The following is a 1,124,050-nucleotide window of genomic DNA, read 5'->3' on the forward strand; positions in this document are numbered from 1 at the left end:
GCGCCTAGCGACTTTAACACTGGGTCATCAACAATGAGCTCTTGGAGTCTTACTGACAAGGGAACCTCCCCATTGCACCACCCTCAGATTTAGCTATAAGTTGGCACAGTGGATAGGCCTTGAAAAACTGAACACACATCGATCGAGAAAACAGGAAGAAGTTGTGTGGAACTATAAAAAAATAACAAAATATACAAACTGAGTAGTCCATGCGCATGATAGGCAACATTAAGGACAGTGTGAATATTGGAGTGCCGCGGTCCCGTCCTTAGCGTGAGCAGCTACGGCACGAGAAATCCGTAGTTCAAGTTTTCCCTCAAGTGAAAAGTTTAATTTTTTATTTTCCGTTTATGTGACAAACTCTTATGTTTTCATCAGTTTTTTGGGCGTGGTTATCACATCCACAAGAAAACCTAAATCGGGCAAGGTAGAAGAATCTTTTTACCCATTCGCCAAGTGTACAAGTTAGGTGGGTCGACAACATATTCCTGTCATGTGACGCACATGCCGTCACCAGTGTCGTATAGAATATATCAGACGTGTTTTCCTGTGGAGGAATCGGTTGACCTATAACCTTGCGATCAAATGTTTTCGGTTCCCATTGGAGAGGTACGTCCTTTCGTCTACCAATCGCACGGTTTTGAGGTGCGGTCGCAAAACACAGACACTAAACTTATTACAGTGAACACGGACGTCAATGAACGAACGAACAGATCATAACTTTGCGAAAATAAGGATAGTAAATTTTTCACTCTAGGGAAGACTTGAACCAAGGACCTCTCGCTCCGCAGCTGCTCACGCTAACCACGGGACCACGGCGTTCCTGCCCTCATACACTTCTTGATGTTGCTTATTTTGGACATGGACTACTCAGCTGGTATATTTTGCTTATTTTTTCATAGTTCCACACAACTTCTTCCTTTTTTCTCGAATGATGTGTGTTCAGTTTTTCAAGGCCTATCTACTGTGTCAGCTCTTAACTGAATCTGAGGGGGGTGCGATGGGGAGGGTCCCTTGTGAGTACCTCTTCAAATATTTCATAGAAACTATCTGTCTTTACATCCTCCGCTACATCAGTTGGGACATGTGGCGTAATTATTGTTATATTTGTGAATCTGCCTCTTAGTCTTATTGCAGCTAGTCTGTCATCGACTGGTGGAAAATCATTTACCGCCGCTACTACTCTTTTACTAAGCATGTATCGTACTCCATTTCAGAGTTTTTCATCTTGGGAACCACTGTAATATAGTATATGTGGTGCGTTTCCAGCATTCTTGTTCTTCAATGTCTTGGCTTTTTTAGTGCGACTAGATCCATTTTACATTTGTCGAGTTCTGACAGCGTATTAGGAGCCCCAGGTGTTGCCAAAATTCTAGTATTCCATGTTCAAAATCGAAAGTTCTCTTTCGTGAGCCGTTTTCGACGTCCCTTGCTTCCATTTTCATCCGAGGCATGTTCTTGGCGTTTCGTAACAGGTTCCTTTATATGAGACCGGTTTTCAGCCCAGTGCCCAACTCCCAACCTGGAGAATCAGTCCAGCTCTTTTTTCATGGTGATTATTTTATTTCCTTATTACCCTCCAACTCTGTTGGCGACAGAACCAGAGAGCTTTCTCATTTCCTGTGGGGACGCACCCGTTAGAGTTAACTTGCAACACATAGGGCACGTATTTTAAAAGCTCTTGATACTAGTAGTAAGGACAGGAAGTTTCTATTCAGATGCATTAACAGCTGTAAACAACTTACTGAGTAATATGTGAAAATGTGCCTAAATTACGATTTCTCTATATCAACACTCGTTATAAAGCCAGAATGAGAATCCTAGTTTATGATCCAACCGATTCCTAAGTTGGTTAACTATAATTCGATATTGTAATGTATGCAAACTTCATGCCTTGACTAAAGTTGGACTGTATAATCTTTCATATCCCTTACTACACTCATGTTCAGAAAAGAAAAAAAAAAAACAGAACGTCTTGAACGACTGGAGATAGGACGTTCATATTCACAGGACATGTACATTGGTATGTTCTGCAGAAATGATTAACATATGAACCACGTCGACCCGTGGGTTCAAGGTTAACATCGATGTCGCGGCACAACACAATCTACCGATAAAACGTGCCTGCGGCTCGCGTTGTCTCTATAAACCGAAGGTAATGCATCAGTGTAACTTGAACAGACGTGCAGGAAACATGCTAAACTGTAAATGGTGTATGGAACGACGTCACTAGGGACAGGAATGGCATCGGATAGTGTTTCCAGACGAATCCAGGTTATGTTTGTTTGAAAATGATGGTCGCATTTTGGTTCGCCGCAGACAGGGTGAGCGGCATCACAGTGACTGAATTCGCACGAGCCGTACAGCGCCAACTGAAGACCATATGATGTGAGTCGTTATTGGGAACAACAACAAATCACAGTTGGTGTTTGTCCAGAGCACTATGACCAGTGTGACCTACATGAATGACATACTGCGACCCGTAGCCATGCCCTTTCTGCATAGCATCCCAGCCGCCATTTTTCAGCAAGGCAATGCTCGACCACACAGGATGTCAGTCTTTTGCCCTGGCCAGACAGATCACCAGACTTGTCCCCAATCGAAAGTGCATGGGATATGGTGAAACGATGGGTGCAGCGCTGTGACACAATGCGAACGACCACAGATGAACTTTGAAACCAGGTGAATGCAGCGTGGACGGTTAACAGCAGGACGCCATTCTCGCCTTATACGTTTTGATGCCATCACGTATGGGACAAGTTATCAGGGTCCATGAGAGACCCTGTACCTACCAGGCAATGGGACACATGCTGAACGGAGGTGACTGAAATGCTGATCATTTCTGCAGAACATACTACATGTCCTGTCAATATGGACGACCTATCTCTAGTGGCTCAAGGCGTTCTGTTTCTTTTCTGAATGTGTGTTTAAAAATGTTCGTAGTTGTACAGAAAGTGAATATCTTACTTCTAGTGCTGTCAACATTCATATAATTTCATAAGAGTAGAAAATTGTATTGGCAGATAAATGATACTTATCTTCCTATGGGTGTTTCAGCAAAAGTCGCTGGATTATTGTTGTTTTTTGACATCATCAGTGTTTATTCATAAATTCTTGACTCTTTCTACAATACCACTTGTTAGGTAACTGCACTGTACAACATTTCAACACAACACAAAGAATCTGGTAGTTACATTGACCAGTCTCGACAACAACTGACCCTTTTATGGCGCGTTTGGCGCTCAAATTGCTATAAATATTATGTACGTAGCTTCCAGATCCTTCTAGAACTGGATGTAATTCAAATGAAGTTTATTATGACTGTCTTAATTGAAATTACTTTTCAGGTATAATTTAAATAACGTTTTCTCCAAACAATTATTTGTATATAGATTTGTGGGCCTTGTAATTAATAATTGAGGCTGAAAATTTTGACAGTATAAAAACAACTGGCTTCCTATTCGAACAAATTTCGGTCTTGCGGCAGGACGTCAATTAATTCATTGCACCGTCTTTCGACTGGGCACCTGCCAGTGATCTGCAGGTGAGCCAGCGAAGACTTGGGAAGACTTTTTATTTTCTTTATTGTGATTTCATTCCCCTGCCCGATATGGGCAGGGGACGGCTGGCAGCGGCACAATCCGCCGCTCTTCAGCCGAGTGGCATTACAATGAAATAAAAAGGGAAAACGATACATAAAAAGTCGGAAAAAGGTGGGTGAGGCACTTAAAAAACATTGGAGCCACACACAAGTTAAAAGTCGGCCACAGTATAAAAACACACAGAACTAGAGAAACTTAAAAACCACTGTAGGCGATGGAGCACACATGAATAATAAAAACTGCCATGTGGGACTAGCCAAGGAATAGGAGGCCTGAGGAGTAGAAGGGGGAAGGTTGGGTTGGTAGGACAGGTAGAGATCAGGACAAATCTCATCATCAGGGAGGGTTAGGTGCTGGAAGTTGAATTGGGAAAGGAGGTGGAGGGTATGGAGATGGAGAGAAGGCGGTACACAACGGTAAAGGTGCAGCAGCGGACTAGTGGTGGAGAGTATAGAAAATACCAGGGAGTGAGAGAATCGAGTTGGCGGACAATGTGCAGGGTGTGAATGTGTTTGAGGGAAATAGGAAAGTGTTGGAAGGGGATGAGGTCATAGAGGATCTGTGGGGTGGACGGAAGTCAGATACAGAAGGAGAAATGGAGGGCATGGCGTTCTAGGGTTTGGAGGGCTTTATAAAATCTGTGAGTAGCAGAAATCCAAGCGACACTGGCACAACAAAGGGTGGGGTGGATCAAGTATTTGTAGGTGTGAAGGATGGTGGAAGGATGCAGTCCTCATGTCCATCTGGACAGGAGTTTCAGGAGGTGGAGGCAGGTATGGGCTTTCTGCCAGGTCAGGAGATGAGGCATGTCAAGGTAAGGTGACGGTCGAAGGTGAGGCCAAGGTACCTCAGGGTGGGAGTTAGCTTGTTTGGACAACCGTAAATGGTGAGGAAGAAATCATGGAGACAGAGGGAGTGGGTGGTGTGGCCTATGATGATTGCCTCAGTCTTGGAAGGGTTAATGCGAAGGAGCCACTGGTTGCACCAGGTGGTCAACTGGTCAAGCTGGATTTGAAGGGTACCTTGGAACCGTTGAAGAGTAGGATAAAGAACCACGAAGGCGGTGTCATCAGCAAATTGGAGTAGGTGAACAGGCAGGTGATGTTTGGGCATATCTGCAGTACACAGAAATAGAGGAGAGGGGAAACGATGGACCATTGGGGCATGCCGGCAGTGGGGTTGAAAGTATGGAAGTTGGTTTTGTGGATAGTGACATAGGAGGGACGATGGGAGAGGAAGGAAGCAACGAGATGGACGAAATTGATGGGGAGAGCATAAGTCTTGAGTTTAAAGAGGAGCCCAGGATGCCAGACATGGTCATAGGCATTCTGGAAATCGAGGGAAACAAAGATAGCGGTGTGACGGGGCTTGAGTTGGAGGGAAGGAAGACTGGAAAAGTTAAGGAGCTGGTCGTCAGCTGAGAAGGAGGGCCAGAAGCCACCCTGGGTAAGGGAAAAGAGGTGGTGAAGAATATAGTGGGAGAGGATGGACTCAAAAGACCTTACTGAACATGGAGGTGAGGAAGATGGGACAATAGAAAGAGGTGTGAAAGGGGAGTTTGTTGGGTTTAGGGAACAGCAAGACACTGGAAGTCTTCCACAGATCAGGGTAAAAGCCAGTGGAGAGGAAGGCGTTATACAGGGTAGCAAGGGCAGCCAGGAAGGAGGGGGTGGGGGAGGATTCCTTGAGGTGGCAGTAGGTGACACTGTCGTGACCAGGGGTAGTGTTGCATTTGGAGTGGAGGACTAGTTTAATGTGATGGGAGTGTTTATGTCTGAGAGGGGTAACTGTTCCAAGTACCGGAAACTAGGGGCAAGTGGCAGGACAGAGGTATCAGTGCGTTCAAGGACGGTGGGGAAGAGGGAGTAATCAAAATGGGGATCGTCATGAATGGAGAAGACCTCAGAGAGGTGGGAAGTAAAACAGTTAGCCTAACTGAGGTAGCTAGGGAAGGGACAGTTGTCACGGAGAAGAGGGTAATGCAGGGCAGGATGGCTACCAGTAAGGCAGTGGAAGGCAGACCAGTACTTGGAGAGTTGACAGGGAGAGCGAAGTTAGGATGTGTACATGTCTGGCGTCAATCGCAGCGTTTCTTTGATGTGAGGAGGTTACAGACATGTCGTTGTAATTGTCAGTGGTAGAGGAGTGTATCCAAGTCACGGGTGCGGAGGAAAAAGCAGTTAAGTCTGCGGGATTCACAGAGAAGAGGAGCGGCCTGTGGAGGAAATGTAGGGTGGTGAGGGTGGATGAGGTTTGTGGGAACGTGGGCCTTCACAGCGTCAGCGATGGTCTTTTGGAGGAAGTTTCAACGTCGTCCGCCAACAGATAGCATAATAGCATAGCTACCAGGGCGCCATCTGTGTATACCCTTTAACAGGGGATAATCACACCTAGAAGGCTTACTGGTGAAAACGTGTGAAATAAGTAGGAAATCATGCCTCAGAGATGCATTCGTGATTCCTATACCTAACTGTGGGTCTTCGAAATGGGTCAAATTGTGACAGTCTCAGTGGCAGGGTGGTCCTTTTGGAGAACTGTCACACAAGTTGGATGTGGTGCATCAGTTTTGCAACAGCGCTGGTATCAGTGGTCACGTGAACATCCTCACACCTGTAGACGATGTTCTGGACGTCCACACAACACAGACATCCACCATGATTGATGTATTGTAAGTGTAGCAGTGGCTGATCGTATAGCTACCACAGAACCGATAAGAGGACCTATGAGCCTGGACATGTCAACACGAACTGTTGCGAATTGTTTATTAGCAGTGGGAGTACGGACATGCCCAAGTCCAGCCCGTATTCCATTTAGGCCACAGTGTCGACGTGCATGGCTCGACTTGTGCCATCACAGGATCAGTTGGAAGATGGAATGGTGCACCGTGGTCTTCAGTGATGAAAGCATATTCTGCCTGCACGCAAGTGATGGTGGTTTGCGCGTTTGACGTAGACCTGGTGAGCACTTTCTTGAAGAGTGCATTCTTGTATGACACATAAGCTACAGCGCTCGTTCTCCTTTGGTGTTCCTGGAGGTGAAGGTAACCAGCGTTCGGTACTTGCAGAATGTTGTTAGATCCATTCTTATGCCGTCTTTGTAACAGAAAGGTAATTTGTTGTGACAAATGAATAATACTCTCCCACACACTGCCAATGAAACTCAATGTGCTCTGCAATACGTGCAGCAACTTCCCCGTACTGCACGGTTATCGGATATGTCTCCCATCGAGAACGTGTGGGACACTATGGGTCGGTGGCTCTGAGCACTATGCGACTTAACTTCTGTGGTCATCAGTCGCCTAGAACTTAGAACTAATTAAACCTAACTAACCTAAGGACATCACACACATCCATGCCCGAGGCAGGATTCGAACCTGCGACCGTAGCGATGATGGGACGAGAAGGGATTCGTGCGACGTGGGTGATGTGAGCAGACGAAGACTTCCTCCGTTCCGCCCTATATAGCAGGTTGCGAGTATTCCGCGAATGCGTCGAAATTCAAGTTGACAGATGGACCACACGTCACGATGGCAGCGGCCTCGCTGGTGTAACCACAGAATTCAGCTGTCCTCTGCATTACCGCTCGCCGCGGCCGTTGGCACAGCCTGTCGTCTTCGATCAGAACAAAAAGTGGAGATGATGGGGTTCCACGTACTGTCCATCTGATAGCGGCTATCACGGTTCATCAGATTTTCCACTAGGCGTATTTCCACGGATTCTTTAATAAAGGAGTTCCAAAAGGATGTAGCTGTGTTCAGAATCACGGTTCCATCATACTCCATTGAATATCAAGTGCAAATACGGTGTTCGGCAATAGAGGACCTGCTTGGTTGCGAAAGGCGAGTGCGACATTAAAGTCCGGCGCAGCGTTCTTTCACAGTGCGTGTCGTCTGTCCTACGTAAGCCATACTACACTGACAAGGTATTTTGTAAATTCCAGCCTTCCGCAATGACAAGTCGTGCTTCACCTATCCCAAAAGGTCTGAAATCTTAGACGGTGGATGGAACATCAGTTCCACTTGAAATTTACTGACAGTTCTTCCCATTTTAAACGAAATACTGCCCACAAAAGGAAAAAAGCTAAAGATTTTGCTGGAGTGCTCTCCTCTTTATCCACTTCCTGATTCTTGATTTTAGCTGACAGTGCCCTGTTAATCTGCTGGGTGGTATATCCATTCTTTCTAAACACGTCTTTAGGAGGGCGAAGTCTTTAGGTCTGCATCTGAGGCAGTGTGAGCTCTGTTTACGAGTGTTTTAAGCACACTTATAATTTGCGACGGGTGATGACAACTTGACGCTTGCAAATACAAATCAGTATCAGTGGGCTTACGATAAACTAAATGCCCCAGAGAAACATCATTCTTTCGTTTAACCGAGGAATCCAAGATTGACAGACAACCATCTTTCTCTGTTTCGATGGTGAACCGAATGTTCTTATGAATGGAGTTGCGGTGGTGAAAAAACTCCGTCAATTTGTCTTCTCCATGAGACCACACTATGACAGTATCATCCACACGCCTCCAACATATAGTTGTTTTAAGGGCAGCTGATTCAAGAGCTCTCTCCTCGAAATCCTAAATAAAAAGGAGCATGCTGCTCATGGCGACGCCGCCAGTCTGTTCAAAATATTCTTGGTTGAACATAAAAACAGTGAAACGTTTTGCCAGTTAGTGCCATAGACTTTGCGAGAGGGACCTTTGTAAAAAGGGATGGTACATCAAAGCTAATCAAACGGTCGGAATTGCTTAGACGGAGACCCCGAAGTCTGTTGATAAAGTCAGCTGAGTTACGGATGTGATGTGGGCATTTTTCCACCAACGGTCTCAGCAACGAAGGAAGATGTTTGACTAAATCACATGTAGGTGCTCCAGTGTTGCTCACTACTGGACGTAATGGAGCACTTTCTTTGTGAATTTTTGGAAGGTCATACAGTCTTGGTAGTACACAACCATGGGGTCTTAACCTCTTGATTATCTCTTGAGGTAAGGAATGGGAACATAATAGTGCAGAAGTTTTCCGTTGCACACGTCCTGCGGGCTCGTAATCAATCCTCCTATAAGTAGAGGCACTTAACGGACCATACATCTTATCATTATACACACTACGAGGTGACAAAACGGTTGCGTTATGTTTGTCAGCCCTGAGTACCACTACATCAGTGTCCTCTCGTAGGTTTCGTAGCGCAGCCTTTTCTACAGAAGTTAAGTTACTACGTGGATGGGGAGCTTTCAAAAGAACACGGCAAGTTTCCCTTCTTATTTCTTCTGGAGCACACGAATGAAGGCGTCGTACTGCTTCTTCAACAACACTGACGAAACTAACTGAAGGCGGCGCTCTAGGTGTAGGTGCACAATTGAGTCCCTCGCTTAATACAGATAGCGCCGCATCGTCAAAATTTTTTGCCTTCAAACAGACAATGGAACATCGTGCAGTGGTTACAACTGCTGTGGCGACAGACGATCAAATTTTGACATCTGCCGAAAACTTGCACCCTTTTGGATGCAAATCGAACTTGGCCAAAGTCACTCCATCAAATGGTTCAAATGGGTCTGACCACTATGGGACTTAACTTCTGAGGTCATAAGTCCCCTAGAACTTAGAACTACTTAAACCTAACTAACTTAAGGACATCACACACAACCATGCCCCAGGCAGGATTCGAACCTGCGACCGTAGCGGTCGCGTGGTTCCAGACTGCAGCGCCTAGAATCGCTCGGCCACAACGGACGGCCACTCGATCAACCCTATAACATGATATAGGAGAGAGAAGTGCTGCAATCTCTAGATATTACTGGTACAATTCCTCTGAATCAGCATCCAGTCTTCGTCTTGGATTGCAAATACTCCCTTTGACTATAGCATGACTAACCTCCTCAGTAGTCGTTCATGCAGGTGCAGTTCTAATAAAATGCGTCTCTCTGGCAAATTTTGGTATTATGTCATGGTCCCGACATCTCAATAAAAAGTTAAAGATCTTAACAGTTTTGCTCTCTTACCACGTAACCTGTCGAAAATTAGAATATGTGAGGCCTTCTCCTCCCCATAAAAGCGTGTGATGTGAATTTTAAAATTTTCCGATCGAATTGAATGTTCAGATAAAGTTCAGGCTTGCAGCCGGTCGCCGATTAATTCATTGCAAGATATTTCGTCTGGGCACTTGCCAGTCATCTTCAAGTGAGCCATCGAAGAGTGACGAAGGCTTGCTCCATTCCTCCCTATATAGCGCCTCTGCGTGTGTTCAGCATATGCGACAAAATTGAAAACAATCATACTCCATTGAATGTAAAGTGGAAAATAGTGTTCGGCCATAGAGGACTTGCTTAGTAGCAAAATGCGAGTGCAACGTTGATGCTGAATTGGAGGAAATACGCCTGGCGGAAAATTTGGTGAATCGTGGTAGCTGCTAGCAGTTGGACACAGTGCGGAACCCCATCATCTCCACGATTTGTACTAACCGAAGACGACAGAGTGAGCGAAAGGCCGTGGCGAGCGGTAACGCAGAGGACAGCTGAGTTTCGAGGTTCCCCCAGCGACGGGGCTGCCGCCGTGCAGTGTAGTTCGTCTGTCAGCTTCAATTTCGATGCATGCGCGGAGTACTCTCAGCACACTATATAGAGTGTGCAAAGCAAGCTTGCGTCCCCCCCTTCCCCCACTTCCACTGTCACCTCCTGAAGTGCGCCTCTGGCCTCAACCCTTACACATCGCTTCCCCTCCTCCCACTCATCCATTCGCCCATCTCCTCCCCTGTTGTCTACCCCCACCTCTACTCCCTTCCCCTAACCTCCACTCCCCTAGCTCCTACTCCTGCCCCTGCCTCACATATGCCTCCGCTGCCTCCTCCACTACAACGCCCCAGGTGGTCAGCTTCCCTCCTCTCACAACCCCCCCCCCCCCAAAATCACTTCATCTTCTGCATCCTATGCCTGCATCACATCACACTGGGCCACAATTGCCACCATGGAACCAACCACACCTCCCAGCAGCTCCACCACACCTGAAGGCTCTGCCGCCCACCACCTCATTCTCCTCCCATACCCACTCCCCTGTCCAGGCTACCCTCACCAAAAAACCCCAGAAGCGCATCACTGCCAACTCTGATCCCACCACTTCCAACCAAAAATCATCTCCCCCTCCCTCCATCGTCTCCATGGATACCACCTCTCCTCTTGTCACCCACACCTTTGTCCTGTGGACCCCAGACCCCAAGCACCTCAATGCCCATACCCTCACCGTGGAGATATGAAAGTATCTCCCACATGTTCCAATCTCCCTACGGATTCCCCACAGGGACTCATGTGTGTGAATTCCTAAAGGATCAAACTGCTGAGGTCATCGGTCCCTAGACTTACACACTACTTAAACTAACATGCTAAGGACAACACACACACACACACCCATGCCCAAGTGAGGACTCGAACCTCTCACAGGAGGGGCTGCGCAATCTGTGACATGGTGCCTCAAACTGCTCGGCCACTCCACACGGCCCCTCCTCCTCCTTTCAAATGGAACTCTTCTGTATCTCCCACATATCATGTCCCTACACTTCCCTGACACCCTTCCTCTCCTCTTCCTTTTCTCTTCATCTCCTTGCCAGCCCCAGCCTCCCTGCCGCCACCAACCTGCAACATTGTGATCACCAAGCTCAGGCCGGTGATCACAGAAGATGAGGTGCTGGCTGAACTAAACACCCAACCTGACGTTTAAATCTGCTCTGCCCACTGTACCCACAATGCCCACAGTTCCACTCACCTCATGCACGTCTTTTCGGAGTCTGTCCTCTCCATTGACAGTCTCCTCACTCATGGCACCCTAATTTTTCGCCGCCGCCACACCGCTGATACCTCCAAATCCCCTCCCCAATCATACTGCTGCCAGTGTTGCTTAATGTATAATGATCACCTGAGTCATAAGTGTACAAAAAACCACCTGTCCCTATTGAAAGGCTTCTTATTTTCTCAAAAACTATCCTGAACTCGCCACCCCTCCTTCCTCTAAAACTTGCAATGGACTGCATCCCACCTACTTTGGTGAGGCACAGTAGTTCTAGACACATCAGTCTGGATCTGCATGACTGCTACGGTCACAGGTTCGAATCCTGCCTTGGGCTTGGATGTGTGTGATGTCCTTAGGTTAGTCAGGTTTAAGTAGTTCTAAGTTCTAGGGGACTGATGACCACAGATGTTAAGTCCTATAGTGCTCAGAGCCATTTGAGCCACCTACTCCCACAAATGTAAGGCTGAAGCCCATCCTGCCCTCCCTGAGCATACCATCCCCATTCATCCCACTGACCCCCCACCCACCCCAACAATTCCCTCCATCCGATTCCCATGGCTGAAGATATGATCTGTTTCTTAACCATAGTCCTCCAAATTCTTTACAACGCCCCCACACCTTCCAACAGATCTCCCTCGTTGCCCACTCAGTCTTCCACCTCAACACCTTCGCCACTTACTCCACAATCAAACCCACTTCATCTTCACCCACATAGACCCCCTAGTTTAAGGCTCTCCTCTCCTCTCCCTTCAAGCCCCCTCTCTTCCTGTCATGGCATGGCGTGAGTGTTGCATCCTCTTCTAGAACATCCACTCCTTCTGCACCAACAGATACCTCCTCATCAGCCAACACTGGATTGACACCTTCCTCCTGAATGAAACCTTTCCTCAGCCCTACCATACTGTCTGCACATCTCCCTATATCCTCTTCTGAACTGATGATCCTGGTCCCCGAGTGCAGGGTGCAGTTGCCATTGGTTAGCTCAAGCACATCCCCATCCGATCACAAACCCCTCCTCAATGACCCCACCAAACACCTCATTCTCAACATCTTTTTCCCTAACTTCATCCTCCACTGTGCCACCATCTACATCCGCTACACTGCTCCTACTCCCCATGACTTCATCTCCCATGTCAACCACACCTTCTCTGCCTATGTGACTGCTGCCCACATGAACATCCAAAGCCGCTCCCTGCCGCCTTTTGGCTGTGGCATCAGTTCCTCTCCACAGTCCAAGGTGACCTTGTTCCTCTTCCTTAGCACATGCATCCTGGAAGCTACACCACTCCTGATGTTGTCATTGCCTCTGCCAACCTCCTTGGGTGTATCACTGTGGACATCCTTGACCCCATAGATAGCGACCACGTTCCCATCCTTCTCACTGTAACATCTGCTCATCACTTGCCTCTGGCCCCCGCCCTGCACCCCCTCCCAAGGTAGTCCATGACTACCATTGCACCAACTGGGATGCCTACCAGGAATCCATCCCCACCCAGGTCGAAAGCCACCCACTTCCCTATCACTGTCCCAACGACATCACCCACGTCTTGTCCTTCCTTCAGGAGACCATTACTGACACTGTGGAGGCCCATGTCCCTACTAAAACCATACCACTCTCCCTCTATAGGCTGTCCTCCACCCCCACGAATCGTGCTGTCTCTATCACTCCTTCCTGCACACTTGTGACAGTGATACACTTCACCACCAACAACAACTCCAGAGACACGTTTGTTGCCTGATTACAGCAAAGAAACGCCAGGGTAGGCACCAGACCTGTACATGACTCAACGCTACTCTCCCTAAAAGCTCCTCCAAGTACTGGTCGGCTCTCCATCACCTTACTGGTTTCCATCCCACACCCCCTTACCCCCTTCCTGACATCCTCAGTAAGGCCAACCACTTTGCTTCCCACCTTTCCAAGGTTTCTCCATCCCTGATGATCCCCACTTTGATTCTTCTCTTTGCCCCATCATCATGGAATGCACTGGTACCTCTGTCACTCCACTCGCTCCCAGTCTCCAGTACTAGGGCTTTTACTCCCCTCTGACATCAACACTCCAATCACAGCACAAGACATTACACTTATCCTCTGATTAAAAAGCAACATGGCCCTTGGCCACAACTGTGTCACCTACTGCCACCTCAAAGAGTTCTCTGTCTCCTTCCTGACTGCCCTTGCCACTTTATACAATGTCATCCTCTCCACCAGCATTTACCCTAACCTGTGGAAAAATTCCTGCATCCTCTTGCTCCTCAAACCCAACCAATCCCCTTCTGCCACCTCTTCCTATCATCCCATCTGCCTCACCTCTGTCTTCAGTAAGGTCTTTGAATCAATCATCTCCTGTCATATCCATCACCACCTTAATCAACACCACTTCCTCCCCCTTACCCAGTGTGGCTTCTGAGCCTCCTTCTCTGCCAAAGGCCAACTCCTTCACCTTGTTCACCTTCTCTCCCTCCAACTTAACTCCAGTCACTCCACTATTTTTGTTCCCCTCGACCTCCAAAATGCTTACAACCGTGTATGGCATCCCACTCTCCTCTTTAAACTCCAAACCTACACCCTGCCTATTAATTTTGTCCATCTGGTCACTTCCTTCCTCTCATGCCATCTTTCCTATGTCACCCTCCACATTACCAACTCCCGTATCTTTTATCCCACCACCAGCGTCCCTCAAGGCTCAGCCCTCTCCCCTCTCCTCTATCTCCTACACACTGCCAATATGCCCAAACCAACCTCACCTGTACACCTCCTCGAATATGCTGCTGACACCGCCATCCAGGCCCTCTATCCTACCCTTCAACAATTCCAATGCACCCTCCAAACCCACCTTGACCATTTCACCACTTGGTGCAACCAGGGGTTCTTTATATCAATCCCTTCAAGACTCAGGCAATCATCATAGGCCACACCACCCACTCCTTCCATCTCCATGATTTCTACCTCACCATTTATGGTCGTCCCAACAAGCTCACTCCCACCCTGAGATACCTTGGCCTCACACTTGACTGTCACCTTACCTCGAATACTCATCACCTGACCATCCAATAGAAAGCCTATACCTGCCTCTGCCTCCTGAAACTCCTGTCCAGATGGACATAGGAATTGTATCTGCCCACCATCCTCCACACCTACAAATCCCTCATCTGTCCTATCCTCTGTCATGCCAGCATTGCCTGGTTCTTTGGCCCCCCACACCCACTTTTATAAGGACATCCAAATCCTTGAAGGCCACGCACTCTGCCTTGCCTTCCAAATCCGCCTTCCCTCCCCCACACAGCTCCTGTACGACCTCATCCCCTTCCCTCACCTCTCCCTTTGGCCTCCAACATATCTGAATCCCTTACACTGTCTGCAGGCTTGATTCACTGCACCCTTGTGTCCTCCTTCCTCTCCACCTCCCACCCATTGCTGCGCCTGTATCACTGTATACCCTCTCACTCCACCTCAGCACCCTCAATATCCTTCATCAGGGCAATTTCCAGGCACTCCCTCTTTAGCTGTTTTCCTCTCCTGTCCTTCGCTCCACAGACTCTTCAGCGCGCCCTTCACCCTGACCCCCCTTCTCTCCTCCCTCCAGCACCCCCCTTCCTGTCCTTTTTTTCCTTTCTCCCCTGTATCCCTACCCCTGGCAGTTCCTCCCAGTTTGTGTTTAGTCATCAGTGAGCTGCATCATTGTCTAGTTCAGGCCAGTCTACAGTGTTGTCAAGTGATGTGGTTTTAATCATGTGCTTGACTCGTATATAGTTCTGCTGTCTGTGATTATTCTGTGCTGTGCCTTTCGTCGTGTGGATGTTGTAATCATTCTGCATCTTTTTATGCTCTAACCATACTTTGCGTTGTGTCTTTTAATCCTTACAGTGTGTGGTTCTTTGTGTAAAATTTCTATTTAAATTTTTATCGCCATTTTACAGTCACACCTTTTTGTATGCTCTCTTCCATTGTGTTCCTGCTTTTTATACCTATGATCCACCACGTTTTCTCCTTTCTATTGTTTCAAATGTCTTCCTGTATACTTGTAATGTCTCTCGGCTGAGGAGCAGCGCCAGCCGGTGTGGCCACGAGGTTCTAGGCGCTTCACTCTGGAATCGCGCAACCGCTACGGTAGCAGGTTCGAATCCTCCCTTGGGCATGGATGTGTGATGTCCTTAGGTTAGTTAGGTTTAAGTAGTTTTAAGTTCTGGGGGACTGATGACTTCAGATGTTGAGTCCCATAGTTCTCAGAGCCATTTGAACCATTTGAGGAGCAGCGAATATGTTGGTGCCATCCTGCTCTAGATGGGGAGCTGAAATAACGCATAAAAAATCTTTCGTCCTGATCCCCACTTCACTCTTTACTCCACCCCCTCCAAACCCCCTTCCCTGCTGCACCTTCCTCTCCCCTCTTTTTCCCTTCTCTCAGGTCACCTCTCCTTCGTCGGTTCCTCCTCGCAGTTTTATCATTCATCATGTGTGCCCCATCGGCTTACCCTGGTTTCTGTAATTATCTTTTTTCTTGACTGTTTTTATACTGTGGCCAACTTTTAACCTGTGCCAGTTGCCAACTGTTTTCTTTTAGCTTTATGTCGACCTTTTTACCTGTCCCACAATGAACGTCTCCGCGTCAGTGTATATTTTAACCCTTTTGGCTCCACTTACTATGTTTTTATGTGCCTCCTTTTTTTCGCCTTTTTTATGTATAGTTTCCTCTTTTATTTACTGTAATGTCACTCGGCTGAAGAGTGCCACATTGTGCTGCTGCCTGCCCTTCCCTGCCCATATGGGGCAGAGGAATGAAATCACAATAAAGAAAAAACGTTTTTGTCAGTCTTCGATGGCTCACCTGAAGATGACTAGCAGATGTCCAGTGGAAATATTGTGCAGTGAGTTAATAGGCATCCAGCTGCAAGCCCGACAGTTGCTTGAACATTCAATTCGCCATGAAAATTTTAAAATTCGTATCAACTTTCTGCCTTTTATAACTGTCGACTGAATTATCAATAATAAAATTAGAAAACTTAAAGATTAAAACATAAATTTGGTTTAAATCAAGAAATTGAAGAATAATAATATTAGTTGCACTGTAATGAAGTAACAACTGCGATTACTAATTTTCATTGTCAAGATTGATGTTACTAACTGTATCGATATGAAAAAAAATTATATTTTCAGACAAATAGTGTTTTGGTGATCAAATATATGCAAAATTATCTTTTGATATGAAATACATAATTTTATTATAAAGAGTAACAAGCCGAAATTCATACGGAATCGAACATTTCAACTGAAGTACGAAAATTCTGAGGAGGCAAGATTCATTACAACTGCAGCACTGATGTATGTACAGTCGATATTTTTACTAGAGTGGTTCGGTATTTAGTGTATGTACAGAGTGGTCAGGAACAGTCTGAAAAACCGGTAAGGATGTTGCAGGGTAAGTTTTGCTGACAAAAATTTTTACGAAAAAAATTCGGTACGTTACGCCGTTTCCGAGTTAATTGGCATTGAAGTAAGCCAGTCAGGCAGTTGTGCACTTAACTTCTAGCTGCCCGCCATAGGCGGCGTCACAAAACATGTTCTTCGTTTGGTTTATTAAAACCGAACAAGAGAACGATATAAAAATTATATATGGAACAGTAGTAAGGGTCGTACCCGAGCCAAAGGCTCAACATTCCCGCGTCATATCATCTGCGCAATGAGAACAACTGACACTGATTGTGTCTGGTGGGCCACTTGAATTTGCCTGCTCAAGGTTCTTATTGGCTAACTTCAATGCTAATTAACTCGAAAACGATGCAACGTATCGAATTTTTTTCTTAACAGTGATTTCTCAACATAACATACCTTTAAACACCCTTGCAAGCTTTTCTGCTTCTCACCACACTGTGTATGTGAAATTTGATCTAAAAGGGTTAGAATGGTGGTCATTATATGAGTACCTATGTTGAGTGGAGTAGTGGTCACGTGATCTAGTCTTTAAATAAGAATGTAAACAAGTGCGAAGGGTCTTTTGTTGATTTGTCTTCAGTTTGGTAAGGTCTTACGTCTCTTTAGGCGACCACAGCCCCACTGAAACATCCGATTCTATTAGTAGGACCTAGAATATTTTGGTAAACGCCAGTTGAACACTTGGAAGTATTTCGGGATACTGAATTCGGTTAGGACCGAGAAATTTGAAGTCACTTTTAATGCAAAATTGTTAAGGCTTTCGCGGCCACTTGTTGACAAACTGTCTATTTGCTTCTGCCTCGGGCTCTTCGGCCGACGTTCGTCTGATGATTTTACTGACGTTTCGCCAGCACGAGTGGCTGACATGGTCAAAGCTTCACCCTCCATTGCCGGTGATGAACTGAAGCCGAGCTCGCGGCCGCAGACTATATATACCTGGCGCGCCAACGTCCGAGGGCTTCTACGCGGTCATTTCCGGTGCTGTTCTCTTCTTGCTACCTGCCACGGTCGTTCGCTGCAGTATGGGAAGCCACGATCCGTTTACCTTAAGACATTCCTCTTTCTTGTTGAAGCTGTTCCCGTGTTTGTGTATTTCTACAGCTTCTCTAAACAATCGAGTGTAATAGTGCTTCTCTACAGCCAGAACTTCCGTGTCGGTGAATTGCATTACATGGTCGGTCTCACTCAGCGCGTGCTCTGCCACGGCCGATTTCTCCACCTGTCCTAGCCTGCAATGTCGCTTATGTTGTTTGATCCTGGTGTTAATTGATCGTCCAGTCATTCCAACATAAACTTTTCCGCATGTGCATGGTAAGCAGTATATTCCCGACATTGCAAGTAGGTCCATTTTATCCTTTGCCAATCTAACAAGGGGAGGCCGCCAATTGTGAAATTCAGAATCGATTCATACTGCGCATAATAAAAGCTCATGGCCAGAGGTGTAATGTGGCAAAGCACCAAGATGCACTTCTCAGCCGTTGTCGAGAAAATCGACAGTTAAAAGAAACCGTTGCGGTGAAACACTCTCTAGGATTAATAATTTTCTAGAGCGTCGTGGCGCAGCGGTGAGCGATAGGGTTCGTAATCCGAAGGTCGCCGGATCGAATCTCGCGCCATGCAACCCTTTTTTTTAGTATTTGTTTTTTGTAATTCATATATATATATATATATATATATATATATATATATATATATATATATATATATATATATAATTCTCGACAATCAGGTGCAACAATTATGTATATAATAAGTTGTTGAAAGTCGTTTGTCGTGGGAAAACTTCGAACATCATTATGTTTTCCGCAAACAAATTTGTATTTCACAAATGTTATTAATTGTCTTCATGATGTTAACTGTGGTGTCACCGCCAGACACCACACTTGCTAGGTGGTAGATTAAATCGGCCGCGGTCCATTTAGTACATGTCGGACCCGCGTGTCGCCACTGTGTAATCGCAGACCTAGCGCCACCACAAGGCAGGTCTCGTGATACGAACAAGCACTCGCCACAGTTGTACGGACGACCTAGCTAGCGACTAGATGTACGAAGCCTTTCTCTCTCATTAGCCGAGAGACAGAATAGCCTTCAGCTAAGTTAATGGCTACGAACTAGCAAGGCGCCATTAGCCTTACAGTGATTGTAATTAAAGTCTCCTGTGTATAGTCAAGAGCGATGTACCACAATGACTGATTAAAGATAAGTATTAATTCAGCTACGTACTTTTCTTCATAGCATTAATTACGTAGCCTGTTCCAGTACTTCACGCCCGTCTGCGTTAGTCTAGCGTGCATTTTCAGCCATCTCGAACTACAAGGTGTTGGCCCAGCTGCCGACACATCATTAACCACGTATAGTTAACGGAAGACGTAGAGACGATATTCCGAAACGAATACGCATAGCGTAAGTCAAACGTTCGAATTAGAATAGAGACCCCACGAGCACAAATTTGCTGTGGCAGGTATGAAATATAAACTCCGTTATCCGCTCGTTACACTTGAAGGACAGATGTTGAATGGGCCGAAACGAGCCGCCGCATAACAGCGTAGTTGCCTGCTAACTTAGAGAGAAGGTAGATGCGGTCCCTAGCGCAACTTATAACATCGTCGAAAATCAGTGCGAACGGGAGAGCTTTGGTACACCCTGTTAAAAAAACGGAAAAATGGAGGCGGTACAATTGGAGAGCGATCCGCCTTCACCAACATGCATAAGCAATTCATTAATAGTTTATATATATTTGATTTACAAAAAACTAATAATAAAAAAATTGCATGTCACGAGATTCGATCCGGCGACCTTCGGATTACGAACCCTATCGCTCACCGCTGCGCCACGACGCTCTAGAAAATTATTAATCGTAGAGAGTATTTCACCGCAACGGTTTCTTTTAACTGTCGATTTTCTCGACAACGGCTGAGAAGTGCATCTTGGTGCTTTGCCACATTACACCTCTGGCCGTGGGCTTTTATTATGCGCAGTATGAATCGAATCTGAATTTCACAATTGGCGGCCTCCCCTTGTAAGACATTCTTTGATCTTCCTTGTCGGTTTGAAAATTGTCTTTACGCCGTGTTTGTGCAATATACGGCCGATTCTGCCCGTTACTCTGGGAATGTATGGCAGAAAGGCCGTATCTGACATTTCTTTTCCTGATTTCTTACTTCGTCGAGTGTTTGGCTCTGTTACACTTCCAATATAATTTGTGGAGTACCCATTGCTGCTCAGAACACTTTTCAGATGTTTCATTTCGCGTTTGAGGTGCTGCGGCTCACATATTCATCCTGATCAGGTTACGAGCGTATGAATCATGCCTCTTTTCTGGCTCGGCGGGTGGTTTGATAGTTTGTGCAGGTATCGGTCCGTGTGTGTCGGTTTTCGGTACACGCTATGTCCCACGCTTTCGCCTTCCCTTGTGACCAGCACATCTAGAAATGGTAGTTTTTTGTCCTTTTCTACTTCCATGGTAAATTTTATGTTGGTGTGGAAACTGTTCAAGTGTCTTAGGAAGCCGCAGAGCTGTTCTTCACCATGGCTCTACACAACGAAAGTATCATCGACGTATCTGTATCAGACCTTAGGTTTACAAGTCGCCGAGTCCAGTGCCTGTGCTTCGAAATGCTCCCTGAAGAAGTTGGCCACCACTGGACTAAGGGGACTACCCATGGCAACGCCTTCCAACTGTTCATAGAAATTGCCATTCCACGTGAAATATCTCGTGGTGAGACATGCATGGAAGAGCATGTCTTGGGGGAAGATGGAACCGATGTGCTCCAGAAAGTCACTGAGTGGTACTTTCATAAACAAAGAAACAACATCAAAGCTGGCCAGTATGTCGTTTGGTGCAAGTTTTAATTTCTTCAGTTTCTCAATGAAATGTCCTGAGTCCTTTATGTATGTGTCGGTCTCTCCCACGTGTGGCTGGAGCAGAGAGGCTAAGTGTTTTGCCAGTTTATACGTCGGTGAGCCAGGAGCGCTAACAATCGGTCTTAGTGGAATGTTGGTCTTATGGATCTTAGGTAATCCATACAGCCGAGGTGGTAGGGCTTCCGCGCTGCGCAGGTTTCTCTGTATGTCCGACGGCAGAAAAGACGCCTTGATTGACCGTTTCGTATTCCGTGTGATACGCTGCGTCGGATCTGCGCTTAGTTTTCGGTACGTCGTCGGATCTAATAGGTCTCGGATCTTTTGCTCATAATCTTCGGTCTTCATTACGACGGTCGCATTCGCCTTATCGGCAGGCAGTACTAATATACCCTTGTTGGCGTTAAGATTCTTAATAGCTCGCACCTCTTCTTTCTTCAGATTGCAAGCTGGTGCAAGCCAACATGCCGAATTATTTTCGTAAAAGGTATTTTCTAGCATAACCTACCCTGCACATTCTTACAAGCTTTCCAGATTGTTTCTGACCATCCCGTATTTGATGGTGGTTCGGAAGATGATTTGCTGTTCCTCCGTTTTCAGTTGAAGAACTAGATTTCGCTATTTGTCTTACACATTACTTAGCGTAAAGACAACTTCTTATCCTGACACATCATAAACACTACGCAGCTGTGCAAAGTAACTGACTTTATTTCTGATTGATTAATTCTTTTACGTTTACTGTAGTGCACAAATCTACATTTATCTATTTTTAGAATCTTACTCTACAAACTACTGCGAATTGTACGGCAGAGTATTTCCCGTTCCATTACGTGTTCAAACGCTAGTTCCTGAAAGTTTTTAAGTGGGCTCTCTTCAGGATAATGGTGTTCCATCTTCGGGCGTCTGCCACTTCAGGTATTTTAGCATCACTGCGACTCTCAAGTGTCAAACACACCGTCACCACACGTCTTGCCCTTCTGTGTACGCGTTCTGATGTGGGCCCACACACATGAACTTTATTCTAGGATGGGTCGTACAACTTTATTGTAAGTAATTTTATTTGTAAACTGATTGAATTTTCATTGTAGCCTAGTAGTGAACCTGAGCCGACTACTTGCTTTCCTTACGACTGAAGTTACGTGATCATTCCAGTACCAGTAGCTGATCTCTAAATACGGTTAAAAGCTTACCGATGTCTTTATTTTCTGTGGATAGTGTTTCGTCATGAATATCTGTAACATGCGTCAAATGTTCGAGGTTATAAGTAATATTAAGTCCGATTTCAGTAACATTCAGAATGAAAAGTAGTGGCGACACATGTGGCACTCTCTTCATGTTTGTGACCTCCTGTCTGCTCTTACACAATTTTCACTCCGTTCCCTAAGTATTTCAAAACTTGGCAAATTTCTACAAAAAATCTTACACTGAGGTGACAAAGGTCATGCTTCATAATATCGTGTCAGACCACCTCTTTCCCGGTGTAGTGCAGCAACCCGACGTGACATGGACGCAACAAGTCGCTGGAAGTCCCCTGCAGGAATATTGAGCCATTCTGCCACTATAGCTGTCCATAATAGCAAAAGAGTTGCCGGTGCAGGATTTTGTGCACGAACTGACCCCTCGGCTATCTCCCACAAATTTTCGGTGGGATCCACGTCGCGCGATCTCGGTGGCCGGCTCTTTCTCTCGAACTGTCCACAATGTTCTTCAAATAAATCGCGAACAACTGTGGCCCGATGACAAGACGCATTGTGATCCATAAAAATTCCATCGTTGTTTGTTTGGGGACATTAAGTCCATGAATGGCTGCAGAATGTCTCCAAGTAGCCGAACATCCAGAAGATCCAGTTCATTCCATGTAAACCATTATGGATCCACCACCAGCCACCACTTGTTGACAACTTGGGGCCTTGGCTTCCTGGGAGTTGCGCCACACTCGAACGCTCTTATCAACTGAAATCGGACTCATCTGATCAGGCCACGGTTTTCCAGTCTTCTAGGGTCCAACCGATGTGGTCACGAGCCCAGGAGAGGCGCTGCAGGCGATATCGTGCTGATAGCAAAGGCACTCGTCTACTGCCACAGTCTATTAACAGCAAATTTCGTCGCACTATCCCAACGGCCCACACTGATTTCTGTGGGTATTTCACGCAGTGTATCTTGTCTGTTACCACTGACAACTCTACGCAAACGCCGATGCTCTCAGTCGTTGAATGAAGGCCGTCGGGCGCGGGATTAGCCGAGCGGTCTGGAGCGCTGCAGTCATGGACTGTGCGGCTGATCCTCCCTCGGGCATGGGTGTGTGTGTTTGTCCTTAGTATAATTTAGGTTAAGTAGTGTGTAAGCTTAGGGACTGATGACCTTAGCAGTTGAGTCCCATAAGATTTCACACACATTTGAACATTTTTTAAGGCCGTCGGCCATTGCGTTGTCCGTGGAGATGGGAAATGCCTGAAAAGCGGTATTCTGTTGACATTGTGGATCTCTGAATATTGAATTCCCTAACGATTTGCCAAATTGATTGTCCCATACGTCTAGCTCCAACTACCATTCCAATTTCAATGCCTTAAGAATCATTTTGCTTCTAAATCAGATAGACTAGGATGTAAAGTTAGTCGACAAGTCACATTACCACGTATGACGGTGGTCTCAGAAGTACCACTGTCATTTACCCCACCCCTTTTCCATTCTACAATTGTGCGTGGAAAGAAAACTGTCGATAAACCTTCGTATCAACCCTCATTCTTGTAACTTCCGCGCCGTGGTCATTTCGTGAAACGTACATGGTAGGAAGTAATAAGTTTCCCGACTCTTTCTTGAACGTCCACTCTCGGTATTTCAACAGCAAAACTTTCCGTGACACACAATGTCTACCTGTAGCGTCTGCACCTGGAGTTTGTCGAGAAATTCCATAACGATCTCGTGCCGATCTTCGTTGGATCTTCTCTACGTCTTACATCAATCCAAAGTCCCTCATTCTACTTCATATCGCTCCGGAAGATTACTTTAGGTACATTTCAGTTGCTGCTGATTCGAGTGGTTCATCGCGAATAGCTTAATCGAAAGGTAATGGAGCTCTTCCCCTATTAAGGTGAAGTACGTTGTATACTGAATCGCCAAAGAAACTGGTATTCGGATACAGAGATATGTAAACAGGCAGAATACGGTGCTGAGGTCTATATAAGACTACAAGTGTCTGGCGCAGTTGTTAGCTTGGTTACTGCTGCTACAATGGCAAGTTATCCAGATGTGAGTTTCGGGTATGGAGAAAACTTCATGAATCCATGAACCCTGCATGTCAGCAATAATCTGTTCAAGATGATGGGGGCTCTGTAATAGTGTGAGGCGTGTGCATTTGGAGTGATATGGGCTCCTGATACCTCTAGATGCGACTCTAACTGGTGACACGTACGTAACCATCCTGTCTGATCACCTGCGTCCATTCATGTCCATTGTCCATTGTGCATTTGACTTGGGCAATTCCAGCAGGACGATGCGACAGCCGGCCGTTGTGGCCGAGCGGTTCTAGGTGCTTCAGTCCAGAACCGCGCTGCTGCTACGGTTGCAGGTTCAAATCCTGCCTCGGGCATGGATGTGTGTGATGTCCTTAGGTTAGGTAGGTTTAAGTAGTTCTAAGTCTAAGGGACTGATGACCTCAGATGTTAAGTCCCATAGTGCTCAGAGCCATTTGAACCATTTTGAACGATGCGACACCCCTCACGTCCAGAATTGCTACAGAGTGGCTCCAAGAACACTCTTCTGAGTTTAAACACATCCGCTGGAAACCAAACTCACCAGACATGAACATTATTGAGCATATCTGGGATGCCTTGCAACGTGCTATTCAGAAGAGATCTCCACCCCCTCGTACTCTTACGGATTTATGGACAGCCCTGCCGTATTCATTGTCTCAATTCCCTCCAGCACTACTTCAGACATTAGTCGAGTCCATGCCACGTTGTGTTTTGGCACTTCTGCCTATTCGCGGCGGACCTACAAGATATTATGCAGGTGTACCATATGTTTTGGCTCTTCAGTGTTTTTACTTACGTTCAAGGTCAACTGTCAGTCCCTGTTACAGTAATCGATCCCCCTCATATTTCCTTGCATTTCGCAGCAGTGTTCTGGCGTTGCAAGCTCCCTGTATAGACAATGGCATCGTCTGCGAATAGCCCCATGGAGCGTCCGACGTTATTCACCAGGTTATTTGAATATACTGTAAGCAATACCGGCCCTGCAACAGTCCGTTGCGGAACTCCCAACATTACCTTGATATCAGTCGATTTCGTATCCTTAAGAACAACATGCTGAGTTCTGTCAATGGGTCAATCTTGAATGAAGTCAAAAAATCTGGCCGATACTCTCTAAGTTCGTATTTTGTTCATTAAATGAATTATGTCCCTTTCTGAAGTCAAGCTACACGGCATCAAGTTACAGCAATGTCTTCGGCGCTCTTGATTTCATGGACGAATAGTGTGTGCTGTGTTTAGTGAAGATCCCTGTTTACGTAACACATATTGATTGTTTAAGTACGGTTTTTGTATGGAGCGAAAAGTGGCAGTTGGTCTCAGTAACAAAAGTTTGAGGTCATTACTATTAAAAGGATTTCGTTACATTTCAGTTACACGATCAACGACACAAATTTAAAGGCTGTCAATTCAACGAAATACCAAGGAATTACAATTATGAACGACTTAAACTCTAACGATTACATACACATCCCAACAAAAGTTTAGAATCTCATAGAGTTTATTACCTTGACTTCTTATAGTACACCCACTAAGGTTTGTAAAATATCTTATTAAGAAAATAAGCATAATTTCGTCTGAAAACAAGGAAGATTTTGGTTACTTACAAAAAATAATTACAAAGCAGTCATTATCTTAAGTGTACAGTTTGAAAACAAGGGCAGAGAAAAATCTTTATCTCTTGATGATGATTATCAGTTTTTAGTAGTGAGTATGTCCTCCTCGCACAAGGATGGGTTCTTCAACTTTGCAAGCCATGTTTTGGATGAGACTATCAAGTTTATCTTGGGGTATGATGCTCCACTCCTCAGTGGCAGATTCAGTGAGGTCCTGAAGATTTTCAGGTGTATTCGGACGCTGTGCAATAACCACCTTCAACAGTTCCCATGCATCCTCAATTACACTGATGTCTGGGGACGGTGCTGGCCAGTGCATTAGATTGATATTGCGTCTTCGAAGATACCGCACAGCTATAATACGGCATGGTCTTGGATTGCCATCTATTGGGATGAAGTTGTCACCGTCTTCACGTCTGTCTTATAGTCGTTTTCAGGACCTCTTGGAGGTATCGAGGACCAGTCAAATTTCCGTATCTGGGAATCAGAGGGGTCCGCCATCTCATCATTTTTGCCGCCCAGAACATTATATTTCCACTTGCAAATGGATGGACTTCCTGACTGTATCGGCGTTCCTGGTATTGTCTAGCGCTTCTCCAAACCCTAAAACATCTACTGTCTGGTGGCAAACCAATCCTGGTCTCCTCAGCAAACATGACACTACTCCATTCTGCAATGGTCCAATGTTGATGTGCAAGAGCCCAGGCCCTTCTATAGCGTCGGTTCCATTGGTACAACGCAAGACTTCTAATTGGTCTTCTAGAATAAATATCACCCTACTGCAATTTTCTACGCACTGTTTGGCCTGAGATATGAATACTTGTTGCCGGGAGAAGTCATTTCCCATATTTCATGCAGCTGATATTGAGCTCCTGCGAGCCGACAGTTGAAGGAAACGACTCTGCATTGGTGTTTCCATACGAGGACGACCACAGCGAGGTCTAGCTTTCACATTTCCCGTGTCCCTGTACTTTCGTCACACTTTAGACACACCACTTTGAATGACATGTAACGGATCGGTAACACCTTCCAGCGTATGACCTGCTGAAAGTAAAGCCATTATCCTGACTCTGTCAAAGTGTTGTATGCCTCTATGTGACATGTTACTGCAGTGCTGACCACAAACCGAACGAAGTTCTTGTTGATACTAGACTGCTCGTGATGTTCCGCTGCGGCAGCGGTACGTTATACGACAGCGAAATGGCCACAAAGCATGCCAGTAATAAAAATCGTCTAGTATATGGCCTCTAACTGGATAAAGCATGACCTGCCTATATCAGTGAGACCTCTAGTATCGTAGACTATATTTTACGATAGTATTCCAAACTCTTGTTCAGCAGTGTATAAAATGTTGTGGGAAAGGCAACCCAAAGTCTGCGTTTTACTGTCACGACACTTAAAAGATGAAGCAGGTCTACTAAAGACAGCGCCTACACTACGCTTGTCCGTCCTCTGCTGTGCGGTATGGTACCCTTACTAGGTACGACTGATGATGGATATCGAAAATGGTTAGAGGGCAGCTCGTTTTGTATTATCTGTTGCTTGCGGCAAGACCTTTGCACGAAATTTAGATCTCGAACGTTCTACTCCAAATGTGAAAATGTTTTGTTCACGCCCACCTACAAAGGAGGAAATGATGATTGTAATAAAATAAGAGAAATCAGAGCTAGTGCGCAAAGATTTAAGTGTGCGTTTTTCCCGCAGGCTACTGGAGAGCGAAATGGTAGGGAAATAGTTTGAAAATGGTTCGATGAATCCTCTGCCAGGGGCTTATGTGTGAATTGCAAAGTAGTCACGTAGACGTAGATGAAACGTGTCTAGTGTATCTTTCACTCGGTTTCTTCAATGTTTTAATGGTTTTCCATAACAGAGTTGAAGAAAGGGAAAAATGGCATTTGCTCCTTACCGGAAGAGATCATAGAAGTTGCCGTTTTCTGCTTCCCAGATTCTCCCGAGAATCCTCTTCATTCTCTGTAGTTCTTCCTTCTTCGCTGATGATATAACAGCGTAGACTCTGCAGTAACGATACGTATGAACTGTATTGGGATTCTTCTATTTTAACGCGCATTCCCTTTTAGAATCGTTCCTGGAACTAGAATAAATTTTGTAATTTCGTGTACTCCTGATGATGCTGATTGTCAGATTATTTTACTTAATTTTTACCCTACCTTGTGCTTCACGTTCAGCAACTGCTATTTTACTTCAAATCCAAGATCTTTTAAGAGGTGTGACATTATCTTTTCCTGTGTCGATACCTTGGTATTATTAGAAAAGTAGCACCAGCAGTGCACTAAGTACGATAGGTGATTGGTGAATCCTTTTTCTTTTGGCACTTACCTTCCGTGCTGCTACTACATAACTATTTTGTATCGCATTGTCTAGTAAGGCTCCGCTCGACTTTATGTCCAATCGGGTTTGAGCTGTTGCTCCCAGGGGTGACAGCTCTGCGTGCAAAATTGTGCACCATCTACATCCCCAGTGTGGCTACAAATTTAATCACATATGTTATTTCTACTACACATTAATGCGCATAATATTTAGTTGTTTGCTGTCCTTCCTGGTGAAGCAATTCCGATGGCCAGCAAAATTCCAGTTATGTTTCAACAGCCTTCTTCAGGCCATGCATCCAGGACTTAAATGAATCAGCATTCTGTGAAAGTTGAGAATATAACCGCATCAGTGAAGACGTCTGACTCCTTCCTCAACAGTCGAACACGCATGATCAAAGTGGACTACATCCTCCATACGAGAACAGTAGATTTGATTCTCAACAAGACATAGTGTATTTTTTTGTAATTATAGGAACTTCAGAAAGATGTGTTTTCCTCATTCAGTTGCGTATTACCGAACAGCCATACCCGTCTCACAAGGCGAGGTCGTTATCGCAGGCTAGTGAGGTGGCTCCTGAACTGTAGGTAACCCGTTTGAATCCTGTTGTGTAAAGAATTTTATAGCCAGAAAATGGCATGTGAAATGACATCTCAACACCTCGTCATGCCGTAAATTCTGCATGATATTGTGAAGAATCATCCTGTGACGAAACAGTGTATAATACTCCTCTTGTGATTAGTGAGGAGAACAAACGACTTTATGTAGCTGTAAGAGAAGTGAGAAAATCATGGCCTGTAACTTCCCCACTATCATCCAAAAAAGAAGTGTGTATTATTTCAATTAAACAATGACAGTGAGTAAGTGAAAAGTCGTAGTTCACTAATATGTGATTGACGTAAAATATAACTTATTTATATTTAATTGCCAGTTGAAACCTCAGAATACATTCCTTGGTCGACAAGTAGTCAATCCTTAACAACTCCACAAATCGCCAAATAATCCAAATAAGTTCAGTTTTGGAGCGCAGCCTTGTTGAAATCAACTGAAATGTGTCACAGGTATTTGTCTTTGTTGGTTCGCCCTTGGACGAGTTAGAAGCAAGTTTTATTTGTTATTAACTCCACTGCTTAAAAAATGCTAAAAACCAACAAAAATTAACAATTCGTTTCTTTTTAAATAATGTTAAAAAATCGCAAAAGCCGATGCACCAGTCAATCGATACAAGACAATACACACATACAAACATTTATTGACAGATTTCACGAAATATACATTATCTATGTGACAGTGTGATATGGTAAAATATCAGTACACACATCAGTACTACATGTAATAACCAGGCATGGTCGACGTGACTCTGAGTGATGATACATTTATTTTATGTTATTTAGAAATACGTATAAATGATAACAACGTTTTACAAAATCAAAATGAAAAATAACACACTAGTGACACCCATAATCAATGAATACCGGCGCTAAACTTTCCTTTCTATACCATAACGTTTAAAACATGTAAATCATAAATCTTACTGGCCACTTGATCTTTCTGCAGCTCATGTACTTATCTGTTAGTTCTCACCTTTCAGGGTGACTCCATCAAACACTTGCAAAATGCATTTAAGAAATGGTGTTGTCCATATAACTTTTCTGCACTTAAGAAATACATGTGACCATTTGTTTCCTTTTGACACTTACAGATATCTATCTCATTTGTTAAAAACATTTACAGCATGTAGTGATCAAATGTCAGCAACTTTTTATAACCTATATAACTGACATGGATCTCTCATTTTGACGCACACACACACACACATTTACAACTTCAAATAAACGAATGTTGCTCCCATCATGGATTTATGCAATAATGTTAATTTTCTATCCTATACACAATAACGGCATTCATTTAAGAATATCATCGCTATTTAGCCTTTAAGACATATATAAAAGTTTAACTGATGTAATAAACAAACGTTTTGTGTGTTTAGTATTTAGTTTCATATTTAATGAGGGTCACTCTCAATCACCCTTGTTGATCCACCCAGAAATATTTTCACTGAGTGTTGACATGAATCTATATCCAACAGCCATCTATGGCTTTATTTTTGACACATTTGTAACTATTGTATGAAACACACCATCTTTACATATGACAGATATAAAGGTTTACAACAAATTAATGACAGTCGTGACCATCTAGCCTTTATGCCAGTACACAATTAATGGACGCCACTGCATATCATATTTCTTCGTACACATACAACCAAATATAGAAAACGTGTGGTTTAGAAATTTCGAGGACCACCTCACATTCATGGATTTACAGAATGTCACTATCCATCTACCATTTTAAACACATAAATATTTACAAGATATAACTGACATATACTCTTGTCCACCTGCTCTGTAAGTTATTAACAAATTATAGCAGCCCTCTTCACATTTGATGGCTGCACGTACACACACACACACACACACACACACACACACACACATACACACACTGAGACACACACACACTGAGACACACACACACACACATATATATATATATATATATATATATATATATATATATTTATTTATTTACAAAGTTAATTTTTTCAGCTATATATGCTCACTATAAATTATATAATTGAAGGGCTCGGAGAGATATAGTCATAAGCCACAACTTTCACGAAATTGAGTTTTTCATGTTGCGGCATTCCTAACAATGTCTTCTTCACAATGTGTTCGAAAAGTTCCGTGTTACTGCAACAGATAGCAGGCAATGACGGAGTGCAGTTCTATGCTGTGCCACATGGTGGTAGTTTCAGAAGATACATAGTCACAAGCCACGGCAAAATGGCAGGTGGGTCAAGAACGTCTGAAGCGTCTTCGTGTCTTCAACGCATATTTGACACAGACAGTAGTGGAAGTGAAGAGCTTTACCCTTTGGATCCTGAGGCTGATGAATCTTGGCATCCATCGACCAGCAGTTCCAGCTGAGATGATGTTTCGGTAAGTATACAAAACGGTTTATTTCTGGCGATTGATTTCCTGTGGCTTGTGACTTTGTTTCTCTCAACATTACCAACGCATTTGACAGCCATCCTGTGTGTTAATAATGAAACTTGATGGGCACATTTATATTACTACTTAATGATGCAATAATGTAGTTTCAAAGGCAAAATATGTGTAAAAAATATTTTCCCATTAATGTGATTTTAGCGAAATTTAATGTTTTCTGTGGCTTACGACTGTATCTCACGCAAATTCTTAGACTATTTTGCTCTTCATGTTATAGCTTGAAATAAGTAGAATAAATGAAGAATCACCCGAAAAACCAAAGCCTTCGCGGAAAAGAAAGCGAAATATTGATCAATGGAAGAAAAATAAAGCAAAACGTCGACGAAATGCTGGTCAGCGGTATAAGTCTTTGAAAACACACAAGACTGTTCAGGCTGCTACTATAGGAAGTCCCTGTACTTGTTTAAATAAATGCTTCACAAAACTGCTTGGAGAGGAAGAAAACATTTTTCATTCATTTTGGGACATAGGAAACTTTAATGCCCAAAATACTTACCTGATGAGCTGTACGAAAATGGAACCGAAAAAGCGGAGGTTTGTTCACTATTTAAATACAAATGGTTTAATATTTTGTATATTTATTTCATTTTGTTTTATTTGTCATAATTTCTTTCAAAGCTATCCAAAAAAGACTTCCAAGAAAATATCATTCAGGGGTTTCTTATAATGTGAGGGTATACGGAACAGAAGTCATGATCTGCAAGGAAGCTTTCCTAAGGGTTCATGGCTTACAGATACATGCACGAAGAGTGAGGAATTTGCAACATCAAAGAAGCAGGGATTTGCAGTACCAAAAGAAGATGGAAGAGGTTTGTATGTTACTCTGTGCTATAAGTTAGGGATGTACTCAAACTGAATACTATACAAAAATTACTATTAGGAAGAGGATATAAGCTCAGTTTTTTTTTTCCTTTCAGGAAAACATGGAAACTACCCACATAAATTTCAAGACGAAGCTGTACAAAGTGTTAGAGAATTTCTCAGCTCCATACCGAAATATAACAGTCATTGCAGTAGGCAACAGAATCCCAATAAAGTGTATTTGGATTGTGATCTCACAATTGCTTCCTTATTTCGAGATAAATACTCAGAATACTGCAAGGAAAAGCAGGTTCCTGAAGTACCTGAAAGTACATTCAGAGAAATTTTCGTATCTGAAATTAACATAGGTTTCAAACTACCAGAAAGTGACACCTGTTCAAAATGTGATGGATTTCTAATTGCAATAAATAACCCAGAATTATGTGCAGAAGAAGTCACAGAAAAGAAACAACAATATGAACTGCATCTCAAAATGGCTGACAGAGGACAAAATATGATTGCGTCTTTAACTGCTCTGGCTAAAGAAAATTCGAAAGAGCATCATGTGATAGCAATGGACATGCAGCAAACGTTCCCCACACCTAAACTAACAGTTGGTCCAGTATTTTACAAGAGGAAAATATGGACATACAACTACGGTATCCACGACTGTGGATCAAATAAGGGTTATATGTTTCTGTGGAGCGAGAAAGATGGAGGACGGGGTTCAGATGAGGTTGGGAGCTGCTTATTGAAGTACTTGGAGATAACTAATCCTCAGACAAAACACCTCCACATAATCACAGACAACTGCAAGGGTCAGGCAAAGAATTGGACTATTATTGCTTTGGAAAGGTCCCTTGTTGCTACCAAAAGATTTGATTCTGTCCAGCATTCCTTCCCTGTGGTAGGTCACACCATGCTACCTTGCGATCGTGATTTTGATCGCATTGAACGGTCTGCAAGAAACAGACGTCCAATAGTAAACACTCCAGATGAATGGGCAGAAGTAATAAAATCTGCGAGTCCAAAATAATTCATTGTAACTAAAATGGAAAGAGAAGACTTCAGAAGTTTGGAAAGCCTGAAGACATTGATCTCAAAACGTACAGAATCCACGTCTGGAGACACCCAACATTTCAGTGAAGCTACTCAATTGAAGTTAGAGTCTGAAGATCCCTTCAAGCTAAGTGTAAAGCACTCTTATTCAGACATAGGAGCTTTCATGTCAGTGGACATTCGTGTCAAAAAAAAAAAAGGAAGGCTAGTTGAACCAAATCCATATCAGCTGCCTATAAAGTACAGAAAGCCACCACCAATTACCCAGAAGAAAACTGATGAGCTACTGTCTCTTATGCCATACATACCTGCATCAAATCAAGATTTCTTTCGGTCATGTACTGGAAATAACATGTACAATGATGAGGTAGAGGAACTTCCTTGATGTAATTGTATCAATGAAAAAGTAATTTATACATCTCAGATACCTGATATGTATATATTAGTGTGTAAAAATTATATATTCTGCTTGCTGTGTAAGAGTAGTAGAAAATAAATCCTTACAAATTCATACTTTATGTTTTGAACAATTTTTTGGGACATATAGTCATAAGCCACCGTTGACTACATCTTTATTAGAATCATTCAAAAATTAATATTTTATGGCATACAGAGAGTTGACTATTTAACAACATGCATCGCAAGTATTAAGCAAGTGTTTGCAGAAGAAATACGGTTCCTATTTTGCATTAAACATTTTCAGACCTCCGTGGAACTTTAAACTCGCTGTATCTCAAAACTAGTTCAATGTGGCTTATGACTATATCTCTCCGACCCCTTCAATTAATAAATAAACCCAGTGTTCATATTTCCTTTACTTCACAAACACTTGTGATATGTATATCGCAGTCATAAGCCTTCCCCCCCCCCCCCCCCCGCATACACACACACACACACTTTTCCTTTTAACATATCAGCCGTAACAGAATTAACTTAACGAATATGAGCATCAAATTAGTCTTCATAAATTCTTAATTAACAAACTTTTGTTTTTCACATACATTTACATTTCTTAATTTAATAGCATCAACGAACACTTAATATTGATGTAGGTATGAATGCTAATATTGATTACTCCTTGTGACTCACAAACATTTAAGACAAGGAATTAACATATATCAGCATCCACCTGGCCTGTATTAAGTATGCGTTGCGTTTGTCCACCTCTGCTTTTGACATGTGTAACAATTAACAGTGGGTTGGCAAGAAATTTGATAGACACATGGAGTTTATGTAATCACTATATCAGTGTTGATCTACTTTTGACAAAACATTTACTACAGATAATAATAAATTTCCACACCTTTTATATAATTAATGTGCTCCAAGTCAATGTTTTAACACAGTAACATTTATGACAAGTAATGAGTGTATATATATATATATATATATATATATATATATATATATATATATATATATATATATTCACCACCCATGTGGTTCTATGACACAATACACAAATACATACAAAGCATATTTAGTACACCATAGGACACACTACTAGCAGTACCATGGGGAACATATGTAAAAATAATAATACATTGAACATTAACACATTTAATTTACTTGGCTCATTATTTGCTAGCTGCTGCAAGTTTGTAGACCCCATCCAGTAATATAGTGCATATCAATACTTGTAAACAATTTTGAATACATTCACCATTAAGACATTTAGTTTACTTGGAGCTGCTTCAGTGGCTGCTGCGAGTTTGTCCATATAATCCAGTAATGTAGTGCAATTAAATACTTGTAGACATGTTTGAAGATGTGGTGGATACATATTATGTCAGGTAACATTTGCGATCATAAGATTTTATAAACCTATAAGCAGTGCTGACACTGCAAGGCTCTTCACGACAATTTTAGTAAAGAAAGGAGTAAATATTCTCCAAACTACTTGCTTCGTCTACTGACTCCATATAACCGACTATAACCTCTCAGAAAATCACTCAGTTTTGAAAAAATGTCGTACAAATGTAAATTCAATAGCGACAATTCTCCTGGACCCACTGAAGTACAAGAATGTGTACATTTAAATCTGAAACATATAAAAAATTTTATACCATATTTGTCAAAAATCTGAATTTTATGTAAATCTGAAACTAGGCAAAACGTCAGCTACCTTTGCATATTACACACCAGTCCACAGCCTCGCTTTAGGCAGTCATCCATAGTAAAAATTGATCGAAAAGTTGAGGATTGTTTAGGGAAGATATTTTATTTTGATAAATGGAGAGGCTGTAATTAATTTGCGGTCAATATCAACGATGGAACAATGTACATCTGATGACTCATGAAAATTACGCAAATGCAAATATGGACCCAATGAAGGTCTCGTCATAGACCGAAATCGATCGTCTTTTATAAACTATACAGTTACAGCTGTGTAATGCATTATGCAGTTCTCCACAAAAAAATTTCATTAGTGACTTATGGTTCCCATAAGTCCATGCTACTAAATAACACCGTTATATGTTACGGTTACCATAATTATTAGTATTATTATCATGGATATCCATTGTAAATTCCATTGATCTCAGATGATCAGTGACAGCAAGAATTATACCTCCAATTGCTATTGAGCATCAGTGTTGCTATAGACACTACAATGCAGTGCTTGTGTCTTACGATGTACTATACTGTGTCCGTCAGACATTTATAAAAACACAGACCTTGTAAAACAGTATTTCACGTCCACGCCACATTGTAAGAACACAGACATCGCAAAATAGTATTTCATGCCCACATAATGCTGCGACAATAATCGAAGGTTTCGCCCTGTGCACTAATCAGAGCATGTGTCGGAGTATACAATGTTGGAACTCGGTGACAGGCGGAAATTTGGGTCGGTCCTGCAGGGAGGCGTTCGCGGATGGCCGAGGCGGGTTGGGCGACCGCTAGCCTAAAGTAGGAAACCCAGGTTCGGGCCCAGGTCCAGCACAAATTTTAGTTGTCACTAACACTTTGCACACCTGGAGTGTGATCATATTCGCAACGGTGACTGCACTTCTTGTATAGGATACAAAAGGAGTTCAGCTTGCTATTATACTGAAAAGTACGGTCTACTACATTGTAAGACTAGAAATTATCAACAGTCGGATCCAGTCGTCATGCCACCTTTATCACTGTTGGTTACAGCAGCACCTGGTTCCAAAAACAGCATAGTATTAAATACGACAGTTATGTGCGATGGCTATTATTATTCATATCAGTATCCCTTCAGAAATTTCATTGATCTCAGTCTGATGAATGACAACTAGGGGTATACCACCGATTCCTATTGAGGATCATTGTAGCTATAGACACTATATTGCAGTGCCTGTGTCTTACAGTGTACTATGCTTTGTCCATCAAACATGTCTGAAGTCCACTGCAAGGTACATTGTAAAAACACAGATATTGCAAAATAGTATTTCATGCCCACATAAGGTTGCGTCAATAATCGAAGGTTTCGCTCTGTGCAGTAATCACAGCAAGTGTGCAAGTACACAATGCTGGAACTTGGTGACAGGTGGAAAATTGGGTCGGTCCTGGCGGTAGGCGTTCGCGGATGGCCGAGGCGGGTTAGGCGACCGCTAGCCTAGAGCAGGAAATCCGGGTTGGAGCACCAGTCCGGCATAATTTTTCGTTGTCACTAATGCTTTGCACACCTGGAGTCTGATCGCATTCGCATCAGTGAATACATTTCTTGTACTAGATATAAACAGTCCATCTTGCTATTATATTGTGACGTACAGTCCGCTGGCTCGTGGGACTAGAGGTTATTCACAGTCGGATCCAGTCATCTCGCCGCATTCATCACTGTTAGTCTAGGACAAGACCCACCTGAGCGAGGTACTGAGCTTTAGAGATTTTTCTGAAATCCATTACGCAGATGTTAAGCCAGTTCTTGATATAAGCCGCCAACACAATGTACAAACGGTTATATTACATAAACAGATATGACAAAACTTCCACGATTCTTAGAGGCATTATTTTACACTGTTTTACCTCAAACCTTACAGTAAATGACCATGTGGTGACAGGAATGACATTTTCCCACTAAAGTTTAGCAATTTTTTTTGTGATATACAGGACAGTGAGAAACAGTCTGAAAACTTGTAAGAGTGTTGCAGGGTAGGTTGTGCAGAGGAATAATTGTTTAAAAAATCGATACGTTGCGCCGTTTCTGAGTTAATTAGCATTGTAGTTATCCAATCAGGTCGTTGCGCGTGTAATTCCAGAGGCCCGCCAAAGAGGTGTCGGCAAACATATTCTTAGTTTGGTTTGCTAAAAACGAACAAGAGAGTGATACAAACATTGGACGTGGGGCGGTAGTAAGGATCGAACCCGCAACAAGGCTGAGCACTCTCGTGGGCTATCATCTACACTATGAGAACAACAAATACAAGTTTTGTCTGGCGGGCAGCTTGAATTTACGTGCTACTGCGTGATTAGCTAACTTCAATGCCAATTAACGTGGAATCGGCGCAACTTATCAATTTTTTTTCTTAACAATTATTTCTCAGCACGACATATCCTGAAATACCCTTAATAGCTTTACAGACTGTTATTCACCAACCTGTGTATCATCTAGCAAACAGCAACGACTTCAGTTCTTGATATATGTTCTCTGGAGAATCCTATCCTTACGTTCATTCATGTCTTATAGTTCTTATAAACAAATCTTCTATTCATGCTTAGCGAGTTTGAAAATAGTGATCGCCCTGTTAAGATGATATAAATTTCTCACAAAAGGTAATTTGACGGCAATGTGACTCTAGTATTTGAGTGAGCTTCGTGCCATAAATTTGTAAACACTTATTTGTCTGCTGTGAATTCCACTACATGTTATTTATGAATCCATAAACGTATTAGCATCTACTGTGTGTGTAATAAATACAACTACTATTTAGAAGTGTTACTGAAAATTAGAGGAATAATTAGTTCTGCACTTAAGGTGTCAGTGACTCTCGCGGTGAAATCATGAAGGCTGGTAGAGTGAGGAAACAATAACGTGACAACAGGCCGCGAGCGGAAACAGGCGAAAAGTTATAAGCGTGCCGTGTCCACCCGCTGCGCCAATTTCGTTCAGATTGATGGTATATGGAGGGTTTGTCCAGAAATGAAAGTGAGAGACGTTGAAACTCTAGGTGGTCAAGGGTTTGGAAAAAATAGCAGTTGGGGTGCTGGTTGGGTGAGGCAGGACGCGTTCACGTTAGCAAAACTTCCAGAAAGAGCTTGGCACAATGGGAGGAGTACAGAAGGGTATTGGGAGGGTCATAAGATTTCAATTTTTACGTTAGATTCACTGCAAACAAACATAAATAATGCTCAATATATTGGATTTATTAATATTTTCATAAAAGGCATGAAAAAGAATGGTGAACGAATACTTGGGTTTGCAAATAAATTCGAGGAAGGAGACGTAAAGTGTACACAAGAGCTTCGCATACAAAATTAGGTTGTTTTATTATTTTAGTGTTGATGATTTACACGTGCTGGGTTGATATTCATTGGAAAAACAGGGAAGTCTACTGTTCATGTGAAAATAAAAGTAACGGAATACGAATTTCCGGACGCTTTAATTGCAAACCCTTCCTGGAAAATTACTTGCAGAGTCTTGTGGGCGGTGTAAGTACAATTCTTTCTTGGAAATCATGTGCAATATCGATTTCTTTTCTTTTTCTTTCCAGGCCTTTTGTGAAGATATTATTAAATTTAATACATTGAGCATTATTCCCGTTTATCTGCAATGTGTGTAATGTAAAAACTGAACAAGTAAAGACGGGTTTCTGCGTTGGGACACAACCTCACGACCCTCAGAATACCGTTCTGCATTCTTTCCTATGTGCCAACTGCTGCCTGGAAACTACGCAAACATGAACAGCTCACGCCTCATCAAAAATGCCGTTTTTTTCTAAACGCCCGGCCATCTTGAACTTCCATTTGTAGTCTAACCCTGCATACACGATGAACTTGGACGAAATCGGTGATGACGAGTAGGTGCGGTCTCCTTGTTAGATCGCCGATGGGATACGACCAGATCAAAGGAACAATACCACCTCCCTTTTCACCATGAGCAGTTTTTTGAATCATATTCCTATTAACGCCTGCTGTCCGGCTGCATAGCTGAGTGGTGATGGTGGCAGAAGGCCTGGGATCGATTCCCGGCTGGGTCGGAGATTAGCTCCGCGCGGGGACTTTCTGCTCTGTTGTCTTCATCATCATATCATCCTCCTCGACACGCAATTCGCCGATGTGTCGTCAACTAAACAGACTTGTACAAGGCGACTGGTCTACCCGTCGGGAAGCCCTCTCAACACGACATTTGATTTCATTTCATTAACGCCTACTGCATCCCAAGTGAAATACTTAAAAAAAATTTAAAGCCTAAACATTATTGTCGGCTAGGAAGAACGGGTAATATGCCCAACTGATGCCAATCGTGTAGCAGCAAGTGTCATTCCCAATGTGGGCGACTGTGCGCTAGAATGATGGTGAAATTTAAGCCTGGAGAGACAAAAGCGTAATGCAACATTACCACCCTGTCAGTTGGCTAATTGATGACAATAAAACCGGTCAGAAAATGAATAAGGCTGGAAGAATACGAAGTGGTAACGGTGCGTCAACAACGTAAAGAATTCACAAATTGGTCGAAAGTAGCCAACACGAATCAGTTCGACAAAGTGCACTTGTATACAGTATCGTTGATTAGGTTGCAGTCGCATCGATACGGTTTTAAGAAACGATGATCTTAAAAGGAGACGTAATAGTGAAGGATGAGGAGTCTTAGCTCACACGGTAGTAATAGTTATAAGAGTTTTGACAATGAATTTTAATAAAGAAAACCACGAAATATCGAAATATTAAAAAAATAGTTCAGAAAAAATTTCTGGCTCCTGTAGTCCCCATTACCGGTAAGCATCGTGTGACGTCCTAACTTTTTATTTTATTTTTTTTTTTTTACATTATGCTGTAACGCGGACGGCTGTTAGTTTGAAACAATCGAGGAACTAAAGTACTAAATAGGTTTTTAGTCTGAGAAATGCCTTTTCAGTTCTCTTCGATTTGTAGCTGTTATCAAATGCCACCTTTAGTCATCTTTATGTCTCACCCTTTATAACTGAGAGATCCTAGTAGAATTCGATTTTTTCTGTTACCACATCTTATTATAACACATAAACATTCAATTTTTGTTACGTTAGTATAAAGAAAAACAATAACCCACATGCAGTTTTCTGGGCCGCTTTATTCGTCACAAATTCAGTTCGTACAAAACGGGATATCTCGTTATTAAAGTGCAGTGAGGCAGAGGACAGATGCCAATCGGACATGCTATATGTAATATAGTTCCTAAGTGTGTAGTTAGTAGTAAGTCTCAAATTTATGGTCTGTTTTGTACATTTCACAGTGCGTTATTGACTATCCGCGTAAATTTTATACACAAGTGGTAGTATAAAATGCAATGGTAGCTGATCTTGTTCGTGAAAATACGATATTTATGTCGAAATTCCAAATCTTCTTTTTTTTCAAAATACAGTAAAATATTCCGATTTTCATTATGTACCTTATTTCCGCTTTTTGGTAAAGTCTGTTTTTCCGTCACAGAGCACCAATAAACGGAAGCAGGATCACGAGCTATGTTCGGCTCTTTCTACCGTTAACCTTCTTCCTGTAGCTTGCTGCAAGCTAGGGACCTAGACACTTTTCGTATGTAATTTTTCTAGAGCAGTTTTCCATTTTTCTGGGTGCGTTTTTCTGTAGCTTGCTGTGGCCGAGAAAAGTAGTCACTTAATGTCCATAATTTTTCTGAAGCAGTTTTCCATTTTTGCTGGCGGACATCATTTGATTACCGGACACAGATTGGGCAGCTTAGTCATCATCTTCGTCCTCCTCCTCCAGCTCGACCTCCTCTAAGGTGGCCTCCAGCTGGTGCATGACGCTGGCGGCGGTGGCCGCAGCGGCGAAGCTCAGAAAATCCACGGCAGCAGGCGGTAGGGCACCAGACGACAGTAGGCTTGCCAGCTGCTCCCGTATTTCTGCTGACACTTCTCCTCGTCCCTGTAGACCCGATGGACCAGGAGTAGGGTCAGGAAGATCACGTACAGGAACGGCAGAATTCCCAGGCCCATCGCCGGCAGCGACCACGCTAGGGCGCTCAGGATCTCGAACGTGTAGTTGAGGTGGCGAGCCACCCCCCAGCTCCCTGACACCAGAAGCCGCGTTCGATGTACTCGGCCCTGCTTGTCCTTGTACTCTGCTTCCAGAAACTGCGCCGGACGACCCCACAGATGACATCTAAACAACAACACGTCGCGTTAGTACCAACTGCGAGTCCTTCTAGGAGTGGCAGCAAATAAAGTAGGCCACTTAGTTACACGTTGCATAGATCATTTGAGCGAATATTTTATCGAAATGATGTGGAACGAGTCAGTTTACAGGATGTGTATAGGGGAAAGTGGCCCAAAATGACACAGAAGGGCAAAACGACGTAGTGGTTTTTTCTTAACTTTGGCAGCTGGCAGAATGATAGTGTTTGGTTTACTCGATTGCTTGTGGTGGCTACACTTTGCCGTTAATCATTTCCTGCTTCCATTTGGTGGGGTGAGACGCGGGAAACTACTTTCGAAGTTAAATATACCAACATTTCTGTTAAGAAACTTTTAAAATTGTGCAGTATTGATTATTTGTGTGGAAGATTTACTATCAGGCGGATATCTTATAAAAGTAAATCTTTAAGTCTGTAGCAATATTTTGATTGTGTGTTTGTTAGTTTTCGAGCTTATGACCAAAGATTACGTTTGTGCTGAAGAGGGTAAAATGACACAGGACTATGTTGTTTTTGCGCTGCTCCATCACGTAGCTTATCGATTGCTGAAATGCAGTGGGTCTGTTCATAAAAATCCTATTAGAAATTAAAACAGTAACTAGCAACAACAAATAGTATTTTTATAGCTGAGTGGTAAGGTTCTAATTTCCTGGAAATAATTTGCCATAAATTTTGGTATATCTTACGAATTCACATTGTTAATTTGTTAGGATTACAGTTCTAATACTTAATTAAGGCATGATATATGTTCATTCTGTAATTTATCCTTACATTAATAATTTAGTAGTAAAAATAAAGGAATAACTCTGCCAAGTGAAAAGGTGTATCATTTAGCCGCACAAGGTAGTCCAGAATGACATGCTGACAACATTTTTGAAATAATGAATTCATAGTGAAACTAATTATTTTACACTGAATTTCTTTATGACATGCTACTCTAGAAACCTCAGTGTAACGTAAAATTGCATTTATGTAATTTTAATTGGCATACATGGACTGTGAGAAATAATTAACTTTTTTAATTTAATTTTATCCATATTTTGCAGCTTAAAACGTGACTGTATTCAAAACATTGGAGGTATGAATTAAACGACGCCTTCAGTCACAACTTTTTCGTGTTTTATTAATTACACGATGCATTTCGGATCCTGTGGGTCCATCGTCAGGTGTAATTTGTCTCAATACATGTTTTATTTCTTCTCCTGAATGAGACAAATTACACCTGACGATGGACCCACAGGGTCCGAAATGCATCGTGTAGTTAATAAAACACGAAAATGTTGTGACTGAAGGCGTTGTTTAATTCATACCTGCAATGAACTTTTAAGTATGTCATTTTCGTCCACTTTCCCCTACATGAATAGTTAACATTAATCATCTCATTACCATTTTATTCCTATTCATGCAACTACACTTCAAAACAAGTGTTTTTTAATGGCTACCAGTTTGTAAGCAGAGATTCATCAATGATATAGAAGGAGTTGTCCAGGAGATATGATTTTAAATTAGATTTACGAGGTGCATTCAAGTTCTAAGACCTCCGATTTTTTTTCTCCGGACTGGAAAGAAATAGAAACATGCGCATTGTTTTAAAATAAGGCCGCGTTCATTGTCAATACGTCCCAGAGATGGCAGCACCGTACGGAAGATGGAATTTTACCGCCAGCGGCGAGAATGAGAACTGTTTTAAATACTTAAAATGACGACGTTTTCCTTACTTGAACAGCATGCAATCATTCGTTTTCGGAACTTGCGTGGTGTGGAACCAATTGAAATTCATCGACAGTTGAAGGAGACATGTGGTGATGGAGTTATGGATGTGTCGAAAGTGTGTTCGTGGGTGCAACAGATTAATGAAGGCAGAACATCGTGTGACAACAAACCGAAACAACCACGGGCTCGCACAAGCCGGTCTGACGACATGATCGAGAAAGTGGAGAGAATTGTTTTGGGGGATCGCCGAATGACTGTTGAACAGATCGCCTCCAGAGTTGGCCTTTCTGTGGGTTCTGTGCACACAATCCTGCATGACGACCTGAAAATCCGAAAAGTGTCATCCAGGTGGGTGCCACGAATGCTGACGGACGACCACATGGCTGCCCGTGTGGCGTGTTGCCAAGCAATGTTGACGTGCAACGACAGCATGAATGGGACTTTCTTTTCGTCGGCTGTGACAATGGATGAGACGTGGATGCCATTTTTCAATCCAGAAACAAAGCGCCAGTCAGCTCAATGGAAGCACACAGATTCACCGCCACCAAAAAAATTTCGGGTAACCGCCAGTGCTGAAAAAATGATGGTGTCCATGTTCTGGGACAGCGAGGGCGTAATCCTTACCCATTACGTTCCAAAGGGCCCTACGGTAACAGGTGCATCCTACGAAAATGTTTTGAAGAACAAATTCCTTCCTGCACTGCAACAAAAACGTCTGGGAAGGGCTGCGCGTGTGCTGTTTCACCAAGACAACGCACCCGCACATCGAGCTAATGTTACGCAACAGTTTCTTCGTGATAACAACTTTGAAGTGATTCCTCATGCTCCCTACTCACCTGACCTGGCTTCTAGTGACTTTTGGCTTTTTCCAACAATGAAAGACACTCTCCGTGGCCGCACATTCACCAGCCGTGCTGCTATTGCCTCAGCGATTTTCCAGTGTTCAAAACAGACTCCTAAAGAAGCCTTCGCTGCTGCAATGGAATCATGGCGTCAGCGTTGTGAAAAATGTGTACGTCTGCAGGCCGATTACGTCGAGAAGTAACGCCAGTTTCATCGATTTCGGGTGAGTAGTTAACTAGAAAAAAAATTGGAGGCCTTAGAACTTGAATGCACCTCGTAAAACTGGTTTCGCTATCTGTCAGACAGTTTGTTATTGGTCATATGATCAAAAGTTTTTACTGCTGCGCATTGAACTCCTCTCTGAGCCACTGACCGCATTAGCAATGGGAATAAAGGTGATTTTTCCCTCTAGTGTTGTAGATATGGGTATCACTGTCCTTCGCAAATTGTGATGGGTTAGTTATGACGAATTTCACAAGCGAAAATATGTATTGTGACGGTGCAGTTAAAATGCCTAGCTCCTTGAAAGGGTACCTACATAGTAAGACACCACATATTATTCTTACTACTCGCTTTTGTACAATCAGCACTTTTTTCTAATTGTGAGTTACCCCAGAAATTTTTTCGTACGACATTATTGAATGGAAATATGCAAAATATGTCACGAGGCTGATACGTTTGTTTCCGGGGTTAGCACTTATAGGAAGAGCAAAAATAGCTGAACTTAACTGTTTGAGAAATTCAGAGCTATGCTTCTTCTAGTTCACGTTTTCATCACTACACATGCCCCAGAATTTGGAACTATCTACCCCATTTACTGACTTGCTGATGTGTTACATCAGTTATTGATATGACTCTATTTGTTGTACAGGACTGAATGTAGTGTGTTTTCTTCAAAATTTATGGGTGGTCCATTCACAGAAAACCACTTAAGAATTCTTTGAAAAATATCATTTACCAATCTTCAGTTGCTTTCTCCCTAACGGGATTGATAATAATAGTAGTCTGCAAAAAGTACCAATTTTGCTTATTGAAAGTTAAGTGGAAGGTCGTTGATATATATAATAAGAGTCGACCCAAAATTGAACCTTGTGGTACTCCTTTTGTGATTTTTTTTTTTTTTTGTAGCTTGGTCACCAAAATTTTTTACCTTTCCGACATTATCTGAGTTATTCAGCACAACCTTTTGCATTCTGTTTGTGAAGTCACATATCATAGTGACATAGACCTATTACGAGGCTCACACTGACACTAATATCTCCCACTTTTTTGTTGACTTTGCACATAAGAGGAAGATTAAGTTGGTGTAGTACTAATTTATAATAATATATGCTATCATAGTGGAATTTTAAGCTTTATTCCCGTGCTTGTAGAAGGTAACAATGAATTATTGTCTGTGCCACTCATATAACAAATTATATAGGTTAGGAATACGTTGTTTAGATTATATATGTAATTCACCGATTTTACTTCCCTGTAGCTGTCAACAGAAATCAGCCTCAAGCCTAAATTAATACAACGTGTCTCTTGCGACACAGGGTTGTTATGGAAACATCTAAATTGAATTCTGGTTTACAATATAGGCTTTCAACTACATACTCCGATAAAACAGTGACATATTCCCTTACGTTTTCCACTTATCGCTGCTGTAGCTGACGTGCCCTGAACTATACTTGATTTTCATTGGCCTGCTAAATTTTTGTTGTTGTAGTTATTGTTTTCATTTTTTAATATTACCTATGTACATCGATAAAATTTTGTGACGTTTGGTCTGGAAAACCATTTGGTGTGATTTGCTGTTTATAGATTGTGTTGCGTGTTTCTAATAGCATTTCGTTACCTTTTCTTACGTTCATTAGTGAATTCTGAATGTTATTGTATTGATGTGGCTTAGACAGATTGTTTCACTGTACATTTGAGGGACACCGTCCAAGCAGAGCCGCACATGAACGAACCATTTCCTTTGATGTACCGACACTTCGGGGAACTTGTTCGTTGTGCGCGGAGTGGCGCGGTTTTACGTCAAACCGGACGCGCTGCGCTGCGCTGAACCCCTTTGCTTGGTTTTACGCGGCAAACACACACACACACACACACACACACACACACACACACACACAACACTCTCTCTCTCTCTCTCTCTCTCTCTCTCTTTCTCAAACACACAAAATGAAAACACTTCGGACCAAATTCAAAATTCACGGCCGCTAGTCTAAAACAAAACAGTAAAATAAACGATTGCTAACAGCGTATCTGAAACATAAATGTGCAGTGAAACAGTACGCCTGAGTCATATCAACATGCAAACATTCAGAATTCACCAGCGAGCAAGTGAAAAGGTAACGAAATGCTGTTAATAATCCGCAACACAATCTATGAATAGCAAATCACATCAAATTATTTTGCAAACCAAAACACCACGAAATGTTACAGGTCTCCACAGATCCTTTTAAACATAAAAACAATACCAACAACACTTTCAGAAGGCAAATAAAAACCAAGTACTGCTCACGGCATGTCAACTACAGCAGTGGTAAGCGTAAAAAAAGTGGCATATACCACTCTTTTCCCGGAATATAGAGGGGGTTTCACAATTCATGTCACATACTTCTAGACATTGTCGACGGGACTTAGTAGATCAAGCTTTGCGTAGGAGCACACGGTCAGAAATGTCATCCAACGATGTTACAGAGCGCGGGCGCCTTTATTGTATGTATATACAGGTGATTCCGTGACGGTGCTACAAACTTTCTAGGATGATGGAGAACGATAAAAGTATAAATGAGAGCCTGTGTTGAGAACGGCAACATATATATATATATATATATATATATATATATATATATATATATATATAATTCAAACTTTTGCACCCGCCGTCCCACAGGGTCCCTGTCCGGAAACGAATGAGTCGAAAGTCATAAGCGACAACAGTTCTGCCGGCCGCGGTGGTCTAGCGGTTCTAGGCGCTCAGTCCAGAACCGCGCGACTGCTACGGTCGCAGGTTCGAATCCTGCCTCGGGCATGGATGTGTGTGATATCCTTAGGTTAGTTAGGTTTAAGTAGTTCTAAGTTCTAGGGGACTGATGACCACAGGTGTTAAGTCCCATAGTGCTCAGAGCCATTTGAACCATTTTTTTGACAACCGTTCTTATAACTCTGACAGTGGAATACGTATACTGGTACTGTTGTTGATAAGATTGTATGGTACGCAACTTTCAGAGGTGGTAGTATGGACCAAAACTAGGAAAAAATGTCCAGTAACATGGACTCTAAAGTGATATCCGAGGACCTATGAGCACTTGTTCATCTTCACCACCGTGAAACACATCTCTATTGAACAAGTGCTCATAGCCCTTAAGGTATGAATTTTGGAGCCCATGCTTACTTGAAACTTCGTCTTGTTTTGGTCCATCCTACCACCTCTGAAAGTTGCCTACCATAGAATCTGAGCAACAACATCACCACTACATATACACCATTGCCAGAAGTATCAGAATGGTTTTCGCCTATAATTTTCGCCTCGTTCGTTTCCGGTACAGGGACCCTTGCCTCAAATTTATACATTTATTCTTCTCCATCATTCTAGAAAGATTTTAACAAGATAAGAGAACACCTATATACATACATTTATAGGCGCCGACGCCTGTTACTTTGACGTTCTACAGCGTCGTTGGATGACGTTTTCGGACAGCAGTTCCTGCGTTAAACTTGATCTACTGAGTCCCCCCTACAACCTCAATACGTGTGTAACATGACTTGTAATGTACCTTGTGTAGTTTAACGGCTACGTGCTGGTCAAAATTTCAATTCAGATGTCGTCCTAACATACCTGTCTTGCAAATGAAAGATCTTTCAATTTAGAATTGTGGCTGATTTCTGTTGGCAGCTACAAGGCACACACACACAAAAAAAAAAAAAAAAAAAAAAAAAAAAAAAAAAAAAAAAAAAAAAAAAAAAAAAACACCGGGACAAGCGCAGGTAGGACTCGTGCTCCGAAGGTTCTTTACAAACTTCCCTCTGTATTTACATAGTTCATCTATAGGCTTTGATGATTGAGTTTGCGAGTATCAAAATATGTGACACGAATAACAGTATCTTTTGACTGCACTGACGTAGAAGCTTACATTTTTTACACCGCCAAGGGACCTTAGATCTTAGAATTTTTTAGAAATTTGCTGAGAAGAAAGGGTCTTAACAGACTTACAGACAGACAGACGGACAACAAATGGGGAAAAAAATTTTATGCGATTTATGTGAAACATTTGTATGTGATAGAATTAAAAATTAACAATTTACGAATTTTTTTCGTTACTTATACTGTACAACCTTGCTTCTTGCCAAATTTCATGATTCTAAGTCAGTGGGAAGTACTCTATAGGTTTCGATGAGTGAGTTTGAGAGGATCAAAGTTTGTGACATAAATGGCCGTAGCTTTTGATTGCTTTCCCATAGAAACTTAATTTTTTTATAACGGCAATGGATCGTCTGCCTTAGTATTTGACATAAATTTAAACTCGATACCTCCACCCGTTACTGGGAAAAAGGGCCTCAATAGATGGACAGGGTAACAGCTAACAGCAAAAAGTATTTTTATGTGATATAATGACGAATTAACAGTTTTCGGGTTTTTGTCTTTACTTATGCTGTGAAAACTTGATCTTGCCAAATCTCATGAATCTACTTCATAGGTTTTGATGAGTGAGTTTGCAAGGATCAAAATATGTGACATGAAGTGTCGTACCCTTTGATTACTTGACTTAGAAGCTTAAATGTTTTGCACCGACAAGGGGCTGTAGACCTTCGTATTTCACATAAATCTCAACTTCTGCCCGTTCCTGAGAAAAACAGGGCTTGACAGACAGACGAACAGAAAAGTGATCTTATAATGGTTTCTGTTTTGCCCATTGAGGTGCGGAACCCTAAAATAGTGAAATACAGAGGTAGACTAAACAACAACAAAGTATGATGTCAATACTTTCCTAGTATGAATTATTTCGTACATATGTATTTCAGAAACAATAAAGGAAAAAAAACTACTGACGATGCTAAAACTGTTGTGAATCATGTTTGGGGATTAAACGAGCCTTCTTGGAAGAAGGCAGACCCTCTTTAATTCATTATTAACATATACCAATTTATACTAATATATACTCATTAATATTAATCTTTTGCCTCCTTGTGTGGGAAAGGCCACCATAATCTGAGTGACTGCCTGCCACAGTAGCTACAGTCATCAAAGTACTGCCAGCAAGAACTGAACCAACAAGAACAGAAAAGTCAGAATGACATCTAAATGTACACTCCTGGAAATGGAAAAAAGAACACATTGGCACCGGTGTGTCAGACCCACCATACTTGCTCCGGACACTGCGAGAGGGCTGTACAAGCAATGATCACACGCACGGCACAGCGGACACACCAGGAACCGCGGTGTTGGCCGTCGAATGGCGCTAGCTGCGCAGCATTTGTGCACCGCCGCCGTCAGTGTCAGCCAGTTTGCCGTGGCATACGGAGCTCCATCGCAGTCTTTAACACTGGTAGCATGCCGCGACAGCGTGGACGTGAACCGTATGTGCAGTTGACGGACTTTGAGCGAGGGCGTATAGTGGGCATGCGGGAGGCCGGATGGACGTACCGCCGAATTGCTCAACACGTGGGGCGTGAGGTCTCCACAGTACATCGATGTCGTCGGCAGTGGTCGGCGGAAGGTGCACGTGCCCGTCGACCTGGGACCGGACCGCAGCGACGCACGGATGCACGCCAAGACCGTAGGATCCTACGCAGTGCTGTAGGGGACCGCACCGCCACTTCCCAGCAAATTAGGGACACTGTTGCTCCTGGGGTATCGGCGAGGACCATTCGCAACCGTCTCCATGAAGCTGGGCTACAGTCCCGCACACCGTTAGGCCGTCTTCCGCTCACGCCCCAACATCGTGCAGCCCGCCTCCAGTGGTGTCGCGACAGGCGTGAATGGAGGGACGAATGGAGACGTGTCGTCTTCAGCGATGAGAGTCGCTTCTGCCTTGGTGCCAATGATGGTCGTATGCGTGTTTGGCGCCGTGCAGGTGAGCGCCACAATCAGGACTGCATACGACCGAGGCACACAGGGCCAACACCCGGCATCATGGTGTGGGGAGCGATCTCCTACACTGGCCGTACACCACTGGTGATCGTCGAGGGGACACTGAATAGTGCACGGTACATCCAAACCGTCATCGAACCCATCGTTCTACCATTCCTAGACCGGCAAGGGAACTTGCTGTTCCAACAGGACAATGCACGTCCGCATGTATCCCGTGCCACCCAACGTGCTCTAGAAGGTGTAAGTCAACTACCCTGGCCAGCAAGATCTCCGGATCTGTCCCCCATTGAGCATGTTTGGGACTGGATGAAGCGTCGTCTCACGCGGTCTGCACGTCCAGCACGAACGCTGGTCCAACTGAGACGCCAGGTGGAAATGGCATGGCAAGCCGTTCCACAGGACTACATCCAGCATCTCTACGATCGTCTCCATGGGAGAATAGCAGCCTGCATTGCTGCGAAAGGTGGATATACACTGTACTAGTGCCGGCATTGTGCATGCTCTGTTGCCTGTGTCTATGTGCCTGTGGTTCTGTCAGTGTGATCATGTGATGTATCTGACCCAAGGAATGTGTCAATAAAGTTTCCCCTTCCTGGGACAATGAATTCACGGTGTTCTTATTTCAATTTCCAGGAGTGTATTAGTACCCCTAAAAATCTATTGCTTGTTTGGCACGCTAGAAACCTCAACTGTAACAGCCACCAAGCTCCCGTACACAGGATCGTATTGATGTCAGATCGACATTGCAGAGTGCTGTTAACGTATTTATGACAGCTGGAGACAACGTCCAAATGAACAGCAAAAAATTCAACAGAAGAGTAAAATTGTCGTTGAGTGATTCTGGGAAACTAAACAGGGGTTTGAAAACTAAGCTATTGATGTGTCTCAAAGTAAAGCTTATATGGGGAATATTACCAGTTTTTATGTTTAGCATGGAGACTTGGACTGTTTCATTCAAAAGTGTTGAAAAATTGAAGGCCATTCAACAAGAAACAGGAAGACAGTTGTTGGAGATTATTATACTTTTAACGATGTGCTAAGTGCAGACTGAAATACGTATAACGCCAACTGAAGATGGGTGACAGCCCGAAACGCTTACTGGCATAAATAAAAATACATAAAAAGTGGGTGGTTGCGGTTTTTCATAAAATATTAAAGATTACTTGTTACAGCAAGAGTCACATTAGGGATTTCACAACCTGTTGAGAGTTGGGCAGGCGACCTGTCTACAAAATCCTGCTGCCGGATGCTAGTATGTTGCTAGTAGACCATACTGCAATACCACCAACTACCATAGTGGTTGGTAGAATTTACACATGCCGTGGCAATCGTTGTCACCAACTTGTCAGGACGCGGGGTCGTGTAGCTACATAGCTGGGCAGAGGGACCATGAATACTTGCTTCTCAGCCAGTAACTGCACCTGTATTCATACTACAGCTCGTTCTGTTGAGCTCTCTTCATCCCACACTCGCCAGGGTACTCGCAGAATGCAAATCATAGATCCTACACACGCAATTCTGGCACAACTATTAATGGTGTTTACATTGCCGAAACCTTTACGTTTGGTGTCAAATGAAAGCCAGTAAGACAGAGTGACGTTGCAGGCCAGTGATCATGTGCATCATTTGAACGTGGTGAGTGGAACCTAATTGCACAAAATTGTTACTCATTCTGCGGTTATGTGTTGACGTCAGTTGTTTGTGACACACGAATATTTGTGCCTGACCAGGATTCGGGTCTGGATTTCCCGCTTATCGCGAACGGTCGCCTTAACCATATTGGCTGTCCGAGCACGCCTGCAGGACCGATCCGAACTTCCATATGTCACGTAGTCATGGTCCTTATGCTTGCATAGTTAGTGATTCTCACACAGGGACACAAATATTATATTGTCATTTTAGACCGCCGAAGGATTTTGTACTGTGAAGATACACACACTGTATAAAACACAGACACTGTAAGTATGAGTGATGTATCCATAGCTCATCGTGCTAAAATGATGATATGTTATTTGTTTCCCTTTGCGGGAATCACAAAATGTGCGAGTATAATGGTTGTGACTACGTGACATATGGAAGTTTGGATTAGTCATTGAGGCATGCTCGTACAGCTGGAATGAGTAAGGCGACCACTTTCAATAAGTGGGAAATCCGAGTTCGATTCCAGATCTGGCACCAATTTTCATATGTCGCAAACAGCTGATGTCAGTGTATTGTCCCAGAATTCGGAACTATTTCGTAATGTTTAGCACAGCTGTAATCTTCAGTGATAGTGTCTGTTCCTTCAGATAAGCATGCATGTCTGAACGACTTTGTATTATGATGATACAGTTATTGCAGAAACACAGACATTGTAACCAACAATGAAATGAACCGTTTTTACTTTTTTCCAGGCGACTACACTGATAATCTCTAATCACCTGAACTGGAGAGTTGGGTCGAAGGTACGACTGGTGAACGTGGACTCAGTCAGCGATTTAAGTAACTTCAGGTGGCATACTAAGAAAACAGACGGTGGTTCGCAATGAATTAGGTGTGGGCGATGTAAGCACTTCGGGCACAAAACTCCATGCGTCCAGTCTTCAGCAGTGGTTCGTTTTAAATGTGTAATGCCTAGGCATTACGCCAGAGAATGTAGAGAATGCACATGGTTGGTGCAATCAATCCTAAGGATTGGAAGTGTCTGTAGTAAAAAGTGGAATGGTGATACTAGTAGGAAGTGCTTCCCTACTGAATTTTTCCCTTTGTTGTAGACAAAGGCTTTGCAGGTGTACACGGGTTTACCATTGTGGAGGCAGTCCAAGAGCACAAATGCAGTCAGATAACACGGACTTGAATAACAATTAGATGCATTAAGAGAGAACAGGTCCTCCTCCAGTGTGTCAGTACCCATGTCAAATGTTGAATCACTACGCTAGTTTCTTCTTTTCTAGATTAAGTGGGGGAGGATGTCTTAGCATTAATAGACAACCTGTTAACAACTGAAAAGCTAGGAAGTTGACCACAGGGACAATTTTTGCATATGGACAAGTTACTTTTGGTAGGAGGTGTGAGCACATACATGATGTATCACAATTATTTGTGGAATGCACAGATATTTGAAATTCTGAGGACAGGCTTGTTACAGTGATATAGGTGGAAGAATAGTTGTAGATATAACCGGAAGCACTAGAACAGTGTATCATGAAGTGAGCTGACGGTTTGATGGACAGGATTATAAAACTTAGAGCAATGTGTATGAACTGATGGAATGTGGTGACATTAACAGGGTTCTTCTGCAAGAGCCAGCACAAAGAGCGTTGGATGCATTTTTATGGGGGTTGTCACTTAGTGCATCACGAAAAGATTGGCTAAATTTCTTAAAGAGTAGCTTGAGTCATAGGAATGGCAACAGCATTGGAGGAAATAGACATAGTGACCCAAGTCCGCCGAGGTCAAGCATTACCATTGCGGTTGGTCAGGCCACATATGACGAGAGTGCCATTAGTTGCAGTGTTGAAAATGAGGGAGAGTAAGGCATCAAGAATGAGATTGCGGACAGAATAAGGCATATGATAGAAAGACATGGAATGAGAATGTTAACCTACCATTACATGGCAATGGAGGCCCCCCCGGTACTTAGCAGCACTCTCAGTAAATTTTATTACAACTAAAGCGTGTGCAGAGGGGAAATTTTGCTTAACTGGTTTAGTTAATTGTAGAGAATGTCAGTTTCTATTGGACACAGGTCCATATGTGGATGTTGTAAGTTCGGACCTCGTGGGAAAGGGGAGGTTGGCTCCACCACACTATAGGTTATGTGGAGTGCGTGGTAGTGATCTCTGGGGTCAGATACCCTCAATAGTTTTACAATTAGAGATACTTTACCAATCTCACATATAATGGAAACTGTGTATAATCTGAGACAGTCTAGGTATTTCTCCACCACTCATCTAACGAGTGGCTACCATTCGCTAGAAGCAGCACTGGAGGACTTGTAGAAAATGGCATTTTTGGTTCCTTTGGTTCACTACCAGTATCATTGTATACCATTTGGATTAGAGAGTATACCAGCCAAATTTCAGTGTTTATTAGATGCAGTTTTGTGAGGGTTAAAACCAAATCACTCTACAGTATATATACAGTATACAGTATATATATACAGTATACAGTATATATATATATATATATATATATATATATATATATATAATATTTTTGGTTTACAAGCTATGTCACTTCGTATAAAATACTCGAACTTTCGATATCTGCCTCCACCATTGTCATCAGGACATAAAATCATTGACTGCCAGGGCTCGTAAAATGAGGAGATTTTATTGAAGCGTGCTACTGCAAAACACTCCAAGGACACATATAGCAAATCTGGATGAAATAATTATCTTTGTGAAGAATATGGAAGAACATGTGTTACAGCTTAGGAAGGTGTTTAATTGGCTGTGTGCAACACACCTACACCGACTACAGGGAAGTGTTACTTCACACTACAGGAACTAAAATATTTGGACACGTGATCAGTCATAAGGCAGCACAAACAGACACCACACTGGTAAAAGCTATTCAGAATTCTGGACGCCACGTGTGGAGAAAGAGTTAGACTTTTTGGGCTCAGCAAATTGTTATAGAAAGTTTGTTCTGAAATTTGCAGAGATGGCATAACGTCTCACTCCAAATGAGAACCATGAGTGTGTAAGGATGTGTTCAGCAAATTAAAATAATTGTTGACAATAGGTTTGGTGTTGATTTTTCCAAACTATGAGAAGGAATTCGTCCTGTAAAGTGATGCAAGCAATGATACACATGGCTGTGCATTTCTGTCACTGAAATGGCTATTGGTTCTGAAGGATGCAAATTCCAAGCTTGCTGAGTTCATCCAGCAGGCAGAACCCATGGGCATGCAGACGACCTCTGTCAAATGGTTCGGTATTATACGAAGTGGATAGCACCGCTACAGAGTGGCAGAAAGTACAAGCGCCATATGGAGTAGTAGATAGCCAGAAAATGGTATTAAAGCCTAACGTACAGAGGAATGGAGACTCACTACAGAATTTCCTCAGAACTTTATGGAAGGTATAGAAACAAGTACAAAGAGCCCTGGAATGTCACAAACAGAATTAGATGACGGAATTGTAAGTTACTAGAATGCCATGTAGAACAGCAGGTGATGTTAACAAACTCATATACCCGAAAGAGGAAGACGAAAAAATCTTTTACCCATTATCAAGACCAATGCCACGTGGTTTAGATCATCTCACTGATGAAAGTGGAGCTATAAATTCCTACCCATACAATAATTATCCACATTGAGTGTATCTTGCCCTATCATGGTGAGATGGACTCTTTACCACCATTACTGGCGTCAGTACCTGAAGAGTGGTGAGGAGGTAGCAAGGGGTAGGTAACACTCAATTGGAGCAGACCACTCTATACATTAAGATGACAAAAAGAGGAAGGTATACTGTATTAATTTTTTTTGGTTATTTGGCCGGCCGCTGTGACCGAGTGCTACTAGGCGCTTCTGTCCGGAACCGCGCTGCTGCTACGGTCACAGGTTCGAATCCTGCCCCGGGCATGGATTTGTGTGACGTCCTTAGGTTAGTTAGGTTTAAATAGTTCTAAGTCTAGGGGACTGATGACCTCAGATGTTAAGTCCCATAATACTTAGAGTCATTTTTTGTTATTTGTTTTAGGTGCATTTTTAATGTCGTGTACCACAGTGATGAGTGTATGTGAACTGAATCATGTACAGATGATGAATTCTTTTGTTTTTATTTATAAATATTTGAATTTCGCTTAAGAGTGTGCCAAAGTCATGGATCACTGGTGTAACTATACCACTGTGTGGTTCCTGGCTGGTAGTCTAGTGATGCTGACAGATGACAAGAACAACGTTAGTCTGGAAATTATAAAGTTTGAATGACTTTCACCCTTGTGGTATATTAACAATTATTTGTCAGATATTGCCTGTAGAATCTGGTGAATTGTTATTGTAGTAATTTGCGGCTGTGCTTTGTTTTGCAATGAACGACAGATGGCAAAGAATACTATTTTTTATGTTTGGTATGGACATAGTGAAAGTGAAGTATAGCTATCGGTATGTTCAGGTTCCAAATTTAGATAACAAACAGAGCAGATCACAGTACACCATTAAATTGTAGTCGAAACTGTTATAGAGAAATGCCAGGTGGAGCCGTTTCTTGGGGAGGCAGGTGAGGGAGGATGTCCGCACTACATACTCGCAACATAACAATATTTCCAGAAGACAGGACTTCGCTGGATATACACCATACATGAACCAATGGTAGTTACCACCATCTTCTACAAGCAGGGACATTCATAGGGAACAGAACACTTAGAACTGTGGAACAGCGGAATAATACTGAATGGAAAGTAGTGTGATACCTCAGGACCGACTTTTCAGCTTCCAGCAACAACAACAGCGCCTATGACCCTGAACCTAACGTATCCTCAGCTGTATTTGCCAGATAATCCTTTAACAATACTGCCAGCTAGGAACCTGACGTACCAGAATAATACCCTAGATCCTTCCATACTTGGTTCTCTTTATGATAACTGCTGAGAAGGGGTGCATTAGTGTTCCAAAGTATTGGGCAATGCCGCAGCAGTTACCAGCACCGGGTCATTCTATTACTTACCAACTGAGCGGGGTCAACCCAAGATTTGAAATAGTAGTTGGTGTATCAGTCCCCATAGACTATGTGGCAAGGTGAACAAAGAAAAAAGATAATCAGTCTAAAAATGGTAAATAAAGGTGTAAGAGAATGTAAACGTTATAGTTGTAGGTTATTTTAAGAAATTCACAGGTTTAGCACCAGCCTGGCATTCAGAGGACAGAGGCTTCCTAAGGGGGCAAAGAAGTGTTGCGGCAACAGCCACACTCCAGACGTTGTAACCCATTGAGAGATGGGCGGGGAAGCTGCCTATGAAATCCTGCTGCTGGGTGCTAGAACATTGCTGGCACAGTATGCTGCAAGACCTTGATCTGTTGCAGTGATGGCGTGAATTTCTACACCTCCATAGTCACATTCCTGATTGGGTGTAGGGCCCTGTTACAACATAGCTGGGCAGAGCGACTATAAATACTCGCCACTAAGTTACTAACATCAGTTGTATTTGTACTACAATTGGTTCCAGAAATTCTGACTACAGCCAACGCCATCTTCACGCCAGTCGATTTTCTTACGCCACCCATGGAAAAGATTCCGTGATTGATTTTATTCTTTGTGTGTAAGCGAGAGCCGCGCGGGGTAGCCGCGCGGTTTCGGGCGCCTTGTCACGGTCCGTGCTGCTCCCCCCGTCGGAGGTTCGAGTCCTCCCTCGGGCATGGATGTGTCTGTTGTCCATAGCTTAAGTTAGTTTTAGTTAGATTAAGTAGTGTATACGCTTAGGGACCGATGACCTCAGCAGTTTGGTCCCATAAGACCTTACCACAAATTTACAAATTTGTGTAATTGAAGCCAGGGCAGTATCCATCGTGTCAGCTTGAACTAACAGCTATAAAGAACAGATGTGAATTCCACTAGTCCATTATGAGCAGTCAGTGTTAAGTAATGTATTTGCAGCTATTGTGTCTCAGCATAGTTCTCTCACAAATCACGATGGAGGAATATCTTTAAATCTAATGTTCAAGACCTTCCCCAGCGTGTTTTGAAGAATAGAAAAGTGTGTGCGAAGTTTGTCCCACACACCTTGACTTCTGAACAAAAAAGACGGCACATGGGCACCTTCCGTGACTTAATTGGAATACAAAACGTACTCAGTTCTTTTCTGAAAAAAATCGTCACAGTTGACGAGACTTGGTGTTATCAATATGAACCTACCACAAAGTGACGAAGTGCAGAATTCACACGAAGGGTCTGGTATTGTGACCAGGAACACCTGCCACAGCACTCACGACAGTTACGATGTGCGACTCAAAGTAAGTGACACGCGCGTGCTCCATAGTAGCCACACAGGAACATCAATAAATAAAAACCCAGACCGCCAGAGGGGCACCGAAAGCTGCCGACCGCTGTGTACCTCGCCATGCATCAGCACGAGGTCGCTAGCGGCACCAAAAAAACCACATCTCCATCCGGTCACGAGTGACTAGGGGGGCAGCACGTCTCTTCCTGAGGAATGACTATTTAATACAACCCAGGGTTTCTCTGCAGACACCTTCATCATACCATCTTTTTCATGTGTCACTTGGCATCACCATTACACCCTGGCATCAATGACTATCTTTTAACTGTAATATAAAATTGCCAAACGACTTTTAAAAACCGTCAGTATTTTACATCTATGTGTATTTTACCAAATCCTCGTTTATTGTAATTTATTTTAATGTAAGAATCGTAAATATCGTCCACCTATGTATTTTTTACAAAATCAACTTTTATTGTCACCTTTTATATATTTTAACCATCTTCAAATACAAATTGTGCAGCCTTTGGCTGAAGGGCGGTTTTTTCAGTAGTGTTTTTCAGTAATCCATTCTCGAAACGTTTTGGCGTGATGGGGTAGGTGGGTCCAAGCAGCTTCATATTCCCATAGAAGGGTCATCAGCTAACGGCTGATGTGCAAGCCTAAGCTAGAACTGTTTGTTTTGGGCCTCCAGCCTATGTCAAAAAAGGAAGGCCACCTCTAGGGTGACTTCATCCAGCACTCCAGGCGTCTCCTGGGGTCCTGAGTTCTCCACGCTAGGCCTGCTGTTCACGGCCTTCCGTATCAGCACGCTGCAGCGGGCCGGACACGCAGCTGGGGGCTATGCTGAGACACCTCACGATGGCTGAGTGATCACACACGCCACCGACACGCCGTCATCAACATTTGCACTGAAGACTTGCTGACTTGAAGACTTACTGACTGACCTCCTCTAATTCCGCGCTCGCCACGATACCGGTAGAAGACAACCCACAGTTACCGCAAACGCCATTCTGGGGTAGATGTGACCATCCTAGCTGATAATATTGTGTTCGCACCCCAGAAACTATTACACAGGTATGACATCAAAATAAACAAAGGGATCATGGAACTGATCGGAGTTGACGACGTAATTATGACCATCCAGGAAATGAAATAGTGGAGGATGTATGGTAGACGGACCAAGGAAGTTCTTTGGCGGATTTCAAGACATGAGAAAAGATCGAGACGATGAAGGTGGGCAGGCATATAAGACGCTAGTGCAACCTATTCTTGAGTACTGCTCGGGTGTTTGCGATCCGTACAAGGTCGGATTAAGGAAAGACATCGAAGCAATTCAGAGGCAGGCTGCAAGATTTGTTACTAGTCGGTTCGAACAACACGCAAGTGTTACGGAGATACTTCGAAACTCAAATGGGGATCCCTGGAGGGAAGGCGACGTTCTCTTCTAGGAACATTATTGTGAAAATGTAGAAATTGGTTCAAATGGCTCTGAGCACTATGCGACTTAACTTCTGAGGTCATCAGTCGCCTAGAACTTAAAACTAATTAAACCTAACTAACCTAAGGACATCACACACATCCATGCCCGAGGCAGGATTCGAACCTGCGACCGTTGCGGTCGCTCGGTTCCAGACTGTAGCGCCTAGAACCGCACGGCCACTCTGGCCGGCTGAAAATGTAGAGAACCGGCATTTGAAGTAATTCTGTAGCTTCCAACATACATTGTCCGTAAGGACCACGAACATACGAGAAATTTGGGCTCATACAGAGGATACAGAGGCATACAGATAGTCGTCTTTCCCTCGTTCTACTTGTGAGTGGAACAGGAAAGTAAATGACTAGTACCGGTGTGAATGTAAATTAAGATGAAGACAATACAAAACATGGTGGAAAAAAATGTTTACCTATAGCTGAATACCGTAAGTCTTGGAAAGGTGGAGAACAGCCCATTATCTGTCAGTGGATATTGAATTGATGATAATGATTTAAGCGGTGTCCTAAAACTATTTTTTCAAATTGGTACAAGAGAAACATACCATATGCAAAAGACATTAACTTTTTTTAATACTTTTCACTAACATGTAGTGTCTCATTTGCGTTATTAATTTTATAACTACATGATAAATTCACAAATAGTGTGATTTTATGCTTTCAGCTATAGAAAAATACCTGATTTATGTCTGTGTGATATCCACGGTGTATTCTATTTCTACCAACTAGCAAATTTATTGAAACAAGAACGATCGGAAGCTCTGCGACGGTTATGCCACATGTTGATGAATATTTTAACCGTTATGGCAGTAAGTATTTTTTTCTTTACGTATATTTCTAAATAGGCCACAATTCTCCACTTTTTGAATTATTAATATTTCGCATTTAGCATTATCTGTGACACATAATGCCCGTATAAAGTGCACACATTTTACGAAGCAAGAATTTTACGAAATATTCAAAACGCTCCCACCAGGTTTTGACAAGTGATAGCAAGCAAAATGGGGAAAGTAGTATTTCACTCAGTGTCCTTACTTTCTGTAGCGAGATATTTAATTACAGTTATTGATATAGAGTCCGGTACTTTATAACGGCAGACGAGAGTATGTTGAAAGAATGATATGACCCTTATTGTGACATCCAGTGGATTTTCACAAAGAAAGGCCACAACTAGTCTGAAATACTGAGAACAATGTGCGTAAATCACAGGCAGAATACTAATTTATGATACTTATAAAAATAAAGTTTCACCATAAAATGAAGAGAGATAAGAGAAGAAGATGACAGCCTATCACCAGTGTTGTTGAATTTATAAGTCGAAGGCGCAATGAAAGATGCGGAAGAACATTTTAGAGGGATGAATAATTTGCTACAGGATCAAACAGCATAGCAAATGGTTCGAAAACTGACATATTCCTTCTCGCTGATAGAAAGGACAAGTTAGGTAAACTGTTGAAAGCAATGGTCACTGTGCTGACATAAAGGATGATAGAAAGGCAAGAGTGATGAATAGTAGCAGATAGAATAACGATCAAACTTGGGGAAGATACAGTAATAGTATCAGTAGTAAAGAAAAAATACAGTCATTTTGGAAACAAATATGTACAAGACGACCGAAGGAAGAGACATTAGGAACAAATTAGACGGTGAGCGCACCATGCTTGCGTGTGTCAGCTTTCGAAGAGTATATTCTTTGTTCAGGAAAACGTCGTTGCCATTCCGGTAAACAAATCTTTGAATTTGCTTTGCAATGTCAATAGAAAAACACGATTTCAGCATACTCTGCACGATACGTATCTCTTCGTGACACTGCACACAACACCAACTGGGGTACTAAATTTTGAATCAGACGTTCTAGAATAGTGACAACCATGACTCCATCACTTTGCACAGACAGTGGTCGCATCTCTGTGCGACTGATGTGTGCATCCAAGAGGTCACAACGCCATTCGTTTCAAGTATCAGCACCTAAATTTATGAAACCGTTGAGAACAGAGCACATATTTGTATGTTTTTGCTTCATAGTGCTTTTTCCATCATACTAAAATATTTGCGTTTCCTTCTAAAAAGCCGTGCAAATTTCTTCCAGATTCTTTTGATTTATTGTTGTGGTTGCAACAGGTTCCACAACCATCATAAATTGTGTTTGTGATGACTTTTTACCAAACTCCTTGTCACAGGATTAAGTAAAACTTCCCTTTATTTTGTTTGTATTACACTACAGTTTTAAATGCATCCATAAGTACATACACGAGAACGGCCATACTAGGATCAGAACCCAAATTTCACCAAAACGTTATTCCACTTTATCTTTCTAAGGCCTAGCAACATTTTCACAAGAACAGTACTTCTTTTAACAAACTCATCTAGCACCAGTTTTTAATTATCAAGTGGCGAGATCAGCAGTGAATCCACCACCTGAAAGGTATGCAGACATACAGGTATGTAATGATGTTTTCCTTTTCCTAGCTCACAAATAGTAAAAGAACAAAGTAAGTAATTTAGAAAAACGCCTGGAAACGAAAGGGTCTGGAGACGATGGAACAGAAAATACTAATGTAATATGGCCAGATGATGGAGACAGAAGCAGTTAGAAATTCACGGTTATCTTTCAAAAAAGCTGTAACACATATAAAAAGTTCTCGTACAATGCGGCAGAATCACTGATTGAGGCATTAGGAACCAAACGTGACTAAAGTAAACTTTCATCTATGTACGAATTTGCAGAGCGATGAATTAGTAACTAATCTGAATGTACCAGTAGGCTTTATAGAAACCTCAAGATGTAACTGAGTAATATGAAGTTAGTCGGTGCGCTGTAGCTGTAGTCGATATTCTGAATCACTATATCCTGGCAGAAACATCATGATGTATTTGATGTAATCCGAATGGCTTAACAGATGTTTTTAGTCGAATACGATCCCATGTATCAGGAAACTGAACAGGCTTTAGAGAGCTTTGTTTTATTTGTTCAATATAATTGTATCTTGTCAACAGTGAGATAAATAGAAATTGAACATTTTTCGACTAATGGGAACGAAATTCATCCCTTAGCAAGAATCTCATTATTGTCTCATGTGATAAAGAGATAAATATTTAGGAAACGAAATGCTGAAAATAGTAGACGAGATTTGCTATTTGGACAGCAAAATAGTTAGGTTACCTTCTATTAGGAACGTAGGTGTACTCAGCGTCTGTGATATGATTTTCAAATTACAGAGCACAGCAATCAGTCGTTCTTTTTTCCACTGTTGAAAATTATTCTGTTTTACAAATGATAGAGCACAGCAATCAGTTGTCCTTTTTTGCAGGTTTTATTTGGCAAATCTAGATTTCGCCTGGTGCCTAGCCATTATCAATGCACTATTTCATAGAATCAGTGCATGTCAGTTCCCTGTTTTTCGGACGCCTGTCAAAGTTCTTTCACGACTGAAAGAGTCTTGAAAGAACTGACAGACGTCCGAATAACAGAGAACTGACATACATTGATTCTATGAAATAGTGCATTGATAACGGCTAGGCACCAGACGAAATCTAGATTTGCCAAATAAAACCTGCAAAAAAGGACAACTGATTGCTGTGCTCTATCATTTGTAAAACAGAATAATTTACAACAGTAGAAGTAAAGAAAAACGCAGTCTAGTAATAGCAAGAAAAGTTGTTCTAAAATAGAGGAATATGTTAACGTCAAATAGAAATTTATATGTTAGAAAGTCTTTTCTGAAAACGTGTAAAACGTGGTTGATAAACAGTACACAGAATAAAATAAAAGAGGCTTTTGAAACGCCCTCTTGAAAAGATCGCAGAAAATGAGAGAGATCGAAATACACTCCTGGAAAAGGAAAAAAGAACACATTGACACCGGTGTGTCAGACCCACCATACTTGCTCCGGACACTGCGAGAGGGCTGTACAAGCAATGATCACACGCACGGCACAGCGGACACACCAGGAACCGCGGTGTTGGCCGTCGAATGGCGCTAGCTGCGCAGCATTTGTGCACCGCCGCCGTCAGTGTCAGCCAGTTTGCCGTGGCATACGGAGCTCCATCGCAGTCTTTAACACTGGTAGCATGCCGCGACAGCTTGGACGTGAACCGTATGTGCAGTTGACGGACTTTGAGCGAGGGCGTATAGTGGGCATGCGGGAGGCCGGGTGGACGTACCGCCGAATTGCTCAACACGTGGGGCGTGAGGTCTCCACAGTACATCGATGTTGTCGCCAGTGGTCGGCGGAAGGTGCACGTGCCCGTCGACCTGGGAACGGACCGCAGCGACGCACGGATGCACGCCAAGACCGTAGGATCCTACGCAGTGCCGTAGGGGACCGCACCGCCACTTCCCAGCAAATTAGGGACACTGTTGCTCCTGGGGTATCGGCGAGAACCATTCGCAACCGTCTCCATGAAGCTGGGCTACGGTCCCGCACACCATTAGACCGTCTTCCGCTCACGCCCCAACATCGTGCAGCCCGCCTCCAGTGGTGTCGCGACAGGCGTGAATGGAGGGACGAATGGAGACGTGTCGTCTTCAGCGATGATAGTCGCTTCTGCCTTGGTGCCAATGATGGTCGTATGCGTGTTTGGCGCCGTGCAAGTGAGCGCCACAATCAGGACTGCATACGACCGAGGCACACAGGGCCAACACCCGGCATCATGGTGTGGGGAGCGATCTCCTACACTGGCCGTACACCACTGGTGATCGTCGAGGGGACACTGAATAGTGCACGGTACATCCAAACCGTCATCGAACCCATCGTTCTACCATTCCTAGACCGGCAAGGGAACTTGCTGTTCCAACAGGACAATGCACGTCCGCATGTATCCCGTGCCACCCAACGTGCTCTAGAAGGTGTAAGTCAACTACCCTGGCCAGCAAGATCTCCGGATCTGTCCCCCATTGAGCATGTTTGGGACTGGATGAAGCGTCGTCTCACGCGGTCTGCACGTGCAGCACGAACGCTGGTCCAACTGAGGCGCCAGGTGGAAATGGCATGGCAAGCCGTTCCACAGGACTACAACCAGCATCTCTACGATCGTCTCCATGGGAGAATAGCAGCCTGCATTGCTGCGAAAGGTGGATATACACTGTACTAGTGCCGACATCGTGCATGCTCTGTTGCCTGTGTCTATGTGCCTGTGGTTCTGTCAGTGTGATCATGTGATGTATCTGACCCCAGGAATGTGTCAATAAAGTTTCCCCTTCCTGGGACAATGAATTCACGGTGTTCTTATTTCAATTTCCAGGAGTGTTGTAAAGAAGAGGTGCTGAATGGAACTGGAGAAAAATGAACTTTGTCCACAGATTGACTTAAAGGAAGGGTGCGTTGATAGGATACAATCTGAGTCATCGTGGAGTTGTTAATTTGATATTAGGGACAGGAGTGGGTGCAAAAATATTAGACGGTGACCCAGGTTCAATCAGATGTAGGGTGCAGATGGCATGCAAAGAAAAGGCTTGAAATAGATAGACATGCGTGGAGATATGCAACTTAACGGTCTTCAGACTGATAAGAATCGAGGAAATTAAAGAAACTTGTAAGCTATCAATAAAGTGTTTTCTTTGATCATATGGCACATTTGCGCCTGTTAGTGCTTCCGCTAGCAGCTGCCTTACCTGCCGTCCTTGGCGGTACGAAAGCATAATTTCTCGTAGTCGACGCGGTAGTTGAGAAGTACGGATGCGAGTCCCAATACGAGGGCGGCCGCTGCCTGAGGAGCGGTTGCCACTGGAGGATGCGTTACCAGGTAGTTGCTGGTGAACGTGTACAGCGATGGAACTAGGACCAGGCACCCCCAGCATATGTAGTACCCGGCTCGGTCCAGCGTTATGTCGAGAGTCTGGAAGTACCCCCACTCCCAGTAGTAGAATTTCGCCAAGTATATCGTCTGCAGACATACAAAAAGAACGACTTGCTGTATATTTAATATGCTGCGGAAACAGTATAAAAGTTACCGTAATCAGTCACAATTTATTTTTTATCGCCAGTTTCCAAGGGTTAAATCTTTTCCCTCAAGTAAAGTTATGTCAATTAATCGTAGCAGTGTATTAAGTGCACGACTTTTAGGTAACCTGTCTGGTAACAGAAGACAAAGAAATAAATACTTCATTGCAAATTGCCAAACGCAGAGTCATTTACATATTTTTCACCACCAACGACAGAACTGGGCAAAGATTACCGACACAAATGACAACATTTACAATGGTGTTAACTCTGTTTTTAACAGCTGCGTACATTATTAAATAAGCACACACACACGCACACGCACACACACACACACACACACACACACACACACACACACACACGCACACACACAAAGTTTAATACAACAATAATTTAAAGTACCATATAAATTAGTCACTGTTGGCAACATAATATGTTCTTTGCACTTATTCTAATATGCCATATTTGTTATTTTAGTATGTAATAATTTTATATGATTTAAACATCACTCGAATAGGCGTCTGTAACCACTGGGGATATTTATATGTATACTAGCTGAGTTCGCAGGCATTGCCCAGTCTTCTATTAGCCCATCTCATCCTCCACCTGCTACACCCCCTCTCTCCTCATTTCCTCCACTCCCTCTCTCTGTCCATCTCCTCCACTCCCCTCACTCTGTCCATTTCCTCCTACCCCTCTCTCTGCCCATCACTTCCTCCCCCTCACCTAGTTCACCTCCTCCCACCCTTTCTGTTACACCTACGCCTCACTGTCTCTCTGTCCATCTTTCCCCTCCCTCTGTCCATCTCACCTTCTCCCCATTCTCGGTCTATCTTCTCCTTTCCTCTCTCTGTGTCTTCTCTTCTCCCCTGTCTCTGTCCATTTCTTCCTCCCCCTCTGTCTGCTGTCTGTTCATCCCTCTACCCCCTGTCTGTATTCATCTACTCCTCCCCTCTCTCTGCCTATCGTTTCTTTCACCTGTCTCTGTCCATATCCTCCTCTTTCCTTTCTCTGTCCATTTTCACATCCCCCCTCTCTCTTCCCCTCCCCCTCCTCCCCCCTTTTCTGTCACCATCTCCTCCTTCTCTCTCGCTGTCAGACGATCTCCTCCTACCCCTTCTCTCTCCAGGTTACCACGCTCACTCACTGCAATAAGAGGCTTATGGTTCTTACCATCAGAGTATTTATTTCCATATTATAACTAATATTAGTATCAAATTTGGTTGAAATCATTTCACGGATTCAGAATGTTCTTTTTACAAATTTCAAACACATTTCACAAATATTTAACGTATTTCACACGTATTTGTACACATATTTCACCTGTATCTCTAGCGAATTCCGCCTTAAACTATGGGTCGTGCGCACTTCCAGTGGCAGGTGTGGATACCGTCTCTGAAATGTTTTGCGAACAGTTAGTAATAACGAGGTAATAAATTACAGTGTCATAAAGTGGCTCCAGTTTTTCAAGCATCTCATTTTTTATGACGTCACATCTCCTGAACTGTATATTGGACAATGATATTATTCCTTCTGGCGCATTCAGTGGTACATGTGGATACTACCTGCTTATGCTTGATGCAGCAGTTTTACTGCATGAACAACGAAAATGTAGTAAGCGGTTAACTTTCTTCCTTTCATCATTTTTTGGAGGTCGTCAGCGAGAAAAAGCTTGGTGAAGGCTTTAAATTATGTGTAAAGATTGTTGCAGGTCTCTAAGTGCCCTGATTCGCAAATACTGGATGAATAAATTGAAGGTATTCGAGCGTCTTGTGCTACACTTCTTTTTTACCCTCACTCTCACCCCTTCGATAGATTGGTGGTTCTTACCGACACAGCGATAGTAAGTGATGTGTGTACCAAGTTTCACTCAAATTGGTCCAATGGTTTATAAAGAGTTGTGGAACGTACATGTAAACATACATACCTACATACAGGGTGTTACAAAAAGGTACGGCCAAACTTTCAGGAAACATCCCTCACACACATATAAAGAAAAGATGTTATGTGGACATGTGTCCGGAAACGCTTAATTTCCATGTTAGAGCCCATTTTAGTTTCGTCAGTATGTACTGTACTTCCTCGATTCACCGCCAGTTGGCCCAATTGAAGGAAGGTAATGTCGACTTCGGTGGTTGTGTTGAATGCGACTCATTGCTCTACAGTACTAGCATCAAGCACATCAGTACGTAACATCAACAGGTTAGTGTTCATCACGAACGTGGTTTTGCAGTCAGTGCAATGTTTACAAATGCGGAGTTGGCAGACGCCCATTTGATTTATGGATTAGCACGGGGCTATAGCCGTGGCGCGATACGTTTGTATCGAGGCAGATTTCCAGAATGAAGGTGTCCCGACAGGAAGACGTTCGAAGCAATTGATCGGCGTCTTAGGGAGCACGGAACATTCCAGTCTATGACTCGCGACTGGGGAGGACCTAGAACGACGAGGACACCTGCAATGGACGAGGCAATTCTTCGTGTAGTTGACGATAACCCTAATGTCAGCGTCAGAGAAGTTGCTGCTGTACAAGGTAACGTTGACCACTGTATGGTGAGTGCTACGGGAGAACCAGTTGTTTCCGTACCATGTACAGCGTGTGCAGGCACTATCAGCAGCTGATTGGCCTCCACGGGTACACTTCTGCGAATGGTTCATCCAACAATGTGTCAATCCTCATTCCAGTGCAAATGTTCTCTTTACGGATGAAGCTTCATTCCAACGTGATCAGATTGTAAATTTTCACAATCGACATGTGTGGGCTGAAGGAGAATCCGCACGCAATTGTGCAATCACGTCATCAACACAGATTTTCTCTGAACGTTTGGGTAGGCATTGTTGGTGATGTCTTGATGTTCGTCCACCTACGCTCAATGGAGCAAGTTATCATGGTTTCATACGGGATACTCTACTTGTGCTGCTAGAACATGTGCCTTTACAAGTACGACACAACATGTGGTTCATGCACGATGGAGCTCCTGCACATTGCAGTCGAAGTGTTTGTACGCTTGTCAACAACAGATTCGGTGACCGATGGATTGGTAGAGGTGGAGCAATTCCATGGCCTCCACGCTCCCCTCACCTCGACCCTCTTGACTTTCATTTATGGGGGCATTTGAAAGCTCTTGTCTACGCAATCCCAGTACCAAATGTAGAGACTCTTCGTGCTCGTATTGTGGACGGCTGTGATACAATACGCCATTCTCCAGGGCTGGATCAGCGCATCAGGTATTCCATGCGACGGAGGGTGGATGCATGTATCCTCGCTAACGGAGGACATTTTGAACATTTCCTGTAACAAAGTGTTTGAAGTCACGCTGGTACGTTCTGTTGCTGTGTGTTTCCATTCCATGATTAATATGATTTGAAGAGAAGTAATAAAATGAGCTCTAACAATGAAAGTAAGCGTTTTCGGACACATGACCACATAACATATTTTCTTTCTTTGTGTGTGAGGAATGTTTCCTGAAAGTTTGGCCGTACCTTTTTGTAACACCCTGTATATCCATTTTTATAATACATGGTGCGGGGTTTAAATCCAGTCAAATGAAACCTTTATTGGAGCAAATTTATTAAAACAAAATACAATATAAAGTGAAAATCCTTTTACATGCATGTAGTGGTATCTTTCAAGAGTAACATTACTCGATGTAACCCCCTTCAGCCGCAATGACCGCCTCCAATCTTGCCCTGAAGGGACAGCACGCACTCTTCAAAAGAGCGCTGTCCATATTCACGAATGCTGCTTCGACAGCGGTGGGTAGAGATGCGACATTAGGGTGCCTCGTCTTATTGGTAACTCTTTCAACTACGCTCCAAACATAATAGTCGAGGAAGTTAAAATCCTGGCTATTCGGGAGCCAGGACTACTTTGACCGGAACATGTCAACGCTATCCGAGAGCCAGTCTTTGACTAAATGGCTCGAATGAGGTCCTCCTCTGCCATCCGACGGATTGTTCGCTCGCTGGCATCCAATTCTGACACCAGATTCCTCGTAAATTACCCCGAGTCCTCCGAAATCACCGCCTGAGCCTTTTCAATGACTGCCACAGTTCGTGACACGCGCTTCCTCGAATAAGGTTTTCTCACCGGGTTGGTGGAATCTATCCCAGACTTCTCCGGAGCATTATACTCTGAAGCGCCAAAGCAACTGGTATTGGCATTCGTATTCAAATACAGAGACATGTAAACAGGCAGAAACAGCTGGGAGGTCTCTATGAATAATGGAAGACCAAGAGTTACCTCTGCGTAGCGTAGAAAAAATGCCAAAGAGAGCAATGTCTGTCGTTCAGCAGCAGTACTGAACTAGATTGTTAAACTGCTGTTTTTTCATCAAAACGGTTAGTGTTACAAAAGAAAAAAACCGTCGTGATGTCTCCAAACGAGTACTTTCCATAATTATTTTACCCTTAACCTTCCTAATATAGTAGCGGCTCCGGTCAAAGAAAACCATCATAACGACCGGGAGAGCGGTGTGCTGACCACACGCCCCTCCTATCCGCATCCTCATTTGAGGATGACACGGCGGTCGGATGGTCCCGATGGGCCACTTGTGGCCTGAAGATGGAGTGCCATGCCATGTAACCTTCCTAATAAGTAGTGTTTGTCACCGACCTGGAAGATGTCGGAAGATAATTGTAGCAACTAGAGATAAGTTTTGTACTTTTAGATCGTGTACCAGGACTCAAATGTTTTTTGTACGAGTGAACAGTTGATTCGTTGACACTGAGTTTTGATAGCGTATTTATTTAATTTATTTATAACAAACTATTTCATAATGATGAAATGAGGTTCAATTTGCCTTGGCGGACTTAAAAAATTGTACATGGTTATTTCTCTGTGCAAATCGGAATTACGTTCGTGTTGCACACACACACACACTGCCTGTTCGCTCAGCAATAAAGATGTATGAAGAATTTGCTTACATACGCAACTGATGTTGCAGTAGGAATGAAATGCTCACATGAGCAAATGTATCACCACAAGTACTCACTCATACTTGCTCAACGTCACTCATGCTCAAATTACATGGACGAATATATTAATTCCATACATTTCAACACTCAGCATACAATTTCTCAGCGATACTGAGGAAAATTATAGCCTCCTCAACAGCGACTCCAGAACCTCCCAACACTCTTAAAAAGAAATGATAACCGAAACCCTCAGCTGCCGACAGGTGTTGTTGATATACCTCGACGGGGACGGGTGAAAATGTGTGCCCCGACCGGGACTCGAACCCACGATCTCTTGTTTACACGGCTCACGCTCTATCCATGTGAGCCACAGAGGACACAAATTACTAGCGCGACTGCAGGGACTTATCCCTTGCACGCCTCCCGTACGGCCCACATTCCCAACTGTCCACAATCCACATACGTAATGTACCTAATAGATAGTTGCCCGTCCACTCATTACTCGCGCACACTAAGGTGACGATTCCCGTAGAGCGTCTGCCGTGTGAGCAGGAGATTCCGGGTTCGAGTCCCGGTCGGGGCACACAATTTTAGCTGTCCCCATCGAGATATATCAACAACACATGTCGGCAGCTGAGGGTTTCAATTAATTATCGTTTATTCTAGAGAAGCTGTACGGTCATCAGTGGTATCTGTTCTTTCGAGAACAGTTAGTATCTTCATATATACTCTTAAAAAGGTTGTAGAAGCATAATTAACAAAACAAGAGTTCAGATTAATACCAGAAGAAGCCCAACCTAAATGTAAAATACGTTCTTGTAAATAGCACCTAAAATATGGAGAGACTACTTACTACAAACAAACTATGTATTAATGTTTACAGATAATGTTAAGACAAACATTTATGGGGAAAGTAATTTTCAAAAGAGGGAGATCACCAAAAATCTCGAAGAAGTTATGTATATCTCATCAGAAAATTATAAAATGAACAATAAGACTGTGAAAGTGAAGGTAGTAAATACACAATCCATTGCGACAAAGTATGAGATCTACATTTGTAATAAACCAAAATTTTTAGAAAGATCGTCATTTCAGTCAAGGTAGAGACGTCTATAAATGATAAAATTCTTTTTTTAAGGTGGTTTACTCTACAGCACCAAAATTATTGTGTAAAGTGGCACAAAGAAAATAATACAGAGCTCACTCTTATATTCTGAAATAAAGTGAAAGAGTAATTTTTTAAACAGGAGTTACTATTAATATTCCCCAAAACTAAGAATTACGTAATAATGAAATTGCCTAGAAATAAGGCAACATCTCTGCAACATCTTTAGTTAAGACTAAGGCAACGCCAGCATCAAAAGTTTCACAACTGCTGAATCATGTCTTTGGGAAGCATTTGAAACCATGGATTCTGTTAAAACATGCAGCATACATGAAGAACATACATAATCTAGAAGGATCTTATTTAGCAGTTTTCACAGTAATTTACTAAACACCATGTCGAATAGAGCAAGGAACAGTTCAAAACAACTGTTCAGCATAAAAAATTGTCACTTACTGACAACTCAGAACTATTTACAGCCAATTACCTATAGACGTTCGATATTTTCAACAACAGAAATGCTTTCCTATGGACAGCAGCAGCCTTCTAATTCCTTTTGGCAAGTGTTTATAAACTGTGTAGAAATTAGATTTTAAACAAGACAGCAAACTTATCAGTAAAACAAAAAGGCAAATATAGTAGAGAGGAATCTTATTAAAAATGACTTTCATACTTACCTAAAGCATAAATTTATTCACTCCAAACGTAGATGTGACAGCAATAACAAAAGACAAAATGAATTAGTACTGCTTCCTTCAAATATATATGATATAAAATGTGGATAACTCTAATTTACTATGTGATTCACCAACTCCCGCCAAACTCAATACATGCAACATACGCTAACTTAATTTAAGTTACTGCAATTAAACACACCATCTATCAATTAAACTTATTTACCACTGTTTAAATGAAATCCACATATGTTTATCGTTAATGTGAAGTAGTATGTTGCTGCCAGTACAGTACTAGCCTAGGAGATTGAGAATTGTTGTCTCACTCGCCAAGGAGATGAAAGATTTTTTCCGACAAAATACCCTATGTGAGACGATTCACTGTGCTCCCTGCCGCCGTTGGATAAGCAGCTGCAGCAGCCAGTCGTTTACTCCTAGCTCACTCATTTGTTACATAGTTTAATTCTTAACTTCTTTGCGTGTTTTTGGTACTTGCATTGTTTAATTCGTAAATTTCGGGCGTATTATAGTATTTGACAGTTGTAGCATCGCGTTTTAGTACCTGAATAGTGTAAATTCGCGTAGTCTCCCTCCGCCGCCGACCAGTGTCAGCAGTGCGCAAGTAGCAGCATTACTGCATTTACTAGGCAATCTTGTATTTTAATAACCGTTTAAATTTTGTCGATTTGTTTGCGCTCTCTGTAGATTAGTTCAGACGTTCTTTGCAAAACAGTTTTTAGCATGGATAGGGACTGCAACTGCTGTGTTCGGATGCAGGCTGAGTTGGCATCCCTTCGCTCCCAGCTTCAGGCAGTGTTGGATTCGGTCACACAGCTTGAGGCTGTTGCCAATGGGCATCACTGTGAGGGTCCGGATGGGGGTTTGTCGGGGACGGCCAGCTCGTCCCACGCATCCCCCGATCGGACTACGACTGTGGTTGCCCGGGATACTGCCCGCATTGAGGCTGATCCCTCACCTGTGGTAGAGTGGGAGGTCGTCTCAAGGTGTGGCAGGGGGCGAAAGACATTCCGGAGGGCTGAACGGAAGGCCTCTCCAGTTTGTCTGACGAACCGGTTTCAGGCTCTGTCTCAGGCTGATACTGATCTTCGGCCTGACATGGCTGCTTGTCCTGTTCCAGAGGTTGCCCCTCAGTCTGCAAGATCCGGGCGGTCGCAGAGGGTGGGCTTACTGGTAGTTGGGAGCTCCAACGTCAGGCGCGTAATGGGGCCCCTTAGGGAAATGGCAGCAAGAGAGGGGAAGAAAACCAATGTGCACTCCGTGTGCATACCGGGGGGAGTCATTCCAGATGTGGAAAGGGTCCTTCCGGATGCCATGAAGGGTACAGGGTGCACCCATCTCCAGGTGGTCGCTCATGTCGGCAGCAATGATGTGTGTCGCTATGGATCGGAGGAAATCCTCTCTGGCTTCCAGCGGCTATCTGATTTGGTGAAGACTGCCAGTCTCGCTAGCGGGATGAAAGCAGAGCTCACCATCTGCAGCATCGTCGACAGGACTGACTGCGGACCTTTGGTACAGAGCCGAGTGGAGGGTCTGAATCAGAGGCTGAGACGGTTCTGCGACCGTGTGGGCTGCAGATTCCTCGACTTGCGCCATAGGGTGGTGGGGTTTCGGGTTCCGCTGGATAGGTCAGGAGTCCACTACACGCAACAAGCGGCTACACGGGTAGCAGGGGTTGTGTGGCGTGGGCTGGGCGGTTTTTTCGGTTAGATGGCCTTGGGCAAGTACAGAAAGGGTAACAGCCTCAACGGGTGCGGGGCAAAGTCAGGACATGCGGGGACCAAGCAGCAATCGGAATTGTAATTGTCAACTGTCGAAGCTGCGTTGGTAAAGTACCAGAACTTCAAGCGCTGATAGAAAGCACCGAAGCTGAAATCGTTATAGGTACAGAAAGCTGGCTTAAGCCAGAGATAAATTCTGCCGAAATTTTTACAAAGGTACAGACGGTGTTTAGAAAGGATAGATTGCATGCAACCGGTGGTGGAGTGTTCGTCGCTGTTAGTAGTAGTTTATCCTGTAGTGAAGTAGAAGTGGATAGTTCCTGTGAATTATTATGGGTGGAGGTTACACTCAACAACCGAGCTAGGTTAATAATTGGCTCCTTTTACCGACCTCCCGACTCAGCAGCATTAGTGGCAGAACAACTGAGAGAAAATTTGGAATACATTTCACATAAATTTTCTCAGCATGTTATAGTCTTAGGTGGAGATTTCAATTTACCAGATATAGACTGGGACACTCAGATGTTTAGGACGGGTGGTAGGGACAGAGCATCAAGTGACATTATACTGAGTGCACTATCCGAAAATTACCTCGAGCAATTAAACAGAGAACCGACTCGTGGAGATAACATCTTGGACCTACTGATAACAAACAGACCCGAAATTTTCGACTCTTTAAGTGTAGAACAGGGAATCAGTGATCATAAGGCCGTTGCAGCATCCCTGAATATGGAAGTTAATAGGAATATAAAAAAAGGGAGGAAGGTTTATCTGTTTAGCAAGAGTAATAGAAGGCAGATTTCAGACTACCTAACAGATCAAAACGAAAATTTCTGTTCCGACACTGACAATGTTGAGTGTTTATGGAAAAAGTTCAAGGCAATCGTAAAATGCGTTTTAGACAGGTACGTGCCGAGTAAAACTGTGAGGGACGGGAAAAACCCACCGTGGTTCAACAACAAAGTTAGGAAACTACTGCGAAAGCAAAGAGAGCTTCACTCCAAGTTTAAACGCAACCAAAACCTCTCAGACAAACAGAAGCTAAACGATGTCAAAGTTAGCGTAAGGAGGGCTATGCGTGAAGCGTTCAGTGAATTCGAAAGTAAAATTCTATGTACCGACTTGACAGAAAATCCTAGGAAGTTCTGGTCTTACGTTAAATCAGGAAGTGGCTCGAAACAGCATATCCAGACACTCCGGGATGATGATGGCATTGAAACAGAGGATGACACGCGTAAAGCTGAAATACTAAACACCTTTTTCCAAGGCTGTTTCACAGAGGAAGACCGCACTGCAATTCCTTCTCTAAATCCTCGCACAAACGAAAAAATGGCTGACATCGAAATAAGTGTCCAAGGAATAGAAAAGCAACTGGAATCACTCAATAGAGGAAAGTCCACTGGACCTGACGGGATACCAATTCGATTCTACACAGAGTACGCGAAAGAACTTGCCCCCCTTCTAACTGCCGTGTACCGCAAGTCTCTAGAGGAACGGAGGGTTCCAAATGATTGGAAAAGAGCACAGGTTGTCCCAGTCTTCAAGAAGGATCGTCGAGCAGTGGCGCAAAACTATAGACCTATATCTCTGACGTCGATCTGTTGTAGAATTTTAGAACATGTTTTTTGCTCGAGTATCATGTCGTTTTTGGAAACCCAGAATCTACTATGTAGGAATCAACATGGATTCCGCAAACAGCGATCGTGTGAGACCCAACTCGCTTTATTTGTTCATGAGACCCAGAAAATATTAGATACAGGCTCCCAGGTAGATGCTATTTTTCTTGACTTCCGGAAGGCGTTCGATACAGTTCCGCACTGTCGCCTGATAAACAAAGTAAGAGCCTACGGAATATCAGACCAGCTGTGTGGCTGGATTGAAGATTTTTTAGCAAACAGAACACAGCATGTTGTTATCAATGGAAAGACGTCTACAGACGTTAAAGTAACCTCTGGCGTGCCACAGGGGAGTGTTATGGGACCATTGCTTTTCACAATATATATAAATGACCTAGTAGATAGTGTCGGAAGTTCCATGCGGCTTTTCGCGGATGATGCTGTAGTATACAGAGAAGTGGCAGCATTAGAAAATTGTAGAGAAATGCAGGAAGATCTGCAGCGGATAGGCACTTGGTGCAGGGAGTGGCAACTGTCCCTTAACATAGACAAATGTAATGTATTGCGAATACATAGAAAGAAGGATCCTTTATTGTATGATTATATGATAGCGGAACAAACACTGGTAGCAGTTACTTCTGTAAAATATCTGGGAGTATGCGTGCGGAACGATTTGAAGTGGAATGATCATATAAAATTAATTGTTGGTAAGGCGGGTACCAGGTTGAGATTCATTGGGAGAGTGCTTAGAAAATGTAGTCCATCAACAAAGGAGGTGGCTTACAAAACTCTCGTTCGACCTATACTTGAGTATTGCTCATCAGTGTGGGATCCGTACCAGATCGGTTTGACAGAGGAGATAGAGAAGATCCAAAGAAGAGCGGCGCGTTTCGTCACAGGGTTATTTGGTAACCGTGATAGCGTTACGGAGATGTTTAATAAACTCAAGTGGCAGACTCTGCAAGAGAGGCGCTCTGCATCGCGGTGTAGATTGCTCGCCAGGTTTCGAGAGGGTGCGTTTCTGGATGAGGTATCGAATATATTGCTTCCCCCTACTTATACTTCCCGAGGAGATCACGAATGTAAAATTAGAGAGATTAGAGCGCGCACGGAGGCTTTCAGACAGTCGTTCTTCCCGCGAACCATACGCGACTGGAATAGGAAAGGGAAGTAATGACAGTGGCACGTAAAATGCCCTCCGCCACACACCTTTGGGTGGCTTGCGGAGTATAAATGTAGATGTAGATGTAGATTCAAAACCATAGTGATAGCATAGACTTCTAGAATAACGGCAAAACACATGCAGTTTTCAGTGCACACAGAAAATTCGCATTTTAAACCGATGGTGATAGGCTACAACACCAGAATCTCATGGAGCTACAGACATTTTTCTGTGATAAAATTTCTCTGTAAATGTAGTTCTGAGACAAGCATTTTAACTTTAGGATACTACGTTAGTGCTTGAGAACAGAAATAGTTCCGGACAGTCAGCATCAACCAAATCTAAAAGAGCAAACCTGCTCTGTTCGTAGCAGGCGTGACAGCACTGTACTTGATAATGGCACTGTGAGTGTTGGTCGAGTGACAGAGTGCAACTTCAAGCAATAATGAGTACTAAGCAAGACAGTCTTATTCTACCATTTTCTTGCAAGCCAAGGAAAAACATTAAAGACAATCAGCAACATATCAAGGGAGAGTTATCTTGACACCTTGTAATTCACTGTGCAAGTGTATACAGAGTGCTTTCTTAAAAAGAGTATCAAATTTAAAATTGTTATTAAATTAAGTTAAAGCTTACCTAGTTACTAAGACATCATATTAAGTGTAATACGATACAAATCGTATTAAAACCTCTACGACACAACGATTGTTTTATTTGGTTTTTTGAATTGATTAACTCGTGTATTTATAATTAAAAATCTAAATGCTTTGCATCATAAGTCAATGCATCACAACAGGCTAGATGTTTAAAGTTAAACTGAGACATCAAACTACTAATTTACTGCCTAGAAGTCTCCATAGTGCGCCAGGCAGCTTTTCTTTTTCCAGAGCAACAAGTGCGCTTATGACTGTGTACTGATTAATATTCAGCAGAATATATGTGCACAATAATCTCAAACGAATGTCAGAGCGTTTAGAAGCCACATAAAAAGTTGAAGAACACTGTGTATGTCACGTGAGCTATGGTGTTCAGAATAATTACACCTACTTTACTGAAAATCAGCAAGAGGCCCTAATTAACGTTCCCAGGACATTTCATAATTACCTCCACCGCAATAATACACTCGCTAAACACTCTCTCCACACTCTTTCCACAGACAGACATATAGGAGTCTATAGCCGCGGTTACACATTCATTTTTCACTAACATTATAGATATTTCCTCTCTTATACAAGCAGTAAGGAGATAATAAAGTGAGTTTTAAATATTTTTAGTTGTCATTTGTCTCTTGATGTGGTGTGATAATGGAAATATTGACAAACCCGCAGCCGGTGACGTAAGAAATTCACGTTAACTTTAGTTGTAATCAAAGACGTCGACCACAAATCGTTTGGGAATTTTAGATCGGCAGAAAGCCGTAACAGGTCTGTAAAGCTTCCCCTATTTATGCGGAACCCTTTGGGTTCAATATAGAAATCTAATTTACAAATAACTTTAAAATTACATTGAACAAGTCCTTCAGCGATAAGCTACACATCAGTACGATGTAGCGTTGGTCCAGCTTAAAAAGTTCGCAAGGCAGCAACACAGAATATCTCGACTCACCATGTTTTGAATAGCAACGAAGACCTGAGTGGCGGTGTGTGTAAACATGAAGAACAACGTAAGTTTTATTCTTTCATGAAATACTATAAAACAGATGTTACCGGAAGTCATTTCATGGCAGCTCATCTTTAAACCAAAGTCCATGTACGTTGTCTGAAGATCAATGTATCAATTGCAAACCGGGAACTGTTACTTTTCAAGATGAATGCATTATCTCCAAACTATTAACAGTTATTTTTAACAAAAAAAACAAAATCAAATTGTGGCTTATTTCTGCTGTGTACTATAAAAACTCTGTATCGCACAACAGCCACGGTTTTCTAATACTCGTGATGCCATTATCTGACAAAATAGGATTGGAGTGAGACTCTTCAAAATAAAATTGCAGTACCAATGTTGGTTGATCCCTGCGTATACTGAGCTATGGATAGTAAATAGAATTAGCGCTGGGCTGGTCTGGATCCTAGCGCTAAGACGCGTTGATTTGACACCAAATGCGGAATATAAAGCTAGAGTGTCTCTGCGCAATAAACCACTGATTTTATAAAAAATAAATCAATTATTGTGCTTATTTCTACAATCTAAAAGTTTCAAGATTACAAATTTACATACCAGTGCGACGAGTATGCCGTGAACACCTATGCACCACAAGAACGTGAGTTTTCTAAATGTGGACAAACTGCAAGAAACTATCCCTGAGAGGATAAGAAGCATAAAAGCTCAGACTGACGGTCGGAAATGCATTACAGGGGAGGTACACCGACTTAGAAGTGGAGACGAAACGTGTTGGAACACTGTAGAAAATGACCCCAGCATCATCACAAGGTATGTGGTCTGCCAGCAGGGAGTAAATCAGAAAACCGTGTGGAATATTTTCCACAACTCCCACAACCTGTATGACAACACATGCAGGCCTTGTTACCTACTGGCTTGGCTCTGTGGTGACAGTTTAGTCACTGGTTCGCCACACACACCAGTACGACTGCAGCAAACCACCAGCACCGGTTCAACCTCTTAAATGTGGAGCTAAAACACTAGCACAGACAGAATATTACCACATGCCTGATGTGTTTGCATGTGTGCTTTCAATCATTGAAACCTACACCTGCAAAGATCTTTAATCTTCAGCTTCAATTGGTTGTATCTTCCCAGAAACACATTTACAGTCATATGTCCATATTACCTTTAGTGTTCCTTACCCTCTCACTGATTGTTTCCTACAGTTTGTCCCCATTTAGCAAAATCACCCTGTATAGAATTCTACAATGATAAACTTACAGCAGCAGAGACATAACATGGATCCTAATACTAACTTACGACAGAGGAGGGGTCATTGTTATTGTACTACTATACTACTTCATATATTTATTACCACAAATTTCCTTTTTGTTACAGCAATTTTGACTTCACTAACACAAAAATTTGCACCATGAATGATTTTCAATTCAAGTAAACAACACAGGTATTGGAGACATTTATGGAACGTTCAGCTAGTACTCGGAGAATCACAGTCAAATTAAAAACTGAAATTATTGTTCCACAGTAAGATTCATTTTATATTTTGTTGTTAACTAGCTTTCGGCTTTCTAGACTATCGTCAGACATCTTAAGATTGAGCAGTAAGTCCAAGTCACATTGGTGAAAGCTTCTAGATCTAAAAAAACTGTTATCTCCAAAGATGTGCGATATTTAAAGATTATAAATCTGTGTAAAGAACAAAAATTGGAATGTTTCAATTTGGCCTAGGAAAAAACCAAGAAATATTACACAGTGACATATTTGTTGAATGTGATGAATTGGTTAAGAGAGGCGGTGGTGGGCTGGAGGGGAGCAAGTAGACAGTGCAATGTGAGGATCAGTAAACAAACAGTGACACACTTTACAATAAGCAAACATCTTATGGTGAGAACAATGTTAATTGACTGCTGACACTTAGGCAAGAGTGATAATGGAACAGTTTTTGATCCTTAAGGGTTAAGTTAGCATTCTGTGATTGATGTTTGTTGATAGGCAGAGATTCCAGTAATGTTTGTTTTATGCATATATTTAATCTGTGGGGAACATCATATTTAATTTTGTAAGTATGGTGTCATTCACAGCTTGCAGCAGCAAATGTAGAATCCTTATTTTTTAGTCTCAAAATCCTTTTATGTCCAGTTGCTCTACTAGTTATAGTGATACCTCACTGACCTACATACAATCTGCCATACAAATTTTAAAAAATTCTATAAATTCCTCTTCATTCTAAAGGCAGAACGTTGTCTTTACTGTTCACTAGATTACAGACAACTGTAATTATGGTGTAGAAAACTGATCTATATTTCCTACATATCAGTTTTCTGACAAATGTCTGTGAAGTCATATCTACACATAACATACTGACCCATTTGTTGCAATTATGATTTACTACCTTCTGAGCAGGATACAGCAGTGCTATTATACTCTGTTCATTTTTGCTCCTAAGCATATTATAAATCAAAATTGGACTGCAACCATTGCTATATGCAGATTTCTTTAATCAGTTTTGAATCACTTTGAAAATTTGATTCTGTTTACGGTATGGATAAAAGACAATTCAACATGGAGTGGAAGACTGATGAACATAAAAGGAGCTGGGGACTAAAAATGGATGCACAGCATTGAAGTTGTCTCCTTGAGTCTCTATTTAATAAAATTCTGATTCCTGCTAAAGCTGTTGAACGTTATTATTCTAATGGATCCATTTCGGCTACATTGCCATCTTCAGACCACCACAAAAAGTTACATAATATTTTTAATTTTATTATAACGTTGATTAAGGGTATTTCTGGAAATGGAAATTTGGTGCTTATGGCATGATATCATCGGTGGTAGCTGTCACTTAGTACTGTATTGCAGTGTGGTGTAGATTTAGGATTCTTATGGTATAAGCTGTTCTGGTGTTTTCTGATGTTATTAATCGTCCTTTCTCGTAACTTTTGTAATTTGACATTTTATCACCAGATTTGTCGGACTGGCTGTTATGACAATTGGCCAAAGATGCTATATGGTTACAGTTGCTATGGTGTGTTGATGTTAAAATTTTGGGCTATATGTATGATCTTTGAAATCGATGTGTCTGTTGGGAGTTGTTTCTATTTATTTGTTATCTTTGGTTAGGAATTCAAAAAATTTTGTATGAAATTTTTATGTTTTAAATCTGTGTGTTCAAAAAAATGTCGTCATGGCGTTATATTGAGAGTATATAGAGTACTGTGTCTTCAGCTAAGTTCATTGTTAAGCCTTTAGGTAATATCTGTCAAATTTTCAATGCTAACTCCAATCGCTCTGTGTTGTGGTTGTTGTTCTTTGAGTGGTTGAAGAATAAGGATGGATTATTTTCGCTAATTCTCGTGTACTCTTGTGCCTCATCTATAACATATGAAGGTACAAGATCAAACAAATTAAATGCAATAATGAACACAAGTATCCAATTCATGTATAGAATCAGCAACAATATTTGCCATAGACTTCACTCAGAAAAAACAAAATTACCAATATACACAAACCATACAAAATCATATGTCAGGATTGTACTAAATTTTACATACACTCCTGGAAATGGAAAAAAAGAACACATTGACACCGGTGTGTCAGACCCACCATACTTGCTCCGGACACTGCGAGAGGGCTGTACAAGCAATGATCACACGCACGGCACAGCGGACACACCAGGAACCGCGGTGTTGGCCGTCGAATGGCGCTAGCTGCGCAGCATTTGTGCACCGCCGCCGTCAGTGTCAGCCAGTTTGCCGTGGCATACGGAGCTCCATCGCAGTCTTTAACACTGGTAGCATGCCGCGACAGCGTGGACGTGAACCGTACGTGCAGTTGACGGACTTTGAGCGAGGGCGTATAGTGGGCATGCGGGAGGCCGGGTGGACGTACCGCCGAATTGCTCAACACGTGGGGCGTGAGGTCTCCACAGTACATCGAAGTTGTCGCCAGTGGTCGGCAGAAGGTGCACGTGCCCGTCGACCTGGGAACGGACCGCAGCGACGCACGGATGCACGCCAAGACCGTAGGATCCTACGCAGTGCCGTAGGGGACCGCACCGCCACTTCCCAGCAAATTAGGGACACTGTTGCTCCTGGGGTATCGGCGAGAACCATTCGCAACCGTCTCCATGAAGCTGGGCTACGGTCCCGCACACCGTTAGGCCGTCTTCCGCTCACGCCCCAACATCGTGCAGCCCGCCTCCAGTGGTGTCGCGACAGGCGTGAATGGAGGGACGAATGGAGACGTGTCGTCTTCAGCGATGAGAGTCGCTTCTGCCTTGGTGCCAATGATGGTCGTATGCGTGTTTGGCGCCGTGCAGGTGAGCGCCACAATCAGGACTGCATACGACCGAGGCACACAGGGCCAACACCTGGCATCATGGTGTGGGGAGCGATCTCCTACACTGGCCGTACACCACTGGTGATCGTCGAGGGGACACTGAATAGTGCACGGTACATCCAAACCGTCATCGAACCCATCGTTCTACCATTCCTAGACCGGCAAGGGAACTTGCTGTTCCAACAGGACAATGCACGTCCGCATGTATCCCGTGCCACCCAACGTGCTCTAGAAGGTGTAAGTCAACTACCCTGGCCAGCAAGATCTCCGGATCTGTCCCCCATTGAGCATGTTTGGGACTGGATGAAGCGTCGTCTCACGCGGTCTGCACGTCCAGCACGAACGCTGGTCCAACTGAGGCGCCAGGTGGAAATGGCATGGCAAGCCGTTCCACAGGACTACATCCAGCATCTCTACGATCGTCTCCATGGGAGAATAGCAGCCTGCAATGCTGCGAAAGGTGGATATACACTGTACTAGTGCCGACATTGTGCATGCTCTGTTGCCTGTGTCTATGTGCCTGTGGTTCTGTCAGTGCGATCATGTGATTTATCTGACCCCAGGAATGTGTCAATAAAGTTTCCCCTTCTTGAGACAATGAATTCACGGTGTTCTTATTTCAATTTCCAGGAGTGTAGAACAGAAGGGCTTAACTTGAAGGTAACACATTAGGGTACACGAGAATTAACGAAAATAATCCATCTCCATTCTTCAAGCACTTGAAGAACGATAATGACAATGCAGAACTAATAGAGTTAGCATTGAAAATTTAAACATATTACCTAAAGGCTTAAGAATGAATTTAGTTAAAGAGATAGAACTCTACATACTCACAATACAACACCATGGCGATATCTTAAATTAACACAGATTTAAAACATAAGCATTTCATACAATATTTTATTGAATTCGTAACCAAAGTAATATATAGATACACAACTCCCCACAGGCACATCGATTCCAAAGATCATACATACAGTCCAAAATGATAACATCAGTACACCATAGCAATTGTAACCATATATCATCTTTGGACCACTGTCACAATAATCAGTCTGCCAAATCTGGTGATAAAATTTCAATTTCCAAAAAATACGATAAAAGGTGATTAATAACAGCAGCAAACCATAGAACAGCTTATAGAATAAGAATCCTAAATCTACACTACATTGTAATACAACAAAGAGTGACGGCGACCACTGATTATATGGGGTGTTCAAAAAGTCTCTCCGCAGTGCCGTATGATTGTTAGCAGCGCGTGCCGTATGCCGCAGTGAATATACCGAAATGAAACTCAGTGAAATACAAGTTATATATTTATTGAATCTTCATTTTTACTGAGATAAACGAAACAGTGAAATGATGGGAGAGTCCACTTGAATGAAAGTAACCCACGCAGGCGAACAATTACACGGCACGCGCGGCTAACAATTATACGACACGCGCGGCTAACAATTATACGGTACTGCGGAAAGACTTTTTGAACACCCCGTACAATAACGTAAGTGCCAAATTTTTATTTCCGAGAATACAGTTAACCAACGTCTCAATAAAATAAAAAATATTATGCAATTTTTGCAGACGGTCTGCATATGGCAATCTAGCTGAAATGGATCCATCAGAATAAAACGTTAGAGTACTTAATCTGCAGTGTGGATTTCATTAAATAAAAAAACATGATTTCATCTTTCCTTAACATCTCTGAATAAATGACATGCAAGAGTGAAACTGAAAATTGTGTGAAACTTCTAAATCTTATTAACTCCACTGTGCTGATATCGAGTATCACAAATAAAACTGCAGCTTAGCTACGATTTTATTTTATTTTATTTTTTTGCAAATGATTTCAACCATAAAGGTAAAAAAGAAATGTACTGCCAGCATATACGAGTATACAATTATTATATATGACGAGAATGAGCCAATATAATAAAACTATTATTCAACATTCAATTCATATCAGTTCATATCTTACTTCAGTTAGTATTGTAAGCGGTAGGTATTATAATTCGTTCTTATGCTTTGTTCTAAAGACATTTTTATAGAATTCATGAAAACTTTCGTAAAGAAATTGAATCTCGAAGGTGAAGTCTGTAGCACTTGAAGGAAAAGCTCCGAAGATTGAATGAAAGAACGTCAAGGAGGATATCTTCGTTGGCTCACATATTCGAGAGCGTTTCAGAGACAAGAAGTTTGACGAAATGTTGCGTGGCGATGAGCAGGCAGCATGGTTGAAATTTTTAAAATGTTTGTGTCAGATTCTTAGGGAATGAGAGCACAAATATAGTGTATCGCCTGTGGTTGAGCAGCCGTCATGTTATGACATGCTTGGCTATAAAATTTCACTGGAAGACACTTCCTTCATGCCTATCTCAAATAATTCCGTGAAAACTGCGTAGCAATTTCTGACCGACATGACGAGTGATTTCATGAGGTTATTGCAATTTTGGAGAAGGAACATGCAGGGAAGTGGTCTCCTGTTATTTTGGCAGACTTCTTCTGGTTTACTGGTAGGGACGTTCAAGATGTGACTTATAAGCGACAAGCCATGCGGGAGCCTCCGTCGTACAGTCAGTTTGACCGAAAACTCTGCAGAATAAAAGGTCAGGACGGTGATGGTAGTGAAAGTGTTTATAGAACAGAATATCTTGTAGTCTAGCAGTGCCTAAAATGGCTATGAGCACTATGGGACTTAACTTCTAAAGTCATCAGTCCCCTAGAACTTAGAACTACTTAAACCTAACTAACCTAAGGACATCACACACATCCATGTCCGCGGCAGGATTCGAACCTGCGACCGTAGCGGTCGCGCGGTTCCAGACTGTAGAGCCTAGAACCGCTCGGCCACCTCGGCCGGCAGGAGTGCCTACTGTTATGATCTTTATATATTATAAATTAATAGCCTACTTGTGTAGTTTGATGATTTCTATAAGAAACTGAAGGAAAGAAACACGTAAACTTCTTCCGTATCTTCTGGATTAAATTAGCGATTTCATGAGCCGTTGTTTATCGAATTTTAGCAGTGTGTTTCACATTATTCGAGAGATTCTTCACCATAGGGATTCACAGTTATTAACAAATTTCACATATTAAATATTTCTGTGGTATATTACTCTTTAAATAAACACACGTATTAATAGTATAAAACAGAACACGTATTTGTGAAGCTAGAGCTAAATATTTCTTGTAATGGATTTAGTGACTATTTTGCCTCATATCATCTTTAAACAAACGCAGAAGCCCTAAATGTAAGTAATTCATCAGTTTTTCTTGGGAATTTGTTGCATATTGTGATCAAACACAGTTCCATTAATCTTTGCTAAAGTAGCAGCAGCCAGTTGACACTGTTCTCATGGTAAGATGATATGTTTCTTGTAAATTGTGTTACTGTTGTCCACTCCCCACGCTGCAACGTCTTCTTCCTCCTCTCGGCTCCCTTTTCCCAGTTCATCACACTCACCAAACTCTGGACTTCGGTCCCTATGCCATTGTAGTCTGTACCAGTACTCACATGCTGGACTATTTTCAGTTCAGTATCTCACTACACAGCATTTCTTCTTTCGTTCCACTGTCAAACTGAAGCATTCCAATATCGTGTTTTTTGTATAGATACGTAATCTTTATAGGTCACCTGTCTTTGGAAATAACATTCTTTGTACAGCTAGAACTCTCATTCATGTCTTGTGGATTGTCTCTTCAGTCATAAGTTGCCTGACGATGACTAGAAAGCCGAAAGCTGGTTCACAACAAAATGAGTATGAAATATTATTTTCGAGTGTTAATACTGTGCGTTTCAATTTTTAATAAGTATTGGAAATTTTTAAGTTGAAAACGACAGAGATGAAGTCCATGTCGTCCTGTATACAGGTTGCCACAATCTCTTAGGGATAATATTATTTTGATGCTAAAGCATCCCAAACTGAGTACTTTTAAAACAAATAGGCGGAATTGAACATTTAGCTTTTTATTGAAATAGACACCTTACACCTGACAGCAACGACTTACGTTCATAGCAACAGGCCAAAGTGACAACTGCCAATCTCACTGCATGCACTACAAAAGCCCAAAAAAATGTATTGCTCTGTCACAGATATTCTTCTCATCTACACTACATCTACATCTACATCAATATGAATACACTGCAATTCTCACTTAAGTGACTGGCAGAGGGTTCTTCAAACCGCCTTCAGACTATTTCTCTACCGTTCCAATCTCTAACAACGTGTGGGAAAAGTGGACACTTAAATCTTCCTACGCGAGCTCTCATTTGTCTTATTTTATTATAATGACCATTTCTCCGCATTTGGGTTGGCGACAATAAAATATTTTGACAATCATATGCATAAATTGGTGACTGAAATTTCGTTAACAGATTCCACGACGAGAAACGCCTTTGTTTTGTGATTGGCATCACAACTCACCTATCATATCCGAGACACTCTCTCCTCTATTTTGTGGTAATACAAAACGAGCACCCCTTCCTTGACGTTCTTCTATGTCCTCCGTCACTCCTATCTGGTAAGGATTCCATCCAGTATAGCGGTATTCTAGCAGAGGACGAACAAGCGTAGTGAAGGCAGTCTCTTTAGTAGACCTGTTTCACCCACTGTTCTGCCTATAAACGTGGTCTTTGATTTACTTTCCCCGCAAAATTATCTGTGAACCTTTCCAGCTTAAGTTGTTCGTAATTGTGATTCCTAGGTATTTAGTCAAACTGACAGCCATTAAATTTGTCTGATTTATCGTGTAATCGAAATTTCACGGGTTTATTTTTGTACCCCCATGTGGATGACCTCGCACTTTTCCTTATAGAGAGGAAATTGCCACTTTCCGCACCATTCAGATATCGTGTCTAAATAATTTGCATTTCGTTTTGATCTTGGGATGACTGCACTAAATAGTAAATGACAGCATCATCTGCAAACAATCTAAGAGAGCTGTTCAGGTCGTCCTCCAAAACGTTTATGTAGGTTAGGAACAGCAAAGGGCGCATAACATTTCCTTTGGGAAAGTCGGATATCACTTCTGTTTTACTCGATGATTTTCCGTCGATTATACGTACTGTGAGCTTTCTGAGAGGAAATCCCCATTCCAGTCGCACAACTGAAACGATACTCTTTAAGCAAGCAATTTGATTGGAAGTCTCTTGTGAGAACCGGTGTCACAAGCCTTCCGGAAATCTAGAAATGTGGAATCAATTTGAAATCCTCCGTGGATAGCACTTATTACTTCTTGCGAATAAAGAGCTAGTTGTGTTTCACGAGAACAATATTTTCTGAATCCGTGCTGACTGTGTGTCAACAGACAGTTAGCTTCTAGGTAACTCATACACTGAGGTGACAAAAGTCATGGGACACCACCCAATATCATGTCGGACTTCCTTATGCCATGCGTAGTGCAGCAGTTCGACTTGGCAAGGACTCAACAAGTCGTTGGAAGTCCCCTGCAGAAATATTGAGCCATGCTGCCCCTCTATAGCCGTCCATAATTGCAAGAGTGTTGCCGATGAGGACGACTGGCCTCTCGATTATATACCATAAATGTTCGATGGGATTCACGTCCGACAATGAGGGTGGCCATATCATTCGCTCGAACTGTCCAGAATGTCTTCCAAATCAGCCATGAACATCTGTGGCGCCACAAAAATTTTATCGTTGTTTGGGAACATGAAATCAATGAATGGCTGCAAATGGTCTCCAAGTAGTCGAACGTAGCCGTTTCTAGTCAATGATCGGTTCATTTGGACCAAAAGACCCAGTCCATTCCAAGCAAACACAGCCCTCACTGATTTCCTACACCGGTATGAGGTCGAGGACACGCTGGACCCTTAAACCCCCTTAAACCATCGTTCCTGGTCATTATTGCTTCACTGGAAATTATTATTATTTGGCAGATTCTGTTAGCTATTGTCATGATGGTTTTGGGGCGAATTATCTTGCCTGTTTTTGATGATACATTGGGATGATAAAAGTCGGGGGATATTCCTAATATCGGTCGAACCCCCTATGGCCCATCGTAGTGCAGTAACTCGTCATGGCATGGAATCACCAAGTCCCATGCAAAAATATTTAGCCATGTTGCGTGTATAGCCGTCCATAATTGCGAAAGTGTTGTCGAGGCAGGATTTTGTTGGAGCCATCAGCAGCTTGCACAGTGCCCGGTTGACAACTTGGGCTCATGGCTTCGTGGGGTCTGCGCCACACTCGAACCCTCCTATCAGCTCTTCCCAACTGAAATTGGGATTCATCTGATCAGGCCACGGTATTCGTCTAGGTTCCAACCGCTGTGGTCACGAGCCCAGTAGTACCGCTGCAGGCTCGTCTGTTGCCATAACCTGTCATCGCCAAACTTCACTGCAGTTTCCTATCGGATACGTTCGACGTATGTTTCACATGGTTTTTCTGTGGTTATTTCACATAGTGTTGCTTGCCTGTTGGCACTGACAACACCATGCAAAACGCCGCTGCTCTCACTCAGTCATTAAGTGAAGGCTGAGATTTGGTACTCTTGGCACACGCTTGAGACTGTGGATCTCGGAATGTTGAATTCCACTACGATTTCCCAAATGGACTGTCCCATGCGTCTAGCTCCAATTACCATTCCGGTTTCAGAATCTGTTAATTTCCGTCGTACGGCCATAATCACATCGGAAACCTTTTCACATGAATTCTCTAAGTATAAATTACAGCTCCAGCAATGCACTGCCCTTTTATACCTTGTGTACGCTATACTTATGCCATCTGTATATGTGCATTTTGCTATCCCATGAATCGTCATCTCAGTATAATATTCGAACTAAGTATATATTCCAAAATCCTAATGCAAAACTACGTTAGTAATATGCGGCTATAATTCAGCGGATTGCTCCCATTGCCTTTCTTGAGTATTAGTGTGATCTGTGCAACTTTTCGATCTTTTGGTACCTATCTTTCGTCAAGCAAGCGGTTGTATATGATTGCTAGGTATGGGGCTCTTGTATCAGTATACTCTGAAAGGGACCTTATTGGTATGCTATAGGGACCGTTTATTAAGTGCTTCGCTACACCATGTGGTACAATGGAACATGTAGCTAGCATCCAAACAACCAGTTCACCTTCAGTTTCTGCTGGAGTTTCAAATGGCTTTGAGTACTATGGGACTTAACATCTGTGGTCATCAGTCCCCTAGAACTTAGAACTACTTAAACCTAACTAACCTAAGGACATCACACACATCCATGCCCGAGGCAGGATTCGAACCTGCGACCGTAGCAGCCGCACGGCTCCGGACTGAGCGCCTAGAACCGCTAGACCACCGCGGCCGGCGCTGGAGTTTCGGACGCTGATTCCTTCAAGATATTATACAGAAAGAAATGCATTATGGATACACCATAGACGACTATGTGTTGTTTTTGAAAATGCGTCACCAACGTCGGTACAGAAACATGAACAGTTTTCAACCACGTGCGTCACACGCATTTCTCATCGAAGACCTCCCAAATCCTCGAACATTCATTTCGGAACTCTGGCTCCTCATTTCATAATTCTCACTTTAGAGTACAGTGGGGCCTGTATAGTTTTCACTTTAAGGGTTTCGAACAGTCTGTCAAGTAGAAAATAAATACATCAGTTCACAACACTGTGTCCAGAAAATGCGATACGAGCCAATAGCTACAGAATCTGTCATAAAAAGGGCGTTGTCTAGGACTACAGGCGGAAATGAACTGCTGCAACTTTGATCATGGCAGACTACGAAATGCTTGCGTGATAGGTGGAAGAATTCAGACAATGTTGATCCGCATGCGGAGGACAGCTACCTAAATATCAGATCTTCATTTGAGATCACATAGATATTATTCCCTCAGATGTTCCACATAGTACTATGACGTTAAATATTCAGTGCAAGACAGATCTGTTCATCAGACAAAGAAAAGAAATGTGTAATCGACCCATGAGGGTACTGGCAGGGGCCCTGATAGACATCTTATCAACGACATGAAGGATGACGAGCATGATTTCCTAGGATGAATCCGAGGAGAAGGAATTCATAAAAAATATAGAGTGACAATTTGAGAACTATATGAAAAAAACGTAAATTAGTTACAAACGATGGTGTGCACAAACTTTATTCAACATGTAAACATCACAACAGATATTCGGATTTAGGTTATGACGTGATCAATGTACCTGCCAGCATTGGCGATGAAGTGGCGCAGACGAATCGTGAAATTCTGCATTACCACCCGAAGTGTCGGAACGTCGATTCTGTCGATGACCTCTTGAATGGCTGTTTTCAGATCACCAATGGTTTTGGGGTTATTGCTGAACACCTTGTCTTTAATATAGCCCAATAAAAAAGAGGCGCATGTGTTCAGATCCGGAGAATATGGAGGCCAATCAAGGCCCATGCCAGTGGCCTCTGGGTATCCCAGAGCCAGAATGCGGTCCCCAAAATTCTCCTCCACGACATCAAACACTCTCCTCCTTCGATGGGAACGAGCTCCATCTTGCATGAACCACATCTTGTCGAAATCAGTGTCACTTTGGATAATGGAGAAAATCATTTTCCAAAATCTTCACTTACCGTTCGGCAGTCACCGCGTCATCAAGGAACATCGCACCGATCATTCCGTGACTGGACATTGCACACCACACAGTCACCCGGCGAGGGTGAAGACACTTCTCAATCACGAAATGAGGATTCTCAGTGCCCCAAATGCGCCAATTTTGCATATTGACGAACCCATCCAAATGAAAGTGGGCTTCGTCACCAAACCAAACAGCAATATGGATACTAATTCCCATTGGGCCCCGCGGCCTACCGTGCAGTTTGAACGTCCTAACGCAAACCGTTCAGAAGTTATGACGATTTTATTTCATATAATGCAGTAATTGTCACCTTGTAAGTCTGTCTGCTGGTTCACCTAAAATCATTGTATGCATCAGCACTGGAGGCTTGGCATATGAAAGGAAACCGACTAACAGCACCAGTACTCAGCTCCCTTACAATCGAGCCTGGCTCCGTTTGAGACATTAATTAAATACTTTGACCATGTTCAGACAAAAGATATGAAAATCGTTAAAGTTTGCTTAATGAACTATGTCCTAATCTAAATAAAACAACTGTTTCCCACTTATAAGAATATTGCACTCTGAGTAATCAAGCTGCAGAAAGAGCACATACAGTCACATATGACTGGCAGAGAGGGCTGCGAGGGAACTACTCGTTGGGCCTGTTGACCTCAGCGGCAGTCATTCATTAGCTGGTCTTTTCACTCAGCTGCGAGGAGATCTTTTCATTCAGCTGCGAGGAATTCCTTTGCTGGAACTGTACGCGGTCTGTTGCTGGTTGCTGCTATGTGATTCCAATACACGCAGAGGTGAGTTCTGAGAGCTTCGTTGTATAGCATGCCCTCAATTTACCAAATCAACCTTCAAGCTTTCACAACTAAACTCTTGATTTAAAACTATTACAATTACTCCCGTTATTCTGACCCACATCGAGTAATATTTCTACTCTTGCGTATAGTTATTTGATGAAGCTTAAAGATTTACTCGGTTTGTAAGCATGGCCACAGGAGGTGAGGTATTCGTGAGTCTTAACCATATCCTTAGTCTTCTTTGTGTAACTGGTTTTATAGCCCTGAAGAATAGAAGTATCTGCCCAACAATTACACATAGCTGAAGACCTATCATTAAACTACTGTCAGTGATTCTCTCTTGTGACTCCGAAAGAATAATGACAAAGTGAAGAATGACGATTTAAATACGAGTTAAAAAAAGAAATATATTTAATCATGAAAAACATGAAATTGTGGCTTTCTGTTTTATGAAGAATGAGATTCAAAATTTTAGGAGAAGAAGTGTAAATATTTATTTTATAAAATTTTTTGAGAAAACTGATTTAATTCAAATTTAAGAAGGAACAAGTTTAATAATCATGAATAGATGAATTTTGACATTCCATTTTGCGAAGAAATATGACTAACAGTTCTTTTTATAGGATTTTTATTTCAGCAGAAAGAGTTTTATTTTAGAATAAGGCACTCCATTAACGACGAAGCAGGCTTGAACCTTACGAAGTAATAAATTTCAATTTTCCTCTTTTACAGAAAAGCCATTGGCGGAAAAGTCAATTCGAGGAGGCTATCACTAGTTTGAGAAAGGAAACGTTGTAAGGGCATGTCGGAGGCATAAAATATGGTTATCTTCGCTGGACACTAACCCGGAGGTCCTTGGTCCGGCTCCCAATGACAACATCAGATTTTTCTGCGTTGGAAGACCAGGATATCAGGCAAATCACACTCGTGAGAGCAGATCTAAATCTACTTGGCTCCATAAGTAGTGATCCTGGCTCACAGTGGTTAAAGTGATTAAACACAACGGCTTGTACCACAATATTATTTAAAGTAACAATTTCAAAAGAGGATGGACATTACGGTTTTACGCCCCGTCGAGGACAAGGCCATTAAAGAAGGAGCACGAGCTCGGGTCAGAGATATATAGGGAACAAAATCAGCCGAGTACTTTTCAAAGAACTCATCGCAGTATTTTCCGTAAGAAACCACGGAAAATTTAAGCTGCTCTACTCCTGAGTAAGATGAAAGTGTTGTACTACTGCGCCACCTTGCGCAGTAATAATCACCTCAGTCATCACAAAATCATTGTCACCACTGTCGAATTCCAAGATGAAGGCTATTTAAACAATGTTCCATAATTACTAGGTCTAATGTTTTAAACCTATTTGTTTTAAACTAAAATCAAACACAGAGCTGAAGAGTTATTCTGAAGATAGTGTGTGAGGTCCTCTGTCGTAACACTGGAACGAAAACCGAAAAGGAGAAGTAAATATTGTGCGCCGTGCTGCTTTGATTATATGCAACTCACTCAAGGATTCAACTCGTCACGGGCTCTTACCCTTTCCTTCCAATCTTAGTAGTGGTGCTCCCACGATGCTGTGATACCACCACCTTCTTCAGAAATTACAAACGTACAGAAAGGAAGGGAGAGGACGCGTGACAAGTTGGCTTGGTTCAAATGGCTCTGAGCACTACGGGACTTAAATTCTGAGGTCATCAGTCCCCTAGAACTTAGAACTACTTAAACCTAACTAACCTAAGGACATCACACACATCCATGCCCGAGGCAGGATTCGAACCTGCGACCGTAGCGGTCGCGCGGTTCCAGACTGTAGCGCCTAGAACCGCTCGACCACCCCGGCCGGTGACAAGTTGGAACACTGCGTTTGTCCGCGGTGTGTGCTCAGTGTTAATTTCTTAGATATAATGAAAATATAAAATATGCACATAAGGATAGCCATGGACGGACTCACTTGCAGAATCATCGTGACGAAGGCGGCTGCGCTGAAGCCATTGCGGCGCACGCCCGCTATAAAGAATGCGATTACGAGGAGCTGCCACGCCATTAAGCCGACGCGGCTGTTGGTCCACTGCTTGACGTCCACGCCCAGAATTCTGAGAACACACACGCTTCATAAGTACCACATAAATTTTACTGCTCTTCTAACATGGCTTTCCCTTTGATCGAAATGCATTGGTGAAAAAAATCACAACAGCAAAAAATAATTATCGTAGAGTAATGAAATTTCCGGAATACATTTCTCTAGGTAATATATTTAAGTGACTGACGTTGAAAGATCACAGTTTAATGTAAGCGTGAGATAAGCCTTTGCAAATGTGAAGTGCTGGTACATTAATAACTGGTGTAATGGCCAAAATGTTGAATGCAAACATGTAAACGTACATTCATTGCGTCATGCAGGTGCCGGATGTCACTTTGTGGGATGGTGTTCCATGTCTGTTGCACTTGGTCAGTCAGTACATGGGCGGTTAGTGTTGGTTGTGTATGATGCTAGAGCTGTCGTCCAATGATGTCCCATATGTGCTCGAGTGGAGACAGATCTGGTGTTCGAGCAGGCCAGGGCAACACGTTGCCACTCTGTAGAGCATGTTGGGCTACAACAGCGGTATGTGGGCGAGCGTTATCCTGCTGGAGAATACCCCCTGGAAACTGTTCACGAATGGCAACACGACATGTGGAATGACCAAATTAACATAGAAATATGCAGTCAGGGTGCGTTGGATAACCATGAGAGTGCTCCTGCTGTCATACGAAATCGCAGTCCAGGTGTAGATCCAATGTGTCTAGCACGCAGACAGGTTGGTTGCAGGACCTCAGCTGGCCGCCTTCTGACCAACACGCTGCCATCACTGGCACCGAGGCAGAACCAGATTTCATCAGGGAACACAACAGACCTCCACCCTGCCTTTCAATGAGCTCTTGCTTGAAACCACTGACGTTGCAAGTGGAGGTGGTCTGGGGTCAGTGGAATGCACGCTACGGGGCGTCTGGTTCGGAACTGCCCTTGAAGTAACCGATCTGTAACAGTTCGTTGTGCCACTGTGGTGCCAACTTTTGCTCAGATTGGTGCTGCACGTGATGTACGATGCAGCGGAGCCATACACCGAACGCAATGGTCTTCCTTCTCGGTAGTGTCAAGTGGGCGTCCGGAGCCCGGTCTTCGTGCGACTGTTCATTCTCTTCTCCACCCCTACCGGCAATCACGCACAGTGGCTACATTCCTGCCAAGTCTTTCTGCAGTATCACGGAAGTAACATCCAGTTTCTCACAACCCTTTTACATAACCTCGTTCACACTCAGTGAGGTGTTGATAACGGCATCTATGTCGCCTTAAAAGCATTCTAAACTAACACCACGTCCAATCTCAAAGGTAACTAACTACACGACCGTTACTGCCTGTATTTGAAGCAAACCTAATTTACATCCTCATAGTGGCACCCGAGGAATCTTCTCCACTGCTCACACAATTTTTTTATAGAAAGCCTCCTTGTTGGTGCAGTTTTGTTGCCGAACACATCTATCCCGCTCGCCCCAAAGACGTTCTGAACTTGGGCTTGGCCATTCGAATGCCTTTACTTTATGCTGCTTCGGAAATGTCTTCAGATGGCCAGAAGTAGGCTTTCTATCGTTGTCACGCTGTAACTGTCAATTACGAGGTATATTTTGTCTTCCATGAGGTATCATATGGTCTGTTAATGTTTCACCATACTTCAGATTATCCATTATTCCATGAATTTCCACAAGAGGACCTACATCACCTCGTGCGAAACAGCCCCAAACCGTGGTGCTGCCTCTCCTCCAGGCTTCATGGTGGCTACTTGGTACTTTCTGTCATTCCTCTTGTTTCTCGGTGATCGAACGAACTGAATCCCGCCTGACGAGAGGAGATTAAACTTGGTTTCATGACTCCACAGCATTTTCACCAGTCTTCAGCAATCCATGACGCATACTTCTTAGCAAACTGTACTCTGGTCTTCCTATTTTCCGCACTTATCGTAAGTTTTCGAGAAGGTTGTCTGCCACTCAGATCTATAGCTGCCAAACGACGTTTAACTGTCGAAACATGGACGTTAGCCCTGTGTTTTATCTGTAGTTCATCGTGTATTGCTCGGGCTGATTTTTTTCGGATCAACCATCGATTGCCTCAGGATGACCCTGCCTTTTTTTTTTGGGTGTTCTTTCGGGGTCGACCACTTCATGCATTGTTTGAATGATATTTCCGCCATTTGCCTGTGCAACTTCTTTATTTTATATTACTCTCATGATTTCTGCTTTATGCCATTATCCAGTACAACAATGTTGGGTGTAATTAGACACTTTCTTAAGCGCAGTCATTGTCATAACAAGGTCTAATTATATTCAACATTGTGGTACTTGATAATGGATTAAGCCCGAAATCAAGAGAGTAACATAAAATAAAGAATTTGTACAGTGAAACAGCGGAAAAATATGAAAAGATTGTCAACTTCGTGCGCTATTCTCCATCGTCCACCCTTTTTTTTTCTGAAGCCGCTCTCAGACACTCTCAAGCTGTTGTGAGATACCAAACAGCTCCGCAACGAAGGATTGAGTTTGGTCTCGACTCAATGCTGTTAAGACAACTTGTCTGAAATCTACTGAATGCTCTTTAGCTTTAGGCATTGCTGTAAGTAAATAAAACATTAGAATTAGATTTGATTTATGTAGTTAGGTTTGTTGCAGTCTTCCCATTCTACAAAATACTTATGGACCCCTTTCAAACATTGTTTATGGCTGTAGTCCATGTTTACCTGCACTCGGGAATAAATACATGTAACCGCGGCGAGGTCGAGCAGTCTTCTGTCTGAACAATCGGCTTGTTTGGATTTTGCATATACATAAACACGCCTACTAGACTGCTAGTTCAGCCACTAAATACCTTTGAGCGACACTGCATGATATGTTAGCCTGGTCAGTGCTGTTTGATGGGGAATTTACCGGGTGATCAAAAAGTCAGTATAAATTTTAAAAACTTAATAAAACACGGAATAATGTAGATAGATAGGTAAAAATTGACACACTTGCTTGGAATGACATGGGGTTTTATTAGAACCAAAAAAAAATCAAAGTTCACAAAATGTCTGACAGATGGCGCTGGATAGCAAAACGTCAGTAGCTGCTACCGTGACGGGTGAGAGGTACGCCGATATGTTACAGAATCGCATCATCCCCAGCCTGGCTGATAAACACCTGCTGGAACGTACGATGTTTATGCAGGATGGCGCTCCACCCCATATTGCTAGACGCGTGAAAGATCTCTCGCGCGCGTCGTTTGGTGATGATCGTGTGCTCAGCCGCCACTTTCGTCATGCTTGGCCTCCCAGGTCCCCAGACCTAAGTCCGTGCGATTATTGACTTTGGGGTTACCTGAAGTCGCAAGTGTATCGCGATCGACCGATATCTCTAGGGATGCTGAAAGACAAATCAGACGCCAATGCCTCACCATAACTCCGGGCATGCTTTACAGTGTCGTTCACAACATTATTCCTCGACTACAGCTATCGTTGAGGAATGATGGTGGACATATTGAGCATTTCCTGTAAAGAACATCATCTTGGCTTTGTCTTACTTTGTTATGCTAATTATTGCTATTCTGATCAGATGAAACACCATCTGTCGGACATTTTTAACTTTTGTATTTTTTTCGGTTCTAATAAAACCCCATGTCATTCCAAGCATGTGTGCCAATTTGTACCTCTCTATCTACATTATTCCGTGATTTATTCAGTTTTCAAATTTATACTGACTTTTTGATCACCCGGTATATTTGCAGCCTAGCAGTCTGTGTATCATTTAACCTCTGCATTGCGGGTTACCGTGTTTGAGCTCTTCATTTATTTTGTATCTAATGTGGAAAGGGAGGGGTGACCCTTCATTTCCTAATCTGTTGTAGAGAACTAGTTAAAAATTCCGCGGTGACGAACTACTAGCTGCAAAATCCGACACTCGGATATCAGTCACGGTTTTCTCACTTCCCCACTTCGGAAAAATAATAGTCAGAAAGTTATACCAGCAGTTCAGAATGTATTTGCTGAAGTCAGATCTGAGTAAGACTTCATACTGACCATGTAATGAGCGTCTCTGTAACAGATCTTCACGTGTTTTACGTAGCACTTAATACTCTGAAATTAGTTCTATGGACCACACATCTCAAACACAGCATTGTACATGTAGCATATTTAAGGCATTTTGGGGAGCAAAATAACTGATGATGGTCGAAGTAGAGAGGATATAAAATGTAGGCTGGCAATGGCAAGGAAAGCGTTTCTGAAGAAGAGAAATTTGTTAACATCCAGTATTGATTTAAGTGTCAGGAAGTCATTTCTGAAAGTATTCGTATGGAGTGTAGCCATGTATGGAAGTGAAACATGGACGATAAATAGTTTGGACAAGAAGAGAATAGAAGCTTTCGAAATGTGGTGCTACAGAAGAATGCTGAAGATTAGATGGGTAGATCACATAACTAATGAGGAAGTATTGAATAGGATTGGGGAGAAGAGAAGTTTGTGGCACAACTTGACCAGAAGAAGGGATCGGTTGGTAGGACATGTTCTGAGGCATCAGGGGATCACCAATTTAGTATTGGAGGGCAGCGTGGAGGGTAAAAATCGTAGAGGGAGACCAAGAGATGAATACACTAAGCAGATTCAGAAGGATGTAGGTTGCAGTAGGTACTGGGAGATGAAAAAGCTTGCACAGGATAGAGTAGCATGGAGAGCTGCATCAAACCAGTCTCAGGACTGAAGACCACAACAACAACAATGAATTCTGAAAGTAAATGTGAAGACAGTGGCATGAGAAAAGTGCTCTACATATCGTGACGTTCACATCCACTTGAAAGGTTTCCTTAAGGTATGCATAATGCTGAGTAATGCAAATCTTTTGTGAATACAAGCGTCATTGCATTTATCGTGTCTATGGAAATTGCTTCCTGTGGCGTTACTCGTCCTATGTTCAAGTGTTTAGTATTGTGCCTCATGTTTGCTGGCTAGTATCTGAGGTGGCGAAGGGCTCCAGTTTACATGAATGACAGACAGGTACCCCGTTTCAGTGTTAGACACAGTCGTGAAAGCCGTGAAACTCTTATATACCAGGGTTGCGTGAAACGTGATGCCTCCACCTTCATTAATTGGGTTTGGACGGGAATGTTTTAATAAATCAATCGCAGAAATAATCCTTATAATGTGATCTTTAATTACTCATATTCACTTTTCCATATTATCACCAGCCAACTGGATACATTTCTGCCAGCGATGAACAAGTTTCCAGAAGCCGTCACGGAAGAAGTCGACACACTGTTTCCGCAACCACAGTCTCACAGTTCCCTCAACGTCTTCATCAGAAACATATTGATGTCCCCGCAGATCGTGTTTCATTATCGGGAACAGATGAAAGTCAAACGGTGCTAAATCTGGACTGTATGGACGATGCCGTACGGTGGTGAGATTCAGTCTCCAAAGTTCTGCTCTTGTGGCACGTTAAGTGTGTGGTTTGGCACTGTCATGCTGCAGAAAAACATTTCCCTTTTCCTTTCGGACCCTTGTTAGCCGTCGTTTCAGAGTTCGAAGCGTTTTGATGTAACGCTCTGAATTTACTGTTGTTCCACCATCAAGTAAATCAACACGGATAACACCGTCTGGGTCTCAGAGCTCTGTGGCCATGCTTTCTCCAGCTGAGGGTTGTGTCTTGAATTTCATTTTTTGGGGCCAGTCTTTGTGTCTATAGTCCATAGACTGACGTTTCATCTTCGGGTGGTAATGGTGTGCCCACGTTTCGTCTCCTGTTACAGTTGAATGAAGAAAGGTGTCACCTTCATTCTCTTAACACGAGAGGAGTTCCTGGAAAATTTCAAGTTTGTGCGCTTTCATTTCAGGAGTCAGCATCCGGGGCACCCATCGTGCACAGATCTTCCGATAGCCAAGCAAAGCAATAATGTGACCCACACGTTCTTGCGAAATGCCGATTGTGCTTGCAGTTTCTCTCTGAGTGATGCGACGATCGTCCTGAATCAATCTATCAACATTTTGCTTGTGAAAGTTAGTGGTTGCTATAACAGGACGTCCAACTCTTTGTTTGTCACGCGGGTCAGATGTTCTCGCCTCAATATCTTTAAACTTACTGGCCCAACGACGCGCAGTACTAACATCAACACAATCACCATAAATTGCTTTCATTCTCTGATGAATCTCCTTTGGGATGACACCTTCTGCTGTCAAGAATTCAATGACTGCACATTGCTTAAATCGCATTGACTGACCGTCTGCGCAGGATTCCATACTTTTTTTTTTTTTTTTTTTTGTCATCAGTCTACTGACTGGTTTGATGCGGCCCGCCACGAATTCCTTTCCTGTGCTAACCTCTTCATCTCAGAGTAGCACTTGCAACCTACGTCCTCAATTATTTGCTTGACGTATCCCAATCTCCGTCTTCCTCTACAGTTTTTGCCCTCTACAGCTCCCTCTAGTACCATGGAAGTCATTCCCTCATGTCTTAGCAGATGACCTATCATCCTGTCCCTTCTCCTTATCAGTGTTTTCCACATATTCCTTTCCTCTCCGATTCTGCGTAGAACCTCCTCATTCCTTACCTTGTCAGTCCACCTAATTTTCAACATTCGTCTATAGCACCACATCTCAAATGCTTCGATTCTCTTCTGTTCCGGTTTTCCCACAGTCCATGTTTCACTACCATACAATGCTGTACTCCAGACGTACATCCTCAGAAATTTCTTCCTCAAATTAAGGCCGGTATTTGATATTAGCAGACTTCTCTTGGCCAGAAATGCCTTTTTTGCCATAGCGAGTCTGCTTTTGATGTCCGCCTTGCTCCGTCCGTCATTGGTTATTTTACTGCCTAGGTAGCAGAATTCCTTAACTTCATTGACTTCGTGACCATCAATCCTGATGTTAAGTTTCTCGCTGCTCTCATTTCTACTAATTCTCATTACCTTCGTCTTTCTCCGATTTACTCTCAAACCATACTGTGTACTCATCAGACTGTTCATTCCGTTCAGCAGATCATTTAATTCTTCTTCACTTTCACTCAGGATAGCAATGTCATCAGCGAATCGTATCATTGATATCCTTTCACCTTGTATTTTAATTCCACTCCTGAACCTTTCTTTTATTTCCGTCATTGCTTCCTCGATGTACAGGTTGAAGAATAGGGGCGAAAGGCTACAGCCTTGTCTTACACCCTTCTTAATACGAACACTTCGTTCTTGATCGTCCACTCTTATTATTCCCTCTTGGTTGTTGTACATATTGTATATGACCAGTCTCTCCCTATATCTTACCCCTACTTTTTTCAGAATCTCGAACAGCTTGCACCATTTTATATTGTCGAACGCTTTTTCCAGGTCGACAAATCCTATGAAAGTGTCTTGATTTTTCTTTAGCCTTGCTTCCATTATTAGCCGTAACGTCATAATTGCCTCTCTCTTCCCTTTACTTTTCATAAAGCCAAACTGATCGTCACCTAGCGCATTCTCAATTTTCTTTTCTATTCCTCTATATATTATTCTTGTAAGCAGCTTCGATGCATGAGCTGTTAAGCTGATTGTGCGATAATTCTCGCACTTGCCAGCTCTTGCCGTCTTCGGAATTGTGTGGATGATGCTTTTCCGAAAGTCAGATGGTATATCGCCAGACTCATATATTCTACACACCAACTTGAATAGTCGTTTTGTTGCCACTTCCCCCAATGATTTTAGAAATTCTGATGGAATGTTATCTATCCCTTCTGGCTTATTTGACCGTAAGTCCTCCAAAGCTCTTTTAAATTCCGATTCTAATACTGGATCCCCTATCTCTTCTAAATCGACTCCTGTTTCTTCTTCTATCACATCAGACAAATCTTCACCCTCATAGAGGCTTTCAATGTATTCTTTCCACCTATCTGCTCTCTCCTCTGCATTTAACAGTGGAATTCCCGTTGCACTCTTAATGTTACCACCGTTGCTTTTAATGTCACCAAAGGTTGTTTTGACATTCCTGCATGCTGAGTCTGTCCTTCCAACAATCATATCTTTTTCGATGTCTTCACATTTTTCCTGCAGCCATTTCGTCTTAGCTTCCCTGCACTTCCTATTTATTTCATTCCTCAGCGACTTGTATTTCTGTATTCCTGATTTTCCCGGAACATGTTTGTACTTCCTCCTTTAATCAATCAACTGAAGTATTTCTTCTGTTACCCATGGTTTTTTCGCAGCTACCTTCTTTGTACCTATGTTTTCCTTCCCAACTTCTGTGATGGCCCTTTTTAGAGATATTCCATACTTACACTGTAACAACACAAGCGTTCAATGCTAAGGCTTCCAGTCAACTGGAGATGTAGAGAAGAGGCTACGGAACAAACCAGTACCTGCCGCATATCAATTCTGCCAACTGTTGAAAATTTACGAAGGTGGAGGCATTACTTTTCGGTCAACCCTTGTAAGATACAGAGGCGGAAAAAAATATGGAAACACTGAAACACACAACAAATTATCATGCCTAATACGGTATGGAAAAACCGTTGCATTCAAAACAGCTTCGAGTCGTCTCGAAATGGGTAAATATAGGTTCTGTATGGTTTTCAAGGATATCTTATACCATTATTCCTGCAAAACAGTGACAAGTTCAGATAACAATGATGGAGGTAGGTTGCGATCAAGCACCTTCCTCTCCGAATTACACCACAAAGGCTCAATATTATTGAGATCTGGTGACTGTGGCGGCCAGGGGATATGCGACAGTGTATCCGCGAACTCACAAAATCAGTCCTGGACGATGTATCCTCGGTGAACAGGAGCGCTACCATCTTGGAACACAGCATCACCAATGATAAACAAACATTGTACCGAGGAATCGACCTGATCAGCCAAAATGGCCGCACTATCCTTGGCAGTAACGCCACCTAGCAGAGTAACCATAGGGCCCATGGAATACCGCGATATGGCTGTCCAAATCATCACCGAACCCCCTCCACCTTTCACTCTTGGGACGCAAACTCGGCCAGCAGTTGGAATCGGTGCGCAGTAAGGCTCATCCGACGAATGACATTGCTGTACAGTCCTGGTTCTACGGTTTCGGTACCACGTTTGTTTTACTGTTACGGGCATTTGCAACACTCATTTGTGGTTTTGGAATACCAACTTGCCCTACAATTCCCAACGTATGGAGCTTCCTTCGCGTTGTTTTGGTGCTGACAAGGCTGCGAGTGCGACATTGAGTTCTGCAGTCCTTTTTTAGCTGTCGTCCTCTTATTTTTCGTCAAAGTCTTCTTCAATGACTGTCTGTCACGATCACGCAACACAAGTATTCGTCTACGTTAGGACTTAGCAAATGATGTTTTTTCGCTTTCCCTGTGCGCGATATAAATCTTCGATTCGGTGCCTCTCGAAACACCAAACACTTCGGCCATCTAGGTTACGGTAACATTCACCATACGAGCACCAACAATTTGCCCACGTTCGAAGTCACTTTCTCCGTCCGAACAGGCCTTGGAAGGCCCAACGGTACCGACGCGCCGCCGTCTCATCCACAGCCCACAGGCGTCACTGGATGCAGTTGTGGAGGGGCATGTGGTCAACACACCGCTCTCCTGGCCCTATGTCAGTTTCCGAGACCGGAGCCGCTACTTCTCAGTCGAGTAGCTCCTCAGTTTGCCTCACAAGGGCTGAGTGCACCCCGCTGCCAACAGCGCTCGGCTGACCGGATGGGCACCCATCCGAGTGCCAGCCCAGCCCGACAGCGCTTAACTTCGGTGATCTGACGGCACAATGCACCCACAACTACTCAGAACTCAGTTCCGACCACTATTGGCACTTGCAACATACTGAGGACATTGCACAGGTGCCGTTCGTGGTCAACCTGCAGTTTGGGCTAACATCTGCATTTCTCTCCAAAATTCGTTTCTCGTGGTGTTTCTATATTTTTGTCTGGTCTCTGTACTAGTTTAGAAATGTTAGTAATCTATCATTAGATTTAGATTTTTTATTACATTACGCCGTCCAGTCACAATATTTTATCCAAGCATAAAATATTGTTCTAATCGCAGCAGTTCGAAGAGACTTTTAGTTTCTGGTAGGGCAGGGTGAAGATTTATCTGCTTCCAAGGATATCCGTATCTATCACATATCTAGCACGCGGTTCAACAAAGCAAATCAAGTAACTACTTAATCTCTGTAACTGTTTTGTTCATGTAGCTCTTTTAAGCAGTTACTTAGTGTGGATTTTCTCCATAAGGGTGAACTGGACTGTCTGGCAAAATTTTTCATTTGGGCGGTTTGTCGCCACTGGAAATTCATAGTAAACTGGCGTAGGTTTCAGTACAACGAAAAATCAGCCAAAGTTGCAAATTTTACTTTTTTTTTACTCGCTCCGTGGCTAGTTTCGGGCCGGGACACATTTTCAAATCATCGTGACGTAGTCAAAAATGGTACTTCCGAAAATGGAAACAGTTTCAGCATGATGGAAGTTCGTGGCGAAGGTTCGTTAGGAATCTGATTTTTCGTTTATTATCGATTCAGAAGTTGGCAGCTAAATTCACACGTGGAGATTTTTGTCCGAAAGATGATCCATGTTAAAGACGTCATGAAATATTAGTTTCAGAAATTGAAACAAATATTTATATACTAGTGGAAACAGCACATCCTAACACATTTGATTTCACGAAACTTTAGTGACACATGGAAACATGGACAGGGTACACTGCTTGTATCTGACGATCGGTCATTAGGGATATGTGAAGTAAACGGCTTCATAGCTACATCAGAAGAAAGAGTGCGGTACATTTTACGTGAAGAATAAACTACAAGAATGTTTTGGTAAAATGGCTGTCCCATCTGTTAAACGCTGACCAGTGTAAATGGGAAAAACAAATTTTGTGCAAAATTTGGACCTTTCTTTAAAAAAAGAGGCAGATTTTGTAAGCCATTTTATTACTTTAGAAGAGACATGTGTCATCATTTCACACTAGAGACATTAAGTGGCGACTATCAGAATGATGGTTTGCCAGTAAGAAGCGTAAGTCTCTGGGATCCACCTTGTTCATCAGTTTTGGTATCCTTTGACCTTCACCTATTCTCATACCTAAAGAAACAAAGATGTTGAAAACTTTTAAGCCCATTCACATGAGTATTTTTCACATGCTCGAGAACCTAAATTCAGGAGTTAAATCACCTTACTCAAAATGTTGTACTTAAAAGAGGACTTCGTCGAAAAAAAGTGAATTTTTTACTTGGATTGACTGAGTGATCCATCGGTACTTGGTAGAATATTTTGTACATTATGAATGAAACACACACTACACTTGGCTTAATATTCTACAATATTTATTATTTGTTACACGAACCGGTTTTCGGCTGTTACGTGATGATCTGATACAAAGATAAGTATCCGGTGCAGTGAAATTTTGTTGCATCAAAGATTTTAAACTAATGCAAGTACAGAGTATCTCAATTTCCAGAGATGGAAATGTTAATGCTAGAATACGAATCAAACTAGCAACGGTATCTTAGTGTAAATGTGATGTAAGATTATTTAACTAAGATAAAACATGTGAGACATTAACTAATGAACTATAGACAAACTGCAACAGTTATACATTGAACAACATCACTGAACAATAAGATCTGGTGACATATTCCAAAGATGTGGCTGAAAAAAATAATCTTGTCTTTAATAGCTCATAAATTACAAACCGACAAGATACAGAAGTGATATTAAGCAGGTGAGTCATGCAGCTGTGATTATACAACGTAATTTTTTTTATGCAACAAGAGAAATTATAGTGACTGAAATAAAGGAAATGGAGTGTGAGTAAGAAGGGTAATTTACAACGTGCCCTGGATGGGATTATGAGTAGTATTTCTAGTTAGAAGTGGTGAGTATCAGAACTGTGTCTGGTTATTCAGTAGTAGACCTGTGTTGATAGACATATGTTCACTCATTTCCATAATTTTAAGACAGTTCATTTTCCTTCCTTTATGGGTATGATGTAATTCTTCGTGTTTCACCTTATAACTGTGGCGTTCTTTATGCAGGTGGTCTGCAAAAGCGGAGTGTCCTTTTCTAAGTTTCCAACTTGTGTGGTGTTCCTTCATGTGGGTATATATTACCCTGCCAGACTCACTTATACAGTATTTGCCACAGTTACAAGTAATTCTTTAAATTCCACTCTTTTCCAAAGCTGGAGTGCTGTGTTTCCATTTGAGTAAGAAGTGTCCAACATTGTTGTGCACATAAAATGATGTTTTACATTCCTTGATTTAAACTTTCTGGTTACATGGAGTGAGACTTTTCCTAAGTATGGAATTGTGCACCATTCATTGCCCTGTTGAGGTGGTGGGTTGAGGGCAGAGTAAAGAAGAGAGTACACCTGTTGTTTCTGATTTTTGTGCATTATGAAGTCCACTAAGGTTTGTTTGTTTGATACCGTTTAATTCCATTTGGAAGTTGGCTTCACTCATGGGGATGGGTTTGGGTGATGTATCATAGAATGAAAGCTATTATGTTTATGGGTCACTGGGTGTTGAGAATTGACTGGTATTACCTTATCCGTGGTGTTAGACTTCGTATAAATCTTGAAAGTATGAGTAAGGTCACTGATGTCTATAGTTAGATCTAAATATTCTATGCAGTTATCCCCAAACTCCATTCTAAATTTTGTACTGCTGTAAGATTATTTAATTAAGATAAAATATGTGATATATTAACTTAGGAACTATTTAATTTATGATTTATTAATGACAAGATTATTTTTTTCAGCCACATCTTTGGAAAGTGTCACCAAAGCTTATTGTTCAATTATGTTCTTCTATGTACAACTGTTGTAATTTGTCTGTACTTTATTAGTTAATGTGTTACATATTTTATCTTAGTAAAATAATCTTACATTGCACTTACAGTGAAATACCTGCCTTGTTTTATTCCTATTCTAACATTAACATTCTCATCTCTGGAAACAGAGATACCCTGTACATGCATTAGTTTAAAATCTTTGATCCAACGAAGTTTCCTGCACCACATACTTATATTTGTACCTGATGATGGCGCAACAGCCGAAAACTAGTTCGTGTAACTAAAATTTTTACTTGAAAAAGCACAATTTTGCACTTCTTGGCCGTGAAAAGTTTCACCTTTCCAACATAAATCTAATTTTTGGGGAACACCTGGCCGAATTTCATCTGTTATTTATTTATTGCAATGAAAGTAAGTTTTATTACAATGTATTTCATGCCAGAATTGTTTTATCTTCATGTACATGCTCACCACACAGCACAACTGCGATGTTAAATATTTGTCATTTAACATACATATGTATAAAACATGATGTATTATTAAAATAAAATAATTACAGGAACCACAACTTATGGAGTGTGCATAAAACATTGTTAACTGTATCAAATTCTACTTACGATTGACGCTTGGATAACCATAAATATCAAGTTATAAAACTGACAATATTTTATGGAAGCGCCATAGCTATTGTTTTCTGTAGTTGTGTTATTTAGCTTCTACGTTACGTTTTATGTGACCATATGTTAATTGAGGGAATACCTGAATAATACCTGCAAATACATATTGAATATAATGCAGCTGATCACATGTGTGCTGTGTGGTGCGTGGATACATGATGATAAGATAGTATTCTCACAAATTAGATTTTACAAACGTGAGATACACATCAAAATAAGATAATACATACGAAAATGCCCAAAAGCAAAGAAGACACACTGTTAAAAATACAGCTGTATAAAATATACTTTGATTGTAATAAATAAACCTAATTTTTTGTATGGCATTGAAAACTGTTTATTAAGTTGGTACGTAAGTTGGTAGCGTTTTCATTTTGCATGTTGTTATTCCGGTTGCCGTGGGTTTGTTTATCGATTGTCATTTTTCTTTGTAGTTCACTGTTGCTATTTGAATTCAAATATTGTCATTTTGTCATTTGTATATAGAGGGAGGGGAGGAGACGTGGAAGCTAGAAAATGGAGTGCCAAATGGAGAAATCGGAGCATTTCCGACGTATTCTTTTGTTTGAGTTCAATAGAGGCGTGACAGCAGCTGAGGCAGCTAGAAACATTGGCGCCTTGTATAAGGATAATGCCACTGGACAGAGCGCACTACGGAAATGGTTTTCTCGTTTTAAGGAGGATCTTTTTGACAGTAGTGGCTCTCTGCGTTCAGGAGGACTTTCAGGATTTGGTGAAGATCATTTAAACGCATTAATCCACAATGATCCAAGTCATTGTACTCGAGAGCTGGCAAATGTGATGCATTGTGATCATTTCACCACCGAGCCTGACTTCCGGAAAGCGTTTGACTCGGTGCCCCACTGCAGACTCCTAACTAAGGTACGAGCATATGGGATTGGTTCCCAAGTATGTGAGTGGCTCGATGACTTCTTAAGTAGTAGAACCCAGTACGTTGCCCTCGATGGTGAGTGTTCATCGGAGGTGAGGGTATCATCTGGAAAGTGTGGTAGGTCCGCTGTTGCTTTCTGTCTACATAAATGATCTTTTGGATAGGGTGGATAGCAATTTGCGGCTGTTTGCTGATGATGCTGTGATGTACGGGAAGGTGTCGTCGTTGAGTGACTGTAGGAGGATACAAGATGACTTGGACAGGATTTGTGATTGGTGTAAAGAATGGCAGCTAACTCTAAATATAGATAAATGTAAATTAATGCAGATGAATAGGAAAAAGAATCCCGTAATGTTTGAATTCTCCATTAGTAGTGTAGCGCTTGACACAGTCACGTCGTTTAAATATTTGGGCGTAACATTGCAGAGCGATATGAAGTGGGACAACCACGTAATGGTAGTTGTGGGGAAGGTGGATAGTCGTCTTCGGTTCATTGGTAGAATTTTGGGAAGATGTGGTTCATCTGTAAAGGAGACCACTTATAAAACACTAATACGACCTACTCTTGAGTACTGCTTGAGCGTTTGGGATCCCTATCAGGTCAGATTGAGGGAGGATATAGAAGCAATTCAGAGGCGGGCTGCTAGATTTGTTACTGGTAGGTTTGATCATCATGTGAGTGTTACGGAAATGCTTCAGGAACTCGGGTGGGAGTTTCTAGAGGAAAGGAGGCGTTCTTTTCGTGAATCGCTACTGAGGAAATTCAGAGAACCAGCGTTTGAGACTGACTGCAGTACAATTTTACTGCCGCCAACTTACATTTCGCGGAAAGACCACAAAGATAAGGTAAGAGAGATTAGGGCTCGTACAGAGGCATATAGGTAGTCATTTTTCCCTCGTTTTGTTTGGGAGTGGAACAGGGAGAGAAGATGCTAGTTGTGGTACGAGGTACCCTCCGCCCCGCACCGTATGGTGGATTACGGAATATGTATGTAGATGTAAATGTAGAGCGTCATGCAGTGGGGAAGGCTCAAAAATCGGGTGTATTGGTACCATATGTGGGACTCTGTTTGCTCCTCTTGAATTAGCTCGTAAAGAACACCGACCATTCCTACCCTGTATCGATACTGGGGGCGAGAAATAGTGTTTTTATGCTAACATAAGCAAAGGAAAGGAATGGTTGAGCTGTGCATCTGGTGGAACAGCGACGGGGTGGTGTACTGCGAATTGCTTTCCGGAGGTGTAACCATCACGGTTGGCATTTACTGTCAACAACTGAGACGTCTTGCATACGCAGTCTGAGAACAACGGCCAGGAAGACTGCGTGAAGTGATGTTACTCCACGATAACGCCCTCCTGCATTCTGCGAGACCCACCAAAAAGAAGAAAAAGCCACTATGCAGGAGTTGGGTTGGGAAGTACGAGGGCCGTTCTCAGAATATATTTATTGTTAGGAGTCAGAATGTATTGACGATATACATCAACATGGCTTGTCCACGTCCTATTTTTCAACGTAGTCTCCATCACGTTCTACGCCCGTACGCCAACGTTGTGGAAGAGCATGTATTCCCTACTGGTAAAAGCTATTGTACTGCAGGAGTAGCCATGTTTTCACTGCATGACTGACACTCTCGTCATCTTCAAAGTGTGTTCCCCGTAAAGAATCTTTAACCGGCCTATAGAGATGGAAGTCGGAGGGTGCCAGGTCTGGACTGTAGGGTGGATGTGGCAATTATGTCCAACCCAATTTGGTGAGGTATTCCCGAGTTCTCAGACGTGTGTGGGCGTGCATTACCGTGTTGTAGCAAGATTTCTGCTGGATCCTTGTCCGATCGAACACGTCGGAAACGGTTCTTGAGTTTATTCACTGTCTTCACGTATGCCTCTGAATTGATGGTTGACCCTCTTGGCATCACATCCACGAGAATGACGCCATCACAATCTCAGAAGACTGTCACCATGACTTTTCCGGCAGAGGAGGTTGTCTCGAATTTTTTCTTTTGTGGTGAATGAGGATGATGCTACTATATGGACTGGCTTTTGTTTCCGGCGCAAAGTGGTGCACCCAGCTTTCGTCATACGTAACGATCTGTGAGAGAAAGGCCTCTACGTAAGTCTCAAAACGCTCCAACAATTTAGATGAAATGGCCTGTCTTTAAATCTTGTAGTCCCCTGTGAGCACCTCTTTGAATATCCGAGGGCCTCGGTCACTGCAGACGCTCTTCTAATGCTGAGCGACAACTGTAGAGCCCATTGTCGAGTTGATCGGCACGAATAATGGCATCCGCGCCATTCAGCAAATCTGGAGCAGTGGCTGTGACAGAACGTCCCGCGGGTGGCTGACCATCGAGCTCTATTTCTGCATTTCCTGAGGGTGTAGCTTTCTTTACCCATCGCCCAAATGTACTCCTAACAACTGCTGAATCGCCATAACTGCACACAAACGTTTGTGGATGGTCACCACGGTTTCTTTTTCTGTACACAGGAATTCAATAACAGCACGCTGCTTGTAACGTGAGTCGTATGTAAACGCCATTTTTACACTGCACTACGGCTCTGCCATCTGCCAGATCGGTTCTAAACTTTACCGACGGACAGAACAAACATCAAATGTAAAGCACCAACAAGGACGTTTGTCTATGTATATTAATGGCATTTTTTAAATGTAGGGCATTACTTATTGAAGAACCATCGTAATTGCGCATCCCCTTCTTCACCTGATCTTGTGCCCTCAGATTTTCACCTTATCCGCTATCGAACAACTTCCAACGAACTTTCTTTCCGGATTAAAATGCCCTCCGATCATGGCTCGACGATGTATTCGCCTCAAAACCACGTCATTTATACAGTCACGGAATAGAAAAATAACTCCAGTGTTGTCAGACTGTCGTTAATAGTGAAGGAGAATATATTACTGGTGATTAAAGTGTTTATTAAACTTTTAGAATAACGCTACGAACTTACGTACCAACCCAATACATTGTGATAAACTGATTTTAGACTGTATGCATTTCCGTAACTGTCAGTACCTCTGCCGTGTATCACAAACCCTTCATCTCATTCGAGGCGGAAAGTGCAGGACGGCGTCGTCTTACCTGGGATGAAGCTCCATGCCGCGAAAGAACTCGTACATTATTGGCCGCGGGGGGTCGTCGGACTGGGCGCGACGTTTGCCGTCGATCAGAAGCCACAGGCACAGAGCCAGAGCTACCAGGTTGAGCGTCCCCACCAGCTCCGGATGTGACTGATGAATTGCGTCGGCGAGGTCCGGCCGTAAGGCCAGCAGGCACGAGAACGCCAGCAAGGTTGTCACGTAGTACGCTACGCCGTTGAGCTGGAACACATACCCGTCACAGCCCGTCACGTGTCGTACTAGTAGTTTTATTCATCTGCAGATAGATTTTACAGACATATCGGTCATATCGCGGTACTGCAATTTAAGAACAAAAAAACTAATTCGTGTGCAGGGTGTAACGGGACATCCTCCTCTAACATTACTTTTCCTCAACAGTAGTTGTCGATACCAGTATTATTTTTCGAATTTTGAACAGGTCAGTATTATCTCGGTTGCATTTGTCAAAACTTCCGTATGATTTTATACACAATATGTTATATTCCAAACTAACAGTTGTGAAAAGGAATTACTTTATTTTGGATGTTATTATCGACAAATACTAGTTCTGAATGTACAGTTAAAGTTATTTTTTTAGAAAAATTTGAAATTACGAATTATTTGGCACACTTAAAATATCTGTTAATAATTACGCAATCTAGTATTGTTTATTATGTTTATTTCTGGATTCATTTATGAAATAATAATCGAAATTGATAGAAATTCATTTGTCAAGAAAAATTGTAAACTCTTTGTTATGTGGTTATTACAGCAGAGTGAGTTAGTAGTAAGCATGCCTTTGATACGATCGGACGTAATTTTGTATTTTGGGCGAACAATGTAATTTCAGCTTTGTTAATATGAAAATTCAAAACACTGTATGATATACTAAAATGTGACAAAATGTATTAACGTGACAACAAAAATTTTGCAACAACGATCTTCAAAATTATTTAGATCAATTCAACCATGAAGACCTGAAATGTGAAAATTTCAGCTTCAGGACAAGAAGACCTGGAGCCATCTCTACACGAAAATTTTATTGTAATCTTCGTTTCTCTCAAATTTTTCATAAAAGACTTTGCTTATTGTGGACAATAGCTGGAATCAGGAAGGAGGTGGCAGATATAAGGGATATTCGTAAATACCTCCGAGACTCCAGAAGGTGACTGCGCGAAAACTTGGAGAGTTTGAGAAATATGATTGATATCAGTGGATAGAGCATCTCTCCAAGTTCCGAGCCGTGGTGTAATTGCACTAGGAGGGAGGCACGTCACTACACGTAGACAAGGCATCCGCCTTCAGACTGGTAAGCTAATTAACAGATTTCCAAAGCAGGCTGCTGACGCGCCTTCATGGGCAACTTGTGCCACTAACAGAGTTGTAACACTACCGCAGACTACCTTAGACTATTAGAAATATGGGTAGACAACGGTAGCTTTCCTAGTAGCTTTGTTCAGTTAAGGTCGTACCCGTGTTACTTCTACGTTAGGTGTGTTACATACTCATCGGGCATCAGCTAATAACGATCGCTTTCTTTTCATCTGCGATCACTGTCTTACTAGATTCTCCTAATACCAGAAGCGGAAAACCATCTAGAAACTGAGTGAGGGATATATAAATGGCTACGTAACATACATTTTTGTTCTACATAGTTATCCTCTTGTCACTTAAAAATAAACAGTATTTATAGCAAAACTAAACTTCTCAATGTTTAATTCAGATTTTATTCCAAAAATGTTGATTTGTAACTTTAAACAAAGAGATATTGTAAGAAAGATAAAGAAAGAATACAGATTTTTCCACAACAAAAAGGTAAAATTAAGGAAACTGCAAAACAAAAAATTTATCAAACATGGCTTCAATACTTCGTCGAACTTACATAAAACATGTTCTGTTATTCATGTACAACGTTCGCATTTATCAGTAATAATAGGAAACTCTTGCCTTTGATCATGATAAATTGCTTTCTGGGTACAAAATTACAACAATTATATATATCACTTGTACCAAAAATAATTGCTTTGATTATATAAAAGCACAGAAGTTACACGATCAGCTAACTTCTACTACTTACGAAATGCAATTTTTTAGTGTGTAAGGAATTAAAATACACAACAGATTAACATTCAATGATGCGCTATTCTAATTATGCGCAACTCAAACAAACAAAGAAACAAACAAAAATGGTCGTCACCCAGTTTCTCTCTTACGCATTCATTCATGTTCCTTTCCCTACCACTGCTTCCAATTCTGTCGATAATCCTACCATTTACTACGTCACTTAAGCAGTGTACCACAGCTCCTGAACCGTAGTTTTGTTACAGCGCAACTCCAACGCCTTCAATGAACTGCGTGTGTATCGATGCTAGCCGCATACTGAGCATCTGTAGTGTGAGTCACATACTGAGCGTCTGTAATGTGAGTCAAAACCTTGGTGAGGTGCTTCCTCCACTCATATGTGTCAGTTTTCTGTTTATCTGCATTTTCGCGCAATCATTTTCTGAAACCCCAGAGGTACTTGCGAACAATCCTATACAGGCAGTTACATGCTTACAGATCAAGTTTGATGACAACGGGACAGTTATTCGGCCGTTGTTTTATAGTAGGAACCATCCCTCTATTTGCATAAAATAGAAAGACCTTAAGTACAAACGAAGCAGCACGTCCACTTTTAAAATCATTTGGAGCACTGAAGAACAATCGTAAAAGCGATTTATTTTGAGTGTTTCTGACGTGTCACACCAGTTCTATTTTCCAAAAGTGGTACGTTTGAGTTTTATGAAACGAATATCTTTTAGAAAATTTAAAATGGACAAACTGAATGATGGACATCTTAATCCCTGAAATCTGCTTATAAACGGATGGAATGCTGTCAACTACAGTATTTGAACTGAGATCGTCGTATACATCTATATCTACATGGATACTCTACAAATCACATTTAAGTGCCTGGCAGAGGGTTCATCGAATCGCCTTCACAATAATTTTCTATTATTCCAATCTCGTACACCGTGAAGAAAAAACCAACACCTATAGCTTCCCGTGCGAACTCTGATTTACCTTATTTTATTATAATGATCGTTTCTCTCTATGTAAGTCAGTGTCAACAAAATATTTTCGCATTCGGAGAAGATATTTCGTGATTGAAATTTCGTGAAAAGATTCCGCCGCAACGAAAACCGCCTTTGTTTTAATTATTTCCACTTCAAATCCAGTTCATTTCAGTGACAATCTCTCCCCTATTTCGCGATAATACAGAACGTGCTGCCCTTCTTTGAACTTTCTCGATGTACTCCGTCAATTCCATCTGGTAAGGGTCCCACACGGCGCAGCAGTATTCTAAAAGAGGACGGACAAGCGTAGTGGAGCCAGTCTCTTTATTAGATCTGTTACATTTTCGAAGTGTCCTGTCAATGAAACGCAGTCCTTGGTTAGCCTTCCCCACAACATTTTCCATGTGTTCCTTCCAATTTAAGTTGTTCGTAATTATAATTCCTGGGTATTTAGTTGAATTTACAGCCTTTAGATTCGACTGATTTATGGTGTAAGCTAAGTTCAGCGGATTCCTTTTACCACTCGTGTGGATGACCTCACATTTTTTGTTATTTAGGGTCAATTGCCAATTTTTACACATACAGATATCTTTTCTAAATTGTTTTCCAATTTGTTTTGATCTTCTGATGACGTTACTAGGCGATAAACTACAGCCACATCTGCAAACAACCTAAAACGGCTGCTCAGATTGTTCCATAAATCGTTTATATAGATAAGGAACAGCAAAGGGCCTATAATACTGCCTTGCGGGACGCCAGAAACCACATCTGTTTTACTCGATGACTTTCCGTCAATTACTACGAACTGTAACCCCTATGACAGGAAATCACAATCCAGTCACAAAACTGAGACGATATTCCATGAGCACGCAACTTCACTACAAGTCGCTTGTATGGTCAATGTCAAAAGTCTTCTGGAAATCTAGAAACACGGAATAAATTTGAAATTCCTTGTCAATACCAGTCAACACTTCGTGTTTCACAAGAACGATGTTTTCTAAATCCGTATTGACTGTGTGTCAATAGACCGTTCTCTTCGAGGTAATTCATAACGTTCGAACACAATATATGTTCCAAAATCATACTGCATATTGACATTAATGATATGGGCTTGTAATTTAGTGGATTACTCCTACTACCTTTCTTGAATATTGGTGTGACCTGCGCAACTTTCTACTCTGGATACAGATCTTTCGTCGAGCGAACGGTTGTATGTGATCGTTAAGTGTGGAGCTATTGCATCAGCATACTCTAAAGGAACCTAACTGGTATACAGTCTGGACCGGAAGACTTGCTTTTGTTAACTGATTTAAATTGCTGCAATACTCCGAGGAGATGAGCGTACAAACCTAATATCGTTGACCAGAGCTTTCTGACCAATATTACGATATATTCTACTGACTCGGTGATATAATCAGAACATTCCCATTTGCACTTACTGGACAACGTGTAAAGGAAAACAAAACAAATTTTGGAGAATAGGGGATGAGCTTAAAACATTTTTAACGACGCAGTAAGGAAGAAGCTTTCTTGCTCTACTTATTTTAAATAAATGCATTTTCATGACAGTAGCAAAAAACTTACATCTAATGAATTATGCATGATTTATTTGTTTGGAACACATTTACGAAGTTCGTGATACGCCTTGTTCCTTTGTGGAAGATGTATTTAAAATTAAATTTTCCTAGTCCGTGAATTGGGAGGAAAAGAGTAATTTTGTACCATCATCTCGTTTGATATTTTCAAGTTGATTTCGTTTCATTATTTTTCACTCCAACGAAATGGCTCCGTCCCAACACACTAAAACGCATGTTGGATGAAGTAAAGCTCAAATTCCAGTCTCGTCATCAAGACTTAGATTTTCCGTGGTTTCTCTAAATGACTTATGACAATCTCCGGGACGATTTCAGTTTTCTTCATCATCCATGTCTAACCTCAACACGTGCTGCTGCTGTAATAGCCTTGTTGTTGACAGAATGCTAGCCTCATCTTCCTTTCCTTTTTGTTTCAGTGTCCTGCGGATTTAAGGAAATATGACGTCCATCATTCAATTCAACTTTAACGGTTTACCAAGAATATATTGTTCTCCCAAAAAAAAAAAAAAAAAAAAAAAAAAAGGATTTCTAACATTCTAACAAGTGATAGGTACATTATATCTGGCTGACCTTCAACATGACACTGAGGCCTGAAAAATGAATTTGTCTTAACCAGACCAAGGTTAGAGGTAATTACTTATTATTAATAACTAATTAATACTTTACATATAGCTACTTCATGAAACAATACTGTTTAAATAACAGTGAAGAGGAAAACAAAATTAAAATAAGTATGTAAAATAAAATCTATATGAATCAGACTAGTGCAGCATTTTACCCGAATAAAACTTTATAGCAATCATGTAGGAAGAAAGATCATCGATTTCGGAAAAATACAATTAGCTTTCTTTGGAAAGAGGGACCATAGATTTCTCAGACATACGTAAATCTACTAAACGAGGGATTCGAAAGTAGGTGTGTTTGTAGAACGAATCTTTAACTCTACAGTGGTATTTGGTTGAATGCATGCTCTGTGCCACCTAATTATCCCTTCACCCATGATCTAAAATACGCACCGTAGATACAACTTCCTTTAATAGTGACGGCAAGTTGTGACGGAAGGTGAGAGTGTTGTACAGACAAGTTGTTTCATACAGATTCAAACCTATAATAAGAATTTAATGGATTCAAAATCGGCAGGATTGTTGCCATAAAATTGGATGTAGATGTTCTAGCCACAGGTCAGGACATGCTTGACTACACCTCCAAAATTTTAAGCTTTTTTTTCTCCAACTTGTTGTCACCTGTCAGATCATTTGCGATGATTCATAGAATTTCTTCACAGCATACCTATCTCACTACATCAGTTTCCTTGCGCTTGGAACCTTGGTACCCACACGTCTTTTTATTTTTATTAGAACAGTAATGTAATGATGGGACTGTCTTCTATGGCGCAAAAACACGGCTCTCCTGTTTTCTACTCTCAAAAACAAAGAATTTCTCATCGACATCGTGGCTTTCGCTTAGTTCATCTGGGTATAGGATTTTCTGAAGAACTAGTAAATTCTGAGGCTTTTACTACGTTTATGTGAGGATGATCTCTGACGAGCAACTAACGTAAATAAGTGTGTGTGTTTGCTGTTGTAAAGAGAATTGGGTGAAACTATAAAAGGGGTGATTTTTTCCTGCTATTCAACATCGTCTTTCGATTAAGTTACAATCTTACAAAAATGTTAATCGGGCATGGAAAATTAATGTCTTGCTATCATCGGTTCAGACTAGCCCCAAGAGCTGCTTGTACATGCACATAGGGCGATCAAACAGTCGATGGGTGTAGCGTGATATTAATAATGAGAGAGACATACTTAGGAAGAGTATTACAGAAAAGGTAGGCCGATGCTCGTCGGTAAACTAGTTTAAGTAACGCTATACTCGAACGAAATTCACAAATTTTGTAATGTAATAATCTTCCAGATCATATGAATAACTATGTTACTTGAAGTTAAAAAAACATGTTTTACCTGAAAATCTTATATGGATCATATAGACGTTTACTATTACCAGTATAATTAATTGAATACTTTTCATCCATACTATTGCAGTTCGTTGTAATTAGACTCATCCTTTGAATACCTTGTACAAAAATTTATCCTAAATACGCAGTATTACAAATATTCTAACGGGACATGTTGCAAATAAATAAATAAAAATAAACTTTAGGTGACAGGACACCTTACACCGTACTACCCATCAAAATATCGTAGCTTATAGAAATGTATGATGGAAACGTGTGCAGAAGACGTGCAATGAGAGCTAATCTAGAAGAGTAGCCCATTAACATCAAAGAGGAAGAAGATACGTTGTACAGTAAATAAATGATGGATTAATGGGTACAGAATTCAAGTACCATATCAAGTAATGCCGTCCGCTATTTAGAAGACGAAGACGATGAAGAAGAAGAAGAAGCTAACAACCAATTTCGAAACTGAAAGAACTGAATACTGTATCAGAGCCGCAAGTTTTAGCAGCGCAGAATTTAAAAGCACTGAATTACAATACTTCGCATTTATAGAGACAATATATGTGGAGGTGTTGACATCTTGGAGAGCATTTCAGTTCTTTTAATATAGATATATGATTCTGAGACAAGCCGCCGTTAGAAGGGAAGGAAACAAATTTTCCCGACCCAGTATTGTATCCTGGCGTTCTAGATGACTATTGAGCGGATCCGCACTAGAGTAGCATGATCTTCCAGGATGGACCTTGTATGGATCTTGATGGACAAATGCGTCCCAATTAAGATCTTACCTAATCGTTAATGTATTTTATTTGTATCTGTAAAAGGCGTTTCCCTTTCATTCGTCCTAGCCGGCAAATATTTTTTGTGACACCACAAACACTCAAATATGCAACTTCACTGCACGCTGAGTAAATTTTTAACTCCTTTTTTATGACTGTAGAAGAGGAGCATGTCCAAATTAAACAGTCTTCATTCCTAAATTGAAACTATGTGATGACATTTGAGGGGAAGACAAGAAAATATGTTGACGGAACAAATATCATAAGGGAAATGGTTTGGTGAGATGAAAGATGTATAAAAAGGTTTTAACTTATCTGTTCAGCAGAACTTAGCCCTAGTATTATTAACTTTCTTACAGAATGATACCAGACTATACTGTAATTACAAAAGAACGTCAACTAATTAAGTATTATTGAATGTTTAAAGCTACAAACCATTGAAAGTTGAAAGTTCCTTAATAATCTGCCTGTTAATACAGACAGTACCCATGACCATACAGACATATGAAATGTTCTAGATCTGAAGAAACACATGGAACTAAAAGTTAATCATTGACCGAGCGAGGTGGTGCAGTGTTGTTTAGCAGTCTGGACTCGCATTCAAGGGTATTAAATCCTTGACCATGAAGTGTGATCAACATTAGTATTAACAAGGGACAAGTACTGTTTTACAAAGTAGACAGTTATGTGAAATTTTATGTAATATTTTGTGTGTGCAATTTAAACACTGTTGTACTGCCTGGCAGGCGTGGCCCCACCAGATATTAGAAGGAAAGTAGCGGCCAGGGAGGAAAGGACAAAGGCGTTGACCTCACCTGCCCACCCGCTGTACAAACACCAGCCAGCCCACCGTCGACTAAAATCTAGAAAAAGCTTCCTGCACACAGCAGAAAACATCGTCGGGACACCGCAGCAAACGAGGCTGGCAATGTGGCGAGAAGAAAACGCGCACCTCCGAGAATGGTTAGTCCCAAACGAAGAACTCCCTCCCGGCCATATGGAAGGATGGACGACATGGAAATCTCTTAATAGGCAGCGCTCTGGTGTCACACGATCCAAAGGGAATATGCGCAAATGGGGCCTCTCAAATGAACCGGCACTGTGTGACTGTGGACACACTCAAACCACCACCCACCTCACGTAGTGTGTGCTGTGCCCAAGCACCTGCACCAGGAAGGATTTAATGAATGCCAACCCGGAAGTGCTGGACGTGGCCACGTTCTGGTCCAAGACTTCATAAAATAAAAAAAAAACTGCTTGACCCTGCTTATACATCTGTATACTTTTATATTCTTCTTGTATTTGTTATATACTTGATATATATGTGTTAATCATTCTGATTTTATGTATGACGCTTCTGACACGATTAAATATAAAAAAACTGCAGCACTAAATAAATGATAGGCATCCCTTGAAATAAATGTACATGCTCTTTACTGAACAGTAAGGTCATATTTTCCTACAGCCACAAAAGTTGTTGCATCACTTCCTAAACTTAGCCACAACCGAGCGTAATCTTCGGCCGCGAGAGGGATATTAACTTTAGAATACGCAAGCTGAGCTACAGACCCCCACCATGTGTATCTCATGCTGAACATATCCAGCTACTGGGATCACGTGTATGGTCATGCTGTTACATCCAAGCCATCAGGGCATGGTTTTTAGAGCAGAGGAGTTGTAAATGGAATCCCCTGCAGGGGCGATTTTGACTGACTGTGACTGTGAAGGATCGTACTGAAACTGATAACGCACAGTGAATTAGCAGTAGCAGTGACTCTGTGACTTCAGTCCATTGGACAGTGACTTTCAGAGGTTTTACGGTGATTTAATTAATAATAATAGTAAAGAGCACAAGATCAGAGAGACCTGTGAACAGTAGAACACTGAATAAGTGTGAATCTCTAAACAATTTTTACTGGAAGTAATCTTGCCAATTTTTTTTCTGTAGCTCAGTATTATGTAACAGTGTTTATCAGTGGCTGTCAGTGTTTTGGAAATGTACACAATGGATGTGGAACGCTATGTATTATGAATTGAGTGCTATCTTAAAAATTGGTGCTATGAAAAAGAGGACTTTGAGATTTTATTTGCAACGCCTCGCATCAAGATGGCAACATTGCATCAAGCACGAGGCATCAAGCAGACGACAGCTGAAGCTTCGCAGCACGCCGAAAACCTTTGTATCTGGTGTAACAGCAGAGAGAAGCTCTTATGAGATGGAAAGTCATTACCTCATCCGACGAGGAGGGAGGCCTTCCACGTAACAGATGGCCAGACATGGTAAATTTTACGGTATGCCACTTTCATCTCTATTAAAAACCCACACCCACAGCTGGTAGAGCACCGGAACGCAACACAGTGCAGTCTACTGACAATCATGGGTCAGAAATGAGTATACTGCATGGAAGTGAACTCTCAACATCAGCAAACACTGTCGCTGTCGATAGTGAGGGTGAATTGTCAAGTGAGAGAATGGTAGTAAAAGTTACTGATAATTAAGATAGGATGATGAGGTTTCTCGGGGAATTATGGGTACCAACTGAAAATTCTTTTATAGAAAATAAGCGATAAACTGATATGCAAGCAAAAGATTCTTGAGAATAGCAAGCAGAATCTTAGAAAAACCAGAAGCAACTAAAAATTCCACTAAATAACTTATTTGTTCTATTAAACATAAATTACAAATTCAGGCGATTGCATTCGTACATTCAGCTGAAAATAACAGCAAAAAAACTTGATAATATAAAACTGGACAACTCTGCAACTTAGGTATTACCTTGTGACGTCAGTGCGCACAAACTTTTAATTCTTAATTACTATACCCTTCGTCAACATTCAACATATAGCTCTGCAGCATTGTCTTCTTGCATACTGCTGCAATTAATTATGGAAACTACAAATACCTGCATTACCCAAAAACTAGTCATCATGACATTTTGTCATTCAGGTGGACAAACGTGTCTGTAGGTTTCTTGGGAACGTTCACCTATTGCCAATAAATTCGAAGAACTCACTGACCGAGGGTACGTTGATATAAGTAAGTCACGTGCACAGGCCATACTGTATAAGAGTTAAATTTTAAGAAAGTGTTCTTCAGCCATTGGAAAGCGAAAAGTTATTTCCACAAATTAGGTGACAGTACACATACCTGCAGAAAAGGATGGTATTTCAAATGGTAGAAAACAAGTTTCATTAACAAAAATTTTCGAATTTTTTTCAGTTAAAAAACCAAGTTTTATTTCCCATGTTTAATTTGTTTCTAAATATAATATACAGTTGCTCAGAATACTGTGTTAAATATGTGATGACCTCGGTTTTCCTCATACCACTGATTCTGTAAGATGCACTGATGGCAGAGGACAAATGAGAAGTTGCTGAAGCGTATCAGCCTACTACTGAGATTCAGAAATACAATGTGAATGTGATACCAGTGGTAGATTCATGAACATAGAACAGCACAATAATACAAAACCCTTATGACAGGATTAAAGTAGGTAATGCAGTCCCATAGTTACCAATTCAAGGGGTAACAATAATCACTGCAATAGAAGCTAAAAGTAAGCTAATAAGAATACAGAAGACATGAGGATAACTTAAATAAAGCAGACAGTTATGATGATACCACATTTGTTCGAAAGGGTAATACTAGGCATGAACTGGTTAATAAAGAAAGGAATTAAGATAGACTTTACAAACATTAAACTCTATGTAAATCTGAATGCAAAAATGGGTACAGTAAAACAGAGAAAAAAGAATACATGGGTAAAAGTATAGACTGCGAGGGAAAGGTTTTTGTGAAATGCACCAGAGAAACAGGGTGAACTGATAACTGAAAATAGACATACAGGCGACGGTATATATGCTGAAACTACTCGCAACAACAAAATACAAGGTGTTTCAGAAATATCAGGTTTGGGTGCTACAGAAACAAAAGAGTTAAAGAACATTTCAAGTAAATAAAATAGAGTATTTTCACCTGAACTAGGATTAATGAAAAAGTACGTGTATAAACACAATGTTATACCTCATGATACTTCTAGAATGTGACAATATCATATCCTAATCTCAAAAAGGAAGGTGGCTGATAAAAACATTAAGAGAATGTTAGACTGGCCTGTAATCCAAAGATCAGAATACAGTTATTCCAGTCCAGTTGTGGTGGCCCCAAAAACGATGGACCAGTACAAATTACAATAGATGCAAGGACAATTTAAAAAAAAAATAATGCTACAAACAGATCAACCAGTGGCTCTTGAAGAACTTAGACAGAAATTTAATGATACAAAGGTGATATCGAGCATAAATTTAACAGCTATTTTCTGAAGTGTGCTGAGCTGATGGGTGTAGGAAATACACAGCCTTCATTAATAATCGGCAAAGTTACCACTTTTACCAATTCAGAGTATTACCATTGGGAGTGAAGACATCCACTGCACCCTTAATTTGTATGCTAGACACAGCATTGGGTGACGATTTACGAGGTAAGGTAACCATCTATCTAGATGACATACTCACAGCAACAAAAAATTGACATGACCACAGACGAATACTGGTATAAGTTATAGTGCCATTTGCAGCCAAAAGCAGTAGAGCACATTTTCAAAAATCAGAGTTTCAGAAAAGGGAAATTTAACGTCTAGGACATTTTATTTCAACTTCTAGAGTAAGACTGAATCCTGAGAAAACTGAAGCTGTCAGGATCTTTCGTGAACCCAATAACGAAAACAAATAAACATATTTCTTGGCCTCTGTGAATTTTATCGCCATTCATAACAAATCGGGTATTTAATGCCAAAGCATTGTTAGACTTAGTGAAAAATGATGCATCTTGGGTATGGACCAACCAGTGCAGTAAGCAATTTGAAGACATTAAGAAAGAAGCATGCACAACTATCACAATGTCGTACACTGATCAATCACAGAGTTTTTGTTTAGGAGAAGGCATATCTAAATATGAGATTAGTTCAGCATTTTTTAAGATCACAGCACAAAAAAGGAAAAAATCTGCTTTGCTAGCAGAAAATTAAAAAAATAGGAAATAAATTATTTGGTTGCAGAAAGATCAGCTTTTGTTATAGCATATATATATATAAATTAGAGTCACAGCCTTCTCCTCAGACTGCAAGCTAACACATTGAGAACTGAAAATATGGGTGTTAGAGTTACAGGAATATGGGTTTAAGGTTGTTTACAGATGAGGTTCAGAAAACAATATGACTGCTGCACTAGTAAGTTCCTATGGGCCCAAACTGCTGAGGTCATCGTCCTTTGTCTTACACACTACTTAATCTAACTTAAACTAACTTACACTAAGGACAACACACACACCCATTCCAGAGGCAGAACTCAAACCTTAGACTGGCAGAACCTCGCAACTGTGACAAGCCACCTAAGGTCACCCAGCTACCCCACGCAGCTTGCTGCATTGTCTAGGTTGCAATTTCATATGAATCACGTTACCATGAGTGACATCAAAGCAAAATAAATTAAGATTTTGTGTATGAAAGGCTTTAATTTACAGGACATCAAAAATGAATGTCAAAACATGCACAGAGAGCAAACTGAAATCTTAAAAATGGTGAAGCGAAGATGAGAGGACAAAAATGGAGTGAGAGTTAGAAAATATTATTTACTGCACAATAGCGTTTTGTATTGAAGAACCAATCATAAATCAAATGACTGGAATGTCTGCCAGCAAGAACAAAATGTAGACAAATTCATTTACATAAGTATCTCATTTATTGACTTTTGGGGTAAAGGAATGTACTGAAGAGCCCAGGGAAACTTTCATGTTTAATAAAGGTGGAAACATGTGACAAATATCAGAAAACTAACTTCTCAAATTTACATGCAAAAGGAGAACTCTATCTGATCATTCCTGATAACATTTTGGACAAGACTGTAGTTGATTTACATGACCCACTGCCAAAATCACAAAAGGGACTGATATATCTATTTCTAGTTTTAGACGTCTGTTTAAAATTTGTGAAACTATATACACAGAGAAAAAGCACAGGAGAGAGTTAGCTACTAAGACAAAAAATGGCTATATAAAAGGGGGACGTAAACTGGTACACCTCAGTTCCTCCCCAATATTTGGAAAGAAACATTGGATCATTTGGGATAATACCCATCCATATTTATTTATTTACACATCAAGTTCCATAGGACCAAACTGAGGAGCAAATCTCCAAGGTCATGGACCGTGTCAGTACATGAAATACAACATAAAAGGAATAGATAAAAGTAAAACGTTTATGATCCCGAAAAAAGTCAATCCGCAAGTTTAAGTAAACACAATCAACAATACAACAAGACTCAGTTTAATTTTTCAAGGAACTCATCGACAGAATGGAAGGAGGGAGGCAAGAGGGAACTCTTCGGTTTCGATTTTAAAGCGCGTGGATTACTGCCAAGATTTTTCAATTTGAATGGCAGCTTATCGAAAATGGATGCAGCAGTATACTGCACACCTTTCTGCACAAAGGTTAAGGAAGTCCGATCCAAATGCAGGTTTGAATTCTAATGAGTATTAACTGAGTGAAAGCTGCTTATTCTTGGGTATAAGTTAATATTGTTAACAACAAATAACAGTAAGAATATATATATATATATATATATATATATATATATATATATATATATATATATATATATATATATATATATATTGGGAGGCCAATGTCAAAATACCCAGACTCGTGAATAGGGGTCGACAAGAGGTTCCTGAACTTACACCAGTTATTGCCCGAACCGCCCGTTTCTGAGCCAAAAATATCCTTTTAGAATGGGAAGAGTTGCCCCAAAAATAATACCATACGTCATAAGCGAATGAAAATAAGCAAAGTAGACTAATTTCCACGTCGAACAATCACTCACTTCTGATACCGTTTGAATAGTAAAAATGGCAGCATTCAGTCTTTCATCAATTTCCTGAATGTGGGCTTTCCACGGCACTTTACTATCTATCTGAACACCTAGAAATCTGAACTGTTCAGTTTCACTAATCGTATGCCAATTCTGAATTCTGTGAAATTAAAACGGCAGGTTTTGTTGAACTTTGTGTTAGAAACTGTAAAAAATGAGTCTTACTGTGATTTAACGTTAGTTTATTTTATACAAGCCATGAACTTAGGTCATGAACTGCACTATTTGAAACTGAGCCAATGTTCCACACAATATCCTTTACTGCCGAGCTAGTGTCATCAGCAAACAGAAATATTTCAGAGTTACCTGTAATACTAGAGAGCATATCATTTACATAAATAGGTAACAGGAGTGGGCCCAACACTGATCCCTGGGGCAAACACCTCCCCCCCCCCCCCCCCCCCAGCTTGACCTTACTCCACTCAGACCATACATCACAGCCATTCTCAACACTATGAATAACGAATTTTTGCTATATGTTGGTAAAGTAAAAGGTGAACCAATTGTGAGCTACTCACAGTATTCCGTAAAGGTCCAACTTCTGGAGCAATATTTTGTGATCAATACAATCAAATGCCTTAGTTAAATTAAAAAATACACCTAGCTTTCGAAACCTTTTGTTTAACCTATCCAGTACCTCACAGAGAAAAGATAATATAGCATTTCCAGTTTTTAAACGACTTGTAAAGCCGAACTGTACATTAGATAGCAAATTGTGTGATATAAAATGATCAATTATCCTTACATACACATCCTTTTCAATAACTTTAGCCAACACTGATGGCATAGAAATAGATCTAAAATTATCTACATTATCCCTTTCTCCCATTTATAAAGCGGCTTTCCTACTGAATACTTTCATTGTTCAAGAAATTGACCATTCCTAAAGGAAAAATTACAAATATGGCTAAATACAGGGCTAACATGTGCAGTACAGTAGTTTAATACTCTGCTACGCGTTCCATCATATCCATGAGAGTCCTTAGTCTCCAGTGATATAATTATTGACTCAGCCTCCCCCTTGCCTGTATCACAGAGGAGTATTTGAGACATCAATCTCAGAATGGCAGTTGCCAAGAAAGTTATATGATTTATTGGAGAAACTAAAATTTTATTTAATTCACCAGCAATGCTCATAAAATGATTGTTAAATATTGTACATATATCTGATTTATCAGTAACAGAAATATTTTTACTACAAACTGACTTTATATTGTCAACCTTGTGCTGCTGACCAGACACTTCCTTCACAACTGACCATATAGTTATAATTTTATCGTGTGAATTAGCTATTCTATTTGCATACCACATACTCTTAGCCTTCCTTATAACATTTTGAAGCACCTTACAATAATATTTGTAATGGGCTACTGTAATTGATTCTGACTACTTCTAACATTTTGATATAATTCCCACTTTGTTCTACATGATATCCTTATCCCACTAGTTAGCTACCTGGTGTGCCTATTACTGCTAGTACCCCATTTGGAACATTCTAATGAAAAGAAACTCTCAAAGAACATGAGAAATGTGTTAAGGAAAGCATTATGTTTATTATCTATGTTATCAACACCATACACATCCTGCCACCCTTGTTCCATGACAAAGTTTAAAAAACTCTCTATTTCTGTTGGATTAACTTTCCTACATAATTTGTAATTACATCTGACATTTGTTTGAGTACAAATGCCCTTTAGTGTGAAAATTTGTGTATCATGGTCTGAAAGGCCATTCACCCTTTTACTAACAGACTGCCTATCTAGTAATGAAGAATGAACAAAAATATTGTCTATGGCTGTGCTACTGTTCACCTGCACCTTAGCTAGAAAAAACTCAGTCTTCAACAGATCATATGAATTTAGGAGATCTACCAACATCCTTTTCCTTGCACCATCATATACAAAATTTGTATTGAAGACACCACATACAACTAATTTCAGGTACTTCCTACAAAGTGAATCAAGAACCCTCTCTAGATTGAGTAGAAATGCTCTGAAGTCAGAATCAGGGGACCTATAAACAACAAAAATTAGAAGTTTAGTTTCACTAAATTCACTTGCCAACATTCAAATATCTGTTCAGTGCAGTGCTGTGATACTTCTATGGACTCCAATGGAATACTGATTTTTACGTACATAGCCACTCCTCCACCCCACGAGGAACTCCTTGAGAAACAGCCAGCTAATCTGTATCCTGTTAAAGGAAGCCTCTGAATTGCCCAATTGGTTAAATGGTGCTCCAATATACCAATAATTTCAGAGTCAACATCTATAAGCAGTTGACTAACTTTATTTCTAATACCTCTTATATTTTGATGAAATATTCTAATTCCTTTTCTACTTGGAAACATGACGTCCTCTGAATGGTGAGCCCTGAGTTAGAGGGACTTCCTTTAAGCAGGTATAACAATCAGCTGACTTCAGTCTAAAAGAAGGTGCAACTCTAACACCAACTACTACAGGAATTTTTCCATGAGTGATCCCACCACCACCCACAACACTGTCACCTATAAGCTTAGCGAGCCTCCACTTCCGATACCTATTGAGGTGCAGGCCATGCCTAGTGAAACCCGATCTACTGATAGACCAAACTGGAACCACTGGATTGTGACCCATGCCCTCTGCCATCAGCGCCCTCTCCAGCCCCATGTTAATGCACCTAACAGCCACATTAAGATGAGGCCGATCATGACGCTGAAACAGTTGCACGAAATGCTCACCATTGACGCCAGTTCGAGTAGCTATCTTTACCAGGTCACCACCTACATCATATCCCCCGTCGCTGTCAAGACTGTTCCCTGCTCTACTCACTATCACTACCTGATCCTCCTACATAACTGCCCTACGCTGTCAGTCACCTGAGCCAACCGTGCACTAGGCTCCACAATGCTGGTGACCTGGTACTGACTTACCAACACTTCCTGCAACAGCTGGCCCACACTTCTACCATGTGAACTACCTAGCAACAGAACCTTCTTCTTTCTGTTAGACTTTACAACTGACCTAGGCCTCCTACCTGCTGAGGACTGCTGCATGTGCCCTATATCTACAGCTACAAGAGGCTTCTCTCCACTCAGCTCTGACAGTAGGTCAAATATATTATACATTTACAAGTGTCATCCTTCTTCCCACTCCTCTAAAAGATTTACTAGAAATTCAGTAGGTTATGCAGAACCTATTGCTCTAACAAGCATTCCAGCTGGTATGGGTATATCACAGATAGTGAAGAGGTGATGAATGAGCTATCGCATTCAACTAGAGGAATGTATACCATTAAAGTGTTGATGGGTAAGAAACCAACCAACCTAATTGGAGAATCGCTATTCTTCCCCCCAACTCAGGGTTTCATAATTGACGAGAAAAGGAATCAGGCGTTACAAAAACCAAAGAACAAGGCAGAGAAAAGAAAAATAAGGGATCACAGGCAACATTCAGCAGAAGTGATTTTGTGTTAGTTAAGACTAGACACAAATCTTCCAAGATCAATGCACTGATCGAAAAGTTCTATGAGATATATGAAGGACCCTATAAAGTAATTTGTATTGCTCACCTTAATGCAAAGAAATTGTAGCCAGTGGGTCGAATTAAAGCAAAGGGGCGTACAATATTGTAGACTTAAAGAGATATTGTAATAGTTGACAATAATATTTCAGGCGGTTTTCTATGCTACTATGCAAACTATATACTTCAAATGCAAGAGGACCCAACTCACTGGCCATATTTATACTCATATACATTTATATATGACCATGCATTCTCCAACTATCCTACCAGTCTTACGAAATGTAAAGCTAATTTTTCTCGAGTGATTTTTAAAAAACCTAGATTGAGAAGATATACTAGGAAATGTGTAAATAACAAACAAGACCTAAACTTCAAGATAAGCTATAGCTTGAAAAGATGTCCAAAAGAAAAAGTAACAAGAGTGGGGTAAGGTGAATAGCATAGGAGCAGGATAAAATTCTTAGGGTGAACGATATTTACAACTGGGCATAAAAAAGTCGTTCTATCCCAAAACAGGAACTCAGTATGCTTTACAAAACTATGACCAGTATACAGACATGTAGATGAACACATATTCCATCAGATAGAACCTAATGAGCATGATGAATGTGTTTAGATAAACTGAAAGAAAAAACAAAAGGTTCATGAATAACACATTATAAGTGATGAAAGATCAAGACCTGTCTTAAGGAAAGAAAAATGTCTCATAATGTAGAAAAGGCAAGTTATTGAGTCTTATAGGTAACCAGCTGAGGAAACAGCTCAGTTTATTAAAGAATATTGAAAATGGTAAAGGATATTAAATGAAACAGGTCACATGCAGTGCTCCACATGATAATAAAGAGTTTATTCAGAGGTTATTTAGTTGGTGATGAATATTCTGCCTCTAACAGTAATGATGTGAAGAGAAGTGTATCAAGCGAAGAATATTTCTGCCACTAATTTACAAAGAAGAAAAGTAAGCTGGTAAGTAAGCATGAGATAAAATGCAGAAAGATTATGACATAAGAGAGGAAGATAGTAAGGCATAAAGCAGAAAATCTTATCAACAATGAACGTCACAGTCATTACATCAAGGAATGAAGTTGCAGATGTGATAATATGCATTACGAGTAGTAACTACGTGATTTCAAGAATATATACAACAAAGGATCAATGCAAACTGTTACATATATGTGAAAAGTTGCAAAAATACTTTTAAGAGTTGTGTGCACAGAGAACCGAATGAAAACTGCTTGTCGGACGGCAAAATTTCATAGGCGGAATGCCCGCATTCTAGCGAAGCACGTACTAATACTCACTTTCTTCATACAATAATTCTGTAATGTGTGCAGCCAAAACATTTTATCCATTCGGAGCAGTGGACGAAGTGGAACGCTAATTAGACTGGTGTGTTTACGGGCCAGTGACATGGCAGGCCAAGCGAAAGGAGAATTGGCTGCCAGCAGGGGGTCTGGCCTTAGCGGGACTATTTGGAAGCTGAGCCTACAAAAATGAATATAGGGCAGAAGAGCAGGTGGCTGAGGTTGCTTCCCGCCAGGTAGCAATACAAAACTCAGTCTTAATAGGCTGAAAAGCATTCTAGCAAGAGATTATACTGGTGGATGCTTAACGATGTATAAGAACTTTTTTAATGACAGCATCCATGATACCAAAGTACAGAACAGAGGTGGAGCAAATCTGCTTAAATATTATGATAGCTATACAATATGTGAAAAATTAATAAAACATGTAATTATGTTCCAGGTTTGCTTTATAATGACTTTTAACTAACTAATGGGTTTTTTTACGTGGAATAATCGTAAAAAGCTCAAATCATGGGAACAAGATACACCGATGAAGTGCTATATCACAGGAGCACTGAAGTATTAATGAGGGAAGAAATCATACAATGCCATATCAACTCATCCTCAGCTGGAAGAACACGCCAGTTAAACTCACATCAGAGCAGCGTTTCTATTTTGAATGTGAAAAGACTGCCTTTTTTCAAAAAGACAGCAAGGTACATAAATATGTGTGAACAGTTACGTTTTGTGTTTCATTATGTGACAAGTTAAACGTTAGATTAAAGAGGATAGCAAAGGACTGAGAAATGAAGGAGTAATGGTAGTGATTAATAATATGGGCATCATTGCGCTAAGAGAGCTGTCAATATTATAGGCAATTTTGAAATATAACATGAATAATCTTAGAACTAACGAGGAGAACACGGCAACTGCAATAACCCGACTTTCCAGAAACTTCGCTCAGTGGAAGAGAGGTGAAAACAAGCGAACATATGCTTTGGCCCACCTGTAAATACTTGACTGTTTCTGAGAAGTCGATAGTCAAAGTGTTCGGGAAATTTATGTGCCTTTAAGACAGTACATAATTCAGCTGCAGTGATGGTACAGTTGGGGCTTCACATTTTTGTGCCCTGTGTTCGAAACTTGATTATTATTTTTATTTTATTTTTCATTTGTCTACACATATCCGTAGAAGATTATTATACTGATGTTTTCCATTGCATGTTGAAATAATATCCTTTTTCATCTACTAATTTATGTCTGGTGAACACAAAAAGAGAGAGACAGAGAGAGAGAGACAGACAGACAGAAATTTGTCTAAAGTTTTCGGTGAAATTCCAATAGTGTACCTTGATTTATTAGCAACTGGAGGAGCCAGTTTTCGGTAAACGGATCCATTATGCGTGGTTTGCCGCGAAATTATTGCCAACGCATGAAATCTTCAGCAGTGTTAACGACGTTTCTTTCCCGAGGGAGATTCATACAAAGGAATGTCACTGTGGTAAACCTGCCCTCATGCGATGCTCATGGTCTTCGGAATTTCTATATTTGGAATGTTTCTAGGATTGGTACCATCCAAGGGAATGCACCATAACTTCCTGAAATATAAACATCAGAATAAAATATAAGAATAGATATAAGAATGAAATATAAGAATATGAGAATTTAAAAAGATTGTAACCCCTGAAAATACAATACATTCGTATATTATATAATATGAATAAATGTATGACTCTTATTGTGAAACCCATATGTAATTTTACAATTAATATAACGCCACAAACCTGATAAGTACAGCTACCTTTTACAGACATGGTTAGATAAATGAAATAAAAATATAAACAATAATCGGATTTCGAACAAAGGGTGCAAAACTGAGAGCCTGCGACGCTAGCCACTGTCCACCATTTCGGCTGAGATTCTCGCATGCTAAAAGGCATCTAAATTATTTCGGGTTACGGAGATGTTCTTAATGCGGCAACAGGGTAACTGGTTCACCCATGCTTTCTTTGTAAATGGTCAGCTAGTCACATATCCCTGTCCCATTGTCTTAGCTCCTCTATCGTTTTACTTCTTTTTTCATCCCAGGTGCTACACCTTTCACCCCTTTGTTTTACGAAGTGTAATATGGAGTGACTGTGTGGGAGTGTGGGAGTAAGAGAGTGCAAGGGTCAGTGTGCCAACGTTTTTAGCCCTTTCACTAATATTAGTTTCTTTTAATATTTGTAATGGCTCTGATAACTTCACCGTTGAGTGCCTGTACACTCCAAAAACAACAATATATAACGTCTGAAGCTCTGATCGTCGTTTCGACAGAAACAGTCGAGTATCTACGGATAAGCTGAGACACGTGTTTGCTTATTTACACTCCTACTCCTCTGAGCGAAGTTTCTGGGAAATCAGGCTATGGCACTTGCCGTGTTTTATCTTGTAAGAGTTAGCTTACTTTACGGTATTTCGGTAATTAGACAAGATCAAGGTAATATTTAAGCCCGATCAAACTATGTTAATTTCATTAACAAACAAGGAAATATTCTACAGTCTTAGTGAAGGAGCTGGCAACACGGTTTGCGACTCATTGAGTTCAAAGTTTTCATTGGTCTTGCGAATTTCTCATTTCGAAAAAAATTAAGGTTGGGGGGGGGGGGGGCGGCGTGTATAACACTTATGGCAAACTGGCGCTGAGCAAATAATAATGTTGTGCAATACGTCACAAGCCCTACTATTTGGCTAGAATATCACGTTGTTGCGGCGTCTTGGTTGGGTGCTAAGGCGTGTAAGTTCACCTGAAGACAGCGTCTACACATCTCATTGGCTATTCAGAGCATTTACATACATGGAAGCATTGCTTTTTCCTGACCTTGACTAGTCAAAGTGCTTCACAGTCACTGACAGGGGAGATGAGTTGTGGTGGCCGACCCTGTACATTAGAGCACGGATCACAATTGTTAGTATTTTGAGCTGAGGTGTGTTAAATGCTGAGAATAGTTATACTAATCGTTGGCATCGATTCCGTGATCAGAAAGTGTGACCAACATTATTATTATTCATAAGTGTCAGTACTGATTTATGAAGTAGGTAGGGATGTGGAACGTTATGTAATATTTTGTTCATGTAATTTTAACACTGCTCTGGCAAGAACTCGTGCACTAAGTAAGTGGTAAGCATCCCTTAAAACAAATGCGCATACTCTTCACGGAATAGCAGAACTGTATTTTTCCACAGTCACAACAGTTGCATCACCACTTCATTAATGGAACCCGATCGAGAGTGATCATCTGCACAGACAGGGACATTAAGCTTAAGTCGCAAGGTGAGCTACAGAGCCAAACTGTAAGCCCCAGCCACCGATGCACGGCTTACAGAATGGAGGTGTTGTACGGCCTCCACTAAATTATCTATCGTTGGCGAAAAATGTATCACAATGAAAGGTGAATATGGGGACTAGCACCAGCACCACGTTTCTTGATTACAGCTCAGTTTATTTTTTCGTTTTGATGATTAAAACTTTATGACTAACCCTTGTAAGTGTAGAAATACACAAAGAAGTGCTCAGGAGAAAATAATTCAATAAAACGGACCATTATTTACAGATTAGTTGAAATTCCTGGAGTAGATCTGCAACCATAAAACACTTAAGCCAAAACTGATTTTAAGAGGTACTCACTAAATCCCATCAACATAGCAGCAATTTTTGAGGGAAAATAGAAACTGGAGACATTGTACAGCATCCTTCGATTGTATAATAATGCATCAGAAAAGGTTGGTGATGTATTAGTGGACATGGGCCCAATCGAAAAGGTAGCAGTGTACAACAAGAGATCAGCTTTAGATAAGCTACTACCAATCGTTTTTTGTGCTACGGTTTTATTTTTGTTGCAGTCTGATTGTATAACATTACTGAAAGAATTATGCCATTCAATGTCTGTTCTTCAGTACTGAATCCCATTGCTCTCATGCTAAAACTGTGTCTTGATCTGTCTTCTATAGCCACCCAAAGCAATGGTTCCCGAAGCATCCTCCTTGCATCCTCGACGTGGTTTTTAGATTTCCTTCACATGCTCCTAACTGTGACCACACGCCATTCACTATAGCCCTAAGGCGCATCTCCCTCTAATGTCTCTGTGACCGTCGCCATGCTCGGACTGCCATACTGGTGTCCCATGAGAGCGATGTCCCCACTTGCCTGTCACGATCTGATCACGTGAGCGCCACGCAGCGGTTCACAGTACCAAAACTTGAGTTTTTGATGTTGTAGTCTGACGATCACAATACTTTCCTCAGTGAATCCTATTTTCATGGTACTTTTGAAGCCTAAGAATTAAAGCAAAGGAGCATTGAGCCCAGGGGCAAATTCAGATTTTATTTGTTTATTAAAAAAATGTGAGTCAGTAAGAGCTGACATGTGAGGTGTCACCTCACAATGGTTGCTTTATGGGTGAGAGAGGCCCAACGTTGTGGCTAGCTCATACAGGAGGATAGTGTGCCTAGGAACTCAGGATGTGTTTGCTGCAGTGAATATTTCACTTTATACACATTTAAGCTCTGTGTAATATATTAAAGCTATTTCAAATATATTGTTAATGTCAGTTACATAATTTTATAGTGAGTAAAACGCTATGTATTTTTAGAACTATTTATATAACATATGGATAGTTACGCTATGCTTCCTCGATCGTGCACCAACTTGCACCTTGAAACAGAATATGGAATCTTACTGTGGAACAGGGGCGATTCTAGAAGTCAGTCAAGGGGTGGGGGGGGGGGGCTAATGGCGGTGGAGAGGGTGTTAGAGGGGGGTTGGGGGAATGGAATATCGTTTAACAAAAGGAGAGTTGGGATCCTCCACCGAAAAAGGTAAAATTCGGTGTTGCTTAAAGAAGTTTTTGGTAACTGTTTTGGAGTTCAGGGTAAAAACGTGTCTACAGAATGTTTGTACCCGGAAACATAATACGATTTGACCCAGATGTCCGGCGATTTCGAAGTTTTTGCTGGGGTCAGCAATTTAAGTGTTGGTGGGCATACGAGGCATATTCAGCTTTCTTAATTATTGTGTTACTCGTACATTAATATGCATCCAACATATATTAATAAATAACAAGACGCCCATTTTAAGCTAAATTATATTTATTGGTTTAGATAGTAAGCTATTTGCCGCTCTTATTCTTTTGTTAAAGTGTATTTCAAATACATTGTAACTTATATTGCTACATAATTACTAACAAAATGAGTGAATCTGTTGAAGTAATATATTCGCTGATTTCTGAAGTCATTTTATCCAGTGTAATATGATACTCCATATGGGGGGGGGGTATAGCCCCATAGCCCCCCGCCCCCTTGCCACCGCCCCTGCCGTGAAACATGTGATAGTTGCAAATGAACTGAGTTTCTTTAACGTCTTAACAATTCCACCTTGCCGCCAAAATGTAAATTTGTGTTTCCAATACTTTGTACTTTAAAATGTATTTAACTTGTAACTGGTTTTTGATGACACTTCTGCTTATTTGATTTCACGTACTGAATATTAGCGTTTAATAGAGTAATAATGTAACAGATAGCTGGAAGCAGGTCCGACGAACCCTCTAACGGGCAGTTGATTGTGAATTGTAGAGTAATCATGTGGATGTAAACATGGGCTCTAAAATGCGTTCCTTAAGAGTTATGATCATTTCTTTATCTTAGATACTGTGAAACAAATCTTCTCTACTGCATGCTCTTTGATTTATATATTTTGGGATGAGGTAGTATACATCCAAAACAAGAAAAAATTGTTTAGTTAACATGGGTTCTAAAATGCATACCTGAAGCGATATGAGCTGTTGTTTGCTAGAAGAGACGTGTCTCACAGTAGCGAAGATGAAAAAATACCCGTACCTCATAAGGTATACACTTTAGAGTCCACGTTCGCTAGACTTTTTTGCTTGGAGTGATCGTTCCCTTCATATCAAGACAATTCACTATCACAGTCCACACGATAAATTCCAGACAAGATCGCTACGTCGACTAGCAGTATAACAACTTCCAAATCCAAGTCCGCAGGCAGGTGTACGTAAATGCTATGTGGATAGCGTGCAATGAGTGACATCCAGGTAAGCACCCGATAACAACTGATCTGGCGTAAGGAAGATGCAGAAATAACGGGTTTTTCCGCAGTCCCGCGTTTGCTGTTGCGTCCGAACTGGCTGTTGGCCTTTCTTGTGCTGCTGTTCTGTTTTGCCTTACTCGTTATCAGTGGTACCGAAACTTTACATCCGGAGTAGTTGGGGTCATCTCGTTCCACGCGGATCCCAAGAGAGCGTATGTGACGGTTTCGTAATCACACTGTCTTCTGGTAGAAGATGCGCTCATAGGCGCGTGGCTGATCCGTTCTAGCTCGGTGGATGGGTATTCTCGCGGCAAATACAGGAAGGGACGGAGTCCTTCAAAACTCATGGTTACCTCCTGGATGGGCTGGAACTGAAGCGGCGTGCGCACCGCCTCAGTACTGGTAACTCTTAACTTGCAATTTACATTGACGTGACAAAAGTCGTGGGATAACTTGTAATATCGTGCCGGATCACCTTCAGCCCGCCGCAGTGCACCAACTCGACGTGTCATGGACTCAACAAGTCGCCAGAAGCCCCTGCAGAAATATTGAGCTATGCTGTCTCTGTAGCTGTCCATAACTGCGAAAATGTTTCCGGTGCTGGATTTTGTGAACGAACTGACCGTTCGACTATGTCCCATATATGTTTGTTGGAATTCATGTTGGACGATAAGGATGGCCAAATCATTCACTCGAACTGTCCAGAATGTTCTTCAAACCAATTATGAACAATTGTGGCTCAGTGACATGGCGTATTGTCACCCATAAAAATTGGCTGCAAATGGTATCCAAGCAGTCGAACGTAACCACTTTCAGTTATTGGTCTGTTCAGTTGGACGAGAGGGCCCAGTCCTCCCATGTAAACACTACCCACGCCATTGTTGACCCACCACCAGGTTGCACAGTGCCTTGTTGACAGCTTCGTGGGGTCTGCACCACACTCGAAACATAGCACCAACTCTTATCAACTGAAATCGGGATTCATCTGACCAGGCCACGGTTTTCCAGTCGTCTATGGACCAATCAATATGGTTACTCGTACAGGACAGGTGCTCCAGGCGATATCGTGCTGTTAGCAAAGGCGCTCTCGTCGATCGTCCGTTACCATCTAACGGATATATTCGTCGTACGTCCCACATTGCTTTCTGTGGCTATTTCACGCAGTGTTTGTCGTCTATTAGCACTGACAACTCTACGCAAACGGCGCTGCTCTCGGTCGGCCACTGCGTTGTCCGTGGTGAGAGGTAATGCCTGGAATTTGGTATTCTTGCCACACTCTTTTCACTGTGGATATCGGAATATTGAATTCCCTGTCGATTTCCCAAATGGAATGTCCCATGCAGCTAGCTCCAACTACCATTCTGAGTTCAAAGTTTATTAATACCCGTCGTGCGGCCTTAATCACGTCGGAAACTTTTCACATGAATCGCCTGAATATGTCAGATCGGCCAATGAATTTCTCTTTTATGCATTGTGTGAGCGATACTAGCGCCATTTGTATATGTGCGTATCGCTGTCCAATGACTTTTGCCACCTCAGTGTAAGATTAAAATTCCAGACTTTGTATTTTCCCTTCATTCTTCGTGCATGGTTTTGTGTCTGTTCCTTATGTATGGCAGTAAAATATGGTGGATCCAATTACTGCTACCGAAGTAGTACTTTTTAATATTTTATTTATTTATTTCTTTATTATTGCACCACGTTAGTTCCGAAGGTGACGTGGCCATAGCAGGGTGAGCCACAAGTTGCCTTTGTTGCTGAGGATTCTGATGTGTATATTTGGAGAGTTAGCAATCTGTTTGTAGAAAGTCTTGCAGCTTCTCGACACCGTCCTTTCAGTCGCGGTACAGAAGCCCGTAGGTGGGTAGTACCGAGCACCCTCTTCTTAATGATAATGGCCTGCGCTTTGCTCAGGTTGGAAAACAGCCGTCACGGAGTTGATCTATCACTACTTGAAGTCTTCGTTGCCGTATCTGTCAATTTAAGTTCTCGGTTCACAAGGCCGTGTCATTAGCGTATAAGGCCGGCTTCAAATGGTTCAAATGGCTCTGAGCACTATGGGACTCAACTGCTGAGGTCATTAGTCCCCTAGAACTTAGAACTAGTTAAACCTAACTAACCTAAGGACATCACAAACATCCATGCCCGAGGCAGGATTCGAACCTGCGACCGTAGCGGTCTTGCGGTTCCAGACTGCAGCGCCTTTAACCGCACGGCCACAAGGCCGGCTTCACCTGTGGTTTCATGGGAATGTCTGTCGTGTATAACGTCTACAATATTAGCCCAAGCAGCGACCCGTGAGGTACGCTGGTGACATTGAAGTGACGTCGGCACCATGTACATACGCCCTCCAGGTAGTTGCCTAGTAGTCTCACGTGTTTTTTTTTGTACTGCGTGTATTACCAAGTTAAACAGTAGTCTCTCATGCCACACGAAGTCAAAAGCTCTGGTGACATCAAACGGCAAGGCTCCAAAGAGCTCGTGGTGGTCGAAGGCGTCCATTGCATCCTCCGTCAAGCGCGATACTTGGTCAGCTGAGAGTGCCCTTTCCGAATTGGACATCTTGTAAAGTTTTCAGCTTCCACATGGTCTAGTAGACTTCGGAGGAAGAGACTCTAGAATGCCTTGGATACTCGAGAGACTAGGCTTATCGGCAGACAGTTTCATAGGGATCGTACGTCTGTTACAGGCTCGGTGATAGCTACGATCTCTGCACGCTTCCATACTGCAGCCTAGCTGCCGATCCTTATTACTGCGTTGAAAAGGGACGCCAGGTTGTGAACAGCTGCCAACGGCAAGTGTAGAAGCATACCGTCGGAGATGATGTTCGTCCCTCCAGCCTTGCTTAGTGCTAAGCGGCGAAGATGGCAGCGGGCTGATCTGGTGTTAGCAGGTGTCCCTCCAATATGACTACACTATGTGATCAAAAGTATACCGACACCTGGTTGAAAATGACTTACAAGTCAATAGCGCCCTCCATCGCTAATGCTGGAATTGAATATGGTGTTGACCCACCCATAGCCTTGATGACAGCTTCCACTCTCGTAGGCATACGTTCAATCAGGTACTGGAAGGTTTCTTGGGGAATGGCACCCCGTTCTTCACGGAGTACTGCACTGAGGAGAGGTTCGATGTCGGTCGGTCAGGCCTGGCATGAAGTTGGCGTTCCAAAACATCCCAAAGGTGTTCTGTAGGATTCAGGTCAGCACTATGCTTAAGACATCAAAGTAGGCCCGTGCTGTGATAGTGCCACGCAAAACAACAAGGGGTGCAAGCGCACTACATGAAAATTACACATTACGACATTCTTCAACTATCGGCCGTCTCTGTCAGTTAGCAGACGAGATCGGCCTGTACGCTTTTGTGCTGTTCGTGTCCCTTCACGTTTCCGCTTCACTATCTGATCGGAAACAGTAGATCTAGGGATCTACCAGTGTGGAAATCCCGCGTACAGACGTATGACATAAGTGACACCCCATCACCTGACCACGTTCTAAGTCCGTGTGTTCCGCGAGCGCCACATTCTGTTCTCTCACGATATCTGATGACTTCTGAGGTCGCTGATATGGAGTACATGGCAGTAGGTGACAGCATAATGCACCTAATACGAAAAACGTATGTTTTTGAGGGTTTCCGGATAGTTTTGATAACATAGTGCAGCTGCTTGTGGTTTATTGGCGGATGTTCGATTCCCGGCGGGGTTAGGGATTTTCCCTGCCTCGTGATGACTGGGTGTTGTGTGATGTCCTTAGGTTAGTTAGGTTTAAGTAGTTCTAAGTTCTAGGGGACTGATGACCATAGATGTTAAGTCCCATAGTGCTCAGAGCCATTTGAACCATTTTATTGGCGGATGCTTATGGCCCGCTTCCTTCAACACCCCCCGCCCCACCGTTGAGCCATTCTTATAGCATGGCAAGGCTACTCATTGCTAGATCCGTCGAATGCAGCAGAAACATCTGATAAAATTAAGAATCCTCCAACTGCTATCTCACGTTACAGCAATAGCGTGTTTACAGGCATACCGTGTAGAGTGGCCTGGATTTGTCGCTCGAGTGCGGCCCGTATTTGGAAGGGCCTGGCGCGTGGAGGGAGAGTGCGGCACACTTCAGCAAGAGGATTACGGCCGTCCACGAAAACGTGTTGCCCCAGCAGCGCGAGAGCGCGACGGACAGTGTGGCGGGCTGACCGGCGCCAACCAGAACAAGCAATTGAACGCCACATGTGAAGCCGACGATTAGTAGCGGTGGAGCCACGTGGTACCGGATGATGTCGTACGTCTTGCCCATCTCACAGGACACTGCGCCCCACGTACTGCAACATAAAACAACACACATCCATTTAACTCCTCATCAAAATCATGCATAAAACAGCTTATCCTTAAATGGTCGGTGTTAAGTTTTATCTGCTATTTGGAAAAACAAACAATCTGCTACTGCATACAACATACAGATCATTAACATTTTATACAGGGTGTTACAAAAAGGTACGGCCAAACTTTCAGGAAACATTCCTCACACACAAATAAAGAAAAGATGTTATGTGGAAATGTGCCCGGAAACGCTTAATTTCCATGTTAGAGCTCATTTTAGTTTCGTCAGTATGTACTGTACTTCCTCGATTCACCGCCAGTTGGCCCAATTGAAGGAAGGTAATGTCGACTTCGGTGCTTGTGTTGACATGCGACTCATTGCTCTACAGTACTAGCAGCAAGCACATCAGTACGTAGCATCAACAGGTTAGTGTTCATCACGAACGTGGTTTTGCAGTCAGTGCAATGTTTACAAATGCGGAGTTGGCAGATGCCCATTTGATGTATGGATTAGCAAGGGGAAATAGCCGTGGCGCGGTATGTTTGTGTCGAGACAGATTTCCAGAACGAAGGTGTCCCCACAGGAAGACGATCGAAGCAATTGATCGGCGTCTTCGGGAGCACGGAATATTCCAGCCTATGACTCGCGACTGGGGAGGACCTAGAACGACGAGGACACCTGCAATGGACGAGGCAATTCTTCGTGCAGTTGACGATAACCCTAATGTCAGCGTCAGAGAAGTTGCTGCTGTACAAGGTAACATTGACCACGTCACTGTATGGAGAGTGCTACGGGAGAACAAGCTGTTTCCGTACCGTGTACAGCGTGTGCAGGCACTATCAGCAGCTGATTGGCCTCCACGGGTACACTTCTGCGAATGGTTCATCCAACAGTGTGTCAATACTCATTTCAGTGCAAATGTTCTCATTACTGATGAGGCTTCATTCCAACGTGATCAAGTTGTAAATTTTCACAATCAACATGTGTGGGCTGACGAGAATCCGCACGCAATTGTGCAATCACGTCATCAACACAGATTTTCTGTGAACGTTTGGGCAGGCATTGTTGGTGATGTCTTGATTGGGCCCCATGTTCTTCCACCTAGCTCAATGGAGCACGTTATAATGATTTCATGCGGGATACTCTACCTGTGCTGCTAGAACATGTGTCTTTACAAGTACGACACAACATGTGGTTCACGCACGATGGAGCTCCTACACATTTCAGTCGAAGTGTTCGTACGCATTTTGAACATTTCCTATAACAAAGTGTTTGAAGTCACGCTGGTACGTTCTGTTGCTGTGTGTTCCCATTCCATGATTAATGTGATTTGAAGAGAAGTAATAAAATGAGCTCTAACGGGGAAAGTAAGCGTTTCCGGACACATGTCCACATAACATATTTTCTTTCTTTGTGTGTGAGGAATGTTTCCTGAAAGTTTGGCCGTATCTTTCTGTCACACCCTGTATATGACTATAATAAGCGCTCATGGTTACATATGATATACGACGTGTGTAATTGTAAAGGTGTTAACCACTGGAAACATAGTATAAATATCGATGTATCCAGACATTCTGTCTCATTTTTGGTTCGCCTAGTAAACATTAATAAGCTGTGTAATCGCCAGTATGTTGAATGCCTCCAAACAAAATGTTCGAACGAGACTGTATAAACAGAACTAAGGTCATAAGTGTTCGATAAATTTTATTGGCAATATAATATATTTCAGTATTTGACAACAGGTACAATTGTCTACAAATGCGCTGTATCCGTTTATTTCGTTGTGTACATCTCTCAAAAGAAATAAAGGAACAAGACTTTGGGTGTCAGCCATTCTACACTAAGCAATGCTACCTTTTATATAAAGTTTTGGCGGGAGTTGTACAATTATTTCTCCTATGTTCATGTACTGTGTGACTTTGTGGACCTCGTGTCATATGGATGTGAATGGAAGAGAAAATAGTTGTTGTGCATAACCATATACAAGACCGTGGAATTCATTTTGCAAGCAGGAACGCCATCCCTTCAGACAAGATTGTGCCAGAACGAGTAGTAATGGACAACGGACGGAAGATAAGTAAAAGAATATTTAAATAATATGGACGTAAGTGCGTGACAGTTCTAATCTTATTCCCTCATTTAGTGTCAAGGTGTTGAGAAAATGACACAAACCAGACCACAGTAGAACTTAGTAAGGTTTCCTCGCTTGCTTTTATTTATTTCCATTGAACATTAAACATGCTGGATACTACAAATACTTGTGTTCAATACTAAAAATACGTGTAATCGAGGTGCATATCTTTTATGTGATGTGTTGTCTGACTGAGGGCTGAAGTTCCCTTTGAATAAGCCCGAGTAATTAACACCTAATCATACGGTTGAGAGAATGTATTGTGGTTGCTGTGCTGGAATTTAGAGGTATTTTAATAGTGAGAAAAAAGGTTTTGATATATATCAGAAATCTTACGGTCGTGTGTAAAACAGGTCACCAGGCTTTATCAACTCGCTCCAATCACGAAATCTCATAGAAAACCAAGAGCGAGAGTGAATCCACTTGAATGTATCTGAGAATAACATACGTTATGAAGTTTTATTAGGACTGTCTTCACTATATCTAAACGACAACAAATATAAAATATCTCGCTGAGTCCGACAGTTGGTATACACAAATTTTCACAGTTTTCAGTGACTACTTTGGATTCGGTAAGCAGTATGCATATTGAAAAGCAATCCCACACCTGAATTTAAAAAATAAGAATGATAGTTGATTTCAATATGTCTGTCATCGCTGAATAACTTACCCTCGACCAAAGTGTATTTCAGACTCATTACCAATTAGGATTTAATTTCGACCACAATAATCTGGAAATCTGTTTTTCTCTCTACAACATTTTGTAAGCGACACTCAGACTTCTGTGCATCGACTTAATGAGACTGAGTCAACAATTCATCGAATTATCAATTGATGTGCTTCACAAATGTGAAAAGTTGGTATCGATCGAAAAACAAACCACCGTCAAAATACGGAAGTAAATTTCAATGAATAACGAAGTTTACACGAGCAAAAAAATCAACTCACAGAACCAAAATATTTTTCCACAAAAGAAAAAGGATTGATCTCCAACGGTTCTCAGAGCCTAACTACGTTCTATGTCATCATAGAACTTGTCTTCCACTACTCCCTGCGTATGAGAATGCTGCAACAACATTAAGCTTGGATGCCGGAGAGCGCCAGTAGGCTAACGAGAGAGTTTTAACCAGTAATGAGGAGAGGAAAAACTATATGCATAAAATTTCAAGTATATTTCCGCGATCCGTTGTAACATTTATATCTGCTAGTGGAAAATTAATTTATACAGAGTATAACCGATAACTGTTTACAACGCACCAGAGTTGTGTAGAGGAAGTCAAGGTGAACAAGGACACTTGTGGAGTCGGGCAGCAGTTTCAAACTTAACATCTGAGGTCATCAGTCCCCTAGAACTTAGAACTACTTAAACCTAACAAACCTAAGGACAACACACACATCCATGCCCGAGGCAGAATTCGAACCTGTGACCGTAGCAGTCGCGCGGTTCCGGACTGCAGCGCCTAGAACCGCGTGGCCACCGCGGTCGGCTGGAATCTATACACTAATAAACACGTGTAATTGCAGCCTCTAAGCACAGTCTTCCGTTTACAGGCCGAAATTTTTATGCCCGTTGTGCCGCAGCGTCGCGTACTCGTGTGACAGATGAGTTGCGCATCACTAGGTGCTTCGCGAAGATACTAACAGTCTCGAAGAATCAGACGTTAAGGATGAGATGGATTTTACACAGAGCGGGCGCTCAGTGAGACACAGATACCAGCTCACCGACTAATTTTCGAGAAGGATCTCTACCTGGAAGACGAATAAAATTTCCGGGTCAAGAAGATGTCTGACCACGCAATGTTATTACGGTCCTGTTCTACTGTAAGTGTTCGGTCGGTTTGCTGACTGTGCCAGCAACTTTGCCACATGATGAGTAAACATATCTCCACTGAACGGCCCATGTTTGATAGGTTTGTAATCCTATCTTGTCTGAGCTTTTAACCATATCTTCTACTTTGTTTGTCTGATTCCAAGTTATAATAATCAGGCACCTACACCATAAAATATCCTAGCAGTGACGCTACAGAAGACACTTGCAGACCGGGAGAATACGAAGTTTTCCCCATAAGATACATTACAGAGTTAATGACGGTAATAAGTGGAGTCACAGTATGTCTGGCGATCCATTTTTGTACGTATTTCTGGTTCTCTTGATGCTGAAACAGTACCTTACACTGAAATAGGTAGTGACCTTTCCGCAAATGATAATCTGGGATAACGTTCCGCTTTTCTGGTGTTGTCCGAGACATCTTCTGCGAACAGAAGATAGATTCCTTTTTATAGTCTTCGCGCTTTTGCTGGACATGTCTCTGATTCGAGAAATTTGGATTCTGCGAGAACAGAAACTAGTATGCCAATGATCGATAAAGAACTGTGAACGCTTAAGAAGCTCTTGGTGTTGTGTCTGGTGACCTCGCCAATTGCTAACTTCTCATCCAATGACGGTTGTGTGCTTCCGAAAACGAAAGTAAAATACCTCTTTTCACCTGTAATCTAATAATTCCTATTTATTCCATACATTTTGGGGATACCTTCGACTTGCGACTCGCATTTCCATTATGTACGAAGTAAGTACAATCAAAGTCCGACAGTTGTATGTGAGGGGTGCTCGGCCGGACAGAAGATTACCGAGTCCGTGGAGCGCTTGAGGTGGTGAGCCAAAAAGCGGTCGACGGAGATACAATTTACCAGCACCACGATACCAACAGTTTCACAGGACAGTTTTCTATCGAAAGTGGAATCGCTTCCAAGCACGCAGTTGATGATACAGACACACTGATAGTGCGGATGGCAGAATCCCTGGCTTCTGCTCACAAGTGTCGCAATTGTGGAGGACGACGTTGAACTTCCTGATAATAATGATGGGTGTCCGAATTTCCCCGCTTCCACCAGTGTATATTTCCTCCACCTAGGGAGACGTACAGCCCTTCAGCTCCTCTACAATCCGCAGAATGCCATTGGAGCTGCAGCCCAGCAGTACAACGTCAGAGTTTTCCAATACGTGCAGCAGTGGATCACAAACTGTTTGGGTCCATAACAGTGGGAGTGGAAGCTGACATCAAATGGGTTGGCTCCCAATACCATACTGAAACCCTCGGCTGCCGAGACTCATGTACATTACTGCATATAGAATTCACATTCAGCTTTTTATTCAGTGTCATGTACGTAATACTGGTAAATGTAATTTGTTAAAGCCTTCTTCAAACATGCTTTTCCATCATTTCATACAAAACAACCTTTTTTAAGCGTAACACCGAAAATATAGAGCCGATGACAGATAGGCTGGTGGAAGGGGTCATTTCGCTGCAGGGTGCAGAAGGTCTTTTCCTAATTTTCGCTTTGTTCTCGCCCCTCTTATAAGAAAATCGAATGTTACAGACACTTCTTATAGAAAATATATTTGCGAATTATAGGGTGAGAGAGTGGGTGTTTTTTAAGTTTTCGCAGAAGGGACAAGAAATCGCTGCTCTTCAGTGCACTTTAGCGCCGGTACCGCTCGTCATTATGTCCATCCAGACTGTTGTATTTTGTAGGAACTTTTGTCTGCTGTAATATTATGTAGAGAGGTCATCTCCGAAACACGTACAGTTTTCGAGATACAAGAGAAAAACGGAAAACTGTGCGAAAATTTTAAGGTTTTTTGAGTTTCTCGTATGAAGCCGACTTCCTACGAGGCAGCAAACATGTGTGTCGAATTCAACTGCCAAAATACATATAGAACCGTTGAGAAAAAACTTACACAATTTTGTTACTAAAACGACTGTTTTGAACACTAATTGACTGGACTATTGGCTGATTGGTGGTTGATACCAAATAATTTCAAATATTTATTTGGTTTTTCAAATAGATGTTCCTGACCTAGTCTTCTCCATAGAGTACGTTTACACTTGTGTAGTCCCTCCTATATTGTCGACGCCGACTACGTCTTTAGACTCCATAAGCATATTGGTTGTTTTCTTTTCAAAGGAACCATCCCGGTGCTTGGCTTAATCGATTGAAGAAACTCCAAATCTAAATCTGGACGGGCAAGTGATGCTATCAGCTCCAGTACTCTCAAATGCAAGGCTAGTATGTTAACCGTTCAGTGTGGCTGTATGAATTAAGACACGAGAATATAATTATTGCCCCAGTGGAGAAATTCTTAAGCGTAGAAAGAAATTAATTACTGACTGCTGATTCGACACACAGTCGCCAATGAATTACACGCCTCTAAACAAATCTTGAGAGGAATTTGGCCACTACTCAGGACGAATCGTGTCCATTTTCAGAACAGCCGTCGGTGGAGCTGGCCTGCAGTACGCCTTTCAAGTAAATTTCAGATATTTAATACACTCGTGTCATCAGTTAAGAGATGTCCGAGACCCACGAAAAAACATAAAACACAGCGACAATATAAGCTGAGAGTAGGGCTCCTCTCAGAACTTGACCGATGCCACTTACTATCACATTGGTGCCCACGTCGCTGCTGCCACAATTTTTTCTGGTGAGAGCCTATTGACTGAAAGCGCTCACAAGAGAAAATAAACGCGATTGAGGCTGTTTTTACAATCAATATACATCGCAATCATCCGGAGAGGAACGCATCTTCAGCACTCTGTCATGTGGAGAACATGAAGCTCGTTAGAATAAAATAAACGTTAGTAAATATATGTCAAATATCTTTCACCAGTAGCAAATATGAAGGTCCTATCAGTATGCCCACTACAGCGCGAACAGACGGCACCCTTGAACCAGCACACCGATAAGACCGAAGTTGAATGACCGCCACGTCAGTACTGGCTATCGTGCGAGCTTGAGATTGACAATGGAAAACAGTTTCTTTTATCTACAGCATAACAGCTGAGAGTTCCTCAGAGGACTCAGAGGTCTTCCAACAGTATTTATTCTTATCATTAAGAAAATTAATTGAGCAGGGATTACGCAGTTAACTAGTGATGGACGCACGTAGAACAATAGCAAGGAAAGTAACCGTCTAGATATTGGATGCGCATCTGACGGCCAATGTCACTGAAGAAATTACACGATTCCACGATTATTACCTGCCCATATATCCTGTAACTGAACGTGATCACTGCGGATAGTATATTCTATGAAACGTCGCAGGTAAGAGATCATCATCAGTCATTTTAATCCACTTCTAGATAAAGCCGTCTTCAGCATTTCTCCGCCAAAAATGATGTGCAGATGTACGCTCCGAAGTTTGTCTTCACCTCGCCTACCCTACTTCTATGAATTCCTCGACTAGATTGTTTCTTATTGCGATGAACAGAGCGAAATGGATTTCCATACTTCATATACCGTTGCCTGACCTGGAAATACGACCTGCACTTGTTCAACTTCTTTTCAAGAAATTTATCACAACGTATGCAAATCCATATACTTAAACATTAATGGAAACGAATTTCTTACTTCTTTCATCAGAAACCTTCGAACTCTCAGATGCACAGGTAGTTTTTCAACAGGCTAAGTTTCAGGGGATATGGTCTATTTCAGATTATATCGCAGCTGTTGTGGTTTCTCCCGCCTTTAACAACTCGTCTCATAGTCCCACAGAAGAGTCGGAATTTGTGTCTCTTCTGGCATGATTACCTCTCTTTCCTTTTAGGTGAACGTTAGGATGGTTAGTTTGAAAAGGACATGCTTGTTTCCTGCCAACTACGTTTCCATTTTGAGGAAGTATTCCGCCTTTAATGAGCATGCCATCGTTCCATCTGTGCAGTTCGATGCGGTCGCACATTGTCATCCATAAAAATGAAGCCATGGCGAATGCTCCCCTGAGAAGACGCACATGGTGAAGGAGTAATGTGTTACAATAACATTGACCGGTGAGTGTACTGTATTTAAAGATTTGGAGGTCAATACGCCCACGCAGCATTATGTCTCCCGGCACCATAACACCGATACCACCAAAACGATCACGTTCAACAATGATGGACGTATCCTCATATGCGAGAGGTAGTTCACCCACGAACGTTCTAGTATCTAGCTTGCAGTTGCGTATTGAGTTTCGCACACTTGAATCTTACAAACGCTATTTAAGTATTATAAAATAGAATTTCAGGTGGCGGGAGGTCTAACATTTCAGACATACTGTTTGCTTTGGGTTCACCAGAGGGATGACGCAGTGGAGGTCGCTCCAAACATTTGTACCGTGTGAGGGGCGAGTGCTATCGGGGAAATCACGTGACAAAATGATTCTCTCGATTCAAATAAGATTGTTCTTGCCTGAATGATTTTCACATTCAGGAAATTCCAATAATTAGTAAATGTGACGAACTTATACCATTTATGCTTATGTTACATTTTCTCTCCTTGGGCACGGTTCGTAAATCAGGTGTAGGTGTACTGCTTGCTCTAATTCCTCTAATTCTAAACAACCAATCTCAAACGGGTGACTGTATCTGCATTTTTAATTGATCGTCCTCATTTCGCTCATCCAGTATTCCTATTCAATATTGTTAATAGGAACGAGAAAGAAAGCCTTTATGTTAACTTCATAAGAAGAAATTAACAGCTGAACCGTAACACAAGACGTCTCATGCGAAGGTCAGTGTGAACAGATGGTAATTTGTTTCTAGAGGAACAAAAAGAGGGTTGTGTACTTCGAACAGCTCCCCAGGTATGTGTCCCTCGCAGTTGTCACATTTGCCAATAAATGATCGCCTTTCGGTCACAATGTAACACCGAAACTGCAGATAAAATACCTTCTGCACGATCCAAAATTTTTCGGCGTTTAATATCCGCTGATAACTCCTAATTCTGAATCTGTACGCTTTGTTACAGAAACTATATTTAATCTATAATGGATGTAATAGTTTATTTATTTCTGACTGTATATAACTGATTGTAATTATAATGTAAATATTGTGAATTGCTGTGTAATAGCCAAGGGAACTTTATTTTAACGCATCGATAGCAGGGGCGAAATGGCAGTAGCTGTGCCGTTGTTTATCTTTGCGTATAGAGAGTCCCCGTCGCGCTGCGAGCAGACAGGAAGCAGAGCAGTTTGAGTGATGAAAGAGTGCGGAAGTGATTGTTGGCCGCTCCCGCAGACGCGGTGTGTATCTACGATCGCGCCAGTGTAGGCGCACCGAATTAGTTAACACGCGAACGTTAAGAGCTCGGTAGGAGTGGACAGGCGGAAGTAACTGCAATTCCAACTATGGCCTGTCCCATAATTATCCGTGGCTCTGGAGACGACTCGGGGTTCTCAGCCAGCTGTTGCAGCAACAGCGGCAGTTCAGCATTGTCGTCGGCTACATTCTTCGTCGTCCGCGCAGCTACAGCATCGTGAGAATGTTAAGCAATATAACCTTGTAGATGCATTACCCGGTGGGATTTCTTTCACAAAGCATGACTAACTTGAATGATAACCAGCAATAGTTAAAACTTGAAGGGCACCTGTGTCGTCATTGTCCTCAGATATTGTTACCAAGCAGGGTACGTTTCCTTTCCATGCAGCCACCGAATGTCGTAAAAATATGAACATTAATTAACTGTTTACCGCCATTTTGTTTGTTTGGCTCAAATGGCTCTGAGCACTATGCGACTTAACTTCTGTGGTCATCAGTCACCTAGAACTTAGAACTAATTAAACCTAACTAACATAAGGACATCACACACATCCATGCCCGAGGCAGGATTCGAACCTGCGACGGTAGCGGCCGTTGGTTCCAGACTGTAGCGCCTAGAGCTGCACGGCCACTCCGGCCGGCTTTGTTTGTTTGCTAATGGCCAGTTTCAGTCTAAATTTTCTGCCTCAGTAACTGATCATTCTCATGTTGCGTAACAGAGGCTTAACTAATTTGCCGTTTTCAGTAATAACTACTTTCCCTTAAAGTAACGTAAAATTTCACTGCCAAAAACTAATAACTACAGATACAGCACAAATTAAGAGTGCGAAATTTCATTTACTGTGTATTTAGCTTAGCGAGTGACTTCTTCTGGCTTGGTATGTATTTTATTGTTGTTATTTTATAAGTGAAATCAGTTACTCATTTGCTTAAAGTAAATTCAATAGAATCTTTCAATAATCAAAAGTAAAATGCTTGCCTTTTTCCAAATTTTGCTTTACGTTACACTGAGGTCACTGAAAGTCATTTTTTACATGACGAAGTTTTTGTTAACGCAAGTCACATATTTAACCAGTAACTTCATTTAACTTTATTTTCAAAATTCAGTGTTTCAGATTACGTAACTGTAACCTCAGTGGATCGTGATCGACTGCACTATATTCCACCCATTTCAAAATTATCATCGGTATTTAGGTTAGGTTTGGAACAGATTCTTCCTTCAGAAAGGTCTTTTGTATACTTTTCTCCTACTAACCGGTATTATTTTCCTTCGGTAACGATAGCCTTACTCATTGTAAAATTTCGTTAAGCATACACGATCACCGTCAATCGTATCGCAATCCAGTAGGCCGATTAGGAAGGGGGATGCTACAACAGTTTAAGAAAAACGACCAAAAAAACAGCACCGTGTTTTGTTACGCATGACAACGGCCGCCTGCACTCGGCTAAGTTCAGAAAAGAAACTTCTTTTTCACACGAAATAGCACTTCTAATCTGTCTTGATGACATCGTTGTCACCAAACCAGTAGATTTATAGGAGAGTGGAACCTCTGAACAACCTGAGAATTGCCAGAGTGCATTAAATAATATGAGAGAATATTTTTTGTTGATTTCTACTGTGTTTACTGCTGTATTCAATAAAATAATAGAAAAATGTTATAAAATATGCATTCCAATACTACAAATGAATTACAATCTTGAATCATAACTTTAGGATGTAAGAGTATTTTAGAAACACATACAGTATCTGTAACACGAGCGTATCTAACTCGACAGAAATTAGTAAGTCATTACTCATACCAGACTTTGAAACAGACTGTCTCTACTTACTGTCCTGTCTCATACTCAAGTGGTATGGAACTACGTCAGTTGGAGTATACCAGTAAAGAAACCCAGCTAACAAATTATTGTGCCACAATTGTGTATTCATAAAAAATTATTAATTCTCCCTTCGAAATTAGAAAACATAGGAATTATCAAGTGTACAAAGTTTTTTGATCTCATTATATGAGATCCTGAAAGCAGCGAGAAGACCTGTGATGGAGAAGTTTTTAAAATGTTTCAGTACTGATTTTCGATCTGTCTGCTGGCAGCTATGTCATTGAATCGGTAAAAGGCTTGTCTCCATCCAGATTGATACCAGAGTTAAAATGCAGCCTTCGATTAGAGGTCCTCTGCTGCGGAGCCATATGTTCAACAACGTGCTCTGAAACACCACTATTGCACTCCGTCGACGGGTATGCCACAGATCGCCACCTGTCCTGATTTACAGACCGACCGGAACATCCTGAGATGGGCAGAGGTCATACAACTACTTGTCTTCTACTCTTGGTTTCATCGTCCTTCACCCGCTATCCGTAGATACTCACAACAATAACATACAAACAGCAGACCAGCTTCACAGATTCATACATTCTCGTTTCCAGGCACCAGGCTATAATAATCTGCCCTTTGTCAAAGTCCCTTCTACTAGTAGAGTTCTCCATTTACGTCCCTTATCGTCGCTAAAATGTGTCCTCATTTGTCGCTGGTCCACTAACATACACTCTACGAAAAAAAAAGTAGTTATACAAATTGTTCACAAATTAATATTCATACAGGTATCAGCCGGCCGGGATGGCCGAGCGGCTCTAGGCGCTACAGTCTGGAACCGCACGACTGCTACAGTCGCAGGTTAGAATCCTACTTCGGGCATGCGTGTGTGTTATCCTTAGGTTAGTTAGGTTTAAGTAGTTCTAAGTTATAGGGGACTAATGACCTCAGCAGTTAAGTCCCATACTGCTCAGAGTCATACAGGTATCGATGTAAAATGCAAAATTGTAAACTTTGGCGGCCGATGGATGAATGTATGACGCTGCAGCTCTATTTCCCCGAGCAGTTGGCAACGATAGTAATCCGGGGACATGTCAATGCCAGGGCATAAAGTTTTTGCGAATTTCATTGCGTGTACTCAAGGGACGGTAATCATGCCTCGTAGAGTGGCGCGTGGATGGTATACACAGATATAAGCATTTTATGGAGGACGTATAGTTGGGCTCGAAGAAGCAGGTTGGAGTAATTGACGAATCGGTCGACATTTTAATAGGAGCTACGTCATTACTCTACGGTGTTGGCAGGAATGGATGTACCACGGCCGAACACAGCATCGATAAGGAAGCGGTCGACCTAGAGAGACGACAGAACCTAAGGGCCGAGCAGTCGTCAAAGAGGCACTCAGAGACACGGATACATCATTATCGTCGATCCGCCGTGTAACTGGTGCTTCAGTGACCAAAAGAATCATTAATAGACAGCTCACAGAACAAGCCCGTTTGCAGTGGTGTCGGGTACATTCGGCCTGGAATCTCACTGAGTGCAGTAGTCTGGTAGCACAACGGTACGTCGATGATATTCTGCTCCCCGTTTTGTTGTCCTTTATGAAAAGCCATCCTGCGCTTAAATTTCAGAAAGATAAGCTCGTCCGTACAAGGCCAGAGTTTCTATTGCTTGTCTTCGTGTTTTCCAAACCCTATCTTGGCACACGAGGGCGCCGTATCCCTTCTCAATTGAGGACATTTGGAGCATTGCTGGGCCCTCCAACCAGCTCAGGATTTTGACAATCTAAAGTGTCGGTTGAACAGAATCTGGCACGATATCCTTCAGGAGGACACGCGATAACTCTATCAATCAGTGCCAAGTCGAAAAACTGCTTACATAAAGGCCAGACGTGAACCAAAGCGTTATTGACTTGCTCAATTTGTGAAGGTGTTTCTCTTGAATAAAATATACAAGTTTTCTGGATTGAAATCATTTGTTTGTCTATACATGTATATTACATCTGCCGATTACCATCTTATCCGCATAATTCCTTCGTGGTGCGCGTTTATTTTTATTTTTTATTTTTTTCCGCGTCATGTGCCTGTATCGCCACCAACTGGCGTTTAATCTCGCATTGGGCAAAGGCAATTTCTATAATCGTGCGCATACCTGCGATCGCTAGCGACGTAGGTAGGTTGCACGTATCTAGTAAGTGAACGACTGTATAGTGTCTACTCATATGCGTCGGCCGATGTAGCCGAGAGGTTCTAGGCGCTTCAGTCCGGAACCGCGCTGCTGCTACGGTCGCAGGTTCGAATCCTTCCTCGGGCATGGATGTGTGTGATGTCCTTAGGTTAGTTAAGTTTAAGTAGTTATACGTTCTATGGGACTGATGACCTCAGATGTTAAGTCCCATAGTTCAAATGGCTCTGAGCACTGTGGGACTTAACTTCTGAGGTTATGAGTCCCCTAGAAGTTAGAACTACTTAAACCTAACTAACCTAAGGACATCACACACATCCATGCCCGTGGCAGGATTCGAACCTGTGACCGTAGCGGTCGCGCGGTTCCAGACTGTAGCGCCTAGAACCGCCCATAGTGCTCAGAGTCATAAGCAAATTCATTTTCACATACACTATGCTTAAACTTTCTCGTAGGACATATTGTCCCAGACAAGGTTCTTGAAATGTTTCCCTTGGTGGTAAGGCAAATGCTGGAACTATAATCACCTCTCACATATTCTCAACTGGGACTCAAATGGTTCAAATGGCTCTGAGCACTATGGGACTTAACAGCTATGGTCATCAGTCCCCTAGAACTTAGAACTACTTAAACCTAACTAACCTAAGGACATCACACAACACCCAGCCATCACGAGGCAGAGAAAATCCCTGACCCCGCCGGGAATCGAACCCGGGAACCCGGGCGTGGGAAGCGAGAACGCTACCGCACGACCACGAGATGCGGGCAACTGGGACTCAGTTTGCCACACTACCAGCTTGACAGGAACTTGACTGCAAAGTTCCTGGGTATACAATGGGTCATTACCCTACCAGCCCGCTCTGCCTTTAGAGATATGGAGTGAAATCATTACAAAAAGTTAGCTTCGTAGTGCATATCTTGTTCTTGAATCCTATGTACGCCGATAGCCAAATATAACAACTGCCTTTGTTTTTGCTTTTGGACTGTGATGTAGAACTCCTGTTGTGTGTCCGGTTGTATACGACGATTCTGGCTTTGATCGTCCGAACTAATTTAAGCTCGCGTTACTTGTAATCGTAACGTGTAGTGTTTTCTTACATCGTCTTGGAGTCGGCTTTGGTTTCCAGACCTTAAGTGGTGATCTTTTTAGTTCGTCAGGCACAAAATCCATCTCCTGGCAGTCCGCTGTCATGCTGGGCTCCATCCTCGTCGTTGACAGCCACGAATCTAGCGCCGCCACTAGAGCTATCTTCGCACACCAGCTTCCTCAGTTCCACTCATCTCGCATCTTATTAAATGCCGACTGGAGTCGCCTCATCTCACAGCAGTCTTTATGTCCCTAGAACTTCGCTCGCGTATCGGTCGACATTCAGATCGCCTTCCATACGCTGAAGCGGAGTTCGTAAGTTGTATTCAACGGCGCGTTGGTGTCGTATTCGAGGACGCGCCGAAGCTGACACTTGGCGCAAGCAAGAGCGCAGGCTGCCAGATCGCAGTCATCAAGATAGTGTCACCAGATAGTGACGCATGTGGGTCCACACTCGCTGCACTACTCCAACGTTGTAATAACGAGGAAGAGATTGGGATCATCCCGTCCTGTGTACCATTTCGTCACTGTATACGCCCTTGTCTACCCACCGCTAAACCCTATTCTTCATTCCTTTTTGTCTATCAAGTGAATTCATACATGCTTCACTGTTACAGTAGAAGGTCTTTTACGTACTTTTCCTCTTCCTATTGCTCCTTCTTATTATTCCTCTTTTGCTATTACAGTAGGTGGGGCCGCTATGGTCGACTTCTGAGTGCTGAGACAACCCTCCTCCTGACCCCCCCCCACCCCCCCAATCCTCCTCTGTTCCATTTTCTCTCTCTGGAAAGACTAATTGTAGCAGACCTATTTTCAGTTAATCTCTCCATCGTTGACGCCCCAGTCGCCCTCCGTACCTGTGGCACACCTACCACTGCAGATGCCTTTCGAGGACTTCGTGAAATGCATCAGGCTTCGTAGATAGTTCCGGGATCTCTGTATTGAGACAGGGTTTCAGTTCTCTATTGACAGTGATTGATCCATAGATTCCGCGAGGTATTGTGTTTCGTCATGTTGGCTTAGCTTAGCCAGGTACCGACTTAGCTCCCATTCGTGTGGGCGCACAATAACCTGTCGCACTTCGGCAGGTCCAGAAACAATAGACAGCAGAGCATTAATTAAGTAGTGTTGGGTACCTTCCACTCCTCTAGCACCTCTCCGTGGCTCCAGATGCAGAGTTTGAGGCGATTTATCCTCGTGCAACCCAACGCCACATGATGAGAGTATATCACTGGAGATGTCGTCGATAGGTGGTGATGCCCTTCCTTCCTCAGTATACGGTTATGCTACTTGTCCTCTGTCTCCAACTTCTACACTACGCTATGTCGAAATTAAGGAGTGAGGTGATACATCAATTAAGCACTCGGCTCGCATGCAGGAGGACCAGGAAACAAATCAATATCTGATCACATATAATTACGTTTTTCATTGTATTCTTAAATCACTTCAAGCAACTGTTGGGATAGCTTCTTTGAACAGATCACGCTGATATTTTTCCCAGCTCTAGACCAGCTCAGCTCGTGTAAATATTGGAAAATACAATAGAATTCCCCATTTCAAAAACAGGGTGCATTAGTTGGCAACAAGTTTTTCGAGATAACTTCTCTCCTTTACGAGGATGTCTCCAGCACTCGTGAAAAGGTTACTGTTTTGGTTTACCGTTGCTGGCGTTTATATTTCTAACATTTTCATTGTGTCGTTTCTGAAAAAGTATCCGCCACCTGATTTCTCGAGCCGCCTCTATATCTTCTGTAAGCCTTACGGGATGCTTTATTTGGTGTTCACGAAACATTTTACGCATTTACCTGCTCTGCACTTTTCTTGACGTTATAGGTCATGTAGAATATCATCATATGCTTTTTGCGCTCCATGTCTTGTAAGCGTCTGCAATTGAACCAGACCTTTCCACAGATTTATGCATAGTACTGACGACGATATTTTTAAATTGGCCCCATTCATGCCCGACATATGGTTCTTCTTTAAGTCCAGCCCTCTGTACTTATTTTCTAAGGTATATGAACTCTCTCTTTAATGGTAGAGTGAGTCAGGTCATGAACTTCTCATTTCTTTACTGATACAATGCGCGGTAAAACATTTCGTCAAATTGTATACGACGACTTGCCTGTCCTTCTGGTTCCGCAACTGAGCTGTCAGTACGTCAGATCGGAACACTGTGGGTCCTGGTTCTATCGCCGGTGCCAAAAACGAGTTTTCGTGTTCTGTGATGATTCCGTATTTCAGTAGGACCGTGCTTGGCAACATGTGACGCTCAATGCGTAAGTATTCTACGAAGAACGACCGATTCTGTGACCTGCTCATTTGCCTGCGATGTCGCCCATCGTAAGTATACGGAATACGGTTGATAGGAAACGCTTTTGCGGTCCTCCAGCATTCATTGCAAACCCATACACACACCACACATATGATATATACACTCCTGGAAATTGAAATAAGAACACCGTGAATTCATTGTCCCAGGAAGGGGAAACTTTATTGACACATTCCTGGGGTCAGATACATCACATGATCATACTGACAGAACCACAGGCACATAGACACAGGCAACAGAGCATGCACAATGTCGGCACTAGTACAGTGTATATCCACCTTTCGCAGCAATGCAGGCTGCTATTCTCCCATGGAGACGATCGTAGAGATGCTGGATGTAGTCCTGTGGAATGGCTTGCCATGCCATTTCCACCTGGCGCCTCAGTTGGACCAGCGTTCGTGCTGGACGTGCAGACCGCGTGAGACGACGCTTCATCCAGTCCCAAACATGCTCAATGGGGGACAGATCCGGAGATCTTGCTGGCCAGGGTAGTTGACTTACACCTTCTAGAGCACATTGGGTGGCACGGGATACATGCGGACGTGCATTGTCCTGTTGGAACAGCAAGTTCCCTTGCCGGTCTAGGAATGGTAGAACGATGGGTTCGATGACGGTTTGGATGTACCGTGCAATATTCAGTGTCCTCTCGACGATCACCAGTGGTGTACGGCCAGTGTAGGAGATCGCTCCCCACACCATGATGCCGGGTGTTGGCCCTGTGTGCCTCGGTCGTATGCAGTCCTGATTGTGGCGCTCACCTGCACGGCGCCAAACACGCATACGACCATCATTGGCACCAAGGCAGAAGCGACTCTCATCGCTGAAGACGACACGTCTCCATTCGTCCCTCCATTCACGCCTGTCGCGACACCACTGGAGGCGGGCTGCACGATGTTGGGGCGTGAGCGGAAGACGGCCTAACGGTGTGCGGGACCGTAGCCCAGCTTCATGGAGACGGTTGCGAATGGTCCTCGCCGATACCCCAGGAGCAACAGTGTCCCTAATTTGCTGGGAAGTGGCGGTGCGGTCCCCTACGGCACTGCGTAGGATCCTACGGTCTTGGCGTGCATCCGTGCATCGCTGCGGTCCGGTCCCAGGTCGACGGGCACGTGCACCTTCCGCCGACCACTGGCGACAACATCGATGTACTGTGGAGACCTCACGCCCCACGTGTTGAGCAATTCGGCGGTACGTCCACCTGGCCTCCCGCATGCCCACTATACGCCCTCGCTCAAAGTCCGTCAACTGCACATACGGTTCACGTCCACGCTCTCGCGGCATGCTACCAGTGTTAAAGACTGCGATGGAGCTCCGTATGCCACGACAAACTGGCTGACACTGACGGCGGCGGTGCACAAATGCTGCGCAGCTAGCGCCATTCGACGGCCAACACCGCGGTTCCTGGTGTGTCCGCTGTGCCGTGCGTGTGATCATTGCTTGTACAGCCCTCTCGCAGTGTCCGGAGCAAGTATGGTGGGTCTGACACACCGGTGTCAATGTGTTCTTTTTTCCATTTCCAGGAGTATATATATATATATATATATATATATATATATATATATATATATATATATATATATATATATATTATATTGCGTTTTATACTGTTTGGTACGGAGGCTTTGATTACAGTACACAGGAACTTCATACCATGCTACATTTTATAGGAAATCACGTACAGTTCTGTTCACTTTATCATATGTGTCTCATCTGTAGTATAAACTCTATTTCAGTCATAAGCCTTCGTACTGGTCTTGCAATTTTTTCAAGTGTTAATGTATTGAGTGGAGGAAAATTTTACATAACACTACAAAAAGATATTTTACTGTACTTCAAATGCGCCTGTCAGTGCCTCCATTTCCTACGAGAACTTGCTATCACAGTTCAGTGTAGATTCTCACGTCATTAAAATAAACGAGTTTACCACGATCTGATTCTTGGACAATTTTTGTCTAGAAATTAAACACGGGGTAGTAGTAGTTAGCACAACATCATAACCATCAATTTCAGTGAATATCCCTCTGGGTCCATTTGTCGATTGGCGAGGGCTCAGAAATTTTATTGTCGACATCTGTTGCTGAAACACGTTGTTATAAATCAATTAATTTGCCCGACACATAAAAGTTCTGACATTAATTCGTTCAAACAAAGAGCTACAAATGCTAGTTTTCTGCCTCAGGATATCTTAAGGGCCATTACTAAAGCTTATAATCACACAAGATATCATTCCTGTTTCCTGCTTTACAAACTTCATAGAATCTCCCTTGCATACAGGGTGTTTCAGAATATGGTCAGTATGAAGGGATATGACAGGAATGATCATTCGAAACAAAAATTTCAAGTACGCATAGGCTCTAGAACGCATACCTTAAGAGCTATGACCACTTCTTGATCTTCGATACTGTGAAACAAATCTCTTCTACTGCAGATTCTTTGCTTTCCATATTTGGAAAGTGTTAGTATGGACCAAAATATCAAAAAAGTCCAGTAAACATGTGCTCTAAAATGCATACCTTAAGAGTTATGGGCATTTGTTCATCTTTGCTACTTTGAAACGCAACTCTCTTAATGAACAAGTGATCATAACTTTTAAGATATGCATTTTAGAGTGCATGTTTACTACACATTCCTTTCTTGTTTTGGTGCATAATACCATATCCCAAAATATGGAAAGCAAAGAGCTTCCAGTAGAAAAGATTTCTGTCACAGTATCGAAGATCAAGAACTGCTCATAGCTCTTAAGATATGCGTTTTAGAGCCATGTTTACTTGACGTTTTCGTCTCGAATGATAATTCCTGTTATATCCCTGAATATTGACCATCACTTTTACATCTACATCCATACTCCGCAAGCCACCTGACGGTGTTTGGCGGAGGGTACTGTGAGTACCTCTTTCGGTTCTCCCTTCTATTCCGGTCTCGTATTGTTCGTGGAAAGATTGACTGTCAGTATGCCTCTGTGTGGGCTCTAATCTCTCTGATTTTATCCTCATGGTCTCTTCGCGAGATATACCTAGGATGGAGCAATATACTGCTTGACTCCTCGGTGAAGGTATGTTCTCGAAACTTCAACAAGAGCCCGTACCGAGCTACTGAGCGTCTCTCTTGCAGAGTCTTCCACTAGAGTTTATCATCTCCGTAACGCTTTCGCGATTACTAAATGATCCTGTAACGAAGCGCGCTGGTCTCCGTTGGATCTCCTCTATCTCTTCTATCAACCCTATCTGGTACGGATCCCACACCGATGAGCAGTATTCGAGCAGTGGGCGAACAAGTGTACTGTAACCTACTTCCTTTGTTTTCGGACTGCATTTCCTTAGGATTCTTCCAATGAATCTCAGTCTGGCATCTGCTTTACCGACGATTAATTTTTTATGATAATTCCATTTTAGATCACTCCTAATGCCTACTCCCAGATAATTTATGGAATTAACTGCTTCCAGTTGCTGACCTGCTATTTTGTAGCTAAATGATAAGGGAACTATCTTTCTATGTATTCGCAGCACATTACACTTGTCTACGTAGAGATTCAATTGCCATTCCCTGCACCTTGCGTCAATTCGTTGCAGATTCTCCTGGATTTCAGAACAATTTTCCATTGTTACAACCTCTCGATATACTACAGCATCATCCGCAAAAAGCCTCAATGAACTTCCGATGTTATCCACAAGGTCATTTATATACAGGGTGAGTCACGTAACGTTACCGCTGGATATATTTCGTAAACCACATCAAATACTGACGAACCGATTCCACAGACCGAACGTGAGAAGAGGGGCTAGTGTAATTGTTTAATACAAACCATACAAAAATGCACGGAAGTATGTTTTTTAACACAAACCTACGTTTTTTTAAATGGAACCACGTTAGTTTTGTTAGCACATCTGAACATACAAACAAATACGTAATCAGTGCCATTTGTTGCATTGTAAAATGTTAATTACATCCGGAGATATTGTAACCTAAAGTTGACGCTAGAAACCTCCGACGTTCAGTTGCGTGTTGTAACAAACACGGGCCACGGTCGGCGAGCAGCATCTGCAGGGACATGTTTACGATGACGACCGTGTTTACGAGTGTGGCTGTAGTGCACTGTTGTGGTTTGGTCTAGCTGTCGCAGTGTCCGCATGTAGCGCTTGCTGCTATTGTTATTCTGCATTCGTCTCCGCACGCAGACCAACTGTAGTCCACCGTGTTACCAGACGTCTGTGATAGTGTAGTGTTGTAGGAACTGTGAAAATGGTGTATTCGAACTCTGAAAAGGCGGAGATGATACTCATCTATGGCGAATGTCAACGAAATGCAGCTGAAGCCTGCAGGGAGTATGAAGAACGGTACCCGGACAGAGAGCATCCAACGTGCCGCACATTGCAAAACATCTACCGCCAACTGTATGCAACAGGTATGGTCGTAGCACGCAAACGGGTCCGTAACAGGCCCGTCACAGGAGAAGCGGGTGCAGTTGGTGTGTTAGCTGCTGTTGCCATGAACCCACACATGAGTACACGGGACATTGCGAGAGCCGGTGGACTGAGTCAAAGTAGTGTCATGCGCATACTGCATCGTCACCGCTTTCACCCGTTTCACTTCATCAGCAATTATATGGTGATGACTTTAATCATCGAGTGCCATTCTGTCAATGGGCATTAACAGAGAATGCGTTGCAGTCCTACCTGTTTACCGATGAAGCGGGTTTCACAAACCACGGGGCAGTAAATCTACGGAACATGCATTACTGGTCCGTGGACAATCTTCGCTGGCTCAGACAGGTAAAGCGACAGCGACAGTGGACTGTAAATGTATGGTGCGGAATCATTGGCGACCACCTCATTGGTCCTCACTTAATTGCAGGGGCCCAAACAGCTGCAACATACATCGCGTTTCTACAGAATGATCTGCCAACGTTGCTCGAAAATATCCCACTGGAAACGCGTCGACGTATGTGGTATCAGCATGATGGTGCACCTGCACATTCCGCAATTAACACTAGGCTGACCCTTGACAGGATGTTCGACGGGCGTTTCATAGGACGTGGAGGACGCATAAATTGGCCAGCCCGTCTCCTGATCTTACACCTCTGGACTTCTTTCTGTGCGGTACGTTAAAGGAGAATGTGTACCGTGATGTGCGTACAACCCCAGAGGATATGAAACAACGTATTGTGGCAGCCTGCGGTGACATTACACCAGATGTACTGCGGCGTGTACGACATTCATTACGCCAGAGATTGCAATTGTGTGCAGCAAATGATGGCCACCACATTGAACATCTATTGGCCTGACATGTCGGAACACACTCTATTCCACTCCGTAATTGAAAACGGAAACCACGTGTGTACGTGTACCTCACCCCTCATGGTAATGTACATGTGCGTCAGTGAAAAAGACCAATAAAAAGGTGTTAGCATGTGGACGTAATGTGCTGTACCAGTCTCTTTTGTACCTAAGGTCCATCACCATTCCCTTTGGATCCCTACGTAATTCGGTGCTCTCCGATACACACGATCGAACAGCGGAGGAGTGGGACTCAAGCGTCAAATTTAGGTTACAATATCTCCGGATGTAATTAACATTTTACAATGCAACAAACGGCACTGATTACGTATTTGTTTATATGTTCAGATGCGCTAACAAAACTAACGGGGTTCCATTTAAAAAAACGTAGGTTTGTGTTAAAAAACATACTTCCGTGCATTTTTTTATGATTCGTATTAACCAATTACACTAGCCCCTCTCCTCACGTTCGGTCTGTGGAATCGATTCGTCAGTATTTGATGTGGTTTACGAAATATATCCAGCGGTAATGTTAGGTGACTCAGCCTGTATATTGTGAATTGCAACGGTCCTCCGACACTCCCCTGCGGCAAACCTGAAATCACTCTTACTTTGGAAGCCTTCTCTCCATTGAGAATGACATGCTGCGTTCTGTTATCTAGGAACTCTCAATCCAATCACACAATTGGTCTGATAGTCCATATGCTCTTACTTTGTTCATTAAACGACTGTGGGGAACTGTATCAAACGCCTTGCGGAAGTCAAGAAACACGGCGCTTCTGAAACACGCTGTATATCGCTGAACTAGCACTCCTAGAAGACACGATATCGTGGAGAAATTGCTTAGTCACAGCTTCTGGGGTGAATTCTAGAATGAATTTTTCACTCTTCAGTATATTGTGCGCCGTTTCAAAACTTCCTATCACATTAAAACTGTTTTCAACTGTCCCAACACATGGCAGGCTTCACATACCCGTTTGCCTCTTCAAAACTCGTCGTCTTTAGGTACGAATAGCCAAATCTAATCTTATTTTTCTGATCTATCTGAAAACTCGAGCTACGCTATCAGCTGGACCTGAACACCTGCGATACTTCCAAGTTTGATAAGGGTTACAAATAGCACCCAACTGTTAACAAATAAATGCTAATGATAATTGAGGACTGTGAACCATGAATGACTCCTACATTTCGAGGAAACCAGATCTCTCAAAGAAACTCGAGCTCTTACCAATATCAGTTTAATTATATATAGTCCACAACAGTTACAAAACGGGTGTCTGCATCTTCTGTGACTCACGAGGTATCTAGTGTCATGCAGTCACTAAACACTTACTTTTTATGCTTTTATTTTCCAAAGACAAGCTAGATACCATATGATAATTTTGCTCATAGAGTTGTTTCTCATTGACTAGCGGAAATAACCTGTTCTGTTCACGATTGTAACACAGGCTATCGATTGGAAACAGGTGTTGTTTTCTTCCCACGTAGCAACGATGATTATGATGATGATGTTTGGTTTGTGGGGCGCTCAAATGCACGGTCATCAGCGCCGGTACAGTGTTCCAATTTTTACATAGTCCAGTTTTTTCACAATCCAATCCAGCCACTGTCACGAATGATGATGATGATGATGATGGTGAAATGATGAGGATAACACAAACGCCCAGTCCTCGGGCAGAGATTACTATAATAACTTGCGTAGTAGTTGAGAGTAGTCGATTAAGAATTATGGCCTTGTTTTACAGATTGAGAGTAAAGGTAATTATAGAAGAGAACTAAGTCGGCGCAAGAGGGTCTTTGAGCAAAAATTGTGTTTTTAAGAAAAGTAATGAGAAGTAGTGTGGAAGCCAACGTGGAGCATTGCGTTAACGGTCGTAAGTCGGTAGCCGCTCGTGTGGCATCGTATGGGTCACAATAACAGTTACGCAAGAGGATTGCAAAGCCAACATAACTGAATGCAGCAGTAAAGTGAACTGCACAGCAGTCGCTGCGTAGCAAGAGAAGTGATGTCACAACAGCAGAACAAGTCTCTTGTTATAGACGACGAAGAGCCGGGTTTTAGTGAAAAATGCACACCAGAGGCTTAAAATAAGTCTGAATTTGGAGACAGGCGATCACTTTCCATCTCTGGACACTAGCTGCGTCCCACGTTGCCGGAGCAGAGAGAGGGGCCATGCAGGCTCCATGCCGTGGACGGCCATGGCCTCTAAAGGTTGCCGACCTGCGACGGGATGGCATCAGCGACGCAGGGTGTCAGCTCAGCAGGAAGGGCAGAAGCCACCGCCGGTACATCAGCGTTGGCCGGGGACAACAGAGAGAGGCATGGCTACCTCGCTACGTTCATGTATTGAAGTCAATAGTAGTCTTTCTTAACTGTAAAGTGTGTTGGACCCACTTAGCCTACCATTCACCACCATACCCTCCAGCTGCGAAATTTTGCAGGAAGAGAGTCAGTGAGGTTCTGGAAGGTGCCGACAGGGATGTGGAGCCATGCCGACTCCAACGCCATGGACAGCTGCGCTAGGTTTATTAGTTGAGGACCCGTGGTCCAAACAGCCCGGTCGAGACAGTCCCACAAACTCCCGATTGGGTTTAAATATGGGGAATTTGGTGGTCAGGGGAATATGGTAAACTCATCGAACCGTGCACGCAGACTGTAAGCTGTGTGACACGTTTCGTTGTTCTGCTGGTAGATGCCAATGTGACCAGAAAACTGCATGTAGAGGTGGATGTAGTCTCCAAGGAGAGATGCGTACTTGTTTTGGTCCAGTGTGTCTTGCATAATGACGAGATCATCAAGAGAATGCCACGAAAAGATTCCCCCAGACCGTAACGTTCCCTCCTCCGACTTTGACCCTGCTGGCGATTATTGCAGGGTGTGCTTTCACACGTTTCACGCCGTACACGCCAACGGCCGTCTGTCATCTGAAAAGGCTACCTGTCGCTAGTCGGTAGACGTCCAGTTGTAGTATTGCCGTGCAAATTTCAGGCTTCGCTGTCGATGAATAGCAGTGAGCACTGGTGCTTGTACCAGACGCCTGCTACGGCGGCCCATGCGCAGCAACGTTCGCTGAACGGCCGGTGAGGAGACACCGTGGGTAGCCCCTGGTTTCTTCTGGCCAGTCGTTGCTCAACAGTTGCACGTCAGTTCGCCCTTATTCATCTCCGCAGCCGTCGCCCATCCCTGACATCTATGACCAGTGGTGCACCACAGTTGCCTCAGCGCCGGTTTTGGATAGCTCCATTTTGCCATGCAAGGTATATTTTAACCACGGCAGCACGTGATCAGTTTACAGACTTAACCGTTTCCGAAATGCTTCCACCTTTGCCAGTCATCATGCTCTTTCGGACGTCAGATAAATTGTTCCGTTTTCCCATTACGACCGACTGCAACCTATTCTGCGTCCACTCGACACGCTTTATATACCCTCCACTGCTAGTGCTTCCCCCTGTCATCTGTCTGCTATTCCATGTTGACGTCAAACATAGGCGGTGGTCACATTAATGTGAGTGGATCGTGTAATATTCATTCGCTGTAGCACAGTCGTGTGCTTTACGTAAATATGAAAGTCCGTGGTCTCTGAAAACGCACTGAAATAAATTACTCATGCAGCATTGTCCATCACGAGATGACTTATGATTCCGAAATTCACTCACCATTTATATATCGTGCAAATACCAGACAGACAAAATCAGCTAGATTAAGGTACGTGCGGAAGCGAACTGACAGGTTGTGTATCTCATTCGTGTTTCTAATAAGAAGGCAACATTGGAAGTAAATGAAACTAGTACTATTAGTCCTCGTATAAGCAATACTCTTAAGTCGATTGAGGCAACAAAAATATTACAGGCTTCTCACTAAAACTGAGTACTATACCTTGCAATACAAATCATGTCACCGAAACAATAGAAGCGGATTGACGAGCTTTCGAACTGTGTTATACTCTTCATTACTTAATGGATTGACTACTTAAGGATATAATACTCCTAGCCCAATTAGCAGTTTGCAGATCAACTTTACTCAGAAAGTTTACAGCTTCTCTATTTTCCAAGAGTTGCCCCTGGATGCATCATTCAGGAGCTCCAATAAATTCTGCTAATATAATAATTTGTTGCATGTGTTAACGCAGGACGCTGCCTTAAGTATAAGGTTCGTCGAATCAACTTTCAGCACAAATCGCAACCTACGTGGGGAATATATTATGCGAATCTTCGCTTCTCGAATATATATGACTCTAATCATAAGGCACTACGGAAGCAGGCAGCGTCGTAAGTCACTGAACTGTTCTCAGAGAGGCTTCTGATACGAGCCCTGGATAAGGCATTGGTGGGAGCTGAATCTGTCTGTCCCAAGTCTCGGTTAAATCCTGTGACTTATAACAACTATGCTTGCTGTTGTCCACACAGTAACTTATTCCTGTCCCTGAGGCTGTGCGAACAGCAGCCTAAAACGTGCAGAGGTACATCACGACACACAAGCACTTATACAGTGTGTATGACGAGGATAGGAAGCAGCATAGAAGCAATATTTTCGACACCAAGAAAGCTTTCAGCAAAGTTAGACATTCCTTCTTGACGTACACTGAGGTGACAAAAGTATGGGGTACCTCCTAATATCGAGTCGGACCACCTTTAGCCCGGGATAGTGCAACAACTCGATGTGGCATGGACTCAACAAGTCGTTGGAAGTCCCCGCAGAAATACTGAGCCAAGTTGCCTCTACAGTCGCCCATATGTACAGCAGTGTTGGCGGTTTCAGATTTTGTACACAAACTGACCTCTCGCTTACGTTACCATAAATGTTCGATGGGAGGCCAAATCATTCGCTCGAACTGTCCAGAATGTTCTTGAAACTAATCGCGAACTATTGTGGCCTGGTAATATGGTGCATTGTCATCCAAATAAATGTCATCGTTGAATGGCTGCGAATTATCTCCAAGTAGCCGAACATAACGATTTCCAGTCAATGACCGGTTCAGTTGTTGTAGAGGACCCAGTTCAGTCCATGTAAACAAAACCCACGTCATTATGGAGCCACCATCAGCTTGCATAATGGTCCATAGCTTCGTGGAGTCTGCACCACATTCGAACCATACCAACATCACTTACCAACTGAAATCGGAACTGACCTGACGAGGTCAGCAGAGGCACTCCACTCGCGTCGGTCGTCTGCTGCCATAGCCCATTAACGCCAAATTTCGCAGGACTGTCCTAACGGATATGCTCGTTATGCGCCCGTATTGATTTCCACATTTATTTTAAGCAGTGTTGCTTGTCTATTAGCGCTGATAACTCTACGCAAACGCCGCTGCTCTCGATCGTTAAGTGAAGTCCGTCGGCCACTGCGTTGTGCGTGGTGAGAGGTAGTGCCTGAAATTTGGTATTCTCGGCAGATATTTGACACTGTGGATCTCGGAATATTGAATCCCCTAACGATTTCCGAAATGGAATGTGCCGTGCTACTAGCTTCAACTACCATTGCGCATTCAGAGTCTGTTAATTCCAGTTGTGCGACCGTAATAACGTCGGACACCTTTCCAAATGAATCACCTGAGGAAAAATGACAGTTCTGCCTATGGACTGCCGTTTTATACCTTGTGTACGCTATGCTACCGCCATCTGTATATGTGCATATCGCTATCCCATGACTTTATGTCAACTCTGTGTATGAAGTAATCAAGTTAAACATTCCAGCGCTCCGTAATTCGATCTCAGTCCTTTCATATCAATGAGAGAGATTTTTGTGAGAGCAGCAAACATGATAACGATATCTAGAACGCTGTTTCCGGAGCCTCGGAGAAATCTATGTAACACGAGTGACGTATCGAAGACACCGAACAGAGGGGCTCGCTATACACCGACAACAAGTCAATTGAAAAAGAAAAAACATCATTAACCTTAAATTTGTATCAAGGACACCCAAGAACATCTTGAAGTTTTCACCAATTGATGCGAAGTCTAGAAATTAGGTATGATTGCTGACAAAAATGTCTCTGACTATATTTATTTCCACGCTGATATTCCTTAGCCGTTGTATCTCCGGCGGCAGTCAGAAACTGAAATAGATTAAATACTGTATTTATTTAGTTAAAGGTAAAGTTAGATAAGTTTTTACAAGCAGTTTAATAGACCTGGCTGCGAAGTCCTGCCTCACATATCTACTCCGTAGGAATGGAACACATTCAGCAGATGTTGGCTTGAAAATGTAAGGACCAATTATATTACACGCCATGATACGAGGCACTGTAGTGTGTAGATATTGCTGCGACGGTGGTGCAAACATACCTAGAGAGCCTACGATAGTTCTGATCATGAGCGCCATTACCGCCGTGCCTCCATTTTGTCCGACAATTCCACTACCCTGATGCCTGAGACAAAACACGCATGTCTACAATTACCAGACAATTTACGATATTACATAGCACAGACCAAATACTGCCATTCAGATCACAGGAAAACCAGCTTCCCATAGTTTCACATGGACTTCAGGAAACACACACTCCTCTATTTCAAGTTCTGCACACAACGGAAACTGTCGCAACTTCACCACCGGCGCGTTTTGCGTCTGATATATTACAGTCGTCCTTCTGATTTAGAAATAAACTTGTGGAGATAAACAGAAGCGAGAGACTTACTCTTTGTGCATTTTTCTTCGGCACGTGCGAGAAAGAAATGTACACAGTGCTTCAGTTTATCACCTTAAGGACATGAGCTACTCAGCCAGTTAAAGCGCAGCCCGGCGACGACGATACGGCCTTGGTGAAAGCGCCATTACGTAACTACTGCCAGCAGACAGTTGCGTTTCTTTCAGAGCATCACAGACATGACGCGAAACTCAATTCTGTCCTCTAAAGAGAGTTTGTGCAACAGTTATGTGTGTGTGTGTGTGTGTGTGTGTAGAAATATTGTTTCATTCTAGGCTACACTTTAAATTAGACTAGTTGTTGACTGTTATAGGAAACGCGCTCGAGGTATCGTGTAGTGTTTGTGATACGCAGGAAACGACTTTTTAGTAGTAACGCTGTCACTTATTACCACAATACGCTGAGTCGGAAACACCCTGCTGACAGAAATGTTACCTGGAGGGAAAGCGATTCGACATGATGAAACGTATAGGGCTTCCTTTCTTTTCGTTGCACTCTAGACTGGCATTTGAAACTATAATACATTGTACTGCGATGCAGTCGCCGTCGTACGTGAAGTACGACAAATAATGTTCCGTAACAAATCTTTGAGGCGCCGGTGTTTAGAGACTGAAATTGCTTCCAATACAGTTGACAATGTCAGGTAATCATCATATTTATTAGTCTTCAGTATGGAAGAGAAATTATATTTTCCATACAAAAATCTACGCATTGTTATTGAACTAAGTATTCACTTTCTGCTCAGTTATAGAGAGGGTCTTTCAATAGCAGCCCCGAAACCTTCTGCAGCGTCTCGCATATCCGCATCCAAAGCAAAACGGCGGCCTTTAGCTTCATCTGCAGCATATTAAAAACATAAAGTCTGCACTACGAAAAATCGGATCAGTATTGCTTTCCCACTGTCACACACACCACATGAAGAGATGCAGGTGTCTAATAACTGTATGTTTCTTTATCCCATACTACATATATATCATACTATTCATAGGAATACCTGTAGGAGTCACATGTAGCAAAACAATGGGTTTGTTCCACGCAACGAATTCACTGTGTTTGGTTCGTCAGTGACTCTGATAATCAGATTCTAATTTCGGGGAACTGGAAGTATTTTACCAACAGAAAACTGTTGGATTAGAAACCAGGGCATACTAAAGATGCAAAAGTAACAGTACTACCGGCCGGGGTGGCCGAGCGGTTCTAGGTGCTACAGTCTGGAACCGCGCGACCGCACCGGTCGCAGGTTCGAATCCTGCCTCGGGCATGGATGTGTGTGATGTCCTTAGGTTGGTTAGGTTTAAGTAGTTCTAATTTCTAGGGGATTGATGACCTCAGAAGTTAAGTCCCATAGTGCTCAGAGCCATTTGAACCAAGTAACAGTACTAAAAATGTAAGTACTATATTATGTGTTACTTTTGAGTATGTCTCACAGAGGCAACTGTTCTCATTGCTCTTTATGAGCTACTACAGGGTCAGTGAAATTACAGAAAAGACAAAAGAGATCACGAGAAATCTTTTTTATATGATAAGGACGGAGTGTGGCTGTCAACCTTTTGTCTTGACGCCACTTGGTCTATTTTCGCTAGAGTCTGTCGTTATTTTGTACGGAACTCCCTTTTCGGCCTCACTGTGCTTAATGGACAGTGTCCCAGAGCTTTGGGGCACACAAATATTAGGAGACGCTTATCAGTGTTTTAATCACCCAGCAGCAGCCGGCAACTAAACCGACAGCGGCAGTCCGTTCTTAAGGAAGCACTCCATGGGGTATCGCATTAATAACTGGTTCGTTAACACTAACGTAATCAGAAAGAGTGACCGCAGAATGAACGCAGCACAGTGAGTTGATATAGATTTGTATAGATTCGGTGGCTGAACTTACCAGAAGTCGATACCAGCGGGATTCGATCAGACGTAAAAGCGGCAGGAGTGCGGGAGGACGCGAGCGGCGAGAGAAAACAACTGCGGCGGCCAACTACTGCCGACTGGCAACAGATGTGGGCGGCAGCGGCAAGCGGCGCTTCCGTCTTCCCCACCACTCCGCGCCGCCGTAAAAACACACACAGCCACGCTGCGCAAACACGCCGCCGCTTCATTCGCGTGCCAAGCCACTTTCTCCCCTCACTCCTCCTTGCACGCAATCACTCACTGCCGCCCAGCTGACACCAAAAGCACGATTCAGAAAAGACGTGAGGATGACTACGTAAACACGGTCAACCACATCTATTTCGAGAACAATCGAAGACGTCGAAACACACTCTTCGGCAAATAATTGTAAGCCACTAAATTTTTTTTATGGGCAATTCTCTTAACTCTTGCAGCAACCGAATTATTGATGTATACATCTCTTCTCTGAGTGGCACAATATACAGTGTGTTTCACAATTCATATTACACACTTTTAAAGGTTGTAGAGGGGACTTGGTAGATCAAGTTTTACACAGGAACCTCTGCCAGGAAACGTCATCCAACGACGCTACAGTGCGTCAAAGTCTTAGGCGCGGTATCTCTAAATGTACAGACAGTTCCTGAAGGAAATATATGCAGAAATTTTTCATGTACCGTCCGCAGCGACATTGCTGCTAGTGGTCTCGAATCTGTAATCATTGCTCTTTTGCACAGTGTATAGATAAAGAGTGTGAGAGTTGAATGTTTTGTTTTGTCGGTTGCAGTTTAAAATGAGTGCAAAATATATGAAGCGTCACAAGGCAGCGTTCCTTGTAAATCATCCAAAGGGATGAAAGCTTTCATATGAAGCTGCTACTAAAATTCTTAGAAAGTCAAAGACATTCGTTACGTAGAGAGTCAAACGATATTTCTATGTTGGAAAAGTGGATGATTTACCGGAGCCGAGTCTAAGATACCGTCGATAATGGCAGCGATTGGATAACCATTAGGTAATTGTGCATTTGGGAATAACAAACATTTTCATGTAAACATATATTTATAATAGTGCTTTCTACATCTACATCTACGTGGATACTCTGTAAATTTCATTTAAATGCCTGGCAGATGGTTCATGAACCACCTTCACAATAATCCTCTATTATTCCAATCTCGTACAGCGCGCAGAAGAAACAAACACCTATATCTTTCGTGCAAGCTTTCATTTCCCTTATTTTATTATGATGATCGTTTCTCTCTATGTAGGTCAGCGTCAACAAAATATTTTCGCATTCGGAGGAGAAATTTCGTGATTGAAATTTCGTGAGAAGGTTCCGCCGCAACGAAAACCGCATTTGTTTTAATTATTTCCACTCCAAATCCAGTTCATTTCAGTGACACTCTCTCCCCTATTTCGCGATAATACAAGACGTGCTGCCCTTCTTTGAACTTTCTCGATGTACTCCGTCAGTCCCATCTGGTAAGGGTCCCACACGGCGCAGCAGTATTCTAAAAGAGGACGAGCAAGCATAGTGGAGCCAGTCTCTTTAGTAGATCTGTTACATTTTCGAAGTGTCCTGCCAATAAAACGCAGTCCTTGGTTAGCCTTCCCCACAACATTTTCCATGTGTTCCTTCCAATTTAAGTTGTTCGTAATTGTAATTCCTGAGTATTTAGTTGAATTTACAGCCTTTAGATTCGACTGATTTATGGTGTAAGCTAAGTTCAGCGAATTCCTTTTAGCACTCGTGTGGATGACCTCACATTTTTCGTTATTTAGGGTCTTGCCAATTTTTACACATACAGATATCTTTTTTAAATCGTTTTACAATTTGTATTGATCTGACGACGTCACTAGGCGATAAACAACAGGCACATCAGCAAACAACCTTAAACGGCTGCTCAGATTGTTCCATAAATCGTTTATATAGATAAGGAACAGCAAAGGGCCTATAATACTGCCTTGAGGAACGCCAGAAACCACATCTGTTTTACTCGATGACTTTCCATCAATTACTACGAACTGTGACCCCTATGACAGGAAATCACGAATCCGGTCACAAAGCTGAGACGATATTCCATGAGCACGCAACTTCACTACAAGCTGCTTGTGTGGTCAATGTCAAAAGTCTTCTGGAAATCTAGAAATACGTAATCAATTTGAAATTCCTTGTCAATAGCACTCAACACTTCGTGTGAGTAAAGAGCTAGTTGAGTTTCACAAGAACGATGTTTTCTAAATCTGTGTTGACTGTGTGTCAATAGACTGTTCTCTTCGAGGTAATTCATAATGTTCGAACACAATATATGTTCCAAAATCCTACTGTATATCGACGATAATGATGTGGCCCGGTAATTTAGTGGATTACTCCTACTGCCTTTGTTGAATATTGGTGTGTCCTGTGAAACTTTCCAGTCTTTGGGTATGGATCTTTCGTCGAGCGTACGGTTGTATACGATAGTTAAGTACGGAGCTATTGCATCAGCATACTCTGAACAGAACCTAGCTGGTACACAGTCTGGATCGGATGACTTGCTTTTGTTAAGTGATTTAAGTTGCTTCACTGCTCCGAGGATATCTACTTCCACGCTACTCATGTTGGCATATGTTCCTGATTCGAATTTTGGAATATCTAGTTTGTATTCTTTAGTGAAGGAATTTCGGAAGGCTGTGTTTAGTAACTCTGCTTTCACTAATCCCTGTATTCATTCTGATGCTTGTTATTAGCTCGGGATTATTTGTTGCTAAGAGGTCAAGTGTGTTTTCACAACTGTTTATTATTCGCGTGGTCTCATGAACTAAGTGCTCCAAATAATTTTCAGAGAATTTAGAATAATTTCGGATGATGTTTTATGCATACCTCCGGATTTAAACATGTATTTTCGCCAACGTATCGAGGGTAGATTAAAGTCACCACCAACTGTAATTGTATGAGTCGGTACGTGTATGAAATTAAGTTCAAGTTTTCTTTCAGCCTTTCAGCAATTGTATCATCTAAATTGGGGGGTCGGTAAAAGGATTCAATTATTATTTTATTCCGGTTGCCAAGAATGATCTCTGCCCATACCAACTCGCAGGAATTTTGCGACAAGATAAACTACTTCTAACAGCAACAAACACGCCACCGCCAACTGTGTTTAGTCTATCCTTTCGGAACACCGCTAGGTTCTTCACAAAAATTTTGGCTGAACTTATCTTCGGCTTTAGACAGCTTTCAGTGCCTACAATGATTTAAGCATCAGTTCTTTCTATTAGCGGTTGGAGCTCCGGTATTTTCCCAACACAACTACAACAATTTACAACTGTTATACCGATGGTTTCTCTATCTACGTTATTCCTGTATTCGGCCTTGATCCTTTGAGACTGAAGCCCTTTTTGTGTTTTCCCGAGACTCTCTAACTTAAAAAACGTCCAGTCGACGCCACACAGCCCCTGCTACCCGTGTAGCTGCCTCCTGTGTGTAGAAGACTCCTGACCTTTTCAGCCGAACCCGAAACCCAACCACCCTATGCCGCAAGTCGAGGTATCTGCAGCCTACACGGTATTCCATACGGATAACGGCATACACTTTCCTGTGGAACGGACTATGTGTATACACAGGGTGATTCCTTGATGATGTTACAAACTTTCAAAGACGATGGGGAAGGATAAATGTATCAATCTGAGGTAAGGGTCTCTTCACCGGGAAAGAAAGAGTCGAAAGTTATAAGTGAAAATCGGTGTGAGAACTCTGACAGTGGAGATGTGTTTCACACTAGCGAAGATAAACAAGTGCTCATAGCTCCTCAATCATGCAGTTTAGAGCCCATGTTTACAAGTAATTTTTTCTTCTCTTGGTCAATACTACCACCTCTGAAAGTTGCATACCCTACATTCTTAGCAACAACAGTAACCGTAAATGAATTCCACTGTCAGAGGTATCAGAATGATGTAACTTTCGACTCATCCCAGTACAGGGTCTTTGCCTCAAATCATACATTCATCCTTCTCCATCATCCTAGAAAGATTGTAACATCATCACGGAAACATCCTGTATATTCATGCATTTACAGACGCCGGCGCCTACTACTCTGACGCTCTGTAGCGTTTCTTGACATAGGTTTCTATATAAAACATGATCTACTAAGTTCCCTCTACAAGCTCTGCAAGTGTGTAAAATGAACTGTGTAACAAAAATAGCCAAAGGCCTATCTTAAAACTTTTTACGCAGGGATTTACGTATAGAAATCCAAGAAGTGGAGGTGAGGGAGACATTGTGATTGATCCTCGGAGAAAGAGAGACCCCCCGGTCATTTTGCCTCTACTACCCTAACCCTAGCAGCAGTAGCGAACATGATGAGAGGACGGAGAAGGAAGATATCAGCTAATAACGTAAAAGTTGTAAGGTATCAGGCAAACCCAACACCTTCCATGAAAACCCTGACATGATAAGCAAATCCAGTAGTATGTCACATAGCTCCGAATAAATCGTGACATTAAATTAACCAAAGTAATACGAGTAACGAGTGAGCAAATGGAATACCACAGACAAACACAAGAATGCCTAAATGCACGTCATACCTTCCCACCGTGAGACAGACGCAGTTCCGAGGGGAGAAACGAGAACAGAAGCTGAGAGCAGAACCGTGTTAAGCTAGAAGGCCCTACGATAAGGGACGGACTGGACACCCACGTTGCCAGCTAACCACTAGGACCACCCCAGCAGCAAGTTTTAGCGTGAGACTTTTTCGCATCTCTGTTACGCCAGGACCACCCCCCAGCCCATGTTAAAAGCTAGAGCCCTCCAGAAGAACAGTATAGATCTTACGATAACACAAAAAGGGCCACCCCAGCCGCATGTTTGAGCGTGAGACTTTTTCGCTTCTCTGTTACGTCAGGACCACCCCCCAGCCCATGTTAAAAGATACAGCCCTCCAGAACAACAGTACAGATCTTACGATAACATTAAAAGGTCCACACCACCTGCAAGTTTTAGCGTGAGACTTTTTCGCATCTCTGTTACGTTGCAAACTTTAAAAACATTGCCCCACCACGAAAAGTATAACGTTTCTCATTGTATAGACAGAATTTTTGTAGGCAGAGCTTAAGGTTAACACTGAGACCCTGATTGGTCAGATGAAAACACAGCCAGATAGTATTTTTAAACCAACTTCGGTAAATTGTAGTAAGGAGAAGTTAGGAGAGAGTTGCTTCCGAGATGGCGAGGTGGACGGAGCTGCGCTGGCCGCCGCCCCCTGACGAACACCGACAAGGTAATGAACGCATGCGATGCCGCATAACAGCGCATAAAGCTTCATTCAGAACTGCAGAAGTCTCATCTGTTACACCCCCTTTTTGCGTAATACTAGTGTCGATCGTCAATTAAAGCTCATGGTGTTCACATTTGCCACTTGAAGTAAAAATCTGAAACGCGATGATTTTTCTGTTATATAGTTATTGAGATTTTTCTGTTATATAGTTATTGAGAAGCCACATCAGCCACTGTAATTTACGACAAGTTAGATAAGTAATTAAAAATAATTGAGGGTCACTGTAGACCATTTTGATAGTTTTCTCTTTTGTGAAACTTAATTTAAACCTAGATTATAGATGTAATATGGCATAGGTCATCCTTCGATCCATTGTAGAACTTGGAAACCCATTCAGGGAATATTCGTTCACACTTTTGTTGAACGCAGTTGGTTTTTACCATCCTGTATTAAAAAATTTCCTTTTATCAGTAGTGCAATTTATAAACAATGTTTTGTGAGTAGAATAAAATTTCCAATGGTAAACTTAACTGCTTTTTCGACGTTATTTTTACCAGCTAACTAAAAATAGGAAAGCCTTGAACCCCTTCCACTAAATTTAGTTAGTATTAAGATTCTTTTACGGGGAGTGCAGTGGAGCTGACGCTGAAATCATTAAGTATTTGGTTATATCATCGCTAGTTTCACTGAACTCTTCTGAATTCTACATGTCATGTGTGGTCTGGCGTCTCCTTACCAGCAACAGGTCCCAGGTTCAAACTAGTCAATTCCCTAAAAAACACGCTCAGAGCGTCGTTCCGTGAAAGTGGTAGGGAGACACGATATAGAATAAACAGACACCACGCAGAATGTTAGAAAATGGCCACCCTGCCAGGATGGTAAAATACCATGATTGAAGGTCGACCACATGCCTAACTAGGCCAGAAAAATATCCTGTTGAAAAATTTTCGTAATAAAAAAATTTTTTTGAACGTTATAAATAGTCGAAAACAGTAGCTGCAGCGATAGATAGTAGGAAAGTATTCAATAAAAGTGAGACATTCTGGTAGAGACAATAGCATAATTAAGTTATGAATTTTAATATTGTTTGAATTAAGTTTTCTCTCCAATGCAAGCGCACAGGTGGCGGATACATCGTTGACAAGTTGGTTCTGACGCAACAAGTAAGTGAATGGATTGTCAGTCTTGGTAGTATCAAGTCGTGTGAACAAAAAGTTTATGAAACGCGTGAGATCGTATGAGCGCATGTTGACGCGAAGTAGGGCGCGTGAATTGCTTTTAAAACAGAACATAAGGGATTCGGAAAGATAAGCAATGGCAGATCGAGACCTTGACCGAATTGAGGTAGAGACCCAGCATGAAAATGGACAGAGAATAGAGGACAGTACAGCAGACGATGCAGTATTGCGAGAAATAGGACATATAACGCACCATAACGAGGATAATGTACGCCAAGGCATAGAAAACGTAAGTCAGCATACGACAGAGGAGCAGGAAAGTAGAGAGACAGCCGATGAGGATTCTAACTTGCGTCTTGAATACGTAGAACCCATAGTACAAGTAATCAGAGCTCCTTCACCACAGAGTACAAGGAATGCGAGCAGAAACGTGTCACAGCACAGTTCAACGCAATCGGTTGCAAACCAACAATTGGGCGAAAACACAGAGCGTAGGACGTCGGAAGAAAACGCAATAGGACGCACCAATCTGGCAGAATTATTACAATTAATGACGGAAACCATGACAAGACAAAATAAAGAAATTGCGAACCAAATTAAAATTCAGAATGCAGAAATGACGAAACAATGCAGAAACCACGAGACAAATGCGTGCGATTAAAGAACAAAACAAAAAAAATCAGTTATATCTATGTCATATTGAAGACGAGGCAAAAGAATCTCGAGAAGTGATAGGAAACTTAATAACAGGTTACAATCAATTGAGAACAGACACTGACAAGGTACAAGTGGACGTACAAACATTGCGTAATAACACTCAGGACGAGATCAAAACATTACGTAACAACACCCCAGGAGAAGTCAAGAAACTAGAGAAACAGATAAACGTAATTACTAGACAAGCAGCAGGTACAGCGCGTGAAATTGTTGAAAACAGTGTGTTACACAAACGTATCACAAAAGCAGCGCTGAAAAGATACGATAACCGCATAGTCAAAATAGAAGCGCAAACGAAGCGACAATTTCAGAAATTGCGAACAGAGTTGTTGCAAACCATTGAAGAGCGTAGTGAACAGGATCGAACACACACAGATTCTGCAACCACATCCGTATCTGTAACAGCACCGGAAAAACAAGCAATTAACGAAGATATTACACATTTGCGATTCCAATCACAGGCGGAAAGTAACATACGTGAAATCAGACAACCTGCACAGCAACAAACACGTTTCGAAATTCTTGATGAACAAACGTCATCACAAACACATGCGGAACCACAAACGTGTGTTTCAAGACAGTTTGGATCGTGCAATGAAGCAGCAAGGTTAGCCAGACAAGATACCGAACCAATACCTGACAATGGAAAGCCAGGCCGCGAAGAGTACAGTGCAATGCATTCAGCTACACGTTCACAATCGATGGAAGAAAATTATTGCGTACCATTCCAACGATACTACGCAAGGGTAGGCGAAAGTTACAGTGGACAATATCCAATGGATCTACCACAACCGGAAAGAACTACGGGAGAAATGATCAGAAACAAAAGTGGCGAAGAATCGCGAATTTCATATGGAACTATGACGAAGTACGACAACGATCATTTCCTCACAGTCAGAAAATTTCAACACTTTCGAGAAGGAAACTCATTACATCCCCGAACTTTTATTGATCAATTCCGAGTAGGATTACCAGAACACTGGACGCTAGCACACAAATTAGACTTTATATGTGCACACATGTCAGGAACAGTCGCAGAAACCATGCAGAATGTTGCAGCGACATGCCGATCGTACGAAGATTTCAGAGAGAAGTTTCTCTCACGATATTGGTCCAGCGAAGCACAGAACAGAGTGAAGTACGAATTATTACAGAACCCATATTTTGAAAATTCAGGAGAGATGAGTCCCGTGAAATTTTTCGAATTAATGGCAAAGAAAAATCAATGCTTAGATGTACCATACAGTGACGGAGAGTTGATTAAATTATGCGCGATGAAGCTACCATTGAAATACCAGCAATCATTAGTAGGTCGCGGAGGCAATGACGTCGAAGCATTTAAAGGTATTCTAAGGGAACTAGAGCTCATATTTTCGGAAGATGACGCAAGAAAAAGACGAAGTGCACGTGAAAACGAAAGCAAAAAGCAGTGGAATCCAAAAGACACAGTACGAAGAAACAATAATTACGAACCATGTGATAACTTCGCACCAAGAAACGACAATAGATTTCAACAAAGAATCGGTTATGGATTTAGAAGAGAATATGGCAATAACTATAATTCACCCAGGAACGGCAACAACTATTACAGAGGGAATAACGACAACCGGAACGGGTACTGGAGAACCATTAGACCGACAAATTATCAACAAAGAAACCACTATCAACAAGCTGAACAAGAAAAGAGAATACAGATAGAAGAGGTGGAGGTAAGACCACCAAACCCCGATAAACGTTCGAATTGATAGCTAAGCGCTCATGCCAAAGAGAATGACGCACCGACCCAGGACAATTGCAGCACCTTGAACAGAGAAGTAAAAATCTTATCACGAGAAGAAGGAAGAAACAAATCCGCAGGGACCAGATGAAAACGAAGACAAGGAAATAACAATATCGTGTTGGGATGAAATTAAATGTGAGAATACTGACGAGGAAGATGAATTACCAGAGGCACGCACAACGATTGTAGGAGGAAATGACGAAGTAATGAGTATTGCAGAGCTATTTGAGATGGAAACCAGGGAAAGCGAATTCAATGAGGATTATGCGCAGTCGACAGAAGTTGAAAATAAGTTACGAGTGGGCACACAACCCAACGTATATAATGAAGGAAGTTATGAAGCGATAATTAGAGCATTTAGATGCGATTATGTGGAAGTAGCGACGAAGAAGGAGAAGATAGACGAGGATGAGGAAAAAGCAGAGGATGTTGAAGAAAGCGTAAATGAAGGAAGAAATAGAGAAGAGGAAATAAAAGTGAGAGAAGTAGCAGTCGAAGCTTATCCTACAGAAAGTTCGAATTCACAAGGGAAATTCCTAAAAAGACTCATGTATGATTCAGTGGAGGATTCGTTGATGCAAGAAGAAGAAGAACAGATCCAACCCTTTCAAATTCAACCAATTGTGAAGGCCAAAAATCCCATTCAATATTGTAATTGACAGCGGAAGTAAACTGACTGCGATCTCAGAAAATTTATTCATGCAGTGTAATGCCAATGAGGAATTGCCAGTTCTGAAAACACGCAAGATTAAAGTAAGAGGTCCTATTAGAAACAATGCTGCGGAAGTTACGAGACAAACAAGGTTAACTCTTTCGTGTCAAGGTCAAAAGATCGGAGCCAACTTCGTGATTATACCTAAACTAACTGTAGATTTGATTATAGGTGCAGATTTTTTAAATGAGAGACGAGCGATAATAGATATGGGGAAAGGTAGCGTAACATTCGGGAATGTCTCACTTCGAGCAAAACCTAAAATTAGAAGAAATACAAGTTATAAACAAACAATTAAGAATGACGCGAGATAAAGAGGATGAAGAATTAGATTGGTATGCACAAAAGGCGGAATCGCCTCAACTCACGTTAGAAGTCCATAAAGAAATCGACGAAAAATTGCAAGAAGTTCAAAGTATTTCGGAACACAGTAAAAGAGAATTAGAGGGTATTTTACGAGATAAAGCAGAGGTATTTTTACCTAAGACTGGCAGTATTAAGCACTTTCAGTACAAGTTTGAAGTAAAACAGCACAAACCATTTAGAGTGCCACCCTATACAATCCCATTAAGCTACAGGAATAAAGTATTCCAGGAGATATCTAAAATGTTAGATGACGATATTATTGAACCAGCTACCTCCACATATAACAGCCCGCTCCATATTGTACAAAAACGAGATGGGAGCATCAGGTTAGTGCTTGATTCCAGACAGATCAACACAATCATAATCACTGCGACAGATCGCCCAGACAAATTAGAGGAATTGATACAAAACTTCCACGGTGCTAAGATATTTTCATCAATTGATTTACGGAGTAGTTTCTGGCAAATAGAATTGGCCCCAGAATGTAGAAAATTTACAGTATTTATCGTATTCGGTAGATGTTACCAGTTTAAACGATTGCCATTTGGTTTAAACATATCATCAGCAGCGTTTATTAGGGGATTTAATACTATATTCAGTCCTGAAATTTTACAAAAAATTACTTGTTATGTTGATGATGTGATTATAGCAGAACCCTCTTGGGAACATCACAACGACACATTAAATCAGTTTTTACAAATCATAAAAGAGCATGGGGTCACAGTAAATATAACAAAATTCAAATTTGGAAGGTGAGAGGTCAAATTTCTAGGACACATAATTTCCGAGAAAGGGGTAATGCCCGACCCAGAAAAACTAACGGCAATCAAAGAATTCTGTACGCCATATAATAAGAAAACTCTCAGAGGATTTCTAGGTCTCACCGGATTCTATAATAAACTTATTTGGATCGACTTTCTCGCAACACCACGCCTATGTGCACTGACTGGAAAAAACACGCCATGGGTATGGGATCAACAAGCCAATGAAGAATTTTTAAAAGTGAAAAATGCACTAACAACAGCACCGATTTTAGCACATCCTCATCTAACACAAAATTTTTGTATGGCCACTGATAGCGCGAAAACAGTTTTAGGAGCTGTTTTATTCCAAGAATACGAACAGGCAGGGCTAAGATCATAAGAACAATTGCATTTGCCAGTCGGGTACTCACAAAAAGCGAGAAAAACTATTAAGTCACGGAGCTGGAAGCATTGGCCATTGTATGGGGCTTTCAACGTTATCGATACTTCCTATTCGGAAGGAAAACAAAAGTATACACTGACCACAAAGCATTAGAATTTCTGTTATCCGCCAAACTAACTCATGGGAGGTTAGCCAGATGGATGTTAATACTACAAGAATTTGACTTCTCTATTACACACGTACCAGGACCAGCGAATGTATTAGCAGATGCTTTATCACGATGTCCACAGGGTGCATCCAATAACATAGGTTTGGAAGCAGCAGAAGACCAGTTTACAATGCACTATATCAAACAAGTACTTTTCGAAAACAACATTACGACAGCATTGAAAAACATAGGCAAAGAACAGGACAAGGATCCCGAAATACTAGGAATCAAACACAAGTGGAGAAGTAAGGATTTTCCAGACATTCGACAGCACTATCTCGTAAAAAACAATGTTTTATTTTTAGACGAAATGTTGCAACGAATAAATGGTTAATTTATATCCCAGATGAACTAATTAATAAGTACATATGGTATATGTGGTGTCGCCGCCAGACACCACACTTCCTAGGTGGTAGCCTTTAAATCGGCCGCGGTCCGTTAGTATACGTCGGACCCGCGTGTCGCCACTATCAGTGATTGAAGACCGAGCGCCGCCACACGGCAGGTCTAGAGAGACTTCCTAGCGCTCGCCCCGGTTGTACAACCGACTTTGCTAGCGATGGTTCAGTGACAAAATACGCTCTCATTTGCCGAGACGATAGTTAGCATAGCCTTCAGCTACGTCATTTGCTACGACCTAGCAAGGCGCCATTACCAGTTACTATTGATACTGAATCATGTAACGTCAAGAGCGACGTGCACCATTAATAGATTAAAGTTAAATATTCCACCAGCTACATCCTTTTTTTCTAAATTCTAATTTCCTTGTCCTGTTCCAGACCTCACCCCTGCCTGTGTGAGCTAAAACGCGTGCCTTTCGGCTTCCTCTAGTAACACGGTGTTGGCTCTCCTGCCAACCACAACAGTATACACATTTAAGTAATGGCCACTTTGGACCAAAGAAATGCTTTTTAAAAATAAAACAAACAAGCCTTTTGCTAATATGGAAAGACGAATTAGAACAGTATTAGTCAAATGCAAAAAATGTATGAGGGCTAAACACGTCACTTTCCAAACCAAACCACCTATGATTCCAATAAACCCTAAAAGATTAAAACAAATAGCTGCAACAGATTTCATGGGGCCCCTCCCACGCACAAAAAATGGATATATTTTCATATTTGTCGTTTAGGAACTTACTTCTAAATATGTCACCTTGACACCATTAAAACGGGCAACAGGTCTTACTATAAGTAAAGCATTTAGACAAGATTTTCTCAGACAAGTAGGTTCAGTGGAACGAATAATTTCGGATAATGGCCCACAATACAAATCAGTGCAATGGCAGAACACGTTAAAACAACACAAAATAAAACCCATCTACATACCTAAGTACAAACCTACCGTAAATCCAGCAGAACGATCTATGAAGGACATAGGCACTTTATGCCGATTATATGCAGGCAAAAGACACAACACTTGGGATATGTACCTTAAAGATTTTCAAGAAGTAATAAATGAAATGCCACATAGCACTACACTACTACCTCCAGTTACTGTACTTAAAAATACTGAACCCCCAAACATAACCAGAGAAAATGTTACATTTCCTATTGTACCACGTAGACAGCACAAACAAGTCATAGCGACAGCACTCTCCAACATCAGAAAGGCAGCCATTAAAAGAAAAGAAAGAGGAGATAGAACAGCAATTAAAAGAACATTCTCAGTAGGCAAGAAAGTATTTGTAAAAACACACCATCTCTCCAGCAAACAGAAACACAAAATACATAAGTTTTACACTGCATACAAAGGTCCTGTCATAATTAGCCGAATTGCTCATGATAATGCTGTGGAACTAATGAACCCAAAAACAGGCAAAACCTTAGGACTTCACCATGTGAGCCATATCAAAAAGTTTGAAAATTAATTTTATACCTGGTAAATAATCAACACAATATTTCAAGATTATGTTGCAGATAAGATTGTCAGGAGAAAGAAGAATGAAGAAAGAGGAAGGTGGGAAAAAGAAAGTAGTTTCAATAAAATCAAAAACAAAAATAACACCAATAGTACCATAGATTAAGGTGAAGGGATAAAGTGTAGATAGTCTAACAGCACGAAATACTAAAATGCTATACACCACAACACTACACAAAAAATAAAAACAAAACTAATTTGAGGATTTTTGTAGAAGATAAGACTCAAAATATCTTAGAATTGTAACATGAAAAGGGCACCGAAATTTTTAAAGCTTTTTAAAAAGGCGTAAAACAATGTACGTACTAGACATATGTTAGATGATTATAAGTAAAACTTTTTGTAAGAACCATTGTAAAAACTCCAGCAAGGATGAGATGCAACAACCCACTAGTTGCAACGAGAGAAGTATCAAGAAAGAAAAGGACGTAATTAGCAAGACAAGATTCCTACAAGGCAGAAGCATCGAGAGAAAGGAAAGGACAGTGAGACCAACAGAATGCCCTTGTATCGAAAGTGGGCAATAAATCTGCCCGCTAGGTGGAACCCTGCTGGGACGGAACACGGAGCCGCACAGTGGCATAGCCCTGCAGAGACGCAATGGGACGCTGAACGCCAGAAGGGCCTCCGAGTGCCCCGACTCGGCGGAGCGAGCAAAAAATGGCCCGACGAGAAGACGGCTTGGACAAGCCACCACTGGCAAAAAACATGTGTAAAAGTCACACTACTGCTATTAAACAGCACGCTGATGCACGACACTTAAGAAAATGTCCACAAAGTAGAAATGACATGCCCAAACCATTTATCAAACTGTTACTAAGAGGAGAACTTCAAAGCAACTAGTTATCAATAAATATTTCCATATCCTGCCCAGAGAAGAATCAAGAAGCAAGTAAGAAGCAGAGAAAAAGCGGGAAGAGCAGAAGTTGAAGAGTCACAAGATTGAGACCAAGAAAGAAGATGGGTGAAGAATAGACAACATACCTTCCCAAATCCCTATCCTATTGTAAACTAGTCGTCTGTGAAGTATTACAACGAAAAACGACCGCTTTCAGCGACACATAATGATGACTTTCACGCATACAAAGCCAGTAAACCACGAGATTCTGCACTCACAGCTCCATTCCATTATGGAACCTCCACAACAGTAACACACACTTGGAAAGCCAACAAGGAACGACGAACGAAGCTGTACATCAAATACTTGCCCACATCCATCTCACTCAAGTCCATCACCTTCATGCAAAAAACATTCGCCAACCTCATGCTTAAACATTCATAGGATTGTGTGAACGTGTGAAATCAAATTATGTGATTGTGCAAAAGAAACGTATGAAAAACTAAATAAGTTAAGCACACCAGACAGCTAATAAACTACAAAATAACAGTCACTGACTATGGACTTAAGTAAAAAATAGACTATCGATAAAAATAAGTCATTAGTTCTGAAATGGACAGTATATAAAGAACAAAAGTAGGGCATAATAAACACTAAAACTATATGCCACTTATTTTCTCCTCATACAAATAAAAGAGTAACTATGTTTTACTTATTTCCTCCTTATAAAAACAAAGAATAAAAAAATTATCTTGTTGGATGTTTTCCCTTTTTTTTTAACATTTGTACCGTTTGTTAGGACAATATCTCAATACTTGTGTATGTATATTTCTTTGTCAAAGCAATTCTTGGAAATCATTCTTATTTGTTAGTGTAACAATGTTGAAATGAGTGTCTGGAAACAAAAACATTTTACTTGTACATGATATTTAGAAAATGTGTTAGGAATAGATTTCACTTAATTACTACATTTGTAAAAAAAATATATTTCTAAGAAAATCGATGTGACAGACTCCTGACTTTTGATAACAAACTTCACACTTAAATAAAGAAAGAAGATAATTAAAAATTAATAATAGCATAAAAATATTCTTCTCTTGTCATTTTTGGGAATAATGTGGAAGAATATAAAAATAAAAATTAGTAATACAAACTAGCATAGAACCAGAATAACATGGCTAAACAGTAGGCAACAAAATTTAGATAAAGGAATAATTTTTGACTGACTTAGACAACGATTCAATCATTGCCTAAATTCAGTGCAAGGGTGGTGATATGTAAGGTGTCAGGCAAATCCAACACCTTCCATGAAAACCCTGACATGATAAGCAAATCCAGTAGTATGTCACATAGCTCCGAATAAATCGTGACATTAAATTAACCAAAGTAATACGAGTAACGAGTGAGCAAATGGAATACCACAGACTAACACAAGAATGCCTAAATGCGTGTCATACCTTCCCACCGTGAGACAGACGCAGTTCCGAGGGGACAAACGAGAACAGAAGCCGAGAGTAGAACCGTGTTAAGCTAGAAGGCCCTACGATAACATAAAAAGGGCCTCCCCAGCCGCATGTTTTAGCGTGAGACTTTTTCGCGTCTCTGTTACGTCAGGACCACCCCCCAGCCCATGTTAAAAGATAGAGCCCTCCAGAACAACAGTATAGATCTTACGATAACATTAAAAGGACCACACCACCTGCAAGTTTTAGCGTGAGACTTTTTCGCGTCTCTGTTACATTGCAAACTTTAAAAACATTGCCCCACCACAAAAAGTATAGCGTTTCTCATTGGATAGACAGAATTTTTGTAGGTGGAGCTTAAGGTTAACATTGAGACCGATTGGTCAGATGAAAACACAGCCAGATAGTTTTTTTTAAACCAACTTCGGTAAATTGTAGTAGGGAGAAGTTAGGAGAGAGTTGCTTCCGAGATGGAGAAGTGGACGGAGCTGCGCTGGCCGCCGCCCCCTGACGAACACCGACAAGGTAAAGAACGCACGCGATGCCGTATAACAGCGCATAAAGCTTCACTCAGAACTGCAGAAGTCTCATCTGTTACACCCCCTTTTTGCGTAATACTAGTGTCGATCGTCAATTAAAGCTCATGGTGTTCACATTTGCCACTTGAAGTAAAAATCTGAAACGCGATGATTTTTCTGTTATATAGTTATTGAGAAGCCACATCAGCCACTGTAATTTACGACAAGTTAGATAAGTAATTAAAGATAATTGAGGGTCGCTGTAGACCATTTTGATAGTTTTCTCTTTTGTGAAACTTAATTTAAACCTAGATTATAGATGTGATATGGCATAGGTCATCCTTCAATCCATTGTAGAACTTGGAAACCCATTCAGTTAATATTCGTTCACATTTTTGTTGAATGCAGTTGGTTTTTAACATCCTGTATTAAAACATTTCCTTTTATCAATAGTGCAATATATAAACAATGTTTTGTGAGTAGAATAAAATTTCCAATGGTAAACTTAACTGTTTTTTCGACTTTATTTTTACCAGCTAATTAAAAATAGGAAAGCCTTGAACCCCTTCCACTAAATTTAGTTAGTATTAAGATTCTTTTACAGGGAGTGCATTGGAGCTGACGCTGACATCTCAGTCGCAGCGTCCAGTGCCGGAAGTGGGAAGAAGAGAAGTGTTATGAGCACGTGAGTGTGAAGCGTGATCCGGCTCATGGAAAAATGTTGGCCTGCGTGAAATTATTCCTAACCTCAGTGCTCAGTCACTGATTACCCAAGGTCGCAGATAAAGAATGGAGAAGACATGATTAATTATTATGCATAAATATCTTACAGAGATGTATTAATTGAATCAATGGAAAAAATCTATGTATGTATATTTAGATGTAAAACGAAAAGAGATACCCATGTATTCGTGTATGTATATGTACACACCAATATAACTTGTATAACACAGAAGTGTAAAAACAGTGTATAAGATTCGAGAGCAAATCTTCCTTCGGTAAGGCAGGTGCAATGACCGAATCATGAAACGTTGCCAGAAAAAAAGAGAAAAATCTTCCAAGTATGAATGATAGGTGTAAACTTTGCAACTTAGGTGGACCAGAGACGTAGAGTTAAGCCGCTTTCCTCAGCCCATTAAGAGGTCACAAGACTGGGAAACGCCGCAGTGCTGGGATTTAAAAGATCCGCTGTGAGTGTGTGGTCTCTTACACATCGGACCGCGACGACATTAACTGGTTCAAGAATAATATGAAAGTATCACTCGCTATTCAACTTTCTACTCATTCGACAGCTGATGCTTTAGAGGAAGCATCTTCCCTAGCAATATCAGATTTCCTTATGCACAGTGCTACCGTAAAATTTTCAAGGGTTATGAACCGTCTTTTTTCCAAGATGAATTCGAGAAGTGTGTTTCAAAGTGGGACGAAGAAACCAGTAAATGTTTCTGACTACGAAGAAGCTAACAAATTCCTTACTGAAGCGAACCTGTACATACCTGCACTAAAACTAAAAGGCACTGACGAACTGGTTATTCAGTCAAACAGGAGAACTAGGTTTGTTGGCTTCTTTGTTAGCATCTCAAGTTTACTGCATCTTTATTTTCAATTCTTACGGGGTAATGTACATTGATGAGCCAATAGCTTGCCGCCTTTGGAACGAAATACATCACTGATTCTGCGTATCGGATCCAACAGTTTGTTCGTAGTTAGTGGAGGTATGTGGCGTTGGATGTCTACGCACGGGTCATGAAATTCGCGTAAATAACGGGCGGCTGATTTGCCTACGCGGTGATGGCGTCCGATAGTGACCCGGATGGGCTTCATAGGATTTATATCAGGCGAATTTGGTCGAGGAGACATCAACATGACTCCACTATAATGCTTCTCAAACCACTGCTGCGCGGTTCTGGCTCCGAAACACGGACAATTATGCTGCTGAAAGATGACATCGGCGTCGGGGAAGACGTCTAGCATGAAGGGATGCAGGTAGTTCGCAGCTGTCAGCGTGTCTTCGATTACTACCACAATCCCATGCAAGCGCAGGAGAATGTCTCCCATAGCACAATACCGCTACTACAAACCTGCGTCGGCAACGCACTGGACGTTTCGAGGGGCAGTTCACCCCAATCACGGCATTTGTGGAGACGGCCATCTACCTAGTACAGCAAAAATGTGATTCACCCGAAGATCCGACACGCTTCTATTGATGGTCTCGCTATCACTGCGGTTGCAATTGACAGTGTCGTTGGGTCAACATGTGAACATGTAGGGGTGGTCTGCTGCGGAGCTCCATGTTCAACAATGCACGATGAACGTGTGCTCAGAAACAGCTGTGCGTGCACCAGCACTGTGCTCTTTCGGCAGAGATACCACAGATCACCATCTGTCATACTTTACAGAACAGACAAGCCTCCGAATCCCACGTTCTGTGAAGAATCGTGGACGTCCAATTATTTAGCACCTAGTGGTAGTTTCATTGTCTTACGTGTTTCCGCAGATACTCACGACAGTACACGTGAATAATCTACCAGCTTCGCGGTTTCCGAGGTTCTGTTCACAGGTTCTGCTTAATAATAACATGCCCTTTGTCAAAGTCGCTTAACTCAAGGTACACTCCTCGAAACTGAAATAAGAACACCGTGAATTCATTGTCCCAGGAAGGGGAAACTTTATTGATACATTCCTGGGGTCAGATACATCACATGATCACACTGACAGAACCACAGGCACATAGACACAGGCAACAGAGCATGCACAATGTCGGCACTAGTACAGTGTATATCCACCTTTCGCAGCAATGCAGGCTGCTATTCTCCCATGGAGACGATCGTAGAGATGCTGGATGTAGTCCTGTGGAACGGCTTGCCATGCCATTTCCACCTGGCGCCTCAGTTGGACCAGCGTTCGTGCTGGACGTGCAGACCGCGTGAGACGACGCTTCATCCAGTCCCAAACATGCTCAATGGGGGACAGATCCGGAGATCTTGCTGGCCAGGGTAGTTGACTTACACCTTCTAGAGCACGTTGGGTGGCACGGGATACATGCGGACGTGCATTGTCCTGTTGGAACAGCAAGTTCCCTTGCCGGTCTAGGAATGGTAGAACGATGGGTTCGATGACGGTTTGGATGTACCGTGCACTATTCAGTGTCCCTTCGACGATCACCAGTGGTGTACGGCCAGTGTAGGAGATCGCTCCCCACACCATGATGCCGGGTGTTGGCCCTGTGTGCCTCGGTCGTATGCAGTCCTGATTGTGGTGCTCACCTGCACGGCGCCAAACACGCATACGACCATCATTGGCACCAAGGCAGAAGCGACTCTCATCGCTGAAGACGACACGTCTCCATTCGTCCCTCCATTCACGCCTGTCGCGACACCACTGGAGGCGGGCTGCACGATGTTGGGGCGTGAGCGGAAGACGGCCTAACGGTGTGCAGGACCGTAGCCCAGCTTCATGGAGGCGGTTGCGAATGGTCCTCGCCGATACCCCAGGAGCAACAGTGTCCCTAATTTGCTGGGAAGTGGCGGTGCGGTCCCCTACGGCACTGCGTAGGATCCTACGGTCTTGGCGTGCATCCGTGCGTCGCTGCGGTCCGGTCCCAGGTCGACGGGCACGTGCACCTTCCGCCGACCACTGGCGACAACATCGATGTACTGTGGAGACCTCACGCCCCAAGTGTTGAGCAATTTGGCGGTACGTCCACCCGGCCTCCCGCATGCCCACTATACGCCCTCGCTCAAAGTCCGTCAACTGCACATACGGTTCACGTCCACGCTGTCGCGGCATGCTACCAGTGTTAAAGACTGCGATGGAGCTCCGTATGCCACGGCAAACTGGCTGACACTGACGGCGGCGGTGCACAAATGCTGCGCAGCTAGCGCCATTCGACGGCCAACACCGCGGTTCCTGGTGTGTCCGCTGTGCCGTGCGTGTGATAATTGCTTGTACAGCCCTCTCGCAGTGTCCGGAGCAAGTATGGTGGGTCTGACACACCGGTGTCAATGTGTTCTTTTTTCCATTTCCAGGAGTGTATTTCCCCATTTGTAGCCCACGACTTCGCTAAGGTGATTCTCCGGCCGTGTCTCCTCCGCTTACATACTTTCGTTACCACTTCACGTGCCCGCAATGCCACCAGGCGGCACTAATGTCGCAGTGGGCAGTGGTCATAATGCTTTGGCTTATCAATGTATGTACAACTGTGCTTCAGCTTGTTCTACGTATAAATGTTCTCAGGATCACTTAAAAATGCTATTTTGTCAAAAACAGACATTCTGAGGCCGTGGATGTGTGCTAAATATAGGTTGACTCTTACAGAGAAGAGAACAACAACAATCAGCAGGCCGGTCGGGGTGGCCAAGCGGTTCTAGGCGCTACAGTCTGGAACCGCGCGACCGCTACAGTCGCAGGTTCGAATCCTGCCTCGGTCACGGATGTGTGTGATGTCCTTAGGTTAGTTAGGTTTACGTAGTTCTAAGTTCTAGGGGACTGATGACCTCAGATGTTAAGTCCCATAGTGCTCAGAGCCATTTGAACCATTTGAACAATCAGCCACTCGTTATAATGCTATTTATTTCTTTAAATAGTGCCGTTATCGGTTTCGATCCGAAAGGCTTATCTTTAGACGGCTAGGTCGCGTTAAGATACATGTTATATTATCTTTCACTCTTGTTTTCCCAAATGATGAAATTTCCTTGGTGTGGTGGTGTCGAAAACTCCGGGCAGATTGTCTGTTGCTGTCTTTGCTGCAGTATACATAGCCGGCTTTGTTGCCGGGTATTTTGGGAAGTCAAATGTAAAAACTTTGTAACTGCTTTCACGTGTGGTGATCATCATCCTTCCTTCTCACCAATACAGAGAAAGAGTTTTCGTGATCTTATTACCCCTTCAGATGTTGGTGATGTTTTTATGTGTGCAGAGCAACTGTTCCTTTGTAATAAGGGTGGAAAATATCCTCGCCTGCAGAACTGTATGGATATCATGGTTAGTGAAGTTTTAGGTATCTGCATAAAAAGTTTTGGTGGTGCAACAAACATTTCTGAACTTAAGTACCCACATGGATCAGTTGCAAATGGACAATCATTTGGTGTTACTTATAAAAACCATTGAAAAACAATATGTAAAAACTAAAACGGTTCATGAAATACGAATGCAAAATGAGTGTGCCCACAATAACAAATTTAGGTGCAAATATACCTAACTAAGTACCTTCGAAGGTCAATAACACAGATATGTGACAAACTACTTTACTTAACACCTTTTTGAGAGTAAGGTAAAAATTTTATGTGACAAAAATTGGAGTATTATTTTGTAAATAAAACGAGCTAAGTTCAGATCATGCCTGAGGAATGAAATTTTGAATCATCAAATTGTCAGTGGTCTGGCAATGAGTATTCCTCCACTAAAGTAGGTCGTATCTAAATACGTACTTCGAAGCGACTGTCATATTAATGCCACTGAGTAGAGAGGACAACTTCCACTCAGAGTTTTCATGGAGAAACCCTCGTCTTGGTCTCCCCAAGGTGGCGGACTGCTCGGCTTCCTAGTTTCAGACAACAACTGTTCTCAGCACAGGTAATGCCTTGTCCCTTTTTTCGTGCCTCTTGGTCGGCTCGCGACGAAGATGGCCGAACGGTATACGGCGGAAATAACTGGTGAAGAAACGGGATGACTGCGGCTGACCTAATTAATCATTCTTTGCTCCACTAAACATTGTAGCTGCAGACGAACGCTTGGCTTCGATCGAAATATGTAACTACTTCAGTGAATATAACTGCGTAGGCTTCCGCGGCCAGAGTGAGTCGACATAAAAGTTTTCTGGGTTTGGTACCGCGTCATATTGTATAAAACTACTGCTGAAGAAAAACCAGTATTTCGGCGACGGCTGCAGCGGCCAACCAGACACAGTAGAAGGCCACTGCAATCGTGGCCGAAACGTTGGTTTATTTCCAGCAGTAGTTTTATACAATTCGACGCGGTACCATATCCAGAAAACTTTTATGTCGACATTTCAGTGAAGTACGGTATCTGTAATTCATACTGTACTATTGACAACATGAGACTGAAGATGTGAAGAAATTCCGTTTGATTCACTTCATGAACAGTAAGTACTCTTCATGCTTGTGCCGTTACAGACACATTCTCGATGCTGACATTTGTTTCGTTATTCAATATCTTTCTTTTACTGGTAACTGATTGGAAGTAGCTTATCTACATCTTAATCTACGTCTACATATATACTGCGCAAATCACCACTGGAATTGCAATATAAGTTAATTGCTGTAAATGCATTCTCTTTCACAATTTATATAGTATATTGTAAGTATTTTTAAATCGCTATTTCAAATATTTCTTCTAACATTTTCTTTAACTCATCATCACTCTCACTAATAATATATGTAAATGTTAATGCATTAGTACAACATCAACCAGGCTTATCAGCATATTTTTGTGCTTATAGTATACACACACACACACACACACACACACACACACACACACACACACACATATATATATATATATATATATATATATATATATATATATATATATATATATATATATATATATACACAGTATATAAAGGCTGAAAACGATAGTGTCTTACATTTATATGCTATTCCACAGGAAATTTTCTCTATGTCATACCTTTACATATCCTCTCTCTCAAATATGCACTCAATATCTGATATTAAAAATGAAAAATAATTGAAATATATTACAACCTTTAGCATATATATTTTAGTTGCAAAGTGAAATCTAAAGAACATAATATACTGTAAGTGGTATTGGTTGATGTGGTTTACTGAGATACCAAGAAGAAGTGTTTGTGACAGGTGGTATCGGAAGAACTGTGGCCATCCTTCCTCAGCGGGAACATTGTTGCACGCAAATCCATCATGCTGCCCACAAGAATCATGGCGCCTGGAGTGGCAACGCCATGACAAAAAGAGACACACACTTAAGTAACAGTGCGTGTCTAGATGTTGTCAGTTGCAAGTTGTAAGTCAGTCTGAGTCTTGTGAAGGAGTTCTTGCAGAGTGTTCATCACTTCCTCAAGTCTTCAGTTGAGATAGAAACAGTGGCTGACAGATAGACAGTGGTTAGTCTTCAGTAGAAACAGAATAACAGAATGGTGAATAGAAAGTTGTGAATGGGCAGAGGCCACCTGCTTAGAGATTTAAATCAGTACTATTAGTCTGGTACTGTCCTTTGAATAGTATGTCAAGTCAGAAGATTAGTTTTCTTCCAACTTTAGAGAACATTACTTAGTTTGTGTTCATAGAACACTAGTAATTGCAGGACAGTTAGGGCAAACCTGCATTGTGCAATTGCTGTAAACAACATTAGCAAAGCTGAGTAATAAATTTTACTATTCACTCTCCTATGTTACTTTAATTGTGTGTGTGCTGCCCCAGAACCCATGTGTTTGCCCTACCAGGAGAGCTTTGTTAGTCTTTTCCACCAGCAGCAAGATTTTCATAAAAATGGACACCGTGGACCACAACAGTCAATGTTAGCATATAGGTAACAGTAGAACATTATAGTTAATATCAATTAAAATGAACTGCACCTACCTTCTAAATCTAGGACTGGTAAATACTTTCCTCAATGCAGTAATCAGTGAAATGGGAGCTGTCAATTCCTGAATTTGTTGACAAATATGAATGAGTGGTCTCCATGTGAAAACACACACATACACACACACACACACACACAGATATATATATATATATATATATATATATATATATACACACATCACTCTGTACACACTCCACAGTGTGTATGTCCTGGATCTCCTCCCAAACCACTGGATTGATTTCAACCAAAGTTGCAACAGGAACAACAGGCCTCATGAGTATCAGCACTGTGAGAGTCACAAACTCATATCTGCAATAGGAGCGAAGATACAGGCAAAAACATGTTTTCTCGAGTCCCTGGAGTATAGGCTGCCCTGCATTACAGGTATACTGTGTAGGAAGAGTACTGGCTACCTGATTAACCTGCTTTGTATGCAACCTACATATCAGGGGCAAGAAACTGTTTTCCAGACCCAACATGTAGCCAGCCCTGCACAACAGACATGCTGAGTTAGAGTGGAATAGGTCTGCCTTATCGACCTGCTTTGTGTGGCAGCCTATACATCAGTGGCTAGAAATGGTGTTCTAGCCCTCAACATGTAAGCTAGCATGTATGACTGGCTTGTTGTGCTGGAGTAGTATAAGTGTGGATGGGAGGATGGAGAGAGGGAGGCAGGAAGGAATGTACAGAGAGAATGGGGAATGAGGATATGAACAGAGGCAGGGGGGAGGATACAGACAGAGAATCTGGAGGAGAAGAAGGGGAACACCACAGAGAAGGACTGGAGGAGATGGAGAGAGAGGGAGGGGTGAGGAGGGATTGGACAGAGTGAGGAAGGAGGAAATTACACAGATATGGGGTGGCGGAGATAGGGAAAGTTGTAAGGAGGGTATGGACAGAGAGAGGAAAGGAGGAGATGTACAGAGAGATGTGGAGGAGGATATTTTCAGAGAGAGAAGGAGGAGATAAATAGTGAGAGGGAGGAGGAGGAGGAGGAGGAGCAGAGGCAAAGACTGAGTGAATAGGAGGAGGACAGCGACAGAGGTATGACAATGATGGGCTGAGAAAGAGATGGAAACAGAGAGAAGGAATAAGGTGTGAAAGTGGTAGACACTTGAAGATACACACCAATTATCCTGTGAAAGCCTACTTACCAAATTCCAAGACACCTCATTAGATGACAAATGTAGGCATATACTACAGTCTTCTACATATCACTACAGGAAAACAATATCACACTAATTGCTGGGTATACTAAGGCATTTAAGCAATCATTCCCTGTGCTTGTGTTCCACATGCAAATGGAGCAGAAAGAAACCCTTATATATGGCTCAATGGGAAGTACTCTCTGCCATGAACTTCAAAGTGGCTTGCAAAGTATAGATGTAGATGTAGATGAAGATATAGATAGGCTAGGATGTAACACACTCATCTACATAAACAAAATTATGTTTGTAGAAAGGATAGAGATAGATTTTTAAAATTTTAGTTGGTGTAGCTTACTATCCCAACAGCTCTTGTGCTGAATTCTGCCAGTGCACACCCTGTATACAAATCATATTTTTGTATGTATTTTACAAGTTATATATTTCTTTTAAATGCAGTTATTTGCATTTCTCATGAAATCAGAGAGACATAGTAATTTGGGAACTATATTTATCCACATAGTATCCACTACTCCAAAGTACTTGTAGTTGAAAATGTAACATCTTCATCAACGAATGATAAAACATCAGAAATGTAACTTGTTATGTAATAACATAAGGAATATGTTACCTATGGTCCTTGATAGCCACCATATTTATGGATAACGTAACTGTGTACAAAATGATTGAGTTTATAATATCGTTTTCTCTGCAATATAATTTTATACTGTTAGTGTATGTACAAATTAGAAATTACAGTTACAGAATTACAGGTAACGTGAAGAAAATAAATTATGAAGTGTGGAATGGAGTGAGCGAAAAACATGTGAGAGAGATATTACTGTCAATATTTGTTTAGTTTACTATTATCTAATTACAAAATGTGATAATCTTTGTCAACAGAAAATATATATCGTTTTGTTTGGTGTTCATTTACAGTATTCTTGAATTAAACTAATTAAAACCCTTCTCAGTATGTGAACAGCACCCCTACTTAGTGTTCAGGGAATTCTGGTGCATCATTGTACTTACATTTACTTGCCAGTAGCCCAAGAATTATCAAAAAATATCCTGGATATTGAAACTATTTGACAATGATGAATAAAATAGAACAAAATAAATATTACATCAAGTGCATGCAATTTCAGAAAATTGCCTTTAAATTGTATCCTTTACATTATTTTAGATAACAGAGATCCAAATTGAATATATGTATTATCTACATCGACATCTACATACATTCACCACAAGCCACTGTACTGTATGTGGCGGAGGGTACCCTGTAGCACTAGTAGTTGTTTCCTTCCCTTTTACACTTGCAAATAGAGTGTGGGAAAAACGACTGTCTTTATGCTTCCATACAAGCCCAAATCACTCTACTCTTATCTTTGTGGTACTTCATGTATGCTGGCAGCAGGACAATCGCTCTGCAGTTAGCCTCAAATGCCAGGTCTCTGAATTTTCTCAAAAGTGCTCCTCAAAAAGAATATTGCCTTCCCTCCACTGATTCCAATCTTGGTTTCCAAAGAATCTGTGCAATACGTGCTTGTGGTTTGAACCTACCAGTAACAAATCTAGCACCCCGCCTTTGAATTGCTTCAATGTCTTGCTTTAACCTGACCTTGTGTAGATCCAAAACACTCGAACAGTATTCAACAGTTGATCACTCCAGTGTCCAATATGTGGTCTCCTTTACAGATAGACCCCTCTTTCCTAAAGCTTTCCCAATAAACCAAAGTCGAACATTCGCGTTCCCTACTATGATCCTTACATGCTCATTCCATTTCATACTGCTTTGGAACATTACACCTAAATATTTAATCAATTTGGTTGTGTCGAACAGCACACAACTAATGCTGCACTCGAACATTATGGTTTTGTTTTTCCTTCTCATCTGAATTAACTTGAATAAATTAATTAGGTAAAGGGACTATAAATTTAGATACTGGTACACTATATGATATTATGTTAGCATGAACGTTGCACTGGATTGTAAAAAGGAAGTCAAGGAGAAACGGTTTTCTAATCTCGTAATGATTGAATTGGGTGTTAGGGATTATTTAGTGTAAGAACTATATTCTGTAGCACGCATCCAGTAAATACATAATTCTCAGCAGAGAATGTTCATACGGAAAAGGAAGAGACATTTTTACAAACCATAAGGTGAAACATCCTAATAGAAACCTGACAATGATACATTTGTCATTGAACATGAAAATAAAAAAACAGAATATGTTACTCTATGGCTGAGAAGGTAACTGTATATAAAGTAACAAATGAACTTGGAAGAACAGTTAATAACAATCGACAATAGGAATAAATGCAGCACACATTATCAACAGAAAGATATATATTAGAAATAAATCTTGTGACCTTCCAATAACATACCAGTTCAGATACCTCACTGACTTAATTGACAAAAATACCATTTTTTTGGTGATGGTTACCAGATGAATGATAATAACAACAATAATAATAGAGGAATAATAGTAGAGGATTCTTAGTTTGAAGTAAATGTACAAAAGTGAACAATGAAATCTGCTATAAACAGTTGCAAATTGAGTGCAGAAATAGGTGTTGGGGTAGTAAGCATATCAGCACGATCAACAGCCAAATTTAAGAAGCGGATATGTTGAATATACTGTACACAAAGAGGTTAGGGTTTACATAAAAATGGTGAATATACAGGAGCCAGAGAGGGAAAGGGTTAGGCTGAGAGGAAGAGGGGAGTGAGAGGAAGAGGGGGGGGGGTGGAAGGGGGAGGGAGAGATAGTGTGTGTGTGTGGGAGAGAGAGAGAGAAGTTAGGAGGCAGAAGACAGAGGAAGGGGAAGACAGGGGAGGGAACGAAGGGAGCAGTGGTTGATTCATCGGTCACCTATTGGAGAGGAGTGGATTTCACATCCCCATCTGGTAAGTGTTCTCTTTTTTCCCTACTGTACTTAAGTTAACTCTTGGATTAATTCTCCTAAGAAGGACACGACAGCTTCTTCCCCAGCCTGTGCCCTAGCCATGCATGTGCTCTGCCATTAATGCCCTCGTTGACAACAGGGTGTTAAATCTTAGTCTTTCTGCCTCCTTTGTCTGTGTAGCAGTGTTGAAGACTGCAGTCCAGGCATCTACAACACTTAATACCACCATTCATAGAATCTGATTAAGTCACTGAGATATTTTACGTAAAAATGGTATCACTAACTCATCTAGACATCCAGAAATACATAATCTGGTTGTTACATACTTTGTACATAGTGGATGATATAGCTGCCATTTTGGTGGGTGAGCTAGTTCTGTACAAGATGGCTACCATATTGATGTTCACTTGTCACAAGAATGCAATTTCTTTGTGTAAGTTCCATGTTAGTTTAATATATTGCAGGTTTTCATACACATATATAAATACAAACATTTTGCTTTCTTACTTTTGTAAATGTATTTTTCTTTCTATGAAAAATACGCTTACCTTTTTGTTCCATGGGAGATAAACTGCCATCTGTCATTTGAGATTGGTCACTTCCAGCTTCATAAATGTTTATATACTAATAATGTGGCTGATTGAACTTATAAACATGAGAGCAACATAGTTCTCTGGACGTTTGTGGCATGAAACAAAGTAATTCTGCACTTCTTGTTCTTCATAAACAAAGTTTCATGCGGGGCTTTCTAGGACTCCTGCAGTATAATCTGCCTTACCTTTCATGTCTTCAGCGACTTACCCCACATGTCCATAACCCACATCAGCTTTTTAATCACCATTCAAAGTAGCACATGCTGCAGGGCCAGCATAAGATAAATCTGGACTATTGCTGAATGACGGATGTGAAACTAAGTAAATTTGATGTTATTAATGCCGAATACAAATGTGAAACCATTATCTCACTTTTTTAAATACTGGTTTCTTAAGAAACCTATTTTTGAAAAATTGCTTTATCTACTCACTGAAGCAATTCATAGAAAAACAATGTTTTAAAAAGATAGGTATAGGAAACCGATCATCACAATCGCATGAATCATATAGATAAAAGGAAGGAAAATAGCATACTGAAAATAAGAGTATGGTACACAGCAGGAAATTTATGCACCACTATATGTCTTTAATTTCTAATGAGCTTCATGTGCAGAAGAGTTAGGTCATTAATTTTCTGTTACTGAAGTTCACTTCCATTGTTACTGTGAAATCGTTTATATATGTATATACAGCCACATGTAGCATCATTTGTTTGTTATATCATACCTAATCTATGAATCAGTTAAAGAATCATTGCACAGTGAAACTATCTTTAGTAAAACTTTACTTTCAGGTTTCCATATTGTCTAACCAAATTAATCATATTTCTGTACTCAATAAGGATAGACACGCCAGACTTAAGTAAATAATGGAATTAATGAAATTAATGTATAATCAAGTGTAAGGGGTCCATAATTGAGTCAAATGCTGTGAAAACGGTAAAGCAGTAGAGATGTCCGTTTTCTTCATAACAGTTTAGGTTAATAAAATACGTAAACATGCGTCCACGATTATGTGGAAGAATACACCATATTTCATGCAATAGATCATATATTTCGATCATTTATAGCCAAACGCCGCCCGCGCATGCAAAAGAATAACTTACTGCACGTGGGGGCGTGTCCGTTCCCATCTGAAAGCTCTCCATCTCACAATGGGAATCCGTCACTGGGTACCATCTGTTGAATAAAGAAACGTACATAAACAAAAAGGGCATTTAGGTGCTAGAGAACACATAAATAAGGGCGACAGCTACGTTGCATTTCCTGTCACAACTGTTATCTGAAACGTAATAATGATATAAATCCAAGTAACACATTAGAAGTACACATACGTATTTCCAGGGGAAAGGAAATCTCTTTCCGTTTTATGATAAAGCACGGTAACACTTTCAGCAACGCCGCAAGTGGTGCAGGTAATACCAGAGGCGGCTACTTACTGATGAGCGACGATTAGCGAGCGAGACGTCCACACACGACTGTTCCCGCCATACTTCTGCCAGCAGGCCAATCGATCAGGCAGCGCCGTCAATTGGTGCGGCGGCCCACGCACGCCCGTCGCCCGGGCCTGTTGCGCCTGTTCCGCTTGTATTGACGCCGACCGGGGGTCGCGTCACGGGGTCTGCCGGCGGGAAGGGCGAAGTGGCGACTGCTCGCGCGCTCTCTTGAGACGCGGCGCAGCTACTGGGTATCGAAACGACTCATCCGGCGCCTTTATGAGCTGCCGCGACTAGCTACGCCAATTCGGCGCCCACAATAGGGCGAGGAAGTCGCACACGAACGCGCGCACGGGCGCGACCTTGCAGCTCTATTGATCCCCTCCCCAACCCCGGGCTACTCGTTAACCGTGCGGGGCCACTTCCAGCGATTCACGCCAGGGGCGCTTCCGTCGGATAGCAGATTTCCTCTCAAACAGGTGGTACAATTTCTGATCAATGCTTCATCATACTGCGATGGGCGTCACCGCCGTGGACGGGGCAGGGGGGGGGGGGGGGGGGGTCGGAGACGGGGGGAGGCGGGAAGGGTCAAGTGGGCGTGTTTAACCCAAATATTTTTTGAAAAACAACTTCAGTATTTTGAATTTTAGTTAACAAAAAATGACACTGTTGTACGAATATGTCCAAGCTCAACTAATACCACATACTAAAAGCTCTTGTGCAGTAACGGTTTGCAGTATTTACTAACATGTCTGTAAAACAATAGACTTATATTATTTACTAAAAAGACAATATTCTTAGTTTTAATAAACTATGTTGGTAAGACTACGGCTGATGAATGACCGGGATAGATAAACATGAATCTGCTTGGTTTTGGTGTAAGTCTGGAGGAGGGGTGACTACGAGGTAAGGTTGGCGATTATCGCCCGAACAACTGGTTTTCAATTACACCGTTTCTGCTTTTTATGTTTTCATCTCCAGTCTAATCTGAATCTTAAAACCGCTCTCAACAACCGGTTTCGGAAATTACTGATTTTCGGTTTTTTGTTGCTGGTATTTCCAGCAATAAACGTGGACATCGAACAAAGGCTGAAAGACTTCTACATTTTTAAATACAGTGTTTGTTCGATTATGAAAACTTCATGATGAAAGTTCATCACAGTTTTTAATAAAAATAGAAAGTGGCTGATCTGCTGCTTGTGTCTACATAATGTGCCCTCATCGGCTTGATGCCCTTGCAAACGGGCAACTTAACGCGAAAAATTGAGTTCTTTAACGTCAGTTTTCACACTTTTGCACTGATTATTCATAATTCCCAAATAGTGGTATGATTCTCGGTTACAAGATGATTTTTGAGCAGAGATTTAAAAAGTTATCATCAGTAGGATAATACTGATGAATTTTTTTGTAGCATTCAACCCTTCATTAGTTTCCGAGAAAAGGAGCGAACAGTTGACGGACAAAGTTTTCTTTTATTTACCTATTTTATTTGATCTTTGGATTATATGTGCCTTCGAATATATAATGCCAAAGTCTGCGTCGTGGACTATATCCTATCTGCTGAGTCGGTCCCGCCAATAATTTAGTGCTGGTGAACCCGTACATCCTATCGCAAGTCAGACACGAAAAAAGGTGTGCGAAGGAAGCAGCGCAACAACACGAAGCTCAATGCGTCCGAAACTACAGCTGCAATAAGCTCTTCATTCGAATCAAAACGTTCACCAGAAACAAATTTATGTAGATGTAGGAGCAGGTAGAAGTCAGTGGGTGCCACGTCGGCTAAATAAGGTGGACACTTTAAAGTTTCGCTCTTAATATACTTCAGTATTATCATTGTCAAACCATCTTTGTGGATATGTTTGGCACAGACGACTCACGTAGTATTTGCCAGTGACTAGTTTACCTTTTGCAAGATAACCAATTAGAAGTTTACCTCTTCATTTTAAATGAATCAACTGTGGGTTCTTTGTGAAACATTGAAAATTAACTAAACAAACACTGTTCTTGGCCTTGTTTCACAATTTGATTGTCAATGTTATTGCACAACCTAGGTTTCGGGCTATAAGCCCATTTTCAGTTACATTACTGTTTCCCAAAAATGATAATGCACAGATAAACATGATGACAAGGCAAAGATAATCATCTCAATTTCTTAAGGTATCGATCCATAGCTTAATGGACAATTACGTCAATGATCATTTTTAACAAATTACATACATTATTACACATTCAGCAATTACACTACAATGACCGGACTAAACTTATGCATCACCAAGAACTTTTTAACTCCAATGGAATGGGCCTCAAAGTTTTGCTTCCCTCCTTGGTTTGTGATCTCATCTAAAAAAAGGTGAATATTGAATTGGGTTTGCTCGTTTAATAATAGGTGTGGGAATATTCACATCTGTCTTTTAATTTCTAAAATTTCTGATTGGTTGAGTTCGGCCTCCTTTCCCTCTGTGTGTAGGACTTACATCTATTGTGAATTTGTGGTTATTGTTCAGGGAATGTTCTGCAAAGGCTGAATCAGGCTTCTTCAGTCTTCAGCTTCTGTGGTGTTCTTTAAGCCTGGTACAAATTGACCTCCCTGTCTGTCCAATGAAGCAAAACGGACACTCACGGCATGTGATTTTATAAACCCCACTTTTTGTGATTACTGATTGTTTGTCTTTTGCATTGAAGAAGAAACTACCTATTGTCTGAGGGACACACAAAAACACAGAGAACCCATTTGCCTTCAAGACGTTACTCATGCTATTTGATGTTTTCCCTATAAAAGGTAATCTGCACCAATTCTTTTGAAGTTTGTCTGTGTCTTCCTTTGGGGACAGTAGGGACCTAGCTTGCTGCTTCATCTTTTTACCGGTGTTGGGGTCAAATTCATTATTTGTGGCTATTGTTTTAATTGTGTTAAGCTCCTTGGGACATAGGGATAGAAAGGATACGGTGGATCATGTGATGGAATTCTGCACTTTTGTAGGCTGTAGGATGTTGACAGGAAGCCGGGATGACAGTGTCAGTGAAGGAATCTTTTCAGTAGATTTTAAATTTATGATTATTGTCTTCTACCTTTAAGCTAACGTCCAGGAAATTTATGCTGCGCCTCCCCCCCACCCCCCTTCCAACTCCATGCTCATCTTTATGTTAGTGTGCCACTGGTTCATATTTTTCAGAAATTATGGAGTTGTCTATTGGAACCTTTCCACATGCAAAGAACATCATCTACATATCTGTATCAATACACAACATGTTTTGCCAGTTGTTCTCTTTTAAGAAAATCAGTCTCCCACTTGTTCACGAACATTTCAGCTAGTAAGGAGGAAAAAGGTGAGCCCATTGCCAGACTATCCGCTTATTGATAACAGCTCCCTTGAAAACAGATATAATTTTGATTTAAAGTCCGCAGCTCGTGGTCGTGCGGTAGCGATCTCGCTTCCCACGCCCGGGTTCGGTTCCCGGCGGGGTCAGGGATTTTCTCTGCCTCGTGATGACTGGGTGTTGTGTGATGTCCTTAGGTTGGTTAGGTTTAAGTAGTTCTAAGTTCTAGGGGACTGATGACCATAGCTGTTAAGTCCCATAGTGCTCAGAGCCATTTGAACCACTTGATTTAAACAATATTCCACTGAACTAACAATGTTCAGCTGCGCTTCAGGATTTATGTTGTGTGAAATTAATAATTGTGACACAATATCTACACAGTCTTTCACTAGAATACATGTGAGCAAACTATGCACATCAAAAGAGACTAATTGTGCGTTTGTTGGAACCTTAACGTCAGTTAACGTGTTAACTAAATCTCAACTGTTCTTAATGCTAAATCTCCCTTTGAAATTCAGTTCTTCTTCAAGATGGTGTTGATTCTCCTGGCAATCTTGTCTTCTGAAGCTTGTATTGCAGATACCACAGGACAGATTGGAACTTCTGGTTTGTGGAGCTTCGGTAAACCACACAGCTGTTGTGCCCTGGGGTTCATTTGCAGCATGCTCTTACAGGCATATTCAGCAAAGATGTGGGATCACTTGTTTACTACCTCCTTCGCTTGATCATTGTAACTAGCTGTCGGGTCTCTCTGTAATTTCTGTAGCTGCACTGACTGGAAAAACCTCTACTTTGCTTGTATAATCTGTTTTATTTAACAGCACTACAGCCCGTCTTTTGTCTGCCTTAGTCTCAATCACATTACTGTTTTCAATCCTAGTTTTAAGTTCCTTCATGACTAAGAACTCATTGTTCTTCCGACATTGTGCTTGTTGTTGTTGTTTCTGTGCCTGCTTGATTTCTTCCACACACTGCACTTTCGTTACTATATCTTTCTGTAGAGCTATTTCCAGATCTACCCTTGGATAGTCTAACACTTGAGGTTTTGTTATCCTGTCTGGAGCGTATTTGAGACGTTTTCATAATAACTTTTCTTCTGGTTCCGAAAGGGTTAATGCTGATAAATTAACAATTCTATCTGGAAAGTGAATCGGCATTTTTGGGGTTAAGGTTCTCTCCTTCAATGACAATAACTATTCTAACTTCTTCTTTTGCCACAGAAACGTGTTATAAAAGATGTCTGAAACTGTTTCCCTAACAGTATTTTCCAACCACATAAATTCAAATGGTGGAGGAAGAGAGTAAGCTGCACACGTACTAATTTCAGGTGCATGCTAACATTATCACGAACTCTATACCAATTCGACATTTCTTGTTCAATCCATAGTTGTTCTGCTACCTTCTTCATATGTCTTGCTAAAGCTGAGGTTTCTTTGATCTTGATGGTAGCGTATTTTGGTGTTATTTTGTAATTTAGGCATTGTTGATTAAACCGAATATGTTGACATGTTTCGCCTTCTTGGTTAGGAATCGTCTATAAAGCGCAGTTAACGTTGCTTGGCTTGCATTCAAAATCATTTTTAACTGATTCCACTGTGGGTTCTTGGCGAAACATTGTAAATTAACTAAACAAACACTGTTTTTGGCCTTGTTTCACAATTTTATTGTTAATGTTATTGCACAACATAGGTTATTACACATTCAGCAATTACACTTCAATGACCGGACTAAACTTACGCATCGCCAAGAACTCCGATGAACTGGCGCCCAAAGTTTTGCTTCTCTTCTGAGGTTGTGATCTCACCTAAAAGAAGTGAATAATTGAATTGGGTTTGGACGTTTAATAATAGGTGTGGGGATATACATATCTGTCTTTTAATGTAATAATGTAGGTAATTTGTTACAGAATGATCATTGACGTAATTCTACATTAAGCTGTGGATCAATACCTTAATAAGTTGAGATGATTATCTTTGCCTTGTCATAATGTTTATCTGTGCATTATCATTTTTGGGAATTAATAATGTACTTGAAAATAGACTTATAACTTGAAACATAGGTTGTGCAAAAACATTAATGATAAAATTGTGAAACAAGGCAAAAAACAGTGCTTGTTTAGTTAAGATTACATTTTTCATCTCAGAGAACACCTTTCCGGCAAATGAAGTCGGTTTTCTCCTCTTTCGATGCACCACTGCTTTGAATCTTTGTTCGTTTCCGTTGTGAAGTAGCAGGTATTTGTAGCGCGGAAAATAATAAATTGATGTACAAAATCAGGTGGATTCTTTTTAAAGCTATCGAGGGAGGTGATGCTGTGGTTAGGACACTAGACTCGCATTCGGGAGGAGGACGGTTCAAACTCGCGTCCGGCCATCTTGAATTAGGTTTTTCATGATTTCCCTAAATCGCTTCTGGCAAATGCCGGGCCGGTTCCTCTGAAAGGGCATGGCTGACTTCCATTCCCATCCTTCCTTAATGTGATGGGACCGATGACGTCGCTGTTTGCTTCCCCCCTCCCCACCGAATAAACCATTAAACCATACAAACTTTTTAAAGCTTTGCAAATTGTCTTTTCCTATTTCCATTTGGTCAGCATTCAGAAAATTCGGCACCTATCTTGTACAAAACCTCCTTTTTTTGTTCCTTTATATAAAAGGTTCCATGGTGTTTCCTCCGATATTCCTGTGGAAGTGAGCTAATTCACACACTTTTAGTAGTAGATCGTGCAGTACCATTATATGTCAGTTTTTTCGTACTTTTCATCTCTGGTCACAGCTTTGGCACATCCGCACGTGGCCAGGAGTAGTGCAGCCAAGTTTGAATTCAACTGTTAATTTCTTAACTTGCGAAAATTAAGAATCAGCCTCTTTATAGCCCTTCCACAATATCAGGCGAATTTCTGTGTGCAACAAACTGGGCGAATAAGAGAATGCCATGGTGGCACGGTATTCCAGTTATGCATTAGTACGAAACGAAACGCAGCTATTTAAGAAAGGCGTCTGAAAAAGAGCCCTACTGTAGAACAACCTGATACTTAACTTACATTATTCTCGTAACATGCACTTACTTATCTAATATGAAACTGACGTCAGCTTTGCACTGGGCTGAAAATTTTCTCCTTGCCCCAATAGTACTCGGCATTTTAAATGACTCAACTGCGGATTCTTGGTGACACATTGTATAGTGAATTATTTAAACAGAATACATTTTTATCCTTGTTGCACAAAGTGTACTATTACTACACGAACTACACTTCGTATTATAAGCATACTTTTTTGCACATAACTGATCCCACAGATGAGAACCAATCAAAGATAAATGTGTCAAGCTTTTATATCTACCGATTCTTGACTTGAACCATAAAAGTTATCTTTGCTGGCAATTTTGACCAATTACAAAGGATTTAAAAATTCATTTGGACTGCATCCGTCAAATTCATTAGTAAAGCATTCTCAGTACTATGACTAAACATATATTGGAGTACAGCTATGTACAGGAACGGAATTTTTTTTATTATGCCTGGAAGATGAACATACTCTTGAGGAGAAAACTGAACTTCACAGGGAAATATAGCATTAAGAACAGTTTCGATTTACTTAACAAAGTAACATATGTCAACTTTCCAAAAAATGCAAAGTCAGGCTCTTTGATGTACACAGCTTGTTCTCAATCATTCCTGTGAAAGACTGTTAGATATTGTTTCATAGTCATTGTATTTACACAGCGTTAAGCCAAAAGAACAGCTGAGTATAAACAGTACAGTGCAATGTTGTTTAAATCAAAATTAATCCTGCTTTCAAGGCAGCAGTTACAAACAAAACGAAGGGTTTGGCTCGCAGAAATGCTCGTAGACAAGTGGGAGACTGATTTTCTGAAGAGTGAACCAATGGAAAAAAAGTTGTCTATTGGTACAAATATCTCGAAGATATTCTCTGTATGTGGAAAGGTTCCACTAGACAACTCCATAAGTTCATGGAAAACGTTCAAAAATGCTTCAAATGGCTCTGAGCACTATGGGACTTAACTTGTAAGGTCATCAGTCGCCTAGAACTTAGAACTACTTAAACCTAACTAACCTAAGGACATCACACACATCCATGCCCGAGGCAGGATTCGAACCTGCGACCGTAGCGCATGGAAAATGTGAATCAATGGCATGTAACCATAAAGGTCAGTACGGAATTAGAAGGTTCTAGCATTAGCTTAGAGATAAAAGTTCAAAAGTTACCGAAAAGACTTCTTTACTGATACATCCATCCCAGCCTCCTCTCAACATCCTAAACCTATAAACATGCAGTGTTCCACCACGTGATCCACCGTCTGCTTTCAATCTCCATGCTTCAAGCAGACTAGGACCAGCAACTCAACGCAATAAAAACAATAGTCACAAATAATGCACTTCATTCCAACATTATACACAAAATTCTCAATAAAAACCTGAGCAAGCAAGCCAGTGTGCTAAAGTACCCTATGATCAACACAGACAGAACGAAAATGAAATGTTGCAGTTTACCTTTTATAGATAAAACTTCAACTAGGATGAGCAACATGTTAAAAGCAAAGGGTTTCTCTATACTTTTCTATATCCCACGGACAGTAACTAGACGTATCTTCAGTTCTAAAGATAGACAACCAGATATCACGATATGTGCGGTTTATAAAATCATCCATTGAGATTGTCAATGTTGCTATACTGGACAGACTGGGAGATGAATCTGCACTAGGCTCAGAGAACACCATAGAAGTTGGAGATTAAAGAAGCTAAATTTATTCTTTGCCAAACTTCTCATAAATGAAAACCACAAATACACATTAGATGTAGAAGTCCTACACAAAGAAAGAATAGGTGCACAGCTCACTCAGTTAGGAATTCTAGAATTTCAGGAACAGATCGGTGTATCCTCACATTTATTACGGAATGAAAAAACTCAGTTCCGTTATTCACTCCTTTTAGACTGTATTGCAACTCTTACATATAATGAAAAACCCCTAGTGCCTTTATTCACGTAACAAAAACATTCCATTCTTGTACATTGCTCTACTCCAATGTAAGTTTACTCAAAGTTATTTTAAATGCTGAAGCAATGAATTTCGTAAATGTTGTCCTAATGAATTTTGTAAATCCATATGTTATTTGTCAAAATTATCAACAGAGAATTTCTACAGTTTACCTCAAAACTCAATAGATTTATAAAGTTGACGTGTTTGTTTTAGCTTGGCTCACATATTTGGAATCAGTTATGTACTAGGAAATGGGCTTAAACTCCGAAATAGAGGTCGTACAGTAATAATAAAGTTTGTGAAACAAGGATAAAAAAGTTTCGTTTAGTTAATACAATACTCGATATGATTCCCTAATAATCCATACATAGATACATAAGCAAACCTGCCTCTTTTCTTCCAATATTGGCTATTATAACAAATGGCAGAAAGTTTCTTCTGTTAAAGCTTCTGGGCTGAGAGGCGAAGATCTATGCATAAGACTTAGGAACGTTTCATGTCCGTTTGTGGGAGACATCCTCAGAGCTGAAACACTTCCCACTAAATAGAGAGCTCAACGGACTGTGATCTAAATGAACACCGTGAGCACTACGAGCCGTAAAGGGGACCTTTGAATTCGTCACGTGACGCAGATCGCATGTACAGGGCTATTACAAATGATTGAAGCGATTTCGTAAATTCACTGTAGCTCCATTCATTGACATGTGGTCACGACACACTACAGATACGTAGAAAAACTCATAAAGTTTTGTTCGGCAGAAGCCGCACTTCAGGTTTCTGCCGCCAGAGCGCTCGAGACCGCAGTGAGACAAAATGGCGACAGGAGCCGAGAAAGTGTATGTCGTGCTTGAAATGCACTCACTTCAGTCAGTCATAACAGTGCAACGACACTTCAGGACGAAGTTCAACAAAGATCCACCAACTACTAACTCCATTCGGCGATGGTATGCGCAGTTTAAAGCTTCTGGATGCCCCTGTAAGGGGAAATCAACGGGTCGGCCTGCAGTGAGCGAAAAAACGGTTGAACGCGTGCGGGCAAGTTTCATGCGTAGCCCGCGGAAGTCGACGAATAAAGCAAGCAGGGAGCTAAACGTACCACAGCCGACGGTTTGGAAAATCTTACGGAAAAGGCTAAAGCAGAAGTCTTACCGTTTACAATTGCTACAAGCCCTGACACCCGATGACAAAGTCAAACGCTTTGAATTTTCGGCGCGGTTGCAACAGCTCATGGAAGAGGATGCGTTCAGTGCGAAATTTGTTTTCAGTGATGAAGCAACATTTTTTCTTAATGGTGAAGTGAACAGACACAATGTGCGAATCTGGGCGGTAGAGCATCCTCACGCATTCGTGCAGCAAATTCGCAGTTCACCAAAAATTAACGTGTTTTGTGCAATCTCACGGTTTAAAGTTTACGACCCCTTTTTCTTCTGCGAAAAAAGCGTTACAGGTCACGTGTATCTGGACATTCTGGAAAATTGGCTCATGCCACAACTGGAGACCGACAGCGTCGACTTCATCTTTCAACAGGATGGTGCTCCACCACACTTCCATCATGATGTTCGGCATTTCTTAAACAGGAGATTGGAAAACCGATGGATCGGTCGTGGTGGGGATCATGATCAGCAATTCATGTCATGGCCTCCACGCCCTCCCGACTAAACCCCATGTGATTTCTTTCTGTGGGGTTATGTGAAAGATTCAGTGTTTGAACCTCCTCTACCAAGAAACGTGCCAGAACTGCGAGCTCGCATCAACGATGCTTTCGAACCCATTGATGCGCCGAGTGTGGGAGGAACTTGATTATCGACTTGATGTCTGCCGAATCACTAAAAGGGCACATATCGAACATTTGTGAATGCCTAAAAAAACTTTTTGAGTTTTTGTATGTGTGTGCAAAGCACTGTGAAAATATCTCAAATAATAAAGTTATTGTAGAGCTGTGAAATCGCTTCAATCATTTGTAATAACCCTGTAATTATGTCCGACAAGTGGCATCATTCTCGAGTACGAATAATCCGTTCTCACAATTCCAGTCTTTGTGCTTAATCGGCATCCACGTTTTAAGAAATTTAAGTTCCTCCATCATTCTATTAAAATTATTTCGAAGTTTATAAAATTGCATCGCTTCTCTGTACACGCGCTCAAGGTAGTGAATTGTCTTGACTGTAAAGACACTCTCATTACCTTTTATTACACGCTCTTCACAAAGTAAAGCATCAGTTGTCTAAAGTAACAGTCTTTGAATACATTACTAGAGGCCCAACAAGACGAATTACTTATGATTACAATCTGAACGTTTTCTACTGTTTCAGAATCTCTGTTTAGCTTAATGCTATTAATGACAATATCTCTCTTGGTTTCTGAGCATTTATCCCTTGGTACAGGGTACACTATCTGGTAAATTTGTTTTAATTTTACTCTGTGGCCGAATAATCAGTTTGTCACCACAGTTTTCACTCAGCCTATGGGAGGAAAGCTGTGTGCGCTGTCTCTCTAGATCGTGTAAATTGTAGGGTGTGTTTTCTGGTATCTTTAACTGTTTGTACATCGGATATTCAGAGGCGGAGACCAGAGTCATCGTTTGGGTGAACGAGCGTGTAAAACAGCCTAAAAATCACAGTGAGGCTGGGCAGTGTACCAAACCAACGACTGATAGTCCGCCGCTTGGATTCGATCCAACTCTGATTTCAATCCCAGTCTCGCAGTTTAGTGTGCAGCGAGTTAACTGATAAAAAGGGCGATACATTCTTGAACACGTTAGCAACGTATTCTTCCTTCATTTTCCTAACGGTCCTTCAACAAAAAGTGTTGATTCTTTGTGAATACCTTACCGAAACTGGAAGGAAAGAGATTTTAGGAACATCTGTAGACCTTGTTTGGTGGTTTGCCACGATGGTTAGAAGCTGTGCTTGAACACGTGAGACTTCACGCAATAACATAATTCTCGAAGTAAGAGATTATGTACAGCTATCTAATCCTAATGATTTATGTATTCATTTTAATTAAACTGTTATGTTTAGTCGTTGTGTCACGACTAACAACTAAAAATAATCACTAAAAATCACAAAAAACCATCTTGCCTATTTTTCCATTTCTTACATATCCCATGTGTAGGGCACAGGAACTCTTGAGGTGTAATGAAACCTATCCATCCAGGGGAAAGAACCGAGAACAAATGCTGCTAGCTCAGGAGCAGAAAACTGACAGTCCCACTACTAGGCTAACCTTGCGCAGCGCCCGTAAAGCGACCAGGAAAGATTTATCTTCATCAGAAACCCTATAAGACTGTCTCGGAAAATGATGGAATTCCATAAGGCGAAAAAGCCTAGACGGATTGGTCTAGAAGTCTATAAAGACCAAGAACGGCCATAACTGTAATGTCAGAGTTGGAGGAGTGTTAAGTTGATTTAACTGAGTTACAAGAAACTAGATGGTGTGGAGAAGGGATATTACGCGAGAAGAAATCAGTTATCTTTAATGGAGGGTACGAAGAGAGTGGAAGGCATGAACATGGAACAGGATTTGTGTTGAATGACCGTCTGGTTAGGCATGTGAAGGGCTTCAGTGCAAACAGCGAGAGGATATCATGCCTCACTATAAGGCATAAGGATGAAATGTAACACTTGTTAATGCATATGCATATATGAAGAGGAAGAGAAAAGTGAGTTTTATGAAAAACCAGAATGAGCAGTGGAAAGCATTGTTACCAGAAATGTTGAGATAATTTTAGGAAATTTCACTGCCAAAATTGGATAGGAAGACATGTACAGGCCAACAATTGGCAAGGAGAGTGTACATGCGAAAACAGTTGGCAATGGGCTGCGTCTCATCAGTTTTGTGCTAAGCCAGAACCTTACAGTGATCTCGACGACCTTTCCCTACAAACAGATACATAAAGGGACTTGAACTTTCATAGATGGTAATATTTGTACAATCAATGAGATTCATCGTATACTTATAGAGAGCTACAAGAAGTGTATGAAAGGTATTAGATCTTACGAAAGGGCTGGTGCGGACACAACCGTTACCCAGTAATCGGCAATTTACAACTACAGGTGTGTTACAAAAGAAAGAGCAACAACTTAGTCAAGAGACACTTTGATGTTGAGAAGCTTCAGGATCCAAAGTTGTGTCACCGGTATATTAGAGGGCATAATAAATTTGAAGTCCTGGCATTAAATCATAGTAAAGAAAGAATTGTTAATGATCAATGGTAAGATATAAAGATCGCTTTAACTGAAGCAGCAAAGGAAATTCCAGGAGAAAAAATGCCAACAACCAAGAAGAAAGGGTTCAATGATAAATGTAAACAAGCTGTGAAGGTCAGGAAGAGAGCTAGGGAAACACTCATGCTGGATAAAAAGGATGCAGGAAAGCAGGAAGCAGTCAAGAACACAAAAAGAGAAAAAAACAGGATTTTGAGGACAGAGAAAATAAAATTGATGATCCACATGATTAATGGAAGAGAGGACAAATACAATATTTGACAGCAGAAAAAGTTTCATATGATGAGACACTTGAGGAACGGTCAAAGAAATGAGGCGTTAGTTATTAATGGTGAGAATGGAAATATGCTAACGGACAAGCAAAGAGTTCTGGACATGTTTGAGAAATATTTTGACCAGTTGCTGAATGCTGAAGTACCTGGAAATGTCTTCCCACAAGGAAAAATTCCCAAAGGTGCAGAGGAAGAAAAAATCGAAGTAACTCAACAAGATGTAGACAGAGCATTTAAGAAACCGAAGGATAATAGGTCACCAGGTGAAGATAGGAAAACCGCAGAGATGTTGAAGGCAGGAGGTGGAACACTTCAGAAAGAGATTCACGTGTTAGGGGGTTTACAGCTCATTTTTCTTACTTAACACTTTATCTTCTTATACCACTCACTTTCACTCATATTTTTACGGATATTCATATGCGTGGCGAGTAAGACTGGAAAGTTGTACCCCCTGTATTACACCTTTTACTAAAGGCGTGTTTGTGGAAAATGAGTTTTTTAGGAGACTAACTGTACATCTAGAAAGGACACTTGATGTACATACTGATGTTAATGAAGTAAGAATCACCTCAATAACTTTGTTGTCAGTTTGAAAGTATAGGATACCAGATTTAACGTTATATTTATGCTATTACAACACCTTTAATTTCACCATCCCTATAGTTTTCTTGTCTTTTCGATTCCGATGACACATAGTGCTTGATATTTAATACAACTGTGGTTATATCTTTATTGTTTTTTTGTCGCGTGTGTGGTTGATTGCTGATGAGCTATGTCAGCATACCTTCTTCTTTTACATCTAGAAGATTATAACTTGTATTTTCAACTTACCTTATGGTGTGATGATACATTGTGCCTGATATCAGCCAGAATTACAGCCCTGTCACACAGTTTGTTAACTGTGTTATAAAAATTGTGGTTAGTTTTATAGCTTTATTAAAAAACTGACTTCTATTTTAATATTTTACGTAATTTATATAAGATGCATTACAGCATTTTTATAATATTTTATATACATGTATTTTATATTTTGATGTCGTAATCATTGTCCATGTTTTTGATATCTTTGTTCTTCATTGTGCTTTATCCTGATATTGTGATTGTATGCGATTCTGTTGTTGACTGTCTTGACCCGATTTAAATCTCTTCATTTTTACTGATTATCACCTGTATTTCACATGTTTATTGTGTTCAGAATTGTTCTGTTTGACTTAACTTATGTGCCTTGGATTTCGAGAAACGTATGATATGTAATGCTGGTTTTATAGTTGCATATGTGACTTAAGTAACTTCTTATGAATTTTGCTATCCTACTTTTTTGACTTCACAGGTCATATTGGTCATTGCATTTAACGCAGTTTCTATTTTCTTTTGTATAGTACCATCAACATGATCCTGCACTGAAACCAGTTGGTAAATAAATTTGCATAAAAGTCAACATTTATGCTATACATTTCCTAGAGTATAAGTCACATGCTTACCCAGTAACCCTGGTCCACTGTCTACCACTCTGGTAATCAGTGATGAGCTGTGGGCTTCAACTGTAAAAGCCTGCCAAATATCACATTATACCCGTAGCAGACACATTTTTAATTGGATGAGGTCATGGTCGAACTCCATTTAAGCAACTGATAATATTCACATAGCAGTGACTGGTTCTTAATGGTCTCCAACTTCAATCATTTACTTGTGCTACTGCCGGTCTTTTGTTATCTCCAGAAATGCAGAGAATATCATAAGTACAGTCCAGCTTAGTACTTTCTTTTACTATGCTAAGTCAGTCTATTACATTCTCTTATGGAATATTTATAGTTGCGTTTCTAATTTACAGTGACGCTTTTATCCAACCTGCTCATGACTCGACACCATAGAGACATGTAAAAATTGATATATGTGTGAGTGTATGTATGTATGTATGGTCCACATCCCCTCCTAAGCCACTCCATCGATTTCAACCAAACTTGGTACACATAACATTGTCTGAAAAGAAACTCTGTGGGGCTAGTAACCAACAAGCTCCCTTTGGGGTGGTGATGCCATAAGGGGTAGACAGAGAGAGGGGGAGAAACAGATAGATACAGAAAGGAAGGGGGACAAGATGGACAGCGACAGGGGGAGGAAGGAGTGGACAATGGGAGGGAGCAGGAAGATATGGTCAGAGAGAGGAGGCAGGAAGGAAAGAACAGAGAGAATGGGTGAAGGAGATGTACAGAAATGGTTGGGGGGAGGACATGGACAAAGGGAGGGGCCACGAGGACTTGGACAGAGAGAGGGGGGTGAGGAGATTTGTGCAGTATATGTGACGTATGTCTACGTGAAAGAAGCCCCAGGTAAAAAGCTAGAATTAGATATATCATTTTATAAAATAATGTTGCAACTGTAATTGAAAGATCTCTTCGCCAACTTAACTACCGTTACCCTGTATTGAGCCTCGGTATGTGGTGTTGGTCAGGACATAGGTGTTTACATTATGTATTAATACGAAACCCACATTAATTTAGTGAGATGGTTATTTATGTTCGACAAATCATATTTATGTAAGTTTGTTTGGCTTTGGATTCAAAGGAATCGAATTCACCTCTCACAGGTGGTTTGTTCTTCAGTCACAACTAAATTCCATAATCATGAGAAAATAAGGGTAGCAGTTGCAAAAAAGAAGATTAGGATTTAGGGATAAAAGGGTGATTCTTGAGTCTGTTATAAGGTTCAGTATATTTCCCAGGACAGAAGTATACATAGGCGTCGCACTTGAGAAACGCAGATCCATGTTTTCAACACGGGATATGACGTGAACCGAACCATTAACAGGAGAATTCAGCATTCAGTGACATGTCAATTTAGCAACTTCGACCATTTGGTACATTACTTGTTGCATCTACACGTACCCAAGCTATCTTAAGATGGATGTCGAATGTATTGGTGGTAATTACACAAAAACACAGTGTTCAACGACATGAATATTAATCCCTACAAACGATGTGATGCCTAGTTTCGTAGTAACTCTCTGATCTCGTGAGGGATTAAAGAATCGATTCACCTGGAGCTTACTACAGCAGAGGATTTACATGGAGACGTTTGTGCCTTCTTTGTGGGTGGTAGAGGCAGGGCAAAGTGCAGCAATCGGATCCAAGGCTAAACAGGAAGAAGCAATCTAATAGTCAACATAATGGAAACAACAGGCAGTGAATAACAATATTCATGATGTGAAAACGTTTGCTCCTCAACATTGTATTGATACAAAAAAACTAACAAATCACTGGTGTACTCCCAGGAACGTCAGTGGCAACATATCTTGAAACACGTATGTAACGTAGCAGCGATGGTGAGGCATGATAAAATCTTTGACCAGAGAGCCTTTTATCGTGGTTAGTCTGCGCTTGACCGCGCGAGAGTTGCGAGCAGCACTCTGTCGGTAGCAGTAGCTCAGTTCAGTTGCGAGTAGTACTCTGTCGGTAGTAGTCGTGCAGTACAGTTGCGAGCAGTCTGTCAGTGGGCAGTCTGTGAGCAGTGCAGTATGTCGGTAGTAGTAGTCGAGTGCAGTTGTGTGTGTGGAGTCGGCGGGCGTCGACACTGCATTCTGGTCAAGATTCAGGATGAGGTATATTATTTTTAAATGCGCTCAGCTAATAATGCAAATCAACTGTAACTAATTTGTGCAATAATCGCCCCAATAATAATTTTGATTTCAAAGCAATTTTTTACAAAAAAAAGCATTTAATTGAACCAATGATTTCCTTCCATTTCCCTTAAAGTAAAGTTTCAGTTAAATTTCAAAAAAAAAAAAATTATTATTTGCAATGCATTTCCTCCAAGCCGTGGCCAACAATAAGAGCAGAAATTTGACATGCAGTTTCAATGAGGTAAGAAATTAATTCTGATTTTTGCACAGGGCCAAAGACCGATATTTTGGTTTAATTGAATTTACATTGTCACTGAAGTCTCATTAGCACTGAATGGTTTTTCATTATTTTCGTGACAGCTTATACTTTGAGTCAGATTGCGATTCTCATTTTTTATTGTCATTGTCAGTACATTTCATTGCAGGGAGGTTACGTTTGGCTCCCATTTCTATTAAATGTTGTCATCTTTTTAAATTTCTGTCGGGAGGTTACACTTAGCTCAATGACCATTAGCATTCACAAATAATATTGTCTTAAAAATTCTCCGGAAAGGTTACACTTGGCGACACCCAGTCCAGGATCGAATTTCGTTGAGAGTCTTTTGAAAAACAGTCAGATATCTGCTCTTATTTGGTTAAATATAATTAGGATTTGGCGCAACGCTTTTACTAATATTGTGACTTTCTTTCTACAGGTCAACGGCAATTCGTTGCTCTGTTGTATTTGTGTGTCGTTTTTGCATTGTGCTTATTTCTTTTGTGAATATTTGTGACTATTGTAAAAATGCCGCGAAAGACTGTGAATAGTGTATCGCGAGGTATTTTGAATGAAATTACCGACTTAAACAGCGTGACCGATAGTAATTGTGACACGCAGTATAATGATGACAATCCTGCGTTCACTAACAATCAGTGCATTCCAATCACTAATGATGACTTTTATCTTAATGATGAACAAGCCAACTCAATTGTCTCCTCTGTGAATTTGACGACAATTGATGACGCGGAGCGCTCTATTGTAAAGAGCGCTGCCCAGCTTAACGCACCCGGTTCGGAAAATTCAACTGATGTACAGACAAATTTTTCTAATGAAAGTGATCAGGATACTCAAAGTAGGACGGATCTATTTAATTCCGAAATAATGACTGATAGTGTACATTTGACTGGCAAACCTTTTTATAAAATGCAGAATGACCAAATGGTCGCACAAAACGTGACAATTGCACATATACCACCACACAGTACTGAGAATGCAACAGCTACTTTTGGGTGGGATCAAGTTATGGCATTTTTACGACAAATGGCTGAAAAACAGGATAACGATTCCAAACAACAGAATGAAAAACAAGACAGACTTAGTGAACATAACAAACAACAACTTAATGAAATTAATAAAAAACTAGACAATAATGATGAAAATTTCAAACAACTTAGTGAACAGAACAAACACCTAAATGAAAAATTAGACAACAGTTCCAGACAGTTAAATGAAAAATTGGACAACAGTTCCAGACAGCTTAGTGAACAAATTAGTGCCGTTGCCGCGCAGTGTCATGACACTAAGGAACAGTTACGTGGGGAAATTGAGGCTTGTTCAAGAAAAAGTAGCGAAGAAATTAAGTCTGTTGCTCAAGAATTAAGGGAATTACAAACAGCTGCAACAGAAACACTCAGAGACGAAATTAGCGGAGTCGCTAAACAATGCTCTGAAAAAGCTACACAATTACGCGACGAGTTTAAAGCAATGACAGCAGAACTTTCGCGCACAATGGATGAAAAGATTGACGCGAAATTTGAAGAGCAGAACACTCAAACTAACGAACGTCTTAATCACCATATACAAAACAGTGATACGCGTTTCCGTAAATTTATTCAGGATCAAAACAAAGTGAAACGACAAGTAATGGAAACAAGCACTGCTCAGAGACAAGAAGACAAACGTAAAATGTTTGCGAAGGCAAAAACGTATGTAGACAATAATATTGCTACAGTGTCCGACGAAATTAATTCCATCAAACAATCGAACACAGAATTACGTGACGAAATTTCCAATCTTAAGTCGAATACAGACACATACACAACCGATTTTCAAATAGTGACCGACAGACTGGAACAATTAGAACTAGCACATGATTCAGATGTCGTCAAAGCTGACGTTAAAAAAATGAATGAAACTACGCGTAAATTGCAAAAACAGATTAATGCCTCTGACACTAAAACCGATGATCAGGTTAAAATACTGACTGAAAAATATGATGAATTGGCCAGTCGTATTGACGTTATAGAAAGTAGTAATGACAATAAGTCAGACGATAATGCACCGGTTTCATTTAATCAAACACTTGAATTTCAAAATTTACAGCAGACAATTAATGAGATCGATTCGTCCAATAACACGTTGCGTAGAAAGTTATCGAGTTTGCAACAAGAAGTAACAGAGATGAAAAGTATTTCAGTTAATAACACATCACAGCAGACGCCACTTTGCGAACATCTGTCAGACTCGCGCAACGCGTATAATTTGGGTAATCTACAGAGAGTACGGGACTTAGATTCCGAACAACCACAGTTCAATACATTCTCTTACAATCCTGAACCTGTTCCATCACACAGAGACGATAATTTTGATTACAAACATTTTCTGTCAGTGAGAAAGTTTAAAGTGTTTAAAAACGACAGAACACAGATTCACCCACTGGATTGGATACAACAGTTTAGCTTTGCTTTTCCACCGACTTGGCCTGTTACGCATAAACTTGAATTTATTTGCAGCTTTTTGGAAGGCGAACCGGCAACTCGTATGAGACCGATCGCGAGACAGTGCTATTCGGTAGAAGAGTTTCAGAATGCTTTTCTATCAGCGTACTGGTCGAAGACGACACAGCGTGGAATTAAAGATCAGCTAATTAGTTTACCAAATTATGAGAACTCTAATTTTCCCAGTGTCACGCAATTTTTTGAGCATATGGTCCAACAAAACCAGTACCTAAGCGAACCGTACAGTGAATCCGCACTTATACAATTATGCATCTCTAAATTACCACGGTCATTAAGGGTGTCACTTCTAACGGGCCAGCAAAAGGAAAACATTTCGGCGTTCAGGGATCTGTTGCAGCTTTTAGAAGTGCAGCAATCTGATTATTCTTTTGTAAACAAAAATTTTTCTTATAATAACCAAGGCCAACAAACGTACAGCAATTATGATCAGACACGTAATTTTAATAGAAAAAGTAACAGACGCTTTAGGAACGACAACTACCAAAACTTTAATAACAGCCAAAATTCTAATTATCAATATCGTCAAAATTTTCAGCAACAGGAACCACACTTTAGTAACAATAGGGGTGTTTCTCAACAACAACATCAAAACCAGCCGGTTAGCATACCTAACCAACAATGGAATGCACAGGGTCAACCAGGCTTTAATGTTTCGCCGCGTGCACGTATAGTCCCTGATACAAGAAATAGTAACGTACGGCAGCAAGGAAACAACTACGTACAGAGAAGACAGTATTTCAATTCCTATCGCAATACACCGTATAGGAATGACTTTCACAACAGACGTAAAAACAATGAGCATAATTACCAACATACGTTTAATAACAGTCGGTCTTACCAGCAACAAAGTAATCAACAAGAACATATTCTCATGAATGAACCCGACAGTAGGTATCATCCAGAGCGTAACACGTCTGGAAGAAGTAATAGAACAGTTCAAATAGTAGAAATGCCACAGAATCCTCCTAATAATAATAACACGTCAGATAGAATCTGACTAGATACTGTACAGATCGCATCTTCCAATAATACAAGCACTACTTTAGACACGCAAAATGTTGTTCACGAAAATGTAATTACTTTTGACGACATCAGAGACACTCTTTTGCAGGAAAGACCATTTGTTCAGAAAACTATTTCACATCCTGTCATCGAAATTAAAATTGGTTCATCGAAATTTTCAGCAGTAATTGATTCCGGATGACCTATATCGGTAATAAATGAAGAAACTTTCAACGAGTGCAACAAAGAGAATACGTATCCTACATTACCATTAGGCAAAATGAAAGTAAAAGGAGTAGTATCGAGTAAAGGAGTAGACGTTAAATTACAGACGCATTTATCATTTTGTATTGCAGGTCACACTTTTCACTCTAATTTTTGGATTGTTCCTTTATTGACAACAGACGTTATTTTAGGTACGAATTTTCTGGTACAACACGACGCAGTTATTGATTTTCAGAATTCTTATTTAATGTTGAAGGATGAAAATATACAATTTGCTATAGAATTTCAGCACTCACTATCTGCGGAAGAACAAACAATTAACCGCACAGAGGTCATTTCCGCAACACGTAACATAGACTGTAATCCCACATTGTTCACGGATACGTACGTACACAACTATAATACTCCAGACGAAGCTGACTACGACGTAATGCAAATGATTTCCGATAAAGTTAGACAAAGCAGTGAAACTACAGACGACGAACGAACGCAATTACACAAAATTCTTTTACAGCAAGCTTCAGTTTTTGACAACATTCCTGGTACTATGTCCGGCTTTATGTATGAATTTCAAGTGAAACAGCACGACATATTTAAAGCAAAGCATTACCCCATTCCATATATCCACAGAGAACAGGTTAAAAAAGAATTGCAGGATATGCTTGACCAAGGAATTATAGAACCGGCAGTTAGTCCGTACCTAAACCCGCTACATATTGTTAAGAAAAAGGATGGCTCACTTCGCCTTGTACTCGATTCACGTCACATTAATGACATTATTATTAATGAAACAGATCGACCACAGACATTAGAGGAACTTCTACAGAAATTTCACGGTACAGCCATTTATTCCACATTAGATTTGAAATCGGGATTTTGGCAAATTCAGCTTCATCCGAACTGTAGAAAATATACAGCTTTTCTCTGTTTTGGCGACTGTTATCAATTTTGCAAATTACGGTTCGGCTTAACTATTTCTTCTGCAGCTTTTATTCGCGGTTTGAACACAATACTTCCGACAGAACTTAAGGACAGAATTACGACGTACGTAGATGACATTCTTATCGCAGAAGCTAACTGGTCTGAACACAATGTGATTTTAGAACGACCGTTGCAAACCTTTCATGCACAAGGACTCACAGTTAACCTCAGTAAATCGCATTTTGGCAAAACTTCCATAAAATTTCTGGGACACGTAATTTCAGCAGAAGGGATTGCACCTGATCCGGAAAAACTTCAAGCTCTACGTGACATTACTGTTCCTACGACGAAGAAGCAATTACGCAGTTTTTTGGGCTTAATTAACTTTTTTCGTAAATTTATTCATCACTCTGCTTTAGACACACCCAGATTATGCCAATTAACAGGTAAAAACAGTATTTGGTCTTGGGATAAGCAAGCACATTCTGAATTCATGAACCTGAAACATGCTCTGTTGAATGCACCACTTTTATCGCACCCAGATCTTACTAGAAATTTTTCCATTGCCACCGACAGTTCCAACACCGCTTTAGGGGTACACATTTTCCAGGAAATTGAAGAAGATGGCTCAACAGTAATTAAAAACATCGCATTTGCAAGCCGCATTCTGCCACCTGCTGAGCGAAATTATTCTGTTACAGAACTTGAAACATTATGTGTTGTATGGGCTTTTACGAGATTTCGGCACTTTCTTTATGGCAGACATACCACCGTTTACGCAGACCACAGAGCGATACAATTTTTACTTTCGGCTAAATTCACTCACGACAGATTAAGCAGATGGAAACTTTATTTACAAGAATTTAATTTTACAATAGTTCACATTCCCGGCACACAAAATGTTATAGCAGACGCACTATCGCGTTCCCTGAGCAACAATCAACAAGACGTAGCAACCAACTTCTGCAAAGCAAATTTCAGTGTCATGTACATTCAGCAAGTTGCATTCGAAAACTTTATTTCATCGTCATTACAGGACATAGCACAAGAACAAAATAAAGACAACGTGTGGAAAGAAATTAAACACCTTTGGCAAGATAAGAATAATGTTACGATTAGAAACCATTACATTGTACGCAATGACATTCTGTTTCGCCGCTCTCATCCTGACAGCAACAATTGATTATTATGCATTCCTGACGAACTGGTCAACAAATTAATCTGGTACACTCATTTAAGTTACGCACATTACGGAGCACGAAAATGTTTTCTTATACTGAGACAGAACTGTTATTTTACCAACATGGAAAAACGTATACGACGAGTTTTAGCGTCTTGTAAAATTTGCCAGAAAGCTAAATCAGACACCACTTCACATATTCCTCCTTTATATCCCATTGTACCTGTTAAATTAAGACATATGGCCGCAGTAGACATTTTTGGTCCAATTCCGAGAACTAACAGAGGTTTTTGCTACATCTTTGTCGCTGTTGAGCTCACTTCGAAATTTGTTACTTTCACTCTGTTACGCAAAGCTACTGCTAAAACTGTTTCGAAAGCATTTGTAAAACATTTTCTATTTCATGTAGGGCATGTGATGAAAGTAATTTCTGACAATGGATCACAATTTCGTTATGGCATATGGACACGCATGTTACGAGCTAGAAACATTTCTCCGATTTACATATCCAAGTACCATGCTTCTTCGAACCCTTGTGAACGGTTAATGAAAGAAATTGGTAAGCTGTGCCGAATATACTGCCACAAAAGACATATTGATTGGGATACACACATACTCTCATTCCAAGATGTAATTAATTCCATTCCAAATGAATCCACTATGCTATCTCCGTCAGTTATACTGAAAAACGTTGAACCACCAAACAAAATTAAAGAATTAGTAAACTTCCCTAAATGTCGTCGACTAAGACACCACGAAATAATTGACATTGCGCTGAACAACATCAAACGTGCCGCAGAGCGACGGAGAAGACAGCAAAAACAGGTTTGTACACGCCGCGACTTTCACGTTGGACAGAAGATATTAGTGCGTACACACTATTTATCCAGCAAATTAAAAGGTAAGTGCAGTAAATTTGAACTTCTATACGCAGGTCCATATCGGATTCGCAGCATCCCTCACCCCAATGTTGTACACGTCGAAACTTTGAGAACCAGAAAATCGAAAGGCAACCACCATTGGTCAAATATTAAACCCTTTATTGAATGAAGACACTGTATGATTCAACACACTATGATGCCATTTACTAATGCAATTATATTCACATGACTAATTACTGATGATTATCGTATTTTTTCTTGGCAAGTGCCCGACAAGGTAAGGTTAGCAGGTCGCTTTTCTTGTCGTCACACATCAGACCGTGCACATTTTCCATTTTTTTTGTGTATATGATTGTATTCCAGTTTTGCTTATATGCACTGTGAAATAGTTAAGATATAACACACACCAGTTGACTTTGACATTTTTGTTGCCCTATGATATCTCAACATCGTGACTGTTACATTTTTCTTTTTGCTGCTGCATTGTGATATTCTCTGTACATTTTGCCTCTGAAGACTGTCAATGTCTTTGACATATTACGTTTTGTGTCATGTTATGCTGTATGGTTAATTATGTCACCATAAACCAGTCATTATTTAGTGGGTATATGATTTAAATGCAAGACATTAATCTTTGTTCATCAATTTCAGAAAGAAATGATGCGTGTAAGAAATAAATTCAACAGAAATGGGAATTTCACCTACGGAATAAACGAAAGAAGATGCAATAACTTTATGAGGAAGAGTAAATGGATCAGGATTAACAAGCATTAACAAGAATATACTATACTCATCGTAGAATAGCAGTCTTAACTAATTTTTCTTTCAGAATACAAGGCGATTGATGCAGGCTGTCAGACAAAACTACACATCTTAGTTTTAGTGACGAAATATGCTAGAGATAAGGAATAGTTGTGTAATGAGTAATGAAGTGATTTTTTTTTGCAGATGATAATGATAATGATGAATAGTGATGAAGGATATGTTGTTATGAATAATGAAGTTTTTCTTTATAGGTGATGATAATAATGAAGTTCTGATAATATGGATAATGAAGTGATTGATAATGAAGTTTTTTTTCTTTACAGATGAGGATAATGTTGAAGTTATGTATTTATGCTATTTAGTTATTTAAGTATTTGTTGCAGTTTGCTTTGACAGCAGGTGTTATATTGCATAGTAGGATGACGGAAAGTTTTGGAAAGGACAGCTATGGAACACATTTTTTTACACATTTCACTACCTGTTAATTCGAAGTTCACTACTTTTCAGCATAGCATGCGTTTCTTCTTTCAGCTCAATAATCCATTTTGTATTTTTTTTCCAGGAGAAGTTTTTCTTGATACTTACTAAACCTGCTATTTATTATACCTGTTCTAGTACTTGCATTTTTATTTTTTTTTTACCCATTTGTGTCTATCATTTATAAATGTGATCACATATATTGCCTTGTTACATAACCTTGCTACAGCTGACTCATGACGAATGACGTTACCTATCCTCATTTGCAGCAATAGGTCAAAAGCAAACAGTGTTATGCCTCAGCAATTAATTATCGATCCCAACGCAATGTATTGCTAACAAAAAAAAAAGTATTACCAGTCCCACATAATGTCACTAGTTTATGATAATTCTGAATAATACTGATTAGCTCTGAATAGTATGTCACTTGAGTAATGACTTATTAATGAGACAAAAAATATATATATATAGAATAATGCTTTGTAACTGGCTAATAACTGCCACTGTTTATTGTAATGAGACTACTTATAATGCCCATGATTATTAATGCTATGATTATAATTAGCTGATTTTTAATAATGACTTCTTAATGATCTGAATAATACTGAATGAGAAACAATGTTTTATACTATTCGATACTTGATGGCCACTGAGTGCCAATAATTAGTGTCACTTAATGAATTATATATTAATTATGTCATCAATTAGCTCCTGTTTTCAATTATGACTTTTCATGTTATAATAACTGGCCACTGAGTGCCAATAATTAGTGCCACTTAATGAATTACGTTATTAATTATGCCATTAATTAGCTCCTTTTTCAATGATGATTTTTCATGTTCTATTACTGGCCACTGAGTGCCAATAATTAATGTCACTAAATGAATTATGTTATTAGTTATGCCATTAATTAGCTTTTGTTTCAATGTTGATTTTTCATGTTTTGGCAAATGGCCAATGAGTGCCAATAATTTGTATCACTCAATGTATTATGTTAATGTAGGCCAATAATTGACTCTCCTTTTCAATGAAGAGTTCTGATGAACATTGTTCTGTCATACTAAATATGCTGTGTAACTGGCCAAGGACTGCCACTGTTTATTGTAATACGATTACCCATGATGCCAATAATTTAATTTTATGAACATTATTCTGTAATACTAAATACATGGTACAGAAATGTTCAATAACTAGGCTATGAATGCCGCAAACTACTACTGTAATTCTCAATATTATGTGACTTAATGTCCCTCACCTTATGAGCTAACTACCCTGAATTACTGGAATGTCGATTTGTCCTGTCCATCCTCATGATCATGGAGCACTATATTTGGTTTTTGCACTAATTCTACGTTGGTGTGCCTTGTAAGAGCGTGGTGTTGACACGACATTCTGTCCACCACCGTGAGCGATGAAGACGTTATTATGGTCGCACTGTTTGGTGTACCTAGTGTACTGCCAAAATGGAAACATGGAACATTACTACGACAGTTCAGTGTCTTGGCTACGCTGATAAATTCTGATGGGAAAAGAACTTCAAATTGTGTCACTTGGTGTTGTACTTCTGTGGAAAGATATGGACTTTCAGAACAGCTGTGTGCAATCTAAAGTGCTACAACCATGATGCAATCCTTCCCTTTCCTATCCTAATAATGAAAATCATTTTTGCTAACATCATTTATGTTCATGGGTTATACATTTTTTTCGATTCGCTGAACTCCAGTGCGAGTACACTTATGGCACTTGTCGACATGATTTTTGCCATTATGTTTATTTGTTGTCAAAATGCTAAAGACATTTTTTCGATTTGTTCTGAAGTACAGTATATGTGCACTCTTGTCTTTTATATTGTATATACATTTTTATTTTGATGATATGTTCTGAACTACAGTGCATGTGCACTTATGTTATGTGTTAATATGTTTTCTACTGAACTTCAGTGCCTGTGCACTTTTGTCATTACAGTATATGTGCACTCTTGTCTTTTATATTGTATATACATTTTTATTTTGATGATATGTTCTGAACTACAGTGCATGTGCACTTAGGTTATGTGTTAATATGTTTTCTACTGAACTTCAGTGCCTGTGCACTTTTGTCATTACAGTATATGTGCACTCTTGTCTTTTATATTGTATATACATTTTTATTTTGATGATATGTTCTGAACTACAGTGCATGTGCACTTAGGTTATGTGTTAATATGTTTTCTACTGAACTTCAGTGCCTGTGCACTTTTCTCATTTTTCAATATGATTTGTACTCATTCTGTATACTTTTTATGATTTCCTGATATGTTCATTACTTCAGTGCATATGCACTTATGTCATTTGTTACTCATTGTATATACATTTCGTCATTTGCTGATATGTCCTCAACTGCAGTGCATGTGCACTCATGTCACTTGTCAACATGATTTTCTGCCATTCTGTTTATTTGTTCTGAAAATGCTACAGAATTTTTTTTTTCAGTGCGTATGCACTCTGTTATCTGTCAAATAATTTGTATATACATTTTTCTGATTTGCTACTATGTTTTGTACTCACATTTTGTCTTTGTCTGATATATTTTGTACTTGGTGCGTGTGCACCACATTTAATTTATGTACTACATTTGAATATTCTGTAAATTGTAAAAATTTCTTGCGATGGCAAGTCCAAATGACTCACCATCGCTGCCAAATTTTTGCCCCCCCCCAGTGGAGGGTTATGAAACACGTATGTAACGTAGCAGCGATGGTGAGGCATGATAAAATCTTTGACCAGAGAGCCTTTTATCGTGGTTAGTCTGCGCTTGACCGCGCGAGAGTTGCGAGCAGCACTCTGTCGGTAGCAGTAGCTCAGTTCAGTTGCGAGTAGTACTCTGTCGGTAGTAGTCGTGCAGTACAGTTGCGAGCAGTCTGTCAGTGGGCAGTCTGTGAGCAGTGCAGTATGTCGGTAGTAGTAGACGAGTGCAGTTGTGTGTGTGGAGTCGGCGGGCGTCGACACGGCATTCTGGTCAAGATTCAGGATGAAGTATATTATTTTTAAATGCGCTCAGCTAATAATGCAAATCAACTGTAACTAATTTGTGCAATAATCGCCCCAATAATAATTTTGATTTCAAAGCAATTTTTTACAAAAAAAAGCATTTAATTGAACCAATGATTTCCTTCCATTTCCCTTAAAGTAAAGTTTCAGTTAAATTTCAAACAAAAAAAAATATTATTTGCAATGCATTTCCTCCAAGCCGTGGCCAACAATAAGAGCAGAAATTTGACATGCAGTTTCAATGAGATAAGAAATTAATTCTGATTTTTGCACAGGGCCAAAGACCGATATTTTGGTTTAATTGAATTTACATTGTCACTGAAGTCTCATTAGCACTGAATGGTTTTTCATTATTTTCGTGACAGCTTATACTTTGAGTCAGATTGCGATTCTCATTTTTTATTGTCATTGTCAGTACATTTCATTGCAGGGAGGTTACGTTTGGCTCCCATTTCTATTAAATGTTGTCATCTTTTTAAATTTCTGTCGGGAGGTTACACTTAGCTCAATGACCATTAGCATTCATAAATAATATTGTCTTAAAAATTCTCCGGAAAGGTTACAATCTATCCTCTAGCTGATCACAGTAAGAAGAGGAAGGGGACTAATGAGCTTTTGTCCGGCAAGCTCAGATAGTATCTTTGCTTCTTATCTCTGGTCCTCCCTCAGAAAACCGTCTCGTTCGACACCGCAGAAAAGCCGTCGCGAGGAGAACTTTGCGTTGCTAAGTTTTCCTCTCTGGCCGATCGCTCCATCATTCTATGGGATGGTTTGCTATTTTGATGTCCTTCCTAGATTCAGACTAACTGATGGTACTTAAAAGTCATGTAGAAACATGATTTCGAATGTTACCCGATTAAGAGTAAGAGCTGTTATTATCTCCGAAATTTTGTCTTATGCGGGGCTGAATCCTGCCATAGTCCCCGTTATCTGTCTCTCTCCCCCCCCCCCCCCCCCCCAAATACCACTCTCCTCTCTCTCTCTCTCTCTGCCTCCTCCATTGCATGTTCAAACTGGACTGGTTACATCAAGCGCTTATAAATATTGATAATCATAAAAGCTAAAAGTTATCATCATATTCTTAACGTAATTCTTAACAGAGGCAATAGGCTCTATCGCACAGGAAGCCTCAAGTCCGTCTCGTTCGACACCGCAGAAAAGCCGTCGCGAGGAGAACTTAGCGTTGTTAAGTTTGTGGCCTATTTTAAAACGTGAGCACGTTGAGAATCTGAACTGAAATCTCTCTGATGTTATTACAAACTAGCTGAATTCCTGTCGTTGCCTGGTTATGTATTTATTCCAATCTTCTATTAGTCCTTGTCTCCCTCCTCCCTCCCTCTGTCCATCTCCTCCTCCCCATTTCCTCTGTCCAGCTCCTCCTCCTCCTCCTACATCTACATCTACATCCATACTCCGCAAGCCACCTGACGGTGTGTGGCGGAGGGTACCTTGAGTACCTCTATCGGTTCTCCCTTCTATTCCAGTCTCGTATTGTTCGTGGAAAGAAGGATTGTCGGTATGCCTCTGTGTGGGCTCTAATCTCTCTGATCTTATCCTCATGGTCTCTTCGCGAGATATACGTAGGAGGGAGCAATATACTGCTTGACTCTTCGGTGAAGGTATGTTCTCGAAACTTTGACAAAAGCCCGTACCGACCTACTGAGCGTCTCCACTGTGAGTCTTCCACTGGAGTTTATCTATCATCTCCGTAACGCTTTCGCGATTACTAAATGATCCTGTAACGAAGCGCGCTGCTCTCCGTTGGATCTTCTCTATATCTTCTATCAACCCTATCTGGTACGGATCCCACACTGCTGAGCAGTATTCAAGCAGTGGGCGAACAAGCGTACTGTAACCTACTTCCTTTGTTTTCGGATTGCATTTCCTTAGGATTCTTCCAATGAATCTCAGTCTGGCATCTGCTTTACCGACGGTCAACATTATATGATCATTCCATTTTAAATCACTCCTAATGCGTACTCCCAGATAATTTATGGTAATAACTGCTTCCAGTTGCTGACCTGCTATTTTGTAGCTAAATGATAAAGGATCTATCTTTCTGTGTATTCGCAGCACATTACACTTGTCTACATTGAGATTCAATTGCCATTCCCTGCACCATGCGTCAATTCGCTGCAGATCCTCCTGCATTTCAGTACAATTTTCCATTGTTACAACCTCTCGATACACCACAGCATCATCTGCAAAAAGCCTCAGTGAACTTCCGATGTCATCCACAAGGTCATTTATGTATATTGTCAATAGCAACGGTCCTATGACACTCCCCTGCGGCACTCCTGAAATCACTCTTACTTCGGAAGACTTCTCTCCATTGAGAATGACATGCTGCGTCCTGTTATCTAGGAACTCCTCAATCCAATAACACAATTGGTCTGATAGTCCATATGCTCCTACTTTGTTCATTAAACGACTGTGGGGAACTGTATCGAACGCCTTGCGGAAGTCAAGAAACACGGCATCTACCTGTGAACCCGTGTCTATGGCCCTCTGAGTCTCGTGGACGAATAGCGCGAGCTGGGTTTCACATGACCGTCTTTTTCGAAACCCATGCTGATTCCTACAGAGTAGATTTCTAGTCTCCAGATAAGTCATTATACTCGAACACAATACGTGTTCCAAAATTCTACAACTGATCGACGTTAGAGATATAGGTCTATAGTTCTGTATATCTGCTCGACGTCCGTTCTTGAAAACGGGGATGACCTGTGCCCTTTTCCAATCCTTTGGAACGCTACGCTCTTCTAGAGACCTACGGTACACCGCTGCAAGAAGGGGGGCAAGTTCCTTCGCATACTCTGTGTAAAATTGAACTGGTATCCCATCACGTCCAGAGGCCTTTCCTCTTTTGAGCGATTTTAATTGTTTCTCTATCCCTCTGTCGTCTATTTCGATATCTACCATTTTGTCATCTGTGCGACAATCTAGAGGAGGAACTACAGTGCAATCTTCCTCTGTGAAACAACTTTGGAAAAAGACATTTAGTATTTCGGCCTTTAGTCTGTCATCCTCTGTTTCAGTACCATTTTGGTCACAGAGTGTCTGGACATTTTGTTTTGATTCACCTACCGCTTTGACATAAGACCAAAATTTCTTAGGATTTTCTGCCAAGTCAGTACATAGAACTTTACTTTCGAATTCATTGAACGCCTCTCGCATAGCCCTCCTCACACTACATTTCGCTTCGCGTAATTTTTGTTTGTCTGCAAGGCTTTGGCTATGTTTATGTTTGCTGTGAAGTTCCCTTTGCTTCCGCAGCAGTTTTCTAACTCGGTTGTTGTACAACGGTGGCTCTTTTCCATCTCTTACGATCTTGCTTGGCACATACTCATCTAACGCACTATGTACGACGGTTTTGATCTTTGTCCACTGATCCTCAACGCTATCTGTACTTGAGACAAAACTTTTGTGTTGAGCCAACAGGTACTCTGAAATCTGCTTTTTGTCACTTTTTCTAAACAGAAAAATTTTCCTACCCTTTTTAATATTCCTATTTACGGCTGAAATCATCGATGCCGTAACCGCTTTATGATCGCTGATTCCCTGTTCTGCGTTAACTTTTTCAAATAGTTCGCGTCTGTTTGTCACCAGAAGGTCTAATATGTTATCGCCACGAGTCGGTTCTCTGTTTAACTGCTCAAGGTAGTTTTCAGATAAAGCACTTAAAAAAATTTCACTGGATTCTTTGTCCCTGCCACCCGTTATGAACGTCTGAGTCTCCCAGTCTATATCCGGCAAATTAAAATCCCCACCCAGAACTATAACATGGTGGGGAAATCTACTCGAAATATTTTCCAAATTATCCTTCAGGTGCTCAGCCACAACAGCTGCTGAGCCAGGAGGCCTATAGAGACATCCAATTACCATGTCTGAGCCTGCTTTAACCGTGACCTTCACCCAAATCATTTCACATTTCGGATCTCCATCAATTTCCTTCGATACTATTGCACTTCTTATCACTATAAACACGCCTCCCCCTTCACTGTCCAGCCTGTCTCTGCGGTATACATTCCAATCTGAGTTTAGGATTTCATTACTATTTACGTCTGGTTTCAGCCAACTTTCTGTCCCTAGTACTATATGAGCGTTGTGACCGTTTATTAATGAGAGCAGTTCTGGGACCTTTCTGTAGACGCTCCTGCAGTTTACTATTAGCACATTAATATTGTTATTCCCTGTTGCATTTTGCCTACTCCTACCTTGCAGCGTCTCAGGAGGCGTCTTGTCGGGCCTAGGGAGGGAATTCTCTAACCTAAAAAACCCCCATGTGCACTCCACACGTACTCCGCTACACTTGTAGCCGCTTCCGGCGTGTAGTGCACGCCTGACCTATTCAGGGGGACCCTACATGTCTCCACCCGATAGCGGAGGTCGAGAAATTTGCACCCCAGATCTCCGCAGAATCGTCTGAGCCTCTGGTTTAAGCCTTCCACTCGGCTCCAAACCAGAGGACCGCGATCGGTTCTGGGAACGATACTACAAATAGTTAGCTCTGATTTCACCTCGCGAGCGAGGCTTTCCGCCTTCACCAATTCCGCCAACCGCCTGTACGAACTGAGGATGACCTCTGACCCCAGACGGCAGGAGTCATTGGTGCCGACATGAGCAACAATTTGCAGTCGGGTGCACCCAGTGCTCTCTATCGCCGCCGGTAGGGCCTCCTCCACATCTCGAATGAGACCCCTCCTCCTCCTCCTCTCTCTCTCTCTCTTCCTCTCTCTCTCTGCCATCTCCAGCTCCCTCTTTCCTTGACCATCTCCTTCTCCCCCTCCCACTGTTCATCTTCTCCTCCCTCCTCCCTCTGTCCATCTCATTCTCTTTCCTTTCTCTGTCCATCAGCTCCTCTCCCCTTAGTCAATCTCCTCCTCCCCCTCTCTCTGTCCGTCTCTTCCTCTGCCCCTCTGCCCTCTTTCTGCCTAACTCCTCCTTCCCCCTATCTCTGCCCATCTCTACCTCTATCTCACTCTATCTATCTCCTTCCCTTTCCTTTCTCTGCCCACCTCCTTCTCTCCCCTCTGGCTGTCCATTTCTCCTCCTCTTATCTTTGTCCATCTCCTCCTGCTCCTAATCTGTGTCCATTTCCTCCTTTCCCCTATCCTTCCATCTCCTCTTCCCCCCTTCTCACCCCACGTTATCACCCCCCATGTTTCTTTCCAATAGTAACTAATATGTGTACCAAATTTGGTTGAAATCGCTCCAGTGGTTTAGAATGAGCTTTTTACCCGTGACTTTGCCCTCGTGCTCACATGCTAAATATGTTTATATATTTAATATTTTCACGCGTATTTATAAACATATTTCACGTGAATCTCTATCGAATTTCGCCCAGCGGCTTCAGTTTCACGCAGCTCCAAGTTTATGACGCCGTATCTCCTGAAGTGGGTGTCGTACAATGATATATTTTTGTAGAGGTACATGCAGCGGCATATGTGCACACTGTCCACCAACTGTGTCACGAGTAGAGTTAGAAGTAAACCAGTAAGAAATTAAAATTTCATGCTTCATGGAGCAGTTTTACTGCATGAAAAGCGAAAATCTAGTAAACGATAAACTTTACTCCTTTCATCATTTCGTGGAGTTTCTCATCGAGAAAAAGTTTCAGAAAGTTTTAAATTATGTGTAAAGTTTGTTGCAAGTCACTAAGTGCTCTCATTCTCAAATACTGAATGAATAAATCATGGTTATTCGTACTTTGTGGGTTACACTGCTTTTTCACCCCCCTCCCCTTGTTAGGTGCGCAGTTCTTATCCCCGCCCCCCTCCTCCGCAGCGACTCCTTCCAAACATCATGTGATATGTGTACCAAGTTTGGTTGAAATCAGTTCATACATACATGGGTACAATCATTTTTATAATTTTTTCTCGATCTCATCTCACTGATCCTTAACTTAGATGAAAATCCAATTTCCACGATTTATCTGACAATGTGTTCAGTATTATTTGTTGGCATTCCATGCTAGTAGACTGAACATACATCCTAAGCACAGCAGACAAAAATTTAGCCACCCCCAGAAGAGAACAAAGTAACACACCCTCTAGCCTTAATCATGTCTCGATTCGACTAGGAAGAAAGTTAACAAATTTCTCTAGGTAAACTGCATCCATCTGAAGCCAGTCATTTGTGGTTAGGTCCCGTAGAGTTACCAACACACACATTATTAGTAATTTATTAAAATTTGAACATGGTACATACGTAACTCTGTAAACAAGTACTGTTCACTCAGAGGACTCGAGATTGATGCTGTCGCTGACACTTATAACATTTAGAACTTCATTACATAATGACAGTTTCATACCAGAGTCTAATTGTCTTTTACATGACGTAACGTTCAGTATAACTGTTCTAGTAGCAGGCAACCGGATCTGTACTAAGACGATAATGTCGTCGTAAGCGATCATTACAATTGATCGCTGATCACCTAGAGAAAGGGCTGAGCGGCACTGCACTCGGACATAAATAACTTTCCGGCTGCGGCAGCGTAAGGAAACACTTACGCGCATGTCTCCGCCGACGTCTCCGATGCGTTGCTGCGTTTGGCAGCGACTGTCTTTACCTGTGGTCCCGTCTTGAGGTACCAACTTCTCCATGAGACCTCGTTCAGAGGACGACGCCACGTCACCCGCTGTTCCATACAGTCTCAAACATTTTCTATGAGATTAAGCGGGCCAGAGGAGGTATGACACAGTGCCTGAGTGTTTGTGAAACTAAGAAGAGACGCGTGCAATCATGTGAGCACAGTTTTAGTCATCTAGGAAGATAGAAGCACCCAAATCATTCCCATTATGAAGATGCAGGTGAAAGGGCAACACCTGTTCATCGAGAACCTTAAAATCAACATCCTTTTCCATGTCCAAGGTATCCTGATCTGGGGGAGCGGAGGGCAGGGGTGGGTGACAAGTCATGGTACGAAAAAAAAAGAAAAAAAAGAAAAAAACACCACAGAATCACCTTCTACGCCATTCATGTTTTGAAAGACGCAAAGTAGCGAGTTATCGGATCACACTACACACCTTATCTGATACATTGCATTTACTGTACTCTTTGGCTCATCGAATATTTGCATATCCATGTGCGTCTTATGTTCACTTTTATGGTCCCTTCGTGAAGTACCCGACTCCAAACGTCTGTTGCATGCAGTCACCTTCGCAATGTTAGCTAGGAAAGTGAATGAGATGGGTATGCATTCACTGAAAGCGGAAAATCTCCTAGGATTTGAAAGCGCTTATCGTTGACAGTGCATAACAACCGTTTCCGGCCCTGGAACGTTTTACGCCACCGTTCTTATGTCGTATTACGAGGCTGCGAGTGAGCGGCTCAGTGCATGCTGATACACCAGGAAATCGGCAAACTTCTTTCACGATATGCTCATGGACAAGTCCAAACACCGTAGCTTCTTCCTGCTATTCTGTCATATCGACCTATCTTACAGCGACGATTCCATACAACATACTTGTACATACACATCACTTCCCTGCCATGTCCTCAGCGGTGGAGGTTCACATTACCGCCTGGTATCATTTTATCCACACTCCTCAAACTCAACTAATATGCTTTTTAAGAGGGTTACTGGATTTCTTCCTCTAAAAGTGTCGAAGAATGATGAAAGGAAGAGAAATTAAAAGCACATAGAAGTGTATCAATTGGTTCACAGTTAATACACCAGTAGCAACTACCCCACTCCGCCTGCAACCACATACCATTGATGTATAGGAGTCGTAACTGAATTTCTCATTTTCTTTCTGAATCATAGATTTGGCCCAAATGGCTGATGTATTTGGAGGGTACCTTGTAGCAGGTAACATGTCTCGGCCCAGGTGCGCTCCGGAAAGCTAGAAGGTAGATATGTTCTGTTATGGTCTTCAGTTGCAAGAGTAATTTGATGCAGTTCTCTTTGCTGCTCTATCCTGCGCAAGTCTCTTCAGCTGCGAATAACTACTGCTACATAGATCCTTCAGAATGTGCTTAATGTGTTCGTCTCCTGGTCTCGCTCTACCATTTTACCCCCCTCACTTGCCTCCAGTACTAGACTGGTAATCACTTGTCTCAGAATGTGTTGTATCAACCAAACCCTTCTTCTGGTCAGGTTGTGACACAAATTTCTTTTCCCCAAGTTCTGTTCCGAACTTCGTCATTAGTTACATGATCTACTCATCTAATCTTCAGCGTTCTTCTGTATCATTACATTTCAAACTCTTCTATTCCCTTCTTATCTAAACTGTTTATGTCCCGTGCTTCCCTTTCGTACGTGACTACAATTCATGTAAATAATCTCAGAAAATACTTCCTAACACTTTAATCTATATTCGATGTTAACAAATTTCTCTTCTTCAGAAATGTATTTTTTGACATTGCTGGTCTACATTTTATATCCTTTGTACTTCAGCCATCATCAGTTATTCTGCTACCCAAACATCAAAACTCAAGTGTCTCGTTTCCTGTTGTAAATCCCTCAGCATCACCCGATGTAATTCGTCTCCATTTCATTATCCTTGTTTTACTTTTATTGATGTTCACCTTATACTCGTATCATACTTTCAAGACTTCCCGTTCCGTTGCTCTTTAGAAGTCTTTTGCTGTCTCTGACAGAATTACAATGTCATCGAAAAACCTCAAAGTTTTTATTTCTACTCCCTGGACTTTAATTCATAGTACAAATTTTTCTTTGGTTTCCTTTACTGATTGCTCAATGTACAGATTGAATAACATCGGGGATAGGCTACAATATTGTCTCAATCCCTTCTCAACCACTGTTTCTCTATCATGCCCCTCGACTCTTTTAACTGTCATCTGGTTTTTGTACAAGTTGTGAATAATCTTTCTGTCCCTATATTTTACTCCTGACACAATCAGAATATCAAAGAGAGTATTCCAATCAAAATTGTCAAAAGCTTTCTCTAAGTCTACAAACGTTACAAACATAGATTTGCCTTTCCTTAAACTATCTTCTCATAGAAGATAGGTCGTAGGTTCAGGTTTGCTTCACGAATTCCTGAATTTTCCCGGAATCCCAACTGACCTTCCTCTAGTTTGTCTTCTACCAGTATTTCCAACCGTCTCTACAGAATTCGCGCTAGTATTTTGCAACCATGACTTACCAGACTGACAGTTCGTCAATATTCACACCTGTCAGCACCTGTTCTCCTTGGAATTAAAATATTTGTATTTTTCTTATAGTCTGAGGGTATTTCATCTGTGTTATACATCTTGCACACCAGATGGAAGAGTTTAGTCATAGCTGGCTCTCCCAAAGTTATCAGTAGTTCTGATGGAATGTCGTCTACTCACTGGGCCTTGTTTCGACTTAGGTTTTCCAACGCTCTATCTAATTCTTCTCGCAGTATCATGTCTCTCATCTCTTGATATTCGTACAGTTGCTTCCCGTTTCACCAAAGGCCTTTTTAATTTTCCTGTCGGTGGTATCCATCTTTCCCTTTGTGATATATGCCTCTAAATCCTTACATTTGTGCCCTAGCAATTCCTGCTTAGCCATTTTGCACTTCCTGTCAATCTCATTCTTAGACCTCTGTATTGCATTTCGCCTGCTTCATTTGCTGTGTTTTTATATTTTCTCCTATCACCAACTAAATTCAGTATCTCCTGCGTTATCCAAGGATGTCCACTAGGCCTCGTCTTTTTACCCATTTGATCCTCTGCCGCCTTATTATTTCATCTCTCAAAACTTCCCTTTCGTCTTCTGCTGTACTCCTTTCACCTGTTGTTGTCAACCGTTGTCTAATACCCCCTCTGAAACTCTCAACAACACCTGGTTCTTTCAGCTTATCCGGGTCCCATCTCCTTAATTTCCTACCTTTTAGCAATTTCTTCATTGCTAATCTACAGTTCGTAACCATTACATTGTGGTCAGAGTTCACGCCTGCATCTGTAAATGTCGTACAATTTGAAATCTAGATCCGAAATATCTGTCTTACCATTATACAATCAATCAGGAAACCTTCTTGTGTCTCAGTGTCTTACTTACTTTCATGATTTTTAAACCAAGTATTAGCGATAATTAAACTATGCTCTGTGCATAATTCTTCACGTCGCTTCCTCTTTCATTCCTTTCTTCCAGTTCATATTCGCATCATTATTTTCCTTTTTTCTCATTTTCCTACTATCTAATTCCAATTCGACGTTACTGTTAAATTGTCGTCTCCCGTAACAATCAGATTAATTCCTTTTATCTCATTATACATTTCTTCAATCTCTTCATCGTCTGTGAAGCTAGTTAGCTTACCCGCATTCCTATTTTATTATTCATTTTTAAACCTACTCCTGCATTACCCCTATTTGATTTTGAATTTATAAACCCGTTTTCACCTGAACAGAAGTCCTGTTCCTCCTGCCATCTAAATCCACTAATTCCCACAATACATAAATTTAACCTATCTTTTCCCTTTTTAAATTCTCTAACCTACTTGCCCTATTACGGTAGATATACACACAGATAAAAAAAAATGGTGTCGTGCTGAAAACTTCAGAAGAGCGTGTGTTACGTCGGAATTTGTTCCAGAAGTGTGCTGAAGGTAGACTGTGGCTTTGGTAGCTATAACGTCCATGCGATTTGGATTGCGGATAATTCAGAATAGTTTTCGTAGAACCATGCTTTTGACTGGAGGTCTAGGTGACCACGGCCGTTGACTATTGTAAGAAAATGAAACGCCTCAGCCGTCCTTACGATGTTCTTTATTGTGTAGCTACCGATTTCGGCACGTCAATGTGCCATCTTCAGGCCTGTATGCATAAACAGTAATGATAGCATTATCAACTTACCAACCATGCAACACAAAGACAGATTAAAACCAGAATAAGTATCAATGACAAGACTCTACAAGTGAATCTGTAATAAACATTTGATAGAACGAATAGATACATCCATTGCCACATAACTAAAGTATACCATAACGAATTTCCACTCTATACATAGAAGAGCATCAAGCATTGATTGTGAAAGCTGATAAGGAGAATACCCTGGTTATATATATCACTGAATATAGTGATAAAGTTAAATAGTTTTTTTTTAAAAAAAACAGTATTTCACAAAAACGCAAGTAGAGAGATTTCTTTCTTATCTGATGATAAAACCGGCAAGTCCCTCGAAGTAATGAATCCACGTGCCCCCTATTTACGAGCACAACCAAAAATTCATAAAACGAATGTCCGAATGAGGCCCACTGTTAATTATTGGTTGGTTGGTTTGTGGGATTGAAGGGACCAGACTACAAGGGCCATCAGTCCCTCACTGTTAATTATATAAGCAGTCCAGTTTATAGACTGCGCAATAAGTTAAATGAGATTTTGGTCACTCACTATGTGTTGAGCGACAGTTCTTAGTCAAGATTACTTATGATCTGATTGGGAAAGTTAAGCTTATTCAAATACCTGATAATTACATATGGATGTCGCTAGACACTGTAAATTTGTACAGAAACGTTCCTGTAAATGAAGTCATTTCTCTTGTAAGACTGAATTTTATTAAGTACAGACGTATGTCAATACGTGAGATTGATGATTTTTTTAAACTGTTAGAACTAGTTTTGTCACATAATTACTTCTCATTTAAAGGAGAGTTTTTCAAGCAGCATGATGGATTAGCACTGTGGTGTTGTCTGTCGGGAACACTAGCTGCTATTTTTATCAATCATTTGGAAGTAAAATTTTTATACAGTAGCAGGAGTTGAGTGGTTTAATTATATACTATTATCGATATGTTGACGATATGCTGTTATTATTTAACGAAGAGAATGAGGGGTCAAAGATAATTTTTGAGGCGTTCAAAACTCTACATCCCAGTATACAGTTTACATGTGAAAGTGAAGCAAACAAGAAAATTAATTTCCTGGATATTGCGTTGATGAATAATGATGGAAGTCACACATTTGCAATTTACAGGAAGCCAACAGCTATAGATGCAATTATCCCACGTCATTCTGCCCATCACGATAGAAATAAAACTTCTTTCTTTCACAGTTCAGGCAGCAGATTGATAAAGATTCCATTAGAAGTTGATGAAAGAGAACGGGAAAATATGTTTCAAAGGATATAGCGTTCAATAATCGGTTTCGGCCTGAATTAATTGACCAAGAAGAGTTCTGATTTTCTATACGGGATTTCTTTAGAGCGACGCAGAAAGAGACAAAAAATTTTGGCCAGTATGAGTTACGTTGGCCCACTGTCAAATGATGTGGCACATTTTTTCGTAAAGTTAATGTTAATGTAGGATTCAGAGATAACTGCACGTTCTCAAAGTTGCTGACACATTCAGTGGAACAGTTCGATCCGTTACAGAAATCATACGTATACAAAATAACCTGTGCTGATTGTGAATCCATACACATAGGCCAAATTAGTAGAACTTTCAGAGAAAGATGTAGAGAACATGCTTCCCTGCATACTATTAAACATTAGAAGTTCAAAGAACATTTGAAGACAACGAAACACACAGTCGTTGGTATAGATGCGAATCCAAAGATTTTGCACTTCGTAGATAAGGGAAGTACAATGGACATCACAGAAGATCTGAAATTTATATCCATTCCCACAAAGAACCCAATTGTTTGCTGAAAGAACAGTCTAAGTCTAAGAACAAACTATTCTTTGACTGTTTTCGTAATTTCTTACGCACTTACGCCATAGTTTATGCCCTGCGTCTTAGAATTTCCTTGACATTGTAATCGGTAGATATTGGTATTAATGCTGTACAGACAGACTGTAACCTCAATGTATCGACCCACATGGCTTTCATGGAAACATTAAGAATCTCCACTTACTACTTTATACCATTTGTTTGACTATACCCAGTTATTGGGTTTCATCCTCTTATCTAATTATTTCAGTTACGATATTCCTTGTACATGGCTTTGTTTTCGATTACTGATGTCGATTGTGAAACACTCTTACACTCTCAGTTTTGATGTCGACCGACTTCTTTGAGTATTCGCTGACACATATCTTTGGACGTTGTGATTTGAATGATTCTCCAATCAGTTAGCAACTGATGGTTGAAGTGCTGACATCACCGTTACAGCTACTTCTGGCATTCATTTAATGGTTGTTATTTGAGTTGTACCTTCTCGTACTGTTTTTATGTCGTTCTGTAGATAGCCTGGGTAATTCAGTTATGTTGGCCACTGATGCAGCGTATATTGGATCGTGATAACCCATTCAGCATCAACTACGTTGAGTCCCTCAGCGTTCTCAGTGTCTTTGTGCGCATTTGGCATATGAGTGGTGAGGGTTTTTCTGTATTCACGTATGATTTCTTGATAAAACGCCGTAGTTGTTCGGGTCTCTGCTTGTTCTCGTATTAGTGGTACATCATTTGTAGTTGTGGTTTGTTGGGTGCCTATTACAATCTGTCTTGTGCCTGTAGGGTTATGATAACTCTTTCTCCCTTCTCCCCCCCTCCCTTTTCCCCCCACTACCTGTTACAGGCAACGTTTCCGCTCTTTCATGACTGTTTTAGCATTGGCTAGGTACGTGCCTCTTACCCATTCTCGTTGGTAGTTGATTGATTCATGATACAACTGTTTCTAGATTTAGTTTGGGTTATCTGACCACGCTTGGGATCGTACATGATAAATAATTTACAGCGTATTTAAGAGAATTTTTCGGGTAATGATCTATGCTGACGTGTACGTTGCTGTCATTGGCCTCCAGTTAATTGATTGGTGGTAGGACTGTGTTAGCCCCAGGATTATGAGTAGATCCCTTTAAATCTCTTCAATATGCAATTATTTTAGCTGTATGTGACACATTTAGTGGTTACGCAACCGTTTTCAAGTTTACAAAGGTTTACATTTACCTTCATTCAGGTCCCGCTGGACAGGACTTGTGGCATTGCCAGTGATTTTGTTGTAATAGTGTATGTATTGCCAACTTATAGATTTCTGTAACACGGTCATAGTCTTATTTTTAACAGGCATAGATTTACGGAGGATCTGATTACTGACATGTTGTGTGGCCTCCTCACTGGTCGATTAATAACATGGTTTGTGTTTTAGATGATATGTATGGCCAGTAAGTTCCTTTGAAATTTTGATTGCATGGATGTAATGGCTTTTGGTTTTAATGTGGTGGAAAGACCAAGTTGTGTACTGGTTACAGTACATTTATTCATGACTATGTTACTTTACATCTCATAGATTTTGTTCTCTTGTGTTTAATACGTATGGATACTTTTTTAGTGGTTTACTAGCCAGAAAGCTTTTCTGATATTTTATGTGTATATATTGTTGAGTCATCCTTTATGGGGCACTGCATGAGCCCTGGCTACTTAGTGTCCTTGTTTCATGGCAGTACATGATACATAGATACAATCGCACATGAATGTTGTTCACCATGAAGTTTCTTGTGGGGTTTTTCATATGTTCTACACATGTTATGGTCTGAGGTGGGTCCTATATTGGTCTTCTGACACGCCTTGGCCATTCATTTTATGTATATGACATAAGTATTCCCCTCAACTGTTTACAATTCAGAATTTTATACTCCGACACGACACATGAACCATGTTTTTTCGCTCTACTTGTTTCTGTGGTTGTTATCTCCTTCATACATTTATCATCTTCTACAGTTATTGCCTTTCAGTAGGTTATTTCAGGGTTGAGCTGATAATGTATTTCCGACTGGCCAATAAAAATCATAGAACAGTTATTTAATGAAATTATTAATAAATAATATAATTGCACAATGTATAGAGTGGAAATTCGTTATTGTATGCTTTCGTTCTGTGACCATGGATGTATTTGATAGCGTGTGGAATCACGGACTGCTGCACAGCATGTTTGGCTATGGCATACCAACAGCATACATTCAGCTGCTTAGAAGTTACCTCACTGGCACGACATTCAAGGTCAGACTGGACGGTGCACTGTCTACGGAACGACCTGTTGAAATGGAGTACCGCAGGGATCTGTAATGGGCCCCACCCTTTACAGTGTCTACACTGCAGATATTCCAGAGACGCCACGTATCCGCCGAGCGATATACGCTGACGATACAGCACTCATCACGAGGTGTCGACGACCAGACGCCCTCCACAGAAGACTGCAAAAAGCCTGCTCAGACCTAGAAAGCTGGGCAACGAAGAAGAGAATTGATTTCAACGCCACCAAAAGCCAAGCTCTGCTGCTAACTAAAAGACGCCGTCCGGTGATACCGAATGTACAGCTCTTCGGCACCAACATTCAGTGGACTGACTCTGCAAAGTATCTGGGAGTCATACTTGATAGAGGACTCACGTGGAAGAAACACATAGACGCAGCCTGGCGGAAATCGCCTCAGAGACTGGGTCAACTATACCCACTCATCAACGAGAACTCGACGCTCCCTCTAACAGACGGACTGCATCTCTTCAGAACGTGTGTACGACCAATAATGGACTACGCGTGTACAGTCTGGGGAAATGCCGCAAAACCACACATTGACCGATTGCAGAAGCTGCAAAACAAGGCTCTCAGAAGGATATACCATGTGCCAAGATATTTCCCCGCCAAATATCTCTATGAAGCAGCGGAGGAACCACCAGTCAGAGACAGATTTCGCCAGATAGCAGCGAAATTCTACGACAAGACTTGGGTTTCAGACAACCCATTTCTCAACCAACTCGGACAAACCAATGACGACCGGGACCGCCAAAAACGGCCAGTGGCACTTCTCCACCTTTAAAGAGAGGAGTCCACCAGAAGAGGACACTGCCCATGAAACTGCCAATCGTGAAGACGCATAAACACTAGAAGCACTTGGAGACAAAGACCAAAAGAATCAGTAGGCGAAACCTCCAATGGGTTAATGCTACACACAGACCGGGACGAAATACCCACAGAGGAGGCATGTGCGGCAGCTCAGTCGGCATCCATCCGTGACAGTGGGAACGTCTCTGCGCTTCTGGTTTTTTCCATATTCGAATTTGAAATGTGCGCTGCAATCGAAAATCCCGCCACGGTTTTTGTTGGCGAAAAATCTAAAACCTATAGAAATTTATCGTGAACTGTGCGAAGTGTACGGAAGCAATGTAGTGAGTCAATGTTCCGTCCGGAAATGGTGCATTCGGTTTAAAAATGGCCGAACCAACGTTCATGAGGAAGAGAAGAGTGGACGCCCGAGCATTGTGACTGAGGGTCTTGTTGCTAAAGTTAATGAAACGATTCGTGAAAACCGTCGCTTCACAATAATGGAGCTTTCGCTATCTTTTCCACATATTTCACGGACTTTGTTGTTTGAAATTGTCACTCAAAAGCTATGTAGGCGTGACTTACTGGCTGAAGTCTCAGTCGGCAGAATTTTACGACGTATGTCTTTCAAAGCTTGTTCACCGCTATGATAAATGTCTCAATATGTTTGGAGACTATGTGGATAAGTAGTACGTCAGTCGCTCTTTCAGATGTATATAATAAAACCTATTTCTTGTACTCAGTTTTTTTAATGCCAAAATATTCCCTACTTTCTGAATAGCCCACGTAAAATTTAGCAACAGTTCAGATGGTCCGGGCTTGAGAGGGGGCTATGTTATATGTTCCTCTCTCCCCGGCCATCCATTACTTAGAACATCAAGGAATCCTATTATATCACTTAGAATGTGCAGGTGCTCTATAACATTGTACCGACACATAGAATAAAACATTCAATTAAAAATTAATTTGTGTCTCAATGTTAAAGGGGATATATATTGTTTATTCCACGTGTTTCTGTGTAAATTTTGTATTTTTCCTCTTATATTCACGTAAAATCGAAGGATTTATCCGAAATATACATGTTGTTTCACTTCTTCTCGTCACGTATTTGAAAGAATTCAATGTCCTGCGTGTTAGAGTTCATCGACGTTATTTGACGTTCTCACCAAAAATCCCGAAAAGTTCTCGATTGGAACATCTTCATCTTTTTTTTTTTTTGCAAACATAACATCAAAATCTGTGTTCAATTTCTAATGCTTTAATGTGTAAAAATAAAATTTCTAATTCCAATTATCAGAAGAAGAACAATTATCACAAGGGAATAAGAACACAACATGTAGATCAACATCCACGAAATCTGTCACTGAAGACTCCTTGCAAAGATAACTGTCTACATAGTTATACCGTAATAAGTTCTTGACCGATTTACTTCAATTTTTTCACAATACTCTAATAAACATTCAAACGTACGTAGGCTACTTTTTTTTTTAGCAACAATGTAAAGGTTTTCTGTTTACTCCAACTGGAGAAAGAAAATGCTGTACCATACTGTGCTGCGGAACGGTGTGGTTCCGTTTTTTCTCGCAGTCAGTGTTACCGACGATTGCAGGTCCCTTAAACTATTAGACAAATCGTTTCCCCCTTTTTTCCCTCATATATTATAATTTTAAACGAAAATTGTGTACACAACAATGTGCTGTTTCATTTTCTTCCTCGCAGTCGGCTTTAGCAGAATATAGGACATGGAGAAAATTTTAAATTACGTTTCGTACATTTTTCATCTTTGAACGCATTGAATAAAAGGCGTGCAAATGACAGATACCAACAAGAAACAACCATATCATACATTTAAAAATTAATCCTTTATTGTAATATACATTTAACCATTATGACTGTTGCCTTGTGTATTAGAGACTTTGGGATATATAATTGGCGTTAACTTTGGTTACATTAGCCCTCAAATATTTAAAACATTTCGATCATTTCAGATTTACGAATCAAAGGTGTTGGCAAACAACAAAAATATTTTTAAAAACAAATTCACTTCATTTATGCTTGAGAATTCTTTCACATAAGAATTTCTGAATAGATCGTATTTGTAGCTAAGTTACATTTTCTTGTACACAGATTTTAATCGAAAACTCCATTATGTAAATGATCAATACGGAGCCACGTTCTACATATTAGCGAGTTGTTGCAAATATAACTAACATTAACAGTACTATTATCATTGATTATGACAACTATCAGACACTGATTAGATAAGGAACAGGAACTGTCTCTTATTCAGTAAGACCACACATATCAATGATCGCAACCGATTTGTGTTGTTGTCTTCAATCCAGACACTGGTTTGATGCAGCTCTCCATGTCACCCTGTTCTGTGTAAGCTTCTTCATCTCGTAGTACCTACTGCAACCTACATCCTTCTGAATCTGCTTAGTGTATTCATCTCTTGGTCTCCCTCTACGATTTCAATCCTCCACGCTGTCCTCCAATATTAAATTGGTGATCATTTGAGGCCTCAGAACATGTCCTACCAACCGATCCCTTCTTCTGCTCAACTTGTGCCACAAATTCCTCTTCTCCCAAATTCTTTTCAGTACCTCCTCATTAGTTACGTGATCCATCCATCTAATCTTCAGCATTCCTCTGTAGCACTACATGTCGAAAGCCTCTATTATCTTCTTGTCTATACTATTTATCGTCCATGTTTCACTTCCATACAAATACTTTCAAAAAAGACTTCCTGACACTTAAATCTGTACTCGATGTTAACAAATTTCTCTTCTTCAGAAACGCTTTCTTTGCCAATGCCAGTCCACATTTTATGTCCTCTCTACTTCGACCATCAGCAGTTATTTTGTTCTCCAAATAGTAAAACTCATCTACTACTTTAAGTGTCTCATTTCCTAATCTAATTCCCTCACCATCACCTGATTTAATTCGACTACATTCCATTATCCTCGTTTTCCTTTTGCTGATCATCTTATGTCCTCCTTTCAAGACACTGTCCATTCCGTTCAACTGCTCTTCCAGGTCCTTTGCTGTCGCTGACAGAATGACAATGTCATCGGCGAAACTCAAAGTTTTAATTTCTTCTCCATGGATTTTAATTCCTACTCCAAATTCTTCTTTTGTTTCCTTTACTGCTTGCTCAATATATAGATTGAATAACATTGGGGGTAAGCTAGAACCCTGTCTCACTTCCTTCCCAACTACAGTTTCCCTTTCATGCCCCTCGTCTCTTATAACTGCCATATGGTTTCTGTACAAACTGTAAATAGCCTTTCGTTCCCTGTATTTGACCCCTGCTACCTTCAAAATTTTAAAGAGTATTCCAGTCAACATTGTCAAAAGCTTTCTCCAAGTCTACAAATGCTAGAAACGTAGCTTTGCCATTCCGTAACCTATCTTCTAAGAGAATCCAAACTGATCTTCCCCAAGGTCGGATTCTACTAGTTTTTTTCATTCTTCTGTAAAGAATTCGTGTTAGTATTTTGCAGCCATGACTTATTAAACCAATAGTTCGGTAATTTTCACATCTATCAACACCTGCTTTCTTTGGGAAAGGAAATGGACATAGCGAGGGGAAGGAGGAGACGGAGAGAGAGGGGGAGGAGATGATGAACAGAGAAAGAGAGGAAGAGGTGATGCACAGGGAGAGGGGGGAGGTGCAGGAGATGAGCAAAGAGAGGGACGAGGAAGAGAAGGATATAGAGAGCAGAGGGAAAGACATTGAGTCTTGTTTATTATTACTGCAAACGAAACGTTGATTGAGAATTGAAGTCGGTTAAAATGCATGGGTAAATCGGTTGGGATCATTGTTATTTGGGATATGACAGAAACTTCTCAAGCTGCGGGCTCTGTGAGAATAGTAGCTTCAATAACAGCATTTCGCATAATGTATCTTCAAATGCAATGGATTACACAGTATCGGACGGTTCATATTCCGTAGTAGTATTCAGTTCCCATACATATTTAGGAATTTCGAAGAATTCCCAGGTTCGCTAGCTGAGGATAAACATCCGAAAGAATAAATATAACACAATAATTATCTTTGGAATTCGTATACTGTGATTCAAAAGACACATTAAAACACAATAAGTAAGTATTCAGTTCAATATTGTAGCAAAACAAATGCAACCAATGAACTGTCGGCACACACAGCTCTGCCACGGACTCATGGCTGAAGTCAATAGACATCGACTACGTAACAGGCACCAAAGTACATTTCATCAGTTATACGTAGTGGTAGAACTAGGCTATAACTAATTTTATCTTTCACATTTTATATGACGTTCAGGGAAGTAGCTCCAGTAGAGAAGCTTCATTCATTAAGTTGTTAGTTATCTACTGAGAAAATTCACTGTTCAGTTGCTAAGTCATTTATATCTATTATAGATACTTTATCTAGTACCACAGTCTTCAAGTGACATCGAATAAGTAAAGAAATGATCCACTGTACACGTCACCGTTTCTTACTGAATAAGAGAGTTGTTATTCCTTCTCTTACCACTGTCTGGTAGTTGAAGTAATCCACGATTAATAGGGCTTTATTTTAGTTATTCATATGTTCTGGAAATTATATTTACAACAACTCGCTATGATGTAGAACGTAGTCCCCTGCTGATCACTTACATAATGGAGTTTCTACATTAAAAATCGATGTACAAGAAAATCTAACCAAATTACAAAACCTCTCTATTCAGAAATTCTTGTGTGAAGGAATTTTCAAATATAAATTATGTGAATTTGTTTTTAAAAACGTTTTCGTTGTTCGCCTACTAACAGGGTGAATTATTTTTATGGCTGCATACTTTGCTCCTTTCTGTGCAAGAACCGTGTTTAGTTGTAGACAGTGGAGTGCGTTTCGTTCTTAGCGGTATGCCTGTGATTCCCACCACTATTTCGCTAATTCTTGACAAAACACTTCATGAGAGAGAAAGTATAGAGTGAGACTCTTGTAATGTCTTGTTTCTTAAAGTTCTGCCGATATGAGGTTGGATGAAGGACACCAGATTATATTCGTACAGCGCGTTTTTGTGTGCATACACAACCTCTTTCATGGGAAAAGTCGGTAACATCTGTTTCTTAAAATAAAAAAAAGTCATGAAATCTGAATAGTGAGGCACACACAACAGCATTGCGAGTCGTAACAAGTAGTGTCCTAACAACAGGCATAGTTATATGTCAAAATACAGAATGAAAAAATACCTTGCTCGCTAGAGAGAGCACAATTAATATCAAGCCGAAAATTAGTGTCATGTTGCCAAACGAAACAATTATGGCAGAGGAGAAAGCACTGGGCGGGTTACCAGAGTTTATTCAAAATAAGGCAGCGCACTACTGTGGAGCTGTGCTGTGCTTAGTCACAGTCTAGTAATCCCAAGAAAGCTAGGCCTTCATGTCAAATGAATCAAGTTCTAGGGATAAATAATATCGTACGGAACGCGTAGAATTTACGACGATTCTTATCAGATGAAATGTAAACTATAACATATATCAGCGCAGTTCGGTACTTTTGCGACAAATATAAAAAATGTTCGTGCTTATCATTGCTGGAGATATTTCAGGAAATTTAAAATGGGAGTATACAACGATTAGCTTGAACTGAGGACCGTCGGAAAATTGTGAAAGAAAATAGTTGCAGCCAATTATGTGGAAAACACTACAGATAATTTACCATTCACAGAATTTTTTTGGAAGAATTCTCAGTAGCACATCAGGGAAACGGCGCAAAATTACGAAATTTGAAGACCACATTATAATTCTAATTACGTAGCTCGAACAAATAACTGGAAAATTATCAGTGAGAGATGTATGTAACATTACGTTTCAGAGTAAAAGATGTACTCTGGAAGATGACCGATTAGTCCTCCATGCTATTCACGAGGTGATGAATCTACATAAATAGCAAAGCAATACCTAATTTTTATAGTCGGCATCAGGCCCTATTTGAAAATGCTACAACTAATAAACGAATATGATTGCTGGAAAGCCATTTCTACTACTTAAATATTTCGAAAATAATGCTTATGCCAGGGTGATTCATGTAAGTAATATGTAAAAGAAAAGTTGTTCTCACAAGTCTAGACGATAATGATTGCTTGTATGGAATTTTAGATAATTAATACGTGGTATCGGTCAATTGTGATATATTCAAAAAAGTGGTTAAGGTGTCACACAGAAATTCTATAAAATAATCTGCTAAGGTGTAAATGAAATTCCCCCTTCATATTCGTGACTTATACAGTCAGTGTGAAACACTCTCCCCGGGATCTTGGTACAAGTAATAAACACAATCTTAAAGATGTATTCCGCCAAGCAACAAAGAGGCATTTTATAATAGTTATCAACAATATATGTTACTGTCATGCACAAAGTTTTAGCACAAAAATGCAAATGGAATGATATGAACACAGCAACTACTCTTGAAACAAGCAGGATAAGAACACAGCACCTCGAGCGTCATCGTCAGCTGGTAGTTACGTTGAGTCTCAGAACTGCACAGGTGACTGTATTTCGCAACGTAGCACTTGTGATCAAGCTTTAAAACTTAGTTCCACCGCTTCCTTCGCACAACAATAGTTTGCAGGTTGAATATGCATTGCTATGAACAGCAAATCAGGTAACAGTTACCAGGCATGAAATGTTAGTCATGTCAGCTGGAAGTTTTATACGCAATAATACTGCCTGAAAATATGTACTGTAACTAACAAGAAATTCCGTACAAGTCGTTACTTAACGAACATGTTCACTAATCGGTTTATATCCCTAGTGAAAATATAGTGATTCGACCCTTCATTGATGTATTTCATTCCCGCGCATCTCTCATAAATTCTGAAATGATCGAAATGTTTTAAATACTCGAGGGCTAATGCAACCAAAATTACCGCCAATTACATACCCCAAAGCCTCTAATACATCTGGCAACAATCATAATGGCTAACTGTGTGTTACCACCAAGAGTCCATTTTTAAATATGTGGTACGGTTGTTTCTTGTTGGTATCTGCGAACTGCACGCGTTTTATTCACTGCATAAAAAATGAAAAATGCAAAGTTTATTGTTGTAATGTAATATAAATTTTTATTCATGTCGGGATGGCACTGAGTATTAGGATTGAAATTACTGTTAGCGAGCATGCGAGAATAGGAATTACTTACTGTGCTTCGCGGGTGTTGGATGCCGATGGCCTAGGTCCTCCTCCTCAAATTGTGGGGATATTACTCGGTCTTCACGTCGTGCATCAGTGTAATCTGGAAACAACAGTTAAAATTAATACTGGATCAGAGCTGAAATTAAATTTAAAAAGACAACAAAGAAATTAGAATATGTGTAACAGTGGCTGAATTTTATCAATTTCATCACGCTTTAAGATGTTACCACAAAATAGTAATATGTCTAGGTCTCCCCTCGGGTATATTCAAACACAAAGAATTTCGTATGTCTGCCGGAACTCTACGTTATCAATAGAGGAAGGCATCATCACACGGAGCAGCACACAACGCTGGTTGTTGTCAGATCACGAGCAGCGCACCCGCTGGCGTCTACCAGTCGCCTAGCCATACTTGTTGCTGTGAGATCGATAAGGGGGCGTCGTCGCTTATTGGCCCAGCATGCAACATCCGGGCCTGTTGCGCAGCTACCTCATAGAGTGCCGCGCGTTAGGGTAACAGCGGCTCACAGTTCTTCTTCGAGAGTGTTTCAAACAAAGATCTGTACCGATCAAGAATAGCATGCGGCGCAGTTGCGCCTACCCAGAACTTACAGGATACGGTAGAAGCAGGATGTGCGGGCACCCGAAGCGACGCCATGTTGCGCGTGGCAACCCCACCCCGCGTCTCTTCAATCCACAGCCGCGCGTGCTGTGATTACCGCTAGCGGCACTGCTGTCGCTCCCTCTACCTTCAGCTGCTTCTCACGCATCATAAGCCGTTACACGTACGAATGCAAACAGACCAGTTACTGTTTCTGATACAATGTATGACAACAGCCTCGGAATGCAGTTGCAAGCGCGCGAATGCGTACGAGCGCGTGGTGTGTGTGTGTGTGTGTGTGTGTGTGCGTGTGTGTGTGTGTGTGTGTGTGTGTGTGAATTCCTATGCGTTCGTATTTTTCCGAATAAGCGCAAATAACGTCACCTGTCTCACATTAATTTCTCAATAGCTGAGGGCAAAATACAAATATACGTCAAAGTCCGAAGTTCGATGAAACGTAAAAAAGGATGGCCTATTTCGATTAATTGTGCTAATTTTGCAGTAATGTGAAATTTTACATCATAGTTCAGCGATAATTTAATATGTTAACTCATTTCCTAGCCAAATGATGTAGTCCAGCGGTTAAAACACTGTAAAGCACTGGCCCATTATTGGACCTTAACTAAGAAGGAATGGTGTACAAATCTGTTTTCTTTGATGAAAAAATTTACGTATATGTCTATACTACGCAAACCTTACCATGTGTGGCCGAGAGAACTTCGAGTAACACCCTCACTTGTCCTCTTCATCTGTAGATAATTGCCGGCCGAGTGGCCGTGCGGTTCTAGGCGCTACAGTCTGGAACCGAGCGACTGCTACGGTCGCAGGTTCGAATCCTGCCTCGGGCATGGATGTGTGTGATGTCCTTAGGTTAGTTAGGTTTAATTAGTTCTAAGTTCTAGGCGACTGATGACCTCAGAAGTTAAGTCGCATAGTGCTCAGAGCCGTTTGAACCATTTTTTTGTGGATAATTCAGCCGAAACTTTGAATACTATGTGTTATATGGGCTGATGACAAATCAAAGGCACTGTACGAAAAAATTATAAATTGCGCTGACTAAAAAATCAGTCATTATTTACAAAACATCGTTATTAGTCGCCGTCGTTTTCATAATAACAGAAAGCTGGCATTAAGCACAGGTATGTTTTCAGCCAAATGATTTACGAATCCATAAGTAGGTGGCAGTAAACAGCGTCGATCCATCATACAGTACAAAACCTGCTTGGCAAGGAAACATGTTACTGAATCCTTACTGCTGGCAGTCAGCACAAGATACACTAAACAGTGAAAACAGGACGACCACTTGCTTCATAGCGAGTTGCTACACAACATAGCACCTATTCGACTAGTGCTTGGTACAGTTCTGGAGATACGTAGCACCGCATGTCCGGGTCATTCTCCTGCGCTTGCATGAGACCTGTGGTAGTAATCGGAGACACGCTGACAGCTGCGAACCACAGGCATCCCTTCATGCTTGATGTATTGCCCAACGGCGATTCCCTCTTTCAGCAGTATATTTGTCCCTGTCTCGGAGCCAGAACGGTACTACAGTGGTTTGAGGAACATTATAGCGAACTCACATTGACGTTTCGGCGACCAAATTCGCCAGATGTATATCCTATGGAACGCATCTGGGTCGCTATCGGACGCCATCACCGCGTCCGTATATCAGCGGCCCGTTATTTATGCAAATTACATGACCTGTGCTTATGCATCTAACGCTACACGCCTCTACAAACCTACCAACAAAGTGTCGGGTCCATGATCCACGCAATCAGAGATGTATTTCGTTCCAAAGACGGGCAAGATGGTCATAATGTTTTGGCTCATCAGCGTAGTTTTAAAGATATTGAAGTCTTAAGTTCCAATGGACACGTTGTATATTAAAAGTCACTGTCTACCGACAAAACATAAGCTTTTCCAAAAACAAATGAAAAAGTATTTTCAACTATATTTTATAAAATTACAAGATCATGTAGACTCAGTGGACAGCGAAATCTGGATCACTTCACCTCACATCACATGCATAGTCTCGTGTCTGAAAAATAGCGAATTTCTTACGGCTTGCGAGAATAACGGAATGTATCAGGTTGTTAAGACAGCGATGAGGAACAAATCTGCCGGACCTGATGGGCTTCCCATAAATTCTAACCTCAAACTTTGACAATCTTAAAATCGCAACTAAGTATTATATACAATGAAATCTTAAAAGTAACTCACTTATCTACGCCTGCAGAGAGCGCTTTACATTAGGACGTTCGTATGGACAAAACTCTGTCATACGGCAGAGGTTTAACCCATATCAGTACCCTCTGCCAAGTACATTTTAGCAGTTCCCTCATACCACATAAACAGCTTAAACATTGTTAAAATACCTTTGTAACAAAACGGGGATAATTACACAGCAAACCCATTTATATCAGAGTAAAAACATCATCAACGCGACATCTCCGATGAGCTCTTCCCAGTGTTTCAGTCCCCGTACATCAGGGTAACCAGCAAGAGAAGGCATACCACAGACTATAACAATTTATATTATCTTAAATTCAGTAATATCTGATCAGAAATCGCAAAACTGGCAACAGTGGAAATATATCCAGCTTTAACGTGAAATATACCGAAGCATTCAACGCTTACTAAATGTCCGAAAACGAATTGTAATCAAATACAGAAAAACATTCATCATACGTTTCTAACCACTAATATCAGAACGACATAGTACGAACTGGTAACGGAAACCTTAAGGACACATGAAATGAAGCCGGCCGGTGTGACCGAGAGGTTCTAGGCGCTTCAGTCTGGAGCCGCGGGACCGCTACGGTCGCAGGTTCGAATCCTGCCTCGGGCATGGATGTGTGTGATGTCCTTAGGTTAGTTAGGTTTAAGTAGCTCTAAGTTCAAGGGGACTGATTACCTCAGATGTTAAGTCCCATAGTGCTCAGACCCATTTTTGAACCCGAAATGAAGTGGATTACATCTAGCAACGAATTCAAACTGCAATGTCTGTATTCATGATGCCACCACGGTGGATCACTCCATTCTTAAGGAGTCGGTCAGAAATAGAATACAAGCGAGTGACGTTGGACATACTATGCTCAATCGGGAGGAACGGAAAGTACGATTGTAAATGTTATTTTTCAGAGCTGTTGTTTAAAAATCTTTTGATTTCCATTTTATATACTTTCTGATGTTATTAAGTGAAATTCTCTATAACACTATCTTGGCTTTAGCAAACCAGTTTGAAACAGAAGTCGACAGATAATGTAACAACTGGTGTAACAATGATGTACTAGAACAATTAGTGACACGTCGAAAACCTGGACAACTGTAACGCTTCCTTGAGACAAGCTTCCACCATCTTAAAACATTCACAATATACAATTTTACCATATAATGAGCGACATACAAATTTGAAAATCGGTTTATAAACGATGCAGTATTTTTCACTAGGGGTCGTGCTGTATGCCTCTCAAGTACTCGTAAATCGGCGAAGCGCTTGTATCTTACAACAATTAAACCACAAACAAGTAGCAGCGATTGCTTGCAGTCCGGATATACACACAAATATTATTTAGTTGTAGTTGATCCGATTCCTGCGGATTGTTCTACGTACAATGGTTTGTCACGATTTCCCTATGTCCAACAACGACTATCTAAACCTAAGTGAAACCATAATTTATTAATTTTTAGTGAACTTCTCCCCCACGTACGCAGATTAGGCCCGAATTTTGTGTTGTATTGCAAATTAAGAGTATTCGTTCAGCTACGTTGCAATAACCTTGATTATTGATACAGTTGTATTAAAAGTTAAGAAACTAGTTTATTCGGTATGTTTCCATTCACTAACGACTCACGGAATCAGTTTTTGAGGAAATTTAGCTTATAGGGATAACAATTTTAGAATACAAAAAAATGGTTCAAAAGGCTCTGAGCACTATGGGACTCAACATCTTAGGTCATAAGTGTTGTGGACTGACAAGACAGCCAGTCCACAGTGACGGGTAACCGAAAGGCACGCGCTTAAATTCACGCAGGCTGGCGTGAGGTCTGAAACAGGATACGTAATGAATGCTATAAAGAAAAGTACGTAGCTGCTGGAATACTTAACTTTAATCCACAATTGGTGAACATTGGTCTTGTTGATGTACATGCTTCATTAGATACATAGCAAAGGATAAATGGCGCCTTGCTAGGTCGTAGCAATTGACTTAGCTGAAGGCTATGCTAACTATCGTCTCGGCAAATGAGAGCGTAATTCTCAGTGAATCTTTCCTAGCAACGTCGGCTGTACAACTGGGGAGAGTGCTAGTAAGTCTCTCTAGACCTGCCGTGTGGTGGCGCTCGGTCTGCTATCACTGACAGTGGCGACACGCGGGTCCGTCGTATACTAATGGACCGCGGCCGATTTAAAAGCTACCACCTAGCAAGTGTGGTGTCTGGCGGTGACACCACAATAAGTCCCCTAGAACTTAGAACTACTTAAACCTAACTAACCTAAGGCCATCACACACTCATGCCCGAGGTTTTAGAATACAGAAGCGCATTGTGAAAACTATGTTTCGTGTTTCGTGTTAGCTCTAGTCATCCAAAAGATGCCTCTTCAAAAAACTTCTTAGTTTGACAAATGATGTACAGTTTATATATATTCATTGAGTTTTAAATGATAAAAATTCTCTTTCCTCAGAAAACATTAATATAACATCAGGACCAATGACAACCTCTACTAACAAGGGGAGGCCGCCAATTGTGAAATTCAGATTCGATTCATACTGCGCATAATAAAAGCTCATGGCCAGAGGTGTAATGTAGCAAAGCAACAAGATGCACTTCTCAGCCGTTGTCGAGAAAATCGACAGTTAAAAGAAATCGTTGCGGTGAAATACTCTCTACGATTAATAATTTTGTACAGCGTTGTGGCGTAGCGGTAAGCGCTGGAGTTGGTAATCCGAAGGTCGCCGGATCGAATCTCGCGCCATGCAACTTTTTTTTATTATTTGTTTTTTCTAATTCAAATGTATATATATATATATATATATATATATATATATATATATATATATATATATATATATATATATATATATAAAATTCCCGCAATCGGTTGCAACCATTATGCATATAATAAGTTGTTGAAAGTCGTTTGTCGTGGAAAGTAATACTTGAAATAAAACACAATATCACAAATAATATTCAAGTGTGTGCGTGTGTATGTGTGTGTATACATTTGAATTACAAAAAACAAATTATAAAAAAAGTTACATGGCGCGAGATTCGATCCGGCGACTTTCGGATAACGAACCCGAGCGCTTACCGCTGCGCCACGACGCTGTAGAGAATTGTTTATCGTAGAGAGTATTTCACCGCAACGATTTCTTTTAACTGTCGATTTTCTCGACAACGGCTGAGAAGTGCATCTTCGTGCTTTGCTACAGTACACCTCTGGCCATGAGCTTTTATTATGCGCAGTATGAATCGATTCTGAATTTCACAATTGGACGGCTCCCCTTGTAAGGCTTAAAAGGGTTAACATTACTATAGAGAAGGGTCACATAAATTGGAGCGCATGTATTCAACAACCTCCCACGGCACAGTAAATGTGATGTACGTATTGTGGCAGAGCTTAAAACCGAATTTAAGAACTTTCTGTCATGGGACTCCTGCATTAATGTACATCTTGACAGTAACTCTAAAGATTAGTGTTTTGGGTTATAATAGACATTATCACTGTAATATGATAATCTTTTGTAGTGTTAATTCATTTCATTGCGTTGCAATAAAATTAAATGTACATCTTTGACCACTTTTCACATCCAAAAGACCCCTCCCTCCTTCAATACGCGATCCATGGAATGTAAAGTAAAAATAATACAAAGTTTGTCTGAATGAGGATAGCAGAAACTACCAAAAAGTCTTAAAAAGTAACCATTCGAATACAGAACCGACAAGTAGGTTCAATGCGTATGATTTGTTTCTGTAACTATTTCATAAAAACCGCGTACAAATAATTCAACGAGAATTCTAGTTTTGATACATGTAGCTGAATCTCGCATAGAAATAAGGGCTTTGACTTACAAATGACAGTAGATTTCCATTATTTAGAGTTTTCCTACTTATTTTCCATAGCGTACTAGATATTGTGCTTTCTATCGACGTTAGCTATTTTTTATTGGTATTTCAATATATAGATAGCTATTGGGGAGAAAGGTAGACAGTATTTTAGAAATCGAGGTACATAACACTTCAAACTAATTGAAATTTACGCATTTTTTTTAGTTAGTGCGCAGATACTAATCTGAAGGTTCTCAATTACCTTACATTCTTCCGTGTAAAGATGAATTAGTCGCATTGGACCACAGCTTTCTAATTTATGTTCTTTCTAATATGGCAGCATAATGTAATGGACAAAGGCTTTTGGTAGAATACCATAAAATCGTTAAATGGAAACAGAGAAATAAAGTGGGTGAAAGTGTAAATCTTCCCCATAATAAAAGGAATCTCAGGACAGTAGCTACAGTATTTTCAGTTTATCAACGACTGCATTGCAATGAAAACCACGGTTCAACGTTATCTTCTTACCTTGGCGTTTCACAGTATAAAAACATAATTACCAGATGAAAATAGAAGGATAATGGTATGCACAACACAATTCAATCTTAAATTACTGTTCTTGAGGTGAAGAAGGTATACTTCATTTATTTATCAGTATCACATTTCAATAGGCGTACTGTTTGGTATTCATCACTAGACCTTAGAATTATATAATATGACATTAGACTCTCAACAAATAAATCACTTACTCTGTAGTAAAATGCTGCGTCATTACTTTATATACATGTTTACCGCTTTCATTTATTCCAGTTCAAATTTGTCTCTTAATAGACTTCAGGTACATGATTTTAGCTTGAGCTTTTCGTTCACTTCAGAACTTTTAACATTATATCTCTGCAGAATAAAAACTGCATGAATTAACCCATTTTGAAGTCCAAAACGACCACTAATAGTTTATTCTAAACTATCGAATGAGACTGTATAATTTTTAAGTAACTTTAAGAATTAGACTTAATTATTCTTCACGATTTGCTTCTTAATGCTTGATAATCAGCAATTACAACTAAATACTCGAATCAGAAATTAAAAATACTGTAATAACGATATTTTCTCTGTAATTACTTAATGCAGAAAAATGCAATGGTTTTGGATTAGAAAGCTAATGCCCCCTTGTAAAGGGACACCCTGCTCTAGCATCACTTTTCCTCAACAGAAGTAGTCGATACCAGAATAATTTTCGAATTTTGGACAGGTTAGTATTAACTCAACTGTTTATCTGAAAAATTTCGTATGTTTTTATACACAATGTTATATTTAAATCTAAGAAGTATGAATTTGAATTACTTTATTTTCGTTGTTACAATCGATATGTACTGGCTGTGTATGTACAGTTAATTTTTTTTAGAAATATTTGAAATTACTAAATATTTGGCACACTTAAAATTCCTGTTATTAATTATGCAATCTGATACTGTTTATTACGTTTACTTCTGGATTCGTTTATAAAATAATAGTATAAACTACTACAAATTCATTTGTCTAGAAAAATTGTAAAGTCTTTGAAATATTGTTATTTCCCCAGAGTGAAGTAGTAGTGGGCATGCCTTTGATGTGTTCAGATATGTTTTTGTATTGAGGAAGAAGAATGTAATTTCGGCTTCCTGAATATGAAAATTCAAAAGACAGTGTCATAGAGTAAAATGTGAAACAAATAAACATAAAAAAATCTGCACAGGTATTCATCAAATTTATTTACGTTAATCGGAACATTAGAACCTAAAATGTGAAAATTTCAGCTTCAAGAATCAGAACCCTAGACATGAAGAAATGGAGCCAACAACAATAAAAGAAGATAAATAAAAAGTTTATTGTAAATCTTACTCCTCTTGTATTTTTGAAAAGACTTTACCATCGACAATAGTAGTGACAACAGCAAAGGAGGGAGGGGGAGACTACAACCTGTATTTTATGTTGCAGTTAATGTCGTGCAACTTGCTTACCACGAGAACAAATAAACTACTCAGTGTCACACGGCGATTGTCTCCCTTCTAGAAGCCATTCTTTTTGCGCTAGATTCCAGTCTACGAGAAGTGTAGAGTGGATGAGAAGATAAGTAGCGGCAAACAATAATAATACTTAAACACTGTGCTGGTTTTTAACAAATAAAACTCATAATAATTATTAGCTGTTGTTTTTACATATTACCAGTGGCCTAGAACCTACTAAAGACATATTTCACAGTTGTGGTTATTATCAAAAGAAACAGTACCTTAATGACGGTAGTTTTTTTCGGTTTTGTTTAAAGAAGAAATCTGAAATCCAACATCACATAAATAAGATTTGAAGCCAGAACGTACCTCAAAGGCGTCGTCAGATAAAACCTCCCATAAATGGCTACTGAGCATTTCCAATTTGAGAAAAAATTATTTTTTACTTTCCATTGCTGTTAAGTTACTAATTATTTCAAAATGTCTTACTATTATCACTGGCGACGGCTGTTACCTTCTGCTAAAGACGACACAGTATGCTGCTCAACAAGACTTAGCTGCCATGCTTCTTCCAGCAAGTGAATCAATAAGCAACGCAATCAGTTCTGCCACTACCTGCGGCGCATGTTGCAGGGTGGAACCTGGGAATGGACCCGGCCGCGGGCCACGGTCCAGGCACGCCCACGCCGCGAGCGACTCATAGTTAGAGCTGTTCGCCACTTTAGATATGGCGCGGTGTTGCTCTGCCTCCAAGTCGTTAATTCCTCAGTAGTACGAGTACTTGCTAACTATCCCTGCGTATGGCACCGGAATCGATATTCGTATCTCATGATTTTAGCGCTTTCATCAGTGACTACTAGTGTTTTCTGCGAGCATGGCTAAGGGTCCAGTCTGTAAGCCATTATTTCTAACAGTACCTGCTGGGGCTTAGTCTGTAGGAATGTTAAGAACGCTCGTGCAGAGAAAAACAGTCGTGCTTCAAATATGAGGGAACACTCGCGAAATTTTCTTTCCGAAATCCAAAATTTAATTCTCACATACAGAATTCCGAGTACTAAGGGAGAGCTCTAGAAATGTTCTCTCTGCAATTATTCCTAGGTCCATATTGCAATATTTGACTCACATTTCAAATTTACTAGCGTACATTGATGCTATAACTTTCCATCCGATCTTTGCAATTCGTTCACTCAATTGAGGCAGACATGGAAATCCTCTACACCACACTGGCCGTTTCCTTCCCTCATCTATGCCAAACCAAGTTAGAACTACCTGCTAATGATGCCCATAACGATCACTTGCTGACGAAGGTAGGTGGCGCTGTGGTTATCACACTCGTCTCGTTTTCGGGAAACTGTTCAGATCCCCGTCCTGCCAATCATATTCTGGTTTTCTGTATTGTCCTTCCATCGTTTAAGGCAAATACAGGAATGGTTCATAGCAAAGGACACGGGCGATGTTCTTCTCTATCTTTCCGCCTAGCTGAATTTATGTTCCGTCTCTAATGACCCCATGTCTTATTTTCTTCATCAAAGTTTCCTTTCGAACTTTCTCATAATCGTCCGTAAATATTGCCCTTCAAGTACCGACCATGGATTTTCTGTCTGTGTCACAACAAAGAACAGGGAGCTGCTCCGGTGTTAATTGTGCTTGTATACATCATGTTATCATGGCAGAGAAACGAGGCATTTTTACCAGTAATAATACTCATAAGCGGTAATTTCAGTAGAAAGAATAATCAGCAATTTCTCTCTTGAAAAACATTCAATACTCTGCAGGTTCATCACAATAACGTGGATTTACGCTACATAAATCGTCAACAAAGAGCAGATCATCACAAAGTTGTAGTGACGTGGAAAATAGATACGTTTAGGCTTATGTACAATCTCTTCGCAAACAAACAAATATTGTTCATGATAATCGGATTTTTTTTTGTACATGCTGCAGAAATTAGAAGTTTCAAAGAGAACTCACAAGTAGCAATAATACCTGGTTAAAATATCCTGGGGCAGATAATAACGTAGCTACAGTCTTTCTCGGAATCGAGATAACGAAAAAGCTAAGTACTACGAGTCTCTAAACAAACAGACCTGCTTAGAGCACCAGAACGGATAGTATGGGCCACTTATTCCAGAATCTGTATAAAACTTGTGTTCTTGAATATATAACTGTATAAAACCTATATTTCCCGTAAATGGTGAGAAAAAGATTTCTAACAAAACTGCATAAAGCAAGAAAAGATTTTCGAACACTTAAAATTTGAGATGTTAATAAAGTGTCGGGTAGCATGGATCATACGAAAAGATGGGGTATTAAACAAAAAAACGGTTTTGTGCTTCATTAATCATATTGTATTCTGTTTGTGTGTCAAAAGTACAATACAACAAGAAATTAAGGTAAAAACTTAGACAATACAAACATAAATTTTACCTTGAAAAATATCTTGGTTCTTTCGCATGGTGAAAGTTAGCTAAACAGCACTTGCCAAATTTTCAAAGTTGAAAGTACAAAAGGAACTGTTTTCATCGTAACACAATTAATCTTCAATATCTGCACAAAATTCGTGTGAGAAGCCCTCAAATCTTTCACACTGCATCCAGTTTCCTCCAAGAAGTTATCCGTAACCAATGGTGGATTGAAAAACACCATCTATGGTATCTCCCTATTCCCTACAACTGATTTCAATCTCCTTTTCAGAGTAGTCTTAGGAGAATTAAAGCGCCGACGAATTACTTGAAACCTGTTGCTCGTGGCAGTCTGAGACCTCTCTCATCGACGCTCACTGAGAAGCTTCTTCAAAGTTGGCGCCATTTGGTAGAGAAAGAAAAAAAAAGATGTACTTGTATGGCTCATACTGCCCGATTGGTAATGTACATTATAACATGTCGGAAACAAAACCGGGTATAGTGAGCGGTATTTCATTATTACAGTACAGTCTACATTAGACAACTTAAATATCGATACTTCTACGGTAATATTACTTCTTACCTTCAACCACACAACTCGATGCTGAAAATTATACCGTTCACCAGCTTCTATACTCAAAAACTAATAAAACATATTTGTGACACAACCTCACATACTACATCACTCAAGCTTTACTAAATGGTGAAGTGACGTGTATGCTTCGTTCCACACATTGCAAACTTCCGCTGGCTTACGCCACACCGCCGTTTTCCTTGCTCACTTACATGCTAATCACATCCAGTTGTGTGCCAGTCCAAGTACAAAGGTTGGACGAAAATATGGAAACAATCTGATATATGGATGCTTAAAAATAAACTGAGATAGCAGCCAAGTCTGCAAGTTGAGCTGTACTATTCGACGACGAGCGGCACCTGCGTAATGTTCTCAGGACGTTGCAGGCGCCAGTTGGGGAGAGAACAGTGAACTGTGTAGTTTTTAGCGCATTATGTCGGAGATGAGAAGGGGAGTCCAGAGATGCAGATCACCAATTTTGATCAAGTTTTCCAAGGACGTTCTATATTGAAAATGAAGAGGTATGAGTTTCGGATTTTTGTTAGATACTCCCTAGTTTTTGAATAAATCGAGGACAGATCTGATGACAGAAAAAGATATTTTCACTGCTATACATAGAAAGATCGTCTGAACACAAATATTTTTTGATTAATTTACTATGAGTCCAAAGTTAATAATGTTAGAGTTATTAATTAATGTTTTTATGTTGCGGTACCCATTGGGTACCAATCATTCTACATATCTGGCAGACCCCCCGCCCCCCTCCCCCCTCCCGCAACGCTCCCCCCCCCCCCCCGACCCCCGACCCCCGCCCCCGCCCCCCGCCCGCCTGTGGGGATTAGAATACGCCCGGGATATTCCTGTCTGTCGTAAGGGGCGACTAAAAGGGGTCCCACACGTTCCGGCCTTTATGTGATGGTCCCCTGTAGGGTTTGACCTCCATCTTCCAAAATTTTCCCGAAGAGCGAGCCAATCGGGGAAGGGTGCCTTACATGGTGGGTCGTGTCCATCGTGCATTGAGATCTTTAGCCCACTTTCTCATCTTCGCATGGTAGTCCCGCTCATTGTCCATCTCTTTGGTGTGGACACTTTTTTGTGTGCGTTTTCCACCATGCACTATGCAGCGTCACTTTCTGTGCCGACAATGACCATGGACTTCTTTGCACCTCATATCCAGCGCGGTAGCCAGTCCGTTGTGGTGGGGCCGCCATGTACCCTGTTGGTTGTAGCCCCCTGACAACACAGGGATCGCTCTGCTGAAGCCTGCGGCGTTAACTCCCCACGTATGCCAAGGAATAAATGCCCATCACACTGGGGCACCGGGACTCCCGGCAATGGCCATCCGGCCAGGAGGCCTTTGCTGTGGCTGGGTGGCGCCCGTGGGGACGGCCCCTGGTCGGAGTGGGTGGCATCATTGCGGATGACGCGCTATGAAGTGTAGTACGTCATCTCTTACTGGTGGTACGCCGGCAGCAGTCTTTAAGCGGGCAAGGTCTAACTTTAATGCTAAGAAATATGACCCCAAGTCCTTCCCCTCCCTGGCCGCACAGTGGGAGGAACTCCAGGCTGAGGATGGCAGTAAACCTTATTCGCCCCAGTACCTCATATGTATGAGAGGTGATGGGGAATCTTTCACGTCCATGAAGCCTCAGTTTTTGTGGAGCATTTGGAGGACAAGTTTGGGGAGGTGGAGGGATGGTCCAGAATGAGCTCTGGGTCAGTTTTGATAAAAACAGCATCCTCTGCCCAGTCACGAGCATTACTCGCTTGTGGCAAGTTGGGGGATGTTTCTGTTACTATCATACCTCATAAGATTTTAAATATTGTCCAGGGTATTATATTCCACATTGACCTTCTTTTGCAGTCTGCGGCCATCGAGGTCCGAGGGATAACCAGGTTGCCATGGGTGCCTTCATCCTGGCCTTCGAGGGTGACACAGTGCCTGAGAAGGTCAAGGTGATGGTCTACGACTGTGACGTCAAGCCATATATCACTCCCTGGATGCTGTGCTTTAAGCGCTGGAAGTTTGTTCATATGTCTTCCCGCTGTACTTCCAGCTCCACCTGTGGAGATTGTGGACGTCCATTGCATCCCAAAACTCCATGCGCCCCAATTCCCATCTGTGTCAACTGTGGAGAGCATCATTCACCTTGCTCGCCAGACTGCAGGATTTTACAGAAAGAGAGGAAAATCATGGAATACAAAACCCTGGACCAACTGACCTACACTGATACTAAGATGAAATTTGAGTACCTACATCCCATGGCTATGACCTCCACATACTCCGAAACTACGAGAACAGTTGTTGCCCCATCAGTTCCTCGAATTTCTGTCGCCACTCAGAACTGGGAGACTACACCTGCACTCTTGATGGTGGGGGGGGGGGGGCACTTCCCTCCCTGATCCTCCCACACCACCTACTTCAGGAGTATCATCCCCCCTGCCCCCAAACCATCAAACTGTCTGCAATGTATATCTTCCTCCAGATGGTACAGTACCCCTGAATGTATTAGCTGCACTGATTGATCAACTCCCTAAATCTTTCCTACTTTTGGGAGATTTTAATGCCCATAGCCCCCTGTGTGGTGACACCATGCTTACTAGCCAAGGCAAAGATATTGAAACTTTACTGTCTCAGCTTGACCTCTGCCTCTTATATACTGGGGCCACCACACATTTCAGTGTAGCTTAAGGTAGTTTCTCGGCCATTGATTTATCAATTTGCAGCCTAGGATTTGTCCCATCTATCCACTGGAGAGGACATAACGACCTGTGTGGTAGTGATCACTTCCCCATCTTCTCACTTCCCCATCTTCCCCAGCGTCAGACTCACAGACGCCTGCCCAGATGGGCTTTGAAGAAGGTGGACTGGGAAAATTTCACCTCTAGTGACACTGTTGACCCTCCCCCATATGGTAGCATCAATGTGATGATTGAGCAGGTGACTACCACAATCGTTCCTGCAGCAGGAAACGCGATCCCTCGCTCTTTAGGGTGCCACCAGAGAAAGACAGTCGCTTGGTGGTCGCCGGAAGTCGCTGAGGCAATTACAGAGCTTTGGCGAGTTCTACAGCGACATCAGCGACACCCTTCCCTAGAGCATCTGATAGCCTTTCAGCAGCTCTGTGCCCGTGTACGCCAGCTTATAAAACGACTGAAAAAGGAGTGTTGGATAGGGACGTATCGACCACTGGTGCTATACATCACCTTCCCAAGTCTGGACGAAGATCAGACGTCTTTTTGGGTATCAGACCCCAACAGGTATTCCTGGCGTTACCATCAATGACGTGATATGTACCGATGCAAATGCGATTGCCGAGCTCTTTGCTGAGCAAAGTCCTCTCGTTCTCTATAAGCCACAGTGAACCCCACAACGCCCCTGGGCCAGATCGGATCCACAGTCACATGATTAAACATCCCTTGTCTGAAGACAAGCGCCATCTCTTCGTGATCTTCAACCGCATTCTGGTGCGATGGCCTCTTTCCACCTCAATGGCAGGAGAGTACCATCGTTCCAGTGCTCAAACCTGGTAAAAACTCGCTTTATGTGAATAGATATCGGCCCATCAGCCTCAACAACGTTCTTTGTATGCTCCTGGAATGTACGGTGATTCGGTGGTTGTGTTGGGTCTTGGAGTGGCGTGGCTTACTGGCTCCATGTCAGAGCGGCTTCCGCCAGGGACGCACTACCATTGATAATCTTGTGTCCCTTGAGTCTGCCATCCGAACAGCCTTTTCCAGACGCCAACACCTTGTTGCCATCTTATTTGATCTACGTAAAGTGTATGACAACAACTGGCGACATCATATCCTTGCCACATTATACAGGTGGGATCTTCGAGGCCCGCTCCCGATTTTTATCCAGAATTTCCAATCACCCCGTACTGCCTCCCATAGTTCTCCCCATATCCAGGAGAATGGGGTTCCGCAGGGATCTGTATTATCACTATTTTTAGTGACCATTAACAGTCTAGCATAAGCTGTAGGGCCGTCTGTGTCACCCTCTCTGTATGCAGACGACTTCTGCATTTCGTACTGCTCCACAAGTACTGGTGTTGCTGAGCGGCGCCTACAGAGAGCCATCCACAAGGCGCAGTCATGGGCTCTCGTCCACGGCTTCCCACGGCTTCCAGTTTTCGGCTGCTCAGTCGTGTGTCATGCACTTTTGTCGGAGCCGTACCGTTCATCCAGAACCAGAACTTTACCTTCAAGATGATCCATTCACTGCTGTGGAGACAAATCGATTCTTAGGACTGGCTTTCCACTCCTGATTGACTTGGTTATATCACCTTCGTCAGCTTAAGCGGAAATGCTGGCAGCACCTCAATGCCCTCCGCTGCCTGAGCAACACCAACTGGGGTGCTCTACTCTGCTGCAGCTCTACAAAGCCCTTGTTCAATTCCGTCTTGACTATGGGAGTGTGATTTATGGTTCGGCGGCGCCCTCAGTATTACGTGTACTCTACCCAGTGCACCACTGTAGCGTTCGACTAGCGACGAGAGCATTTAGAAAGAGTCCAGTGACGAGTGTCCTGGTGGAGGCCGCAGTCCCTCTATTGCAAATCCGACGTGCACAAACGCTCGCCAGTTATGTTGCACACATTCGTAGTTCTCCTGAGCATCCGAATTACCGTCTCCTTTTTCCACTGGCGGCAGTTTATCTCCCGAATCGGCGGCCCAGGTCAGGGCTAACAATTGCGGTTCGTGTACGATCCCTTCTGTCTGAACTGGAGTCCTTCTCTTTACCACCTCCCATCCAGGTCCGTCAGCATACACCTCCATGGTGCACACCTAGGCCGCTATTCGTCTGGACCTTTCGCATGACCCTAATAATTCAGTTACGCCTGCCACTCTCTGCTGTCACTTCCTCTCGATTCCTGACGTGTTCCGAGGCTCTGAAGTGGTTTACGCCAATGGATCGATGGGTGATACTCATGTTGGCTTCGCCTACGTCCACAGAAACCATTTTGAACAGCATTCCTTGCCCGATGGCTGCACTGTATTCACTGCAGTGCTGGTGGCCATCTCTAGTGCACTGCAGTACATACGTTCGTGCCCCGGGGACTCGTTTCTTCTGTGTACCGATTCCTTGAGCAGCCTACAAGCTATCGACCAGTGCTACCCTCGCCATCCATTGGTAGCGTCCATCCAGGAGTCCATCTATGCCCTGGACCGCTCCCGTCGTTCAGTGGTGTTTGAGTGGACCCCAGCACACGTCGGCATACCGGGAAACGAACTTGCCGACAGGCTGGCCAAACAGGCTGCGTGGAAACCGCTTCTGGAGATTGCCATCTCTGACCTGACCTGCGTTCTGACTTACGCCGTAGCGTTTTTCGGCTTTGGGAGACGGAATGACATAACAGTACACACAACAAACTGCGTGCCATTAAGGAGACTACGAATGTGTGTAAGTCTTCCATGCGGGCCTCTCACAGGGAATCAGTTGTCTTCTGCCGGCTCCGCAATAGCCACGCTTGGGCGACCCACGGTTACCACCTGCGCCATGAAGACCCGCCTGAGTGTCGGTGCGGCGCCCGGTTCACAGTGGCCCACATTCTGGTGCAATGGTGGGAGTAAGTACAAAATATTTATTTCTAGACCATCTTGCGATGTATAGCATTGAAAATATGATTCTTCGTCATCAACATTGACATCGATTTTTTTCAGTTACTAGGCAGCGTCTAGCTAAAAGTCAAACACATGTCTCTTTATTTTAAATATAGAACGTCCTTGCAAAATTTGATCAAAATCGGTAACCCAATGTCAGATCCTCCCCCTGTAAGATAATTCGAACGCGTGCACAACGTTGGTTCTTGTATGGTGGTGCTTCCGTTGCCGAGTGTTTGGTCTTTCAAGAGGCACCATATCGAAGATTTATACAGCATTCAGAGAAAGTGGAAAAACATCACCCTATAAGTCACAACGCGAAAGTGCGTGTTGAATGATCGTGACTAATGGTCATTGCAGAGAATTTAATAACAGGATGACAGCTGCAAAAATCACTGCAGAAATGAATTTCACACTCGCGAACCCTGTGAGCACCAAAACACCATGAAGGGGGTAGTATAAGAAGGGAATTGATGGGCCAGTCGGATTTCCAGAACTACTCATCAGTGATGCAAACGCCCGTAACAGGAAAACGTGCTACCGAAGCCACAAAACCTGGACTACGGAGCAATGGAAGACAGTTGTCTGGTCGGATGAGTCTTGTTTCATAGTGTTTCCAACTTCTCGTCGCGTTTACGTCCCATGAGTGAAATGTGACGGGGCTTCGATGATGATTTGGGCAGCCATATCGTGGTATTCCTTGGGCTGTATGGGTATTCAATAGTGTCACATTACTGCCAAAGGTTATGTCGCTGTTTTTTCTGATTAGGTCCACCCTATGGTACAATGTTTGTTCCCCAGTGGTAATACTGATTTCAAAAACAAAAGGACCCTTGCTCACACAGCTCGCATCGTCCAGAACGGATTTTGTGAGCTCGAGGATAAATTGTCTCTGGTGTTTCCATACTTTTGCCCCGCCCCCTGTACCTTACTGCTGTCATACCAAACATGAATGACGATCTTCGTTCACTGTCATGATGGGCGCAAAACATGGGTCCTAATCTAAACCTTAAGAAGTCACAGGTCATCCTGATGTCACACCAAAAATTGATCGACGAACACTTTCGTGAAACAGTTTCTACCCTGTCCTCCTGGATGGTGTCCAATTATCCTATCAAAAACAGGAAAATATGACGCCATTATTTTGGACGAGTATTAATCTGGGAGCCACAAACGGTCCCAGCATGCTAAAATCTCCCTCTAGCCTGTAAGTGATCCAAAAATTTAGTAAAATATTTCAGAAAATGAAACAAAAGCAAGTCCAGTCTCATGTCTTAGCGAATCATTACTGTTGTGATATATCTAAACTTGGCACACAAGCTAGGAATAACTGCTTATGTAAGATATATTCATAATGTTCGGTTGTTTTATCATATCAGTCCTTCCTATACTCAGTTAGGGTCAATGCGCCCTGATAGGTGACTTGATTCTTCATCGTTTTCCACTGGTGTTCTTAACAACTTTCGTCCGCAGCTCATGGACCAGTGGCTAGCGTTGCTGTCACTGGATGACGGGGTCCCAGGTTCGATTCCCGACCGGGTTAGGGATTTTCTCTGCCTGGGACTGGGTGTTTGTTTTGTCCTCACCATTTCATCACCACCATCATTAGTGTCAGTTGGCTAGATCGGACTGCGTAAAAAAAATTGGACTGTGTAAAAATTGGGACGTTGAACGGGCGCTGATGACCGCGCAGCTGAGTACCCCACAAACCCAACATCATCATCATCATCATCATCAACAACAATTCTCCTCGTATATCAAGTACCTATTCCCATTCCATAACTGTCACATGAGATCAGTTACTTCAGATCCTCTCTTAATCTAACCAGACTTCTTTAATAAGTTAACAAAAAAATGGTTCAAATGGCTCTGAGCACTATGTGACTTAACATCTGAGCTCATCAGTCCCCTAGAACTTAGAACTACTTAAACCTAACTAACCTAAGGACATAACACACATCCATGCCCAAGGCAGGATTCGAACCTGCGACCGTAGCGGTCGCGCGGTTCCAGACTGAGGCTCCTAGTACCGCTCGGCCACACCGGCCGGCAATAAGTTAACATAACAATATGTCTAGAACATGATCAGTAAATAATAATAACAGGGACAGCAAAGAATACAGTTTGCATTGCTATATCTATTATTGCTTTTATTATTATTATTATTTCTTTCGCTTATTTGGGCATGTATACAATTATTGCTACGCCGTTTCTCAGGAATTCTGGACGTATATATGCAACCCACTTGGATTTTACTACAGCGCTATGGACGTCTGAATGCGTCTAGAGGCCCCGACCTCTCACGGGCGCAGCCCCGATTCCTCCCGAAACCAGGCAGGTAAGCAGGTCACAGGATCGAATCCTCCAAAACTGACACAATGCAATAGAGCATTGTGTGCGCTATGGCCACAGCTGCCTGCAGCCACTGCGCAGTTCGCGGCAGATCAGTAAGTAGGAAGGAAAGGAAAATGTTGGTTTTGAAAGGTAACACCTTCGGATTTCAAAAACTGCTGAAAGGTGGTCTAGCGCGATGGACGTGCAACATTAATGGCTGCAGAAGTGTTGTAAAAACTATTTCTATTGAGGAGCTAGATGTCGTGGAGTGTCAAGAAGAGCACAATCATGAAGAAATGCCTCTTAACAAAATTCAGAGGCGAGAAATCATTTCTGATGTAAAGAGAAAAGCCATAGAAGATATTTGTGAGAGACCGTCAAAAATAATTTACCAGAAGTTAAAAGGAGAAGATACGCAAGATATAACTACGAGAGATGTCAACAATTTTCGTAAATCTATTTACAAAGCTAGGCGCAAAGTTCTGCCAAAACTGCCCATGAATGCTGCAGATGTTCATGATGTTATCAACACGCTGAATGTGGAAACCATAGACGGAACAAAGTGTTTATTAGAAAATAACACCGAGAAAAAAGTGATCATATTTTCTGACTCTGCAAACCTTAATACATTAATGCAGTGCGAATCTATATACGTTGATGGTACGTTCAAGTGTTGTCCAAAGTATTTTTGTCAGCTGTTTACAATACTCGGGTTAGTTAATGGCCATTCCATTCCATTGGTCTTCTCTTTATTGAACGACAAGAAAACTTCGTCGTATTAGTACGTATTTCAAAGCGTTGTTGATAAATGTAGTGATATAGGTTTGAACTTATCGCCATCAACAATGTTTTCTGGCTTTGACGAGAGCATAACGAAAGCAGGAAGTGAGGTCTGGCCGGATATTCGCATTCAAGGATGCAAATTTCATTTAACACAGAGCTGGCGACGAAAAATACAAACATTGTGGCTTGCACATGACTACTACGCAAGAAATGAAATTGGAAGGTTTCTGTCGTACATATTTGATTTGCAAATGCTGGCTCCTGATGTGGTTGGCGACTGTTTTGTTGACGATTTCATGGCAGAGATGCCTGCATCGGAAAAATTGCAAGCCCTTTGTGACTATTCAGTAGAAACTTACATAGAAGAGAATGCACTCTTTCCTCCATCCATGTGGGCAGAACTAAGTTGTAACAGACAGCGAACAACTAATGCTTGCCAAAATTTCCATAGCAAATATAATAGTCTGTTTTACTCCTCCAGTCCTGACATTTACCGATTCCTTGCAGCGCCGAAACAAATTCAGCTCGATTTTAAAATTGCAATAAATTTTTCGAAAACGAAGAAAAAGGAAAGAAATTCCCCACACTTGAAATTTATGGAACAGCAAGTGGCTAATTTCGAAGCTGGTAAAATTTCCAGATTTCAGTATGTAAAATCAGTTTCATACAAAATATACTTTCCTTTGCCTGCTTGGAGTATTCGTAACGTTTAGACCTGCTACCTGTTTCAAATGGGAGGATTCGGTCCCATCGTTTTTCAGACCCTTGCGGGCTTGGGAGGATTCGGTACAATTTTTCTGACCGCGGGAGGATTCGGGGCTGCACCCTCCTCTCACAGCTGCGGACGAGTTACTTCCGTATCTTGCAAAATAAAAAAAAGTTTCGAGTATTTATTAAACAACATACGCGTCTCACTGTGAGCTATCATTTGCAAACAACCTCGTTTCGATATCTTAATCGTTTAAGACATATGGCGACAGTTGCAACCACATAATTCGCGATGCGCTACTATGTCAATGGGCGTGTCACGCTCGACCGTCCTTCGAACATAAAATCCCATAAATCAAGAACGAAATGAGATATTCGTCTGGTCTCAGTTTTAAATAAAATTTCGATATCTTATCTACATTTCATTCCTGGCAATGTATTAGCTAAAATCAACCATACACACTGCGTTTTTACCTCTGCAAAATCTTTACAATTTTGCGCGTTATTTTACTTAATTTGATGTAGCACAGTAACCGTGGCATGTAAAGAAAAGAAATGCAGTCCTTTATCAAGCGAAGATATCAACTGGAAGATGTGCAAAAATCAAATTTTTTCACTTAATAGTTTTCTTAGAAACGAATGATACGTATTTCATAGCAGCCGGCAAGCCCCGTGGACGGAACTGGGCGGGGATGTAATACCCATTAACTCGAGAACGAAATGAGATATCGTTCTGCTATCAATTTTAAATAAAATTTCGATATGTCATCTTAATTTCATTCAGCGTGATGTAAATCAACCATACGCAATGTGTTTTTCTCTCTGCGAACTCCTTAAAATTTCTTGCAATGTTTTATGTAATTTGATGTAGCGCAGTATGACGGATAACGAAGATAAAATGGATTCTTTATCGAGTTAAGATATCAGACAGTAGGATGTGCCAAAAACATTTTTTTTACGAAATAGTTTTCGAAAATCTCATTGATTGTACTTTGAAGAGCCAAATATGCTAGTACACCTACCTAATATCGTGTAGGGCCCACGCGAGCACCCAGCAAGTGCCGCAACACGACGTGGCATGGACTCGACTACTATCTGATGTAGTGCTGGAGGGAACTGACACCATGAAACCTGCACGGCTGTCCATAAATTCGTAAGAGTACGAAGGGGTGGGGATCTCTTCTAAAATGCACGTTGCAAAGCATCCCGGATATGTTCAATAATGTTCATCTCTGTAGAGTTTGGCGGCCAGTGGAAGCGTTTAAACTCAGAATGGGTCCCTGGAGCCACTTTGTAGCAATTCTGGACGTGTGGGGTGTACCACTGTCCTGCTGGAATTGCCAAAGTCAGGGTGCTTACGTACATGTCACCTGTCAGAGTCGTATCTAGACGTATCAGGAGTCCCATATCACTCCAACTGCTCACGTCCCACACCACTACAGAGTCTCCACCGCCTTGAACAATCTCCTGCTGACGTGCAGGGTCCATGGATTCATGAGGTTGTCTCCATACCCCTACACAGCCATCCGTTACAATTTGAAGCGGAACTCGTCCGACCAGTGAAAATGTTTCCAATCATCTGCAGACTGCAGTCGTGTGTGTGTGAGTTGCGTTTGCGTGAGTGTGTGTACGCGTGTGTCTGTTGTCTATTGTTAACGAAGGCCTTAATGGCCGAATGCGTTATCTGTGACAGTCTTTTTGATGTGCCTATCTGCGACTCAGCATCTCCGCTATATGGTGAGTAGCAACTTTACTTTTCTTAGTAGTACGTTAGTTTTTAAGTAGGATGTTTTGAGCTAACGTACTTTACTGTTCCGAAGGATATTTGGTTCTAACTCTTTCACCACATAAGGTGTGCGCCTCAGATGCGGCAGACCGATTCGGTTCATATTTGGTACATCGCTTCTGTGTAGCCTAAAATCAAGAACTGTAGGATATTTTGCTTGATAACCCCCGTTTTGAGAAAACCATCCCTAAAGTTCATAACGCAGAATCGACTCAAAATTAACGCGATTGATAGATAATTGAAAACTGAGCATTTCCATAGTCGGCAAACGCATATTTTCCTAGAAATCTAGGAAAGAAACTTTTTAGACCACCGCTTACGTATCCACAAAGTAAAACCCGCTCACCCAAAGATCTTATGGTTGAGCCATCAAGCAGAAAATCTATGTTCGATTCGCAGATGCATTCTGCAGATTTTTTCTTTCTTCTTTTTTCGTATCGAAAGTTATATAAAGGGTTAATAATGTAAGTAAATTGATAAGGAATAATAACAAGTTAGGCAAATAAATTTCTCAAACGACTTAGATGAGAAATTGAAATTTTAAGCCTCGTTGTATGAAAACAAGCCTGACTACTGCACAGACGAACATTCGAAGCACGTTATCGCACACGGAAGCGAAATGAGCCCTCTTACCAGTTGGTAGTATACATAAAATATCGCATTCGTAGACGGAACAATATTCCATCACAGTGTCTGGGAAGTTGTTCACTGAAGTTTTCCTGTGCTTATAAGAAACTATGGATAATTTTGTCCTCGTGGTATAGAAAAGGTCAATCATTTAACCGAAACCTTGAAAAATGTTTACGTCACTTTTTCTAAATCCGGAAAATTTACAAATTCAATTAAAAAGAGATATCTTGAGGACATTTTAAAACCAAGTTTTGTTTCGTACTGGATTCCTGGGGTGGATACACTAATATCATCATGTACGACGGAGTGTTTGTAGATGACGAGAATCAACTGATTTGCACGGTAGAAATAACATCTTCTAATTGCACACCTGTGTGCCAGCCATGTGAGTTTTATTTTTATCACGAAGTTAAAAACTTTATTTTGAGGCTTCAGAATTGCAGTCTGCTTCTGGAAACCCAGTGCATGGCGCACTCTTAACACCGAGCGACCCTTAAAGATACATTACAAGCCGCATACGCACGAACACGCTCGCACATATAAAACTTCACAATTCATTCGTAAAGAGCTACGCCTGGGCCCACGATAAGTGACAGTTATTCACTTCTTTATCACCGGCAGCATCGTCCACATTAAAATGACGACGGAAGAAGCATGCTTTGACGTAGGTCAGCATCACGCACACGGACTAAAATTCAAACATTCTGATGGTCATATTTGGGAGGTTACAGTGGACCACCCTGGTTTCGGTCTTCGAACAATTTGGATGTTTGAGTTCCCTTTCAACGTGCTCCAAGACGTGGCCGTTGAAGCCTTCTGACCCTACAGCAACGTTGTGAGCCACATCGCGGGAAAAATGGTAGACGTTCACGACCTGCCAAGTGTTAAATGTTGGCCGACAGATCAAGATAGAACTGTCCAAATATGTACCATCCTATCGGCTGATAAATCGTGTGAGAGTCGTCGTCGTGGATGATGGTCAAGCGCGTCATTGGCAGGATATGGACAGGAAGGTCATGTTGTATTGTAATCTATTCTATGTTAACTGGGGACCTAGAAACGACGTGAGGCTCCGTCCCCGCCGCAGCCGCAGTGGTCCACAACCCCACGACGACTACCGCAGTCCACTTCAACCCTCCGCCGCCCCAAACTGAACCCAGGATTATTGTGCGTTTAGGCCCCCAGTGGACCCCCTCTCACACCAGACGAGTGTAGGCACTATGTTTGCGTGGTAGAGTAATGGTGGTGTACACGTATGTGGAGAACTTGTTTGCGCAGCAGTCGCCGACATGGTGTAGCTGAGGCAGAATAAGGGGAACCAGCCCGCATTCGCCGAGGCAGTTGGAAAACTGCATAAAAACCATCCAACTGGCTGGCCCTTCGGACCTCGACACAAGTTCGCCAAGCGGATTCGTGCCAGGGACCAGGCGCTCCTACCCACAGTGGAAGGCCATGCATTAGACTGCTTGGCTAACCGGGTGGACAAGGTCATGTTAGGTCCAACTGCCTCTGTCGCCATTTGCTCCAGATTCCAGCCAGTGATGCAGCTCCCAAAGTAACGGTCACTTCTTTACCAGATACCCACACCTTGGCCAAATGCAACCCAGACATGTCACTTCAGAATTCACCTGTTCTCCCATCAGCACTCTCCCTCAGGAACTACAATGTGGACGAGACGTCACCGCCAGTATCTCCTCTGACAGCGACGAGACTCACAACTCCCCACAGCTCAATGGACGGCCTGACCACCACTATGGACATCGAATGGAGTGTGGTGCCTATCTCCAGTTTCCTTCAGACAGGCACGATGTCGGACGACGAACAACCATATTCCAACATGGAACGGCACCTCCAAAAGTAGTGGTCGCTCCGAAAACGGAAGAAGCAAAGTCGAGCGCCCTTCGACGACACACTCCCTCATATGGCATCATGGGTAGTGGACAAGACACCAGATAGTGATCTCCTTTTGAGCACCACAGCGACAGGAGTGGCCACTCACGATATCCCATCTGGGGATCGTCCTTTCCACTGCCTGTGATCCCACCAAACAATGACAGATCCCTCGGAGGGAGGTTCCCTGGATCCCACCATGGTAGCATCACCACTCATAGCCTTTGATGAGTGCAACAGTCGCCAGCCACCATTTTCGATCTCCAGGGCTGATGAGGACAGCTCTGGAGCAGATGGGAATGCTGGCCCACCAGTCAGGGAATGCCTCCCCCCCCCCCCCCCCCCCCCCACACACACACACACTGACGCCCAAGCCAGTTTCCACCCAGAGATGGTCAGAGTGGCTTTGTCGGATGTTTGGGTGTTTCACTCCTGTCAGACTTCTCTGCAGTACCCTCCCTGCCAATACAAGGAGCACACCAACAAGACTACCACATCGCAACAAAGAATCTGATCACCATTCAGGCTCCATATAAACTCGCAATGTTCAGAGGCACTATTTACGCTGTCATGTGAGCACTGCACTCCTCCAAGCAGTGGTTGTCCCTGATTTCTTCATTCCCTGGCCGAGCGGTTCTACGCGCTACAGTCTGGAACCGCGCTACCGCTACGGTCGCAGGTTCGAATCCTACCTCGGGCATGGATGTGTGTGATGCCCTTAGGTTAGTTAGGTTTAAGTAGTTCTAAGTTCTAGGGGACTAATTACCTCAGCAGTTAAGTCCCATAGTGCTCAGAGCCATTTGAACCATTTTTTCTTCATTTCCACTAACAACACAGCCCACATCACCTATGCCTTTTGCAACAGTAGCAAAGTGGCCATCCCCGTCCGCACAGGGCTCCCCACTGAAGATGTAGTGTACCTTCCTAATGTTAAAGGTATGGCCCTCATGCCGTTCTGCGTCGGCATCCTAAATGTATTTGGACTGTCCAGCTCCATTCAACTTAGCGAATGACACATTATCTCTGCTGGCGAGGTAACGCCGCTTTTCGTGGGTGCTTCGGACGACCTGGTCCACTGTGTGAAGCTCAACTTCACGCAAGGGTCTAATGACCAAGTCCCACGACATTCACCTTGCTTGGCCCTCTCAGTCATCACTGACCGACTTAAGCTTATTGACACATGAACGAATATTCATGGCACCCACGCGGGTTTCACATACTCGTATTACATGGTGCGCTCATATAGTACTCTGGAGTGTATATACCTCACACAGTCCCTTGCTGATGACACTCGACAGACCTAAATTTGGGCTCTGGCATTCTTCGACCGTGAGGCATACATCTGCTATGTTGCCCTCGATACTGTGCAATTTTTCGCAACCCCAGACACAAGTAGTTCTTTCAAATTTTCTATGGAGCGCCTTTCATGACCTACCTTACAGCTGGAGCGTCCAAGCCATGAGCTGCCGATGATCATTTTGCCGACATATTGCTCTGACCGAATGACAAATAGAATCTCCAGAAAAATTTCTAGAGACGGTGGCAAGTTAATCATTTTTTGTAGTTTCCCTTTCCTGTCCAGCGGAAATTAAAAAAACGGCCCTCCCCTTGAAAGCGAGCTAAGTTGCAACACACAGATCGAATCCGGGTCCTGGAATACCGACCGTGGGTTGGTCCACCCGTTAACTTGTGTGTGGTTTTTAAAGGATTTCCAACATCCGTTGGGGAAAATACTGGGCTTGTCCCCAAATTCCGTCTCAGAGAATACGGTAAACCAACAGATAGAACACGATAACACACTGAACAAAGTCAATGCGATTCACTGTTAGATGGCGCACACGACTTCCCTGACATAGCATACTTTGACGACTGTGGCTTCACGAAAGGCATCAGGCCACAAATTTAAATAAAAGTATTATGATGTGCTACTTACGTAATATGTACACTTTAACGGTTATAGTAGCTATTGTTATTATTATTATTATTATTTACTGCTCAGGAATTACTCATATTGTCACGTTTACTTATTGAGAAAGTCTGATTTGATGTAAGAGAAGGCATGAAAGCCCGGATATTCTCACATAAAATAAATACGTAACTAAATAAGAAAATAAAATAAAATAATAATAGCTGTAATAAGGTGTAAAGATCATCAGAGACGAAACGCTTGCTCAACTGTAGAATGAGAGGTACAGGGGGGGGGGGGGGGGGGGGGGTGGATGGAGGTATCAATCACATTTTGTTTTAAGAAACCGTCTTTCGGAAGTGGCTTATGGAATCTACGATGAATTTGAATGAAGATGGGCAGACGGTGGCTTGAAAACCGTTCCTTACGATACCCGAGTCTCCACCCTACCTCCATTTCGCTCGATAACTCATGATGAGACAATGCCTCGTCAAACGCTAGAAACATGCCCGTGTGACCAGTGCTGCTGTGTTCGTGGTCCTGTGAGACTACTTCCTGGAGCCTACTGAGAGAGTTTGAAAGTGGTAAAATCGTGGCCTTCCCAGTGGTGGGATGCTCTTTTCGGAGACTTGCCACCGAAGTTGGACGTGCTACGTTAGTGGTGCAACGATGCTGGTGTCAGTAGTCACGTGACCATACTCACATCTGTAGACGAGGTTCTGGACGTCCATGCAGCACATACGCCGGCCAGGCTCTGAGCACTATGGGACTTAACATCTGAGGTCACCAGTCCCCTAGAACTTAGAACTACTTAAACCTAACTAACCAAAGGACATAACACACATCCATGGCCGAGGCAGGGTTCGAACCTGCGACCGTAGTGGTCGCGCGGTTCCAAACTGTACAGCCTAGAACCGCTCGGCCACTCCTGCAGGCCCCGCCAGGATCGTCGTATTGTAAGGGCAGTAGTGGAAGATCGTACAGCTACCATAGCACACATAAGAGAACTTGTGAGCTCAAACGTGTCAACACGAACTGTTACTAACCAGCTATTAGCAGTGGGACTACGGGCACACACACCTCTAGCCCTTCAACTCATGCTACAGCATTGACGTGCACGGCTCGGCTGGTGTCGTCAGAGGATCACTTGGAAGATGGAATGGCCTGTCGTTGTTCTCAGCGATGAAACAAGATTTCCCCTGCATACAAGTGACGGTCGTTAGCGTGTACGACGTAGACCTCGTAAGTGCTGTCTAGAAGAGAGCATTCATCCAAGGCACACTGGCCCCACCCCAGGCCTTAGGCGATAAGGTACAGCTCCCGTTGACCTTTGGTGTTTCTGGAGGGGACGCTAACCAGTGCCCGGTGCGTGCAGTGTGTTGTTAGCCCCATTCTTCTGCCGTTCTTGCAACAGGAAGGTGATGTGTTGTACCAATAGAGTAGTGCTCTCCCACACGCTGCTCGTGAAACTCAACGGACTCTGCAAGACATGTAGTAGCTTCCCTGGCCAGCACGATCTCCAGACTTGTCTACAGTCGAGCACGTATGATGGGACGAGAAGTGACTCGCGCGACTCGACAACCAAAAACTCTTACGGAACATTGCGAACAGGTCGAGCAGGCGTGGCAATCCCAAGACAGTATTGAACATCTGTACGCTCGACTAGATGCCGGTCAGCACCTGGAATGCCACCTGTGGAGACTAAACTACGTACTTCAAATGGCTCTGAGCACTATGGGACTCAACTGCTGTGTTCATCAGTCCCCTAGAACTTGGAACTAATTCAACCTAGCTAAGCTAAGGACATCACACACATCCATGCCCGAGGCAGGATTCGAACCTGCGACCGTAGCAGCAGCGCGGCTCCGGACTGGAGCTACGTGCTAATTTGTATGTTTCAGCATGGTCGATACCTGGTTTCTCAGAACCGGTTGTGCTATTTATCTGCAAATGTAACCATTTCATGTAGTCTATGTGCACTGTTGGAACAATAAATCTTGAATGAACTGGAAACATCTGCAAGGGTGTACTGCTTTTTCGGCAGTGTATTAAGAGATTGTCAATATTTGTTAGGTTACAAATTAACTTCCACTTCAAATCCGACGTAATCTTACGAACAGGAGATGTTTTCGATGGCATAAACCACCACAAGTCTTCTTTCACTAAAAGGTGTTACGTATATTACGTATAACAGCTGGGACTGAAGGTAAACAGGAAGCACGCACAGTAGAGTTTAAATCGAATCTCCACTCAATAACCCATGAAACGTCTCAGAATGGGAACTGCTATAGAGAATGTAAAGTTCGATCAATTAGGCATTTAATCAGTATGACTGGAATGCTTCAACGCTGTATTTAACAAACCTCACTCCACATTAAATATGAAGTTTATTGATTAAGGATATTTCAGCCGGTAATGATACAATATATTATCATTCAAATCGACAAAGGGCGTTACGCATCAATTCAGGTTAGTGCAGCGGATTCCGAACACAGTCTGTAGTTAAATCCTTGAAGCGGCGTGAAGCATACACTAAGCAGACTGTACTGTGTTAGCGTAGGAGAACTTGGAGGTAGGCATGCAGGCGGGCACCCTCTCTAGGACAGGCCACTAGGGGGCAGGAATCTGGCCTTCAAAGACTTAGCGAGCGTGTGTCTTGATATACGAATATTAAAGCCAACTGGGTCAGATATTGTTAATGAATGTTTACAGAAAAAATGATAACAAATTCTGAGAGGCGAGGGAGGGCCTAAATGGAGATCATTATAGTTATACCGTTGAATTATTTGCACTGATGAGAAGTCAAAAACATTGCACGAAAAAATTATAGATTGTGCTGACTAAAAAATCTGTCACTGTTTGCAAGGAGACATTATTAGTCTCCGTAGTTTTCGTAATAACAAGAGACCGCTGACATTAACCACACTTTTGTTTCCAGCAAAATAATTTACGAATCCATAAGTAGGTGGCAGTAAACAGTGTCGATCCATCATCCAGTACAAAACCTGCTTGGCAAGGAAACATGTTACTGAATCCTTACTATTGGTAGACAGCACAAGATAAATTGCACTGCTAAAACAGGATGACGTCCTGTTCATACTGTGTTGCTACACCTCTGGAACACAGTATAGCACCGATTCGGCGTGTATAGATTCGACAAGCTCTTGGCACCTTTCTGGGTGTATGTCGCACTAGATGTCTAGGCACAGGTCACGCATTTCCCGCAAATTACGGGCCAGTGATTTGTGAGCAGCGTTTTGGCACCCTATAGCGTCCACAACATGTTACATCGGGTTCATATCATGCGTATTTGGTGGCCAAGACATAAACGAGTTCACAATCCTGCATATCAAACCAAAAATAGTAATCGAGTTCATTGTAAAGAACTCTTCAAAACACTGTGGATTTTAACTACACGACGTGAGTACCGATCAGTTATCCACATAATAAGTAACATTAATAGTTACTGCTGAAACAGTTCTGCCCACGACCATGGATCAAAACCTGGACTGAAATTGCATTTATCAAAATAGGATAAACTCAAAACAGCATTTTTTCTAAGAGTAAAACTGTTCAATAAATTCTCAAACGAAATTACTGCTGCTGGCTCAAGGGAAGCTGCAGCAATGGTTGGTTGGTTGATTCGGGGGAGGGGACCAGACAGCAAGGTCGTCGCTCCCATAAGATGAGGGAAGGATGAGAAAGAAAGTCGGCCGTGCCCTTTCACAGGAACCATCCCTGCATTTACCTGAAGCGATTTAGGGAAATCACGGAAAACCTAAATCAGGATGGCATGTTTTAGGCAATACATTCTATACACTGAGAGATTACTTAGATAACGCAGAGTAGTGGTTGTGAAAAAAATGTAACAACAGTAAATAATAGTTAAAAACCTTATTCACAAAGCGTGGTATTCTATGATAATGTCACTTTATCCTCTTTCCGACCGAAACATCACACTCATTGTAAAGCGGTACTCACGCAGTCAATGCAAATGAAAAGTTGCAGAACACAAAATAAAAACAAAGCATCGTCCCTATGGTCCTGACGTCAGCTGATAGTGAGTGGTGTTACATCATTAAGTAATGTGTGTGTGTAATATGTGCAGTGACTGGTAGTGAGCGATGAATGATTAGGATATCACTAGCCTTTTACATTACTGAGTAACTTATTCCTAACACTGTACTAACCCTAGGGATAAATCGAATTATGTAGCACTGTTTTTACAGACTGGCCTTGTATTCTCGAGGGTGGATATTTCAGTCTCCATCCGGTCATCTTCATTTAGGTTTTCAGTTGTTTCCCAAGAACTACTTCAGGAAAATTCTGGGATGGTTCCCTCTATAAACTCATGTAAATCTATATACACTACTGGCCATTAAAATGCCTACACCAAGAAGAAATGCAGATGATAAACGGGTATTCATTGGACAAATATATTATACTAGAACTGACATGTGATTACATTTTCACGCAATTTGGGTGTATAGATCCTGAGAAATCAGTACCCAGGTTCGATTCCCGGCGGGGTCAGGGATTTTCTCTGCCTCGTGATGACTGGGAGTTGCGTGTGCTGTCCTTAGGTTAGTTAGGTTTAAATAGTTCTAAGTTCTAGGGGACTGATGACCATAGATGTTAAGTCCCATAGTGCCCAGAGCCATTTTTGAATCAGTACCCAGAACAACCAACTCTGGCCGTAATAACGGCCTTTATACGCCTTGGCATTGAGTCAGAGCTTGGATGGCTGGTACAGGTACAGCTGCCCACGCAGCTTCAACACGATACCACAGTTCATCAAGAGTAGTGACTGGCGTATTGTGACGTGCCAGTTGCTCGGCCACCATTGACCAGACGTTTTCAATTGGTGACAGATCTGGAGAATGTGCTGGCCAGGGCACCAGTCGAACATTTTATGTATCCAGGAAGGCCCGTACAGGACCTGCAACATGAGGTCGTGCATTATCCTGCTGAAATGTAAGGTTTCGCAGGGATCGAATGAAGGGTAGAGCCACGGGTCGTAACACATCTGCAAAGTAACGTCCACTGTTCAAAGAACCGTCAATGCGAACAAGAGGTGACCGAGACGTGTAACCAATGGCACCCAATGTGCGTTCACCGCGATGACGCCAAACACGGATGCGACCATCGTCATGCTGTAAACAGAACTTGGATTCATCCGAAAGAATGACGTTTTGCCATTCGTACACCCAGGTTCGTCGTTGAGTACACCATCGCAGGCGCTCATGTCTATGATACAGCGTCAAGGGTATCCGCAGCCACAGTCTCCGAGCTGATAGTCCATGCCGCTGCAAACGTCGTCGAACTGTTCGTGCAGATGGTTGTTGTCTTGCAAACGTCCCCGTCTGTTGACCCAGGGATCGAGACGTGGCTGCACCATCCTTTACAGCCATGCGGATGAGATGCCTGTCATCTCGACTGCTAGTGATACGAGACCGTTGGGATCCAGCACGGCATTCCGTATTAACCTCCTGAACCAAGCGATTCCATATTCTGCTAACTGTCATTCGATCTCGACCAACGCGAGCAGCAATGTCGCGATACGACAAACCGCAATCGCGACAGTCTACCATACGACCTTTATCAAAGTCGGAAACGTGATGGTACGCATTCCTCCTCCTTACACGAGGCATCACAACAACGTTTCACCAGGCAACGCCGGTCAACTGCTGTTTGTCTATGAGAAATCGGTTGGAAACATTCCTCATGTCAGCACGCTGTAGGTGTCGCCACCGGCGCCAACCTTGTGTGAATGCTCTGAAAAGCTAATCATTTGCATATCACAGCATCTTCTTCCTGTCTGTTGAATTTCACGTCTGTAGCACGTCATCTTCGTGGTGTAGCAATTTTAATGGCCAGTAGTCTATATATGAATTAAGTTACTTTTCTTGTTTTCAAATTTTAATACCGTCACATGTCCAGTATCCTTGATCCGCAGATGAACAGAACAACTACTACTACAACCACTATTATTATAGCAGAGTTCTGGCCTTGTGAGACGAACAGTTATCCTGTTGTAAGATGAAATTGGCGTTGGGGAAGATATCGAACATGACGGCATTCAGGTAGTCCGCGACAATATTTAAGTAGCCAACAACTGTCACGGTTCCGTAGATTACTATTGCAGGTCCCGCAGACGTCTTCGTGAATGTCTGCCAGAGCACAATACTGCGTCCGTGGCGAGGTGCATGTTTCGAGCTGCCGTCCGCGAGGACGATGGCGTAACCAGACAGGATCATCGACCTGGTGTAATTCAGAAGCGTGGTTCATCAGACGAGGCTACACGTTTTAGCAGCTGCTCGGTCCTGTCTCGATGATCACGTGTCCACTGCAATCTTAATTGACGATGTTGTTTGTTGAACGAGGAAACACGTAATGGTCGTCTGCTGTGGAGGTCCATTTTCAAAAATGTGTTCTGTAAGGTGTGCTCCGAAACACATGTGCCTGCACCGGCATTGCACTCTGTCGTCCGATATGCCAGCGATAGTCGCCTGTCCCACTTTACAGAACGGGTAAGCCTCCAACTTCCACGTCCTTTGACGAGGCGAGGACTTCCAGCAACTTCTCACTTATTCTTTGATTCGCCGTCCTTCAACCACTTTCCACGATAGCCAGCGATCAAGCAAAGAGCTTCGCCGTTTCTAAAATCCTTGTTCCCAAGCATCGAGGCGTAACAATAAGCCCACTGTCAAAGCCCGTGGGTTTCCCCACTTGTGGAGCGTATCGTCGCTAGAGTCTCACGGTGGGCTGTGATCAATATGTTTAGGTCCATCAGTCATACGTAGCAAATACACATAATATCTTCTTTGACGAAATCACATAAAAGATTTTTAACTAGAGTCGGCCACCCCTGGCCATCATCAGAACAAGGAGCATCAAGATATTCCGCAAGTAATGATTTGTCGGCCATAGGGGACTATCCTGATGCTGCTTCAGTCGTTCACATGATGGCCAATGCTGGTCGATACCGTTGACAGTATAAAACGTATATGATTGGTTCAAAGAAAATATTAAATGTACAGGAAAATATTAAATGTACCGGGTGTCCATAAATTATCTTCACAAACTAACACTTTAATAACTTAAAAACTATACTAGGTAATAACACATGGTTCTCTACATGTGATAACTCAAAGATTTTTTTATCTTCCAGGCGACGCAATTTTGACACAAAATTGGACATGAAAATCTCATAAAATATGGCCGCCTCAGGAGAAAGCTTGGTGTGTGGCCGGCACGATCCTCTGAACTCACACCGGTGGATCTCTTCCTCTGACTTTCGTAAGCGATCTGGTGTGCCGAACCAAGGTTACAGACTACAGGACTTGAAGGCACGCATTCGCAATTCATCTGAATATGTCAACGTGGAGATCTTGAATCGTAAGTAGGGAGAAATGGAATTCCGACTAGAAATTATCCGTGCCACTACGGGTGCACACATTGATGTGCATGAATGAGGAAACGAAACTTTATGAATAATCTTATCACATGTTGAAAACCATTTGGTAATATCCACTATAGTTTTAAAGGTACTAAATTCTTAAGTTGTAAGGGCAATTTATGGACACCTTCTATCTTCGAAGTCACTCACAATCTACCGAAAAGGTGTCAAATTTTCCAGAAACACCTGTAAAACTACGTTCAACTATGTTTTATAAAACTACATGATAGTGAACATGTATACCCAGTGGACAGCGGAATTACGGTCACTATATCCCATATCACGTCTGTAGTCTCTTCTCAACAAAATAGCCAACTTCTTGTGGCTTGCGAGGGTGACGAGATATATGAGATAGTCAAGTCAGCGACGAGAAACAAATCAGCCGGACCTGATGGGCTCCTCAATGAATTTTATCTCAAATTTTGTCAATGTTAAAACCGTAAATAAGTATTATGTACAATCAAATCTTAAAGGAAACTCACGTACCAATATCATGGCATGAATGCCCGAATGAGAAATATTCTCTTCATTACTTTAATAACTTACCGAAAGTTAGTGGTAAGTGGCCAATCAATGAAGGAAATCTTAGCTCAGTGTAAGGATCTGGTACACTTGAATTTGTATGCCAGGACGTTGTTAAATTTTAGTTATATAGAATAAAGGTTTGTCTGCTACCGTTTTTTCTCCATCTAGCTGTTTTTAGGGTTTTTCTGCGTTCATTTATCATCGATTTCAAAGCACCTACCGTTTTATGTTCTGACACACTAGCACTGCAGTTGATGTCGTATAACACCCTAATTATGCCCGGTTACTGTAGCCCAGCATCCGCTGTTGTTGCATCTGAAAAACTCCTTTGGCAGTTGGATTCCTGAAATCTGCAAAGCATATGACCAAATGGAACGCAGCGGCATTTGTAAAGTCATGAGAACAACGGAATTCGTAGAGCCACACACGCAGGAGAATTAAAATAAATTAACCCAGACAGAGACATTACCATACGAAGAACTTAAAAACAACGCTGCACCCTCTTCTCGTGGTCGTGTGCAGTAATTATTCCTTGTTAAGGAAACTCCTTGCGCATCTCCAAATCAAAAGTGTCGTGAATGCTACATAGATGAAACAGCTTAGTTACAAAGAAGACGTCCTGACCACGAAGGAAGAAATCAATGATTACAGAAACACAGTGGGTCATTATTAAGTAGTCAGAAAAGCGCAATGTTCAGCTTTTGGCAGTTCTACATCCACCATGAAGCAACATCTGTTACCTCTCGTTGAAAGCAGACTAAATGCAGATTACAATTAGGGCCGCATGTCATGCCAATACCACAGTGTATGAAAAACTGTAATAGAAATGACAAACTGCGATTCATAAAGGTTTCCGCAACATCACCTAAATTTTTGGAACCCGCAAAAAGTGCCTTACATCAAGATGTTCGAATGGGCAAAAATCATTCGTAAAGCAGTGGTTTTTACCAGTATGAGGACTCATTGCCAAGTACATGTTAGCAGATGCCTCATGTCATACATGGACCTTACAAATATTATACTGTCTTTTGTAACGAGGGGATAAGGTCTACGTGACCCATGCTTACAAAGCATCCCCACTTCAATTAAATAGAGTTTCATGATCATTAAAGCGACATCTCCCAAACGCTATTCCAATTGTTTCGGTTCCCGGACAACAGGGTATCCATTGACATCAGCCAAGGAGGGCATACAACACATTGTAACAACTTATATTATCTCAAATTCAGTAATCTCTGATCAGAAACAGCAAAACTAGCAACGTTGAAAATATATCGAGCTTTAACGTGAAATTCACCGAGGCACCGAACACTGATTAAATATGCGCAGACAGACTGTAATAAAATACGGAGAAAGATTCACCATACGTTTAAAATCACTAATATCAGAACCAAATGGTTTACGTTTAGCAATGAACTCAAACTGCATCGTCTGCATTCTTGAAGCCATGAAGGAGTATCACTTCATTTCGAAAGAGTCGATAAGAAATAGCACTGTAAGCTTCGGCAGTTCCACGAAGTGTCCAGTCGTCAGGAACAGAAAGTAATATTATAATAATAAGTAATAATAATAGTAGTAGTAGTAGTAGTAATAATGTATATCAGTATGTCACTTTCAGATTAGTTGTTTAAAAATATTTTGATAGCTATTTGATGAAGTTTTTTAAGTTATTAAGTCAAATTACCGACAAATCTATCTGGGCTATAGCGAACAATTTTGAAACAGAAATCGACAGATAACGTTACAACTGTTGTAACAATGATATACTGGAACAACTAGTGACACCTGTAACACCCGTACATCTGTAATGCTACCTGGAGACAATGTTCCACCATCTTAAAACATTCACAATATAAAATTTTGCCATATCACAATAGGATTATAAATAACGCAGTGTTTTACACTGGGATTCGTGCTGTCTGTTCCTCAAGTACTTGTAAATATTTAACTGAATGACAGTACACTCACGCAGAAAACCCCTTGCACCTTGTAACAATAAAACAAGAAATAATTAGTGCTTGCTTGCAGTTTCTTACTCACAAAAAAAATGGCTCTGAGCACTGTGGGACTTAACATCTGATGTCATCAGTCCCCTAGAACTTAGAACAACTTAAACCTAACTAACCTAAGGACATCACACACATCCATGCCCGAGGCAGGATTCGAACCTGCGACCGTAGCGGTAGTGCGGTTTCAGACTGAAGCGCCTAGAACCGCTCGGCCACTCTGGCCGGCTTTCTTACACGAATATTATTCAGTACTAGCCGATCCGATTCCTAGGACAGTTCTATAATGGTTTGTCATGGTTTCCTTACGTGCAATTACGATTACCAACACCTGAGTGAAATTGTAAATAAATAATTGTAAATTGTAGATAAATGATGGCCAAGAGTGAAAAAACTGGTTTAGAGATTAAAAAAATGTGTATGGCACTTACACAGAAGTAGTACAAAAGGTGAGAGTCTCTACACAAATACAAAAAGTATACAGGCATCTTCTCGTATAAGTGCCTTTACTCTGTTGTTTAAGAACCAAACGAAACGAAATTATAAGTCAGCATGACTGCAAAACTTGTAATTTGAGAGTTACTGTAAATAGTACATTTCACTGGTGATTAATGAAGGAAGAAAAATCATTATGTAAATGGATTGCAGCTGTACATACTTCCGAAATAGGTCCTTGACTCTTGATTATGTCAGCTCCCATGGAATCCACGGCTTTCTTTGCTTTTGGCTGATGGAGCTCTAGGTGCAGTTTGTTGTCTTTATTACTGGGATTCCCTCGAATAGTCACTTTCTTGCGTTGGTGTGGCGTTAGTATGATCATCTACCAGCTTTCCATCTTCTTCTGTATATTTCTGGTGTTTTGCCTTATTTCCTCGCTTTTCCTCATAAGCAGTCTCAACACTCTGCTTCAGCTGAGTTAGTCTAAACACTTTTTCTGGTCACATCGAGACCCTCACAAAATGTTCCTTTATCAGGCAATATGTAGCAAATAGTTACTTCTTAATTATTACCTATTACCGGTTGTTCAGCACTTTCCTCAGAAGACACTGAGTAGTTTTGTTACTATCATTAATTACATTTTATCTTCGCCTCTTCGCTTAAGGAACATGTACGTGAGACTTCGCGCAGGTATTTCGCTTCACTATTTCTTTTTGTGAATGGAAATCATTAAGCTACATTAGTTTCTGGTCATATTAAAACTGTCTGCATTTAAATTTAAATTTACAGGTAGGGCTAAAAATGTGAAACAGTATATATCATACATTTTTTAAATTAAAATACGTAGGTCTTTGCAGGTCAGTAAATGATTCCATGACAGTAGTTAACTGTAACCTCATTATCAGAACAATTATTTTTATCGATACGAAATTCACTTCCATAATACATTAAAATAGTTTAACATTACTTATGTCGATTCCAAACCTTACATAAATGTGACAACAACAGTCAGGGCCTACCTGGTGCTTGGGAGCCTCTTTGGCAGGAACCACAAATTCGTCTTTTCGAGTGTATACATTTCTTTCCTTAACTGCTTAGTTTCTTCCTTTCACTTTCAGCACTACCTTCACCTCTATTCCTCCGTTTTGCTACATCTTTACTTTCCATTTAGCAATACTGTGAATTATGGATCTATAATAATTACCTCAGCAAAGCCCTATTGTTGCAAACAAATCACGGAGCTACTTCAGTTGTCAACTATTCACACAATTGCGAGCCAAGACACTAACATAGAACAGAAAGTTGGCGCATGACTAATTATTTGAACGTTGGTGTTGGTGATAGAAACAGGTACCATCTTGTGACAGCTGCAAACAGTGTTTCCCACTGCTCTGGCACTTGTATCAGAATACATATTATCGGTCTTGGTGTTTACAGTGGAATTTCACCAATAACTCAAATTTTCATTTTTTTGAACATGACCCGTTATTTATTTACATGCCACATTTATTGTTTCTAGTGAGCGTCTACTCCACGTATACACTAGGAAAGAATTTCGTCTTGTGTTGGCGAAGAATTTTGTCTTATGCTGCCGATGTTCTAGAATTCATCAAGAACATTCGTTCACCTACGTTGCAGTACCCGTGGATACTGATGTAGTTGATTTAAAAACGAAAAAATTAGTATATTTGAGATATTGCCATTTACCAACATGTTTACGGAATCATTTTTATAAAGAAATGCAACGTACAGGAATAATATATTTAGAATACGGAAGCGCATTATGAGAGTTATGTCTGGTACTAGGGCTAACACATCCCGCAGATATTTTATCAAAAAACAGTTTATATGTATTCGTTGATGTTTCAATGGTAAAAATTCTCTTTCCACAAAAACTTTTGGAAAGCGTTAATGTAACTTCAGGGCCGAAAAAATCTCTGCTAAGGCTTCAGTGGGTTAATATTGCTGCAGAGATGAGTCACATAAACGGAGGCATATGTTTGCACCAACCTCCCCTAGAGCATATTAAATGTGTTTTACGTGTTATACTGGAGTTTAGAACTTAATTAAAGTACTGCCTGCTGTGCAATTCCTTCTACACCATTGATGAACATCTTGACAGAAACTCTTAAGCTTAATGATTTAGATCAGTTTAAAACAAACATTAGCACTGTAAGGTAATAATCTTTCGTCGTGTTAATTCATTTAATTGAATTGCAGTAAAATAAAATAAACATCTTTGACTACTTTTCACGTCCGAAAGGTCCCTCCCCCCCCCCCCCCCATCTCCTCCTCCACGTGATCCATGGGAATGTGACTCATGTAAGATAAAAATGATACTAGGTTGGTGAAAGTGAATATAGTAGACACTGCCAAAAAAGTCTTAAAAGTAACTACACGAATAAATAACCGCCAAGTAGCTTCACTGCTTATTAGTCGGTTCTGAGACTCGTTTTTAAAAACCACATACAAGTAATTAAACGAAACTCTGAAAGGGCTTTCACATACAAATGACAATCTACTTCCATTATTTGGAGATTTCTTATTTATTTTACGTAGCGTAATAAATATTGTATTTTCTGTCACTTCAGCTACTTTTAATGGGCGTTTCGATATATAGATGGTGACTAGGAGGAATAGTAGTTAGTAGTTTCAAAATAATGGTACATAACATTTCAAAGTAATTGAGATTTACACATTTGTTTTAGTTAGTGTGCAAATAATAATCTAAAGATTCTCACTTACCTTATTTTCTCTCAAATAAAGGTTAATTATTAATATGGGAATATAGGATCACAAATTCCAAATGTATGTTCTTCCTAATGTGGCAGCATAATGTAAGGGGAAGAGGCTTTAGGCAGATCACCATAAAGTCTTTAAATGGAAACAGAGAAGAAAGTGGTTGGAAGAGTATAAATCATGCTCATATGAAAGCATTCTGCAGCATAATAGCTATATTATTTTCAATTCACCAACGATTTCTTTACGAAAACTGAACTTCAGTACCGTACTTCATTAAGCTTCACGTTTCGCAGTATAAAAACGTACTTATAGATGAAAATAGAGGACCGAAAGGTAATACTAAGCACAACAGAAGTCAATCTTAAGTAATTTTTTCTGAGGTGAAGAATGTAAAGCTCGTTTATTTATCAATATCACATTTCGAGAGGCGTACTGTTCGGCACTCATCACTAGACGTCAGTAGTTTATAATATGACATACAACACGCAACAAACATACTACTCACCCTGTAGCAAAAGGTTCCTTGATTACATTATGTACTTATTTTGGACTATAATTTATGCCAATTGAACTCTGTCTTTAAGGATCTTTCAGGTACAAGATATTAGCTTACAAATTCCTTTCACTGCAGAACCTTTAACTTTGTATCTCTGTAAAATAAAAATAACTTGAATTAGTGCCACTTTGAAGTCCAATATGACGACTGACAGTTTAGAATCCATTGTCAAATGCGATAGTATAATTATTAAGTAATTGTAAGAATTATGCTTAATTATTCTTTGCAATATGCTTCCTAATGTTTGATAACTAGAAATTACAACAAAATATTCGAATTAGTAATTAAAGATATTGTAATGACATTTTTTCTTTGATTACTTAATGGAGAAAAATATTATAGAGAATAGTTTTAGATTAGAAACCCACTGCCTCCTGTACTTTACGTTGCAGTTAATGTCGTGCCACTTCCTTTTCGTCAGAAGGAGGTAACGATTCACTGTTACACGGAGATGGTCTCCCTTTTAGAAGCCATGCTTTTTGCGCACGATTCCAGTCATTGAGAAGTGTAGACTGTATGAGACGACACGTAGCGCCAAACAATAACAAATACTTAGGCAGTGTACTGGAGCTAAGAATTCAGTTTTCAACAAATAAAATGCATAATAATTATTAGTTGTTGTTTTCACATATGACCTGCAGCCTAGCAGCTACTGCAGATCGTATTTCACAGTTGTTATTATTACTAAGAGACACAGTACATTAACGGCGGTACTTTTTTCGGTTTTGTTTAAAGAACAAACCAGAAATCCAGTACCACATAAATAAGATTTGCAAAAGCCAGAACGTACCTCGAAGGCGTCGACAGATGAAACCTCACATAAATGGTTACTGAGCATTTCCAGTTCGATAAAAAATTATTATTTTTTACTTTCCATTGCCGTTAGTTACTAATTATTTCAAAATGTGTTATTATTATCATTGATGACGACTGTTACCTTCTGCTGGAGATGACATACGATAGTGCTCAACTACACTTAGCTGCCATGTTTCTTCCGGCGAGTAAATCGATAAGCAACGCAACCAGTTCGGCCACCCCTGCGGCGCATGTTGCAGGGTTGCAACTGTGGAATGGACCGGCTTCCTGGTCCATGATTTTAATCTCCTTTACGGTGTAGGCCTAGGAATATTAAAACGATCGACGGCAGCCCTTTCGGCCATTACACCTCCCAAATAACTAGAAACCCCTTGCTTCACTGTAGTTTCGCGCCACTCCCATCGACCCTCACTGGCTGGCTTGTTCTTCAACCTTGCCATCGTAACATCCCCCCCCCCCCCCGCCCTCCTTAAAAAAAATACTCGTATGGCTCACACCCCCCGACTGGCATTGCACATTAAAACATGTCGGGAACAGAGACGGTTTCCAGTGAACGAGATTTCAGTATTATAATACAATACACATCAGATTACTTAAATATTAATACTAGCATGGTAATTTTACTTCCTCCCTTCAACAGCACAAATCGATGCTGAAAATTACACCGTTCACCAACTTCGAAACAATTAAAATATATTGATGACATAAAAACATCAGCTATATCGATCAGGTTCTGCCAAATGGCGGACTGATGTCTTCGCTTTACTCCACACATGGCATGCGTCCGCTACCTTACGGCAAACATGAGAATCACCAGGTGATCAATACCTGTCGCCGGTCCAAATCAACCACTGTTTCCCTCTCTCCTCGCTGTATATCGATGGCTCTTCATCTGTGCTACAGTCTTGTAACTACCACTTATATGCTGATGATATCCAGTTGTGCGCCAGTGCTAACTACAAGCCGCGTGGTAAATGGATACTTGAAAATAAATGCAGATGCTAGGCAAGCCTGCATATATATAATCGGAATACTTTTCTTTGCCTTTTCTTTAAAGTAAAACACCGATAGGTCGGATTAATAACCTAATAAGTGTACTGTCAGTTATTTTCATCATGATATATAGTACAAAAGTGCACCTCAAGTATATTACTGCACAATCCTAACTCATCGTCTATCCGTGAGCATTCTCAGTCTGTGGCGTGAAACTTTATATATATATGAACCACGAATTAATGTACACAGCGAGGTAAAACTTGACACACATGCTTGGAATGACATGGGGTTTTATTAAACAAAACAAAAAAAAGTTCACAAAATGTCCTACAGATGGCGCTGGACAGCTAAACGTCAGTGACTGCGCATGACAATCGTCATGCTTGGCCTCCCAGGTCCCCAGACCTCAGTCCGTGCGATTATTGGCTTTGGGGTTACCTGAAGTCGCATGTGTATCGTGATCGACCGACATCTCTAGGGATGCTGAAAGACAACACCCGACGCCAATGCCTCACCATAACTCCGGACATGCTTTACAGTGCTGTTCACAACATTATTCTTCGACTACAGCTATTGTTGAGGAATGATGGTGGACATATTGAGCATTTCCTGTAAAGAACATCACCTTTGCTTTGTCTTACTTTGTTATGCTAATTATTACTACTCTGATCAGATGAAGCGCCATCTATTGGACATTTTTTGAACTTTTGTGTTTATGGTTCTAATAAAACCCCATGTCATTCCAAGCATGTGTGTCAAGGTCGCTTGTGTACAACCTAAAATTAAAACTCAAATATATTTTGCACGATGATCTCCTGTTTTTGAGAAAACACCCCTAAAGTTCATGTCGCACAACCGACTCGATCTTAACGGCATCGATAAGTAATTGACAATACATCATTTTTTGTCATCGCATATGGCGTCCGCAAACGCATATTTTCATAGAAATCTAGAAAAGAAAAGTAACTGAAAATACATCATTTTTTTGTCATCACATATGGCGTCCGCAAACGTATATTTTCCTAGAAATGTAGAGAAGAAATTTTATCGACTACCGCTTATTTACCCTCAAGGTAAACCCTGCTCAAAGAATGCCCATCTGGCATAGCTACCAAGGCATCTGAATTGGGAAGCAGAAAACATATGTTCGATTCCCAAATGCATTCTGCAACTTTTTCAGCTTTTTCTCTTTCTATTCTTTTTCGTATCAAAATTGACATAAAAGAGGGTTCATAAGGGAAGTAAATCGATTACGAATAATAAAAAGTTAGACAAATAAATTTCTCAAACGACTTGACTTTGTGAGAAATTAAAATTTTAAGCCTTGGTGTATGAAAACAATTCCGAGTAACGCTGCTGCGCAGGCGAGCATTCGCCACACGCTATCGCATTCGGGAGAGAAATGAACCCTCGTCGCAGTTGGTAGTATACAGAGTGTTCAGAAAGAGCTACCGAATACTTTGGGAGGTGGTAGCACTCATCGAAACAAGAAAAATAAATCCAATAAACATTCGTCCGGAAACGCATCCTACAGGAGAGAAACACGTGTTTATAGGAAGGGCTCCTCGACGCTTGGTTGCGCGTCATTAGCTCAGTCGTTGCATTGGCGCTCTGTCAGATTTCTGGGCAGGGTGTTATGATGTCTTACAGTATCTTACTTCCTACTATTAGGGTTCAAAATGGTTCAAATGGCTCTGAGCACTATGGGACTTAACTTCTAAGGTCATCAGTCCTCTAGAACGTAGAACTACTTAAACCTAACTAATCTAACGACATCACACACATCCATGCCCGAGGCAGGATTCGAACCTGCGATCGATGCGGTCACGCGGTTCCAGACTGTAGCGCCTAGAACCGCACGGCCACCACGGCCGGCTACTATTAGGGGGTCAGTAGTCAGTTGTGTGGTTCGAGTCGTGTTGTAGGCTACGTTAATTTCCTCGTGTTTGTGTGCCTTATTGTACAGTACTGTCAACCATGGGTACGTATCATGGTGTTTTACCTTCTTACAAACGCTGATTCACTTATGCGTTTACTGTAATTGCGCTGTTTGCACGTACAAATCACATTTTCTCTCGTTCACCACTTGTCAGCAATGGAAGCTAGCTACTCGACAAGTGAAATGGCAGATATGATGTCCTGGTACGGTTTAGCAAACGGACGTATCCGGCGAGCCCGTACTCTCTACGCTGAAAAATATCCACAGCGCAGAGTCCCCCTGATAATCTGTTCGGCGGACTTTTGCAGTGTCTGAGGGACACAGGTACCCTTGCCCCTCGGAAGACAAACAGTGGACGGCCCCGAACATTCCGCACGTTTCACATGGAGGTGCTTGTGCTACGATCGGTAGAAGGAACCCGTGGGACTGGTGTGCGACGATTAGCAGCAGCAGAAGGCGTGTCTCACTCTCTAATCTGGGAGTGTACTTCACGAGCAGTTCCTGTACCCATATCATCCACAGGGCTTTCAGGTCCTGAGGCCACAGGATCATCATTGCAGACGGCTGTTGCAGAAGTGTGCCGCAGATCCACTGTTCACATCCGAGATTTTATTTACCGATGAGACAGGGTCCACAAGAGACGGTGTTGTGAATTTCCAGCATGTATGGGCAGATGTAAAACCCCAAGCAGTTCAGGGAAGAGAGCATCAACACCAATTCTCCATTAACGTATGGGCGGGCGTACTTGGCGATAGATTAATAGGTTCATACGTGCTACCACAGAAGTTAACTGGGGCGTATTATCTGGACTTTCTCATTAATGTATTGCCTACCTTGCTAGAGGCTGTGACATTTCAGTAACGAATACAAATGTGGCTCAAATGGCTCTAAGCACTATGGGACTTAACATCTGAGGTCATCAGTCCCCTACACTTAGAACTACTTCAAGCTAACTTATCTAAGGACAGTACACACATCCCTGCCCGAGGCAGGATCCGAACCGGCGACCGTAGCAGCAGCGCGGTTCCGGACTAAAGCGCCTAGAACCGCTCGGCCACAGCGACCGGCAATACAAATGTGGTTCGTGCATCATTGCGCACCAGCACGCTTTCGTCACAATGTGCGCGAACATCTGACGCAGACATTTCAGGACCGCTGGATTGGTCATGGGTCACACACCCTGGCCTGTTCGTTCTCCAGACCTCGATCGTCTAGACTTCTCGTTGTGGAGACACTTGAAGGAATTGGTCTACGCCACATCATCAGAGACGGGCTGACGCTACAGGGCAGCGTCTTCAATGCGGGCCGGCAGGTACAACAAAAACTGGGTGTACTTCAAAGGGTGCGTCATTATTTATGCCGGGGGGCAGATGGATGGAGTGTCATCAATGGACGCCACGTCGAACACCACCTGTAAACACGTGTTTATCGCAGAAAGTATACGTTTCTGGACCCATGGTCATTGGATATATTTTTCTTGTTTCTATGGGTATTACCATCTCTCAAGGTATTCGACACTTTCTTTTCAACACCTTTATATAAAATAACGCATTCGTAAACGGAGCAATATTCCATCACAGCGTCTGGAGAGTTGTTTACTGAAGTTTTCCTATGCTTATAAGAAACTGATGACAATAGTGTTCAAATGGCTCAAATTTCTCTGAGCACTTTGGGACTAAACATCTGAGGTCATCAGTCCCCTACAACTTAGAACTACTTAAACCTAACTAACCTAAGAACGTCAGACACATCCATGCCCGAGGCAGGATTCGAAATTGCGACCGTAGCAGTACATGGGGAAGGAGTACAGTGTCACATTAATGTTGACCAGTATGTGTACCATGCTGAGAGATCTGGAGGTGAGTAGCCCAAGTAACTTTGTGCCTCCGCACACCACAAAACGTAGACCATAAAAATGATCATGTTCGACGGTTTTCCTGGCTGCTACGTGTTCCCACCTCTCGCCATTTGTGGGCACGTCCAGAATCACAACTCAGACACAGCCCACGACCGCCACTCCTCGTTGCTTCAGTCCCTACCATAGCAAACGGTGCTGCCAATGTGCAAAATGCTACCGTACTTTCATTCATTTCCACCAAACAGAACGTTACGATACTTTACCTACCTCATTCGTAAGTTTTGCAGAGCAGTGCTTGTGTCAGACGCATGAGGAATCATTGTAGAGACGACACTGGCCGCAATGGGGAAATCAATTGATAAAAAAGAATTCAACAAAGCGCAGCCTGTTCCGCGCCTGGGAACTAATATCACGGAAACGGTGAAGCTGGTCGGCTGTTTGCCTATTACTCTCGTTACCATGTAGGGAAAGCGACTGAAGGACGGTGAAAGCACGAATAGGTGAGAAGGTGTTGGACTTCGATGTCTCGTCGCCGAATGTGGAAGAAGTTTTGCCCGCTCAGTAGAGTAGAATAGGTGGTGATCTGTGATAATTCCGACGACAGATTACACAGGCACAAATGTTTCGCAGTACTCTGACCGGCGCACGTTTTTACGATGGGGCCGGCCGCGGTGGTCTAGCGGTTCAGGCGCTCAGTCCGGAACCGCGCGACTACTACGGTCGCAGGTTCGAATCCTGCCTCGGGCATGGATGTGTGTGATGTCTTTAGGTTAGTTAGGTTTAAGTAGTTCTAAGTTCTAGGGGACTGAAGACCACCGATATTATGTCCCATAGTGCTCAGAGCCATTTGAACCATTTTTTTTTTTTTTTTTACGATGGGACTCCGCAGCAGACGACCCTTACGTGTTCCCATGTTAGCCCAACGACATCGTAAAATACTACTGCACTGGCCACGCGAATGGACTGTGGATCAGTGTAAACGTATCAAGTCGGTTGAATCACGTTTCTTGTTGCACAAGGACGACGGTCATGTCCGGCTACATGGTCATCTAAACGAATGGCTGCTCGAAAATTGCGTTGCGCCACGGCAGCAGACCGGTGATGAAAATGTATACACTGCGGGAAAAAAATTAGTATACCTGACGGACAGTAAACGCACTTACAATGGTTTCAACGTCATCCGTCAACAGATTTCGTAGTGAGCAAGTTTGAAAGGGGTCCAATTGTGGCTTTTCGAGAACCGGTATGGTCCTTTCGGTGAACTGCCACACAAGTTGGACGTGCAGCGTCAGGGGTGCAACGATGCTGGTACCAGTGGTCACGTGAACATTCTCACACACGTAGCCGAGGTTCTGGACGTCCACGCTGCACAGACGCCCGCCAGGATCGTCGTATTGGAAGGACAGCGGTGGCAGATCGTACAGCTACCGTAGCAGAAGTAAGAGGGCCTGTGTGCCCAGACGTCTCAACACGAACTGTTGCGAACCGATTATTAGCAATAGAACTTCGGGCACGGACCTATCTAGCCCGTCTTCCACTCACACCACAGCATCGACGTGCATGCCACGACCGGTGCCGTTGGAAGATGGTATGGCGTGCCGTGATCTTCAGTAATAAAAGCAGCTTCTGCCCGCACGCAACTAATGGTCGTTTGCACGTACGATGTAGACCTGGTGAGCGCTGACTCGTAGATTGCATTCGTCCAAGACACACTGGCCTTACTGCGTGGGGTGCGATAAGCTACAACTCTTGTTCACCTGTGGTGGTACTGGAGGGGACTGCTAGGTATATGCGGAATGTTGTTAGACCCGTTCTTTTGCCGTTCTTGCAACAGGAAAGTGATATGTTGTTCCAACAGGATAATGCTCGTCCATACACTGCCCCTGAAACTCAACGCGCTCTGCAAGGTGTGCAGCAACCTCCCTGGCCTGTACCATATCTGGACTTGCCTCCAATCGAGCACGTGTGGCGTATGGTGGGACGAGAAGTGACTGATGTGACTCGTCAGCCATCAACTCTTACAGAACTACATCAACAGGTCGAGCAGGCGAGGCATTATACATCCCAGGATAGTATTGGTCATCTGTACGATCGACTGGATGCCGGAGTCAGCACCTGCACTGCCGTCCGTGGAAGCTACACCATATACCAGTACGGGTGTTTCAGCATGGTTTGATACCTGTTACCTCAGAAACAGTTGCGCTATTGATCTGTAAATGTAATCATTTCATGAACTCCATATGCACTGTTGCAACAATAAATCTTGAGTAAACTGGAAACCTCTGAAAGGGTGTACTACCATGTTTCCTGCAGTATATTATGTTACAGGGAACATTAGCCTGCGCATCTCTGGGATATGTGGTGGTAATCTAAGTCAAGATGACAGAGACGACTGTTAATGGACTTCATTGCGCACCACCTGCATCCCGTTATGCTTCATGTCTTCCCCGAAAGTGATGGCATCTTCCAGCGGGATAACTATCCGTGTCACAACGCCAGAATCGTATTACAATGGTTGCAAGACAAGTCTAGTTCAATCGCGTTGACTTCTCGACCACCAAATTCGCCTGTCGTGGACCCGATGAAACACGTCTATCGGGCGCCAGCTCCTCGCCCACTAACGACCAGCCAGCAATTTACGGGAACTGCGTAACCTGTGAGTACACATCTTGTGCCACATACCTCTGTTCACCTTCTCACGTGAACAGGCAGACCGTTGAGGCACAAGCGTTTAACATCCTGGCGATGTATCATGAAGTGCGTTAACGGACTGTCACTAGGCGGCTGCAATACCAGTTGGCGTCCACCCCGCTGTTGCACCCGCCCACGCGCTCTCTTCTGCGAAGACACACACTGGCGCTACGTTTAGCTCTCTGTCACTCCATCAAACACCAGCATTATTCCTACAACTATCTCGATGTTCAACGTTTGCGTCCCGATCGAGTTATTCAGCTCTAAATCTACACTGTTCTTGAAACAGAACAAAGCGGAATCCCAGGCCTCCTTGAAGTTGCATCCGAAGTCTCCGCTGGTAAGGCTGACAGAGATTCAAGTTTCAGTGGATTCTTTTATGATCAGGTCGCAAAAGAGGTCTAGACCAGCACCTCTGTTAATTCCAAATCCATCCATAGGTAGCCACGTTTCCTATATATGTTCTACAAAATTTATTATTTGCATCGAAACGTGTGGCGCAGATTTTAAGGAGGAGGAGATTAGTGTATAACCTCCCGTCGACAACGAGGTCATTAGAGACGGAGCACAAGCTCGGATTAGGGAAGGATTGGGAAGGAATCGGCCGTGCCCTTTCAAAGGAAGCATCCCGGCATTTTCCTGTAACTATTTAGGTAAATCACGGAAAACGTAAATCAGGATGGCCGGAGACGGGTTTGAGCCGTCGTCCTGCCGAATGCGAGTCCAGTGTGCTAACCACTGCGCCGCCTCGCTCGGTGGCGCAGATTTTAACTCATCGGTCTTCCAGAGATACTATTGTTTGATTGCTGTATGCCAAAGCAAACTGGTACGAAATCTGAAACATTCACGACTTTCGGAGGTCTAGATGGTGTTCTACACTGTTCAGAAGCAGTCTAATATTGGCGTGAAGGTGGAATAACCATGGTATCTAATACTCTGCAGTAATTTTGAGCTGTCGGGAAAGCGCTATTTCGTAGAACAAAGGTGATTTCTCTGCATCCTAGTCGACTGTGTTCTCATTTCCTGTCAGGAGAGGTAGGAGAGTGCGAATATATTATTCGTCAGCATATCTGCTGTTATGGAATACAGTTTTCAACTGTTGTTAAGTCGGGAGTAAAGTACGAGCATCGCCTTTCTGATTCCTTAGAAGACAACTTATATGAGCTAGATGATGACGACCACCGACATACTGTTGTGAGTATGTATGAGTAGGTTTACAGTCAAAAGTATGTCCCAATGTGCTGTGAAGTTTCCTCCAGGCAAACACATCTGAAACCGGCAAGTTGTGGCTGAAAAATGGCTTTGAGCACTATGGGACTTAACTTCTGAGGTCATCAGTCCCCTAGAACTTAGAACTACTTAAACCTAACTAACCTAAGGACATCACACACATCCATGCCCGAGGCAGGATTCGAACCTGCGATCGATGCGGTCGCGCGGTTCCAGACTGTAGCGCCTAGAACCGCTCGGCCACATCGGCCGGCAGTTGTGGCTGAACCAAGTGCTTTAGACCTTTGGCCTTCTATCTCAGAGCATGCCAATGGAACCCTATATTGTCTCTTTTGTTTTAACAAAAAAAGTACCCATTGTTAAGCCAAGAAGCTTACAATTTTCCTTTGGAATGCTCTCACTAACCATGTATTATGTTCTTAAAAAATGTAATTTTACGCTCAATTAGCCTAAGTTACATAAGAAAGAAAATACGACAGACAGTGCGAAACACGTAGGAATCATATTCAAGTTATAGTAACACTTCGTGTGATTTGTAGGAGTTTTATAAGACACCACACGTTATATTCAAAATACGTTGTATCGAGCGGTCTTTTTATTTACGATGATGTGCCTGTGAATTTTAAAGCTTTCTAATAAATCCCGTTAGGGGCTGAGCATTCTCTTTCTGGGTATGGGCTTGGCGAGCCCGGTGTTCCCGAGTTGGGGCCTGGTTAGCGCCGCCAGTCCCCCGTCGCCGTAAGCTGCGAGCAGGTTCAGGCGGCAGTAGAACGTTGTCACGTTGTGTGTCACAGGGAACAGGGATCTTGGCTTAACCGTCCGAATCGCCAGGATGTTAAAAGCTTCTATAAAAAAACCTTAATCTCAAGGTGTGCTGCGCGCTAATGAGATACATGGCTACTAAGTGGAACAGTCGCTAGTGGGCAACCTCTAGGGAACCAGCCGCACCTCAGTTGTATAATGCTTACTTTGGCACACGGGGCTCTGTCTAGGTGGACTTGTATTTCCACAGCTGCTCGTGGGACCAAGGTGGACCTCTCGAAGTCGCACAAGAGGCCTCCTGCGGCGAGCCCTCCGTATTCTGGAGTTGTTAAAAGTAGTTTGGGATTTAGTAACAGACTGCAAGCTGCAGGACAATGTATTTTTGCTACTTAAGAGACGAGTGGGAACCGTTGAGAAAATCTCCCCTTTTTACATTCAAAAGAGTTTAGCGGGCATCGCAGGGACATTAAAATCAGTCAAGCGGCTACGAAATGGGACGCTACTGGTCGAAACCTTTAATTTCCAGAAAGCAACGTACCTGGAGAAAACGAAATTCCTTGGGGAGCATGCCACTGTAACTGAGAACTACACCATACTGAATTACAGCAAAGATATTGTTACACGCAAGTAGCTGATGGACATTCCCGAAGAAGAACTAAAAGTTGAGTGGGTCCAAGAAGGAAGAGCTGATGCGCAGAATATCATGAAAAGGGTGGATGATGATCTTGTCAAATCTGACTCCTTTATCCTGATTTTCAGCAGCATGAAACTCCCAGAGCACGTGAAGGCAGGTTTCCTTCGCCTCAGCATGCGGCCTTGTGTCCCCAACGCAATGCGCTGTTTCAGATGCCAGCGCTTTGGGCATGCTACTGTTGGGTGTAAGGGAGAAGTCGCTTGTGGCAAATGTGGTAAGACCGCCCACGAAGGAGGCACTTGTTCATCGCCGTTGAATGTGTGAATTGCTCTGGTGCTTGTCCTGTCTGAAATTGGGACTACAGGGTGTATCATGAATAACGAGAGACACAAGAGCTTAAGATGACAAAGCACATCCCATATAGTCAGGTCAAAAGAATGTATAAAGCCATGCTACCGCCAACGTTCGTCACATCCTTTGTTTCAGTACTGAAACAGGCAGTGCAGATAGCTGATGTTACTAGACAAACGGAGATTGCTAGTGTCAGCACTTTTACCTGCGTTTGTCAATGCATTTGTGCTGCTGCAGTAATTTCGAAACCTCTCCCTTCCCCAAGAACTTCACAAAATACCGTGGTCGCTGACACTGTGGAACTTCCTGCCCATCCAAAGATTATGTCTCGTCCATCATCCCGCGCAGCCATGACCACTTCCGAAGCCACCCAAGACAAAAAAAAAATCGATGTCAAAGGCGAAGAATCGTCCACTGACGGAAATTGGAAGAACACAGTCCAGCGATGTCGAGATCATCCTGTCTAATGTCTCTCGAGTCTTCTTCAGAGGCGATGGACCCTGATGTCACACTGGGGCAATTATTTCACCCTAAAACTGAGCCTCCACCCATTGTGGGATCCCCTTCCCAGCAGACTCTCATGATGAAAGTGCTAACCCCATGGTATATGGCTCGTATTTTCAACAGTGGAACATTAGTAGTATCAGAACACATGTGCAGGAACTGAAAATCCTTTTACAGGAACGACCCCTGTGATTGTGTGTGCAGGAAACGCATTTTAAAGCGTCTGATACCACTGTACTGCAGGGCTATACGCTCTATCATAAAGATGACCTGACGGGAAAGAGGCAAGAAAGGGATCACTGCGTTTGTCAATAATGCACACCACTTCTCTGTTCTCCCCCTGGCTACTGATCCGCAAACAGTTGCATTGAAATTCATGTGTGTCGGAGGGTCACTGTTTGTTCCCTGTACCTACCTAAGCAAGATGCAATAGGCTCTGAGACTCCCACAAATCTTATGGAACAACTCCCCCGACTGTTTCTCCTACTGGGAGACTTCAATGTCCATCATGTTTTGTGAGGCTCGACCTCTACGTGCCCTCAAGGTCGGGTTTTGGAGAGCACTCTGGTACTCCCATCCATTTCTGTGCTCTTACTGGGTCATTCTCAGCAATCGACCTCTCTCTCTGCTCTCCAGTCCACATAGACTTTGTTCAATGGGAAGTCACTGACGACCTTCATTCCAGTGACCACTCCACACTCCACATTCACCTACTGGTGGTTGCATTACCTGCAGAGAAGCCGCCAAAATGGGTGGTCAGCAGAGTTAACTGGATGCTATTCAGCCAGCTAGCTGTATGCAAAAACCACAACAGTGTCCAAGAATGGGCGGCCACATTACTTGAGTGTTCCAATATGCTGCAGAGTTATCCATCCCAAAATCCTCAAGTCATCTTAGGAGGCAACCTGTACCTTACTGGACCAGTGAGTGTCACTCAACAAGCTGCGCCAGACGTGCCACTCTTAGATAGTTTAAGTACCGCCCAACAGGAAAGAACTTCACAGCATTTCGTGTTGCAAGAGCCAAGGCTTCACGCGTAATTAAGGAGAGCAAGAAAGGGTCATGGTAGGCGTTCATGGATTCCATCAACCATTCCACTTGTTCTGCGAAAGTATGGGAAGCCATCCAGAGGATTTCAGGTAAACACAGCAGTTTACCAATAACAACAGTACTGAAACAGGGGTTTCTCCAAACATCGCCTGGAGACATGGCTCAGACGATGGCAGAGCATTTTGCGAAGACTACTACTAATTCCAGGCAGGATCCAGCGTCTCGATGCTACCATGCGACTGTAGAGAGGGGCAATTTGGATTTAAGATCCAACAATTCTGAATATTACAACTCCCCTTTCTCCATGTGGGAGCTGGAATCGTTATTGTCTAATACTCCTGACACTACACAGTCACGACCAAATCTGGAACTGCATGCTTCGATATTTGCCAGCGGCACCAAAGATAATCCTCCTCGAATGTTTTACTTCCCCGACTCGTGGAGAGAGGCAATTCTGATACCTCTCCTCAAACCAGGAAAGAACCACACGTCCCAATAGTTATCGAAGCGTCGCCGTAACAAGCTGTATAGGAAAGACCCTGGCGCTCATGGTTAACCGTTCCCTGGTCTGGCAACTCCTTAGCCACTCTCACTGTGGGTTCTCGAGATTTCGGTCCACAGTCGACAACCTGACCCTACATAAACATCACTGTCTCGATATAGTCTTCGATATCACTCAGGTGTATGGCGCTACTTGGAGGCACAATATTCTCGTGTAACTTCATCAATGGGGCTTTCGTGACCACCTCCGCATTTCCATATGGTCCTTCCCCTAAACGCTTTTTTACGTCTCGAGTTGGTGACGTGCTGACGGATCATTTTGAGCAGGAGAGTGGTGGTACTCAGGGTAACGTTTTAAGTTTGCCATAGTGATCACAGAATCACGTCTACGGTAAGGAGTCCTGTAGAGTGCTCCTTATTTGTGGAAGATTTTGCCGTTTCTGTTCCTCCTCCAGTATTGCAACAGTGACACGTCAGTTGCAGCTTGCGGTGCAGAGGTTAGAGGAGTTGGTTGAAAAGACAGGTTTTCAGTTTTCTGCAGATAAGTGTGTGTTTGTTCATTTTAATCGATCTCGTCGTATTTTTAATTTACCTGAGTTACATCTGAGGGGCACAATTCTACATTTTAAAGATTCGGTGAGGTTTCTGGGCCTAATTTTTGATCCCATATTATCATTGTTACCTCACTTGAGAGACCTGAGAACCAGGCCACAGAAGGCGCTGAATATCATAAAGTGCCTTAGTGACAGGTCTTTGGGACCAGACAAGACGGATCTGCTCCAGTTTTACAGGACTTTTGTGCGTTCACGCCTGGATTATGGATGAATAGTGTATGGGTCAGCGAAGCCTTCTTAACTGAAGATTGTTGATGCTGTTCACCATGAAAAGATTAGGCTGGAAACATGTGTTTACAGGATCAGCCCAATACCCAGTCTCTTTGCTGAGGCTCGGGCACCACCATGCGTCAGCAGCTCCTCATGGTGCATCAGGCATGTAAGTTCCACGCAGCTCCGAATTCACCTGCATACTATACTGTTGCTAGTCTTGCTTTCGAACGCCTTTTATCCAAACGTCCACAAGCATCAATGCTGCTTGGGATCTGGGTGCTGCATGGGCTAGAGTCAGTCGGTGTGGAGCAAGTACAACCCCCAATTCCACAGTTTTAAACGTCTGCCGCACTGGTTACTGCACAGGCCCATTGTAATTTTAGATTAGGTGTAGTAGAGGAGAGACTGCACTCCTGGTTCTGTTTTTAATGCGATATATTTTGACGTTATATGAACAGCACAACTATGTAGCTTTCTTTACATGTGGATCGAAACATAAGAACTCCGTTGGTTGCTCTATTGTTTTCCCAGCTCATGTCCTCAATGTCCGACTGCCTCAAGACTTTACTGTCTTCGATACAGAATTACATGCGTCCTTGCGGTCACTGGATCAGATGAGAGTTTCTTCCAGTGCTAAATTTCTTGTCTGTTTCGATTCTCTGAGTGCCCTTCACTCTCTGCAACGTTTCTACCCAGCAGATAAAGTAGTTCAGACTATCCAGGATGCCCTCCTCCAACCACAACGACTGGGGAAGGAAGTGTCTTTCTGCTGAGTACCATAGGACATGGGTATTTCTGAGAACGAAAGGGCGCATCTGCAGCCAAGGAGGCGTGTCGTGATCTTCAGTTATTTCAGTGTGCCATCGCCCATATCCTAACTGTTGAGATTTAGAGTCTTGCGTCGGTGGGAGGTTGAGTGGCTGGAAGTGACTGACAATAAGCTCTGTCTAATAAAGCCCACAACGCGGCCTTAGGTGTATCTCCTTACAACCATGTCTAAGGGACGACGTCCTCCTTACTCGTCTTCGCATAGGCCACAGCCCTATGACGCATAACTTCTTGCTCCAGTGTGTGGTGATTTGGAGTACAGATTACTGTATACCATGTTTTAATAGACTGTGTTCTATTTTCCGACCAGTGGGCCTCGGCGGATTTGTCCACAGATCTGCACTCTATTTAATGTAAAGATTAAACATGTGGTTAGAGTTTTAAAGTTTTGTGAATTGTCCAACATTTTTCCCAAGATTTTAGGGAGTTTTTTTAATGCGTTAAGAGGGTGACTGGGTCTCCCAGGTTTCTGTAAGTGGTCAGCCTGTGACCTTTTCCTGTGCCTTTGTTTTAGCTCCTTTGCCATTTTACTTGTGTTTTAATCACGCTTATAGCACCTTTAACTAATCCTCCGTTGCCTCAGTGCGTGTGAGACAGTGATTGTGCGGGCAGTGCGAATGAGGTGGGAGTGAGTGTGTGAGTGTCATTTCATAGGTTTCCTCTTCACTGTATGATCACATCTTCGTAATTTTACCCACATACCTTTCTTGTAATGTGCATAAGGGCGCTGATAACCTAGCCCTTGAGCGCATGTAAGCTACAAACGCGTGCGCGCGCGAGCGTAAACACTCAGCGCGAAGAAGAATGGCCACTTGGCCGTCGGGATGTCGAGTATGGATCCTTGCACGGACTGAGTAATGGTGGGTCTGTGGCGACGGCGAAGCCAGGGAATGATCTCACAAGACAAAACAGCATTTACTGGCAGTGTATTCTACAGGGTGTTCGGAAATTCCCGTTACAGACTTCTAGGACTTGTAGAAGGGAGTGATTACACAATATTTTGAATAGGGCCCCATGTCAGGAAACGACGACGGTTTCAGTTCAGACGTGTAACGCGTCCACATCTGCCGAAGGAAAGAGAAAAGTCTCTGAGGTGCTTGTCCTGCTATGCAATAGGGCGGACAGGATAACGTTTACTAATTTTTGTGGGGTTTTGCGGAAAGTTTAATTTACGAGACTGCTGTAGAGACAGACAAAGATGTGATGAAACGAGCTCTGGCCGCTACACTAGAAACTGAAGAGACACCAGGAAGGATGGAGAGCGTGTACCACAACATGCTTCGTAGGTACAATGTCTGTAACAATCTTGGTAGTCGCCACATCGAGCCGCTGTTGTAATGCATCAGTACTGTTCTGTACGTACAGTACGCTAGGTTCTTTTTGTTTTGGAATAATGTAAACAGGTAATGTTTAAGTGTAAATAAAGGGTGACAGTTATTGACCTATACGAAAAAACATAAATTAGTTACAAACTACAGGGTACACACACTTTATTCAACATGTAAACGTCACTACAGATATTCGAATTTACGTTATGTCATGGTCGATATGCCTGCAATCGTTGTCCATAATGTGGCGCAGACGAATAGCGAAATTCTGCACGACCCGCTGAAGTGCCGGAACATCAAAAATGGCTCAAATGGCTCTGAGCACTATGGGACTCAACATCGGAAGTCATCAGTCCCCTAGACTTAGAACTACTTAAGCCTAACTAACCTAAGGATATCACACACAGCCATGCTGGAGACAGGATTCGAACCTGAGACCGTAGCAGTCGCGCGGTTCCGGACTGAAGAGCCTAAAACCACTCGGCCACAGCGGCCGGTGCCGGAACATCGATGTTGTCGATGGCCTCCTGGATGCCTGTTTTCAGCTCAGCACTGTTTTTGGGGTAGTTGCTGTACACCTTGTCTTTAATGTAGCCCCACAAAAAGGAGTCATGTGTGTTGAAATCCGGAGAATATGGCGGCCAATCGAGGACCATGTCAGTGGCCTCTGGGTACCCCAGAGCCAGAATGCGGTTCCCAAAGTGCTCCTTCTGGACAACAAATACTGTCCTGCATCCATGGGGTAGAGCTCTGTCTTGTATGCACCTAGTCAAAATCAGTGTCACTTTGGATAATGGGGATGAAATCCTCTCCCAAAATCTTCAAGTACCTTTCGGTAGTCACCGTGCCATCAAAAAACATCGCACCGATTGTTCTGTGACTGGACTTTGCACACCACACAGTCACCCGCTGAGGGTAAAGGGACTTCCCGATCGCGAAATGCTGATTCCCCGTCCTCTAAATGCGCCAATTTTGTTTATTGACGAACCCATCCAAATGAAAGTGGGCTTCGTCGCTAAAGCAAACCATGCACGCGCACACTAATTCCCATCACGGCCCGCGGACAAACGTGCAGTTTGAACGTCCGAATGCAAACCATTCACAAGTTATGACGATTTTCAAAAAATGGCTCTGAGCACTATGGGAGTTAACATCTGTGGTCATCAGTCCCCTAGAACGTAAAACTACTTAAACCTAACTAACCTAAGGACATCACACACATCCATGCCCGAGGCAGGATTCGAACCTGCGACCGTAGCAGTCGCTCGGTTCCGGACTGAGTGCCTAGAACCGCGAGACCACCGCGGCCGGCCTATGACGATTTTATTTCATATAGTTCAATAATTCTCACCCTTTACAAACAAATGTGCTCAAGTGATAAATGGATTTTTGGTTATGTTTCCTTTCGAACTGTTATCTATTTACTTGTATTTCTTCACGAAAAGTGGATGAGTTAAACATCTGAACTGACACCGTCGTAGAACGAAACCGATACGTTTCCGGACATGGCTTGCTATATAAATTATTATGTAATCACTCCCCTCTACAAGTCCTCGAAGTTTGTAACGGGAATTTTCGAACACCCTGTACACAGCAGATTCGGCAGGTGTCCATAGCCGGGATCGGCTAAGGCTGCGGTACGCATAGGCTGCAGTGCTGGGCGACCTCGATTAGGTAAGCGGTGCCACACAGCCCAGCCTCAGAGAGGCTACCAACAAGGGTCAGAAATGAGCTCCATATAGTCGCTTTAAACTCGCCAGCGAGTCCTGTGACGTCATCTCCGAACTCACCATGTTCGTGTGCCCACAGACTCGACTCGTGAGTCTCTGCCACCGCCCACACATCAACTGAATCTGTTGTCGGATGCAAGTGGACTCGCCTCGCTCAGAAAGGGGAGCGAGTACACTTGTTCGCAGGCACAGCCGTCGTGGACTCGCGGCATTCTCGCTACACACGCAACATTTCTGATGGAAATTTCCGCCACTAAACTGTAAATTATTATTCATTTATTTCACACAATAATGATTTCGGCTTTACAGCCATTCTCAAGCTCAAGCTGAAATGTTACAAAATGTGCAACCTGCCTAAATGACAGACGCAGGTTATATAGCAATAATGGTTCAAATGGCTCTGAGCACTATGGGACTTAACTTTTGAGGTCATCAGTCCCCTAGAACTTAGAACTACTTAAACCTAACTAACCGAAGAACATCACACACATCCATTCCCGAGGCAGCATTCGAACCTGCGACCGTAGCGGTCGCGCGGTTCCAGACTGTAGCGCCTAGAACCGCTCGGCCACCCTGGCCGGCTATATAGCAATATAACGACGACTGATCGGTTAGCAGTGAATACTGTTTTGTTTGTATGTATATTTATATAGATAAAACTTTTTCGAAGACTGTTGTAATTTTTTTCTTTATTTAACATCTTTTCAGAGATTGTCTAACAATGAAGTTGACACTTCCGTGGCGTTACCATTTTTGTAACGACAGTACCAGAAAACATGACATGAGGATGAAGTACAATCTCTAAACGCTGATTAACTATTAAAATAAATTACAGGGATGAATAATAAGCTACACAACGCACTGTTAGCCCAAAATGCACCCGCTATCACCAAGTGAATACAGAAACATCGCGCTTTTTTATCGCATAGATACAACAATGGCGTCGCTTCGTGTCAGGTTTACCTTTGACGCAGCACATATGTTTTCTCGCGGTGGAACCGGAATAAACAAGAATATAACCATTTTGTTTGTACTGGAAGAGATTTGGAAGTTTTTCGTCTGAAGTGTGGACTATAGCGTCAAACTTACTTCACATATTACTCCTCTGATAGAACACATTTGCAGTTGTGTACTTTGAATCAATTAATTTTCGTCTTCCACGCTCCACAGAGCTTCGTTAAGGCCATCTAATACCGACAATCGGTAATTTTGTCTTGCCATTGCTACTTTACGGCAGCAAGATCGTGTATTCATCTTCCGTATTAACAATAAATGACGGGTATGAAAAATGGTTCAAATGGCTCTGAGCACTACGGGACTTAACATCTATTGGCATCAGTCCCCTATAACTTAGAACTACTTAAACCTATCTAACCTAGGGACATCACACAACACCCAGTCATCACGAGGCAGAGAAAATCCCTGACCCCACCGGAAATCGAACCCGGGAACCTAGGCGCGGGAAGCGAGAACGCTACCGCACAACCACGAGCTGCGGACTCGACGTGTATGAAGCGACGGCAGTGCCACAGTTCTCAGACTCGTCATACTCGCTGAACTACAGCGCGAACGAACGAAGCCCGTTAGCACCAATGTATCAGCGACGCCTCGATTTGTGAAGTATGCAACCCGAGGGTGGGAAGGAGCGCCGGTCCCCGGCACGAATCCGCCCGGCGGATTTGTGTCGAGGTCCGGTGAGCCGGCCAGTCTGTGGATGGTTTTTTGGTGGTTTTCCATCTGCCTCGGCGAATGCGCGCTGGTTCCCCTTTTTTCTCCTCAGCTACACTATGTCGGCGATTGCGGCGCAAGCAAGTTCTCCACGTACGCGCACACCACCGTTACTCTACCACGCAAACATAGGGGTTACACGCGTCTGGTGTGAGACGTTCCCTGGGGGGACGAATCGCACAATAACCCTGGGTTCGGTGTGAGGCGGCGGAGAGGTGAAGTGGACTGCGGTAGTCGTCGTGGGGTTGTGGACCACTGCGGCTGCGGTGGGGACGGAGCCTCTCCGTCGTTTCTAGATCCCCGGTTAACATAACATAACATAACATAACATGCAACCCGAACATTAAAACCGTACTCGCTTCCTTTCTGATCTCTAGCCGCCAGATGTGAGTGTTGTCGCCAGCTCGGGAGGCAGCTAGCTGGCTTGGCACAGGCTCGGTCGAAACCTGGATCTTCGAAGTCCATGGACGGCCGTGAATGCCTCTAGTAGCCGGTGTGTGGTGTGGAGACGGCTGAGCCTACAACGGTGTCGAGAGGCTGATGTCGAAGTCAGGACTGAAGTTGAAGTGCAGCACGGTGCAGGCGGTAGTCTCGTCACAAGCCCAGTCTGGCGTCAGGACAGTCTCGAGAAGAGAAACAAGTCTCCAGTGCAAGTGGTCTTCGACTGGGCCCAGATACACTCGTCCAGGTGGCGTTCTTGGCACAAGAGCAGCGCTTATTGTCACGTACGGCCGAACAGTGCTGCCTCAGGCGTTAGCGTAGAGCAACCCAGTGGTCGTTACAGGTCAGTTTGAGGATTACAGGACGCCGAGGGAGCAGTATTACAGCGCTTACCACTGCAATTTCCCAACTATTTGCCGACTTGTCCCACAGCGTTGGCTCGCTCGACCAGATACCGCGGCATTTGCGCTCTCCTTGGGGATAATTTGGTCCACAGAATTCAAGTCGACTACTGAACCTGTGAACTTACTGCAATTAGGAAGGGCGTTCAATATCATGCAAGTCTTTTGACTACATAATCCTATTTTCCAACAGTGACGGCTTTATGCCACTTTACTGGGAGGGCCTATACATCCACATCCTACCACTCTACCGGTCGACGTCACAGTCAACGTCTTGCTACACCAATAACCTCCTCATCATCGACGTACAGCTTCCCATAGAATGCATCATTCATTGGTACAAACAAATTGAAGCCGGAAGGTACCAGATGCGGCTGTAGGACGGATGAGGAAGAACAGTCCGATGAAGTTTTCTGGGCTCCTCTCCGGTGGACAAGTTGTGTGAGGCCTTGCATTGTTATGGAGGAGGAGAGGTTCGTTTGTATCTTTGTAGAGACGAACAAGCCGAAGTCCTCTCTTCAGTTTCCTGAGGGGAACAAAGTGCACTTCAGAGTTGATAGTTGCACTATGAGGGAGCAGATCAAAGAGAATAACCACTTCTGAGTCCAGGCGGCGATCACCGTGACTTTATCGGTCGAGGATGCGGTTATGAGCTTTTTCTTCAGATGAGAGGTGATGTGGCGCCACTCCATGGATTGCTGTTACGTTTCCAGTGCAACCCTTGTTTCATCGCCTGTGACGATGTTCGACAAAAAATTGTAACGATCAGTCTCGTAACGTGCGTGCATTTCCGCACAGATGGCCCTTCGTTGCTCTTTATGGTTTTCTCTGTGTTAGCACTGCCAACAGAGATGTCCAGTTGCGCAGCGAGGTGTTTGATTGTGAGCTGTCGATCACCTCGAATGAGAGTGTCCGCACGTTCAAACGTTGCAGCTGTGTGCGGCAGGCCGGCACGTGGGAGATCGGACAGGTTTGTGCAACGCCCCGCCCAACGACCGTGCTTTTGTTCATTGCTAGGTCTCCGCAGACATTTTGCAAGCGCCGATGAATATCTGGGATGCTCTGGTTTTCCGCCAAAAGAAACTCAGTGACAGCACTCTGTTTGGAACGCACCTCCGTTACAGAGCCCATTTAGAAGGCTACGTATAGCGCCGCCGCCTATCGGAACTTCATGAAAGTATAGGGGCAGAAATGTAAATATTCCACGACGTCCCACAACAAATTCCGCATTTTTTCAGCCGAAACTGGCCGAGGAAAAAAATGTGTTGCATTACTTATTGAACCAACGTCGGAGTTTCCTTAACACGTCACGTCCCCGAAACGCCATCAGTCGGCATTCAATCTCGTGGTGTCAATGGCCATAATGTTTTAGGTCATCAGTGTAGCTACAGCCTGTATTTGCATATAGTATGGCCTGTATTTACATGCAGTGTAGGTTAGTACGTTGAACTGATGATGTATGAGGCTGCAAGAGATGCAAAATTAACGTGGATAGGCATGAAGGTTCCTAGCGGGGCTTAAAGGGCATAAACAGATGATTTTTAGACAGGTCAGTGTAACGGAACACACTATACAAAATCGTAAACGCAACAGAGGTCAGTGGTAGTCGGCGCAAGGATTGCCGTGAGCTCAGTCCCCTTTCTGTGAGCGCCTGTTAACGTCCTTGTGGGCACTGAAGTACCAGTTGCACGTCGAATCGATGATAATGACGAATCCCGGGCTCTTAGTGCCTCTCTGAGGACAGCTCGGGCCTCACGTTCTGTTGTCTCTCTAGGTCGACCGCTTCCTTCTTGGCGCTGTGTCCCGCCACGGTTCACTCATTCCTGTCAACATCGTCAAACAGTGGTATCGTATCGCTCCTATTCAAATGTCGAGCGATTCTCCGACTACATCAACCGGCTTCTTTGAGCGCAATAACATATCCCCTCACAAATGCTAACATCTGCGTATAATTTCCACACATCTGTCTGCAAGGTACAGTTACTTTACAACTAGCTGAATGGTTAGCGTGAGGGGTTGTCAATCCTCTGGGTCGGGGAATTTTCTCCGATTTTCTCAGATTTAAAGACCAGCACTCCGCGAACGGCCTGCCCGACTGGGGGGCCCTAGCCATACGATTAAATAAACTGTGCAGCTGAGTACACGGAATGAAATTTGCAAAGGTTTTATGCTCTGATATCGACACATCCCCTGCTTACTGTACTTGCCAGATGCCCATCGGCCACCATAGTTAAACCTTTTACGTTGATACCTGTATGAATATAAATGTATGACCAATTTGCATAACTCCTTCGTGGTGCGTCCGTTATATATATATAACGGACGCACCACGAAGGAGTTATGCAAATTGGTCATGTTGTAAGTCGGGTTGGCCATCTGGAGAGGCATGACGTAATTGAAATAATTGTCCGAGTCCATCTCATTTTGCCTACCCTGCATAAATTCCATGTGCAGCCTACAAATAGGCGTTTCTTGCTAACTATTACAATTTACGGATGAGATACGACTGTGATAACATACACATATAACTCGCATTGCTGTCTGATACGTTCAGTTTTGCAAATAATAGAAACTCTAGCATTGGTGGCATGAATCTGAAACCGTTTTCTTTGAAGAATCAGTATTTCGTGTATTAACAAAAGATTTCTACTCTGACTCGTCTTTTTGTCTAATTCCTTCGTGTCTTTATCTGCAGTCTGGTTTCTGTACAAGTTGTAGGTAGCTTTTCGCTTCCTATCTTTTACCGGTGATACATTCAGAATTTCAAGGAACGTATTACAATCAACATTGACAAAACTTTATCTAAATCTACAAACGCTGGGAACTTAGGTTTTCCTTTCTTTAGACTATCTTCCAAGTTAACTCGTAAGGTCACTATGGCCTCGCCTGTACCTACCTTTCTCCAGAACGCAAGCTGATTTTCCTCCAAGGCGGTTTCTACCAGTTTGCCAATTCATCTGCAAATAGTCTGTGTCAGCATTTTGCTATCGCGACTTATTAAACTGGAGGTTCCATAGTATTTATACCCGTATGCACATGACTGCTTTGGAAATGAAACTGTTACTCTCATTTATACTGTAGACTAGGATGAATACATTTGCCAAGATTGGATCTCACATGGAACTCGATTACTATGAGAGAATGTAGTCCATTCCAAGGAACTTGTTTCGATTTAGGGCTTACAGAGCTATGTAAAATTCTTCTCGCAGTACCTCTCCCATCTCGTCTTCATTTACTTCCTCCGCTATTCCTATATAATTGTCTTTAAGTTTTTTTTTCGCCCTGTATAGACCCTCCAAGTGTTCCTTTAATCTTTCTTTGTTCCGTCTTTGCTTAGTAGAGGCTCGCCTTCTGAACTCTTAATATTCACGCAGGTGATTCTCGTTTCCCCAAAGGTCTCTTTAATGTTTCTATGCGCTGGTACTATCTTTCCCGTAGTTATGCGTCTACAGGCTTTCATTTCTTGTCTAGCTGTTTCGGCTTTTCAAGGCTGCATTTCCTGTTGCTCTCATCTGTAGACGCCTGTATTCCTATTTGCGTGTTTCATTTGCTGCAGTTTTATATTCTCTCCTTTCATCAGTTAGATTCAGTATCTCGTGGATTAACAAACTATTGCTACTCTGACTCGTCTTTTTGTCTACACTCCTGGAAAATGAAAAAAGAACACCTTGACGCAAGTGAATAAGACCTGTGGTACTTGCACGGGACACTATAAGAGGGTGATGCATGCGATGATCAAACGCGCCACACTGCGGACACACCAAGAACTGCGTTATCAGCCGTGGAATGTTACAAGCTGCTCAGCGGTTGTTCACAGCCAGTCTGCCGTGCTATACGGAGCTCCCAACATTGTCAGCAAGCCGCGACAGCTTGTACGTGAACCGTTTGTGCAACTGACGGAGTTTGAGCGAGGGCGTATAGTGGGCGTGCGGGAGACCGGATGGACATAACGCGAAATTGCGCAACGCGTGGGGCGAGAGGTCTCCACAGTGGGTCGATGTTGTCGCCAGTGGTCAGCAGAAGGTGCACGTGCCCGTCGACCTGGGTCCGGACAGCGGTGACGCACAGATGCACGCCAAGACCGTTGCATCTTACGTAGTGCCGTACAGGACCGCTCTGTCACTTCACAACAAGTTAGGGACATTGTTGCTCCGGGGATATCATCGAGAACCAAAAATGGTTCAAATGGCTCTGAGTGCTATGGGACTTAACATCTTAGGTTATCAGTCCCCTAGAACTTAGAACTACATAAACCTAACTAACCTAAGGACATCACACACATCCATGCCCGAGGCAGGATTCGAACCTGCGACCGTAGCAGTCCCGCGGTTCTGGACTGCAGCGCCTAGAACCGTAAGACCACCGCGGCCGGCATCGAGAACCATTCGCAACCGTCTCCGTGAAGCAGAGCTACGATCCTGCGTGCCATTAGGGCGTCTTCCGCTCACGCCCCAACATCGCTTAGCCTGCCTCCAGTGGTGTCACGATAGGCGTTTATGGAAGGACGAATGGAGACGTGTCGTCTTCAGTGATGAGAGTCGCTTCTGCCTTGGTGCCAATGAAAGTCGAACGCGTGTGTAGCGTCGTGCAGGGGAGCGCCAAAATCTGGAGTGTGTACGACATGGGCACACGGGATCGACACCCGGCATCATGGTGTGGGGACCCATATCCTACACTGGCTGTTCTCCACTGGTGATAGTAGAAGGAGCATTGAACAGTGAACGGTACATTGAAATCATTATTCAACCGGTCCTCCTACCGTTCATGCACCAACAAGGCGACTTGCTTTTCCAACAGGACAATGCACGTCCACATGTCTCCCGTGCCACCCAACGTGCTCTTCAAGGTGTACGCTAACTACCCTGGCCAGCACGATCGCCAGATCTGATCCCCATTGACCATGTTTCGGACCGAATGAAACGTCATCTTGCACTGTCTGCACGACCGGCACTGAATATGGCCCAGCTGAGGCACCAGGTGGATACCGCATTGCAGGCCATTCCTCAAGACTACATTCGGCACCTCTACGATCGTCTTCATCGGAGATTTGCAATCTTCATTGCTGCAAAAGGAGGGTGTACACAGTATTAGCGTCGACACTGCGCACGCTCTGTTGACTTTACTCAGTTGGGTATGGCTCTGTGTTTGTGATCGTGTGTTGTATACGTCCCCAAGAGTGTGTCAATAAAACTTCCCTCTGCTGGGTCGACGAATTCATGGTGATCTTTTTTCATTTTCCAGGAGTGTATTTCATCTTTTGTTGCCCTACCTATTTCATCTCTAGAGGTTATCCATTAGCCTTTCGTTGTGTTGCTTATCCCAGCTTCTGTCAATATTTGCCTAATGCTGCCGTTGAAACTCTGAAGACCCTCTGTTTTAGCTTATCCAAGTCCCATCTCTTTCATTTCCTGCCATCCTTCAATTTCTTCAGTTTTCATCTGCAGTTCATAACGAGTAAATAATGCTCGGGATCCACATCAGCAATCGGAAATGTTTTGTAGTGTAAAATCTTCTTTTCGGAAGCTGTAACAACAACGACGCTGTACTATTGTACATATAAGTAAATTCTTTTCTGATTTTTCGATAAACTACTGTAATTGATGTTCTGATTTCATTTGATTTTTGTTTCATGCCATTGTGTTAAGAAAACTGTAAACAAGTTTCAATGTGAATATTAATGTTTATGTCAAATGTCAAGAAATATTGTAATAGAATTGAAATGTAACAAATGCTGAAACTATTGTAAGATGTTGAAAATTGTAACTGTGCGTCTGGGCCATACGTAGGCAATGTGTTAGGATATGTAGAATGCAAAACCTCGGGTGAATATCCTGTCTGTAAGGGAGCGGTAAAAGGTGGACGGCAGGCGAGCGCGGGAAAATGCGCACGGCACGGTACGGCACAACGGGCTCAGCAGTAGGTTAGGTTAGGTTAGTGTTGTTTAACGTCCCGTCGACAACGAGGTCATTAGAGACGGAGCACGAGCTCAGGTTAGGGAAGGATGGGGAAGGAAATCGGCCGTGCCCTTTCAAAGCAACCAACATGGCATTTGCCTCAAACGATTTAGGGAAATCACGGAAAACCTAAATCTCCGAGCGAGGTGGCGCAGTGGTAACACACTGGACTCGCATTCGGGAGGACGACGGTTCAATCCCGCGTCCGAAAATCCTGATTTAGGTTTTCCGTGATTTCCCTAACTCGCTCCAGGCAAATGCTGGGATGGTTCCTCTGAAAGGGCACGGCCGACTTCCTACCCCATCCTTCCCTAATCCGATGAGACCGATGATCTCGCTGTTTGGTCTCTTCCCCCAAACAAACCAACCAACCAACCTAAATCAGGATGGCTGGAGACGGGATTGAACCGTCGTCCTCCCGAATGCGAGTCCAGTGTGCTAACCACTGCGCCACCTCGCTCGGTGCGGGCTCAGCAGTAGGAGTCGGAGTTTGGCATTGGTCTGAGCAACACCTTCTGGAGCGAGGAGGCTCTCCTGGAAGACGTAGTTTCACTGAGCCTCGTGTATGCTGTTCCAACGCCCACACAGCATGGCAAAATTCCATAGGCACTAAATGGAAAAGTATTGCGATGCTAAGAAGAATTAAAGTGCCGATACGTCAAGAGCCATAGCTGTGGTTGTATGTGTGCTCTGTGCCTCGCCATCTCGCCGCCTGCCAACCGCCGCATCGATACAAGCAGGCTGAAACTTTTAGTACTGTATTCGTATGGACCATAGAGTGAACTGTTCAATAATAACCTAAATTTTACCAGAACTTTCCCATCATTTAATTATCCTCACAACTAACCTAGACAGGGTCCTTTCCAAATGCTGTGCAATCCGAGTGTCCCGAAATGAAAAATTAAATTTTGTGTTAATAACAATTACTTGCAGACCTAGTTATGTTAGAATGGTGTTTAAAGCACTGTTTTGTTAATGAACCAGTAAATGAATAACGAAGGTCTAACTAAGTTGAAAGGTAACTTTAATATTGATATAGTAATGAAGTTTCATTATTTCGAGACAGATATAAAGGTATTTAAATGAGAAGTAAATAAGATAAAAAGAGTAGTAACTCATATACTGGAAATCTTGAACGCATGATAATTTCAGTAATCAATTTTTTAATATAGTGATCATAACAGTTTCAGCCCCACCCCTTTATTCATTTGAATTCTGAAGTGTTCCACATTGGTTTGACCAGCAAAAGTTAAAGTCAATATATAAGTCAAAATTTATCAGTGTTTTATCTTTATCAAAATTGACATTTTGTGTGTGACTCGAAAGTGCTATTTCTAGAATAACCTATGCCCGATTTTAATCAGATCAATAGACAGTACGAAGCTTTGTAGTATACATTATAGTGTAGTGTTACGTATTCATGGTTTTTCCATAGTACAGAACGTAAAACTATTACTTCAATAGATTTTCTGGTTCTAAAATTTTACTATATTATACAGTGTTACTACGTGTTGTTTTGCATGAATATACATCAACTTGTACAGGGAAGAAACTCAGTTAATGCCTAATTAGGCTGGCGACCGTATTATTATCAAATTGGTAGCATCTTCAGTGTTGCTTTTGGTACATACTGACGTGTAATTGCATTTTGAACTTACTTGACGGATCATTGTTATTACAGAGTGGGTGTAAGACTGATTTGCCACCATTCAGGTACACGCGGTCAATATCTATACGAAAATCCTGTCTCGTAAAGTGATCCCCGCTCACTTACCATAGTACAGGCTTTAATGAGTATTGTGTGCCCCACGCGCACGTTACCAACTTTGTCTTATCATTATGCTATCTGTTTGAAGCCTTCCTGTTCTTCAAGTCTTTGCCTCGTACGACTTGCTTTCATGATCTACAAACCAAGTATCACAAATGATTAAATTGTGTTCGGTGCAAAATTCTACCAGGTGGCTTCCCGTTTCAGTCCTTTGCCCAGTCTATGTTCTCCTACTATGTTTCCTCCTCGACCTTTTCCTACTGTAGAATTCCAGGCTCATATCACAATTAAATTTTGGTCTCAATAATTTGTATTCTCGCATCTTAAGTTCTTTCAATCTCTTCATAATCTGTGTTACTAGTAGGCATATAAACTGGCACTACTGTGGTGGGTGTTGGCTTCGTGTCTGTTAGGGTCATTCAAAAAGGAACCAGCGGGAGGCTGTAAAATGAAAACTGCTGAAGGGGTCGAAATGCCACTGCCCAAGGAAGAAGGTGTGGTCCCTATAAGAGCGCTGACGCCCCAAAATCGCCGCTAGAGAGACGGGAGCACACCCACTTGGCGATAGAGCGGCCACGTGCACACGTCACCGAGCGAGGTGTTGCAGAGGTTAGCACACTGGACTCGCTTTCGGGAGGACGACGGTTGAAACCCGCGTCCGGCCATCCTGATTGAGGTTTACCATGATTTCCCTAAATCGCTTCAGGCAAATGCCAGTATTATTCCTTTCGAAGGGTACGGTCGACTTCCTTCCCCATCCTTCCCTTTCCGATGGGACCGGTGACGTCGCTGTTTGGTCCCTTCCCCCCCAGACCAACCAACCAACCAACGAATCGTGCACACGTCGAACGTCCACTGTTCTAAATAGTGGTGAAAGCAAAGAAATTGATACTTCAAAAGAATAACAGAGAAGTGTAGTGCGTTTCCTGACAGAGGAAGGAGTGAGGGGACGGAAATTCGTCAAAGAATGACACAAGTGAACGGAGAACACTGAATGTTCGTTGTAAGGGTCAAGTATTGGAATACGCGATTGAAGGAAAGACGGATGTCGTTGACAGATGAAGCACCATCTGGAACGCCGATCGCATTACCGATACCATCGTCCAGCAGGTGCATGCCCTCATTATTGAAGAGCCGCGAGTTACTGTTGCAGCCATTGCCACAGAGGTCGCAGTTAGCATCGGAGTTGCAATGAACATTCATTGTTTACCGTACACTTGAGCTATTCTTTGATGAACTGCCGTTCTCCGCACTCCTTTTGCTCTAAGGAATTGTCCTACATCCTTTGCTTTTCGTCTGAAGTCTCCATTTCTATTTTCAACACGAGTGAGTGTAGCGGACGGTATACGCGTGCACCTGCTCGCTACGTCATCACGTGGGTGTGCGCCCGTGTACCTCTAGCGGTAACTTTATCCACAGAGTCAAGAGTGTGCCGAGACTACCAAGTTCCAGGCATTACCTCTCACCGCGGAAAACGCTGTGGCCGACGACCTTCACTTAACGACCGAGAGCAGCGGCGTTTGGTATAGTTGTCAGCGCTAACAGACAATTAACACTGAGTGAAATAACCGCGAAAATCAGTGTGGGGCGTGCGACCAACGTATCCGATAGGACAGTGCGGCGAAATTTGGTGTTAATGGGCTATGGCAGTAGACAACTGTCGCGAGTGCCTTTCCTAACAGCACGAAATCTCCTGCAGCGCCTCTCCTGGGCTCGTGACCATATCGGTTGGACCCTAGACGACTGGAAATCCGTGGCCTGGTCGGATGAGTCCCGACTTCAGTTGGTAAGAGCTGATGTCAGGCTTCGAATGTGGCGCAGACCTCACGAAGCCACAAACTTACGTTATCAACAAGGCACTGTGAAAGCTGCTGATGACACCACAATGGTGTGGGCTGTGTTTACAAGCAATGGACTGTGTGCACCGGTCCAACTGACCCAATCATTGACTGGAAATGGTTATGTTCGGCTATCTGAAGGCCATTTATAGCTATTCATGAACTAAATGTTCCTGAACAACGATGGAATTATTATAGATGACAATACGCCATGTCACAGAGCCACAGTTATTCGCGGCTGGTTTGAAGATCATTCTGGACAATTCGAGTGAATGATTTAGCCACACAGATCGCCAGATATGAGACATAATCGGGAGGTCAGTTCGTACACAAAATTCTGTACCGACAACATTTTCGCATTTATGGACGGTTATAGAAGCAGCATGGTTCAATATTTCTACAGGGGACTTCCAACGACATGTAGAATCCATGCCACGTCGAGCTGCTGCACTGCACCGGGCAAAAGAAGGTCAGACACGATATTAGGAGGTATCCCATAACGTTTGTCACCTCACTGCATTCTTCCGTATGAAGTGGTATTACGGCTCCTTCAGCAGTTTTCATTTCATTGGCTCCGGATCATTTCTTTTTGAGTTGCCCTAATATCTTGCCGAATGTAATGACCATCTCTTTGCTGTTCATAGTAGCTTACCCAAATTCCTATTTTCTTGATCATTACTAGGGCTACTCCTGCATTACCCCTGACTGATTTTGTGTTGCTGTCCGTGTACCGACCTTGCCAGGCGTCCTATTCTTCCTGCCCCACAGCTCCACTAATTTCACCTACATATTTCCCTTTTTCAATTCTCTCACATGTCTAATCGATTAAGGAATCCAACATCCCGTGCACCGACCCGTAGAACACCAGTGTTGTTTCTCCTCATGAGAATATCCTCCTGAGTAGCCCCATATGAAGTTCTGAATGAATGCTGTTTTATCTCTGGAATATTATACCCAGGAGCATGCCATCGTCATTAAGCCACACAGTAGAGCTGAATGTCCTCGGGAGAAATAACGGCTGTAGTTTCCCCTTGAGTTCAGCCTTCGCAGTATCACCCCAACAAGGACATCTTAGCTTGTGTTAAAAGACTAGATCAGTCAATCATCGAGAGTGCTGCCCCTGTAACAACTAAAAAAGTTGCTATTTTTCTTCAAGAACCACTGGTTAGTTGGGCCTCTCCAAAGATACCCTTCTGATGTTGTTGAACAAATGGTTCAAAATGGTTCAAATGGCTCTGAGCACTATGGGACCTAACTTCTGAAGTCATCAGTCCCCTTAGAACTTAGAACTACTTAAACCTAACTATCACACACATCCATGCCCGAGGCAGGATTCGAACCTGCGAACGTAGCGGTCGCGCGGTTCCAGACTGTAGCGCCTAGAACCGCTCGGCCAACCCGGTCGGCGAACAAATGGTGTGGCTGTCTCTATCATAGGGCATACGAGCCACCCCATCTTTGCAATTTCCATGGTTCGTACAAGGTGGAAGAAATTTAATGTATATAGTAATTTTTACTTCATTTTAAAAATTTTATTCCGAAACAAGGTCACAGTAAGTGCTATAATCTTTATGCAGGTAAATGGTCACATAAAACTTACTCTACCTGTGATATTATGTTACAAGCTCTTGTCTTAAGTGATAGGACAGTGACTGTAACAACTCTACCAAACACCAATACTTTCCATACTTTTCTTGATCACCATTTTGCTTCGATGAATAGAATAATCATCGCTAACTCGTATTGCAGTAAGAGACTCCGACAGCGATACAGAACTGTCACAGCTGTCGGAAATCGATCCCTGCTTCCAGTCCTCACTACCATTGGAACCACAATCTACAACTTGACTCCGCAAGAAACGCTCTGGGAGGAGGCTACGCCCCAGAGCTCACATCGAGTGACTTGGCAGGGCCCCTTAACGACCGATCGGCTATAACTACAGTTGTAAAACTATCATAGCCTACCGTAGACCAACATATGAAAGATGAAGTACAGCAGTCCTCCTGCTAGCTTTGATCAGTTAGTACCATAACCGCGTTACCTGTATGTTGGGTGTGTTGCATATCTATCGGACGTTACCTCATTTCGATCGTTTTTTTTGTGTTTGCTATCAGTCTTTTACTAGGTTTCCCAAGAAACCGATAAATCGTGTACAAACAAGGTAAGTATATATAAAGGGCAGTGTAACTTACAGAACTTCTTTGTGCTACATAGCTATATTTCCATATGTTACTTAAAAATAAACAGTATTTATAACAAAATTGAAATTGTCAATGTTTAATAATGGTTTTATTCCAAAAATTGTTGATCTGTAACGGGAAAATGAAGGATATTGTAGAGGAAATTAAAAAACTTCAGATTTATCATATAGCGCCAGAAAATGTTATTTCCTAAAAAGCAGGTAAAATTACAAAACAACATATCAAACATCACTTCAATACTCCATCGAGCTTATATAATACATGTTTCTGTTAATCGTGAACAACTTTCGCTCTTGTCGATAATAACAGGAAACTCCTGCCCTTTGATCATAACGAAGAATGTTCTATTGCGTGCAAAATAACAATAATAATAGTATGGATTGTTTTATGGCCGGCCGGTGTGGCCGACCGGTTCTAGGCGCTTCAGTCTGGAACCGCGCGACCGCTACGGTCGCAGGTTCGAATCCTGCCTCGGGCATGGATGTGTGTGATGTCCGTAGGTTAGTTAGGTTTAAGTAGTTCTAAGTTCTAGGGGAGTGATGACCTCAGATGTTAAGTCCCATAGCGCTCAGAGCCATTTGAACCATTGTTTTATGTCTGTGAAAGTAAACTGTGCTTGCATCAAAAATAATGGCTTTGGTTACATGAAAGCGCAGAAGTTACGCCCTTAACTAATTTTTATTATTTATAAAATGTAAATTGTATTTTTTAAATATGTAAAATATTCAACGATCTAACACTGAGCGATATGCGGTTCTTGTTACGCGCAAAAAAGAAAAAAAAAACAACGAAACGAAAGATAAAGAGAAGTCGTCGGCTCGCCATTACTCTCTCGCATATTCAAATATGTTTCTTTCCGTACCAGTGCTACCAATACTAGCGGTAATCCTACCATTTACTACATCATTTGTGTACTGTGCCAAAACTACCGATTGGTAGAGTGCAACTCTAGTCAAAGGACTCATCCTCTTGTGTACGCGCTTGACGGAACCACTGTACCGGCTGCTGTCTGTTCTTGACTTTTGCTTTGATTTCGGACTTCTTATGGACTTCAATATTGGCCGCTAATCTCCTGTTTTGTGACTAATAGATTATTACCTCTAATAATCTATAAGACATGAAATGTATTCACGAACCACGTCCAGCTCTATAGTGAAAGACAACAAAGAAAATTTGTGCCCCATCGGGACTCGAACCCAGATTTCCCGCTTTACGCGAGCGCTCGCCTAAACAGTTTGGGCTATCCGAGCACGACTCACGGCCAGACGCAAATTTCCATATGTCGTCGTCCATGTGTCATACCTGTACTGATACATTTCGTTAGTGTTATTGGTCTGCAGGGGAGACATTTTATTTTCTGAGGCCCGGTATCGGCCGATAAATACGAATACAGTATGTGTGCCTGTGTTGCGAAGAAGTACGATCCAATGTTCCTTCGGACATGCAACTGAACAACTATTGTAAATGTAGCAGCCTTTGAAACTTCTGCAGATAAATGCCTTCATTATTATTGTACTGTAGACTTAGGATTTTTGGTCTCTGTGACCTCAAGTGGTGCGCCCCGTTTCTAGTCCATCAACAGGGGACATTATCTGAGGGTATTGAAGCGTATTCAGTGGGAATGTTGTACTTCATTACCAGGATTCGGAATCTGGGTTCCTTTGTCTGAGCGCAACTCGAGGCTAAGGCGGAACTTGGGTCGACTATTGTTTATAACTTCCGACTCGGTCGTTCCCGGCCTTGGCTCTCTTACCTCAAATTGATACATTTAATCTTCTCCGTCATTCCTGAAAGTTTGTAACATCATGTATATTAAGAACAAGAGTGGTCCTGTAGCACTTCCGTGTGACACTCCTGGCGATATTCTTATCTCTGATGAACACCCGCCGTCGAGGGCAACGGACTGGATTCCATTACTTCAGAAGTCTTCGAAGCTACTCACATATCTGGGAACCTAATCCATATTTTGGTACATTCGTTAACAGTCAGCAGTGTGGCACCTTGTGAAACACTTTCCGGAAATCCAGGAATATAAAATCTGTCTGTTGCCGTTCATCCATGATTCTCAGGATATCGTGTGACAAAAGCGTGAACTGAGTTCCACACGAGCGACGCTTCATAAATCTGAGCTGATTTGTGGACAGAAGCTTTTCTGTCTCAAGGAAATTTGTCATATTCGAAACTTGAATATACTCAAAAATTCTGCAGTAAAACTGTGTTAAGAGAACTGGTCGGTAATTATGCGGGTCCGTTCTTTTATCCTTCGGATATACAGGAGTCGCCTAAGCATTTTCCAGTTGCCTGGAACTTTGCGCTGGACGACATATTCATGATAAAGGCAAAATCACTAATGAGCCAATGCCGAAGGGTGATATCAATAAAATTAGACTGGGATTCAGTTTGGACCTGGCGACTTATTTGGTATCAACTTTTTCAGTTCCTTTTTAACGTCAGGAATACCTATTTCTACTTCCTCGGTACGGGATTGTGAGACGGCCAAACGGTGGTACGTATGTACGATCCTTCTGCGTGGATGAATTTGTAAAACGCTAATTTAAAACCTCAGCGTTCCTACGTATTATTCCTTGTAGGTGACCAGAAAAGTATACACGGGGACTGCTCGCTCTCTTTGTGGGGACAACTAGGAGGGCTGTGTCGATCCAAACAATAATTACATGTCTCTCCACGATCACGTTCGCTGCTATGTTTCCATTACTTACAACAATACAAGCTCTCCAGCACCGTGGCGCTGGATAAAGGCGGATAAAGAAACACTTGGATTTAAACCTCGATCAGTGGCGTCTGATTCTCTTCGCTGACGAATGCAGGATTTGTCTGAAGCCTGTTGATCGACGCAAAAGAGTGTGGGGGCGGCCAGGTACGAACGCACGTCTCAGGCAGGTAAGTCAGTTATGCTTTTGACCGGTATCATGTACGGATGACAGACGCCTGTCACTGCCATCGAGAGTAATTTTAGGGGTGTGCAGCCTGGGTACAGGATCCTCCAACGTATTTTCCAGCCTAACAGTCCACAGTTCCAGGGTCGTTGGCAGATGTTTTGCCGCCCTAGGCGAGAAGTGAAAAATGGCACCCTCTTTTTCTTACTACCGTCGGTCTTCCCGACGTCTCTCCTCTCTCCACCACCACCAACATCTAACAGCACAACAATTCGCATATCCTATTATACTTTTAATCATTAAACTGAAGTGACCAGACGTCCTCATTTACTGTGAACAGTTTTCAATTTTCATGCTTACTTTAAACCTGATTGAGGACAACAAATGTCCTCAGTTTGTTATTTTTTATTCTCAATATTTGAAATTCCCCAAAATAATCGAAACAGGAAGAATGTGCTGAACATTTTCAACTAGAAATCAGCTGAATATACCAGAGTAACCAGTTTGGCACCAATTACTTATTTCATTTCACTGCAAGACATCAGCTTGCAAACACAAGGCACACAGTTTACACATTATGTGCCATCGATAAACAAATTATTTGCGTATACGTCAAATTTTAAGAAAACGCCAGCTAATTTGTTTGAGAAAATACAATGTCATTCGTTTTTGGTGATGCAAGTTTCAGTTACTCTGAGACAGACTTACAGACAGACACCAACTGGTTCTTATGTATCGGTATGATGAACTGAACGTATCTTTTAATCATTATCGAAATGCTGAAAGAGAAGTACGAAACGTAGTTTGTGAATATCCGATCAGTTATCCACAGGAAATAACAGTAGAACTAGAAACAACAACAGAAACAGTGTAGGATTCGTCTGAAACCTGTTGATCGACGCAGAAGAGTGTAGGGGCGTCCACGTACCAACGCACGTCTGAGGCAGGCAGCTCCACTGGTTCAGCAGAAAGGTAAGTCAGTTATGTTTTTGCTAATGCTTGACAAATGATCTGCAGAGACGAAAACAAAAGGGGGGACTGAGGGAGGTATGCTACCAAGTCGCAAGACCGTGCACGTGCCGCAGTACACCTCTCGACAGAGAGGAATCAAGGTCATGTTACTTTCCGTTTCGTACTCCAACCCCCGCCCTTTGCCATATCTTCACCATTGTGTCCTCCCTACCCTCCACCTCTATACCCTTCATCTTCTTTCCCAAGGTGGCTTCCATCAACTCCCCCTCCCAGATGATGTCCTCTCTCCCTTCATTTATCGCTCCTTTCAACTCTGATCCTCACCTACCCCTTCCTCGCTCTGTCCATTTCCTGGGCTCCCTCTCCCCCTCCCCCCTTCCATCCTGTTTTTCCTTTTTAATTGCTTCTCTCTGACGTTCAATCTCGTTTCCATATTTCTTCTTGATTTCTTTAACAACTTGCTCAATGTGCATACTCAATAACTTCTCCGATAGCCTCAGAGTCCCATCAACTACAACAACAGAATAAAAGCAGTGTTCGAGAGTCAAAAATCGAAATGTGAGACTGATTACATTCATTAGCTGCTTCGCATATTTACCACAGAGTGGTGGAGACGTTGATGCTCAAGGTGTGTCCCACGCAGTTGATAGTATGTTGGAATCGCAGTAGGGAGGACAACGGTTTAAGTCGGCGTGCGACTTACATTTTCCGTGATTTTCTTAAATCGCTCGAGGTAAATGTCGGGATGGTTCCTCGGAAATGGTAGGACTTATTTCCTTCTTGTGTTCCGTCTCTAATGAACTCGTTGTCGACGAGGCGTTAAACCCCAATTTTCCTTTCATTTTTTCAGTCTTTGACAACAGCCGTATAGAAGCCCTCCTGTGTTTGAAGGTACCTGTGACAGCGTACAGCGAGTTTGAACTGGTGTCAAGAATACCAAATCATTTTCACATCAGCACATATCGCAGGCTGTTCCATTTAATTGATGCTTACCTTCTGGAGGAAGGTTTTCATCAGAGTGGTTCGAACCTATCGACAGAAGGTGCGTGATCGTTTCTACCATTAGGGAAGACCAGGCGGCCGCCTACGGCTGCAAAATTTTATGGTTGGTAAAGGGCAGAAAAAATTAATTTCAAATCAAATGGAGAAAAAATTGAGCAAATGAGACGAAAAAATTGAAAAGAGGAATTATTAAAACACCAAATTGTCTTCAGGAAAGCACGTGGAACAGTTACTTAATACGTCCTTATTCACTTTGGTGACAATAAACACGTTGCCTCTACTTACCTCAAATTCCCCGCCTACCCTCTCTTTGACTTCATTCTCACCCCCGAGTCCTTTTGCTTTCCTCTCCACTACCTTCCCCACTTCCCCACTCTCTCTGGCGTCCGCTCTACCCCTCCCCCCCCCCTTGTTCTCCATAAAGTCCCTCCATCGGCTCCCCACTTTTTTTTGCTTTTCCTCTCCTCCCCACCTTCTTTTTCCCCCTCACCAGTCCAGATCCTCCCTGTCCCCCCCTCCCCCCATCTGCCATCTCCTGCAGTTTTAAATGAGTGTTCAGTATTGTGAGTCCCCTATCAGTGTTGTGAACAGACACCATACTGTCGCTAGGTGTATAGTTCAAGCCAGCCGGAGTGGCCGAGCGGTTCTAGGCGCTACAGTCTGGAACCGCGCGACCGCTACGGTCGCAGGTTCGAATCCTGCCTCGGGCATGGATGTGTGTGATGTCGTTAGGTTAGTTAGGTTTAAGTAGTTCTAAGTTAATGAGTAATCATCTTGGGTATTAATAAACGGCTGCAGCTGTATTTAGTCAATTACTTTTACATCACTACCCATTTTACGGCACTATAGACCAAAAAAACGGTACAATCCATCTTACTGGATTTGAATCCATGCATCCGACTGTTTTATTCAATGACAGACCGCCTTTTAGTGGTCTTTTGTTTGAATGATTACTACGTAATTTTTTTATTGTGCTGTGCTTTACATGTTAACATCCTGTGTGAGGGAAAATGCAGATAAGATGAGGTGCTTCAGCTATTTTGCTCCATCTGACATGTCTGTGTACGACCATCAGTCATCTAAAAGTTAGGACTCAATTGTATGTACCATCAGCGTCTCTTCCTCTATTGGCATATAAATTCTAATTAATTACTTCATGTGTGGTAGCTTGCTTGCTCTGTTTTTTTTTGTGAAGTGCATTATGTAACAGTAATGACTGAGCAGCTATGGCAAGCGATAGTTTCCGTTTCAGTTCGATGCCTCATGTTCAAATAAAGGTTATTCCTAATTAGGAAGGGATTGATTAACTGAAGCGAGCCGGCTGGAGTGGCCGAACGGTTCTAGGCGCTTCAGTCTGGAACCGCGCGACCGCTACGGTCGCAGGTTCGAATCCTGCCTCGGACATGGATGTGTGTGATGTCCTTAGGTTAGTTAGGTTTAAGTGGTTGTAAGTTCTAGGGGACTGATGACCTCAGAAGTTAAGTCCCATAGTGCTCAGAGCCATTTGAACCATTTTTGTATAGTTTAACTCTTGCGAACAGAAACCAGACTGTCGCCGTGTTTTTTTAATTGTGCCTGCCTACTTACTGTGTGTCTTCCTTCGCATCATCAACCCCGTGTTTTTATATTTTTAACTTCCACAACTTTCCACCATTTTACAGTTTTTTTAAAAAGTCGCCGTTTTATCGCCTGTTTCTATTGTTTGTTATAGTCTCATTCGGTTTTTTAACTCTTCTGTAGGCTGTAGAGCGGCCTATTACGCTGCTTCCAGCTCCGCTTTCAACGTGGAATGGTAGCTGGAGCTAGATGTGTAATAGAACTATATCACATTTAGGAAATCGTTACGAAATTCAGTATTCCGAGATCCACAGTGTCAAGAGCGTGCCGAGAATACCAGATTTCAGGCCTTACCTCTCACCATGACAACGCAGTGCCCAACGGCCCTCACTTAACGGCCAAGAGCAGCGGCGTTTGTATAGAGTTGTCAGTGATAACAGACAAGCAACACGATCTACACGGTGCTCACAAACAGTCTGAAAAGCAGGGTACCAAACAAGCTTGTAGGCAGGGCAAGCACAGCCATGAGTAATCATCTTGGGTATTAATAAACCACTGCAGCTGTATGTAGTCAATTACTTTTACATCATTACCCATTTTATGGCACTATAGACCAAAAAACGGTACAATCCATCTTACCGGATTTGAATCCATGCATCCGACTGTTTTATTCAATGACATACGGCCTTTTAGTGGTCTTTTGTTCTGACAGCTAAAGTATGTTGGGTACAAAATTCCGATCTATTTGGCTCTAATGTGTTAATTATAAGTTCACCTGATGATGAGGCTAGTGCCATGAAACTGGTAATGACCTAAAAGTAAAGAACTAAATACAGCTGAAGCGAGTTTTTAATACCCAAGACGATATTGCAACGAAGTTGTGCTGAGAAAAAGTTGTTAAGGAAAAATCTATACGTTGCGCCGTTTCCGAGTTAATCACCGTTGAAGTTAGTCAATCAGGCGGCTGCTAGTACGAATTCCAGCGACCTGCCAGAGACGGTGTTGCCAAACGTGTTCTTCGTTTGGTTTCCTATAACCGAACAAGACAGCGATACAAAAATTGGAGTTAGGACAGTAGTAATGATCAAATCCGAGCCGAGGCTGCACGACCTACCCCGCAATATCCTTACAAACTTTACAGGCTTTTCTGACCACCCTGCGTAATGCAATTGACATTATTACATCATACTCTGCGCGGTTTTTCCGAATACAATCATTTGCGACACTGCGTCAGTTACCCTTGAGACTGGACATGGTGAATTGAAGTTAATCAAGAATGCCTTTAAAGCGACAAAGGCGCCATTTTCAGGACCGCACTGAGTTTGAACGAGGTCGTGTTATAGGGCTACGAGAGGCTAGTCGTTCCTTCCGTGATACCGCAAAAAGACTTGGCAGGAATATAGCTACTGTACATGACTGCTGGCAGCGACGGTCACGATAATGTACAGCCGCAAGAAGACAGGGCTCCGGATGGTTACGTGACACTGCAGAGAGGGAAGACCATCGCGTTCGGCGTATGGCTCTGGGGCATCGCATTGAAATTGCAGCAGCAATTTGAGCAGCAGTTGGCACCACAGTGACACAACGAACTCCTCCAAATTGGAGCCCGACGCCCTGTAGCGAGCATTCCACCTACTCCAAACCACCACCTTTTGCGACCTCAGTGATGTCAAACAAGAGCTCATTGGAGGGGAGGGTGGAGGTCTGTTGTGTTTTCTAAGAGAATCTGGTTCTGCGTTGGTACCACTGCTGGCCGCGTGTTAGTTAGAATGAGGCTAACTGAGGGTCTGCAACCAACCTGTCTGCATGTTAGACACACTGGACCTACACCTGCAGTGCCGACATGTTGCCTTGGCCTGCTCCATCATCACATGTGTCTCCGATCGAGCACATATGGGACATCATCGGACGATGACTCTGGCACCATCCACAAACAGCATTAACCGTTCCTGTATCGACTGACCAAGTGCTACAGGCATGGAAATCCATCCCACAAACTGACGACCGGCACCAGAAGAACAGAATGCATGCGCGTTTGCATGCTTGCATTCAAATGGTTCAAATGGCTCTGAGCACTATGGGACTTAACTTCTGAGGTCATCAGTCGCCTAGAACTTAGAACTAATTAAACGTAACTAACCTAAGGACATCACACACATCCATGCCCGAGGCAGGATTCGAACCTGCGACCGTAGCGGTCGCTCGGTTCCAGACTATAGCGCCTAGAACTGCTCGGCCACTGCGGCTGACATGCATTCATTATGGTGGTTACACTGGTTATTAATGTACCAGCACATTTGCAATGACTTATCTCGCACTTTTAGTAACTTGTGAACTTGCAACGTTAATCATTTAAATAAGTTATCTAGACAAATGTGTTCCCAAAAGTTCATTACTCCACATTAATTATTTTTTGGAACTGCGATTTTTTACCGTCAGTGTATGACAATATGATAATAATAACCGTATATCGTACATAACTATTCAAACGCAGTGATTAGACATTACATTTCTAAATGCACACGCACCGACAGAAGATAAGGACGACAACACGAAAGAAGAATTCTACAGCCAACTCGAACAAACGTACAACTTATTAGGTAGGCACACTTATTAGGTAGTCAATCAAATAGATCATGTACCTATCCAGAAACGATTCCAAAACAGTATTAAAGATGTCAGAACCTTTAGGGGAGCGGATTGTGACACAAACCACAAGTTAATAATATCAAAAATGAAAGTGAAACTCAAAAGGAAAGTAAACAGAAATAGAGAAGATATTACAAGATATAACATAGGAAAGCTGGCGAAAATAGATATAAAAGAAAATTTTACAAAGGAAATTAAAAGCAATCTAACAAAACCGAGACTGACCAATGCAGAACCACAGGATGTCGAAAGCAGATGGAGACACCTGAAGGGCTGTATTCAAGAAGCAGCTTCCAAAATCATAGGTGAAAGAAAACGACCAAATAAAATTTGATTTAACACAAAGGGTCAAGAAAAAGTTCTGGAAAGAAGAAATGCGAGGAGTGCATGGATTAAAGAAAGAAACAATATGACATTGAAGGAAAGATACTGTAAACCCCGCCAAGAAACGCAAAGAACCCTACGACAAGAAGAAAGGGAATACTATAACAATATGATCAGAGAAGCAGAGGATGATTTCCAGAATCACAGGACAAAGCAGATGTATCGAAATATTAAAAAAATCCTTTGGTAAATTCAATAAAAGGGAACAGTTTATAAATGATCAGTATGGGAAAATATTGACCAACAAAAGCGACATACAAAACAGATGGAAGACATACTTTTCACAACTTCTCAACTGGAGTTATTAAAGAACGGAGGCCCGCAACTGGAATTAGAAATACAGGCGTTAATAGAAACAATTTGGGAGACAGAAACCATTCCTGCAGATTGGAAAACTGAAACTGTGTACCCTATATTTAAGAAGAATGATCCACTAGTTTGTGGTAACTACAGAGGAACTGCCTTACTCGATGTCACCTACAAAATCTTATCGAGCTGCCTATTAAACAGGCTGATACTAATAACAGAAGAACTGATTGGGGACTACCAATGCGGTTTTCGTAGGAACAAATCCACATTAGATCACTTATTCACCCTAAGACAAGTAACTGAGAAGGCGTGGGAATTCAATTTAGATGTCCACATATTATTCGTAGATTTTAAAAAGGCCTATGATAGCATACACCGACAGACACTCCTAAATATAATGAAGGAATTTAAAAAACAATCAAAATTAATCAGATTAGTTAAAATGTGTATAGATGAAACTTTATGTCGCATAAAGACACCGGTAGGAGAAACTGAAGATTTTAAGGTGTACACTGGACTGAGACAAGAGGATGCCATTTCACCTATTTTATTTAACCCTGTCCTAGTGAAGATCGATAGAGAATTTTTTTAAACCAGTCCACAAGGGATCCAGCTACAGGATGTGAACATTACAAGACTTGCCTATGCAGATGATGTAGCACTAATAAGTAGTTCCAAAAGAGAATTAATCAGAATGATGCAAAATTACTACAAAATTGCTGAGAAAACAGGATTACATGTTAATGAAGAAAAGGCAGAATACCCGCCCATAAGTAAGAAAACCAGAAAAGGTGCACCTCTGACTGTGGATGGATTCAATTTCAAGACTGTTGACCACTTCAAGTACCTAGGAAGTCTTTTTAGTAATAACAACAGAACAGATATAGAAATAGATGCCCGTTTATCAACAGCAAACAAGACACTTTTTAGTTTCATCAAAATTCTAAGAAAAAGATCACTTAGCAGTAACTTCAGAATCCGCTTATATCAATCGACCATTATACCTCTGATGTTATATAGATGTGAAACATTAATATTTAGAATGAAAGATGAAGAAAAACTGTTAATATTCGAAAGAAAAATACTAAGGAAAATTTTTGGACCTGTATACGACAAAAATAACATGGAATGGAGAATAAGAAGAAATGAAGAATTAAGAGAGCTGTGCAAACACCGTAACATCGTCGAAGTGCTCAAGAGGAGAAGGTTGAATTGGGCAGGCCATATAGCAAGAATGACAAAGAATAGACTACCTAGAATGGCATTCAGCAGAACAATAGATGGAACGAGAGGGAGACCCAGAATCAGATGGCGGGATAACATTCGGGAGGACACAACTTGAATGAACATCAACAGCATCTGGACAAACATCGCATTGGACAGGCAGAAGCGGAAGAGGCTCATAGAGCAGGCGTATGGTCGATAAGGCCCTTGCCACATGTAAAGTAAAGTGAAGTATGATAATATTCAGTTTGGCATACACAGAGTGAACCAGAAGTTCACCGACAAACTTTCGGAGATTTTTCCAGGATATTTTCAGAGTATTTTTGTCTAAGGCACCCGTGGTATCCAGTGCCTCATTATGGAGTAATAATTTAGCTTCTTAGCACAATTACCTTTCTTTCTGGGGAAAAAATAAGTCAAAAAGAAAGCAAAAGAAGCCATAAAGTACGATCACTAAAACGTACAATACAAAACACAGAGCAGACCAGCAGTCCTCAGTGCTGTGATGTTGTTGCCATCGCTACAGGAACAGCTGAGCATAGTGTCGTCGTGCCGCTCCTCCGCTGCATTTACTGGACTCATATATGAGGCACATATCGGCCGGTTTGTTCTCAGTAAACCTATCCATACTGCTGTGTATCACTGTCACCTCAGAACTAACTCTGCTGCAAAAACAAACCCGAGACAGAACCGAGTAGTACTGTATGTGCACAGTGACAATTATTGAACTATATGAAATAACATCGTCATAACTCTGAACGGTTTGCGTTAGGACGTTCAAACTGCACGGCTGACGGCGGGGCACGATGGGAATTGGCACGCGCAGTATGGTTTGGTTTAGCGACGAAGCCCACTTTCATTTGGATGGGTTCGTCAATAAGCAAAACTGAAGCGTTTGGGGGACTGAGAATCTGCATTTCGCGATCGGGAAGTCTCTTCATCCTCAATGGATGACTGTGTGGTGTGCAATGTCTAGTCACGGAATAGTCGGTGCGATATTCCTTGATGGGACGGTGACTGCCGAATGGTACATGAAGGTTTTGGAAGATGATTTCATTCCCATTAACCAAAGTGACTCTGATTTCGACAAGATGTGGCTTATGCAAGACGGACCTCGACCCAATCGAAGCAGGAGGGTGTTTGATGTCCTGGAGGAGCACTTTGGGGACCGCATTCTGGCTCTGTGGTACCCAGAAGCCACTGGTATGGGCCTCAGCAGATTCTCCGGATCCGAACGCATGTGACTCCTTTTTTGGGGGGGCTATATTAAAGATGAGGTGTACAGCAATAACCCCCAAACCACTGCTGAGCTAAAAACACCAATTCAGGAGGTCATCGGCAGCATCGATGTTCAGACACTTCAGCGGGTCATGCTGAATTTCGCTATTCGTCTGCGCCACATCATTGCCAATGATGGCAGACATATCGAACATGTCATAACCCAAATCCGAATATCTGTAATGACTTTTGCATGTCGAGTAAAGTGTAACTAATTTACGTTCTTTTAATATATAGTTCAATAATTGTCACCCTGTAAACTCGAGGGCGAAGAATGAAGCGGGGATTGCTACTGTCAACAGCAAATACCGTGAGTGAAACGAACAAGTTTGCTTCCTAACAAAATACACAGAGCTTACCTTTGACTTGCACTATTATGCAGATATTTTCGTTCCGCTACTGATACAAAGTTAAAGATGTTCAAAGGATTTAAAATTGCTCTGTAACGAGCCATCGGAGACTGGTGTCCCTGATACCAAAATACTTAGAAAATACCGGTAAGCAACCTCCAGAATTTTGTCAGTAGAGTTCTGGTTCGCCTATTATACACTTCCATTCTCTTCGCAGACATCGATACTACATGCAGCATTCACGCTGTCTGCTGTGTCAAGGCCTTGCACCTACTTGTCCAGAATCCATCAACACAGATGGGTTATGCAGGCACTGACCTAACAGGGGACAGCTCTTCAGATTGCAAACAAGGGGGGGCTGCACTCTGGCCGGCCACCAGGCGGCAACCCAGCCACCGCCACAGGTCACCTATTCTCTTTCATAGACCACGTGACTGAAAGTAGTATGTGCAGTATCCTGATGCCCGTAAAGTATCTGGGCCGGCGCGTGGGCTATGCTCGACCAGTTCACACCGAGTGAATTTCCTGAGCCAGGTGTCGATTGCGAAAGAATTGCCGTAATCAAATTTGGAAACGCCGCCACGACGACAACACCTTTCACGTTGACCATCGCCTCTGGGAGCTGCCAGGCTCAAAGACGTAGCATCCGTGGCCGTGACCAACAATTGGACTTTGTAATATTTGTCTTTGTTTTTCGTCGGCAATATGCTGGACTTACACTTTCGTGTATTCCTTCGTGACCGTAACTTCTGCTCGTCCTCTCAGGACATTAAGTTTCGCACATCCCTTCTGGACACTGGATTCTGAAGATTTCAGTTTACCGTGACATTTTCAGGCTTTCAGCCCTCAGATAGTACTATCATTCTTTCAATATCCAAAAAGTAACATATTTCCAATTGCTGTGTTCCACAGCAACTCCAGTCTGAAAAGATTGTTTACGTTTGTTACAATAAACTTCTCATTCATTCTATGCCTGGGAATTTTTCCTGCACCACCTTCGGTAGACGTATCACTTTCCTCATTACAACCTCTGACATCCACTGGAGAGGGCCACCTAGCGACATGGCTCAGTAGTCAAGGCAAAATGGCACTAAACTTGGATTCGGGATGACCTATGTTCTGTTGTCCATCTGCCCACCGAGCAATAGATTCCTGTGAGTGCGCTAACTCACTGAAAAGAGCTACTGTTCTGTCTCTAAAAACCTCATCGTTAATGGGACGTTAAATGCCAATTTTTCTTCCTCGTGCAGGACCGAGTAGAAATTAATCCGCCGCTGCTGTCGACCCTTGCTATGCTACTGTCGCAGCAGCGCATGATGTGGTGCTAGAATTCTGAAGGACGAGGTATCAACAGTTTCAGGAGACAATAAGTAATGATAGTTTTTTGTTGATGTGTGTGTGTGTGTGTGTGTGTGTGTGTGTGTGTGTGTGTGTGTGTGTGTTGCGGGTTTACTGGCATTCGACAGCCTGTCAGACATTGGTTGACGAGTGCTTTGACGGGTTAGCGCCCTTTAATCTGTGGACAGGACCAGATAGCGAGCTGAAGCCTGTGGGGATTTGTGAATACGGGGCTCCAGATGGAGCGCTGCCCAGCTCGCTGCGACCTCTCCCTAACTTCCGTGTGCCGACTGTGGCATACAGCCTAAAATGTTACTTACATATCCCCGATATCTTCGAAATACCTAACTACGTCAAACTCTTTTTACTGACGATACAGCCGGCCGGTGTGGCCGTGCGGTTCTAGACGCTACAGTCTGGAACCGCGTGACCGCTACGGTCGGAGGTTCGAATTCTGCCTCGGGCATGGATGTGTGTGATGTCCTTAGGTTAGTTAGGTTTAAGTAGTTCTAAGTTCTAGGGGACTGATGACCATAGTTCTCAGAGCGATTTTGAACTGACGATACAAATTCGTTAAAACCGAGCGAGGTGGCGCAGTGGTTAGCACACTGGACTCGCATTCGGTAGGACGGCGGTTCAATCCCGCGTCCGGCCATCCTGATTTAGAATTTCCGTGATTTCCCTAAATCGTTCCAGGCAAATGCCGGGATGGTTCCTTTGAAAGGGCACGGCCGACTTCCTTCCGTAATCCGACGAGGCCGATGACCTCGCTGTTTGGTGTCTTCCCCCAAACAACCCCACCCAACCCCCAAATTCGTTGCAGTTTTGAATTGGAACGTACGAACAAAACTGTGAAAATTGGAATATATCATATGATTTATGAAATTGCGGAAAAACAACTAAAGCTTCGCTGTGCGAAGACGCATACAGTTAGACCAGAATCTTTATACAGGATGTCCCGTTTATCTCGAGCACCCCAAATAACTTTCAGTTTAGCTATCAGGGTGTCTTTAACCAGAACGATTCCCTTTCATGTAACTTCATTCTTTACGAAGATATGAACAGTAGTACATCCTTTTTAAAACAGTAGGTTATATTTTTATACGGCAATCCACCTCCTCTCTTCAAGACCTGTTTAGAAACACATCACAGTGTACCATTCACGTAACACGACGTTATTAAAAACGTAACACAAAACTAACTTTGACAGTCCTGTACCACAACAAAGTGCTGGTACCCGGGATAACATAACGCGTCGACGACCTACTGTCGTTGACTGTAAAAAAATGTAAACACAAGCAAAATTCATATTGGTCCCTCAGTCACCCATTTTCAGTTGAAGTGTTGTGTGAGCACGCTGTACACCAACGAAGAGAAGGTAGAAATGCTACTTACCTATGGAGACTTTATGGTAGTTGAGTAGTAATGGCAATAATGTTTTCCTTCTGTTTCCATCAACTCTAGCAAGTGGACGAGATACATTACCCAGATACCTGCTGGTGCTGGTGCAGGAGGTTCAAAGTCAATTTTATGTTACGATTTTAATAACGTCATGTTATGTTAATGGTACACTGTGATACCTTTCTGAAAGGTCTTGAAGAGAGAAAAGGGACTGTGGAAGAAAAAATGTAGGATGCTATTTAAAAACGTCGTACCTCTATTCGTAACGAACAAAGTTACGAGAATGGCAATAACGCTGGTTGTTGTCCTTCTGGTAGCTAAGTAACATTTGCTTGATATTTTTTTTTATTTTCAGGATTTAAAGTTGTTTGGGGTGATTAAGATAAATGAGAAACCCTGTGTAGTGATCAACACGCATTACAGAAGCAAATCTGTAACGACCTATGCGTAACATTCATTCTCACGTTTCCAAATGGTAGCGCTAAGTTAACATTATTAATGAAAGTAATGTTAATTAATTGGCCAATAATAAAACCGCCAGTATACAAGTAAGGTGCCACTTAGAATAAATTAAGCCGGCCGAGGTGGCCGAGCGGTTTTAGGCGCTACAGTCTCGAACCACGCGACCGCTACGATCGCAGGTTCGAATCCTGCCTCGGGCATGGATGTGTGTGATGTCCTTAGGTTAGTAAAGTTTAAGTAGTTCTGAGTTCTAGGGGACTGATGACCTCAGAAGTTAAGTCCCATAGTGCTCAAAGCCATTTGCACCATTTGAACTTAGAATAAATGTAACAGCCTGAACTAATGCAGCAGAAAGACATGCACAGGTTAAGGATGCCATGTATATCGTAATAATTTTATTTGATGTTTTTGCGGTTTTATGTCTTTTCTCGCTGTTGCGAGATTTAGACTTTTCTCGCTCGTTTTATTAGGGCATTTCAAAGGTCAGAGAGTGATGCGCTGCATGACTTCAACTTGCGACATTTGCTAACCGAAAGGGTCCGGGTTTTATTTGCGGCCGGGTCGGAGATTTTTTTCACTCAGGGACTGGATGTTGTGTTGTCCTCACGTTCGTATCGACATAACTGACATTCTACTATTGAGATGACTGTACGGGCACGTCCCGAAAGCCAATATACAAAAAAAAAAAAAAAAAACGCGACATGAAGTCGCGCAAGGGGTCGAAGACCATTATATGACTTCTGTGCACCTGCTTTTCACCACTAATAACAACAGTTATCGACCGAAAAGCCGTGATACAGAGTGCTCAGAGCTATATAAGGCTGCACAGTTTTAATTGGAACAAATACTACTGTTAGCAGAAAATTTCACGTGAGCCTGGATTGCAACTTTGGTCTACAACAAGGAAGTTTTGCTATCGTTTGTCTTCGAATATTCTGGATACTCTGGAACTTGAACTGACATTGCATGTGATTCTCCAGGACTTATACTTATTTAACAGCATTTTTTGCGTTTACTTTTGTTAAGTGCCGGTGCATAGATACTTCGCATTTACACATCTGTCTTCTCAATTCATGACAGAAATTCTCCACGTGTTCCGAAATACGAACTTTACTACAGCCCGATTCAGTAACTAATTACTAAGTAATTAATATCTCGACTTTCGTTTACATTTGTAAATTTGCAGTGGAAACTATTTATTTTATTTCTGTTGCTTGCTGAACAAACAGGACATGTTATTCAATTCTGAATGACCTTCCATTCAATAAATCATTTGCAAATGTTTATTGAAAGCTATCATTAAATCTTGGAAGCTGTCTCTGAAAAATTAGCTAGTATTACACAAATATAGCAGGGCATAGTGTGAGAATGTGTGATCCGCCCCTCATACGTAGAAAATGAGCTAGGTTTATTCAAACTGGATCCCATATTTGTCCAATTGCTAGTGAAGGCTGGTGGAACAATGCTTTGTCAAGTATTTTTTTTAGTTTTAACCATTCCAGTAGGGGAAACTTACAGAATGTGTGTGTGTGTGTGTGTGTGTGTGTGTGTGTGTGTGTGTGTGTGGAGAGGGCGGGGGGAGGGGGGGAGAGGTTAAAGATCAGTTCTCAGTTTTGGTTCTATATGTACGAGTGTTTATTTTTTTCACAAGTGAACATACTACATATAAACTTAAGTGTTGCTACGCGGTGTAAAATAGTCTGTCACAATCTGTGAGCATGAATGTAAGCCAGTGAGAGAGCCTTCCTGCCCTGACAACGGAATGGTAAGACGCCTTGAGTTAACGAACACTGCAAACATCTCTCGTTCGTTGTGCACAAAATTAATTAACATTAAAACTTGTCAGCATTACTAATTGTGTCGACATTCCCCACATATCTAGTTAGACAGTCCGCCAGACACTTGACCGACAGACCTCCATGTGTGGTTACTTACAGGTATTGAACTATTAACGTGTGACGCTCCTTTATCTGCAGACAATATCGGGAACCTGAATCATATCACGTTCCTTATCGAGCAGTGATGTTGTCAGTATTAGCAACAAATCTGTACGCAAAGGATGATTTTCAAAGTATGTCGAATAGAGGGGGCGATAAAAACGTTAGTTCAGAGGACTTTTTCCCAGGTCTCAAGTTTATAGAAATATACGGGTTCTACGATTTTGTTTCTTATGTCCCGAAACTTGACTAAGAATTCTATTATATGAATACGTGGTGTCTGTTCTTTCGGACACGCGACATCCGCAGCTGTGATATATAATATATAAATTGATGGTGGAGGAGGCAGGAAGAAAGGAAAGGGAAGGAACCGAATCAATTATATGAATGCATAGTACACCATGCGTTCATATAATTGATTCGTCTCCAAGGGCAATGAATCCAGAACCTTCAGTGCGCATGTACATTTACGTTCACTCCCCAGCAGGGATCAACAATTAGCAAGCATGGAGGACACGCACGGGGCCTGGAGTAGAGGGCGCTAGCTGCGATTTTGAGTCGAGCGGGGAGCGTGCCGAGATAGTCGGCGCAATTTTGATCAACACTGTGTCCAAGTGGCACGGTGGTTAACGCAACTACCTTGTAAGCAGGATTCCCGGGTTTGAGTCCCAGTCCACCACACATTTTCACTCGTCGCCGCTGATTCCGCACAAAGTCACGATGCAGCTGATATCGTTAGTTCCTTCCCTTTCCTTTCCTTTCTCCCCCCTTCCTGTTCAATTTACATACTAAGAATTCTGTGTCTTCACTCTTTATACTGAATATTTTTCACATGACAATTGTCTGTATCTCTTGCATCTCCCTTTAGATTTTTCTCACAAGTGGTGTCAGGACAGGAAAACACGAACTGTTGGTACGCTGACTGACAAAAGAAGTGAAGAACACACAAGATATGGCCGGTCGACAATGTAACTGCTTACACGTACACACTATCGGCGGGTATGTAAACGACTAGAATTGCAGTTCTCAGTGACAGGTAGAACAGCCAGCAGATTGCATTAGTGCTGAGATTTTGCGTACACGTATGAGACAGCGTTATCAGCACCTCGCAAGAGTGTAAAAGTGGACTCATTGTGGGTCCCCATTTGGCCAGCTGGTCGAATAGTGCGACTTGTAGGCCATTCGGGTGTGACAATAGCCCAAAAGTGGACTGCGTGGGATCGTGATGGCAGGCATACTCGTTGTCAAGGTTGCTGTCGGCCACAGGAAATTTGGAACAGCCGGTGAAACAAACGTAGCAATCAACATCCCAGCAATATGGGAGCTTTATAACACTCACTCCTCAATGTGTTGCTTCAGCTGGACATGGCATACCTGAATAAACTTATGGACTCTCTTTCTCGCCAAATTAAGACGATTATGAGTACTAGAGGCGGTATTACACGAGGATGAGTAACTTTTTAAGGGAAATATTTTAGATGAGTGCATGTCGTGTGGACACCCTTTTTTACCTTTAATGGAATGGTCCTCGTCGTCTTCTGCGCCTCTATGTCGTTGTTGTCTGTTATCTCACTTCTTGAGGAAGACTCTATTCGCTCCCCTAAAGTTAGGCCAAGACGGTGCACTGAACTGCTGTCTGCCACAACGACGTTTGTTTAACATTAGAGAACGATTTCTATTCCGAATGCCAATAGTGGCTGCAGCCATACACAAGACTTTTAGCCGGAGGCAACTGGAGTCATTCAGTATGAATCAGTGGAGGTACTCCATATGCTCTTAGAAACACTGAAACCTTAATAATGTTACAATATGGAAAGCCTTTGGCAATAAAAATATATGGAACTGTTTGACGTATTGTTTTGAAAATGTTCACAACTTGTAGAAAGGTATGTAATAGATGATAACCAACGAAGAAATCAGTAATTGTCCGTGTGGTCTTGTGATCTATCCAGATCTTTGCCTTATTTCTTTATATTACACTCATATTTCTTGTTGTACTCCCCTCCCCTCTCCTTTACTATGTGTGTGAAGAGGGAGAGTTGTTGAAGTCGTAAAATGAAATCCCAAAACGAATAATTATTACTTGTAGAAACACTACACATGTATAGAATGGCACAGAAGTCCATTAGATATTTTGTTAGAAGAAAAATACACAGAAGCGGATGTTTTATTACAGGTGCACGATCTGCGCAAATTAGTATCTCTAACAGCTACATTCGTTGCTTTCTGTAATGTACTATATTCTGAACTAGAAGTCGATGTCGCTTTGTATATACTGTACTATAAACTCGAGGCACAATGACAAATAACCCTTTAATGTCGAACTAACACGCTAAGATAAGAGCAGTCTTTTTTTCTCGCAAACATTTTTGAAAAGTCTGTACTTCGGCCAAAGCTTGTACCAGAGTCAGCGCCCATCGTAACTGTTGAATACAACAGAAGAATCAATTTAGTTTGGCACAAACAAGTATCCGTACACAAAGAATTCGCATGTTCATGGCAGTGGTGACCCGTTTTTAACGTATTACTGCGTAGTGTATCAGAGACTCGCTTAATGAGAATTACGTATAGCTGATTATTGATTGCAGTAACTACCTCTTTCATAAGCCCAGTTCTGTCAGACAGTGACAATATTTTCTAAAACTAGCCGTGAACATATTGTGACAATGTAGAAGACAGTGTAGAAACATTAACCACGCTGTCCAGCAGTTAGTTAACTATGTAATTCTTCACCAGCCATGACGTAGTTTAATACCTTAATTTCCATTGCTGCTGTTCGTATGAAGCAAACTAATCCAGGCGACTGAATAGTGAAAAATATAATTACACCCTTTAAGTATGAGAAATGTGCAAGCTTTGCTGATACAGTAGTCAGAAGAGAACACAGAACATCCCACTGCAAGGTCAGTTTTATTATACAGTTCATAATTTAATGAACTGATAAGATTAATAAACCCAAATGAGCTAAAATCGTTAGGGTAATCAGTACGATTTATTAACATCGTGGAGGAAAATTATATTCCTTTAAAAAGAACAAGAAGCTGAGTTGAGAATACAAAAATCAGTATTTCAATTCTAAAAACAAGATACCTCAACTTTAAGCAGATATGTTTCTCAGCAAATGCAAGATAACAAAAGGAATGTATCAACCAAGCATATTATGCCTACATTTAAAGCTCATACTACACATTCCAAAATAATCAGCCATAAAATCAATGTTTTAAATAAACTTATTGGTTAATTGCATTGCCCCTATGCTTCGCACTAATGAAGCTACCTACATTATCTCCATAACTTAGCTGTCTTAAAACACATTCAGTATCGAACCAAAATAATATGTGGAACATGTCTTCTAAAATCGAGGTTCAATTTTTTCAATTTTAAAACAACCCTTTTTCATAGCTGCTTGTAATAATAAGTGACAGGTACACTCTTAAAGCGATCTCGAAATTATGAAAACACTTCAGACGTTTCATGGTTCCTGTATTGGATGAAATGGCATAAACAAGAAATAGGCTTTTCGCAAAATCTCAAATTGCAAAAATTCAAACATTCTTTTAAAAGTTTTTGCTGTTTTGCCAACTGAAATGACACGCTTTTGACTGGGAGTCAGTCTGAATTTGAATCGAGACTGAGCAAAGCTTAAGAGGTGAATGTTAACTGAATTATCAGCTGTCCACTCATAAAAAAGCCCTCAGCCGAAAAAGTCCATAAAAAGAAATTACGTCTACCTCTCCACAGCGCAGTATTAAAAGATATCTTTTTTACGTTAAATGTTCGTGGTGGGTGTCCCTACGTTGCGCCTGAATACGGTCGTGAGTATAGGCACGTTACAGAAGAAAAAAATTTAAAATAATACATAATTGTAGAACGTTCGTGATCTCGCATATTACAATGTATAGTACAAAATTACTATTGTTGATCTGTAACAGAATGAAATCTTAAAATCGCAGAACATGCAGAATAATTGACACAACAGACTACTCACTTTCTGCGGGACGTGTCAGCCGGATTCCACACCACGCTGACAGCGACCGCGTCTCAGAAAGATTATTGTTACTGTAATCAGTATTGAACAAATTAAATACAGGAAGCAATTCAACGCGTGCATAGCTGAAAAAAATAAAGAATAAAGACATGAGTGAAACATAAGAAAATACGTATCCCTTGTGGAACACATGTGTCATAGACATTATTCTGAGCTTACGTAAAACATGCCTCAAATAGATAGTATACACTTAATGAAAAGTAGTACCTGTTTTGTTTTGCGGTTAGGAGTGGGGTCCGCCATGGCCGACACTTGCCACGGGATATTTGTGATGACAGGCTAATCGATCAGACTGCAGTGTCGATTCTTCCGCGCAGCGGCGCTCCGTAGTCGACGCTGCGGCACGTGTTGTCAACAGCGAACTCGCGCGCAGACCGGGTGGCCCACAGCGTCCCTCAGTCTCCGGCCGTGTCTGTGCGAAGGAGCTGCTCACCCTCGCATCGCGGTAAGGTGCCTCTTCTCTCTGTCAGTCTGCACAGCGCTGGGGCGCGCGAGTAGAAATTAGCTCGATACGCACTGGCTGCGCACTCAGAACATTTGTGGCAGACGGGGTAGCGACTTCGGTTGCTGCCTCTAGCGCGTTCAGTTCGAGGCGAACATTCTATCGTACTTCAAACGAAGGAAGAAATAGTCTGTGCGAACGCACGCGGTGGCGCCATGTTGGAGTCCTTATTGATTGTACCCTCGCAGTTGCTTGCAGAGAACACCGCCCGTAGCGCTGCTGTCATTAACGTTGTAATAGCTGGCTGGGACGCGCTTCTGTTCCCACGTAGGAACGAATCATTGACGAGGACTAAAAGAGAATTTATCTTGATGTAATAGTTTCTTCGTCTAACTGACTACGTCACTGCACATTCCCTCCCCCCCCCCCCCACTCCCCGCGTCACGCCACCCCTCTCTCTCTCTCTCTCTCTCTGTCTGGGTGTGTGTGAGTGTGTGTGTGTGTGTGTGTGTGTGTGTGTGTGTGTGCGGACACGTGAGTTTGCGCATTGTCTACACCATCTTGCTGGCGGGAAGTCAAACTCGCGCTGTTTGAGGATGCGTGCACGTTTACGTTGCGTACATGCATTTGCATCTTTCGTAGGCGGGTGGCTGTGATGATGGTTGCGGCGAGGAGGGGGAACAGAAGAACGGAAGTAACTGTTGACACTCCTTTATTTACATAGGGTAAGTCAGAAGGAAAGGTACGTGCTTTGAGGGGTGACAGTAATCGTGATTCTGAAGAAAAAACGTCCGACATACAGCTGTTTGAAAATCACGTACGTCTGTCGCATGTTCCTCTTCACCAGTACTCACTTGTGAGTACAACGAAAGCGACATCAGGTTTACGCAGTGATGTCTTTACTGACCATTTCAGGGCACACTATACTTGCGCATGGTGGTGTTCGAGTTTTACATGCGCGTGCTCAATTGAAGGGCCGTGCGAATGAGCTCACTGTCAGATAAACAACACAGCAGCTATCTACGAAAGCTGGAAAAATCACTGCAGTTGACGGTGGGGTTTTTGCAAATCTTTTGTGAGGAAATGCACGCTGTTAAACAGAAAATTAGATCACAATGTTTCGTTTACTATAACTTGCATTTGCTCTGTTCCCCAACGTTTACGTTAGTTTACTCGGAAACTGTTAAGGTCAGGACATGTGTTCATATGACGTTACTTGTCGGTTACACGTTGGGCCATTACTTTGGGGATGTAGCTACATCAGCTGCGACGAATGTCGGGATGACAGTGCTACGGCCTATTCCTTCAGATGGTTCAAATGGCTCTAAGCATTATGGGACTTAACATCAGAGGTCATCAGTCCCATAGAACTTAGAACTACTTAAACCTAACTAACCTAAGGACATCACACACACCCATGCCCGAGGCAGGATTCGAACCTGCGACCGCAGCAGCAGGGCGGTTCCGTATTGAAGCGCCTAGACCCGCTCGGTCACAGCGGCCTGCCCGATTCCTGCATTGAAGTGTTAATTGCAACAAGCAGCATGTCACGACCACCGTGTTTCCCATCTACATCTTTAGTAAATACATATACCTGTCTTTATAAAGTATGCACGTCAACAGAAATAGAACGAATTCAGGGACTCGAAAATGGCTGTGAGCACTATGGTACTTAACATCTTAGGTCATCAGTCCCCTAGAACTTAGAACTACTTAAACCTAACTAACCTAAGGACATCACATACATCCATGCCCGAGGCAGGATTCGAACCTGCGACCGTAGCGGTCGCGCAGTTCCAGACTGAAGCGCCTAGAACCGCTCGGCCACAGCGGCCGGCTCTGGGATTCGCTGCCGGATCATAATAGGTGGGTGTAGCCCACTACGAAATTCAAAGGTAATGCTCGGGTGTGCTAAATGGGACCGCTCGGAAGAAACACATCGTAGTTCTCACGAAAATCTGTCGGGTACGTTTATAGAGCCTGTAATCAAAGAAGAGTACCACCCTTATGTTTCCATCATCATGTTTCCATCATCGTGTCTGTAGCTTTCGAATCACGACAATAAGATAAGAGACCCTGGGACACGTACAGGGGCATGTAGACGAGTCTTTTCTCCATCGCTCAATATACAGATGGTATAGGATATAAAATACGAATACCTCCGTCATCGCTGTACACTGGTTTGCGGAATATGTACACCGGTGGAAAAAAATCGCTGCACCAAGGAGGAGTTTGCGACATAAACGGAAGTTGGTGGGCGTGTTTCTACATCTGAAATTTGATGTCTATTCAGATTTCGTGGCAGTCGCATAAGAGTGGCGCTAGTAGCTAGGTTCGCTTTAAATACACGCTGCAACAGTCGTGACCGTTAGTTACCTTCGAGATTGGACGTGGTGAGTTGATGTTAAGTCAAGAATGCCTTTCAGGCGACACATACGCCACTATCACCACCTCACTGACTTTGAACACGGTTGTGTAGTAGGGATAAGAGAAGCTAGATGTTCCTTCTGCGATATTGCAGAAAGACTTGGCAGGAATGTAGCCACTGTACATGATTGCTGACAGCGGTGTTCAGGAGAATGTACGGTCGCAAGAGAACCGGACTCCGGACGGCCAAGTGGCACTTCCGAGAGGGAAGACCATCGTGTTCGGCTTGTGGCTCTGGCGCGTCGTACTACACCTGCAGCAGCGGTTGGCACCACAGTGACACTAAGAAATGTTATAAATCGGTTATTTCAAGGACAGCTCCGAGATAGACGCCCTGTAGCATGCACTCCTCTGCCCCTAAACCAACTCCATCTGCGACTTCAGCGGGGTCAAGCGAGAGGTCACTGGAGGTGTGTTGTGGTTTCTGATGAAAGCTGGTTCTGCCTCGGTGCCAGTGATAACCGTGTCTTGATTAGGGGGCGGTCTGCTGAGGACCTACAACCAGCCTGTCTACGTACTGACACACTGGAACTACACCTGGAGTTATCGTACGACAGCAGGAGCACTCGCGTGGTTTTCCCAAACACTCTGACTGCAAAACTGTACGTCAATCTGTTGACTCGACCTGTTGTGTTGCCATTCATGATCAGTTTCGAAATGTTGTAAATTTGTGGTACGTTCCTTTGGGACCAAACTGCTGAGGTCATCGGTCCCTAGGCTTACGCACTACTTAATCTAACTTAAACTAACTTACACTAAGGATAACACACACACCCATGCCCAAGGGAGGACTCGAACCTGCGACGGGAGGTGCAGCGTGAACCTTGGCAAGGCGCCTCAGACGGCGCAGCTACCCCGCGCGGCCCATGATCAGTTTCCAGGGTATGTTTTCCAACAGGATAACTCAACATGCTCTACAGAATGTCGACAAGTTGCCTTAGTCTGCTCTAACACCAGATATGTCTCCAATCGAGCACATATGGGACATCATCGGACGACAACTTCTGCACCATTCAGAAACAGCATTAATCGTTCCTGTACTGACCGACCAACAGGCATGGGACTCCATCCTACAAACTGACATGCGGCACCTGTGCAACACAATGCATGCACGTTTGCATGCTTGCATTCAACATTCTCGCAGTTACACCAGTTATTATTGTACCAGCATTTCACATTTGCAAAGGCTTATCACATGCTTACACTAACCTGTGGTACTGTAATGTCAATCACTTAAATATGTTAGCTAGACACATGTATTCCAGAAAAATGGTTCAAATGGCTCTGAGCACTATGCGACTTAACTTCTGAGGTCATCAGTCGCCTAGAACTTAGAACTAATTAAACCTAACCAACCTAAGGACATCACACACATCCATGCCCGAGGCAGGATTCGAACCTGTGACCGTAGCGGTCGCTCGGTTCCAGACTGTAGCGCCTAGAACCGCACGGCCACGCTGGCCGGCTGTATTCCAGAAATTTCGTTACTCTACACTAATCATTTTCTGGTACTGCGATTTTTTTTCGTCAGTGTATGTACATGCGTACCTAAAAGAACTTATACAAACACTTGTACACTGAGGTGACAAAAGTCATGGGATACCTCCTATTAATGTGTCGGACCTCTTTTACCCGGCGTACAGCAGCAACTCCACGTGGCATGGATTCAAAACGCAGCTGGAAGTCCCCTGCAGAAATAATGGGCCATTCTGTCTCTATAGCCGCCCATAATAGCGAAAGCGTTGCCGGTGCACGATTTTGTGCACGAACTAATCTATCCATATGTCCCATAAATTTTCGATGGGATTCAAGTCAGGCGATCTGGATGGCCAAATCATTCGCTCGAATCATCCAAAATGTTCTTCAAACTAATCGCGAACAATTATGGCCCGGTTACATGGCGCTTTGTCACCCACAAAAACTCCATCGTTGTTGGCTGCAAATGGTCTCCAAGTAGCCGAACGTAACCATTTGCAGTCAACGATCGGTCCAGTTGGCCCAGAGGACGCAGTCCATTCCACATCAACACAGCCCACACCATTATGGAGCCACCACCAGCTTGAGAAGTGCCTTGTTGACAACTTGGATCCACGGATTCGTGAGGTCTGCGTCAAACTCGAACGCTACCGCCAGCTCTTACCAGCAGAAATCGGGACTCATCTGATCAGGCTACGGTTTTCCAGTCGACTAGGGTCCAACCGACATTGTCTCGAGCCCAAAAGAGACGTTGCAGGCGTTGTCGTGCTGTTAGCAAAGGCACTTGCGTCGGTCCTCTGCAGCCATCGCCCATTAGCACCAAATTTCGCTGCACTTTCCTAACGCATACGTTCGTCGTACGTTCCACACTGATATCTGTGATTATTTCGTGCAGTGTTGCTTGTATGTCAGCACTGACAACTTTACGCAAACGCTTGTGCTCCCTGTCGTTAAGTGAAGGCCGGCAACTACGGTGTCCGTGGTCAGAGGTAATGCCTGGAACTTGGAATTCTAGGCACACTCTTGACACCGTGGATCGATGAGCACTGGATTCCCTAACGACTTCCGTAATGGAATTTCCGTGCATCCAGCTCCAACTACTATTTTACGCGTTCAGAGTCTGTTAATTCCCGTCGTGCGGCCATAACCACGCCGGAAACCTTTACACATGAATCGCTGGAGTTCAAATGACAGATCTGCCAATGCACTGCCTTTTTATATCTTGTCCACGCGACAGTACCGCCATCTGAGTGTGTGGATATCGCTATCCCGTGACTTCCGTCACCTCAGTGGACTTCCAGTTATTAATCACAGCGAAGCTGACGTGCTAAGGAGTTTCGTGGGAAGGCTCGCGGCTCCTCGAACTCCGTATGAACGCCTGTGTTCTATATACTGTATCTGTGACGTTCGACTCTTCGATCATATTTGACCATCACAGGCACAGCAGTCCTGGCTGTGGGCAGACAAGTGCCGGTGTTTCCATACGCTCTCTCCCCTCCGTTGTCTTACCGACGTACACTGTTCCTTATATCTCTCATCGACCTTAACGCTTTTGGCTGAAGAAAGAAAGTCTTCGTTGCTCAAAAGCGTGCTGTAACAATAATATGTGGTGCTTATGCACGATTATCTTGTACCCATCTGTCTAATGAGTTGTGCATTCTGACTACTGCTTCATAGTATAATTTTTCCCCTCATGGAGTTTGTTGTAAATAATCCACTACATTTGGAAAGGAACAATGATATAGATAATTACAATACCACAAGGAAGAATGACCTTTATTACTCCACATTAAGGTTGTCTTTGGCACAAAAAGCGGTGCACAATGTTGCAACAAAAATTTGATCATTTACCCAATGATATAAAATGTGTGACAGACAGCAAAGTAAAATTTGAAAACAAACTGAAAAAGTTTCTCCTTGACAACTCCTTCAATTCCGTAGAAATATTTCTGTTGTAGTGGTGTGTAAAGGATGGTAGATAGGAATTACTAACTTACATATGTATAATAAAAAAGAAGCTTAGAAATGTTCAGCTTGTAACCGTATTTACACATTAATTTGGGATGTGAATGTAAAATGACTCGTTCCACTTCATTTACGTCAACTCGCGAAAAATATCCATGGAACATAAAACTAACTAACTCTCGGTCTGACTCTGAACAATATGTCAAAGCCACCCGTTCCCATCACATCAAAATCCTTTCGGTCCCCTTCACCGCTCAGCCACTTTCTCGAAGTTTCTTCCATCTTCAGTTTCAAAAGACAGTTAATGACATATCTACCGAAGCAACAGTAATGACTACCATTCTTCCCCTAAGTATTCATTGCCCCTCCATATCTTCTTTCCTACCAGATCTTCCTTATTTCCAGACGTTCTTAGCTGGTGCAGTCTTATTAAATATCCCTTCCCAGAACTCTCTATATCAGAAAATACCTATTTTGTGCACCTATAAATACTTTTTATATCTGCCACAATCACTATTTTGTACCCCTATAATTATTTATCTGTCACTAATATTAATAATAATAATAATATCATTATTATTGGAAGCAGCAATAGCAGGAATACTGCCAGTATTAACTATATTAACTCTTAATCAGTACTATGTTATCATATTGTCTCTACAGACACTCAGATCATTTTATTACTATTTTTCAGATTAAAATTATTGTTATTTCTTAGATAACAATGATGTAAAAAGGTGTTGTATGTGTGAAACCCTTGTCCGATGTAAGAGAGTGCTCGAAGGCCTTAATGTGATGAAGTTAAATAAATGAAAATAAATATTTCTCTATAAGATACTGAGGTTAATTAATTTTTTCGGCTCATCTCGAAGTGAGAACTCGGTTAAATTTAAGAGGAAGTTATTTAAAATACATAAAATAACTCTGCAGGTCCAACAAGTTATATGCGGAACATGTCTTAGTTCTCGTATATTGATTTTCATGGTACAGTTGCTAATACGTAATGCTGTTCTGGTCACAAAATAGAGTGTATGCATGAGCCAGACTGACTGTGGTTTACGCCTAAGTTTTTCGGCATCAGAAACAACAGTGTCCTTCAGTCTGCATTTATCACTTTCTCCTTCTTTACCGTGACATCTGAATGTGGAATGTGTAGCAGAGGCACTGGCCCAAACATGTTTCTCTTATCAATAGTGGAAACGTAATCTAAAAAAAAAGTGATAATTACGTGAACTACGAAATTATGCGGAAGGACGGAGATACTACAAATCCTCTAAAGATCTGCTTTCCTTTTAATATCTTATAATATATTACAAATGAATCATTCCTTGTTTGAAGGTTTGTGCTACGAGTGAGACCTGTGGGTACTGATGGAAAGGTGGCCTTCACGAACTTTGCGAACCGTCTCTAACGACCTCCATGTCCACATGGACATAGACGTTCTCTGTAGAAAACAGTACACCCTTCCTTTTGCTGGCAAAGCGTTTTCCGCAAACCCACAAAGGTCGAACTGAGTGGCAAACTTAACTCTTAGAACCTTCTGAAAGCTGCAGGAAACAATGAGTAGAATATCAAATGAGAACATTACCAAAATTTGTGCGTTTGACTATAGCTCATGAAATTGAACGTTTTTTGTATATTTCGCCAATTCTGTGATTTCATTAAAAGAGTGTTCCCGCCGCTGATAACTTGTACAATAACTAAAACAAGATACATAAATTTTGTGAGATTATTAATATATGAAAATTAAATTTTAAAAATTTTTGTGGGAGGAAATTATTCCTTGCACATCCTATTTTAAGTAATCACCTGTTTTTTTTATTTTTTATAGACCATTATGATCTTTAGTGGGAAATAATCTTTTCAATAGTTATAAAGGAGTATATTTGCTTTTTTCTGGCCACTATGTTCCTGCCACATTGTCAGCTGACCACCAGAATTTCCTCAAATAAATGTTTTCCTTGCCGAGGAAGTGGAAAATACTGACCAGAATTACACGGTCCTCACTGATTGTTTGCGGGGACGCATCTGAAAACGTATATTAATCGTGTCCTACAACTAGCGATTAAATGATAAAAAGATTTTAGGAAACGTGGTTGTCACCAACAGCTGCAGAAACATTTCGGCGTATCCAAAGCATACGAACACAGAGCACTAATGTGCTTGGGTCGAAGCAAAAAGTATTTGAACAGTTGTTACAGTAAATTGAAAATTAGCAGTTTTGTCCTGTTTTAATGATTTCTATTTTACATGATCATTATTTACGACGAAAAAAGTTTAAAACTTTTACTTTTAAACAGCAAAATAATAGTTATTTAAAGCGGAATGTGTAAGAAAATTTCTTCTGACTACCGACATTAAAAATATTCATTTTTAAACATCTGCTACGCTACAAAAGTCTGATTCTTTATTTATGGTTGTTTGCAGACCATCAATCAAATAGGGATCAATGATGCGATTCCTGACAATAGCACACCACACGTTGACGGATCAACTCGTTATCAGATTAATGTGGACTGAAATACTGACATGGCTAGTCTGGTTGGGCTATTTGTAGGGCAAGCGATAATGACGATTTGACTTACGTCCCACAGCACTAATAATAGCCACACAATGGTTGAAATCTAGCTATATCTGCAATAAACAGGTTATTAGCGATTGATTCTTGTACAGTTCTCAATTTTATCAACTTTTATCAGCTAGCGTGGATTTTCAGTTTATCAGTAGTGCATACTGTGAACGCTGATTGCCTACGATTGCCGGCCCCGGTGGTCTAGCGGTTCTAGGCGTTCAGTCCGGAACCGCTGGACTGCTACGGTCGCAGGTTCGAATCCTGCCTCGGGCATGGATGTTTGTGATGTCCTTAGGTTAGTTAGGTTTAAGTAGTTCTAAGTTCTAGGGGACTGATGACCACAGATGTTAAGTCCCATAGTGCTCAGAGCCATTTGAACCATTTTTTTGCCTTCGATTTGTAAACTAGACTTCATCCGTAAGCAAAATATTGCGTGGAAACGTCTCTTCACTTTGTAGTATTCGTGGGCACCATTCGGAACATAGTAATCGATTCTTGAAGTCATTGCCGTAAGTCTGTTGATAGAGCGAAATATGGAGAGTATGAATGTACTATTGTCCTTTTTTTTACCTCATTTTGTTCGCTTTCGTTCGTTGCATCTGCTCGGGGTGGACGTCGTAAGACATCCGTTTAAGTTCATTGTTGATCGATTAACTCAGTTTTTTTATTACAGAGGGCAGCTAATCCTCTGACCGAAGACCCTGAGCTACCGTGCCAGTAGATTGTCAGACTGATCGCACTCGCCATTCAAACCGCCCCGTCGGAACATCTGTTGCGTTGCTGTTGCTAGCATGTTGGTTTCATATCTCTCATCAGATCTTTTTTTTTCTCAATACCAGTTTCTTGGAATTTTTTTTAATAATATGTGTAAAGATGGATCGTCAGGTTTGACACTATGAGGATACTTTTCAGAAAACAAAACATCTCTGCTGCTCCAACAGTTTGGCGTCATTCGCCATATTCGAAAGTCATATTTCCTCTTTCGACCTTCGTATACATTGCGAAAGTCTGAATAGCTTCACAAGCGACCTGTCTTATCGCTAAGGCAGCAGAGCACAAACTGTTTCACGGGTATATGTTTATTCAAGTCTGCTGGACGGAAAGCCCCTCTCCCAAATCAACCAACCAACAAATCTGCTATTAGAATTTTTTTTTTTTTTTTTTTTTTTTTTTTTTTTTTTTTTTTTTTTTTTTTTTTTTGAAGGTAGGAGATGAGGTACTGGCAGAAGTAAAGCTCTGAGCAGGACGGGACGTGAGTCGTGCATGTGTAGCTAAGTTGCTACAGCACTTGCCAGCGAAAGGCAAAGGTTCCGAGTTCGAGTCTTGGTCCGGCACACAGTTTTAATCTGCCAGGAAGTTTCAATTTGCTATTAGTACGTCTTCTCCTTCCAACTCTACCTGTCCATCTCCACCTCCCCCTTACTATGTCCCCGTGCTCCTCGGCACTCTCTCTGTCCATCTGCTCCTTCCCCCTCTACCTGTCCGTCTCCACCTCCCCCTTACTCTGTCCATGTGCTCCTCTCCACTCTCTCTGTCCATCTGCTCCTTCCCCTTCTACCTGTCCGTCCCCGCCTCTCCCTTACTCTGTCCACATACTCCTCACCACTCTCTCTGTCCATCTGCTCCTTCCCCCTCAACCTGTCCATCTCCGCCTACCCTTACTCTGTCCACGTGCTCCTCCCCAGTCTCTCTGTCCATCAACTCCTTCCCCCTATACCTTCCATCTCCACCTCCCCCTTACTCTGTCCCCGTGCTCCTCTCCACTCTCTCTGTCCATTTGCTCCTTCCCCGTCTACCTGTCCGTCTCCACCTCCCTCTTACTCTGTCCATGTGCTCCTCTCCACTCTCTCCGTCCATCTGCTCCTTCCCCCTCTACCTGTCCATCTCCGCCTCCCCCTCACTCTGTCCACATGCCCCTCACCACTCTCTCTGTCCATCTGCTCCTTCCCCCTCAACCTGTCCATCTCTGCCTACCCTTACTCTGTCCACGCGCTCCTCCCCAGTCTCTCGGTCCATCAACTCCTTCCCCCTCTACCTTCCATCTTCGCCTCCCCCTCACTTTGTCCACGTGTTCCTCTCCACTCTCTCTGTCCATCTGTTCCTTCCCCCTCTACCTGTCCGTCCCCACCTCCGCCTTACTCTCTCCACGTGCTCCTCTCCATTCTCTCTGTCCATCTGCTCCTTCCCCCTCTACCTGTCCGTCTCCGCCTCCCCCTTACTCTGTCCACGTGCTCCTCTCCACTCTCTCTGTCCATCTGCTCCTTCCCCCTCTACCTGTCTGTCTCCGCCTCCCCCTTAATCTGTCCATGTGCACCTCTCCACGCTCTCTGTCCATCTGCTCCTTCCCCCTCTACCTGTCCGTCTCTGCCTCCCCCTTACTCTGTCCATGTGCTCCTCTCCACTCTCTCTGTCCATCTGCTCCTTCCCCCTCTACCTGTCGGTCTCTGCCTCCCCCTTACTCTGTCCACGTGCTCCTCTCAACTCTCTCTGTCCATCTGGTCCTTCCCCCTCTACCTGTCCGTCTCTGCCTCACCCTTACTCTGTCCACGTGCTCCTCTCCACTCTGTCCATCTGCTCCTTCCCCCTCTACCTGTCCGTCTCTGCCTCCCCCTTACTCTGTCCACGTGCTCCTCTCCACACTCTCTGTCCATCTGCTCCTTCCCCCTCTACCTGTCTGTCTCCGCCTCCCCCTTACTCTGTCCACGTACTCCTCTCCACGCTCTCTGTCCATCTGCTCCTTCCCCCTCTACCTGTCCATCTCCGCCTCCCACTTACTCTATCCACATGCTCCTCTCCACTCTCTCTGTCCATCTGCTCCTTCCCCTTCTACCTGTCCGTCTCCGCCTCCCCCTTACTCTGTCCCCGTGCTCCTCCCCACCCTCTCTGTCCAACTGCTCCTTCCGGCTTTGTCCATCTCATCCTCTCTTTCTTCTCTCTCATCCTTCTCAATCTCCTCCTCACACCCTCTAAGCCCATCTCCTCTGCCACATCTCTCTGTCCATCTCCTCCCATCCCTCAATCTGTCCATCTCTTGCTCCCCATCTCTCTGTCCATATTTCCTCCACCTATCTCCCTGCCCATCTCCTACTCTCTCCTTTGTCTGTTCGTTTGCTCCTCCCCTCTCTTCCTCTGTCTCCTTCACGCCCCCCTCCCCTCTGTGCATCTCCTCCACAACCACTCTCTTCCCATTTCCCCTTCTTCCCTTTATCTGTCTAATTCTCTGTCCCTGTCTCTCTGTCCATCCTTTCCTGCCCTTTCTCTGTCTGTCCATCTTCTCATCCCTCTACTCTGTAAACATTATCACTCCCACACAAACGGGAAGTCGCTGGTTCTTATCACCACAGTATTTGTTTCAAGAACGTAAGACTGTCTGTGTACCAAATTTGGTCTAAATTGATCCAGGGGTTTACGAAGAGCTTTTTACCCGCGTTTTGCCGCAATACGCACTTGTCACATATATTTAAGACATTACACTCATGTTTGGACATGTACACTACTCGCCATTAAAATTGCTGCACCACGAAGATCACGTGCTATAGACGTGAAATTTAACCGACAGGAAGAGGATGTTGTGATATGCAAAGGATTAGCTTTTCAGATCATTCACACAAGGTTGGCGCCGGTGGCGACACCTACAACGTGCTGACATGAGGAAAGTTTCCGACCGATTTCTCATACACAAACAGCAGTTGACCGGCGTTGCCTGGTGAGACGTTCTTGTGATCCATCGTGTAAGGAGGATAAATGCGTACCATCACGTTTCCGACTTTGATAAAGGTCGGATGGTAGCCTATCGCGATTGCGGTTTATCATAACGCGACATTCCTGCTCGCGTTAGTCGAGATCTAATGACTGCTAGCAGAATATGGAATCGGTGGGTTCAGGAGGGTAATACGGAACACCGTGCTGGATCCTAACGGCCTAGTATCACTAGCAGTCGAGATGACAGGCATCTTATCCGCATGGCTCTAACGGATCTCTCAGTCAACAGATGGGGACGTTTGCAAGACAACAACTATCTGCACGAACAGTTCGCTGACGTTGGCAGCAGCATGTCTCGGAGAGCATGTCTGCGGTTACCCTTAACGCTGCATCACAGACAGGGGCGCCTGCGATGTAGAGATGGGCAAAACTGTTCTTTTCAGAGATCGGAACAGAACTGTTCACTCCCTGAAATGAACTAGCTCTTTTTCATGACTCACCACTCATTCACGACACAAAATAAATGGAAGGCACATTGCCCTTTAAACTTGGTTTATTCCAGAACTACACCTGTATTTTGATCTTATTTCATCCTATTTTGAAGTAACACAGATAATGAGTAAGAATTTTGTATTGTTTATTGAAATTTCCACGAAATGACAAAGTTTTTGATTATTGATTTATTTTGCACTATCGTGGTTTTTTGGGTGATCGGAAAATGTTGTAACTTGAGATTTACATTAACAATATATTTGGCTATAATGTATTAAAATTTCATTAACCTCGTACAAATACATGCCAAGCCATATATTTTTAAAGTGAATGTTTCCTTCCGAAGACGCCTAAAATCGCAAAATCCGTACTACAATAAGAAAAAATATATACATTTGGCTGTAAGACCAAAGTGCTGCATATAGCCTTCCGCAGAATAAAACAAGGAAAATATTGGTGTATCACTTTTGCTATACGTTTATCGGTTCGCTCGTAATTAAAGTGTAAATTCGAGTGACCATAATAAAAAATCCTATAGTAAGAGGAGCCGTCAGGAACCTAATCTGATCAGTTTAAACAAATAAAAATAAAATGAAAGCTAATGATGTATACATAACATAATTATGTAATATACATATCGGTATTAGTACAAAGAACAATATCCAGTAGAGACGAACTCCGATGCAGAGGCGCTGAATCAAGCAGGTCGAGCCGCGAGCTGTATTGCTGCGTGAGCTCAAGACTGCAGAGACGAGAGTGACACCTGAGTTGCTTTGCTCAACGCTCTGGCAGAGTCGAGAACGGTGGGGTGAGCGTTGAGCGGGCGAGTTCCGAGGGTGGGGGGAGCGGTGAACGGCCACCACTCACCCGCTCCGAGACAAACCGTCCGTTCTCTTGCGAGCAGGTTGTTGCAAGTAGTTCTTATGTTCTCCGCCAGGAGGCTCTCTGTCCTGTTGCTCGCATCAACTGCCCAGAGGCAGGACCTGCGACTGAAACGATCGCTGACGGAGTGCAATGCAAAGTTAAGGTGCGCCAGACACTTCACGCGGCAGAGGAAGCACAGAGACGGCACGGCATATGTGAAACACAAAATCCAATGGGGCACTGCACAATGTAGGCAGCCAAGGCAGAAGTAGGGTAGAGGCCGGCGCTGGCTGTGTTGTGTGGCGTGCAGTGTGCTCTGACCAGCAGAGGCCCCGCTGATATGCTCTCTCTCTCTCTCTCTCTCTCTCTCTCTCTCTCTCTCTCTCTGCTGTGGGAAACGTTTGGAGCTACCGTTCCTTTTTTCTGAATCACTGATAGTTCATTCCTTTGAAAGATTCAACTCTATGAATTAGTTCAGGAGCGGATCCCCCATCTCTACTGCGATGGTGTGCTCAACGACGAACCTGGGTGCACGAATGGCAAAACGTCATTTTTTCGGATGAATCCAGGTTCTGTTTACAGCATTGTAATGGTCGCATCCGTGTTTGGCGACACAGCGGTGAACGCATATTGGACGCGTGTATTTGTCATCGCCATACTGGCGTATCACCCGCCGTGATGGTATGGGGTGCCATTGGTTACACGTCTCGGTCACCTCTTGTTCGCATTGACGGCACTTTGAACAGTGGACGTTACATTTCAGATGTGTTACGACCCGTGGCTCTACCCTTCATTCGATCCCTGCAAAATCCAACGTTTCGGCAGGATAATGCACAACCGCTTGTTGCCTTGGCCAGCACATTTTCCAGATCTCTCACCAAGTGAAAACGTTTGGTCAATGGTGGCCGAGCAACTGGCTCGTCACAATACGCCAGTCACTACTCTTGATGAACTGTGGTATCGCTTTGAAGCTGCATGGGCAGCTGTACCTGTACACGCCATCCAAGCTCTGTTTGACTCAATGCCCAAGCGTATCAAGGCCGCTATTACGGCCAGAGGTGGTTGTTCTGGGTTCTGATTTCTCAGGATCTATGAACCCAAATTGCGTGAAAATGTATTCACATGTCAGTTCTAGTATAATATATTTGTCCAATGAATACCAGTTTATCATCTGCATTTCTTCTTGGTGTAGCAATTTTAATGGTCAGTAGTGTATTTCGCCTATATCTCTCGCGAATTTCAGTCTGCAGTTTCGTTTTCACGCCGCTCAATTTTATGGTGTCATCTCCTGAACTATGTGCGGTACAATTATATTACTCTGCAGGAACATCCAGTGGTGTGTGTGGATACTCCCTTCGAAAGGTGTTGCAAATAGAGTTAGTAGTAAAGAAGTAATAAACTAAAGCGACGTACATCATGCGACAATTTTTCCTGCATCTCAGGGTTTAAATGTCATATCTACTCAACTATGAGTCACACAATGATATAATTTTGCAGGTACACTCAGTGGTATGTGAGAATACTGTCTGCAAAATGTGTCGTGAATCCATTTCGTAGTAAATAAGTAATAAATTATAACCTCGTGCCTTATGTGGTACTTTTAGTGCATGAACAGTAGAAAAGTAGTAAGTGTTAAACACGTATCCTTTTATCAATTTGTGGAGGTTATCAGCGAGAAACAAAATTCGTAAGGCTTTGAAATTATGTGTAAAGTTAGTTTCAAGTCGCTAAGTAATGTCATTCTCAAATACTGAATGAACAAAGTCTCAGAATTCACGCGTCGCTGGCTACCCTTCTTTTTCCTACCCACCCCCACTCCTTTGCTACACAGGTGGTTCTTACCCTCACAACGATTCTTTCCAGACAGCAAGTGATACGTGCACCATGTTCGGGTGGAATTGGTCCAATGGTTTAGGACGGGATGTGGAACGCACATACATAAATATATACGTACATCCATCTTTATAATATATATGGACCTGTAAAAATTCCACACCTGTTATGTCGTTGTAAAAATGGTTCAAATGCCTCTGAGCACTACGGGGCTTAACATCTGAGGTCATCAGTCCCCTAGACTTACAACTTCTTAAACCTAACTAACCTAAGAACATCACACACATCCATGCCCGACGTAGGATTCGAACCTGCGACCGTAGCAGCAGCGCGGTTCCGGACTGAAGTGCCTAGAACCGCTCGGCCACAACGGCCGGCTATGTCGTTGTAGTCTTCCTCGATAGCTCTTGACAGTTCCACGAGAAAAATTATGTCCGAAAGAAGAGACACCACGTGGAATCCACAGCTATAACACATATTATGTAAATTGAAGGATGATGTGGGAGAAAGGAAAGGATAAGGAAGGGACTATATATTAGTTCATCAGGACTTTGTGCAGCATCAGCGGCGACGAGTGAACATGTGTGCTGGACCGGGATTCGAACCCGGGATTTCCCGCTTACTAGGCTCCTGGGGGAATCTCAAGGCACCGAGCATGCAGGACTTGGACAGGGACGCCGATAGTGGCGCTAGATGGGAACGAGGACCGACCGAAAGGTGTGCCGAGATAGTCCACGCAGTAGCCATGAACACTGTATCCAGTTGGTGCATTGGTTAACGCAACTGGCTAGTGAGGTACCAGGTTCGAATCCCAGTCCGACATACATTTTTCACTCGTCGCTGCTGATGCCACACAAAGTCCTGATGGGCCCCTCCGGGTATGGGGGTTACAATAGGCCCGAGCTATTCCCGCCTGTCGTAAGTGGCGATTAAATGGAGTTTCACACGTTTTGGCCTTTATGTGCTGGTCCCCTGTAGGGTTTGACCTCCATTCTTTAAAAATTTTCCGAAGAGCAAGCAAATTGGGGAAGTGCGCCTTATATGGTGCATCATGTCCGTCGTGCATTGAAATCTTTAGCCCACTTTCTCATCGTCGCATTTCAGTCCCGCTCGTTCTCCATCTCTTGGGCGAGGACACTTTCCTGGGTGCGTCGACGATGACCATGGACTTCTTTGCGCCTGATATCCAGCACGGTAGCCAGTCCGTTGTGGTGGGGCCGCCATGTACCCTGTTGGTTGTAGCCCTGCGACCACACAGGGATCGCTCTGCTGATGCCTGCGCCGTTAATTCCCCACATATGCCAAGGGGTAGATGCCCATCCCCCTGGGGCATCAGGACTCCGAGCAATGGCCATCCTGCCAGGTGGCCTTTGCTGTGGCTGGGTGGCGCCTGTGGAGAGGGCCTCTGGTCAGAGTGGGTGGCATCAGGGTTGATGACATGCGATGAAGCATAGTCCATCGTGTCTTGCTGGTGGTGAGACACCAGCAGTCTCTAAGCTTTCACGAGCTCAATCCAATGCACAGAAGTATGGCCCCAAATCGTTCCCCTCCCTGGCCACACCATGGGAGGAATGTCAGGCTTATTCGTCAAGGTGCCTTGTATTTTCGAGAGCTGATGGGGAGTCTTTCATGATGATGAAGCCTATGTTTTTTGTTGAGCCTTTAGAGAAGAAGTTTTGGGAGGTGGAGGGATTGTCCAAAATGAGACCTGGATCAGTCTTGATCAAAACAGCATCCTCTGCCCAGTCACGGGCGTTACTCGCTTATGACAAGCTGGGGAATGATTCTGTAACCATCATGTCCCATAACAGCTTAAATATGGTCCAGGATATCATATTTGACATGGACCTTCTTTTGCAGTCTGACGATGAGCTGCGCGCCAATTTAGAGCAGCGAGGTGTACATTTCGTCCGGCGTGTCGACCTGGGTCCGAGGGATAATCAGGTTGCCACTGGTGCCTTCATCTTGGCCTTCGAGGGTGATACAAGGTCAAGGTGATGGTCTATAGTTGTGATGTAAGGCCCTATATCACTCACCTGATGTGGTGCTTTAAGTGCTGGAAGTTTGGCCATATGTCTTCCCACTGTACTTCCAGCGTCACATGTCGAGATTGCGGATGCCCCTCACATCCCAATACTCCATGTGCCCCGCCTCCTATCTGTGTCAACTGCGGAGAGCACCATTCGCCTTGCTCGCCAGACTGGAGGATTCTCCAGAAAGAAAGGAAAATCATGGAGTACAAGGCCCTGGACCGACTGACCAACACTGAGGCTAAGAGAAAATTGGAACGCCTGCATCCTGTACGTATGACATCGTCTTATGCCACTGCTACAACAGTTCTTGCCCCATTCATCTCTCAGAGCCGGAGGACTACACCTGCCCCCTTGATGGTGGGGGTCATTTCCCTCCCCGTTGCTCCTGCACCATCTCCTTCGGGAGCAACACCTCCCCAACCATAAGGGACGTCCATCACCACTTCTAAGCAGGAGAAGCATAACTCTTCTTCGGCTTTTCTCACTAGGAAGGGGTCCCGTGGGACACTCCATTCACAGGTTTCTGCTAGTGGGAAAGATGACGCCCACCAGTGGCTGAAGAGCTCAAAAGAAGCTGGTCATAGGGCTTCACACTCATCCTCAGTCCCAGAGACGAAGCCAGTGAAGTCCTTCCAGACAGGGAAACCCAAGGAGCAGCGAGAGAAATCCAGAAAGGAGACCCCTAAAACCAAGGAAATTGCGGTGGCAGCCACACCTCTGCTACATACAAGCTCTGTGTCTGAGGAAGGGGTAGAATTTCTGGCGTCCGCTGAGGACCTACGTAGATCTCGCCAGATGGTTCAAATGGGTCTGAGCACTATGGGACGTAACTGCTGAGGTCATCAGTCCCCTAGATCTTAGAGCTACTTAAACCTAACTAACCTAAGGACATCACACACATCCATGCCCGAGGCAGGATTCGAACCTGTGACTGTAGCGGTCGCGCGGTTCCAGACTGTAGCGCCTAGAACCGCTCGGCCACTCTGGCCGGCAGATCTCGCCAGACCCTCAGAAACAATGCATATAGACTGCTCAGGCAAAAAGTCGGAGGCAGCAGGTGACCCAGAGGCGTAAACTGCCTCTTTGAATGTTCCATGCCTTCCCAGTCTCACGATGACGTCATCCTCCAGTGAAATTGAGGCGGTTTTTTTCACCGCCTGGCTGAGCTACGACAACTGTTAAGCTTTACACCTGCTATCTGCATTGCACTCCAGGAAACATGGTTCCCGGCAATGCAGACCGCTGCCCTCCATGGCTATAAGGGATATCACAGCAATCGTAGCGACTATAATCGAGTATTAGGTGGAGTTTCACCGCTCTTCAAGCTGTGGCTGTCAGAATAAGGATGACACAGGAAATAACTGTCTCCAATGTATTTCTTCTCCCAGATGGTACAGTACCTCTGAATGTATTAGCTGCACTGATGATCAACTCCCTGAACCTTTCCTACCTTTGGGAGATTTTAACGCCCATAACCCTTCCTGGGGTGGCACCACACCGTGCTTACTGGCCGAGGCAGAGATCTCGAAACTTTACTGTCTCAGTTTGACCTCTGCCTCTTAAATACTGGGGCCACCACACATTTCAGTGTGGCTCAAGGTAGTTACTCAGCCACTGATTTATCAATTTGCAGCCCAGGACTTGTCCCATCTATCCACTGGAGAGCACATGACGACCTGTGTGGCAGTGACCACTTCCCCATCTTTCTGTCACTGCCCCGGTGCCACGCCCATGGACGCCTGCCCAGGTGCGCTTTAAGCAAGGCGGACTGGGAAACTTTCACCTCCGCTGTCACCATTCAATCTCCTCCACACACTAACATCGATGTGATGGTTGAGCAGGTGACTACAACAAACGTTTCTGCGGTAGAAAACGCGATACCTCGCGTAAGGCAGTCCCTTGGTGGTCGCCGAAAGTCGCTGAAGCAATTACGGAGCGTCGGCGAGCTCTACAACGGCATAAGCGGCACCCTTCCCTGAAGCACCTCACAGCCTTTAACCGGCTCCGTGCCCGCATATGCCAGCTTATCAAAAGACGGAAGTAGGAGTGTTGGGAGAGATATGCCTCGACCATTGGGTGCTATACGTCACCTTCCCAAGTCTGGACAAAGATCACATGTGTTTTCGGGTACCAGACCCCAACAGGTGTACCATAAATGGCGTGTTATCTACCGACGCAAACGCGATTGCCGAGTACTTTGCTGAGCACTTTGCTCGAGCCTCTGTATCGGAGAATCACCCCCCAGCCTTTCGCACTCTCAAACGGCGTCTGGAAGGGAAAGTCCTCTCATTCACTACACGCCACAGTGAATCCTATAACGTCCCATTTACAGAGTGGGAGCTCCTCAGTGACCTTGCACATTGCCCCGACACAGCTCCTGGGCCTGATCGGATCCACAGCCAGATGATTAAAAATCTCTCATCTGACTACAATGATTAAACATCTCTCATCAGACTACAAGCGACATATTCTCATCATCTTCAACCGGATCTGGTGTGATAGCGTCTTTCCATCGCAACGGCGGGAGAGCACCATCGTTCCGGTGCTCAAACCCCGTAAAAACCCGCTTCTTGTGGACAGCTGTCGGCCCATCAGCCTCACCAACGTTCTTTGTAAGCTGCTGTAACGTATGGTGTGTCTGCGGTTGGGTTGGATCCTGGAGTCACGTCGCCTACTGGCTGCTTGTCAGGGCGGCTTCCACCAGGGTCGCTCTACCACTGATAATCACTTGTCTCGCGAGTCTGCCATCCGAACAGCCTTTTCCAGACGCCAACACCTGGTTGCCGTCTTTTTTGACTTATGTAAAGCATAAGGTACGACCTGGCAGCATCATATCCTTGCCACATTGTATTAGTGGGGTCTCCTGGGTCCGCTCCCGTTTTTTATCCAAAACTTCATGTCGCTCCGTACTTTCCGTGTCAAAGTTGGTGCCTTCCATAGTTCCATCCATATCCAGGAAAACGGAGTCCTGTAGAGCTCTGTATTGAGCATCTCTCTATTTTTAGTGGCCATGAACGGTCTAGCAGCAGCTGTCAGGCCTTCCGTCTCACATTCTCTGTAGACAGACGACTTCTGCATTTCGTACTGCTCCACCAGTACTGGTGTTGCTGAGCGTCGCCTACAGGGAGCCATCCACAAGGCACAGTCATGGACTCTAGCCCATGGCTTCCAGTTTTCCGCCATGAAGACGTGTGTCATGCATTTATGTCGGCGTCGTACTGTTCATCCGGAACCAGCACTTTACCTTAATGACGATCCACTCACTGTGGTGGAGACATATCGATTCTTAGGTCTGGTTTTCGACGCTCGTTTGTCTTGGCTTCCTCATCTTCGTCCGCTTAACGGAAGTGTTGGCTTCACCTCAGTGCCCTCCGCTGCCGGAGCAACGCCAACTGGGATGCAGATCGCTCCACGCTGCTGAAACTGTACAGAGCCCTTGACTTTGGAAAGCAAGAGACGAGGTACTGACGGAAGTAAAGCTGTGAGGACGAGGCGTGAGTCGTGCTTGGGTAGCTCAGTTGGTAGAGCACTTGCCCGCGAAAGGCAAAGGTCCCGAGTTCGAGTCTCGGTCCGGCACACAGTTTTAATCTGCCAGGAAGTTTAATATCAGCGCACACTCCGCTGCAGAGTGAAAATCTCATTATGGGAGTGTGATTTATGGTTCGGCGGCGCCCTCAGCATTGCGTTAGCTCGACCCATTGCACCATTGCGGAGTTCGACTAGCGACAGGAGCTTTTAGAACGAGTTCGGTGTCAAGCGTACTGGTGGAGGCTGGAGTCCCTCCATTGAAGATCAGACGTGCACAACTGCTCTCCAGTTACGTTGCACACATTCATAGCTCTCTTGAACATCCGAATTACCGTCTCCTTTTCCCGCCCGTGGCAGTCCATCTCCCGCATCAGCAGCCCAGTTCTGGGCTAACGATTGCTGTTCACCTGTGGTCGCTTCTCGCCGAACTGGAGTCCTTCCCTTTACCACCTCTACTTGCGGTCCGTTCACTTACGGCCTCTTGGTTTACGCCTCGGCCGCAGCTTCGTCTTGCCCTTTTGCATGGCCCAAAGGACTTCGTTAACCCCGTTGATCTCCTCTGTTACTTCCTCTCGATTCGTGATGTGTTCCGGGGTTCTGACGTGGTTCCCACCGACGGCTCGATGGCTGATGGTCACCTAGGCTTTGCGTAATTTCATGGAGGACATATTGAACAGCACTCCTTGCCAGATGGCTGCAGTGTTTTCACTGCAGAGCTGGCGGCCGTATCTCGCGCTCATGCCCTGGCGCGTCATCTCCCCTGTGTACTGGCTCATTGATCAGCCTACAAACTATCGACCAGTGCTACCCTCACCATCGTCTGGTAGCGTCCATCCACGAGTCCATGTATGCCCTGGAACGGTCCCGCCGTTTAGTGGTGTTTGTGTGGACCCTAGGACACGTCGGAATACCCGGCAACGAACTTGCCGACAGGCTGGCCAAACAGGCGACGCGGAAACCGCTTCTGGAGATGGGCATCTCCGAAGCTGACCTGCGTTCTGTCTTAATCCGCAGGGTTTTCCGGCTCTGGGAGATGGAATGGCATAACAGTACGCACAGCAAACTGCGTGTCATTAAGGAGACTACGAATGTGTAGAAGTCTTCCGTGCGCTCCTTTCGCAGAGAATCAGTTGTCCTCTGCCGGCTCCGCATTGGCCATACATGGATAACGCATGGTTACCTACTCCGTCGCGAGGACCCACTTCTGTGTCGCTGTGGCTCCCAAATGACAGTCGTCCACCTCTTGCTGGACTGCGCACTTTTAGCCGCTCTTCGGTGGACTTTTAACTTTCCCAACACCCTGCCTTCGGTGTTGGGCGACAATGCCTCAACAGCAGCTTTAGTTTTACGTTCTATCCGTGAGAGTGGGCTTTATACTTCTATGTAGGTTTTAGTGCGTGTCCTTTGTCCCTCTGTGTCCTCCACCCTAGTGCTGTTTGGGTGGAGGTTTTAATGTGTTGCAGAGTGGCTGGCTTTTCCTTTTTATTCTCGCGGTCGGCCAGCCACTGTAACCTGCTTTCTTGTTTTACTCACTTCTGTTTCTAACGTCTCTCTGTTATTTTCTTGTCCTCGTTTGTTCCTTTTAGTGTTCGTTGCCTTTCCTTCGTTCTTGTGGTTTTCCTTTCTTTCCGTTTTGTCTTATATGTCTCGTACGTTTTATTCTCACATTTGTGGCATTGTTTTATTAGGAACAAGGGACCGATGACGTAGTAGTTTGGTCCCTTCCCCCCTCTTTTAAACCAACCGAAGTCCTGATGCAGCTAATATCAACAGTCCCTTTCTTTTCCTTTCCTTTCTCCCCCTCCTCCTTAAATTTACATAAAAAGTATATAGTTCAATTTCAAGAAATAACGTACTCGTGCCATTATTCGGCAGATATAAACGTTAAAATTGCTTTCGTACCTCAGAAAGTTCGCTAAATTGTCCACACTCGATAAATTTGCTCGTTCTGGATGTAATGGAGGTGGCCGACCTCTAGAGTGTCACCTTGTGCACGAACTGTGTCTTCTGAGTTATAAGGAACATTTTCTCTGCTCATCCGGTAAATACTATTTGCCATTTCATTTTTGCAATATATCGACAATCCATACATAAATTAATCATCGTGTGTTTCATGAAAACGTCGGAAGACGTCCGTTTCTCTCACATCACAAACAACTATTTTTTGTAAGTGGAATTTCATGACCTTCATTCGATCGAGCACTCCTAAATCAGTCTCGTGCGATATTCGGTTTAACGACATGTGTTACCAGAGAGAGAGACCCAAGAAGAATAACCAGTAATCCAGCAGAGACTGTCTAGCACAGTTGCATGGGAGAAGTAGAGAGCGCGGAGCGGTCCGGCACACAGGGTTAAGGAAGACTCGGCGAATTAGTGTTTATTGGTCTCAGAGGTGTTAGAAGGTATAGGAGGTGTCAGGTTTTTTATCCGAAAGCATAGCAAAAAAAAAAAAAAAAAATCAGCAGATAAGATCGTGGTGGGGATATGGAATGTGAAACATTCAGCAATTTAACGAAAACGTCTTGAAAGTGATAGTGTCCCAGCCTGCTTTAGTACTGTGGCACTAGTATGGCTCCCTCTCTTTGTGTTTCTGATGCAGTGTATAACAACAATAGACATCGGAAGATTGGTAAACATTTTTCTGCCACGTGTGGTGTGCCAGCCCGCTGCTACCGCCGTGCAACAGGCAGCCCCCACTGGCAACTGCAGTGCTGCCTATTCTTCGAGTTTTGAGGTCTTTTACAACACATAGTGTTAAACTGAATATCCCGTTAGACTAATTTTAAACTACTCTATCGGATGGGTACATAAAGTTCTCCGGTAAAACAAATTATAATTATGAACAATAATAGACGTTTTCCACCGACGCTGGGCGTCGGATGAAACCGTTCGTGAGCGCTGTTTGGTTCAACTGCATTTGCATATCGGGGAAACGAAATTCCAGATACCCTGATGCACAAAACTTAAGGACGAAAGTAACTTTCGCACGGTGTATCACTCAAGTAACATAGCTGGATGAAATTTGGACCATATATATAAGGAAGTGTTGCAGTACACTACAAAATTAAACTGAAAGAACTGCGCAATGAGACGAACAGAACTGACAATTTTATTCAGACAGTAATTACACTAAAATCACCGCGGTTTATGATGGTCCCCTTGGCATTACAAAAGGCGGGACGTGGTTCTCAACAGGGTGTGTGATCATCACGGACAGCAATCCATGCTCTGCAAGGTGCACCCATACTGGCCACAGAGTAGCAACCTGCTACGCTGATCTTCTGACCGTAGTGCCCGGACGCGCTGAAGATGGTATGGATACAGCAGTTGTACATGCAGTACAAGACAAGAGGATGACTCACAACTTATGCTGGTGCCTGTCACCGCACTCTGGTTCCAGGCCTTTCGTCCAGTAAATGTAGAACGTGCTCCTCCATCTGAGGTGTGTGGACTGACCGAGGCCGTCTACTGTTCATCTTGTGGGATGCTAGAGAAACTGTGTGCTTAAGGCGCTGAAGAAGTCGGCCGAACGGCTTATCGGATGGTACTCTACGACATGCATCTTTTCTCCGTGTAGAGGGTACGGTCTCGCAGGCTACCTCTATTTTCTAACCCGTAGCAGAAAATTATACCGCCATGTCTCTTGTGGAGTACTACACTTCCGTTGCTAACATGTGGAAGAGACAAGAAAATGTATTGAACCATTCCTGTACAGAACAGTAAAAACATCACAATGGCAGTAAACAACAATTAAGCCATTTTTGGAAATATATACAGACTGCGATACATACCCAGCATTACAAGTGATTAACTGCAAATAACACAGACTAACAAGTCTGAAACTACAGTACCTAAAACACAACGCCAGCAACACAACTGCCTGTAGACTACCCAATGCTCAGATTGATGTGTACGCTAGAGTACGCCGATACAGACAGACATGTACATAGTGAACCCTGTTCACAGATGATCGAGGCAACGACTGTGCCCATACAATATTTGTTTCCTCGATGTTTACCTTGTCTCTCACGGAGACAGACATATTCACAACCAAACGTTTTCAGCCACTATGGACAATTATACAAACTCAGAAAGTATCCGTTCCCGGACCCATGTATATTGGACTTTTTGCTTTGTTTTGATGGTTACTATCACCTTTAAAATATTCGATACTTTTTAACGCAATTTAAAGACGCAGACGGAAGGGGAGTTTACTTAACAGAGGTACTAAAGATGAAACATAAGATGTTGCAGATATGAATAATGCAAAAAATAAAAATCTGAAATGGAATAAGACATCTGTTAAAGAGGAGAAGAAAGTTTTCAGTACACAATAACTAAAACATGAGTGTACACGCTGAAGTAAACACACCTACTTTGAAAATGTCTTCGACGTGCTCTGAGAAGATACGATAAAAATTTTACGAGACAAACAACTGAAATCTATAAGATTACAAAAAAGATAAAACGGAAACTTACGTTAGATGGACGCCACATTTCATCAAATCAGATTTCAGATGGCACAACAGCGAACCACAGGCAGCAAATTTTACTAGGAATGATAACGTTTAAATAGAAATATCGCTAAAGTAAGAGGAGAAGTGATACAAATGGAACTTATGAAACTGTTAGCAGAATCCCTAACGAAGACAGACTACTGCCCAAATCTGGAACCTTGCTGTAATAATTCCACTTCACAAGAAAGGAGACAGATAAGAAATAAAACTACAGGCATATCAATCTTCTCTCGGCAATGCACAAAAATTCAGTAAAATCACTGTCAAGTAAACAGAAAAAACGCTCAATTTTAATAAACCAAAGAACAATTGTCTTTATTAGTGCTGCGCAATTGCTCTAATCTAAGTCGTGTTAAGAACTGTAGTGCAAAGTAGTCAGTAAAAATTTATCATTTTGCATGCCCGCGGCTCGTGGTTTTGCTGTAGCGTTCTCGCTTCCCGCGTACGGGGTCCCGGGTTCGATTCCCGGCGGGGTCAGGGATTTTCTCTGCCTCGAGATGACTGGGTGTTGTGTATGTCTTTCATCATCATTTCATCCTCATTCACCAGCAAGTCGCTGTAGTGGCGCCCCGCGAGGGGTCTCCCGGCCACCAATGCCATACGCTCATTCATTCATTCATCATTTTGAATGGGATTCACATGTTTATAGAAAACTTTTGCGTCGTTCTGTACTAACGGCCCTTGAGAAACAAAACATTGATTATATCTTTGGTAGCGTGTTGATGTATAAACGCATCAACAGTTTCCATTGGACTTCATCAGTATAGTGGGAATTCAGATTTGTTAGTGTATTGATGGATGTACACACCAATGATACAGCTTCAATTAGATTTCATCAGGATTGTGGGAATTCAGATTTGTTGGTGTACTGATGGGTATACACATGAGTGCTACAGCTTCCACCAGAGTTGGGGTGAAACATCATCACAACTGTCACGTTCCAGGCTAATGGTCAAGAAAATTATGGACTTCTCAGTCACGTATTTTTTATTATTTTCACATGTCAGTCCCTCTCCACCCCTACTCATACTGTGATGGTTACATAACACTGAGGCCTAGAAACAGCGGAAACTGCTGATTCGATACTAATATTCGTCGGTGTCGATTATGTATACATCTCATCTCCTCTCCCAGAGGTACTAGTGACGGATTAAAAAATCCTCCCACACAGAAATTTTTAGTATGTTGTAAGCCATACGTGTACTACGATTGGTTGAAACTGCTTCAGGAATTACAGTTTTATGCTTACATATCACCCGTTTAGTACCCTGGCGCGACAATCTAGGGGGCTAGAAGTGACTTAACGCGACGACAGTTGTTTCCTGGTACAAAGCCGCATGTGTACCATTTGTCTATAAACTGCCGGGACACCTGTAGAGACCATGTCGACTTTGATCCGATGGCGGTATTTGCCACGAGGGAGGTAGTAGATGTACTGTTAATGGTTTCGCCTTCGTCCGCCAACAGATGGCGTAGTGGCGTAGCCACCAGAGCCCCAGCTGTGTCTACCCTTTAATGGGGAATGCTCACGGCCACAAGGCTCAGTGATGTGCAAATGTGTGAAGCAAGCAGGCAACCGTGCTACAGAGACGCACTCGTGCTTCCTAGAACCAACTGAGAGAGTTTGCAAGGGGTCAAATTGTGACCTTCCGAGTGGCGGTATGGTCCTTTCAGTGAACTGCCACACAAGTTGGACGTGCTGCGTCAGCTGTGCAACGATGCCGGTATCAGTGGACACGTAATCATTCTCACACCCATATACGAGGTTCTGGAAGTCCACGAAGCACGGACGCCCGCTAATATTGTAAGGGCAGCAGTGGCAGATCGAGCAGCTACCACAACACGGATAAGAGGGCTTGTGAGCTCAGACGTGAACACAACTGTTGCCAACCGGTTATTAGCAACGGGACTACGAGCACACACACCTCTAGCACGTCTTCCACTCGCGTCACAGCATCGACGTGCACGGCTCAACTGGTGCCATCACAGGCTCACTTGGAAGACGGAACGGCGCGCAGTGGTCTTCAGCGCTGAAAGCAGATTCTGCCTGCGTGCAACTGAGGTACAGCGCAGACCTGGTGAGCACTGTCTCGCAGAGTGCATCCATCCACTACACACTGGCCCCACTCCAGAGCATCTGGTCTATGGTGCAGTAAGCTACAACTCTTGTTCACCTTTGTGTTTCTGTAGGGGACACTCTACAGCGCTCGGTATGTACTGAACGTTGTTAGACCTTTTATTTTATCGTTCTTGCAACAGGAAGGCGGCGAACTGTCGTGGAACTAACATTGGGCAGAGTGCAAGTATGTCCGAACACACAGTACACCGAACACTCCTAACGATGGGCCTCTGCAGCCGACGACCCATGCATCTACCAGTGTTAACACCGCGACATCGGCAACTACGACTGACATGGGCACGTGACAATCGGCACTCGACGTTGGCTCAGTGGCGAAGCGTTGCGTGATCTAATGAATCACGATACCTTCTTCATGATGCAGATGGGAGGCGCGAATCCACTATCCAGAGGAACAGCTCCTTGACACATGTACCGAGGGACGGAGACAAGCTGGCGGCGACTCCATTAAGCTCTGGGGAACATTCACGTTGACATCCATGGGTCCGCAGCTAGTGCAAGGCACGATGATGGCTAAGAAGTATCGTACACTGGTTGCAGGCCACGTACTCCCCTTCCTGACGATGATGTTTCCCGACGGCTGAGGCATTTTTCAACAAGATAATGCGCCGTGTCACAAGGCCAGGAGTGTGATGGAGTGGTTCGAGGAACGCAGTGGCGTTGTCCAGTTAATGTGCTGGCCACACAACTAGCCAGATCTAAACCCGATCCAAAACATCTGGGATGTGACTGAACATAGCGTGTCAGAGCTCATTGCCTCCCTCCGCGGAATTCACGGAAATTTGATGACTTGTGTAGGCAGATGTGGTGCTAACTGCCTTACGTAATAAAATGAAACACCTGTAGGCGTCGTTTCGATGTTACTTTATTATATTGCAGTACAACAAAATAACATCAGATCGACGGCTGCAGGTGTTTCATTTTATTGCATAAGTGAACGGCCGATGTCCCGCAGACCATCGATCACAAGCATTGACATACAAAATCTATTTTACTTCCGGAATATTTTACCCAACGGGATGCCATGCCATCATCATTTCCCCATCCAGTAGAGCTGCACGTCCTCGGGAAAAATTACTCTGTAGTTTCCCCTTGCTTTCAGCCACAACTGACCTACTCAAAGTCTAGTCTTGAAAAAACTGTGAGAGACGTCAGAAAAACAGGGCACTGGTATGCATTGATAATATGACGAATGCATTGATAATGGCTAGGCAGTATCCGAAATCTAGGTTTTCCAAGTAAAACCCGCAAAAAAGGACGACTGATTGCTGTGTTCTATCATTTGCAAACGAAGATATCGACTTCGCCTCAGCCAACTGTCGGCCGAGTGCAATCCGCCAATGACCGGACGACAACGGGCAGAAACCTACTCGCGAGATAGAAGAGCAGGTCTCGCCCACTTGGTTATGTCATCGTCCAGGGCTGACTTAGGGAACGTCGTTTAGTGAACGCTTAGAAGTGAACAAACATGTAACTTGCATTTGCTATGTACTGTGAAATTTACCTAAGATTAATTGCACTTAGCCAGTGTACTTAGCCTTTTTTGGTGTTATATTAAATGCAGTGTTGCAGACTTCTTCATTCGACAAGTCACAAAGATAAGTAAACCTTTTTAACTCATTTGTGTGACTTTCTCACTAATTTGTTGGAGTGTTGTAGAACCTTCGTTCTCCTATCCTGTTATCTGACCCTGGGGCATAGCTGTGTGATAGTGGCAGAGAGATACTGTCTTAGCGGTGTACTGAACCAGAAGCCTTTTCACAAACTCGGCCTACCGTAACAACAGTGGCAACTCGGCCCCACAGCAGTAGCGACGAGGCCTTTACCAAACTGACGACGAGGGTTTACAAAAGCTTACATGACAGATAATTCAACATTGAAAGACACTTCCTCTATCTCTTTTCTCATCGTAGATGCCTTGTTCCTCGATTTCCGTAAGGCATTCGATACAACTCGGCACTGCCGCCTAATGAACAATATACAAGGGTACGGAATATAACAACAAATTTGTGACTGGATTGAAGAATCTCTATCACACAGAACACATTATGTCATTCTCAAAGGAAAGAGGAGTTCAGACGCTAAAGTAGCTTCGGGTCTACCGCAAGAGACTGCTGTAGGTCCACTAATTTTCTCAGAATATACTATGTGTCTCTCCCAAGAGTCGTTAGGTACATTTTGTCTGGTGTTTCATCAGATATTTGTAATTTCGTTTCTGTGTTGTGCAGTTGGAGGAAGTGCCGGTTTGTTTCGCGTTACAGTGGAATTTTACGTGCCCATCGATATACATTAACAGGGACAGTAAAACACTAAGAATAACCAGTGCTCCAGCAGGGACAGCACTGCTCTCACCCGCGATGGCTGCTACTGCCAAGCGTGCAGCTCTACTCAATCGCTGCTGTATTGCTGTTTGTTTGGGCTGACTCGAGCTCCATAGAACTGAAACGCCAGAGAAAATGCTGTATAAATGGGATGGTAGTTCGTAAGTTCGACGAAGCATTTCGCGGGTGATGTTGTTGTATACAAAGAAGTCATAGCGCTAGAACGTAGTAGCGTAATGCAGGAAGGCCTGCAGTGGATCGACAGATAGCGCAAGGAGTGGCAGTTGACCCTGCATATAAACAATTGTAATTATATAAGCACATATACGTACAAACATACATAAACATATACATATAAACAATTGTAATGTATTGCGCACACATAGAGAGGGCCGGCCGCGGTGGCCAAGCGGTTCTAGGCGCCAAGTCCGGAACCGCGCGACTGCTACGGTCGCAGGTTCGAATCCTGCCTCGGGCATGGCTGTGTGTAATGTCCTTAGGTTAGTTAGGTTTAAGTAGTTCTAAGTTCTAGGGGACTGATGACCTCGGGTGTTGAGTCCCATAGTGCTCAGAGCCATTTTTTGAACATAGAGAGGAAGTTCAGTTACTATATGACCAGGGTCTACACGACTGGAGATCGATAAAATTTCTAGGAGTATGCGTACGGAGGGATTTAAAGTGGAATGCCCGAATTAAACTAATCGCAGTAAAGGCAGATGCCAGAGGAGATGAATATGAATAAGGAATGAAACTTCAGGAGATGAAGTCCATCAACAAAGGAGGTAGCTTACAAAACCCTGGTTCGACCAATACTTAAAAATTGCTCGTCAGTATGGGATCCGAATCTGAGAGGATTGTCAGAGGAAATAGAGAAGATCCAAAGAAGAGCAACACGCTTCTTACAAACTCATTTAGTAAGCACGAAAATGTCACGTACATGATCAACCAACTGCAGTGACAGATATTGCAAGAGAAGCGTCGTGCAAAGCGGTGTTGCTTATTGTTAGAGTTCCGAGGGCGTAAGTTCGTAGATGAGTCAACAAATACATTTCTTCCTCGTAGCATATCTTACAAAACGTCATGAAGAAAAAATTAGAGAGATTCGTGCCCACACTAAGGCGTAGCGGCAATCGTTCTTCCCCCTAATCATTCGCAACCGGTAGAGGAAAGCGGGGAAGTGACAATGGTACACAAAGTACCTCCGCCACAAACACCGAGGTGGCTTATGGAGCACAGATGTACAGGAGGTTGACAGAAATACAGAAACATCAAAAGCAAAATTCATTACCATACCTAATACGGAGTATGAAAACCGTTTGCAGTGAAAACAGCTACCGGTCATCTCGGAATACATGAGCACAGGTTCTTTATGGTTGTCAAGGAGTATTATACCATTCATACAGCAAAACTGTGGCAAGTTCAGGTAACGATGTTGAAAGGAGATAGCGATCATCAAACTTTCTCTCCAAAGTCGACCGTAAAGTTTCAATAACATTGAGATCTTGTGGGGTGGACCTGATAGGTCAAAATGATCACGCAATCCTTGGCAATAATACGAGCATGCAGAGTAGTCATGGAGCCTGTGGAGTACCACGATACTGCTGCCCAAATCATCATCGAACCATTGCCACATTTGATTGATGGTACGTTAATTCGGCTAGAGATTAAAACAAAAAAAATGGTTCAAATGGCTCTGAGCACTATGAGACTTAACATCTGAGGTCATTAGTCCCCTAGAACTTAGAACTACTTAAACCTAACTAACCTAAGGACATCACACACACCCATGCCCGAGGTAGGATTCGAACCTGCGACCGTAGCGGTCGCGCGGTTCCACACTGTAGCGCCTAGAACCGCGCGGTCACAGCGGCCGGCAGGTTGGAAACAGTGGGAAACAAGACTCATCCGACCAAATCACTTTCTTCCATTGCTCCACTTTCCAGGTGTTCTGGCTTCCACATCACGTTTTCCTGTTACGAGCATTTGCGTCATTGATGACTGGCTCTGGAATTTTACCTCGCGCTGCAATTCCCTGCCTCTGGAGTTCCGTTCGTGATGTTTCGATGCTAACAGGGTTCGCGAGTTCCACTTCCAGTTCTACAGTGACGTTTGCAGCTTTCGTCCACCTACTTTTTCGTTACAGACCTCTTCAGTCACCATCTGTCACTATCACTCAACACACATTTTCATCCACGTTATGATGTTTATCCGCTTTTCCTGTATGCGGTTCAAATGGCTCTGAGCACTATGGAACTTAACTGCTGTGGTCATCAGTCCCCTAGAACTTAGAACTACTTAAACCTAACTAACCTAAGGACATCACACACATCCGTGCCCGAGGCAGGATACGAACCTGCAACCGTAGCAGTCGCACGGTTCCAGACTGTAGCCCCTAGAACCGCTCGGCCACAGCCGGCCGGCCCTGTATGCGGCATAAATCTTCCATACGATGCCTCTTGAAACACCAAACACTTGGTTGCGGAGGCAGCCACCGTACGAGCACCAACAATTTGCCCACTTTTGAATTCGCTTGGCTCCGACATAATGCACTCACAACTACACAGTTCACTCTTCTGAGCATGACGCATACTTGCAACGTACTGAGGACATGACACAGGTGCTGTTCGTGGTCTAGTACAACAGCGCAACCTGCATTCTTGGCTATCATCTGAATTTATATTCAAGAGTGCGTTTCTCGCGCTGTTCCCATATTTTTATGCACCACGTGTAAACGTAGAAGTAGGTAGGCCTATAGTTGTAAGAGGCCCGCTGTTTTCATGATCTGATAAATTAATTTCATTCAACTTTGCGACCACTTTTCCCTCCTGCAGCAACAGCCACAACCTGTGGTCGAGTGGAGGTTGTTTCAAGGTGTGGCAGGTAGCGAAACACTTTCCAGAGGGCCGTTTGTACGGCCTCCCCAGTTCGTCTGGAATTCTGGGCACTATCTGTGGCTGCCAAAGATCCTGAGCCAGATGCAGTCGCTCGCTGTGCTCCAGAGGAAGCCTCCCTGCCCGTAGTATCTGGGTATTCACAAAGGGTGGGATTTCTGGTAGTTGGGAGCTCCAGTGTCAGGTGTGCAACGAGGCTCCCTAGGGACATGACTACCAAGGAGGGGAAGAAATCCAGTGTGCACTCTGTGTGCATACGACGTGGAACGAGAGCTTCAGGGTGCTATGAAGAGCACAGGGTGTAGCCAACTGCAGGGAGTGGGTCATGTCGGTAGTAACGATGTGTGTCGCTTAGGATCAGCAGAGATTCTCTCTGGCTTCTGGCGGCTAGCTGGAGAGGTAAAAACTGCCGGTCTTTCTTTCGAGATGAAGGCAGAGGTCACCGTCTCTAGCATTGTCGACAGGATCGATTGCGGACCTTTCGTACAGAGTCGAGTGGGGTGTCTGAATCAGAGGCTCAGACAGTTCTGCGACGGTGTAGGTTTGAGATTTCTCGACTCGCGCAATAGGATGGTGGGGTTTCGGGTTCCGCTTAATAGGTCAGGTGTCCGCCACATACAAGAGTGGCTACACGGGTAGCGGGGGCTGTGTGAAATGGACTGGGCAGTTTTCTTAGGTGAGAGGGTCTCAGGAAAGTGCAGAAAGGGCTTCAATCTCAAAGGCTGCAGGATGAACACAGGAAGAGGGTAGACTTAGCAACAATCAATACTGTACTTGTACATTGTCGTAGTTGTGTTGGCAAAGAACCAGGGCTCCAAGAGCAAATAGAAAGCACCGAAACTCAAATCGTTATAGGTACCGAAAGCTAGATAAAGCCGCAGACACGTTCAGCCTAAATTTTTACAAGGAACCTAACAGTATTCAGAAATTGGTGGCGGCGTGTTTGTTGCTGTTAAAAGTTTACCTTGTAGCGAAATTGAACTAGATAGTTCCTAAGAGTTATTATGGGCAGAAGTTAAACTTGACAACCGGAATAAATTAACAACTGGTTGCTTTTACCAACCCCCGTCTCCATGCAACTCAGATGATTCAGTTGCTGAACAATTCAGAGAAAACTTAAGAATTATCTCATGGGTAACCCTATCACACAATTATAGTTCTCGATGACTTCACTCTACCCTTGATATGTCGGCGAAAATACACGTTCCAAGCTGATGGTAAGCATGAAACATCTTCCGAAATCGTACTAAATGATTTCACTGAAAATTATTTTGGGCAGTTAGTTCAGGAACAAATGGTTGTGAAAATCTTAGCAACAAATAATCCTAAGAAAATATGGAGCATCGTGACAGATGCAGGGATTAGAGACAACAAGGTCGTTGGAGCCAGACTGACCACCGCAACATCAAAATCCACCAAATGTAAATGCAGATTATATCTATTTAAAAAAGCAGATAAAAATTCGCTTGTGGCCTTCCTAAGAGACAGTCTCCACTCCTTCCCAACTAACTACGCAAGTATAAACCAGATTAGCCTTAAATTAATTTGAGATAATTAAGAGATTCATGCCGAATAAATTAATAAAAGATTGTACCGATCACCTATGGTATACAAAACATGTCAGAACACTTGCAGAAACAACAAAAGAAGCATGAAAATTTTTTTTGTTTATTTATTGACACAATCACATGTTTATGACACAGTCATAACCGGTTTCGTTTGACAACGCATGAACCTGTGTTCAGTGTATGCCGCCTTTAGCATCTGAAGATGGTCATTGTATGGCCGAAACCGGTTATGACAGTGTCATAAACATGTGATTGTGTCTATAAATAAACAAAAAAAATTTTATAAACGAATCAATCACGCACTCCGTGGACAAAATGTCGTTTTTGTCCAGAAGCTTGCAAAGTTTAAAAGAACACAAAGTCTCCAAGACTGTCGATGTTTTACTGAAGTTCGAAACTTGGTGTAGACTTCAATGCGAGATGGTTTTAATAGTCTCCAAAACGAAACTCTCTTGAAAACTGACAGAAAAACCAAAGAGATTCTGGTCGTACGTAAAGTACACTAGCGCTAAGACACAGTCAATACCTTTACAGTACGATACCAATGATGATATTACCAATGACAGCGCCACTAAAGCGGAGGTATTCAACACAGTTTTCCGAAATTCCTTCTCCAAAGAAGACGAAGTAAATATTTCACAATTCGAATCAAGAACAGCCGCCAACAAGCGTAACTTAGACGCAGATATCCTCGGTGTGGCGAAGCAGCTTAAGCCCTTAATAAAGACAAGTCTTCCGCCCCCAGATAGCACACCAATTAGGTTCCTTCCAGAGTATGCTGATACAATAGCCCCACATTTAGCAATCTTATATAACAGCTCGCTCGACGAAATACCCTTACTAAAAGCATGGGAAGCTGGACAGGTCACAGCAATACTCAAAAAATAAAATAGGAGCAATCCGCTGAATTACAGACCCATATCACTGACGTCGATTTGCAGTAGGATTTTGGAACTTACGCTGTGCTCGAACAATTTGAATTATCTCGAAGGTAGCAGTCCACTGAGACTGGATTGGTGATTTCCCGTCATAAGGGCTACAGTACGCAGTAATTGTTGGAAAATAATCGAGTAAAGCGGAAGTGATATTCGGCATTCCCCAAGCAAGTGTTGCAGGCCGCCTGCTGTTCCTAATCTATATAAACGATATAGTAGACAATCTGAGCAGCCCTCTTAGACTGTTTGCAGATGATGCTGTCATTACCGTCTAATAAAGTCATCAGACGAGCAAAACAAATTGCAAAATAATTAGACACGATATCCGCATGGTGCAAAAAATGGCAGTTGTTTCTGAATAAGGAAAAGTGTGAGGTCATCCACACGAGTAAGAAAGGAAATCCGTTAAATTTCGGTTACACGATAAATCACACAAATTTAAAGGTTGTCAATTCGACTAAATTCGTAGGACTTACAGTTACGAACAACTTACACTGGAACGATTACATAGACAAGGGGAAGGTAACCAAAGACTTCATTTTATTGACAGTACACTTAAAAGATGCAACGTGGTCTACTAAAGAATATTTTACTGAGACCAGCTTACATAGAGAGAAGTGATCATCGTAATAAAATAAGAGAAATCAGATCTCGTATAGAAAAATGTAGGTGCTCATTTCTCCCACGCGCTGTTAGAGAGTGGGACAGTAACGAGATAGTCTGTTGGTGGTTCGAAGAACCCTCTGCCACGGACTTAAGGGTGAATTACAGAGTAGCCATGTAGATGTAGATTTAAATGAAAACTATTGGAGATGCAGATAGCAGCTTGTTGTCCGTGAGGGCGAAAAGTCGCCCTGGAAGTGCGTTGTGTCGGCAGTGCCACAATCTTGGGCCCACTGTCGTAGTCCATTCGTGTCAATGATGAATCTTCGATTTTGTCCGCTTCCAAATGTCAAGGTGAAACCACAATCAAGTCTAAATCTGGAGACAGGGTCTTCATTGTTGTAAAATACTTAGCACTGAAAGCACGTTTATTAGTGACACCACCGTACAGCCAGAACAGAACTGAACTCCTCAACGGAGACCACTGCTAGTTATACAAACATCGAATGTCCCAGAATATATATTTATTGCAAATATAAGACATATCAAGAACATTTCAGTAATGATAAATACTAAATAACAAATAATTGCTAGTCGTTAGATTTGAACAGGCGACACGGAGCAAGGCAACTAGCGATCCTCACCAAAACGCGGCGCTGCGTGTGCCGTAGATCTACATGTACATCTACATTTATACTCCGCAAGCCACCCAACGGTGTGTGGCGGAGGGCACTTTACGTGCCACTGTCATTACCTCCCTTTTCTGTTCTAGTCGCGTATGGTTCGCGGGAAGAACGACTGTCTGAAAGCCTCCATGTGCGCTCGAATCTCTCTAATTTTACATTCGTCATCTCCTCGGGAGGTATAAGTAGGGGGAAGCAATATATTCGATGTAATTTTACATTCGTGATCTCCTCGGGAGGTACAAGAAGGAGGAAGCAATATATTCGATACCTCATCCAGAAACGCACCCTCTCGAAACCTGGCGAGCAAGCTATACCGCGATGCAGAGCGCCTCTCTTGCAGAGTCTGCCACTTGAGTTTGCTAAACATCTCCGTAACGCTATCACGGTTACCAAATAACCCTGTGACGAAACGCGCCGCTCTTGTTTGGATCTTCTCTATCTCCTCCGTCAACCCGATCTGGTACGGATCCCACACTGATGAGCAATACTCAAGTATAGGTCGAACGAGTGTTTTGTAAGCCACCTCCTTGATGATGGACTACATTTTCTAAGGACTCTCCCAATGAATCTCAACCTGGTACCCGCCTTACCAACGATTAATTTTGTATGATCATTCCACTTCAAATCGTTCCGCACGCATACTCCCAGATATTTTACAGAAGTAACTGCTACCAGTGTTTGTCCCGCTATCATATAATCATACAATAAAGGATCCTTCTTTCTATGTATTCGCAGTACATTACATTTGTCTATGTTAAGGGTCAGTTGCCACTCCCTGCACCAAGTGCTTATCCGCTGTAGATCTTCCTGCATTTCGCTACAATTTTCTAATGCTGCAACTTCTCTGTATACTACAGCATCATCCGCGAAAAGCCGCATGGAACTTCCGACACTATCTACTAGGTCATTTATATATATTGTGAAAAGCAATGGTCCCATAACACTCCCCTGTGGCACGCCAGAGGTTACTTTAACGTCTGTATACGTCTCTCCATTGATAACAACACGCTGTGTTCTGTTTGCTAAAAACTCTTCAATCCAGCCACACAGCTGGTCTGATATTCCGTAGGCTCTTACTTTGTTTATCAGGCGACAGTGCGGAACTGTATCGAACGCCTTCCGGAAGTCAAGGAAAATAGCATCTACCTGGGAGCCTGTATCTAATATTTTCTGGGTCTCATGAACAAATAAAGCGAGTTGGGTCTCATACGATCGCTGTTTCCGGAATCCATGTTGATTCCTACAGAGTAGATTCTGGGTTTCCAAAAACGACATGATACTCGAGCATAAAACATGTTCTATAATTCTACAACAGATCGACGTCAGAGATATAGGTCTATAGTTTTGCGCATCTGCTCGACGCTTCTTGAAGACTGGGACTACCTGTGCTCTTTTCCAATCATTTGGAGCCTTCCGTTCCTCTAGAGACTTGCAGTACACGGCTGTTAGAAGGGGGACAAGTTCTTTCGCGTACTCTGTGTAGAATCGAATTGGTATCCCGTCAGGTCCAGTGGACTTTCCTCTGTTGAGTGATTCCAGTTGCTTTTCTATTCCTTGGACACTTATTTCGATGTCAGCCATTTTTTCGTTTGTGCGAGGATTTAGAGAAGGAACTGCAGTGCGGTCTTCCTCTGTGAAACAGCTTTGGAAAAAGGTGTTTAGTATTTCAGCTTTACGCGTGTCATCCTCTGTTTCAATGCCATCATCATCCCGGAGTGTCTGGATATGCTGTTTCGAGTCACTTACTGATTTAACGTAAGACCAGAACTTCCTAGGATTTTCTGCATTAGAATTTTACTTTCGAATTCACTGAACGCTTCACGCATAGCCCTCCTTACGCTAACTTTGACATCGTTTAGCTTCTGTTTGTCTGAAAGGTTTTGGCTGCGTTTAAACTTGGAGTGAAGCTCTCTTTGCTTTCGCAGTAGTTTCCTAGCTTTGTTGTTGAACCACGGTGGGTTTTTCACGTCCCTCACAGTTTTACTCGGCACGTACCTGTCTAAAACGCATTTTACGATTGCCTTGAACTTTTTCCATAAACCCTCAACATTGTCAGTGTCGGAACAGAAATTTTCGTTTTGATCTGTTAGGTAGTCTGAAATCTGCCTTCTATTACTCTTGCTAAACAGATAAACCTTCCTCCCTTTTTTTATATTCCTATTAACTTCCATATTCAGGGATGCTGCAACGGCCTTATGATCACTGATTCCCTGTTCTGCACTTACAGAGTCGAAAAGTTCGGGTCTGTTCGTTATCAGTAGGTCCAAGATGTTATCTCCACGAGTCGATTCTCTGTTTAATTGCTCGAGATAATTTTCGGATAGCGCACTCAGTATAATGTCATTCGATGCTCTGTCCCTACCACCGGTCCTAAACATCTGAGTGTCCCAGTCTATAGCTGGTAAATTGAAATTTCCACCTAAGACTATAACATGCTGAGAAAATTTATGTGAAATGCATTCCAAATTTTCTCTCAGTTGTTCTGCCACTAATGCTGCTGAGTCGGGAGGTCGGTAAAAGGAGCCAATTATTAACCTAGCTCGGTTGATGAGTGTAACCTCCACCCATAGTAATTCACAGGAACTATCCACTTCTACTTCACTACAGGATAAACTACTACTAACAGCGACAAACACGCCACCACCGGTTGCATGCAATCTATCCTTTCTAAACACCGTCTGTGCCTTTGTAAAAATTTAGGCAGAATTTATCTCTGGCTTCAGCCAGCTTTCTGTACCTATAACGATTTCAGCTTCGGTGCTTTCTATCAGCGCTTGAAGTTCCGGTACTTTACCAATGCAGCTTCGACAGTTTACAATTACAATACCGATTGCTGCTTGGTCCCCGCATGTCCTGACTTTGCCCCGCACCCTTTGAGGCTGTTGCCCTTTCTGTACTTGCCCGAGGCCATCTAACCTAAAAAACCGCCCAGTCCACGCCACACAACCCCTGCTACCCTTGTAGCCGCTTGCTGCGTGTAGTGGACTCCTGACCTATCCAGCGGAACCCGAAACCCCACCACACTATGGCGCAAGTCGAGGAATCTGCAGCCCACACGGTCACAGAACCGTCTCAGCCTCTGATTCAGACCCTCCACTCGGCTCTGTACCAAAGGTCCGCAGTCAGTCCTGTCGACGATGCTGCTGATGGTGAGCTCTGCTTTCATCCCGCTAGCGAGACTGGCAGTCTTCACCAAATCAGATAGCCGCCGGAAGCCTGACAGGATTTCCTCCGATCCATAGCGACACACATCATTGATGCCGACATGAGCGACCACCAGCAGATGGGTGCACCCTGTACCCTTCATGGCATCCGGAAGGACCCTTTCCACATCTGGAATGACTCCCCCCGGTATGCACACGGAGTGCACATTGGTTTTCTTCCCCTCTCTCGCTGCCATATCCCTAAGGGGCCCCACTACGCACCTGAAGTTGGAGCTCCCAACTACCAGTAAGCCCACCCTCTGCGACCGCCCGGATCTTGCAGACTAAGGGGCAACTTCTGGAACAGGACAAGCAGCCATGTCCGGCCGAAGATCAGTATCAGCCTGAGACAGAGCCTGAAACCGGTTCGTCAGACAAACTGGAGAGACCTTCCGTTCAGCCCTCCGGAATATCTTTCGCCCCCTGCCACACCTCGAGACGACCTCCCACTCTACCACAGGTGAGGGATCAGCCTCAATGTGGGCAGTATCCCGGGCAGCCACAGTCGTAGTCCGATCGGGGGATGTGCGGGACGAGCTGGCCGTCCCCGACAAACCCCCATCCGGACCCCCACAGTGATGCCCATTGGCAACAGCCTCAAGCTGTGTGACTGAAGCCAACACTGCCTGAAGCTGGGAGCGAAGGGATGCCAACTCAGCCTGCATCCGAACACAGCAGTTGCAGTCCCTATCCATGCTAAAAACTGTTGTGCAAAGAACGTCTGAACTAATCTACAGAGAGCACAAACAATTCGACACAAAATTTAAACGGTTATTAAAATACAGGATTGACTAGTAAATGCAGTAATGCTGCTACTTGCGCACTGCTGACGTACTGCTCGGCGGCGAAAGGAGACTACGCGATTTTACACTATTCAGGTACTAAAATGCGATGCTACAACTCTCAAATACTATAATACGCCCGAAATTTATGAATTAAACAATGCAAGTATCAAAAACACGCAAAGAAATTAAGAATTAAACTATGTAACAAATAAGTGAGCTAGGAGTATGTAGTGGCGTAGCAAGACAGCCACGCCACTCGGAAGTAGCCGAAAGGCACGCGTTAAGCTCACGCAGGCTGGCGTGAGGTCTGAAACAGGATACGTAATGAATGCTATAAAGAAAAGTACGTAGCTGCTGGAATACTTAACTTTAATCCACAATTGGTGAACATTGGTCTTGTTGATGTACATGCTTCATTAGATACATAGCAAAGGATAAATGGCGCCTTGCTAGGTCGTAGCAATTGACTAAGCTGAAGGCTATGCTAACTATCGTCTCGGCAAATGAGAGCGTAATTCTCAGTGAACCTTTCCTAGCAAAGTCGGCTGTACAACTGGGGCGAGTGCTAGTAAGTCTCTCTAGACCTGCCGTGTGGTGGCGCTCGGTCTGCTAGCACTGACAGTGGCAACACGCGGGTCCGTCGTATACTAGCGGACCGCGGCCGATTTAAAAGGCTACCACCTAGCAAGTGTGGTGTCTGGCGGTGACACCACAGAGTATACGACTTTCTGCTGGCAGCTGCTTATCCAACGGCGGCAGGGAGCTTCCGCGCCTGGAGCTCCCGTTTCAGAAATTCCCATTTGAGCCGAGTACACCACCCTCGATATAGAAATTGTTATTGATTCTCTGTATGGCAGCTCTGGCGAATCCTTGCCTTCTGGTCTGTTGGTATATCCTCTTTGCTCTGATGAGCATCGATGGTAGCCTCTGCCGTCGTTCTTCGCGATTTTCAGTTTCACTGTCACTGGACCACTCATCGCCGATCCGTGCTTCTGGACTGTAGTACGGCTTCATACTGAGGACATGGACGACGTCTCCACGCTGCTGTCTTCTTGATGTAGGGTCATAATCCTCGACTTCATATGTGGTGTCTTACAAGCGACGAAGGACACAATACGGCCCTCACTAGACTGTACTTCACACTCTACCGCTGTCGGTCCTTCTCTTAGGCGTCCAGGAACAACATGCGAGCCAGCTGTCGTCAATCCTGGTGATAAGGTGTTTCACGTTGTCATCCTGAATATCGCCCAGTTGAAATGAAATGTCGTGTGGCTAGGGCCTCCCGTCGGGTAGACCGTTCGCCTGGTGCAGGTCTTTTGAGTTGACGCCTCTTCGACGACCTGCGCGTCGATGGGGATGAAAGGATGATGATTAGGACAACACAACACCCAGTCCCTGAGCGGAGAAAATCTCCGACCCAGCCGAGAATCGAACCCGGGCCCTTTGGATTGACAGTCTGTCGCGCTGACCACTCAGCTACCGGGGGCGGACATCGCCCAGTTTAAACCAGTACAGTGTATCGATTGACGTTTCGGCCTCGCTACCATGAAGCGGAAAGACTGTTGTAAAGCCAATAGTGTTCTGCTTTGCTGCGTTGTATGCGAATGTAACGATGTGCAATATTGTACCCCAATCTCCCTATCTGACATCAACGTTCTGTGAGACCGTTCTTCTGTGGATGGTAAACAGTTTGCAACCTGTGGGTGATGTCGCAACGTGAAATTGCCTCTGAGACTGGTGTCGACAGGAAAACATTTCCTCGATCAGAGATCGTCACATGGGGTACTCCGTGTTCCAAAGTGATGATCTCTACACGAAACTTTGACATTTCCAGCACTTCGACAGTCGACATAGCTTTAGTGACAGCATATCGGGTGAGGTAGTCAGTGCAGATTATTATCCACCTATTCCCGTTTGTCGACTTTGGGAATTTCCCCAAGAGCTCAATTGCAGTTCGGTGGAATGGTGCCACTGGGAGCGGAATTTGTACCAGACGCCACGGAGGTAACTGCAGCACGTGCTTCCGTCATTGGTATTCCTTACAGTGGCTCACTTGGTGTCTAACAGATCGATAGAGACTTGGTCAGTCACACCTGCGTCTGATTCTGCCTAGGTCTTCGCGAATCCCAGATGACCTTATGTTGCTGAAGCATCGTGGAAAAACTTTAGGAGAGCTGGCCGTTGATGAGCTGGGTTGACAAACAACCCTATCTGACCAGTTGACCATAGTTCCTCTTGTACAATTAATTAATTAGAATTCTGTTTTGGTCGGCTACTCCTTCTTCAGCGCTTCTATGATTTCCCTCTGTTCAGCAGCAGTGTCGTTTAATTCAGCTGTGACTGAGATTTCATCCACGCTTTTGTGTTCACAAGGAATTCCTTGAGAGGCAGTCAGTGTCGTTATGTTTGCGTCCACTTTTGTTTACCGCTGTGACATCATACTCCTGAAGCCTCGGCGCCCATCTCGACAGTCGACCTGATGGTCCTTCGGACAATGCGATGGACTGAGAGAGTGGTGATCCATAACAGCGCTGAATGTTTTGCCAAAAAAGTGCAGCCAGAATTTGCTAAAGGACCAAACAACTACCAGGCACTCCTTCTTGTTTGTAGGTAATGGTACTCTGGAAGCGTATGCTATCACCATTTCAGCACGCTCGTGAATTTTTATTCTGGAAGCTTAAGCTGTCACTTTTCCAACACCCTCCTGAATTTGTATTATAACTGACCCTTTTCCAAAACCGCTAGCCGTCAATGTAAAGTTCCCTCTCCGCATTCTCGTCATACGACGCTAGAACTGGAGAAGACGTTAGCACCTCCTTAAGAACAAGGAAAGGCCTTCCTTGCGCCTCGTTCCTGGAAAATTTGGGGTCTCCCTGCAGTAGTTCTTGCAAGGGATGTGCCTTGGTACATAAGTCCTTTATCGATCGCTTGTGGTACGTGCTCATTCCTAGTAAACTTCTAGCATCACGTATATTCCGCAGAGTTGGAAAATCTGTGACTGCTCTTATTTTCTTTAGATCGGGACGGACTCCATCGCCATTCATTAGATGTCTAAATATTTATTTCTTGGGGAACGAAGAAGCACTTTTTTTTGGTTCAAACGGAGACCTGCTGTATGAACACACTTCAACACGGTTGTCAGGTGGCTTAGATGCTCTACAAATGTCTTAAAAAAAGCGGCATTGTCATCCAGATAGCGAAACTACGTCGTTCATTTAACGTGTCGGAGCAGGTCCTCCATCATACATTTGAAGGTGGTTGGAGCATTATGCAATTCAAAAGACATAAATTTAAAATCATAGCGGCCGTGAGGAGTCACGAAGGCAGTCTTTTCTCGGTCAGCCTTTTCAACTTTGATTTTCCAGTAGCCTCTCTACATGTCCACAGTTGAGAAAAACTTTGCCCCTTTCAAGCAGTCTCAGTGCATATCAATGAACAAAGGTCTTTCTTTGTGATCTTGTTCAGTCTTTGGTAGACGATGCAGAAACGCCGAGTTCCGTCATTCTCCTTCACAAGGACCATAGGAGAGGACTAAGGACTCACTGAAGGTTCAATGACGTCTTCTTGCAGCATCTCCTCTACTTTCTCACGGCTTATCCGTCGTTCATGGTTGATGGATTATCCCCAGTGTTGATGTGGTGTTTCACGATCGGCCGCTTTCTCTGTCATTTCTCCACTCCGCATTTGAAAGCAACCAAAAAATGACACAGAACCGCTTTCACTCACCAACGTTGTTCCATTATCAGGCCAGATCCTAGTGGCAGCTCGGTAGTAGCTTCCTACCCTGCATTGTCTGTTGTGATAGAGTAGCACGACTGTCGGTGTCACTGAACTGCCCAACCTGGACTGGTTTGGCTATCCCTAAGCACACACCTTTAGGAATGAGTTGTGGTCGCTCGTGACAATGATCCAAAGTTCTTCTTTGCGACGTCCAGTGCATATGATCGTCGCTAGTATGTGAGCCTGAGGAGCTTTTCGCGATTGGTAAGAGCTTTACAATTTAACTGAACATCTCGGTTGACAACTGCAGCTCGTGTTATTGATGTCGGCGGTATAACAACGCCTGCAACGGCAAACAATTGCCCAGAGCAAACTTTGTTATGCACTCTTGTTGGAATAGTTTCGTTAATATGGCGCTCTTATCTTCCTCAGTCTATGACAGCTTGTGATACGTGCAAGTAGTGCCATCCGAGCATAAGATCATTGAGTACATTCTGCTAAAACGACAAATTCTAAAGGCAATACATGTTCTTGCAATACATGTTCTCGTCGGCTGGATGAATTTCCTATTTGCTACCTTCAGGAAAATGGATTTTGAATCACCGAATATAGTCATCTTTACCTGACGACTATAAGCACACGGCATTACATAAAATATAGGCCCTGAATCGACTAGCTCCCGGACAGGTTGGCCGTCGATGATGACGTCAGTAAGGTCTCCTGACATCTTGGTAACTGTCGTACAAGGAGGATTTCCATCTGTGGCTGCTTGCCTCCATAGACGGTCGCCTCGCTTAGTTTTCTTGAAGTCGGCGGCTAGGTAAGGTGCTGGTATATCTTTAGGGTAATTACGGCGTGTTGGGGAGCGATGTAGTCTCGGGTAAGGCTATGGTATTCGTCCCACAGGTTGACTATAACCGTCTGCAGTCGAGTGGCGTAATGGTTGGTGTCTTGCGGCGTAATATTCGCCGAACACTCGTCTCCTCACTCTGCACTAGCTTACAACGTCTCCAAGGTGCCCACAGTGAAAACATACTGACGTGTTGTTCTTCGTCCTTTAAATATGTATTTTTCTGCGAGGCGCTGTACCGGGTGGTTATAACTAAAGTTCAGCTACTAACGGAGGTCAGTGTGTGCTGTAATTACCGTACCGTATAGCAGCGAGACTTGGTAGATATGATAATGCGTTAATGCGGAACCGATCTGCTCTGTAAAAAAAAAAAAAAACTGGTTCCAATTTCGACTACCAGGTGCAAATCTAGCGCTTACACTATTTGTTTGACGGTATAACATCTACCCTTTCATTTGACATGCCATAAAGTGAGTGAACAGTATGGCTATCGAGAAGAAACCGTGCGCTGCTAGTAAAACAGTTTTGTGTGAACGGCAGCAATTACAGTGTTGCATTGAGTCGCTGACTGGAAGGACTGAGGAGAGGCTCCATGTCATTAAATGGTTTAAAGAACATGATGATGAAATTCGAAAACATGGGAGAGCTTGGTGTGAAATGTGGAAGAGGAACGCGTCCTATCACGGCGGAAGCTATCGACGAGGTTGCTGTTGCTGTAACGTGTCCCGAGTAGTGCTAGTGCTCGTGCAGTGTCACGAGAATTTTCCATCCCACGGTCGACTGTGTGGAAAGTTTTGCGGCCTGTTTTACACTGGTGGACTGTGCAGCAACTGAAACGGCATGATCCGCAGCAGCGTACTGAATTTGTTCTTCGGTTTCTGTCACGTGTCGAAGTCGATGACATATGGCCGGGTAATATTCTATGGTGTGACGAGACACATTTTACACGACAGCGTGCAGTGAATACACAGAACTGACGAATTTGGGTACTGTTAAACCACGTGTTGTGTACAAAGAGCCACTGCATCCATCGTATGGGACTGTGTGATGTAGATTCACAAGCACCTTTATTCTCAGTCCGTTATTCTTTGACGGGAATACACGCAAGGGCTTGTCAGGTATACCGAGGCGTCCGCACGTTATCGAGACCGTCGTGTACAGCATGTGATTTCTGCTTTGGAAGAGCGCAATTGTTTGGAAACCACTGTTTTCATGCTAGATGAGGCAAATCCCCGTGTTATTCGCCCAGTAAAATGTATGCTTAATGCAACCTTCCACGAACTTTTTATCTCCAGAGGTTTCCCAGATGCATGGTCTACCAGATCACCTGATCTGAGCCCATGTGAGTTTTAGCTCTGGAGACGTCTTAAGGAAAGCGTTTACCGGGGATATGTTCGGTCTATTCTTGATCTGAAGGTCAGTATACAGGCACGTTGCTCAGATTCCACCGCAACTCCTGCGAGCAACCGTTGATCACGTCATTTTACAGATACAGCATCTCGTCGACGTCTCCAGTGGCCATATTGAACAAATTGTGAAAGCGGCAGTCAACATTATGCCCTTCCCACTTGTTTGACCTTTTCTGCCCCCATCCTGTTCCTAACATATCGAACCATTTCTATGTGTATTTCTTGGATTCACAGCACCAGATTTGCACCTGGTGGCTAAAACTGGAACTATTTTTTTTTCAAGCGTCAATCGGTTCCGCATTAACGCATTAGCATATCTACCAAGTTTCGCTGCCATCCAATAATTACAGCCTACAATGGCGCGCTGTAAGTAGCTGCACTTTAATTACACTGACATGAAAAAGTCATGGGATACCTCCACATATCGTGTCGGAGATCGTTTTCCCCCGTAGTGCAGTAACTCGACGTGGCACGAACTCAACAAGTCGTTGGAATTCCCCTGCAGAGATACTGAGCCATGCTGCCTCTATACTCAGCCATAATTGCCAAAATGTTGATAGTGCAGGATCTTGTGCACGAACTGACCTCTCGATTATGTCCCATAAATGGTCGATGGAGTTCATGTCAGGCGAACTGAGTGACCAAATCATTCGCTAGAACTGTCCAAAATTTTTTCAAACCAGTCGCGAACAATTGTGTCATCCATAAAAGTTGCGTTGTTGTTTGGAAGCATGAACTGCACGAATGGCTACAAATTGTCTCCAAATAGACGTACATAACGATTTTTAGTCAATGCTCCGTTCAGTTGGACCAAGGGACCCAAGCCTATCCATGTAAACTCAGCCCACACCTTTATGGAGTCACCGCTACTTTGCAGTTTGGATCAGTTTGGATTCCGTAGAAACACTGGAACACGTGAGGCAATACTGACCTTACGACTTATCTTAGAAGAAAGATTAAGGAAAGGCAAACCTACGTTTGCAAAAACTTTGAGGTTCGCCGATGACATTGTAATTCTGTCAGAGACAGCAAAGGACTTGGAAGAGCAGTTGAATGGAATGGACAGTGTCTTGAAAGGAGGATATAAGATGAACATCAACAAAAGCAAAACAAGGATAATGGAATGTAGTCTAATTAAGTCGGGTGATGCTGAGGGAATTAGATTAGGAAATGAGGCACTTAAAGTAGTAAAGGAGTTTTGCTATTTGGGGAGCAAAATAACTGATGATGGTCGAAGTAGAGGGGATATAAAATGTAGGCTGGCAATGGCAAGGAAAGCGTTTCTGAAGAAGAGAAATTTGTTAACATCCAGTATTGATTTAAGTGTCAGGAAGTCATTTCTGAAAGTATTCGTATGGAGTGTAGCTATGTATGGAAGTGAAACGTGGACGATAAATAGTTTGGACAAGAAGAGAATAGAAGCTTTCGAAATGTGGTGCTACAGAAGAATGCTGAAGATTAGATGGGTAGATCACATAACTAATGAGGAAGTATTGAATAGGATTGGGGAGAAGAGAAGTTTGTGGCACAACTTGACCAGAAGAAGGGATCGGTTGGTAGGACATGTTCTGAGGCATCAAGGGATCACCAATTTAGTACTGGAGGGCAGCGTGGAGGGTAAAAATCGTAGAGGGAGACCAAGAGACGAATACACTAAGCAGATTCAGAAGGATGTAGGTTGCAGTAGGTACTGGGAGATGAAAAAGCTTGCACAGGATAGAGTAGCATGGAGAGCTGCATCAAACCAGTCTCAGGACTGAAGACCACAACAACAGCAGCTACTTTGCACAACCTTGTTGACAACTTGGGTCCGTGGTTTCGTGGGGTCTGCTTCACATTCGAGCCCTACCATCTGCTCTTACCAACTGAAATCTGGACTCACCTGACCATGCTACGGTTTTCTAGTCTATAGGGTTCAAGCAATATGGTCATGAGCCCAGAAGAGGCGCTGTAGGTGATATCGTGTTGTTAGCAAACACACTCGTCTGCTGCCATAGCGCATTAACGTTAAATATCGCCTCACTCTCCTAAAGGATACGTTCGTCGTACATCCCGCAATGAGTTTTGCAGTTACTTCACGCAGTGTTGCTTGCCTGTTAGCACTGACAACTGTACGCAACCGCCACTGCTCTCGGTCGTTAAGTGAAGGCTGTCGGCCACTGCGTTGTCCGTGGTGTGAGGTAATGCCTGAAATCTGGTAGTGTTGGCATGCTCTTGACGCTGTGCATCTTGGAAGCAACCGCCACTGCTCTCGGTCGTTAAGTGAAGGCTGTCGGCCACTGCGTTGTCCGTGGTGTGAGGTAATGCCTGAAATCTGGTAGTGTCGGCATGCTCTTGACGCTGTGGATCTTGGAATATTGAATTCCCCAACGATTTCCGAAATGTGTCTAGCTCCAACTACCATTCCGCGTTTAGAGTCTGTTAATTCCCGTCGTGCGGGAATCACAAGAGTTCAAAGGACAGATCCGCCAATGCAGTGCCCTTTTATTCCTTGCTTATGCGACGCTACTGCCATCTGTACATGTACGCACATCGCTATACGATGACTCGTCAGCTCAGTGCATAACCAACCGTTTGACGATTGCGGCAGAAGTTCGAAATGGCCTAGTCCATTCTTCATGGTGGAGATGGTGGAGATTGGTGTCGAAGTTCGATGCACCCGTTCCTCGACGTTCTCTGTTACCTCCTGCCGCATGGGGTCGACATTCATGGCTACTATCCCCTGAGTACTCTGTCCGACAGTAGGGTTTTTCTTCTCGACTCGGTGCCACCACTTTATCAATTCCTCTGTCGTCGTGACTTCCTTTACTAGGAGAGCTTACTACGCGTCTTCTGCGACTCCTTTCACCAAGTTGAGATTTTTCCACTTCTGTCATATTCGACGTAAGATGTGGCATAGGCCAAAACATTCTATATATAGGACTGTATTATCTCTCCATGAGGCTGGGCACTGTTCTTCAATTGTTCTTCCGCTAAGCAGACTTGCTGGTGATTGTCGCCGAATGATTTCAGTTCTCCCCAGAATTTGTGCCAGCTATTTAGCTTCTCTTCATTCTTCTATAACCACTGCTGGGTTGTGCCTTCCAAGTAAAAGTACACATTAACCAAGTACGTCATGTCCTTCCACCTATTGTATTTGGCGACTCAGTCGATTTCTTTCAGCGATTTCGCTGGGTCCTGACCAGCGTTCCGGAAAACACTGATAGGTGGCTGATGTGCGGGTGACTTACTGCCATTTTGGAATCCATCTCTCTCATGAATACAAAGATCTTAGGAACTTTTTACTGCTAGGATTCTGGTTCCTGTCCATGTAGGCGACGGCTTTTACGTTGCATAATTGGAGCCAAGGTGACGTTTTGAAGTACCAGATGTCTCCACCATAGAATGTCGCGTCGAAATCACAGTCAAGTCCAAATGCGAAGATAGGGACGTCAGTGTTGTACAACACTAATAACTTAAAGCGCGTTTATTACTGACACCATTGTACTGCCAGAACAAAACTGAACTCCTGGGCGGAGAGTATACCTGCCTATACAAACATCGAATATTCCAGAATGAACAAAACTTACAAACAGAATATATTTCAAGAACATTCCAAATACGATAACTACCAAATAGCTGTGTGCGCCAGAGCTCGTGGCAGTGTCGTTTATATGTCAACGACTTTCAGCTTTGTTTAAGATATTAACACTGCTATCGGCAAGATGAATTACTATCTCACTTCAGTTGTCAGAAGGGTGCAAAACCTATGGCTTAAACCAAATGCGAATAAATCCCAAGTAATTTCAGTATCCTAATAGAAACAAATTAGCTCAGAATTCTGCGACGGATCGTTACCTTTTCGTCTAGAGTCTAGACAGTATTCCAACACCATACCAGAAAACGGCGAATGAACTGGGTGTAACTTTGGATGAACGCCTCAGCTGGTCGAAAATACTGTTCCGCATGTAGGGCATCTTCCGCTTGCCTCTATACCCTCAAAGACTTTCAGAACCTCAGGATGTGAAACGTAAACTTGTGCATTTATTCGTTCTGGCGAATCTTCCGTATTGCTATCTAATCAAACAGGGCATAAGTATTGAAAACTATAGACGGGTAGAACTAATCGTGAATGCTTGTGTGCGTTATGTGTGGAAAATCCTTCCATATGATCACGTCGGAGCTTCATCCGTCCAGTTAGGATTGTTGCAGCCAGACAAGGTGCACCCTGTCGAGTGTAAGAAAAAGATGAAGCATTTCCTTTTGTCAGTCACATAACGTTTCTCACAAAAATTAACATAAACAACTACATATACAAAATTTTAGAAAGTTTAGAGAAAATTATTGTGCATGACTTCGTACACAACGGTAAGGAGAGGTGAGCGACAGTATGGTGCAGGAACTGTCGTCGTAGGAAAGCTGGACAGCGCCAGAAATGATTAGTGAACAAGTTAACACAGTAGCCAGAAGACTTATTTAACTTGCATTTCTCCAAACGTACAAAGACTTTTTACAAATAGTGCAGTAAGTAACAGAGTCCAGCTATCACAATGTCAACTAGGATGAGGCTTGCTGTACTATGCATGAATGTTGGTGCATTCCACAATGGGTCCAAGTGCAAGTCGTTTGCGTGGCTGCCGCCGGCCGTCCTATATCGCGGCGGCAGAGGGCGCTCGTAGTCCACAGACGGAGGTGTGGCTCAGTGGGAGCGCACCATTGGGTCCGCTAGATCCCACACGACCGCTGTTAGCGTCAGACAGAAACCTGCTGTTCTGTTGCCAACTTCGCGACGCCTGTAGGGTGGTATTGATACGTGACATCACAGAGATAAGAATAAAAACTTTTTTATATGACTGAAATGTCCCAGGTGCACCGTTTCCCCGCTCTGGAAACTTGAAGGTTTTGATTTTGGACTCCATTATGGAAACGTTTAGCCACAACCACCATGTCTGGAAATGGAAAATCCTGAGGCAACTAGAGCCTTCCACCATCAACAGAGATTTACCATAAACTTGTGAGCTGGTATTGTTCACAATCATCCGATTGGGCCGCATCTTCTGCCCAACACACTCAGTGGAGGAAATGACCATATGTTTCTCAGCGAACTACTATCGGAAATGTTGGATAACGTCCTGGTGACAGTTAGGCGATGATTATGGTCCAAGTGTGACGTAGCTCCGCCACATTTTTGCTGTTGATGTCAGAGAACATTTAGACCATGGTTTCCCCAGTTGCTGGACTGGGAGGGATGATACCGTACCGTGGTCACAACGTTCGCCTGACCCCATTGGTATGCATTTTTTGAAGCGGGAGATAAAACGTATGGTGTATGAGACACCGATAGACACTCCAGAAGAGCTGGTTGCCCGACTGACTGACTCTGCAGCCATTATTCATGAAACACATTGTCGTTTCAGTAGCGTTATTCAATCATTACCACTCAGGTACCAGTTGTTCCTTAATGTAAACGAATGGAATTTTCAGTAGCATCTCTCAAACAATATTCATCACGCTACATTTTGTACACCAACAGTGTCAAAAACCTTTATAGACCCCAAGCGGGAAAAGTGTGTACCTGTGGCCTTTTCTGCTTTTTTGTTTTCACCTCCTACAAAAACTCTAAAATCTTTTATTTGTAGTTTCTTTACGTGCGTCATATGGCCAAGTCTCTCTGTCAAACAGTATAGCAGTTTCGGTTGAAACTTTCGGGCTGAGAGGCCATGGTTGATACACGCAACAATTCTCTAACGTTTCGTCTCCGACTGAGGGAGACATCTTCGGTGGGGAAGGGAAACGGTACCCGAATTCATGGAGCTGTAGACAGGGCACCGCCAACGACCTCGCCGCAGCGGTAACACCAGTTCCCGTCAGATCGCCGAAGTTAAGCGCTGTTGGGCTTGGCTAGTACTTGGATGGGTGACCGTCTAATTCTGCCGAGCGCTGTTGGCGAGCGGGCTGCATTCAGTCTTTGTGAGGCCAATTGACGATCTTACTGACCGCGAAGTAGCTGCTCTGGTCACGAAAACGTACAACGGCAGGGAGAGCGGTGTGCTGAACATTGCTTTTCCATATCCGCATCCAGTGACTTCAACCGGCTAATGATGACACGGCGGTCGGTCGGTACCGCTAGGCCTTCCGAGGCCTGTTCGGACGCAGTTTAAAGTTTAGAGGGCACCACCATTCGTCACGTGATACCGAATGCGCGATATTTCTGGCAGGTGCCAGCGTTTTGGATTAATAGTAATCGATCATCGATGTGTTAGCGCAAGGTCGACATCCATGTTTTATCTAACTTAACACTTTCTTCTCTTCCATTAAAATTATTATGGTGTTTGTAAATCTCTACGTCTCTCTACACATGCGTGCATGTGGCTCTGAGCACTATGGGACTTAACATCTGTGGTAATCAGTCCCCTAGAACTTAGAACTACTTAAACCTAACTAACCTAAGGACATCACACACATCCATGCCCGAGGCAGGATTCGAACCTGCGACCGTAGCAGTCGCGCGGTTCCGGACTGAGCGCCTGAACCGCTAGACCACCGCGGCCGGCTGCGTGCATGTCTTTGCAGAAATGCTCGTCTCACAGAATATTATTTCGTGGTTTTCATCTCGTAAAACATGTTCTGCTACAGCCGATTTGTCAGCACTTCCCAGGCGGCTGTTCCTTTTGTGCTCGGCCAAACGAGTTTTAATACTTCTTTCCTTGCTTGCAGTGTATGCTTGCCCACAACTACAAGGAGTTTTATATACCCCAAGTGTCGCTAGTGGATGCTGTACAACGTACGTCTTTTCCCGTTCTTAAATATTCTTTTATCTTATTGATGGGTATAAAAATATTTTCAACTCCATACTTGGCCATCACTTTCCCAATGCCATCTGTGATCTTGGTATAAACAGGAGGAAAACGTTCCACGTTAGTCCTGACTTTCTCTGTTATTGGATAGAGTCCTCGACCCACCTGTTTACTGGAGGAACCATTTCTCTTGAAAGGCAACAGTATGTGATCAAGCTCATATTCTAAATAAATCGGCTGCTAAACTTTATTAGTCCTGGCCACCAAGATTTATTGTCAACTCTTTTTTTGTCTTGGGTGATGGCTGAATCCCTTATGGAGGTACCGATCAGTGTGTCCAGCTCTCCTGTAGACACTATGTCTCAGAGTTGCGTCCGCGCATTTGATTATAGACACACCCAGAAAATTAATTCAGTGAGACGAGCGTTTTAGCAAAGACAATGCATTATCATGTGCGCATGTATAGAGAGACCATATAGATTTACAAACACGGAAATCATTTCAACAGAAAAGAAAAAGTTGTTAAATTAGATAAAATAGGGATGTTGACTTGCGCCAACAGATTGACGATTGATTACTCTTAACCAAGAACGATGGCGACAGCCAGAGATAAACTCGCAATCGGCATCGCGTGACGAATGGTGGCGCTCTCTATGCGGCTCTATAAACGCGAGGGGCGTCTCGAGCCCTTCGACTCCACCACGTCGACGCCAGCGGTTTGCCTGGACCTGCAAAACGCGGATGACGAGATTTGGCAGAACAATCTTGTGTAAAAAATGCTGACACAGATGAACATCCCCGACGTCTCTGTCAAGATCGTAGATAATTTCCTCCGCAATAGAATCTTCTTGGTTACTCAGCAATGAAAACGCTCAAGCTTAAGTCAAATGTCGATGAGTACCACTCAAGACTCTGTATTGTCTCCCATCCTCTTTAATATTTATGTTAATGATATGCCAGTCATCCCACACTGCCACCTGGCGTTTTACGCGCTGATACGGCGCTTTATAGGTTCGGCCGAACACGGATCAGCTCGTTGCTCGACTCCAGAGGCAGGTGGACGCGACAGTGACCTGTTGTTCCAACAAGATTTCCCTCAATGCCGCCAAAGTTACGGCAGTCTGCTTCACTAAACGGCGTCTAATCCTCCGCCAAAACATCACTGTTGCAGGTGTCCAGGTCTCATGGTCACCTGATACCAAATATCTAGATGTCTGGCTGAACAAAAAAAACTGCTCTTCCAACGACTTGCAGATACGTCACTCAAAAAGGACAAAAGCTAATAAGAGCGTTGTACCCAACGTTCAACAGCAGGGCACTGAGCCTAGAAACCAAGCTCCGACTGTACCGGATGGTTGTCCACCCTCCCCTCACCTATGGCTCCACTGCGTGGGCTAGGATTAGTGCCTCCCAGATGCAGAACCTCCAGCGCCTGCAGGTTAAGGGGCCTGCAAGCCCCTCTCCTCAAGAGGGTAGTTACCCTCCACGAGGAAACGGACATGGTCACTCTGAAGACGTCCATTCGAGAGAAGACAAGGCGTCTCTATGAAGAAATGGATGCCCCGCGCGAAACGGTCGCTGACTTACAAAACATTGGAACCACGACTCCCCGACACTGGCAGCGCCACCCTGTTCCTCTCACAATCCTTGAAGAATCATATTCCGACCATGGCTAACGATAGCTCTGTTACGGCCACCAATGAAGTGTCAGTGCTGAACTGACCACTCTGTATGTGTCGACCATCATAAGCCACCAATGTCGGTATCTAAGGTTGTTGTGTTACCTATTGCCTGCATCTTGAACTTCCACCGACGGAGGGTGGTATGGGAGTTTTTACGGAAGTAAACACCAGCCGTGAAAGTCTACATTGTATGGGAGTACCAATTGTTCCCGTCTACTTCCAGCCATGTTTGTTCATCTTTTTTCTCAGTCATTTTCCACTTTCTTCATGACTTATATTCGGTCACGTTACTCTATCTCTCCCTCTCCCACCCCCACTCTCACGTCTATTGTTGCCAGTGCCCTCAGTTTGAGTCTACGTCCGTGTAATTTTTCTTTGTTGTACTACTTTTCATGGACTATGGGAAAACCATATTTTCGTTCTCTGCTATAGCTGCAATCGATTCCATCGTTAATAGTATAACCGAGTGAGGTAGCGCAGTGGTTTAGCCCACTGGACTCGCATTCGAGAGGACGACGGGTTCAAACCCGCATTCGGCCATCGTGATTTAGGTTTTCCGTGATTTCGCTAAATCGCTTAAGGCAAATGCCAGGATGGTTCCTTCTAAAGGGCACGTCGGCTTTCCTCCTCCATCTTTCCCTAATCTCAGCTTGTGCTCCATCTCTAATCACCTCATTGTCAAGGGGTTGTTAAAGACTAATCTCCTTCTCCTCTTCCTCCGCCTATTAGTTATTTAACATTATGTAAAATATGCAGATTCCGTGGTTATATGTTAGAGAGTACCTGATGGCCGTGATCTTGCTGTTATAAATAAAGTGTATTAAGACTGGCAATGGAATTCAAATTGTTCCTCAAAAACTTGTTGATGGTATGGAAGCCTAAATCGGTTACAGTGGAATAAAAACAGAACTGCCATACTCCTTGTTTAGATGATTTTCATTAAAAAGGACACGCGACATATTAGTAACACAGGCCGTGCGTCTGCATCTACATCTATACTCCGCAAGCCATCCAGTGGTGTCTTGCGGAGGGTACTTTGTGTACCGCTGCACTTTCCCCGTTTCCCGTTCCAGTCGCCAATGTTCGCGGGAAAAACGCTTGCCGGTAAGTCTTCGTGTGTGCTAGAATCCCTCTAATATTGTCTTCATGGTTTTTTCGTGACATATACGTATAAGTAATCAATATGTTTGTTGCCGCTTCCAGGAACGTAAGCTCCCGAAATTTTAACAGTAAGCCACATCGTGAAGCTGGCTAGCGTTGCTAGCTCTGTATCACGGGTCCTGGGTTTGACTCCTGGAAGGGTTCATCTCATCATCATTTAGGAAGTGGTGAGATTGGAACTGGAAGGATTGAGAACTTGTACAGACGCTGATCACCTCGATGTTGAGCGCCCCACAAACCAACATCAACATCGTCATCACACCGTGATGCAGAATGCCTCTCTTGCTGCGTTTGCCACTGGAATTGGTTGATAATCTCCATGAAATTTCCGTGCTCACTAAATGAAACTGTAAGGAAAGGCGCTGCTCTTCTTTGGATCTTCTTTATTTCCTTTATCAATCTTATCTTCTTTATTTCCTTTATCAATCTGCTACAGACCCCATATTGACGAGTAGTATTCAAGTACTGGTCGAACAAGTGCTCTGTAAGCTACCGTATTGGTTGTCGGATCACATTTCCTGCAGGTTTCTCCAATGAATCTCACTCTGGCATCTGAAACTCAGATATCCTGGAATATTCCGACCAAAAAATTTAATCGTTTAAAGTAACTGTTGGCGCTGTTTTTTTAAGTTTCTGTACACGAAAACATATATTTTAGTTAAACTTTCAGTTAAAAAACGGATATAATAAAAAAACTGACAATTTTTATGAGGTGACTCAACACAGCTGTCAGTACATTAAATAGTTGCATGTTTGCCATCAGCTGTACAAATTTATTATTTATTTTCTGTCCAGGTATCTCTATTTCTCATGTTTGCATGGGTTCCTTGGCGTTCTCGTGTCAACAGAGTTCAGTTCTCGAGTTACCACCTTCATGGTCGTCTTGTACAATCATACTGAAGTCAGTTTTGTGCCAGTATCGAAATCATGACCTTTTATAAGTGGTTCTATAAACATTTCAAGATTTTGATCGTTTTCATTTCATCCAATGAAAAGTTGAATTCTTCAGGGTGAAGAAAATTCACACACTCGGACTTCGCAGCGCGATTCCTCACCTACTAGCAATACAAAAATGTCTCTCAAAAACTTTCGTCTTTCATATATTTACGGCAGTAAATGGACGTTAAAGACTGGTAGTCATGCGACACTAAACACTGTAATCACTTATGCGGTAGCTACCTCTGCCAGGAAGTAGCACTGGTGCTGTGCAGATGGTGCAGTGGATTGCATTTTGGATTAGCATGCAGGAGGTCTCGGGTTCGTTTCTGGATCGAGGCCTATTTATTTTTATTTGCTAAATGTAGTCTGCGTGGTACGGTATCTAGCGGCTTAATCGTCATACAGCGATTATAGTGGGTCTTCTACAGAACATTTGCACGTATGTACTACGAACACAAAAAACGGCTCTGAGCACTATGGGACTTAACATCTATGGTCATCAGTCCCCTAGAACTTAGAACTACTTAAACCTAACTAACCTAAGGACATCACACAACACCCAGCCATCAAGAGGCAGAGAAAATCCCTGACCCCGCCGGGAATCGAACCCGGGAACCCGGGCGTGGGAAGCGAGAACGCTACCGCACGACCACGAGATGCGGGCAACTACGAACACAGGAGGGGAAGTATAATCGCTTTCATCGGTTAGCTATTAAAGCCTAATTTGCACGTCGTGGACGCGAATTGTTTCGCAGTAGTGCATCTACTAGATTCTAAACCTGTTTTCTGCGTACCCCCCCCCCCCCCTGCCCCCGCCCAAAGGTCCCATTGATTAGTACCAACTATTATTATTGATATGTTCAGGTCCATTACATTTTGTTAGGACCTTACGTCACCAGTAGCGCTAACAACGTACTTTGCAAATAATTTCCAACCTCGGTTACCATTCGTATTTATTATCTCCATGGAACCACTAATTATGCCTACCAACGTTGAGTTTGATAAGCGCATGCTGTTTAGTAAGTGTCTCATGCGTTATTATTATTATTACAGAATGAAATTTTTCACTCTGCAGCAGTGTGTGCGCTGATATGAAATTTCCTGACAGATTGAAACTGTGTGTCGGACGACTCGAACTCGGAACCTTTGCCTTTCGCGGACAAGTACTCTACCGACATCTTGTTTTCTTTATCCCATTTTTTTCGTTATTGTTCGTTGTATTTGTTCGAGGCTGACGTCCCGTGACGCTTGTTCAAGTTCATCGTTGTTTTATGGGAAAAGTCTGATCAAACATGCGAACAATAAATCGCGAGTATCGGGCAACCAATGTTTTCATTTGTGATGTGAAAAGCCCGGCACACTTGGACAACGAAGCCTTTCTACAGAAACTATCGATTAAAGGCAAGTATTAAATTTGTTTTTATATTCTTCTTTCAGAACTTGCCTTCGCAATGGAAACATCAAACGCTATACCAGCGTTCGACTTGCTACAAAGGCATTGTCAAAACTTTGATTAATGCAACGTTTAAGTTTCATGGAGAATTTATTTGCATGCTTCTAAATATAGTGAAATTAATGGTTAATGGGAAATGCGAGTGTTTCGCATCTACATCTACATGGATACTCTGAAAATCACATTTTAGTGCCTGGCAGAGGGTTCATCGAACCACCTTCACAATTCTCTATTATTCCAGTCTCATATAGCGCGCGCGAAGAATGAACACCTATATCTTTCCGTACGAGCTCTGATTTCCCTCATTTTATCAGGATGGTCGTTTATCCCTATGTAGGTCGGTGTCAACAAAATATTTTCGCATTCGGAGGAGAAAGTTGGTGATTGGAATTTCGTGAGAAGATTCCGCCCCAACGAAAACTCCTTTGTTATAATGATGTCCACCCCAAATCCTGTATCATTGCAATGTCACTCTCTCCCCTATTTCGCGATAATACAAAACGTGCTGCCCTTCTTTGAACTTTTTCGACGTACTCCGTCAATCCCATCTGGTAAGGATGCCTCACAGCGCAGCAGTATTCTAAAAGAGGACGGACAAGCGTAGTGTAGGCAGTCTCCATAGTAGATTCGCAGTACGCAAATGGGTCGTGTGTATTTAAGAATCACAATTTAATGCAAAATCACGAGGACCACGCATATATTACTTGGGTCTCTGCAGAATTTTAACATCGGGACTATCATTACAGTTACCCGCAATATCAATAATCTGAGAAGAAAGTTACGATCGCGGAGCAGAACTCTCAGTGGTTTACAAAGTGCGCATCATGTCGATATTTGTAAGCCACTGCACAATACTATATACCGTGCTGCCTGCTGCATGTACTAGAAAACATCACTTTTCTATTATAGTGATCTCTTCTATGAGAGCGTCGACCACGTGTAACGCAAGTCTCGGTTTTCAAACAAGCTTTCGTGCAAACCGACCTTAACGTTAACGAGACGGTTTCTGTTACCGTTTTCATTTTTTATTTTCAACTTAATTCAGAAGCAGAATGAGGCAAAGTCCCATCACTGCGACTAGGTCCTGGGAGGAACGATGTGATCATTATTTTATACTGAATGTTACTGGCTTTCAGACATGCGTAGTTGTTACGCCGAATTTTGCACAGATTGTTACGAGACAGATTTTTTCCCCGAAACTGTTCCGAATCCTAATTAATAGTCAGTTATCCAAATTAAACTACCCGTATTTAATTCAAATTAAAATCGACACATGAAAATGATAATGTTAATGAAACAAACAGCAGTGATTTCAAAACTAGTAATTACTTGTCAATTTAATTTTAAAGGTGGCTGTTGTCTATGTGTGGTTGAATATATAAAAGTGGCCGGTGTGTGGGCTGCGAAGTGTGTGGCTGGCTGTGGCAAAACTAAATGAAATGAAACTGTCTACTGCGTGGTGAAGCCATTCAAAGCACACTGTATTTTGAGATCTTACCGCCAACCAGCACAGATGAACGCTTGAAAGCAAATACCAAAGCAATCACACGACAGTCTCATCGGGAAACGCTTAACAGGGAAAGCCTCGTTACACCAAACCACATTTGATTATCTACTATTCTACTGCTAAGACTATTTTTGGGTGCAGGGGGGATATAGCCTTAATTTATCGATGTCTTACAGACGATCTTCATTGCCTTTAAACATTGCTTCCTTCGGGTCATTTAAATTAGGTCATCCAATTTCTCAACAAAAACATAAGACATGTGCGCTGTCATCAATTACACTTTGGTAATGCATAGGATGGTACCTAGGAATCCTATGTGAGAAAATTTTGTGGTAACTTCCACAATGAAAATTTATTTCCATAAAACACTGGTATCAGCATGCGAGAAAGGACATCCTTACGGGCTCGCGGAGAGGCCGCGTGGTTTGAGGCGCAATGTCACGGATTGCGTGGCCCCTCCCGCCGGACGTTCGAGTCCTCCCTCGGACATATGTGTGTGTGTGTGTGTGTGTGTGTGTGTGTGTGTGTGTTGTTCTTAGCATAAGTTAGTTTAAGTTAGTTCAAGTAGTGTGTAAGTCTAGGGACCGACGACCTCAGCAGTTTGGTCCCTTAGGAATTCTCACACATTTGTCCATTTTGACATCCTTACGCTAACGGTTGCTGGTGCCTCATTTACTCATTAGATAACCTTAAATTAAAATCCTTGTGCGTCCAAAAAGGGTTCTATTTCCAGAATGAGATTTTCACTCTGCAGCGGAGTGTGCGCTGATATGAAACTTCCTGGCAGATTAAAACTGTGTGCCCGACCGAGACTCGAACTCGGGACCTTTGCCTTTCGCGGGCAAGTGCTCTACCAACTGAGCTACCGAAGCACGACTCACGACCGGTACTCACAGCTTTACTTCTGCCAGTACCTCGTCGTAGAGCACTTGCCCGCGAAAGGCAAAGGTCCCGAGTTCGAGTCTCGGTCGGGCACACAGTTTTAATCTGCCAGGAAGTTTCAGGGTTCTATTTGTTGAATCACATATGAAATTAAAGGAAAGGAAATAATGGATTAACACACTCGTAACTGGATCCATACACAGAAGATGAAAGACAGGCAGAAGGTAGACTATCGCCATACATTCAGATATAGCAAAGACTAATTCCGTCTAACAGTAAATAAAACAAGCATAAATACGGGGTGCAACCAGTCATCTGAAAAATATTCATACGCAAAAACGAAAGATAAAGCGCACCTGGCTGAGTAACTGAACAAAGGTAGCAAGCACGTGAATTATCATTAGTGGTTGAAAATTGACAAAATAAACAACACACATTCGAAAAATATTAAGTGAAATGTAATAGTGACGATCATATAATGAACAGAAAAATCTGACGTCTCGTCATATTGGTAGTGGTACCTACGAACAAAGCAAGTTTCAGTAACAAATCCAGGATTAATATCACACGGAAATCATTGTAACAGGAGAGTACGATTTGAATTAGAAAAAGATGTAGCTGAAGACTCTTGAATGAAATACGAACACTCGAGTTCAGTGGGACAAAGCACAACGATAGAGGATACAAAGAATAAATATTAAAACTACAGCAAGAAAACGAATTACACACACACACACACACACACACACACACAAAGACACTGTTACACACGGATTCAATCTGAAGAGTGTATTATTCTTACATAACTAAACCTCGCGAAGCACATCACACTTTCATAACTGAAAATTCGAATCGAACAAAGCAAGTCTCTGAATAAACCAGTCAGTCATGGAAATTCTGTCAGTCCCTACTCTAAATAAATCATGGACATTATTCCGGAGACAAAGTTGAATAGAAAATTATGAACTCCTTCAGTTAGACTGAAGACGTACACAATCTTTCACGATTTTAAGTTACCAGTCGCGCTGTTGATCGACGATGTTCACTCACCAAAATCCAGTAGCAGACTGCACGAGCATGCTTGCTAACCTGGTAAATGGAAGTGACCAAAGGGGTTCCTTCCACCACCAACCCAACAACAGTAGAACGATTTACACAGAGGTGACAGAACTCTTTTCCTTGGTCAAGCTACTCAGCGTTGGTCTTGCTGCTACTACAGCAGACGGAGGACACTACACTACAACCTTCTTGGAAATACAAAGCAGACACACACATCCACTAACTCTTTTATGCAAGAGGGGAGGGAAAGGAAAGAACATAGGAATAAAATATACAAGCAATATAAAATATATGAGTGGGTTGCATGGGAAACAATGATAAATAGTTTTGCCGGCCAGGGTGGCCGAGCAGTTCTAGACGCTACAGTCTGGAACCGCGCGACCGCTACGGTCGCAGGTTCGAATCCTGCCTCGGGCATGGATATGTGTGATGTCCGTAGGTTAGTTAGATTTAAGTATTTCTAAGTTCTAGGGGACTGATGACCTCAGAAGTTAAGTCCCATAGTGCTCAGAGCCATTTTTTGATAAATAGTTATAAATACATATACATGTTTTAAGCTGATGCAGAACAAATGTCATTTGCATCATAACGTTAACTATGGTTGAGATAAACTATTCCACTGTACAATCTTCTTCCAGATTAAGTTAAAAAGTGCTCCGAAAATCAGAGATGCTAATATGGATGGAATAACAAGGTAAACCAAGCAAAATACAGAGGCATTTTAATTTCTCTTCAGTGAAAGATATGTGTAATGTTTCTTTCTAAGTTGGGCCCGCTGGCAGTCTATGGGAACGTGAGACGCGCAGCCGTTCAGTGGCTATCATGGGATAAAAATGTTTCAACCTGTAGCTGGGTCCTAAAGGTGCCCATTCACAACCCGACTGGTCTGCCGACCCATCCGTTGACCGGGTCGCCGACTCGACAGACTGTGTGTGGACACCGGAGACAGCTTGGCAGACTATACCTGCCTGCACTGATGCATTGTGGGCTGTCAAGTAGCAGTTGGGGCTAGCAAGTAGAAGTCTCCGAGTCGAACCGATTTATCCGGACCACGGACGCGACTACGGACCCATCAGATGAAAAGATTGTGGTAGACCTCCTCGGTGGATGGGTCGGCAGGACACCGGAGACAGCTTGGCAGACTATACCTGCCTGCACTGATGCATTGTGGGCTGTCAAGTAGCAGTTGGGGCTAGCAAGTAGAAGTCTCCGAGTCGAACCGATTTATCCGGACCACGGACGCGACTACGGACCCATCAGATGAAAAGATTGTGGTAGACCTCCTCGGTGGATGGGTCGGCAGACTCGTCCACTTGTGTACAGGAGGCCTTTTAAGGCAGGTATTCCGCGTAGGTGGCCGTTGTCAGAGAAAATGCTGCCGCGTGCATATAAAAGCCTCACAGAGCTGTGAAGGCGACTTTCGCCAGGCCGCAAACTGCCATTGTGAGAAGCTGTGCAAAGAAAGCTTTCGAAATACATGGGAATCTGCAATCACGTGGAAAACATGACGCATTCAGGCCGACAGAAATCCGATTCATTCAAAGTAGTACAGCAGGAGCGGTTGCTTAAATTCTGTAAGGCAGTTCCGAGCTGATTCGCCAAAATTATTTTTGGAGCGGAGAGAGATAGTCGCGAGTGCATATGTGCAGCCCTAGTCATTGGCACAAACGTGAAACCAATCTCATGGTGTGAGGAAAGTTCTGCTTTTGACATCTTGTGAGACAGAGACATACATTACTGGTTAATCACGGTAGGTTCTTGAGGAGAAGGGATATTGTTGTTATTGTTATAAACTTTTCATCGGTCATAACTCAGAAGGTCTGTACCGATTGCCTGAAGAGAACCCAGTGCTGGCAGAACCAACAAGAATTCTGAGTAGGATAGAGGTACAAACTTCGTCTTAGGTGCTGCACAGAGGACTCTTCTTCTTGGGCAGGCAGAGGGAGAGATGCTTTCACCTTAGAGCTGCAGAGAGGGACGAGTCTGTTCCAGTGGTGTCCATAGATACTTGGGCCGAACTTATAACTTTCAGCTGTCACTGCAGCCATCCTCTGCACCTGAGCCTTAGAGCGATGGTTAGAACAAACCGCATTCGCACGAATGGTCACGAGTGGACCGCGAAGTTGTTTGTTGGAAATTAGAGACATGGTTTTCTAAATTATTTTACACAGTCTGCTAGTTAAACTTAACATACACTTGGGCAAGGGTGCTGGTGCTTACATTTACTGTTCCGGCTTTTTTTCGTTGGTCTGTTGAATAATTCCGCAGTCATTGGGCGTTTATGTGGACATAGCTAAGTGTATCATTTCATTTCCAGCTACACGTTCCAAGATCTCATCGTGTTCGCTTCACAATTCATTTGAGCCTTATCGACTTTATTATTAATTTCTTCGTCTATTGGAATCCAAGTAATGTATTTTACTAATAGACAATATCTTATAGCGACCTACACTGAGGTGGAAAAAGTCATGGTATACCTGTTAATATCGTGTCGCGCCTCCTTTTGCCCGGTGTGTTGCAGCAACTGGACGTGGCATATACTCAACAACTCGTTCGAAGCCCACGCAGAAATACTGAGCCATGCTGCCTCTATAACTGTCCATTATTGCGAGTGTGTTGCCAGTGCAGGATTTTGTGCACGAACTGGCTTCTAGGTTATATCCCACAAATGCTTTCTATTGGAGGCCAAATCATTAGTTGGAGTAGAACCGCTAACAATTGTGGCCCGGTGACACGTTGCACTGCCGTCCTTAAAAATGACATTGTTTGGGAACGTGAAGTATGAATAGCTGCAAATGGTCTCCAAATAGTCGAACATAAACATTTCCTATCAATGATCGGTTCAGTGAGACCAGAGGACCCAGTCCATTCCATGTAAACACAGCCCACACCGTTATGGAGCCACCACCAGCTTGAGCAGTACCTTGTTGACAACTAGGACCCATGGCTTCGTGGGGTCTGCACCGCCAGCTCTTATCAACTCAAATCGGGACTCATCCGACCAGACCACGGTTTTCTAGTCGTGTAGGATCCAACCGATACGGTCACGAGCCCAGGAAAGGCACTGTAGGCGATTTCATGCTGTTAGCAAAGGCACTCACGAAATTCGTCTGCTGCCATAGCCCATTAACGCCAAATTTCGTCGCACTCCCCTAACGTATACGTTCGTCATATGTACACATTGATTCCTCCTATTATTTCAAGCAGTAATGCTTGTCTGTTAGCACTGACAACTCTACTCAAACGCCGCTGCTCTCGGTCGTTAAGTGAAGGCCATCGGCCATTACGTTGTCCGTGGTGTGAGGTAACGCCCGAAATTTGGTATTCTCGGCACACTCTTGACTCTGTGGATGTCAGAGTATTGAATTCCCCAACGATTTCCGAAACTGATTATCCCATGTGTCTAGCTTCAAGTACCACTCCGCATTTAAATTCCCGTCGGGTGGCCATAATCATGTCGGAAACCTTTTCTCACGAATCCCCTAAGTGCAAATGACAGCTCCACTAATTCACTGCTCCTTAACCGTGTGTGCGTATCGCATCCCACAACTTTTTTCACCTCAGTGAATGGTTTCATTTCGTAGTTTGATGATACCTGTTTTCCCATTATATCTATTTGAGTTATGGGACACATATTTCATGTGTGACTGGGTCACCCTTATTTAAATTCAGATTGCGCGACTTATTCCTTAATACTGCATATTACCTAATGGGAAGCGGTCTGTTCAGCGTATAGGTTACCGGGTTCAGATCTTTTTAGCATCTCAGGGGTATGCTAAATGCTCATCCGTGATCTCACAAGACGATACATACGTTTGAGAGAGGAATGTTGCATGATAATCAATCTCGTCTTAAAAATACTACAACTTTTTGTAGACACGACTATTTAGCTTTCGATAAAACAAAATGGACCTGCAATTAACTAAACGTGATAACATCACAATTTTTTACTCAGTTCACTGAAACGTTACTAGAACCACTAACGCTACACAAACATCTTAAAAGTACTAATTCCTATGGATAAATCACATGTAGATATTGATTCACTGATAGCATACCAGGTAAACTGCATCAAGCCTGTGAAAGGAACTATTTACAAAACACTTGCATTACATAGGCGTATACTATAATGTCTCTGAAGAATCTCAAACTATGATAGTTATGGAGGATTTCAAACATGTGAGCAGACTAACGACATGCATTGTAACTTGCTTTTCTGTTCACGTAAATGTCTGCAGATATTATTATTGACTTGTCGACGGTTATAGGTAAAATAATGGAGTTATTACACAATAAAGCACAATTTATGTTTCACAATCTTTTGTTGTATACGATCCATGTTTTCGGGTTGAAGCCCATTTTTTAATGTCACAATGTTCTGAAGGTTTATTAATGCATTATTACGTACAACCAAGAAGAGTCCGCAATAACCAAATAAATTAAAAAATAGCTATGTATACATTAGACCTACAGTATACGAAACGATAGCTAAATATCTAACATAAAGTGCTAGTTAAATGGACAAGAATACAATCACTTATCGTTGGGGTGTAGAATAACTGGACTGAGTACTTGTAAGTGTTCGAGCAGTAAACAAGAGTAGCGAGTTCTAGTAGAACACACAAGCGGTATCGTTAAAGGAAACGCGGAATCAAACAGAGTTTTCTTCGTCTATTTTGCCAGAATACAGAGGCCGTGGGTAGACAGTACCTGTTAGAAAGATATTTTCAACTTTGAAGACAAATACACTGAAAAACCAAAGAAACTGGTACACCTGCCTAATATCGTGTAGGGCTCCTGCCAGCGCGCATAAGTGCCGCAACACGAGGTGGCATGGACTCGACTAATGTCTGAAGTAGTGCTAGAGGGGAGTGACACCATGAATGCTGCTGGGCTGTCCGTAAACAGTACAAGGTGGTGGATATCTCTTCTGAACAGCAGGTTGCAAGGCACCACAGATATGCTCAATAATTTTCTTGTTTGGGGCGTTTGGTGGCCAGCGGAAGTATTTAAACTCAGTGTTCCTGGTGCCCCTCTGTAGCAATTATGAACGTGTGCGGTGTCGCATTGTCCCGCTGGTATTTCCCAAGTCCCTCGGGATGCACAATGGACATGAATGGATGCAGGTGATCAGACAGGATGCTTACGTACGTGTCACCTGTCAGAGTCGTGTCTAGACATATCAGGAGTCACATATCACTCTAATGCATACGCCCCACACCATTACAAAGCCTCCACCAGCTTAAGAAGTCCCCTGCTGACATGCAGGGTCCATGGATTCATGAGGTTGTCTCCATACCCGCACACGTCCATCCACTCGATACAATTTGAAACGAGACTCGTCCGACCATGTTCCGGTTATCAACAGTCCAGTGTCAGTATTGACGAGTCCAGGCGAAGCGTAGAGCTTTGTGTTGTCCAGTCATCAAGGGTACACGAGTGGGCCTTTGGCTCCGAAAGCCCATGTCGATGATTTTTCGTCGAATGGTTCACCCGCTGACACTTTTTGATGGCCCAACATTGAAATCTGCAACAATTTGCGGAAGGTCTGCACTTCTGTCACGTTCAACGATTCTCTTTAGTCGTCGTTGGTCCCGTTCTTACAGGATCTTTTTCCGGCCGCAGCGATGTCGGAGATTTGATGTTTTTCCGGATTCCTGATATTCACGGTACACTCGTGAAACGGTCGTGCGGGAAAACCCCATTTCATTGCTACCTCGGAGATGCTGTGTCCCATCGCTCGTGCGCTGACTATAACATCACGTTGAAACTCACTTAAATTTTGATAACCTGCCGTTGTAGCAGTAGTAATCATCTAACAACTGCGCCAGACACTTGTCTTATAAAGGCGTTGCCGACCGCAGTGCCGTATTCTGCCTGTTTACATATCTCTGCATTTGAATACGCATGCCTATACCAGTTTCTCTGGTGCTTCAGTGTAGTTCCCAGTGGATAAAAGTAGAATATACAACATCATATGTAAGAAGACTGGATCATATTATACAAGAAGAACGGGGAGATCAGTCCTCACTGGACTGAAGGAAGGCCAAAGATCCCGGAAATTGCTGAATATTGAACTTCGCACAGAATTGTTTATAAAGCAGATGCAAATACAGCATCACCTTTGATATCTTGAACTTACAACAGAAAAGACCGATACTTACGTGGTCTGACAACACTAAAAGTCGAAAAAATATAAAAATCATCTTTCTGAGAAATTACTTCATTGTCAGAGTGAGTTCATTTACTCGGCCATGTAGAATACTGCTAAATTAGTGAAGATAGCGATTCCACACCTCTTTGTTTATTCAGTTAGTAAGCTTTCTATGTAATTTATCTGTATATTAAATACTGAATATTCTTTTTCAAAAACTTTCTTCTTGTGTAACGTGTTCTTAAGATATTGTATCCAAGTGCTGAGCAATACTGACTGTTGGTTGGTCCTGTATTGTGCTCTTGGACAGTGTCACGAAACAACACTTTAATCCTAGTGAAATGCTGAATTTGAAATAATGAAAATGAATCTATTTAAATCCCAAAAGAAATCAATTGTGTACTCAGTGAAAACAGTTCCACTGAAACTCAATACTGAAGTATGTTATGAAAGTTATGTAACATGAAGTACTATGTCTGATTTGAAATATCCAAAAAATAAAATACTGCTCAACTCGGAAGAAAATAAATGTTTGAGATTACCTTCACAGTTCAGTGTAAATTAATCTGCTTGCTTAACACAATACCTGAAAATTCTGACTACGTACTGTTTGCTCACAAGAATGCAAAGTGAGATCTTCCCTGAAAGAAAAATAACTTACCTCTTGTTCATCAGGCTGCTTTGAATCTGGTGTACTGATATTCTCAAAAGCAAATTCAAATTGGTAAATGCAGCAGCTAAAGAAAAGTGAAGTACTCACTACTAAACTTTTCTTTGCTTGTCAGAAACAACCTGTGGCTGCGTGTGGAGTAAGGTGTAATGGAAGCACGATAAAATATTTAAGACTTTATTAAGAATGATGGAGGACGGTTTTACTTTAAATAAAAGTGTTATTGAAGAATTAAACTCTGATTACTGTCAAAAAACACTGTACAACATAAAAAAAAACAATTACGAAATTCACTCATTACAAAAATTACAGGTATTTCAACCAATTGCGTTATTTGTAACTTAATGAAAACAAAGAAATAAAATTAGCACTAATAATGAATATTATTAGTTATCCATAGGACAAATATTTCCTTCAGTTAACAGTTTTGACAAACAAACATTTAATTCTTCCACGTGTGCTAGTTACCTTGAAATATTTATCCAAAAATCATCTCCATCCACACAGTCACCACACTGTCTTTACAAACAAGTTTTCATCCCCATAACAAATATTCCAGATAATTTCTCCCAGATTCGCAAATATCAAATCTCCTTCTCTAAACCTCAACTGCTGGCTACTATGCGTCTAAATAAGAATGTCCTAACGTTGCACAACTGACTGGCCAACAAGCAAATCACAGATTGCATTTAACACAGAATCAAGGATCTTATCCACTACTCGTGCAGCGAGCTCTCCGTCTTTGTCCCAGTACAATGAAGGTAAAATATTTGCAATGAAAACCTTACAAGCTAGCAATATCATTTCTAGGATATTTACTTTGTAGCTCTACTCTGAACTCTCAAACGCTGCCAGAATAGAAAAAGTTTTAAGTTTCCCATCTGTGTTCTGCAATAATCAGTACCCCAATGTTAACACTTTCCATTTAGTTTGTACTATAGTTATATTTCACTATGTGTTTATCATATATTGTGCCGACCAGAGTGGCCGTGCGGTTCTAGGCGCTACAGTCTGGAACCGAGCGACCGCTACGGTCGCAGATTCGAATCCTGCCTCGGGCATGGATGTGTGTGCTGTCCTTAGGTTAGTTAGGTTTAATTAGTTCTAAGTTCTAGGCGACTGATGACCCCAGAAGTTAAGTCGCATAGTGCTCAGAGCCATTTTTGTATTGTGGATGCATATGTATTCATAATAAATGCTTAATTGGTTTTGTGATAATGGGCTCTTAGCTTAATCGTACATCAGATTCATTAACAACTACTTTGCAACAACTGAACCCTATTAAATGGGCAAGTGTGTATTTTCTTCTGTAAGTCTATCAACAAAAATGGGCTTTCTTGTAGTAGGATACAGACAGGTTTGAAGTACTACAACAAAATTTCACGGAGCAGGGTGTTCATATTAATATCTAAGTATACCCTCTAACACCCCGCGTAAATCTATTGTTTCATTGCTCAAGGCGAACATTGACTACTTGCACCAATGTTTACGCATGTAATGTGTTTCAGTGTGAACCATGGTGAATAAATTAAAATTCTGTTGAACTGACGCAAAAGAAATTGAAACTTCACGCCTGCTCTTCATTATCGGTTTAGTCCAAAATTATTCTATGTGCAAGACTCGTTCATAAATCAAGGTGACAGAAGTGGGAACTCCAAATGGCTAAGCATCTACAAAAAAAAATAATATTTTTCGCTTGGGCGGGTGAGGCACGAGCCTTTTACTTTAGCGTAGTTTCCAATCAACGGACGGCGCAGCGAAAGAAGTGCGGAACGGTATTCCAGGGGTCGTGGGATCGAGTCCCTGTGTGAAAACTATTTTTATTTTCAATTTGTACGTTATTTATACTGCAAATAAACGAAACAATGCTGCATATATCGTACTTACTAATATTTTCATAAAATGCATGAAAAGGAAAAGCAAAGGAAAATTAAGGATTGTGAATAAATTTCGAGGACAGGATTGTAAGGCGTACACGAGAACTTCCTGTATAAAATTAGATACTATTAGTACTTTACAGCAGGGGTAGTAATCGTCGTAAAAAAACATATTGCACAGCTCATAAACGGAGCATATTTACATGGCTGTTTTAAAGTTTCCATACGAAAACAAACTTCGTTTACGTTCATACAAGTTCGCCTTTCATCGCACAGTATCGCATCAAACCACGCTAACGCTCTATTTCACTAAATATTGGCGAGGACAGTTTGTGATGTACAATGAAATATATTTTGAGGCAGTCTTTTTCGGGATGCGATTTCTTTTTCTCTCTCAACAAGATAAGAGCAATTTTGAAGTTATTTGATTAAATTCTTTAAACGACGATAAATATAGACCACGCAGGGCTGCACTAGCAGTTTACATTTGGAGGAAATCACTGTTACACTGCGCGATGGCAATCGTTCTTCGTCTTGAAGAATCTCGTCACACAATTGTGGATTTGTTTGTCCTCCCCACGAGTCAATTGATAGAAGAATTTCTTCTCCTGCACATAGGATTTCTTCAAATCAAATACAATATATTGAGCATTCTCTGGGTTTATTTTCAGTGTAAGTAAAGTAAAAATTGAAAATAAAGAAAAGCTGCTACACATGGACTCGAGCCCCACGACTCTCGGATTACCGTTCCATATTCTTGCCGCTGCTCTAAGCGGTGGCTGGAGGCTAGGCTATTAGCATGTGTCAAATATTTTCACTTCGTTTTTCAAAAAATGAGGGGAGTCATGACGTTGTTTTTGTTAGCAATTTCTAATTATGTTTAGAAGAAATGGCAAAATCGTTTTGGTTAGTAAATAGCTGCTTCAATTTCGTGATATTTTGACGTTTGATGTAGAATTCGCAGCAAACTGTCTTCTTTCGAGAAGTCCCTTCTTATCATTATTTCTGTCTGTACTTCTGCTCTAAGGATAAGAATATACCATAAAATCCGTAAATCGTCACACATGGCAATCCTCTGGGGGCTAGCCGGAAACTCCTTTCATAGGATAAAACCGCATCCGTAGCCGAAATGGACGGCCAGGGCTCACTACAGACGCTTCTGCGGACGCTAGAAAATTGTACAGAAATACAGGAAGACCTGCAGGGTATCAACGCTAGGTGGAAGGATGGCGTTTAATCCGCAACATAAACAAATGGAACGTATTGTGTATAACTTGCAGAAAGAACCTTGTAATTGTTAAGGCTTTATCGGCGATATGTTGACATGTTGAATACTCGGCTATTCTACAGGTTTTTCGCGTTGCTCTTGCACGATATTTCGACGGCGTGACTCACTGTCTTCTTCTGTTGCTCCCTGAGTCTCAGGGAGCACTACAAGCAGAGAACGAGAACGGCGCGAACAACAAGAGCCGATTACTCGACACGTCAGAAAGACCCTTAACTGTATGATTACACGATTGCAGAATAACCACTGGTAACAGTCACCGCCATTAAATACCTATGAATACGTGCGCGATTTAAAAAGCAACCACCACATAATTCAAATCGTGCGTAAAGCAGACACCACATTGAGATTATTTGGAAGAATCCTCAGCAAGCGTAGTTCATGCACTAAGGAGATACACTATGTGATCAAAAGTATCCGGACACATGGCTGAAAATGACTTACAATTTCGTGGCGCCCTACATCGGTAATGGTGAAATTCAGTATGGTGTTGGCCCACCCTTAGTCTTGATGACAGCTTCCACTCTCGCAGTCATATGTTCCATCAGGTGCTGGAAGGTTTCTTGGGGAATGGCACCCCATTCTTCACGGAGTGCTGCACTGAGGAGAGGTATCGATGTCCCTCGGTGAGGCCTGGCACGAAGTTGGCGTTCCAAAGCATCCCAAAGGTGTTCTATAGGATGCAGATCAGGACTCTGTGCAGGCCAGTCCTTTACAGGGATGTTATTGTCGTGTAACCACTCCGCCAGAGGCCGTGCATTGTCAACAGGTGCTCGATCGTGTTGAAAGATGCAATCGCCATCCCCGAATCGCTCTTCAACAGTGGGAAGCAAGAAGGTGCTTAAAACATCAATGTAGGCTAGTGCTGTGATAGTGCCAACCCAAAACAACAAGGGGTGCTAGCACCCTACATGAAAAACACCACCACGCCGTAACACCACCGCCTCCGAATTTTACTGTTCACACTACACACACTGGCAGATGACGTTCACCGGACATTCTCCATACCCACACCATGCCATCGGATCGCCAAATTGTGTACCGTGATTCTCCACTCCACACAACGTTTTTCCACTGTTCAATCGCCCAATGTTAACGCTCCTTACACGAAGCGAGGCGTCGTTTGGCATTTACCGGCGTGATGTGTGGCTTATGAGCAGCCGCTCGACCATGAAAGCCAAGTTTTCTCACTTCCTGCCTAACTGTCATAGTACTTGCATTGGATCCTGATGCAGTCCGGAATTCCTGTGTGATGATCTGAATAGATGTCTGCCTATTACACATTACGACCCTCTTCAACTATAGGCAGTCTCTGTCAGACAACAGTCGAGGTCGACCTGTACGCTTTTGTGCTGTACTTGTCCCTCCACGTTTCCACTTCACTGTCACATCGGAAACAGTGGACCCAGGTACGTTTAAGAGCGTGGAAGTCTCGCGTACAGACGTATGACACAAGTGACACCCAATCATCTGACCACGTTCGAAGTGCGTGAGTTCCACGGAGCGCCCCATTCTGCTCTCTCACGACGTCTGATGGCTACTGAGGTCACTGATATGGAGTACCTGGCAGTAGATGGCAGCATAATGCAAACTTTTGATCACATAGCGTAGCTTGGAAAACCATCATTCGGGCCACAATTTGAATATTATTCGTCAGTCTGCGGTACGAACCAGACAGGATTGATAGATGAAATAGAGGATATCGAATGAAAAGCAGCACGTTACGTTACAGGTTCATTTGATAAGCGCGAAAGCGTCATTGAGATACTAGACCACGTCATAAAACACAGTTTTTTCCAGGGCGCCTCTCATGCACGTGGAACGACAATAGTAACTGCGACGTCCAGCCCATACAAGGGAAGATTACACATTTAAGTACTTTAAAATCCAATCGCAGAATGAGATATAAGTTGAAATTACGAGTCCAATACCCACAATCACGTGTCGATGACGTGCATATTGAGTGATCTGAAAAACTTACTACGCAAATTTCTCCGCTTAAATCAATTTTGCTCTATATTCTGGACCTACCGATATGTTGCGGTAGCATAGGACAATCCGTTGATAAGGTCAGTATAGATTTGTGACACCCGCAAAGCATTATAGTCTGGACCGTTAACAGAAATGGAAAACCGTTTGGTTCAAATTTTCTGCGTGGCCAGTCTGTCACGGACGAACACGGTGTTGTTACAGCGTCCTCAATTAGCGCCACAGTGGAATGGTTAATCTGAGTCTGAAAGACACCTCCGCCTCCACCGCAAGGAAGCAGTGGGAGAGGGCAGCGCAGCCTCCTCTGAAAGGTTGGCTACGCAGACGACGTATTAGAAGCTCACGTACTCCAGCTAGGTAATAAAACACTAGCTGAGTCACCCTCTCCAGCCCTCTCTTACGCAGTCTCACGCCTCGTCCGCTTGACGGTGACCCTTCGTGGCGATTGGCGTGGCAGTCTGCCGCCTTCTTAGCTTACAACATGTTCTGACCTCCATCACCTTGGCGTCAGACGGCTCGAGTTTAATCGAGATAATAATTCGGTCCCGTCCCGACAGGATGTACTCGATTACCGCGGCTCCCGTGACCACACGCCATCACCGTCTGCGCTGCGAGCAGAGTGCACACGACCCTCTCAGACGATTTTGATTAGCGCTTGCCGCCCTCTGCAACGAGCCTCCATCACTCTCAAGGCCAACAAATCTCCTCTCTTTCTCAAATAAAATGACACAATTTCAGAGACTTACTGGACTCATACAGGTATGATTTTATGTATACGTATTGAGGTTCCGAGGGAAAATTTGTACCGAGGTCAGGAATCGAACCCGGGTCTTTGCTTACTGGGCAGGTGAGTTAGCCACTTTGGCACGACTGTTTACGTAACTGCACTTGTGTGAACCGCTCTGTCGAGGTGACTTAATGGCTAACGCACATGCGTAGTAAGCAGGAGTTTGATTTCCGGCCTCGGTACAAATTTTCACTTTCCGCTTCAGTCTATATTCATAAAATCATATCTGTATGAGACCAGTAAAATCTTTGAAATTACGTCATTTCATTTGCCTAAGTACCTGCAGCTGGGTTTTAGGCTGGATCCGTCATTTACGTTCGATGCTGAGGAGCTATTCCAGAACATGGAGAGCCTCGGCAATTCGGTTCGTGAGTGTAAGGGGGAATTCAAAGTAGACTCGGGTGGCAGTGAGAATTTGGTTGGAGGAGGAAGCCGTGCCAGGGTAACCCGAGCAATTATGTGAACCGCCGTCTCAAGGTGGCGTAGTGGCTAATGCACCTGCCTGGTAAGCAGGAAACACGGGTTCGACTCCCGGCCTTGGTACAAATTTGCACTGGCCGCTTCAGTCTGTTTACATAAAATCCTCTCTTTCTCTTGGAGTAGTTTGTTATATAAATTCTATTGCCTGTGGATAACAGGCTATCACCACTGATAATCGGACAATGTGAACTGTTGGTATTCCCAAATTGCAAATGCTGCCACATATTTCTCTTATTGAGACAATATTCCTAAATTAATTAAATGCATATTTGCCTATCTGTGACTTGTCTGTGTCCTTCCCCCTGTCCCTTATTCTTCATACACTTTTCGGCTGGAACACCTGTGGTGTATAGGAAGCCTGCTTTACAAAAAGGAAAGATACAATACTTAACTTTTGCAGTTACACATATGTGTCGAAAGGAAAGGGTGACATACAAAATAATAAACAATTCCAAGTCTGTGCTACATGGAGGGTACAAACAACGAAACTAGAGTTGACGCTGCTGTTGAACTGGGCCGTCACCAGTCAGTCGCGGCGCTTATGTCTTCTTCACACAGGGGCCGCTGCTGTCGCGTTGTCGTCCTGGAGGGACACCCAGTCAGCGTGCAGTTGGCTGTCGTCTTCTCACAGCCGTCTATTCTCTATCGTTCCCGACTGGTGTGCCGGCGCTTGATTTTACACCGTAACAACACCTGCTATAGGCTCCGATTTCCGATGTTGAAACGGTCAAGTAGACAGAAAGATCTTATCAGTGTACATGGTAACGGGTGAAGATGGTAAAAAAAATTATTGTATTTTACTTCCATCATTGTACCTTAGCTTCAGGAAAAGGCGTGAGCTGTTACGTAAACTACTCCGCAGTACTTCTGGCTGACTCCCACGCTATTGCGCTGAGCTAGGGACGCCACCACGGTATTGCTAAGTAAGAGACGACAACTTTCTGTCTCAAACCCGCCAATGGGAGGACCGGGTGCAGTCACATAACGTACGGTGAGGTAACGGCCGCAACAGCGGGTCGCTCTCTTGCCTGCCAGCTTCCTTACCATCTGGACGTGTCCGCCGGACCTTCCTACTGAGGGCGAAATGCTCTTTCCGCACAATGTGCGGTTCACTCCGCGGCCATAGCCAGTTTTCGTGAACGTTGTATTCTTTAGTGGTAGTATTTTGGAATAAAGCCCATATTTTCCATGAATCCTGGCATTTATCTATTTTCGTGTAGGAAAAACACTCCGGATGCCCAACTGCTACCATCCTGACATGCGCACCAGGTAAGAAAGTACTCATCTGAAGCTAGAGTGAGGAAGTATCAGTTAGAGCTGCAGGACCGATTGTCACCTCCATTAATATAGGCTACCAGCAATAGCCCACCGCCATTTCTTTTAAAACCATTTTCAGTCGATTCCACTGAGTCGATCGTACCTCCCCTTCATTAATCACGCGCCACACGAGTTACAAATTTGGTGGCGAGTCGTTATACGTACATGTTTCAAACTCCAGTGGCAGACTCTGGTTCACTGTTGAAATTCCGAGAGCGTACGCTCCTAGAAGAACCAATCAGTATATTGATTCCTCCTACATTTACCTCGCTAAATGACCATGAACATAAAACTGGAGAGATTCAAACTTAGAGAAAGGCTTACCAGCAGTCGTATTCCCGCGAACCATTCGGGTCTAGAACAGGAAATGGTAAGTGACTGTGGTAACCAAAGGAAGGCAGATTAAAGTTTAACGTCCCGTCGATAGCGAGGTCATAGAGCCCTGTGGTGGCACACAAAGTACCCTCTCCCTTGTGGCACACGGATGTAGAAGTAGTATACGTGCCAATGAATGTTCAACAATGCGATACCGATCGGCGGGGACAAATGGTGACCTATAAACGCTTGTGTGGAGGCTGAACTGAGTCTCCCGCTGATACACAAACGCTCTTTGAGGAAATACGAATTCCAGCAGCACACCCTGTAATACTTAGCCGTGTGGCAACAGCTAACGGTCATTATCATGGACTTGGTACGTTACCCGCAACAGACGATGTATTTCCGCACATTGATTTTTATGGTCTGGATCGACTCTTCCTAATATACAGGCCACTAACTACCTAAACCGGCAGTTCGAAAGATCTGTAGAATGGTAGTGAAGGGTGTGGAGCTAATTTAGGCTGGTGCCAACTCTAAATACACTGGTTACATTCTTCTACATATTATGACCAGATTTGTTTTCTGTTCAGGGTCATTTTGCAGCATGCTTTTTGCAGCGTTGTGCAGGTCCAAAAGGGATATGTGTAATGGGATTCTGTACAGAGTGTAACAATACTTCAGGAATGAACTTTTATTACAAAGAGAAGAGAGATAAAGGTTATAACAAGATATGTCTGGAAAAACGTAATTACAAATTTACACTGATGCGTCGAACCACTACGAACATTTGCTTAAGGGCGAACTGCTCCACCTTTGAAAGGCAATGTAGCACAAGTTCTGCGTGGTGTCGATTCGAAAGGTGCATATTAGGCAACTGGAAGTATGTAGCACCAGCTTTGTCACACGGGTCACTAAATTCCCGTAAGCTACGAGCCGATGGTTTCCGAGCAGGGAGCCGACGCCCCATAGCTTACAACGTGTGTTACATCTGGTTCAAATAAGACGAATTTGGTGGCCAAGACATCAGCGTAAGTTCACTATCGTGCTTCTCAAACCGCTGTAGCAGCATTCTAGCCTTGTGACGTGGATAGATATTCTGATGGAAGATGCCAACGTCGTTGCGGATAACATCAGGTACGAATGGATGCAGGTGATCTGTGATAATGATTACGTTGTCCATAGCCGTCGTGGTGCCTTCGGTTACCACCGTAGGAGTTATGGAAGACCAGGTGAATGAACCGCATAATATAATACTGCCCCATCGCCCTGCATCTGTGGCGCCCCGCACGTTATGAGCAGCCTTTCACCTGGACACGATCATCAACCTGTTGTGAAAATATTTGTGATTTATCCAGCCATGTATCACGTTTTCAGTGATCCACGGTCCAATTTCGATGATCCCGTGTCCAGTTCAATCGTAAGTGACGATGTCATTGGGTCAACATCGGAACACTGCTGCCGAACCCCATGTTCAGCAATGTGCACTGAACGGGGTGCTCCAAATCGTTTGCACCTGCACCAACGATCTACTCTGTCCTCAGATCTGCCACAGATTGTCTCTTAGCCTATATTACAGAGCCAGCAAGCCTCCAACCTCCACACTCCGTGACGAGGCGTGGATGTCCAACAGCCTATTCGTGGTTTTATCGTCCTTCAATCCCTTTCCATACATGCTTATGACAGTAGCACTCAAACGACTGGAAGGCCTCATCGTTTCCAAGATGGGCATTTCCGGTGCCGGATCACAACAATTTGCTCTTTGACGAAGTCTCTTATTTAAACAGATTTCCTCATAAGTGGTCTGTATCGTTGCTAGAATTATTGTTGTGGGCAGCGGTCCTTACGTTTTAGCTCATATATCTCATAGGTGTATGTGGCCCTTACATATTTAAGGCTAAACGTCCTGTTTCCCAATCAAAATGTGACACATGTAACGACACAAGAATTACCATCAATACAAATTATTCAAAATCAATTTTCGTTATTCTGCGACTGGTTACATTTACCAATAGCGCGCACATCTGCGTGATGTTGTCGTCAGTATGGCTGGTAGTTGTGTCAAAGTGTACTATACATAGCGGCAGTAGCGACTATTAACTGAGTGCGGTAACAACTCTGGTGTTGTGCTGTGAGTTGTTACCACCTAGTGCCAAAGATTGTAAATAATTAACTATGTACTCTATTATGTCTTAAATAATATTTCTTATCGATTGAGATGTCCAGTACTTAAATTATTTCATATATAAAATTAACAAATGCTATTCTCAAAATATATATGTAATTTAATAAGGGTAACGGCTTTACGGAAATAGCTATTACTTCAGTTGGGGGATTTATCGCTGGACAAACAACATGATACAGTCCCGCTTCTTCGATAGTTCTCTGAGGAGTCGCTTTTGTGATCCTACAGAGTGCTCATGTTTTGAGCAGACATGTTGTAAGTCTCGGATAAATTGTAAAAATGCTACTTGTGGAATCCACCGTCATAATGGGGTGTGTTGTAACTATATATATATATGTCGGAAGTTCCATGCGGCTTTTCGCGGATGATGCTGTAGTATACAGAGAAGTTGCAGCATTAGAAAATTGTAGCGAAATGCAGGAAGATCTGCAGCGGATAGGCACTTGGTGCAGGGAGTGGCAACTGACCCTTAACATAGACAAATGTAATGTATTGCGAATACATAGAAAGAAGGAGCCTTTATTGTATGATTATATGATAGCGGAACAAACACTGGTAGCACTTACTTCTGTAAAATATCTGGGAGTATGCGTGCGGAACGATTTGAAGTGGAATGATCATATAAAATTAATTGTTGGTAAGGCGGGTACCAGGTTGAGATTCATTGGGAGAGTGCTTAGAAAATGTAGTCCATCAACAAAGGAGGTGGCTTACAAAACACTCGTTCGACCTATACTTGAGTATTGCTCATCAGTGTGGAATCCGTACCAGATCGGTTTGACGGAGGAGATAGAGAAGATCCAAAGAAGAGCGACGCGTTTCGTCACAGGGTTATTTGGTAACCGTGATAGCGTTACGGAGATGTTTAATAAACTCTAGTGGCAGACTCTGCAAGAGAGGCGCTCTGCATCGCGGTGTAGATTGCTCGCCAGGTTTCGAGAGGGTGCGTTTCTGGATGAGGTATCGAATATATTGCTTCCCCCTACTTATACCTCCAGAGGAGATCACGAATGTAAAATTAGAGAGATTAGAGCGCGCACGGAGGCTTTCAGACAGTCGTTCTTCCCGCGAACCATACGCGACTGGAACAGGAAAGGGAGGTAATGACAGTGGCACGTAAAGTGCCCTCCGCCACACACCGTTGTGTGGCTTGCGGAGTATAAATGTAGATGTAGATGTAGATATTTCTGCAAGTATTTAAAAGTAAGCTTCTGCAACTCTGAAATAGACATCGTATTGTATCTTGTGGGTGGTGGGTGGCTATATATACGAGGAGTACAGCAGCTTATATGGATTACACGCTACTGCATCGAGCCAAATATTAATCTGGTTGCAGCACTGAGGTAACTACAGACTTCAGTATTTTTATTACATGTGTTGTGCAGTCAGTTGACACGTTCTTAGGAAGTTATTGTGCAAAGTTAAGTTTTCAATTTGTGAAGCCAATCTCTCTCAACTGTAGAATTTTTTATATTTTAATAATTATCTGTTTGATGATTGCAGTTGGTCTTATGTATTTCATTACGTGAATAGTGAGTAGCCGGCCGCTGCGGCCGAGCGGTTCTAGGCGCTTCAGTCTCGAACCACGCTACCGCTACGGTCGCAGGTTCGAATCCTGCCTCGGGCATGGATGTGTGTGATATCTTTAGGTTGGTTAGGTTTAAGTAGTTCTAAGTGCTAGGGGACTGATGACCTCAGATGTTAAGTCTCATAGTGCTCAGAGCAATTTGAACCATTTTTTTTAAATAGTGAGTGTATTTTGATCCTGTGTTCCATGTGGGTAAAGTATTTCGTGTTCAGCAGTTACAAAAGAAGCCAACGGCCTTGCGAAATGGTAGCACCAGTTTCTGTCAAATCACACATGCCCCTCCATATCCGAATCCAGTGACGCTGTGGGCTGAGGATGACACGGCGGCCGGTCTACAGTTGGGCCTTTCTGGCATGTTAGACGGAGTTTAGTTTTCAGTTAAAAAAGAAATCTCGTACAAGCTCTTGATTTCATATATTCTGTAATGAACTAACGCGATAGGGACCGATGATCTCACCAGTTTGGTCCCATTATTTAAAAAAAAAAGCAACATATTTATGTAAATGAAAAACAGCTTGCTGTAGTAAATATACCAACTGCTGTGCCAGATACAATAAGGATTACTTCAGAAGGTAAAGCGCTAAATTCATTACTGATCAGTAGAGGCAATGTGGTGAATAAAATGCACTGGAAACATAACTTCCTTTGCGTGTGACGAAATTAAAGTTTTATTCAGCATAATTACGTTTTAGCGTAACATTCAGTTAAATATTGTCTTCCATATAATTACCGTAAAGTTAACTACTGTAAAACTTTCATTTATAAAAACAAATGTTTCTCACACTTATAACTAAAAGATCATCCACCATAGTGCACACTGTGCCCTCAGTGCAATGCAGGTTAATCATATATTTAATTATTGAATGATTAGTATATAATTTTTTATTGTGCTGTGCTTTATATGTTAACATCGTGTGTGAGGGTAAATGCAGATAGGATGAGGTGCTTCAGCTATTTTGCTCCATCTGACATGTCTGTCTCCGACCATCAGTCATCTAAAGTTAGGACTCAATTGTATGTACCATCAGCGTCTCTTCCTGTGTTGACATATAAATTCTAATTAATTATTTCATGTGTGGTAGCTTGCTTGCTCTGTTTTTTTGTGAAGTGCATCATGTAATAGTAACGACTGAGCAGCTATGGCAAGCGATAGTTGGCGTTTCAGTTCGATTCCTCATGGTCAAATAAAGGTTATTCCTAATTAGGAAAGGACTGATTAACTGAAGCTAGCCGGCCGAAGTGGCCGAGCGGTTCTAGGCGCTTCAGTCTGGAATCTAGGGGGCTGATGACCTCAGATGTTAAGTCTCATAGTGCTCAGAGCCATTTGAACCATTTTTTTGAACTGATGTGAAACGGTCGCATCCCAAACACCAACTACAATTCATACAGAAGTAACTTCCGTCTCGGAAAGCTTAAATGATGCAATCGATTCCCATCTCGGATACTGGTGAGCGTTTAAAATCCACCATTATTGCCTGTGATATATGTAATGCAGTATATGAATTTAAAATACAGCATCAATAGCAATCAGCAATTACAACCTGTGTGAGATGGGTGTGACTACTAGAATGAAACAATGATTCGATGTCTGTAGAGCTTAATTAATGAGCCAAACTCGAATTTAAAAAAAAAGGAAGATAAAAAGTAAAAAATCAAATATACTGCGGATTAATTATTGTGCACATCTAACCTTTCACCCAGCAACCTTTAAATAATGCTACACGAAGACTGACTCCACTGCCGATCTATCATTACAGTATCAGTAATTACCATATGAAACACTAATGAATCGACTCAAATGCCAGTTCAACCCCGAGTATTTAATTATGCCACTAACACATATTCCCCTTTAACACACAGGCAGGCATTGTTGGAGATAGCTTGTTAGTAGGCCTGTTCAACGTTATCCATATTCGATTATTGTGAAGAATGGCATAGGTAACTTGCGTATTACACTGTCTGTTTACACGCAAGACGTGTCACAACTTAGCTCCACTGGATACACGATGGGTATACTCACAGCAGTCCACGAGCACCTTAATGCACAGAATCCTTTATGCTAAAATGGAAGAGAAAGGTGGGTAAACAATTTGCCTGCCATAAGTTAAATACCCTGAACTTTTACAAGTGTCGACGTGTTAAGTTAGTCGGGTACGCAAAGAACGCGGGCATGGTGCTACCTGTCAGACACTGTCATCTACATCGGGCCTATTTGGTCATACGTGGCACAAAATGCGACGACAAGTGAATGCTTCTATTCAGGAAGTAGAGATGGGTGAGAACGTTTCTTCTGGTACATGACAGTACTGTAACCATTGACAAGCGTTGAGAATCTTGATACCCACTCCGTAATCTAAGCATTCGGCTAACTCTATAGTTATGCATGTCTGAACCCATGTATTCACACGTCCTTTCTTTGCTCTATATGAACAGACAATTCCTGAGATATTGCCACTGAGTTTTCACACTAGACGTATGAATTATTCTCAGAATATGAAGTAATCACTACCTCAAGAATGATGTAGACAGAAAGGTCACTAGAAGTTGAACAGAATTTCGTACTGGACAAAGATAAAGTAAAGTACCAAAAATTTCCTTTTCAAAGCGCCCATCCAAGTGTGGTCCTTAATTGCTTTAGGAAAACTACGAAAGACTTATATCTAAATGGCTGAAAGTAAATTTATAGCCCACTATGCGACACTGTAGTAGCAAACAATATTCTTCTTTCGTACACCGTTGGTTCTGGTGTCCAACAAGACAGTATCCGACCGCGTGATGCATACTAGTACTTTTCTGAGGCAGGAAACCCCTGTTAGCCGGCCGGAGTGTCCGTGCGGTTCTAGGCGCTACAGTCTGGAACCACGCGACGGCTACGGTCGCATGTTCGAATCCTGCCTCGAGCATGGATGTGTGTGATGTCCTTAGGTTAGTTAGGTTTAAGTAGTTCTAAGTTCCAGCGGACTGATGACCTCAGATGTTAAGTCCCATAGTGCTCAGAGCCATTTTTTGAAACCCCTGTTATTTCCTTGATCTGGTCGTTTGCCAGACGTTTCACCACGTTAACTATTTGACTTGCGATCACTCGGTGATGTGATACACCATCTTTCAACCAGAAGCACGGCTGATCTCAATAAAATGTGGACTTCGATTCAAACAATTTGGCCACTAACACCTCCAAATCACAGAGAACTACCTATTTTGAAGCAAAACTCCGTAGTACCTTAATAAAGAGCTGTTTCGTTTTTACTGGCATGAAACTTTTGTCGAGCACTTGTATCACCACATGAGAACGGTTTCGTACTTCCCTGACAGTTCCAACACGCCGTTACAATACATCTGTTCCCCATCATGTTAGATATATTGTGCAGTTTAATAGTATACACAACAAGAAACATCACCTACATTCCAAAAATGGGTAGTGTCCAAATCGAGTTACAGCTTAGGTTAGTGTATGTTAATGCCGTTCTTGACTCATACCGAGGTTCAGAGGGAAAATAATTGGACTCATCTTTTCTAAAAGGTCCTTTCTCAAATTTTTTGGTGAAATGAATTTACTGTGGTTTGTGATTCTCCAAAGCTAGATGCATCATACTATGCTAAGAAGTCCTCTCTCCGGTGATCAATGTTGACACAACATTTTTATTCATTTTTGAAAACTCCCTTCTCCTGGAGAAGCGTAGTTTAGAAGGCAACTGTCATTTTAAATCGTCCTTTACAGACAACATGGTGAAGAGGGAGGAAATTTTAGATTTTAATATGTGGTGACCGAGTTTCTACAAGAAAGACTGACACTCCATGAAATCTCAACGAAAAGAAGTGGATTCCGAATCCGGATACAACGAAAACAAACCACATATGACCATCTTTCTTTTCTTTGGCTGACCTATAAAGCACACTTTGAACTTTTGTTTCCCAAAACAAAAATCTGACTGTTCTTTGGTGTCTAATGTAAAACAGAAGTATTACAGCATGAAAGCCTCGCATGTATGTGAGGTCGACGGATGTAGCAGAAGTAAGATCTGAGAATCTAACAAACAGTGCATCTCCGCCTTTTCCATTGTGTCTGTCTTCCCGAAAAATGTGGAAGCCTGGGAGCGACAACAATGAATGTGGTTTAAAGCAAGTTTCTGAGATAGCAGCAATGTGTATGTCTTGTGAAAGTAATTCTGGCGTTCCGCTGTGGAACTTTAATCGCCATTTTGATGAGTCAGACTTTCCAGTAATATCTGCCGAATCGCTATGGAACTGACCGGTCTTTGTGGTGCCGTTTGGATTTCGTGAATTACCTGCATGATAAGATTAAAACGTTTGTCTTGTACACTACTGGCCGTTAAAATTGCTACACCACGAAGATGACGTGCTACAGACGTGAAATTTAACCGACAGGAGGAAGATGCTGTGAGATGCAAATGATCAGCTTTTCAGAGCATTCACACAAGGTTGGCGCCGGTGGCGACACCTACAACGTACTGACATGAGGAAAGTTTCCAACCGATTTCTCATACACAAACAGCAGTTGACCGGCGTTGCCTGGTGAAACGTTGTTGTGATGCCTCGAGTAAGGAGGAGAAATGCGTACCATCACGTTTCCGACTTTGATAAAGGTCGGATTGTAGCTTATCGCGGTTGCAGTTTATGGTATCGCGACATTGCAGCTCGCGTTGATCGAGATTCAATGACTCTTAGCAGAATATGGGATCGGTGGGTTCAGGAGGGTAATACGGAACGCCGTGCTGGTTCCCAACGGCCTCGTATCACTAGCGGTCGATATGACAGGCATCTTATCCGCATGGCTGTAACGGATCGTGCAGTCACGTCCCGATCCCTTAGTGAACAGATGGGGACGTTTGCAAGGCAACAACCATCTGCACGAACAGTTCGACGACGTTTGCAGCAGCATGGACTATCAGCTCTGAGACCATGGCTGCGGCTGCTCTTGACGCTGCATCACAGACAGGAGCGCCTGCGATGGTGTACTCAACGACGAACCTGTCTGCACGAATGGCAAAACGTCATTTTTTCGGATGAATCCAGGTTCTGTTTACAGCATCATGATGGTCGCATCCGTGTTTGGCGACATCGCGGTGAACGCACATTGGAAGCGTGTATTCGTCATCGCCATACTGGCGTATCACACGGCGTGATGGTATGGGGTGCCATTGGTTACACGTCTCGGTCACCTCTTGGTCGCATTGACGGCTCTTTCAACAGTGGACGTTACTTTGCAGATGTGTTACGACCCGTGGCTCCACCCATCATTCGATCCCTGCGAAACCTTACATTTCAACAGAATAATGCATGACCGTATGTTGCAGGTCCTGTACGGGCCTTTATGGATACAGAAAATATTCGCCTGCTGCCCTGGCCAGCACATTCTCCACATCTCTCACCAATTGAAAACGTCTGGTCAATGGTGGCCGATCAACTGGCTCGTCACAATACGCCAGTCACTACTCTTGGTGGCCGAGCGACTGGCTCGTCACAATACGTCAGTCACTACTCTTGATGAACTGTGGAATCGTGTTGAAGCTGCATGGGCAGCTGTACCTGTACACGCCATCCAAGATCTGTTTGACGCACTGCCCAGGCGTATCAATGCCGTTATTACGGCCAGAGGTGGTTGTTCTGGGTACTGATTTCTCAGGATGGCTGTTTCCTTCTCCGGGGTGGAACTTCAATAGCTGTTCAGCGACATGATGGCGTGGTGTTACGGTGGGTACGGTTTGCTGCGGATCGGTCGCAGTGGCAGAGGTGGAGGTAGCGTCCATCGGGGCGGGAGGCTTGGCGTCGCTGCTTTGTGACTGTATATATGCGCGGCTGAGGCTGCACAGCTGGGAAGGCTCGTTCATCACGCCGGGATGGAGGAGACTGCACAGCTTCGGCATGCGGCCTACGTGAAATATCGGACTAGAACTTCCACAGAAGTGACGCCTTGCCCGGCTCGCGCGTCGTTTCCACCACATTTGGCCCATCGTATGGCAAAGCGGCACTCGCTGCTTACGTGATTAAATCTGAGACAGTTAAAACATTGCCGCACAGAAGGGATACATACACTGAAGAGCCAAAGAAACTGGACACCTACGTAATACCGTGTAGGGCCCACCCGCGAACACGCAGAAATGTCGCAACACGACATGGCACGAACTCGACTAACGTCTGAAGTAGTGCTGGAGGGAACTGACACCATGAATACTGCAGGGCTGTTCGAGGGGTTGAGATCACTTCTGAACAGCACGTTGAAAGGCATCCCAGATATGCTCAACAGTGTTCATGGCTGGGGAGTTTGGTGACCAGCGGAAGAGTTTCACCGCAGGCGAGTGTTCCTGGAGCCACTCTGTAGCAATTCTGGACGTCTGGGGTATCGCATTGTCCTGCTGGAATCGCCCATGTTCGTCGGAGCGGACAATGGACATGAATGGATGCAGGTGATCAGACGGGAGGCCTACGTACCTGTCACCTATCAGAGTCGTATCTAGACGTATCAGTGGTCCCATATCACTCAAACTGCACACGCCTCACACCATTACAGAGCCTCTACCAACTTCAACAGTCCCCTGCTGACATGCAGGTACATGGATTCATGAGGTTCTCTCAATACCCGTATACGTCCATCCGCTCAATATCCGTACACATCCATCCGCTCGATACAATTCTAAACGAGACTCGCCCGACCAGACAAGATGTCTCCAATCACGAACAGTCCAATGTCGATGTTGACGGGCCCAGGCGAGGCGTAAAGCTTTGTGCCGTGCAGTCATCAAGGGTACATGAGTGGGCTTTCGGCTCCGAAAGCCCATATCGATGATGTTTCATTGAATAGTTCGCTCGCTGACACTTGTTGATGGCCTAACATTGAAATCTGCAGCAATTTGCGGAAGGGTTGCACTTCTGTCACATTGAACGATTCTCTTTAGTCGTCGTTGGTCCCGTTCTTGCAGCATCTTTTTCCGGCCGCAGCGTTGTCGAAGATTAGATGTTTTACCGGATTCCTGATATTCACAGTACACTCGTGAAATGGTCGTACGGAAAAATCTCTCACTTCGCTACCTCGGAGATGCTATGCCTGTCGCTCGTGCGGCAACTGCAACACCACGTTAAAACTCTCTTAAATCTAGATAACCTGCCACTGTAGCAGCAGTAACCGATCTAGCAACTGCGCCAGCCACTTGTCTTATATAGGCGTTGCCGACCACAGCGCCGTATTCTGCCTGTTTACATCTCTCTGCATTTGAATACGCATGCCTATACCAGTTTCTCTGGTGCTTCAGAGTTTATCCAACGGGCAACGCATCCAGTAAATTGAAAGAGTCTGGCAGTATTTGCGGGGCAAACTGAATCACACACGCGGCAGATGATGCGTTAGTGGTAATTCCGTCCTTCATCACCCTTTTTTATATGCACCTGACATGCAGGACGCTATAGGTTGAAAGTGTCGCATGCAGTTATTCATCCTCATTTAAGCTGGTGTCAGTTTTTGTGATTAAACCCTGGCGCGTGATAACACAACTTGTTATGTAGGCCTCGAGTTGGTGAGCTGAAAATACTGGGGACTGCCTGTACCAGTATGTTAGCTTTTCTGGGGGATTTAAGTTCAATCCTGTTCCGTCCTACTGATAAGATATTTGCAATGTCTTGCCTGCACATTGAATTCGTTTTGTTCACAAGCTTTACAGTTGCCATCGGATGCAGGCGACCAACGTTTCCTGCACGTCCTTCCATATACAGGGTGTTACACAAAGGTACGACCAAACTTTTAGGAAATATTCCTCACACACAAATAAAGAAAAAATGTTATGTGGACATGTGTCCGGAAACGCTTAATTTCCATGTTAGAGCTCATGTTAGTTTCGTCCACCTACGCTCAATGGAGCACGTTATCATGATTTCATACGGGATACTCTACCTGTGCTGCTAGAACATGTGCCTTTACAAGTACGACACAACATGTGGTTCATGCACGATGGAGCTCCTGCACATTTCAGTCGAAGTGTTCGTACGCTTCTCAACAACAGATTCGGTGACCGATGGATTGGTAGAGGCGGACCAATTCCATGGCCTACACGCTCTCCTGACCTCAACCCTCTTGACTTTCATTTATGGGGGCATTTGAAAGCTCTTGTCTACGCAACCCCGGTACCAAATGTAGAGACTCTTCTTCGTATTGTGGACGGTTGTGATACAATACGCCATTCTCCAGGGCTGCATCAGCGCATCAGGGATTCCATGCGACGGAGGGTGGATGCACGTATTCTCGCAAACGGAGGACATTTTGAACATTTCCTGTAACAAAGTGTTTGAAGTCACGCTGGTACGTTCTATTGCTGTGTGTTTCCATTCCATAATTAATGTGATTTGAAGAGAAGTAATAAAATGAGCTCTAACATGGAAAGTAAGCGTTTCCGGACACATGTCCACATAACATATTTTCTTTCTTTGTGTGTGAGGAATGTTTCCCGAAAGTTTGGCCGTACCTTTTTGTAACACCCTGTATAAAGGGTGGTCCATTGATAGGAACGGGCCAAATATCTCACGAAATAAGCATCAAACGAAAAAAACTACAAAAATCGAAACTCGTCTAGCTTGAAGGGGGAAACCAGATGGCGCTATGGTTGGCCCGCTAGATGGCGCTGCCATAGGTCAAACGGATATCAACTGCGTTTTTTTCAATAGGAACCACCATTTTTTATTACATATTCGTGTAGTACGTAAAAAAATATGAATGTTTTAGTCGGACCACTTTTTTCGCTTTGTGACAGTTGGCGCTGTAATAGTCACAAACATATAAGTACGTGGTATCACGTAACATTCCGCCAGTACTGATGCTATTTGCTTCGTGATACATTACCTGTGTTAAAATGGACCGTTTACCAATTGCGGAAAAGGTCGATATCGTGTTGATGTATGGGTATTGTGATCAAAATGCCCAACGGGCGTGTGCTATGTATGCTGCTCGGTATCCTGGACGACATCATCCAAGTGACCGGACCGTTCACCGGATAGTTACGTTATTTACGGAAGCAGGAAGTGTTCAGCCACATGTGAAACGTCAACCACAACCTGTAACAAATGATGATGCCCAAGTAGGTGTTTTAGCTGCTGTCGCGGCTAATCCGCACATCAGTAGCAGTCAAATTGCGCGAGAATCGGGAATCTCAAAAACGTCGGTATTGAGAACGCTACATCAGCATCGATTGCACCCGTACCATATTTCTATGCACCAGGAACTACATGGCGACGACTTTGAACGTCGTGTACAGTTCTGCCACTGAGCACAAGAGAAATTACGGGACGATGACAGATTTTTTGCACGCGTTCTATTTAGCGACGATGCGTCATTCACCAACAGCAGTAACGTAAACCGGCATAATATGCACTATTGGGCAACGGAAAATGGCTGCGACAAGTGGAACATCAGCGGCCTTGGCGGGTTAATGTATGGTGCGGCATCATGGGAGGAAGGATAATAGGCCCCCATTTTATCGATGGCAATCTAAATGGTGCAATGTATGCTGGTTTCCTACGTAATGTTCTACCGATGTTACTACAAGATGTTTCACTGCATTACAGAATGGCGATGTACTTCCAACATGATGGATGTCCGGCACATAGTTCAAGTGCGGTTGAAGAGGTATTGAATAGTGTTGTGACTTGGCAAGACAGCCAAGTCACTATGAGAGGAAGCCGAAAGGCACGCGCTTAAGCTCACGCAGGCTGGCGCGAGGTCTGGAACAGTTAAGGGAATTAATAGTAGCAAATAAAGGACGTAGTGGATGTAATACTTAACTTTAATCCATAAGTGGTGTACATCGGTCTGACGGTACAGGCATCACAAGTTAAATATCTATTGATAATGGCGCCTTGCTAGGTCGTAGCAAATGACGTAGCTGAAGGCTATGCTAACTATCGTCTCGGCAAATGAGAGCGTATTTGTCAGTGAACCATTGCTATTAACGTCGGCTGTACAACTGGGGCGAGTGCTAGGAAGTCTCTCTAGACCTGCCGTGTGGTGGCACTCGGTCTGCAATCACTGACAGTGGCGACACGCGGATCCGACGTATACTAGCGGACCGCGGCCGATTTAAAGGCTACCACCTAGCAAATGTGGTGTCTGGCGGTGACACCACAAATAGAATGTTTCATGACATGTGGATTGGTCGTCGAAGCACTATACCATGGCCCTCACGTTCAACGGATCTGACGTCCCCGGATTTCTTTCTGTGGGGAAAGTTGAAGGATTTTTGCAATAGTGATCCACCGACAACGCCTGACAACATGCGTCAGCGCATTGTCAATGCATGTGCGAACATTACGGAAGGCGAACTACTCGCTGTTGAGAGGAATGTCGTTACACGTATTGCCAAATGCATTGAGGTTGACGGACATCATTTTGAGAATTTATTGGATTAATGTGGTATTCACATGTAATCACTCTGTTAACAGCATGCGTTCTCAAGAAAATGGTTCAAATGGCTCTGAGCACTATGGGACTTAACATCTGAGATCATCAGTCCCCTAGAACTTAGAACTACTTAAACCTAACTAACCTAAGGACACCACACACATCCATGCCCGAGGCAGGATTCGAACCTGCGACAGTAGCGGTCGCGCGGTTCCAGACTGTAGCGCCTAGAACCGCTGGGCCACCCCGGCCGGCATGCGTTCTCAGAAATGATAAGTTCACAAAGCTACATGTATCACATTGGAATAACCTCAATAAAATGTTGAAACGTACCTACTTTCTGTATTTTAATTTAAAAAACCTACCTGTTACGAACAGTTCGTCTAAAATTGTGAGCCATATGTTTGTGACTATTGCAGCGCCATCTATCACAAAGCGAAAAAGGTGGTCCAACTAAAACAGTCATATTGCTTTACGTACCACACGAATATGTAATAAAAAATTGGGGTTCCTATTTTAAAAAAAACGCACTTGAATTCCGATTGACCTATGGCTGCGCCATCTAGCGGGCCAACTATAGCGCCATCTGGTTTCCACCTTCAAGCTAGACAAGTTTCGTTCTTTGTAGGTTTTTCGTTTGACGCTTATTTCGTGAGATATTTGGCCCAGTCACGATGAATGGACCACCCTGTATACAGAAATGGCCAATGTCACTGTCTCGATAACTGTTATTTTTATTCATTGCATATGGTGACCGACCGGAAGGAACAGCGTTGTTCGTAACAGGAGTGGTTGCAACACTAGAAGAGATTGACAAGTGCAGATTCAGGGATGGATCTACAGCTGCGGGACTCTCTGAGGGCAAAGCTTTATTTACGCACTGCTGCGATAAGCTGGCTATTTCCCTCGTTTAGTTGCTTCACTGCTCCATGGAGAGTGCTGCTCGTTTGTCACTCTTCTGTTCTTTTGGTGGTACGTTCCCATGGGACCAAACTTCTGAAGTCATCGGACCCTAGGCTTACACACTACTTAATGTAACTTAAACTGACTTACGCTAAGGGTGACACACATACTCATGCCCGAGGGAGGACTCAAACCTCCGACGGGAGCAGCCGCTCGAGCCGTGGCAACGCGCCTGAGGCTGCGCTGCTACCCCGCGCGGCTCTTCTGTTCCTCCTCATGCTCCAGTGTCCGCTTCTGTACGGCACCCGAAGCACCGGTACCGGATGAGGTAATCGTGTCATTGATCAGATAATCACTGAGAACTTCCGTGGCCTTCGCGGCCGCTGAATATAGTAGCTGCTGGTCTGACATCGAATGACACACGGCCACTGGCAAAGTGGCCGGGTAGCCGCGTTCCCCGTAGGGCCCGCTGTCCACGTTCAGAATAACTTTATGCTGCTCTTGGGCCAACTACTGCACCCTATTATCGTGTCACAACAAGAAGAACTTAGATCGTCATCGCACACGTAGCACGAACCCAAGTGACTGAGTGACACTAGATACGCAAATCGAAGTGAACAATGCTCCGCGACTACAAGGAAGTTAACGCCCCGGAGTCTCGGCGCAGAATGTTCTCGGAACTAGCCAGTATCGATATTGTGTCTTTTAGAAATGATCAAATAAATCTTCCTTCAGCATAGTGCACCGCGTGTTGATATTTGTCAGGCGGATGCGTCTGATAGTTGAGTCATGCAGTGATTTTGTTGTCATTCGTGACACTGGAAATGGTAGGTATCGGTGATGTGCGATCAGATTTCCGTAAAAACATTATCACAGTATCAAAGAAGGCGTGTATTAATAAATAATAGGAACACATCTGAAGATTAGTCTGACAGTTATCGCTTCTAAACCACTGACGTGAATTATCTGCAGATCCGTTGTAGAAAGAAAAACTGAGTATCTACTTGGTGCAGATCATTTTGATTTTAGGAGGGGATAAGGTACTAGAGAAAAATTCTGGCACTGCACTTAGTTAGGGAAAACGCACGGCAGATAAAGCAGGGTATGTTATTGGAGCTAAATTACTAAAGTATAAAAATGATTTACACCTGCAAGAATCGTGTGACAGTAATGAAAATGGAAGATCAAGATGGCTAACTTCTTGTTAAGGAGAGCGTAAGGCAGGACTGCAGCGCTTTCACCATTGTTGAACAACCCGTATATCGAAGAAGCAAAGAAGCAAATGAAAGAACATTTCAGAAGACAAATTTGCGAGGGACACATAACAATGCTACGGCCCTTCTGGTCAAATGTATAGAAGACTTGGAAGATATGAGGAAATAAACCGACAGTATACTTAAAACAGAACGTGAGTTAAAGATAAATGAGGCAAAGACGAAAGAGATAAAGACCAGTAGAGTCTTGCTTAACGTCAGAATTGGAAACGACGCAGTAGTGGAAGAAGTAAAATAATTCTCCTAACTACGTTAGACGAAGCAATGAACGTATCAGGAGTAGACTGGCATCGCTGAAGAAAACTTTCTTCAATGAAAGAGCTCTACCGGTGTGGGACGGTGCTATCGATATGAGAAACAAGCTGCTGAAAATGTACATATGGAGAACCGTGTTGTGTTGATATGAAACGTGGGCCATCGCAGATCCGAAAAGGAAGAAACTGGAAGCATTTACAAAACGTGCTGCTCTCTAAGAACGTTAAAAATTAAGTGCATCCGTTAAGTACATTATAAACAAGTACTAAACAGAATGTTCCGCAGATTGTGTTGCAACCTACTCACAATCACTGTAGGCTTGTACCACGGGAAGCAAGGAGAGGATGTTGTTTGGTGGCCGGTATCCTCTTCCTATAACAGAATTGCATGCATGTATTAATAGGATTATTTATTCATAAGGACAAGAAGTTACTTAACTCAAGATAGTCCAGGTGTTATGGTATACACTCTTCCGTAAAAGTCCACTTTAACCTCACTGCTGGTGAGGCACAACTCCGCTATGTATACTACTCTGGCGACTCCGAATGGGCTGCTGAAGACCCGACTCGTTGACTCACTGGATGACTGACTACGACTGACTGGGCCTCCCGGTCCATGGCGGCGACCTAAGTACTAATGCCCGAGAGGGCGTTGGTGGCGCGTTTCTTGCGAGTCTGTCTTTGGCCTCTATCGATCTTCTCGCAACCTCTTTGCCGCCTGGTGTGCTGCCAGCACCAGCACAAATACTATCTGACAAAAAGTATCAGGACACCCTTACATAATGCAAAATTGACCACTAGATGTCACGAGAGGCTTACTCGCAGGTATAAGAGGAGGCGTGGAGAATTGCGTCGTCGGTAGAGAAGGAGAATAAATTGGTCAAGAGATGTCACTGACTTCGAACGTCGACTGGTTATTGGATGTTACCTGAGTAATAAATCCATCAGGGACATTTTGGCCCTTCTAAAGCTGCCGAAGTCGACTTTTTGTGACGTAATTTTGAAGTGCAAACATAAAGGAACAACCGCAGCTAAAACAAGACCAGCCATACCTTAGCTACTGATTGACAGACAAAGTCGAGCATGAGTATAGTCGCTATAAAAACTCGCACGAAATCAGCAGAAGGAATCAACTGTGCATTCCAAAGTGGTACTGAGCACCTCCTCACAAGCAACGCATTTCTGTAGCCAGTGTTAAGAGACGCTTCAGATGGTGTCAAGAGCAACGCCACTTGACAGTGGGTGACTGAAAACGATGCGAACGAGTGATTTGGAGTAAGAAATCACGCTACACCCTGTGGCAATCCGATAGAAAGATTTGGGTTTGGCGAATGCCTGGAGCATGTTTCCTCTCTTACTGTGTGGTGCCAATAGTGAAGTGCGGAGGGAGTGGTGTTATGCTATGAGGGTGTTTTCCGTGGTTGGGTTGTAATTCATTTATTGCACTTAAGAAAACGCTAAGGGCATTTTACAGCATTGTGTACTTTGTACAGTAGAGAAGAGTTCGTAGGCTAACATTGTTTGTATCAGCATGACAATGCACACTGTCATAAAGCAGCATCTGTAAGCCAATGATCTGTGGACAGAACATTCCTGAAATTGACTGGCCTGCCCAGAGTCCCGACCTGAACTCTACTGAACATCTTTCGGTATGAGAATGTGAACTACACTCCAAACCCCTACGTCCAACCTCATTGTTGGCAGTTGATGGTTAGAGTGCTGACACAGATAATCTGCATAACCAGTTACCTGGCCACTGACGCGAAATATACGGGGATACAGGGATCGTGTCAGCCCCTCCCGCATCAACTACAGCCTGAAGGTGACGCATTGAGACGCCGAAACTGGCTGCAACAAAATAAATAAAATACTAAGGACGGCTGTAGGCGTTTTATTTTTATTTTCTCATTATATTACCTGTTCTGGTTCCGACTCTTGAGGAAGAACAGGCTGCCACTTCTCCACAGACACCTGACTGTAAGTGTGTTCAGCAGAGTTCAAACTGTCATAAAGGTGAAGGCTGTACACACCGTATATTCGTGTCCACTAATAGGCGTCCGGATACTTTTGATAGGACAGTGTATAGTACGCTATCTCGGCGAACAAATCGGCAGTATGTTGATCATTGCTTCATTTATTGATTTTCTCTCATTCATTATTTCGAATGATGTGTTAAGCATTTATCCAGTACTGTGACAGTTAGGTTGCAAACAACCAGTTATTAATTACTGTGTCAAGAAAATATTATTTACATTTTCAAATGTTATCGATACTCCATGTGTCCTAATTTTAGTTCTTGCATCGTCAGCAGCAAAGATAATATTGTTCTGCTGCTTCTTGGATATATTCAGCCATCCCTATAATAAAAGTTTAATATGTGTTCTAATTCCATTTTGAAATGATAGTATTAACTTTGGATATGCTGCGGTATTTTTCTGACATTATAAAAATTACTCCTTAAAGGTAATAGTTTTCCATATGTGAAACACTGTTCAAAGACACAACATTCTATTCACATTTAAAAGTGTTGCTGTCGAGAAAATCTAATAGCCCATGTGTTACATTATTTCTCTACTACAGACCAATAAGTGAAATCAGATTAGGAAGACTTATAATCAAAAAACCAGTTACAAGTTAAAAACATTTTGAAACAGAGGTTACTGACAACCGACACAAATTTCCATTTTGAAGACAACGATAATTGTTAAATCATTAAAGACACTCAGTTCATTTGCAAATATCATTTGTTCCATAGTAGAAGACCATTTTCCATTTCAAGGTAAAAGATGGTGCTCCACGCCCGCACTAACATGGAGCCCATCACAAAAGTTCTAATGTCACCTCTGTGTCTATTAGTTACTCGATCTAGGTATTACAGGATGCGAGGACTGTGATGTTGTCCGTACGTCTCGGCACTATCACGCATTATTGCGGTCTCATCGGGAGGTAGAAAGTGGACGAAAGCGATTGAAGAGTAGCGGGTTCGACGGCAGAGGGAAAAAAGTGCCACGACAAGCGCCGTGTGAAAACGAGCTCCGTGAGAGTCTGGGCAAATAGAAAGAGCAGTAGCGGATTTCTTGCTGTCTGCGACAGATCGTGCAACGGTAGGTTGTGTTAGAAGTGGTTGTCGTGCAGCTCGATACCAGAGTGACAGCCGTGTGGTCGTCATAAGGAATCTGGCTTCGTTCAAATGGCTCTGAGCACTATGGGACTTAACATCTGTGGTCATCAGTCCCCTAGAACTTAGAACTACTTAAACCTAACTAACCTAAGGACATCACACACATCCATGCCCGAGGCAGGATTCGAACCTGCGACCGTAGCAGTCGCGCGGCTCCGGACTGAGCGCCAAGAACCGCTAGACCACCGCGGCCGGCATAAGGAATCTGTGCGGCAGCACCGAGCCCTGCTGTGGGGCCAGCAGTGCCGCACTTCGTCAGCGACATTTCACATCGGCTGGGCCAGGCTGGCTGCAGCGTCTTCTGGCAACCACTCGTCATCAGGGCAGGTGGCGAAGCATCGGCAGCGCAACTTCATTGCCGGTAGGGATGTCTGCTGCTTCTACTGCACGGCGCTTTCGTTGGTGAGAGGTTCGTCCGGCTTCATTCCGCATGTGCGGAACTCTCACTGAGAATTGCTGACACCTCTGCTTTGTCGCCTCGTGCCATGTTCTTCTCTGGGATCACCCCAGTGGTTTCGCGTATCGCAAACTCAGCCGTCTCTGCAGCCACGTCGGCTTTGAGGGCCGCAGTCGCTTCGTCGGCCACGTCGCCCATTGCCTCGCTCGCGTCGTCTGTCACCTGTTACTGTGTCTTCTTCAGACCTACCAGTTTCTCCCACCCTCTCGCTTGTGGTCGGTCTCCCCCTCCACTGATGGGACATTCCAACTTCCCGAAGGTGGAGAGATTCGCTAGCAGTGCTTCGGTCTTCTGTTACAGTCCTGTCTTCGCCAGTGTTCGTCGTCGTCTTATTCGCCGGTGATTGCTTGCGGGCGGGGCCGCCATACCGCCGTCGGTCTGAGAATGCCGGGCAGCCTCGCCAGTCTGCTTGACGCCCAGCACACCGGGTGCATGTCGGCATTTCTTGTTTTCCACGGCCGCGGGTACTGCTGTCACGCTCGCCTGAGCACTCGACACATCTCGCGGCATTTTGGCAGTGCTTCGTAACGTGTCTTTCCTGCTGGCAATGGAAGCGTGGGGTTTCCAGTCCGGGTCGGGCAGTAGAGCTTCTGCTTTCACAAAAAAGCCAAGCAGCCTCCTCAGATCGAAAATTCCGGCAGGGCTGTCTGCCGCTTGTGCGGCGACGACATACGAGGGTTGCTTCTTCTTATTCGTCCTGTTGTACAGATAGAGTGATGCGTGGGCAAATCCTGCACGTGGTAGTCCTTCCTGGACTACTGCTTCACCGAGGAGCCAGGGCAGACCTCTGAGGAGCGCCTCGATGGGCTTCTTTTACTACTTTGGCGGCAGTGCGCTCTTCGTGAGGGGCGCGGTGACGATGTGAGCAGCCACAGTGCCATTCAGCGCTCTGTAGTCGGCGATGTTCGCTGCCATCAGCTCGATCATCTTTACTAACTCCACGGACTCGACGCCAACTTTTTGCTTACAACAGTCCGCCGCCCGATCTTACAGGGCTGTCCGTCCCAAGTCTTTGCACTGGGTGTACAAAGGAGGAACAGGTATATCATCGTCATCTTGCAGTTTTTGTGGTCGATCAGTGAGTTCAACCATTGATGGGCCCTTTGCTGAGGTGGCTTTGGCCTGGCCTGTTTTTTTTTTTCTTTATCCACACAGCAGCGCTAAACAACGACACATTGCATACTATGCTCTAGTCAATTTGCTCTTTGTCCTCGCCACAGCACAAACACGCCTGCTCAGCTGTCTGTCAGTCAATGTACTGGGTTGCACAATAGCAGCAATGGGCTCGCTTCGGCAGCTGGAGCTGAACTCGTCTGCTCATCGAATGGAATGGGTCCAGTGTTTATACCTATGCTCTTACTTCTCCATCCTCAGTTCCAAGAGTTCTGTCTGCGGTCCGTTCCCACTAGCAGCCTACTTGGGCATTCCCTCCTCGGTCCAGAGTATCTGTAAGTTAGAAGCGCCCTGCAAGATTCCGTCTTCAGCAGGTGCCCCTGGTGCACCATCTAGAGTTCGTTTCCTATGTCCGCACGTTTAGATCTTTTTGGAGTTCTGCTGCTGCCCCCTTTACGTTTTCAGTAACTCCAGTGCAGGATACCAGGCTCTACTCAGTTGGTACCCAGCGTCACGATTCGTGAGCTTTTTCGTCACCTTTATCTCTATAGCCTCTCTTATAACACTGTCACAGTATCTGGGGATATGTACCAGCACCCTTGTTTCATCATAGTTTGTGCAATTATTCAGTTCCAGACATTGCTCGGCAATGGCTGATTTGGTTGCTTGTCTCAGTTTGGCGTACCTCTGATATTCTCTGCATCTGATGTCCATTGTCCTAGGTGCTTCATGTCACATTGGCAAGGTATATCATAAATCCCTGGTTTTCGTAGTCCCAGGTCGTCTTGCGCATTCCCCAGCTGCCCTCTTATTTCGTTAAGTGGACAAAAGACACACTTAATATTGTGCCTCCTGAGAATCTTGCTGATTTTGGCAGAAATAGATCCTGCGTAGGGCAGATACCCCAGTCTTTGCCTCATCTTGTTCCGGAGACAAAGGGCACCCATAGCTACACCTTCCGTTTGCTGGTAATATTGGCCCCATACAGAAAATATGGCCTTTATCTCCAGTGGTTGCCAATATACTCTTGGAGAGATTTGAAGAGGAGGCGTTAAAGGGGGCTAGATACAAACCCGCTTTCTTCTTCAGGTATGTGAGCAATACCTTTGTGATTTTGCCTCATGGTAGGGATAGGTACAGTGAGTTTCTGGAACATCTGAACTCACGCCATCCAATTATTAAGTTCCCCATGAAACTGGAAAAGAGTCGCCATTTGCTAGATGTACTTGTCATAAGGAGATCAGATGGTTCGTTTGGCCGCCGTGTGTATCGCAAACCTACACACACTGATTTATACAGTAGCTGTCACCACCCAGTGCAGAAGAATGGCGTTCCGAAGACATTGATCCGCCGGTCGGAGTCGCCGAGCGGTTCTAGACGCTACAGTCTGGAGCCGTGCGACCGCTACGCTTGCAGGTTCGAATCCTGCATCGGGCATGGACGTGTGTGATGTCCTTAGGATAGTTAGGTTTAAGTAGTTTAAGTTCTAGGGGACTGATGACCTCAGAAGTTATGTCCCATAGTGCTCAGAGCCATTTGAACCATTTGAACCATTGGACATTGATCCACAGGGCACACACCTTATCAGACCATGATAGTTTGGCATTAGAAATAGAGCATCAATAATCAGGGTTCTGCAAGAAAGGATACAAGGCTACATAAATTCAGAAGGCTCTTCAACCAGGCACCCTCCACACAATCTAGATAAAGGACAAGATCAGTCATAGTACATCACCGTCAATGGCACGACAAAACCTGTGGACAACGAGAAACGTAGATATCGCATCATAGATCCCACCTTCAGAAGTCCTCCTCCCCAGGTGAAAACCTACAATAGAAAACGTGGAAGTCCCTCAACAGACTAAGAAGTGGTGTGGGTAGAACAAAGGATAATATGGTCAAATGTAATTACCTTGGGGACCTATGACTGTATGCGAATGTGGAGCCGAACAAACTACCGAGCACCTGTACAACTATTCTCAGTGGCCTGTTTCCTGCACGGTCGAGGACAAGTTGCGGGCCAGAAACAATTCCGTCGAAGTTCCTAATTTTTGGTCTGATTATATTTAGTGTTTGTAATCTGTTGATAAAAAATGGTTCAAATGGCTCTGAGCACTATGGGACTTAACATCTGTGGTCATCAGTCCCCTAGAACTTAGAACTACTAAAACCTAACTAACCTAAGGACATTACACACATTCATGCCCGAGGCAGGATTCTGACCTGCGACTGTATCGGTCACGCGGTTCCATACTGAAGCGCCTAGAACCGCACGGCCACACCGGCCGGCAATCTGTTTATATATAACTATTATTATATGGCTCTATTTACCTCACATTGTATATACACTACTGGCCATTAAAACTGCTACACCACGAAGATGACTTGCTACAGACGCGAAATTTAATCGACAGGAAGAAGATGCTGTGCTATGCAAATGATCAGCTTTTCAGAACATTCACACAAGGTTGGCGCTGGTGGCGACACCTACAACGTGCTGACATAAGGAAAGTTTCCAACCGATTTCTCATACACAAACAGCAGTTGACCAGTGTTGCCTGGTGAAACGTTGTTTTGATGCCTCGTGTAAGGAGGACAAATGCGTACCATCACGTTTCCGACTTTGATAAAGGTCGGATTGTAGCCTATCGCGATTGCGGTTTATCGTATCGCGACAATGCTGCTCGCGTTGTTCGAGATCCAATGACTCTTAGCAGAACATGGAATCGGTGGGTTCAGGAGGGTAATATGGAACGCCGTGCTGGGTCCCAACGGCCTCGTATCACTAGCAGTCGAGATGACAGCCATCTTTTGCAAGACAACAACCATCTGCACGAACAGTTCGACGACGTTTGCAGCAGCATGGACTAACAGCTCGGAGACCATGGCTGCGGTTACACTTGACGCTGCATCACAGACAGGAGCGCCTGCGATGGTGTACTCAACGACGAACCTGGGTGCACGAATGGCAAAACGTCATTTTTTCGGATGAATCCAGGTTCTGTTTACAGCATCACGATGGTCGCATCCTTGTTTGGCGACATCACGGTGAACACAAATTGGAAGCGTGTATTCGTCATCGCCATACTGGCGTATCACCCGGCGTGATGGTATGGGGTGCCATTGGTTACACGTCTTGGTCACCTCTTGTTCGCATTGACGGCACTTTGAACAGTAGACGTTACATTTCAGATGTGTTACGACCCGTGGCTCTACCTTTCATTCGATCCCTGCGAAGCCTTACATTTCAGCAGGATAATGCACGACCGCATGTTGCAGGTCCTGTACGGGCCTTTCTGGATACAGAAAATGTTCGACTGCTGCCCTGGCCAGCACGATCTCCAGATCTCTCACCAATTGAAAACGTCTGGTCAATGGTGGCCGAAGAACTGGCTCGTCACAATATGCCAGTCACTACTCTTAATGAGCTGTGGTATCGTGTTGAAGCTGCATGGGCAGCTGTATCTGTACACGCCATCTAAGCTCTGTTTGACTCAATGCCCAGGCGTATCAAGGCCGTTATTACGGCCAGAGGTGGTTGTTCTGGGTACTGATTTCTCGGGATCTATGCTCCCATAATGCGTGAAAATGTAATCACATGTCCGTTCTAGCATAATATGTTTGTCCAATGAATACCCGTTTATCATCTGCATTTCTTCTTGGTGTAGCAATTTTAATGGCCGGTAGTGTATAATTCTGTGTATTAATTTTATATATTTAGTGTGATTTTCTCTTTTGTCTATATTTTATGCAACGCTTTTGACACGGATAAATAAATAAATAAGGCACAGAGTGTGGCATGCCTGCCCTATACTGGATCTATTTCTGACAAAGTCGGGATTCTCAGGAACCTCAATACCAAATGTGTGTTCTGTCCACCTACCAAAATAAGAGGGCTACTGGGAAATATAAAAGGCGACCTGGGACCACGAAAACAAGGAATTTATAAAGTAGCTTGCTAGTGCGGCATGGGGACACACGAGGACGCTGCTAGTTGGACCGGACCGCAGACGGAATGCCTGGGACCGACGATGCAGGGGGAAGAGCGTAGGGACTGGACCCGTTCCACTCGACGAACGTCCCGTCGATTTCAGCTCGAGCAGCGGAATCGAACGCCTCGCCGTTGTTGCGCGCTCCGGGCTTGGCCCTGATAGACCGCTCTTAAGGCTTGCCTGCGCTGTAGCGAGTGCGGAAGGCAAATTTTAGATTGCTGTTCTAACAGCGCAAAGCAAATTTTGTCGTATTTTTCAGGCCGCAGCATGGGCGAGGAAAGTAGAGCAGGTCGTGTGAGAGCCGACGCTGTGAAGGGACTTTCTCTGTTTCGGATTCCCGAAAGCGCCAATCGTGAACGTCAGAAGAAAGAAGAGGAAAACCGCCCACCTGTCCCGCCTCTGCACACCCAGTGCAGAGGCTCGCTACGGACAGTATTGTTCGATGATATCGCCAGCTGCTGCAAGCAAGAAGTGGGTGTTACATCTGTCGACTCCGACACCACTGGCCAGCTGCTGGCAACGAGAGTGACCTCCCACATCGTTAAGGCAACTCCTGTGAAGACGACGCCACCGAAGCAACGTGACCAGCTGACCGAGGCGCTCCTTACGGGGCTACCTTGTGTTTAGGCGAAAGAGCAGTCGAGGAAGACTGCGACGAGCTGGGTTCAGAGGCGCGGCTTTGAAGCTGCACAAGCCATCAAACAGATGCAAGCCGTGGTAATTTATCGTCGCCACGCGTACGGGTGACAGTTCGGGCGGCATTTTCGAGCTGCAGGAGCTGCTCGGCTTCCCCGTAAAGACCGAAGCCCTCCCGCCTGGACCCGAAGCCGCAGTGTTTCAGATGCCAGTGAGAAGGACACGTTGCCAAGTACTGCCCCAATGCTGAAAAAGTGCACAAAGTACTCCGGCGAGCACGAAAGTTGCGCTTGCGGCAGGCGCAATGGAGACACGCCGACGTGCGCTCGATGGGACGAGCCACATGTTGCCAGCTGGCGTGGTGTCCAGCCCTCTCGAACCGCAACCAGACCGAAGGCGAAGTGGCGGCCCCGACCACAAAGACGGTTTCCTCTTTGACCGACCGGAATGCCAATCAAACGTGCGGAGGACTGTCAGCACTCGGGGGGAAAGGGAGCAGGCGCCGGTACGTAAGAAGATGCAACTGCAGACCGCGCGCAAATGCGCGACGTTGTCGAGAAAGTAGTTGCGGCTCTTAGAACCATCGTGGCGGCAGAGAGAGCAGCGTTCGCAGCTGCCCTGGCTCCAGAGAAAGAGGAGCCCCTGTGACAACTGCTCGCGGTCTCTCCAGTCACCCAGAGGGGCGCCTGCCCCTGCAACTGCTCTAGTAGTATCTCACGAGAAGGGCGCCGGGACTCCACAGCACCATAGTTGGGAGTAAAAATAATAGCGTCAGGCAAAGCAATTTATTGAATATGTTGGTTTCACTAATTATGTTGAGATGAAAATATTAACGCAATACAGGGAAAGACGGAGGGTATCATCAAAACAGTCTGATAATCGGCGAGGGGCATTGGGAGGGAGGGAGGGAGGGGTAGGAAATGGAGTGAGCGAAGCCCACTGCTCACATCAACTCCTCTTCTCTAAGCTCTAAGGGAACAGACGAGTTGAATGTCCCCATCCGATGCAGCGTTCACTATCATCAACAGCATGTGCCCGATTCCATTAGACTCTGTGGAGAGGTTTTGAATTTGAGTCACGACTTTCGTGCTAGTTCTTTACGCCAGGATCTCTCATCCCCCTGCAGGGCTAATAACAGCGGTGAAAAATTTTTCTACTTGCAGGATTCGAACCGACCATGTCCGTGTCGAACTGTCGTATTAATATAGAAGCTGAGAGTTCCAAGTGAAGACGTGAAATCAGTCTTAGATTGATATTATAAGGGGCGATCAAAAAGTTTCCGTTCTGAGGCCGTATAGTCCAGAATGGGTTCGTCAATCAGGCAAAATCGCTGCCAGCATTAAGACTCACCTGATTGGATAAAACACCCTGTTTCGCTGCGTGAAGATGTCCGTAACTGCCTGTTGCACACACTCGCCCGACATGAATTGTCCCCACTTCGAGGTCTTTTTTAAGGGACCAAAGGCGTGATAATCGCATGGGGAAAGATTAGTACTAAAGGGCGTGTCTCGAGTTTCTATCACTTAAGTTGGCCAAACTTCTGTGTTACGACATTCGCAATATGAAGACATGTGTTACCATGAAGTAGTGGCACCCCCGTCGTAGTTTTCCCGGACTTTCCGCATTAACTGCATGCACTTCTTCATTCTCTGATGGATGTCTACCGGTGTTTGTCCTTCGGCTGCGAAGAAAGATGTAACAGCGCTTTGGTCCTGTTTGGATCATTTGATAATAACGTCGCCATAGTTGACGTTTCCGCATTTACCGCACGCATGTCGGAAAGACACAAATGCCTTGCCAGCGTGTCGGTGCTTATTGTACCTACATCGGAGTCGCGCTATGTTGCATATACGCTGCAGCAACGCCCTCAAACGGAAACTTTTTGATCACCCTGATATATAACAGATTCTAACAACTCCATATTAGTTATACTCATTTGTCGGAATTTTACTTAAATAAATACACTGGAAAAAATCGCAACACCAAGAAGGAGTTGTGCGAGATAATCGTAAGTTGGTAGGCGTGTTTCTACATCTGAAAGATAGCGCCTATTCAAATTTCACTCCACTATGAGAATGCTTTAAATACGTGCTGTAACGGTCGTGAGCGTTAATTATCTTCGAGACTGGGCGTAGTGAGTTGATGTCAGTCAAGAATGCCTTTAAGACCACAAAGACGCCATTATCAACGAAGACGCCATTATCAACAGCTCACTGAGTTTCAACGAGGTCGTGTAATGGGGCTACGAAAAGCTGGATGTTCCTTACGTGCTATTGCAGAAAGACTTGGCAAGGGTGTACCCGCTGTACACGATTGCTAGCTGCGGTAGTTACAGGAAGGTATGGTCGCAAGAAGAGGAAAGACCGTCGTTTTTTGCGTAGGGCTGTGGTGTATCGTATTGAGTCTGCAGCAGCAATTCGAGCAGCAGTTGGCACGACAGTGACTCAACAAACTGTTACAGATCGGTTACTTCAAGGTCAGCTCCGTGCCAGACGCCCTGTAGTGTGCGTTCCACTTACCCCAAGCCACCGCCGTTTGCGACTTCAGTTGTGTTGAGCGACATCTCATTGGAGGGCAGGGTGGAGGCCTGTTGTGTTTTCTGATGACGGCCGATTCTGCCTGAGTGCCAGTGATGGCCGTGTGTTGGTTAAAAGGAGGCGAGTTGAGGGCTTCCACCCAACCTGTCTGCGTGCTAGACACACTGGACGTAAACTGGCAGATATGTTCTGTCTTGCGATTTCGTATGGCAGCAGGAGTACTGTCGTGAATATCCCACACATCCTAACTGTAAAACTGGACGTCATTCTAGTGCTTCGAGCTGTTGTGCAGCCACTCATGTATAATATTCCAGGGGGTGTTTTCCAACAGGATAACGCTCGCCCACATACCGCTGTTGTAATCCAAGACGCTCTTCAGTGTCGACATGTTCCCTTGGCCTTCTCGATCACCAATCTGTCTCCAGTCTAGTACATGTGGAACATCATCGGACGACAACTCCACCGTCATCCACTACTAGCTTTAACTGTCCCTGTACTGACCGACCAAGTGAAACAGATAGGAATTCCATCCCAGAAACTGGCATCTGGTACCTGTACAACACAATGAATGCACCTTTGCATGCTTGCATTCAACATTCTGACTGTTACACCGGTTATTACTGTGCCAGCATTTCACATTTGCAATGGCCTATCTCGTTCTGGCATTAAACTGTTATCTTGCAATGTTAATCACTTAAGTATGTTACCTAGACAAATGTATTCCCAAAATTTCATTACTCTACATCTGTTATTTTTTGATGCTGCGATTTTTTTCGGTCAGTGTAAATGCATATTAATACGTAAACAGATTTCCTGACGCAGTGTTGCACGAATACACGGCTGCAGTGTCCTGGTTGCCCGCAGATGCTGCTGACGGTGTCGAGGCTGGTGGTGCTGGCGTCGCTGTCGCTGTTCTTCGTGCTGCCGCTGCTGCTGATGCTAGCACCGCTAGTCTTCGAGTTAGCGCATCTAATCTCAAACTGATGTCACCCGCTTATTCGCCCACCAGGGCACCTCTAAAACTACCCCACGGTGAGTACCTCTCACCTTATTCACATTATACCTAGAGAGTTACTTAACGAGTTGAGCTTGTCCTTCCACATCTGAATCTATACTCTGCTAATCTGAATAAAGTGCGGGGTAAAAACGCCTTTTATTGTACATGTTTGGTTTGTGGGGCGCTCAACTGCGCGGTCATCAGCGCCCGTACAAAGTCCCAATTTTTACACTTTCCAAACTAGCCACTGACACGATTGATGATGATGAAATGACGGGGACAGTACAAACACCCAGTCCCCGGGCAGAGAAAATCCCCAACCCGGCCGGGTATCGAACCCGGGGTCATGTGATGAAGAAGCAGCAACGCTAGCCACTAGACCGCGAGCTGATAAGTATTTACATTTCTCCACATTCTGTTTGCGGATGGAGTATGGCAGAAACAAACTTACGTGCACGAATCACCGCGGCTGTAGAAAGAATCGCTCGTGTAAACTCAGCTTGCCCTTTTGTCACATCATATACTGTGAACTACGGCAACAGGCAGATTCTATACTCCTAGATTTCCGAAAAGCATCTGACACGGTACCCCACTGGTGATTGTTAACGAAGGTACGAGCATAAAGAATAGGTTGCCAGATGTGAGTGGCCTGAAGGCTGCTTAAATAACAGGACCCAGTATGTTGTCCTCGGCTGCGAGTGCTCATCGGAGACAAGAGTATCGTCAGGAGTGTTATAGTACTGCTGTTATGTTCTGTATACATAAATGGGCTGGTGCACAGGGTGGGCGGAAATCTGCGGTTGTTTGCTGATAATACTGTGCTGTACAGGAAGGTGTCGGAGATGACTGACTGTAGGATGATACAAGATGACTTACACAAAATTTCGAATTGGTGTCACAAATGACAGCTTACTCTAATTGTATAAAAATGTAATTTAATGTGGATGAGTAGGAAAAGCGAATCAATAATGTTCGAATACAGTATTAATAGTGCCCTGATCGACACAGTCAAGTCGTTCACATATCTGGGCGTAACGTTGTAAAGCGATGTAAAATGGAACGGGCATATGAGGATTGTCGTAGGGAAGGCGAATTGTCGACTTCTGTTTGTTGGTAGAATTTCAGAAAAGTGTGGTTCATCTGTAAAGGAGACAGCGTGTAGGAGCTAGTGCGACCCATTCTTGAGTTCTGCTCGAGTGTCTGGGATCCGCACTAGGACATGAAAGTAAGATATGGAAGCAATTCGAACGCAGGCTGCTACATCTGTTCGAGTAACACGCAAGTATTACGAAGATTCTTCGGAATCTCAAGTGAGACCCCTTGGAGGGAAGGCGAAGTTCTTTTTCGAGGAATACTTTTGAGAAGATTTAGAGATGCGACATTTGAAGCTGACTGCGTAAGATCCTGCTGCTGCCTGCATATAATGCGCGTACGGACAGGTTTGTAGTATATTCCCGGTGTCATTTAATCCATGCACTGAGCAAGCAGTAAAGGGAAACAGAACGAGCTCGTCGTCCAGGATTTGCAAGCACAAGGGATGTCGACCGGCCGCGTCATGCGCATGCGGCATGGAGGGGCATGTGCTCAGGACATACGATACTGACTGCACTCCGTACCACTCCTCCCACCAAGAAAAAATCCTTGCAGTACCGACAATCCAACACAGGTCCTCCGCATAGCACTCATCTAACCTGACTACTTTTATTTTGTATATCTGCTTCTGCGACTTATACATCGTCAGTGGTTCTGAGCGGATGTCTCAGGATGTCTTTCAAATTAAATCGATGAGAACTTCACTTAGCTGGCCGGTGTGGCCGTGTGGTTAAAGGCGCTTCAGTCTGGAACCGCTTGACCGCTACGGTCGCAGGTTCGAATCCTGCCTCGGGCGTGGATGTGTGTGATGTCCTTAGGTTAGTTAGGTTTAATTAGTTCTAAGTTCTAGGCGACTGATGACCTCAGAAGTTGAGTTGCATAGTGCTCAGAGCCATTTGAACCATTTTTGAACCAAGAACTTCACTTATTTCTTTTATTACTGACGGTGGCCAGTCCCCTGGCCGAACACACTGAGCTATCGTAGTGATGACCACTCAGCTACACATGTGTACTTGTAAAGAAAAGCAAAAGCGAAATATGGAAAAGGAATTAAACTTTGAGGTTTGAAGATGACACTGTCAAAAACGGCAAAGGACTTGCAAAAGAAGTTCAGAGGAATGAATCTTGTCTCGAAAAGAGGTTATAAGATGAATATCAACGGAAGTAAAACATGAATCATGGAATGTAGACTACGGCATGAGACACTAAAAATAATCAACTTTCCGTGGCTGGGATTCACAATCATGTATTTTTTGTATAATGCAGAGCGTGTGGCCATTATCAAGTGAGTACTCCAAAAGCTATGCTTCAACCGAAGTGATACTGCAGTTGATTATGACCACACGGCCAATTCCGCAATAGTGAATTAATAGTTTTACAGTCAAAGGCGACCACGGTGCTCTAAAAGTAATTGATAAGTTTAGCTAGTTGGGCGATAAAACAAGTGTCATCGGTTGCAGTAGAGACAGTATTTAATATGGATGCCAATAGCAAGGAAAACATTTCTGAAAACAATAAATCTCTGAACATCTAACATAAATTTAATTGTCAGGAAGTCATTTTCTTTCCATGAAGCTTCCTACGGAAGTGAAACGTGGACAGTGAACAGTGCAGACAGGAACAGGAAAGAAACTTTTGAAATGTGGAGCTGCAAAAGAGTGCTGAAGATAAGATGAATAGGTCGGATAAGTAATGAACATACAATAAGGTGACAAAATTTAAGGGGCAGCGTCATGCACATATACAGATGCGTGTAGTATCGCGTACACGGGATATAAAAGGGCAGTGCATTGGTGGAGCTGTCATTTGTACTCAAGTGATGCGGGTGAAAAGGTTTCCGGCGTGATTATTGTGGGGTCCCGCCCACCCGTCTCTTACAGAGTGCCTAAAGGATGCTGCCTTCTCGGATAGCTATACAAAAATTCAAGCAAATCACATTAATGGTTTTTATTACTATAAAGTAGACTGACAATACTTAACTTTGTATTTACAACGAGTTGTCACAAGCGATGGGCGACATGCAACCAGTCAATGTCCTTCACTATATACAATGTCCATGTAAGCTTCACACTCGCTCATAAGTCACTGCTATCGTTGATATCACTGCTCATCTAGACCTCTCTGCTAATGTCCATCTTCTACATTCCGTTTACTGTCCGGATGGCAAGAGCGGCGCTTATATTCTTTTCTTGTAGAGGCCGCTCCTACAGTGGTGCGGTCCTAGTCAGCGGGCTATTGGCTGACGTCGTCTCACAGCTTTCTCTGCTCTTGCATTCTTCATCTTCGTGCCGTCCCTTGTCGATACGCCGGAACAATTATAGCTGCACGACGGGAATTAACAGAATAAGAACCCGGCATGGTAGTTGGAGATAGACACGTGGGACAGTCCATTTCGGAAATCATTAGGGAATTCAATATTACAAGATCCACAGTGTCAAGAGCGTACCGAGAATATCAATTTCAGGCATTACCTGTCACTGTGGACAACGCAATGCCAAACAGCTTTCACTTAACCCTTTCAGGTACATAAGAAAAGTAAAGTGCTAGTGACTATAATTTTTGTATCTCTGTGGTAACTGGAGGTTTCGTAAACAAAATATGTTATTATTTCAAAACATTTTTGTTTGTACTGCTAAAAAAAAGCTGGGACGTATTTGTCCCTGTGGTCCTTAAAGGACAGTTACAGAACACATTACACTTAATATATCGAAAAATTACAGAGGCTGTGTATATGTTGTCTATTTGATGTGAAATTCTGCAAAACAGTTTGTGCTTGGAGTAAAGCATAAATTAACACCACACTGTTCACAAATATTGTAGTTGCGATTTTCAACACACTTTGAAGCACAATGAACACATCTCTTCCCTACGTCTGATTTTATCATTCGGTGCTCTGGACTCTTTGGATTGCAACTGGTCTGCAACCTTCTTGATGTTTTCATTACTGTTGATAAATTCCTTTGTCGACTTGAATAATTTCCAATTAGATTTCTCGTAATGCATTTTCTGAACTCTAGGGATGATTGTGTTGATTTGAATCTTGATTCTTCTGCCAATTTTGAATATATTACGTACGCATTGTTTACACCAATGTCAAGAAGATCAAAGAAAATTCTCAGGTAATACTTAATCTTTGCCTTCCTGTCAATCTCATAAGTCACTTTCTTCTGATCCATAAGGTCCACCCCTCCCATCCACTTGTTGTACTTTCTTATCATAAGAGGACACTGAACATTGATCTTTTCAGAAGAACCAGACTGACACTGACGCCTCTTCACTGTCGTACATGGTACTGGGGAAATAAAATTAGTCAATAGAAAAACTGGCTTGTTATCCATCCATTTGAGGATTGTCAGACCATTGCTACTGAGACTATATGAATCACCTCTTTTCATTTCCCTGTCTGGAGGGAATGTCTTTGGGATGTTTTTACGATTGGTGCGCACTGTTCCACATGATCTGATATTTTGTAAACCAAGGTAATACTGCAAAGCTGGAGAGTTAAAAAAGTTAACTATGTAAATTTTATATCCCAGTCTGGATAGTGATTTTGTCAGTTGCAAAACTACTGACTCACCAAGCGCTACCTCAGGACCTGAGGTTTTTTTTTCCAGTGTATAAATCACACTCAAATAGGTAGCCAGTTTCCGAATCACATCTGCACCACATTTTGAAACCCAATTTGACTGGCTTATTTTTGACATAATGTCGCATAATATTATGTCCTTTGATGGCTCAAATGACTCTGAGCACTATGCGACATAACTTCTGAGGTTATCAGTCGCCTAGAACGTAGAACTAATTAAACCTAACTAACCTAAGGACATCACACACATCCACGCCCGAGGCAGGATTCGAACCTGCGACCGCAGCGGTCGCTCGGTTCCAGACTGTAGCGCCTAGAACCGCACGGCCACTCCGGCCGGCCCTTTGAATCTGATCATATGCTCATATACAGATTGAACTCTAGTTGCACTAAGAGATTACTGGAAGGTTTTGTTCAAATGGGTAATTACAGTTCTCACTTTGTATATGCGGTCTTCCTTTATTGACCGATCTGCATTGTTGGAAAAATGTAAGTACTTTTGCATGTCTTCAAACCGATATAGGGGCACAATCTGAGCTATATAAGGAACACCTAAATCGGGTTCAGTTGCCCAGTAGTTTCTGAATGTAGGCAAAATATGGTACCCCATTACCAGGTTCATACCAAGAAATGCCTTGATTTCATCTTCATTTGTACTGAATGCGTTGCCTCATTGTTCTGCATCCCGAATACTTTCAGGAATTAATATATCATGCACCAAATCTCTTAGGCCAATAGTGGAAAAAAAAATTTCAAATGGCTGTGGCATTTCACGATTTTCACTGACACTAAACAGAAGCACTTTCCCAAATTCGTGATTCATGTTATCACTGACTGAACTGTCTTGGTTGGTAAGTTCTGGACCATTTAAATTCTGGTAAATCTGCAAGGGAATCAGGTACCTCAACATTTGGTTCTGATATTTCGTCTATATGCCTTCTTTTGCTATGCGGGCTACGTATTTCTTTTTCAGGATCTTCTATAATAACATGTTCTCTTTCATCTTCCATATCTCCTTCAAGAAAAATTTTATCTTTTTCATCCAGAAACTAATTATCTTCGTCATCACTACTGCAAGCCTCCAAAATCTGCATAACACTTTCATCAGTGATGAAAATTCTCTTTTTCTGGAGCACATGACCTAAAAGCAGATTTGAAATTATACCAGTACAAATTTTTTCCGCTTATTTAATAAAATGAAAGATTATATATTTTCAACCGAATTTTAAATACCATTCTGCTCGTTCTTTTTACGTAATAGTAACGATTTCATGACATTCAAAAACAAGTACACAAATTACCATTGTGGGACATTGGGACAACTATGTCCCAAAGAATGAAAATAAACATTTCCACTGATGAAATACAGTTATTTTCTAAGTGAATGGTCTAAAGTAAAAGAGAAACTTACTTGAATATACTTTCAAGCTTTGACAGTAAGGCAGAGAACACAATACGCACACAATAAGTGAATAAATTTGTGTGTCTTCTCGAAGTCAGAACCACCAACAATAACCGATGACTAATGGTAGTTGTAGTGATTGTTGCCACCAAAGATGTACGATATTAAAGAAAACAAATAACTCTGCTGCAAGTAGAGCACCTGCAGCACATCAAATGTGGTTACAGTCCAATTAGTAAAGTTATTTATATGTGGGACAAATGTGTCCCATGTACGTGAAAGGGTTAATGACTGAGACCAGCGGCGTTTGCGTAGAGTTGTCAGTGCTAACAGACAAGCAACACTGAGTGAAATAACCGCAGAAATCAACGTGGCCAGGTACTCCATATCAGAGACCTCAGTAGTCATTAGCCATTGTGAGAGAGCAGACTAGGACGCTCAGCGAACTCATGGACTTTGAACCTTGTCAGGTGACTGCGTGTCGCATGTGTCATACGTCTGCACGCGAGATTTCTACACACCTAAACATCCCTAGGTGCACTGTTTCCGATGTGATAGTGAAGTGAAAACGTGAAGGGACACGTTCAGCACAAAAGCGTACAGGCTGACCTCGTCTGTTGACTGACAGAGATCGCCGATAGTTGAAGAGGGTCGTAATGTGTATTAGGCAGACATCTATCCAGACCATCACACAGGAATTCCTAACTGAATCAGAATCCACTGCTAGTACTATGACAGTTAGGAGGGAGGTGAGAAAACTTGGATTTCATGGTCGAGCAGCCGCTCGTAAGCCACACATCACGCCATTAAATGCCAAACGACGCCTTGCTTGGTGTAAGGAGCGTAAACATTGGTCGATTGAACAGTGGGAAAACGTTGTGCGCAGTGACGAATCACGGTACATAATGTGGCGATCCGATGGCAGGATGTGGGTATGGCGAATGCCCGGTGAACGTCATCTGCCAGCGTGTGTAGTGCCAACAGTAAAATTCGGAGGCGGTGGTGTTACGGTGTGGTCGTGTTTCTCATGGAGGGCGATTGGACCTCTTGTTGTTTTTCATGGCACTATCACAGCAGAGGCCTACATTGATGTTTCATACACCTTCTTGCTGCCGGCCCGAGTGGCCGAGCGGTTCTAGGCGCTACAGTCTGGAACCGCACGACCGCAACGGTCGTAGGTTCGAATCCTGCCTCGGGCATGGATGTGTGTGATGTCCTTAGGTTGGTTAGGTTTAAGTAGTTCTAAGTTATAGGGGACTGATGACCTCAGAAGTTAAGTCACATAGTTCTCAGTGCCATTTGAACCATTTTGAACCTTCTTGCTTCCCAATGTTGAAGAGCAATTCACGGATGGCGATTGCATCTTTCGACACTATCGAGTACCTGTTGATAATTCACTGCCTGTGGCGGAGTGGTTACACGACAATAACATCCCTGTAAAGGACTGGCCTGCACAGAGTCCTGATCTGAATCGTATAGAACACCTTTGGGACGTTTTGGAACGCCGACTTCGTACCAGGCCTCACCGACCGACATAGATACCTCCTCCCAGTGCAGCACTCCGTGAAGAATGGGCTGCTATTTCCCAAGAAACCTTCCAGCACCTGACTGAACGTATGCCTGTGAGAGTGGAAGCTATCATCAAGATTAACGGTGGGCCAACACCATACTGAACTCCAGCATTACCGATAGAGGGCGCTTCGAACTTGTAAGTCATTTTCAGCCATGTGTCCGAATACTTTTGACATAGTGTATCTGTTAGGACAGTGCAGCGAAATCTGGCGTTAATGGACTATGGCAGCAGACCGCTCATGACCATATCGGTTGGACCCTACACGACTGGAAAACCGTTCCCTGGTCAGGAGAGTCCCGATTTCAGTTGGTAAAAGCTGATGGCAGGGTTCGAGTGTGGCGCAGACCCCACGAAGCTATGGACCCACGCTGTCAACAAGGCACTGCGCAAGTTGGTGGTGGCTCCATAATGGTGTGGACTGTGTTTACATGGAATGGACTGGGCCCTCTGGTCCAACTGGACCGATCATTGACTGGAAATGGTTATGTTCTGCTACTTCGAGATCATTTGCAGCCATTCATGTACTTCATGTTTCCAAATGATGACATAATTTTTGCGGATGACAATGCGTCATTTCACTGGGCCAAAGTTGTTCGCTATTGGTTTGAAGAACTTTCTGGACAATTCGAGCGAATGATTTAGCCTCCCAGATCACCGGACGTGAATCCCATTGAGCATTTATGGGACATAATCGGGAAGTCAGTTCGTGCACAAAATCCTGCACCGGCGAAACTTTCGCCGTTATGGACGGCTGTAGAGGCAGCGTGGCTCAGTATTTCTGCAGGGGACTTCTAACGGCTTGTCGAGTCTACGGAACGTCGAGTTGCTGCAGTACGCTGCACGAAAGGAAGTCCGACGTGATAATACGAGACATCACATGACTTCTATTACCTCTGTGTGTAATGAATCGAACTGCGGAGAAAATAAATTTATGGCATAATGTAAGTAAATGGTGGGATCGGTTGATGAGACACGTTTTGAAATATCAAGGAATCCTTTGTTTGGCGATGGTGGGAAGTGCGGGGAGCAATAATTGTAGAGGCAGACCATATTTTGATTGAAGTAAGCAAGTTCAGAAGTCTGCAGGTTGCAGCAGTTACGCGGATATCAAAAGTCTTGCACGGGACAGATAGCTTGGAGATATGCAACAAACCAGTCTTCGCACTGAAAAGAAAAATAATGAAAACATTATTTAGCGCTAGTTGCTAGTCTTTGAAAAAATCTGATAGTTTGTCAGTATCTGACAATTTGGCATGAAATAACTGTCCTTCGTAGAGAACCTAATCATTTACGGAAAGCCTGATATTGTAAAATGGTTCAAATGGCTCTGAGCACTATGGGACTTAACATCTGAGGTCATCAGTCCCCTAGAACTTAGAACTAATTAAACCTAACTAACCTAAGAACATCACACACATCCATGCCCGAGGCAGGATTCGAAGCTGCGACCGTAGCAGTCGCGCAGTTCCGGACTGAAGCGCCTAGAACCGCTCGACCACCGCGGCCGGCTCCTGATATTGTAAATAATACTGTCCGCTAAATTAATAGCATATCACTTGAACAGTAAAGATTCTATTACACCGCGTTGGAGCACGCTACTTCGGCGTCTGTACCGTAGTGGTAAGACGATGGACTTGCAATCGGGACTGCGGCTTTTCTAATCCCCGTCCGGCCATCGAGATGTAAGTTGGCCGTGGTTTCCCTAAATGACTTAAGACGAATGCCAGAATGGTTCCTTTGCGAAGAACACGTTCGATATCCTCCCCCCTCCCCTTTCCATAATCCGATATTGTATTCCGTCTGTAGTGACCTCGTCGCTGACAGGGCGTTAAACCCTTACTTTCCTTCTTCCCTTCTTGAGGCTATAAGCAGGATAACGTGCTGAGTTGTACCTTTAAAGAAGTTTCCAGTCCAGGGTAACATACTGAGCTCTACCTGTTAGGAAGTTTTCAATCCAGTTGCAGACCTGATTCAATATTCGACACCTACGTATTTTCTTCAGTAAGCATCGACATGGTACCGAATAAAAAGTCTAGAATCAACGAATCCACTTCGTCATCTTTATCCACGGCACTCGAGATATTGCGTGTGAAGACGGGAGCCGGCCGGAGTGGCCGTGCGGTTCTAGGCGCTACAGTCTGGAGCCGAGCGACCGCTACGGTCGCAGGTTCGAATCCTGCCTCGGGCATTGATGCGTGTGATGTCCTTAGGTTAGTTATGTTTAATTAGTTCTAAGTTCTAGGCGACTGATGACCTAAGAAGTTAAGTCGCATAGTGCTCAGAGCCATTTGAACCATTTTTTGAAGACGGGAAATTGTGGTTTGCATGATGGATGTTTTCGGAAACCTTGCTGGTTTCCATGAAAAAGGTGATTTCATCCCAGGAGGTCATTATGTTTCAGCTTAGTATTTGTTTTTTAAATTCTGCTACAAAGATGTGATTAACTTGCGCACCTTCTTGTAGATGAGTGCGACATGTGCTCTTTTTCAAACACTCTGTCTATCAAGAATAATTCTCTGACTAACACATGTAAAGGCAAAAACTCCAATGGCATCTCTTCTGCAGGTGAATCGGACGGGGGAAGGGAAGTTAACAATATTCTGACACAGCAGTGACATTTTGTATTGACAATACTCAAAACATTTAGCAACAGGTATTCTTTTTGTTGTTAAGTTTTACTGTACAAGTAAAATATTCAACATATAATTTTCTCGCTGAAAAATTACAGTTTAAAATTCCCTTCTTTTTCTTATTTCACACCTTCAAAACGTTCACAGAGACGTACTAAATGGATCTGAGAACACGGACATTGTATGTGTATACAGGCTTATTCGTAAGTGCCTCTGGGGATTCAGAAGACACCTGCGTGGAAACGGCAAGACATACAGGAAACAGACGTGTATCAGTGGACGGAGCGTCTCTCCAAGTTTGTTACAGGTGCTCGATATTGGCACCGTTTGTCACACAGCAAATATGAACACTACTGCCGCCGCCCAGGAAGGCACAACGACAGGAGCTCGCCTTGTAAATCTTTTTCTTGGGTTGCCCGTCTGCAGATTCAACTAAGTCAATGCGATCAAATGGAGGAAATGATTTGTCCGCGCGTTCTCGCACGTCTTCCCCATAGTACTGCGCTCTGCATCTACACGAAGCTACCTTTTACGAAAGGGTAATTGGAGAGACGCTCTGTCCACTCATGTATGTTATTTTTCTGTGTGTCGTACAGTTTTCTCACTGTAATCTTCTGATACTCTGTACGTATTTATGAATAACCCTGTACTTGGAATTTTCAGCCAAAGATCAACCTCACTTTTCTTCTAATTCAATGTTACCCATCCAAGATAAGGCGTTGCCCACGAATGGGCATGTCATTTCCGTTTGGGAGACACCTTAAGAATTATCATCCATTAAAATTGAGAGATTTCCTGTAATTTGTCTCATTGTGAGCTCTCCTTTGCGAGATAAGCCACGAGTCCTAAGCGTTAACTGTTCAAGGTACAAGGGACAGGCAAAATAATGTGAGCAGTGGTAATAATGGGATGGCTGGGTATGACGATCAACAACGCAGGTCAGACACGTGTCGCGTTGGACTGCGCGTGTTTAGTGCAAGTTGTTTACGAGTAGTACACACTTCGTATTTGCATTCAGATTTCCGAGGTCGAAGTGTAATGAAAGACCTAACAGAGTTCCAGAGAGGGCAGGTTGTGAGGGCCCGATTAGCTGGACCATCAGTAATCAAGACAGCCAACTTACAAAATTTTTCAAGAACAGCTATTTCAACAGTCATGACAACTTACAAAAAACGTGGAAAAACATCATCGTGTAAACGTAATAGTGGGCGCAAATCAAAACTAAATGGCAGAGATCGTCGTACCCTAACACGAATTGTGTCAAAGCAACACAACTACGGCGGCTAAAGTGACTGCAGAGCTCTATAGCCCCCTTCGAGACCCCGTATCTATCGACACTGTCCGCCGAGAACTCCATAAAGCGAATATTCACGGACGAGCTGCTATACCGAAATTATTAGCCACGACAACCAACGCAAAGAAACGTAAAACATGGCGTCAGGAGCATAAATCCTGGACAGCTGATCAGTGGTCCGACGAGTCAACGTTTTCGTTACTTCAAACATCTGACGGGGTTTACGTCTGGAGAACGCTAAAAGAAGCCTACAATCCTGATTGCTTGATTCCAACGGTTAAGCATGGTGGTGGAAGTGTTACAGCCAATGATTATGTGAACATTTTAGGTGATCAAGTGCACCCCATGATTCAAATGTTATTCCCCAATAACGATGCCATATCTCAGCACGATAACGCAACCATTCACACAGCCAGGACAGTACAATCGTAGGATGAGGAGCATGTAACTGAACTCCAGCGCCTTCCTTGGCCAGTACAGTCTCCGGACTTTAACATTATCGAACCCTTGTGGGCGGTATTGTAGCGCAGACTCCGCGGCAGAGATTTCCGCCTCCCCCGTCAGTAGAGGAGTTACAAGAGGTTCTGAACGAAGAGTTGTATAGCATTCCACTGGAGACTATACAGTCATTATATACCAGTATTCCAAGAAGAATCGCAGCTGTATTACGGGCAAATGGGAGTCCAACCCCTTAGTAAACCATTCCCAAGTAAGTACAGGTGTTCACATTATTTTGCCTATCCCCTGTATATAGCTTCGTTGAATGGCTGTCATGTAAAGTGCTGTATTTTATATGACGGAAGTAAGAGAATCTAACCTGTTCCCCTCTAAAAGCATCGTAGTACCACCACGCATAACGTTCTCATTCACCTGACTTGTAGTGAAAGACGTTCCGTAAACGTTTGGGTCTTTATTCATGACTCTGACACACGGCCACATGATCGAGACAGTTCCCCACAACATCTACTGCCCTCGATGAAAATTCTGATAATGTAACTTTTGTCCACATCCAAGATTCTAACCAACTAACACTGAATTCATTGCTTCAGAACATTCACAACGTTCATACCATCACACTCATCGGTTTTGTAAATAAAGCGTACAAGCAAATACTTGAACTTTCATTACAAGATATTTGAAGTCTCTCTCTCACACACACACACACACACACACACACACACACACACACACACACAGTTCCTCCTCACTTTCCCGTTCATTTGTTTTGACACCGGAGGGCCACTTACACGAGGACCCTACCACAATGCCTCCACTCCTCACTAAGATTCCTGGTTTCCTGCTACGTCGCTAAATGGCAGTGATGGAGCGTTCAATAAGTACTAGGCATAGTTTTTCAAATTTTTGGAACATACAGTGCGCAAACATGTGCCATTCTTTGATGAATTTCCATTCCCCGCACTCTTTCCACTGTCAGCAAACCCTTTTGCCCGTCTTTTGAAGCCTCCATTTCACTGTTTTCAGCACTACAGAGTGCAGTGGACTGTCGACGCGTGCACATCCATGCCTTCTTCCGTAGGCAACCGCACTACGATCCCTTCACCGGTGTTCATTTTGTAGGCTGCGGCACGCTTCTTTCTGAACGACCCTGATACACAAATATGAGAAGGTGTTATCAACGTATTAATTGATTATTGATTATCTTACTTTGTTAGTTCGGTGCACTGTGTACTTCTAGTTGCCTGTCTTCTTCTTTAGGTCTTGAAGATGGTCATCATAGGCTTAATTTAATTACTTGTTGTAAAATATTATGGTTCACAACTGGAATAATAGAAATGAAGTGTTCTTGTCTGCGTGAAATACAACAGATTAGTAACTACAGGATGAGCCGGCCAGTGTGGCCGAGCGGTTCTAGGCTCTACAGTCTGGAACCGCGCGACCGCTACTGTCGCAGGTTCGAATCCTGCCTCGGGCATGGATGTGTGTGATGTCCTTAGGTTAGTTAGGGGGACTGATGACCTCAGAAGTTAAGTATCATAGTGCTCAGAGCCATTTTGAACTACAGGATGCCCCACTCCTCCTTTTGTGTGACGCGCCTACCGTGGATATGATTGACAGTTGATGTTGACTGAAACCGGACGGAGCAACTGTGGCGTGACAGCGACGCGTGTGAGAGGCGCGAGGGCAGCACCCCTGCGCCCACTGACGCCACGCTTGCAGCCAGGTTCAACCTCTTCCTCGAATTCATGTCTCTTCTGAATAGTCAAAATGTATCAATACGGGATTAAACACAGCAGAAGACTGTAGCTGAGGGAACTTCATCAGTTTACGTGAGGCACCAACCTTCAAATCATAGAACTAGCAAACTACCAGAATATCTAGAAACTTAATATTTGGCCCGTATGTTCAGACCATATGGTCCCCTCGGTGACATAGTGGGCAGTGTGCTAATTGCCACACAGAAAATGCGGAGATTAAATGAGCTGAGAACTTTGCGATCGAAGCGTCGCAGTGGCTGAGGAATTCGAATGTCGTTCTGGATTAATGGGGTTGGGATCTGCATAAGGCCATCCGGATTCAGTTTATTCGTGCTGATATACATGAATGATTAGGCGGTCAGGATGGGCAGCAATCAGCGGTTGTTCGCTGATGATGCTGTGGTGTACGGGAAATAGACATAGATCAGTGATCGTAGGGTGATACAAGATGGCTTAGGCAAAATTTCTAGTTGGTGCGATGAATGGCAGGTGGCTCTAAATGTAGAAAAACGTTAAGTTAATGCGGATCACTAGGAAAAACAAACCCATAACGTTCGGATGCTGTATTAATAGGGTCCTGCTTGACGCAGTCACGTCTTTTAAATATGTTGGTGTAACGTTGTAAAGCGATATGAGATGGAACGAGCATTTGAGAATTGTCGAAGGGAAGGCGAATAGTCGACTTCGGTTTATTGGGAGAATTTTAGGGCAGTGTGAGTCATCTGCAAAGGAGACCGCATATAGGATGCTAGTGCCACCTATTATCGAGTACTGCTCGAGCTTTACTATCCGTACCATGCCCGATTAAAGGAACATATCGAAGCAATTCAGAGGAAGGCTACAAGATTTGTTACCAGTAGGTTCGAACGACACGCAAGTTTTACACAAAATGCTTCGGGAACTCAACTAGGTTTCCCTGGAGGGAATGCGACGTTCTTTCCGGGGAGCACTTTTGTGAAAATTTCAAAAACCGACATTTGAGGCTGAATGCAGAACGATTCTACTGCCGCCAAAGTGCCTTTAGAGTAAGGAGCACGAAGATAAGATTAGTGAGATTAGGACTAGTACGGAGGCATACGGGCAGTCTTTTTTCTCTCGCTATGTCTGGGAGTGGGAAAGGAAAGAAAACAACTAGTAGTGGTACGGAGTACCCTCCGCCACGCACCGTACTGTGGCTTGCGGAGCCGGTACGTTGATGTAGACTTAAAATCGATTCCACCTCTACATCTATATGACTACCATGCAATTCACACTTAAGTGTTTGGCAGAGGGTTCTTAGAATCACTTTAACACTGTTTCTCGACTGTTCCGCTCTCGAAAAGCAGATGGGAAAGATGAACACGGGCTATGACATCTCTTATATTATTGCAATTGCCATCTCTCCCTATGTAGGTGGAAGGCAACAGAATATTTCTGCATTCGGAAGAAAAAAAAAGTAATTGAAATTTCGTGAAAAGATCTCGCCGCAACGAAAAACGCCGTTGTTTGAATTATTACCACCCGAAGTTACGTACCATATCCATCACACCCTCTACACTATTTTGCGATAACTCTAAAATGATATGCCCTTATCTGAACATTTTCCATGTCTTCTTCCAATTATATCTGGCTCCATACCGCGCAGCAATACTCCAGAAGAGGACGGATATGCGGAACGTAGGCACTCTCTGTAGTAAATTCGTTGCATCAGCAAAGTGTTCTGCGAATAAAGTAGTCTTTAGTTCGCCTTCCTCACAACATTTTTTGTATGATGAGTCCAAATTAAGTTGCTCGTAACTGTAATCCATAGATATTTAGCTCAAGCAACAACATTTAAATTTTTGGCATTTATCGTGTAGGCGGGATTCAACGGATTTTTTTAGTACTCGTGTTGAAGATCTCACACTTTTTCTCGTTTAGGGTCAACTGACACTTTTCGCACCATATAGATACCTTATCTAAATTATTTTGCAAATCGGTTTCCCCTTCTCATGACTTCACTAGTCGGTAAACGACAGTGTAATCTGCTAACAGTTTAAGAGAGCTAATCAGATTGTCTCCTAAATCTTTCACATATATTACGAATTTTAAGGCGAATGCTAGTCCTCAGAAGGAAAACAAAGGATTAGGTCAATTCCCTTAAATTTCACTGTTCCATCTGAGCATTAGCTCCGTCGCTAACGCCCTCGTCGTCGACTGTAATTTAAACCCAAACATTCCCTCTATCCTAAGAATATTTCCTTGAAAACGGGTTCCCCTCATCCGCTTGGGAACAACTAAACAACTGTCGAAATCTTTCCAGCCCATCGGTTGATTAACACCTACTCTATCCACATCTACGTACTTACTTCGCAAACCATAATACACTGAAGTGACAGAAGTCATGAGACAGCGATATGCACATATACAGATGGCGGTTGTACTGCATACGCAAGGTATAAAAGAGCAGCACATTGGCGGAGCTGTCATTTGCACTCGGATGATTCATGTGAAAATCTCTCCGACGTGATTATGGCCACACGACGGGAATTAACAGACTTTGAACCCGTAATGGCAGTTGGAGCTAGAAGTATGGGACATTCCATTTTGGAAATCGTGAGGGAACTGAGTATTGCCGAGATCCACGTTATCAAGAGTGTTCCGAGAATACCAAATTTCAGGCATTACCTGTCACCACGCCGTGGCAGCCGGCCTTCACTTAACGACCGTGAGCAGCAGCGTCTGCGTAGAGTTGTCAGTGCTAACAGACAAACAACACTGCGTGAAATAACCACAGATATCAATGTGGGACGTACGACCAACGTATCCGTTAGGACAGTGCGGCGAAATCTGGCGTTAATGGACTACGGTAGCAGACGACCGACGTGAGTGCCTTTGCTTACAGCACGACGTCGCCTACAGCGCCTCTCCTGGGATCGTGACCATATCGGTCGGACCCTAGACGACTGGAAAACAGTGGCCTGGTCGGATGAGTTCAGATTTCAGTTTTTGAGAGCTGATGGCAGAATCAGAAAGTTGCACAGACCCCACGAAGCCGTGGAACCAAATTATCAACAAGGCACTGTGCAAACAGGTGGTGGCACAATAGTGGTATGGGTTATGTTTACATAGAACGGACTGGGTCCTCCAGTCCAACTGAACTGATCATTGACCATTTGTAGCCACTCATGGTATTTCTGCATGGGACTTCCAACGACTTGATGAGTCCATGCCACGTCGAGTTGTTGCTCTATGCCGAGCAAAAGGACGTCCGACACGATATTAGGAGGTATCCCACGACTTTTGTCATCTTCGTGTGTGGTGGATGGCGGCGACTGTCTACATGCTTCCCTACGAGCCCTGACTTCTCTTATCTTGTCTTCGTGGAACTTACGCGAGATACATGTTGCCGGCAGTAGGATCGTTCTGAAGTCTGCAAATGTCGGTTCTCTTAATTTTCTCAATAGTGTTTCGCGAAAAGAAAGTCTTCTTGCCTCCAGGGACTTTCATTTGAGTTCACGTAGCATTTCCTTAATATTCGCTTGTTAATCGAACCTGCCAGTGACAAATCTAGCAACATGCCTCTGAATTGCTCGAATGTCTTCCTTTAATCCCACTTGCCTCAGATCCCAATCATTCGAGTAGCACTCAAGAACTGGTCGCACTAGTGTTCCATGCACAGTCTCCTTTACAAATAAAGTACACTTTACCCAGATTCTCCCAACAAACCGAAGTTGACCATTCGTTTTCCCTACTACCAAACTGACGTGCTCGGTCCATTTCATATCGCTTTGCAATGTTATGCCTAGACGTTTAATCAATGTGATGTGTCAAGCAGGACACTACTAAAGCTGTATTCGAAAGTTACAAAATTGTTTTTCCTACTCATCCGCATTTGTACATTCAGAGCAAGCTGCCCTTTACGACACCAACTAGAGATTTTATCTAAGTCATCCTGTATCCTCCTTTAGTCACTCAGCAACGATACCTTCCCGCCGTACACCACAGCGCCATCAGCAAACAACCGTTAACTGCTGATCACCCTGTCCATCAAATCGTGTATATATATATATATATATATATATATATATATATATATATATATATATATATAGAGAGAGAGAGAGAGAGAGAGAGAGAGAGAGAGAGAGAGAGAGAGAGAGAGAGAAAACAGCGGTCCTATCACACTTCTCTGGGCCACTCCGGACGATTCCCTTGTCTCCAATGAATACTCGCTGTCCAGGACAACGTACTAGATACTATCACATGAAAAGTTTTCGAGCCATTCAAATACCTGAGAACCTAATCCGTATCCTAGGACCTTCGTTAACAGTCTGCAGTGTGACGCTGTATCAACCGCTTTTCTGAAATCTGGGAATATGGAACCTGTTTGTTACCCTTCAGCCACGGTTATCAGACGAGAAGAGGGAAACCTCATTTTCGCACGAAGCTTTCCTCCATATGCTAAGGGCTGACGGAAAACCTTATTGAAGTACTGTTAAACTGTTAATGAATGCGACTTTCTATCAAACGAAGTAATTTTTTTTGCACGGATTAAAATTTAAATGCGTAAGAGAATTATGTAAAGCAAGGATTCTCTTGTAACGTATTTAACAGTTTTCTGTTCCATGCCGAAGGCTGCTATGAACAACGTACAAGTAGTATGCTTAGCCAACAGAGAGATAGTTACGATAGACCTACAGTTTTATATATAAGATATACATACACCTGCAGTAGCTTGTCTCCCTGTTCTAGCTCAGCTGTTCCTAGTAGTGACTTCGAGGTAGTATCAAGCGCGAGTGTAAACAACTGTCCGGAACGTTCCGAAAGGCGTTAAATGCTTGTGCTAATGAAGGTGATCCTGCGTTTATTGCCGTGATGAATCGACGCCAGCTAAGTGGCGTTGGATGAATGGCGTCTGTGCCAAGGTCAACGAAACGACTCTGCGGGAGCAGGAATTGCGTCACCACCGTACGCCGCGCGGAAAACCTACCAAAAAAAAAAAAAAGTGTGTGAAATCTTATGGGACATAACTGCTAAGGTCATCAGTCCCTAAATTTGCACACTACTTAACCTAAATTATCCTAAGGACAAACACACACACACCCATGTCCGAGGGAGGACTCGAACCTCCGCCGGGACCAGCCGCACAGTCCATGACTGCAGCGCCTTACACCGCTTTTCTTTAATCTCATTTTGTTCGTTTTCGTTCGTTGTATCTGTTCGGAGCGGACGTCGCAAGACACCCGTTTCATTTCGTCGTTGATCCATCAACTCAGTTTTTTCGTTATGGAGGGTAGCTAACCCTCTGACCAAACACGCTGAGTTACCGAGCCGGCACCGCTCGGCTAATCCCGCGAGGCGAAAATCTACATATTTCGCGCTAACTGTTAGCGGGCATTATGTTGCACAGGACGGTGAACCCATCAATCCAGATTTTAGCGCCAAAGCAAGAACATTTGCACTGTTCAGCCGAAATTAGGACTGTAAAACATGGCGGGCTACGCATAGTCTGTTGCTGGAGAAAAGAGAGATAAATGCGGACTTAACATTCGCTCTGTCTTAGAAGTGTCTTTCCCGATCCTCTGTGTTCTTTCAACAATTCACAACTGTGCGTTACAAGCTTACGGTGATTTATACCTGAAATACGTATGTTTAACCTAACAGAGTGCATTTAACCCATTTAAAGCAATCTGTTAAAATGGTTCAAATGGCTCTGAGCATTATGCGACTTAACTTCTGAGGTCATCAGTCGCCTAGAACTTAGAACTAATTATACCTAACTAACCTAAGGACATCACACACATCCATGCCCGAGGAAGGATTCGAACCTGCGACCGTAACGGTCGCTCGGCTGCAGACTATAGCGCCTAGAACCGCACGGCCACTCCGGCCGGCAGCAGTCTGTAAATTCGTTGTTAGTACCCAAAAAAACCGGAATAACGTTTCCATAGGCGGAGCTTGTGTAGTACACACTTCTGCCGCTAGGCGTGTGTGGTATAGCGCAACTCATTAGCAGTTCAGTGCCGCCTGTGTTGTCGACCTTGTGGTGTCTAGGAAGTCTGCATACTCGGGTCGCTATACAAACCGTGTTAATGAGTTTTATTACAGAATGATAATTACAATACTTAACTTTTCCAATTACACAGATGTGTCGCAAGCAAAGGTCGACATTCAAAATAATCAATCTTCTTCAGTACAAACAATTCCATGTCTGTGCTACATAGAGAGGACAAGCGGAGTAATTAGGGTTGACGCTTCTATCCAAGTCGGTAGTCTTGAAGCTGCTATGGACCTGGGCCGTCAGTAGTCGGTCGTGGCGCTTAACAGGGGCCGCTGCTGCCGCGTTGTCGCCCTGGAGCAGGTCCGGTCAGCGTACGATTGGATGACTTCTTCTCACAGCCATCTCTTCCCTGTCGTTCCAGACTGGCGTGCTGGCGCTTCACTTTACGCCGTAACAGACCTGGCTCGTTCTGTTCATCTGCAGTGATTGTTTTTGCTAGCGCGGTTTTGTTCTTGTTTAGTTTTTTAAAGATACCTTCACACTGAAAACCAACTGCAACAAACTCGGTTGACAACTGTTTTCAACTCGATGTTTGACTTAGTTTTCAACTGTTGTCACAGCTGTTTGAAGTCGCGAGACTGAGCGACTAGTTGAGGGAAGTTTTGTCTCGAGTTTGTAGTTTATGGTCAGTGAGCAGAAACATGGCAGAGTTGTGTGACTTCCGCATGCGCATTTGCCGTGTCGTCTGCTGTATTTCTTTCTTCATCTGCTGTGTTTCTTTCGACAATGGCAATTCACGAGTCGTCAACAGATCCAACAATTAAGCTTTTGTTAGAAATTGAAATGAGGAAACCAATGTAAGATCCTTCTGATTCTGCATATAAAAACATACACTACTGGCCATTAAAGTTGCTACACCAAGAAGAAATGCAGATGATAAACGGATAGTCATTGGACAAATATATTATACTAGAACTGACATGTGATTACATTTTCACGCATTTTGGGTGCACAGATCCTGAGAAATCAGTACGCAGAACAACCACATCTGGCCGTGATATCAAGCCTTGATACATCCGAGCATTGAGTCAAACAGAGGTTGGATGGCGTGTACAGGTACAGCTGCCCATGCAGCTTCAACAGAATACCAAGGTTCGTCAAGAGTAGTGACTAGCGTATTGTGACGAGCCAGTTGCTCGGCCACCATTGAGCAGACGTTTTCAATTGGTGAGAGGTCTGGAGAATGTGTTGGCCAGGGCAGCAGTCGAACATTTTCTGTATCCAGAAAGGCCCGAACAGGGCCTGCAACATGCGGTCGTGTATTATCCTGCTGAAATGTAGCGTTTCGCAGGGATCGAATGAAGGGTAGAGCCACGGGTCATAACACATCTGAAATGTAACGTCCACTGTTCAAAGTGCCGTCAATGCGAACAAGAGGTGACCGAGACGTGTAACCAATGGCACCCCATACCATCACGCCAGGTGATACGCCAGTATGGCGATGACGAATACAAGCTTCCAATGTGCGTTCACCGCGATGTCGCCAAACACGGATGCGACCATCATGATGCTGTAAACAGAACCTGGATTCATCCGAAAAAATGACGTTTTGCCATTCGTGCACCCAGGTTCGTCGTTGAGTACACCATCGCAGGCGCTCCTGTCTGTGATGCAGCGTCTAGAGTAGCGGCAGCCATGGTCTCAGAGCTGATAGTTCATGCTGCTGCAAACGTCGTCGAACTGTTCGTGCAGATGGTTGTTGTCTTGCAAACGTCCCCATCTGTTGACTCAGGGATCGAGACGTGACTGCACGATCCGTTACAGCCATGCGGATAAGATGGCTGTCATCTCGACTGCTAGTGATACGAGGCCGTTGAGATCCAGCACGGCGTTCCGTATTACCCTCCTGAACCCACCGATTCCATATTCTGCTAACAGTCATTGAATCTCGAACAACGCGAGCAGTATTGTCGCGATTCGATAAACCGCAATCGCTATAGGCTACAATCCGACATTTATCAAAGTCGGAAACGTGATGGTACGCATTTCTCCACCTTACACGATGCATTCATTACAAGAACGTCTCACCAGGCAACGCCGGTCAACTGCTGTTTGTGTATGATAAATCGGTTGGAAACTTTCCTCATGTCAGCACGTTGTAGACGTCGCCACCGGCGCCAACCTTGTGTGAGTGTTCTGAAAAGCTGATCATTTGCATATCACAGCATCTTCTTCCTGTCGGTTAAATTTCGCGGCTGTAGCACGTCATCTTCGTGGTGTAGCAATTTTAATGACCAGTAGTGTATATAAAAGGAAAGATATGTTGAAAGAAGTTTCCGTCAAAATTGGTTTACCGCAAGTGGAGTGTAAAAGGAAATGGACAAATATGAAAACACAGTACACTCGTGAGCATTGTAAAATGCTCAAAACTAAAAAAGGATCTGGGACAACTGAGATCAACGTTCCGAAATGGATAGTTTGTCAAACTCACAATAGTTGTATGTTTTTGTTTGTAGGAGTTGGTTTTCGGTGTAAAGGTACCTTTATTAATGATGGCAAGTTTAAGTGAATAACGTGCAACTGTGAAGTCTTGTTTTCTACCCGGTAAAAATGCTGCTGAAATTGTTTTGATGTTGAAAAGAGCTTACCAAGGTGAAGCTATGGAAAAAACTTAAGCGAACGAGTGGTTTCCTCGTTTTGAAAACGGCGACATGTCGATGTATGACAAACCTCGACGTCTATCAACTGCCCGAATCGACGAAAATATTGAAAAAATCCGAGAGCTAGTGCTCACAAACCGTCGATAGCCAATTGATGAACTGTCAGAGATTAGTGGGTTATCTTGGAGTTCGGTTCAGCTAATTTTAACGGAGGCTTTGGGAATGAAAAGGGTTGCTGCCAAGTTCGTTTATCGGGTTCTGACTGACAATTCAAAGGAACGTCGAGTTAAAACATATCGAGCTTTGAAACAACATCTTGAAACTGTTGCTTTTTTATGACAAGGGCGTAGTTCATTCAGAGTTTGTTTCCTCAGGTCAGACCATGAATCAAACTTTTATTTGGAAGTTTTAAGAAGATTTCGCAACAGTGTCCGTAAAAAAAGACGCGATTTGTGGCAGACTGGAGACTGGATCTTCCATCGCGACAATGCACCTGCACACTCAGCCATATCTGTCACACAGTTTTTGGCTGGTTTTGCTACCCCAAGCACCTTACTCATTTTGGTGCGTATATGTTCAAAACAATGGTTCAAATGGCTCTAAGCACTATGGGACTTAACGTCTGAGGTCATCAGTCCCCTAGACATAGAACTACGTAAACCTAACTAACCTAAGGACATCACATCCATGCCCGAGGCAGGATTCGAGCCTGCGACCGTAGCAGCCGCGTGGTTCCAGACTGATACGTCTAGAACCACTCGAACACAGCGGCCGGCCGGTGCGTATTTGTTTCTTTGTGTAATTCTTTCTTTCATTTATACAGTTGACGGTTAGTAGTTAATGTAGTTTCCCTGACATAACTGTAATGTAATAACTGATGTAATTTGTTCCCTCATTGTAAGCTCCAAACGTTTATTGTGATTTGTATTAATCTTATCTGTTCTTTGTAAAAAGTATCTGGAAGATCGACTCGCAAAAACTGTGAAAGAAACACTATCCAGAAGCTTTACTGTACAGGATTTACGCCTGCTTAGCTGTGTGGTAACGTGCTTGCCTCCCATGCACTGGGCCCAGTTTCGATTCCCGACCGGGTTGGAGATTTTCTCCGCTCGTGGACTGGGTGTTGTGTTGTTCTTATCATCATTTTATCCTCAGTATCGGCGGCAAGTCGCCCAATGTCGCGCCGACTGAAGTTTATTATTTCTCGTTCGATCTTCCAGATACATTTTACAAAAAACAGATAAGATTAATACAAATCACAATAAACGTTTGGAGCTTACAATGAGGGAACAATTTACATCAGTTATTACATTACAGTTATGTCAGGGAAACTACATTACTACATTGAATGGAACAAAAATCACATAAATTGAAGACAATTAATTACACAGTAACATTAAGATTATGGAGCCATGTCCTGGCATTGTCCGTTAATTTGTGGAGCAACATCAGAGAGCCGTCTCTGAAACCATGAATGTTACAAACCAGAAGATGGTCCATTGTTTGTACCTCGTCACAGTCACAACACGAATCGTCTGTATAGCCCCATATGGTTGTTTACTGTCTGCATCGTCCAACTCCCGTGCGAAACCTGTTTAGAGCCGACCAGTGTTTCCTGTTGGGATCGAAGCCTTCAACCCTTTTGGTTGGGTCGTGGATTAGGTGATGGTTTTCCACGACGCCTCTTCTCAGACCCTGCCATGCATTCTTCCATTCAGCATCGAGCCCCTCTGTGCCCAATGTTCTGCTCCAGGCGATAGGTTTCCTGGACACGAGTCTCGTGGGTCCTCCCATGTCGGCATGTATGGGTAGCCTTGGGTTTGCTTCAATTTTTTCTACCATGTCCTGGGTAGCTTTCTCTCTACGTGTGGAAGCAGGAGCGATGTTTGCCAGCACCGGAGGCCACTCAACGGGGGTTGGCCTGAGAGTACCGGTGACGGTTCTCAGAGTGGAATTCAGTTGTACATCCACTTTTTTGGCGTGCGGGCTTCTGCTCCAAACTGGGGCACAGTATTCTGCAGCGCTATACACCAGTGCCAGTGCAGCAGTTCAAAAAAAAATGTTCAAATGTGTGTGAAATCTTATGGGACTTAACTGCTAAGGTCATCAGTCCCTAAGCTTACACACTACTTAACCTAAATTATCCTAAGGACAAACACACACATCCATGCCTGAGGGAGGACTCGAACCTCCGCCGGGACCACCCGCACAGTCCATGACTGCAGCTGCAGCACCAAGTGGTGCCTGCCAGTCTGTTGAGCAGGTTATTTCTCGTCTTTAACCTTTGGGCAGTATCAGTTAGGTGTTGTCTGAAAGTCATGCTACGATCTGGCTTAATACCGAGATATTTTGGGAAATTCTCGTGGCTGACAGATTTACCATTTATCTACTACATCTACATTTATACTCCGCAAGCCACCCAACGGTGTGTGGCGGAGGGCACTTTACGTGCCACTGTCATTACCCCCCCCCCCCCCCCCCTTTACCACTCGCGTATGGTTCACGGAAATAACGACTGCCAAAAGCCTCCGTGCGCGCTCGAATCTCTCTACATCTAATTTTACATTCGTGATCTCCTCGGGAGGTGTAAGTAGGGGGAAACAATATATTCGATACCTCATCCAGAAACGCACCCTCTCGAAACATGGACAGCAAGCTACACCGCGATGCAGAGCGCCTCTCTTGAAGAGTCTGCCACTTGGGTTTGCTATACATCTCCGTAACGCTATCACGCTTACCAAATAACCCTGTGACGAAACGCGCCGCTCTTCTTTGGATCCTCTCTATCTCCTCTGTGGATGAATGGATTACTGTTTCTGCAACTTTATATCTGTCTTCAGGGACCTCAAGGCTCATAAAAATTCTGGAAAAATAGGAAATAATAATTTTTTACATTTCATTGAAAACGGTTTCTAACCTGCTTCAGAAATTAATTCATTGCTTCTCTTGGACTGTTGGCCGGTACATAACGATACGTCTGTCTTTCAGGAGGATGACGGAAAGACTGTTGATATGATTCATATTCCACCTGGATCAACCAATGTGACTTTCGATAAAGAAGGTTTTCGACTGTGGAAGGTATTTTTAAAGAAACTGTTGAACAATGTCGTCGCAGTAGAAGCTGAGGAGCACCGAGGTGCAGTGGTTATGATACTAAACAGTTGCATGGAGGGTCGTGAGTTCAAAACTCACCTGGACTGAACAATTTTATATTCGGTTCGAGTACATTCTAGAAGTATCCACACATGTCAAGCATCATTGTACTGGAATGTTCTGTAGCTGTATATATACTGAATGTGTTCTGGCCAGAAGCAGTTCGCTCCGCGCTCTTGTATGTGCAAGTGCTGAATAAACCTTCGTTAAGTGAAGTTAGTGTTCGTAATTCATCTAATTACACCGTCTTCAACGTGACAATGTAATTTCTGATAGATCCGTGTCATCTGAGGTTCATCCGGAGAACATTATTCTTAAACTTCAGTCATTTTTGCATTATCAGCCTGCATCGGCACAGTTTACGAATAGTTTTAAGCATCTCGGTAAGCACCAATAAACAGAGCAACGGCTAGGACCATTTCTCACTCTGCCGCAATTCCGTCGAAATCATAATTACTGTGACGTTCCTGAAAACACTAATTTTTCTTTCGTCAGGTGAGCTTGGCACAAAGAAAATGTTTCTTTCCGTCATACAAATGACATTCTCTTTATTGTGACGACTATGGCTAATAAACAAGGTATTGTTTCATTCATGCTAAAATAGACATTATTCATAAATTATCTTATGAAGTTTTCTAGAGGTTATAAAAAGGTGTACATGTATGAAATACTCAGTTGCAATGAATTAAAGTCACGATTGATGGAAGTCGCCTGTAATGTAACATCAAACACTGCCTTGATTTATTTTCCTCTCCTAGTCACCTTTGAAAGTATTACTTATGAGGCAGTTTGGTTGTCAATACAAGCTGCCTGTTATTCAAAACATTAATTATACGTGACATTTTCTGTATGGTTTAGGTGCTTCAAATTCCCTTGTGTCACTCCGGATATTAGCACTACACGGGACTGTGCTCTCCTGTCACGGCGGATCGCGCGCTGCGCAGGAGAGGCTGTACAAAACGCTCAAATTTCGGGTTCTTCGTGAGACAAAAACGAGTAACTTCAACGACTTTAAAAAAAAAAATATTTGCAGTATGTCATAGCAGCTAAAATTTTGACAGCTCGTGTCTTTCGTTGTATTCTCCCTGCATAAAAAATTTAGGGTGCGGTTCGACATGTCACATTGAACCATTCCCTTGTAAGTATTGTAACTAGATCATTCAGTTTTTCTGATGCTTCATAACAAACGCTAGTTTAAGTTATGTAAGATATAAACAGATAATCATCACGAGGAAACCTGGATAAGTCAAAACAGAGTGGTTTAAAGATTCTTTTTAAGTGTTAATATTTAATTTTTAATTCAATTTGCTCAAAATTAATTATGTTGACTTGTCGACATTGCCAAGTCTATACAGTGCAATACAGAGTATCAAGCGATCGGAGGAGCTGTGTTTCGACTATACTAGGGCTCCTACTAATGTTGAATAACCCAAATACCTTATAGCACTGAAGAAAAATAGAAAAATGTACGAAGCAAATGTTATTTATCTACCAAGTGGACATTAAGCAGCATGACTGTCACTTCGTCCGTTAAGAATATCTGAACAGCAGTACCTTTTCATAAAATAGCACCCTATACTTTTTTATTCGGTAATCCACTTCCTCTCCGCAAGACCTGTTAAAAAACGTATCACGGTGTACCATTGACGTAAACATGAATGTATTAAAAACGTATCATAAAACTGACTAAGATTCTCCAGTACTGGCACAAAGTGCATATACGCGGTGTAGCGTGACTCGTCCACTTGCTGGAGTTGACAGTAAACAAATGAAAAGACAGGGAAAATGCAGCGAACGGTCTTCAGTTGAAGATTTTTGTGAGTAAAATTTACACCAACGAAGAGAAGGTAGTCGGCCGGGGCGGCCGACTGGTTCTAGGCGCTACAGTCTGGAACCGCGAGACCGCTACGGTCGCAGGTTCGAATCCTGCCTCGGGCATGGATGTGTGTGCTGTCCTTAGGTTAGTTAGAGGTAGAAGTGCTACTCATCTCAAGAGAATATAAGTTAGCAGAAAAATAACTACAGTAAAGTCTGCGGCTCGTGGTCTTGCGGTAGCATTCTCGCTTCCCGCGCACGGGGTCCCGGGTTCGATTCCCGGCGGGGTCAGGGATTTTCTCTGCCTCGAGATGACTGGGTGTTGTGTGTGTGTGTCTCTCGTCATCATTTCATCCTCATTCACTGGCAAGTCGCCGTAGTGGCGTTAAAGAACTTGTGGAGCGGCGATCTAACCGCCCCGCGAGGGGTATTCCGGCCACCAATGCCATACGCTCATTATTATTATCACTGCAACAAAGTTTTCTTATTTACCATACGTGTACATACAATACACAGTACTGTAGGCCTTTCAAATGATATGTGCCATTTCTACCTTTTCGACATTGGTTTACATTGTACAGACGCAAACCTTCAACAAAATAACAGATTGAAGATGCTATTTAAAAAGACATGCTGTTGTTCATATGTTCGTAAAAAAGTTACAAGAAAGGCAGTCATGGTGGTTAATGTCCCCCAGATAGTTAAATAACATTTACTCGATACATTTTTTTTTCCTTCTGGCCAAATAGCTATTTGAGATGGTCAAGATAAGTTTCTTCCCAGACCCATTGACTCACATTTCCACTCTCCTTCACGTTAACTTCTTGAACGTTGCGTAAAGTCTCAAAATTTCTGACGCACAACGTGACTCGTATATAAGTTAATGAGTTAAGATGGTCATTCAAGCAGGCGATTGGTACAGCAGACTTTCGAATGCTACTGTTACCACTGAAATACATTATCAAATAAATAAAACTTGTGAAAATTTTGCTTTTTGGAAAACTCTGTCAGTTATTTATGCTAGTTCTAAAATATTTGCCTTGAAAACAGAGTCGGATTACAAAGTGACTCACACAATTTCAAACATTAAAATTCACAGTAAATACAAGGTGATTCAAAAAGAATACCACAACTTTAGGAATTTAAAACTCTGCAACGACAAAAGGCAGAGCTAAGCATTATCTGTCGGCGAATTAAGGGAGCTATAAAGTTTCATTTAGTTGTACATTTGTTCGCTTGAGACGCTGTTGACTAGGCGTCAGCGTCAGTTGATGCTAAGATGGCGACCGCTCAACAGAAAGCTTTTTGTGTTATTGAGTACGGCAGAAGTGAATCGACGACAGTTGTTCAGCCTGCATTTCGAACGAAGTATGGTGTTAAACCTCCTGATAGGTGGCACTTATCTGTCCGTAACTACCTGAACGAACGTCAACTACCCGAGGCGATGGATCGGCCGCCAGGCAGCCCGTGACAGAGCACTTCATCACTGGCCTCCAAGAAGCCCTGATCTTACCCCCTGCGATTTTTTCTTATGGGGGTATGTTAAGGATATGGTGTTTCGGCCACCTCTCCCAGCCACCATTGATGATTTGAAACGAGAAATAACAGCAGCTATCCAAACTGTTACGCCAGATATGCTACAGAGAGTGTGGAACGAGTTGGAGTATCGGGTTGATATTGCTCGTGTGTCTGGAGGGGGCCATATTGAACATCTCTGAACTTCCCGAATGAGATTTTCACTCTGCAGCGGATTGTGCGCTGATATGAAACTTCCTGGCAGATTAAAACGGTGTGCCCGACCGAGACTCGAACTCGGGACCTTTGCCTTTCGCGGGCAAGTGCTCTACCAACTGAGCTACCGAAGCACGACTCACGCCCGGTACTCACAGCTTTACTTCTGCCAGTTCCTCGCCTCCTACCTTCCAAACTTTACAGAAGCTCTCCTGCGAACCTTGCAGAACTAGGACTCCTGAAAGAAAGGATATTGCGGAGACATGGCTTAGCCACAGCCTGGGGGATGTTTCCAGAATGAGATTTTCACTCTGCAGCGGAGTGTGCGCTGATATGAAACTTCCTGGCAGATTAAAACTGTGTACCCGACCGAGACTCGAACTCGGGACCTTTGCCTTTCGCGGGCAAGTGCTCTACCAACTGAGCTACCGAAGCACGACTCACGCCCGGTACTCACAGCTTTACTTCTGCCAGTTCCTCGCCTCCTACCTTCCAAACTTTATAGAAGCTCTCCTGCGAACCTTGCAGAACTATCACTCCTGAAAGAAAGGATATTGCGGAGACATGGCTTAGCCACAGCCTGGGGGATGTTTCCAGAATGAGATTTTCACTCTGCAGCGGAGTGTGCGCTGATATGAAACTTCCTGGCAGATTAAAACTGTGTGCCCGACCGAGACTCGAACTCGGGACCTTTGCCTTTCGCGGGCAAGTGCTCTACCAGATGAGTGAAAAAAAAAACCTTTTTAAATACTCTTTGTAATGATGTACAACAGAAGGTTATATTATGTTTCTTTCATTAAATACACATTTTTAAAGTTGTGGTATTCTTTTTGAATCACCCTGTATAATGACTGATATTGTAAAAGTGGTATCTTCGGATACACTGACAGTGAGACATCAAACTACGAAATCGAAACATTATTTTAGTTTATTTAATGTAACATAACAGAAGTAGTTACGAGTAAACTTCGTTTCCACTGTCGCCCACCGCCCTGTACAGTTTGGATGGAAAAACCTACGACAGCCACCGTGTGGAATGACAAGTTATTTGTTTGTTCATGAAATACCTACAATCATTCTCACAAAAAATGGACTGTGTATATAGGCTATTCATACTAAGCTAACATAGGGAATCCTACAAAAAAAGCCCAGCACGAAGTATGAAGTATTGTTAGGCACGTAGTAAAATTTGTTAGCGGTGGTGCAGATGATAGCATTCACGTCCATCACCCTATGCCGTTGTTACAATGTTCCCATGGATTTTCTACTAGAAGATAACGAGTATGAAACTAAATGAAACGTCATATATTGAAGTTGATAATCCGGGAAGATTTTGTAAGCAAAATTCGTGAGTAATTGAAGCTCTACACTAGTAACAAACGGAAAGTGAACACCCAACAGCAATGATCATACATTAATTAATTTTTATGGACACTGTACGCTGTTCATTATCATAATCATAGTACAGCAGTGATAACACCGGTTCACCTCGGATCACCGAAGCTAAGCGCTGTCGGGCCTGGCTAGCACTCGGATGTGTAACCGTCCGGGTCTGCCGAGCGCTTTTGCCAATCGGAGTGCACTCAGCCCTTGTGAGACCAACTGAGGAGCTACTTGATGGAGAAGCACCGGCTCCAGTCACGAAAACTGGCAACGGGCGGGAGAGCAGCGTGCTTACCACATGCCCTCCCACATCCGTATCCAGTGATGTCTATCGTCTGAGGATGACACAGCGGCCGGTCGGTGTTGTTGGGGCTTCCGAGGTCTGTTCGGAGAGAGAGAGAGAGAGAGGAACTCCTGCAATTTTGCATACATCTACATCTGCATGGTACTCTGCAAATCACATTTAAGTGCCTGGCAGAGGGTTCATCGAACCACCTTCACAATTCTCTATTATTCCAATCTCGTACGAGCTCTGATTTCCCTTATTTTATTTTGATGATCGTTCCTCCTTATTTAAGTCGGTGTCAACAAAATATTTTCGCATTCAGAGGAGAAAGTTGGTGATTGGAATTTCGTGAGAAGATTCCGTCGCAACGAAAAACGCTTTTCTTTTAATGACGTCCATCCCAAATAGTATATCATTTCTCTGACACTCTCTCCCCTATTTCGCGATAATACAAAAATTGCTGCCTTTCTTTGAACTTTCTCTATGTACTCCGTCAGTCCTATCTGGTGAGGATCCCACACCGCGCAACAGTATTCTAAAAGAGGACGGACAAGTGTAGTGTAGGTAGTCTCCTTAGTAGGTCTGTTACATTTTCTAAGTGTCCTGCCAATAAAACGCAGTCTTTGGTTAGCCTTCGCCACAACATTTTCTATGTGTTCCTTCCAATTTAAATTGTTCGTAATTGTAATACCCAGGAATTTAGTTGAATTTACGGCTTTTAGATTAGACTGATGTATCGTGTAACCGAAGTTTAACGCGTTCCTTTTAGCACTCTTGTGGATGACCTCACACTTTTCGTTATTTAAGGTCAACTGCCACTTTTCGCACCTTTCCGATTTTTTTTCTAAATCGTTTTGCAGTTTGTTTTGATCTTCTGATGGCTTTATTAGTCGATAAACAACATCGTCATCTGCAAACAACCGAAGACGGATGCTCAGATTGTCTCCCAAATCATTTATGTAGATAAGGAACAGCAAAGGGCCTATAACACTACCTTTGGGAACGCCAGAAATCACTTCTGTTTTAATCGATGACTTTCCGTCAATTACAACGAACTGTGACCTCTCTGACAGGAAATCGCAAAAAAAAGTGAGTGAAATCTTATAGGACTTAACTGCTAAGGGCATCAGTCCCTAAGCTTACACACTACTTAACCTAAATTATCCTAAGGACAAACACACATACCCATGCCCGACGGAGGACTCGAACCTCCACCGGGACCAACCGCACAGTCCATGACTGCAGAGCCTTAGACCGCTCGGCTAATCCCGCGCGGCCAGGAAATCACAGATACAGTCACATAACCGAGACGATATTCCATAAGCACGCAATTTCACTACGAGCCGCTGGTGTGGCATAGATAGAGAACATCATAGAAGCGTCGGATGTCATCCTCGGAGATAGTGATATTGTTGCACATCCCACACGTAGTTCCATTGGGAAGGGGGAGGTGGGGGAGGGAGGGATCGTGTTGTCGCAAATTCTTGTACACTGGTAGGAGGGAAGGCTATGAACAACATACTCAAAATCCTGACTTGTGAGGTGTGAGCGTGGTGGTGGGTATGTAAAGGTAATTTTTTATGTTTTTCGTGAATAACTCTAAAACCGGGACTTTTAGCGAAAATGTATCCCAGTAATAAATTAAACTACATTAAGTTTCCAGCAAAAAAGTTTATATTAATTTTTTCCTAGGAATAATAGTTTCCGCGCTGCAGGCGATGAAAAAATCGTAGATTATTAAAAACAGTATTTTAATGATATAAAATTATGTTTGTTTTTAAATGAGATGGATTCTTCTTTTTTTCGTAAGTGCCTTTTCGCGCATTTGCTCAGGGTTGGCGGTGTTATTAACAAATTTGGCAAGGTTAATTTAATGGGTGACCGGATGCTCTTCTTGTCGCCACCCCGTACTCGTATGAGTACCACAACTGTCTGCATGTAATATCATCCGTGTAAAAGTGAGCTAAAGTTTTCTAAGTGTTTACGAATCGTGGAACCGTCATGGCACTTGGGTATTCGCGTAGTGGGATGCGGGAAACAGCATAAAAACCCCATCCAGGCTCAGCGACTCACGCCGTTGACCCGTCGGGCTGAATCGATCCGGGGCAGAGCACCTTGCCGTCCCGGAAGCAGCGCACGGACAGGCTCAGCTATCTGGCCGAATCAATGAAGTGGATTAGGAACAAATATTAAATGTACGTATCACATTTCAGTGCAGTAGAGCCGTATTCAGAGTTACATTGTGATCTTCGGGGTGTACGTAGGGGAGCGCAGAAGCAAGAGGAAAGTTAGGTTGCCGGGTTGTGATCAAGCACTATCCTCGTACTTAGGTCTACAAACTGAAGAGCGAGCAGGCCATTTCCCACTCTTCTACACTACTAAGTCACAAGAAACTACTAAAGAGTATTTCACAAAGATATACCGATCATTCTGACGCACGCATTACGAATCACGGGCGACGAAGGGCGCAGAGATACTAGGGAGGCTTTTATTTTCCCACAAAGCGCGTTATCTCTACAGAGACTAGAAATAAATGAGATAGTATTAATAATGATTTGAACAGTGCATATGGACAGATTCTACGTAAATCTCTGCACACTAGAGGGGAAATTGATTCTTAGTCGTCCTGTGCACCAGCTGTAGCGTTCTTCTAGGAAAGACAATTCTTATCAACGACGAACGCTGCTCGCTTTTCAGTTTACAGGCAGACAATACCTCTCCCGTATTTCCTGTCTGGATCTCTTATAAAAGTAAACAAAATAACGTCACTGAGCACCTGATCATATAGTGGAGTTACTTTCAGTTATTAATTGAGTACCTATTTGCAGGTGTACATACTTAAAAATATCGATTTCGTTGCCTCCACTATCAATGGCTGGAATACTTTTCACAGCATGAGGGTTATCAAAAGCACCATACAAGCTTCAGCTCCACCAACATCCGAAGTGACCCAGAAACTTAAATTGGCTACCTCTGCAATAAAGTCGGTCACTTATCTGTTATGGAATATCAGACATTCCAAAGTAAGTCAAGCAACACAGTACAGCAAATTACTATTCTAGACTTGAACATGATCAGCCGCATTCCATCATACATATTCACGCCCTCCTTGCAAGGTATGCTGCGGATGTGTGGTAAGTGGCTCCACTCAGTACACACCACTAGACAAGTGCCTGCAATTCCTGAATGGAAGAAATTAATGTAGCCTGCCAATGACACAGTTAATGGTAAGAGAAGTGCACAACATTCTGGTCATTCATAAATTCACCACCAAGTGACTACAACACAATTACACGGCTTTAAAGTCAACTGAATACTTAGGCCTTAGGGCATACAGATGCCAATAATTTAAATTGAAAAGATTACATAGATAATGTCGTCGGGAAAGCAAGCCATAGACTGCAATTTATTAGCAGAACACTTAGAAATGGAAACAGGTCTACTAAAGAGACTGTTTACACCACGCTTGTCTGCCCTCTTCTGGGGTACTGCTCTGCAGTAAGAGGTCCGCATCAGACAGGATTCAAGCAGACATCGAAAAAGTTCAAAGAAGGGCAGTTCGCTTTGTACTATCGCGATGTAAGGGAGAGAGTGCCACGGATATGATACACGAATTGGGGTGGCAGTCATTAAAACAATGGAGTTTTTCGCTGCGGAAGGACCTTCTAATGAAATTTCAGTCACCAACTTTCACCTCAGAGAAAATGTTTTGTTGGCGCCAACCTACATAGGGAGAAATGATCATCATAATAAAATAAGAGAAATTAGAACTTGGACGGAAAGATTTAAGGGTTCGTTTTTCCCGAACGCTGTTCGAGAGTGCAAAGGTAGAGAAACAGCTTAAAGGTGGTTCGATGAACCCTCTGCCAGGCATTTAATTGTGACTCGCAGACTAACGATATAGATGTAGATGAATGCTGTCAACGATAGATAGCAGCAAGGTGCTGCAGTTACCAACCCAATCCCTTCCCGCCAATACTACATAAGTCATTGACAAAATCACATATACAAATTAAGCATTTCTCAGTCATTGTTTATAGTAAAGTATTTTACATAACAGCTGAAAGTAAGTACCCATTTATAATCTGAAAATAACTCTACTATATAAACACGAGCTCAGTTAAGTTATTTTGTCTATTACATTGCTTAACTTCTAACGTGGTGAAAAGCTTCTCCGGCAAGTAATAACAGTGAACTATTTAATCCAAAATGGTTTGAGAACGTCGCGACTGTAGAAAAATAAAAGTTGAAAAAGGGCTAAAAACTGTCACAATTTCGTCGAATTAAGTTTAGAATGAAAGTTGCTTTTGAGAGTGCAGCACATACTTCTTGTGCAGCTCACACGATTTCATGTACTTAAAAAATAGAGCACATATCAGTTCCGTGCGTCTTGTTGACTCTATAGAGACATACTGTCAGGATGTTGCACAGAAACACCATGTACTCGGCGTATTTTCAGAATTTTTTTTTTCTGAAGTAGACATATTCCATTCACACAGTAAGTTGGTGCCACCACTTTAAAAGCTGTTTATGTTACATATGTGAAAAGCATAAATAAATAAAACAGCATACTTGAGTCAGCTTTCACGTTTTTTTTTTCTCTTTCCTATACTGTTCATCGCTGTTTTGTCCTCCTCCGTTACTTTCTTTCTTTTCACTTTGCTTCCTTTGCACTCCTCCCCCCTCAATACTCGACTTGCTGTGAATCTTGCTAAGATGCTGTGAAGCATTTCGCCACGTGTAGGCGTGTAGGCGAAGGCAGTCGTGAGTGTAACGTCTCGCGAGGCAAGCGGTGCAGCTAATCACGTAGCACTTAGCGTGGACAGCAGACCGACAGCGCAGCACCAACGCCACTTCGGCCGTGGCCAGTATTCTGCCAAAAGGCGACGACGGTGGCTGCTCTCTAAGCTGCTGATCCTTACTGAGTGCAAGTAGTGTTTGTCTTACGTTCAAGGCAATAATAAGATTCTGTTCCTAGATAAGAATATCCGACGATAAAACTCTCATTAACAAAGGAAAATAACACATGAGATTTCAGCGTTGTTTCCTATCGGATATATTTTAGCCTAGATTAATTAGTTACGTGTTAAGTAGGTCATTTTTGCCACATAATACGAAGGTGTATATCGAGTAAATGGAATGTAGTAGAATTAAATCAGGAGATGGTGAGGGAACTAGATTAGGAAATGAGACACTTAAAGTAGTAGATGAGTTTTGCTGTTTGGGGAGCAAAATAACAGATGCTGGTCGAAGTAGAGAGGATATAAAATGTAGATTGGCAATGGCAAGGAAAGCGTTTCTGAAGAGAATTTTTTGTTAACATCGAGTATAGATTTAAGTGTCAGGAAGTCTTTTCTCAAAGTATTTGTATGGAGTGTAGCCATGTAGAGATGTGAAACATGGACGCCAAATAGTTTAGACAAGAAGATAATAGAAGCTTTCGAAATGTGGTGCTACAGAAGAATGCTGAAGATTGGATGGGTAGATCACATAACTAATGAGGAGGTACTGAATAGAATTGGGGAGAAGAGGAATTTGTGGCACAACTAGACTAGAAGAAGGGATCGATTGGTAGGATACGTTTTGAGACATCAAGGGATCACCAATTTAGTACTGGCGGGCGGCGTGGAGGGTAAAAATCGTAGAGGGAGACCAAGAGATGAATACACTAAACAGATTCAGAAGGATGTAGGTTGCAGTAGTTACTTGGAAATGAAGAAGCTTGCACAGGACAGAGTAGCATGGAGAGTTGCATCAAACCAGTCTCTGGTCTGAAGACCACAACAACAACACGGAGTTAACTTGCAGTTTATATAACACAGTTTTATGTGTATATGATTTCTTACTGAGTAGTCACAGATGAGATTAAGTAATATTCAAAACACTTACGTCAATAACGGAAGGATTAAATTCTTTTGCATTACATAAGCTACAAGTTTCGAAACAAAAACTTTACTATTAACTAAGACTTGCCTAAAAAGCTCGTAACTAGCTTCCAGTTTTGGCTTTAGTATCTTGAGACTTTCATATCACAGAAAAAGGAGTAAATATTTTGGCAGTACAATTTTTCACATCTTTATAATCTGTAACTGTTTTGATGCACAGTTATTCAGGCTACTTTTCTTCCAGTTTTCTAAATGTGTACATAATCCAACTGAACTCTAATGAATTATTTAAATCATACACTCTAAGACAAAAAAAAAAAAACGACGCACCACGAAAGAATTTTGCGAATAGGACGTAAATCGGTAGATGTGATGTACATGTATAGACAAACAAATGATTACAATTTCAGAAAAATTGGATGATTTATTCAAAAGAAAGAGCTTTGAAAATAGAGCAAATCAGTAACGCGTTGGTCCATTTCTGGCCCTTATAGTAACGGTTATTCGGCTTGGCGTTGATTGATAGAGTTGTTGGATGTTCTCGTGAGTGATATAGTGCCAAATTCTCTCCAATTGGCGCGTTAGATCTTGAAAACCCCGAACTGGTTAGAGGAACCTGCCCATAATGCTCGAAACGTTCTGAACTGGGAGAGGCCTGGCGATCTTACTGGCCAAGGTAGGGCATGGCAAGCACGAAGATAAGCAGTGGAAATTCTCGCCGTATGCGGGCTGGCATTATCTTGCTGAAATGCAAGCCCAATATGGCTTGCCATGAAAGGCAAAAAAACTGGACGTCGAATATCGTCGACGTAGCGCTGTGGTGTCAGGGTGCCGCGGATGACACGCTCACACCCGGTTGTCGGGCCGTATTACCGGGGCATGTTCAAACAAGTCTTCGGCTTGCAATCTCATTCACTGCAGCAGAAATGTCTTCAGTGATGAGTCGCTCTTCGCATGGAGCACCGATGACCTGCGAAGACGTATCTGGAGACGCCGCGGACAGACGTGGGATTCCAACCTGACTGTCGCCCGCCAGTAGTGATGGTCTGGGGTGCTATTTGTTTTCGTAGCTGGTGGAACCCCTTGATTGTCATCCATGGCAGATTTACAACACAGTGGTAAGTAGACTATATTCTACGCCCCGTTCTGTTGCCCTTCATGGCTAACCATACTGGGCCCACATTTCAGTAAGGTAATGTCCGCTCGCACACGGCATGTGCTTCTACTGTTTGTCTTCGCGCTTGCCAAACCCTGCCTTGGCCAGTAAAGTCACCGCATCTCTCCCAAACTGAGAACGTTTGGAGCATTGTGGACAGGGCCCTCGGATTTTGAAGACGTAACACGCCAGTTGGAGATAATTTGGCACGATATCTCGTGAAAGGACATCCAACAACTCTATAAATCAACGATAGGCCGAATAACTGCTTGCATAAGGGCCAGAGGTAGACCAACGCATTGTTGACTTGCTGAATTTATCAAGCACTTTGTCTTCAATAAGTCATTCAAAAAATGGTTCAAATGGCTCTGAGCACTATGGGACTCAACATCTGAGGTCATCAATCCCCTAGAACTCAGAACTACTTAAACCTAACTAACCTAAGGACATCACACACATCCATGCCCGAGGCAGGATTCGAACCCGCGACCGTAGCGGTCGCGCGGTTCCAGGCTGTAGCGCCTAGAACCGCTCGGCCACTCCGACCGGCAATAAGTGATTCAATTTTTCTCAAATTGTAATCATTTCCCCCCCTCTCCCCCTCCCCCCACCATGGACCTTGCCATTGCTGGGGAGCCTTGCGTGCCTCAGTGATCAGCGATACAGTTAGCCGTACCGTGGATGCAACCACAACGGAGGGGTATCTATTGAGAGGCCAGACAGACGTGTGGTTCCTGAAGAGGGGCAACGGCCTTTTCAGTAGTTGCAGGGGCAACAGTCTGGATGGTTGACTGATGTGGCCTTGTAACATCAACCAAAACAACCTTGCTGTGCTGGTACTGCGCCGGCCGAAGTGGCCGTGCGGTTAAAGGCGCTGCAGTCTGGAACCGCAAGACCGCTACGGTCACAGGTTCGAATCCTGCCTCGGGCATGAATGTTTGTGCTGTCCTTAGGTTGTTAGGTTTAACTAGTTCTAAGTTCTAGGGGACTAATGACCTCAGCAGTTGAGTCCCATAGTGCTCAGAGCCATTTTGCTGGTACTGCGAACGGCTGAAAGCAAGGGGAAACTACAGCCGTAATTTTCCCAAGGGCATGCAGCTTTACTGTATGGTTAAATGATGATGGCGTCCTCTTGGGTAAAATATTCCGGAGGTAAAATAGTCCCCCATTCGGATGTCCGGGCGGGGACTACTCAGGAGGACGTCGTTATCAGGAGAAAGGAAACTGGCGTTCTACGGATTGGAGCGTGGAATGTCAGATCCCTTAATCGGGCAGGTACGTTAGAAAATTTAAAAAGGGAAATGGATAGGGTGAGTGGTGGGAATGAGTGAAGTCGGTGGCAGGAGAACAAGACGTCTGGTCAAGTGAATACAGTGTTATAAATACAAAATCCAATAGGGTTAATGCAGGAGTAGGTTCAATAATGAATAAAAGCTACTACGAACAGGATAGTGAACGCATTATTCTAGCCAAGATAGACACGAAGCCCACGCCTACCACTGTAGTACAAGTTTATATGCCAACTATCTCCGCAGATGACGAAGAGATTGAAGAAATGTATGATGAGATAAAAGAAATTATTCAAATCGTGAAGGGAGACGAAAATTATTAGTCATGGGGGACTGGAATTCGATAGTATGAAAAGGAAGAGAAGGAAAAGTAGTAGGTGAATATGGACCGGGGCTACGGAATGAGCCGGCCGTTGTGGCCGAGCGGTTGGAGGCACTTCAGTCCCGAATCCTGCGTCGGGCATGGATGTGTGTGATGCCCTTAGGTTAGTTAGGTTTAAGTAGTTCTAAATCTAGGGGACTGATGACCTCAGATGTTCAGTCTCATAGTGCTTAGAGCCATTTGAACCATTTTTGAAACGGAATGAAAGAGGCAGCCGCCTAGTAGAATTTTGCGCTGAGCATAACTTAATCATAGCTAACATTTGATTTAAGAATCATGAAAGAAGGTTGTATACATGGAAGAGGCCTGGAGACACTGGAAGATTTCAGATAGATTATATAATGGTATGACAGAGATTTAGGAGCCAGATTTTAAACTGTAAGACATTTCCACGGACAGATGTTGACTCTGACCACAATTTATTGGTTATGAACTGTAGATTAACACTGAAGAAACTGTAAAAAGGTAGGAATTTAAAGAGATGGGACCTGGATAAACTGAAAGAACCAGAGGTTGTGGAGAGTTTCAGACAGCGGATTAGGAACGGTTGACACATACAGGGGAAAGAAATACAGTAGAAGAAGAATGGGTAGCTTTGAGAGATGAAATAGTGAAGGCTGCAGAGGGTCAAGTAGGTAAAATGACGAGAGCTAGTAGAATTCCTTGGGTAACAGAAGAGATATTGAATTTAATAGATGAAAGGAGAAAATATAAAAATGCAGTAAATGAAGTGGGTGAAAAGGAATAGAAACGTCATGAAGTGCAAAATGCCTAAATAAGGATGGCTAGAGGACAAATGTAAGGAGGCAGAGGCATATATCACTAGGGGTAAGGTAGATGCTGCCTACAGGAAAATTAGAGACCTTTAGAGAACAGAGAACCACCTGTATGAATATCAAGAGCTCAGATTGAAAACGAGTCCTGAGCAAAGACGGGAAAGCAGAAAGATGGAAGGAGTACATAGAGGTTCTATACAAGGGCGATCGCAGTGGTTAGCACACTGGACTCGCATTCGGGAGGAGGACGGTTCAGTCCCGCGTCCGGCCATCCTGATTTAGGTTTTCCGTGATTTCCCTAAATCACTCCAGGCAAATGCCGGTATGGTTCCTTTGAAAGGGCACGGCCGACTTCCTTCCCCGTCCATCACTAATCCAATGAGACCGATGACCTCGCAGTTTGGTCTTTTCTCCCAAACAACCCAACAAGGGCGATGTACTTGAGGGCAATATTATGGAAATGAAAGAGGGCGTAGATGAAGATGAAATGGAAGATATGATACTGCGTGAATAATTTGACAGATCACTGAAAGACCTATGTCAATAAAAGGCCCCGGGAAAAGACAGCATTCCATTAGAGCTACTGATAGCCTTGGGAGAGCCAGCCATAACAAAACTCTACCATCTGGTGAGCAAGATGCACGAGACAGACGAAATACCCTCAGATTTCAAGAAGAATATAATAATTTCAATCCCAAAGAAAGCAGGTGTCGACAGGTGTGAAAACTGCCGAACTATCGGTTTAATAAATCATGGCTGCAAAATACTAACACGAATTGAAACTTCCTGGCAGATTAAAACTGTGTGCCCGACCGAGACTCGAACTCGGGACCCTTGCCTTTCGCGGGCAAGTGCTCCACCAACTGAGCCACCGAAGCACGACTCACGCCCGGCACTCACAGCTTTACTTCTGCCAGTACCTCGTCTCCTACCTTCCAAACTTTACAGAAGCTCTCCTGCGAGGTAGGAGACGAGGTACTGGCAGAAGTAAAGCTGTGAGTACCGGGCGCGAGTCGTGCTTCGGTGGCTCAGTTGGTGGAGCACTTGCCCGCGAAAGGCAAGGGTCCCGAGTTCGAGTCTCGGTCGGGCACACAGTTTTAATCTGCCAGGAAGTTTCATATCAGCGCACACTCCGCTGCAGAGTGAAAATCTCATTCCACTAACACGAATTCTTTACCGACGAATGGGAAAACTGGTAGAAGCCGAACTCGGGGAAGATCAGTTTGGATTCCGTGGAAATGTGGGAACACACGAGACAGTACTGACCCTACGACTTATCTTAGAAGATATATTAAGGAAAGGAAAAGAAAAATTTTGAGCAGGAATTAAAATCCATGGAGAAGAAATAAAAACTTGTAAGTTTGCCAGTGACATTGTAATTCCGTCAGAGACTGTGAAGGACCTGTAAGAGCAATTGAACGGAATGGACAGTGTCTTGAAAGGAGGATATAACGTGAACATCATCGAAAGCAAAACGAGGAAAATGGAATGTAGTCGACTGAAGTCAGGTGATGCTGAGGGTATTAGATTGGGAAATGAGACACTTAAAGTAGTAGATAAGTTTTGCTATTTGCGGAGCAAAGTAACTGACGATGGTCAAAGTAGGGAGGGTATAAAATGTAGACTGGCAATGGCAAAGAAAGCGTTTCTGAAGAGAAATTTGTTAACATCGAGTATACACTGCTGGCCACCGTAAATGCAACACCCTGAAGGAAGCATCCGAATCGAGTGAAATTTACACCATGAGTTTGCAGCGATGAGTTATGCAACTGATTAGAATTTCAGCGCAGACGCACATCACGCGCGCCTGTGGCGCCACCTCATAGCGCCATTTAATGCTTGGCGATTTCGACGAGTGTACGTTCGGCACGTGTGTTTACCTTGTGGTTGTTTCACAAGACGATCAGTTATGCCTCGTAGACAACAGCGAACATCCTTTGATCAAGTATCCGAGTTCGACAGAGGAAGGATAGTGGCTTACCGAGATTGTGGATTATCATACAGAGAAATCGCTAGTCGTGTTGGACGAAACCAAACAACTGTAATGCGGATATGTGACCGTTGGATGCAGGAGGGTACGACGGACCGACGTGGTCAATCGCATTCACCTCGGTGCACCACTGCACGTGCTGATAGGCAAATTGTGCTCATGGCAGTGACGGATCGCTCAGTGACATCCCGAACCATAGCACAGCACATTGCGTCTGTAACGCATCATCCAGTGTCTGCGCGTACCATTCGACGCCGTTTACAGCAGAGTGGTCTGTCCGCAAGACGTCCATTGCTTCGTCTACCATTGACGTGGAACCACAGCCGTCTCCGTCGCCAATGGTGTGATGACAGACGGATGTGGACGGCAGAATGGAATGACGTTGTCTTTACTGACGAGGCACGCTTCTGTCTGCAGCACCACGATGGTCGGATTCGAGTGTGGAGACACCGTGGAGAGAGGATGCTGGACAGCTGCATTATGCACCGCCACACTGGTCTTGCACCGGGTATTATGGTATGGGGCGGTATTGGATATTACTCTCGCACGCCTCTAGTACGCATTGCCGGTACTTTAGATAGCGGGCGCTACATATCTGAGGTGCTGGAGCCAGTTGTCCTTCCTTACCTTCAGGGCTCGGCCACAGCCATATTTCAACAGGATAATGCGCGACCACACGTGGCACGCATTGTCCAAAGGTTCTTCGTCAATAACCAGATTGAATTGCTTCCCTGGCCGGCTCGCTCTCCGGATCTTTCGACGATAGAAAACATGTGGTCCATGGTTGCACAACGAGTGACCCAGATTACATCCCCAGCTGCCACACCAGATGATCTTTGGCAACGTGTGGAAGCTGCTTGGGCTGCTGTACCCCAGGAACACATCCAACGTCTCTTTGACTCAATGCCGAGACGTGTGGCAGCGGTGATCTCCAACAATGGCGGCTACTCTGGCTACTGATTCTGGCAGGAACCACATGTCACAGACGTCTGTAAACGTAATCATTTGATACTTGGACAACATGTTATCTACAAAATAAATTTTGTTGTGCTACCTCTTGTATTTCTTGGTGTTGCATTTACGATGGCCAGCAGTGTAGATTTAAGTGTCAGGAAGTCTTTTCTCAAAGTATTTGTATGGAGTGTAGTCATGTATAGAAGTGAAACATTTACGGTAAATAGTTTAGACAAGAAGAGAGTAGAAGCTTTCGAAATGTGGTGCTACAGAAGAATGCTGAAGATTAGATGGGTAGATCACGTTAACTAATGAGGAGGTACTGAATAGAATTGGGAAGAAGAGGAAACTGTGGCACAACCTGACTGAAAGAAGGGACTGGTTGGTAGGACACGTTCTGAGGCATCAAGGGATCACCAATTCAGTATTGGAGGGTGTCGTAGAGGGTAAAAATAGTAGAGGTAGACGAAGAGATGAATCCACAGAGCAGATTCAGAAGGATGTACGTTGCAGTAGTTACTTGGAAATGAAGAAGCTTGCACAGGATAGAGTAGCATGGAGAGCTGCATCAAACCAATCTCTGGACTGAAGACCACAACAGCAACAACAATCATTTGTATGTCCTTACACGTACTCACATCTAACGGTTTTCGTCTCATTCGGATAATTCCTTCGTAGTGCATTTTTCTTTTTTTGTCTTAGAGTGTATTTAGTCAGCGGATCTATGTACATTCGAGGCGTAGTTCAAATGCCTAACACGAAATTGTTGAAAGGAAATAAATGAAATATCCTAACACACTAATAGTTTATATCCGACATTTGAGATGAGACAAAGCACAAATCTGTCTGAACTTCGCCGTCTAAGATGATTTGCCTAGAGGACGTAAGGGTTTAAACCGTTTTGTAGTTGATAGAAGTAAAGTCGAATTTCATAATTCGCTCCTACAGTTAGGCTGCAGAGTTATCTCTGGCCTACATGTACATCCATACTCCGCAGACGACCTTACGGCGTGTGGTGGAAGGCACTTTTGGTTCCACTTCCCCCTTTCCTGTTCCATTCGCGAATATCACGTGGGAAGGACGATTTTTGGTGAACCTCTGTTTTAGCCACTAAGCAGAGGTTCTTTCCCTTTGGCTCCGATGTTAAGCTCTGTGCACTTTTCCTTGGAAGGAAGAATATTTGCCGGCCGCTGGGCCGAGCGGTTCTAGGCGCTTCAGTCCGGAACCGCGCTGCTGCTACGGTCGCAGGTTCGAATCCTGCCTCAGGCATGGATGTGTGTGATGTCCTTCGGTTAGTTAGGTAGTTCTAAGTCTAGGATGTGAAGTCCCATAGTGCTTAGAGCCATTTGAATCATTTTTTGAAGAATATTTGGCACACACTACGTTCAAAGTGACAGATTTTTTTCTGAGAGAAATCGAAAAGGCTTAGTTAAAAAGTCCGCTGTCATACACCTTCTTTCATAAATGTTGCTGTTATGTATGAGAGCCACTGTCGACCTCGGAATATTGAGGGAGAATTACTGTCCTTGAGGTTTTCTCGGATGTTTCAGTCTGGTAAAGCACTGTTTGTGAAAAGCAGTTACCTAATGTTACCGAAGGCCCATCATGCGCTTTCAGTATTTCACGCAGGCTCGAGAAGATGTCTTTCTACTAAAATTTGGCAAGTACTGAGAGTTAAAACCTGTCGAAATAACAACAGTACTATCGCCTTCACATAGTAATAATTTTATTTAGTTGTTAAATATTTCGCTTGATCAAGTTAGTACTCCGAAAGCTATTCTTAATTCTTGCTATTCGTTCTTTGTTAATTTCTTCTTGCACAAAATCATACAGTGTAAAGCTTGCACAAATACAGTAACAATAGCTCAGTACTAGGTGTACATAAATTTAGAATGTAGCTTAAGCGATTTATTTAGCAGCGGGTAATGACGAAATTTTATCTTTAAAGTAGGAGTTAAGTGATGATACAACCCGAGCCGAGTGGCCTCGCGGTTTGAGGCGCCATGTCACGGATTGTGCGGCCCCTCCCGCTGGAGGTTCGAGTCCTCCCTCGGGCATGGGTGTGTGTCTTGTTCTTAGTAGAAGTTAAAGTAGTGTGTAAGTCAAGGGACCGGTGACCTCAGCCGTTTGGTGCTTTAGGAATTCACACACATTTGAACATTTGATGATACAATCAAGGATCCGACAAAACAAAACTTTGAAAGAGAAGAGTAATGAAAATAGACAGACATAATTACAGGGTCGGCAAAATAGATCAGGCTTGCAAAATACAGGGCTATTCAAAAAGAAGAAACAAATTTCAAACATATATTTCCTTCCAAACTACAAAAGATAAAAAACACAATTGCAATATTTCTGGGGAAAAAATTCAAATTTTTATGCATTCAGTGTGAGCACAATGTGTTGCTCAACAAATATCAAAACGGTGGCTCATTTCCTAACAAACACACGAAGCAGCTGACCTCTCGCTATCAAATCGACAGCTTCCTCAACGTGATGTCGCAGACTTTCAAGAGTTTTAGGTATAGGGGGATCAAAACGCAATCTTTTACTTTGCCCTACAGATAAAAGTCACAAGGTGTGAGGTCTGGAGGCCTTGGAGGGCGCCGGCGATGAAGTTCAACGTCCCAGACCTCACACCTTGTGACTTATCTGTGAGGTTACGTAAAAGACCGGGTTTTCGCCCTCCCTATGCCTGACACTCTTGAAAGTCTGCGACACCACACTGCTGAAGCTATGAATTCGATACCGAGATATCAGCTGCTCTGTGTGTGGCAGGAAATGAGCCACCGTTTTGATATTTGTCGTGTAACACATGATGTTCACATTGACTGTATAAACATTTGAACTTTTCTCTTTCCAGGAACGTTGGAATTGCGTGTCTATCTTTTTCACTTTGGAAGCAATAAATATTTGAAATCTGTTCCTTCGTTTCGAGTAGCTCTGTATCTCATGCACATTATATAGGCAACGCAACTTACATCGCCTGTCCCAGGTGCGGATGAGCTACGTTGGGTTGTCTGTCTTAATGTGGATGAAATATTTTCAGCGTCAGTTTAATTTTGACTACTTTATATAATAATTAAGAGATCAGATATAGAAAGAGAGTAGTAGAGAGGAGTAAATAGACAGCGAAGAGAGTTTTTATTCCGGAGGTTCCAGGCTAAAGTCTGTGAATAAGTAACAACGAGAGAAATTAATGTGATGAAATCAAGATTACATATTCACACACTTCACAGTTTTTGCATTGTTTAGAATCTCATACATTACACATCTTGTTTTAGACGCAGGTGGCTAGAACGGATGACACTGAGAAGGTTTTGGAGCTACGCATGACTTTATGCAGTATTTACTTGGCAAGAGAAAGATTCGTAGCGACGTACAGTTCCTGAACATCAGCCTGCATGGCTTATTCAGGGATAACTCCCCAACTTGGTGCAGCATCTCACGCAACACTGTCGGTGGTGATCCGCTCATCGAATGGAGACATTAAGCTCGGTAGCGCCTTTGATGCTATTTCAGTGAAGTAGTAGCAGCGGTCATCAGTTTTCACTACTATCGTTTTCATTATCATACTACAATCGTAGAAACCCGACTACCCTGCACAAGCGTTCCTCAGTCATTCGCACGTCTCAGATACATACTGCATACAGTACCCTCAGAAGAGAAGGGGCGTTACATCACTACTTCCCACGAAAACACATGGAAATAAATCACAATGCTATGATTCGAATATTGACTATACACTATGGAACAATGTGTGGATGTCTGGGAAAAGATCTTCACGGAAACCAGGAATTAACTGAACTGGGTATTAATATTCCGTGAAAATCCTTTGGATACTGTTTCGTGCCGAAACTCTACAACTTTATTACTGAATGCCAGTCACTGCACGAGTGTGAGATGACTTCGGACAGAAGCACAAAACTGATTATCAGTTTATTTAAAGATTATGCTTAAGATTAGATATGGCATGTATAGAGAACACGAGTTCCATATAGGAGACACTTTTGCATGAGTGCAAAATCGTTCGAAGTACTCATCGTTTACCTTACATCACCGTAGACAGTAAAGGACCTGGAAACAGAAACGTGAAGCTTACCCGGAAGGGCGCGGTGTAAGAGATAGACCAGGTATGTGACTGTGAACATGGACAGCAGACTTCACACAGTCCGCGGAGGTATACGCATTGGCAGAGCGCGACAGTCTCACGCACTGAATCCCAGATGTTAAAGCCGTCCCACGACCCAAGTGAATTGTTCCAGAGATCGCGAAGTTTTAAAGTATCATCTCATGTGCCCCATGGTTGTAATAATTTCCGTCAATACGTGGAGTTATCCGAATACCAGCGTCCAATGCTCCACGTGTTCTCAACGTTAGTAGTGGTAATATTTCAATCAACTGAAAATGAGGCCACATGTAGCACGTCCTCTTGCACTGATGCATGCCTGTATTCGTCATGACATACTGTCCACAAGTTCATCAAGGCACTGTTGGTCCAGATTGTCCCACTCCTCAACGGCGATTCGGTGTGTATGCCTCAGGGTAGTTGATGGGTCACGTCTTCCATAAACAGCCCTTTTCAATCTATCCCAGGCATTCCGATAGGGTTTGTGTCTGGAAAACATGCTGGCCACTCTAGACGAGCGATGTCGTTATCCTGAAGGAACAAGATCTGCGCGATGGGGGCGCGAATTGTCGTCCATGAAGACGAATGCCTCGCCAATATGCTGCTGATATCGTTGAACTATCGGTCGGAGGATGGCATTCACGTATCGTACAGCCGTTACAGCGCCTTCCATGACCACCAGCGGCGTGCGTCGGCCCCACATAATGCCATCCCAAAACAGCAGGGAACCTCCACCTTGCTGCACTCGTTGGACAGTGTGTCTAAGGCGTTCAGCCTGATTGGATTGCCTCCAAACACGTCTTCGACGATTGTCTACCTGGAGGCATATGCCACACTCATGGGTGAAGAGAAAGTGATGCCAATCCTGAGTGGTCCATTCGGCACGTTGTTGGGCCCATCTGTACCACGCTGCATGGTGTCGTGGTTACAGAGATGGACCTCGCCATGGACGTTGGGAGTGCAGTTTGAGTCGTAACACGACTTCCTATGGCTGTACGAAAAGCATTGGTCAACACTGTGGCGTTGCAGTCAGGGTTCCTCCGAGTGATAATCCGTAGGTAGCGGTCATCCACTGCAATAGTAGCCCTTGGGCGGCCTGAGCGAGGCATGTCACCGACAGTTCCTGTGTCTCTGTATCGCCTACATGTCCGAACAACATCGCTTTGGTTCACTCCGGGACGCCTGGACACTGCCCTTGTTGAGAGCCCTTCCTGGCACAAAGTAACAATGCGGACGCGATCGAACCGCGGTAGTGACCGTCTAGGCATGGCTGAAGTGCAGACAATACGAGCCGTGTGCCTCCTTCCTGGGGGATTGACTGGAACTCATCGGCTGTCGGACCCCTCCGTCTAATAGGCGCTGCTCTTGCATGGTTGTTTACATCTCTGAGCGGGTTTAGTGACATCTCTGTACAGTCAAAGGCACTGTGTCTGTGATACAATATTGATACAATATGCACAGTCAACGTCTGTCTTGAGGAGTTCTGGGAATTGGGATGACGCAAAACTTTTTTTGATGTGTGTACTAACATTTAAATATCTCGACAGTGTGTGTATGATTATTATGTATTATGTCCTAAATCTTTAATTATTTGTGTAGAACATAACAGGCTACATGCTATATTTAAATCAGTTTAAAAACAGATTATAAATTGCTACAACCTCGGTGTTCTACAACATTGTACTGGTGAGATTGAGTAAACTGGAATACATTCTGTAATAAACCTTTCATTACCATCACTCTTTTCCTTTTAAAGAAAGACAGTATTGAAGAATTGCCTTGAACTCTCTTCATAGTAATTCCTCTTGGCTCATACACTGACTGTACAGTAACTGTACTACCATACCGTCACCGGACTGTAAGTGAATATCACGTGGCGTTCGATTGTTAACCGTCTGCCTCCTGGCCACCCTTCCTACAAACTTACAGCAAAACCAGAAGATTCGTGCTTATCTACACCGCTCTTTCAACACTCGTAGTCGTACCGAGAGAATCGTTAAAACTTGGAATAGTGTCTTTTTAGCGAAAACGCAAGTGGATTTGGTTTACTTGGACGTTAATAAATCCAGCAAACTGTTAATTTTTACTGGTTTTCAAAAACTATTCGAGAGGCACGCCCCCCCCCCCCCCCCCTCCGGCGGTGACGCCAATGCCTCCGCCACACACCGTTATTTGGCTTGCAGAATATTGATGAAGATGTAAAATGTTAAAAAGCTTGACGATTTGTGATGGTTAAGGCAAATGGAAACTCATTTTCAGAATACGTGTCATAAATCTGTCTGCATCAGTAGTCAGAAAGGGAGCTCTGGAAAAATCCTCCTACTACGAAAGAGCAAACCGCTTGACACTGTAACCGACAGAGTGACAGGAAATTTAGTGGCGCGCCGTGATATAAGACAATCGATGTGGCGCCACCCCACGGCGGTTTCAATTGGCGGGCGGCGCGCGCGGTGCGGTAGCCAGCTGACGCCCTGTTGGGCAACGGTGACATTGGGTGGCGGGCTGTGATTGGCTGTTTCCTGCCTTGCCATAGGAGACGAGGCCTGGTCTAAGCAGTCGTGTGTGCGCTCCCGCCACAGAATGACGCCCGGCCCGCCCGCTCAGGTGCAGTACTCAACCCTCACCGTACTTTACTTTCACTCTTTCCTTATCACCACCATATTTTGTGTCCACTTTTCACTAGTCACCCAGTAACCACTAGACCAGCAATAATTTCTGTAGCCTAGGTAATTTCTGAGAGCACCTCGCCGTGGTCGGTAGATACAACATATTCGCGTTATCAGCTGCGTTGACGATTCCATTTCTGCGCGTTGCTGACCGACTTACCAAGCAGTTCTTTTCAGATTATGCGAACGGTGCTTTTATGTGCGCTCGCTGCCTGGACTCGATGCGTACTGCAGTATTGTTGAGTCGCTTTCTGTCATTCGGGAGGACGATGCTTCAAACCCGCATCCTGCCATCCTGATTAAGGTTTTGCGTGATTTCCCTAAATCGCTTCAGGCAAACGCCGGGATGGTCCCTTTGAAAGCGCACGGCCGATTTCCTTCCCCATCCTTCCCTAATGCGAGCTTGTGCTCCGTCTCTAATGACTTCTTTGTCGACGGGACGTTAAATTCTATAATCTCCTACTCCTCCTCCTCTTCGCTTTCTTCTTATTACAGAGTTAGACTCCCAACGGCCTTTGAAGAACAATTTTTTTTCTTTTTTTTATCTAATCCAGGACGTTTGTGCGTGAAATGCACATCCAATTGGTGTTTCCTGGCTGACGAATGAGGTACACACCAGATCTTAAGTCTTGCTTTAAGTGAAACCTCTGTCCTTGTTTACTGACTGATATATCCCAATAAATACACTGTCGTCCGGCAGTGCCTGAATTAAAATCGTGAAGTCAGATACGACAATACCACCGTGGTGGTGCCGTCTCCACGTAACTGGGACAGCTTAATTAAGGCGTCTATCGAACTGGAAATGCCGTGTGGCTAGGGCCTCCCGTCGGGTAGACCGTTCGCCTGGAGCACGCCTTCCGAGTTGACGCCACTTCGGCGACTTGCGTGTCGATGGGGATGAAAATGATGATAAGGACAACACAACACCCAGTCCCTGAGTGGCCGTTAGGCATGACATTCCGTCGCGCTGACCACTCAGCTACCAGGATCGGACGCCTATCGAAATAAAATTTTCGCATAATTTTTAAAACAGGAACGTCTCTTCACTTTGGAACTGAAGCCCGATATATTACGATACCGTAGCCACCCCACCCGTCAGAGACAAAAATATCAAAGTGAAGCGAACTTTGCGCAATAACATCACGGGCACTGAGTAACAATCGCGCATCGAAGACTGTAACAAGCGCCGGGCTGCAAACTCTGCTATGAACAGGAGCGCGATGCTATCGATACCTCACAATACATACACAAACACACACTTTCTTTCTTTTCTTCTAAGACATCCGGAAACATTGTCTTAGAATAATATGAGTAATTCGCTGACGGAAAAAATCGCAACACTAAAAAACATTAATTTAGAGTAATGAAATTTCGCGAATATATTTGTCTAGGCAACATATTTAAGTGATTAACACTGCAAGATCACAAATTAATGTACTCGCGAGATAAGCCATTACAAATGTGAAATGCTGGTGTATAAATAATCGGTGTAACCGCCAGAACGTTGACTGCAAGCATGGAAAAGTGCACGCATGGCAGGCGCCAGATATCAGTTTATGGGACTGAGTTCCATGCCTGTTGCATTTGGTCGGTCAATACAGGGACGGTTAATGCTGGTTGTGGATGACGCTGGTGTTGTCGTCCGATGATTTCCCAAATGTTCTCGATTAGAGTCAGGTCTGGTGATCGAACGCAATATTTCCACTCTATGCAGAGTATTTTGGGTTACAAGAGCGGTAGGTGGGCGAGCGTTATCTTGTTGGCAAACACCCACTGGAGTACTGTTCATAAATGGCGGCACAACGGGTCGAATCACTAGACTGACGAACAAATTTGCAGTCAGGGTGCGTGGGATAAGCACGAGAGTGCCGCTGCTGTCGTACAAAATCGAAGCCCAGCCCATAGCTCCAGGTATTGGTCTAGTGTGTCCAGCACGCAGAGAGGTTGATTGCAGGCCCTTCTAACCAACACACGGCCATCACTGCCACCAAGGCGAAACCAGTTTTCATCAGAAAACACGAAAACCTCCAGCCTGCCCTCCAGTGAGATCGCGCTTGAGACCACTGAAGTCGCAAGTGGCTGTGGTTTGAGGTCAGTGGAATACACGCTAAAAGGCGTCCGACTCGGAGCTGTCCTTGAAGTAACCGATTTGTGACAGTTCGTTGTGTCGCTTTGGTGACAACTGCTGCTCAAATTGCTGCTGCAGATGCAGTACGGCACAGAAAAATTAAGTTTCATTTAAAAAGAAGACGGTCTGTCTAATAACTCTGCAGCTATAAACTTTAGTAATTACTTGTGTATGCCAGAAAATGTACTCCATGTTCCGCTATAACTTAGTGAAAACCTCAGCTTAATACATATCCTCGTAATGGATATTTTTGGAGCAGCCTGCCTGACCCGCCTCTGGCAGTGGAGCGAGTTTCAAATCCCTACCTGGGCATCCAGATTTAGTACTTCCACGGGTTATCAAAATTGCTTGGGCTGAATGCCGAAACGTTTCATTAAACTAATCCGTGGCCAATTTCCTCCTCCATTTTGCTTGGTCTCGACATAAACCCAGTTTCGAACAAGTCGGCTAGTGGGGGGAGGATATCGGCCACGAAATTGCTTAAGGAACTACCCCGACATTCTCCTGAAGAAGTTTAGGAGAACCATAGAATATCTCAGTCAGAGGGACCTGGCAGGGATTTGAATTGGGATGTTAAGGCACTAAAATCACACTCAGGAAGACAAGCGCTTGCTCCGTGTGCCACAGTGTCATTAGACACGAAACACAAGTTCGGACTGGTCAAGTGTGGCAAACAAAGTTGGCCATATACTTTTCGAAGGAACCATTCCGGCCATGGCACCACCATGTTCGGTTCGTAGTCAAGAAATGCGGGTTCAATTCCCAGTCCGGGAAACCTGATTTAGGTCCCCGTGGTCACCCTTAATTTCGACAAAGTCTCTGCCGATTCTTTACCCTATTCTTCTGAATTACGCCCGTATTGTTTCTAAGAAACACGTAGTAGATGAAACGTTTAACTTCATCAATACCTTTTGGCTAGCTCAAATGTGGATGTTGAAGTATATGTGTATGAAAATAACATATAAGTTATTTCTTGTGTCCTAAATGGTCACTAAAAATATGCTGATTAACTTTTAGTATAAATAGTACATTCCGAAACAAGTTTCTGGCAACTTTGTTGTCCAACAGCAGTCGGTTGAGAAGCTTTTAGATTATCTAAGTCGAAGTGGCCACGCGGTTCTAAGCGCTGCAGTCTGGAACCGCGACACCACTACGGTCGCAGGTTCGAATCCTGCCATGGGCATGGATGTGTGTGATGTCCTTAGGTTAGTTAGGTTTAACTAGTTCTAAGTTCAAGGGGACTAATGACCTCAGAAGTTGAGTCCCATAGTGCTCAGAGCCATTTGAACCAATATCTAAGTTGATAAATCAAAAGTATTTCTGCAGCGTAAAAATACGAGTATTGTTGTATGGAATTAATTTTAAATTTGTCGCAAATAGTAATAGTGAGTGCATCGGGAAAACCTTTGCATCGCGTACTTCACTAATCAGTTATTAGGTTCAAGCATTAAAAATACGAGTATCACTAGACAGATGAATAAATAACTTTCCTAGGCAATGTTCTCAATGGATCGGAATTAAACTCATTTCTGGATCTTTGCTGTCGCACTGACTGGGGTGGTGCAATGGAAAGACACAAGACTCGGATTCAAAAGAGCGGCGTTGCAAATCCCCCGCCGCGCGGGATTAGCCGAGCGGCCAAGGGCGCTGCAGTCATAGACTGTGCAGCTGGTCCCGGCGGAGGTTCGAGTCCTCCCTCGGGCATGGGTGTGTGTGTTTGCCCTTAGGATAATTTGGTTAAGTAGTGTGTAAGCTTAGGGACTGATAACCTTAACAGTTAAGTCCCATAAGATTTCACACACATTTGAACACAAATCCCCGTCCAGCTATCCAGATATAGTATCACCACGGCTTCCCTGAATCACTTTAGGCAAATTCCGGAATGGTTTGCCTTAAACAGGACACCGATGATTTCCTTACCCATTCTACCTGAATCCCCAACTTGTGCGCCCTCTCTATCGACCTCGTCGTCGACGGAATGTTATATCCTAATCTTCTCTCCTTCATCGCTGTAGCGATCCTCAATATTTGGAGCACACTACGTGAATTCATGAATTTCCTCTGTTCGAACTTAAAACACGCTTTTGCAAATTTTTCTTGAAGTACACAGTTTCATTTGTTCCGTTGTTGATACAGAATTGTTTAATATATTCTAATTTCGAATATAATAAATTTCCTCGAGAGAGGAAATATTCTATCCGCAATTCAACACGAACTTAAAACGCATCGCCTGCCCTTTTCACGCACTATATCCTGTAGACAATGGATGAAGGGCAACAGGCGGATTCCATACTCCTAGATTTACGGAAAGCGTTTGATAGAGTGCCACGATACTAACTGTTAAAAAGGTCCGATAGTGCGGAGGAGATTCTCAGATATAAGAGTGGCCTGAAAACATTTTGAGTAACAGAACCCAGGCTGGCCGGGGTGGTCGAACGGTTCTAGGCGCTACACTCTGGAACACGCGCGACCGCTACGGTCGCAGGTTCGAATCCTGCCTCGGGCAGGTATGTGTGTGACGTCCTTAGGTTAGTTAGGTTTAAGTAGTTCTAAGTTCTAGGGGACTGATGACCTCAGAAGTTAAGTCCCGTAGTGCTCAGAGCCATTTGAACAGAACCCAGTATGTAGACTCGGACGGCGCGCGTTTATCGGAGCCCAATGTATCGTCAGGCGTGCCCCAAGTTAGTGTGACAAGACGGCTCTTGTTCTCTAGACGCAGCACGAAAGAACTATCCGAATAGTACGGAAATCTGAGGATGTAATGCACGTTTATAGACAAACAAATGACTACAATTTCAGAAAAATTTGAAGATTTATTCAAGACATAGAGCTTTACAAATTGAGCAAGCCAATAACGCGTTGGTCCACCTCTGTCGATTATTCAAGTAGTTATTCAGCCTGGCAATGACTGACAGACTTGTTGGATATCCTCCTAACGGATATCGTGCTCACTTTTGTCCAATTGCCGCGTTAAATCGTCAGAATCACGAACTGGTGACATGACAAAAACGTTCTCAATTGGAGAGAGATCCGGCGACCTTGCTGGCCAAGGTAGGGTTTGGCAAACGCGAAGCCAAGCAGTAAAAACTGGCACCGTGTGCGGGCGGGCATGTGAGCCCAGGATGGCTTGCCGTGGAGGGCCACAAAACGGGGCGTAGAGTGTAGAGTATCGCCGTCCTACCGCTGTGCTGTAAGAGAGCCGCGGATGACAACTAAAGGGGGCCTGCTAGAAATGAAATGGCCCCCCAGACCATCACTCTTGGGTTGTTGTGGTCTTCAGTGCAGAGACTGGTTTGATGCAGCTCTCCATGCTACTCTATCCTGTGCAAGGTTCTTCATCTCCCAGTACCTACTGCAACCTACATCCTTCTGAATCTGTTTAGTTATTCATTTCCTGGTGTCCCTCTACGATTTTTACCCTCCACGCTGCCCTCCAATACTAAATTAGTGATCCCTTGACGCCTCAGAATATGCCCTACCAACCGATCCCTTCTTCTAGTCAAGTTGTGCTACAAATTTCTCTTCTCTCCCGTTCTTTTCAGTACCTCCTCATTAGTTATGTAATCTACCCATCTAATCTTCAGCATTCTTCTGTAGCACCACATCTCGAAAGCTTCTATTCTCTTCTTGTCTAAACTATTTATCGTCCATGTTTCACTTCCATACATGGCTACACTGCATACAAATACTTTCAGAAACGACTTCCTGACACATAAATCTATACTCGATGTTAACAAATTTCTCTCTTTCAGAAACGCTTTCCTTGTCATTACCAATCTACATTTTATATCCTCTCAACTTCGACCATCATCAGTTATTTTGCTACCCAAATAGCAAAACTCATTTATTACTCTAGGCGTCTCATTTCCTAATCTAATTCCTGCAGCATCACCCGATTTAATTCGACTACATTCCATTATTCTCGTTTTGCTTTTGTTGATGTTCATCTTATACCCTCCTTTCAAGGCTGCTCTTCCAAGTCCTTTGCTGTCTCTGACCGTATTACAATGTCATCGGCAAACCTCAAAGTTTTTATTTCTTCTCCATGGATCTTAATTCCTACTCCGAATTTTTCTTTTCTTTCCTTTACTGCTTGCTCAATATACAGATTGAATAACATCGGGGAGAGGCTACAACCCTGTCTCACTCCCTTCCCAACCGCTGTTTCCCTTTCATGCCCCTCGACTCTTGTAACTGCCATCTGGTTTCTGTACAAATTGTAAATAGCATTTCGCTACCTGTATTTTACCCCTGCAACCTTCAGAATTTGAAAGAGAGTATTCCAGTCAACATTGTCAAAAGCTTTCGGGCCGTATCGCGGGCGACACTCAGGTTGCATACCACTGCTGTCCGGTGCGTCTCCAGCCACGTCTTTGTTGATCATCGGGGCTCAGTTCGAAACGGACTCATCACTGAAGACAGTTCTATTCCAGTCAACAAGATTCAGGGCGGAAGACGTGTGTAGAGACGCCCTTGACAGCGGTGGGATATCAACCTAGCTGTCGCCCACCATACGGGCCGACACCCAGGAGCTATGATCTGGAGTCTCATTTCTTTTCGTAGCAGGACACCTTTGGTTCTCATTCGCGGCACCCGTAGCACAGCGTTACGACGAAAATATTCTCCGCTCCCTTTTGTTGCCCTTCGTGGCAAGCCATCCTCGGCTTACATTTCATCGAGATAATGCCCGCCCGCACACGGCGACAATTTCTGCTGCTTGTCTTCGAGCTTGCCAAACCCTACCTTGCCCAGCAATGTCACCGATCTCTCCCCAATTTAGAAAGTTTGGATCATATCACCAGCTCGTGATTCTGAAGACCAAGAGCGCCAATTGGACAGAATTGGGCACAATATCCCTCAGGATGACATCCAACAACTGTGTTAATCAATGCCAGAGCGAATAACTGCTTGTGTAAGGGCCAGAGGTGGACCAACGCGTTATTGACTCGCTCAATTTGTGCAGCTCTTTCTCTCGAATAAATCATCGAATTTTTCTGAAACTGTAATCATTTGTTTCTCCATACATGTGCATCACATCTACCGATTTCCGTCTCATTCGGATACTTCCTTCATGGCGTGTCTTCTTCTCCTTCTTCTTATTAGAGTGCACATCAACGATATGACGGATAGTATGAGCAGCAGTCTGAAACTGTTTGCTGCTGAGGGTTTAGTGTACGGGAAAGTGTCGTCTGCAAGTACCTGCAGGAAGATAAATGACGACTTGGATATAATTTCTATTAGATATGATGAATGGCATCTTGCTCTAAGTGTGAAAAAATTTAGGTTAGTAAAGATGGCTAGGAAATACAATCCTGTAATATTCGAATACAGCATTAGTGGCGTGTTACTTGACACATTCACGTCGATTAAATATTTAGGAGTAACGCTGCAAAGTGATGTGAAATGGAATGAGTTCGTAAGGTTTGTCGTAGGGAAGGCGAATGGCCGACTTGGGTTTATTCGGAGAATTGTAGGAAAGTTTAGCCCTTCTGTAAAGGAGACCGCGTACAGAACATTTGCGCGATTCATTCTTGAGTACTCTAAGAGTGTTTGGGATACCAAGAAGGTCAAATGGCTCTGAGCACTATGGGACTTAACTTCTGAGGTCATCAGTCCCCTAGAACTTAGAACTACTTAAACCTAACTAACCTAAGGACATCACACACATCCATGCCCGAGGCAGGATTCGAACCTGCGACCGTAGCGGTCGCGCGGCTCCAGACTGTAACACCTAGAACCGCTCGGCCACTCCGGCCGGCAACAAGAAGGTCAGATTAAAGGAATACATAGAAGAGGAAATTCAGAAGCATGCTGCTAGACTTGTTACCAGAAGTTTCGATCAGCAATCGAGTATTATGGATATGCTACCTGAACTCAAATAGAAATCACTGGATAGAAAAAGAAGCCCTTTTCGTCACACACTACCGAGAATGATTAGAGAATAGGATTTTGCGAAAGACTGTAGAACGATCTTACTGCAACCAACATAAATCCCGCTTTAGGACCACGAAGATAAGATACAAGAATTTAGGGCTCGCGCGAAGGCATATAGATAGTCGTTATTCCCTCGTTCCATTTGCGAGTGGAACAGGAAAGGAAATGACTAACAGTGGTACAAGGTACCCTCAACCATGCTCCGTATGATGGCCTGCGGGGTATGAATGTAGATGTAGATGCTCCTGGAACGCATCGTAGTTTTTATTTATTTATTTAGCATATGATAACATAACAATCACAATAACACATAAAATACAGTACCACAGACACATTGAAATACAGTTTAGACCTTTATATCTAAGCCATTGATCCAGTCCACCACTTAGGAAGTAACCAGGTTCGAATTCACTACATTCCCAGGAAAGGCACGGAGGGGGCAGTCCACTGCGATATGCTTCATTGTTTGTGGAACGTCAGCACAGTCACAGTTCCAAACACGAACAATAGGCCCACAACTAACTATATGCCAATTAAACATCGAAGGCATCAGTAGAGCCAAGAGTGATTACCTCACTAAGATCTTAGAGGAACACAAAATGGGCGTTCTAGTACTGCAAGAAACACACACTGGAAGCGACGAACAGCTGTTAGCTCGAGGTAGAATTCCTGGGTATAAAATATTGGCAACACGTCGTAGTTATGTTTCCCACAGACACTTCTCCAGGGACCCAGCCTCGTGGCAGTGTTCTGCGCAGTACGCGGAACTTGTGACGTTTTCAGCCTGTGAGGCTGTCTCATCATTTTGTGTCGTCAGCGGTTACTCAATGCCACAACTAGTCGGTCCATTAAGCATTACGCCCTTGAAAACTACCTACCGTAGTCGTGTGTTGTCCGTGACTGTAGTTTATAGGATACGGATATTTTTTCTAGTTACAAGTTGTCACGAAAACATTTCCAGCGGTTCAGGAAAATAGTAGCTTTATTACAATTCCAGTCTTGGACCAGCATGTTTATTTGTAATCAGGTTATTAGTTTCAGTCGGAAATGACCATCTTCGGACCTAGGAAATATAATCACTTAGAGGCAGCATAATTTACTGAACAGTCCTAACTATAAGAATGTAAAGCCTAATTTACAAAACACACATAACTATACGAATGTAAAGCAGAAAACATCTACAAAAGAACTGTACAACAGATCCCTACCTGAGTGAACACGTGTTTCATTACACATATCACGGTTTTACATGTGATGGCACAGTCAAAATCATTAGTCATATTGGCTTCGTCAAACAAATAAAATTATGATATGTAAATTCAAGTGTACATACTGCACATGAAGAAAACTTAGTTATACTGACGTACTGAGTTTGTCTTCATGTTTGTACGCTTGAATGGTGCTATTTACATGCTATAATTTTGTTTGACGAAGCCGAAATGGCCAATGATTTCTACTGCGCCATCATATGTGTAGTGTTGACAGATTGCCAACACTACGCACATTATTTAAGGGAGGCGGCCATTAAGCAAGCAGGCGGACTTGATGGTCTGAAACAGGATACTTATGAATGCTATAAAGAAAAGTACGTAGCTGCTGGAATACTTAACTTTAATCCACCATTTGTATACAGCGTTCTTGATGAGACATTTCATACGATAACTATCAAACTATCAATTGCTATGTAAGGCTAATGGCACCTTGCTAGGTCGTAGCCATGGACTTAGCTGAAGGCTATTCTAACTATCTGCTCGGCTAACGAGCGATGCTTCGTCAGTGTAGTCGCTAGCAAAGTCGTCCGTACAACTGGGGCGAGTGCTAGTCCGTATCTCGAGACCTGCCTTGTGGTGGCGCTCGGTCTGCGATCACACAGTGGCGACATGCGGGTCCGACATGTACTAATGGACCGCGGCCGATTTAAAGCTACCACCTAGCAAGTGTGGTGTCTGGCGGTGACACCACATTCCTCCCCCGCAAATCGGCGAACGGTCGTGTTATAAGGCTTCCGCCCGCCGTGGGGAGGACCCCATGTTGACGTATGCGATGAGGTGGGGAGCCTAACAACAGGCGAGGCTGTGCCACCCGCACCCGGCCATTCGGTCCGAGGTGATCTAGGAAACGCCTGAAAACCTAGTCCAGGGTGCACGACAACATGCGGTGTATGCGCCCGTAAAGAGACAGGAGGTGCCGAAGGGTCGACCTCCATTGCGTCGGGGTACCCGACGCGCGATGACGCTATGTGGTCCGGAGCGGGCAAGAGTTCCATGGCGGAGGACAGCTGGTCACGGGAAGCGATCGGCGGCGCGTGACCCAGGGATGTGTGTGGCGGCCGCAGCGAAGCGTCGAATGCGGGCGGCGCCGGCTGGAGGACAGGCGGCGGCGGCGGCGGCGGCGGAGGCTGCGGCGGCGCGTCGCCATGGGGCAAAATGGAAGGCATGGTCGGTAACACCTGGGGATGAGGCAAGCCAGTACATAGGTCCCCAGGGCGCTGACCGGACGGCACCGTCGCTGAAAGCAGACGGGGAGCGGCAGAACTCGTGCGACGACAGAGGCGCAGCTGATTGAGATGCCGACGCACCTCAACAGAGGCCCCCAAAACCAAATACATCGCGCGGCCGAGGCAGCGAAGAATGCGCCCTGCGAGCCAACGCCGTGAACCTCGATAGTTGCGATAGTATACAACGTCGCCTGGAGCAAAAGCAGAAGTCTGCCGCTGCACAGGAACCTGATGCGGCGGGTGCAGCAAAGACATCAAGGTTCGATGAGGACGACCATGGAGCAACTCAGCCGGCGAGCGACCATCTCGGGGCTGAGAGCGATACGATGACAAAAAGAGCAACAACACGTCCTCCCGAGAATGCGACTCTTTCAACTTCAACTTCTGTGACTTGAAAGTCCGGACCAATCGTTCAGCGGCACCGTTTGACTGAGGCGAAAACGGCGCGGATGTCAGATGTTGAATACCATTGGCCTGGCAGAATGACTGAAATTCTGCGGACATGAATTGTGGGCCATTGTCGGAAACAATAGTGTGTGGAAGACCTTCAATGCAAAAGATAGCAGACAACGCTTGGATGGTGGCAGTTGACGTCGTGGAAGACATCCGGACAACAAAAGGAAAATTACTGAAGGCATCTACCAGAACCAACCATCGAGCATTCCAGAATGGACCAGCAAAATCGATGTGCAAGCGTTGCCAAGGGGAAGTGGCTTTTGGCCATGCAAAGACTTTCCGCGGTGGTGCGGATTGTTGTTCGGCACACGCCATGCAAGAAGAACACATATTCGTAATCGCAGCATCGATTCCGAACCAAGTACAGTGCTGACGAGCAAGTTGTTTCGTTTGCACTATACCCCAATGTCCTTGGTGAAGAAGCCGTAAAACAGAGGACTGTAACGAACGTGGGACCACGACTCTGGACTGATCATTATCAGAACGCAACAACAAAACACCACGTCGAACAAAAAGTCTCTCCTTGTGAGCAAAAAATCGGCGAACCAACGGATCCTCGATCCGAGACTTTGACAAACGCCATTGCGTAGCAACAAAACGCAAAACGGTAGCAAGGACAGGGTCAGCAGCTGTGGCTGTAGCTACCCGACGAAAATCAATCGGAAACGATTCGACCACTTCATCGGTTTCCGCATCAAGGAACATGCAAGCAAGTTCAGAAGAATCGAATGCTTTATCCTCAGCAACAGGCAAACGGGACAACGCATCGGTGTTTCCATGCTTAGCAGTGGACCGATACAAGATATCGTAGCGGCACTGCGAGAGGAAAATAGACCAGCGAATGAATTTCTGCGCTGTACGCGGAGGTACAGGCTTGTTCGGATGAAAAAGCGACGTCAAAGGTTTGTGGTCTGTGATGATGGTAAAGTGACGACCATACAAGAAATCATGGAACTTAGTAAGACCAAACACGAGAGCCAAAGCTTCTTTCTCTATCTGTGAATAATTTCTTTGCGCAGACAAGAGCAATTTTGACGCAAAGGCAATAGGGCGATCATGCGACCCATCTTTGTGCGCAAGCACAGCACCGATCCCGAAATCCGATGCATCTACCATCAACAAAAGGGGTTTCTGGGGATCAAATGGCGTAAGGCAAGTATTTGAAAGCAACGCCGATGTCAACTGGCGAAAGGCGCGTTCGCATTCCGTCGTCCAGACGAACGGAACACCTGTAAGGCGTAAGCGATGAAGCGGAGCTGAAATGGAAGAGGCATTGCACACATTCACTCACACCTTGTGATTCTAAATCGTGTAATGTTCTGGCGACCTCATCACGCAATGCGTGAGGAACATTGCGCGCTCTGAAAAATTTCGGTTGCGCATTGACTTTCAGTTCCAAATGTGCTTCATAGTTCTTAGCGCAACCTAAGCCCGGTGCAAAAATGTCTGCAAATTCTTCACATAGCCGAGAAACACTGTCTGAAGGCACAGTCTGATTCACTGATAGGACCTGATTTACTATAGACATGTTAAACAACTGAAATAAATCGAAACCAAACAAGTTCACTGCAGAAGAAGAACGAAGGACGTAAAATGACACAAGTTTTGTTTGTCCCTTATATGTTGCAAGAAGGCTGCACTGTCCTAACACAGGGATATTCTGACCTGAATAACCATTTTGCGGCACGCAACGGAGGTTTGCCCAGTTGTTTGTACATGCCGTGATTGAGCAATGAAACTGCAGCTCCGGTATTGAGCTAGAATGGTATGACCTTGCCATTAAAGTCCAAATCTACAAAAAGTTTATTGTCCTGCTGACGACAAGAGCGACTGTCTCATACAATTTGAACAGACACTAGTACAGAATCACTTGTTAATTGACGTGATTTCCGGCGACGTCGATGCACAGTTTTTGTGGGACGAACACAGTCACTGTTAGAGACAGTGGCACTGGACAAAGTGGAATTAACTACATGAATGTCCATGGGTGAAGGTCCACGAGCCTGAGTGTCCTTGGTTCGATTCCGGCGCGAAGCACAGGGCCTGGAATGGTTGTGATTGTCTGACCTGAGCTTTTTCTGGCAAACACTTTGAACATGTCCTTTCGTATTACAGAAAAAGCAAATAGCTTGGCGTGACGGGCAATTTTCACGCGAATGTCTAGTAGCACACCGCGGGCATGATTTCACTGCATTTGTATGCTGGAGCAGCACACCTAGTTTAGAGGGTGGCGGCAGCTGCGCGGACGTGTGCGAGGGCAGTTTACCGGGCCGTGCAGCACGCCCGGCGGGCCGGTTAATGTTACACACGGCTGGCGAAGTTGCAAATGATTCTTGAGCAAAGTCAAGCATGTCTTGTCTATCCAATATGTCTATCACTTGTTGAAGGGAGGGATTAACGAGTTTCAAAATTTGCTCCCGTATACGAACATCAGAAACGTTCTGTGCTATTGCATCACGTACCATAGTATCTGAATAAGGGAGTCCACATTCACACTCAAAAGCACAATCCCGAGTAAGGCCTTGCAATGTTGCAACCCACTCCCGATTAGTTTGACCGGCCGTACATTTTGTACGAAAGAAAGTATACCTTTTTGCAACGACATTGACTGTTTCTTTGAAATAGGCGTCCAATGCCGACAAAATTTCATCGTAGGACAGAGTCGCTACGTCGCGTCGGGGAAATAATTTCACTATCACACGGTATGTTTGCACCCCTACACACGACAATAAATGAGGCTGCCGCTCGTTACCTTGAATTCTGTAGGCGGCGAGATGAAATCCAAACTGGCGTGACCACTCCGTCCATGTTTCCTGAGCTGGGTCGCAGGGCCTAAAAGGCGGTGCAACTGCGAATTGTGGCTGCAGTAGCGGTGAATCGGCGGCTGCCGCATCGGTTTGCAGTGCACGTTGACCCTGTACGAACTGTCCAAGGGCATCCAATAACTCCTGCGACTGCTGCTTCTGCAAGCGATAAAATTCAGACAGTACATCGGGAGATTGTGGCGAAGCCATGACACAAGTAAATCAATCAAAGAGAAAGAAGGCGGTTTGTAACATCGGCGCCATAAATTAGAGCAATACGAACGCGAAATCCTCTTTTAATCCTCGTCGTCATCTGTAGTGTTGACAGATTGCCAACACTACGCACATTATTTAAGGGAGGCGGCCATTAAGCAAGCAGGCGGACTTGATGGTCTGAAACAGGATACTTATGAATGCTATAAAGAAAAGTACGTAGCTGCTGGAATACTTAACTTTAATCCACCATTTGTATACAGCGTTCTTGATGAGACATTTCATACGATAACTATCAAACTATCAATTGCTATGTAAGGCTAATGGCGCCTTGCTAGGTCGTAGCCATGGACTTCGCTGAAGGCTATTCTAACTATCTGCTCGGCTAATGAGCGATGCTTCGTCAGTGTAGTCGCTAGCAAAGTCGTCCGTACAACTGGGGCGAGTGCTAGTCCGTATCTCGAGACCTGCCTTGTGGTGGCGCTCAGTCTGCGATCATACAGTGGCGACACGCGGGTCCGACATGTTCTAATGGACCGCGGCCGATTTAAAGCTACCACCTAGCAAGTGTGGTGTCTGGCGGTGACACCACAATATGTATTGGCGTGGTAGATGTAATGCAACATGCTTTGACTCAGGTATGGATATGTTGTACAGTTGTTTCCTGCTTTACATTTGTATAGTTAGCAGTGTTTTGTGAATTACGTTGCCTCTACGTGCTTAGTTAGTTAGTTACATGTTCCATAGACCATTTGAACGATTCTTTTGTCGAAATGATTTGAAATGAATCAGTTTATAGGATGTGTAATCGTGATTACTGTTAACATTCACATTTAATTTCCTGCACATGCAGATGCATTTAAAAACAAGTTTTTTTCTGGCTAGTAGTTTTTAAGTAGAAATTCGTCAGTAGAATAGAAGTTCTCCAGGAGAACTGATTTTAAATTAGATTTAAAACTTGCTTCGCTACCTGTCAGACATGTTATTGGACAAATGAACCAAAACTTTTATTGTTGCATATTGAACTCGTCTCTGAGCCACTGGCAGCTTTATCAATGGTTATTAAAGGTATTGTTCTCTCTATTGTTGTAGGTATATACATCACTGTTTTTCTTAGCTTGTGTTGGATTATTTATGACGAATTTCAGTACCGAAAAAATGTATTATGACAGCACTGTTAAATTGCCTAGCTCCTCATGAAATCCGTGGATGAACAGCTCACATTATTATCACTGCTCACTTTTGTGCAATCAATACTTTCTGTCTAAATGATGAGTTACCCCAGAAAATTATTCTGTACGACAGTATTCATTGTAAAAAATGCAAAATATGTCAGGAGGTTGATACGTTTATTTCCAAGATTAGCAATTATATGAAGAGCAAAAGTAGCTGAACTTAATTGTCTGAGATGTTCAAATACATGCTTCTTCCATTTCAAGTTTTTCTAGATCTAAAGATGGCCATTACCGACCGGAATTAATACCCTGATTACAAATATACATTGTGGTCCAAGACTGTAACCACAATAAAGCAAAAACGTTTGCTAGTAATATGGCATCTTCAGTCATAATACTATAATTTTTATGTTTAATTCCAACACGTTTCTGAGGTACAATTCCATTTTGAAATGCGTCATATTTAAATAGAAAAATAAACTGCTGTGACTGAAGACGCGCGACTAGCAAATATCTCACTAAATTACCGTACACTATTCTGTATTCTGCATATCACAATAACATATTTGACATTACTAAATGTTTTCCCATTTCTCTCAGAGAAATGTTGTGGGAAGAACGATGAACTACGCTTGTCTCCGAGTACACATTTCCACCTGAGAAGTCGCCGGCCGGAGTGACCGAGGGGTTCTAGGCGCTACAGTCTGGAACCGCGAGACCGCTACGGTCGCAGGTTCGAATCCTGCCTCGGGCATGGATGTGTGTGATGTCCTTAGGTTAGTTAAGTAGTTCTAAGTTCTAAGGGACTGATGACCTCAAAGTTGAGACCCATAGTGCTCAGAGCCATTTGGGCCATTTTTGAGCCACCTGAGAATGCCGGCACGGTAGCTCAGCGTCATCGGTCAGAGAGATAGCTGCTATCTGTAATAAAGAAAACTGAGTGAACGGATGAACGATAAACTTGAATGGATGTTGTGGGATGTCCGCCCCGAATAAATGCAACGAGCCTTAACGAACAAAATGAGATTTAAAAAAAGAGAGAGAATATGTGTGATATTGAACGCTCACGAGCAATTTTATTACAATTATCGTTCTTTCAATTACATATTGCAATTTCGGATGGTTCAATACTTCTGTAGGAAGATTTGTAAAAATTTAATAAACGCACAACCATCACTGTTGTCTCTCTCTGTCTTCACGTTCCAGTTTCGTATAGAAGCCGAATACACTGTCAGTGTTCATTTACAGGTTATGCAAGCGTTCTGTAGGTAACCTCTTACCTAGAAAATCTACATTTCCGTTACTCCACATTTCTTAAATTTCTGTCCCTTTCACGAGGCGCTGCTGAGGAACAATTCGCTGGCTGTTACATTCCTATAACGCTAAATATCATAAACCCGTCACTACTGGATTCAAAATTTTCTGGGAATTTTCTCGGTACCTCTTGAAAGACGAAAACTGCTCTTGCCATAGGAAACTGTAGCTTTCCTTTCGGTTATAGACACTCTTATCGTTGTTGACCTCCCAGAGCTCAGTTCATTCCTCAGCTATCGTAGCGTCTCACTTTAATTGTACTGGCGTGTGTCAGCTATGGTCAAAGTCCAGCCGCCTCGTATGATGCGATATGACTGTACCGCATTTTAAATCCCAGTAGAGTTTTCTCTCTTCTCATATCCAGAGCTAGGGTCTGAGCAGCGGTACTTCTACCTACTTTGGCATCGTACTGACATTCCTCCGACTTACGTAAGTCACATTTCAACAATTGTAAACTCGAACGTAGCTTACTGCTTGTTGTAACTTTTATATTGTTATTTCATGTGGCTCACGATTTTTTACAGTTATTTGTAGTTGAAGCGAATTCAGCGATTTAGGTAAAAGGTACTCTCAGTGTAACTATTTTAGTGAAGGTAACAACGCTGGGAGTAGGTGCAGTGTAGTGTCTTGCTATGGGTGGATAGAAAATTAGGATAGCATTATTTGCAATAATAACTAATATTTTGCATGATTTTTCTAAGTGAGGAATATTATACTATCTGAGTCTCCTTACGAAACATGAGATTCATATGCCGCCACACAAAAATTACGCCTAATTATCTTCCTTTATCACAAGGTATTTCTTACTTCGTTCTCTGTCTAATGAAGGGAGCACTCAGCCAGTTGAACAGTCGCTGCCATGATCTAAGCTACGTGCACAGTTACCTATTACCAACCGCTCTAAATATGTACTCTGCTTAAATGCATTGTGGTGCGGTACTCTGCGACGTTAAGTATGCCGTTTGCTGTGACAGCAATGGAAGTAGAAGCGGTATACTCAGTCTCTGTCATTACAAAACGTAGTCATATACAATTTCGTACATTGTTTGCAGCAAATAATGCTACAAATAAAAATAAAGACTAATGAACATAGAAAAATTTCGTAAGGGTGAGGATCTGGAGCATGCAATACAAAGCTATACTTGCTATGAAAATCCATTTCGCAAACACTCTGATCGTCCTCGGGCCATCTGTACCAAAGGAGAACACCTATACATGAAGAACATACAGTAACTGTTCACAGCACCTCGAGAAACGTTTTTCGTAGAGCATAGAGTGTCACTCAGTCATACTAAGAATGTACTTAAAATAGACATTTTACTGTGCATTCCACAGCTGCAATAACTAATTTTGATGATGTGCAGCACAGTACTGTTGGTCGCAAATGTGTGTCACGTAGCAGATTAAAATCACTTAATGGCTTCATTGTATGCTTCATAAAAAATTTGTATTTCATCAAGAGTAGTTCTAGTGTTTTCAAAGTGATTATCTATTGCAGTTGTGCCGCGCGGAGTGGCCGAGCGGTCTAGGGCGCCATGTCACGGACTGCGCGGCCCCTCCCGCCGGAGGTTCGAGTCCTCCTTCGGGCATGGGTGTGTGTGTGTTGTTCTTAGCATAAGTTAGTTTAATTTAGTTTCAGTAGTGTGTAAGACTAGGGACCGATGACCTCAGCAGTTTGGTTCCTTAGAATTTCACACACACACACACACACACACACACACACACACACACACACACACACATTTTCTATTGCAGTTTTAGAATACACATTTAAAAACGTCTTTTGTAAGTATATTCTTTGTATAATTCACATTCTGTGTACAATGCATGTATATTCGTCGAAAAATATTTTATGAGGTACTACGTGCAGCTATCGTAATGAATTTTATACACAAATGTTCTCCTTTGGCACAGAAGGTCCGAGGACGGTCACATTGTGGCCGGAATCGACAGTCGAAATAAAAATAGTTACCGCTGTTTAATGCATGATGCAGGTTTTAACTTTTATGAAAGATCTTCAACATCGCCTGGACAAAATAAAAAAAGTCGTACTACGAACGGCTTGTCCTTACTCTCGGGTGAATTGCGGACAGTAGTGAGTTCGCATGTCTCGGGGCGACCATGTGGGAACCGGTCACACGACTGTCCCCTCAACGCCGCGCGACTCGGCGCAGGCGCGTGTCGCGTCCCAGTCACGTCGCGTCCCTATTTGCGCGGTCCCGTTTCAACCTGTGAAGTTACAAAAACGCGCGCTGCGCATCGTCGCGTCACACGCGCTATACGCGTCTCAATTTGCTCCTAGCCGCACGCCTTTAGCGACGGGTACGAGGTGCTACCCAGTGTTGATAACAAACCTGAGCCAACACTGGATGCCTCGTCCGTTGGGCCATTGATCGATTTCCCTGCCAAGGCCGAACGAGCATGGATGATGGGTATGTTGGTCACCGGAAAATCCAATGTTAGGCGGCTAATAAAAGGAAGGAAGGAAGATCATGGTTTAGCTTCACATCGACATAGCGGTCATTAAAGATGGAGCACAAACGCGGCATGTTTCAAGGATGGGGCACGAATTCTGCCATGCTTTTTCAAAGAACCATCCTGGAATTTGCCTGGAGCGATTTAGGGGAATCACGGAAAACCTTAATCGGAATGTTCGGACGCTGATTTTAACCTTTGTCCCCCAGAATACAAGTCCAGTGTGTTAACCACTGCGCCGCGTCGCTCGGTGTCACTAATGGAGTTGCTCAGAGAAGTAGCATCGTAACTCGCTAAAGATGGCCACTGTGCACTCTGTATTCTTAACCGCTGATCTCGTCCGAGATGTAGAGGAGGCTCTGCCGGCGGTTATTGAACGCAATGGATGCAACAAATTGTAAATAGCAGTAGCTCGTGTCGGCACGAATGTCGCTTGCCTCTTGGGTTCTGGGGCCAATCTTGTTTCCTTTGGATGGTTGGCTGGATAGATGAAGACAGCTAGCCTCGTACACGAGGTAGAAGAACGGTTCGCTATTTGTAACACAGTAGCTATTATCTCTCGTGGTCCTCTTGTATACAGCTAATTGAAAGATCTAAATCAGAGGCTGAGACGGTTATGAGCCGATCTCTCTGCGAATATCTCAATCTCCACTATCGGCTGGTGAACTGTAGGACCCTCCTCAGTACGTGAGGCGTGCACCACAGAAAGGAAGTGGCTACTCTGGCAACAGAGTACATGTGGCGTGTACATGGAGAATTTTTTTTTTTCAGGCAAAAGCGCCCCATAGGATCAGTGCTGAATTACCTGCCGCATTCGGAGAAAGATCATCCACGTTACTCTTGGAGGAAAACTTACGTTCTTGCGGATCAGAAAGGGAAAATACACACATCAAAAAAAGTTTTGCATCACCGCGGTTCCCAGAACTCCTGAAGATAGACGTTGACTGTGGATATTTTATCACAGACACAGTCCCTTTGACTGTTCGGAGACGACACTAAATCCGCCCAAAGAGGTAAACAACCATGCATGAGCAGTGCCTATTAGGCGGAGGGGGTCCGACAGCCGATCACTTCCAGTCATTCCACCAGGAAGGAGGTACACGGTTCGTGTTGTCTGTAGTTCAGTCATGCCTAGACGGTCAGTAACGCGGTTCGACCGCGTCCGCATTGTTACTTTGTGACAGGAAGGGCTCTCAACAAGTGCAGTGTCCAGGCGTTTCGGAGTGAACCAAAACGATGTTGTTCGGACATGTAGGAGATACAGAGACACAGGAACTGTCGATGACATTCCTCGCTAAGGCCCCCCAAGGGCTTCTACTGCAGTGGATGACCGCTACCTACGGATTATGGCTCGGAGGAACCCTGACAGAAACGCCACTATGTTGAATAATGCTTTTCGTGCAGCAACAGGAGGTCGTATTACGACTCAAACTGTGCGCAGTAGGCTGCGTGACGCGCAACTTCACTCCTGACGTCCATGGCGAGGTCCATCTTTACAACCACGACACCATGCAGCGCGGTACAGATGGGTCCAACAACATGTCGAATGGACCGCTCAGGATTGGCATCACGTTCTCTTCACCGAAAAGTGTCGCATATCACTTCGACCAGACTACCGTCGGAGACGTGTTTGGAGGCAACCTTGTGAGGCTGAACGCCTTAGACACACTGTCCAGCGAGTGCAGCAAGGTGGAGGTTCCCTGCTGTTTTGGGGTGGCTCTATGGGGGACCGACGCACGACGCTGGTGGTCATGGAAGGCGCCGTAACGACTGTACGACAAGTGAATGCCATCCTACGACCGATAGTGCAACCATATCAGCAGCATATTGGCGAGGCATTCCTCGTCATGGACGACAGTTTGCGCCCCCATCTTGCACATCTTATAAATGACTTCCTTCAGGATAATGACATCGCTCCAATTTAAAATAATTTAAGTGAAAGTAAAATGAGGAGGGGTTGAACCTGTTAATCGGATGCTCTTACAGAAAAACCAGCCTCCGGCGCTGTAGTGGGAGAACGCTGCAGAGAAAACTTGCAGAATGTCGCGATTAAGTTTCCTGACAGTGCTCTTGACAGAGGGGAGACTTCAGTTTGGCAGTTATAGAATGAGAGATTCTTGCAATTAAAACTGGTGCGAGAGACAGGGATGAGTATGAGATTTTTCTGACTGTTTCGCCTGAAAATTACTCCAAGCAGATAGATAACCGAGTTGCTAGAGCAATGACTTAGTCTCCCTACATTAGTAACCAGCAGATATAAAATTTTTGAATTAGTTAACGTAGAGAGTGAACGAGTGGTCTTAAGGGTATGGTAACATCAATGACTGCACGTGTTACAAGAAAGACAGGGAAATATTTTTACATAGTAAAAGTTACAGGAAAGAAATCGCAACCTGTCTGAGTATTCAGCAGTAAATGTTGAACTCTGAGGACGAATATGTGAGACACAAATGAGTAAATCTAGAATGACATTTTCACTCTACAGCGGAGTGTGCGCTGATATGAAACTTCCTGGCAGATTAAAACTGTGTGCCGGACCGAGACTCGAACTCGGGACCTAAAAGCTGTGACGACGGGGCGTGAGTCGTGCTTGGGTAGCTCAGTTGGTAGAGCACTTGCCCGCGAAAGGCAAAGGTTCATAGTTCGAGTCTCGGTCCGGCACACAGTTTTAATCTGTCAGGAGATTTCATATGAGCGCACACTCCGCTGTAGAACGAAAATTTCATTCTAGAAACAACCCCCAGGCTGTGGCTAAGCCATGTCTCCGTAATATCCTTTCTTCCAGGAGTGCTAGTTCTGCAAGGTTCGCAGGAGAGCTTCTGTGAAGTTTGGAAGGTAGGAGACGAGGTACTGGCGGATTTAAAGATGTGAGGACGGGGCGTGAGTCGTGCTTGGGTAGCTCAGTTGGTAGAGCACTTGCGCGCGACAGGCAAAGGTCCCGAGTTCGAGTCTCGGTCTGGCACACAGTTTTAATCAGCCAGGAAGTTACAAATGGGTAAACTTTAGAAACATGGTACAATTCGTTTTAGACCATAAGTCTGGGACGTCTTTGTGAGGGATGGTAAATACCCACAATGCTTCAATACCCGTGTTGGGTAGTTACTGTGTAAGCAAAGAGAGCTTCATCACACACTTAACCGAAGTAAAAGTCTAGTACATAAACAAAAACTGAATAGAACCAAAGGAGTTCAATGCGAGAAGCGCTAAATGAATTCGAGAAAAAAATATTGCCAACCGACCTTTCCAAAAACCCATAAGAAGCTTTGATCCTATGTAAGATCAGTAAACGGAACGAGAGCATATATTCAGTCGCTCAGTGTCGATACAGACACCGAAATTTAAAGCGAAAAGGCCTAAATACTAATTTCCGTCTTCCGAAATTGTTTCACCGCGTAGGATCGTAATTCGGTTCCTCCTTTCAACCACCATACCAGAGCTGAAATGGCAGATATTGAGGTAAGTGACAGCGAAATAGAATAGCAGCTAAAATCGCTCAACAGTGAAAATGCGACTGCGGCAGAGCAGGTACCTGTGGCTCTACAGCAGAATAGAAAATCAACCGAAATCGCTCGGCACTCCAAAGGCATCTGAACCAGATGAGGTAGCTGTGAGATTATATGAAATACCGTGCCCCCCTTCTAGCAGCACTTTATCGTAGGTGGCTGGAGAGACGAAGGGCGCGAAGCGTTTGGAAAGAAGCGCAGATTATTACCGCTTAAAAAAGGATCGTCAGGCAGATGCAATAATTATAGACCTATCTAGGTGCGGATCCTCGGGAATAATTCTATACGGAGGGTGGGGGGGGGACGTGGCTTGAATATAGTAAGCCGGTTCTAGTGGACGTAGGCTGCGATACTTATGTGGAAATGAAGAGGCTCGCACAGAATAGACTAGCATGGAGAACTGTAACGTAGGTTGTAAAATACATCATCTGCATGGGTCCTCCGAAAGTCACACTTAAGTGTCTGGCAGGGGGTTCATCGAACCACCTTCGCAATAATTCTCTATTATTCCAATCTCGAACAACGCGCGGAAAAAAACGAACACTATATCTTTCCGTGAGAGCTCTGATTTTATTATGACAATAGTTTCTCCCTACGTAGGTCGGCGTCAACAAAATGTTTTCGGATTTGGAGGAGAAAGTTAGTGATTGACATTTCGTGACAAGGTTCCGCCGCAACGAAAAACCCCTCTTTGTTTTAATGGTGTCCACCTCACACACTGTATCACGTTAGTGAAACTCTCTCCCCTATTTCTCGATAATACGAAACGTGCTGCTCTTCTTTGAACTTTCTCGATGCACTTCCCTAATCCTGTCTGATAAGGATCCCACATCGCGTAGCAGTTCTCCGAAACAGGACGGACAAGCGCAGTGTAGGCAGTCTATTTAGTATTTCTGTTGCATCTTCTAAGTGTTCTACAATGAAACGCAGTGTTTGGTTCGCCTTCCCCCACAAAATTTCTTTCCAATTTAAGTTGTTCGTAATTGCAATTCCTAGGTATTTAGTTTAATTACGGCCCTTAGATTTGACTGATTTATCGTGTAACCGAAGTTTAACGGATTCCTTTTAGCACTCTTCGTTCAAATGGCTCTGAGCACTATGGGACTTAACTGCTATAGTCATCTGTCCCCTAGAACTTAGAACTACTTAAACCTAACTAACCTAAGGACATCACACACATCCATGCCCGAGGCAGGATTCGAACCTGCGACCGTAGCGGTCACGCAGTTCCAGACTGTAGCGCCTAGAACCGCACGGCCACTCCGGCCGGCTATCACTCTTGTGGATGACCTCATACTTTTCATTATTTAGGGTCAACTGCCAATTTTCGTACCATACAAATAACTTTTATAAATCTTTTTACAATTTATTTTGATCTTCTGATGACTATACTAGACGATAAATGACAGCATCATGTGCAAACAACCCAAGACGGCTGCTCAGATTGTCTTCTAAACCGCTTATGTAGATAAGGACCAGCAGAGGGCCTATAACACTACCTTGGGGAACGCCAGAAACGACTTCTGTTTTACTTAAGTAAATATTTAAGGAAATTCTAAATTTGTGGTAAGGTCTTATGGGACCAAACTGCTAAGGTCATCGGTCCCTCAGCCTACACATTACTTAATCTAACTTAAGCTAACTTACACTAAGGACAACACAAACACCCATGCCCGAGGCAGGACTCGAACCTCCGACGGGGGAAGCCGCGCGGGTCGTAACGAGACGCCTAAAGCCGCGCTGTTACCCCGAGCGGCAAGTATTTAAGGAAATATCCCGCATTAGGGTAATCACTTTCGAATGCACTCTCACAGTTTTTACTTACATAATTCGTGAGCTGCATAATTCATGAGCCTATTTCTTATATTTTACACACGGATCCATTTTCCTTATCCTTATTGGATGTTTATGTTCTGTTTATTTGACATGTGTATTGACATGACTTTAAGAAGGCATGGAACTCTTTAATATACAAACACAAATCAACACACAGAATAGCAAAAATACTGAGAAAAACACGGCGTACAGAACAAGACACATACTCCAGTCACATTTACAAACACGAACAGATGGTTCAAATGGCTCTGAGCAATAAGGGACTCAACTGCTGAGGTCATTAGTCCCCTAGAACTTAGAACTAGTTAAACCTAACTAACCTAAGGACATCACAAACATCCATGCCCGAGGCAGGATTCGAACCTGCGACCGTAGCGGTCTTGCGGTTCCAGACTGCAGCGCCTTTTAATCGCACGGCCACTTCGGCCGGCAAACACGAACAGAGTAACCCGATAAACATCAGGGAGTTGTATATACTAGTTAGAATGTCAACACTGTAAATAAATGTATCTTGGAATGACGGGCAGAAATTTCAAAACTAGATGTAAAAAGCACATAAGACGCTGGAAATATGGAAACTGCCATGCCACCTTTATTGAACACCTAATAAAACATGGACATGAACCATCTACCATGGAACATGATATCAACATTATTAGAATAAACGACGGCATCAGAAAACTCGTGTAACGGTACAGGAATACTTTCACATACAAAGAGCCTTTGTAATGAAGAAGAAAGTAATAAATGACCCAGTCAATGTACGTGAGAACTCACTGATCATGTCGCCCACAAAAACAGTAACAGAGGTTCAGAACATAATCAGACCAAATAATAACTTAATATCTCCAAAAAAATCACACACACACACACACACACAATATACAAAAGAATATACAGACATCACAACACAAAAAACGACAAACACATAGCGACAGTTGGCAACTCTTCATACAGGAAACACACCAGACCGGAACACAATGAACAGTAAAAGTTAGGTGTTCAGTTGAAATGTGTTCGAAAAACGCCGACACTCATAGATCCTGGTATACGCAGGCCAACTATGTACAATTCCAGTACGGCACATATGGATAAATAAGATAACACATCGTAAGCAGAACCAAACAGTAATTTATCCTAAGGAAACTTGTGCTGCAAAAGTTGCTTCTCACGTGATAACAAGAGAATAACGGAAAACTGTAATGTAGCAACATGTTTGTTATTATTTCAAATTGTTCAAATGGTTCTGAGCACTATGGGACTTAACTTCTGAGGTCATCAGTCCTCTAGAACTTAGAACTACTTAAACCTAACTAACCTAAGGACATCACACACATCCATGCTCGAGGCAGGATTCGAACCTGCGACCGTAGCGGTCATGCGGCTCCAGACTCTAGCGCCTAAACCGCGCGGCCACCCCGGCCGGCCCGAGAATACAGAAGCAACTAAGGAATGATGGAAAACATAATAAATGACGACAATAGAAAACACCTGGGATATATATTTCACTCAATACAAATTAAATAATGAGAGTTATTTTATTATTATTACGTTAAAATATTTTATGAGTATTAAATTAATTTATTGTTATTGTTAAAACATTTTATATATTTTAGTGTTATTATAACTGAAGTCATATAAATCTATGGCACGTTGAAAGTGGAGATGACAGCAAACTATATTACGGATACTTTTTGTCGGAGAAGGAGACAGTAACAAACTGAGAACCTCCCCAGAACAAAACCCTGGGTTCGCGCCTGAACGTATGTCGCTGACGTCAATCTGCTGAAGAAATATGGATAATGCTTCACGTTGATACTTTATGAAGTTTTGGAGAATGAAAATCTTCTCTATAAAAACCAGCATGGATTCCGTAAATGGAGATTTTGCGAAAGACAGCGCGTTCTGTGCGTCCATGATATTCATTGTGGTGTGGACAGAGGCTCTCAGGCTGTTTGCTTGTTCCCTGACTTCGTTACACTTCCACATTGCGTTTAGTGAACAAAATAAGACGAACACGAAATAGCAATCCCTGTGTTATTAAGAACTACGATGTCTGCATGTCCGAAGAAACATTGCATCGTACTTCTTAATAACATAGGCACTGCTATTTCGTACTTACTCACCAATACCAGGCCCTCAACTCTCAATAAATATGTCCTTCTTGGCCGTAACGTACGAGTGCAGGTTGTGACGTATGGACGACGACGTATGGAAGTTTGACTCTGGCGGTGATTCGTGTTCGGATGGCTGCAGCTGTTACGGCAACTGTTCGAGTAAAACGGAAAGCCGGCTTCGTGTCCCGTGTGGCACAAGTTTTCGTTGTCCTCATTCCAGTACACAGCCGAAAGTGGATCATATTCGCAAGTGCGAATACATGTCCTGTATAACAAAATAAGAGTCTGCGAGTGGCGGACGCTATTTGTGAGTTGAGTCTGGACTTTCCTGTGGATAGATCTCAACACGTCTTTAACGGCATTAAATCCACAAAAGGAAATGTTATTTCGGGAGTTCTCCATGAAAATGGTAATAGGTCTTTACTGTTTATAATATATTTAATGGTTAAATGGATAACGTAGGAAGCTCCGTGAGGTTATTCGCAGATTATTCTGTTATCTATAGGTAGCTTGCAATGCCGGAAGATTGTAGTGAAATGCACAAAGAACTATGGATGTACGATGATTACTGCAGAACTGATAGTTAACCCTGGGCGTAAGTAAATGTAACGCTAAGGCTAAGAAAAAATTGGAAATTTTTGGTAAGGTCTTATGGGACCAAACTGCGGAGGTCATCGGTCCTAAGCTTACGCACTACTTAATCTAACTTACGCTAAGGACAACACACACACCCATGCCCGAGGGAGGACTCGAACCTCCAACGGGGAGAGCCACGCGAGCCGTGACAAGACTCCTCAGACCGCGCGGCTACCCAGCGCGGAGCTGAGGCTAAGAGATCAATTGCTAGTATACTACGTTAAACTAAACTAAACTCCGTCCAAACAGGCCTTAGAACGCCCAACGGTACCGACCGGCCGCCGTGTCATCCTCAGGCCACAGGCGTCACCGGATGGGGATACGCAGGGGCATGTAATCAGTACACCGCTTGCCAACAGCGCTCGGCAGACCAGATGGTCACCCGTCCAAGTGCTAGCCCAGCCCGACAGCGCTTAACTTCGGTGATCTTCCGGGAACTGGTATTACCACTGCGGCAAGGCCGTTGGCAGTATACTATGCTATTAGAGATAAATCGCTGGAAACATTAAAAGCGGTTAAAGTACTTAGTGGTAACCGTCAGGAGCGACCTACAATTAAATTACCGTTTCAAACTAACTGTAGGAAAAGCAAATGCCAGGCTGAGATTCGTTGGGAGAATTTTCAGGATACATAATTCATTCACAAAGAAGGGTTGCTTACAAAACACTAGTTCGATCGGTTCTTGAGTATTGCTCGTCAGTCTGGGACCCTTACCAGTCAAGATTCGATGAAAAGTTACAGGTTTTGTTACTGAATCGTTTTATAATTGTGACTGCGTTATGGAGACCCCCAGTAATCCCCAATGACAAATGCTAAAAATGAGGCGTTATGTATCATGGAGAGATTTTCTGTTAAAATTCTGAGAGCATACATTCCAAGAAAAGGTCACCAACATACACTGACGAAAAAAAACGAAACACCAAATAATAATTAATGTTCAGTAATGAAATTTCGGGAATACATTTGTCTTGATATCGTATTTAAGAGGTTAACATTGCAAGATCACATATTAATATCAGCGCGAGATAAGCTATCGCCAATATGAAATGTTGGTACATTAATAACCTGTTCAAAATGGTTCAAATGGCTCTGAGCACTATGGGACTCAACTGCTGATGTCATTAGTCCCCTAGAACTTAGAACTAGTTAAACCTAACTAACCTAAGGACATCACAAACATCCATGCCCGAGGCAGGATTCGAACCTGCGACCGTAGCGGTCTTGCGGTTCCAGACTGCAGCGCCTTTAACCGCACGGCCACTTCGGCCGGCCATTAATAACCGGTCCAGCCGCCAGAATATTGAGTGCAAGCTTACAAACGTGCATGCATTGTGTTGTACAGGTGCTCGATGTCAGTTCATGGGATGGAGTTCAATGCTTGTTGCACTTGGTCGGTCAATACAGAGACGGTTAATGTTGGCCTAGGATGACGCTGCAGTCGTAGTCTGACAGTGCCCCATATGTGCTCGATTAGAGACAAATCTCGTGATCGAGCAGGCCAAGGCAACATGTCGGCACCCCTCAGGGCATGTTGGGTTACAACAGCGATATGTGGGCGAGCGTTATCCTGTTGGAAAACAGCCCCTGAAATGCTATTCATGAATGGCAGCACAACAGGTTGAATTACCTACCTGACATACAAATTTGCAGTAAGGTTGCGTGGGATAACAACAAAAACGCTCCTGCTGTCACACGAAATCGCACCCAGACTGTAACTCCAGGTGCAGATCCTGTGTATCTAGCACGCAGGCAGGTTGGTTGCAGGCCTCAACTGACCTCTTTCTAATCAACACACGGCCATCACTGGTTAGCACACTAGACTCGCATTCGGGAGGACGACGGTTCAATCCCGTCTCCGGCCATCCTGATTTAGGTTTTCCGTGATTTCCCTAAATCGTTTCAGGCAAATGCCGGGATGGTTCCTTTGAAAGGGCACGGCCGATTTCCTTCCCACTCCTTCCCTAACCCGAGCTTGCACTCCGTCTCTAATGACCTCGTTGTCGACGGGACGTTAAACACTAACCACCACCACGGCCATCACTGACACCGAGGCACACCAGCTTTCGTCAGAAAACAGAACAAACCTCCACCCTGCCCACCAATTAGCTCTCGCCTGACATCACTGCAGTTCTAAATGGCAGTGGTTAGGGGTAGATGGAATGCACGCTACAGGGTGTGTGGCTCGAAGCTGTCTTTGAAGTAACCGATTGGTAACAACTCTTTGTGTCACCTTGGTGCCAGGTGCTCCTCAAATTTCTGCTGCAGGTGCAGTATTATGCGCCAGAGCCACACGCCGAACACGATGACTTCCCTCACGGTAGTGCTACGTGACAGTCCGGAGTCCGGTCGTCTTGCAACTGAATATTCTCGTGACTACCGCTGCCAGAAATCACATACAGTGGCTACATTCGTGCTAACACTTTCTGCAATATCGCAGAAGGAACATCCAGCTTCTCATAGCCCTTCTACACAAACGCGTTCAAACTCAGTGAGGTGTTGTAATGGCGTCTTTGTCGGCTTAAAGACATTCTTGACTAACATCAACTCACCAAGTTCAGTCTCAAAGGTAACTGTTGTGTACATAGTTCCGCGTAGTCAGCGCGTACACAACTTTCCCACTAGAGCGCGCCCCCCTAAGCACAACAGCGCAGGCGCAGCGCCCGCCCGTCTCTGCACTACGAGATGGCGCTGTCTTAGAGACGGACCAAATTCTGCTTCTGCCGACCCGCGTATTAATATGTCTCGCAGCCAATGAGATTGCTGCTAACGTAGAACGTTTTCTCCTCGCGGATCACACTCGCGCAGTGATACCTGAATGCTCGAGGTATTATAACGAGTGTACAGACCTCCGATTAGTCAGTCTGCATTAGTCTGTAGTCAAGTTTCAGTTTGCGCCTAATAAGATTACCATATTCCTGTTCATAGCCATGAAGAGAAATGTATAGACACTTTGTCAAGTATCAGAGATATGTGAGGATAAGATTAACGTACCAAGACCAAAGGAACTTCAGATTGTCAATTGTGACCAGCATCCAGAATCAAGTTACGTAATGTCTATGATTTTTATTATTTTAATAAATGTGTGTGAAAATTAATCAAGTTCTGTTTAAAGTTGGTCACCGTCAATCTGCTACTCTAAGCGCGCAAGTGGCATTTCTATCGTCTGACCTAACGGCAGAAGATAAACACGTCATGATAAGACCACGAAACATATTGCTGACACTCGCCTACTTCGTTAGAGCGACAAGTCAAATAATCTGATTGTGTGTGTACCGAAGGTCTTACAGTGCGCACACCACAATAACTGACACTCACGACCGTTACAACGTGTATTTAAAAGAAACCTGATTTGCACCCTCATAGTGGCGCTACTAGCGCCACTGTTATGCGACGGGCGCGAAATTTGAGTAGACACGATCTTTCAGATATAGAAACACGCCTACCAACCTCAATTTATGTCGCAAAACTCTTTCTTGATTTTGCGATTTTTTTTTTTTTTTTTTTATTTTTCGAGAGAAAGTTTTACTTCATCTGACACACGTTTCGTGAAAGGAACAAGACGAGAAAATTAGATTGATTAAAGCTTATACGAAGGTTTGTCGGCAGTCGTTTCCACTCAGCATTCTCGAATGGAATGGGGAAGGGGAAGAGATAGTGGTACCAGAAGTACCCTTTAGCACTCACCGTAACGTGACTTGCTGGGTGCAGATTTCCTTCATATTAAATAAAATTTTACTCGTACTAGTGCACAGTGTATATGACTCCCCGATTTTGCTGTGTTTCAGTCTCTAATGCTACATTCACTCTTCCTATTTTTCTTCGATAAGTTACTTGTATGTACATGGTGCTCGCGGGCGCTCAACTGCTCTTATGTAAAACAGCTTTTCTTCTTATCATGAAGTATCGTCTGGTAATGCCGTCTTCAAAGAACGTTACGAAGCTGTATGAATTAAGGACAGTTTCTCCCTTGGAGAGAGATGTCCAGATTGATGCACCCTCTTTATCTGGGTAGATCTTCAAATTTTTTTATCCTTTAGAATCCAGAAGATTAGTGTTTCACAGAAACTGATGTTCTTAGTACAGTCAAAGTTGTTAGTGAAGTGTCAGCTTATAAAAATAAGTTAGAAGTTGCATGTAGATTTATTCCTTTGCACATTTCTGTGAGCATTACAAATGTAGCGTGTAAGTTCTTGGTTTGTCCAAGTGATAGCTACAACGCCTTGAAGAAGGATGTGGTCTATTATTTCCACAATTATTGTCCTATCCAGGAAGTACTACGCCCATTCCTTGTACACTGAAGCGCCACAGAAAATGGTGTAGGCATGCGTATTCAAATACAGACATATGTAAACAGGCAGAATACGGCGCTGCGGTCGGCAACGCCTATATAAGACAAGTGTCTGGCGCAGTTGTTAGATCGGTTACTGCTGCTACAATGGCAAGTTATCAAGATTTGAACGATGTATTATAGTCGGTGTATGAGCGATGGAATACAGCATTTCCGAGGTAGCGATGAATTGGGGATTTCCTGTATGACCATTTCACGAGTATACCATGAATATCAGGAATACGGTAAAACATCAAATCTCCGACATCGCTGCGGCCGGAAAAAGATCCTGCAAGAATGGGACCAACGACGACTGAAGAGAATCGTTCAACGTGACAGAAGTGCAACCCTTCCGCAAATTGATGCAGATTTCAATGCTGGGTCATCAAGAAGTGTCAGCGTGTGGACCATTCAACGGAACGTCATCGATATGGGCTTTCGGAGTCGAAGGCCCACTCGTGCACTCTTGATGACTGCACAACACAAAGCTTTACGCCTCGCCTGGGCCCACCAACACCGACAATGGTCTGTTGATGACTGGAAACATGTTGCCTGGTCGGACGAGTCTCGTTTCAAATTGTATCGAGTGGATGGACGGGTATGGGTAGGGAAACAACCTCATGAATCCATGAACCCTTTATGTCACCAAGGGACTGTTCAAGCTGGTGGAGGCTCTGTAATGGTTTGGGACGTGTGCAGTTGGAGTGATATGGGACCCCTGATACCTCTAGATACGACTCTGACAGGTGACACGTGCGTAAGCATGCTGTCTGATCACGTGCATCCATTCATGTCCATTATGCATTCCGACGGACTTGTGCAATTCCAACAGGTCAATGCGACATCCCACACATCCAGAATTGCTACAGAGTGGCTCCAGAAACACCCTTCTGAGTTTAAACACGTCCGCTCTCCACCAAACTTCCCAGATATTAACATTATTGGGCATATCTAGGATGCCTTGCAACATGCTGTTCCGAAGTGATCTCCACCCCCTCGTACTCTTACGGATTTATGGACAGCCCTGCAGGATTCATGGTATCAGTTCCCTGCTGCACAACTTCAGAGATTATTCGAGTCCGTGCCACATCGTGTTGCGGCACTTCTGCGTGCTCGCGGGGGCCCTACACGATATTAGGCAAGTGGAAAAGTTCCTTTGGCTCTTCAGTGTATACCACTGGACTTTAAAACTCTCATTATTAATAACTATTGACGTAATGACACTCCTAACTGTGGCTAAAGGAAATTGTGGCGTAATAACCAGTGACATACACTGTCGCCGTCATTGCTCAGCAACCATCAGCTACGAATGGATCGTTCAACTATAGTCTACATAAAAATGAATGGTGTATAAGTTATTTGTTTCATGTGTGGCGTTACATTTTTTACGCGGTTGAAAATATACTAAGAAAGCCTGCGAAATCATCTAGAACATATATTTGGCGGAATGAAACGGAATGATTATTTATAACTTAACAGTATCGTTCAAAGAGAATGGTGCGAGGTGGCGTTCAATAAGTAATGCAACACATTTTTCTCGGTTAGTTTCGGTTGAAAATATGCGACATTTGTTATGGGGCATCGTGGAATATTCTCGTTTCCGCCCCTTATTGTTTCATGAAGTTCCGATAGGTGCCGGTGCTGTACATAGCCTTTAAAATGGCGTCTGTAACGCAGATGTGTTCCAAGCAGAGAGCTGTCATGGGGTATCTTTTGGCGGAAAACAAGAGCGTCGCGGATATTCATAGGCGCTTGCAGAATATGGTTCAAAAATGGTTCAAATGGCTCTGAGCTATATGGGACTTAACATCTGAGGTCATCAGTCCCCTAGAACTTAGAACTACTTAAACCTAACTAACCTAAGGACATCACACACATCCATGCCCGAGGCGACCGTAGCGGTCGCGCGGTTCCAGACTGACGCGCCTAGAACCGCTCGGCCACACAGGCCGGCGCTTGCAGAATATCTAAGGGCCATGGCAGTGGACAGAAGCGCTGTGAGTCCTTGGCCGAGGCGTCTGTCATCATTGCAACAAGGTTGAGCAAACGATTGCCCCCGTGCCGGCTGGCCGCACACAGCTGGGATTTGCGGGCACTCTCATTCCAGGTGATCGGCAACTCACATTCTGTGTTGGTAGTGCCGACACACTCGTCCAACAAGACGTTGGCTCCGACGTCGACCAGTGGAGTGGTACCATCCGGGCATACAGGGCCTCACAGCACGGCACCGTAAGGTCGTCGTACTGAACGGAGCTTATGTTGAAAAATAGGGTTTTGTAGGCAGAAGGGTGGGGATTAATGTGGTCTGTTGGAATCCTGAATAAAACCAATCTCCTTACAGAAAAAAACGGGTTGCGTTACTTATTGAAAGCCCCTCGCAACTCTCTGACATGCGACTGAGCCAGCGCCGGTATCAAGAGAACGTTCGGTAGATATTCGGCTTCTGTCTTAGTGTGGTGTGTGGAGTGGAAGGAAACAACATTAGGACTGAGCAAGATGACACGTATTTGGGAGGAGTGGGTCTGAAATGCCTGCAAGCCACCTAGGTGTTTACATGCGTTTCCCTAAATCGATTAAGATGGATGGTGGGGTGGTTCTTTTTAAAGGGACGCGGCCTATTTTCTTCCCCTGCGCTCCATCTTTGATGACGTCGTAATCAACATTAAACCTCGTTTTTCCTTCCTTTCTTCCTTGGAGGTGAGTAAGCTACAGCCGTGCAAGTCGTAAAACTGGACTTTTCGTCGGTGTTTCACACGCCCGTAGAGATGTCTTAGCGGCCTTTTCGACCAGTGCTTACAAATGAAAGATCACCGAAGTAGTCAGTTAATGTAACATCAAATACTGATTCATACAAGAGAGGGAATTATAAATCTGATGACCACAATCACGTGTCCATTGCGTGCATATTTAGTAAGATGAGAAACTTAATTTGCAAATTTCCACTATGATATCAATTTTTCTCCGTATTCTTGATCTACTTAAATACTGATGAGCTGCAGGAGCATCGCATTGTGACGTCAAAATAATTTTAACACCGCCAAACATATTGTTTAAGAAAGTCCCAAGATGGTGTGAATCGTTGAAAAAAAGACCCGTTTAGTTTAAATTGGCTTCATAGCTACGATGCCATGGCGGAAGACCTTTTTTCTCGGTGGTGTCGGAGTGGTGCCAGTTCAGAATGGCCAAGTTAAGAGCCAGGGAGACGCCCCCACCGTACCGCCTAAAACGCCGCAGTATGAGTCAGCACAGCCTCCCCAGTAAAGTTGGCTGCAGGAAATATTTTTTTATTAGTGGAGACGTTCCACCGAGACAATAAAACTGTTGGAGACATGCTCTCCAGCTCCACTCTGATGCACGTTCTCGTTGGCGCAGATTTATTTTTAGATCACTGTTAGAATTACCGCCCAACTTGCCGCCTTTTCTGCTTAGCATGTACTGACCACCATTATTTTGCGGTCAGTCGTGTTTAGAATTATATCGGTACGAATCTGGTCACAACGCGAGAGGATACTGACGAGCACCGCAACTGCCAAAATGAGGAGCGCATGCAGTCTGTTCTGGAAGCTGACTGCGCATCAAATGCAAGTCCTGTGTGAGTTAACAGCTGCCGCCCTTTGCATTGGAAGCTCGTTTCTGCCATTATCACGAGTATCTCCCACTTTTTTACTATTTAGAACTGCCTAGGGGCTGGAAGAACATTTTATTTATCTTTGAGGAACTTCTCTCAGAAGTTCTTATTCCCTTTAAGGGCTGTGATGCGACAGAAAATCTGAAATTGTGGATTGACACCATCCCATTTTGTAAAGAATGCCTCGCATGCTATTGTGTTTAATGACTTTCTGCCTTTCTGTTACATGTTTGTGGCTTTCCCTCTGTCCCTTATTCTACATAATTTTTGGCTGAAACAGCTACTGTAGGTTACATCTACGGTGCTGCCACGGTCAGGGAGACAGAAGATCTTCAGGTAAGCCGTTATTTCTCTGGAGATACGAGACGAAGAAGCGGTTATGGCAACAGATCAGATAGTCACTATAAATATTAATTCACCACTTCATCAGGTTATCTCTTTGAAGTCATTCTACTGAATTCATGAATTTTCATAAAATATTCTTCTTCTTATTATTTCGTATAGGTCAACTAAGGACCACGACATTCAACTGTTGCGTTTGGAGTGGGCTTTGACGTTTGCCCAGTAGTTACGCATCCTCTGGCTGTGTTGTTCCTTCTTCTCCTGTGTCCAGAGGGCACCAGTCTTCTTTCTTGGTAGTCTGTCCTGGAACCTCTTTTGTCTAAGCTTCTTCCTGAGTATTGTCCGATCCTTCAAGTTTCCTTTTTTATTCCCAGTTCTTGAAGATCTTTCTCCACTTCCATCAACCATGGTGACTTGGTCTTCCTCTTTTGACAGTAACAGAGACGCAGGTTAGTCAGTCTGTCATGGTGCATCCTGTAAACGTGTCCATAAAATGCTAGACATCTGTGATACTTTTACAATACTCGTGAAGCTCTCGGTTAGGTTTTTTTTGTAACAACGTTAAACAACAAATTGTCTTTATATAGTTATATAGATATATAAATGAATATTTAATGAGACAATTCGTTGTTTAACGTTGTTACAAAAAATCTCGAAAAGTACTCGGCTGATTTGCTTCGACTTTTTACATGATACTCTAATGAACATTCGGACGGACATAGGCTATATGTTTTTTTAATGTATGTAATATATAAAGAGGAAATTTTGCTACCAAAATTCTCGAAAAGTTCTTGACCGAACTACTTCAAATTTTTACACCCTACGCTAGTTAACATTTAGATTTACACAGGCTTTATATTTGTTTAAACAACAATTTACAGGATTCTGTGTAAAGCAGCTGCGAGAAAAAACTGCTGTCCCGTGCTGTAAGAATGTGCGGTATCGTTTTCTTTCTCGCAATCAGTTCAAATGGCTCTGAGCACTATGGGACTTAACATCTTTGGTCATCAGTCCCTAGAACTTAGAACTACTTAAACCTAACTAACCTAAGGACATTACACAACACCCAGTCATCACGAGGCAGAGAAAATCCCTGACACCGCCGGGAATCGAACCCGGGAACCCGGGCGTGGGAAGCGAGAACGCTACCGCACGACCACGAGCTGCGGACTCTCGCAGTCAGTCTTAACTACGACATACGGGTATTTAAAACCATTATATCTTCCGTATGTATTCTTCCTCCTTAAATATAATTGTAAATAAAGATTGTATGCGAAGAAATGGGCTGCTTTGTTTTCTTCCTCAGAGAAAACAAAGGAGTTGTAGTTATGGCTTGTCGACCTATCATTAGAACACTACTACGGAATCTGAATCGTCCGAAACTTTGCAATCCTAACTTTTCGCAGATTAAAACTATGTGAAATACTGCCATTGAAGCTCCTGTCCCCATAGATCCAGCAGCTAGAAAGGTATACCTCATACCCCATATACCTACTGTCCTAACCGATTTACCGTGTCATTTTAAGTTGCTTCATTTCCCAATAAAAGTTTCGTTTGCAGTAGCAATTAACAAGGCTGAAGGTGAGAGAGTGAATTAAGAGGACAGAGGGGGGGGGGGGGAGAGAAGGGGAGGAAATAGAGATAGAGGGTGGCAGAAGGAGACGCATAGATATAGAGGGGAGGGGGGTGATGCACAGCGAGGGGGGGGGGAGGAGGAGGAACTGGACAAAGAGAGGAGAAGGAGTGGGGGAAGGAGTCTCGGATGTATCCCTAATTCCCATGCATATTTAGCAATAGCGAAGCATTACCGAATTCACAAGTGTAATATTAGGTTGGTGCATAGGTTCGTAGCATTTTTGTTTTTCATATTTGTATTCCGGTTGCTATGGGTTTATTTATCGATTGTCATTTTTTATTTGTAGTTCACTGTTGCGATTCGAGTTTACGTATTCTAATTTTGTCATCTGGAGATAGTGAGTAGAGCTGTGAACGGTAGAAAATGGAGTGCAAAGTGCAGAAATCGGAACATTTAAGACATATTCTCCTGCTGAGTTCAGTAGAGGGGTAACAGCAGCGGAGGCTGAGAGAAACATTTACGCCATGTGAGGGGATAATGCCATTGGAGAGAGCACGGCCAGAAAATGGTTTTCTCGTTTTTAGGAGGATCGTTTTGACATTAGAGACTCTACGCGTTCAGGAAGACCTTCGGGATTTGATGAGGATCGTTTAAAGGCATTAACCCACGATGATCCACGTCACTGTACTCGAGAACTGGCAGATGTGATGTACTGTGATCATTCCATCATTGTCCATCATTTTCATGCAATGAGGAAGGTTCAAAAATCTGGTGTGTGGGTACCGCATGCTCTAAACCAAAATCACAAAAATCAGCGAGTGGCCGGCCATATGTTCCTCTCTGCTTTCTCCTCGTCAATTGGCTCGTGAACAACACCGACTAATCCTACCCAGTATCGTTACTGCTAACGAGAAATTTTGTTTTTCTGCCAACATAATGAAAATAAAAGAATGGTTGAGCCCAAACAAAGTAGCAACTCCCTGTACAAATACCTGCGCGCATCCACAAGAGATAATATTATGCGTCTGAAGGAACATCTATGGTGTGCTGTGCTGAGAATTGCTTCCCCGAGGTGCAACCATTGCTGCTGACATTTACTGTCAACAATTGAGACGTCTTGTAGACACAATCCAAGGATAACGGCCAGTAAGACTCCGTGAAATGATGGTACTGCGTGATAACACACGTCCGCATTCTGCTAGACTGACAAAAAAAACTGCACAGGAGTTGGGGAGGGAAGTCATGCCGCACCCACCTCATTCACCTGATCTTGCGCCCCTATGTTGATGACGATGTTTGGTTTATGGGCGCTCAACTGCGCGGCCATCGGCGCCCGTACAAAGTCCCAATTTTTACACAGCCTAACCAGCCACAGTCACGAATGATGATGATGAAATGATGAGGACAACACAAACACCCGGTCTCCGGTTAGAGAAAGATCCCCAACCCGGCCGAGAATCGAACCCGGGACCCCGTGATCCCGAAGCAGCAACGCTAGCCACTTTTTTTCTTTTTCATTTCCTTTTTTTCATTTTGTTCGGTATTGTTCGTCACGTTTGGTCTTGGCGGACGTCACAAGACATCCGTTTAAGTTGATCGTTGATTCCTTTACTCAGTTTTTTATTACAGAGGGCGAGCAGCCCTCTGGCCGAGCACGCTGAGCTACCGTGCCGGCGTCACTAGAGCACGAGCTGCGGACTTTGCGCCCTCAGATTTTCACCTTTTCCGCACTCTATCGAACGAACTTCAAGGAACTTCCTTTCCGGATAAAAATGCGCTCCTAACATGGCTCGACGATTTCTTCGCCTCAAAACAACGTAAATTTCCATAGTCGCAGAATTTATACTTGCCCTGGCGTTGGCAGACTTGTAAATATTGAATGAGAATAAACCATTGATGACTAAAGTCTCTGTTATGTGTATCTGTTGTGTTTGTTAATCTTATGGAAAAACGCTACGAACTTAAGCACCAACGTATTATAATAACCATCGTCCCACACTACGGTCTGACACAGCGACAGCAATACAACTGCTACAAACATGGCGTTCCGTTACATAAAAGCTACAAAGTTGTTTGTCGACACTGACGGAAAACATCTGCCACAACGTTTCCAGCAGATGTAATCGACATCACCTACAATGATGCTAAACGACACGCCTTCACCCACAGCTCTGATACCATCTTGTTTTCTGGCATGAAATGACTGACACACGTTTCAGCCACAGTAAAATCGATATACACGTGATCGTTGAGCTTGGATCTGCAGCTGCAACTAATCGTTTGAATGGCTTGATACCGCCTGCATCTGCCATTTATTTCTTTGTTTACTGTTGTGTAATTTCGGTCTTCATTTTCAAAAATGGTTCAAATGGCTCTGAGCACTACGGGACTCAACTGCTCAGGTCAGTAGTCCCCTAGAACTTAGAACTAGTTAAACCTAACTAACCTAAGGACATCACACACATCCATGCCCGAGGCAGGATTCGAACCTGCGACCGTAGCGGTCTCGCGGTTCCAGACTGCAGCGCCAGAACCGCGCGGCCACTTCGGCCGGATCATTTTCAATTATCATGACTAACCAAATCTTCCGTTTGGTTCTTGGTAGAACAACATTGTGATAAATGAAAGGCGCTAGTTTGCTTTTGTTCTACGGTATTACTTTTATTGTATGAGCCGGTTTTCGGCTTACAAGGCCATCTTCAGACATTTACTGATTATTGTCGCCAAAGAAGATACGACGTTTGTAAACGACACTGGAAAAGAAGTTACCCATCTAGACTGAAGCAGAAACGTACAGTAAATAACATCTTTGACAGTCTTTACCACCACACTGCCAAAGATGTTATTTACTGTACGCTTCTGCTTGAATCTAGATTTGTAACTTCTTTTCCAATGTCGTTTACAAACATTGTATTTTCTTTGGCGACAATAATCAGTAAATATCTGAACATGAACTTGTAAGCTGAAAATCGTTTAACACAATAAAAGTAATACTGTAAAACAAAAGCAAACTAGTGCTTTTCAGTTATCATCCTGGCTAACTCTGCATGAAGGACACAGGATGGACCGAGCGAAGGGGCGCTGTCGTTAGCACCATGGGCTTGCACTTAGGACGACGGCTCAGATCCCCGTCCGACCATCCAGTTTACGTTGTCCGAGAGTTTCCGAAACCACTTAAGGTAAATGCTGCGATGGTTCCTGTGATAAGAATACCGTTGGTTTGCTTCCTCATATTTTCCTAATCAGAACTTGTGCTCTGTCCCTAACGACCTCGTCGTCGACAGGACTTAATTTCTAATCTTCTTTTCTATAGATATAGAATTATCGTGACACATATGTGCATCATCTCTGCATGTTGAGTACATCACCTCTGTATGTCTGCTGTGTAGTTTAGTATAAGCTTTCCCATCATAACGTCTAAGCTGAGTTTGATTGTACATGGAAATACATGTAATTTTAAATGTGTGTCGTGAGCCCTTAATATCGGTGCTAGTGATACTGGTTTTATGACAACGGCAACATTTGCACTTAGCGCCTTTGCATTTATAGTGGTCGCCGTCCAAATATAACATGTGCAGAGACTTCTAAGGCATAATGTCCCATCCCTGAATTTTTAAATTGTAAGTTCTATTCATCCTAGCACATTTTATCATCTTATTTGTTACTTTGTTTAACTTTTAACCGATTTGAATTCACGAACTTTCTGTTGTTCTCGTTTAATAGGATATTTGAAAGAGGCTCTGGCTCTGAGCACTATGGGACTTAACATCTATGGTCATCAGTCCCCTAGAACTTAGAACTACTTAAACCTAACTAACCTAAGGACGTCACACAACACCCAGTCATCACGAGGCAGAGAAAATCCCTGACCCCGCCGGGAATCGAACCCGGAAACCCGGGCGTGCGATATTTGAAAGAGGCCTAAGACCAAAAGTACACAAGTAAGGAAAGAGCTACAGCCACACGTGCCATCAAATAATTCAAACATCGGTGTACACAATCAGTCGATCTCTTTTAAAAACGTTCAGAAGTTTTTGTTCGTATTTGCACTTAGTCAGCAATCAGTAGTTACAGCACCTGTTTAGTAATAGGCTTTCTCATAGTAATTCGTCATGTAAAATCTACCGTACCCTTTCTTGAATGACTGTGGTGACAGTCGTTAATTTCCGATCGATTAACACCATGGTTCAAATGGCTCTGAGCACTACGGGACTTAACATCTGAGGTCATCAGTCCCCTAGAACTTAGAACTACGTAAACCTAACTAACCTAAGGACATTACGCACATCCATACCCGAGGCAGGATTCGAACCTGCGACCGTAGCGGTCGTGCGGTTCCAGACTGAAGTGACTAGAACCGTTCGGCCACACTGGCCGGCAATTAATACCATGTTACGCAGTTCCTCGCTATTCATGTGTGCGTAAGGTTTGCAAAGTTTCTTCTGATGGATCATCTTCAAAAGAGCCATGGAAAACTTTGAATTCAGTTGCCATCTCTTAACCGCCGGCCGAAGTGGCCGTGCGGTTCTAGGCGCTGCAGTCTGGAACCGCGAGACCTCTACGTTCGCAGGTTCGAATCCTGCCTCGGGCATGGATGTGTGTGGTGTCCTTGGGTTAGTTAGGTTTAACTAGTTCTAAGTTCTAGGGGACTAATGACCTCAGAAGTTGAGTCCCATAGTGCTCAGAGCCACTTGAACCATCTCTTAACCAGTGAAACTGGAGGAACAGTCTTTTCGTAAACCTTAATGAACTTTGAACGAATATCTTTTTGGTGATAGACCGTCGAAACTTAAGTTTTTTATGACAAGACGGTATTCCAGTTTATCCATTTAAACGAAGCATACACAAAACGAGTACTTAAAAAAGGCGAGTGAACAAAATTATGTCCTAGGTGAAGCTGACACTAGAGGTACGTTACTGAGTAACGTAAAGCTGTCGTCAAATTTAACACTGATTTGAATACCATAACGGTATATTAGGCATGGTCATATTCGAGATGATGTACCCTTTCCTTCCTTCGACCTCTGAACCGTCAGTTAAAGAAGGGGTCTACGGTGCACGTGGATTCCGAGTAAAGATACAATTTGCAATTTTGTTCGTTAACAAATCACTCCCAGACGTGAAAGACGCGGTATGTGAAACAAAATATTTTTGGACCAGTCGAGGGTTGAACTCTGGACTTTTGGCACTTTAGCCTAACACTAACCCTCCTAGCTACCGGACCACACATACAGTAACGATACCGGTTTAAAAAAAAATTACTGTCTTTTCTCTGCTCTACCAGTAACTTGCCTCCATTAAGGAAAGCATTTATTAATAAAATGAATACAATGTGATGTAGTGTATTCTGACAAATTTATACGTCTGCATTAAGTGCGAAGAGACTGATCAACAATCTTCTGCTTACTGCTGACTGCGAAACTCATTTTACCTACCAACTACTGCTAAAATATTAAATTATGCTGTTTCTTTCAGAGCAGAAAGTAACTACTTTAACCCACTAAGAACTTTTGTTTACATGAAGATCTTTAGAACGTCACTTGCATTTAGAGCAGTCACATTATTGCAATTATGTAACGACGATAATTCGTAAGCAAAGAAGTAGATTTTTCTCCTAATTGTACTATACTCGTAATATAGGCATGCATAGTGCCAATCAGAACTGCATGGCTCAGAAGTCCGTGACAACTTCCACCCAACTGAAATTAGTTAGAAAGTAGGATATTAAAGTTTACATAGTTATTGGTGCTGTAGGTCCACTTGATTGTTTTGTTATGGTACTGATCCAGTCATTCTTATTTGGGTTTTCCATCGTTTTGAAATTATTCCATGCAAAGTTCATGACTGATAATTCCTCCATTCCCTGCACCTACTATAAAAGGATATTCTTATTCTGAATTATTATTATTATTACTATTTTCGCTTTAGAATTTTCATATTCTGAGTTTGTCTTTAAAATTTTCCGGACATGTACACAAGATGATGTGTCATAGGCACAAGGGTATAATGCAGTAGAAACGAAAATACATATGCCGTCAAAAATTTATGTTCTGCCATAGCTTAAACCAGGTCCTTTCAGTGAAGCTTATCGGGATTGTAGAGGCGTCCAAGGCAAACAAGTGTTGGACGCTAGCAGCAGCAAAAGCAAAGGACCACCTCGTTTGATAATGCTACTTGCATTCCAACATGGCAGACAAATGAAGGAAAAGTTTCTACAACTTTATGAAAGATGTATTTTAGATTTTTGTCTTTGTAACTGATATTAAATGTCATTGAGCGTCTGTAATATGTAATTCCATAGCAAAGTGTTTCTTGTCATCCACTTGTGCAATAAATTACAGGCGTCCCGGATAGAATCTCCACTCGGTTTTATACAAAGTACTCTGCTGTATTGGCACCACATTTAGATTGCATTTCTCACGAATGCCCAGTTGACTTCCGTATAACGGTTGATTTAAAAAGAAAGGACAGGTTTCCAATTGTTTATTACTGACAAGCTATAAAGGATAGAAATACATTGCGCATGACTCTGGATAGAGGAAGGTTCAAAGTTTAGACACAGCTGCGCTGTTGGTTTGTAGCACCACGGCTACTTCATCACAAGAGAAATCATTTTGTGTGTCGATATTTGCGCGAAGTCAATCCATTGTTGAAGTGCTACCTGCGTTCCGCGATCCAGCAAGAAGCTGCCTCTGCACAAGTAGATTTTTTACTGACATGCAAAATTCTTGGAAGTCTGTTGCATATGCCAAGAGAAGAGGACTGGTCGGACGCGCACGTCTCATGAAAATGTCGAATTATCCGAGATGCACTCACACGGAGCTCTCGGAACTCTGTAAGACGGTCAGGCGAGGAACTTCAACTTCCTCAAATGACGGTGTGGTGTATTCCGAAACGACGCCTGTATATAAAGCCTTACAAGTTTCAGTTACTGCACCAACTACGTCCCGGCGACCGTAACAGAACGTACGAATTCTGCATTTCAGTTCTCCAGGGTATGGCAGAGGACACTTTTCCCTACGACTGATTTTTTCCAACGAATGAGCATTTTCATCTATCGGCTAAATTAAGCCGCCATAATGTAAGAATTTGGGGGTCACAAAATCCTGACATCGCCGTCGAGCACGAAAGAGACTCACTGAAACTGAATGTGTTTTGTGACGCTTTTTTGCGGAGGAAACTGTGACAGGAAAGCCATACCTGGACATGGTGCAAAATTATTTGTTTGATTTAGAAAATCTTTCTAAGTCGACTAATATGATTTTGAAGTTGAAACGCAAAGGAACAACTTCAGCTAAACCAAGAGCAGGCCTCGTGTACTGACCGAAAGCGACCGTCGAGCTTTGCAGAAGCCAGTTGTAAAAATTGACATGGAATCAGTGGAAGGAATCGTTCGAGAGTTCGAGAGAACTACCAGCAGTCCAGCTAACACAGTGACTGTGTACAGTTGTCGAATAGCTCCTCACAAGCCACATATTTCTGTAGTCAGCGCTAAGCGACGCCACTGGACAGTGTATGCCTGGAAACGAGTGATTTGGTGTGAAGACTTACGCTGTACCCTTGGCAGTCCGATGGAACCGTTTGGGTTTGGCGGATGCCTGGAGAACGTTACCTGCCATCATGTACAGTGCCAACATTGAAGTACTGAGGAGATGGCGTTACAGTGTGGTGGCGTTCTTAGTGGTTAGGTTGTGCACCATTTACTTCACTTAAGAAAACGCTAAACGCGGAGCGATGCGAACACATTTTACAGCATTGCATACGGCAGTAGAGGAACAGTTCTGAGACAATGATTGTTCATATCGGCATCACAATGCACCCTGTCATAAAGCAGCATCTGTGGGCCATTGGTTTGTGGACAGAAACGTTCATGTCTTGAGTTCCGACCTGAAACCAATGGAAGGACTTTGGGACGAGTTATGCCGTCGACTTCTCTCAGGAACCCTAGCGTCCAGCATCACGACCTTCTCTGGTTTCAGCTTTTGGATACAAGTTGACTTCCATTCCTCCACAGATATTCGCGCACCTCTTTGAAAGTGTCCTCAGCAGAGTTCAAGCAGTTAATAAGGGCAGTGGGTGGACACACTCCATATTAAATCCACCAATAGGTGTCCAGATACTTTTGTTCAGGAAGTGCATAGGCGGATTAGAGACGAATGGGGAGTCATTCTAGCGACAATCGGGTCACAAGTAGGGGAATCAGCTTTGACAAAGGGCAGATTGTCATAGCCCGCCTCCTGGGCACAAGCATACCGGAACGGCCAAGCTGGGCGGCTATTCGCATGCCACTGTCGTGAACATCAGTGGAACGTGGTTGAAGGGCGGTGAAACCACAAGTAGGCAAGGTGCCTGCATTTCATCACAGAATGTGGTGTAGCAGGTACCCGCACTGTAAAGCAGGGTAGCCGGCGATCTGTCGCACACCTGACGACAGAGTATAATGCTGGTGCATGCAAAAGCCTTTCAGAGCACACCGTTCGGTAGACATTGTTGAACATGCAACTCCACAGTAGACGACCCCTATGTGTGGCCTGTTGTCCCAAGGACATTGGCGGTTACGACTGCAGTGGGCAAGGGATCATTGAGATTCGACCATGGATCAACAGAGATATGTTACCTCGAGGAATGAACGTTTCTTGTTACGTTGTAAGGTGGCTATAATTTCGCACCCTACAAGCACTCATCTACATACTTTGCCGTGATTTGGCGCTGCAGTCATGGACTGTGCGGCTGGTCCCGGCGGAGGTTCGAATCCTCCCTCGGGCGTGGGTGTGTGTGTTTGTCCTTAGGATAATTTAAGTTAAGTAGTGTGTAAGCTTAGGGACTGATGACCTTAGCAGTTAAGTCCCATAAGATTTCACACACATTTGAACATTTTGCCGTGATTTGCAACCGGAATTAGGTATCATTTGGTAGGGTGTACATCGTATACATGAATATTTAAAGAAGACTGACGTTGTCACATACACCTTGTAAATAATTGTTAACGCTCATTGCATGAAAGGTGACGGAGTGTCTTTATTATCAAAACGGCGTAATGAATGATTGCCTATACTAGTAGAGGTTGGAACGACAATGGAAATGAAACGGCAGGCGTAACTCAAGCCCTGGGTGGAAAAGCCCGCACAGCTATGTTGGTTCTGCTTCACACAGGAAGTGCCAAGACGGTCGGTCTGGGTACCTGAGCGCGGAAGCACAATACAGCGGCGGCCGGCCCGTGTGGGAGTGGTGGCCAGAAGGATAACCGGATAATAGTTCGGAAACTCTGAAATTCTTGGATGCAGCAGAGAGGAACGAGGAAGCGTTACATCGGAAATCGCAGGCTGGCTTATTTCCGAGGATTTTTACTCTGAGAAGCGTACTGTTGTATTAGAGTAGGTATTTCCTCGCAGACTTTCCGCACTGGACGACAAAAGACTAAAATATGGTTGATCGGCGTTCGGAAGAATCTGTAGAGAAGGAGAATATTCCGTGGCTTCGAGAATATGATTCGCCTTCTGAGTTACGAGGGAGGGGAGCCGAGCTTTGCCGGGAAGCCAACGGTGGAGAGAAGAGGTCTTTCGTTTTGAGCGCCCGCGTTTGACGGTCGCTGAGTATCAGCTTTTGTTGGTATGGAGTATAGATGGACTTGCTGTCTTTTCTCTCAGGAGATTTTATAGTTAGAACAGTTAGGCACTGTACTGTTGCGAACTTATACGATCCTGAACTTCGCCTCCAGGTAGGGAGTCGTCGGTGAGTACGCAGCGTTCAGTGATTGAGAGCGCTTCTTCTGCCTATACTCACGTTGAGACGTTACCTGAACTCCGTCCTTGTGGCTGGGAGTTCGAGTTTCTCGTCTGTAGAACACAGAGAGGGGAAGACAGTATTAGAGTATGCTAGTCAGAGGATCACCTTCTGCCGTCCAAGTGTTTGAAAGAGTTTATTTGTGGCAGGAGTTCTTCCATCGTCACAGACGTGTACGAGAACCGTTACTCCGACGTGCCGGACGCAGTACATACCGTGATATTGCTAATTGCTTCGGCTTATTGGGGCTATAAGGCTAAACAGCTGTGATCACGTGTTTTATTTCCACTGATGTTGCACACCACTGTAGATCATCTTTCAAAGTAGTGTCTTCTAGTGTTTGGTACGTAGATGATGTCAGTCATCTCGCGTTATTTACATTAGATCGCGTAGCCATAAAAAGGGGCAGATTTGGGCAATTGATCACTGATATTAGTTAGGAAATTCATTTGTGTCTCTTTATGTCCATTGGACATCGATATATACACATTTGTAATATATAAAGGGGTTTTAACCTACAATAAATGTACAAGCAGAAACAGCATTTATCATTTTATAGTTACTAGTTTCCTTAATCTTTCATTTATGTTTATGTTGTAATTTATATGTTAAAGAGCAAGAAGAAGGAGATATCACCATTAAGAGATCCTAAGATCTGCTTCAGGGGATAGTCAGATAGGGCCAAATCTTCATTTACGCATTCAGTTTTTCCATTGCGCACATTCATTTTACACTCGCATCGAGTAGCATCTTGGAACGTCAGCTCTGTGGTTACGTCCGGATACACCGTCATCCAGGTGAACGGCTACTCGAAATATACACTGTGCAGATTGCTAGTGGAAGGGTCCCGGGTTCGAGTCCCGGCCGGGTCGGAGATTTTCTCCGCTCAGGGACTGGGCGTTGTGTTACCTCTACGTTCGTATCGTCGTGACAAGAAAATCGTCTCCAATACGTTATCGTATCGTTTTATCTTTATTGAGATGGCGGAATGGGCACGACCCGAACGCCAATAAATTGAAATAATAATGATAAAAAAAGACACGCACCGCGCATCAGATGCAGGCCAGTGGTGGCAGTATTGTGCTACAGCAGAGAATCATCTGCGTTTCCATGAGACCAGTGGAAATAATCGAAGACATGGAAGCTCTGGATTACGCGAACACGATTGCAGGCAGCATGCATCCATTCATGCTTGATGTCTTTCCCGCCGGCGATGAGTGTGTGGATAACTGCACGTGTCACAAAGCCAGAATCGTGACACACTGGTTTGACGAGCATGGTAGTGAATTCGCGTTGATGTCTTGTCCACGATCTGAACCGTAAGCACGCATCTGGAAAACTACTGGGCGCAAGATCAGAGGTGTAACTTACGTAACGAAACTAAAATTTTACCTTGGGCACCGACAGTAAGTTGTTGGTCCATGTGATTGCCACTAGAAGTCTCCGTAGTGCAGATATCTAGCTCGCTCGTTCATTGCCCAATGTACGTCGCAATGGAAATACATAACACAGCAACAAAAGAAAACCTTTTTTTTTTTTCGTTTCAATAGGTGCAGTTCAGTCAAAAGTATGGCCTCAGAGATAGACAAGCCGTAAGGATCGAACGAACCTCACATTAAACCATTGACGTCTAGGTCGCCTGATTTCAAGGTATGTGTATCGTAATTCGGCGTGATCCTCAAAGCCATGTAAGTTGACACGAACACATGAATATTATAGTGGGAGAGGTAAATGGTAGGCTGCATTTCACGTGTACGACTCATAGGAGACGTATATTCTCTAAGAAAGAAGAAGCGCTCGTGTTATCTGACTGACCATGTAATGGATTGGAAGCATTCGTTCAGTCGCTCGGCAGTCAGTTTAACACCTCTTGTGTAGAACCATTATGAACGTGGAGTGAGAAAGGAAACTGATAAAGTTTAAAGAAGAGGTACGCGGTTTTTCACAAGCCCATTTGATCGACACGAGAGCATTACTGAAATACTGATCAGACTTAGGTAGAAGAGACCACAAGTAAGGCTCCGTATATTACGTGAAAAGCTACTTTTAAAGTTCCGGAAACCCGTCCGAACAAAGGATTCTAAAAATACATTACCCGCCTCTACGTACACATTCCCCATGGAGTGCACATTGGCGTATATAATCCGTAAATGTAAAAGACATTAAATAAATAGTGTCTGTCTTAAGACTTTTTTATGTAGCACATTCGACTGATGGTGTTCGCATTGCATAATGGAAAGAGGACAATCGTTCCACAGAAGCTGACAGATTTTTCGGAGTTATCACGGAGGTCAGTCACATGTACAGCACGAATACGGAAGCCCCTATCTCAACTGGTGACCTGTGATCCAATAATCTGTCTTTTTGCAGAAAAATTTATCTCATCATACAAGTTCAAGTTCAAGAAAGTACTGCTAAATCATAATGTAACGTGCTGTTTCATCAGGAAGAGCTCGTGCGCTATTTAACTGATACAAAGCATACAGATGGAAAACGAGAGAGGTGTCGCATTGAATACGGCACTGAAAGCGTGTTAAACTATACAGATTTAGCTTTTTGGTGGTTTCCCAAACGTCAGAACCTGTCTTTCTAAAATCGAACTAGTTCTTCGCCTTTACTGCTCTGATCATCGACGGTTCGTTAGATTCTAAAGTTCCTCCTGTCAATTTCCAGGACATTTCAGCATGTGAAATTTGCTATTAATTAGTCTTCAATAAACCACCTTTGGAGACGTGATAACTCCGCCATGGAACAAAACTTTATTAATAATAATTTTAAAACTGTCTAGTAAATTACACTACTCGCCATTAAAATTGCTACACCAAGAAGAAATGCAGATGATAAACGGATATTCATTGGACAGATATATTCTACTAGAACTGACATGTGATTACATTTTCAAGCTATTTGGGTGCATAGATCCTGAGAAATCAGTACGCAGAACAACCACCTCAGGCCGTAATAACTGCCTTAATACGCATGGGCATTGAGTCAAACAGAGCTTGGATGGCGTATACAGGTATAGCTGCCCATGCAGCTTCAACACGATACCACAGTTCATCAAGTGTAGTGACTGGCGTATTGTGACGAGCCAGTTGCTCGGCCACCTTTGACCAGACGTTTTCAATTGGTGAGAGATCTGGAGAATGTGCTGGCCAGGGCAGCAGTCGAACATTTTCTGTATCCAGAAAGGCCCGTACAGGACCTGCAACATGCGGCCGTGCATTATCCTGCTGAAATGTAGGGTTTCGCAGGGATTGAATGAAGGGTTGTCGCCAGACACGGAAGCGACCATCATGATGCTGTAAACAGAACCTGGATTCATCCGAAAAAATGACGTTTTACCATTCGTGCACGCAGGTTCGTCGTTGAGTACACCATCGCAGGCGCTCCTGTCTGTGATGCAGCGCCAAGGGTAACCGCAGCCATGGTCTCCGAGCTGATAGTCCATGCTGCTGCAAAAGTCGTCGAACTGTTCGTGCAGATGGTTGTTGTCTTGCAAACGTCCCCATCTGTTAACTCAGGGATCGAGACGCGGCTGCACGATCCGTTATAGCCATGCGGATACGATGCCTGTCATCTCCACTGCTAGTGATACGAGGCCATTGGGATCCAGCACGGCGTTCCGTATTACCTTCCTGAACCCACCGGTTCCATATTCTGCTAACAGTCATTGGATCTCGACCAACGCGAGCAGCAATGTCGTGATACGATAAACCGCAACCGCGATAGGCTACAATCCGACCTTTATCAAAGTCGGAAACGTGATGGTACACATTTCTCCTCCATACACGAGGCATCACAACAACATTTCACCAGGCAACTCCGGTCAATTGCTGTTTGTGTATGAGAAATCGGTTGGAAACTTTCCTCATGTCAGCACGTTGTAGATGGCGCCACCGGCGCCAACCTTGTGTGAATGCTCTGAAAAGCTAATCATTTGCATATCACAGCATCTCCTTCCTGTCGGCTAAATTTCGCGTCTGTAGCACGTCATCTTCGTGGTGTAGCAATTTTAATGGCCAGTAGTGTACTTCAGCAGTTATTTACAAACAAGCACCCGACGATGTTTTTGGAATTCTTAGTTACAAAAAAGCAGTCTTTTTATTTGTAAACGATGTAAACAACTGCTGAGCAAATTCGTGATAGTTGTTTTCCATATGATGCGCTTCTGACGTAATTGGCACATGCATATAAATCTGGTTGGTCAAATTTTTGTTTCCTACAGAAGAGATGCTCTGTCTGATGTTTCAGTGACAGAGATCTAAGAAAGATCTCCAAAATATACCTACAACTACTAAATACAATAACATGCTGTTTTCTGATGTACACAAGTAAATGTTAATGTTAGTAATGGAGTTATGAGGGTTGCAACACAGGTTGCATTGTTGTCAGATTCCCCCCTCATCCTCCACCCCTGTGACGTCATGCACTGTTGCTAGTTTTCCTGCAATCCCTATGACGTCATAGGCCAACTTCCCTGTGTCTGAAATGGGGGAAATTCGAAACTTGACACTGAGTGACGTGGTGCAGTGTTTAGCACACTGCACTTGCATCCAGCCATCCTGATTTAGTTTTCCACAATTTCCCTAAATCACTCCAGGTAAATTCCAGGATGGTTCCTTTGAAAGGACATAATCAAATTTCTTCCCCAACCTTTAAACAATCTGAGCTTGTGCTTCATCTGTAATGACCTCATCATCAATGGGGCATTAAACCCTAATCTCCCTTCCTTTCCTTCTTCAAAAACTGGTGAGAAATTCAAAAACAGCCAAACTGTCCTACATACAAAATTGCGTATTCCAAGATGACAGACCTCATCCAGTTGTCATAAGTGTAAATTGCTCGGAAACCTAAGATGGACAAATATCCTATCGGTATGATTTCCAAGATGGCTAACCTTAGCACAGCCATAGGGTGTCACAATCCACAACCTGCTTGATTGTCAGATTTCCCGCCAATCCAAGATAGCTCATGTCAACACAGCCTACGATGTCACAATCCAAGATGATCGACCTCAGCACAGCCTGCATGGTTGTCAGATTTCGTGGTTTTTCTCCAGCTCTATAATGTCACAGTCTAATGTGGCAGACCTCACCACAGCCTGCATCACTGCCAGATTTCATGTCTGTTCTAAGTTTACTATCCTACCCTAAGTATAAAATGATGGGAAATTCAAAAATTTGTGGTTTTCCTCCACTCCTATGACGTTGCAATTGTGCTAAGAGTCCACTTGCCTCTAAGTTTAAAACTCACACAGCTTACATGTGCAAACGATTGCCACCATAAGTTTGCAGCTGACTGTCCTAAGTTAATGTCCTCTTGCGCTTTGCTCATCTTTATTGTGTAAACAGTTGCCACCACTGCTGGGACAGGATATGAAAAATTGCATGTTTAATTAACAAAAAATGCAGGAAGTGTCCCTTCTCCACACATCACAAAGTTCATAACTGCCGTGTTGGTGCTACCACACTGGAACCACACGCATTGTGTTAAGGAGAGCTGCCAGCCATCGTCAACTGCATCAGGCTGATGGCACATGAATATGTATCTTGCATGTGCTCTAGCACCAGATGTATAGGCAACTTGCCTCATCTCACCAGGTCTCTGTGCACTGTGATTTCACACTGCTTGACTGTCTGAAAGGAAGTGCAGACTGAGATATGCCACCCCAACACAGCGTACACAACCCTGAGTTAAAAAATGTGGGAAATTATCCAAATTAGTGGTTCCAATTTCCGCCACTAATAGTTTATTTGTGGCGGCACAGCATTCACACACACAACCTTTCGAACATCACAGTCCACGTGAACCAAGTTGAAATGAGAGGAAAATTTGAAAATGCAAACAGCATACTTACACTTTAGTGCATGTTGAAAAATAGCAGGAAATTCAAAATTGTCCTAAGTTTAAAAATGATTGATGGCCCACACATACATTTCGCAGGGAAATTAAAAAAATTCAGGCATGCTTATCCCCTCAGAGTACTTGTTTCAGTGGTTCAGGAAACAAAAAAAATAGGTTCAAGTATTATGCTCATAAAAATCACTGCAAGAAATTAATGTGCAGGTGACTGTTATGTCAACAGCCAGCCACCTCAGATACGTCCAAATATGGGAGGATACTATGCAACAGACATGTTTCAAGCACAGTGATAGCACTCCGCACTCCGTCTTCAGGCCACGAGTGGCCTACCGGAACCATCCGACCGCCGTGTCATCCTCAGTAGAGGATGCGGATAGGAGGGGGGTGGGGTCAGCACACCGCTCTCCCGGTCGTTATGGTGGTATTCTTGACCGAAGCCGCTACTATTCGGTCGAGTAGCTCCTCAATTGGCATCACGAGGCTGAGTGCACCCCGAAAAATGGCAACAGCGCATGGCGGCCTGGATGGTCACCCATCCAAGTGCCGACCACGCCCGACAGCGCTTCACTTCGGTGATCTCACGGGAACCGGTGTATCCACTGAGGCAAGGCCGTTGCACAGTGATAGCAAAACACCTTTATACTAAGTGAAAGAGCTATGTGACCACGAAAAATTTTAAAAATACATGCGATGAAAAGAATGAAACATTACGAGAGTAATGGTTTGTAACAAAGTTGTATGCAGCATTTCAGTACGAAAAACAGTCAGCTGTGCAAGGTGCAGGGCCCAGACGCCTCCTGTCGGATGCGAAACAAAACAATACAGGGTGTAACAAAACGTATGGGACAAATTGCAGGACACTTTCCTAACGCATAGACGAAGAAATTATTTTATATGATTATGGTTCCGGAAACTCTTTGTTTCCACATTACAACTCATTTTCTCCAACGAGCTTCAACGAGATCAGACTGCAAATTTTCCCAATCGTCATATATGGATGGACGCCGATCCTCAGGCAACTGTTGAAGCAAATCATCAATAAAGATTTTCTGACATGTTTGGGCTAACATTGTTGGTGACTGTTTGGTAGGGCCTTACTTCCTTTCACCCAGGCTCAGTTCTGTGAGTTATAATTTTGTAGAGAATGTTCTTCCTAATTTATTAGCAGATGTGCTGTTAGTTGTGCGACAAAACATGTACTTCATGCACGATGGAGATTCTACTCATTTTAGTCTTAATGTCTGTCGGCTTCTAACCAACAGATTTGGTGACGGATAGATGGGTAGAGATGGGCCAATTGCCTGGCCTTCCACACTCTCCAGACCTAAAAACCCGTTGGACTTTCATTTGTGGGGGCATTTGAAAGCTCTTGTGTATGGAACCCCAGTACAAGATGTTCAGAGTCTCCGTGCCCATATTATAGAAGGCTGCAAAACCATATGCAATGCTCCAGGGATATATCAAAGTAGCCGAGATTCACTACACTGGTGGGTTGATGAATATATCAATGCCCACGGAGTGCATATTGAACATCTCCTGTGAGAAAGAATTGCATGTGGTATGCTGGTGTGTTCTGTTCGTGTGTGTTTCCCATGATTACTGAGCTGGAGAAAATGAGTCGTAACATGGCAACACAATTTTTTCAACTACTTGTGAGGAATATGTCATGCAGTTTGTGCCATACATTTTTGTTACACCCTTTATAGTGGAGATCGGCTCAGCGACGCCAACTGTCGAGACTGCTACCTGCATCCACAAAAGCGTTTGCCTGTCTGTAAACAGATTCCAAACATATGAGTCACATCCTCTGCTCAGCGCGACAAAGCGCCACAGCTGTCAGCTGGTGTGATAGGTGCGATTTGTAATAGCTCGTCGCAAACGAGCTTTCGCTGTGCATTGATATCATAAACCATTACAAATAAGCTTCCACTGTGAATAGATGAGTAATGTGAGTGTAGGGATATGATTTAGAAATCCTGTTACTATTACAGTTTGTTGGGAAAATATTTGAATCTATAGTACGAATCTACTGGCCTTCCCAGTTAGCCATGCGGTCTGGTGCACTGCTTTCCGTGTGGGAAGCCGTGCCGGTCCCTGGCACGAATCCACCCGGCGAATTAGTGTCGAGGTCCGGTGTGCCGGCCAGTCTGTGGATGGTTTTTAAGATGGTTTTTCCATCTGCCTCAGTAAATGCGTGATGGTTTCCCTTATTCCGCCTCAGTTACACTATGTCGGCGATTGCTGCGCAAACACTGTCTCCACGCGCGTTTACACCGTAATTACTCTACCATGTAAACATTTGGGGTTACACTCGTCTGGTGTGAGATGTTCCCAGGGGGGAGGGTGGGGACCGAACCGGACAATAGCCCTGGGTTCGGTGTGAAGCGACGGTGGGGTGAGTGGACTGCTGCAGCCTGTTGTGGGGTTGTGAACCACAGAGGGCTATGACAGGGACGAAGCCTCTCCATCGTTTCTAGGTCCCCTGTTCCATACAATACAATGAATCTACCACTATTCCATACGGAATTCGTCTTGGGTTCTACTGTTGGAATCTATGGAATTTATGTGATGTTAGAACGACCACTAGTACCCTAGAAACTGCACCACATGGACAACACGTCTCTATGAAATACACCCTAAGACAAAAAAAGCGGTACATCACCAAGGAATTGTCAGAGTGGGGCGAAAACTGGTAGATGCAATGTACATGTACAAACAAGCAAAAAATTGGATGATTTATTCAACACAAAGACCTTCACAAACTGAGCAAGTCAGTATTGTGTGCCGGCCGGTGTGGCCGAGCGGTTCTAGGCGCTTCAGTCTGGAACCGCGCGACCGCTACGGTCGCAGGTTCGAATCCTGCCTCGGGCATGAATGTGTGTGATGTCCTTAGGTTAGTTAGGTTTAGGTAGTTCTAAGTTCTAGGGGACTGATGACCTCAGATGTTAAGTCCCATAGTGCTCAGAGCCAGTATTGTGCTGTTCCACCTCTGACCCTTATGCAAGAGGTTATTCGGCTTGGCATTGATAGACTTGTCGGATGTTCTTCTGAGGGATATCGTCCCAAATTCTTTCCAACTGGCACATTAGAGCGTCAAAATCTGAAGATAGTTGGAGCACCCTGCACGTAATGCTCCAAACGCTCTCTGTTGGCGAGAGACCTTGCTGGCCAACGTAGGGTTTGGCAAGCACGAAGACAGGCGTTAGAAATTCTCGTCGTGTGTAGGCGGGCATTATCTTGCTGAAATGTAAGCCCAGGACGACTTGCTATGAAGGGCAACAAAACGAGGTGTATAATATCGTTGACGCGCCGTTGTGCTGTAAGGGTGCTGCGGATGACAACCAAAGGAGTCCTGCTACGAAAAGAAATGCCACTCGAGACCATCTCTCGTGGTTGTCGGGCCGTATGGCGGTCGACATGCAGGTTGGTATCGCGCTGTCTCTGGGGCGTCTCTAGACACATCTTCTGACGTCTCATTGACCGGAGCAGAATTGCATTCAGTGGTGAGTCCCGCTTCGAACTGAGCCCAGATGACCAACGGAGAGTGTCCGAAGACGCCGGCACGGTGGGCGGCGGCAGCAGCAGGGCCCGCAGACGCAGCCGCGCCGCCCACCGGCCGCCATCGATTTCCGTAGCGTCCAGCGCGCTTTCAAACACTCCGGGCCCCGGGCCGGGATACCAGACCCCTCCCCCCTAAAATGGGCGCGTAGGACTAGAAGCGCGCCGGACGATGCTGAGGAAGGCGAATAGGTGGCACGGGTTGATGTCTGTTGTATTCTCCAACAGTTTATTGAACGTAACTTGTTCTACAATACAATAGCTGGCTGTACAACAGATGTAGACGTCCGTCGATCTAGCCGGAGATGTTGTTCCTCTCGGTCGGCTGGTACTTCGATCGGCGGTGCAGTACAGCGGCTTCGGTGATATCTTCTCGGAGACACTGCTATAGCGGTTGCCATTAGCAGCGGACGAAGACTGGTCTGCCTTCGACCGGCCGGGCCTATATAGTGAGCTGGAGCCAATAGAAACCCGGCGTAGGAATCCGTGGCCGGATATGTCGCGGCGACCTCTGCAAGGAAAGGTTCCTGTTAATCGACTGGAATCTTCGGCGTGTTTACCTGATGTCTTCGCCTGTTTGGCTGTTGGTTTGTTTCCCTCATAGCGTGGCTGTTATGCGGTGCTGCCTGCCATGTAGGGGAACTCGATGGCAGACAGTACAATGCCCAGCGTAGAAACCCACCGGAGGGGACGAAAAATCTGGGATGCCTGGCAGTGTGCTGGGGCACATGAAACGTAAGGGAATGGCGGAAATTAAAATTTGTGCCGGACAGGGACTCGAACATGGATTAGCCGCTTTACGTGAGCAGTCGCCTTAACCGCTCTGTCTATCCGTCCACCATTCACGGTCAGACATAAACTCCCACATGTAGTCATTCCTGCGTCACACCTGTACTCGTACACACATTATGTAATTTCCATACTGTGGAGGGCACTTTAAATTAAAGTCGCTACCTGGTATCGGCAGATAAATACGATATTGCAGCGCCTTTGTTGTTTAGAAGAGTGATGCTGTGTACCTTCTGACAAGCGTGCATGTCTCAGGGAAAAGGAACTGCGGTGACTACAGCCATTACGAAGTACATGACATGTATACGCAGTTGCGAATACCAAAAAGCGTCAGCCGTATAAGGGCATGACGACAATGAACATTCTTAACAACAGACGCACTGCAATATCATATACCAGGCAGCGACTTTCAATTAAAATATCCTCCCCTGTATGGGAATTACGTAATGTGTGTACGAGTTAAGGTTGTGATGGAGGAAAGACGACATATAGAAGTTTGGGTCTGACCATGAGTCGTGCGCGGATAGCAACCCGGTGAAGACGATTACTCGCGTCAAGCTGGAACTCGGGGTTCGAATCCTGGCCCGACATCAATTTTCATTGTCGTCATTTCTTTATACAGCTGACGGTTATTCGTATTCGCAATTGCGAATAGATTTAATGTATTTCATAACAGCTGTAGTCGCTGCAGTGCCGGTTCTTCGTACATTCAAAATGGCTCTAAGCACTATGGGACTTAAGATCTGAAGTCATCAGTCCCCTAGACATAGAACTACTTAAACCTAACTAACCTAAGGACATCACACACATCCATGTCCGAGGTAGGATTCGAACCTGCGACCGTAGCAGCAGCGCGGCTCCGGACTGAAGCGCCTAGAACCGCTTGGTCACAGCGGTCGCTTCGTACATTCATGCACGTCAGAAGGAACATTGCGTTGTTGTTCTTAACAACACAGGCACTGCAGTATCGAATGTGCTGGGGCGCAGCGGCGGGGGCGACAGTGGCTCAGATGGCAGAAGTCCCACTCAGATTACCACCTGGCATAGAGAAACGTTGCGGTCAGTGGCGCGGATCTCGTCCTTGTTGTGTAAGCGGCAGTTTTGCGAACCGGCTTCGTACAAGTGAAATCGCAATGTCGACTCAACACTTCCAAATCCGTCAATCACTAGCGGGTCCGCAGATCGCGGTCTAGCGGCTAGCGTTGCAACCTCTGGATCACGGTGTCCCAGGTTCGGTTCCCGGCCGGATTTGGGATTTTCTGTGTCCGGAGACTGGGTGTTTGTGTTTTCCTCATCATTCGTGAACATGGCGATATTGGACTGTGTAGAGATTGGGACTTTGTACTGGCGCTGATAACCGCGCAGTTGAGCGCCCCACAAAACAAACATCATCAACCACTAGCGATGCGACTGACCAGGTTGTTTGTGGTATTGATGAAACTCGACGTGCGATGCGACCACACGGAGCCGTTGTGAATAATAAGTGGACAACAACGGACACATCTCTCCGAACGTGAGTGCAACCATATTCGATATTGGAAACAAATTCTTTAGCAAGAATAACGCCTCTGAGAAAGCGCAAGAAAGGAAGGGCGACCGTTGGAGAGTGTTATCCGAAACCTGAAAAGTGTCGAAGTGCTGTTTGAGCCGCTGCAAATACGTGTCCCAGTCGTCCTTCGTATCATTAAACGGCGGAAATAAGGGCAGGCAGCCCTCCGCCTCGTAAGTGACCGTAGCCACGATATGTTGGGAACCCTGCATGTGTAAGCGCGCCGACAAAAGTTGAAATTGTTTTTATAACTGCTGTTGCTGTTGTTGAAATTGTTGTTGGAACTGTTGTAGCAATTGCTGCTGCAGGAGCAGCTGTTGCTGTTGCTGTTCCGTGAGTTGCAAGACATTGGCGTCTACGTAACGCCGCTAATCTTTTTACCTCGTCACCAATTATAGTGACCGGAATCAGACAAAAGGACTCGAGAAGCAGCGGTGACTGGCCGAGTACCTTCCTCGCACTGGACAAGGCAGCTAACGTTGACGTGGACACAGACAGGACATCCGACTTCACGAGAAACAGCGCCCTCGACACGGATTAACGTGATTTACGCTCTCAGCGCTCTCCAGCAGCCATTTTCGGCTTTATTTCACTCGCAGACCACGCAGTTTCTTTACGAAAGTGGACGCCTGTGAAGTAGCTGTGTTAACACTAATAGCGATTGTCGAAAAAGAGCGGAGAAAATAGCGAAGATTCTGGACTTGGCGATGGCTTTAACAGCAAATTTGCCGGTATTTAATGTCAGTTTGCTCATGCATACTATCCATATTCTCGATATCCCACACTGAAATAACGTTCTTCATCACATAGATTTCTAGATGAAGACTCGTTTCGTAATTTCGTTCGAATGGAAGAGGAGACCTTTTCGAAGCTGCTCACCTTCATTGAAGAAGATATTTCCTGGGAATATACAAACATGACAAACATGAACCAGTCCATAAACCTAGAGATAGGTATAAATATTTTACAGAAAATTGCACAATAGCAAACAAAAACTTCTGGTGTGCAACTTGTGTCTACTCTCTGACATAGTCTGCCAGTCATGTTAAGATTTCTGGCCACTTGGCCTTTGCGACAAGAACTGCAGCAAATACATTATTTATAATAAATAACATCGACTTTTGCGATAACACTTCTACTAAATGAATGAGAAAGACCCAGAATCTTTTAGAAAACGAAAGGTGAAAAAAATTTGATGGAACTGGACACGAATTTTCTATTTTAAACTTCACTGCTCACGACGCTATCAACTACGCTACAGCTTCGAGATAGCACTAGGGCCTCCATTTATTGCATACCGTGTCAAAAGACTGTATCCATAAATGTCATTATTTGAAATTTAATATGTAAATTGTACAAAAAATCGCGCTTCTGATAGATGTACATTGTGCCGTACCAATGAAACGGTATACTTTCGTAGCGCCGAAGTTATGACACTAACAGCCTCAACTGTAAGAAGCCTTTGCCTACCGATGTGTAGTTTCCTGTCATTTTATTATAACAAATCGTAGCTTAAACGGCGCGTTTTCGAGAGATCCTCAATTTGCTGATCCTTTGAAACAGCTTACATTCATACCACGTACTGTATGAAAAAGAAAACGAACCAAATACTATGTTTAACGCCGTACAATGTGACGGTTCCTATGTTCCGCTTGTTACGTAAAATTATGTCCCGTCTCATTGGCCACGTTCCTCTCCGCGAGACAAAAATCTGAGATGCCAGTTCTTTTATTTCCCGCTCCGCATTGTAGTGGAACGTGGAATTCCACCGAGGCCCCCGAGAAAGGCGGGCTGTGGCGCGTACGTCACAGCGCATGACACTGTAGGTCTTACGCGTGCCAGCACCGTCTCCGGCGAAGAAAGAGTAACTACCGGATGGTTATAATTAAACTGTCCCTATTGAACACGTTATAACACGGAACCTAGTAATCTTACGAGTACCAAACTTGGTAGCATCAGTGTTCAGACTATGAGGTGCATGATTTCCATGCGCCACAGCGCCACCGTCCAGTTCCAACTATGGCCACTGGGTGCCGTGATCACTCATCGTGATTCATAGCCTCACACACCTGACCAGTCGCAGTTCACTTATTGACGTGTCAACATGGGCTTGGACAAAAGGAACAGGGCATTATTGGTCAAGATCTATTATCAAAACGACAGTAATGCTGCAGCTGCACTTCGAGAATATCGCCGGCTGAAAGGATTACGGAACAGTTCTCTTTCTGCACTTGATGAAGAAGTTTGAATCAACTGGAGAGAGACCGACGACCGGTTGCACCACAGGTGGTTGATGAAATCGCTGTTTCTATGGCAGACAACACTGCGCCCAATTCCCGATCGTCAGGCACTGCGCGTTCTGTGTCACGACAACTGAACATCCTGTGACCCACTGTACGGAAGGCGCTTCGAACCATTCTCAAATGGTATCCGTACAAGATCCACATCGTAAAGCAGCTTGCACCACAGGACGCACAACGACGTGTTGACTTCGCTCTCCACTTTTTAGCAAAGACTGAAGTTGACGAGAGCTGGCCCTGGACGATCCTATGGACAGACGAAGCTCATTTTTCTGACGGGTGAGGTGAACACACAGAATTGCCGAATGTTGAGATCTTCACCTCCAGTCACTGTGCATGAAGTTCCTCTGTATGGTGAACGTGTCACTGTTTGGTATGGTTTCACATTCATCATTGGCGCATTCTTTTTTGAACAGGTTGGCGCTCAACGACCAAAGACGTGCAGTGTGACTGGCCAGTGTTAACTGCGATATGCTCCGCCAGCATGTTGTGACCGCCCTTAAGGAGAGAGACGCATTGAACTCAACAGCTTTCGTGCAAGATGGGGCCCACCCCTCGTGAAGTTCACCTGCTTCTCCGAAACACATTCGGAAACGATCGAATCATCAGCCGATCGTTTCCAAATGCTTGGCGGGCACGATCACCTGATCTCACTCCCTGTGATTTCTGATTGTGGAGCTACCTGAAGGATAGGGTTTACCAGGGCAACATTAACACATGTGCTGATCTGAAGCGCAGCACATCAAGAGAGGTAGCCGGCATACCTACGGACATGCTTCGTTCTGCTGTGCGGAATGCAACCCTCCTCTTTCAGACTCTTCTGGAAACTGATGGGCGCCATACTGAGCCTCTTTTGTAGCAGTAATGGTACCGGGCATGTAATGGTATGATGTACCTTAGCAGCACATTAAAAGTGTTTCAGTTGAATTGATTCTGCATCATTTCTCTTCCCCTTATCCTTGAAATTAATGTTATCAAGTTTAGTACTCCTACGGTAATTAGTTTCCGTGCTATAACTTGCTAAATAGGGAAAGTTTCATTATAACCACTCGGTATTTCAGACGAGTTTAATAATTCATGGCTGAGCATTTAACCGCGTGCAAGCTCTCCATAGCACACGACGAAGGTAAGACATTTAGTGGGTACCTTTTCAATTACGTATTGATTTCTCGTGGGCCTTGCACGTTGCCGAGCGTTCTCGAAGTGTGGCGGACATGCCGACTAGTCTGACGTCACAAGTTCGTTGCAGGGCCACTTTCTAGTGGGCCTCGAATTCCACGCTGTGACGTCATCAGCTCCTCGTCCATGTACGTTTCCACGTCCTGTGATAGAACGGCTTAATAGATGGACAACACGAGAGAGAGAGAAGAGAGAGAGAGAACGGAGACGACATGACAGAATAACAAATACAGCGAGCAAACCAAAATCGAAAACTAAGATGTAGCGAATTCAGAGCCAAGACAGCGATTTGTAGGAGATTTTTAATTTAGCGTAGAGGGATCACAACTGACTACTTACAGTCGGCTTTTAAAGGGAAGCCACGGGCGCCGACAGGCCGGCACTGTGGGCGTGGCCGGGCGGCGGCGCTTGCTGCGGCGGCTGCAGCGCCCGCAGACCCAGCTGCGTTGCCCGGGGACCGTCATCGATTTCCATGCTGTGCACAGAGCCTTCAAACACATCGGGCCGGAATACCAGATATATCACGAAGAATATTCCATAAGGCCATCTGACTTATCTACGCAGTCAGGCAACTGCCTAGCGCTGATACCAGGGTCACCGTCAAACACTTTTTACCTCCACCTTCAAATGGGTGTACTCCCCTTGGAGAACATTTCCGCCCTTACATCCATATGACCTTTTCTGTTCCTCATCTTCTCAGCGATCGTTCCCTGCAGTTTTTCCAATTTAACAAAATCATTCTTTACACATTTTTCTGTGGCCAGCCTTTTGCATGCCTCACGGCGCTGTGTGTGTGAGTGTGTTTGGGGGAGGGGGAGGGGGAAGAGAAGGGACGGAGGGTGAGGAGGGGAGGAGAAGAATAGAGGGGAGGGGAGGGGGGAGTGGAGAGGAGGGAGGAAGGGGAGGAGAGTACAGATGGCTCTATAGGCGTCAGAGTGACCATATGGAGTCGGTTATGTACTTTCTGGTCTGGGCTGACACAACCGTACCAGTTGATTCCAAAATGGCAGTGCGCCGATCCCTTTCTGCTGTAAAGTGAAATTGCCTGCACGGTCCAAGCTTGAAAATATTCTTCAAGGAAACTTCCTGGCAGATTAAAACTGCGCGCCGGACAAAGACTAGAAACCGGGGCCTTTGCCTTTCGCGGGCAAGTGCTGTACCATCTGAGCTACCCAAGCGAGCTTCACGACCAGTCCTCACAGCTTTACTTCCGCAGTACTTCGTCTCGTGCCTTTCAAACTTCTCTCTCTCTCTCTTTCTCTCACGCGCGCGCGCATGTGTGTGTGTGTGTGTGTGTGTGTGTGTGTGTGTGTGTGTGTGTGTGTGTGTGTGTGTGACCAAACTCCCGAAGTCATCGGTCCCTGGACTTACACTCTACTTAAACTAACTTATGCTGAGAACAACACACACATCCATGCCCGAGGGAGGAGTCGAACCTCCGGCAGAAGGGCCGCGCAATCCGTAACATGGCCGGAAGCTCTCCTGCGGAACTTGTAAGACTAGCATTCCTGGAAGAAGGGATATTGCTGAGACATGGCTTAGCCGCAGCCTTGGGAATGTTTCCAGAACGAAATTCTCCGCTGCAGAATGAAAATATCATTCTGGAAATATCCCCCAGCTTGTGGCTAAGCCATGTCCCCGCAGTACCCTCTTTCAGCAGTACTAGTACCGCAAAGTTTCACAGGAGAGCTTCTGTGAAGTTTAGCAGGTAGGAGACGAGGTATTGCCTGAAGTAAAGCCTTGAAGACGGATCGTGAGCCGGCCAGTGTGGCCGAGCGGTTCTAGGCACTTCAGTCTGGAACCGCGCGACCGCTACGGTCGCAGGTTCGAATCCTGCCTCGGGCACGGATGTGTGTGATGTCCTTAGGTTAGTTAGGTTTAAGTACTTCTAAGTCTAGGGGACTGATGACCTCAGATGTTAAGTCCCATAGTGCTCAGACCCATTTGAACCATTTTAACAGATCGTGAGCCGTGCTTGCGTAGCTGAGATGGTTGCCGGCACGGTAGTTCAGCATGTTCGGTCAGAGGGATAGCTACCCTCTGCAATAAAAATGTTGGGTTAATGGATCAACGATGACCTCGAATAAGCGTAATCGGACGTCTGCCCCGAACAAATACAACAAACAATAATAAACAAAATGAGATGAACAAAAAAAGATGGCACAGCACTTGTCCACGATATGCAAAGGTCCCTGGTTCGAGTATTGGTCCCGTACACGGTTTTAATCTTTCAGGAAGTTTCATATCAGCGCACACTCCGCTGAAGAGTGAAAATTTCATTCTCGATTCTTCAGGGCATGTTGGAAAACTGAATGGTATACACAAGTGGTATTGTCTCATTCACGACTTAAGAGACAGCGCGTTCTATAGAACTGCAGCATCAAGAATGGAGGTTTATTTTATCTCTGTCATTACACGGCTGGCTCCACATAGCGATTTCCTGTAGCCAAAAGAGCACTGTGGAAGAGGTTTATGATTAAAGAGAAAGAGAGAGAGAACAATGTATTTATGTATTCATGTATATGTGACGCTTTCCAACTGTTTGAGCAGTTCTGCGTACCACGAGACACGAGGTGCCTTTTGTCATTTGTGAAGTATTGGGACAGCGATGAAAAATGAAGGTGGCTTAAGTGGCCTTGCAGTGTACTGCGAATTCTAGATAAACTTTCTGTAAAAATATTCTCTTCAGTGCAGGGAAGGGCCATCCAGACAGAATTAAACTCTCTGAAATTCTTGGATGCTGTCTAGATATTGTAGAGCAACGCAATTTGTTTTTTCCAAGTTATGGATACTTTTCACTGAATCACTCGTCCACTGACGACCTTAGAGAAAAGCTTTACAGCTTAACTGCTCGCTATTCTTATTCCTTCCACTGGAACACTTTTTGATGCCAGTTGATTTCCCCAATTACTGTTCAACCTCCCGAACGTGGTCAAGAGACAGGATGTGAGCGTCGGCAGCTTCACACTGCAGACTCTTCTACCATAAACAGAAAAGACATTTACTTTTGTTATATCTGATCTAATTATTAGTCCGTGGCCAAGGTGTTTGCATGTACCACTGCCAGAGACCCTGTCCTTGGAACGGCCAAAGATGATTCCTGGATGGAAATTCCTTAATCCCCGCAAGGACAACTGAGAGTAAGCGGTTCGCATTATAAAGCCAGGGAGAGCGTTGTGCTGCCACGTAGCTTTGTGATACTGCCGACAAATAAGAGGCGGAGGATGAACCATCACCACAGGGTTCAGTTTACAAATTTCAGAAGAACATTTTTATGTGACTTGCGGAACCAAATATAGTTTTTAGTAACTATCAGCGGAATAAAACCCAGCTGCGGTCCGTTGCGCTGGGAAGCTGACTGGATCGTCAGAATAAGTAGTTGAATGAATGCCTCTGAAGTGGTGTTAATAAATGACTTAATAAGGACGAAAGCAGCAGCAATCTGATGCATGCATTTACCATCTACGGAAGACGCTATTTCAACTGTACTTTTCCTTTTTCTTGCGTCTGTACTTTGGCTTTAGCTCAGTGTTCCTGAATTAGTTTCCTGTCCTATTCCTTCCTCGCTTCAGTCAGCGTTTTACCAGCTTTTTGTTTTTGCTTCTATTGCGAACCAAGCAGCTATTGGAAAGTCTTCTTGAGCGGAAGACGGTTATGGATATCCTGTCGAGTTATTCCCATTTTTGCGGGTATTTTTCTACCTCGGTGAACCACACCTGCTTGGATTTTTTGTTGAGAAAGTAGCAGAAGACCGACTGCTCAACTGTGTAGGACTCATACGAGCAATGTGGCCATAGAAAAATTCCTTACCTCCAGTGGTGTCTGTGATCTTTTCTACGAGGGCGTGCTGACAAGTAATGGATCCAATTTTTTTATGTGAAAACTTTTAAAGCGTTTCAAATAAACCAAACTTTATTAACGTTCTCCATCTTTATTCTTCACGTGTACGTATTTATTTCTCAACATAGTCATCCTGGCGACAATCATGTTTCTCCCAACGAGAGACCAGTTTGTCGATACCGTCACCGTAGAATATTTCACCTTGTTGACGGAGCCACAGCCTCACCTTTGCTTACACCGCTTTGTCACTATCAAAGTGAAGTACCCGAAGGTTTTCGTAAGTTTTGGAAACAGATGAAAATCGGATGGGATCAAGTCGGGACTGTATGGAGCGCAGCCAATGACAGTGAACCCGAGGCGTCGGATTGTTGCAGATATCGCAGGGCGCTCGTGTGTGGTGTGGCATTTTCATTCAGGAGAGGGAGCGCCATGTGTAACCGTTCTCTTCAGATTTGTGCTTTCAGTTTTCTGTCATAGTTACACTACACACCGCCACGTTACACGCTACAACTTGGAACCCTCTAGGGGCAGAGGGTTGCAGCTTGGCGTCGGCGAAGCGGGAAATTCGACCGAGTAATATCCGTGACATGCAATACCTCAACCGATATTGACAACAGAATAAAAAATTCGGAGGCATTACTTTTCAGCACCCCCTCGTACATATGTATTGAGTTCACGTTTCAATGTCCAGTCAAGTCATCAGAAGATCAAAACAGACTGCAAAATTAATTAGACAAAATACCTACATGGTGCAAAAAGTAACAGGCGGCCCTAAACAATAAAAAGTTTGAGTACTAAAATAATCCGTTAAATTTCGATCATACGATAAATCCCACAAATTTAAAGGTTGTCGGTTCAACTAAATACCTAGGCATTACAATTACGAACAACCTGAACCGGAACCATCACATGGAAAATGTTGTGGGAAAGGCGAATCAGAGACTACGTATTATTGACAGAACACTAGAAGTAGCAATGATTCTCCTAGTGTGATTGCGTACACTGCGCTTGTCCATCTTCTTCTGAATTATTACTACGCTGTATCGGCTCCTTATCAGATAGGGTTCAGGGAGCACGTCGAAAAGTTTCCAGAAGAGTAGCTCGTTTTGTATCGTCGTGAAATAGGGAAGAGAGTATGACGGACATGATACGTAAATTAAAGAGGCACTCGCTAAAACAAAGGCTTTTCGTTGCAGCGAGAGATTTTAAAAACTGTCAGTCACAAACTTTCTCGTCCGAATACGAAAATATTTTCTTGACTCCAGCCTAGATACGGATAAATGACAATCGTAATAAAAGAACAGAGATCAGAACTGGCCTAGTAAGATGTAAATATCCATTTTGCCTAAATGCTATTCAGTAGCGGAACGCTCGAGAAATAGTCTGGAAGTGGCTCTATGAGCCGTCTGACAACACTTAAATGTGAACTGTAGTGCAGACAGATAGATATAGACGGTTATGTCATCTCCTGAGTTCACTAATTTTTTATTGGACAGGATTTTACTCAAGCTCGTATGTCTATCTCTTGTTTCTAATTTCTCGATGAGATTTTTTTTCATTCGTAACAAGGCGCTCTGTGGCGTATCCTCCGATCATATTACTGTGTCAATCTGGGAAGATCAGGGCGTTGAAGCTTCTTCAGTGCCCGGTATCGAGTAAACGAACCTCAGCAGATCTTACTGTAGTAGTGATAATGATGAAACTGTACTTATATCGAGATTTAAAGTACTGCTACTTATTTTTTTTCTTTCTTTATTGAGTTTCGATTCCCCCCGAAGGGGGCGGGCTGGCAGCAGCTTAGTACGCCGCTCTTCAGCCTACAGAATTTGTTTTAAAAAGATGAAGATAATAAATAATCAAAGCAGGCGATAAAATCGGTGACTTAAATGGTAAAATGGCGGAAAATCGTGGAACTTAAAACATAGAACAAAGGGTTGATGATGCTAATAAAATACAGATGAAGCAGACAGACAATAAAAAATCACACGGCGACAGTCTGGTTTCTGTTCGCAAGAGATATAAAATTTTACACCCAGCGACAGCATGATTTCTGTTCGCAACACTGGAAAGACTAACAACACTGAACATTCACTTGGACACTGCACTAAAACATTGGCACAAATATGATATATGACGGGAAAGGAAAGGCGGGGAAGGAGAGGAAAAAACGAAGTGGGGGGGGGGGGGGACTGCTACTTAAATTATCGACCACTATTAAATATAACAATGTACCTACACTGACGAGCCAAAACATAACGACTGCTGTTCACCGCAAGATTGATTACCTCCTGGTGGCGATGTGAAAACGTGAGGCGGAAAGAAAAGTACGGGGTGACCAAACAGTCAATCAACATTTCAAAACGTACTAATTCACAAATAATGGGGTTTTATTGAAATCAAAAACACGAGTGCAAAATCCGGCCAACAGATGGCACCACATGAGAATCGTGACGGTTGCGAGGTACGTCGATATGTTACAGAATCTTATCATCCCTATCTTGGATGATAAATGGCCGCTATAAGGTATGACTTTTACGCAGGATGGCGCTCCGCCCCGTATTGCTACTCGTGTGAAAGCTCTCTTGCGCACATCGGCTGGTGAGGACCGCGTGCCGAGCCACCATTTCCGTCATGCTTGGTCTCTCTGGTCCCCAGACCTCAGTCTATGTGGTTATTGGTTGTGGGGGTGCCTGAAGTTGCAAGTCTACCGCGACTGTCCCACCTCGTTAGGGATGCTAAAAGACAACGTCCGACGGCAATTTCTCACCATACCTAGTGACGCGCCATACAGTGCTATTCACAACATTGTCTATCCATTACAGGCACTGCTGATGAATGTCAGCCTACATGTTGAGCATCTGTTATCAAGAACGTCTCCTTTGCTAAAAACCAATCGATAAGCTAGTTATTGATTGTGCATCATCTGAAACGCCATCTGTTGGTCATTTTGTGCACTTTTTTGTTTCAACAAAACCCCATGTCATTTCAAGCATGTGTGTCAATTTTTGCCTCTCCACCTACATTATTCCGTGAATGACTGAATTTTCAAATTTTAACGGACTTTCGGGTCGCCTTTTATATAAGAAGAGCAGAGACAGATGGGGAGTTATTCTAGACGTGATACGGACCACAAATGGGAAAACCCACTGACATAGTCGATTCTGACTGAGGGCAGATTAAGGCCCTGCGCCTGGGAATGAACATGTCGGAAAGGGCGAAGTTGGTCAGCTGTACGCATGTTGCTCTCTTGAGTATCTACAGAAAATGGTTGAACGGCGGTGAAACCACGAGTAGGTGTCAAGGTGTCGAACGGCAACGTGGAAGCCGGAGGATTGCCCGGTCTGTGCAGCAGGATATGCAACTGTCTGTCGCGCGTCTCACGACAGAGTACAATGCTGGTACAAGTGTTTCGGAGCACTCCGTTCACGGCGCATTGTTGAACGCGGGACTCCGCAGCGAAAGACCTCTACATGTTATCACTTTTCGAGGAAAGCAGCGAATGGTGGAAGGACTTAGTTTCCTTTTACTTGCCTATTTCATTTAATATTTTGATTCTATGTATTTTGAAACTGAGAGAGTCAAAATGTTTCAATCTTTGTTCGATTTTTGAGTTCATTATAGAAAATAATGGGAATTAAAACCGAAAATCGGTTATTTCAGAAATCGGTTATTTTGAGCGGTTTATACCCTCGGATTAAAGTGGCGTGGGAAAAACCGATATAGCCTAAAACTGGTTGTTTCAGCGATAACCGCCATCCCTAATTGATGGTGCACTCTTGTCGTACACTTCCATCTACTTGGCATAAATTGTTGCAGCATCGTTGCCTTTATCTCTTCGAGGTCTTACCGCTTCAAATCCATAAAAATAATTGCCACACGATACTCCATTTTATCAGTGGACTGCACCATTTCCTTTGGCAACGGTATTGTGGCACATACTTAGACTGCACACATTTACTTGAAAACATTCAAAAAATTAGTTACCTAACTCTACTTTTTCGAGGTGATAGTTAAATCCCTATGCCTGCTCTTCCTACAAGTTGCTTTGGATAAATTTTCCGGGGTACTTTGCTCACCACACTCACTTACTGCAACAATGTTGAGCAGCTGTGAACTCAACTCCCAACTGTGCACATGTGAACATTTGACAGTCAACCAGTTCCGTGTCTCGAAACATTAATGAATTAAATTAAAATCGCTGAACTTGTGCAAAATAATGAGACCCAGGCAGATAAAAACTAAAATCCGCGATGGAAGACAAAACGTAAGTTTGCAATATCAGTCATAGCAACATGCACTGCAGCACTTTGAATTGAACCAGATACCGTTGGTAATCGAATTTCAGTGGTACAGAATGTTCATCTTATAAATTTATTTGTTGAAAATGTAGTACGCTTCAAATCTGCAACTAAGTAAAGGCTAATAAAAAGTGAAAATTAGTTGAGGGGAACAGGGCCTTTGCTATGGGTTTTGCCATCCTAGGCGAGAATATTGAAAAATTTTATTACCATCCGTCTCTCCGATACCTCTCCCCTCTCCACCACCACCAACATCCGACGTCACTGCAATGCAGACCTCCTATTATACATTTAATCTTAACCTAAGGTAAACAGATACCCTCATTTTCTGTGGACAGTCCCCAATTTTCATGCATTGTCCTCAGTCCCTTTACAACTGACTGAGGACAACGAAAGTCCTCAACAATGCAGAACTCGTTTATGATGTTATCGCACCTGTCGAATTGTATTGAAACTTGGCTAATCAGTCCACAACTTCATCAAACTTTTGGATGAAGTGGACATCTCATTTATAACTTTATCATGAAACATGTTGTTAATAATGTCTGTTGCAATATCCAAGATCACGAATGCTTCTAAGAATTCTTGTCTTAACAGTGCACGAAGCCTAATCTCTAAACGCTTTAAAGCAGAAAATGTCCTTTTGCACTTCACTTGTGTAAATACAACTGTCAGCAACGTGCAATATGAAGCATACAAACGGTCGTATGCATTAATGTGTAAGTTATAATAAGACATCAGCTTGCAAGCACGAGGCACACATTTTCTAGAATATACAAGTCATGACACTCACTTCTTGGTTGTTTTTTTTTATACATCAAATTTTAAGAAAACAACAGCTAATTTGTTTGAGAAAAGACAATGTAGTTCTTTTCTCGTGTTGCTAGTCTCGGACGCTCAGACTTACGCCTAGTTTACACGACGACACTATGTTGCAGGCAACTGCCACTGAAACTAAACACTTTCAGCGTGTTCCAACTTTGGCGACACTAGTTGTATGAGTTTTGAGGTTATGTGTGTTCGTAGAGTGTAGACAGACTGAAATACAAAGTGGGGAACGGAGAATAATGTTCGCTTTTTGGATTTCCATGCTTTGCATAGGTGTTTGTAGGATTTCAGTGATGCTGATTACAAAAATAAGCAACATATTGCTGCCGCTGAGACCGTCATGTATCATCATAATGTAGATGGTTTGAAAATACCTGATGTGCAGGGCAAAATTTATTGAGTTAGGAGCACATACACAACCGGATTCAGAAAAATACAAGCAAGTGTAATTCTAGCTGTGGCAATGCTCTTGTCTACAAGACTAAAATCCCATCGTTCGAGTTGGCCAACTCTTTATAAGGAATATTGTTGACAGGAGGGAAGGCTATACAAATCCAAGAAGCTGCATTCTTTATTCAGTATTCATCTATTTAAAACGTCGCTGCAGTGCTCCCCATTCATATATGTTAGAATTTAGAAGTATTGCCATTGTACAGGTCTATCTTCAAGAGAGTAGTTTGCAAACCATTCTCTTCTTAATGTGGCCTGCTTCGAATAATTATTGTTGCTAATGTTAATAGTTATTACTGTTAATGTTAATAATTACCGTATTGGTGTTAATGAAATAGCGTCATCAGCAACTAAAACCGTATCTTATAGCATGCCAAGTGTTCTCGATTGTAATACACACAATATGATATGTAATTTCAGTTCTAGCGACAGTGCTTCATGCATTACAGTACCTTTATTCCTTATCACATAATTAACTCTATTTAGAAGAAACGTGAACAGTTCTGGTGACATTCTATGATAATTAAAAGAACTTCTTGGATCTTCTGTTATAAATTATTTCAGCAAGTAAACTGAGCAACCGAGCTGACGTCGTTTCGTCATCCAGTCACGAACCAAATGGTTCAAATGGTTCTGAGCACTATGGGACTTAACATCTATGGTCATCAGTCCCCTAGAACTTAGAACTACTTAAACCTAACTAACCTAAGGACATCACACAACACCAGTCACGAATCGAAACACATTTCTTATTTTTTTCTTGTTAGCGATTCCACACAACAAGCTTTAACTCCATTACAACTCGTGCGAAGTGCAGCTGCCAAAACTTTCATTTCAGACGCGAATCAGGGACCCACAAAACGACGAAACTGAAGTGTATACTGATGTCGCCGCGTCTACAGTCATATATGAAATCACTTGCGTGCAACTCATTCCATGCAACGAGTGGCGCAACCCAATGTCGTGGTGTAAACTAGGCTTTACAGACAGATACCAACTCATTTTTATGTACAGGTATGATCAGCTGCACTTACCTTTTACTTTTAGGTATGTTGAGAGAGAAATACAAAACCTAGCTTGTGAATACATGATAGATTATCTACAGGAAATAATAGTAAAACTAAAAATATCAACAGAAGCACTCAATACATCAGACGCTTGACAAATGGTCTGCATAAAAAAGCACTGAGGGAGGCATGGTATCAAATCGCAACATGACGGCAGCGCACTTGCCCCGCTCAAGTGCAAGACAGAGATGAATCAAGGTCATGTTTGTTGCCGTTTCGTACTAACAAGCGGCTGTTTCAGTTTTGAGATATGTAGACGCAATGCGTTCACTTTCATCAAAGACTTATTGAGAAACTGTTCTGTATGGTTTTGAAAACAATTTTAATTTTTCCACTTTTTCATTTTTTCACCTTATTTGCCCGATCTTTTCGCTATTTGATTTGAAATTAATTTTTTCTCCCTTTGCCGCCACTAAAATTTTGCCGCCCTAGGCAGCCGCATAGCCTTGCCTAATGGTAGAAACGGCCGTGGAGGGAAAACAATTATCGCGTCCAAAGCGACACTGTTCTACCAGACATTGGTCAACACTGTCGATTTTAGACACATTACATTATCTGTGCCACCTGCAAATTTTCGATAAATCACCAAAGTATCGACACAGCAAATAACTGCACATGAAAATTCATATGCATCAAACGAAAGGTAACAAAGCGTTGAATAGAGTATTACAATTAGTTTGTACCCTGGATATTAAATTCGGAATTTACGCAATTTTCTCTTATTGGCGTGATTTTACTCGCGAATAAGGGAAAAACCAGTAATGTTTAAGAACTGAATTTAATGCCATTTTTCCCACTCTGCGCCTTTAAGGGGACCACACCCTGCCTATCTAACCCACGTTAATTTAGGCAAGTATTTGACCCATTTCTGAAAAAAGCTATTTGATGCAGGACCTTAATATTATTACTGTATGTTACATGATGCTAACAGAGTCAACTGTACTAAAATCTACTTTATCCATTTTATAGTTTTTGAGAAATACTTTTTTAAATTTATTAGTAAAAAATATTTAGTTTTTTCTGCAGAAAATATTTTTTGTGAACTTCCTAATGGGGGAATATTAATGAATGTAGTACCAGAGGTGGCTTTTTATGTTATGCAGAGTCCCTGAAAATTTCATACGTTTATCTATGATAGTTTCTGATATAATGGGGCATATGTACTGAACATTTTAGTTTGTGGGAAATCGACTTCAAAGAAAAAACTTTTGAAATTTGTTACTTACAGTTAATTAAAACTGTCCTGCCGCATATGATGGCCCTTCTTTGGCCTCTAGCAGGTCTTCCAGCTTCTTTTTCACCTTCCTGGATGTTTGTCTTGGTTTCTTGGCCATATTAGAGACAGACCTGTGGCATCAGCTACCCTCATTTTATCTCAATGTTGCAGCCCAGTGATCATACAGTATTATTACCAGGATTAATTCCCAGCTTTTTCAGTACCCAACACTTTCCAATATTGCCACAATTGAATGTAATAACAGAGTCACGAACTCCTAGTTTCATTGTACGCATGTCTACAAATACAGTTTTAGGAAGGCAGTTTCAAATTATGCTGTTGAAACATTCATTTGGGATCTGTGTCTGCCCATGCAGACATTTCCTTGGGAGGTTAGGATGAGCCAAGTCTCTGAAAATAGGTTTAATTGCTGTAATAACAGCAGCAGGAAGAGAATGCTGGTGAGAATAAGATTCTCAAGTTGCCTGAGCGCTATTGTATTTGCACCACGAATTTTCTCCTGATGGACACAATCCGACATGGCTTATCATCAGAAGAGTACTTATGGAAGAATATGGCCCAAACATCTCTCTTCATTGCCCCCAGATTCTCTTTATTTCTCCCAATTGTCTGCCCATAGTATACCTGCAAGTTTTCTATAACAACTACTCGCAATCACACTTGAACAAAACTAACCGTGTGTTTGAAAGCGTGTTGTTTAAAAACAGCAGAAACAAAAGAATGCCGACTAGACTTGGCCACTGTTTCTATGTTTCGATACAGCGTATCGATACGTGGAACTGTTTCAGTGTTTCGGAACGGCTGTGGTTCACTGTTTCGAAACAGTGGTGTTTCATTCCGCCCCTGTCTCGGATATCCGGACCAGATTCGATCTCGAGCCAGACACAGAAACTGTATCGTTGTTTCAAAATAAGGCTGTTTCAGTCCACCTGTGCTTGGAACGGACTGATTGTATCGAAACAGTGATGTTTCATTCCGCTCTGTGTCGGACGAGATTCGGGCTCGGAACAGGTACTGAAACACAACATACCACTTCGTGAACACTTTCAAGAGTGTCGAAATCGTTTTGACAAGCAATAGCATGAAGCTTAAGATATCCGAAAATAAAGCTTCGTTTCTAGATGACTGTCCTATTCCGAAATGGCGTAACATTTGCTTTATAAACACTAACCAAACAATAAAACAACGCATACTATTCACATTCAAAATAATAAATATGTGAAAATCATTCAGTTAAATTACACTTTTTTTATAACATACGTTTCTCTGTTCAAGTACAGTAATCATATTAAGAAACGCAAGTAAGCATAGAACATTTTGAATAAAAAAAAAGGCGTAGAGTGACAGTTATTATACATATACATAAATTTAATGTAGGTATAATTGCAAGCAATCTGTTTGACATATCACTGTTAGTGTAATGGTGAACGGGAAGGGCTGGGAAGCAGTAACGGTTCGAAACACCTTGAAAGACAAAATTTTTTCTGTTATATTTTGTTATTTATTCGAATTATTTGGCGTTATTTGTGCGTCTATAGTCACTCTGCCTATTATCCACAATGATTCCCTTTGTGTGCATGGAAATTAGCAGGATGGGTATATTACCCATACTAGCGGAATGTGGGAATCCCAGTAGCATATCCGTTGTTTTTGCAGTTCGCTCCCACCTCCAGTTCCGTTCGTGGTGGTTATTCTGTCTTCAGCTATGGCTGTCCTCAGCCAACTGAAAAAGTATGAAAGTCACACGACACGAAAGCAGCGCATTTGCTGCATGAAATACGAAACTGCCAAGACGCCTAAGTGATAGTTTCTGAGATATGATTAGCGCTCTCGCACCTCATTTGTGTTTATATGGACATACCTATACAGTAGACATTCAAGATGATAAAATGTCTAGGTTTATTAGATTACAAAACACAAACTGTTTCACTGTTTCGAAATAGCGTATCGAAACATGACATTGTACTGTTTCATTTGTTTCGAAACAGTTACGTGTTTCAGTTTGCCCATCTCTAATACCGACCGTCGCATTCCAAGGATAGCCAAAACACTCAGGAGTCAGGAGAAAAAAAAAAAAAACCTAACGTGCAATGTTGTCGATATAAAGATCTAAAGCATATGCAGAAAAGTGGGCGTCACACATAAACACACGTGGTAGGAAAATGCTCTTTAAATGCCCGAAAAAAAATTTTCAGCAAAATCCTTTTCAGAGTACTTAAATAAAACCTTAATCCATCGAAATATGATGGAAACCGAAAGTCTATGTTTTCGACCTGAACCACAGTGTGGTCCCCTCAATGATGTCTCCTACATTAGTGTGGTATAGATGAACACAATATTTACGATTATCCCAGTCAAACCTTTGAAAAATGGTCACCACTCATACTGAACATCTTTCAAACTGGAAGCGATAAGTTCCTACAATTTGAGATATATCAAAGAATGAATAATTATTATTATTAAAACATTCAGTCTAGGAAATTTTTAATTGTGTAGCTTTATTTTGTTGTTGTTCTTAGGGGATTTCACAGTTATGATCAGACATATTATATTTAATTTTTTAATGATTCTTGTGTGTGACTGTTGTATATATTACTATTTTTATGTAATTGTTTATTTACAGAACTATATCAACATGTCCCAGTATACCCCTTCCTCATACTCTATCAACATGGATGGTTATGACAAGCAGGGCTGCCTGCATGAAATATTTATTAAACAAGCCAGATTAACTCCTCATAACATAGCTGTAGTAACTCACGATGGGCAACAGGTAAGCTGTCTCCTAAGTAGCACAATGTTATCTCATATAAAGGAATATTTTATGTCAGTCATATTTTCAGATTTTAGCCAAATAGTTTCTCTGCAAAATACAAATGGTCTCTCTCCATGACATAACGTAATACACTTACTAAAATGTTTCCTTGGCAGAATGATTTCTTAATTCAGTTTATGCACCACACAGAAGACAATAATAATACTTTTGAAGATCATTCAGTGTATCATGTTGCCTCCCTTGTACACATAATACGAAATAAAATGATCATGTGTACTTGCCCAATTATTTCATTCCAATTGCTTACTACAGACCAGCTGTAGTACATTAAATTTCCTAAAATCTCAATGCAAATTTTGCACAACAGTACATCAAAGGACCAGTTTTCTGTCATTAATCCTATTGTTAATTACTCAAGAACGATTTATTTGTCCATGAGTCCAAATTTAAAAGTTTATCTCTGCTCATATTTTGAATAACATGGCATGGTACAGCTGGGTTTCAAATAGTGATTATACTGGTTTCTCAGATTGAAAGAGAAACTGAGTGGCATTAAACTGTAGCTTAGCTATAGCCTGTATGGATAGTAACTTGCAAAACTAAAGATTTTATGCCAGTAAAAATACTGCCCATACAGGCTGTAGCTTGTCTATCCTTTATATGTGGTTACGTGAAATTACTCTCTCATCATTGCACTACCTCTTGGATAACTGATGTTCATTGTTCCAGTGCTATACCTAGTTTAAATGATTCTTCTTCTACACAACATTGCTACTTAACATAGTGATAATGATTTATTTGCACAGTGGGATTTGACAAGTCTACCTGCACTAATAAACTCATCCACTAGGCATTTCGTGTTGGTGATTACATCTTCTATAAACTTCTACAATCACCTGTGTGCATTGCTCTTTTCAGTGGGGTCATACCCATACATGTTCTGTAACTATCAAAGGGTCTTGAATAGCCCACACCCTTTCTTCAACAATAACCCAAAGATATCTTGTTGCTTTGACATGCAATCCACTATACAAGCAAAAGAAAACAAAATAGACTCTTAAATGATTGTACAAAGGAAGAATCGCTTGAACTACATGAAAAGTTGGAATTATTTACATTTTTAATAAGGAAGTTAGAGCTGTTTTTGTTCCGTTTGAACATGATAGAGCTGAATGCAGTTACTCTCACTTGATTGTCCATCTGTGTACAGTGTGGTACAGTAGTCAGTGTGTGCATTTTTGCTTTTGTCAAAAAGTTTAGTTTTCAACAACACCTAAAAGATGCTGTGACAAAGTTTGTTTTCACAATTTCATTCTCTGTAGTTTGAAATTTCAATAGTGTTGCTAAATTCTCCAAGCACTGCCACAGACTTTTAGTGTGATCTCTTTTTATAGCTGTCTCCCTGCAGTCTTTGGTAGCTGTGACATTGTTTGGGTTAATACTTTCTTTCTTGTTACTGTAAATATGGATAGATAATGTGCTCACTGTGTGCAGATGCTGGGGGTGTTGGCACGTGTCCATAAAAAGCTAGAACCTGTGTAGTCCACAGTAGACAGGTTTCAGATTGTTGCCCTGGGTTGTGACAGCCTTTGGACACCACTGAGTATGGCTGTGGTACCCACAAATACCTAATGTGGCTGTGCCTTCCGAAGCGCATAACATAGCCCAAGACAACATTTTAATATCTGCAAGCTGCATTGTCAAAACCTGCATATCCTGTAGGCCATATATGGTTTCAACTTACTATTTCAAAGCTTTTGAATAAGGTATTAGTTAAAATTCAGCACCTTTTTGTTTTGGCAGTAACTTTGTCCCTGCACAAACCATAGACCTATCTGCAGTGGAGTTTCTTACATGGTTCAGTATACAAATAGCTGTACCATAGGTGCAACCAGATCAGAGCGATATCTATGGAGAGTCTAGACTTACATAGGATTCCTGAAGCCTATTCAGTAGTTGATAGCAACAGTCTTGATATAGCCTTGTAACATTAGCCAACATGTTATTATGTTCATACTGCAGACATCTGAAAGCAAGGTGAAACTACAGCGGTTATATTTCATAAGGGCATGTAGTTCTCCTGCATGGTTTAATAATGATCACATCCTTTTGGGCAAAATAGTCTGGAGGTAAAAAGTCCTAGTAGTTCAGTGTAGACTACGTAGGTGGAGGTTGTCATTAAAAAAGAAATTGTCGCTTTGGGTCAGTGTGTGGAAACTTAAGTTCTTAATCGTGCAGGTAAGCTAGACAGACTGAAAAGAGAAGTGGACAGGTTGAAATTGGATATAGTGGGAATTAGTGAAGTGTGGCGGCAGGAAGAGCAGGACATCTGCTCAAGCAAGTACAGAGTTATCAACACAAAATTTACTATGAGTAACATAGGAGTAGGTCCAATAGTGAATGAGAAAATAGGGATATGGGTGAACTGTTATTAATAACAAAGAATACAAAAATTGAGAAATCACCAGGGCATGGAAATGTACCTATAGAATTAGTGAGGTGTGACCCAACCATTCTGTATGACTATCTAAGAAGTTGTTTAATAAATGTATGTGGGATGGGTAGGAAATTCCAGCAGAGTGGAACCTAACATATTTAAGCCACATACATATAAAAGGAAGCAAGAAAGTATGTAGTAGTTATTGTGGCATAAATATAATAGAGGGAAACATTCCACGTGGGAAAAATATATCTAAAAACACAACAGTTTGTTGCGAAAGCTTGAATTTCATGTGTATGTTTGTGTTTGTTTGTGTGTCTATCGACCTGCCAGCACTTTCGTTTGGTAAGTCACATCATTATTGTGGCATAAGTGTCACAAGTACAATTATCAGGCTGTAAGGGAGGAAATTAAAATTAAGAATGGAAAAGTTTGTAAATGAAGCATAAGAACAAAGTGGCTTCAGAAGAGACATGTCACATACAGTTCAAATGGCTCTAAGCACTATGGGACTTAACTTCTGAGGTCATCAGTCCCCTAGAACTTAGAACTACTTAAACCTAACTAACCTAAGGACATCACAAACATCCATGCCCGAGGCAGGATTTGAACCTGCGACCATAGCAGTCGCACAGTTCCAGACTGCAGTGCCTTGTCATGTACAGATAATATCTTTACCCTAAGATAGATCATGGAGAAGAGATTGGCAAGGAATCTAAGCAGTCATTTGGTTTTCATAGATCTTGAGAAAGAATATGACACAGTGCCACTAAAGCTATTGTTTGAGGTGCTACGTTCAGGGGAACTGCCAAAACTTTATGTAAGAAGCATCATAAACCTGTACAAGTTGGCAGAATGTGTCATTAAAGTATAAAAAGCACATCAGAATGGGGATTGAAGTAGGGAACCAGTATATGTACATACTTTTCTATGCTGATGATCAGATCATTGCAGCAAATGATGAAGAGGGTATATCTTACATGTTCAGGAAGTTGTTGGAAGAGTATAAAAAGTAGGGTTTAAAAATTAATTTTGAGAAGATAGATGTTGCAAAAAAGAGGGAAATAACCTGGACATTGTCAGACATCTTATTGAAGTGTTAAAGAGTTTAAGTATCTGTGAAGTATCTTATGACATGGTGGAAGATGTGACAGAGATATCTAACAGTGAATCAGGCAGGGTAGGGCGGCTATCCAAAAATTAAACTTTGTACTTCAGTTCTCAAAAATGAGTTTAAAAGTTAAAATTCATTTATACAAATCCATCATGGACCCAGTAACAGCCTATGGGAACTCACAAAAAGAATTGAAAAAAGACTTAGTATTAGAAATGGACCACTTGACATGAAACTGTAAAATGTCCGGACTTGATCACATAAGAAATGAGGAAATAAGAGAAAGGACACAGGCTCTTTACAGTATTATGGATAAAATAGAAGAAAGACAGCTAGGATGGTTTGGGTATGTCAAAAGAATGGGTGAAGATGAATGGCCCAAGACAGTAATTTCATGACAATCTCCTGGAAGGATAAGAAGAGGAAGACCATGGAAAGTGAGGCTAAGTGGTATCCAAGAAGTGATGGAGAGAGGAGGAATGGAAGAGCATGAAGATGAATGGTGAGATCGAGGTATTTGGCAACAGTGATGTGAAATGTGGCAACAGTTCAAGAACCCCCACAACAAGTAAGGAAGGAAGAAATGGCAGAAGGATTTAAGAGATGAGACCTAGATAAAGTGAAAGATTCAATGGTTGTTCAGTGTTTCTAGGGATGTATTAGCTAGTGACTGGTTGAAACTGAAGGAATAAATAAAATAGAAAATGAATGAGTAGCTTTTAGAAATGAAATAGTGAAGATGGCTAAGCACCAAATAGACAAAAAGACAACATGCAATAGAAATCCTTGTATAATGCATGAGATATTGAATTTAATTAACAAGAGGTGAAAAAATAAAGAAACAGCAAATGAATCAGGTGAAATGGAATACAGACATCTTAAAATGAGATGGCAATAAGTGTAAAATGGCAAAGCAGGAAAGTGTAGAGGGGGAATCCAAAGCTGTGGAAGCAAGCATAACCTGTAGGAAATTAAACGAACCTTTGGGGATAAAAGAAACAACTGCATGAATAGCAAGAACTCATATGGTAAGCCTGTACTAAGCAAAGAAGTGAAGGCTGAAAAGTGGAAGAAATATACAGGGTGTTACAAAAAGGTACATCCAAACTTTCAGCAAACATTCCACACACACAAATAAAGAAAAGATGTTATGTGGACATGTGTCCGGAAATGCTTAATTTCCGTGTTAGAGCTCATTTTAGTTTCGTCAGTATGTACTGTACTTCCTCGATTCACCGCCAGTTGGCCCAATTGAAGGAAGGTAATGTTGACTTCGGTGCTTGTGTTGACATGCGACTCATTGCTCTACAGTACTAGTATCAAGCACATCAGTACGTAGCATCAACAGGTTAGTGTTCATCACGAACATGGTTTTGCAGTCAGTACAATGTTTACAAATGCGGAGTTGGCAGATGCCCATTTGATGTATGGATTAGCACAGGGCAATAGCCATGGCGCGGTACGTTTGTATCAAGACAGATTTCCAGAACGAAGGTGTTCTGACAGGAAGACGTTCGAAGCAAATGATAGGCATCTTAGGGAGCACGGAACATTCCAGCCTATAACTCGCGACAGGGGAAGACCTACAACGATAAAGACACCTGCAATGGACGAGGCAATTCTTTGTGCAGTGGACAATAACTCTAATGTCAGCGTCAGAGAAGTTGCTGCTGTACAAGGTTAACGTTGACCACGTCACTGTATAGAGAGTGCTACGGGAGAACCAGTTGTTTCCGTACCATGTACAGCATGTGCAGGCACTATCAGCAGCTGATTGGCCTCCATGGGTACACTTCTGTGAATGGTTCATCCAACAATGTGTCAATCCTCATTTCAGTGCAAGTATTCTCCTTACGGATGAGGCTTCATTCCAACGTGATCAAATTGTAAATTTTCACAATCAACATGTGTGGGCTGACGAGAATCCGCACGCAATTGTGCAATCATGTAATCAACACAGATTTTCTGTGAACTTTTGGGCAGGCATTGTTGGTCATGATTTGATTGGGCCCCATGTTCTTCCACCTACGTTCAATGGAGCATGTTATCATGATTTCATACGGGATACTCTACCTGTGCTGCTAGAACATGTGCCTTTACAAGTACCACACAACATGTGATTCATGCACGACGGAGCTCCTGCGCATTTCATTCAAAGTGTTCATACGCTTCTCAACAACAGATTTGGTGACCGATGGATTGGTAGAGGCGGACCAATTCCATATCCTCCACGCTCTCCGGACCTCAACCCTCTTGACTTTCATTTATGGGAGCTCTTGTCTACGCAACCCCGGTACCAAATGTAGAGACCCTTCGTGCTCGTATTGTGGACAGCTGTGATACAATACGCCATTCTCCAGGGCTGCATCAGCGCATCAGGGATTCCATGCGACGGAGTGTGGATGCATGTATCCTCGCTAACGGAAGACATTTTGAACATTTCCTGTAACAAAGTGTTTGAAGTCACACTGGTACATTCTGTTGCTGTGTGTTTCCATTCCATGATTAATGTGATTTGAAGAGAAGTAATAAAATGAGCTCTAACATGGAAAGTAAGCGTTTCCGGACACATGTCCACATAACATATTTTCTTTCTTTGTGTGTGAGGAATGTTTCCTGAAATTTTGGCCGTACCTTTTTGTAACACCCTGTATAGAATGGCTACAGAAAGGAAACAAACTTTAAGGCAATATTGTGGAAAAGTAAGATGGATTAGATGAAGGTAAGATGGGAGACGTGATACGATGAGAAGAATTTAGCAGAGCACTGAAGGACCTAAATTGCAACAAGGTGCCTGGAGTAGATGACATTCCCTCAGAATTTTTGATATCCTTGGGAGAACAATGATGGCAAAACTATTCATCTGGCATTCAAACATACAGCATATAGCATAAGGGAAACACCCTCAGACTTCAAGAATAATGTTATTACCTTAGTTCCAAAGAAGACAGGTACTGACAAGTGTGGCTATTACTGAGCCATCAGTTTAATAAATCATAGTTGCAAAATACTGGCATGAAGTATTTACAGAAGAATATAAACTGACTACCACAGGGAAGATCAATTTGGATTTTGGAGAAATGTATGAAAATGTAAAACTATACTGTCTCCTCGACTTATCTCAGTAGGTAGATGAAGAGAGGCAAATCTCCATTTGTTGTTCTTTTAGATTTAGAGAGAATTTCTAACAATATTGGCTGGAAAACACACAATAAAACAAGGGTTATCTACAATTTTTACAGGTACCAAACTGCAGATATGAGAGTCAAAAAACATGAAAGGGAAGCAGTAGTAGCCTGTCCCTTTTGATATTCAGTTTCTACATTGAACAAGCAGTAAAGGAAACCAAAGAGAAATTTTAGAAGTGGATTAAAGTTCAGGGAAAAGAAATAAAAACGTTGAGGTTTTTGATGAAAAAATACGGTCTTGAAAAAAGGTTCTAAAATGGATGTCAATATATATAAAACAAGACTAACAGATTATAATCTAACTAAATCTGGTGGTGCTGAGAGAATTAGATTAAAAAATGAGACAGTAAACATAGTAGATGTTTTTGTTATTTGTGTATCAAAATAGACAGTGGCAGAAACAGAAAAGATAGCCACAAAATGCAGACTGCCAATAGCAAGAAAATTGTTTCTGAAAAAGAGAAATATTTTAACTTCTAATATACACGTAAGTATTAGGACATCATTTCTAGAAGTATTAGTCTGGAATGGAGACTTCTACAAATGTGAAATGTAGTTAATAAATACTACAGATAAAAAGAGTGTAGAAGCTTCTGAAATTAGATGCTACAAAGTAATGCTGAAAATTATAAGAGTACATTGGATAACTACTGAAGAGGTACTAAATTGAGTTGACTATAGACACTGAAGTGCCAAAGAAACTGGTATAGGCATGCATATTCAAATACAGAGATTTGTAAACAGGCAGAATATGTTGCTGCAGTCAGCGCAGTTGTTAGATCAGTTATTGCTGCTGCAATGGCAAGTTATCAAGATTTAAGTGAGTTTGATTGTGGTGTTATAGTCAGCACATGACAGATGGGACACAGCATCTCCGATGTAGCGATGAAATGGGTATTTTACGATTTCACGAGTGTACCATGAATATCAGGAATCTGGTGAAGCATGAAATCTCTGACAACCCTGTGACTGGAAAAAGATCCTGCAAGAACGGGACCAATGGTGACTGAAGAGAATCATTCAACATGACAGAAGTGCAACTCTTCTGCAAACTGCTGCAGATTTCAATGCTGGGCCACCAACATGTCTCAGCGTGCGAACCATTCAACGAAACATCATTGATACGGACTTTCAGAGATGAACGTCCACTCATGTATCCTTGATGACTGCACGACACAAAGCTTTATGTTGCAGTTCTCAAAGACACGTAGAGTGGCCGCCAGAGTGACCATGTTGTTCATGTTTAGTTTGTTACCAGGAGGCGTCAACCGTGTCAGATGTCGAATGATCACTGTGAATGGTGTGGAGATGCTGCATACTCGAGTAAGACAGTGTTGTCAGCACCTGACAGAGTTTGAAAGGAGTCGTCATTATGCGTCTACATTTAGCCAGATAGTCAAATTTCACAGTATCTAGGTTTGTGGGGCATCTAGATGTGACAGTGATCCAATGCTGGACTGCACAAAAGTGTGAGGGCAGCCGTACTTTTCTTCAAAGTGCTGTTTGACCACAACTGACTACCACAAGGGAGGATCGTGTTGTGCACCAAACATGCTGTAATATCTTCAAACCTGTACCTGCCATCCAAGAGCAAGTAATTGAGTCCCTGCAACATTCTGTGTCATCCTGCAACCATTGGTCTGAGACCAGCAGCAGCCTGAGTAGGGAATTACCACCCCGTGTGAGACCTGCTGTTAACACTACAACACAAATTGTTGTGTTTGGAGTGGTGCTGTGACTGGGAAGTACGGACTGCTGACAAATGGTGTCACATTGTATTCAGCGACAAATTGCAGTTCTGCCCTACCCTAGGTGACAGTCATCGACGAGTGTGGCGGCAACCTGGGCAAAATTCCCATTCTTTCAGTGTTTTTGACAAGATAGCATACTGCGAGGAGCCGTTGTTTATGACTTCAGGTCATTGCTAGTAGTGATTGAGCATACCCCTGATGGCACAATGGTACATTGCAGTCATCCTGTGTCCTCATTTTTAACCTCCCATGTGACAGTATCGTGAGGCCATGTTTCAACAGGACAATGCTAGTTCATATATGACACATATCTCTATGAACTGACTGTACGATGTTGAGGAACTCGTGTAGGCAGCAAGATCCCCAAATCTGTCCCCCACAAAACGTGTGGGACAAGTTCAGACATGAACTCCATCCCAGTGCCAGTACGCAGGATATCGAGGACCAATTGCAACAGTTGTGGGCCAGTTTGCAGCAAGAGAGGATACAACAGCTTTATGAAACCCTTCTCAGTGGAATCAGTACATGCATCCAGGCCAGAGGGGGAGCAATGTCATACTGATGAGTGAGCTTATACAACAAAGTTCTTTGTCATTTTGGCTCAATTTTGTAATCACTGCAATAGCATCACATATCCTCTCAACCTATGAAATTCCATTTCGTTTCCTCCTCCCATTCTGTGTGCTTCATTTTCTTTGCCACAAAGTGTATATGAAAAATTACCATACACAGTAAATGATAATATACTGATTTGCATATGTAAAGAGATAGGATGGAGATGTGGGTGGAACAGTAGCTGGGTTTGTGAGAGAAGAAGGGATAAATAGGGATAGTGGATGTAGCAAAAGGTCAGCTTCCTCACATTTACTTCCTTTTGTACTACTGTTTGACCCTCATCATGTCAGTCACACGTTCCCTGTCATTTCAAATCAAAAACTCTTTGTGCTACAGCAGCATTGACATATGAGAAGGCCATGTTCTGTATTTATGGTGTGTTCACATGACAGCAAAGGAAACATAAAATCTTTATGATGAACAATTAAATGACTAATACGTTACATGAGTTATGAGAAAATTAACATGCAGCTCCATACTGTCATGTTTTAAAGATGTGTGAATAGTTTCAGGAACAATATATTCTAAGTCTGCTTGTGGTATAATATCCTCAATTCAGTTATCTTTCTCATCAGCCCATTAAAAAATAAAACTCACTTTAAACATTAATTAAAATGTAGTTTATGATTATTACAGATCACATATGAAGAACTTGACAGATTAACTTATTTTCTATCTGTAAGACTACGTCATATGGGAGTGAAAAAGAACACTGTTGTGGGAATTTTAATGGATCGCTGTCTTGAGTACACAATCTCATACATCGCAATACTCAGAGCAGGTAAGAATTAGTACTAGCAGCAAGTTTTTAAAATAACCAGCACCACTTTCTAAAAGAAAATAACTTTACCAACTATCTCTAGCCTCAAGAAATTATTATCTTCAACATAATGTTTAGACGTCATAAGTTAGTAGCTTATGATATGAACTGCATGCAGTTTTGTTCCTTCTTAAGTAGTAAAATGCGTGTTTCTTTCAAAAGTGTGTAGAAATAGCGTAAGCCATAAATAATGAATTTCAGAAATGCAGAGGAACATATGAATCTACAAGAAAATAAAATTGGTGGGAGAGGGTCATATGGCACTCTTCTCTCCAAGGTTGGAGACTGTAAAATGGTTAATGTCAGATCAGATAGTTGTAGACACCAAAAGATTAAATGTTTTGTATAGACCACTTTGTAAGAATGTAATGATCTAACAGCTTCTAATCAAGTTTCTTCTGAGAGATGAAAGAACTGAAACCAGAAGTGAACATGGGGAGAAAACTCTTTGTAAGCTTACATCACAAGAGGTTATTTGCCCAAGATGAATGAAAGAATGGCAGTCAACTCTCTGGAGTGAATGAAATAGCCGTTAAAATTCTTGTGTACTGTTACTATACTATAAATGAGATACTGTGTTGTATTTTTCACAATTCATTGCAATAAGGAATTATCCTAAATAGACATTAGTATGCTTCTGTCAAACATATTTTTGAAATAGATGACTGTGTACCACCCAGTCTGCCTTCTAGCATGCTTTTTTAAAATTCAGAGAAACCAATTCATAAAATTTTAGGGAAACACTTCAAAAACTACAATTCACTGAATTAAAGCCATGTTGGTTACCAGCAGGGTGTATCAACTAAACAAGTAATATTCTCATTTATCAGCCTATTTTAATAATCCATTAATAGAAGAATGTCTGGTGTTGGAATCCTGAAACCTTTTGTCATCTATCCAAGGCTTCTGATTGAATCAACAGTGAGAGTCTTACAAGGAAGACAGAGTATTACAAGTTAAGTGAGATAGCCAGAATGTTGATTAAACCGTATCTAATGACAGAAAGCAAAACGTCTTGTTGAACCATTGCACATGGAATATGTGTATCGTCTAAGTGGGATCCTATTAACTGAGAAGTGTCACATGACCCTGACCTTTGTCCCCTATTATACTTCATCTTTATTAATGATCTCATGATGTGTGCCATCTCTGAGATTCATTTTACACTTTTGCTGATGATACAATTATTATTACTAACAAAATACCCAAAACAATCTTAAGGAAACTGCAAACATTCCCTTTAATGGCATTAAAAAGTGAGTTGCTTCAAATAGATTCTCACTAAATGCAACAAAATACAGTTTACTCATTTCACTGCTACTAAGAGAATGCAGCAGGTACCAGGTAAATGTTATATGTAATTGTCAAGACCTAAAAACTGTGGATTCATCTCAATTCTTATTCTGAGAATAATCTTAGTGGATTGATCATAGCCTTCACGTAGAAAAAATCTAAGTTCAGCCTGTTATACTGTCCACATAATTATTTCTGGCTGGAATATTAATCCTGTCAAAACTGCACACTATTTCTGCTTCCATTCACTGTCAGATTACAGAATTATATACTGGTGGAACCAAACAAAAGTAACAAGGGTTTTCACCTCCCAAAAATGTGTGATGAGAGTCATGTGCAGGGTTCATCCCAGACATTCACAAAGAAACCTCTTTAGAAAATTAGGAATTCTGCTAATAATATCTCTAAATACATTTGCTCATTGATGTGTTTTATTTGTAAGAATCAGATCCTGCATATATCAAATAACACAGCCACAATACAAGGAGAAATCTTGATGTACAGTGTGAACTAAAAACCTTAATGTGCTATAGGAAGTGGTGCATTATACAAGCAAAAGAAACTGATCAGTTGCTCCTTCCTCAAATTAAATCTGTTGTGAACAAACTTTTAAAATTCAAACAACAGTTTAAGTAGTCAATCATAGAAAACCCCATATGTAACCTGGATGACTATTGTAACCAACAATAATAATATCTGTAATTTATATAACTGGCAATTCTGTTCTACCTACATTAACTTAATCCACAGGGTCTTTGTATTCCAAATGCCTGTGTTAAATTTGAACAATCTGATGCTGGTATACTTTTGATTGCAATTCACTAATTTTAACACATATGTAAATTAGTGGTAGCTGGTAGTCATCAGTAGATATTTATGAACATTGTTTATCCTTTATTTCACAAAGCCTTCAATTTCCCGTATCTGTTGTCCATTCTATTTGCTCATTGTAAACACAATGAAAAAAACTGCTGTTATGTTATGACTAAATAGTTTACTACATTGTATTTTCTATGTCTTGATGTAAATTATAACAATTACTGCAATCATTTGTGCTTCTCTCTCTCTCTCTCTCTCTCTCTTTCTCTTTCTCTTTCTCTTTCTCTCTTCCTGCATCCTAGAAAATTATTCATTACCTGGATACAGTGGAGTTAAAATAAATGAATAAACAAATAAAAATAAATAAACAAAATTCTAGATTTGTAATTATACTAGCCAAACAAGGGCCAGCTTAAGGTCCAATAAACACAAGCAGCCACTTTTGATGCCAAGCAGAGAAGTGCACAAGTGCAAGATTTATATTATTCAGGGTGTGTCATAATTAGAAGTGAAAACTGACACAGATGAAGTATATCAAAGAGAGAGTGAGAGATGGAGGGGGGGGGGGGGGGGGGGGAGGCACCAAATGATACAGTATATCACCAATGTGGAAAAATGTTCTCAAACTGGCCGTGCTCCAAATAAATGTAAAGTGGAAAGGCCTTTCTACAGTTTTTCCCATATATTGAAGTTTCTTCCCTTTCCTTACAGGGACAGAGCTGCAAATTGGTATTAGTCTAGTTTTTATGGGCTTTTAGGAATCTTTCCTCCTGCTCAAATTTTTCTGATTTTATGCAAGTCAAGCAAGCCTATGACTATCTGCACTGGCCCTTCTTTATGAATGCTTGATGTTCCCTATTAGACATAATATGGATCTCATACACATTTGAACACTGTGCCAGGATAGGTCATGCAAGTAATCTGTTTTTTGCACAAACTGTAGTTTTCAGGATCCTACCAATGAATTGAAGTCTGTCAATTACTTCACCGATTATGTACGTTTTGATTATTCCACTGAATTTTCCCATACACTGTTACACAGGCTTTTGTTTGGTATCTCTAGCTTTCTATGATTCACAAACTGTAATTTATATACATTTACAGCAAGTTTCCAGTCTTTCCATCAAGTTGTGTCTTATCATGATCTGATTGCATATTACTGCCTTTTTTCACAAAATACTTCTGTTAAATACTTCAAGCAACATATTTATTAGTTTTACAAATTTGTCACAAAATGTGCATAGCAGTAAAATCATAGAAATTTGAATTATACAGAGACACTGACTGTTGCTCTCCTGATGCACTTTCACAAATGGAACAAGATAGGTAGACAAGGTTATTATAGTGTCATATGGTACCCGTTCACACACACTATAAGATAGATTTCAGAGTATGTACACATATAGTTGCAGATATTGTAGCACTATCTCTATTTCTTGGGATCATCCAAAATTACCTCTGTGTTTGTGGATCCTCCCATCGCCAGGATAATATGCTGTGTTCTGCATGTCAAAAAGGTCTCAACCCATTCACAAAAAAGGCTGCATATTCCATATTAGCACATTTCTGTTAGCTTAAATCACAGCAATATTGAACCCAATGCTTTTTGAATATCACGAGACCATGGAACCACCCAAATACCCCTTAAAGAGTGCTTTAGGGTACAAAGAGTACAAATTGGGTTTTGCATAAATAGCCTTTTTGTAAGCTTATGCAGAAGATCATTTTGTTTCAGATGTGTTATTACATTTGGACACAATACATTCTACAGATCTACTACAGAAAGATGTTAGGGGTATAGCATTTCCTGTGGATTAGTTCTGTTGCCATTTCTGTGTGTAGTTAAAACCTGTGCTCTCCTCCAAAGACTGGAGGCAGTTTTCTGCTCAAGGAATCTCAGTTAAAACAAAAGTGGAGATAAGATACTTCAAATTTCTGTGCAAAACCTCACAGTAAGTCTTTCAAAACATGGGGTATTGTTGAATTTTAACAGTATCAGCCTTTTTCCTAGGCAATATGATATCAACATTACTCCTCTTTGTAGAGTCATTACAATCAAATTCTTTTATTTTACTTTGTGATGACCCATTTGAAAGTGAAAATCAGTATTTCAGCTTTCATACAGCTGTTACAGTTTTAGCATCTACAACATTAACATGTGTCTGAACACTGTGTCTTGTGCCGACAACAGCCATTTTGGGGTGATCCTTCAACAGAATTTTTACAAAAGTTGTTGAACATTTTGGTTAGTGAGTCTTTCATTTCTCCTGGTGTACTTGTCGATCAAACAGTCTACAGGTGTACAACTGTTTTGAAGTGTCCAATGGGCACAATATTTTGACGATAATACTTGTTGCCATCATCAGGTGTGTTGACAAACTGCTCTCCTGGGTGTATGGCCAACTTATATCCCGTGCCCCCACAAGCCATTCTGTATGTTATCTATGCCCAAGGACTCATCAGCAGCAGAGCAGGCAGTCATTTTGACATATGTGGCTGGCAACGCCTAGCAGGGCGCCCCTTGTTGCGGTAGTGTGGGTGTAGTTAATCCATCTGTCCTGACCGCCGGAACATAGTGTTTGTTGAGTGTCTTCTTTATTAGACCCAATGCTGCTTCCCAAGCCTTGCTGAGGTAGTAGCCACAGTCACGGTTGATGAGATATTTCCTGATGCATATTTTGATGGTCTCTCTGACGACTCTGTCCCAGTATTCCATCTGATGAGTCTCAGACAAACAGTGCTCTGTGACTACTGGCTTGATGGGATGGATTAGTCAAGTGTGCCACTGGCGTTCTCTGCATCGATCTTTGATGGTGTTCATTGTTTGTCCAATATATGTCTTGCAAATTGGCACATAATCTGATATACACTAGCCTTCCTTAAACCGAGATCACCTCAATACTTCCCAGTAATGCCCTTGTTTTATTGGGAAAGCAGAAGACAGTTCTTACTCTGTCCTTTTTCAATATGCACCCAATTCTTCCTAAGAGTGTGCTGGTGTATAGTACAGGGGCAGTGGCTGCATCTTTCTTCATGACTTCATCCTTCTCTGCATGTTGTACTGTTGTGGTGGGGTGCAGAATGTGCCTAATGCACCATTCTGAGTAATTTTTGCAATTGCCCTTCTGAGGATCCATCATTTTTTGTTTAAATTATCAGTTGCCTAACTTCAGTTCTACATTCCACATCAGGACCATTGTGAAGTGGGCATTGTTTCTTGTGCTCTTACATTTTTTGTGTACCATGATGAAGATTTCAACATCCTTAAGTCTTTTGCTAGATATATATATTTATAGAGTTTGCTCAACTAGTTTCTTTAGCATGTGCCACAAAATTCACTTGAATATTCTGTGCCAGTTTTAAGAGCATCTATCTCCTATTTTAGAAATGATGTTGCCACTTGTTTGTGCAGGCTACTATTTGTCTTTGGAGCACTTCATAACCCACTGATCACTCTTACTGTAATTGTACCATTATCATTTATCCTCATTGAAAAGTCTGTTCATCATAAAAAAACTTTTGAGTTAATCTTTGAACTACCTGTTCTGAGTAGTTTTTAAAGTATGTTCTTATATTAGTGTTTAAGGGAGGTTTTATGAAATTGTAATATTCTCACTGTATTGCAGTATAGTTAAAGTCTGTTGCAGTATTATAGCCTGAGTGAGAAATGTAGACTGGGGCACTCAGATTTTCTATGAAATTTTCAGTTATTTCTGCAGATAAGTATGGTATCTAGTAGAAGTATCCAATTTCAGTTTTTAATGTACTCTGCTAGTTAACTTTGTTCAAATGATTTTACACACTTGGCTGGTTCTCAGCAGAGAAATTTTGTCCCCTACTTACCACTACAAATTCATCGCCTCAAGTTCCATGTATCCTGACATTCTGTAGAACACTTAGATTTGTCCCAAGAATTCCACTGCTATTATATTTTGAGTTTTAGCAGACTTGAAGTACAAGTTATTATGGCAGACCACTGCATTTCAAAAACTCTTCAGATTCTGGCAATCTTCTGTGAATGCTTCTTAGTCTGTCACTAGTACCTTGTCTTGAAGCATGGGTGACACTAAGATTGCAGCAATGGAATGACTGAATAAGAAAAAACTGGAAGAAAAAGAAGATAGCAAAAGGAGATGCAAAATGTAGAAGATATGTGACAATAAAAAATAAATAAATGTGAAGTGGTGAGGAGGTGATAGAAGCACGAATGTATTAAAGACTCTAGCCAACAGGGTCATTGATAATAACAAAAGTGATTTGGATGAATTGAAGCCATATAGGTGATATGAAATAAGCACATGGTGTAGAATAAGTTCTCACCTGACAAGTCCTGGGTAATGGGTGCAGGGAGGACGATCTGAAGTTACAGTCTGGTGAAGCTGACATGTTCAGTAACAGTTTTGTCGTTCTGTTGCCATTTTAATCACTGCCTGAGTCTGCTCATTGTTAATAACAATTGAATGATCACAATGTTGACACAGGATATACAAAAGTGGTTGCTGATCAGCTGATATATGAGTCTTCTCACAGGTAGCTCAGTTTTGATAAAATAAGTCTTGCCACTGAGGGATCTAGAGTAATATGGGGATCAGCATAGAATCTGACATGATTTTGACAATATTAGGGGAATGGTTGCAAAATATACCCCGAGTAATGTTGTAAAAATAGCACTGAAGACCAAGAATGAAGAAGTCAGTAGCTTTAACAGGAATGGTAGTGAACATTGATTCATTGTTTGATGTAAATTATAATGCTTGTAAACAAAATAAACTTTTTGATATGGTGACCTGTTGCCTCACAGTTCAGTTCTGCAAATAATAATTAGCTAGGCCTTTCCAGTATTTTTTTGCTGCTTCAGTTTGTGATTTTCCTATCTTCAGTTGTTAGTTTGTAGATATAATATTATATTTATTTCAGAATGTTATTATTTCAGGGTTTTGTTTTTCTTCATGTTACCTGAATCCCTGAAAATCCTGCCCTCTTATTTGGAATGAGCTAAACTCAAATCCTGTACCAGCTACACAAACCTTCAAAATATATTCCAGAACAGATTTTTCAAGGAAAAATTACTAATTCTTACTCGAACCTCTTTAAAACTGAAATAACGCACTCTTTCTGAAGTTTTGCTTTTTCTGCGTATTGAAACTGAATGTTAACAGGAAAAAGGGAGAAACATCTTTTTGTTCAGTCTGCACTATTGGCCAATAACATTGCAACATGATGAAGGCAGCATGCAAAAAATTTCAAACTGGCATGAAATGTACTATATACTTCAATATGCAAATGATAAGCATTTCAGCACAACCACACAAAATAGATAGGAATAATGCTGTCTACATTATGTGCATAAAGAAAACTAATACTGCAGGTTTACCTATCAAGACTGCAGTTTTATTGTTCCGTGGTATTACTGCTCACATTGCTCAGGAGCCCACAACTGTCATATAAATATGGAATCAGTGGGTTCCAGTCTGTATTCTATTCCATGTAGGATCTCAGTTGTCCCACTCGACTTACACCAGAGAGGATAGACACATTGTTCACTCGTCCATGCAAGATTTTGCAGCCCACTGTGCATACCTTAAATCAGGTGATGAGCTTGTTTGTAGCAAGACATGTATCCTTAGACAATGTGATGATGTTTAGAGCTCTGCTGAGTGTCAGTGTGGTATCAATTGATGTGGCTTCCCTTGATGCAACAGTAGAGGGAGGTGTGCCAACTGTGGTGTTCCCAACTACAACACTGGACACAGAAGTGGCAGCATGTATTTGCAGGTGAATACCATTTCTGTTTGCAGCATCATGATAAACATATGCATGTGTGGATGCTCCAATGAGAACAGAGGTTGCCAGGCTCCATTCACCATCATCATAAAGGTCCACCACCTGGTGTGATGAGATTTGGCTGCACAACACGATCACTTATGGCTCACATAGCCAATTATCTGGACAGCAGCCATTACATTTCTAATGTATTAAGGATAGTGATTATCCATATCTTCAAGGACTCTGTGACACTGTCTTTCAACAAGATACCACTAGACTGCATGTTGCCCATCCTATCCTGACTTATTGTATGTTCTTTTGGCCTGCACTGTCTCCAGATGTTTCATCCATTACAAACATCTAACTATGGGTTGCTGAGAGACTTGCAAGCCACCACTCACCAGCTAATACAATTGATGAACCCTGGCATAGAGCAGTAGCAGCATGTAATGATGTATCTCCACCTGTCATCCAAGTTCAGTTTGACTTGATACCCGGCTTGATTAGAGTGGTTATCACTGCCAGAGATAGCCTATGTACTAAAGTTTTCGTCCTGTATACCCCCAGATGACCAATAAATCTAATAATTTACTCTTCCTACTATTCTGTTTATGTTCAATAAGTAAAATTACATATTTTCTCTATCATTCCTGGTGTTGCAGTTTTAATGGCCAGTGCATCTTTATTATTTTTTGCTCATCCAATCCATGCATTCCCAAATGTACTAAATTTATCATTCACCTTATCATGCTATGTAAAAGTTAAAGATTTTTAATTTTTAAGCTGTGACGAATCATGCCCTACTACTTTCAACAACACATATTTAATACAGCCAATCAAAGGTTGAGAGACTTCTGTGAATATATAGCTTGCTGACTGTTGGAATAACCCTTTTCCATACTAGCTATGAGGCTATTTTTGATATAGAGTGCCATTCAATTGCAATTATTTATTCCAGATGGATGAGTTATTGTATGCTTAACAATATGGTTGAAATTAACTTCATGTAAAGTTTAATTTTAATTCTTTTTAAAGTTGTTAAGTAGGCTTCATAGATGACACTTACTTTCAATAGTTAATAGCAAAGCAAATGTTAATTGAAAATTATTTCTATTCAGGTGGAGCTTATCTTCCGTTGGAAGTCTCTTATCCCCCTTCATTACTTATGTCAGTACTTGAGGATGCAGGACCTATAGCAGTGTGCAGTAAGAAACAATTCTCAGATCGTCTTGTTGGTCTGATTGAAGAAGATATGACCATTCTATTAGAAGGCGATTGGCTTGAAAACTGCATGGCATACCCACCATTTGAAAAAGAAGCTGAGTGCTCCCTTGATAACATGGCCTACACTGTGTACTCTGCTGGAACCACTGGAAAACCTAAAGGTAAAATTACATTGCATTTTGTCTAATACTAATATAATCTTCACACAAAATAAATATTAAATGTATTAATGTGTAATCACACATGGTTAGCATATACCAGAGTAAACAGAAAAGTCTGTAACAACAAAGGGCCCATTTTGCTATGACTCCCAGTTACAATGGTACTTTTTATGCTGTAATTGTAGAGTTTTTTACTACTGTGAATAATGCACTTGCAGTTTTTGTCTTGTAGCATTCAAATACTTTCTCAAATGTATTAGGTGTTTGATGGATTTTCTACAGTCATCTAACAAGCAATAACAAAAAACTTCAGTGCTGCAAGAGAGGTTTGAATAAACAATTTGTTGCAGATAGTCTCAAAAAACTATCTGTATTTAATTTAATAATGGTGTCTGTAAGTCACCCAGAAGATCCTGCTCTGCTTATCCATTTGCTATAAAAACATTAATTCAGTATACATCTGACTACTTCACTGAAACATGGCTCTGCATCACCATGCCTAAGCCACATATACTGTCTAACATAAAGTGGGGCATTCAGATCATCTTATACTTTCTACCACTATTTTTTAAATGCATAAGACTGGTTCATTCACACCTTTCAAGAAAAAATATATAGATGAATGCCTTATATTACATCTTCTCTGTTTTGTTTCTGAACCATATCTAATGCCCTCATCACCATTGGGATGTATAAACCCTGAACTACTACTTTCTTAATGGTCCTGTTTTTTGGTGATACCATTATTGTTGAGTAATGCTGTTAAACCACTAAGGTTAAAAATCACCCACTGATAGTTGTTTACTCAATATTGCATGTATGATGGACAGGTAACAGATCTACTGCCAACTAGGAAAGCAACAAATTTACAGGAAGAAAAGCGACTGTTGTGTCCATTCGCATTTTGCACATTAAACAAAATAAAATAAAAGTGATTATTTGCAAAATGTTCCATCTAATAACTATTGTATTTGTACATTTGTATGTGTGAAACATTAATATTTTTGGCTGTTTTGTGTTGCCTATAGAGTTGTAAAATTGCCATAGGCTACCATAGATTATCACGAGTAAGCATAGACGACAGTAGTTTCATAGTAGCCTTGGTCAGTTAAGATCATAACCACATCAACTGTACATTAGGTGTTCTAGAACCCTATCGGGCATTATCTCACTTTGATCCCTTTGTTGTTGTATGCAATTAGTGTCTTACTAGATTCTCCAAGAAACAAGAAATAGCGAACCGTCTAGAAACTGTATGAGGGCATTTAAATGGCCTAATGACCTGTGGAACATTTTTATACATAGTTATCCTCCTGTCTGCTAAAGTATTTATAGCAAAATTGAAATTGTCAATGTTTAATCACCTTTTATTCAAAAACTGTTGATTTGTAATGTGAAACAGAGGAATGTTGCAGTAAAAATAGAAAAACAATGAAGATTTATCATATAGTGCTATAAAATGTAAATTCCTCAAAAAAAAAGTAAAATAAAAAAACACAGAAAACAAAAACATGTTTCTGTTATTCACAAACAACTTTTGCACTTATTAATAACAACAGGGAACTGTTGCATTTCATCATGATGAAGAACATTCTGCTGATTACAAAATAACAACAATAATTATATTAATTATTTATGTTTGTGCATGTAAACTGTACTTTCATCAAAAGCCCAGAAGTTACATGATCAACTAATTTTTATTATAAAATGCAATTTATATTTTGTTAGGATATACAATACTCAATGGACTAACTGTGAACGATGTGCATTTCTAATTATATGCAAAACAAACAAACAAAGAGAAGTTCTCAGCTCCCAGTTTCTCTCTCACATATTCATTTGTGTACCTTCCCATAATAATGCAACCAATACTACAATCAACCCTACCATTTACTATGTTATTTGTGTGCAGCACCAAAACTAACCTACTGCAGTTTACATAAGGCACAATTCTAGTTGTATATGATTCCCTGGTTGCCAAATCTGGTGATTTGTATCCATGTCTGACATGTGTCCTGTTACCCAGCAGAAGGATACTCCCTGCTTCAGATATTGCAAGTGGGGAAAGAGATCTTGAATAGGCTAGACTGGACTTGCTCATCTGCTGGGTACGTTCGTGGTATGACTTGATGAGTACTCAGGGAGTCAGAGCAGGCAAGGAATTTCACACCATGAGTGTGTTTCGTCTGGCCCAGTGGCTTCAAGATCATGTATGATCCTCATTAAGCACAGTAAATTTCTTTGGTAAGTGAATCTTAACACAAGACCCAGGGATAACAGCAAACCATACAAGAGAATACTCCCTGCTTGAACCCATGCAGAATAATGCCATAGAATTAGGTTACTCATTTAAAAGTTCTCAAAATATTTTGTATTTAACAAAAATATGATTGCAAGCAATGATCTCATTTTAAATTGATGCTTTCATGTAAAGATATGAGATAAAAGTTAACTTTGTCACCATCCCTGTTGACGTTGATGTGATGTGATGTAATTGATAAAATTTATTTATTTATTAAAAATGAAAAATATATTTTGAATTCTTTTCTGTGAGGCTACAAAAAATTACTGAAATAGCTATAACTACATACAATAATGTGACAATTAGTTACTCTTTAGCGTCTATGACCTGGCAAAATATGTTATAAATTCCTTTTCTTTCTCAGTTGCTTCCCAGTTCCTTGTTGCACAAAGAAATTACAAGTAAAAATCAGCATAAGCAGAAACAGGTGTGCTGTCACAAGCAATACTAACGCCTTCTTAATAGTCTACTGAAAAAGAACACTGGAAGCCACAAAGTTGTCACAAACAGTATAAGCATCAGTTCCTTTTGAAAGAGTAGGTCAACTGCAGACTATTAACAAATGATTTAAGCAGAGTAAAAGCAACATAGAAATTAAGTGTAAAGTAGGTGAGCCAGCCTGATCCTTCGCATGTGTGAATGCTAAGCAGAGGTTTTGTACATTGGAAGCATCTAATGTGCCATCAAAGATGAGGGTACACCTTCATAATGAGGAATGTCTCCATCATTCCAGGCCTGACCTCACAATCATAAATGGTGAACTCTGACACCAGATTTCTTTTTCATCATTTATAAGTTGTAACAGTTTATTGAAATACCACGATATTTGTGACTCTGAAAAGGCCATGTTTGCACGAATCATGGCAAAGCAGGTAAAAGGACCTCTTGTAGTTCCATATATACTTGAATAGTCTGCGGCCTTGAATAATTTTGTGGGAGGGAAATTTCTTTTGCTTTAATTTGTTTTATTTACAAAAAAACGTTCTAACAGTACAATGTGTTCAAAATTATATATAATATCAATTGGTTTGAAGAAATGCATAATAATCTTCACATGTTGTTGTACGGATTGATAAATCATTAAAACACAACCAATTCAGCAGCATGCAGCTGGCCACCATGTGGCCTGCTGGCTAGCGCATTAGCTGGGCAGCTGGTCTGGGAACATTATCCCTGCCAGCCGGGACTCCATAGGCCTACCTACAGTAGGAAAAAAAAAAGTATTACCATGTTTAATAATTTAATGTTAATATACACAATAAAGTATTTTAGTCAGTATGTATGCTCCCTTACCTCTCTATTCATCATCAGTTTGATTATCATCACTAGCGGGAGAATAATTGTTGTTGTCACTATCTTCCCATAGAGTGTCATCCTCTGTTCCATCCACTGAATTTGTAATACCACATTTTGTGAAGGTTTTTTCCACCAGTGGTTGCAGAATGGAGTCCCATGCACTTTTCACCCATTCACAAATCTGGGACAAATCCAGGCATTTGATTTTTCCACTCTGTGTGAACTTGTGGTTTTCATCATCCATCCATTATGTATATCACTGTTTAAGTGCAGCTTTGAATGGCCAATTTATTCACACATCTAGTGGTTGTAGGATGGATGTTACGCCTCCAGGGATAATGACCAAGTCAGTTTTCCCTTCTTGTAATTTGTCTCGCACTTAGCTCTATGTCTGTAGAAGCTGTCCATGACCAACATGTTATGTAAATTCAGTTATGCACCAGGAAGACATTGCCAAACAGGCATCACACAATCACAAGGTCATTTTCCAACCACCCTTTCGGATTCACTCTCAGTGATATGCCTTTCACTTATATTTTTGGAATTGTTTTCCATTCAAATATCGTGTAAGGTGGTAGCATTCATCCATCACCAGTTACACACAACATCACTGTACACCATTGCTTCTCACTGTCACAAGTTCATATTAGGATGCTGGATTCTTCTTGCCTGTTCACGGTGTTGTCGAGTGGCATCTCAAAGTAGACTAGCATTTGAACCACGTTACCAATTTGCCATAATATGTAGGACTGTTCGTGTTGCAGATTTATCACATAATGATGAAAATGCACTATTGTTTCTGTTGTGGCGTAACAAGACAGCTACGCCACACTGAAGTAGCCGAAAGGCACGCGTAATCTCACGTAGGCTAGATAGAGGTCTTAAACAGGATACGTAATGAATTGTAGCAAGAAAAGTACATAGCTGCTTTAATACTTAACTTTTAATCCTTCATTTGAATACAGCATTCCTTGATGATACAAGTGAGACTCTATCTTAAAATGGTTAATGGCGCCTTGCTAGGTCGTAGCCATGGACTTAGCTGAAGGCTATTCTAACCGTCTCTCGGCAAATGAGAGAAAGGCTTCGTCAGTGTAGTCGCTAGCAAAGTCGTCGTACAACTGGGGCGAGTGCTAGTCCGTGTCTCGAGACCTGCCTTGTGGTGGCGCTCGGTCTGCGATCACACAGTGGGGACACGCGGGTCCGACATGTACTAAATGGACCGCGGCCGATTTAAGCTACCACCTAGCAAGTGTGGTGTCTGGCGGTGACACCACATTCCTCCCCCGCAAATCGGCGAACGGTCGTGTTATAATGCTTCCGCCCGCCGTGGGGAGGACCCCATGTTGACGTATGCGATGAGGTGGGGAGCCTAACAACAGGCGGGGCTGTGCCACCCGCACCCGGCCATTCGGTCCGAGGGGAGCTAGGAAACGCCTGAAAACCTAGTCCAGGGTGCACGTCAACATGCGGTGTATGCGCCCGTAAAGAGACAGGAGGGGCCGAAGGGTCGACCTCCATTGCGGCTGGGTACCCGACGCGCGATGACGTCATGTGGTCCGGAGCGGGCAAGAGGTCCATGGCGGAGGACAGCTGGTCACGGGAAGCGATCGGCGGCACATGACCCAGGGAGGCGCTTGGCGGCTGCAGCGAATCGTCGAATGCGGGCGGCGCCGGAGGGAGAACAGGCGGCGGCGCGTCGACATGGGGCAAAATGGAAGGCCTCGTCGGTAACACCTGGGGATGAGGCGAGCCAGTAGATGGGTCCCCAGGGCGCTGACCGGACGGCACCGTCGCTGAAAGCAGACGGGGAGTGGCAGAACCCGTGCGACGACAGAGTCGCAGCTGATTGAGATTCCGACGCACCTCACCAGAGGCCCCCAAAACCAAATACATCGCGCGGCCTAGGCAGCGAAGAATGCGCCCTGCGAGCCAACGCCGTGAACCTCGATAGTTGCGATAGAATACAACATCGCCTGGAGCAAAAGCAGAAGTCTGCCGCTGCACTGGAACCTGATGCGGCGGATGCAGCAAAGACATCAAGGTTCGATGAGGACGACCGTGGAGCAACGCAGCCAGCGAGCGACTATCTCGGGGCTGAGAGCCATACGATGACAAAAAGAGCAACAACGCGTCCTCCCGAGAATGCGACTCTTTCAACTTCAACATCTGTGACTTGAAAGTCCGGACCAATCGCTCAGCGGCACCATTTGACTGAGGCGAAAACGGCGCGGATGTCAGCTGTTGAATACCATTGGCCTGGCAGAATGACTGAAATTCTGCGGGCATGAATTGTGGGCCATTGTCGGAAACAATAGTCTGTGGAAGACCTTCAATGCAAAAGATAGCAGACAACGCTAGTGTGGTGTCTGGCGGTGACACCACAGTTTCCTTGTAATCACCTGGAAGCCATTGAGCAACAGTAGTATTCCTCTGGAATCCTAATCCATTTCGGTTGAAAAATCATGATAACCAACCCCAGTTAGCTTTGAAACAGGTAATGCCTAGTTCTTTGGCTAAAACCAAAGCTTTAAGTTGGCACATTTTACTCATCACCATGCATCCATATTGCAGAGCCTTTTTTTGAAGTCCGGATGCTTCACTTTTTGGCCACAAAATGCCTGGCGATTACTATTAGTTTCTTAAAGCTGCATTTTGTTCTTTTGCCGGTCACAAATACAACACTCACTTGTGTCATACTCTCTTCCTGCTGCATGGTTTCCAATGTTCTTGGCTTCTTCAATAATTTTCAGTTTTTCTTTAGCAGTGGATGAGTGATAACAAGAACTTGTAGCCACAATTAACAAGTTTGAATTCGTTGTTAATACTTCACTTCTAATGTGCTACTGATATGCCACACACTGAAGCCACAACAATGCAATAGTATAATGGGATCTCTTATTGGAGGCAGATCAGTTCCAACCATGTTTTGAATAATCCACACTCCCCAGTTTTTCATCATTAAATTCGGGAAAAAACATGAGTGAGTTATTTGAGTATATACGTTATGTTCCAAGACCAGTCTACACGTGTAGAATTGTCTTTTTACAATGCTAAATATGACTGAAAAATAAAATAACTCTCTCTTTGACTTCCATTTCAGAACTAATTGGATCCTTGATGCACATAGTTGCATGCAAACATATGCAAGTCATTATATTGTGTTGTGAGAAAAAAGACATTGCTGTATTTGATTATGTTGTTTATCACTGTAGGCCTATTTCACCATGACTGCCACCTTCAGGTTATATCAGGTGGTCTACATATCCATATCTTTATGACCAGATGAAACTACAATTGTCCTTTTGTAACTGTGGGTTCTTTAATTACTGTGGAAGGTGGCTCATCTAGACTACAAAATATGAAATATTAGGTCACTTTATTAAATGACCGATAAAAAGATTTTCTTCACTTGATACAATCCTTTGCTACAGGAGAGTGTGATAATTTATGACTGTTATTAACTGTTAACTAACTAACTAACTGTTCTCCTGAAGTTCAATTTTCAGCATTTACAAAAGTACATTCCCGAGACTTGAGTAACTTTTTAGTCCTACTTGATGATGCTAAGTGCTTCAGCAGAGGTCACAAACTGAACAGAACACTTCCATATTCAGCTCTATATTGACCCCTTGCAGGGGCACTGCTGTGCTGAGAGAGAGGACGTGTCTTCTTCAGCTTTTCCCATTCGTCATTGCATATTGCTGTAAGACATTGCCAATGTATTGATGTGTACTGCCAACTTTGGTGTGGCACCATGATCTTTGGATGATACCACACATATGAAACTGATGTCTCCAGTGCTGTTACACTATTTTATAATTTGCTCATTTGATGCTGATGGAACTGTAGTAGATGTTAATTTTTTAATAGTTATTTATACATGTGTGCTGGCAGACAACCTGCCTCTTTCTACTGGGCTTGTTTGTGGTGAGTACTTTCAATTGACTTCATGTGATTCTTTTCTCGATGGACTTTGTCAAACCTATAGTTACACCTGGGCTGTTCGGTTACTTACAACTGCTTGGGTTTTTATTGTAGAGCACTCAAGAATGAGGTTATTAGTGCCCCTGCTAAGTGTTGATGTATTATATATATATATATATATATATATATATATATATATATATATATATATATATGTGTGTGTGTGTGTGTGTGTGTGTGTGTGTGTGTTTTTCAGTATATATATATATATATATATATATATATATATATATATATATATATATACTGAAAAACACATAAAATGTACACTCAGTTAGTCATATTATGACTCTCCCTTTCACATTTACTCACACAGTCACAGTATGTCACTAATCACACAAGACTATGAAAATGGTTTGCCCCCTAAAAGCTGCTAAAATCTTGGATAATATGACACAGTAATGATAACTCAGGAAGTGATGCTAATGATAAGTTTAAAGAAAAACAATAATTAGTGGGGCCAACTACATTAATAAGGCAATCAGATCTACCCCTTAATAAATGAAAAAGAAGAAGGGACATATCACATAATCTTAAAACATTATACCACATTTGTTGTCTCTTTTACTACAATAAAGGACACAACAGATAGTAAACTTGCCCCTTCCTCCTTGTCTGAATATAAAATACACTCAGTTAAAATACTAAAATCTGCATGCCACAACAATTATGCATTGATGAGTATTCTTGCTGGAGCAAGAAACCATGAGTCTTCAGCTTGTTCCCTTTTTGTTGCCATGTGAAAACTATTTCATTTTGTCTAAGGGTCTGAAAGATGTATGAATGGCTGAGTTGGCTGTACCAGCCTCAATTTGTTGTCTGTCAACTGCAGCTCACTATCTTCCCACCACCACATACCTCTAAACCTCAACAGAGCCATAGAGTCTGCCATGAATGCTATGCCCACATGTCCTGATTCTCAGCATGATCACACTTCCTTCCCAGTCTTTATAGGTGGAGAAAGATATACTGTATGGTCTGGACTGTTCATCTGCTAGATTTGTATGTTGTATAAATTGAAGGCCATTCAGTGAGGAAGAGCAGGCAAAAACTTTCACAGCACAAATGTGTCTTATCTGCCCAAATGCCCTCAACACCATATGGGTCTCTGCTTCAAACACAGTCTCTCCCTGCTGGAATCCACACAGAATATTGTTGCACAGATGGTGCATTCATTAAAATTTTGTAAAATATTGAGTTAAAAACATCTCCAGAGATATAGTGTCTCGTGTACTCCAGCTGTAAAATAACTCTGGATGTCTTCAGTAACTAGTGCATCACACAGCTCCAGTTGAGGTTAATATTTGTCCCACACCATGAGCTACTACCCCATGATTTTGACAGATCTGAAATAATCTTGTTGCTCTTGTGATTTGTAAAACTCTGTGCATGCTAGAGCATACAGTGGTTTTGAATTATGATGATTCTGCAACAACCATCACATACACTGAGAGGAACTGCCACCATATAGAAAGTGCTCCCCACACAGTACAAAGATTATATTTGTGTCTCATTCTGTAAGTGCCCGTGGCCAGTAATCCCACCATGATGAACAGCATTAGTGGTTTTGAGATGTGTAGGTCTCCATGGTCCTTACCTATGAAGCCATAATCTAGCCAGGATTACACAAAAGTCTTAAAAATGGTATCAAACTCATTTTGTCTTCCCCCCTCCTCCCTCCAAGATTTATGACAGAGGCACATCGAGAGGTTCATACTTGATGGATTTCACCATTAGGTTTTTTTGTTTGGTAGCCACGACAGCCTGGAATCAAATATGAGGCTCAGAAACCTCAATTAATGTTTGAAATGTAGAATGGTGTCTCATGAGCAGGTCAGGCAAATTCAAAAGAACTACAGTGATTAAAATCAGCATACATACATTTCACTGTACAAATCTGAAACCAGTATCTGCACTCCACTCCAAACTGTAAGTTACAACTGGATGGTTGTTGTTGCAGGTTTGGTTGATTATTTACTGCACTTTACAGTAACAATTTCCATATCTTGTCTGTGACAGAAAAACGTTTATGTGCTTACAGTGTTGTGCCAGATTTGTAATTACTGATTTAGCAGACATTCATAACCATGTAGAACTGTCTCAGAATGTCATATGGTATGAACACTGTGTCTTTTCTGTGCATTAGGGTACAGAAGACATGTGTGAAATGAGTAATATAATTCATTGATTTGAAATACCAGCTTAAAAGAGCAAGCAATATTTTAAAACTAATACTTATTTTTACTGGGAATGTATTGCTATGTTTACATAATAGGCAATAATAAACAACAGCCTACTGAAATTATCAGTCTTTTAATTTGATGTAAATTTTCATTTCTGAAGCTCTTCTAATGCTCTACAACCATGAAGAGCTATAAACTATATTCTCATACTCAGAAATATAGATTTCATAATTAATTATGAAGAAAACAGAATAAATATTTGTGATTTAGTGACACATTCCTTTTTCCAAAGTAGGAAGTTATGAAACAAAGTACCCAATATCAAATATATTAGGCTGGGATGGAATGTCATGACAGTTAGTTAATTAGGTAGTAGTTACATTTTCCATGGATAATACGAATAATTCTTTTATCAAAATCATAAAAATGATCTGAGGATATTTATATGTGATTAGTGTTAACATTAATGAGCATGTTAGGTTTCTTTTACTCACACCCATGCAACTACATTAAAAAAACAAGTTTTTTATGGCTACCAGTTTTTAAGTAGAAATTTGTCAATTTAAGACAAGGAGTTGTCCAGGATAAATAATTTCAAATTAAATTTAAAACTTGCTTCATTACTAGTCAGACATTTTATGTTACTGGGCAATATGGGAAAATAACAGAAGACAAAATTTAAAAATGAACAGTAAATATGCATACCATGTAACGAACAATTGACAAGGAAGCGATGCAGAAAACAGTAATACCCCAGTATATTAAAATCACAGAAGAAGAAACCAAAAAGTTAACAGTAAATATACCTTCACTGGAATGAACAAATGGCAGGGAACCAGCACAGAAGACAATATCACCATGTAAAAAGACTGAGGAGAAAGCTTTACCAGAGTGGACAGAAGTTAAAAACAACAGATCACGATGAAGCACAAGGCAGAAGTTAGCCTCCAAACAACATATGAACAATTTTTATGGCCCAATCCACAGCAGAAGAAAACAACCAAGAAGAGGTCCAGGACCCCCAGGAGGTGAAAATCAGGTCAGAAACGAAAAGACTAGAGCCTACTCTTCAAATAAGTAACCAAGCACGAAACATACCTGTCATAGAACTGAATAATTCTTTAACTCTCCTATATCATAATGTACAGGGTTTTACCAATAAGCTATATAAACTAGAGGTCCTTTTGAATGGTTCATTGAAGGAGATTTTTATCTTGTGTATAACTGAACACTGGCTACAAGAAGTACAAAAATGAGCAGTTGGGATTTCAGACTTCCAGTTGATCAGCAGCTTTTACAGGGAAACATACAGAAGGGGGTGGAAAATAAATAAATAAATATATATATATATATATATATATATATATATATATATATATATATATATATATATATATAATGATATCAATATAATAGAAGGAAACATTCCACGTGGGAAAAATTATATATAAAAACAAAGATGAGGTGACTTACCGAACGAAAGCGCTGGCAGGTCGATAGACACACAAACAAACACAAACATACACACAAAATTCAAGCTTTCGCAACAAACTGTTGCCTCATCAGGAAAGAGGGAAGGAGAGGGGAAGACGAAAGGAAGTGGGTTTTAAGGGAGAGGGTAAGGAGTCATTCCAATCCCGGGAGCAGAAAGACTTACCTTAGGGGGAAAAAAGGACAGGTATACACTCGCACACACACACATATCCATCCACACATACAGACACAAGCAGACATATTTAAAGACAAAGAGTTTGGGCAGAGATGTCAGTCGAGGCAGAAGTGTAGAGGCAAAGAAGTTGTTGAAAGACAGGTGAGGTATGAGTGGCGGCAACTTGAAATTAGCGGAGATTGAGGCCTGGCGGATGACGAGAAGAGAGGATATACTGAAGGGCAAGTTCCCATCTCCGGAGTTCGGATAGGTTGGTGTTGGTGGGAAGTATCCAGATAACCCGGACGGTGTAACACTGTGCCAAGATGTGCTGGCTGTGCACCAAGGCATGTTTAGCCACAGGGTGATCCTCATTACCAACAAACACTGTCTACCTGTGTCCATTAATGCAAATGGACAGATTGTTGCTGGTCATTCCCACATAGAATGCATCACAGTGTAGGCAGGTCAGTTGGTAAATCACGTGGGTGCTTTCACACGTGGCTCTGCCTTTGATCGTGTACACCTTCCGGGTTACAGGACTGGAGTAGGTGGTAGTGGGAGGGTGCATGGGACAGGTTTTGCATCGGGGACGGTTACAAGGATAGGAGCCAGAGGGTAGGGAAGGTGGTTTGGGGATTTCATAGGGATGAACTAACAGGTTACGAAGGTTAGGTGGACGGCGGAAAGACACTCTTGGCGGAGTGGGGAGGATTTCATGAAGGATGGATCTCATTTCAGGGCAGGATTTGAGAAGTCGTATCCCTGCTGGAGAGCCACATTCAGAGTCTGGTCCAGTCCCGGAAAGTATCCTGTCACAAGTGGGGCACTTTTGTGGTTCTTCTGTGGGGGATTCTGGGTTTGAGGGGACGAGGAAGTGGCTCTTGTTATTTGCTTCTGTACCAGGTCGGGAGGGTAGTTGCGGGATGCGAAAGCTGTTTTCAGGTTGTTGGTGTAACGATTCAGGGATTCCGGACTGGAGCAGATTCGTTTGCCACGAAGACGTAGGCTGTAGGGAAGGGACCGTTTGATGTGGAATGGGTGGCAGCTGTCATAATGGAGGTACTGTTGCTTGTTGGTGAGTTTGATGTGGATGGACGTGTGAAGTTGGCCATTGGACAGGTGGAGGTCAACGTCAAGGAAAGTGACATGGGATTTGGAGTAGGACCAGGTGAATCTGATGGAACCAAAGGAGTTGAGGTTGGAGAGGAAATTCTGGAGTTCTTCTTCACTGTGAGTCCAGATCATGAAGATGTCATCAATAAATCTGTACCAAACTTTGGGTTGGCAGACTTGGGTAACCAAGAAGGCTTCCTCTAAGCCACCCATGAATAGGTTGGCGTACGAGGGGGCCATCCTGGTACCCATGGCTGTTCCCTTTAATTGTTGGTATGTCTGGCCTTCAAAAGTGAAGAAGTTGTGGGTCAGGATGAAGCTGGCTAAGGTAATGAGGAAAGAGGTTTTAGGTAGTGTGGCAGGTGATCGGCGTGAAAGGAAATGCTCCATCGCAGCAAGGCCCTGGACGTGCGGAATATTTGTGTATAAGGACGTGGCATCAATGGTTACAAGGATGGTTTCCGGGGGTAACAGATTGGTTAAGGATTCCAGGCGTTCAAGGAAGTGGTTGGTGTCTTTGATGAAGGATGGGAGACTGCATGTAATGGGTTGAAGGTGTTGATCTACGTAGGCAGAGATACGTTCTGTGGGGGCTTGGTAACCAGCTACAATGGGGTGGCCGGGATGATTGGGTTTGTGGATTTTAGGAAGAAGGTAGAAGGTAGGGGTGTGGGGTGTCGGTGGGGTCAGGAGGTTGATGGAGTCAGGTGAAAGGTTTTGCAGGGGGCCTAAGGTTCTGAGGATTGCTTGAAGCTCTGCCTGGACATCGGGAATGGGGTTACCTTGGCAAACTTTGTATGTGGTGTTGTCTGAAAGCTGACGCAGTCCCTCAGCCACATACTCCCGACGATCAAGTACCACGGTCATGGAACCCTTGTCCGCCGGAAGAATGACGATGGATCGGTCAGCCTTCAGATCATGGATAGCCTGGGCTTCAGCAGTGGTGATGTTTTTTAAGAAGGATTGAGATGCATGGCTGGAAGTCAGAAATTCCTGGAAGGTTTGGAGAGGGTGATTTTGAGGAAGAGGAGGTGGGTCCCGCTGTGACAGAGGACGGAACTGTTCCAGGCAGGGTTCAATTTGGATGGTGTCTTGAGGAGTCGGATCATTAGGAGTAGCATTGGTATCATTTTTCTTTGTCAGATGTTGAATACCATTGGCCTTGCAGAATGACTGAAATTCAGCGGACATGAATTGTGGGCCATTGTCGGAAACAATCGTCTGTGGAAGACCTTCAATGCAAAAGATAGCAGGTAACGCTTGGATGGTAGCAAATGGTGTCGTGGAAGACTTCTGGACAACAAAAGGAAAATTACTGAATAAATCTATCACAACCAACCCTCGAGCATTCCAGAATGGACCAGCAAAATCGATGTGTAAGCGTTGCCAAGGGAAAGTGGCTTTTGGCCATGCAAAGAATTTCCGCAGTGGTGTTGATTGTTGTTCGGCACACACCATGCAAGAAGAGCACATAGTTGTAATCGCGGCATCGATTCCGAACCAAGTACAGTGCTGATGAGCAAGTTGTTTCGTTTTCGCTATACCCCAATGTCCTTGGTGGAGAAGTTTTAAGACAGAGGACTGTAACGAACATGGTACCACGACCCTGGACTGGTCATTATCAGAACGCAAAAACAAAACACCACGTCAAATAAAAACTCTCTCCTTGTGAGCAAAAAATCGGCAAACCAATGACTTGGACAAGGGCCATTGCGTAGCAACAAAACGCAGACCGGTAGCAAGCACAGGGTCGGCAGTTGTGGCTGTAGCCACATGACGAAAATCAATCAGAAATGATTCGACCACGTATTGGTTTCCGAATCAATGAACATGCAAGCAAGTTCGGAGGAATCAAATGCCCTATGCTCAGCAACTGGCAAATGGGACAACGCATCGGGTTCCATGCTTAGCAGTGGACCGGTACAAGATATCGTAGTGGTACTGCGAGAGGAAAATAGACCAGCGAATGAATTTCTGCGCTGTACGTGGAGATACAGGCTAGTTCGGATGAAAAAGCGATGTCAAAGGTTTGTGGTCTGTGATTATGGTAAAGTGACGACCACACAAGAAGTCATGAAACTTTGTAACACCAAATACGAGAGCCAACACTTCTTTCTCGATCTGTGAATAATTTCTTTGCGCAGACAAAAGCAATTTGGGCGCAAAGGCAATAGGGTGATCGTGCAAGCCATCTTTGTGTGCAAGCGCAGCACCGATTCCGAAATCCAATGCAATTCCGGCGCGAAGAAAAGGTCCTGGAATGGTTTGGACTTTCCGATCTGAGCTTTTTCTGGCAAACACTCTGAACATGTCCCTTTTTATTACAGTAAAAGGAAATAGTTTGACGTGACGGGCAATTCGCATGCGAATGTTTAGTAGCGCATTTTTTAAGCACTGCATTTGCTTGCTGGTGCGGCACATGTGGCTGAGAGCCTGGCGGCAACGGCGAGGCCGGGCGCGAGGGCTGTTTACTGCTCCGTGCAGCTCGCCCAGCGGGCCGGCTAACCTGACACACGGCTGGCGAAGTTTCAAATGATTCCTGAGCAAAGTCAAGTGTGTCCTGCCGATCCAATATGTCCATCACTTGTTGAAGGGAGGGATTTGCTAGTTTCAAAATCTGTTCCCTTATACTAACATCAGAAACGTTCTGTGCAATTGCATCACGTACCATAATATCTGAATATGGGAGTCCACATTGACACTCAAAAGCGCAATCCCTAGTAAGGCCTTGCAAGGTTGCAACCCACTCCCGATTAGTCTGACATTTTGTACAAAAGAAGGTATACCGTTTTGCAACTACATTGACTGTTTGTTTGAAATATGCATCTAATGCAGACAAAATTTCGTTGTAGGACAAAGTTGCTACATCGCGTCGGGGAAATAATTTAACTATCACTCGGTAGGTTTGCACACCGTCGGACGGCAAAAGAAAAGGCTACCGCTCGCTACCTTGAATTCTGGAGGCGGCGAGATGGAATCCAAATTGGTGTGACCACTCTGTCCAGCTTTCCAGTGCAGCATCAAAAGGTCTGAAGGTCGGTGCAACTGCTTGTTGTGGCTGCATTAGCGGTGGAGCGGCGGCTGCCGCATCGTTTTGCATTGCACGTTGACCCTGGATGAGCTGTCTAAGGGCATCCAGTAATGCCTGCATCTGATGATTCTGTAAGCGATAAAATTCGGACAGTACATCTGGAGATTGTGGCGAAGCCATTACACAATTAAATCAGGGTAGTATAGATAAGAACACCGTTTTTACACTCGTCGCCAATGTTGTGTTGGCAGAAGATCCAACACCTTGTGACTAGGGGAGGCCGAAATCCACGCGTTTTAGCTCATGCAGGCTGGCGTGAGCAGGGAAGGACTATACTGACTATGAGGTCTAGAACATGACAAGTAATTAGAATTCATAAAGCGGACATAATTAGTTTGATACTTAACTTTAATCCATTAATGATGAATGTCGCTCTTGACGGTACATGATTAACAATATTGTCTGTTCAGAATTCATTCTAATTACTGAATATGGCGCCTTGCTAGGTCGTAGTAAATGACGTAGCTGAAGGCTATGCTAAACTGTCGTCTCTGCAAATGAGGGCATATGTAGACAGTGAACCATCACTAGCAAAGTCGGCTGTACAACTGGGGCGAGTGCTAGGGAGTCTTTTTAGACAAGACCTGCCGTGTGGCGCTCGGTCTGCAATCCCTGATAGTGGTGACACATGGGTCCGACGTATACTAACGGACCATGGCCGATTTAAAGGCTACCACCTAGCAAGTGTGGTGTCTGGTGGTAACACCACAAAATGACCTGTCGATTTGATGGTATCCCTGACAAAATTATTAAATATAGTACCAATAATGTTGTCTCTCAATTTGTGTACATAATCAATGACTCCTTTGAAACTGGTGTGTTTCCAAGTAAACTTAAGCAGTCAGCAGTAATACCAGTTTATAAAAGTAGTGACAAGTTTAACATTAAAAATTTCAGACCTCTATCATTATTATCTGTATTTTCGAAAATAATTGAAAAAATAATGTATGACAGATTGCTAGTCTTCCTAAACAAATATAAAATTCTTGTGAATGCACAGAATGGTTTCAGAAAAGGCAAATCTACACAAAACCAGCTCTCTTCAGTTTCCTAAAACTTGTTTACAAAGCTATTGAGGACAAGGAACTGATCTATGAGTTGTTTTTGTACCTTTCCAAAGTGTTCGATCTTATAAATCATAATCTATTGCTGTTAAAACTGTATAATTATGTTGTCCATGGTATTTCCTACGAGTGGTTCAAGTCATATTTAATTGAAAGGAAACAAAGAGTAAAAATTACTCAAGACGGGAATGTATACCATTCTGAATATAAAAAAGTTAATTATGGGGTGCCCTAGGGCTCGGAATCAGGACCATTGTTATTCTTGATTTATATTAGTTATCAGTTTTCAACAGATGATACCATATTATTTGCTGATGATACCAGTTTCATTATAAAAGAGAAGAATGATTATGAGATGCAGCAAAAAGTCGACAAACAGCAGAAGTGGCAGAAAAATGGTTTAAAGATAATTGTCTAGTTGCCAATGACAAGAAAACTGTATTGATGAACGTCTACATATAAGGAACAAAAATAGGACCAATGTAAAATTCACATTATCGAATAGCCAAATTTAGCAAAAGAATCACATAAAATTCTTAGGATTATGGATGGATGAGCATCTAAGATGGGAAAAACAGGTAGAAATGCTTCACAAAATATTAAGCAAGTACTGTTACATATTAAGAGTGCTTAAAGATTGCTGCAATACTGAAACAGTGTTAAGTGCTTATTACACATACTGCATAGTCTACTGAAGTATGGAATAGTGTTCTGGGGAAATACCTCTTTTGCAAAGCAGTCTTTTAGGCTCCAAAAGAAAGCTTTAAGGTTAATAAGTGATGTTGCTTACAAAGCACTATGTTGGGGTATCTTTAAGGAATTAAAAATCATGACTTTACCATCTATATTTATATTTGAAAGCATATGCTTCATTAAAAACCATCAAGTTTCACCTTTGAATAGTGAGATCCACCATTATCAAACAAGAAACAGGGATGATTATCATAGGGATGTGCACAGAAAATCACTATATCAGGGTAGTGCTGTTTACAAACCAAAAATTCTGTAGAGATAGCATCAAAAAATACCAAACACTAATACATTCCAAAAAGAACTAAAAAGATCAACTAATAAACAACAGTTTTTACAGCATTAACGAATGCCTGGACTTTTGCTCAAATCTGTAGATCTACTTCATAACTCTAAACAAAAATTCATAGTTATCAACCATACCTAGATAAAACCAAACTTCTTTCATTCATGTATGTATGCAATTATGCACCTAACTTTTGTGCTGTATGTTACTATGCCTAGTTAACTAAAGTACTGGTATTTAATAGTTTTAGTAAAATCAATCAAGGGGTTTCACAAGCTTTTCTGCTATTTGTATGTAGTACGTAAGCAGAATAATGTTTTGTTATAAAGATGTGTTGATACCAATGATAAGATTTTGTACATGATGTAAATATGTAATATTTTATACTGTTCTGTGCTTTGACAAGTCCAATATCATGAATGTGATAATACGGGTGCTAAATAAATAAATAAATAAAATAAATTAATAAATGATCTGAAATTTTTATTGCTTCATCCTCAGCTCTTCTCTGAACCACTGACACTTTTAACATGGGGTAATAAAAGTCATTTTTCCCTCTAGTGTTGTAGGTATGGATATCAATGTGATGGATTACTTACAACATGTCTTATTAGCGAATAAAATATTTTGTAACGGCGTGGTTAAAATTGCCTATTTATCTGCTATCAATACTTCCTTTCTGAGTGATGAATTACCCCAGAAAATTATTTGATAAGACATTATTGAGTGGAAATATCCAAAATATGTCAAGAGGTTGATTTGTTTGTAGCAAAGATTAGCTATTTTATGAAGAGCAAAAATAGCTGAACTTAATTGTCTGAGAAGCTCAGTAACATGCTCCTTCCAGTTCAAGTTTTCATCAATATGTACTCCCAAAAATTTGGAGCATTCTACCCTATTTAGTGATCCCTGCTCATGTTTTACATCAATTATTGGCATGACTCTACTTGTTGTATATAACTAAATATAGCATTTTTTTTTCTTTTTTTTTCAAAATTTGGGGAGAGTCAATTTTATGACCAATCCTGCTTTTTGAATGTTAAGTGGAAGGTCATTAACACATGTAAGGAATAGAAGTTGGCACAGAATTGAACCCTATGAGACCTCCTATGTGGTTTCTCCCCAGTCACTAAAATTTTCTACCCTTCCAACATTGTTTGAATTATTATTCTCTTTGTTAGGTATTATTCAAACCAGGTGTATATAAAGCCATCAGTTCCATAAAACTTGAGTTTTTCTAAGAGAATAACATGATCTACACAATAAAACACCTTGGGAAGATCACAAAGACTCATCATAGCACTGCACTACTAGCCAAGAAAGAGCTGTATCATATACATTTAATCAATTAAACCTAATGAGAATATTTCGAAAGAAACACATGTGAACAGGCACCATAAATTGATATAACAGTATGTTTAAGTTGCAACGAACAGTGAAGGTGTACATTTTACTTCTTAATTGAAATGCCAGTTATTGAAAGTCTTTGCAGTTTTTATTCTTTGGACATTAGGTAATGGTCTAAGACATGTTTCTGTGCCTAATGTTCATCTCCTGGTGCCTTATGTTTCATCAGGAACCTAAATTATGCAGTAGGTTAATACACCAACTTGAAACAAAGTCAACAAGCCAAATTGTTTATATATAACAGTTTAGTTTCTGAGCTTGTTGAAGTTTGAATATTGTCTAACTGCATATTTTAGCCTCAATGGATTTCTCCAGGAATAGGAGACAAAACATCAAGCACTGAAATATGCCCTAGACCGTGACATAATGCCCAAGAATAAAAATAACCATGTTATTGAAATATTTGAAAAACTGCTTTTGAATACTTACCTTTTTATTACTTTTTGTGTCATACCCATTAGGTATACAGTGTCCACATCGTGGAGCAGTTTTTTCTTACCACTGGCGACATCTTGCATATCCATATGAAGAGACAGAGCGAGAGGCCTGCAATGTATTTTTTGTCTGGGAAATGCTAAGGCCGCTGATGAAAGGTAAGTTGTTTGACCTGACAGATGAAGTAAAATAATTATAAAAATGAAATTTTGGTATATTTCATCCACATCTGTAGAAAAGATATCCTCAGAGAAATGTTTTGAAAGTTTGAGCAAGGTCTACCTGTTCTTCTCTGTAGCCTACATAATGTTAAGCTGTGTGTCTAATGTTAAGAGTTTTTTGCAGAGGAAGTCTACCATGAGTCATGAATAGAGTTATGTTGTACTTGGGGGAGTCATTCAAGATCCATAGGATGCTGACTAGAGAAACAGGAAGGAAGATGGGGTTTAACATCCCATAAACAACGAGGTCATTAGAGATGCAGCACGTTCTTGGATTGTTTTGAGGATGGGGAAGGGAATTAGCTGTGCCCTTTTCAAAGAAACCACCTAAGTATTTGCTTTAAGTGGTTTAGGGAAATCATGGAAAACCTAAATCTGGTAATATTACTTGACTCCTGAAGAGTAAAATTAATTTATTCATTCTTCAAATTGCGACAACTTATGTAGCAGATTTTTGAGATTCCCTTTCATTTTTCCCTACTCAAACATCATTCACTTGAAGAAAAAATTTTATATAGTTATATAGAATGGATAACAATTTTTAATTAATGTGATATTTCCACATATTTATGTAGTTTGATGTAGTTCACCCATATTTTGAAAAACTAATCAGATGATGCTGAGCAGTGTATCAAATGCATGAGATACTCAGTGTTATTTTCTGCATCAGGAAAGTCTTAAACAATTGATTATATAATTATTTGAATAATATTTTGTGGTTAAAAGCCTCAGTGTACATGTAGGTAGGGCAACAACAGCTATGAGTAGTCATCTTCGGCATTAATAAACCACTTCAGCTGTATTTAGTCTTTATTATGGGTCACTACTGGTTTCGTGGCACCACAAGCCACATCTTCAGGTGATCATATGTTTTAGTTATATGTTCACCTGAAGATGTGGCTTCTAGTGTCAAAAAATTGGTAATGATCCAATAATAAAGGATTAAATACAGCTGATGCACTTTATTAATGCCCAAGATATTCTTAGCAGTTAGAGATTAATAATTACCAAGAATGCTGCTGTCCAACCCAAAGACTACATAAGCTTACACTGAATGACAGTGATAATGAGTGCTCCGAGACATGTGATTGTAGAGCAGGGCCCACAAAATAAAAAGGTTGGATTTTAATCCTTTCCTGTAATGGACTTTTGATTTGTAATAAAAATCAATATAATTGTGGCTGGCTAGCCAGGTGGCTACCTGAAAATCTCAATACCATGGGTGGTATAACTGAATTGAGGCAGTAATGAAGTTGTAACAGATGCATTTCTATGAAGATAATCTTTACTATTTCAAGATAGTATTATATGCAGATGTGTCTGGAAAATTTGCAGCAGGCTTTGATGACTCTTCACTTTCCAAAACAACAGTGTGTTACTAGTTTCATCATTTCAGGCATAAGTGAAACTCTCTTGAGGACAAAAATCAGTAGCTGGTGCTACTAAAGTAAACAACCTTTGAGTCCAGATTCCTCTTGCACCTGTCTACAAATGGAATGCACTCATGGAGATCAGCAGCAGTTTATAAGATTGTGTATGAGGATCTTTTAATTAATGTCTTTAGTCATTGGACACTGCACCTTCTAACTTGTGATCAAGAAACTCAGAGCATTTAATTTTGCCAGCATATGCTAGGAAAATTTGATTCTGGCAGGTCAAATTGGAGGCAGTCATTCGTATAGACGATCTGAGAGGAGAGCCAGCCAGCAATAGTGGAAATTGCATAAAGTGTCAGGAAAAGGATGGTATACACATTCTTTGTGGAAAGTGGGCATGTCACTACCAGTGTATTGACAGAAGTAAGACTGTTATTCTAGGTTGGCATTGTGGAGATTCAGTGCCTGAACTATTTGAATTTATCAAGCAGAAACATCAAAATCATGTCTAGCAGGGATTCTGCCTCATCATTATGATGTACCAGCTCACCATGCTCCTAAAACAAACTCTTTGCTCCGGATTCTCAGGTCAAGACACTTCCCCATCCACCTCTTAGCCCTGACGTAACTGTCCCTGTTTATGATACATACCTAAAAGGCCTACCAAAAGAAGCCTACCATGAACAGATGCAGCAGTGCATAGAATACCAGCAAGAGCACATCAAAAAGTTTGTGAAGGTGATACATCACAGGTATTGCTTTCCAACAAACTGCATAGGGAGTTTCCCACACTGTATGCTTTAATATGTTCCCAAACCATCAGAATATAGTATCATCATGTTCAAGTTAATGATACAATACACCTTATTTTATTTACACCAAGGCATAGGGGATGTAATAAAGTCTGGAAATATGAATTTTCATGACATAAATTGACATTTTAAACATTTACTTTGAAGGCAGTTTTTCCACATTTTTAAGGTTTAGATTTTGATAACTGTAATAAAGCAGGTTGTCTTTAGTCTGCTAAAAAACAGATAAATAATTTTATGTCCACAGGGAAAACTTTATACATTGTGCCAGATGATATAATTTATGATCCACCTAGGCTTTTCACATTTTTATCAAAGCATAAAATTACACGAATGATGTTCACTCCATCACTGCTTCAGACACTGCTTGACTTCAACAAGGATAATGCAATTCAAGAAGCTTTCAAACACATGAGGTAATAAAACACTGGATATATTTCCTAATCAATGCTACACTTTACATACCTGTTGATCTAAGTTTACTTCTTGTTACAGGCAAATATGGTTCTGTGGAGAAGTTGTTACAATGATACTTAGAGACAGATTTGCAAAAATTTTTCCTCAAGTGAAGATGCTGAATTTGTATAGTGTTTCAGAATGCCATGATATTGCATGCGCAGGTATCCTGAAGATTTATGTTTGAATCTGATTTAATTTTCCTGATGATGAGTATAAGGGTATTCCACCATTCTTCTTTTTATCTTCCATTGCAGACTTGTCAGTAATACCTGATCCAGAAAAGCGTAAGTTTTGTCCTGTGGGGAAGCTTCTACCAGGAGTACATGTAATTATAATGGATGAAGAATTTAATATTAAACCAGTTGCTGTACCAGGAGAGGTATGTATTTAGCTATAATATCTACATACTATCAACATCCATAAATTTTCTGGTTAATTACATGATTCAGTATCAGTTTCAGTTGTTCTCTGGGATGGAAAGTCTGTGTGGAGAGATTTATTTATTTTACACATCTAGTTCCATGGAACCAAACTGGGGGCAAATCTCCATTATCATGGAATATGTCAGTACATGAAATTAACGTCAGAAAAGTTAATAATAGATAAAAATAAATTTACATGAATCCTGTGCAGATGACAAACTGTATATAGTATCATAATCAACAATATATCTCAAGTTTTTCCAATAACTCCCTCAATAGAATAGGAGGAGTGAACCATGAGGAAATTCTTCAGGTTAGACTTTAAAGTGTGAGAATCACTGCTAAGAGTTTTTAATTATTATAGCTTACTGAAAATGGATGCAGCAGAATACTGCACACTTTTCTGCACGAGAATCATGGAGGTGCAATTCAAATGCAGATTGTATGTGTGCCTAGTGTTAACCGAATGAAAGCTACTAAATCTTGTGAATTAGCTCATATTGTTAACAACAAAATCAACAAAGAATAATCTTTGTCAATAGGAATAGTTACCACATCTTGCATATCCGTATGTCATAAGCAAATGAAAATAGGCTAAGTAGACTAATTTGCACATCACCATATCACTTACTGCAGATACTGTTCCAATGGTGAGTATAGCAGCACCCATTTTTTGAACAAGATTCAGAAATTTTGCTTTCCATGACAGATTACCATCTATCTAAACACCTAGAAATTTGGATTGACCAGACTTGATAATAATATGCCAGTTCAGTTTAATCAAAATGTCAATTTTAATTGAATTGTGGGTTATAAAATGTAAAAACTGAGTCTTACTGTGGTTAAGCATCAATTTATCTTCTACAAGCCATGAACGTATGTCTTGAAGTGTACTATTTGATACATCACCCATGTATCATCCTTCATGACCAAGCTAGTGTTTATGAGCAAACACAAATATTTTAGAATCACATTAAAAGACAGAAATAGTAGTCATCGTCCTCACCCTTGCAGCATCCTCCACTTAACCATGCCTCAGTCAGATGCCTCCTCATAGTAGTTCTCATTGCTATGGAGAATAACTTTTTGCTGTCTGTTGTTACAGTATAAGAGGAACCCATTGTGAGCTGCTTTTCGTATTCCATAATGGTCTGACCTCTACAGTAATATTCTGTGACTAACACAATAAAATGCCTTAGGTAAATCAAAGAAAACACCTATTGTTTGCAACTTTTTGTTTAATCCCACCAGTGCCTCACCGAGAAAAGAGAATATAGTGTATTCAGCTGCTAAACCTCCTCAAAAACAAACTGTAAATGTGACAGAAACTTATGTGGACTGAACTCATCAAATATTCTTATATATACAGCATTTTTAATAACTTATACAACACCAGTGGCATATAAATAGGTCTAAAATTATCTACATTATCCCTTTTTCCTTTTTTTAATAAAGTGGTTTCACCATTCAGTACTTTAATCATTCAGGAAACTGAACAATGCTAAAGGAAAAATTGCAAATGTGGTTAAGTACTGGGCTAATGTATACTGAACAGTGCTTTAGTACCTTGCTAGATATCCCATTATCTCCACGAGAATCTTCAGTCTTCAGCAATTTGATAATTGACTCAATCATCCCCCCCCCCCCCCCCCCCCCCCGGCCTACCCTTGTCATTATCGTGAAGATGAAGCTGTAATTCAGATAGCAGTCTTGGAAAGCCATTTCTAAGAGGGTTATTCCTTGTAGATAATAAGTTTTTATTTCATCTGCTATGTTCAGAATAGTCCCCCATTCGGATCTCCGGGCGGGGACTACTCAGGAGGACGTCGTTATCAGGAGAAAGAAAACTGGCGTTCTATGGATCGGAGTGTGGAATGTCAGATCCCTTAATCAGGCAGGTAGGTTAGAAAATTTAAAAAGGGAAATGGATAGGTTAAAGTTAGATATAGTGGGAATTAGTGAAGTTCGGTGGCAGGAGGAACAAGATTTTTGGTCAGGCGAATACAGGATCATAAATACAAAATCAAATAGGGGTAATGCAGGAGTAGGTTTAATAATGAATAAAAAAAATAGGAGTTCGGGTAAGCTACTACAAACAACATAGGGAATGCATTATTGTGGCCAAGATAGACACGAAGCCCACGCCTACAACAGTAGTACAAGTTTATATGCCAACTAGCTCTGCAGATGACGAAGAAATTGATGAAATGTATGATGAGATAAAAGAAATTATTCAGGTAGTGAAGGGAGCTGAAAATTTAATAGTCATGGGTGATTGGAATTCGAGAGTAGGAAAAGGGAGAGAAGGAAACATAGTAGGTGAATATGGATTGGGGCTAAGAAATGAAAGAGGAAGCCGCCTGGTAGAATTTTGCGCAGAGCGTAACTTAATCATAGCTAACACTTGGTTCAAGAATCATGAAAGTAGGTTGTATACATGGAAGAACCCTGGAGATACTAGAAGATGTCAGATAGATTATATAATGGTAAGACAGAGATTTAGGAACCAGGTTTTAAATTGTAAGACATTTCCAAGGGCAGATGTGGACTCTGACCACAATCTATTGGTTATGAACTGTAGATTAAAACTGAAGAAACTGCAAAAAGGTGGGAATTTGAGGAGCTGGGACCGGGATAAACTGAAGGAACCAGAGGTTGTAGAGAGTTTTAGGAAGAGCATAAAGGAACAATTGACAAGAATGGGAGAAAGAAATACAGTAGAAGAAGAATGGATAGCTTTGAGGGATGAACTAGTGAAGGCAGCAGAGGATCAAGTAGGTAAAAAGACGAGGGCTAGTAGAAATCCTTGGGTGACAGAAGAAATACTGAATTTAATTGATGAAAGGAGAAAATATAAAAATGCAGTAAATGAAGCAGGCAAAAAGGAATACAAACGTCTCAAAAATGAGATCGACAGGAAGTGCAAAATGGCTAAGCAGGCATGGCTAGAGGACAAATGTAAGGATGTAGAGGCTTACCTCACTAGGGGTACGATAGATATTGCCTACAGGAAAATTAAAGAGACCTTTGGAGAAAAGAGAACCACTTGTATGAATATCAAGGGCTCAGATGGAAACCCAGTTCTAAGCAAAGAAGGGAAATCAGAAAGGTGGAAGGAGCATATAGAGGGACTATACAAGGGCGATGTTCTTGAGGACAATATTATGGAAATGGAAGAGGATGTAGACGAAGATGAAATGGGAGATATGATACTGCGTGAAGAATTTGATAGAGCACTGAAAGACCTAAGTCGAAACAAGGCCCCGGGAGTAGACAACATTCCATTAGAACTACTGACAGCCTTGGGAGAACCAGTCCTGACAAAACTCTACCATCTGGTGAACAAAATGTATGAGACAGGCGAAATACCCTCAGACTTCAAGAAGAATATAATAATTCCAATCCCAAAGAAAGCAGGCATTGACAGATGTGAAAATTACCGAACTGTCAGTTTAATAAGTCACGGCTGCAAAATACTAACGCGAATTCTGTACAGACGAATGGAAAAACTGGTAGAAGCCGACGTCGGGGAAGACCAGTTTGGATTCCGTAGAAGTAAGGGAACATGTGAGGCAATACTGACCCTACGACTTATCTTAGAAGCTAGATTAAGAAAAGGCAAACCTACGTTTGCCTCCAATTCTAGCATTTGTAGACTTGGAGAAAGCTTTTGACAATGTTAACTGGAATAATCTCTTTCAAGTTCTGAAGGTGGCAGGGGTAAAATACAGGGAGCAAAAGGCTATTTACAATTTGTACAGTAACCAGATGGCAGTTATAGGAGTCGAGGGACATGAAAGGGAAGCAGTGGTTGGGAAGGGAGTGAGACAAGGTTGTAGCCTCTCCCCGATGTTATTCAATCCGTATATTGAGCAAGCAGTAAAGGAAACAAAAGAAAAGTTCGGAGTAGGTATTAAAATCCATGGAGAAAAAATAAAAACTTTAAGGTTCGCTGATGACATTGTAATTCTGTCAGAGACAGCAAAGGACTTGGAAGAGCAGTTGAACGGAATGGAAAGTGTCTTGAAGGGAGGATATAAGATGAACATCAACAAAAGCAAAACAAGAATAATGGAATGTAGTCGAATTAAGTCGGGCGATGCTGAGGGAATTAGATTAGGAAATGAGACACTTAAAGTAGTAAATGAGTTTTGCGGAGGAAAGTAACTGATGGTGGTTGAAGTAGAGAGGATATAAAATGTAGACTGGCAATGGCAAGGAAAGCGTTTCTGAAGAAGAGAAATTTGTTAACATCGAGTATAGATTTAAATGTCAGGAAGTCGTTTCTGAAAGTATTTGTATGGAGTGTAGCCATGTATGGGAGTGAAACATGGACGATAAATAGTTTGGACAAGAAGAGAATAGAAGCCTTTGAAATGTGGTGCTAAAGAAGAATGCTGAAGATTAGATGGGTAGATCACGTAACTAATGAGGAAGTATTGAATAGGATTGGGGAGAAGAGGAGTTTGTGGCACAACTTGACAAGAAGAAGGGATCGGTTGGTAGGACATGTTCTGAGGCATCAAGGGATCACCAATTTAGTATTGGAGGGCAGCGTGGAGGGTAAAAATCGTAGAGGGAGACCAAGAGATGAATACACTAAACACATTCAGAAGGATGTAGGCTGCAGTACATATTGGGAGACGAAGAAGCTTGCACAGGATAGAGTAGCATGGAGAGCTGCATCAAACCAGTCTCAGGACTGAAGACCACAACAACAACAACATGTTTAGAATGTGATTGTTAAATACATTACATATATCTAACTTATCAGTAACAAAAACATTTTTTCTGTGTATTGACTTTACATCCTTGAACTTGTACTATTGGTGAGACACTTCCTTCACAACTGACCACATTGTTTTAATTTTATCCTGAGAATTAGCTATTTGATAAAAATGAAATGATTGTATGGCATCTATTGGCTGGGATATCCCCTTCAGGGTTCAACCGCCATATTGCAAGTCTTTTTAGATGATGCCACTTCAGCGACTTGCATGTCAATGATGATGACAGATACACAACACCCAGTCCCCTGCTGGGAATTGAACCCGGGCCCTCTTGCGCGGTAGGCGGTAACACTAACGCTGCACTATGGAGGAGCTATTCGATTTGTACACCACATGATTTTTGCCTTGCTAATGACATCTTTAAGCACCTTACAGTACTATTTGTAATGTGCTACAGCCTCTCAGTTGTGAATATTTCTAAAATTTTGATTTATTTCTCACCTTGCACTACATGATATCTTTATCTCATTAGTTAGCCACCAAAGTTGTCTGTTAATGCTAGTACCATGTTTGAAATGTTCTAACAGAACACAACTTTCAAAGAGCATGAGAAATGTGTTTAGGAAGATATTATATCTGTTTTCTATGTTATCAGCACAATAAACATCCTGCCACTATTGCTCGTTGATGACGCTTAAAAAAGTCCCTGCCATCAGATTAACATTTCTAAATAATTCTGATTGGATGAACATTATATTTAAATAGAAAATTTATTTTGTATAAAGAGTCTGTTTCACTAGTGGTTTTTTTCCACTTCATTTTAAAACTCGCTCATCACATAAGTCTAAATGACGCAAATATGATTAATTTTCAGAGATAAATTAAAATATTATAGTGTTATTCCCACTCTACTCACATTATCCTGTCAGTTGGTGTACATATATCATCTCATTATCTGATATTCTTGAGCTACAGAAGAATCTTTTTCTGTTATGAATCATGTTTAGTCATTTTGAATAACATCAAAAATAGTTTTGAGATGGTGTTCTGTTGCTTGTACATCCCAAGATACTTCATGTAGATTGACTGGAACATAATACTTATATTACTTTTGTTTATCTCATTATTTACAGTGAGAACATTCTCAGACATATGTGATGTAAAAGTAGGAAAGCTGTCATATGTTGCGTACTTTGGTTTCGCAGTGTCATGTGATATAAATTTTGGTGAATTACTCATCATAGAGGGCACTGCACATAGGCTATTTGTGGTCAAATACAGCAACACATCTCGTGAGCTTGGCTAGCAGCCACATTTATGTTCAAGCATATATTTCACACGCTGTTTCCATATTTTTGCCCAAACCTGTATTCGTAAAATGACGAATTCTACCAAAAAATTTATTCTTAAAACTTCATCAATGGGTGCTCAACAACATTCACTTGCAAACTGAGTGCCCTCAGTTAGAACTGACTTACCATACCACTGTTTACTTTCTGCATGAATTAACAAAACTTTACTATAAGACCAATGAAAAATGTGAATTTAAAACATCTGAATTATTTCAGTTTTTAATTCTAAGATTTGCATTAACAATTCTTCGATAATGAAGTATAACAACCTCAAAAATTAATCTGCAATTCAGCACAATCTAAATAATTTTAGCAAGCACCTTGCTACAGCATGTAAACATTTTTAAGGTTGGCCCTTAATATTTCTGACATCACCCTGTCATGTAAATTAAAGTAAATTATGATAAAGGACAGGACTTAACAGTGTTTACTTTCTTAAATAAATATTCATATTTACCTGATAAGCAACATCTTGTGAAGAGTACTTGCATTCAGGATTGTCTAAAGTATGAATTTCAATTGGTACACTGGTATAACAGCCTTTGATTTTCTCAAAATCATTTTGATGTAACAGCTGTGTATGTGCTACCACAATCTACCTTGTTGATTAGGTCCACCAATTCAAAAAGTCAAACATGCAATCATTAATTTATGACATGAACTACCAAGTGGAATCATAGTAAGAGACAGTTAGAGTGTGTCCTCCAGCAACGTTGGAGGGTGAAGGGGAATTTAACAAATTAAAGTGATTGTCTTATATTAAACATGTTGCTGGATCTACCAGTCTTGGCTCAGTATTTCCATACCAGACACCTGCCTTCTTCTACCCCTAGCCCTCCCCCCCAATCCCCCCTTCCCCCTTCATGTTCCCTCAAACAGTTCCATTGCAAATGTCCTTCCTGTACTAGCCTCCAATAAGCTCTGTTTAAGATCTCTCTCTCTCTCTCTCTCTCTCTCTCTCTCTCTCTCTCTCTCTCTCTCTCTCTCTCACACACACACACACACACACACACACACACACACACACACACACACACACACAAATAACATCAGATCGTGACACCACTAGGTATTCCAGGTGATATGTCACTTTAAACCAAAAGAAACTAAACAGCAGCTACTATTTAGTATAACAGGGCAGGCAGTAGCATATTTTGCTGCTGTTAGTATGAACTGTATTAAGCAGATACCTAGTAAAGTTTATTTTTAATACTATGCATAGATGAAGTTACTGCAAGTTGCGTGCATTTTGGTAATGTATACCTTGAAGGTTCTCCTTGATGGGGTCTACAGGGTGTGATAAATGAGTAAATGAGTAAATGAATAAATGAAGTCTTGGTTCTGTATTTTCATTTGATTTTCTCGAGATATTTAATGGATATTTCGTTTTTTGCAATTTTACTTTGTAGAAACATACAGCTATGTGTGTGGACATGTTATCTTCAAACAAGTATGTTCTTAGATTTGTTTCTGTTCTTTTAAAACTCAAACTGTTTTGGCATACAAATTTGCGGCACTGGTGTACCCCATTTTCAGAATCTTTCTGATGTCTGTTGATCATAATAAAATCATCAACCATAAATTTAGATATACATGAGTCAGTAATCTGCATTTGCTGTTGGCAATTAATAAAAAGTTATTATCTTTTACACCAGACAGCCTTATTTTAATTGCACTGTTTTGGTGTGAGTGTACTGACCCAGCAGGTATTATACCACATTCGTCCATTTGAAGGATCCTAGTGGTGTGAATATTTTGAACATTATTCTCATGAGAGTTCTATTGATACATTCAACAACTGAAGCTTTCAAAATTGTAAAATTGCAGTCATGGTTAATTATGAGATAATGAATTAACTCATTGAAAATGATGAAACAAATCTGTTTCCCTAAGAAAATTTATATAGATTCATGAGCTTCTTCTGTTTATTTTCTTAAGTGAATCTGCAACCTTAGTATCAGCTTTGGTGTGCAGAGCAGAAACCTTTCTGTATTTAGAGTAAAACATATCATCATCAGTAAATACTGATATCCAGAATTCAATACAAAATGTGGTGTCATATCAAGTAAATCTGTTTGACCAAGATCACTGTGTAATTTTGCAATTACTGTTCACCTCAGATAAATTATGAGAGCTGGGCAGTGCATTTCTGCAGCAGCAGCAGTAGCTGTTCCCATAATTATCAGGGAAGACACCAATATCGCTTTGTAATGTGGCAGCAACAACAAAATGTTTGTTTATACTGTGATAACAAAGTTATTCTAGGCACAGCTTTATTATCCAATAGTTATAATAATAATAATAATAATATTAATTTAATAGTGAGTCTTTTGAGTTCTGTTGATTCCAATAGAATCAGAGTTGGTAGGATATGGAACCATCTACATCTACATCTACATACATACTCCACAATCCACCATACGGTTTGTGGCAGAGGGTACCTCATACCACAACTAGCATCTTCTCTCCCTGTTCCACTCCCAAACAGAACGAGGAAAAAATGACTGCCTATATGCCTCTGTATGAGCCCTAATCTCTCTTATCTTATCTTTGTGGTCTTTCCGCGAAATGTAAGTTGGCGGCAGTGAAATTGTCCTGCAGTCAGCCTCAAATGCTGGTTCTCTAAATTTCCTCAGTAGCGATTCACGAAAAGAACGCCTCCTTTTCTCTAGAGACTCCCACCCGAGTTCCTGAAGCATTTCCGTAACACTCACATGATGATCAAACCTACCAGTAACAAATCTAGCAGCCCGCCTCTGAATTGCTTCTATATCCTCCCTCAATCTGACCTGATAGGGATCCCAAATGCTCAAGCAGTACTCAAGAGTAAGTCGTATTAGTGTTTTATAAGTGGTCTCCTTTACAGATGAACCACATCTTCCCAAAATTCTACCAATGAACCGAAGACGACTATCCACCTTCCCCACAACTGCCATTACATGGTTGTCCCACTTCATATCGCTCTGCAATGTTACGCCCAAATATTTAAACGACGTGACTGTGTCAAGTGCTACACTACTAATGGAGAATTCAAACATTATGGGATTCTTTTTCCTATTCATCTGCATTAATTTACATTTATCTATATTTAGAGTTAGCTGCCATTCTTTACACCAATCACAAATCCTGTCCAAGTCATCTTGTATCCTCCTACAGTCACTCAACGACGACACCTTCCTGTACACCACAGCATCATCAGCAAACAGCTGCACATTGCTATCCATCCTATCCAAAAGATCATTTATGTAGATATAAAACAACAGCGGACCTACCACAATTCCCTGGGGCACTCCAGATGATACCCTCACCTCCAATGAACACTCACCATCGAGGACAACATACTGGGTTCTATTACTTAAGAAGTCTTTGAGCCACTCACATACTTGGGAACCAATCCCATATGCTCATACCTTAGTTAGGAGTCTGCAGTGGGGCACCGAGTCAAACGCTTTCCAGAAGTCAAGGAATATGGCATCCGTCTGATACCCTTCATCCATGGTTCGCAAAATATCAGGTGAAAAAAGGGTGAGGTGCGTTTCGCAGGAGCAATGCTTTCTAAAGCCGTGCTGATGCATGGACAGCAACTTCTGTGTCTCAAGGAAATTCATTATATTCTAACTGAGTCAGTCAGATTTTTAACAATATTTACAATCATGATTTATTTATAAAATTTACAGTACTGGATACAGCGGGGTACAATATGGTTGATAGTACTCATATTAGTTAATATTATGTAATAATACATGAAAATAATTACGGTACATAATACAACAAGACATCAGAATTAATATGTACTCATACACTACAAGACATTCATATCAGAGATATCTTAATACATGAACGTCAGTATATCTTTTACAACAAGATAATTTATGCTTATACTAATGGGACATCCCAGTTATTCAATAAAATTACACACATGCATTCTCATTTATGCCAAAAAATTCACTAACTGAGTGGAATGAATTTTGCAGCAGTTATTTTTTCAGTCTGATCTCGAATTTGTGTGTGTAAAGACTAAGACTTTTTACATCTGTAAGTAGATCACTGAAAAATTTCACACCTGAGTAATTTACTTCTTTCTGCATAAGGACGAAGTTGGTTTGGCTACTGTGTAAGTCCTGTTTAGACCTCATATGTTGACCATAATGTGAACTACTTGTTTTGAAAGATAGTGAGATTTTTGTTAATGAAACATACAAGGGAGAAAACATAATAAAATATCTTTGTAAAAATCTTTAGTTTTCTGAACAGATTTCTGCAAGAGTGTCTTAGATGAGCACCTTTCAAGATCGATAGCTCTCTTCTGAGCTACGAATTTTTTTGCTATTAGCTGATTACCCCAAAACATGTTTCTGTAAGACAACAATGTATAAAAAAGTTACAAAGTTAGCAACTCTTGTAGCATCCTTATATGTAGATGATGCAATTATGCATAAGTAAAAGTTTCAGGATGAAGTCTTTTTGCTAGACGTAGGACAAGGCAGAGCAAGTTTAATTTGCTGTCAACGTACACACCCAAGAACTTCTAATGTCCACCAACTTGCTAATAACTGAGAGAGGTGACGTAATGGTTGGCACACTGGATACACATTGTATAGGACAACAGTTCAAACCCATGTCTGGCCACTCTGATTTAGGTCTTTCGTGATTGCTCTAAATCGCTTCAAGCAAATGCTGGGATGGTTCATTTGACAGAGCGTGGCCAATTTCCCTCCCCATCCTTCCCTAATCCGAGCTTTGCTCCACCTCTAATGACCTTCTTATCGACAGGATGTTAAAACACTAATCTCCCCCCCCCCCCAACCCCCCAACCTTGATAATGTACCAATAATTATGAAAAATCAAAATGTCTTCCCAAACCTCACTTTTACAATGAAGTGGTCGCAGTCATTTTTCTTAAACTTCTTAAACAGTTCTAGAAAAGAGACAACAGATTACAAATTGTATATCATTTCCAGTAGTAGCAAAAGTGAAAGTAATTATTTTCAATTATCTGTTTCTTTAAGTTCTGTACATATTCTTGTTGTCAGACCAGCAGTCTTGAGGCATCTAAATACCAAATGGATGCAGAAAGATATTGGGTTTGTCTACTGTTGCATTTTATACTACAAATAAAGGTTGCAAATGTTCATATCCATGGTAGACATGAGTATGTCATATTTTCTAAATGGTTATGATTCACATAAACAATTACAGACACAACACAACATGTGCATGAAACAAAACCAACTTTCACATCTCACTTCCCTTCAGCTACATACAACAGCTTCTTCTAACCAACTCAAGAAGATCAAAGCTAATATATGCATTGAGATCAAAGCTAATATATGCATCAAAGAAACTCTTTTACATAACAACTAAATTATTTGTCACTAATAGTGCTTCAAGTTATTTTGACAGCTTATATTTAACAATTTTTGATATCAGTGACTTCAAATAAAAATAAAAATGAATATCCAGATTTTGAAATAAATCCAGCATATGAAAAGTAATTAGGTTTTTGAAAAATATAAAATTAATATTATTCATGTTAAATTCATGTTTGAACAATTATTCTGTATATCTGTGTGTGTGTGTGTGTGTGTGTGTGTGTGTGTGTGTGTGTGTGTGTGTGTGCACGCAAAACTATTTTATTGATGACATTGAAGTTCTATGAAATGGAAAATTATAATTTTGAACTTGTCTTCATCATATAGTAAATTTATGGAGTGTATCAGGTAATCCACTCATTTAAATGTAGGAGCAAGTTCAGTATGCAGTGAAAAGATGAGCCATTGATCAGTTCTATTAAAAGCTCAAAGTCCACTTGGATATGTCATCCATTACATTTCAAAGGAGTTAGTAACATTGGTGCCCAGTGGGAAATCCTTTAGGTGGTAATCATTCCACTTCTTAAATAATTGATTCACATTTAATTTTTCAGTCACTGGCTCTTATTTCCCAAGCCTCGGGCATGGATGTGTGTGATGTCGTTAGGTTAGTTAGGTTTAAGTAGTTCTAAGTTCTAGGGGACTGATGACCACAGATGTTAAGTCCCATAGTGCTCAGAGCCAACTACCTCTTATTTCCCAACATCTGTCTTCAGTCTTAATGTAGGAAGTGACAGGCACCTTCACCTTCAACATTACATACCCTGTCAGCAATACTCTGTCTCAGTTTACTTTTTAAAAATTCTCAAAAATACATATAGTCACGGCAGTATAATTTCATGTAAATTATTGAGCACTGTCTCCACCTACATGCATGCTGGTCAATGCTGTGTCGGTGACATTTCTCTGTCACTCATTTTGCTGTAATCACAACAAGCAACCACACTATTGCCACATTATATCTGAAAAATGATTTCCTTTAGAAAAAAAACTCATTTTTTGTGATCTTGAATCTCTGACAGTCAAAGAGAATGCTGCATATATGTGCACGAAAAAAAGTTGTCACGGAGAAAACTCTAGAAGACTCTTGCAGCACATAGCTGTCCACAAGCAACATGTTCAAGATGTTTCACTGACCTAGAGTTGTAATATGAGCAAGATGATGGCTTCTTGGAAAAATAGCCAGATGTGCACATGAATACAGCATTGTGCACCCAGCTCTGGTAATTGACAAACTTTGTAGAATTGTTCTATAAGTTTGTTTTGAACACACAGCAGCAAATTTGGTATGGTAAACAACAGCCAGATAGCTGCATGTGCACAGTACTCTTCCAAGGATTCACTTTAAGATAGCAGATGCAGCTGTGATCAGAAGATTTGCAGAATTGCTTTATCAAATCATTGTATGTTAGTGTGGTGTCACCGCCAAACACCACACTTGCTAGGTGGTAGCTTTAAATCGGCCGCGGTCCATTAGTACATGTCGGACCCGCGTGTCGCTACTGTGTGATCGCAGACCGAGTGCCACCACAAGGCAAGTCTCGAGATACGGACTAGCACTCGCCCCAGTTGTACGGACGACTTTGCTAGTGACTACATGGACGAAGCATTGCTCATTAGCCGAGCCAATAGTTAGAATAGCCTTCAGCTAAGTCAATGGCTACGACCTAGCAAGGCGCCATTAGTAACATTGCATGTATCTAAAGAGTCTCACTTGTATCGCCACAATCTCCAGATGTACCAAAAGGATGGATTAAAGTTAAGTATTCCAGAAGCTACGTACTTTTCTTTCTAGCATTCATTACGTATCCTGTTTCAGACCTCACACCCTCCTGTTTTAGCTTAGCGCGTGCCTTTCGGCTTCCTCTCATTGTGTCTAGGCTGTCTTGTCTAGACACAACAATTAGTACATTCATTGTATCCTTATTAGGAATTTAATTTGTATGTCTCATGCTGCTGTGTGTAATATGAGAATTTACAAGTGTGCAGTTACTTATAAGCTGCATTATAAAGTATTGAGTTTCAGTAAAACAGAAGTGACAAAATTATATTCATTTGTCAGCTGCTAGAGGCACCATCATCATCATCATCATCTTCATAGTCATAATTGCCTCCAGCAACAGTTACATAATTCTCCCTCACTACAGAATGTGTTCTACTACTACCACTAACAGTCTATTTTTGCATATTATCAAATTTCATCTAAGTTTAAGGGAACAGGGATTCAATATTGCATCTACATAGATACTCTGCAAGCCACCACACAGGGCATAGCAGAGGGTACCACATACCACTATTAGTCATTCCCTCCTCCGTTTCATTCACAAATAGAGTGAAGGAAAAAGACTGTCTATGTACCTGTGCATGAGCAATAATGTCCCATATCTTGACTTCGTGGTCCTTATGCACAGTGTATGTTGGTGGTAGTAGAATTGTTCAGCAGTCAGCTTCAAATGCCAGTTCTCTAAATTTTCTCAGTTGTATTCCTCGAAAAGAACATCACCTTCCTCCCAGGGATTCCCATTTGCATTCCCATAGAATCCCCATAGGTTCGAACCTACCAGTAACAAATCTAGCATCCCGCCTATGAACTGCTTCAGTGTCTTCCTTCATTCTTACTTGGCATGGATCCCAGACACTCGAGCAGTACTCAAGAGTAGGTCACACCAGCATCCTATATGTGGTCTCCTTTACATTTGAACCACAGGTTCCTAAAATTCTCCCAATAAACCGAAGTCAACCATCCGCTTTCCCTATCACAGTTCTCACACGTTCATTCCATTAAATATTGCTTTGCAACATTATGCCCACATATTTAAACAACTTCACTATGTCAGGCAGGACACAACTAATACTGTATCTGAACCTTACAGGTTTGTTCTTCCTGCCCATTAACTTACATTTTTCCACATTCAGAGCTAGCTGCCATTCATCACACCAACTATAAATTTTGTCTAAGTCATCTTCAATCTTCTTACAGTTGCTCAACTTCAACACCTTACCATACACCAGATCATCATCAGCAAAAAACCACAGACTGCTGCCCACACTGCCCACCAAATCATTTATGTAGGTGAATAGCAACAGTGGTCCTATCACACTTCTCTGGGGCACTCCTAATGATACCCTTGTCTCTGATGAACATGCGCCATCAAGGAGAACATAGTAGGTTCTATTACTTAAGAAGTCTTCGAGTCACTCACATATCTGTGAACTTACTGCACATGCTCGTACCTTTGTTAACAGCCTGCAATGGGGTACCATGTCAAATGCTTTCCGGAAATCTAGAAATATGGGATCAGCCTGTTGCCTGTCATTCATAATTTGGTGGAGAGAGAGTAAAATACATCAAGAGACTGAACACTCTGCAACTAAAAGAAAAATACCAAATCATTCAAGTAAAGCAGATCTTAAGGCAGTCATATCAGTCATCTTATCAGTATGTTTTACATCTATCAACAAAGAATGAATGGAGTACAAGAACAACAGATAAGCCAACATAGCTGTAATCATCTTCAAGAACAATCCAAAATAAATCAAAAGGATTAGTTACTATTAAAAGAATAACAATGTCAGTGCAGAGTGTCTCATTCTGGTAGCAATTAACTGTTCTGTCTATTGTGATTCAGAATTCCATTTAATCGTGTATATATATTTGATGACAAAGCAGATTTTTTTTAAAACAAAAATATATGGTTGAGCAGAATGTGAAATATGTATAGTTGAAATTTATCTCTTTAGATAAAATTATCACTTATTCATCCATCATATACAGGTATGGAAGCAAGAAGTATATATTGTCTATAGCGCTGCACACTCTCAGTTTCATGTGGAAATATATGGAAGTTTGTGATCCCTTCTAAAGAAAGTCACCCCACATAAAGACTCTTTATTGTCTGAAGTCATTAGTGTAATGGATTTTCATGGAACATAATGGGCTCTGCCAGAATGAGATTTTCACTCTGCTGTGGAGTGTATGCCCATATGAAACTTCCTGGCAGATTAAAACTGTGTGCCAGACTGAGACTTGAACTCAGGACCTTTGCCTTTTCATTCTGGAAACATCCCCCAGGCTATGGCTAAGCCATGTCTTCGCAATATCTTTTCTTCCAGGATTGCTAGTTCTGCAAGGTTTGCAGAAGAGCTTCTGTGAAGTTTGGAATGTAGGAGACGAAGTACTGGCAGAACTGAAGCTGTGAGGATGGGTCACGAGTCATACTTGGGTAGCTCAGTTGGTAGAGCTCTTGCACATGAAAAATAAACAGCACTAACTCCACAATTCTGCCAAACTGAAGAGAGTTGTGCCAACTGAAAAATACCACATCACAATACTCAATGAAATGTTGTGCTCTTGTGGATACTTCTGAGAAGGACCAAGCAAATCCGAGGCAGGCCGGGCCTTAGCCCACACAACCTGCACACATGAAGTATGGCATGCCATGGCCGGGCCTGGGGTATATAAAAATTGTAGACCGCATATTGTTTTGTGTACTTCAAACATGTTCAAACTTATACATAAATTCTTTGTTAGGTCCCTTGTTTTCATTTCTTATTAATAGTATGATATTTGTTTCTAACTTTTGGAAAATTTTAACGCATTTAGCAGAAAACTTTGCATTTACATCTGATTACCTTATGTACGTAACTCTGGTCATTTGTTCAACTCACATTTCTATTAAATAACATCTGTATACAATTTTGTCCTACTTCTCCAAAAGTTATCAGCTTTATGTGAAGTAAATGCTGTTGATGTTGTTTGTTTTCACATTTGTAATGCAATAAACTATTATCACAGATAACTGATATTTAACAATTAGCAAGATAATAAAATTAGAAAGGAAATTTATCTATGTAATGCTTTTGTAAACAACTACATTTAAATGCTTGTTTGGAAATTTCACCAAAGCTCTAAATTTAATGCACAGTTTCAAAATTTTCTATAACTCAAGAGATATTTAAGAAATGCTATGTAATTAACAAATGTACTAAATTTGGAAGAAGTAGAGATATATTTGCAGAACTTGATTAACTAAAAAGCTACTAGAGAATTGTTACTTTTGTTTATTTTTAGATATATGTTGGAGGCCCAACACTTGCAATGGGCTACCTCAATCGTCCCGATTTAAATACTACACGCTTTATCCCAAGGCCAGACCATGTACCTCCAACTGTTGGTCCACGTCTATACCGTACTGGTGATTGGGGTTACATGCTAACAGATGGTAATCTTGAAATATGTGGTCGCTGTGATTCTATGATAAAAATACGTGGTTACAGTATTGAGATACAGGTGAGCGTTGCTTGAATGTATGTCAAAAAACTCATATAGAATATAAGCACACAAGTAATTGAAAATTTGGTTGCATTTTGCGTACCATAAACTGAAAATAAAGGAAATGTTATTCAGTTAAAATTCAAGTTTTCTATTCCATCTCAATAAAAGAGAGTGCATTAACACCATATATTGATATAATTTTAAGAAACAACAATTGGGCTCATCTTAAGCAAATGTTTTATTCCCATGAGTGGCTGCAAATATCTTCAAATGCCAGATGGAATGGAATGGCAGGAACTTTATTCAATTTTAGCAATGTCAGCTGTTTCTTAATACCACTGACCTTAGTGTCTATATCACTAATCTTTGTCATGATGTGTGAATTGAATTGGGGCGATACCACTGCATTTTCATTTGTAAAGGAAAATCAAAAACAGAGTCCAGCATTTCTGCTTTTGCTTTGCTATGCTAGCTTCAGCCCCATTTTCATACATGAGTGTCTGGATGATAATTTTGGTACCACCAATGGCCATAACATATGACCAGAATTTCTTTGGGTTTTGGGAGTGGTCCTTCAATAATATGCTGCTGCAATAGTAGTTGAAGGGTTCACACATTGCCTTCTTTAGAAGTTTCTTGTGAAAATCTGAGCCATAGTTCTTCTACATACTCCTTTGATCAATTTCCTGCATCAAATCATCATGTACATTCATACGGCCATCTTTAAAAGCTCTTACCCATTACCATATCATCTCATCACACGTAATGTTTCTCCATACACTTCACTGACCTGATGATGAACTTAGCCACTTTCACATCTTCAGTAGTAAGAAAATGAATCACAGTGCATGTTTCGCGGACAGCAGGATTCTCAGTCGATGGAGGCATTTCACGTACTCACAACCAAATATATAAGCAATGAATACTGGTGGGAATTATTTAGAAAAGTAGATTAAAGTCAGGCTTTCATGTGAAAATAAAATTTCTAAGGAAACTCTACTTGTGTTATTTTTATTTCAAAACAGTACATACTTAAAAAAAAACATGCATTGTACTAATACCCTTGTCTTTTTGATATACACTTATATTTTCCCCAAAAGTCTCACTGCTATCAATTTTGGGTTTTAACCAGTTTTCTGTAGCTAGTATCATGTGCAGTCCACTGTTTTTTAAAGTGTAGTGGCATTTTGTTGCAAATACTTTAGCAGTTAATCACTAAGATTTTAATACCTTTGCCTGTAGGTGGCATTTCTTTGAATCTTTTATCAATACTTCCTGGGTAGCAGCCTTTGATGTATGGTGTACATGTGACACATTTAGGAGGACCCTACAGTTTTTAACCTGATGGTGCAAGCCCAGAAAGTCACTGCCCAGTTTGTCACTGAGCCTTCAAAGTCTCTGGTTCAATCTTTCCATTTGACTCAAGACCAACTGGGGACAATGCTGCAAATTTTATTTAATTCATAAGGTAAATACAGTGAGGGAATGTGTGTGTGTGTGTGACGCTGGAATGGACTGAGCGGTTCTTTCATTAAAGTAGTAAAAGGTCACTGTCTGGAAAAACATAGATATTAATTTTTGAAATGTTTAAGTCTGCAATTTGTAGGCATAACTCATTGTTTCACATTATATTACTAATAAATATCCCAAATAGGTCATTCTATGTTATATACTATACATTACCAACATATGGTATCTTGTATGAACTTGTTGTTATCTTATGCTTTGTGTACATCATATGATTTAGAGCTCTGAATGATATTTCCTTCCTTTTTCTCTTACTGCCACTGTGATATTACTTTCCCATTTCCAGTTTTTCTTTAGTTTCAAAACTTAATTTCATGATTTACCATTTTATTGTTTTGAGCTGCTCTTAGTTTCACCATTTATTGCAGTAAGTTAATGCTACAGTATATTTCTAATTCTTTCTTTTGTTCTTGACTATATGCAGGTGTTAAATTCTCCTTAGTTTATTTAGCCACATATAGAGAGATTAACATATGAAGATGAAAATAATTTTGCTGCCCTTACTGTCAGCACCTGTGAGGTATATCATTGCTGCCAGAAAAATCATAACAATCAATTCACAGATGATAGCAAATACTGTAGCCTTAAATAAAATAAGATACCTGCAATCTTTCATTAACTTACTGTGTGACATTTATATTATCAATCTATTTACAGGCTGTTGAAGCTGCACTTTTGGAGTTGCCCATGGTCAACAGTGGATGTGTACTAGCACTAGGAGAAGAAGGCTCTGATAAATTTCTTGTTGCTTACATAGTGCCAGAAGGTAAAACTTCTCGTAAAGCAGTGAGAGCAGCTCTGAAGAAAAGGTTACCATTTTACATGATACCATCAAAATTCTTCTTTCTTTCGAGGTTGGTTGCAGTGGATATCTGCTAGTGTTCTGTTGCTTGAGATAAATATCCACATAGATTACATAAATTAGTAGTATTATTGTTATATTTTTGATTTTGTATTTTTTATACAGTACGCCAATTGTGGAAGGATCAGGGAAATTAGATAAGAGAGCATTACCAAAAATTGATGTAAATGAAGACTGCAGTATTGATCCACAAGATCTGCCATCAACACCTATGGAGCATCTGATTGCCAATATATGGTGCAACATTTTAAGAATACCAACCATTGATGTCCAAGAAGACTTTTTCGACTTGGGAGGGTGAGTAAATATCATATTATTTTCATTTCTTTGTACACCATTTATTTATTTAAATTTTTTGCATGTAGCTGTCAAGATGAAGACTTTTGCAAATGTCATACATAATTTGAGTAATAAATTAATATAAATAACACATACAGTAATGATATATGTATTCATCTTAATATCCTTATTATATTGCATGTTGCAACCCAGTTCCTGCAGCTTAGAATTCACCGAGTAGATACACTTATTTATTAGGAACTCTTTTAACTCACTTCCTGAAGCAGTTGCCCTTACTCCTAGTGTCATAATTCTGTGTATCACTACATTCTTATACATTGTTTTTGTTATTCACAAAAATATAATAAATGTTTACAAATCTAAGGAATATATTGTTAAATATTTATGTTGGACAAAGGTTTCACAACAGGACACTCTGAACCTTAGTCCATGTATTAGCCTAACTGCTCATTTATGTAACAATAGTATTCTGTTCAGGTATAGGTCTGCTTTACAGCCTCACAATTCATACCATAGTTAAGAAATGCGTAAATTATTCCATAGTGTATGATTGGAACTATTTTTGGCAGTTGGCTTACCAGATACAAGCTACTGATGATTTTGCCGCATACAGCATTAATGTGCTTTACCCAATCAAGATTTTTGTTCAGATTAAACCAAGGAAATTAATTTTACCTGTTTCTATTGATGTAAAACTATATATGTTGTTTATTTCAACCTCATGAGAGCTGGTTGTTTGAATATTAGTATGTGGACTTTACTGATTTTAGTGGCTAGACATTGGTGTAGAAAATACATGGTTACTTCTGTTACATCATTAGTTGCAACTTACTGTAATGACGAGTCTTTCTAAAAAAAATAGGAGGAGGTGTCATCAGCATGGCTTACTAGATGTGAGTTGAAAGGTTGTGTCATGCCACTGACATAAACCAAGACCAGGAAGGGACCAAGGATTGACCCTGTGGCACCCTCTGGATTACTGTATCCCTAAAATATGGGAAATTATGATATTGTTATCTATTTTGCATGAAAATTTAGAGCACTGCTTACAGTTCGTTAAGTATGTGGACAGTAACTGCATAGATGAGTCTTTGATGTTGTATATCTTCAGTTTCTCAATGAGCAGCCCATGGTTGACTGAGTTGAAGGCTTTGGTAAGATCTAAGAATATCCCTGTTGTCCTCATTCCTTCATCTAGGAGGATGTACACTTTATGGAGAAATTCAGTAACTGCAGATGTTGCACAATGATCTTTTGTAAAGGCATGGTTTCTGCCTGTTAACAATTTTTTGTGTAAAATAAACATAGATCTGAGAAATGAATATCAATTCAGAAACCTTATTGAAGGTAGGCATCAATGTTTGGTGGTAGTTTGAAGTTTCTTTTGTAATTCCTTTCTTATGCACTGCTTTAACAGTGCTTATTTTTAGACTACTAGTATAAGTGTTTTCACCAATACTACATTTTATGAGGTAACTTAGTGGTTTAACCATTTCTTTTAAGCATTTTTTAACTGCAGCATTCAATGTACCATCCCATCCAGCTGAGTATTTGTTCTTTAATGTGAAGATTATCTTACTTATTTCACTTTCCTTAACCACCTCAAATTCAAAATCCACTGTCTGAGTGATGTGATTTGATAGCTCTCACTGCATGTCTATAGTCTTTGACAGGTTTCCTGTTGGTAATATGAAATTTATGTAGTGCTCTTGTGTCTTTTGTAGTATTAAAATCCTGTGCAATGCACTGTAGTTGAAAGAATTTATCTGCTGTCATCCTCCATAAGCAACAGTACGGAGCATGGAAGAGCTTACTTTTTACCAATATTAGCCTATTCCATTTTCATATGGAACATGGCAGCAATGCCTGCATGCATGTGCTAATGTCTTATATCTTATTATTAAGGTCTCTACACTAGCTTTAAGAAAGGTTAACATTTTATTTTTAAAAAGAGAGAGCTAAGAATTTATTGACCCTTTTCATAAGGTTAAATTTTTATCAGTTTTGAATGTATCTGCAGTACATCTGCATATATACTCCACAGGGCATTGTGAATTAGAATTTTCATCCCTCTCTTCTACCATTCCCATACATTTTAATGGTTTGTGGCAACAGATCTCTAGACTGCCTCTTCTTGTGCAAACAGCCACTGTACCTGTGAACATCTTTGATACCAAAAACAGAAGAGCTACATGCCCTCACAGAAAATAACAGCTGTAGTTTCCCATTGCTTTCAGCCATTTTCACTAACAGCACAGCAACACAGTGGTGGAATCAGTTACAAGGTCAGATCAGTCAATTATACAGACTGTTGCTTCCGTATCTACTGAAAAGGCTTCTGGCCCTCTTCAGGGTCAATATCAAACCTTCCTGGTGGATTAAAACTGCATACCAGTACTCATATCCAGAACATTGCCTATCATGAACAAAGTTTTTATTAACTGAGCTATCTAGACCTGGATAGTTAAGTTAATGAGATCATTTCCCACAGAAAGTAAGATTCCAGTTTCAATTGCTCTTCCAGCACACAGTTTTAATCCAGCAGGAAGTTTGGAAACTGCACACACACACACAGCTTCAGTTTGAAAGATGGATTCTGGAAACATTCAACATTATTTTGCAAGAGTGTTTGTCTTTACTACCAGTTATGTATGCTTAGTTTCCCAATCAATACCAAGCAAACTAAAGGCACCCTCAATTACTACACTAAAATGGGGGTGTTTAAACTACCTTTGAATGACTATGTGATTGATGTGTCTGTTAAAATGTTTGTTATTTAACAGTAACTTTAGAATTTCCAGTACTACACCAACACTTTTATTCATATGGAATCATGTTTGGAGTGATATTCTCCATCCATCATAAATTTATGTCCTGTCCTAGCTTCATCAATGGAAAATCAATACTAGTTCTGTACTTTTTATCTAAGAAGGTTGTCGTGTTTGTTTAAAGGTAAAATTCTTACTGTGAGTTTGTATGTGATGAGATGCTTGTTTGAAAACTGAAATTAATGCTTTCACAAACCACCAATATATTAATATATTATTTGGCTACTCTATGTAAGTATCTTTGTTTTAAAGGCCTTATATATCATTACTTTCATACGTGTAAGTAATGAGGTAGTGTGGTTGATAGGACACTAGCCCCTGTATTCAGAAGAGTGGAGTTTGCTCTATGCAGTTTAGGGTTTCTGTGGTTTTCCTAAATGATTTCAGGCAAATACTGGTATGGCTCCTCCAGCCAGACCACGGCTGTCCATTTTTACTATCCTCATAAAACACTCTTATGAATTCTATATATGTATATTTTTAAATATTTATTTTCATTGCATTATGATGGCAAATCCTGTATCATCATGAAATGATCCCTGGATGAATAAATTAATTAATTAATTCTGTAGAAATATTCAGTTATTATTCCACATCCACCGTCCGCATGAGTTCACATTGATTCAGTTGTGACCTCACTAGTTGTGATGTTTCTGCTTGTTGCTTTAAATATTCCAGTTCCTTGGGAAATTAATCTGTCAATCTGATATTTTTCCTTATGTTCCTGACAGCTTCCCTACATCCTGTTTCAGGTTTAAAATAATTTTTCCCTAATATTCTGTGAGGATGACTGCTTTCGTGGACAGAGATTAGTGAGATGTTGGGGTTTTAACCTGAGGATCTAACAGACCCATTCTAAAAGAAAACACCATGTACATTCTACACATAATCAGCCACCTAAGTAACCACTTCTATAGCACACAATGCATGCTTGATTTAACCAGTGCAGTACAACAAGTTACCATCTCTAGTGCAGTTGGTGAATATACAGGTATACTCCTCACAATACTGGCAAACTGTGCAGTTTAGAGCCTATAGTTAGCTTCTGGCCAGAGTATCCTGATCAGTATTTCAAACAACACTGCAAATGAACAGCAGTGCTGAGGCCCCATGAGCTAAGCATCTGTTTGCATTACTTCTGACAGTCTCTGTAAATAACCAACAGTACCCTCAGATTTTGTGCATTAATTGGCCTAAGAAGAACCATCATATGCCTAACATTCAAACTGCTTACTACTGATTTCTTTGTTACCCCCTTTTTTAAGCATAGTCCTCAACAAAGAAGATGTTCCAGGTAATGGAATGACCCAACAGTCACCGTTAGGTGACAGTTTAGTGTCCAAATGAGGTTGTTACAGACCATGTCTGGCAAGAAATGCAATGTTTTGCAGCAACAGAAGACCACCCTACCACTCCATCACTGGTGCAGCTCAGAGTACTCCTAGGAAGGCTTTTAACTGTTGTCAACTTGTCAGTGCTGCTTCCAACTGTTTACAAACAGCAGTCATCTTTTCCATCATGCACCCACAATACCCACAATATATCTATTGGTGAAAGCGAAATGCAGAACTAGCTCTTTCAAATACAAAAGCAGTTGAAAAATTAATAGAACTTCTGAAAACAGTAAAAATTTGCTGTTCACTTCTGCATGGAAGTACATAATAAACTAACAAAACTAAATGCTACACCCAAACTAAGTACTGTGGATGCTATAATGGACACAGCTAATTACTAGCTATTTTCTATTTGAAAACATATGATCTAACGAAGTCTTGGAGACTGGGTTTGGAGTTTTTAATCTCTATCTCTGGCCTTAGATACACTTGATGTAAGATACATATGTAGTGTAATAGATGTCCAGGGAATAATCCCATTCTCAGCAAAGACTATTTAAGCAGGTCTGGCATATTGTTCTCAGCAAGTGTGATAATACAGCTTCTCAATTCTTAGAAAATTGTTAGAAGTGATGGACATGAACATTTTCCCTGAGGAAATCTCACAGGAAGAAATTACGTACTGAGAAATCTGTCATGTGAGATGATCATATGCAAAAAGTATTTTCTGTGGCCAGTGTGCCATCCTTCCATGAGCCTGTCATGTATTTGTGAATGTAGACTTTCCCAGCATATACTACTGATGAAAAACCAATGGGTTTCCAGCTAGGTGTTAGTCTTGAAAAATCTGACATTTTGATGAGTGTCGTACTCTCATATTCGTCATCTCCAGGGGAAGTGTTGAGATGCACTATGTGCCATTCTATTTATACAAGAGGGGTATCTACCGCCTTCCCCTGGGGCAAACACTGTACTATAATGCACACTGATGGTGGGGGAGGGATGTTGTGCCAAGGCTGGGAGCTGTGATCGGTTCCATTTGTGGGTATTCTTGATATGCCAGACAAGGTGACCCTGGCTAGCCTTGCTCTTGAGGTACTGCTGCTAATGCAGGATTTCACATTGAACTAAGCTGATGGTGGTCATCCCTGTTGATGAGATTGTGGGGAACCTTTATTTCTATGGATTCCCTATTGTACTCTACCAGTAGCCATTCACTCAACACAACACTCAACACAGCTTAGTGTTTTCAATATCAAAGGTATGTTCTTCATTGAGGCTATGCACGGCCACTGCTGATTTCTCTTTTTGCCTCAGATGCACAAATATAATGTGTTCAGCACAGCACTATGAAGTACAGTGCTGCATTTGCCCACTGTAGTTTATTGATTATGAATTAATCTGTTTTTGTTGGAAGCACATTCTGTAGATCAAGGGTAGACAGAACTATATGGTTTTTTTGTAAAATTAATTGTCTTGTTAGATCTTAATATGTGTTATTATTTTATTCAGTTCTCTCTTTTAACAACAAAATGTTCTTTTTCTGTAATATTAGGCATTCACTCCAAGCAGCACGCATATTAAATGAAATGAATCAGAAACTAGGAGTCAATTTAGTAATGAGTGACTTATTTAAACATCCAACGGTTTCATCCATGGCAGCCTTTATTGAAGACCCTGAAACAGTTAATGGAGGTGATCCAGTCCAGCTTGATCTGGCTGCAGAAGTTGAACGTCACAGTCAGGGGAAAGATATGTAAGTATTTTAATGTGATATATATATATATATATATATATATATATATATATATATATATATATATATATATATAGAGGGAAACATTCCACGTGGGAAAAATATATCCCAAAACAAAGATGATGAGACCTACCAAAGAAAAGCGCTGGCAGGTCAGTAGACACACAAACATACACACAAAATTCTAGCCCTCGCAACCAACGGCCGCCCCACCAGGAAAGAGGGAAGGGGAGGGAAAGACGAAAGGATGCGGGCTCCAATGGAGAGGGCAAGGAGCCACTCCAATCCCGGGAGCAGAAAGACCCACCCTAGGGGGAAAAAAGGACAGGCACACACTCGCACACACGCACACATCCATCCATACACACACAGACACAAGCAGATATATATATATATATATATATATATATATATATATATATATATATATATATATATATATATATATATATATATATATATTTTTTTTTTTTTTTTTTTTTAAGCACCCGGAGGACATGATCAAATATCAGTGTAATTTCAAATGATAAGAATTGCAATTCTATATGACAGGTTAAAAAGATTAGCAAAGTGCCTGAGTGGTGTTTACGTTTTGTGTTGTTGTCATGCCTGATAGGGTATATAAGGGGCATGATCAGCATCAGTTGTCAAGCGATCACTGTAAAAGACATGGACATGCCACGTGCTGGTGTGAGATAGCTTTAGCAGCAATTAACAGAGTTTGAAAGGGGCCTCATTGTGGGTCTCCATTAGCATGGCTAGTTGAATCATGCAATATCCAGATTTGTGAGACATTCGGACATGGCAGTGACCTACGTTTCACTGCATGGGAATGTGAGGGCAGACACAGACATCATTAGTGTTCCAGTAGACCATTTCTGACCATCTCAAGGAAGGATTGCCATATTGTGCACCAAGTTCATTGCATACCCTTCACATCTGTGCCTGCCACCATGTACTGCTGATGAATGATGTCACAATGTGTTCTGTGATGAACTGTGGTTCTGCCCTATCCCAGTTGACCGTCATCAACAAGTATGACGGCAACCTAGGGAGAGGTCCATTCCTTCCTATGTTCATGAGAGGCATAGAGATGTGGGGATCCATGGGGTATGAATTCAGGTCATGACTGGCAGGGACTGAGGAACCTCTGATGGCACAATGGTACATTACAGCTATCTTGCATCCTCACGTATTACCTCATATGTAACAGTATCCTTGTGCGATTTTTCAACAGGACAGTGCACATCCACACATGACACTTGTCTCTGTGAACTGTCTGCATGATGTTGAGGTACTCCTGTGGCAAGGAGAATCCCCAAACCTGTTCTTGATAGAACATGTGTGGGACCATTTCAAATGTCAACTCTGTCCAAGTACCAGGATGAAGGATATCAAGAACTAGTTACAACAGTTGTGGGTCAGCTTGCGTCAGGAGAACATACATCAGATTTATGACACTCTTCCCAACCAAATCAGTGCATACATCAAGGCCAAAGGGGAAGCAATTTCATACTGATAAGTGAGCTCATACTACTACATCCTTTGTAAATTTGACTCAATTTTGTAATCACTGAAATGTCAGATAACCTCTCCACTCACGAAGTTTCATTTCATTTTCCCATCCCCTTCTAGTTACTTCATTTTTTCTGTCAAGTGATTTATATGCAATATCTGTTAATGAACATCTTTCCTTGGAACAACATCCCACTGTTAGTAAACTATGTTATCATTCCTGTCTTTGTTGTCTATAAAATCTACATACTTTTTGAAGGTAATACACATGAGTTCCAAGGAAATCTTTTCAGCATTGATGTTATAAAGATGTAAATAGAATACATAGATGTAGTACTTAATTAGTGTTAAGACCAAATAGATGGATATTATTTTAGAGTCCCATTTAGAAAAATGAGTGGCTTTGAAGCATGATATATGAACTATTATTTTTGTTGGTTATACAATGCAATGTGGCCAGTATTTACATCTTTGATTATTTCTGTTTATGGATATTACGCCATGGTCTAAGGCATGTTTCAGTGCCCAATATTTCATCTCTTAATGTTGCAAACATCCTTGTTTAAGTTTTAACATCATCTAACTACACTTTTATAGCCTCTGAGGATGTATTCCGCATTGTGGGATGAAATGTTGGCACTTAAAAAATTTTAGACTCTTGGACCATAGCCCAAAGCCTATAACACACAAATCACCAGGGACATTATTACAGTTGACTTTCTAGTGTCAAATTGTTATGAACTTTCTTATTTGTTTCAAATGCACATGTCTTTCTCACCATGCCATATGGAAGTAATTGTCACATGTCTGTGACCTCTGCAACCCTCATTTGTGATGAAGTTATTTCTTTTTCATTGAATCGTGGTATAGAAGTATAACTGATGAGCTTCTGCACAACTGTACACTTTAACAAATATACATACCACCCCTAGACTACAATGAATGCCCAGTAACTGCACATGATTAAAGAAACTACAGCACTGCAAGCTGTACTGGAAAATATAAGCCTTATTTTGTATCAAGCTTCAACAGAAAAATCAAAAGTATTTGCAAAAAATGGGCAAAACAATGATTCACAGGCTTATTCTTTTTTAATATAGGAGTTAATAGCAAGTAGTAGAGAGAATCTGTAATAAAGTATTTAGCAATTTAACATGACGATTGTTAGGAAAGTAGCTAACTAGGCAGTGTGAAGAAATTAAACACTGAAATATGGATATTGCATTTTAATTTTAAATTTAAAAACTTGTTGTTTGTGGTTATCAGAATATTTATTACTGCCTAAGCTCGACCTTTCTGTCTGTTGGTTATGAAACTTGCTACGTCTCCTTGTGTTTATAAGTACGAAATCTTTACAAAAGATATGTATGCTAATATTTATCAACTATGTGTCTAACTGTACCTATTTTGCAAAGGAATTTGACAATTTCTAGATGTCATTTTAATACTAACTTAAATAAACAATTGCCTAGTACAATGCACATAAATAAATAACCAAAAAATCTATCGTTTTGTGAAATGCTTTTGAAAATCCAGGCCTGTGAATCCCTGTGATAAATAAGAAGACAAATGCATCCTGAAAGCATATAATAGTTTCATTGCTGCCCTGCTTTACATGTAAAGTATTTAGGCTTTCTCTCACAAATTCAGAAGTAAACAACTGAAACTACTAGTAGTCAACATCCATGTAATGCACTGTGATGGCATGTAGCTGGGATGTCCTAAGCAGGTCAAGGATAGGGTGTGATGGAAAGATGGCTTAATGTTCATCCTTTGGGGATCTTTAATCTGTAGAATAAAGTTCCATTTAATACAGTAGGTCTCACTGAGCTGCAATAAATGTGAGCCAAATTTAGTAACAAGCAGTGATAAAGTTTATAATCTCACGAGTACACATAGAAAAGCATGTAACCTACATTACAGGTATGGGACGCATATTTAGAGAGAATGGGGAATCTATTATCATCCAATCAAAAACATTGGAAGGGATGAATTTGGGGATTCAAGAGTGTTGCCTTGTGGTATCTCTTTTCAAATATGCATATACATCCATGTCTTCCTCATTGTTGTTCTGGGGCATAGAGGTACTTTTGATTGTAATGTTAGGTGATTTGCCAAGACTAAGTGGGAGAAATCATCCTCCAGAATGATAATACCTCTTAACATTTAGCATATGAAGTCAGCCAGTTCTTGCTGGATACTGTAAAGGAAATGATTGTCTGGCAATGTTTCTGACCCTTAACTATATTGAGCACATGCAGTTGATCTTCATCATTGTTCAGTTGAGCTTGTGCCCCTGATCACTAAGCAATACAGAAACTGTAAATTGTTACTGAATATAAGTGAATTAATTAATGGTATTTACTATTAGTATTAGATATAAAAGGCAGTTAGAAACAGTTTGCAAAGCTTGAAATGGTGGTGAAAACTATGTTGTGCAGAGAAATAATTGTTAAGAAAAAAATTCCATATGTTGTGTTATTTCCAAGTTAATTAGCATATTAACACTGAAATTTAGTGTCAGTTGTTCTCATAGCATAGATGATGCACACAAGACTGCTCAGTATTTGGGTCGGGTTACTACCATGCCATATCCAGATTTTGTAACACTCTCTTGTTCAGTTTTAGGAAACCAAACAAAAACACGTTGGTGACAATGTCTGGTGGGCCACTTGAATTTGTGTATGCAGTGGTCTGATTGGCCAACTTCAGTGCTAATTAATAAAGAAACAGTGCAGTGTGTCGAATTTTTTTCTTAACAATTATTTCTCTGCACAACCTACCCTGCAACATCCTTACAAGCTTTCCAGATTGTTTCTGACCACCCTCTATTTGGATGATCATATTTCTTATTATAGCCTGACTGTAATCTTTTCACTCATTTTCTTTTTGTTAAACTGCAGTGTTATGTCAGTTATATGTATGCTGTACTTTTTGTTTTGTTTTTTATTTAAACTGGTTCCATTGTACATGACCAGCAATGTATTTTGATTTTGCGCATGCACAGAATGAATGTCACAAGATATCCATATGTAGAACACATTTTAATTTCTTACAAAAATTCACTTTTCTTTTTCAAGAATGGACATAAGGCTTAGGGCCTTCTGGAGATCTTTCCAGCTTTCAGGTACTAACTGGAGACGTGATAAAGTGCTCCTGACTGGAGTCACTGGTTTTGTTGGAGCATTTATTCTGGAGGAACTGCTCCTGAACACAACGGTTGGTCATATACAAAAATTAGTAGTAATTACACTTAGCAGTCTTCATATATCATATAAATGAACTAGTAATTAAACTATATGGAATACATTTTCCTTGTGTTAGGCTACTGTGTACTGCCTTATACGAGGTGCACCAGGAGTTACCTTGCTAGACCGTGTGAAAAAAACCTTGAATGAGTATGGGATTTTGAAAGGAGATAATGCCAGATTAATACAAGAGAAACTGAACCAGAATGTTATAACTATTGCAGGTGTGTTACTTTATTTATACTATTGTAATTATAAGTCTGTTGCTATGTGTATTTTTATCTGTTCTTAAGTCAGCTGTGCAATGAGTCTTTCAGGTGTGGTCAGTTTCCTAACAGACTGAAACAACTTTTTTAAAAATGATGTAAGAGATAATGTAGATAATTACCAGCAAGTTTATTTACTGCTAGTGTTTTGAAAAAATTTTGAGAAAGCAATGTCTGTAGGAGAGTAGTCTCAGTACACATTAGATAGTTAGTCAGTTAGTTAGTTACTTGCTTAATCAGTTAAATTCACGATAAAATTTATGATGCGTAACATGTCAACAGAACAAAAATAGGACAGTTCAAGGGTGTGGACAAAAAAACACAACACCAAAAACACAATACTTAACATGGCTAATATGTTGCAGAAAAACTGTTGGCATTCACAACAGCTTCCAGTCATCTTGTAATGCATAAATACAGGTGTTTTATGGTTTTCAAGCGAATCTTATACCATCCTTCTCGCAAAATAATGGCAAGTTCAGGTAACAATGGTGGAGGTGGATACCAATTGTGCACCCTTCTCTCCAAAGCAGACCACAAAGGCTCATTAACAGTGAGATCTGATGACTGGCCATTCTTCTGTTTCTTAAAGAGGAGAAAAAGTCACACAATCCTTGGCAGTAATGCAACCTTGCAGAGTAACCTTGGGTCCCATGGAATGCCGTTATATGGCCATCCAAATCATCACTGAACCCCTGCCATGTTTCGCTCTTGGGATGATAAACTCAGTCAGAAGTTGGAAACAGGGCCCAACAAGACTCATACAACAGAATGACTTTCTTCCATTGTTCCGTAGTCCAGGTTTTATGGATTCAGCACCATGTTTTCCTGCCATGGGCATTTGCTTCACTGATGAGCACCTTTAGAATTCCAGCTTATCCTGCAATTCCCAGCTTCTGGAGCTCCCTTCATGTAGTTTTGGTGCTGAAAGAGTTTGTAAGTGTGGCATTCAGTTATACAGTGACTTTTGCAGCTGTTGTCTTCTTATTTGTCATCACAGTTCTCTTCAATGACCTTCTGTTACAGTCACTCAACCAACACTTTTTGACCATGTTGTGCCGGCCGGAGTGGCCGTGCAGTTCTAGGCGCTACAGTCTGGAACCGGGCGACCGCTACGGTCGCAGGTTCGAGTCCTGCCTCAGGCATGGATGTGTGTGATGTCCTTAAGTTAGTTAGGTTTAATTAGTTCTAAGTTCTAGGCGACTGATGACCTCAGAAGTTAAGTCGCATAGTGCTCAGAGCCATTTTGGCCATGTTGTGACTTGGTGGATGATATTTTTCCACTTTCCCTGTATGCGGTATAAATCTTTGATAGGTTGTTTCTTGAAACACCAACCATTTTGGCTACCATGGTTATGGAAGCAAGCACCACACAAACACCAACAATTTTCTCATGTTCGAACTTGCTTACGTCGGACATAATGCACTCACTACTACACAGATCACTGTTCTGACCAGGACTGACACTTGCAACATATTGAGAACATTGCAGATTTGTGATCAAATACAGCAGCACAATCTGTAGGCTTGGCTAGCACATGCATTTATGTTCAGTTTTTTTTAAATATACATTTGAAAATGTTATCTATCAGACATTTTATTTCTGTGGATAGATTGTCAAAGAGTTTTATAGCTGCATATTTCACCCCATTTGTACCATAGTTAGATTCTTTAAAGGACAATGCAGATCTTTTTTCCTTCTGGTGTTTTACTTGTACTACCTCTGCTACTCTGAAACTTAGATGGATTGTTGATAACAAATTTCATAAATGAATAAATGTACTGTGAGGCTGTAGTTAATATTCCCATCTGCTTAAAGAGGTATCACCAATATGTATGTAATAGAAATCCACACATAATCCTAATTATTTTCATTTATGCAATGAATACTTTTTGAATAAGTGAGGGTTTACTCCAGAATATTATTCCATAGATCAGTGAATGAAAATACTCAAAATATGTTCACTTTCTGACTGCTGTAGCCCCAAAGTTGGCAATTATTCTTATGGAAAAAGTAGCTGAATCTAAACATTTTAGCAAGTCTGCCAAATGGTTTTTCTAGTTTAAGTTTTCATCAAAATGCATACCTAAAAACTTACAATTTTGTACCATGTTAATTATTTTTTGTTGGTATACTATGTTAATAGGAAGTGGCATATTTTTGACAGAACAAAAGTGGGTGAACTGTGCTTTTTTTTCCAAAGTTTTTGTGCAAAACCACTCAGTAACTTTCACAAAAACTTAATTTGCTATCTTCTCTGTTGATGCCTCTTTGCTGTACTACACAACAATGTTTGTATCATCTGCAAATAGTCCTATTACTACCTACTGATTCAAATAAAATGGCAGATCATTAACATAAAGCGAATACAGTAGTACGCCAATAATCAAACACTGTCAGATTCCCATTGTCATTTCTTCCCATGCTGATGATGTGATGTCCCTCTTTGTATTACTCAAATAGTCTAAGGTACACTACTGGCCATTAAAATTGCTACACCAAGAAGAAATGCAGATGATAAACGGGTATTCATTGGACAAATATATTATATTAGAACTGACATGTTGTTACATTTTCACGCAATTTCCTGAGAAATCAGTACCCAGAACAACCACCTCTGGCCATAATAACGGCCTTGATACGCCTGGGCATTGAGTCAAACAGAGCTTGGATGGTGTGTACAGGTACAGCTGCCCATGCAGTTTCAACACGATACCACTGTTCACCAAGTGTAGTGACTGGCATATTGTGACGAGCCAGTTGCTTGGCCACCATTGACCAAACGTTTTCAATTGGTGAGAGATCTGTAGAATGTGCTGGCCAGGGCAGCAGTCGAACATTTTCTGTATCCAGAAAAGCCCATATGGGACCTGCAACATGCGGTCGTGCATTATCCTGCTGAAATGTAGGGTTTCGCTGGGATCGAATGAAGGGTAGAGCCATAGGTCGTAACACATCTGAAATGTAACGACCGCTGTTCAAAGTGCTGTCAATGCGAACAAGAGGTGACCGGGACGTGTAACCAATGGCACCCCATCATGCCGGGTGATACGCCAATATGGCGATGACATATACACACTTCCAATGGGCGTTCACTGCGATGTCACCAAACATGGATGCGACCATCATGATGCTGTAAACAGAATCTGGATTCATCCCAAAAAATGACGTTTTGCCATTCGTGCACCCAGGTTCGTCGTTGAGTACACCATCGCAGGTGCTCCTGTCTGTGATGCAGCGTCAAGGGTAACCACAGCCACAGTCTCCGTGCTGATAGTCCGTGCTGCTGCAAATGTCATCAAACTGTTCGTGCAGATGGTTGTTGTCTTGCAACGTCCCCATCTGCTGACTCAGGGATCGAGATGTGGCTGCATGATCCGTTACAGCCATGTGGATAAGATGCCTGTCATCTTGACTGCTAGTGATACGAGGCTGTTGGGATCCAACATGGTGTTCCATATTACCCTCCTGAACCCACCGATTCCATATTCTGCTAACAGTCATTGGATCTCGAACAATGTGAGCAGCAATGTCGCAATACGATAAACCGCAATCGCGATAGGCTACCATCCGACCTTTATTGAAGTCAGAAACGTGATGGTACGCATTTCTCCTCCTTACACGAGGCGTCACAACAACGTTTCACCAGGCAACATCGGTCAACTGCTGTTTGTGTATGAGAAATTGGTTGGAAACTTTCCTCATGTCAGCATGTTGTAGGTGTCGTCACCGGTGCCAACCTTGTGTGAATGCTCTGAAAAGCTAATCATTTGCATATCACAGCATCTTCTTCCTGTCAGTTAAATTTCATGTCTGTAGCATGTCATCTTCATGGTGTAGCAATATTAATGGCCAGTAGTGTAACTTTCCACATTCTGTTTCTTAAATAAGAACAAAATCAGTCATTTGGTGAACCTCATATTCCATAATAACTTAACTTCTCTAATAGGACATGATGACTGACACAATCAAATGTCTTTGTTTTCTGGAAATCGTCTTAAATGGTTAATTATGTTATTTTATGCTCATAACATGCTTTTTTTCCTTCTTGAATTTCCATATTCTTTTATAAAAGCAGAAATGAAATTCAAATAATTTTAAAGCCCTCTAAAATGCTCCATTCGAGTCATGTGATGCCTGTCACGTCACTGGCTAGCTCGCTACTCCTACTGTCATAAAGCTAATTCACAGTGATGTCTTGTTTTGGAATTTACGTTTCAGAAAATGGATTGCGAATGGTGTGTAATACCACACAGTACAAACACATCCATAAAAACTCTTGAAAAATTGTTGTTAAGTGTTTCAGAGAATGAGAAGGTGCATAAAAATTGATTGCACTGTACTGGCAAAATACCACCACATCGATGCCGAAGTACTCTTACTTAATTAAAAAGCCTTTCACTATGAAGTTAACAGTAATTTACCTCAGAGATACACTTTCCCATTGTTACAAAGAAGGATAGCATCAGTTGATGAAATTAAAGTGTTAGTAAAAATTATCATTATAGCCGCTTCCTTCACACATCATTGTTAGCTCAGCTGGTAGAGCAGTAGACTGTCGAATAGTGAAATATGATATTCAGAGGTCCCTGATTTGAATCTCGTGTGCATTAGTATTTTAACCTTTATAAAACAAGTCGACACTACTTTCATATGAAAACCAAGTCACAATTACAAAACTTCACTATACCAATTAGAAACAGAGTATTATTGTGATTTCCTTGGTGTGTACATGTGCTTACATTTGCAAAAGGGGGGAGTGATCACACACATCATGTTCAAAAGATATTTTCTAGTTAATGTGACTACACACTTTTTACTTTATTAGAAACAATTTTTTTTTAAATCTTCATACTGTCCAGCTAGGATCCTTATTGTTTAAGCTTTTGAAATTTCATCATCTTACATAAGATGAAGTTAAGTCTGCTTCAGACTCTGATTTTAGTTTACACTCACAAACAACACAGCACATACGTCTGTGTTACCTGCATGTTGTACATACTTTATATTTTGTTACCTGCATACGTAAGATGAAGTTAAATCTGCTTTAGACACTGACATTAGTTTATACTCACAAAAAACACAGCACTTATGTTTGTGTTACCTTCATGTTGTACCTGCTTTATATTTCTCCGCATACAAAACCACATCACCCTACACGTCATTGTACTGCGGGAGTATGGTGATATCTTCACTACTAGCAGTGCATTCTAAAAAAGGTAATTGTTTGTAAACAAAGAACGTGCATTTATCCTCACTTGTCCATTTCTCAGACTAAGATTAATGTGAACATACATACAATACAGCTCACCATCAAAACAACTGCTACAATGAGTTCTTACTAGAGCTGTTTTCCTATTTTGTGTAAAAATTTGTGACCTTTCCAGGACTCAAGCCACATTCTTATTATCTGTAGTTATAAGTGTTGCACCACAGAGTCCATACTTCTCACTCTTCCTCTGCTGAGTATATTCTAGAGCAGAAATCAGCACTAACATTTGCCAAGAATAATTTTATTGTGCTTTGGGTTGTACATCATGACTGACAGTCAATAATCTAGATATAAGATATGGACGCATTTGCAAAAGTTCCACAATTGCTTAGTTTTGAATGGGTTTAATGATGTTGCAGGGACTGGGAAAAACAATATTTTTACTTGCACACATCATTGCTCTAAACGCTTTTCATAAGATTTCCATTATCAGCCTTCACATAATTCCTTTCTATTGTTACTTAAAAGCTGTAAATGAATTTTCAAGCACTAAATAGCTAAACTGTTTGTAGAAAAAGCATGTAAAAACCTATTAACTATGGCTAACAGTCCTGTAACACATGTGTAAATTCATCTTACTCCTAGTCTGTGGCGTCATCAGAGCAATCAGCCAGTAACAGAGCATTTTTGATCACATGACCAAATCTGGATATTTAATGATTTTTAAGGTTTAATTACATAAAAATAAGAGATTTTTGTGAGAATATTGACCATAAATGCGATTTGAATCTTATAATCACTCTGAACAACAATCCAAATCATGTTTTTAACATAGGAAAATAGCCTATTGGTTATTATGTGCTCAATAAATGTGCAAAGAGCTGGCTCAGTAGAATAGCTCTTTTGAAACCCAAACTGTAATTGGCTAAGTATCCAATTAATATTCAGGTGGGTGACAATCCTGGTGGACATTACCTTCTCAAAAATTTTAGAAAATCTACATCTACATCCATACTCCGCAAGCCACCTGACCATGTGTGGCGGAGGGTACTTTGAGTACCTCTATCAGTTCTCCCTTCTATTCCAGTCTTGTATTGTTCATGGAAAGAAAGATTGTCAGTATGCCTCTGTGTGGGCTCTAATCTCTCTGATTTTAACCTCATGGTCTCTTCGCGAGATATACATAGGAGGGAGCAATATACTGCTTGACTCCTCAGTGAAGGTACGTTCTTGAAACTTCAACAAAAGCACGTACTGAGCTACTGAGCGTTTCTCCTGCAGAGTCTTCCACTGAAGTTTATCTATCATCTCCATAACGCTTTCGCGATTACTAAATGATCCTGTAACAAAGGGTGCTGCTCTCCGTTGGATCTTCTCTATCTCTTCTATCAACCGTATCTGATACAGATCCCACACTGGTGAGCAATACTCAAGCAGTGGGTGAACATGTGTACTGAACCTACTTCCTTTGTTTTCAGATTGCATTTCCTTAGGATTCTTCCAATGAATCTCAGTCTGGCATCCGCTTTACTGACGATCAACTTTATATGATAATTCCATTTTAAATCACTCCTAATGCCTACTCCCAGATAATTCACAGAATTAACTTCTTCCAGTTGCTGACCTGCTATACTGTAGCTAAATGATAAAGCATCTTTCTTTCTATGTATTCGCAGCACATTACATATGATGTAAGGTATGACACTGGGTGGTAGTTATTGACATCTGTCAAGTCACCATTTTTATAGAGAGGCCTAACCATGGCATATTTCAATCTTTCTAGGAAAATGGGCTGATTTAATGATGCATTAACAAGTGCTAAGGACATTACATATTATGGGCCACAACTGTTTAGTGCCATATTTGGGATATTATCCACGACATATAAACTTTTACTTTTTAGAGTCATGATGATCATCTTTATTTCTTATGGGGATGTGAGCTTAATTTTTAATTCACTGAATGTCCTCTGTACTGCTGCTCCAGTGTACTGTTTTGCTTTCCCATCTGAACTATTTGCACCAATTTTCTCACCTGTTTTTGAAAAGTAATTATTAAAAATATCTATTACACATAAATTTTCTTTTACAATGATCCCGTTACCTTTAACATAAATTATTTAATCTTGTATGGCTTCTTTCTGTGTCTTTTTTCTAACAATATTTCATATTGATTTAATTTTATTATGTGATATGTCAATATAACAAGATATGCATACTCCTGGAATTTTTTACAACTTTTCTATATATGTTAGAGTATTGTTTGTAATAAGAAAGTACTTCTGGGTCATTACTTGTTTTGACTATTTTTTATAATTTCTTCTATCATTGTGGAGAGGCACTGATAAATTTATTGATCCATGGTTTCTTTAATCACTCACTATTATTACATTTATCATTTTAGGAAAAGTTCTTTCAAAAATGTATACAGACTCATCGAGAAATATGTTGAATGTAGAGTTAACATTAGAGTCATTGTAAACTTCACCTGAATCAACACTTTTTAAGCCTTCCTTAAAATCTTCATTGTTTTCTGAGAGTGTTTCCAAACTGTAGATGGACCTGTGTTATATAATGTGTCTAATTGTGCATCATGATGTGACAGCCCTTTTACCACTGGATAAGCATGTGTCTAACTTCTGCTTGTTGAATGAATACATTATCTGTGAGATTGCTACTATCTTTTTTAACTTGGTCATTTGCTGTCAGAGTCTCAGTTTGGCTTTAGGGAGGGAGTATCCATAGAAAATTCTGTACCAACAATGAAAGATCCAGGCTAGAGTAATGACAGTATTATGGAAAGGATATACTACTATTTGCCATATAGTGGAGATGTTGAGTTACAGACACACCAAAAAGACTGCTAAACAAATGAGCTTTCAGCCAAAAGGTCTTCATCTGAACTAGCCAAAAAGGAAAAAAACACACACACGTATTCACGTATGCACAGCTTGTGCACACATGACAACTGTCTCTGACCTTGGCAGTGAGTGAGAGAGAGAGAGAGAGAGAGAGAGAGAGAGAGAGAGAGAGAGAGAGAGTGTACTTCAGATGAAGGCCTTTTTGGCCAAAAGCTTACTTTTTTAGCAGTCTTTTTGTTGTGCCCCTCTGTGACTCAACATCTTCACTATATGGTGAGTGGCAATCTATCCTTTTCATAATATTGAAAATTCCATACATTCTTTTGTGTTTGCAGCACTAGCAGGGCAAGGTGATAGGTTGAGGAAAGTAGGTATTATATTTGATTTAACAAAAGGATTTGATTGTGTGGACCATACAATACTTTGGCATAAGTTGGAACAAAATGGGATTAGAGAAATATCTTAGCAATGGTGAACTTCATATTTGGAGAGTAGGAACAGAATGTTGTCCTCTGGTGTCCATAAACAGGGAAGAGGGTTGTAGTTGACTGAGGTCATGTTAAGTGCCACAGGGTTCTGTTCTGCATTCATATTTGTCTCCTACCTGTTCTAATGTTAGCCTCTTGAAGTCTATGTAGAGATTGTTTTTGGTCCTAGTATTATGTCTGTGCTTTGCACCATTTTTTGGGAAAAGATATATGTTAGTATCAACAAGGACCATTAATAAATATATCTGTTGTGAAGTAATTGTGACAGTACCATAGTTTTTAAGGGGTCTTGGCAGAACATTCTAGAACTGGCATCAGATTAATTCTAGGGTGAGAGTTTCCAATGAAGGTTGTAATCTATTTGTATTCCCAAACACTTAACACTCTCTACTTCTTATAGTTCATTGCTGGAAACAACTAGTTTAACCATTTGGCCACTACACACAAGCCTATGTGGATGCCTCCTCACCCATGCTCATTGTTGCTGGGTTTTATGCAGGAATTGGGAGAATTGGAGTACTTCTTTACAGTATTTACTCTATTTACAGTAGTCTTTAGCAACATTGCCTTGCAGCAAAGCATGAAAATGTGGAATTGACAGTATCCACAGAATGAATGTTAAAACATTATATATGAGGGCTTACAGCACACTATAAATTGTGGTGAAATTCTGTCAGAAGTGATGACACTGAACTGACAAAGAAATCAGGCACTGTATGTTTAGTCAACATATGGTAGATTTACAGAAAACTACAAAATGTGGTGCATGACTGCTGAGCTTCAAACTCACAACAAAGTTAATTATTGTACACTGAAATGCCATCTGTTGGATTTTGTGCAAAAGATAATGTTTGAGAAGAGAGTGACAGTAGTGCTGCAAGTAAATGGACTGTATGTTTCACCTCATCTAAATGATAAGTAAGCACGTGTCTCAAAACTTCTACAACTGTAGACTGCACAAAGGGCACATCGGAGCTGAACCACATTCAGGGCATAGCACAGTTTGACTGTTGTGGCAGTCTACCACAGACAGAATATTAATAGCTTGTGAAACTGTTCACAACAGCACTTGTGAGGGCTTCCTCATAAGAGGTCACTAGCATGATTTTCCTTATCTGAAACTTAAGCATATTGGCCAACCACTCCTCCTCTGAATCTGATGCAGAGTAGAAAGGAGCAGTGCTTAGGAAGATGATCCATTGTGCTTGCAATATCTTTGTAGCTTGGGTGTGGTAAAATGTGGGTCAGTATCCAATATCAGGGTCTGGGGTATTTCCTCTATGCAAATATGTTTGTCAGTGGCCTGATCATTGTGAATGTATTTGTTGCTTGCATGTGCGTTAAATACAGGAAATTACAAAGTGAATTAGCTACTAAGAGCCACCTGGAACCATTAAATTCTGTGTTAAACTCTATGTGCACTCCCTTCCAGGGTTGTTCTGGCTTGGGCCTGGATGACTCTTATTGTGGACATGCATGGAAGTCGCAAACCATTTAGTCTCTCTCAGTGTAGATTTTCGGTCATTATGTGTGACATGGTGTCATCACCTTAATCATACTCATACTTCAGTGCAAATGGTGGAATAACAGGATGATTACAAATAGAATTGGGGATGTAATTATGACCTGGAATCTCATTTCTATGGTAACTAACAAAAGGACATCTGATGCATTAAAATGGTGTTGCAAAGAGAAATTCATTTTGTAGGGTGTGACTGTATGCTTGGATAAGTTCTCCAGCATCCCATACCAAACTGATGACAATATGCCACAAAGCAGATCATCAAGGTCTATAGTTCGATATTTTGGGCTATTTTGTGCACCGTAGTGGTGAATTCCTCTAGGCATCATGCCCATCAAAATTGGCATCGAGATCCATTTACAGGCAAAATAGGGCATTGGCATGCCATAAGATGGACCTTTAGTGAATACCAAAATTGTAGTTGCTCAGGAATAAGGCCCATATTCACAACTGTTGTGCAATTTTCTCAACTAGCTTTGTTCAGAGGCTGAACAATGCAATCAGTGCCTTATGGGTTTTACGAGGATAATCCCAAAAGTAAGGTCTCCTATTTTTTTATGACTACGTAGACCTGTTTATTTCTACAATGGTTTACATCAGTTTACAGCTTGAACATTTAGCTATTTTTTGACATAATCACCATTTCTGTCGATGCATTTTTGTAGATGCTGTGGCAGTTTTTGTATGCCCATGTCATACCAGCTCACCGCCATGTTTCCCAGAAAGTTATGAACCTCTTCTTTCATCACCTCGTCATCGGAGCTGAATCGCTTTCTGGCCAAATGTTCTTTTAACTCAGGGAACAGTTGATAGTCACTGGCCGCCAAGTCAGGACTATAGGGTGGGTGGGTGATAGGGAACAGTTGATAGTCACTGGCCGCCAAGTCAGGACTATAGGGTGGGTGGGTGATAGGGAACAGTTGATAGTCACTGGCCGCCAAGTCAGGACTATAGGGTGGGTGGGTGATTATGTTCCACTGAAAGTGTTGCAGGAGAGCAATGGTTTACCGAGCGATATGTGGGCGAGCGTTGTCATGGAGAATGTGTACACCCTTGGTCAACATTTCTCTTCTCTGGTTCTGAATTGCCCATTTAAGTTTATTCAGAGTCTCACAGTATCTGTCAGAGTTAATTGTGGTCCCAGCAATTCAGCTCCGATGACGAGGTGAAAGAAGAGGTTCATAACTTTCTGAAAAGCTTGGCGGCGAGCTGGTATGACATGGGCATACAAAAACTTCCTCAGTGTCTACAAAAATGCATCAACAGAAATGGTGATTATGTTGTAAAATAGCTAAATGTTCAAGCTGTAAACTGATGTAAATCATTGTAGAAATAAACAGGTCTATGTATTTATAAAAAAAATAGGAAACCTTACTTTTGGGATTACCCTCGTATTATACAAAGTTTGGTACCATATAGGAAAATATGGAACCTCCTGACACAAAAATTATCTTTAGACCTTTCTTTTCCACCTGAGAACAATTTAACTGAGCTGGTGATAGTGTATTTGAGGCAAATGCATTGATTGTTTTGTGGCATTTGTGTTTTCTGAGACAAAACCACACCTATACTGTATACACTAATACTGAAGCATTTTCCTGGTGTAAATGTTGTCAGGCAAGGAGCAGATCTGAGTTACTTCTTTAACTATGTAAATAATTTCTGGAATGCCTCTGACTATGCAAATCTGACACATTTTTGACTCTGGTAGTTCAATGGATATGGAATATGAGCCACCTAAGATATAAACTTACTGTAATAATTTACTTTCACCATGAATGACTGCAGCTGTTTCAGCTTTATAGGGACTTCAGGGTGTGCCATTGTATCCACACATTTCACTATGGGGTTTAAAATATCCTTACTCAATATGTGTCTTCATTATTTAATGACAGACTCAAAGAAGCTGCATTTATTAAGCTGATAATGCACAGCATTTGGCATGAGTCTCCCCTCTCCCCATTACTACCTAGAGAGGTTATACATGCTGCTCCCTTTTACAATTACATCTACATCTATATTATATATACTGAAGTGTCACTTCCAGTTTCACTTGGACCAGGACTTCTTCTCTAATGTGAGGCTTAGAATTTTAAATAGAGCCCAAGTCACAGTCTACAACTATTCAGAATTAACTTTTGTTGATTGAAAGTGTTTCACAAACAGGCCTTTGTTTAGGAATACTATGTCCATAATAAGTTTGTTTCTACATCTACATACATAATCCGCAAAAATTGTACAGTGTATGGTGGAGGGTACCTTGTACCACTACTAGTCATTTCTTTCCCCATCCCACTCACAAACAGAGCAAGGGAAAAATGACTGCCTACATGCCTCCACACAAGCCCTGATTTCTCTTATCTTCATGGTCCCTAAGCAAAATATAGTTTGAAGAGAGTAGAATAATTCATCAGTCAGCTTCGAATGACAGTTCTCTAAGTTTCCTCAATAGCGTTTCACAAAAATAATGTCATCTTCCCTCCAGGGATTCCCATTTGAGTTCACAAAGCATCTCCATAATACTTGTGTATTGATGAAACCTACCAGTAACAAATCCAGCAGCACAATTCTGAATTGCTTTACTGTCTTCCTTTAATCTGATATGGCAGAAACTGCAAACACCAAAGCAGTACTCAGTAATGGGTTGCACTAGTGTTCTATATATGCTCTCCTTCATACATAAGACACACTTTCATAAAATTCTTCGAATAAAACAAAGTTAACCATTTGCTTTCACTACTACTGTCCTTATTATTCCATTTCATATTGCTTTGCATCATTACACCTAGAAATTTAATCAATGTGACTACGTCAGGCAGCATACTACTAATGCTGTTTTTCAACATTATGGAATTGTTTTTCCTACTCATCTATAATAACTTACATTTTCCTGCATGTAGAGCATACTGCCATTCATCACGCCAACTAGAAATTTTGTCTTAGTCATCTTGTATCCTCCTATAGTCACTCAACAATGACATTTTCCCATAGACCACAGTGTCATCAGCAAACAGCCACAGATTGCTACTCATTCTGTTCATCAGATCATTTATGTATATAGAGAATAAGATCAGTCCTATCACACTTCTATAGGGCACTCCTGACAATACCTTTTTCTCTGATGAACACTCACTGTTGAGCACAATGTAGTGGGTTTAATCATTTAAGAAGTCTCTGAGCCACTCACATATCTGGGAACCTAATCTGTATGTTTGGACCTTCATTAGCAGTCTGCAGTGGGGTGACATGTCAAACAATTTCTGGAAATCTAGGAATATGCAAGCTGCCTTTTGCTCTGTATCCAGTGTTTGTGGGGTATCATCTGAGAAAATGACAAGCAATGTTTTGCACAGATGATGCTTTCTAAATCCATGCTGATTTGCGGACCGAAGCTTTTCCGTCTCAAGGAAATTTATTACAGTCAAGTTCATTCAATATATGGTCAACAATTCTGCAGCAAACTGAAGTCAAGGTATTGGTTTGTAATTTTGTTATCCATTCTTTTACCTTTCTTGTATACAAAAGTCATGTGCAATTATTTCGAGTTGCTTGAGACTCTATGCTGGGCAAGAGATACATGATAAATGAAAGATAACTAAGGGACCAGTGCCATAGAGTACTCTCTGTAAAACCAAATTGGAATTCTTATTTGTTTTCGACTCTTTCTGTTGCTTCTCTGTGCGAGGGATGCCTATTACTATGTCCCCCATACGAGACTGTAGGACAATCAAATGATGATATGTTGGTATGATTCTCCTTCCGCTGTCTTCTATTGCCACACCAGACTGGCCAGTGAGTGACTGGCTAGAAGTTTTTGATCCAGTTAGCACCCCCCTGTGGGTCCGAGGATTAGAATAGGCCCAAGGTATTCCTGCCTGTCATAAGAGGCGACTAAAAGGAGTCTCACACATTTCAACCTTTCCGTGATGGTCCCCTGTAGGGTTTAACATCCATTCTTCAAAATTTTCTCGAACAGCGAGTCAATTGTGGATGGGTGCCTTACATGGTGCATCATGTCCATCGTGCCTTGAGATCTTTAGCCCACTTTCTCGTCTTCGCGCTACAGTCCAGCTCATTCTCCATCTTTTGGCCGAGGACGCTTTCCTGGTTACGTTTTCCACCATGCACTATGCGGTGTCACTTTATGTGCCAACGATGACCATGGACTTCTTTGCACCTCATGTCCAGCACAGTAGCCAGTCCATTGTGGTGGGGCTGCAATGTACCTTGTTGGTTGTAGCCCCCTGACAACACAGGGATCGCTCTGCTGATGCCTGCACCGTTAACTCTTCACATATGCCAAGGAATAGATGCCCATCATCCTGGGGCATTGGGACTCCCAGTAGTGGCCATCCTGCCGGGTGGCCATTGCTGTGGCTGGGTGGCACCCGTGGGGAGGGCCCCTGGTGGGATTGTGTGGAATTAGCGTGGATGACACGCAATAAAGCATACTGCGTCATCACTTGCTGGTGATCAAACACCAGCAGTCTCTAAGCGTTCCAAGGCCCAGTACAATAAGAAAGTACAACCCTATATCATTTCCCTCCCTGGCCACAACATGGAAGGAACGTCAGGCTAACGATGACAGCGAACCTTTTTCACCCCAGAACCTCGTATGTACGAGAACTGATGGGGACTCCTTTGTTTCGATGAAGCCACAGTTTTTTGTAGTGCATTTAGAGGACAAGTTTGTGGAGGTGGAGGGCTTGTCCAAAATGCGATCTGGGTCAGTCTTGATTAAAAAAAGCATCCTCTGCCCAGTCATGGACTTTACTGGCTTGTAACAAACTGGGGGTTGTTTCTGTTACTGTCACGCCACATAAGAGCTTAAATATGGTCCAGAGTATTATCTTCCACTGGGACCTTCTTTTGCAGTCTGACAATGAACTGCATGCCAAGTTAGTGACAAGGTGTTCATTTCATGCGGCACATCCATCGGGATTCGAGGGATAATCACGTTGCCGCCGGTGCCTTCATCTTGGCCTTCAAGGGTAATACCTTACCAGAGAATGTCAAGTTGATGGTCTACCGCTGTGATGTCAAGCCATATATACCTTCCCTGATGCAATGTTTTAAGTGCTGGAAGTTCAGCCATATGTTTTCCCACTGTACTTCCAGCATCACATGTCAAGATTGTGGATATCCACCACATCCCAATAATCCATGTGCCCAGCCATCCATCTGTGTCAACTGACTGTGGAGAGCATCGTTCACCTTGCCCACCAGACTCCAGGGTTTTATCATATGATCTAAGTTTTAGCACATGTCGTTTGTCCCTCTATGTCCTCCACCCTAGTGCTTTTAGGGTGGAGGTTTTAATGTGTTGCAGAGTGGCTGGCTTCGCCTTTTTATTCTCATGGTCAGCCAGCCATGGTAATCTGTTTTGTCCTTTTAATCTCTTCTACCTGTGTTTTGCGTTTCTGTGGTTTTCTTCTACCCTCTTGTCCATTTAAGTGTTTGTTGCCCTTCCGTCATTCTTGTGGTTTTTTCCTTTCTCTCCGTTTTGTGTTGGCAGTCTCACTTGTTTTATTCTCACTCTTGTGACATTGTTTTATTCTGAACAAGAGACCGATGACCTAGCAGTTTGGTCCCTTCCCCGTCTTTTAAACCAACCAACCAATCCAGAATTTTCTCGGGTTCTCGGCAAGATCTTTTGCTATGGTATGATTGTGAAAGCTTTGTATGCTTCATGCACCAATGTTTTTACAAACACACAAATTTCCACTAACTTTTGCATGTCATCATTTGTGTGTTCTTTTTCAAACTGAGAGTGCAACAGCCTCTGCTTTTGTAGAAATGGCATATTGTAAAATGTGAAGCTGCTGCAAGAACAATTAAAAATGTACAGCAGCTTCATGCGTTGCAATACATCACTTCTGTGATTTATCAAAGCTGTGGAACACATCCAACGAAAATTATATTAATCTTTGCTTCCTCAACATTTTCTGAAGTTTGTTATTAAACTGCTTTGAATCTTTTCCATCATTAATCCACTTACTTCATACATACTTCTCCAAAATCTTATTGGCAATATGTTTAAACTTTGCCCATAATTTCTCTGCATTCATCATATTGGAACTAACTGATGGTCATTCATTGTCTAAGCAGGATGCTAACAACTGCTCAATTGCTCTTTCTAGGAAGAATACTCCTGTAGCCTTCTTGATGGGTTTGTTAACTTTAGTAATCACCATTGTTATGATGACATCACAATCACTTATCCTTGTCTCTACACAGAGACTGTTCATAAGGTGAGGTCTCTTTGTTGCTACAAGGCCTAAAATATTTCCTTTGCATGTGGACTGTCAAAATAACTGCTCAAGACAGTTCCCAGGAATTCTGTTCAAAACTGCTTCCCAAGACTGTCTGTCCCTACCACATCTCAGGGTATACTCAGTAAGTTACAGTCACATCCAACTGATATTGCATGATCTGGACATTTCCATGTTACTGAGCATAGGATTTCTTTGAATGATTCTAAAACTATCACGGCATGATTGGGTGGCTGGTAAAAACATCCAATAATTAATGTGAGTTCACCTAAACCAGTTAACCATGTCCAGTTGACTTTACAGTTAGACTCAATTTTGGCCTTAATAAACACAACATTCTTTTCAGCTGTAATGAACATACACCCTCCCATGGTATCTAATCTGTCTGTTTGATTTAAGTTCCAGGCCTCACTAAATATTTTGGAGGTTTCTATTTTGGATTTCAGCTAGCTCTCAGTTCCAAGAGTAACTTGAGTGTGACAGCTTTCCTGGAGGGAAGTAAATTCAGGAACTTTGTTACAAAGACTTTGACAGTGTACTGCTGCAATTAGGTCATCAATGTAATTAACACACTGTAGTATGCTTTGGATGGCGTGTATCAGATAATGTTGAAAAATGAAAGTCAGACCACAATCCCATATGGAAGCCTTTCATATATATACTTGTCAAATGGGGTCTAAGACTTGCTATATTTCAACCTTCATATGTAACTGTAACTATACTTTGCCTAGATCTGCTTTTGAAAAGAATTAGTTCCTGGGTAAATTTGCTACCATTTATTTTGGATGTATATTGGGGTATATGTCTATATTTCATTGAATATTTTTTGTGGACTCAAATACATCAAAAAGTGTATCAAACTGTTTGACCTTTGGGATTTCCCAACTGCTAGATGAAATAGGAGAGATCACCTCTGGTCTTTCAGACTGTCTAGTTCTTTCTAAATATGTTCTGTTCTGCAAATAAGACTTGTCGTGCACAACATAATGGAGGCTGTATTTCCAACTAAAGAGATGCGTGAGCCTCAAAGTTATTTTCACTCCCATGTTGGTCCATTTAATTCATGTTATCCCTTATGCAGCTTATCTAAATCATTAAATGGAGAAATATATCTAAAGACAAAGATGATGTGACTTACCAAATGAAAGTGCTGGCAGGTCGACAGACACACAAACAAACACAAACATACACACAAAATTCAAGCTTTCGCAACAAACTGTTGCCTCATCAGGAAAGATGGAAGGAGAGGGAAAGACGAAAGGATGTGGGTTTTAAGGGAGAGGGTAAGGAGTCATTCCAATCCCGGGAGCGGAAAGACTTACCTTAGGGGGAAAAAAGGACGGGTATACACTCGCACACACACACATATCCATCCACACACATACAGACACAAGCAGACATATTTAAAGACAAAGAGTTTGGGCAGAGATGTCAGTCGAGGCAGAAGTGCAGGGGCAAAGATGTTGTTGAATGACAGGTGAGGTATGAGTGGCGGCAACTTGAAATTAGCGGAGATTGAGGCCTGGTGGATAACGGGAAGAGAGGATATATTGAAGAGCAAGTTCCCATCTCCGGAGTTCGTATAGGTTGGTGTTAGTGGGAAGTATCCAGATAACCCGGACAGTGTAACACTGTGCCAAGATGTGCTGGCCGTGCACCAAGGCATGTTTAGCCACAGGGTGATCCTCGTTACCAACAAACACTGCCTGTGTCCATTCTTGCGAATGGACAGTTTGTTGCTGGTCATTCCCACATAGAATGCGTCACAGTGTAGGCAGGTCAGTTGGTAAATCACATTGGTGCTTTCACACGTGGCTCTGCCTTTGATCGTGTACACCTTCCGGGTTACAGGACTGGAGTAGGTGGTGGTGGGAGGGTGCATGGGACAGGTTTTACACTGGGGGCGGTTACAAGGGTAGGAGCCAGAGGGTAGGGAAGGTGGTTTGGGGATTTCATAGGGATGAACTAAGAGGTTACGAAGGTTAGGTGGACGGCGGAAAGACACTCTTGGTGGAGTGGGGAGGATTTCATGAAAGATGGATCTCATTTCAGGGCAGGATTTGAGGATGTCGTATCCCTGCTGGAGAGCCACATTCAGAATCTCATCCAGTCCCAGAAAGTATCCTGTCACAAGTGGGGCACTTTTGTGGTTCTTCTGTGGGAGGTTCTGGGTTTGAGAGGATGAGGAAGTGGCTCTGGTTATTTGATTCTGTACCAGGTCGGGAGGGTAGTTGCGGGATGCGAAAGCTGTTGTCAGGTTGTTGGTGTAATGCTTCAGGGATTCCGGACTGGAGCAGATTCGTTTGCCATGAAGACCTAGGCTGTAGGGAAGGGACCGTTTGATATGGAATGGGTGGCAGCTGTCGTAATGGAGGTACTGTTGCTTGTTGGTGGGTTTGATGTGGACGGACGTGTGAAGCTGGCCATTGGACAGGTGGAGTTCAACATCAAGGAAAGTGGCATGGGATTTTACCCTCTCCCTTAAAACCCACATCCTTTCGTCTTTCCCTCTCCTCCCCTCTTTCCTGATGAGGCAACAGTTTGTTGCGAAAGCTTGAATTTTGTGTGTCTGTCGACCTGCCAGCACTTTCATTTGGTAAGTCACATCATCTTTGTTTTTAGATATATTTTTCCTATGTGGAATGTTTCCCTCTATTATAACCATATCATTAATTTGAACCCAACAATTACGTTTGTTATTGTCGCTGTTGCATTTCGAAATCTTTCCTGTCGTCTTATTTTCTCTTTATTTTCTCTTTCTGTTTTTACCAGTAGTCTCACTTTGTATTCACCTTCCCCTTTTTACCGTAATACAATTTTACCCCGCCTATATATACTCAATAATACGTAACCCACTTCCAAACCATAACCAAAAAAATTTTTATTTTCCGCTTTCAACACCACCGCTGCTATAAAATCCACCGTTTCTAGTTCAATAACAGCTGCTTTCACGTATTAAACGACCATTTCAGCTAGTTCTAATAACTTTCACTATATTTCCACTTCCGTTTTTCGCACATCACTGATCATTTTTAGCCGCTCCCCACAGGTTTTAACGTCATTATTTCTTCATCAGACAATTGTTAGCCCCATTTTCGTAATCTTTCACCACAACACCACTCCTTTTAATACATTTACACGTTTTTTCGAAATTTTCCCGAATTTCTCCGTCCTTTAACGTGTTTCAGCGGCAACACAACCACCTAACCTTCATGCACATCGCTGTCTACCAACCCAAGTTCACCACAGGATCAACTTAACCAACACTTTTTCGCCTTTTTTCATACCAGATCTCCAGTTACTTTCTAGTTCACCCTTATCTCTCCCCATATATTTTTATCTTTCATTTTAATTTCAACCTCATGTTACACTTTCCACCTTCTAATACCATGTCACCTCACAACACCCCCACAACGACCCCATTAAGTTTTATTTACATTCCCTCCGCAAACATGCCTTCACCCTAGCCAGATTACGCTCGCATATTTTATTTTCTCAGGCTTGTCTGACGTTTGGCATAACCCCCAAAGGCCTCACACTTAAAGTTCCCATCTCTGGCTGCAACCCTTCTTTCCATCAGTCCCTATACCAGCTCCAGACTGAACAATCCATTGCCCTCACCCACCTAATCCTTCATCTACACATCAACTCAGCCAATGAACACAGCCGTCAACTCCTATCCTTAATAAAAGTCCTCAATCTTTCCTCTCCCACATCCACACCGGCTATTCAGAGCATCCTCCTACAGGCCAACCGCAAATTAGAACAGCATGCCACCCTTCACCTCAAAAAACTATCCAATCTCCTGGTTTCCCACCTCCGGAAAGGCAACTCACTCACCCTTCACAACCTTTCCAGCAAACCTCAACCACCTCTCATTGCACACAAACCCAGTCTCTCCCATCTACTCAGTCTCCCACTTCCAGCTCCACTCCCTCCAAAACCTCAAAATTCCAATCAACGCAATCTGGCACCACAACACCCTAATTCAGTAGTTAACCTTTCCTCCAAACCTCTCTCCCAATCCGAAACCTCTATCCTATCCAAAGGCCTCTCATCTTCAGCCCCACTCCCAGATTCAACCAAACAGCCCTCGTCAAATATTTACTGTCCTACACTCGTACTCTCTGTTGGAAGTATCACTTTGCCACGAAGAAAAATGATCCTAATCCTACCCCTAATGATCCAACTCCCCAAGACACTATCCAAACTGAACCCTGCCTGGAACAGTTCCGTCCTCCGTCACAGCGGGACCTACCTCCTCTTCCTCAAAATCACCCTCTCCAAACCTTCCAGGAATTTCGGACTTCCAGCCTTGCCTCTCAATCCTTAAAAAACCTTAATCCTACTCCCAACATCACCACTGCTAAAGCCCAGGCTATTCGTGATCTGAAGGCTGACCGGTCCATCGTCATTCTTCCAGCGGACAAGGGTTCCACGACCGTGGTACTTCATCGTCGGGAGTATGTGGCTGAGGGACTGCGTCAGCTTTCAGACAACACCACATACAAAGTTTGCCAAGGTAATCCCATTCCTAATGTCCAGGCGGAGCTTCAAGGAATCCTCAGAACCTTAGGCCCCCTACAAAACCTTGCTCCTGACTCTATCAACCTCCTGACCCCACCGACACCCCGCACCCCTACCTTCTACCTTCTTCCTAAAATTCATAAACCCAAACATCCCGGCTGCCCCACTGTAGCTGGTTACCAAGCCCCCACAGAACGTATCTCTGGCTACGTAGATCAACACCTTCAACCCATTATGTGCAGTCTCCCATCCTTCATCAAAGACACCAACCACTTTCTCGAACGCCTGGAATCCTTACCCAGTCCGTTACCCCCAGAAACCATCCTTGTAACCATTGATGCCACTTCCTTATACACAAATATCCCGCATGTCCAGGGCCTCGCTGCGATGGAGCACTTCCTTTCACGCCGATCACCTGCCACCCTACCTAAAACCTCTTTCCTCATTACCTTAGCCAGCTTAATCCTGATCCACAACTTCTTCACTTTTGAAGGCCAGACATACCAACAATTAAAGGGAACAGCCATGGGTACCAGGATGGCCCCTTCGTACGCCAACCTATTCATGGGTCGCTTAGAGGAAGCCTTCTTGGTTACCCAGGCCTGCCAACCCAAAGTTTGGTACAGATTTATTGATGACATCTTCATGATCTGGACTCACAGTGAAGAAGAACTCCAGAACTTCCTCTCCAACCTCAACTCCTTTGGTTCCATCAGATTCACCTGGTCCTACTCCAAATCCCATGCCACTTTCCTTGATGTTGACCTCCACCTGTCCAATGGCCAGCTTCACACGTCCGTCCACATCAAACCCACCAACAAGCAACAGTACCTCCATTACGACAGCTGCCACCCATTCCACATCAAACGGTCCCTTCCCTACAGCCTAGGTCTTCATGGCAAACGAATCTGCTCCAGTCTGGAATCCCTGAAGCATTACACCAACAACCTGACAACAGCTTTCGCATCCCGCAACTACCCTCCCAACCTGGTACAGAAGCAAATAACCAGAGCCACTTCCTCATCCTCTCAAACCCAGAACCTCCCACAGAAGAACCACAAAAGTGCCCCACTTGTGACAGGATACTTTCCGGGACTGGATGAGATTCTGAATGTGGCTCTCCAGCAGGGATACGACTTCCTCAAATCCTGCCCTGAAATGAGATCCATCCTTCATGAAATCCTCCCCACTCCACCAAGAGTGTCTTTCCGCAATCCACCTAACCTTCGTAACCTCTTAGTTCATCCCTATGAAATCCCCAAACCACCTTCCCTACCCTCTGGCTCCTACCCTTGTAACCGCCCCCGGTGTAAAACCTGTCCCATGCACCCTCCCACCACCACCTACTCCAGTCCTGTAACCCGGAAGGTGTACACGATCAAAGGCAGAGCCATGTGTGAAAGCACCCACGTGATCTACCAACTGACCTGCCTACACTGTGACGCATTCTATGTGGGAATGACCAGCAACAAACTGTCCATTCGCATGAATGGACACAGGCAGTGTTTGTTGGTAACGAGGATCACCCTGTGGCTAAACATGCCTTGGTGCACGGCCAGCACATCTTGGCACAGTGTTACACCGTCCGGGTTATCTGGATACTTCCCACTAACACCAACCTATCCGAACTCCAGAGATGGGAACTTGCTCTTCAATATATCCTCTCTTCCCGTTATCCACCAGGCCTCAATCTCCGCTAATTTCAAGTTGCCGCCACTCATACCTCACCTGTCATTCAACAACATCTTTGCCCCTGCACTTCTGCCTCGACTGACATCTCTGCCCAAACTCTTTGTCTTTAAATATGTCTGCTTGTGTCTGTATGTGTGTGGATGGATATGTGTGTGTGTGCGAGTGTATACCCGTCCTTTTTTCCCCCTAAGGTAAGTCTTTCCGCTCCCGGGATTGGAATGACTCCTTACCCTCTCCCTTAAAACCTACATCCTTTCGTCTTTCCCTCTCCTTCCCTCTTTCCTGATGAGGCAACAGTTTGTTGCGAAAGCTTGAATTTTGTGTGTATGTTTGTATTTGTTTGTGTGTCTGTTGACCTGCCAGCACTTTCATTTAGTAAGTCACATCATCTTTGTTTTTCGATATATTTTTCCTACGTGGAATGTTTCCCTCTATTATAACCATATCATTAAATGGAATGTATTTTGATGCTAGGTTCACTTTATCGAATACTTGCTGAGTACCCAGCATTGCTCATATATGTATTTATTCAAATCTGCTATTAATTCATCTCCTCCATCTGCACTCTCTGTCCTTCTCCTCTTCCTCCTCCTCCTCCTCTCCATGTCCATCTTCTCCTCCCCCACTCACTGTTAATCTCCTCCTTCCTCCTCTCTCTTTCCATCTTCTCCTCTATCCTCTCTCTGTCCATCTTCTCCTCTATTTTCTCTCTGTCCATCTTCTCCTCTATTTTCTCTCTGTCCATCTCCTCCTCCTCCTCCTTCTCCCTCCCTCCCTCCAGCTATGATTAGCGATTAACCACATTGGCCTAAAGAGTGGCACTGAGCCATATGCCTACTATATTACTAACATCTGATATGCGCCTGTGACAAGCGTCAACAATACTGCTTACATCTGTGACTTTGTTGTGAATTTTGGTAATTTCCCTCTCCTGTTTTACTGAATACATCTTCTGACATCCTATCAACAGATTCTTTATTATTAATTAACTCTTGCACTGACAGAAAATTTGAAACTGCTTAGATCCTCCTTCAAGTTGCCGATCAGCATGATTCTATTGGTTAAATGGCCTTTCACTCCTCTTACTTCTTTGTTTACACTGTCTATTTCATCCTCTAAGATTTTTGTGAGCTGTTTAAATAAGTTGCTGTTGCTGCCTAACATTCTCCAGTGATCAAATCCATGAAAAGGGGAGCATCAACTACTTAAACCTCCATCTACAGCTCCCTCTCCATGACTTTTGTCATGTAAATTGCCATTGTTCACTAAAGACTGCACATCACCACTGTCTTGTTCTAAGCCTGCATTCTCATCTACCTTCTGTTCCTGACCAACAGCTTCATCTAGATCACTTATTAAAAATAAGTTACTAATTAATGAATCTAAACATAAAGTTCTTCGCACAACTGAAACACTAAGATGAACAAAGTAGATGATATTAATGTTTTAAAGTACTTTCTCAGTTGTTGAAGTCCATGATGTTGATTGTAACATGTCTGATTTTGGTTTCAAAATTCAATCTCTCTCCTCTAAGTTTGGCTCCAACATATTGCTCCACAGTCTTGGTTCATATTTGTAGATTATCATGTTAATTCTATTTTCTCTACAGTCGGCATAACTGAAACTCAAAACAGCATTAGCACTTTATCCTCTATTAGTTTGGAACCCAGCTCCTTCACCACGTGTAGACATAACTTCTTTTCCAATTAAATGTGTTTTATTTCTTCACAGTTAAAATGTCATAAACTTACTGCAATTTAAACTCGATGAAATATAAATAGTTAAGATGGGTGGTTTAACTAAGTTAGTTAACTTCCTCATATTTAGTGTCCTGGAATTCTTCACAAGAATAAGATCTGGATGTATATCCATTCCGTGTGCTAGGTAAATTAATTAAAAGATACACTTTCATACAAGTTATGACATTTTATTACTCAGAGTGACACAGATGGTCTGTTGTGAATACCAGATCAACAGCAAACCCTGAACCCTCTGAGTCATACCCTTATATACACTTTCAAACTATTACTTCGTTGTTGACTTTACAGTTTTAAGATATTACCATTAAGAAATATCTCCTCAGGTTAATTTGACATACGTACAGAAATGTTACAATGGCTAATATTCATTTCATACATACAGATCAGCCAGAACACAATGTTATCACTTGAATTTACATCAGATATGCAGACCAAAAAATGATCAGTTTCATTAATTACAAAATAACAAATCTAAGTACAGAGTTCGCGCCATGTTTTCAACAGATCTTTGATTAGAGTTTTTGGCCAGTATTAACCGTAATTCTGTCTTTTGCTCAGAAAGTACCTCTTGCGATTTTTTTTTACATGTGTCAGTTTCATTATTTTGCAAAATTTTATAACTATTCTGAAAACTAGTAAATTTTGTTACATACATTTGTACAAATTTGGATATAAGCAGTTCTCATGTTATTCCAAACATTTCTTTAAATATTTTGGCCAACAAAATGAAAATGAGTGATATGGTATAACACAGTTTCATTATATGTTAATTAAAACAGAATATGACAATTTAAGATGTTCCTACCAATTGACCTAGTTTTGTTGGTTTGATGTGTTGGTATTTGATAATCATCTACATATTACGAGGCCTGTTCAGAAAGTAAGCTCCGATTGATTGCCAAATTGAAACCACAGTGAACATCAGAAATGTTTTACTTGTAACAATTAGCTACACCTTTCAGCTACTTCTCTACGTAGTCGCCGTTCTGACTTAGACTTTTGTCATAGCGTTGTACCAACTTTTCAATAGCCTCATCATAGAAGGCAGCCACCAGTGCTTTCCGCCAATTCTCCACGCTGGCCTACACCTCGTTGTCTGTGTCAAAATGTTATCTTCAAAGACAGCGGTTCATGTGACCAGAGATGAAACTCAGGGGGAGACAATTGCGGACTGTATTGTGGGTAATCTCACATTTCCATTTGAAAACGATGCAGGAGCATCTTCATTGCCCCTGCAGAATGCGGCTGAGAATTGTCTTGAAGAAGAAACAGCACGACAGTTATGTAATGTTAGCTGCATAGCTTCAGGCGAAATTTCTCACCAGGCCCTCGTACTTGGCGGCAGACACTATTTTCTAGACATCTTTACGCACTCACTGCGAGCTCAGAAATGAGAAGAGCGACGTGATACTAACTGGGGTTATACTAGAGACACTACCCAACACATCTGTGCAAAGCTTTATCGGATTTTCATAGTCGTTTCCATTTCGCGACCGATCGGAGCTTACTTTCTGAACGCCCCTCGTACATCATTAACAAGGTAGAGATCACTGGTTGTGACATTTAAATTATCATTTTAATTTGAATCCGGGTGCTGACTTGCCCTGAAATATGACTCTAAAAATGGTAATAAGCTGCTGAAATGAAGGAGATCCAGATGGTAGTAAATCCTATATTGTGCTGACATGTTACAGGCAAAGGGTATTATCAGAGTGCTGGATGATGGGCTTTGCCCGGAATGCGCCAGCACAATATAGGATTTACTATCATCTGGATCTCCTTCATTTCAGCAGCCCATCAGAATTTTTAGAGTCATATTTATATTGATTGTGATTATGGCTGCATATCTCCATAAAGTCCTTAAGTTTGATCTATGCTTTCCAAAGTGGTCTGCTACATTTCAACTGGCAGAAGAAGTATTGCAACATACTAATCAGTTAACTCAACTGAAGACCCAAGGACATTCACAAGCATACAGTGTATCCTAGTTTTAATTGCTTTAATTTGATTACCAGCACAATGACTTCCTGGACTTTTTGTGTAAAAGAAGTGGATTGAGGAATGCTAAATACAAATAACAGACATGTGACAAGTAGTTGTCAGTGGTTTCTGCAGCATGGGCTATTAAACTTACATTGAACTTTGAGGTGTACTTATTACACTTGATTGCTGCATTTTTATCTGGGCTCTTGTAAAGACCATTTTATTTGATTTGTCAGTGAAGTTTAATATTACTGCAGAGAATTACAATGTGATCACATTAATCATAACCTGTTCATGTCATAATTTAAGATGGCAGGCAAATGTTTAGTCAGTTCTGTGACATGTTGGTATGTGGTGTGGTAGGATTAGCTCATGAAGAAAGATGACTTTCACTTTTACTTACTTCCATTACAGAGAAAATTAATATAGGATTTCTTCCAGGTGATCTCACTCTACTGAACATGGGACTGAGTGACGATGAGTATATGTGTCTGTCTTATGAAATTGACGTGATAATACATGCTGCAGCAACAGTAAATTTAATTTACCCATACAGAGCTCTTCATGGTCCTAATGTTCTTGGGACAGACAATATATTGAGATTTGCTCTAGATAACAAGATAAAACCAATACATTATATCAGGTTAGTGGTTGTAATACATAACAAAATAGTACATTCATAAATGAGTTAATTACAACATTTTTTTTCAAAACAAAGATGCTGTGACTTACCAAACGAAGCGCTGGCAGGTCGATAGACACACAAACTAACACAAACAAACACACAAAATTCAAGCTTTTGCAACAAACTGTTGCCTCATCAGGAAAGAGGGAAGGAGAGGGAAAGACGAAAGGATGTGGGTTTTAAGGGAGAGGGTAAGGAGTCATTCCAATCCCGGGAGCGGAAAGACTTACCTTCGGGGGAAAAAAGGACAGGTATACACTCGCACACACACACATCCATATGGATGGATATGTGTGTGTGTGCGAGTGTATTCCTGTCCTTTTTTCCCCCTAAGGTAAGTCTTTCCGCTCCCGGAATTGGAATGACTCCTTACCCTCTCCCTTAAAACCCACATCCTTTCGTCTTTCCCTCTTCTTCCCTCTTTCCTGATGAGGCAACAGTTTGTTGCAAAAGCTTGAATTTTGTGTGTATGTTTGTGTTAGTTTGTGTGTCTATCGACCTGCCAGCGCTTCGTTTGGTAAGTCACAGCATCTTTGTTTTTAGATATATTTTTCCCACGTGGAAAAATATATATATATATAATTTTTTTTTTTTTTTTATCCAACTCATATGCAAGAGGGTGAATGTTGGCTGTATGAAAATATTAAATTAATTTAAGTAGAATAAAAGATTTAAGCAAGTATAAAAGCGATGCTTAATGCAAATTGAAAAGAGGATAAGTTCTTCATACAAAAAGAGGCAGACAATGTATGTAGTAAGTATGAGGGTGGTTTGAAAAGTTCTCGGAAAGGAATAGAAAAAAAGTACTTACATCATTGAAAATTTTTTTATTTTTCAATGTAGTCTCCTTATAGATTAATGCACTTGGTCCAGCACCTTGAGCCCATCTCGAAAATGAGTTTCCACCAGTCCTGCAAAATAGTTGTCAACTCCAACTATGAATTCTTCGTTTGAAGTTAATCCTCATCCACCAAGAAAAATTTTCAATTTTGGGAAGAGATGGAAGTCTGATGGAGCCATATCAGGTGAATAAGGTGTGGCAACACTTCATACCTTAGTTTGTGTAATTTTCACATGGTGACAGCACAGATGTGCGGGCATGCATTGTCTTGATGGAAGATGACTTTCTTCCTTGATAAACCTGACCTTTTTTTGCACATTTTTGTTGTAATTTGTCCAGGAGGTTACCATAGTTTTCTCCAGTAATTGTTTGCCCAGTGGGGAGATAATCTACAAACAGAATCCCCTTCGCATCCCAGAACACTGATGCCATGACCTTTCCCACCGAAGGAATTGTCATTGCTTTCTTTGGTGGCAGAGAATCAGCACATTTCCACTCCTTTGGCTGTTGTTTTGTTCTGGGGTATAGTAGTGCACCCAAGTTTCATCTGTGGTCACAAACCAATGCAAAAAATCTTGTTTGTTTCTCCTAAAATGAGCCAAACATTGTTCCGATATGTCCATTCTCATGCATTTTTGGTCCAGCGTCAAGAGTCACAGTACCCATCTTGCAGATAATTTTTTCATTTCTAATTCTTCAATTAAAATGTGATATACCCTTCTGGATGACATCTGGGAAGCGTTAGCAATTTCGTGCACTTTCAATTGGTGACCCTCCATGACCATTTTGTACACTTTTGCAATGATTTCTAATGACACATCATGGCCACCCACTGAGCGGATCATCATCTAAGCTCTCTTGACCAAATTTAAATTGATTTGTCCATTTGGCAACAGTTGAATATGAATGAGTAGAGTCCCCCAGTGTATTCTGGAAATTGGCATGAATGTCCTTTGCTTGCATACCTTTCTTTACGAAGTACTTAATCACTGCTGAAATCTTGATTTTTTTTTTTTTTTCCATCTTCACAAATCTCTACATGGGACAATAACAGATCCACATCACCACCACAGCTCTTTTCCAAGAGCACTGACATGGCACATGTTTACAGGCAACAGTCCAATGAATAACACATGAACAACTTGTTGTGCTAGCGCTGACCTCTTGTGGTGACTCCGAGAACTTTTCAAACCACCCTCGTAAACCAAGGAAATGGAAATGGATGGCCGGTTGTAATGTTTTCCTTTAGGAATGAGACTTTTTATCAAAAACAGTAAGTAATGGAATAAGTGTCAATATAGTTATGACAAAGTCAGAACTCAATACTAATGTGCTGTTTAATTGAAGTATGACTCGTAGTGTTTTCATAACCACCCTTGAAAATGTTGCAAACTATATTACACTCACCAAGATTACCCAAAATGCTATCAATTGAATACTAATGGACAAGGGATAAGATTTTTAGAAACTGGTGCAATATTAATATTAAAAATATGCATATAGGCTCACATTTCTCTTAAAGAGTAGAAACTGTTGATGATTTCATGAAATGATGATTGTAAGAAGATTAGTGAAGATATCAAATCATTGCTTTAGATTTTCCATTTCTTCTTTTCTGTTTGTAAATGCTACTGCAGTTGTAAATTGAGGTGAAATCAAAGTTAAAAGATCTGCTATTTGTGGGGCATGGACGAAATTATATGAACACCCACCTGATTTGGTAACAATCCTCATGACAGGCTGCACCATAAATGACAGTACTGCCTGTGAAGTATCTGACAACTCTGATGACTTTGCGGAACTTTCTGACAGTTTAAAACTTTGTGTTATACCAGTCATCACACATAGACCATTGGCTTTTGTGCATGGTGCTCTTGTCTGTTGAACTATGCAGATATTATTGATGGCCCATCTCTACTTCTTCAGTTCCACCAACATCACCTTCCTAGTTACCAAATCCCACAGTAGTTCTATTGCATATACTGATGATGAACCAACATTCTTAGTATAAAGAAGATATTGGAATAGGGCTTACTCACAGCCTATGGATTAGTTTTGGAATGAATATTTTACTAACAAATAATGCCTTCATAGCTCAACAAGTAGTAAAATGGCCTGCAAAAGGTAATGATCCACATCCAAGTTCCAATCTGGCTCAGATTTTTAATTTATCAGGGAGTTTTACAGCAACAGGGAAGGGAGAGACTAATACTCTTCAGTGCAGAGTGAAAGATTCAGTTTCTAATGACATTATTTAAAACAAAATTGTGAATATACTCATCCCATCAATAGCAGTTTTTCCCCAACACTTAAGGGATGATGACAAATGTATCACTCGCCCTATTTCATCCTGTGTAAGCATTCCCCACATGAGAATATCTCTGCAATCTGTCTGAATGGTGTTTTTTTGGCAAGCATGCTGCATTGTCTTACGTGTTCTTTGGCATATTCATACATTGCTCTCAATGTGTACAAAGATGTTGTAACATAAGCAACTACCAGTGTGACAATAAAAGTCAAAGTTTATTATTTTGTGTTTTGCTTCTTTAAATTCGTGAGAACAAAGGATATCACAAATCTACTAAATACAGTAGTCGTATGTCACTAAAATAAAGGATAATTATCAGCTTGAATGTTCATTACTAAATTGACAATGGGGGTTACAATCTCTTTGCTGCAGTCTCCACCTTTCTGGGTTTTAATTTTATGGAACATAAGTGTAACATTATAAATAACTGACAAACACATGCCTTTTAATTTTGATTGAAATTCAGTGAAACTATCTTGAACTGAATTTACACAGACCTTCAACACTGATATGTGATCTGGATTGGACTCAAACACTCATTCAGCACTAAAAAATTCTGTCTTGAACACAGTCTCTTGGCATTCACAGCCTCCAGCCAATATCATATTTCTAGCAATTAAAGGTGGTCTGAATATCATTAGTAATACAATTTAGATTGACTTACAGTTACTTAAATTAATTACAAATAAAATAGGATGCCCTATGGCATACATTATGAGGTGCAAAAAGAGATTTTCCTGGATCCCTGAAAACATTTTTGTGACTGTGGCACAACTTTTAAACTCCAATATATGTTTCTTGGTCTGCTATGTTGCAATGTACAGTGACTCACCAGTCCATGTAACATTGTATCATGGCTCAAGTGTCTAATGGTGATAATCTTATGTCCCTCTTAATCTCTGTGCCCTTGTGTATTCAAAGATCAGAGGTGGCTTCTGTACCCCATATCAAGGAGGCAGCTTGGGATGTAAGAGTTTCACTTCTTATTATTGTATTACATTGGAAGAAGGAAGGAAGGAACATTAGGGTTTAATTACCTTTTAATGACAGTCCTTAGAGACAGGACCAGCATTGAATTAGTGAATGCTTTGCTGTTGTGTGGTCTGCCTATCCACTTTTACTATCTGCAATAATTGATGAAAGCCCCTGTAATCAACAGATTAATGACTGTGATAGTTAACTCAGGTGACAGAGGATTTTTCCTAGCCAACAACCTGGCCAGAACAAATGACCTGATACCGCACGTCTTGTCCATCATACATTCAACTGCCAATCTGTAGGTCAGTATGAAGTCTAATTACACCTGTCCTGTGGCACATCAAGCTACTCCATTCATTGTAGCAAGAGAAATTGTCTCTCTCCAGTATGGTGACTATCTTTAATTTTATTACTCACAGTGAAGAATTCAATGGTCAATGGCTGTGTTGTGGTGGATACACTGGTTCCCATAGGTCACTAAAGTTAAGCAATGTTGGCTGTAGTAGCACTTGAATGGGTGACCATCTAGGCTGCCATGCACTGTTGACCTACCAGAGTGCACTCACCCTCAAGATGCCAATTGAGGAGTTGCTCAACCATGTAGCAGTGGCTCCAAGTCGCAAAAACTGACAATGTACGGGAGATTGGTGTGCTGATCCCATGCTCATACATTTCTGCATTCAATGATGCCAGTCATCTGAGGATGACACAGTGATCAGTCAGTAGTGTTGGGCATTCTGAAGCCTGAGCCTCTCTGGACAGAGTTTAGCTAGAAATATTTTATGGGGGTGGTGTAGAGCTTTAATGAATGTTAAGAACTGCATTATGCAATACACAGCTGTAACGGTACATTTTATCACAGACAATAAATTTCACTCTAGGCTCAGATCATCATCAGGTTCATTGAACCAAAGAGGAATACAAATACATGTAACAAAGTGTGTAACATAAAAGTATACAGCTGTTTGGTGAAGCAACAATAAATACATCACAACTTATATCTCTCTAACAAAGTACTTATAAAACCACCTCAGCTATTCATCTTTGTAATTACAGTATGAGGTATTGGATGTACAATGTTCCATCATTACTACCAGCTGTATATGTATAACATTGTGTCCACATGCCCTCATAACCATTAATGTGGACTGTGCAGAGTAGGTCAAAGATTATCCAGTGAAACATCTAAGACAAAACAAAGATACACCAACTAAAAACAATGACTATCAATACCTCATTGATGTCAATATTATATATAATAACAAACTCAATGTGCATCCACTATGTAGTTACTTCAGAATAATTCAACAGAAACTGCATCCTGGTCTCTACTTTCATGCAGAGATTTTACCTGCTCTTTGAGTTCACAGTTGTTTATCTCTCTGTACCACATCTTCTCATCCCTGTGATGGTTGAGCAAAATAGCTGTATCACTATCTTCTTTGTTCAGTAGGTTTTGAAAAATGGAATTCATAATTTAAGCCTTCACTTTGTTTTCTCTCATTTTTGTATCACTTTGTTCAACAAGAAACTGAATGGACAGTTATTATCTGAGATCTAATTTCATACATGAACAAAACTTTTGGAGTTCTTATATAGTGCCGTAAAAATAATTTTGCTATTAACTTAGTAAAATATTTCTCTCATTGTTCATTGTATAGTCGTTACTATTCAATTCTATTTCTGTTTTTTCAGAAGTCTCTTGCCAGAATAAAATTTTCCCTGTAGAGCAGAAAACGTTGGAAAAAAACATTTCTAAGAAGTAATCACTGTATATAAACTTCTATTGCTTTTCCTTCTGCATACAATTCTCAAGCATCTGACCCATCCAGTCACACCTAATGACTGATCTAGATCTTCAGTCTGCCAATACTTCTTTTACTAATATATTTCTCTTTACACAACCTGAGAAATATGACACAAAAAGATAAAATGTAAAACCTAAATGAGCATGAACAAATGGTGTACAACTAATCCTCCAATTAGCTTAGGGTTGTGTTATGGCTTTGGGAAGGTTGTCCATACACTGAAACAGGTATCAGATGCACACTAACCAAATATTCATTAGGCACTAACCTTGTACTGAAAATAGAATAACACAAGGAAGTAAAAAACTAATTAATTGTTTCATTGTGGAAATTGAGAATTTACACTTGTTCTCTTGCATACATTCCCATTAATGAAGGACCATTGTTGTTCATTACCAAATTCTTCACATCTCCCCATTCATCGGTAATATGGCTTTACACAATTTTCTGAATAAATATCAATATTTTGTATCATTTCACAGTACTAATGCAGTGTATCCAGAAGGAATGGTTGACTGTGGAGAAGACGATGACATGTCACAATATGCACAACACCTTAAATGTGGATATGCGCAGTCAAAGTGGGTTGCAGAACAGCTTGTTCTTAAACTTAGAACAAGAGGTCATCCAGTGTCAATTTACAGGTGAGATATGTCTTCAAATATCACAGATTTAGAGTATTTTTGACTGAACCACTTAGGTAAAAATGGCAGCATCTACAAAAGTGGTAGGGAATTGTAAGTTGTCAAGAATGGCATCGACAACTACTGAGAAAGTAAAAAAATACATTCCTGTTTTGAATTACATAAGACAAAAACCATGATGTTCATTACATGAAGGTGACTGAAATTGTTAGTCATTTTAAATTCCAATCCTTACATGTATTTACAACATTTTCACCAAGCTATTACCATAAATTTGTTACACTACTGTAAGTACACTGACTGATTACGTCATTGCAGACTATGTCTACCTCTAGCTGAAGATGTTTGTATTACTCTCAGTACTATGTTTGTATTACTCTCAGTACTATCACAAGCACTGTCATGAGATAAAAGCTTACCTTCTAGTAAAATGATAATATTCCTTATCTGTTCTCTTGCACACTAAGTGTCAATTTATTTCATTTCTCTTACACTTTGAGCACCAGTTCAAGCCAATAGGAAGAGCAATTTATTCTCTACTTACAAATTTATATGTTGTGTGTTCACACATAAGAACAGTTTTGTTGTTAATGTGTGAAAGGAGAGTTGTACCAGGGATGAAGTTCTGAAGTAACAAACATTGGCAAACTGTGTTATTTTACATACCAAGTGTTATAAGTAGCAGCTACATCCAGAAAAATGTGTGATACCTCCTAATTACCTTTTAACATATGTAACTTAGGAAACATATGAAATAGTCCACATCAGCCTCACTGCTCGTGAAGTACAAGTCCACTATGTACACTACTCTGGTTGCTATTATTACTGTCTGAGACTGAAACTCTGATTGCAACTGTGACAGTCTGCAACTGCAAGTCTGGGCTTCAATTGATGACTTGACTCAGTGACTCACTGGATGACTGACTGGGCCCCCCAGTCCATAGTGGCGATCTAAATACTGGTGGCTGAGAGGGCATTGGTGGTATGTTTCATGCATGTCTGTCTTTGGCATCTCTGCTGATAGTCTTGCTTGCTCCAGTGCCTACTATCAATCTTCTAGCAACTTCTTTGCCACCCGAAGTGCTGGCGACAACTTATGCCAGCACATTCAGATCTTAGTGTAGTGTAGATGTCATGCAAGATGTATTTCTGCCACAAAGTAATATGGTGATACATTTGGTATAGAGATGGCTATACTATGCCACATGCTGTATGAAACAAACGTGTCTTGGTATTGGTTTGATTTACACAGGGAGACAAAAAATTAGTAGTCTTAGCCCTCTGTTGCCTGTGCTGAAACTTAGTTTATTGTGCAGTTTCTCTCTGTGTCATTCTAGAAAAGCCAGCCAGTACTCTTAAAGAAGACTCTTCACAAGGTCTGTATTATATAAGGTTTCTTCAGCAATTAATGACCCAAATATTCTGTGTCCTTTAGTCTCCAGTGCTTTTTATTGGAAGACTACATCTGGTGCAGTTTCGTCCCCCTCGCCACATAGTCTATACTTACGAGCTTCTTTCTCTATATCCATCAGGTGCAGGTGCTTCCTGAAGTTCCCATAGCCAGTCATTTTCTGTCTCCTGATCTAGCTACATAGTTTTGGTTTTACCATTGCCCTAGTGATGGGTAAGACAGTTTCTCCTGTCCTGGCCTGCCTATCAGCTTGTTCATTACTGCTAATCGCTGAGTAACCGTGGACCCATAGCAGGTTTACCCTGTTGCTTTGCTTTAGCCTCGTAAAGGATTTATGGCATTCTGCAATTATCTTTGATGTCATTGCTTGGGCTGATGGCAATTTCAGAGTTGCCTGACAATGAATGTAGATGCCATGATACTTGTAGCTCCTTTGTAGATTCTCCTCCATGCCCACTCTGATAACAAATATCTGTGCCAGGAATACCATAGGCAGCTTCCCTAGAGGGAATCCACTCCCCTGTCTAGTCTGTATCCAGGCCCCAGAACCTTCATCTGTTTTTGACCCATCAGTAAACCAAAGTATCATGTCTCCTAAATGGTATCATGGTTCATCCTTCTGATGCTCCCTACTTCCAACCATTACATTAAAAGGTTCATTGAAGCTGCTGCAAGTTACTGTATAGTCAGCTGACATTTTCTTCACCATTCATATATTTACCACATTCATTATATTGGTGTGGGATGCTGACTATCCTAAACAGTTTCAGGATTTTAACCTATCTGCCCCTTCCACTGCCTCCACTGTAACTCAAACATGTAATGAGGGCATGTCCATCATGGTCTCCATCTCAGTTTGGGTGTCCTGCTAATTCCTCCTGTTTTGGTTAGGCAGACCTGTCTCTGCACCTTCCCAAGCTCCTTAGCAGCTACCTTCTGTTCTATATTATTCAACCATTCTGTAGCCCCATAAATTATCATAAGCCTCATTACAGAGGTGTACCAGGTGATTAAGATTTCAGTTGTTTCTTACGGACAAGCTATAAAAGTCAGAAACACATTGCATGTGTAACTGGATAGAGGAAGGTTCAAAGTTCTGACACAGCTGCACTGTTGTTTGTTGCAAACACAGCATCAACACCACAAGGGAAATCATTTTGTGTGTTGGAATTTCCACAAAGTCAGTGCATTGTCCAAGTGCAATGTGCATCCTGCTATCGATTCAGTGAAAAGCCACCACTGCAAAGTAGATTTATGACTGTCATACAAAATTCTTGGAGTTTGGTTGGATCTGCAAAGTGAACAGCACTGGTCAGCCATGCACGTCTGATGAAAATGTTGAGTGTATTAGAGATGCATTCACATGGAGTCCTCAGAAGCCCACAAGATGGGCAGGGCAGGAACTTCAACTTCCTGAAACATCAGTGCGGTGTGTTCTGAAATGATGCCTGCATATGAAGTCTTACATGTTGCAGTTATGGCAGCAACTGCTTTCTGGCAACCATAACAGAAAGTAGGAATTTTCATTTCAGTTCTCCAGGATATGGCAGATAACACTTTCTCCAAATGACTCATCTTTTCAGATGAATCAGTGTTTCATCTCTCAGGTAAAGTAAACTGCCATAATGTAAAAATTCGAGGGTCACAAAATCCTGGTATCATTGTTGGACATGAAAGAGACTCACCAAAACTGTATATGATTTTTGCTGTTTCTGTTTCCAAAATTTATGGATCTTTCTTTTTTTGCGGAGGAAACTGTGACAGGAATGTCATACCTGGACATGCTGCAAAACTGATTGTTTCCTCAACTTCACAAAGATACCAATGATTTCATTTTTACTTGCAACAGCACCCAACCTCACTTTCACCTCGAGGGGCAGCTTCATATTGGTGTGACCTGTGCAACTTTCCAGTCTTTCGGTACAGATCTTTTGTCTAGCGAGTGGTTGTATATGATTGTTAAGTACGGTGCTACTGCATCAGTATACTCCGAAGGGAACCTAACTAGTACACAGTCTGGACCAGAAGACTTGCTTTTATGAAGTGATTTAAGTTGCTTCACTACTCTGAGGATATCTACTTCTATGTTACTCATGTTGGCAGCTGTTCTTGATTCGAATTCTGGAATATCTACTTCATCATCTTTGGTGAAGGAATTTTGGAAGGCTGTGTAGTAATTCTGCTTTAGTAGCACTTTTTTCCATAGTATTTCCATTGCTATTGTGCAGAAAAGCATTGATTGTGTCTTGCTGCTAATATACTTTACATATAACCAGCACGTGTTTAGATTTTGTGCCAGGTTTTGAGACAGAATTTCGTTATGGGAACTATTATAAGCATCTCACATTGAAGTCCATGCTAAATTTCAAGCTTCTGTAAAAGATCACCAATCTTGGATATTTTGCAATCATTTAAATTTTTCATGCTTTTTTTATTGTTTCTCCAACAGTGTTCTGACACATTATGTGTACGAAGGGGAATCAGCTCCATCATTTGTTAATTTATGTGGTATAAATCTCTGAATTGCTGTTGATACTATTTCTTTGAATTCAAGCCACACCTGTTCTACACTTACATTGTTAATTTGGAGGGAGTGGAGACAGTCTCTCAGGAAGGTGTCAAGTGAATTTTTATCTGCTTTTTTGAATAGGTGAATTTTTCGTTTATTTTTCAAAGATTTTGGGGTTATAATAGTCAATTTCGCTATGATGACCCTGTGTTCACTAATCCCTATATCTGTTTTGATACCCATTATTAGCTCAGGATTATTTGTTGCTAAGAGGTCAAGTGTGTTTTCATAACTGTTTACTATTCACGTGGGCTCATGAACTAACTGCTCGAAATAATTTTCAGAGAATCCTTTTAGCACAGTTTTGGATGATGCTTTATGCATGCCTCCAGATTTAAACATGTATATGTACCAATGTATATGTACCAATATATCGAGGCCAAATTGAAGTCACCCCACCAAATATAATTGTATGAGTTGGGCATGTGTTTACAATTAACTCAAGTTTTCTTTGAACCTTTCAGCAGTTGGATCATCTGCATTGGGAGATCAGTAAAAGAACCTAGTTATTATTTTAATCCGGTCGCCAAGTGTGGTGTCACCGCCAGACACCACACTTGCTAGGTGGTAGCCTTTAAATCGGCCGCAGTCCGTTAGTATACGTCAGACCCGCGTGTCGCCACTGTCAGTGATTGCAGACCGAGCGCCGCCACACGGCAGGTCTAGAGAGACTTCCTAGCACTCGCCCCAGTTGTACAGCCGACTTTGCTAGCGATGGTTCACTGACAAATTACGTTCTCAGTTGCCGAGACGATAGTTAGCATAGCCTTCAGCTACGTCATTTGCTACGACCTAGCAAGGCGCCATTATCATTTGCTATTTATCTTGTGATGCATGTACCGTCAGACCGATGTTCACCAATTATGGATTAAAGTTAAGTATTCCAGAAGCTACGTACCTTTTTTGGTAGTATAATTACTTTACCTGTTCCAGACCTCACACCAGCCTGCGTGAGCTTAAACGCGTGCCTTTCGGCTACCTCCTAGTGGCTTGGCTGTCTTGCCAAGTCACAACACCAAGAATAACTTCTGCCCTTACTAACTCACAGAAACTATCTACTTCAATTCTGCAACAAGACAAACTACGTCTAACAGCAACAAACACGCCGTCACCAACTGCGTTTAGCCTGTCCTTTCTGAGTACCGTTAGGTCCTTCACAAAAATTTCAGCTGAACTTATCTCTGGCTTTCACCAGCTTTCAGTACCTATAATTATTTGAGAATCAGTGCTTTCTATTAGCACTTGGAGCTCTGGTGCTATCCCAACACAGTTATGACAATTTATAACTGTTATACTGATGGTTCCTGGATCTACATTCTTCCTGCGTTTTATCTGCATCCTCTGAGACTGAAGCCCTTTTTGTGTTTCCCCAAGACCTTCTAACCTAAAAAACTGCTTAGTCCACACCACATAGCCCCTGCTACCCATTTAGCCACCTTCTGCGTGTAGTGGACTTCTGACCTATTGAGCAGAACCTGAAACCCAACCACCCCCTGACACAAGTTGAGGAATCTGCAACCTACATGGTCACTGAACTGTCTAAGCCTCTGATTCAGACCCTCCAGTCAGCTCCGTACCAGAAGTGTGCAATCTGTCCTCTCAACTATGGTGCAAATGGTGGGCTCTGCTTTCATCTTACAAGTGAGACTGGCAGCCTTTACCACTTCTTTTAGCTGCTCGAAACCATAGAGATTCAAAGCGACACACATAATTGCTACCGATGTGAGCCACCACATGCAGTTTGCTGTACCCTATGCACCTCATGGCAACTGGAAGGACCTGTTCCACATCTAGAATGACTCCACCCAGTATGCACACAGAGTGCACATTGGCTTTCTTCACATCCTTGGCAGCCATGTCCCTAAGGGTCCCCATAATGTGCCTAACATTGGAGCTCCCAACTACCAATAATCCCACACACTGTGATTGCCTGGATCTTGTAGGCTGAGAGGTTTCCTCTGAAACAGGACAAGCAACTGTATCTTCAGCAAATAGTCACAGATTGTAGCTTACATTATCTGTCAAATCATATACGTATGTAGAGAACGAGAGCAGTCTTATCACACCTCCCTGGGGCACTCTTGATGATACCAGTGTCTCTGATGAACACTCAACATTCAGGATGACATAGCATTGTATTACTTGGAAAGTCTTCCACCTGCTGTCATGTCTGATAACCCGCTCCATTATGTCCATATCTTCATTAAAAGTCTGCAGTGCAGCACTATGTCAAACACTTTCTGAAAATCTAGGAAAATGGAATCTGCTGTTAACCTACTTCCATGGTTCACAGGATATTGTGCAACAAAGGGCAAGATGAATTTTTCATGAGCAGTGCTTTCTAAATCCATGCTGATTTATGTTAAGAAAATTCATTATATTCAAACTTAGAATATGCTCAAGACTTCTGCAGCAAGCCAATGTTAAGGAATTGGTCTCTCATTTTGCTGGTCCATTCTTTTAGCTTTCTTATATAACTTTTTTCAAGTTGCTAGGGACTTTTGCACTGGGTGAGGTATTTGTGATAAATGCAGGTTAAGGGGCCAATGTCAAAGAGTGATCTCTGTGATACTAATTTGGGATTCCAGCTGGACTTACTTATTTATTTGTTTTCAATTCTTTCAGTTGCTTCTCAATGCCAGGGATGCTTATTTCTATGTCCTCCTTACGGCAGTCTGTGTGACAGTCAAATGAAGTTATGTCTGTATGATCGTCCTGCATGTAAGATTTTTTAAATGAGAAATTTAAAACTGCAACTTTCCTTTTGTGTCTTTCATTGTCACATCAGACTGGTTGATGAGTGGCAGAGTGAATGCTTCACCTCATTTAGTGACTTTACATAGGACCAGAATTTTTTGGAGTTTTGGGCAAGATGTTTTGCTAACATATCATGGTGGAAGTTGTATGTCTCACTACATTTTAGCTCAGAATATATTCTAAGATTTGATAACAGTTGAAGATTAGTGATATAGGATGGTATTTTTGTGGGTCATTTCTGTTATCCTTCTTGTAGATGGATGTGACCTGTGAGTTATTGCAACCACTTGGCACAGTTTCTTGTGCAAGGATTCAGCCTGAATACAAGACGAGTTTTTGCAATGCTTTCCCAAGATGCTGAAGTGAAGTGCAATGGTTTAAATGACTGGCTTTTGGTTGTGGAAGAGTACTGTGAGAATGGTGGTGGTGGTGGTGGTGGTGGTGGTGGTGGTAAAAGTATGGTAATAGATGCTGTAGATCTTTGCATTGGGGAAAAATCAGTGATATGCACAGTGAGTGAATAAAAATCTTTTATCCTAGGAATTAGCTTTACTAATGCCTGGATCACAGTTACTGATCCTTTAAAATAAGATTTACTTAATGTGAAGAAGCAATGAATGGGAAAATACTATACACTTGTTCGTTTTTGCAGTAATCTTCGACTTACATTTTAGAAGAACAATACATTGCTCTTGTCTGTCAGAAAGCTATTACTGTAAATAATCCATACATGGAACTAATCTTTTGGTTTTTACTAGCATTTTTTTCAACTTTCTTTCAGATGTGGAAATGTTTCTGGACCACAGGATAAATCTTGCTGGAACCCCAATGACTTCTTTTTGCTCATGCTGCAGAGCTGTATTTATACATCTTCAGCACCAAACATTAACTGGCAGGTGAGTTAATTTACACTAAAATGCTCCAGTTCGATGGAAAAATGAAAGTTCATTGAAATTATAAGTTTGTGGAGGCTGGTGCGTTAAAACTTCAAGTTGAACAAATATATTTCAAGGACGATGCAATACATGAAAGTCACAGATCAAGTAAAGAGATTAAGACGTGTCTCACTTCAACAGTCAAATCATAACTGAGTCCAAGTCTAGTGGCCACTGGCTGGCTGCCCGCTTAGGTGACACTGCTGCTGCATGGCTGGCAGACAGCGCCGCATGTAGAGGATGCCCATAACTGCGCGGCGGCACTTTGAAAGATTGGCGAGTCACAATACTTTTCCCCCCCTTTGAAGTTCTTGCACAGGTCTTGATGGAGGTGGCCTGTAGATTGCTGACGTCCGTAGGTGTTGTTTGACTGGCCGTGAAGTCTCGAGGAGGAGGCTTCCCGTACGGACGGAAGTGTCCCCGATAATAACAGGTCGAGATGACAGGAGATGTGGGGATCAAATCTGCTTGGGCCCCATGCACCAATCTGCCCATTGCGGCAAGTCCGGTTGTTATAACAGGAGACATGGGCGATGTGTCCGTGTCCGTAGGAGAAGGAGGCAAGTAGAGTTGCTCCGACAGATGATGGTCATCTGGTTCCTGCATGGGCAAGTCTCCTGGTGTGTCAGTTCTTGTGCTGGCACTGATATGATAGTGAGAGGACTGCGTTGTGAGTAATGAGAGATTCCAGGATCCCAAGCGTCAGGTAGAGCCGAAGGTGGTGTAGTAGCATCTGGAACAGGCGTTGCTGGCACAAGAGGCCGAAGCTGGTCCGAATGACGCACTGCAACACCCGTGTCCATCTGGATTTCATACAGGCGTCGGCCACGGTGTCGTAAGATGCGGCCAGAACTCCGTTTTGGCCGCCTACCATATCCCCGTACCCATACAAGGTCGCTGGCGGTGAACCGGCCAAGCGAAGGCACCCGCGGCTCTGAGGTGGAAGGCCGCAGAAGATGAAGTAGCATGCGCGGCTGTCGGCCATGTAAGAGCTCAGCCGGGCTGTGGTCGCCCATGGGGGTGAAAAGGTAAGAAGCCAGAAATTGGAGAAGCGCATCAGCAGCACAAGAAGTCAGGAGTTTCCTCATCTGAGCCTTAAATGTGCAGACCAGTCGTTCAGCCTCACCGTTTGACTGTGGATGGAACGGAGGGGCTGTGACATGCCTGACACCATGACAGGAACAAAAATCCACAAAATCGGAAGAGGCAAATTGCGGACCATTATCAGTAACAAGAGTAGCAAGAAGGCCTTCCAAAGAGAGAATGCGAGCTAGAGCATTGGTGGTTGCCGCAGTGATAGGCGATGTGCAACGGACAATGAAAGGAAAGTTAGAGTAGGCGTCAATAATGAGAAGCCAATAAGTACCTAAAAAGGTCCTGCAAAGTCAGCATGAATACGCTCCCAGGGCTTCTCAGGTGAAGGCCACAGTGACAAAGATGACTTCGGGGCGGCGGCCTGTGATGCACAAGGGCCGCAGGCAGCGACCATGTTTGCTATTTCAGAGTTGATGCCGGACCAGTAGACATGACAGCGTGCCAGAGATTTTGTGCGAGAGACACCCCAGTGCCCTTGGTGAAGGAGGCACAAGACCGAAGAATGCAGAGACGCAGGTACCACAACACACGGCGAAACATTTTTGGTGGAAAGGAGGATAACACCATCCCTAGCCGTGAGGCAGTAACGCAAAGCATAGTAGTTCCGCAACGGATCAGAAGTCTTATCGGACGGACGATCTTGCCAACCCTTCTGAATACAGTGTAAAACCCGGGAGAGGGTAGGGTCAGAACCCGTAGCAGCTGCCAGCCAGTCCCCAGTGATGGGGAACCCGTCCACAACCCGCTGCTCGGCAACATCCAGGTGGAAACACAAAAGTTCGTCCCTATCGAATGCCAGATCAGGACCCATGGGAAGGGGAGGCAGTGCATCAGCATTTGCATGTAGAGCCGTTGGCTGGAAATGAATCTGATAATTGAAATGAGACAGAGTCCAACGCTGGAGGCGGTGTGCAGCCTCGTCGGGAAGTGACGTTGATGGATGAAACAAGGAAACAAGTGGTTTGTGATCCGTACCAAGATGAAATTTGGATCCATAGAGAAAAACACCAAACTTATGAAGAGCATAAATAATGGCCAAAGCTTCTTTTTCAATTTGGGCATCCGTGAGTGTTTTGGAGGCATAAGCAATGGGCTGTTCAGAACCGTCAGAAAAACGGTGGACAAGGACTGCACCAACCCCGTATTGAGAGGCGTCCGTGGCAAGAACCAGATGTTGGGCAGGTCGATAAGTAGCTGTGGTGGTTTCCCAATTCAGTCTTGTGGAAATTTATAATTGCACAATACAATAAATTCTCCATACAACATTCTGTTACAAATTTCCCAGAAGGAGACACCTTGTACTACCATAAAATACAATATTTAGTTTTTGACAGGATTTTCATTGAGAGTCAGAGATAAATGTATTGCAGGTAGTATGTGCAGCTTTACTTCAGTGCATCATATAGGTCAACTGAACTGTAATGCCAAGAGATATGAATTCATAAAACTCATTCTAACTGATCTTCTTTTAGTGTCTATATCCATATTTTAGCAGTTCAGATTTTTTAGTTAAAAAACTATATTTTTCATAAATATGTCACATTTCGGTAATGTTTCATTATAATATTTACATGGTGTTAGGGAGCTTAATCGGTAAATATGAGATTATAAATTAAAAGTTTACAGATTTACTCACCAGTTGGTTCTACTTTTATATTTTATTTTTATTTATTTATTTTATAGACTTTCAATTTAGTGACTCTCACCTCCAGTAAATTCGTAGTTAAATCCCTTCCCTTCCAAATAGCTGATCTAGAGGGGCAGATGACAGTTTAGAAGACAGAAAAGACATATCAGGTCCCTAAGCAGCATGATAAATATCACTAATTTTACTAATGTCATTCCTTTACAGCATATGTGGGGAACTGGAAGGGGGACAGGGGACTTATGTATTCATTTTCAAATTTGGTGTTTTTCTAAATTGAGTTATCTCCACGTTAACAGTTATTTTCCAGTGAAAACTCTAAAACATTGTACCAGTACAGGCATCAGATAGTGCATGGATATTAAAAGTATGTTGCCACAGAATTAGTAAATGTCTAAGAAGAGTACTATTGTATATAGGGATGAGTTATTTAAAGTAATAATAATTATAATAATAATGATGATAATGATAATAATAATAATAATAGTAATAATAATAATAATAAAATTTTGGGATATACTGGAAATTAATATTTCCATTAAAATATTGATCACTGTTATAGATATTTCAAAGGAAAATAGCGTAGCTAAAGTGAGCAAACTTTGGAGTAGACATGAGGAACAGTATCACGTACATTCAGTCAACTGCCACTGACTGCTTCTAATGTAATAAAGAAGATAATTAAATCTAATAAAAGCAAAATCTCTCACTCATTTGATAATATTTGAGTAAAAATATTAGAAGATAGAGTACAGTAGTATTTGAGTAAAGCAGTCATATATGGTATGACCTCATTACTAATTAGACAGAAATCTAGTATGGTGGCACAGTTGTACTGAACTCATATTCCAGAGAGGAGTTAAAATCCTTATCTGGTTATCAAGATTTAGATTTTCTGTGGTTTCCCTACGTCACTTAAAATATGGTAATGATTCTTTTCAAAAGAACAAATTCAGTGGCCCCGTTGTCAACAGGATATTAAACCTTAATCTTCCTTCCTTCTAGACAGAGTGGAGTATGCTCCTAAAGATACATTGCTATTTGGGCTGACAATAATAATTGTTCATTTCATAAGTATGATTCAGAGTCATCACTGTTTTTTATTACTGACTTTCTTCCTTTCAACTTACGAGGCACATAGGAAAATATTCAAACAGTAAAACATCACCAGTCAGGATTATCTGTGATTTTTAAACATTTTTAATGCAAATAACTTTCTTTGAAAAAGTAAAGTTGTACAAAACTGAAAGTGCAGTTACTAATTTAGTTTCCACATTTGTCCAATAAGAAACAGAGACTCATGATATGCAGTTTCTTCAGTTTCATAAGCAATTCCCAATACATAAATCGTCTTGTCATGAAGGGTGAAAGCTGCCACCAGTACTGTACAGGATCTAATAATGTGCTCACTTTGGTTTTACTTTTTTTTCTTTAATTATTTTTTTATGTGAAATGACTACAATCTGATATGACAAGAGAAAGATAGACTTCATGATTGAATAACAGTAACTGAGTCCCTAAGAGGTATTACTGCTCAGTTTACAAATTAACTTTGATAAAATACAGGGCTTGCAAGCCTTGTGTAATTTCATCAATAAATACACAACACCTTGGAAATTTCACAGTAAAAAGAGAATGTTCAAAATTTGTGTTTGTGCATATTGATAAGAAATGGAATTAGAAACTTTGTTATGGTCCATTCATTCACATGTCATATTCCATAAATTCTACAATGAAGGAGAGGCTTCAAAGTTAAATTGATCTTCAGCAAGCAGAATCAGTGACAACAGGCTACTGCCGTGATTTATGTCAACAAATTATGACTAGTGGTCATCTACTTACACTCACAATTATGAGAGTTACATCTGGATTACTTTTTATATGTTTGCGCATGTAGGAGGAGAAAAACTACTTTGAAAAACCCGCTGCTTCACCTCTTAAACAATTCAGCTGCTATTTTTTTCCAATTTCAAATAAAACATTTGCATGACTTTACACAGAGAAGTATTGCTGTTTATAAACTGGTAACTTCATCACTTTCTATTTAATACACACACATCAGAGTCCAAATATTCTTATAAACTGTTGTTGTAGCAGCTAATAACACAATATTCTTACCACACACTTCTGTAGAATAAATACTTTTTTGACATTACCTGCATCACACTAGAAGATTATGTCATATGGAAGTATTAAGTGAAAGTATGCTAACAATCCTATCTGCAGGTCACCACAATGAGAGAAATTTCTAAATATGAAGCAGGCAGAGCTGTGTGTTTAGTTAACTTATCCATGTGCTGTTACCACCTCAGTTTATTATCCATTTGGATGCCTTGAGACTTCCCACATGAAGCTTCATTGTGTGTGTGTGTGTGTGTGTGTGTGTGTGTGTGTGTGTGTGTGTGTGTGTGTGTGTGTGTGTCCACTGATTTCTTCCTCTGGTACCTGTAAGTTATTTTTGTTGGTCTGGAACTGCATTATATGAGCCTCTGTACGGTTAAGGGTAAAGCTATTTACTGCAAAGCAGTTGTAAGCCCATTCTACTATTTTCCTGGCTCTGTCTGCTAGGGATCTGTTTGGGCCCTTCATCAGTAAACATTACAGTTTTTGAAGATTCCTCTAATGTCTCAGGTAAATCAGTTATGTAGGCTGAGTGCAGGAGTGACCCAAGCACCAAACTTATGGTACACTGCATTTAATGTTTCCTCACTCCAAATTTAGTCTTATTACTGTAATATCATTTTAGTGCAAGTTCTTGTTATCTGTTGTTAGTTTCCCTAGTAGTATTTTATGATTACACTATCAAAGTTCTCAACAAAATGACAAAAATGTCAGCAGGGCAGTTTTTCTGAGTTCATGAAATCATGTTTTGTTTTCTCAATATAGAAGCTTTTACAGAAACCAAACTGAGATGTTGTTAAAAGGTTATTCCCTGAACATAAAAAGGTGATTCAGTATTTTCTTGTAAGTTATCTATGGAAATATTTTTGAGAATAAGGAAATGCAGGAGGAGGGTCTATAATTACCAGTCACTTGCTTAGCTGCATTTTTGTAAATGAGTATTATTAGGGCATGCTCCAGTTATTCAGCTAATACACCTTGACCTATTGACTCAGTACAAAGGTTTCTCAAGGGATGGGGGTTCGAGTGGAGTACTACCGAGTCACTATAGGATTTTAGTACCTTGGTTCAGATACCATCACAGCCAGAAGAATTACTGCCTTTCAGTGGCCTAATCATTTTTTGTAAGTTTTGTAAGAGTTAATTTAGCAGAACTGATATCTTGTGGTGGGGTATGAAATGCCTGTCTAAGTATAAGGGTTGCCCAGAAAGTAATGCACCAATATTTTTTTTTTCTTCGACAATTCTTTATTGAACATAATGAGAATTAGACACATGAAAGATTGGTGTTTTATCTGCACACCCATATTTTCCACATAATCTCCATCCTGTTCTGTGGCCTTCCTCCAGCGTGAAACAAGGGCACGTATGCCGTGTCGGTACCATTCTTTGTCCTGGTGGCAGAGCCACTGCTTCACTGTGTGAATCATCTTCTCATTGTCCTCAAAATGTCTTCCACGGATGCCATCCTTTAATGACCCAAATGAGTGGAAGTCCGAGGGGACTAGGTCAGGACTGTCAGGTGTGACATCCATGGATAGTCTCCCTGATGACTACAAATCGTGAAACTCCACCGAACCACCTCCTGATGACCTCACCCTCTGTGCCCAGCTGCTAACTGTTCTTCTGTCAACAGCAGATGCTCTGTAGGCTTTGCACAAACGTTTGTGAATATTCCCCACAGTTTCTGTCTCTGCAGTGAGGAATCCGTGCATGGATAGCCAAATCCAGGTTCGAATACCAGTCTGGCACAAATTTTCACTGTCATCATTCCATTCTACAGCTGATGGTAGTCATTATTCACAATTGCAAATTCATCTGATGTGTTTCGTAATGTGCATGTATAGCCAAATGGTAAGGTGACTGCTCACAATAAGAAGGAACTCTGGCTTTGATTCCCGGTCCGGCACAAATTTTCATTGTCGCCATTCCATTCTACAACTGATAGTGGTCATTATTCCCAATTGTGAATTCATCTGATATGTTTCATAAGGGCTGTGGTCGCCGCAGTGCATCGTCATCAGAATAACACAGGCACTGCAATATCGTAAGAAAAGAAGAAATGTTTAGTAAACATGGCGTCTAAAATGCATAATTTAATAGCTATGAGCCCTTGTTCATCTTTGCTACTGTGAAACACATCTCTTCTACTTAACAAGTCCACCACCATGGAATCACTCTGTATTATGACTACAATAAGGTGATTTTGTATCCATTTAAGTGCATTAGTTCAATGTCTGTAACTTCTGAATGATGTTCAGGTAATGCATAGTACATCTATATAAATGCTTTTAGATTTTTCAGTTTCCTACTGTGATACAAGAAGCTCGTCTTCCTTGTATAACAAGCTTCTTATGCTGAAATGTGAAAGTCAAAATGTATTATGAATGTCACCCTTTCAGCTGTCCAAATTATAATTTTTTATTTTCCTTCTGATTGTTGCAACTGTATCTGTTGTTATTTGGCAGTTCTGGCTTTCAGAAACATTAACCCTAAAAAGGCCAAGTGAAAATATTGGAAATATCAGGGATTGGGCACATAGTGCCCTGTTAATGACTCCAGAAGCTCAGAATTTATACATTTGACAGAATACTTCATCCAGGGGTTGTCATATTGCTCCAAGAGTGATACAATTTTCACAGTAGCGTGTGGAGCATTTTCATGTTCCTGGTACCATTCTCAATTGCATAATCAAGGTTATGATTCAACTTGTTCCCTGTACCCTCAATAATCACTAAATAATCCTTACCAAGAAATTTTTCCAGAGAGCCTAAATCACAGGTGTGCTTGTCTGGGAATGCTAATTACCTGATATTCCTTACCCAACAAGTTATGTATTAGGTTCAAACATTTTCAGCCCATGATTATCCCCAGCAGAAGACTTTTTAATGCTCTAATTTCTATTAATCTTAACCTACAATTTTTTTTCCTCTCTTGTCAGTGCATTCCTGAACTTCTGTGTCTGTCTGCACACTTTCGCCTATAGTCTGCAGAACAGTGAAGCTGTTGCAGATGTCTAGACTAAAGCTAACAGACTTGCAGGATCTTTTGAACCTCTTGCCTGATTTGGCAGATTTGACAACAGTCTAGTCATCTATCCTGTTCTTCACCTTACTGCTGCCACAAGTCACTCTTAACTATTTTAATTCAGCCTGTGCTACTGTCCGACCAACTTTGAATTTGAAGATCAACTGCTCCTTCTTAATAATCATGCAGTGATAGGTACAACTACTGCAGTGCCAAAAGCTTGTCATGTCTCCATCCAAACCTGTTGCTCCTCAGTGTCTAACATGAAAAATGTGTAAGCTTTCTTCACCCTGATAAGCATTTTTCACATCTTTGTGGCAGTTTGCACTCTTGCCCATTCTGATGACATTTTTTAGACTAGACAGATTAGTGATTGCTAAAAAATTTATAATTTCATGACTTTTTATTGTTTTATTTAATCAGAAACAACTGACTTATTACGTTTATTTTTTGGAAGGAACATGTGTATGTGATAGCTTATACAAAAGTAACATACATCAAAACAATTAGTTATTTTCATCCTCTGCTCATAACTGCTCTCTAAAAAAATATTAACTCTTATTTAATACAGTATTTAAATTTTTTGTCATTGTAACAATGTTAATAGCATTATTTGACACTTAATTTCTGTAAACTTTCATATGCTAATACTTATACAGCTGCAGATGCACTAAAATTAAACATCTAACTAGCTATTATATCTACAGCAGGTTGAGACTACTAAAATTATCAAATTTGTCAACACTTGAACATCTCAACCATCTATTCAGCGTCAATGTTACCATCGACTTCTGAAATGCATAAGTTCAACAATTGACAGCTTGTGTATGGTAACTGATTTTAGTAATGAAAATAAAAAATTTGCTTAACTTTTTATTTTTCATCCATTTTTCCAAGTCTATTACTGAGGTACAGTACTCAAAGAGCTGTACTGGTTTAGGTCTATGGCCTTGAATTAATTCCATCTTTTGTATATGTAATCACTCCCACTTTCATTACACCAAGTGATTCTGTGATCGTGTTACAGACAATCAGGGATGATGATGAAGTATAAATGTATCAATTTGAGGAAAGGGACCCTGGTCATAAATGGCCAAGTTGAAAGTTATAAGCAAAAATTGTTCCAATACCTCTGACTGTGGATCTCTTCTACTGCAAGTTACTGATACCCATTATGGCTCTTATGCATATTGTATGGTGTGGGATGCAATTACCTGTTTAGCTCCAGACAATGGAGTGCACCAGAAGGCTTTACTCTGTGAAAAACCCCTGTTGGCAGAAGTTTTGCAAATAGCACAATCTTTTGAAGTTTTTCGAGCAGCAGGTGACCAAATTGAAGCATGGGGCAATGTGGCAGTAGTGTCACAAAATCTACTCTCTTGGATGACAGAGAGCTTGCACAAGCAAGCGGCAGTGGCTGCGGTAAACATGCGGGCCTAGCACTGAGCAGACCAAGACCAGCCCAAGCAGCCGCGACTGCCACAGTGCCAGCATCAGTATTAGCATTCTTTGTTTCCGACATGTCCTAAGAGCTGGGCTACTTGTTATGCATGCCAGAAGAAAGGCCACATTACCTCTGTGTGTCATTTGCTGAAGATTGCTCAGGATACGGACATGATCATAAAATGTGTGACTCCAATTCTTGTGACTTCTTCCAGGTTGTTTATTGAGTTAAGTATTTTTTGCCAAGTGCTCCAGCTTCAGGTCAACACAGGTGGTGCAGTGATGTTATTGATTAGGTTCACTGCCATTGCAATCAGTCCTGTGTAAGCTGATCAGTTATAACAAACAGAACATTGCACGGTTGGGATGCCTCGTGATGACTGGGTGTTGTGTGATGTCCTTAGGTTAGTTAGGTTTAAGTAGGTCTAAGTTCTATGGGACTGATGACCATAGATGTTAAGTCCCATAGTGCTCAGAGCCATTTTAACCATTTTGAACCACGATTGGGACAATTTAGGGCATCTGCCTCTTACAAGTCAGTGGTTCGTTCCATGCTGGTGTTGAGAACTTGTTCGGGACAGGTGCATTCCAGACATTTGGATTTTCTATCATTGATGCAGTTCACCTTGTGTCCAATCAGGTACTGTATTCTCAATTGGAAACACTGTGTGAGGATTTTTCACAACTGTTTTCAGAAGATATAGGCTGTGCTGCAAATTTTTATGCTCATATTTCTTTGAAATCTACGGCTTTGCTCATTTTTGTCATGTGCAGCCTATCCTGTCACCCTGGAAGATCAAGTGAGAGCAGAATTGGATGGACTTCAATCTCAAGAGGTGGTGCCACCTGTTATTGCTAGTGAATGGTATCTCTGCTGCTTGCAGTTCGGAAGCTGTCGGGGAAACTTCACCTCTGTGGCAACTTGAGTACTATTGTCAACATGCAGACAATCATGCCAGGAGGAACTGTTGCTGAAAATGACAAGATGCTAATACTTTTCTAACACTGATTTATCTGAAGCATATCTGCAGGTTCCAGTGGATGAAGAGTCTCAGTGAACTCTGGTTCTGAATACTTCTATTGGTCTCTATCAATATTTCCTCCTTCCTTTTGGTGTGGCTATTTTCCAATAAGGTTTAGAGCAATCGACGATGTCTGTCCTGGGTTGCATTAATTATCTGGATGATATTTTTGTCATGGGCTCCTCCACAGCCAATCACTTGACAAATCTGCACACTTTGTTTCCTGTCTTACAATCTGCAAGCTTAAGATATAACCTCACACGATCTTAATTTTTCCAACCTCACTGGATGGGGTTTGCCCTCTGCCAGACCACATCTCCACTGTTATGTCTATGCCTTGCCTCTTGTCCATGAAGGAGCTTCAGGCCTTCCTAGGGAAGATAGCATACTACCATAAATTCTAGCCAGAGGTGGCCACATTGGCCCACTCATTGCATTAATTGTTATGCAAGAATGTCATTTTTGTTGGAGCTCAGACTGAAAATGTGCTTTTGAAATTTTGAAATCCAATATACTCTCAGCCTCTTGTTTAGCTATGTTCTCTCGGGACCAGCACAAAGTTTTGGTGACTGATGCCTCACAGTATGGCCTTCGTGTAATCCTAGCACACCAATATGTGGACAGCTCTGAACGACCTGTTGCTTTCACCTCTAAACCTCTCACTCTGGCCCAGCTGTGTTGCTCTCAGGAGTAAAAAGAAGCTCTTGCTGTAGTCTATGCTCTCCAGAAATTTCATGTTTTTTTTTTGTATGGCTCCATGTTTCACTTTATTACAGATCATAACCCCTTGGATTCCTTTTTCAACCCTCACACTTCCTTGACTGAAAAGGCAGCACCCCACCTACAACACTGGGCGTTGTTCTCATATTGCTACAAACAATTTTTGACCTGTGTTTAAACATGCCAATGTGGACACTTTATCCACTTTCCTGTGGGTCCTGATCCTGACAGTGATCATGAAGAATTGCTTTGCTTCCATCTTGATATTTAAATGCAGGCCACAGTCGAGGATTTTCCAATTGTGAACTCACGCATACCAATTGCTGTTACCGCCAACCCGGTTCTACGCAAGGTGGTTCAGTTTGCTCAACAGGACTGGCCAGATAAACCACTGGGTTGGGCTTTGGAAGCACTGTGCAACTATTTTTCCTTACAGTATCACCTTTCTGTTTTTGATGGTGTTTGCTGTTGTCCACGGAAGACTTCTATCCCAGAGTTCTCATTTCCAGCACATTATGGCATGAGTTGCAAAGCTTTCTCTCCCAGGGCCATTGGGGAGTTTTACACACTAAATTTTTAGCTAGTAGGCATGTTTCTCGGCCAGGGACTGATGTGAAATTGTTCATTTTGTCACGGCTTGTAAGCAGTGTGCCCAACAAGAGACAACCCCCAGGGCATCTCTGTCCCCTGGCCCTCGCTAGTGTGGAGCACCAGCCATGGGAATGCATTCATGTACACTTAGTGGACCCTTCCCGAATTCCTATTGGCAGTTGGTTGTAAATGGACTTTCACAGTTTCCGAACATTCTCTGGTGTGCATGAATATCAGCTGAGATCGTAATTCATATGCTTTTGAGGATCTTTTGTATTGAGGGGTTGCCTTGTACCTTAGTTTCTGACAATGGGCCTCAGTTCATTTCTAACACACCTTTCAATTGTTTCATTTCCGTCATGGCATTCATCATGTTACAGCTCTGCCATTCCACCCTCAATCAAATGGCGAAGTAGAATGACTAATGCATACGTAGTGGATTCTTTCCTGGACGATGTCCTTTACCATTTTCTGAGCACCTATCACTTCACACCTATGGGGGAGCAGAGCCCGGCTGAGATGCTTCACAGTCAGCAGCCATGCACGCTCCTCCACCTTCTGTGCCATGTGCTGCACCTGCCACAACTGGGATCAACTGGTAACTTTGCACTGGGATTGGCGGTGTGGGTGCAATGGTTTGGTTGCTGGCCCAGGTGGATACTGACCACTGTTGGGGATATTGTCTTTGTAATGTCTGTAAGGCCAATGGGCTGGTGGCACGCCATTTTGATCAGTTGCGACCCTGCTCTCCAGAAGCTACCAGTTCATGGGTGTGGCCCTAGTTGCCACAGCCCACCCAGCTGCCCTCCACCTTGAGCCCATCATTGCCTGCTGTGGAGGCACCCCCATCCCACTGGCTGCCTCCTCCATGTGCAGTGCCCTTGGGTTCCAGCTTCCCTGCACCACCAGGTGCGGGTCTGCCTCCAGCCTCGCATCCATTACTGCAGCCTGCTGTTCCGGTCGGGCCGTCTCCACTGGCCCCCTCACCATTATCACCTCAGCCATCATCACTGGTGGGTCCAGCCCCATCTCCTCTGCACTTTGACCTGCCTGTGGACGACAACACAGAGATGGTGACGGCACCCTCCTCCCCAGTGCTGTCGTTGGATGCAGTACAGACCCATCTCCCTTAGGCATGCCCATGTCTCCACACGTTCCAGCCCTCTGCTCCAGTGCCCACCTGGCATGGCATCCTATCCCTGCCACTGGCTGCTGCCAGTCTGGAACAAATGGTGTCTCTCTTGTTGGGCTGCCAGTGTCTCCTCCATCACCTGGGTGCCCTCATCACATGAGGGAGATGTGTGCTGTATCCTCCTATTAGTGCATGTGAGTGTGAATGCACCAAGTTTAGTATTGCCATGTGTGTGTGCTTAAGTCAACTGTCAACTGCATCAGTGCAGCCAACCACTTGAGGCCACCTGTAGGAAGTGTGTACATGGCACAGTCTCTGCAGTGTCATCTACTGGCAACTCACACCTATATGCACGCAGTGCAGCACTGACTCCTGCTATGTTCTTTTAGTTTGCATCACTCACATGAGTTGTTCTGTGTATCACTTGAGTTACACCTTCAGATTGATTCTTTTGTCTTGTTACATGTCGAGTCATGAGAGGCTTATTTCCATTATTGTTTAGAAGTATATGAATAAAGCCATGTTGGTGTACTTGGATCATTTTTGTTTATTACTTGATTACTACAATACTGAACCATGAAGTTACCATTTCATAAAAAATTGTGGACAATTGGATTAAAACTATTGTGGATAACTGTTTAAAAAACTATCTGATAAATTTGTTCTCATATAAAAATAGTCACTAAAGTGATGTGTGTATAACTAAGTGCATTGCATGACACTTTCTGCACAGAGAGAGGAAGCAAACGCTTCCTCTATGTCTCCTCCACACTCCATATGCCCCAATTCCTTAATCTCCTGGCAATATACTCTCTCAACAAATTTATATTAATGGGGTTTCCCATACTTTGCTTAGTGGTAACATGCTTGCCTACCATGCAGCAGACCCGGGTTCGATTCGTGGCTGGGTTGGAGATTTTCTCCACCGGTGGACTGGGTGTTGTGTTGTCATCATGATCATATCATAATCATCAACACACAAGTTGTCCAGTATGATAAGACTTGCACCCAGCAGCTGAACTTTCCCAGACGGGGCCTCCTGATCAGCAATTCCACATGATATTTCATTTCTTTCTCTTGTTTTTTTCCATTCATGAGGCTCTACTAGATTCAATTACTGTAATATTTGTTGTGATTCCTTTGTGTCACCCACAATGAAGATTGCAATGGCAATTAATGCTCATAGTGCATCCCCAAAGTGATGGCAATAAACACTTGTGGCAGAATGATACCACTGGCTGGCAAATCATGAGGTACACACATCTCCACCACCTACCTTATAAGCTGCACATCATTCTAAGAGTTACTTACAATTTGAGAACAGTAATGTGGATAATTATAACATTTGTAATTTAAAGAAAAAACATTCTTTGACTGCTTTCATAAATAATTAACACTAGAACATTGAGAAGGGTTAAAAGACTTTCAGCTTTTATTTCTGCAATAACTAATTCATTTTTAATGTCTTTCACGAGACTTCATGACTTTTCTTCATTATTTATACTCTTGAGAGTGTATTGCAATTTTCTGAATGTTCACTACTTCATGGAAATTTCATGAAGTATCTATAGAACAGTGGGAAGGGTCAATTGACCCCTGTCTAACTCCATTTTAGAATATCAGGGTTGTGATAATTACAAAGAAACTTGCATTGAATTTTGCTTTGGTCAACAATCACTGCCTAGAATGATGATTTACAGTTTTTCAGAAGGGTTCCAATCTGTGGACATATTCACATAAATTTTCAGTCACATTTCATATGTTGCTGTCGTTCCTCACCTCATCAACTAGATTGGTTTTTATGTTCCACTACTGTGGTCTTTTGCAAGTAAAATGATTTATTATATTTTGGAGAATTCATATATTGGTAGCTTTCTGCCAGAGACAACAGTGATAAATATTTAAAGATTGATGAGGAATTGCCATCAGCAGATGTCTCCCCATCTCAGTTGTTTTGACAAAAGTCTTGGGAGTCAACTGGAGGAACTGTGAAGATGGCAGCTAGAGATGGAATGGAATTTAAGCTCACTAACATGCTATCACCAGGAAGAAGGGGTGCTTCAGATGTCCTGAAGGAGTGTGCATATTTAAAAATATGGAATGACTTTGGAATCCCTTGTTGACAGCACTCACAACGTTGTGTGAGTAAAGAGCTAGTTATGTTTCACAAGAATGATGTTTTCTAGATCCGTGTTGACTGTGTGTCAACAGTCCATTGTCTCTGAGTTAATTCATAATGTTTGAACACAATATATGTTCCAAAATCCTGCTGCATATCAACGTTCATAATATGGGCCTGTAATATAGTGGATTACTCCTATTGCCTTTCTTGAATCCTGTTGTTGTCAAGCACTGCCAGCCGCTTGCCTAGCCACCAAATTCATGAAAACTAAGTGAGGTGGTTATCTATGGAGGTGTGGGTGCCACAGATGAAAGTCAGTTACCAATGTGACAGGAAATCTCATCGATGTCACCATCAAAGACCAACCAGTCCGGGCACTAGTTGACTCAGCTAATTCTTTTTCTGTAGTGTCAAATGCTTATCATTGCCATCCAGAGAATATTCTGTTCCATGATATGAAAGTGATTCTGCTGAAGCCTGTGAATCATAAATATTCCAACCAATAGGAAGCAGAATGTAGTCATGATGTTATTCTTGGATGTGACTTCTTCCAGGCATCACAAGCAACCACAGACTGTGGAAGACAAAAGCTCACAGCATTGCTCCCTCTCCTGGAGAAGCAGTTGCCCATTGAGTGAGAAGTCCTCATTGCAGCCGACTACAGAACCCTGGATCTACATCTTTTCAGTGGTCCTCGTTATGACGGCACTGGCAGGTCTTCACATTCTGGTCATGTTGTTACATCCTATTCACTATGATGGGCAACAAGAGTTGAAGCTTTATGACTGTCACGTAGGTCTTCATTTTTCTTGAACCTCCCTTCTCCTCTGCAAAACAGAGCCCAAATGGCATCTTGTCGTTGTGGTCTTCAGTCCAGAGACTGGTTTGATGCAGCCCTCCGTGCTACTCTATTCTATGCAAGCTTCTTCATCTCCCAGTACCTGCTGCAACCTACACCCTTCTGAATCTGCTGAGGGTATTCATCTCTTGGTCTCCCTCTACAATTTTTACCCTCCGCACTGCCCTCCAATACTAAATCGGTGATCCCTTGATGCCTCAGAACAAATCCTACCAACTGATCCCTTCTTCTAGTCAAGTTGTGCCACAAATTTCTCTTCTCCCCAATTCTATTCAATACCTCCTCATTAGTTATGGGATCTACCCATCTAATTTTCAGCATTCTTCTGTAGCACCACATTTCAAAAGCTTCTATTCTCTTCTTGTACAAACTATTTATCGTCCATGTTTAACTTCCATACATGGCTACACTGCATACAAATACTTTCAGGAATGACTTCCTGACACTTAAATCTATACTCGATGTTAACAAATTTCTCTTCTTCAGAAATGCTTTCCTTGCCATTGCCAGTCTACATTTTATATCCTCTGTACTTTGAACATCATCAGTTATTTTGCTCCCCAAATAGCAAAACTCCTCTACTACTTTAAGTGACTCATTTCCTAATCTAATTGCCTCAGCATCACCCAACTTAATTCGACTACATTCTATTATCCTCACTTTCCTTTCGTTGATATTCATCTTATATCCTCCTTTCAAGACACTTTCCATTCCGTTCAACTGCTACTCACCATATAGCAGAGATGCTGGGTCACAGATAGGCCTCACAATTAAAGCCTTTGACCATTGGCCTTCATCAGCACTATATACACACACACACACACACACACACACACACACACACACACACACACACACACACACACACACACACACAGTGAGAGAGAGAGAGAGAGAGAGAGAGAGAGAGAGTGTGTGTAGGGGGGGGGGGGGGGGGGGGACCCTGCTCGCACATGTGTGTCTATTGTTGATGAAGGCCAATGGCTGAAAGCTTTCTTTTTGTTGTGCCTATCTGCGACTCAGCATCGCCACTATATGGTGAGTAGCAGCTTTCCTTCTCATAATAATATTGCTCAGAATGATAGAAATAAAATTAGTCTGGTAATTGTTACCTCCCATATACTGCAGTCGTAGCAAGTTAAAAAATGTACAAATGAACATTAGAAAATACAGGGAGGCATTATTGTCTAAGTTTGAACAGTTGACATTTGACAGTAGGCTGTAACGAATGCTTTGTGTTATCCATTCAGGTGGTCCTATATTTTCAAGATTAGGCCTATCAATATGAATCAGACACATATTTGAAGGCCTTTGACACTAATATTGATTTGTTTTTGTGGCAATATTTGTTTTTTAACTGTAATAAATAAGAATGTTATAATTTTAACAAATTGTGTGTGTGTTTACTCTGCCAAGTATATTTACAGTCTTGTTTCTCTTTCTATAGTTCCACCACAATGTATGCGTGATGCTACTTCAGTTAATAAATTTTATTTCAGATTGAACTCACACCAGTTGATTTTTTAAGCAAAGTAATTGTAAACATGACACAGGAAATTCATTCTCTGGGAAAAGTCTTCAATCTTATCAACACTAAAACAATGGACAGCAGGTAACTATTTCATTTTCATCTAACTATCAGCAGTCGTAAGTGTTGCAGCATAAAGTATTTTACAGAAAAAAGCTCAAGAGATATTCTCCCAAAACAGCTTTTTTTTACTCAGCAGCTATCATGTCAAACAAAATTTGGTAGCCTGCAATCTAGATACGGACAGCAACTTAGCATTTCTAAGGAAACATTTTCAAGTAGTAGGCTATTCTCTATATATTTGAACTATATGGTAATATATTTTTTCTATCTTTCATTCTTTAAATACAAACTAAAATGTGCCCTTTCTTTGTATTTTCAGGTAGTTTTCAAGCCACTAACATCTGGAATTAATTTTAAAAGAAGTTTTATTTGTTTCTTGCCAGTCAAGTGCCCTTCAATTCAACACAAACATTTTTACTTTTGGCTGATGTACTGTTAAAGCATGAGTGCTACTAATGCAAAGAAAATATTATTTGCACTTTTAGTTTGAACTTTGTGAGTCAAAATTTGATCTTCAGGTTTTGAGAAACGAAAGCTTAAATTTATCACATCCACTCACCTACTGTAGCCTCTGAATGACCTATTTCTGAGCCCTATGTAAAGAAACTGAAAGAGAATGCTTCTGGGTTATAAGTAAATTAGAGGCAAAATAGAAATGTCATTTTTTACCCACTTAAGGCTCATCATCAAATGGTGGGCATGACAAAGAGTTACAGCATTTACAGACACACAGACAGGAACTTGTGGGACATCATCCAAGTTCATTTTCACATTTTATTGAACCTAGGACACTATTCAATCCCTGGAGGAACAGCTCAATTTACATCCAGTAATATTTCCAGTAAAGCACTGAAATTTGTTATTACTCTAGAGGTGTTATCATCAACTGCAGATATAATTAACTGTTATTCCAGTCTCTGTGACAGACTGAATGAAAGAAAAATAATAAGCTTCATCTCAACAACTAATGCCTCCCTTCTACTAGTTTTAAAATTTTCTGTATGAAATAATTGCTGTTTGATATTATCAGATTATTTCAGTCATTCAGCATTTTGATCTGTTCTGGAGGATACATTATGTTGAACACATGGATGCAGAGAGCAGAAAATTGTTCATGAGAGTGAGAGTATCTCCCAGGCAAGTGATTAATGCAGTGCCACAAATTTGGAAACATCAGAAAAATAATGACTACAATTTAAATGCAAAATGGAAGAAGTTACTTATGTGGCTCATCAGCAAAAGGGCTAATGCTATCAGTATATCATTCACTTAGTCTCACTTTTTCTAGACCTCACAGCAGATTTATTTTGCAATGCAGTGAAAAGAGGCACATAAACACTTAGCTTTTAAGCCTCAGCTAATTATAAACACTACATTTAGCTCCTTCGACTGTATATCATTCAAATAATTTGAACCAGAAAGGCGATCTTCCACAACCATAGAATTTCATATTTCACAAGCAGAAAACATCTGAAAGTTCAAACATATGAAAGTCCTTTGAGCAGTTGTAAAAAGTTGTAAGAGAAATCTAATATTGCAGTAAGATAATTGTAAGTTAAGACTTTTAACATTTATTTTTTATCAGCTTGTAGCAACTACTGTCAGTTACAATTCAATGGCTACTTTTAAATTACTTCCCACACCAACAATATTTGCATGACTATTTGACATCAAAAGTAGTTGGTGCCACTACCATTAGCACACTATTTGTATACGATACATACTCTAAACTATAAACAGTGGGCTATAGTAAACAGTATATCTGCCAATTCTGGTGAAATGACAACTCTAAAACTTGCTACTAGTAATTTAGTAACATACCACACCTGTAACAGCTCCACTGGGAAAAGGTTAACCAGTCATGTGTTGGATAGTTAATTAATTGCATGTTACATGGATCATATTCACAGTATGTTACTATGATGTGGAGTGCAGCATTTGATTGTGGATGGTGTTAAAACTGGTTAATTTTCATACCTCTTTCTCCAGCAGTTTGATGTTACATTTCCAAAAAGTTATGTCACAAAGAGTTAAAAATAAAAATGTGAGAAAATGAGTTCACAATGGAAATGAGAAAACAGAGTGGGAAATACTTGTGACTGGAGTTTCACAGAGAGAATCAACTTGATTTGATACAAGGTCATGGGAGACTGAAACAAATAGTGACACAAACCAAGCATGACTCTTGACAACAACTAATACTGGGAAAGATCAAAATAATCTAAGAATGTTTCTTGTTGTGTCTAAAAGAATTATTTATTAATTTATCATAGTCTGTGGAGCCATGCAAACTAAAGCTATTATGTAATCAAATGAGTGAGTACACAGTTTAAAAAATGCAGATTAGAACATTTATAAACAAAATAAATTAAAGGATTAATAAAATATGAAGAAATGTGAACAGTATACAAATAAATACATTACAGACAAGTGTTCTGAACTACTGTAAGAACATCTGTACAGAATAGAAATATCTTGAATGATGTCAATTTCTCACACTAGCTCTTAGTGTTAGGATTACACTAATACTTTATTTTATATGATTCATTACTATGTAGTTTCGAGCAGTGTGCCACAAAGAAGACTTTCAACTTAGATTGAAAACTTGGGGTAATCATTTATTTCTTTTTCAATTCTGCTGAAAGCCTATTGAAAGACAAGCCTGTTGAGTAGTACATTCATTTCTGCAAAATCCATAATGAAGTGTTATCCAAATGCAAATCGTGTTTCAGTCTCTTCTTCACTAAATGAATGTTGGTCTCTTCTTCACTAAATGAATGTTGCAGTTTCATCTGAATCAGACACTATTGTCAACAACAGGCAGAAGCAGTGTAGCGAATCTTGTACTGTAAAATCAGAAATTTATGTTTAACATTACCAATGCCATTGAACATGGCCATAAATTGTGTATCAACATATTTTGAAGCATATAGATGCAGGCATTTGCAACACAACAATATTTTATTTCACAAGTCATTAAGTAAAACATAGTGAATTTGATGACTGCACTATGTAGCACTTGTCCAATAACAGGTTCAGGTGGTGTAGCTAAAAAATGCAGCAGTTCCAGCTATTCTGAGCTTTGACTTACGTAATTTGATGCCAACTACATAAATGGAATCAGTTACGTCTGTCATACCCACAAAAATAGTTAATGGTATGAACAGTGTAGTCAGTACATTCCCATCTGTACTGTACAAGTTGTGGCCATATAATCCATTAATTACTTTCAAGTCATCCTGCAAACATCAAGTGTAACTTAACTGAGTATGCACACATGTATATGATTTTCGCAGAATATAACAGCATCATAAACACTTCTTCCTGGCTTTATGCAGAATGTTTTCCAGAATGATGACAAGAAGACCATAATGTTATTTTACATCTTTTAAATTAGTCAACCAGCTTCTGCTGGGTGTATTGATATGGGGCGTAACTGAAGTATACAAACTGTTGCAAATGAAACTTGTGTACTTGCACTGTACACAAAGATGCCCAGTCATCATTGTGGCAGGCAGTAGGCAGTATACCATATGGGAATCTCACATACAACTGTCCATACGCCTTTACAATGTGTGGTGTTTACCCTTCTCACTACACTAGACTTCATAGCTTATGGTTGGAGTACCACCATAACTGACTGAAAATTTGCTCTATTGGCAACTGCGACAGTGTAATGAACATCAAGATTTGCTAACTAATCTGTTTTGGATTGATGGAGCTAGATTTACCATAGAAGATATTGAGAACACACACAACTAGCATCAGTGGATACCTGGACCCCGTTGTATATTACATGAATGGTGTGGTCAATTTCAAATGTCTGTTAATGTTCGAGCTGGAATTTTAAATGGCTCAGTAATCTGTATTTTCTTCCTGAGAACTGCATTCAATTCAGTTCCATATTTTCCCCACATATGTACTTCCTATTCTGTTAGTAGATGTCGCTCTGAGAGCATACCAATATATGTGGATCCAAATGGATCATGTACCAGCACATTGTGAGCCTGCTGCAAGACTTTTTCAAAATAAGTGGCAAAATAAGAGACTAGAGTCTGGTAGTTATATTCAGTGGCCAGCAAGATTTTTTTTAATTTGAATCCCATTGATTTATTACTGTTGGGTCACCTGAAGTCATTGAGGTACAATAGAAATGAACAAGATACTGTGTTTCTATTGACAGCACTCCTACATGTAGCCATGACTACCACTGATGCTTTCTCAGTGCAAAATGTTCATGCACATAGCTTAAAATTCTGAAGCATATATTTGCAGGGAACAGAAACCATTTTGAACACTGTAAATTAATGCACTGATAGTTGATTACACATAAATTATAAATTAATTCAAGTATGTTCAGTGTTTCTCACTGGAGAAAGTATGCCTACTGTTGTGGTTGTAACTCTATTGAATTTTATATTGCACCATATCTTAATAAGTCATGAATAGAGTTGTAATAGTCATGAACAGAGTTGTAAAACTACTATAGGCTACCATAGACTGTCATAAGTAAGCATAGACTACAGTAGTTTTTGCAGTAGCCTTTGTCAGTTAGGACCATAACTTTGTTACCTGAACGTTAGGTTGTTGCATACCTACCAGGCATTACCTCATTTCAATCCCTTTGTTTGCATATGTGATCAATGTATTACTAAATTCCCCTAGAAATGGGAAGCATTGAACCAAACAGAACAGAAACTGAATTAGGATACGTATAAAGGGCCATGTAACATACAGAACATTTTTATTTTACACATTTATCCTTCTGCCTGTTACTTAAAAATAAGCAGTATTTATAGCAAAATTGAAACTGTCAATATTTGATTAAGGTTTTATTAAAAATTGTTGATTTGTGATGTGAAAAAAAGGGATGTTGCAGTAAAAATATAAAAATAGAGATTTATCATATAGCACTAGGGAATGCAATGTCCTGAAAAATTAAAAAAAATACAAAACAAAAAGATATCATACATCACTTCAATATTTCACAGATCTCACATAAAATATGTTCCTGGTATTCATAAACAACTTTCACACTTATTAACAACAACGGGAAACTCTTGCCTTTTATCATGATGAAGAACATTCTATTGAGTACAAAATAACAATAACAATTATATAGATATTTTATGTTTGTGCATGCAAACTGAGCTTGCATCAAAAGTAATTGCTATTGTTACATAAAAATGTAGAAGTTATGTTATCAACTAATTTTTATTATTTATAAAATGTAATTAATATTTTGCAAGTATATAAAACACACAGTGGACTAACACTGAATGATGTGCATTTTTAAGTACATGCAAAACAAGAAACCAAGGAAACAAAATACAAAGAGAAGTGGTCAATTCCCAGTTTCTCTCACACACTTTCATTTGTGTTTCTTTCTGTAATAATGCTACCAACACTATTGGTTATCCTACCATTTACTACATCATTTATGTACTTACCAGAACTACTGAACTGTACTTTAGATAGAGCACAACTCTGGTCATGAATATTAAGATGAAGTTCAATGTTAACATCAGATCATATGTAATACACTGAGGTGACAAAAGTCTTGGGATAACTCCTACTATCATGTCGGACCAGCTTTTTCCTGGCATAGTGCAGCAGCTTATGGATTTAACAAGTCATTGGAAGCCCCCTGCAGAAATATTGGGCCACACTGGTTCTATAGCCATCCAAAACTGCAAAAGTGTTGCTAGTGCATGATTTTGTGCACAGACTGACCTCCTGATTATGTCTCATAAATGTTCAATGGGATTCAAGCCGGGTGATCTGGGTGGCCAGATTGTTCAATCAAACTGTCTGGAAAATTTTTCAAACCAGTTACGAACAACTGTGGTCTGGTGACATGATGCATTATCATCCATAAAAATTCTATTGTTATTTGGAAACATGCAGTCCATGAATGGCTGCAAATGATCTCCAATAGTTGAACATGGCCATTTCGAGTCAATGGTTGGTTCAGTTAGACCAGAGGACCCAGTCCATTCTGTGTAAACATAGCCCACACCATTATGGAGCCACCACCAGCTTGCACAGTGCCTTGTTAACAACTTGGGTCCATGGCTTCATGGGTTCTGCGCCACACTCAAACCCCACTATCAGCTCTTGCCAGATGAAACTGGGACTCATCTGAGCAGATCACTGTTTTACAGTCCTCTAGGGCCCAACTGATATGGTCATGAGCCCAGGAGAGGCACTGCAGGTGATATCATACTGTTAGAAAAGGCTTCCCCATCAGTTGTCTGCTGCCATAGCCCATTAATGCCAAATTTCACTGCACTGTCCTCTGTCTTCTGTAGTTTTGCCACAGTGAAATTTATCAAAGGTTTTCCCACAAACAATGTATCACACAACATTTTGTGAATGAATATTCTTATTTTCAAATTCACTACTGCAATTGTATGGTGAAGTGGTTGTGTGAACAGTTTGGGACAATCTGTACATAAACCCTACTCCACAAAAAACAACTTCGCTCACAAATCTTCATTTCTCTTATATTGCTAGCCTCATTTCTACATGTGGCTGTATAACAAATGTATGTGGAACAGACAAAATAGAAACATTCTTATTGGATATAGGTTCTGCCTTCTTTGCAAAACACCATTTTTTCTTGTTACCCCAACATGTTTCGGTACCTCTGTGCCATAATCAGTGGATTTTGTTTATTGAAAAACTGTAAAAAGTGAACATATTTTAGATTGTAACTGGTCTAACAGAATGAGGCCTAAAGACAGGTGTAACCTATATCCAATAAATTTAATTGCAAACTCAGAAGAAAACACAAGAACTGCAAGTCCAAAAGAAGAATGGAAACATTCCTATATAAAGACAAAATTAAAGCAGTACACCCCTATCTCTACTTGAATATACTCAACAAAATTCACAAGGTTTAAGCATTAGTACGAGTGAACTTATCCACTTAAAGTATAAAAAACTAATCTCAGGTAGAAATGATTTTGGTCCTGCTTTGACAATTATTTCCATATTTCTGTTGAGTTGACATTTAAGTAAAACAGGTCACATACTTTACACATTTCCAGTCTCTCTTTATCCACAGACTAATGCTCTGGAAAAGTTCTGTGAGAATTGAATGTTTTCATCCAACAGAAATCAACTATAAGTCTTACACGTGGAGTTTATAATTATATTAGCTTTAGGAGCATCTTCAAAGCAATTTATGGGATGTTAAACCATAGACTCCCTTCCTTCCTTCAAACCACTTGAATATTTATGTTCAACTGATAGTGCATATACTCAGTAACCATTTTCAAGCAAGCAAGAGATACTTTCTCAAAAAATTTATGACTTCCAAAGCCACAGCCCATTTTTCAGGGACATTCTATGATTCTCTAATATCTTAGGGGGACAAGAAACTAACTAGGAACTTTCTACACCACAAACGACTGTAATAGTGAAAATGTCCTGTTTAAATTACTGTTCTGTGAAATCAACATAGAATCATTGTGTGTGTGTGGTGGGGGGGGGGGGGGGGGGGGGAGGGGGGAGATTGGAGAGGGCACTTGGCACTTAAGGATCCTCAACAGTGGTGTTATTTTCTTTTTTTTTTTTTTCTTCCAATTCATTTTGTTCCTACCTATGGTGTGTTTCCATTGACATGGATTGTGAACGTTATAGTAGTGTATTTTCTCAGTGATCACAATTTCCGTACATGCACACATTTTGTATCTGTTTCTTCTTTATTTTACATTGGTAAAGCTTGATGTGGCAGCTTCTTAAAGTGGAGGGCTATAACCTTGAAATTGTCCCATATGATGAGTGGTATAATATCATAAAATGTGGCGTCCAAACTGGAGATGATCATTCTGAAACACTGAAAGCCCTCCTCTATTTACTGGATTCATATGTCATGTGAGTATAAAAAGAAATATGTCTTGAATCAAGCATGTCCTATTGTTGGAAATAATTAGTCATTACATACAATTTTCATTTTATACATACATAATTAAAATTTTCAGGGATGCTAGCTACTTTTCTGATCAAAGCACATTCAGGCAAGAAAATCTCATAGAAGCCTTAAAAGAAATGCGGCTTCAGTATCCTCCAGTTAATACAGACCTCATGAAACTCTACCTGCAGAATCTGTCAAAAGTTGGTTTGATTCCCCACCCAAAAAGGGCACGCAGAGAAAGTAGGTAGTATTTGTTTGTTTTAGTGCAAAAAATTCTTTTTTAAATTGTATTCATTGATTATTTTGTCTTGAGATGTCCGTTTGGTGGTGTTTCACCTCTATTTAACAACTGTTTTTTATATTGTTCATTAATATTTATTAGTAGTGTAATTTCAGGTGTTCGGCCAAGTTGTTAGTCTCATCAACAGTTCAGGTGAAAATCTGAATGTACATGATTAATCAGTCATGCAGGGAACACCTGAGGCATTACTATGCTTACTTATTTACTTTATGCTGTTTTTCTCCTGTTCCCTTATTACTTTCAGGGAATGGTGAATTTTAATGGTACATGTAGTCTGCGTTATTCAGTTTTTCCAAGCTGGCGCAGTGTTAGCCAACAATATACAAACTACACATCTGCACATATTTGGCACTCAAAATTTGCAGCCAGTGACCCTGAAATAGTAAATTTCACTATGTAATGGCTTCATTCTGTATATTTGATGTAGATTAGAGTCTCAGATTTCACAAGATAAGAGTGTAGTTCAGCATCATGTGTTGAAGGATAATGGAAATAAACATTGTGGATTTGTCTTTCCCTCTGTTTTGAAATGATCTGCTTATTGGGTTCCTGCTTAAAACATACCCATGAAAAAGAAAAAAAGCAAGGGAAAAAACACAATAATTTTTTTTAAATACTATAGTAATATGTTAGTTGAATACAGCATTCTGTTTCATAGTTAATGCCACTAACCTAAAACGTTTTTATCCAAGGTCTAATATTTAACTAAAAACTGAAGGTGAAGATACAACTGAAAACTGATTAATTAATTCCTAAAACCACAGCACATATAAAATATAGAGATAATAATAGTTTAAAATGTCCTACAAATATGATGAATGTCAGCTATTTATTATATTTCAACAAAAAGGTAACATTAATGAAAGAAACTGCTGATGAAAAAGTTTTTATCTGTCGGACATCATGAGGACAACTGGAATCAGTTCAGAGTTTTATAGATGAACTTGTAAAAAAGAAGTTCTTGATTGTTGCTTCTTTTTAAAATGTATCTGGAAGCTGCATAGACTTCAGATTTGTTGCAGTTGCATAGATACATTTTGAACTTCCTCCTTCTTTGCCAAAAGATTCATGCTTTCACCATTTGAAATTTTTTCTAGCTGCTCATCGTTATCTTTAGGTGAAATTTCCTTTTCTTCATCCTGTTGTGTAAAAAACTAGCTCAGGTTTTCTGCATCAAGTTCTTGGTCACACATCACAAGACATTCTTCTTCTTATACACCGAATAGCCAAAGAAACTGGTACACCTGCCTAAAATCATGTAGGGCCCCCACAATCATGCAGAAGTGCCGAACACAACATGGCATGGAGTCAACTAATGTCTAAAGTAGGGCTGGACGGAATCAACACCATGAATCCTGCAGGGCTGACTATAAATCCGTAAGAGTACGAGGGGTGTAGATCTCTTCTGAACAGCATGTTGCAATGCATCCCAGATATGCTCAATAATGTATATGTCTGGTGAGTCTGGTGGTCAGCAGAAGTGTTTAAACACAGAAGAGTGTTCCTGAAGCCACTCTGTAGCAATTCTGGATGTGTGGGGTGTTACACTGCACTGCTGGAATTGCGCAAGTCTGTTGGAATGCACAATGGACATGAATGGCTGCAGATCATCAGACAGGATGCTGTCATATCTAGACATATCAGGTGTCTCATATCACTCCAACTACACATGCCCCACACCATTGCAGAGCCTCCACTAACTTGAACAGTCCCCTGCTGACATGCAGCATCCATGGATTCATGAGGTGGTCTCCATACCCATACACATACAATTTGAAACAAGACTTGTCTGACCAGGCAACATGTTTCCAGTTGTCAACAGTCCAATATTGGTGTTGATGGGCCCAGGCGAGGCATAAAGCTTTGTGTTATGCAGTCATCAAGGGTACATGAGTGGGCCTTTGGCTCCGAAAGCCCATGTTGATGTTTCGTTGAATGGTTCACATGTTGACACTTTTTGATGGACCAGCATTGAAATCTGCAGCAATTTGTGGAAGGGTTGCACTTCTGTCACATTGAACAGTTCTCTTCAGCCATCATTGGTCCCATTCTTGCAGGATCTTTTTCTGGCCGCAGTGATGTCAGAGATTTGATGTTTTACTGGATTTCTGACATTCACAACACTCGTGAAATGGTCGTACAGGAAAATCCCCACTTCATCGTTACATCAGAGATGCTGTGTCCCATTGCTCATGTGCTGACTATAACACCACATTCAAATTCACGTAAATCTTGATAACCTGCCATCGTAGCAGCAGTAACTGATCTAACAACTGCACCAGACACTTGTTGTCTTATGTAAGCATTGCCAACCACAGTGCCTTATTCTGCCTCTTTACGTATCTCTGTATTTAAATATGCATGCCTATACCAGTTTCTTTGGCACTTCAGTGTACTTTCAATTTAGGGTATGAACAAATGCACAATATCCTTTATTGGCTTGCACCCTTTATATTAAGTTTCCTCTTTACCAAAGGGAGGATACTGCTTCTGGTGAACTGATTAGATAGATGATGTATTTTTATTGCACAACTAGTTTTGAAGACTATTGTTCCGTCATAGTGTGACATACATCATATGGTTTGTTAAGTCGTGTGTGGGATGTGTGAGCCAGTTAACTGCAGAAGATGTAACTCTCACACATGCAGCATTAGGAAGCAGTGGAGCAATAAGAGGAGTGCCTACCTCCCGGTACACAGAAGAATTAATAAATCTTACAATGTGTGGGACCTAATGATGGAGCAATAGTCGCCAAAAGTAGTTGTGCAATAAAAAATATGTCATTTACAACTGAAGAGAATTTCTCAACTTATTCAATATAATCCTCAGTTGCAGTTGTTTAATGGATTTTAGACAGTTCACTGTTACTTCTTGTCAAGCTTTCACATTTAGCTCACTTATATGGCAGTAATGAATCCTTTCTTCCTAAATTTTACTTAGCTCACTTATATGGCAGTAATGAAGCCTTTCTTCCTAAATTTTACTTAGCTCACTTATATGGCAGTAATGAAGCCTTTCTTCCTAAATTTTCTTAGAGTTGTGTTGGTAGTTCCACATGTTTCAAAGCACACAATAAAAAGTGCCTGTGCATAGAGCTTCTTTTTATCTGCAATTATCGGATGATCCATGGGTTGAATCATAAATTTGGTCTTTGGAAGGGTGACTTGTGAGGAGGGGGGGGGGGGGGGGGGGGATGGGAGAGAGAAAATCGCCTTAGTATAATCTAATTGCCCATGTCTTGTTGTAAGTCCATTGGACAGCTAAAAATATAATATAAGGTTCAATAAATTAAAGCAGATTATTTTGCTCAATGTGGTTTTTGACAGATAGTGTAAATGATCTATTAGTCCAGTTTCTAATTTCCTGTCCTTGTGAGCCAGATTTCGGGTGGTAGATTAACTTTAGTTTTACCTTATTGTCACCTGTTGCATTTGTTGCTAGAAAAATTAGTATGTCAAGTCTAATCAGTAACAGTGTTGTTGGTCACAGACCAGATACCCAGATTGAGGAAATTGATCATGTCCTTTTCAAAGAAATCATCTGAGCATTTGCCTTGAGCAATTTAGGGAAAGCACAGAAAATCAGGATCTAGATGGCTGGATAGGAATTTGAACCATGGTGCTTCTGAATAAGATTTATGTGTTGAACCACTCTGCTGCTGAAATATACCTCTTCAGTCTATGTCTACATCTACACCTATATGTGCATCTACATCCACACTCTGCAAACCACTGTGAAAAGCGTGACAGAGGGTACTTCCCATTGTACCACATTTCACAGTTTCACCCCATTCCATTCACATAAGTAGTGCCACAAGAATGACTGTGATATGTAGGGGCTGAAGTACACTTCTAGATGCTCCATTTAGTTCTGGTTCTTCAAAAATAGGGTTTCGCAGGGTATTTGGTGTCTTGTCTTCAAGAGTCTGGCATTTCAAGTCTTTCAGCACGTTTTCCGTGAGTGAAACAAACTTGTGGTCATCTGTGCTGCCCTTCATTGTATACCTTCATTGCATTTGCCTTTTATATATATGTTCTGATTCAGATTGTTCACATTTATTCATCCGTAGACAACTTGTATTGTATGGATGTCGTCAACTGTATACATGGAATGAGTATATACATAATAGTACTTCTGGTAGTACATATTTCTATGGTGCAACTTAATCATTTGTACACAAAACAAATACACACCAATCTTAATTACAAATAAATATAAATTTACAAATGTATTCTTGCATGGGTTACACAAAACAAATACACACCAATCTTAATTACAGATAAATATAAATTTACAAAGGTACTCTTGCATGAATTGAGGTGAACACATGTCATTTACAGTATTCTTTGACAGTATAGTAACATTTATCTGCTAAATAACTTTTTGCAGCTTTCCTAAAGGCATGTATTCCAGTTTCAGCTTTGATCTCCTCTGGAAGTCTATTATACATTTTTATTCCATTAAATAATAAACAATTTTGGGTTTTTGTTTTGTTTTTTCGTATAAGATGCAAATGGTGGCAGGATCTAGTCCAGTGTTGGTGTATAGATCTGTTTTGTGTGTACTGGTCAATGTGTTTCTTTACATATATCACAGTCTGAAAGATGTATTCACATGGTACTGTCAAGATTCCCATGGTTTTGAATAAATCAGTACAGTGAGCTCTCTTGCTGCTTTTTGTTATTATTCGTACTGCCCTCTTTTGCAGCTTGAAAATTGCTTGTATGTTCTGCACATTTGTACCCCAGAAGGTTATGCCATAACTAATTATTGAATGCACATATGCAAAGTATGTAGTCTTAGCACATGAACTATTACATACTGACATAATTATCCGGAGTGCATAGCTAGCAGTAGCAATTTTCTTTTCTAGTGCTGCAATATGGTCAGTCCAGTTAAGCTGTAAGTCAACATGCATTCCTAGGAATTTTGTGTTTGTGACACAATCTATAAGTTCATCTTTAACTTCTAGGCCTATGCTATTATGTTTTTTTATTTATGTGGAAATTAATACTGTTTGTTTTTTTAATATTGAGGGTTAATTTGTTGCTTACTACCCACTTGCATACATGATCGAGAGTTTCTTCAGCTTTGTCTCTCAATTTGTCTGGTGACTCATCACTGATAAGGATGCTGCTATCATCTGCAAATAGTATTGCTTCCCCGTATTTGACACTCTGGGGAAAATCATTGATATATATTAGGAACAGTATTGGCCCTAACACACTTCCCTGAGGGACTCCTATGTTAATATGTTCTGGTTTGGAAATGTGTTTTGTCAATTTGCTGAACTTCGTTTGTGAGATCTCTACACACTGTACCCTATTTTCCAAGTACGATTGAAACCAATTATTTACTGTTCCCCTTATTCCTAGTGCCTCCATTTTGTTTAGTAGTATTTTGTGGTCTACCATATCAAATGCTTTGCTAAGGTCAAGGAATATGCCTGTTACATGTTCACCTTCATCAAGTGCTTCTAAGACAAAATTTGTGAAGTGAGCTACTGCTGAACCTGTGCTTCTTCCTGGCCTGAAACCAAACTGTTCTTTAGTATTGTACTTGTTTAGGAAATCCATTAGTCTCTTTTTCATTATATTTTCTATTACCTTGGAAAAGGATGAGAGTAATGAGATGGGCCTATAGTTTTCTATATTTTCTGGATCGCCGTTCTTAAATAGAGGTAGGACTTTTGCACATTTTAAGTATTCTGGGAAGCAGCCTGCAGTGAAAGATTCATTTATGATGTGTGCCAAAGGATGTTGTATGCTGTCAATGCAGTCCTTCAGTAAGCACACTGGCACTTCATCTAAACCTGCTGATGTTTTATTCTTTAGATTCTTCACAACCATCCTTACTTCTTCTGTAGAAGTCGGTAACAGTAACATTGAGTTAGCCATATAGTTCAATTTTTGTTCAGGCTGTTTTTTGCCAAACTTTTGCTGTAGCTTGGTAGCAACACTGCTGAAGTACTCACTTACAGTATTTGCTAGTGTATTTGGGTTATGTATAATAGCACCATTATGTTTAATTTGAATATTTACTGTTTTTAATTTATTACTGTTTGTTTCCTGTTTGGTAACAGTCCAGGCTGCTTTAATATTATTTTCTGCCTTTTCTATAATACTGTCATTGTGGGCTTTTTTTGCATCTCGTAATACTCTTCTGTATATTCTTTTGTATGTGTGGTAGTAGTTTAGGAAACCAAGATCACTATGGTAGTTTTTTAACATGTTCAGTTGTTTGAGTGTTGCAGAGGATTTCCTTATTCCTTTGGTCACCCAGGTATTTCTTTTGTGTGAGTGTACTGCAGTTTGCACCTTTGGGAATGCTTCATCAAATCTGAGTTTAAATAGTGACATGAATTTAGAAAATTTCTTATTTACACTAGTTTCAGCATACACTTCTTCCCAAGTTATACTGTTTATTTGCTTGGCAAATTCTGATCTGTTTGGTTTGGAGAAAACCCTTCTGTATGTGTATGTTTTAGTTGTATTGTCTGTATTTATGTTTAATTTTAGGATTTGATAGGAGTGATCAGAAAGGCCAAGGTTATCTACAATAATTTCACAACTTTCTTTATCTGTGTCTGTGATGATGTGATCAATTGTTGATGATGAGTTTTTGGCTATCCTCGTGGCTCTGTTAACTAATGGTGATAACTTATAACAGCGCAATATATTCAAGAATGAGTTACAGAATCTATCTGGGTTTTGTGTGTTTATATTTAAGTCGCCACAAATGAGAGCCTTCCCTTTAGGATTCGAAGCCATGTCTAGAATCTGGATTAGTTTTGCAGTGAAAGTATCTATATCACCACTGGGTGAACGGTAAATACATATTATAGTTAACCTTTGTGTCTCATCTGTCTTGCTTATCTCTATGGCAGATATTTCTATGTGTTTTTCCTCACTTAGAACTTTCAACTGCAGCACCTTAAAGAAATGATTAAATAAGACTGGGTTGGTGCTAAAAGTTTGTACTTGCAGTAGTTCTTGTACTGAAGTCTTTAAGTCTTGAACTATTTCCAACTTTCTACAAATGAATAGAAAGCACTTCTTCTAAGAACATATACAATTACTTAATGTAGAGAAATATTTCATATATGTACATTTTGAGTTTGTTCCTTCAACACTGATGTTATACGAATGAGAAAATGACCTGACATTTCTGGGACTTCTTTTGTTCACTGTGACATCATCATCATTGTCATGGCAAATTCCTTATTTGGTGGCACGCCTTGCTATTCCGAGTGAGGACATCAAAACCATGGTAAAAATACAGGTACCACAACTCTTGATAACACTGCAAACAGTGTTCCACCTTGACGACATGTGGCATCCACATCACATCACATTACATGCAAAAACATATTACAAAAATAAAATCTCCAAAGTGTTGTCTATTCTTAACTATTTAACTAATACAGGGTTTCAACTATTGTAACCATCATTCATCGTCTACGTAGTGTAATGTAATTAAGTGTCAGAGATAAAGTTTATCTCATGCGAAAAGTACGATGCCCACAGTAAAGAGTTAAGGTAATTTCATTATGTTGCCAGAAAATGTATTTAATTTATTTAATTATGAATATTCTCTTTTATGATAAATAATGGATTCGTTTGAGATGTTAAATGCTGTATATTTATATGTGTTTATTTATATGTATCCTTGGACTTTATTAAGGTCAGTAGACCAAAGAATCTAGAATGCAGGGATGTCTGAAACTTCTGGGCACATGTTGGCTTGCCCGCCACTTCTTTGTCGGTATTGGAGGGAGATGGATGTGTTTATGTGACAAGTGCAGTATAATGCGTTTAGAGTATCAATGTTCATAGTGAAAATGGTGTAGTTACTAACAAAAAGTACGAATAAATATAATGTTTAGCTGAAAGTATTTCAGATCCGGTAGTGTTTATTTCAAACAGGAAGAAAACCCAGGCCATGCTTGTTGGAATGATTATTTTGCAGATAAAATTTCAAGAACCCCTAGACAAACGAGATCTGCAGTGTGTAATATTTCAGCAGCTACTAAAAAAAAAAAAAAAAAAAAAAAAAAAAAAAAATAAGTCTTGCTGAAATTGTGCTGGAGCTACTCGTATTATTCTCATTCAAAAACGCGTGGTGAGAGTGTGGTCCTACCACAATGTACCGCGTAAGATTCCACAATTGTTCAGTTATGAAGAAACGAGATAGGTAACAACCAGTACAGCAGGCGTAGGGTTACACACCACTCTATCTGAGTGTATATTACACCTCAACCAGGGGCAGTTTAAGGTCCAATTGACACAAGTAATCTCTTAGTGTGCCAAGCTGAGAGGGACACCAGAGGTGCCTAAGTGGAAAATTCTATCACTTAATTCAGTATCAAATATTGCTCTCGTTAATAGAGTTGTATTTGAAATGTAAACTTTTAATCAAATCCCCTTCTAATTGGACACAAATTTCACCCTTCAGATTGTGTTGATGAGTGTGACGTCAATGGGAAGGAACTAAATGATGAAGTTTACTGCCCATTCTTCCTGCTGAAAGTTCTTTCACATAGCTCATTACCTTATATTGCAAAAAGCTATCTCTTTGACATTTTGTTCAATAGTTTTGGATGTATATGCAACTTCCTCACTTTACCTATATCTGTAGCTAATGATGAAAGGAGTTTTTCAAAAACAAGTTTGTAAAGATACACTTTTGATCAACACTCTCCCAAAGACTGTATGATATGTCAACTTTAGCTATGGAATGCAATAACTTGATGTCAAAAGATTGTGATTCTATTTTGTCTATTTTGAAAGATACTAGTTGAAGGCTACAAAAATTTCAGTGCAATGATTTTATGCAATGGAAAAAAATGTCGGTACATATACTGAACAACTGTAACAATTATATATTACTTTATTAATAGAGCATTTGTTTTTTGTATCAAACACAAACCTGTGCCTTCCTTTTCAGTAATGTACATAAAAATTTTGACCATGTTTATCAATTTTGAACTGATGAGGGTTTTTTTTAATGTAACGTACATTTTACACAATTGAACAGTGTCTGATACATGAAAACATAAAATTAGATGATATTTTTTTGTATTTCTGTCTCATTTTTTTCATTGAAAAGTGAAACAACTTTTAAACTATAGATTTAAAAAGTTCTATTAGTAAACAAAAAATAGCAGAACATTTTATATTTACATTTTTGCAACTTAGTATAATATATAGCACATTGTTATCGAAACTATAAGAATACAATAAGTTTAGTTTCTTCTGCTTTCACTACAAATTTTTAGAGATCTTAGAATAAGCCTAAATGGAAATGAATTGTTTCTTGTTTTTATATTTAGCAATGGAATAGATTTAGAAATTTATTTCTGTTGCTGAGGAATGTGTGTGTAGTAATTAGTTACTTACTTTCATGTCCCATGGATCATTTTGCATGATAAACGTCATGATGTGGAACGAGTCATTTTACATTTATATTGCAAATTAATTTGTACATCTATTTGTACTCTAAGCATCACCATATAATTATTCACCCCTTCCCCTCCCCCAGCCCCCTGAAATGGAAACAAAATTTACAGATTGAGTTAGCAATTCCTACCCACCACCTTTTACACATTACAAACACAGAAATTCTTCTGCAGAATAGAAGGAGTTGTTAAGGAGAAACTTTTTCAATTTATTTTCAAATTTTACCTTGCTGTCTGTTAGACATTTTATATCACTGGGTAAGTGGTCAAAAATTTTTGTTGCAGTGTTGTGCACCCCTTTCTGTGCTAAAGACAACCTTAATGTTGAGTAATGAATGTCATTTTCTCTTCTAGTATTGTAATTTATTTATTTATTTATTTCTTACACCATGGATCCAAATGTGAGAATTTCAGATGTATGTAGTGTGTGTCAATTTTTACATTGTCAATGACAAGTACTTATACACTATGTTCACAAGTAAAGTTTAGAAAGTTATGTAACTGCTACAATGATCTGTAACACAATATGATGAAATGAGAAACCTTAGGCCTACAGATTACAAAGTATAAAACATAATAAATTAAATATGAAAACATCATATAACCCAGAGAGTTAAATATAAGCAGTTAACACTAATACAGTTACATATGTGACAAGAATGTATAGCTTAATGTTCAATTTATATGATAATACATGTTATTTTATTTTAAGGCAGTTTCTCACTGTGTTTCATAAACTTTTGCAAACTGTAAAATGATGTGGCTAAAAGAAATTGCCTTAGAAGCTCTTTAAATGTAGATTTGTTGGCTATTTCACATTTGATTTCTGGAGGAAGAGCATTAAATATCTTTATACCAGAGTACTGTACACCCTTCTGCACAACCTTCAAATTTTTACCTTAAGTGTGGAAATCATGTTTCCTCCTTGTGTTGCACTGATGGTATTCACTGTTACATTTGTATAAATCAGTGTTTTTACTTATGAAACACATAAGTGAATATATGTATTGAGAAGTAGTTGTAAGAATACCCAGATTCTGGAATAGAATGAATATTTTCTTTGCAAAAAATAATTCCATATGCCATCAAAGAATGGAAGTAACCATAGTATGCTGCTTTTTTAATGCTTAAGTTTGCACTGTCAGAGATGATTCGCATTGCAAAAATTGAAGAGCTGAGTCTCTTCTAAAGATCTAAAATGTGATCGGACCAATTTACTCTACAGTCAATCTTCACACCTAGCAACTTTGTTACTTCCACTCTTTCTATGACCTGTGTGGCATATTTAACAGTCATTGCTTCCTCAGTTTTGGCATTTGGGATGAACTGAATATAATTAGTCTTACTAAGGTTTAGTGAAAGACCATTTGCATTAAACCATTTCATTAAATCTACAAGAATAATATTAACAGACTCTTGAACATTTTCCCGTTTATGACCATTAACCCTTATGTTTGTGTCATCTGCAAAGATGGTAAAATTACACTGTATCATGGTCGAATAAGGTACATCATTTGTAAATAACAGGAACAGTAAAGGACCAAGGATAGAGCTCTGTGGCACTCCACAATTTATGTCTCTCCATTCTGATAAAATCATTCCACCACACAAATTGTCTGATGTATCTAAGACTTCTTTCTGTTTCCTATCTGTCAGGTATGACTGGAACCAGTTGTCTGCTACACCACTTATTCCTTGATGGTCTGCCTTCAGTAATAGTATTTGGTGGTTCACAGTGTCAAAGGCTTTAGATATATCACAAAATAACCCTGTTGTCACTATTTTCTCATTTGGAGATTCCAAAACCTTATCTATAAAGGCATATCTCTCTTGTTCAGTTGCAGACCTTTCTGGAAATCAAACTGATGTTTGCTAAGAATATTGAATTTATGTAGGTGTTCTAAAATCCTAGAATACATAAGTTTTTCTAGTACCTTTGGAAACACAGTCAGGAGAGATATTGGTCTGAAATTTGTAACATCAGGTTTCTCCCCTTTCTTAAAGAGAGGCTTCATGATAGCATACTTTAGTCTATCAGGATCAATGGAACAATTTCTTGTTGCAAAGGAGCATTGAAAATATGACACAGTATTACAGAAGTACAGCACTGTTTTATCAATTTGCTAGAAATATTGTCTACTTCACAGGAGTTCTCGGTTTTCATGGTTTTCAATTTCTCATACTGTAATATGTCTAATATGCATATGATTTTGTTAGGGACAGCATTAGCAAAAAGGTCAAGGCATCATTCACAGAATCCTTGCAGCCTATTTGCTCAGACACCGACGGGAAGGGTTTATTAAAGATTTCAGCTATGATCTGAGGATTTTGCACAAGATTCCCTCGTGTTTGATTTTGAAGTTTTCTATGGGTCTTTTTTTATTGTTCCCTGTCTCCTTGCTAACTGTTTGCCAGACAGTCTTCATTTTATTATTGGAGTTATCAATTTCTTTTATATAATACAGTGCTTTTGATGTCTGAATATCTTTCTTTAGAATTTTGCAATACATTTTATAATGGCTGATTAATTCTCTGTCCCTGGACCCTCTGGCTGCAATATAAAGTTCCCTCTTACATTTACATGACACTCTAATACCCTTTGGGCAACAGCCTTGCCGCAGTGGATACACCGGTTCCCGTGAGATCACTGAAGTTAAGCGCTGTCGGGCGTGGCCGGCACTTGGATGGGTGACCGTCCAACCGCCATGCGCTGTTGCCATTTTTCGGGGTGCACTCAGCCTCGTGATGTCAATTGAGGAGCTACTCGACCGAATAGTAGTGACTCCGGTCAAAGAAAACCATCATAACAACTGGGAGAGCAGTGTGCTGACCACACACCCCTCCTATCCGCATCCTCAGTTGAAGATGACACGGCGGTCGGATGGTCTCGATGGCCACTTGTGGCCTGAAGACGGAGTGCTAATACCCTTTGTGATCCAGGGCTTCTTTAAGGATGAGGAAATATTGTTCCTAACAAACTTTTTAGGAAAAGCTTCTTCAAAGTGGGATAGGAAAACATTTATGAATATGCTGCAGCTTATGGTTAAAAATTTCCAGGGACTCTTCGTTCATAAGTCTGATTGCCTTCCACGATGGGATTGTTTTCTTGAGAGGTCTGTAGTCATGTAGAGTGAGGAGCTGTCCATCATGTACTGATGTACCATTTAAGATTGGGGTGACACTGAAGTTCTGGTATAAACTTACATCTAAAAATATATTATTCATCAGAGATTGACAGTCAGGTGTTATCCTAGTAGGAAAGTCAACCACCAATGTAGAATTGTAGAAACTCCACAAGTTCTGGAGCTCTCCTTTGTTGTTGTATTTGGTTGCAAAGTTGACATTAAAGTCCCAGAGTAAGATAATGTCATTATTTTTTAAAATAAGGTTGATAGTAACAATTCAAACTGCACCATAAAGACTGAAATTGGTACCTGGTGCCCTGTAGACTGTAACCAGTATTAATTTTGAACTGTTTAATGTCACTTCTACTGCACATACTTCAAACTGCTGGTCAATGCAATATTTCCTTACATCTACAGATCTAAAAGTTAAGTTATTTTTAATGAAAATAGCTACTCCACCTATTCCCATGCTATGTCTACAGTAGTAGGTGGCAAGGCTATAACTGTCTATATGTAATGTTTCAATTCCTTCTGTAATATGGTGGTCTGAGAAACATAACATCTGAGCTTTGTTCATAATTTTTTTTTTTTTTTTCATTTATGTTAACTTCTAATTGATCTAGTTTGCTTTTTATTCCCCTTATGTTTTGATGAAAAATGGAGAATTTGTTTGGGTTATTACCTATTTTGGTGTTTTCTTCTTTCTCATGCCTGTGATTAAAAAAATCCTTCAGATGAGGAGGACACACAACTTTACGTTTACCTCCTGTTCTCTGTGACGATGTTGATTTTTCTTCAGTGTATGCTGCTTTCTTTACTGAAGATGATGAATCTGTTGACTTAATTGTTGATTTACCTTGAGCTGATGCTGTTTTTTCCCTTGAAGATGATGAAGCTATTGACTTGCTTGTAGGTGGGAATAAGATTGCTGTTACTGTAGGTTCTTGGGGTCCTACTGTTGTTGCAGCTGGCCTTTCTGCTAACGATGATATTTTTGATGAACTGCATGAAGGTTGGTGCACAAGTAGTGCTGCTGTAGATTCAAAGGGTGGAACTGCTGCCTTTTCTTCTTCAATTCTGATTTCTTCTGTTCTTCTGAAGTACATGTAACCATTGAGTTAACTCTGTTTGATGATGAAACTGTATCATCTGAGCATCTAACTACTAAAAATTCTGATGCATTCATTTCCTTCATTTTTGTTACTAAGCTTACTGGCAGAGGGATTACAGCATGACCTTCCACTGCATTGCAGTTAATAGCATTTAACACTTGTTTGCACATAGCTTCCTTTCCCTGTGTGTTCCTGTGCATACCATGCTTTGTAAAGTGACCTCTCTCCATGCTGTTTGCATGAATAAAGGTAGACTGTGGGAAACTGCAGCAGAGTTTTCTTATTCTCCTGTTGACTTTGTTAATTTCTAAGTTAACACATGAGCTACTTATTAAGTCATGCCTATGTGGAACACTAAGCATGAAAACTTTTATATGTGAGAGTTTTTCCAAAGTTTCTTTGAGTGTTCTTGTTGCATGATGGCTTTCATTATGATAAACACCATTTGCACCACTTATTATGACACAGACAGAGGAATTTTTTGTTAACTGCTCACAGTTTCTCATAATCTCACCAAGAGGAGCACCTGGTTTCACAACAATTGTAATTTTGTAGCGAGATTGCATAGCTATCATTATACTGGCTACTCCTTTGGGGTGGCTATCTCCTAATATACATATTTCACTTTTATCTCACACTAAATTGACATTAAAATTCTTCACTGTAGGTTTATTTGTTAAGCTCACGTATTTGAGGTTGATGTTTTCATCATTGAAGAATTAAACATCACACTTGCAACATTTAATTGTTATTATGTACCTAATTGTTCCTTTTGAACTGTAGTGGATTATTTACAACAAACTTCATGAGGGAGTAAATATACTGTGAAGCAGTAGCCAGAATGCCCAACTCCATAAACAGATGTCTACAAGGTGATCGCGGGTGAGCACCACATATTATTCTTACAGCACATTTTTGGGCAATGAAGACCTTCTTTCTTAAAGATGAGTTACCCCAGAACATTATTTCATATGACATTACTCAATGAAAATAAGCAAAATATGTCAGCTTACTGATTTTTCTCTCCCCAGATTTTGCTATGATTCTAAGTGGCTGAACTAAGTTGTTTTAGGAGTTCCAAAATGTGTTTTTTTCCAATTTAAATTATCATCAATATGGACACCTAAGAATGTTGAAGTTTCCACCCTATACAGGGTTATTACAAATGATTGAAGCGATTTCACAGCTCTACAATAACTTTATTATTTGAGATATTTTCACAATGCTTTGCACACACATACAAAAACTCAAAAAGTTTTTTTAGGCATTCACAGATGTTCGATATGTGCCCCTTTAGTGATTCGGCAGACATCAAGCCAATAATTAAGTTCCTCCCACACCCGGCACAGCATGCCCCCATCAATGAGTTCAAAAGCATCGTTGATGCGAGCTCGCAGTTCTGGCACATTTCTTGGTAGAGGAGGTTTAAACACTGAATCTTTCACATAACCCCACAGAAAGAAATTGCATGGGGTTAAGTCGGGAGAGCGTGGAGGCCATGACATGAATTGCTGATCATGGTCTCACCACAACCGATCCATCGGTTTTCCAATCTCCTGTTTAAGAAATGCCGAACATCGTGATGGAAGCGCGGTGGAGCACCATCCTGTTGAAAGATGAAGTCGACGCTGTCGGTCTCCAGTTGTGGCATGAGCCAATTTTCCAGCATGTCCAGATACACGTGTCCTGTAATGTTTTTTTCGCAGAAGAAAAAGGGGCCGTAAACTTTAAACCGTGAGATTGCACAAAACACGTTAACTTTTGGTGAATTGCGAATTTGCTGCACGAATGCGTGAGGATTCTCTTCCATCCAGATTTGCACACTGTATCTGTTCACTTCACCATTAAGACAAAATGTTGCTTCATCACTGAAAACAAATTTCGCACTGAACGCATCCTCTTCCGTGAGCTGTTGCAACCGCGCCGAAAATTCAAAGCGTTTGACTTTGTCATCGGGTGTCAGGGCTTGTAGCAATTGTAAATGGTAAGGCTTCTGCTTTACCCTTTTCCATAAGATTTTCCAAACCATCGGCTGTTGTACGTTTAGCTCGCTGCTTGCTTTATTCGTCGACTTCTGCGGGCTACGCGTGAAACTTGCCTGCACGCGTTCAACCGTTTCTTCGCTCACTGCAGGCCGACCCGTTGATTTCCCCTTACAGAGGCATCCAGAATCTTTAAACTGCGCATACCATCGCTGAATGGAGTTAGCAGTTCGTGGATCTTTGTTGAACTTTGTCCTGAAGTGTCGTTGCACTGTTATGACTGACTGATGTGAGTGCATTTCAAGCAAGACATACGCTTTCTCGGCTCCATTTTGTCTCACTGTGCTCTCGAGCGCTCTGGCGGTAGAAACCTGAAGTGCGGCTTCAGCCGAACAAAACTTTATGAGTTTTTCTACGTATCTGTAGTGTGTCGTGACCATATGTCAATGATTGGAGCTACAGTGAATTTATGAAATCGCATCAATCATTTGTAATAGCCCTGTATATTCTTTCATCACCATGTGTTACACTTATCAGTGGTGCAGAACCCCTAGAGGTGCAGAACTGAATATGATGTGTCTTTGTGAAATTCAGGGTGAGGCCATTTGCAGAAATCCAGTCAATGATACTTTTTAGAACTTTGTTCACCATTTCTTCCATTTCTGTATGTGTACTGGGAGTGATTACAATACTGGTGTCATCTGCAAAAAGAACTAATTCTGCTTGTTGTACATTAGATGGTAGATCATTTACATACATGAGAAACAGTAGTGGACCAAGACTGAGCCTTGAAGAACCCCATAGGTGATTTCTCCCCAGTCAGAATTATGTCCCTGGATTCTATTGGGTGAATTACTACTAAGTACAATTTCCTGCATTCTTTTGGTTAGATATGACATGATCCATTGGTTGGCTATACCATCAATCCCATAAAACTTCAATTTATCCAGGAGTATGCTATGATTCACACAATCAAATGCCTTGGATAGGTCACAGAAAATACCTACCAGTGCTATTTTGATATTTAATGCTTGTAATATATGGTGTGTGAACATGTAAATGGCATTCTCAGTAGAGCAACCCTTCTGAAACCCATACTGTGATTTGCTGAGGATATTATTGTTGCCAAGGTGAGATACTGTTCTAGAGTACATCACCTTCTCAAAAATTTTGGAAAATGATGTCAACAGTGAAATAGGTCAGTCAGTAGTTACTGAAAAGAGAAAACAAGCCGTTTCCATGATCACTAGATTTAGATTTATTTTTAAATGTCTTATGAAGGGCCCAAGTGAGGACAACTAATGCCTGATGGAGGGGGAGCGGCTGCCAAATAAAATATCACTTGTGTTGAAAAATGTTCTCAAACCAGCCATGACCGTAACATACAATATCCCCTGTTGGGCTGTTTAGTATATGTCCCACATAGTTGAGCAGTATTCTAAGCTGAAATGCATGAGTGGTTTTTAAGTAGTCTCATTTGTACGCTAACTTTTTTTCCAGTATCCCAGCAATAAAATTAAGTCTACCACCTGCTTGGTGATTGCTCCATTTTATATACCCACAAATTGTTACTCTCATGTATTTGTATGAATTTACTGATTCCAATTGTGACTCACTGATATTGCAGTGGTAGGATACTACTTTTCTGCATTTTGGGAAGTGCACAACTACACATTTCTGCACTTTTAAAGCAAGCTGACAATCTTTGCACCACTTTGAAATCTTATCAAGATTATATATTTGTGCAACTTATACAGATATTACTTCATTATAGATAACTGAATCACCTGCAAAAGTCTGAAGTTACAATTATTATACACTTTTCAGGGGCATACTTGATGTTACTTCTAGTTCTGATTTGCCTATAATGACATAAAATATATTTCCATCTAGTTCTGTCAATGACTCTTAATTCCAAATAACAAATTATCTCTGCCCTACTTTACTCACATTTCTTTTTTTATTTGGGAACTTTGAGACTTAGGAGGTTTCATTTTAATCTCCATGTGCTGCATATAAACAGACTAGGTAAGAAAAAGCTTTCCTTTAGGTTTGCGCAGATAATAGAAAATACGACAAAGCTGAGACAAGACAGAAAGGTCACAACACCTCATCTCTGTGAAAAGAATCAACAACACCAACTAACAAATCTGAACAACACACAGTACATGAAAAGTACTGCAAAATATACAGAAAAAGCTAACACATCTTAACAGTGTTTCTCCAGTTCTCCCACAAAAAATATTAATAATCTGAATATCTGAATAGAAGCCAGGAACTTCAACGAGGACACAAAAATTCTGTGTAAAAAAGAGCAACAAGAAAACAATGGTGGATTTTCTAATATGAAGTATCTTCACTGTAACTTCATCCCAGAGGATCAGACTATGAATTATGAACATTTCAAACATTCTACACTACCTAGAAAACTTCCTTCAAACTTGCGAGACATAAACAATATAAATATTTTCAAAAAAATCTCTCAAAACATTAATGATAGGAAACTGTTTTGTAGCTCACTTAAACCACACAATACATTCTTAAAAAGAGAGAGAAAGAAACTCTCAGACCATATAGAAATATGCACACATGTAACATAGACAGTGTAAGCAACATTGTAATTAAAGTGGTATGGACCTAGAATATTGATGCATGCAATCATAATTTCCTAAATGCTACTTATTAGGTATATGTATTGTATTGTTTTGTATTGAACTATGGTCCTAGAAACAAAGGCGAGCCTTCATCCCCGCTGCAGCCCTCAGTGGTTCACAACCCCACAACAGGCTACAGCAGTCCACTCATCCCACTGCCGCCCCACACCGAACCCAGGGTTATTGTGCGGTTTGGCCCCAGTGGAGGCCCCCCCCCCCTCCCCTCAGGAACTTCTCACACCCACAGCAGATGAGTGTAACCCCAAATGTTTGCGTGGTAGACCAATTATGGTATACGCGTACATGGAGACGGTGTTTGCTCACCAGTCGCCGACATAGTGGAACTGAGGTGGAGTAAGGGGAATCAGCCCGCATTCACCCAGGCAGATGGAAACCCGCCTTAACAACCATCCACAGACTGATCAGCACATTGGACCTCGTCACTAATCCAACAGGTGAATTCATGCCGGGGACTGGCACGTCTTCCCGCCCGGAAAGCAGTGCATTAGACTGCATGGCTAACTGGGCAAGCTAGGTACATGTATACTTTTTAGAACTGATGATACAAGTTTGAATGGATCCATACTATGTATGTTGTCTACAGATCCAACTTCAATAAACAAAGATTAATTAAAAATCTAGTCAATGTTTTTACCATTGTGTAATTTGATGTGGGCTGTTAGACAAATATATTGATTTTGATGTGTTGTACTATACATGCATGTGAACAAGAATTCACATATGAAATTGCCAGTAACAAAAACAAAATAAAGAGACATTTTTATCCACCCAATAACATCCAGTGTGATGGAATGATATAATTCATACTTGCAAGAGCTTTCACTGAATGACATTTACACAGTTTCAAAGCTCTTACAATTGCAATAGAGACCATTTAATCAAGAACAGAGGGCATTACTACACCTGATATGCAATACCGACCTAAAAGCAATGGGCACCAAAGGAGCACTATATATTACTTTTCATCTTAGAATTAAAAAGACCCAAGAAAAATGTGCGCTAATTTGATTTACCAATTCATCGTAATATACTCAGAAAATGTAAAATAACATGAACTGATGACTGTTGTGACTGTGAACATAACTCAAATGTTCAACTCAGGAAGATAGTCTAGTGTAGTATATCAGAGAAATTGGGATGAAAATTGAGGTATAACTACACCTATAGCTATATTGGTTTTATAGGCAAATAAATCGATATGCAGGAATTGTCTGTAAAGACTAACTGTTAGCATAAGTTTTTATTTTTAATCAGTACATTTTTTACAGGTACTTTGCCTCTTTCTGGACATGTTGCACTTGTGACTGGTGCTTCCTCTGGAATTGGTGCAGCAATCGCTGAGAGCTTAGCTTTGGCAGGAGCCAAAGTCGCAATGGCTGCAAGAAGAGTGGAAAGGCTTAAACAACTTCAGCTAGAAATAGAAGAACAGGGTGCAATGGCTATTGCCGTGCAAATGGATGTCTGCAATGAGGATGAGGTATGCTTACAGAGAACTGCACACAGTTCATAAGACTGAAAAATTTCAGAAATTCATACATATAAGTCTCACATCGAGGGAGAAAAAACTTACCAAGCGCCATATCATTCTTCACATTTCTACATTTACATCTACATGTACACTACTGGCCATTAAAATTGCTAAACCAAGAAGGAATACAGATGATAAACGGGTATTCATTGGACAAATATGTTATACTAGAACTGACATGTGATTACATTTTCACGCAATTTGGGTGTATAGATCCTGAGAAATCAGTACCCAGAACAACTACCTCTGGCCATAATAACGCCCTTGATATGCCTGGGCATTTGAGTCAAACACAGCTTGGATGGCGTGTACAGGTACAGCTGCCCATGTAGCTTCAACACGATACCACAGTTCATCAAGAGTAGTGACTGGCATATTGTGACGAGCCAGTTGCTCGGCCACCATTGACCAGACATTTTCTGTAGAATGTGCTGGCCAGGGCAGCAGTCGAACATTTTCTGTATCCAGAAAGGCCCGTACAGGACCTGCAACATGCAGTCATGCATTATCCTGCTGAAATTTAGGGTTTCGCAAGGATCGAATGAAGGGTAGAGCCACGGGTATGAAATGTAATGTCCACAGTTCAAAGTGCCGTCAGTGCGAACAAGAGGTGACCGAGACGTGTAACCAATGGCATCCCATACCATCACGCCAGGTGATACGCCAGTATGGCGATGACGAATACATGCTTCCAATGTGCGTTCACCGCGATGGTGCAAAACATGGATGTGACCATCATTATGCTGTAAACAGAACCTGGATTCATCCGAAAAAATAACGTTTTGCCACTCGTGCACCCAGGTTCATTGTTGATTACACCATCACAGGTGCTCCTGTCTGTGATGCAGCATCAAGGGTAACTGCAGCCATGGTCTCCGAGCTGATAGTCCATACTGCTGCAAACGTTGTCGAACTGTTCGTGCAGATGGTTTTTGTCTTGCAAAGGTCCCCATTTGTTGACTCAGGTATCGAGACGTGGCTGCACGATCCATTACAGCCATGCGGATAAGATGCCTGTCATCTCGACTGCTAGTAATACGAGGCCGTTGGGATCCAGCACGGCGTTCTGTATTACCCTCCAGAATCAACTGATTCCATATTCTGCTAACAGCCATTGGATCTCGACCAACACGGGCAGCAATGTCACGTTACGATAAACCGCAATCGCGATAGGCTACAATCCGACTTTTATCAAAGTTGGAAACGTGATGGTACACATTTCTCCTCCTTACACGAGGCATCACAACAACATTTCACCAGGCAACCCCAATCAACTGCTGTTTGTATATGAGAAATCGGTTGGAAACTTTCTTAATGTCAGCACATTGTAGGCGTCGCCACAAGCGCCAATCTTGTGTGAATGCTCTGAAAAGCTAATCATTTGCATATCACAGCATCTTCTTCCTGTCGGTTAAATTTTGCATCTGTGGCATGTCATCTTCATGGTGTAGCAATTTTAATGGCCAGTACTGTATACTATGCAAATCTCACTTAAGTGCCTGGCAGAGGTTGCATTGAACCACCTTCACAATAATTCTCTATTATTCAACTCTAGAACAGAGCACAGAGAAAATTAACACCTATTTCTTTTTTTGCAAGCTCAAATTTCCCTTATCTTATTATGCTGATCATTTCTCCACAGGTCAGCGTTAACAAAATATTTTTTCATTCAGAGGAGAGAGTAGGTAATTGAAATTTTGTATGATCTTGCTGCAATAAGAAATGCCTTTGTTTTAATTATGTCCACATCAAATCCTTATCATGTCCATGACATCAAAGCAGCAGTGGCAAATATAGCATTTGATTAATAGGACCAAGAGTCTGGTGTTCAGCAATGTACAACAACTCTGTCTCTTCTGACTGTGTAATACTGAATTTGAACTACTTTCAGGAGCACAGTACCTATGTTTAACTGTTTAAAGAAGTGATGTGGCAAATCCTGTGGTTGTATTGTATTTTTATTGGTCCTGTTGTCTACAAAAGCAGCTTATGTATAAGACTTTGGACAAGTTAGTTTATAAATATACAATTGAAAGTAATTACTGCCCCACATTCTCATTTCTACTTCATAAGCACCGCACAGCACAGTAGAGCATACCAACCTATCATTTCACACAGAACATGCTCAACAGTACAATGACCCATTCAGTGAATGACAGCTCCTCAGTGCTGCTAGATCAACACATTGGCAGGCCTATATGGAATTTGTAGAATGCAGCTCCCACAAATTCTGGCCCTCCACTGAACACTTGATATGCTTAGATTCTGCAGTTTTAGATGCCACCTGGTGCATCTATTAATTTATCCTAGAATGAGTGAATCCAACCTGAATTGAGTATGAACCCCCTTGACAGTGAGCCATACACTTGTAAAATGTACTGCTTTCACCAACATGAGCAAGGAACTGAAGCTGGACATTATCCTATATTTCATACTCACAGACAATGAAATAACCATCAAATGGATTTTGTGTTTCATGAGAATAGGCAGCCATTATAATAAATTATATCTCTGTTTGTTGGTGTAGAGGTTGGGCATGGAGGGTCAGTCCCTCCCCACAGATTTAACTCTCAGCAGCCAACTACTGGGCTCTCTTCCTGCAAATACATTCTGTAGATAACTTTCATTGATTTCTGATTTTGGCGAAGACAGTGTGAATGCCTCCCTCTAGAGCCTGAGCAAGAGTGCCACCAGTTATGCCCCTCCTTCTGCCCAGACACACCAGATCACAAAGATGCCATTAATAAATCTGTACCGTGTCCGGGGACACACCTTCTAGGTCTTCATGAATATCTCTTCCAACAGCCCATGAGTAAATTAGCTTATTAGGGGCCATATTGGCTCCCATAATGGCCCCCTGATGTATTTATAGGTCTGTTCCTCAAAGGTATGGATTAAGTTGGCTAGGGGACAATAAATGAGGTTTTAGGGAAGCTTTCGGGTGGACAATAGGAGAGAGAGTGTTATATGACTGAGAAGCCACATGTTGTCAAGGACAACATACTGAGTTTTCTTACTTAAGAAGTCTTCAAGCCACTCACATACCTCCGAACCTATTTGGTATGCTTGTACCTTCATTATCAGTCAGTATTGTCGCACTGTGTCAGATGATTTACAGAAATCTAGGAATATGGAATCTGCCTGTTGCCCGTCATCCATGATTCACAGAATCCCATGTGAGAAAAGGGCAAGCTGAGTTTCACACAAGCAATTCTTTCTAATATTGTGCTGATCTGTGGACAGAGGCTTTTCCCTCTCAAGGAAATTTATTATATTTGAACTCAGAATATTTTCAAGGACTCTCGCAAACTGACATTACAGATATTAGTCTGCAATTTTGTGGGTCCATTTTTTTACCCTTCTTATATATAGGAGGTGCTTGCACTTTTTTCCAGTCACTTGAGACTTTGCATTGGATGAGAGATTCACAATAAATGCAAGCAAGGGGCCAATGCTGTAGAGTACTCTCTGTAAAACTGAACTGTGGTTCCATCATGACCTGGTAACTTATTTGCTGTGAACTCTTTCAGTTATCTCACTACATCAGTGGTGCTTATTACTATATCCTCCACATGGGAGTTTGTGTGATGGTCAAGCAACAGTATGTTTGTATGATTCTTCTGCATGAAAGATTTTTTAAATGTGAAATCTGAAAATTCAGCTTTACTTTGGCTATCTTCTGCTGCCACACCAGACTGGTCAGTGAGTGACTGGGTGGAAGCCTTAGACTCACTTAGTGACTTTACGTAGCACCAGAATTTTCTTCAGTTCTCAAGGTCTATTGCTAAGGTATGACAGTGATAGTTGTTCTTATTCTAATCTAAGAATACTGTAATTTATTGCTCGAACTGTACAAAAAGATGGAAGAAAAAGTACAATACAATTAGTAATACACAAGTGGCCAGTGGAACCTTGCTCTCCGGCCTGTGGATTCATTAGGTCCAACAGGGGGCACAGCCGGGAGCTGCGCACACAACTGCTGTCGTATTAGCAGGCCTAGTGGCCTCTAGTGGTCAATTAAGCATAAACTTCTCATGAGAACTATGAAGCAGTGTACACACAAAATTAGTAATTACAGCACTCCTCTTTCAGTGTGAAGAAGTGAGCACTGTGCTCATGTCCATTTCTCCTATGGCCAACATAGGTTGCCGTGTCATGTGACGCACTGCCACCCATTTGTAGGGTCAGAAGGGGCATTAGTGTGGACAGGTGCAGTGCCCACCTCACAGTGAGAGGCGATATGGCAAAACAGGTGACGTTGGTGTAGCATCCATTTTCATATCCATGTCCAACCCCCGGGAAGGAGATTGTGGCAAAGGTGGCGGAACAGGTGGTGCCAGTTGTGATGGTGACAGCAGAGCTGGAGGTGTTGCTTATGACAGCACAGCAGCCGGGGTCATGCCGTGGTTCCTGACTGCTGAAGGGGGCACCCACAGCAGAGGAGACAGTTGTGAAAATGTTGACAGCAGCAACGTAGAAGGTGAGGGCCCCGGCTGCAATGTAGGAGATGGTCAGGCAGATGGATGACACGGGGGTGGCAGAGGCACACCCACACGAGATCATAGCTGGTTGACATGTTGCAATGCCCACCCCTTAGCTGTGCAAATGATGCACAGGAGTCAGCGATTACCAGTAGCACCCATTTTAGCCAGCGGCCAAATCCTTGAGGCCAAACAGCTGTGCCAGGCCGGAAGCGTTGTGGCGCTGGTGCAGGTGGGCAGCCTAGTGTTGGCTGAAGCAGGCTGATGACCATGTGACACCTCTGCCAGACTCTTATTGCCAACAGGGGTGAACCTATAAGAACTGGGAAACTGGCCAAAAGTTACTTTTGGTGACAGATCTAAAACATACTTTTCCTCTGAGTCTTAAATGTTTATACTAGTCATTCCGCTTCCGTTTTTGATCTTTCGATTAAAGGTGAAAAGGCGAAGCTGTGACATGATAAACACCATGTCTTTTACAAAAATCTTCAAATTCCTGAGATATGAACTGGGGGCCATTGTCTGTAACTAACGTATATGGAAGACCTTCCGTTGCAAAAATTTTTGACAAACTGGAAATTGTTACTGCCACAAAAGTAGACAGACAATGCATCACATACGGAAACTTGAAATAAGCGTAAATTACAATTAGACAGTAGAAATTCAAAAAAGTCCTGAAAAATCTACATGAATTCAGTCCCAAGGCTGCTGTGGATCCAGTCAAAGTAACAAAGCAGCACAGGGAGTCACACAATTGGTGGCACTCTGCAGGCAGGCTGCATCAACTTGTGCTATTTCCTCCATCAATGGGTGCCCAAAAAACATTTCTGCATGCTAATGCTTTTGTACGTGACACACCCCAGTGGTTCACATTTAATAAATAAACACACAACCTCACGCCAAAGGGCAAACAGGAGTACAACCCAAGGAGTGGTGTCCTCTGTAGCAGCACTCTATCCCAGACAGAAAGACAAAGTCGCAATGCAAAATAATATCTCAGAAGATCAGAGGCACAGCCTGATGGCTTGTCCAGTCAGCCGTGTTGCACAAAAGAAACAGCTTTGCTTAAAATAGGATCCACAGCTACTGTGGTTGCAATTTTAGTGCTAGTAATAGGACAACCATCACCATCTAAATGAAAACAAAGTAATTCCTCCTTGTGAAACTCTGGATTCGAACCAGTCAGCGAACACAATAAGGTGTCAGCATTTGCATGTTGCACTGTAGGTTAAAAATGTATCTCATAATTGTATCCCGACAGGAAAAGAGCCCACTGCTACAAGCACTGCGTGGCTCTGTCCAGCAAGGACGCTGAAGGGTTAAAAAGAGACACCAGTGGTTTGTGGTCTGTGATTAGGTGAAACTTAGGCCCATATAGAAAAACATGAATTTCTTTTTAGAACATAAACGATCGCCAAAGCCTCTTTCTCTATCTGAGAATAATGCTGTTGCACTGAATTTAAGAATTTAGAGGCCTATGCAACAGGGTGTTCAGAACTGTCTGCAAACTTATGAGTAAGCATGGTGCCAAGACCAAACTGAGATGCACATCTGTTGCCGTGTTGGCCCAGCTGAAAAGTGACCAAACAAGGGGCTGACTGCAGCTTATATTTCAACAATAACTTAAATGGCCCAGTCACAAGTTGGGGACCAGTGGAAAGGAACATCTTTATGTAATAGTGCATGGAGCGGTTGTGCCACAGTAGCAGCATCTGGTATGCATTTGTGGTAGTACACAATCTTGCCTAATAAGGCCTGTAATTCCTTGATGGATATGAGGTGTGGCAATGCTGCAATAGCATCAGCATGCTGGCACAATGGTTTAATGCCAGCATGCAATACTTCAAAATCCAAATAAATAATGAATGGTTGAAAAAACTGTGTCATGTCCAAACTGCAATTTAACATTGCACACTGTAAAACAGAAAATAGAGCATGGTGATTCTGCAAATTTTCCTTTGTAGAGGCACCAGACACCACTATGTCATCTAAATAGTTGATGCAACATGAAACTGATGCAATAAGTTGCTCTAAAAAGCACTGAAAAATAGCTGGTGCACTTGCCACAACAAAAGGCAAAAGCTGGTACTGATGAGCGTAAAATGGGATATCGATAACTAAAAGGGGTTTAGATTCATTGTAGAGTGGCAGCTGTAAATAAGTATGCCTCTACCAAGTAAATCTTTGAAAGACAATGACCCTCCCTGATAATTTTGTGAACAGCTCATCAGGTCATGGCAAAGGATAGGTATCAGTGCCTGACTGCATTAATAGATTTTCAAAAATCACCACAGAGCCATAATTTACTCAGTAGCTTTTTCACTACCACCAGTGGTGCTGACCATTCACTGGAAAAGGAGGTTGAATAACATTAAGGGACTGAAGATGATCTAATTCTGCTTTTACTTGATTCCATAAAGTTAGCAGTAAAGTACCAGGAAAAAACTGGGGTGGGCAGACTGTTTCATTGTAATATGAGCCTGAAATTCTGTTGCACAGCCCAGTCCTGGAGAAAATACAGAGGAAAATTGGACACAGAGAGCATCTAACTGTTGATATGGAACTTAATCAGAAAGCAAATGCACTTCAGCATTGATGAATATTTCAAACAGTTTAAAAGTTTTCAAATCAAACAGATTTTCAGTTAAGCATTATCCACAACTAAGAACGTTAATGAACGAATCATAGCCTTGTAATTCACAGGTGCAGAAAACTGATCAAGAATGGGAATCTGTTGTTTGTGATAACTCACCATCCTCCATGACAATGGAGTCAGAAGGGGAGAACCCAAGTCTACATAAGTCTGAGAATTCACGAATGTTGCTGCTGCACCAGTATCCACCTGCATTCTCAATGACTTGTTAAACACACACGCTTCAGTGTATAATTTGCTTTGAGACATCATCACTGAACACACTGTTCACATCCCAGTTCATTTCATCCTCGCTCAGGTTTGGAAAGGAGTTATAGACAGAAGCAATATTTCCTTTCTTATGACACCTATTACACTTTGCCCAGTGCTTGGTACATGGGATCCATTCATGTTGAATGAAGCGGTATGGGCATGAAGGCAGCGGAGCGCAAGGCTGTCACTGATGTGATGCGGGCTGTTGTTGTCGCAAACACCGATTACTTACACGATGCTGAGGCATCTGCTGGACTGCTGCTATAGCATCTACGTTCCCTTGTGAGCTGACTGAAGGTTGGGATGGTTGATAGGAACTGATTTCTGAAACTTTGGACAAGGTTTCTATCAGACTACCAGTAGCCCATGAGCTTCAAATGACTGAGCTATGTTAAATACTTGCCTAAGTGTAGGACTTACACACTGTAGATCTCACTCTCCAACTCCCCTATCAGGAGCAAGATGTATAATTACATCATCTGATTTCTCTGATCATGTAATTGAAACCATCTGATTGGCATAGGCTCTTTTTGCTGCTACTGGCAGCGGTAAAACTCCGCACAAGCAGCAGTAATGTAAGTTCACAGTGATAGGTAGAAAGTAACTCACACATCTGATCAAAAGAAAGACTTGAAGGTTCTTGTATGGGGGTGAGCTGGCACAGCAACTGATACCTGCAAGGTGAAATCCATGACAGAAAAGGGCCTCGCCCAAGATTATGTCTGTTACCTAAAGTGCCTAGAAATGTTGCTGCAGGCATTTTTGGTAAGAGTCTAAGTCTTCTTCTGCATCATAATATGCAGGAAACAGCTGCAGATGAGTTGTTGGCAATACCACAAGTTATGCCAATGTAGTCATTAAACTGAAAATAGCAATTGTCAGTGCCTGCTGTTGCTCAAGAAGAGATTTAAGCACTGCCTCCACGGAAATTAAACTCAAAGGAGTAATGACTGATGTGGAGCACATGGAGACAATCCCATCCTCATTGCCAAAAAGTGTTTTAACCCAGGAACACTGTAATTTATTGCTTGAGCAGTACACACATGGAAGACAAGGTATAATACAATTAGCAGTACACAGGTGACCAGTGGAGCCTTGTGCTCTGGCTTATATATTCATTAGTTCCAGTGATGCCAGCAGGCTGCACATGCAACTGCTGTCATATTAGCAGGCCGCATATCCTCCAGTGGCCAAATCAAGCACAAACTTCATTCACGAACTATGAAGCAGTGCACACAAAAAATTGATAGTTAAAGCATTTTTAAGCTTCACACATCAATCTTCTTACAGATGCATGAATTTCTATTAATTTACCTGTTGTCATTTGCACATTCTCTTTTGAACCGAGAGTGCAACAGACTTTGCTTCCTCAGCATTTTTCAATTCCATTGTTAAACCACAGTGGGTCATTCCCATTCTTAATCCATTTACTCAGCACATACTTCTCCCAAGTATGATTTATAATCCACTAAAATTTTGCCCATAATTCCTCTATGTTCATTGTACTGGAACTGATGTCAGTTCAGTTCTAGTGGGATGCTAACAATTGTCTATCTGCTCTTTCTAGCAGAAATACTCTCCTGGCCTTCTTGATTGAATTATTAATTTTAGTAACCAAAGTCACTGTGATGACACCATAGCTTGCATACTACAAAAAAATACTGTAGTATTTTAAGGAAGGTAATTGAAATGTCCAGAAGTATGCACATCCTAACAGAAATAAGTAAAGCAGATTAGTAAGACTAAAACTATATAGGATATTTTCAAATGGGAGATAGGACAGTAATTCAGAGGACAAGATACCATAACAATTAGACTAAATGTCTGTGTTGTTACTGAGTTGCAAGTACTTTTAACAATCACTTTCTAAATGTAGCAGCAAATATAAGATACAATAGTTCAGCAGAAGATGCAGAGGATATATTAAAAATGTCATTCTACAAAATTTTAAGCAACTTGAAGTAGCACCAACATACTGAAATTAATGGAATTAATTAAATTCTAAAAAACATAAGCTCATCTGATGTTGATGGAATTTTAAACAGAATTCTGAAAAGCTGTTCCAACTTAATAAGTAACATTCTTAGTGATATATGCAATGCACTGCTGGCACAGGGATTTTTTTCAGACAGGTTAAAAAAAAAAAGCAATTGCTAAACCTCTTCATAAGAAAGGTGACAAGACAGAATTAAACAGTTTTCATAAAGTTTCCTTGCTGACATCTTTTTCCAAAGTATTTCGGAAATTAATGTACTCAAGTGTTATCTCACACTTAAGCTGAAACAATTTACTTAGCATTTTCACAGTTTGGTTTCCAGATGGGTTGCTCAACAGAGAAGGCTATTTACACATTTACTCATGAAACAGTACAAGCCTTAAATGATAAAATATCATCTGTTGGTATTTTTGTGATCTTTCTGAGGCATTTGATTGTGTAGGTCATATTACTCTAGTAGGAAAACCTTAAGTTTTATGGAATCGATGGCTTTATGTATACCTGGTTTGAAACATACTTAACAAACAATGTGAAAAGTTATGCTGAATAATTCAAACAATGTTGGAAGGGCAGAAAATTTTTGTGGCTTGGGAGAAATCACAATGGGAGACCCACAGGGCTCAATTTTGTGGAAACTTCTATTCCATATTTACATGAATGACCTCCCACTTAACATTCAGTTAGAAGAATTGGTACAAGTGGTTCTCAGAACATGAATTCTCCCCAAATTTTGAAAAAACACACTTTATTCAGATCTGTACTACAAAGACAATCATACGAACAATTCTATTGATGCAGCACATAAGCAGTACTCAGTAAATATGATAGAATGCTCAAAATTTTTGGAAGTACATATTGATGAAAACTTGAACTGGAGGAAGCATATTACTGACCTTCTCGAACAATCAGTTCACCTAATTTTGCTCTTTGTATAACTGCTAGTCTTGGACAAACAAATCAACCTCCTGGCGTATTTTTCAAATCTCCACTCAATAGCCTCTTATGGAATAATTTTCTGGTGTAACTCATTACTCAGATTCATCAAAAGCCACAGCAACATTTCAAAAGTGTTGTTGAACTTTATTCCATTTTTCAAGTGAAATTTAATGGAAATTCCTTGATCCATCTTTTTCAAAAGTAAAAATTCACTGAGCACTCAGAAATATGTATAACCTTTTTGACTGTCAACAATAAATCAAATATTCAAAACAGCTGAAAATGAAAACATGTATCAGGAACATATGTACCAACGAGATTTTAAAAAAATTGAAAACTATATGTATAAAGGCCTCAAAATAAAAAAAATCCCATTATTTTTTGATCACACATTGTGTATTATCTCTATACCAAAGCTGACTTAGCATTTACTGATACACCATCTTTGGCTTCCTACTCTCTCTCACGCCTCTCCCTTCATTTTTGTGTACTCATGTCCAAGAAACAGTTGTTTCCTTCTTGTCATTTAACCTTGTTGACATCAGAATGTTGAATATAATGAACGATGTAAAAATAAATCAAAAATCAAAGTTTTCTGTGAATGAAAATAAAGCTCTAAAGGAACATTAATGTAGCATAAGTTTGCCACCCTTTCAAGTAAAAACGAGGCTAATACACTACTGGCCATTAAAATTGCTACACCAAGAAGAAATGCAGATGATAAATGGATATTCATTGGACAAATATATTATACTAGAACTGACTTGTGATTACATTTTCACGCAGTTGAGGTGCATAGATCCTGAGAAATCAGTACCCAGAACAACCACCTCTGGCCGTAATAACAACCTTGATATGCCTGGGCATTGAGTCAAACAGAGCTTGGATGGCATGTACAGGTACAGCTGCCCATGCAGCTTCAACACGATACCACAGTTCATCAAGAGTAGTGACTGGCGTATTGTGATGAGCCAGTTGCTCGGCCACCATTGACCAGACGTTTTCAATTGGTGAGAGATCTGTAGAATGTGCTGGCGAGGGCAGCAGTCCCACATTTTCTGTTTCCAGAAAGGCCTGTACAGGACCTGAAACATGCGGCCATGCACAATCCTGCTGAAATTTAGGGTTTTGCAGGGATTGAATGAAGCGTAGAGCCATGGGTCGTAACACATCTGAAACGTAACGTCCACTATTCAAAGTACCATCAATGCGAACAAGAGGTGACCAAGACGTGTAACCAGTGGCACCCCATACCATCATGCCGGGTGATACACCAGTATGGCGATGACGAATACACGCTTCCAATGTGCGTTCACCACGATGACGCCAAACACGGATGCGACCATCATGATACTGTAAACAGACCCTGGATTCATCTGAAAAAATGACGTTTTGCCATTCGTGCACCCAAGTTCATCGTTGAGTACACCATCGCAGGTGCTCCTGTCTGTGATGCAGCATCAAGGGTAACCGCGGCCATGGTCTCCGAGCTGATAGTTCATGCTGCTGCAAACATCGTCGACCTGTTCGTGCAGATGGTTGTTGTCTTGCAAACGTCCCTATCTGGTGACTCAGGAACCGAGATGTGGCTGCACGATCAATTACAGCCATGTGCATAAGATGCCTTTCATCTCGACTGTTAGTGATATGAGGCCGTTGGGATCCAGCATGGCGTTCCGTATTACCCTCCTGAACCCACCAACTCCATATTCTGCTAACAGTCATTAGATCTCGACCAACACGGGCAGCAATGTCACGATACGATAAACCGCAATCATGAAAGGCTACAATCCAACCTTTATCAAAGTCGGAAACGTGATGGTACGCAATTCTCCTCCTTACACGAGACATCACAACAATGTTTCACCAGGCAATGCCGGTCAACTGCTCTTTGTGTATGAAAAATCGGTTGGAAACTTTCCTAATGTCAGGTTCTAGGTGTCACCACTGGCGCCAACCTTGTGTGAATGCTCTGAAAAGCTAATCATTTGCATATCACAGCATCTTCTTCCCGTCGGTTAAATTTCGCAACTGTAGCACATCATCTTTGTGGAGTAGCAATTTTAATGGCCGGTAGTGTAACTAAATCAATTTAAGAGCTAGCTGATGATGTTAATTTATCTCTAAATGTGGAGTTTTCTCACTCCTAAAATATTTATCCTGTGGTTACCATACATTAAACTCTTAGAACTAAATGCACTATGTTGTGTGATAATGTCACCTTGATACCAATAACCTCCAATTTTCCTTTTAGGTGTGTGCAGGAGTGAAAAAAACAGAATCATTATTAGGACCTATCAGCATATTGGTAAATAATGCTGGAGTTATGTATTACACGTTAATGAAAAACCTAAAATTATCTGATTGGAAAAAAATGGTGGATGTGAATATAAATGGTGTTTTGACTTGTCTGTCTGCAGTGTTGGGTGGGATGGTAGACAGAAAGTGTGGACATATTATAAACATATCATCTGATGCTGGAAGGAAGGTGAGGCTTCTGAAAGTGCAACTATACAAAAGTTTGCTGTAAGACCCTCATAACATTTTCTCTTTGTTTCTTTTTCAGGCATATGCTGGACTTGCTGTATATTCAGGCACAAAGTTTTTTATTGAAGCTTTGTCAAGGTCGCTAAGGGAAGAAGTAGTGGGAACAGGTATCAAAGTAACTTGCATACAACCAGGTGATGTCAAAACAGAGCTCCATGGTCACTCAACAGATGTAGAAGTGAGTATCAAACCATGTTTGACTTTTACTCATTGGTAAAGATATTAATAATTTGTCTCAGTTTAGTATTTCAGTATACAATATTCTATACATTTTGAGAATGGCTGTAAAGATAAAGCAGCAAAAGATGTTCCAGTAAAAATTAGGTTGAAAATAGTTCTGCAATTTCAACAACAACTTTCTAGTCAGACCAAAAGCTACAAGTTGTACAACTTTGCTCCCGCCGTTTGCCGATAGGTGGTGACTACGGTAAGTAGCGGTCGAAAGAGACAGATTGCAGATGTTAGGCACTTAGCTTGGACCTCAGTCAACATAACCTCATTCAAACATTACTCGATTTGTGTCTGCATCATAAAGTTGTTCTTGATTGGAAATGTCAGTTTACAACCCTAATTCTTGTCATTTGTGGGAGGTGTTACTGTTTTGTTTCAGTATGAAGAAAACAGCTGCTGAGTCTCATCAAATGCTCTCAAGTACATATGTTAAGGACACTATTAGTGAAAGAACGTGTTGAGTGGTTTCAATGCTTCACAAACGGTGATTTCAATGTCATAGACCAGCATAGTGGTGGAAGAGAGAATGTTTTTGAAGATGCATAATTGGAGACATTGCTGACTGAAGACTCATGTCAAACTCAAGAAGAATTGGCACGATTAGTGGGAGTGACACAGCAAGCCATCCCAAAATGTCTCAAGGCTATGGGCATGATTCAGAAAGAAGGAACTTGGGTTCTGTGTGAGCTGAAATCAAGAGACGTTGAACAGCATTTATGTGTTAGTGAACAGTTGATTCAGAGGCAAAAACGGAAGTGATTTCTGCATCGCATTGTGACTGGGGATGAAAAGTGGGTTTATTACAATAACACTAAACGCAGAAAATCATGGGGATATCCCGGCCAGGCTTCCACGTCGACGGCCAAACCGAATATTCACGGCTCCAAGGTGAAGCTCCTCATTTGGTGGTACCAGATTGGCATTGTGTACTATGAGGTGTTAAAACCACGTAAAACAATCACAGGTGCTCATTATCGAATGAAATTAATGCATTTGAGCAGAGCATTAAAAGGCAAATGGCTGCAATACAGCGAGAGGCCTGATAAAGTGATTTTGCAGCATGACAACGCTCAACCCCGTGTTGCAAAAGAGGTCAAAACGTACTAGGGAACATTAAAGCGGGAATTCCTATCCCACCTGCCTTATACTCCAGACATTGATCTCTCTGACTATCACCTGTTTCACTACGGTCGCAGGTTCGAATCCTGCCTCAGGCATGGATGTGTGTGATGTCCTTAGGTTAGTTAGGTTTAAGTAGTTCTAAGTTCTAGGGGACTGATAACCTCAGAAGTTAAGTCCCATAGTGCTCAGAGCCATTTGAACCATTTGAACTATCACCTGTTAAGATCAATGGCAGATGGCCTAGCTGACTAGCACTTCCAATCTCATGAAGAAGTCACAAAATGAATCGATTCATGGATTGCTTCAAAAGATGAACAATTTTTTCGACACAGGATTCGTACACTGCCAAAAAGATGGGAAAAAGTAGTAGCCAGTGATGGAAAATACTTTGAATGATACATGTGAAATCAATTTGTTTCATTAAAGCTTCAAATGGTGGGGAAAAAATGGTGGAAGCAAAGTTGTACACCTTGTACAATTGATTGGTAGTAAGCAAATACCTCCCAAATGATTCTACCAGTCATTTTACATTTGCGTGTATGTTCAACAAGTCACTGTAAAGTGTGAAAAATTGATATTTGTTTTAATAAGGTAAAATGGGTACATTTCCTTTCAATTCAAAGATAGAGCTTAGGAACCATATAATCTTCTATGCTTCCATGTGTGCTGTAGTCAGACCATATACTTACAAAATATGTTTGAATGGTAACCAGGGTCTCTGAAAATAATCCTAGATGGCTCACTGGAAACTACTTCTCGAAATATTTTTTTTTTTTTTTGTTTGATATTGTGCATCTTTCATCAAGTATCATCCATTCCAGGTTCTTCAGTTTTTCATCTTTCTAATCTCCCCTATTACACACACACTTGATACCTCATGTTATTGCAATCTTGTATGAACACCATATACTTCATAAATATTTTAGTAGATCTTAATTCCTTCCATGTACTGACAGCAGTTTCTTATGTCATAAAAATAAAATGAAACCTACCACATTCTTCATTGGTAGCTGAACCTATGTGAGCATTTCATTTAACATCCAATCATACTTCCAACATACATACATCAATATTTGTTCCATATCACGAATACAACATTTTGTAATATTGTGGAATGTATCACTTTAACATAAGTTTTTTTACACAAAATAATTAATTTTTTATTTTTATTTATTTATTTTTACAGTTGCTACTACAGCTCTAAAAATTCACCTATTGATTAGAAGAAATTGCCATTCATAAATTCTTTTAATTTGTTTTTAAATGTTGTTTGGCTGTCTGCCACACTTTTAATGCTATTTGGCAAATGACCAAAGATTTTTGTGGCAGCATAATTCACCCCTTTCTTTGCCAAAGTCAGATTTAACTCAGAATAGTGAAGATCATCCTTTCTTGTAGTGTTGTAGCTATGCACTTTGCTGTTAATTTTGAAATTGGATCCATTATTAGTAACAAATTTCATAAGTGAATATATGTATTGTGAAGGTAGCGTGAATATCCCAAGTTCCTTAAATAAATCTCTCCAAAATGATCTTGGGTGGGCTCCAGCTATTATTCTAATTACATGCTTTTGTGTAATGAATACTTTTTCTCTTAATGATGAATTGCTCCAAAATATGATGCCATATGAAAGCAGTGAATGAAAATAGGCACAGTAGGCTAATTTAATGATATGTTTATCACCAAAATTTGCAATAACCCTAATAGCATAAGCAGCTGAACCTAACCGTTTCAGCAGACCATCGATGTGTTTCTTCCAGTTCAATTTCTCATCAATGCACACACCCAGAAATTTTGAATATTCTGCCTTACCAACAGACTTTTGTTCATAATCTACACTCCTGGAAATTGAAATAAGAACACCGTGAATTCATTGTCCCAGGAAGGGGAAACTTTATTGACACATTCCTGGGGTCAGATACATCACATGATCACACTGACAGAACCACAGGCACATAGATACAGGCAACAGAGCATGCACAATGTCGGCACTAGTACAGTGTATATCCACCTTTCGGAGCAATGCAGGCTGCTATTCTCCCATGGAGACGATCGTAGAGATGCTGGATGTAGTCCTGTGGAACGGCTTGCCATGCCATTTCCACCTGGCGCCTCAGTTGGACCAGCGTTCGTGCTGGACGTGCAGACCGCGTGAGACGCCGCTTCATCCAGTCCCAAACATGCTCAATGGGGGACAGATCCGGAGATCTTGCTGGCCAGGGTAGTTGACTTACACCTTCTAGAGCACGTTGGGTGGCACGGGATACATGCGGACGTGCATTGTCCTGTTGGAACAGCAAGTTCCCTTGCCGGTCTAGGAATGGTAGAACGATGGGTTCGATGACGGTTTGGATGTACCGTGCACTATTCAGTGTCCCCTCGACGCTCACCAGTGGTGTACGGCCAGTGTAGGAGATCGCTCCCCACACCATGATGCCGGGTGTTGGCCCTGTGTGCCTCGGTCGTATGCAGTCCTGATTGTGGCGCTCACCTGCACGGCGCCAAACACGCATACGACCATCATTGGCACCAAGGCAGAAGCGACTCTCATCGCTGAAGACGACACGTCTCCATTCGTCCCTCCATTCACGCCTGTCGCGACACCACTGGAGGCGGGCTGCACGATGTTGGGGCGTGAGCGGAAGACGGCCTAACGGTGTGCGGGACCGTAGCCCAGCTTCATGGAGACGGTTGCGAATGGTCCTCGCCGATACCCCAGGAGCAACAGTGTCCCTAATTTACTGGGAAGTGGCGGTGCGGTCCCCTACGGCACTGCGTAGGATCCTACGGTCTTGGCGTGCATCCGTGTTTCGCTGCGGTCCGGTCCCAGGTCGACGGGCACGTGCACCTTCCGCTGACCACTGGCGACAACATCGATGTACTGTGGAGACCTCACGCCCCACGTGTTGAGCAATTCGGCGGTACGTCCACCCGGCCTCCCGCATGCCCACTATACGCCCTCGCTCAAAGTCCGTCAACTGCACATACGGTTCACGTCCACGCTGTCGCGGCATGCTACCAGTGTTAAAGACTGCGATGGAGCTCCGTATGCCACGGCAAACTGGCTGACACTGACGGCGGCGGTGCACAAATGCTGCGCAGCTAGCGCCATTCGACGGCCAACACCGCGGTTCCTGGTGTGTCCGCTGTGCCGTGCGTGTGATCATTGCTTGTACAGCCCTCTCGCAGTGTCCGGAGCAAGTATGGTGGGTCTGACACACCGGTGTCAATGTGTTCTTTTTTCCATTTCCAGGAGTGTATATTTATCAATGGTGGTTTGCCATTTGCTGTACGGAATTGTATATACTGTGTTTTCTCAAAATTTAGTGAGAGCCCATTTGCAAAGAACCACTTAATAATCTTCTGAAAGACATTATATACAGTTTCATCAGCTGATTACTCAGCACCGAATATAAAGTGGCAAGTCATTAATATTACGAACAATAAGGGACCAAAGACTGAACCCTGTGGGACACCATTCTTGATACCTCTCCAGTTAGAGAAATCTGCTGATTCTTGAAGACTATCTGTACTGTTAATTTCAACCTTCTGCATTCTTCCAGTTAAATATGAATTAAACTATTTGTGCACTCTCCCACTCATACCACAATACCTAAGCTTATCTAGAAGAATTTCATGATTCACATAATCAAAAGCCTTTGAGAGATCACAAAATATTCAAATGAGTGATGTTCAGTTATTCAATGCATTTGATATTTGATCAGTGAGAGCATATATAGCATTTTCTGTTGAAAAGTCTTTCTGAAAACCGAACTGATATTTTGTTAGTACTTCATTTTTACAAATATGTGATGCTGCTCTTGAATACATTACTTTTTCAAGAATGTTAGATAAAGCTGTCAGAAGTGAGACTGGGTGTTAGTTGTTAGCATCAGACCTATCCCCATGTAGCATATTTCAGTCTATCTGGAAAAATGCCCTGTTTCAGTGATCTACTATGTATCTTGCTGAGTATCCCACTCACCTATTGGGAACAAGCTTTTAGTACTTTGTTGGAAATGCCATAAATTCCATGTGAGCTTTTACTTTTGAGTGAATTTATTATTTTTCTAATTTCAGTAGGAGAGGTGGGTTGAATTTCGATTTTATAAAATTGCATAGGTATTGACTCTTCCATGTAATACCTTGCATTTTCTAATGAATAGCTGGATCTTATTTTCTCTACAACACTTAAAAATGATTATTAAAAATGTTTTCTACTTCTGACTTCTTGTTAACAAACTTTTCATTGAGTTTGATAGAAATACATTCTTCCTGTACTGTTGGTTGCCCTGTTTTCCTTTTAACAATATTCAAAATTGTTTTAATTTTACTATCAGATGTGCTACTCTCAGACATAATGCACATAGTTCTGGACTTTTTAACAACTTTTCTTAATACAGTGTAGTAGTTTTTATAATTTTTCACTGTTTTGGATCATTACACCTCCTAGCTATAAGATACATTTTCCTTTTCTGTTTACAAGATATTTTTATCCCTTTAGTAAGCAATCGCTTTTTAGATCGTTTCTTACAACTATATTTCACTGTTGTCTTAGGGAAACTGTTTACAAATATACTCACAAAGGTGTCATGAAATAGGTTAAATTTCAAATTAGCATTAGGTTCCCTGTACACCTCATCCCAGTCTAATTGTTTCAAGCTTTCCCTAAGATTTTCAATTGTTAAATCGTTAATTGAATGCATTATTGTGGAGGAATGTTTAGCATTACTGTATGGAGCTGTATCATACGTATACCGTAACTAGCTGTGCATCATTATCACATAGGCTATTCCTAACAGGAAAAGTTTTTATTTGATTAAATTCATCTTGGTCTATAAAAACATTATCTATCAGTGTGCTGGTTTCCCATACAACACAAGTAGGAAAATTAATAACTGATGCCAAATTGAAGGAACCAAATAATACTTGAAGGTCAAACTTTCTATCCGACTCTTTCAGAAAATCTACATTGAAATCCCCACAAACAATAATTTGCTTCCCTCTGTCTGACAATAGCACAACAAAGTTTACAAGTGTTTCAAAAATAGCTGAAAATTTGCCAATGGTGTCCTATACATGGCTACAATTGCAAAAGTACCATTATTTAGTTTAATCTCACATGCACATGTTGCTCTACTCAGAATTTTTTAGTTTCCAATTTTTTCATACTATGACAGATTCTAACATATATGGCAACTCCTCCTCTCTCCGTACTGTCTCTACTTACATGTGCTGAAAGCTTATATCCACCTACATTTACCATTTCCATACCTGCGACTATATGATGTTCAGACAGGCATAATACATCCATTCCACCCCCAGTTTCTAAATCTGCTAAAAAAAACAAGAGACTCATCTACTTTGTTTTTTAATCCCCTGATATTCTGATGCAATATACTAACATTATTTTTCACTGTGATTTTATGAGAATCTTGAGACACACTAAAATTATTTTTTACTATACTGTTATGAGAATCTTATGATATTTTAACATCTCTAGTACCTGCCTGCCTGAGCTTCTCATTAAGCTTCATTTAAGGATAACTGGACACTGATGTTAGCCTAAAAAAGTGGTACTTCCATGAGTTTCACTGCCCCCCCCCCCCTTAAAGATTTTGCTATCATCCCAGCCATCCGCCTGCTTAGCTGGGTGGTAACATGCTTGCCTCCCATGCACTGGGCCCAGGTTCGATTCCCGGCCGGGTTGGAGATTTTCTCTGCTCGAGGACTGGGTGTTATGTTGTGTTGTCCTCATCATCATTTCATCCTCATCATCAGCCACAAGTCACCCAATGTTGTGCTGACTGAAATAAGACTTCCACTTGGTGGCCGAACCCATCTTGGACCTCCCAGCCAACAATGCCATGTGATCATTTCATTTCATCATCCCAGCCAATTTACCCTTTCCTTTCCTATTGAGATGCAAGCCATGTCTTGTGAAGTCCCACCTACCAATACCATCAACAGGAACCAAACCTATGCCTGACAAAGTAGCCAACCGAAGTAGCTGATCTAGCTCCATATTGACCTTCCTGACAGAGATGTTCAATTGGGGCTGATCATACCGCATGAAAGCAGGAAACAAGCCAACATTTGTATGGTTCATTGCAGATGCTACTTTTAGTCTAAAGTATGTAAATTATGTAAGTATATAGTCTAATTCAATAATCCTGATGTCAAGATCATTTTTTACAGTTGACAAAATGCACAATTTTTGGCTCTGAATTGATATTTGTGTACTAAATTTTTTCACTTTCTTGCACATATCATACATATTTACATAATTTGCTGAAGTTTAAGGATAAAACTGAGCATATGTTCTAGACTGAGCGTGACACAAGTTACAGATCAATTAGTTCAAATACATTTATTATTATGTGAACTAAATACAAATTATACATAAATTATGTTATGGAAGTTCTCAGTGTTCTAAAATATTGTAGTCACAAGTGTACATGAAACGAAACAGTGTATATTAATGAGATGTAGATTTATTATAAAGCTCCTCAGGCTACCTTCAACTCTTGATGTACATTATATGTCTACATAAAGGCTGTTTTACATGATGAATCTGTCATGGGGGTTTGACACAATGCTATGGTTAAAACCTTATCATTATCCCTGAAGTTGATCACAAATATGTGGAACTGTTACACTTTCATTTCTGTTTTCAGGCAAAAGAAATGTATGATGCCAGTGATAAGGTAAAGATTTTAACACCAAATGATGTTGCCCAGGCAGTAATTTATGCTCTTACACAACCTGATTATTGTGCTGTGAATGAGATTCTCCTGGAGCCCCAGCAAGCTCCCATATGAAATGTGATGTCAGTTTTTCCTTTGTGTGGTAGATCTAAAATATTTTGAATTTAGTTGCTTGTCTGCATTACCAAAACTGTACTGCAGTCTAAGGGAGTTTATTTGAGAAAGCTGACACTGTATGTAGTATTACAATTAAGTTATTCAGTGTAAATTGACTCAATACATTTTTATATTGTTTTGTTCCTCACCTTTTGTTGTATACTAAATAAAAAGCAAATAAAATTTAATGTCTTTGTTTACCATCCACATCTGAAGTACAGACATAACAATACGTATAATCTCTCCTGTATGCAAACCAAATGGATTGTAAATGTACATCATGAGATAAATAAACCACAATTCCTAATACTTGTCATTTTTCAAACAATTCTACCACCAAATTAAAACAGTGGAAAGTCCAGGATGGAGTAACAGCCACATGAAATGGACAGAATGTTACTCATCACACAAAGAAGGCACTGAGTCACAGACATAATGCTATAAATTGTAGTAACCTAAACCAACCACAGGAACGCCTTGGGCTGCGGATCGGAGCCGCCATGCGGAGAAGCCGCCGGCAGTGGAGCACGCACCACTGGGTAAACACAAGGACGAGTCAGACGACAGACCAATGACAACCGACAACAACTGACAATGACCGACACAACAAGAAAGAGATAAACAACAGAGGCTTGTACAAACCACAACACCAAACACCAACAGTAAATCCACTCGGAACCAGAGCCAGGCAAATGTCAACAGCGAGCAACGACCAGAACGCAGTACCACCGAGATATAGACACAATCCAGAGCAAGTACCAGACTGACTGGACTAGGGCAGAGCGGGTCCCTATATATGAAACCAGAGGGAGCGGCTATTGGCCGCTGTCTGCATGTGGCATAGTGGTGGCGCCCTCGCTGCACAAGAGCCGCTGCGTGGAATAGCCGCCGTGGACGCGGAGCCTTCTGGCGCATGTTCAACCTCCACAGCAGGAGGTACTAGATAAATATTCAGCTTTTGGGCTAAGTCCTTCATCATAAGTAGAATACACACACGCATTCACACAAGCACAACTGATACACACAGGGCCAATGTCATCTCTGGGTGGCAAGGCCTGAATGCGACTGTGTCTGATGGGAGCAGCAGTCCAGCTTTGGTGTATAGTGAGGGTGTAGAAGAGGCAGCTCTAGCATCTTTCCCCATCTCTACCCTGCTATCCCTCCCTCTCCCTGCTCCATGCTTCTTCTGGAGCCGCAATACCAACCCAAACTGGACTGTTGATTACTTCAAACGCAGTCGCAATTGGTCCTTAGCACTCGGAGACAACTGTGGCCTTGTGTGTTAGTTGTGGTTGTCTGAATGTGTGAGAGTTTTCTACAGTCACTGATTTCTTTATAAAGGGTGTTCAAAAAAAAGTTTCTAATACTTTGAGAGGCAGTAGTACTCAACAAAACAAGAAAAATAAGCCCAATAAACATGGGTTCAGAAATGCATACTTTCTGAGATAAATGTGTTTAGAGAAGAGGCTGCGTGACACTTTGTTGCAGATATTAGCACAGCCGTTACATTGGCATTCTGTCAAATGTGCCAGCAGGGTATTATAATGTCTTACTCACAATACTCGATGTACTATTAAGTGGTCTGCAGTCAGTTGTGTGGTTCGAGTCACGTTGCAGGCTACATCAGTTTTTGTCATGTTTGTGTGCCTTATTGTACAGCACTGCCAACACTGAGTGCATATCCCTGTGTTTTATCTTCTTCCAAATGTGGATTCACTTACATGTTTACTGTTGTTGTGCTGTTTGTATGTACAAATGGTGTAATAAATTTACATTTTCTTTCTTCCACCACTTGCTGGCAATGGAAGCCTACTACTCAACAAGTGAAGTGACGGATATGATATTCTGATATGGTTTAGCAAACTGACATAACTTGCAAGACCTGTGCCTTCAACACTGAAAAATATCCACAGTGCAGAGAATCCCCTGATAAGCTGTTCACCAGATTTTTGAAGAGTCTGAGACACACAGGTACCCTTGCACCTTGCGAGAGTGACAGTGGAAGGCCCGTCTGCACACCTGACACAGGGGAGCGTGTGCCATGTTCACTGGAAGAAACCTCTGGGACCAATGTGCAATGATTAGCAGCAGCGGAAGGCATGTCTAACTTTTTTATCTGGGGAAGTAGTCCCTGAACAATTGCTGTACCCATATCATCTACAGTGCATTCAGGCCCTAACACCACAGAATCGTCATGGCAGATGGCAATTCTGTCAGTGAATGTTGCAGAAGTGTGCCACAAATCCACTGTTCCCATCCAAGATTTTATTTACCAATGAGGCAGGGTAACAAGTGGTGGTGTTGTGAATTTCCATAACCAGGATGTATGGACAGAAGTAAATCCCCAAGCAATTCGAGAAAGAGGGCATCAACACCGATTCTCAATCAATGTCTGGGCAGGCAGACTTGGCAATAGATTAATAGGGCCATAGGTTAACTGGGGCACATTATCTAGAGTTTCTCATTAATGTCATTGCCTACCTTGCTGGAGGCTGTGCCATTGCAGCAACAAATTCAAATGTGGTTCATGCATGTTGGTGCACCAGCATACTTTTGTCACAATGTGTGTGAACATCTGATGCAGACATTTCATGACTGCTGGATTGGTTGGGGGGCAGGGGGCATGCCTTGGCCTGCTTGTTCCCCAGATCTAGTAGATAGTGTCGGAAGTTCCATGCGGCTTTTCACGGATGATGCTGTAGTATACAGAGAAGTTGCAGCATTAGAAAATTGTAGCGAAATGCAGGAAGATCTGCAGCGGATAGGCACTTGGTGCAGGGAGTGGCAACTGACCCTTAACATAGACAAATGTAATGTATTGCGAATACATAGAAAGAAGGATCCTTTATTGTATGATTATATGATAGCGGAACAAACACTGGTAGAAGTTACTTCTGTAAAATATCTGGGAGTATGCATGCGGAACGATTTGAAGTGGAATGATCATATAAAATTAATTGTTGGTAAGGCGGGTACCAGGTTGAGATTCATTGGGAGAGTACTTAGAAAATGTAGTCCATCAACAAAGGAGGTGGCTTACAAAACACTCGTTCGACCTATACTTGAGTATTGCTCATCAGTGTGGGATCCGTACCAGATCAGTTTGACGGAGTAGATAGAGAAGATCCAAAGAAGAGCGGCGCGTTTCTCACAGGGTTATTTGGTAACCGCAACAGCGTTACGGATATGTTTAATAAACTCAAGTGGCAGACTCTGCAAGAGAGGCGCTCTGCATCGCGGTGTAGCTTGCTCGCCAGGTTTCGAGAGGGTGCGTTTCTGGATGAGGTATCAATATATTGCTTCCCCCTACTTATACCTCCCGAGGAGATCACGAATGTAAAATTAGAGAGATTAGAGCGCGCACGGAGGCTTTCAGACAGTCGTTCTTCCCGCGAACCATACGCGACTGGAACAGGAAAGGGAGGTAATGACAGTGGCACGTAAAGTGCCCTCCGCCACACACCGTTGGGTGGCTTGCGGAGTATAAATGTAGATGTAGATGTAGATGTAGATCTCAATCCCCTAGACTTTTGGTTATGGGGACACTTGAAGGAATTGGTATACGCCACACCAATCAATGATGTGCAAACACTACAGGTCCGCATCTTTAATGCGAGCCAACAGCTACTACAACCACAGGGTATATTTCAAAGGGTGTGCCATTCCTTAAGCCGCAGGGCTGAGGGGTGCATTGTAATGAATGGACGCCATGTTGAACACCACCTGTAAACACGTATTTATAGCAGAAAGTATGCATCCCTGGATGCATGTTTACTGATCTTACTTATCTTGATTTGATGAGTAATGCCACCTCTCAAGGTATTTGAGACTTTTTTTGAACATACTGTATATATGGCACAGTAGTAAAACATTGGATCAGTCCAGTGAATCTGTTTAGGATGGTCCCTGGTATCCCAAAATCTGCTCTGTCAGTGGCAAGGCAGTTCCATTATAACATCATCTATTTTCAATTGAGGGATTGGTTGTCCCCTCTTGCCTTGGTTTTGCTGCATCTTTGCTTCAGTTAATGTCTGCTGCAAACTCAGTAGCTTATTTTTCTATCTTCAGGCCCATACCTAAAGCTTTCATGCCATTAAGTATTAGGCTGGTGCATAAGTTCATAGCATTTTTGTTTTGCATGTTGGTATTCCAGTTGTTATGGGTTTATTTATCGACTGTCATTTTTTATTTGTAGTTCACTGTTGATGTTTGAGTTTACATATTGCCATTTTGTCATTTGGACATAGTGAGTGGTGCTGTGGATGCTAGAAAATGGAGTGCCAAGTGGAGAAATCAGAAAATTTCCATCATATTCTTCTGTTTGAGTTTAATAGAGGGGTCACAGTAATGGTGGCAGCCAAAAACATTTGCGCCATGTATGGGGATAGTGCCGCTGGACAGAGCATGGCAAGAAAATGGTATTCTCATTTTAAGGAGGATTGTTTTGACATCAGTGACTCGCCACCTTAAAGAAGACCTTCAAAATTGGATGAAGATAGTTTAAACACATTAACCCAAATGATCCATGTCAATGTATTCAAGAACTGGCAAATGTGATGAACTGTGATCATTCAACCATTGTGCAACATACACGTGCAATGGGGAAGGTTCAGTAATAATAATAAAAAAATATATCAATGGGTGGCCCCATGTCCATCTCTGCTTGCTTGTCATCAATTGGGTTGCGAACAACACTGACCATTCCTACATTCCTATCTTGTATCATTACTGGTGGTGAGAATGGTGTCTTTATGCTAACATAAGGGAAAGAAGTGAATGGTTAAGCCCAAACAAAGCAGAAACTCTTGTACAAAGATCTTGGCACATTCACAAAAGAAATGTTATGCATCAGGTGGAACAGAGATGGTGCAGTGTACTACAAACTGCTTACCCGAGGTTTAACCATCACTATTGACATTTATTGCCAATAACTGAGATGTCTTGCGGGCGCAATCAAAGAACAATGAGCAGGAAGACTGTGTGAAGTGGTGCTTCTCCACAATAACGCACACCTGCATTCAGCTGGACTGATGAAAAACACTATACTGGAGTTGGGTTTGGAAGTCATTCCAAACCAACCTTATTAACTCAATCTTAAGCACTCGGATTTTCACCTTTTCTACTCTCTATCAAACAGCCTTCAAGAAACTTCCTTTCTGGATGAAAATGGTCTCCAAACATGGCTCAATGAGTTCTTCACCTCAAAACGATGTTATTTCAAGAGTTTCAGAATTGAAAAGTTATGCCAGCATTGGAAGGCTGTTGTAAATAGTGAAGTAGAAAGGAATACTGCACCAGTTAACGAAGTAGTCACTCCCAGTACTGCTACAATGTAACCACCAAGCTTGTCTCATACTTTTCAGTCTATCATAATGAGTAAAGAAAACACATTTTCTTAACTGGCTTTTGTGTGTAATTCCACACTTATCATAAAGACTGTCTCAATATTTTTTCATCCTTTTGTATATGACCACACCAGTACAATAGGTGATGATTTAATTCTACAAGGTGCTAATTAACGCTCAACCACTTGTGGCTTATATTGTGCACAAATATTTTCAGTAGAGAATAATTCGGTGTCTGAATAGTGTCATGTAGAAGAAGGTTTATTCAGCACTTGCACATACAAGAGCGTGGAGCGAACTGCCTCTGGCCAGAACACATATGGTATATATAAAGTTACAGAACATTTCAGTACAATGATTCTTGACATTTGTGGACACTTCTAGAATGTACTCGAACCGAATATATAAATTAAAATTTTACAGTTCAGGTGAGTTTTGAACTCACGACCCTCCATGCAACAGTCTAGGATCATAACCACTACACAATGGTGAATGCATTATGCAGGTTCTTCTGCGACATTGCTCCCTCCTTAAGAGAACAGCATCTTGGTTTTACATCCTCCTAGTCTGGGAATGAGTCATCAGCCCTGCATACTCCGACTCCTGATGACTGATGTTCGCCCTGGCGGTGATCTTCTTAGAACTTCCTTTGCCGCTACACTCTTTGTCACCTATCTGCTTGTTGCCTGTCGCTAGAGCTTCAAATTTCCCCTGGGTTGCAGGATCTTTATTGGGCTTCATTCGAAGGATGTAGACTGCATCTCTGACCTTTCGTCGTCTTGCGTCGGGGTCGAAATCTTCAACTTCATAAGTAACATCAGACACCTGTTTTACAACCTTATAAGGTCCAAAGTAACGCCTGAGGAGCTTCTCAGAGATACCAACCTTCCAAACAGGAGTGAAGCTCCAGATGAGGTCACCAGGCTGGTAGGCAACAGGGCGGTGGCTCGCATCATACCTTCGGCAATGGTTTTCTTGAGCCTGCAGTGTGAGGAGTTGAGCTAACTGCCGAGCTTACTCAGCTCTGGTTAACACCTGGCCAATGTAGTCATCATTACGTCATCAGGATGTAATGGAAACACAGTGTCCATTGTCGTAGTTGCCTCACGCCAATGCACCAGGAAAAATGACGTAAATCCTGTGGTGTCTTGTTTGGCGTTGTTGCAGGCAAACGTCATGAAAGGTAGCACCTCATCCCAGTTGCTCTGCTCAACATTGATGAACATTGATAGCATGTCAGCCAAGGTCTTATTAAGGTGTTCGGTAAGCCTGTTAGTTTGCAAATGGTAGGCAGTCGTCATGTGATGAGTAATGTTGCACCGGCTGTTTATCTCTGTCACAAGATTCAATTGAAAAAGTTTCCCTCGATCCATAATTAACAACCTTGGGGGCACCATGTTTTAGTACAATGTCTTCCATGATGAATTCGGCTGTTTTCACGCCTTTTGTAATGGCATAGCATGTCAGATAATCTTTGCAAACAATAATCCATCTATTGCCACTAGCAGACGTTGGTAATCGTCCAAGGAGGTCAATCCTATCATGCTTGAACGGTGTTTCGGCTGGTGGAATTGCTATGAGTCGGCCAGGTGGCTTCGGAGGAACTGCCTTTCTCCTCTGGCACTCTCGACAGTGCGACACACAGTGACGGACATTCCTAAACAAACCTGGCTAGAAAAATCTCTTGTAGATCTTATCGTATGTCTTGCACAGGGTTTCTTGAGAGACAGTTGGCATCCTAGTTTTTTTCTTCCACTTTTGTACACTATGGTAATTTCATACACTTGAAGACGTAGTGCCCACTTGGCGAGTCGTCCTGTTGGATCCTTAAGACCTGTCAACCAACAAAGTGAATGATGGTCTGTAACAACTGTGAATGGTCTGTCGAAATTTGCTCATGGCTCAGATCACAGCAAGGCATTCCCTTTCTGTAGTTGAATGGTTTCTCTTGGCGTTTGTAAGTGTCCTAGAAGCATAGACTATAACCTTCTCTTTTCCCTGTGTGTAGTTCCGCCCGTCATATAGACCAAGTACAGGGTCAGTCGTTGGAGCTTTTCGCAGCACATCGAAAGAATCTTGTTGAGCACCACCCCAGATAAATTTAGCATTGGCTTTTAACAAGTCTTGGAGTGGCCTGGCTTTGATACAAAAGTCTTGGATAAAACGATGGTAATAAGAATATAATCTGAGGAAGCTTCTCACATCTCTAATACTTTAAGGAATAGCAAATTCCGTTACAAATCTCACCTTCTCTGGGTCTGGCTGCACACCTTCGTTTGATACAAGGTGTCCAAGTATTTTGATTTCTTTTGCTCCAAAGAGACACTTTCTTGGATTAAGTTCTAGTTCGCCTTGTTGGAGACACTTAAGAGCGGCCCTCAGTCTTTTTATGTGTTCATCAAATGTCTCTGAGAACACTATAATGTCATCTAAATAACAAAGACACATTGTCCACTTCAGGTGACTTAGAAGATTATCCATCACCCGTTCAAAAGTTGCTGGTGCATTACACAAACCAAATGCCATTAACTTAAACTCATACAGGCCCTCAGGGGTGATGAATGCAGTTTTCTCACGATCAGCCTCATCTACTTCGATTTGCCAGTATCCCAAGCACATGTCCATGGTTGAGAAAAACTTAGCCCCCTTCAGACAATCTAGTGTATTGTCAATTTGTGGAAGGGGGTAAATGTCCTTTTTAGTTATCTCATTAAGCTTCCTGTAATCGACACAAAAGCGTCAACTGCCATCCTTCTTCCTGACGAGAACCACTGGTGACGACCATGGGCTCTGCAAAAGCTGAATAATGTCATTCTTCATCATTTTCTCTACCTCGTCATGACTTATTTGACGTTCTGTTGCTGACACATGGTATGCTTTCTGGCTTATTGTTTGATGGTCTCCAGTGCTAATCCGGTGCTTCACCATCGATTTGTCTAATTTGCTCTTCACCTGTGAATTGAAGCATTCAGAGAACTCTTGAAGAATGCAAGCAGCTTCTTCTGTTATTCCTTAGTGAGATCTGGTGATAGTCGAGCTAGAAGATCTTGTCTTGTAGTAGTAGCGCCAATTTCGCCCACAGACTCGGCATGGGAGGTTTCTATGTTCAGTTGTTCGGCAATTAACAGCTCAGCATTTGCTATGCACATGCATCTTGGAACGATCTGTGGTTCTCGTTGACAGTTAACTATCCACAATTCACCGAATTCATTCTTAAACGAGGCGAATTAGGCTAGGATGACCAAGTTATTCTTCAGTGGTATGCTTATCTTACATTCCACTACAAGATCCATGGGTTGATGCATGGCATGACACATGACAGTTATCTTTCTAGCGCTGACTGCGGGAATTATCACTTCATCCAGCACACATAGTCTCCACTCACTCTGATGCGCATCTTCCTGTCCACACTATCTCATCTCGTCTAGCATAATCTTCGAGTGACCACAATCCATAATTGTCATGTAAGACGATGAATTCTAAGGGCTGTGTATGGCCACTTATACCCATACAAATGACGCATCTTCCTGTAGGTTTTACATATTTCCCATTAGCCACCTTCAGCAGAAATGTTTTGTTGTTGATGAATATGGTTTTCTGCAACTGGCGATGGTACTTCTCTGAAATGACTGAATATGATTCTCCAGAGTCCACAAGAGCTTGGGCTTGTCAGCCATCCATGAGGATATCGACGTAGTCGCACCCTTTAGTTTTCCAGGTGGCGGTGGCTAGGTGATCGGCTGGAGATTCTAAACAGTGATGGAGACCTTGATCAATGTGTTGGGGATTGTCCTCTCCAGCGGCTAGCTTGTGGCGATGGTAATCTACGTTATCCTGCACCCACATCTTCTTGTTCATCTTCAGCACCCCAGAGTTGGTGTCAGCTAAAATTGGTCTGCTGTCTTCTAGCATGGGCGTCATCAAATATCCGCCGCCTTTCTTGACAATAACGCACCACATGTCCCAGTTGTCTGCAGTGGAAACGTACTGGTTGGTTATCTTGGGTTCTCCAGACGTCAGTCTTCCTTGGTGCCTAAACATGTTCCTCATGCGACATTGTAGGCACATAACTTTGCCTGGGTCTCAACTTTTTCACCGTTTTAAAGGGAAATAAAGGACGAGAGATTGGGTTCAATGTCTGTTCCACTTCCTCCCTTATGACCTCTGGAAGCGTCTCGGGTTTTTGCTCACCGTGCAATCCAAGTGCCTTCTGAACTTCCTCTCTCATTATCTGATGAAGAAAACTTGTGAAATCAGTTCCTTCCTCCATCACAGACATCGATACGATGTTTGGAAGCCGTTCAAACTTCTTGCATGTAATTCTTTTTTGATGCATTGTCTCAATATACTGGCACCATTTTATAAAGTCCTTTGCTCTTGAAACCTCCTTCAGGAGTAGGGCTTGATACATATCCTAAGCAACATCCTTCATGAGATGTGCAACCTTATCTCCCTCCTTCATTCTAGGATCCATTATTTTACACAGCTCCAAGATGTCTTGAATGTAGGATGCTGTAGTTTCTCCTGGACGCTATGCCCTGCACTTTAATTTATCTTCAGCCTTGCACTTCTGTCATTGTGTGTCGCTTAAATACTTGCACAGTTCTGCCAGGAATACTTTCGAGCTTGTGAACTTCTCCTCGTTGTTCTCATATCATTGCTTGCCAGTGCCAACCAAGTAGAAAAATACGTTAGCCAAACACACGGTGTCATCCCAATTGTTAAATTTGGCTATTGCTCATATACCTTCAGCCACTTTCTGGGTCATGGCCATTGTCACCAGAGAACATGGAAGGATATCTCATGTGGTGGCACACAGTTGCTGTTTTCATAACGTCTTCTTCTTCTATCTCCAACAGGTTGCAATCTGTTGAATATGGCTCAAACCCTGGTCTCTTGCCATGTAACTGGCGGCTCTGTCATGGCCTGATGGGAGCCACTGTGTCATCAATAATGTGCGCTATCACAAGTTCCAGTACCCAGTGTCTCGACCAGAATAATGTCACATATAAGAAGGTGTAATTAGATGAATGATGAACACTAACTTCACTTAACAAAGGTTTATTCGGCACTTACACATACAAGAGCGCAGAGCGAATTGCGTCCGGCCAGAGCACATATGGTATATATACAGTTACAGAATATTCCAGTACAATGTTCCTTGACGTTTGCGGATATTTCTAGAATGTACTCAGACTGAACATAGAAATTTAAATTTTACAGTTCAGGTGAGTTTTCAACTCACAACTCTCCATGCAATAGTCTAGTATAAAAAAATCACGTTGACTCACCGTCTTCTGTGAGAATAGATCAGGATGATCTGATCTGAGTATCAAATGACATGTGTGAACTGGTCTGAGGAAGTATATCGCTGATTCCAGTCTTCTCTAGACTCTTTCAGCAGTGAGTACACCATTGTAAGAATTTATTCTTTCTCAAAACATCTTCTATTTCAATGGTAGTCATCTATCATCTCATGCATATTAAAAGTAATCACGGACTTCATACAGTAACACATTATCGCTTATAATGTATTTAACGAATCGATTTGTACTCAGTTGGACCATTCTGTCAATGACACAAGGTCATAACATATCCAGAACTTTATAAGTGACACAAAAATCAGAATAATAAAATGGACTACAAGAATCTGTTACAAACACACTAATGACAATAAACTGAAAGCATAAGAATATATATAATTTTTGCAAAGCAAGGAAAGAGAAAGATGTTGACCATAAGCTATTAATATGGACCAGTTAAGAATTTTCCTGGAATGATTTGGGAAAACTTAAATCAGAATGGCTAAATCACGTACACAAGTCTGAACCCTCATTAGATTTACAGTTTTTTTATTATATTCCATTCCATTTTAGTGAGTTATAATAATAATAATAATAATAATAACAGAAATGAGCAGTCCCTCTGTTTTGTCTACTATTGGCATCATCTCAGTAAACTACATTCTCATAACACAGTGAACCTTATGTATTTGTGCAAGAGATGGGAGTCAGGACAAAAGAAAGGCCTGCAGATTAAATTTCAAGACCTTGATTCACAGCAAAGAATCTTTAACTCTTGTGGAAACTACTGAAAATGTATGAAAGTGAGAGATTCACACTTTTTGGGACAAAACTTGATGATGTGCTCACCAAAGAAACTCATTCCTTTGTCTTGTGTTGCCTGAATTGAGGGTGTGCTCCTTTTAAACAAGTCTATGTTTTCAACCACAAATGACATAGTGAGTACTTGTACTGTGATATCAGTATAAAAATCCCCAACACCGTTAAATAGATGCTACATGAGATTTCTGAAGTAACTCCTCACACAGCCCTGATTGTTCATGTGTGTTAGATATTCTTTCACCTGAAGTGATTTGCCCCAAAATATCCCACATAAAATCAAGGACTAAAAGTATGCCAATTAAACATTCTTCTGTGATGCTGAATGCGAGCAAAATTGCACTCAGAAATAAGCTGTATTCAGTTTCTGCAGGAGGCTGTGGATATATTCCTTTGCAGGGGAGCTTCCTATCTACCCATAACCCACAGCCCAAAAACCTGGTGCTTTTTGTTCTGTGTGAATTGATTTGATTTGATTTTTTATTGGTCCAGTTTTATCATACAGCACAAATTGTACAATTGATATTGGACAGGTCGAAGATAAGTTACAATAACACATAGTATTAGCAAAATAGTAGTCAAATTAAAAATAGGTACCTATTATAATTAATTTTGTTACGTACTCAGAAATTCTCTGACAGAACAGAAACAGTGCTTTATTAGAAATGCCTTTAGTTTAGCTTTAAATATTGGATGAGTAGCATTTTTTATTTCCTCTGGTATCTTACTGTGTAGTATTACACCAATGTTAATTATGCTCTTCTGATAGGTGTTTGTTCTGTGATATTTTTGATGTATATTTGATTTCCCTCTGGTATTATAGTTGTGTATAGTTTTGTTCTGTAGCAGTTTGCTGCTATCAGGAGGCAGTCCCTAGTGAACAAGATAGTTTCATAAATGAATAAACATGGAACATTTAGAACACCAAGCTCAGTAAAATGGGATTTACAGGATTCCATCTTTTTAAGGCCACAAATTATTCTTAGAGCTCTTTCTTGCAGTCTAAAAACCTTTACACTGTGAGTTGAGTATCCCCAGAAAACGACCCCATATCGGACTAGTGAGTAGAACTGTGCATAGTATGCCTGCAGTACTGCTGTTTTGCTTGTTGTAGCCTTTAAAATTCTTAGGCCATAGCACACAGATGATAGTTTTCTAGACATGTTATTTATATTTGTGTCTCACTTTAAGTCTTTCTGAACCCATACACCCAAAAATTTTGTGACACATTTCCTAGGGGATCATTTTTTAATTGTGCTTGAATACATTTGATTAGTTGGAGGAATCAAATGAAAATCGACACACAGTTTTTTCATTATTTATAATGATATTTTTTGTGAACCACTCAGAAAGTTTTTTCATAGAACTTTCTGCTGCGGAGTGCAAAGTTTCTAGACTGGATTCATTGAGCAATATGCTGGTGACATCGGCAAACAGGATAGTTTTTGTGGGACTCATATATTCAACTAAGCTGTCCACATAAATCAAGAAGAGCAGAGAACCTAAGATTGAGCCCTATGGTACACCATATTTTATTGTTAATTCGCTAGAAAGAAAGGAGTTGTTTATTGTTTTATTCATTTTGTTGAATTCATACTGAAGTGATACTTCCTGCCTGCGGTTTTTTAGGTGTGAACACAACCAGCTATGTGCTACACCTCTTACTCCTCGTCTTTCTAATTTTTTGAGCAGAATGTTATGGTCCAGGACGTCAAAAGTTTTTGAAAGATGTAGAAAAATACCTGCAGCTAATTTATTTTGATCAAGGGATTTTAAAATGCAGTCTAAGAATCCGAAAATTGCTGTCTGTGTAGATTCAGACTTTCTAAAACAATGTTGTTGTATTGTAAGAGGTGCATATTTTATTTATGAAACTTAAAAGCCTGTCATAGAAGAGTTTTTCTAGAAGTTTTGAGAAGGAACTTAACTGTGACACAGGTTGGTAGTTTGATATTTTTTCAGAAGAACCTTGTTTTAGCAGTGGGGAAACTTTTGCTTTTTTAAAAATACCTGGAAATACACCAGTTTTGAAAGAGAGGTTGAAAATTTTTGCCAAGTGGTTTGCTATGTGGTGAGCACATTCTTCTAATGTGAAATCAGGTACTTCATCAAGACCACTTGACATTTTATTGGTTAATTATTTAATTTTACGTATAATTGGAGTTTGTTTCATAAACATACACAGAAGCAGTCTAGATCACTGACTTGCTGGAGAAACTTGGAACTAGTCCTTGACAGTGTACTTGAATGAGGTCTTCAGCTAGTGAAGTGAAGTATTCATTGAAGAAAGATGCTCTGAAAACTCATGTACATGCTATCAACATTGTTCTGAGTGGCGATGCTTTCTCAGTTTTCCTTCGCCAGTAAAGAGATTAAAAATTCTAATGTTATCTGCTAAAAAAGATGTTAGAGGCAGAAAACTGGGAAACAATATATGCAGCTAAAGATGCAAACACCAAATGGAACCAGTTTTATTCTTTATTCAATTATTATTATGATGTTACATGTCCTGTTAGTAAAAGGCTTGTCAAACAGCAACAAAAAAAGAAAAGCTGGGTGACTGGAGAAGTAATCCATGCCAGAAATAATCTGAGAGTGTATTATGACCTCTCCAAACAAAAAAATAATGAGGCCTACAACACACTGTATAAAATAAAAAAGAAAGAGTACTGTAGTTTTATCAGAGAAACTAAAGCATCATTCATCAGGATGTCTACAGATAAGGGAAAGAACTACTCAAAAGGTTTATGGTCGTTCATTAATGGAGAGAGAGGAAAAGTAACAAATCGGGCAGAGGACATCTGCCCACTGATGAGTGGGAAAAGCAACGCAAACCCTCTAGAAGTAGCCAATACTTTTAACAGATATTATATTACTGTAGCAGACGAATTAATAAGTCAAAATAAAACAAATGCAGTAAGTAAATTGTTAAACCCCCCACATACAAATCATACTATGGTTTTCATACCTACAACAGATGCAGAAGTGTCAAACCTAATAAAACAACTTAAAATTAAACACTCTTCTGGCTTGGATGGTGTTACATCACATCTCATAAAGGAATGCAGAGAATGTATATTAAAATCATTGACACACATGCTGAATGCTGCGATAGAAGAAGGTATATTTCCAGATTCACTGAAAGTAAGTAAAGTGAAGCCAATATTTAAGAAAGGGAACAGGGATGAATTAGGAAATTACAGGCCAATATCATTGATCTCAACATTTGCTAAAATCTATGAAATGATAATAAAGAATAGAATTGTAAGTTTTATAACAAAGTACAGTATACTGCATTCATCACAACATGGTTTCAGAGAAGGGAAGTCAACAAAAACAGCATCAACAGATATAATTGAGCACATTCTTAATTTATTTGACAGGCAACAAAAGACTTGTGGGATTTTTATGGACCTATCTAAGGCATTTGATTGTGTGAACCACTCAAAATTAATGATGAAATTATATCAGTATGGAATTAGAGGAAAATGCTATGACATACTTAAATCATACATTACAAATAGGAAACAATGCACAGAAATCAGACATACTAGTGGGGGAAATATAACAAACTACATATCAGAATTACAAACAGTTAAACACGGTGTGCCGCAAGGATCTGTGCTTGGGTCAATACTATTTATACTCTACGTAAATGACTTCCCTAGCTATATAAATCAGAAACTTATAATGTATGCTGATGACACAACAATCATTTGCACAGCTGACACAAAGGAGGAGCTTGAGAAGGAAGCACTCGTGACTATTGAAAATGCAAATAAATATTTAACACAAAACAACCTGTTTATGAATCAGTCTAAAACAATGAATGTAGTATTTCAGACCAAGCATAGTGAAAATTATAATATAAATGTTAATATAAATGGAAAGACTATTGAAGAAGTAACCAGCACAAATTTTCTAGGAACTATAATAGACAAACATTTGGCATGGGGGGAGCACATAGATGCACTGTGTAAAAAGATAAACAAACAGATCTTCATCATGCATAAAACAGCTAAGACTGTGGATGATAAAGTCCTCAGATCAATATATTATGGACTTGTCTTCCCACATTTGTCTTATTCAGTTCATATATGGGGAAATGCACAAGCTGGCTACCTAAAAAGAATATTCACATTTCAGAAAAGGGCAGTGAGATGCATTGCAAAAATACTACCACGACAGACCTGTAGGCAAGCTTTTGTACACTATAATATTATGACAGTATATTCACTGTATATATACCAAAGCATAATGGTGGTAAGGTCAAGTGATAAACACCTCCTAAATAAAGATGTACACAAACACGGTACAAGAGGAAATGAAAATTACTACATGATAAACAGAAATCTAAAACTGTCTATGACTGCCCCAGAAGAAGCAGGCAAAAGGTTTTTTAATAAACTCCCCAAAATCATTAAAAAAGAAACAGATCTAAAATGTTTTAAAAATCATTTGAAACTATATCTCACAGAGAAATGTATATACAGTTTGGGTGAATACTAAGATGGTGTTTAAATATATCATTACTGAAATGTACCTGTAAAAATTATCATTTCTGTATGTTTTTTTGATTTGTGTGTACGTATAATGTGAAACATGTAAAACCTTTGTATGATTATGGACTATTTCTGTTTAATCATTTGTTTCATTTATATATATATTGAAATCAAGTTTGATGTTAATAGGCTATTGTATGACACACCCAATACTCTCAGCTGGATTTTCAGCTGGAGTCCATGGGCAAAGAATAAATAAATAAATAAATAAATCTTCAGAAAAGGTTCTTTTTTCAACTACTTTTTCGGAACTGCTACTACTTGTTGGCATTTCTATACACAGCAGCTGTACCTCATGATCACTATAACCCATACTCAGCACTCTCCTTGTGGATCTGTAATTTGTTTCTGAGGTGAAAATTTGGTCAATACTGGAATTTGTGCATTCTGTTAATCTTGTTGGGCAGTGTATTGTGGGGATCATATTGAATGTGTTGGTCATATTTATCAAAGCATCTCTGGTGCTGCTGTCTTTTGAAAAATCAATATTAAAATCCCCACAAAGCACTATCTTCATATTTAGTGAACTGATCCTGTTCAGCAGGACCTCTAGTTTATTCATGAAGATTCGCAGGTTTCCACTTGGTGCTCTATATATGTTAATAACTATGAAATATGAAATTAAGCTCTGCCAGTTTAGTAATCGAAAGATCAAAGTCTTTTTCAACTGAGTCAATATAACTTTTACTGACGTCACAGAACATTATTTATTCTTTCACAAAGATAGGAGAGCCACCATGTTTGGAAAACTCTCGGCTAAAATGACTTGTTAATCTATATCCTGAGATTGAGGTTAATTTTACTTCGTCATTTCGTAGCCATTGTTCAGTAATGCGAATTATGTCTATATTTAAGTGCATACTGGAATAGTGCTTCCAACATGGAAATTTTATTTGTGAGTGACTGAACATTATGGTGTAGTATAGAAAAATCTGAGTATTTCGTAACTTTAGGTGAAACGGTTTCTGATTCGTTATCGTAATGGCATTTCTAATACAGCACTTACCCTAAAAAAATTTCGCTATCTTTCTTGTGTGTGGCTTCTGCTTGCTGGTGGCAATCAGCTGGTGAGTTAACTTCTGGAGCTTGTATAAGTTTTGCTTTATCCACATGTGTCTTCTTTGGTTTAAACCATTTCGTATTTTTCGTTCGGGTGACGACTTGATTGTTTGTTTCTCGCCTAATCGATTTAAACCACTTGGGAATTTGCATTTGTCTGTTGGCACAGCTTGTAACTCGTCTAAAACACTTCTTAATCTCTGTTTGTTTGTCACTTATACTTTTTTCTTCACTCTTCTTAGAAATGCGAGTACATATTTTTTCGGCTAGTAATTTCTTTCCTGGCGTGTTTAAATGAATATATCAACAATATCGACATTCTTAAAGTTATGGCATATTTCAGTGATACACTCTTTTGCAACATTAATTTCGTGGTTGACACACGACCAGGGTGGTAAATCATGACGATGTGGGGTGTTCACTATGAGTACATCTGTGTGGGTTAAATTATTTAAACATTTCCTCATTTCTGTAATAACCTTGCACGTCTCGTTTCTGTAGACGTCATTTGATCCTCCTATTAACACAGCGAAATCGTCTTTATTCAAACTAGTTACGTCAGTTGATGTTAGGTCCGTTTTTTCACTCAATGGGGGCCCTGGCTTTATGAAACCAGATGCCTTGAAACTACATGTTCTCATTAACATTGCAGAAATTTTGCGGGCGTGACTATCACCTAACCCACAGATTGTTTTGCGTTTCACACTTTTTGTAACCGGAGGATTTAAGGTTCTTCTCCTCACCTGACTAGCGTTGTTTTTTTTTTTTTTTTTTTTTTGCCGCATGTATTCTACATGTTCTTCAGTTTGCAGTTTCGCTGGAGATACGTTTTTTAACGTAGTTTCCTTTGTTGCATTTTAAGTCTGTGGCACTGTAGGTGTGCACACTAATTTTCGGAGTTTTTAGAATATCTCCTGATGCAGTATTTTCACTGTTTGACTTACTACAACGAGCAACGGTTTGCCTACTTTGTTTTCCAACTTTTCAACCCTTTCCGACGTGTTCACTGAATCCACGGCAGAAAGCACTTCAAAAGAGTTTTTTTGCACCAAATTTTCACTGCCTTTCAAATTTTTTACCTTCTGAGTACAACTTCCATCAATCATTATCTTCCATTTTCCCCGAGACCGAGTCTTCTTTCTTCATTAGCGTCTCAAGTTTTTCATATTGTAGTTTACTTATTTCCACCTTTTGAGCATCGATTGTAAACTGTAGACTGGATATCCGTTCATTCAGCTTCAGTATTTCATTCTTACAACTTGTACACGTTTTCCTTTTACTACCAAAATTTATGATTTTTCGTGGAGACACATGATACACTTTCAACTTGGCCGCCATCGTGGTCTCAGATCCCGACTTTTGTAGGATAGTTGAATATGGAAACTATAGATGATTTGAATCTTGGAATATCATTATTCAATTATTGAAACTGTTTAAAATTTTTTGTCTCCTAAAACAATCAATACAAACTCAACGCATAGCTGACAACAGTCAATGCTTATTTCTTGCGTGAGTCAAGTAAGCCATGTCCAGTGGACCTCTATTAATGTGGAATACTGACAAAATCGTGGTAGTGCAGCCAAGCTCAATGTGATTTCCACAAGATTTCCCATGCCAGTTTATATGAAACATTGAATGACCCATTATTTCTGTTTCAAGTGCATGTATAATTATGCATAGAGTGACAGTTACATTTCATAAGGCGAAGGAGACTGAGATTGATTAAAACTGTGGACCACCACATTCCATCATAGAGCCTCTCTCTCTCTCTCTCTCTCTCTCTCTCTCTCTCTCTTTCTCTCTCTTTCTCTCTCTCTCTCTCTCTCTCTCTCTTATGGGAATTCCAGGTATGAGGAGCAAGATGGTATCATGAGAAGCTCCTGCTAAAGAAATGTTGAGTGGAGAGGGTGGGGGAGGGGTAAATCTCCACAATGACTTTCTCTTTGCTCTCAGCTGAGATATACTAATCATAAGCAGTAGTTTCACTGCAGTTTTTAGACACTGATAATTTATAGAAAATAATATTCATATAATTAGCACACTTTGAGATATTAAGTATTTTAAAATTTGTGATTTATAAAACTCACTAAAATTAAATTTCAGTACTAGGTTAAAAATACAGAATTCCTAAGATTTTATGAAATTCCTGAAACTCCCTGAGATTGCCCTGATTTTTTCAGGTAAGAGGTAATTCCCTGACAATTCCAGATTTTCCAGAAGAATCACCACTCTGGCCTTATGCAAGCAATTATTTGGCTTGGGATTGATTAATGGAGTTCTTGGATGTCCTCTTGACAGATATCATGCCAAATTCTGTCCAATTGGTGTATTAGATCATCTAAATTCTGAGATGGTTGGAGGGCCCTACTCATAATGCTCCAAACATTCTCAACTGGGGAAAGACCCAGCGACCTTGCTGGCCAAAGTAGGGTTTGGCAATCATGAAGCATCATATCGTTCATGGAAGCATCATATCGTTCATGTACCATTGTGCTTTAAGGATGCAGTGGATGACAACCAAAAGGGTCCTGCTATAAAAAGAAATGGCACCCCAAACCATCACTCATGGCTGTCAAGCCGTTAATAATAATGAGCATATGGCATTGGTGGCCGGGAGATCCCTCGCGGGGCGGTTTGGCCGCCGCTCCACAAGTTCTTTAATGCCACTACGGCAACTTGCAAGTGAATGAGGATGAAATGATGATGAGACACACAACACCCAGTCATCTCGAGGCAGAGAAAATCCCTGACCCCGCCGGGAATCGAACCCGGGATCCCGTGCGGGGGAAGCGAGAACGCTACCGCAAGACCACAAGCCGCGGGCGTCAGGCCGTTTGGCAGCTGACAGTAGGTTGGTATCCCACTGCTGTCTGGGCATCTCCAGACATGTCTTCAGCCTGGAATCTCATTGACTGGGGTAGAAATGCCTTCAGTGATGAGCTCTGCTTCAAACTGAGCGCTGGTGACCAGCAAAGATGTGTTTGGAGATGACTCAGACAGCAGTGGGATACTAAATGACTGTCACCCGCCATACTGCCCGGCTACCAGGAGTGATGGTTTGGGGTGCCATTTTGTTTCGTATGACCCATTAGGTTGTCATCTGCAACATCTTTACAGCACAGCGGTATGTCAATGATATTTGATGCCGAGTTTTGTTGACGTTGATGGCAAGCCATCCTGGGCTTACATTTCAGCAAGATAATGCCTGCTTGCACATGGTGAGTGTTCCTACTAGTTGTCTTCATGCTTGCCAAAACCCACCTTCGCCAGCAAGGTTGCTGGATCTCTACCCAGTTGTGAACATTTGGAACATTGTGGCCAGGGTCCCTCCAACCAGCTTGGGATTTTGATTATCTAATATGCCAGTTGGACAGAATTTGGCACAATAGCTCTCAGGAGGATATCCAAGAACTCTATCAATAAATGTCATGCCAAATAACTACTTGCATAAGGACCACACACCGTCAGGTGGCTTGCGGAGTATGGATGTAGATGTAGATGTAGATGTAGATAGTGATATAAAATGGAATGAACATATGAGGATTGTGGTACAAAAATAAAGTGACTGACTTCAGTTTATTCAAAGAATTTTTGGAAAATGTGGTTCATTCGTAGAGGAGACAGCATATAGAACACTAGTGTGCACTATTTTGAGTACTGCTCAAGTGTTTGTGATTCATATCAGGTTGGGTAAAGGAAGGCATTACAGTAACTCAGAGGCAAGCTGCTAGATTTGTTACTGGTAGGTTCAAACTACATGCGGAGATGCTTTGGGAACTCAAATAGGAATCCCTGGAAGGAAGGTGGCATTCATTTTGTGGAATACTATTGAGAAAAAATTAGATAACCGCCATCTGAAGCTGATTGCAGAATGATTCTATTGCCTCCAACATACACTGCGCTCCAGGATCACGAAGATAAGATACGAGAAATTACGGCTCATACAGAGGCATAGGGACAGCTGTTTTCTTTCTCACTCTATTTTTGAGTGGAACAGGAAAGGAAATGACTAGTAGTGGTGCAGGGTACCCTCCGCCCTGTGTTGTACAGTGGCTTGGAGAGCATCTACGCAGGTGTAGATGTAGAACCAGTCAGATTGGTACTTTATTTGGTGTGTGACAGGGTTATACATATCAAATCTTCAGAGATGTCAGTGCAACTATGGGCCGTGAGCTGCCAGAGGTCAGAGTGACAAAATGCAGGAACAGTTTGTTGAACTGGACTCCTCAGATTATTTGGCCATGTACTATTTACCGACATTGGCTGTTGGCTGAATTTCAGATGTTTCTTCAGCATGTAGCACTTTGTTTTCAAACTGGGTGCAAGAGCTAGCAGATGTCCTCCTTTCATTAAAAAGATATAGCTTGTTTATTGAAAATAATAGATTACCACTTGGAAAAATAGATCATTTGCATGTGATGACTTCTTTCATTGGACATGATTAATTCAAAAAGCTTGTCTTCTAAGAAACAAACTTTAGTTGATCGTGTCCCCCACTCCTCATTAAATGCAATATCGATGGCACAATTATTTAAGTCAACAATAACGCTGAAAATAAATGTGGAATCGCTGCTTCAAAAGTCTTGATGTGGTACAACAGGCACCAATATTGGCCATTAGGCAGAGAGATACCATGCCACGGGTAGAGCAGACAAGGTGTATCCTCGGCTTTTAGCACTTTGTGGCTGTTTCTTGTCAACTGTGGGAAGTGCTTGCCCGTGCCTTTGGTAAGATAACAGTCAGGGGTGCTTCCTTCAGGTCACCTCCAAAAGAGTTGGCAGCCAAATCCAGGTTGTGGGAAGTCACTCAATAGTCAGATTTAAATGACAAAACTATATAGCCACCAGTGTGTCACTGTCAAGCCTTTTTCAGTTGCTGAGAGTACTGAAACAAACCTCTCCTGCCAGTAGGCATAGAAGTCCAGCTTGCTTGTGCAATGGATAAATGAAATTAATTGCAATTTTGTGTGGAATTAATTCACAGCACAACAAGATCTCCCACAAGCATATTCGTGCCCAGCTTCCATCACTTCCTCTCCTCCCCTCCCCCATGTTACCATAAGCAGTAAGACTTGTATTATGCCTCTGGCTATCAAACCCTGTACTGAGTCCTTCTTGTACAGACATTTTTATGTAACTTCAAGCAGTACAATAAAAAGCACCAACACGTTGGCAATGAGTTGGTTTAAACTGCCACAGTGAATTATTATCCATCAAAATAAGTCCAAAGTTTGTGAATTAATGACACATCAACTGAAACTGGAAGAAGATCAGCACCAGTAACAAGAAAAATGTTACCAGTGACAAGAAGTAGGTTACTAGCAATAGGAAGCATGTCACCTTTTGGAAACAGTACTAAACATCATGAACTGTTTTACCCCAGCAGCAGTGCACAGCATATCACAATTGCTCGCAAGGTTATCTGCAACATTTCTGACATTCTATGATGAAGAAGGAGTTTGGGACATGCATCAGTACCTCAGGCAATTACAACAGTATCCAAGTTAACAGATGTGTGTAGCAAAAAGACACATTTTTTCTTGCGTGGTCTGAGCCAGAAATTTTTCAGTACTTCTATAAACCGGCCACAGCTGCAGAACCCAATTCTCTGTCATTTTCCCAAATAGGGCAGGGTGGCTATAATTAAACTTTTGCTACTTAAGCCAGTGCAGATGCAAAACTATTTACTGTACAGGTACCCAACTTTATAGGGATGATGTGCACACTTAGTGCTGCAGAATTTATGTTGTTAGTAGCGTTAATGTCATGATTTACTGTTAGGAACCACCAGCACTGGTATGGTGAAGTAGGGCTGAAACACAAGCATCAGTGTGCATTACAGTTGCAGACAATCAACATGAGTCTGGATAAGGTGAGCACAGTTTTACTCATAAAGCTATTTTACCAAATCAACAGCAATAATGCTGCTGCTCTTCATGAGTATCAACATATTAAACGAGTATGGAGAAGTGCTCTTTCTGCATCAGAGTTGAAGAACATGAAGAGTCATTCGCCAACTTCCAAACTGCACGGTCAAGACAATCCCCAGATTTGAGCCTACGTGATTTCTGGCTGTGGGATTACCTGAAGGACAGGGTTCATCAATAGGACGCTAAAACATATTGGATGTTGATTCAAGCATGGTGAGGCAGGTAGTCAACATCCCATTTAAGATGTTTCAGTCAGCAGTAGAGCAATCTCTACTGTGGTTCCGCCAGCCGAAGTGGCCGTGCGGTTAAAGGCGCTGCAGTCTGGAACCGCAAGACCGCTACAGTCGCAGGTTCGAATCCTGCCTCAGGCATGGATGTTTGTGATGTCCTTAGGTTAGTTAGGTTTAACTAGTTCTAAGTTCTAGGGGCAAATGTTACCCTTTCATGTAAATGTTTTCACAAAGTTTCTTTTTCCTACGATCACTTGTTTTTCACGGGGGCCTTCTCAAGTAGCAAAAGTTTAATTATAACCAGCCTTTATATGATTAACTAACAGTATAGTTTCGTGAACAAATGCATTGTAGGGTACATATCGTGTTCTCAGTAAGTGCTAAATAGATAAATAAATAAAAATAAAAACAGGTCAATTTTATAAGACATTGATTATTGAGTTTTAAACTTCAGATGAATTTTCGCTCTGCAGGAGAGTGTGTAGTAGATTGGTAAAACTTGTGACCTTTGCCTTTTGTGGACAAGTACTCTACCAATTGAGCAATCCAAGCACAACTCGTGACCTACCCGCACAGTTTTACTTCCACCAGTTCCTCTTCTTCTACTTTCCAAACCTCATATAAGTCCTCCTGTATAACTTACCAGACTAGCATTCCTGGAAGAAAGGATATTGTGGAGAAATGCAATATCTTTTCTTCCAGGAATGCTAGTCCTGCAGATTATGCTGGGAAACTTCTGTGAGGTTTGAATGGTAGAAGAATAGGTACTGAAAGAAATAAAGCTGTAAGGGCAGATGATCAGTTGCACTAACTAGCTCAGTCGGTAGAGCATTTGCCTGTGAAAGGCAAAGGTCCCAAATTTGAGTCTAGGTCTGAGGCAAAGTTTTAACCTGCCAGGAAGTTACAGTTTTTGAATTAGCTGCCAAGTTCTTAGAAAACATCATATAGGGTGCACAGGTTTTTGAGCTTGTGCAGTGTGCAGATTCTCAAATACTTCAGGAGTCTTAAGTAGTACAACTGCACAGGTCCCAAAATATGTCTCCTAATATTTCAAATCCTATCTGTGTGTCACTCAGGTCACAATAGCACAGTTCTGTGACTGTTGATAATACAGGGAACTAGCTGATCTGCAACCTTATTGTCATAAATAAACACCATTGTCAGAAAAAGCAGAGTACAGACAGTCAACAACATACTTCTCTGGGCCCTGACAAGAACTTTCATCCTGTCCTCAGTATTTTAATGAGTGATGTGACCACCCATTCAACAATGTTTACTGTAGATGCTTTAACAACACTTGGCTAGTGTATTTGGCAATGAGACAGCACTATCAAACTATGTTATCACAGTTTTAGTAGACTCTGCAAGGTATAAACGATTTTAACTATCAATTAGAACCAAGTTTCCTTCCAAATTTATACCAGTGCTGAATTACTGTATTAAACCTCAAAATCTATCAAAGAATGGGTTCTCTGCTATTGTGACATGTGAGTCATCCTCTAGTGTAGACAGCAAGTAGGATATTCTGATTAAATGCTCATTCAGGTTACAACTAAGTAGTCCATGAAATTACAATTCTAGAGGTACATATCAGACAGAATCAGACATATTTGGATTAGAAACACTCACCACATTTTGTTTCTTTTTGTAAGATGCCATGAATCTTTACACAAGATATTTCACTCCACATGCTGAAAGATTTATGCCAAGAATTTCCATCATTGTTCACACTTGGCCCAGTTTGTGCCAATAACGTTGTAGTAACACATTACTTTGATACCTTTGGCAATGTCCAAATTCCGTAGGCCATTCCCTGTAACTATTGCCATGAAACCACCAGTCAAACTGTTACAGCCACGAGTGAGCAGCAAGTGGTGCACGCCAGAGAATGGAGACACAAAGCTGCCAGGTGGGGATGACAGACACTATGAATGACCAGGACACAACACAAGGCAAGCAAGCAAGAGTCTCGGTGATAAACATGGTGAGACAACAACAACAATGCAGGAGCACTCCAAACAATGACAGTATGCATTTCAACACACAGAACTGGAATGCAGTTTGGCCAAGATGCACATGCAAACTACAGTGAGTACCAGACTGCTGGCATAGCACTACGCAGCTGCCTAAATACATAACCGCAGGAAACGCAATTGGCCGCGGACTTCATGTGGTATGGAGAGTGGCACACTTGCATGGTGATGCTTGCAGTGCAGACATGCGGCGAAGCGCATAGAGCCCTTGTGGGTATCCAGGGCCATACCCTCTGGTGCCCATTCAACTTCCGTGCCCCTTCTGATACCAGATCCCCTCCCCCCCCCCCCCCCAAAACCTACGCGCAGGGGCCGAAACGCCCCAGATGGCGCCATGGTGAGCAGAAGGAGGGAACAGAGGGAGACACTGTGTTGTTGACCGCCAGCAGTGAGTTGGGAAGGCAGTCCATGGAATCAGTCAAAACGTCACCGGAGCACAGAGCATCGCACAGCGCCTCCTATCCTTGTGGATGTGGGAAGGAGTGCCAGCAGCGGCCTTCGGCAGTGGGGACAACTCGAAGGCCTCAAGCACACCAGAAGGAGGCAGGGGGTTGGGGGATGTGAGGTGCCACGAAGAAGTACCAAGCTGGAGTTCGTTATGGTGGTGGCACTTGAGCCCCCTCTGTGTCTGTACCGATGTCACACACAGCCCGTGGGATGCAACTACTGTGGCGGGAGTCCAAGCAGCCTTGCCCCAATATGAGCAGGCCCACATGGTCATGCCTGGAGTGTAGCGCAAAGGGTCAGAAGCAGGGCTCAGAAAGCAGTGGCTTAGCAGATGGAACAGGGTTAGTGCTTGCCACCCATGGAGTAGTTCGGCCAGACAATGCTCATCAATCAGTGGGGTGCAATAAATGCTCCAGAATAAGGTGAGGGCCAATGTGGTGGCAGCAAATTCAACTGCTTTTGTCAGCTGTTGTTTGAATGTCCTGACCAGTTGTTCTGCTGTGGCATTGGAGGATGGATGGAATGAAGGGGTGAGGATGTGTTTGATATCGTTGGCCTCATAGAATGCGTGGAAGGAGGATTCTGTGAATTGTGGGCCACTATCGGAGACCAAGGTACAAGGCAGGCCTCTGATGGCGAGAACCTGTGCCAGGACCGTGACTGTGGCATCAGTCGTGATGGTCACCATGTGCACCAAATATGGGTATCTAGAGTATGCATTCAAAATGAGAAACCACATTGATCCCTACAATGGGCCCGCAAAATCGAGATGAGTGCGGTCCCAGAGCTGGTGAGGTGTGGGCCACGGTGCAAATGATTGCAGAGTGGTGACATGCACACACCATGCACCCACGGACCAAGCACTCAATGTCACCATTGATGTCAGGCCAATACACGTGCCGGCAAGCCAACGTCTGTACACGGGACATCCCACAGTGTAGCGAGCGTATGACGTGGTTGTACAAATCAGGTGGGATGATCACCTGATGCGTGTCAGCCTCTGTGGCCAACAGAAGGACACCAACCACAACTGAGAGCCTGTGTGAGAGATGATGCCAGAGGCTGAATTCAGTTTTCAACTGGTGAGTCAAGTAGTTTGGTCAACCATGAGTCAAGTAGGAGAACCTGCCACAGAATGGGGTTCCTGGTGTGTTGCAGACGCAACCTGTGCAGCTGTGACGGGAAATCTGTCCAGTGTATCTTGGCAGGTCGTATCAATTTGAAAGCAGAGGACTTTCTGCTGGTCGAATTCGGGATCAGGGCCCGAGGGGAGACAGGACAAGGCATCTGCATTGGAATGTTGAGAGGTGGGCTAATATCAGATAAGGTTAAGTGCAATTGCGTAAGAGCAGCAACCAGCACTGGAGATGTTGAGCGGTTTGCTCTGGGAGGTGTGTGAACTTCATCCCAGACAGGTAGATGGGAAACTTTTGAATGGCAAACACAACCACCACAGCCTCTTTCTCAATCTGAGAATTATTCCTCTGTGCTGTGGATAGCATCTTGGATGCATACGCAATGGGCTGTTCTCAACTGTCCTCATTCCAGTGAGCCAGGACTGCCCCAATACCATAGGCCAAAAGCATCAGCCACCACAACAAAGGGGCGATCCGGAGAGAAGGGATTCAGGCAATGGACAGACTTGAGCATAGTTTTCAAGTGTAGAAAAGCTTGATCATAGGCAGGAGTCTAGTTGAAAGCTTTGCTGAGGGGTTGTGCAACGTCAGCAGCCTGGAGTAAAAACTTTAAGTAGTAGCTACCCCTGCCCAAAAAGACCTGGAGGTCAGGTACATCCTTGGGGTGGGGAATGGAATTGATGGCCATGATGTTGCAATCCGATGGACAAATGCCATCTTTACTGAGCCTGTGCCCCAGGTATTCAACTTCCAGTTGAAAGAAACTACACTTTTCCAGCTGACAGCATAAGCCTGCGGCCTGCAGGGTGTGACATAAGGTACCAAAGATTTTTCAAATGCTTGTGGTGTGTACAGCTGATGATCAAGATAATTGACACAAGCCAGGATGGGCTGTGTGAGCTGCAACAGGTACCTCTGGAAAACAGCTGGCGCCGCAGAAATACCAAATGGAATTTATATAATACAAAAGGTATGTTGATGACAGTTATGTTCTGGGATTCTGCATCTGAGGGTAATTGGTGGCATGCCTCTGCCAGGTTGGTCTTGGAGAAGTACTCACCATGCACAAGTCTGGTGAGAAGGTCTTCCTGCTGGGGAATTGGATAAGTTTCAACGAGTAACTGTGCATTGATTGTAGCTCTGAAATCCCCCCATAGGCGAAGGGAACCATTGGATTTCCTGATCACCACTAACAAGATGATGATGATGTTTGGTTTGCAAGGCACTCAACTGCACGGTTATCGGCGCCCATACGAATTCTCAATCTTTTCTCAGTCCAACCTCGCCTCTTTCATGAATGATGATGAAATGGTGAGGACAACACAAACATCCAGTCATCCCGAGGCAATGAAAATCCCTGACCCCGCTGGAATCGAACCTGGGAACCCATGCTTGGGGAGCGAGAACGCGACCGCGAGACCACAAGCTGTGGATGGCATGGGCTGAGCACAGATCGTTGAGGTCCTGGAATGGGACGGCAGTGGAAACGACCTTAACTTTGTCTGAAACTGAAAAGCCAAGCAGTGTGAAAGCATCGAGTCCAAAAATGTTTGAAGCCAAAGGACGGGCGACCACCAGTATGGTCAGGAGCCGGGGAACATGTTTATAGGTGGCCAGGACCGAGAACTTCCCACAGAGGGGGATTGAACTATCACTGTATGCGACCAATTGCCGAGAGGTGGGAGACAGCTCTGGGAAACCCAGGCGTGTATACATCGCCAGATTGATCGAGGAAATGGTGGCCCCCGTATCGACCTGGAAATGAACGGCCATGTTAAATATGCAGAATGTCAATGGGACATCCAGTGGGACGACTGGTTGCAGCATGTCCACCATATCCTGATGCCCTGTGGGTGGGTATGAGAGCGGGCTGAGTGGGTGCAGACAGACAGATCAGAAATCGCAGTCTTTCTGACAGAGCATGCAAGTCTTCCAGTGATGAGGACAGTCTGCGCAAAAGAGGGCAGAAAAGCACTGTGAGCAAGATGGAAGGTCACCATTCAACCGCCGACGAGGGGTGACCAGTGGCTCCAAAGCCATAGAAACGTTGGACCAGGAGGAATCTCGACAGCATTGCTCTCTGTGGACAGTACCACGTTGACTGAGCGAGGGAGGCACCCATGGGGAGGACTCTGCTGCTTCCATCTGTGGCCTCACCATGAGACACTCATTCGCCGGTTCTGCAATTTCAAAGGAGTGGGCTATGCGCAGAATATCTTCCAGTGAGGGGTTATCAAGTTTCATTGCAGCCGTGCAGACCTCTGGATCGGGTGCCAGTAGGACGACAATATCATGAATCAAGGAGTTTGCATACAATGCCTTGCAACACTGATTGGTGCAAGTGAAGTCGCATTTGCAACTGAGACTCTGCAAGTCTGTGACCCAAGAATGGTATGACTGACTGGTCTGTTTATGGTACTGGTGGAACTCAAGCCGAGATGCCATGACATGGTATCACTGGGGATAGTAGTTAATCAGCAGCACACACCGTCTGACAATGGTGCCAACTTGCAGAGCAGAAGGAACGTGTTTAGTGACGTCCAGGACAAGAATAATGACGCCGTAGGGAGTCATCCATGACCTGAAACACAGTGAAATGTTGTTTCAGATGATGTTTCCGAGTCTTTCTTAGCATTGTTAAAGGGCAGAAACAATGGCAGACATGTGTAAGTGGCAGAAACTGGGACCCCTGGGAGCTGGTGCAGTAGGGCATCTCATGCCATGACTTCATCAGCAACTGCAAGGATTGCTGTAAGACGTCTAACAGGCACTGCTGCTGCTGCTGCATGAGCTGTTGCTATTCCTCAAGGAGACAGACCAACTTAGCCTCCATGCTACCGAACCTTTTACCTCGCCGCCAATGTTATAGCCATGAGCCACCGGCGAGTGGTGCATGGCAGCAAATGGAGACACAAAGCTGCCAGGCAGGCGAGCTGCTGGAGGTATCACTAACAACCAACAGTCAGGACAGATGAACAAGTAGGGGATGACAGACACTATGACTGACCAGGACACAACACGAGGCAAGCGAGCAAGAAATTACGTGATAAACATGGTGAGACAACAACAGTGCATGAACACTCCAAACAACGACAGTATGTATCTCAACATACAAAACTGGAATGCAGTACGGCCGAGATGCACACGCAAACTACGGCGAGTACCAGACTGCTGGGGTAGCACTGTGCAGTCGCATAAATACATGCACCACAGGAAATGCAATTGGCCGCGGACTTCACGTGGTACGGAGAGTGGTGCACTCGCACGGTGAGGCTTGCGGTGCACTGTGAAGGACTGTTAATTAGAACATTTACCAGTGAGTACAGAATGGTGGAACAGGTGGTAGAGAAGGCACCTTTATCAGAAGAAGAGAGAAGGTCACCAGAGTGAGTGGAACAGAACACAAAGCTACAGGATCCCTCATGGGGTGTTGACCTGTTGAAAGGTGAAGGTCAGACACACCACTGATGCGGCCACATGTGGACATTGACTCATTTGGCTGCCTTATCTGAGTTGCCAAATCAAATTATGAGTAATTCCAACAACTGGGGCTACAATAATTAGGTGGGTATTATTCTTAGAGATAAAGATGGCTACCTTTTGTTAGGCTACATAGAGGAAGGGTTTAGTATCGTAAGATACAAATGTCACCTAAGACAATAAGTCAGAGATCCTAGAAATGTCCGAATCAGCCACAGTCCTTCCTGTGTGCAGTGCTCACACCAGATCAGCATTTCCTGGTAATTGCATTAAGTACCCAAGCACAGCAGCCTGACAGTAACTCTCCAGTCTTGTGTGAAGCTATATATCATGTACTATTCATTATTTTGGAACCAACCAACTGTACCTGACTGTCTTCCTCTGAACTTCCTCTCTGGATATATTACATTTGGGCAATGATGACACACGGTTCATAGTAGTTTCTGATCCAAATATCACTGCCTTTTGTCAATCAACATGTAGTTCTCATGACTGGCTTGGGTGGCAGCCACACCACTCTGAACTTTCCTGTTTATGGCCCTGTCACAAGTCCCACTAGTCCATCTGCTCGCAGCCATGATATTGCCAGAAAGGATAAAGAGGACCACCATCATCTGGGATAATTGCTCAATTAAATTCAAAGACTTTCTGGAAGGGTTTTACCCTGTTCACACTACTGCAACAACAGTTCAGAGTTCCATCTCAGAACCTAGCAAAGTTAATTACATATTTATCTTTGAGGGATTAACAGCGTGCATGCCAATTGCACATGAAATCCAGGCTGCCTATCAGCAGGTGCTGCACTTGCACCATATTCCCCATCACTCACTGCAAGTCCGACGGGTTGTACCACATATGAAGATAGAGGTTGCTGCAAGTGGACACACCCACAATGGAGCAAATACTGGGTGGTCCAAAAAGGATGGTCGGATTTGAACTGCGTAGTACCATTGAAAGGTGAGGAGGGGGGACCACTGCCGGCCGTCTGCAAGTCGGCCATTACACCCAGTTTGCCACGAGATGGCGCAGTGGACGGTCGAGCATTGTGTTTTTGCTGTGGAACAGTTTTTCAGAAATGATGAATCGTTTATTACTGTGCAACGATTGTTTCGACAACGTTTTGGTGTAGCGCGTGATGGACCCATTCCAGATCGCAGATCCATATCACGTTGGGTGACTGCATTCCGGACAACAGGGTCTGTCAAAAGTGGTAAATCTACAGGGCGTACACGTACGGCAGTTACTCCACAGAACATTGATGATGTTAGAGCGTCAGTGCTGCAAAGCCCGCGTCGTTCCACTAGGCGTCGTGCTCAAACTTTAGGCCTCAGCCGTAGTTCGTTGCAGCGTATTTTAAGCCGTGAGTTACAGTTTCACCCATACAAAATTATGATCACGCAAAAGCTGTATGATCGTGATTTTGAGCAGCGAAGACGATTTTGTGAATCAATGCTTGACATTTTGTACTCTGATAATGATGTTGTGCTTCTTATGTCAGATGAAGCCCATTTCCATTTAGACGGCTATGTCAATAAACAAAACTGCAGGTATTGGGCAGCAGATAATCCCAGAGAATTGCACCAAAAGCCTCTTCATAGTGCTAAGGTAACAGTCTGGTGTGGAATTTCAAGATTGGGGATTGTTGGTCCTTATTTTTTTGAGGAGAACAACGCTACAGTCACAGTGAACTCGAAACGTTACGTTAACATGCTACGTAGCTTTTTGGTGCCGAAACTGCGAGAGTTACATGTAAATCGAGATCGAATTTGGTTTCAACAGGACGGGGCCACGGCCCACACAGCCAATGACTCCATGTGTGTTTTAAGGCGGATGTTCCCCCACCACATCATCTCGCGTTTTGGAGATGTCCACTGGCCCGCGAGATCACCTGACCTCTCAGCCTGTGATTTTTTTCTTTGGGGATAGAAGCCCCGAAACTTAATTGATCTGAAGGAGGCAATCAGTGCGGAAATTATGGCAATTCAAGAAGAAACAGTAGTGAAAGTGATGGAAAATTTCGAGGAAAGACTTGTGGAATGCATCACCGAGGAAGGACACCATCTTCCGGAAGTCATTTTCCGTACATGATTTTTTGTGGTTAGTTCTTGTAATTGGGTGCCTGGGAGCATTTAGTTACGTAATTGAATAAAATTAATTTGTAAAACTGATGGAGTTATAGTTATTTAAAATGTGACCATCCTTTTTGGGCCACCCTGTAGTATCCTACTGTACCCCTTTATAAGTTAGTATGTGCAGAGATCTGGAAGAAGACACACTGAACCTTGGAGAGCTGCCATCATCAGCACCTACACCCCAATTATTAATTATTAGAAGTGAGTACTGACAATCAGTGGTAGTATTCTGACACAAATCACTATAAATCCAACAATCTTGCCAGTTTCAGCAATAAATAAATTGTAAATAAGAGTGTGGGAATTTTACCCATGCAAGAGTCTCTCTTTTTAGCATAAATGTCTTCCTTGTATCTGCTGTTTGCAAATGCAGACACAACAATATTCAATCAAAATGCATGAAACATTAGATTACTCCACCACTGCTAACTCCACAAAATGTATACTGAATGCCAAGATCTGTTGCTTCTGATTGTCTAATAGCAACATATGCATCCATGGGATAAATCTTAGAAAAATACTGGCCACTAGTTAGTTTTTGCAGTAAGTCTTGACAGTGAGATTGGATAAAGATTAATTTCAGATTTTGTGTTAGTAGTTGTCTTACAATAACCACCAACGGTATGCTATCATTAGGTTTTTTTGAGTAAAACCACAAACGTTGCCCATTGATTTGCTGATATGGACTAATGACACCAAAATTATGAAGTCTCATAAACAGAACTGGCTGATCTTGACAGAAGCAAAGGTTTTTTGTTTTGGTTTAGGGCACAAAAGCAACTAAGGTCATACGTGCACGTCGTTTGGTAAAATGGCTCATAACTCGGATGGTAAATACAAACAAGAATGTAAGTGGTTAAAAAAAGGGCATTCCATCAGGAAATGGTGGACCGTCAAAGGTTGAGTGCAATGAGCACAAAGTAGTGGGGGAGCACCACTTAACAACTGGTGACAGCTAAAAAGACAGAGCCCAATGCGCAACATAGCTAAAATAATCTCCTCACGGCGAGAGGGTATCCGAGCCACTGGGAGAGGCTTACAACCCAGAGTTTGTTCCCACGAAGGGAGGACCAGAGGTGATGCCAAAATGACACCACATGTTGACAGATGGCAACACAGAGATTATTGGAGGGAATGTAAGAACTAGCGGGCTGAGGTACAAGAACTGCAGCCTTGGCAGCAGTGTCAGCAGCTTCGTTTCCTGTCATACTGACGTGACCAGGAACCCACGTAAACATCACAGTGGTTCCATCAATAGTGACAAGTGACAGCTTTCCTGGACCCATTGCATTAAGGAATGGATGGTGTACAACACACAGAGACTTTGAAGGGCATTGAGAGAGTCAGAGCAGATGACAAGATGACACAATTGAAAAGCCAGGCCTGATACAGGGTGTAGAGCCATGCTGTAAATACTGAGCAATGTTCCAGAAGCTGATACTGAAAAACATCAGTGCCAATGACGAAGGCACACCCGACACCCCGGTCAGTCCGAAAGCCATCAGTGTACACAAAAGTACTATTGCTAAGTTCTGTGCGAAGGTCACGAAACTGAAGGTGATAGAGCGAGGATGGAGTAATGTCCTTAGGATGCAGATGAAGGCCACGGTGAACACAAGCTGTGCACGAAGCCAAGGTGGTGGAGGGTTCAAACCCATCAGGAAAGTGGCAGGTAGTGGAAGCTAAGCTGCCAGAGCAAGAGCTGAATGTGAGCTCCAGGAGATAACAGAGAAGAGGGGCGTGCCCCATACTCGTGATCAAAGGAGTCATCAAAGAAGGAGGCATAGGATGGGTGGCCATGCATGGCAGACAAGCAGCATGCATAGGAGAAAGTCATGGTGGTAGGACAGTGGTAGTTCAGCAGCTTCTGCACACAGACTCTCAACCGGGCTAGTGTAAAAGGCACCAGTGGCCAAACAGATGCCACAATGGTGTATAGTATTAAGACAGTGTAAGAGGTACGGATGTGCAGATGCATAAACAAAACACCCATAGTCTAGTTTCGAATGTACAACAAGCCAGTACAAACAGAGGGGGGTCATATGATCTGCTCCCCAGGAAATACCACTCGGGACGCAGAGAACATTAAGGAACTGCGTACAGTGGGCTGCCAGGTAAGACACGTGGGAGGACCAAAAAAGTTTTCTATTGAACATGAACCCCAGGAATTTCATAGTTTCAATGAACAGAAGAGCAACACATCCAAGATGTAAAGACAGTGGAAGAAACCAATTGCATCACCAGAAATTCATACAAACAGTTTCGTCAGTGGAAAAATGAGAGCCACTGTCGATGCTCCATGAGTAAAGACAATTGAGACATCACTGAAGATACTGTTCAATGAGACAAGTTCATGGAGAACTGCAATAGATGGCAAAATTGTCAACAAAAATGGAGCCAGAGATGCCTGGTGGGAGACAGGTCATTATAGAATTAATGGCGACAGCAAAGAGGATCACATTCAGGATGGAACCCTGAAGTACACCATTTTCCTGGATAAAGGCGTCCAACAAGGCAGAACCCACACGTACATTGAAAACTTGGTCTTTCAAAAATTCCTGAAGTAAATGGGGCAGGCGGCCACAGAAGCCCCACATGTAGACTGTACAGAGGATACCAGTCCTCCAGCAGGTGTCGTAGGCTTTCTCCAAATCAAAAAACACGGCCACAGCCTGGGATCTCTGCAGAAAACCATTCGTGACATGGGGATGGGCAACTGCAGAATGGTGAGCTCATAATCCACACAGTGCAGTCGTTAGTTAATTGTGAGACTCAAGCCACCATACCAGCTGGGCATGAATCGTACGTTCCGTCACCTTGCAAACACCGCTGATGAGATAAATGGGGCAGTAGCTAGAAGGAATGTGTTTGTCCTTACTGGGCTTAGGCAAGTGTATGACATTGGTTTCATGCCAGTGTCTGGTAAACGTGCCCTCTGCTCAGATGTGGTTGTATTTATGAAGCAAAAAGTGCTTGCCTGCAAGAGAAAGGTGTTGCAACATCTGAATGTGGATATCGTCTGGCCCTGGGCTGGAGGATTGGGATGAAGTGAGAGCATGCTCTAATGTCCTTGCAGTAAAGGGGGCATTGTAGCAATCACGATTCTAAAAAGAGAAGGGTATTGCCCGAGCCTCCTCCGCTCATTTACGATGGAGGAGTGATAGTGGCAGGAGCTTGAAATGTCTGCAAAATAGCAGCCCAAGGTGTTGGAGATAACAATAGGAACCACTATTGCATCGTCTTCTACTGTCAGGCCAGAAATTGGGAAATGGATCTCGGTCCCAGAGAGCCGTCGGAGGTTGGCCCACATGACGGAAGATGGAGTGGAACTGTTAACAGAACTAGAGAATGAAATCCAGCTAGCATTTTGCTATACCAAAGAATGTGACGACACACTGCAGGCAACTGTTTACAATGAATGTAGTTTGCCATCATAGGATGATGATTAAAAAAGTGGAGAGCACATCTCAACTCGTGAATTGTGTCGCAACACGCCTCAGTCCACCAAGGGACTGGGACACACCGTGGTAAAGAGGAAGTGCGAGGAATGGCATGTTCCTCAGCAATATGGGTAATGTTTGCAAGATATTTGATCTGGTCATCACACCTGGGGAAACATTGTTCATCAAAGGTTGCCAGGGAGTAGTAAAGCCTCCAGTCAGCCTTTGTAATCTGCCATCTGGGTTTACATGTAGGTGGGGTAGGAGTCAGCAGATAACAAACGGCAAATTGTTGCTCGAGTATATGTCAGAGACAATAGACCACTTGAGATGATGGGGCAAGCTGGGCAGTGCAGAAGGATAGGTCCAAATGGGAATATGTGTGCATGGAGTCTGAAAGGAGCATGGGTGCTCCTATGTTAAGGCAGAGAAGGTTAAGTTAATTGAGAAGTTCAGCCAAGAGGGTACCTCTCAGATAGGTTTTGGGAGAGCTCATTAAAGTCACCAAGAAGCAGAAATGGCCGGCCGAAGTGGCCGTGCGGTTACAGGTGCTGCAGTCTGGAACCGCAAGACTGCTACGGTCGCAGGTTCGAATCCTGCCTCAGGCATGGATGTTTGTGATGTCCTTAGGTCAGTTAGGTTTAACTAGTTCTAAGTTCTAGGGGACTAATGACCTCAGCAGTTGAGTCCCATAGTGCTCAGAGCCATTTGAACCAAGCAGAAATGGGGAGGTAGCTGCCCAATAATCTGGAGGAAGTCTGCCCTAGTGACATCAAATGATGGAGGGAAGTAAACGGTACAAAGGGAAAAGGTCAAGTGAGGAAGGAAAAAGCAAACTGTAACAGCTTGAAGGTGGGTAGTCAGGGAGATGGGCTGACCATGAATGTCATCCCATATGAGCAGCATGACTCTCCCATGAGATGCAGTGCTGTCCTCAGGGGGGGGGGGGGGGGGGGGAGGTTGAAATGGACCGGGAAGAATTGCGAGAGCTCAAAGCAGTTGTGAGGACACAATTTTGTTTCCTGAAGTCAGCGAACACTGTGATTCTAAGAGCAGTCATAAATTCTCTTTGTTTGATTGAAGGCCATGATCATTGAAGGAGGGTCATAACAAGGAAAGGGGATGAGGGAAAAATGAAGTGGTGTCACCTCAGCGGCTGCCAAGTGCCAGCCTTCAAAGACTCACTGCTACAGGGTGCAGAGGCAAGAGCATCTTTCTCCATGAGACCTACAGGGGTGTCGGCATCTTCATCTACATCTACATCTACATTGATACTCCGCAAGCCACCCAACGGTGTGTGGCGGAGGGCACTTTACTTCCTCTGTCAACTTGCAGAGTCCAGGTCAGAAAAATGGTTGGCAGTGAGCACCGGTGACATGGAGGTCGGCTGGGTGAGGGTAATGTGTGGCTACACCATCAAAGAGAATCTTCAAGTCGGTGAAGGAGAAGACCACTTGCCTTCGTTTGACTTCTTGAAGCCTTTCTGGTTGGCAGAGGAAGACTCAGATGTCTGTTGGCTGGAGGGAAATAGGAAGTCTTCCCAGTAGTATTCCTTCTGTCCTTTCTGGCCTGCCAGTTGTATAGCAGGTGACTTCGCCTCGGGAGGTGAATGTTTGGTGGCTTGTTGCACAGCAGGGTGAGGAGATGGTGATGCTACCAAAACACTGAGCAATTTCACAACCTCAGTTCTGAATTTGAGGTTGCATGTCTGTGTGGCCATGTCCTTCATGTAGCAATATGTATGAAGTACAGTACAGTACAGTACAGTACAGTACAGTAAGTGCCAGATGGTACAATACAGGGTTTGCGACTAGCCAATAACATGCAAGCAACAGGGTAAGGTACTTTCTCCTTTACCTTGATTTCCTGGGCAGCACACTCATCAAGATACATGGTACAATCTTGAGAGGATGCGGCCTGGTTGCCCCTGCAGATGATACAGCGAGGACGAGGAGGTGGACAACCACCCTTGTGCGCATCCCTACCCCAGGTTACATATTTGGCCGGGTGTCGAGTGTGGTTGAAATGATGACACTGGTAGCAGAGCATCAGGTTTGGAATGTATGGTTGGACTGTGATAACTTCATAGCCTGCTTTGATCTTGGACGGAAGCAACACTCTATCGAAGGTGAGAAAAAGAGTGCTTGTGGGCACTAAGGATGCATCTACCTTTTTCATCACCCAATGGATGGCAATGACACCTTTATCAGAGAGGTACATTTGGATTTTTGCTTTGGTCAGACCATTGAGCAGTGTGGTGTAAATAACACCATGGTAAGAATTCAGAGTTTTATGGGCCTCGACATGAACAGGATAGCCGTGGAGAAGTGAAACGGCAATCAGTTATTTTGCTTGAGAATCAGTAGTCTCCAAAAGCAAAGTGCCATTGTGTAAACGAGAGAAGGATTTCACAAGGCTGGTAACTCCATCAACGCCTTTCTGAATAAGAAACGGATTTAAATCTGTAAAGGATTGACCGTCTTCAGTATGTGAAACCACAAGGAACCATGGTGCAGTTGGGAGGGTCTTTGAATCGGGAGCTTCATTCCGTTTATATTTGGTAGACATGGCCTGCGAAGATGATGATTGGCTCCTTGCGAGGAAATCACCCATGATTGCCAGTGTCTCTGATGGCACGCTCCTTCCCTCAGAGGGAGCCTCACCCGCCTTAGGTCATTGTTCACATCTCAGGTTACACCTCCTGAACACCTGAAAACCTGACAGAGGGACCAGTCGGCAGTTTGGGAAGGTAGCAGCTCAGGCAATCACCCCTCCCTAGGCCTGGCCTGTACCAGGGGGTATGTGCGAACCCTACCTGTCAACCTGGGGCTGGGAATTACATGTTACCCAGTCACCTGTTACATGTCAAATGCATGCAGTGGGCCTTCAGGAGCGCACAGGGAGGAAGAAGAAATAGAGGAGCCTCAAATGCTGAAGCAGAGGAAGGATAGGAGAAGGTGAATGAAGAAAGGAAAAAAGAAACAAGAAACAGTAGTGAGACTGCTCTTATGACAGCTACTGAAAATGCAGAACACATTTCCAAAAACAGACCAGACATGTTCCCCAAGGGAGGGGAAAAGGAGTAGCAAGAGGACAGGCATGCAGCATATAAGGGAAAAGATGCTGCAAAGGCTGGGGCCATGTGGTAGCCAAGCACAAATGTGCCATAGAGCAGTGAGCCCCCTGGGGATAGAAGCAAGGGTGAGCACACTGTTTTAATAATTTACATGCCTGGAAATTTGCGGCACAGCTGAGTGATGGTTCAGATAATTGCCCATACTATTTACACAACTTACCTACCTCTCTTGAACTATGTTGTACAGTTGTACAGATTTTTACATTGCTGCAAACTATCAGATCTTACATTGTGATCTCCATGTATTACCGTTTTGCGTAACTTCAAGCAGTGAAGCAAGTGCTGACACAAAACCTTAAACCATTGTCTTTGGGGAACACTTTACAAATTGATTGATTGATTTCTTTATTAATCCATGTAACAATTTACATTGTGTGGATTTCGTCAGCAAAATCATATACAGTACAATATACTTACAATTATACACATAAAATTAGTATTTACACACATTTTTGAGGTATCTTAAATTAGTTTTATATCCTTATGTAATTTGTAATTTTCTTATAGTACTGTACAGTTTTGGATTTCATATTATAATTACTTCCTCATGTATTACAATGCAGGCTACTTTAATTACACTACATGTTTTAATTCAGATAGTCCGTTACTGCGCAATAACTTTTATTTAATAAAAATTTTTTTAGTTTTTGTTTTGAACCGTCCGATTGTGTCAATATCTTTTATTTTTTGGGGTAATTTATTATATAATTTAACGGCATTGTACAACAAGCTCTGCTGAGTTTTAACTTTATTTTTCCTCTCTAGATGCAGATTGTATTGGTTTCTAGTTTCATAGCTGTGTACTAAAGAATTTTTCATATTATACGAATTGCTCTTTTCTGTAATTTGAAAACTATTTGAATATTTTTACTGTTGATTCCCCAAAATATTATTCCATAGGTAATAACAGAGTGGATATAAGAAAAATATACAGATCTGACACATGTAGTATCACACACTGCAGTCAGAATTCTAAGAGCATAGCAGGCTGTAGTGATTCTGTTACTAAGTATTTTAATTTGTTCTTCCCACTTTAACTGACTGTCAACATGCATAACAAGAAATTTTGTGTAGTATACACATTCTATAGTTTCATCGTTTAACTTAAAGTTGTTATAGTGTGGCTTTTTGCGGACATAGAAGTTAACAGCATTTGTTTTTTTTTAAGATTTAGTGTTAGTTTATTATTGGATGCCCACTCACGTACACTGTTTAGTGTTTTTTCGGCTTTTTCTTTTAGTGCATCTGGTGATTTGTCACTGATTAGAACATTTGAGTCATCTGCAAACAATATTGTTTGTCCATGCTTGATGCTCTGTGGGAAGTCATTTATGTAAATGAGGAATAGTATTGGGCCAAGGACACTACCCTGTGGGACACCTATATTTACATAATTGGAGTCTGAAGTATACTTTACAATATAGTTTGAGCAACTTGAAATATGTGAGATATCAGTTATCTGTCTTCTATTTTTTAGATATGACTGGAATCACTTTTTCACAAGTCCCCTTATTCCCAGTTCATCTACCTTATTCAACAATATGTTGTGGTCTACTGTATCAAACGCTTTAGTTAGATCAAGAAATATACCTGTTGTGTAGTTCCCTTTATCTAATGCTTCTAGAATGTGTTTTGTGAGGTGTGCTGTTGCTGATTCTGTGCTTTTCCCTGATTGAAATCCAACTGGTCAACAGACAGTAAGTTGTATTTATTTAAATAATTCATTAGCCTATCTTGCATAATAGTTTCTAATATTTTTGCAAAGCATGATAGTAGAGAAATTGGCCTATAATTTTCAATTTTTCCTGCATCACCTTTTTTGAAGAGAGGTAGTAATTTCGCATATTTTAAATAGTCTGGAAAGTAGCCCTGCTTGAAAGATTGATTTATAATATCAACTAAAGGTGGAAGTAGGCTCTTGATACAGTCCGTAATTATAAATGGGGACTTCATCCAGACCAACTGAGTTTTTGTTTTTCAGTTTGCTGACTGCTTTATAGACTTCTTCCTGTGTTGTAGGGAATAACACCATTGAGTGTGATACACCATTATTTGGCTTTTTGACCCGACGGGCTGTTAGAAAATTTTCCTGTAATTTTATTCCTATGCTACTAAAATAATCATTTATATAATTTGCCAAATATATTGGGTCTTTTATTAGAGTCCCTTCCTCTTTGATTTTCAAGTTTGACAGATTCATTTTCCTGGTACCACTTTCTTGCTTCACAATCTTCCATACTGCCTTATTTTTGTTTTCAGCAGAGAGTACCAGTTTGTAGTTATGAGCTCTCTTTGCTGCAAGCAATATTTTCCTATATGTTTTCCTATATCTTTTATAAAAGAGTGAGAAAGCAGGATTAGTTTGGCTGTGTTTAAGGGAGCTCAGGTACTTTAGTGTTTCAGACGATTTTTTGATTCCTTTTGTGACCCACTTGCTTTTTCCTGCTGTTGATAATGGACATAATACTTTAGGAAATGTTTCTTCAAAATTTAATTTAAACAATGTCACGAAATTTTTGAATTTTTCATTTGCATCTACCTCTAAGTATACTGAGTCACATGTTTGTCCTGCTATCTGTTTGGCAAACTCATGTCTATTTTGTTTAGAAAAAATTCATCTGTAAATATGCATTTCCTTTGTTTCTTCTGGAGCCACTTTTATATTAATGATTTGACCTGAGTGATCAGATAATCCTAGCTCTGCTACCACCACCTCACAGTTTTATTTGCCTAAATCTGTTAATACCTGATCAACAGCTGTCTTTGAGTATTTTGTTATTCCAGTTCCACTGTTAACCATTGGAACTAGATTGAAACTTTGAGCAAGACTTTGTAATGAGTCCCATGTAGAATCAGGATTCAGTTTATCCACATTTAGGTCTTCACATATGAGAATGGGGTTCTTTGGAGAGGATATCTTGTCAAGAACATGATTAAGTTTGGAGAAAAAGATGTTGAAGTCTCCACTAGGAGATCTGTATATACATAAGATAATCAAATTCCTACACCTGTATTGGTCCCCGATTTCAACTGCTGCCAGTTCAAAATGTTGCTCTTCACTGATTACACATAAATCGCTTCTGGTCTTATACTGATAATTTTGTTTTACATAAATACAACTGCCTCCACACTTCATAGAAGTCCTACAGTATGCACACGCTAAATTATAAGACTGCAAGACTAATTGATTAATTTCAGCCTCATTGCACCAATGCTCAGTGAGACAAACAACTGAGCACTCTGTAGACTCCAGCTCCACTTCTAGCTGTTGGGTCTTATTTGCTAGGGAACATATATTTTGGTGAACAACTGTTAAGTAATTTTTTCCAACACTATTTGCATTCCCACTTTTTTTCGTTTTAATGTCGTTCTGTTTTGGTTCAACTGCTTCCTTATTACGATTACACTCACGTTTTTTGTTTGCATATGGTATTCTTGGATAGTCACCCCCTGCAGACTGTATTAGTTTCCCTTATTTTTTATAATTTTACATAAGTCCAGGAGCATTTTACTGAAAGTCATTGCACCTAGTCTGTTTAGGTGCAGGCCATCCCTACCCAGACATTTGTCGTCGAGAAATTTACTTGGGTCAACAAATACAACACCAAGTTCGTCGCACTGTTCCCTGATGCCAGTGTTTGTTTTGTTTGTATACGCGTTACTCACCGATCTTCTTTGTAGAATTCCGTTGATAACAATTCTGGAGCTTGTAAACAAACCTTTGGCTGATCAAATTACATTACGAATATCATTTATAATTTCTTCTTGTCTGCTGCTTCTAATAGAGTTTGTCCCTACGTGAATTATCACGCCTTTAAAATTTGTGTTGGAATCATTGTTGTTTTGGTTGGATTTTTCTGTGTTCCTAATGTTGTTGAAATGTTTCACAATCTGCTGTGGTCGGATTCCAGGGCGAACATCGACTTTACAGTTCAGAACCACTACATTTTTTAACATGAAAATGCCGATAACAAAGAAATCACTTTTGTCGATCTGTTTTGCTGGATTGCTTTCACATTTATCTTTTTTTCTTGTGGTGTTCTTGGAATCGTGCCAGACATCAACTAAAAGAAAGCCCATATTTGGTTAACATGATCAGAATATTGCAACCTTTCTGGTCATTATGTTCTTTGATCATTGTACACTATACAGCTCTATGTAGGTATAATAAGTTTCATATTTTTTCTTATGTTACCATGGTGCCCTCCCTCCTCTCCGACCCCCCCCCCCCCCCCCCCCTGCCCCCTCCACTGTTTGGTTCCATTTCAAGTAAAAATTAACTGAACGAAACTGAGCTCAGTAGAATAAGTGGGAAGGGGTGCTCCTGGGCATTCAAAGTCAGAAAATCTAGAGAAAAAACTGCAAACTTCTCAAAATATTACTTCTACATGATAAATTCATTCACTGCCTAATGCAACCAGATAGCTTACAGTATTTCAATGTCCTTAAATTAATGCATTCTCATTTCACAGATCATGTTGATAAGGTAATGGACAGTGACATTAGAGTAGGTAGAGAGAGAACATAGCAAGTTGAGCTATTCTATGTTACATAAGTCATTTATTTGACCCAATCCAGGCAACCCAGTTGCAGTTCACTTTTGGGAGAAGACAGTAATCATAGCAAGTACAATGTCTTCATTATCAGTTTATTTATGGGAGATAATTCACTTGCTCAGGTCCTCTCTGCGCAAAACAACTGGAAGTAAACTGTCATCTGTCAACCAATTGCTACTAGTTCTTTTTAACAATTTGTGGACATGTAATTTACCTGTGAATCTAGCTTGTTGGGGAGCGATTATTCATTAGGAAAAAAAAAATCACAATACCTGACAAAGGAGCTGAGAAACTCCACATCGAAATTGTGAGCTTTCTGTCAATAATGGAGGCAACCACAAGAATATGCTGCAAAGTTATTGGAGATTCACAAATGTAATGCAATAGATTTTTTTTCAAAAAAACTTGATTGCATAATGCATGCTTTTACTTTCAATATCATTAACATTCAAAAAGATAGTCAAACAATGGAAAATCCAGGATGTAATAATGACAATATTATGAAAAAACTAGCTGCTACTCACCGTACAGCAAAGAAGCTGAGTTGTAGACAGGCACAACAAATAGACTGTCAATCAAAGCTTTCGGTCAAACAGGCGTTCATCAAAATAGACAAACTGCACAGGTGGGAACTTTCCCTACAATATGTTCTATGTTCCTGTAACCCCACTGGCCTCAACCTTCATTAGCCATTGTCCTTTACCCACCTATCCCCTTCCCTGTTCGCATTCCAACACTGGCCTCAATTCCAGCAGTGCACCCACAGTCTTTTTACTTCTCTCCTTTTCTGCTGCCACCTTCCTCCCCCCTCCCTCCCTGCCGCCCTCCATTCTAACCTTCTGACTGCACCTAGCTGTCCCACCCTCTCCCAAACTCGCCCTGTATGCTCCCACTAGCAGCACTTTACTTAGCAGCTATCCTTTCATAATACTGTCAGAAAAATAGTCAGTTTTTAATAAACCATCAGTTAAAAGGAAGGACAACGTTCAGGCATGGATTTGATCAGCAGTTAGGTGAGAAATAAAGATGATATTTTGAGTAAGCAGAGGCAGCTGTGAAGAAGTGAGCGAACTGAATACAAAATTCAGTAAGTTATATATTTAAGTACTTATAAATTTCACACATAAATGTTTGAAAATAAAAGAAAATCTACTATTCATATAATGCTGGCAAATTTACTCTGATTTCAGGTGTTTAACTTAAGAGAAAAATGTTTATAAAACTATCACTGAATGGAGTTTTTGTCATATACTGCAGCATTAGTTTATGACACATCATCAAATACAGGTACTTTCTTGAGTGAAATTTTTTCAGAAAAATACCTCTTATATTTACCTTGCAGGCATCAGGTACCTAAAATGATTCTCAGAAGCATTTTTGAGGAAAAGACGAGCATGTAGAAACACAAGCTCAATTATACCAGTCTTGAAGCTATGTCAAAATGCTTAGTTCGGAATGAAAGGTAATGTGCATCTGTGTTGAAGTGATCAATTGGTTGTGCTCACCTTAATTTCATATGTGGTGTCTGTTCTTCCAAACATGTTGCTCATACTCTCATAGGAATTGGTGAAATGCCACAAGTAATGAGGATTATGGGCAAGGGGGCCCTACATCAGTAGTGTGTGGATAAGTTGAGAATTTCGGTCTGGCGAGAGGTATGCTATGGCAGTCCATGCAGTCACAATGACAACTGTGCCCAGATAGTGCAGTGGTCAACATACATGCCTAATAAGCAAGAGACCTGGGTTCAAATCCTGGTCTAGCAAAAATTTTTAACTTTCCCCATTGATTTAAATCAATGCCCGCTAGCAGCTAATATCAGTCATTTCTTTGTGTCCTCATCAGCACATAAAGTTCAAGGAACACTTGGATCAAATTGATAGGTTTTAAATCCTAGATTTTCTGAGATACTCTGATGTGCAGCCTGTAGAGGATTGCATGACATTTTGAGATTAACTGCAACCTCTCTTGTTGAAACACCATGTTGAGGAGTATCTTCCTGTGCCCCAGGTGCCATACGTCACACTAGGTGGGTGGTATAAGCTATTTATTACTTGCATATGTGGGTGTTCTCATTACAGATTTGAATAATAACTGCGAGAAGAAAATTTGAGTTTTGTTGCTTTTGTTTTCCTTATCAATGTGCATGTCCAAACACCATTTGACTCCTCTTCTGAATCCAAAGCATCATATTTGCATTTTAGTGTTCTTTCAAAACTTTAGAAACATCGGGTCTCTGTAAATCCATCTTTATACAGATTGAAGCTGGACCTTGCCTGTTCAGTATAAAATGTCAAATCAAAACACGTCCAGCCATATAAGTTTCCAGTTGTTATTTTATTTGAGCAACCAGCTTCAGCACTACATTATGCTATTTTCAGGCCCCAACCAACATTTAGGAAGAATCCCACCTCTGGTCCAGTCAATATGGAGCCCAGCATTCAGTGACTTGTACCCGCAGATTTGTTCTTAACACAGCAATCCCTTTGCTCATCACTTGAGCTGGCAAGTGACAATCAAAGGGATCACTGTGCTAAGAAAAACTCTATGGATACCAGTCACTGAATGATGACCCCTATTTTGATTGGACTAGGGGTGTGATTCTTCCTACACATCAGCCTGGGGGCCGAAGATAGAGTAATGTAGAGCTGGATTGATTGCTAAAATAAAATAAGAACTGGAAATTTATACAGCTGGAGGTGTTTTGACTTGACATTTTATAAGCATCAGGTTGCCATAGTCTCTGATATCTTTCACATTACTTTATAAAAACAGAAAAATCATTTCTGGTGCCTGTTTCTTGTTATGCTGCTTTGCATGTCTTTAATCCAACTTAGTTTTCTGAATCAAAAATTAAAATGGTTCATGCACTGAATCATGAAGCAGAATCCTCAGATAAAGAAATTAAAATGATTTTGATAACAGTCTAACAACACCAAGAAATTAGCAATAATTGGACTACACAATTTGTTTGTAACAAAAATAACAATACTGTTATCCTATATTATCTGAATGAAAGGTTCCTTCAGTAAGACCCTTTGCAGTGGGGTGAACATAAAGATTTCACCAAAGCTAGCTACAGCTAGTTTTTAAACCAAAAGTTGTAGATGGTCCAACATCAGGATCATAAATAAATTACAGAAAACAAGAAACAGAAGCAGAATATGCTTCAAGATGTGTAGGAATGTCACTATAAGTTTCGAAGGCATAAAAAGGTATTTCATCAAGGAGCATAAATTTGTAAAAGAAAATGTGCTTTTCTTGTCATATCTGCCTTTAAAACATTGTACATGCTACCGTTATAGATAGTATTATCAAAGTTAATACAACAATAATTTCATTTAATGGAACCAAACTGGGGGACAGCACAAAAAAAAAAAAAAAAAGAGGCCAATCTTGAAACCGAACAGACAATATGGTGTGTATCAACATTTTCCTCAGAGTAATTATGTTATAACGTCAAGTTAAACACATATATTTCAAAACAACACAACATATGTAACTCACAGTGCAAGTTGACCAAGCAAAACATGTGAACACGGTAACATTCAAATTAGCACCGAGTCCAAGTCTAGCGGCCGCTGGCTGGCTGGCCGCTTAGGTGGCGCGGCTGCTGCATGGCTGTCAGACAGCACGCATGTAGAGGAAGCACGTAATTGCGCGGCGGCACTTTGAATGATCGGCAAGTCACAACACTTTTCCCCCCTTTGAAATTTTTGCACTGGTCTTGATGGAGGTGGCCTGTAGATTGCTAACGTCCATAGGCGTTGTTTGACTGGCCGTAAAGTCTCAAGGCGGCGGCTTCCCATATGGACGGAAGTGTCCCCGATGATAACAGGTCCAGATGACAGGAGACATAGGGGTCGAGTCTGCTGGGTCCCCGTGCACCAATCTGCCCCTTGCGGCAAGTCCGGTTGTTATAACAGAAGACATGGGCGATGTGTCGGCATCCGTAGGAGAAGGCGTCAATTACGAGTAGCCAACAAGCAACTAAAAAAGGTCCCACGAAGTCAGCATGAATACACTCCCAGGACTTCTCAGGCGAAGGCCACGGTGACAAAAACGACTTCGGGGCGGCGGCCTGTAACGCACAAGGGCCGCAGGCAGCGACCATGTGTGCTATTTCAGAGTCGATGCCGGGCCAGTACACATGACGGCGCGCCAGAGATTTTGTGCAAGAGACACCCCAGTGCCCTTGGTGAAGCAGGCGCAAGACCGACGCACGCAAAGATACAGGTACCACAACACGCGGTGAAGCATTGTCGGTGGAAAGGAGGATAACACCATCCCTAGACACAAAGCATAGTAGTGCTGCAATGGATCAGAAGTCTTAGCGGACGGACGATCTGGCCAACCCTTCTGAATACAGCGTAAAACCCAGGAGAGGGTAGGGTTAGAACCCGTAGCAGCCACCAGCCGGTCCCTGGAGATGGGGAACCCGTCCACAACCCGCTGCTCGGCAACATCCAGGTGGAAACACAAAAGTTCGTCCCTATCGAATGCCAGATCAGGACCCATGGGAAGGTGAGACAGTGCATCAGCATTCGCATGTTGAGCCGTCGGCCAGAAATGAATCTCATAATTGAAACGAGACAAGTAAAGAGCCCAACGCTGGAGGCGGTGTGCAGCCTTGTCGGGAAGTGACGTTGATGGATGAAACAAGTGGTTTGTGATCCGTAACAAGATAAAATTTGGATCCATAGAGAAAAACACCAAACTTATGAAGAGCATAAATAATGGCCAAAGCTTCTTTTTCAATTTGAGAATACTTTTGTTGGGCATCTGTGAGCGTTTTGGAGGCATAAGCAATGGGTTGTTCAGAACCATCAGAAAAACGGTGCGCAAGGACTGCACCAACCCCGTATTGAGAGGCGTCCGTGGCAAGAACGAGATGTTGGCCAGGTCGATAAGTAGCCAGGCACGGGGCCTGTTTCAGCATAGTCTTCAATTTCTGGAAAGCCGCATCGCATGATGTGGACCAGTGAAAAGGCACGTTTTTATGCAACAGGCGATGCAATGGCTGAGCCACCGAAGCTCCAGATGGTAAAAACCTGTGACAGTATGCTATTTTCCCCAAGAAGGCTTGCAGTTCCTTAACAGATGTAGGGCGAGGAAGGGCATCAATCGCAGCGACAGTTTGCTGAAGCGGATGAATACCATCCCGAGAGAGTTGGAACCCCAAGTACGTGATAGATGCCTGAAAAAATTTTGATTTATGAAGATTACACTTAAGACCGGCAGTCTGTAAGATATGAAAAAGCGTGCGGAGATTCTGAAGATGGTCTTCAGTGGTGGAGCCAGTGACAACAATGTTGTCCAAGTAATTGATACACCCAGGGACAGGGAGCAATAATTGTTCCAAGAATCGCTGAAAGAGAGCAGGGGCGCTGGCAACCCCGAATGGCAATCATTGGTATTGATAGAGGCTGAAAGGCGTGTTAAGAACCAGAAACTGCCGGGAAGCAGCATCAAGAGGAAGTTGATGATAAGCTTCTGACAGGTCAATTTTAGAAAAATACTGGCCTCCCGCAAGTTTAGTGAACAATTCTTCAGGTCGAGGCATAGGGTAAGTGTCGATGAGGCATTGCGCATTTACAGTGGCTTTAAAATCGCCACAGAGACGAATATCACCATTGGGCTTAGCAACGACAATGACAGGAGAGGACCAATCACTGGAAGTGACAGGAAGCAAGACTCCTGAAGTTGTGAGACGATCCAGCTCCCATTTTACCCGATCACAAAGGGCCACAGGAATGGGCCAAGCCCGAAAAAACTTAGGCCGAGCAGTGGGTTTGAGCGTGATATGAGCTTCAAAGTCATTTGCACGGCCTAACCCAGGAGAAAAAAGGGACGAAAATGTCATCGACAAGGAATCCAGTTGAGCATACGGAATAGCATCAGAGACGATATTGACAGAGTCATCTATGAAGAACCCAAAAACGCAAAAGGCATTGAAACCAAAAAGATTTTCTGCATTACTCTGGTCGACCACAAATATGGGAACAGTGCTAACGATGGATTTGTAAGATACCTCAGCATTAAATTGTCCCAAGAGAGGAATCTTCTGTTTATTGTACATCCGTAATTGCCGAGTGACAGGTGATAGGAGAGGAGAACCCAACTGAAGATACGTCTGAGAATTAATGATGGTGGCAGCAGAACCAGTATCCACCTGCATGCGAACATCCCGACCAAGGATTTGGACTGTGAGGAATAACTTCCCTGAAAGAAAGGGAAGAAGTGCAATTGGCAGACAACACAGAAGCAGAATCAGGGTCACGGTCATGAACATCATGTATGTGGTCGGATTTGCAAATGGAAGACACACGACGCTTCTTTTTGCAATTGTGACACACGGCCCAACGTTGGGGACAATCCTCGCGTGAATGTTTCGTAAAACACTGCGGACATGAAGGAAGTTGCTGTGGGTTTTGCTACAGTTTCTTGAAGGTTTGTTTACGGTTAGGCCGAGGCTGCACATGGGAGCGTACTGCGGCCCCATCGGCCGGCGGGGACACGCCGCACGTGTTGTCAACAGCGCACAGAGGTTGTATGTCCCCAACGTCACCCCACGCCTCTATTTGCGCTCCAGCGGCGCAAGAAATTTCAAAAGACTGCGCAATGGATAGGACTTCATCTAGAGTTGGATTTGCCAACTGAAGGGCACGTTGCCTCACTTCTTTGTCGGGCGCCGACCTGATAATAACATCCCGTACCATAGAATCCACGTAGGATTCTTTGTGAACGTCAGTAACAAATTGACACTTTCGACTGAGGCCGTGAAGCTCAGCAGCCCAAGCGCGATAGGATTGATTTGGTTGTTTTTGACAATGATAAAAGGCAACACGAGAGGATACCACATGCGTTTGCTTATGAAAATATACGGACAGAAGTGAGCAGCACATTTCAGCAAAGGACAAAGAGCAGGATCTTTCCAAAGATGCAGGATCTTTCAAAGGAGCCAATTGCGACAACAACCGATACATTTGAGGTGAAATCCATGAATGGAACGGAGACTTACACTTTGAATGATCGGCAAGTCACAACAAATTATTCATACTTCTCATTTATGTAGTTATCTCCAATAATAATCCAGTATGTATTTCCTTATATTTATCAGTCTCATATACAACATGCACTGCAAAACATTTGTGGTCAGGCTGAGACATATTTGGTATAGAGTTGACATTAACACTGTACAGAAAGAGACAAGTCGCTAGGCCACAAAATAATTTCACCTCTATTGAGTCTCTGTCATTGAGGAAACCATTAAGATCAGATAATGAACAGCTTTGGCCAAGAAAGTAGCTAAACTCTTAGTGGTCCAAGGAAACTGGTACTTGGGGCTCAGAATCTGCAGAGGAGTATGCCAAGTTCTTTACTTCCTGATTGATGGCTCTACTAGCATTCCTCTGACATAATCATCAATATAATCTGTTGTAGCATACATAAATTCTGTGTCCTTTGCATGATATCACCACAATATAATTTATCCCCATTGTTACATGCTTAATATCCCCCCCCTCCCCCCCCCCCCCCCCCCGGTGTCAGTTAAAGCCGTCAGCTGCTGATAATGGCAATGGAGATGGTCATAAAATGTTTGAGTTATCATTAAAAAATTAATGCAGCTGGAAAACTAAGAGAATTTTAGCCAGTAACACTGAAGCTTAGTATAACTGACAAAATTACAGTTATTTTTCCAAATTAGCAGTTCCTTTCCTGCACGCAGGCGCACGCCCACTCTCTCTCTCTCTCTCTCTCTCTCTCTCTCTCTCTCTCTCTCTCTCTCTCTCTCTCAGGTATGCTTAGCATTATAAGTGTGTATACAGTGTGATCATAATCATAGTTCATTTCAAAATGCTGAAAAGAAAAAAGAATCACAACTCAGAATGATATCAAATTTGAACAGAATATTACCTAAGAAGGTGAAACTGTAATGGAAAAAGAAATTAATGAAATTTTTTTAAATATTTTTTTGTTTATATAATGTTTCCCCCTTCTTCGATAATATTCTGTTGAAGTATGACTTAATTCTGAGCAGCTTCTGTTTTTTTACAGCACTTTGAAACTGGAACTTCATTTTAACAGAAAAATCCATTTAATCTCTAGATGAGTACTTTGTTTTTAAGAAAAATGAATAGAAATGTTCTGCTTTTTAGTTATTTCAGGCTCATAGCATTGCAACTGACAAACAATCTAAGGACAGTAAAAAAATTGTGAAACTCAAAACTTTAGTTTATAAATTGTAAAATGCAATAACCTTTTATTGATGTAGTCAGTAGAATAATCTGAATAATGTCCTGAAATTTAAGTCAACTGGGTACCGTAATCTTCAGTTTTGATAAGCTTATGAATATCAGGGCACTATATATTAGTGCAATTCTGTCATCTGTCCAGTTAGTTTGCTAGTGCAGTCAGTATCCACGGAGAATAAAATACTTGTAAGTAAAATCTTTATACAAAGAGCGAGCAGATGATGTCAATAATTACATTCCAATTTCCTCAATAATAAGTTTTCAAGGTTTTTGAGAAGGCTATGACTATATCATGTCTCTGTACATGTACTATGTCAGATACACATTTTGGCTTCAGAAAAGGAGCATCACCAGAAAATGAAATTTATTCTTTTACGTTCAACGTATATTCTTTGATTTAATCTACTGACATTGATTTAACATATATATCTGACAGTGTGGTTCACGTTATACTTTTGCATACATTGGAGAAAAGTTCATGTTTCCTTTCTTAGTACACAAATAGGAAGCAGGGGGGTTGTCCTCCAAAGTCAACAGGGAACAAGTTTGAATTTTATTAGGACATAGGAAAGTGGTGGAGCTATGACCTAAGTTCATTGCTTTTATTCATGCATTTCATTGATCTGCCTCTATACCTGACAGAATATTAAAAAAAAGGACTAAAAATACCATATTTCAGAAAATGCGGCACATAAAATAAATGATCTTGGACACACGGTAGTTAGTAAAATCAGTTTTTGGCTTACAAATAACAAATTGTCAGTTAACTGTAGCAAAACACAGTGTATGCAGTTTATTACACATAATATGGGAAAAAATGAATGTTATCATTGAAAGATGATCAAACTGAACATTTTAAATTCTTATGGCTGAAGATGGGGGAAAGCTGTCCTGATAATTTCACATACACTATCTGGTGCAGAAACTGGGTGCCACTATCTTAACTATAAGAACAGTTTTGACTGTCACTCCCAATGAGGTGTAAAAGCATGTTTACTTTCCTTTTTTTGTTTTATTATGTCTAGTGGCATTTTCCGGGGCAACTCTGTGTATTCACAAATAATATTTATACACCAGAAAAGTCAGAATGATTTGTAGTGGCTACTTGTCACCTTTGTTTGGACTGTTGTTCAAGCGTCTTGCAATTCCTAATCTGCCACCTTGCAAATACATCCTCTCAAGACATAACATACATGGTTAATAACCTGGGCACATAAAAAACTTACAGAATTCATTCAGTGGACACACAGCAGAAAAAAATATTTGCATTTGTACAGCATTACCATAAGTATTGTACAAAAAGATGTGCACTATTTTTGCAAGTTCTAGTTTCAGTATGCTTCCAGGAATACTGAAAGATGTAAATGATAAGCCCCATATTTATAAAGCTAAGATGAAAGGCTTTCTTGTGGCATATTCATTTCATTCTATACAGGAGTTTATCACTGTAGTTTGGAGCCCATTTCTGAATATAACTGAAAATTCCTGTATTTATTTTTTTAATTCTTTATTTCTTGATATTTCTTTTGTTGAGTCTATTACATAATGGCTTGTCCCATGATAAACTGACTTTGGCTCACAATTCCATGGAAACTGAGGAAAAAATAAATACAAATTCAACATTTGTCTTGCAAACTGTAGTACCTTAAATTGTCCCACATCACTGAATGCTCTTCTTCATGAAGGGATGAATGTGTGTGATGTCATGTAAATCAACTGACACATTCATTATCATAAGGAGATACTGTGAACTTATTATATATCAGGCATATAACTAAGTATCTAAGGATCACGGTGTCACTTGAGAAATATTTCACTCTTAACAGCATGCTCGCACCTCCTTTGAAATTCCTTTCGCCTCTAGTGTCCCATTAACTTCAAAAATGAGTCTCAAAAAAATCTTAACTTTCCAGTGAAGAGGGCTTATAGCACTGGTACAAAGTCATATATTATCTTCTGTAATGGTTGATAAATGGCAGCTACATCAGTGATTTCATGCATAAAGATGATCCTCATTATGGTAAATATGTTTTTATAAGTTGACACAAATCAACCAATGCCAGATACAGCATCTGCTCTTTATCAGTCTGATACATTGTGTCTGACTCTTAAAGCACCTTTCAAGTCTGGCCAAAGTTACACACAATCAAATAATAGAAACTGCAGGTTGGAATAACAATAATACAATGAAAGGACAAATTGCTGCTTATCGTAAGGATGACACATTAAGTTGCATACAGGCGCAATGAAAAGATGCTTATACATTAGCTTTTGGCCAAAGCCTTCATCAGAAAATGAGACACACACATTCATTTGCACAAGCAAGCACACCTCACATGCACGACTGCCGTCTCCAGCATTCTTCTTGCAGCTGCTGGAGGTGGCAGCCATGCATGAGAGGTGTGCTTGCTTCCACAGCTATAACAACAACATCAACATCAATGCTTCATTCAAGATCAGTTAGGCCTAATATATTTTTGAGAGAGAGTGCAAAATCATTTTCCTGCATTCCATATGACCATTACAGCACAGAAAAAGCAAAATTTTGTAGCTAATGTGTAGCTGTGGCATTTCACCAATGTATATTTCTATATAATAATACTTGTTGAATGTGTAGAAAGGATTACTGCCATTTCACTCAATATTTTATTAAGCTTATTTCTCAGTATGCCTTTAATGAACGAGCCAGACTGAAAAAGAAAGGTAAAAGTGGGAGAGTGCAGCCAATGTTGAGGCAGGTGAGTGGAATATGCTGGGAAAAGCATGGGATGTAGGCAAATTGTGTTCAGCAGACAACAGACATTGAGTGAGGGTAGTAGGAATGAAGGAAATGTTGCATAGAGTGTTGCTACCTGAGCAATTCAAGAATTCTAGTATTTGTTAGTGTTGGAGAACCAAGATGGATCAGGTTCATAATCAGATAATCACATTACATTGTGGTACAAACTATGCAAATGGGTGGTTCAAAGGCTCTTCACCATAAATTAGTTGTGACTATTTAGCAGGATAGTTAGTTCATGGTCATACCCATCACTGCACAGTATACAACACAGGTATGTTCTCATTTGTTCTCCAAGAGCTATGGATATTCTGAAGGCACTGATATTTGAGGCAAGGAATAACAAGTGAAATGGTGATTTCAGGCACAAGGTGAAGAAGTGATTCGCCAATAGTGTAGAATCTGTAACATCTGGCTACTTATTTCCCCCTCTACAAAAAAAAAGCAAAAACTTATGACACGCTTTTGTACAGAAATCAGACGGAGTAGAAACCAAGGTGGTGGCTTTTTTTCCCACTAGGATGAGGTATGGAGTGGCTTAAAGCCAGCACACCGCTCTTATATTACATTAATTACTCATTACATAGACCCATAAATCCTCCTGGGTGTGGAATCCTCCTGGGTGGAATCTCCCAGTCGTAGTCGGCTTCTCTGAACTTGGAGCCGCTATTTCTCAATTTGCATATCGAGGCTGTGTGCAGCCATTCCAGTTCTCCCACCAAGACCATCCGAGGCAGCACTGCGAACTGGACACGGGTCCTCATCTATATTTAGTTAAATTGTCATACGAACAAAACAACTGATACTATGAAGTGTATGGAGGAACACACACTTATCATCCAAACATTATGACCCCAGCGCGAGACTGACTGCCGTTTGGTGGCGTTGTGGGCACATGATGCGGAAAGGAAAGTATAAGCGGTGCAGAAATGAATGTAGAACCATTCTAGCGAGGATATACGGCAAAATTAAGCTTATCAATTTACCTCTTTGACACAGAAAGTTACAATTTAGCGTAAAATCAATGATAGCAGGCCAGTTACTAGACACGCAAGAAAAATATATTCGAGGTGAAGACAACGATGTGTTGCTCAATCCATGGCCGCTTTTGTTAATACATAGGCTACCGAGATCAAACACGAAAACTCCTTGAAGCCGTGCGTATACCCAACCTAGGAACACCGCAGTAAATATTTTCTGTACCGGTACAGATAACTGATTTTTCTTGTTATGGATGTATCATAGTCTACTGTTATGGAAGTCCGCCTTTTGTCTTTCGTTACAAAACCTCGAGTACGCCTACGAGCTGGAAATAAAGCGAAAGATGTTTTGTGCACTATGTGATAGTTCAAATGGCTCTGAGCACTTTGGGACTAACATCTGAGGTCATCACTCCCCTAGAACTTAGAACTACTTAAACCTAACTAACCTAAGAACATCACACACATCCATGCCCGAGGCAGGATTCGAACCTGCGAACTTAGCGGTCGCGCAGTCCCAGACTGAAGCGCCTAGAACCGCTGGGCCACTCCGGCCGGCCACGATGCGATCACCGTATCTCAAATGAGAACCTCAAATTACGTCTGAACGAATATAATTTACTCCAAAGCCAGTGATTAACCAGTGACGACGCTCGTCTTTTTGTTTTGCGTGTGTTCTTTGTAAAAATGTCTCTTGATATGTTTACTCACGATGAGTCTATTGACACTTATTTGGAAGAATCTTTAACGCTTATAGTGCGCACAGTAACTTGGAGTGGCTGAAGTCCTTTTTGAAAACTTACAGGTTTGTGGCTGCTTTTCATATTAATGCCTTAAATTACAATTTACTCGACTGAATATAGTAATTTAACCATAATTTTTAAACTTTGGTTTCAGCTGCTGTGCTACGTTCCTGCAGTCAACACAATAACGTGGTTGTTACTATATTTACATGTTAATAAAACGTTACGGACATCTGTGTCCATGTCTGACTAACGTGTGGTGACTGCTTGAGGAAAAATAGACTTTAAAAGACGTCGGTAAGGTTAGCTGTTCTCTGCCGAAATTTGTCATCTCTCGGTTTCGTTGTTCTAACGTCTGATTCCATAGATGCACTACCATTAGTTTTGAACAGTTTTGAAATTCAGAGCTGTGCTGCCTACATACTCTGACGGACCAATAGGAGGTGCGCTCGGATTCGGTTTACGCCGGTTAGCGTTCAGACAGATCCACCCTAGAAACCCGCAAACCACAAAGAGACTGGTGAAAATGACGTCCACAAGCTTTAACGTCGGGCTTGACGGCTCGAGCCGTAATTCCAGCAAGTAAGTATAAACTGTTTTGAACAACGTTTTGTGTAATATTCACTGAATCACTGTTGTTATTTTTTTGTTGTTGTACTTGGTTTACAAATATTGGTATTTTGTCATGATTTTGTGAAAATGCCTTTGATGCATTAGCTAGCTATAACAGCAGTTAGTTCTCTTTTATAGCGTAATTGAATCCCCATTTATGGTATGTTCTTCTAGCATAGTTGTGGAGTGTTGAAATCCTGTGACTGCAGTGGCTCTGCTCTGCGGAAAAATTATTGATTTCTTTCGTGATTAGTATGGATGAGGATTTAGCCATTGACTCGTTTTAGAATGTCAGATTAACCACTTGTATAAAGTTAAGTTCTTTGTAATTGTAAAACGTGATGACTCCTGTCCTCCCACAATAGGCGGTTCGAGTGACAGTTGTTTAAAGTCGTAATGGAAGCGCATAGATTTGCAACAGATTTTCGTACCATGCATCATTTATAAATCGTCATGGGAAGCATTACGTAGGAACACATCCTCTCGACGCACAATTACTCTGCAAAGACTGATACATATGGGGTTTTGGACATGTAAATAACGCAAAAATATGACCTTTTGCTACCATTCGTTGACAGATTTTAAGATAGAAGTGCGGTTTTCGGCAGATTTACTAAGTATATTGACTGCTGAATGACTGCAGATAAAACTGCACTTAAATTATTGGTGTACTTATAATACCGTAAAATACTTCTCCAATTTGAAATGGACAGACAGAATACACATAAAAGAAGTCTTCATGTTTGTGTAATCCAGCACTCATTGTCGAATAAATGTTGATACATCTTGTGCTCTTGTACTGAAATCGGAACTGAAAATTGTTGGTGATTGTGTTCAAACTGCAAATCTCTCCATTTAGGGTAGAACAGAATCATAACACAAGCAAAAGACTAAATTGTTGTCAGTGTGCCTGGTTTTTCTTTCCTGAAGCTGCTGATTCAATAAGTGGTCACACAACATAAAACGGTTTTTGGCGCACTGTCATTAGACAGTACAGTGTAAAAAAACTAGCTAATAAAGTTTAATTCAAACTGTTCTAAAAAGTGTGTGGATTTTTTGTTTTGTTTTAAAACTAGTGTGAAATAAATGGACTGTTTTTAACCACAGCAATTTGTAAACAAATGGGAAAGGGTGAGCAAAAATAAATTTAAATAGAGGCTGTTATTTATTTGTCCTTTGACTATTCAGCACAGCTGTATAGGTAATGTCTGTTACATTGCTAAAATAATATATATGTGTGTAAACATATACAATACAAAACAGACTAGGATTGGGTGAGGACAGAAAATTGGCCATTCCTTCATCAAAGGACCCATTCCTGCATTCACCTTAGCAACGTAGGAAAACCATTGAAAGCCCATTGGGATGACAGGACTGGGTAAGAACATCACTCCTGTCAAATGCAAGTCCAGTACGTTTGCTCACTGTGTAATGTGGAAAGAAGGAAAGAAAATGTCTCTTCAACAAGAAGCTGACATCAAGCATAAGTAGTAGGATCACTGGTATAACTAGAACATGGAAACTTGGTTATATTACACTTTTGAAAACATAAGCACATTAGTTCATTATATTACGCTTCGAAAAATAGAAACACAGTAAGATGTGCCATCACTATAGCCATCACAACTTTTTAACTTTTGCTAAGAGTAGGTGACCTGTCTTCCAAAGGGAAATACGGAAGCGTCCGATCCCACCCGTCTGCTTTGACCCATGACGTCACAAATATGGCGGAAACAAAAACAAACACACACACTTTCCACAAGAATCCTAATGACACTAACGGGACAAGCGCGGGAAATGGGGTGTTTTGGGTGGGGGACAAACTAAATATAAACAAATTTAGACGCCTTGCGTAGCTACAACGTGTAAGTGAAGACAGCCATGCATGAATACCCACCCACCTCCTCAGGGGTCGTAACCCCTGCAACCCATAGAAGATAAAGATGCTTCAGTAGCTGATTAGTGTTGTTTGTCTTTTAAAAAAAAAACTCACGGGATAGAACGAACAGATCAGAAAGATAAATATAATAAACTAAAACAAATTCGAGGAAACAGATAATTAAAATAAGTAATAAGTGTTTTTAAATATAAAAAAAAATCTCACGAGATAGAACGAACAGATCAGAAAAGTAAATAAAATAAAATAAAACGGAACTGGAGACAGCCACACTCAAACCAAACTCCGCACCGTCATGACGTCACACACGACAACACCCTTACGTCACGGGTCAAAGCCGACGCGTTGGATCGGACGCTTCTGTCGACCCTTCCAAAGTTTACCACCTTATTATTGTCGAACCACTTTGAATCCAAAACAGTCTGAGCACATATACAAAACAATGTATTTCTCAAAATGGAGTAAATGCCATGGTAACATTTTTAAAAATGTGAAACCTTGTGTAAATCTAACTTTAAGAGGGCTAAAAAAGTGCTGCTTTCATTTTTCTCGTTGAATCCATTGAACAGAAATTGGCTGATCTCAATGTAGAGGCCTGTGTAGAATTGCTTTAATGTATAGTGAAATCTTAAATCCTTGAAAATCAGAAATGTATTCACTTATAATATTAACCCATTTCTGAGTTATCTGCAGATAGACAGACAACTGCTCCCAGTGATTTGAATGGGGCACTAGAACTGATTCCTGAAAGCATCTCAGCACTTACCTTTACTACATTGTAGTATATGTTTTGAGTTCTGACATTAGTGGACTGTCCTCCTACCTCACAACCAGCTCAGCTTTCAAAGCAAAATACCCTTCAAGACAAAAAAGCAGATACACTGCGAAGTAATTATCTGAATGGGACAGAAATCTGTAGATCTGATGTACATGTAAAGACAAATAAATGATTACAACTTCAGAAAAAGTGGATTGTTTATTCAGGAGAAAGAGATTCACAACTCGAGCAAGTTAATAATGCGTAGGTCCACCTTTGGCCCTTATGCAAGCAGTTATGCAGTGCTTGGCATTGATATTTGTCAGATGTCCTTGTGAGGGATATCATACCTAATTCTGTTCAATTGGCACATTAGATTGTCAAAATCCCGAGCTCATTGGAGGGCCCTGCCTATAATGCTCCAACAGTTCTAAATTGGAGAGTGATGCAGTGATCTTGCTGGCCAAGATAGAGTTTGCCAAGCACAAAGACAAGCAGCAGAAACTCTCACTGTATGTGGGTGGGCATTATCTTGTTGAAATGTAATCCCAGAATGGTTTGCAACAAATGTGTGTGTAGAATATTGTCAACATACCGCTGTGCTGTAAGGGTGCCAAGGATGACAACCAAAGGGGTCCTGCTATGAAATGAAATTAAATAGCACCTGTGACCATCACTCCTGGTTGTGGGGCCATATGGCAGGTCGCAGGTTGGTTTCCCACCACTGTCAGAGGCATCTCAAGACACATCTTCAATGGTCATTGGGGCCCAGTTTGAATCAGGACTCATAACTGAAGACAGTTCTACTCTAGTCAGTGAGATTCCAGGATGAATGTGCCAGGCACCATGGCAAACGGGCTTGTTGGTACATGGGAGGTCAATGGTAGTTGGCACAAGGGATATCGTGAGCTCTGCCCCCTATCCATGAGCCGCCTATTAATGATCCTTGTGATCACTGAAGCATCAGTTGTACATTGGAGCGATGAAAATCAATAATAAAAAATCATCTGGGTCTTTGAGTACGTCTGATGATTGCTTGGTTCTCACATTCTGTCGTCTCTCTAGGCTGAACGCTACCTTCTTGGCAGTGTGTTTGGTCATGGTTCACTCATTTCTGCAAACATTGTCCGATAGTGGCATTGCTCCTGTTCAAAGATAAAGTGATTCACCAATTACTCCAATCAGCTTCTTTTAGCCCAGCTCCATTTCATGTCTCAAATGCTGATATCTGTGTATGTTGTCCGTGTGCCTGTCAGTGAGGCATAGTTACTGTCCCTCTGAGTACACAGAATGAAATTCTGAGACTTCATGCCCTGGTATGAGCATGTCAGCTGTTTACTACCCTTGCCAGCTGTGGGATGAAATTACGCTGCAGTGTCACGCATTCATCTGTTGGCTGACAGAGTTTACAATTTTATGTTTTCCTTTGACATCTGTATGAATATCAATTTGTGACCAGTTTGCATAAATCTTTCGTGGTTCGTCATCATTCTTGTCTGAGTGTACCAATTGCCCCTACATATGTGACATAAAGAAGTAGTAAAATACTCAGCTCCACATAATCTTTCTCCACCTGCCCATTAATGTGAATACATATAGATAACAAAACTAACTTAACACAAACTGCAATTGTACCTGCATGGTGAGAGCAAGAGCTAATGTTTCATTAAAATCTGTGCAGAAACTTGTGAGAACCTGCACCCTGTCTGGAAGGTATTCTTCCCGCTTGTGAAGGAATGGATAAGTTCTTGCTTAGTGGTGTCTATCCCCACAAAATTAAAATGTGTTGTTGGTGTCTTCAGTCCAAAGTCTGGTTTGATGTAGTTATCCACTCGTGTGTGTGTCCTGAGCAAGCCATATCATCTCTGAACAACTCCAGTGAAACCTATATCCATTCGAATCTGCTTACCAGATTCATCCCTTGGTTTCTCTCTATAATCTTTACCTCCCACACTTTCCTCCAAAATCGACAGTTCATTGATGTCTCAGACTGTGTCCAATCAGTGGATCCCTTCTTTCTGTCAAGTTGGGGCATAAATTTCTTTTCTCCCAAGTTCAACTCAGTACCACCCTATTAGTTACATGATCCACCCATCTGATCTTCAGCATTCCTTTATAACACCCCATTTCAAAAGCTGTTCTTTTGTCCAACAGCTTATCATCCACCGTGTTAACAGTTCCTCTTTTTCAGAAATTCTTTCCTTGCTCTGTAACCAGTCTTGTCAGCTCTGCTTTGACCACCATCAGTTATTTTGCTGACCAAGTAGCAAAACTCAGCTATTACATTAGTGTCTCATTTTGTAATCCATACTTGCAGCACTGTCTGTTACCCTTGTTTTACTTTCGTTGGTGCTCATTTTATTATCTCTTTTCAAGATATTATCCATTCTGTTCAACAACTCTTCCAAGTCCTTTGCTGTCTGTGACAGAATCACAATGTGACTGACAAACTTCAGAGTTTTTATATTTCTTCTTCCTGAACTTGAAATCTGTGTACAAATTTTTCTTTGGTTTCAGTTACAGCTTGCTCAATGCACATATTGAATAACATCATGTATAGGCTACAATCTTGTCTCACTCCCTGCTTAACCACTGCTTCATTTTTATCCCCTTAGACACTTACAAATGCCGTGTGGTTGCTGTATGAGCTGTATATAATCTTTCACGCCCTATATTTTACTCCTGTTACCTTCAGAATTTCAAAGACTCTGTTCCAGGAAACATTGACAAAAGCTTTCTCTAAGTTTACAAATGTTATGAGTTTGTCTTTATGTAGCTTATCTTCTCATAGTAGTCACAGGGTCAGTATTGCCTCATGTGTTCCTACATTTCTCAACACCCTGAACTGATCTTCCCCGAGGTTGGCTTTTGCCAGGTTTCTCATCCTTCTGTAAATAATTTGAGTTAGTATGTTGCAAGTATGACATACTAAACTGATAGATAATATTAATACCTGTCAGGACCCACTTTCTTTGGAATTAGAATTATTACTTTCTTCCTGTAGTCTGAGGGTATATCACCTGTCTCATATATCTTACTACATGCCAGTTGGAAAGTTTTATTATGGTGTGCTCTCCCAAGGATGTCAGTAACTCTGGGGATTATTGTTTACTCCAGGGGTCGTCTTGTGTCTTAGGTGTTTCATTGCTCTGTCATATTCTTCTTGCAGTATTGTGTATTTGTTTATCCCACCTCATCTTTGTCTCCTTCCTCATTCCTTTCTATAACATACATTTGCTGAGGATGAATGAAGTACTAACCTATCATAAAGTTAACTTCCCTTGTAGAGCCCCTAGTTATATTTCTTCCATCTCTCCACTTTCCTTTCCCTTCTTTGATTAGTTGGCTTGTCATCTGAGCTCTTGATATAGATTATGAATGAAACATACACCCAACACTGGTGTAATACAAGTTGACTCTTACTGAGAAGGCAACAGCAACCAGCCACTTTTTGCAGCGCCATTCATTTATTTAAACTGCGCCTTTACTCATTTCGAACAGAAAGGTTCATTTTCAGATGTTTAATTCATGTTAAGATAAATTTTACATTAGCTTTCAAACTTTGTTTTCTCAAATTATGGAATTTTGGGTGGTGGTGTCCTACAACCAAAACAGTAAGTAGTTTGTCGTTTAAAATCGTTGTGAAGCACAATTACAGTTTAAAAAAAAAATTAACATTCTTGCATCTAGTTTTCGTTGTAGGACACCACCATCAAAGGAAATTTCGTCATTTGGGAAAACATAGTGAAAGCTAATGTAAAATGTGTCATAATATGAACCAGCCATCTGAAGATGAACCTTTTGGTTCGAAACTGGTAATGGTGCTGTTTAAATAAATAAATAGTATTGTTGCTGTTGTCCTCTCTGTAAGAGTCAACCTATATTTTGTACACAGCCACGGGCTCAGAATGTCCATTTTTGACAAAATAGCAACTGGTGTAATATTCTACAATATTTAGTATTTGTTACATAAACAGGTTTTTGGCTGCATGCTCCCAGCATCGGGGTACAAAGTTAAGTATGTGGTGTAGAGAAATTTTGTTGGGTCAAAGATTTTAAACTAGTGCATGTACAGTGTGTCTCCATTTCCAGAGATGAAAATATTAATGTTACAATTATGAATAAAAGAAGAGGGATTACTCACTGTAAATGCAGTGTAAGAGTATTTAACGTAGTTAAAATATGTTGCATATTAACTAATGGACTATAGACAAATTACAACAGTGGTATATAGAAGAAAACAATTGAACAATAAACTTAGGTGTCATATTCCAAAGATATGGCTGAATAAAATAATCTTGTTTTTAATAGATCCTAAATTACAAACAAGTAAGATATAATAGTGAATTAAGCATGTGAGTAAAGCAGCTGTTGTTATACAAGTAAAGTTTTTTTAACACAATGAGAGAAATTATTCTAACTGAAATAAAGGAAATGGAGCATATGATTAAGAGGGGTAATTTACAACATTGCCTGGATCGAATTATGAGTAGTACCTGCAGTTAGAAGAGGTCAGCAAGGGAGCTGTGTCTGGTCATACAGTACTAAGCTTGGGTTAGTGGACATGTGTTTCATTTCCATTATTTCAAGATAGTTTATCTTGGTTACTTTATGGATGTGATGTAATACTTCATTTCACGTTGTAACTATGGTCTTGTTTAATCAGGTGGTGTGCAAAACTTGTCTCCTTTCCTAAGTTTCCATCCTGTGTGTGGTGGTCCTTCAAGCAGCTATATTCTGCTCTGCCAGACTGAACTATACAGAATTTACCACAGTTACAAGTAATTTTATATCTCTCACACTTTTTACAAAGCTGGAATTCTGTCTTTACCATTGGGTTAAAGTGTAAAACAGTGTTGTGCTCATTAAATAATGTTATGTTCCTGGATTTAATTTTCCTGGCTCCATCCAGTGAGACTTTTCCTAAGTATGGAATTGTGCATCATTTATGGCATTCATGAGGTGAGGTCAAGGACAGGTAAAGAAGACAGTACACCTGGTGTTTCTGCTTTTTGTGCATTACGGAGTCCACTAAGGTATGAGGATATCAGTTGTTTGATGCTATTTGTTTGGTTGCATTTAATTCCATTTGAAAGTTGTCTTCACCCTTGGGGATGAATATTAACCAATGTATCATACAATGAAAGGCAGCATGTTTATGGGTCACCAAATGTTGAGAATTGGCCTGTATTGCTGCAGCTTTGGTGGTAGGTTTTGTATAAATCTTGAAAGTATGGATACAGTCACTGAGGTCTATGGTTAGACCTAAATAATTTATGCAGTTACCACGAAGCTCCATTGTGAATTTTATATATTGTTTAGCATTTAGTTGTTTACGGAATTTTTGAAGCTGCCTGGTAGCATCCGTCCATAAGCACACCACATTGTCAACATGTCTAAACCAGTATCTAACCTTGAAAGGGGGTGAATTACTTTCTAAAAACTGAAGATGAAGATTACAGCAAGAACTGGAATGTGGTTATCGCGTAGCTAGACCATCCAACTGTTTGTATATCCTGTCATTAAAACAGAAGTAATTTTGTATTAGACTAGTTTCTGTAGTTAACGTTATGTTATTTGTGATAACATATCTAATAACTATGTGATATCAATATAATGGAAGGAAACATTCCACGTGGGAAAAATTATATATAAAAACAAAGATGAGGTGACTTACCGAACATAAGCGCTGGCAGGTCGATAGACACACAAACAAACACAAACATACACACAAAATTCAAGCTTTCGCAACAAACTGTTGCCTCATCAGGAAAGAGGGAAGGAGAGGGGAAGACGAAAGGAAGTGGGTTTTAAGGGAGAGGGTAAGGAGTCATTCCAATCCCGGGAGCGGAAAGACTTACCTTAGGGGGGAAAAAAGGACAGGTATACACTCGCACACACGTGTGGATGGATATGTGCGTGTGTGCGAGTGTATACCTGTCCTTTTTTCCCCCTAAGGTAAGTCTTTCCGCTCCCGGGATTGGAATGACTCCTTACCCTCTCCCTTAAAACCCACTTCCTTTCGTCTTCCCCTCTCCTTCCCTCTTTCCTGATGAGGCAACAGTTTGTTGCGAAAGCTTGAATTTTGTGTGTATGTTTGTGTTTGTTTGTGTGTCTATCGACCTGCCAGCGCTTATGTTCGGTAAGTCACCTCATCTTTGTTTTTATATATAATAACTATGTGAGAATGTTAAGGCTCTCCCGAACAGGTGAATAAGTTGTCAACATCAAAAGAAACCAACTGGGCACTGGGGTATTTGCATGTGTTCTCTGTTTAGTTCACTAAGTCAACTGAATCCAAGCTCAAACATAATCATGGTATACTTAATTCAGTTGACTTACTGAAAAAGTTGAGACATGAAAATCCCACCTAGTTCTAAGCTGGTTTGTTTTGATGTTTTCAATTTATTCACCTGTTCAGGAGTGCCTTAAATTCTCACAGACTTACTAGATAATTCAGTAGTTAACATGGTTGTCACAAGTGACGTAAGATTAGCTACAGAAACTTGTCTAATACGAAATTATTTGTGTTTCAATGACAGGGTATACTAACAGTTGAATGGTCTAGCTGTGAGATCGCCACACATTCCAGTCCTTCATGGACAATTTTGAAACAGTTTTCAGAAAATAATCCACTCCATTCCAAGGTTAAATGCTGGTTTACATATGTTGATGTGTTATGTCAATGGACAGATGCTACCTAGCTTCAAAAATTTCTCAAACAGTTAAATTCTAAACACAGTATACAAAATTCACAACTGAGTTAGGGGGTAACTGCATAGATTATTTAGATTTAACCATAGACATCATTGACTGTATCTGTACTTTGAAGATGTATAGGAAACCTACCACCAAAGCTGCAGTAATACAGGCCAATTCTCAACATTTGATGACCCATAAACATGTTACCTTTCATTCTATGATACATCGGCTAATATCCACCCCCAAGGGTGGAGACAACTTTCAGATGGAATTAAATGCAACCAAACAAATAGCATCAAACAACTGATATCCTCATACCTTAGTGGACTCCGTAATGCACAAAAAGCAGAAACACCAGGTGTACTGTCTTCTTTACCCTGTCCTTGACCCTCACATCAAGAATGCAGGAAATGATGCACAATTCCATATTTAGGAAAAGTCTCGCTGGATGGAGCCAGAAAAATTAATCCAGGTACACAAAAACATCATTTAATGTGCACAACACTGTTGTACACTTTTAGCCCAATGGTAAAGACAGCATTTTGGCTTTGTAAAAGAGTGGAATATATAAAATTACTTGTAACTGTGGCAAATTCCATATTGGTCAGTTTGGCAGGGCAGTATGAAGCTGCTTGAAGGAACACTTAGAAAAAGAGACTAATTTCCAGACCACCTGCTTAAAGAAGGCCATAGTTAAAAGGTGAAACATGTAGTATTATATCACATCTATGAAGGAAGGAAGGTGAACTGTCTTGAATTAATGGAAATTAATAAACACATGTCCATTAACTGAAGCTTGGTACTGAAAAACCACACACAGTTCTCATACTCACAACTTCTAATTGCAGGTACTATTCATAATGCCCTCCAGGCCAAATCGTAAATTACCCCTTTTAGTCACATGCCCCATTTCCTTTATTTACTATAATTTCTCTCATTGCGTTAAAAGAATTTTTATTCATAACTGTAACATTAACATTACCATCTCAGGAAATGGAGATACTCTGTACATGCATTAGTTTAAAATCTTGGATCCAACAAAATGTAACTGCACCACCTGCTTATCTTTGTACATGGTGATGGCGTAATGGCTGAAAACCAGTTCCTGTAACAAATAATAAATATTGTGGAATGTTGAGTGTTGTGTGTATTTCATTCATGGTGTGTAAAATATTCATACAAGAACAGACAGAACAATCAATCGATGCTTGGTATGCAGTTGCTTTCTTTCCCCTAAGATCTCTTTAGTATTTCTATTGTCTGTCTATATTTCTCCTAGATAAACATGCTTCTACAGTCTTGCACTTGTCCTCTAGCCATTGGCACTTAACCATTATGCTCTTTTTACCAACCTCATTTTTTAGTTTTTCTGTATTCTGGTGTGCCAGATATGTTTACTGCATTTCAGTACTTTCTCTTTTTTGTCAAACTCAGTATTTCCTGTGTTGTTATCCGATGATTTCTAAGAGGCCTTGTCTAGTTAGCAATGTGAACATCTGCTGCCTTCACTTTCATCTCTTGAAGCTACCCATTAATCTTCTACTGTATTACCTTCTCTGTTTTAGTCAAACATCACTTAATGCTCCCATTGAAACTTTGTTATCTCTGGTGCTTTCAACATATCCATGTACCATCTCTGTAATTTCATACCTTTTTGCAATTTCTTCATTTTTAGTCTACAGTTCATAACCAATAAATTGTATGCCTGTCCTGAAAATGCCACACAGTTTAAAATAAGATTTCAAAATCTGTGCCTTATCATTATATAATTAGTCTGAAACCTCGGTGTCTCCACATCTCTCCCATGTTTCCAACCTTCTTACATAATTCTTAAACAAAGTGTGTGCAATCACATTCTCCTCCCCCCTCCAGTCCATATTCTACTACTATTTTTCCTTTTTTCATTACACTGCAACCCAGTCTCATTTATTTAGATAAGGGAATGGGATGGATTTAGATAATATGTAAAGGAAGAGAGGGGGAAAATAGTTCAATGGAGTAACAAGCAGTAAGTATTGATGATAAACTGCAACATTCAGTAGAGAAGCCAATGTAACTTGAGTTGGGCTGTAAACTAGTGACTGTTAGCAAGTGTGTTTTAATATTGTTATTGTTTTTTTAGTTTATTGGCATACATGCTGAATGATTACTAAGTCAGTCAGGTGACACACAGATTGCACTAGGTAACAGCATTTGATGACCATGTCAGATTTGCAACAGAAAAAGAAACTTAGACAGCACATCCTTCACATGTTGGTATATAACTGTGGTGACTGCAAAGTCAGTAAAGTGAACAATGATATGCTTCTGTTGGAGATAGCTAGAGCGTGTCAAGCATCAGCTATTCTTAGCATCAAAGCACATGTGATACACTCAGTAGTTACTAAGAAATATTGCTTTTATTTTTAGTAAGGGTGTAGTCTGTTGGTATGCAATATTTGCATATGAAGGTATAGAGTTCTGACAGTTGAAGGAAGTAAGTATTGTCGGAGTGAAAAATAACCATCTACATTCATAACACCATCTGCTTCAACTCTTTAAACATATGTAGTGCAAGCCAGTTGTGACGATCAAAGAGAAACAAAAGCTGCAAAAAGAAGAAAGAAAAAAATTTACTACTCATTACCAGAAGTTTCCCATTAAGGCTGCTGGACTCTGAGCCCAGAAATCCCTCATATAAATGTTGCAGGCTATACACCTCACCAGAAGAAAAAGAAAGAAAAGGAAACCTCGTGGTTGTCTTCAAACAATATGAATGATTACAGTCTAGGAATTTTAGCTTCTGACTGAAGAAATCAGTGTATGTCCACTAAAAACCCATTGGAAAGCAAATAACAAGAGTGTACTAAGTGAATTAAAAATTCTGCAAGGGTGACAGTCTTTCCTGACATGGGACTGTGGGTCGAGTTGTTACTGATGATGATGATGTCACTATGTTTTCTGTCACGCACGTTGGTAATTTGTTTTGGAATTGTTTCACCATCAATGTGACAGTTTGGTTTTTAGTTACCATGTATAGATATTAAAGCTCTGAAAGATTTCCTTGAAATTAAGACTTTAATGTGCTCTATGGACTGGGGTTCAACTTCAACACACTCAAAGAGAGGTGTTCCTCAACATTTTTTTTTTCCAGTTTTTGGAGAAATGCAACTCAAAAATTCATAGGTTGTGGCAATGTCATGTAGAAAATGTCACGCAGGTTCAACATTCAAATTATTTTCTGTATTCTTTGTGGAAGTGTTTCATGCTAGCTGGACTTGTTAAAGTTTCATTTTTGTCTAGTTGATATTCTGATAGTGAATATATCAAAATGTGTAAAGTGATGACAAATAAATGCTTGAGTTATCAAGACTTCATAATAGTTACTTAAGAGCATGGAGAGGTTGTGGAAAATGTTTTTGGAGTGGTTCAATCTTTCTGTTAACTCAAGGAGAGTTTGACATGATTTCTGGTAAATACATACATCCACCTATAGCAGCTTTACCAAAACAGGGATGAATGTATACACGTGGACACTGCTCAGATTATGTTGAATCATTTCCCAAAGACTACAAAAACCACCTGCTAGGATGTAGTGTTCCATCTCCTCTCTCTGTTGATAGGACTTCAGCTGTAGGCTTCAAATTCAACCAAAATGGCTTGTATAATTGCTGCTTCTCCAGATGGTAGCTGGATTGAAAAATATCTGAGATAGTGATAGGGTCATTCCATATCAAATTACCCAATAAAAAACAAATTTTACACCCACCCACCTTAGATTTTCATGAAATTTGGCTCAAATTGTCCTAATACCATCCTGACAACACCTGCAATTTTTTTGCTGTATCTCTTATAGTTTTTTTATAAATTTTTAAAGTTTTTATGTTTTGCATTTTCTGAACCTTCGGAGATGGTAAATTTAATTTGTATTCAAAACTTTAAAATTGCTTATCTTAAAAACTCTTTTACATAACATCATGATTTTTTGCAGCAAGTTTGTTTATTATACATATTTGAAGATAAAAATGATACTATTAAAATTATTAATATTTTCTATGGAAAAAAATGTTTTTTTTCCAGATGTATTGTTTTATAGAATTGAAATATCTAATTTCAGACCTGATAGAATGCTCAAATTTGTTTTAATTTACTCTTAAACATATAGGCTACTTGATAAAACAAAAATAATGATGGCTTTTTAACATGTTTATTAATTATAGTAGATTACATTAGAATTATGTACAAAGCTGTACTTACGACACTTATGTATAACCCAACTGATTGCTTGAAACATTGAATTTTTTGAGTAATTTTGTCTTTTTAATAAACATTAATGCTGATTCAAACTGTTTTTCCACTTCATCCAAGAGCTTTCAGTTCTTTTGATACAGTCTTTTTTGAAGTAATACATTCTTCCAGTGCCGCTTGATTGAGGTGCGTCTACTACACAGACTATGTGCTCCAAAGGCACTATGCAAGAATCTTCTCTTTGAGGCCAATAAAATGATGCAGCTGGTCCTGAAGGATGTGGAAATAGAATTTTTGCATATTCTTCATCATTGAATATTGTTTTTACCAGTCCAAAGTACCAGTTACCATCATAATTTGCAGCCACATAGCTATTTATGGATGGTTCAACACAAACCCAATCAGAAGAAGAATGGAAAGAAAAGACTAAGGAGGGTTTTACACTATCTGTAGGCCTTCTAATTTCAAGGTTGTTTGTCGGAAGTGGTTTGAAGTTATGAAAACTTCTTGTTCCAGGAATGGTTCGGGTTGCTGAAAAACGTTTTTCTAGTTTTAACCGTAGCAAATCAGCTTCTTTTTTGTCAATAAAGTGAAAATGAATGTTTTCAATATTTTTTTCACAAAACTTGTACACATCAATTGCTGTCATTATTTGTTCTTCGTCTGAAAGCTGTAGACTGGCTTTCTTTAAAATTCTTTTAATAGTTCCTCCTAGGCCATCACAAATTGACTTCCCATGACTTGTAAAAAAAAGAGTGTTGGGCCTTCAAGTTCATTCAAATTTTTAAAACTGTTTCTATTTTTGTACTGCCCAGCACAACCATCTGTAAAGTAGTGAACTGAGTCAATGTCAGTATGATGTAATGACAGCCACTTTGTAATTTCTTTTTGTACAAAGTTAACAAAACCAGTGTCATGTTCTTGGTCATCACTAATAAAACAGTGGTTGGAAACAAAAACATTGTTTTCCTCATTTCTTAGAAAAACTCCAACTGGGTGTAGAGTACAACCACCTCTATTCCAGTGGTAACTTTGGATCTCATTTTGTATAACAAAGGAATAATTTTCACTGAAATCCATCACAATAATTGCCGTTTTGGGTGGTGGGTCTTCTTTCAATCTTTTAAAGGCTGTTGATTGGGATTTTGCTATAAACGAGTGTGGGGTGAGCTTTTCCAATGACCTAACCAATAAAGAAATGTAGTCTTCAACACTGATAGACTGTTTGATCATTTCTGCCCTGTCTGTGTTAACCCACTGACTGATTACAATTTCTTCTTCTAAATCATAATCTTCACTTAGTTTTTCAGTTAAGTACTCAGTTAGTGCAGTATTTGCAGGACAGCTGTCGCAATGATGTGGCATGCAGTTTTGGTTTTCCGTGTTGCACACAAGCATCTTAATTAGGTCTTTATAAGACTCTTCAATTTTCACAGCATCCAGTAATAGTTTAACATTCTGGTGGATACTGCATACACATACAGTGTGTGTGCCTGCAGCACCAGCTAGGATACACCATTTAGGTCTCAAGAAACAAAATTTTGAAAATCCTACTTCTACCTCAGGATTCTCCCATTTGAAAGAATAATAGAGTTCTCTCAAGTTACACAAAATGAGTCTCTCTCTTTTTTTTTTTTTTTTTTTTTTTTTTTTGCATGTACACGTTTTTTTGAACACTTACTTTGTCTTTTGTTCCAGGTAGCACTCCGGAACTTTCATCCTTTTCATAAAAATCTGTTACAAGTCTTACGGTATTTTCAGAAAGAGTTTTACCTTTTTTTGGACCAGGAGTTTCCAAAATACCCTTTTCAGATTTTAGCTTTCTAGATTGTCACACCATGTACTCACTTACATTAAATTCTTTCATCACTTTATTTCGACTCCAAGAATCTGGAGCCAAGGTCAGAATCTGGATTTTTCTAGACCTCCCAACAGATGAAATCTTCTCTTTCATAAGAGAAATCATTACATCAAAATCCTTTGCTTTCTCAACCACACTTGTATCTTCATCATCATCATCAGAATTTGGTGCATCATATTTTAATGTTTTTGAAACCGCCTTTTTTGCAGTCTTTTCAATACTGCTAACCTTCCTTTTAAAATAAGACCGTTTACTTTGTTCTGACAAGCCATGAAGCTTTATCGGTGTTAACCTAAATTATCAAGAGCAATGTTTGTTTGTACGAGGGATTCATTTCTGGATTCCAATGATTCTAATTCAACCATGACTTCATCATCTGTTTCGCTTTCATTGACTTCAACTCTTAATTTTTCCTCACAAAAGTTACGGCATGTTGAGCAAAGCTTTTGTCCAGGTTTTATGCTAATATTTTTTGTCAGTAATTGTTTAGAAAGATCCAAGCCTACACTTCTCAACGATTTTTTGATGGGCTTTTTGTGTTTTTTTTAGTGGGTCTACACATGTTGTTTACAACTTTTCAAAAACATTTAAAAAGTAGTAGCTGTGGTGTGAACATATATTCTCAATTTCACACAGATTAATTCCAGATCGTAAGTGGATCAAATCTTTTTCTTCCTCACTCAATTAAGATACCAGTTGTAACTTTCTTGAAGGTGTGTAGGTTGTTTGGAAACAGTCAGATTTTTTAAATAACCCTGATTTCACTTTTGGTCTGATTACTGTTCTGGTTACTTTTATAGGATATTGGAAAAGAATCTCTGTAAACTAAGTAACAGTACTTACTGAAAGTTCGAATAAACTTAATGAAATACTATCCAAGCACTATTTAACACTGTAATAATTTTTTACTTCAAAACACAGGAGTAACAAAACAAAATCCAAGTGTACATTGTTACACCAAGAAGACAAAAACTTCTTTTCGGTGTCTAAGTCACTTGGTACTTTTTATTTTTAAAATATAATTAATATTATTTTAAAAATTAGGTAACTATTAAACAGGTTTAAAAGCCAACATAATTTTTCTTTTATCTAATAGCCTATACAATTAAGAGTATTTTAAAACAAATTTGATCTTTCTATCAGGTCTGAGACTCTAGATATTGCAGTTTTTGTAAAACTAAACATCCATTAGCTAAAAAAAAACAACTTGTAAATTTTTTTTCATTTGGAAGATTTTAATATATCTTTATGGTAATTTTTTTTAACATTTAGATATAATACACAAACTTATTCCAAAATTTCGTACTGATATCTTTAGTATTCTTTAATACACAAATTTTTTTAGTTGTGAGGAGACATTTTAAGTTACGATTTCTGACTGCTGAAACAACGCCAAATCTAAAAATTTTAAAAATTTATAAAAAAAAACTATAAGAGATAGAGCAAAAAAATTTTACAAGTGCTTTCAGGATGATAAAAGAAGTAATTGTACGAAGTTTCATCAAAATCTGACATGGTTGGCGTCAAGGCCTGGGTGACTTGACATGGAATGACCCGATAGTGACTGATAAGGATTATATCCAGAGTATCGTACACTACAGTCACACTAGAATAAACTGAAGGAAATATTCCTAGCACCATCACTGGGGATTGTGTGGTTGTCTACCAATGTTCATAAGTTCTTATCTCGATCAAAACTTTTAATTCACAGTTTGTAAAGCTATGTCTTACAGGTTGTAAAAGGAGAATTATGTCACTCAGAAATATTCAACTTTCTACTGAGCAATGTTGTTCTGAAGAAACATCAATAAAAACGGTTCTTTCAGTGGCATATGTTCTTGCTGATCATTGCTCTTGCAGTGGCGCTCTTCAGCAGCCTTTGAAATTTGTGATCCAACAATATTGTCTCCATGGCCAAATAACTTGAACAGTGATTTTTTGCGTTGTAGGTTATGCATGCTAATCACGATGTCAGAATCATATGTCATTAATTGTTGTTGTCAGTATTTAAGCCCAGTTATGAAAAGAAATGAACATTAAAATAAGGATTAAATGTGAGATTTCATGTAAAATACAGTGAAGATTTGTAGTCTGAGGTACATAAAGTGTAGTATGAAAAACAGTTTGTAAGCAACACTGCTCTTACTAGTTGTAACATAGGTGTGAGGGATGGTAGACATTGAATCTTATCTGTAAGTTGTCTCTTTTGAGCATGGTAATTACAACTTCATAACATTCCAGTATTTTAGGAAATTTTCTGCCAACTATCTTGTGAATACAATAAAGAAACTAATCTCCATTCAATGCAACAGATGACTAAATCTGCAAACAGTGAAAGAAGAGGAATGATTCTGTTGTACCCCTTACAGTATACGCACGTGGGTATTGTCAGTATGGATTCTTACACCAATTACTGGATAGAAACAGGATAGACACAATTTTGGGTATTATGAGTATGAAATATTTGTTGGATCTTTGTAAAAAAAAAATAAATAAATTACATCGTAGTACAGTGAATTGGCAGTAGGTGCTAATGATGTAATGTGAAAGACCAGTCCATTTGTTAAGTTGTACTGACCTAGAAGACCGTCATTGGATGCACAGCCAGCTTAGAAGAAAAGAAGCTAGTAGCTCCTGTGCCAGTTCTGACTGACCGTATTGGCCATTATCTGAATATGGGCCATGGGGAGATGCAGATTTTTTTTGTGTTATTGAGCTGTAAAATATGGAACTAAACAAGATTGTTCATGTAAAGTAGTTAAAATGTGTGTAGTTTTGTCAATTTTATAAGCAAACTTGCATAATAATATGCTGTTGGGAGCTTGTAACTTAAGTGGACAGCTTACAGGCAGCGTACTATATTTTCTAAAAATAAATTATGATACAATTAATATACATGATATATTCCAATGTAAGTAAATCCTGTACATTTCTCTCATTTGTGGAAGATTTTCAGGTTCTTCTGCCCCCCCCCCTCCCCCCACCTCAAATCTCCAGTTGTTGCAGCAGCCAGTCACTTAGTTGCATTGGGCTGAAAATACTGTTTTTACAATTATATTGAATTTAATTCTCCTTAGTCTGTCTTAAATTTCCCAGATCTACATGTGAGGGATGTTATTAACAATTTGGAGACTGGCCACTTACAAGAATATTGGGCCTAGGAAACTGGGCATTTGTGTCTATTTAAATAATCACTGGCACATATGTAATTGATGCATCTTCAAGTGCAATACATGCTAAAAAAAAGGGCCAAGCTTCAAGATTTATATTGCATATTTACTTTAGTTCTTAGATAGATTATGAATTTTAAAATAATGACAGAAAATGTATGTTATTGAACAGTTTCTTCCTCTTGAGTTTCCAAACTTTCTTGCCCACTCAACAAATGTGGAGTCCAGTTTTCGAGAGATAGGTGGCTCACATGCCAAGAAAATTGCGGCCTGCCCTGTACTTGGGTGTTGTCAATCTAACACATTACAGGTGGAGCTGTGCTCAGGGTTTGGTCTCAAAAGTGTTAAGTTATAAGCTAATGTTTGTGGGTCAGTCATTTATTATGTTTAGCACACCTGAGGCACCTGAAGAAAAGTCTCCAAAAGCAGCTGAATAACCTGAAGTGCCTTATTTACTGTACTTGTCAAAATAAGATGTCTTCTCCAGTTATATACAGCCCTTACAGATCCCAACTAGATTATGGTATATGGAAACCCAAAACCTACATACCTCAAGATTTAGAACACTGTGTGAAGTCGGGTGCCTACAGCACTGGCCCCAAACTCAGCCTGAGGCTGGAGAGCCATCACTTGTCATCTTACAGCAGCTCCCTGTGGTGTCAGACTTACAGGTTCTTCACTGTGCCAGAATCATTGACTTTCAAATCATAGCTCCTCCACATGATTGAAATGATTTTCAAAAATACTCCAGAAGCCACAAGATGATTCAGGATCTGTGCAAAGCAAAGCTTAGTTGTGGTTGGAATGGGATGTGCACTAACATGAACTCAAGGTTGGAATTGACTGCCATCCACATTACTGAAGACTTCCAGAATTATTCCTGATGTATGAGAATGGCAGTACTGCAGTATATATTTTTAATTCTACATTTTGTGAATTTTTAAGTGTTTGCTAAAACTAAAATGGTGGTATCGAGATGTGGGTATAAGCTGTGGTGACTTCCTTGACTGCTATGAAATTTTTTCCTGGGCTTGTTCACAAAACCACTCACCAGATGAATGTAATGTGGTGCAATGTTTATTGTTATGAGACACTGGAACAAACAAGGTAAGTTTGTGCAGTGAAATACGCAGTGCGCTCAGGCTGCATGACCTGCTAGGATACAGAGCATAGATGCTAAGCAGACTATTCAGGGCACAATTCTCTGCCTGCAGGTAACTGCTAAAGACTTGTCACGGTGTCGTTCTGCTGGATAGCAAGGCATGTGGGAATTCAGAGAAACAAATTAGATGAAGTGGCACCCAAGGAAGCACATATTGCGAGTCCTGTGGCTTAAGGATCCATTCCACTAAATACTACCACCCTGCCGTTGAGTAGGTGGGAAGAAGATGGGTGGAAATGAGACAGAAAGTGAAAGTTGTTAGATTCCTCTACTATGACATACCTCCTTTCAGCCACTCTGAGGTGAAGTCCTCCTCCACTCATCTACAGCTACGACAAAGTCCAGTAATTGTTGAGTTCCTGCTTTGGTGATACTACCTTCCTAGGTGATTATATTTTAGATGTTGCATGCATTTATGAAAGAGAGTGGTGGATTGGATATATGTGACACTTGCGCTGAGGAGAAGGGTGCGTCAGTAAGCTTTATGCACCCACGTGGCCCAACAAATTCACTTTATTGCCCATGAAGGAGTCACAAAAGCTGGATTCCATAACAGCCCATTATTGCACTTATTCCAGCACTCTGTGACAATCATCTGGGTGGCAGTATATTTTTTTCTCGTGACATTCTACAGCAACAGGTTACCTTCCATTAGGAATGGGGCTGCACTCAATGACTGTGATAGGACTTTCAAATGATACAGCACAACAATCAATCGTCCTTTTTCTTGCAAGTTTTATTCGGCAAATCAAGGTTTCAACTAGTGCCTAGCCATTATCGAGCACCGTTTCATAGTATCAATGCATGTTCTAGTACCTCAGTCCCCTGTTTGGGCATCTCAGGTAAGTGGGAAGATGATGGGTGAGAATCACGAACGACAGAGGACTGATGTACTAGAACATGCATTGATACTATGAAATGGTACATTGATAATGGCTATGCACTAGCTGAAATCTAGTTTTGCTGAATAAAACCTGGGAGAAAAGGACGAGTGATTGCTGTGCTGTATCATTTGAAAGTTCTACAGCAAATTAGTGAAACCTGTAAAAAAATTTCAAGTAAATTGAAGGAAACATTTGCTTAGGGTCTTAAGAGACCTCTTCTAGCTTTGTTCTGACACTTAAAGAAATGTATCATCCGGCTGGGAATCCTGTGTAAAGAAACCCACCTATGGCTGCTGTTGCATAGCCATTGTGTGTGGTCCCTTTGGTACTGGGGATACTGGGTTTTTACTCGAAAAGAAATTGGCACTGGTTAAGCCACCATGGGCCATAGCAACACATTTACATAATTTTTCATCGGCTCACATAAACTGCAAACTATGCAGATGTAATGTGTGCTATACTTTAAACGTCAAACTGAAATTAAAGTAGTGTGTTAACATCATTGGACAATACAGGCATATTCAAAATTCTTTTATAACATGAATCCTTTCAACAAAAAAAAAGTCAGGCAAACTGCTGAGAAACTTTCCCAAACTTACACAATCTGACAGTGATGTAAAATTTCAAGGCACTTCATACAGTGTTTGTTGCAGTGTTTACACTATAGTGTTAGTACCATGATGTCCAGTGCCTTCACATTGCACAGTTAAATTTTGAAGAATACTGTAACTGAATACTGTAACTAGTTCGATTTTGTAGTTACTGTAGCAGAAAAACAAACTGAAATTTGTTGTGATGAGTCGTGAGAGAACACCCCCCCCCCCCCTCTCTCTCTCTCTCTCTCTCTCTCTCTCTCTCTCTCTCTCTCTCTCTCTCTCTCTCTCTCGCCCCCCCCAAACATGTGCCAATAACACTTTGCCGTAGACTAGAACATCTAGTGAATCTCTGTTGGGTTTCCATACCTCCCTACAATTTTTTTTACCTACATAAGTACAGGATGACAAATTTGTGCTGTATGTTTCATTCACTGATAGGATTTAGAACATGCTTTGAAAATTTCTCTCTATTTTTTGACTTGAAGTGTGATCTGCTAATAGCAAATGTACTACCTGCCTACAGGCAATGTTTCCTTTTTCATTCTACACTGTATAAAAAGGAGTGTTATGGAAATTTGCTGTTAGTTTTGAATAAAGCATCTTATTCAAACAATGTATGTCAGCAGAAATCTGATTACCTTTAACTCTCTGTAGAGATGGACATTTTTTAAATTACTGTGATTTATAACAACTTTCCCTTAGAAGTTTAATGAATAAAAAACTGCAGGTGAGTAAAAAAAATTGAAGCCTTTGAAAACCAGTTGAAAATATTGAATTTGTCTACTCTTGGTCATTAACTGTTTACCAGGTTCATTACTACTGGATTCCAACAGCCATTCAAATACTTTCCTGTGATAGTTACATTGCACAACTCTTTAATCCCATTGGTTGTTGGTATAAAGAAGTAAGAAGCAGTAGTAGTTGTCATACATTGATGTGGGTGGACATATCGATTCAAATATGAGATTACATGTGCAGCCGTATTTGATACTTAAAACTGGGCCCTTTTTACATAAAACTGTTGCACTACCATACTTGCAAGTACACATTTCTTTACACAAGAAAAGTACAGTAAAAATTGGATTGAAGAATCAGACTTCTTAAATAAACATGTTGGTATGACAGTGCAAAGATTTGGTTGTGAAGCTGGTGGGAAAATTTCCTCCCATGTTTCAAGCTCACCACTTATCTGGAAAGAAGGGGGAAGGATAAGAAACATCACTGTCTGATTTACAGTGGTGCCTAAAAAGATTTTATTGCTTTAATTATGTATATTGTTCAATCAATCAGTCGTCAGTTCATAACAGTTACAGTTAAGTAATGTAAAGCAGTAAGTATACACATTTTATGTGATCCCAGTGAGCTTAATGAAGGGCCACACATGGTTTAGATAGTTCTGCTGTTGCAAATCTTTCATGCAACTTATAAGATATTTTTGTTTGTTGCTTGCTCGTTTAGAACAAACTATATAAAATTAAAATCGTGCATGTGCCCAGTTTGAGCTACCCACTGATGTCAAATACGGCATAACTGATATTGACCACACAGTCTTCAACTCATTGAAATAAATTGTAGTAATAATCACATGAAGTATATTTCACTGATAAGTCTTAAATGATGTCCTTTACTAATGTATGCTGAAGGTTTACACAGCTCTTGAGGCTTGAGTTAAAGACAGTTTGAAAGGAAGGGGAATAAATGAGGAACTTAAGTCTATGATAAAAGCTCATGTCCAAGTGTTCTTGAGGCTGTTAATTTTAAAATGGGTAAATAAAACACCTCATCACTTTTACACATGTTGTTAATTGAATCATAACAAGCTTTTTCTACACTTATTCATTTGTTTGCAAAATGGCAAGACACAACTACTTTCGACGTTCAAATAGATAAATTGTAAGACATTTGGCATCTTGAGCTATGGTATAATGTAGGCTAATTTCTACTTCATGCCATCAAATTGCAAAATCCGGTATTTTAGGAAGTAAGGTGTGGTGTCCAGTGTAATCATTTTGACATGACAGTCTCATGATTTGTTAGTGTCAAACCTAAATAAAAGTCTATTCATTTTGTGTGTGAACAAGAGAATATTCTATAGTGTCTAGGGTATATTGTCTGCTTACTAAGTCAGTATCCAGCAGTGTCAGTCTACTGGACCCAAGGGTATGTAGGGAACAAAATGGTGTAGGAATTGAAACTGTAGTTATGTTAAGGGTATTAACAACTTTTCACACGTATTTCAGCCCTGTAATTTTTGCGAGTGCTTTTTTTTCCAGTCCGTAAGACCTATCGGACAAGTCTTTATTTTCTACCTACATGTTTTCTTTTTATTTAAAGATTTCTTTGTTTTGATTTTTCATATACTTTGTGGCCTCAAATGTTTATCTCCACACATAAATTTCACTCTACTAATCATGCTTGGTTTTCCTGTTTCTCTTGTATGTTAAATTTTGTAAAGTTTGGTGGCAACCATTTGTTACACATCATCTGTTTTCTTCTGCTTTTTTTTTTCCCCCACCAGAACGATTTTTTTTTTTTTTTGGGGGGGGCGGGGGATTGTTAACTGTTGAAGAAAGCAGGTGAACCCGTTTATGGGCTTGTCAAGTTACATTTTACCTGAAATTTGTTTTCATTTGGCATAATTTCAGTGATTTCATTGTTTTGTTTATCTAGAAAATAGATTTTTGCCGTCAGGGGATCTGCAATCTGGTATCATTAAAACATCCATCTTTCACTCGGTACTTTGTCTTACCATTGCATAAAAGGCATTTCTAAACACAAATGATTATTAAGAGATTTTATACATAATGAGAGAAATTTTTTATGTAATTATGATTAAAGGGCGGTGTTGGCCAGGAAATATAAAGAAAATAACCTGTAGCTGCAAGGATGGTTTTTAATTTCATTATTAAATAATTGATTTTAGGACTGCCAGCCCGATTTTCAGATACAGCTGTTCACATAGCAACCTTTCCCAGAAATTACATCACGGCAGTGCTTACACATCATGACAGCCTTACCCATATAGTTCATGTCAAAAGTTGTCGAACCTACTGGTCATAAGATCAGATGAAGTGGCACACACATTCCCAGAGTAAATGGTTGTAATTCAAATTGGTTTCCAACATTATATTATGACTTTTAACACACTTAAGACACAAAATATTATAACATAATTAAGATACAAAGCATTATTGCCCTAATATTTAGTCTATGGCTAAGAGTACTAACATTTTCATGTATAATCTGACTTAAGCACAAGAATATTAATCTGATCTTATGAATGGTAAATTTGAAACTTGTAACTTACAGTGTACGAGTAACGCTAGTGATCCCGGCAGTGCTTTGCAGTTGCTAAATACATATAAGAACTGGAATTACTACCTCCTCCTATCCCCCCCCCCCCCCCACCCAGTCCTCTTCCTCTTCTGTCCCCCCCCCCCCCCCCCCCAAAAAAAAAATACAGCTCATCTTCCACTCTCTCTGACCTTAGCTTTGTTTATTGTTGTTGGAAACGAAGCCTCGATTGGGAATGGAAGTTGCTTAAAATGAATGGCTAAATCAGTTAGGATTGTTGGTGTACAGGGTATGAGACTCCTCACCAGCTGCTGGATCTGTTCGGATGGTAGCTTCAGTGACAGTATATACCATAGTTTTAATCTGTGAACTGGTTGGATTACAAAGTTAGCTATAAATAAAGCTTTTCTTTTTGCTGTTACAATCAGCTGCAAGGAAGAAAACAAGAAAACAAAACAAAACAGCACACTGTTGTGTATGCAATGTTTGTGTAAAATTATATATGGGAAAGCTGATGTCTCGTAGTTCAAATGCTTTTCTGTTGCAGTGAAAACTGACTTTGGGAAAGAAAAAGAAATGTCACATTTTTGCAACGCAACATAGAATTTTCGTTCTTGAAGTCATTTTTAACATAAAACCTATAGATTATTTTTTTTTTTAAAGCCTTTGTCCATCTTACTGTTTATTAGAGTATCATGTAAAACTTTTAAACAAATCAGTCAAGAACATTAAACAGCATGTCTTTATATAGAAGTATGGATATGCACTGCTGTAATGTAATTTTTGGAAGATTTTGCTTTATGAATAGGTGTATCTGAAGATATAGCTGGAAGTACCAGAATCAATAATGCGAAAAGGAAATAAAAAACTGTTATGATATGCTTTCTACTACTGTTAGGCCATGTCACTGTTGTCACTCTTTACTCGGCAGTGTAGTGTTCTGAAACTATTACACAAATAAATTGTTCAAAGTACAAGAAGTCTTATTTATTATAACTCACAAAATAACTTGAAATGAACTTTTGTGCACCAGTATTTCATACTGGTGGCATCTTTGCCCATGTCAAGTTATCACCTCCAGTAATAAATATCCTCCAGAGAGAGTCAGCATCTGCGATGCAGTACTATGGCTGTAGTAATCCCAATAACAAATCTGTTTACTAACAAGGCGTATTCCAAAATGAAGTCTGTCAATAGTCCACAGAACTTGTTAATAACTTCGTAACAGTGCTCCAGAGTAGAACTTCAGCGGACCCTACAGGTCTCAAGCCTCAGGTTATAACAACACATGAATTGCTACATTGGGGTCATATGATTGGCTGCTGCTGTCGAAGATGAGTTCCTCACTTGTGGGTTCTCCTGTCCATATGATGCCATCGTAGTCTCTGGTTGGTGCCAGTGATGGGTGTGACATGGTAGTCCATCTGCTGCAAGTGCTCTCTGTGAATGGCCACTGATGTCTGCACTGCTCACAGCCTTGACTTTGGTGCATGCAACCCAGAACACATGCTGTAAGAAGGGATGTCTATCCAGCAGGGGCAGGCTGGGAAAGTCTAAGCTAAATCTTCGTTGGCTGGTACGGTTTGTGGAGGGTGATGTCCATCTGCATCTCGACCTCCATGTTGACACTGATGGGTTCTGTGCTCATTGTCTCAGGCGATGGCAGGACATTGGCTTTGGTGGGCTGCTGTGATTTCGAAGTCTCCCCCTGTCCTCCACCTGGAAAGGCATGTTAGTGGCACCTGTAACTGAGAGAGGGCTAAGATTGCTGGAAGGCAGGGGTTCCTATATACCTGGTTGGAGTTGGTTGATGCTTCCACCTCTTGTCACTATCAGTAGTCGAGATAAAGAACATGGCGTTGCCCATTCGACAAATTACCATCCCTTTCAATCATTCATTTTTACCAACTCGTGCTTTTGAATATGAGACCTTGGTGGTGACAGCAAACTGGCGTTTCCTATTACCAAAACCGGTGGTGAGTGTCGTTCTGGTGGTGGGGCTCTATAAGGATCAAGTGATTCTGCATCTATTGACCATGCAACAATTGTGCTGGTGGCGTGTCGCCATGCAGGGAGGAGGGATACTCCTGTAATACGTGAGAAACAATAGTAAGGTGTTCTTCAGCACATAGTCATGTGCAAACTTCTGCATTTGCTCCTTAAGTCTACACCAACTGCTCAACAATCCCATTCAATTAAGGATGGACAGTTGCACTGTGGAGGTACTGGTTGTGCAGTAGGACGAAAGCTGTGAACTGTGTACTATTATTCATCATGATGGTGAGTGAAAGTCCTTTCACAGTGAAAATATGCTCGGTACTCTGTTTGGGTTGTACCAGTACTGTGCATTTGTACAAATAAGGGTAATAAGTGGAGGCGTCTACCATGATGAGCCAATTCACTCCTAGAAAGGGACCTGCAAAGTCCAGATGCAGCCAGCTCCAAGGCTCCGTGGCATAAGCCAGGGGAAATATCATCTTGGGGGTGCCACTTGGTACTTGAAGCAGAGTTCACAGGCTCAAAGTAGGGACTCTGTATTTCTCAATTCCCTTCCAGTACACATGTTACCGAGCCATACACTTAGTAGTGACAGTATCCCAGTGGCATTGATGCAACAGCTTGAAGACATCCTGCCGGAATAATGACCCATGCGTTGCCCACCATAGTGTAGATGATGACCCCTTAGTAGTCTGACAGAGCCATTCAGAAACTCCAAACATGCACGAGTTTGATGTGTGTCAAGACTGTCTTTGATGATGGCTAGGCTGTCTTTGATGAAAGACACTGCATTTTCAAGAAGTGTTTGACTTGTCCCTCTCATGAATCTGCCGTAATAGTGTCAGTATTGATCCTGAAACATATTTGGAGACATGCATTAAAAGAAGCAGCCCTGCCTGCCAGTAGCTGTGACAGAACAAAGCTTTATCAAGGATGGATGGTGTCCGGGACTCAATCTCAGTTACAGGATGATAGTGTGACCGACTGTCAAGATTCCAGGTGATTCTGCATCTTAACAGGGGTTTGGGCTGCCAGGTGAAAATGCATTACCAGGTTCTTGTGATCTATCTGCAGCAGAAATTTGCGTCTGTAGATGTAGTTATGGAATTTTTCGACAGTGAAAACTGAGGGCAAGGACCTGTTTTTCAACTGCGGTAGCTGGACTGAGCCCTGTTCAGTGTTTTGATCACGAACACTATTGTCTTGTGCACTGTGCCTGTTCTGTGAGACACCACCACCTCGATCCCAATGTCAGAAGCATCTGTGGTCACAATTAAAGGCTTGCAGATGTCATAATGGACGAAGCATTTGGAACACAGGAGTGCCGTCTTTTAGTCTATTGAACACCTGGTGACACACGGGGGACCATTTGTAGTGTTTGGCTTTTCTTAGTAATTTGTGACTTGGCTTCACTGTTCTGGCTGCTGCCAATATAAACTTCTGGTAATATACAATTTGCTCTAAAACATACTGAAGCTGTTTCATGTTAGCAGGACCTGGGAGTAGGATGATAGTCTGGAGGTTTTTCTCTGTGTGACAGATGCTATCTGCAGAGAGGATGTGACCCATTTAACATCTGTACAAAATGTGGCAATGCTGCAATGCATCACTGTTAGCACAAATGCAAACTAATTGACCTGGTGGTGGCATGACAAGAAGCCAGGTTCTGAACCATGGAAGAAAGAATGAAACTTGATGTGAGAATCAATCTATGGGGAGCAGTGTGTCCAAACAAGGCTTGTATGGAACAAGCACGAAGGAAAACAACATGCAACCAGCATGGGCAACTGACAACTGAGCGCACAAAATCAGAGCATTGTCAAGGCGAGGGCTTGGCCTACAGCAGTTCAAATCGGCATTAGAACTGCTGGGCCAGGCCGATTGCTGCCAGCAGGTAAACACATGGGTCAGTGGCTTTGTCCATGCTATACTTTGTCTGTACCCTCTGTGACAGCATTTGGTACTATTTTGCTGTGATGACCATCGCAGCTCATCTGTGTCCATCTCCAAGTCTGCTGGATGGGATGCTAAAACCCAGATACTGTTCGTGCTCATCAGCAGTGTTGCCAGTGATAATGGTATCACCAAGATAGTTGGCCATTCGTAGAATCGTACAGACTAAGAGGGCACCAGGTGAAGGTTGTACGTATGTGCTGGACTCAATATACTGTGACCTTGAGCCTCCTGATGCTCCATTGGAGGCTATAGCTCTTCGCGTATGGGTACATCAGGATTTTACCATCTGTAATGTTCATCTCCCTCCCAATTATGTCATGTCTAGGATGTACTGTATGCATTACTCTCTCAGCTACTCCCATCATTCCTTGTCTTCAGCAACTTCAGTGCCCATAATCCTCTGTGGGGTTGAACAATGATCACTGGCCATGGTAGAGACATTGAAACTTAACTGGCACAACTTGATTTTTGTGGTCTTCTACCTCTATTCACTGGAGGGCCCATGATGACCTGTGTGACAGTGACCACTTCATAATCTTTCTGTCCCTTCCTCAGCGTTGCTCCCCTGGACACCCGCCAAGATCGGTTCTCCCCAATGCTGACTGGAGTGGGTTCACCTCTGCTGTCATCCTTAGTTCCCCCTTGCAAGGCAGTATCTATGCAGCTGTTCAGCATACTACGGCAGCAATTCTTTTGGCAGCTAACCAAGCCATCCCCTTTTCCTCAGGATCACCCTGCTGTAAGATGGTACCCTGGTGGACCTCAGAGATCATTGCGACCATTTGAGATTTTGGGCAGGCTTTCCAGTGTCATAAATGGCACCCTTCAATGGAGCAGCTCAATTGCCTTTAAATGTCTCGATGCCCATGTTCGCTACCTTACAAAAAGATGAAAACAACAATTATGGGAACGGGACATCACGTACCTCTCCATCACAGATATGGTCCAAGATCAGACGACTCTCCAGTTTCCAGTCCGCTGCAGGTATACAAAGTATTTCCTTAGATGGCACCATTTATACTGATCCAGATGCTGTAGCTGAGCATTATGCTCGTGCATCTGCGTCTGAGAACTACCACCCTGCCTGTCGGTTTGTAAAACAGTGGGATGAACAAATGCGCTTATCTTTTACTACCCAACACCAGTAGCCATATAATGCTCCATTCAGTAAATGGGAACTCTCCAGTGCCCTACCCCATTGCCCTGATATGGCCTCAGTGCCAGACTGCATTCACAACCAAGTGCTGAAACATCTCTCAGTGGACTGTGAGCATCACATTCTTACCCTCTTTAATCACAACAGGAATGAGGGTGAGTTCCCATCCCAGTGGCGAGAAAGCGCGATAGTTCCGGTACCGAAACCAGGTAAGAACCCCCATGAGATGGACACTTATCGCCCAATTCTCTGTAAGTTGCTTAAATGCATGGCGAGCAAGCAGCTGTGTTGGTTCCCCCAGTCTTGGGGCCTTTTGGCTGTATCTAAGGGTAGTTTTTGCAAAGGCCACTCTACTGCTGGTCCTGGAGTCCACCATCCGGACAACCATCTCACGTTGTCAGCACCGCATTGCTGTCTTTTTCGACTTACAGAAGGCTTATACACAACGTGGCGTTACCTCATCCTTACTACATAACATGGCTGGTGTTTCTGGGCTCTGCTTCCAATTTTTGTCAAGAACTTCACGTCACTCCTTACATTCTGGGTTCAAGTGGGTACTTCACTCAGTTCCCTCCATATCCGAGAGAATGGGGTTCTGCAGGACTCAGTACTGAGTGTCTCCTCTTTGTGGTGGCCATCAATGGTCTGGCAGCAGCTGTGGGATCTTTGGTATCATCCTCCTTATATGCCAACAGTTTTTGCTTTTATTATTGCGCCTCTAGTATGATGATGCTGAGCATCACCTGCAGGGCACCGTATGAAAGGTGCAGTCAAGGGCTCCCACCCATGGCTTTGTTTCCAGCTGCCAAGACTCATGTTGTGCGCTTCTGTCACCATCATGCTGCCCACCCGCACCCAGAGCTTTGCCTAGGCGATAAATTAATTCTTGTAGTTCAGGCACACTGCTTTCCAGAACTAGGCTTCAATTCCAGCTGATTGGCCTTCCCCATCTTCGCCAACTTAAGTGAAAGTGCTGGCGACACCTCAGTACACTTCACTGCCTCACACAACTGGGGTGCAGATCGCTCTACCCTTTTGTGGCTCTACAAAGCCCTGATTCAGTCTCGTCTTCATTATGGGGGATCTTGCATGTGGTTCAACATCACCCTCAGCATTGCGGATACTGGGCCCTATTCATCATTGTGGGGTCTGACTTGCGACAGGAACTTTCCGAACTAGCCCTGTGATGACTAGCCTATTAGCCCAGGCTGGAGTCCCTCCGTTACCCTTCAGGCGTCGACAACAGCTGCTGAATTACATTACACACATTCGTAGCTTCCCTGAACATCCCAACTACCGTGTCCTTTTCTCGGTTAGGGAGGTCCACCTCCCACAGTGGCAACTCAGAACTGGCTTACAAGTGCCGAACTCCTCCATTGTCTGTTCAGAATTGCAACTTTTTCCACTGTTCCCTCTGGTCAGGGAGACATCGCATCTGCCCCTGTGGCTTGTGCCCCAACCTCAAATTTGCCTCTGTCTCCTTTGGCCCAAAAGATTCTGTCAACCCCACGATTTTTGGCTGCCTGTTCTTGACTGTCCTTGAAGTACTCACTGATGGCTCACCAGGCGACAGACAAACAGGCTTTGCATACACAAATGCACAATGTAGTGAACTCCACTCTTTGCCAAATGGCTGCAGTGTCTTCACAGCTGAATTGATGGCCATTAAATTAGCCCTTGGTCATGTTCGTTCGTGCACTAGTAAGAATATCCTACTTTGCAGTGACTCCCTTAGCAGCCTTCAGGGTATAGACTACTGCTACTCTGCTCTCCCGCTGGTTACGGCTATGCAGGATCTTGTCTCGGCCTCCATCAAGCTGCGTGGCCAGTCGTTTTCGTTTGGACCTCTGGTCATGTTGGGATTTGGGAAATTAATGAGCTGACTGGATGGCCATGCTGGCCACCAGGATGCTGATTCTGGAAATGGCGGTGCCAGAACCGGACTCTGTCATTAATATGCCATCGATTGCTGGAAGTCGTGACCTCAGAAAGGTCTCCCCAAACAGAGGACCGTTAAGGAGATCACGACCATCCGGCAGTCTACCCTGAGTGCTTCTTGCAGGGAACCCACTGTCTGCTGTAGACTCCGCATTGGCCACACTTGGCTGACCCATTTCCACATTCTCAGATGTTGAGGATCCCCCTGTCTGCTGATGCGGAGACCTCCTGATGGTGGCTTATTTACTCATAAACTGCCCTAATTTGGCTGCTTTGAGACAGCATCTTAAAAAAAAAAAAAAAAAAAAACACACACACACACACACACACACACACACACACACACTCTTTCTCTCTCTCTCTCTCTCTCTCTCTCTCTCTCTCTCTATCTCTATCTCTATCTCTCCCTACCCCCTCCCCCCCTCCCTCGGGTTCCCTTGGCCACCCTTGCTGGCTGGCCCTGTCTGTCCTATCCCCTTTCCACCTTTTTATTCTGTGTATTCTTCTTCATTTCTTGATTTTTAATGCCTTGTCATGACTGATCTTTTAACTACTTGTCTGTGCTGTCCATTTTCTGAGCTTTATCCCTGTTTTTATTGTGTTAGTAACACTTGGGCTTTTGAGGATTTGCCTTTTGCCTCCTTCATTTTACAGCTACTCATGATTTGCTGTTTAACTGATGAAGGGACTGATGACCCTGCAGTTTAGTCCCTTTCACTCCAAACAAACAAACAAACAAACAAACAAACAAACAAACAAACAAACAAACAAACCAACCAACCAACCTGGCCGTGATTTTTGCTCATGGAATGGGATGTGTGTTGACAAAGGCTAGGGCTTTCACAGCCTCAGGGGGCCCACTGTCGACTGGACACCAGTTCATTAATGCCAGCTGCTTTGTCGGTCCAGCTCTTGTTTAACCTTGTGCCACGGTCCAAAAGGAGCAGGATGTGCCTTAAAAAATTTTGGTGTTACATCAGGGTGCAGGTGATATTTGCTTCATTGTCCTTAATGCCATCATATGAGCCCAAAAACATATGCCTTTACTTGGTGTGTGCAGGCTGTTCCTCCAGCCTTGACACATATGCTAATTTGTTGAATCTCGAACTGAGAAACCCAGAAGGTGAAATAAGTCTAGACCCAAGGTACTGACTGCTGTACACAGTTGTTACCAAAAGCAGAGAGTGCACATGTTTTTTCTTGTACTTGACGACGACCTCTGATGTGAATAGTCTGGTCACTGTAACTCAACATTCCATGAAACTGGAACAACTGTGGGGCCCCAGTTAAAGCATAGGTATTACTTTGTTGCTGATGGTTTTTGATGAACCAATGTCTAGCTGAAATTAAATTATCCAGCAGTTGGTGTCAGTGTAAAATGTAAACTTCCATGGCCAGAATTGCACAATTAATAAAATATTCCGGGCTATTATGCTGTGGTCGAAGGGATTTCACTTTAAAATCTGATGTTTCATCCCCATCCAGTGAAATCCCTTAGACAACGACATAATAGCCCGAAATGTTTTATTAATTGTGAGTTGATGCCAATATCCTCCAACACAGTGTCATCATTTTGTGGAAGAACACTGTACACATTACTTTCAAATCAAATACCCTAAAATTACCCTGTTGTGTAACTCTATACACTTTATTTTCAAAATTGGCGGCATTAAAATCAATCAATCAAATGAATCATCTGTGACACGAATGTGACTGGAGAATTTGACAGTCCGACATAATTTCTTCAAATAAATTTCCACCTTACTATTCATCTTCTGACAAAATAAGCACTTCATGCATATTAGCAACACAGAGCAAGATTTGGCTCAAGAAGAGTTAACAGTGGTAGATGATTTGTCCTTGTTATGAGGCATAGCATAAGGCCTAGGTGCCTGGTGGTGTTTCCCATTTCGTTGTCTCGTTTGAATATCATTACACTTGAGGTCTGTCTGAAAAACTTTGGTTTTCTTGCAGTTGAGCACTTACATCTGTTTGGTTGGTTTGTTTGAAAGGCTTTGTAATGTAGCTACTCGTTCTTTAAATGATTGCTCACGCTTCTTATGTGTACTGTAAAACTTATGGTATGCTGCTGCAACTAGAAATTTACTCTGAAAATATCCACGTAACATGTCCTCAACACTACTGTAACCCTCAGGTTTGTGTATGGGAAAAGTTGATGAACCGGTCTACACACATCAGCACCACCACTAGACAAAGGTGTCTTTAGTTACATCACCGAAAGTTGTCGATCTCTCCACGTAACTGGCCCACAGTTCCTGTACTGCATCAAATGGGTGGAATGCTGGTGTTATTAGCCGAACACTTGTCGTCGTTTCTGATTCTCCAGCTGGTGTACCAAGTTCTAAGCGGCATTCAATTTTTCTACAGAGGCACTGACTGCCAGCAGTACGTTCATAAGGCAAAGTGCTTGCGCCACCTAGGACAGATGAGACACAATTAAATTCTTAATCACGTACTAAGACTACAAGAGGTGGAATCCTAGTCCAAAACATCCACCAAATAACCAAAAATTTAATAAAGTCCTACTTGAGCAAAACCAATGCAGTGAGAAAATCTGGTGACAAATATGTTCATAATAAACACTGAATGTTCTGAAGACAATATTAAGAGATAGAAAACCTGGAGAACAACACTGTACTGTATAACTTTGCTACACAGAATTAGTTGTTGGTGAGGTCCACATACTGCCCACCGAAGTATAACAGCTGCAGTGGCTGTCCATAAATTTGCCAACTATCTGGAGAAATGCAGTACATGTTTAAGTCCCTTGTCGCACTGATGGAAGTATAGGTGTTGTCACAACCTTGACATGAACTCTATTATTTATACAATACAGACAAAAATTTAGTCCATGAGAAGTTAACACTTACAATAGTAAACATCCTCCAAAGACTGTCTGTACCTGCAATGCAGCAACTGTGGCTGTGGTGATTTCAGTAGCAAGTCTGCTTACTAATACGGTGTGTTAAGACAATGGCATCTCTCAGTTGTCCATGGCTTTTGCTTTGTAACTGTGACTGCAATTCGATCTGGAGAAAAACTGCAGCTGCCTTTGCCGATCTCTGGCCGCAGGTTACAACACTGGATTGCTACGTGGGGTCTGCGCAATCAGCTGCCGTTGTCTGAGATAATGAGCTTCTCACCTGTCGACTCTCCTGGCTAGATGTTGTTTTTGTAGTCTCCAGTTGGCATCTGTGGTAGGTGTGGTTCTCTAGTCCGTCCGCTGCAGGCGACATCTGTAAATGGCCACGGAGGCTCGCACTGCTCAGTCTTGCCTGTGGGCCATGTAACCTGAAACACGGTGTTATGGGAAGGGGTGTCTGTAAGGGATAGCTGAAGAATTCAAGAAAACCATCCTTTTAGTCAGAGGCTGTTTACAATTATAAATTCACAGGGCTGCATTCCTACCATCCCCTACAATGAAAAATTAAACTGTGGTGGTAGCCCTTTAGGATCAGTCAAGAGAGTATTGTCTGAAGTGTTCCTTAGTCAGGCTGTTTACACTCAGTGGGTGGTGGCAAATAATGACTATCACATGGAAGTTCACCCAGTAGTGTTTGTATTTAGGTTTGATAAATCCAGGATACTGAACTGAGTGGTAAGTGCTATGAGCTCTCATTATCATACTTTTGGTGCATGTTTTGACCACTCATTTGGTGCAACATAAAATTTTGTGTTGTGGAGAGAGTAAATTCTCCTAATTCTTTCGCTAAAAGCCTGGTAGGTGGTGTCATTCTACTAGTTATTGGAAACCCAAGAACTGGGGAAATGAAAATAAGTAAGCCGACAGAAGTCAATTGAAGTCTTGTTAGAGAAACATTGACATTGCACCATTATCAGTGAAGTTAAATACTTCACTGTCTTGTTTCTCCTACAAAGTAGCTTTGACCGTCCTGTTAAGGCATTTCCTATTAGATGGATATTAACCACAATTAGTGGGGCAAACAATGAGCTTCATGTTTCAGCAGGGCACACTTTGAGTGTTCCATAGTATGCAGGATGTGAATTTATATGTGGACCTACCTTCTGTTCCAACTGTGGATGTGATATGTGGTGCTCTGTATAAAAATTTGAATTAAAGTTTGTATTAGTATGGTATTTGCTGAAAAGATCATTGTAAAATGAAGGGGGTAAATTTAATACAAGGAAAACGCGAGCCGTGTATATAGATATATGAATGTACTCACACATTTAAAAAGGATAGGGCAGGTGATCAGCTGTGATTTTGTTGAAAGAACCGTCCTTGCATTTGCATAAAGTGATTTGGAAAAAATGAGATCGAGATGACCAATCACAGTTTGTGCCCCGATCCTCCTGACTCTAAGGCCAGTGTCTCAAAAAATGCACTACTTCATTCAGTTATGCCCAACATATATTTATTTTATGTTTTATGTACTTGGAATAAGTTATGTTAATAACATAAAAATTATACTCTGTTCATGTAGCCTCTTACCATTTTTCACTGCCTACAACCCCACGCCTTCTTCTATAAGGTGTTCCTATACAAGTTCTTAAGTGTTACAGTGGTTGGAGCATTCTCTAGTGCAGATATCAGCAAGTAACATATCTTGCAGCCCTTAGTTTTATAGTTATATTGCCATTTCTTCCCATCTTTTATACTCAGTTGTATGTACTCTTATCAGTGACAGTGGAAGCTTCACTTGTATATTCCATCATCGAGTTTGCTGTAAATAATCCCCTATGATGGAAAAGGAATAGTGATGTACATAATTACAATACCAGAAGAAAAAATGACAATCATTACTCGACATTCGAGTTATCTTTTCCACAGAAAATGGTGCACAGTGCTGCGACAAAATTTTTATCACTTACCCAGTGATATAAAATGTCTGACAGACAGCAAAGTAAGATTTGAAAACAAGCTAACAGGTGAAGTTTCTCCTTGACAACTCTTATGGTGTAGAAGAATTTCTATCACTGTAATGTATAAAAAGTGGTGGGTAGGAATTATTAAATTAAAAACTATGTAGCAGCAAGATAATGTGAATTGCTTTTATATATTGAATTATTCGGTCTACATTTGTTACATTGTTGTTGTAGCATACAAGTGAAAAAGGGAAGTTAAGCACACAGCGGACAGGTCAAGCATTAAGCGGAATAACTGAACTGGATGTTTGTCTTTTTATCCAGATCATTTATTTTTACATTCCAGGACCAGAGTCCATTTTTTTAATTTAATTTTTTTTCCCCCAGCAATAAAAATGTTGATAAACCATGCATATACTGTTTTCTGTGTGCTTTTGTATATTTCAGTTGTTTCTAGTGGTGTTTGAAATAGTAACTGCTAAACAAGTGCCATATTTACGCAAGTGTGAAACTGAAGTGTACACATTTTGACACTCCAAATTTGTTTTGTACCTCTAAATGTGAAAGGAGGATATAAGATGGACATCAACAAAAGCAAAACAGGGGATAATGGAATGTAGTCAAATTAAATCAGGTGATGCTGTGGGAAGTAGATTAGGAAATGAGACACTCAAATTAGATGAGTTTTGCTATTTAGGAAGCAAAATAACTGATGATGGTCGAAGTAGAGAGGCTATAAATGTAGACTGACAATGGCAAAGAAAAATGTTCCTGAAGAAGACAGATTTGTTTACATCAACTACGGATTTAAGTGTCGGGAAGTCTTTTCTGAAAGTATTTGTATGGAGTGTAGCCCTGTATTAAGTTAAACAGCGATGATAAATAATTTAGACGAGAACAGAATAGAAGCTTTCGATATGTGGGGCTACAGAAGATTCCTGAAGATTAGACGGTTAGATCACGTAACTAATGAGGAGGTACTGAATAGAATTGGGAGAAGAGAAATTTGTGGCACAACTTGACTAAAAGAAGGGATAAGTTCATAGCATATGTTCTGAAGCATCAAGGGACCACCAATTTAGTGTTGGAGGACAGCGTGGAGGGTAAAAATCGTAGAGGGAGACAGAGATGAATACACTAAGCAGATTCAGTAGGATGTAGGTTGCAGTATGTACTTGGAGATGAAGAAGCTTGCACAGGGTAGAGTAGCATGGAGAGCCACATCAAACCAGTCTCTGGACGGAAGACCGCAACAGCAACAACTACAAATGTGAAAGATGACTGATCCTAAAGTGAGATTGGCATTGCCACAGTTTTTTTCCCATTGCTTGTGTAAATGGGGAGAACTGCCACGTGATCTTTCAGTTAATGCTTGGTATTCCTGTTGTATATTTTTACTGTTTATCAATCACACATTCAAATATGTGGTGTTAACGAAATCCAAAAAGCTTCTTTAAATAATCTCAATCCAGTGTTACGCATGTAGGAAGCAGAATTACGGTAGCTTAACTTGTACGGAAGTTGACAACTGTGTAACCCTGTTTCTGGTGAGTCAGAATGAAGCTTTTGATCTGTAGCAGTATGTTGTAATATGGAAATTCTGGAAAGCTGAAAACTGTTAATCCTCGCCCCAATCTTTCCCTTTATTCTGTTGGTAATGTTGCTCATGATAGTCAGATGCATCTTCAGTTCGTGGCCTAGCTCATAATTTTTTGTCAGTAAGCTTCAGGTTAGGTGATATACAGTGTTGTTTACTGATGAACCTTTTTAGCAATCTTCATTGTATAGTAGGTCAACACAAGGGACAAGATTCTTTCTCAACAAATGCTGCTGTGCAAGAATGCTTACACACTTTCATGCAGCTCTGTTCTCTTGAGTGAGTGGTCACTATGTTTTGGAGTGATCTGTCATTTCTCATTTGTGACTAAAGTCACTCCAGAATTCCCAAAAGCTGAAAACAAAAGGAACTGTAACTTTTCAATAAAATATGATTTCATTGTCATGTGGACCAACTTTTTGGCTACTGTTGAAGGTGGCTGTTATAATGCTTGTGGAACGCCTGTTGCAACAGTAGGTGAAATATTGGTCTTTTTAACATTATGGAGTTACAGACCTGGAAAGATTTTCTTGAAGATGACAATGGCTGCAAATTCTACACTTACACAAAACTGTAAGTCATTGTAGGTTTAATGAAATGAAAGCATTAAATTTAGCTCTTAAAAACTGCATATCTGCTTGGGCCGTGTAAAAACTTTTGGAACACATTAATTAGGGAGCTCTCCTAATCACACATTTGCAATGCACTGCTCGTTTTTGTTGACGTTGTCTTTGAGACATCTAGGCTGGTGGCTTCTCTTTAGGTTGGTGGCTTTTTTGCAAAAACAGTCAGCTTCCAGGCTGCTAATGAAAGAAGAGTTCGCCATCAGTTGAAGAGTAACTGTGTATTTTCTCCTCTGAATCTGCGACGAACTCCAGCGGCCAGTTTCTCTACATAAGCTGCCAAGCGTAAAGCTTCCGTCTCGGCTGACTGTTGATTTTTTGCCCCATTGCGTTCAGGTAGAGCGAGTTTCTTTCCAGGACGGCATACTTTGTGCTTTCAGTATTTCAGATCTACTGCGTGTGATGCGCGACTAAATTATGCTTTTTTTTGTATTTACGTTTCTAGGTTAATCATAAATGTAAACCGTGTATTACAGTTTGGAGATATGTCCAAATGAACATGGTGTAAGTGGGATATGAATTATTACTGTGCGCGAAAAGCTGAAGGTCGTCGTGTATGGAGGAAACTGGAAGAGATCTATTCCTTACTTCTCTGGACATTTAATTCTGGTGAAGTTCTGAACTTGTTTACTCGCAAAGTATTAAATAAAGGTCCTTTGACATGTCAAAAGGGCGACTGGTTGAATTTTTTAGCGCTGTGTGTGTGTGTGTGTGTGTGTGTGTGTGTGTGTGTGTGTGCGCGCGCCCACACACACACACACACACACACACACACACACACACACACACACACACGCAAAAAGTCACCACTCTTTGCAGTAGTATATATGTGAAGATGTATCCAACTATAGTTAGTGGATTTTAACTTGTCATTGATCAGTCCCGGTACCAACTTGATCAGCATTGAGAAAAGGAATTCTTGACTAACCGAATCTCATGGAATCCTTCTTAATGGATGTCTACTAGGAATTTTAGAGATTCATGTGCCGTCTAGTTTACAGCCTTCCGATAACAAAACAACCAGCGCTATCTAGCTGCTGGTTATGACTTTGAACGCAGCAGATCGTCATCCGCCCACGATGAAATACCTTTGTCTGCTTCTGCATTTTTCGGCCGCATGCTATGCTGTCTGTTGCAGTAGTCATGTACGTTTGTGTTTAGCGAAGGAAATTTTTGCATTTTAAGTACATAATTATTTTACGTCGGCCTCTGTAAATTGTCATCCATTAAGGGGAGGGCGGCATCAGTCCTTCTTTGGTGAGGTCACTAAATCGCAATTATATCGTAGTGGCATTTAGTCTCATTGACCGAATTTCGCCTGTATGGATTAGAAGAGATTGCGGCACCCAATTTCTAATCAGGATGAATAAAATCGCAAAATTCTGCGCGGTCTGTGGTTAGTTACAACTCGCGGTCACATTTTGTATTCTGCAGGATAAATAAGCCAGTGCCCGCTACATTGCACGGGCTGTTATCCCCGTGCTACTGCTATTTCTTCGAGAGGAAAATGATGTGCTTTTCTAGTAGGACATAAGGCTGCTACGGAGTAACGTGATCATCGTGGTTTACGACTACTGTCCTAACGAACAAGATCAGATCTCTCGCCAGTTGAGACATGTATGGGACATGATAAAGCAAGAACTTGTGCGTTCTCCAGGACCTGCAAGAACCATTGCCGGATTGCAACAAAAGCCGAAAGATGCTCAAGACTGTCACAGGATGCCATTCGACACCTTTATGATCGTTTGCATGCGAGATTACACAACTGCTTTGGTGCTAGGCGGGTGGGGGTTGGCGCACTATGGCAGGATGAGATTGTTTGGACATTCTTTACTGTGACATGTATTTTTCTTTGTCTTAATTTATCATATACTCCTTCAATGACGAAGTACCTGACATCTCACATATCAGTAAAATGACCTTGTCCTTCAGGGTGTTGCTTTTTTACCGGCAGTGCATAATCTTCCGGTCTGCTTTTCTTAATGATATATTTGCGTAACATTTCACTCACTACTCTTTTCATTTCTAGTTTCATTCCTGTCACCAGAAACAGCAGCACAACTGTCATGCACTCGAGTACATCCATGTTTGCCATGGAGTTTTAAGTCTGACGCGCAATACGTTGTTGCTGGTAAAAAAAAAAAAAAAAAAAAAAAAAATCGCAACACTGAATGTTTCTCATATAGCCCTCCCCCCTTGTCTTTTCTGCTGCGAGTATCGTATTACGCGTTTCTTTAGCAGAATCTTTTATTTGTTGGTAAAGCAATCTTACTCGCCACAATAATTATTTTAGGAGACTGTATTTGCAGCAGTCTAGCAGAAATCCTACTTCGTGTTTTCATAGTGTTCTTTGGAGTAGGTCCAGTAACGATTTTGGTATGAAACTAATACACGCCTTCTGCTAAGCAGTGGGCACTGATAGTGAACCTAGGTATTACAGTTCACATGTTAAAACATGACGGTATCATCGTGACCTGCGGTGTCGTGATCCAGAAGCAATCGTCGTACAAATGACGCTCGGTCGTATGTCTCACAGCCTAGTCATCGTGACTGACGAATGCGATGTAATATGCGGGCATTAGAAGTTGATGAAGAGCATTTGTCCCTCGGCAATATAAATTGAAGCACTGCAGTTTTTTTTCCTCTCCTTGCATCCTTATAATAAACTTGTCCTCCCCAAGACAATCAGTCGTGGAGAGCTTGGTCTCCAAACCGGATGTTTAAAGTGATTCCAAAGTGGATCACAAACACTCATTAGACATTTGATTGTCCAATTAATTAGGGAAGTTCCGGAGTCGAAGGAACAAATTTAAAAGTGTGATAAACTAGAAAATCGCGTAAACTACAAACAGGTAATATGAGGATATGACCAAATATAGCTGCCACATGTGTGTGGCAGCGACATGGCAAGTTCTCTAGGAGGTAGCTCAAGAACTCCATTGGTTGTGTTATCCTATTTCTAAGAAATACCTGTGGCCTCTGCGGTGCCTTGGAATTAGACTACGCTGGTCATTCCATAAAATGGATATCTGCACAATAAATAAATAAAATTCACCAGAGTAACTCGATAAGGATGGCAGTCCTGTCCATGAAGAGATTCTGAACTACCTCATAAGTAGAGCACCCAACTTCAGTGCTTCCTCTCCATACCTCTGAACACTTCATTATTTCCCCAACCACCTATGTAGACATGAAGGTAAACCCATCCGACATGCTTCCCCATATTGCATTCCCTCCAGCATCAAACTGGGCTCTGTCCGCAGTATACTTGTGATTATACAGACTACCTCTTTCCTTTCGTATGACTGCGAAGAACATCATTCAGTAAGCGAAAATTGATATCTGAAGAGCATATTCCTGCATTCATTCATTGTCTAATCTTGATGTTGTTAACGCCACAATAAAGTAGGTAGTCTTGGCTACCCCGAGTGAAACACATACTGTCGTATGTGTGGAATACAGAAGAATCTGCAGTTTCACTAGGTCGTGCAGTTCAAGCCAGAACCTTCACATTACGGTGTGGTACACTGAGTGCTGCTAAGACTGTGATCTGTCTCTAATCTGCTTTAGTTTTAGATTATTTTATCCTGAAAAACAGGGTTGACCTCTCCATATCATTTCGTTGTAAACTTCAGAACGAGTCTACGCTCTGCGTCAATGGAAGTGCAAACAGGAAGGGCACTTAATGTTGAGAGTACTGTCAGAATAGGAATTTCGATAATTTCATGCCACTGTAGTTTTACCGATATTCAAAACAATTCATTAATAGTAGGAAGTCTGTTTCACTTCATGGTCTCTATGGTCAGTCTGTTCTTAATTACGTACGGGCCCAAGCCACATACTTTTACTTCCCCTTAAATTCTCTCTGTTTTGGTATAAATATTTTCAAGGAATATACCGTTTCTACATACTTTCATAATTTGAACAAATTTGTGGCGGAATCGCCAACTTCAGATGAACCACCGAGGGACTGATGACCTCACTGTTTAGCCCTTAACCCCCAACCAATCACCCAAAACTGTGTGAGTCGAATTACTTGCGTAGTTGTGGTGTCGCAGTTGTTAGCTGAATAGGATTTCGAAATGCCTCCGTTGGACCAATTGAATTCAGTGCGAGACTGCCATGAGCGCCTGCTCTTTGAATTGCAAGGTCTTGTATCCGGCCTTGAGACATGCGTGGGATTCAGGTGCCATGATCTCGCGTACATGGCATGACAAGTGAGATATGTGCAGCCCAAATGGGATGTCGAGAGTGGGTTGATGTCTAAAGTGGTTAGGGTGTTCTGATCGGGGAAGAGGAAAGGATGAATAGCGCGGGAACAACCGCTCCTGTAAAAAACGGCTGGTTACTGCTCAAATTGCAGCCATTCTACTTGCAAATAATCGATCCAAGTGAAGCAGATGGCTTCTATCTCCTTAATTTCCAAAATGCATTACGCTCTTACCACATCGTAGACTACCGAGAAAGTTACGACCGTACAGAGTATCTTCGCAGATACCTAATTGTATTTGTGAATATTTGACTAATAGAACCCATTTTGTATTACTGCAGGATGAATGTTCAGCACAAACGAAAGTAACATCGGGTGCGCTCCAAGGAAGCGAAAGAGGCCCTCTAATGTTCTCGATATACATAAACTTCCAGATAGGATCAATAGCAGTACAAGATTGTTCGCTGACGCTGCTGCTGTCAACAGGGAAGTTTAGTTGGGCTATATTAAGGAAATGCAGAAACGTTTGGACAACATTTCCGCTTGGTGTTATGAATGACAGCTCTCCTTAAATGTGAATAAATGCAGGATAATACTTACAGCAAAGAGAAAAAATTGGTTGTATAATATTGAAAGACGAGTGGTGAACATCTTGACCATGTAACATCGTATAATTATTTAGGGACCAATACTAAGCAATGTGAGGCGATCTTGTAAAATCAGTATGATGGAAGACTAACGGAGTACTTAAATTTGTTAGAATTATCCTGGGAAAATGTAAAGCATCTGTAAAGCAAATCGTATACAAGACTAATTGGACCATTTAGAAAGTATTGTTCTAGTGTTAGAAGTCCTTGTTAAGTAGGCATGATGACAGACATCGAACGAATTCAGAGACGTGATAAGGTCCTAACAGGTCTGTATAGTCCATGTAAAAGTGTAATAGAAATGTTTGGGAACTTAAACGAGAATCCTTGGAAGAAAGACGTAGGGTTGTTAAAATGTCGATATATCTATATTTTTTCCAAGAAATGTCATTATCTACAGACAATAATTTAATTCCAAATGTAGACATGGCAATGTCAGTGCCGATATTTTTATTTCATATATTTTTTGCAGTTTTCGGTAAATGTTTGAAATTGTAGTTGAACATAATTTCACTTTAACTGTGTGAAGGTGTCCTACTACTTTCTGAGCTTTCATCACGTCCAGTATTTCTCTTTCGCTGTGTGAAGCGAGAATAGGTGCACAAAGTAGTAGTCAGATTGCACTGGGCGGGGGGGGGGGGGGGGGTGAATGTAATAAAAAGATTTCCGGTGAGAAGAAATAGCAGATCAGCTGCCTTTAAAAAAATTAAAATCTTGATGACAAGATTCATCTTTGCTGTGGGTAGAGACGTGTGAAGGGATAGCTGACGTAATTCGCGCTCGGTGCTACCGACAGAAACCTGCAGCGTTTAACTTCGCCACGCATTTTTTTCTCTAAAACTGCTAAGTCGCTGGCGTTTGCAGAAATGGGGAAAAAAGGGGAGTCGACAAGAAGCGTTCCGGACAAAATACGTGACAAAACCGACGACTGACCCACCGAACACCTTTTATTGTGCCACTCACATGCAATTACCATTGTTAGCGAAGTTATTATCGCCAAGCGTGAACGTGCATTGTTTTCCTTTCAGTTCTTGCTCTAAGCAGGCTGCTAGCTTATTGATGTACAGAATATCTAATAATAAGTCATTACTTAAATATACAGCTCTAAAAACGGCAATATATTTACAATGTGCAGCCGATATTTTCATAGGGCGGTACGTCGATAATTTATCCGTCGATATATCGATGTATCGGATTCCCGATATTTTCAAAAATATCAGCCGTTCTAGTAGAGATATGGATGATACATTTTTTCTATCTGTCACTACGCCAATAGAAAACATCAGAAAATAATTTTTGTACGAAGTTCCCTCCACCATACACTGTATAATAAATTGCGGTGTATATCTGTAGATGTAAATGCTATATTTCATTTCCCTAAATGTGTAAACGATTGTAGTTCTGCCGTATGGCTTAGTGAAGAATTTACTGCTCAAATTGTAGCTGTTCTTCCCACCAGTTACAGAAAGTAAACGATGTATTGGCGAAAACAGGATAACTCAACCCCTTGAGACGTTAGCGACTAAAGCGTAGATAACGTGCAGAGCACACAGCAAGTTGATGATTAGACATTATTGTTGTTGTTGTTGTTGTCGTTGTTGTGTCCTTTCCATAATCCCATAAACATAACGAGCAGGCTGTAAAAGGGTTTCAAAACTCGTTTCGCTCTATGACCTCAAAGATTGTTGATTTACAATGTTTCTATTTGATAGTTTGCCGTCTAACATAATTATTTGCGCACATATTCGACTCTGTGAATTCATAGCGACACACAGAAGTGTAAAAATTACTTTGAATGTGTAGTTCACACGGCGCAATTTTTGTTTGCGGCTGTAGTCTGCCCACAAACAGGCTAATCTGTCATGGGCACTATTTAAAACTCTCTTGTAAACGTACACCCGAAGGGAAACCAATGTACAGCAGCAGCAGCTTTCTTCCTCTTTTCCATCTTCCTTTCATTTGGTATCGACGTGTCATTGACCAGTGTCCGCCGAAATAGTGTCAACAAGTTTCGGAAGGATGCCTCAGATACGGTGAAGTAAAGACCCTGCATATCCAGTTATTGCTGCAGGGGAATAAATGGATACTGAATCTTGCTCTTTATTAATAACTAATGGCCAAGAGCGGTCACGACGTGTGATTGACATGTGGAGGACAGTGGTTAGATTCCTGGTGCTGTCAGAGATTTCCCTTGTGCGAGGACTGGAACGGGGTCTACTCAGCGTCGGGGTGCCATTTGAGGAGCTATATGAGTAGAAGTGGCGGCTCCAGGGTCTGGAAAGCTGACGTCTGAGAACTTTGTATTGGAGAAGTGGCGGCTCCAGGGTCTGGAAAGCTGACGTCTGAGAACTTTGTACTGACTCCTTGCCCTTCTACACCGTATCCAAATGGGGCCATTTGGTTGTAATGCCACAACTGTCGGTCAGCACCGCGAGGTCTCTGGGCTTGGTTACCTATTTTCGTTTTGACATCATAACTTATAAAAGAAGTCAGTGGGGTACCTAAGAGGTGTAGGAAGTTTCATCACTCCGAAAAAATAGTTAGATAATTTTTCTGTAGCTACATGTCTGTAGTCCTGTTGCAAATTGAAGAAATTCCCAATCTCATTATCGTAGCATCCTGCTAGAGGAGCAAAAGCAAAATTGAGCAGCCTGTTGATGGTGTATCGTGCTGAAATTCCTTTTTGGCTGCAGCGTAAATGAATTACCGGACGATACTCTACTTCATTCATAGGCTGCACAATATTAATTTGGCTCCTAGAGGTATGCTGCGGTACTGTGGAGCGGGGATTTCAGTGTGTTCGACTTACACAAACGTACCTTCAAAGAAACAAATATTGCATAGCGTTTTTGACTACCCATTGTAAGGGACAAAGTACAAGAATAGTTGAAACTTGCCTGTGAAATCTTCTTTAGCAGTCAAATATAAACTAAACTTCGCCAAAAGTGCACGAGCCCACATCCTGAAGGGGAAAAGGGGAGAGGGGGGGAGGGGTTGGATATGGCTACAAGCTATATGCCAAAGCAGTTTCTCTAGTTTTCACCTTACTGGGTTTTAAATTTCTAACCACTAAAAGTAGTAACATTGCAGAATAAGTTGCTTCTTAAAATCCATTAGATTAATGAGTTATAAATTTCTCAAAGTTGAGTTACCTTTATCTGTCACTCGTATTAGTAAGTTAAGTCTTTGATATTGAACTGTAAAATAGTTGATCCTTCCTAATTATGTTTAAGCGTTCGTTGTAACCATAACTTTTGGAGTATGGAGGACAAGAATATTAGGTCATGCAGCTGTGCCGGTGAAAGGGTTCATCACACTTTTGTCTCAAGCGACACAGAAACCCAGTTCCTTTAAAGGAACCCATTGACGGCGAAACTGGTCACTAAAGCGCTAGAGCGAGACGTGCGCAGGACGCCATGACACTCTCCTGGTTGACCTGCAAACGTTAAGTGCTGGCTTTTCCTGTACGTGTCGAGTCGCACTGTGATCCCGTTGGGATCGATGCTTACTTTGAACACACACACACACACACACACACACACACACACAGAGAGAGAGAGAGAGAGAGAGAGAGAGAGAGAGAGAGAGAGAGAGAGAGGTGTGTATGTGTTGTTGTGATCGTCTTATTGAGACCTCGTAACAACCTAATGGACCCTACAGCTGCGAATACAGGCGTATTTAGGATAGCTGCTGCTCACCCCCAAATGGGAAGATGAAGCAGCAACACCGGAAGACAATTTCAAGCAGTCTGAGATTGCTACATCTTGAAAAAGGAAAGAAAGAAGGGGAGACACTGTGCTCACAGATTAGGCTTCATATTCAAAACGAAACTTGGTAAGTTTCCAAAACTTACTACAAGCACAGGTAATTTAGGCATCATGACGACGTCTTAAACTTAAAACTGATCCCTAAATTGCTCTCGTAGGCACTTCCGCCTCTACATTTAGTGTAGATATGAAGAACGGATCCAGCCAGCTGAATGCATTGCAAAGATGTCCTATAGAGATAATCTTGTTGGTTTAAGTAATAATTATTTAACTGGTATAGTAACGTCATTATTTAAATCATTATTTTCACAGTTGCAGGCTTTCCGAATACATGTTTGGTGGATGAAGTGAAGAAGGCTCTTGTTACTTGCCGGCTTTAACGCTGGAGTGGGTAGTGACATCGGCCGCGGGTAAAATGTTAGGCCAGCAATTGTCTCTGAACCGTAACGCCAATGGATTAACGCCCTCTTGGTTTTTGCGTTAGACGGAAACTGTTGATCTTTAGCACAAGGTTTCGACTGCCTAATCGAGTCACCAGTGCGAAAACCAGAACAAGAAAAATGGACAGCTGCTGGTCACTTCGGTCAACTAAGAATTACAATCCACCAAAATCAGCAAAAAAAAGTGTACGTAGGAGATCTGCTATTTTCAGACTGTATTTTTAATTGTAGAGTTCCGAATATTTTTAGAGCTACTGGCTAACAGTCTAGTGTGCACAAATAAGACTGAGACGTTGCGAATTGTTTTTCAGCATATTTTCTTAAAAAAAGTTTAATAAGTTCTAAATGGTCAACTTTTGCAACCTTTTTTCGATATCGAAATTGCAGGTTTAGGGAGGGGAATTTTGTGGAACTCGAGCGAATGCCATGAAGAAACTATGGTAACAGAAGTTTGATATTTCGAAGACTTCTTAAGTAACAGAACACTCTATGTTGCCCTCGACAGCGAGTGCTCATTGGAGGCGGGGGGAACATCAGGAGTGTCCCAGGGAAGTGTGACAGGACTGTTATTTTCTACATACATAAATGATCTGTCAGACGGTGGGCAGCAATCTGCGGTTGTTTCCTGACGATGCTGTGATGTTCAGGAAGGTGTCGGTGATAAGTGATTGTAGGTTGATACAAGATGATTTAGACAAATTTTCCAGTTGATACGATGAATGGCAGCTGGCTCTTAATGTAGAAAAATGTAAGTTAATGCGGGTGAGAAGGAGAAACAAAATCCGTAATGTTTGGATACAGCAGTAGTAGTGTCCTGCTTGTCACAGTCAGGTCATTTAAATATGTAAATGTAACATTGCTAAGCGATATGAAATGGAACGAGCATGTGAGGATTGTATTGGGAAAGGCGAATGGTCGACCTCGGTTTTTTGGGAGAATTTTAGGAAAGTGTAGCTCGTCTGAAAATGAGTCTGCATATAGGGCGGTAGTGCGATCTATTCTTGAGTATTGCTCGAGAGTTTGGGATTGAAAGAAGAAATCGAAGCAGTTCAGATGGTAGCTGCTAGGTTTGTTAGTGGTAGGTTTGATAAGCATACAAGTGTTACGGATATGCTTCGGAATCTCTAGTGAAAATCCCTGGAGGGAAGAAGACATTCATTTCGAAGAACACTACTGAGAACGTTTAGAGAACCGACATTTGCAGCTGACTGCAGAACGAGCCTACTACCGCCAGCCACATAGGGACCACGAAAACAAGACACGAGAAATTAGAGCTCATAACGAAGCATTTAAACAATCATTTAACCCTAGCTTCACCTGCGTGTGGAATAGGAAAAGAAACAACTACCTGCGGTACAGGGTACCTTCCGCCACGCGCCTTACGGTGTCTCGCGGAGTACGTATGTAGATCCACGTCTAGAAAGACTAATCTGATGCTACCAGACTAAATTGTTTGGTCCAGCCCATTGCTCATCCAGGGCTCTGAAAGCTCTAAAATTGTACCTTCTTGATCCATTCAAGAGCTCTTGGCGCATTGGAAGAAATATTTCATTACTTTTCTGAATAGAAGTTGTGGTGCAAGACCTTTGCAGAGTGCCTCAAAAACCATAGTAATGAAGGATGGCCGCACAGACAGCATATAAAGATTTAAGTTCTGGTGTGCTTGAAATCTGGGAAGGCTTATGATCCAGATAACATCGCCTTGAAGTAAATTCAAGAGTAGCGCCTTATTTCTTGGGTCCTACTCTCTTGATGTGGGAAACAGCGAAATTACGTGGTGGCGTGTAAAAGAATTTCTACTCTATTGTAAAAGTGATCATAGTGTGTGGCATTTGCAAAGGCGTATCGCTGTCATATCAACATATTTTCAATTGAATCTAGCTTAATTGCCTTACAAAGTTCTGGGGGCACTATGATTTCCAAACCATTACTGGTTACCAAATCTGTTCACACAATAAAACACTTACGGACTGAAACATATCAGTGTACTTGCTCCATCATATTTCACCTTTCACTCGTCTTCGTCGCACTCCGAAAACTGTTTTGATTCAGCTCTCCATGCAGGACTATACTTTACAAGCATCTTCATCTCTGAATAACTACTGCAACCTAGTTCCATATGAACCTGCTTTACTATATTCATCTCTTGACCTGCGTCTACAAGTTTTACCCCTTCACTTCCCTCAAATACTAAATTCACGATTCCTTGCTGCCTCAGAATGTGTCCTATCAACAGACTCCTTTAAGTTAAGTTATACCACACATTTCTCTCCTCCCAAATTCTATTCGTGCCTCTTTATTAGTTAACTCGATCTAACCATCTGATAATCATTATTCTTCTGTAGCACCACATTTCAAAAGCTTTCATTCTCGTTCGGTCTGAACTACTTATAGTCCACGTTCCACTTTCATACAAGGCTACATCCAAGACTAATACGGATACCTTCGGAAAGGACTTGCTAACACTTCATTATTAAGAAATTCCTCTTCAGAAACGCGTTTCTTACCAATGTCAGTCTACATTTTGTCTCCTCTACTTCGGCCTTAATCTTATTTTACTGCCCAAATAGCAACACTGATCTCATTATGTCTCGTTTCCTAATCGAACTTCCACAGTATCACTTGATTTGACTACATTCCATTACCCTTGTTTTGCTTCCGTGGATGTTCGTCGTACATTGTCGTTGTAAGACGCTGTCTATTCTGTTAAATTGCTCTTCAAAGTCCTTTGCTGTCTCTGGAAGTAATAAGTCATTGATAAACGTCGAAGTTTATATTTCTTCTCCCAGAACTTTTAATCCGCCTCCAAATTTTTCTTTGATTCCCATTAATTATATACGGAATAACAACGGGGGTGGCTGCACCCTGTCTCACTCCCTTTTCAACCACTGCTTCGTTTTCTGACCTTCCATTTATAACTCCCGTCTGGTTGGTGTAAAAGTTGTAGATAGCGTTTCGGTCCTTGTATTTTATCCGTGCTACCGTCAGAGTTTCAAAGAGTGTCTTCCAGTCAAAATCGGCAATAGCTTTCACTAAGTCTATAAATCCTGTAAATGTGAATTTGCCTATCTTCTAAGAGAAGTCGTAGGGCAACCAAAACTGATCTTCCCTTCGTGCCAGTATTTGGCAAACATGGAACACGGGTAGTGAACTGATAGCTCTGTAATATTGATAGCGATCGACACCTGCATTCTTTGTCATTTGAATTATTACATTCTTCTTGAGGTCTGAGGGTATTTCGTATTTCTCTTACATCTTGCACACCAGGTGGAATTGTTTTGTCATGGCTAGCTCTCCCAAGGACATCATTAGTTCTGAGGAAATGTCGTCTTACTCCTGGGGCATTTTTTCGACTCGCGGCTTTCGTTGCTCTTTGAAATTCTTCTCGCAGTATATTTCCCATATCCTCTTCATGTATTACCTCTTCTCTTTCAATAATATTACATTAAAATTCATTTCCATTTTATAGCCCCCGTATATATTCCTTGCATCTTTCAGCTTTCCCTTCTTTTCTCAGTTCTTGTTTTCCTACGAGTGCTTGATATTCGTACAGATGCTTAGAACTCTCTTCTCCAGAGGCCTCTTTCATTTTCCTGTGCTTATGCTGTATGAAATATCAACAAGCACATGAAGTGTTGAGCTCAAGTACCATTTCAGCAAATGGGTTCCCTATTTTCGTAGGTATCCCTACGAAAAATAATTGAATTGCAGCACGCATGTGACTGAAACACCACGTAGTACGCGAGGTGAGGTAGGAGATGTAGTAAACCTTCGAGCGCATGTGGCTGATTGGCGATCGCCATTAATGTTCATTAAATAAAGGTACCAGCACGATTTGCAACATGGACAGTCCTTCCAGATTTCAACATCTGTATCTCCGATACTGTATCGGAGTAGACAGACAACTAGTTGCTAACGTCAAGCACTGTGCCTGTGAGCAAGAAGCGGAGATGATGATTAATTCATATCGTGCAACCATTGCAAAAATGGCGCATCTAGTAGTCAGGAATAAAAATCTGAAGATGTGCACATAGCTAATTGTGTGTAAAGCGGTTAACACCGGTATACATCTCTGAAATTTTGTCTGTAACTCTTTGAGACTTGGAAAAGCTGTTGCGCTTCCACCAGCAGAAACTCTCATTATGAATATGAAATGAAAGTCTGAGCCGTTAAAATTAAACCTACAAAGAGAACATTACTGTTCAATAGCAGCTGTGATGGTTAGGACGTATCCATTGCGTGAGTGATCTAGACTTTTGTTAGAAAGGTGTTTCACAGTGAAATGTGCCCTGTTTAGACCCAGTGGAGTTCCTATGAAGTTGTGGAAGCAACAGCCTAAACAGATCTTGGAGATTTTCAGTATCAATCCATATACACTGGAATAACTTTCAATAGATCTAAAATTCTATCGGCAAATTCCTCAAAGGTCCGAAGAAAAACGCCAGAACAAGACAAGTGATGAACATAGAACCGTTGCCACATTGTTCACGCAGAAATCAGATTTGATACAGGGTGTAAACGATAACTGTTTACAGCGTACTACAGTGGTGTAGTGGAAGTTGAAACGAACAGTTTCCGAGCGGTCTGGGGCGCTGCAGCCGTGTACTGTGCGGCTGGTCCCGGCGGAGGTTCGAGTCCTCCCTCGGGCATGTGTGTGTGTGTGTGTGCGTGTGTGTGCGTGCGTGCGCGCGCGCGTTTGTCGATAGGATAATTTAGGTTAAGTAGTGTGTAAGCTTAGGGACTGATGATTTTAGCAGTTAAGTCCCATAAGATTTCACACACATTTGAACATTTTTGAACGAACAGTTTGATACAGGACACTTATTGTGTATCAAACCGGAAAAACTAAAAACTGGCCTTGCGAAGCCGCAGCGCATGCGCGCTGCACAGTATTTTCAATATCATCTTGCTCTCTCTCTCGTCACCGGCTTAGTCGGCTTCTTGGGTTAACATTGTTAATTTAATCTTTCCCGTGAGGGCAATGAAAGAAAGAGTTTCGTAAACTTTATGCAAAAGAAATTACGTTTACAATTCGATCTAAATTTATCCCTTGCAAACAAATCAGTTTTATAGTAAGTTGGCCACACAAACAAAACTATTTGATTGATACTTTATGCTGCTAAAATTCACAATATATTGAGGTAAAATTTAGAAAAGTGGCAGTTTTACATCCTGTAAATGCAATAACAATGTTTTTAATATCAAAGGACTATTTTTGCCAAAATCTCCCGCGGTGTAGCTTAGGTGGGTTGTAGACCATTTTGAGTCTGTTTCCCACAAGTGTCCTATCGGTCTGCGGATGATATCAACAAGTTCCAAATGGCGCGCGCGAAAAAGCAGTTTTTGAGGGGGTTATATCCCTGATTCTTCTGATCGGAGGTGAAGCGTCAAGTACAAAATGTGGAAGACAATTTAAAATCAGAGATGGTAAAACAGTCTCTATTAAAATTGAGCGAATGTCCAAATCCGCAATAGCTGTTTGTTTTTCCACTGTATGACGACAGGTTTCATACCCTGGAGGTATATCTTCAAGGTTTTACCGTGGAGTGACATGGTTTTCGCGCACTTGTAGCTTAGAATTCGCGGCACATGAAGTATCAGTTTTATATGACTCGGAGGTATACCTCCAGGCTATGAAGCCGGTCGCCATGCAGTGGAAATTCAATCAGCAGCTGTGCTGGTTTGGACTCAGTTTTAATGTAGACTATTTTGCCATCTCTAGTTTTAAATTGTTTGATTGTCCTTCACACTATGTAAAAGGTTTTTAGGTGTGGTGGTCCGATCTGTAAGGTTATTTGAAGGGGTCATGAGTTTTGGCCTAGCGACTATTTGTATACCCATCGAGAGAACGGGCATCTTTTAGCTATCTTGCTGTACCGGATCAAAATTTAAACATCGTACAAGCCTTCCAGACAAAGCAAGTTAAGCAAATCGGTTGATTCTTTTGCATGAGGTGTGTTCTAGGGTGAACCTTAGGTGGCCTGTTCGTGGTTGGCTCCTGAGGAAATCGCCAAAACCCACGATTTCTGGGTACCGAAGGTACTATTTGTGGGGATGGCCACTTCTATACTTTCTATTCATGGGTGATCGTGGAAATTTTTACCATATGTTTTAAAATTGTTCTCAGGGAACCTCGAACATTTTTTGATATTGTTATTCGTTACCCAAATCTAGGTTCAAAGTTACCATACTAATGCACGTAATATCCGATCTGAGGAGGGAACACATGGCAACGATTCTAGAGTCATCGCAAGGCATATGAGATCACCAAATTGTGTTTACAGTCAGCACTTTCTCACTAATAAAATTTAATTACGCACTGTCTATATAGTGGTTACTTCATGCCTATAAAAATGTGAGCGAAGTGGTACTGCAGTTACGAAAAAAAGGTTTTAACGTGCCTGAAATGAATTTAAAATGTGAAAAACTGGAAATACTGAAAATTCAGTAAAACGTTTCTACTAACATTTAGAACTTCAAAGATGTAAATTATAGGCCGAGCGTTTTCGATGAATTTCAACTGGTGAGCAAAGTATCCAGAAAAACTGTAAAACAAACTATTTTGCGTTAACCCTATAAATATGCTTACTTTTTTGTTTGTGTGATAAAGTAATCTGACACGATCATAGACCTGGTGTCACAGTAAACGTTGAGTCATTCGAACAGGCTACACGTTTCCACGCTCCAGTCTCTATGATGCCGTGCCCACCGCAGTCGTAGTTGACTAAGTCGTTGAGAACAATTAGTGGTCGTCTGTTGCGCCCCATATTCGACAATGCGCTCTGAACGATGTGCTCCGAAACACTTGTCTACAGCGGCATTGTAGTCAGTCGTCAGATATACCACAGGTCACCCCTTGAAATGAGGGGGCAAGCCTGCGACCTCCACATTCTGTGATGAGACGTGGACATTTAACACCTTGCCGCCGACTCGTGATTTCTATGGATGTTAACATCATTTGCAAGCGAACAGTCGAACAGCTTCGCAGTTAAAGATAGTCGTTCCCACGCAGCGGATGTAACAACCAGGCTTATGTCATAGCTGCTTACGTTTGTGGATTTCACCATTTGCCGATTGAAAACGTAAGTTTTCAGCTTCAGATCTTTGAACAGTTGAAGTCCTGCTAAAACTCATCTGGCGTGGGAAGAATGTTGCATAGTTTGCGATTCTTCTATTTTGAATTTGGAAGCGTATTTTTCCGTGTGGAAGCTCCGTCGTACCTCCTCTTGAAAGCAAAAGTTATGGTTACCGATTACCTTTCAGACTTATTAACTGGCGTAAATAAAGTTGTATTGCGTAAATACGTAAAATTTAACGGTAGGATTGTGGCACGTGCATTTTAAGCTATAGGTGGTATTTCTCAAAAACTACAGGTATCGAAGGAAACATTAGGTTATTGCCGTAGACCTACATACAGTATTACGGTTACGAGAAGGTCAAAGAACGCTGTGCAGAGTTTCACTGAATGAGACACGCAAGATTTTACGAAGACCTACAGGTATCATTGTTACGAAATGTTAGATGAAAATCTGAAAGAGGTTGCACTCATTCTAAACTGTGAAAATACGCTTTCTCAATAACCAAAGCGTGGTAGCAGGAACTCCTAGATTTGTTCAGATGCTAGCAGAGAATCAATTTTTTTGCTATGCCGCAGTCTGCCGTTTTTTTACTGTAGATCTCGAATTTTAACATAAAGTTATTCTATCTCAATTACAACATATTTTAGTGGTATAAGGTGGAGAAAATCCTGCAGTTGTAGCAAAAAATGCTACTTCGAAAATAATAGAGAGGTTATTACTGGCATCTGCAATCTGGTTATCAGATTTAGTCGTGTTATCAATGATTTTTTCGTTAAAGATGTTTGTAGAACAATAGCTACGGTGGAAGACAGCAGTGGAAATACGCCTTACTTTAGTCAGTCTGGCGCTCCTGGGTGGCGAGACGATACGACTTCCGGCTTCCTGTTGTTCCAGAGCACGAGATAACTACTGTCTGTCAGCACTTCAGCGTAATGCCGCGCCTAGGAGCAAACCTATTCAGACATGCGATTTGCATTCTAAGTGTTACTCTTGAAGGTCGTGCACAGCGCGTATCGCTCAAGTGTCGGAGCGACCGTACATTTTTCACTCTTCTATTGCTAGATAGTTTTCAGTAAGTAATGTCTGTATTTGCTTTCTATCGAACGGATGAATCTTCATATCGTGAAGTAATTGCCAAATTTGTACGGTGCTCAATACATAGTGCATTTCTTGAACGGTTCATATTAGGGAAAGAAAAGCTTTACGATATATGGATGTACCTAATTAGAATCATCTCCAGCAGTTGTATCCATGTCTCCAAACGACGAGAGCTTTCTGTAAAACACTGTTTTGTTGCAGGATTGTTTTTGTGTTCACTTGTGGCTCATTTGGGAACATTGTCGTTGTTCGAAAGGTTTTTTTTTTTTTTCCTCCATACTGATAGAAGGTAGACATAATTCTCTCTGCTTTATGTATGTGTGTGGCACTGTCATACAAAATTACTAATTTATTCAGATCACATGATGTGTGACGCAGTTAACCGTTTCCAGCTATCCTGGCATAATATGACGTGATTAAGATCCCGAATATCAAAATCGGGCAGCACACTATTTGACCATTAGTACAAATGTACTAGGTGGGGCAGACTTCCCTGAAAGACAGCAATGCGCGACAGACCGTCTTTGTTCTGTGGAAGCGCATGGTTGCCATTCTTCCGGACCTTGGTACGTGCTTTCTACGGAAGCCTGAGTGGTACGGATTGCTCGCAAGCTGTGCGTTGTCATTGGGTCCACGGAGAGTCCACAATGGCGCCAGTACACGCCCATCATCGCATGCTAAATCAAAGAGTGAAGGTAATTTCTACATCTCTGATAATAGCAGTTCCTGTCTAAACTTTAAATGTCGACAAGAAAGATAAATTTCCGTATCATTATTGCAGCCCTCACCGAAACGCCAAATGGAAAATCTAACTCTGCACATAGCTGTGTAATCGTGATTAAAGTTCCAAAAGGGCTGCGATTCTATCCTCGGATGTCGCAAGAATTTTTCTGTGGGTTAACTAGAAGAGATCTTCTACATAATAAGAAGAAAAATAAACAGCACGGTGGTTCGGAGTCAGCGTTAAACTCGGGCTACCATTGTAACTGACGGTGTGAGCATAGTGTTCGGTAATACAATAAGATCATACCTAGTAAAACACTGTGATGTTCAAACCAACCTTAGAATTGAAGACATCTGTAATTTTTTTTTATCCTTTGGCGAGCCTTGGAGTTGTTCACCTGTTGCGGACAGTGAATGTTGTCTTTCAAGGCTCTGGAAGTCAGCTTATTGTTTACTCTAGTATCCGTTAAGTCGCTTATGAGAATTGTTTCGTGTGGTATGGCGAAATAAACGTCACTGTAGCTACAGTCCCTGTATCCAATTTTGACTTACCCGAAATGTGAATGACGTTTTGTGCATGGATGGTAGGAGATAAACTTCAGCATTCAAACAAGGAGTAGTAGTCAGAAGTGAAGTGACGTGACAAGAATATCTTAACCATTTTAATTACGAGGGAGACTTGACTTGTACAGAGACGCTGTTACTTTGTTAATCACGGCAACAATAGAGCCGATAATTTGTGTAATGGTTAATCACCTTGCCGCTAAATCTCTTACCTGTTAAATTAAAGCGGTTTGAGGCAGGGTTTAATGAATAACGACCGATGTGAAGCCATGATAATACACATGGAATGGTCTTCCACATTTCGTCACCCGCCTTTTAATGTGTTTGTTTTGAGGGTACGGTTGATTTAATCAGTCTGTTACGTGGGAGGTTACGAGTACCTCTCATTTAGTTCTAAGACTTTGTGGCAACTACCGTCTTCGATAAAAAAATGAAAAATTGCAGTGTAACTTGTTCTACGTGTTGCACTCTTAGGTTTGCCGTTAACTTAGGTTTGCCGTTAACTTAGGTTTGCCGTTAACTTAGGTTTGCCGTTAACTTAGGTTTGCCGTTAACTTAGGTTTGCCGTTAACTTAGGTTTGCCGTTAACTTAGGTTTGCCGTTAACTTAGGTTTGCCGTTAACTTAGGTTTGCCGTTAACTTAGGTTTGCCGTTAACTTAGGTTTGCGCACCCGTGGTCCACAGAAGGAAGCAACAGCATACCATCTCTGACTGTGTCTATGGTGCTCATACCAATATTCGTTGTAATGACATACAGTCTGTTAAGTAAGATCGTGGTCGTATTAACAAGTTGAAAAATGTATTTGAAAACACGCATACACATACATACATCGTATATGAACAAACGAAAAATGCAATTACAGTTAATAATACGTCAAGTCACCCGCAGCGTCGATAATTGCTTGGCATCGCAGAGGAATGCTTGAAACAGTTTTCCGCGTATTCACGTGGAAGAGACCTCCAGGTGCGTCGAATTTGCATTGGCAGCTGTTAGAGTGAATTTTGCTTGCGCTTGACGCAGTGTTAAGAATTGGTTTCCCGAAACAAGGTTAATACGTTTTTCCACTTTACCGATTGAGCCGTTTTCTTAAATATCATCCACGTTTTTAACCATTTTATAACGTTTTACCCCCTGTTGTACAAATGATGACTTCCCCATATATGTAGACGCCGCGCATGACTCACTTTCGGACCTTGGCGAAACACAGCCTCAAAACTCGACGCGTAAGCTGCGCTCACGTCTCATCTTGTGTATATCAGTCAAGAATTTAAAGTAAACTAATGCTTTATGTACATTGAATGAAGGATAAAGGTTTCTGCTATTGGATGGTGGAAGAACTAACGTGATCTATTCCACTGTGTGTAATGCCGACCGGACTCTTATTTAAGACTGCATTTAGTTAATTGGCATGGGTAGAATGTAAGCCATTATTCGGGACCTGTACAAGGATGAATTTACAGTTGCTGTGTTTTACGGAAAACCCTCTTGCCGTGACTTACGTGCATAAAGGCTTTTTCCATTTCACTAAATATTGTAAGTTAAAATCCTCTACCGTGATTTGCTGTCTATGTAAAGGCTAATCTCAGGAACTACTGCAGGGATTCTGATACGGTTTTCTCTAATAGACTGACTCACGAGGAGGGTTCATGTATAAATATAAGTATTCCATGCAAGTTGAGGGTGAGTGCCGATTGAGTTTTGCCTCCTGAGAACTTAGCTGGCGTAAATCGTTTAAGTAATAACAGAATTCGGAGGAGTTAATATTCAGTTACCTAACGTTGTTCCCTGAATCTTAGCGCTACACAGTGGTCCGTAAACACAATTACCACTACGCCACTCAAGTCGTCCGAACTTAGCTCTTCCCTAGCGAACTCGGGGTGGTTCGTTAGTAATATTCAGGGTGGTCAGAAACAGTTTAAGAAGCTTTTGAGGTTATTGCAGCGTAGGCTGCGTTGAGTAATAATTGTTTGGATAAAAATTTCGATACGTTGCCCCGTTTCAGAATTAATTAGCATTGAAATTGGCCAACCAGACCGTTGCACGGGCGCAAATTCAAGCGGCCCACCAGTTAGATGTTCTCATACCGTAGAATGTAGATGATAGCACATAAGGCTGCTCCTCCTTTGGTTCGAGTTCGGGCCTTGATAGTGTCCCAGATCCAATTTTTATATCGCTCTCTTGTTTCGATGCACAGTCGGTGACGTGCCGCTTGAATTTCAGCGCGCTACGGCCTGATTAGCTAACTTCAATGCTAATTGACTTGGAAACGGTGACTTATCGAAATTTTTTTCTTAATAATTATTTCTGCTCAGCCTACTCTATAACACTGTCTTTCCAGACTGCTTCTGAACATCGTCTATAATTTTAAGTGTCCAGCCCAGTCTCCTTGAAATAGGTTGACGAATCGCGATTTCACTCAACCCGCAGGTACATGTTCGTAACTTTTCTGTGAGAAATGGCCTATTTTTGTAATAAATAACTTTTTAATTATGGTTCGTTTTGATACTTATGAAAAGTTTCGAGGCTTTACTGTTTTTCAAGGGCTTCGTGCGTATTGTATTTTATGAGTGCGTTTCCCGAGAGGAAGTCGCTTTCATACTTAGTACCATATTTGTTTCGCTACAAAGCGAAAAAAGTGGCATACGTACATTAGACAGAGAGAAATGCAGTTTAAGACATTTACTTGCAGCAAATTACATTAGAATTAAAGAAATGCACTTAAAAAGTGTAATTTCCTTACAGTGTATAAGGTCTTTGGAGATAATTAACACATTTATACATAGCACGCTTGTAGAATTACAGAAAAAACGTGTTAATATTACAAATTCCGTGGAATTAAAATGTGCTGGTACCATCCGTTTGTGCGGTTCTGACAAGACTGCAGCGTTAACCAGTGGTAGTTCCTGTTGTTATGATGATTAAAAATGAGAGGCAATGTTTCTCAACAGCACTAATGTCCTCTATGGTTTTTATTATGTATATAGGTTTTATTTAACAGGTTTGAGCAGCACAGCGAGCGAATTCCCTATGTAGGCAGTGAGTCATTACTCTTTCTCACAGTTGAAAGTGAACGCCTCACGTCTTAACAGTTCAAAAGTCAAGCGGCGGCGCCGGTTACTCATTAATCTCTGCTCCCTCGTCTACTCCTTGCAAGTTACTGCATTGCGTCATTTGATACAGAGCAGAACGCCGTGCAAGCATGAAAGGAATGTGATATCTTTGCCCTTGTCCCATCCTGCTATCGCTAGTGTCAGAAAACAGTGTGATTCATGAAATAAACATTCACCATGAATCAACACTGCTATGTTTCATCTTAGAAATGGTGACACCTGAGTCATAGTTGTTACTGAGCAAGTGGATTGGTTAAGGATACGAAGATTATCGTAATAGAGTATAACATCGCAATAAAATATTTTGACATCTTCGACGTTGGTAAACAAATGTAGCGTCTAAAGCGTTATTTCTGGTTTAGATACAAAATGGTTTATACAAGAGGTTGGTCATAAAGCTATATAAAAGAGTGCCCTTCTTGGAGAACCGTTTCTCAGAGAGCTTCTGATTTACCCATAATCTTTCCTTTAAAAATGTTTCCGTAAACTATCTTTAAATACTTTATTTTTCTCTGGAGTCTGATAATGGATACAGCGTGGATGCGCTCGACATCAGCAGCAGGAGCGATGACTTCCTGTTGTATGCACCACTGGTTTTCAAGATGGAGGTAAGACGTCTGCTTCCTTCTGCCGAAGTAGGCTGTTTTTCGTTTACGAAATCGTAACACCATCTTCGCGTTGGTTGTACCCAAGAATAGAACTACTTCGTGGCGCAACTAGTTACTGACAATGCGAATTGGTTGAAAACCATTCTTCTCGGTAGCCAAATTTTCCTGACACAGGAGACGATCAAATCGAGTGAGGCTAGAGTGCGTGCATGAGTAGGTTTCATCCTGCCTTTGTGCAACAATTTTAGTGTTTTCATCCACATTAGTTGTTTTTGTGTTAGGGCGTTGATAACCTCGCCGTTGAGCGCCTGTAAGCTCGAAACACACACACACACACACACACACACACACACACACACACACACACACACACACACACACACGAGACGAGGATCTAATACACCTCTGTAGCACTGTGTGGTCTAACCCTTGAACTATAAACATATCCACGATCTCTTGCTCATTATGTATTATGGTATAAACGTCTCGTGTAATTAATCGAAGAGGTTACGTGTGACACGCGACACGTAGATTTCTTCTTGCCTTGCCTTGCCTTGCCTTGCCTTGCCTTATGGTTTTAGACAGAGGAAGATGATCAGAATTTTTGTTGCTAGGAGACACTGCAAACATTTTTTTTTAATGTTGAAAATAGCCAGATCCGTAACTCGCTAGGCGGCTAGAGGAACACCCCTACCGCCGGTGTTGCAGACAGCACATGCACAACACGGCAAGCAAATTGGTTAACTGCACATCGATAAACAGATAACACGGCACAACGCGATCGTAGTTCGTAAAGGAAATATGTTTCCGTTGATGGTTTCTCTGACTCAGTTGTTCAGTTACCCTTCGCTCGAATTTTCAGCTCATTCAATATCCATAATAGCTAGTTGTTGCCTTTGCAGTATTGCTGAGTGTTAACAGTGGAGATAAAACTGAATTAAATTTCTTAGTGTTTTCTTCGTATAAGTTTGCTAATAGCATCTGTCTTTGTGGAGGTTCCAGAGTTTCATAGTAATATGGAATCCAGTTAATCTTTCCAACATTCCAAAGGTGGAACTTGAAAAACATGGTATGCAATCGAAATCATCTACTTCTCCTGAAGACCTTCATGTGTGTTATTAGTTAATTTCCTGGACATTTATTCGAATGGTATCGAAATTTTGTTAGAAATTATGGGGGACATTAAGAAACAGGAAATAACTCGGACGATTCCGTGAATTGTTGTTCGAACGATGATTGCTGTGCTAACTAAAGTTCCAATGAAAAATAGAGTACCTACCAAACCCTAAGAAAACATGCGTAGAAAGGCAGTAAATTTTTCGTTCAAACGAAGAGGGAGGAAACGCTTAAAGTTAAGCAGTACGTGAAGCCGGTTTCGTTCAACTGCTCGTGAGGCAGTGTATGGATACCGAGGGAAATCTAAGAGAGTGGGCCCTCTGAATTGCAAGCGAGATAAACATCACTGATTTCCAGGCTTCTTCAACCTGGTTAAACAAATTGAGGAAATTATAGGGAAAAGGAAGTCGCAAAATTACGGTTTTTACTTAAACATGTAGAGGAGCTTTCATGAATAGGTAATAATCTAGACGAATTCTTAGCGTCTGGTTATCTCTTAAAATGCGGTGTATGAGGCCAGTCAGTCAGATTTCATGTAAGAACTGTGTGCAAATCACTATTTATCAGATCGGAAAAGACTATTGCTTGTGCAGTCGTCGAATGCTAAGACACAATCGTATACAACAATGCCAGTGATACGTATTTGTGGGTTACTGTTTCCGCAGCTTTATGACTTCAGGAACCTCAAGGCAAGATGATTTACACAAAGTGCGACGTAGTTTGATCGACGTAGTAAAATCTGGAAAAATGGGAGAGAATAATTTTAAATATTACACCCAAAACATATTTGCTCTGCATGCTCACTTGTTTCGGGCTTCCGTATATATGTGCTAGCCCGGAACAGCTTGCAGCCGTCTCGACCCATACTTGCAGCTCTGACACGAACAAGTTGTGACGCGTCTGCACATACTACTCTCACGCTCGGTTCTCTCTTCAGGTTTCTAATAATCTCGTTGTTTACATTACGTTTCTACGGAATGCTGAAAACAATGCAGGCCAGTTTTATGGTGGTCAACCTGTACTGGAGCGAGCCATTCGAAGATGTAATAGTCAAATCCGAGGTTTGAGTGGGAGCCAAGAGAACTTTTGGGCTTTCCGACGAACAGTTATATTGTTCATCATAAAAATGAGAAGCGTCGCATTTTGTTCCAGTTGACCCTTGAATCTGAATTTTTTCAAAACTGTCGCTTAAAATTCTGCCGTTCAAAACGTAGATTCTGTTGGTGATTCTTCTTTCCTTAGTGCTTCCCCATATTATACAAAGTGAACCAGAACCCTGAGAATTTCTGAGGTGGTTCGAGAGTATTCTGAGTATTTCGGTGCAAAGGACCCGTGATCTCCGATGTCTCGGTACAAAGTAATAACACATTTATGATTTATTCGGTTTGTGACCATACTTACCTTTGTCTCTTTAAATATGCCTTAACAAGAATGAAGAAACCTGTAGTATACAACCACCAAAACGTACAACACAATGCACAGAGCAATACAACCACTTTCATTGCCGCGGCATTAATGCCATTGCTGCGGGAACGGCTTAGGATAGCGTCCACGGCTCTCAGTGGGCCTACGCGCGATGTGCATATCGACCAAATCTCAATCAGTACACCTATCCGTACTGCTGTGTACCACTATTAACGTATAATTAACACTGCCGGAAAAAGAAACCAAAGACGGAACGTAGCAGTAGGAATGCAAGCTTGAGAGCGAAGATTGATTGGGTACTATTGTTGTCAATAGCAAGGACCGTCAAGACACGCCGCGTACCGTCGGCACTGCAATGTTGTGCCGTAATTTAAAGTGCGGTACATATTCTGATCTAATTCACATTTAAATACAAGATTGTAATTGTAGGTAGGGATCATAAACTGGCGAAATGACTTTTCTTCGGGTCGGGGGGGGGGGGGGGGGGGGGGCGTAGTTTCTGTTATGAATGTCCGTCTGAAAATGACGGGGGTTTAGGAAATTCCAGCGTTCGTAAATGATTTCCGCGAAGCCTTCAGAACAAAACATTGCAAAGAAATAAAGCTCATTCGGAAGGGGAATGTTTTGGACCCTGTCAAAATTAAAACATTTGGTTTTGAATTCACACGAACGGAAATCTCATTTTTTCCCGGGTCCCGTTAAATGACATAATGGTTGGCGGGAATTGTGCATCGCGTTTCCTGCTTTAAGCATGTCCCACCCAGCTAATAGTTCGTCTTTAATTACCTTGGTGAGATTGAGATGTTAACCGCGATGTTCCTTTTTCCTAGGAGGCGATAGTGATGAATCATTCATAATGATAATGATTTTATGTTTTGTCTTTGAACTGTAAACGACGGCATTGTAGATCACTTAACACGTCGTTTGTAAGTTTGATAGTCGCTTAGTTTGATTAAAAAATATTCCTATCACCAAATATTGCCAATTGTTCCTAGAGTCCAGTGTCAAGATACGTGTCTCGGCTTTTTAAATGTGCGAGCAGTAATTGCTTCATGTAAAAGCTTTTGCGATGCATGCCAAAATTCCAACCGTAAATTTCAGGAACTTCATTGGGTCATATCGTCGGAATTACTCTATTGCTGCCGGCCGGGGTGGCCGTGCGGTTCTAGGCGCTACAGTCTGGAATCGGGCGACCGCTGCGGTCGCAGGTTCGAATCCTGCCTCGGGCATGGATGTGTGTGATGTCCTTAGGTTAGTTAGGTTTAATTAGTTCTAAGTTCTAGGCGACTGATGACCTCAGAAGTTAAGTCGCATAGTGTTCAGAACCATTTGAACCATTTTTGAACTCTATTGCCCACTGCAGTTGCCGCACTCTTAGATGAAATCTAATTGACTTAATACGGAATACCACGCAACACTTCGAATTCTTGTCGAGTCTTATGAATAATTACTTGCTGTCTTCGTATGGGTCTACTTTTCTCAAAGTGCAGCGTGAGAAGACGCACCTAGTGCTGTTAATTGGTCGGTTGTTGATTTGAAACTCTCCGACCCGAAACTCACTTAGAAATGGCAATTCGTCGTTCTGAATGTTTTGATTTTTTGCTGCAAAGTTAATTGTGCCTCATCAGAATTAGTTTACTTTGCTCACACAGGAATATAGTACAGATTACTAGCATCTTGGACAAAGAATAAAATCTGTGTTGACCGAAAGTTTTGGCTGTTTGAAAAACATGATCATTCGCGTGTTAAAGATTTTTGAAACTGAAATTATTCAGAGAAACCATTTGAAGAAGCTATCCATACTAACAGGAAACTGCTTAAAAGTCGTGGTGACTCGCAACCCAAAAGTCTTGAGATAGTGGCAGGAGGTCGCTCGGTCTAAAGTGCATCTTCGTGGCTGCATTAAGTCAGGTGGCACCGGGTCGCAGGTCTTATGCTACCGCATGTGCCGAAATTTTCAATCATTGTAAAAAGCTTTGTTTTGTGAAAGCTAGTCATGGGTGTGCTACATTCCGTTGCCCTGGTCGCCTGAATACTCTTATCACGAGCATTGCGCTAAGTGGCGAGCTGGGACAACATCGCCAATAATATTAGCTGTCGATTTGTGCATAGCAGATACGTACGAGTCATTCGTCAGGAGAGAGCAGAGGGGTGGAGGAACGGCTTATCTGCAGTAGCGCCAGGCAGTGGCGGAGACGTGGCGCAGTGCCGATTATCGAACCGACGTCAAGCTGCTAAGTGCGAATGCTCCGCAGTGATAGGCGGGCCTGTGTCGCTGGGTAGTGTTGGACAAAGAAGTTGCGTAAGCGCGCTAAGGGTGGCTATGCTGCCTTATTAGGCAGCGCTGTGTCTGCTGCGGCAACCCTGGCGACTCGTCTGCCCACATGTCCCGGCGGCCTCGGCTGGCCCTGCGCGCAGCACCAGACTCAGCTTCCAGTCTCCTGCACGCACGCGCTCCGTCCGGCAGTCATGTAAGTCACGCCGCATGCAGCGACGCCCCTCGTTCTGCTTCTCGAGAACCTTCTCCTTCCCGCCCGACTATCGACAAGTTGCTCGAGAGTAAGACGAGAGATGCTCTCGTCGGAGCCGCCCGAAGGCGCTCCTTAGCTGTGGTTGTCTTTTTGCAAACGCTGACCGCAGCGACACAGTAGCGTTATTCAGTGGCCTGCTGGGATAAGGCCGACTCTGTGAACGCCAGGCAACGAATCCTTCATTCGGATAGTTAGTGATTTATGCCTCAATCTTGATCCTCGTTCAGCCTCAGCGCTTCTCATAACCGAGTATGACAACAGACTGTTAAAGGAGAGGTTTCCCGAGAAGTGCGCTGCATGTTATTTCTGCGTATAGTCTGCGGTGCTCTGTTAGGTTAGTAGGTAACGTAGGACGACAAAGCTGGGTCATGTGTAACATTCCTCTTGTACAAGCCGGTTGCCCCGCCTCCTCACCTGCGGCTGTTTGTCGTTCACTGAGCCATTGCAGCACGGTTCGTAACTGCCGAACCTTCGCTGTGCGCTAGGCGCACTTGATGGCGGTGGAGTCGTGTAAAAGTAAATCCAGAATCAGTGGTGTAGTGAAGAAATGTTTTAAATTGTAACAAGAAAGATTTTTCTAATTACTCGCGAGAAATGTTCTGTCGGAGCACTATGCGATCTTAATACAGGGCACCGCTGACTCTCTCTCTCTCTCTCTCTCTCTCTCTCTCTCTCTCTCTCGTGTGTGTGCGTGTGTGCGCGCACTGATTCGCGGGCGCATTTTGGATAGGACGGTACTCGTCAGCTAGGTTTTCGTCGTGAATGCTGATAATCATCTGGTATAGAAAAAGGTAAAATATTAGGTGTGCTGGCTTTTCATGCTAAGTCTGCGCGAGACTGAGTAAAATTTTAACAACAGTTGTATTTTGGTTGTTTAGCCCAATATTTCGTGTTTCCGAATATGTGCCGCACATTCAGTTAATACTAGGAGCGAATCGGATGAGATCGTCAACGTGGTTTTATTTAGTACAGGCCAAATTCGGAAACCTGCATTCGGGCAGGAATTTTCTGGAAACTAAAAAAGTATTGGTTCTTTATTGCAGCTGAAACTTGTATAATAATTTCACGAGATTTGTTCTTCTAAACTTCTGGGAATCACGTGCAGTGAGTGGATAACTAGCCAACTATACTTGTTAACAAACGGTAATTAAAACACGACAGGTACAAAGAAACGTGTAAGGGATACATTAAGACTTAACTAGCTGCACCGTAGCTTCGTTTTCGTCAGTCTTATTTCGCGGCGATCCAAGTAGCTGCTTTTATTTCTGGCAGGAATTCTCTGGACTATTTTAATTGTGTGGAGGATTCTTGAGACTGTCGCCTGTCCAGAGTGCGCCCAGTTGCATGTGTTGTTTGTGTTCAGCCAACCACTTGAAAAAGCCATATTTGCTGCTGCTGCTGCTGCCACAAATCGCAAATTACCAAGTGTGTCCCATGTGCTGCAAAGAAATATAGATAGAAGCGTCTTCTAGAAAGCAATTACCTCTTATGTGGTCAAAGGCTTCTGATATTTAGTAAACCATCCCATAGAAACTGATACATGACGTTTCGATGGAAGCGTGTCTTTGGGTTCAAACAAGAGAAATATTAAATTATATGTAGCGCTCATGCTAACAGACTGACTGTTGTAAGGATAGCTTTTCTTTTGTGCCGTAAACCAGCGTCCACAGAGTAATGATACCTTTACGAGCTGATCAGCACAGACAGGCAGCTTTTATTTCTGTGTTATTTCTTCATTGCTTCATCACAAGTGCATTTGGAAAACAGTTCGTGGGACGAATGGGTGACACGTTACGGTACAGTTAATATTCTCGTCGTAAGCGCCATGAATGTTTGACGCCAGTATCTGTTTTAATTGGTAAATAAGTATTCTTCATTCTTAATTGTTTGTAAGAGTTAGAGGTCACATTTTTCTCGTCTTATTCTTGTTTATTGCTATGAAATTTTTGAGATGACACACATGCATCGAGATGTAGTTGTCGACGCTTTCTTTTTATCCAGATTCAATTTCCCATGATTTCTTCTAAATCACGTTAGGCGAACGTCGGGATGGTTCTTTTAAAGATAATACGGCTGAGTTGTTTTATGTCCAATACTAGCTGCTAATTGGTCTTTAGTGAACATGTTACACTGCAATATTCCTTCTCTCATTTCTTTAATCTTAGAGCACTGAAGGGGGAGAACTTGCATTGCTACTAAACCATCGTAAACTTTACTGCTCCACATTGTATTCACAAGAAATGATAATTTATAGGTTATGCCTTTAAGTTGAATTAGATCTCCAAAGGCATGTTACATACCAAATTAAGTACAAAATGCCCTGTTCTATACACTACTGCAAACGTAAATTTTACGAGGGTTTAGTAATTCAGGGTTAACCACAGCCTATTATGACAGCTCTTCTTTGATATCTGCCCGCGCCTCCCCCTCCCCCCCCCCCGCGCCACCCCCTCCCCCCCCCCTGCGCTTCCCCCCCCCCCCCCCCCCCCCACACACACACACACTCGGTGAACCTACCAGCATTCTCTTGCAGATGGCGTTGAAAACAGATTAGGAGCCACACCCTAGCTGTGGGACTCTCTGGGACATGATGGTCCTGAGCGGTTCTGGTTGTGTGCATGACAAACACCGAAACAGAAAACTGATTGTGTATGTGTTAGTAAAATAACCAACAAATGTTGGTAATATAGGTACGGGAGTTTCATTTTTATCTTGTATTGAGGTAGAGCTTTTCAGGAAAGAAATACAGTTTTAATTAGTGACATAGCGGTAATTTAATATTATTATCTTTGATTTTAATATTGTTACACAGAGGAACGTATTTAATTACCTATCACAGACTTTATGTAAACTACGAAGAATAGCGTTTCTCAGTAGTTGTGAATGTATAAAAGTTAGAGTTTTTGTTGTTACAGCTTCCTAATGCAGACATCTATGTTTGCAAACATGTGGAGAGCGTGCATTACAACGGCGTCAAAGTTCTGTTTAACTCTAGACCTCTAAAGGGGGGAAAGCTGCATTGCTGCTAAACCACATTACATTGTAATGCTCCAAATTTATCCAAAGAAAGTCATAATTTACAGTTAATTACAATTACGATCTCCAGTGTTCCGCTACATACCAAATTACGTACAAAAGGGTGAAAATGCGCTTTCAGACTGCAGTGATCTGTTTGCCCGTTCTATGACCTAATTCTATTGCAGCAGTTATCATTGCCATACCAAAATCTAACCGGGCCGTTCAATCCTTACAACAATGTACGTCAGAAACCGTCTCTTGCAATGGCGCAATGGTGCAGATCCTAGATAAGTATTTGGAAATAGTTTCGGCGATTTAGGTTTGTAATGGGATATCGGAAGACAAACATTTCGGCTCTTGCTATGTTCTAGTTTGGTTCTTGTTTAGACCACAAGTGTCTAGACGTAGACTTACGCCACCGGAAGCTGGAATACGACAATGTCGTGGGCCTTTGGAACGCAGTGGTTGACACTACAAACATTTTTAGCAAGGTAACCGAAGTGTTGTATGCGACGACATTGTGTCCCATTGATTGACTGTGAATCGTAGAAGTGTGTAACAATAATTTATTTTACTAATTACGCGTTACCGGGATCAGTACGCTTTCAGAGGGCTTGCAACTATTCTGTGTTGTGTTTAACGGCGAAGAGCAGAGAGTAATTATTTTAAATAGTAATGCATAAATAAGTATTCTAGTCAAAGCCTATCAAAATTACGACTGTAGTGGGTCAGAGGTAGCTAAGCGGAATATTATTATTTGTATGATGCTCCCATCTTCCGTCTGTTCTTTCTTGGCTGCGTCTTTTTGTCTTGAAATTCGCTCAAAGAACCTCTCGATTTAATTATTTAACACCGAGAAAAAATGAAATAAGCTGAACAGAGATTTGTCGGTGATATATATAGAACTGAATGCCGAGTGACAGCTGAAGATGCGATTGCTAACATGATGATGAATGTCAGCTGGCCATATTTGTATAGTAGACTCATTTCATGGATAGTTGATCGGTAACATTAGTATATTTACCTATTCACTTCAACAAAGTTCTGTGGTGTGTTGCTTCTCCTAGATAGAGCAAACGGAAGTTGGGTTAGCATGCCTGGCTATGCGACTTGTTAACAAGCAAGCCTCTGCAGAAATGTCACACCGCCACGCCTTTACGAACTAATTTGCCGATGTGCGTTAACTACTTCAAAGGCAACACTGACAAATGTGACGGTGAAAGTGTTAAAACTAAGTGGAGATAACTACTGTTCTGAAGTTGACAAGAGGCTATTCTACCGTAAGGTAGACACCGACATTCGAGGAGCTCGGTACAATGCTTGAAGCTAATCGATATGAAATTAGACATGCTAACTGTTAAGTTTGGGTAATGGCGTGAAGGAACACCCGAAGACATTTGAGAAATATTCACATCGCTTCAAACGTATTATGCTTCATATATTTGTACTTGTACTAATCAACCTTGATATTATAGCACTTCACTGTTATCGGAAACAAGCGGTGACGTTACGATAAAAAAGTACAGTGGTGACTTAGGAAAATGCAACGCACTGTCAATGCTTTCACGGTCAGTTGAGCGAATACTATCAGCCCCGTTTACTCGCTGACTCATATAGCTCGACCGAAGCATCGTCACTCTGTTGGAATAATATTGTGGTCGACTAATAGTTACAAACGTAAATCGTTGTGCCATTGTACGAGGATACGTCAAAAAGTAAACATGGCGTCCCGCGCACTATTGCACAAGAAGAATGGCGCGTTGTCAGAACAGGGAGTGCATCTTTTAGGTTTCCTGCATATGCAGTTCTGCTGTGGCAGGGATAACGTGCATCGCAGTGGGGAGTAAAATTGCACGGAAACTGTAAACTTACTCCAAAGTTAAAGTACGCGATGGTTCCAAAATGTGACTAAGGCCGCCCAGACGTGGATGAAGGAAGGTCATCGACATCGACCACAAAGTCCGGCCAGTCGAGGAACTGACTCGCAGCAGAAGCAAATTTTTCGGTGATATTCACACGGCGGTTCTCAAATGGCTCAGTGATCGTGGAGCGGATTTCCAGCGTCGAGAAACGGAACGACTGGCAGTTGTTAAGAGGCCTGCTGACTACGGTGAAAAAATCATGTATGTGTCATTTGGAAGTGTGGTGCAGCATTCAATAAAAGTTAATCGGCCTGCTATAATAATGTCCAAATAGCGTATAACATTTTGAAGTCCCCTCGTGCTCCCCTGCGGGTCCGGGGATTAGAATAGGCCCGAGGCATTCCTGCCTGTTCTAACAGGCGACTGAAAGAAGTCTCTCACTTTTCGGCCCTATGATTTCAGGTCCCATTTTATGGTTTGACCTGCCACTTTCCAAATTCTACAGAAGTGCGAGCCATATGGGGAAGGATGCCTTACGTGGTGCATGATTTATCCATAGTGCCCTTCGATTAGATCTCCTGAACCTCTTGTCATGGCTTTGCATCTCCACCTGCAATTCAACTATTTGGCCGAGGACACTTTCTGGGGTATGTCTTCTTCTTCCAATGTCTCCTGCCCTCTTTCGCCCCCATGACAATATTGGATTTCTCCTCACTCAATATCCAGAACGGTAGCCAGTCCGTTATGGCGGGGCCTTCATGTACCCATTTGGTGGTAGCCCCCTGACAACACAGGGATCGCGCTGCTGATGCCTGAACTATAAACTCCCCACGTATGCCAAGGAGTAGATGCCTATTTTCCTGGGGCATCAGGACTCCCGGCAACGGCCATCATGCCAGTTGGCCTTCGCTGTGGCGCCCGTGGGGAGAGCCCCTGATCGGAGTGGGTGCTGGTGACTGTACGGACCCAGCAGACTCTATGAAGGACAAGATAGAATAAAATGCCGACAGGTATGACCCTAAATCGTTTCCCACCCGCACTACACAATGGGAGGAACGTAGAGCTACAGAACGAAGAGAGCCATATTCGCCTCGGTTTTTAGTCTGTAGCAGAGACCACCTCTTGCAGTATGACGACGAGCTCCGAGCCAATTTAGAACGGCGGGGTGTTGGCGCGTTTACAGGGAACCCAAAGACAACAGGGTTGCTGCCGGTGCCGTCATTTTGGCCTCTGAGGGTGATTCATTGCCTGAAAAGGTAAAGGTGATGGTTTAGCGCTGTGACGTTAAACCATACGTCCCTCCCCCTATGCAGTGCTGGAAGTTCGGGCACATGTCTTTGTGCTGCACTTCCAGCGCCACATATCGAGACTGCGGATGTCCACTGCACCCAGGTACTCATTGTGCGCCACCTCCCACTTGCGTCAACTGTGGAGACTGCCCAGTACTCCAAAAGGAGCGGAAAATTGAGTAGAAGACCCTGGGCTGGTTGACTTACACAGAGGCTAAACATAAATTCGAAAGATTACGCCCCATTCAGTTAATGTCAACATACGTTGCAGCTACAGCTACAACACGATCGCTGTCCCAAGTGCTAATGGTTCCTCACTCTGTTTCACGAACAGTGGGCCCTCCGGTCTACCAGAATACATCCGCCCCCTTGGTGGTAGGGGGTAAATCTTCCTCCGTTGCTTCCAAAGTACCTACTTTGGGAGCCAGCGCCCCTCCCCCAACGCAGGGGACATCGGTCCCCCCCCCACACTCGTGTCAGAGAAGCAACAGCCTCCTCCGGCTCCTGTCGTGCGGAAGGGATCCGTTGGGGCCCTCTCTTCCAAGGTCGCCACTAATGCCATGGCATGGCGGAAGTTCGCCAGTGGCTCAAGGAGCCAAAAGCTGCTGGACGAAGAGCTTCACGGTCTTCCTCCGTGCCTGAAGATGCTTCGGAGAAATCTTCCCAGCAAGCTAAAGAGAAGTGATAGAGCAAGCAAACTAAGTAGTAGTCTGCTAAGAAACAGGACCCTCAGGTGGCCCCAACACCACCACTCCTCATCAATACTGTATCTGAGGATGCAGTGGAGATCTTAGCATCCCCTGCGAACCTGGCTCTCACTGATGCCTCATCCACCATAGAAATGGCTACAAACACTCAGTCGGAGGCAGAAGGTGACCCTTAGGCATAACCTGCCTCCTTGCGCACTTCGTGCCTTCCCAATCTCATGATAACGTCCTCCTCCAGTGGAATTGCGGCGGTCTTTTCCACCACCTGGCTGAGCTACAGCAACTGTTAAGCCTTACAACTGCTTTCTGCCCTCCGTGACTATTAGGGAAATTACAGGAAACTTAGCAACTATAATAGAGGGTCAGGTGGAGTTTGCGTCTATGTCCTGAACTCAATATGCAGTGAACCTGTGCCCCTTCAAATCCCTCATGAAGCTGTGGCTGTCAGGATAAGGACGACGCAGGAAATAACTGTCATCCTCCAGATGGTGCAGTATCCCTGAATGCATTGGCTGTGCACTGATTGATCAACTCCCTAAACCTTTCCTACTTTCTACTTTTTGGAGATTTTAACGCTCATAACCCCCTTGTGGGATGGCACAGTTCTTACTGGCCGAGGCAGAGATGTCGAAAATTTACTGTCACAACCCGACCTCTGCCTCTTAAATAGTGGAGCTGTCACATTTCAGTGTGGTACATGGCACATATTCGGCCATTGATCTCTCGGTTTGCAGTCCTGGCCTTCTATCATCTATCCACTGCAGAGCACATGACGACCTATGTGGTAGTAACCACTTCCCCATCTTCCTGTCACTGCCCCGACGTCAGGACCAATGACGCCTGCCCAGATCTGCTGTCACCGTTGAATCTCCTCCACACGGTAACATCGATGTGGTGGTTGAGCAGGTAACTAAAACGATCGTTTCTGCGGCGGAAAACGCGATCCCTCGTTCTTTAGGGTGCCCCCGGCGAAAGACAGTCCCTTGGTGGTCGCCGGAAGTCGCTTAAGCAATTAAGGAGCGTTGGCGTGCTCTACAGCGGCATGAGCGCTTTGCTCAAGCCTCTGCGTCGGAGAACTACCCCCCCCCCCCCCCCCCAGCCTTTCGCGGATGGAATAGAAAGTCCTCTCGTTCGCTACACGCCGCAGTGAACCCTGTAAAGCCCCATTTACAGAGTGGGATTTTCTCAGTGCCCGACACCGCACTTGCGCCCGATCGGATCCACAGTCAGACGATTAAACATCTCTCATATGACTACAAGCGACATCTCGTCATCTTCAACCGGATGTGGTGCGATGGCGTCTTTACATCGCAATGGCGGGAGAGCACTATCATACCAGTGCTCAAACCCGGCAAAAACCCGCTTGATGTGGATAGCTATCAGCCCATCAGCCTCACCAACGTTCTTTGTATGCTGCTGGAACGTATGGTGTATCGGCGGTTGGGTTGGGTCCTGGAGTCACGTGGCCTACTGGCTTTCGTGCTAGGGCGGCTTCCGCCTGGGTCGCTGTACCACTGACAGTCTTGTGTCCCTCGAGTCTGCCATCCGAACAGCCTGTCCCAGACGCAAACACCTTGTTGCTTTCTTTTCTGATATACGAAAAGCGTATGACACCACCTGACGACATCATATCCTTGGCACATTATATGTGTGGGATATTCGAGGCCCGCTCCCGATTTTTATCCAGAATTTACTGTCGCCCCGTACTTTTCCCGTCCAAGCTGGTGCCTCCCATAGTTCCCCCCCCCCCCCCCCCCCCCCATATACAGGATAATGGGGTCCCGCAGGGCTCTGTATTGAGTGTATCTCTATTTTTAGTGGCCATTAACGGTCTAGCAGCAGCTGTAGCGCCATCCGTCTCACCCTCTCTGTATGCAGACGACTTCTGCATGTCGCACTGCTCCACCAGTACTGGTGTTGCTGAGCGGCGCTTACATGGAGCATCCACAAAGCGCAGTCATGGGCCCACGGTTTTCAGTTTTTGGCCGCGAAGTCGTGTGTTATGTACTTCTGTCGGCGTCGTACCATTCATCCGAAACCAAAACATTACCTTAGTGACGATCCCCTCACTGTAGTGGAGACGTATCGATGTTTAGTACTGGTATTCGACGCCGGATTGACTTGGCAGCCTCTCAATGCCCTCCGCTGTCTGAGCAACACCAATTGGGGTGCAGATCGCTCTACGCTGCTTCAGCTATACAGAGCCCTTGTTCAATCCCGCCTTGACTATGGGAGTGTGGTTTATGGTTCAACAGCACCCTCAGCATTGCGTTTACGCGACCCAGTGCACCACTGTGGCGTTAGACTAGCGACGGGATTTTTAGGACGAGTCCGGCGACCAGCGTCCTTGCGGAGGCTGGAGCTGCTCGCCAGTTACGTTGCACACGTTCTTAATTCTCATGCGCGTCCTATCACCGACTCATTTTCCCGCCCACGGCGATTCATCTCCCGCATCGGCGGCCCAGGTCAGGGCTTACAATTGCAGTTCGCCTCAGATCCCTTCTAACTGAACTGGAGTCCTTGCCTTTACCACCTATACTCGAGGTCCAGTCGCGTACACCTCCATGGTGTACACCTAGGCCGCGGTTTCGCCTGGACCTTTCACATGGCGCAAAGGACTCAGTTTACCCCGCGGCTCTCCGCTGTCACTTCATCTCGACTGTTGACAAATACCGAGGCCATAATGTGATTTACACCGACGGCTCGATGGCTGAGGTTCATGTCGGCTTCGCGTATGTCCATGGTGGACATATTGAACAGCATTCCTTGCCCGATGGCTGCAGTGTTTTGACTGCAGAGCTGATGGCTATATCTCGTGCTCTTGAGCACATCCGTTCATGCCCTGGGGAGTCGTTTCTTCTGTGTACTGACTCCTTGAGCAGCTTACAAGCTATCGGCCAGTGCTACCCCCGTCATCCTTTGGTGGCGACCATCCAGGAGTCCATTTTTGCCCTGGAACGGTCCGGTCGTTCAGTGGGATTTGGACCCCAGGACACGTCGGAATCCCAGGCAACGAACTTGCCGACAGGCTGGCCATACAGGCTAGACGGAAACTGCTTATGGAGTTCGGCATTGCAATAACTGACCTGCGTTCGCCAGGTTTTTCGGCTTTGGAAGACGGAATGGCATAGTCTCAGTACGCACAATAAATTGCGTGCCATTAAGGAGACTACAAATGTGTGGCAGTCGTCGACGCAGGCCTCTCGCCGGGACTCTGGGCGACGACCCACGGCTACCTCTTGCGCCGTGTAGACATTCCTCAGTGTCGATACGGCGCCCGGTTGATATTGGCTCATATTCTGGTGCACTGTCTCGCTTTGACTGCCGTGCGACGAAATCTTCGGTTACCGGACTCGTTCCGCTAATTTTATCTGATAATGCCTCATTGACTGATTCAGCTTTGTTCTATTCGTGAGGGTGGGTTATATCATTTGATCTAAATTTTAGCCCATGTCCTTTGTCCCTCTGTGTCCTCCACCCTAGTGCTTTTAGGGTGGAGGTTTTAATGTGTTGCAGAGTGGCTGGCTTCTTTTTATTCTCATGGTCAGCCAACCATGGTAATCTGTTTTGTCGTTCTAATCTCTACCTGTTTTTTGCATTTCTGTGGTTTTCTTCTACCTGTTTTTTGCGTTTGTGTTTGTTGCCCTTCTGTCGTTCTTGTGTTTTTCCTTTCTCTCCATTTTGTGTTGTTAGTCTTGATTATTTTATTCTCACCCTTGGGGCATTGATTTAGGCGGAACAAGTGACCGATGACCTAGCTGTTTGGGCCCTTCCCCCCTCTTTTAAACTAACCAGCCAATCTCCTCCTACTACCTGTTACCAGTTTCTAACTATTGAAGGTACTTCTGAAGTAAAGGTAGACATTTTTAGACAACACATTGACTTACTCGTAAAAAGAAAAGATACATACTTTTCATAAGTAGATGCGTCGTCAACTTAAATTGGGAATCGCCGGTGGGAAGACGACGCTCTTTCGCAAGACATTGTTGCAGAAATTAGGAGAACCGGCAGTTGAGGCCGACGATTGCCGCGAATGTACATTTCGCTAAGGATCACGAAGATAAGATGAAATTCGGGCTTGCATGGAGGCTTATACGCAGTCGGTTTTTCCCTTACTCTGTTTACGACATCCCCCCCTCCCTTTCCGATTTTTACCTGCTAGTTTTTATCCCACCGGGCCTTCGGGGATGGAGTTGGCAACTCACTCTGCATCCCTCGGACCAAGAACGATATGCCACAGCGTTCTGTGTTAAGTGTCACACTCTTCCTCATTGCCATAAACGGGCTTGTACCATCTGTTGGGCCTCCGGTTACCCCGTCGTTGTATGTCGACGATTTTTGCATCTGGTGAAGCTGCCACTCGGTAGCATCTGCTGAACGCCAGCTCCAAGGCGCCATCCAACGGACCTCCGCTTGGGCCCTTTCCCATGGCTTCTAATTTTCACCTGTAAGACGCGGGTTGTGTATTTTTGCCATAGACCTACAGTACACCCCGATCCAAGAATCTTTTAAGGTGACCAGCGCCTATATGTAGGGCAGTTCCGTTTCTTGGGCTTTCTTTTTGATAAAAAGCTGACGTGGATGCCCCATATTCGTCACCTGAAGACTACATGAATTCGGAAGCTTAATGCTCTCCACCTCCTGGTCGCCACATCTTTGGGTGCAGACAGTGCGACTTTTCTCCATCTTTACCGTGCTTTGGTTTTGTCCAGAGTAGATTATGGTTGCCAAGTTTATGGCTAGGCTGCTCCTTCAACTCTGAAACTACATTACCCTGTTCACCATTATGGGGTGCCTCTGGCTATCAGTGCTTTTTCGCACTAGTCCTGTCGACAGTCTCGTCGCAAAAGCGGAGATTCCCCCTCTACAAGTACGACGGAGCTAACTCCCGGTTTCTTACGCAATCGCCATTCGACGGTTCCCTGACAATCCCGCGTACCCCGTCCTCTTTGCAAGAGAGATGTCTTCCTCCTGACACCCGCCCTTGGGTGGGATTGCCGGTTGGAATGAGTCTCAATTCCCTCTGTCGGGATCTCCATCTCCAGTCACTGGAATGTGCCCCGTCGATTTCCTCCCGCGCCCCCTCCTTGTATGGCGCCTCGACCACGGATTAGGACCGACCTATTTCAGGATCCTAAGGTCTCTTTCGCCCCATGTTATACCAGCGTCTTGTACGTTCGGCCCTTCAGGAGTTCCATGGTGCTACCATCTTCTACACTGATGGTTCTAAAACGACAGATAGGCGAAATACTCTTTCACGTCTCCTACTGGCATGGAACACCATATACTGCCGGGATTATGTAGTGCGTTCACAGCAGAGCTGCTACCCGTTAACAGGGCCCTCCATTTTCTTACTCTGGCTTCCCTCCACAGTGTTTTAATATGGACCGATACCCCATCGTCTCTGCTATCCATCACATTCTCTCTGCTGTTGGCCGTGCCGGCTGCTCACTAGTCTTTCTCTGTGTCCCAAGTCATGTGGGCATCCCAGGAAATAAACTGGCTGATCGTTTGGCTAGAGACGCAGATACTAACCCCCAATTTCCTTTCATGATTCCAGGTGCAGATATGCGGATACACATCAAATCTCTCTTTGCCCAGACGTGAAATGACGTCTGGTGCGCCACTGATCCCAGTAACAAACTCCGCGCAATCAGACTACGGCAGTTTGGCGCTCTTCCTTCCATTCCTCACGAAAGGAGTCCACCCTCTTATGTCGTCTACGCATCGGCCGTACTAGGGTCACCCATTGTTTTTTTTTTTTGCATAGCGAGCCACCCCCATAATGTTGTGGAGCCATACTGACGGTATCCCATATTTTGGTGGAATGGCCCCTTCTTTTGGCCCTCGTGCTAAGTATGGCCTTCCAAACTCCTTGTCTTCAATATTAGCGGACAATTCAGTTGACTGAACAGGTCCTCAGTTTTCTTCGTGAAAGTGGCTTTTATTTTCAGTTATAAAGTTTTGCTTTCCTTCTGGAGCAGGGACAGGATGGTTGTGGTCGGGGTCTTTCTTCGTGTTTTCTGGGTCTGGGACCCATGACCGCTTTCTTATCCTTCTTTTGCTCCAGTTTTTAGATTTGACCTGCCCTTTTATGCCTTGTTTTCTCTCTCTCTCTCTCTCTCTCTCTCTCTCTCTCTCTCTCTGTGTGTGTGTGTGTGTGTGTGTGTGTGTGTGTGTGTGTGTGTGTGTGTAGCTCCCTCGCTTTATAGTTTGACTCTGACTTTTCGCTGACGCCTCTTACACACGTACCTTTTGAATTGTGGGACTGATGACCTCGCTGTTTATTCCCATAACCACACTCAACTCAATCAATAGGAAAGGAAATAGCTAGTAGTGGTACGTAATACCCTCCACCATGCACCGTACGGTGCAGGCAAAATGCAGTCCATAAAAGTTTGTGTATTGCCCTGACTGATGCAAGCGAGGCTTGCTGTCACAGAACAATAATAATATCTTTAATATTGAGAGGTCGGCTCTCAAGTTAATTTCACTGTACACTTTCATTTGCTACTGTAAGTACGTCACTTTTTTGGGCGTTCACCCATTGCAGACCATTGAAATAGACTTCCCGTTTTCACGTTTATATGAACGAAGTTTCATTGTTTCCATTTAGTGGCTTTGACGGCGACGAGCCGTGAAGCTCAGTGACCATCACGTCATTTCCGGCACCGAGAAGTGAATGAGACTGCGACATCAGTTGCCTGCGCTGCAGTGGCCACTGTGTTGAAAGTACGCCATAAATTATACCGAGCACGCGTACACCTGCCATGTGACACACGTATATTCTCTTCACACTTGTGGTATCGGCATATGGAGTGCATAGACATTGAGGCTGACATCCGGCTTAGCAGTATTGATCGCAGAAACCGAATACGGAGTTGGCTGGTTTCCGAAAGCCGAGCCATGGGCTTCCGCAGTGGCCACGTGCTGCAGACCGATTACAGAGCTGCGGTGTTGCGTTACCGGCTCTCCTTGCTGGCTTCGTTTTCGCAGCGTGGGATCCACGCCCCACACTTCACCTACTGGAAGCGCGTCCCGCGCGCGCATGTGTGTGTGTGTGTGTGTGTGTGTGTGTGTGTGTGTGTAGTGGGCGCAAACAATTTGTACTACAACCAGCGTCGCGGTAGGTCCTACTGTTCGCCATAGTAATCTGAAATTTTTAGTTTGCATAGGATCACCCCGCGGCACTGATGAATGAATTTTCAACGATTTTCACAGGCGTAGCAAAAGTGATACATTCTTCTCGAAAAGTTTCAGGATAATAGCTCTTGTTTACTCTTTGTAGAAGGACTTCTAATCAGCTTTGCCTCTGAGCAGAATATCAGTTATTCTTTCTCGTGTTCTATAACAGGTGCTATGTTTCTGCCCCCCTCTTACACAGAGCTGAGTAACATTGTCTCATTTCCAGATACGATAGTTGTCTAAAAGTGGGAGTGCTGTTACTAGTTTAGAGTTTATCTTGCTCCATGACTCATAAGCCAAGTCTTAGCAGTCGTCTGCAGTTAGAATTGTTGGCTCCGTTTAGTTACGGTTATTGCTACTGACCGTTCGAATCGGCCTAGCCTTTCAGCCACTGGAATACTTGGAGGCATTTGTGTGGAGTTTCAGGGCATGGGAGAGGACGAGCCATTAAACGTTACAAATGCCCCAGCAGTGTTATTAGTACTCTCTCATACTACGATGTTCATAGAGGCGGACACTTCTCCATGCTCCTCCAAACTCCACGAGTGGCAAAATTGCTTACCCTAACTTGAAACTGAACATGAGACAAAGGAAAGTACAGTCTCCTGAGAAATTTTCTGTTCTCTACGCGTAGTCTGAAAAATCTATATTACTGCTATAAGTTCCTCTAATTCAAAGTACCCCATGCTTCCGCACTTTGCATCTTTGTGATGTTTTGCTATTATTTTGAACTACAACAGGAGTTGCGTACTTTACAGACGGAGCTGGTCTTCTATGTATCTGGCTTAATTTACCGGTAGCAACCTTTGGTTTTTGGCTAAATTGCATTTTGCTGTTACTAATTTTCACAAAAAGAAATTTTCAGTTGCCACCACCATACAAGTAAATCGCTCTGCACCTATCACGCTTGCTATAGATGTTAGTATGGTTATCTAGGTGCTCCGAACATCGGAAACTTCTTTCATAATATAAAGTTTTTAGGAATCTCTGCTGCTCTTTGTGGTCCGTTTGTATAAAAATTGTCAGATATTTCAAATGCGGGTCACACGATTTATCATGTTTAAATTGGATGTAGGTCGCAAAAGCATACTACTATATGGCTACAGAAAAATACTGAATGTATCTTCGGTCCGACAAGCTCGAAATTCAAGTGTTCTAGTTTCTGAAAGCCAGAAGCTAATGCTAGTTTTTAATACCTTTGCAGATTCTGTTCGGAAAATTACACCGCAATGTGCAATGTACATCGCAGGTTTTAGAATGCATTCAAAAAACCGCAGTACCTGTTGATCATTGTCACCGTGAGGAGAGTAGTGGAGTCTAGGTGAATAACTTAGGCATTGAAACCTATTCACTACTTCTAATTGCACTGAAGCTGTGAGGGCAGGAACTTCTGTTTATATCAGTTCCGGCTGTGTTACTCATCCGACACGTTAAAGAAGTGTCCTCCGGAGTTACAGCGTTGAGGATAAAAGACGCAGTTCCTCTTACGTTTTGTCGATTTATCTTGGAGTTTATTCTGAGAAGCCTCGAGCTTCCGTGCTGCGCAGTATAGCACTCCTGAACAAGGCATTGGAACGAGACCAGTTCACGCGTGAGTCACTCGTACGACAGTCCAGCCTTATCCAGCGATAGGCACGCATTAGCATTTAATGGTAAACATGTGACTGGAACGCACGTTAAAGGCTTTCATTGTGTGTGTGTGTGTGTGTGTGTGTGTTTTTTTTTTTCCTTCAGTGGTCTGCTGACAAAACATGGTTACGTGGGCTTTCCACCATTAGGACAAGTCTTGGCAACTGTAGATATTGTTTAATATCAATGCATAAATGCTATCTCAACTTACTGAACAAATAACCGCAAGCTGGACATTCTTGGATACATGGAGTACACAATACGTACGTTTAGCGATGTTGAAATTACTCTCGTGATGCACACAACACACACCAAAGATTTTTTGATGAGAAATAAATATTTGTATTGACAGTCTGCCTATTGTGAACAAGCGCTTACAGCTGTTCTTCTGACTCCATCGTCAGACAACCTAAAGATTAATGGAACATTCAGACGCGCACGTAACTATTTACGTGCACGTCTGAATGCTCTGTTAATCCTTGATTGTCGTAGAATAGTAAACAGTGTGTCAAAGTAAAGCGGTCACCAATCTAGGCTGAACACCGTGTTTCATTAGGCGTTAACGCATTGAACGTAGCACGCCATCGGATACACACAACTACTGGAATAGACAGTAGCGATAAGTGACAAATGAAATCATAAGACCGGCCAGAGAGCTATGCTCAGAACGTTGTATATAGTCTGACGCTAGAACTCTTGTCTGTATCATGCCATGCTTTCCGATATGACTTAGTTTTTTCCTGCCCTTGAATAGTAAAACATAAATAAAATGGAACGTTTCCATTATGTATACCCTGTGACATAAGCAGCCGAACATGAATTATTAATTAAATGGCATGAACAGTGGAGGTACAACGTTGTTTTGCTAACTGGGAGATCGTAATAGTGATGGCTTCTCCTTTATCATTGTTGTAATACTTGTATCACTGATATGTGGCATGTACATTACGCACCGTAGTGCCGAACATATATTCCCAAGCTGATGATTTACACCTGCAGTGCGTAACTGGCACATAATCTTTTGTATCGTCTAACTAAGAAATTGTGCGTGCAATTCCGGATCTACCAGGGTGTTGTAAACGAGTATGTCTAAGTTGCGACTTGGTATTTTCTTGAATTCCATTGTGTGTGTTGACGCTGTGTAGAAGTGCTGTACTTGAGCGCAGCTTGAGCTGGGTAATGTCAGACAATATGAAAATTTAGGCACTGCTGATACGAAATCAGGATGATGGTGCTAATGAACTAGACTGCATAGCTTTACCACAGAAATGTACAGGTAGTAACAAGCACAGTAAAACGGATACCAGGAACTCGCAAATACGATCTTCCTCTTTTTATTATGTTGCGCGTAGTTCCCGTTTGAGCGCGTTGAAACGAAGTAGTTTTGGAATCGATCGGCATCGACAGTGGGAGGGGCTCGAGCGTCGTGTGTAGAGCGCAGCGTGTGTGACAATAGGCGGCAGACGCGGCGGGTGGAGAGCCCGTCGCGCCGCCCACGCGGGCCGCCGTAACAAAGGCCGGACGTGGGCCGCCATTGTCAGAGCCTCACGGGCGCCCCACGAGCGGTAGGCCTCCCAGCTCTTTGTTGCCGTAGACCAACACCCAGTGGACGACGCCCGCCACTGCCCGCTAATTGAGACAGATTCTACTGTCTCGTGTAATTGCTGCTCACCTAGTAGCTCTTTTTACAGACTTTCTTTATTGAATGAAAAGCAGCCAGCCTTGTCAATTGAGAGCGCTCCTTTTCGGTCTTGTACTGTAGTGATTAAATCGTATCGGCCTGTAAAAGTTGCTGTCGTCAGCAGTAGCTTCTTAATTCGAACATTGACAAAGTTTATGGATGAGTTTTTTTCCGTTGGTATTTGTTTCTGTGACTGAGGAACTATTTACACCTTGTAGCAAAACACTTGTTTCATTATCATTTGAACGTACACCGCAGCTTGAAACTACATCAGTGTGCACAACAAATCATTGCTGTCATTGGAGACCAAATATGGAGTGCAATGTATTAATGGTTAAGTAAATCAGTTACAGCTGGTTTTGCGGTATTATAAAGGCAGTGTCGGTAAACAGGACTGAAAATCCTCTTTCCTTTTATGAGGATGATGTTCATAAAGACCTTATTCTAAGCGTAGATGCGCTGTAAAGGGCCTGGCTCGAGTTCTATGCATTAAAGCTTGATGCAAGTCTGGTGTCATACTCTCGTTAGCTGCGAGAGTGCACTTTCCGAATTCAGACAGTGTCGCAGGAAACTTGACGAAATCTAACTGAAATAAATCACATACGAACATGGTTTCTGTATGTGGACATGCAATGTGTGTAACTCAAATTGTTGTAAGCATAATAATTACGATAGTGAGAAACTAAATACTTACGTATTCTTACTTACCTACCATCCATTACATTCCTATCGATCATTACCGTTGTCAGTACTTAGTTTTCCGATGAGTTCTTAATTCTGCCTGAATGTAAAGTAGTCCTGCATCGAGCGATGCGGCACAGTGCTATGATACTGGACTCGTATTCGGGAGGGCGGAAGTTCAAACATCCATTCAACCATAGGTTTTTTTTGTGATTTCCTTAAATCACTTAAGGCGAATGTCGGGATGTTTACTTTGAAAGGGCACAGTCGATTTGTTTCTTCATTACGACCACGTGTTCAGTCACTATTGACCTCGTCGCCAACGAGACGTTACTCTACTCTTCCTTTCCTTTCTTGTCTTTTGGAAGGAAGGAAGTAAGAAAGAAAGATTAGGGTTTAACGTCCCGTCGGCGACGAGATCATCGAAGGCGGAGCACAAACTAGGATTGTTTTTGTTAAGGATGGGGAAGGAAATCGACCGTGTCATTACAAAGGAACCGTGCCGGCATTTGCATGGAGAGATTTAAGGAAATCACTGAAAACCTAAATTTGGATTGCCGGAGGCTGTTTTGCACCCTCGTCATCCCGAATGAGAGTCCAGTGTGGTAATAAGTGCGCCACCTAGCTCTGTTTGTCTGGAAAGCATTTCTTGGTGTTTGGGGCTGCCTGCGAGCGAGGTGCACAGTCATTAGGGCAATATACAGCCATCTTTATTTGCCTGTATGCATGGCTTCCGAAGATCACACTAGCCGACGTGTCTGATTCCTTCAGGCGGTCTGATTGTCACACAAGGGGGGGGGGGGGGGGGAAGTTGAGCTAAAGATCGTTCTGACCAGTGGTCCAAGAGAAATATTTAGGGCTGAAATATAGAATGCGTCGCAAAATGTATGTTAGGTGCAATTCTTCCTCTTCATATCAGACGTGATGCCATAATAGTGGTGCACAATTTGAAAACATTGTTGGTTTTTGCTGATACAGAATACCGACTGCTCGAGGGAGTGTATATTTGGTGCCGATGAATCTTTGTGGTTCACTTTCTTTACCTTAAGGATATAAAGGCTGCGTGTCTCGACAGGACTTTTGGGTGTGTAGATTGTAAGATCAAAGTTATATACAGTTCATAAAATTTTCTTATGACCTTGAGTACGACATGGAGGGCGATGGCATCGGATTGCTAAGGCGCATTAGTATGAAATTATAGTTTTTCACAGACGGCGAGAAGCTTCCCAGCAGTCACACATCGCATGTTTCCCCATTTTTCAGTTGTAAAGAAAATTCTATTTTGAAGGCTAATTCTCGCCGTTGTTAGGTTAGGTACTGTTCTCATAAAACCTACGGTCCTCTCGTCTTGAAATCAGTTACCGGTCCTAGAAAATGTGTGCGATGCAGAGTTAATGCATTTGCGATGTTTATATTGAAACGGATGTGAGAAACATACATGACAGAAATAGGCTTCGTAATTAAATGCCGAAGTTTTCCTCCTCCTTTACTGTGAGAAAAATAGTCGGGGTAACTGTTTCATGTAGTTTAGTTTGCCGCTTGTCTGTCAAATTAAGGCGGCAGCATCGGTAAAGGGAGAGAAAAAAATACCTCTAATTTAGACTCCCCGTGCAGCTGTGTAACCCTGTAATTTAAAATCCGTTCAGGCGTGGCTCTATTGTGCAACTTCGACTATTGAGATTGGAACATCTTTCGATCTGATTTCCTCTTTGGACGTTTACACAATGGCTCGGCTGATGCAAGATTTACTTCCGCTGTTTGTCTCAGCCACAGCCGAGGACATACAATTAATGATCAGTTTCTAGAGTCACGTGCGTGAATCACGATATTCGGGATGAAATTCACATGTGACGTGACCCTCCGTTAGAGAACGTAACAATATGATCCCTATTACCTGTGCAGTATTTATAAGCGCTTGTAGCTTTTTTTGTGCGAGGTGGAGAAAAATATGCCCGGCATACATTCGGAGGGTAACGTTAGTACATGTCCCGTTTTCATTACACCGATCGGATTCTTTGATATATGTATAAAAAGAATGTTTTCCTGAGTTGGGTTTTTCACATTTCCAGAAACAAAATTTGAATTGTTTCATGTCCTGCAACCTCAGTTTTTAGAACTGTATACTGATGTTTCTATAAATTATGTAACATGACACTTATTTTCCTTATCTACTAGATTAGATTATTCGGCTCCAGCTTACAGTGTAAATTCGATTGCTGCACTTAATGTTTAACAGGTTGTAACAAATTTTGCTCATCAGATATATTAATAAGCCTCGGATTTCAGAGTCCATAGAAAAGCCTTCTATGAAGTAAGGCTTCCGTATTACTCGAGGTTTCCTGTCTGAAAACGTAAGAAGCTCGCGTGACGGAAATTGAGCCTTCTCTTTCAGGTCTCACTATTGTTACAAAGTTTCTTTTAAGGAGAGAACTTTGTGCAAAAAGGACTGTTGTCATGGAAAAAAATTATGGAACGATGACTGAAACATTTAGATAAATTACATTATATTTAAAGCATTCGATCATTAAGTGTAATTACCCAGCGTTGTTCTTAATGTAGCGTTAATTCGGCTGTGCAGATGAAAGGTTATTTATAAAGAAACGCTATGTGGCTTTAATACGAAGTATAGGCAAACTGATTGTTGCATTTCACTGACGTTTCTCGTTCTTTGATGTTTTCTTCATAGATATCGTCTGAATAATTTAACGATTAACCCGTCTGCTGCGATGGCGTCTAAAAATGGTTCAAATGGCTCTAAGCACTATGGGACTTAACATCTGAGGTTATCAGTCCCCTAGACTTAGAACTACTTACAACACTCATCCATGCCCGAGGCAGGATTCGAACCTGCGACCGTAACAGCAGCGCGGTTCCGGACTGAAGCGCCTACAACCGCTCGGCCACAGAGGCCGGCGATGGCGTTTAGCTGGACACTTGAAATGCTACCGACCATGTGGTGGCAACATTGGTATGTTCTTTGGTGGAGACAGGTTCAAATTCTAACAATGTATTGTGATCTAAACAGTTATCATAGCTTCATAAATGTTTACAGGCAACCATCTTCAAAAGGAAAAAAGTTCTGTTTGTGGCGAAGAATAATATGCCAGAATTTTTTAGTATCACCATTTCCGGAGAAAGAGTTATCGTCGTGTAGTAACTATATGCAATATATACTTTAATATATCACTGATACAATTATTGTTTATTGGAGGGTGACCTGCAAGTTACTTCCGAACGTACACCGTTATCGTCCGGTGTTATTCAGCGGGCGTACAGGTACTGCTGCCGTATATGCGCGCGACCCAGATGACACAGTCCGTTGCCCGAGCAAATTATTTCGGCCTGGCGTGCAGTTGTCTTGGTATTTTAACGGCACGTATCTACAAGCACACTCAACGTAAGTATCCTTGTCTTACCTCATCTGGGGAGGGGAATTTCGTTCTGTAGTTGTTTTCCCGGTTGTTGAAATTACTCTCAAGTAATAGAATATTCGTAATGTACACGTACCAGTAAATGCAAGCACTAGCACTTTCGACGTGGACTATTCCTGTCTTTTAGAATGTGCCTTAAAACTGCGTTAATGTCCCGGACATTACATATTAAAAAGTAATGCAGCACAGCGTACCTGCTTCGCATAGCATGACTAATGGAAGGGGATTGACGAGTAGAGCGAAGAAGAGCGTCGTGCAACTGAAATACTAAGTACTTGTGTGGAAAGCTAGCGAACAAGCAGGTCACAGTGGGGAAGTGTAGAGGTAGATGCAGTGGAGAAGAGGAACGAAAAGTGAAAATCGGGTTGCTTGCGCCGATGAGCGTGGTAACATGCCTGTACGTCGCAAAGTGCACATCGTAACGCTCTCCTGTCGCTCTCTTTCCGCGCAAAATCCCCTGCCAGCCGGCTTTCTATTAAACTCGTGCTGTTTGACCGCAACCGAGTGACATGTGATCTTGCGCTGATCACAATTTCCATAATGAGAACGTCATCACGATCTCCATAATGAGAACGTTAAAATGTCAGTGTGACTGAAAGTTTTCCTCGAAATTGCCCTGTGTAGATTCTTGGGTAGCACTATTCTTGAGAGGCTATTCTCAGTGACTGCTGTCGGCAGGGTGTTTGAACAGTAACTTACATTTTGAAGTATGTAGGGACAGGGTAATAGTATATTCCAGTACTATGTATTAAACGTAGATAAATATTGATCTAAAGTTTGTTGCATATTGCGCGCTTATAATAAATTCTGTGTATGGAAAGTGTTGTTTCTGACTCGTTAAAACCCTTTGCTTTACCGTGCGTAGTGGGTTTCCATTTATATAATCCTTGTTGCTGATATCACAAACAGTCTCGGTCACTGTTAGAAACTCCATTACTGTCACTGCCCACGGCTGTTGGCGTGTACTTAGCTTGTGTGTGGCTGTAAATACTTAGTCAAAGGCAAGCATTCAGCTCTGCTCGACCTTAAGAAGTCCATCTAGGAAATCGGTGCTTTAAAAGGAAGTCTGCTTCTCATATAGCGCACTGCTACCGCTTCGAAGGCTGGACAGCGGTTGAAAAGTGTGTGCAGATAGTAAATAACTAAAATTTACACCACCGGAATGTAAACAGAATTGTACTAGTAGCTCATATAAAAAAATTTAAAAAATACTCTCCGTAAATAGAATAGTTTCTCGCGTATGTTTACCACAGCAGATGCTTCGAAACCAATGGGTTTTTTATCCTCATGTGGTGTCCCACATGGTGAAAAATGAGCAAATCTACAGCATCCACAGTCATTGGAATAATGCATCTTGAGAAATGCACACTGTGTGTCACATTTTCAGTGGAAAAATCGTTCGATGCACACTATAAATTCTTTCACCACTGTAGCGATTAATGTTGAAAAGTACGGTATCGGGTGATAAGTGGATGGGGCAGTCTTGTAGTCAGTAGTATGCTAACTGTCCTGCAATTTGGCCCTCAGCGTTTTTGGAGCATTGCTATTGCTAGGGTTTTCACCAACAAGCAGCAGGCAGAACCGGCGTGTCACGGCTGATGGTTCTTGCCTGGTTGTCGTTGCTGAGCTAACGGTGAACGGTGCGCATCCGTAGCCATGACCACGGAACGTGCAATCTCCGCACCGGCTCGGCGCGGCTAGCCAGCAGTAGCGCTTCCTAAGTGGACTGCCGCTCATTAGCCGACGGACAAAGCAAGTTTATTAACGCCAACATGGGAGGCGGCTGCTAATAACCTGTACCGAAATTTGCTAGCACTATTTTGTTAGTATCATCTAAACCGTCACCCATTCGAAAATTTGATGCATCGACTCATTTCTTTAAAACACCAAAGATGTTAATTTTTTGATGTCGTATAGGGTTTGGGAACTTACAGAACAAGCGACTGTATAGCAGTTTGTGATCGAAAAACTAAATTCCAGAGCTGTAACTAATAATAAGAGCAGTGTAATAAAAGCAGTGTTGGTAAAAAAGAAACACTGGAAAAATATTTTCAATCTTTGAGGACGAAGTTTGAAGTCGTTACTCCTAGCGTAAATGTACTCTGTAGGAGTCCAGGCGCCAATTCCATCCTTTAAAGCTTAAAGTAAATCTGGCATGATGATATCGATGGCTGTCGTTTCCACCTTCTGAATTCCTACACTGTTGCTGGAAATTTTGACTGAATCTAACGATAAGAAATCGCATACAAAAAGGAATTGTGTGTGTAGATTTACCATGTGCTGGTGGTGTTTCCTTTGGCCAGTGCTCGACGAATACTTCGGCCTGCTAGGTGTTGACTCGCATCAGTCGCGGATGTCCTTACGTTAGTGTGATGGACGTCACCTTGTTGGAAAATATGGTTAGGTGTCATTGCAGGTCACTATCGGCCGCAAATAATTTACCTCCTAAAGACAATGCCGGTGACAGCTATAGAAACGGATAGGGTTACAGTCAGTCATGCTACCGCAAAATACTCGCCGGCACAAGGTTGCATTTACATATTTCGTACTTTCAGCATAAGAAAAGAAGTCTAAGGTTGAAATTTGTGAGGTGTTCAAGAAGGCTAACTTGTAACAAATCAGCTGTACTAAAGCGTCACCCAAGACGCGAGTTTCCGGGAAGCGCTGAACGTTGAAGCAATTTCCGCCGCCTCCTGTAGCCTTGAGTTGTGTAACGTTGATCTTGCAAATTAAGTGTGGAAGCCGACGCCGGAGAGTGCGAAACGCGATCTTGCACAGCGGCTCCTATTGGATGAGAACTCGACACCGATCACTCTGGCTGGGCTTCCCTCGCTGCTTACGTTACCTCCTCTCTGTATCCTCAGCTGTCCCCACCTACTCACAACATGCGCGCAAAGATGTACATTTGACTGAGTCTGAATAGGGAAAGGAAGAAAAAATGCCATCTTCTCTGTTGTTATATGAAGACTTGAAAATTATTCGCCCAAGATTACAGGGCGAAGGTTAACATTAAATGTCCCCTCGTCGTAGACCACTGTCTTAGCTAGATAGTGAAACAGAAGGAAATCGACTATGGTCCGTTAAAGGATCCATCTCAGCATTCCTCTGAAGTGATTTTGAGAAATTGAAGAAAAATTATCGTTATTACTGGACTCCTAATTTGAACCCTGCTCGTACTTATTAAAAATTCAGTGACACTGCACCACGCACCATCCACTGGTGTATTGCAGGTTAGGTTTTTTAATCTGCAAGAATCGTAACCATTAGCTTTCTAGAAGATCAAGAAAGAAGTCCTGCTAAAACATCAGTAATTACTGACGGTTTGGATTAGCAGAAGCAGCAGTAACAGTTCCCGACAAAATTCACGACTGGTGATGGTTCAGGAATGTACAACGTGGTTTCGGATATTACTTGATATTTTGAAATACAACTGACGTTCCCTCGCAGATTTCGAAATGTTGCAGTAAAAAGCATAAATGAGGTTTCTGTAGGTGTGTAGACTGTTCGGAGGTGAAGAATGTCTTTCTACAATTAAGATTCTCGGCATTTAGTTTTTGATTGACAACATAATTTCATTTCTGTGTGAGTCACTGTTGCTTTGTTTCAAAATATAGTGTATGACAAACATTGCTACAGAACATGTCAGCATGCTTTAGCTGACGTGCTGCACAAAATACAAGCGTTTAATTGTACATGAAAAATATTCACGATAGAGAGAGATTGCGGGATGAATGCTTTCCAGGAACCATGCGGACGTCAAACCATTAGAATTAATACGAGAGTAATCCCAAAAGTAAGGTCTCCTATTTTAATTGTATATTACAGCACTGAGGATGGTCACTAAGCGACCGAAAATCTATTGTGCGGATAATAAAACAAAAAAATACGACCAATGCTGTTTCTCCTTCCAATTATATCCATTATCTGGTCGTGGTGCACAGAACACTCCATGGAGTCGCCAATCAAGATAATTTTGATTTTTTTCATCAAAACAGACGGAAAGTCCTATTTTAGTTTCGTTGATTCAGAATAAAGAACGATAGTCAGGCTTCAAATACCGACTGTAAAACCTTCTACAAGATATGATTTTATTGTTCGATGAGCTCTAGTATGGAAAGTCAGACCTGTCACGTTGGCCACTGAATGTAGACCTTGAAAATACCTAAATTTTCGGAAATAGTGTGCTCAAACTGTGGTAAGTACCTGTGCATTCAAATTTGTGGTGGCTGACAGTCATGTTGGTATCCCACCGCTGTCTAGGTCGTCTCCAGACACCTATTGGCTGGTCATGGGGCCACGGTCAAAGCTGGACTCATCACTAAAACCAATACCATTCCAGTCAATGAGATCTTAGGGCGGAAACTTGTCTGGAAACGCACCGGACAGAGGTGGGATACCAAACTGACTGTCGCCCGACAACCTGGAGTGATGATCTCGGGTGTCATTTCTATCCATAGCAGAACCCCTCTGGTTGTCATCCGCGCCACCCTTACTGCCCAGCAGTACGTCGACGATACTCTACGCCTCGTTTCGATGCGCTTCTTCACAAGCCATCCTGCGCTTAAATTTCAGCAAGATAATACCAACCCGCACACGCCGAGAGTTTCTACTGCTTGTCTTCGTGCTTGATAAATCCGCCCTTGCACCCCCAATGGAGGACGTGTGAGCATTATGGGCAGGGTCCTCCAAGCAAATCGGGATTTTGACGATCTAACGGGCAGTTGCACCGAATTTGGCACGATGTCCGTCAGGACGACATCCAACAACTGTCAATTAATTTCAAACCGAATAACTACTTGCTTAAGGGCCACAGGTGGACCAACGCATTGAACTGCTCATTTCTATTGAATTAATCATACAACTTTTCTGAAATTGTAATAGTTTGTTTGTCCATACATTTACATCTCAGTTACTGATTTCCGTCCCATTAGATGAATTCCTTCATGGTTCGTCGTTCTTTTGTCTGAGTATGTTGTAGAGTTGGTGTAAATGGTGATTGCGTACTGGATTATTTTACCATAATACATAAGATGTTTAATCTTTCGCCTTCGAAATGTCACTTTTCTTTGCTTTATTGGCTTACACTTTCCTTGAAACAGTTAACATGTTTGAGGTTATGGGTGGAAAGGCGAGACTACTGGATTTGTAACATAGGCGCGGCAAACAGATGGCCCCTGGGGAAAGTGTTAGCGTCTTGTAGTTCTTGTGTTCTCACTATAGCTTTCGCTGTCCATCCAGTATGTTTATTTCATAAAATTTGCGTCTGCATTGTGAGAACAGTGAAAAAAGCGACTTGTTAAACGGCTTTCGCCGTACTACCTTTACCGAGAAAAGGCGCAGAAACCATTTCAATGCAGACGCCGGGCGGACAGCGGCGAATTGGCTTCTGGAATGTCTGAGTGCATTTTAGTGGCTCGCTGCTTAGTGTAGGAGTGGACGATAGACGAACCCGGAAAAATTTTGATGCCCTATGGCAAGCAGATGCCTACTTACCCCCGATACCGGGAGGAATTTCGAAATGATTGGCTGGATACTTCAGTGGTTTCTCTAAATCTGCTACACTTTTGTAGGTTTCACTCGGCATCGATCTATAGTAACGAACGTGTACGCTCAGCAGAGATACAGCTGTTTTGTCGCAATTATAGAGCTACATGGAAGAATAGTTTCTCTCTCTCTCTCTCTCTCTCTCTCTCTCTCTCTCTCTCTCTAATCTCCTCTCCAGAAGGTTGAGCTTAGTACTTTCAGCGAATTCTCTGTATGGCTGGAAATTACAAATCGTTATACAGACACTGTATCTCCTTGTTCAATCGCTGCGTAACCTCCACCCCATTCTCGTTGCTTGTTGTGAATTAACAAGACATTTTATGGGAATACTACAGGTGGATTGTAAATCCCATGCCGCAGGAATTGCTTTCCATGAATTATTCTAGTCGAATTACAACTCGATACCTACGGCACTAGAAGCGAGAGCAAGGAAGGAAGGGGGGGGGGGGGGGGGGAGAGAGAGATTTAACGTCCTGTCGGGAGAAGGAAAGTAAGAGATTAGCCAATCTGTTTGGGAATCGGTTTACCGATAGTTGTTTGCGACTTCTCTCACTACACGGATGTTCGTATTGAATTATAAATGTCTTCTTGTAAATAAATTTGTTTAGTCCACCTGCTTATCACCGAACTTCAGCTGTATGAATGAAGCCAGATAGATGTCCACGTCCACGTCTACATCTTCCTGGGGCAGTTCTCAAGTACATATCGGTTTGCCCCTTAGTCGGATGAAATTTGGACACACATTCATGACTCGCATCTTGTAAGTATATTACACGAAATTCGGAATGCACATGGAACATCCCTCGTGAAAAACGAAAAGAGTATCTCGTTTTCGGAGCGCGCTAGGAATTTATACTGCAACTGACGAAAAAGACTGTGTGCCATTGCATCTCTTGACAGAGGACTTCATTTGCAGTTTTTGGGGCAGAGTGGTGGCTAACTATATATAGTGTGTGTTTTGGTGCGCGCTGGGCGTATCGACGGCGAGAGCCCCCCGCCGTCCTGCTGGGTAGGGTGAACGAACGGTACGCCGCGTCGCGCCGCGCCGCTTCCAGGTGGAAGGGTGGAGAAGGGAAGGGAAGGGAAGCAGTCTATATAAGCGCGCGGGAGGCGGCAGGCGCGCAGTTGCTCGCTACCAGGCGTCATGGCGGTGTACGCGGCATATCGACATATCGAGCTCGACAACGTGGGCTACGGCAAAAAAAGGTGAGGCTGCAAGCATGCGCTAGTCAGAAAATTTACACAGTCTGACTGCGCGAAATACCACTAGCGACACTAGTGTTAATTCCCTTTTGCATTTCTTATATTCCGCCCCCCTCCCTCCAACAAAGATACGTGGGAGGCTTCGCACTTCAAATTATCCTGCAACACTTTTAGGAAAAATTTAATTAGTCCACCAAAATACTAAAACTTAAGTGCTCACGATGGACGTCTCATGTCCTACGCTGAATTCCTCGTCATAAGAAAAAGAAAAATTGCTGACGATTGTCTAGTTATGTATGTAACACTACAATATTGTTAATAGTTTCTCGCTGTGTTGTGCCTAAATTTTTGTCTCCGTTAAATCCAGAGTATAAGCCTAATTTTTTCTCTAGTGATAACTCTTTTTAGACAGGTGTTCATTGTGTGATTTGTTCATCGAGAAAAACTGGAGAAATCATTTCCGGACAGTTATTTTCAGATAAAAGTGTTTGTTTCTGTCGCCATTATATATTCGAAACGCTGGTTGAAACAGCATATGCTTCATTTTTATGTCGGGTATTATTGTCGCAGTGTGTGTTGGGGGAGTGGGGGGCAGAATGGGGTGCGCTGCGACGCGTGGTTGGCGCTTTTGAGTGCAGCAGGCGAGGGGTCCCAGCAGACTGTCTGTTCCTATTCTGTTTTGACTTCCGCGCCAGAACCGGAACAGCCCCTGTTCACCACCACCACCACCACCACCGCAAACTTGACGGGACTTTCGTCCACTGAAATGTTGAAGGATCGCTCTGGGCCGGATGCGTAGGGTTCATTATTAAGGCGTCGAATGTCACTCTACTGTTCTAGATATTTTTCCTCTCTTTAGTGAATTCCGTTCAAATGACTGGATTTTGGTTAGGAGAGTGCAGAATTTAACTGCTTCCACAGAAAGCGGATTATTTAAATTTTCTGTTACTGTAATCAAATTCCCGGGTTCGATTCCGGGCGGGGTCAGGGATTTTATCTGCCTCGTGATGACTGGGTGTTGTGTGATGTCCTTAGATTAGTTAGGTTTAAGTAGTTCTAAGTTCTAGGGGACTGATGACCATAGATGTTGAGTCCCATAGTGCTCAGAGCCATTTGAACCATTTTTGTAATCAAAAAACACGCGAAATTTGCGTAGCCTATCGCAGTTGACAATGCAAGTAGTCACAGTGTTTGTGTACACCTATATTCAGCGCATTTCTCGTGTGTTTTAGATTGGTGCAGTGAGTGGAAGTGGCAACGGTCCGAAAAGAAATAACAAACGGGCACAGCGGATGTGTCGCGTTATGCGTTGGCCCTAATGCGTTTTCGTGCGTGTGGTTGTTTTTATTGCATGTGCCTCGTGCTAAACTTTAACAATATAATAGTCTTATATTAAGGCAAGTTATCCCATCCCTGTTTCTACATTTGGTCGCTAAGAATTTGCGATTTTTAGACGACATGTTTATTAAGCCACGTCATTCTCATGGACGTTGACTTGGCTCCGTTGAGGAATTTTTAGTATGAAGGGCTAAAGTAACAATATTTACACGTTTTGTCGGCTTCGACCAAGTTTACGCAGCGGTTGTTAAAAAGAATGGTATAAAGAAGATTGTAGTTTGCAGACGATGGAGCTACAGATAGTACGATTTGCACTTTTTTTGTCTGTACATAGGGATTTTCAGGAACACCATGTAAGCCCGGTCGTCGTGTAGTTGTGCTGTGGAAACGCTAACGCGAAGTACAGACTAATATTCTGAGCGTTTGTACATTATTGTGAAGTCGGTGATCCTAAATGCCCACAACATAAATGTTTTTTTAAACGTGTTTTACTGAGTCAAAGTGGTTCTTGATGAAATGCGAAGTTCTTAACCCATGGTTATGATATTCAAACGCTTGTAACTGAATACTTCTGACCTGTCGCGCGAAAGAAAACGGTCGATGTACAAATGCACAACTCCACCTTGGTTCAGTACAGCCCCACAGATATCCATAAATAGCTGGATGACTGTTTCAGACAGAAAAGACGATTCACCTCTATGTATAACGTCACCATGTGGTATTAACGCTAAATTTCAGGTTGGTTTAGTTAGTTCTACATTTAAGTGGCACTAAAAATTGTAATGTTTCCAGCACAAAAATGGCGATACTGTTTAGTTTGTCTGTGTCGAATCAGTGGTGGTTTCGCTTTGATAACGCACTCGTACGTATTTGCTGAAAATAATCAATCATGCGTCTGTACTGTGTTAATTGGAACCTATACATAATACTAACGAGAAACTTAAATTACTACTTGAAGACTTATCTGGGGAGGCTCTATTCATAAAGTTCGAATGATACGTAAGAGGAGGTATAGAACTATTAAATAACCTGTAATTTTCATACATAGTTTTACGTCTCATTGGTGCTTGCTCTTAGATAAGACTACTTCACCAGGCTACTGTGAATCTCCTCAAACTTTGGAACGCTAAAGATCGACTTTCCACTCTGCGATACGAATAGATCCAAAGAAGCGTAATATATGCTATCTGATGAAAAGTATATGGACATTAAAGTGAGATGTGTCTACCCTTCGCCTTTATGCCAGCGTGAACTCTTCTGGGGACACTGTCACTGAGGTGTCTGAATAAGTCTTCGATCCAGACTATATGCCAATCAGGTTCCTTGCAGAGTATGCTGATGCAGTAGCTTCATAGTTAACAATTGTAAACAATCGCTTGTTTGACGAAAGATCCACACCCAAAGACTGGAAAGTTGAACAAGTCACAACAATATTCAAGAAAGGTGGTAGGAGTAATCCACTAAATTACAGGCCCGTATCATAAACGGCGACATGCAGCAGGATTTTGGAGCATATATTGTGTTCGAACATAATGAATTACATCGAAAAGTCAATTGACACACGGTTAACACGGATTTAGAAAACATCCTTCTTGTGAAACACAACTAGCTCTTGACTCACACGAAGTGTTGAGTGCTATTGACAAAGGATTTCAAATTGATTCCGTATTTCTAGATTTCCAGAAGGCTTTTGACACTGTACCACACAAGCGACTTGTAGTGAAATTACATGCTTATTGAATGTCGCCTCAGTTATGTGACTGGATTCGTGTATTCCTGACAGAGAGGTCACAGTTCGTGGTAACTGGCGGAAAGTCATAGAGTAAAACAGGAGTGATTTCAGGCGTTCCCCAAGGTAGTGTTACAGGCCCTCTTATGTTCCTTATGTAAAACGTATATAAACGATTTATGAGACAACCTGAGCAGCGGTGTTAAGTTGTTTACTAGATGGTGAACGACAGCATCATCAGCAAAGTCATCAGAAGATAAAAACAAATTGCAAAACGATTTAGAAAAGATGTGGGATGCGGCAATTGGCGCTTCACCCTAAATAATGAAAAGTGAGAGCTCATCCATGTGAGTGCTAAAAGGAAATCCGTTAAACTTAGATTACACGATAAATCAGTCAAATCTGAAGGCCATAAATTCAATTAAATTCCAAGGAATTATAATTACGAACAACTTAAATTGGCAAGAACACGCAGAAAATATTGCGGAGAAGGCAAACCAAAGACTTCGTTTTACTGGTGGAACACTTAGAAAATGCAACAGATCTACTAATAAGGCTGCCTACACGACGCTTGTTGGCCCTCTTTTGGAGTACTGCTGCGCGGTCTGGGATCCTTACCATATAGGATTAACGGAACAAATCGAGAAAGTTCAAAGAAGAGCAGCGCATTTTGTATTATCGCGAAATAAGGGAGCGTGTGTGTCACTGACGTGATACAGGAGTTGCGGTGGTTTATCGTTGCGATGGAACCTTCTCAAGAAATTTCAATCACCAATTTTCTCCTCCGAATGTGAAAAATATTTTGTTGACTCCAACCTACATAGGGAGACATGATCATTATGATAAAGTAAGGGAAATCAGAGCTCGCACGGAAAGCTATAGGTGCTCGTTTTTTCCGCACGCTATTCGACAGTGAAATAATAGAGAATTATTGTGAAGGTAGTTCGATGAACCTTCTGCCAGGCACTTAAGTGCGATTTGCGGAGTGTCTAAGTAGACGTAGAATGACAGCCCATTCTTCCTCAAGACCCAAAACCAGAGAAGATAGTTATGTAGGACGCTGGTGCCTGGAACGAAGTCTTAAGTTCTACCTCGATCCAAAGGTGTTCTGTTGGGTTCAGGTCAGGACTCTGAACAGGTCATGCCAGTCGATTACAGAAAGGCTACTGTCCACAAACCATTGCCTCACAGATGCTGCGTTTACAGGGTGCATTTTCATGTTGATACAATGAATCATCTTCTAACTGTTCCTCAACTGTGCGCAGTGCGGTAAAATGTGTTCCACATTTTAAGCGCCGTAAGGGGACCACAACCTAACCACGAAAAACACCTACCCTGCCGTGACGCCACGTCCTCCTCCTCCGTACTTCACCTTTAGCTAAGTGTCGCATAACATTGACTACGTAAACGTATGGCTAACGAGGAGCTGGCCGAACATTATATCCTATTCTTTTTAACTTTCTGTGCAGAGTCATTGTGCTAGCTGGAGTGCTAGTAGCATTTTGGAACTGATGAGTGATTTCTTGTGCTGATTCCATATCGTATTTTTATAACCACCCGCCATAGTGCTCGTCGCTCCTTTTCGGTCAGTAAGAGGTCTGTCTAATTGAGGTTTAGTTGCGGTTGTTGGTTTGCGTTTCCACTTTATAATCATCAGCAGGCGACTTGTGCGGCTTTAGAAGGCTGTTTGATTTGTTATTCAGATGACATTAAAGCACGTGGTATAAGTTCGATATTACTGATCTTTCATGGCTGACGCACCCTGCTGTTAGTGCTTCTCCACTGACAACATACTACTTTCCGCCTCCTTTTGTACAGACTGGTCCACCTCATGACATCCAGTGGCCAGTTCCGCATTACATGTCCTCCGGATACTTTTCGTAATATAGTGTAAAGTTCATGTTTCAAGCAACCGGTGCACAACATAACTGTCGATGATGATGGCAAGATTACATTACTGGTGGGAGCAATGATTATTACCTTAGCACTACGTACTGATTTAGTTTTAACAATAAATGTAGCAGAGAAGTCATGTTTTCGCCAAATAAGATCAGTGGATACTTTCAATCCCTGCTGCTTAGCTAATGCCGATTTGCTGACAAAGTATATAACTAAGGGTCACATTCTACAAAATACCTTTGCCATAGACATAAAGTGGTTTGTAGGACCTGTCGATTTCCTTTGCGGACGTTGCCCTCCCTCTTTTAAGGATCAGCTCCACATGGCCGCAACCTGCTTTGTATTCATATTGTTCATAGAATGCGCTAATAAATTTTACTAAGTCCGAGAAAATCTTGTAATCTCATTTCGACAAGGTCCTGCCTTGCTGGTTCATAGGAAATTTCGCTGAAACTTGTTTCTTGTCCTTCGTTCCAGTTTAGAAGCCACTTACTAGTGTTTAACGAATAGAACGCTGAGTTGCGGCAGTGTTTGCTCTGAAATAGCAATACATGGCTAAAGTGGCAGATGTATAGACAGATGCTGTCGATACTGTGACCTGTCGCCTTTACAGAGGTTGGTACTGCTAGACGATATTACAGTAGTACACTTGTCAGACATCATCCGCAGAGAAAGGAAAAATGCTGGTTAATTTCTTACAATTTGTCAGAGATATAACGTTAACCACCTTTAGCGCTTTCCAGATGTCGCATTACATTTGTGGGTGCATGGTGACACTTCCCGGCATCGCGAATTCTACGTATGGTAAAGACGTTAGCAAATCATGTCGTGTCTCATCGTCAGTTTCGGCGTCCAGAGAAGTGTTTCGCCGCCTGACAAATTGTAAAAGTCAGAACGGAAAAGGCTATCTTCAGCTTCGTCGCATTAAGTGTAATTTCGTCTCTGAGCCTGTAAAATTGTTCGCGGTTTACTTCTCATTAACATTCTCTGATGCCACATCACCGCAATTTACCGTTAAAGGTGACTACCATATAATCAGAATGAAACTAAATGCAATTGTTATGGGCTTGATTTGCAATTATGATCTTGGTAACTCATAGTAAGTCCTGATGAATCGCTCAGAATATCTGCTTAAAATAACCATCACGACTAGGTGTGACTACAAAGACTGCGCATCAGTTCGTTTACTTCAATGTCTGTACGATATATTTTTGTAGAAAGTACCTTTAGTAATTTGTATTAAAAGATAGCAGAATTCCTCGACATAGTCAGGTTATTGCGTCTGGCTGGAAGTATTACTACTCAGATAGGTTCTATGGAAAGTGTTAGGTTCTGGTAATAAAGTACACACTGCACATACTTGCTACAACAACTGGCTAGTAGATTTTGTTTTACTCATTAATCTCGATTGCAACTTGCTGGATGTACTTTCCACTTTCGTACTGACATTTTCAGAAACTAACCTAATGACATTGCTACAAGATTGTGACTCTTTAAGGTCATAGCGTTTCTCCCAGATGATTCATAGCTTTTTTCAAATAGACTTGTTACGCTATCAATCAAGACAATACTAAATATTTTTCGATCTATTTTTATGGGCGCTAATGTGTGTTGTTTTTAGAATTGGAATTTTTTTCAGGTGATGGTGGTGATCGGTTATCAGAGCCCGTACAAATTCCCAATCCTTACACTGCCCTGTCTCCCCATTTTCCCGAATAATAATGAAATGACGACACAATACTCAGTCCCCCAGGAGGAGAAAAATCCCCGACCTGGCCGAGAATCGAACCCGTGATCCAGAGGCAGCAACGCTAACCACTAGACAACGAGTTGCGGGCAGTTTTTCAGAGAATAAACGCAACGCGGTAGACATTAAGGCGTGTTCGTTGCCAAGACTGAATACATTGACTAGCCGGTCTTCACGTCCCTCTTCCATTACGGTGCAGGGTGGGTGGGTGGCGCGTCACGCAAGGTAGGGGAGAGTGGTAACAAGCACGGGGAGCGTTTCCGTCTCTCACGGAATGGATCGAAGTACAGACACCATTGTTGAGCTCGGAAGTAATTCGGCGTGTAACGTCTGTAAAATTCTGAAACTACTGATGGATTGTCGAACAAAAAATTTCGAACAATGCGCGCGATGAAATGTATGATACAGTAGTTAAACTTAAAACCACAGTAATATTATGATGTGGAACTTCTGGTGATCAACATGTTTCACACAGAACCAAATTCCCCCAACAAAATATTATGCTAACATCTTTGTAGCAGCTACATTTGGGCTGCAGAGACTCCACGTGGATGATATTTTAGATGTTACATTGGTAATTTCTTTCCTGCAGAAGAAGGTGCAGTTTTCGCGTTTGGGCACATGAACATGGCAGATGCAAAACAATTTGTTTTTGAATTGCTGGTGTTCTTGGTAATAAGAGGGCGTGGGGAGGAGGGACATACACATTAAGCCTTTTCATCTGGATATTTCATCTCTTGAGCTTCTAGATAGTACTAGCTTAATATTGCCGTGAAGCATTCAGACTTGCAAAAGTTTATTTTTGGCGCATTTACTTGATTTTTCTTCCTTATTTGGGAGGTAGATCTTAGCACTAAGCCATTTTCTAATGAGATGACGATTATTGTGCGATGTCTATTTTTAATATCACAGCTGTCTGTTTTGACTGAAGTCCTAATTGTGGATGTTTGCATCAATAATAGAATACCATGATTTGATTTATTTTTAGAAATGTTTGTTCATTTGGCAGTCATAATTAATGCAATGTATTATTTCCATGACACTTTGTTAACAAGTAATTGCGTGTTTAAATACATGCACGATCAAACTGACAGCTGTGGCACCACATGTGACTGAACTTGCAGTAACTCATAATACAGTGGCATGACAGTAATAAGAACTGAAGGCAGTTGTCTCATCAGCTAATATCAGTAACAGTTGGGTGACGTTGTTGAATGGCTTAATAAAAATCTGTAGTTTTAACTGACAGAGGGATATGGAGCAACTGATAATAGTAGTATTGTCCTTGACACTGGGGAATCCTATAGGTTTTGGATTCCAAACTTAATTGAAACTACCTGTAAAATGCAGCAGCAGATGGCTTAGCTACCAAATTTGGCAGAAGTGGTACAGCTGAACACACTGCTTCAACAAGTGATGCCCTACTCATCCCTGTGATGCAGTATCATACAGCTGAAAAATTTGCCATTTTATCTGCATTCCTATATGCTTCAATAGTGTAATATTCCAGGTCAGTGAAACCTCCAGGTGGTGAATGCCATGATCTCTTTGGAGCAGATTGTAAAGGATCACCAGGTCACCTGAGGCAAGTACAATGCTTATGAAAATAATGCTGGAAACACTATCATAAGATTTGTTAAAATGTTTTTACTATCTACAAATGAATCCTTTGGCTTTTCTTTGCAGTTGGTGATAGATTTTATAAACAAATTACTTGTGAAAAGGGTCAAACTGTAGTTCAGCAGGTCTTCCTCACTTCGTTCATTAGTCCAGCATATTTTGACACTTTCCTCGTATGGCTTTCTATAAGATATTGTGATCAAAAAATCTTTAAAATGTTAAGATTGTCATTACAATGGAAAATTTGTGTTTTGAGGCAGTGGAATGTCATACTTGGATCATAATAAGGGGGGCAAAAAACTGGTGACAGTGTTGTTGGAGGAGGATTCTGTTGGGAGTTTCATGTGAAACATTTATGGTTGTAGCTAAGCATAGTTGGAGTGGAAACACAGCAACAGTAAGAAGTATCATTTGCTGTTTTCCCAAGTTGTGATGGTATCTGTACATCCTATATTTAGTTACTTTTAATGTTGTTCATTGCCTGGCACAACACTTTAAATGGCATGTCCTTTAAGCTGCTTAGAATTGACCTACTATAAACTGGGTTTTTATACAGTGGTGCTGTATATGTGATTCCATTGACAGTGAGGTCAAAAGAGAGAGATGGAGCCTGAAGCATGGCATCTGTATGTGAACTAATAGCTTAAAATAGCACTAAGGTATTTGAAAAGTTTAGGCTGCTGATTCATCCTTTAGATGGGATTCTGACATGCCGTACTTCATGACACATGGTAAAAGATTTGGATTTTGGTTCAGTATGTGGGTTAAAGATCTGGTAATAAAGAGCTTTGGTCGACCACCTACTTTCTACGCCTAGGCTTAACCTGGCAGTGACATCTGAGTAAGACTCCACAACTGTGTGTAAGCTATTAAGAGTGTACAGACAGGTATTATTAAGCAATGAAGGATTTAAACTAAATTTAAAGGTGTGCTTAAGTGTGAAGTTATTTGTATGACATAATTCATTTTATTGCTTCTACTACAGTGTAAAATTGAAACTGCTGTTTGTTAAAATTCAGCAGTTTCAGTTATTAATGGATTCCGTATCCTTTTGCGTGTTCAGATAAATCAAAATATTTGAATTGAAGTGTTAAGAGAAATCATGGCTCTATTTTATTTCTAGTGCATTGAAGCAATTTTCCTTTAGATGCAGAAGTAATTATGTTGTGTGTAGTCTGAAATTTTCATTCATGTCTGTTATGTCATTGCAGGGTACTGAAACCACCAGGTGGAGGATCAAGTGATATTTTTGGGACTGCACCTGTGGAACAGAGCCCCAAACGCCGCACCAATTATATGCAGTCATCATTATTCGTTGAACCAGAATCTGTTAATACTACACCTGCTCGTGTAAAGTCTGGTAATGATACCCACAATAGATTATTTGGTGAAGTGACCACGAAACCTGTTACTCCATATTCATTGAAATCTAAATCTAACCTTGGCTTTGGTGATGAGCTGGATAACACACCTGCTGCTAATGGCAAGAACATATACTCTCCCAGAGGTGAGTGGCTGTCTCAAAATTGCATCTGTTTCTATGGCATCTATCAGGGACCTTAAGCATTTTTGCCAGTGACAATTAGAAGCCAGATTCTTGCTACTAGCGACTGTGAACAATAAATATTGGTCCAGTTTTGTGATGAATATTGTCAAAACAATTGAAAACTGTAGAGAAAAATCTAGTTTTCTCTCTGAACAGTTTGAGATAGTGTTTTGGAGCGATTGTTCTCACCTTTAGTTAACAGATGCAGTTTGAGACAACATTATGTAATGTTCAAAAGAATTTAAAGTTCCTGCATATCTCTTGATTCTGCAAAGGATATCAATGTAAGTGACATGCATGCATTATTTTGGCACAGGTATCTGGTATGAAAGCATGTTTCCAGTTCTTGCCCAATACCTCCTAAGGGTGCTTAATGTTTGTTAAGTACATTTTCTTCTTCTCTTTAATAATTGCCACTTACGGTGGTGGACATGATTCCTGGAAAGTTGTAGACATCTAGCTGTTCAGTTATGGTTTATATGGAATTATTTTTCATGTTTTTAATAAAGGAATTACAAAAGTACAAAGTCCGCATCCTAACTATGTATGAGTAATTACATGAAAAATTTTGTGGATTGTGAGCATTCAGAGGTTCGAGTGTGAGAGAAATGGAAACTGTTTGTTTTTACTAGCCAGAAAGATTTATGTCTATGCAGACACAGACTCCAAGCTGGTCCCTTATTTTTCACAGGCAATGCTTTTACTGATAAAGCTGAGTGTAACTCGTGATCTGCCTGCAAGCTTAAATTTTGCTAGTGCACTTCTTCTACATTCTAGACACAAAATTGAAACTGTGGTTCTGGGTCACAAACTGAATAGCTCAGTCAGTAACAACATAGCCATGAAGGCAAGGCCAAGTGCTGGTCCAGTGCACAGTTTTGACCTATCAGGGAGTTTAACAAGAATATCTCACTGTAAAGTGAAGGATTAATTCTGGAAGAAGGTAGAATTGCAGTTGAAACTCAGTGTTGTAAATAGTAAAATGTTTTTCTCGGCTTTGATGTGAATGAGTTTCTAGAATCATTCTTACCAAAAAAAGTGTAGAACTCAACATGTTTGGTTTGACATTTAGCTTTTTGCTGGAAAGGGGGGGGGGTGTTTACAGTGTGCTAAATTCTGAAATCTTCCCAGATTGTGCTTGTAAAATTTCACAAGCAAAAGCAGTCACATTTAGTGTTAATATTAGTCATCTATGAAGTATATTATAAATCTGAATATACTTCATGAGAATGGTGCAGTTTATTGAGACTTGTATTCAGACACCTGGGAAATACTTGGCAATGTTGATGGAGGAAAACACTGTGTGTGTGTGTGTGTGTGTGTGTGTGTGTGTGTGTGTGTGTGTGTGTGTGTGAAGAGAGAGAGAGAGAGAGAGAGAGAGAGAGAGAGAGAGAGAGAGAAGGGGTGAGGGGGGGGTGGATTTCATTGTAAGTCTTTGAAGAAAGTTATTTGCAGTTCTTTGAAAACTATATATTTCCTGCTGAAGCTTTATTCTCTACTAGAGTTGTTTTGTGCAGTCACCTTACTTTCCTTCTGCCCACCCCTTTGTTTGAAATAACTGTTCTTGCCTGCTTTATAAATACTGTGTCAGTGTACTTAGTTGTGGGCTGTAATCTATGGCATGTTTGGTGTGGCATGTTCTGCGTTTTCAGCAGAAGTCCGTCGTAACCCTGTTACTGGTGATGGTATTGAGAGTGCAGATGGACTTAACAGAAATGTACGGAGGAGGATAAATAAATTTCTTGGTATGTTGTATAACATAGTAGTGTTTTTGGATTAGCAATCTGCCTGCTGTGTGACCGTAGGTAGTACTTTGGGTCATAGAGCTTTCACACATCTCAACATAGCGAAACAGTCAGGGCCGTAGATAAATATATTTGTATAACTACTGCATAGTTCTACAAAACAGACTGCTAAATACGGGAAACGTATGTGTAAATTAGTCTCAATTTTAGTTCATATCATTGTAGTGTCTTACTTTATTTTGATGTTCAAAATAGTGTTGTTCATATGCAGTGTTGCACAGTACTAAATATTTTTCAGAAATAGATCCTTGTTAGAATCTTATAGAATAGATCATTAACAACTGCAGTATATTTTTCTAGACTGTGTTACTTGGAAAGTATTGTGTTCAATTCAGACTCCAAACTGCTCATGCACTTCTGTATGCCTTACATTCAGTAGTTATTTTAGTTGACCACATGCTTTTCCTTTCAGGTGAGTGCATGCTTTATATAGTACTAGTATATTTGTAGAGCACAAATTGCATGATTATTATGAAAGAGAGAAGTGCATATCCAGATAATGGCTTGATGGCATGGTAATTTCACTGCAGTCACACATTGCTATTACATTATTTAGCAATTACCAGGTTTGACCATGAGATTCACCAACTCATTCCATATGGTGTGACATCTTCAAGTTGCTGGTTAAATATTTTGTAAATCACATTCACAATAAAGGTTTTAGTATGGGAGGAGTCAACTGTAAAACAGTTTCATGCTTGAATAAATATTATTACTTGCTGGCCACTTACACATGTCTAACTACTCCAATACAAGAACTTGTTCACACTTTTGGAACATGGAAAGAAAATAGATATTAATCTAAATTAATTGCATGTCTGCTGCTGTTGATAGTTGTATTTCTGTGAGGTGGTTATCAGAATGTCTTATAGCTTTGTACTTCATGCCATTGTGGGCTCAATTTGTGACACAGTATAGTAGTGTAGCTCATATTTCCTCCTAGTATTGTACTTTTTAACATAATTTTTCTCAAGCTATATAGTTAGCTGATTTTAGTGGAGCTAATATAGTATGAACCTATAATTATTTCCAGTTTCTTGTTTAAGTTATTGAAAGATTGTCGTTGGTGAACAGTAACATAATGTAAATTCTGTGGTACAGAATCTACACTTCAACAAAAAGTGTAGATGTATTCCCCCCCCCCCCCCCCCCCAAAGTCTAATACTGCTGTTCCCTGATGAATTAAAATATACCAAATGCATTGTAGTTCGCTATTATCTTTTCGCAAAAGTATCTAAAAATAATGTTTCTAGCAGCTTTATTTGGACCACTTCCTTTTTCAATTTCAGTCACTCTGTACTTGTGACAAATTTTAACTCTTTATCTGGTGACTTATTTCTTGCTGGTATGTTATGTTCTTCACTGACCTTTGTAGTGAGGGAGATTATTAACTATGGTCTTTCAAACTTTGAAGGATATCTGTTGGTGGCAAGTAGTTGAATACATCCATAAAAATATCATTAATGATTTTTCTCTGTAGATGTATCTGTGGTTTAACAGTAAGCACTTCCATCAATTGGAGGTGCAAAAAGCCACCTCTGTTTGCAACTACAGATAAAAAAGTAGTCCACATGTGGCCAGAAGAGCAGCATGATCAAACATTGTGTAGAGCCTGACTCCCGTAGCATGTCTCTTTGTCTTCCATGTACGAGAGTTCTTAATTGTCAAAAGTATAAACTTGCTTCTGTCTTCCTTCCAGTAAAATTCTCCAATATCTTTCCAGAATATTCCTCTCTGAGAACACTATGTTAGAATAATCCACTATGTAATTGAAAGTATCTGGACACCCATTAGTGGACATTAATACAGGGTCTGTCCACCCTTTGCCTTTGACGGCATGAACTCTGCTGGGGACACTTCCAGTGAGGTGTCTAAAAGTCTGTGGAGGTGGCAGCCAATTGTTTCTCCAGAGCTGAAACCAGAGAACATAGCTCCAGACTCAAGCATCCTACATCAATAAGTTGACATTCTAACAGTCCCAAAGACGTTGCCTTGGGTTCAGATTTGGACTCAGGGCTGACCATTCCATTTAAGAAGTCACTTATCCACAAACCATTACCTTGCTGATACTGTTTTATGAGAAGTTATATTGTCATGATGATACACTCGTTGCCTCGGAACTGTTTCTCTACTACACAAAGCACACAAAGATGTAAAATGTGATCATATCCATCTGCATTTAGCATTTCCTTGAGTTCAATAAGGGGACCACACCCCAAACTGCCCTAACACTGAAAAATACCCTCTACTGTTCCTCTCCTCCACTGCCCCCCCTCCTCCCCCCCCCCCCCCCCTGCCTTTCACTGTATGGGAGGTAAAAGTTTTCCAGACATTCACCAAACCACTCTTCCATCGAGTTGCACTGGATATGATGTGTTTCGTCACTCCAAGTCACTTCTTTCCAGTCACCCACTGTCCAGTATCGCCAATTTACAATGCATCCATTCAGACTGATATGAGAAATGTGTGGTTTATAAAGAGCTAACTGACCATTGTACCCCCATTATTTTCAACTCCTTTTGCACAGTCATTCTGCTAAGTGGACTGCTCATAGAACTTCAGAACTCAAATGGTTCCTCGACTGATTTTGTGTGATTTGTTACAGCCACCCTCCTTAGTGTTTTAAGGACTCTGTCCATCAGTACAGGACGTTCTGCCTGGTCTTGGTTTAACTATGATTGTTCCTTCACATATCCACCATAGTCACATCACCAACAGTTGACTTTGGCAGCTTTAGCGGGGTTAAAGTATTCTGGATGGATTTGTTACTCACGTGACATCCATACTCTAAGCCACTGAGGTCACCTGACAAAACCATTCTACTATTTTTGCTACTGCATTGACAACACAGTACTCCTCACATCCTTTTATACTGGTGGGTCTGCCTGCCATGACATCTAATGGGCAATTCCGCATTACGTAGGGTCTTTGGATACTTTCGATCACATAGTGTGTAACTGTCTCAAGATACACAAACACAACTATTACAACATTGGTTAGTGTTTGGTACTAGAAAGCACTTAAACTCTGGGACCGATGACCATAGCAGTCTGGTCCCTTTAATCCCACAAACCAACCAACCACTTAAACTCTCACATAACTTCGTTATCATAAGGGCAGCTTATTGTGTGAAACAGCTGTCATACAATTAACAGAAACCTATATAAATTGATCTGTAACTGATAAAAGTAATTTTTATAAGTGATTGATAAAAGTAATTTATCCCAGGTTTAAGGGCAATGTCAGTTATGTTACCTCTTTCTACCCTTTGAATAATGTTATGATAGTTGTAGACTTCCTTCTACAGCATTTGCCATTTCCCTTTATTTTCTTAATTTCTCTCTTCAGCACCTAAACAAGTAAATTGTTCTGAAGGCTAAAATTTGGTCATATTTTTCTTGTTCTGTCAGCCCCAACAGACCTCCTAAGCTTGGGTAAGTACATTCTTCTTCAGTGTAGTTTGCAATTTTTTATTTATACCTTTCATTTTTTAAGTTTCGTTTAAGTACTCAAATATTTTTTACTTACAGTGCCTGGTATAGTAAATGGTAAATACACATGTTAGTGAATATTGTTAGTTAAGTTATACAGAAGCTCAGTAAAGTAAGAGATGTTAAGAAATTTTTTGTACACTTGAGATGTGTTGATCTGTTGGATTTTTCATCAGTTCTTATTAGATGTAATCTTCTCACAGGAGAGGGCACCACTACCAATGGCGTGAAAGAAGCATCTGTTGCAAATGGCAATGATAATGCAAATGAAACTACCAACATTAATGCCAATGTCAACAATGAAAACACTGCTGTCTCTGCTTCTGCTGCTTCGGTCCCTGCTGCCTTGGCCCCTGCTGCCTCGGCCCCTGCTGCCTCCACTGCTACATCTTCTCCTGCACGAGCTGCCACTGCCCCACAGCGGAGCCGTGTCCCTCCGGGAGGCTTTTCTTCTGGGTTGTGGTGAAGCGATACTGTCTTGAAGTATTCCTCTTTGCGTGTGCTGAATAAAAGTCCTAATCTAACGTATTATTTCTCTATTCTTAATTTTGTATTTTAAATATTAAGTTCATATGGCAAGTATGTTTTGTTACTTATTGTCATTTTACCACACTGTGTTTTGACATACTTTAAAGGTATGACTGATATATTTATTTCATATTTGATACTTATTATTTCTATTTTATAGGATCAGTAATAAGGAAGTATTATTTCCCTTTCATTACTTTTTCTATCACTGACTGACTTCTAATTTTTTTAAAAAAATGAGAAAAGTGTATTGATACTTAATTTTAAAAATAACTGAGAAGCTTTCTACTTTCAGGAGATTTTGTCATTAGTGATACAAAAAATTCTAAGCTGTAATTACACATGGAATGTCCTTCACAGCTGAAGAAGTTAAGGAGAAATGTAAATTTATTGCTACAATATTTCAGAACTTAAGCATTGTTTGCTTCCAGTTGACACATGGCTATAATAGTCAGAACTGATAGGCTAATGTAAAATTTTTTATAACAGTGCCTCAGAAAATTCATAAAAGATTGTGTTAAAGTGCCTTTTAAACCACCCAGTGGTACTGTGTATGAATTAGAAGAATTAAAGAAAAATTAAAAAAAAAGACCTTGTGTCCTTATCTCACCCATACACTTTAGGACACTCGAACTACCTCCATTTAGCAATCTGAATGATTGAATGATATACACAGCTGCTCTTTTTTTTACTTATTAATTTTTTCCCCCCATCATTAATACGTTCTTGTTTTGGAAATTAGCGTTATATAATCCAACCTAATGTGGTTTAATGATGTTAAATGCATTGTATTTCACTTCTAGATGCAGGACCATTTTTGTATCTATTGAGGAGTTACCAATTTTAGAGTCTTGATTTTTTTGCTGACATAGGTTAGTGGTCTCGTTCCTCAACGCATTTGTGTTGACTATTATTTTCGTAGTGGTTTTCCACACACACACACACACACACACACACACACACACACACACACACACACACACACACACACACCCTCCAGAGTCAGTAACAATTTATTGCCAGGGGCGATAAGTGATGGATAAAATTCTTGGGCTGACTGACATTCTCATTCTAATCCCTCACCTTTGTATTTTTAGTCTGTGCCTATCCATGGAGCCATAAATAAAATGAAACTTTTTAAGATAATAAATTTTTTATGGCTGGTTTCCCATGCAGGGTGCACTGTAGAAAGAAAATCTGTTTACTTCATGGATTGTATAAACTTCGGTCCCGAAGGTGCAGATCGTATAATTCATATATACTTTGTTGAGGATCTCATAAGCATGTTACAGAAAAATAAATTGACCAATTAATGATCTAATTTTACTGCTGTGTCTGTTGTGTGCTATTTCAGGTGAGGTGTACCTTTACTTGCAATGGCATGTTAATTTTGCATATGAAAAAATGAGAAAATATAATAACAGCATTGCATTTTGAAGATTTCACTTTGTTAGTTTAACATTTGTTTTTGAGGGGTTCTCTGTCCAGAGGAGATCTGTCCCCATGAGTCATTCCTATTTTGCCACCCAGTACCTACATGGTGGTAGCTGCATCAGTCAATAGCAATACAATAGTAAATGAACTGATTCATTACATCTGGGAAGAGTTTCTTTTTCAGGTCGAATTTTGTAACTGGACACCATACAAGGATGTTTAAAAATATTTTGTAATGGAATGAGAGGTCCAGCGTTTATCTCTGTATATCACTTGAGGAACAATGTTCAGTGCTTATTAATTTACACATGTAATTTACCATAAGAAGATGGCAGATCCTTTTATGGCATTCCAGTGTTTTCTTTAAATCTTTAGTTGAGGACTGAAGAATATTGCTGGGTATGTCTGGTAATAATTACTACCTAAGACAGCAGTAATCTTATATAATAGGTAGGAAACTGAAAATGTAGCATCTATTTTTTGGTGAAATGTGCATCTAAACTTCTTTGGTTGTAAATGAGTAAGTGTACAAATTTAAAAGGTTTTCATGCTACATGACTGAAGACTGAAGCCTTAGTGCTTTGAAGCTGACTTTAAAAAGGAGGGGAAATGATTGGGAAGCTGTTTGACTGGAATGTTTGCTTTTGTCAAAACTTAAAACATTTTTCCAAAATGGTCTTTGCTCATTTTCTTCTTTTGGCTGTATTCAAGCTTTCAACAAATGTTGTTTCTGTTGAGAAGAAGCAGCAGCATTTTCCCTCCAGTGAACAGTGTGGCTCTCTGATTTATGCAGTTTCTCAGTATTATTTTTCTTTCTGCATCCGATTCAATAACCACAAAATCAGCAGAATTGATTTTTGAGCTATAGTTGTAATTCATAGCCGTGCGACCTGTATTTGATAATGCTGCAGACAGAACTGAGAAGGCACTTAGAAACCAAAAATAACTCCCAGTCCATGTTATGGGAATTCTTGGTGCGGTCAAATTATTTTGACAGGTTTTATTTTCTGGTTTGCTATAGTGCTGAATGAGGATACTAAGTCCTTGTCAGCTGTGAACATGAACAAACTAGTATTATCAAAATAATAAAAGAATACTAAGAAGTGCACAATGCAAAGTATTTGGCAATGGCTCTAGTATAATTGCTTGCTGGTATTGGCAATGTTGTGAATGAGGTAGTTGAGGCCCAACCTCTACCGGTATTTGACTGACACGTACACACACACACACACACACACACACACACACACACACACACACACACACACACACACACAGCCTAAAACAGCCATGTTAGTGTCCAAACACTACCAACTTTTGATCTTTAGCTAATATTTCTTTGTTGTAAGACAATAGGTTCCACTACTGTCCTGTAGTGCATTACATGCTGTGTATCTCCTAGTGGCCACAATTGGTGTGGCACCAGAGCATTGAGTCTACTGATAAGGTATTGCATTTGTGCATTTATTTTACATACACGTTCTTATGCACATTACTTACCAAAGTGGGCTTCTCCAGATGTTGTGCCACACCAGTAACCGAAAACAAATTACATTTTCAGTATTTGTATACAGAAAATAAGTCTATTTCAGACTATCTCTGTTACAATAGTTAATCTGGCTACAGTTGAGTAATTTTCCTTTTTGAATTTTGAGGCAATATTTGCATCTTAATTTGCATTTATTGAAAATGGAAATTTTTCAGGTCTCCTGTGATAGGTAAGGCATGTAAGATTGTATAACACATTACCCAGGCAAACTGCAGTGATACTGAATTCACAGCCATACTGTTGCCATGATAAAATACACAGGCCAACGATTTTTTTATATATATATATATATATATATATATATATATATATATATATATATATATATATAAAAACTTCATTTTGATAGCTGGTCTTTATAGATTTTTATGAGCTGAATCCAAATCTAGCCTTAGTTTTTTTTGTATCACCCATAATTTCTGAGCAATATGTTTTTTATTATATAGTATAAAAATCATATGCTATACGGTAAACGGGGAAATTAATGAAATGCTTTGTTACAACATAAGCATGGTTTCTATTTACAGTAAGCTACTTAAAACAATGATACATGTTAATAGAGGTTTCACTTGTCAGCTGGAATTGGTTTGTATTTTCTTTCTCTTTTTTCATTGAAGCTTCTTCTGTAGCTTTTTCTACAATGATTCACTTGCTGAACTATTTAGTGAAGTGACCAACAGTAGTCCCCCCATCATGTTACTGTTCCAGTGGCCTCAGTAGTGTTTACCATCACTTTAATGTCCTGGTGAAAACGCTGTCTTTGCTTCTCACTAACATCTCCCATATTGTCTGGGAAGTAATCAAGGTGACTGTTCAAAAAGTGAAGTTTCAGGCCTATTAAAAATCCTAAAATTTTAAACTTCTTTAACATTGTAGCTATAACAGAAACACATTCTGAGTCTTTTTTATGTCCTAAGAACTTTGTAACAACTTGCTTGAATGATAAACATCAAACATCAATTTTCTGTCAGGTCCAACAAAAGATGCCTTCTTTTAGTTTAGCTTCTGAAAGATGTGGAAATGTTTGGCAAAGATACTTTACAACGTGGTCCATATTTAAGCAAAGCCTTTACAAACTGTTTCATTACGAATAACTTTATATGTAGAGGTGGTAGGCGTAAGTTTTTCGGATCTACAAGGTTTTTGCGTAGAATGTTCTTATCACCAGGTTTTAAAGACTCCCTCACAGGCCAGTTCTTTCTGCACCAGTGTTGATCCCTAGCCCTACTGTCCCATTCACACAAGAAACATGGAAATTCGGTAAAGCCACCTTGCTGACCAAGGAGCATGCATGTTACTTTTAGATTGCCACATACCATCCATGAGGGGAATAGTCTTTTTTATTTAGCACTATTTCTAGGTTTTCATAGCTTTCTTTCATATCTACAGAATGTCCAACAGGTACAGATGCATACATTGTGTAATAAAATGGCCTTTAAACTACTTTTGGATGAATCAATAAACAGCCTCCAGTCTCCCTTTTTGTATTCAATACCAGACTCATTCATCAGACTGGGAATGTCTGAGCAGCACACACAATCACCTTCTTGTTGAAAAAACTTGGAAAATTGCTGCTCTCTCTTTCTATACATGTATATGCGGGTTCCAACTGCCAATAAGTTCTTTTCTTTGAATCTAGAGCCAAGCAGTTCAGCTTTTTCTTTCATTAAGCCCATACCCCTAACCAAATCGTTAAGCCCTGCCTGAGTAAACAATTTCGGCTCTAGACTTTGTTTTACAGTGGAATTCATAATCATCTGGTGGTTCAGGAACCAGAAAATCTACACCATGCCCTACTGGTTGGATTGCGGGTGGAAGGTTAGGGTAGCTTACTACATTCTTGTTTTTTGAATTATAACCATTAATATCATCACTGCAAAAGTAGCACTCATTGGAATGATTTCTTGGCTTCCTCCATATCTTAGGAACAGCAAATCTAAAGGCTTTTTTCTCCTTTTTGGACCATTTTCTCAGATCAACACATACATCATAGCTTATGTGGTGCCGAAGATTTATCTTGCCAAGTTTAGATCCAAAGTATGATAGATAAACCTTTTTCACAAAGTCTGTAATGTTTCTTTGGTATTTTTAATCACAAATTCACCACAAATATAACAAAAATTGTCAGCATAGTTTTTACAATCACGATTAGACATTGTACTGAGCACATGTACAGGAAACGGGAAAGTGAGGTTAGGTTGACAGTAAACAAAACTCCATCTGTGAACACAAAAATAGAATCGACCCTTTTTGCCAGCAAATGTTTTTCAGCAATGCTACCATCATGATCTACATTCATTACACCTCCTTTTTAAATTATTTTAACTATATAAGAGCTGTTAATTTCTTTAAAAAATTGCTTAATTTAATAAATTCAACTGTAAAATGTGAAGAAATGGTGAGTGATACAGTTTTTTAAGCATTATATTTGGATTCCCCACCATAAAAACATAAGAATAAGATATTTTCAGTAAAAAAAGTATTTCCATCAGTGATATAGATGACATCACATGTTTTAGGGTCAGCAGTGTTTCTAGAAACTGTACAATGCCATCCTTACTCTCTACCCAGTGTACATTATGATTGCTGTTCAATCAGTAACTTACTGCTGTTGGTGCTTTGCATGTAATGATGACCTTTGAAGATTTTGTTACACAATTTCCCTGCAAACGATTGCTATAATGGCTGTACTGTATGTGAATATTTGTTGTAGCAAGTTTCTAAATGGCACACTTTGAATCATTAACAAAGACTGAACAACTGTATGTACAAATTCCAACAATCTTCACTGAGAAATGTATGTGCTAAAATGATTCCAGTTAGATGACACACTTAATTTGTGTTTGACACAAGCATTCATTGTGAGCATTGTAGAATGTAGTGGAATACCCCATACAAATAACAGAAAAAAATTGTGCTTCATTAAAATTTCAAATTGCTGTTTCTTTTTTGCTATGTTTCATGAAATTACTAGGTGTGGCTAAAATAATGATCTTCTTTCCCTATCCACACATGTGTAAGTTGGATGTGTATTTTGTTGATGTAGTGTTGAAAGAAATGTTTCTAGATGACATAGTACAACACAGCTGTGAAATTTCCATTTTTAAAACCAGATTATCTGTATAGGAACCAAAATTGTCAATTTTTGTGCTTGGAATGTATTATGTTTTACTGCTTTCTCTATAATGAAACAAGGAAAAAACCCATGAGCATATACTGCTGTTAATTGGGCATAATTTTTCTAAATACTCCAGAACTACAGTGTCTCCCTGTGAATAAGCGTGATTAGGAATGTCACGCATAAGTTGTTGATAAATAAGGGGTCTGTTTAATATTCGTTCCACTGGTGAGTCAAATGCCCGACGAGGGTAATCACAATATGAAACTGATACCCATTCTCGGAGTAACATCATAGCTTTGGCGAAAGTTTCTAAATCCAATAGAAGTGTACAGAATCTAGTATCTAATGAAAGTGAAATGTTAATTAGTATTTTCGGCAATTTCCATTGGTAAAATAAAGCAAATTGATGCTCATTATAGTTTGAGTTCAGTGTTAGGACACTGAATGACAGACTGTATAGTAGCTCCGGCAGTTTACTCGCACTTCAGGTATTAACTTCTTGTATGTAGGCTGAAGCGATGAGTAAAAATTTGTACCAAGATTGGGATTTGAACTCTGGTCTCCTGCTCACTAGGCAGATGCGCTAACCACTATGCCACCCTGGCACAGTGGCATTTCCCAACTGCACAGACTACTCTAGCATGCCTCCCTCCTCAATCCAAATTCCCATTCATGCCCCAGTCCACTTGGTTTTAGGGGGAATACCAAATAGGCTGGAGGGATGAATGGGAATTTGGATTCCCCCTAAAACCAAGTGGGCTGAAGCATGAATGGGAATTTGGATTGAGGAGGGAGGGATGCTAGGACAGTCTGTGCAGTTGGGCAAAGCCACTGTGACAGGGCGGTGTAGAGGCTAGCGCATCTGCTAAGTGAGCTGGAGGCCCGGGTTTGAATTTTGGCTAGGTACAAAATTTCATTCTTCACTTCAGTTTCATATGCACACTTGATTATGCTAAATTAATAACATAAACTTGAAAAAGTAACATCAGTTAACATCTAAATTTCGTAAAAAAAGTGTGGTCCATCTTTGATAAAGAGGTTTTCGCATGTCCCACATACTGACCACAGGACAACAGTGCTGAACGAGTATATCTGAACAGAAAGCACTAAATAGGTGATTCCCAAATCCCTGAAAGTTTTCTGACAGGTTGTAATTATTTTGCATAATTGGACATCTTGTTGTTGAGAAACGTGATTGACAATAATCGATACAAAGTTGATTCCAGCAACACACACTGAAATATTTCACAACGTTACCAGTTGCATCATACTGCTGGTTGCCTTCACAGCTAATAAAACTCTAGATTACAGTGATGCACCATAATAAAGAAAAATTTGGAGAAGGAATTAAAGTTCAGGGAGATGAAATGAACACTTTGAGTTTTGCTGGTATTATAATTTTGTCAGACAACAAAGGACTTCGAAGAATAATTGAACAGAATGGAATGTGCCATGGAAGGATGATATAAGATGAACATCAATAAAAGCAAAATGAGGGTAATGGAATGTAGTTGAATTAGATCAGGTTGAGCTTAGCGACTTAGATTAAGAAATGACAGTAAATGAGTATTCATGTAGTCAGTAAAATAACTGATGACCGAAGTAGAGAGGGTATAAAATGGAGACTGGCAATAGCAATACAACCATTTCTGAGAAAGAGGAATTGAACATTCAATACAAATTTAAGTGTTAGAAGTATTTTCTGAAGATATTTGTCTGAAGTTTAGTCTTTTAAGGAAGTGAAATGTGGATGATAAGCAGTCAAGCCAACAAGAGAAAACAAGCCTTTGAAATGTGGTGCTACAGAAGAATGGTGAAGAGGTATTGAAAAGCATTTGGGGGGAAGAGGTTTGCAGTAATTATTTAGGGATAAAAAGTTTGCAGTAATTATTTAGGGATAAAAGAGACTTGCATGGGATAGATTAGCAGAGAGAGCATTCAAACCAGTCTGAGGACTGAAGACCACAACAACCACCACCACCTTAATAAATGATGTAGCATACCTTAACACCTTGTAGCGTGAAAGCTGTGTTGTGAACAGGTCTCAATGATCATAACGTCATGGAATATGTATGAAGTACAGTGAGCCACGAGTTACATCTTATGCTCTCTAGTGGGCATGCAATAAGTGGAAATATGTCAACATACATTGCCCTATAGTGGACTGAAGTATTTCTTAAGCTAACATTTTCTTATGTATGCATTGTCATTTAATGAAACTTTTATGCTACCAATCTTAAAATTTAATATTGTTTATTGCACATTTTTTTTTGTCTTTCTAGTATACAAGATCACATATTTGAGTATGTACTTAAAAATTTCATTTAATTAAAAGATCAAGAAACAAGAACCTATTAATAAATTGTAGGGAAAATGACATTAATTTTTATCACCTGAAATAAGTTGAAATCTAAAGTTTTATCAGAGTAAGTTTCACGTGTCGACATCACAGATAATTCGTAATAAGGTATGTTAGAAGCAGCATGGAAATCTAGTGATGCCCTTCTGATGTGTGCCAATTTTTGGGCTGGTGTCTTGTATCTGTGTGCACAAGTAGGGCTTAGCAGTCACACAGGTTGGCTGAAACAGAGTAGTGCCCACATTTGCACCATACTGCTAATACATGGTAGGTTTCCTAATGTATAAGATAACAGCTAATGTGACCCATTCTTAAGTACTATTAGTGTTTGGGATCCCCACCAGTTCGGATTAAAGGAAGGCACTGAAGCACTGCAAGAGGTGTGTCGCTATATTTGTTACCATTAAGTTTGATGAGCACACAGACACTACGGAGATGTTTCATGAACTCGAATGGGAATCTCTACAGGGAAGACGGTGCTCCTTTCAAGAGGTACTATTGCAGAAATTTAGAGAACTGGCATTTAAGGCCTACTGCAAAACAATTCTACTGCCTCCAATGTATGTTTTGCGTCAGGACCACAAAGATAAGATGTGACAAATATGAGCTCTTATAGAGAGACAGTCTTTTTTTCCTCTCACCCTATTTGCAGGTGGAACAGGAAAGGAAAAAGCATCCAGGTACTCTCGTAACACTCGTGGCAGTGTAAGCTATCCGCCAGAGAGCCCCATTGGACTTGGTGCATCACGAGTTAGCTGGACATACAATAACAGGACTCAACTACAGCGTTCCACTCATGCTCTTGTGCTTGAGTACAGAAAAACTACTCTATGCATCAAAGCCACCTGAGGTAACCAAACTTTGTTGTACTGTCATTCACGCAGAAACGAAAGGTCACCAAAGTACAAATTAAACAACAATAACACTAGGCATGCTGACGGCACATGCTTCCAAAACCATTTAAGTGATACAAGATCAAAAAACAAATAATATGGTTGATAGTGCCTCTGAAAGCTCGCTCTGATTCTGTACCATCACAGCTCACATTACCGGCAAGTATAATGTAGAGTTCCACACCAGCACATCTTAATCTTACGTGGTGCACCTGGAGTTAGCTGACAACCTTTTGCAACAGCAATCGACCAACCACTGGAAATAATAATAGGAAGCTGGCTTACGTATTCTGTCATTTCACTGACTGACTGACTGATTGACTTCACTCACCATCTTTTGACTGCCCAGGCCGGATAGTGTCCTCCTCTTACAAGAATTGAACGATACCAAATGCAATTATGCCACTGATGGAACAGGCATTAAACTAATAACCATAACTTGTGGATTGTACCATAGTTTTACACACACTAAAAATAAGTGTCTCCCAACTAGAAACAATGTGTTACTGTGGAAACATTCACGCAGGAGCAGAATCCAGTTTCCCATCTGTTATCAATCACTCGGGAGCACACACTACTAACACACGAAAATATGCAAAGTCTGAACAATTACTACCAAATACCTTGAGGCAAGAAGATAGGACATTCACCTATTAGGTTATAGCATACCACGTCACTTCTATAAACAACAGTGTGATCGGAAGACTGTCCCAACGACCTGTATATAAAGTAACCTCATATCTTATATGCAACTGGCAACAACAAGAATCAACCGAATGCCAGCAGCCAGGACTTCTGGTAAGTTTCTGTAATGTTCAATGCTGCAGACCAATAATACCAAAACCATATTGAATGACCCCAGCTCGTAATAATGAGCTGTCACCAACTATGTAACTTTGCAAACACAGTTATGACAGTGGAACGTTCACAATAGAGCAGACATTTCCGCAACGAGTTATCAAAAATACATTTGCTGTTAACAGCTGGTAGTAATGGAACACTCACAATAGAGCAGACAGTTTTTTGACAAGCTACCAAAACTACCCAACGTTGGCAGAATCACAGTGACAGGCCTCTATGTGACTTAAATCACAATCTACAATGCACATGTATGTGAACACAGGCCCTGAGCCTGTCCACCAGTCAGAACTGCCCTCTCTGACAGATGCCAAGCACTCCTCCTTATGTGGGCCATTGCTCGCCGTCTCTGACACAATGTGCTGAACTAGCACAGCACGCTAAGGGCTGACGAGGGAGGAGATCAAACTATCACAGTGGACCTACTACAAGCACAATTCATTTCTATTAGTAATAAGATTATTTACTTTGTTTTCTGCATCTACGTACACCATCATCAAGCCACCATACAGTGTGTGGGGAAGGGTACACTATACCATTACTAGTTATTTCCTTTCCTATTCCAGCTGCAATTAGTGTGAGGAAAACATCACTATGCATAAGTCTCCATACAAGCCCTAATTTCTCTTATCTTCGTGGTCATTACAAGAAGCTTCTAATATTATGGTGCACGATACTAAATGTGCTCTACGATTTGTCTATTCTTGCAGTATTTTGAACTTGTCAGTTTAGTCTCTTTCAGAGCTGTCTAGAGGAAGAGGCAAACATAAAAAAGCTCACTCTGTCTCACGAATAACTGCAACTATTTTTTCATGGAATATTTATGACATGGGACCGTGATATCACCTTCTGCAAGTAGCAGCATGTACCTGTCCCATGACTGGTGCTGAGCAGCGAGGTTGTTCTTATTTCTGATCTATCTTATATCTTCTTCCTGTCAGTCTGGTGCACCCTATACATCTGTACTGCATTTCGAGCCTATTTCTCTCTCGCCTCAGGTAATTGGTCATATTTGTTATTCACTTTGACAGTGAATGGGCTCTGCTAAGTAACCCCTCTTCATTCATTATCTGTTACCCTTTCCCATGTCCTAGTTCCTTTTTATTTTTTGACAACCATAATTTAAACTTTGTGGCCTCAAATTCTGCCTAAAGGACCAAAGTCTAAACTCTATTCCAGTGATTTTTCTGTACTAGCTGCAAATCCTACGTGTTCATTGGAGAGCCTCATTGTTACCTTTTCTACCAACTGCATTCACCCATATGAAATACTAGCTCAGTGGTTAGCAAATTGGACTCACATTCGGGAGGTTGATGGTTCAAACCCGCATCCAGCCATCCTGATTTAAATTTTCTGTGGTTTCCCCAAATTGCTTAACACTTTCGCTGCGGCATCGGTGCAGGTCTGCAGCTCTTCAGTGCGGCCCGGCAAGTGCGAGTGCGGGCTGGTAACGCTCAAGTGTGGGCCGGTAACTCTCTGAAACGGCAGGCACGGCTCGGAGCCAACTCTCCTAAGCACACCTGAGCTACAGGCTGACGTCAAGACCTTGTAAGATCTGTAGGATAATGTTCTATACTGACCTAATGATGACACCTTAGGAGCATTACTTCAAATAAGCTTCGACTGTATTGTGGTCATGTTTTAAAGTCTGTTTTCTATCTGGCACCTTTAGGGGTCACAGGCGTCATTCAGACGTTCGTGATTTGTTGATAATGTAACAAAAAATACAATTTGGATTCCAAAACGCATATTCTTAAGAAGGAAAAAAAAGGAAAAAAGAAACTGGATTCATTTGAAATAATATTTACTTTAAATGCGCATTTTTAAGATTGACTCTGATAGAGGTTGTCAATTTAGTAGCATGTTTGCTCCTGGTGTGAGAGAATTAGCAGTCTACATTTATCATAGACGCCCAGGGGACGCCCGGATGTGTAGAAATTAGTAAGCGAAACACTTTTCCTGCTCCTTTTCACATTGAAAGGTCCATTAACTGCCATTACGAACAATATACGTTCGATAACTGACCCCACAAAACAAAAGTTTACACGCTTTGATGCTAGCTTGGACACTGCAACTAGACTGAGTGATCCGACAGTGAGTGCGGACACTTATAAGCGCCAGCCGCACTGGAGCATTCTTCTCCAATTTGAACCAGTAAGCAGCTAACTTTTTAATTTCTGTTATGGATACATATGACAATTTTACAAAAACAAATTTTAACTCTTCTTACAAAGCTGACACTATGATGAATGTTGTTTGAGAGATTTTCTGCTTGCTTAAGATATGGGCAATTAGTATGCAAAAGAAGTGCTCATCTTTGGTGATTGCAAGAATAGTTACCACTTCTTATCTTGTGGCTACGAAATCACAAAGCCGGTCAGAAGAAAGACACATGGTAAATATTTAAAAATAATTTAACAGTCTTTGTGGTCTAGACTCTATGAGAAAGGCAGCGCAGATCTTTCTCGTGTGTATATTTTTTTCCTTCACTCTCACAATGTGTGCACCTGAAATGTTTTAATGCTCCACAGAGTCATCACATCATATGCAGAGAAATACATTGGCTTTCATACATTTTGTTACTATAAGAAGCCTCTTCTAATTCAGTTGTCGATTTTATATTATGGGTCAAAATCTGAATACACTCGAGAAAATCACGTTACACTAAACTCCCATTAATCTGGCCCCCTGTATTTTGGTTTCTCAGTAATATGGCCCACATCCAGCCTCTAGTTGCTCAAGCAGAAACAATGAGTACAATAATCCTTCTGTGCAACAATGTTGTTAGTTAATTACATTGTTAAACAATGCTATATGTGTTTGAAATTGCGGTTTTCTTTACAGTTCAATATCATGACTTCTGAAAGGAAACATGTTATGCTAGACATCAAGCAGAAACTCAAACTCGGAGATAAAGGGAAATGAGGTTCTTCGCAGAAAGCCATTGCTGCTTACAAGGGAACCTCCCCATCGCACCCCCCTCAGATTTAGTTATAATTTGGCACAGTGGATAGGTCTTGAAAAACTGAACACAGATCAATCGAGAAAACAGGAAGAAGTTGTGTGGAACTATGAAAAAATAAGCAAAATATACAAACTGAGTAGTCCATCGGCAACATAGGCAATATAAAGGAGGATATAAGCGCACGGTCGCCGTGGTCCCGTGGTCAGCGTGAGCAGCTGCGGAGCGAGAGGTCCTTGGTTCAAGTCTTCACTCTAGCGAAAATTTTACTTTCTTTATTTTTGCAAAGTTATGATCTGTCCATTCGTTCATTGACGTCTCTGTTCACTGTAACAAGTTTAGTGTCTGTGTTTTGCGACCGCACCGCAAAACCGTGCGATTTGTAGACGAATGGACGTGCCTCTGCAATGGGAACCGAAAAAATTTGATCCAGTAAAACACGTCTTATATATTCCATACGACACTGGTGACGGCATGTGTGTCACATGACAGAAATACGTTGTGGACCCACCTAACTTGCACACTTGGCGAATGGGTAAAAAGATTCTTCTACCTTGCCAGATTTAGGTTTTCTTGTGGATGTGATAATCACTCCCAAAAAAGTGATGAAAACATAAGTGTGTGTCACATAAACTGCAACAAATGAATGCAACAGTTTCACAGTCGCACAGTTTCCTCTGTGCTCTCTCAAAACATATGTTTTTAACGTTTTCAAATTTTTCCGTGTGTAGACCTGTATATGTCCAAGGAAATCTGAACATGTCCTGGAATTTTGGAGAGTGAAGTTGATTATGTTTGAGTGCCTGAGCTCTGATAATTGCCTGAAAATAAAAATTTTCAATTGAGGGAAGACTTGAACCAAGGACCTCTCGATCCTCAGCTGCTCACGCTAACCACGGGACCATGGCGCTACTGAGCTCGCATCATTCAAAAAGTTGCCTATCTCGCACATGGACTACTCAGTTTGTATATTTTGATTATTTTTTCATAGTTACACACAACTTCTTCCTGTTTTCTCGACTGATCTGTGTTCAGTTTTTCAAGGCCTATCCACTGTGCCAACTTATAACCAAATCTGAGGGGGGTGCGATGGGGAGGTTCCCTTGTTAGTACAGTATTGTATGAGCAACTATTATGACCAATCTTTGACAGAGTAAGAGGCACTCAAAAACATACAGGAAAGTTACAATGAAAGTGAGGAAGAAGAGGACACAGGAGTAGAGAACGAGATGACTGCAGGTGCTGAAGCTGCAGGCATCTTCCTGAAGTACATTATGCAACAATCAGAAATATGCAGTACCGTTGTAATGCTTGTAAACCCGTTGTGTAACAAAGCATATTGGTGTTGCCTATCATGATTGCAACAACTAAAAATTTGGATCATGTTTTGTGGTGAGTGATACTATACACGCACACTCAAGGTCTAAGTTTACTATGAAAATAAAAGTATCTTTGGATTTAATAAAGGATAATCCCTAAGTGTTTACACTAAATTTAAGACACTCAGTAATCCAGCACTTCTGCTAATCTGGCTTTAATGTGTGGAAGGAATGGGTAGATTAACAAGAGTCTAGTATATTGTGATTAACTACTAGAATCCGGAGCACCATTGTTTACAAAACACACTCCACCTAAATGAGGTGACTGTGAGTCAGTGAGATGCTGACATCTTGGCTGGTGCTATACACATGCTGTCTGTAGTGCTTCCCATAGCAGTTGGAGGGTATATGGTGGATTCATAAAGCTAACACTACAATCAGCTTGCTCTATTTCTATTTTAGTATGATCTGGGCTATTTGAATGAAAAAATAAGTACTTCAGTGTCCAAGAGGTGATGAGTTTGGTTGGGATCTGGACAAAGAGCAAAGAAAAGACTATGAAAATGAGTGCAAGATCATGATGAAGATATTGGAGTGGTGTAGCTATATGACAAGGTGTGTTGTCTTGCTGATACATCTGGTATTTCCCAGGGAGGGAATTTATTATTTATTGCTGATCATGACCTCCGAGGATATATTCATTACCAAATTGGTCAAAAGTTCCTTCCATAAGCATTAGTGGTTCTGCAAAAGGTCACTAAACTTTCACAGACAACAATGTTATCCCCGTTGTCAAGCATTTGCCTAGCAGTCATAGTAGAGTTTTTGCCTGACAGATATTGTAATGTCCCTACTCTCAGATGAGTCTTAGTTCACAATTACTTGGGGATCCACCTTTTAACATTGAGGTTATTGCAAAATGGTAAATTGAGGTTTGAAGTAGGAAAATGTTACTAAAATACTCTGATACTCATCAGTCGAACTGGAGGTGTTGAAGATTAAAGACTTCGCTGCAGAAGTCGTGAGGTGAATATTTCTGAATTTTTCATATTCTTATCTGGTTACAAGGATTTAGTTTGTTTGAAAAGTCTTGAATGAACTCGCTTAAACACCTTTGTTTACTGACACAAACTAAATCCAACAGCACTTCTACTCATAATGATGAACCCAAATACCATGCAGTAGCCTCCACCATCACTTGTATTATGTCAATGTAAAAAAATCTTAATTATTATTAAAAATACTGCATATGTGCATTGCAATGAAAAAAATTAATACAAATAAATTCATGTGTGAGATCAGTCAAGAAGAAATATAAATGTTTTCAAGTAACAGTTTAGTGAATTACAAAGCTCTCCATTTATTTGTAAAATAAATCTTTAAAAACTATTATACAAATGTATACATTTTCATTAGAAGTGAATATGTTCTAATTCCCTTCAAGTTTTGTCACACGAATGCTAATACTTTATGATTTTGTGCAAGGAAAAGCATTTCAAGTAGTTCTGAATACTAGAAATGAGGTAACTAGTTACATTTTGAATAATCTTTCATGCTGCATTATTTCATAGGACATAATGATTACTGGAAGTTGAAAGCTAAGCCAAGACCATAAATATATAACTATATACTTTTAAAAAAACCATTGTGTATCTTTTGGCTACTAATTAGGTGTATCATATATTGCAATAATTGATTTTTCTATCAGAATTATTGTATTGACACAGGCTGAACAAAAATCAGTTATAGGTGTCCCTGTAAAGTTAACTGTTTGCGTTGGTTTTTCAAACAAACCTAATTTGTGAAGCATTTTAGTCTTCTCCTTTCTTGTCTGTGGTTTCTTGGGATCATTCATCCAACCTCATCGCCTTCACTTGAATTCCTGCTTTACACATTGACTGCAGTGAGACCGTGGTAGACTCACCTGCTCTTTTTCTAAAAAACAGCCCTAACCGTCTGTTTTTATACAGGCTAAATTTTGTGAAACTGTTCCTGTATTCACTTGAAGTGTGTTTTTATTCACCTAATTGTTGTGTCTGTCCTCTTTGCACCATGAACAGTGACATGTGTATTCTGCCTAGCTCACTGCCGAAGCAGGTTGGGCCACCTGGTGGTCCATCGTCTGCTTCCGGTTTCCCAGACTTGAAATTAGCTAACAGTCAGACTGCTGCAACGTTTCATAGAACCGTTGGGTTGTCTGTTTTATGCAATTCCATATGATGGGGATGCCTGATTCCTCTTGCAATGACCTAGTCTGGTATCATGGTTAAGTGCAAGGTGAGTCACAGAGCTCTCCTTTGCACCCCATGGAGCCGACAAATGTGTGTATCGACAGTGCTCCCCCACACTGCAGACACGTATTCTAGCACTGATCAGATGTGTGCCAGATATAGTGTAATTCCGCAGTGTGGAGGAAGTGTTGATTCTGTATTTAATAGGGGATAAAGTGCCTTCAGACGTCCATGCACTTTCCCCCAGACCTCACGGTTACGCGGCTTCCAGGTCAGATGCCTGTTGAGAGTTACCTCTAGATACTTAGCCGTGTGAGACCAGGGGATGGAGCCTCCTATGGTCCGCAACAGCTGAAGGTCCAGGGGCACTCTACGTCGCATTATTATGACAGCCTGACTTTTAGTGGCATTAAATTTAAGGTGCCATTTCGTAGCCAAGGCTCCCAAGACATCGCATGCCTCCTGTAAGTGACAGCAAATGACGTCGATCCTTTGGGAACACTCGTAGAGTGCGGTGTCATCCGCAAATAAGGCTAGGGGTACCCCAGGGGCGGCTCCTGTATAGGTTTGCAGGTTTGCGCTACCCCCAAGGAATAATTTTGTTCAACTGTGTTTGCCTTCTGAGCGTTCTATACTAGTGGAGAAGTAGCACGCCATTTATATCTTTTTGAAATGCCCGGGCTCCAAACGCAACGGAGTTGGACGGAATGTGCCGACGGCGACAGGGGGTTGCACTGTAGCTGAAAACGCGGACTTGGGTGTCTCAGAGAGGGTGCTGGGTGCAGGGGCAACGCTTGGCATCACTGTATGCCTCACCCGGGCTATCCCAGGAAGAGGGCCCAAACTCATCCGAAGGGAAACGGAACTATCGGATCTTCGAACAAAGCGGGATTCTCGCGCCACTTTACCAGTTCAAGTGTAGCTGAGACCGAACTAACTATTTCTTGTGTGTTGTCTTAGTTATATTAGCGTGTGCTACAGTGAATTTTGAGGCTCAAGTGACAAGTGAATATGTGAAATAATGAATCAGGTAATTTCATTGCTCTCTGAACCCTTCAGTTCACGGAAGTTTGAAGAAAAATTAGAAATCGAGAGGCTAGGTAGGCCGACTCCTGCTTCAACAATATCGCAAACCGTTAAAACGATAAGTCGCCAATTCAATAGGAAATTTAACTCTGAATTGTACAACAAGCATGAATGGCTATGTAGTTGTGACATGAAAAATACCTTATTTTGTTTTCCTTGTTTATTGTTTGGAGTAGATCTTTCATGGTCTAAACACAGAGTCTCTGACATTCAACACCTCCATGGCAAAATTAGAAAACACGAACTTTCTTGAGTCCATGTAAATAACGTTTGCCGGCCGGAGTGGCCGTGTGGTTCTAGGCGCTACAGTCTGGAGCTGAGCGACCGCTACGGTCGCAGGTTCGAATCCTGCCTCGGGCATGGATGTGTGTGATATCCTTAGGTTAGTTAGGTTTAATTAGTTCTAAGTTCTAGGCGACTGATGACCTCAGAAGTTAAGTCGCATAGTGCTCAGAGCCATTTGCACCATTTTTTGAAATAACGTTTTGAATATATCAAGTCTAGGCAATGTAAATATAGCTACCCAATTAGACAGTGGGTACAGAAGGTACGTGGCATTACACAACCTAAAAGTTACCGATAATAGGAACATATTGAATCTAATTATTAACTGTATTCGTTTCTGTGGTGCATTGGAACTTGCCCTTAGAGGACATGATGAGACTGAATCATCTTCCGGTCTTGGTGTTTTTCGTTCCTTGAGTAATTTTAGTGCAAAATTAGACTCGGTATTAAAATCGCATTTAGAGAAAGCTACAGTTTTCAAAGGAACCTCAAAAACCATCCAGAATGAACTCCCGGCGCATGCTTCAAGTCTGCCAAGAGGAAATTAGAAAGGAAATTAAGGGTGTTGAGTTGAAAGATTTTGGGACGTCATAGCACCAGAAAAGCATGATGCCTCATCTTTGGCAATGTCCATCACCAAAGAGATAAATAATCATTTGGGGAATGGTCCACATAAGCTAATAGTGCAAACATATGAAGGTGCAGCAGTCATGAGTGGTTCGTCACATGGGGTGCAGGCTCTTGTTAAGGAAAAGTTTCCCAACGCTTCATACATTCATTGCTATGCCCACCAGTTGAATCTCATGATGCTTAAAGCCGCTTCCATTAATAAAAATGTGTGAATATTCTTCACTAAACTTCAGGGACTTTGCAGCTTCTTTTCAGTATCTCCTCAAAGAACAGCAGTTCTCGACGAAATAGTACAAAAAGGACTGCAGATTCAGTGCCTACTCCTTGGAATTTTCAGTCAAGGAGCGTCAATACCATTTTTGAATATAGGGAAGATATTGTCACGTGCATGAATAATATGAGCCAGGGGGAATAACTGTGTAATGAGAACACGATCCTGCAACCATGTGGCTTAGTAACAATTCTGGATTATGAAAAGTTCATTTTTTGGCTTTCATTTTTTCATAAAATCATGATCCATGTTGGTATTTTGTATAACCAACTACAAAAAAGTCATATTGACCCAACTTACACATACAATCAGCTGACAGCTTTTGAGTGTGAAATTGCGAACATTATGGAAGGAGTGAGAGAAAATTCAGCAGGTTTACACGAGTACCATAAAAGAGAGAACTGAAGATGGTGCAGCTATGTGTAATCTACTGTAGGGGCAAAAGAATGCGATGTAAGTTACGAGGCAAAAGAAAGATTCAAGTTCACTGGACACATAGTGGCAGCCTCTCTCTTTCTACCAGAGAAATTCGCTAGCTACTCTTCCAGTTTTCCAGAAACTTATTTCAGAGCTGCTATTGAATGCTACTCTTTTTTGGAAGCAAAGAAACTTCAAACAGAACTCTCTGTTATGTATGGAAGAGGGGAGCTCAAAAGAAATGTGTGGAGCTTTGAGCTTTCTGGATTATATAACAGACAATAATCTTTGTGATACACTGAACGAATCTGTGAAGCTCCTGAAAGTGATAATCCCAATTCCAATGACCACATCAGAAACAGAATGTTGTTTTTCTTCGCGGAAACGCATCGAAACCTTCTTGCTGAATACTATGGACCAAGAAAGACTATCAGCACTAGCGATGCTCTCTATTGAACGAGACCTCGTTTTAGGAATTGCGGACTTCAATCAAAGAGTGATTGAAAGATTTGCAAATATCAAGGAAAGAAGATGAGAGTTCCTGCACAAGTGATCACCACCACATCCAAATTCAGAGATGTAATCGAACGGCGTTAACATCAGTCCTGCTGAGAAGAGTTAGTAAGGCATGCCTACCACTTTTTGAGTACATAGAGTTGCAGTTAATTTTAATTCTTTTTATTCTGCAAAAGTAGTACTTTTTTCTGTGTACACCTTTTGGTAATATTATGAGTAGATGCAGGAGTGACACAAGCGAGTGGTCTGTTCATATCAGGCATTATTGTGCAGTGTACCGATCTTCTCTCTTTTGTTGATATTTTTCTTTGTGAGTAAAGTGCACCACCATCGTCTTTGGTCACGAGTCGCCACTGGGGTACCCTATCTGTGTGTGGTACATCAGTTGTACACAGGGAGTACAGCAAGGGGCCGAGAATTGACCCCTGCGGCACTCCACACTCATAGGCCTATTAGTTGAGATGCTGTCTTTGACACGAACGTGAAAAGTCCGGTCACGCAGATATGACATGATGAGTCTGATGTGTGGCGTCAGAACTCCAAGTACATAAAGTCTGTAGAGGAGGCCCTCGTGCCACACAGAGTCAAAGACCTTGAAGACATCAAGTAGTACTGCCCCTGAGCACTCTCGACACTTCAGGGCTCCCATTGTGTCCTCGACAACACACAGTAGTTGGTGCTGTGGCCATGCTGGAAATTGAACTGCTCTGCAGAAATCAGCCCCTCCCTGTTCACATGCTCCACGAGGCATTTGATATAAATTCTTTTGAATACTTTAGATAGAAGAGGGAGCAGATTTATCAGCCAATAGTTTTGAGGAAGCCTCAGGTTTTTGCCTTGTTTGGGAGTGGCAACCACCTCTGTGTGTTTCCACACAGAGGGGTAGTTGCCAGTCCACAGAACATAACTGCAGGCATTTGTGGTAGGCCACAGTGTATCAGCTGGGAGTTGTTTCAGCACAAGAGCTTCCACCTAGTTACAGCCGCAGACCTTCCTGATATTTAGGGAGTGAAGTTATGCGTCAGCTTCCTCCTTAGTGATGGGTTCAATGCCATTACCTGCGTCATCTGCAAGGAAAATGGGCAGCAGTTGCTATACAGTTTTTGTATGCTCTTCATCTATATTGTCCTCTGTTTTAGTGAAATTGTTCGCAAAGCAGTCAGCCAAGACATTGGCCTTGGCATCAGGCTCACAGCCAACCTCTCTGCTGACTTGCAGAGGAGGAAGACGGTGCCCTTTCCTTAAAAACTGTTTTGTTAGTCACCAGGCAGAGCCATCTTCAATCCGAAGCTTGGCTACTTTGCCTGCCCAGTCGTGATTTTGGTGGTTTTCCATGACCCTCCTTTATTTCACGGCGCAGCTGGTGTGTAATTTGCCATTTGTGGAAAAGCCTATTGTTATCTGAAATGGCCTGCAGTATTTCAGGCGGGAGCCTATGCGGTCTATCAGGAGGCCTTTCTGTACCCCTGGGTGTGGCAGCGTCTACTGCCCGGAGAGTGTCCACTATGGGCTGCCTCAATGTCTCGTCTGTGCTGACGATATCTGGGTCTGGGATGGCAGCAAGAGAGTCTTGTAGGTCCCGTCTAAGCTGTTCCCAATTTACCCTCCCTAATTGCCGACGTCATTTTGGTGGCTCCACACTGTCAATGTCTATGTTGAATATGATAGGCAGGTGGTCCGACGAGAACGCCACTCAACTTGTCGTAGTAGTGAGGTGTCTGACTTCCCTCACCACCATGATGTCGAGCATGTCAAGGCAACTGTGTGCATTGTTTGGGTAGTGTGTCAGGTCATATGCCCCTAGAACTACCTTGTTGTGCTGGCTTCACTTGAATTCTTGCTTTACACGTTAACTGTAGCGAGGCCAATGGTGGACACAGCAAAGGTTCATGCGTGGTGCCATGTGCCCACCAGTGGGCACATGCTCCACTCTGTTTAGTGCAGTATATCTTTGTCTTTTGCAGTTTTACACACCATTCAAAGTTCAAAATGTTGAACAAGGTATTGTACCTACTTTCCTGTACACCGATGTCCATGCAATCAATAAATACAAACTGATGCACATTACTGTACTGCCCACTGTACCGTTACGAAAGACATGTGACTGCCAGTATGCACACAATGTCAGGTGTGAACCTCTGCTATGTCCACCAGCAGCCTTGTGGCAGTCAGTGTGTTAAGCTCCATACCAAGTGTCTTCGTATTACGCCATGAATTGTGCAATGTCATTTGTGTCGAATTAAACCCAGAGAATAAAAAATACAGTATGAATGACCAAACAGTAAATCTCAGGTGGATAGATAAAATGGTACAGTAGTTAGTAATTGCAAAAATAAGTTCAAAAACAAATTACAAGTGTAGATTACTAAACATATACAAGTTAAGATAAAATATGGGCATCGAGAGCTCCTTTCCCATTAGGGATAATCTGATGTAATTATTTAATCTAAAAGATACCCGTATCTTTATGGCAACTGTGAGTGTCCTGTGTGTCAAAAAATTGGCAAAGTGAGTAAATATATTATATTAATCAATAAAGATATACACATTACATATAAGTAAGGTCTGGGTTTTATGTAATTACATATTCTGTTCCTTTCTATGTAGTTATGTAAAGACGTGTAATTTAAAACCATGAAATGAGAGTCCTTTTGGTACAATTTGATGATATATTAGTTTTTCTTATAATTTGAGGTATAATACATATTTAATACTATACTACATAATTTTACATATTTTAATATTGTTGATGAATTATTATACATTTTCGCTATCCCATATGTTTTAGTTAGGTAGCAATAAAGGAAAGAAAATTAAGTTTTATTATTGTGTTTCTAGTACTGTCATCATCCTGTTATACTCACAGTTATATTGCACAAGTTCAATGCAGACAACAATGACTCATTTTAAACACTTTCCTTTCTTGTTCTCAGACGCTTCACAGTGTTAACAGTGGTATTTAAGTTAACCGTGGCACAGCTTGTGTCTTTGTTGTAATCAAAGCTGAAAATGTGGACTTTTATTGACAGTGCTTAGCCACTGATGGTAAAATAATCCTCTGCTAAACATGTGATAAATGCATAACCTGCACGATGAATTCTCAAACTGAACAACATTTATGAAGTTATCTATGTTTTACAAAGCAATCCCTGTATTAGTAATAGACAACGGATTTCTTCAAAGAAACAGGCTCTACTTACACAGTTGCAGGAACAGCCTACATCATTTGATAGTGAATTTTACAAAGAATTGTGTTTTGCATTGGTTGCAGGGAACATGCCCTGGAACAAACTTCAGGTACCACATTTCTTACAGATATACTGCAACAATGTTCCTGGTAAGTCATTTTCAGGAAGAATTACATGGATTCTTGCTATGTTGAGTTATTAGAAAAATTAGGGCTGACATTGGCAGATCAGCTATATTGGTTTCCATAGATGAGACAATAATTATGGATTTGAGGTACTGTGACCAGATGGCATAAATGAAGAAAGTGATGTACACAGATGCAGCACCATACATGTTGAAAGTGGGTAAATCGGTTGATGTATTTTATCCAAACTTAGTGCATGTTACATGTGCAGCTGGTGCATTTCAATGACTGACAGAGATAGTTGGACATCAATTTCCAGAAGTAATATGCTGATATCAGCAACGAAGGAGGTTTTCTTGAAATATCCTTATCATGTACAACACTATGGGCAGCAGCAACCTCTGCCTCCATAACTAGTAATAAGAAAGTGGGTGAGATGGATTGAAGCTGTGATTTTTTTACAGTAAGCACTTTGAAGCTGTGAAGTCAGTGATGGAGAACTTTTCTTCTGATCCTGCAGTATCTGTGGATGAATACTTGTCAGCAATAAGCAGTCCTAAAGTGCTCAGATCTGTTTCATACATCGCAAGTCAGTTCAGCTGGTTTCTGACCATATCAAGAAATTGTGGACTTGAAGTATGTCTCTCCAAGACGCTACAGGAATAATGGAAGATGCAGTTCTGAAGGTCAGTGTTCTGCCAGGTGTAGTGGGTGGTGTAGTTTCCAGTAAAGTACAACCTATGATGAATAAGGACCTTTAAGACTCAAATCTTGTTATTTTGTCTCGCTTATTTAATGATGAAATTTAGAACCCCCCTGAGAATATTATTCCTAGCACAATACCTCTGTATAAATATACACTGTTGACTTCTTGCAAAGTTGAACGGTCTTACTCTTTATAAAAAACATGTCAGTCAGAAGACTGTGTGGCATAGTAACAGAGAATTGGAAAAGTAGATTATAATTAGTTGTGCATCCCATTGCAATGTGACTTAAATGCTTCGATAGGAGACACTTGTACTGTACTACTTTGTAGCAGAAGAGAATTCTTCAATACATGTTTATTTACATATTTCATCAATTTTGGTTACGTATTCATGTACATATTTCTTAATTTGATATTATATAAATTTGGGCTCTGTTTATAAGACATCGTAAGGCTGAAAGAAATCCATAATTACTGCAAAAACTATAAAGCACTATCATTCACATATTATCCTACTGAAATAAAATGCCAGATTAGTATCAGAGGATGAAAAGTGATGAGTATCTCATTCATTTAGCATCATTCCAAATCCATCACCATATATACAAGTAAGTTTCTCACTATGCTAATGAATAAAAGTATTTGGAAAATCACATTGAAACAGAGTCGCACAATCTCCATGTGCTGTTCATGTACAGTCAATGAAACAAAACTGTTTGCATGTCTTCATAAGCTTAGGTATGTTCGGATGTGTAGAGCTCGCACCAGTGGTGATGCAACACACACTGGCAACGACACCAGCTCCACATGTAACACACATATAGCAGTGTGGTTTTTCCCTTCTTATTGTAACAATTTTTCATATAGACTTTTCTGTCTTTCTTTGATCATGTTTAGTTATTGCATAGTGTTTTATATATTCGTTATAACACTTTTATCTGTTTGAAATGCTGAGATGTCTTGAATAAACAAGTAAGGGCAAATCTGTACAGGGTGTTTAAGAAGTGGTGGTCAGTAATCCACCCATGGAAAGTACAGGCCAAAAGTAGCTAAAAAGCTGCAGTAAACATTGGTCTGCAAATCAACCATCACCAAGGTACCGAATTAATTCTAGTTGGGAACCAACTGTAAATGCCCATGGATATCGTGGTATTTACATTGTTATCCCGAGGTTTGCGATGGACTATCTGTTTATGCATGCTCAACTACTTCCCTTTCCCCCTCTGTGCACTGTGCCATACCAGCCTCACAATCAGTTACAAATGTGAAGGCACCATGGACAGAGGTTACATCACTGAAGAGTATGCTGACATGCTCTTCATACATGGCAAAATGATTGGCAGTTTCCTTGAGGCTGCACAATTGTATGAAGAAGCTTTTCCTTTTGGCAGGTAGCCTGACAGGTGTACATGTAGCTGGTTACATCAGCACCTTAGAGAAACAGAGTTTTGCACACCACATTTGAGAAGCTCGACCCAAATCCATAACACCCAATGTTGAGGAAAGGGTGTTACGCATTGTACATGAATGTCCGAGTACGTCAGCAAGGAGGATTGCTACCCTAGAGTGTGTCCTTAGTCATAGAAATGTGTGGTGTGTTTTACATCAGCAAGTACTGTATCCATATCGTCTCTAGTGTCTGCAAGCCAGACTTCCCTCCTAGCAAGAATTTCTGCCAATGGGTGCAACAGCAGTGTACCCTGAATCCCCTGTTTGAAACAGTATTCTGTTCACTGATGAGCCTGGATTTACACGTGATGGTGTTTTTAACTACCATAACTGTGACATTTGGGCCGATGTCAATCCTAATGGAAGACACGTATTATGACATAAGCAGCATTATTCATCGAACGTCTGGGCAGGATTGCTTGTAGCCCTCATAATTGGACTACACTTCCTACCACAGAGACTAACCAGACAGCAGTACATGCAGTTTCTGTGGACCACACTTCACGATGTACATGATGATGTTCCACCGAACCAATGCCTGAACATGTGGTCCATGCGTGACAGTGCTCCAGTACTTTTTTGTTTACAAGTTGTGGTGTCACAAGGCTTAGCCCTGTCCCACCCCTCATTAAATCGACTAAGACTTATACGAAAAGTTGTAAGAACAGTTGGTATTATTATGTTCTTTAAGTTTGTTTTTTGGGTATTCAGAAATACTGTGGGAAGAAAGTTTATTTATGTTGTGTCGGTAGCTGGGCCGACACCGTGAAGTTGAGATTGCTGAAAATGAACTCTAGACTAACGCTGTAGCCGATAGTGCACGCACGGCATAAAGCAGACGGGCGTGAAGTCTGGAACATTAGAACTTATAAATGAATAAGAAGAAAAGTATGTAGATGCTTATTACTTATCTTTTATTTAGTCCCTGGAATACATCTCTCTTGAATACTCGTAAGCTATAGGCACTGATACAAATGGCGCCTTGCTAGTTCGTAGCCATTAACTTAGCTGATGGCTATTCTGTCTCTCGGCTAATGAGAGAGAAAGGCTTCGTACATCTGGTCGGTAGCTAGGTTCTCGTACAACTGGGCGGTAGCTAGGTTCTCGTACAACTGGGCGGTAGCTAGGTTCTCGTACAACTGGGCGGTAGCTAGGTTCTCGTACAACTGGGCGGTAGCTAGGTTCTCGTACAACTGGGCGGTAGCTAGGTTCTCGTACAACTGGGCGGTAGCTAGGTTCTCGTACAACTGGGGTCGAGTCCACTCTCGTATCACGAGACCTGCCTTGGTGGTGGCGCTAGGTCTGCGATCACAGTGGCGACACGCGGGTCCGACATGTACTACATGGACCGCGGCCGATTTAAGCTACCACCTAGCAAGTGTGGTGTCTGGCGGTGACACCACATTCCTCCCCCGCAAATCGGCGAACGGTCGTGTGATAAGGCTTCCGCCCGCCGTGGGGAGGACCACATCTTGACGTATGCGATGAGGTGGGGAGCCTAACAACAGGCGAGGCTGTGCCACCCGCACCCGGCCATACGGTCCGAGGGGAGCTAGGAAACGCCTGAAAAACTAGTCCAGGGTGCACGTCAACATGCGGTGTATGCGCCCGTAATGAGACAGGAGGGACCGAAGGGTCGATTTCCATTGCGTCGGGGTAGCCGACGCGCGATGACGTCATGTGGTCCGGAGCGGGCGGGAGTTCCATGGCGGAGGACAGCTGGTCACGGGAAGCGATCGGCGGCGCGTGACCCTGGGAGGCGCTTGGCGGCTGCAACGAAGCGTCGAATGTGGGCGGCGCCGGCGGGAGAACAAGCGGCGGCGGCGGCGGCTGCTGCTGCTGCGGCGGCGGCGGCGCGTCGCCATGGGGCAAAATGGAAGGCATCGTCGGTAACACCTGGGGATGAGGCGAGCCAGTAGATGGGTCCCCAGGGCGCTGACCGGACGGCACCGTCGCTGAAAGCAGACGGGGAGCGGCAGAACCCGAGCGACGACAGAGGCGCAGCTGATTGAGATGCCGACGCACCTCACCAGAGGCCCCCAAAACCAAATACATCGCGCGGCCGAGGCAGCGAAGAATGCGCCCTGCGAGCCCACGCCGTGAACCTCGATAGTTGCGATAAAATACAACGTCGCCTGGAGCAAAAGCAGGAGTCTGCCGCTGCACAGGAACCTGATGCGGCGGATGCAGCAAAGACATCAAGGTGCGATGAGGACGACCGTGGAGCAACTCAGCCGGCGAGCGACCATCTCGGGGCTGAGAGCGATACGAAGACAAAAAGAGCAACAATGCGTCCTCCCGAGAATGCGACTCTTTCAATTTCAACATCTGTGACTTGAAAGTCCGGACCAATCGTTCAGCGGCACCGTTGGACTGAGGCGAAAACGGCGCGGATGTCAGAAGTTGAATACCATTGGCCTGGCAGAATGACTGAAATTCGGCGGACATGAATTGTGGGCCATTGTCGGAAACAATAGTCTGCGGAAGACCTTCAATGCAAAAGATAGCAGACAACGCTTGGATGGTGGCGGAGGACGTCGTGGAAGACATCCGGACAACAAAAGGAAAAGTACTGAAGGCATCGACCAGAACCAACCATCGAGCATTCCAGAATGGACCAGCAAAATCAATGTGCAAGCGTTGCCAAGGGGAAGTGGCTTTTGGCCATGCAAAGACTTTCCGCGGCGGTGCGGACTGTTGTTCGGCACACACCGGGCACGAAGAACACATATTCGTAATCGCAGCATCGATTCCGAACCAAGTACAGTGCTGACGAGCAAGTTGTTTCGTTCGCACTATACCCCAATGTCCTTGGTGAAGAAGCCGTAAAACCGAGGACCGTAACGAACGTGGGACCACGACTCTGGACTGATCATTATCAGAACGCAACAACAAAACACCACGTCGAACAAAAAGTCTCTCCTTGTGAGCAAAAAATCGGCGAACCAACGGATCCGCGATCCGAGACTTTGACAAAGGCCATTGCGTAGCAACAAAACGTAAAACAGTAGCAAGGACAGGGTCAGCAGCTGTGGCTGTAGCGACACGACGAAAATCAATCGGAAACGATTCGACCACTTCATCGGTTTCCGAATCAATGAACATGCAAGCAAGTTCGGAAGAATCGAATGCTTTATCCTCAGCAACAGGCAAACGGGACAACGCATCGGCGTTTCCGTGCTTAGCAGTGGACCGATACAAGATATCGTAGCGGTACTGCGAGAGGAAAATAGACCAGCGAATGAATTTCTGCGCTGTACGTGGGGGTACAGGCTTGGTCGGATGAAAAAGCGATGTCAAAGGTTTGTGGTCTGTGATGATGGTAAAGTGACGACCATACAAGAAATCATGGAACTTAGTAACACCAAACACGAGAGCCAAAGCTTCTTTCTCTATCTGTGAATAATGTCTTTGCGCCGACGAGAGCAATTTGGACGCAAAGGCAATAGGGCGATCATGCGAGCCAACTTTGTGCGCAAGCACAGCACCGATCCCGAAATCCGAGGCATCTACCATCAACAAAAGGGGTTTCTGGGGATCGAATGGCGTAAGGCAAGTATTAGAAAGCAACGCCAATTTCAACTGGCGAAAGGCGCTTTTGCATTCCGTCGTCCAGAGAAACGGAACACCTGTACGGCGTAAGCGAGGAAGCGGAGCTGAAATGAAAGAGGCATTGCGCACATTCACTCACACCTTGTGATTCTACATTGTTCAACGTTCTTGCGACCTCCTGACGCAATGCGTGGGGAACATTGCGCGCCCTGAAAAATTTCGGTTGCGCGTTTACCTTCAGTTCTAAATGTGCTTCATAGTTTTTAGCGCAACCTAAGCCCGGTGCAAAAATGTCTGCAAATTCGTCACACAGCCGAGAAACACTGTCTGTAGGCACAGTCTGATTCACTGATAGGACCTGATTTACAATAGACATGTTAAACAACTGAAACAAGTCTAGCCCAAACAAGTTCACTGCAGAAGAAGAACGAAGAACGTAAAATGACACAAGTTTTGTTTGTCCCTTGTATGTTGCAAGAAGGCTGCACTGTCCTAACACAGGAATTGTCTGTCCGGAATATGTAGTTAGCTTAACATTTGCGGAACGCAACGGAGGTTTGCCCAGTTGTTTGTACGTGTCATGATTGAGCAATGATACTGCAGCTCCGGTATCGAGCTGGAATGGTATCACTTTGCCTTCAAAGTCTAAGTCCACAAAAAGTTTATTGTCCTGCTGACGACAAAAGCGACTGTTTTGTGCAATTTGAACAGACACAGGTACAGAATCACTTGCTAATTGACGTGATTTCCGGCGACATCGACGCACAGTTTTTGTGGGACGAACACAGTCACTGTTAGAGAAAGTGTCACTGGACGAAGCGGAATTAACGACATGAATGTCCATAGGCGAAGGTCCACGAGCCTGAGTGTCCTTGGTTCGATTCCGGCGCGAAGCAAAGGGCCTGGAATGATTGTGATTGTCTGATCTGAGCTTTTTATGGCAAACACTTTGAACATGTCCTTTCTTATTGCAGAAAAAGCAAATAGCTTGGCGTGACGGGCAATGTTCACGTGAATGTCTAGTAGCACACCGCGGGCATGATTTCACTGCATTTGTGTGCTGGCGCGGCACACCTGGCTTAGCACGCGGCGGTCGCTGTGTCGACGTGCGCAAGGCCCGGTTACCGGGCCGCGCAGCGCGTCCAGCGGGCCGGTTAATGTTACACACGGCTGGCGAAGTTTCAAAAGATTCCTGAGCACAGTCAAGTGTGTCCTGTCTATCCAATATGTCTATCACTTGTTGAAGGGAGGGATTAACTAGTTTCAAAATTTGCTCCCGTATGCGAACATCAGAAACGTTCTGTGCAATTGCATCACGCACCATTGTATCTGAATAAGAAAGACCACAGTCACATTCAAAGGCACAGTTCCTAGTAAGTCCTTGCAATGTTGCTACCCACTCCCTATTAGTTTGACCGGCCGTACGTTTTGTACGAAAAAACGTATACCGTTTTGCAACCACATTAACTGTTTCTTTGAAATAGGCATCTAATGCAGACAAAATTTCCTCATAGGACAGAGTTGCTACGTCGCGTCGGGGAAACAATTTCACTATCACACGGTATGTGGACACACCGACACAAGAAAGCAAAAACGGCTGCCGCTCATTACCTTGAATTCTGTAGGCAGCAAGGTGGAAGGTGAACTGGCGAGACCACTCTTGCCAGGTCTCATCGGCTGCCACGTATGGTCGAAAGGGAGGTGCAACAGCATTTAGTGGCAGCGGTAGCGAAGAAGCGGCGGCGGCCGCATCGGTTTGAATGGTACGTTGACCCTGGACGAGCTGTCCAAGGGCATCCAGTAACGCCTGCGTCTGCTGATTCTGCAAGCGATAAAATTCGGACAGTACATCTGGAGAATGTGGCGAAGCCATGACACAATTAAATGTAAGCAATCAGAAAACACTTTAAATCGTCGCCAATGTTGCAAACGAATAAATACAAACTCTTTTGCTCGTCGCCAATAAATGTTGTGTCGGTAGCTGGGCCGACACCGTGAAGTTGAGATTGCTGAAAATGAACTCTAGACTAACGCTGTAGCCGATAGTGCACGCACGGCATAAAGCAGACGGGCGTGAAGTCTGGAACATTAGAACTTATAAATGAATAAGAAGAAAAGTATGTAGATGCTTATTACTTATCTTTTATTTAGTCCCTGGAATACATCTCTCTTGAATACTCGTAAGCTATAGGCACTGATACAAATGGCGCCTTGCTAGTTCGTAGCCATTAACTTAGCTGATGGCTATTCTGTCTCTCGGCTAATGAGAGAGAAAGGCTTCGTACATCTGGTCGGTAGCTAGGTTCTCGTACAACTGGGCGGTAGCTAGGTTCTCGTACAACTGGGCGGTAGCTAGGTTCTCGTACAACTGGGCGGTAGCTAGGTTCTCGTACAACTGGGCGGTAGCTAGGTTCTCGTACAACTGGGGTCGAGTCCACTCTCGTATCACGAGACCTGCCTTGGTGGTGGCGCTAGGTCTGCGATCACAGTGGCGACACGCTGGTCCGACATGTACTACATGGACCGCGGCCGATTTAAGCTACCACCTAGCAAGTGTGGTGTCTGGCGGTGACACCACAATTTATGTTGCAGATAACGTGGAAGACGTTGCCCAATGATCACCATGAAAGTTCGACATAGCGGCAAGTGGGCAAGAAGTAAAATGAATGCTGCAAACTACCGCGAGCCACAGAAGAGCCTGGGCCGTGAGGGCGTCGAGCTTCCTTCGTCATTGTTGGACAACATCAAAGGAAGAGATATTCTGCTTTCTCTTTGTAAACAGATCGGTCGAGTCTTGAAAGGTTCGTGTAAAACGTGTAGGCGGGTGACACATTAGGTGGGACCCGATGCCTGTATTACTTCCACAGTTATTAAAAAGGTGTTAAATGGCAAAACCAATAGTTCATAATTTATATGGATAAAACGTAGTAAAGATATAGGAAAGGAAGAGTTGCGGCGTCAGAACGAAAAGTGATACATCGCTCAGCAACGAAGAAGGACGTAAACCGCGGGCGTTATGCGGTGAAAACAAATTAACTAATGAAACAGTAAGTCTGTAATTAAGCATAAAGCCACGTAACACTGCAAAGTGCACTGGCTTCTAAGTCAGATGTATGGTCAACATTGGATAGGAAGACGGGGGCCTGTGCCATGGCTTCCAAGGTCTCTGGATTTAAATCCCACGGCTTTCTGTGTGTGGCGTAATATCAAAATCCTGGTCTATGCTACCGAGGTCAACAGTTGTGGAGATTTGTATGGACGAATAAACATGCAACTGTTGAGCAAACAACTGCCCAGATGAACCAAGGGGCTACCAAAAATTTCTCTTGAATGACCTTTCAGCAAACATAATTGCATATGGGCCTCTGCATCAGGTTCTGGTTCATCTGCTGATCATCTGCAATTTGCATGCCAGTACCACAACTCGATGTTCACTGAGTGGCGAGAGGTGGCTTTTTCATATGAATCACGCTTTATGCTCCATTGGACAGATTGCTGTTGGCATGTACGGCGTGAAATGCCTGAAAGTGAACACCCTGCAACACAGGCGCCAACTCCATGGGGCCTGAGGCAGCCAGAGCCCCCTGAAAAATTCGTTTGGAGGGGGGGGGGGGTGGCAGAGCCCCCAACCCCCCAATATTTTAAGGCAATTATTAGTTATATTGTGCTTTGTAAAATCACAAAAGTATGTTGGAATTTTTTATTTTCCTTGTTTGATGATAGTTACGTTTTAAAATACATTCAGTAATGAGTGAAAACAAATAATTATTACGGTAGTAAGCAGACTAACTGAAAACAAGTGGTGTGAATCATGATAGTGTTATGGTGCTATGGGCACACTTAGACTGTGTCCCGGTGCGCAAACCTTCAGGTAAAGTTTGGCGCCGGCTGGCCAGTGCTGCGGCTGTGGCAACATCAAAAGGACTGGAGCAGAAGCGCCTGGAACCCTCCGCCTTGCGTCACCACGCTTCAAGATATTACGATGCCGCAGCTATATAAAGCCCACTCTGCTGTCGCAGTCATTCAGTGTGGATGGTTTCGTTCAGTGCATGTTAGAGATGTGTTTAGTGTTCCAACTTTAGTGTCTAGTGGACTATTTTGTATGACTATATTTTATTCGTTTACTTTAGTCTCTTAGTGTATGCAATGGATAAATTTGTTACCAAAAAGGTGTGCTAAGAAGTTGATGATAATGCAAGTCAATCTCCAACAATTATTGTGTCGTCAATTGCTTTGTCGTCTTCAGGCAAGAACCATTCACAGCCGAAACCTGGACAATCCGGTAAGGGAAGATCATTTCAGGAGTCTTGGTTGATCAAATATATGCGCCTAGAATATGAAGCATCAACTGAAAAAGTTTTTTTGCAAAACCTACAAATAGGCAGATGATAAAAATCTACTACAATTTTCTTCAAAAAAAAAAAGAAGATGCATTTACTTCTGTAGGGTTTTCTAACTGGAAAAAGCCTTTGGAAAAATTCCATCTTCATGAAAATACATTTACGCATGAAGAAGGTGTTCTGAAACTAAATTCTATCACTAACCGAAGTGTGGCCTCCCAATTGAATGAACAGTTAGATAGTGATATGAAGAAAGGCCATTTAGCTCTTGAGACAATTTTTACTACCGTGCAATTTCTATGCTGACTAGGACTAGCAATTAGAGGGCATGAAGATGTTTGGAACTCTGAAATAATGACATACCTGGGTTTAAAGATTGGTTAGGGCATTCAGGGTATAAGTGGACGTCCAGTGATATTCAAAACGAGATCATAGATCTACTCGGAAAGTCTGTGTTCAGAAAGGTATTGGCTTCAGTCAAGAAGACTGAACATTCTTCTATTATGGTTGATGGAACAAGTGATTCTTCGATTCACGAACAAGTGTCATTTTGTATTCATACTGTCGATGATTCCTTAATCATCAACGAAGACTTTATTGGCTTAAACGAGACCCCCGACACTGAATCACAAACTCTGTTTAGTATTTTAAAAGACTCATCTTGATTCATCAATCGATAACTTAAGAGGACAGTGCTATGATGGTGCCTTGAATATGAGAGGTAATAATGAGCGTATGGCATTGGTGGCTGGGAGACCCCTCGCGGGGCAGTTCGGCCGCCACTCCACAAGTTCTTTAACGCCACTACGGCGACTTGTGAGTGAATGAGGATGAAATGATGATGAAAGACACACAACACCCAGTCATCTTGAGGCAGAGAAAATCCCTGACCCCGCCGGGAATCGAACCCGGGACCCCATCTGCGGGAAGCGAGAACGCTACCGCAAGACCACGAGCCGCGGACTATGAGAGGTAAGTTCAAAGGACTAAAAAAAGTTGGTTTTGGATATACAACTGAAAGCACATTATGTGCACTGCACTGCTCAGAGCTTAAACTTGGCAGTTGTAGATAGTCTCCGCCATCTTACGTCTATGAGGGATATTATGCCTTTAGCCAAGGACTTAATAAACACCATAAGGGAATGCAACAAAAGGATGGGACTTTTCAGAAGCATACGCTGTGAGAGCGCCAACGACCAAGCTGGTCTATGACCCCTTTGCCCAACTCAATGGACTATGCGAGCTTCTAGTATCTTGAGAATATTGAAAAACTTTGAAGAACTTCTGGAGTTTTTTGAAACATTTTCTGCAGTGGACAAAACAGAGGCAGGTTATAAATGTGCAGGCTACCTTGACTCAATGTTACACTTAAAGACTTATTTCTTTTTACGTGTTTATTGCCATACAATGAACCCAATAGAGGATGTCAATGAAAAAATTCAATGCCTTCATCTGAGTGTTACTGATCTGGAAAAAAATATATAAGAGCTTGATTTGTATGAGGCGTGTTTTTTAAGTAAGGTCGGTTTTGTTGAAGACATTAGGAGTTCGTGCACATACCATGAGCACGTGCATCAGGTACTGGCATGGCTCGTGAACAACTGTGCTGTTTCGGCTCTGTAGCTAACCTGTACAATTATGCTGTGTGCTTTCAAAATTTTTAAGACTCTCAACTCGCCCACCATGTGTGAGGTTTGCTCAGTGATATGGTTTTTGTCAGCAAGGACCCTGTCTGCTGCAGAAATTCATCGACAGAATTGCGAAGTGTACGGTGATACTATTATGAGTGAAAGCAAAGTGCATAAGTGGGTACAAGAATTCAAAGATGGCCGTGACGACGTCCATGATGAGGAACACTCCAGTCGCCCTTCTTTGATTACAGACGATTCAGTGGCTTCAGTTGAAGCGAGGGTTCATGAGAACAGGTGCTTCACAATAACAGGTCTGTCAAACGAATTTCCTGATGTGTTGATATCAGTGCTTTACAACATTGTTTCTGAACACCTAAAGTTTAGGAAACTGTGCTCCAATTGGGTCCCAAAACTCCTAACAGAAGACCACAAAAACCAAAGATTTGAGTGTGCGATGAAGTCCTTGACTCGTTATCACGAAGATGGTGATGGAATCTTGAGTCAGATCGTAACTGGAGATGAAACATGGGTTTCGCATATCATGCCCAAATCAAAGCAACAGAGCATGGAATGGAGACACACACACACACACACTTGCCTGTAAAGGTGAAGGCCAAACAGACTCTGTCCCAGCGCAAAATCATGGCATCGGTGTTTTGGGATAGGCATGGTGTTTTGTTGGTCGACTTTATGCAATGAGGAACTACTATCAATGCATAAGCATACTGCCAAACCCTGAGAAAGCTACACAGAGCAATTCAAAACAAAAGATGTGGCATGCTGACAAAGGGAATTGTCCTTCTCCATGACAATGGGAGACCTCACACTGAAGGTCAGACCCGTGATTTATTGGACAGTTTTGGCTGGGAAGCTTTAGACCACCCACCCTACAGTCCTGATCTTGCACTGAGCGATTACCATCTGTTCCTCCACCTCAAACAACACCTCAGTGGCAACCACTACAATGACGACGATGATGTGAAAATGGAAGTGAACTCTTGGTTATCGGAGCAGGTGGCAAGTTTTTATGAAGAGAGTATTTTAAAATTGGTTGAGAGGTATGATACATGTTTGAAGAAACTTGGCAACTATGTCAAAAAATAGAGTGAAGTATGTACTTTCTGAAAATAAATTTAATTTTTGACAATAACCTTACGTTGTGTACTTATGTTCAAATGTACCTTACTTAAAAAACACACCTCATATATTGAATGGAAGGCATGATAGTTTTGAACACTTTTGGGAGTTGTATTTAAAAGGAAAACCTTCACAAGTTGATGATCCTTCGCTTCCTTGGAATCGAAGAATACCAAAGAAGTATGAAAACAATGAAGGCAGCTTACCGCACACTTTCAAAACCCCAAAGGAATATTACATAGCTATTTACATTGAAGTTTGTGAAATGGTGCAATCTTGCATTACTGAGCGGTTTGCTTCAACTGGACCCACACAGGTCATTGCAGTTGAAGAAGAGTGCTTGCTTTTAGTAAACAGAGGTGAAACAAATTTGGAAAAATGAACTGAGTTTTTCAAAAATGGCCTAGACATTGAGACACTGTGCTTACACTTGAATATGTTAGCTGATATTGATAATAATTGCTATTCACAATATACATAAATGACCTTGTGGATGACATCGGAAGTTCACTGAGGCTTTTTGCGGATGATGCTGTGGTGTATCGAGAGGTTGTAACAACGGAAAATTGTACTGAAATGCAGGAGGATCTGCAGCGAATTGACGCATGGTGCAGGGAATGGCAATTGAATCTCAATGTAGACAAGTGTAATGTGCTGCGAATACACAGAAAGATAGATCCTTTATCATTTAGCTACAAAATAGCAGGTCAGCAACTGGAAGCAATTAATACCATAAATTATCTGGGAGTACGCATTAGGAGTGATTTAAAATGGAATGATCATATAATGTTGATCGTAGGTAAAGCAGATGCCAGACTGACATTCATTGGAAGAATCCTAAGGAAATGCAATCCGAAAACAAAGGAAGTAGGTTACAGTACGCTTGTTCGCCCACTACTTGAATACTGCTCAGCAGTGTTGGATCCATACCAGATAGGGTTGATAGAAGATATAGAGAAGATCCAACGGAGAGCAGCGCGCTTCGTTACAGGGTCATTTAGTAATCGCGAAAGCGTTACGGAGATGATAGATAAACTCCAGTGGAAGACTCTGCAGGAGAGACGCTCAGTAGCTCGGTACGGGCTTTTGTCAAAGTTTCGAGAACATACCTTCACCGAAGAGTCAAGCAGTATATTGCTCCCTCCTACATATATCTCGCGAAGAGACCATGAGGATAAAATCAGAGAGATTAGAGCCCACACAGAGGCATACCGACAATCCTTCTTTCCACGAACAATACGAGAATGGAATAGAAGGGAGAACCGATAGAGGTACTCAAGGTACCCTCCGCCACACACCGTCAGGTGGCTTGCGGAGTATGGATGTAGATGTAGATGTAGAATAAAAAACAATTGGTCTTAAAAAACATGCATGATATAAGAAAGTATAGTAAAAAGGAAGTAAAAAGTTACACAAGAGCCTGCAGTTGGAGAAATGCAGTAGTGAAGTGCATTAAGCTTCTCCAGGTAGTTCCAATCAGGACAGCAGCAGCAGAATGGTCATTTAGTGCCCTTAGACATCTGAAGTCCTATCTCCGATCAACAATGGGACAGAAGCAATTGAACAACCTGGCTGTTCTCCATGCGCACTGAGATGTTTTGGATGAACTGGATATCCGACCAGTCATCAACGACTTCATATTCAATAATTCAGTCAGACGGACGACTTTTGCACCTTTCTAAAGACCCTCTAGCCCTAATAATGGCATCTTGAGCAATATTAAATTCTTTATAAAATAGAGAATTAAATACATACATAATGTTAAATGTTCAGTTTCGAAATACTAGTATTAGTTTAGTACTGTATTACTATATTACTGTATTCATTATTTTCAAATACTTAAATATTTTTAGGGTGTAAGACCCAATTAAAACCCGCTATTTACATACTTTTTGACTGAAAGTATTAGGCATACTGTATTAACTTTAGTAACTGTATTAAAGCTTTAACTTTGAGATATTGTTTTTATTTACTGAACCCTGAGCATTATTCAGAGTAAGCTTAAATTAGCTATTTCACTTATTAATCAAAGTGCTATTATTGTGCGACAGCAATATTTTATCTTTTATTCTTTTAATGGTAGTTTAGGATATATTTAAATATAATTTCAGTCTTTTCAGAGCTACATATTCACTGCTCTGTAATAGTCTATAAGCATGATTATTACTGTAAGTTAAATTAGCTTTTTACAAAAATACCGTGCATGTTTGTTTTGTTTCTTTTTTTCAAAGCCAAAAAAGTGTCATACTTGTCAAGTTTCGCTAAGTGTGAGTTATCAAGAGTCCAGTTTTTGGGGTTCTAATGTTGATCATATGACTCTAAAATGCTTAAAAACCTTTAAAACTCACTATTTTTCATCAAAAATTTAGAAAATTTCCAAGGGCAAGACCCACAGTATGCCCCCCCCCCCCCAATATTTTTTATAAGTCGGCGCCCCCACCCTGCAACAATTGTCAGAAGGGTCGAATCCAGAGGAGGGAGCATTATGGTCTGAGGAATGTTTTTGTGACATTCCCTGGGTGATCTCTTCATTCTGGGAGACACATTGGATCAACACAAGTATGCATCTATCTTTGGGGACCATGTCCATCTCCTAAATGCAGTTTGCTTTTCCTCAGCACGAAGGCATCTACAAGCAGGACATCACAACATATCACACAGCCACAATGTACGTGTATGGTTTGAAAAACACCTGGATTAGTTTACTATACTTCACCGGATTTAAACCCAATCTCTGGAACCAACTTGATCTGACTGTTTACTCCATGGATCCTCAACTGGGAAACCTAGCACAGCTGGCCATAGTGTTGGGGTTGGCATGGCTCCACATCACTGTCAGAACCCAACTGATTCTCTTCCTTCTCATATTGCAGAAGTATGCACTGAACAAGGTTGTTATTCTGGCTTTTGAGAGGTGGTCACATTAATATGAATGGGCAGTATATTAACAAAATGAAACATTCCTAGAGCTAGATTTTCAAAAAATAATAATTAGCTAAATATAATTTGCTTGAATTCTTTAATAACTACAAGATCACACTGCATTAAACCATATAAACTGCAATATAATTAACTTGTGACTATAAGCTGATAGTGAGTTGTTAGCTTCGACAGAATGGATGAAGATAGATGCAGCAGATAAAACAAAATTGGGACTAGTGCTGCAACAGTTCATGACCCTGTGCACACCACACACATAACATACAAAATATATTTTGGCTTTCATAGTATGACTAGATTTACTTCGTAAGGGGGCCAAGCAGGCACTACAACACATACAAAATATTAGTTAACTTTAGTGAAACACTTTACTGTCGAATACTTGAATGACAATGTATATTTATTACTGTCACACAGTACAAGAATAAATGTTTATAGCATTGAGTAGTACTGACTGACAGTCACATATCAATGTACACTTAACTATAAATTTTGGTATACAGCTCTGTCTAATAATAGTAGTGTTGCCAGATCCGAGCTATGATGATGCTGCTCTCATAGTCAGCTATCACGAAGGGGTTGAGCAGGCCTGTGCTCTGATGTAAGTCGTCTTCCAGCAATAGTGGTGTATGGAACCTCTTCAGGGTTTGTCTTTGCCAAATGTCTCTCATTCATAGCTGCATCTGCAGCAACTGTCTTTAGCTTGTGGTTCTGTTGTGAGGTACCAACTGTAACCTGGGACCTCACTCTTCAGATGACACCACATTCCTTCCCCCCAAACCTGTGCACCGTGTAGTGCTGAGTCGTGATGACAGTGGGGAGAGGCCTAAATGCTGATGTAGATGAGGAGATAGGGACTGTAGCAATGGCTTATGGCCACTCCCTGTCTACTTCCCAGTATGCACCTTGCAAGTGACCAGAAATATAGGTGAAAAGACCAGCCACAGGGAGTTAGAGAAAATCTGTTTTCTGTGCAAAGCATAATGTGGCTAAAAGATACATTAGAATTGTTGCACATAAACCGAACTAGGTGGCACAGTGGGTAGCACACTGGACTCTCATTCAGGAGGATGATGGTTGAAATCCCCATCTGGCCATCCTGGTTTCGGCTTACACTGATTTTCCTAAATTGCTCCAGGTAAATGCCAGAATAGATCCTTTGAAAAGGCATGGCTGATTTCCTTTACCATACTTTTGTATTTTGAGCCTGTGCTCTATCTCTGATAACTGCGTTGTGAATGAGACATTAAACTATAATCTCCGTTGTTACACATAAAGGTTAAATCAACTGTGTAGTTAAAAGAATAAATGATACCATCAGCAAACCATTTCATTAACAACTGAGTTGACAGTTTTGGCTTCCCAGGACAATAACTTTGAAGTTTGACATATATGAAGAAATCCCTTTCATAACTGTGTATTTGGCTACCATAGAATATAATGTTAGAAGTACATAAGCATCTTTTTCATATCACATTCACTTGAACAGGTTATGATAAAGATAAGTAATGTCTTTTGTCTAAGCATATTGAAAACACTTATAGGCTGTATTGAACAAAGGTACTGAATTGTGCCAAAATACTGGATATATTTAGGCCTGATAAACTTCAAAATGGCATTTGGAATCAGCTAAAGGAATGTTGACAGAGTCAGTTCACTGTTAATACTGATGCCATGACATAACTTAGTTTTTAATACACATACAAGCTATGCATGTTTACAAATAAGATCACAGCTGTGGGAATAGCCAATGTCCTGTTTATTGCTAGAAGCCATGATAAAAATTACTTAGAATACAGCAAAATGCTTCTCAATTGAGTATCTGTGCTACTTTCAATAGCATGTCTACTGTCTGAAGCATCAATTCTTGCATTAGACAAACTACTCATAATTCTAAATAGTAAAATATTCAGTTATAGATGTAGATATGAGAATTCATGATGTTCAGTTATGTTGAAAGTTTCTTCTGGTGTGATTTAGTCCACTTTATGTTGCCAAAATGGACAACGAACTATCAGTTTACTTTATCAGTGAAAATGATATGGTTAGAAATTATATGCTACGTGCTGTGTAGTATTACCAGATGCTAATTAGATTTTGTCATATTATAGTGTAGGCCTACTTCCTTCCATAACAAGTCAATTAGAGTTACTTATCTCAATCAAGTTCCTCTTTGTGTAAGTACCAAAGACAATAATAAGTACATTCCCCACCACCAAAATAAAATCATGCCTTTTTATGTGTAATCAGGCCATTGTTAGACTAAATACCTAGAAAACACTATTTCCCTTTTGTAGGCTGGATATGCTACTGTTGCTTGTGTTTTAGCTATAATACAACTATTGTACCAAAAGCTTTGTGAGTATGATAGGAATTGTCTTCAGTGCACAAATGCTAAAATGGTAGAAATTGAGACAAATTACCACAGAATAGAAAATAAACTAAAACTACTCAATGGTGGAAAGGTGTCTGGACCATATGAGATACCTGTGAAAGTCTACATAGATTGTGTGAAAGAACTTGCTCTCATTCTAGCAGTATTTTCTTATAGATCACTGAACCAACAGATGGTACCTAGCAACTGGGAAAAAACGCAGGCCTACATTACTTATGTCAATCTACGAGGGCAGTTCAATAAGTAATGCAACACATTTTTTTTTGAAACAGGGGTTGTTTTATTCAGCATTGAAATACACCAGGTTATTCCCCAATCTTTTAGCTACACAACACTATTTTTCAACGTAATCTCCATTCAATGCTACGGCCTTACGCCACCTTGAAATGAGGGCCTGTATGCCTGCACGGTACCATTCCACTGGTCGATGTCGGAGCCAACGTCATACTGCATCAATAACTTCTTCATCATCCGCGTAGTGCCTCCCACGGATTGCGTCCTTCATTGGGCCAAACATATGGAAATCCGACGGTGCGGGATCGGGGCTGTAGGGTGCATGAGGAAGAACAGTCCACTGAAGTTTTGTGAGCTCCTCTCGGGTGCGAAGACTTGTGTGAGGTCTTGTGTTGTCATGAAGAAGGAGAAGTTCATTCAGATTTTTGTGGCTACGAACACGCTGAAGTCGTTTCTTCAATTTCTGAAGAGTAGCACAATACACTTCAGAGTTGATCGTTTGACCATGGGGAAGGACATTGAACAGAATAACCCCTTCAGCGTCCCAGAAGACTGTAACCATGACTTTACCGGCTGATGGTATGGCTTTAAACTTTTTCTTGGTAGGGGAGTGGGTGTGGCGCCACTCCATTGATTGCCGTTTTTTTTCAGGTTCGAAGTGATGAACCCATGTTTCATCACCTGTAACAATCTTTGACAAGAAATTGTCACCCTCAGCCACATGACGAGCAAGCAATTCCGCACAAATGGTTCTCCTTTGCTCTTTATGGTGTTCGGTTAGATAACGAGGAACCCAGCGGGAACAAACCTTTGAATATCCCAACTGGTGAACAATAGTGACAGCACTACCAACAGAGATGTCAAGTTGAGCACTGAGTTGTTTGATGGTGATCCGTCGATCATTTCGAACGAGTGTGTTCGCACGCTCCGCCATTGCAGGAGTCACAACTGTGCACGGCCGGCCCGCACGCGGGAGATCAGACAGTCTTGTTTGACCTTGCGGCGATGATGACACACGCTTTGCCCAATGACTCACCGTGCTTTTGTCCACTGCCAGATCACCGTAGACATTCTGCAAGCGCCTATGAATAACTGAGATGCCCTGGTTTTCCGCCAAAAGAAACTCGATCACTGCCCGTTGTTTGCAACGCACATCCGTTACAGACGCCATTTTAACAGCTCCATACAGCGCTGCCACTTGTCGGAAGTCAATGAAACTATACGAGATGAAGTGGGAATGTTTGAAAATATTCCACAAGAAATTTCCGGTTTTTTCAACCAAAATTGGCCGAGAAAAAAAATGTGTTGCATTACTTATTGAACTGCCCTCGTATTATAGAATTATAGAACATATTTATGCTAATGTATTATGACATTTTTGAAGAACAGAAATTTGCCTTGTAAAAATAAACATAGATTCTGCAAAACAGAGGTCCTGTGGAACTTGGCTTTCTAAGTTTATACATGAGTTTCAGAGCCTCATAAATAATGGCACACAGCTGTATACCCTGTCATTTAGTAAACAAAATATGAACTTATCGAGTAGCAGACCATATTTGTGATAGGATGCAGGACTTTCAAACACATGTACAACACGAGACACACAGAAAATTTCATGCTTCTAAAACATCACTTAAAACAACAGACACCCCAGTACATGGGACTGAAAGTTTACAACAAACTCAAGGGTAAAGATGTACTAAACATGGAGCTAGATTCATTATGAATGATGAGATGATCATTTTGATGTGTTATGATTTAATATCATAGTGTTTTGTATAATACTGTATGTATAAAATAATGTACTGCTAAGAAGAAAAATAATTTAATAATATTATTGTCTTCAACATAAACCTGTGCTGGTAAAAAAAGTGTTAGTGATTTACATACCTATGTATATCATAAGCAAACAACATGATTAGATGATCTGTAAAATGTTCGATACGAGATAAATAAAATACAAATACAAGTACAAATCTATGGGAAGCTTGCAATACCAGAAGACTGTAGATACAGGAAGACATGAATAGGACTGGTGACTGATGCAGATACTTGCAGCCCTCAGATGTTGGCACACCAGGTACATATAATATGCAGCCATGAACTTGACTCCAGTCTACCACCAGCATATTGTGCACAATAGGCAAAGAAATGCCCCACTGTCACATTACACACTTGATGACAAATCACTGGAAACAGTAACTACTGTGAAATACCTAGGAATAACCATCCACAGTCACCTAGAATGGAATGACAATGTAGAATAAATGGTATGAAGAGTAGATACCTGCCTGAGAGTCACTGGGAGAATCTTAAGGAAATCTAACTCATGCATGAAAGAATGAACATCCAATGAACAGTGCTACATTCCATCATGGGATTATGTAGTCAGCATGAAAGCATTATGCTGATGCTCAACAAACTCCTGCAGTGGACACTACAATAGAGTTGTTATGCAACATAGAGAGGTTCACTGTTCCAATTCCAAGAGTGGTCATTTGAGGTAGAGCCAAGTACGTTACTTCCTCCCACGCATACCTCATAAAATAACCATTACAGCAAATTAGAGAAATTGGAGCTCATATGGATATTTATCAATGATCATTCGTCCTGTGCACCATTCACGAATGGAACTTGAAAGGGGGGGGATATAGATGGAGATGTAATAATTCATGAGTTTGTTAAGGCTATTGTGGACACTTGTTGACAAATTTCCTGTTGGCTTCTGTCTCAGGTTCTTTGGCCGACATTTGCTTTATGATTTTTCTTATGTGTTGCCAGCATGAGTGTCTGGCATTGTCAAAGTTGCACCCTCCATTGCTCATTGTGGACTGGAGTGAAGCTCGCAGTTGCAGATTGTATGCACATGGCATGCCAATGTCCGAGGGCTTTAACATTGTCATTACTGCTGTAGTTCTCCCCTCGCTACCTGCGGTGGTTGTCCACTGCAGCATGGGAATCTAGGATCACTTTACCTCGAGGCTTTCCCTTTTCTTGTTGAAGTTATTTTCATGTTTGTAGATTTCTATCGGTTCCCTGAACAAGTGGGTGTGGTAGTTCTTCTCCACAGCAAGAACTTCCCGGTTGACAAAATTTATTATGTAGTCAATCTCACACAGCACACCTCTGCCACAGCTGGTAATGATTACGGAAAAGCCCTCAGTTGTTACCACATGAGGTACATATAATCTGCAGCCACGGGCTCGACTCCAGTTCACCACCAGCAATGGAGAGTGAAGCTTTGACATTGCCAGCCACTCGTGCTGGCGAAATGTCAGCCAAAGAACCTGAGACAGAAGCCAACAGGCAATTTCTCATCCATAAGTTTGTTGACCCTCTGTAATTGCTCTTATATACCATTTAAACCGTATTTTAAAACAAGTCTAAAATTACTCGTAGCTATTACCACAATGATCTGTAGCTGATAAAGAATAGCACATTGGTGTGGAATGAATAGCACAGATAAACGAGAGCCAAAGAAAGAACTAATGATCAAATAGGGTGCAAAAAGTATTATCTTAGACATATTAGCATGAGTAACTGCCAGGAAATCTAAACCAAACACACCTTTCATAACATCTCTCCTTAGTTCTTATCAATTGCATTCTGACCATATATCCATTTTGGTCTACCACAAAGTCAACTACAGCTTCTCTATGGTTACACACCCCATTGTCATTAAACTCCTTAATAATACACTTTGGCTGCCACTAACTTTTTCCTTGTCTATATGGAACCATATCAAAGAAATCTTAGCCTCTGTGTCAATTATAAAATGAATATTTTGTCCACAATAGTTTGCATTAATGACTATACCTTTGAAACTATCATCAGTGACCTCATTGAACTTATTTCCTCTTGGGGATGGAAGTAGTGGTGGCTCTCTGTCCCTCCTGCCAGTTAACAAATACTTTGTGAAACTTTCCACTCGCAGCTTCATATTTTTCTGGAATCCCATGCAATGTGCCCTTCCAATCCACTGAATTTTTTGTATACATCATTATATACTTCATTGTTTGTTCTCATGACAATTAGTTCCTGTGTAAGTTTAAAGAAGTGTGGTACTCCAGCCTGTTATTAACCTGAGGTCTCCTTAGCTCTATAAAACAAACTCTTGTGTGTACTGCTTCATCAAATATCTCACATCATGAGATGCTAACTTTATGGTCAACTTCCTTATGTAGCCTAATCAAAAATGTGTCCTGTCCTCTTTGTCCAGTTTCAAAAAACTTTGCTCCATTGTTGAAGTCACTCTCACTGATTTCATATGTACTGGAATTAATTTCCTTAATGTGAGTCACAATTCAAAAAATGCTCAGTGGATACTCCTTCCAAAAATCATATGCTGTTGAGTAGTTCCTGTAAAACCATGCAGTCTTTTTCTTATTGCACTGGTGCACAAGAGACCACTTGAATTCATCATACACTGCCAGAATAATAAATAAATTTATACACCTGGAAAGACAATGTCAATTTTGGTCCAATGATGGCATATGTCACTTGAGGGATAGTAAATGTACTGATAATGGTTTCAGTGCTATCGACCAACACGTATTGTAGTGGCATAGCTGTCAGAGTGCCATCTGTGTCTACCTTTTAACAGGGAATGCTCGCAGCAGAAGGCGCAGTGTGGTATGAATGTATGAAGCAAGCAGGCAACCATGCCATGGAGATGCACTCGAGCTTCCTACAGCCAACTGAGTGAGTTCAAAAGGGGTTAAATTTTGGTCTTCCAACTGGCAAGATGGTCCTTTGAGAGAATTGTCACACAAGTTGCAACAGTTGTGCAATGATGCTGGTATCAGTGGTGATGTGAACATACTCACACCATTAGATGAGATTCTGGATGTCCACGCAACATCAACACCTGGCAGGACCATCTTATTGCAAGGCCAGCTACCACAGCTCAGATAATGGGGGTTGTGAGACCAGACATGTCAAAATGAACTGTTGTGAATGGTTTATCAGCAGTGGCACTATAGACACACGCATTTCTAGCTTGTCTTCCCCTCATGCTACAGTATCAACAGATATGGTTTTATTGGTGCCGCCAGAGGATCACTTGGAAGATGGAATAGTACACCATAGTCTTCAGAGATGAAAACAGATTCTGTCTGCACACAAATGTTGGTCATTTGTGTGTACCATGTAGACCCGGTGAGTGCTGTCTTTAGACTGCATTCCCCAACCCAGGTATGGCTTGCAATAAGCTATAACTCTTGTGCACATTTGGTGTTTCTGGAGGGGACACCAGCCAGTGCTCGGTACGTGCAGACTGTTATTAGCCTCATTATTTTGCTGTTCTTACAATAAGAAGGTGATCTGTTGTTTCAATAGGATAATGCTCGGCCACACACTGTCTGTGAAACTCAACATGTTCTGCAAGACATGGAGCTACTTACTTTGTCAGCATGATCTCCAGACTTGTCTCCAATTGAGCACATGTGGAATAAGATGGGACGAGAAGTGACTTTTGCAGCTCGTCAGCCAACAACTCTTACAGAACTACATGAATATGTTTAGCAGGCATGGCATAATGTACCCAGGACAGTATTTGCCGTCTGTATGATCAACTGGATGCCAGAGTCAGTGCCTTCATCACCATCCATGTACTAACATGGGTGTTTCGTAGATCGATACCTGATACCTCAGAACTGCTTCTGCTACTTATGTGTAAATGTAATCATTTCATGTACTCCATATTCACTGTTGCAGCAATAAATCTTCAGTGAATTGGAATCCTCTAAAAGTGTGTATTAATTTTTTTTCCGGCAGTCTATGTAGCCATTCAACTTCATGTGGTATCACAAGTGATGAGATCAAGCACCTCCTTTCAGATTCAGTTTTGTCACAGTTGTCTTTTAGTTGCTTCAGGATCCTAAAATTTAAGTGTCTTGCATTAGTTAAAAACACATACATTTCCTCTTTTGGTTTATGATAAAAAAATCTGAACTGTAGGAATCAAGGAATGTTTCTTGACTACTGTCAAGCCCATTGCATTTTTATTCACTGTACTTCAAGGACAGCTACAAGCATGACTCACCTTCTGTCTACTTCACTTATCTGCTTCTGCATCTACCTATAATTATTGAATTTATGCATGCAATTATGCATATAAACCAAAGGCGCTATCTGCACCAGTTCTACATTCAATGTTGGTCCCACTTCAATGCATCACTATTGAACAAAGTACTCACTGCTGTTACACGCCATGGAAGACCTTAGGATTTGCAATTTCTTCAGAAAAAGCAATGGACAAGGGATCACTGAGGATCAAAATTTTGAAATTATTTTTTGTGGAACATTCCCTGAGAAAGGATTGGGATGGATGGATTATGGGAGGATGTGGTCATGTAGAGCAAGTGAGTGAACAGCACCAATGGTGTAGTATCCTGCCCACTCTTCTAATACGGGGTGCCTAGGAAGCTGTTTTCTCAGATCGCTAGACAACAATTCAAGCAACTCATAGTAATGGAGTTTATTAGAGTAAACTGAATTGACAATACTTAACTTTACATATTCACAAAGGTGAGTCACAAGCAAATGGTGACAGGCAAATAATCAATGCCCTTCAGTACATACAATTTCAGTGCAAGCAAAACAATTCAGTTCATAAGTTACTGCTATAGCATTTGTATGATGGCTTGTATTCCACTGCCCTCTCTGCTCTTCCATTTTTCATCGTTGTGCCGGTGCTTGTTGTTACACCGAAACATTCCTTTCCCCTAAAGCAATGAACCGTCATCATGTAGGGAGCATGAGAATGGTGGGGGAGGCAGGAGGGTGGATGCTTCACTGGACTAGAAGCTGTGGCTACAGGGGATGTCAAGCTTCTGGTCATACCCGCCATCCGGCCCTTGCTCTGGAGGAAACGTCCCCCGGAAAATGAGCAGAAGCATACGCTCCGGAAGCCAATAACCAGATGTAGAAGGCATCGGCTGCTACAGTGTCTGCTGCTGCTAAAAACCCTGTAAAACACAATATCATATGGCAGCAAAGTGATACTTGCGGCCTTGCTTCAGTGCCGGATGCTGAGGAGGGTGGAGCAGGTGGAGCAGTATCCGATGGCAGTGGCCGTGAAGCAATTCTGCTGGTGATGGTCCATCTCATGGGTGCAAATGATAGGAGGTGAGAAACAGTTCCAATGCTTGATCCCTGGTGTGTACGGAGTGAAGTTTGGCCATCTGCTGCCTGAAGGTTCTGACAAAATCTTCCGCTTGGCCATTTGACTGTGGATGGAATGGTGCAGTAGTTAGGTGTTGGAATCCATTGCATTCACAGAATGTTTTAAATTCATCGTATAGTGGGCATGCGGGAGGCCGGGTGGACGTACCGCCGAATTGCTCAACACGTGGGGCGTGAGGTCTCCACAGTACATCGATGTTGTCGCCAGTGGTCGGCGGAAGGTGCACGTGCCCATCGACCTGGGACCGGACCGCGGCGACGCACGGATGCATGCCAAGACCGTAGGATCCTACGCAGTGCCGTAGGGGACCGCACCGCCACTTCCCAGCAAATTAGGGACACTGTTGCTCCTGGGGTATCGGCGAGGACCATTTGCAACCGTCTCCATGAAGCTGGGCTACGGTCCCGCACACCATTAGGCCGTCTTCCGCTCACGCCCCAACATCGTGCAGCCCGCCTCCAGTGGTGTCGCGACAGGCGTGAATGGAGGGACGAATGGAGACGTGTCGTCTTCAGCGATGAGAGTCGCTTCTGCCTTGGTGCCAATGATGGTCGTATGCGTGTTTGGCGCCGTGCAGGTGAGCGCCACAATCAGGACTGCATACGACCGAGGCACACAGGGCCAACACCCGGCATCATGGTGTGGGGAGCGATCTCCTACACTGGCCGTACACCACTGGTGATCGTCGAGGGGACACTGAATAGTGCACGGTACATCCAAACCGTCATCGAACCCATCGTTCTACCATTCCTAGACCGGCAAGGGAACTTGCTGTTCCAACAGGACAATGCATGTCCGCATGTATCCCGTGCCACCCAACGTGCTCTAGAAGGTGTAAGTCAACTACCCTGGCCAGCAAGATCTCCGGATCTGTCCCCCATTGAGCATGTTTGGGACTGGATGAAGCGTCGTCTCACGCAGTCTGCACGTCCAGCACGAATGCTGGTCCAACTGAGGCGCCAGGTGGAAATGGCATGGCAAGCCGTTCCACAGGACTACATCCAGCATCTCTACGATCGTCTCCATGGGAGAATAGCAGCCTGCATTGCTGCGAAAGGTGGATATACACTGTACTAGTGCCGACATTGTGCATACTCTGTTGCCTGTGTCTATGTGCCTGTGGTTCTGTCAGTGTGATCATGTGATGTATCTGACCCCAGGAATGTGTCAATAAAGTTTCCCCTTCCTGGGACAACGAATTCACGGTGTTCTTATTTCAATTTCCAGGAGTGTATTTTAGTTCAGCAGTGACTTTGTCCCGTAATGCAATGGGAACAGTTCTGGCCCAGCAAAATTTTGGCTGAGCTAGCTACATTGTCTTTGACATGGAATGCAGACACTGACAACACATTGCCCTGAATGTTAAAGCCAGACAAATCAAATGAATCAAGATAAAATATGTTCTCACAATCACGTGATTGTAGTGCCATAAAAGTCACTGTTTTGTATGCGAGCAATACATGGCAGCAAAAGAACATTTTCTGAGAACGAGAATGCCTTATCCATTATAAGCCAACACATGTGAGCTAGTTTTAGACAGGCATGGGGAGTCTAACATTCAATATGTGTGATGATTCAGCAATGTAACGGAGGCACTGAAATTTATCATGTTTCCCACAAAGAAGCAATTAAATGAAAAATTTGTCGGACTGGCATAGCGCTGAAGAAACTGATCGCTTGCTAGTTGCTAATGCCTGTTGCAGACTTTGAATATACTGCATTAATGACATGGTCCTTGTGACTGGATTTTTGTGAGTGGGCCGAATTGGTATGTTTGTTCCATTGCAATCATACGGATTGTACATGTCCTTTTTTGCCACAAGTGTAACATTGTGCTTGTTGGGAGGGGCAGTGTTGGCATTTGTGCCATGAATAACACAGGGCATGACAATTCTGTTCACGTGTATAGCCACCTGTTCAGCGAGCTGCTTGTGCGGCGTGGAGAGTTGTTTATGCGACGTGGTGAGCGCAAGCTGCTGCTGCTGCTGAATTGACTGACCACAAACAAGAGATGTAGCCTGACAAATTACTGGCTGCTCAAATTTATCAGCTGACATAGCACCTGAATCGTACTGATCTAGTATTTGCACTAAGTGCTGAAATGATGGATTGGACTGTTTCAAAATCTGTTCTCTGAGTTGGACACCAGTTACACCATACACATTCACATCATGAAACATATCATCTGAATATAAAGCACCACAAGCACATTTGAATTAGCATTTCCTCATCATACCCTGAAAATCTGTTACCCACTCGCAATAAATTTGTTCTGACGGTTTTTTGCAACTAAAGAATTGATACCTAGCTGCTACCACATTCACTTGTTGGTCGTAATAGTTAGTTAGTGAATCTACAACCTGATCATACAAAAGTTCACTTGGAGTGGCATTAGGAAATAACTTCTATAGGAGGTGGAACACTGCACTTCCTACCATATTTAAGAAATAGGGGATTTTCACAGTACCTGGTATGTTGTGAGCAATGAAGTGGGATTCAAACTGTTGGAACCACTTGAGCTATTCCTCTTCTTGTTCATGAAACTGGTGGAAAGGAGGTAGAGCACTTTGAGCTGCAGCAAGTGGTGCTTGTCCTGTCTGGTGCACAGTGTTTGCCAGTAACTGCTGCACCACATTGAGCAGTGTAGATATTCACTGGGTCTGGAACTGAAACATCTGCATTAGCTGCCTTTGTAACTAACACTGGCAGCTGTGGCTCCTGATCAGGGGGTGGGATAGGTGGGGTGGGCATGTTGGAAGAGACAAATGCAATAAACAGACAAGACAAGCAAAAAAAAATAAGTATAAAAGCAAAGAACAATTCTGCAATGTCCACCTGCAAACACTGATTAGCAAAAACAATTTAAGAGACTATGAAAGTTAGTAAACACCCCTGCAAGGTAAAGAAAAGAGGGAATGAAGGCACCAGCAAAACACTAAAGAAAATTCTGTGGCCACCAGGCACTGGGTTCATCCCATCCGCATTGCCAATGTAGTATCCTGCCTACTCTACTAATACAGAGTGCCTAGGAAGCTGTTTTCTCAGCTCGCTAGACAATTCACGCAAATCATATTAATGGAGTTTATTACAGTAAATTGAATTGACAGTACTTAACTTTGTGTATTCACATAGGTGGGTTGTAAGCAAATGGCGACAGGCAAATAATCAATGTCCTTCGGTATACACAATTTCAATGCAAGCAAAACAATTCATTTCATAAGTCACTGCTGTAGCATTTGTATGACAGCTCGTATTCCACTGCCCTCTCTGCTCTTCCGTTCTTCATTGTCATGTTGGTGCTTGTCGTTATGCCAGAACAAATGGGTAAATATGAATGACTGTTATCCATTCATTCACACATCATGGTCCATAAATTTTATCATCTAGGACAACCATCAAAGATGTTTATGAAGCCAGGTTATACATTCATAGGGAGAAGCAGCTACTTCAGGCAACATCTGTGAAATATACCAACAAAAATTATGAAAAGTGCTAAACTATATACCCTGGTAATTATTACATGTCCTTCAGTGTCATACTGTTGTGAGCTGTGGTGTGCTCTGTGTGGCACAGTGGTTAGTGTTGCCAGCTGGCGTGCTGTGGATCACCAGTTCAAACCCGACTGCCAGTAGTTATTTGTTATCCAGTATTTATCATTTATGGAAGGTTCTTGAAATATCTTATGTTTATAATCTTTTATATTCTTGAATAGTCAATGTTTGCATACATATCTGCACTTTCTGTTCAGGAACAAGAGGATATTCGGTGAATAAACTGGCCTGCCAATTCCACCAACTTAAATCCATCAAGCACATGTGGGATGCATTGGGGAGGTGTATTGCAGCATGTCTATGTGCACCAGTGACCATCCAGGAGTTGTCAACCATGCTGGTCAAGGAATGGAATGCACTACCACAAGAATTCCTTTCTAACCTTGTGGCCAGCATGGGACCACATTATGAAACATTTATTGTGACCCATGGTGATCACACACTTCATTAAAAACTATGTCCCTTTTTTTGTAATGTCCAGAAGACCATCATAAATTGTGAAGACTTTAGTGTAATTATTGTCTTTGAATAAAAGTGTCATTTATGGTTGTCTTATTGCTTATTTCTTTCAGTTACCTTCTGTAGCATACTGTAGTAGTTTTTTCTATGTATGGTACAAATTTCATTGAGCTACATTACTTGGCAGTTTCATATCATGTAAATTTTATTTTTGTCCTTAAGTTTTGTACACCAGTGTGTTATTTCAATTACATACTGTTACGGATGTCAGTTAGAGAGAGGAGATTGTTTTTCACATCACATATGTGAGAAAGTCTTTGAAAAATATGTCATACAAGAGAGTTGTGTCATAATTGGGTAAATTTTATGAGTCAAATGGATTTGTGTTAAAAATATTTTGAGGAAGAAATTAAAAGTTTGAATATGTACTGGATGATTCTAATCTAAATATGGAAGTATGGAAGTACTATGTTCAGAATATTTTTGTGATGTGGAATTTTGTACAGGGTGCCCAAAAAAGTATGAGTACATAGGGAATTCCAATAAATTCTAACAGATATTCCATATTGTATATAAATAAACAAATAAATAAATAAATAATAAAGTATTTTAATTTTTTTAAATGGACAGATTGAATGATGGCTTTGTCTAAAGAAGAATGAGAAGAGTTCCCTAGGTACCCACACTTTGTGGATACCCTGTGTATGGTGTTGCTGTTGTATTGATATGAGGTATATGTTGTGTTGAAGTATTGTGATAATGATGACATCAAGGATAATGTTGATGATGAGGATACCATTATTGATTGAGTCAGAGTTATTGAACTTGATTCTGTATTGTGGTGTTTCATGTTCAAGTGTGTGATGTAGCATGTATTTGTAGCAGGAATAAAATTAAAGCTTGTAATGTGTTCACTGTGGGTGTGATGATGTGGATAATTAAGTACAAAGTTTAATTGTGAACATATGTATTGTTACGTTGTTGCCGACCATAATGAAGTACCATAAGGATGTATTGTTGAAACAATATTTTGCATAAAGAGAGATTGGAGGAGTAGGGGGGGGGGTTAATAACTTGCCAATGTTACCATTTTTCTGCATGTATATTCTAGTGACATGAATGTAATGATTCCTTTTTTCTATGAGTGGTTTGTTAGGTTTTGTGCGTGGAATAGTTCTACTGAGATAAATGGAATATGGGAAGTAGTGTATGTGACAAAATTTTCGTGATATTTTCCAATTTTCCTGCTGTGAAACCAGATATACAAATATTTTGGGTAAATGATTACACAGTTTACTGTCAAGTTCACAAATGTATGTGAAACAGATGCGTGAATTATTTTGTAGTATTTAGCAACTATACTGGAAACTTTTTTATTTTGAGGTTGCGGCAATGCACTGTAGACATACAGATGTGCTTGTGGAAGAACCAATATACAATGTTAATGCAAATCTAAAATTTTTCAGATAAACCATGAAAATAATTGGAAAAAATCAGAGTACAACATGAGGATTCGATTGGATCTCTTTCTTTTGGAACTGCTTGCAAAGAACTATTGAGCAAGAACTATAAGTGTGAAATAATTTTCGTTACTGTTATATCAAATATTAATTCTTAGGTTTGTAAATTTTGAAAATTATGGGCACACAAATTATTATGACTGTAAAAATATTTTCTTGTTGTACTATACTCAAAATTGTGGTTCAAATGTGTCAGTAATTGTTTCTTTTGGATACAACATTTGACTGTCTGTTTAGTTTCCGTATTCAGTGGTCATTAATTAAATTCTGAGAAAGTTCTAAGATATTTTGTATTAACAGGAAGGTTTTAGGCATGCTTGTCTATAACATATTAGGTTTACAGGGTGATTGTAATGAAAGTTAAACTTTCAAAATGCTGTAGAAATACCACCACTGGTCATAAGGACGTCAAATTGCAACAGAATATTATCGGAGAAGGGGGAAAACATATGACAGAAGAAAAAAAATAGTGTGATAATTGATCAATAGATGGCGTTGTATGTGTCAGAATACGCAAATGAAACCACCTGTCATGTGCATGACCCATTGAAGATGGTATAAACATGCCGGGTACACAGCTTTTCCTCCTTTTGCATCTGTGACGTTCACCATGACTGTCTCAATGCAGGATCACTCTCTGCTTGTAAAGCTGTATTACAAGAATGATGACAGTGTACACGTCGCTCTGCAGAAGTTCCAGACACTGAAGGGTTTGAAGAAAGGCGTTGGTTCAATGACTGCTGTAGGTCTCGAGAAAATCATTTGGAAATTCGAAAAGACGGGTTCTGTTGGTGTGCAACCTGGTAGAGGGAGAAAACGAATTGATTCGACATCAGTGGAAGCAGTGGCCATAGCAATGCAGGAGGAGACAAGTAGTGATGTGCAAACAAGTAGTGCATGGAGAATTGCCCGAACATTGGACATACCCATGAGCACGGGGCATAAAATCCTATGAAACATCCTTCTTTGCTATTGATTTAAAATTACCCATGTGCACGAGTTGCTTCCTGTTGACCTGCTAGCAAGAGAGACCTTTGCTTCATTATTTCTTGCTCTCATGGAAATAGACAACAATTGGCTGTGGAAGATTTTGTGGACATATGAATCCCACTTCCAACTGACAGGATATGTCAATACATAGAATTGTTGAATATGGCAAACAGAAAATCCACACGCAAATCAATGTCTTTGTTAATTAAAATTAACCACCACACAAACCAGATGCATTTATCTCTGAGTTGACCAGTCTATCTGAAGACATCAGTGTTTTACGAAAATAAATACAATGTGAAAACCAGTGCAATACAAGTGCCTAAAATGAAACAAATTCTACTTGACAAGTGGATTACCAATAGAAGCACCACAGCACATGATAGGCAGGGCCCAGAATCCAGGGAACCAGCTAGCAAGAAGACACCACACACACCTCAAAACAAGTAGGATTTTTACAGCTACAATACTATATGTAAAAAAAGAGGTAAGTGGTCAAGCAGGGCACAATTTAGTCCCTGCTTCATAATTTAAACTGTTCCATCAGAATGTTCAGTCTCTTTCCAATAAGCTGAATGAAATACAAATCTTGTTAAATGATATGAGTGATATTTCTGTTTTATGCTTTACTGAGCACTGGCTAAATAAAGACATGATAGAACTAGCACACCTACCTCTGTTTAAATTAGCTGGCACATTTTGTAGAGAAGTATTCAGGCATGGTGGTAGTTGCATATATGTTTGAGAAGATATAGACTTCACTAACTTAACCAAATTTGACAGCTTATCTAAAGAAAGGGACATAAAACTCTCAATAGTAGAACTGCCAACTAGAAATTCTGTAATCATCTGTGTATTTAGGTCAACAGATGGTGATAAAAAAGTTTTTTTATGATCATATGGAAGAGCTGTTAGAGGATTTCAACACCCTCAAAAAAAAAAAAAAATATTATCATATGTGGAGATTTCAATGTTGATTTCTCCAAACCCAGGAAATTTAAAGATGAAATCAAAGATTTACTGAAGTTCTTTAATCTAAAACCAACTATAACTAACTCAACTTGTATAACCACTACTTCTGCAACAACCATAGATCAGTTGTTTGTAAAAACAGATAAATATACATGCAACACACAGACTGCAAACAATGGTTTTAGTGATCACAATGCCAAAATACTAACAATCTCTATTCCAGGAAACACAAAAGCTCAGAAAACTAGAGCTATTGTCAGGAAGTTTAACAATAAAAACATAGATTACATTTGCTCTCTCTTAAACAACATAGATGACAGGTTTGATAAATTTATGGCCACATACAAACATTTTTTTGAAATAGCCTTTCCTAAGCAAACAGATGATGTACAAAATAATCAACCCCACAGTAGGAACTAATTCTGTACATAAGCCAAATAAATGGATCGCAACAGGAATAAAAATATCATGCCAGAATAAAAGGAACTTGTATGAATACTCAAAGAAAACTGCAAATCCTGCATTTATCACCTACTTTAAACAATATAAACAAATACTTAGACAAGTTATAACAAAAGAAAGGAAATGGAAAATGACAAACAAATAAAAAATTCTACAAATAAGACTAAAGCAACCTGGAGTATCATAAAAAGAGAAACATCTAATAAATTTAACAACTACTTTTCCAACGCAGCACACCACCCGATTACCAAACATTACAACAGTTACTATATCATTAGCCCACAAAAATATACACTCCTGGAAATGGAAAAAAGAACACATGGACACCGGTGTGTCAGACCCACCATACTTGCTCCGGACACTGCGAGAGGGCTGTACAAGCAATGATCACACGCACGGCACAGTGGACACACCAGGAACCGCGGTGTTGGCCGTCGAATGGCGCTAGCTGCGCAGCATTCGTGCACCGCCGCCGTCAGTGTCAGCCAGTTTGCCGTGGCATACGGAGCTCCATCGCAGTCTTTAACACTGGTAGCATGCCGCGACAGCGTGGACGTGAACCGTATGTGCAGTTGACGGACTTTGAGCGAGGGCGTATAGTGGGCATGCGGGAGGCCGGGTGGACGTACCGCCGAATTGCTCAACACGTGGGGCGTGAGGTCTCCACAGTACATCGATGTTGTCGCCAGTGGTCGGCGGAAGGTGCACGTGCCCGTCGACCTGGGACCGGACCGCAGCGACGCACAGATGCACGCCAAGACCGTAGGATCCTATGCAGTGCCGTAGGGGACCGCACCGCCACTTCCCAGCAAATTAGGGACACTGTTGCTCCTGGGGTATCGGCGAGGACCATTCGCAACCGTCTCCATGAAGCTGGGCTACGGTCCCGCACACCGTTAGGCCGTCTTCCGCTCACGCCCCAACATCGTGCAGCCTGCCTCCAGTGGTGTCGCGACAGGCGTGAATGGAGGGACGAATGGAGACGTGTCGTCTTCAGCGATGAGAGTCGCTTCTGCCTTGGTGCCAATGATGGTCGTATGCGTGTTTGGCACCGTGCAGGTGAGCGCCACAATCAGGACTGCATACGACCGAGGCACACAGGGCCAGCACCCGGCATCATGGTGTGGGGAGCGATCTCCTACACTGGCCGTACACCACTGGTGATCGTCGAGGGGACACTGAATAGTGCACGGTACATCCAAACCGTCATCGAACCCATCGTTCTACCATTCCTAGACCAGCAAGGGAACGTGCTGTTCCAACAGGACAATGCACGTCCGCATGTATCCCGTGCCACCCAACGTGCTCTAGAAGGTGTAAGTCAACTACCCTGGCCAGCAAGATCCCCGGATCTGTCCCCCATTGAGCATGTTTGGGACTGGATGAAGCGTCGTCTCACGCGGTCTGCACGTCCAGCACGAACGCTGGTCCAACCGAGGCGCCAGGTGGAAATGGCATGGCAAGCCGTTCCACAGGACTACATCCAGCATCTCTACGATCGTCTCCATGGGAGAATAGCAGCCTGCATTGCTGCGAAAGGTGGATATACACTGTACTAGTGCCGACATTGTGCATGCTCTGTTGCCTGTGTCTATGTGCCTGTGGTTCTGTCAGTGTGATCATGTGATGTATCTGACCCCAGGAATGTGTCAATAAAGTTTCCCCTTCCTGGGACAATGAATTCACGGTGTTCTTATTTCAATTTCCAGGAGTGTAGAACTTCATGAAAAGAACAATAAAATAATCAACCCCACAGTAGGAACTAATAAATTTAACAACTACTTTTCCAACGCAGCACACCACCTGATTACCAAACATGACAACAGTTACTACATCATTAGCCCACAAAAATATAGAACTTCATGGAAAGAACAATAAAATAATCAACCCCACAGTAGGAACTAATAAATTTAACAACTACTTTTCCAACGCAGCACACCACCTGATTACCAAACATTACAACTCACAGCCAGACAGCAATACACCCCAGTCAGATACAAAACTTCTTTCAACACCCGAGGAATTATCTGTCATTATAAAACGGTTACCCAATAAGTATTCAGCAGGTACTGATGAAATACCAGATATTATCATCTATCATAGAACCATTAATGGATATTTTCAATTCATCATTCACGAGTGGTATATTCCCGAAAAATCTGAAAATGGCAAAAGTGTCACCACTGTACATGAAAGGGGACAAACATGAAGCTGCAAACTATAGACCTGTATCAGTATTGTCAGGTTTTGGCAAAATTCTTGAAAAACTATTTCTTAGAAGGCTGACAGCCTATCTAAATAAAGAAAACATAATAAGTGATGTGCAACACGGATTCAGAACTGGCAGATCAACACAGTCAGCTATTTATACCTTCTTAAATGAAATTCTAACTGCAGTAGATAATAAGCAACATGTGACTGGCATATTCCTTGACCTTAGTAAAGCCTTCGATGTAATTGATCATAATACCCTGTTGCAGAAGTCAGGTAATTATGGAATACGAGGCCTGCCAAATAAATGGATACATTCCTACCTTCATGACTGTCAACAGATCACTCAAATAAAATACAAAGACATAAAAACACAAAAAAATTGTAATTTTTACAGTAATGCACAAAACATTACACATGGTGTTCCTCAAGGGTCAGTCCTTGGACCAATTATTTTTATTTTTTATGTTAATGATTTGTCAGAAAAAATAACTAAATGGACAACAGTACTTTTTTGCAGATGACTCAAATATCCTAATCAAATGATGTGATGAGGAAAGCCAACAAAAAACAGCTACAGGTATAATACAAAATTTAACACAATGCTTCAGAACAAACAAGCTAATAATAAATAATGAAAAAACAGTGACAGTCAATTTCCACAATTCACAGAAACTATATCCTGCAAGACCGATTTTTAAAATTGATGGAAAAACTGTCTCATCTGTGAGCGACACAAAATTTTTAGGTATACGTATTGAGCAAAACCTAAAATGGGCGACACATCCTAATCATGTAAATAAAAAGTCAAACACACATATGCAGTAAGAATCCTCTCACAATATACAAGGCACGCGTAAGTGATCACAATGTACCATGGCAGTATTCAGTCACTGCTGATGTACGGCATTACCTTTTGGGGAAACTCCGTAGGCACAAATGAAACATTTAGGCTACAGAAAGGATTGTTAGAATAATAAACCATGCTAAGTACAGAGACTCCTTTAGACCACTATTTTAAAATCTCGATATACTGCCTCTTCCTTGCTTATATATGCATGAAATACTAAATTTCACAAAAGGAAGTATTTTAAAATATGGAAATATCTTCAAGTATAACTGTGATTTCCACCCTCATGATACTAGGCAGAAACATTATTTGCATGTCAATACAGAAAGTACAAACATTTGTAAGAGAGGAGTGTATTATACTGGCATAGTGCTGTACAATCACATGCCATCGTATTTGAAACAGATACAAAATTTACAGAAGTTTAAAGTGAAACTGAAAGAGTACTTGCTTGACCACTGCTTCTGTTCTGTTTCCGAGTTTTTAAGAGTACCAGAAAAGTATAGCGTAACTGCTCAGCCGGCCGCGGTGGTCTCGCGGTTAAGGCGCTCAGTCCGGAACCGCGCGACTGCTACGGTCGCAGGTTCGAATCCTGCCTCGGGCATGGATGTGTGTGCTGTCCTTAGGTTAGTTAGGTTTAAGTAGTTCTAAGTTCTAGGGGACTGATGACCACAGAAGTTAAGTCCCATAGTGCTCAGAGCCATTTGAACCATTTTTTTTTCGTAACTGCTCAAATATTCTTAAACAGTCTATCATTTTATTTCATTATATTAATTTTGTCATCAATATTCAACATGTATTGAATAATTTTTTAATTATTTATCTTTTCAAAATAACAATGTTTATGATGTTGTATATGCTGTACCACCCTGACTTGTCCTACATCGTTTGTGCAAGATATGTACCTAAACACGATTTACAGGACCAATAAAGAAATACAAATACAAGTACCACTTCATCCTGAAAAGGATATTGGAGAAGGTGTCTTGGATATAAAATATCCCTAACAATAGGTTGCAACAGGGATCTGCCTGGGTAGCTGCATGCATTAGAACACTACTTCTGGAATTCTAGGAGGTGAGCTGACCCTGGACCAAATCTGCCAAGTGGATTAATGACAAGGACCAATGAGCTGGCTAGCCTGGATTTGATTTTTAGTCAGTTTCCCACATCTGACTATCATTAATATCAGGTTGATACCCACATCCCTCCTCAGTTACACATTTGCCAACTTTCATACACTTTCACATGATATAACACTAGATGCAGACAGATGATGTACACAAGTTCCATCCTGTGGGGGAAAGTGTAGCTGGCCACGGTGTTGGAGTCAGCATGGTTCCACATCCCTGTTGGTACTTTCCTGAACCTCTTCTTCCTGCATGTCTGCATTACAAAAGATGGTTATTCAAGTTTTTCACAGGTGGTGACATTTACTTGACTGGACAGTACATTAACCTCTAGTACTCAAGGGATATTTTTTGTCTCTATTAATAAGGACTCAACAAATAATATACTTTAAAAATAGAGGAAGTATCAAGTAAATTTGATTCTGAGAAACAGGTATTTACACATCTACATTGCTTTGACTCTCTGTGTTTACTATCATCATGTGATGATTAAACAAGTCTAAGCAAATAAATATTTAAACCCCACCTACAGCTTTATACCATACCAGAAGCAACTGCTTTGGCCTTTAGAGCAGTCAGTTTTTGATACTTATTGTACAAGCTACATAATTTAAGTAGGTGGCCATATTTTCTAGACACAACTTTAAGACACATTACAAATTTTGATATTAAAAAAATTGTAATTAAATGTAATAAATACAAAATATCACTTTCATTTGTTACAAAAGATACAGTAATTTATAATTCATTAGTAGATTCTAAGATGAAGGAGTGTGAACAGACCAACTGCATTTATCCCCCTCTGCTGGGAGCAGACCTTCCTCTGTTTCAAACTTTTCGAGAATTATTTTAACACTCGACGGAAGAAACTGGTCTTCAGTTCTGGACTCCAAGGTAGTTTTAAACTTACTAATACTCTCAACCATTTCAAATAGAGTGACTGTCTGTGCTGGAACTTTTTTGCTGTTTTGTGGCCATGTTTGTCCACCATGAAAACTAGAAAAGCAGACAAAAAGAATACCAGGATCTATTTTAGTTTGTTGAGTCTATATGCATAGAGGACACCTAAAGTAAAATGCAAATTACTTTTCATAACAATTAAAAGCTTCATCATCAGATGACATGATGCTTTGTAAACCTACATAGAATGCAGGTAGTGTTGTATGAGGGCCACTCCGTATACGCAGGCATGAGAGGTTCGAGGGTGGAGTTGGCAAAGTCTACATTAATAACTTAGTTAAAAATTCCTAACTGAATTAGATATCTTCTAAATTTTTGAAACAAACATAAGTCTTTATAAATTACTTTTATAAGAAGCCCAAAAGCAAATGGTATACAGAGGTGAGCAACTGTATCAATCTGTAATGAAGTTCTATCAGAAAAAAAAGCTGCACAAATGTTCAGTTGGATCTCAACAAGGTTTCAAAGTGCTGCAGATATTGGAAACTTACATTAAGTGTTCAGAAATATAAAATTATGCACATCACAAAATGAAAAAAACATGTATCCTATGACTGCAATATCGATGAATCATAACTGGTATGGTCAATTCGTATAGATATCTGAGTGTAACATTATGTAAGGATATGAAAATGGAACAATCTCTTAGGCTCAGTCATAGGTAGACTTTGGTATATTGGTAGAATACTAGGAAAACACAGTCAGTCTGCAAAGGAGATTGCTTACAAAACAATCATGTGACCCATCCTAGAATATTGCATACATGGGACATGCACCAAATAGGACTGACAGGGGATACTGAATGTATACAGAGAAGGGCACCATGAATGGTCACAGTTTTGTTTGATCCATGGAAGAATATTATGGAGATGCTAAAGAAGCTGAACTGGCAGACACATAAAGTTAGAAGCAAACTATCCTGAGAAAGCCTACTTACAAATTTTTAAGAACCAGCTTTCATCTAAATCTACGTACATACTTGCAAACCATCATATGATGCATGTTGGAGGGTACTGTGGACCACTACTAGTCATTTCCTTTCCTGTTCCACTCGGAAATAGAATGAGGGAAAAATGCCTGTCCATATGCCTACATACGAGCCCTAATCTCTCTAATCTTATCTCCATGACGCTTATGTGAAATGTACATTCATGGCAATAGAATCATTATGCAGTCAGCCTCAAATTCTGCTTCTAAAAACTTTCTCAATAGTTCTCCTCAAAAAGAACGTTGCCTTTCCTCCAGTAATTACCGTTTGAGTTCCCAAAGCACCTCCGTAACACTTGCATCTTGTTTGAACCTATAGATAACAAATCTAGTGGTCTGTCTCTGAATTGCTTTGATTTCTTCTTTAATCTGACCTGGTGGCCATCCCAAACAGTCAAACAGTACTGAGCAATGGGTTGCATTAGTACCCTAAATGTGGCCTACTTTACAGATAAACCACATTTTCCTAAAATTCTCCCAATAAACTGAATTCAACGATTCACCTTCTCTACTGCAATCCTTACATGCTCATTCCATTTCATATTGCTATGCAGCATTATGCCTAGATATTTAATCGATGTGACTGTTTCAGGCAGCACACTACTAAAACTGTATTCGAACATTATTGGTTTCTTTTTGCTACTCATGTACATTAACATATATTTTTCTACATTGAGATCTTGTTGCTTTCCATAACACCAACTAAAAATTTTGTCTAAGTCATCTTGCATCCTCCTACACTCCCTTACCTGTGACACCTTCCTGTATACCACATCATCATGAGCCAACAGCTGCAGACTGTTGCTTACCCTGACTCCCAAATCATTTATGTGTATAGAAAATAACAGTAGTTCTATCACACTTCCCTGGGACACTCCTGATGATACCTTTGTCCCTGATGAGCACTCGCTGTCGAGGACAACATGCTGGATTCTGTTCCTTAAGAAGCCACACGGCTTTAAATGATGAATCCAGGAATATACTACACTTGGTCATGCGTAAATAAAGAAATAATCAATACCAACCAACAAATTTCATTACTTTGCAAACATTTCAGAAATGTAGAACTCGTAAATGTTAACAATATTCCATGGGAAAAAAACTGAGCATCAGAAAAAGTAAAGAAATTATCAACAAGAGGTATCAAACACTCAAAAGCAAAATCATCCTGGATTGGTCCCCCCAATGTTCAAAGGAAACAAAACCAGCAAGGCCTCACTCACCAACATCAACAACAATAAAAGAAGAAACAAGGTGCCTCCAATATTCAGGCACAGCAACAACAATGAATGCAGTAACAGCTCCACCAATTGCAGACCCAGTTGTAACACCAGCAGCAATATTATCAACAGTAGGATCTGCAGCAGTATCAACAACTGGAGCAGCTGAACAACTAACAGGGGAGCCAGACACAGAAGAAAATTCTGCTGCAGATGATAATAGAAGAATAAGTGCAGTCGGGAAAAGAAAAGCAGTACTTCCAGCACACCTGAATGATTTTTATTGACAAGATAAAGGTGAGTAGTGATCAATTAAATATGACAAAGTCTGACAATATGCCAAAGTCTAACAAATCTATTAATTTCATACTGATTCATCAAAATGTCCAATCATTGCTAAACAAATTAAGTGAACTTGAAATTTTATGTACAGTGAGCTAAAAAAACGCTTCTGTAATGTGTATAACTGAACACTGGCTGCCTAAAGATGCAATGTCAGTCACAAAACTTGCAGACTTCAACCTTTCATCATCATTTTCTAGAATTACATCCAGTCATGGAGGGTCATGTACATTTGTTAAAACTGGTATTGATTATTGTAACATAAAAACTCATTGAACTGTTAGCTGAAGAGAAAGTTTTTGAAGTATCTACAGTTGAACTCTCTGCTTTAAAATTAATAATCATCTGTGTATATAGGATCCCCGATCGGAACTTAAATGATTTCTGTCATCAACTAGAAGCAGCTTTAAATACTATAAAAAACATAAACAAAACAGTGAACATATGTGGAGATTTTAATATTGATTTTCAAGAAATCTCAAAAGACCAGCAAAGCTTAATGACCCTAGTGGAAACATATAACTAAGAGCCACCACAGATTCTCCTACAAGAGTTACGCCAACAACTAGCTCAACAATTGATCAGATATTAATAAACACAAATGCAAATGACAATTTCTGTGCTGGAAATCTTAATACTGGCTTCAGTGATCACTATGCGCAGTTTATTGCTTTACACATCCCAAGTGAAACAAATGAGAAAGAGGAACTTGTAAAAAAGAAACAAGAAAATTCACTAACAAACAAATAAACGTTTTTATACAGAGACTAAGTGAAGAAACCTGGTATGAAGTGTATACTTGTGAAAATACCAACAAAAAGTTTGAAAAATTCATGGAAATCTTCATGTCATACTTTGAAGCTTCATTTCCATTAAAAAAACAAAAATTTCAACATAACTTGAAAAAGAACAAATGGATTACAGCAGGTATTAGAATCTCTTGTGCAGAGAAAAGAAGATTACACAATATAGCAAAGACACAGAATATGCCTCATGAATTTCATTTGTACTTGGAAAATTACAAGAGGATCCTCAAAAATGTTGTAAGGAAAGCTAAACAATGGCAAATTACAAATACATTGAAAATTCAAAAAACAAATCTAAAGCTATATTGGAAGTTATAAAAAAATCAAACAACAACTAAAACTAAACAATATAAAAATATAAACTTATGTTATGAAGGACAAATTATTTCTTGCCTAACAAAAATTGCAGGGACCTTCAACAAATATTTTGCAAACAAAAGTGAACAGTTGGTGAGTGGACTGGAAGAACACAACAAAATATCACTTCCATCATGCAATAGTGTGAGAAATGTGCCTACATCATCGTTCCTTTCACCCACAAATACTGAAGTAATTTTGTCAGTTATAAAAACCTTGAAAACAGGGAACCAATGTGGAATTGATGGAATACCAGATGCAATTATTAAAAAATGCTGTCTTGCCTTAGCTGAACCCTTGACACACTTGTACAACAGCTCACTGGCATCAGGAACCTTCCCTTCATGATTAAAAACAGCAAAACTGAAACCACTGCTCAAAAAAGGAAATCCAGAATGTGTTTCAAATTATTGACCAATAGCCCTACAGCCTTTATTTTCAAAAATTTTAGAAATTTTTTTAATAAAAGATTGTCTGATTTCCTAAATAAAAATAAAATTATCTCTCTCTCACAGCATGGTTTCAGGTGAGGCTATTCAACTGAAAGCGCAATATTTGAATTTCTTAATAAAATCTATTCTAAACTGGATGCAAGTGAGTTTGTGACAGGCATATGTCTTGATTTTTCCAAAGCTTTTGACACCATTGACCATAATGCCCTACTGCAGAAGCTTGACCAATTAGGAATTAGGGGTATATTGAATGAGTGGCTCAGGACATACCTATGTGGTTGCAAACAGATGGTTGAAGTGCAATATACTGACCATAACAAAATCAGCTACTACTATTCAGGATGTGAAAATGTGAAATATGGCATCCCTCAAGGATCAGTATTACAACCCATTCTGTTTCTCCTCTATGTCAACGATCTTATGTACAACAAGTATTGCCGAACTGCCCTCCAATTTGCAGATGATACAAGCTTCCTTATTAGTGGTAAAACAGAAGAAAAACTGAAAGATTCCGCTATCCAAACAATGAACGGTGTAGAACAGTGGTTCAGCTATAGTAAGTTAATTATAAACAAAGTAAAGACAGTAGCACTGAACTTCTATAATCTAAAAGGAACACACCACCCAAACATACAAATAAAACTAAGGGACAGAGTTTTTGAAAGTGTTGACAGCTAAAATTTCTGGGACTGTGGCTCCAGAACAACACAAAATGGGAGGTACACATTGAATATTTGCAAAGAAAACTAAGCAAAATCTGCTACATGATAAGGATCTTAAAAACTTGTTGCAGCAAAGCCAGCCTGTAAAGTGTATACTACTCCTATGTGCATTCTGTATATAATCTTCTGGGGCAATGCAACAATAAATATTAAACTTTTCGCAATGCAAAAGAGAATATTAAGAATTATTGAAGGGGTAAACAATACGAAATCATGCAGACCCATATTCAAAAAAACTGTCACTTCTTCCTCTTCCTTGCATTTTTATCTATCAAACATCAGCTTTCATCAAACAATATATTGAAAGACACCCAGATATCTTATTAAAAATGAAGATATATATGCATACAATACAAGGTAAAAATCTGACCTTCATATGAAACAGGTGAGAACATCATTGTGCCAAAAAGGCACTCTACATACTGGGATAAAAATTTACAGTAATCTGCCTAACCATATTAAATCAGTACAGTAGTTTTAAGGCTGAACTAAAGGCATATTTAACTGATCATTGCTTTTACAGTCTGACAAAGTATTTAGAAACCAAACAACAAAAATAAAGATGCATTATGAATATTCTACTTTGTATGTTGCCTCTACTGTTTGTTATATATATATATATATATATATATATATATATATATATATATATATATATATATATATATATATATATATATGATTCTTTGCTAAATTACTTCAATATCTAGTCCTTAGGAATGCAATACAAACTGTATTTTATCCCATAAAGACCTAACTGTGTCCAATATACTTGTATGTATTCTATGCATGTAGGATTTGAAGGACTAAATAAATAAACAAATAACCCCAACATGCAAGGACAAGACTAGATTAATTAGTGTGCCCACAGAGGAGTTTAAACAGCAATCCTCCCTGTGCTCCATATGTGAAAGGAACTGGAAGAACCCCTAGTACCTGGTACAATGGGATATTATTCACAGCGGTTTACAGAGTACGATTATCGATATGTTAAAATCTCAAAGTAAAACTTTGTGACAGAGAACTTTTGTGAAAGTTTAGAAAGCTGTAAAGAAAAACAGCAAAGTTAATCAGAATACTGAGTGCAATTTTCAGAAAATGAGATAACGTTACATCCGGAATGGAAAGGGAATAGATGCTATGTGGCGCTTGCCGAAGCCCACAAGGAAGACAAGGTGTTACGCGTACGTCAGAGCACGTGACACTGCAGGTCTTACGAGTGCCAGCAGCTGTCTCCGGCAGGGAGCGACTAACTAATCAGGCGAGTTCAATAATTCTTGACTGCATGTTTAAATGCAGGCAAGTTCGTAATAGCAGATGACATAATTAAATCCTTTAGAGGGTACCTTTTTAATTGAATGTTTATTTCCTGTGGGTACTGCACAGAGCTGGGCGTTCGCGAAGGGTGGCGGACAAGCTGATTAGTGTGACGTCACAAGTTCGTTACAGGATCCGTGTATCGCGTTGGCCTCGGCACTTGCGCTTGAGAAACTCTTTACTTCTCTATTAGAGTTGCGGTCTACCAAAACTAGGGTTCGATAGTTTTCATACACTACATAAATTACCTAGTAAATGGCAGGATTACCAGTAGTATTGGTAGGGAAAGAAACGTAAATGCATGTGTAAGAGAGAAAATGGGAGCCGATGATTTTCCTTTGTTTCTTTGTTTTTTTGGTTGTTTGTTTTGCACATAATTGAAACCGCACGTCATTCAGTATTCGTCCACTGTGTATTCTATATCCTCACAGAATATAAACCACACTTTATAACTAATACAAATTAGTTGATCACGTAACTTCTGTTCTTTCGTGTAACGGAAGCAATTACTTTTGATGCAAGTACAGTTTACATTCACAAACACAAAAAAATCTATATAATTATTGTTGTTAATTAGTACTCAGCTGAATGTTCTTCATCATGATCAAAGGCAAGAGTTTCCTGTTATTATTAATAAGTGTGAAAGCAGTTTATAAATAACAGCAACATGTTTTATAAAAGTATTCAAGCTATGTTTGATACCGTATGTTTTTGTTTTGCGTTTTTTAAAATTTTACCTTGTTGTTGAGGAAATTGCATTTTCTAGAGCTATATGGCAACTCTGTATTGTGTTCTTTTATTTTTACTACCTGGCTGGCCGCTGTAGCCGAGCGGTACTATGTGCTTCAGTCCGCAACCGCGCTGCTGCTACGGTCGCAGGTTCGAATCCTGCCTCAGGCATGGATGTGTGCGATGTCTGTAGGTTAGTTAGGTTTAAGTAGTTCTAAGTCTAGGGGATTGATGACCTCAGATGTCAAGTCCCATAGTTCTTAGAGCCATTTGAAATATTTTTATTTTTACTACAACAGTCCTCTATGTCATGCTACACATCAACAATTTTGGAATAAAACCTGAATTAAACATTGACAGTTTCAGCTTCACTATAAGTACTGCTTATTCTTAAGTAACAGACAGGAGGATGACTATGTAGAACAAAAATGTTCGGTAGGTTAGACAGCCCTATATGTATTCTCACTTAGTTTCTAGACGGTTCACTGCTTCTGGTTTTAAGGGGAGTATAGTAAGACGCAGATCACATATGTAAAGAAAGTGGTCGTTATCAGATAACGCCCGACATGTATGCAACACACTCAGCGTACAGGTAATGCAAGTGCGACCCTAACTGGCCAAAGCAATTAGGAAAACTGCAGTAGTTTAAGCTTACTTATGGTAGTCTACGGAAGCCTGTGGTAGTTTTACAACTCTAATCTCTCTATATAGGCTCTCAGACGTCGAATAGTTTCTTTAATAGCACCGATGTTATCTGTCCTTTTCCATGTGTAGACCACGTTCCATTTTGTTACTGCCATAAGCATGCTCTTTCAAAGATATGTTAAGCAGTCTACCAGTCTGACCGATGTGGCTTTTGTCCCTGTCCTGCTACAATATTCTACAGACTCAAGTTTCTTTCAGATCTGTCTCTTTTCATTGGAAGAATATACCAAATCTTAGTTTTCAAATTATCATATGCTGTGAAAGCAACATTAATTCATCTCATTGGGATGATATGCTTGTTCTTGTCTGCTGTGCTGCGCGTGTACCTCAGTATGGGAAATATTTTTCAGATTTTGTTTCATTATGGGGTCTCTTTTTCTTGTTTTATCGATGTACAAATTTCCCGTGATTGTGTCAACGAAAATTCTAAGTGTACGATTAAAAGGTAAATCTCTAACTCCACGACAAAACATCATTTAAGAACATTTCCAGCACTTCTACTTCTTGTTGTGGACTGGCAAGACAGCCAATCCTCAATGACGGGTAGCCGAAAGGCACGTGTTTAAGCTCACGCAGGATGGCGTGAGGTCTGGAACAGGTCAGGGATATGAGACTAGCAAAAATAGTACGTATCTGTTGGAATACTTAACTTTAATCCATAATTGGTGAACATCAGTCTGACGGTACATGCATCACAAGATAAATAGCAATTGATAATGGCGCCTTGCTAGGTCGTAGCAAATGACGTAGCTGAAGGCTATGCTAACTATCGTCTCGGCAAATGAGAGCGTAATTTGTCAGTGAACCATCGCTAGCAAAGTCGGCTGTACAACTGGGGCGAGTGCTAGGAAGTCTCTCTAGACCTGCCGTGTGGCGGCGTTCGGTCTGCAATCACTGACAGTGGCGACACGCGGGTCCGACATATACCACCGGATCGCGGCCGATTTAAAGGCTACAACCTAGCAAGTGTGGTGTCTGGCGGTGACACCACACTTCTGTTGACTACAGTTGTGAGAAGAATTATGACTACAGCACCACGAAACATTACACAAAAGTTTTGGAATACTTCGTGACAAACATACCTTTTTAGGACTACAGTAGCACTTAAACTAAGTCAACACCGTCACCGTCTTGTTCATTCAGACTTATTTCCTTAGAGAGAAATAGAAAAGATAAACGTGTTATGTCACTCCTAGAAGTTCTGAAAGACTTTCCATGCAAGCTACATGTTTGTTTGAATTGCAAGGTGTTCACAGTTTCAAATGGCACGAGTAGGTCACTTAATTACGGGAGCTTCCTGCATGAATATGCATCGTCTCGGGCAACGCGAGTAGCTTTCCCACAACTGCTCCACCCACAGTCTACAAGACATTAGCGTTACTTACTTCCTCTTCAGTTTTAAGGGCACAGCAAAAGAGCGAAAGGCGACATCTTTTTTATGAGACCTTCCAATCCCCATAATCTTCTTGCGTTCAATTGCGGCGTCTGAGGTATTCTGTGAATGATCTGCAACCACTATAGTAATGCTAGACGCTTTAAAAAATATATATATATATATATGAAGGAATGTGTATAGTGCTTCATTGGTACCAAGATCATAAGACAAGGTACACTACCGCATTTGGACAAGGATGGCTGAAGGAAAGGGCTGTGTCGTTATCGAAGAAGTCATTCTTGTTTCTCCTTAGAGTGAACTGGAAGAGACCATGACAAACCAAAATCTGGACGATCGAACAGGCATTTACATGACACTTGTTCAGGGTATTAACTAATACATTTATGGCAGCATGTCTTTCCAACGGTGACAAACTGTGTAATGGAGCACGAAAACTAAAGAATAGGAACTATTAACTGTACCACTGAATTAACTCTGGATAAATAATAAAATTTCTTCAAAAACATGTTAGAAATAGGTAATCGGATTTCGAATGTATTATTCCTTGGTGAAAGTCACTCATCACAACGAACTCGTGTGAGTAGTACCAGTAGTTACACTATCTGATCAAAAGTATCCGGACAATCCTATGTAATGCAGAATTTACCACTGTATGTCATGATGGCGAAGACGCTAGTTCAAAAGGAGGTGGAAAGTATTATGTTATGTTGTCAGCAGAGAAGTAGTGACAACAGTCAGGAGAGCTCAGTGACTTTGAGTCACTGGACGTCACAAATCCAACAGGGAAATTTCAGTCTTTCTAAATACATCCAGATCGATTGTTGGAGATGTGATTGTGAAGTGACAATGTGATGGAACAACCTGAGCAAAAAATGGTTCAAATGGCTCTGAGCATTATGGGACTTAACTGCTGTGGTCATCAGTCCCCATTTAAAACACACTTGAAAGTCGGCCGGAGTGGCCAAGCTGTTCTAGGCGCTACAGTCTGGAACCGCGCGACCGCTACGGTCGCAGGTTCGAATACTGCCTCGGGCATGGATGTGTGTGATGTCCTTAGGTTAGTTAGGATTAAGTAGTTCTAAGTTCTAGGGGACTGATGACCTCAGAAGTTAAGTCCCATAGTGCTCAGAGCCATTTGAACCATCATCAGTTCCCTAGAACTTAGAACTACTTAAACCTAACTAACCTAAGGACATCACACACATCCATGCCCGAGGCAGGATTCGAACTTGTGACCGTAGCGGTCGCGCGATTCCAGACTGTAGCGCCTAGAACCTCTCGGCCACCCCGGCCGACAATCTCACCAAAACCCAGACCAGGCAGACTTCACGTGTTGACAGACAGAGACCACCAAACATTATGCAGGGTGGTTGTAAAAAAATCGCCTGAGACCAGCGGAAAACTCACTCGTGAGTTCCAAAATACAACCAGCAGTCCAGCTAGCGCAATGACTGCCCATTGGGAATTCAAAAAAATGGAGTGCAGTGGTCGAGCAACTCTTTATAAACCACACAGTCAAAGCTAAGCAGCGCTTGAGGAGGTGTATAGAGTGACGACACTCGAACGTGGATGACTGGAACGAGTCATTTGTAGTGACGGATTACACTATACCTTGTGGCAATCCAACGGAAGGGTTTGCTTTATGGCAGGGTGCTGTATCATGCTGATGTGAGGCGTGCTCGGAAACTTAGGTCCTATTAGGCAAGAAATGGAAACCGCTGTGAAAATCCGATGGAACTTTGCACAGATGTGTTGGGGAGTGCCTCTAGTGTGCCTGTCGAACGTTTCACGTCGCTCTTTTCGGTTCAGAGCGCAAAGTGATCATCTAGAAAAGCCTAAAACAACAGTGTCTCCCGCCAAGTATGCATATCTGGTGAGAGATTTCGCCTGAAACTATGCAGCCCACATAACATAAATGTCATTTGTTTCTGTCTTCAAGACAATTTTCAGATGCATTTTTAGGGGCAATGAAGACGCTCCAGCAGCATTTTCGGTGGGAAATGTTTGATCACTCACAATACAGCCCTTAATTTGTCCCCTCCGTTGTTCATCTCTGCTCACACAAACCACTGGCTACGAAGACAAACGTTTTGACACAAAAAAAGAAAGGTAGACCAGCGTAGAGAATTGGTGGAAAGCACAGACTTCTACTTTCTGTGACAAAGGTACTGGAACGTTTGTACAATGACACGACAAATGTTGGAGACGTGACTATTTGGAGAGGTAGCTGGAAGGCGCGGCTAATTGTTTTGCGAATAAAAAATTTTTAATTTTCACTGTGGTTTTCATTTTGGGACCAATCGGACCTTGTATGTTGTATGTTAACCGGAGACCTAGAAACGACAGAGAGGCTCTGTCCCCGCCGCAGCCACAGTAGTCCACAACCCCACGATGACTACCACAGTCCACTTCACCCCTCCGCCGCCCCACACCGAACCCAGGGTTATTGTGCGGTTCGGCCTCGGCCCCTGGTGCCCCCCCCCCCCCCCCAGGGAACATCTCACACCAGACACAAGTCCGTCGCGTGGATTCGTGCTGGGGACCAGGCGCTCCTTCCCACTCTGGAAAGCCGTGCGTTAGACTGCTCGGCTAACCGGGTAGGCAATCGGACCTTACTTTCTGAACAGCCCTCATACAAACAATCGTTTTCTCCATACTGTTCCTCCACAGAACTAGCCTGCCCAGAATGCTGACCTGAGTAGATGGTACATGTGGGCTCTGGCCAGGATTTTGCTGACACCAACATCAGCATGCCTGAAGTCGCTGATGTCAGCATCAGCATTCCCAGAATTCCCTCCCCTCCCGCATTTCGAGGAATTCCCGCATCCTCCACTCCTTCCACCTACCCCCTCCCCACATGGCCAATGGAGTTACACGTGTGCATCGATGTCGTAGTGCTATCTGCCACTCGCTTTGGGACCCCAGGGCACTGACGTCTCAGACAATGGCATGCGAGCTCTGCTCCCCACTCTTTGAGCAATTTTAATTTTCATAATTCTATTGCGTAAGCCCCATAATTTACTGTCTGCACTTTGTAGTGAGATTACCAGCAGGAAGTGTCCGACCCCGGTATCTGAGTGGTCAGCGTGTCAGAATGTCAATCCTAAGGGCCCGGGTTCGATTCCAGGCTGGGTCAGAGATTTTCTCCTGTCAGGGACTGACTGGGTGTTGTGTTGTCCTAATCATCATCGTTTCATCCCCATTGACGCGCAATTCGCCGAAGTGGCGTCAAATTGAAAGACTCGCACTCCGTGAATGGTCTACCTGACGGGTGGCCCTAGTCACACGACATTTACATTTTACCAGCATGGAGAACTGGCAGCAGTCAACTGGACAGAAGAGGACTGACAGTAAGTATCTGTTAATTATTTTTGTTGTAACAATATGGCCATTATTGACAAAAGCCACCAACTTGTATACATGTGTCACAGCACTCCAACACCGTGAGAGGGCAGCTGCTAACGCTGTACTGATTCCATGCAGGGCTTAGATGGTTGGTTGGTTGGTTTTGGGAAGGAGACCAGACAGCGTGGTCATCGGTCTCATCGGATTAGGGAAGGATTGGGAAGGAAGTCGGCCGTGCCCTTTCAGAGGAACCATCCCGGCATTTGCCTGAAGTGATTTAGGGAAATCACGGAAAACCTAAATCAGGATGGCCGGACGCGGGATTGAACCGTCGTCCTCCCGAATGCGAGTCCAGTGTCTAACCACTGCGCCACCCCGCTCGGTGCAGGGCTTAGAGAACTATTTGTTATTTCACAGTACACGTGTATAGTGCAGACGCAATGAACTATTGTGATAAATTAATAACGTTATTACATTCTCTGCACGCACTTTACAGGGTTACAGGGTGGTAACAAACAGTCTGAAAAGCATCTAAGGGTGTTGTGTGGTAGATCGTGCTAAGAAATAATTGTGAAGAAAAGAAAAACTCTATACGTTGCGCCGTTTTCAAATTAATTAGCATTGAAGTTAGCAAATCAGGCAGTTGCACACACAAATTCAAACGGTTATCTGGACACAATTTGTGTCAGTTGTTCTTAAAGCGTAGATGATAGCACACGAGACTGCTCAGACTTTGCTCTGGTTCGATTGTTACTACTGTCCCATGTCCAATTTCTGCATCGCTCTCTTTTTCAGTTTGAGGAAACCAAACGATGAACATGTTTGGCGACACCGTGTCTGGTGGGGCCGCTCGAATTTGCAAGCGCAATGGTCTGATTGGCTAACTTCAGTGCTAATTAATTCAGAAACAGCGCAACGTATCGAATTTTTTCTTCACAATTATTTCTCAGCACAACCTATTCTTCAGTGTCTCGACAGATATTTGCAATTTCGCTTTTGCATTGCGTAGCTGAAGTCTCCCCAAACAAATACTAATCGTCACATCTCTCATGTCACTCTCAGTGTCGACAGAAAGCGTCAGTTTGTTTCCTGTTACATACAAAATGATTTTTCATGTGGAATTGTACGTGCCCATTCAGTAGAGCAGTCTCAAATTATTCTAGTGCAATATTTGTGTTATCGACATGCATTAACAGCGACAGTAAGACACGGAAAATAACCAGTACTCCAGCAGCGACTGAACAGCGCTGCTGCATGGCACTAGCAGTCAGCACGGGCCAACGCGCTTCCGTTGCTATTGGAATACTGAGTATTCTTCGTGTTTTACCAACGGTCTCAACGCATATCGATAACATGAATATCACACTAAACTTATTGAGGACTGCTCTGTTAAATGGATACATAAAATTCTGCTTTAAAAATAATTTTATTTGTAGTGGGAAACAAACTGGCGCTTTCCATTGAATGATGAGTAGTACTTGTTTGGGCTGACTCCAGATACACATTGCCAAAACGAAATTGCAGGCATCTGCGGAAACATCATAGAAAATGCACCTGACGACTCTTAGGGGAGACGTCCATTATATTTTGTTTACCAGTTATCTGCTGTAGCACATGAAATTACGTATTCCATGTTTGTAACTTGAAGAGTTTGGGGAGTGCAGTACGCAGCTCGACTGTCACCATTGGAAAAAGAGCAGCGTCATCCGATATTGAGCACAAAACGCGTCACCATCAACTTTCGAGCCACGGTGTTGGTTCTACGTGGAAGATAAAATAACACAGAAACAGTCGATTTTGTAATTAATGGTATGTAATTGAATGTGTATATAAAAATTTCAGTTTCTAATCAGTATCACGCAGTGGAAGAATAAGAGATGTTAATATTAGGTCTCTAAAAGAAGACAGTTGTAACTCCTTGTTTCCTTCTCACGAGTATTTACCTCTCACATATGAAGTCATTATTGATCTTAAAGCTTTTACAGAAGTCAGCGAGTGAATAATTCAATCGCCTCATAGAGAGCGCTTTACCAATTTCGAATACTATGTTGCTCTTGAAGTGTGCGATAGGTACGAGTGTATTTATCACAAGGAACTGTTGCTGCTCTGGTATTAGAAGCCGGTCGATTTCTACATTAGAGATATATTATTCATAATGCACACAGTTTTCCCAGAAAATACTAAACAGTGCCGTTTCGATTTCATTAATGCAGATACAGCAGTGAAATCTTGGTTGTCTGATGGAGTTGTTTCAAACATCTACTAAAATTGCGAGAAACTACGGTTTGAAATAGACGATGCTATAATAAGTATGAAAGATGATGAAGAATATGCGTTACATTCGTACATTTCCACTGCGTGTGACAGTATGTAAATAGCTCCTGTAAAAATTTTTTTATAATAAAATTGGTTCAAAATGGCTCTAAGTACTATGGACTTAGCATCTGAGGTCATCAGTCCCCTAGACTTAGAACTACTTAAATCTAACTAATCTAAGACATCACACACATCCATGCCCGAGGCAGGGTTCGAACCTGCGACCGTAGCAGCAGCGCGGTTCAGGACTGAAGCGGCTAGAACCACTCGGTCACAGCGGCTGGCTGTAATAAAATTATGTTTTTATATAGTGTTTGTTCTTCCTTTTATTCCTCAGTTATGTGTTAAAATAATAACTTAATTTTGATACAATTGGGCGTGAGACAAGAAGTGATTACTAAAAGGAACAGATGCAGCAAAAAATAGACATCGTGCCACAAATCGATTCAAGCAAGGCCGGTTTGATGGTGGGAAAAGGTTATTGAAAACAGTGTTCGGAACGCCAGATGAAAGTGACATCAGGGAGATGAACAGAATTGTGGAAGGGATGAAGGAAATGTCAACGGTTAACAACGCAGTAGTGGAGTGGCATGTCACAATGAATGATGTCAAGCTTGTATCAAGAGGTGATGAATAAAACACGCGCACTACGAAAAATGATGAGGGAGGTGATGGAATATGCGAAGTCGGCTCTCGAAAACGCTGTGAATCGAGATCTAAGAACGGCTCAGATTCGAGTGGGCATCTTGGATTTGAGGGTAACAATCGCAATACTGTTACAATCGTTGGCCGACAGCATCTGGAACACACGGTGGGAATGACAAATATGGAGGACGTCATTCACCACGTCTTGTGTGGACAGTTTAGTTAGGCTTTGTTAACACCATAACAGTACCGGAGTGAGTTGCAAAACGTGGAGAAGGAGTTGCCACCCGAATTGGAACTCACTGAAGAGCCGCGCAAGAAAAATTTGCCCCTTCCACAGCAACTGTGGAAGTTAGGACAGACAGAAGACAGCTGTACGTATTGGTTCAGTTGCCGGTTATGAGTGGACACACGCAGTTTGGGTCTTTCACCGTTCATGCTAACCCATTAAGGGGACTCTGGGAAAATTTTTCCAGATCAAGGTAGGAGAAACCTTGCTAGTATCGGAGGATGGGGATAAGCATACGATAGTGACAGTGATCTATGCAAAACTGACCATCAGGATTGTCTGTTTGACATTCTGGAGCCACGGCCCTATTTCCAGCAAGTGGCTTGGTTCAAATGGCTCTGAGCACTATGGGACATAACTGCTGTGGTCATCAGTCCACTAGAACTTAGAACTACTTAAATCTAACCAACCTAAGGACATCACACACATCCATGCCCGAGGCAGGATTCGAACCTGCGACCGTAGCGGTCACGCGGTTCCAGACTGTAGCGCCTAGAACCGCATGGCCACTCCGGCCGGCCCAGCAAGTGGCGTTACACTGGCTTTACTCTGTGTATGACACAATAGCGGCGGTAGAGAATTATTGCAAACAGGGCACGCTCACAGGGCCGAAGAGACTGGAGTACACAGAAGTGGGTTGTTAACTAAGGGAACAGCTTGTGGCATAATGGGACCGACATTCGCTCTGTCAACCGCTATTACTGGGACTACCAGCTTGAATGTAACACAGCCACAGCTGTACTGGCGAGAAAAACAGATGGAAGTGTTCTCAGCACAGAATTCGACATATCTCAATGACACCTTGAAACCCAATCTAATACTCGCCCTGAAACAGCTAACAGCGACCCTAGAAGGGTGCATTTCAGCAGAGCAGATGCTACAGCATGCGCAGCAACATCGGGAGAAACGACATTGTACGGTTGTGACCTCGAGTACCACGACATCCGGCATGCCAGTAGCTCTGACCTGTGAAGCCTTCATCCACTTGAGGTGCACAACCGCCCGACCAAATGAAACTCTGGTAATATACAGGGTGTTACAAAAAGGTACGGCCAAACTTTCAGGAAACATTCCTCACACACAAATAAAGAAAAGATGTTATGTGGACATGTGTCCGGAAACGCTTAATTTCCATGTTAGAGCTCATTTTAGTTTCGTCAGTATGTACTGTACTTCTCGATTCACCGCCAGTTGGCCCAATTGAAGGAAGGTAATGTTGACTTCGGTGCTTGTGTTGACATGCGACTCATTGCTCTACAGTACTAGCATCAAGCACATCAGTACGTAACATCAACAGGTTAGTGTTCATCACGAACGTGGTTTTGCAGTCAGTGCAATGTTTACAAATGCGGAGTTGGCAGATGCCCATTTGATGTATGGGTTAGCACGGGGCAATAGCCGCGGCGCGGTACGTTTGTATAGAGACAGATTTCCAGAACGAAGGTGTCCCGACAGGAAGACGTTCGAAGCAATTGATCGGCGTCTTAGGGAGCACGGAACATTCCAGCCTATAACTCGCGACTGGGGAAGACCTAGAACGACGAGGACACCTGCAATGGACGAGGCAATTCTTCGTGCAGTTGACGATAACCCTAATGTCAGCGTCAGAGAAGTTGCTGCTGTACAAGGTAACGTTGACCACGTCACTGTATGGAGAGTGCCACGGGAGAACCAGTTGTTTCTGTACCATGTACAGCGTGTGCAGGCACTATAAACAGCTGATTGGCCTCCACGGGTACACTTCTGCGAATGGTTCATCCAACAATGTGTCAATCCTCATTTCAGTGCAAATGTTCTCTTTACGGATGAGGCTTCATTCCAACGTGATAAAATTGTAAATTTTCACAATCAACATGTGTGGGCTGACGAGAATCCGCACGCAATTGTGCAATCACGTCATCACCACAGATTTTCTGTGAATGTTTGGGCAGGCATTGTTGGTGATGTCTCGATTGGGCCACATGTTCTTCCACCTACGCTCAATGGAGCACGTTATCATGATTTCATACGGGATACTCTACCTGTGCTGCTAGAACATGTTCCTTTACAAGTACGACACAACATGTGGTTTATGCACGATGGAGCTCCTGCTCATTTCAGTCGAAGTGTTCGTACGCTTCTCAACAACAGATTCGGTGACCGATGGATTGGTAGACGCGGACCAATTCCATGTCCTCCACGCTCTCCTGACCTCAGCCCTCTTGACTTTCATTTATGGGGGCATTTAAAAGCTCTTGTCTACGCAACCCCGGTACCAAATGTAGAGACTCTTCGTGCTCGTATTGTGGACGGCTGTGATACAATACGCCATCCTCCAGGGCTGCATCAGCGCATCAGGGATTGCATGAGACGGAGGGTGGATGCATGTATCCTCGCTAACGGAGGACATTTTGAACATTTCCTGTAACAAAGTGTTTGAAGTCACGCTGGTACGTTCTGTTGCTGTGTGTTTCCATTCCATGATTAATGTGGTTTGAAGAGAAGTAACAAAATGAGCTCTAACATGGAAAGTAAGCGTTTCCGGACACATGTCCACATAACATATTTTCTTTCTTTGTGTGTGAGGAATGTTTCCTGAAAGTTTGGCCGTATCTTTTTGTAACACCCTGTATACCCCAGCAGACTGTCACAGTCTGTGCAGTAACCGGGATTAGCCTCAACACGTCAGGAATTAATAAACCAGCTAAGAAGGAAAAAAATGAAAAAAACACGAGGGCTCAACAATCTAGCTCTTAGCCTTTAATACTGTATAGTGCAGTGCAATGTAAAGTTGTTAAACTGCAGAACATGAACTATGGCTATGAAGGATAGGACAGATTCCGGATTTGCTTGTGTGTCAGAAGGCTAAGTATAGTAAGCAAAATTTCTTTTCTTGATAATGATTACTATATTGGGGTAACAAAAGTCATGGGATACCTCCTCATATCGTGTCGAACCCCCTTTTGCCGGCCGGTGTGGCCGAGAGGTTCTAGGCGCTTCAGTCCGGAACCGCACGACCACTACGGTCGCAGGTTCGAATCCTGCCTCGGGCATGGATGTGTCTGATGTCCTTAGGTTAGTTAGGTTTAGGTAGTTCTAAGTTCTATGGGACTGATGACCTTAGTTGTTAAGTCCCATAGTGCTCAGAGCCATTTCGAACCCCCTTTTGCCTGACATGGAATCAACAAGTCGTTGAAAATCCCCTGCATAAGTATTGAGCCTTGCTGCTTCTATACCTACCAATAACTGCGAAAGCGTTGCCAGTGCAGGATTTTGTGCACTAATGACCTCTCCATTATGTCTCGTAAATGTTCGATGGGACTCATGGCGGGAGATCAAATTGTTCCCAAGAACTGTCCGAAATGTTCTTCAAACCAATCGCAAACAACTGACATGGAGCACAGTCATCCAAAAAAATTCCATCGTTGTTTGGGAACATGAAGTCCACGAATGGCTACAAATGGTCTCCAAGTAGCTGAGCATGATCATTTTACAGTCAATGATCGGTTCAGTTGGACCAGAGGACCCAGTCCATTCCATGTAAACACAGCCCACACCGTTATGGAGCCTCCACTAGATGCAGTGTCTCGTTGACAACTTGGGTGGGGGGTCTGCGCCACATTCGAACCCTACTATCAGCTTTTATCAACTCATCTGACCACGCCACGGTGTTCCAGTGATCTAGGGCCACGAGCACAGGAGAGGCGCTGCAGGCGGTGTCGTGCTGTTAGCAAAGGCACTCGCGTCGGTCGTCTGATGCCATAGCCCATTTACACCAGATTTTGCGCGCAGTGTCCTAACAGATACGCTCGTCTTACTTTCCACATTGATTTCTGGAGCTATTTCACGCAGTGTTGCTTGTTGGTTAGCACTGACAACTTCACACAAACACTGCTACCGGTACTCTTCGTCGGTAAGTGAAGACGTTCAACTACTGCGATGTCAGTGGTGACAGGTAATGCCTGAAATTTGCTATTCTCGGCACAGTCTTGACACTCTAGATCTCGGAGTATTGAAATCCCTAACGATTGCCGAAATGGCAAGTCTCATGCTTCTAGCTCCAACTACAAATCCGGGTTCAAAGTCAGTTAATTGCTGTCGTGCAACCATAATCACGTTGGAAACCTTTTCACACGAATCACTTGAGTACAAATGACAGTTCCGGCAGTGCACTGTCGTTTTATACTCTGTGTACGTGATACTACCGTCATATGCATATGTGCATGTTGTTATCCCTTACTACCTCTCCCTCTCTCTCTCCTTTCTTCCGTCCTTCATACCATTTTACTCTGTCTGATTAATTTTTGTTACAACAGACACAGAAACGTGCAACCATATCCTAAATATTACGCAATATATTCAGTGTTTTATAAGCCATAAATCATTTCATGTACAATATCACGATATGTATTTTATCATAGAGAACAAAAATAGGGAGGAAAATCAGGCGTGGACATTACTGTAAACCAAAAAATTAATTACAACATTACAGGTACTGAAGGAATCACTGACAGAATAGCTAGACTTCGAGTCAATGTTGGTAGTAGCCGGCCGAATGGCCGAGCTGTTCTAGGCGCTACAGTCTGGAACCGCGCGACCGCTACGTTCGCAGGTTCGAATCCTGCCTCGGGCATGGATGTGTGTGATGTCCTTAGGTTAGTTAGGTTTAAGTAGTTCTAAGTTCTAGGGGACTGATGACCTCAGTTGTTAAGTCCCATAGTGCTCAGAGCCATTTCGAACCCCCTTTTGCCTGACATGGAATCAACAAGTCGTTGAAAATCCCCTGCATATTATTGAGCCTTGCTGCTTCTATACCTACCAATAACTGCGAAAGCGTTGCCAGTGCAGGATTTTGTGCACTAACTGACCTCTCCATTATGTCTCGTAAATGTTCGATGGGACTCATGGCGGGAGATCAAATTGTTCCCAAGAACTGTCCGAAATGTTCTTCAAACCAATTGCAAACAACTGACATGGAGCACAGTCATCCAAAAAAATTCCATCGTTGTTTGGGAACATGAAGTCCACGAATGGCTACAAATGGTCTCCAAGTAGCTGAGCATGATCATTTTACAGTCAATGATCGGTTCAGTTGGACCAGAGGACCCAGTCCATTCCATGTAAACACAGCCCACACCGTTATGGAGCCTCCACTAGATGCAGTGTCTCGTTGACAACTTGGGTGGGGGGTCTGCGCCACATTCGAACCCTACTATCAGCTTTTATCAACTCATCTGACCACGCCACGGTGTTCCAGTGATCTAGGGCCACGAGCACAGGAGAGGCGCTGCAGGCGGTGTCGTGCTGTTAGCAAAGGCACTCGCGTCGGTCGTTTGATGCCATAGCCCATTTACACCAGATTTTGCGCGCAGTGTCCTAACAGATACGCTCGTCTTACTTTCCACATTGATTTCTGGAGCTATTTCACGCAGTGTTGCTTGTTGTTTAGCACTGACAACTTCACACAAACACTGCTACCGGTACTCTTCGTCGGTAAGTGAAGACGTTCAACTACTGCGATGTCAATGGTGACAGGTAATGCCTGAAATTTGCTATTCTCGGCACAGTCTTGACACTCTAGATCTCGGAGTATTGAAATCCCTAACGATTGCCGAAATGGCAAGTCTCATGCTTCTAGCTCCAACTACAAATCCGGGTTCAAAGTCAGTTAATTGCTGTCGTGCAACCATAATCACGTTGGAAACCTTTTCACACGAATCACTTGAGTACAAATGACAGTTCCGGCAGTGCACTGTCGTTTTATACTCTGTGTACGTGATACTACCGTCATATGCATATGTGCATGTTGTTATCCCTTACTACCTCTCCCTCTCTCTCTCCTTTCTTCCGTCCTTCATACCATTTTACTCTGTCTGATTAATTTTTGTTACAACAGACACAGAAACGTGCAACCATATCCTAAATATTACGCAATATATTCAGTGTTTTATAAGCCATAAATCATTTCATGTACAATATCACGATATGTATTTTATCATAGAGAACAAAAATAGGGAGGAAAATCAGGCGTGGACATTACTGTAAACCAAAAAATTAATTACAACATTACAGGTACTGAAGGAATCACTGACAGAATAGCTAGACTTCGAGTCAATGTTGGTAGTAGCCGGCCGAATGGCCGAGCTGTTCTAGGCGCTACAGTCTGGAACCGCGCGACCGCTACGTTCGCAGGTTCGAATCCTGCCTCGGGCATGGATGTGTGTGATGTCCTTAGGTTAGTTAGGTTTAAGTAGTTCTAAGTTCTAGGGGACTGATGACCTCAGAAGTTAAGTCCCATAGTGCTCAGAGTCATTTGAACCATTTGACTGTTGGTAGTAACGTTCTCACATTCTTACGATAAGGTACAAAAACCTCTAAGAAAAGTTATTGAAGCTAATAAATGACAGCAAATTCCGCACAAGAAGATACTGGGTGATTTTAATCCGGGGTAAAGAATAAACCTTCGGTGAGAAACTTCGGGTATCGGACCAGAAATCATATACGTCACTCATCTGCAGAATCTTGTCGAGGAGAATAGTATGGTTGTCCTCAATATGCCTTTCGGAAAGAAAAAGAAAATAGAAAATCGACTCGAGGAGAACAAAGTCTAAGTAAACCTGAAACTAATTATACCATGTGTTCAGAAAGTAACTAGGCAGTGCCATGTTGTGGTGCGCTAAGTAATGACTGATATGACTGCCAATTTTTAATACAACATTTAACATATTTGAACTATATTTGACCAGATATTTTTATTTGTTCGCATATCCGGTTTGATTGAAGACCAACGTTTTGTGTGACATCATTGCGATCCGGGTCATCATGCTGACGATTGAACAAAGAGTGTTTCTTGTGGAGCATGTGTTCCGCAATGGAGACAAGTTTACCACAGCAGTAGAAGCTGCATTTGCAGCAAAGTTCCTACAAGTGAAGATGCCTAACTGAAATACTGTACGGAACCTCATCACCAAGTTTCGAAGGACCGGTAGCATTCATAATGCTCCAAAATCAGGCAGGCCATCCACATCCACATCCGAAGAGAAGGTGGCGGAGGTGCAAGATATAATGCTGCAAAGTCCAAAGAAATCGGTTAGACGACTAGCTCAGCAGGCCCACGTGTCCGTGGGTTCCGCTAACAAGATTCTCCGGAAGTCACTGCCCATGTATCCATACAAAATGTCGATCGTGCATGAACTGAGAGACAGTGATTGTCCGGCGTGTGAGAACTTTTGCAACTGGTTTCTGTCTTTCCTGCAGGACAATGGTGAGACGTTTTTCACAGATGTGGCATGGTTTCACTTCTCCAGTTATGTGAATAACCAGAATAGTCGTTTATGGACTACAGAGAATCAAAATGGCTCTGAGCACTATGCGACTTAACTTCTGAGGCCATCAGTCGCCTAGAACTTAGAACTAATTAAATCTAACTAACCTAAGGACATCACACACATCCATGCCCGAGGCAGGATTCGAACCTGCGACCGCAGCGGTCACGCGGTTCCAGACTGAAGCGCCTTTAACCGCACGGCCACACCGGCCGGCTACAGAGAATCCGTATGAATTTAAGAGGTCCCCACAGCATGATCAAAAGGTTGGTGTTTGGTGCGCCGTGACACGCATCATTGGGCTGATCTTCTTTCACAACACCATAAATGCCGATGCTCCTGCATTCTGGAGCCCTTCCTCGGTGAACTGAATGAGGACAAAACTGAGAATTCCTGGTTCCAACAGGATGGGGCGATTGCACATACCGCTCACAAGACGATGAAATTTTAAAGGACACCTTTGGTGACCGCATCATCTCTCGAGGACTCTGTCCTCTGCGTTCATCCGACTTGGCTCCACCAGATTACTATCTATGAAGTACGTTGAAGGGAAAGGACTATGAAGGCAGAAAGAGACTTTCATTCTGCAGCGTAGTGTGCGCTGATATGAAACTTCCTGGCAGATTAAAACTGTGTGCCGGACCGAGCCTCGAATTCGGGACCTTTGCCTTTCGCCGGCAAGTGCTCTACCATTTGAGCTACCCAAGCACGACTCACGACCCGTCCTCATAGCTTCAATTCCGTCAGTACCTCGTCTCCTACTTTCCAATCTTCACAGAAGCTCCTCTGCGAGTCAAGGAAATTGACATGACCGACCAATCCCCAAGAAAAGCAAACTGAACTCACTTCACCCCTTTCTGGACGAGGAACAGTTGTTAAGGGTGGGCGGCAGATTGGAACAATCAAAAGTTTCTTACAGTCAGAAACACCCCATGATTCTTCCTCCTCAGCATCATGTCACTAAATTAATAGTCATGAGCGAACATCTTCGTTTGTTGCATGCAGGATCTCAGCTGCTGTTAGCAAGCCTCAGACAAAGGTACTGGATACCAAATGGAAGATCTGTAATCAGGCAAATAATCCACAAGTGCCTTCCTTGCTACCGCTTGAAGGCAACCACTGCAACGCAGCTCGTGGGACAACTTCCGTCAGTGTGTGTAGAGCAAAGCAGACCTTTCCTTAATTGTGGGGTTGACTATGGAGGTACACAGCGAGCTTGTCACTGATTTGTCCTCCCAAGCTTTCATTGCTGCTCTTCGAAGATTCATTTCACGACGAGGCGTTTGCGAAAACGTGTACAGTGACAATGGGAAGACGTTTGTGGGTGCAAGGAATGAGCTGAGTGAACTGCATAAACTGTTCAGCTGCCAGTTTCACACAACCCAAATCCGGAATTATGCATCGCAGAGTGGTATCCACTGGCATGCCCCGCATTTTAGTAGTCTGTGGGAAGCAGGCATAAAATCCATCAAGACACATTTGACGAGAGTCGTGGGAAACCAAGAATTTGAAGAATTATACACACTTCTAACACAAATCGAAGCATGTTTGAATTCCTGACCCATTACACAACTTCCTGACAACCCAGATGAATTCTCATACCTTATTCCAGGCCATTTTCTTATTGGTGAACCCTTAACAACTATCCCAGAGCCAGGCTTGCTTTCAGAGCCATCATCCGGGTTGTCAAGATGGCAGCTCATCCAGCAGTGCAAGCAGCACATCTGGAAACGGTGGTCAAGGGATTACCTGTCGCTGTGAAGGAAACTATCACAAATCTCGAATCCACGGGTTGTTTAGACGATGGACCCTGTAGTGGGCGATCAGACACAAGTGCTACTGCTGCTCGGACAGTACAGGTCGAAATGGGCATCTGCGTGTGGGAACTTCAGACAAAGGAAGAAAACGACGACTGGTTGTCTGGTTGCCTAATGTGTTGGGGACCGACGACGTCAATTCCGAGAGTCTGTGAACACCCACGACTGCAGAATTTGTAGTGGAAATACCACTGCATGATTAGAAAGTCACGGTGTGGTGTGGATTTATCACAACAATCGTGATCGGTCCTTTTTTCTTCGACGCGGGGTGCTGTTGTCAGCGTGAGGGGTGCGAGGTACACCGATATGTTACATAATCGCATGATTCCCAGCCTGGCTGATAAACACCTGCATGAAGGTACGTTTTTTATGCAGGAAGATGCTTCGCTCCATGTTGCCACACGTCTGGACGACCTTTTGTGCACATCGTTTGCAGAGGATAGCGTACTGAGCAGCCACGTCCATCATGCTTGGCCTCCCACATAGCCAGACTTCAGTCCACGTGATTATTGGGTGTGGGGTTATCTGAAGTTTCAAGTTTACCTCGATCGTCCGACCTTGTTAGGGATGCTAAAGACAACATCCGACGGCAATTTCTCACCATACCTACTGATATGCTGTACGCTGCTGTTCACAACATTATCCCTTGACTACAGGTATTGTTGATAAATGATGGCCAACAATTTGAGTATTTGTTACATAGAACAGCATATTTGCTAAAATCGATTGTTATGCTAATTATTGCTTTTGTATGATATGAAGCGCCATCTGATGGTCATTTTGTGTACTTTTCTGGTTTCAATAAAATCCCATGTCATTTCAAGCATGTGTGTCTACCTACATTATTCCCTGAAGTATTGACTTTTCTAATGTTAATAAACTTTTGGATCACTTTGTACATTATATATATATGTAAGCAACAATCTCGCCGCGCGGGGTAGCCGCGAAGTCTTGGGCGCCTTGTCACGGTCCGTGCGGCTTCCCCCGTCGGAGGTTCGAGTCCTCCCTCGGGCATGGCTGTGTGTTTTGTCCATAGTGTAAGTTAGTTTAAGTTAGATTAAGTAATGTGTATGCTTAGGGACTGATGATCTCAGCAGATTGGTCCTATAAGACCTTACCATAAATTTCCAAGAATCTTGAAATGTTTTTGAGCGATTTACTTCAATTTTTAAACGGTGCTCTGTTAAACATTCGGATGAACGTAGACTACATATTTTTCATACAACAGTGTACAGCTTTTCTATTAGGACTGACACCAATAAAAAAATGCTCTACTGTAATAATGTGTGTGTGTTTTTTTTTTTTTTTTTTGGTTTGTCGCAGGCAGTTTTAACTGCAATAGCCATGAGACAAATCGTTTCCCCCATTTATGTTCTTTCTCATTACACGTGTTTTTAAGCATATATTGTTTACATAACAATGTGCTGCTTTGTTTCCTTCCTCACTGACGGTTTTAACAGAAAACAAGAAAGCTGTATTTCTGGCATTTGGCTTATGATTTGAATACTGCTACGACTACTACTACTATTACATAATCCCAATTTGCAATAACGATTGCCGGCCGGTGTGGCCGAGCGGTTCTAGGCGCTTCAGTCTGGAACCTCCCGACCGCTACGGTCGCAGGTTCGAATCCTGCCTTGGGCATGGATGTGTGTGATGTCCTTAGGTTAGTTAGGTTTAAGTAGTTCTAAGTTCTAGGGGACGCATGACCTCAGATGTTAAGTCCCATAGTGCTCAGGGCCATTTGAACCATTTTTTTGCAATAACGATTAATAAGCTTCAAGATAGGAGGAAGAGGAAATGGACAGAAGGCTGGGAGGAAATGCTCATAGAGTGCGGTAAGGTGGAGATGAACAGACGTAGGCGACAGGAGGAGATGGTGAGAGAGAGAGAGGGTGTGGGGGGGGGGGGGGAGAGAAAGTGGATAGAGAGAGGGGAGGGAGGAGGTGGACAGAGAGAGGGGAGGAGGAGTTGGAACGAGACGGGGAGGGGGGGGGGATGAAGATGAGGCTTATATCGGAGGACTTATATCCAAGTCCCATATACAGGGTGAGTCACCTAACGTTACCGCTGAATATATTTCGGAAACCACATCAAATACTGACGAACCGATTCCACAGACCGAACGTGAGGAGAGAGGTTAGTGTAATTGTTTAATACAAACCATACAAAAATGCACGGAAGTATGTTTTTTAACACAAACCTACATTTTTTTAATGGAACCACGTTAGTTTTGTTAGCACATCTGAACATATAAACAAATACGTAATCAGTGCCGTTTGTTGCATTGTAAAATGTAAATTACATCCGGAGATATTGTAACCTAAAGTTGACGCTTGAAACCTCCGACGTTCAGTTGCGTGTTGTAACAAACACGGGCCACGGTCGGCGAGCAGCATGTGCAGGGACATGTTTACGATGACGACCGTGTTTACGAGTGTGGCTGTAGTGCACTGTTGTGGTTTGGTCTACCTGTCGCAGTGTCCGCATGTAGCGCTTGCTGCTATTGTTATTCTGCATTCGTCTCCGCACGCAGACCATCTGTAGTACACCGTGTTACCAGACGTCTGTGATAGTGTAGTGTTGTAGGAACTGTGACCATGGTGTATTCGAACTCTGAATAGGCGGAGATGATACTCATCTATGGCGAGTGTCGACGAAATGCAGCTGAAGCCTGCAGGGTGTATGCAGAACGGTACCCGGACAGAGAGCATCCAACGTGCCGCACATTGCAAAACATCTACCGCCAACTGTATGCAACAGGTATGGTCGTAGCACGCAAACGGGTCCGTAACAGGCCCGTCACAGGAGAAGCGGGTGCAGTTGGTGTGTTAGCTGCTGTTGCCATGAACCCACACATGAGTACACGGGACATTGCGAGAGCCGGTGGACTGAGTCAAAGTAGTGTCATGCGCGTACTGCATCGTCACCGCTTTCACCCGTTTCATGTGTCGCTACATCAGCAATTACATGGTGATGACTTTAATCATCGAATGCAATTCTGTCAATGGGCATTAACAGATAATGCGTTGCAGTTCTACCTGTTTATCGATGAAGCGGGTTTCACAAACCACGGGGCAGTGAATCTACGGAACATGCATTACTGGTCCGTGGACAATCCTCGCTGGCTCAGACAGGTAGAGCGACAGCGACCGTGGACTGTAAATGTATGGTGCGGAATCATTGGCGACCACCTCATTGGTCCTCACTTCATTGCAGGGGCCCAAACAGCTGCAACATACATCGCGTTTCTACAGAATGATCTGCCAACGTTGCTCGAAAATGTCCCACTGGAAACGCGTCGACGTATGTGGTATCAGCATGATGGTGCACCTGCACATTCCGCAATTAACACTAGGCTGACCCTTGACAGGATGTTCGACGGGCGTTTAATAGGACGTGGAGGACGCATAAATTGGCCAGCCCGTTCTCCTGATCTTACACCTCTGGACTTCTTTCTGTGGGGTACGTTAAAGGAGAATGTGTACCGTGATGTGCCTACAACCCCAGAGGATATGAAACAACGTATTGTGGCAGCCTGCGGCAACATTACACCAGATGTACTGCGGCGTGTACGACAATCATTACGCCAGAGATTGCAATTGTGTGCAGCAAATGATGGCCACCACATTGAACATCTATTGGCCTGACATGTCGGGACACACTCTATTCCACTCCGTAATTGAAAACGCAAACCACGTGTGTACGTGTACCTCACCCCTCATGGTAATGTACATGTGCGTCAGTGAAAAAGACCGATAAAAAGGTGTTAGCATGTGGACGTAATGTGCTGTTCCAGTCTCTTCTGTACCTAAGGTCCATCACCGTTCCCTTTGGATCCCTACGTAATTCGGTGCTCTCCGATACACACGATCGAACAGCGGAGGAGTGGTACTCAAGCGTCAACTTTAGGTTACAATATCTCCGGATGTAATTAACATTTTACAATGCAACAAACGCCACTGATTACGTATTTGTTTATATGTTCAGATGTGCTAACAAAACTAACGGGGTTCCATTTAAAAAAATGTAGGTTTGTGTTAAAAAACATACTTCCGTGCATTTTTGTATGGTTTATATTAACCAATTACACTAGCCCCTCTCCTCACGTTCGGTCTGTGGAATCTATTCGTCAGTATTTGATGTGGTTTACGAAATATATCCAGCGGTAATGTTAGGTGACTCACCCTGTATATTAGAAACGTGTGCTTTTCTTTATATTCCACTCAACCAGACAGAGCCACAACAACGCAATGTCAGGTGCAGCTAGTTTCTTGTATATATTTATTCTACAGTTGGAGCTTATCTTCGTTAAACAGTCGTATCGTTGCTTACAGTAACACTGCTCTTTCCTTGGTAGTATTCTTCTTGTACACATAAGCCTTGATCTGATGTTAGGCTGTCGCACATTTTCATTTTGTTAAAAACCCCAGCAAAATCTTGTGTTATATCCGCTTCCATAAGGTAACAGTCGTCTACACAAATCCGTTGCAGTAGTCCAGGCAGTTGGTTCACTTGAATATCCATTTTAAGGTCTGCAACTTACACTCCGTCGCGCGGAGTGGCCGTGCGGTTTGAGGCGCCATGTCACGAACTGCAAGGCCCCTCCCGCCGGAGGTTCGAGTCCTCCCTCTGGCATGGGTGAGTGTGTTGTTCTTAGCGTAAGTTAGTACAAGTAGTGAGCAGGTCTAGGGACCGATGACCTCAGCAGTTTGGTCCCTTAGGAACTCGCATTTGAACATTTGCAAGTTGTCTCTGGCGTGCTACTCCCACGCAGTGAAGCATTTGTTATCACGTGATATGGAAATGTCTAAATGTCTTAACATTAGTACTCTGCAGGAAATAAAATGATGCACGGTGTCAGTTCCTTCGAAAGAACAGACACCACGCAGATCCCGCGGCTGTGAAATGTTATATGTAAATTGAAGAGGGATCACTGCTCTCAGCTGGAGAATTCGAATAATTGATAAGCCTGCCTGGGCGTTGGATCCCCTTTCTTCAGTGCGAATTCACGAATACGTCCGACCTGCCGTAGGAATCTCTGAGTAGCGAACAGGAGTAAAATGGACAGGGACTACGGATAAGTGGCGCTCTGTGGGAGTGTGGATCGGCCGAGAGGCGTAGCAAGGTAGTCCGTGCACTTGCGGTAACGCTGTGTCCCGGGTGGTGCAGTGGTTGCCCAGTAAGCAGGAGATCCCGGATTCGAATCCCGGGCCGGTACACATTTTCGTCACGGCTGATTCCGCTCAATGTCTCGCTGCAGCTGATAGCAGTGATCCCTCTTCAATTTACATGTAATGTTTCACAACTGCGGTGTCTGCGTGGTGTTATTCCACAGGTCTTAAGAAGAAGAACCAATGCGTGAAACAGACTTAAACCATTCCCTATTAAAATACTAGGAATTTGGAGCAGAAGCTGTGGAGTTTAATGTAAGCGCTAGATACGAGATGGAGATAACACCACACATCTAGACTTTAATAAACATGACCCTAAAAATTTCCTCCACATTTTGTAAAAGTGTAGGGCAGAACTTGACAGCAGTAAGCTATGTCAAAATTATGTGTTAAAAATTCTTTCTAATTGGGTCGGGCATAAAAATCAAAGACTTTGTATCAAAGGAATTTTATGACAGTATTGATTCGTATAACAGTACTGCGATAGTAATCTCGGTTACAGGTTAGGAAACAGAATTCCGATAATTTACTCCACACATCGGTATGCTGCGGGCTGCAAATTGTAACAAACCACTCTTTTGGCATCTAAATATTGGTTTGAACACCTCAGCGTTATGCAGCAGTATGATATGTAGTATTATTTCACATCCGTTCCAAATTACAATTGCATCGCTGTATGTTGTATGGAAAGACTGCAGCAATGTTGAAAGCAAGATTAAAAGGTCCATGGAGCTCACTCTCTCTTTAAAAATGGTGTCATTACTTCTTTGATTAGCAAAGGAATCAGTGTCAGAGCGGCAATGCTCTATAAATAATAAAGTAGGAATGCTTTACTTCAGTTCTTTTAATTGTGTTTCAAATGTGCTACACTGTAAAGAACACTCATCTGTGACCCAGAACTCCACTCAGGGCGATAGCCGGTACATCCACTGACTCTTGCCATCACTGTCTGAAAATTCTATTACTCTCATACATTTTGGCAGTAAAATCTCGGTTCGAACACCTTATGGTTCTGTAATGCATTATTATAACCTCTGCAGATTACAAATGTGTCGTTTTATGGTGCTTGAAAACAACACAGCAGTATTAAATGCACAATTAAAAAATAATTTGGGGTCACCCTCTTTCTTTAAAAGTGGAGTCATTACTGCCTTTTAACCATGCGAATCAGTGGGAGGGTGACAATGCTCCCTAAATGCACACGTTAAAAAAGTTTTGCATCACTCTGGTTCCCAGAACTTCTGAAGATAAACGTTGACTGTGGATGTTGTATCACAGACTCACTCCCTTTGACTGTCAGAGAAGTCACTAAACCCGCCCAAAGATGTAAACAACCATGCATGAGCAGCGCCTATTAGACGGAGGGGGTCCGACAGCCGATCAGTTCCAGTCATTCCACCAGGAAGGAGGTACACGACTCTTGCTGTCTGTAATTCAACCATGCCTAGAGGGTCAATACCGCGGTTCGATCGTGCTTGCATTGTTACCTTGTGTCAGGAAAGGCTCTCAAAATGGGAAGTGTCCAGACGTCGCGGAGTGAACCAAAGCGATGTTGTTCGGACATGGAGATACAGAGAGACAGGAACTGTCGATCACATGCCTCGCTCGGGTTCGGAGGAACCCTGACAGCAACGCCACCATGTTGAATAATGCTTTTCGTGCAGCCACACGTGTTACGACTCAAACTGTGCGCAGTAGGCTGCATGATGTGCAACTTCACTCCCGACGTCCATGACGAGGTCCATCTTCGTAACCACGACACCATGCAGCGCGGTACAGATGGACCCAACAACATGCCAAATGGACCGCTCAGGATTGGCATCACGTTCTCTTCACCCATGAGTGTTGCATATACCTTCAACCAGACAATCGTGGGAGACGTGTTTGGAGGCAACCCGGTCAGGTTGAACGCTTTAGACACACTGTCCAGCGAGTGCAGCAAGGTGGAGGTTCCCTCCTGTTTTGGGATGGCGTTACGTGGGGCCGACGTACGCCGCTGGTGGTCATGGGAGGCGCCGTAACGGCTGTACAATACGTGAATGCCATCCTCCGACCGATTGTGCAACCATATCGGCAGCATATTGGCGAGGCATTGGTCTTCTTGGACGACAATTCGCGCCCCCATCGTTCACATCTTGTAAATGACTTTCTTCAGGATAACGACATCGCTCGACTAGAGTGGCCAGCATGTTCTCCAGACAGGAACCCTATCGAACAAGCCTGGGATAGATTGAAAAAGGCTGTTTATGGACGACGTGACCCACCAACCACTGTGAAGGATCTACGCCGAATCACCGTTGAGGAGTGGGACGATCTGGACAAAACAGTGCCTTGATGAACTTGTTGATAGCATGCCACGACGAATACAGGGATGAATCAATGCAAGAGGACGTGCTACTGGGTATTAGAGGGTACCAGGGTGTACAGCAATCTGGAGCACCACCTCTGAAGGTCTCGTTGTATGGTGGTACAACATGCAATGTGTGATTTTCATGAGCAATAAAAAGGGCGAAAATGATGTTTATGTTGATCTCTATTCCAATTCGCTGTACAGTTTCCGAAACTATCGGAACCGAGGTGATGCAAAACTTTTTCTGATGTGTGTAATAAAGTGGGCATGGTTTACTTCGATTCTTGTACGGATAGAGCATTCTACAGAACATGTTTTTTTTCAAATGTGCTGCATAGTCTAGAAGACGTATCTGTCATCTAAAACTCCATACAGCACGCCCTTTTGTAGCGACTGCAGAGCCCAGGAGACACTTAACCAGCCATACAATGATTCCTGTACAGGGGAGATGCTTTGTAATTAGGCTTGGTTATTGTAAGAAAACCTGACACAATATTAATAGTAAAATATGTGAAAGCAACCGTTCTGAGTAGAATGACGACATAATACAACTTTTGGGAAACGTAGGTGTCAGCTCTGGATTTATTGTAGTAATCGCAAAGAAATGTAATCTATCCACGAAATAAGGAAATAAGAGGCTTAAAAACATCGGTCAGTTAGATTTTTGCGTATTGCTGTTCAGTCTCAGGTTCTTGCTAGGTTGGACAAAGGGGAGGTTCTGGTCGAGAGACACTAAAAAGGGTTAAGTTTAAAATTTTTTCATACAAGAATTCTTTTTATTAGAATGGGTGTTTTACCATTTTATTATACATACATTCGTGTCTGTAATGTTTTTCAAAATCTCATAAGAAGTTAAAAATGGTCCTTGTCAAAGTATGCGCATCGCGGTGCGTTCTGATTTATGCGAGGCATTGTACAGAATCGTGGCTACCTCTGAAACCCATAAAAATACAATGTTCTTACGTCAGAATGAATATGGGGAGCCAACACGATAGGGTTTTGAAAAATACCTAAAAATGGCAGCCATTTGAAAAGCATGTTATGAATCTGGTGTTGCATTTTTTCAGTCCGGGCTACCCTTGGATGCATGAGTGTTCGGTCTGACGTTAACGCATGATGAGGGCGTCAGAAGCCCCCACTGAGATTTCCAGAAATATTATTATTTCTGAGCTTTGTTACATAATTTATTATGAAATCTTACTGTTATAAAACATGTCTTCAGCTAGCTTAATTAGAAAAATATTAAAGAAAAGTGTGGACAATAGTTTCAATGGAATAAGTTTTAATTTAATGAATACTAATTTAATTATTATTGTACACAATAGTTTTTATTGATATTCAGTTAAACTGTGAATTGTACATTGGAGACGTGCAATGCAAATCAGTATGCATAAAGCATCCAGATACAAAATAGAATGAAAGAAAATAGCTAAGTTGCGTATAACGTGGGCACACCAAAACTGAGATTCACAGCAGATTATACAAAGTCACCAAGTTTTACACATTACTGGAAAAAATCTTCACAAACAAGCACATTATGTTCACTGCATACATTGTTAGAACATCTGGAACAACACTGAACAATTTTCCTTTCCAGGTCACGTGGGCACAAAAAGCATCTTCTTCTGGGCCTTTTTCTTTGGTGGTTGATATCCATTTCCTGGCACCTTTTGACGCCACATCTAGCCAATGCTCGTATGACATTTCTTTGCAAATTTCGAGTTTTGGGTCTGGACTCCATATGTGGACGAATAAGTTTGTTGGGCCAAGTTTTACAAAAAAAGCCTCCTTTACATGATTTTCCATTGTGATATTCAGGGTGTTGTTTTGTGAATAAACAGAAAGTATTTATAGCTGCTATATTCATTACATTAGCCCATAATACAAACGGCCATCTCCTTGTCTGTCTTTTGCAAGTGTATGTACGTACCTTTTGATCAAGAGAATCTACACCTGATTTTATTTTGTCATAAAATAGAATCATTTCTAGTTTCTTCTTTTTATGAATCTCATCAACTGTGGCGTCTTGATGCATTGAACTTAATAGCACCACACTCTTATTCTTATTTGGTACGTAGTTCACAACAGTCAAATCATCTCTGAATCCGAATGTTGAAGAGAAAACCTCTCGTGTCTTACATGGTTTCATTTCAAGTGGAATTTGTGGTTTTTTATGGCGAAGAGTGCGGACTGTTGTAATTTTATCCTTCAATAAATCTTGAAACGGGAAAACTCAGGTAAAGTAGTTGTCCATCGCGATGTTGTTTGAGCTGCCTCTGAGCGTCTTTGCTAGAGTCTTTAGCACATGAGCTGCGGCATTAGTTTCACGATGGCGATCTGGAGTTTTTTCTGAGTACAGTAGCCCATCTATAGCGTATGATGTCAAAGAGTCGCAGAGACGGAATATATTTATTCCATATTTCCATGGTTTGCTTGGAATAACCTGTAGAAATTTACAACGCCCTCTGATAGACTCTAGCTGTTCATCTATTGTGCAGCTCTCTCCTGGATGAAACCTTTGCCTGCAGTTGCTTATGGAAAGTTCCTACACATTGCGAAAAGTTTCCACATTATCATCTTGGCTCCTAGCTTGTCGAATGCGTCTATCGTCGAACCTTATGGCTCTCCTTATTTCTTCAAACCTGTTTATAGAAAAAGTTGCCACATAAACAGGGTTGGCAGAAGAGTCGTGAAATAATTCCCTTATAAGAACATCCCAGATTCTGTAACTGCCAGCTAATAGCAGAATTCCAAAAACTGCATTCATTTCCTCGTCTGTGACATTACGCTATGTTTGACCTTTTTACAGCTGCTGAGCGTCGTCCTTCCAGATTTATAGAATGAACTATTTCAGCTACAATATTATTTGTGATGAAGTAACTCCAAGCATCTTTTGGTATTTATGTGCGACCTACCCTAACAGGGCCTGGAGAAGTCTTCATTATATTATGCGTACGCGTTCTGCTAGAAGGAGGTTGTGTTTTGCTCCACTGAGTCCCATCGCTCCCAATAAAATAGTTTTCAGGCTGTTGTGTGCTTGCTACATTTTTTGAATTTGCTGGCAGCTGTCTGTTATCAGGCCAGACTTTCGTTGGTAAGCCTACGTCATTTACATCGGAACATTTGTTACTACTTTTTTCAGATTCTGAGATGTCCGACAAAGGTGTATATGCATGGTCAGTTTCATCTTCAGAAGCAATACTAGATTCACATTCGTCCGACCAATCAGAAATAATCATTGAAGCATTTGGATTATCTGCATTTACAGCCGAATTACGTTCTCTCTTTCGAGATGTACTGGATGATTCCATACTGTAGGAAACGAACGTTCCTTGATTAGAAAGAGTCTAAATAATTAATTTGTCAGAGAAAGACAGAAGAAAGGAAGACAGAGAATAACAAACACAATTACTTACTCAGCTATGAGAGCGACTACTTTCACGTCTGAGGTCAACTTTTACAATGAGTAGTATGTCCATTATTGTTGTTACTGGATTCTGACCCGTGCAACAATTGCCAGTATAAAAATATCCCAGGTACCAACATTCATAAACTTGGAGAAAAGCGCTCGCTAAGGCATTAGATTACATCAAGCCTGAAAGCATTAAGAAAACACTGATTTCATAAAATCTTTGCGACATCAAATACAACTTTATTGTGTTTCTTAATCGTAAACGTATTTTTAAGGATTACATAAAGTAAGGTCCAATTATATGTGAATTTAATACAACTAAATGGGTGATTAATCCTCCCCAGGGCCTGAAAGGCTCCCATCATGCATCCAAGGGTTAACAAATGTAGACATTCCACTCTCCGCGGCAGCCACGTCTTTCCTGTCAGATAACTCCACCAAGATTTTGCTGTTCAGCCCTAAGGCGATTCCTAACACGTTTCGGTCTTCAGAATAGGTGAATAACCATCGTTGAGTTTACCTGCAGCTATATATTCCGCTATTTCGACAGTTTTTGCCCCACAAGGAAGATGTTTCGGTACAAGTCACCAAATGCACGCCTTGAAGCTCTCGTTGTCATTTCGCGTATTGGCTCTGGTGCATCTTTTAAGCAAATCTTCATTGGACAGAAATTAGTAAACTGATCGAATTTTTTCTAGAACTAATTAATCCAGTCGACGCTCTAACTTTTAAAATACTTTCGCAATCGAAAAATCCTTTTACAGGCGTAAACTGTGTACCTCATGGATCAAATTACTTTAAAAAATCCATTGTTTCATCGGACTCGCTCAGAACCTCCCATTAATAGAATAGACGGCCCGATGCTTAGGATAGTTAGTTAATATACTCGACAAACATGTGTCAATAGCTTCATTCAAATTGTTTGTATCTACTGTGTTTCGAAATAGATCCATACTTTGTGGATTACTTACCAATGCTGCTCCAACTGACTAAATGAACTGAAAAAGTCGACAGGTACTGTGAACACATTTAAATGTCACGTGCCTCCCGGGTTTGGTTTTGAACTACAAACGAAAGCATGTTTCACTGCCAGTTTGGCCGGCAAACGGAGGAGACGTTGTGGCATAAAGTTGCCGATCACGAGACTATGCGCCAAACTCCTGGTTTAAATACGAAAACTTTATAGGAATGCGTGGTGTCTGATCTTTCGGACGTGTCCGAAAGAAAAGACACCACGCATTCATATAACTGATTCGCCTAGATGTGCAATGTACTCACCTTCTTCACGTACGTCATACCTAGTGTGGGAATCTCAGAGTAGTGAGCATGGAGGAAATGGACAGGGATTACGGATAGGTGGCTCTCGGTGGGAGGGTGGGTAGGCCGTGAGGCGTGCCGAGATAGACCGTGCAGTGCCTAGGGCAGGTGGCACACATTCCGCCGGATGGGTACGTTAAGGAAGGTGGCCATCTTGCTGCTATTACCGAGGAGTAGGCTATGTTGCGGCACCTGGTTTAACTCTCCGCTTCTATTAAAAAAACTAAAGCGCGAAACGAACAGTCTGGTCCAGCGCGAGGGGCGGTCGCCACCACGAAAGTAGCTACTAAGAGAATCTGCGGCCAATCGACGGCCGAGAGGGGACAGGAGTTGAAACACTGTTCAGAAAACAGCGGTGTGGTTGTAATAACAAAACAAAGAAAGCCGTGCGGCTGCGTGTTTTCGAAATGTACAGTTAGGGCATCTGCTGACGCGTCCCTTTAGTACATCGGCTGATCACCACCTACTCGCACGTTTCCTCGGTTACCGCCACCGATGCCTTCAGAAATCCATTTCGGAACTTTCATGTACTCTGCCAATTTCCAAGTTAATACGCATTATATTTCGAATCGTCAGCAGCGCCCAGGAGCCGAAACATTTGAAGTCCCGCTTAAGGCTTACGCGAGACGGGTCATGACATCCTTAAAAATAGGAACATTCGTCTAAAATCGGGACAGCTGGTAATACTACTGTACAGCAGTCTGTCAGAAAACTGAAATATGGCTTTGAAACAGCATCTTCTGCTCATTTAGGTGGATTCTCGATTGTTTCCCAATTTCCTTTCTATCTGTTCTATGAAGCTTTAAGTTAAGCGTCAATTACTTTTGAATGATTGCGTATGTTTCACACAAAACTTTGCGCGTAGCAACAACTGACTTTCTAATGGTGCTTCTCTTAAGTACGCGCGGCTTCATACAACGTCTACATTCGCAGCGTGCAGACCAACTTCAGCTGTTGAGCTCGGCCTTCCTTTTCTTCGAAGTGATTGCGCAGCGGGCGCAACATCGTAGGCGTGTCCTTGTTGTGTAAGATTTAGCTGCCTGCGTAGCGTAGGAAGAGCCCTCTGTGACGACGTACGGAAATCTGGTCTCGTTAACGTGTTGCTTCCGCAAACTCAAAGTGCTCTAACATTTTGTGATAGAACAGATTCTACTAGTACTCGGCAGGATCGGGGTTTAGTACCCTTCTGGCATTCTAGATTTCGGGCTGCCTCCGTTTTCCCAAATCGCTTCAGATGAAGGCTACAGTGTTCCCTTTAAGAAGCTCGAGGCCAGTTTCCTCATCCATCCTTCTCCAACTGAGCTTTCACTCCACTTTCAGTAACATGCCTGTTCATGGGACGTTGAGCTTCAACCTCCTTTCGAAGAGACTTAGTTCTTTCAGATACACTGTTTTTCCTAAGTCAATGGAAACCTTTATAATAACGGTAACTCAGACAACGGTGTTTCGAATGCATGAATCTTATCCAAAGTCACAAATAAAATATAAAATGTCGATTCAGAAAAAAATATTTAAATTCTATCCTAAAACATATCTGAAATGCACATATTTGATTTATTAGTTTGGTATATCACAAATAAACTCAAAATGGAGTGGAGCAGCAATAAAGAACATATAGCAATGGGTAATGCTGTTTATCGTGCTCCATACGAAGCGAATCTTATTCTTCTTTAACAGCTGCTTACAAATAATAATTCAAAACAATTCGTTTTGCAGATGGTATTGCCTTATTGCGCAGAAATGAAGACGAGCGACAGAAGACGCTTCACCAGATGCATCAAATCTTAATAGAGACGTGCGCGATGCAAGTCAACAGAAGCAAAACAAAATCATGAAGTGCAGAAGAGGAGGAAAACAGAACGCACTAGTGTACGCTGAAAGCAGAAAGTTGGCACAAGTGACTATCTTCAGGTATCAAAGTGGATAATACGAGTGCAACAGATTTTAAAGCTAGAATCGCTCCGCTAGAGGCATCATGTGTCCAGGAAGAACACTACTGTTTTCAGACAGTGTCTGCCTGATACTAGTAAGCAATTCTAAATGACTATATTTGTAGCGGATCATTAAACGAGAAGGGCTGAGAAGAGCGGTACCTTCACGATGGTGAGCATGTAGAACAGGTTCACAGATCTGTGCGTCGCTGGCGGACTTCTTAAGTAATAGAACCCAGTATGTTGTCCTCGACGGCGAGTGTTCGTCAGTGGCAAAGGTACCATCAGGAGTGCCCCAGCGAGGTATGATAGGACCGCTATTATTTACTATCTACATAAATGATCTGGCGGACAGCGTGTGTGGCATTCTGAACTTGTTCGCTGATGACGCTGTCGTGTACAGTAAGGTGTAGAAGTTCAGTGACTGGAGAAGGATAAAAAATGGCTGAGACAAAATTTCTACTTAGTACGGTGAATGGCAGATAGCTCTAAATGTAAAAAAAAAGTAAGTTAACGCGGATGAGTAGGACAAAAAAAATCCATAATGTTCGGATACAGCATTAGTGTTGTCTTGTTTGACACAGTCACTTCGTCTAAATATCTGGCCGTAACGTTTCAAAGCGATATGAAATGGAACGAGCATGCGGGGATTGTGGTAGTGAATACGAGGGATCGACTTCTGTTTATTGAGAGAATTTTGGGAAAGTGTGGTCCATCTATAAAGGAGACCGCACATAGGGCTCTAGTGCGACATATTCTTAAGTACTGCTTGTGTGCTCGGGATCCGATTCAGGTCTGATTGAAGGAAGACATCGAAGCAGTTCAAGAGCAGGCTGCTAGATTTGTTACCGGTAGGTTAGAACAACACGCAAGTGTTATAGGGATGCTTCGGGAACTCAAGAGGGAATCTCTTGAGAGAAGGCAACGTTCTTTTCGAGGAACACTATTGAGAAAATTTAGACAACCGGCTTTTGAAGCTGACTGGAGGACGATTCTATTGCCACAAACATAAATTTTGCGTTAAGACCACGAAGATAAGATACGAGGAATTAGGACTCATATGGAAGCATATAGATAGTCCTTTGTCCCTCGCTCGATTTGCGAGCGGAACAGGAAAGGAAACGACTAGTAGTAGGACGGGGTACCCACCGCCAGGCACCGCACGAAGGCTTGCAGAGCATGTATGTAGACGTAGATGTAGAGACAAGAAGCCTACTCAAGCAGTCACTGTCCGGAGAAACAACATAGTTAGCCACCTAGTGTGCCATTCATCCCAGTGCACTGCTTTGATCGAGGGAAAGATGGAGGGAAGAAGACAGAAAGGAAGACCGAGACAGTTCAAGGACGAAATTAAAGCCGGCGGAAGATACGAGAACACCAAGAAGTGAGGAAGTATGAGCAAGCCCACCGATTTAGCTTGTAGGAGAAAGTGAGGTAGAGGTATTATAGTAGAATTGCGAGCAGTAACATTCCTTCTAAGAGCTTGAAATTATTGTTTAAGGTCGAAATTTGAACCACACTTCTCTCGAATTACAGTCGAGTGTGGTAATCAGTTAAGCTTCTTCGCTTAGTCTTCGACGACGAGGTTATTAGAGGTTAAAGTACAAGTCGGGTCAGCCTTTTGAGGCTTCAGGCCACGAATATTGTGGGACTGGTTAGTATCTGAGAACTTTCGTGGGGGAACGACGAAGCACATTGCATTCAGCCCTGAGCTTGGCTGTGGCCTTCACTATCCCTCGTCTGAGGGTAACGGCAGTACGCTGACAGCAAAATGTTTGGTAGAGGTAACGGGTGAGCGTTATGGAAGGAGATTTATGAAAAGTGAGAAATCAAATTTTTCCAACACGAGTACTCTACAATGAGATGACAAATGCCATGGGATACCTCCTCATATCGTGTCGGACGTCCTTTCGCCGGCACAGTGCAGCTGCACGACGTAGCAAGGACTCAGCAAGTAGTTGGAAGTCCCCTGCAGAAATATCGACCCATGCTGCCTCTATAGCCGTCCATAACTGCGAAAGTACTGCTGATGATGGATGTTATGCACGAACTGACCTGTTGATTATGTCTTATAAATGCTCGATGGGTTTCATGTTGGGCGATTTCGGAGGCCAAATTATTCGTTCCAACTGTCCAGAATGTTCTACAAGCCAATCGCGGAGAAATGTGGCTCGGTGACACGACATCGGTATTTGGTAGCATGAAAGGTCGCAAATGGTTTCCAAGTAGCCGAACATAACTGTTTCCAGTGATCGGTTCAGTTGGACCAGAGGACCCAATCCATTCCCTGTAAACACAGCGCACACCATTATAGAGCCACCTCTAGTTTGCACACAGTGTCTTGTTGACAGCGTGGGTCCATGGATTCGTGTGGCCTGTGTCACACTCGAACCGTACCTTCAGCTCTTACCAACTGAATTCGGGACTCATCGGACCAGGCCACGGTTCTCCAGTCGTCTAGGGTACAACTGATATGGTCACGATCGCTGCAGGCGATGTCCTGCTGTCAGCAAAGGCACTCGCGACGGTCGTCTACTGCCATAGCTCATTAACGGCACTGACGTAACGGATACGATCGTCGTACGTCCCAGATTGATTTCTGCTGTTATTTCACGCAGCGTTGCTTGTCTGTTAGTACTGACAACTCTACGCAAACGCCACTACTCTCGGTCGTCAAACAGAGCGGGGCAGCGCAGTGGTTAGCACACTGGATTCGCATTCGGGAGGTCGACGGTCCGAATCCGCATCCGGCCATCCTGATTTAAGTTTTCTGTGATTTCCTTAAATCGCTTAAGGCAAATACTGGGATGGTTCCTTCGAAAGGGCACGCCGCTTTCCTTCTCCATCCTTCCCTAATACGAGCTTGTGCCCCGTCTCTGACGATTTCGTTGTCGACGGGACGTTAAACACTAATCTCCTCTTTCTCCTCCTCTCGGTCGTTAAGTGAAGACCGTCGGCCACTGCGTTGTCCATGGTGAGAGATAATACCTGAAATTTAGTATTCTAGGTATACCCTTGACACTGTGCATCTCGGAATGTTGAATTCTCTAACGATTTCCGAAATGGAATGTCCCGCATGTATCTAGGTCCAACTACCATTTCGTGTTCAAAGCCTGTTAATCCCCGTCGTGTGGCCATAATGACGTCGCAAACCTGTTCGTATGAGTCACCTGAGTACAAGTAATGCTCCGCCAATGCACTGTCCTATTAAACCTTGAGTAAGCGATACTACCACCATCTGTACATGCGGATACCGCTGTCCCCTGACTTGTCACCTCAGTTTACTGCCAACAGCATGGTTTCCATGGAAACTGACTCAGTACGTGAGGTAACCTGGGCTCCACAGGAGATACGTCTTGCTAAATCGGACCCTGAATCTACACTCACTGTACGGATTCCTTAGCATGGTTTCGTAACAGGTGCTATCGGCGATTTATTCCTGCTGCTTCTTGGCTGAGAGCACTTATCTCCGCAGAGCCCGACCATTTAACGAAGAACCTTTTTCGGTCTAGTTTCTGGGTCAGTGTGTGATGGACACTCTCAGACATGCCTACTGAGAAACTGATCGGCCGTTAATAAGACGAAAGACTTTCTGTGACCAATAACTGTTACTTTTGCTTATAACTCGAGACAAAGCCCTCTGAAACGAAGAAAAATAGGCCATTATACAGGAGCACTATCTTTGTCGCAAAACAGCGAGGGAGGGGCACTATCCTTATTTTTCTGTTATTTTCCAAGTTTAGGAAGACTGTCAACGGCCACAGTCCTCAGCTGAAGAAAATTAAAAAATGGAAAAAATATCTTTTCAAACAAAAATAAATTTAATATACGTGATGGAAGAATAAGAAAGCGATATTTATAGTTTCCTTTCCATAACAGTAACGCTGATTGTGTTTCTGTCGATGAGTTAAAGATGACGTTTGACAGTATCGATAGAAAGAAAACTTCCTTTAAAAAAAACTGCAACAGGAATATTCTCGTGAGGCCAAGCAAAGAAGCATCGACAGAGATAACAGTAAATGATGTTTTTGTGAAAACCGAATGGTTTTGGTCAGATGGGCTACCTTTAAACTTTGAAAGGACACAGCTAATACGGATTTGTACTGTCAGAAGTTTTCCTACTTCCAGTTCACGAAGTCCACCAAGAAAGTATTTAGAATTATGTGTGGGGTTCACACGCGCACAGGGATCGGACAATTATATGAACACCAAAAACACAACCACGTATCATGTCTAATACACGTCCAAAACAGCTCCCAGTCGTCTCGGAACGGGTAAATACAGGTCCGGTATGGTGTTCAAGGGACTCTTGTACCATTCTTCTTGCAAGATAGTGGCAAGTTCAGGTAACGACGCTGGAGGAGGACAGCCATTACGCACCCTCCTCTCCAACGTAGACCACAAAGACTCAATAATAATGAGATCTGGTGACTGCGGTGGCCAGGGGCGATGTGACAGTTCATCCTGGTGCTCACAAAGCCAGTCCTGTCACTACTGTGAACAGTGGCTCCGTTGTCTTGGAACACAGGATCACCATTGGGGAACAAACATTGTACTATGGGATGGGCCTCATCAGCCAAAACTGTCACATAATCCTCTGCAGTCTTGCAGAGTGACCGTGGAATACCAGGATATGGCTGCCCAAACCATCATCGAACCTCAGCCATGTCTCACTCTTGAGACATAAACTCGGTGAGAAGTTGGAAACACGGTGAAACAAGAATGATCTGACCAAGTAACTTTTTTCCATTGCTCCATAGCCCAGGTTTTATGGATTCGGCAGCACGTTTTTCAGTGGTTTTGCAATTACAGCTCACCCTACAGTTCCCTGCTTATGGAGCTCCCTTCGTGTGCTTTTGGTGCTGACAGAGTTTGCTAGTGCGACATAAGTTCTGCAGTATCATTCTCAGCTGTCATCCTCTTACCTTTTGTCACAATTCCCTTCAATGACCGTGTGTCATTTTCGTTCGTGTTGTGACTTAGCGGACGATGCTTTGCCGTTTTCCCTGTGTTGTTGTTGTTATGGTTTTCAGTCCAAAGACTGATTTGATGCAGCTCTCCATGCTACTCTATCCTGTGCAAGCCTCTTCACCTTCGAGTAACTATTGCAACCTACATCCTTCTGAATCTGCTTAATGTATTCATCTCTTAGCCTCCCTCTAAGATGTTTTCCCTTATCCCCTCCTACGCTTTCCTCCAGTACTAAACTGGTGATTCCTTAACGCCTTAGAATGTGTCCTACCAACCGATTTCTTCTTCTAGTTAGGTTGTGCCACAAATTTTTCTTCTCCGCAATTCTATTCAGTACCTCCTCATTAGTTACGTGACCTTCCCATCTAATCTTCAGCATTCATCTGTAGCACCACATTTCAAAAGCTTCTGTTCTCTTCTTGTCTAAACTGCCTACCGCCATACTTCACATCCATAAGTGGCTATACTCCATACAAACACTTTCTGAAAGGATTTACTGACATTTAAATCTATACACGTTGTTAAAAAATTTCGCTTCTTTAGAAACGCTTTTCTTGCCATTGCCAGTCTACATTTCATATCCTCCCTACTTCGATCATCATCACTTATTTTGCTTTCCAAATAGCAAAACTCATCTACTACTTTGAGTGTCTCATTTTCTAATCTAATTCCCTCAGCATCACCTGATTTAATTCGACTACACTACATTATCCTCGTTTTGCTTTTGTTGAGAGAGGAGGAGGAGATTTAGTGTTTAACGTCCCGTCGACAACGAGGTCGTTAGAGACGGAGCGCAAGCTCGGGTTAGGGAAGGATGGGGAAGCAAATCGGCCGTGCCCTTTCAAAGGATCCATCCCGGCATTTGCCTAAAGCGATTTAGGGAAATCACGGAAAACCTAAATCAGGATGGCCGGAGACGGGATTGAACCGTCGTCCTCCCGAATGCGAGTGTGCTAACCACTGCGCCACCTCGCTCGGTACTTTTGTTCAAAAATGGTTCAAATGGCTCTGAGCACTATGGGACTTAACATCTATGGTCATCAGTCCCCTAGAACTTAGAACTACTTAAACCTAACTAACCTAAGGACATCACACAACACCCAGTCATCACGAGGCAGAGAAAATCACTGACCCCGCCGGGAATCGAACCCAGGACCCCGCGCTCGGGAAGCGAGAGGTACTTTTGTTGATGTTCATCTTATATCCTCCTTTATCGACACTGTCCATTCCATTCAACTGCTCTTCCAAGTCCTTTGCTGCCACCGACAAATTGCAATGTCATCGGCAAACCTCAAGGTTTTTATTTTTTCTCCCTGGATATTTATTCCTACTCCAAATTTTTGTTTTGTTTCCTCCACTGCTTGCTTAATATGTAGATTGAGTAACATCGTGGATGGGCTACAACCCTGCCCCACTGCATTCTCAATCACCGCTTCCTTTTCGTGTCCCTCGACCCGTTATAACTGACATCTAGTTTCTGTACAAACTGTAAATAGTTTTTCGCTCCGTATATTTTATCCCTGCCACCTTTAGAATTTGAAAGAGAGTATTGCAGTCAACATTGTCAAAAGCTTTCTCTAAGTCTACAAATGCTATTAATGTAGATTTGCCTTTCCTTAACCTTTCTTCTATGAGAAGTCGTAGGATCAGTATTGCCTTGCGTGTTCCTACATTACTCCGGAATCCAAACTGATCTTCGCCGACGTCGGCTTCTACCAGTTTTTCCATTCTTCTATAAAGGATTCGTGTTAGCATTTTGGGACTGTGACTTATTACACTGATAGGTCGGTAATTTTCACACCTGTCAGCACCTGCTTTCTTTGGAATGGTTCAAATGGCTCTGAGCACTATGGGACCCACCTGCTGTGGTCATCAGTCCCCTAGAACTTAGAACTACTGAAACCTAACAAACCTAAGGACATCACACACATCCATGCCCGAGGAGCGATTCGAACCTGCGACCGTAGCAGTCGCGCGGCTCCAGACTGTAGCGCCTAGAACCGCTTGGCCACTCCGGCCGGCTGCTTTCTTTGGAATTCGTATTATTATATTCTTCGTGAAATCTTCGAGTGCCTTATCAAATTCTTCACGTAATATCATTTCGCCCTTCTCATCTTCACCTACGACCTCTTCCGTTTCCGTAGTAATGCCCTCAAGTAAATCTCCCTTGTATAGACCCTCTATATACTCTTTTCACCTTTCTGCTTTCCCTTCCTTGCTCAGGTCTGGTTTTCCACGTGAGCTCTTGATATTCATACAGATGGTTCTCTTTTCTCCTAAAATCTCTTTAATTTTCCTGTAGGCAGCATCTATCTTACTTCTAGTGACATATGCTTCTGCGTCCTTACATTTGTCCTCTAGCCATTCCTGCTTAGCCATTTTGCACTTCCTGTCTATCTTATTTTTTAGACGTTTGTATTCCCTTTGGCCTGCTTCATTTATTGCATTTTTACTCATATATTTTCTGCTTTCATCGATTAAATTCAATATCCTTTCTGTTACCCAAGGTTTCCTAGTAGCCCTCGTTTTTTACCTACTTGATTCTCTGCTTCATTCACTATTTATTCTTTTCCTGTATGAGGTATAAATGTTCGATATGGTGCTTCTTGAAACTCCAAATACTTCGGCTCTCTTGGTTATGGAAGCTCTGGTTCAAATGGCTCTGAGCACTATGGGACTCAACTGCTGAGGTCATTAGTCTCCTAGAACTTAGAACTAGTTAAACCTAACTAACCTAAGGACATCACAAACATCCATGCCCGAGACAGGATTCGAACCTGCGACCGTAGCGGTCTTGCGGTTCCAGACTGCAGCGCCTTTAACCGCACGGCCACTTCGGCCGGCTGTTATGGAAGCACCACCATAAGACCACCAACAACTAGCCCACATTCGAACTCACTTGTCTTTGACATAATGCAAGCACAGCTACACAGAAAACTGTTCCGACCACGGCTGACACTTGAAACGTGTTGAGGACATCGCACACGTGCCATTCGTGGTCAAATACAACAGCGCCGCCTGCGGACTTTGTGGGATCCTGCCCACTCGTCTGATATAGGGTGCCTGGGAAGCTGTTTTCTCGGATAGCTAGACAACAACAAGCAAACCTTATTAATGGAGTTTATTACGGTAAAATGAATTGACAATACTTAACTTTGCCTTTTCACAAACAGGTGTCGCATGCAATTGGCGACATGCAAATAATCAGTGTCCTTTGATATATAGAATTTCCATGCAAGCAATTAATATAGATCACAAGTCACGGTTCGTCTTCTAGTGTGGCTCTTCTAGTGCTGGTCTTCTATTGCTGCCGAGGCTATCTGGAGCGGCGCTTATGTTCTCTTCGTAGAGGTGCCGCTCCTGTCACGGTGCGGTCCTAGTTAGCGTTCTGTTGGCTGACGTCGTCTTACAGCCTTCTCTGCTGTATCGTTTCGGGCCGATGTGCCGGCGCTTGATGTTACGCCGGAACAGTTTTGGGTAGCATCTACACTCCTGGAAATTGAAATAAGAACACCGTGAATTCATTGTCCCAGGAAGGGGAAACTTTATTGACACATTCCTGGGGTCAGATACATCACATGATCACACTGACAGAACCACAGGCACATAGACACAGGCAACAGAGCATGCACAATGTCGGCACTAGTACAGTGTATATCCACCTTTCGCAGCAATGCAGGCTGCTATTCTCCCATGGAGACGATCGTAGAGATGCTGGATGTAGTCCTGTGGAACGGCTTGCCATGCCATTTCCACCTGGCGCCTCAGTTGGACCAGCGTTCGTGCTGGACGTGCAGACCGCGTGAGACGACGCTTCATCCAGTCCCAAACATGCTCAATGGGGGACAGATCCGGAGATCTTGCTGGCCAGGGTAGTTGACTTACACCTTCTAGAGCACGTTGGGTGGCACGGGATACATGCAGACGTGCATTGTCCTGTTGGAACAGCAAGTTCCCTTGCCGGTCTAGGAATGGTAGAACGATGGGTTCGATGACGGTTTGGATGTACCGTGCACCCCTCGACGATCACCAGTGGTGTACGGCCAGTGTAGGAGATCGCTCCCCACACCATGATGCCGGGTGTTGGCCCTGTGTGCCTCGGTCGTATGCAGTCCTGATTGTGGCGCTCACCTGCACGGCGCCAAACACGCATACGACCATCATTGGCACCGAGGCAGAAGCGACTCTCATCGCTGAAGACGACACGTCTCCATTCGTCCCTCCATTCACGCCTGTCGCGACACCACTGGAGGCGGGCTGCACGATGTTGGGGCGTGAGCGGAAGACGGCCTAACGGTGTGCGGGACCGTAGCCCAGCTTCATGGAGACGGTTGCGAATGGTCCTCGCCGATACCCCAGGAGCAACAGTGTCCCTAATTTGCTGGGAAGTGGCGGTGCGGTCCCCTACGGCACTGCGTAGGATCCTACGGTCTTGGCGTGCATCCGTGCGTCGCTGCGGTCCGGTCCCAGATCGACGGACACGTGCACCTTCCGCCAACCACTGGCGACAACATTGATGTACTGTGGAGACCTCACGCCCCACGTGTTGAGCAATTCGGCGGTACGTCCACCCGGCCTCCCGCATGCCCACTATACGCCCTCGCTCAAAGTCCGTCATCTGCACATACGGTTCACGTCCACGCTGTCGCGGCATGCTACCAGTGTTAAAAGACTGCGATGGAGTTCCGTATGCCACGGCAAACTGGCTGACACTGACGGCGGCGGTGCACAAATGCTGCGCAGCTAGCGCCATTCGACGGCCAACACCGCGGTTCCTGGTGTGTCCGCTGTGCCGTGCGTGTGATCATTGCTTGTACAGCCCTCTCGCAGTGTCCGGAGCAAGTATGGTGGGTCTGACACACCGGCGTCAATGTGTTCTTTTTTCCATTTCCAGGAGTGTATATTAATGTTGAAGCAAGCATTCCTTGTGGTGTTTCCATATTTTCGTCCAGCCCCTGTACATCTTCCAGGCTTTTCTTTAAGCAGCTGAGAATGTTAACATCATAGTACATTTATTCGCTTATGAAATTCATTATCAACAATTCATCTGAATCTGAGAGTAACATTTACTCATGAGTGGAACACTAGAAGAGAAAAAAATCTACATTAAACTTTACGTATTACCTTTTAATTAGCCTTCCGTTGGCACAGAAAGGGGTAGAATATACAACTGTAAGAGTCTTTGACACTCTGCCCATAGAAATAACATGTCTGGCGTATATAAGAAGTGCTTTCATATGTGGATTACAGATGTTTCTGCATAAAAACTTCTTCTATATCGTAGGTGAATGTTTGAACGGAAATAATAAGTCATTTATGCAGAAAAAAATCTATAAATGTCCAGCATGTAGCAATACACTTTTTTTTCATTAGAAAAGTGTGTTCCATGTTTGTTCAATTGATACTTCTACATCATTTATGCAGAAAAAGTCTATAAATGTCCAGCATGTAGCAATACATTTTCTTTCATTAGAAAAGCATGTTCTAGGTTTGTTCTGTTGATACTTATACATCATCATAACATTCATCGTGAATATGATCCATGGAGCACGTCTCTAACTAACTAACTGGATTTGGGAGAATGTGCATATATGCTGTTGATCATGATGTTGCAGAAGGAGAGGTTAGCAGTTGATGGATTAGTTTTTGCGTGAGTGAGATATTAAGTTGGAAGATGCTGCTGAGTGAATGAAACTATTTTGTTAGGGACAGAAGCTGGATTTTGGTTTAAAAACAGGCTGGTTGTGTTGGGAGCCGAAGGGAAAGATGTGGAAAGGTGAGGAAGTCAAAAGGAGGAAAAATGAAGATAAGGTAGATATCATAAATAATTGAATTGGTAGATGTCAGTATGGATGTCAGAATCTTGAGTTGGGTTGCGATAGGATGAGAAGGGTATTTATGTGTGAGGTTGGAGGACGAGAGTCGAAGAGCTGCTTATACAGTGATAGCAGCGTACCATGTCTATAAACCATCGGAAAACGATAGGGTTGTTGGTGTCGACTTCGCAGGTTACATAGGATGTCCGCACGTGCTGATCGTGGGCGAAAAAGGATGGGAGTTTAATGAGCCTATAGAAGATCCATGTCCGAAAGTAAGAGGGTGTGAAAAGTAAAGAGTTCAAGTATTCGGAGGGCGTGATAAAATTTTCTGGTGAGCACAGTTCTAGGTAATATTGGAAGTGATGTAAGTAACTCGGATGAAGTTCTTATCAGTTAGTAAGACATTCCGAGAATCTCACCCTCGTATTCAGTGGGCTAGAAATCTTCCTGAGTTAACTTTCTGTGTTACAGTTATTAGGAGTGGTGTCCATGTCAACTTCCAATCGAAGATTAGTTCGATGTATTTCAGCCTGATGATTAGCTGAGTAGGGTAGTTGAAAAGGGTTAGTTAGAAAATTTAGAGCCGGGATTCGTCGCAGAACTATTGCCTGGGTTCTGGAAGGATTTGCTGTAAAGATCTGCTTGCACTTCGGTGAGATGGAAGTGGAACAATAGCTGGGGTTTGTGGAGTTTAAGTGAGAGAGCTCATTTAATGAGAGAAAGGAGTAATGGTAAATTACATCCGCCAACACCTTACTAAGAGAGCAATGTAGCATTATCACATTACCCCAAATAAACATTTGTGAATATGGGAGTTAAAATTCGACATATCTCTGGGACCGACACGCGTCGGTCAGTGTGGAAAGAAGTTGCAAAAGACAGTTAAAGCCAGCAGCAGTCAGAGTGGTGTTAATCGTATAGGCTTTACACTCAAACATAACTCATCAAACGCTGCTCTCATATCATTTTCGGCCTGAGTGTACCACACACAGTACGCAAAACTCACACAAGCGAAATTCGTTTTCACATAGCAGATGAAGCGCAACGTAATTGTGCGATGGAGGATGGTTTGATGACCATTTTCATCAACTAGTCCGTGCATACATTAAATGTATTCACAGTTGCGAATATGGGCAACCATCATTTGGAGAACGGAATGACGAAAATGAAAATTTATGCCAGACCGGGACTCGAACCCGGATTTCCCGCTGATCACGAGCGGTCGCCTTGCCTTTTTTTCAACACTTTAACCAGCTCGTCGAGTGAGCCGAGGACGCTGTCTCTCGTGAGAATGGATTTCCCTTCAAGTCTTTTTTTTTAATTTTTGCCTTCTCTTTCCGAATATTTTTTTCGTGAGATGCGAACCAGCAACACATTACGTGACTCTCGCAATTCTTCTACACTACTTGTGTTTTTTGTCTTTTCATTGCGTGCGGTCGCCTTACCCTTTTTTAATTTTTCCTCTTTTTTTATGCTCCGACCACTTTTTTTCTTTGAAAAGCAACTCAAAGAAACACTTCTAGAACTCGCCACATGCGGCGTCGATACTCCACGAGCGCCCTGGCCTACCAAGTTTATTTATTTAAGTTTTAATTTCTTTCTTTAATTGAGGAGCACAGTGAGCGGGAGGTTGGAGGAGGCAAGGCGGGCAGGGGTCAGATTCCGAGGCATGGCCATGATGTTTTATATTATTTTTATTTTTTGATCTTTATAATGTCTCACGCAAGGGCTGAGTCTCAACAGATCGCAGCATGGCAACCGCTCTACCGAGTAATCTTTTGTCTATTCATGCACGACTCACGGCCAGACCCAAACTACAATATGCGTTTAAAGTCTGTACTCTTACATCCATTATGTATATTCCCGTACAGGTGAGACATTTTACTTGAAAGTCGCTTGCCCGGTGTCAGCAGATAAATGCGATATTGCAGTGCCTGTGTTATTCTGAATTACGATGCAAAGTTCCTTTGGACATGCCTGAAAGTCATCATTTCATTCTACAGCTGATGGTTGTCCATATTCGCAATTGCGAATACATTTAATGTATTTCAGAACGGCCGTAATCGCCGCAATGCCTGTTCCTTTGGACATGAATACATATCCAGGGGAACTTTGCATTGTAATTCAGAATAACAAATGGTTCAAATGGCTCTGAGCACTATGGGACTTAACATCATAGGTCATCAGTCCCCTAGAACTTAGAACTACGTAAGCCTAACTAACCTAAGGACACCACACACATCCATGCCCGAGGCAGGATTCGAACCTGCTACCGTAGTAGTCCCGCGGTTCCGGACTGCAGCGCCTAGAACCGCACGGCCACCGCGGCCGGCTCAGAATAAATAGGTACTGCAATATTGTAGTCACTTCATAGTCGCAATGTGTAAAGGAATAGGGGACTGTGAGCTATTTGATTTATCGTATTTATGTAATTAGTCCTGTCGCAGTCGCCATGTGTGTGATAAGTAAGCAACTAACAAAGTACTGGCAGCACAGAATCACGTTTATACAACGTACACTTGGCAATGACTGAAATTTGAATTACCCTCAATGCTATGCATGATCTACTCGCATTACTGGGTGTACAGATCTGCTCATAAAAGTAAAGAACACTTGCAATTGTGGGTGAGTAGAAGTATTCTTTCGCACTTAGCGTAAAGATGTACCCTCAACAAACGCCCAAGAAAACTGCACCGCATCATTCGTGGCATTGCAGAACTAGTAAAGGCACTTCATTTCGTGATGTGGAAGGAAGACGGGAAGGAAGGAAGGAAGGTCCTTAACATCCCGTCGACATGGAGGTCATTAGAGACAGAGCCCAAGCTCGGATTAAGGAAGGATGAGGTACAAAATACGTCACTGATTCTACGTATCAGGGATCCGACAGATTTTTTGTAGGTTTTCGGAGGTATGTGGCACTAAATGTCTACACACAGGTCATGGAAATCGCGTAAATAACGGTCCGCTGGTTAGCGTACGCGGTGATGGCGCCCGATAGCGACCCAGTTGGGTTCCATAGGACTTACATCTGGCGAATTTGACATCAACGTGAGTTCACTATAATGGTCCTCTAAACCACTCACGGTCCGAGACACGGACAATTATACCGCTGAAACATGACATCGCCGTCAGGGAGGACATCAAACGTGAAGTGATGTAAGTGGTTCACACCTGTCAACGTGTCTTCGATTACTACCACAGATCCCATGCAAGCACAAGAGAATGTCTCCCACTGCATAACACTGCTCCCACCAGCCTGCGTCCGTGGCGCGCTCAACTCGATGACGACGTTTGTGGAGACGACCAGCGATCTAGTGTAGCAAAAATGTGATTCACCCGAACGGCTGATACGTTTCCATTGATCAACGGTCGAATCCCGATGGTCCCGTGCCCACTGCAGTCGTTATTGACGATATCTTTGGGTCAACATGTCACCACGTAGGGGTGGTCTGCTGCGGAGCTCCATGTTCAACAATGTACGAGGAATGATGTGCTCCGAAACACTTGTGTGTGCACCAGCATTACGCTCTTTCATCATCTATTATATTTTACAGAACGGATAAGCTTCCGAACAGCACGTTCTGCGAAGAGTCGCGGACGTCCAACGATTTAACGCCTAGTTGTGGTTTCACTGTCCTACTTATTTCCGTAGATGCTCACGGCACATGCTCGTGAACTTTGGACCAGCTTCGCCGTTTTCGAGATACTTGTTCACGGGCTCGGCATAGTAATAATTTGCCCTTTGGCAAATTCGCTTACCTCAATGAATTTCCCATTTGCAGCCCATATCTTTGCGGCTATAGCCCGTCTGTGTGTACTTCCCTTACATTTCTTCGTTACTGCGTCACGTGCCATCCACCAGGCGGCATCCGCCGTCACGATGGGCACTGGTCATAATGTATTGCCTTAACAGTGTATATAGGATATAGTTGTCGCACTGATGGGATCACAATACTATATTAGTATTGTGATCTATCCTGTGAAACATTCCAAGCCCACGGGAACACATCCAGCTCCAAACTGCCACAGGCGCGCCAGCCACTGCGAGACGACTCAGAGATGTATTTGGTATCTCAACGGCACCTTGCTGCTTCTGTGCTAGTAATGTACCATCACTCGCCAAGGAAAATACTGATTCGTCGGAAAACATTTCGTTTCGGCAGACACGATTGATATTGTCTTTGGCAAACGATAATCAGTAGAGTCGATGATCGTCACAGGGCAGCTCCTTGACGGTTGCACGTTTTCTAAGCATCCCGGCCTTCCGAAGCCGCTGCTGAACCGTATGCACCGACCTGGGATTTGTCAGAGGGATTTGACCTAGCTCGTGAACTGTCACTGTCCATTATACACTGAAGCGCCACAGAAACTGGTATAGGCATGCGTATTCAAATACAGAGATATGTAAACAGACAGAATATGACAATGCGGTCGGCAACGCCTATATAAGACAACAAGTGTCTGGCGCAGTTGTTAGATAGGTTACTGCTGCTACAATGGCAGGTTATCAAGATTTAAGTGAGTTTGCACGTGGTGTTATAGTCGGCGCACGAGCGATGGGACACAGCATCTCCGAGGCAGCGATGAAGTGGGGATTTTCCCTTACGACCATTTCACGAATGTACCGTGCATATTAGGAAACTGGTAAAACATCAAATCTCCGACATCACTGCGACCGGAAAAAAGATCCTGCGACAACGGGACCAACGACTAGAGAGAATCGTTCAACGGGACGGAAGTGCAACCCTTCCGCAAATTGTCGCAGGTTTCAATGCTGGGCCATCAACAAGTGTCAGCGTGCGAACCATTCAAAGAAACATTATTGATACGGGCTTTCGAAGCCGAAGGCCCACTCGCGCACCCTTGATGACTGCTCGACACAAAGCTTTACGCCTAGCCTGGGCCGGTCAGCACCGACATTGGACTGTTGATGACTGGAAACGTGTTGCATGGTCGGACGAGTCTCGTTTCAAGTTGTATCGAGCGGATGGATATGTACGGATGGACGTGTACGGGTATGTAGACAACCTCATGAATCCATGGACCCCGCATGTCAGCAGGGGACTGTTCAAGCTGGTGGAGGCTCTGCAGTGGTGTGGGGCGTGAGCAGTTGGAGTGATATGGAACCCCTGATACGTCTAGATACGAATCTGACAGGCGACACGTACGTAAGCATCCTGTCTGGTCACCTGCAACCATTCATGTCCATTGTGCATTCCGACGGAAATGGGCAATTCCAGTAGCACAGTGCGACACCCCACACGTTCAGAATTGCTACAGAGTTGCTCCAGGAACACTCTTCTTAGTTTGAACATTTTCGCTGGCCACCAAACTCCCCAAACATGAACATTATTGGGCATATCTGGGATGCCTTGCAACGTGCTGTCCAGAAGAGATCTCCATCCTCTCGTACTCTTACGGATTTATGGACAGCCCAGCAAAATTCATGGTGTCAATTCCCCCCCCCCCCCCCCCCCCCCCCCGGCGCTACTTCAGACATTAGTCGAATCCATGCCACGTCGTGTTGCTGCACTTTTTATTGCTCGCGGGGTACCTACGCGATATTAGGCAGGTGTACCAGCTTCTCTGGCTCTTCAGTGTAGAACGAATAGTTCGCTTGCAGACCTAACCCTCCGTGGCAGATTGTCAGTCCGTTATCGTGTAATATCAGTGAAACTGTCTGAGTAATTCCCATGTATTATGTCAAATATAGGTAGTAAATTTAAGTTTTTGACTCAGGGGAGGTCATTCTCCATCAAAAGTGACTCTCATTTATTTATAACCACACTTCCGTCGCATCTTCTGTGGGAAATTAGCTGCACATCATCGAAAGGTGTTTTATGTACTACAATGGGAGGCTTCACAGAGAACAAAATCGCTACACCAGTAGACTGTGTCTCATGGCAGGAAGAAGGTTCACATGGATTCGAACAGACACTTGACATATAATGCCTATATGTTGGTTATTCAGCTACAGCGACCATTTACGGACATACATCTATTCAGCAAACGTGCACTATACTTATAGATAATACCACCATATTCTATTTGCAGAAAAGATTTTGTGTCGTCTTGGAATGCTGACAAGATCAGTAGCTAGTAATATTTGAAGTAATATCTCCTCGATTGTGGAATGTTATATTTCATTCATTTCAGTGCTGTACCGGACTTTAACCATGGCTGCTGTTCCCATCAGCTAATTTTTCTGCTGTGAAGTGTACATAGTGTTGTGGTTGGCAGGAGAGCCAACACCCTGTTACTAGAGGAGGCTGAAACGCACGCGTTTTAGCTCACGCAGGCTGGCGTGAGATCTGGAACAGGACAAGGAAATTAGAATTTAGAAAAACGGACGTAGCTGGTGGAATACGTAACTTTAATCCATTAATGATGAACGTCGCTCTTGACGGTACATGATTCACAATATTAATAGTAACTGAATATGGCGCCTCGCTAGGTCGTAGCAAATGACGTAGCTGGAGGCTATGCTAAACTATCGTCTCGGCAAATGAGAGCGTATTTAGTCAGTGAACCATCGCTAGCAAAGTCGGTTGTACAACTGGGGCGAGTGCTAGGAAGTCTCTCTAGACCTGCCGTGTGGCGGCGCTCGGTCTGCAATCACTGATAGTGGCGACACGCGGGCCCGACGTATACTAACGGACCGCGGCCGATTTAAAGGCTACCACCTAGCAAGTGCGGTGTCTGGCGGAGACACCACATTCCTCCCCCGCAAATCGGCGTACGGTTGTGGCATAAGGCTTCCGCCCGCCGTGGGGAGGACCCCATGTTGACGTATGCGACGAGGTGGGGAGCCTAACAACAGGCGAGGCTGTGCCACCCGCACCCTGCCATTCGGACTGCGGGGAGCTAGGAAACGTCTTAAAACCTGCTCCAGGGTGCATGCCAACATGCGGTGTAAGCGCCCGCAGAGAGACAGGAGGGGCCGAAGGGTCGACCTCCATCGGGCCGGGGCACCCGACGGGCGAAGACGACATATGGTCCGGAGCGGGCAAGAGTTCCATGTCGGAGGACAACTGGTCACGGAAAGCGATCGGCGGCGCGTGACCCAGGGAGGCACCCAGCGGCTGCAGCGAAGCGTCCACTGCGGGGGTCGCTGGCGGGAGAACAGGCGGCGGCGGCGGCGCGTCGCCATAGGGCAAAATGGAAGGCAGCGTCGGTAACACCTGGGGCTGAGGCGAACCAGTAGATGGGGCCCCAGGGCGCTGACCGGACGGCACCGTCGCTGAAAGCAGACGGGGAGCGGCAGATTCCGTGCGACAACAGAGGCGCAGCTGATTGAGATGCCGACGCACCTCACCAGAGGCCCCCAAAACCAGATACATAGCGCGGCCGAGGCAGCGAAGAATGCACCCTTCGAGCCAACGCCGTGAACCTCGATAGTGGCGATAGTAGACAACGTCGCCTGGAGCAAAAGCAGGTGTCTGCCGCTGCACAGGAACCTGATGCGGCGGATGTAGCAAAGACATCAAGGTTCGATGATGACGACCGTGGAGCAAGTCAGCCGGCGAGCGACCATCTCGGGGTTAAGAGCGATACGAGGACAAAAAGAGCAATAACGCGTCCTTTCAACTTCAACATCTGTGACTTGGACGTCCTGACCAATCGTTCAGCGGCACCATTTGACTGTGGCGAAAAGGGCGCGGACGTCAGATGTTGAATACCATTGGCCTTGCAGAATGACTGAAATTCTGCGGACATGAATTGTGGGCCATTGCCGGAAACAATAGTCTGTGGAAGACCTTCAATGCAAAAGATAGCAGATAACGCTTGGATGGTGGCAGATGACGTCGTGGAAGACATCCGGACAACAAAAGGAAAATTACTGAATGAATCTATCACAACCAATCATCGAGCATTCCAGAATGGACCAGTAAAATCGATGTGTAAGCGTTGCCAAGGGCAAGCAGTACAACGCATCGGCGTTTCCGTGCTTAGCAGTGGACCGATACAAGATATCGTAGCGGTACTGCGAGAGGAAAATAGACCAGCGAATGAATTTCTGCGCTGTACGTGGAGGTACAGGCTTGGTCGGATGAAAAAGCGATGTCAAAGGTTTGTGGTCTGTGATTATGGTAAAGTGACGACCATACAAGAAATCATGAAACTTTGTAACACCAAATACGAGAGCCAATGCTTCTTTCTCGATCTGTGAATAATTTCTTTGCGCAGACGAGAGCAATTTGGACGCAAAGGCAATAGGGCGATCGTGCGATCCATCTTTGAGCGCAAGTACAGCACCGATCCCGAAATCCGATGCATCCATCATCAACGAAAGGGGCTTCTGGGGATCGAATGGCGTAAGGCAAGCATTGGAAAGCAACGCCGATTTCAACTGGCGAAAGGCGCGTTCGCATTCCGTCGTCCAGACGAACGGAACACCTTTACGGCGTAAGCGATGAAGCGGAGCTGAAATGGAAGAGGCATGTGGCACATATCTGTTATAGTAATTTATTTTTCCCAGCACACTCTGTAGCTGCTTCAAATTCTGCGGCGAAGGTAAGTCTTGTATGGCACGAAGGTGCATGGGACTGGGATGTATGCCTTGGGCATTGAGTACACGTCCCAGGTATGGCAAATCCCGAGCAAAAAACACACATTTGTCCTTCCGCAAGCGAAGACCGTTTTGTCGCAAGACCTGAAATAATGTTCTGAGATTGGCCAAATGTTCTTCTTCCGTCTTTCCGGAGATCACAATATCGTCCAGGTACCAGGTAGTTTGCTGCAGTAGGGACCGACGCACAAACAATTTGTAGATATTGCTGAAACAATGCAGGGGCAGATGCACACCCGAATGGCAGTCGTTTGAATCGATACAAACCAAGCTGCGTGTTAACCACCACAACGCGCTGAGATTCTTCGTCCACCAGTATTTGCAAGTACGCATCTGCTAGGTCCAACTTCGAAAAATGTTTACCCGGGCACAGTTTGTCAAAAAGATCTTCCGGGCGGGGTAAAGGAAAAGTTGCAATCACTAGTTGTGGATTCACTGTTGCCTTGGAGTCCACACAAAGTCTCAATTTTCCGGAAGGTTTTGGCAAAATTACTAAGGGTGATGCCCAGAGCGAAGCCTGCACACGTTCAATTACACCTTGTGATTCCAGATCGTGTAATGTTTTTGCGACCTCATCACGCAATGCGTGGGGAACATTGCGCGCTCTGAAAAATTTCGGTTGCGCATTTATTTTCAGTTCCAAATGTGCTTTATAGTTCTTAGCACAACCAAGGCGCAGTGCAAAAATGTCTGCAAATTCTTCACATAGATGAGAAACACTGTCTGAAGGCACAGTCTGGTTCACTGACAGGACCTGATTTACTATAGACAAGTTAAACAACTGAAATAAATCGAAACCAAACAAGTTCACTGCAGAAGAAGAACGAAGGACGTAAAATGACACAAGTTTTGTGTGTCCTTTGTATGTTGCAAGAAGGCTGCACTGTCCTAACACAGGGATCTCTTGACCTGAATAGCTAGTTAACTTAACATTTGCGGCACGCATCGGAGGTGTGCCCAGCTGTTTGTACGTGTCTTGATTGATCAGTGAAACTGCAGCTCCGGTATCGAGCTGGAATGGTATCACTTTGCCGTTAATGTCCAAGTCCACAAAAAGTTTATTGTCCTGCTGATGACAAGAGCGACTGTCTCGTGCAATGTGAACTGACACTGGTACATAATCACTTGCGACTTGACGGGATTTCCGGCGATGTCGACACACACTGTTTGTGGGACGAACACAGTCACTGTTAGAGAGAGTGGCACTGAGCGGAGTGGAATGAACTACATGATTTTCCATTGGCAAAGTTTCACGAGCCTGAGTATCCTTGGTTCGAATCCGGCACGAAGCAAAGGGCCTGGAATGGTTGTGAGTTTCCGAACTGAGCTTTTTCTGGCAAACACTCTGAACATGTCCTTTTTTATTACAGAAAAAGCAAATAGCTTGGCGTGACGGGCAATTCTCGTGCGATGTCTAGGAGCGCACTGCGGGCATGATTTTAGCACTGCATTTGCTTGCCGGCGCGCCACATGTGGCTGAGAGCCTGGCGGCAATGGCGCGGCTGGGCGCGAGGGCTGTTTACTGCTCCGTGCAGCTCGCCCGGTGGGCCGGTTAACCTGACACACGGCTGGCGAAGTTTCAAATGATTCCTGAGCAAAGTCAAGTGTGTCCTGCCGATCCATTATGTCAATCACTTGTTGAAGGGAGGGATTGACTAGTTTCAAAATCTGTTCCCTTATACGAACATCAGAAATGCTCTGTGCAATTGCATCACGTACCATAGTATCTGAATAAGGGAGTCCACATTGACACTCAAAAGCACAATCCCTAGTAAGGCCTTGCAAGGTTGCAACCCACTCCCGATTAGTCTGACCTGCCTTACATTTTGTATGAAAGAAGGTATACCTTTTCGCAACTACATTGACTGATTCTTTGAAATATGCATCTAATGCAGACAAAATTTCTTCATAGGACAGAGTTGCTACGTCGCGTCGGGGAAATAATTTGACTATCACACGGTACGTTTGTACGCCGACCGATGATAAGAGATAAGGCTGCCGCTTGTTACCTTGAGTTCTGTAGCTGGCGAGATGGAATCCAAATTGGCGTGACCACTCCGTCCAGCTTTCCAGGTCAGCATCAAAAGGTCGAAAAGTTGGTGCAACAGCGTGTTGTGGGTGCATTAGCGGTGGAGCGGCAGCTGCTGCATCGTTGTGCATTGCACATTGACCCTGGACGAGCTGTCCAAGGGCATCCAGTAATGCCTGCGTCTGCTGATTCTGTAAGCGATAAAATTCGGACAGTACATCTGGAGATTGTGGCGAAGCCATTACACAAGTAAATCAGGGCAGTTTAAAGAAGAACGCGGTTTTGCCTCGTCGCCAATGTTGTGGTTGGCAGGAGAGCCAACACCGTGTTACTAGAGGAGGCCGAAATGCACGCATTTTAGCTCACGCAGGCTGGCGTGATATCTGGAACAGGACAAGGAAATTAGAATTTAGAAAAACGGACGTAGCTGGTGGAATACGTAACTTTAATCCATTAATGATGAACGTCGCTCTTGACGGTACATGATTCACAGTATTAATAGTAACTGAATATGGCGCCTCGCTAGGTCGTAGCAAATGACGTAGCTGGAGGCTATGCTAAACTATCGTCTCGGCAAATGAGAGCGTATTTTGTCAATGAACCATTACTAGCAAAGTCGGTTGTACAACTGGGGCGAGTGCTAGGAAGTCTCTCTAGACCTGCCGTGTGGCGGCGCTCGGTCTGCAATCACTGATAGTGGCGACACGCGGGTCCGACGTATACTAACGGACCGCGGCCGATTTAAAGGCTACCACCTAGCAAGTGTGGTGTCTGGCGGTGACAACACACATAGATACACACATCAGCACACTTGTAGATGGCTGGGCCCGTATCCAAGGTGAAGTCGTCGTGAATAAACACAGCACACGTCAGTAACACTGCACCGATGAAACTGACAGACATGTTCGAGTGCAAGGCACTGTCCTCCTAGGACAGGACAGAAATATTGACAAGACCAACCCAAAGGTGAACTACAAGAACTAGAGGCGTAATCTTGCAGCGTCATGCAGAGCGCAAGCAAACTTTAGGCAGGCTACAGCAGCCGGGCATACGGCGTTCCCAGTTGTTAGATACGCTGCCTCAAGTGTAGAGTTGTAAAACTACCGCAGGCTACGGTAGATTATCGTATGCAAGCGAAGAGTATGGTAGGTCTCCAAGTAGCCTTGGTCAGTCAAGGTCGTAACCGCATTACCTGTGCGTTAAGTGTGTTTCTTACCTGTCGGGCGTTAACCCATTTCGATCCATTTGTTTACGTATTCGGTCAGTGTATTACTAGATGCCCCTAGAAACTGGTAGTGGCGGACCATCTAGAAACTGAGTGGGGATATATAAGGGGCTGCATAACTTATAGAACATTTTTGTACAAAATAGTTATTCTCCTGTCTGTTAGTTAAAAACCAACTGTATTTATAGCAAAATTGAAATTTTAAAAGTTTAATTCTGTTTTTATTCGAAAACTGTTGATTTGCAACCAGTATGTCGCCCAGGCCACTATCCAGCTGATGCAAATGAAAGCTCTCTTCCTTACAAACTTACTTTCTTCCGTCGTCTGCTACCCTGCCATTTCTGCTCACACGCCGCCACTTCTACAACAACAAACCAGTTTCACGGCGTAAAATAAAATTTCGCTCTGACTTGAGTTGCTGTCAGTATGGAGATTATGACTTAATTCCACCACCAAGAGTGTATATTTACACGGTCAGTATCCCAGCATTATTCCTCGCGTGTAGAACAAGTTGATAGTCAGCTGTAGCTGTTCATTATTTAGGTTAATGGTGGTTTGTGTTACATCCGACAAACTAGATCCACGAGGACTCGTTAACACTAGCAATTTGTAAGTAACTTATATAAAAATTGAAGCACCAAGAATACACGATTACATTTGGGGGTGTACAAGGTGTAAAATTTTGTTCACAGATGTACCACCTCTGACAGCAGCAACGGCTCTAATCCCGCTGGCATCAACTCGGACTGAGCTTGGATGACAGCATACACGTATGTCAGTTCACGATGCTTCAGCTCTATGCCGAGAGTTGATCAGTAGTAGAGCCTAGTGATAGGTGGCGTTCCAGTCACTCGGAAACCTGTTATCTGATGCTTTAAATGGGTGAGATGTCTGGAGGCACCAGTCGAAGACGCTTTGTATCAAAGTAGGCCACAACATCACGTGCTCTCTCATTAGTTTGTTGAGAGTCGACACCACAGATACCTCATTATAGGGCACATCAGAAATGAGACACTGGCTGTCCAAATTACCGGCTATTTGTGATGGGCACAATCGAAAGAAAACAATCGATTTATTCGGTTGTGGGAAAATGATCGACTCATTCTTTGTAGTTTTATGTATCGTTTGAATTATTCGTTCGCCTTTTTGAGTGAAACCAGTCTGTGGGAGCAGTCGAAAGAAAATAATCGATTCAGCCTGTTATAGTTTTATGTGTCATTTGCCATCTTATTAATTCGTCTATTTTGAGTGAATCCAGCCTGTGGGGCCAACAAAAGGAAAACAGTCGATAGTTTTGCGTACTGACTGAGTCACTCGTTCTTTCTTTTTCAAGTGAAACCAGTACATAGTTCTCATGTCGATTGAACCATTTATTCATTTGTTCTTTCAAGTGAAACCACGCTCTAGTGTTTTAGTTGACTGGGCTATCCATTCATTCTTCAGAGTGAAACCAGTCTTCAGTACTCTCATTATTTGACTAAAGTTGTGATATACGTCTGGCATAAACATACCCCTGGAGGACCCCTGCGGTACATGAAGACACCTGGGGGGGGGGGGGGGGGAAGGTCAATCTTAAAGTAACCATTCAGCATTCAGTTACGCACTGAAGAGACTAGTTCTTCTTTTCGTCATTTAAAATATAATATTAGTATATTGATGTGGATTACATTGTTCCACATACAGTTAACGTGTGACTAATGAAGCTGTTGTATCTTTGGGGGTACAAAGTTTGAGAGGTAGCATGAGCCCCCTCTCATATTTCTATCTTACTCTGAGTAATTCGATTTTCCTCTCTAATTGCATGCGGTGAAAAGTTGCTATTCCTTCACACGCGGACTTCCCACGCAGCGTCTCTCGTCACCCAGGTGGTCCAGTGACAGGCGGGTACTGCTGAGCTTGAAAGAGTTAAGCTGACGGGTTTGAGGGAGTTGAGTGGATGATTTCCAGATGCCGACATTGTCATAAGAGCGGGAGCGACACGCCCACAGGGGCCTGAATGAGCGGCTGGGCTAGAGATTCCGTTACTTCGCAGAAACTTAGTGAAAACACTTTCTGGCGGGCTACCAGCGAGGCGTGGGAATGACTTGTGTTCCCAGGCAGTCATGGCGGGCAAATTCCCGCGTTTTCTGCAAAATCTAACTGTGATTGGCTTGCTCAGGGCATAGCTCCGTGACGTAGCAAAATCGGCGCAGAAATTGGCGCCAAGAATCTCCATTGGTGGAATGGTAGTGCTTCGGCAATAGAGTGGGATTTTCCGCCGGTTTTTCGAGTTGCTGACTGGAACCTTTTAACCACGGCCACTGTCGTGGGGGCGGGAATGTTCTGTGTTCGGCTTGTACGGGTGCTCTTGAGAGTCGCTCTCGCCTTTCGATCGGGGTAGGTTACAAGACTGAGCTCTCGCTGCTCTGGACAGCCTGCCTTCCGTTGGCTGTCTAATATACTTTCATTTTTAATTGTAACTGTTTGACGAAGTTGCTGAAGTTTCGACTTCAACGTACCTTTCCGAGTACCATTGGCAATTGAGCGTTTTGCGTACAAGCGGCCTATGTTGTCCGTCTTGAGCAGTTTTGGCTAAAGTTGACTGTATCGGAGTTATTGTGTGACTTCGCTTGTTAAAATCAATCACTGTACCGTCAGTGATTGTGTGGTGAGCCTTCTTCGTCTCCCTCAGAGGCGCATTTGTATTGCTAGGAAGTCTTTAGTCTAGAACAACCAGCCCAGGATAATTTGTTTCGGGCTATACTCGCGACATTAACATCACCACGACGGGACGTCGAAGCAACCAGCCATCGCTTCCGGTACGCCAGATCGTGTCCTTACAGTTAAGAAGACAGCTTGGTGATGTATGTTCACAGCAATGGCTGATTAGGGAATTTGCTATGTGATAATCAGAGCTCAGCAGAGCGCGCCTGTTCCCGTCTTTTCTTACGTGGTCCTGTCTTGGATGTTCATTGCCTGAGTTCTCACTACTGTAGCAGCAATTAATGTTGGGTTGGCTGGGTGTTTCTCTTAAGATTTGAGTTGCAAGGAATTGGCTCCACATACCACTTGGTCATAAATGTCACAATCTAGTTTATGGACAACCTCACTTTCACAGCATTTATTTGAGTATCCTATTTGATGTATTGTAAATGTTTCATGTGTTTGTTTACTATTTTGAGTTTAGTCATAATAAATCAAATTGCTGTTTTGGACAGAACTTTCATTCTGTTAATCGGTAGAGCAACCCTTTCATTTCTCACTACATTAATGAAACTTTCCTTTATCTAATTAATTTCTATCAAATTAAATTATTGCAGGAGCCAAACTTTTTTCTACTCCACTTGCAGGGTCGATTACAGTCAGTTCGCGTTTCTTCTTAATCCATGTGCAACAGCAAAAGTCGGAGTTAGAAAAGGGGGGGCTTAGAGCATCATTTCCATATGAAGATTCTAGAAGAATTTAGTGTTAAACACACTGATAGCTCCGGCACCTCGCATAAAATGGCGAGCCTTAGCCTCGGATCTTTCCTGTGAAACATTGATAAGCAAACAGTAGTCTTAGTAGGAATATTCAAAAATTTTTTTCTCTGCATTTTTTAATGATTAATACCCAAGTTCTTTTTCGTGTAGTTCCGCGATTAGTTGTAAGTAGCGGCGCATGATTACAGTTTTTGTTTTAAGTGTATATATTTTTGTTTGTTAATTGTTTTTTGTGTTTCTTTTATGTGGTGTCCGTACCACATCACACTTTGTCGGATTTGTGTGCGGTTTCTGTACCACAACCAATCGTGCATGTAATTACAGCGTTGGAACGGCGTTGCTGAATTTTTATGCCTATGTGTAAAAATATTAGGAGTCGATGATTTTTATTGTGCATTTTAGATAAATTTGTTTTTTCATGAATGATCACGAGAAGTAAGGCACGACTATTATCGAGCGAAACTAAAACAAAAGAGGATAGCATAATGGATAAGGGGCAGGTTACTGACGAGGATAGGTTTTTAGCAGGACAGGACAACAGGGTCATTGATGAGGAAGGTGATTTGGACGCGATCTTAGAGAAACGTCGCGACCGTGATTATAATAGTGAGGTGGAGGATGAAACAGAGACAGGCACACAGATCGAGACGGTAGCAGAAGTTTATAGTCAAACGAACGAGTGCAGACAGAGGCCAGCTCGGTCACGTCAGAGCTCTAGCGCCCAGGTGTCCAGAGTTACATCGCCCATGTGTGACGAGGATCAAAAAGATGACATTAACCCAATACTAAGCTTCCTACGATCAATGAAAGACGAACCTGACGAACAACGTAAGAAGGACAAGGAAGAAGATGAGAAACAACGTAAGAAGGAGAAGGAAGAAGATGAGAAACAGCGTAAGAAGGAGAAGGAAGAAGCTGACGAACAGCGTAAGAAGGTCACTGAGGCAATAATTTCGCATATAGGGGAAATTCGTGGGGAATTACTAACAATAAAGAAAGAATGTGGAGAACAAAACAAATGTCACTGGTAACACAAAGAGTAGCAGGTCTAGCCAAAACGGCAGCAACAGGGGCAATGAAAATCGCAAAAGTAACTTCTCAACTCGCAGGTCGCTTGCGACGTGCGACACAAGCCCACTCCAAATCCCTAGCGTTCTCAAAACTCAAGGTAATACCGCAGTTACGAACATCACGAAACGAATGAAAGAAGTAGAGAGTCGAATAGCAAAACTAGAGCGAAACGGACACACGAGCACTGCGCGTTCAGATACCAATTGATGGAGTACGCAAAATTGTGTCTCCGAGGAAAATCCCGCCGTGCTCTAGCCCAGTGACAGAGTGCGAAACTAACAATGCATACGCAGAAACAGCGAGTAATAGCTCCAATAATTGCAGCCCACTTAGAAGAGTGAATGCTGAATGCCACTTCCACTGTGATACAGAGGTAGCACATCACAGTTACCAGCAAGATAGCTCAGGACACTCAGCAGACGTGCAAGTACCGGAAACGAGTGACAACACTAGTGCGATGATCGGAAAGGATTTTCATCGCAATCACTTCCTGTCGATAGTAAAATTCCAAAAGTTCAGAGATAATGGAGGGTCGATGCATCCCAAGAGCTGGGTGATGCAGTTTACAAATTCATTACCGTCATCATGGCCAACCTTGGCAAAATTAGAATTCAAGTGTGGACACATCGAAGGCCAAGCCGCGGAAAAGATGCGGGGTGTGACAGCAACGTGTCAGACTTATCAGGAATTTGTTGATGCGTTCCTGCGGATCTACTGGTCAAAGGAAACGCAATACAGGATTAAAGAGGAAATAATATTTTGTCCTGAACTGGAAGTGTCCGGGCAAAGGAAAGCAACCAAATTTTTTGATGATTTACTCAAGAAGAATCAATTTTTAGATAGTCCATATAGCAAGGGAGAAATCATCAAATTTTGTTTTTCCAAATTGCCAGGTAGGTACCAACAGACACTTGTCGGGAAGTGTTGATATGACATAGAAGGATTCAAGAGTCTATTGCGTGAACTCGAAGTTGTCTTTGACAAACAAGATGCAAAGGACACGACGTTCAAATGGTTCAAATGGCTCTGAGCACTATGGGACTTAACATCTGCCGTCATCAGTCCCCTAGAACTTAGAACTACTTAAACCTAACTAACCTAAGGACATCACACAACACCCAGTCATAGGACAGGAAGAAGGGGCAGAGTAACAAATACCAACGACCAGCAAGGGAGGACGACAACAGATGGCATAATCGCACTGGTCATTTAGGAAACGAGGGTTACGGAAATCAAGATTACGCTAACCAAGGTTATGAAAACCAGAGACACGGAAACCAGAACGTCAGGGAACAGGGTCATGCTAGACAAGGAAGCGGGGACAGGAGGAATAACGAACGGCAAAGCGACCGTAATTGGAGAGAGCGAAATCAAGGACAACAGGAGAACCAGGAGATTGAAATTAGACCTGCAAATCCTAATGCACGTCAGAGGAGGGGGAGTCTAACAAGGGATTGGCGCTAGTCCATAGGACTCCACCACATCTCTCACACAAAGAAGTTCGTGGAATATTAGTATGGCTCAAATGGCTCTGAGCAGTATGGGACTTAACTTATGAGGTCATTAGGCCCCTAGAACTTAGAACTAGTTAAACCTAACTAACCTAAGGACATCATACACATCCTTGCCCGAGGCAGGATTCGAACCTGAGACAGTAGCGGTCTCGCGGTTCCAGACTGCAGCGCCTAGAACCGCACGGCCACTTCTGCCGGCGGAATATTAGTAGTTTAAGTGGTGTACATAGTAGAATAGGCAAATATATGAACCTTTCTTCGGGGAACAATAATCGTTGCATTAATAGATTAAGATTGTTAAAGTATTAACACGTTGCGTTGTCTCGCATAAGAATTTACTGCTGCTATCATTTTTGGTTTATGTTCGCGACTTACAATCTCGATGGAGTAGGAGGTACTATCATTCCATGAGCAATGTTTTTGTCCTTTCCTGTCTGGTGTCCATGTTGAGGGATAATGATGAATGAGGAGAGGTCGCACAAACGGGCGCGTGCAAGAACGGGCTCCTAGAAACGTTCTGAGAAGTCGTGATACGCTCCATAGCAGCCACAACCAGTTCGTGAGACGTTCATAACAATGCTTGCAAGCACGTGTCAGTGCACTGCAAGATTATGGTATATTGCGTGATTTCGAGGATGAATATGGGCAGTGATGTTTTTACAGTGGTGCGCCAGCATCGTTGTCTTGCAAGTCGGGGTGAACCAGTGAGCGTTTGACTCCAATGGTGCACCAGACGGTAGAAATGCGGGCATTGGGGATTTAGCGTGCTGCTCGTGACTGTCACAGATGAATAACCAAGGAATTATACTTGGAGATTCGTGACATACTGTGTAGCTGGTGTGTGGTGGGCGACGGAATCATCAACACGAACCAGTCCTGGCTTGGTCATATAACATTGCCTCTGGAAAGGTGTGCTTTGATCGCGAAAACCGCATCACATAGAAAAAAGAAGTTGCGACTATAAATTTATTGTCTTGTATAGCCATGGCTAACGCAGTCTCTGGAGTTTCAGCGAGACGTAGTGAGAACTCGGAAGCCATGTCATACGGCGCGCACATCACTGTCGTCAATAGCGGCGAGGAGCGAGACATTTCAGCGTAACAGGAATTATGTAAGAGTATTGTATAAGGTCAAAAAAAGGGGGGCGAGTACCATATATTAGGATAAGTTAAACTTTAGGATTTAACAATAACTAGATCCTTAATATTGTGGGAGTTTTCTACCACAAGTGTCTGGCGAGCGCCTGTTGGGACGCTATTTTTCAGGTCACCAAACCACAGACCCGAGATGGAGGGACGACGGGTGAGCGAAAGTAGAATAGTTGCATGTTCTTTATAGCTCAGTAAAACTTCAACCTGCATAATAACATAATTTATTCAAAACACATAGAATGTAGATCGTTGGCAAATGGTAGTTAATTCTTGAGCATGTCTACTGTCGATCTATATAAGTAATAGTAATATTAGTGCGGCCCCGCACATTTACTTGTTCATCCAATACATAGCATCAGTTGTCACACACCATATACAGTAGTGAGATCGGTCTCTATGCAAATATCAAGATAAATAATTTCCATGTCTAGATTAGATACACCAAGATTTTGTTATAATGATAGCCATAGATTAATAACTATAAAAGTAAAATTAGAGTGTCTGAAATAACAGACCATCAATGTATCGTTACGTAATTTATTATAACATAGAGCCGGCCAGTGTGGCCGTGCGGTTCTAAGCGCTTCAGTTTGGAACCTCGTGACCGCTCCGGTCGCAGGTTCGAATCCTGCCTCGGGCATGGATGTGTGTGATGTCCTTAGGTTAGTTAGGTTTAGGTAGTTCTAAGTTCTAGGGGTCTGATGACCACAGCAGTTGAGTCCCATAGTGCTCAGAGCCATTTGAACCCCTAGTGAGATAAGCCTCTACATCCTTACATATGTCCTCTAGCCATCCCTGCTTAGCCATTTTGCGCTTCCTGTCGATCTCATTTTTGAGACGTTTGTATTCCTTTTTGCCTGCCTCATTTACTGCGTTTTTATATTTTCTCCCTTGATCAATTAAATTCAATAGTTCTTCTGCTACCCAAGGATTTCTACTAGTCCTCGTCTTTTTACCTACTTGTATAACATAGAAGGTCATGGAAAAACGTTAGGCATAAGATTTTTGTCAGAATTGTGCAGATGACGGGTGTCATGGCAAAGCAGAGGCCAGCTGGAGCAAAAACAAGAGGACATCGGCTACCTGTAAGAAGGGGAGCGTCAGCGCGCCACCTAACGAAAAGGGCGCGGGAGCGTCCGGTCCTACAAGCTGACAGTCACCGGGCCGGATACCTGAGGGATTAGGCGCGGAACAACCCTCGCCAGGCCAGAAGCGAAAGTGAGACTGGCCGTTGACACTGATACGCGACCAACACTCAACAGCCAGCTAGCTCTCCGGACGCGGCAGCCGTTTGGAGGGATTCCCTGCGGCAGGCCACGTTGTCATGAGTACACGGAGAAGATCACGTACAGTGTCAGAACCTCCACCTCATGTGCCTCAGGACAGAAAGGGACGCTATATACTCACCTGTTTGAGTTTTTACAACTCACTAGCATTGGCCGATCTGCGTATACAAAGCAACATCGTACCACAAACTCTAACAAATGAATTGTCTCATTTCTAACTTCTCCTCTCTATTAGAGAGCAGTTGTAGCAATCGTCGCTCCTAGTTCTGTCCTGTATGGACGACCTCACACACTTGTGGAGTCACCCCTCGTCGAACTTCAATATTGGGAAACGTAAAGTACTGTCCAGGGAGAGAAGAGATCTGGACTAGTGATGCATCCCAACTAGTAAACCTCAGAGACAATTAATCGACGTGAGGAGAGCCTATCACCATGTCTTCCTACCGTACTGCCGTGACCATACGCGTGGGTCTTGCTGCAATCTCAACAGCGTACTACATATGCTCCAGCACACGCTATTGCTGTTGCAACAACGTAGCAACAACACCCGACGTTTAGCCCTATGTGTGTCAGCAGTACTGTGGCCACATCCCAACAAAAGCCCCCCCCCCCCCCCCCCCCATGCTCAAGACATGGAACCACGTGCATCAATGCATATGACTCAACATACCAAACCCCTCAGAGAAACCAACGGATTTGTGAAGTGCTTCGAGTATTTCTAACAATGTGATTTAGTGCCTCATTCTCAGCACAGTCGTGAACATTGAGCAAGAATTTAGTGTTAAATACACTGCTAGCACCGGCACCTCGCAAGTTGAGCACAAAAGTTCTCTTAGGAGCACATGAAGAAGAAGGGAATGTTGTCACATTTCAGCGAATATTTGTATTACAGTTTACTGAAAACGTGTGATGATTTCTATTATGGAGTAAAGGCAAAGAGGCTGCACGCCAGTCGGGAACGATAGAGAAGAGATGGCTGTGAGAAGACGTCAACCAATCGCACGCTGACCGACCCCTCTCCAGGACGACAACGCGACAGCAGTGGCCCCTACGTGAAGAAGACATAAGCGCCGCGACCGACTGGTCGCGGCCCGGTTCAGAAGTAGCTTCAAGACTAGTGACTTGGATAGAAGCGTCACTACTCGTTACTTCACTTGTTCACTTTACGTGTCACAGACTTGAGATTGTTTATACTGAAGAGACTGCTTAATTTGTATGTCGTCCTTTGCTTGCCACACATGTGTGTAATTGCAAAGTTAAGTACTGTCTCTTTTCATTTTGTAATAAAACTCATTAATACGATTTGATTGAATGTTGTCTAGCTATCCGAGTAAGCAGGTTTCCTATACACCTCTTATTTGACGACGAGGAGGGAGACATAAAAATTGGCGACGAGGTGTAAGAAGAACCCGGCGCCTAGCAGCCATTGTTTTCTTTTGTCGTGGACTTTATTGTTTCCATGGCGTCTTAATTCTACCGTGTCTTTTCTTTGCAAGGTGTGTTTACATGTTTTAATAGTGTTTTTGCTAATCAGTGTTTTCAGCTGGGCGTTGCAGAAATTTTCTTTGCGAGTGCGCTTATTTTTATTGCTTGCCTTGTCTGTTTTTCGCATTTGCCTCTTCCACAATGAACAATCCACCTGTATAACACCCCGCTCAGGCCCCCTAGCTGCAAGCGATAAATGCAGTGCAGCTAGCACAGATGTTTCAGACGCAGCAGATCTCCACTCTACTAAACAAGGTATAGCACATACTGGCAAATGCTGCGCGCCCAACAGAACAGCAAGCAATACCTGTAGCTCCAAGTGCTATACCGGCTTTTCGTCAGTTTAACGAAAAAGAAGAGGAATTGCTCGAGAGGTTGCAAAGCTATGAAGCCCACATAACTGCCCACAACGTACCAGGTACTGTGTAACTACATTACTTTTCGTCAACTGTAGTAAGTGCAGTCTTTCGCCTCATTCAGAAATTGTTCCCTAATGCCATTCCGAGTGAACTTTCCTATGATCAGATTGTAGATTCTCTAACTATTATGACCAACAAGTGAATGTGGTGGCAGCTAGGTACCAATACTTTCGTTGCAAGAAACTGTCGGAACAAACTTACAGCGAGTGGGTTACAGATTTGCAGGGTATGACGAGGAAATGCAAATTCAAATATGCTTGTGGTGCTTTATGTCCTTATGTTCTGTCGCGTGATGTGATCTTGTACAATATACCTGATGTCAGACTTAACAGATTTTGAAACAGGCGGATCCATCATTTCAGCAAATAGTGCAAATTGTAGATCAGCACGATTCAGGTGCTGTGTCAGTCGATAAATTTGAGCAGCCACCAATTTGTCGCGTCGAATCGTCCCTTGCACACGATCGGCCCGGTAAGCAGCAACAGCCCGTGCGCGCCAGGCCGCATAAACAGTTCTCCAAACAGCCAAACAAAATTAAGTCATGCTCTCGGTGCTATTCATGACACAAACGCCAAGATTGCCCGTTCCGACAAGCTCAGTGTTATGCTTGTGGCGAGAAAGGTCGTGTACAATCCGTATGTTTGCAATGGAACAAACAAAAGAATTGTTCCCACTCACATAATTCTCGTCACAAGACCCATGTCATCAGTGCAGTATAATCAAAGCCTGCTGCAGGCATTAGCAAAACTAACAAGCAAACAGTTTGCTCAGTGCTACGCCAGTCCAACAAACTTTTTGTCCATTTGCGTATAAGCGGAAAACGTGTGAAATTTCAATTGGACATGGGTGCCTCTGTTACATTGCTGAATCGTAACACATACATTATGTTGTGGGTTGGCAGGAGAGCCAACACCGGGTTACTAGAGGAGGCCGAAATGCACGCGTTTTAGCTCACGCAGGCTGGCGTGAGGTCTGGAACAGGACAAGGAAATTAGAATTTAGAAAAAACGGACGTAGCTGGCGGAATACTTAACTTTAATCTATTAATGGTGAACGTCGCTCTTGACGGTACATGATTTACAGTATCAATAGTAACTGGTAATGGCGCCTTGCTAGGTCGTAGCAAATGACTTAGCTGAGGGCTATGCTAACTATCGTCTCGGCAAATGAGAGCGTATTTTGTCAGTGAACCATCGCTAGCAAAGTCGGTTGTACAACTGGGGCGAGTGCTAGGAAGTCTCTCTAGACCTGCCGTGTGGCGGCGGCCTGTCTGCAATCACTGATAGTGGCGACACGCGGGTCCGACGTATACTAACGGACCGCGGCCGATTTAAAGGCTACCACCTAGCAAGTGTGGTGTCTGGGGGTGACACCACATATTAACTCTTAGGCTCCTCACAACTGTCTAAAACTAGCACGCACCTAACATTCCCGTTCTTGGAAAATGTAATTTTCCTGTATCGCTCGTATACGCAAACTGTGACTTTCACTGTATTACAATCACACGATTGTGAGAAGATATTTAGCCTTGATTACTTTGATTTGTTTGACTTTAAAATTCAGGACATTGTGTTGTCAGTGACTGCATTCAATGCCAGAGACATTGTAGCTAGATTGCTGCAGGAATTCCTTGGACTATTTTCTGAAGGTTTAGGCAATTTCGTTGCACTATGAAAGACAACGCTCAGCCGAAATGTTGCCGGGACAGAACTGTTCCCATTTCATTACGGGACAAAGTCGCTGCTGAACTTAAAGAATTGCAAGATAGCGGAGCTATTGCGTCCATAAAAGCTAGTCATTGGGCAAGTGCACTGGTTTTGCTCCCCAAACCTTCAGGTCACATTCACGTCTGTATGACCTTAAGTCTACAGTCAACCCACAAACTGCGATTGATACTTATCCATTGCCACGCCCACAGGATCTCATGGACAGATTAGGCGCTGGTCGCTACTTTTCAAAAACTGATTTGCGCGACGTATGTCTTCAAATGCCACTAGATGAAGAACCTCAAACCGAGTGTGTTGTGAACACTCATTTGGGCTTGTTAAAATATTTGCTTTTGCCTTACGGCAGTACTTCTGCACTCGCCAGTTTCACACGGTATTTGGAATTGCTGACTGCTCAAGTACCAAAGTATTCAAATTATTTGGACAATATTGTCGTAGCAGGTCGTACACCTGAAGATCATATTGCAAATTTGCGTGCACTGTTTCGTGTGTTATCTGATGCAGGACTAAATTGTACACTGGACAAGTGTGATATTTTTTTAAAACCGAGTTGCAGTATCTTGCTCATGTCATAAACAGTCAAGATGTACATCCTCTTCAGTTAAATTTGTTAACCATACGTGACCTGCCAGTTCCTCGCAATATCAGAATTGCAGTCAGTCTTAGGGTAAATTGACTATTATATTCGGTTCATACCGAATGTTACACAAATCGCCGCTCCATTGCGTCGCAAGAACGTCCCCTTTGTTTGAACAGATGAGTGCCAAGAAGCTTTACAAAAACTTAAGATGCATTGCCCAGTGATCTATGCTTGGTTCACTTTGATCCTGGCAAAACAGTTGTGTTGCAAGTAGATGCTTCTTCTTACGGAATCGGTGTAGTGCTTTCCCACAGATTCGGTAATGAAGACCGGCCTATTGCTTTCGCATCAAAAGCGTTGTCCAAAGCTCAGCGTAAATATTCACAAATTTAGAAAGAGGCATTGGCTATTGACTAGTGTGTCACCAAATTCCACCACTATTTGTATGGCAAAAAATTCAAGCCAAATCAGTCCTTGTTTCACCCGATGAAGCCAGTTACTGTACGATCTGCCCATAAATTGCAAAGATGGGCTTTGTTGTTGTCTCAATGCAGGTACAAGATTGTGCATTGCCCTACAGCTCGACAAGGTAATGCGGACGCACTTTCACGTCTTCCGATTGGACCTGATACAGATTTTGATGCTTCTGCTGCATATTGTTGTCACATCAATGCTCAGGATTCTGAATTGCTTCAAGCTTTTCAGCTGAACTATAGGAAAATTGCTCAGGCCATGGAAGCTGATTCAGATTCGAACATTTTGCTAAAATATATTCGCACATCTTGGCCTCGTTCCTTGCATAAAGCACTCTGTCGTGCGCCGATACTTGGCACGCCGGCATAGCCTCGCTATACAGAAAGGTGCGATTTTTGTTCAAAATGACAGTGGAACAGTCACGTGTGTTGATCCCCAAAGCTTTTCAAAAAGAAGTGTTGCAGTTATTTCACGAAGGACACTGGGGGATTGTTGGTACGAAACGGTTAGAAAGCCGACGTTGTAGTCGGCAGGGTATGGACGTCAGTGTCACGCAAGTGCGGAAAATCAGTCCTCTCCGTCGCAAAAATTCTCTGCTTGGCCTAAGTCGCAATTACCATGGCAACGTGTGCGTATAGACTTTGCGGGACCGTTTTGGAACACTCATTGGTCGATTGTGGTAGACTCTTATTGCAAGTTTCTTTTTGCTGTGCCAATGAACTCGACAACGTCACGTAGCATATTTCAAGCGTTGTCCTCTATTTTTTTTTTTTTGCCTTGAAGGTTTGCCTGTAGTCATAGTGTCCACCAACGGCCCTCAGTACACGTCAAATGAATTTGAAACATTCTGTGAAAGCAGTGGAATACGGTATCTAACTAATACACCGTTCCATCCAGTTAAACGGCGAAGCGGAGCGTTTTATCAGAACCCTCAAGCAGCAGTTGGTCAAACTTCGCACCGCACATACCAGGGATCAAGCATTGCAACAGTTTCTCGCCTCCTATCGTTCGCATCCAAGAGGTGGATCATCGCCGGCGGAATTGCTTCACGCCGCCGTCATCGGACACTGCTCCACCTGTTCCACAGAATCTGGCGCCTAAGGAAGGCCGCAAGTATCGCTTCGCGCCGCATGATATTATGTTTTCAAGGGTTTTTAGCGGCAGCAAACGGTGGGCGCGAGGCGAGATCCTTCGTCGTCTTGAAGCATCAATATATCTCATTTCTGGCTCAGACGTATTGCAGCGCCGACATCACAATCGAATTCGCCACTTTCTGTGCACGGTGGTCCTTCTGTATCTCTTCGCCCATATTCACGGATCCCGAGGACACCACGGCCACAGCAGCTGCCAGAAGCACCGCGGAACGACCCCATGGAGACGGAGCCTTCGCCTCCTCCGCCTCCTCTCGTCCTACTGATGTAGCTGGACCCGCCCACGCCACAGCAGCCGTCGCCTTCTACATCTAATTGTAGGAGGTGGACGCGTACCTTTCTGGTTGTTTCCCGGGGGACGTTTCACCAGAGCGCAGGCCAGATGCCGGAGTACGACTGGAAGTCTGACGTCCCCTGCAGCCACAGCGTCCAGATCCTCAGAGCGTCACGCTCCTGCCTCCCCCGCCGTTGTTGTGCCCCATCAGGACGACGGTCCGTCGCTTTGGGGGGCGAGGAATGTTACGGGGTTAAGTCACGGAGCCGGCACGCCAGTCGGGAACGATGGATAAGAGATGGCTGTGAGAATACGTCAGCCAATCGCAAGCTGACCGACCCCTCTCCAGGATGACAACGTGACAGCAGCGGTCCCCATGTGAAGAGGACATCAGCGCCGCCCGCCACTGGTCGCGGTCCAGTTCAGTACTAGCTTCAAGACTAGTGACTTGGATGAGTTCAATAGTACCTTCAAGACTAGTGACTTCCATAGAAGCTTCAACGGTCGTTACTTCGTTTGTCCACTGTATGTATGGCAGACTTGTGATTGTTTATACTGAAGAGATTGCTAATTTTGTATGTCGCCCTTTGCTTGCGACACATTTGTGTAATTGCAAAGTTAAGTATTGTCTCTTTTCATTTTTTAATAAAACACATTAAAACGATTTGTCTGAATGTTGTATAGTGATCCAAATAATCAATTTTCCTAGACACCCCATATTTGACGACGAACAGGGAGACATAAAAATTTCCATTAATTAAAGGTATTTTTTTACAGTCAAGTAGCCCATTTCTGAAACTACAAGTACGTCTCGCGCGCTCTACGTGAGCCTCCTAGTATGGGGCCACGAGAAATACGGCCCCCGCACCGAGCGAGGCCCACGAGGAAGACAGGCCGCCGCGCGTACGTCACTTAGGTGGGCCTGCGCTCGCTCGCTCGCCCCCTTTCTACACCTGTCAACTCATAACTAGATCTGTACGTACAAACGAGAATTTCAACTTCTGCTGGAGTGAGCTATTACAGAGTCTTACAGTTATTAGTCCTTCAACGATCGGAAGTCCATAGGCCTACTTATAATTTGTTACGGCTGTACTGAGGTACAATAAAATTAAAATCAGCCAAACTAATTATCAGTTGCATAAGGCACCATTTCGTGTATGAAATGACGACTGTTAAGCGGAAGAGACTAAAGTACTGATCTTGAATTAAATTTTCCTGTAGTATTGTTAATCAGTAAGACTTCATGATAGCAGATTCCAGTAGAAGATGCAATTCCCGTTAGTACGTACAAGCTCAGCTGCGAGTTACCAGGTTTAGAAATGCACTGTGTCTGCTGAGCTGAACGAGCGAACGAGTTGAGGCCTGCCTTCGTGACGTACGCGCCGCGGCCTGTCTTTCTCGTGGGCCTCGGCCCCGAGCTTGTGACGTCACACTTGTCCGCCATACTTCGCGAACGCTCTGCTCCGTGTAATGCGCACGGGAAATCAATATGTAATTGGAAATTGTGTGCCATCCAGAAATTGCTTGCATTTGAACGTGCAGTCAAGAATTATTAAATTCTTCTCAAATAGTTCCACTGTCCCCGCCGGAGACGGGGACTCGTAAGTCCTGCAGTGTCATGTGCTGTGATGTACGCACCCGAGGCCTATCTTTCTCGTGGGCTCCACCTGCCGCCGCCAGGATCTACGTCTGCATCTACATGGATACTCCGCAAGCCACCGTACGGTGCATGGCGGATGGTACCCTGTATCACGAGTCATTTCCTTTCCTTTTTCCACCTGTGAACAGAGCGATGGGAAAAACGACTGTCTTTATGCCTCCGTGTGATCCCTAATTTCTCGAATCGTATCTTCGTGATCCTTAAGCGCATTGTATGTAGACGGCAGTAGACTCTTTCCGCAGTCAGCTTCGGATGCTGGTTCTCTAAATGTTCTCAATAGTCTTCTTCGAAAAGAACGTCGCTCTCTCTCCCCAGGGATTCCCATTTGTGTTCCCGAAGCGTCTTCGTAGCACTTATGTGTTGTTCGAACCTACCAGTGACAAATCTAACAGCCTGTCTCTGAATAGATTCGATGTCTTCCTTCAATCCGACCTGGTACGGTTCCCAAACGCTCGAGCAGTGTTCAAGAATAGGTCGCACCAGCCTCATATATGCGGTCTCCTTTGCAGAAGAACCACACTTTCCTAAAATTCTCCCAATAAACATGCTCGTTCCATTTTATATCGCTTTGCAACATTACGCCCAGACAGTTAAACCACGTGACTGTGTTAAGCAATGCACTACTAATGCTGTAACTGAACATTACAGGTTTGTTTTTCCTACTCACCTGCATTAACTTACATTTAGAGCTATCTGTCATTAATCAAACCAATTAGGAACTTTGTCTGAGTCATCTTGTATCTTTCTACAGTCACTCAATTTGGACACCTTACCGTACATCACAGCATCATCAGCAAACAACTCCACATTGCTGCCCACCCCGTCCGCCAAATCAATTGTGTATACCAAGAACAGCGGTCCTATCACATGTCCCTGGGGCACTGCTAACGATACCCTTGTCTCTGATAAACACTCGCCATCGAGGACAACATACTGGGCCGGCCGGGGTGGCCGAGCGGTTCTAGGCGCTACAGTTTGGAACCGTGCGACCGCTACGGTCGCAGGTTCAAATCCTGCCTCGGGCATGGATGCGTGTGATGTCCTTTGGTTAGTTAGGTTTCAGTAGTTCTAAGTTCTAGGGGACTGATGACCTTAGCAGTTAAGTCCCATAGTGCTCAGAGCCATTTGAACAACATACCTGGTTCCAATACTTAAGAAGTCTTCCAGCGACTCACGTGTCTATGAACGTATTCCATATGCTCGTAATTTCGTTAACAGCCTTCAGTGGGACACCTTGTCAAATGCTTTCCGGAAATCTGGAAATATGGAATATACCTGTTGCCCTTCATCCACAGTTCGCATGATATCTTGCGAGAAAAGGAAAAGCTGAGTTTCGGTCGAGCGATTCTTTCTAAAACCATGCTGATTCGTGGACATAAGCTTCCCAGTCTCAAGAAATTTTTTTTTATATTCTAACTAAGAATATGTTCAAGGATTTTGCGAGTCCGTTCTTTTAAACTTTTTATATACAAGGGTCACCTGCTCTTTTTTCTAGTCGCTTGAGACCTGATGCTGGGCGAGAGATTCGCAGTCGTCAGCACGAGGCGGTCTTCTGCACCGGGCCGTGGGTTCTCGCGCAAACTCCACGTCAGCCTCCTGCTGCCGCCAGGATCGCTGCCGGCTCGAGGAAATGGTCTACAGAGTGCGGCGCTTAAATCCGGACAAATTTCAATTTGAATTTCCTGCCATATCGTAGTTCCTCCGGAGGTAGCGATTGGCGTTCTTGAAAACCACAGGCATCTAGTAAACAGTCAGACCCTAAAAGTGGCCGAGATGTTACGGATAAGCGCGGAGTGCAATCGAAGAGCCGCGATTATCGAAAATCTTCGCGCTGGGCGTTCGCTCACTGAAATAGTTCGATTCTTCGGGTACCCCGGTTCAACTGTTTACGATATTGAGGCCAAGAATAATGCTTCGGAGAAAGTCCCACTAACCCGGCGAGGAAACCTTGTTATATAGCTAGACAAAGCCGAAATGCACGCTACAAGCTCACGCAGGATGGCGTGAGGTCTGAAACAGGATACGTAATGAATGCTATAAAGAAAAGTACGTAGCTTCTGGAATACTTAACTTTAATCCATCATTTGTATACATCGTTCTTGATGAGACATGCTTCATACGATAACTATCAATTGCTATGGCGCCTTGCTAGGTCGTAGCCATTGACTTAGCTGAAGGCTATTCTAACTATCTTCCCTGCAAATAAACGAGGCTTCGTCAGTGTTGCATCGCTAGCTAAGTCGTCCGTACAACTGGGGCGAGTGCTAGTAAGTCTCTCGAGACCTGCCGTGTGGTGGCGCTCGGTCTGCGATCACTGACAGTGGCGACACGCGGGTCCGACATGTACTAATGGACCGCGGCCGAATTAAAGCTACCACCTAGCAAGTGTGGTGTCTGGCGGCGACACCACAAACCTCGTTCGAGTAAACTTGTGTCACGAACAGCTGCAGTCATCGAAAAGGCTCAGGCGCTGATTTCAGAGGATCCGGGGCAATAGCTGAGGAAATTTGCCTCAGTATTGAACGTCAGCGCACGAAAATGCGTCGGATGGCAGAGGAGGACCTCATACGAGCCATTTAGTCCAAAACTGGCTCTCGGATAACGTTGACATGTCAAAGGAGTTATGGCCTCCGAACAGTGCAGATTTGAATCCCCTAGACTATTAAGTTTGGAGCGTAGTCGAAAGAGTTACCAATAAGACGAGGCACCCAAATTCCACAGATTGGAAAAAGGAAATTTGTGGTAAGGTCTTGCCGGCCGGTGTGGCCGAGCGGTTCTAGGCACTTCAGTCTGGAACCGCGCGACAGCTACGGTCGCAGGTTCGAATCCTGACTCGGGCATGGATGCGTGTGATGTCCTTAGGTTTATTTTGGTTTAAGTAGTTCTAAGTTCTAGGGACTAATGATCTCGGATGTTAAGTCCCATAGTGCTCAGAGCCATTTGAACCATTTGGTAAGGTCTTATGGGACCAAACTGGTGAGGTCATTGGCTCCTAAGCTTATGCACTACTTAATCTAACTTATCATCCACAAAAATTCAATCGTTGTTTAGTAACATTAAGTCCATGAATGACTGCAAATGATTTCCATTCAGTGACCGATTCCATGTAAAATAAACAGTGCTCTGACGATTATGGAGTCACCACCAACTTGAAAAAAAAAAAAAAAAAAAAAAAGAATGGTTCAAATGGCTCTGAGCACTATGCGACTTAACTTCTGAGGTCATCAGTCGCCTAGAACTTAGAACTAATTAAACCTAACTAACCTAAGGACATCACACACATCCATGCCCGAGGCAGGATTCGAACCTGCGACCGTAGCGGTCGCTCGGCTCCAGGCTGTAGTGCCTAGAACCGCACGGCCACTCCGGCCGGTACCAATTTGCACAGTGCCTTGTTGACAACTTGGGGTTCGATGGCTTGTGGGTTCTGTGACACACTCGAACCCTACCATCAGGTCTTAACAACTGAAATCATGGCTGATCTGGCCAGGCCTCTGTTTTCCAGTCGTCTGGGGTCCAATCGATATGGTCTCGAGCCCAGGAGAAGCCCTGGAAGCTATGTTGTGCAGTTATCAAAGGTACTCGCGTCGTTCGTCTGCTGTCATAGCTCATTATGTCAAATTTCGCCGCGCTGTCCAAATAGATACGTTCGTCGTACGTCCCACATTGATTTCTGTGGTTATTTCTCTCAGTTTTGCTTGTCTGTTCGCAGTTTAGATTAGATTATATTATATTTACTTTCATTCCAATTGATCTGTAGTGAGGTGGTCCTCCAGGATGTAGAACATGTCAGAAAAACAACAATACATGACAAATATTTACAACTAAAACAAATAAGCTAATGTGCCATTCCACAAGTCCCAAGTGGAATAATCGTCATTTTGAATGAACACAATATGAAAGAGTCATTTTACAAATACTAATGCACTGAATTTAAAATAAAAAAGTTTTTATTTATTTATAAGGTAATAAACGTGTAATACAACTACTATAATGCTTATTTACAAGGAACACATTACGACACTGAAATGGTGCAGAAGTTTATATATATAATATATATATATATATATATATATATATATATATATATATATATATATATATATATATATATATTACACACTCAAATCAGTTGAGTTGTTTTTACTGAGAAATTCATCAATGGAGTAGGAGTTGACCACCAATAAATCCTTTAGGCTTCTCTTAAACTGAATTTCATTGGTTGTTAAGCTTTTTATGGCTGCCGGCAAGTTATTGAAAATGTGTATTCCTGAATAATGCACAACTTTTTGTACAAGACTAGTGACTTTAAATCCTTGTGAAGATTATTCTTATTTCTAGTATTGATTCCATGAATTGAGCTGTTGGTTTGAAAAAGTGATATATTTTTAATGACAAATTTCATTAAGGCTTCTGCAGGATGTTCTTGAGTTCACACCACATATAACTCTTACTGCACGTTTTTGTGCCTGGAAAACTTTTGGTTGGCTTGATGAGTTACCCCAAAAAATAATCCCATATGACATTATGGAATGAAAGTAAGCATAGTATGCCAGCTTTTTCATTTTTATATCCCCTTTGTCTGACACAATTCGCATTGCAAATAGAGATTTGTTAAGACGCTTCAGCAGTTCTGTGGTGTGCTCCTCCCAGTTGAATTTTTATCAAGCTGTAATCCCAAGAATTTAACACTGTCCACTTCTTCTATCTGCTTGTTATCGTATGTTAGGCATATACTCATAGGACACCCTTTACAAGTTCTGAACTGCATTTAGTATGTTTTTTCAAAGTTTAGTGACAAAGAATTGGCTAGGAACCAGTGATTAATGTCCACAAATATTTTATTAGCTGATCTTTGTAAGACTACACTTGATCTGCTATTTATTGCAATGTTCGTATCATTGGCAAACAAAACAAACTTGGCATCTGGTAATGTTACTGATGAAAGGTCATTGATATACACAAGAAAAAGGAAGGGCCCCAAAATGGAACCTTGTGGGAACCCACATGTAATTAGTTCCCAGTTGGATGATGCCTGATAGCTTGAAACATGTCTTTTTCCTAATAACACCCTTTGTTTCCTTCCAGAGATACAAGATTTCAACCATTTTGCAGCATTTTCTGTTACACTATAATATTCTAATTTGTTTAAAAGGATATTGTAATTTACACATTCAAATGCCTTTGACAGATTACAAAATATGCCAGTTGCCTGCAATTTTTTGTCTAATGAATTAAGCACATTTTCACTATAAGTGTAGATAGCCTTCTCAATATCAGTACCCTTTAGAAATCCAGACTGTGACTTTGACATTATGTTATTTGAGCTAAGATGGTTATAAAGCAGATTGTACATTACTTTTTCTAAAATTTTTGAGAATGCTTACAACAGTGAAATTGGACGGAAATTTGATGCTATTTCTTTATCTCCCTTCTTAAACAGTGGCTTAACTTCAGCATATTTCAACCATTCAGGAAATATTCCACTGATAAACGACTGGTTACACAGATAGCTCAATATGTTACTTAGCTCAGAATTACATTCTTTAATTAACTTTGTTGATATTTCATCATACCTGTTGTGTACATAGTTCCGCATAGTCAGCGCGTACACAACTTTCCCACTAGAGCGCGCCCTGCTAAGCACAAAAGCGCAGGCGCAGCGCTCGTCCATCTCCGTACTACGAGATGGCGCTGTCTTAGAGACGGACCAAATTCTGCTTCCGCCGATCCGTGTATTAATATGTAACGCAGCCAATGAGATTGCTGCTAACGTAGAACCTTTTCTTCACGCGAGTCACACTCGCGCAGTGATACCTGAACGCACGAGGTATTATAACGAGTGTACAGACCTCCGATTAGTCAGTCTGCATTAGTCTGCATCAGTCTGTACCAGTCTGCATTAGTCGGTAGTCAAGTTTCAGTCTGCGCCTAATAAGATTATCATATTCCTGTACATAGCCATGAAGAGAAATGTATAGACACTTTGTCAAGTATCAAAGATATGTGAGAATAAGATTAACGTTCCAAGACCAAAGGAACTTCAGATTGTCAATTGTAAACAGCATCTGGAATCAAGTTACGCAATATCTATAATTTTTATTATTTTAATAAATGTGTGTGAAGATTAATCAAGTTCTGTTTAAAGTTGGCCACCGTCAATCTGCTACTCTAAGCGTGCAAGTGGCATTTCTGTCGTCTGACCTAATGGCAGAAGATAAACGCGCCACAATAAGACCACGAGACATATTGCTGATACTCGCCTACTTCGTTAGAGCGACAAGTCAAATAATCTGATGGTGTGTGTACCGAAGGTCTTACAGTACGCGCACCACAATACCCACTACATACTTTTGATTTTAAGGATTTTATAATGTACATTATTTCTGCTGGGGTAGTGATGGTTAAATTCATATTATGGAAATTACTTGAAATCTTTGGTCTGAGGTATTCCATAGCAGCATCTACCGAACCTGACAATCCCATCTTTTCAGTAACAGTTATAAAATGTTTGTTAAAAAGTTCTGCAACACTGTACACATCTATCACCAATGTATCGTTTACTCTTAATGCTATTTGTTCCACTTCATGTCTGGTTCTACCGGTCTCCTCCTTCACTATATCCCATATTGTCTTTATTTTGTTATCTGATATGACTATTTTTTCCTTGTAATATATTTGCTTTGATGTCCGTATTACAGTCTTTAATGTTTTGCAGTATTTCTTGTAATGTGCTATAGCATCAACATCAGAACTGTTTCGGATTGACAGATACAGTTTTTTTTTTTTGTTTTACAAGATACCCCTATTCCTTGAGTAATCCATGACTTCTTTGTACACTTTGCTCTAACCTTGGTAAGTTTTGGGGGAAAACAGTGTTTGAATAAGGTAAGCACTTTAGTAGCAAAAGTGTAATATTTTTCATTCATGCCATGCGTACTGTAAACATCAGTCCAGTGAATGTCTCTGAGGAGTGTCCTAAAAGAATCAATTTTTGGCTTATTGATTATCCTCTTGAGCTCAGATTTAACAGATTTTATATCCTGTTTAATATTAACATTTAACAGAAGGAACTGCATGTCATGGTCTGAGAGGCCATTGACTAATGGTTTTGTAATACAATTTTGTTCATTGGACTTTTCTATAAAGATGTTATCAATGACTGTTTGTGAGCATTTGGCTACTCTAGTGGAGAACTTGACAGAGGGAATTAAGTTGAATGATAGTGTTACTAACTCAAATAAGTTCTTATTGGGAGAGTCTTTAAGGAAATCTACATTGAAATCACCAGCAACCACTATTTCTTTGTTTTTGGTTGTTAAATGGGCCAGTACAGCTTCAAAGTGGCTTAAGAACAGATTAAAGTTACCTGCAGGTGCTCGATATACACTTAATATTAAGAAGGATTTTTTGTGAAATTCTACTTCTGTTGCACATGCTTCCATATGCTGTTCTAGGCAAAATTTATGAATGTTTATGTTCTTATATTTATGACAGTTCCTGATGAATGTGGCAACTCCTCCTTTTTCCATTTCTGATATACAAAAGTGAGATGCTAACCTACATCCTGTAACGCTTAAAAGTTCCGTACCAGTGGTCACATGATGTTCAGGGAGGCAGATTATGTCAGCTGGGTTTGAAGACTCTAATTCATCCATGAAGATAGTTAATTCATTAATTTTATTTCTCAGTCCTCGAATATTCTGATGCAATAAAGATAGCTGACATTTCACATTGACTGAGTTAAAATTGGGTAGAGTTAAAATATCTGCTGACTGCTGAAAATTCTTAACCAATAGCTGTTTATGCTGATGCGACAAGCTAGAATTATGTTTTTTGGTTTCTTTCTCATACTGAATGTTTGTCTCAGTTCTAACCTCTCTTAAAATTTGGTTTTATTCTGTCCTCCCTACCCTAAAAAAGGGTCTTTTCTGAACCCTATAACCACTGGTATTTTACCACTCGTGACAGTGCCTCCCCCTTTAACTTTCCTGCTATTTTCCCAACCAATTTACCCTCCCCCTTCCTGTTGAGGTGAAGGCCATACCTAGTATAATCCCACCTATTGAGAGAATCAACAGAAACCACACAAATGTGTGACCCTGAATCCGACATAAGGACCCATTCCAGCTCCAAACTAACTCTCTTGACAGAAGAGTTCAAATGAGGTCGGTCATGGCGCCCAAGAACGGATACAAACTCAACACTAGTATGCTTCGATGGTGATGCAATCTTTGCCAGGTCATACTCTGTACTGTACGCAGGATCTCTGTCAATACTGTTACCTGCCACACCCACTGTAACCACGGTGTCTTCCTTAGTGAAATCTTTGCAAAGTGATCCTAAATCCTCTGTCACCTGCTCCAGACCAGCACTAGGTTTAAAAAAATTGGTGACCTGGTATTCTGATCCTAGTTCATCCTGCAAAAGTTGGCCAACACCTCTTCCATGGGAACTACCTAACTACAACACTTTGTTTCTCTTTACTGATTTCCCTACATTCTTACTTTTCAATTTGCTGCTGAAAGTTTGTTGTGCCTTGTCTACACCTGCAACTTCTGGAGGCTCACCATCTTCTAACTGAAGCAACAGGTTAAATCTATTTTCCACATTCACCACGAAGCTGTCAGACAAAGTTCTAGGCCTGTTCCTTCTGTTGGCGGTTGCCACTTCCCACCTCTCTTTACCCTTCTCCCTCCTTAACCTGTCAAGATCTCCCCTGGCCTTGTCTAACTCAGCCTGAAGGGCGGCAATTTTCCCCTCCTGTTCTAGTATCTTCCTATCTCTACTACAAATCCTACAAAACCACTGATGAGTCTCATTTACTTCCCCTATTCCTACGCCACTACAGTCACCCACATGGAAAAAACTACAGCTCCCATCACACCAAAGCCCCGACCTAACAATCCTACGGCAAGTCAAGCACTTTTCACTCATGATAAACGTAATAGTTTATTAAGAATAAGTCAGTTAAATCACAGATAAACACGAAAATATGGTTCCACAAATTTGGCCTATACGCAACTGTGTGTAAACAAAAACAACCGTGCAAAGTTTCTGAAACAACAGCTTAAACTTTACGCTACTTTCCGGAAATGCTAGTTAAATAATGAAGAGGTACGCTAAGTACGCAAAGAACAACTAAACGAAATTCTATAGATTTGCCGCGGCAAAACGTAAACAGAAAATACGACTGTACGATCTTTTCGCGTTTTCTGCTATATTACGTAAAGAAAAATGAAACCTTTAATGGTACAGTTAAAAGGCACACTAATACACCTATTTACCACGTAATCAGTACTAAACTATATGTTTTATAATCTAAAATGACTTATCTTTACGAGAACACCAAAACTCGCGCTAGTCGCCTGGCTGTATTCTTTAGACTCAATATGCAGTGACAACTATATGCAAACACAGCTGCTCTCGGTCGTTAAGCGAAGGCCATCGGCCACTGCGTTGTCCGTGGTGAGAGGTAATGCCTGAACTTCATTGATCTCGGCACACTCTTGGCACTGTGGATGTTGGAATATTGAATTCCCTAACGACTTCCGAAGTGGAATATCCTATGCGTTTAGCTACAACTAGCAGTTCGTGTTCAAAGTCTATTAATTCCCGTCGTGCGGCCATATCCACCTCGGAAACCTCTTCACATGAATCACCTGAGTACAAATGACAGCTCCGAAAATGCACTGTCCTTTTATATTTTGCGTGAGTTCTACTACCACCATCTGTATATGTGCATATCACTATCCCATGATATTTGTCACCTCTGTGCATGTCTGCTACGCACCAACAGAATTGTGAATGTGCTTTTATTACGAAGTTAACTAATAACATTCCAGTCGTAGACAGGACAAAGGGTCACGTTAGATCCTGCTGCGGCTAAACTGCTAGTTTCTGTGGAAACGCACAAAAAATAGTGGCGGCGTTACATTGCCTTCCTTCTTCAGAAGTCACTTCCCGTAGGTCCTTACCTTAGGTCGGTCTGCAGCAGAACTCAACTTACATGGACGCTATGTATTATATTTTACAACGTTTTTCTCCGAAGTACTAGGTGGTTTGAAGTTCAGACGCTGTGACTCTACTCTACTGATTTAGCTCTAGTGGAACAGGACAGTGTCCATCCACTGCATGGACATAATCCACCACAGCAACGGCTGAGATCGCGAAAGAGCTTCCTGAGAACATCCGAGAAGCTCACCATTTCACTAGAGAAGGCAAGGCTGGAGTTATGGAAGCAGTCGACGCCTCACCTGCAGACGCCAGAAGCTGAAGAACTACCACCTGGACACAACGAGAGCTGGCTGGTGTGGAAATCTTTAAACAGATTACGATCAGGAGTTGGACGACAACCTGAAGAGATGGGGCTTCATAACAGTAGATGCGTCCTGTGATTGTGGACAAGAACAAACCACAAGCCACATGCTACAGTGCCTTTTGTGCCCTACATCCTGCAGGAAGATTGATCTCCTGCAAGCCACTCCAAGCACCTTGGTGGTTGCAAAGTACTTGACACACACACACACACACAGACACACACACACACACACACACACACACACACACATATATATATATATATATATATATATATATATATATATATATATATATATATATATATATATGGTGTTACAAAAAGGTACGGCCAAACTTTCAGGAAACAGTCCTCACACACAAAGAAAGAAAATATGTTATGTGGACATGTGTCCGGAAACGCTTACTTTCCATGTTAGAGCTCATTTTATTACTTCTCTTCAGATCACATTAATCATGGAATGGAAACACACAGCAACAGAACGTACCAGCATGACTTCAAACACTTTGTTACAGGAAATGTTCAAAATGTTCTCCGTTAGCGAGGATACATGCATTCACCCTTCGTCGCATGCAATCCCTGATGCGCTGATGCAGCCCTGGAGAATGGCGTATTGTATCACAGCCGTCCACAATACGAGCACGAAGAGTCTCTACATTTGGTACCGGGGTTGCGTAGACAAGAGCTTTCAAATGCTCCCATAAATGAAAGGTAAGAGGGTTGAGGTCAGGAGAGCGTGGAGGCCATGGAATTGGTCCGCCTCTACCAATCCATCGGTCACCGAATCTGTTGTTGAGAAGTGTACGAACACTTCGACTGAAATGTGCAGGAGCTCCATCGTGCATGAACCATATGTTACGTCGTACTTGTAAAGGCACATGTTCTAGCAGCACAGGTAGAGTATCCCGTATGAAATTATGATAACGTGCTCCATTGAGCGTAGGTGGAAGAACATGGGGCCCAATCAAGACATCACCAACAATGCCTGCCCAAACGTTCACAGAAAATCTGTAGAACAATGAGTCGCATGTCAACACAAGCACTGAAGTCAACATTACCTTCCTGCAATTGGGCCAATTGGCGGTGAATCGAGGAAGTACAGTACATTCTGACGAAACTAAAATGAGCTCTATCATGGAAATTAAGCGTTTCCGGACACATGTCCACATAACATCTTTTCTTTTTTTGTGTGTGAGGAATGTTTCCTGAAAGTTTGGCCGTACCTTTTTGTAACACCCTGTATATATTGATGTATGGCTACTGTAAATTTGTATGTTTATGATTCGAGAATAATTTAGCTCTTAGGTTCCGCATTGTAACAAACTAAATATTATTTCACATTTCCCGCTCCTGCTCTCTATAAAAAAGTTTTACAACCTGACTCATAATCACGCCACGTGGCATCTCTTCTCGTGTTGCTTAACCACGGTCCCTACATCCAATGCAACAGTGTTCTGTGTCATCTTAAATACTAGTGAACACATTTCTTAATACTACTGATATTACACTTTTCATGCTCACAATAATATTCATTCTATACATTTCCATTTTCGGTCGCCAATACACGATCAGTGATCCGTCACCGTTCGCGTCCTCTCTTCAGTGCGGTATGGTGTTTCACTTTCCTCCTTACGGGACTCTAGCGACTAGGAGCCAGATGGATGTCGAGTTGAAAATAACTAATACAGGCTGGGAAATTCTATAATGACCTCTTGATTGACTGGGCGATAAACTCTAAACTAACTCTTCAAATAACTTACGAGAATGCAGCCCGATGACGTCTTAGGCAACCGCCACTATTTCGACAGGTGAGTACCTCGTCATTTTCAAGGCTGAGATGCAACGAGAGAGCGCTGTGCAAGGAAATTTAGACCCTCGCTAGGCAAGGGATTCGCCAACCAAGTGCCATAATACGGAGTATGCAGAAAGACAGCACACACACACACACAACACACACACACACACACACACACACACACACAACTAGTGTCACCATACAAAGACGACCACCGTCAGGAGTTATTAATGGTTAATATTGATTACCAACGGGTGAAGAAGTAGCATTAACTCTGTCGTTCTGTTGTTTGACGAGGCAGAGATCAGAATTTCCAGCAAAAGTTTAGCAAAAACCTCAGTGTCTGTTTCTAAGGCTATTTGCTAATTTAATCTCAACTAATTTCTTAATAACACTATCCCAGTAGCTGTTAGTGCACACCAAAATCTCTTTAATGTTATATTGCATAGGATCACCCGTACTAAGTAGAGTGAGGGGAAAAAAAACGGTCTTGGTTGCTAGGTTGAAATAACTGCTTATTTATTCACCAAAATCAATACTGTTTTTCTCCTCATTCTACACACTGGTTGCTGTATCACCACGGCATAGAGTAGATTTTCCAGACTGTTTTAGGCAAGTGTGATACTTGTGCTCAATACTCCGGCTCTCCACGGTGTGACCAGTTTACGACGTGCCACAGCTGCGTGGTATACGGTAGACGCCCGCCTTTCGTAAACCAAGGTCATCTTTTATAGACCCTAAAAGAGCCCTAGTGTTAGATGACGGTCGGAAAACACACTTCACATCGTGGTGCCGTTTATTCATATGTATCTTGAGGCTGATAGTTGTCACCATGCGGCTCAGCGTGGACTACTTCATAATTTGGTTCATAGGGCCGGCATCATCTCAGACCTAGAAAATTTATCAACTGAGTTAGCCCATCTCGAAGTCACCTTCATCAGTATGGCTACAGTGGAAGACAGATCAGACACGCGTTACGGGTGACTGATGAAAGTAACGAGGTGGCACCTATGTCTACGGCCTTTTTATCTTACCCAGGTAACATTTCCAACAGGATTGATCGTATTATGCCGAAACACGTTGTGAAGTGTTTTTTCGGTAACCATCTAAGATTATGGTTCTTTTAGCGTATGTAAAGGATGATCTTGATTGGCGTAAGGCGGTCGCCTGCCGTACCACATGCTGTTGTGGCTTCTCATAAACTTGTCTGACCATCAGCACTGCAGACAGTCGGTATGCAGAGTGTGAGTGTCACACACGAGTAAGACACACGAACAAATCTGCGGCTGCAGGACTTTGCATTGTTTCCCTTCATTCTATGGAATGTAACAATACCGAGATTCTGGCGTATACTTCTAGCTATTAGGAGAGTACTGTTAAGAAGATCTTCACGACTCTAAAAAGTAAAAGTTCATTTGGGGTGGTTAATTTCTCCAAAAATGCTCTATCAGGGCACATAATCCACCAACACAACATGCAAGTTTCGCAGATTGCTGTAGTGCCTGCCTGCAGCTGATGCATCTTCCAGAACCACTCACCAACGTCCCCAGCGGATAACACCACCAGATTGTTCTCTTGGGCACCTGCGACAGCCAACACCATGACAAGCATCGAAACTTTCGCCTACAGACAGCACCTCCGTCACCAATATTAGATGCGGCAAACCTGGGACTACTTGCTTCTGCTGTGTCACGTGCTGGAAAGTAGGACATGCATGTTATATCCATCTGCCCTTGTAGTACTTAGTATGCAGCACGTCATGGCTAATCCAGTTCCAGCTGGTACCTGTACCAGGACTACAGGCCTTCATCATGATAACAAGGAGCCACCAGTCAGCAACCAGCCTCTGCCCTACCGCTTGGCCTCAGTGGACTCAGGTGGCAGAAATGTGTATCCGCTAGTGTACTGAACTTTGTGCTGGGGATTAACAGACGGCCGCCCCCTTGTGATCAGGCTGGGCGTAGACATTGTTATAATCCGTACAAGACCTCAGTATTGGGGCAAGGCGGGTTTTGCCCCACTTTCCATTGTTGCTAGATGTATCCAAGTTGGCGGCGATGACGTCATCCAAGATGGCGGCTGTGACGTCATCCAAGGTGGCGGCATTTGGTGGGAAAGTGCCACACCCGTCCCCTCCCCCAGAAAAAAATGGTGGGAAGTTCAAATTCCAACAGTATAATGCATCACACCTCTACTAACCTAAGAAAATTGCGGGAAGATAGGTCACTTGTGCTACCTCCACTAACCTAAGTCACCCAACTGCCACCTCTTCCTATGAACTGGCACCAAGTTTGAATTTTGGCAGTAAAGATAGGTCAATTAGTGTATCTCTACTAACCTAAGAAAATGGTGTGAAAGAAAGCTCACCTCCATGAACCTAAGTCACCCGACTGCCACCTCCTCCTATAGATTGGTGGGCATAGGTCTCGACCAGTGCTGGACGTAAGTCTTTATTTAAAAAATTTCATGCAGTGCAGGTCCAGATTCCAACTGACTTAGTACACAGTGCCACCACCAGAGGGCGCTGTCGTCCAATATGGCAACCATGATGGCATGACGCAAGTACTGTTATCCAAGATGGCGGCAAACAGTGTGTTCACCATGAGGCCTAGTACATATTGGCACCACCAGAGAGCACTACTGTGACGTCAACTGACGAAGCGATTACCGTTACCCAAGATGGCGGCAATTTTTTTTTCTCCACTCAGATGACCAGAATTGGTGGTACACATTCAGTCTTCACTGAGCCGTCGTGAAATCATCGTCATGTGTTCGATCATCGAAATGAATGTGAAGGATAGAGCAGCTTTCAATATCTGCATTACATGTACACATTTGAAGGAGGACTGTAGCCATGGTTCACTACATGAGGTATGGAAGAGTATGATAATGGAGGAGTTTAGGAGGAATAAGCACAAGAATTCAGTTTAGCAGATCGTGACAATGCAGAGGGATGGAGCCAGGATGCATCTCTTAACCAGCACATGTTCATGCACTTGCACAAACTGCTGAGATATTCATCATGAAGCATTCACTCTCCCAAAACGGAAGAGACGTGCAGTTGATGTCAATTCGTTTCTGTGTAAGCATATTCGTATACACGATATATATCATTGAAGACAGCTGCTCACCCCCATCCTTGTGGTCGTGCCGAATGTGTTCTGTCGATGAGTTATTGGTGTTTGACTGGGACGAGATTAACAGCTATGTTGTTTGTAAGCATACAGCCGAGGACTGCCCCCATAGCCTCCTACATGTAGAATGGAAGCGATAACTAATTCTCGAACATATGAAGAGGAAGAATATGGTCCTGCAAATAAATGCTTTGCATAGAGATGCTTTAAAGGTGCATAACCCAACTCACGGAAACATCTGCTACTGTTGGAACTGTCTGCCTTTTCTAAAGCCAACATACAAGCTCCCAGCCCACAAGAGATGACTGCTTCCGATCCAGCAGGCCAAAGAACTGAGCTAGTTCACGAGCTCGCTGCTAGAAGGCACTTCAATAGGTCACAGGATCATGCAATTCAGCCAATAGGAACACGGCATCATGATGACGTAGGTGGATGGTATATAAGGAGGACTCAGCAGCTGCTTGATCTCTGTTCCGGTCAGGCATTCAAAATGAAGCGTCAGTCACCCCAGCAGCAGCAGATTAGGAGGAGGAAGCAGCAGAAAAGTAAGTATCTATTTCGCAATATTATTATTATTATTATTTCTGTAGCAGCAGCATATGATGCTTTCGAATATTCTTCTTTGTCCGGTAGCTGCACCCGTGACATCAGCAGTGGGTTCCAGCATGTCAGGACCTGCACCCATGCCGTCAGCATCAGCAGGCTCCAACCTGTCGGGGTCTGCACACGTGGCGGCCTCGAACTCTTCAGTGCAAGATCCTTTAGTGCAGCTTCTCAGCATGCTGGAGCAGGATAGTAAGATGCTAATTTCAGTGCCAGAGACTGCACTTGATGGGGCTTCACAGTACTGGATTCCCTCGTATGCGCCATCCACTGATCATCACACAAGAGATGTACAACCATCAGTGCAAGAACATGTGGCTAACCGTGCTGGTGTGGATGTTGTGGAGGAGAAGATACTGAGCCCCAGTGCACCGCAACCTTTACTATTCACCTCATGCTATGTGTTAACAGTTAGTGGTTCAAAACGTCTTCATGTAAGACTTGAAGTTTCACAAGATGGTAACCTGTCAACTGTGTTAATGCTCAAAAATGTGCCGAAAAATATTAAAGTGCGGTTTTCAGACTACGAGTCGGATGAACTCTGTCACGTAAAGACATACATCAAGAAGCATATGACTACCGAATACACTCCATCCCACTCCTACCAGGACATGTACTGCGGCAGTCTTAACTGTGAGTATCCTATCAATGTATGACGATGCTACACTAAGAATTAAAAGTGGTGAGGGTCAGAGTCTTTTCATGCAGCACTCGACTGTTGATAACTTGTTCAGTCTAGACATGGTGGTAACTAGTACGATAGAGAGACTAAATAGATGGCGCCCAAATGTTCAAGCTGTACACTCCTGGAAATGGAAAACAGAACACATTGACACCGGTGTGTCAGACCCACCATATTTGCTCCGGACACTGCGAGAGGGCTGTACAAGCAATGATCACACGCACGGCACTGCGGACACACCAGGAACCGCGGTGTTGGCCGTCGAATGTCGCTAGCTGCGCAGCATTTGTGCACCGCCGCCGTCAGTGTCAGCCGGTTTGCCTTGGCATACGGAGCTCCATCGCAGTCTTTAACACTGGTAGCATGCCGCGACAGCGTGGATGTGAACCGTATGTGCAGTTGACGGACTTTGAGCGAGGGCGTATAGTGGGCATGCGGGAGGCCGGGTGGACGTACCGCCGAATTGCTCAACACGTGGGGCGTGAGGTCTCCACAGTACATCGATGTTGTCGCCAGTGGTCGGCGGAAGGTGCACGTGCCCGTCGACCTGGGACCGGACCGCAGCGACGCACGGATGCACGCCAAGACCGTAGGATCCTACGCAGTGCCGTAGGGGACCGCACCGCCACTTCCCAGCAAATTAGGGACACTGTTGCTCCTGGGGTATCGGCGAGGACCATTCGCAACCGTCTCCATGAAGCTGGGCTACGGTCCCGCACACCGTTAGGCCGTCTTCCGCTCACGCCCCAACATCGTGCAGCCCGCCTCCAGTGGTGTCGCGACAGGCGTGAATGGAGGGACGAATGGAGACGTGTCGTCTTCAGCGATGAGAGTCGCTTCTGCCTCGGTGCCAATTATGGTCGTATGCGTGTTTGGCGCCGTGCAGGTGAGCGCCACAATCAGGACTGCATACGACCGAGGCACACAGGGCCAACACCCGGCATCATGGTGTGGGGAGCGATCTCCTACACTGGCTATACACCACTGGTGATCGTCGAGGGGACACTGAATAGTGCACGGTACATCCAAACCGTCATCGAACCCATCGTTCTACCATTCCAAGACCGGCAAGGGAACTTGCTGTTCCAACAGGACAATGCACGTCCGCATGTATCCCGTGCCACCCAACGTGCTCTAGAAGGTGTACGTCAACTACCCTGGCCAGCAAGATCTCCGGATCTGTCCCCCATTGAGCATGTTTGGGACTGGATGAAGCGTCGTCTCACGCGGTCTGCACGTCCAGCACGAACGCTGGTCCAACTGAGCCGCCAGGTGAAAATGGCATGGCAAGCCGTTCCACAGGACTACATCCAGCATCTCTACGATCGTCTCCATGGGAGAATAGCAGCCTGCATTGCTGCGAAAGGTGGATATACACTGTACTAGTGCCGACATTGTGCATGCTCTGTTGCCTGTGTCTATGTGCCTGTGGTTCTGTCAGTGTGATCATGTGATGTATCTGACCCCAGGAATGTGTCAATAAAGTTTCCCCTTCCTGGGACAATGAATTCACGGTGTTCTTATTTCAATTTCCAGGAGTGTATACAGTGACATCACTTCGCACATGCAGCATTCACATAGATGCAGCATTCACATAGAATATATAGATCTTTGATTTACTACCTGTATAACTGCAGTGCCGAAGTCTTGTGCTATCCTCGAATAGGTGTTGAAAATGTTGAACTCAAATTTACTGATGGAATACCAGACTATTGCAATGCACCGATAACATTACGAGATATACGTGCTGAATTTGAGGGTTACAAGAATCAGCAATTTTTCAAATACTGTACTGCTGCTGCACCGATTAGAAAAGAATCAAGTGATTTTTTTCGATGTTGATGATAATTGTAGATGGCGAATTAATAAATATATTTAAAATCTTAAATTTGTGTTTGTGTTTTTACTTCTCTAGACAAAATGACACATACGTTAATGCACGTTAGTACACTTTTATGTATGTTAATGTATGTGACACTCTTCCCTTGAAATGTACCACTTGGAGTTCATTCTATTGTGTAGCCGTTGTAGCTCAGTTGGTAAAGTGATTGCACTATAGCGGCTACATGCATATTATTTATCACATAAAAGCCTATTGCACTCCAGGACCTAACACAGTAGGTATCATGGCAGTCTGGGTGAAGCACCCTCGCCACAAGGACTTTGTTGTCAGTAACTGGTCCTGCGAAGATGAAAATGAAGACCTGAAGAAGAAGAACAAGAAGAATGGAATTCTCCTTCCTGATAATATACGAGCAATTATTGTAGGTCCATCCAATCGTGGGAAGACTAATGTCCTCATGACTCTGCTATCACATGTAAATGGGGTCCGATTTGAACATGTTTGTGTATTCTCAAAAACACTAATTCAAGCCAAGTATCAGCTATTGCAGGAGATATTGTACGGTGTAGATGGTGTTACATACACGACATTCAGTGAAAGTGTTGATATCCCTCCACCTGAAAAAGCAAAGCCAAACACCATCTTCATATTTGACGATGTTGCTGTGGAAAACCAAGACGAAATTCGAAAATATTTCTGTTTCGGTCGTCATATGATGCTGATGTATTTTATCTAAGTCAAAAATATTCCAGAATCCCCAAACAGTTGGTTACCTAACCTCATTGTAGCCTTGAAACAAGACAACCTGAATTTAAAACACATTTACCAGGCACGTGTCGGAACGGACATGTCGTTCAATGATTTTGTAAAGATGTGTGCAGATTGCTGGAATTATTCACAGTATGGGTTTCTCGTTATTGGTAAAATAAGAAAACTGAGGGATGGTAGGTACAGGGGAAACTTTCAAGAGGTTTTGTATATATAGCACGGTAAGAGAGGTTAGTATATCAGTCTACGCCACACCATGGACAAATTCGCGCTTATGTCTACCTCTCAACCCGAGAGGATGGGTGTACACAGACAGAACATACGCCTATAAATGGATGCGAAAATTCAGGCTATTGCGCATAAAGTTGCAGGTATGCGCAGGGAACTAGAGACGTATTATCAGACTCTTCTGAGAATGGTGAATGCGTTAAGTGAGCTAGTTAATCAACTCAGTAAGAAAGTAAGCGACTTAACTGAAAAGGTCGAGGCTATTGAGTGGAAAATAGGTGTAGACTTCCTTGCTGTTGAGAAAGGCGATCAGGATCGTAGTAAAGGAGGAAGAAAATGACTGCATATATAAAGCCTCACGCTGCGGAGATGTCTGATTAGTATACACCGAGATATCGACGAAGCAGAAAGTGATTCAGGCGCGTAAAGCATTTCGTGAGAAATTGCGGCTGCTGAGGTTAGTGCATATGGATCGACAGCAAACACTAAGAGAGACCTTTAAGCCGGTTACTGAATCTCTCCGACAGCTCTCAGCAAAAACAAGAACATACGATAACGAGAGTGTTGCCATTGATGAATTCATTATTCGTCACACCCCCGGTCAGATAGACAGAACATTCGGCGTTAGCAGGGGAAGACCATACATGTTGGATACGCATCCTATAACTGTAACTGATGACACAATACAGGCGGTTTGAGAGAACACCGGACTTAATGAATCTTATTTTCCTAAGACCTACCAAAAAACCTATAAATTATTCAGTTAATGATGGGGAAACGTACCATGAAATACTGCACATGACTGCTGTACACAAGATCACGAAAAGCCTGAGCAACAAGAAATATAAAACCATTATAAAACCAATACTTGAAGGTGAAAACAACAACAGCAGCAGCGGTGATGGTATTCACATTGAGCATAAAGCAGTGAACAATCGAATCCCTCAGTATATATATTATGACGACCCCAATGAACTAATAGATCGACTATGGCTGCTCATGGCATCAGCTGCTGCAGGTAATACAGCTCATTCGAATGAGGTTGTTTCAATAATCTCGGAGCTTAGAGAGAGAGGTATCATCGAATAAGTATGGAGACAGGAGTTCGAGAACTGCATAAACCAGCACGCAAAACATATTCTCGCAGGCATGTTATGATTAAAGGTTTGGATGATCTGTAGCAAGCTGATCTTGTAGATATGAGGGAATATTCACGTGAGAATAATGGATGCAAATATATTTTAATGGTTATTGATACATACTCCAAATTTGCCTGGGCATTATCTGTCGAAACAAAAACGGGTAGAGAAGTCGCGGAGCGTTTGCTACAGACAGGAACGAATCGATGCCCAGACAACCTCCAAACCGATCACGGTGGGGAGTTCTACAAAGGGTATTTCAAGACAGTGATGCAGCGGTACGGAATACATCACTACTCGACATTCACTCACCTGAAGGCAAGTGTCGTGGAGCGCCTGGATAGAACAATAAAAGGTCGAATGCAGATGCAGATGCAGATGCAGATGCAGATGCAGACCTTTGCGGCTCATAAAATTGGACAGATATCCTCCCAGAAATAAATGGTCAGTATAATCGAACCAAACATAGCACAATAAAAATGATACCAATCGATGTTCGTGATAATGGACTCATGGATACGGTGTACTATCGCAATAAGATGTTGGATCCACGCAAACAGAAATTTAATGTAGGTGATTTCGTGCGTATCTCAAAACACAAGACAGCATTTGAGAAATCATACCTACCAAACTGGACAACTGAGATATTTCCAGTTTCAAAGGTGCAACGAACGAATCCTGGAACTTATATATTCAAGGATAGTGAAGGTGAAGAAATTGCAGGCTGCTTCTACACCGAGGAGTTGCAGAAAAGCTCAGAACCTGATGTTTTTCTCGTGGAGAGAGTCATAAGACGTCGGGGAAATAAAGCACTAGTCAAATGGCTTGGTTTTCCTGCTGCACAAAACAGCTGGATTGATGCCGGCGATTTGCTATATAATGGGCGTGCCTAGTCCACAACCACCACAGTAGCATAACATGCATGCTAGGAGATGCATTAGAGGAGGTGGTGGTATTCTAGACAAACTGCTAGCGGAATTTCACATCCCTGGGTATAACTACTGTGGACCTGGGACAAAGCTTCAGAAAGGCTTTGCGCGAGGTGATAAGGGAGTTAATCTGCTCGACGAAGCGTGTATGGAACACGTTATTGCATACGCTGCAAATAAAGATCTATCGAGTCGTCACATTGCAGATAGGATTTTAGCTGATACGGCTAAGGCGATACGAAGGGCGAAAGGATATTGGTGTAGGGCAACGCATCGTGGCATTTGCAGTTGATGAAACCATGCATGGAAAAATTAAGTTGGGTTTAGGAGTGATGAATTTCAAGCGAGTTATGAATGATGCACGTTGTGCACTAAACAAGAAGAAGAACAAGAAGGGCTGTTTGAAGAACTGTATCCTGACAGCGATGTATGCAGCTAAAAACGCACTGAAGCGGAAAGATGCTAGAAGAAGGAGAAGAAGAGGATCGGTTAAAGCACCTAGAGTTCTACCATTATTCTACCATTACCCAAGACATCTGGCGGTTTCCTTCCATTTCTCATCCCGGCCCTCTCCGCGCTCTCGGCAGTAGGTTCCCTCGCTGGTGGTGCTGCAGCTATTGCTCGAACGGTCAAGAATGTGCAAAACTCGCAAGTACAGTTAGAAGAGGCAAGAAGACATAACCGCATGATGGAAGCCGTAGCCATCAGAAAAGGACTATACTTGAAATCGTACAGGAAAGTGCTTGGTCTATTCATAAATAAAAAAATGCCCATTAGCAGTCCTACCAGGTCGACCACTCACAAATACAGATCTTCTTAAGTTTGTTAGATGGTTCAAATGGCTCTGAGCACTATGGGACTTAACTTCTAAGGTCATCAGTCCCCTAGAACTTAGAACTACTTAAACCTAACTAACCTAAGGACATCACACACATCCATGCCCGAGGCAGGATTCGAACCTGCGACCGTAGCGGTCGCGCGGTTCCAGACTGTAGCGCCTTTAACCGAAGTTTTTAGAGACAAATTAAAGATACCAAGATTCCGTGGTGTGTTTATGCGGGATACATTACCGAAGACTATGTGGAAAACTGGTGAATGCGGTATTGTGAATCTGGATGATGCTGGAGGCCCTGGGACCCACTGGGTGTTATATGTTATGAATAATGCAGATATCGTCTACTGTTTCGACTCATTTGGTGACCTGCAACGACCAGAAGAATTACGACGATACTTCACCTGCAGAAGACGTGTCCTCTACAATTATCGACGCTATCAGGACTTTAATACACACCTCTGTGGACATCTATGCATCATGTTTCTCTTGATGTTCAGAAAGAAGAAGAAGAGGAAGAAGCATGCTATATAAGGAGGAGGTTTAAAGATTCATTCATCAGTTGAGATTCAGATGCAATGTCGTACACTTTGACGCTAAAAGAACGATCACCTGTATTGCGTGAAAATTACTTCCCCCCAATTGATTTGAGCGTTGGTGAATAGAGTATTGCATTGATAGGACTGTAGACGTACAACAGCATCCCAAACATCACAGAGACTAACAATAAACTCCATCTGGATATTAATGGTGAAAAAGATATTGTGGAAATAGAACCGGGTTTATACGATATTGACGATTTAAACGAAGTCTTAAAACAGTCTGGAAAAGGTATTTAACTACGTGTAAACATCAATACACTTAAATCGGAGATAAGGACTGTGAATGCAACGATTGACTTTAACCAGAAAGGTTCAATAGGACGCCTGCTAGGTTTCACAAAAGGACAGATTTTGAAGAAGGATTTTACAAGTCAGATCAGACTCCTATCTCAACGATAGTCTGATTCACACTATTTACGGATGCTTCCCAGTAGTTGCAATGGGATATAAGATTGCTGAGACTCCTGCCAATCCAATATACCTTCCAGTGACAGCTCGGACATTGGATTATTTGGAGCTCCGTATTGTGGACCAGAATAATCAACTTGTCGACTTTCGTGATGCGGAAATCATTGTACGATTACATCTAAGGCAGGATGGGCGTACGGTATAAAACAAGTGCACGCAATCCACAGCATGTCACTTTGGTAACGAGCAGCAAAGTGATAACACGTGTGAACTACGAGTTTCTTAAATCAGTTGGCCTGAAACCGCGCAATCACGTCCTCACTCAATATAACCAGCCCAGTAGAGTATGATGAGGGAATTATATGTCAGGAATACTTCTCTCATAAACCTTACGCTTCAATCATGTTTAACAAGAACGATGAAATCAGGATTGTAATCCAGCACCAAGACGCACTCATGCTTCCATGCAAGAGCTTCAAATATCTAGAGGGGTGATTCAAGAAAACCGACGGCAGTGATACAGTAGGATCCAAGCTGACACATAATGCTTTAGCATTCCTGTTCCAAGAGATACGCTATGAACTCAACGGGTCTGAGACCGACCGCACACGCAACATACGTCTCGGCATCACCAGCAGATTTGCATGGTTTAGAAAATGCAGGATGGTTCATAGACGATCCAGAGGATAGAAAAGTTGCAGAGTGCAAGCTATTTACAGCCTGCATACCTCTAAAAATGCTTATGGGGTACTTTGAGGACATGAGACAGATTATTATGAACGCTAAACAGGAACTCATTCTCGTGCAGAGTGCGACAGACAATAACTCATATGTTCAAGGAGCTCAAGAAGAGAATATGATCACAACCAGCAAGATAATATGGAAAATGCCTCACATCAATGTATCAGACGAGGAGCGTTTGAAGCTTTTAAAAATCCTGAATTCAGGCACATTGCTGTCACTCACATTTCACTGGTGCGAGATTTTCCAGTACCCGGTGTTACCGACTGTGAGCAGACAAACATGGGCTATTAAAACCTCCAGCCATCTAGAGACACCCAGATTCATCATAATTGCGTTTCAGACTGATAGAAGAGGTAATATAGCAAATGATTCCACCGTGTTTGATAACTGCAAGTTAACTAATGCCAAAGTCTACCTCAATTCAGAATTCTACCCACATGACAATCTACATTTGCACTGGAATCAAAATGTATACATTCTAGCATATGACATGTATACAAGGTTTCGTGCTTCTTACTATGAAATAGCCGAAGGAGAGGGAGGAGAGTGTCTACTCAGTCCACGTAAGTTCAAGGATCTTTCACCAATCATCGTAATAGACGCCTCGAAACAGAATGAGATAATTAAGTCTGGACCTATAGAAGTGCGAAATGAATTTGAATCATCGACAAATTTCCCAGAGCTACTGCCGTGTATCCACTAGTTCTACATGATCGTGTGATTAACTACTGCCTGCTCACAGGTGTTGTGCAGTGAGCTGTATAAATGAATAGGTACTGCTCTGTACCTAGAGCATTTCACGATGATGTGTCATGGTGTGAACATCATTGCAGATGCTCAGGGTTTCTATGACGGTGAACGTAGAAAGTTCGTATTTAAAGATGTTGCGTTTGTAGCATACACACAACATGCTGGAAAAATAGAGACATTTTCCAGAAACATTGCATCACTAAGATCTTTCAAGCAAGTGAGGTGTGTTAAGACAAGGAAGAGCGCAAAGTGGTTAACACATTTCTACCACGGAATTCACTGGGATGATCCTGGCGTACCCTATAAAGATATGGTGACTGCGCTTAAATTATTCGATCACATGGACACCATAGTCAACGTAAAGGGGAAGGACTAGATCTCATGGATGCGTCGAATCTTTAAATTTACTTCTATTCAAGACCTGGAATTCTACGGCTGTCCATCTATCCATTGACTCAAGAACATGTATCAAAAAAGTGCTACTGTATCTGCTTATGAAAATGTAAAATTACTTTTAAGTTGGATGACAAAAATAATTTTTCTTCCCTAACAATTCTTGTATACTTTTTCTTTTTGACACCGGCGTTTTAACGAGGAGACTATACCTGCATTCCACTGGAACTGTCTGACTCACTTACCACAGCCTTTGCGCGCCGTCACCAGAGGAATAGCGCCACCTGTGCTATTAATAGAAGAACTTTCACCACCCCCGCAGTGAATCCCCTTTCTCTCTCTGAAATTGTGTCTTAAGGGCACTACATCATCTAGACGCATGCACTGCAGATCTGAATGCAATCAATTCTGTTAAATTGTGTGTGTGTTAAATGTGTCAAGTCTTGTAGACATCCACGGTGCAATGCAGATTTAACTGCAGAATGTTCAAACATATATATTTTTTAACAAAAACATAATGATTATGGTTTTTTAAAATAAGAACAACGATGTAGGGTAACGAATTTTTTATCCTTTACTCATTTCAATTTACTCATTTACAATTTAGGTCATGATGTGCAATGTATATATAGTTCTTGAGGTACATTTTCAGTTCAGTGCAGTGATACTCTTAACTTATTATTATTATTATTGCTGGAATCCAATAAATGTTGGAGATTCCTCGAACGGAATATTTTTTTCCTTATAGAGACACACTTAAAACTAAAGCAGAGGTATTGACTAACTCACTTAAATGCTAAATACTATTACTGAAGAAATTCCATCCAAACAGACTATATTGAACTGAGCTGCTCTGTGAATTAATGTTCTCCTACTTAACTAGATGGCTGTAAATACTTTCCATTAAATAATTAATTGAGAGACTCCAACTTAAAGAGACAAGTTCTATATATATATATATATATATATATATATATATATATATATATATATATATATATTTGAAATATACATTTATCATTGAAATACTTTAATAACATCAATATTTAATTGGATGGTTCCAACTTAACTGAGCAGATCTAAATATTTTTTGAACATGGTGGTTCTAGACATTTTCCACCACAGACAGCTGAAATACGTTAATAATAACAATTAATTTTGTGGCTCTAAAGCGTCCATCCCAAACAGCTGTACTAAAGAAAAAAATATTTGGATGGAAATAAAACTACTTTGACTGGATGGCTAGTGGTAGGTGAAGCTTAAACACTACTCTATTTACACAGACACACGCAACACACACATACACACACACACACACACACACACACACACACACATGGATAATGACAAAGAGACAATAATATTAATTTTTTCAGCACATTGTGCTGATATATAAAGTTGCAATTTTTTTTCCAGCACATGGTGCTTATATACACAGGGTGGTCCATTGATAGTGACCAGGCCAAATATCTCACGAAATAAGCATCAAACGAAAAAACTACAACGAACGAAACTCATCTAGGTTGAAGAGGGAAACGAGATGGCGCTATGGCTGGCCCGCTAGATGGCGCTGCCATAGGTCAAACGGATATCAACTGCTTTTTTAAAATAGGAACCCCCATTTTTATTACATATTCGTGTAGTATGTAAAGAAATACGAATGTTTTAGTTGGACCACTTTTTTCGCTTTGTGATAGATTGCGCTGTAATAGTCACAAGCATATGGTTCACAATTTTAGACGAACAGTTGGTAACAGGTAGATTTTTTAAATTAAAATACAGAACGTGGGGATGTTTTTACCCTCCACGCTGCTCTCCAATGCTAAATTTGTGATCCCTTGATGCCTCAGAACATGTCCTACCAACCGATCCCTTCTTGTCAAGTTGTGCCACAAACTCCTCTTCTCCCCAATTCTATTCAATACCTCCTCATTAGTTATGTGATCTACCCATCTAATCTTCAGCATTCTTCTGTAGCATCACATTTCGAAAGCTTCTAATCTCTTCTTGTCCAAACTATTTATCGTCCATGTTTCATTTCCATACATGGCTACACTTCATACAAATACTATCAGAAACGACTTCCTGACACTTAAATCTATACTCGATGTTAACAAATTTCTCTTCTTCAGAAACGCTTTCCTTGCCATTGCCAGCCTACATTTTATATCCTCTCTACTTCGACCATCATCAGTTATTTTGCTCCCCAAATAGCAAAACTCCTTTACAACTTTAAGTGTCTCATTTCCTAATCTAATTCCCTCAGCATCACCCGACTTAATTCGACTACATTCCATTATCCTCGTTTTGCTTTTGTTGATGTTCATCTTATATCCTCCTTTCAAGACACTGTCCATTCCGTTCAACTGCTCTTCCAAGTCATTTGCTGTCTCTGACAGAATTACAATGCCATCGGCGAACCTCAACGTTTTTATTTCTTCTCCATGGACTTTAATATCTACTCCGAATTTTTCTTTTGTTTCCTTTACTGCTTGCTCAATATACAGATTGAATAACATCGGGGACAGGCTACAAACCTGTCTCACTCCCTTCCCAACCGCTGCTTCCCTTTCATGCCCCTCGACTCTTACAACTGCCATCTGGTTTCTGTACAAATTGTAAATAGCCTTTCGCTCCTTGTATTTTACCCCTGCCACCTTTAGAATTTGAAAGAGAGTATTCCAGTCAACATTGCCAAAAGCTTTCTCTAAGTCTACAAATGCTAGAAATGTAGGTTTGCCTTTCCTTATTCTATTTTCTAAGATAGGTCGTAGCGTCAGTATTGCCTCACGTGTTCCAATATGTCTACGGAATCGAAACTGATCTTCGCGAGGTCGGCTTCTACCAGTTTTTCCATTCGTCTGTAAAGAATTCGCGTTAGTACTTTGCAGCTGTGACTTATTAAACTGATAGTTCGGTAATTTTCACATCTGTTAACACCTGCTTTCTTTGGGATTGGAATTATTATATTCTTCTTGAAGTCTGAGGGTATTTCGCCTGTCTCATACATCTTGCTCACCAGATGGTAGAGTTTTGTCAGGACTGGCTCTCCCCAGACTGTCAGTAGTTCCAATGGAATGTTGTCTACTACCGGGGCCTTGTTTCGACTCAGGTCTTTCAGTGCTCTGTCAAACTCTTCACGCAGTATCGTATCTCCCATTTCATCTTCATCTACATCCTCTTCCATTTCCTTAACATTGTCCTCACGTACATCGCCCTTGTATAGACCCTCTATATACTCTTTCCACCTTTCTGCTTTCCCTTCTTTGCTTAGAACTGGGTTTCCATCTGAGCTCTTGATATTCATACAAGTGGTTCTCTTTTCTTCAAAGGTCTCTTTAATTTTCCTGTAGGCAGTATCTATCTTACCCCTAGTGAGCTGGCCGAAGTGGCCGTGCGGTTAAAGGCGCTGCAGTCTGGAACCGCAAGACCGCTACGGTCGCAGGTTCGAATCCTGCCTCGGGCATGGATGTTTGTGATGTCCTTAGGTTAGTTAGGTTTAAGTAGTTCTAAGTTCTAGGGGACTAATGACAACAGCAGTTGAGTCCCATAGTGCTCAGAGCCATTTGAACCATTTGAACCCCTAGTGAGATAAGCCTCTACATCCTTACATATGTCCTCTAACCATCCCTGCTTAGCCATTTTGCGCTTCCTGTCGATCTCATTTTTGAGACGTTTGTATTCCTTTTTGCCTGCCTCATTTACTGCGTTTTTATATTTTCTCCCTTGATCAATTAAATTCAATAGTTCTTCTGCTACCCAAGGATTTCTACTAGTCCTCGTCTTTTTACCTACTTGATCCTCTGCTGCCTTCACTACTTCATCCCTCAGAGCTACCCATTCTTTTTCTACTGTATTTCTTTCCCCCATTCCTGTCAATTGTTGCCTTATGCTCTCCCTGAAACTCTGTACAACCTCTGGTTTAGTCAGTTTATCCAGGTCCCATCTCCTTAAATTCCCACCTTTTTGCAGTTTCTTCAGTTTTAATCTACAGTTCATAACCAATAGATTGTGGTCAGAGTCCACATCTGCACCTGGAAATGTCTTACAATTAAAAATGTGGTTCCTCAATCTCTGTCTTATCATTATATAATCTATCTGATACCTTCTAGTATCTCCAGGCTTCTTCCATGTATACAATCTTATTTTATGATTCTTGAACCAAGTGTTAGCTATGATTAAGTTATGCTCTGTGCAAAATTCTACCAGACGGCTTCCTCTTTCATTTCTCTCCCCCAATCCATATTCACCCACTATGTTTCCTTCTCTCCTTTTTCCTACTCTCGAATTCCAGTCACCCATGACTGTTAAATTTTCGTCTCCCTTCACTACCTGAATAATTTCTTTTATCTCATCACACATTTCATCAATTTCTTCATCAACTGCAGAGCTAGTTGGCATATAAACTTGTTCTACTGTAGTAGGCATGGGTTTCGTGTCTCTCTTGGTCACAATAATGCGTTCACTATGCTGTTGGTAGTAGCTTACCCGCACTCCTATTTTTTTATTCATTATTAAACCTACTCCTGCATTACCCCTATTTGATTTTGTATTTATAACCCTGTATTCACCTGACCAAAAGTCTTGTTCCTCCTGCCACCGAACTTCACTAATTCCCACTATATCTAACTTCAACCTATCCATTTCCCTTTTAAATTTTCTAACCTACCTGCCCGATTAAGGGATCTGACATTCCACGCTCCGATCCGTAGAACGCCAGTTTTCTTTCTCCTGATAACGACGTCCTCCTGAGTAGTCCCCGTCCGGATATCCGAATGGGGGACTATTTTACCTCCGAAATATTTTACCCAGGAGGACGCCATCATCACTTAACCATACAGTAAAGCTGCATGCCCTCGGGAAAAATTACGGCTGTGGTTTCCCCTTGCTTTCAGCCGTTCGCAGTACCAGCACAGCAAGGCCGTCTTGGTTAGTGTTGCAAGACCAGATCAGTCAATCATCCAGACTGTTGCCCCTGCAACAACTGAAAAGGCTGCTGCCCCTCTTCAGGAACCACACGTTTGTCTGGCCTCTCAACAGATACCCCTCCATTGTAGTTGCACCTACGTTACGGCCATCTGTATCGCTGAAGCACGCAAGCCTTTCCACCAACGGCAAGGTCCATGGTTCATGGGGGCAGGGCTATATCTTTAGGGAGCTTGATATAACTGGACCCTACATTTACCGGATCATAGACATGTATATGGTTGTCAAAGTGTGGAATATTGCTGAGTGCTTTAGCGGACCCACATACTTCCATCTCGGAAAATCGGGCCATAGTAGTGCTCAAGGTGGATTCACAATACCACTCAGTAATGGATGTTCTCCGAGAAATAACGCCATTGTCACCCCATATATAGTGCAGCGTTGTAACCTCTGCATTACCTGGACGTTTATGCGCGTGATTCAACTCACAGCACGGTACTGCACTGCATTTAATGGCGTTAAATCTCAGGTCGGCTAGAGAGGAGCTCGGTCTCCAATACAGGAAGGCACGCCTCTAAAAACCCGACAGGGTCGCGGTACCTCCCTCCCGGATTCTCAATCCTTGTGAATGAGATGAGTCCCTCAAAAGCCCTAGCAGTTACTGAGTATTCTAGAGGGATCATTCGATGCCCTTCACTATCAATGGGATGGGGGAGAGCAGTACTGCTAGCCATACGTTAATCAATATTACTATTACCACTACCACAACTAGGGGTCCAGCCCGTTGCTGATGGGACTGGTGACGGTGCGTCAGCTGTAGGCAGGGGTATGCGCCTTGGTACTCACACCTTCTGTTGACGGCAGGGCCTAGCTGTCTGAAGGGGCGGAGGTGGTGATGCTCAGTGGGAACAGCTGGGCTGCGGCGATGGCCCCCGGGACCTAATGTCCCCATTACCAACCAGTGAGGTGGGAGACAGGTGCCCCTGCTTGGCTTCTTCTGCCGGCTGAGTTGCCCGTGGGCGCCAGAGGACTTGCTGCGGTGCGGGGGCAGGTGCTGCTGCTGCCTCTCACGCAGCTGTGATCGGCACTATACACGGCACAGCGTGTCTTTGTGGTGTGCGGACGATTTCCGTCCCCGCAACCACCGCTCTAGGTACACGATAAACTTCGTGTGATATGCCTGTAACATAAATAAGAAAAAAATAAGTTTAATGATCTAGATTTAAAACAATAAATAATAAGACTAAATAATGGTAATTATTTGCTGTAATGATAAAATTCAAAAATATTCACCTTCTCCACTCTGGCTCCATGGCTTGAGCAACTCATCAGCACATTCAGTGAGGTCTCCCACCCACTCATGTATATCCGCCGCCTCATGTAAAAGGGCCATACGCTCACGCCTCTCGGTTTCTTCTTCTTCATCCGCAGCGGCCGCCATCTCGTGAACCCAATCAGGGATTTCACCCCCACCTTGCATGACACCCTCGGCAAACCCCTCCCTATGCATAGAATCACCTAGAAAGAAAAGAAAAGAATATGTCTCGGACAACTCAATCTAGGCACTTGGAAAACCAATATATATGAAACGAAATTATATTATCTAAGAACTACGTTTTACAAATGTACTTACATTTGCACTGTGCTACAACCCTCGCGACGTCTAGCTGATGGGCTAGCTCAGCCAACACGTGAGGGATGAATTCTAGAAAGACGAAAAGACTGAGTATAATATCCAGTATGGAAAAGAAGAATCTCTGTAGCACGCACATACACACCTACATACAATCTGTTAAAGGGTGCAGCAGTCTGTGGACTGTAGCCCAAACAGATATAATACATAACAAAGACATAGAATCTGTTAAAGGGCGCAGCAGTCTGTAGACTGCGGTCCAAAACAGATATAACACACACACACAATCCGTTAAAGGACGCAGCAGTCTGTGTAGACTGCGGTCCAAAACAGATATATCACAGAACATAGAACACAGGCACACAATCTGTTAAAGGATGCAACAGTCTACGTAGACCGTGGTCAAAAACAGATGTTGGACAAACAAACATTGAATTCAGGCACAGAATCTGTTAAAGAGTGAAGCAGTCTGTGGACTGCGGCTCAAACAGATATTTGAATTCTGTAAAAGTACTTACCAGGTAATTGATCTTCATCTCCTCAGCGACACTTGCCGCTGATGCTGTCACTGCTGGTGCTGCCTGTACGCTTCATGATGAGGACGAAAGTACAACGATTGACCTCTGGATGAAGTACAAAAGCAGACTGAGGGCGAGTTTGGTTGTGGTTTGGCTTATAGAGCTTCTATGACGTCTAATCACGTCACTGATGTAGTAGCCAATAGGAGTGCAGCATTCTAAGGGTGGGGGGGTGCTACGTCATGAAAGAATGAATGATGACTGTGCTCCTAGTAGGAAAACCTCGAATGTCCCATTTGATCATTGAATCTCCAAGTGATACATTCAGTTATCGAATATCGTTAAAATTGGATTGGAATTAAGTAATTAGGTAATTCATACGTTAGATGCGCGATTTGCCACATGTGTTCCATTACAATCGTTGGCATATTTCTAGAAGATGATCTGTGATGTCAATATGAGCGTGAACGCTGGAGGCCATGATGTCAGCATTCACATGTCGGAGGGCTATACACATCATGCATGCCCCGTTAGAAACACATGAGACAGAAAGCATTGCAGCATCTCTCTCTCAGTGCTTGACCACAGGTGGGGCGAGGGGTGAAGCGTGTTTCACGTACTGTGAGCTACGATCTTGGATTACGTAATGGGAGCATGCTCTGGCTGTGTCCTAGACCATGTGGTGAACACAATGCTTGCCAGTATCTTGGGCGACATCACAGAAGACAGCATCCTCTGGTGTCGGTGCTGTGTACTAAACAACATGGTAAACACACTGTTTGCTGCCATCTTGGGTAACAGTATTTGTGTCATCAGCTGACGTCACAGTAGCACTCTCTGGTGGTGCCAATATGCACTAGACCTTGTGGTGTACACACTGTTTCCCACCATCTTGGGTAACGGTACTTGTGTCATCACCTGACATCATGGCCGTCATATTGGGCGACAGCGCCCTCTGGTGGTGGCGCTGTGTACTAAGTCAGTTGGAGTCTGGACCTCATGGTGAACACACCGGATGGCTGTACCGCATGAAAATTTTTAAATAAAGACTTACGTCCAGCACTGGTCGAGTCCTATGCCCACCAATCCATAGGAGGAGGTGGTGGTGGTTGGGTGACTTAGGTTAGTGGAGGTGATCTTCCGTTCCCACCATTTTCTTAGGTTAGTAGAGATACCCCAATTGACCTATCTTTATTGCCAAAATTCACACTTGGCGCCAGTCCATAGGAAGAGGTGGCAGCCGTGTGACTTAGATTAGTGGCGGTAGCCCAAGTGACCTATCTTCCCGCCATTTTGTTAGGTTAGTAGAGGTGTGATGCATTATCCTGTTGGAATTTGAACTTCCCGCCATTTTATAGGGGAGGGGAGGGGGGCGTGGCACTTTCCCACCAAAAGCCACCATCTTGGATGACGCCACAGCCGCCATATGGGATGACGTCATGCGCTGTTGCCAAGTCTACATGCCCCCATCTTGGGTGATGTCATCGCCACCATCTTGGATACATCTGGCAACAATGGAAAGTGGGGTAGAATCTGCCTTGCCCCAATACTGACATCTAACTTCTATAATTGTCAGTCTGCCATAAACTCAAGATCTTTATATTCATATTCAGATAGTTAGTAGCATTAGTGGATTTTATATAAAGTAAGACTTTTATGTTTGTTGAAAAAATGTCGATATTGTTAAAGCTCACCTGGGAACTTTGTTTTGCTTATGGAGCCTGCGTACGTTCACTACAGATAAAGCAGTAAATTGTTGTGGTCCTATAATACGTAATGTTCTTAGTCACTTATGTAATACACAATTCATTCATAGTATTTTTCCATACAGACTAAAATATGCCGCTATATAAGAAAAGTACTCCACAGATGTCAGTAACTACTATCTGGTGTCACTACTTACGCCATTTTCTAAAATGATAATTTAATTTACTTGAGGTTTGTCAGCTGCTTGCCAAGTAACGGAATAATTAGCCGATCATAGCTGGGATGTCAAAAGGGCCCCTCTACTGAGGCAGAGATTTACATACTTACGGGGCAACTTTTGGGGTATAGAAGTAAGTAAATTAACTTATTTTGCTTATATTCATTGACTGATGTTTTACGGAAAAATATGCTACGATAAACCTTCAATTAGGCAAAATGTATTCAGTCCATAAGAAGAAAGTAATAAGAATTGTGTGTTGAGTTCACAGAAGTACTTCTTGCAGACATCTCTTTAAGCGATGGGAAATATTAGTTAGTGTCACAGTACATTTCTCCACTTAAGAAATTTACTATCAACAGGCCATCAGATTGAGAGTAACAAAGGTATTCACAAATACAACACTGGAAGGAAAAGTAATCTGCATTAGCCTTTAATGACTTTGACTTTCGATCAGAAAGGCGTGAAAAATGCAGCTATAAAACTCTTTGGTAATTTAGCTTTACAAAGAGAACTCTGCGGCTTTGGCTCCTTTCTTAGCTTGCATTTATCATGATCTCTCGCCTAGCGGCTGGAAAAAAAACGTAGGTGACTCTTGTATATAAGAAAAGTAAAAGAACGGACTCGCATAATTACAGACCTATATCCTCAACATCGGTTTGCTGCGGAATTCTTGAATACATTCTGAGTTCGAATATAATAAATTTCCTTCAGACAGAAAACCTTCTGTCCACAAATCTGCACGGATTCAGGAAGCATCGCTCGTGTGAAACTCTGTTTGCCCTTTTTCACATGGTATCCTACAAAACATGGACGAAGAACAACAGGCAGATTCTGTGTTTCTAGATTTCCGGAAAGCGTTTTACACGGTGCCTCACAGCAGACTACCGACGAAAGTCCGAGCCTACGGCTTAGGTTCACAGATATTTGGGTTTCTCGAAGTGTTCATCAAAGACAAGGGCATCGCCAGGAGTACCCCAGGAACGATCTTATTCTCTAGATACATAAATGATCTGATGGACGGGGTGATATGTTTTCAAAGTGAATATGATTACCTGAACGTCCATGAGAATTTAATGACCATTTAAGGTGTAAAGCTCGTTTCAGTAGTTCGAAAAATGGTGCATATGGCTTTCAGCTTTAACCTTTATGTTGTACACTGATAAATGGAAATGCCAGACTGATTAAAAGTTGAATGAAATAATGGTAAATATAATAAATTCTGCAAAAAAACATGAAAATATCCGTACAATTTGTGAATAATAGAAAACAAACAATGGTGTAGTACTCAAGGCAGACAAAGGGAATACGGTAGTGACGATATCCCAAACCTTTCAGGAAAAAAATTATTCCAATAGAAAAAGACTCAACCAATCGATTCGAAGCCCTAGTTAAAAAATCCTGTATAAAAATGATTTTTACGCAATAAAGGAGGAAAAGTATATAGCACCAGGATGAAACAATCTGCACCCAAATTACGATCCCAACTCAAAATCCATAAAGCAAACACTCCTTGCATATAAACATTTAATTATTTGAGCAGTCCAGCATAATAAGTTAGCAAGAAATTAAATCCAGGACAGAAGGAAGGTCAGCATCAGTCATAATACCATCTGCATTTTATTGCTAACATTTCCGCAGCATTTCAGCTAACAGCATCACTATAATTAGTACTGTAGATACAAAATAACAAAAATTAAATTATATTCTGACTCAAAACTACATATATGGTACTCAGTACACAATAAAGAACTAACGACCTGATACAAGAAATTAAAGATGTTCACACACAGAAAATGCAAAATTTATTTCCTTAGATGTAACCAACACCTACACTGAAATTATCAAACATTGTGCATTCGAATTGATGAATTTAGTACTTTACTAAAATCAACACTCTCTCATAATTATTTTAAGTCCAACATGCAACTAAATATGCAAGAACTTGGTTTAGCAATGGGAAATTGCCTTGCTGGTACCCTAGCTAATACTTTTCTTCATCATCTCAAGAACAAATTTAAAAAAAATTCAAAATGAGCTAATAAAATTCAATATTATTGTAGGTATTTAGATGATACATTAGTGTTATTTGAAGAAACAGAAAACGAAATAGATATTTTCCACTCACAATGGAAAAGCCTACTTACAAATAAACTGATGGAAAAAAATCGCAACAGCAAGAAGGATTTGTGCGACATAAACGAAAGTTGGTAGTAGTGTTGGTACGTTTGAAAGATGATGTCTATTCAGACTTCACACTAGTCGCATAAGAGCGGCGCTAGTAGCGCCAATTTGAGGATGCGAACCATGTTCGCTCTAGATACACGCTGTAACGGTCATGAGCGTTAATTACCATTGAGACTGGCGAGGTGAGTTGATGTTAATCAAGAATACCTTCAAGGTGACAAAGCCGCCATTATCAACATCTCACCGAGTTTGAATCGGTCGTGTAACAGGGCTAGGAGGAGCTGCATGTTCCATCTGCGATACTGCAGAAAGACATGGTAGTAACGTAGCCACGGTACATGATTGCTAGCAGAGATGGCCACGACAATGTACGGTCGCTAGAAGACCGGGCTCAGGACGGCCAGGTCGCACTACCGGGAAGGAAGACCATCGTGTTCGGCGTGTGGCTCTGGCGCATCGTACTGCATCTGCAGCAGCAATATGAGCAGCAGTCGGCACCACAGTAACACAACGAACTGCTACAAATCGGTATCATCAAGGACAGATCCAAGTCAGACGCCCTGTACCGTTCATTCCACTGACCCCAAACCACCGCCATGTGCGACCTCAGAGCTCGTTGGAGGGCAGGGTGGAGGTCTGTTGTGTTTTCTGGCGAAAGCTGATTTTGCCTCGGTGCCAGTTATGGCCATTTGTTGGTTAAAAGGAGGCGAGTTGAGAGCCTGATACCAATCTGTCTGCGTGCTAGACACACTGGACCTACACCTGAAGTCTGGGGTGCGGTTTCGCATGATATCAAGAGTATGACAGCAAGAGCTCTCTCGTGGTTATCCCACGCGCCTTGACGGCAAAGATGTACGTGAATCAGGTGATTCGACCTGTTGGTGCTGCCATTCATGAACGGCATTACAGGGAGTGTTTTCCAATAGGATAACGCTCGCCCACATACCTCTGTTGTAACCTAACATGCTGTACAAGATATCGACATGTTGCCTTGGCCTGCTCGATCACCATATCTGTCTCCAATCGAGCACGTATGGGACATCACCTGACGTAAACTCCAGAGTCATCCAGAGACAGCATTAGCTGTCAATGAATTGACTGACCAAATGCAAGCGGCACGACACTCCATCTAAAAACTCACATCCGGCCCCTCTACTACACAATGCACACACGTTTGCATACTCGCATCCAACATTCTGGCGGTTACTCCAGTCATTAATGTTCCAGTGTTTCACATTTGCAATGGTTTATCTCGCGCTTACATTAACCTGTAATCTTGCAATGTCAGCCACTATAATACGTACCTAGCCAAATGTATTCCTGAAATTTCATTACTCTACATTAATTAATTTTTGGTATTGCTATTTTTTCCATTAGAGTATCATGTTTACAATCTATCAGAAACAGGATAATAAAATAAATTTTATAGATCTCGAAATCACAAGAAATGGACCAATACACAAATTCAAGTTCTTCTGTATACAAACTAAAAAAAAAACATAATATTTGAATTAAAAATAATAAGAACACTAGAAAAAAATAATGGTTACAACCCGACCATATTCGACAAAATTTATACCACAAAACTGCATACTAAAGGCAAGAAAATGAAAGATAACATTACCTTAATGGGAACAAATTAAAGCAAATATACACAGTCCGCAATAACATAATATTTGGGAAAAATCTTAGATAAAATCAAACTCGGGCTTCAGGAAACCAACCTAAAAATAGGCTTCAGAGCACACAACGCACCGAAATCACAAATTCGTCGTAACTTATAACAATACTGTAAATTTGCATGTTCAAGTGTTTGTGATTTAAATTGCGATAACTGTCAGAAAATTTACGTAGGACAAAATGGACGAAATTTCAAAACAAGATTTATAGAACATCTGAACCTGGCTTGTACAAGTCTATCTTCATTTAGTACACACTTAAAAGAACAAAGTAACACAGCCAGTGACATGACACAGTGCCTATGAGTTCTACATATTACCGAAAAAGGCAGCTTACAAAATGTATTGCAAAAAATAGAAATTTTCGCATATGTAACGAAACATTCTGACCTTCTTTTAAATGAACCGACTTATCTAAAAGAAAAAAAAATCGTAGAAAATTTCACTAGTACACTTTAATAACAGCACCTTTTCTTGTTCTGCTAACAGATATAACATACATTAGAAGTAGCATTACATATATTCCATGATATATTACAAAAAATAATTTCTACATGTACAGCAATTGCCAATGACAACTGCGCATATGTTCGTAAAAAAATACATAAGATGATTACATCCACGTACATATAAAGCATATAATCGTATTATTACAGCGATTATTATGAAATTTCGTCATTGGCACACGCCAAAGAGTTTTAAGTAAGTAAGTCACATTACAATGATACAATACAATACAATACGTAATATGTTAAGAGAAATACGAGTATGACATGTTTTTTGTAATAAAGATACCGTCGACGACCGACAACGCCCAAAGCTAGCCAGGTAAAATAAACGACTACTACAAGCTGCTTACGTCAAACAAATAATTGTTAACATGGCATATTTACAATACGTTAGTGATTTTCCACCAAAAGGTAACTACACAGGAGAAACAGACTTGTGTGTTGATGGTGAGTTGCTGACTGACGGTATGCTGAGCACAGGCGCCAACTCCATGGGGCCTGAGGGACCCGAGCCCCCTAAAAAATTCGTTGGGGGGGGGGGGGGAGGAGCCTCCCCCCAATAATTTAAGAAAATTATTAGTTATATTATGCTTTGTAAAATCACAAAATTATGTTGGATTTTTTTATTTTCCTTGTTTGACGATAGTTACCTTTTAAAATACATTCAGTAATGAGTTAAAACAAATAATTATTATAGTAGTAAGCAGGTTAACTGAAAACGAGTGGTGTGAATCATGATAGTGTTACGGTGCTGCGGGCACACTTAGAATTGTTCCGGTGCGCGAATCTTCGGGTGAAGTCTGGCGCCAGTGGGCCAGCGCTGCGCTCGCAGCGACATCAAAAGGACTGCAGCAGAAGCGCCTGGAACCCTCCGCCTCGCGTCGCCTTAACGCTTCGAGACATTACGATGCTGCAGCTATACAAAAAGTCCTCCCTGCTGTCGCAGTTATTCAGTGTGGATAGTTTCGTTCAGTGCATGCTGCGGACGTGTTTAGTGTTCCGACTTTAGTGTCTAGTGGACTATTTTATGTGACTATATTTTATTCGTTTACTTTAGTCTCTTAGTGTATTGTGAATTAAGTTTGCAATAAATAAATTTGTTACTAAAAAGGCGCGCTTGGAAGTTGATGATACTGCAAGTCAACCTCCAACAATTATTGTGTCGTCAATTGCTTCGTCGCCTTCAGCCAAAACCTGGACAATCCGGTAAGGGAAGATCATTTCAGAAGTCTTGGTTGAACAAATATAAATGGCTAGAATATGAAGCGTCTACCAAAAAAGTTTTTTGCAAAACCTGCAAAGGGGCAGATGCTGAAAATCTATTACAATTTCCTTCAAAAAAAGAAGATGAATTTATTTCCGTAGGATTTTCTAACTGTAAAAAGGCTTTGGAAAAATTCCATCTTCCTGAAAATATGTTTACCCATAAAGAAGGTGTTCTGAAACTAAATTCTATCACTGACCGAAGTGTGGCCTCCCAATTGAATGAACAGTTAAATAGTGATATGAAGAAGGGGCGTTTAGCTCTTGAGACAATTTTTACTAACGTGCATTTTCTATGCCGACAAGGACTAGCAATTGGAGGGCACGAAGAAGTAAACTCAAATTTTTTTTCAGTTGTTGGAACTCCGAAAGAATGACATACCTGAGCTTAAAGATTGGTTAGGGCGTTCGGGGTATAAGTGGACGTCCCATGATATTCAAAACGAAATCATTGATCTACTAGGAAAGTCTGTGTTGAGAAAGGTATTGGCTTCAATCAAGAAGACTGAACGTTTTTCTATTATGGTTGACGAAACAAGTGATTCTTCGAGTCACGAACAAGTGTCATTTCGTATTCGTACTGTCGGTGATTCCTTAATCATCAACGAAGACTTTATTGGCTTATATGAGACCTCCCACACTGAATCACAAACACTGTTTAGTATTTTAAAAGACTCATCTTGATTTGTCAATGGATAACTTAAGAGGACAGTGCTATGATGGTGCCTCGAATATGAGAGGTAAGTTCAAAGGACTAAAAAAGTTAGTTTTGGATATACAACCAAAAGCACGTTATGTGCAGTGCACTGCTCACAGTCTAAACTTGGCGGTTGTAGACAGCCTCCGCCATCTTACGTCAATGAGGGATAGTATGGCTTCAGCCAAGGACTTAATAAACACCATAAGGGAATCCGACAAAAGGACTGGACTTTTCAGAAGCATACGCTGCGAGAGCGCCAATGACCAAGCTGGTCTACGACCCCTTTGCCCGACTCGATGGACTATGCAAGCTTCTAGTATCTTGAGAATATTGAAAAACTTTGAAGAACTTCTGGAGTTTTTTGAAACATTTTCTGCACAGGGCAAAACATAGGCAGGTTACAAATGTGTAGGCTACCTTGAGTCAATGTTACAATTCAAGTCTTATTTCTTTTTAAGTCTTTATTGCCATGCAATGAACCCAGTAGTGGATGTCAATGAAAAAATTCAATGCCCTCATCTATGTGCTGCCGATCTGGAAAAAAAATAAGGGCTTGATTTGTATATTGAATGGAAGGCGTAATAGTTTTGAACATTTTTGGGAATTGTGTTTAAAAGAAAAACCTTCACAAGTTGATGAGCCTTCGCTTCCTCGGAATGGAAGTATAGCAAAGAAGTATGAAAACAACGAAGCAAGCTCATCGCACACTTTCAAAACCCCAAAGGAATACTACAAAGCTATTTACATTGAAGTTTGTGAAACGGTGCAATCCTGCATTACTAGGCGGTTTGCTTCAACTGGACTCACACAGTTCATTGCACTTTAACAAGAGTGCTTGCTTTTAGTAAACAGAGGTGAAAAAAAATTGGAAAAATCAATTGAGTTTTTCAAAACTGACCTAGACATTGAGAGACGGCGCTTACACTTGAATAAGTTAGCCGATATCGCTAATAAAAACAACTGGTCTTAAAAAACATGCGTGATGTAAGAAAGTACATTACACAAGAGCCTGCAGTTGGAGAAACGGTATGTGAAGTAGTGGCGTGTATTAAGCTTCTCCAAGTAGACCTAATCACGACAGCAACAGCAGAATGGTCATTTAGCGCCCTTAGACCTATGAAGTCATACCTCCGATCAACAATGGGACATAAGCGATTGAACAACTTGGCTGTTCTTCATGCCCACCGAGATGTTTTATTCTTTTAATGATAGTTTAGGATTTATTTAAATATAATTTCAGTGTTTTCAGAGTTATATATTCACTGCTCTGTAATAGTCTATAAGCATCATTATTACTAAAAATTAAATTAGCTTCTACGAAAATACCGTGCGTGTTTATGTTTTGTTTCTTTTATCAAAGTCAGTAGATTAAAACAGAAGAAACTGCAAAAAGGTGGGAATTTAAGGAGGTGGGACCTGGATAAACTGACTAAACCAGAGGTTGTACAGAGTTTCAGGGACAGCATAAGGGAACAATTGACAGGAATGGGGGAAAGAAAAACAGTAGAAGAGGAGTGGGTAGCTCTGAGGGATGAAGTAGTGAAGGCAGCAGAGGATCAAGTAGGTAAAAAGACGAGGGCTAGTAGAAATCCTTGGGTAACAAAAGAAATATTGAATTTAATTGATGAAAGGAGAAAATATAAAAATGCAGTAAATGAAGCAGGCAAAAAGGAATACAAACGACTCAAAAATGAGATCGACAGGAAGTGCAAAATGGCTAAGCAGGCATGGCTATAGGACAAATGTAAGGATGTAGAGGCTTATCTCACTAGGGGTAAGATAGATACTGCCTACAGGAAAATTAAAGAGACCTTTGGAGAAAAGAGAGCCACTTGTATGAATATCAAGAGCTCAGATCGAAACCCAGTAATAAGCAAAGAAGGGAAAGCAGAAAGGTGGAAGGAGTATATAGAGGGTCTATACAAGGGCGATGTACTTGAGGACAATATTATAGAAATGGAAGAGGATGTAGATGAAGATGAAATGGGAGATACGATACTGCGTGAAGAGTTTGATAGAGCACTGAAAGACCTGAGTCGAAACAAGGCCCCGGGAGTAGACAACATTCCATTAGAACTACTGATGGTCTTGGGAGAGCCAGTCCTGACAAAACTCTACCATCTGGTGAGCAAGATGTACGAGACAGGCGAAATACCCTCAGACTTCAAGAAGAATGTAATAATTCCAATCCCAAAGAAAGCAGGTGTTGACAGATGTGAAAATTACCGAACTATCAGTTTAATAAGTCACAGCTGCAAAATACTAACGCGAATTCTTTACAGACGAATGGAAAAACTGGTAGAAGCCTACCTCGGGGAAGATCAGTTTGGATTCCGTAGAAATGTTGGAACACGTGAGGCAATACTGACCTTACGACTTATCTTAGAAGAAAGATTAAGGAAAGGCAAACCTACGTTTCTAGCATTTGTAGACTTACAGAAAGCTTTTGACAATGTTGACTGGAGTACTCGCTTTCAAATTCTAAAGGTGGCAGGGGTAAAATACAGGGAGCGAATGGCTATTTATAATTTGTACAGAAACCAGATGGCAGTTATAACAGTCGAGGGGCATGAAAGGGAAGCAGGGGTTGGGAAGGGAGTGAGACAGGTTTGTAGCCTGTCCCCGATGTTATTCAATCTGTATACTGAGCAAGCAGTAAAGGAAACAAAAGAAAAATTCAGAGTAGGTATTAAAATCCAGGGAGAAGAAATAAAAACTTTGAGGTTCGCCGATGACATTGTAATTCTGTCAGAGACAGCAAATGACTTGGAAGAGCAGTTGAACGGAATGGACAGTGTCTTGAAAGGAGGGTATAAGATGAACATCAACAAAAGCAAAACGAGGATAATGGAATGTAGTCGAATTAAGTCGGATGATGCTGAGGGAATTAGATTAGGAAATGAGACACTTAAATTAGTAAAGGAGTTTTGCTATTTGGGGAGGAAAATAACTGATGATGGTCGAGGTAGAGAGGATATAAAATGTATACTGGCAATGGCAAGGAAAGCGTTTCTGAAGAAGGGAAATTTGCTAACATCGAGTATAGATTTAAATGTCAGGAAGTCGTTCCTGAAAGTATTTGTATGGAGTGTAGCCATGTATGGAAGTGAAACATGGACAATAAATAGTCTGGACAAGAAGAGAATAGAAGCTTTCGAAATGTGGTGCTACAGAAGAATGTTGAAGATTAGGTGGGTAGATCACTTAACTAATGAGGAGGTATTGAATAGGATTGGGGAGAAGAGAAGTTTGTGGCACAACTTGACTAGAAGAAGGGATCGGTTGGTAGGACATGTCCTGAGGCATCAAGGGATCACAAATTTAGCATTGGAGGGCAGCGTGGAAGGTGAAAATCGTAGAGGGAGACCAAGAGATGAATACACTAAGCAGATTCAGAAGGATGTAGGTTGCAGTAGGTACTGGGAGATGAAGGAGCTTGCACAGTATAGATTAGCCATGGAGAGCTGCATCAAACCAGTCTCAGGACTGAAGACCACAACAACAACAATATCAAAGTAAAAAAATGTGTGAGGCTTGTCGAGTTTCCCGGAGTGTCTAGTTATCGAGAGTCCAGTTTTCGGAGTTCTGATGTTGATCATATGACTCTAAAATGCTTTAAAAAACTGTAAAACTCACTACTTTTCATTTAAGATTTAGAAAATTTCCCCGGGGCAAGACCCTCAATATTTTTTATAAGTCGGCGCCCCTGATGCTGAGACTTGTGAATTTAGAGACTCACTGAGTGGTTGTATCAGCATCATTTCGCCAGTTACAGAGATTCATGTAACAATGATTAATAATTATGTATTCTGGTTAAGTTTCGTTTATACTGAAATACCCGGATACTTTTATTTAGCGAGTGGTTCACGTGAAACGCTTAATACATTCGTTAAACTGTTAACGGAGAAAGAGACAGTTATTGTCACTGAATTCTGTGGTAACTGATTGATATTGTAGTTTTCTGGCTGGGAAACGTTCTATTACAAGCAGTCTTCATGTTGCGGGGATTGATCTGGAGCCATCCTCTGTGGCGTCAAAGGCGTGGTGGTCGATGGAGTCAGTGCCTGTTTCTGTGAAGTACCGGATGCACGGGAACTCCTTGACCTCTGCGCAAATGATCCAGTTAGAATTGGAGATGTCCCAGTTACTGTGCATCGAACAAATTTGTGTCAGTTGGGAAGGAATGTTTGCTTTTATTTGTTGTTATTGCTGTGATTTTCAGTCCAAAGACTGGTTCGATGCAGCTCTCCGCGCTACTCTATCCAGTGCAAGCCTCTCATCTCCGAGTAACTACTGCAACCTACATCCTTCTGAATCTGCTTAGTGTATCCATCTCTTGGTCTCCGTCTATGATTTTTATCCTGAACGCTTCCCTCCAATACTAAATTGGTGATCCCTTGATGCCTCAGAACGTGTCCTGCCAACCAATCCCTCCTTCTAGTAAAGTTGAGCCACAAATTCCTTTTCTCCCAAATTCTACTCAGGCCTCCTTAGACGGATTCCCCCACTTTTGCCATGAGGACGCGGCCTTATCACAGTTTGGGTGTACGCGCCTGGGTGCGAGTGGGAGCAATAAGTTTGCAAACACTGAAGTGGCAAAAGTCATGGGATGCCTGCTAATACCGTATCGGATATGATTTTGCCCGGAGTGGCCGAGCGGTTACAGGCGCTACAGTCTGGAACCGCACGACCGCTACGGTCGCAGGTTCGAATCCTGCCTCGGGCATGGATGTGTGTGATGTCTTTAAGTTAGTTAGGTTTAAGTAGTTCTAGGGGACTTATGACCACAGCAGTTGAGTCCCATAGTGGTCAGAGCCATTTTTTTTTTATTTTGCCCGGTGTAGTGCAGCAGCTCGATCTGGCATGGACTTAGCAAGTGGCTAGAAGTTCACTGCAGAAATAGCCAACCATGCTACCTCTATAGCCGTCCATAACTGCAAAGCTGTTGCCGGTGCAGAATTTTTTGGACGAACTGATCTCTCGATTATGCTCCATAAATGTTCGATGGGATTCATGTCGGGCGATGTGCGTGGACAAATAATTCGCTCGGATTGTCCAGAACAATTGTGGCCTGGTAACATAGCTCATTGCCGGCCTGTGTGGCCGTGCGGTTCTAGGCGCTTCAGTCTGGAACCGCGTGACCGCTACGGTCGCAGGTTCGAATCCTGCCTCGGGCATGGATGTGTGTGTTGTCCTTAGGTTAGTTAGGTTTAAGTAGTTCTAAGTTCTAGGGGACTGATGACCACAGATGTTAAGTCCCATAGTGCTCAGAGCCATTTGAACCAACGTAGCGCATTGTCATCCAAAAAAATTCCAGGGTTGTTTTGGAACATGAAACCCATGAATGGTTGTAAATGCACTTCAAGTAGCCCAACATAACCATTTTCAGTTAATGAACGGTTCAGTTGGACCAGAGAACCCAGTCCATTTCATGCAAACACAGCCTACACCATTATGGAGCCAGAACCAGCTTGCACAATGCCTTGTTGACAACTCGAATCCTTGGCTTTGTGGTGTCTGCGCCACACTCGAACCCTACCATCAGCTCTTACCAACTGAAATCGGGATTCATCTGACCAGACCATCGTTTTACAGTGGTCTTGGGCCCAAGAGATATGGTCCCAAGCCCAGGAGAGTCGCTACAGGCAATTTCGTGCTGTTAGCAAAGACACTCGCGTCGGTCGTCTGCTGCCGTAGCCCATTTACGCCAAATTTCACCTCACTGTCCTAACGGATACGTCCGTCGTACGTCCCACATTGATTTCTGTGGTTATTTCACTCAGTGTTGCTTGCCTGTTAGCACAGACAACTGTACGCAAATGCCACTGCTTTCGATTGTTAAGTGAAAGCTGTTGGCCACTGTGTTGGCCATGGTGAGAGGTAATGCCTCAAATTTAGTATTCTCGGCACACTCTTAACATTGTGGATCACAGAATATTGAATTCCTTACGGATTTCCGAAATGGAATGTCCCACACCTGTAGCTCCAACTACGATTCCGCGTTCAAAGTCTGTTAATTCCCGTCGTGCGTCCATAATCACGTTGGAAACCCTTCCACATGAATCACCTGAGTACAAATGACAGCTTCGCCAACGCTCTACCGTTTTATACACTGTGCACGCGATACTACCGTCATCTGTATATGTGCATATCGTTATCCCATGACTTTTGTCACCTCAGTGTTACCCGCTAATCTGAAGGAATTTCCTGAAGTCTGTGCAAGGAACAGAAAGTACCAAGTGATGACTCACAGTCGCTGGTTACCTTAGCACCCCTCAGCGGGTTCAACGAAGATGAGACACACTACATCCAGTGGACAGTACATCTTTCATAGTAATATTACACTACAGTCCTGTCATATTATGAAATGTGAAGCCGCAAGTCTGTTTGCTATTGTAAGACAATTTCACTCAAAAAGAGTAGCTCTTTGCCTGTTATTTGTAGAGTGCTCAGTGTTTACAATAGCTCTTATCTAATAGTACCTTTATTTTGTAGAATGATGTGTGCAGTTTGTTACGACCCTTTCATCCCTTTAATGTACACTGAGGTGACAAAAGTCATGCGATGGTAATATACACATATACAGCCGGCGGGAGTATGGCGTGCACACGGTATGAAAGGGCAGTACGCTCGCCGAGCTGTCATTCGCGCTCAGGTGATTCGTATGAAAAGGTACTCCAAGTGATTGTGGCTGCATGACGGGAATTACCAGACTTTTAACGCAGAATGGTAGTTGGAGCTAGACTCATGGGTCATACCATTTCGGAAATCGCCAGGGAATTCAATATTCCGACATCCACCGTGCCAAGAGTGTGCCGAGAATACCAAATTTCAGGCATTACCTCTCACGATGGGCAACGCAGTGGACGACGGCCTTCACTTAACGACCAAGAACAGTGTCGTTTGCGTAGAGTTGTCAGGGATAATAGAAAGCAACATTGTGTGAGGTAACCACAGAAATCAATGTGGGACGTATGACGAACGTATCCGTAAGGACAGTACGGTGAAGTTTGGCATTACTGGGCTATGGCAGCTGACGACCGACACGAGTGCCTTTGCTAACAGTACGACGTCGCCTGCAGTACCTCCCTTGGGCTCGTGGCCATATCGGTTGGACTATAGACAACTGGAAAACCGGGTACTGGTCAGATACGTTTCGATTTCGGTTGGTAAGAGCTGATGGTAGAGTTCGAGTGTGGCGCAGACCCCACTAAGCGATGGATCCGAGTTATCAACAAGGCACTGTGCAACCTGGTGATGACTCCACAATGATGTGGGCAGTGTTTACATGGAATGGACGGCGTCCGTTGGTCCAACTGAACCGATCGTGGAATGAAAATGGTTATGTTCGGCTGCAAGGAGATTTCATGTTCCGAAACAACGATGGAATTTTTATGGATTACAGTACGCCATGTCATAGAGCCACAGTTGTTCGCTACTGGTTTGGAGAACATTCTGGACAGTTAGGGTGGATGATTTGGCCACCCAAATCGCCCTACATGAAACCCATCGAACATTTATGGGACATAATAGAGAGATCAGTTCTTGCACAAAATCCTGCAGCGGCAACCCTTTCCACATTATGGACGGCTGTAAAGGCAGCGTGGCTCAATATTTCTGCAGGGGACATCCATTGACGTCGAGCTGCTGCACTATGCCGGGCAGGAGGTCGTCCGACACGATATCAGGAAGCCCCCCATAACATTTGCCACCTCGATGTATGTCCTTCATGTCCTACAACATTGCTGACATCACAGAACCACAGATTACGGCAACCTCTGGGAACTAAATGTAGAGATGTCTCTGGTATCCCGGGCCTGACAAGTTTGAAAGCCCGTCTGAGGGCACAAAACTCAATGATGGCCGCTAGACGAATCTGCGAGCGCTAGTATCGACTCTGCAGTTCCGTCCTTGCAGTGCCTTAGTGGCACGCCCACCTTGCTGGCCAATTAGCACTCACGGTCGCATTATAAAGCTAGCAGCGCAGTGGCTCTGCCATCACCTAACCAACACCTTCAAATCACTCAAGGACCCACAGAGAGCCCAAGTCCCTTTGCAAGCGAATACACAATAAAGTGGAACTATTTCTCACACCTTGCCACTCCAGAAGAAAAAATCGCCAAAGGCGATATCACTCTTTGGACATAAAAAAAGGCTCTGCCATCGGTTGTGTATTCATTGCTCATTGCGCTCTCTTTACACCCCGTTGTTTTGGTCACAGATTTCCCTCCGTCACAGATTTTCGCTCGTGAATTACTCATTCGGACTTTGTTATTCTGCCGTAGCCGTTCTCCATTTCCCTCTTGTTGTTGTTGTTCTCCTGTCCATATTCGGCGATCCGCTCTTGAAGAACCCTGGTCCAGTTTAAGTGCTAAATTCCTTGTCTGTTCGAATTCCCTGTGTGCCCTTCACTCTCTACAACGCTTGTACCCAACAGGTAAAACCGTTCAGAATATCCGGAACGTCCTCCTCGAATTACAAAGGCTGGAGAAAGAGTTGTCTTTCTCCTGGGTACCAGGGCACATGGGTATTGTGGAGAACGAAAGGATGGATGTAACAGCCAATGAGATGTGTCACGATCCTGAGTTAATTCGGTGTGCCATCCCTCTGCATGCTACTCCCTCGCTGTTGAGGAACAGTCATTGGTCGACGGGTGTATGAGTGGCTGGAAGGCCGGCCGGGGTCGCCGAGCGGTTCTAGGCGCTACGGTCTGGAACCGCGCGACCGCTGCAGTCGCAGGTTCGAATCTTGCCTCGGGCATGGATGTGTGTGGTGTCCTTAGGTTAGTTAGGCTTAAGTAGTTCTAAGTTCTAGGGGACTGATGACCTCAGAAGTCAAGTCCCATAGTGCTCTGAGCCATTTGAACCATTTAGCCAGTGGCTGGAAGTGACAGACAATAGGTTCCATCCAGTAAAACCCACAACGCACTAGTGCCATATTTCCTGGCAGACACGTAAACGGGACGAGATCCTCCTGCTTTGTCTTCACACAGGCCACAGCCCCTTACGCTTGGTTTCTTGTTCGAACAAGAGGACCCTACATTGTGTGGTGCTTGTGGCACGCAAATCACTATACGCCACATTTTATTAGACTGTGTTTTATTTTCAGACTAGAGGGCAGCGGCAAATTTGCCGACAGATCTGCCGTCTATTTTAAGTGACTTTCAAACGAATATAATTAGCGTTTTAAAGTTTTGTGAATTTTTCAACATGTTTCCTAAGGTTTTAGAGAGATGGTGTTAATGTGTTAACTAGGTGACTGGCTCATCCACGTTTTTTTAAGTGGCCTTCTGGTCACATTTCCCTGTGCCGTTGTTTTAGCTCCTCTGACGTTTTACTTATGTTTTACTCCTTGGTATAGCCACTTTCGCTTTTTTTCTGTTGTCTTAAGGAGTGTGGAACAGAGTGATTGTGTGGGTCAACGCGAGTGAAGTAGGAGGCAGTGCATGGGTGCCCTTTTTTAGGCTTCATCCTCATTGTGTGCAATGATTTTAGCAATTTTATCCACATTCGTTTCTTTTGATATGTGTAAGGATGCCGACAATCTCGCCGTTGACGGCCCGTCAACTCGAAACACACACCCTGGCCTGCTCGGTCCAGCCTCAGCGGGTTGCATGGTCGTTCCCTGTTTTATGCCGAATCTCGTCGCTATAACGTCCTCTGCCACAGTACGTCTTAGATGTATTTCTCGTTGAGGGCACGTCACATGCACTGATCATGAGGTACGACAGACAGAGTACCAGAAACCGATGCATCACTGTTGCTCTTATACCGAATAGCCCTATGATTCTCTTCATATGCTGGTGAACATAACTTCCGTAAAGAGTGAATCACCTTGATGATCAGTATTCTGTGCAAGAGGATACCGAAAGGAGAAGACACATGTGATTTCTGGGCGGTGTTATTTCTTAAACAACGTTACCTGATGCACCTCACATGTTTTAATCCGTGCAAACACCTCATTATTAGTTAATGAGAAAGCCTTTGACCTTATAGTGAAAGCTTCCACGTCCGGTATTCGCGTCTGTGATCGATTTTCTTTACTAGGCATTACACAGATATTATCAGGTGCTCCATAGCCTCTGATCATGTCTCCAACAGCCGGCCGAAGTGGCCGTGCGGTTCTAGGCGCTACAGTCTGGAACCGCGAGACCGCTACGGTCGCAGGTTTGAATGCTGCCTCGGGCATGGATGTGTGTGATGTCCTTAGGTTAGTTAGGTTTAAGTAGTTCTAAGTCCTAGGGGACTGATGACCTCAGTAGTTAAGTCCCATGGTGCTCAGAGCCATTTGAACCATTTGTCTCCAACATTGGGAGACGGAACCATAGACTGAGAAATGTGCCTTGGACCGTGGTCTAATGCCCATAAAACAAAATTCACCGCCGATCGTTTAAATTGTTATTCATACACGTATAACCGCGATGTAGGGAGTGAACCTCGTCCTGGAATCAATCTATGGAGTTAACGACATTGGTCTCGAAAATAGGGGCAATCTGGTTACAGTGGCATTTCAGGCCCGTGTAGGCAAATAACATACTTGTTAACTGCTTTTCTCTCAGCTACATCTACTTCTACACAATTACCCTGAAACTATCACTCAGACGGTTCACGAAATAATTTTCAGACTATTTCTCGATCGTTTCGTTTTCGAATAGCACGTGGGAAAAATGAATGCCAAAATCTGTCCTTGCGGACTCTAATTCCTCTTGTTTTATGACGATGACCATTTATCCCTATGTAGGCGGGAGTCAACAAAATTTTTTCGCATTAGTAGGAGAAAGTGATTAAAGTTTCGTGAAAAGATCTGGCCCAACGAAAAACGGCTTTGTTTGCATTATTGACACCCCAATTCACGTATTGACGCTCTCTCCTCTGTTTACGCCATTAAAAAAAAAAAGAAGAGAACCTGCTGACCTTCTTTGAACATACTCGACGTCGACCGTAAAACCTAGCTGGGGAGGATACTATACCGCGCAGCAATACTCCACAAGAAGACTGGCAAGCGCAATAAAGGCAGTCTCTTTAGTAGACTTGTTGCATCTTCTAAGTGTCTTGCATCTTCTAAGTGTCTTAGGTTCGCCTTTCCTACAACATTTCCTATGTGATGATTCCGATTTAAGTTGTTCGTAACGGTAATTACTAGATATTTATTTTAACCGACGAAGTTTAAATGTATGTGATTCATCGCGTAAAACTACTAAGTATGAAAACACTTAATAATTTTTATTATAACTACACATCTCCGTCGTTCCCCACTTAACGCTGACATTGTGGTCACAGGAAGATTATACTGATATGTAGGCCTAATGTTCTCAGAAAAAGGAAGATTAGGTTTTAACATCCCGTCGATAACAACATTATTAGATAGGGTGCACATCCTTGGATCCGAATAGTATAGGGAATGCAATCGACCGTGTCCTTTTCAAATGAACTATAATGGAATTCGCCGTATGCGCTTCAGAGAACCCACCGAAGAGTTAAGGCTGGATGGCCGGACGTTGATCTGAACGCCGTCTTCTTGAATAGGAGTCCAGTGTCCTATCACTGTAATGTCTCGCTTGCTTTTGATCTCTTAGCAGCTTTTTTGCGTCGTAAAATGACCATGTGTGAATCCCCACTAAAACGGATCAAACGTAACGGAAAAGAGCTCTCACAGTCTTTAGGCGTTTAATAAGTTGTTACGATACTGAAATGGGGAAGTGAGGTCTTCAAATCCCTCCCTTTCCTTCACGATTTGTGTTTTCTATCTACATTTGCATCTGTATTCCGTGAATGATTGAAGTATGGTGCAGAATACTTACTATTTTACCATATATTAAGTTTCTGGAGTGAAATTAGACAGTGGACCATTCTCCAAATTTTCATAGCGAAACGAACAGTAGGAATGTACAAATTGTGTATCAACTTGAGAAGCGCTAGGTCTAGTTTTGCCCAAATCGGTTTAAATGTTATAAAGTACTCAGGATAACTGAGAAAAACGTAATTAGCGATTTGAGGGGAAATAGAAATACAGGGTGATCCAAAAGTTCGTTAACGTTTGAAGTACACCATCTCACGTAATAATTAGACAGAGAGATAGAAATTGGCACACATGAGGTTTTAATGAAAAGAAAAGCAAGTACAAAAACTGGTCAACAGACGGTATTGGGCAGCAACACGTCAGCGACGCCGCATGAGAGTCGTGTACAAAGCAAGCCAGAGTGAGAGAGGGACCCACATCATCCCTAGCTTGCCTGATAAACACCTACTGCAAGCAACTTTCATCCAGAATGCTGCTCCCTCCCACATTGATGCACGTGTGATGTACCTCTTCCACACACCGTTTGGTGAGGATCGTGAGCTGTCACCATGGCGTACGTCCTTCACGCATGACCTCCCAGGTCAATCTGTGTGATTATTGGTTGTGGAGTTACCTGAAGTCGCAAGTTCAAAAATGGCTCTGAGCACTATGGGACTTAACATCTATGGTCATCAGTCCCCTAGAACTTAGAACTACCTAAACCTAACTAACCTAAGGACATCACACAACACCCAGTCATCACGAGGCAGAGAAAATCCCTGACCCCGCGGGGAATCGAACCCGGGAACCCGGGTGCGAGAAGCGAGAACGCTACCGCGCGATCGTCCGACCTCATTTGGGATGCTAAAAGGCAACATCCAACGGCAGTTTCTCACCGTACGTACTGATATGGTGTACAGTGCTGTTCACGACGTTGTCTCTCGACTATAGGTATTGTTGATGAATGATGGCCGACATGTTTAGCATTTGTTATAAAGAACATCTTATTTCCTAAAAATCAATTGTTTCGTTAATTACTGCTTCTGTTTGATATGAAGCGCCATCTGTTGGTCACTTCGTGTATTTCTTTTGTTTCAATAAAACAGCATGTCATTTCAAGCATGAGTGTCAATTTATATCTTTCTACCTACATTACTGTGTGAAGAACTGGCAAATGTTAACAGACCTTTGGTTCATCCTGTATTTCACGAAGAGCTGCTGCTAGCTATCTAAATGAAGTGTCAAACTACTCATCTCTTCAACGTTTAGCTATTCTGCGCATAAAAATTTACAATGTTGTGATACGTAACTTTCAATAAAAATAATGAAATCACAAAAATTTTAAAAACGGCCAAATTTTTTGTGAAACGATTTGTTTAAGTAATAAAATATATTATAGAAACATTTGACGTGTCTCTAAATGAGTTCAAAATCATGTACAGCATACGAAGTGCCGATTGAGAATTTGTAGTCCAATGTTTAACTTAGAATTTTCAAGAGTACTAGAGATATTTGTCTAGTGGATTGCGTAGATCACGTGGTCTCATTTGATATTCATGGCTTCCAGCATCATTCAACGGTTCGTCTACTGTTTCTCTAATAGATTTTATTTCTACCTAGACAAATCATTTCACAAAACATTTGAGTTTATTTTTCAGTTTATTTATCTCCCTACTTCTTTCATGCATGGAACGTGGGTAAAATGCCTAATTAGACTGAAGCACCAAAGAAACTGGTGTAGACATGCGTATTCAAATACAGAGATATGTAAACAGCCAGAATACGGTGTTGCGGTCGGCAACGTCTATATAACAGAACAATTGTCTGGCGCAGTTGTTAGATCAGTTACTGTTGCTACAATGGCAGGTTATCAAGATTTAAGTGTGTTTGAACGTGGTGTTACAGTCGGCGCACGAGTGATGGGACACAGCGTCTCCGATGTAGCGATGAATTGGGGGTTTTTCCGTACGACCATTTCACAAGTGTACCGTGAATATCAGGAATCTGGTAAAACATCAAATCTTCGGCATTGCTGCGGCCGGATAAAGATCCTGTAAGGATGGGACTAACCACGATCGAAAAGAATCGTTGAACGTGACAGAAGTGCAAGCCTTCCCCAAATTGCTATAGATTTCAATGCTGGGCCATCAACAAGTGTCAGCGTGCGAACCATTCATTGATATGGGCTTTCGGAGCCGAAGGCCAAATCGTCTACCCTTGATGAATGCACGACTCAAAGCCTTACGCCTCGCCTGGGCCCGTCAACATCGACATTGGACTGTTGATGACTGGAAACATGTTGCCTGGTTGGACGAGTCTCGTTTCAAATTGTATCGAGCGGATGGACGTGAACGGGTATGACAACCTCGTGAATCCATGGACTTTGCATGTCAGCAGGGGATTGTTCTAGCTGGTGGAGGCTCCGTAATGGTGTGGGGCGTGTGTAGTTGGAGTGATATGGGACCCCTGATACGTCTAGATACGACTCTGACAGGTGATACGTACGTAAGCATCCTGTCTGATCACCTGCATCCATTCATGTCCCTTGTGCATTCCGACGGACTTGGGCAATTCCAGCAGGACAATGCGACACCCCACACGTCCAGAATTGTTACAGGGTGGCTCCAGCAACGCTCTTCTGAGTTTAAACACTTCCGATGGCCACCAAACTCCCCAGACATTAACTTTATTGAGCATATCTGGGATGACTGGCAACGTACTGTTCAGAATAGATCTCCACTCCCTCGTACTCTTACGGATTGATGGCCAGCCCTGCAGGATTCATGGTGTCAGTACCCTCCAGCACTGCTTCAGAAATTAATCGAGTTCATGCCAAGTCGTGTTGCGGCACTTCTGCGTGTTCGCGGGGGACCTACACGATATTATGCAGGTGTACCAGTTTCTTTGGCTGTATATGTATCCGTTATTGTCCTTCTTTTATCGACTGATGACCATAGAAGTTAAGTCCCATAGTGCTCAGAGCCATTTGAACCTTCTTTTATCTTCCCTGTCTCTGCGTAAACGATACCCAGAGACAAGAACAATAAACGTAAGTTCGCCCCGAAACTCGGTTCTTGGGATTTACTTAGTAGGTTTTCGAGTGGTATTAGGCACCTTTCGTAGATGATTTGTCAGCTAAGATTTTATAGTGTTTTCGTTATCCTTTCGTGTAATGGCATTTGTTCTGATGGTGGTTTGTCCCCATCCTCTTAATGTGGCCTGACTGGATTCTGCAAACTTAAGCAGTTTCACAGTAATAGACGGAATGCTTCCAGATGTTCAGCTGTATTGTTGAATCCAGATTTTTTCACGATATTGCAACGAGTGACCAAGTCGTCTTCTTCAGGTGCCGCAAGCTGTGTTATTATGCACGCTCCCTGCCTGGACTCCAGCAAGACTGGTTGGAACCCAGGCGGCGAGTACACGTATCACAGCTAGCAGCTCCTCAAGAAATCGGTTGTGCAAGAGAAAAAAATCAACAACTGGAATGAACACCCGAAAGAAAGCCATTTATCGCTCTGAGAGTATCTGAGTGATCATTCTGAGTTTCAGAAATTGCTGTGTATTTGTTTTGTAAATAATTTCTTTCGTAAGCAAACAACATTTTCTAAGCATCTTATTTGTGCGTTTTCCACGGTTTCCGTAGGACGCTTAAGATGGGTACCGGTATGCTTTCTACAACAACGTCCGGGCCGATATCCTTCGTCATCCAAGCCTGAGATAATGATTTGTCTCCAACCTGCGTCCTTTATGTCTGGCCATTGGGACTGCGCTTCTTCTTCTGCTAGTGTCAAACATAAACCTTAACTTGAGGAACAAAATTTCTGAGAACGCTTGTCTGGGGAACAGTGGGAGCACTGTGGGGAAACCGGAAGCGAAGAGAGTCGAAGCGTTTGAGATGTGGTGTTGCAGAAGGATGCTGAAAATGAAGTGAGATATGAAGACGACCTCCGCAGAATCGGAAATGAAAGTAATTTGTGGAAAACAGTGACTGAAGAAGGAAAAAGATGATATGACGTATGTTAAGACATTAGGGAATGATTTCCGTGCCACTTTGAGCCGTAAGATGAGCAGTAAGGGGAGACAAAGCTGGAATATACGCAACTAATAGTAGAGGACAATGGGTGTAAGTGCTACACTGACATGAAGAGGTTGCCACAGGAGATGAAGTTGTGGCAGACCGCATCAGACAAGGTCAATACCGATTTCATCCCTCGTCCTGGTCCGAGTATGCCTCTGCTCCGTCAATAACGGTTTTGATCTATTGACACACAACCAGTATCGGTTCAGGAAATATCGTTCTCGTGTTAAACAACAGGATCTTTATTCACAGGAGGTAGAGTGCTATCGACTGGAAATCTCAAGTTGATATTATATTTCTAGGTTTTCAGAAGGTTTTTGACACTATTCCTCACAAGCGGTTTCTAATCGAGTTGCAGTCTCAGTTGTGCGACTGGATTCGTTATTTCCTGTCGAAAGTTCACAGATCGTAATAACTGACAGGAAGATATGTAGTGAAACAGAAGTGATATGTGGGCTCCCCTAGGGAAGTGTTACAGACCCTCCGCCTTATCCACGATCTAGCAGATTATCTGAGCAGCCCTCAGATTGTTTGCAGATGATGTTGTCATTTACCGTCTGTTAAAGTCATCAGAAGATCAGAACGGATTGGAAAAGGATTTAGATCCGTTATCTCCATGGTGTGTCAAGTGGCACTTGGTTCTAAAAATTTAAAATTGTCAGGTACTCAGCAGAAACATTTAAAAAATTCCATTCAATTTCTGTTACACGATAAATACGGCGAATTTATAGGTTGCAGGTTTAACTAAATAACTAGAAATTACATTTATAAATAACTTAAGCAGGAACCATCACACAGAAAAAGTTGTGCGGAAGGTGAATTAAAGGCTACGTTTTATTGACAGAACGCTTAAAACATGCAACAAATGCACTTAAGTGATTGTCCATTCTCTCTAGAGTGTCGCTGCGCAGTATGGGATTCTCACCAGGTGGCATTGACGGATGAAGTCGAAAAAGCACAAAGAAGGGCAGCTTGTGCTGTATTATGGCGAAATAGGGACGAAAGATTCACGGATATTATGACGACTTGGGGCGTCAATCCTT

General features: G+C 42.1%; 5 protein-coding genes and 2 pseudogenes across 9 annotated transcripts; 4 read left to right on the forward strand and 3 right to left on the reverse strand.

Moving 5' to 3' along the window:
* Positions 1-40,003: 40,003 nt before the first annotated feature.
* Positions 40,004-346,780, reverse strand: LOC126471453 (uncharacterized). 3 transcript variants are annotated; one of them, XM_050099642.1, is made up of 9 exons: positions 346,722-346,780; positions 346,455-346,525; positions 251,356-251,448; positions 200,472-200,544; positions 140,335-140,623; positions 111,105-111,343; positions 93,591-93,732; positions 64,776-65,047; positions 40,004-41,072 (listed from the first exon to the last, which is right to left on the reverse strand). In XM_050099642.1, exons 5-9 carry the CDS (start codon positions 140,596-140,598, stop codon positions 40,745-40,747), a joined length of 1,245 nt encoding a protein of 414 aa, XP_049955599.1. In that variant the 5' UTR covers positions 140,599-140,623; positions 200,472-200,544; positions 251,356-251,448; positions 346,455-346,525; positions 346,722-346,780; the 3' UTR covers positions 40,004-40,744. The 3 variants fall into 3 exon arrangements, with proteins under 3 accessions (XP_049955599.1, XP_049955600.1, XP_049955601.1); XM_050099643.1 differs by lacking the exons at positions 200,472-200,544; positions 251,356-251,448; positions 346,455-346,525; positions 346,722-346,780 and adding an exon at positions 171,035-171,133; XM_050099644.1 differs by lacking the exons at positions 140,335-140,623; positions 200,472-200,544; positions 251,356-251,448; positions 346,455-346,525; positions 346,722-346,780 and adding an exon at positions 131,577-131,700.
* A 46-nt stretch (positions 346,781-346,826) lies between these two features.
* On the forward strand, positions 346,827-760,214 carry LOC126471452 (uncharacterized). Of its 3 annotated transcripts, XM_050099641.1 has the most exons (25): positions 346,827-346,959; positions 453,190-453,357; positions 579,660-579,809; positions 589,557-589,701; positions 598,737-599,003; positions 618,595-618,726; positions 621,225-621,393; positions 621,473-621,597; positions 621,691-621,815; positions 638,384-638,602; positions 640,772-640,968; positions 641,082-641,273; positions 646,994-647,194; positions 651,790-651,928; positions 652,034-652,181; positions 678,982-679,183; positions 685,643-685,804; positions 693,323-693,437; positions 710,753-710,865; positions 718,573-718,725; positions 718,833-719,005; positions 738,686-738,894; positions 751,518-751,751; positions 751,830-751,988; positions 759,841-760,214. In XM_050099641.1, exons 3-25 carry the CDS (start codon positions 579,672-579,674, stop codon positions 759,982-759,984), a joined length of 3,861 nt encoding a protein of 1,286 aa, XP_049955598.1. In that variant the 5' UTR covers positions 346,827-346,959; positions 453,190-453,357; positions 579,660-579,671; the 3' UTR covers positions 759,985-760,214. The 3 variants fall into 3 exon arrangements, with proteins under 3 accessions (XP_049955598.1, XP_049955596.1, XP_049955597.1); XM_050099639.1 differs by lacking the exons at positions 346,827-346,959; positions 453,190-453,357 and adding an exon at positions 503,236-503,270; XM_050099640.1 differs by lacking the exons at positions 346,827-346,959; positions 453,190-453,357 and adding an exon at positions 520,165-520,282.
* LOC126472150 (5S ribosomal RNA) lies at positions 399,283-399,401 on the forward strand (annotated as a pseudogene).
* Positions 556,442-556,559, reverse strand: LOC126472184 (5S ribosomal RNA; annotated as a pseudogene).
* Positions 603,578-614,733, reverse strand: LOC126471455 (uncharacterized). Its single transcript, XM_050099645.1, has 2 exons — positions 614,485-614,733; positions 603,578-604,397 (listed from the first exon to the last, which is right to left on the reverse strand). The coding sequence occupies exons 1-2, from the start codon at positions 614,684-614,686 to the stop codon at positions 603,847-603,849; spliced, it is 753 nt and encodes a 250-aa protein (XP_049955602.1). The 5' UTR covers positions 614,687-614,733; the 3' UTR covers positions 603,578-603,846.
* Positions 760,215-882,684: 122,470 nt separating the features above from the next.
* On the forward strand, positions 882,685-926,920 carry LOC126471456 (microtubule-associated protein Jupiter). Its single transcript, XM_050099646.1, has 5 exons — positions 882,685-882,927; positions 919,441-919,515; positions 920,762-921,057; positions 922,752-922,841; positions 926,596-926,920. Coding segments are annotated over exons 1-5 (726 nt in total). The 5' UTR covers positions 882,685-882,925; the 3' UTR covers positions 926,859-926,920.
* A 31,536-nt stretch (positions 926,921-958,456) lies between these two features.
* On the forward strand, positions 958,457-979,852 carry LOC126471457 (uncharacterized). Its single transcript, XM_050099647.1, has 2 exons — positions 958,457-958,672; positions 979,483-979,852. Exons 1-2 carry the CDS (start codon positions 958,486-958,488, stop codon positions 979,734-979,736), a joined length of 441 nt encoding a protein of 146 aa, XP_049955604.1. The 5' UTR covers positions 958,457-958,485; the 3' UTR covers positions 979,737-979,852.
* The last annotated feature ends 144,198 nt before the right edge of the window (positions 979,853-1,124,050 follow it).

This window comes from Schistocerca serialis, chromosome 3, assembly GCF_023864345.2.
Source record: "Schistocerca serialis cubense isolate TAMUIC-IGC-003099 chromosome 3, iqSchSeri2.2, whole genome shotgun sequence".
Lineage (NCBI taxonomy): Eukaryota > Metazoa > Arthropoda > Insecta > Orthoptera > Acrididae > Schistocerca > Schistocerca serialis.

What these genes read in the sequence shown, in the direction of transcription:
- LOC126471453 (XM_050099642.1), bottom strand. Translation starts at nt 140,598, where the DNA reads ATGGGCAAGACGTACGACATCATCCGGTACCACGTGGCTCCACCGCTA. An exon ending in AATCCAGGCCACTCTACACG is followed by an intron (nt 111,344 to 140,334) that starts GTATGCCTGTAA and finishes TATGTGTTCCAG; the next exon opens with CTCAACGGCGTAGCGTACTA. An exon ending in GGCATGGAGCTTCATCCCAG is followed by an intron (nt 93,733 to 111,104) that starts GTAAGACGACGC and finishes GTGTGTTCTCAG; the next exon opens with AATTCTGGGCGTGGACGTCA.
- LOC126471452 (XM_050099639.1), top strand. Translation starts at nt 503,247, where the DNA reads ATGACGCCCGGCCCGCCCGCTCAG. An exon ending in CCATGATATTGCATGCGCAG is followed by an intron (nt 621,598 to 621,690) that starts GTATCCTGAAGA and finishes CTTCCATTGCAG; the next exon opens with ACTTGTCAGTAATACCTGAT. An exon ending in GTCACTCAACAGATGTAGAA is followed by an intron (nt 751,989 to 759,840) that starts GTGAGTATCAAA and finishes TTCTGTTTTCAG; the next exon opens with GCAAAAGAAATGTATGATGC.
- LOC126471455 (XM_050099645.1), bottom strand. Translation starts at nt 614,686, where the DNA reads ATGCAGGCATTACTGGATGCCCTTAGACAGCTCATCCAGGGTCAACGT. An exon ending in CGCCGCCTCCAGAATTCAAG is followed by an intron (nt 604,398 to 614,484) that starts GTAGCGAGCGGT and finishes GTCTGCTTTCAG; the next exon opens with CGACGGTGCCGTCCGGTCAG.
- LOC126471456 (XM_050099646.1), top strand. An exon ending in GAACATATACTCTCCCAGAG is followed by an intron (nt 921,058 to 922,751) that starts GTGAGTGGCTGT and finishes CGTTTTCAGCAG; the next exon opens with AAGTCCGTCGTAACCCTGTT. An exon ending in GAGGATAAATAAATTTCTTG is followed by an intron (nt 922,842 to 926,595) that starts GTATGTTGTATA and finishes ATCTTCTCACAG; the next exon opens with GAGAGGGCACCACTACCAAT.
- LOC126471457 (XM_050099647.1), top strand. Translation starts at nt 958,486, where the DNA reads ATGATCACCATGAAAGTTCGACATAGCGGCAAGTGGGCAAGAAGTAAA. An exon ending in GATCGGTCGAGTCTTGAAAG is followed by an intron (nt 958,673 to 979,482) that starts GTTCGTGTAAAA and finishes CTTTCTGTTCAG; the next exon opens with GAACAAGAGGATATTCGGTG.